Source organism: Mobula hypostoma, chromosome 22 (assembly GCF_963921235.1).
Source record: "Mobula hypostoma chromosome 22, sMobHyp1.1, whole genome shotgun sequence".
Taxonomy (NCBI): Eukaryota; Metazoa; Chordata; class Chondrichthyes; order Myliobatiformes; family Myliobatidae; genus Mobula; species Mobula hypostoma.
This window is the reverse complement of record NC_086118.1, coordinates 54,609,730-55,763,162: the sequence shown is the minus strand read 5'-3', so window position 1 is coordinate 55,763,162 and position 1,153,433 is coordinate 54,609,730. Positions and strand designations below refer to the sequence as shown.

At 42.0% G+C, this 1,153,433-nt stretch overlaps 6 protein-coding genes and 2 long non-coding RNA genes across 17 annotated transcripts; 1 reads left to right on the top strand and 7 right to left on the bottom strand.

Annotated features, from left to right (window-relative positions):
* Positions 1 to 11,558: 11,558 nt before the first annotated feature.
* On the bottom strand, positions 11,559 to 136,074 carry LOC134336423 (serine/threonine-protein kinase/endoribonuclease IRE1-like). Its single transcript, XM_063030641.1, has 22 exons — positions 135,965 to 136,074; positions 93,484 to 93,601; positions 79,722 to 79,755; positions 78,068 to 78,140; positions 74,067 to 74,139; positions 66,022 to 66,144; positions 63,326 to 63,427; positions 61,749 to 62,010; positions 56,999 to 57,077; positions 54,998 to 55,157; positions 45,272 to 45,390; positions 38,326 to 38,511; positions 36,773 to 37,037; positions 34,394 to 34,484; positions 33,771 to 33,960; positions 32,381 to 32,480; positions 30,423 to 30,622; positions 27,247 to 27,394; positions 23,267 to 23,394; positions 22,974 to 23,097; positions 20,202 to 20,269; positions 11,559 to 17,633 (listed from the first exon to the last, which is right to left on the bottom strand). The coding sequence occupies exons 1-22, from the start codon at positions 136,046 to 136,048 to the stop codon at positions 17,412 to 17,414; spliced, it is 2,949 nt and encodes a 982-aa protein (XP_062886711.1). The 5' UTR covers positions 136,049 to 136,074; the 3' UTR covers positions 11,559 to 17,411.
* A 7,076-nt stretch (positions 136,075 to 143,150) lies between these two features.
* LOC134336561 (uncharacterized) lies at positions 143,151 to 161,814 on the top strand. The gene is made up of 9 exons (XR_010015828.1): positions 143,151 to 143,247; positions 143,778 to 143,838; positions 144,375 to 144,432; positions 145,246 to 145,306; positions 150,424 to 150,490; positions 150,995 to 151,062; positions 154,536 to 154,599; positions 155,156 to 155,409; positions 161,584 to 161,814. It is a non-coding gene; the product is annotated as an uncharacterized LOC134336561 (long non-coding RNA).
* Positions 161,815 to 174,708: 12,894 nt separating this feature from the next.
* On the bottom strand, positions 174,709 to 272,703 carry tex2 (testis expressed 2). Of its 5 annotated transcripts, XM_063030639.1 has the most exons (13): positions 269,576 to 269,697; positions 242,515 to 244,157; positions 231,235 to 231,435; positions 215,956 to 216,307; positions 212,106 to 212,347; positions 211,457 to 211,603; positions 202,189 to 202,288; positions 192,613 to 192,745; positions 185,334 to 185,459; positions 183,793 to 184,002; positions 178,794 to 178,914; positions 176,849 to 176,975; positions 174,709 to 175,172 (listed from the first exon to the last, which is right to left on the bottom strand). In XM_063030639.1, the coding sequence occupies exons 2-12, from the start codon at positions 244,129 to 244,131 to the stop codon at positions 176,850 to 176,852; spliced, it is 3,375 nt and encodes a 1,124-aa protein (XP_062886709.1). In that variant the 5' UTR covers positions 244,132 to 244,157; positions 269,576 to 269,697; the 3' UTR covers positions 174,709 to 175,172; position 176,849. The 5 variants fall into 5 exon arrangements, with proteins under 5 accessions (XP_062886709.1, XP_062886708.1, XP_062886707.1 ...); XM_063030638.1 differs by lacking the exon at positions 269,576 to 269,697 and adding an exon at positions 272,602 to 272,703 and having other exon boundaries at positions 174,709 to 176,975; XM_063030637.1 differs by lacking the exon at positions 269,576 to 269,697 and adding an exon at positions 272,287 to 272,416 and having other exon boundaries at positions 174,709 to 176,975.
* Positions 272,704 to 315,417: 42,714 nt separating this feature from the next.
* On the bottom strand, positions 315,418 to 328,130 carry LOC134336421 (myeloid-associated differentiation marker homolog). Of its 2 annotated transcripts, none has more exons than XM_063030634.1 (2): positions 322,516 to 328,128; positions 315,418 to 316,612 (listed from the first exon to the last, which is right to left on the bottom strand). In XM_063030634.1, exon 1 carries the CDS (start codon positions 323,459 to 323,461, stop codon positions 322,565 to 322,567), a length of 897 nt encoding a protein of 298 aa, XP_062886704.1. In that variant the 5' UTR covers positions 323,462 to 328,128; the 3' UTR covers positions 315,418 to 316,612; positions 322,516 to 322,564. The 2 variants fall into 2 exon arrangements, with proteins under 2 accessions (XP_062886704.1, XP_062886705.1); XM_063030635.1 differs by lacking the exon at positions 315,418 to 316,612 and adding an exon at positions 321,389 to 321,586 and having other exon boundaries at positions 322,516 to 328,130.
* Positions 328,131 to 376,685: 48,555 nt separating this feature from the next.
* LOC134336465 (uncharacterized) lies at positions 376,686 to 388,812 on the bottom strand. Its single transcript, XR_010015796.1, has 3 exons — positions 388,681 to 388,812; positions 384,929 to 385,045; positions 376,686 to 376,754 (listed from the first exon to the last, which is right to left on the bottom strand). It is a non-coding gene; the product is annotated as an uncharacterized LOC134336465 (long non-coding RNA).
* Positions 388,813 to 421,922: 33,110 nt separating this feature from the next.
* On the bottom strand, positions 421,923 to 496,625 carry axin2 (axin 2 (conductin, axil)). 2 transcript variants are annotated; one of them, XM_063030633.1, is made up of 11 exons: positions 496,607 to 496,625; positions 461,104 to 461,989; positions 450,092 to 450,223; positions 436,853 to 436,949; positions 433,168 to 433,308; positions 432,006 to 432,505; positions 431,132 to 431,311; positions 429,338 to 429,574; positions 428,905 to 429,006; positions 425,476 to 425,646; positions 421,923 to 424,449 (listed from the first exon to the last, which is right to left on the bottom strand). In XM_063030633.1, the coding sequence occupies exons 2-11, from the start codon at positions 461,883 to 461,885 to the stop codon at positions 424,323 to 424,325; spliced, it is 2,469 nt and encodes an 822-aa protein (XP_062886703.1). In that variant the 5' UTR covers positions 461,886 to 461,989; positions 496,607 to 496,625; the 3' UTR covers positions 421,923 to 424,322. The 2 variants fall into 2 exon arrangements, with proteins under 2 accessions (XP_062886703.1, XP_062886702.1); XM_063030632.1 differs by lacking the exon at positions 496,607 to 496,625 and adding an exon at positions 463,176 to 463,699.
* cep112 (centrosomal protein 112) lies at positions 495,770 to 1,048,844 on the bottom strand. Of its 4 annotated transcripts, XM_063030627.1 has the most exons (27): positions 1,048,648 to 1,048,844; positions 1,025,076 to 1,025,207; positions 1,019,999 to 1,020,189; positions 1,015,316 to 1,015,485; positions 984,664 to 984,688; positions 956,041 to 956,118; positions 930,207 to 930,254; positions 929,165 to 929,236; positions 902,465 to 902,551; positions 881,646 to 881,745; positions 870,627 to 870,745; positions 865,718 to 865,861; positions 836,759 to 836,913; positions 830,099 to 830,228; positions 829,456 to 829,548; positions 816,335 to 816,394; positions 812,604 to 812,683; positions 748,597 to 748,732; positions 720,120 to 720,227; positions 717,651 to 717,833; positions 702,696 to 702,926; positions 647,752 to 647,814; positions 581,712 to 581,861; positions 550,473 to 550,562; positions 512,713 to 512,814; positions 503,538 to 503,602; positions 495,770 to 496,705 (listed from the first exon to the last, which is right to left on the bottom strand). In XM_063030627.1, the coding sequence occupies exons 2-27, from the start codon at positions 1,025,176 to 1,025,178 to the stop codon at positions 496,702 to 496,704; spliced, it is 2,787 nt and encodes a 928-aa protein (XP_062886697.1). In that variant the 5' UTR covers positions 1,025,179 to 1,025,207; positions 1,048,648 to 1,048,844; the 3' UTR covers positions 495,770 to 496,701. The 4 variants fall into 4 exon arrangements, with proteins under 4 accessions (XP_062886697.1, XP_062886701.1, XP_062886700.1 ...); XM_063030631.1 differs by lacking the exon at positions 581,712 to 581,861; XM_063030630.1 differs by lacking the exon at positions 647,752 to 647,814.
* A 15,038-nt stretch (positions 1,048,845 to 1,063,882) lies between these two features.
* On the bottom strand, positions 1,063,883 to 1,109,372 carry LOC134336418 (beta-2-glycoprotein 1-like). The gene is made up of 8 exons (XM_063030626.1): positions 1,109,217 to 1,109,372; positions 1,095,858 to 1,096,031; positions 1,092,608 to 1,092,704; positions 1,084,599 to 1,084,675; positions 1,083,457 to 1,083,648; positions 1,082,866 to 1,083,045; positions 1,077,793 to 1,077,990; positions 1,063,883 to 1,064,246 (listed from the first exon to the last, which is right to left on the bottom strand). The coding sequence occupies exons 1-8, from the start codon at positions 1,109,281 to 1,109,283 to the stop codon at positions 1,064,182 to 1,064,184; spliced, it is 1,050 nt and encodes a 349-aa protein (XP_062886696.1). The 5' UTR covers positions 1,109,284 to 1,109,372; the 3' UTR covers positions 1,063,883 to 1,064,181.
* Between the last annotated feature and the right edge of the window lie 44,061 nt (positions 1,109,373 to 1,153,433).

Below are 1,153,433 nucleotides of genomic sequence, written 5' to 3'. Positions count from 1 at the left end.
ATTCTGTGTTTTTCGCTTGTTTTTTTTGCATGTTGGATGTTTGATGTTTGCTTTTAATGGGTTCCATGGTATTTCTTTATTTTGTGGGAAGACGGATCTCGAGGTTGTATGCTGCATACCTACTTTGATAATAAATGAAGTTTTAATCTTTGAATTCTATGCTTCTAGATACAGTCATTTGTTTCATAAATTATATATATTTTTGAGTGAAAACTGCGTTTTTTTTCAAGAGAAGAAAATTGTGCTGACTTTGCTTAAAGAAGGAAACTTCCAATCGATTGAAGGTCATGGACCAGAACTCCCTGATCAAATGGTTAACAGACCAATGTCAGACATTGTCAACTTCTAACCAACTTTCTATATTAATCCATACCCTAATATTATTGTCTAGAAATAATTTGCTGCCCGATGTTATTAATTTTCTTCTTTTTTTGCCTTTAGAGATGAAGATTCAGTGGTGCTCCTGACTTTGGCTGTCTGACTTTTGCTTTGTTTAAATTCCTTTGTGTTATTGTTTCGAAGGACCTGTCCTTGGCCCAACATATTTGTGCAATTATGAAGAAAGTTCGGCAGTGCCTTTACTTCCTTAAAAGTTTGTGAAGGTTCAGCATGACATCTACAACTTCGACAAACTTCTATGGATGTGTGGTGGAGACCATATTGACTGGCTGCATGACAGCCTGGTATGGAAACACCAATGCATTGAACAGAAAAAGTAGTGGATATGGCCCAGTCCATCACTGGTAAAGCCCTCCCAACCATTGAGCACATCTACATGAAACACTATTGCAGGAATGCAGCATCCATCATCAGGGACACCCACCACCCGGGCCATGCTCTCTTCTCAATGTTGTCATCAGGAAGGAGGTACAGGAGCCTCAGGACACCATCAGGTTCAGGAACAGTTACTACCCCTCAACCATCAGGCTCTTGAACCAAAGGATTGAACCAAAATCTTCACTTGCCCCATCATTGAAATGTTCCCACAACTTTCAAGGGCTCTTCACCTCATGTTCTCAACATTTATTGCTTTTTATTTATTGTTATTATTTCTGTTGTGTCTGTACAACTACATATCAATTAAACAAAATCACACACGTGGAGGTGTGGTTAACTTTTCAGAGAGAGAGAGAGAGAGAATGTGCATGGGTAAATTATCAGTCAATGCATGATGCTAAGGGGAGTCATTGTGTTAAAAGAAATAGATCCATACATTACACTTCCTCTCCTTTTAGATTAATGTAACATAAAATGGTATATGTAACTAAACATTCAAGTTCCCTTTAACAAACTATATTCAAGTAAACATGCTTTCACAGTAACAGTCCATAACTAACTTCACTACACTAAAGATCCAGTCTTTTGGGTGGTGTTCTGTTTCTTTCAGGATATCGCCTCTGGTTTGCCCGGTGTCCTGTCAAATTCAACTTCCTCTGTTGCAGGTGTCACGTTGCTGTTAGTGACATGATCATCACTGAGAGGTAACTCCAGTGACTGTAACGTGTCCGTCTTGTTGGATGCAATCGACTCAGGTGTGTTCTTTGGTTGAGCATCCAGTATCTGGTCCACATGACGTCTCCATGTCTGATCTCCAACATCCACTGTGTATATCAGTGGTCCAGTTCTTGTAGCCATCCTACCGGGTGTCCACTTGTCTTCTCAATAATCACCCACTAGGACTTCCTATCCAACCTCAAAGCTCCTAGCTGCTTCACTTGGCAACTGGCTGAACAGTTTATTCTGTACTTCCCTCCATAGATTTGGTTTCAGGAGGTCTATGCAAGATTTCAGATTCCTGTTCATGAACAGCATTGCAGGTGTTTGATTTGTCATCGCATGAACAGAGTTCTGATACACAAAAAGGATGTTGTTCACCTTGTGCTGGAGAGAAACGTCCTCCTTGTCCATCACTTTAATGGACTTCTTGAAGGTTTGGACAAAACTTTCAGTTAACCCATTCATTGCTGGGTGGCGAAGAGTTGACTTGAAATGCCTGATGCCATTTTTCTTCATGAATAGTGTGAACTCTTCTGACGTGTATTGTGGTCTGTTGTCACTCACAATCTGTTCAGGTAAGCTATTTCTGGAGAAGATAATTCACAGAACAGAGACAGTCTTTTTTGATGTGGTTGACTTCATTGACAAATTTGGGTCATTCCTTGTTTCTGTTTGTATTTTAGAATTTGTTACCGGCAAAAGGTCCACCAATGCTGTGTGGAACACTTCTGCTGGGTCACAGAATGAAGGCTCTTCTTCAGTTTTCAACAGTGACAAGCCGTCAGTGTTGTTTTGTTGTTTGGATCCTTTGAATCCTATAGTGGTGCTAGAAAGTTTGAGAACCCTGTAGAATATTCTTTATTTCTGCATAAATATGACCTAAAGTGTGATCAGATCTTCATGCAAGTCCTAAAACTAGATAAAGAGAATCCAGTTAGATAAATAACACAAAAACGTTATACTTGTCTGTTTATTTGTTGAGAAAAGTTATCCAATATTACATGTATTTGTTGGAAAAAGCATGTGAACCTCTGGGGTAATGCCTTCTACAAAAGCTATTTGTTGTCAGGTGTTCCAATCAATGAGATGAAATTGGAGGTGTAGAGGTTCCCTGCCCTAAAAAAAAAGACACACAAAGTCAGGTTACTGACAGAACCTGCTCTTCTCAAAAAAGATCTGTTTATGTGTACATTGCCTCGATCAAAACAACTTTCAGAAGACCCCAAGGCCAACAGCAAAAGACCTGCAGAAAGCTCTAGAACTTGCTGAAGTCTCTGTTCATGTGTCCACTATAAGAAAAATACTGACCAAGAATGGTGTTCATGGAAGGACACCACGAAGCCACTTCTCTACCAAAAAAAAACATTGCTGCACGTCTCAAGTTTGCAAAAGACCACCTGTTTGTTCTACAACACTTCTGGGACAATGTTCTGTGGACGGATGAGACAAAAGTTGAAATTTTTAGCAGAAATGCATGTTGCAATGTTTGGAGGAAAAAGAGCGCTGCACGCCAACACTGAAACCTCAGCCCAACCACGGTGGGAGGAGCATCGTGGTTTGGAGCTGCTTTGCCGCCTCAGGGCCAGGACAACTTGCAATCATTGAGAGAACAATGAATTCAAAATTGTATCAAAACATTTTACAGGAGAATGCCAGGGTAGCAGTCTGTCACTTGAAGCTTAATAGAAGTTGGATGATGCAACAAGACAACGATCTGAAAGACAAGAGTAAATCAACAACAGAATGGTTTAAAAAGAAGAATATTCGTGTTTTGGAATGGCCGAGTCAAAGTCCTGACGTTAATCCTATAGAAATGTTGTGGTAGGACCTGAAGCAAGCAGTTCATGCAAGGAAACCCATCGACATCCCAGAGTTGAAGCAGTTTTGTAAGGAGAAATGGCCTAAAATTCTTCCAAGCCAATGTGCAGGACTGATCAACAGTTACCAGAAACATTTGGTTGAAGTTACTGCTGTACAAGTGGGTCAAACCAGTTACTGAAAGCAAAGGTTCACTAACTTTTTCTAACAAGTACATGTAATGTTGGATCATTTTTCTCAATAAATAATGAGCAAATATAATGTTATTGTGCTATTTATTTAGTTGGGTTCTCTTTATCTATTTTTAGGACTTGTGTAAAGATCTGATCACACTTTAGGTCATATTTATGCAGAAATAGAGAAAATTCTACAGGGTTCACAAACTTTCTAGCACCACTGTATGTCATAAGAGTGGACTCCTTGGAAAAGTGCCCTATGTTGCAACCAGATAGTAGGCATCACTGGGATTCCCTTCCTGGGATTGAAAAGGACACAAGGCATTGGTGGTCTGTCACTAGAGTAAACATTTGTCCACAGAGGTAGCAGTGGAACTTCTTTATTGTCCATACTAGATTAAGGGCCTCGCAGTGAATCTGTGTATAGTTGCATACTACGCTTGTCAGTGATCTTGAAGCAAATGCAATTAGACATTCAGATCCATCTATATATAGTGTGTGATAAAATGGCACCAATGCCACAGGGGGATGCATGGCATGCCAGTCTGATGGGCAGGGATGGGCCATAATGTGTGAGCGGTTCATCTGATGTTATTAGTTTCTTTGTTTCCTTGAATGCTCTTTCACATCTTTCTGACCATTCACACTTGGTTCCTGTCTGCAACAGTGCATTCAGTGGGTGCAGCACTGTAGCAAGGTTTGGGAGTAAGTTGTGGTCGTAGTTTACAAGTATGACCTGAGCTGTGACACATTTTCTGGTTTGGGTGCCTGCAGCTCTGTTTCAATCAGAGACTTCCTGTGTCTCTTAACCAAGACAAGTTTTAAACCAAACCCTCCTCGTGGGTGCCTGGGTTTCTTAACCCAAACCTTCCTTGGACTCTTCCGGTTTTTATTTTCTTATTTTTTCATCTGGAACTTTTAAAAATGCCTTGCTAAAATCTATATGAATAGTCATAGTCATAGTCATACTTTATTGATCCCAGGGGAAATTGGTTTTCGTTACAGTTGCACCATAAATAATAAATAGTAATAAAACCATAAATAGTTAAATAGTAATATGTAAATTATGCCAGTAAATTATGAAATAAGTCCAGGACCAGCCTATTGGCTCAGGGTGTCCGACCCTCCAAGGGAGGAGTTGTAAAGTTTGATGTCTACAGGCAGGAATGACTTCCTATGACACTCGGTGCTGCATTTCGGAGGAATGAGTCTCTGGCTGAATGTACTCCTGTGCCCAACCAGTACATTATGTAGTGGATGGGAGACATTGTCCAAGATGGCATGCAACTTGGACAGCATCCTCTTTTCAGACACCACCGTGAGAGAGTCCAGTTCCATCCCCACAACATCACTGGCCTTACGAATGAGTTTGTTGATTCTGTTGGTGTCTGCAACCCTCAGCCTGCTGCCCCAGCACACAACAGCAAACATGATAGCACCGGCCACCACAGACTTGTAGAACATCCTCAGCATCATCCAGCAGATGTCAAAGGACCTCAGTCTCCTCAGGAAATAGAGACAGCTCTGACCCTTCTTGTAGACAGCCTCAGTGTTCTTTGACCAGTCCAGTTTATTGTCAATTCATATCCCCAGGTACTTGTAATCCTCCACCATGTCCACACTGACCCCCTGGATGGAAACAGGGGTCACCGGTACCTTAGCTCTCCTCAGGTCTACCACCAGCTCCTTAGTCTTTTTCACATTAAGCTGCAGATAATTCTGCTCACACCATGTGACAAAGTTTCCTACCATAGCCCTGTACTCAGCCTCATCTCCCTTGCTGATGCATCCAACTATGGCAGAGTCATCCGAAAACTTCTGAAGATGACAAGACACTATGCAGTAGTTGAAGTCCGAGGTGTAAATGATGAAGAGAAAGGGAGACAAGAATTACATTTAATGCTCCACACACAGATGATATTAGATTAGATTTACACCCTGGTTGGTATCGACAGAGCAGGCCAGATCCCCGTTCCTGTTCTGTGCTGTACTGTTCCATGCTGTTTAATCGACGTTCCTTGTTAACACACTCAAAATGCTAGAGGAGCCCAACGGGTCGGGCAGTATCCATGGAAATGAATTAACAGTCGACATCTCAGGCTGAGACCCTTCTTCAGGATTGGAAAGAAATGGGGAAGATGGTGGAACGAGAAGGTGGGGAGAGGGGAAGGAAGGCAGCTCGAAGGTGATAGGTGAAGCCAGGTGGGTTGGAAAGATAAAGGGTTGGAAAGGAAGGAATCTGATAGGAGAGGAAAGTGGACCACAGGAGAAAGGGAAGGAGGAGAGGACCCAACAGGAGGTGAAAGGAAGGTGAGAAGAGTGAAGAGGCCAGAGTGGGGAATAGAAGGCGAGAGATGGGGAAGGAGAAATTGATGTTCATGCCTTCACGTTGAAGGGTAAATAGATGGAATATAAGATGTTGCTCCTCCACCCTGACGTACAAAAGAGGGCCATGCACTGATATGTCGAAATGGGAATGTGAATTGTATTAAAATGTTTGGCCACTGCGAAGATGTAACAAGGATATTCCTTAGGAAGAGGTACAGTCGACGTTACCAGCAACTTTGATGTGTGTTGCTTGAATTTCCAGCATCTGCAGAATTCCTCGTGTTTGCGTTTTTAAAGTATATTCCTTGTTACCTCTTCAAAAGATTCAATTCAATTAGTGCAACGCTCTCTTAAAGCCTTGTGAATTTGCTCTCGATTAACACATTTATATCTCACTTTTGATTTGTAACGACAGGAGTTGTCCTACAGCTGACATCATACAGCCCGTCCATTAGTTACTTGGTTTCTCCTTTCTTCCTTTTTAAACAACATATCCAGATTGACAAGTCACCCAGTCTCCAGCACATCTGATTCCTTCATTCTCTGAAAAGCCTGGGATAGATTAGGGCTGGTAATTTATTCACAGACTGAGACACACCTGAAAACATCCTTTCAATAGTCATCATTTCCAATACATCCCAATCGATGACTGCCCTCACCCATGAACACGCTTGTGAAACTGTCATTTAGAACCATACATGCCTTCCACTAGATTACTGCTTTAGTCTAACAGATCACACACATTGCTTCATTGGGGACAGATTTGGGAACAGCTTCTTTCCAACTGTGATAAGACTGCTGAACGGATCCTGACCCGGATCTGGGCTGTACCCTCTAAATATCCGGACCTGCCTCTCAGTTTTTTTGCACTACTTTACTTTCCATTTTCTATTTTCTATTTATGATTTATAATTTAAATTTTTAATATTTACTATCGATTTGTACTCCAGGGAGCAGGAAGCGCAGAATCAAATATCGCTGTGATGATTGCACGCTCTAGTATCAATTGTTTGACGACAATAAAGTATAAAGTATCTCCTGTCCTGCAAACATTTCTCTTTGAATCACACACTACTGTCTAAATTTCACCCTTAACCTTCGATATTCTTGCTGTCTTTCTCTAGCCTTGATCTTCTTGTGCCAAAGGTGTTGGGAGTCAATTATTAAGGACGAGGCCTTAGGATACTTGGAGGCACACGCCTGACAAATCTGTTGGAATCCTTTGAAGAAATAACAAACAAGATAGACAAAGGAGTATCAGTTGATGTTGTGTACTTGGATTTTCAGAAGGCCTTTGACAAGGTGCCGCACATGAGGCTGCTTAACAAGCTATGAGCCCATGGTATTACAGGAAAGATTCTAGCATGGATAAAGCAGTGGCTGACTGGTGGAAGGCAAAGAGAGGGGAAAAAGGGAGCCTTTTCTGGCTGACTGCTGGTGACTAGTCATGTTCACAGAGGTCTGTGTTGGGACTGATTCTTTTATTGAATTGACTTTATTTCTTGCATCCTTCATGTACATGAGGAGTAAAAATCTTTTCGTTATGTCTCCGTCTAATGTACAATCATAGTAACTTATAATAAATAGAGCAGTCATTGTAACATAGAAATACACTCAAATCAGAGTGAGTTAATCAATCTGATGGCCTGGTGGAAGAAGCTGTCCCGGAGCCTGTTGGTCCTGGCTTTTATGCTGCGGTACTGTTTCCCGGATGGTAGCAGCTGGAATAGATTGTGATTGGGGTGACTCGGGTCCCCAGTGATCCTTCGGGCCCTTTTTACACACCTGTCTTTGTAAATGTCCTGAATTTTATGTTACTATCAATGATTTGGATAATGAAATTGATGGCTTTGTTGCAAAGTTTGCAGATGCTACATAGATAGGTGGAGGGGCTGGAAGTTTTGAGGAGGTAGAGAGGCTACAGAAGGATTTAGATAGATTAGGAGAATGGCAAATAAATGGCAGATGGAATAGTGTTGGGAAATGTATGGTCATGCACTTCGTTAGAAGGAATGCAAAGGGACTTGGGAGTCCTTGCGCAGGTTGAGTTTGCGGTGAGAAAGGTAAATGTAAACAAGATAGATAAAGGAAAATCAGTTGATATTGTGTACTTGGATTTTCAGAAGGCCTTTGACAATCAGTTTGAACACCAACTGATTTTCCTTTGTTTTGGGCCCCTTATCTGGACCAGAGGACACAGCCTCTGAGAAGAGGGTATTCTTTTAGAACAGAGATGAGGACCCATTTCTTTAGCCGGAGACTGGTGAACCTGTGGAACTCTTTGCCATGGACAGCTGCGGAGGTCAAGTCTTGATGTATATTTCAGACAGAAATTGATAGATTCTTGATTGGTCAGGGCATGAAGGGATACATGGGGGGGGGGCCTGCGGAGGCAGGAGATTGGGACTGTGTGGAAAATTGGTTCAGCTATGATGAAATAGCAGAGCAGACTTGATGGGTCAAATGGCCTAATTCTGCTCCTATATATTACGGTCTTATGTTGGGGGAAGGATCTGGGTTTAGGATCTCTCTTTTTCTCTAACTGCAGTGAATTTGATCTGGATTCTCTGTGTTTCCTCCTTGACCACCAATTAACCTACAGCTAGTTGTTCCCTGTCCATTTGTACAGAACATATTTGACTGGTAAAATGGGTCTCAGACAACACTGGTCTGAGCACAAGGGTCCTGTATCTTTTCAATGTTTAGGAACCTAGAACCCAGCTCAGGTAAAGCTTCTGGCTAAAGAGAATTGAAACTGAAAGATATTTGGGGAAATTAAAAGAGATACACATCACTTGGAATTGTACCAACAATCCTGATTACTCAAACAGATTGGAATCCAGACTATAAGCTTCCAAGAACATGGCAGGAACACAGGCTAAAGTAAAAGAAAACGTAGAGTACCAAAAACAAGATCACAAGTACCCGAGACAGTGCTGATTTCAGGAAGTTATATACATCAAATAGAGATCATTTCAAATTGAGATATTGTTACTCCTAAGTGACCCCTTCAGTTCAGAAACAACTGTGAAATTGCTCAAACAACACACACAAAATGCTGGTGGAACGCAGCAGGCCAGGCAGCATCTCTAGGAAGAGGTGCAGTCGACGTTTCAGGCCGAGACCCTTCGTCAGGACTAACTGAAGGAAGAGTTAGTAAGAGATTTGAAAGTGGGAGGGGAAGGGGGAAACCCAAAATGATAGGAGAAGACAGGAGGGGGAGGGATGGAGCCAGGAGCTGGACAGGTGATTGGCAAAAGGGATACGAGGCTGGAGAAGGGAGAGGATCATGGCACTGGAGGCCTGGGGAGAAAGAAAGAGGGAGGGGAACACCAGAGGAAGATGGAAAGCAGGCAAGGAGTTATTGTGAGAGGGACAGAGAGAGGAAAAAGAGAGAAAAAAAGGGAAAGCATAATAAATAAATAATGGATGGGTTACGACGGGGAGGTGGGGCATTAACGGAAGTTTGAGAAATCAATGTTCATGCCATCAGGTTGGAGGCTACCCAGACGGAATATAAGGTGTTGTTCCTCCAACCTGAGTGTGGCTTCATCTTTACAGTAGAGGAGGCCATGGATAGACATGTCAGAATGGGAATGGGACGTGGAATTAAAATGTGGCCACTGGGAGATCCTGCTTTCTCTGGCGGACAGAGTGTAGGTGTTCAGCAAAGCAGTCTCCCAGTCTGTGTCGGGTCTCACCAATATACAGAAGGCCACACCGGACGCAGTATATATTGATTATTTATTATTCTTTCTCTTTTATCCCCTCTTTCTGTCCCTCTCACAATCCAGCTTTGTATCCCTTTTGCCAATCAACTTTCCAGTTTAGCTCCATCCCTCCCCCTCCTGTCTTCTCCTATCATTTTGGATCTCCCCCTCCCCCTCCCACTTTCAAATCTCTTACCATCTCTTCTTTCAGTTAGTCCTGATGAAGGGTCTCGGCCCGAAACGTCGACTGTACTTCTTCCTGTAGATCCTGCCTGGCCTGCTGCGTTCACCAGCATTTTGTGTGTGTTGCTTGAATTTCCAGCATCTGCAGATTTCCTCGTATTTGCTTGAAATTGCTCAAGATTGTTTGTGATTTAAGAGATCAGTTTTCAGAAAAAAATTCAATATTACTTTTTATAAGAGTGAAAATATTTAAATCATTAATTTAAAAAATCAAGTAAACCATCTAGAACTCACAAATCATAGGGCAGATCATGATCACAGTGGAACTAAAAGCTAATCTCTGAATGTAGGTCTCTGCAGTGCAACAGTTCGTCACTCTCCTACTGTAGCAGCAGACAGGAGACATTGAACTTGTTGCATCTATTTCTGGGGGAAAAAATCCTTTGCACTTTCCTCAGCTGGAGGTTGGGCTTTGCTAGCTGTTAAACTCCTTCGGGACAATTTCTGGGGCAGGTATCCCTGCTCCACCGAAAGCTTAGCTGTGTTCGGGCCACACTGCTGGACATTGCAATGATTTGGGCCAACAAAGATTGGTTTTCAACACCAAGAAAACCAAGAGCAGTTATGAAGGCTCGGACCACAGACACAGAAATGAAGCTCCAGGACAACATCTCATTACACCATCAGTCTACAGGCTATGACCCTCAGAGACTTGGGCTAGTTTACTTTTTTGTGACCATGTTGTTCTGCTATCCTAACTGTATGTGCTGTGTCCTGTGTGTGACTGTTGGTGCTGTGTTTTGCACCTTGGCCTGTGTTTTGCTCTGTTTGGCTGTACTGATGCGTATGGTTGAAATGACAACTGAACTTGAACTTCAAGTTCGATCTGATTATTGCCCTGAGGGTTTCTGTAAGCCAACTGTGGCTTTGAAAACTTACAACCATCAGGCTCCTTAACTGGTGTGAACAACTTCACTCATCTCAACTCTGAACTGATTCTACAAGCTACAGACTCACTTTCAAAGACTCTTTATGTGTTCTCGGTATTTTTTTTAATTTTAGAATTTGTCTACTTTTGCACATTGGTTGTAGTTTTACGTAAATTCCATTGTGTTTCCTTGTTTTCCTGCAAATGCCTGAAAGAAAATGACTCTGAAGGTATAATATATACATACATACACACACACTTTGATAATAAATTTTACTTTGAACTTGACCCTCGGTCACCATTGTGTTTTTTTTGGGGGGGGGGAGAGGGAGGGAGTGCTGCAGAGGGAAAAAATATTTCTGGATTTCATTACCTGGCATGCTCTGATTTTAATATAATGCTTAGCAACCAAGTTTAGTCATAAATCCTGCACTCTCAGTCTGATGGGCCTGTGTGTAAGATTTTACTGATTGAATTTCAGAAAGTCGTTAGCTTTCCTACTCCCACATCCCTGGCCCCTTGGTGATCCTTAGGGTCTCTGATCTTCCTGTAGGTGCCACCCAGTCACAATCCCAAAATCCCCAGCTTCCATCTGACTTTGCCAACCACCATATAAATATTATTTCCCACAAATCTGCTCAGCGGCCCACAATTCGGCTGTTTTTTCCTGATATTCACAATTTAGGTAGGGTTTCAATTATATCAGTTCAACGAATTGTAATAGTCTCAGGCAAACATTGCTGCAGGGTACTTCACAGGAGAACGATCAGCCAGAAATGGGTGCTAACAATGTTTAATTTAAAGAAAGCAGCACCTAGATTCTTAAAATGAACCTTGTTGGTGAGCACTTGCCTATAATCAACTAGATATACAGTTCAGTTTAACAAGCACCAAAATATACAGAACACAAATGGAGGAGATATTTCAGTATTTTATTGCATTAACCCAGAGCAACAGATTTAAAAAAAACAAATTACATTCCCAGTTTTTTAAAGCATGATTTACCATTGCAACTCTGCAAGCCTAAGACAATTTATAAATAATTCAAATCCAGTAAAAAAAAGTTCTGATCTGTAGATTTTGCTCATTTCTTGCACACTCCAAAATGATTAATGCTTTTCACAATTCATATCAAAACACATACCTAGGTTATGTAACTTTTTATTGATCAAATTTGTACTTTTATCACTGTAGTCGCACAATAATATAAATATATATTAATTGCTACGTCTCCCTCTCACAGCAACTGATACAAATTTCATAAACATTTCATATTATCAGCAATCTTCACACAACGAAACATCACTGAACAGTTACTCTGAAAGGATTTAACTGGTTGTTACCACACCCCTATGCTTGGGTGATTGATAAGCTTGTGGATTCAACTGTCAACAGACCACGGAGTTCTCTCACTGCCTGAAGTTAGCCGCTTAAAGGCACGGTTGTTCAATTATTACTTGAAGCCATGAGAAGCTTAAATTGAATATCATCAATTATACCCTCCATCTAAATCGGGGAGATATAAAGCTATGAAGGGTATAGAGAGGGTAAACGCAAGCAAGCTTTTTCCACTAAGGTTGGGTGGGTGAAAGTGAAATGTTTAAGGGGAACTTCTTCACTCAGAGGGTCATGAGAGTGTGGAACGAGCTGCCAGTGCAAGTGGTGCATGCAAGCTCGATTTCAACGTTTAAGAAAAGTTTGGATAGGTACGTGGATGGTAGGGGTATGGAGGGCTATGATCCCAGTGCAGGTTGATGGAAGTAGGCAGTTTAAATGGTTCGGCATGGACTAGATGGGCTGAAGGGGCTGATGTAGTGTTCTATGACTGTAAATAGCTAATCAATGACAAGTTGTTAGTAGAGCTACTAGGACTTGATGTTTCAATCCCTATGGTAAGACAGCACTCTTGATATTGGCAGTGGGTTTGGAGTGGTGACAAGGAGGGAGGGTAGGTACATCATCGGGGTCATCAGGTGGGCACCCTCCTTCTTTGACGTTCCATTGATAAACCCACGACGTCTCCAGAGGGCTCAACGGTGCTACCTGGCGTCCCAGATACACCCCCCCCCCAGTTCTATACCCTCCTGTCTTCATCTTGCAGCCCAGTTGTTGTCTTTCCTTTTAATCCAAATCCAATTGCTGCTTTCTTCTGCTGCATTTGACAAGGCCTTGATTGGTTGTTGGAGGGAGTGACCCCTCACCCCCATCTTCTTCAATAGACTGGTTGTAGATGCAGCAACGAATCCCCTGCATCCCACTTCTACAGGGAAAATCTTGGTCTTCCAGCCATTCTGGGCAGCTTCAGTTGCCAGTTCAGAGTACAGTACTTGGTCTTTTTCCTCTCATAAGCTCCTTTGACACCATCTTCCCATGGTACTTACTGTCAATTCCACAACATATGCCAGGCCGTTGTGCACCACAGGACCATGTCTGGAAATCAATGATCATCTCTAATTTTATTCCATTTTCTACAAACCCTTTGTCCAATTGAAGCACTTCATCTTACCACATGAAAAAGAAACATTTTGTAGAATATCTCCATATCTCTTTAATTTAGAGAAATTGGATGTCAATTATTTTAAGTAAGCAGTTTGTGCTGGTGTAATTTTAAAGACAAATAATTTCCATGGTCAATTTGCAGTTCATTTATGCTTCATGTTTAGGATGGAGGAATTTTAGGACTGAAATAAACTGCTGGAGGAATTCGGTGGGTCAGGCAACATCTGCAGACGGTAAGGAACTATCAAAAGTTTCAGGTCTGGACTGATCGATGGTCTCAACCTGAAACGACGGCTGTCCATTTCCCACCACAGAAGCTGTGTGACACAGAGTTCCTCCTGCAGCTCGTGTTTTTAGATTTTAGTATGTATCCAGGAACAGCTTAATTTTTTAAAGCACCTTTACTGTGCAAAATGTCAAAAGATGCTCTACAGAGTTATTACGAACAGAATTTGCTACAGACACGAAAGAGGAATTATGAAAGATGATGGAAGCCAAGAGAGACTGGCTTAAGGAACCTTTAAGGTGAGGTTTGAGGAATAGAAGGGTTTAGGAAAGAATGAAAATAGAGGATACTCAGAAAATCTGAAAAGGAAGAGGTGATCATCGCGAGATACAGTGGGGCCCTGGAGGTTTGAAAACGTGGTGGGAATTTTAAAACTGAGGTGATGGGAGACCAGTGTAGTCCCTGAGCACAGGGTAATGGGACAATGGCAGTTCAGGAATCATTCACAGAAACACTGTAACAACAGTCTTGTCTCTTGGTAATAATGACATGACTTTGGCAGCAGGAGGGCAGACAGGAGCTGTGTCCAATGCTGTTAGAATAATGTGGCCGTGTGCACCAAGAATCATCTCTGGGGAAAATATGATCCAACAGTCAAGTTCGAGTCAAAGACCAAAGACACTGACATCAATTTTATCTATATATTTATTGAGATACAGGGCGGAATAGGCCCTTTCGAACCGTCCAGCCGCACCACTCAGCGACCCCCGATTTAATCCCAGCCTAATCACAGGACAATTTACAACGACCAATTAGCCTACCAACCAGTACATTTTTGGACTGTGGGAGGAAACTGGAGCACCTGGAGGAAACCCATGCAGTCACGGGGAGAACGTACAAACTCCTTACAGGCAGCGGTGGGAATCGAACCCCGGTCACGGGTACTGTAAAGCGTTGTGCTAACCGCTACACTACTGTACTGCCCAATTTTTATAGCATTTTTTAGAGGATACCTCTGTTCATCGAAGAACTCTGCAGTGGAGTGCTGGCGATGCAGCTCAACTTGAGCCTCCAGTGTATTTTCTAAGTTCTGATGTAGGAGACAACTGGGGTATCCAAGGGCAGGTCTTTGGGGACACTGGCAAACAGGAGAAGCCACTGTGAATAATTCTCTGGACACTGTGAAGGATGGTTTGATCAACCATGTAAAGGCTACAGATAGTTTGAGAGTAAAAGGTACCACAGACTACCACGGTCAAACACTCAGGACTTGATTACAGAGTTTAATAAAAAAAAAGTTGTTTCAGTATGTCAGGACCAGAAATGTACTGACTGGAAGAATTCAAGCAGAGCTCATGAATGATACTAATGGATATGAGAAATCACCGCACACTCAAGGACTTGAGAGAAGGCACTTGGAGAAGCAATCAGTTTGCAAAGGGATAATAACGTCACATTTAAAGAGGGCAACAATACCAATGAGAGAGAAATGTTGCCAATATTTGGCACCATGGAAGCCAGAGAGAGAGGCAGGTGTTCGCTTAGTGAAAATGGGATAAAAAGATCAGGAGAGAGGTAAGAGAAACGGACTGAAGGAAGTCTGGCCAATGGGAGTCAGTAGACTCTATGGTCTCAATCTTAATGACAAACAAGTCCACAAGTTCCTCAGACTTGCCAATGGAAACAAGGGTGGAGAAAACAATTTCAGGACCATTATGGAATATTGTGCAAGAAGGCACATAATGGGCAAATTAAGGCATGCCATTATTAAATCCTGTATTTTATCACTAAAGCCATCATGTACAAATATAGCAATCTTTTACAAATGGCTGGTTGTCCCAGAAATAGTTTACTACAGGGGGAATCTAAGAGTGAATCAGCAGTTTGCAGAACAACACTTTACAGGTCAATTTCTAAAAGCAAAGGATGCAGTTTCAATTAATCTTGCATTTTGAAAAAGAATGAGAGTATTTGCCTTGTGAACTACAAACATTTGTAAATGCCTTGCATTTAAGGATCAGTGTGGATGCGTACAGCAGTGATCTGACAGTGTAGGTGGGCTAGAACAAGCTAATGGGCCTTTGGCATTTCACACAGGATCAGGAGCTGCCCAGTTCATGGCTGATCAGCATCTGAAGTTCACTTACAGAAAAGTTGACAAAAACTGTTTGGTCAGAATTGAAATGTTTTTTTTAAATGTCACTGTGGTGAAGATGATGTTGATGACATATGTGTGAGGAAGATTTTCACTTTGAACAACAATGGGAGAACTCCAGTGCTGTGGAACAAGTAGAACTTGAATGTGCACCTCAAGTGCTTAAATCACAATTCTACGTACTTACCAATCCAGTATGTACATAACAAAATTAAACGACAATGGAACTGCTTCATATGAACCATTAATGACAGATTAAATCTTTTAGTGCAACCGCCAAAATAGAAAAGAACAAAACTTAATCATATTTCACATACTCTATGATTGTGAAGGCATTGCTGGTTATTTTCACATTATTTTTCAAAACAAACCAACACAAAATTAACACTTGGCAGAAACATCTTACAAAACCAAAGCAGAAAAAAAAACACGCTCTAAAATCAGCTCTGTACATTAAACGCTGAAAAGACAAACCTTTTACTCATCAGATATAAAGATACCCCCCCAATAAATAAATAAGTTACTGCTTTTAATTATCAATATACTAAACGATTATGCTGATAATGAAAACATAGACTGCACTGTCTTGTGAAACAATGACTTTCCATTGTAAGTGCCAAATACAGATCTGTTACGACAATCCCAGGGAGACCAGGTACCTATAGCACAGGATGGAGAACTTTACACAAAGGATAGGACATATCTTTGCACTACCCCTCCCCGATGACCTGAACTACCATGTGCCATCTCAGATGAGAATCAATACACAGGAGCTGTGAGGGGCAGGGGAATAAAATAAGGAAATAGGAAGGCAAAATGATTTAGTAAAGTTTTTTTTGTAAAAACAACAGTTAACCTGGGGAAAAAAATGCAACAGCAACTGATCCATTTGCTCTCCACATGCCATCACTGTTTCCTTGACATTCCTGCACAATGTAGCTACCTTGTTCTACATTAGGCAGAGGACAGATAACAGATAATCCAGCCTTTGGTGTATTTTGCCCCAATTTAAACAGTCCTGTAGGCAGTACAGGCTGCTTGCATGTGTTAAAATACTGTTGTTCATCTACAGTGAAAACCTGGAAAATTAGCATCAGTATTTGGACTTAAAGATGAAAAAGAATTACATAAACAATGTAGAGACATACAACTATAAATTCAAAACTTTTAAAATAGGGACATTGCCCCAGTATAAAACCCTGCTCGGTGGGGCATGGGGGTCTGAAAGCACAGCTTTCAATGGGCTTACTGTTCTGTGTGGATATCCAATCTCCTTCTGCCTCAATATTCATTGCCCTGTTTATGGGAAATGAATTTAAGTTACCATTATTTCAATAGCAATGGACCAGAAAATGTTATGGATCACTATATGGTGCTGATCTGCCTTATTAATTCAGGTAAATTAACCTATGGTGGTGTAGGAACCACTCAAATCCTTAGAAGTGGCCTTAACCAAGTAAACATGACTGTCACCTGCAGACACGCTTATATTTCAGGATTTAAACTTGTTTGTGCATCCACTTTCAAAGATTAGAACTTTGAAGAAATGACACATACGATAGCCCAGAACAGTATTTGTCACCATGACTTTTCTTAAAAAATCTTTTCTTCCTGTGAGGAAAATATTTTCTTATATTAAAAATGCAGAGGCAGTCAAACAGTAGATCCAGTCACTGGAGAACTACGTTTACATTCTGCCTCAGATTATCCTGCAGATCACGCACAGCTTCCATAGGCACTTGAAAGTAGTTTGGCGACATCCTCATTTTGCGAGTGTCACTCTGCCCAAAGTAGTCTCTTTATACTTGCCACGCTGATCCTTAAAAGGCCCTGTGGCTGGAATGCTTTTTGTAATTGAAAAGTTTCCCTTTTCAACCTTCCATCCCTTGGTTTATTGGAAGTTATCAGGGACCAACGGGATTAATTGCCTTGGTTCTGCAGCTTCCTGGTAGTAGTATGGATGAAAGAGTCTTTCCTGGCTGCAGATCTGCATTGCCAGATATGTGTGGAGCAACAGATGGGGAAAACGAAGAGTGAAGTAGCAAACAAACTCATCCGGGACTGAGCCCAGAGTTTCCTGCACATCCTCAGGCAATTCTCTATAGTGGTGCTTCTGAAAATAAAAACAACAGACAAGACTTAGTATAGGCAAAAAAAAAATTATCTGACTTTCCGCTTATTACAGAAGTGCTGGCATCTCCATTTTCTAATTCTCAAAAATTTCAGCCCCTGCACAAGAAAAGCCGCACTTCTGTTCCATTCAATTACCTGTCCATGGGTGACTGGTGATCAATGGGCAGGGGTGGAGGAGCTGGGGAGAACATACACCAATAAATCACTGAAATAAAACTAATATTAAATTCAGCCAATCACTGAATATTTATTTCACTCCAAGGCTCTATTCCTTCAGGTTCTTCGAAAGGGGGATCTACCTTTTCCAAAAACTCCCTGCTGGAACCTACAGAGGCCTTTTAAAACAAAAACTTAACAGCATCTGAAATGTTTCTTCCCCCAAACTAATCTGATCAACCATTCTAGTTAGCCACCCCAGCCCTGTCCCTGCACTGCATGGTAAACACTTTAAAGCACTTTTTGTTTGCATTGTAAATATATGCTGATAATTATGTTTAATGCACATTTTATTCTCTATCTGTACTTTAACCTCTAACAATTCTTTATGGTTGTTGAATGTTGCTTTCTGTTGCAATGTCATGTCTTGACCAATACACTGCAGCATGTCCCTGATACGTTAAAGATATATGGTGAATAAAGTTGATCGTTGATCTGCTTCCGAGTCACTTTACAACTACGCTGACTGTAGAGGTAAATCACGTTTCACCTCCCCTTCAAGGGAGTGCCCCCCTGTCCCTGCCCTACACGAGGTTGAACTGCTTGTCTACGAGCTATTCACCACCACGTCAACATCAGCCGCACTCAGGCTGAAGCGAGATGGTCTCCTGTGTCATAAACCACACTGTCATGCTGACCAGGGCTTTTCGACACCAGTAACAAACTCTTCACACCCCCCACGTATACACTGATCACAGAGACATTATCGGTCACTATCCTGACGTCATGGCTGATCACTACCACAGGCTGCGTGTTGGTGCAGCACCCGGTGATATAGTTGCAGCAATGAAGACGCCACAGTTTGCTGCTGTGATGCAGATTGTGAACACCACTTGGAGGTTGTTTCTTCTATCAAGGGCCCCCCCTTTAGTCACCCCAAAGCTACAGGTACTTCATAGGTATGGCACTCCATCACAGACAGGAGCCACAAACTTCACTTCCCTGGAGCTATTCTGATAGCCTCGCCCACCAGCAAAGAAAACAAATGCATGGGAACACCATCACCTCCAGGTTCCCCTTCAAGTTGCACCCCATTCTGATTCATAAATGTATCACTGTTCCCAAATTCGGGAATCCCCTTCCCCAGCTGCATCGCGGGAGAACCTTCACCACAAGGACAATTAGTTGAGGCAATTAATTTCTCAGTTCTTCACACTTCTCACAAATGAATTCCACACACAAAATGCTGGAGGAACTGAGCACATCAGGCAGCATCTGTGGTGGGAAATGAACAGTTGAAGTTTCGGACCCTGTCCTGACGAAGGGATGCTGCCTGACCTGCTGAGTAACTCCAGCACTTCGTGTGTGCGCTGTTCAGGGTTTCTGGCATCTGCAGAATCGCTTCAGAATCAGGTTTATTATCATTGACGTACTGTATGTCATGAAATTTGTTGTTGATATGACATTGCTGCCTTCAAGGAGGTGGTACAGGCATACACTATATATATGAAACATTTAGAGGTGTGTGTATATATATTATTGGTTTCTTCAGTCAATAGACGTGGATCACACACTTCTTACTGTAATTTATAGTTATTTACTGTACTGCTGCCACATAACAACAAATTTCACGATATACACCTGTGATATTAAACCTAGTTCTGATATGTCAATGATAATAAACTTTGTTTCACAAATGAATTCAACTGCTAAATGACACTGGCAAATCAGAGCAGAAGTGCTCAGCTCTGGTCACCTCACTACAGGAAGGATGTGGAAACCATAGAAAGGGTGCAGAGGAGATTTACAGGGATATTGCCTGGATTGGGGAGCATGCCTTATGAGAATAGGTTGAGTGAACTTGGCCTTTTTTTCTTGGAGCAACGGAGGATGAGAGGTGACCTGCTAGAGGTGTATAAGATGATGAGAGGCATTGATCGTGTGGATAGTCAGAGGCTTTTTCCCAGGGCTGAAATGGTTGCCACAAGAGGACACAGGTTTAAGGTGCTGGGGAGTAGGTACAGAGAAGATGTCAGGGGTAAGTTTTTTACTCAGAGAGTGGTGAGTGTGGAATGGGCTGCCGGCAACGGTGGGGGAGGTGGATACGATAGGATCTTTTAAGAGACTTTTGGATAGGTACATGGAGCTTAGAAAAATAGAGGGCTATAGGTAAGCCTAGTACTTTCTAAGGTGGGGACATGTTCGGCACAACTTTGTGGGCCGAAGGGCCTGTATTGTGCTGTATGTTTTCTATGTTTCTAAATATCTGCAGTAAATTAAGTTTTAACAGCTCACCTAAAGGACACACAACTGCAAATGAATACAAAATATTTCATTGGATATTAACTGATTTATTCTAAAGCAGTGATACTTGAAGAATCGGTGCTGTTACCTTGTTCCTCATTGCACGTAGCAGATCTCGCACTGAATTCCCTTTGTATGACCGGAATTTTCGGAGATCTACAAAGAGAAGCTAGGTTGAGATTTCATACACTCTGGTTCACATCCTTGTTACCAACCAACAGACTCAGCAGAAATCAGATGGCAATCAAACCCAACGTTGACCCATTCTCGCGGAACTGTTGCCTGCCTTTGTATATCATGAGTTAACCTAACGTTGCAATATTGAGCTCAATTCCAAAGCTTTGGAGAGGGTGCTGGGACTACCAGCAAGTTTATTGCAGTAGGCCTTATGTGCATAGGGTACTTCATTCATTCGTCATGTGCCCTGTCATGTGACATGGGTGATCATGGTCTTTCCAGAACCATAGTTGTTTTTGGCAAATTTTTCTGGGCAGTGTCTTTACAAGACGAGTGACCCCAGCCATTATCAATACTCCTCAGAGAATGTCCGCCTGGAGTCAGTGGTCACATAACCAGGACTTGTGATATGCTGCTCATACAACCAGCCACCACCTGCTCCTATGGCTGCACGTGACCCTGATCGGGGGCTGAGCAAGTGCAGCACCTTCCCAAGGGTGACCTGTAGGCTAGCAGACAGAAGGAGTGCCTTACACCTCCTCTGGTAGAGCTGTATCTCCATCCCGATGCCCTACATAGGGTACAGATGCCATGAAAATGAGCTTTTTGCAGCAGCAGCACAGTCCATTAGAGACAAACATGAGACTTTAGTTATGTGGAAAGATCATATGCATGATATTGTCCCACATGGAGGGAGAGACTGAGTTGTTACCATGGGGTAATTAAAGGATAACTTTGTCCAGAGGCAGAAGAATTAGGAACAAAAGGTGCATATTTAAGCACAACAGCAAAAGAACCAGAGTAAACAAGAGAATTTTAGCATAATAAGACTTTTTCCCCCAAGGTAGAAATGACTTGCCCCAAGGGGGCATAATTTTAAGGTGATTGGAGGAAAGTATGGAAGGGGGGATGTCAGAGGTGCCAGGAGTGGTGGTAGAGACAGACACATTAGGGACATTTATGAAGTTCTTAGATAGACACATGGATGATAGAAAAACGGACAGTTATGTGGAAGGGAAGGGTTAGATTGATCCTAGGTAAAGATAAAGAGTTGTCGGAAGGTCCTGTACTATGCTATTCTATGCTTTATGTAATTTCTTGGCAATTAGAATTCACTTTCTGAAAATAAATCCCGTCATTACTTTTAAAGGTCAGATGAATAAGTAATTGAAAGGAAATTCTTAAACAAGAAGGAAAAGATGTGGGAAGTGCCACTTGGATAATGAGACAATATAGACACAGTTCAGCCAGATGACATTCCCATGTGCTGAACGAAACTCTTATACCTTTATGAAGCCTAACATGAAAACTTTGAAGCAAATAGTAAACATTTACAATTACATTAAATATACAAAAAACTGCCTATTTGTGCCTCTCAGTCAAGTAAAAGAGCATCTTTTCATTTTAAAATTAAAGTGAATTAACAAGAATATTCTGAGGCCTGATGACATCTGGAGTACTGTGGGTAGTTTTGGACTCCAGGCCTAAGAAAGGAAGTGGTGACATTGGAGAGGATCCAGAAGAGGTTTACAAGAATGATCATGTGAATGAAAAGGTTAACATACAGTTTGAAGAGTATTTGATGGTTCTGGGCTCGTACTCACTAAAGTTTAGAAGAATTGGGGGGGGATCTCATTGATGCCTGTTGAATATTGGAAGGCCTGAATAGAGTGGATGTGGAGAGGTGTTTTCCTATAGTGGGGAGTCTAGGACCAGAGGGAGTCTGCCTCAGAATAGAGGGACGTCCCTTTGGAACAGAGATGAGAGGAATTTCTTTAGCCAGAGGTTGGTGAGTCTGTGGAACTCATTGTCACAGACTGCTGTGGAGGCCAAATCATTCAGCACATTTAAAGCGGAAGTTGATAGGTTCTTGATTAGTAAGGGCATCAAAGGTTACAGGGAGAAGGCAGGAGTATGGCATTGAGAGGGATAATAAAAGTCTTGCAGGGAGTGGCATTGCAGATTCAAGGGGCTGAATGGCCTTGTTCTGTTTCAATGTCTTATAGTCTTTAAAAAGAAGGCACTGCCCTCTCTCCACAGATTACTATTTTGTTTTCTCCATGGATTAAGGCCATTCTCTTCAGTCTCAGTTCGGGCTTTATCCTTTTCCCCCCTCAACTGTCAACTCTTGAACCAGAGGGGATACTCTCACCTAACGTCACTCAAATGTTCCCACAGCCAATGAACGCACTCACAAGGGCTCTTCGTCTCATGTTCTTGATATTTATTGCTTATTTATTTAATATTATTATTTTGTTTCTTTTCTCTTTTTGGTTGTCTGTCTTGTGTGTGGTCTTCCACTGATGCTATTGCATTTGATTGCCCACAAGGGTTGTATATGGTGAGAGACGTGTACGTCGATAATAAATTAACTTTGAACTTTAAATTGCACTTTTTAAAAGCTTGAACACTTTGGTATGCACCTTATCGCAGACATTCCCCTCTGCTTTTTGCTCCAGTGAACTTCCTTGTGTGACCTCAGTTTAAAATGTGAGAAACTGGGCTTCATTCTGGGTCAGTAAGTGGGAATCAATTTGACAAAGCTAACTCTGATCCCATTAACATAGTTCAGCACTGAGGAAAGGAAAATGAGTAGCACATTCTGTAAAACAGTGGTAAGGATGAATCAGCAGGGTTTAAAATTAAGCAATTAGTTAGAGCAAAATCCATACGATGTACCCACCTGTCTGCAGAGGCACAGTGATATGAAGTTTCCAGTCACCCTGAACAACACCTCTCCCTCCTCTCTCCAATTCCTTTACTATTGGTCCATCCAGAGGCTCCTTTTCTATTCGATCACTGACATCCTGTAACAATTAATCCAGAAGTGACTTAATTGGCGAATAGATCTACAGAGAACAGCTTAGAAATGTTCCAGTTCTGACACACGTGGAAGCTTTCAGCTTCACAGACCATCATTTGTATTTGCTGCAGAATAAGATATTTGGCTTGGCATTGAACGAAATCTGAGCAAACCTGGAAAAACTGAAGCTGCTTCTCGAGACTCCAAAAGAAAGGATTTTTCAGGACACGCTTGGCAGAGGGGCGTTTTTGAGGGTCCACGTTTATCATCTCTTGAATTAAGTCGCGAGCAATAATATCATCTAGAAAGAGAAGCAGTGAATTACTGATAAATTTACCTTATTATTTGTTAATTAATTACTGTCAGTTATATGTACTGTGCTGAGAACCTTGGACCGGAGGAACATTATTTTGTTTGGCGGTATACATGTACTATGGTTGAATGACAATAAACTTGAAATACATTCACAGACAGCAACCTCTCGATGTGCCCACCTGATGAAAGAGCAGTCAGGCTCTGTTTGATTGCCATTTCTACCCCAATCTCCCAAATACAAGATGACCAAGCCAAAGGACAAGAACTTATGGCCCAAAAATGCTCATCATTTCTGATGACACATCAGTGTCCTGAAACTTACCTGTTTTCTCTCCAAAGACACTCATCGAGTGCTTCCAGTATTTCAGATTTCCAGCATCGGGGACACTTCAAAGTCAACTCAAAGTAAATGTATTATCAAAGTGTGTATAATAATGTTCAAAACTCTTAGCCAGAGTGCCTCAGACTTTTGCACAGTACTGTACTGTCTCCACAATAAAAATTCATGACATATGCGAGTGAAGGCAAACCTGATTCTGATCTGGGTATCTATTGTGGACTGAGTGGGAAGGGGACAGAAAGAGGGAAATCATGGGAGGGAAAAGGGGAAGGGATCGAGGAGGGAGCGGGAAGCACCAGAGAGTAATTATTCCGTAATGATCAATAAACCAATTGTTCGGAATCAAGCGACGTTGCCTGGTGTCTCAGGGCTGGGTGTGTCTACACCCACACCACCAGAACCCCCACCCCTGGCACTTCTTCTATGCAAATTGTCCCACACCCCTCCATCCTCACCACTCCCAATATCTTTTGCTGCCACCAGATTTACAAACTCACTCTCTGCTTCATTTTGACAAATACAGTACTGTGTAAAAGTCCTAGGCACCCGAGCTGTATATACAGTATGTGCCCAAGACTTTTACAGAGTACTGTACTACTTTGAGATTCATTTCTTTCAGGCATTCACAGGAAAATAAAGAATTACAATAGAATATATGACATAAATTAAAAAAGACTGACAAACAACCAATGTCCAAAGTAGAGCAATTGAGCAAATAAAAGAATAGGTAATATTGAGAACATGAGTTGTAGAGTCCTTGAAAGTGAGTCTGTAGGTTGTGAAATCAATTCAGCGATGAGGTGATTGAAGTATGCACACTGACTCAGAAGCCCGATGGTCGTAGGTTCCTGAGCCTCTGGCGTGGGTCCTTGATGACTGACGCGCCATTCTAGTGATAGTAATTCATGTAGATGTGCTCAGTGGTGGGAGGGCTTTGTCTGTGATGGCCTGGGCTGTATCCATCACTTTCTGTAGACATTTCAGCACATTTCATATTTGTTGCTTGGAGAAGGGAATACGCCATTCCCAAGGATTGACTGGTGAACCTTTGTTGCACACCCCCTACGACAAGTATGTCAGAAACTCAAAAGATTCTGCAAATGTTGAAATCCGGAGTAATTTCCAGCATCTGCAGAACCTCTTGCACTCCTTTAGGAAAGAAAGAAGCTCTTTTTCTCTTGAAGCAGGGTCACAAGTTTGTGTGTGTGAGAGAGAGTGTGTGTGTGTGTCTCTGTCTCTCTCTCTCCCCCCCCTCCCTCCCTCTCCCCTATATTGTTTCCCTGGTTAAGAAAAACAAATTTGCAGAGTTCTCCTGGTGTGATCTCACCAAGGACCCTGTATAATTTCAGTAAGATACCGTTGTCCTTTATTGAAACCTTCTTGCAATGAATGTCCAAGTGAATTAAATATTCGCTGCATTGCACGTTTGCTAGCAGTGTCTGATGTGCAAGGATACCCTGATCACACTGTGCAAAAATGTTCACCAACTTAATCACTAGTTAAATCAACAGTGAAAAATGGAGGAGTAAGAGGGGGAGAATGGTTAGATTAATCTTGTACAACCTCATGGGCTGAAGTACTGTGCTATACTGTTCTATATTTTTAAGCAGGAATAACTGTACATGAACCTGTGGTGTGTGTCCCAAGGCTCCTCCCTCTGCTCATAACCAGGAGATCACAGCCTGTACGGATTGGAAACAACATCTCCCCCTCACAGACAATCAACACTGGCTCACCTCAGGGATGTGTGCTTAGTCCACTGCCCTACTCTCTCTCTAGTCATGACCGTATGGCTAAGCATAGCTCAAATGTCATCTATAAATTTGCCGACAATACAACCATTGTTGGTAGAAACTCAGATGATGACAAGGGGGCATACGGGAGCGAGATATACCAGCTAGTTGAGTACTGCCACAGCAACAACCTTGCACTCAATGTCAGTAAGACCAAAGAGCTGATTGTGGACTTCAGGGAGGGTAAGACGAGGGAACACACACCAATCCTCATAGAGGGATCAGAAGTGGAAAGAGTGAGCAGTTTCAAGTTCCTGGGTGTCAAAATCTCTGAGGATCTAACGTGGACCCAACATATCAATGCGGCTATAAAGAAGACAAAAAGCGGCTATATTTCATTAGGAGTTTGAGGAGATTTGGTATGTAACCGAAGACACTTGCAAATCTCTAGATGTACCGTGGAGAGCATTCTGCATCACCATCTGATATGGGGGTGGGGGCTACTACACAGGATCAAAACAAACTGCAGTGTTTTAAACTTGGTCAACTCCATTATGGGGAGTAGCCTCCACAGTATTGAGGACATCTTCAAAGGTCGATACCTCAAAAAGGTGTGTGTGTGTGTCTGTGTGTGTGTACACACACAGACACACACACAGATATATATACACACACACACTGACTGGCCTGCTGCGTTCACTAGCAACTTTGATGTGTGTTGCTTGAATTTCCAGCATCTGCAGAATTCCTGTTGTTTGCACTTACTGTAATGCAGTTTTTTTCTCTATTATCATGTATTGCATCGTACTGCTGCCACAAGTTAACAAATTTCACGACATATAAAACTTAGGAAGTTAAAATCAGGTTGACTACTGCACAGGTTGACTCTGTGGTTAAGAAGGCATACAGTGTATTGGCCTTCATCAATCGTGGGATTCGGTTTAGGAGCCGAGAGGTGATGTTACAGCTATATAGGACATTGGTCAGACCCTGCTTGGGGTACTGTGCTCAGTTCTGGTCACCTCACTACAGGAAGGATGTGGAAACCATAGAAAGGGTGCAGAGGAGATTTACACGGATGTTGCCTGGATTGGGGAGCATGCCTTATGAGAATAGGTTGAGTGAACTTGGCCTTTTCTCCTTGGAGCGATGGAGGATGAGAGGTGACCTGATAGAGGAGTATATGATGATGAGAGGCATTCATCGTGTGGATAGTCAGAGGCTTTTTCCCAGGGCTGAAATGGCTAGCACGAGAGGGCACAGTTTTAAGGTGCTTGGAAGTAGGTACAGAGGAGATGTCAGGGGTAAGTTTTTTTTTTAAAAATGCAGAGAGTGCTGAGTGCGTGGAATGGGTTGCTGGCAACGGTGGTGGAGGCAGATATGAAAGGGTCTTTTAAGAGACTCCTGGATAGGTACATGGAGATTAGAAAAATAGAGGGCTATGGGTAACCCTCGGTAATTTCTAAGGTAAGGACATGTTCGGCACAGCATTGTTTTTTATGTTTCTATATTAAACCTGATTCTGATGTTCTAACACTAAAGGCCTTTGCTTTCCATACCCAAGAGATGATTTGACATTTATTCACATTATACTACATTTATTGTGCATTTTCAAATTCACTCAAAGGCTAAATTGCTTTGCCTTCTCTTTGCAATTCATAATCCCACCCAACTTCATATTTTAAATATTACTTCCGTCCCTCATCCAAATCAAGAAAGCTTCCGGTCTAAGGAGTTTTGTTAGGGCACCAATGTTAAGACTTACCATGTACATCAGGTTTTAAATGCTGAAGGTTGCTGACACCCAGTAAGATATTGGCCTGTCGCTGCAGGGCCTTTCCGAAAGGGTGACTCCCTTCTGAAATCACATAATAGAACACACAGCCAGCGGAGAAAATATCCACCACACATGTCTGAGGAGAGACAAACAAACGTTAGCTTGCAACATATCTGTCCATATCAGCGGTGGCTCACTGAATATCAAAGTTCAAAGTACATATACAACACCGAGATTTGTTTTCCTGCGGGCACTACTCAATAAATCCAAGAAACATAATAGGATCAATGAAAGACCACACACAACAGGATGGACACACAACCAAAGTGCAAAAGGCAACAAACTGCAAATACAAAAGAAAAGAGGAATAATAATAATATATAAATAATCAATAAACATTGAGACTATGACATGAAGAGTCTTTGAAAGTGAGTCCATAGGTCGTGGGAACAGTTCAGTAATGGGGTGAGTGAAATTGAGTGAAGTTAGCCCCACTGGTTCAAGAGCCTGATGACTGAGGGATAATAACTGTTCCTGAACCTGGTGGTATAAATCCTGAGGCTCCTGTACCTTCTTCCTGATGGCAGCATCGGGAAGAGAGTATGTCCTGGGTGGTGGGGGTCCCTGCTTTCCTCTGTGCAGATGGACGGGGCTATATTCACTACCTTTTGTAGGACTTTCCATTCAGAAGCATTGGTGTTTTCATACCAGGCTGTGATACAGCCACTCAATATATTCGCCACCACACATCTTACAGAAGTTTGCCAAATCTTTGCAAACTCCTAAGGGAGTAGAGGCACTGTATGCTTTCTTCGTAACTGCACTTATGTGCTGGGCCCAGAAAAAATCCTCTGAAATGATAACACTGAGAAATTTAAAGTTGCTGACCAACCCCAACTCTGATCCCCTGGTGAGGACTGGCTTATGGACCTTCAGTTTCCTCCTCCTGAAGTCAATAATCAGTTTCTTGGTCTTACTGACATTAACTGAGAGGTTGCTGTTGTGCCACCACTCAGCCAGATTTTCAATCTCCCTCCTCTGAATCGTCACCATCTTTGATTCGAACAGTGGCAGCAGTGTCATCAGCAAACTTCAATATGGCATTGGAGCTGCGCTTAGTCTCACAGTCATAAGTATGAAGTGATTCGAGCAGGGGGCTAAGCACACAGCCTTGTGGTGCACCCATGCTGATGGAGATTGTGAAATGTTGTAAACACAAAATAATCTGCAGACGCTGTGATCAAAGCAACACTTTCAGTATGCTAGATGAACTCAGCAGGTCGGGCAGCATCAGTTAGAAACGATGAGTCGACATTTCGGGCCGGAACACTTCGCCAGGACCGAAGAATGAAAGATGGGGAAGGATTTGAAGAATGCTTGTAGCTTCAGTTGAAAGACCAGTAATCTGAAAGACAATCAGACTGTGGTCTGCAAGTAAAGAAATTGAGGATCCAATTCCACAAGGAGGTATTGAGGTCAAGGTCTTGAAGCTTACTAAATAGTTTTGAGGGGATTATAGTATTGAATGCTGAGGTGAAATTGATAAAGAAAATCCTAATTTATGCACCTTTAGTGTCCAGTTGTTCCAGGGTTGAGAGAAGAGCGAATGAGATGGCATCTGCCGTGGACCTGTTGTGCTGGTAGGCAAATTGGAGTGGAGCCAAGTCACTTCTCAGGTGAGAGCTGATATGTTTCATTACCAACCTCTCAAAACACTTCATCACTGTGGATGCAAGTGCTCCTGGATGATAGTCATTGAGCAGATTACCACGTTTATCTTAGGCACCGGTATAACTGAAGTTGACTTGAAGCAGGTGGGTACCTCAGACTGCTGAAGTGAGAGGCTAAAGATATTGGTCAACAGTTCAGCCTGCTGATCAGCATAGGTCTTTAGTACTCAGCCAGGAACCCAGCTGGGCCAAATGCTTTCCATGAATTCACTTTTCTGAAGGATGCTTTCAAGTTGACCTCAGACTGAAATCACAAGGCCATCAGGGGATATGGGAGTTTGTGAAGGTTCCTCAGAGACTATTGAACAAGGAAATAGGGAGACTACAGCAAATGAAATATTAAAAATTAAAAACAGGATTGAAGTAGCATTAATGTAAGTGGGTATTTATAGCTGGCAGAGACTAGATCAAGGATTAGCTTTACTTGCCATATTCATTACATGTATTAGCTGGGGTGTATGGAGTGTCAGGGAGGGGTAGCACCTCTGGTGGGGGAACATGTCGTGTCCTTTTCAGGGCAGTTTGTCCACCTCTGGTCCCCACCTGGCACTCAGCTCTCACTTGTGGCTCCCCGTAGCTGTTTGCCTGCGACAGCGGTCACACCTCGGGCAACGGCTTCGACAAGCCGGCTAAACCAGGTGAGGGTAGCCGACGGGTCTCAAACCCTCGGTGTGATAGGGAGTTGTCTATCCTAGCATGTGAAGACAGACTCCGGCGGATTGAGCGGACGAGACCAATGGTAGGTCCAACGGTCAAGAAAGCAGTCTCTGCAAGCGTCGTGGAACGTATAGAGCAGGACAAGACACAGAAGATGTCCTGGTCATCCACTGCGCCTAGTCCCATCTCCAGCCGTCTTGACTCCGTCGTGCCACTGGATCCAGATGGGAATTGGGAAGAGAGAGTGAGGCTGACGCTGCGCAACTCTCCCTCACTTAAATCCAAATCAAGCGCTAGTCTCGACACCATCCGCCAGCTGGTGGCGCAGTGACATCAGCATCGAACTCTGGAGCGAAGGTTCCCGAGTTCGAATCCAGTTGAGCCGCTCCCCTTGAGCATGGTGGTTATGTGCTTCCAGGCATTAGTACCGTCTGGCTCACAGGGGGGAGAATGCTGTCTTCACAAGTCTGCAGTTTTTTGTGGTCACGCGCAGAGCAGTTGCTGCACCAAGATGAGTTTCTATTACCAATAATAATTGGTAACTGTCGACAGCTGCATGCAAAATCTCTCTATACTCCTGAGGAAGTAGAGGTTTTGGTGAGCATTCTTGGCTGTGGCAGTATATGATTTCCACACCAAACACCAACTTGCGTAATCCCTGTGTAAAACCCTCTGCTATCACCTTCAGTCTGTAACCCAGCTCCGAGCCCTCACAGTGAACGACAACTGCTGGCTTGTTGATACACCGATTATGAGAGACAGCTCTGATGAACTCACCGGATTTGCTTTGCAGTCTTCATTCAGCACCTCTGGAGCGATCCAGCCCTCAGTGCCTGGTACCCCTGACCTGCGGCTGAAACTGTGCCTGCCCACTGCCAGCTTCTTGCAGAGACCAAAGTCGGAGATCATGGCCTTCACTCTCCCGTGGGCATTGGGCATGGAGATCAGTATGTTGTGTGGCTTTAAATCTCTGTGGACTGAGAGAGTTAGGGCATATTACAGAGACATAAATGACAACACAAATCTAAATGACCATTCAAAGAATGCCAAAACTAAGTAAAAGTAATGAAGCAGCTGGGTTATTGTCTGATAACACTGGACAACAAAGATTTTGCTTCCTGAATACTTTAGGATTTACCTTAGGGATCTTGGGCTGCTGATCATGAGATCATGCACCACTTTATTGAGATTGCCTATATTTGTTATTCTACTTCATAGTTCAAGTCAGAATATCTGATGTCAAGATTAAGGAAGGGATTTTTGTTGGTCCACAGATCGAACAGGTCATCAGTGACAGGCAATTCGAATAACTTCCAGTGGGACCAGAGAAAAGTGAATGGAAGGCATTTAAGGATGGTGTTGAAAATTTTCATGGAAACTACAGAGCACCAAACTACGTGCAGCTGGTCGACAACATGCTTCAAGCATACACAACCATGAAGTGCAACAAGTTACTAAAGATTCATCTTCAGCATTCCCATTTAGATTCCCTGCAAATCTCGGTGCTGTCAGAGACGAGCATGGTGAAAGGTTTCACTAGGACACTGTGGTCATCGAGAATCAGTATCAGGGCAAGTGGAATCCATCAATGCTAGCTGATTGTTGTTGGACAGTTAAGCAAGGAGCCTCAGACACTGAGTACAAATGAAACATTTTTAGCTTGGTTGAACTGTTGCGAAGTGTCAGAACCACTATGCAATTAAAAGCATTATATTCAATAAAAGTTAATTTTTTGTTTCTCCAAATTCCTATGTGATACAAGTAGTCTGAAATTATATTTGTGTTCAGCTTCAAGCAGTCTACCATAAACAAAAAATTCTCAGGAAGCAACACTTCCGAAAAGTTTGTTGTCTCGCCAGAGTCTGAGGTTTAGTTTAAAAGCTACAATATTTAATTTGCACCTTAAGGTAACTTGACATCTACTGCCATCTAATGGTTTGGTTAGTAATTGTGATCAGGAATTCAATGAAAGTGTAACAGTAGCTTTGAAAAATTATTTGGAGAGTCAGTTGCACTAGAGAGGCAGGGCTTCAGCCAATACATCTTGCCAAAATTTTGCCCATCTACACTAAATCCATTCACTTGTATTGCAATTAAATTTCAATTAAGTAAAATTCTCTGTAGATCTGTGGGGACAAACTGGAAAGTGCAAACAAACAGTTCACGCACGCATTATGCACTGCCCGGCCTCCTTTGGAACTGGATTACTGCATGATCCCATGAATAATGACCCTTCTGCTAGAGCAGCTGAGACAAAGGGAGCGAAATACATTTATGAAATACTGGTTTCTCTGCTGTAACTTCCTGGAATACTCAATAGCAGTTGATTCAATTTGTCAATACAACTGTGCAAGGTGGTTAGTACATTACCTCAAATAAATCCCACTACCTGCAATCACCATCACTTGACCCAGATATTGGACAACTCAAACTGGGCCTCCAAGGTTAGAAGAAAAATCTGTTTCAAACAAAAAATCAAATGAAGGATCTAAATCTATATTATTACTCAACATAAAATGGCAGCCTTTCTTGCATCGATATTTGAATGGGTAAAATTAAGCATGAAGAAATTCTCTGGCCTGGATTTGGACAGAGAGCTCAGAATTGATTTTGCTTTTCCCTCCTCCCCTTCCCCGCTTCACATTACATGCGGCTTCCCCTTCACTACCGGGCTTGTGGGTGCTCTTAATAACGACAGGGCCAAGGACCCTCGCTGGTGCATGCATTTTACTTACCGATATTGAGAGAGTGTAAATAAGCCAGACCAGACGTGGTTTGTTGAAGTAGAATTATGGGCTCCAAACCGTGGCGATCAAAGTCCTTCTGTTCAACATACTGACGGAGGGAAAATAAGGTTATCGACAAGAAGAAGATACAACCACAAAACACAACCTTAAAGAAGCTTCTGGACTTTATAAAGATTAGCCTTATTTGTCTCATGTACAGTACATCAAAACATGGAAACATACAATGAATTCTACGATTTGCAAAAGTGGCCAACGCTGTCAGAGGACGTGCTGGGCACCCTACAAGTGTTGCCATGCTTCTGGCATCAAGATAGCAGGTCTATGACTCACTAACCTGAACCCGTACAACTTCAGAATGGGGGAAGAAACCCATGCAGTCATGGGGAGAGTGTACAAACTCCTTACTGACAACGGTGGAACTGAACCCAATTACTGTGAAGCGTTACGTTAACCGCTATGCTACTATGACACTCAATCTGTATTTTCCATCACTATGGTGCTGATAAGCTGAAAACATCTGTGTCCCTTCTCAACTCAGCTGCATCTTTCTCCTTTCCTGCTTACCCCAGCTGCCCAGCAGAAGTTTCAGCTCCCCCTTTGCCTTCAGCAGGCAGCTTTAGCCAATGTCGTTAATGGACTAGAAGCCGGAATTCTGGAACTCTGACCCAGGCACAAGCCCGTAACCCATAGGAGGAGGAAGTTAAGTTCAAGTAATTCCAGAATAAGGAGTTTGTCATTTGATCATCTTGTTGGGTGGGGCTTTTCTTTGAATGGGTCCTATTGAGTTTTATGGCTACCTGCATGAAGGTGAATCTCAAGGTTGTATACTGTACACACTTTGAGATTAAATATAATTTGAACTTTGAATGTCACTATGAGATCATCAGTCTGGCTACTGTATGATTGCTGTCAAGAGAAGGAAACACTGTCCCTCTTGAGAATAGGTTTATTCAAGTCCACATTTACCAGTGTGGTTGATTAAAGATGAAAGCTTCAAGTTTATTTGTTCATTAAAATGCGTTGTTTGCGTTAACAACCAACACATCTGAGAGTATGCTGGGGGCAGCTCACAACTGTCACCACACACAAAGACTATACTAATTAAAGACTACACTAATTACTCCATTAGGGACACATAATACACACCACCCTTGCCAACAACTTTTATCTTCTAGGAAGAAATAAATGTCATTCCTCTATAGGACACAAGTATGCCTGACTGGGCAAGGCAGTCCTGTTTACACCATTACCCATGACAGGACCAGAAAATGATATCAGTTTACACCTCCCTGGCAGGATGTCACCTTTAAATTTCACTCAATAACATTTGTCACCTTTCCTTGTGTTTAGCAGTAACGTAGCCCGCTACAGGTCTCACCTCTTGAAGAGTGGCCGTGCACAACTCGGTGGCTATGTATTGGAACTGACGGTCCTTCTCGGTGCAGAAGTAACGGATGACGTTCGGGTGCTCGTCAGATTCTCGAAGGAGCTGCACCTCCCTGTCTGCGAAGCTGAAGCACTCGGGCAAAATCCTCTTCACTGCCACGTATCGGTCATCAAACTTGCCTCTTGGGAAGACAAAAACAGGAATTGGTTTTATTTTGAAACATACAGTGAAATAAGTCTTTTTGTGTCAGGTGTCATTGGCCAACGCTGTCTGAAGGTTGGCCACAACTCGCTAACCCTAATCCTTATATCTTTGGAATGTGGGAGGAAACTGGAGCATCTGGAGGAAACCCTCACAGTCATGGGGAGAATGTACAAACCTCTTACGGATGGCGTGATCGCTGGCGCTGTAAAGGAATTGCGCTAAGCACTCAGTTACTATACCGCACAAAAGAATCCAGAAAGTTATTTTTTTAAATTACCTGGATCGATCACTTAATGGAAGACAGCTGTTTCAGATTGAGCAGCCAGGACAGGAAATCTAATTCAAGAAGTCTTTCCCTGAGAATGACTGCATACCACATATTCCAGATTCCGGGAATGAATTGTACTTACTTAAACACGATAGTTCCTTCGGCACCATGTCCCAGGACATCCTTTGGATGAAACACTATCTTCCCAACTCTCACAATATTAGAATCATCATCTGGGGGACAAAGGCAAAAAGGCAAACCTGCTGTTTCCTTTCTGAGACAAGATACAGTATTACAAATTATGCCTAGAATTCCCACCCACGTTCCTAGAACTAATTTTCAAGGAATCACTTAAGATTTACACCGGCTCGATATGATGCTGACTACAGTGAGATAATGGAGTCGGCTGTTCAGGCAATACGTTGGTTGTATTGGGATGTTAAAAAAAACATTTCACATGCACTGCTCCTCATTGTTTTAATCATATCTGAAATAATATGGAACATATTACAGCGCAGTACAGGCCCTTCGGCCCACAATGTTGTGCTGACCTTTTAACCTACTCTAAGATCATCTAACCCTTCCCTTCTACATAGCCCTCCCATTTTCCTATCATCCATGTGTCTATCCAGGACTCTCGTAAATGTCCCTAATGCATCTGCCTCGACCACCACCCTTAGCACGATGTTCCACGCACCCATCGCTCTGTGTAAAAAAAAAACCTTACCTCTGACATCACCCTCAAACCTTTCCTCCAAAACACCTTAAAACTATGCCCTTTTGTGTTAGCAGGGGCAGCATGTGTCTCTTGCATTTCAAACCACTGGGTATTGGGAATTGGTTACACATTGAAAAAGAGCTCTGGATTCCCCTCTCTTCCGTACATTGAACCAGATAAACAGCGTGGAGTTGGTGAATGGTATGACTCCAACAGCACCCAAACAAAAAAAAACTGCCTTCAGACACGAACTTCATTCTCCTGGCAAAGTAACTCCTGCAACCACAGACCTGTCCAGTGTGGATCCTGACACAGACAGACTCCTCGCTATTCAGCCAGTGCCTTTTTCCCAGGGTGGAAATGGCTAATACGAGGGTGCGTAAGTTTAAGTGATTGGAGGAAAGTACAGGGGGTGTCAGAAGTAGTTTCTTTTTTTTAAAAAAAAATATACAGAGAGTGGTGGGTTCGTAGAATGTGCTGCCAAGGGTGGTTACAGAGGCAGATACATTAGCTACATTTAAGAGACTCTTTGGGTAGCAGGGTGGAGAAGTGTCTCTACCAAAGGAGGTGTAAGGCACTCCTTCCCTCCACTAGCCTGCAGGTCACCTTGGACAAGGTGTAGCACCTGCTTTGCCCCCCGTTCAGGGTCACGTGAAGCCATGGGAGCAGGTGGTGGACGGCCATATGAGCAGCTGGTGCCCATCACAGGTCCTGGTTATGTGACCACTGACGCCAGGCAGACAATCTCTGAAGAGTTTTGATAATGGCTGGGGACACCGCCCAGAAGATGGCAATGGCAAACCACTTCTGAAGAAAAATTTACCAAGAACAACATGATCACCCACCTCACATGACACAGCGCATACTGATGATGACAACGAGACTCTTAGATGGATGATAGAAAAATGGAAAAAATAGAAAAATGTGAGAGGGAAGCATTAGCATGATCTTTGAGTAGGTTAAAAGTTCAGCACAACATTGTGGGCTGAAGGGCCTGTACTGTGTTGTAATGTTCTATGTTATACTCTAAAGCTAGTGAAAACAGCATTCAATCTCCAGGTCCAGTTCTGTCGTGTGTCAAACCAGTTACAGAAACAGCTACAGTTCCAACCTGTCAGTGTAAAGAACAGACTGTTAAAACTGATCTTCAGAATGAGCTAAAGGGGCCGGCTGGTGGCACAACGACATCGGCGCTGGACCCGGGAGCGGAGGTTCCCGGGTTCGAATCCAGTCGGGTCCACTCCCGAGTACGCTTTCCATCCATGCTGGGTTGAGTGTCGAGATCGCAACTCGACCTCGTAAAATAAAAGGGAAAATACTGCGAGAATGTTTGTGTGAAGAGTGGCCCGCCACACAGTCTCTCTCTCGCTCCGCGCCTTGTAAAAAGCCATGAAAAAGGCATCATCACGGACGCACACACGCACAGACTCGCACGCACGGACAAGCAGACGCACAGACTCGCACGCACGGACACGCAGACGCACAGACTCGCACGCACGGACAAGCAGACGCACAGACTCGCACGCACGCAGGCACACGCCAAAAAAAGAGAATGAGCTAAAGATGAATAGGATGTAGCAATGTAATCCTGTTAAAAAATGCCTTCAAATAAAACTCCACTGAATAGTAACTTGCTTTTAACTCTATGTAATGGTGTTGGTGTTGACCACAGGTGACTGACCATATTAAAAATTTAAAAGACTTAATAAACCCTACATGATGGAATGAAATATGGTTACAGTGGTGCCCCCTCCACATTCACCACGCCCACTGCAGCCGGCTCACCGGGCTCTGACCCTTTACCTGCATCCTCTTGTTCCGTGGCCGAGCTGCCAAACTCAGAGATGGAATGGTTTGAGTACATTGAATGGTTGGATACTCTCGGGGATGCGTTCGGCGTGTTGGTGCTGGAGCTATCTGTCCTCAGTCTAGGTGCTTCCATGAATTCAGACTCTGGACCCAGGAGTGGAGGGCGGAAAACGATCTGCCGTTTCTGCATGAGCTCGAGCCTTTCCTCCAGGTGTCTCTGAAACTGTTCGTGCTGCCGCTGTTGTTGCTGCTGTACAGTCTAAACAAAACAAAGCGGTTTTAATCTGTTATCTTCTTGAGCCATCATATTAATTGTTTACAGTTTCAGAGCTGCCAGCTGCTAAAATAGCAACAGATTTACTTTAAAAAAAACACCATTGTGTTTGACCACACTTGGAATACCGTGTTCAGTTCCGGTCATCTTATTACAGGAAGGAAGTGGAGGCTTTAGAGAGGGTGCAGATGAGATTCATCAGGATGCTGCCTGGGTTAAAGAGCATGTCTGGGTGAGCTGGGGTTATTCTCTTTGGAGTGAAGGAGGATAAAAGGTGACTTGATAGAGGTGTACAAGATGATAGGAGCCACAGATGAAGTTCTAAGTACATTTATTATCAAAGTATGTATATTACATACAACCTTGAGATTTGTCTCCTTACAGGCAGCCACAAAAAAAACCCAATAGAACACCTTGTGGAGCAGCAGGTTGAATCGGCCCCGACACCCTGACCTTTTCAATCTGGCGGTGACAGATAGAGTGGACAGTCAGAGACTTTTTCCCCGGGTAGTAACGGCTGCACCCTGGAAGGATGGGTTTCAGCGACTCGCTTGGTGATCTAATGGAAAGTATGAGATTCCTTGCTGTCTTGGTGGATAAGACCCCTGTATGATGTGGTAGAGGGTCACACAGTGCAATACCAGGTTCAGAGCTCTGTGTTGAACCCACAGTGTTGTGACGAACCAGCTAAAAAGAAAATCTTTAATAATTCTTTAACCCAGTGTTAGTCACCTGCATTAACTTCTCTTTCAGTGGCTCAGAAAGAAGTAATTACTTCTGTGAAGCTTCTGTGAAGCTCCCTGGACTATCTTATTAACCAAATGAAACTTGCTAGGTGAGGTAATTTTGGGTATGAAGTGAAAAAGGATGAAAGATTATTTTTATTTGTCCCAAGTACATCAAAGCATACAGTGAAATGCACTGTTTAGTGTCAACAACCAGGACAGTCCAAGGAAGTGCTGGGAACAGCCTGCAAAAGTGTTGCTGCCCACAGCCAGTACGCCTTTGGAATATGGGAGGAAAATGGAACACCTGGAAGAAACCCACACAGTGATGGGGAGAACCCAGGCCCCTTACAGACGGTGGCGGGAACTGAGACTCATTCGCTGGTGCCGTGGATGTGACAGCAAGAGTACAAAACTAATACAGCACCAGTTAAGTGTCACACTTTGTGAGCACATTACCAAACACAATTCTATAACATACACATCTATCTAAACACTGCCACAGCCAGTTATTTCAATGATTCTATCACAGTTTTGGGGTTCACTACCTTAGGGTAGGTGATGACAAAAGCCACCCATCCGGCCAGTAGAAAGGTACTGAAGACGATAGTGGCCATATCTTTCAACACTGAATCCACAGGAGCTTCATGCTTGGGCTGCGATTTGCTATATTTTTCTTTCAGATCGTTAAGAATGTCGAAGTCCTCCGCAACTTCATCAATGCTTGGGAAGCGCTGAAACAAAATTATAAAAAACAAAAGAATGTCTATAATGCCAATGAGTGTACTGCCACAATGACAGATGGGCACACGCGCAGAGGCAGAGAGAGAGACACACACACACACACACACACACACACACACACACACACACACACAGAGACAGAAATTACTGGTATTGTTAAACAGTTACAACCAGTTCACCAAAGCCAATAAACTGGTACAGAGACTCTGACCATTTAGAGTCCAGCTTTGACCAAGCTGATGCTATGCTAAGCTGGGACATACAGTCACACACACAAAATGCTCGAGGAACTCAGCAGGCCAGGTACCATCTACGGAAAAGAGTAAGCAGTTGATGTTTCCAGCCGAGAGCCTTCATCACCCTTAACCCATGACCTCTAGTTGGTAGTCCCACCCACCTCAGTAGAAAAAGCCTGCTTGCATTTACCCTTTCTATCCCTCTCATAATTTTGTACATGTCTGTCTTCTTTTTTCTTTTTAAATCTTTTTATTGAATAAGTATACAAAAAGGTAAGCCATATAGGCACTAATACACTGTTAGAATATAATAAAATTACAGGAGATATTAATACAGATAAAAAAAATGATACAATGTAATTTAAACATAACATAACAAGGTAACATAATAATATACTAATTTTTATATATATATATCAATAGAGAAAAGGAAAAAAAAAACCCAAAAAAAACCCAAAAAAACCCCCACCGTGCAACTAAACTAAAAGCAAAGCAATGGGCTAACTTGGAACCAAGTAGAGTTAAAGAACTTAAAATCACGTTCTCAAACCCGACCTCCATTAAAAACAGTAAAAAAAAACAAGAAGGGAATATAAATATGGAGCAAAAAAGAGAAGAAAAAAAAATTACATTAAATGAAAATATTGAATAAAAGATCTCCAGGTCTGTTCAAATTTAAGTGAGGAATCATAGAGATTGCTTCTAATTTTCTCCAAATTCAAGCATAATATCGTCTGAGAAAACCAAAAAAAGGTAGTTGGAACATTAAGCTCTTTCCAATGTTGTAAGATACATCTTTTCGCCATTAAAGTAAGAAATGCAATCATTCTACGGGCTGAAGGAGAAAGATTACTGGAAATTTTAGGTAGTCCAAAGATAGCAGTAATAGGGTGAGGAGAGATATCTGTATTCAATACCTTTGAGATAATATTAAAAATGTCTCTCCAAAAAGTTTCCAGAGTAAGACAAGACCAAAACATATGAGTTAAAGAGGCTAACTGCCCCGGACATCTATCACAAAAAGGATTAATATGAGAATAAAAATGAGCTAATTTATCTTTGGACATATGTGTTCTATGAACAACTTTAAATTGAATTAGGGAATGTTTAGCACAGATAGAGGAAGTATTGACTAATTGTAAAATCTGCCCCCAGTCATCCACGGAAATGATAGAACCCAATTCCTGTTCCCAATCTACCCTAATCTTATCAAATGGAGCTTTCCTAAGTTTCATAATAATATTATAAATCATAGCCAATGCACCTTTCTGACATGGATTAAGGTTAATTTATAGTATCTAAAATATATGTAGGAGGAAGCATTGGAAAGGAAGAAAGTATAGTACTTAGGAAATTTCTAACTTGTAGATATCTAAAAGAATGTATTCTTGAATTATATTTATTAGATAATTGTTCAAAAGACATAAGGGAACCATCTAAAAATAAATCCAACAACCGTGAAATACTCTTAGGCTTCCAAATTTGAAAAGCACGATCTGTGAAAGAGGGAGGAAAAAATATGTTACCTAAAATGGGAATCGCTAGCCCAAATTGGTTAAGATCAAAAAATTTTCTGAATTGAAACCAAATACGTAAGGTATATTTAACTATCGGATTAAAGACCTGTTTGAGGCGTTTCAAATCAAAAGGAAGAGAGGAACCTAAAATAGAGCCAAGTGTATAGCCCTGAACAGATTGTAATTCCAATGCTACCCATTTAGGAATGGATAGTGTATCCTGGTCAAGTAACAAAAATTTCATATGTCGAATATTAATTGCCCAATAATAGAATCTAAAGTTAGGTAATGCTAAACCTCCACCTCTCTTAGCTTTCTGTAAATGTATTTTACCCAGTCTCGGGTTTTTATTTTGCCAAATAAATGAAGAAATTTTTGAGTCAACTTTATCAAAAAAAGATTTTGGAACAAAAATCGGTAATGCCTGAAATATATATATAAATTTTGGCAGAAAAAACATCTTAACTGCATTAATACGACCAATCAAAGTTAAATATAATGGAAACCATTTAGATGAAAGTTGAATAATATGGTCAATTAAGGGTAAAAAATTAATCTTAAATAAATCTTTGTGTTTACAAGTAATTTTAATCCCAAGATATGAAAAGTAATTATTAATCAATTTAAATGGAAAGTTATGATACAAGGGAAGTTGTTTATTAATCGGGAAAAGTTCACTCTTACTAAGATTTAATTTATAACCTGAAAAAAGACTAAATTGTGCTAATAAATCTAAAACAGCAGGGATGGATTTTTGAGGATTAGAAATATATAAAAGTAAGTCATCAGCATAGAGTGATATTTTATGGGATTTTAAGCCCCGAGTTATCCCAGAAATATTTGGAGATTCTCGAATGGCAATTGCAAGAGGTTCTAATGCAATATCAAATAATAAAGGACTAAGAGGACAACCTTGTCGAGTACCTCAAAAAAGAGGGAAAAAAGGTGAGCTTAAAGAGTTAGTACGGACCGAGGCCACAGGAGAATGATATAACAGTTTGATCCAGGATATAAATTTCGAGCTAAAATTAAACATTTCAAGCACCTTAAATAAGTAAGGCCATTCTACTCTATCAAAAGCTTTCTCAGCATCTAAAGAGATAACACACTCAGGAATATTTTGTGAGGGGGTATAAACAATATTTAACAGTGTGCGAATGTTATAAAAAGAGTAATGACCTTTAATAAAACCCGTTTGGTCTTCCGAAATAATAAAAGGAAGTACTTTTTCTAATCTGTTTGCTAATAATTTAGAAAAAATTTTAGAAACAACATTTAATAAAGATATTGGTCTATAAGATGCACATTGAGCAGGATCTTTATCCTTCTTTAATATTAGAGAGATTGACGCTCTATTGAAAGATTCGGGAAGTTTACCAAGTTTTAATGAAGCCTCGAAAACCCGACAGAACCAAGGGATTAATGAAGGTGCAAAACATTTATAAAATTCTGCGGTAAACCCATCAGGGCCAGGAGCTTTCCCCAGGTTCATAGAGGAAATAACATTCTTAATCTCATCAGTGGTAATGGGAGTATCTAGCATAGAAGACATATCCTGTGAAATCTCAGGGAAATCTAGGTTATCTAAAAAATCATTCATATATTTAGAATCTCGAGAAGACTCTGATTGATATAAGGAAGAATAAAAATCAAAGGAGGTTTGATTAATCCCCGCATGATCAAGTATCAGTCAATCATTTTGATTATAAATCTGATTAATTTGAGATTTAGCATAATTAGACTTCAATTGGTTAGCCAACAGTTTGCCCATTTTGTCACTGTGTACATAAAATTCACTTCTTGTTTTCTTTAATTGGTTTACAATCGAGGACGAAAGTAATAAACTGTGTTCCATTTGAAATTCAGTTCTTTGTTTATATAACTCCTCAGAGGGAGCTGTAACATATTTCTTATCAATTTCCTTAATCTTGTCCACAATTACCAACTCCTCCTGCTTCAGCTTCTTCCTCAAAGCAGCAGAATACGAGATAATCTGACCACAAATATAAGCTTCAAAAGTATCCCAAAGAATGTTCACAGAAATATCCCCTGTATAGTTGATTGTAAAAAAAAGATCAATCTGTTCATTCATAAAGTTAACAAGGTCCGAGTCCTGAAGCAACAGCGAATTAAAACACTATTGTCTATTATTTTGTGTATTGGCCTGAATTTTAATAGAAAGCTTAAGTGGAGCATGATCCGAAATGGTTATAGAGTCATAATCACATTTAATCACTGAAGAAATAAGACGAGAGTCAATAAAGAAATAATCAATTCTTGAATAGGAATGGTGAACATGTGAAAAAAACAGAAAAATCTTTTTCCTGAGGATGCAAAAAACGCCAAATGTCCATCGACCCAGAATCAGAGAGGAATGAATTAATCACAGTTGCAGATTTATTAGGTAAGATCCGTAGAGGAGCCGAACGGTCCAAAGCTGGAGATAAACAGGTATTAAGATCTCCGCCCCAGATCAATGAAAACTCATTCAGGTTTGGGAACTGATTAAATAATGATTTATAAAATTCCGACAGTCCATATTAGGAGCATAAACATTAACCAAAACTACCTTTTTATTAAATAGTAGACCACTAACCAATAGAAATCTACCATTCGGATCAGAGATAATATCATGTTGTATAAAAGTAACTGAGGAGTCTATAAAAATAGAGACACCTCGAATCTTAGCGTTAGAGTTCGAATGAAACTGTTGTCCCTTCCAGAATTTAAAAAAACGTAGTCTGTCCCCCCTCCGCACATGGGTCTCTTGTAAAAATAGAATTTGTGCTTTAAGTCTCCGGAACACTTTAAAAACTTTTTTCCTTTTAATAGGATGGTTAAGACCATTAGTATTTCAGGAGACAAAATTAATAATAGACTCCATAAACCCTAAAGTCAACCCGCAACAAGGAGGATTGACGATAGGCTCGACCCATGAACCCGGAAAGGGAACAGAACAAATAAGGGATACCGGGAAGGAGAACGCAACCAATACTTCAATATTGTAAATAGCCTAAGAAGAAAAAAACTAAAATGTGAAGCCCCTCCCACCACCCCCCACCCCATGACCCCAAGGCTAAATCTAAAACAGACCAGCCGGAAAGAAGCAAGCACTAAAACTACCCCCACGACTTCCGATAGACGCTCACTAAAAGAAAGTGTAAATATAAAAAAGATCAGCTAGTTATAAAACAGCAAAAGAATAAAAAAAGTAAATCAATTAAAACAAACACTTAATATAACAGAGAAAAGGCCAGAAAATATAAAAAAACCGCAACAAACCCCAGACCCTATGAATAAACAAAAAAAAGAAATGAAATTATTAACATAAACTAGTTATGAAAACCTACAAAAAAAAAGTAGATTTAAAAACTACAAAATTTAAGGCCTCAAAGGAAATACATAGAATGACGCTGAGGAAATAACCACTCAAAATCCCCTGGGAAAAAGAAAGGAATGACACAGATAGAAAGAAAGTTTATCAACCATGTTAATTAATCAAAAATAATCTTTTCTGCCCGTATAAGGAAAAAAAAATCAAGACCGACAGATTCACAACCTCCGATCAAACAGAGATAATTAAAAATTACGATTAAGATGTTGAAGGTGAAAATTGATCCAGATAACTCTGGGCATCTGATGGAGATTCAAAAAAACGGAGGGCTCCATCCAACGTATGAATCCTTAAACGTGCTGGGTAAAGCAGCGCTGGTTTTAAATCCATCTTGTAGAGTTCCGACATCACAGATCTGTAACGAACCCGTTGATCCCGAATTTGTTTGCTGAAATCCTCCACGAACCGGAAATGAAGATCCAAAAAATCAATGTAACCTTTAGATCGAACGAATCGAAACAGTTTCTCCTTGTCTTGAAAGTAATGAAAACATAAGATGACATGTCGAGGTTTATCTGACTTAGACGAGTATGATGGAACTCTGTGAACACGATCCAATAATGGTGGTTGGTCAGGAAATACAGTAGGAAATGCATCTCTTAAAAGTTGAGGAAAAAACTTCATAGGGTTGTCAGATTCAACAGCTTCACGCACACCAATCATTTGAAGATTCTGCCGTCGCAGTCTGGATTCTAAGTCAGAGTTTTTAAAGGTCAGAAAGTCAAGTTTTTTCTTCATTATAGTAATTGTTTCTTCAATTTTCCCCATCTTGAGTTCATTTTGTTGCGTGGATTTTTGAAGATTAGATATAGCCGACTGATGTTCCGTAATGGATGTTTGTATTTTATCGATTGAATCGGCAATTTTTTGGAAACTAATTGAAATTTCAGCACGAATCAGCTCCGTAATAGAGGTTGAAATTTCCCTTTGAATTAGATCCAATATAGCTTTCAAAGTCACCTGTGGTTCAGTCGGAGGAAAATTGGTACCTTTCGGTCTAACCAGAGGTTTGCCGTCTTTCCCATTTTTTCCATTCTTAGACATAGCAGACTTTAAAAGCATCCGATTATCAAAGAGCCCAATTTGTTTCAAAGTATTGTAAAAGTCGATGGCTTAATGGTTAGTTAAAATATAGCTGATCATAAGAAGAAAAACTCAGAGGTAATGGAGCGAGTCAAGAACACGACTTCACTCCATGAGCTCTACCGGAAGTCCTTTCACATGTCTGTCAAATCCCCTCTCAATCTTCTACAATCCAAGGAATAAAGTCCTAACCTATTCAATCTTTCCTCCTAACTTTGGTCCTCCAGACCCAGACTATCTATTTTCTCTGCACTCTTTGGAATGTGGGAGGAAACTGGAGCACCCGGAGGAAACCCACATAATCACAGGGAGAACATTCAAACTTCTTACAGACAGCGGTGAGAACCCAGGTTGCTGCCGCTGCAATAGTTTTACGCTAACCACTACACTATCATGCCACCTCAATTTACTAACCCTGACCCGTAAGTTTTTGGAATGCAGGAGGAAACCAAAGCACCCAGAGGAAACCAACATGGTACTCTAGATCATACAAACATGGGATAAATTAAGACATACGTACATCTTCAAACAGGTCGTTCTGTGGGTTGGTGGTGATGATATCATCTGGAATTTTCTGTACATTTTCAGGAAAGTCATTAAGAATCTTGGTTTGAGCTGCCAGGGGCATTTCATGATGACCTGCAGAAATCATATCCATTAATGCCGAGCAGGCAAGAGCAGTGAACATCATACAACCCATAGTACAAGCCCTGAAATGAATAGTAAAGATAAATTAAAACAAAAGTCAACACAACTATTAGATATTGGAACATTTTACAACACTTCACTTTTCATACAAGGGTCACGGTACGTCTGTTATGATGGGACGTATCCCTTCAACACAGATTTAAAGATAGATGAATATTATGATACCACAGTCTACCAGCAAACCTGTATAATATCTGTGCAACATAATATTTACACATCCGTCTCCAACCACAGTAAAATGTCATTTTAAATGCTATTAACTTTTATCACAGAGGAAGTTCTTAGACAGGAGGGGAATTCAAATAATGGATGAGGAAACTGAACCACAACCATATGGTGATTTCTTAGCAGATCAAATAACTTACACATCAGTGTCATGGAGACAAGACCCCTTCTCTTCACCATTAGCATTTTCCAGATCTTTCCACATCCAGTCGGGTCTGCATAAGGTACATGCTTTACCAAGGTATGGTCTTACCAATCAATACCAAATTAAGAACAGAACCTGTTTTGAAAATCTACTCATTTAAGTTCAATGCATCTGAGCAAGGAGACTTTCAATCTTTCAGGTATTTAGACCCGGGTTCCAAGTCCACAGTAAAGACCACATAACTCTGCAATATGTCCAGCCACTTCTCATGAATGAAAGCCATGTGAGAAGATATTTCAATATTCATTCTAGGAGGGAGAAAAATATATTTCTTAAAGCCGCCAGGCCCTGATATCTAAATTACTGAGCCAGGTGACACAGAATCAGAATCAGGTTTATTATCACCAGCATGTGTCATGAAATTTGTTAACTTAGCAGCAGCAGATCAATGGAATGCATAATATAGAAGAAATAAATAAGTAAATCAATTACAGTATATGTATATTGGAGATTAAAAATCATGCAAAAACAGAAGTAATATATATTGAAAAAGTGAGGTAGTGTTCACGGGTTCAATGTCCATTTAGGAATCAGATGGCAGAGGGGAAGAAGCTGTTCCTGAATCGCTGAGTGTGTGCCTTCAGGCTTCTGTACCTCCTTCCCGATGGTAACAGTGAGAAAAGGGCCACCATGTTGAATTATATAGCAATACTGGCCTAAAATTTACCAAAGGAAATCTTGCTGGGTAGGTGTCAGCCTACACAATGGATGGCAATCTGCCATTCAGATGTGACTCTCAGATACAGAATTGGCAACAACCCTTTATGTGCAACTACCAGGAAATAACAAAATTAACACTATCCCTGTTGGTGTTTATCCTAAATGTGAACAGAACCGCTAATCCATCGATTCGTCTTCTCAAATCTCTTCATTCTCCATGTCTTTTGAATGAAATAGATAATTTTGAGAAGTCACTTGACTAGGCAAGGAGAGGTCAAAAGCATTAAACATTCTTACACAGAGAGCATACCAAGACAGTCCAGGAAGTGTAAGAGCTGTAGAACAATGCATCATAGAAGCAGGCCATTCAGCCCACAGGGCCCCATGCTAATCATCAACCACCCATTTACACCAATCCTACATCAACCTTCCTTCTTAAGTTCTTCTTACATTTTTATCAATTCTCACCCACACAGCAGTAACAATTTACAACCAATCGGTACAGATTTGGAATGTGAAAGGAACTAAAGCACCCAGGGAACACACACACCAAGTGAATAGGATGAACAACTTCAAGTTCCTGAGCGGCAGCATATCATGCACAGTATACTCAGTGGATTCTGGTTAATGGGGCAGTGAAATTGAAACTACCTGATTACTTCAACAAGTTAGAACCTATGAAGAATTTGAAGGTATGCACAATAATCTTGAATGTTACAACGAAAATGAAGATTTGGAGGATACAATCATTGAACAGATTGTATAAGGCAGTCCATAATCTGCACTAGGTGTCTACACTGCTTTTGTTTATTTACATTCAATCAAAAGAACACAGCAGCGTACACTAGATTGATTCCTCTGTTGATAACTATTAGGAACTAATGCAGTTTTATAGCACTATAGTAGTATTGACAGTGTTCTAATTTGTTTGGAATTTCATTTTAATTTGTTACTCAGACAGCAGTTTGTTTTTTTTTAATTACTTTTTTAACAATTTCCATGAAACTGGCTAATTGGGACATCCAGTTAAATGGGCCAAAATGTACTGGTCCTGATGTGTCCCAATTAACAAGAATCCATTGTAGTATCCCAATATATCGATGCAATTACAAAGAAAATACTCCAATGGCAATATTCATTAGGAATTTGAGATTTAGTATGTCACAGATGACTCTAACGTTCTAACAAATTGCATCACCATTTGGTTTGGAGGCGCCAATGCACAGAAGAGGGAAAAGCTGCAAGAGGGTTGTAAATTCCTGATGAAGGGTCTCGGCCCGAAACGTCGACCGTACCTCTTCCTAGAGATGCTGCCTGGCCTGCTGCGTTCACCAGCAACTTTGATGTGTGTTGCTTGAATTTCCAGCATCTGCAGGATTCCTCCTGTTTACGTTTTTAAAGAGGGTTGTAAACTCAGCCAGCTCCATTCTGGGCACGGGCCTCCCCACCATTGTGGAAATCTCCAAATGTAGGTGCCACGGTAGCGTAGCATTTAGCGTGATACTATTACTTCTCGGGATGTCAGAGTTTGATTTCAGTTCCGGCGTTGTCTGTAAGGAGTCTGTACACCCTCCCTGTGGAATGCAAGGCTTTTCCCCCCAGGGTGCTCTGGTTTCCTCCCACAGTCCAAAGACATACTGGGTAGGTTAGTTGATGACTGTAAATTGTCCCACGATCGGAGACTTCCGGTAGCGCTCATGGAGTGAAGTCGCGTTCTTGACTCGCTCCATTACCTCTGAGTTTTTTTTCTCTATGGTCAGCTATACTTTAATTAACCATTAAGGCATCAATTCTTACAATACTTTGAATTAAACTGAATTCTCCGACAATTGGATGGAACTTAGATCTGCTATGTCTAAGAACGGGAAAAACGGCAAGGATGGTAAACCTCCGGTTAAACCGAAAACTACGGATCTCCCCCCGACTGAATCACCGGTGACTTTGAAAGCGATATCGGAGTTAATTCAGAGGGAAATTTCAACCTCTGTTAGGGAGATGATTCGTACGGAAATTGCAGGCTCTGTTAAAGACCTGATTCATACGGAAATCTCAACTAATTTCCAGAAAATTGCCGATTCAATTGATAAGATGCAAACATTTATTGCGGAACATCAGTCGGCTATATCTGATCTTCAAAAATTCGCGCAACAAAGTGAGCTTAAGATGGGGAAAATCGAAGAAACAATTAATGTAATGAAGAAGAAACTTGACTTTTTGACTTTTAAAAACTCTGACTTGGAATCTAGAATGCGACGGCAGAATTTACGAATGATCGGGGTGAGGGAAGCCGTGGAATCCAACAACCCCATGAAATATTTTTCTCAACTTTTAAAAGATGCATTCCCTACTGTATTTCCTGACCAACCACCGCTTCTGGATCTTGTTCACAGAATCCCATCATATTCGTCTAGGTCAGATAGACCTAGGCATGTTATTTTACGTTTTCATTATTTTCAAGACAAGGAGAGACTGTTTCGATTCGCTCGATCTAAAGGTTTCATTGATTTTTCGGATCTTAAGTTCCGATTCGTGGAAGATTTCAGTAAACCAATCTGGGACCAACGGGTTCGTTACAGATCCGTGATGTCGGAATTCTATAAGATGGATTTAAGACCAGCGCTGCTGTACCCTGCACGTCTAAGGATTCGCATGTCAGATGGAGCCCTTCGTTTTTTTGATTCTCCATCGGATGCCCAGAGTTATCTGGATCAACTTTCATCTTCAACATCTTAATTGCTTTTTTTTAATTATCTCCGTTGATCGGAGGCTGTGAATTGGTTGGTTTTAACTTTTTCGTGCCCTATTTGGGCAGAAAAGTTTACTTTTGATTTCTTAATATGGTTGCTAAACTTTCTTTTTAACTGCGTCATTTCTTTCTTTTCCCAGGGGATTCTGGGTGGTTACTTCCCTTTTGTCATCTTACGTATTTCCTGTGTGGCCTTAAATTTTGTAGTTTTTTTTAAATTTTATTCTGTTTTGCTTTTTATAACCACTTTATGTCAATAATCTTATTGTTTCTTGTTGCTGTGTCTATTCATGGGTTTGAGGTTTATTGTGGTTTTTTTTTAATATATATTTTCCGGCTTTTGTTCTGTTCTGTGTGTATTTTAATTGAGCTACCTTTTTTTTTACTTTTTTACTGTTTTACAATTAGCTGATCCTTTTCATATTTATACCTTTTTTTTTAGGGAGCGTATACCGGAAGTCATGGGGGTAGTTTTAGCGCTTGCTTCTTTCTGGCGGGTCTGCTTTAGATTTTGCCTTGGGGTCTTGGGGTGGGGGGTGGTGGGAGGGGCTTCACGTTTTAGTTTGTTTCTCTTTGGGCTATATACATTATTGAAGTACTGGTTGCGTCCTTTTTCCCGGTATCTTTTGTATGTTCTGTTTCCTCTCCGGGTTTGTGGGTCGCGCCTATCGTCAATCCTCCTTGTTGTGGGTTGACTTTAGGATTTATGGAGTCTATTATTAATTTTGTCTCCTGGAATACTAATGGTCTTAATCATCCTATTAAAAGGAAAAAAGTTTTTAAAGTGTTCCGGAGACTTAAAGCACAAATTTTATTTTTACAAGAGACCCATGTACGGAGGGGGGACAGACTACGTTTTTTCAAATTCTGGAAGGGACAACAATTTCATTCGAACTCCAATGCTAAGATTCGAGGCGTCTCTATTTTTATAGATTCCTCAGTTACTTTTATACAACAGGATATTATTTCTGATCCGAATGGTAGATTTTTATTGGTTAGTGGTTTACTATTTAATAAAAAAGTAGTTTTGGTTAATGTTTATGCTCCTAATATGGATTGTCCGGAATTTTATAAATCATTGTTCGATCAGTTTCCGAATTTGAACGAGTTTTCATTGATCTGGGGCGGAGATCTTAATACCTGTTTGTCTCCAGCTTTGGACCGTTCAGCTCCTTTACGGACTTTACCTAATAAATCTGCAAATCTGATTAATTTTTTCCTTTCTGATTCTGGGTCGACGGACATTTGGCGTTTTCTGCATCCTCAGGAAAAAGATTTTTCCTTCTTTTCACATGTTCATCATTCCTATTCAAGAATTGATTATTTTTTCATTGATTCTCGTCTTATTCCTTCAGTGATTAAATGTGATTATGATTCTATAACCATTTCGGATCATGCTCCACTTAAGCTTTCTATTAAAATTTTGGCCAATATACCGAATAATAGACAATGGCGTTTTAATTCGCTGTTGCTTCAGGACTCGGACTTTGTTAATTTTATGAATGAACAGATTGAGCTTTTTTTTACAATTAACCATACAGAAGATATTTCGGTTAACACTCTTTGGGACACTTTTAAAGCCTATATTCGGGGTCAGATTATTTCGTATTCTGTTGCTTTGAGGAAGAAACAGAAGCAGGAGGAGATGGTAATTGTGGACAAGATTAAAGAAATTGATAAGAAATATGTTATGGCTCCTTCTGAGGAGTTATACAAACAAAGAACTGAACTTCAAATGGAACACAGTTTACTACTCTCGTCCTCGATTGTAAACCAATTAAAGAAAACAAAAAGTGACTTTTATGTTCACAGTGACAAAATTGGCAAGCTGCTGGCTAATCAATTGAAATCTAATTATGTTAAATCTCAAATCAATCAGATTTATAACCAAAATGATCGATTGATACTGGATCATGTGGGGATTAATCAAACCTTTTGTGATTTTTATTCTTCTTTATATCAATCAGAGTCTCCTCGAGATTCTAAATATATGAATGATTTTTTAGATAAGTTAGACTTCCCTCAGATTTCACAGGATATGTCTTCCTTATTAGATACTTCCATTACAATGGATGAGATTAAGAATGTTATTTTTTCTATGAATCTGGGGAAAGCTCCTGGCCCTGATGGGTTTACCGTTGAATTTTATAAATGTTTTGCTTCTTTATTGATTCCTTGGCTCGGTAGGGTTTTTGAGGCTTCTTTGAAACTTGGTAAACTTCCTGAATCTTTTAATAGAGCATCAATTTCTCTAATACTAAAGAAGGATAAAGACCCTGCTCAATGTGCATCTTATAGACCAATATCTTTATTAAATGTTGATTCTAAAGTTTTTTCTAAGTTATTAGCAAATAGACTAGAAAAAGTACTTCCTTCTATTATTTCGGAAGACCAAACGGGTTTTATTAAAGGTCGTTACTCTTTTTATAATATTCGTACATTGTTAAATATCATTTATACTCCCTCACAAAATGTTCCTGAGTGTGTTATTTCTTTAGATGCCGAGAAAGCTTTTGATAGAGTAGAATGGCCTTATTTATTTAAGGTGCTTGAAATGTTTAATTTTAGCTTGAGATTTATATCCCGGATTAAACTGTTATATCACTCCCCTGTAGCCTCGGTTCGTACTAACTCTTTAAACTCACCTTTTTTTCCTCTCTTTCGTGGTACTCGACAAGGCTGTCCTCTTAGTCCCCTATTATTTGATATTGCATTAGAACCTCTTGCAATTGCTATTCGAGAATCTTCAAATATTACTGGGATAACTCGGGGATTAAAGTCCCATAAATTATCACTCTATGCTGATGATTTACTTTTATATATTTCTAATCCTGAGAGATCCATTCCTGCTGTTTTAGAGTTATTAGCACAATTTGGTCTTTTCTCAGGTTATAAATTAAATCTTAGTAAGAGTGAACTTTTTCCGATTAATAAACATCTTCCCTTATATTATAAATTTCCATTTAAATTGATTAATAATTACTTTTCATATCTTGGGATTAAAATTACTTGTAAATACAAAGATTTATTTAAGACTAACTTTTTACCATTAATAGACCATATTACTCAACTTTCATCTAAATGGTTTCCTTTATATTTAACTTTGATTGGTCGTATTAATGCGGTTAAGATGTTTTTTTTGCCAAAATTTTTATATGTGTTTCAGGCATTACCAATTTTCGTTCCAAAATCTTTTTTTGATAAAGTTGACTCTAAAATTTCTTCATTTATTTGGCAGAATAAGAATCCGAGACTGGGTAAAATACATTTACAGAAAGCTAAGAGAGATGGAGGTTTAGCATTACCTAACTTTAGATTCTATTATTGGGCTATTAATATTCGACATATGAAATTTTGGTTACTTGACCAGGACATACTATCTATTCCTAAATGGGTAGCATTGGAATTACAATCTGTTCAGGGTTATACACTTGGTTCTATTTTAGGCTCCTCTCTCCCTTTTGATTCGAAACGTCTTAAGCAGGTCTCTAACCCGATAGTTAAATATGCTTTGCGCATTTGGTTTCAATTCAGAAAATTTTTTGATCTTAATCAATTCGGGTTAGCGATTCCTATTTTAGGTAACATATTTTTTCCTCCCTCTTTTACGGATTGCGCTTTTCAAACTTGGAAGACTAAGGGTATTTTACGGTTTTTGGATTTATTTTTAGATGGTTCCCTTATGTCTTTTGAACAATTATCTAATAAATATAACTTATCAAGAATACATTTTTTTAGATATTTACAAGTTAGAAATTTCCTAAGTACTATACTTTCTTCCTTTCCAATGCTTCCTCCTACATATATTTTAGATTCGATAATTAACCTTAATCCATGTCAGAAAGGTGCATCGGCTATGATTTATAATATTATTATGAAACTTAGGAAAGCTCCATTTGATAAGATTAGGGTAGATTGGGAACAGGAATTGGGGCTTACCATTTCTGTGGATGATTGGGGGCAGATTTTACAATTAGTTAATACTTCCTCTATTTGTGCTAAACATTCCCTAATTCAATTTAAAGTGGTTCATAGAGCACATATGTCCAAAGATAAGTTAGCGCGTTTTTACTCGCATATTAATCCTTTCTGTGATAGATGTTTGGGGCAGATAGCCTCTTTAACTCATATGTTTTGGTCTTGCCCTGCTTTGGAAACTTTTTGGAGAGATATTTTCAATATTATTTCTAAGGTATTAAATATAGATATCTCTCCTCACCCTATTACTGCTATCTTTGGACTACCTAAAATTTCTAGTAATCTTTCCCCTTCAGCCTGTAGAATGATTGCATTTCTTACTTTAATGGCGAAAAGATGTATTTTACAACATTGGAAAGAGCTTAATGCTCCAACTACCTTTTTTTGGTTTTCTCAGACGATTTTATGTTTGAATTTGGAGAAAATTAGAAGTAACCTTTATGATTCTTCATTTAAATTTGAACAGATTTGGGGACCTTTTATTCGATATTTTCATTTAATGTAATATTTACCCTTCTTGTTTTTTTTTTCACTGTTTTTAATGGAGGTCGGGATTGAGGACGTGATTTTAAGTTTAACTCTGTTTGGTTTCAAGTTAGCCCATTGCTTTGCTTTGCTTTTAGTTAGCTGCACGGTGGGTTTTTTTTTGGGGGTTTTTTTTTCTTTTTTTTTCCATTGATATATATAAAATTTAGTATACTATTATGTTATCTTGGTTTCTTATGTTTAAATTACATTGTTTGTAGTAATTTCTTTTTGGTATTTATATCTTTTGGAATTTTATTATACTTTAACATTGTATTAATGTTTATATGGCTTACCTTTTTTGTATACTTACTCAATAAAAAGATTTAAAAAGAAAGAAAGAAATTGTCCCACGATCAGGTTAGGGTTAAATCAGGGTGGTCAGGGGTTGCCGGGTGGTACGGCTCATAGGACCAGAAGGGCCTACTCTGTACTATATTGTTAAATAAAATTAATAACTGAAAGGTGATGCTTCAAAAGCGGAGCAGCCATCATGAAGGACCCCCCCCCCAACCAGGACGTGGCCTATTGTGATTGCTACCATCAGAAAGGTGGTACAGGAGCCTGAAGACACACACTCAATGCTTTAGGACAGCTTCCTCCCTTCTGCATCAGATTTTCAAATGGTCCATGAACCTATGAACACTACGGAACCGGCATTCTGAGGAGACAACACCCTCAACTGCGCACTGATGATGGCTTCTCGATCAGAGCCGAGATGGTTGTAAACATTTTGCCAAGCTCAGTGATCAACCAAACTTCCATGAACACTACCTCTCTATTTTGTTCCCTTTCTGCAATACTTTTCATATTTCTCATTGTAACTTATAGTAATTTTTATGTACTACCCTATACTGCCGCCATGAAACAACAAATTTCACAGCATACATCAGTGATAATAAACCGGATTCTGATTCAGTTTATCGAGAACCTGCAGACTGCTCATAGTCAGGATTGAACCCAGGTCTTTGGTGCTGTGATGCAGTGTCTCTAACCAGGTACAACACTGCGCCATTTCCCACCAGTACGGCATTTCTAGCTTCCTCGCTGCAGTCCCGGAGTCCCGCAGCCATCGCGTGGGACCTTGTACAGAGCTCGACTTCCCCAGGGACACAGACATTGCCATTGTCACTGGGTGCTTTGAATGCTACTACTTCCTGATGTCCACCAGGGGGCATTGCCACCACAGTTCTTCTTACCTATCAGAAACCACTGGTTCCGCAGGTAATCAATTGTGCTTTTGACTCCGGATGTGAATTTCACGTCAATGCTGGGAGTGGTATCACACTCTCCGTGACCTGTGATCGTAACATGTTCTGCTTTAGGACCTTCAAGCAACGGGAATGCACTGCCTCGTGGCTGTGAAAACAGAAAGAGAGTTAAAAATAGAAGGAAAAATCTATAATCATCTATTTTGTATCATTCATTCATCCCACCATCTACAACACCTACTTCCACCTCAGTAACATCAACCATCTGCCCCTACCTTAGCTCACTCATTACAGAAAACCTTAATTATACTTTTATCATCTTTTGGCTGGTCTTTTCTAACCAACCTTCGACTGACATCCCCCATTCTAGCTTGTGTCCCAAACTCTGCTTGCCATGTCTGAACTCATATCAAATCTCATCAACCCATTTCCCACGTGCTTGCTGACTTACACAGGCTCTCCAAGTGGTCAGATGCTTGTTTTCAAGTCTATTATCTCAGTAATCACCTTCAGCATTCTCCAAAATATAAGAGTACCTCCAATTCTGATCCATTGATCACCCTGAATTTTATCAGCATTTAGGATTAGCCCCATTGGTAGAGCTCACATTGGATAAAAACATCGGTGACAGTCACAGGTCAAAGAGTAACTCAGAGCAGAGTTTAGTGAAGAAAATCTTCACCAGTTCACTTTTCACTTTAGTGAAAAGAAGAGAATTTTGTACGATACGAGTTAAAAGCATGAACTCTGGGCAAAAACAAAAGGATATTGAGATGTTTTTGGAGGAACTCAGCAGGTCAGACAGCATCTATAGAAAGGAATTTACAGCTGACGCCTAGGGCCGAGTCTCTTCAATGTCGATTGTTTATTCCTCTCCACAGATGTTGCCTGAGCTGCCGAGTTCCTCCAGCATTTTGTATGTGTTAGTTTGGATTTCAGGCATCTGCAGAATCTCTGGTGTTCATGAGATGTCTTTGATAAGGTAAAGGAGAATCCTACGAGATCCTATAAATATGTTTGTACATTAAAAGGGAATCTAGAAAGAGAACAAGTCCCCTTAAGGTTCAGAGTGGTCTATAAGTGGAGTTATCAGACTTAGGCAAGGTCTCAAATGAAGACTTCGTTCGTATTTACTGGGGAGAAGTTCACTGAAGCTAGGGGCTTAGGGAAAAGAGCCTCCTCAGAAAGTAGAGGCATTGGTGAGGTTTCCTGATTGTACAGAATGTGTTCTGAGACCATGAGAGGCAGTGCAGGATAAATATTCCCAGGAGTTTGAAACTGTTGCAGTTTCCACTGCTGTGCCATCGATGTAAATAGGGGTGTGAGTGGTGCAAGTTCTCCTGAAGTCAATAACCATCTCCTTTGTCCGGTTGACATTGAGGAAAAGGTTATTTGCTTGGCACCAGGCCTTGAACTCTTCCACCTCCTCCCTGTAAGCTGTCTCACCGTTGTTGGTGACGATTGTTGTGTTATCAGTGATTAGTCAGGAGTTTGGCCATGCAGTCGCGTGTGAACAGAGTGTACAGCAACTGGCTCAGCACACAGACCTGGAGTCACCTGTGTTGAGGATAATGGAGAGGAAAGAGCATTTGTGCATCTCGACCAGGGGTTCCCATCTAGGGATCCACAGACCCCTCGGTGAATGGGAGGGGCTCATGGCATAATACCTGATCCTAACTATGAGGTCTGTTGGTTAGCTACACAGTGGTGTACTTCGACAGTGTAGGGACAAAAGCATTGAATACCGAAATGAAATCTAGAAACCACATTCTGACACAAATGTCCTTGTTTTCTAGGTGACCATCTGAGATTTGTTGGTCAGGAAGTCCACCACCCAGTTGCAGAGACCAAGGAATTGGAGTCTGTGCTTATAACTCATATATCCACCATATACTAACTACTGTTGGACATTTTAAACAAAAATCTAACCCGCGGTCACTATTTAATGTAGAACCTTGTGCTTAGGTACATTAAACTCCAGTTTCCTACCACAACAGCCACTCCTTCGTGGACCAAAGATGATGAGGCATACAAGCTGGCGGAGTATTTTCCCACATAAAGAGTCGGCCTAAGAGAAGAGAAAATAAGAAGGAAAAGTTCTTCAAGCCATCAGAAATCTCAAAGAGCATACGCAGTGACATAAATTAGCTAGAACAGCCATCATTCAGCCACAAGTACCACCAATGACTTGTTGATTAAATGTTCCACTTTTACATCTCACCATATCAATACAATCTCCTTTGTTGTTTATTAAATTTTTCCTCAAAACCTCTTGAATATTAAACTTTAAAATTTTTCATTCCAAGTAGGAATACTTTATGGCAATTAATTATTTTGGAACGAAAGTACGGTTAATTCACTCACAAAATGCTGGAGGAACTCAACAGGCAGCATCTATAAACGGGAAGAAACAGTCGATGCTTCAGAGTCCTGATGTAGGGTCCTGGCCCGAAACGTTGACCGTTTATTCCGGTCCATAGATGTTGCCTAACCTGCTGAGTTCCTCCAGCATTTTGTGCGTGTTGCTCTGAATTTCCAGTACGTACAGAATCTCTTCTGTGTGTGGTTTATTCATAATCAATCTTGTGGATATCAATGACAAAGTCAGGGCAGATTTCATGGCAGTAATTTTGGTGAAACTGTCAGGACTGCAGCCAGCGTTCCACACTGAAACTGATAATAATAATAAAGATTTCCACCCGTGCCTGGTTTAACGTGCAGACAATGAGGATGCTTTAAGGTAATTTGTACTCCTTTGAGGAGTACAAATCAAAATCAAGAAAAATAGACTGAAATGTATATGGTACATCAACCAAATTATCCCAAGGTAAAATACCCTGAAAATACTATACTTAGTTGACCGAATCAAAATCAGGGTTATTATCTCTGACATAATGTATGTCAATGTACGACGTAATGTTGGTTGGCTGGTAGCCCAGTGATATCAGCATCGGACTCCGGAACGGAGGTTCCCGGGTTTGAATCCAGTCGGCCCACTCCCGAGTACGCTTTCCATCTGTGCCAGGTTGAGTATTGAGCTCACAACTCGACCTCGTAAAATAAAAAAAAGAAAAATACCGCGAAATGTCTGTGCAAGGAGTAGCGCCCCACAAAGCCTTCCAATCTGCGCCTTGTAAGGCATGGAAATGCCCGACGCTGGCCTCTCAGGCCTGAGTCGACGCCATCATCAATGTATGTCATGAAATTTGTTTAGTGAGGGTAGTACAGTGCAGACATAACTTATACCATGAGTTACAATAAGAAATATTTCTATTAAAAACTTAAATTAAGTAGTGTAAAAAGAGTAAAAATAATTAAGTAGTGCTCGTGGGTTCATTGTCTGTTCAGAAATCTGATGGCAGAGGGGAAGAAACTGTTCCTAAAATGTTCCTCAAATATCCAAAGGTTCCCATACCTTCAGTTCCTCACATCTCCCTGCCTTTCTCCTTTAAGACACTCCGGAAAAACCTACCTCCTTGGTGACCTGTGCTAATATTTTTAGTAGCCTATCATTTCTTTTGTTTTATAATGCTGCTGGAAGGCAACATGGAGACACAACATAAAACACACAGCAGCATCCATCATCAAGGACCCCACCATCCAGGCAATGCTCTGTTCTCACTACTACCATTGGGCAGGAAGTACAAGAGCCTTAGGTACCACACCACCAGCTTCAGGGACAGTTATTACCTACAATCATCAGACTCCTGAACTGACGTGAATAACTACGTTCACCACGACTCTGAACTTTTCCACAGCCTATTGACTCACTTACAAGGACTCTTTACAGCTCATGTTCATAGTATTTTTTTGCTAAGCAGGCGTCAGTCAGCACAAGAGCTCCTCAGCTGATGATGTTGCGCAAGATTTAAACGGCTTCCCCTGGTAAGTCATTCTCTCCACAACGGTATCCAAGGCGATATGCATATTATTGAGGGGACTGCCACAGGGGTACTTTGTACTGGATGCCTCTTCCCAGGAACCCGCCTCCTGCAAACTAGGGGTGTCTACCTCCCTGTAGCTCCTATCTATCACTTTCTTAGTCTCCCATATGAGTCAAAGGTCATCGAGCTGCTGCTCCATGCACTTCATACAGATGTAGGCATCAGGGAGACAGGAGGTTTCCCAAATTTCCTACATTACACAAAAGGACACATCATGACCTCCCATTCCATTCTCAGTGCACTAGCAATGTGCTAATGGAGAAAAAGAATTACTAGAAACTTTCTTACAACCTCTGCCTGTGCCTGTTGAGCCAAAGCAGAACCACTCTAACAATGGCCTACTCAGCCTACACCTCCTTTCTTTTTATTGGCCCTATGTTGATTGCTGCCCGCCGAGAAAAAAAAGGCAAAAAGCACCAAGGATACACATTATATTGAAAGGACTGTCAGGTAGGCAGATTGGGTACGATGGCTCTGTTAGTAAAAGTATGAAATCAAATCATTAGAAACAGGTGACATAGGAACAGAAGATGCCGAATCCTTGTGGGTAGAGTTAAGAAATGTCAAGGATAAAAAGACCATGATAGGAGTTAAATACAGGAATCTGAATAGTAGCCAGGATTGGGATACAAACTACAGTGGGTGATAGAAAAGGCATGTAACAAAAAGGACAATGTTGTAATAGTCATGGCGGATTTTAATGTGCAGTTAGACTAGGAAAATCAGGATGGTGCTGGATCCCAAGCAAGGGCATTTGTGTAATGCCTACAAGATGTTTTTTTAGAACAACTTGTCGTTGAGCCCACCAAGAGGAAGGTAATTCTGGACTGGGTGTTGTGTAATCAACCAGATTTGATTAGGGAGCTTAAGGTAAAGAAATCCTATCATAATATGATAGAATTCACCTTGCAGTTTAAGAGGTAGACGATAAAGTCAGATGTATCACTATTACAGTGGAGTAAAGGGAATTACAGTGGCATGAGGGAGGAGCTGGCCGAAGTTGATTGGAAGGGAACACCATCAGGGATGACAGAACAACAATGGCTGGAGTTTCTGGGGTCAAATTGGAAGGCACAGGAACAATGCATCCCAAAGATGGGAGAATGAGGCAACCACGGCTAACAAGAGAAGTCAAAAGACAGCATAAATGTAAAAGAGATGGCATATAATATAGCAAAAATTAGTGGGAAGGAAGAGGACTGGGAAGCTTTTAAAAGCCAACAGAAGGCAACTAAAAAAGCTATAAAGAGAAAAAAACATTAAATATGAAGGTAAGCTAGCCAATAATATAAAAGAGATACAAAACTTTTTTTTAAGATATATAAGGAGTAAAAGAGAGATGACAGTGAATATTGGACTGCTGGAAAATGATGCTGGAGAGGTAGTAATGGCATACAAATAAATGGTGAGGAACTTAATCAGTATTTTGGGTCAGTCCGCACTATGGAAGACACTAACAATGCCAGAAATGTGAAAGAATCAAGGGGCAGAAGTGAGTGTCACTGCTATTACTAAGGCGAAGGTGCTTGGGAAGCTGAAAAGTCTGAAAGTAGAGTCACCCAAACCAGATGGACTACACCCCAGGGTTTTGAAAGAGCGAGCTGAAGAGATTGCGGAGGCATTAGTAATGATCTTTCAAGAATTACTAGATTCTGGAATGGTTCCTGGGAACCAAAAAATTGCAAATGTCACTCTACTCTTTAAGAAGGGAAGAAGGCAGAAGAAAGGAAATTGTAGGCCAGTTAACCTGCTTTCAGTGCTTGGGAAGATTTTGGAGTCTATTATTAAGGCCGAGGTTTCTGGGTATTTGGAGGCACATGGTAAGATAGGCTGAAGTCAGCATGGTTCTCTAAAGGGGAAATCTTGCTTGACAAATCTGTTGGAATTCTTTGAGGAAATAATAGGCAGGATAAACAAAGGACAGTTAATGGATATCGTTTATTTGGATTTTCAAAAGGCCTCTGACAAAGTGCTGCACATCAGGTTGCTTAACAAAATAAGAGCCCATGGGAATAAAGGGGACCTTTTCTGGTTGGCTAACTAATGGTGTTTCTCAGGGGTCAGTGTTGGGACTGGTTCTTTCACATTGAATATCAATGATTTGGATGAGGAAATTGATGGCTCTTGGCCATGTTTGTGGACGACGTGAAGACAGGTGGAAGGGCAGGGATATTGCTGAAGAAGCAGGGTGTCTGCAGAAGGACTTAGGCAGATTAGGGGACTGGCAAAGAAGTGGCAGATGGAATATAATGTAGGGAAGTGCATGGTCATACGCTTTGGCAGAAGGAATGTAGTCTATTTTGTAAATGGGCAGAAAATTCAAAAAGAAAATCAAAGGTGCAGATACACTTGGGAGTCCTTGTGCAGGACATGTTCAAAAGGTGATGCCTCAAGAAGTGGGATCAATCATTAGAAACTCTAACCACCCCAGACATGCCCTCTACTCACTGCTACCATCAGGAAGTACAGGAGCACAATGTTTTAGGAACAGCTGCTTCCCTTCTGCCATCAGATTTCTGAACAGAATGAAACACTACCTCACTATTTTTGCATTACCCATTTAATTTTTTAATATACATATTCTTATTGTAATTTATAGTATATTTTATGTATTGCTCTGACTGCTGCTGCAAAACAACAAATTTCATGACATATGTCAGTGATAATAAACCTAATTCTGATTAAGTGAGTTACTGAATCAGCCGGCAGCTCCAGTCCACATTGTTACGCCGAGGGAGACCCGTACAGTGTGGTCATGCACACACTAGCTCAACAAATGGCAAAAGTGCACTTACATCAGCTTTTGTTTGGTCTCCGTCTCCTTTGGAAAGGGATATTTCCACTTTGTGATTCGGCCCACCTCTCCTGACATGAAGGTGAGGTAGCGAAGTGTCTCGATGCCAACATTGGTGTGCATCACCTTCCTCAGTCCTTCCCTCTGCCAGATGTACACAGCCACCACGGGAGACGCGTAATTCTGAATCCACAGAATGTCACCCGACTCACTGTCCACAGTCACCACCAGGCCATCTCCGTTGGAGACAAAGTGTAGCATTTCTGAAAGGAGGGGAGTTTTAAAGAGACTAGAAAGATTAGCTTTATTTGTCACATGCACATCAAAACATACAGTGAAATGTGTTGTTTGCGTCAAATCAAATCAGCGAGGATTGTGCCAGCCATTCATACCACTCCAGGCCAGGCTATGCCTTCTTCTCACTACTACCATCGGGTAGGAGATACAGGAGCTTTAGGTACCACACCACCAGGTTTACGAACAGTTACTATCCTACAGCCATCAGGCTTCTGACCCGAAATGGACCACTCCACTCATCACAACTCTAAACTGAATCTACAACCCACAGGCTCACTTTCGTTACAGCTCATGTTCTCAGATTTGTTTGTGATTTGCACAGTTTGTCTTCTTTTGCACATTGGTCATTTTTGAATTTTTATTTTATTGAGATACAGCGTGGGGAAGGCCCTTCCAGCCCCTTGAGCCGCACCACCCAGCAACCCCTGATTTAATCCCAGCTTAATCACAGGACAATTTACAATGACCAATTAACCTGCCAACCGGTACATCTTTGGACAGTGGGAGGAAACCAGAGCACCCAGAGGAAACCGACGTGGTCAAAGGGAGAACGTACAAACTCCTTACAGACAGTGGAGGGAATGGAACTCCCCGGTCACCTGGACTGTAAAGCATTGTGCTAACAAATACGGTACTGTGCCACCCCAATGTGGAAGGAAACCTGGAAACCCACACAGTCATGGGGAGAATATACAAACTGCTTACAAACAGTAGTGGGAACCGAACCTCGATCTTATAGTTGGTACTACAAAGCTCTGCGCTAACCACCACGCTACTGTCCGCCTCAGTGTATGGATCAGATCACATAGGTGAGGTGGTTTCATTCATATGATCTGCTAGATCAATGGTGTCGGCATAAATGGCATTTAAAACTCTGTCTGTTTTGAAGAGCTTTGTAAACCTAGCAGCAGGCACAATAACCACTGCAATCAAAGATACTCTATTTCAGAGGCTCCCAACATTTTTTTAGGCCATGGACCAATACCATTAAGCAAGGGGTCCATGGAGGCCAGATTGGGAACCCATGGTCTAGCTCACTAATGCCGTTCAGGGAAAGAAGCATGCTTTCACAGAATCCAGATCTTCAGTACTGTGGCTGACTGTTATCAGTCCTCAAAGCCACAAAGCGCAGGGAGGTTTGGGGTGAGAAAAGTGCTTCCCAAGTCACTGGCTTATCCCCTTGAACAAATAAACTCTGTGGCATAACAGTTTTCAAAAGCCCCTGTGGATCCCGACCCAGAGACACTGGAACATGTAGCCACACAGTGAAAGCACTCTTACTGTATTCCGTGTCTTCATCCGGTAGGGTAGCAGAATAATCAAAGTAGGTGGCATTCCATCGCAGCTCTCGGTTCTTAGTGTCGTACATGGTGATCGTGTACTCTGAAAAAATCATCTGTGTTAGCATGCAATGACTCTTTCAGACAATCAAGTATAAACTGAACTCAAAAGGAAAGCTCAAACACCAGGAAATCTGCAATTTCAAGCAACACACATAAAAGTTGCTGGTGAACACAGCAGGCCAGGCAGCATCTCTAGGAAGAGGTACAGTCGACGTTTCAGGACTGACAAAGCGTCTCGGCCCCAAACGTCGACTGTACCTCTTCCTAGAGATGCTGCCTGGCCTGCTGCGTTCACCAGCAACTTCTATGTGTGTTGCTCAAAAGGAAAGCTGTTTCCACCTACAGGTGGTAGACCAAGGACATTAAACTACATTTCATCCAGATTGTGTCGGAGTTCCTTGATACACCTGTATTCCTTGCTCTAACTGAACTAGGGCACTACTGAGTACATCTACGAGGAGCACTGCCTCCAGAAAGCAGCATCCATCATCAAAGACCCCACCAGCCAGACCGTGCCCCTTTCTCTCTGCTACGAACAGGAGTGTGGGTCCCACACTGCCAGGTTCAGGAACAGTTATTGCTCTGTAACCATTAGGCCCCTAAACTGGTGTGGATAACTTCACTCACCTCAACACTGAACTGACTCCACAACCTACAGACTCACTTTTAAAGGATTCTTTACAACTTATGTTCTCAGTACTATTTTTGATTGCCCAATTTGTCTTCTCTTGCACTTTGATTGTTTGTTAGTGTTTGTTTATATATAGTTTTGCAGAAATCTATTGTATTTTTTTATTTTCCTGTAAATGCCTGTAGGAAAATAAATCACAGGTACTATATGTTAATATACATACCTTGATAATGAATTTTACTTTGAACTTTGAAGTTCTGAATGCGATGCACATCAATGTATCTCAGTTTCTCTGCCATATCACTTAAATGACATCCCCCATTAAAAATAACATAACTCTCTTTCCAAGGCACGCTGTTTTCCTTCTCACCTGATAAATACCGACAACACTGTTCCACTAGTTCCCACTCCTCTCCAGTACCTGCCCAAAGAGAGCCTCAGCTTGAAGTTTTGTTCCCTTATTCCAGACACATCACTGCTAGCAATCACCATGACAATACAAGTTTTTCCCAGTGGCTTCAGAAATATTAATCTTACCTGCATCCCCACCGCTTCCTTAATCTGCTTAGTGCCCGTGCCTATGTGGCTCAGCAGATATAGAAGCTCGGGCAGCCACTAGAGGGAGCCGGAGTCACCCACATGGAGCAAAAACAATACAAACCTTGTACCAGTACATGAGAAATGGGAGTCAGTGGCCAGTTGACTGCTATGCTTGCTCTGCCAGGACAGATCAGTTATCTCTGTAGAAATTCCCTGCACCAATTCTAAAATATTTGATACCCTTAGTACCGAAATAATCTGTTTTGAATGTACTGAGTGAATGAGCTGCCTCTTGGGTTGAGAATTCAAAATTCAAATTTTAAAGTAAATTTATTATCAAGGTACATACAGTATACATCACCATACACAACCCTGAGATTCATTTTCTTGCAGGCATACTCAATAAATCCAAAACCATAATAGAATCAATGAAATACCGCACCATCAGGGCAGGCAACCAGTGTGCAAAAGACAACTAACTGTGCAAATACAAGAGAAAGAAATAATAATAATAATAAATAAACAATAAATTTCAAGAACATGAGATGAAAAAACCTTGAAAGTGAGTCCATAAGTTGTGGGAATAGTTCAACGATAGGGTTCACTCCAAAGATTCAAAATATATCAGATTTCTTCTGAGTGATTGACCCCCTCATTTAATTTTGTGACTCCTAGTTTTAAACATCAGATTTCTTCTAATCTGAGTCCCGAATGATTCTCCCCCTACTTTTATTTAATTTTCCGACCTTTGGTTTTATATATCAGAGCCAAAGAAAACATTAAACTCCTCATCTACCTTATCAATCTTTAAGAATGTTTACAACCTGAATTATTGATCAAAAATATAACTGATTTCTTTTTCCACAAAAACTACTTGACTGCGGAGTTCTAACGGCATTTTTTGCTTTTGTCTCAGAAATGCTGACATAAAGAAAATTATACATACGTACATGATGTGCATTTATACAGAAAAGTGCCAGAAAAAGGCCAGCACTATCATGAAAGATCCCACCCGCCCTGCTTATGCACTCCCACCAAAGAGGCAACACTTAAAAACTGTTATTTCCCCAAGTTGTCAGGCTGATCAATACCTCCACCCATTAACTCACCCACACCACTACACACACATCACCTAGTTGTCATTTATATGCATACGATCAGCCTATGTATATAACAGGTACATCGCTGATGATGTGTCCCAGCACGTCCTATAACGCATCTCAGCATCATGAAAAATTATTATTTATCAGCCTTTGTTTATGTATAGTTTTTCTTAAAATTATATTGTATTTATTTCCCTGTAAATGCCTGCAAGAAAATGAATCTCAAGGTAGTATATGACAGCATATGTATTTGATAATAAATTTACTTTGAACTTTTGAATTATATCAGTTTGGCTTTATCTCTGGGGTGGCTAATACATTATAAAACATTTATAAAGTAAAACACCTACGGTATTTTACCTGTACGTCCGAGGTATAGCAGGGGTGTTGATGGACACATGCTCTCTGCAAAAGAAGCTGTTAAAGTCTGCTGCTTTACACCAGTTATCGGGTCCACAACGTACCAGATATCCTGCTTTTTTCCTGAGGACAGAATAAAACTGGCATATAATTAAAGACCATAAAGACACAGGAGCAGAATTAGGGTACTTGCCCCATTGAATCTGCTCTGCTATTCAACCATGACTGATTTACTTTCTCTCTCAACTTCATTCTCCTGATGCCCTTACTAATCAAGAACCTATCAACCTCCCTCTTTAAACATACTCAATAACTTGGCCTCCACAACTGTCTGTGGCAATGAATTCCACTGACTCATCCACCCTCTGGCTAAAGAAATTCCTCCTCATCTCTGTCCTAAAGATATGTTCTTCTCTTCTGAGGCTGCCTCCTCTGGTCCTGGACTGCGTCACTATTGGAAACAACAGCTTCTCACCAAAGGGACAACCTTTTCTACACAGAGGATGCTGAGTAGATGGAATGAGCTGCCAGAGGGACTGCTGGGGGCAAGTACAAACACAACTACTCAAAGATATTTGAGCCAGTACATTGCTAGAAAAGGTTTAGAGAGATGGGGGCCAAAGGCAGCTAATGGGACTAGCAAACTGGATTATGAACTACGAACACAAGAGATTCTGCAAATGCTGGAAAACCAGAGCAAAACACACAGAATACCAGAGGAACTCAAGTCAGGCAGCATTGATAGAGAGGAATAAACAGTCAACGTTTCGGGCCAAGAACCTTCATCAGGAATAATGTAAAAGGACAAGATGATCAAATGATGGCTTTGTGAGTTCTGATGTTTTAACATTCTTTCAATTCTTTCATCTTTTAATTTCGAGCAAGTCACATGATTAGACAGCACTTTGAACTCCACCTACTGAAACAGTTCTGTACCATAAATAAACATTTCCTAAATTCAGTAAAAAAGATATTTCTCACCAGCTTTATTTACTTATCAAAAAGAACACCTGCAACCCCCATTTATAACTCTGGTTCAGCTACAGCTGTGGAAATACTACTCCCAGTCTGCATTTGAATGTAATCTCACGATCAGTAAACCACATTAATGAGGTTTTGTTAATAATTTACTGTACCTGGTCTAATCAGATGTCCGACTATTTAACAGCCATTACTCAAATCGTCTCTTGCCAAGAACTTTCTATAAATAGAATGCAGCCTGACTAAAAGAGTTTGAAAGTCAGATAACCTCATGATAACTCACAGATGATAATCAGGCCAAACTAAACTTGAATCATCTTCTCGAAATCTAAGATCTGGTTGCATTTTTTAGAATTGTGTTCAACTCGCTGATAAAATGGAGTATCTTATCCCTCACAATTATCAAACGGCATCAGCAAAAAGAAACAAATTCCTTCCTATAAGACCATAAGGCATAGGAGCAGAATTAGGTTATTTGGCCCATCGAGTCTGCTCTACCATTCCATCGCGGCTGATTTATTATCTCTCTCAACCCTATTCTCCTGCCTTCTCCCTCTAATCTTTGACACCCTGACTAATCAAGAACCTAGCAAACATACCACATGACTTGGCCTCCACAGACGCCTGTGGCAATGAATCCCACAAATTCACCATTCTCTGGTTAAAGAAATTCCTACTCATCTTTGTTCTAAAGGAATTTCTAATCTGAGGCTGTGCCCTCTGGTCTGACTCTACCACTAAAGAAAACATCTATTTATTTGGTTATTGAGATACAGCACAGAATACACACTTCAGGCCCTTTGAGCCACGCCGCCCAGAATCCTCCGATTTAATCCTAGCCTAATCACGAGACAATTTACAATGACCAATTAACTTACCAACCGTAGGTCTTTGGAGTGTGGGAGGAAACCACATACGTTCACGGGGAGAATGTACAAACTCCAAACAGCAGTGGGGACTGAACCCGGCTCGCCTGTACAGTAAAGCAGTGCGCTAACCACTATGCTCCTTTGCCGCCCTAACATCCTTTTGGTTGAGAGCTTCAAGTTCCTAGATCAGCAGAATCTTGCTCTGCACATCCATGTTATACTATCAGCTTTTGGCTGGCTGGTTCTCTGATAGAATAAACCCACCTCCTAAATGGCAGTTTAAAGCCATTGAGTACAGTGTATCAGTGACAGACATCACTGTGGCACCTGGACTATACCAGCACTGTAACAGTGTTGTCCTCTCCATCTCCAACACCACAAACCTTTTGTCAGAGAGGCTGACCCTTTTGTCTCATACCTATCACAAATGTCCTCTCCTCCACTCACAGATCTGGATGCATAAGATAATAGGAAGAATGTGGAAGCTTTAGAGAGGGACAGAGCCGTCTCTATTTCCTGAGGAGACTGAGGCCCTTTAACATCTGTCGGACGATGCTGAGGATGTTCCACGAGTCTGTGGTGGCCAGTGCGATCATGTTTGCTGTTGTGTGCTGGGGCAGCAGGCTGAGGGTAGCAGACACCAACAGAATCAACAAACTCATTCCTAAGGCCAGTGATGTTGTGGGGATGGAACTGGACTCTCTGACGGTGGTGTCTGAAAAGAGGATGCTGTCCAAGTTGCATGCCATCTTGGACAATGTCCCCCATCCACTACGTAATGTACTGGTTGGGCACAGGAGTACATTCAGCCAGAGACTCATTCCTCCAAGATGCAGCACTGAGTGTCATAGGAAGTCATTCCTGCCTGTGGCCATCAAACTTTACAACTCCTCCCTTGGAGGGTCAGACACTCTGAGCCAATAGGAGGGTCCTGGATTTATTTCATAATTTACTGGCATAATTTACATATTACTATTTAACTATTTATGGTTCTATTGTAGCGGTGTGCTACACACAGCGCTAGAATAACCACACGGAGTCGGTGAGTTAGAGTTGCGATGAAAGAGATTTATTCAAACTTTGCGGCCTGCTTTTAAAGCCTTCCCATTCCCGCCCTCCCTGGGGCGGGATTGCTGTGGGGAATGCATATTCCCAGACCCTTTCCGCGCGCGGGATTCTCCCCTTGCTGGTGAAGATGGCCTGGCGCCCTTTCTGGTGCCGGCCCTCTGCCTACGCGCGCTGTTGTGAGCCGGTTCGTGTGTGTTAGAAAGTGGGTCGCCACATAACCCCTGCCCCCCCAGAACAGGCGATACCTCCCCCAATGTCCAGCGTCTGGATCGGCCTCTGTTTGGGAGGTCTGCCCCTGCGCCACGGTGCCTGAGCCTAGACCGGCTGTGCCAAGTCCACATGGGCTGGTTTGAGTCGGTCCACCGTGAAAACCTCCTCTCTCCCCCCAATGTCCAGCACGAACGTGGACCCGTTGTTCCTGATCACCTTAAACGGCCCCTCGTAGGGCCGCTGTAGCGGTGCCCGGTGTCCGCCCCGTCGTACAAAAAGAAACTTACAGTTCTGCAGGTCTTTGGGTACACAAGTCGGGCTCTGTCCGTGCTGTGAAGTGGGGATGGGGGCCAGGTTACCGAGCCTCTCCTGTAGTCTGTCCCGGACTGCTGTGGGTTCTTCCTCTTGCCCCCTTGGGGCTGGTATGAACTCTCCTGGGACGACCAGGGGTGCGCCGTACACCAACTCGGCCGACGAGGTGTGCAGATCCTCTTTGGGCGCCGTGCGGATTGCGAGCAGGACCCAGGGAAGTTCGTCCACCCAGTTAGGCCCCTCCAGGCGGGCCATGAGAACCGACTTCAGGTGACGGTGGAAACGCTCCACTAGTCCGTTCGACTGTGGGTGGTAGGCAGTTGTGTGATGTAGCTGCTTCCTAAAAGGTTGGCCATAGCTGACCACAAGCTGGAGGTGAACTGGGCACCCCTGTCGGAGGTAATGTGGGCCGGTACCCCGAAGCAGGCTACCCAGGTTGCGATCAGTGCTCGGGCGCAGGATTCGGAGGTGGTGTCGGTGAGCGGGACTGCCTCTGGCCATCTGGTGAACCGGTCCATCATAGTTAGGAGGTACAGCGCTCCTCGTGACACTGGCAGGGGCCCCACGATATCCACATGGATGTGGTCGAACCTCCGGCGGGTGGGTTCGAACTGCTGCGGCAGAGCCTTGGTGTGCCGCTGCACCTTGGCTGTTTGGCACTGCATGCATGTTTTGGCCCATTCACTGACCTGTTTACGAAGTCCATGCCACACAAACCTGTTGGCGACCAGCCGGACAGTTGTCCTGATTGAGGGGTGCGCTAAGTTGTGAATGGATTCGAAAACCCACCGGCGCCAGGCTGCTGGGACGACGGGGCGGGGTTGGCCAGTAGCTACGTCACATAGTAGGGTCCTCTCACCTGGACCTACGGGGAGGTCTTGGAGCTGCAAACCGGAGACTGCAGTCCTGTAACTGGGGATCTCAGCATCTACCTGCTGTGCCTCTGCCAGCGCTGCATAGTCCACCCCCTGGGACAGGGCCTGTATGGTAGGTCTGGATAGTGCGTCTGCCACAACGTTGTCCTTTCCAGAGACATGCCGGATGTCCGTCGTGTACTCGGAGATGTAGGACAGATGTCGCTGCTGGCGGGACGACCAGGGGTCGGACACCTTAGTGAACGCAAAGGTAAGCGGTTTGTGGTCTGTGAACGCGGTGAAGGGCCTACCTTCTAAGAAGTACCTGAAATGCCGGATTGCCAGGTATAGTGCGAATAGCTCCCGGCCGAAAGCACTGTATTTGAGTTCCGGTGGTCGTAGGTGTTTGCTGAAGAACGCCAGGGGTTGCCAGTGGCCCTCGATGAGTTGTTCCAGCACTCCACCGACTGCTGTGTTGGATGCATCCACCGTGAGGGCAGTAGGAACGTCCGTTCTGGGGTGCACTAGCATCGCGGCGTTTGCCAAGGCTTCTTTGGTTTTAACGAAAGTGGTTGCGGCCTCTTCGTTCCAGGTAATGTCCTTGCCCTTACCCGACATTAGAGTGAACGGGGGTGCATGGTTCGGGCTGCTGAGGGGAGGAAACGGTGGTAGAAATTCACCATACCCACGAATTCCTGCAAGCCTTTGATTGTATTGGGTCGGGGCAAGTTGCGGACTGCGTCTACCCTGGCGGGCAGCGGGGTTGCCCCGTCTTTAGTAATCCTGTGGCCCAGGAAGTCGATGGTATCGAGTCCGAACTGGCATTTGGCTGGGTTGATTGTAAGGCCGAATTCGCTCAGGTGGGAGTAGAGCTGGCGGAGGTGGGACAGATGCTCCTGCCGACTACTGCTGGCTATGAGGATGTCGTCCAAATAGATGAATGCAAAGTCCAGGTCGCGTCCCACCGCGTCCATCAACCGCTGGAAAGTCTGTGCGGCATTCTTTAGACCAAACGGCATTCGGAGGAATTTGAGAAGTCCGAACGGGGTGATAAGTGCTGTTTTGGGGATGTCGTCCAGATGTACAGGGATTTAATGGTATCCCCGGACGAGGTCTACCTTGGAAAAGATCCTTGCGCCATGTAGGTTTGCTGCGAAGTCTTGAATGTGTGGCACAGGGTAGCGGTCTGGCGTAGCCTCGTTCAGCCTGCGGTAGTCACCGCATGGTCTCCAGCCCCCCGTTGCCTTGGGCACCATGTGCAGGGGGGAGGCCCATGGGCTGTCGGACCGTCATATGATCCCCAATTCCTCCACCTTCTTGAACTCCTCCTTCGCCAGTCGGAGTTTGTCCGGGGGAAGCCTTCGAGCACGGGCATGGAGGGGTGGTCCCTGGGTCGGGATGGGGTGCTGTACTCCGTGTCTGGGCATGGCTGCCGTGAACTGCAGTGTCAGTACTGATGGGAAATCCGCCAGGACCCTGGTGAATTCATCGTTGGACAGTGTGATGGAGTCCAGGTGTGGGGCTGGCAACTTTGCTTCACCCAGGGAGAACGTTTGAAAAGTCTTGGCGTGGACGAGTCGCTTCCCTTGCAGGTCGACCAGCAGGCTGTGGGCTCACAGAAAATCCACCCCCAGGAGTGGCTGGGCCACGGCGGCCAGTGTGAAGTCCCACGTGAACCGGCTGGAGCTGAACTGTAGCCGCACCGTGCGGGTGCCGTAGGTTCGTATTGTGCTGCCATTTGTGGCCCTCAGGGTGGGTCCCGGTTCTCTGTTGCGGGTGTTGTAACTCGTTGGAGGTAAAATGCTGATCTCTGCTCCAGTGTCGACCAAAAATCGGCGTCCTGACTGCTTGTCCCAGACGTACAGGAGGCTGTCCTGATGGCCAGCCGCCGTAGCCATCAGCGGCGGCTGGCCCTGGTGTTTCCCGGGAATTTGCAGGGTGGTCTACAGCGGCGGGCCTCTGTGCCCCACCGCTGGTGGTAGAAGCACCATTGTTCATTGGGCTCTGCTGCTGGGCCTGGTCTGGTCTGCCATTGGGCACGCGGCTTGGTGATCTGTGCGACGGATGCCCCTCTCTCCTTCTTGGCATTCCACAGCACATCTGCTCGGGCCGCCACCTCCCGGGGGTCGCTGAAATCTGCGTCGGACAGCAGCAGGCGTATGTCCTCGGGCAGTTGCTCTAGGAACGCCTGCTCAAACATGAGGCAGGGTTTGTGTCCTTCAGCCAGGGCCAGCATTTCGTTCATTAATGCCGATGGCGGCCTGTCTCCCAAACCATCCAGGTGCAGTAAGCAGGCAGCTCGTTCGCGCCGTGAGAGTCCAAAAGTCCTTATGAGCAGGGCTTTGAATGCTGTGTATTTGCCATTCTCCGGAGGCGACTGTATAAACTCCTCAACTTGTGCAGCTGTCTCCTGGTCGAGGGAGCTCAGCACGTAGTAGTAGTGAGTGGACTCCAAGGTTATCTGCCGAATGCGGAATTGTGCTTCTGCCTGTTCCAACCACAGACGGGGTTTCCGCGGCCAAAAGCCTGGCAGTTGTAACGAAACTGCGTGAACAAATGCGGTGTCGGTCATCTCTGGCCCAAATATCGTTTGGGCCGTCGGGGTCACCAAATGTAGCGGTGTGCTACACACAGCGCTAGAATAACCACACGGAGTCGGTGAGTTAGAGTTGTGATGAAAGAGATTTATTCAAACTTCGCGGCCTGCTTTTAAAGCCTTCCCATTCCCGCCCTCCCTGGGGCGGGATTGCTGTGGGGAATGCATATTCGCAGACCCTTTCCGCGCGCGGGATTTTCTCCCTGCTGGTGAAGATGGCCTGGCGCCCTTTCTGGTGCCGGCCCTCTGCCTACGCGCGCTGTTGTGAGCCGGTTCGTGTGCACTAGAAAGTGGGTCGCCACACTATTACTATTTATTATTTATGGTGCAACTGTAACGAAAACCAATTTCCCCTGGGATCAATAAAGTATGACTATGACTATAGAGGAGATTACCAGGATTCTGCCTAGACTAGAAAGCATGTCTTATGACGATAGGCTTGATGAGCAAGAGCTTTCTCTTTGCAGTGAAGGAGGATGAGAGATGACTTGATAGAGGTGTACAGATGAGAGGCATAGATCAAGTAGACAGCCAGAGAAAGAAATGGCTAATATGAAGCAGGCATACATTTAAGATGATTGGAGGGTATAGGAGGGCGGTCAGAGGAATTTTCCCCACAGCGAGTGTTAGGTCCATGATACATGCTCCCAGGGCTAGTGGTAGAGGCAGGTACCTCTTTGGAATGTGGGAAGAAACTAGAGCACCCAGAGGAAGCCCACGCAGTCATGGGAGAACGTACAAACTATTTATAGACAGTGGCAGAATTAAATCTGGGTCGCTGGCACTGTAATAACATTATGCTTAGGCGCCTGGTGGCGTATCGGTTGGTGCAACACTATTACAGCTTGGGTTGGAGTTTGGAGTTCAATACCGATGTCATCCATAAGGAGTTTCTATGTTCCTCCCCGTGAATGTGTGGGTTTCTTCCGGGTGCTCCAGTTTCCTCCCACATTCCAAAAACACACTGGTTAGTAGGACAACTGGTTATTGTAAATTATCCTGTGATCAAGGCGGATTACTGCGCGGTGCAGCTCATTGGGCTGGAAGAGCCTGTTCCACGCCGTATCTCTAAATAAATAAGATTATAATTTGCAATTACACTGCAAATGAGGACAATCACATTCTGATAGTACCAAACAGATAACACTCACTCACCCATGTACAGTATACCATCAGAACTTCGGCAAGGCGATGCCTGAACCAACTCAGGAATTGTGAATGGAAGCTTCTGTGTAAGAAAACAGACGGTTTCAGTACAGATACAAAAACTAAAAATATGTTGCGGTGTACAATGATAGAACAAAAGGAAGTGCATCATGGAAAGAAAGCATGCAGTGAAACCAGGCAGTTTTCTCCATGTATGCTTGCGACTGCCTGGCCAGATTCTGGTCTAACCCCATCTACGTGTTTGCAGATGATATCATCGTAGGCCAGATCTCACATAACAAAACGAAGCACAAGAAGATAGAGAGCCTAGTAACATTGTGTCATGACCCCACCTGGATATGGGGGGTAGAAGGGTGGGTTGGCAAGTTTGCAGACAACATAAAGGTTGGTGGTGTTGTAGATAGTGTAGAGGATTGTCAAAGATTGCAGAGAGACATTGATAGATTGCAGAAGTGGGCTGAGAAGTGGCAGATGGAGTTCAACCCGGAGAAGTGTGAGGTGGTACACTTTGGAAGGAAAAACTCCAAGGCAGAATACATAGTAAATGGCAGGATACTTGGTAGTGTAGAGGAGCAGAGGGATCAGGGAGTACATGTCCACAGATCCCTGAAAGTTGCCTCACAGGTGGATAGGGTAGTTAAGAAAGCTTATGGGGTGTTAGCTTTCATAAGTTGAGGGATAGAGTTTAAGAGTTGCGATGTGATGATGCAGTTCTATAAAACTCTGGTTAGGCCACACTTGGAGTACTGTGTCCAGTTCTGGTCACCTCACTATAGGAAGGATGTGGAAGCACTGGAAAGGGTACAGAGGAGATTTACCAGGATGCTGCCTGGTTTAGAGAGTATGCATTATGATCAGAGATTAAGGGAACTAGGGCTTTACTCTTTGGAGAGAAGGAGGATGAGAGGAGACATGATAGAGGTGTACAAGATGATAAGAGGAATAGATAGAGTGGATAGCCAGCGCCTCTTCCCCAGGGCACCACTGCTCAATACAAGAGGACATGGCTTTAAGGTAAGGGGTGGGAAGTTCAAGGGGGATATGAGAGGAAGGTTTTTTACTCAGAGGGTGGTTGGTGCATGGAATGCACTGCCTGAGTCAGTGGTGGAGGCAGATACACTAGTGAAGTTTAAGAGACTACTAGACAGGTATATGGAGGAATCTAAGGTGGGGACTTATATGGGAGGCAGGGTTTGAGGGTTGGCACAACATTGTGAGCCGAAGGGCCTGTACTATGCTGTACTATTCTATGTTCTATGACAACAGCCTTTCCTTCAGTGTCAGCAAAACAAAACAGCTGGATTTTAGAAAGGGGTGGATCACATATCCCTCTATATATTGAAGGTGCTGAGTTCAAGAGAGTTGAAAGCTTCAAGCTCCTAGATGTAAACATCACCAACAGTTTGTCCTAGTACAATCTCGAAGACACCAGGGCCAAGAAAGCTATTGCTGGTTGGATTTCAGATGGTAAATGAGGGGAACAGGAGCAAGATAGATCAGTTGGTTGAGTGGTGTTACAGCAACAACCTTGCACTCAACATCAGTAAGACCAAGGAATTGATTGTGGATTTCAGGAAGGGGAAGTCGAGAGAACACACACCAGTACTCATCGAGGGATCAACAATGGAGATGGTGTCAAGTTTCTGGGTGTCAACATCTCTGAGGATCTAACCTGGGCCCAACATACTGATGCAATTGCAAAGAAGACATGACAGCAGCTATATTTCATTAGGAGTTTGAAAAGAATTGGTACATCACCAAAGATACTTGGCAATTTCTACAGAGGCACCATGGAGAGCATTCTAACTGGTTGCATCATCATCCGGTATGGAGGGGCCACTGCACAGGATTGGGAAAAGCTGCAGAAAGTTGTAAACTCTGCCAGCTCCATCATGGACACTAGCCTCCCCAACACCCAGGACACCTTCAAAAGGTGATGTCTCAAAAAGGCAGCATCCATATAAGGACCCCCCCTATCACCCAGGACACGCGTTCTTCTCATTGCTACCATCAAGGTGGTGGTACAGGAGCCTGAAGACACACACTCAACATTTCAGGAACAGCTTCTTTCCCTCTATCATCAGATTTCTGAATGGACATTGAACTCATGAACACTGCCTCAGTATTTTCCCCTCTCTTTTTGCACTACTTTTTTTTAACATATACTTATTGTAATTTGTAGTTTTTAAATTACTATTTCTTGTAATGTACTGTTGCTGTAAAACAAGTTTCATGACATACGCTGGCGATATTAAACCTGATTCTGATTCACAGCAACACCTTGGAATATTAAAGAAATTGGCATATCCCTTGCAGCATGGAAAACATGTCTGTATGTATGGCTTAGTATGGCAACCTCTCTGCCCCACACTGTTGGGTTGTGGACACAGCTCAGCACATCACAGAAACCAGCCTCTCCTTCTTGAACACAATCTACACTTCCCACTACATCAGGAAAGCACCCAATATAAACCAAAGACCCACAAGCACCCTAGACATCCTTCCTTCTATCTCCTTCCTTTGGGTGGAAGATACAAAACACACACTGTCAGGCGCAAGGACAACTTCTATCCTGTTAATATAAAATTCTTGAACAGATCTCTTGTATGTTAAAGATGATCTCTTGAATTCAGAGTCTATTCTGTCAGAGCTCTTTCACTTTGTCTACCAGCATTGCACTTTCTCCATAGCTATGCTCTGCCTTCTGTTCCTGCTTTTCCCTAGTACTTGTCACTATCAGGCTTATTATCTGTGATATATGTCATGAAATTTGTTGTTTTAAGATCACAAGGTATAGGAGCAGAATTAGGCCATCTGGCCCACCGAGTCTGCTCCGCCATTCAGTCATGGCTGATCCTTTTTCTCTATCTGCTCCTTAACCCCAGTTCCCGGCCTTCTCCCCGTAACCTTTGATGCCATGTCCAATCAAGAACCTAACAATCTCTGCCTTAAATATACCCAATGGCCTGGCTTCCACAGGCATCTGTAGCAACAAATTCCACAGATTCACCACTCTCTGGCTAAAGAAAAGCCTTCTTATCTCCATTCTAAAAGGACGCCCATCTATTCTGAGGCTGTGCCCTCTGGACTTAGACTCTCTCACCGTAGGAAACACCCTCTCCACATCCAGTCATCCGATAGGTTTCAATGAGGCCACTCCTCATTCTTCTGAATTCCAGTGAGTCAAGGCCCAGAGCCATCAAACACTCAAACATAATCAGAAATGTTTGTGGCAGCAAAAGAGTGCAAAACAATAACAAATTAAATCAATAAATAGTGCAGAAAGGAATAGTGAGGTAGTGTTCCTGAGTCCATGGACCCATTCAGAAATCTGATGGCATTTCACTGAAATTATATGTATGGATGGTGTACAAGACAATAATTTTCACTACCACAAGAGATTCTGCAGATGCTGGTAATCTTGAACAACATACACTAAATGCTGGAGGAACTTGGCAGGTCAGGCAGCATCTATGGAGGGGAATAAACAGTAGATGTTTCAGGCTGAGGCCTTTCATGGAGACACACGATTGTCACATACATTGAAAAGATGTTCACTGTATCCCAGTATATGTGACAACAGTGAACCAAGTACCCATTAGACCACACTCCTGTGATAACTGGAATACTAAATACCGGTCATGGCAATTTACCTCAGGAGCCAGGAAAAAGCGCTTCACTTTTTATGAGGGAACATCCTATCCTCCTAATTTACCTCACAAAGATCTCAAACCATTATATAATATCAACAAGACTGTGAGAAAGCAACTTTCCTTCTTGCCAATTTATAGCCAAATACTGAGCACATTAAACAGATTTCTTATTTTCCAGCACTGATATCATCCACTTTGCACTCTCTAAGCTAAGAAGGTTATGATAAATAGACCTGGTCAACAGTTTATTGGAATTCAAGTGCATTATTACAGAATATAAAAACAATTTTAGACAGACACACAAAATCATAGAGGCTTATGAAAGGACGAACTTACAGTCAGTCCTTCATTGTTCTTCCCTCCCAGTGTATAAAGGCTGCCATCATTTGGATCAGGAAGAAATGCCGGCCTGCACAAACAAAACAAACACTTGGCAACAGCATTCCAAAATGTGGGGACCCGCTTCGACTGGGTCCCATAACCACACATACACAGACAGGTAGCAAGATCCTAGCGTGGTAACGCTGACATTACAGAATGCAGAGTTTAGAGGGAGCACTTTCTTGCAGTTAAATTATGTCAACCTTTTCCACATATAGTCATTCTGAAGAAACCACATAGAACAAAAAGTGCAATATGGTTCAAAGGTCAAGTTTAATGTCAGAGAAATGTATACAATATACATCCTGAAATGTCTTTTCTTTGCAAAACATCCACGAAAACAGAGAAGTGTCCCAAAGAATGAATGACAATTAAACGCGAGAACCCCAAAGGTGTTGAACTTCCCATATTCAAGAGTATGCCACAAGCATTGAGGTGATAATACTGTATATACTGCAGAGGAATGTGGGAATCCTGCTTTCATGGACAATACTGGTGCAACAAGACTGTACACTATTATTATATAGTCAAAAGTTTGGAATTAAAACAAACTTCTGAAACACAATAATCCGTGCCGGTCTACAAAACCACCATGCTTTTCGCAGATAATTTGAGGAGCAGTTATGGATAGTTTAGCTCCAACACCCTACAGGCAATTGGAGGTCACAAATGTTGCATCAGCCAATTTATTGTGCCTGAATTCTCTGGCATCAGCAATGGGCTCTTCAGTGAAGAGGTATTTGCACTTGACTGGAGAAATGCTATTAGCAAATTTCTCAGGGGCATTGGTCAAAATTAAAATAGGTTGTGCATTTTGCTGATTAGAAAAGCACAAGATTGCCTGGGATCCTGTTCAATGAAAATTTGATATTATTGAACCACGCCACAGATAAATGTGTTTCCTGCACACATATCAATGGAGCAATGCTGTTCAAGTACCTGCACAGCAAAGAACACAGAAACAAGATTAAACAAGCTCTGAAGAAGTTGAAAAGGATAGATTTTTAAGATGGCTTTTGTAGGACAAGATTTAATAGGTGTTCCTTATAAACCAAAGAATTTAACCATGAAACTGCTAGTAATTTGTGTAAACTTATTTGGCTCTTTAGGGAGAAATATCAATACATTGCAGCTTAAACTCTGTGTTGTTCATTCTTAGTTGACCTTTGAAGTGGTCTTGTAACTACTAAAATGAAGTTAAATTGCAGTGAAAAGATAGGATGCCCATCATCAATCTCTTGGGATAATTACTGGCCGTCCTGTCACACCCACATCACAAAATTACAGAGAGGAATGAAATTCAGAGAAGAACTGAGGATAAGGGAGGAGACTTCACAAGTAGAGTTCATAAACACACAAGATTCTGTGATGCTGGAAATCCAGAGTAACACACACAAAATACCAGAGAGACTCAGCAGGTCAGGCAGCATCCATGGAGAGGAGCGAAGTGTCAACATTCTGGACTGAGACATTTCATCACAACCTGTCGTTTGCTTAGATCTTCAACAGGGTGAACCAAGAAATGGCAGAACAATGATTCATAATTCCATCCCTAGTGATAGTCTATACTTTGCATATTAGATGTGAACATACAACACCAGAAACTTACTCGGTTAGATGAATAGGCACTTGAAGCACAGGATCTGCAAAGGACAAAGAGAAAGGTGAGTTTCCTCAAAATCACAAATTGCAAGAAGACACAAAAAGACTAAGGAAAATTATTAAATGATCTAGAATATCCAACATACTTGATCTTGAGGCAGGAACTTAAAAAAAAATCATAGAAATTACAAATCTCCAGATCCTTTCCCATATCCAGGAAATTATTCAGAATGGATGCTTTTACTAATACATTTTTACTAAACGATGTTAGTAAAAGGAAATATACTTACAATTCATGGAAAATTCAGTGCCGTAAATATAAAATTGTACTCAGGGTAACACAAATGACAAGAGAGTTTAGTTTATTTCAGCATTATTTTTGCCTGCAGGGCACAAATCCTCTTGCAATGCCATACAACAGAATAATCAGATGAGGAGGAAGAATTCACCCATCTTTTCACAGTTCAGATAGCAGCTTTGGGTGTCATGATAAAATCCTTACATAGGACTGCTGGGAGGATCATTGGGGTCTCTCTTCCACCCATCAGAGATATTTATCAGGAGTGCCGAGTATGCAGGGTACAATCGTCCAGCAATTTCTGACTCCCACCATCAGTTAGGAGGTACCGTAGCATTAGGATAGGAAACAGCTTCTTCTCCCAGGTCATTACACTACTGAACTCTCCGCCACTGCCCAGGTCTCTTCACAAGAAAGCACCAGTAACGGTATACTGTTTACTTTTTAATTTGTGTCATAAATTCACATTATTATTTGTTAATTTATTTGTGGTAATATTATTTCGAGTTTTGTGTGTGTGTTATATATACTGTGTTGTGCACCTTGGTCTGGAGGAACATTGTTTCATTTGGCGGTATGCATGTATATGGTTGAATAACAATAAACTTGAACTTCAGTATCTCAGTCAAAATTCTGCCCACTCACTGATCACAGACTAATTACTGATTACCTCAGTATTATTGTGGATAACACAAGACCATAGACATAGGAGCAGAGTTGTGCCACGCGGCCCATTAAATCTGCTCTAGCAATCCATCATGGCTAATTTATTATCCCCCTCAACCCCATTCCCCTGCCTTTTTCCCGGAACCTTTGGCACCTTTACTAATTGAGAAATTATCAGAATCAGAATCAGGTTTATTATCACCGGCATGTGATGTGAAATTTGTTAACTAAGCAGCAGCAGTTCAATGCAATACATAATCTAGCAGAGACAGAGAAAATAAATAAAATAAAAATAATAATAAATAAACAAGTAAATCAATTACGTATATTGAATAGATTAAAAAACGTGCAAAAACCGAAATACTATATATATTTTTTAAAAACTGCTTTAAATATACCCAATTACTTGGCCTCCACAGCTGTCTGGGGCAATGAATTCCACAGATTCACCACCACCTGGCTAAAGAAATTCTTCCTCATCTCTTTTCTAAAGGGACATCATTCTATTCTAAGGCTGTGTCCTCTGGTCCTTGACTCCCCCACTAGAAGAAACATCCTCTCCGTGTCGACTCCATCTAGGTCTTTTAATATTCGATTGGTTCCACTAAGATTTCCCACATTTATCTAATCCAGTGAGTACAGGTCCAAAGCCACCACTCCCGCCATACGCAAGGAGTATGTGCATATACATGTTAACACGTACACAGTTTTGCTCTCAGCCAGGGATTAACTGCTGAATGTGCTTTGAACACTGATAAAGCAGAAACAGTGATGCCGCCATGAAGAAAAGGTGTAATATAAACTCAGGTTTTATTCTAACTGCAACCTAGAGCGAGATTAAATCAGGTGAGGGAAGGCAAGCAAGTAGGTGAACAGAAGAACAAAAACAAATTCTGGAGGAACTCACAAACAAGAGAAAATCCATCAGATGCTGGAAATCCAAAGCAATACACACAAAATGCTGGAGGAACTCAGCAGGCCAGGCAGCATCTACGAAAAAGAGTAAACAGTCCATGTTTCAGGGTGAGACCCTGATGAAGGTCAGGCAGCATCTATGGAAAGGAAAGGTGGAAGAACCTAGAATTAGACGGGGGAAGTGAAAGAGTATCATCTGGCAGGTGAAACCAGGTGAGGGAGAAGGTGAATGGGCAGGGGAGAGGGGAATGAAGAAAGAAGCTGGGAGGTGATAGGTGGAAGAAATAAAAGGTTGAAGAAGAAAGAATCTGATAGGAGAGGACAGTAGACAATGGAAGAAAGGGAAGGAGGAGGGGAACCAAGGGAAGGAGGAAGGGAACCAAAGGGAGGCAATGGGTAGGTGAAGAGAAGGGGTTAAGGAGGAACCAGAATGGGTAACAGAAAAAGAGGGAAGGGGAGGGGGGAGAAATTAGTGGAAGTTAGAAGTTGACGCTCATGCCATCAGGTTGAAGGCTACCCAGACAGAATACTTTATCAACCTGAAAGTGGTCTCCTTGTGGCAGGAGAGAAGGCTATGGACCGACATGGGGAATAGAATTGAAATGGGAGGCCACAGAGAAAACATGCCTTTTGTGGTGGGCAGAGTGAAGATGCTCAATGAAGTACATAAAACACTAATTTTCTCAGTGTGGGGAAGTTACTCAGAACATAGTTAAACAAAGATAAAGAAAGAAATTCAGTAACAGGCATTATGCAGTAATAACCAAGTTAAAATCCTATCCAGCAGAACAGTACATCTACTAAATACATCAAGGGTCTATTATATCACACTGGATGAAGAACACTATGATCTCAACAGGTCATTGTTAGGATACAGTCCAGGCATTCAATAGTCAGAGCCTGATACAATCAGTCATCTGAAGGAAGAGCTCTGCTGATGTTTAGAGAGTTGGGAATCAATATACAACAATGATTACATATCAGAGTAAATGCTCTTAGTGATCAATTCAACTCATTAGGATTTTTGCTTTTCATTTACACTAGAATCATTAAATATAATTTTTATTTTTAAAAGTACTATTTCCTGCTTAAATTTGGCCAAAATCAATTAAAAATCAAACACAAGTGAATGAATGTAATACATCTGGGTTTTTTGAGGCAAATTTAAACTAGGGTGCCCAAGACTTTTGCTCAGTACTGTACATATTGTTATATATATTGTTTCCAGTTACCAAACACTTAATATTTCTGAGTTAATACAAAGCTAGGTACTCTTATTTCTGTTTCCCAACAACCTTCCTATTTTAACCAATGTAGAGAACTGTACAAAAGTCTTAGCGATACTGCATATATGTGCCTAATCCTCTTGACCAGTACTGTATGTGCCTGGGCTTTCTGTACACCTGCTGCACTAAGTGCTCTGACATCATTCTTAGTAATCTCACTGCTGTTATCATTAGTTTACTAAGCCAGCACCAACCTCAATGACCCTACTCTGTAAATGGACCCAAGTACCAAAACCTGCATTTAGAAACTCAGAAGTTTATCTTCATGTTCCCACTCATGTAAAAGAACACTATGGATGGACAAATTAATGCAACCTCTCCGTGGGTGGCAGGGTAGCATCGTGGGTAGCATATTGCTTTACAGCACCACTAATTCCCCACTGCTGTATGTAAAGAGTTTGTACGTTCTCCCCATGACTAAGTGGGTTTCCTCCAGGTGCTCCAGTTTCCTCCCATATTCCAAAGACTTAAGGGGTAGTAAGTTGTGGAGATGCTATGTTGCTGCTGGAAACATGGCGACATTTGCGGATTGCCCTGAGCACATCCTCTGACTGTGTTGGCTGTTGACACAAATAACACATTTCACTGTTTTGATGTATATGTGACAAATAAAGCTAATTGCATCTACCTGCTTTACCCTGTCTCTGATATACTATGATGTATCAATCCAAACAATGGCATATTCAAAAGGATTGTTCCAAATAAGAACAACTTTAACCAAGCACAATAGCAGTTGTTGATAGCTTGCTGGCCAAATTGTTATATCATGTGTGTTTGTGCATCATAGTGAAACTGGTTTATAGACAGTCTAACCACATGATCTAGCAGTAACTCCTGTGTCATGTGGAACAAAGTAGATTTTGCATTACTGTATCACAAACATGAGAAAGTCTGCAGATGCTGGAAATCTAAAGCAACACACACAAAATGCTGGAAGAACTCAGCAGGCCAGGCAGCATCTATGGAAAGGAATAAACAGTCAACATTTCGGTCCAAGACCCTTCTTCAGGACTGAGAAGGAAGGGGGAAGATGCCAGAATAAAAAGGTGGGTGGGGGAAGAGTTAAAATGTGCCTCTAAAATGCCCTTAAGTATTACATTCAACCACAATTTGGTTTCTTGTGTTTGTATTTTAATTGATAGTAGCCCAATTAAAGTAGAAATTAGTACTTTTATGGGAAAAAGGTAAATGATATTATGCACATGAACTTCATCAAAAGCTTCAACAATGTACCACATGGAAAGCCCTAACATGGTGGAAAATGAAATTAGAGAGGTGGACTGAGTTAGGGTAAAAGAAAACAAAATAAAGATTATTCAGAAAGGAGAGCAGAGGAATTTGGAACTGGGTAATGGTATTCAAGGAGGCCCATTTCTGGTTACTGTGGCCACCAATGGTTTGAATACATATCTAGAATTGGTGTGTTAAAATCTGCAAACAAAACCAAATCAATTATGAAACAGCATGACTTTAAGGTGTTTAGAGGAAAGTATAGGAGAATGTCAGGGGTAGCTCTTTTTGTTTTAGGCAGAGTGATGGCCTGCCAGGAGTAATTGTAGAGGCAGATACATTAGGGACATTTAAGATGCTCTTTAACGCTTAAGAAAAATGGAGGGTAATGTGGGTTAAATTGATCATACAGTGGTTGAAAAGACTGGCACAACATTGTTGTCGAAGGGACCATACTGTGCTGTAAGATTTTATCTTCTATGTTAAATCAGAGAAAGCTGCAAAGGATCATTGGCAGCATGGGGAAAGGATAAAAGGTGGATACAATTCATAAATAAACAGTCAGACAGATTGTACTTTGGTTGAAAAATGGCAACAATTAAGATCTTGAACTAGGAAGGTAGATGTGGGGTCCACACCTTCATAGGTGACAAGGTATGATGTTCAAAAAAGACACGATAATTAACTTTGTTAATGAAGTGCAAAAATGAATGTTACACTTCTGTCATAACTTAAGTTGGGCCTCAGGTGGAATAATCAAATCTGAGCACCACAGTTTTGAAAGTGCCTAAGCCAATGAGAAAATTCAGAGATATTAATTAGGATGGCATTAGGGTCAAAAGGGTTCACCTACATGAATGGACTTCGGGACTGTGAAGAAAGCCATTTCCAATACAAAATAATAAGAAGGTGATTTGATAAAAATATGTCGACAGAGATAGTAAACAGAAGATATATTTTTGTTAAAGGATCAGGGTGGAGGGAGCAGTCAGAATAATTTTGTTGTAAAGTAGCTAAGTAATTGCTATAAGTGGTCAGGTGGTGAAATTGACTGGATAAGCATAATCATAAGTTTGCGTTGAGAGAATGCCAACATGGATTGTGTCTGGTATTTGAAAAGCAGGAAAAAAAAATCACAAATGGAATAAATTATTTCCAAAATCTCCAAATTAAAGGAAATACTCTAAAATCTTCAAAACATTTCTGAATTGTATCCGCTTCCCTCACTACAATCAAAATAAGAAATGAACAATCCTACAAAAATAGCATGAGTCTCATGCTACTTGAGAGTGAATTTATTTTCCCACAAAACCTGGCAGGGAAATAACATAACAAGCTCAGAAGATATTTAAACACAAGAGAATCTGCAGACACTGGAATTCCAAAGCATCTCTCTCTCTGTTGCGCGCGCGTGCGCGCGCACACACACACACACACACACACACACACACACACACACACGCAGCAGGGCAGGCAGCAGATATTTGTCTGTAGATAAATTACTGCGTGTGGAACATGAAACAGAACACAGATTATATAGAAGAGCATCAATAACAATTTCTTCTTTGAACCATGAATTAATCAACTACTTATAATCACAAAGGAATATAATGATCCTTACTTATATTTTTTCAAATCCCAAATCAGTTGTGCCTCAAAAGCATTACTCGATCCAAAGTTTAAATATTGCAGTACCTTTCAGAACTATAGGCCTCAATTCACCAATTTATATAATCCCTTTTCTTCAAGTCAGATCCTCCCTGCTGTGCTACTTGGGCTGGTGTAAATGTAGTTCAAACAGTTAACAGGATAGCTGATTCATATTTTGGTCAGGATATGTAGAGAAGGTCAGAGACCGAAGTTGGCAAGTCTGGAGACGGAGGCCCGAAGGTCCAGTGTATGAGTCTGAGCTGGGGACTGGAGGTTGGAGGCCCAAGATCTGCAAGACAGAGTCTGAGGCCGTGGATTGGAAGCCAAGAGGCTGTCTGTGTCTGCGAGGGGATGTGAAAGGGTCTTGTTTTGCTGTTTTTGTCTTGTTTTGTTCTGTTCTTGTTGCTCATGTTGTTCTGCTGAATATTGTGGGCATCCTGTGTTGGTGCCGGAATGTGTGGTGACACTTGCGGGCTGCCCCCAGCACATCTTTGGATGTGTAAGGCATACAACTCACTTCAATGTACAGTACATGTGATAAATAAATCTGAATCTGAGGCTCTAACTCCTCCCCAACTTCACTCCTGTTCACCCGCATTGCAGGTGGGAAGATTAGGTGCTGGGGAATGCAGGGACACCATATAAATTTACTCATGGAGTCCTACAGTTTGGAAACAGGACCTTTGGTCCATCAAGTCTGTGACAACTGTGAACCTTTCCGTTTCAAAACAGCCGATCAATAATGTGAATTAAGGTCATTGGGGAAAGGAAAGAACTAGAATCCACTCAATGTAACCAGCACAAAATGGCACTCAAGAAGAGAGAATGGTCAATCCTTCTCACAAATAGGTGAAGTTTAAATTCATTGTCATAGAAAAATACACACTGTTCAAAGTGGAATGTTATTGTGGTTTTAAATAGATGTTCTATTGGCAAAAAGGCAGCTGAAGGTCAGAGATTTTTGATAAATGTGATTTTCAGTGAAGTGAACTCATGACTGCCATTTTCCAGAATAGCTTGCTCCAGAATGTTCATACATAGTCTAAAAAAAAACCTGCTCTAACATATAAAATGGACATTGGCAGAGTCCCAGCATTTGTGACTGGATATCAAGCAAGCATCATTACAGATGGGTCTCCTGGTTACTTGGTCAGTTTATACTACAGCATCTATAGAACTGGACAGGCCATTCAGCCCACAATGTTGTGCTGATCTTGATGCCAATTTATAGTAAATGTTTTCCTCCTGTGTATCATCCATATCCCTCCATTCTCCGCACATTCACATATTCATCTAAGAGCCTCAAGCTCCAAAGTGCCTGATTCCACTATTCTCACTGTCTAGCAAATTTTCACTTTACTTTAGTAACATTCCTATTGAAGAATTTTGCAAAGTGAAAGTTGCACATTAACTTATAACACATATAATAGATATTTTAATCAAAATAACAAATAACACACCCCCTAACTCGTTCCAAAAACAGAAGAAGTAAACATAACACAGAACAGTACTGCACAGTACCGGCCCTTCAGTACATGATGCTGCGTTGACTTTTAACTACACCAAGATCAATTCAACCCTTCCCTCCCACACAGACCTTCACTTTTCTGTCATCCATGTACATATCTAAGAGTCTCTTAAATGCCCCGAATCTATCTGTCTCAACCACCACCACCCCTGGCTGTGTGGTCCATGCATCTACCACTCTCTGTGTAAAAAAAAACTTACCTCTGGCAAACTAACCCATTCTTTCCTCTCAACACCTTAAATTTATGTTCTCTTGTATTAATGATCATTTCTGCCCTGGGAAACCACCTGTCTGTCCACTTGATCTATGCCTTTTATCATCTTGTACACCTCTATCAGGTCACCTCTCATCCTCCTTTGGTTCAATGTGAAAACTATAATGCCAACAAATCCTCTCTCCAAACAATGCTCAGACAAGGATTAGTTACTCCTATTAGAAGAATTTCAGCAGAAACACACAAGATGCTGGAGGAACTCAGTAAGCCAGGCAGCATCTATGGAGGAAATAAATGATGGATCGTTCAGGTCAAGACCCTTCATTAGGACCAATGAAGTCCTGATACAAGGATTCCCAACCTTCTCTATGCCATGGACCCCTTCTATTAACTGAGATGTCCGTGGACTCCAGGATGGGAACCATTGTGATAAAGTGTCTCAGCCCAAAAAGTCAGCTGTTTATTTCCCTCCACAGATACTACCTGACCTGCTGAGCTCCCCTAGCACTTTTTGTGTGTGCTCAGGGTTTAGAAACATAGAAAACCTACAGCACAATACAGGCCCTTCGGCTCACAAAGTTGTGCCAAACATGTCCCTACCTTAGAAACTACTAGGCTTACCCATAGCCCTCTATTTTTCTAAGCTCCATGTACCTATCTAAAAGTCTCTTAAAAGACCCTATCATATCCGCCTCCACCATTGTTGCCGGCAGCTCATTCCACGCACTCACCACTCTCTGCGTAAAAAAGCTTACCCCTGACAACTCCTCTGTACCTACTCCCCAGCACCTTAAACCTGTGTCCTCTTGTGGCAACCATTTCAGCCGCGGGGAAAAAGCCTCTGACTATCCACACGATCAATGCCTCTCATCATCTTATACACCTGTCAGGTCACCTCTCATCCTCCGTCGCTCCAAGGAGAAAAGGCCGAGTTGGAACCTAGAAGATTTAAGGGGAGATTTGATAGCGGTATACAGAATTATGAGGGGTATAGTTAGGGTAAATGCAAGCAGGGTTTTTCCACTGAAGTTGGGTGGGCCTACAGCTAGAGGCAACACACACTAAGTGCTGGAGGGACTCAGCAGCCAGAAGTCTCTGACTTCTCATCTTTCTTTCCTGTCCTAAAGAAAGGTTTCAGCCCGAAACGTCAACTGCTTACTCTTTTCCACAGATACTTCCTGGTCTGCTGAGGTTTTCCAGCATTTCGTGCGTGTGCTTTCGAATTGCAGCATCTTCAGCTTTCCTTGGGTTTGTGCTACAACTAGAGGTTATGGGTTAAGGGTGAAAGGTGAAAACTTTGAAGGGAGCGTGAGGGGAAACTTCTTCCCTCAGAGGGTTGAGTGTGGAATGAGCTGCCAGCACAAGTAGTACATGTGAGCTCGATTTCAATGTTTAAGAGAAGTTTTGGATAGGTACATGGATGGTAGGGATATGGAAGGGTATCCCAGTGCAGGTTGATGGAAGTAGGCAGCTTAAATGGCTCAGCATGGACTAGATGGGCTGAAGGGCCTGTTCTGTGTTGTACTTTTCTATGACTCTATGAATCTAGTTACTGTGGCACCAGAACTGAAAGCAGTCAGGAATATTAACCTAGTGACCATGTGCAGTCACAACTTTGTCCATAATTATATTCTGACTTCAGCTTCTCTGGTGGAAAACAAAACTGGAGATGATGGAATCCAAAACAAAAACAGAAAATTTTGGAAGAACTCAGCCTGTCAATCAGCAGATGTGGAAAGAGACACCAGTTAATGTTTCTGGTTTCTTTTCCAATAGATGCTGCTTGACAAATTGAGCTCGTCCATTATATCAGTTCTTGTTACAGCTTCAAGTGTTTGTGTTTTACATATAATTGCCCATCCCTAACTGGGCAGAGGAGGGGCTTGGAGTTACGTTTGGAGCAGTTTGTGTAAGAGCAGCAGTTTCCTCTCCTGAAGGTGATTAGTGAACCCAATGTAATCATCATTACTTACAATTATTAATGATTCAAGACTAGCTTTATTTGTCATATGGGCATCAAAACATACAGTGAAATGTGTCATTTGACATCAAATCAAATCGACAAGGATTATCCTGGGTAGCCACAAGGGTCGCCACGCTTCTGGCACCAACATAGTATACCCGCAACTCACTAATCACACCTATCCGTCTTTGAAATATGGGAGAAAACTGAAGCACACAAAGAAAATCCACGTGGTCAAGGGGAGAACATATAAACTTCATACAGACAGTGATCAGACATTGAACCCTGATCTTACAACTAGCACTGTAATAGGGTTAAGCTAACCTCTATGCTACAGTGTCATTACTAACATTACTAACCCAACAGTTGTGGCTGTTTTCTCAAATTCCATATGAATTCCACATCTGCTATGGTGGGATATGAACTCTGGTCTTAGCATTACCAATTGGTAAACAATTGTGGCACCATGACTATGTTCACTATCTTAATCTCAGCCACAAAATCAACCATCCAAAAGAACTTTGTCAGCCACCTTGACAAAAACAAATTCAGAATTTTGCACGGTCTGTGGAACAATTGAATCGTTACTCTCAAATAAGATATCTCATTGCAAATATTCATTGCTTCAATTTTTAAGCCTGATGTAGGACAGAGAAGGAATCTTGTTCATTCTTTCAGATTGAAGTTGGGGTGGGGGGGGGCATGCCACGGTAGTGTAGAGGTTAGTATGACTCTATTATAGCTTGGGCCATCAGAGATTGTAGTTCAATTCTGGCACTGTCTGTAAGAAGTTTGTACATTCTCCCCGTGACCACGTAGGTTTCCCCCAGGTATTCCAGTTTCCTCCCACAGTCCAAAGGCATACCAGTTAGTAGGCTAATTGGTCATTGTAAATTTTCCTGAGATCAGGCTAGCATAAAATAGGTGGGTTGCTGGGCAGCATGGGTCAAAGGGTTGGAAGGCCCTGTTTCGCGCTGTATCTCTAAATAAATAAAAGAAAGGCTATTCTGAAGAGATTAAAACAGAGCCAATGGTTCATGTTAAAGACTTTTTATCCACACTGGATCTCTCCTCCCCTACATAAACTCCCTGACCCTGATGATTTCCAGCGGCAGTTATTACAATGGCTAGCTTGATTTCTGTGAGTACACAAGCAGCTGAACAAGCATTTTGTTCACTAAGCAGGGTACCGCCTGGCTCTGATTAAAAGTGATTATGCTGCTTGAACTTCTGTCAGACCATAAGACATCATGGATGATTCAACCCATCCAGTCTGCTCCACCATTTCATCATGGCCAATTTAGAATTTTCAATCTCAACTCCATTCCATATTGAACTTTTTACTGTTGGACTTCGGCCTCATTCCACTGTGATACAACACTTGGCGGCACGGGAGGTCGTTCCTGCCTGTGGCCATCCAACGTGCAGCTCCTCCCGTGGAGGGTCAGACACCCTGAGCCAATAGACTGGTCCTGGACTTATTTTCCTTCTGGCATAGTTTGCATTTTAGTGTTTTTTGTATTGCTATATTTACGCTCTATTCTTGGTTGGTGCGGCTGTAACGAAACCAAATTTCCCTCCGGATTAATAAAGTACATCTATCTATCTATCTTCTCCCATCTTCACCTTGTAATCTTTGACACCGTACTAATCAAGAATATATCAACCTTCATTTTAAATACACCCAGTGATTTGGTCTCTGCAGCCACCTATGGCAATGAATTCCACAGATTCACCATCCTCTGATGAAAGAAATTCCTTCTCATCTCTTTTCTAAAGGGATGTCCTTGTACTCTGAGGCTGTGCCCTCCAGTCCGAGACTCCCTCGCTAAGAGAAACATCCTCTCCACATCCACTATCTAGGCCAGGGGTTCCCAACCTTTATACCTTACCTTTAGCTGAGGGGTCCGTTGACCCCAGGTTGGGAACCCCTGATCTAAGTCTTTCGATGTTCGGTGGGCTTCAATGAGATCCCCTCCCCCCCACCTCATTCTGCATCAGTTCTCATTTGCTCAAACATCTGGATTCTGTACGAATGAGACTTTGCCATTCAAGACAGAGGGACAACATTGAAATGGTTCCTGTCTTGAGAAAATACTTGAAATGTTTAAGAGACACAAGAAACTGCAGATGCTGGAATCTGGAGCAACACACAAAATGCTGAGGAACTCAGCAGGTCAGACTGCATCTGTGGAGGGAAATGGACAGTTGACATTTTGGGTTAAGACTCTTTAGCAGGACCAGTCCCTGCTCCTCAAAAATTTTCTAACCACCCCCTCCCTGAGCTTGCTCTAAAATATCATTTTGACAGTTCCTGATCCAACATCTACCTCACCTTATCAGTGATCTTACCAACACAGCTCAGTTGCTTGAATGCAACTTGTTTTTACCACTTTCTTCAGACTGCCCATGTGAAAGCAGCTCATGGCATCACACCCTAATACCCCTCTAGGTTTTGTATTTACTTTCACTGTAATCACACCTGAAGGTGTGCAAATCATCTTTCTTCAGCTAGTTGGATTTCACAATTTTTCTCTTACTTTTAGAACAAGAAAATATCAGATCAGTAGCATGGACCAAAGTCACAAGTCACAGACAAAAAAAGTCAATGCCCAACATTGCAACATGCAGTTCTCCCCATTGTATAACAACGCAAACTATGAGGGCAATGTTGATTTAGTATTTAATGACTGACAGTTGGAGATTTCTATATTTAACCAACATGTTAAAACGGTCAAAAATACCCAAAAAAGAAAATCGATCCAGTTCATTCCTACCCATCTTCTGGGCCAGTTGTTGAGGAACATTGGCGGATATCTGGGAATAGATTACATTTCATGTAATCTTCCAGTTTGTAAATAGTGTTGCTGGGGCAGAAACAGGAAGAGGAGGAAAATGCACCTACATTTTGCCAGGAACAGAAGTACAAACTGAGACTGAAAACAGAAAATGTTGATGAGGCATTTTGTGTGAAAACCTCTGGAGGGCACCACAATAGTATAGTGGTGAACGTGATGCTACTTCAACTCGAGGCGTTCAGGAGTTCGAAGTTTAATTCCAGTGCAGTCTCTGTACATCCTCCCTGTAGAATGCCTGGGTCTCCCCCAGGTGCTCTGGTTTCCTCTCACAGTCCAAAGATGTACTGAGTAGACTAACTGGTCATTGTAAATTGTTTCGTGATTAGGTGAGGGTTAATTGGGGTTCTGGGGTTGCTGGGACAGCATTGTTTAAAGGGCCAGAATGGTCTACTCCATGCCGTATCACTACATAAACATATAAATAAATTTCAAGCATCTGCAGAAAATATCAAAATTAATTTTTCATCATCTCCAATTAATGAAGATCACTTGTGAACCCATGTAATGACTGAAGACAAAGTTAAGAAGTGGGTTGGTGACCAAGCATTGTAATTTCATACAAATATTTTGCAACTCAGTTCTTCATAGCCATCTGATGAGCCCTCTTTAAGTAATGAAATTTCTTCGTATTTGGAATTATAATTTCAAAGGTTACCGCAATATTAATTATTCTATGTCACTCCCCATTTAATTTCTAACACAAATGAAAAGGCATGTCACAGAGCCAGCTTTGCATTGAACAATGAGCAGAGCCATCTGGCAAAATTCCATACAAAATATTAAATAACCTAGGTACAGCAAGTGACACCAGGTTATGGAAAATGGGTCTTTACAACACAGTTTGGATCTCTAATCAAGCACTGTGCAGAACAAAATGAAATTATTTATAACGACAGTCAAAATACATCACCATTTACATAAGCAGGCAAGCCGTGCCCTTTCTACAACAGGTTTTGCCAGAGTATCAATGTTTGCATAAAATTCAGTGAGATCCCCCACCACGTCATCTAAACTCCAGCAAGTACAGGCCCAGAGCCATCAAATGCCACTCACACATTAACTCTTTCATTCTTGTAAATGTGAAATATACAAATTAGCAAATATACTGCTGTGTTACCAGAAGAGAAAACTCTATACTGCCAGAATGAAAGAAATACTTGCCTTCTTTCAGGGTCCATTTGATTGAACCTGTCTGTTTGCTGACAGCATGTAAGCTTCCATCCAGAGTTGATATAAACAGTAGCGTCTCAGGCAGCACCGTACCCGAACTTCCACAGCACTGAAAGATATAAACATCAAAATAACAAGCACAACCAAAGTGACAGTAGAATGCAAAGTCTCTATTGTAATCCCATTATTTCAAAAACTCAAAGGGTCAGCAGATATTGGCTTCCTGTTCCTTAACAGTCATAACTGAACCAAGATGGGATGAACTACTATCCCATGAGAAAGCACACACAAATTGCCATTGAAGTACTGCATTCCCATATCCAAATGAGATGCACCAAGATTAAAGATTAGCTTTATTTGTCACAGGTACATCAATACATACAGAGAAATGTGTTACAGTATTTGCATCAACGACCGTCACAGTCCATGGATGTACAAAAGGCAGTCCACCAAGTGTTGCCATTCTGCACAGCATGTCCACAACTTAGTAACCCTAACCCACACATCTTTGGAATGTGGGAGGAAACCTATGTCATCATGAGAAGAATGTACAAACTCCTTACAGACAGCAGTGGGAATTGAACCCCCATTTTACAGCAGGTGCCATTAAGCGTTACACCACCGTGCCCGATAGCTTTCACTTAATAATTTATTTTAAAAGCTGAGAGGTATGAGGAGGTTGTATCTGAGAACATGGTTGCAAACATGTAGGTTGAACCAGCATTAACCAGTATAACACCTAGAACTCAGCTTCAGGTGTAAATGAAACTCCGTGGGAAGAGCTCCAGTTTGGAGCCATGTGCAATTCTTTTCTAAGCTTCTGCGATATTCCCAGTTCCTCCAAAAAACTAATTAGCAGTGCTGACAGAGATTTCAGCAGGGTCCTAGTTCATCCATCAGGCTGAAAGATGAGCAGGGAAGAAGGAAGAACCTAAGGCAATGTCCGAAGATATTCTTAAACAGAATTTATCAAAGATTGTCCTGACGAAGGGTCTCGGCCTGAAACGTCGACTGCGCCTCTTCCTATAGATGCTGCTTGGCCTGCTGCGTTCACCAGCAACTTTGATGTATGTTGCTTTTATCAAAGATTGATTTGGTTTCTAGTCACAGAATAAGTCAACCAAATACAAAGGTTAAAAATAATAACCACTTAACATTGTAAATTTATCTCAACAGATTTTCCAACTGAGTGCAAAACTCTATAATGAGTTAAATATCTTGCAATGGCACACTGAACCCAACATAAGTCTCTCTTTAATGAAATTGATATTAAATCACACCCTCTTAAATATCGGTCATTTGTTTTACAGTGAGTTAAATTCATAGTATGAATTCTTTAATTATGCTCATTTAAACTCAGTATTATATGCAAACAACTTTGCATTACCTGGGTTTATGCTTAGCTTACATATTCACCTCCATACTTTTGAACCATATTCTCTGACACCCAATCCCACTTATCTGTCAGCTTTTTCAATACAAAAACTGTAAATATATCCTCCTGTATCTCATCTGAACATAACACATAAGGCACAACTGAACATTCCTAAGGACATGCACATAGCTCTTCTACCATCACTATCGTGATTTTAAATCAGGATCAGAGCCTCACAAGCACCTTTGCTTCTTTTGGGTATAAATACATTTCCACAACCAACACAACAGTTCTAACTACAACTTCAGAATATTTCCTTCCGCTTGACAAGATATTCCCGAAATGAAAGGGTTAATGCACGAGGACTGTTTGATGGCTCTGGGCTGGCGTTTTGAAGAATGAGGAGGGGATCTCATTGAAACCTATCAAATATTGAAAGGCCTAGATAGAGTGGATGCAGAGAGGGTGCTTCCTGTAGTGGGGAGTCTCGGACCAGAGGGCACAGACTCAGAGTAGAAGAATTTCCCTTTAGAACAGAGATGAAGAGGAATATTTTTAGCTGGAGGATGGTGAAAATACGGAATCAGTGGAGGGCAAGGCATTGGATATATTTAAAGCAGAGGTTAATAGGTTCTTGATTAGTAAGGGTGTCAAAAGTTATAGGAAGAAGGCAGGAGAGTGGGGTTGAGGGGAAAATAAATCAGCCATGATGGAATAGTGAAGCAGGCTCGATGGACTAATTCTACTCCTATGTTCTTATTTACACATCAGGAAGTTTCACCGCACGTGGCAGGTTTAAGGAAAATGGGTCTGTGATTTGAAAACCCTATCCCATCTTCCCAATAAAATAAATTTTATCAGCACTTGGAAGATTTCTGTATCATCATGTTTGGTGCAGTAAGAAGAGCAAAACTTATTCTAACCTGCTAATCCTGCAAGAAAAAATATCAACAGACTAAGTTACTGAGCATTGCATTTGGTATAATTTATATTGATTTGGCACATCACCAAAGTCTTGCAAATTTCTACACGTACTGTGGAGAGCATTCTGACTAGTTGCATCACTGCCTGGAATAGAGGTTCCAATGCACAGGATCACAAGAGGCTGTACACAGGATTTCCCAACCTTTTTTATGCCATGGACCCCTACCATTAACCAAGGGGTCCAAGGACCCCACATTGGGAACCCCTGCTGTAGAGGAGTTTTAGTCTCAGCCAGCTCCATCATGGACACAATCCTCCCCACTGTCACCTTTAAGAGGCGATCCCTCAAGGCGGCAGTATGCAGCATTAAGGATGCTCACTGTCCAGGACGTGCCCTCTCTGCATTACTATCACTGCAAAGGTGGTACAGAAGCCTGAAGAACCCCACTCAACGTTTGGGAATAGCTTCACCCCTTCCATCACCAGATTTCCGAAATGTCCATGATCATGACCTCATTACTCCTCTTTTACACTATTTAATTTGCAACTTATAGTAATTTTTACATCTTAATGACAGAGCACATTAAATACAAATGATGTAGTTCAAAGTGTTTTACAAGATAAAGTGAAAACATGAAAATAAAAGACCAAATATGTTAGCTAAAAAGCAAGGTTAAGTAAATAGGTTTTGAGTTGGCACTTAAATGTGTCAACTTGAGTCTGCATCCTTTATAGTTCTAAGAGCACTGCGATGATGGTATAGTGGTGAGCTTAGCTGCCTTCCCTCATAGTTCTAAGTATTGAATTCCACAGTTGAGGAGGCATAGTTCAAAAAAACTGACCTGCCAATTATTTTTTGAGGGAGATTGTTTAAATTAAAGGGACCAACAGAAGAAGACCCGGGAACTTGAGCAGGATTACAAAACAAAAGCAATTCTGTGATGTACTCTGGCCCCAGACCGTTGAGAACTTTAAAAACAAATAAGAGAATTATAAAATCAATTCTAAAAGATAGAGGAAGCCAATGCAGAGTAGCTAGGATGGGAATGATATGTTTCCTCATCCTGGTTTTAGTTAAAAACGTCTAGCAGCACCATTCTGAATGAGTTGAAGTTTGTCAATATATTACTTTGGAAGGCCAGTAATTTAGTCTATTCAATATAAAGGCGTGAATTAGTTTTTCAGCATCATTACATGACAGAAATAGACATACCTTTTTAATATTCTTATGTGTAGAAATGCTGCTCGGGTCTCTTACTTTATGTGGGATTTAAATTCAAATCTGAATCAAGGATAACACCCAGGCTTGTTACTTCTGATTTTATAAGAGGAGTCAAGTTTCCAAGTTTAATCAAGAAGTTTATCTCTTTTGCTCTTGGGACCAAACAGAACTATTTCAGTTTTATCTTCATGTAGTTTTAGGAAATTATTGCTCATCTATTTGTTTATTATAGCCATAACAAATGTCAGAGAAGATAGGGTGTTACCATTATCAGGCTCAACAGAGATATACAATTGTGTGTCATCTGCAAACTAAGCAAATCAAGTTTATGCTCTCTAATATGTCTCTGAAGGGGACCAAGACTGCTTTCCTGAGCAACACCAAAATTTACATATCTCTTAGAAAATTGGTCTCCAAGGCAGACAAAAAAAAATGTTCTCTCTAAGAAATATGTACAAAACCAATTATGGGCACTTGCAGAGAAGCCAACCCAGTTCTCAAGCTTGTCTGGGAGAATGCTGTGGTCAATTGTGTTGAAGGCAGCACCTACATCTAGGAGAATTAGAACAGAGACTGCTGGTATCAGTGTAAAGCCTACGGTTGTTGACAATTTTGGTAAGGGCCATCTCCATGCTATGGTTTGCTCCAAACACTGACTGAAATTTTTCTAGAATGTCATTCTCATTCAGAAAGTTGTTGAGTTAGTTGAAAACAAGTTTCTCAAGAACCTTACCCTGGAAGGGAATATTTGATAAAGACCTGTAGTTAGCTGGTACTTCATTATCAAGGTTTGTTTTTGAAGTAGGGGTTTGACAGCTACAGTTCTGAGGCATAAAAAATCTGAATTTGACTGTAGTCATTCGCCCAAAACTAAACATATGAATGAGTACTGCTATGGCAGTGTTAATCTAAATACCAATTAAAATGAGTCTTTAAGTAGTAATACATTATACCCAGTGATGCCCATGAGCCAAGCAAACAACATTCTACGATGGAAAATGTGCTGAAAGTATATGTTGTACTTTTGAGTTTAGTGGCAGATGATACTGTTGAGTGAAACCACAGAAACAGCTCGAGATAAGCAATCTCTCTGCAGCTGTACCCTTTCTCACTCATTTAAAATTGGTTTCTCAGTTTATCTGACACGTTTGGAACTTGCCTTTCATTGTACAAGTCAAAGTCAAAATAAATTTACTATCAAAGAATGCAAAAGTCCCCATATGCTACGCTAAGATTCTTTTTCTTGCAGGCATTTACAGGAAAATAACAAAACACAATAGCATTTATGAAAAATTATACATAAAGACTGACAAACAACTAATCTGCAAAAGACAAATTGTGCAAATCAAAATTCATGCTCTCTAAATCCTCAATAATTATACCCAGTGATAAATCAAATAATGTCAGGGAGCCTATTCACAGCACCCAAAATTCATGATCACAAAAACAAGAAGCGCCCAAATGTGCAAGTACTTCACACAAATCCCAAACCAGCAACATTCCAGGCTGCTTCTTCCAAGCGATAAAAGCACTTCCATCAAGTGAGAAAAAAACTACAGAAAAGTACAAAGGAATCTATAGTAATTATCAATTGGTTAATTGTCAATCCTCTGGAATATATTTTAATTATTTGTTCATTTATTTGTGGTAATATTACTTTCTGTGTTATGTGTGTGTGTTATATGTACTGTGTTGTGCACCTTGGTCCAGAGGAACGCTGCCTCATTTGGCGGCAAACAAGTATACGATGAAGAACAATAAACTTGAAAATTCAAAGGTCAAGGGACATTTATTATCAAAGTGTGTATACTTTACTTAATACAACCTTGAGATTTGACTCGTTACAAGTGGCCACAAAACCAAGAAATCCAACAGAACCCCCACTCGGGCCGTACCTGACCTTTCCAATTCAGCTCGGGACTTTTCTTGCTCTCAGGCCCAGGCTGCGCTGCATCAAATTGCCTCCAAGTCCACACCAGTATGCCCATACATTGGTGCATTCCCCACTCTCCGGCCACCTCAATTCAGCCCATACACACCACACTGCAACTGTCCTGCACCTTCGAGACTTCAGCTGACACATCGTTTACCAGATAAAATGTAATTAGTAAAGTAGTCGTTTTCTTCATCTTATTTGCCCTCAGCCCCACTCTCCAGTCTTCTCCCTGTAACCTTTGACACCCTTACCAATCAAGGACCTGTCAAACTCCGCTTTAAATATACCCAATGTCTTGGCCTTCACAGCCATCTGAGGCAATGAATTCCAGATTCACCACTCTCTGGGTAAAGAAATTCACATTCATCTCTGTTCCAAAGGGATGTCCTTCTACTGAGGCTGTGCCCTCTCGTCCTAGACTTCCTCACTGTAGGAAGCATCCTGTCCACATTCATTTAAGTTCAAGTTCAATTGTTATTTAACCGTACACATCTGCCCCAGCACTCCTTTGCCACTTGTCCCACATCTCCCCACCCTCACCATTCCTAACATTCTTAGCTCCCGCCAGATTTACAAATTCACTCTCCATTCCACGTTGACAAACACAGTACTGTTCAAAACTCTTGGGCACCCTAGCTAAATATATAGCCCAAGACTTTTGCACAGTACTGCAATTACAGTAGCACATATGGTTACAAAATAATATTAGCACAAGTTCTTGGGTTGCATGGTCTCAAGACCGATCATGGTGCGTGGGATATTGCCTTGGAGCCAGTTTCTGCAAGAACAAGCATACAACAGTTCAACTGAACCTTTCAATATTCGATAATTTTCAATGCGATCCCCCTTCATTCTTGTAAAGTCCAGGGATACAGGCTCAGAGCTATTAAATGTTCCTTATCTGTTAACCCTTTCATTTCCAGGATAATTCTTGTAAACCTCCTCTGGACCCTCTCCAATGTCAGCACATCCTTTCTTAGGTAAGAGTCTCAAAACTGCTCACAATACTCTAAGTGTGGTCTGATCAAAGCCTTATGAAGCCTCAGTTTTGTAAAAAGTAAAACATTCCACTGAATATCATGAATATGATGGCATAACTTCACACCAGGTGAGAAGAATTTATTTTTTAAAACATCATTTGTTTTCCATAGACAAGGTATTTACAGTTTTGGCAAATATATTCTGATACCACATCTCTTGCTTTGTCTGCATCATTCAGTTGTACGAAGACAAACTTAACCTTTGTATCAATTTCTATCAAATTACAAATGAACTTGTTTAAACTGCTAAATTGGTCTAACCATAAATGTGGGTAGATTAATTGTGTGCGAGGCCCCGAAGGAACAATGTTTCTTTTAGCTGTATACATGTGTATGGTTGAAAGACAATTAGATTTGTGTGCCTTAGAGGCACATCTCAATATTCCTGAGACACAAATCCTCACAAAAGTTCTAAGTAAAGTAGAAATAATGATCAACTAAATAATAAAATTCAGCAATGAATTAGTAAACTTGAATGCTCACAGAAGTATAAACATTTCCCTCATTTCTACAATGTCTATGTCAATTCTTCACTGTTGAACAAACAAAATGTTTGCAGTTCATCATTTCCCGCTCACAGTGAAACTTTGGCTGCAATTTTGTACCTTGCTGTCAAAATTCTCAGAAGTAGGTTTATTATCAACTATTTAAATAATGTGAAATTGGTCGTTTTGCAGAAATAATACTATACAAAGACAAAAATAACTACAAATTACGAAAAAGGACTAATTAAGTTGCATTCATTGACTGCTCAGAAATCTGATAGCAGAGGGAAGTAGTTCCTAAATCAGGTCCCAGATTTGTGTACCACCTCCTCATTGGAGAAAAGCTGATCTACAGATAAATGAGAAACTGCCTCAGCCTATATTCCAGAACCAAGGTTATTCCACTTCAAGCGTCAGTTATAGTATGGACACAAGGCTCGTCTACATGCAAACCAGAAGGCAAAGCTCTAAGTCACCGTAGACTCGTTCATTGAAGTCCACAATAGAGGACAGACCTTACTCTTGTAGATATCTAAAAAACTAGTCATTTATCAACCTGCCCTCAAGTGTACAACATTGCTCTCCACCTGTAAGGATCCACAATAAGACCCTGAAAAACAAGGATCATTTTCCATACCATTTCCCAGAAAAGATCAATAATACAGAAATTCTCCATCATCTCCAATGTGCATGCATAACTTTTATCCAAAGAAAAGTATGCTCACAGTTCAAGACATCAAACATAGTACCAAGTCTTCCAAATAACAGTGATTCCCACCTTGTGGATGTTTCAGAGATGTCAAGTATCTAAAGAGGACCTTCAAGTCCTGGAAAGATATCACAAAATCCTCCAATCCAAAACCACTGGTCAGTGGAGGTGTTATTTACAAACCTGACAGAATATGCACTGTACTCTAGCCTCTGCCACAGCAAGAAATTTTCAGAGTGACAGAGAAAACATGAAGGATGTTCTGAAAAGACATGCTAACATTTTCAGTGACTCATAGAATTACTGAGCTGTGATCAATCAAATTGGAGGAGCAGCGTCTGGAAGGAGGAATTTAAGGAGGGATTTATGTCCCTTAGTTGGGAGCATGTTCAAGTTAAGTGAAAACAATAGAATTACTGCATCACCTCTCAGACTAAAGATTAAAGGTTAGCTTTATTTGGCACATGTACATTGAAACATACAGTGCAATGCGCTGTTTTTAGTCAATGACCAACTGTCCGAGGATATGCTGCCATGCTTCTGGAGACAACACGGCATGCCCACAACTTACTAACCCTAACCCATACGTCTCTGGAACGTGGAAGGAAACTGCAACACTTAGTGGAAACCCATGTGGTCATGGAGAGAACATGTAAACCTCTTACAGATATTGGTGGGAACTGAACCCCAATCTTCTGATCGGTAGTGCTGTAAAGCATTACGCTAACTGCTAAGCTACCATGCCACCTTTCTACCTACTATCCCTTTAAGCAATATTACTTCCGCCTCATCAGTCAGCTCACAACCGACACATCTGGACAGCAAGTGATGTGACGTGATAGATGCTGGCTACCTCTGGTAATTGTGTTACTGTATATAGCAGGGGTCCCCAACCTTTTATGCACCACGGACCGGTTTAATATTGACAATATTCTTGCAGACCGGCCAACCGGGGGGGTGTGGGAGGGGTGGTGTTCAAGTAGGGTTAAACTCACCTCAACATGTCTTTTATAGTTAAGGTTGCTAACTTTCTCACTCCCAAATAAGGGACAAAATCCCGGGACACTTTACCCCAGTAAAGACTACCATGACCATGAAGCCTTGCGCGGGCACCTGTGTGCGCATGTGCGTACGTGCTGATTTTTCCCCACAAATCGGTTTTGCCTTTATCTTCCCGACTATACTGTACATACATTATTTCTACTTTATATAGGCTGTGTATTTATCATATCATTCCTGCTTTTATTATAGGTTAGTGTTATTTATTTTCATTTTTTTGTGTTATTTGGTTTGATTTGTTAGGTCATTTTTTGGGTCTGGGAATGCTCAAAAATTTTCCCATATAAATTAATGGTAATTGCTTCTTTGCTTCACGCCATTTCGGCACGGAAGGTTTCATAGGAACGCTCTACCTTAGCGGGGGAAATACGAGACAAGGGCGGTCTCGTATGGGACAAACCAATTTAGTCCAATATATAGGATGTCCCGGCAAATACGGGACAGTTGGCAACCCTATGTTCAAGTTCAACAGTGCGTGACAGGGAATGGGGGAAGGTGCAGCTGACTCATATCGTTTCCTCGCGGCCCAGTAGCACATGCTTTGCGGCCCAGTGGTTGGGGACCGCTGGTATATAGGGCATGAATCTTTTAGGAAACAAGAACTTGTCTTTGGATTTTCATAAATGTACAACCGTGTTGCAATATGTAGTTCAATTTTGAAATACAAGTTACTTCCAGACCATACACCTAGCAATCACTGTGCAGAATAGTAAACAACCATCCTACAAAGAGCCGTCCTGAATAAGATCCTTTTCCAAATCTCATCCCACCTCTTAAAACCATCCCTGCATGGTCTCTAGAATTTTCACTAGCATTCTTCAATTATGTGAAGAACAAAAGGATGACAGGAGTGAAGGGAGGACCGATTAGAGATAAAGGTGGGAAGATGTGCCTGGAGGCTGTGGAAGTGAGCGAGGTCCTCAATGAATACTTCTCTTCAGTATTCACCAATGAGAGGGAACTTGATGACGGTGAGGACAATATGAGTGAGGTTGATGTTCTGGAGCATGCTGATATTAAGGGAGAGGAGGTGTTGGAGTTGTTAAAATACATTAGGACAGATAAGTCCCCGGGGCCTGACAGAATATTCCCCAGGCTGCTCCACGAGGCGAGAGAAGAGATTGCTGAGCCTCTGGCTAGGATCTTTATGTCCTCATTGTCCACGGGAATGGTACCGGAGGATTGGAGGGAGGCGAATGTTGTTCCCTTGTTCAAAAAAGGTAGTAGGGATAGTCCGGGTAATTATAGACCAGTGAGCCTTACGTCTGTGGTGGGAAAGCTGTTGGAAAAGATTCTTAGAGATAGGATCTATAGGCATTTAGAGAATCATGGTCTGATGGGACAGTCAGCATGGCTTTGTGAAGGGCAGATCGTGTCTAACAAGCCTGATAGAGTTCTTTGAGGAGGTAACCAGGCATATAGATGAGGGTAGTGCAGTGGATGTGATCTATATGGATTTTAGTAAGGCATTTGACAAGGTTCCACACGGTAGGCTTATTCAGAAAGTTAGAAGGCATGGGATCCAGGGAAGTTTGGCCAGGTGGATTCAGAATTGGTTTGCCTGCAGAAGGCAGAGGGTCGGGGTGGAGGGAGTACATTCAGATTGGAGGATTGTGACTAGTGGTGTCCCACAAGGATCTGTTCTGGGACCTCTACTTTTCGTAATTTTTATTAACGACCTGGATGTGGGGGGTAGAAGGGTGGGTTGGCAAGTTTGCAGACGACACAAAGGTTGGTGATGTTGTAGATAGTGTAGAGGATTGTCAAAGATTGCAGAGAGACATTGATAGGATGCAGAAGTGGGCTGAGTTCAAACTGGAGAAGTGTGAGGTGGTACACTTTGGAAGGACAAACTCCAAGGCAGAGTACAAAGTAAATGGCAAGATACTTGGTAGTGTGGAGGAGCAGAGGGATCTCGGGGTACATGTCCACAGATCCCTGAAAGTTGCCTCACAGGTGGATAGGGTAGTTAAGAAAGCTTATGGGGTGTTAGCTTTCAGAAGTCGAGGAATAGAGGTTAAGCGTCGCAATGTAATGATGCAGCTCTATAAAACTCTGGTTAGGCCACACTTGGAGTACTGTGTCCAGTTCTGGTCACCTCACTATAGGAAGCATGTGGAAGCATTGGAAAGCATACAGAGGAGATTTACCAGGATGCTGCCTGGTTTAGAAAGTATGCATTATGATCAGAGATTAAGGGAGCTAGGGCTTTACTCTTTGGAGAGAAGGAGGATGAGAGGAGACATGATAGAGGTGTACAAGATAATAAGAGAAATAGATAGAGTGGATAGTCAGCGCCTCTTCCCCAGGGCACCACTGCTCAATACAAGAGGACATGGCTTTAAGGTAAGGGGTGGGAAGTTCAAGGGGGATATTAGAGGAAGGTTTTTTACTCAGAGAGTGGTTGGTGCGTGGAATGCACTGCCTGAGTCAGTGGTGGAGGCAGATACACTAGTGAAGTTTAAGAGACTACTAGACAGGTATATGGAGGAATCTAAGGTGGGGGCTTATATGGGAGGCAGGGTTTGAGGGTCGGCACAACATTGTGGGCCGAAGGGCCTGTACTGTGCTGTACTATTCTATGTTCTATATTCCATTTTAGCCAGTTTTTAATTGTCCTCTAATAATTTCATCAATATTGGAATTTCTCCTGCACATAGTGCATCTAAAGTAAATGAAAAATTTCAAAGTTAAATGAACGGTTTGATTTTATTCATTTACATAATACTATTGTCACTGGCAAGCGAATATTTATTGTTCATTTCTTTGGACACACTGTAAGGACAGCCTGTGATGTGAAGAGACTCCAAATGTGTAACTGGGCTGGGAACTCCAGGCCTGGGAATCGGAGCAAGCTATGAAGGAAGGTGATACATTTTCAAGTCAGAAGGGCGTGTATCCTGAAAAGGAAATTCACTACTGCATGGCTGTCCTCTCCTCTCCTGGTGGAGGCTGTGGGTTTAGGACGTAACATCAGAGTCTATGTTGCAGTAGAGGTAAAACAGGTTCCTTAAGGTTGTAATAGCCAAGGGTGGTACTGGGGATAAGCTCCCACTTCCTATTAAATGTCCTCAATGGCATGTGCCTCATATAGCCTTTGACAACCAAATCCAGCCAAACTGTTTCTACTAACAAGAGAAGGGGCAAAGATGGGTTACTGTGCCTTAATATCAGTTGCTTCGAGCTGTAGTTAGCAGCTCATCAGGGAGACGGAAAACTCTGACCTCAAACCTCCACTGCCTTGCAGCTATACTCACTCATGGGGAAGGCTTTAGACATAAATCCTGAGGGAAAAATCCCGAACTGGAGTCCCTAAGGCAGTCCTGTGATGTTGCTGGTGACAAACTTTATCAGTTTCTGCTGTTCCTTTGGGCTTATCAGATGCGTGGCGAGGGGGAGCTTGCTACATGGGCAACAGTTTGCTCTCCATATTGAACTGCTCAGGCTTGTGTATCCCGTAGACAGCTAGGACGCAACATCCATGATTACCCCTGACCGACAGAGACCTTCCCTTCGTCAGACAGTATTTACTAATATTTATCTGCCCTGACTTGCTTTCCAAATAAACTGTTCCCAATCTTTTAAGTTCTTCATGCTTGAACAAACAGGTAGCTTTGCTCATCCAAAACTGAGCCTTTGACCTTGGTGTATACAAACTGGCTGCCTTATTTCTAGCATTATAACACAAGAACATAAGAACTAAGATCAGGAGTCAGCCATCTGGCCTGCTGAGTGTACTCCGCCATTCAATAAGATCGTGGCTGTTCTGGCCATGGACTCAGCTCCACCTATCCGCCTTTCTCCAGAACCCTTAGTTTCCCTGCTATGTAAAAATCTATCTGTGTTTAAATATATTTAATGAGGTAGTCTCTGCTGCTTCCCTGGGCAGAGAATTCCAGAGATTCAATTCTCTCCTCATCTCTCTCCCAAGCCTATTCTCCTAAATCTTGAGGCTATGTCCTCTAGCTCTAGTCTCACTGACTCGTGCAAACAACTTTCCTGCCTCTATTTTATCTATCCTCTTCAAAATTTTATGTTTCTATACGATCACCCCTCATTGTTCTGAATTCCAATGAGTATAGTCCAGGCAACTCAATCTTTCCTCACAGACTAACCCACCCCCTTCTTATTTCCAGAATCAACCTCGTGAACCATTGACTTAAAATCAGTATTTCTTTCCTCAGGCAACAAGACCAGAAGTGCTGCAGTACTCCATGTGTGGCCACAGTAATATCCTGTATGGTTGCAGCATAACCTCTGCTCTTAAATTCAATTCCTCTAGCAATGAAGGCTAAATTTCCACTTGCCTCCTGTTGCACCTGCAGACCAACCTTTTGCAATTCATGCACAGTTACTCTCAATTCCCTCTGTACAACAGGAACCTGCAATCTTTCACAATTTAAATAATTTGATCTTCTATTTTTCCTTCTAAAGTGGATGACCTCGCATTTAACAGCGTTCTACCAGACCCCTGCCCACTCACTTAAACTTATCTACATCTCTCTGCAGACTCTCACATACTCTGCATAATTTGCTTTCCTACTCAATTTAGTGTAATCAGCAAACTTAGATATGCCACAAATGGTTCCTATCTATCACGATCAGTACAGGCTCAGCATTAACCCCTGCGGCACTCCACTCACCACTGACTCCCAAATCAGAGAAACATCATTATATTCTGGCTTCTGCCTCCTTCCTTTCCAGTCCCAATGAAAGGCCTTGAACTAAAACGTCAACTGCTAATTCCTCTCCATGGATTCTGCCTGACCTGCTATGTTCCTCCAGCATTTGTGTAGGCTACGTAGCATGTACCAGTTTAATTTTCCTGCTTTGTACAACATGGAATTGCAGCACACTATTAAATATGCATTACAAAGCACTTTTAATACCATAATTACTCATGTAGAGCTGCAATTTAACTGACTTTAGTATTAAAAACTAAATATCCAGCACATTCTGATGTAAACTTTTCTCATGGAGAAAGCAGTATAATGTAGGACCAAATAAAGCGCACAGTTAACACACCTTTGTCACATATTTTTATTTCAAAATATCGTGCAAAGCAGGGCCTTCTGGCTTAAAGAGCCGTGCCGCCCAGTAACCCACCTACTTAACACCAGCCTAATCACAGCACAATTCACAATGACCAGCCAACCTACCAACCAGTACTTCTTCGGACTGTGAGAGGAAACCTACACAGTCACAGTATAAAAGTACAAACATTTTACAAATGTCGCTGGAATTGAACTCCGAATTCCGATGCTCCAAGCTGTAATAGCATTGCACTAACCGTAGCACTACCATGGTTCATAATAACTAGGCGATATCGGACAAGCTTGATATTTTCCCAAAATTATTTAGCTCATTGAGAAATTTGTTTTCCTTTCATTAAGTACTTTTTAAAATACAATGACTGGGACTTGTGCCTAAAAGCGTATTTTCTAAACTCCAGATATGGGCAAAAGACAATTTCAATGATGCAACTTCAGCTGACAAAACCCCTACTTTACAAGGCAACCTGAAGATAACCTCACAAAAGAGCTGATGTAATAACGCAATTTAAACGGATTAACCAAACCGAACATTTAACTGGGACGTGTAATCTGGAGGACTTGTGTAATCTTTCCTTCCTTAGAGTTTAAGTATGGAGTGTTATTGGCATCGTATATTTGACAAATATTACACAATTTCACTAAACCCTGCCCCCCCCAACTGAATATCTATCATTGAAGATTTTTTCTCAGAACTAAGAGACAAACAGACCAATAGTATATATGAAACAGTGATATGAAATGCAACAATGAATTAAAAAGAACTGCCCCCAGTTGGCTTCAGAGTACCAAAATGCTGGACTTCCATTATTCATCCAGTCGAACCTGCCAGCTTTTCCCATGGCTGCTCTTATTTTTTGTGGCTCTGTGATTCCAAAGATCTAGAGTACTCAGTACCACAGCTGCCTTGTAAGGCAAAGCAATCCTCAAGTGGTGATTAGACGGCTGGTAGTCAGGGCTCACTCTCAGAGCACCCCTCTGGCCTCTTGTCAGGTGGTAAATGGTGTTTACCTAGACCATGCAGGGCAAGGTCTAGAATGGTAGGCTGGTCTAAAAGTTTAAGGTACATGGGATCCAAAAAGAGGTTCCAATGGTGCTGATGATTAGGAAGAAGAGTGTGGTGGTGAAGGATGTTTTCCTGATTTACAGTCTGTAACCATTCTGCTAAATCTTCTGGTAAGATGGTGTCGCGTATACATGCAGCAGCCTCTCGGAGGCCATCCACAGGCACTTTCTTCTTTATCAAACGTGTTTTTTATACATGGTAAGACTATTCTTGACTCCAGTAACTACGTGTACAGCGGGCCTACCACATCAGTGTGCTGCTCATTGTTCAGAGCAGCCAGCAGATAGTTCAGAAAAGGTTGAGCCGGCCACCAGGCCAAGGGATTCGGGCTACAGGAGGAGACAGATTAGGTTTGGAAGAGCTGACCTGGGTGCCGCCTGCTACTCAGAGGCACCAGAGTCGGTGCCTTTGAGGTGGCGTGAAAGCGATGTGCAATGAAACCGTGAGTGACTGTCTTGGATGTTTCTTCTGTGATCACAAGGCCTTGTTGGACATTGATTGCCGCAAGCCTGCTTATGAATGGCAGCAATGCTTCACTACCAGATGAACTCAACACCTTCTATGCACGCTTTGAAAGGGAGAACACAACTACAGCTGTGAAGATCCCTGCTGCACCTGATGACCCTGTGATCTCTGTCTCAGAGGCCGATGTTAGACTGTCTTTAAAGAGAGCGAACCCTCACAAGGCAGAAGGTGCTGATGAAGTACCTGGTATGGCTCTGAAAACCTGTGCCAACCAACTAGCAGGAGTATTCAAGGACATTTTCAACCTCTCACTGCTACGGGCAGAAGTTTCTACTTGCTTTAAAAAGGGAACAATTATACCAGTGCCAAAGACAATCGCCCGGTAGCACTCACATCGACAGTGATGAAATGCTTTGAGAGGTTGGTTATGACTAGACTGAACTCCGGCCTCAGCAAGGACCTGGACCCATTGCAGTTTGTCTATCATCACAATAAGTCAACAGCAGATGCAATCTCCATGGCTCTTCACACCCAAGTCAGGATGCTGTTCATCGACTATAGCTCAGCATTTAATACCATCATTCCCACAATCCTGATTGAGAAGTTGCAGAATCTGGGCCTCTGAACCTCCCTCTGTAATTGTTTCCGTGACTTCCTAACCGGAAGACCACAGTCTGTGCGGATTGGTGGTAACAACGGCGCACCTCAGGGGTATGTGCTTAACCCACTGCTCTACTCTCTGTATACACATGACTGTGTGGCTAGGCATAGCTCAAATACCATCTACAAATTTGCTGACGATACCACCATTGTTGGTAGAAACACACACAAAAGTTACTGGTGAACGCAACAGGCCAGGCAGCATCCCCAGGAAGAGGCACAGTTGACGCCCCGGGCCAAGACCAATTCCAGCATCTGCAGATCTCCTCGTGTTTGCATTGTTGGTAGAATCTCAGATGGCGATGAGAAGGTGTACAGGAGTGAGATATGCCAACTAGTGGAATGATGCTGCAGCAGCAACCTGGCACTCAACGTCAGTAAGACGAAAGAGCTGGTAGTGGACTTCAGGAAGGGTAAGATGAAGGAACACATACCAATCCTCACAGAGGGATCAGAAGTGGAGAGGGTGAGCAGCTTCAAGTTCCTGGGTGTCAAGATCTCTGAGGACCTAACCAGGTCCCAACATATCAACGTAGTCATAAAGAAGGCAAGACAGTGGCTATACTTTATGAGGAGTTTGAAGCGAATTGGCATGTCAACAAATACGTTAAAAAAACTTCTATAGTTGTACTGTGGAGAGCATTCTGACAGGCTGCATCACTGTCTGGTATGGAGGGTCTACTGCACAGGACTGAAAGAAGCTGCAGAAGGTTGTAAATCTAGTCAGCTCCATTTTGGGTACTAGCCTACAAAGTACCCAGGACATCTTTAGGAAGTGGTGTCTCAGAAAGGCAGCATCCATTATTAAAGACCTTCAGCACCCAGGGAAGGCCCTTTTCTCACTGTTACCATCAGGTAGGAGATACAAAACCCTGAAGGCACACACTCAGCGATTCAGGAACAGCTTCTTCCCCTCTACCATCCGATTCCTAAATGGACATTGAATCTTTGGACACTACCTCACTTTTTTAATATTTCTGTTTTTGTACATTTTTTTTATAATTTATTCAATATATGTAATTGATTTACTTGCTTATTATTATGTTTTATTTTATTTATTATTTTTTCTCTCCCTCTGCTAGATTATGTATTGCATTGAACTGCTGCTGCTAAGTTAACAAATTTCATGTCACATGCCGGTGATAATAAACCTGATTCTGATTCTTCTCGTTTGGTGGCAGGACAGGAGTATCTCCTCTGTGATAGCAAGGACTGGGCCTCAAGCCGTGGGCTTGCGTTGTAGTGTGACATCCAGACTCGGTTGGGGGTGGCCTCACCCATCAGTGCTGCCCTCCAGTGTTGGCTCAGTGGAATTACAGGTTGGACTGCTGGGAACCATCAATTTGCAGGACTTACTGCTCAGGGTCTTAGATTAAAAGTATGTTTTTTTAAGTGACTATGTTCTTTGTTTTCCTTTCCCATTATTTTGAATGTGTGTGTATGTTCTTGCACCTCTGCCCCAGAGGAACACTGTCTCCTTCAAATGTATCCAGGTATGGTTTGAATGACAATTAAACTTGATTTGATTTGATTTTTATTGCAATCTTTGTTGTTTGTGATTTATATTAATAACGTGGAAGTGATTAGAGAAGATAGGAATAGACATTCTCTTGCCCTGGCTTCAGACCTTCTGCTTGTCTCCGGCATCTGCAGGTGGAACTCAGACAAGCTGATGTGTGAAGAGGACTTTGCTAGCAGTTTCCTACGGAACCAAAGGCAAAGACAAGTATAGTACAGCCCTTATAAAAATCTCTGATCATTACTAGCACCTTTCATTGCCCTCAATATTCCAAAATACTGCGCTCAAGAAAACTATTTCAAAGAAAAATCCATAAAAAATACTTCAAACAGCAATAACAGGCTAGGCCACACAATTTAGAGATTGTGTCCATGATCAGTATACAGTGAAATCTCAGTCATCTCGACAGGAAGCACAACTCAGCCCTGAGGCCCTCTGAGAGCAACACTCAGACCTCTGCTGACCAAGATCCTGATATTCATCCTGTTGCATAATGTAGGAGGAACAAGAACAGCCAAGGGAAAAATTGGGCTACCTCAAACACTCCCAGTTACGCATTGTAAATACTCTGCTCTGTTCAAAAGGATGGACATTAATCTGTACCACAATGAGCTTTTAAAATTCTTTTGCACGCCCGTCAGAAAAGTTGCTCTCACAAAGAAATAGAGAAGAGCTTTGTATTCTAAACACCTATTCTCTAGATATGATTCCAAGTAATGCAAAATTGTTGTTTTAGCACCAGCATTATCTGGCATTCGGGCAGGTGGGACTCGTCAGCCTTGCCTAGGAGAAAGAAGACTCTGATTTTAAGCCTCCACTGCCTTGCGGCCACCCACCCATGGAAAAAGCTTCAGGAGTAAACCCTGAAGAAATCCAGAGCTGGGGTCCCCAAGGCAGTTTGATGTTGTTTACAACTTCACTCTGGCAACCTCTGCGACGACACTGGTGCCAAACTGTATAGGCATTTGCCCTTCCCTTGGACTACATCAGTGACGTGGAGAGGGGGATCCTGCTGCATAGGCAACAGCCAGTTCTTCAAATCTTCCCATCCAGACTCGTGAGAACACAGTCCACCAGAGGCACAAATCCATGATCCCTGGGATCAACAGCTGCCTACTATTATTATCTGGGAAATTAAATATTTATCAGAGGAGTGCTTTTCAAGTTAGTATACTCTCAGCATGGTGTGTGCTGATCAGACCCAAAATGTAAACAGTTCGGCTATTCATATTTATTATAAAAATCTTATCAACATCTTTATAGACCCAATCTAACAATGTAAACAGGACTATTACTGAAATTGCTACCAAAAGCATTATGGCTTCATAACAAGAACTTCTACCAAAAATAAGCATTAAATAACCAGAGTGGCATCAATATCTAACACTTGCCTTCTACAGAAGAGAGAAGATAAGATTGAAGAGATTAGCTTTGTTTGTCACATTCATATCAAAACATACAGTGAAATGCATTACGTGCGTCAAACTAAATCAGCAGGGATTATGCTGAGGGCAGCCCACAACTGTCACTAAACTTCTGGCACCAACACAGTACGCGTACAACTCACTAACTCGAACCAATACATCTTTGAAATGCGGGGAGGAAACCAGAGCACCCAGAGGAAACCCACACAGTCATGGGTAGAACAGACAAACTCCTTAGAGAGCAGCGGGAATCAAATCTCAATTTTACGACTGTGCCATAAAGCAATTGCTCTAACTGCTGCACTACTATATACAGCAGGGTTATGGGATAGATAAACGGGTGCTTGATATGTTCTAACATAACTTTGTGTTCTGGTAAAATCAATAGTTTAACATAGAATATAGACCAGTATTGTCTGTGACAAACCTGATACTACTAATCCCATCTGTCTACACATGATCTGTATAAACATGGAGGATTGTGTCTGTCTAAGTACTTCTTAAATGCCAACGTGTCTGGTTCTTTCACCAACACCCTGGTAGCATTCATTATTTGTATAAAACACTTGTCTTGCACGTGTCTCTTAATCTTTCCCTCTTATCATAAAGCTATGTCCTTCATCAGTCCTGTGCCTGTTCCCCTAACAATTGACCTCCAAAGTGATCCATTACGGACATTTAAGAGACTCTTAGGCACATGGATGAAAGAAAATACAAGGCAATGCAGGCACGAAGGGTTAAATTGATCTTGGAGTCGGTTAAAAGGTTGACACAGCAAGGAAATTATCGTCACAGAAATAACAAATCGGCACTTGAAAAGAACGAAAGTTGACCCAAAGATCTTTACAACCAATGAGGCACTTTTTTGTGTGTGATTATCTTTGTAAAGAAAATGCAGAGGAACAACTAGTTGCCACAAGGTAACGACCAGGTGTATAAATATTGGTGAGATATCAATAGAGTACGATTCCAAAATGTTGCACGACAAAGCAATCAGCAGAAATAAACCAGAACAACTCCTACAAGTGTTTATTTTTAAAGAAAGTGGCTGCAGTACTAGTGAAATCTCACCTGCTAAAAAGTGCTCACCTGGACTTAGTGCAAGCCAGAATGGAATAGCTATAAATGAGCTAACACCTCTCACTTAAAATCCACCTGCACCTCCACAGGCTGTGCCAGAGGATAAACACACATTCCATTCAAGAACAAACCCTATCCTTAGGGATTATTTCAAGTTGCTTCAAAACAGTATTGCTCATAGTATTGCATAAAAACTACGTAAATACAGTAATTACAGAGCAAAGGGTACTATGTATAGTTGATGTCACAGAAACTGAATGACATTTTGATTAAACGCATCTTTTTAAATTATCTCAAGTCTCTATGAACAAGCATTTTCCATTAGCTAGCTATCTTATGAGATAGCCAGGAGAATCTATAATGAAGGTAAGGGAAACGACAGGAGAATTAAAACTATTACTTTGCATCTGTCTTCACAGAAGACACACAAAACATGCCACTTAGTGAGGAAGAGGAACTGAAGGAAGTAACTATTTGTCAAAAAAAAAGTACAAAACAAGTTTGTGGACTTGAAAGCTTGCAAATCTCAAGGACCTGATGATCAACATCCTTAAGCACTGAATGCAATGGCTTTAGAGGTAGCAAATTCTCCGGCTATCATCTTCTAAGGTTATGTAGACTTTAAACTGTTCCAGATGATTGGAAGACAGCAAACATGACTCCACTGTCTTAGAACAGTGTTTTTGTACAACACAGTACAGACCCTTCAGCCCACAATGTTGTGCCGTCCCTTCAATCTAACCTTTCCCCTCACACGTTGCCCTCGACTTTTCTATCATCTGTTTGCCTATCTTCAATGCCCTAATGTATATACCTCTACCACCACCCCGGCAGTGCTTACCACTCTCCGTACATAAAACCTACCTCTGACATCACCCCCCCCCCCCATACTTTCCTACACATTATGCCCTCTTATACTGGCCATTGCTTCTCTGGGAAAAAGGTGCTGGCTGTCCGCTCTATCTATGCCTCTAATCCTGCCATTAACCTTGTACTCTGCCTTCAAGTTTGGCTTTTCACACTTTTCCACATTGAACCCCATCAGCTACTTGTCAGCCCAGCTCTGCATCCCATCAATGTAACTGTAAGTTATAACAACCTATTATCCACAACATTATCAACCTTCAAAGAAAGGAGGGGGAAGAGGGGAAGAGGAAGCAGGGGATAACCACTCTATTCACCTAATGTTGGTGGTGTGGAAATTATTGGAATCTGTACTGAAGTCATAATAACAGAATAATAGTACATCTTGAAAAGAATATTGGGACTGAACATAATCAAGAAGAATTTATGAAGAGAAAAATCACATTTGACAATCTGATGGAGGTTTTTTGTTTGTAGATGTGACCAGTATAATAAGGAGAGGCAGCACCATTTGAATTTCTGGGAGACTTTTGATAAGGTCCTGCACAGAATGACGGTTTTAATGGTTAAAGCACATGGAATTGAGGGAATAGGACAAGGGCTGAGAAATGGTGAACTACCCCATCCTTTCTACACACCTCACTACTGTTGTTTACTTTTTGCACTACGCATTTTAATATACATTTCTAATTATAATTTATGGCATATTTTATGTATTGCACTGTACTGCAACCAGAAAACAACAAATTTCATGACACATGTCAGGGATGCTAAACCTGATCTGATTTGGTTATTGAACAGAAAGTCAACAGGAATAACAAACACATTTCATATTTCTTTAAAGCATAACATCAAAACATCAAATCTATACCAGTTTACAGTGCAATCTTTTGAACCCGAATGCCATTTTCTATGTAACCTATTCTTCCTGCATTCAATTAAGTCTCCCTCTCCAAAATTCTGTTACTACATGGGGCTATTAACCTGCCTCATGATCACGTTGGTTTCCTCCGGGCACTCCGGTTTCAAGATTCAAGTTTATTTTTCACATGTGCATCAAAACATACAGTGAAATGTGTTTGTGTTAACAACCAACATAGGAGGACGTGGGTATCAGCCTGCAAGTGTACCCACACATTCCAGCACCAACATAACATGTCCACAATGCTTGGCAGAACACCACGAACACAACAGCAACACAAGCCCTGGCCTCCCACATTCCAAATGCATACAGGTTTAGTGGATTGCTTGATGACATGGTGTGACTGGGCTGTGCATACTCGATGAGCCACTCTAAAACCTGCATCTCTAAATAAATAACGCTTATTCAAAACTTAGCAAATCATCAGAAGTCTTGCCAGGTTAGATGCAAAGACAATGTTTCTACTGACTAGGACTAGTTAGTTGTTAAGGGGCAGACTACTCAGGACTGAGCTGAGGAGCAATTTCTTGCTTGGACTGCTGTGGAGGCTCAGTTGCAGTGTTCCTTCAAAATGAACATCAATAAGTTTCATAGAAACATAGAAACATAGAAAATAGGTGCAGGAGTAGGCCATTCGGCCCTTCGAGCCTGCACCGCCATTTATTATGATCATGGCTGATCATCCAACTCAGAACCCAGCCTTCCCTCCATACCCCCTGACCCCTGTAGCCACAAGGGCCATATCTAACTTCCTTTTAAACATAGCTAATGAACTGGCCTCAACAGTTTGCTGTGGCAGAGAATTCCACAGATTCACCACTCTCTGTGTGAAGAAGTTTTTCCTAACCTCGGTCCTAAAAGGCTTCCCCTCTATCCTCAAACTGTGACCCCTCGTTCCAGACCTCCCCAACATCGGGAACAATCTTCCCGCATCTAGCCTGTCCAATCCCTTTAGGATCTTATACGTTTCAATCAGATCCCCCCTCAATCTTCTAAATTCCAACGAGTACAAGCCCAGTTCATCCAGTCTTTCTTCATATGAAAGACCTGCCATCCCAGGAATCAATCTGGTGAACCTTCTTTGTACTCCCTCTATGGCAAAGATGTCTTTCCTCAGATTAGGGGACCAAAACTGCACACAATACTCCAGGTGTGGTCTCACCAAGGCCTTGTACAACTGCAGTAGTACCTCCCTGCTCCTGTACTCGAATCCTCTCGCTATAAATGCCAGCATACCGTTCGCCTTTTTCACCGCCTGCTGTACCTGCATGCCCACTTTCAATGACTGGTGTATAATGACACCCAGGTCTCGTTGCACCTCCCCTTTTCCTAATCGGCCACCATTCAGATAATAATCTGTTTTCCTATTTTTGCCACCAAAGTGGATAACTTCACATTTATCCACATTAAATTGCATCTGCCATGAGTTTGCCCACTCACCCAACCTATCCAAGTCACCCTGCATCCTCTTAGCATCCTCCTCACTGCTAACACTGCCACCCAGCTTCGTGTCATCCGCAAACTTGGAGATGCTGCATTTAATTCCCTCATCCAAGTCATTAATATATATTGTAAACAACTGGGGTCCCAGCACTGAGCCTTGCGGTACCCCACTAGTCACCGCCTGCCATTCTGAAAAGGTCCCGTTTATTCCCACTCTTTGCTTCCTGTCTGCTAATCAATTCTCCACCCACACCAATACCTTACCCCCAATACCGTGTGCTTTAAGTTTGCACACTAATCTCCTGTGTGGGACCTTGTCAAAAGCCTTTTGAAAATCCAAATATACTACATCCACTGGTTCTCCCCTATCCACTCTACTAGTTACATCCTCAAAAAATTCTATGAGATTCGTCAGACATGATTTTCCTTTCACAAATCCATGCTGACTTTGTCCGATCATTTCACCGCTTTCCAAATGTGCTGTTATCACATCCTTGATAACTGACTCCAGCAGTTTCCCCACCACCGACGTTAGGCTAACCGGCCTATAATTCCCCGGTTTCTCTCTCCCTCCTTTTTTAAAAAGTGGGGTTACATTAGCCACCCTCCAATCCTCAGGAACTAGTCCAGAATCTAACGAGTTTTGAAAAATTATCACTAATGCATCCACTATTTCTTGGGCCACTTCCTTAAGCACTCTGGGATGCAGACCATCTGGCCCTGGGGATTTATCTGCCTTCAATCCCTTCAATTTACCTAACACCACTTCCCTACTAACATGTATTTCGCTCAGTTCCTCCATCTCACTGGACCCTCTGTCCCTTACTATTTCTGGAAGATTATTTATGTCCTCCTTAGTGAAGACAGAACCAAAGTAATTATTCAATTGGTCTGCCATGTCCTTGCTCCCCATAATCAATTCACCTGTTTCTGTTTGCAGGGGACCTACATTTGTCTTTATCAGTCTTTTCCTTTTTACATATCTATAAAAGCTTTTACAGTCCGTTTTTATGTTCTCTGCCAGTTTTCTCTCATAATCTTTTTTCCCCTTCCTAATTAAGCCCTTTGTCCTCCTCTGCTGAACTCTGAATTTCTCCCAGTCCTCAGGTGAGCCACTTTCTCTGGCTAATTTGTATGCTACTTCTTTGGAATTGATACTATCCCTAATTTCTCTTGTCAGCCACGGGTGCACTACCTTCCTTGATTTATTCTTTTGCCAAACTGGGATGAACAATTGTTGTAGTTCATCCATGCAACCTTTAAATGCCTGCCATTGCATATCCACCGTCAATCCTTGAAGTGTCATTTGCCAGTCTATCTTAGCTAATTCACGTCTCATACCTTCAAAGTTACCCCTCTTTAAGTTCAGAACCTTTGTTTCTGAATTAACTACGTCACTCTCCATGTTAATGAAGAATTCCACCATATTATGGTCACTCTTACCCAAGGGGCCTCTCACGACAAGATCGCTAATTAACCCTTCCTCATTGCTCAAAACCCAGTCCAGAATAGCCTGCTCTCTAGTCGGTTCCTCGACATGTTGGTTCAAAAAACCATCCCGCATACATTCCAAGAAATCCTCTTCCTCAGCACCTTTACCAATTTGGTTCACCCAGTCTACATGTAGATTGAAGTCACCCATTATAACTGCTGTTCCTTTATTGCACACATTTCTAATTTCCTGTTTAATACCATCTCCGACCTCACTACTACTGTTAGGTGGCCTGTACACAACTCCCACCAGCGTCTTCTGCCCCTTAGTGTTACGCAGCTCTACCCATATCGATTCCACATCTTCCCGGCTTATGTCCTTCCTTTCTATTGCGTTAATCTCTTTTTTAACCAGCAACGCCACCCCACCTCCCCTTCCTTCATGTCTATCCCTCCTGAATATTGAATATCCCTGAACGTTGAGCTCCCATCCCTGGTCACCCTGGAGCCATGTCTCTGTGATCCCAACTATATCATAATCATTAATAACAATCTGCACTTTCAATTCATCCACCTTATTACGAATGCTCCTTGCATTGACACATAAAGCCTTCAGGCGCTCTTTTACAACTCTCTTAGCCCTTTTTAATGCTTGCCCTGGATTTGTCGGCCTGCCACTTTTACTTTTCCCCTTTGTACTTTTTGCTTCTACGCTCACTTTACACCCCTCTGTCTCTCTGCACTGGTTCCCATCCCTCTGTTGTGAACTAACCTCCTCACACCTAGCCGCTTTAATTTGATTCCCACCCCCCAACCATTCTAGTTTAAAGTCACCTCAGTAGCCCCCGCTAATCTCCCTGCCAGGATATTGGTCTCCCTAGGATTTAAGTGTAACCCGTCCTTTTTGTACAGGTCACACCTGCGCCAAAAGAGGTCCCAATGATCCAAAAACTTGAATCCCTGCCCCCTGCTCCAATCCCTCAGCCACGCATTTATCCTCCACCTCATCGCATTCCTACTCTCACTGTCGCGTGGCACAGGCAGTAATCCCGAGATTACTACCTTTGCGGTCCTTTTTCTCAACTCCCTTCCTAGCTCCCTATATTCTTCTTTCAGGACCTCATCCCTTTTCCTACCTATGTCATTGGTACCTATATGTACCAGGACCTCTGGCTCTTCACCCTCCCACTTCAGGATATCTTGGACACGATCAGAAATATCCCGGACCCTGGCACCAGGGAAGCAAACTACCATCCGAGTCTCTGGACTGCGTCCACAGAATCGCCTATCTGACCCCCTTACTATCGAGTCCCCTATCACAACTGCCCTCCTCTTCCTTGCCCTACCCTTCTGAGCTATAGGGCCAGACTCTGTGCCGGAGGCAGGGCCACTGTCGCTTCCCCCGGGTAAGCTGTCCCCCCCAACAGTACTCAAACAGGAGTACCTGTTGTTAAGGGGCACAGCCGCCGGGGTACTCCCCATCACCTGCCTTTTCCCCTTCCCCCTCCTAACCGTGACCCACTTGTCTGCCTCCCGTGGCCCCGGCGTGACCACCTGCCTTCCACTCCTCTCTATCACCTCCTCGCTCTCCCTGACCAGACGAAGGTCATCGAGCTGCAGCTCCAGTTCCGTAACGCGGTCCCTTAGGAGCTGCATCTCGATGCACTTGGCGCAGATGTAGACGTCCGGGAGGCTTGGAGACTCCAGGGCCTCCCACATCCGACACCGAGAACAGCAAACTGCCCTCACAGTCATAATGCCCCTCTCCTCAAATAGCAACAGAAAATGAATGTCAAACCTTCCTCGCCTCGCCCGCTTCCGCCTAAGCCCGTTGAGCCGAAGCCCTTAAGTCTTCACTCTGCTCCCGGCTCACTCCGCTGCCCGCAAACTACGCTGCCCGCTCTCTGAGGCTCTGTTCCTTTTAAATCTGCCGCGCTGCACTGCCCGACGTCACACGCCTGCGCAGTCCCGCCTCTCAGAAAGCCGTTGGAGAAAAAAAAATAATGAAAATTTCAAAAATCTCTTTCTCGGCACTCCCACTCAGACTCTCAGACTCCTTCTTCGAATCAAATCCGAAGCAGGATGTCTGCCCTTTTAAATCTGCCGCGCTGCACTGCCCGACGTCACACGCCTGCGCAGTCCCGCCTCTCAGAAAGCCGTTGGAGAAAAAAAAATAATGAAAAATTCAAAAATCTCTTTCTCGGCACTCCCACTCAGACTCTCAGACTCCTTCTTCGAATCAAATCCGAAGCAGGATGTCTGCCCTTTTAAATCTGCCGCGCTGCACTGCCCGACGTCACACGCCTGCGCAGTCCCGCCTCTCAGAAAGCCGTTGGAGAAAAAAAAATAACGAAAATTTCAAAAATCTCTTTCTCGGCACTCCCACTCAGACTCTCAGACTCCTTCTTCGAATCAAATCCGAAGCAGGATGTCTGAGAGAGTTTCAGGACATAAGAGGAGATCAAGGTTTATGGAGCTGGAAATGGCACTGAGGTAATGGCAGGTGGAGCTCAAAGGGACAAAATGTCGACTGCCGTTTCTCATGTTAACTCAGTTATGGCTCCCTTGTTCAACTCAAAGGTTACAAGTCCCACAGCAGCGCAAAAATTGTGAAACCACTGAAGAACCTCCTCATTACTGACAACACTGCAGTTGAAAGTTATTAAATCATTGGCTCTGGTCAGAGAGCAGCGAGGGGTATGGGTGAAGGGTCATCAAGTTAAAACGTTAAATCTGCTCCTCCCTCCAGCAATTTATTTTATCGCTGATTTCCAACAGCTAATCTTTTCCTTTTGAAGTCTCCTAAATGTCACACTTCTTCACACAGAGAGTGGTGAATCTGTGGAATTCTCTGCCACAGGAAACAGTTGAGGCCAGTTCATTGGCTATATTTAAGAGGGAGTTAGATATGGCCCTTGTGGCTACGGGGATCGGGGGTATGGAGGGAAGGCTGGGGCGGGGTTCTGAGTTGGATGATCAGCCATGATCATAATAAATGGCGGTGCAGGCTCAAAGGGCCGAATGGCCTACTCCTGCACCTATTTTCTATGTTTCTATGTTTCTATGTCATACATTCAACAAAACACTGAGTGCATCATCTGTAATCTCACCCTGCCTTGAGGAATCTTACAGCGTGACTTCCCAACTCGGTCACTGCATGTTGAAGTAACTAATTGTGCACATACTTCATTGAGAATACCCAACAACTTCAGAAACAAAACCAGATTTTAAAAGTTCATAATTATATTATTTTCTGAATCTATATTAAAGATTAGCTTTATTTGTCACACGTACTTCAAAACATACAGTGAAATCTGTTTCTGCATCAACAACCGACACAGTCTGAGGATGTCCTTCTGACCCTAACCCGCACATCTTCAGAATGTGGGAGGAAACACACACAGTCTATATACACAAATTCAATCTAAATCACTATTTTTTGTTTAATATCAATAGAAAGCAGTTTGCCCACGCACGTTCAGATAAACTTCATGTAGGACCAACCTCTTGTATTACACCCAAGGAGGGTTGCCTGGAAAAATATGTAAAGATGTGTAACGCCAAACACCAGATATCCTTGATGTGTAAAAGTTAACATGTCAGTTGGTGCGTCTTTACAACCAGCATCGGCAGCCCACCAAATCTGGAGAAAAGAAAAGTTGGAAAAAAGTCCACAAAGATCAGTCAAGTGAGCGTAAGATAATGCTTGACTAATGGACCTTCACCTTTTAAACTATGCATTGAGTCATAAAACGAATGGCCAGTTGATGAAGCATCTCCTAAGGAGAGTCTGATTGCTTGTACAAGCTGAATGTTAACAACACTGGGTAGAGATGGGAGGGGAGTTTTGTAGAAAATTGAAGAAAAACTTGCATTTGAGTTTACAAGTCTATTTTCAGTCAAAGACCACTGTATTTGTTCCCACACTGATAAAGAAACTCTGTGAAAAGAGCTATGACCTGCAGGGATACAGAACAAATGATGAGGTAGCACAGTAACGGAGTGCTTTATAGTGCCAATGATCAGATTCAATGACATGCATTCAGCTCTCCCTTTTGCGAGACTGCTAGTCAGTGCCGGAAGCTGTAAGCAAGAGCGACAAGCACTACCCATCACATGTTTCACAACAACTATTTGACACATTGATCTATTTGTGACAAATAAAGCTAATCTCAAATAAATCTAATCTTTTTAGCCGGTTGTAGACACTTATTTTCTATCATACACATTCCAAGTTTCTATAATCCGCTACACGTTACTTTGACAGGTATAATAAACCAGCTAATGAAGTAATGCATTGAAACACAGATGAACTTTGGAACATACAATGCCTATCCAGGTGATGTCCGCAGAACAAATTATATCCCAATATCAATTTTTGACATCCCAACCTTTGCTGTAAGGTCAGCAACACTTTAACCAGATAAAAAGTAACTGGGAGTATATTGCCAGGCAAAGCAGACAACCCTGTTACAACTGTATGGGTTACGGTAATTCACCCATAAAGAATTTACGTATCACTGCACAAAAATTTGAAATGCAGAATAAAATTCACTCTGACAGAAACTGCGTGGAGAAAATGTAAATAAATAAATATAAATGTTGTTCCATTTTGGGTTTCTTACACTCTTACACAAATGATGCAGCTTCATGTTGCAGAAAATCACATTTCAACCTGTTTATTTTAGAAACACAACACCTGGCCGTGTTCCCCCCCCCCCCCCCCACGTAACACTGGGTTGGCCTGCATTGGCAGAACTCTAATGTGCAGCCCCCAAAAGAGAAATAACATCACAAAAGTGAGGATATTAGAAGGCAACACACGTTTACATTCACTTAACACTCACACATGCACTTTAACATGAGGTTCCCCCCCCCCAGGGATTTCAGTTTTTAGTTTCAAAATCCCCAGCTGTTGTTTTGTTCAGGATGCAGTCATCATCTATACAAGTACCACACTCTGAATTGTTTGTCTGATTCAGTCAAAATTCACTCCAAACAAACGGACTAATTTTCCAAGGAATATCACATTTCTGTCCAGTGTTTCTGTCACGCGCCTGGTATGGAGTAGCCGCTGGACAGGATCAGAAAAAGCTGCAGGTCTGTAGACTCAGCCGGCTCCATCGTGAGCATCGGCCTCCCCACCATCGAGGACATCTTCAAAAGGCGATGCCTCAGAAAGGTGCCATTCATCATTAATGATCCCACCACCCAAAACTTGCCCTCTTCTCGTACTACCAGGAGAGAGAAGGTACAGAAGCCTGAAGACACGTATTCAATGTTTTAGGAACAGCCTCTGCCATCAGATTTCTGAACAGATAATGACTACCTCATTACTTTAACTCACTTTTTGCACTACTTAATTAATTTTTTAAAAATATACAGTGGATTCCAGTTAATAAGGACACATTGGGACCAATACATTTTTTGACCAATTAAGCAGCTGCCCTAATTAGCTGGTTTCATGGGTTAAAAAGGTATTAAAAAAGACAAACTACTGTTTAACTGAGTAACAATTTAGGTACTTAAATGAAATACAAAACAAATTAGAACACTATCAATACCACTACAGTACCATAAAACTGTATATTGGTTCATAATAGTTATCGGAGGAACTAACCCAGTGTACACTGTTGTGTTCTTTTGATTAACTGTAGATGAACAAAAATCAGTGTAGATAATGAACTGTTTTCAAAGATTGCATCCTCCAAATATTCATTTTCAATGTAACATTCCAGATGAATGTCAAGACCTTCAAATTCTTCAGAGTTTCAAACATGAAGTAGTGACATTGTTTCATTTTGCCTCCCAGCTGTTTCTGGCACCTCCAAGCCTGATTGCTTGAAACCACAGTGAGCAAAACGGTTCTGAATTGTCTTACTGCTTATTTCTCACCAACTATCGGTGCTTTTTGAACAGAAACACACGCAAATGACTGTATTTAAAAACTGTTTGCTCTAAATATGGTGCGGTGTCTAACGGCTACATAAGTGCATGTGACTGACGCTGGTTAAAAACTGTTCGGCAACAGTCTCGTGACCCAATTAAGCAGAACAATGTCCCAAATGAACAAAGGGAATCCTGGCTATTTTCTCGACTAGTTTTTGTCCTTAAGAGTTGGTCCAAATAAGCGGCTGTCCTAATGCAGCGGTCCCCGACCACTGGGCCGCAAAGCATGCGCTACCGGGCCGCGAGGAAGCGATATGATTTGGCCATATGAGTCAGCTGCACCTTTCCTCGTTCCCTGTCATGGCCACTGTCCAGCCATTACGCATGCGAGGTCATTACCCGCGCGTCATCCATTTCAGCTCGGGAAGAAGATCAACTCCTCGAGCTTGCAAATGATGCGGGCTGGAAAGTATGTTTGACGTAACATCTCTGCCGGCATTCTGGATCAAAGGCTAAAAATCCTGAGATAGCCACGAAAGCACTGAAAACGTTGCCTCCATTTCCAACATATCTCTGCAATGAATGCAACGAAAACTAAATTGCGGAATAGACTGGACATAAGGAACCCCGTTCAACTATCGCTGTCTCTCATCACCCCTCAATAGGACCGTGTTGTTGCAGGGAAATAAGCCCAGGGTTCCCACTGATTCAGCGATATTGGTGTGTTGCAATGATTTTATATGTTCATACGGGGAAAATATGTGCTGCGTGTTTAATATCCAAACGTTACTTAAAATGTTATGATGCTATTGACTTATATGACCATATAACAATTACAGGCCATCTCTGCCCTTCTAGTCCGTGCCGAACGCTACTCTCACCTAGTCCCACTGACCTGCACTCAGCCCATAACCCTCCATTCCTTTCCTGTCCATATACCTGTCCAATTTTTCTTTAAATGATAATATCGAACCTGCCTCTACCACTTCTACTGGAAGTTCGTTCAACACTTACTTCAAGCTCCCCTGTCCTCCCCTGATAATTGACTTATCACTATATTCATGTGAGGAAAATATGCGCTGTGTGTTTAATATTAAATTCATTAGATAAACCCTTTTAGAAAGGAAATTGAGTATATTAGCCACTTATCACATATATTCCGGTCGTGATTAACACCCCCCCCCGAACAGAATCGCCAAAAACAATTTGTAGAAAAAAATCGTACACGCATGCGCACTGGTGCCCGCGCAAGGCTTCATGGTCATTGTAGTCTTTCTCGGGGTAAACCCGGCATATTTAACTGCTACTCTTGTCCGTTGGCAATCCTACCACACCCCCCCCCCCCCGGTCGGCCAGTCCGCAAGGATATTGTCAATATGAAACCGGTCTGCAGTGCGAAAAAGGTTGGGGATCCCTGTCCTAATGAACCAATGGCCCAATTAATCAGAATCCACCGTAAACTTCTTATTGTAATTTATAGCATATCTTATGTATGGCACTGTAATACATAACATATGTCAGTGATATTAAACAAGATTCTGATTTGCATCAAGCAATGAGAGCAATTAGATTTCTTGGCCACGGAATCCTATACATTTTTTGGTAACAAACACTCACTTCTGGGGTTTGTTCATTTACGTTCAATCTGTATACTGTGCCTTATCTAGGTTTAGCAGGAAGGACTGAGTGTGCCCATAATACTAATTCACGTTGGACCACAGACTTCCTTTGAAGTATTAATCTGATGCAATAGTTACTGTCGAAGAGCAAATGTTATTTCTGAGAAAATCTGCACCTTCAATCAGTTTTTCTTCATTGCTTTGCAGTTACTATTAAGTTCAAAGTAAATTTATTAAGTATATGACATTATATACCACTCTGAGATTCATTTTCTTGCCGGCATTCACAGTAGAACAGAGAAATACAATAGAATCAATGAAAAACTACACAGACACAAAAACTAACAAAAAACCAATGTGCCAATAATAAAAATAAATAAATAACACTGGGAAGAGGAGTTGCAGAGACCTTGAAAGCAAGTCTGTAGGGTGTGGAGTCAGTGCAGTGTTGATGTGAGTGGCTCAGGGTCCTGAAGGTTGAAGGGTAGTAACTGTTCCTGAACCTGGTGGTATGGTGTGGTATAGGTTTGACAATGAAAAAAACTTGCAAGGCAAAGAAGAGGTAGGCCAGTGGAGTCACAGGAGACTGCAGATGCTGGAATCCGGAGCACCAAACAATCCACTAGAAGAACTCAGCAGGATGTGTGGGAGGAAAAGGAACTGATGATATCTTGGGTCAAAACTGTGCCCCTTGCTCACCATTCATTAAAATCACAGATAATCTGATTTTGGCTCCAATTTCCTGCTTGGTTCCCTTTACTCTTGACCATCCTTTAGTCCAAAAGTCTCCTTCAGCCTCAAATATATCCAAATGATAAACACAGGAGATTCTACAGATGCTAGATATCCAGACCAACACATACAAAGTGCTGGAGGAACCCAGCAGGTCAGGCAGCATCTATGGAGAGAAATGAATAGTTGACGTCGGGCCAAGACCCTTTATTAGGTCTATTCAACACTCACAACAAGCTGGAGGAACTCAGCAGGTCGGGTAGCATCCATGGGAAAAAAAAACCCATCCTGACGAAGGGTTCCGGCCCGAAACGTCAACCGATCTTTTCCACGGATGCTGCCCGACCTGCTGAGTTCCTCCAGCTTGTTGTGAGTGTTGCTTTGGCCCCAGCATCTGCAGATTATTTTGTGTTTAGGTCTATTCAAGCCTTTATCAGGGCAATTCAACAGATAACCTTCAGTTTTTTATGGAAAAGAAATCAATAACCCTGAAAGAACAAGAAATTCTTCATCTCAATCTTAAATCTTCCCAATCTTAAAGCTGCCTGTAAGGTGTCTGTACATTCTCCTTGTGACCATGTGGGTTTCGTCTGGGTACTCCGGTTTCTTCCCGCAGTCCAAAGATGTATCTGTTGGTAGGTTAGTTGGTCATTGTAAATTGTCTGATGATTAGGCAAGGGTTAAACTGGGGAATTGCTGGGAGGCGTGGTTCAAAGAGCTGATTCTGCACTGCATATCAATAAATAAATAAATAAATAAATAAATGGGCCGCTGCTTATTCTGAAATTATACTCCTTCAGAGTTGTTTCTCTTTAGGTGACTTGTCATAAGAAAGCAGACTGAACAGAGAAAGGAGATGACAGAAATACTCTCTAAAGCCAATGCTATAAACCAGGCATTCCCAACCTATGATCCACAGACCCCCTTGGTAAATGGTAAGGCTCTATGACATAAAAAAGGCTGGGAACCCCTATTGTAAACATACAGGCCAGGGAGCAGCTGTACAAAGAGGAAGAATTAGCAAATTAGGTCAAAGATCCTTCAGAGAGAGTACTATGTCTACATTCTGATAAAAGGACATTCAACCTAAAAAAACAAACTTTCTTTTTTTGTAGATATTGCCTGGCCTGATTTATCTCATATTTTCAGCATCTGTAATCTTCTAATTTTCAATGAACTTTCACCAACATTAACAATGAAGAGTTTTTACTGCTTATCCTAGCATGCCTACTAAAGCATCTGGGTAAGCACTTGAATATGCAAGCACAACTTGTCACATGTTAGCTTTACAAAATTAGCTTTACTTGTCACACGTTCATCAAAGCATATTTCACTGTTTACTGGATATGGCCAACATAGTCCAAGAATGTGCTGGGGGCAGCCCACAAGTGTTGCCATACATCCAGCGCTGACATAGCATGCCCACAACTTACTAACCCTAACTCTTACAGTACTATGCAAAGGGTGGGTGGGTGTGTGTGTGTGTGTGTGTGTGTGTGTGTGTGTGTGTGTGTGTATTCTTTCTTGGCCATCTATCCCTCATCCATCCTGCAGCGCTCCACCCTCAGCATTCCCAACATCCTTTGCTCCCACCAGATCCACAAACTTGCTTTCTGCTCCATGTTGACAAACACAGTACTGTGCAAAAGTCTTAGGCACCCTAGCTACATCTATCTATACACATCATGGGCAAAGCCATGTGGTCACGGGGAGAACATATTAACTTCTCACAGGCAGCAGTTTAATTGAACCTGGGTCACTGGTGCTGTATAGCGTTATAATACTGCCTCACTGAGTGCTGGCAAATGGGATTGATATAGGTAAGCACAGACATAGTGTGCTGTACGGCCCATTTCTGCGCTGTATGACTTTACTTAACTAGTACTGAACATTTAAATTTAGCAAGGACTAATCATACAATGCGGGGAGCTTTCTATTTTTAAGGTACATAAGTTGATGCTGCTAAACCTTCAAAGGGCCAACAAACAGACCAGCAGTACAATCAGAAAATATAATATTAAGCAACAATAGTTCCAACAGAGTCCAGTTGACATGGGTAATTACTGCCTCAACGGCTGTGACACAGATGCAAAAACATTTCTAACAATAAAACATGCCCTTAGTTTTGGTTGTGTAGTCAGAAAGTGGACCAAAGTTCTACTCAAACACACAATATAAAAGGGGAAGAATTCAGTTATCGTATATGAATCTAGCCATCCAAATGAATAGCAGACTACATTGTGTTATTTGCCGGCCTGCATTCTCAAAAAGGGAGTCTAGAAACAATGGGATAACCCTCACACTGTGAGATGAAATGCATCACTTGTAGAGCATAACGAAACAAGAAGTGATTTTTCCTCTCTACCCATCACCTTTCCTCAGTTATCCCCTTTCCTTAATTGACCAATTAGTGGCATTACCACAATCATTCATTGTGTAAATGGATATTCAACATCGGACTCTTACTGATAATATTCCCACAAGGATTCATTGGGTAGTTGTTTTTTTCCCCCTTCTAAAATCTCTCAGATTCCCCTCATTATCTCAGATAGGAACAGTAAACAAAATCAGATTAGAACTGATCCTGGGTTTTTCTGGTCCAGAGAAGTTATACTGTTCAACTACCAGGCCAACGTCTGTTTAATGAAAAATTAACAACATTTTTTCAATCAGTGTGACAGAAAAACAGATTAGAAAGATTTGCTTTAGTTGTCATTTGTACATCAAAACATAAAGTGAACTGCGCCATTTGCATCTAACCAAATCAACGAGGACGTGCTGGGGGCAGCCTACAAATGTCACAGGCTTCCAATGTCACAGCATTCCCACACTTACTAACCCTAACCATACGTCTTTGGAATGTGGGAGGAAACTGGAGCACCTGGAGGAAACCTATACAATCATGGAGAGAATGTACAAACTCCTTACAGTACAGAATCTCTAACCAATCAACAACTGTAATGAGCAGAAGCAATTGCAGTCAGTTACATTCACAGTTCTATCAAACTAAGGAAACAGGAGTAACCCTGCTTTACCATTCAATGTAATCGTGGCTGATCACCCAAATTCAGTATCAATTCCTGCTTTCTTCCAATCTCTCGATCTCTTTAGCCTGAGAAATGTATTTTACTCCTCTTTGAATATTTAATGCAGAGATAGAGCCCGGAACAGGCCCTTCCTGTCCAACGAGTTGCACCGCCCAGTAATCCACCTACTTAATCCTAGCTTAATCACAGGAAAATTTACAATGGACCAATCAACCTACCAACTGGCACAACTCTGGAATGTGGGAGGAAATCAGAGCACCCAGAGAAAACCCACGCGGTCAAGGGGAGAACAAACTCCTAACAGACAGCACCGGAATTGAACTCCAAACTCCAACTCCAGGAGCTGTATTGGCATCGTGCTAACCGTGGTGCCAAATGTGATAGAAAATTCCAGATTCACCCCTCTCTAGATGAAAAAAATTTCTTCTCATTTCAGTCCTATGTTGCTTATCCCTTATCCTTTAGCTCTGACTGACTCCCTGGTCCAGAACTCCTCCACTGCATGGGACATCTTTCTATTCTGAATGATGCCCTTAACTCCGAGTGGAGTCATCGGGACATCGTCATGACTGCGTTTCTTCTTTTTTAGCAGGCTTTCTTATTTTTACGAGGCCGAGTTGCTAGCCCGACACTCAACCCAGCACAGATGGAAAGTGTGCTAGGGAGCTGGCTGGATTCGAACTCGGGAGCCTTCGCTCCGAAGTCTGGCGCTGATGCCACTGCACCACTAGCTGGCTTTTATTCTGAATAGTCCTATTAGATTTTCTAAGGTATTACCTCTCATTCTTCTAAATTCCTGCGTCTAATCAGCACAAATCTCTCTTCACATGCCAGACCTGCCATCCTAGGAATGAGGGAGTGGCGATGCCAGTATTTAACAAGTGCCTAGACAAGCACTTGAATTGGCAAGGCAGCTCAAATGCAGCAAACTTGATCACTGGAATATCGCTGTATACTGTGTACCTGAGAGATTAGAGATTAGCTTTATTTGTCGCACGAACATCAGAACACAGTGAAATGCATTGCTTGGTCGGGGATGTGCTGGGCACAGCCCACAAATGACACCACACTTCTGGTACCAACACAGCATGCCCACAACTCGCTAAACCTAATCTGTACACCTTTGGACTGTGGAAGAAAATCGAAGCATCGGAGGAAAACCATGTGGTCACGAGGTGAATACACAGACTCCCTACACCTCGATCTTACCGGTCCTGTAAAGCACTGTACTCTCTCTAGTTACTGTGACACTTCTTCTGTGCTGTACAATCATCCGTCAGTCTGTTGAATCTCAAATGCACTCCCACAGAGGCAGTACCATGACTGTGTACAATGCTCAAGGTGAGGTCTCACTGAATAATAATTACAGTAAGATGCTCCTGCTATTGTACTCCGATCCCCCCTCTGTGAAGGCCAACATATCATCAGGTTTTCAACCTCTTGCCTCACCTGCATGTTTACTTTCCTTGCTGCACCCATCCCTTTTGCCATCTATTGCTGCTCAAGTAATAATCTGCTTTCCTCTTCTTGCCAAGTAAATAATCTCAACTATCCTCATCTTCATCTGCCCATTTCCTCAAACTGTCCACATCACACAGGAGCTCCTCCACAGCCTTCCCATAGCTCACGCTCCCACCCAGCTTTGTATCACCATGCTGATCTCATTCTCTCGTCAGCATTGTTAACATATTGCGAACTGTATATATACTATGAATATATATTGCCTGTCCACTTAAACCTGTTGCGAGGTTGGATCGCTCCAAACGCCAAGCCAATTTGGGGAGGTCAAGGATGGTTTTGGGCTGGGCAGCGAGGTCTAGGCCCACAGCATATCGCTGTGGTAGGGCCCAAGTCCTAGTGCAGGGCATGACCCAGTGACTGAACAATTTAAATGCCAGCACAGATAGACCAGAAAGGCAGGGTGTTGGGACCAGAGGAGACAGTCAGGCTGATTTCACTCGCTCTCCTGTGATGTTCACTCCCCTCTCTGCAGTACTGAGGCTGTGAAACCGCTCTGGCTGCTTCGCACTTCATGTCTGTGAGCTTCGAGGTGATTTACTCTGCTACATGATGAACTGAGACCAGGGCTTTGGGCCTGCTCCAGGGATTTGGGTCTACGGACTCAACTTGGTTTGGAATGCTGGTGCTTGCTTCTATTGTTTGCATGACTTATATTTTTTTTCTCTTTCCCTGCACACTGGGTGTTTTTCTTTTCTTAAATTGGGTTCTTTTGGGCTCCTTGCTTTGTGGCTGCCTGTAAGCAGACAAATCTCAAGGTTGTATAATTTATATGCAATAAATGCACTTAGAATCCTTAGAACAGCTGGGTTTCTAGCATTGATTCCTGTGATACCCAACCAGTTACTGCCTGGAAATCAGAAAAAGACCAATTCATTCCTTCAGTTTCCTGTCAGCCAACTATTCGCCTCATTATTTTACCCTCAACCCGAAATGTTTTAATTTTGTACTCTAATCACTTACGTGGAATCTTGGCCTTCTGAAAGAGCAAATATACCAGTTCACCCTCATTCTCAAATAAAAAGCCAACTGATTTCACAAGTGTGATGTGTCTTTCATAATCTCATGCAACTCTGTCCAATTCTGAGCTCTTTTCCTAATACTATGCTAATACATTGTTTATAACAGACCCTACACTACAGTGTCAGGCTCAACAAATTGCTGGTGGAACTCAGTGGGTCAGGTAGTTTCTGTGCAGGGAAATGTCAACATTTCTTTCCACAGATACTGCCTGATCCAACGAGGCCCTCCAACATTTTGTTTGTTGCTCCAGATTCCAATATCTGCAGTCTCTTGTGCCACCAACATCAATCCAACTAGCCAGTTTACAATTCTATTTCTCTATACCACTTTATAATTTATTTAAACAGCACGGTTACATTAGCTCCCCTTCACTGGGTCTACTGCACAGACTATCAAGCTATAAATTGCAAAGCATCTATTTTAGAGCCACTTTCTTATGTAGTCTGGTATGCCCTGGGACTGGTCAGCCTTTAATCGTGTTAATTCCATTTCCCTCCTAATAATTCAGTTCCTTCCACTCACTAGACTAGGGGTTCTCAACCCGGCTCCACTGACCCCTTGGTTAATGGTTGGGGTCCAGGGAATAAAAAAGGTTGGGAACCCCTGCACTAGATGCTCTGTGTCCAATACAGCAGGGGTCCCCAACATTTTTTGCACCACGGACCAGTTTAATATTGATGATATTCTTGCCCGGGGGGGGGGGTTATTCAACAGTGGGCGTGACAGGGAATGAGGAAAGGTGCAGCTGACTCATATCGTTTCTTTGCAGCCCAGTAGCACGTGCTTTGCGGCCTGGTGGTCGGGGACCCCTGCAATAGAGGGTCAGCCTTAACAGGCTTTTACCATGTCAATACCAGATCCTTCCTCATGGCGACTTCATTCAGTTCCTCCCTCTCAGCAGAACTCTCCACGTCCAATATTTCTAAGGTTATACATGTCTTCCTTTGTGAAAACTGAACCAATATATTTAACTGGTCTGCCACTTCTTTGTTCCTTGTTATCAATTTCCTTGATTTTGACTTTTAAAAAAGTACATTTGTTTTCAAGAATCTTGAACCAGTTTTAATATTTTCTGCAAGCATACCATCTCTTCCCTTCTCTTCGTCAGGGCGAAGGGTCTCGGCCTGAAACGTCGACTGCACCTCTTCCTAGAGATGCTGCCTGGCCTGCTGCGTTCACCAGCAACTTTTATGTGTTGCTTGAATTTCCAGCATCTGCAGAATTCCTGTTGTTTACAGAATTCACTCAACCCATTTTACAGTACACAGTTAACATGCACAGCAACTGTAACACAGCCATCATGAGCTCTTGACCAGTATTGTGTGTGTGCCAATATTGTTCCGCTAATACTATAGTTCTCTGCAAACTCCACTATCAAGGATGATCTTTATTTGCTAAATGCACTTACATGTATTATAAGTTAGGAAGGGTGGCAGGGTGGAGATACATCTCTACTACAGGAGGTGTAAGCCCCTCTTTCCCTCTGCTAGCCCCCCACCCACCCCAATCAGGGTCAATGTGAAGCCATGGGAGCAAGTGGTGGATGGTCGTACGAGCAGCTGGTGCACATCACAAGTCCTGGTTATGTGACCACTGACACCAGGCAGACAGTCTCCAAAGAGTACTGATAATGCCGGGGTCACCTGTCTTGTAGAGACACTGGCTAGAAGGCGGCCAGGCAAACCATTTCTGAAGGAAAATTTGCCAAGAACAATCATGGTCGCGGAAAGACCATGATCGCCCATGTCACACAACACGGCGCACAATGAATGAACAAGGAATTTGCAGTGGTGTGTTGGTCTGGGTGCGAACATGCAATTAAAAAAAAACACAACTTTCAACAAATATAAAGAATAACAATCATATAAAAATAAATAAATAATACTGGTTAAAAGACAGATATGGCATTAAAATGTGCATAGAAGTATACCAGTATGTATTTACAATGTAAACTGCATTATAAAAGGTAGCTTAAAGTGTCTACAGTGCAGTGAAATGACGGGGCTAATAGACTGAAGCTCAAGTAATTGGTTCTCCGAGAGGACCAGAACTTTGTCATAGGGTTTGAAGGCTTGTGTGCCTCAATGACCTGGAGAGCTATGTTGGCTAGAGTTAGGGCTTTATCTTTGTCTCTTGGTAGGGTCACCAATGCCAAACAGGTCAAAGGGTAGAAGCCAGTGGTCCACCAGTCCTCCAAGTTCAGGGGTTCAGCTCGGGGCTAACAACACTGACTGGTAAAACTAAATTGCTACAGAAACAGCAATGAAGAATCCTTCTACTTCTGAGTGTGACGGTATTCCTGAGTCTCCGCTCGGTACTTGCACGGCTGATAGTAGTGAAAACCGAGAGGAAGCCACTGGCATGATGAAGGAAGCCCTGAACACCGCCAGAGATGGAGACCCTTCATAGCCGCCCCAAACAAGCAGCAGCTTCAAGTAGTTGGTATGTCACCACAGACACTCCCAAATTTCTGCAGATGTAGTGTGGGGAGCATTCTGACTGGTTGCATCACCGTCCAGTGTGGAAGGGCCGCTGCACAGAATCGGGATAAGCTGCAGAAAGTTGTAAACTTACCCAGCTCCATCACGGACACAAGCATCAAGGACATCTTCAAAAGGAAAAGCCTCAAAAAGGCAGCATTCCTCATTAAAGAAAAACTGCAGGACATGCCCTCTTCTCATTGCTACCATCCACCAGGAGGTACAGAAGCCTGAAGACACAGTGTTCCAGGAACAGCTTCTTCCCCTCTGCCATCAGATTTCTGAACGGACAATGAACCCATAAACACTACCTTCTTTTGCTTTCTTCCTGCACTACTTATTTTTAATATACAATTTCTATTGTAATTTCATTTTTATTACCATGTCTTACACTGCACTGCCACAAAGCAACAAATTTCACAACACAAATCTGATTCTGATAGAAACAACAAGCTCGCTTGTCAACCTACACACAAACCAGACTTTACTATAAACTTTTAGTGAATCAGCTTGTTGGGATTCTGCCCCTAGCATCCATAAGAAAACTTCTATTAACGATTACTGGTAGCTTGATGGATGCAAACATGGTGCAATGAAAAGACAAACTGCTTGTGGACACAAGAGACACAAAATGCTGGAAGAACTCAGTAAGTCAGGCAGCATCTATACAGAAAAATAAACAGTCAGCGTTTCAAGCTGAGAGCCTTCATCAGGAAAGGAAGGGGGCAGAAAACACAATAAGAAGGTGAAGGGAGGGGAAAGAGTGCAAGCTGGCAGGTGACAGCTGAGACCGGGTGAAGGGAAAGATGGGTGCGTGGGAGGAACTCTGCAGGTCAACAGGATCTGTGGAGGCAAAGGACTAGGTTTTGAAAAAGGCTCTCGACCTGAAATATCAATTATGCTCTTTTGTTCTGTCATGTGAGTTGTAAAATTGTCGTATCTGTAAGATATTGCGTTGATGATGCAAGAAAAGTTCATTTTCGTGGTATTTATGCTGTGTCTGGATACCCACTACAATAAACTTGAACTTGGTCCGCTGAGTTCCTCCAGCATTTTGTTTCGTTCAAGACAGCCCATCCGTTTAATACAACAAACGTATTGCCGCCAGGCTCACAACGTGGAGAATTAAAAATTGGAGAACCAGATGTTAAGTTTCACGACGAAAGAGCGATAAGTGTCTGATAAACCCTCCGCAGCTGCTGGCACGGCCTATCCCACCTGTAGCAGAGGCGATTCCGATCAGCCTGACAGCTGCCTTTCTAAGCTTTACCCATCGGATGCAGGCCAGCAGAAGTGGTATGAAATGATAAACACAAGACTTCCCGCTCACTGCAGCCGGCTCTCTCCAGGAGGCCGCTCAGTCCAGGCCCGGGGCCCACACCGGCCTCACCAGGGTACCAGACTCGGGCCCAGTCGCTCTCCCGAGCCGGTAGGCCTTGTGGGTGCCCGCCCCGCCGGCGCTTGCCTCCGATCCCCAGCTCCAACTCACCTTCCCGGGCCAGCCGCATAGTCCCGCCAGCAACAAGAGAGCCGTGAAGTGCAGCGAGTCTGTGAGCCCCCGTGAGCCGACCATGACCGCGCCGTTACCTGCACACTGGAGCTCTGCCGACGCTTCCCGTCGTCCGGGAGCGGGCGGGCGCTGCGCGCGAGCCTCCCGCGTCAATCATCAGAGGCGGTCCAATGGTGGTCTAGTGTCATCGAAGGGGGCGTGGCAGGATCACGGAGCGCGGGGAGGGCGGGCGCGGTCCGCTAGCCTCCCGCGTCAATCATCAGTGGCGGTCCAATGGCTGTCTACCGTCATTGAAGGGGGCGCGGCACGGCCGCGGAAGGCGGAACGGGCGGGCGCGATCCGCGAGCCTCCCGCGTCAATCATCAGAGGCGGTCCAATGGCGGTCTAGTGTCATTGAAGGGGGCGCGGCAGGATCACGGAGCGCGGAGAGGGCGGGCGCGGTCCGCTAGCTTCCCGCGTCAATCATCAGTGGCGGTCCAATGGCTGTCTACCGTCATTGAAGGGGGCGAGACAAGGTTCTTGTCAATCACGGAGCGCATAGGGGGCGGGATTCGAAAACGTCACTCAGGAGAGTCAATTATAATTCGAACCAATCAGGAGGAAGAGGCGGATCATGTGACTCAACCATAAGAAGGGGCGGGGCCGCGAAGTGGCGCCGGTCGGTATGAGACGCGGTGCCCCGCGATCTGTCAGCAGCACTGGAAAGGCAGGGGGACAAGCTGTGATTCACCGGCCAAGCAGTTTGTTTATGGATGGGCTGCGATGCGCTTTCCATCGCTAACTCTTTATGCTCCCGTAAGTGGAGCAGGAGGCAGGACAGTCGATCCCTCAACCAACTAAAACAGTATCAATGGCTAAACTGATTGTAACCTCACCCCAACTACCCAAGGGGACTCCTCGCCCGTTCTTTATCGGGAGACTCAATGAGACGGCATGTTAGGAGACTGAGAAGTTTCTAAGGAATATTAGCAAGTTGCTGATAGAAACTCCTTCCAAAAATCTGTAAAGGAGACTGAGGCTCCAGTTCTTCATGACTGTCTCTTTCCGATCTTCCTGCCTTCAGGTTTTCAGGCTGTTCCGATGGAGCCGGGTAAAGAGGTATTTTGTTTTCATTTACAAGAGTTCTTCGAGGACGTAACAAGCAGGGTGGACAAAGGAAAGACAGTGGATGTAATGTGCTTGGATTTTCAGAAGGCGTTTGATAAGGTGCCACACATGAGGCTGCTTAACAAGATAAAATCCTACGGCGTTACAGGAAGATACTGGCATGGATAGGGAAATGGCTGACAAGCAGGAGGAATAAAGGGGCCTTTTCTGGTTGGCTGCCAGTGACTAGTGGTGTCCCTCAGGGGTCAGTACTGGGACTGCTGTTTTTCACATTGCTTGTCAATGATTTGGATAATGGAATTGATTGCTATGTGGCAAAGTTTGTGGATGATATGAAGCCAGGTGGAGGGGTAGGTAGTGCTGAGGAAGTAATGTGATTGCAGCAGGACTTAGATAAACTGGAAGAATGGGCAAAAATTGGCTGACGGAATACAGTGTTGGGAAATGTATGATAATGTGTTTTGGTAAAAGGAAACAATAGTGCAGACTATTATCTAAATGGGGAGAAGGTTCAAATGTCAGAGGTGCAGAGGGAATTAGGAGTCCTCATGCAAGACTCCCAGAAGGTTAATTTACAAGTTGAGTCTGTGGAAAAGAAGACAAATGCAATGTTGGCATTTATTTCAAGGGGAATAGAATATAAAAGCAAGGAGATAATGCTGATCCTTTTTAAGAGGTCAGGCCACACTTAAGAGTATTGCCAACAGTTTTGGGCTCCATATCTCAGAAGGGATGTGTTGTCATTGGAGAGAGTCCAGAGAAGGTTCATGAGGATGATTCCAGGAATGAAGGGGTTAACATATGCGGAGCGTTTGGCAGCTTTGGGCCTGTACTCACTGGAATTTAGACAAATGGGGGGGGGACATCTCATTGAAACCTACTGAATCTTGAAAGGGTGGATGTGGAGAGGATGTTCCCTGTGGTGGGGGTGTCCAGAACTAGAGGGCACAGCCTCAGAATTGAGGGGCGACCCTTTAGAACAGAGGCAAGGAGAATTTTTAGCTGGAGAGTAGTGAATCTGTGGAATGCTCTCCCACAGACTGCGGTGGAGGCCAAGTCCATGGGTATATTAAAGGTGGGAGTTGATTGTTTCCTGATTGGTCGGGGCATCATTAAGGATATGGCGTTGAGTGGGATCCTGGATCAGCCATGATAGAATGGTGGAGCAGACTCGATGGACTGAATGGCCTAGTTCTGCTCCTAAGTCTTATGGTCCTATAATGAATTAGTTCGGTCAGCACTTGTTTGGGCTAGATGAGGAAACTAGGACTAGTTTCTAGGACTAGGTTACTCAATGAATAACAGAATAATTTATCTAACTTTTGGTAATTTCCCTCTTCTTTCTCTCTTTTTCTGTTTCCAATTCTGGCTCCCCTCTCACCCCTTCTCAGCTGCCCATCACCACCTCTGGTACCCCTTTCTCCCACTGACCCCTCCTTCGGCCTTTGACCTCTTCCACCAATCACCCCCCAGCTGCTTCACCACCTCTCCCTCGTGTTCGAGACAAAGTCGGTGTGTGCACAGCGGAACACAGGCAGATTGGAGGCCTGTCCACCTAAACCGAGAGTGAGCTTTGATCGGTTTAAGTGCGGGGCCGATTTGGAAAGGTCAGTGCGGGCCGAATCCTGGCTCTGGGGTCCAGGCCCAGAGCGTATCGAAGCGATAGAGCCCGGGTCTTTGAGCAAGGAATGACCCGATATTTGGATGATTTAAACACTGGGCCAGAATGAAAAGGCAGGGTGCTGGGACCAGACGTGAGGGTCAGGCAGGTTTACTCTACTGAGGCTGGGGCCTGCTCTGAGGATTGTGTCTGTGGGCTCTGAAACATACACACACTGTGCTGAAGTGAGGCTGGGGCCTGCTGTCAAGCAAGTGAAGTGAAGTTTATTGTCCTTTAACTACATACATGTATATAGAGGCAAGACAACATTTCTCTAAACAAGGGTGTAAAGTACATAACGTGATAAGTTATGAAGGTAAGAATAAAATCTACAGATGAATCACACAAATAACAAACTAAAGTACATTAATATTAAATATTGTGAAATACAGAACAGATTAACCGGTGACACTTCGAATACGATGTGGCCAGGAGTTCGGAAGCCTAATGGCCTGGAGGAAGAAACTGTTTCCCATCCTGACCGTTCTTGTTCTTATGCATCACAGTCTCCTGCCTGGTGGTAGAAAGTCAAAGAGGATGCTGGATGGATGGATGGGATCCTTAACATCACTAAGGGCCCTGTTTACGCAGCGGTCCTGATAAATGTCCCCAGTGGATGGTAGGGAGACCCCTATGATCCTCTCAACTATTCTCACAGTCCTTTGTAGGGACTTGTAGTTCGATGCTTGACTGCTGCCATACCAGATGGAGATGCAACTTGTCTGGACACACTCAATGGTGCTCCTGTAAAATACAGTTAAGATGGGCGGTGGAAGCCTTGCTTGTCTCAGTCTTCATAGGAAGTGGAAGCACTGCTGTGCCCTCTTGTTCAGGGAGGGGATATTGATGGACCAGGTGAGGTCATCCATGATGTGAACTCCCAGGAACTTGGTGCACTGAACGTTCTCTATGGAGGAGCCATGTATTCACAGAGGGAGATGGTTCATCTGCACCTTCCTGAAGTCCACCGTGATTTCCTTTGTCTTCTCCACGTTCAGGCTTGCGTTGTTCTTTTCACACCAATCCACCAATCGCTCCACTTCCTCTCTATACTCCGTCTCATCATTGCTCTTGATGAGGCCAACTGCTGTTGTGCAATACTGCTTAGTGCTGTGATGTGAGGTTCAGCAGTGTCACAGCCTCAGGGAAGAAGCTCTTCCTGTGCCTGCTGGTGCGGGAGCGAAGGCTCCTATAGCACCTACCGGATGGGAGGAGAGTAAAAAAGTCCATGGTTAGGGTGAGATGCATCCCTGATAATGCTTTTCACCCTGCCCAGGCAGCGTTTATGGTAGATGTTCTCAATGGTGGGCAATTGGGTGCCGATAATCCACTGGGCAGTTTTCACCACACACTGGAGTGCTTTGCAGTCCTATATGGGATAATTGCCATACCTCACTGAGATGCAGTTGGTGAGTATGTTCTCAATGGTACAGCGGTAAAAGTCCGACAGTATCCTGGGACAGGGGTGAGCTTTCTTGACGCTCTGCAGGAAATAAAGGTGCTGTTGCACCTTTTTGATCAGGATGGAGGAATTCAGGGACCAGGTGAGATCCTTGGAGATGTGGACACCAAGGAATTTGAAGCTTGAGTATACTAAAAGCAGAACTATACCAGTATGTGATTCCCTGAAAGTGGCACTGCAAGTAGACAGGGGTGATGAAGAAGGCTTCCTGCAGACTGACCTTCAACATTCAACGCATTGAGTTTACAGTTGCCGTATGACCCTACTGCGGGAGATGCAGGAGCCCTGAGTCCCACACGCCCAGGTCCAGGAACAGTTGTTACCTGACAGCCATTGGGCTCCTGGACCGGCGTCGATGGCTTCGTGCACCTCAGCTCCATAACCTGTGGATGCCCTTTCGGGGACTCTGCAGCACATGCTGTCAGTATTATATGCTTCATTTGTCCCCTTTTGCTTGTTGGATGTTTGTTGGTCTTTGTGCTTTTTTTTCATGGGTTCCATTGTAGTTGGGGAGGTCTAGGACTTGAGGGCGGAACCTCAGACTAGAGGGACGTCCAGTTAGAACAGAGATGGGGAGGAATTTCTTTAGCCAGAGGGTGGTGAATCTGTGGAATTCGTTTGCACGGACAGCAGAGGAGACCAGGTCATTGGGTATATTTAAAACGGAGGTGGATAGGTTCTTGATTAGTCAGTGTCGGAGATAATGGGGAGAATGGGGTTGAGAGGGATAATAAATCAGCCCTGATGGAATGGTGGAGCATACTCAAAAGTTCAAAGTATATTGGTATGTATACTATACAATCTTGAGATTTGTCTCCTTACAGGCAGTCACAAAACAAAAAAAACCCAATAGAACCCATTTCTTTTAAAAAGACTGTCGTTTGACCCAGTGTTCCAAAAAAAAACAACTTCCGCAAACAATAACAGTGAGCAAATAGCATTCAGAACTAAAGTTAGCAAAAGTGAATTTGCAGCCATGAAGCCAGTCACAGCCAATCCAGGAGACTGTTAGTTGCAGGACACGGCCTCGGTTCAGTGCAGACAGGTTGAAGTTGATATTAACATATTGGATTAAAGTGAGGGGGCAAAGAAATGATCATCCTGTTAACGGTGTGTTGGAGGACTGTTGGGAATATCCCAAGAAGTGTTTAGTTTTGGGTGGCTGGGTTCTTAATGTGCTGGAAAAATATGGGTTTGTTGGATTATGTAATTTGTAGTTTTCTCTGTAACCCCACCTTTTTCCCCCAATTACTTTAGTTGATTTTAAGTTACACAATTTAATAAAGTCTAAGGATTCTGTTATGCCTGAGAGTCTGTTGTTTCATCAATATATTAAGAAAAATATTATGATATGGATCAAAAGGTAATTTAACTGGGAATGTTGAAGTGGTTGTTTTTGTACCTGAGTTACAGGTAATGATAAAGAAATTACCTCCCTACCATTTATCAGTATATAGAGCAGAAATGATTGCCATCATTTTAGGCTACCGGTGGGTGGAGGAAATTTCTCCATGTAGAGTTGTAAGTTTTTCACATTCCTTTTCAGTTTTGATGAGTCTTAAAATGGGTCATTCCAGGAGTAGCTCATCAAACATTGTTTCATATCCAAAGTATTAGTTTATGCATTTGCTTCTTGTGGATCCCTGTATATAGAGGTGTTGAGAGGAATGAGCGGGTTGATCGTTTAGCTAAAAAAGCTGTTAAAAGTTCAATGGTGAATACAGACCTTCCACTTAGGAAATTACAAGCTGAGGGGTTGGTAGGGTTAAGAATTAGGGGGTTATGGCAAGACTTGTGGGATAATAGATATAAGGGGAGACATCTTTATAGAATATGTAAAATTGTTGGGTTTATGGGGGAAGGAGGTAAAACGAGGGAAGGAATAGTATATCTTGTTGGAAAATATCACTAGAATTGGGTTTAATATCACTGGAATTTGTTAAGTGGCAGCAGTACAATACCCGATAATATGGAAAAAGTAAATCAATTACAGTATAAAGTATATGTATATTAGTTAAATTTAAAATAGTACAAAAACAGAAATAATAAAGTAAGGTAGAGTTCATGGGTTCAATGCCGATTTAGGAATGAAATAGCAGAGGGAAAGATGCTGTTCTTGAATCGCTGCTCCTGATGCAGGGTCTTGACCCAAAACGCTCTTTCCCATAAGTGCTGCTTGGCCTGCTGAGTTCCTCCAGCGTTTTGTGTGTGTTTTAGTTTTGTCATCATTATGAAACAGTTGAACGTTTACTGTTAGAATGTGAAGCGCACACGGTTGAAATAACTCAAATGCAGGCTTAACTACAATCTTTAGGGGTTGATAGTTTTCATTTAAAAACAAGTTAACAGTAGTGACTTTATTGCACAGTATCGTTTTCCATTACTTAGCATCTATAGGGCATTTTGGGGTGATTTAGTTTTCATTTGGAAAAGGTAGTAAGGGTTTTTTTTTCCAATTCTCTACACCACACTGCAGTCCAGTTGGTGGCTGTAATGCGCCTTGAAGTTGGACTGCCAACCGCCGTAAAAAGTCAGAAGCAACGCACATCAAAGTTGCTGGTGAATGCAGCAGGCCAGGCAGCATCTCTAGGAAGAGGTACAGTCGACGTTTCGGGCCGAGACCCTTCGTCAGGACTAACTGAAGGAAGAGCTAGAAAGAGATGCTGCCTGGCCTGCTGTGTTCACCAGCAACTTTGATGTGTGTTGCTTGAATTTCCAGCATCTGCAGAATTCCTCGTGTTTACGTATAAAAAGTCAGAAGTTGATCAGCGCAGAGACGCGTAAAGTTCGCCGAGCGGTCCGTCGCGTCTGGCCCGGCGCTTAAATGGACAAACCTCGGCCTAATTCTGCTCCTGTGTGGTGTGGTCTTGTGAAGCAGCGACTTTCCACATCTGTCATCTAGCCTTCCGTCTAAATCAGCAAAGGCATGATTGAAGCCCAAGTACATCCGGCTGAGGCAGGAAGTACGTCATGTGAAAGTGCCCTATACCTGAGGACGGACGGACGGACGGACGGCTGGCTGGCTGGCTTGGGGTGAGTGAGGGGAATCCGTTTGCATCGGGCCGGCGGTTTACTGATTTATCGGTCGGTGCGCGTTAACGTGTCGATGAAATAGCGATGGTAATCAGGACGAAGCGCGTTTAGTGGGGCCTGGCGGCGGCGGCCCGCTGATCGCCTCTGTGTGCTGGGCCCAAGATGACTCATCCCCCGGACCGTCCAGCAAGTTAAAGCTGCCGGACTCGCTCCACTGCCGACTTCGCCCGTTTTGGACTGGCGCAAGTTTGCCAGCCGTCCCCGGCCGTCCCCTCCTGAGAGGCGAGAGCTGCGATGGTCAGGGAACGAGGTACCTGGCATCGGTTCCGAATTCTACAGAGAGGCTGTTTGGGGATATTTGTGAATTATTTCCCATTCTGTCCCAATTCACTGACTGGATGTGATGATTCTTTACACGTGTTAGACTTCTGATATTTCTGAAGACAACAGGGTCTGATTCCAGTCAGTCCGCCCGGTCTGGTATTTCCCCGTTATTTCTCCTGGTATTCAATATATCAATTTTCTTCTAGATCGTGCGTTTACATCGGACAGCAAGAATGAAAACTACAGGAGAACAAGCATTTATAAAAGGTAAATTTAAAATGTTCAGTTAGTAAGGGTGAAAATTGTTTCCCAGTGCTTTTGTGGTAGGTAAACTTTTGAGGCAGAGGGTCTTTTCTGGTTTGAGATTTTGGACTAACATCCAAAAAAAGAGGTTGTGGTACAAAATAAAGCATTGTAAATCTTAAAAAAAAATCAGTTGGTCAGGCTGAGAGAAAGAGAGACAATCCCTTGGACCAGTGATGATGGGCCACTTCACTGGGGCTGCTTTTCTCACAGGAAGGAAAGCATCATCTTCCTCCACCCCCAATATGTAAATGCTGTCATCCGTGGGTGAGGGGATGAGGAAGATTGGGTCAGTCATGAATTTTGTAGAGAGCCTGTTTTTAGATATTTGTGAATTATTTCCCATTCTGTCCCAATTCACTGACTGGATGTGATGATTCTTTACACGTGTTAGACTTCTGATGTTTCTGAAGACAACAGGGTCTGATTCCAGTCAGTCCGCCCGGTCTGGTATTTCCCCGTTATTTCTCCTGGTATTCAATATATCAATTTTCTTCTAGATCGTGCGTTTACGTCGGACAGCAAGAATGAAAACTACAGAAGAAGCATTTATAAAAGGTAAATTTAAAATGTTCAGTTAGTAAGGGTGAAAATTATTTCCCACTGCTTTTGTGGTAGGTAAACTTTTGAGGCAGAGTCTTTTCCCCTTTGAGATTTTGGACTAACATCCAAAAAAAGAGATTGTGGTACAAAATAAAGCATTGTGAATGTTTAATAAAAAAACTCAGTTGGTCAGGCAAACACGAGGAATTCTGCAGATGCTGGAAATTCAAGCAACACACATCAAAGTTGCTGGTGAACGCAGCAAGCCAGGCAGCATCTCTAGGAAGAGGTACAGTCGATGTTTCGGGCCGAGACCCTTCATCAGGACTAGGTCCTGGCGAAGACCCTTTGGCAGCCCTGACGAAGGGTCTCGGCCTGAAACATTGACTGTACCTCTTCCTAGAGATGCTGCCTGGCCTGCTGCATTCCCCAGCAACTTTGATGTGTGTTACTCAGTTGGTCAGGCTGAGAGAAAGACAATCCTTTGAACCAGTGATGATGGGCCACTTCACTGGGGCTGCTTTTCTCACAGGAAGGAAAGGGAAAGGAAAGCATCTTCTCTCCCACCCCCAATATGTAAATGCTGTCATCCATGGGTGAGGGGATGAGGAAGATTGGGTCAGTTGTGAATTTTGTAGAGAGGCTGCTCTGGGATATTTGAATTATTTCCCATTCTGTCCCAATTCACTGACTGGATGTGATGATTATTTACACGTGTTAGACTTCTGATGCAGCTTGAAGACAACAGGGTCTGATTCCAGTCAGTCTCTCTGGGCTGCTGTTTTGCTGTTATTTCTCCTGGTGTTGAATATATAAATTTTCTTCCAGATTGTGGATTTACACCGGACAACAAGTATGAAAACTGCAGGTAGAGAAGTATTTATAAAAGGTAAATTAAAATGTTCATTTATTAAAGAGTTTGGGCAAGAAGTGAAAATTGTTTCTAATGCTATATGATGGATAAACTGTGGGACCAGAGAGTTCTCACACACTTGAGTTTATGATGAGGGACTGACAAATGACCATGGTGTCAAAGCAAAGTACAGGTTGAGTACAGATTTTCTGAAACTGATGGTTTGGCACCTCTTTTAATTCAGATGAAATTATGCGACGATGCTTACTGGGCGGCCACCAGACGGTACTGTGTAGCGCGCACGGCGCCATCTATAGCAAGACTCATTGACAAAAGCGTGCTGTTGTTATTATTTACGTTGCACTTGGTGGTCGTCCAAATATTTGGTGCTTATTTTAGTTTGCTTTATGCAAATTTAACCCTAGTTATGGCTTCTAAGATAAATGCGAGTACCAGTGGTGGTGTCAAACATAAACATCAGTCTGTATCGATCCAAGAGAAGGTTGAAATGTGTTTCTGTGACTTGTATGGCATTAGTTTATCAACTTGTGTAAAGCACCAAAGAGGAAAAAAAATTGCAATTCTATGCAAACAGTGATTTGCTAAAGTAAATGAGCATTAGAAAAACTATGTAAGTTGGTGAGAGCACTGGGCATGATTGAGTGATGACTGAATGGTTTCGCCAGCATCGGAGTGGTGGAGGTGACTTGTCGGGCAGTGTGATAGTGAGCCAAGCTAAATTGTTCCATAAAGAACTTGTATTAGAACATGCATGTGACTAGTGAGGGGTGGCTTCCAGGCTTTAAGGAGTGCCATGGAATTTCCATGCACAAAATGTTTGGAGACCATGAAGGAGCTACTGAGTACGTGGAGAAATTTGCGAAGCTCATAGCTGACACAAACCTCAGTCCTGAGCACATGTATAATGCAGGTGAAACTGCATTGTACTGGTGATGCATACTTAGGAATATGTCAGCAACAGAAGATGAAGATCCCACAGGTTTCAAACAGAAGACGAAGATCCCATAGGATTCAAACAATCTAAGGACAGAGTTACCATTTTAGGTAGGTACCCACAGATGTAAAACACTGGTGATAGGAAAAGATAAATGCTTTGGGTCCTTGAAAGGAGTTTAAAATTTACCCAGTAGCATGTTGTGGGAAAATGGCTGGGTTACCACCAATATTAATGTTAGTGGTTTGTGAAAAATACTTTGTGCTGGAAGCCAGAGCATATTACATATCTGTAGGGCTACCCGAAGACTGCAAAATTCTTATCTTGGATAACTGTTGAGCTCACCCCGAAGCGGAAATCTTCTGTAAGAATAGTGTTTTAGTGTATTTACCACCAAACTACATTGCTTATCCAACCCCAAGACTAAGGCATACTGTGTTGTCTAAAGCTGAAATACCACTCACTTTTCATGAAATGACTGTGGAATGAGTTGAATGCTAGCAATTCTGTAAGGCATTCATTAAAGAATTTAACATGAAGGACTTCCTTTGGTTCATTGCTCGAGGGCAGGAGAAGGTAGAATCTTCAGCACTAAAGAATGGCTGGCATAAACTGTGGCCTACCTTGATGTTTGATAATGTGCCTGAAGGAAAGCTCGATGATGATTATACGGGATTTTTGTGTACCGAAGGAGAAAGCAGTTCTTGCTTTGCTTGCCTATGCAAAAAAAAGTGTTACAGGACCTGCTTTCAAAGATGTAGCAAGTAGTCTTAATGAAGAAAATCTACGTGAGGGATGATTGTCGATGACGAAACAGCTGTTGAGTATCACATTACGAACTCGGAAAATATAGACAGTGTTCTGATTTAAAAACGCAAGTGATGAAGATAGCAGCGATGATGATGAAACGGGAAGATTTACTATTGACAACTTAATTGAGTTGTAGGCTGATTTATTCAAACTTGGAGAAATGTATCTTCGTACAGAACAAGGGCTAGTGGATTTTTATTTGATGCAAGAAAAGTTACGCAGGGAGAGATCAAAGCACATGAGACAACTTTGCCTGGAAGAAATTTTTTAAAAGCTAACTGAGAAGCAACATTCTTTGTAAGCACAGTAAATTTGTGTTTAATTATCTTCTTTTAACATAGAAACATAGAAAATAGGTGCAGGAGTAGGCCATTTGGCCCTTCGAGCGTGCACCGCCATTTATTATGATCATGGCTGATCATCCAACTCAGAACCCCGCCCCAGCCTTCCCTCCATACCCCCTGATCCCCGTAGCCACAAGGGCCATATCTAACTCCCTCTTAAATATAGCCAATGAACTGGCCTCAACTGTTTCCTGTGGCAGAGAATTCCACAGATTCACCACTCTCTGTGTGAAGAAGTTTTTCCTAACCTCGGTCCTAAAAGGCTTCCCCTTTATCTTCAAACTGTGACCCTTCGTTCTGGACTTCCCCAACATCGGGAACAATCTTCCTGCATCTAGCCTGTCCAGTCCCTTTAGGATTTTATACGTTTCAATCAGATCCCCCCTCAATCTTCTAAATTCCAACGAGTACAAGCCCAGTTCATCCAGTCTTTCTTCATATGAAAATCCTGCCATCCCAGGAATCAATCTGGTGAACCTTCTTTGTACTCCCTCTATGGCAAGGATGTCTTTCCTCAGATTAGGGGACCAAAACTGCACACAATACTCCAGGTGTGTTCTCACTAAGGCCTTGTACAACTGCAGTAGTACCTCCCTGCTCCTGTACTCGAATCCTCTCGCTATAAATGCCAGCATACCATTCGCCTTTTTCACCGCCTGCTGTACCTGCATGCCCACTTTCAATGACTGGTGTATAATGACACCCAGGTCTCGTTGCACCTCCCCTTTTCATAATCGGCCACCATTCAGATAATCTGTTTTCCTATTTTTGCCACCAAAGTGGATAACTTCACATTTATCCACATTAAATTGCATCTGCCATGAATTTGCCCACTCACCCAACCTATCCAAGTCACCCTGCATTCTCTTGGCATCCTCCTCACAGCTAACACTGCCACCCAGCTTCGTGTCATCCGCAAACTTGGAGATACTGCATTTAATTCCCTCATCCAAGTCATTAATATATATTGTAAACAACTGGGGTCCCAGCACTGAGCCTTGCGGTACCCCACTAGTCACCGCCTGCCATTCTGAAAAGGTCCCGTTTATTCCCACTCTTTGCTTCCTGTCTGCTAACCAATTCTCCATCCACATCAATACCTTACCCCCAATACCATGTGCTTTAAGTTTGCACACTAATCTCCTGTGTGGGACCTTGTCAAAAGCCTTTTGAAAATCCAAATATACCACATCCACTGGTTCTCCCCTATCCACTCTACTAGTTACATCCTCAAAAAATTCTACGAGATTCGTCAGACATGATTTTCCTTTCACAAATCCATGCTGACTTTGTCCGATGATTTCACTGCTTTCCAAATGTGCTGTTATCACATCTTTGATAACTGACTCCAGCAGTTTCCCCACCACCGACGTTAGGCTAACCAGTCTATAGTTCCCCGGTTTCTCTCTCCCTTCTTTTTTAAAAAGTGGGGTTACATTAGCCACCCTCCAATCCTCAGGAACTAGTCCAGAATTAACGAGTTTTGAAAAATTATCACTAATGCATCCACTATTTCTTGGGCTACTTCCTTAAGCACTCTAGGATGCAGACCATCTGGCCCTGGGGATTTATCTGCCTTCAATCCCTTCAATTTACCTAACACCACTTCCCTACTAACATGTATTTCGCTCAGTTCCTCCATCTCACTGGACCCTCTGTCCCCTACTATTTCTGGAAGATTATTTATGTCCTCCTTAGTGAAGACAGAACCAAAGTAATTATTCAATTGGTCTGCCATGTCCTTGCTCCCCATAATCAATTCACCTGTTTCTGTCTGTAGGGGACCTACATTTGTCTTTACCAGTCTTTTCCTTTTTACATTATCTATAAAAGCTTTTACAGTCCATTTTTATGTTCCCTGCCAGTTTTCTCTCATAATCTTTTTTCCCCTTCCTAATTAAGCCCTTTGTCCTCCTCTGCTGAACTCTGAATTTCTCCCAGTCCTCAGGTGAGCCACTTTCTCTGGCTAATTTGTATGCTTCTTCTTTGGAATTGATACTATCCCTAATTTCTCTTGTCAGCCACGGGTGTACTACCTTCCTTGATTTATTCTTTTGCCAAACTGGGATGAACAATTGTAGTTCATCCATGCAACCTTTAAATGCTTGCCATTGCATATCCACCGTCAATCCTTTAAGTGTCATTTGCCAGTCTATCTTAGCTAATTCACGTCTCATACCTTCAAAGTTACCCCTCTTTAAGTTCAGAACCTTTGTTTCTGAATTAACTATGTCACTCTCCATCTTAATGAAGAATTCCACCATATTATGATCAATTGCTCAAAACCCAGTCCAGAATAGCCTGCTCTCTAGTTGGTTCCTCGACATGTTGGTTCAAAAAACCATCCCACATACATTCCAAGAAATCCTGTTCCTCAGCGCCTTTACCAATTTGGTTCACCCAATCTACATGTAGATTGAAGTCACCCATTATAACTGCTGTTCCTTTATTGCACACATTTCTAATTTCCTGTTTAATACCATCTCTGACCTCACTACTACTGTTAGGTGGCCTGTACACAACTCCCACCAGCGTCTTCTGCCCCTTAGTGTTACGCAGCTCTACCCATATCGATTCCACATCCTCCCAGCTTATGTCCTTCCTTTCTATTGCGTTTTTTAAGCTTCTACAATTCATTTTTTTGCTGTTATTGTTGTGTGACCGCTTTTAATCGGGCAAAACTCAGGAACTCAGGATGCTGGAAAATCGGTGGTCAACCTGTATTTTAAAAAATGCTTAGTTGACATTTGGGCCTCTTTCTCACTGCAACTGTTTCTTTCCCCACCCCCCCATATGTGAATGTGAGATCTACGGGTGAGGTAAATGGGATCAGTTATGAATCCTGTAGGGGGGCTGTTTTTGGATGTTGAGTTATTTCCCATTCTGTCCCAATTCACTGACTGGATGTGATGATTCTTTACACGTGTTAGACTTCTGATGTTACTGAAGACAACAGGGTCTGATTCCAGTCAGTCACCCTGCAGAATTGTTTCCACGTTGGTCTTCCTCCCTATCTGCTAAATTTTATATTAATTTTCTTGCAGATTGTGCATTTGCATCTGTGAATCTAACTGCCAGCAACTATGAAAATTGCAGAAGTATTTACTAAAGGTAAAACAAAATGTTTAGTTATAAGAGTTTAGACATGCTGTGAAAATTGTTTCTCAATATGGTTGTGGGTAAACCTGGGAGTAGAGTATTTTAAATTCACAGGTTGAGATGGGTGACTGAAAACAGACTATGGTACAAAGGCAAATATGGCCAATGTTAAAAGTATTCCGGCAGAGAGAAAATGAGAGGGAGAAAACCAATATTTGGACTGCTTCACTGAGGCTGTTTTTTTTTCTCTCTCACCAGTAGAGAAAGGAAGGCCCCTTTGCGTGAATAAGTGCTGAGATTTGTGGGTGAGGGATGAAGGAAATGGGATCAGTTATGAATCCTGTGGAGAGCCTGTTTTTGGATATTTGTGAATTATTTCCCATTCTGTCCCAATTCACTGACTGGATGTGATGATTCTTTACATGTGTTAGACTTCTGATGCAGCTGAAGACAACAGGGTCTGATTCCAGTCAGTCAACCTGCAGAATTTGTTTCCACATTGTTTTTTTTCCCTAGGTTATGGGTTTAAATCCTATGAAGCTTAAAAAAGCAACGAGCTGCAGGGAGGAAAGCGCTGATGATGGGTAAGTTGTTGACACTTCTTATGGCTTTTGGCAGAGTTGGAAGTAGTTTTCCTGCACCTCTATGGGGAGGGTGGTATGAGGAGAGGTTGGATAATTTGCATTGAGGTCTGCGGATGTACTACCTACCAGAGTTGCCAGGTGAAGTGAAAACAAAGGCAAAACGCAGATAATATTCAAACAGTAGATTGGGCAGCAATTGTTGGGAGAAAGAGGTGAAGGTTCAATTACCTCAGATGTCTCATTGTGCCATTTTCTTTGCCCGTTTGCCAAGTACTGCAATTGAGTGAATAAGGTTGTTTTCCAAAATAATCTTTGTTAAAGGTATTCCTGGGCTTAGTAAAATGGCAGTGGTACAGTGAACTATCCAGCCTGTTATCTCTATCAAGAGAAACCTGCCAGTCCCTTGCAAACTTACCCTGCATAGTTAAGGCTGCATTAGAACCTGCAGGTAGTACATTCTGGAATGCAGCCACACCCTATGTTCAAATACTTCTCCTTTTTACTCTTAATTCTGTTGCTCTTATCAGTGTCAATTAGTCCTCTCTTTCTCTCGCTCTCTCTCCAGCATGGTTCTATTATTTCCTATTGAGCCTAGCAGTATGCAAATAGGTAAGTATTCTGGTGAGACTGACCAGACCTGCACTTAGATTTCTTTTAAAAGTATGTGCTGGCATTGGAGAGAGTCTAGAGGAAGTTCACAGGAATGGAAGGATTAATGTACAAGGAACATTTGATGGCTCTGAGCCTGTAGTTAGATTATGAAGACACGCAGTCCCCTTTTATTGTCATTTAGTAATGCATGCATTAAGAAATGACACATTATTTCCTCTGGTGTGATATCACAAAACACAGGACAGACCAAGACTGAAAAAACTGACAAAACCACATAATTATAACATACAGTTACAAACAGTGTAACAATACCATAACTTGATGAAGAAGTCCATGAGCACAGTAAAGTTCAAAGTTTCTCAAATGTCCCACATCTCATGCAGACGGGAGAAGGAAGAAAAACTCTCCCTGCCATGCCGACCACAATCCGACTCTGAGTCATCTAAAAACTTTGAGCTCTGATCAGCTCTCCGACACCGAGTACCGAGCGGCATCTCTGTCCGAACGATTCGACCTCCTTCTCAGTCGCCAAAAGCAGGCAAGGCCGGGGATTTTGAGGCCTACCCTCTGAAAGATTCCCGACCACACAGTAACGACAGCAGTGAACGGGCGTTTCAGAAACTTCTCCAGATGTTCCTCTGTGCTTTCACGTCCATTCTCCATCAAATCAGAATTGTCCACGGCCCCTATTTAACAGATACGGTATCATTTTTCACTGGAGAGCTGCGCACGCGTGGCGCGCCGCCATCTTCTCCTCCCGTTAAGGTAGTTTAGAAGAATAATGGGGGATCTCATTGAAACCTATCGAATATTGAAACTCCAAGATGGAATGGACATGGAGAGGATGTTTCCTGTAGTGGGGGAGTTTAGGACCCAGAGGGCCAACCTCAGAATAAATAGACATTCCTTTAGAACAGAGATGAGGAATTTCTTTAGTCAGAGGGTGATTGGTGGAATTCATTGCCAGAGAAGGCTGTGGAGGCCAAGTCATTGGGTATATTTCAAAGTTCAATGTAAATGTTGTTAACAAAGTACATGTATGTCACCACATACAACCCTGAGATTCATCTTCCTTTGTGTATACTCAGCAAATCTATAGAATAGTAACCATAATAGGATAAATGAAAGATCATTTAGAGTGCAGAAGATGACAAACTGTGCAAATGCAAACATGTATATAAACGGCACTAAAAAGCAAACAACACACATCAAAGTTGCTGGTGAACGCAGCAGGCCAGGCAGCGTCTCTAGGAAGAGGTACAGTCAACGTTTGGGGCCGAGACCCTTCGTCAGGACTAACTGAAGGAAGAGCTAGTAAGAGATTTGAAAGGGGGAGGGGGAGATCCAAAATGATAGGAGAAGACAGGAGGGGGGAGGGATGGAGCCAAGAGCTGGACAGTTGAGACCTAACCAGTTCCCCTCTGCCACCACTCCGCTCCCACGTCGACTGTACCTCTTCCTAGAGATGCTGCCTGGCCTGCTGCGTTCACCAGCAACTTTGATGTGTGTTGCTTGAATTTCCAGCATCTGCAGAATTCCTCGTGTTTGTGTTTTTAAAAAGCAAAGACCTGAGATGAGAAGATTTTAAGAAGTCCTTAAAGTGAGATCATTGGTTGAGAGAGCAGCTTAATGGATGGGCAAGTGAGTGTAGTTACTCCTTATTGTTCAAGATCTTGATGGTTGTGGGATAGTAACTCTTCTCGAACCTGGTGGTGCGAGTCCTGTGGCTCTTGTATCTTCTACCTGATGGCAGCGGCGAGAAAAGAGCATGGTCTGGTTGGTGGGTGATCTCTACAACAGCGTATTTACAGCTGTCGTTGATAGGGTGTCAAAGGTTACAGTAAGATGGAAGAATGGGTTTGAGATGGATAATAAATTAGCCATGATAGAATAGTGGAACAGAGTCAAGGGCAGAATGACCCAATTCTGCTCTTATTGTCTGGCCTGTCTGGTGGCCCTCTGCATCCTCTGACTGCTCGCGTTAGGCTGTATGTGCTACCGCTAATGTTCTCCATCTCACATGCACCCTGGTGACCCCAGCTCCAAATTATGGAATTTGAGTTACTGCAGCTGGAGATATTTCCTGCACTTGTTGAGTGAAACACTGAAAGCTCCGGGTTCTCCCACTCGCCTGTTACAGAGTGTGCATTCCACTTGGTTGAGAGGTCTTGCCATTTTGTTTCAGAGGCACAACACTGTAACAGCTCAACATGCCCATTGGTATCCATGTGACCTCCTAACTGCTGTGCATGGGAAATGTGAGAGGAAACCTACACGGTCACAGGGAGAACATACAGACTCCTTGCTGACAGCAGCAGAATTGAACCTGGATCACTGGCACAGTAACAGCGTTAATGCTAACTGCTTTACCTGCACAACTAACTTCTATAAACTGAGTGTCATGCCTACCCAACTTGCGCCAATGTCATACTGGTGAACCGGAGTGCGGAGGTACAACAGACTACTTGGTGTCTTTACTGTCCTTCCTTATTCACTGTAAACTCTTATAAGCTGCATTGGTTTCTTGGACTCCTGTTTTTAAACTCCAGGCAGTGATGGGTAAGTCAGCAGACTTCGTTTCAAGGATTCCCCTGATAACATGCTCTCCAAATATAGTAGAGACTCCTCCCCAGGTGGTTTGTTTGCTTCTGAACTGGCAAGCTCCAGCTAGAAATCTACAAACATATCACCTAGTCTGCTTTCTGATTTGTCCCCATTCATCCACTGGAAATAATTTTTTAAAAACGTGTTCGACTTCTGATGCAAAGAAGATGAATGTAATCTGATTCCGGTCAGTAAACCTATGGCTGATGTTTTCCCTTTGGATGACAACCCACATTGAATGTAACATTCCCTTCCAGATCACACATTCAGATCAGCAAACCCATCTGACAGCGATCATGAGAAGAGGAATACGAGAGGCAGGTGAATTTAAATCTTCATATTCACTAGGTTCTTGATAGATGAATTATTTTGGGTAACTCAAAGGGATTTCTTGACTGTCAGCACACTCAAGTCACTCACAGTGGGTGTGTGCATTCACTGCATAATTGTGAACGGAAGCAGAGATTGTTTTATCGAAAGCAAAATATTATTTAATTGAGAGTGTGGAATAGGTCCTTCTGGCCCTTTGAGCCGTGCTGCCTAGCAATTCCCCAGTTTAGCTCTAGCCTAGTCACGGGACAACCTGCAGTGACCAATTCACCTACCAGCCGGTACTTTGCCGGGGAGGGACTAGGGCACCCGGAGGAAACCCTCACAGTTGGGGGTGGGGGTGGGGTGGAAATCTCCTTGCAGGCAGCAGCAAAAAATAGATGTTGGAACTACCTGTTCTTTTTCACGTGCTGGCTGGCTGGCCTAGGTTTTTGTGATTGAGATAGAGGCGGTATATTGTGAGAGTAGGTTGGGCATGTTTAAAGGTGAAATCGCTGCAGGTTTACTGGCTCTGAGTTGCACCTTTTTGTCTTTTTTTGGACTTAAGGAATTGAATTACAATTGGAAGCTTAACCAGCATCATTGGAAAAATCACAAAGAAAATGTGAAGATGCTGCGAATCTAAGCAGCACACGCGAAATGCTGGAGGAACTCAGCAGGCCGGGCAGCATCTATGGTGAAGAGTGAACAGTGGACGTTTCGGGCTGAGACCCTCCATCGAGGCTGATCATTCAAAAAATGCTAGCTGCTTTATTCAGTTATTGTGTTCTGCTCTTCTCACTATCAGCTAGAACACTCCTAGTAAGTAGTGTTAAATTCAATACTGTTCTACCCCTGCATGAAGCACTTAAATGATTCTTTTACATCATTCAAAGAAATGATTCTTTGAAAATTTTGGTCTATACAATTTATTTTTTTTTAATTTTATTTTTATTTGGGTAAGGAATTCACAATTATGTACTTTTTTCACACATACAACCTTTTCCATTTTTTTTATATGTATAAAACTACAATTATTTATACATTCTTAAGTACACATTGAGATTACATAAAAGGAAAATAAACATTTAAATAGATAATTATGTACTGTGGTAAATCTAACCTATTAGGCTAAGTAATGAAATTAGTTGTTAAGAAAAATGGTAGTAATAGTTTCCATACAACCCTTCCGGACCATTTCCACTGGTCCAAAATGTTGCATACAAGCCTATATACCAACCATTGTAGGTGTTTATATCCCAATTTGTTCGTGCTTGTTCCTGCCCGCAGACATAATTATCCAATCCCTATGTACTTATTTACTTAATTTTTTCATTTTTTTTTATCCCTTTCCCAAATCTTTCCCTTTACTTGTGTTAATTCTCTATTTTCCAAAAAAAAACAAACATTTAGACTAGGGGTGCTTACATTAGCAATATTACTGTGTTGATGAGAAGAGCAATATAAATCATTAGGAGAGTCATCTAAAGTCTGCTCGCATTGGGGTTATATATTCAATCCATTTATTCCAGATTTGATATAATGTTTCTTTTTGAGTTCTCAGGGAGTAAGTCAATTTTTCCATTTTAAATATTTCCAAGATAATTTCGTACCAATCTTCTAATGTAGGTGGTATTGGATTTAGCCATTTTCTAGTGATTGATTTCTTACTTGCCGCTAAGAGGGCCTGCAGCAACTTTATATCTTCCTTCTGTTCAAGGAACAATACATGCCCCAAATAGAGCGTCTCAAAGTTCAGAGGTATCTGGGACCTAAGTACCTTAACTAATGTTCTATGAATACCTTCCCAAAATAGACTTAATTTAGGGCAATCCCAGAAAATATGAAAATGATTTGCCTCCTTGGAGCCGCACCTTCTCCAACACATCACATTTGTATCTTTATATTTTTCCTGATATGGGGTCTTGAAGTATCTTATAATGTTTTTCCAACAATGTTCTCTCCAAGTCAAAGAATTAGTCGAGGACTATTGAAAGCTGCAGATTTTCCCCCAAGCCTCCTCTGAAAGTACCAACCCCGCTTCTTTCTCCCACTTCTCTTTAATATACAGTGTATTTACATTTTTAGCATGGGAGAGTGCATTATATAGGCGAGAAACTGATTTACTAGGTATTGAACTGCAAGCCGAATTCAGAATCTTGAAAAATTCTAATTCTACTGTTGATAGGTCTGCATATCTACAACTCTGGTTAACATAGTTTCGTATTTGAAGGTACCTAAAAAAGTCATTATGTTCTAGGCCATGTTTGTCCTGCAGGATTTGGAAACTTTGTAATACTCTTTTATCTATAAATGAGAGGTAGGTTGTAAGACCTTTCTTTATCCATAGCTCAAATCTTTTATCTCCTCTGTTGGGAAGGAATTCAGTATCATATGCACACCATCTAAAGAGTTTTAACATGTTATTAATTCCACATGAATTAACCACCTTCTGCCATACTTTTAATGTAAGATTTATCCAAGCATTATTAAATTTTTCCAACTGGGCCATCAATCCTTTGTCAGCTATTGAGGCCTGAAGAGGAAATCTGTCAACTAATCCAAATTCTATTTCCTTCCATCTAGCCTTATATTCCCTATTTCACCAATATAACAGAGGGGTTATCTGTGAGGCATAAAAATAATTTCTCAGACAAGGAAGAACCATACCTCCTCCTTCCTTCCCTAACTGTAAGGTGTTATATCGAATTCTAGGTTTCCTTCCTTGCCAAATGAAGCGGGAAATCCATTTGTCCCATTCCCTGAATTGATTATCATCCTCCTCCACTGGTAAAGTACGGAAAAGATATAATAACTGAGGAAGAATATTCATTTTTATAGTATTTATCCTTGAATTTAAACTTAAAAAGGGGATAAGATTCCATCTATGCATATCTGCTTTTATCTCTGAGATTAATGGCCCATAATTTACCTGTGACAGTGTTGAAAGATCCTTCGGCAGGGTTATTCCTAAATATTTTAATGATTTAGCTTCCCACTTAAGATCGTATGTATCCTGCAATTTTTTGGATGGTGTATAATTTAGGGACATAACCTGCGTTTTCTTTACATTTATTTTATAACCTGATATTTTCCCAAAGTCATCCAACAGTGTAAAAATCCTGTAAATGATTTTTCTGGTTCACTCAGATAGACCAAAACATCATCTGCGAATAACGCCACTTTCTCTTCAATCCCTGCCACCTTGATACCTTTTACGATTTCGCTCTGTCTTATTAGTTGGGCAAGTGGTTCAATATATAGTGCTAAAAGGAGAGGAGAAACTGGGCATCCCTGTCTAGTGCCTCCCTCTAAAATGAAGGAGTCAGAGAGGTCCCCATTTATCTTAATTCGGGCTGTAGGGCTGTCATATAGAGTCTGAATTACTTTAATAAACCTTTCTTGAAAGCCGAATCTTCCTAACACTCTGTATAGAAATGCCCAACTAACCGAATCAAAAGCTTTCTCAGCGTCCAATCCTACTACCATTGTCTCTGTCTCATTCTTATTAACCTGTTCTAATATGTGCAGAGTTCTCCTTATGTTGTCCTGTGTTTGTCTTTGTTGAATAAATCCAGTCTGGTCTAAATGGATTAGGCCAGGTAAAAGCTTTTCCAATCTGCACGCTAATATAGATGTAAATAGTTTGTAATCTAAATTAAGAACACTAATTGGCCGATAATTGCCACATTCTAGTTTATCTTTACCCTCTTTAGGAATAACTGAAATAATCGCTTCTCTCCAGGAAGGTGGCGTTTCTCCTCTCTGCAAGATCCAATTAAAGGTGTTAAGTAGTAATGGGGCTAACTGTGTCTTCAGGGACTTGTACCACTCTGAGGTAAACCCATCAGAACCCGGGGACTTTCCAGCCTTTAACCTAGAGATGGCCACGTTCAGTTCTTTGACAGTTACTGGTTCTAATAAACTTTCATTTTGTAAATCTGTAAGTTTAGGTAGATCTAAAAAATTCTATATACTGTCTATATAGGGCTCATTGGGGGCCCGGGGTTGGGAGTACAGCTCTCGATAATATGTTTCAAAACTCTCTTGAATTTTCTCTATTGTACTCTCCACAAGCTTTGTCTTTGGATTCTTTATTTTATGAATTGTATTGTCTGCTTGTTGTTTTCGTAATTTATATGCTAATAATCTAGCTGATTTACCTCCTACTTCATAATTCTTTTGTCTCAGGTAAAGAAAATTTCTTTGAGTTTCCAACGTATAAATACCATCAATTTCACTTTGCAATTTCCTAATTTCCTGTTTTCGATTTGAATTACTTTTGTTGCTATCTACAACTTGAAGTTGTTTTAATTTTCCTTGAAGGTCTGCTAATTTTTGTGCATTGATCTTTTTCATGTGAGTAGTAATGGAAATAATTTTCCCTTTCAGTACAGCTTTCAATGTATCCCATAAAATCACTGGTGATGTTTCTCCCGTGTCATTAAGGTCTAGATATTCTTTGATTTCTCCCCTTAATCTCTCCATTACTTTCGGGTTATTGAGTATATGTGAGTTTAGCCTCCATAGTGTTTTCCTCATTTTCCTTTCCAGGATTAGAGACATAGAGACTGGGCTATGATCCGACAGATCAATTGTTGCAATATTACAGTTTTTTATCCTGAGTCTATCTGTATTAAAGATAAAGAAATAGTCTATCCTTGAATAGGCTGAATGAGGGAAAGAGTAATATGTATAATCTTTACTAGTAGGGTGTAATTCCCTCCAGACATCTATAATTCCCAACTCCTCCATCAATGAATTCACTTTCCGAGTCAGAGATTTATTCTGAGTAACTATTCTTGAAGAATCTAATATAGGATTTAATCTAATATTAAAATCCCCTCCACAAAATTACTACCCCTCGAGAACTGACCATTAGGTCAAAAATGTGTCTATAAAATGACCATTCACTACCTGGAGGAGCATAAACATTCAGCAATGTTATTTCTGTACCTTCTATTCTTCCTGTGATTTTTACAAACCGTCCTTCTTTGTCTCTAGTCTCTGAAATATGTTCATAATTAAGAGTACTTGATATTAAAGTAGCTACCCCTCTTTTGTGACTCAATTTATATGATGAATAAAATACATGCTTAAAGCCCATTCTTTTTAATTTTCCATGTTCAGATTGGCTCATGTGTGTTTCCTGGAGGAAAGCTATTTGTGCCCTCTCTTTTTTCAATTTAGACATAATCTTATTTCTTTTAATTGGATTCAAAACCCCATTAACATTATAGGAAATTATTTTTACCAATTCAGTTTGCATTTTTCTCTAGTAGAAAAAAAGCACTCTCCTTTTCTAACCAAACAGTAAGCAATCCCTTCTCAACAGTAAACCAAGACATATAACCACACCCTAGACATTTCTGAACATATAACATTTGAAAATTTTTCCCGACTTCCCACAGTGAGGCCTGAGCACCGACCCGCCTCAGTTCAGAGGGATAACCTCTATCTTCACCCTGTGTTAGAGGGCCCTCAGCAGTTTGAATAATCATAGAGAATTTTCTCCTATTTATGTCTCGACCATATTGCTATCATTCAAGTTATTCCGCCTAGTTTATTTTCAGTTACCAGTTTTCATTTTACTTTTAAGTCCGATTTACTCTTTTCAGTCATTTCTCTTAATTAATCTGTATTCTCTGTACATTCGCGTCTGAATATTTGCAGCTTTTCCTTGTAGTTTGACACTCTGGTTCGAGTGGAGTGTCCTCGCCCCACTAACTGCCACGACTTCTGCCGAATCCTCTCCAGTAGCGACTCCGGTTGGGTGATAACTTTAATAGGTAGTCCCCGGTCCGCCAGGTCCAACGTTGCCTCCTCCACCGTAGCGTAAGTTTTTGTCCTTTCGTCGTAAAAGACTCTCAGCCGAGCTGGATACAGGGTCTGGAATCTGATGTTGTTTTCCTTCAGGACTCTCCGTGTTTCCGTATATTCCTTCCGTCTGGCAAGAATCCCCGGTGCGTAGTCGTGGTCTAAACTGATTTTGCAGTTGTTCCACATGAAACCTTTCTTTTGCCATGCTCTTTTAAGCACCTCTTCCTTCGTTCTGTAACTGAGAAATCTGATCAGAATCGATCTGGGCTGGGCGCCTGCCGGAGGCTGTGGTGCCAACGCGCGGTGAGCCCTTTCTATCTGTAGGTCTTTTGCGGCCGGTATATCAAGGTTCTCTCTAAGCAGCTTCTCCACGAAGGGAATCATCAATCCGGGTTTACCTTCGGTTCCTTCGGGAACTCCGTAGATCCTCACATTTTCCCTTCTTGAGCGGCCTTCTTGATCTATTAGTTTCCACTGGAGCTGGTCTTGCAGCTTTAGCATTTCTGCTATCACTTCCTCGGCGTTTTGTAGCTTCTCTTCAATTCCAACAATCCTCGCTTCGGCTTCATCTATCCGCGAGTTAGTTTTTACTATTTCTCCTTTAATATCTTCCAGCTGTTTGCTGTTATCTTGTCGGAACTCGCGAATCTCTCTGAGAATCAAAGACAGAGTCACCGATTCCCCCTCATTATCTCCGTCCTGGCTTGCCGTGGGGGAGCTAGGCCCGTCGCCTTGCTGCATCTCTTTATGTTTATCAGCCTTCGAAGCGGACTTTTTATTCTTGTTCTTAGACATCATCCTTGCCCCTTTTATTAATATAGTTATGCAATATTAAGTATTTGTCTAAATTCGATTTTGGGGCAGTTTACCTTCTTTTTTGTCGAGAGACCTTTTCCTTACGCCGCCATTCCCTTGATGACCCGGAAGTCCTTGGTCTATACAATTTAGAACAATAATAGTTAAAATGCAGTTCAGTTCCAAAAGCAGCAACTGGCATACATCCAACAGGAAAAGTTTATGCTTTTTGGATGGATGAAAATAATCCTAGGGTACCACTTAAAGCTTTCAGCACAATTAGCTTTATGCTGTTAAACACTCTGGGGAGAGGGGTTGCTTTACAATTCATGTGTATGACTGTCTCTATTAATCATGTTTGTTTTTGCTGATCTTTTGTAGGTCAACAGGAGGAAACCAGTGGTTATGCTGAATTTGAAATTCAATCTTCAAGAAACACCATCATGAGAATTTATAAAATTTCCAATTAACCTGCCTATGCACCTACTTCAAGAACAATTTAATTTTTTTTCCTGTAGAACATTTATTAATGGATTTGTAAATCAAAGTCATTTCAGTTGTAAATACTATGAAACAAAGTTGGTTTTTGACATCTATGCCTTTAGATAAATAGGACGATTGTCTTCTATTTGTTGAGTTCTGTTCACTTAGCTATGTAAGCATTTAGTTGGCAAACACACTTTCTCTGTTTTGGGCATGCACATGAGAGATGATGTAGGGATTGTGGTATAAAGATAGCCCTCGTGTTATGATCTCTGACCATAAACAAAAGGAGAAAATTGTCTTTGTTTGAGCATTAACAGTGGTAGTGTAGAATGGTTTCCGATTATTGGATTTCTCCATCGACTCCCACCCACCCACCTCCCCTGCCCGACATTTGACGAGGACAAGCCTTATGAAAGCTGGAAAAATAAAATTGGAATACGGATTGGGAAAATCAGGTTGGTAATGGATCTCGAGGGTGAATTTGTTGAATGCCTATGAGGTTGCTTTTTAGGGCATTTTGTTGAGCCTACTAGGGTATCGGCTATACTGGATTGGGTGTTATATCATGAACAGGAGGCGATTGGGGAGCTTAAGGTAAAGGAACCCTGAGGAGGCAGTGATCACAATATGATTGAGTTCAGTTAGAAATTTGATTAAAAGTAAAGGAAATTTTATAGTGGTACAAGAGAGGAGTTGGCCAAAGTAAATTGGAAAGAGATGCTGGCAAGGACGACAGCTTGAGTTTCCGGGGGAAAATGAGCAGGGTGCAGGACAGATGTATTCCAAAAAAACAAGTAATACTCAGATGGGAAAATAGTACAGCCGTGGCTGACAAGGGAAGTCAAAGCTAATGTAAAAGCAAAAGAGAGGGCATACAACACAGCAAAAATCAGTGAGAAGATAGTGGATTGGGAAGTTTTTAAAAACCTACAAAAAGCAAAAGAACCATTAGGAGGGAAATGGTGAAATATGAAAGCAAACTGGCAACCAAATTCAAGGTGGATAGAAAGTTTTTTTTCAAGTGTATATGTAAAAAAAGAAGGTATAGAAAATTACCTTGGAGAAGAAATAACGGGGGACAAGAAGGTGGCAGATGAGCTAAATGTGTATTTTGCATCAGTCTTCACTGGACGATGCCAGGGCATGGGTGCAAGAGTGTGAGGGAAGAGAAGTGAGTGTAGTTAGTATTACAAGGCAGAAGGTGCTCAAAAACCTGAAAGACCTGAAAGTACATAAATTGACCATGAACTGCAACTGCACCCTATGGGTCTGAAAGAGATGGCAGTAGAGATGGAGCAATAGTAATGATCTCTCAAGAATCATTGAACTCTGGAGGCATGGGTGTTGTACATTTGGATTTTCAGCAAGCCTTTGACAAGGTGCCACAGATTAGGCTGCTTACTAAGTTAAAGAGTCCATGGTATTACAGGAAAGTTGCTACCATGATTAAGAGCACTGGCTGATTGGTAGAAGGCAGTTGTGTGTGAATGAAAGGATCCTTTCTGGTTGGCTGCCAGTGAGTGACTAGTGATGTTCTGCAGGGGACTGCTTTTTACGCTGTATATCAATGACTTGGATGATGGAATAGATGGTTTTGCTGCCAAGTTTACAGATACTGTAATAACGAAGATTGGTGTTGAGGAAACTGGCTGTAGAAGGGCTTAGACATATTAGGAGAATTGGCAAGAAACTGGCAAATGAAGTACAATGTTGGAAAATGCATGATCATGCTCTTTGGTAGAAGAAATAAATGTGCAGGCTATTTTCTAAATGGAGAAAATCCAGAAATCTGAGATGCAAAGGGACTTGCATAGTAGTCATAGTCATACTTTATTGATCCTGGGGGAAATTGGTTTTTGTTACAGTTGCACCGTAAATAATAAATAGTGATAGAGCCATAAATAGTTAAATAGTAATATGTAAATTATGCCAGAAATAAGTCCAGGACCAGCCTATTGGCTCAGGGTGCCTGACCCTCCAAGGGAGGAGTTGCAAAGTTTGATGGCTACAGGCAGGAATGACTTCCTATGATGCTCTGTGTTGCATCTCGGTGGAATGAGTCTCTGGCTTAATGTACTCCTGTGCCCACCCAGTACATTATGTAGTGGATGGGAGACATTGTCCAAGATGGCATGCAACTTGGACAGCATCCTCTTTTCAGACACCACGGTCAGAGAGTCCAGTTCCATCCCCACAACATCACTGGCCTTACGAATGAGTTTGTTGATTCTGTTGGTGTCTGCTACCCTCAGTCTGCTGCCGCAGCACAAAACAGCAAACATGATCGCACTGGCCACCACAGACTCGTGGAACATCCTCAGCATCGTCCGGCAGATGTTAAAGGACCTCAGTCTCCTCAGGAAATAGAGACGGCTCTGACCCTTCTTGTAGACAGCCTCAGTGTTCTTTGACCAGTCCAGTTTATTGTCAATTCGTATCCCCAGGTACTTGTAATCCTCCACCATGTCCACACTGACCCCCGGGATGGAAACGGGTCACTGGTGCCTTAGCTCTCCTCAGGTCTACCACCAGCTCCTTAGTCTTTTTCACATTAAGCTGCAGATAATTCTGCTCACACCGTGTGACAAAGTTTCCTACTGTAGCCCTGTACTCAGCCTCATCTCCCTTGCTGATGCATCCAACTATGGCAGAGTCGTCACTAAACTTCTGAAGATGGCAAGACTCTGTGCAGTAGTTGAAGTCCCGAGGTGTAAATGGTGAAGGTAAAGGGAGACGAGACAGTCCCCTGTGGAGCCACAGTGCTCACAGAGTGCCACTTGGGAGCCCTCGTACTTTGTGAGGATGGGGGGGGGGGTCTCATTGAAACCTTTCGAATGTTAAAAGGCCTAGACAGAGTAGATATGGAACGGTTGTTTCCCATGGTGGGGGAGTCTTGGGATAAGAGGGCACAACCTCAGGATGTCCATTTAAGCGAGATGCAGAGAGATTTCTTTAGAGGGTGGTGAATTTGTGGGATTTATTGCCACAGGTAGTTGTGGAGGCCAGATCGTTGGGCAGAGATTGATGGGTTCCTGATTGGCCTCGGCATCAAAGTTTACGGGGAGAAGGCCTAGGAAATGGGGCTGAGGAGGGGATAAGAGGATCAGACATGATTGAATGGCAGAGCAGACTCGGGCCAAATGGCGTAATTATGCTCCTATGTCCTGTGGTCTAATGGACTCAGGATACGGAGCTTGGGAAGGAGAAGCCGGCCCTTGTAGCTGTGTTGTTACTTTTCGGAAGAACGAGAGAGACCACAAGAAAAGCAAATTTTGGAGGAAGACTTGAATAAATGAATATGCTAATAAATACACGACCGTTTTTCTGAAGGAAGAAAAGGATTGGATTTATGAGGCAGATTCAGACTTTGACAAAATGGAACTTCCTGCCGCAGTAGTAGCTTTTAAATTGTTGGATATTGCGTGTCTGGACATAAAGAACACAGTTGGCGTTGACTGCATCTACAGACTTGCATTTCAAAAGTACATTTAATGTCAGAGAAATGTATACAATATACATCCTGAAATGCTTTTTCTTCGCAACCATGCACGAAAACAGGAGTGTCCCCAAAAAAATAAATGACAGTTAAATGTTAGAACCCCAAAGCCTCCCCACGTGTAAGCAACAGCAAGCAATGATCCCTACCCCACCACTGAGCACTCAAGCATACAGCAAAGACACAGACTTGCAGTACCCCAAAGACTACTCATTCACCTGGTATTCGATAGGTTGTTCGTGTTTTTTTTTCTTTCTCTCTCTCTCTCTCTCTCTCTCTCTCTGTCTCTGTTTCTCAGCGAAAGTTTGCATCTATGAAATGAGCACTGAAAAGGATTTTTGGAGAAAAGGCCGCCAAGGCAGTAGTTGGAATTATTTTAGCCAGGAAACTGCATACTTCACTGATCAGAAATGAGAGTACAGCAGACAAGCATGTGTTCCAGAAGAGGATACCATTAGTTGGCACAAATCTATTAAATATGTACGGCTGGAGATTGAAATGTGCAGTTTGTCAAAGTACTTACCACTGGGCAAGAAACTGTCCGCACAGAATTAAAACAAGTTACTAACTGAAGAAGATAATAAATCTGACGATGTAGAAGGGTGTCATCACATCATTTGCAAAGGAATCACCTACTAATGCAGAAACATCGTATGCAGAGATTTTGATGATAGGATCTCTAGCATATACTGTTATTGATACAGAATGCATCTGTACAGTGAGGAGCAAAATGGCTTGAAAGCTATGTAACAAAACCAGAATGAAGTGTATAAACTGTGAAGAGATACACCCAGTTACAAAGCATTCAAATTTGGAGGTGGAAAGATTGTATATTCCATCAAGAGTGAAAATTCCTGCAAAATAGGGTAGATAAAATGTTACATCAAAATGGAGGTGGTACCAGTAAACGTTCCATTACTCGAGTAAAACTTCCCTAAAGAAAGTAGGGGCAGTGCTGAATATGAAGCACGACCAAGCAACAATATTTCAACAGCCAGTGTCTCTTGAGCTGACCAGCTCTGGACGTTACTGTGTGAACATCCTAGATAAAGACATAACTGAGAATCAATGTGAGAATGAAGTACTCACTGTCACAGAGAACAAATCGTTGCTCAAGCTTCACAAGTAGTTTGGACATACCTCAACTGACAGACTTCCGAAACTGTTCAGGAAACAATGCTACAGACTATTTTTCCATATAAAGCAGATTATTAACAGCAGTGAGATGTGCTGAAAGTTTGGAAAGCCCAAGCCCAAGCCTGTGGTTGGCCTGCCACTAGCATCTGAATACAGTGAAACAGTAGCCGTAGACCTACATGAACTGGAGCAAGGAGTGTGGTATGTATCTTCACATCATTGATGAGTTCAATGTTTCAGTGCTGGTAGGATTGTAAACACAAAGAGACTCATAGAGATAATTTTAAAACTTCATCCATTCCTAGATATGTGCATAGCCCACCTTGGAAAGTGATGATGCTGGCGAATTTAATAATGATGAATTCAGAGATACGGCAAGAAAAAGCATTTCAGGGTGTGTATTATATACATTTCTCTGACATTAAATTGGACCTTTGAACCTTTGAGAACGTCAACATTGAAACAAAGACAACAGTGGCATACAGTCCTTGGAGTAATGGACTTCTGGAGTGACCCGAACGCTTACTGAAATAATGCTGAAGTTAAAGAAAAGCAAGGCTGTGATTAGAATACAGCCCTGGGCTGGACCCTCATGGCAAAGAATACCATGCACAATGTACACAGCTATAGCCTGTATCAACCTGTGTTTGGCCAGAATCCAAACCTTCTCTCTCTAATGGTTGACAAACCACCTGCTCTCAAGAGCATACAATGAGTGAATGGGTTGGGAAACATATTTCAACACTGCATGTATCAAGGAAGGCTTTCACTGAAGCGGAGTGTTCAGAGAGAATTTGAAGAGCACTGAGGCCACAGCTCTGTCCTACAGATGCGAAATATGAGATGGGACAAAGTGCATTACAAACGAGCAGACTGTACAGAATGGAAAGGTCCTGGAGTTGTCATTGGTCAGGATGTAGTATTTGTGAGACATGGAGGGACATATGTGAAAGTGCATCATTCCAGACTAGGTAAAGCACAAAATGAAGACCATCAGAACTCCATGGAAAATAATACAAAAATTAAAAGCACTTACCTGATACAGTGTCACAGACAGTGCTGAAGAAAGTGCTGTTGGGGACTAGACAGACTTGCTTGAACAGAAATAATCACATGTACAAAGACAACATGGAAGTTTCAATCTTAAAACAGGACAAACTGTGAGATTTGTAGACCAAGGCACTGGTGTCTCATACGAAGCTGAAGTTTTAAGCCAAGCAGGTAAAGCAAAAGTTGGTACAACTTGAATTTCTTAAAACTAGCCACAGTTGCTGGCACTGCAGGGTCAGTTGACATGTCATATGTTGACAGACTTCATATTGAACCAAGTATAGATTCTGGTTGGACTACCTGAGGAATATCAAGATGAAGATATCCTTGTAACTAAAGAGATGTCATTTGACTGCAAAACAGGATGAAATTAGTAGTTGGAGAAATAATGGAGTGTTTGAGGAAGTCAGACATATTGGTCAAAAGACTGTGTCTACAAGATGGGTGTATACCGTGAAAGAAAGCCCGACAGGAATTACACCAAAAACATGCCTGGTGGCTAAAGGTTTTGAGGAACTGAACATAAGGAGACTCCAAAAAGACTCACCAGCATGAGCATCAGAGTCTCTCTGACTACTCCTCTTAGTGATATGTGAAATGCATTGGCAACCTCATTCCATGGACAAAAAAATCCGCATTCTTACAGGGAATGGAGCTGTCACGTGATATTTACATTCACACCCCTTTCCCTGGCTTGAAGTCAGAAGTGAAGGTACACTGTGGAAACTCAAAAAGTCTGTGTATGGTCTAGCTGATGCATCATTCTATGGGTATAAAAAGGTCAAGGAAATAAGTTTGAAAATGAGTGGACAGATGTCATAAGTAGATCAAGCTGTTTATTTTCCACTGGCAAGATTCAGAATGTACTTGCCTGTCACGTAGACGACTTAATTTGGGGAGGCTCACAAAACTTTGCCACAACAGTCATCCCTCAACTAAAATCATCCTTTCAGATTGGACACAAGAAACATGACAGAATCTGCTAAGTAGGGATAGACATCCTTGTTTGATGCCTGCAGGTTGGCATCTAGCACAAAAAAAATGCCACAGTATAAATGATATGATGCAAACAAGATAGTGCACAAAATTTAATCTGAAAAATCAGTCTTGAAGTTTCAACAGCTTGGAAAAGGTGGCTCACTGAGGCTCATTGTCTTCAGTGATACCTCACATGGAAATCTCCCTGATGGAGGTACTCAAGGACATTTTATTGTACTGATGGGAGAAAAGGGAAGATTTTCACCTCTGTTGGCAATCAAAAAGGATCCGAAGAGTTGTATGCAGTATGCTGGCAGGAGAAACCTTTGCTCTAGAGAGAGTCATCATACTCCAGGTCAGACAAGAGATAACCCAGGTCAGGTTTCAGAGTTTCAGACCACAGTACCCAGGTAGATCCTTCGTATGATGGCGGTGGTGAGGAAGTAGAGAAGAAGAGGAAGGTCAAGTGGCCAGCAGTGGCAGATGAGAAGGCTTGGCGTGTGTTTGATGAGGCTATCAGTGTTGTGTCCTTGAGCAAGGCACTTAACTACACAGTGCTCTGCAACGACACCGGTGCCAAGCTGTATCGGCCCTTGCCCTTCCCTTGGACGACAACCGGTGTCGTGGAGAGGGGAGACTTGCAGCATGGGGAACTGCCGGTCTTCCATACAACCTTGCCCAGGCCTGCGTCCTGGAGAGTGAAGACTTTCCAGGGAAAGATCCATGGTCTCGCAAGACTAACGGATGCAGTATGACATTGGAGAACACTCTCATAGGAACATCAAAGAGAAAGTTAGAAGTGATGGGCGATATGATTTACTATGTTGGAAAGTACAGGTTTGGTTTGGTTGAGCTGAAGAAAGCAAAGCCTACACAGACACAAAGCAGGCGCCAGGAGATTAGTAGGTTGAAGAGAGAGCTTAGATCGTTGAGACAGAGGTGGAAGGTAGCAAGTGAGGGTGACAAGCCAGGGCTTGCTGATCTTAGGGAGCATTTTCAATTAAAGTTAGCATCACTCCATCGTTCAGAGTCACAATGTAAAAAGAGAAAGAAGAGAGAGAAGGAAGAAAGTCATTCATTGAGAACCCTCACGAGTTCACAAAGAAGTTGTTTGAACAAAGTAACAGCGGGCAGCTTAACATCTCTCAACAAGAACTTGAGGATCACCTGGCAAGCACTTACTCTAACAAACAGCAGGAGGCTCCTTTGCTTGACATTTTGGGGCTTGTGAAGCCTACCGAGCCAGGAGTGAAGTTCGATCTGTCAGGACCCAAACTGGCAGAAGTCGAACGGTTCATCAGAAAGGCAAGGTCAGGCTCAGTGCCAGGACCTAATGGAGTGCTGTATAAGGTGTTCAAGAAGTGTGAAGAGCTGAGGAAATACTGTGCTCGTGGAGATCGTTAAAGGTGGTGTGGAGACATGGTGTTGTTCCTTTGTCATGGAGTGAGGCTGAACGATTATGCATCCCGAAGGAAGAGAATTCTACTACATTGTATCAGTTCCAACCAATTTCACTCCTGAATGTAGAGGGGAAGATTATGTTTGGCATTCTAGCAGAAAGAATATCTTTATTTGTGATGGAGAATGGATTGGTAAATACATCTGTGCAGAAGGCAGGAATACCAGGCTTCCCGGGATGCCTTGATCATACTAGTATGATATGGCATACCATCCAGGAGTTGAAAAGATTGAGAAGAAATCTGGCTGTAGTTTGGCTTGATCTTGCAAACGCGTATGGTTCTGTTCCCCATACCCTGACTGAGTTTGCGATGGAATTCCTATGGATTCCTGCTAAGGTAAGGAACCTTGTTATGCAGTACTACAATGATTTCTGGATGAGGTTTTCCACTCAGCAGTTTACAACTAGGTGGCAGAGCTTGGATGTTGGAATCCCAATGGGATGTGTGATTTCACCCATCCTTTTTGTGTTAGCCATGGAGATCATTGTGAGGGCTGCAGAATCAGTGGGGACCAGGTGTTGCACTTGATGGCGGAGAGGAGTTTCCACCAATACGAGCATTCATGGATGATCTCACTCTTTTGGGTCCTAGCACGGAGGCAGTGCAAAGTGTATTATCTAGGCTCCAGGAGCTAATGGATTGGGGAAGAATGAAGTTCAAGACCAAGAAGTCAAGGAGCCTTGTTCTTAGGAGAGGAAAGCTGGTTGACATTCATTTCACCCCTTGTGGAGAGGAGATTCCATCCATTCAGGACCAACCAGTTAAGAGCCTCGGGCGATGGTACACAGAGGAACTGAGAGACACCAAGAGGGTTCAAGAGACGGGAGAACAGATCAGCAGAGGTCTGATGTCTGTTGACAAGTGTGGCTTGCCTGGCAAGTTGAAGTTGTGGTGCTTGCAGTATGGACTGATGCTATGGATAATGTGGCCACTAACTGTCTATGAAGTGGCAATGTCCCATGTTGAGGCAATGGAACAGAAGTAGCAGAAGACTTACCTAACTAATTGAGGTTTAGTGTATCTCACAGTGTGGTCAGCATGAATTCAGAAGGCAATAAATAGAATTGCTTAAATTTAAACATGGACATGAGGGATAACCAAACCATTTTGGAATGTTTGGAATTTTGATGAAGTACACCAATTCAAAAATGAATTTCATGATGAAAATGAACCAAAAAATACAGTCAAGGGCAGCACAGTGCCAGCACTGATCAATGTTTAATTCCCACCACTGTATGTAAGGAGTTTGCACCTTTGCCCTGAAACCACATGGGTTTCTTCTGCATACTCCAGATTCCTCCCACATTCCAAAGCCTTATGGATTAGTATTAGTAAGCCATGGGCATGTTATTTTGGTGCTGGAAGCATGGTAACATTTGCAGGCTGCCCCCAGCACATCCTCAGACTGTGTTAGTCATTGATGCAAATGATACATTTCACTGAATGTTGCAAAGTACACATGACAAGAGGTAGTAATGGGGAGCAAGCAAATGGCTGACCAACTAAATAATTTTGCATTCATCTTCACTGTGGAAGACATTAGCAGTATGCCAGAAGTTCATGAGTGTCAAGGGTCAGAAGTGTGTGAAGTTGTCATTACTAGGGAAAAGGTTCTTGGAAAATTGAAAGGTCTGAAGATAGGTAAGTCAGCTGGACCAGATGGACTACATCCCATGGTTCAGAAAGAGGTGGCTGGGGAGACTGTGGAGGCATTGGTAATGATTTTTCAAGAATCAATAGATTCTGGAGGACTGGAAAATTGCTAATATCACTTCACTCTTCAAGAACGGAGGAAGGCAGAAGAAAGGAAATTATAGGCCAATTAACTTAATCTCAGTAGCTGGGAGATGTTTAAGTTGATTGTTAAGAATGAGGTCTCAAGGTACTTAGAGGCACATGGTAAAATAGGCCAAAATCAGCATGGCTTCCTCAAGGGAAAATCTCGCTTGACAAATCTTTCAATTCTTTGAGGAAATAACATGTGGGATAGACAAATATGAATTGGCTGATTATGTACTTGGGTTTTCAGAAGGCATTTGACACAAAAGCCCATGGTATTACAGTACAGTAAAGATATTAGCATGGATAGGTAATTGGCTGTTTGGCAAGAGGCAAAGGGTGGGAATAAAGAGAGCCTTTTTGGTTGGCTGCCAGTGACTAGTGGTGTGCCACAGGGGTCAGTGGCTGGACCTCCAATTTCCACATTGTAAGTCAATGAGTTGGATGAGAGAATTGGTGGCCTTGTGGCCAAGTTTGCAGATCATATGAAGATAGGTGGAGGGACAGGTAGTGTTGAGAAAGCAGGGAAGCTGTAGAAGGATTTGTCTCAGACAGATTAGGGGAACGGGCAAAGTGGCAGATGGAATATAGTGTCAGGAAGTACATGCTCATGCACTTTGGTAAATGGAACAAAAGCGTAGACTATTTTCTAAACAGGAAGAAAATTCTAAAGTCTTCCTGCAGGATTCCCTAACAGTTAACTTGCAAGTTGACTTGGTGGTGCGGATGGCAAATGCGATGTTAGCATTCATTTTGCAAGGACTAGAATACAAAATCAAGGGTATAATGCTGAGGCTGTATAAGGCACTGATAAGGCCTCACTTGGAGTACTGTGAGCAGATCTGGGCCCCTTATCTAAGAAAGGACATGCTGACATTGGAGGGGGTTCACGAGAATTATTCCAGGAAGGAAAGGGTTAATGTATGAGGCACATTTCATGGCTTTGGACCTGTACTTGCCGGAATTTCGAAAAATTTGAGGGGATCTCATTGAAACCCATTGCATGTTGAAAGGCCTACAAAGAGTGGATCTGGAGAGGATATTTTCCATAGTGTGGAGGAGTGTATGACCAGAGGGCATAGCCTCAAAACAGAGGGATGTCCACTTAGAACAGATGAGGTGCAATTTCTTCAGCCAGAAGAAGAATGTAGATATGTGGAATTCGTTATTACAGGTGACTGTGGCCACTAGGTCACTGGATGTATTTAAGGCAGAGGGTGATAGGTTCTTGATTAGTCAGGCCGTGGGAGGTTATGGGGAGAAGGTAGGAGAATGGGGTTGAGAGGAAAAATAGATCAACCATGATTAAATGTTGGATCAGACTTGAGGGGTTGAATGGCCTAATTCTGCTCCTGTGTGTTATGGATAAATAAAGCTAATCTTTATGTTTGACCTTTAATACAAGGTTCATTGTAGATTGGGTCAGATTTACTGGCCTGACTCCACTGCCTGCAGTGATCACACAGGACTTTTCCTTACAGCAAGCTGTTTTGAGTTTGAGGCCAGCCCACTGTGCGTGTGAAATATCAACATCTCAGGTTGAGGTTCAAGCTCAGCTCCACCTCCCCAATTTTACACAGCCAACAAAGACACATCTATACAGCTTTGCCAGCTGCTGAAACCCTTTTTTAAAAAAATTGTCATTGGTCATTTTACTCTTAATGTTTGTAAGACTGCTTTTAACAAAGTCAGTTTTTTAAAAAAAAAATCACCCTGTTCCTTCTACAGCCTTCCTTACTATACAACCCCCCTTAAAATTTCATGAGGTAGTTGATCCAATAAGTGATTTCACAAGTTAAATTTTGCTGAATGGAAGATTGAGATCTGTTATTGAACACCATGGGTAGAACTGCATCTGGGTATCTTATGTCACCCAACACCAGAAGTCAAAGTTGTGACTTCTGAATATGTATAGTTAACCCAAGTCCTGAACTTCGATCCATGCTGAATTGCTAGAATTTTATAGCAAATTCCAGACTTCGTTTCAGAAACAATGGAATATTAGCCACAACAGCAACAAATAGAAATGGATAACAAATTAGAAATCCTATCAACTAATACAGAAAGGGGCTTAATCATCTCACTACATCTGAAGACACTGCATGTTATCCTTGCTGGGCCTCTGTCATTCAATGGTTGACACCCAGAGGAAGCCACAAGTGGCCCCTGCACATCTCGATGACTAGTTTGGTCACATATGAGTGGTAGGGAAATCCAGAATGACATTTCTTAGCTGCATCCTTTTAGGGTTGGGTGTGATCTCCTACACCCAATTAGTCCAAATAGGGACACTGCTCAGTAAAAAAGTTAACAATCATCTGGAGAAGGTATATTCAAAGAAATAAAACTGACTATTCTCATTAAACACATGAATATTTCATCCTTCTACCCCATCAGGAAACCAAAGCACAAGTTTATACTCCTTCCCCAACAGCTCAACTCCCACTGAAATCCTGCTCCTTCCGCTGGTCTCAACAAGAGGCTTCTCACTGTTCACTGATCCAGGCACATTGAGCAATAGCAGTGAAGAGTATAGAATCAGCAGGTAACAACATATTTCACTGCCAGATAGGCAATCTGATTCAATTATTGACACAGACACATTCCAACTAGAAATTAAGTATCATCAGTTACCTGTGAAACTGCTAACCCAGAAGTTGAACGATCTGGTTTGATATCTCTACAACTTCCAGTTTGTGTACAAGTCACAAGGATAACTTTAGAGTTCTGTGTGATGAGCAAAGGCTAGAAAAACATAGGCTGTTTAAATTTGGATGGTTCTCACCAATCCCCTTTATGCCAAGTATGCAAAACAGCAAACTTGGAACATTTCCTCATCAATTTTATATTTAAATATAACATTCAAATATCTGGAAGAACCATAATACACACTGAACAGTATATGGAACGAACTTACATATATAAGAGTTGAAAATCTTGGAATGATTTTGAATATTTGTAAATGTGCTATAAAGTCTTTCTGGTTCTCTAAGATATTCCCTTATTACACAAGTGCAGTAGCAAAAGAAACAAATTATTTAGCTAGAATGAAGAATTTATTAAATAAAACATAGCAAGCCAGTTCTTCACAATGTTAATTTGATTATGTGAAGTACAATGACAGTTTAATAATAATTTTATTTAATTTTGATTATGCATAGTGCATTTAGTCCTTGGACTCAATTTATTATTGCACACTGATTTCAGACCACCTAAATGGCCCAACTACAACAAGACATGCAGAGATTTTCTTCCAGCAGGCAAATATTGCCTACTAAAGTAATAGAACAAAGCAAGAATGTGGGAACACAGTAAAACTGTGTAGCTACTGTATTCCTGGCAATAGAAACAAAGCCATATTTTATCTGCAGATCTAAATTAAAACAAATATACAAAATTAAAAATACAATTTTATACACTTCTTAAAATATATTACTTAGTTTTAATTCAACATTCTGCAAATGGTCAAGTTTCTCAAAGTCACTTCATCTTGAAAGATGATTTGCCAAATCCTTCATGTGGTGGATTCTTCATTATCAATTTGCACTTCATGTAGTGAATGGCAATTTATACACGTTGAAAATCTACAATTGGGATAACATACAAGTAGCTCAAGAAATTCATAATGAAACAATACAAAATAATCAAAACAAATTATAACCACTGACATAATGGCACTGAAATACAATAATGAAATTTTTGAACACTTTACATAGAAATGCTACAACCAAGAGGCCCAAGTAAAACGATAACAGAATATATGCTCACATATGGGAGCCATAGAAAACTTGTTTTAAAACTTGATGGACATCTTAATTAAGTCATATTTGCTTCTGTAACATCTTATGGTTTCCTAGAAAAATGCAGTAATTTTCAAATTTGTTAAAAGATTTGAACAGAAAGCCTTTAAGTTTGGACAAATGGATAACTTTTCTTTCAAACTCCATCCATCACTACAAAAGCTGCAAGAGCTTTTTATCATTTGCCCATTTATTCAGTACTTTCTTGCAGACAGCACCACCTCTAAGAGTAAACAGTGATACAACTGCAATTGTCTGCTATTAGCCAATGACTAAGCACATGCAACCTTTTGAAGCAAATTCATTGTTGCAATATAATGCTAAGAAAATGGCTGAGAAGTGGTGCAGCATTACATTGCCCGTTCATATGCTATGGGCTGGCTTGTCTCTGATCTGAGATCTCTCTGCCATGGGGAAATAAAATTCTCAACAAACCCACCAGCTCATATGCCTCTTCCAACTATTATACATCATAATTACCTATATCACTTAAGAATTAAGGGATTATATTTGTGATATTACTAAAGGGTTAGAGATGTATTATGACATTTTAAGGAGTGGTTAACAGTTCATAATGCAAAAATTTTAAACTTTAAAAAAATAACCTTTAATCCCAATGCCTTTCATACAGTGTTTTCCCACAAATACCCACACCAAAGTTGAATAATTCAGGAGCTGGTTGCCAATTGTTGATCACATGAACTAAAGATGAAGATATTAAGAGTTGAAATGGGTTGTATAATTATCCTGAATAGGGTAATAGGAGTATATCCATTTATATTGTGCATTTGATTAGCACTTAACATTTTATAGATAAAGGAATTTCCCACGCAATTGATATTATGTCAACCAGATATAATTGGATAAAATTGATTTTTCTCACACCTGTATACTTAACAACTGTGTGCAGGACTGCAGAATCCTTCAGAAAAAGAGAATGCAGTTGCAAAAATATTTCTAATGATTAACCACCACAAAGCAATGAGAAATTACATAAAATTAGCAATTAGAGACCAGCTTTATCATTTTCGTGATGCATTATAAATACTCAATCTCAGTAAAGCATTCATGCATCATTTCTGCAGCTGCATCAAGGTTACCTCAGGCAACCATACAATCACATGTCTGGAAATCTTCCCTCAGGCCTATGAGGGCCTCACTAAACTGAAGCATTTCATGCCAAAAAGTCATTTACACGTACAGTTACATATAGTCTCTCTATATATATTGAGGCTTTTATTTTCCTGGAATGGCCAAGAAATTAACAGGGTATAACAATATTAGCTGTTTAACAATAACACAGAAAAAAGTCACACACTTAGCAAACTGCACAAACTGAGTACAACAGATCGCAAGTATTCCTGGAAACAATAGTGGCACAAATGGTTCCAAAAGACAGACGCCACATCTGAAAGCACATGAACAGCAACTTCATAATACTGTAAACAAAAGTTCCATACATTACTGTCGCTCAGCAAATTCGGTCTGTGTCTCCCTTGAAGGCCACACTGTGGATGAACGTGGATCCATGGCTGAGTGCATTATTGGAACGTACACATCATCCATATTTGGCATTACAAAAATTTTCTGCAAAATTATTTAAAAAAAAATAAATTAAGGGTATCAAACATCGGTCATCTAGCTTCTTTACCTGTAATGCACAGTCAACAAGATTTATTGCCGGTGACTAGTGTGTTCTGCAGGGGTCAGTCGGTGTTGGCTCCGCTACTTTTCACATTATATATTAATGATCTAGATCGCAGAATTGATGGCTTTGTGGTCAAATTTGCACTTGATACAGGTGGAGGGGCAGGCAGTGTTGAGGAAACGGAGTTTGCAGAAGGACTTGGATAGGTTGGGAGAATGGTCAAAGAAGTGGTAGATGGAATACAGCATAGAAGTCTATGATCATCCACTTTGGTAAAAGGAATACAGGTGCAGACTATGTTCTAAATGGGGAGGGAAATCAGAAAATAGAGTTGCAGAGGGGCTTGGGAGTTCTAGGACTCCCATGTCCCTTTGCACCTCTAATTTCTGATTTCCCTCCCCATTTGACTTGGTTAATTTGGTAGTAAGGAAGACAAATGTCAGCATTAATTTCAAGAGGTCTAAAATATGAAAGCAAGTATGTAATGCTGAGGTTTTAGAAGGCATTGGTCACACACATTTGGAGTATTGGGCCTCATATTTAAGGATGTGCTGGTGTTCGAGAGGATCCAGAGGAGTTTTATAAGAATAGTCCCAAGAATGAAAGGATTAATGGACAAGGAGTGTTTGATGACTCTGGGTCTATATTTTCTGGAGTATATGAGGGGAAGGAACTCATTGAACCTATCAAATATTGAAAGGCCTAGATAGAGTGTTCGTGGAGAGATTGTTGCTAGTAGTGGGAGTCTAGGACCAAAGGATCCAGCCTCTGAGTAAAAGAGCAACTCTTTAGAACTGAGATGAGGAGAAATTTCTTTAGTCAGTGGGTGGTGAATCTGTGGAATTTATTGCTGCGGAGGCCAAGTCGTTGGGTATATTTAAAACAGAGGTTGTTAAGTTCTTGATTACTAAGGGCATCAAAGATTATGGGGAGAAGGGAAAATAATGAGGTTGAGAAGAATTAATAAGAGTGACAGAGATGACTCAAAGGGCTGAATGTTAATTCTTCTATATCCTATGGTCTTACATATAGGATTAGCAGTTTAAGTTCTGATAAAGCTTCAACACCTGGTGGAGAACAGTGAATCCAGCAAAAAGCACTATTTTTACATGAGCGAGGTACTGAAAAACTGACTTAAGTTTTGGAATACAAACACAAATGATTTTGAATAAACTCTTATTTGAAGAATTCTTTTGAGAAGGTAAACATTTATTACCTGTCAAGGATGCTAGAAACAAACTTATTAATTTCATTTTCATACCTCAAACTGAACCTCTAATATTGCAGCTAGAAGTCAGAACAAAGTCAGCCAGGTGCTCAAACCAATTGGTTCTCAGTTTACTGATTATATTGAAAACTACTTTAATGAACATTATTTAAATCTAACCAGAGGTAGTAATAAATATTAGTGAGCTTTGTCATCAGTAGCTACAGTTGTACATAGGCTTATTTTAATTATTAGTCACACATTCAAACTATTTTAGTTTTTAAGATGGCCTCAAACACCTTAGATAGAATAATAATGGGGGTAAAATGAGGCCATTTCAATGAATTAAAACATTGATTTTCTCCTCTCCCATTGTGCACAGAAGGTTTTTATGAAGTTTACATGCATCATTGCAGATTATTTACTAGGTGATCTACCTTGGGTAAACAATTACAAATATGCTTATTTAAACTGTTAAGGATAAGGAAAAGAAAAAGACAATGTACAAATTTGCAACAAAATCATTTATTACACTAAGTAACTTCTTTACCTGGAATTCTTGTTCAAGTTTCTTTTCAATCCAGTCAGTTACATGTGCTATAGTAACTTCACGTTCTCCCAACTTGGGACGTGCTTTTAACTCCAGATGGGGTGGTGTTCGAAAACCATACCTTTAAGCGATTATTACAAATGTTAGGCAACTACAATAACTTTAATATAAAAGTACAAAGCAGTTAATCTTCAGTTTATATGTTTCAAGTCCAGAGGTAATGTGACATAAGTTGAACTTTGGTTAAAATATTGATTTTTCAAGTTGGATTGTCAATAATATTGAAAAGTCAGTTAGAAGTCAACAATATTCCATGATGTTCCACAGCACCAATAGGTGCCCTCACTACCCATATCTAAGATTTCCTGCCAAACTAATCATTGTATCCTCCTTCACCAGAATAGGGATAAGATTTGTTATTACCAATCAAGATAAAGCACTTGAATGCTAATCTACATCCCTGAAAAATATTGCCACTTCTATCATTGGTGGGTAGGAAGGAAGCTACATCTCATGATAATTTTATAATAAGAAGCCAACATCTACTTTGCACGGGACCTAGTGTATTCCTTATCCTTATAATTCTATATTTTGTACTTTTCCAAAACTCTTTAACATATCCAAAAAATGCTTTCAAATACAGAAAAACAATACTTATCTATTTGAACATTACAATACTTCTCTAGCAATGTTTCCAGGATAAGCAATTTTAGCTTCATGATTAGACCGGAAAATGTTCTCCTAGGAGCAAAGTCATCATGAAGCACAAGATTAACAAGTTTAAGTGGAGTAACTGGAAGGAAGTTGTTCCGGAACCTGGTTAAGTTTTTTTTGATGAGGTGACGAGAGTGATTGATGTGATAGTGCTGTGGATACAAGGTGTTTGACAAAGTCCCTCATGGGAGGCTCATCCAGAAGATTAAGATGTACGGTGAATTGCCCATTTTGATTCAGAACTGGCTTGTCCATAGAAGGCAGAGGGTATGGTTAAAAGGACTTACTCTAGCTGGAGGTCTGTGAATAGTAGTGTTCTGCAGGGATCTGTGCTGGGACCTTTCCTGTTTGTGATGTACATAAATGACCTGAATGAAAATGTAGCTGGATGGATTAGTAAATTTGAATATGATACAAAGATTGGTAGTGTTGTGGACAGCATAGAGGACTGGCAAAGAATACAATGGGGATAGCTCAGTTGCAGATATGGCAGGGAAATGGCAGATGGAGTTTATTGCGGCCAAATGTGAAGTGCTGCACCTTGGTAAGTCAAATGTGCAGGAAGAGTACACTTAAGGCAAGACCCTTAACAGTGTTGATGAGCAAAGGGATCATGGGATCCAAGGTCATAGCTCCCTGAAAGTGGCTACACAGTTTGATAGGGTGGGTTAAGAAAGCATATGGCATGCTCACCTTTATTATTCAATGAGTTAAAAAAAAAACAGGAAGTTATGTTGCAACTTTATAAAACTCTAGTTAGGCTGCATCTGGAGTACGGCTTACAATGGTCGCCACATTATAGGAAGGATGTCAACACCTTGGAGAGGGTGCAGGTTTACTAGGATGCTGTCGGGATTAGAAGCCCTGTGCAACAATAAGAGGTTGGACAAACTTGGACTGTCTTCTCTGGTTGAGGGGAGATCTGATAGATGTTTATAAGATTAGGAGAGTAGATAGATAGTATCTTCTTCCCTGGGTTGAAATGTCTAGTAGCAGAGGGCATGCATTTAAGATGAAGAGGGTAATTTCAAAGGAGATGAGAGGGGCAAGTATTTTTCCCCCACACAGACAGTGGTGGCTGCCTGGAATGCACTGCCTAAGGTGGTGATAGAGCCGGATATATTAGGAACGCTTAAAAGGTGTTTAAATAGACACATGAATGTGAGGAAAATTGAAGGATATGGACATTGCGCGAGCTGAAGGTCCTGTTCCTGTGCTGTACTGTTTTCTATATTTAACTTTGGAGACAGATTTAAAATTTTGGATAGTGGCTGAAATCTGGATCTCACTGCCAGCAAGAGTCTGGAAACTGAATCAGTGCATTCAAAAATAAACTGTATGAGTAATTGAGAAAATTAACTTTAAATGGGGAAAGATGGGAAGAAGTCAGACTAGTGCAATTGCACTCCTAGAAGCAGCCACAGTCAAACGGCTGCCTGTGCTGTAGCAATGTAATTCTTGCAGTAGGACCAAGCATTGGAAGGGAAAAGTCCTATAATATTTATGGTAATACTCTTATTGTTATTTATGGTTCTACTGCAAAAGTATCAGAGTACTGGCACAAACAACAGGAATTCTGCAGATGCTGGAAGTTTAAGCAACACACATCAAAGTTGCTGGTGAACGCAGCAGGCCAGGCAGCATCTCTAGGAAGAGGTACAGTTGACGTTTCAGGCCGAGACCTTTCGTCAGGACTAACTGAAGGAAGAGTTAGTAAGAGATTTGAAAGTGGGAGGGGGAGGGGGAGATCCAAACTGATAGGAGAAGACAGGAGGGGGAGGGATAGAGCCAAGAGCTGGACAGGTGATAGGCAAAAGGGATATGAGAGGATCGTGGGACAGGAGGTCCAGGGAGAAAGACAAGGGCGGGGGGGGGGGGGAACCTGTCTGGGTAGCCTCCAACCTGATGGCATGAACACTGACTTCTCTAACTTCCGCTAATGCCCCACCTCCCCCTCGTACCCCATCTGTTATTTATATACACACATTCTTTCTCTCTCTCTCCTTTTTCCTCCCTCTGTCCCTCTGACTATACCCCTTGCCCATCCTCTGGTTCCCCCCCCCCCCACCGCCTTGTCTTTCTCCCCGGACCTCCTGTCCCATGATCCTCTCATATCCCCTTTGCCAATCACAAGTCCAGCTCTTGGCTCCATCCCTCCCCCTCTTGTCTTCTCCTATCATTTTGGATCTCCCCCTCCCCTTCCCACTTAACTCTTCCTTCAGTTAGTCCTGACGAAGGGTCTAGGCCTGAAATGTCGACTGTACCTCTTCCTAGAGATGCTGCCTGGCCTGCTGCGTTCACCAGCAACTTTGAAGAGTACTGGCACTATAGGCCAAATTCAACATCAAAATCAGGTTTATTATCATGGCATACTGTATTTTTTGATTTCTGTTTTACTGCACCACTTATTTTAACTATTTAATTGACATATATATACTTAATGTAACCCAGATTTTTTCCCTCTATATTTACCTAGCAAGCATTTCATTGTACTGTTGCCATAAAGTTAACAAATTTCACAACATATGCTGGTGATATTAAATCTGATTCTGATATCTTTTATGACAAATGAGAAATGCTTCTACAACTGAGCAGGTGCACTATTATCTCTATATTCCTCACTTATGGCTTGTTTATTGATACTGCGAAGCTGGCATTGTTTTACCATCACCCTGACCAACTACAAGGATAGAAATATATTGCCATAGATTTCTGGCTGGAGGTCAGCAATTACTGGGGTTCCGCAAGGATCCATTTGTGAATCTGCTGTTTGTGATATACATGAATGACTTGGACAAAAATATGGATAGGTGAGTTAGTTGTTTAATTGTTTGATGTTATTTCCAGTACACAAGTGTAAAGGAAAACAAAATAATTGTTACTCTGGATCTGATACAGCACAAAACGAAACACAGTAAGATTTTTTAAAAATGCAATTAATATAAATGTGAGAAGCAGAGAGGCACAGAGAGACAAAAATATTAAGGGGTGGGTTAGTAGGCACAGGTGTTGATCAGCCTTACTGCTTGGGGAACGTTTGCAGGCAATACAAAACTTTAGGCGTTGTGGATGGTGCAGAAGATTGCCAAAAGGATCTATTGCAGACATAGGTGGAGAAATGGAAGATGGAGTTTAGTTCAGCTGAGGGTGAGTGTTACACCTTGGGAGATCAAATGTAAAAGGATTTTACATGCCACTGTAATGAAAGGACCCTTGACAGGATGCACAGAGGTACATTAACACTGATATTGATGAAGGATCAAGCGGAATCTTGGGGTCCAAATTCATAGCTCTCGGAAGCCAGCTACATAGCTTGAATGGGAGGTAATGACAATGTATTGCCTTAATTAGCCAAGGCAATGAGTTCATGAGACAAGAAGTTATATTGCAGCTTTATAAAACTTTGGTTGGGCCATATCTGGAGTACTGCATTCAATTCTGGTTGTTTCATTACAGGAAGGATGTGGAAGCTTTGAAGGGGATTCAGTAGAGACTTTACCAGGATGGCGCATGTGCCATTAGGAGAGGTTGGACAAACTTGGTAGCTTTTGTTAGAATATCTGATAGAGGTTTGTAAGATTATTTAAACACTGCAATTGCACTGCATTCTCCTAGCATTAGGTGCAAACAATTTCCAAACTTTGAACCTGTATAAAAAAATTGGGCTCTCTATCAAGAAAATTCAATAGTGCAATAGTTCTATTGAATAACAGAGAATGTATACAATATACAACCTGAAGTTCCTGTTCTTCAGACATCCATGAAAACAGAAGGGTACCCCATAAAAATGAGTGACAGTAAAAACGTTACAACCCCAAAGTTCCCCTCACTTCCCCCCCACACATAAGCAGCAAAGCATTGACCCTACCCCTCCCCCACTTACTTCAGCAAAGAGCATTAGCACCCTCCACTCACCAATCAAGCAGTAGCTAAGGCCCCAACAAAGACCATAATCTGCAGTACTACAAAAACTAATTGTTCACCCTATTACTCGATGTACCACAGGCTCACCTCTCTCTGATAAAGGGGCAGAGAGGTGACACACAGCGGGAGGGGAGACTAACAAGACAAAAAATACACACGATTTTGGTAATCAAAGTCTCACCAAAACTTGTGGACAAAAGAAAATTTTGTTTTCATAAATGCTAACGGATCATATCTTTCACTGAAAAACTGTACAAATTATGTTACTCTTGACTCTTAACAATACTGAATGATGAATTTAAACCAAATCCTACAAAGTCATAGATGGCGTCAATAAAATTGTAACCAAACTTGCCCATACCATATTCTGTCAGTAGGTGGTGGTGGAATATTCACAGCTAGTGTTCCTTTGCACTCTTGAACCTCTACTGTTAACAGTAACGGAGTATTTGAGACTTCTTCAATTTTCTTCTTAATAAATTCTGTTTCGGTGGCTTTCTGAAAATACTTTGACTTTGTAATTTTATCCACAAGTCTCATAATCTTGCTTGGTCGATGTACCCCCACGTATCTGTGCATGAGGAAAATTATTTACTTTTTTTGTCATTGAATACTTTGCATAATCACATTTCCATAGTGACAACTATTTCTAAGTGACATGTTTTCCCATTTATTGAATTACCTAATTTTTAAAAAAAAATTGCAGCTGTTCATAACATCTTTATAAGGGAACCTGTTGCATATTTAAAGGGCAACAGAAATACACTAACACTGGAAATTGAGTGTACACCGAGCGCCAAGGCATCTTCAAATTGTGTAGAATTTGGTTCTATTACCCATTAGTCACAGAGTAGTCAAAATATAGCCAGATTCATACCTTGCACCTCAAACAAGCAGATCAACATCTGCAAATGCAGGACCTGCTGGTTACCTACTGTGGAAGCCTTAACACCAAATAACTGGGTCATTATAAAGTGTAGGGGCACTTTTTCCTGTACTTTGAGTTCTTTCCTGACAATTATTGAAAGAAAAATTCTGCTTCCATGTTTAACACGAAAGAAATCAACTACTCAAGGGAAAACTGAGATAATCAGAAGCCCAAATACTCTTTTCAATTGCAAACTGCAGTCAGATAAAAATGGTTTAGATAGTAGAATGCTGATAGTACTCAGAAGCTTAGGCAGCTTGTCTGAGAGAAAAACTTAAAATATCACATTATTGACCTTTCAGTAGAACTTGCAAAGTTTCCCCACACCATTTAGCTTTTCTCCATCCAGCCATGCAATGAGGAACAAAGAACTTGGGAATGCAGTGCACTGAACAGCAATTAGATAAATAGCACTGCTTACAATGAAAGCTGCCCGATTTTTTCTTTCTCTTTTTTCTCCCTCTGTCCCTCAATATAACTCCTTGCCTGCTCTCCATCTTCCTCTGGGTTCCCCTCCCCCCTTTAATCTCCCTAGGCTTCCCATCCCATGATCCTCTCACTTCTCCAGCCTTGTATCCCTTTTGCCTATCAACTTTCCAGCTCTTAGCTTCATCCCTCCCCCTCCTGTCTTCTCCTATTATTTTGGATCTCCCCCCCCCCCACTTTCAAATCTCTTACTATCTCTTCTTTCAGTTAGTCCTGATGAAGGGTCTCGGCCTGAAACGTCGACTGTACCTCTTCCAATAGATGCTGCCTGGCCTGCTGCGTTCCACCAGCATTTTGTGTGTGCTGCCTGATTTTAAAATCATTTAGGAGTGTTTCAGAACTGAGATGGGGATTAAATGCAAGGAATTCAATAAATAGGACCTGCTAAACTATGATTAAAAAGTCAAACCCAGAATAAAGATAATTGAAAGCCTATTTAAGTTAAGTTACAGTATACTACTTCAAAATGTTGTAGGTGATATTCATACCCTTCTGCTGCTGCTGGAAGCACTTTGTCTCCTGCTAACACCTCTTGTGCATCTTCTTCATCTGAAGATCCAGCACTTGAGGACTCCTCATCACTATCAGCGAGGCAGTAGGCTTTTGGTCTGCTCCTTTTTCAAGGGCATTAGAGAAAGGAAAACAATCTTTTAACAATCATTCTGAACCAAGTATTTCTTTATTAAATAGTTTAAATTAATTAGGATAATGCAGAGCGTAGCTGAAATTAGCAGTTTAAGCTTCATTCCTTAAAAAGATTAATATTTAGATCCCAAAGTATCTAAAAGTTTACAGAAGTTGACAGAATGAGACAAAACTTTTTGCACATAACTTACATCTTCACCATGGGTCTAAAAATTGATGAAAGTAAGATAGTTCTTCAAAACTCCTCCTCCCCGTCTCCTACTATTTTTCATTACCATACCCATTCTGGTTAGTATTGCATAGGAGGTAATTACATAAGCAGTATTGTTTCATTCTTAACAAAGGAACTGGTAATGTCAGGATTCTGGGTCAAGCCCAACTCTATTTAATTAGCATTCACACATACACTCGCAGCAGTAAGCCCCAACTTTACCATGGTATGCTGTTTTATGTTTCCTCAAGGGATATGGTGCTACCAGGAAGGCTAGTAATTATCGCCTATCTTTAACTGGCCTTGATCCAAACAGACATAGATATTGATAAAATTTGTTCATAATAAATTTATTAATCAATACTAGATCATGGGCGCGCATATACTATAGAGGACTTTATAATCCGGTGATTCCGTGGCTATTGATGATACCATTTTATATTAGATTTATTAAATTAGATTAATTTGAATTCTCCGGCTTCTGTGGTGGGATTTGAAATCTGAATTTTGTGTTACTGGATAATATCCAGGATTGATTACAAGGCAGCAGATGGACAGATTGAAATGACTTGCTGTATAAATGAAGTTTGAAAATTTAGTTTTAAATCTTAATGATACTTCAGCCTTTTAATCACTCCTAGATACCTTCGAATTGGGAACCTCTTCAAAGTTCATAAAGTGAACTAAATTAATTTTTGAAGTCTAACTTTGCCAAAAGCATCTCTTTATAGGCCTGTAATTTGGATTTATCAATATTTCAAATTAAAGGGTTGACATAATTATTGATTTTAGCTCGCCAATCGGGGCTGATTACAATAAATTATGGTTAGTGCATACCATATTGCCAAAACTGACTACACTTCTGTTCTAAGACAAAGGGAGGAGTTGTCCATAAATCCTCTTCCATTCAAAACAGACAATGGCTGCTCTTGTACCTTACAGCTAACCTGCCTTAACCCTGTATTCATTGATTCCCTGAAAAATATATCTGTCTCCATAACTCTCCTGGGTACAATTCCAAACATTCACCTCTTTGGATGAAAATAAAAATCATTTCATTGCTCTCCTGAATGGCTGACTCCATATTGTGAGACAGTGATCTCTGGTACAAGCCTACCACATTGTACTACTTCCTTTAAACATTCTGTATATTTCAGTGGGGGCATTTCATATTATGTGTTTGTTTGTGTGTGTGTGTGTGTGTGTGTGTGTGTGTGTGTGTGTGTGTGTGTGTGTAAAGGAGGGGACTGGTTTAGAAACCCACACCAAACTGTTTTTACTAGTTTGGTACTGCTAATTTCCGGACCACTCTTATCCCTTTCATTGAAACTTACAGTTATGGTCAATGTCTCTGAAATGTACTTAGCTGGCTTCATTTCCCAGAAGAGGTCTAGTTTCGCTCCTTCTCTCGTAGGACTATTTATATACTTGCTCAAAGGGTTTTCTTGAATGTCCTTTAAAAATTCCACTCTGTCTAAGCCTTTCACACTAAAATGATCCCAGTTAGTACAGCAACAGCTGAAATCTCCTCCCACTATAATCCAATTGCTCTTGCACTTCTGTTATTTGCCTGAATATTTGCTCCCTAAGAGGAAAAAAAGTCACATTTTTTTTCAATTTCCTCTACTTATGAAAAGCAGCTGGTGTTTTTTTGCATTATTTTGCAATTTCTAGTAACTTTATGATTTTGCACTATGCTGCTGCTGATGATAGATGCAAAACTAAAAAATCATATCACATAAGACAATGAGAATAAACCTGATTTTGAACTTATTCCGATCCCAGTTTCCTGCACAGAGTTATCTCCACATCCCGATGGTCTAAACATTGCTATCACTCTATTCAAAAAAGTGTCTCACATCTCCTTTAATCTTTCTCCTTTCACCTTACATCTATGCCTTCCAGTAGTCAACATTTCCACCTTGGGGTGGTGGGAGGGAGACTATCTACCTCAGCTATACCTCTCACAATTATATATCTTTCCATTCCTTAGCCTCTAATATTCCAGAGAAAACCATCCAAGTTTGTCCACCCTCTCCTTATATACTTTCTGATCCTGACAATATCCTAATGAACTTCTCTAAAGCCTTTACATTATTTCTGTAATCCACCAAAGCTGCACACAATGTTCTCAATGTGGCCTAACAAATGATTTACACAGTTGCAATATAACTTCCCAACTTTTATACTCAATGCCATGAGCAATAAAGACAAGTATGCTGTAGGCCTTTGTTACCACCATATATACTGGAGTTGCCACCTTACAGGAGCTCAAGTCAAATTCCTTATGTGCATTTAAGAATCCCATTTATTATACATTCGCTGGTCTTTTTTCATGTTCTTAAATCCATTAGCTCATACAGGTCTGAAGCAGATTTCTATCCAAGTGACTCATCTATATCTTTCTGTAATCTAAGTCTTTCCTTCTCACGCAACACACAGCCAAGTTCCTAATCTGCAAGCTTCTTTATTACAACCCCTACATTGAATTTACTATCACTGGTCATTCAGGAACAATTCCAATAGAGAACCCCTTAAATAAAATGCTAATCTACCCAGGCAACAGGGTTGCTTTAGTGATCAATGTAAAACCCTTGGAAAAATAGAATTAGTAGAAATATTAGAATAAACTGCATGCTTACCAAAATGCAAGAATGTAAAGGGGAATCGTCACCAGGGAGAACCATGTCACTAGTATCAATTATATTACATCAAATGAAGACACAACACTTTTCTATGTAAACTACATAATTGTACATTCAGAAATGATAATGTCTTCGTAAGCAATTTGCTATGACGATGCCCCTTTATTAACATACTGCATTACAGACATAATTTCCATGCACAAGCAAAGATGAAGCAACAATGGGTTTTACTCTTTGTAAAGGAACAACACAGATGTTTATTTCCTGAACAGATGTTGACATATCTGCATTTCCCCATGTTACAAATGGTATATGGATTGTATATTACAATTACCACTCACCAGAATCACACAAATCCACAGATGATTCCGATCAAACACATTATAAATGGAGAAATGAAGAAAAAACGTATAAACAGAAGTTAGTGAAAAAAGACCATTTTTCAACTGAGATATGCACACAATGTGCAAGGACTAGTATTTTAGCTTTAAGCAGATGTCTTAAATAAATTCTTCTTGTAACACATACATAATAACATTGCTGTTCCACTGCACAGCAATGTTCATCATTAATCCAGGTGGCTTAAAATAAAAATGATACTTGCTAAATCCCTTTACGCCCTTATAAATGTATATACTACCTATTACTACATTTAACCATAGTAATATGGTATATATTTCTAGTGGAACATATAATTAAACTCGCAAACACGAGGAAATCTGCAGATACTGGAAATTCAAGCCACACGCACAAAATGTTGGTGGAACGCAGCAGGCCAGACGGCATCCATAGGAAGAAGCACAATCCACGTTTCGGGCCGAGACCTTTCGTCAGGACTAACTGAAAGAAGAGATAGTAAGAGATTTGAAAGTGGGAGGGGGAGGGGGAGGGAGCGATCCAAAATGATAGGAGAAGACAGGAGGGGAAGGGGTAGAGCTAGGAGCTGGAAAGTTGATTGGCAAAAGGGATACAAGGCTGGAGAAGGGAGAGGATCATGGGACGGGAGGCCTAGTGAGAAAGAAAGGGTGAGGGGAGCATCAGAGGAAGATGGAGAGCAGACAAGGAGTTATTGTGAGAGGGACAGAGAGAGGAAAAAGGGGGGGAATAATAAATAAATAAAGGGATGGGATAAGAACGGGAGGAAGGGCATTAATGGAAGTTTGAGAAGTCAATGCTCATGCCATCAGGTTGGAGGCTACCCAGACGGAATATAAGGTGTTGTTCCTCCAACCTGAGCGTGGCTTCATTTTGACAGTAGAGGCGGCCATGGATAGACATATCAGAATGAGAATGGGACGTGGAATTAAAATGTGTGGTCACTGAGAGATCCTGCTTTCTCTGGCAGACAGAGTGTAGGACCGTTTTGCTGAACATCTACGCTCTGTCCGCCAGAGTAAGCAGGATCTCGCAGTGGCCACACAGTTTAATTCCACGTCCCATTCCCATTCTGATATGTCTATCCATGGCCTCCTCTACTGTCAAGATGAAGCCACACTCAAGTTGGTGGAACAACACCTTATATTCCATCTGGGTAGCCTCCAACCTGATGGCATGAACATTGACTTCTCTAACCTCCGCTAATATCCCTCCTCCCGTTCTTACCCCAGCCCGTATTTATTAATTTAATAATTTATTATTTTTCCCTTTTTTTCTCTCTCTGTCCCTCTCACAATAACTCCTTGCCTGCTCTCCATCTTCCTCTGGTGTTCCCCTCCCCCTTTCTTTCTCCCCAGGCCTCCCATCCCATGATTCTCTCCCTTCTCCAGCCTTGTATCCCTTTTGCCAATCAACTTTCCAGCTCTTAGCTCTATCCCTCCCCCTCCTGTCTTCTCATATCATTTCGGATCTCTCCCTCCCCCTTTCAAATCTCTTAATATCTCTTCTTTCAGTTAGTCCTGATGAAAGGTCTCAGCCCGAAATGTCGACTGTGCTTCTTCCTATGGATGCTGTCTGGCCTGCTGCATTCCACCAGCATTTTGTGTGTGTTGATATAATTAAACTGTCTGTATTAAATAAGGTTCAATAAACATTTAAACTGCTTATGAGAGACTTAACAATTCAGAGAGATGGAAAGCAGATTTTGTGAACTGGGAAGAATTAAAGATGACATTTTTATCCCTTAATCAAAAGCAACCAATCCAGTCTCAAATGCATACCTGCACAAATATCCCATGAAATAGAAAGAGTGCCCCACTTGTATTGATTTCAAGTTAGAGAGCAAATGGGAGAGATATTTTTGATATGTACACTTTTGTAGATATGTCACTGTTTCATTGGCCCCATCATTCCAACTAGAAAACCTAAGAATCCATTAGTGCATAGATGCTAACTGAATCTTTAATCTAAAGCAAATGCAGACAAGGCAACCTAACATTTTCATAAGCTTTTGCCCATTCATCAGCACAACTTTTTTCCAGCTAGTCAAATGAATATTTTGATAACAGATTCTCATACTGTTTATCAAGACAATGTTTTACTTTACCACATTATGTAAAGGTAGGAACATGAACAAAAAATGGGAGAATTTGCTTCTTTGCAAGCTAGAAGTCTTATAAATTTAGCTTTAATAGTAAAATTGCACAAGTTGGCATTTCTAGATGGTACAAGACAAAGGAAATCTCTATGGTAGAAAAAGACAGCTTATGGTTGTTAGGCCAGAAAATCTGTTTCTGTGCTGTAAAAACTCTGCAAGTTTAACCTAAAGTAAGAATAATGGATGCATAGTACAACATTTCTACAATGTCGTAATATTACATAATTTGCCCCTAATTATGAAATCTGTAAAAACAAAATAAAATGCTGATTCGACTTCAGAAATAGAAATATCATAACTTTTTAAAGGAATAGGATATAAATTACGTATTTTTCAAATAACTGAAACAGAGGTTTATGTGTCAATGTATTAGGGATAATTTTAATCCATAGCAGTAAGTGGGAACACGACACAATTGGTATTCTGAAGTCAACATCAATCTTAGATGTTGATTATACAACCAGATTATGCAGGAACCCTTCACCCTGGTTAGGCCAATTTAAAGCAACCTTTTCACAGATATGAGGAATTCTGCAGACGCTGGAAATTCAAGCAACCTGACGAAGGGTCTCGGCCTGAAGTGTCGACAGTACCCCCTCCTGGAGATGCTGCCTGGCCTGCTGTGTTCACCTTTCACATTTTTTGGCTTTTTCATCGGGCAGAGTGAAGGGAATCAAATGACAGACGGACCTTAATCTGGACTAGTGTGAAATACTGCACCTTGGAGGTCAAAAACAAGGATAAAGTGTACAGTAAATGACAGGATCCTTTGGAGTACTGATATACAGATGGACATTTGGGCACAAGTCTATAGCTCCCCGAAGTGACAACACAAGTAGATAGGTTCATGAAGAAGGTTGTTAGGCACACTTGTCTTCATCAGTTGGTGTGTCGAGTATGAGAGTTAGGAAGTCATGTTGTCCCTGCATAAGGCTTTGGTTTGGAATTGTTCACTTCATTATAGAATGAATGTGGAGGTATTTGTGCCTGACAGTAATTTATAAAGCCATTTGGTCAACTGGGCCATAAGGTTCCACAAGGAAGAAAAAGGTCCATTTGTTTTAAAGATTTTGCAAGAGTATTTTTCCAATAGCAGTATATTATTTTAAGAAATCAGCTCAAGTTAGATGTCAAATAGTTTAAAATTGTTCAACTTTCCCCCAGTCTCTTAATGATTCTAAAAGTTTGAGAATACATAAATATTGCTTCTCTTTCTCTGGGCAATGCAGGGTGAATTTTGCAACACATCTATCCTCCTCTCAGTATCTTCATGATTTTTGTTGGGGATTCAGTCTTGATCACATGTGTTATCAGTTTATGGCTGAATGAAAGCTACAAGTCAAAAGGGAAGGAAGGCAGTAGAAAGACCTTGCATCTTTCAGTTTCAGTTCTTGCTGGGAGCTGAAGGTTAAGTGGGAGGTGATTTTAAAATCAAGATCAGGAGCAAGCACTGTCAACTTAGCACTGTTCACAAAAAAACCCGAGCTAATATTATCTTTCCTGATTTTCTCCCACTTTCAGGTAGACTTTGGAACATAGTAAAAAAAAATGTTGTCCTATTCAGTGAAGGAATTGTGCAGAGTATCAATACCAAATATCTTATTAAATCAATTGTCAAAATGTCTAACTTGATATGTGATACGAGAAGTAGTTTAATGTATTACCTGTTACACAAAATCCTTGGCCAATCCTATGCAGTAGAAAAACAAAACTGCATTTCATTAAAAACTTACCCCTCTTTGCCAATATCGCCTACTTTATATCCTTCCCCCAAAGATTCCTTTCCCAGTTTGGTCAGATTCATCTTGGTTTCCAAGGTCATTAAAAATGAACCATTGTAAGAAATCTCCAGATCAATCCACAGTCCTGTAGAAAATAAACAGTGACTAACTCCAGGAAATCACATGTGTCCCTTATGTAAAATCTATCTCTTTAACAGCCTGGGACTTGTATTAATTAGTTAATAATTAACAGAAATAAAGCTCTCAGAATCATTACAACACACAGGTTAGTTATTGGAGCCACTTTGCTTGCAGCCTTCTGTTTTCTTTACCTTCAATTTGGTAAGTTTTTTTTTGAAAACCACAACTGAATCGGCTTCCACCACCATTCAGGCAATGCATTCAGATCATGACTATACTAAAAACCCAAGTTGCTGAAAATACACAGCAAGTCAGGCCATATCTATAAAGAGCATATACAATAGGAATTTCTTGTGGTGTGTTGGTCGCAACATAAAACACAAAACAAAATTCACCAATTATAAATTATAAAGGAAAAATAAAATTAAAGATTAAAGAACAGATATGGAATAAAACATGCATAGATAAATACCAGCATGTATTCACAATGTAAAAAGCATTATAAAAGATGGTTTAAAGTAGTGTTTCCCAAAGCGGGCGAAACTGTCCCCGAGGGCGGTGGGAGTTTCTAAGTGGGTGGGGGGAGCTGAGGAATTACAGGCTTAATTTAAGAAATTAATTAATTATAAGCATTCAATACTCAGTGCATCATAAATTATATTTATTTTATTTAGCAATACAGCATGGAATAGGTCCTTTCGACCCTTTGAGTCCCACCACCTAACAACCCCACAACCCGAATTATCCCTAACCTGATCACAGGACAATTTGCCATGACCAATTAACCTGCCCAGTATGTCTTTGGACTGTGGGAGGAAACTGAAGCACACGGGGAAAACCCTTGCATTCCACGGGGAGGACACACAGAGACTCCTTACAGAACGAAATCGGAATTGAACTCTGAACTCCAGAACACTTTGAGCTGTAATAGCATTGCGCTAATCGCTACGCTACTGTTCACAATGATCACATAATCACCTCATCTCTTGCTAACCCACTGTTCTTCGACCTTGCTCGAAGCACATTATAGTTGTTGAAAAGCAATGTGACACTTCTGTATTTAGCGTACCATGAGAAATCTGGACTAAAGAAATCATGTTGTTTCTGGGCCTGGCCCGCACATTATTACTGCTTACTACTGTAGTACAGTATTAGCTAATATGATTCCCATACTCATATTCACAAGTGGCAAAATTCCTATAAGTTACGGTATGGAGTTCAATACAGTAAAGTTTGAAAGGGCAGATTCAAAATGGTCTTGGCCACTTTTCATTAGCCCATGGCCCAACCAAGATATCACAGTCCCACTTTATGTACCTTCAAGCGGGGTTTTGCCTGAGTTGTGACAATGTAATAACTTTTCCCTTTACTGATCACAGTGAACTTAAAACATCAGGTGTTCGACCTTGGTTGTTAATCCATAATGAAAATGGCAGAAAGATTCAAAAGATGTAAAGATTCAAATTACATTTATTATCAAAATATATATAAATTATACAACCTTGATATTTGTCTGCTTACAAGCAGCCACAAAGAAAGAAACCCGAAAGAACCCCATTAAGAAAAAGACCAACACCCAGTGCGCAGTGAAAGAGGGGAAACCCCCCCACAAATCATGCAAATGATAGAAGCAAACAACAACATTCCAAACCAAACTGAGTCCATATTCCCAAATCCCCAGAGTAGCCAGAGTAGACCCAAAGCCTCGGTCTCAAGTTCATCATATAGTGGGGCAAGCCGCCATGAAACTCACGGACACAGCATAGCAGTGGGAGCAGACTGTCAGCCTCAGCGCTGCAGAGAGAGGAGTGAACATTGCGGGAGAGTGAGTGAAATCGGTCCGACCCTCACCTCTGGTCCCAACACTTGCCTTCCTAGTCTTTCTGACCCAGCGTTTAAATTGTCCATGACCGGGTCATGTCCCAAAGCAGACCAAATGAAAGAAGTGTACACAGTATAGTGTGGAGTATCTTAAATATGAATTTATACCATTACCAAGCAATCAACAACAGCCAATGTGTCTGTTGTGTGAAAAAAGTTTTTTCAAATTAGGCAATGAAACCGTCCAGGCTCCTTGAACAGTTGAAGAGAATACACGGATAAAGTGAACAAGAACTCAGCTTATTTTCAGTCACTACGTGAAAACTTTCAGAAATGAAAACACTTCAAAACAAAACAGTTATACTTTGTGTGCTTTATACAACATTTTCTTGCTCATTGCTAAATCTAGAAAGCCCCATTCAATTGGAGAAAAACTGATACTGCCAACAGTAAGGCAGGTTCTGAGTACAGTTTTACATATTGTGTAATATACTCAGGACAACAGAAACAAGAGGAAATCTGCAGATGCTGGAAATCCAAGCAATACACAGAAAATGCTGGACAAACTTAGCAGGCCAGGCAGCATCTATGGAAAAAGAGTATAATTGGTGTTTTGGGCAGAGACCTTTAACAGAATTCGAGAGGAAAAAAAAACACAAGCAGTAGAGTTAAAAAGTGGGGGGAGGGGAGGGAAAAACATGGAGATAGATGAAACCGGAAGAAGAAGGGGTGAAGTAAAGAGCTGGGAAGTTGACAGGTGAAAAAGATACATGGCTGCAGAAGGAGGAACCTAATAGGAGAAGACAGAAGGTCATGGAAGAAAGAAAAGGGGGGAGGAACACCAGAAGGAGGTGATGGGCAGACAAGGAGACAAGGTGAGAGAAGGAAAAGGGAATGGGGAATGGTGAGGGGGGAGGGGGTGGAGGAGACACATTACCGCAAGTTTGAGAACTCAATGTTTATGCTATGAGGTTGGAGGCTACCCCAGACAGAATACAAGGTGTTGTTCACACAATCTGAGTGTGGCTTCATCACGATAGTAGGATAGTAGAGGCGGCCTTGGACTGACATATCAGAATGGGAATGGGAGGTGGAATTAAAATGGGTGGCCACTGGAAGATCCCACTTCTCCCAATCTACATCAGGTCTCACCGATATATGGGAGGCCACACTGGGAGCACCGGATACAGTATATGACCCCAATAGACTCTCACAGGTGAAGTGTTGCCTCACCTGGAAGGACTGTTTGGGGTCCTGAATGATAGTGAGGGAGGAGGTGTAGGGGCAGGTGCCTCAGTGAGACAGTGTCCATTATTAAGGACCTCCAGCACCCAGGTCATGCCTTTTTCTCACTGTTACCATGAGGTAGGAGGTACAGAAGCCTGAAGGCACACACTCAGCGATTCAGGAACAGCTTCTTCCCCTCCGCTGATTCCTAAATTGGACACCTCACTTTTAAAAAAATATACAGCATTTGTTTTTCAAAATCTATTCAATATACGTACTTGTTTATTTTTATTGTTTTTATTTTATTTTCGCTGCTAGATTATGTATTGCATTGAACTGCTGCTGCTGCTGCTGCTGAGTTAACAAATTTCACGTCACATGCTGGTGATAATAAACCTGATTCTGATTAATGACAGGATGCCATCATAGGGTTATTATTTTCTTGAAAAAAGCTGTACCTCACATATTTACCATTCATTGTCTAATTCAGAGACTATATCTTGTTGCATAACACCCAAAGTGAGCATCTGCACAAATCATTAAATAATGACTTTATTTACACAGTGGTAAATAAAATCAAGTCCCATGCTCTCACTTCTGGACTATTTTGAGAACTTTGTATTGAGAATGATGAACAGTTTGAATGCTTGTTGTTGCACACAGAAGTCAGACGGTTTTCTAAGGAAATCTGCCTGCGATGCTTTTATGTGCTTTTTGAAATTGTGATAAAATACTTTAAAAGCTCAAATGCTTCTTAAGTAATCAACTCAAGAATATTAGGTATGACATCGCTTATTTGTCAGAATTATTCACAGAGTTTATTTAAATCAATCTTCAATTGCAAGGAAATGATGCGAATCTCATCAAAGTCAAATCAGTTCTGTTCAAGTTAACTCTCTTTAAGTGCAACATTGGGTGCTGCAACCTTTTCCAATTTCCAAGCCTCTCTAAGTTGGAAGAGAAAAAGAATAGCAGATGATAATCTTCAAGTATACTGTGCCCACCTGAATGAGCTGCATAAAGACATGTCAGAGAGATTTCAGGATCTTCTCTCAATCCAAATTCCAGATTGGGTAATAAATCCATTCCTAAACACTCATAATGAGGATTTAACAGAAAGGATGGAGGAAGAACTGATCTCACTACAAAATGACTGAGGTGAAGTTAAGGTTCAAAAAAAATTATATCAAGACTTTTGGTTGCAAAAAGAAATCGCTGAATTTTATCCTGCACTGTGGAAAAAGGTCAAGATTAGTTCTTTATTGTCTTTCCAACATCATATTTAGTGGAACGTGGCTTCAGTGCAGTCACCCAACTTCTTTCAAATCAACAAAACAAATTGCAAATTATGGAATGTGGGGATCTGAGACAACTCCTGAGTGACATTCAGTCTGGTGTTGAGAAGCTGATATCACTGCATCAAGCCCATCCATTTCATTGATGAGTGAAAAAGCAATGAAGAAGCGAATAGTTGGACTACTAATGTATGCTCTAAAATTGTTAATGAAAATTAATTTTATTTAATCTAATAAAATACAGAAATAATTTTATTTGTAGCTTTAAAGAGATTTGAATATTTTTTGCAATTATTTGTCACTCCTTTGAATTTGCAGTTCCTATTTTCTTTCATTGTGGATTGTAAATCAAAATACTTTACAGCTTTTATGTAATGGCTGGAAATTGGAGGGGGGTGTCTGGAATGTGGTCTTGGAGCCAAGGGGGTGGTAATCCAAAAAAGTTTAAAGTGTTTGCAGTGCAGTGACAGGGGTAATAGATAGAGGGGGTGAAGGGGCTAATTAAAATGTTTGATCAGATTAACTACCTGGTTGAAGAAACTTCTAGGATGGAATGATTTTTTTTGTTTTAATAGCCCTATATCTCTTTCCAGAAGGGAGCTTTCAGAAAACGCAGTTTGCAGATTTGGTAGTGTCCACAATGATTTTGCCTGCCAGCTTCTTTGTCCTGGACACAGCAGTAATGGTAGACTGCAGCTAATGACCTTTTCTGCTGAACTGACCGTTTGCTGTAGTTTTCGTATATTATGAGTGGATGGTACTCTTTAACCTCCATGATTTTTACCAAATCAAACCACCTCTCAACTACCTCTGTTCTAAATCTTAATTTCAGCAGCCTATCCAGGCATTTATAAAAGAATAATAAAGTTCATATTATTTCTTCATACAAGAATAAAAAAAAATTACTATATTGGAACAGCTTCCACTAAGGCTGACAATAGGAATAGCAACAGCAGCAAGCTTTGATCATGCATTTTTCAAGCAGATTTTTAATTTGTTTTACACTTTAATCCTTATCAAATAGGAAAAAACAAGCCAAAACTCCAACCATTAAATCCTATCCCTGCAGGCCGATGGCCATAATGTAAATAGACAAACTTCATCAGCCAAAAGCTTGTTCATCTATATTGTAATATTTAATTCGGTGATTTAATTCAAGTTTTAAATGTTGTCATATAAAGCAAGTCACTATTTTAGGCATTCCTTTGGGATCAAGAGTAATTTGATTCCATTCCAGACCAAAGCAGAACTGTCAGTTTTTGCCACAGCTGGGTAGGTAAGTGAAATTTGAAAGGTGATGCACTCCATCCTGTTTGCTCTAGGCTTCTGGTGATTTGTCTGAGGCATGGACTTGTGTTTCTCAGTTTAAGAACATTTTTAATCTTTTCTTCTGTTCACCAGGTAACCCCTTCCCATGACAACACAGAATGGAATGACTGTTTCAGGAGTCTGAAGAGACTTCAGACGGTGGCATCGCTGAGATAAAGTACTAGTTAGTCAAGATAAACAAGCCTACTCTGAGAGTCAATGATAGCATGCTTCCCTTCCTGATAGGCTGAACCAAATGAGTGATGTGACATTGAGGAAATCCCCTGTCTTCCTAAGGTACAGGCACCCTGTCACACCACAGTCAAGGTGAGGAGGACCCTAGCCAGGGTGAAACAATGCAAAACAGCAGGGTGCAGGGCCGGACAACATAGCTAGTCAGGCACTGAGGGACTTTGTGGCCCAGCTAACATCATCAAGTTTGCTGTTGATACAACAGTGGTTAGCCTCATCAGTAACAATGATGAGTCAGCTTAGAGAGAGGAGTTAGAGAGGCTTGTTAAATGGTGTGAAAACAACTCGAGTCTCATCGTGGGCAAGACAAATGATTGTGGACTTTCGGAAGTCACAGGTTGACCATTCTCTGTTGCACATTATTAGCTCTGTTGTGGAGAGAATGAAGAGCACAAAGTTCCTTAGTGTGCACATAACAGATGATCTACCCTGGATTCACAACATCTCCTCACTAGTCAAGAGCCACAGTAGCATCTATACTTTGAAGAGATTGAGGTGTGTAAGGCTCCCTATTCTAACAACTTTCTGAAGGAGCACCATCAAGAGTGTCTGGCTGCATCATTGTATGGTACAGGAGCTGCAAAGCATTGGACTGCAAGACCTTACAGAGGACAGTAAAAACCATAAGGATCATCAGGGTCTCTCTCCTCACTATTTGTGACATTTACTGGAAGTGTTGCAGATAAAGAGCCCAAAGTATTGTTCAGGATCCCACAACTTCTCTGACCCAGTACCATCGGGAAGGAGGTATAGAAGCATCAGGACTAGGTCTGCCAGACTGGGTAACAGCTTCTTCCCTCAGGCTGTGAGACAAACAAATACCCTGCCACTACCGAAGTCTCATCACTAGGGCAGCGAGCTGTTTACTGTACGGTTTACTGTTCTGTTTATCTGTGCTGCACCTTACTACATGCATTTTGAATTATATTTTATTAACTTAGTGACAGTACAATATTTTGGTTTATATGCTGTGTGTGATATGTGTTTTGTGGGTGCACCATGGTCTGGAGGAACATTGTTTCATTTGGTGCTATGTATGTAGAGTCAGATGACAGTAAACTTGAACCTGAACAGAGAGAGAGAGAGAGAGGCAGGTATAGCCATACAGAAGGTAGTGATGCAGGAAATTCAGTCCCTGACTTTGTCCAATAGGTACAAGTTTCTTGTATTCTGTGTGGATAAGAGCAGAGACCACAGGATGGATAGCCTAACTGACACCACCATGATATAGGAAGCCTTGAAGACGGTGAAGTGAAAAGAAACGTAGTAGTAATCAGAACAGTACAACTACATGAAAGATATAGTTTCCTGTAGCTATGAGAATGAATCCCAAAAAAGTTACCTTCCTGGTATAAGGGTTAAAGATATAACGACTGGAAAGTTCTAGCTTTTGTGGGTCCATGAAGGAATCAATGACACAGATAAGGCAATGCAGGATACTTAACTGAAAAAAATGATCAAAATGCCCCATATTAAAAGGAGAACTATAAACGTGAAAGTGTTTTTTCATCTAAGTCACATGTGAAATGCTATAAGACCTGTGAAATGAAAGCATGGCTCAATTGCAAGCATGATGCAAGAGAAGCAAACTTCAGTTCAAGAGAAACTGTCACCCATATTGGGGAAGGAAGGAGTTGTTGTTTTAGGACATTTTTCAAGTACCACACAAGTAAGGATCAACAAAGAATAAAGAACTTAAGGAAAAGAAAACAGAGAGGAGATGAGTATATCAAATTTATGACACAGTGAAGCAAAAGAAATCATATAACAGAAGGGTGATGATGCAAAGAAGAGCAAATATGGGGCAAAAAAAAAAAACAGATGAGTTTGGAGGAAATGAAATGAGGATTAGCAAAAATCGTATCCAAAATTGTTGGCTCCAGAACCTTTAATGTAATTAATTGAATGAGATACTGCGTTATATCCTTAAATTGAACTTCATTAATTTAGTGCGGGAAGGCAACGATGGACCACTATAAGCAAGAATTACGAAAATAATTGGATCAAGAGCAGGCCACTCAGCTCCTCAAACCCAAAATTCAATACAAAGATATCCACCTCGACCTAATCATATGTACCTTTTCTCTATTTACTCCCCCATAACTCTTGTCTTTAGTTAACAAAAAAAAACTAAGCTCTCTGCATTGATTGATAGTATTAAAGCTACTCAAGTGTGGGTATTTCCATCATGTTCAGCTGAACCACCTGACATTCTCAACCCTGTACAATTATCTGTGAAAGCAGATTTTGGCTCAACTTTACTTTCTCCAATCCACATTTCCCTTCTCCATACATTCTCCCATTCATTAGGTAATTCTGGAGATACATCCCTTTCCTTTCATCAAATTATTTTTCTTCTAATCACCCCTAAACGCTAATGACGTTTCAAGTTATACCTCTGAAAATTACCACAAGGTAATGCAATGCAAGTATTTCCTTTACAGATACAAAATAGACCTCAACCGCATCTCAGTACATCAGGCTAATAACCACTATGAAGTATGAAGAAGAGGAAGGAATAAAATCATTTAGGACCTCATCCAATTGTAAACATCCATTTGGTTCCTTAAGGTTGTTATAGCTGGGACTGTAATGGGAACAAGCACCCACTACTTATTAAATACTCCCAATGTCTTGGGCCTGAAATAGCCTCTGACAACCAAGTCCAGCTCCTCACCTTCACGCTACTAAGAGCAGTGGAACCGTTTCTATTGACAGGAGAGGGGGCAAAAGTGGGTCACTGGTGCCTTAAAACTAGCCACTTTAAGCAGATGGGGCTTGTCAGCTGTGGTTGGAGAAGGAAAACTCATCTCAAACTTCCGTTGCCTTGCAGCTACACCCACTCATGGGGGAAGCTTCTGGAGTACACCCAGAGGGAAAAATCCAGGGCTGGAGTCCCTAAGGCAGTCCTACATTGAGTTCAATGTTGATTGGCAACTCCTGTGACACTGCTGGTACCAAACTGTATCGGTCTCTACCATTCCTTTGGGTTCATCAGATGTGTCGAGGGGGGAAGCTCGTTATATGGGCAAAACTTGCTCTCCATACTGTACTACCCAGGCTTGCGTATCTAGACAGCTAGGACACAATATCCATGGTCAACTTTGACTGACAGAGGCCTCAGACTCAGATTTGATTCATGAACATCCTTTTGGAAATAAGTCTGCCATTGTTACCCAGTGCGGTTTCTATGAACTCGAATCTGAGACTGTAGTTAATTCTCTACAGTACTTTTAAACTAACCCTGCAAACTATTCGGTTCAAGATTCTTTAGAGATGGTAACTAATTTGGCCTTGAAGGCAATTCTCTTATCCTGTTAATGATTTAAGGAAAACTTATGAACCAGGTTGTTTGTGGGAATTGGGAACACATACATTTAAGAGTATACCCCACAATATCACCACTGAAAAACAATTTCCAATCTGATGCTAAGACAATTTTCTATAACTGACTTTTCAATCTACATCAATGGAAACGTTAGTATAATTTTGAATGCAGAATAAATGCCAGTGACCATTCATGAAGGCCATTAACTGCACTTACCCTGGTAATTAACACAAGGTTTTGAAGCTTGACATATTCTTGGCATTGCAACTCCCATATCAAGTTCAGTCAAGGTCAGCTCATTCATAAAATATGGCAGCTGTAAAATTTAATATATGAAAAGTCAGATTTTCTGATGCTCTATAATTGATATAATGTAAGTTATTCACATCTCCCTGTCCTAAAATGTGTTTTCACATCTGTGCTCAGTACTTGTAATAAATTCAGCTAAGCAGTAGGATATGTATAGGACTAATCATTTTGCCTCCAAGCTAAAGATAAAAACTCAGGGAAACAGCATATGGTGTAGGTGACTTCATCTTACTTTTGGTCTGAGCATCTTTGCTGGGAATACCAGCTGCTGAAATATTGACACCGCAAATGAAAAAATATGCTTCCATGTTCCAGCAGTGTTCTTGCTGACTTTTCCCATTAAAAAATGTATATATGCTATATCAGTGAACACAAGGACAATCCTCTCCTCACTCCTGCTCTGCCATTAAGATTATGCGACATCATTTTCTCAATATCTCAACACAACGTTATTTTCTGTGCTAATTTCATAGATCTCCCACTCATTAACCCACTGCCACACAATCCCCACTTTATCATTTCCTGTCAGTCACCTTATATACAGACACTCCTGTGCAAAGCATCACTTTAAGGACATACATTCAATCTATGTACATAAGCTTTTAATATTTATTTATTATTATTGTGCTCTTTATTATGATTTTTTAAAATTTTGTGCTGTATTGGAACTGGAGTAACAATTATTTCATTCTCCTTTACACTTATGCACTGGAAATGACATTAAATCATTTTGATTTTCTAAATATAGATAAATTATCAGTCAAAGTTCAAATTACATATATGTCATCAAATACAACCCTGAGATTCATTTTCTTGCAGGCATACACAATAAATCGATAATAGAATAAATGAAAACCACACCAACGTAGGCATTCAATCACTGTGCAAAAGGAAATCTCTGCAAATACAGTACAAAAAGAAATAATAATAATAAATAAGCAATAAATATTGAGAGCATGAGATGAAGAGCCCTTGAAAGTGAGTCTATGGATTGTGGGAACTTTTCAGTGATGGGGTAAGTGATGTTGAGTGAAGTTGTGGTAAGATGGCAGCGTGTTCAGGTACAGTGGCCTCTTGGGGGCCAAACAAAGGGATACTTCTCCATTGCTAGATGTCTTTTTTACAACAACAAGACAATGCTGGACTCCAAGAACTTCGGGTACTGCAGGTTTACCCCGCCAGTGAGCTGCTCATTGGCAAAGCTGGTTGACTAAGTGCAGACCCTGTTGCTGCCTGGTACAGGAAGGCATCAGAATTGGTGTGCGAAGGCAGTGTGTAGTGTAACTGTGCTTGGTTGTCCTGGATGTTTCTCTTGCAATCAAAAGACCCCGTTGGACATTGATAAAGTAAAATGCTGCAGGCCTATTTCCCTTGTTTAATGTTGCAACAGACAGCAGGAGAGCTGCGTGACCTCGGTTGTAGCAAGGACTAGGCCTCAAGTCGTGGGCTTGCCTGCTGCTGCAGTCCCGGAGAGGAGATGCCGGAGGCAGTGTGATGTGACATCCATGCTCGGTTGGGGGCTGACCTCTTCCGTCGGTGCTGCCCTCCAGTGTTCGACTGGTGGAATAACAGGCTGGATTTTGTGTGCCTGCGCACTGCCAGGAACTGTACCAATGTGCGGGACATTTGTGGGATATACATGTCTTTTTGCATGACTATGTTTCTTTGCTAGCTATTTTGAATGTGCTGTGTACACCTTGGTCCCAGAGGAATGCTGTTTCGTTCGGCTGTATTCATAAATGGTTGAATGATAATTAAACTTGAACTTGATTTGATTTACCCCTTTGATTCTAATGGTTGAGGGATAATAACTGTTCCTGAACCTGGTGGTGTGAATCCTGAAGCTCCTGTACTTTATTCCTGGTGGTAACAGTGAGAAGAGGGTTGGGGGTCCCTAATAATGGATACTACTTTCCTGTGAAAATGCTCCATGTACATGTGATCAATGGGGGGAGTGCTTTACCCATGAGGGACTGGGCTGCTTCCACTACTTTTTGTAGGATTTTCCATTCAAGGGCATTGATGTTTCCATACCAGCCTGTGATGCAGCCAGTCAATATACTCTCCACCACAGTGGAGAGCAGTTACAGAAGTTTGTCAAAGTTTTAGATACCATGCCGAATCATCACAAACTCTTAAGTAGAGGCACTGCTGTGCATTCTTCGTAATAACACTTCCGTGCTGGGCCCAGTACAGGTCTTCTGAAATGATAACAACAAGGAACTTAAATTTGCTTATCCTCTCCACCTCTGATCCTCCGATGAGGACTGGCACATAGACCTTGTTTCCTCCTCCTGAAGTCAATCAGCTCCTTGGTCTTGCTGACATTGCATAAGAGGTTGTTGTGGCACCACAGCCAGATTTTCAATCTCCCTCCTATACGTTGATTCATCACAACCTTTGATTTGGCCTACAACAGTGGTGAAGTCAGCAAACTTGAAGGTGGCATTGGAGCTGTGCTTAGCCACACAGTTGTAAGTGTAAAGCTAGTAGAGCGGGGGGCACACAGCCTTGTGGTGCTCCTGTGCTGATAGAGATTGTGGAGATGTTGCTGCCAATCTGAATTGACTGGGGTCTGCAGGTGAGGAAGTACTCCAGCATCCAATTGCACAGGGAGGTATTGAGGCCAAAGTCTTGAAGGTTATTGATTAGGGGATGTTGGCATTGAATGCTGAGCTGTCTTCAATAAAGACCATCCTAATGTATCCATCTTTGCTGTCCAGATGTTCCAGGGTTGAATGAAAAGCTAATGAGATAATATCTGCTGTGGACCTGTTGCACCACGAGGCAAATTGGAGTGGATCCAAATTGCTTCTCAGGCAGGACTTAATATGTTTCATCACTAAACTCTCAAAACACTATATCACTGTGGATGTAACTGCTACAGGACAACAGTACTTGAGGCAGATTACCATGCTATTCTTAGGCACTGGTTTAAGTGAAACCTGCCTGACGCTCCGCAGGTGTCGATGTTGGGACCACTTCTTTTTATGCTGTGTATAAATGATTTAGATGATGGAATAGATGACTTTGTTGCCAAGTTTGCAGATGATATGAAGATTGGTGGAGGGCCAGGTAGTGTTGAGGAAATAGGTAGGATGCAGAAGGACTTAGACAGATTAGGAGAATGGACAATTAAAGTGGCAAATGAAAAACTATGTTGGAAAATGCATGGTCATGCACTTTGGTAGTAGAAATAAATGTGCAGACTATTTTCTAAATGGGGAGAAAATCCAAAAATCTGAGATGCAAATGGACTTGGGAGTCCTTGTGCAGAACACCCTGAAGGTTAACTTGCAAGTTGAGTCGGTAATGAGGAAGGCAAATACCATGTTAGCATTAATTTCAAGAGGTCTAGAATACAAGAGCAGGGATGTGATGCTGAGCTTTATAAGGCACTGGTGAGGCCTCACCTTGAGTATTGTGAACAGTTTTGGGCCCCTCATCTTAGAAAAGATATGCTGGCATTGGAGGTTCACAAGGATGATTCCAGGGATAAAAGGGTTATAATACGAGGAACGTTTGATGGCTCTGGGTCTGTACTCAATGGAATTCAGAAGGATGAGGGGGGGATCTCATTGAAACCTTTTGAATGTTAAAGGCCTATGCAGAGTGGATGTGGAAAGGATGTTTCCCATGGTGGGAGAGTCTAGGACAAAAGGGCACAGCCTCAGGATAGACCCTTTCAAAACAGAGATGCGGAGAAATTTTTTTTAGCCAAAGGGTGGTGAATTTGTGGAATTTGTTGCCACGTGTGGCTGTTCAGGCCAGGTCGTTGGGTGCATTTAAGGCGGAGATTGATAGGTTCTTGATTGGACATGGCATCAAAGGTTACGGGGAGAAGGCCGGGAACTGGGGTTGAGGAGAAGAAAAGGATCAACCATGATTAAATGGTGGAACAGATTTGATAGGCCAGGTGGCCTAATTCTGCTCCTATGTTTTATGGTCTTATGCAGGTAGGTACCTCAGTCTGCCGGAGAAGGGTTAAAGATCTCAATGAACACTCCATCCAGTTGATTGGCACAGGTCTTTAGTGCTTAGCCAGGTACCCCACTGGGCCGCATGCTTTTCATGGGTTCACCCTCTTGAAGGCTGCTCACACAATAGCCTTGGAGACTGAAACTCCCTCGGCTGTGGGAGTTCGTGATGGCTCCTCCATGTTTTTTTTTTAATTTTATTTTTATTTGGATAAGGAATTCACAAATATCATGTACTTTTCCCACACATATAACCTTTTCCATTTTTTTATATGTATAAAACTATAATTATTTATACATTCTTAAGTACACATTGAGATGATATAAAAGGAAATTAGACACTTAAATAGATAATTATGTACTGTGGTAATTCTAATCTATTAGGCTAAGTAATGGTATTAGTTGTTAAGGAAAATGGTAATAAAAGTTTCCATATAACTCTTCTGGACCATTTCCACTGGTCCAAAATGTTGTATATAAGCCTATGTAACAACCGTTGGAGGTGTTTATATCCTAATTTGTTCATGCTTGCTCCCGCCCGCAGACATAATTATCCAATCCCTATGTACTTATTTACTTAATTTTTTCATTTTTTTATCCCTTTCCCAAATCTTTCCCTCTACTTGTGTTAATTCTCTATTTTCCAAAAGAAAACAAAAAAAAAAGACATTTAGACTAGGGGTGCTTACGTTAGCAATATTACTGTGTTGATGAGAAGAGCAGTATAAATCATTAGGAGAGTCATCTAAAGTCTGCTCACATTGGGGTTATATATTCAATCCATTTATTCCAGATTTGATAAAATTTTTCTTTTTGAATTCTCAGGGAATAAGTCAACTTTTCCATTTTAAATATTTCCAAGATAATTTCGTGCCAATCTTCTAATGTAGGTGGTATTGGATTTAGCCACTTTCTAGTGATTGATTTCTTACTTGCCGCTAAGAGGGCCTGCAGCTACTTTATATCTTCCTTCTGTTCAAGAAACAATACATGCCCCAAATCCGCGTCTCAAAGTTCAGAGGTATCTGGGACCCAAGTACCTTAACTAATGTTCTATGAATACCTTCCCAATATAGACTTAATTTAGGGCAATCCCAGAAAATATGAAAATGATTTGCCTCCTTGGAGCCGCACCTTCTCCAACACGTCACGTTTGTATCTTTATATTTTTCCTGATATGGGGTCTTGAAGTATCTTATAATGTTTTTCAAACAATGTTCTCTCCAAGTCAAAGAATTAGTCAAGGACTATTGAAAGCTGCAGATTTTCCCCCAAGCCTCCTCTGAAAGTACCAACCCCGCTTCTTTCTCCCACTTCTCTTTAATATACAGTGTATTTACATTTTTAGCATGGGAGAGTGCATTATATACTCGAGAAACTGATTTACTAGGTATTGAACTGCAAGCCGAATTCAGAATCCTGAAAAATTCTAATTCTACTGTTGATAGGTCTGTATATCTACAACTCTGGTTAACATAGTTTCGTACTTGAAGGTACCTAAAAAAGTCATTATGTTCTAGGCCATGTTTGTCCTGCAGGATTTGGAAACTTTGTAATACTCTTTTATCTATAAATGAGAGGTAGGTTGTAAGACCTTTCTTTACCCATAACTCAAATCTTTTATCTCCTCTGTTGGGAAGGAATTCGGTATCATATGCACATCATCTGAAGAGTTTTAACATGTTATTAATTCCACATGAATTAACCACCTTCTGCCATACTTTTAATGTAAGATTTATCCAATTGTTTTTAAATTTTTCCAACTGGGCCATCAATCCTTTGTCAGCTATTGAGGCCTGTAGAGGAAAACTGTCAACTAATCCAAATTCTATTTCCTTCCATCTAGCCTTATATTCCCTATTACACCAATATAACAGAGGGGTTATCTGTGAGGCATAAAAATAATTTCTCAGGCAAGGAAGAACCATACCTCCTCCTTCCTTCCCTAACTGTAAGGTGTTATATCGAATTCTAGGTTTCTTTCCTTGCCAAATGAAGCGGGAAATCCATTTGTCCCATTCCCTGAATTGATTATCATCCACCTCCACCGGTAAAATACGGAAAAGATACAATAACCGAGGAAGAATATTCATTTTTATAGTATTTATCCTTGAATTTAAACTTAAAAAGGGGATAAGATTCCATCTATGCATATCTGCTTTTATCTCTGAGATTAATGGCCCATAAACCTGTGACAGTGTTGAAAGATCCTTCGGCAGGGTTATTCCTAAATATTTTAATGATTTAGCTTCCCACTTAAGATCGTATGTATCCTGCAATTTTTTTGGATGCTGTATAATTTAGGGACATAACCTGCGTTTTCTTTACATTTATTTTATAACCTGATATTTTTCCAAAGTCATCCAACAGTGTAAACAATGCTATAAATGATTTTTCTGGTTCACTCAGATAGACCAAAACATCATCTGCGAATAACGCCACTTTCTGTTCAATCCCTGCCACCTTGATACCTTTTACAATTTCGCTCTGTCTTATTAGTTGGGCAAGCGGTTCAATATATAGTGCAAAAAGGAGAGGAGAAATTGGGCATCCCTGTCTAGTGCCTCTCTCTAAGATGAAGGAGTCAGAGAGGTCCCCATTTATCTTAATTCGGGCTGTAGGGCTGTCATATAGAGTCTGAATTACTTTAATAAACCTTTCTTGAAAGCCGAATCTTTCTAACACTCTGTATAGGAATGCCCAACTAACCGAATCAAAAGCTTTCTTAGCGTCCAATCCTACTACCATTGTCTCTGTCTCGTTCTTATTAACCTGTTCTAATATGTGCAGAGTTCTCCTTATGTTGTCCTGTGTTTGTCTTTGTTGAATAAATCCAGTCTGGTCTAAATGGATTAGGCCAGGTAAAAGCTTTTCCAATCTGCGCGCTAATATAGATGTAAATAGTTTGTAATCTAAATTAAGAACACTAATTGGCCGATAATTGCCACATTCTAGTTTATCTTTACCCTCTTTAGGAATAACTGAAATAATCGCTTCTCTCCAGGAAGGTGGAGTTTCTCCTCTCTGCAAGATCCAATTAAAGGTGTTAAGTAGTAATGGGGCTAACTGTGTCTTTAGGGACTTGTACCACTCTGAGGTAAACCCATCAGAACCCGGGGACTTTCCAGCCTTTAACCTAGAGATGGCCACGTTCAGTTCTTTGACAGTTACTGGTTCTAATAAACTTTCATTTTGTAAATCTGTAAGTTTAGGTAGATCTAAAAAAATCAATACACTGTCTATATAGGGCTCATTGGGGGGGCTCCTCCATGTTTTGATGGTCAAAGTGAGCATAGAATGCATTAAGCTCATCTGGAAGTGAAGCCCTCTTGTTGACCACGTCGCTTGATTTTACCTTAGAAGTGAAAGCATTCAAGCCCTGCCACACCCGTTGAGCATCCTTCGTTGATTCAAGCTTATTTTGAAATCGCTACTTCACCCATGAAATGGCTTTATGGAGATTGTACCTAGATCTCTTGTAATTTTCTTGGTCACCAGACTTGAATGCCTCTGATCTGGCTTTCTGCAGATTGTGGATCTCATGGTTCATCCAGGGCTTCTGGTTGTAGAAGACTCCAAATGATTTTGTGAGGACACATTCATCTACAACTGTTTTTATGAAGTCTGTGACAACCATGATGTACTCAGATCCACAGAAGGGTCCTTGAAAACAGACCAGTCCTCTGATTTGAAGCAATCCTGTACCTGCTCCACTGCCTCCCACAACCACCTCTTTGTTGTCCTAATCTCTACAGCTTCGCTGTTTAGCCTCTGTCTGTATGCAGGTAGGAAGAGGACAGCTACATGATCAGATTTCCTGAAATGTGGTCTGGGCATGGAATGGTAGGCATTCATCTTAGTATAACAGTAGTCTACTGTTGAGGCCTCTCGTACTTCAGGTTATATGCTGATTGTAATTGGGCAAAAATTTCTTTAAACCAGCCTGGTTGAAGTCCCTGACTATGAATTGAAATGTGTTGGGAAGGATTGTTTCTTGTTTGGAGATGGCATCATGCAGTATCTCAAGTGCCCAACTATAGTTGACTGCTTGTGATATGCAAACTCCGCTGAGGACTACCGATGAGAACTCCTTGGGTAAATAGCACGTATGGTATTTGATCATTACAAGTTCAAGGTTGGGGGAATACGAGCGTGTTTCATGATTAAATTCTCGGTGGTACTTTGATGTGGCGTTTTTGTTGAACTCGTATTCTCCCAACCATCTTTAATGACCTTCCACTTAACACTTTCTATTTAACACTTTTCAAATATATATGTTTGCAATTTGACATGAGACCAGCAATTCTTTTTCATCAAATAAACATGAACTAAAAGCCACAATGTAACTTAAAAGTTCAGCAGTTATTTCATTCCTTTTTCCTTTTGCTCAGGTCAAATCAGCATGCAATAGCAATGCTTCATTTTGCCAAGTTCAATTCTAAACTCCATATCCTAGCTACTAAAAGTGCCTATTTGATTTCTATCATCACCTACATCTATCCTCGCTGTTTTATTGTAATTCTTATTCATTCCATCATTGCTTCTAGTCTTTTTGTTAACAGAATTGAACTACTTGGCTAAGTTGACCCATTCACCCTTTATATTTAGAATTTAATATTTCAAATATTCACAAAATATAGTCAGAAGCATTGTTAGTGCTCATTTTGAAAGCTGTGTCAGAGCCTTACTATACTTGTTTTCAGTGTCCAAAGAACAATCTTCGAACTTGGCTCCAAGGCATATTGTGCTTAATACCTTTTTGGCACTTTCAGTGAATGGAGAGCTTCAGCAGATACAATGAGTTCAGTACAATGATATTACCATTACATCACTTTTTAACAATAAATTTCTTAACCCCGCCCTCTACCATATCTCACAAGCAACTACATGTTTGGTATAACTTTACACTAATATTAAGAAAATGGAAGAAGATTTTTTTTAATTGTCTGCAGCTTTGAGTAGCTTGAGATGTCCAAACTGGCATGGCGTTAACGATTGACTAAGGTTGATAACAATTAATCAGTCAAAATGGTCCTATAATGAAACAGACATTAACATGTGTAAACCTTTTCAATTTTAATTAGCAGAGATAAATAAAAATCCAACTCAACATCTGCATCACAGAAAATTATACTGCCTGTGCACAGAGTTATGGATAAACTTTAATAAAGGTGAATTGTAACATGTTGAGCACATACCCTAATTTTGCTGAGTTTCATCTGGATCTTCCGAGACACCAAGTTAGACCAGTATTTTTCACCCAAGAAATCCCAGAAGATTCGCCCAAGCAATGCATTGACCCAAGCCACTCGTTGTTCTGTGTCCTCATTTTGACTGGTTGGCAACTATCATGTACAGAAGTATTAAATAATTCAAAATGTTAATCCACATGCATTGTTATGAGTACACCAGGAATCTTAAATTTGCTAGGTAACGTGCTTAATGAAGTTTACAAAACTGCCTCAAAATTAGTACAATTCACTCAATTCAAATGCAATTTTCCACTGTATCTCTCTTTACATTTTCAGAAGATTTAATCGATCAACCTAATATCTGGTATTTGAGATATTCAAACCAAATAGTTCCACCTTAAACTTAATAGATAATTCTAATATTATACAGTTAGATTTAAATTCTGGTTGATTGTTGGAGTTCATAAATAAGTACAAGGAAAAAGTCAGATGAGAAGGTTAAACATCTCATCCTTTCTTGATATCAGTCAAGAATGCAACATAGATAACATTTATGGGGACATCTGCAGGGTCAAATGTTTCAGTCGTTTAAATTAAGAATACTGTGGATTGAGGGAAATATAGCAAAAAGCAGAAATGTATTTATTTTTCTTACCTTAGCAGTGGGGCTACCTTCTGCACTGTGGATAGGGCTAGAGTTAGGACTGGAAATTTCTTCAGGAATATATTTTGCCATATAAACAGCATAATCCAGAAGCATTTTCTGACGTATGCCAGATAGGAGATCCTTCTGTTTTAAATGTGATGCAATTTCTTCAACGCTTCCTTTACTGCTGTTGCGACTGTGAGTCAACATTCCAGATTGGCTATTGTTTCTACTGTGTGATGGCACAAAACCTAAAATGAAGCACAACTGATTAGTCAACAGAACAACTGAGTTATTCCACAGTCCTCACCTATTAAGAATGTTTGACATCTCTCTCCTGATGCAATGTGAAGCCAATAATACGAAGCAAATTCTGGCATGACTAAATGTGCCCATTATTAATCCTTAATTACCTGAAAAGGCATTGTTCATTTTAAATGCAATTTTCCACCATATTATTTAATAAACTGAACAGGCAACATAATGAAGTGCAATATGGTGAAGAGTCTTGGATCTTCCAAATTAAAATACCCATCATTAGGCATCTCAAAATTGCTTCAGTTTTGCAGTGATGATTCTGACATTACAGTTACAGGCGAGACATGGGATGCTGGAATCTGGAGCACCTTGGAAAGCTTGGGGTGCTCAGCAGATCAGACTGATAACCCTTCATCTGGACTCTTCATTCTGTTTATATGGCAAAATATATTCCTGAAGAATATATTCCTGATAACCCTTCATCTGTCTTTCAGTACAGATGAGGGATCTTGACCCAGAATGTCAACTATCCATTTCCTTTCACAGATGCTGCCTGACTCACTGAGTTCTGTCAGCACTTTTTGTGTTACTCCAGATTCCAGTGTCAGCAATCTTTTGTACCAACAGAGTTGAAGCAAAGTTTTCCTGAGACACAAAATTTGGGGTTTAACATAAGCAAATAAAATGTTAAAAATTAAATTACCGTTCACCTATTTGAAAGAAATATCACATGCATCAACAAATGCAAGAGGGCACCTTATGTAATAGATATTCCTTTTAGAACACAGAACAATACAACAATCTTGTGCCAAACCAATTAAATTAGTAAATTAGTAATTTGCTTTTTTGATTTTATAGCCTTACTATTCTATGCAATCCGTTTCTTTAGATTGTATTGTACAAGCAATTGTTACTCATGTAAAAATACCTGCAAGTTTCTCTCTTTCCATTCCCTTGGGACTGTGGGACCCAGGATGACCAATAAAGTTAATGTGGGAACCAGAGTCTTTTGCAGTTGGGTCAGGAAGATGTACTCCTTACTGTTTATACACAGCTATTGTGTACTCACATAGACTGGTTTTACAGTACCATCACAAATACTCGTCTTTCATTTCCAGCAATCATGGGCCAGAGATTCCCAGGAACGTGTGAGGATGTTGCACTCTTTCCAAAAAAGCTTTGAGAACATTCTGTTCACTTGGTATTACCTTCCTGTGACGAAGCTTAAATGCCACGTCCATTTTGGAGGTCTAATGTTAGATATGTAAGTGAAGTCTTTGGCCCAGTTGGACCAATTGAGTGTAATGAGCAACTCAGTTCTGTGGATGTCACCCTGGGAGAGTACACTAACATTGGTAGGATAAGGGAATCTGTGGATTGGGTGATTTTTAGAGGCAACATTAATGCTATTGTTCCAACCCTTTGAGCTACTTTCTATGCATAGTCCAAATCTCAGAAGCATAGACTAAGGTGATCTCTACCGCCCACAAATTTTGTGCTAGGTTTGTAGCCTTGATCTTGCAATGCTGTTTTCCCCTTCAGTCAGCTAAAGTGCTAGCACACAAGTGATTGTAAATTTTTTTAATGACATCTGTCTAATCCAAGAATGGCTCCCAAGAAATAGAACATGTCTTGTTACTAGGGTCTCATTATGAAGCTTTATTGTATGAGGACACTGGTGTCCAATAAGGGCAGCTTGATTGAGGACCATTGCCTTGCTAATGTTGAATACAAAGTTCATCTGCTTTTGTATGTTAGTGAATGAGTTAATGATTACTGGGAGCATGGGTTCAGCAGCTCAAAGTTTTTTTTTATATAGGATACAGGTTGAATAGTTTCTTTGCTGTCCTGTAGATTTTCCACACTCCAATAGGAGGCTTGTTGGAGGCAAGGTGCAACAATACTCAAAGTTGTCCTCACCCAGTAACAGCACATATCCATTTCGGTATTATTCATGGACAATTATCGAAAGCAGGGATGATGAGCTGTTTTCCCTATATAATTGTAGGTTTACAGTTATAGTGCCACATTAACTTGACCAAGACTCACTATAGACAGAAATCAAAGTGTTTTGCTGTGCATACCATAATCTAATCACCAAATAAACATTAGGGAAGAACCAAATGTGGAAAGTAAGCATGAAAGTCATGAGAAAATATGAAATGTCTCTGGAGGCAGCTGGTCAATAAATAAATTTGGGAATTAGAGAGGGATTTACCATGCAGTTAAAATTATAACAGTGAATGTAGAGACAAAGAAGAGAACTGAATTACAATCTCAACACTAAAATTCTCGATCAAATCAAAAAAACAAAACTTGACTGATGCAAATTAACAGACCATTTAAATAAAATTATGGGCTTCAATTCAAACAATTAAGTACAGTGGATTTTGGTTAATTGGGCCATCGGTTAATCAATCGGCCACTTATTTGGGACAAATCTTAAAAGAACTAAAACTAATCAAGAAAATAGCTAAGAAACCCTTTGTTTATCTGGGACACCTTGCCACATAATTGTGACAGGAGACTGCTGCCGAACAGAGTCAGTCATGTGTACTTATGTGGCTGCTAGACACTACACCATGCTTAGAGTGAACACTTTTTAAAATAGCGTCTGTTGTGTGTGTTTGTGTTCAAAAAAGCAGTGATTTTTCTCACTGATAGTTATCGAGAAATTAGCAGTAAAACATTTTAGAACTGCTTTGCTCACTGCAGTTTCAAGCATTCAGGCTTAGAGACGCTGCAAACAGCTGAGAGTGAAAGTGAAACAATTTCACTACTGCAAATTAAGAATTACAAAGATTTTGAATAATCTTGAATATTACAATGAAAATGAAGATTTGGAGAATGCAATAATCAAAAACATATGAAGGCAGTCCATTATCTGCCCTAGTGCCTGCGCTGATTTTGTTCTTTTATTGTTAATCAAAAGATCACTACAACGTAGAATGGACGAATTCCACTATCAATAACTATTAGGAACTAATACCATTTTATAGTACTGTAGTATTGTTGGCAGTGTTCTAATTTGTTCTATATTTCATTTAAATGTACAAACGTTTGTATAATTGGTTTCTCAGTTAAATGGTAATTTTCCTAACTCAGCTGACTTTTTTTATACATTTATAACTATTTCCATGAAACTTTACCTAATCGAGACAGGTGCTTAATCATGCTAAAATGTACTGGTCCCAATTAACCAGAATCCATAATATATTAAGACAGATCTCACTATAAAGTAACAACTTAAAATTAATACTACAGGTCCAGAATGGGAGGCTGCAAGAAGCTACTAAATGCAAAGCATAGGAATATGGACTACCCATAAATGGTCACTGAAGCCAAAGTATTCATAATAAAAGATGGAATGAGTTGGATATTTTAAGGAAAATCATCAGGATAGGGAAACAGCAAGAAATGTGGATTACAATAGATTACAATGTCAGCACACACAAACAGTGACACATTACCTAGCATCAGTATTTACATTTTCATGATTATAAATGAGTATATCATTTAACAAGCCGCTTTCAATGAATGCATCAACATCATAAGGCTATATTTTTGAAGTATCCTTTCAGTAGCAGAGAAAACATTTCACCTGGCAAGGCACCTCCTCCTCCAAGATTTGCTGATCGTTTAATATCAGTTTTTGATTTTGAGGCCAAAATGAATTTCCTGAACCATTCCTCTTTTTCTCTACCAGTCCTCCCAAAAAGGTACAGAATTTGATCCTTCTGGCAAATTGGCTTTGCAGAATCTTGTGAGCCAGAAGATTTTTTCATTTCCTCAAGTACAGTTTCAACTTTATCAGCAGATAATTTTTCTTCTACATTTTCTCTTTCTGTTTGGGCCTTCGACATAAAATCATCTTGTCTGGCAAGTTCAATGCAAATTGGATATTTTTTATTCCATACTCTTTTCCTAGCCAGATCTTTTGGTACTAAATGAACCTGTGAAAATAAAAATCAAAATTTTACATTACAATTTGTTGTTTGTGCTTCTAAAAAATCATTTTCTAATATCACATATATTTGTATAACCAATATATTAAGGCCTATTAAAAGTGGAAGAAAAAGTCTGTAAAAGAATAGCATAGGCTGCTCATATTAGAAGGAGAGGCCAACTACAGCGGGAAGATCAGATTGCTGAGGCGATGACAGGGAGGTTTAGCTGGTCTTCAATAGTTGGCTGTGAAATTTAGAAGTAGGCCAATTGCTGCATTAATTAGGCATTGTGGGACACATACTATTCTGAGACTATCACCAGTTCATTCAGACTTTTCAAAAATGTTAAAATAGACCTGGAACTGTTTTCTTCAAAACCTCAAGCCATATTGCAAAGAAACACTGGAAATCAAAATACCAAAGTACATGATCACAACATCGAATCAGAGTCAAATCAGGTTTAATATCATTGGCATTATGCAGTAGAATTTGTTGTTTTTCAGCAGCATACATTGCAATACATACCAATTTAAAAACAATTACAATAAGAAATATATATATAGATAGATATAGTATTAAATTAAGTAAATAGTGCATGAAGAGAGAAAAACAAAACAGTGAAGTAGTGTTTATGGACTGTTCAGGAATCTGATGGCAGTGGGGAAGAAGCTGTTCCTAAAATGTCGAGTGTATGCTTTCAGGCTCCTGTACCTCTTCTTTCTTGATGGTAGCAACAAGAAGAGGTCTGTCCTGGATGTTGTCTTTTTGAGGTACTGCTTTTTGAAGGTGTTCTCAATGCTGAGGAAGCTAGTGGCCATGATGGAGCTGGATGTTTACGGAAAAACTACCAGAAGTACTGGATATGGCCCAGTGCATCAAAGGTAAAGCCCACCCCACTATGGAGCACAACTACGCGTAGCGTTGTCACAGGAAAGCAGCATCCATCAAGGACTCCCACCATGCTCTCTTCTTGCTGCTTCCATCAGAAAAATGATACAGGAGCTTCAGACCATCAAGTTCAGGAACAATTTTTACCCCTCAACCATTAGGCTCTTGAATCACCGGAATAACATCACTCGCCTCATCACTGAATTGCTCCCCCAACCTTTAGACACACTTTCAAGGACTCTTTATATTCTTCATATTTATTGCTTATTTATTATATTATTTATCTTTTTCTTTGTATTTGCACAGTTGTTACCTTTTGCACATTGGTTGTTTGTCTGTCCTGTCAGGCGCAGTCTTTCATTCATTCTACTATGGTCCTTGGCTTTACTGAGCATGCCCACAAGAAAATGAATCTCATGGTTGAAAATGGTGACATTTATGTACTTTGATAATAAATTTACTTTGAATTTTCTGCAGTTTTTTCCAATCCTGTGTAGTAGCTCCAAATGCAATATATGCAGTATTTAATTAGGCTGCATTTTGAAAATGTTGCTAAGTAACTGCTGTGGTTCTTGTTCATTATGTTGTCTGTAATCAGTGTTCTTCCTCTATAGGCACTGTTCATTTTGTATGTGGTTCGTTTCGTACAAACATCATTTCCTATTCGTAAGCCCTTTTTAAAATTTTACACCGCTTCCTGCCTGGGTTAATTTGATTTCAACTTAAAGCACACACGGTAGAAAGAGATCCTTCCCCATCCACTCTATTTGTCCTTGAAACAGCAATATCTTTTCAAAAAAGTTTTCTCATTAAATACCTTGAAGAAAGCTTCCAGCTTGGGTGATTTTTGAGAAGGGGTTTAACTCCCTGAGTATAAAGATAAGTTGTCTTCAAAGGCAGCGCCTGTGGATCGGGGACATGTCTGAACACTATGCGCTACAACATCAGCTTCTGACCTGAGCAACTTCAATGGCCAAGCCCTGGAAGTCACCTCAGAATATGGTGTCGCTCAAGCAAAATCACACTTAGCATGGCTGCTGCACAAGCCCATGCCGGAAATGAAGTGGCAAGAATGAGAGTAGCATAAACTCAACGCAAAGCTGAAATGCTAATTGAAAAAGCTTGTGTAAACAGAGAAAGAATGCACAGACATGGAGAAAGCTTACGTAGAAGCTATACTGAGTGCTCTCACGGATGAGCATGAAGCTGAGGCTGCTTTAGCAGAGGCAAAGGTGTATGAAGCCACAGCTGACATAGACAGTCATGGTCATCTCCCTAGGAAGGTGACTGAAAAACCAACCATTGGTACATCCTCTAATACAACTTGGTTGCTCAACAGAGGAAGAAATCAAAGCAACAAAAATAGGAACCAGCTTCCTGTCATGCTTCACACCAGATTTTTGCCCCATCCTCCTCCTGAACTTGTATCCTCTGCTTCAGATTCAAACCAAAATATTCATTTAAGATAAAAATTGAGAAATGCCCAAAGACACCCAACTTAGAAACACATGGTGTTCACCACTGAATAAGAGCACACCAGGACTGAACAGCACATCAAGTGCATCAGTGGCTCACCTTTCAACAAAGAAGCTACCATAGAGCCAACTGCACAGTCCTCACTTGCTGCACTAGGCTGTGGTGATAAATCACCACTGGTCAACAGCTTGAGAAAGATACTAGAAGCCCTGAAGCAGTCAGTCCGAATGTGGACAAGACAGTCATTTGGATAGTGGTGGAGAATCTGGGGAGGGTAGCAAGGATAATTGTAGAAGCAGTAACAATATATTGCACTCCATGGATGGACACACAGTGCAGCAAGCACCAGTGGACTCCAGAGAACCAAGCCAAGAACCTGTTGGCACTTCAGAAGAATTAGACCCAGATACAGCTGCAAATTCAGGCCCAGCACCCTGGGCTACTGCTTCCAGCACACCCACAGAAGAGTATGGCAGGAAGCCAGCGAAACATCCATCAGATGTAGCTATTTCCCCATATATTATAAAGATATTTTCTGAAACAATCAAAACTGGTAGATCTGTTGCAGAGTCAATAGGACAGGAGGTCTGGTCACCCCATCAACTCTCATTGACTGTGACCATATTCCCAACAATAGGGATGAAACCCCAATTCCTGAAGCTGTACATGGTCATCCACACCTTAAGGATATAGCTGACAAGATCCCTCCACTTGACTCTTCTGCTGAGATTCTCCTGTTGCTTGGCAAGACATCATCCATGCACACAAGGTACTTCGACAGCGCAATCATCGGTATGATGCATCTTATGCCCAACAACTGGACCTGGGTTGGGTCATAGTGGATGAAGTCTGCCTCGATGGTGCTCATCAGCCCAATATTAGTGTATTTAAGACTAATGTCCTGAAAAATGGGCACTCAAGCAATTTCAGCCCATGTGACAGTAGTATCTAGATGGAAGAAAAGATTGTAGGAAGTAGACTGTCAAAGACAGTCTTTTCAGTGGTTGGCACATTTGTAAGCAACCTCCCAGTGCAGAACAAATGAATTGGGCAAAGGTTAGAATCCTTGTTGTTCAAAGGCATGTGTATGCAGTGGAAGTGCAGTGCATCACAAAGCAGAAATTTCTCCCAATCCAAAGTTACCTTAGTGAACTCTGTCCCTTTCTTGACTCTGAGGAGCTGCAGTGAGTTGGAGAATGTATTAAGATACAACTCACTTCAGAGGTACCTCACTCAATTGTACTGTGTCACCAGTCTGCTCATCCAACATTACAACTATGTAATCAAAAACACCATTTTCGAAGAGAGAACAGCTAAAGACTGTGCAGTAAGACTGTTACAAGACTAGTCTCCGAGACAGACCATTCTTTTGTTCAAGACATGAGGGAATTATCATTTGACTTTTAATTTCAGTAGTGAAGATTTGAAGATTGTCAGGCGGAGAGTGTTCTGCCTCTAGAGGTGCTGTTCGTTTTGTATGTAGTTCGTTTTATGCAAACATCACTTCTTGTTTGTAAGCTGTTTTTACATGTATTGCTGCACGGACTCTGAGAGTTCGACTTGAAGCACACCCACTCTTTATTTACCCTTGAAACAGCAATACCTTTTCAAAAAGTTTTCTCATTAAAAACCCCAAAGAAAGCTTCCAGCTTGGGTAATTTTTGAGAAGGTGTTTAACTCCGGCCTAGCTTTGTACATAATGCACTGCGAGGGCAGTAGAATCAAAATTTGGAAAACCTGTGTTTTCTGCAGTTTTCCTTTGTTCTCCAAACAGGTTTCCCCTGCTAGCCAAAGGTACAGTGTTCCTATGAAATGGTTCGTAAGCCGGAATGTCGTAAAGGGAATAAGCAATTACCATTTATTAATATGGGAAAATTTTTTGCCCGTTCCCAGACCCAAAAAATAACCTACAAAATCATGCCAAATAACACATAAAACCTAAAATAACAGTAACATTTAGTAAAAACAGGAATGATATGATAAATACACAGCCTATGTAAAGTAGAAATACTTTTCTGCAGCACTGTCTAGTGCAGCGAAAATCTCGCTGAAGCGCTCTCGGCAAAAACACTCTCTCCAGTAACCTTTAAGCTATGATGCTGCCAAATCATACCAAATAACACACAAAAATACACAGCCTATATAATGTAGAAATAATGTATGTTCAGTGTAGTTTCACTTACCGGAATCGGGAAGACTCCAATAAATTGCAGTTTCGTCACAGTTAAACACTTGCTTATACAAATAACCACTTGACACAATCAGCAATCGCCTCTGATCTGGGCCGACATTTACGTGCTGGGCGGCACCTAATTAATTAGCTTGTTTATTTCAGCTTTTTTCTTAATGATGTGCAGGGTGCATTCCGACTACCGCTGCATTCTTCGCGGCAATGTACCGGTTCACGGCCCGGAGGTTGGGGACCACTGCTTAAACTATGAAGCTGCCCTCGCCTCAGAAACCGATCAAACCTTTAAATGCTACTTTTGCAACACTTTCATCACCATCGTTCAGTGCTTTCTGTTTCAGCTTATTAAAAAGACTGACTGATTTCTCCTTAAGTATAAGAAAACTTAACGGAACACCACGCTTTGTACACCCATCAATGCACTCAAGCAATAGACTTTCCATTTTATCCATTATTGGATGCCGACTAAGAGAGACCACTTTGCTACGAGCAGAACCAATAGTAACATCGGCAGCTTTCTCTCTGCGTATAAATAGTGTGAATGGTGGACGCGGGCAAGTTCAACGTGCGGACAATGTCCTTACTTCGTTCACCATGATCAAAACGCTTAATTATGTCTAGTTTTATGCTAAGTGTAACACCCTTAAGAGCTCTTTTAGGCTTTTTCAATACTTTACAACTCATCTTGCTAACGGATGCACAAAATAAATCGAGATAAAGCACGTGTTTAAGCAATGCCGGCTAGAATGCAGTTCCAGGGGAGGAGCTTGGCTGTTCGGGCGTGTGCTGCCTTTTTTTGCGCGTTTTTTTCATGCGCTGCCTTTTTTCGTAACAGTGAAAATACCTTCTGTTAGCCAAAACAGGGAACTAATGTAGGTCTTTCGTAACAGCAAGGTGTCATAAAGCAAACGTTCGGTAAAGGGGGGCCACCTGTAGTCAATTGTAGTCACTGGGATGAATTAAAGTGTAACAGGGGGCCAAAATCAAAAAGGGAGACAAATACAAGACTGAAGGTGTTATATCTCAATGCACACAGTATACAGAGTAAGATAAATGATCTTGTAGCACAGTTACAGATTGGCAAGTATGATGTTGTGGGCATCACTGAGTCATGGCTCAAAGAAGATCACAGTTGGGAGCTTAACATCCAATGATACACATTGTATTGAAAGGACCAGAAGGTTGTTCAGTGAGGAGGGCAGGGGTGGTGGCATGGCTCTGTTGGAAAAAATGAAATCAAATCCTTGAAAAAGTTGACAAAGAATTAGAAGGTGTAGAATCCTTGTGGGTAGAGTAAGAAATTCCAAGGGTAAAAAGACCCTAATGGGAGTTATATATACAGGACTCTGAACAGTAGCCAGGATGTAGGCTACAAATTACAAAGGGATAGAGAAAAGGCATGTCAAAAGGGCAACTTTGGCTATCTCCTCTCTCATGTCTCTGTAATTCCCTTTACTCCACTATAATACTGGTAACTCTGATTTTAGTTTCTCCTTCTCAAACTGCACGGTGAATTCTATGATCACTGCCTCCTAAGGATTACTTTACCTTAAGATCCCTAATTAAATCTGGGTCATTACATAACATCCAATCCAGAATTGCCATTCCCCTAGTGGGCTCAACCATAAGTTGCCCTTAAAAAGTAATCTCATAGACATTCTACAAATTCTCTCTTGGGATACAGCACCAACCTGATTTTCCCAATCTCCCTGCATATAATATTGCAAGAATTAGTGGGAAGGTCGAGGATTGGAAAGCTTTTAAAAACCAGAAGGCAACTAAAAATGTCATAAAGAGAGGAAATATGAAATATGAAGATAAGCTAGCCAATAAAAAAGGATACAAAGAAGTTTTTCCAGATATATAGAGTAAAAGGGAGATGAGAGAGGATATCAGACTGCTGAAAATGATGCTGGAGGGGTGGTAATGACTGACTGTCTGACTAACTTAGTAAGTACTTTGCATCAGTCTTCACTGTGGAAGACATTAACACAATGCCATAAGTGAGTGTTATTGCTATTACTAAGAATCAGAATCACTTTATTGCCAGTACATGAAACATACCAGAACTGACTGTGGTTCAGAGCCAAGCATAAAACACAGGATGATACCATAACAGACAACACAATAGCAACCAACGATTTACAAGACAACAGTGCAAACAGCCAAGAACAATAAGCAGAACAGTCACAAGGCGGGAGGAGAAGATGGCGGTGCGACCCAGCGTGTGCAGCTCTCCGGTGAAATGATATTGTATTTGTAAGTAGGATGCCATGCACAATTCTGATTTGCTGGAGACAGACTTGAGAAGCAGAGGAACACCTGGAGAAATTTCTGAAATGCCCAGTTCGCTGCCGCTGCTACTGTGCGATTGAGAATCTCTGGAGGGAAGGCCCCAAAATCCCCAGCTTTGCCTGCTGCTGGCGACCAAGGCTGAGGTCAAAGCGTTCGGCAGAGATGGTGCTCGGTACTCGGTGTCGGAGGGCTGATCGGAGCTCGAAGTTTTCGGACGACTCAGAATCAGACTGTGGTTGGGCAACAGGGAGAGTTTTCTTCCTTCTCCCGTCTGCGTGAGGTGTGGGACTTTCAAGAGACTTTGAACTTTTTTTACTGTACCATGGCCTGTTCTTCATCAAGTTATGGTATTGTTGCACTGTTGTAACTATATGTTATAATTATGTGGTTTTTGTTAGTTTTTCAGTCTTGGTCTGCCCTGTGTTTCTGTGATATCACACCGGAGGAATATTGTATCATTTCTTAATGCATGCATTACTAAATGACAATAAAAGAGGACTGCGTGTCCTCATAATCTAATCTGCAAATGTCAATAATCAACCTTAATAAATGTGAACATATAAACAGACTCAATAATTATCAACAGAACAAAGAAAGCAGGAAAGATCATTTAACAGATGTTGCGGAGGGACAGTTAGGATAGTAAACCTAAGTGAGTTCTGTTGAGAAGCCAATAGCTACAGGAAAGTAGCTTCAGAGATGATGTGTAGTTCTGGTGGTGATATGGTTGTAGGAGAAGGTGCTTAGGTAGCTAAAGTGTCTGAAGGTAGATAAATCACCTAGACTAGATGGACTACACCCCAGAGTTCTGAAAGAGGTAGCTGAATAGATTTTGGAGGCATCGGTAATGATCTTTCAAGAATCATTAGATTCTGGAGTGGTTCCAGAGGACTGGAAAATTGTAAATGTCACTCCATTCCAAGAAGGGAGGGAGGCAGGCAGAAGAAAGGAAATTATAGGTCAGTTAGCCAGATTTCAATGGTTGGAAAGATGTTGGAGTCTATTATTAGGGATGTGGTTTCAGGGTACGTGGAGGCACATGGTAAGATAGGCCAAAGTCAGCATGATTTTCCAAAGGGAAAATCCTGCCTGACAAACCTGTTGGAATTCTGTGAAGAAATAACAGGCAGGATAGACAAAGGAGAATCACTGTATATTGTTTATTTGGATTTTCAGAAGGCCTTTGGCAAGGTGAATACATGAGGCTACTTAACAAGATTAGAGCCCATGGTATTACAGGAAAGGTACTAATATACATAGAAGATTGGCTAACTGGTAGGAGGCAAGAAATGAAAATAAAGGTGGCCTTTTCAGGTTGGTTGCTGGTGACTAGTGGTGTGCCACCATGGTCAGTGTTGGGGCCATTTCTTTTCACGTCAATGATTTGGATGAAAGAATTGATTACTCTGTGGCCAAGTTTGCGGACAATACATCTAGAATACAAAAGTGGCAACCTTGCTGCTTCTTTAGTGTTTTACAAGACTAAGTTGCTAGCATGACACCTAACCCAGCTCGCCTCACTATAAGAAGTCCATGGAGGATTTGTAGAGCAGATCCTAGGTCTGGTCTGGTCTGTCCAGACCAGATTGCTGCCTGGACTAGAGATTATTAGTTATAAGAAGAAGTTAGACAAACTTGGATTGGTTTTTCTGGAGTACTAGAGGCTGAGGGGAGAGTTGATGAAAATGTATATACATTTAATTATAAGAGGCATAGATAGAAAAGACAGTTCTTTTCCCCAGGGTGCAAATGTTAAATATTATAGGGTATAGGTTTAAGGTACAAGGGGGAAGTTTAAAAGAGATTTGCAAGTATAGAGAGAGAGTCAGAGAATGGTAGGTGCTGAATGTGTTGTCAGGGAGGTGGTAAAGGTGTATATGATAGCAGCTTTTAAATGACATTTAGGCAGACACAAACAGGCAGGAAACAGAATAAAACAAGAGAAAATCTGCAGATGCTGGAAATCCGAACAACACACACAAAATGCTGGAGGGATTCAGCAGGCCAGGCAGCATCTATGGAAAAAATACAGTTGACGTTTCAGGCTGGACTGGAGAAAAAAAGCTGAGTAGTAGATTTAAAAGGTAGGGGGGAGGGAGAGGAAGAGAGACAAGCCAGGCAATAGGTGAAACTTGGAGGGGGAGTGGTGAAGCAAAGAACTAGAAAGTTGCTTGGTGAAAGAGACAGAAGGCACCATGGAAGAAAAAAAGAAAGGGGGGGGGGAAGAGCCACCAGAGGGAGGGAACAGAATGATATGAACCACATGCTGGTAGATGGGATTAGTTTAGACTGAGATCATATTTGACATAGACATGGTGAGCCAGGGCTTGTTATTATGTTGTACTGTTTTAAGTTCTATATTCTAAAATAGCATCCATTATGAATTTTGAATCAAGGAATGTGAGGTATAGTATAGGTGCAGAACTCAAAACACAGCACTATAGCAAGCATGGGGAGGAGAAATGAGGAAAGAGCAAGAAGGAACAAGGACTAGAAAAATCAAAAATATAAAACTAAGTGCTGGAAAACAAAAACAAAATGCAAAAAGAGCAAGAATGAAGTAATGTTCAGGAGTGAAGTGACAAATCAAGCACGTGTGTTTAAATTGCAGAGAAGGGGAGGGTAGTGAGAACGGAGGGAATAGCTGTGATGGAGCGGAGAGGAATATTGTCCAGAGAACAATTTTCATTAGCAAATTAGAATCAAGTTGCAAAGCACAACAATTGCTAGAGGTCTGAAGCAAAAGAGAATAGAAACACATGACATATTATGCTGCATCTATGGAGAGAAAAACAGAATTAATTACAACTGGATGCCCTAACATCAGAGATTAACAATTCTGATGCAAAGGAGAAAATTTATCACTGAATCCCGAGGGCTGCAACATGCCTACACAGAGTACTAAGTGGTTTTCTTGATCTTAGGTGGGGCATCAATGGAACAGCATAGGCAGCTAAAGACAGAGATGACTACAGGATGGAGAACTAAAGTAATGGACACTGGAAACTCAGGCCGCTTTGCAGTTGGCAGCCACCCAGTCGGGTCTGTTTTCTCCAATGTTAAAGAGACCATATTGTGAGCACCAAATTCCAACTTAAAATGTTGAAATTGTGTTCAAGATGTGGAATAATAACCTCTGTCATAAAAATTCTCTGTTCTCGCCACAATTTTCTCATAACTTCCAGTTCCGTCAAAGAGTCACTGAGAAATGACTCTTCCCATTCCATAATGATTAAACATTGCTAAACATTGCTACCTATCTATTTGCAATAGACTCCCATCAATATTTCACCATTTTTCACAATGTAGTTAACCCATCAATTTTCCCTCTTCCTGAATGGAAAAAATATCTCTATTAGCAGTCTTCCTTACTCATAGGTTTCTACTCTCTTTCAAATTGATAACCTCCAACAGAGGTAAAAGTTTTTATTCTCAGAATCAGGTTTAATACCATCTGCATATGTTGTGAAATTCATTAGGTTTACAGCAGCAGTACAATGAAATACACAATAAATACAGTGGAAAAAATCTGAATTAAAGTATATATATATATATATAGCAATTAAGTTAAAATAAATAGTGCAAAAAAAAACTAAAATAAAAAAAGTGAGGTAGAGTTCATGGGTTCAATGTCCATTTAGAAATTGGATGGCAGAGGGGAAGAAGCTGTTCCAGAATCACCGAGTGTGTGCCTTCAGGCTTCTATACCTCCTTCCTGATGGTAACAATCAGAAGAGGGCATGTCCTGGGTGATAGGAGTCTTGAATGATGGACACTGTCTTTCTCAGGCATCACTCCTTGAAGGCGTCTTGGATTCTACAGAGGCTGGCACCCATGATGGAGCTGATTAATTTTACAAGTTTCTGCAACTTATCTCGATCTTGTGTAGTAGCCTCCCCACACCACACGGTGATGCAGCCTGTCAGAATGCTCTCCATGGTACATACATTTGCAAAAGTTTGAATGTTTAAGTTGACAAACCAAATCTCCTCAAACTCCGAATGAAATATAGCTGCATCAATATGTTGCATTGAGGTTAGGTCCTTAAGAGATACTGACACTCAGGAACTTGAAATTGCTCACTCTCTCTACTTCTGATTCCTTTGTGAGGATTGGTTTATGTTCCCTTGTCTTACCTTTTCTGAAGTCCACAATCTGCTCTTTGGTCTTGCAGATGTTGAGTGTAAGGTTTTTGCTACAACACCATTCAGCTAACTAGTATATCTTGCTCTTGTAAGCCTTTCATCACCATCTGAACTTAGATAGATAGATAGATAGATATACTTTACTAATCCCAAGGGAAATTTGGTTTCGTTACAGCCGCACCAACCAAGAATAGAGCGTAAATATAGCAATACAAAAAACAAAAACAAAAAACCCCCAACAATCAAACAACAAAATGCAAACTTCTGCCAGAAATAGTTGTATCATCAACAAATTTATAGATGGCATTTGAGCTGTGCCTAACCACGCAGTCGTAGGTGTAGAAAGAGTACAGCAATGGGCTAAGCACACACTCCTAGGTGAGCATGTGTTGACTGTCAGCAAAGTGGAGATGTTATTTCCAATCCGCACAGATTGTGGTCTTCCAGTTAGGAAGTCAAGGATCCAATTGCACAGCCAGGTACAGAGGCCTAGGTTCTGTACCTTTCCCATCAGGACTGTAGGAATGATGGTGTTAAATGCAGATCTATAGTCAATAAATAGCATCCTGACATAGGTATTTACATTGTCCAGGTGGTCCAAGGTCACATGGAGAGCCATTGAGATCCCATCTGCTGTAAACCTATTGTAGCAGTAGGTCAAAATGCAGTGGGTCCAGGTCCGTTCTGAGACAGGTGTTGATTCTAGCCTTGACCAACTTTTCAAAGCAATTCATCACTGCAGAGGTGAGTGTTACTGAATGACAGTCATTAAGGCAGCTTATGCTGGTCTTCTTGGGCACTGGTATAATTGTTGCCCTTTTGAAGTAGGTGGGAATTCCGACCATGGCAAGATCGAAGATGTCTTTGAATATCGCCACCAGTTGCTTAGCACAGGTTTTCAGAACCTTACCAGGTACTCCATTGGGCCCTGCCACCTTGCAAGGGTTCACATTCTTGAAATACAGCCTAACGTCGGCCTCCAAGACAGTGATCACAGGGTCACTGGATGATGCAGGGATCCTCATAGCTGTGGTTTTATTCTCCCTTTCAAAGTCAGCATAAAAGGCACTGAGCTCATCGAGAGGCATCACTGCCATTCATGTTGGGTTTGCCCTGTAGGAACTAAGGCGATGCAAACCCTGCCAGAGTTGACATGCGTCCGATGCCACGTCCAACCTCTCTCAGAATTGTTTCTTGGCTCTGGAAATAGCCCTCCGCAAGTCATATTTAATTTTCTTATACAGACCTGGGTCTCTAGACTTAAATGCCACAGGTCTAGCCTTCAGCAGACTACGAACCTCCTGATTCATCCACGGCTTTTGATTTGGGAACATACAGTAAGTTTTCGTAGGCACACACTCACCTACACAGATTTTAATGAAGTTGGTGACAACCATGGCTTTCTCATCCAGATTCGAAGATGACTCCCAGAATACAGTTCAGTCCACCAATTCAAAGCAGTCCTGTAAGTGCTCCTGTGACTCCCTGGTCCATACCTTCTTGGTCCTCACTACTGGCGCTACAGTCTTCAGTCTCTGCCTAAACTCAGGGAGAAATAGTACAGCCAGGTGATCAGACTTACCAAAGTGTGGGTGTGGAATAGCATGGTAGGCACTCTTGATCTTAATGTAACAGTGGTCCAGTGTGTTATTTTCTCTGGTACTACAGGCGATTTGTTGATAATAATTATTTAGTGACATTATCAAGCTGGTCTGGTTAAAATCCCCCAAAATGATGGTAAAGGCATCACGATGTGCTGTTTCACGCCTGTTGATTACATCGCTCCATTCATCTAGAGCCTGTTTGACATTGGCCTGTGGTGGGATGTATACCGCTACCCAAATGATCACTGAAATCTCCCATGGCAGGTTAAGATGGCCCACACTTACTGCGAGGTACTCCAGGTCTGGTGAGCAATATTGAAATATCACCAACACATTAGTACACCAGAGGAGTTGATCATGAGGCATACACCTCCACCTTTGCTTTTGAGAGACTTGACAGACCTATTTTGATGATGTATTGTGAACCCGTCGATTTGAACTGCTGCGTCCAGTACAGAAGGGGTTAACCTACATTCTAAAAAACAAAGGATGCCAGTGGTCCTATTATACAGCATCCTAGCTCTGAGATAGTCAATGTTATTTATTGGATTGTACATATACCAGCAAGACAGTTGGTACTGGGAGTCTAAACCCTCATTTTTAAAAAATGCACCAACAGATCAGCACACCAACCACACTTCTGCCGACAGCTTCTTAAAGGGGCAGTGTGCTGGCCATAGTACAGTCTATTTCGGTCAGTTTTCAGTAGCGATTGATCACTCAATTGCATTAAAACTTCATCACTGACCGTACATATCTTAGATGCAGTTACAGTTCTCAGCTGTAGCAGGCTAAAGTGAGAATATTTGATGATTTCAATCGTTTTCAATGAGAGCTGTCGTTTCGGGATGTCCGTGTTTGGCACCCCAAAATTGGAAAGGACCTGTGGAGGATCTCTCACCAGATGTCTTGACCATAATTAAATTTCCAAAATTACTGCATATCAGATATTATTTGCTTTCTCTCTCTTCCTTCTACAGCAAGTAATATGCATGGTTTCTTTTGCATCATATCTTGCAATTTTATGTATTCATAAATATCAATACTTTATGATTCATGTGAAAACAAAGATCAGGAAGAAAGACTGAATGGTTTGTCCATCATATAGATTTTAATTTTTACTAAGTAGCTTCTGCAAAGTAAATAAAAGTTGCGTTGATTTTAAGCTATTGTTTAAACAGAATTGTAGAACTGCAGAGTCTGGAGCAGAGAGTAAGTAGCACATGGCCCAATGGAACCACAAAAGTGGGTTTATTATCACCAAACTTAGATTTCAAGTAAAATTCTAATAATATAATTATGCAAGAACAAGATTAGATTTGAAACATCAAGTGAACAATACCGTTCTTTCTCAGTTAAGATGATTCAGCTGCTGAGTTTTCAAACCCGTATTCAACGATCACCTATGCAAGAAACGTTAATAATCCAAACTTTATCTGCACTTAAATTACTGAATTGTTTGAAATATTTGAAGTCCATACTTATCACAGATCTAAATTTGCTTTGTCAGCAACAAAGTAATCATCATTAGGAATATGATGTGCAAGTACATGTATGTTATATTGTCAATCATTTGGATGATGGAATGTATGGTTTTATGGCCAAGTTTGAGGCGGGAGGAGAAGATGGCGGCACGCCTGCTTGTGCGCAGCCCTCCGGTGAAAAATGATATCGTATCTGTTAAATAGGGGCCGTGGACAATTCTGATTTGATGGAGAATGGACGTGAAAGCAGAGGAACATCTGGAGAAATTTCTGAAGTGCCCGCTTGCTGCTTTCGTTACTGTGTGGTCGGGAATCTTTCGGAGAGTAGGCCTCAAAATCCCCGGCCTTGCCTGCTTTTGGCGACTAAATCGTTCGGATGACTCAGAGTCGGATTGTGGTCGGCATGGCAGGGAGAGTTTTTCTTCCTTCTCCTGTCTGCGTGAGATGTGGGACATTTGAGAAACTTGGAACTTTACTGTGCTCATGGACTTCTTCATCAAGTTATGGTATTGTGCACTGTTGTAACTATATGTTATAATTATGTGGTTTTGTCAGTTTTTTCAGTCTTGGTCTGTCCTGTGTTTTGTGATATCACACCAGAGGAAATAATGTATCATTTCTTAAAGCATGCATTACTAAATGACAATAAAAGAGGACTACGTGTCTTCATAATCTAATCTAAAAAAAGTTTGTGGATGAGATGAAGACAGGTGGAGGGGCAGGTAGTGTCAAGGAAGCAGTGAGTCTGGAGAAAGTTTACAAAAAAAGTGCTTTTTGCATACCATTTATGAAATAAAAAATTTCAAAAGAAATTCTCCAAAAAGTAAATTTCATATCTTCTAATGCTACTCACCTTGCTCTCTGATAAATCATAAATCTTCTGACTGATGTACGTGACTTCAGTCCTGGCTTCATTGAATGAAGCTCTTCGAGATATATTTTTATTTGGCTTTGAAAGCCTGAGTACTGATCCTTCAAGACGAATATAGACCGAATGTGTTAATGTGGCATGGTAGGTTTCAGGATCATAATTGTAGATTTCATTCATCCATCCCTGTAAGAAAAAAAAACAGAATTGTAGAAATATACACTATTTATTCAAGGTGAATGTTTAATTTTTAAAAACCAATAAAGCCTGAGTATCTTCAAGCTTGATATTATACAAGCTTGGACAATCAATAACATCACAATTAATGTTTTTGCCCTTCCCTCACATTCCAATAAAAATCTGGAATTTTACAGATTTCTGGTGGTAAGGAGTTCTATCACATCACAATCAATCCAAAAGAATGTACAAGACCAAATTTATTATCCCTCTGCTCTGAAGGATCCTAAATCTAAAATATTAACTATTTCTCTTTCAATAGGTGCCACCTGATATGCTGAGCACTCCCAGTATTTTTTGTTAAGATTCAAATTTCCAACATCTACATTTTTTTTAAAATCTGCATCCCTCTCAATTCCTGCTCTGGAAACTGCTCAAGAATTTTCATAATCAAGCGGACTGGTTGGCTGACTCCAGTCTTCGCAAATTAACAATGACAGCAGAACGACAAAGATATTATGGAAAGCTGAGATGCTTCAGACAAATAAAATGTAATGAGGGGCAACTGAAATGGCTGTAATTATAATATGGAAGACAACATTTGGCCTTAGGAATTACGCTGAATGGCAATCCCACGAAATGCTTTCAACTGTGAAATTCCACATCTTTTGCAGTCTCAGAAATGAAAACTATTTCATTTACTTTCAAGTTCTTGAAAAGGTACTTTATAAACCTTATTATCTGCATGGAACTTGCATTTGTTGAAAATGTATGCACTTTCCCTCAAAGTAAGCTCTGTTTTCATATTTTTTCTGAAAGACTTAAGAACAGTCTACAGATACATCCAATTTAGGTAGGACTTCTCTATTCAATGGCTATTTTGCAGCATCCTCTGGAGCCATAGGATCATTACATAAAAAAACTGGATTTTGAAAATGGAATGCATTTACAAAATAAACATCTATATTCCAGTTTTCTTAATGAGGCAGAGAAATAGTTAATGAGACACTGAAGTTGCCAGGAAACACAAGCACATAATTTATGTTATATAACAGCCGAGGTTCTTCACAATAGTGCCAGCCAAAGCCCACATGAAACTCATTAACCAGACGCAAGGAACTTGAAACACAAAACACATTGCAATTTGAAAAGAATATCTTTTGCAGATCAATATTATATTGGTTCAACAAGCTTTCAATTTTTTAACCTTCTTAATATGGGAAGGTGATACATTGATAGGTTAATTATCCACTGCAAATCACACCTACTGTATGAGAAAAAATAACCTGAGGGAGCTAGTGGGAACATGCATGAATAAATTTTGATTTAGTGTGAAAGGAATGGTCAGCACAGACTCAGTGGGCTAAATAGCCTGCTTTCACAGTGCTTAATTACAGCCGAATTCACAGTGAACGATGCAGAGTAAGAGAGGAATGAAAATATAAAACAAACATTAAAATCTGAGGGAATGAGAGTCAATGTTTGTAAAAGTTAACATTCAGTTCATGAAGAACAGCTTGGCAGTGATATTAATGCCACCATCAATTGATTGAAATGGACAAACCACTACTTCGTGACAAGTTAATTTGTGACCCTAGGAACTGATTAAGAAAACTCATACCATCCAATAGATCTGAATAAGAACAATGAGATTCCAACTTCATCCGATCTGGTTGCATCACTGCTCAGGCTACATCCACACTACGCCGGATAATTTTGAAAACAAAGCTTTTTCTCTTCGTTTTGACCCTCCGTCCACACTGAAACGGCGTTTTCCTCCCCCCAAAACGGAGATTTTCGAAAACACTCTCCAGAGTGTGTAAATTTGAAAACAATTGCTTCGCGTTGTAGTGTGAACGGGGTAAACGGAGATATTTAAAAACGCTGTCATGACAACACCACAACAACAAAGCCTTTCCTGCTTCTGCTTGGTACTGCACAAGCACTGCCGGACGGCTGATATAACGCAGTCGGTGTGAACAGCGTGAGAGTTAAATTGTAAAGTGAGCTTTTTTGACTAGGTCCCCTAAATTGATTTGATTGAGCCTATCTTTAAAAATATTAATGTCAGAAATACTGCGCAGGTGGAAGATTCTACTCTCTTGTTGATCTTGGGTAGAGGACGGCTTCATGCGTATGTAGTTTACTTTATTCTCTACGTTAATAGTTTTTTTGGAGTTAAACATCTCTCTCCAAGGTTCTCCACTGCTTTGCTGACTTTGTAGTTGTTTGTAACTCGCGGAAACAGCTCGACTTCATTGTCTGTCTAAACGAAGAAGTCTGGTCTGCTTTTTCCAGCAGAGGTTTTCTTTGTATTCCTCGAACATTTTTGAAAACTTTCTTTCGCTGTTGTTGTAGGTACTCTAGTTTTTGACCAATGGAAATAGCAAACGCCGCCGTGGAAACATAAATATTATACCGTTCACTCTTTGCTTGTTTTCTGTAGATGTGTCTGCACATGCCCAGCAGGAGGAGATTCGCCCAAATATCCATTTTAGTGTGGACAGAGATATTTTGAAAAATGCCTAGTGTGGACGCCTGTCGTTTTTACTCGAAACCGGTGTTTCAAAATTATCCAGTCTAGTGTGGACGTAGCCTCAGTATGGCAATACTCTGCCATGACCACAAGAAACTGCAGAGGGCTGAGGACACAGCTCAGCACATTACAGAAACCAGCTCCTCTTTCATGAACTCTGTCTATACTTCTCGCTGCCCTCCCCTCTCCCATTGGGAAGAAGATACAAAAGCCTGAAAGCACATATCGCCACACTCAAGGATAGCTTACACCACTGTTTCAAGACAATTGAGTAGTTCCTAGTACAATAAGATGAACTCTTGACCAATTTGATAAAAGTTCAAAGTCAATTTATTATCAAATTACATACTGTATACATCACCATATGCCACCTGAAATTCGTTCCTTGTGGGCACACTTAGAAAATCCAAGAACCATAATGGAGACAATGTATGACCACACCCAAAAGGGTAGACAAACAACCAATGTGCAAAAGACAACACTGTGCAAATACAAAAGAAAAAAGAAAAAAATAATAATAAACAAACAGTAAATATCGAGAGCATGATATGAAGAGTCCTTGAAAGTGAGTCAATAGGCTGTGGGAACAGTTCAGTAATGGCGCAAGTGAAGTTCAGAGAAGTTATCTCCACTGGTTCAAGAGTCTGGTGGTTTAGGGATATAACTGTTCCTGAACCTAGTGGTGAGAGTCCTGAGGCTCCTGTACCTCCTTTCTGATGGCAATAGCAAGAAGACAGCATGACTTGAGTAGTAGGGGTCCCTGAAGGTGGATGCTGCTTTCCTGTGACAACGCTTCGAGTAGATGTGTTCAATGGTGGGGATTGCTTTATTCATGATGGACTGGGCTATATCCACTACTTTTTGTAGGATCTCTCAATCAAAGGCATTGGCATTTCCCTATCAGCCTGTGATACAACCAGTCAAACTCTCCACCACACATCTATAGAAGTCTGTCAAAGTTTCAGATGTCATGCTGAATCTTCAGAAACTTCTAAGGAAGTAGAGGTGCTGCTGTGCTTTCTTCATAATTATACTTACCAGGCCAGGTCCTCTGAAATGATAACATTGAGGAACTTGAACTTGCTGACCCTCTCCATGTCTGATCCCCTGATGAGGACTGGATTATGGACCTCCAGTTCTTCCTCCTCAAGTCAATAATCAGCTGATATTAACAGAGGTTGTTGTTATGGTACCACTCAGGTTTTCAATCTCCCTCCTATATTCTGCATTTGTCACCACATTTCATTCAACAAACGACCGTGATGTCGTCAGCAAACTTAAATATGGCACTGGAGTTGTGCTTAACCTCACAGTCATAAATGTAAAGCGAGTAGAGCGGGGGCTAAGCACACAGCCTTGTGGTGCATCTGTGCTGATGGAGATTGTGGATGAGATGTTATTGCCACTCTAAACTGACTGAGGTCTGCAAGTGAGGAAACAGAGGATCCAAGGAGGTATTGAAGCCAAGATCTTGAAGCTTATTGACTAGTTTTGAGGGGATGATAGTATTGAATGCCAAATTGTAATACAGCATATCTTCCTTGCTCTTGTACTGTATGCTTCTATTTATAAAACTTATTTAAAAACCTTCTCAATCTGAAAATATTTTTGTAACAAACGCTTGATACCTCTCCCCAAGTGTAAAGAAAGATAACTTTGACAACTTCAAAACTCCACTTGTTTATTATGGTCACATACTTAACAAAGTTGTTGTTTAGTTTACACACTTCATCTTTATTCTTTCAGCATAGAACAAGAATTCAGGAACAAACTATTTACCTCCAAGTCCACACTGGAATTTATGCTCAATTCAAGCCTCGCCCCATGCCTCCGCATTATCAGCATGACGACCTATTCTCCCACCTTAAACATTAAAAATCTTAGCTTTCCTTTGCTCACCAGCTTCTGTGTCAGTAATGAAACATCACATTTTAATGACTACTTCATAGAATCCATGTCGACCAGCACACATGAAGTAAACACTAAAGAAGCCAAAGATCAAAGATCAAACTGATTTGTACATATGTTAACTTTATACGTGGATCTAAACAATAGAACCCCAAAAATTCAGCACTGGTCTGAAATTTATATAGCAAACTCCAAAAGATCACAAATTTGATATCAAGTAACTTCAAAGTACTGTGGATGTTTAAGGACAACAACAGAAATGAATGGAAAAACGAAGTAGGCCAGATCACAGAATTAAGATTTCAAATCAAAGGATTGTTATCTTATCATAATAAAATGAACGACTGCCAAAGATTTACAACAAATAAAGCTTTTGTATTCAGTATCCTATAAGACAATCCCCTTGTCAAAGATATAGCCAAATTCAATCCATCTTGATTTATATCTCTAATGTAGTGCATGTTACAATACCTAAATTTTCTTGAACTCTCACAGAGCCATTTCTATCCTGAGAAAATTTTGTCCTAAGCACTTTGAAAGATGAAATCATAATTTACGGAAAAAATAAAATCCAAACATCAACTTGGCAGCATAAAGGTAGGATTTTTACCTAGAATTAGATTTTGAAAACATTACTTTCACTGTACATATTTGTGATCTTATTGGCAGGGTTAAAATATGATGAAATTTAAGCTTATCTTTATTATTCATTTCCAACTCATTTCCATGGTTTTGATTTGCAGAAGTTTGAAAAATCCAACAATCAATGCTTGTTTAAATACATCTTTGTACATCACCAGTGAAACTGAGAAAGTTTCAAGTTGCTTTATTTTACAAGATCTCCATGGAGATTCAAGATGGAACTGTGCAGTTCTGTCAAAAATTATCCCTCAACCATAACTAAGCAGATTACTTGGTCTTTTATTCAATTGGATGTGGTCCTTGCACTACAGAAATTCATTATGTTCCTTATGCAAATAAAAGAACAAAGCTTTTCATTGCTTCAAAATTTCATGATGCAATTTACAATAAGTAAAGCATAATCACATTTGGAATGTAGGAAAATCTAAATCAATTGAAGCAAGGCCCCACAGACAGCAGTGAAATGTGTGGCCAGATCACGTGCTTTGAAACACAATGTGGGAAAAATATTGCATAGGGCACTTTTAAAAAAGAACTTCTCATGGGTTTTTTTTACATTCACCCAAGTTTGTTAAATGTGAGCATATCTAGAATGAGATGCCAGAGGTAACGGAGACTGACACTATTACAACATTTCTAAAGTATTTGGAAAGGTACTTGACAAGGAAAGGAGTAGAGGGAACTGGGCCTAATGCAGGCAAATGGGATAGTGTGGATAGGCATCATGGTTAGCATAGACTAGGTGGCTAAATGGGCCCATTTCTGTGCTACTAGACTCTTAAAGGATTTCACCGGCTGTCGTCACAAACTATAAAAATGCAAGTTCATGTTTGTGGACACGGAAACTAAGTAAACAAAACGATGATTAAAAATCCCAGAAAATAAACTTGTGTTCCAAAATTTATGTTTAATTACCAAAAAGTCTTTAAAGGCTTTTAATAAAACAAGGAACTCTAAATTTCAAACGAATGTCAACTTCGAGATATGTTCAATGATGATGCTATGTTTATTATTTAAATAAAATTTCTGAAAGAATGTCATCATTTCGATAAAATAAGACCCTGCTTTCACTCAAAATAAACTTGGCAATGCAAAATTTACATGACTGTAATTGACAATGAGATTGATTCCATTGCACACAGCAAGTCGATCACTCCTACACTTTTCAGCTGCATGTTCAAAAGGATCTCATAGTTTTCATTATTTGTTGCAACATTAGAAAACTTAAAACCAAACATTGAAGAGGTCTGTACAGGCAGGCAGGGCAGAAATGATTAGAAGCCTCAACGGTATGGGACTTACAGTAAATTCAAATAAACTTCAGAAAACCAGTTAGGAGGAAGAAATTGTTTAAATATATTTATATGACTGTATATTTACAATTTTTAAACAAAGAGCCACCAAACTGAAAGTTATGCAAAACTGACACAGTAAGTTTGGCAAAAGTACAAAACTTAAGATTCATAGAGTTAGTGTCAATACTACCTACGAGCTTGAAAAAGGCATGAACTTAAACATACATCCAAACTGACATTGTTCCTGATAATAGTTAAACAACGAATGATGCTGTACTCCCTTTCTGCAACATTAGATCGCAAGCTGAGGAACCATATGTATAAGTATTTGAATAGACAGGGACTAATTAGGGAGAGTCAATATGGCTCATGTCTGACCAATCTTTCAGTTTTCTGAGGAAGTTACCAGAAAAGTTGCTGAAGGCAAGACAGCAAATGTTGTCTACATGGACTTTATCAAGGCCTCTGACAAGGTCTTGCATGAGAGGTTGGTCACAAAGGTTCAGCCGTTTGGCATTCAAGATGTGGTAGTAAACTGGATTAGACATTGGCTTTGTGGGAGAAACCAGAGTGGTAGTAGATAGTTGCCTGTCTGACTGGAGGCCTGTGACTAGTAGTGTGCGCAGGGATCGTGCTGGGTCCATTGCTGTTTGTCATCTATATCAATAAGCTGGATGGTAACTGACTCAGCAAATTTGTGAATGACACGAAAATTGAGGTTGTAGTGGACATTGTGGAAGACTATCAGAGCTTGCTGTGAGATCTGGACAGCTGGAAAAATGGGGTAAAAAACAGCAGGTAGAATTTAATATAAACAAGTGTGAGGTGTTGCACTTTGGGAGGACTTCACAGTGTACAGTAAGAAACTGAGGACTGCAGCAGAGAGGGATCTAGGAATACAGCTTCATAATTTCTTGAAAATGGCATCACAGGGAGATAGCAACATAAAGAAAGCTTTTGGCACACTGCTTCATAAATCAAAATATCGAGTACAGGAGTTGGGTTGTTACATTGAAGTTGTAGATGATGTTGGTCAGGCCCAATTTGGACTATTGCCTGCAGTAGGCAAGATGTTGGTGAGATTGAAAGAGTATAGGGAAAACTTACAAGGTTGTTACCAGCACTTAAGAACCTGAGTTCTGGGGAAAGGTTGAACAGGTTAAGACGTTATTCCCTATGAGGGGAGATTTGATAGAGGTATTTAGAATTATAGATAGTGTAACTGCAAACAGGCTTGTTCCACTGAGGTTGGGTTAACAGTAAAAGGTGAAACGTCTAAGGGGAAAATGAAGGGGAATTTCTTTACTCAGAGGGTGGCGAGTGTGTGGAATGAGTTGCCAGCCCAAGAAGTGGATGTCGGTTTGATTTCAAAACTTGAGAAATTTGCATAGGTACATGGATGGGAAGGGTATGGAAGGCTATGGTCAGGTGCAGATGGGACTAGGCAGATTGATGGTCCTGCACAAAATAGATGGACCTATGCTTTAGTGTTTTATGACTAAGCTTTTTTTTTAAATCCACTCGTGAAAATAAAAGGCTTCTTCTTGAGTAGTAAAGATAACTAAGCACTTAATTACTAGTCACAGATAATAACACCATTAGTTTCTATCCATTAATACACTTCCAATTCACATGAAAATTTTTCTTAAAATGGGCACTTTGGTTTTAGAGTGAGAAAACTGGATAATACAAATTTAGACAGTAGCTAAAGCAACTTACAAAATAAAATGATTAGAAAATGTTGTGTTGGAGAATGGTGATCAGTGGTCAAGCATCAACAATCATGCAGACCAAGCGCAATTTGAAATTTAAGCTTGAAGAGTCGTCCCTGAAGGTGATCTAGACAAGGAGAATTAGTGAAAATGAAGCAATAGAACAGCCTGAAATACTGTAAATTTCTGCTGAAGAGTTGGATATAGGGTTGTTTTAAAATGTGATTCAAACTATGATGTAAATCAGCTGAGGAAGAGCAGGAGGCAAAGCACCTGTTAACCACAATAGGTCACATCCAGCCTTAATAGTTTTAGAGGGAAGTAATTATCAAAAGTTTTAGACAGACAAACATCAAAGCTGTTATAGAGTGCACAGTGGACAGAGATGGCACAGATATCAATTACACATAGAAACAAACACTAAAGTGAACAGGAAAAAATTACAGGATATGCTGCAAAAAACTAATGAACAATATGTATTTGCTCCTTGCTCCACACACACAACTTCATATGAAGGGATTTGGACAATGAAAAGGCAGTCCTATAAATGTTAATTCAATTGAAATCCATTCCATTGTTGTGCATTTCTAAACAAACTTACTTTTACATCCTTAACATCCTAGATTCTTCAGTGAGATAAATAGTTTCTCTGTAGCTAAGCTGTAAGCTCTCTATGAATTTTAAAAAATTTTATTTTAAGATAGAGCGCGGAATAGGCCCTTCTAGCCCTTGGAGACACGGCGCCCAGCGATCTCCCAATTTAATCCTAGCCTAATCTCAGCACAATTTACAATGACCAATTAATCTACCAGCCAGTACGCCTTTGGACTGTGGGAAGAAACTGGAGCATCCAGAGGAAACCCATGTGGTCACAGTGAGAACATACGAACTCCTTACAGGCAGTGGTGGAAGCTTTGATGCAATTATTTTCCCCCATTCCTCCAGAGAAACATACTCATTCTAATTCCCTACATCTCCACTCAAAGGTTGATATCTTCATCACAAGAATCAACCTGATTACTGATGGGAGTATCCTTCCTTAGGCATAGAGTCTAAACTTGTACACATTATTGATAAAGTTCAACATGGTATGCAAAAAAATTACATTTTTACTCCTATCCCTAGTATCAAAGGGTACCAATCCATTTAGTAACTGTTTAACTTGAGTGTTCCAATGATCTCTTGGTTATCTCTTCCTCCTTCATGAATGTAATCTCTTGCTATTTTAATCTCATTTCCCATTGTCACTGTGGTTCTTGAGCTACATTTTCATTTCAAATTTTTCCACATCAATGACCTCCCCTATCTGTAATCTTCACCAGCCCTGCAATCTTACGGATTCTTCCAATTTTACCTTCAATTAATTTTAATCACTTCATTGACAATAGGGCTGCAATTTCCCCAATCTCTGGAATTCTCAGAAAAAACACTCAAAATGCTCTTTAAACCTAACACATCTGTTGTTTTCTAACGTACAGGACTAGAGTCAAAATTTGTTTGACAAAACCTGTTTGATCTCTCTATGTTAAGGAAGCTAAATAAATGCATGCTGTTGCAAACCATTAACCTATAATACAACAGTGCCTAGAGTTCACAAATATTGGTTGGGTGACAAAATACAATACACAAAATAGTCTTTTTAAACAGTATATAAAAATAAATATCTTAAGCACACACAAAATTTCAAATCAAATACCAACAGCTGGTCCGAAAAGAGCCCAAGGAATCCATTACAAAATGGCAAATTTAGTTAAATACAGACTTGGTAGTTGAAAACAGAACAATAATGGATGGCTGCTTTTTGACTGGAAGCCTTAACCAGCAGTGTACCATAGAGATCAGTGCTGGAATGCTAAGTGCTTGTTAAATACGCATATAAATGGTTTAGATAAAAATGTGATCATTAAGTTTACAGATGACAAGAAGTGTTTTAATAGAGAGATGGGAGTTTTCTACAGACAACAAAAGGATATTGATTAGCTAGTAACACAAACAAAACCCTGGAGGAACTCAGAATACTTTTCAGGCAATGACCCTTCACAGCTGTTACATTAGGTAGATGTAAGTTATTTAGTAACTGTTTAACTTTAGTGTTCCAATGATCTCTTGGTTATCTTCCTCCTTTCATGAACCTAAGCCATTACTAATGTGTGCGACGTGGTGCATTTGGCAAGATCGAATAAGCATAGAAGTAGAGCCATAGGAGTATCAAGGAAGAAAGGGGCTCTGCTGTGCAAGTCCAAAGATCCCTGAAGGTGGCAATATAGGTAGATATTATAATGAAGGGGGCCTATGTGATGTCTGCCTTGATTAACCAGAACACAGAGCACATTATCAGGGAGGTCCTTAATTAGGCCACAGCTGAGTTATCTGATTAATACAACATAGGGTGTGTGCAATTACACTGCAGACTATGCAGAGAAGATTCACCAGGACATAGATTGGGATGAAATCTTTCAATTATGAGGAAAGACTGGACAGACCGGGTTTGTTTTCCATGGAACAGAGGCTGAAGGGGGAGACTGATGAATGTGTAGAAAAAGGAGAGAGTCACAGATAGAGAAGATATAATTTTTTTTAACCAAGGTTGAGGTTTTCAAGACTAGAGGATAGAGGTTTAACGGGAAGAGCAAGAGATTTAGTGCAGACTTTCTCTCTACCAAGAGTAGACAACCACCACCTAAGAAGTGATAGAGATAGGTATTCTCACAACACTGAAGAAGCATCTGGATGAGCACTTGAATCACCAGGGCATAGAATGCTACTGACCAAGTGCTGGTAAATGTGATTAGTACAAATAGGTATTGATAGTTGGGATGGGCAAGCCTATTACTGTGCTCTATGATTATGATTTTCAACCATAGCTTTCTTTAACACTGCAGTTTATCTAACATGAAGTATTCAACGAGTGCCAGAAATGGAAAAAAAATGTCATGAATAAGCCACATAACCCAATTATGCAAAGCAATAATTTCAAAGCTTAATGTATTCCCACCTTAAATATTTCTGGTTCCTTTATATCCAAGGGTTCTGTAGTTGGATATTCAAAATAAATCCTTCTTGATGACTGTTGATAGTCTCTCCGCTTTCTCGGTACTAACAGCCAAACAACACCAATTGCCATCATAAATCCAAAGCTAATGCCTAGAAATAGTCCATTCAAATAACTTGGAAGAGGCAGCACTAAATAGGAATATACAAGCGTTGTAAAGAATAACAAAGTCTTAAATGGAACTTCAGCAGGTTGAACTTCACAATCTTTTCCATCTTGATTTAATATTTCACTTTCTTCCTTAATTACTTCTCCAGTTAAGGGTTCTACAGGTTTATCCTCAATCTCTTCAGTTTCCATCTCAAATGCTTCAAGAAACAAATCACAGTAGTCATTTTCTTCTTTGCTGGCAAGTACAGAGAGAGAGCATTTATCTAAACTTAGGGGAGATTCCTTCAGAAAAGATTCTTTCATGGACCCCAAAGATGAGCTTTTCATGTCCCCTTCTTTTGATGGCTCATCAGCGAGCCTGGAACTACTTTTACATAGAATTGAATCTTTTGTTGAGTAGTCCTCATCAGAATCACATTCTTCCTCTTTAATGCTATAGTTGTTGCTTTCCAAATGACCATTTAAACTAGTTAGAGTGGAAAGTTCTGTTGCACTAGATGATAAAGCTTTATGACGAAGACTACTACTCTCATCACCAATTATCTTGCTTAAAAGTTGAAAAGGTTCATAAATAACCTCTGAAAGACGCCTTTTAGTGTCTTCAATTCTTGCCTCCACTTCAGTTACTTTGAAAAATGACCTACCTTCCGATGGAGAGGTGATTGGAGAAGAAGGTGCAGTCTTAGAATCTCCTCCTGTGACTCGAGGTTGAGTAAACTGTTTGAATAAATGCAAGTTTATTCGAGAATCAGAGGTCCTAATTGCAACAGATTCTGACTCTTGTTTTGATGTGTCTGTTGACAGTGATTTAACTAGTGTTTTCATTAAGTCCCTCGTCCTTAAAGAGGTACTGGATTCTTTTGGGTCTACTTCTGTTGAAAGAGATTTTACCAAACTTGCAAATGGTTTTGTGCTCGTCATGGAAGATGAAGGGACAGTGGATGGCACAATATGTTGAGATGGAGTATCAGTTCCTGAGGCTGAAACTGTAGCTCTCACCTCTGAAGACAAACTTGTGGAATCCATTTGTTGGCCCAATAGTGAAGGCAATGGCAACGGCAACGCAGTGGTGGTAGTTGATGCAGCTGACAATTCTAACGATTCTGAAGAGGTCATTGTCGATGCTGAAGATGGAATGGAAAATGTAACTGCAGCTGATATTGCTGATGAATTTGATGAGGTAGCAGGCGCTGATAGAAGTTGGCCACCATGTTTACATGTACTTGCTTTTTCTTTAAGCTCTGGCACAAAACTTTGGTCTTTCACCTCTTCATGAAGTATTGTTGAAGAATTTTCAAATTCTTCTTCCTCTTCCTCCTCCTCTTCCTTACCAAAAGCAGAAAAGTGTATGGTGATGGTCTCTCTGGAAACAGAGCGCTGAACCTGCACTTTCGGTGTTGACGACATAGAAATGGCTCTTTCTGCATGACTTCCACTCTGACTTGTCATTGCAGTCCTGCATTAAGTATCACGATCTAAAAACAGAAGTACATGAATAGATTACACTTTTGCAAATCTATAATACAAAAAAAGTACTTCAGTTCACTGACTGAATAAACAAGCTACACTTCATAGTTTTCATTTTCAAAATAAGAGTTTTCAGATAATATCTTTATTAGTTTCTGCAAATTGTAAAATTTGTGAAACCAAAGGGCAGTAGGTTCAAGGTACATTTTATTGTCAAAGTATGCATACAACTCTAATATCTGTCTTCTCCAGATAGCCATGATATATACATGAAAAAGAAACAAAACTTGCAAACCCTAGAATCCTCCACCCCCTTCCTGCAGAAAAAAACAGCAACAATAACAATCCCCGACCATGTTATAGTTACTATTCTATAGATTTGCTGTATGCCCACAGGAAAAAGAATCTCTGGGTTGTATGGTGTCCTCTTGAAATGAATGCTTATGTTGCATTTCTCATCCCTACCAACTCAACCTGCCAGTTAACCTTTAAAGAATCCTGCACTAGGACTCTCAAGTCCCTTTGCGTCTCCGATTTCCAAATTTTCTGCTCACTTAGAAAATAGCCTATGCCTTTATTCCATCTACCAAAGTGCATAACCATACACTTCCCTACACTATATTCCATCTGCTACTTCTTTACTCAATGTTCTAATCTAAGTCCTTCCTCAGCACCACCTATCTTCATAACGTCCACAAATTTTGCCACAAAACCATCAATTCCATATTCCAAATCATTGACATATAACATGAAAAGCAGTCCCTACACCAACTCTTGCAGAACATCACCAGTCACTGGCAGCCAATAAAAGGCCCCTTTATTGCCACTCTTTGCCTCCTGCCAGTCAGTCAATCCATGCCAGTGTCCTTCCTGTAATACCATAGGTTATCTTGTCTAGCAAATTGCACTAGTATGTTCTGTGGAAGATGGAATTTGACCAACTGCCAGAAATTCTTTCAAACCTTTCTCAAAGGATATTATTGCCCCCTTCTTGTACAGGTCTGACCAGCCCTTGAAGGCCCAATGATCCAAAACCCTATGTCTCCTCCCCCCACATCAGAATCAGATTTAATATCACTGGCATTACCTCCTTCCTGATGGTAGCAATGAGAAGGGGGCATGTCCTGGGTGATGGGAGTCCTTAATGATGGATGCTGCCTTTTTGAGACATCACTCCTCAATATCATGGATACTATGGAGGCTAGTGCCCATGATGGAGCTGATTAAGTTTACAACACTCTGCAGTAGCCAACCCCTCACCACCGCGCACCCCCCCCGCCAAACACATATACACACACACACACACAAAACAGTGATGCAGCCAGTTAGAATGCTCTCTGTGGTACATCTGTAGAAATTTGCAATTGTCTTTGGTGACTTACTAAACCTCCCCAAACTCCTAATGAAATACATCAACTCCTTAGAGCTACATATTCAATTTTATTATTTTCCTATTTTTTGCCTCACCTGCATATGACAGAGACAAATCCCAAGATTACAACCAGAAGTATTTTTAAACCATCTTTCTACCCAATTTTCTAGATTTTCTTTGTAGGATCTCATCTCTCTTCCTGCCTACCTCATTAGTACCAATATGGACTCGACTTATTGTTGCTCATCCTCCCCTTTCAGAATGTTCTGTGCCCATCCAAGACATCCTTGACTCTGGTATCAGTGAGGAAACATTACCCGAGTCTAGCTCGTAGCCATAGAAACATCTGATTGCATGCCTAGACTTTACCCTACCTTGGTATACGTTAGAGCCAATTGTAGTGTTATTGTTTTAACTATTTAAAGAATTACCCTCATGTTACAATTTTCCTTAAAATTATATTATTGATGAGGCTATTCTTACAAATAGCATCTCATAATATCCAGGCTCTTTTTTAAAAACTTTTATTTAAATGCTGTCATCTCATTCCTCCACTCAGAGGTCAGTATTTATTTCTGGTTAAATGGTTAATATGATACCAGGAAGTGTGATTGGTTTCTCATATAAAAACAGCTGGTCTATTGAAAACTGTTGTTCCTATTTGGTCATTGAATAAACTGCCTTTTCCAGCAAGGCTAGATTCTGATACAGAAATTTATGCTATGAATATTTTGAGGATTTTATTTCTAACAACCCCCAGATATTTTAGTGCTTTCTTTTCTATCATACAATAAATTTACACAGATGAAACGATATGAAATATTTTGACAGCTGTTAAACACAAAAAAGAAACGTCAGCCATATCTATGTGACACGACAGTGAAACTCCACAAAATACTCTGTTTAAATACAAGTAGTTTGCTTCCAATAAGATTTAACGTGTTTCTTTACAAATCAAAGGGCTCCTGATCAAAATTTTTGCACTCTGAAGCTATTTTTGAAATTATTTTGTACCCACGATTTCTGACTAGCAATCTACTTAACAGAGTAAATAGCTGTTCACTAAAATCTCTTTCAAACTACCTTTTATATTGAATATCTCAACTTCATCTTCCTTTAATTTCCCTATTCCAAGACCATTTTAAATTATCCACATAAATTCATGCTCCAGGGCTAATTCTGGTAAACCTCATCTGACTGACATCCAAGATTTTTCCTAAAGTATAACATCCATTTCCCCCCTCCCCACTTTTGTGACAACATTCTTGGTTTAGACAAAATAGCTTCCCTGGGCATTCTTGGTTTCTGTTCTGCCTCAAATCTGTAAATGTGGTTCGCTTCTAAGTGGCAATTCTTAGATGCATTTCTTTCTAAAGTAAATTCCGTAATTATTCAGAATTTCCTCCTGCACAAACTCAACCTGTCCAGCCTCATTCCCTAGAATTATACACGAGGAAGCTTCTTTCCTCCTTGAACAAGAAACACACTGATCAAGTTCCCAGTACACACATTTCAGGAGTTTATTATGACTCTTAGCTTCTTTTTTCATTTGTATTTGGGAAATTGAGGAGCTCTAAATCATTACTCTAATCATCTGAGAATTCCCCACAGATTTACTTCACTATTTGGGGTTTTACAGTAAACAACTAGCAATGTAACAGCTGTTCTTTTAGAGCACTTTGCCAAAAGATATACTGTATGCTGTTTCCCCATCTCTTCCATCAGCATATTGCTCCAGCTTCAATTGTCAAGACAAGTGTAGGCAAAGGATTTCAATTTCCAACTACGTTTGCCTCAACATACACATTCCAATTCTGACCCGACTCCCCACCACATATCAATAGTTCAACTTAATATCAGAGATTGCAGAAACAAATAAACTATTGCCTTCATTCCCTTTCCTAAACACATGCCTTTCTTGTGTTCTTCCTTTCTTGGAGATGAAAAGAATCACGATCTACCCTTCTGCTTAATTGTTTAGCATTGTTACACTAGGTATAATACAGAGAACCCTGATTCAACTTCAACAAATTGGCAAGAATGATTTAGAGAGAAAAAGACATTTTGCACAGGAACAGAGAAGCTAGAGGACTTTATACAATTTTATTACATTGTTTTTGAGATGTGTGACATCATACTACTGTACCTTTTGCTTGACTAAATTAAGGAAGACATAGAAAGACAAACAGTGATGGACAGATACTAATTATTAGCCTATAGGAGAAAAGGTTTGAACTCGAGGACTGTTTTAAAACATTATACATGGATTCAAGAGAAGAAATTGAATCAAGACAGACAAGTATAATAGACCAGACAGCATCCCTTGAAACTGTACATCCTACAATTGTCCATCTCCAACAGTCCTGAACCTTTGAGGAAAAACAAGTTTTAAATCACAAAAGAATTATTCATGAGCCACTTCCAATTTATCTCAAATGATCTGCAAAATACGTGTCTGCATGACACACATAAAAGACAGCTTCCCTCATATCAGCTCCACCCCCAACCCTGGCCTCTCCTCTGTTGAATATCAAATTTTAAAAGGTACAATGATTTGTAGATCTTGTAAATATTCAAATACTGCTTAAGCTGTAGGTCGATAGGTACACTGGATTCCGTTTAATTGGATCATTGGTTAATCAAAACAGCTACTTATTTGGAGCAACTCAAAGAAAATAAATGAATCAAGAAAATAGCCAGGATCCCCTTCATTTATTTGAGACATTATGGCACTTAACTGGGATGAAAGACTGTTGCCAAACAGTTTCTAACTAAAATCTGTTGCATACACTTATGTGGTTGTTAGACACTATGCTGTGCGAGTACAGTTTTTAAACAGTATCAGTTGCATGTGATCGTGTTCAAAAAAGCAGTGATTTTTATCACTGATAGTTGGCAAGAACTAAGCAGTATTTGCTCACTGCAATTTATGCTTGGAGTTGACAGAAACTGCCAAGAGTGAAAATGAAAGATGTCATTACTTTCAAGTTAGGAATGACAAAGAATTAAGGCATCTTGAATGTTACAATGAAAATGATGATGTAGAGCAGGGGTAGGCAACCTTAAGCACAAATGATTTCCTAGCATGCGTTATTCATTAATTTGAGGCCAAACATAACTAGATGTATTTAAATGGATAATTCCCAAATTTCAAGTTTTTTTAATATATGGCATTTATCTGGCCCACCGTCCGCTCACTAATATGCGATCCGGCCCACAGAGGCAAAAAGTTTGCCGACCCTTGATTTAGAGGATACAATCATCGACAGTATTGTATGAAGGCAGTCCATTATCCGCATTAGGTGTCTGCACAGATTTTATTAAGTCAAAAGAACACAGCACCATACACTGAATAAATATCTCCATCAATAACTATAGGGAATTAATACAGCTCTATAGTACTGTAGTAGTATTGGTAGCATTCTAATTTGTTCTGTATTTTATTTAAATACATATTTTGTTACTCGGTTAAACAGTAATTTGTCTCTTTTTATAGCTTTTAAACTATTTCCATGAAATCAGCTAATTGGGGTAGCCACTTAATTGGGCCAAAATATACATGGTCTGATGGGTCCCATTTATCCAGAAACCACTGTATATTGAATACAAATGAACAAGAACAGTCAGACCAATGTTGTTATTTTGAAATGTTATTCAGTGATTTATGCCAAAAATGCTAACTATTTTATGCAAATCTTTTGAGAAGTTCAAAGTCACAATGTTAACAGTAGTACTGCAGAGTCTGCCAGTATAGTGTCACATTCTATTTTCTTGTACAAAAGGTCCTTTGTGTGACAGCTTTTTCAAGGATCACAAAATATTTATTCTGGGTAATGGGCATTGCAAACCTGAAAATCTCAAGTCAATTCCAATTTTTTTGATTATTTTGTGAATATTGAGAGCAATTTTGGGCCTATATTTAATGAAGAAAGCGCTGGCCTTTCAGAAGGTCCAGAGGAGTTTCACAGATATGATCCTGAGAATGAAAGGCTTAATGTATGAGGAAGATTTGACGGCTCTGGGTCTGTACTCAAAGGAGTTCAGAAGGATGAACTTCTAAACCCTGAGAAGCTTGCATAGAATGGACTTGAGAGTGCCTGGGATACAAGCACATCCTTAGAATAAAAGGACGTCCCTTTCAAATGAGAAGGAATTTCTTCAGCCAGGTGATGAATCTGTGGCATTCGTTAGCACAGAGGGCTGTGAAGTTCAAGTCATTGGGTGTACTTAAAACAGAGGTTGATAGGTTTTTGATTGGCAAGAGGTTTAAGGATTATAGGGAGAATGTGGAAGAACGGGGCTGAGAAAAAAAATTAGCCATGATTGAATGGCAAAGCAAATAAATGAGCCAAATGGCATAATTCTGCTTCTATATTTTATGATTTTATTTTGCTACTGGGCCAAATAGTTATTTTGAGAAGGAATATGCCTTCAAGTTAAAAGAGAAAAAATTATCAGGGTAGTCAAACGAGTTTTAATAAAGTTCAAATTAAAACTTCTAACACGCTGGTTAAGCTTTTACTGTTAATGTTGTAGGGTATTTCATATTAATAGTTTTCTGTAGAAGCAGTGCGTTCTGCTGGTGGTATTTAGGTTACCGTTAAGGAAAAGGGGTTGTGATGTTCAGTTTAGGAATGTCAGGCCAGCGAATCAGGATTGTGGGGAACCCCCGGTTTCCTTGGGCTACCCAAGTCTAGGGATTACACACTCTGGTTCCGCCAAATCCATGAGATTGGAATGGCTCTCCCACCCCAAATCCGTTTGTGCGGATGCTGTGTAATTTGCTAACCTGTTACAACTCGGTGCCAAGAAATAACAGGCAGCACCCTTCATACGATTAAAGGAATTATATTTATTAATCTTAACTTAACTAAAGATTTAGTAAAGAAAAGAAAAAAAAACAAAAAGGGCCCATTATAATTAAACAGTCTAATGTGCACAAGTTGGAGCTCAACTCTTCCAAAAGTCATATTCACTGATCCTCAGTGGACCTTGGCACCTTGCTCCATCAAATCACGGTCTCTAACCGGGTCGAATCCTACAAAAGATTCTCTCCAGCATCTTCTCTCTTCATCTCCCGCCGAACAAAGACTTCAGCTCACACCGGTGTCAGGCACACAAAAAAACCTGCTCCCCAGATTGGCCGACTCACACTGCAGAGCACCCGTTATCTCTAATCATAAACCAAACACTTTTCTACAGAAAGACCATTACGTTAGCAGTGAAACCTTTACCAGGGCATTACAAGTGGAATTGGGAGAGTGTTTCTGGAGAAAACTAGGCAGAGGTGTTCTGTGACAGACACTCAAGGGGTCAAAGTTCTTTCAGTAGGAGATGAAGAAAGAAGATAGAGAGAACCAGCGGTAGGATTTGATCCAACCAGAATGCACAATTTGATGGAGTCCATGATGGAAAGTTCTATTGGTGATTAGTGAAAAGGAGTTGGCACTGTGTGCAATTTGTGCACATTTGACTTTTAATTATTATGGACACTTTTTTTTCTTTCTTCTTTAATAATTGCTTAAGTGACATTCATAAATATGCTTTTTTTATAATTGTATGCAGTGTACGATCTTTTATTTCTTGCCGACAGGTAACTGCAATGGGGCAGCTTTTACATATTATTCACTCAGATTGGGGTTCAGGCAGCTGAAACACTCTGACTCTCCTGGTCTGTTGGGACCCAAGTCACATCGACCTTAGACGTACAGAATTTGAGAGAGGTGATTTTCTCCTGTTGAGCTAACCAGCTGTGCATCTATTGCGGCTGGTATAAAAGGGGTTTTCATTGTGGGGGCTAACATCCGCGATGTGATTTGCTAATACACTGTCTTTGCTGTAAGAATTGATTAAACGGTTTGCTTGTTTAAGCCTGTGTTTAAACTAGTGCCCGAGAAAGGGTTAAAGTACTGATTATGGACACCGCAGGGATCCAATGTTGGTGAGATTCAAAGAGATCACTTGCAACTAGGGCTTGTGCTCTGAGAGAGATGGCTATCCACATGCCAAATGAATGGTTGATTAGAGTTTTAAGTTCGGTTCCAGTATTTTGGAAAGTTACAACCAGGAAACTGCAGTTTGACCAAAGGTGGACAAGGGTGTCATTTTACTTCAGACTAGCAATAACTTAAGAGTGGATCTGCCTGTCATGATCAGGGCACCAGGCCATCCATACTTTTAGAGAAAAAGGAAGTGTAGGTGAGAGTGCCGAATTAAAAGTTGAGTTTTCCATAGCTGAGGGCGGAGACTTTAAAGACAAGCTGCTCTTGTTTCTGTAGAATGAGGAGAATGAATTGTCTGATGTGAAAGATCCACTGAGTCCTTCAGAGAGTGGGGAAATCTCCGAATTGGTTTCGGAATTACCTCCCTGGTAGCTAAATGCCTAAGTGCACCAAGTGAGAGCCAAAATTATCGTAGGCTGAGTATGTTCGAGAGTGAAGCCCTCCCCTGACAGGGAGAAAGAATATGAGACCTGGTTGCAGCAGATATCTTAATTGCTGGCCGAGTGACAGTGCTCAGATAATATGAAAAGATAGCGACTGACAAAGTCTAAAAGGTCCAGCTGCTGAGGTCCTTAAAGGCAGAGAACCCATTTGCCATTTCTGTAGGCTACACGCAAGCATTAAAAAACATTTTTGGTATGACGGGCAGCCCAGAGCTTATAGTGAAATTCAAGCACATGTTCCAGGAGAAAGGGGAGAAATTTTCTTCCTACATTTTTCAGCTAGAGAGACAGCTGCTTTGTTTGTACTGAAAAGGGGCCATTTCACAGGCAAATATGAATCAATTAAGGATGGGACTACATGGTGAAGTGCGCACAGTCACATGATGTGTTTGCTTTAAGCCTCAATGTCTCATAGGATGCGACCCCCTCATTTGTTGAGCTGATCAGGGAAGTAAGGAGGTAAATGCGATGGAGGAGCAGGAACGTCAACAGGGCACAATCTTCGGTAATAGCTTCTGTTGCTGAAGTGACCCCTGATGCCACACAGGCAGGAGTTTTGCAGAATTCTGTAAAAGATCTGAGAGCCAAGGTATCTTGGTTGATAGCAGCCGGTGCTGCCACCAAGCACGACAAGGCCGATAGAGAGCCAGATCCACTGGTGGATATACTAAGCAGACAGCTGCTACTGAGCGGGCTCCCTTGACCAGGATGATGAGGGACATTTCAAGCAGGACTGTGGAGGATGGGAGAACCTTCGGAAAGTGAACAAATGGTTACTGAACTAAAACAGGAAGTCGGGGAACTTCAGAGAGACCCAGTGAGGGAACGGCCTGGCGTCTCGGGGAAAACACGCTCCAATCAATGTATCAAGGGACACACCCAAATGTGAAACTCTATTCCTGAAGGCTTAGTGGGGTCAAGCTCCAGTGTGTGTATCCATACAGATTGAGAGTATCTATGCTAGAGCCATACTTGACACAGGTTCTCAGGTTACTTTACTGTACAGAACCTTCTACAATGGTGTTTGAACAGCATTGATGCCACTCTGTGCCCTAGAGCTTTGGGGCCTTAGTACTGATGACTACTCGTATGATGATTACTTGTTGTTGAAGCTAGAGTTTTCAGAACCAGAAGGAGTAGCTGAGGCCCTTGACATGTTAGTGTTGGCCTCTCCAGACGGGATTGAGAAGGGTGTGGGAACAAATTCTTCTATTGTGAAAGGGCAAGTGGGAGCCTGCGAGGAAAGAACTGGAGAGTGCTTTCTGGAAACCTTGTCAATTCACCCAGTGTTCAGAGCTGTTTTTGAGAAAGTGCAAGCTCATCTTAGGCTATGTCCACACTACGCCAGATAATTTTGAAAACGCCGGTTTCGAGTAAAAGCAACAGGCGTACACACTAAGCATTTTTCAAAATATCTCTGTCCACACTAACACGGATATTTGGGCGAACCTCCTCTACTGGGCACGCGCAGGACACACAGAAAACAAGCGAAGAGGAAACGGTATACTTAGTGCGCGTTTGTCCAGTTACAGAGTAGAAAAACTTAAAAGGAATTGATCTTGGCTCTCGAGCAGGAGGACTTAAAACAAAAAAAACAAATACTGGAGCGACACATATCAAAGTTGCTGGTGAACGCAGCAGGCCAGGCAGCATCTCTAGGAAGAGGTACAGTCGACGTTCTGGGCTGAGACCCTTCATCAGGATACTAGAGTGTATGGAGGCAACTGACAGGGAGTTCACAGACAGTATGACCCAGCTGACGACGAATACTGAAAAACTGACTAACTCTGTTGCATTAATAAAGCACCTTGTTAAATGTATAAAACATGTCTGCATCAGTGTTATCTTGTATTTCCATACAATGTTACATTAGGCTGTTACACATCTACTGTCAGAGATGTACTTGCATAAATAGGTAAACCACCTTCATACAAGCAAGGACAGAAAACAGGGCAAAGTGAGTATACTTATTTATTCAGTAAGCTATGGGTCAAAGTATTTGGTGAGTACATTTCTAACTCTTCTGGCGTCAGTCTCGTTGCCGTCTGTTCTGAAATTGTTAGGTTCTGCGAAGCGCAGAATCAAATATCGTTGTGATGATTGTATATTCTAGTATCAATTGTTTGGCGACAATAAAGTAGTAGTAGTAGTAATAATAAGAAGACGAAGAAGACGACGAAAAAGACGACGAAGAAGAAGAGGAAAACAATGAAACGCCAGGCTGCCACCATCTGTTCCGGCACGTCATGACAGCAGTTTTAAAATGCTCCAGTTACCCCGTACACACTGCAACGGATGTTAGGCGTTTTCAGATTTATTCACTCTGGAGACAGTTTCTGAAAATCTCCGTTTTCGGGGGATGAAAATGCCGTTTTAGTGTGGACAGAGTCAAAATGAAGAGAAAAGGCTTTGTTTTCAAAATTATCTGGTGTAGAGTGGACGTAGCCTTAGGCTGGATGATAAGCACAAGGAACGGTGTGGTCCCAGTCCAAACCCACTGTGTTAGGGCCTGAGGTGATATGGATTCAGTACTGACTATGTCTGTGACTGCAGTGTGTTTGAATAATGTCTCACAGCTGCTTTCTTTGGAGCAAGATGAGGTTAAAGTTTGCCCAGATCCACGTAAGATATCTCTGGGCTTTTCACACCTTTTGATTTTGACAAAAAGAAGTACCTGATGGAAATTAGACAGAACATTCCTTTCTTAATTAAAGCACAAATTTGACGGATGTTCTTATCTTTGTCCTTAAGTTGTGGCTCCAGCAAACCAGGTAGGACATTCCTTTCTTTAATTAAGGTGGCTGGAGTGTCTATCATATTGATTGTTCATTTGTATCAATAGTCCATTGACTTGGCTGGAATAGTTATCAAACTGATTGTTCATTTGTATCAATAATCCATTGACTTAACCGGAATGGTTATCAAACTGATTGCTCTTTTGTATCGGTGGCCTTATAACTTCTGACAATTCTGACATCGGGCAGTGAACTTGTAGAACCACTGGGGCGATGAGAAAGAGTCTCTCCCTGATGTCGGGTCCAAGTTCACTCGCCGGCTGAGCTCGAAGAAATAAACGGGTGAAAAGATTTTTGTGCTGTCGTTATTTGATCTAGTAAAGTTACTTTTACAGAGGAAGTAGCTAGAGTGACAGGAAACTCCAAATTTTCTGGAATGCCTGATGTTGATGCCCTCCTGGTGAACGTTCTGGAAGACCACGAAGAGGAGTCTTGCTTGTATGCTGGAGTACTGGTGAGGGCTGAACTGCAGAAACCATTGGTGGTGTATGTAAACTGGATGACAGTGACTGTCATGACACTTTGGAGACAGAGGTCACCCTCAGGAGGGGGATATCGATGGCACATCTTTACTCAGTCACCATAACGTCTAGCTTTCCTGTGAGAAAACTGGACAAAGACTATCTCCAGGATCAGGAAAGTCGCCAGCCAAATCATTTAACTTCAGTGACTCTCCAGTACCTGAGGGTTGGAAGAGGGGACTGACAGAGAAGATATTGAAGTTCAAGGATGTCTTTTCTATTGACAAGTTTAATGTGGGTTGCTCCAAGAGAACTTGCCACACCATCCAAATGACAGAGGATACGCTGTTCAGAGGAAGGCTGATGCTTAGGGATGTCCGGTCAGTCAATCAGGATGGTGGAATTGGGAGCAAGTTCTAGACAAAACTACATGGAGAAGTTTTGTTTAAAAACGCAAACACAAGGAATTCTGCAGATGCTAGAAATTCAAGCAACACACATCAAGGTTGCTGGTGAATGCAGCAGGCCAGGCAGCATCTCTGGGAAGAGGTACAGTCGAGTCCTTCCAGGTGAGGCGACACTTCACCTGTGAATCGGCTGGGGTGATATACTGCATCCGATGCTCCCAATGTGGCCTTCTATATATTGGCGAGACCCGACGCAGGCTGGGAGATCGTTTGCTGAACACCTACGCTCTGTCCACCAGAGAAAGCAGGATCTCCCAGTGGCCACACATTTTAATTCCACATCCATTCCCATTCTGATATGTCTATCCACGGCCTCCTCTACTGTAAAGATGAAGCCACACTCAGGTTGGAGGAACACCTTATATTCTGTCTGGGTAGCCTCCAACCTGATGGCATGAACATTGACTTCTCTAACTTCCGCTAATGCCCCACCTCCCCCTCGTACCCCATTCGTTATTTATTTATATACACATATTCTTTCTCTCTCTCCTTTTTCTCCCTCTGTCCCTCTGACTATACCCCTTGCCCATCCTCTGGGTTTCCCCCCCACTCCCCCTTTTCCTTCTCCCTGGGCCTCCTGTCCCATGATCCTCTCATATCCCTTTTGCCAATCAACTGTCCAGCTCTTGGCTCCATCCCTCCCCCTCCTGTCTTCTCCTATCATTTTGGATCTCCCCCTCCCCCCTCAAATCTCTTACTAGCTCTTCCTTCAGTTAGTCCTGACGAAGGGTCTCGGCCCGAAACATCGACTGTACCTCTTCCTGGAGATGCTGCCTGGCCTGCTGCGTTCACCAGCAACTTTGATGTGTGTTGCTTGAATTTCCAGCATCTGCAGAATTCCTGTTGTTTACAGAAATTTACCAAGGTTTTCGATGACATGCCAAATCTCCGCAGACTCCTAAGGAAACAGAGGCGCTGTTGTGCTTTCTTTAAAATTGCATTAGACAATAACCTATCCCTCAATGTCAGCAAGACGAAGGAATTGGTTGTTGACTTCAGAAGGAGTTTGTGGACCGCATGACCCCATTTACATCGGTGGTGTGCAAGTGGAACAGGTCAAAAGCTTTAAGTTCCTCCGGGTCAATATCACAAATGACCTGACTTGGTCCAACCAAGCAGAGTCCACTGCAAAAAGGCCCACCAGCGCCTTTACTTCATGAGAAAATTAAAGAAATTTGGCCTGTCCCTTAAAACCCTCACTAATTTTTATAGATGCACCATAGAAAGCATTCTTCCAGGGTGCATCACAACCTGGTATGAAAGTTGACCTGTCCAAGACCGGAAGAAACTGCAGAAGATCGTGAACACAGCCCAGTCTATCACACAAACCAATCTTCCGTCCTTGGACCCACTTTACACCGCACGCAGTCGGAGCCGTGCTGCCAGGATAATTAAGGACACAACCCACCCAGCCAACACACAGTTCGTCCCTCTTCCCTCCGGGAGAAGGCTCAGGAGCTTGAAGACTCGTATGGCCAGATTTGGGAACAGCTTCTTTCCAACTGAGATAAGACTGTTGAACGGATCCTGACCCGGATCTGGGCTGTACCCTCCAAATATCCAGACCTGCCTCTCGGTTTTTTTGCACTACTTTACTTTCCCTTTTCTAGTTATGATTTATAATTCAAATTTTTACTATATTTATTATTGATTTGTATTCCAGGGAGCACGAAGCGCAGAATCAAACATCGCTGTGATGATTGTGCGCTCTAGTATCAATTGTTTGGCGACAAGTAAATAAAGTAAATATATGGTGAGTCTAGGGCAGGTCCTCTGAGACAGTGTCACCAAGGAATTTATAGTTATTGACCCTCTCCACCTCTGTTCCTGCAATGAGTACTGGCTCTTGGACCTCTGGTTTCCCTCTCCTGAAGTCTACAATCAGTTCCTTGGTCTTGCTGACATTGAGAGGTTGTTGTTATGACACCACTTAGCCACATTTTCAATCTCCACCCCCTCCATCCTTGATACGGCCCACAACAGTGATGTCATCAGTGAACTTGAATATAGTGTTGGAGTTGTACTTAACTACATAGTCATAGGTGTAAAGTGAGTAGAACAGGGACTAAGCACACAGCCCTGTGTGCACCTATGCTAATGGAGATTGTTCAGCTGTTTTTGCCAATCTGAACTGAAGTCTGCAAGTGAGGAAATCCAGGATCCAATTGCACAAGGGGTATTGAGGCCCAGGTCTTAAGAGTTGACTGATTAGTTTTGAGGAGATGATGGCATTAAATGCTGAGCTGTATTTAATAAAGAGCATTCTGATGTATGCATCTTTGGTGTCTAGATGTTCCAGGGTTGTGTGAACAGCCAATGAGAACGCATCTGCTGTGGTAACATGCAAGGTAGTGAAGTAAAGATGCTGACTTATAGCTTTAATTTGACTGTGACCTGGTGTACAATCCCTGTTATTTTCAGGTTCTGTCGGCTTAGGTTTCCTCTAAGAAGTTAGAAATAAAACTAGAAAGCCACGGACTTTCTTGGGGGATGGTCATTATGCTTTGTGTGCTGGAGATCCCATCTCAAAGTTAATTGAATTTCTTTTTGAGGAAGTGGAAATGATTGAAAAGGGTAGGCCAGTGATTGTAGTCTACATGAACTTTAACAAATTTGCTAAGGTCCTGAATTGTTGGCTCTTCCATAAGAGGAGAGCAGATGGGACTTATGGAGTGTTGGTAGGTTTGATTCAAAATTGGCTTGACCAGGGAAGACAGGCAGTAGTGAAAAAAGCTGTCTGTGACCAGTGGGGTTCTGTTTTATGGGGTACAGCACAGAATAGGCTCTTCTGGCCCTTCTAGACTCACCACCCAGCTACCCCAACAAACTCAATTAACCCCTAACCTAAATCATAGGACAATTTACAATGACCAATTAACCCATCCGGTACATCATTGGACTGGAGGACCCGGAGAAAAACCACACATTCCACGGGAGGACGTACAGAGATTCCCTACAGCTGATGCCAGGATTGAACTCCAAACTCTGACATCCTGAGCACTAACAGCTACAATACCTTGGCAAGTTCTGCAAAGGTCAGGGCTGAGGTTTCCTTTATTGTAATATGAGTAATTTGGAAGAAAACATAGATGACCATATTAACAAGCTTGCAGATGACATCAAAACTGCAGATAGTGAGGAAGGTTGTCAAAGAATACAGCAACTTGGCTGACTCTTCCATTTCTCTCAACAGACACCCTTTTAGCTATGCACTCCCATGGAAGCACAGGTAAACCTACTCTTCTGCTTCTCCACTTTCAACCATTCAGGAACCCAAAACAGCAATTCACCCAAACAGATTTTCAAAATTAGTGTACTGAAATCAATTCTCGGTGATGTTGCCTTCTCTACATTGGATACACCACTGATTGAAGATCAGTTTACAGAACTTATTTGTCATTACCACCTCTGCCAGTAGAATCATACTAAGCACCCCAATGCACTTCATTTGAATTTTCAATGTACACCCACTCCAACTTCTCCACCTTTACTTTATGTTGATCCAAAGTCCAAAATCAAGGAACTACATTTCACCTTCCAACTTCATGCAATACAACCCTTAACATTCTACACTTTCAGATAACAGGATTTTCCAGTTTGCATCAGAACAGGCCAGCTCTGATGAAAAATTAACATGCAAATGACAACCCAGTTTTGTTTCTCTTGACAGATACTGCCTGTAAACTATCTCCAGAGTTTCTTTCATTTCAATTTTTTTCAACAATTCCAATGTTCTGTACCACAACATGGTTTTCTTTTCAATTCTGTTCTTGTTCATCTCCCATCTACACTTCATATAGATCAGCTATGATTAGCAACTTACTGTTCTCCCTCAGGCACCAGTACCTTTTGTCAATCAGTTTGCTCTCAAATGCATCACTGACATCATCCTTGTTCCCTCCACCATTCCCCTTTCACTGCAAATTAAAAAGTACTCAATTTTAAACTTCTGATGTGTAGTCAATCTGAAACTTCCAACTCTATTTCTCCCTCTAGAGAGCTGCCCGAAATGCTAAATATATCATGTGTTCTCTTTTTTTTAACAATATGACTATATTATTATTAACTCCAACTCTTAGAAACAATGTTTTGCAAATCAGATTTAAGGAGTAGTAACTAAGAGCAAAATGCTAAAATACTTTATTTTAGTATTTTTAAACCAATCCCTTTGCAAAAGAATAATCAACTGCTTAACCTGTCTCAATGATGACAAAAGAAAATGCAAAAGAGAGTAGCAAAAACATGAACCTAGGTTATTTTGAAATTAAATTCACTTATGGATTATGTTAATAAGATGGGAAGTCTTCATTTATCTAGTCCTATAGTTTCTCAATTCTAAAAAAATTCCCAAATACATTTTGATACTTCATGGATTAAGGTACTGGTTATTTGTTTAACTGCTTGAAGGCTGCTATACAAAAATGCAATATTTTAAAATAGATAACCAAATATATTTCACTATATGTTATTTGATTTTTATTATCTCTAAGAGGCTTTCCATTAATTTAAAATACTTGTTCAGATATTAGAAAACACTATTGCTCTTAGTGGAATGGAGATCATTCAATTATTTTAGTTTTATTTTATTTAGAGATACAGCACAGTAACAGGCTCTTCCAGCCAACAAGCCTGAACCACCCAATTACACCCATATGACCAATTATCTTACTAAACCATACATCTTTGGAATGCAGAAGATAACTGAATCACCCAGACTGAACTCACGTGGTCACGGAGAGAACATAGAAACTCCTCACAGGCATCAACAGAATTGATCCTGGATCACTAGCACTGTAATAGTGTTACACTACCATGTTGCCCCAATAACAAATACATACAATATAAAATAAATATGCAATATGAAGATCCACAACATCCTTTGAGCAAGCTGAATAATCAAAAAGATTTGTTAGAATGCAATGAAAACACTGATGGAGATGCAAACTACTGTCTAAGGAAATCAATGTTTACAAGAATCAGACATGAGTGAGGTTGAGGCAAAAAAATTAAACCATCCACAATCTTTTTAATAATGAGATCACCTCAAAGAACTATATGGCCCCACTCTTGCTCCTATTTTTTGCGTTCTTAAGTGTGAAACATAAAAAAATAATTGTAGTACTACTTTGGCTCTTCCGGTCTTAGAAATAGCAAGTCTTCATACCCAATTTAAACATGGAGATGTTATAGTACCACAGCTCTACTGTAGCTAAAAGTCTCAGATTCCTTGATTACTCTCATTTGCTCATGATCTTTTAATGGGATACATTAAACCGACTTATAATTACAAAGCATAATAGTGATCTTTTGAACAATGGGTTTGGCAGTATACAGGAATCAAGTTACCGTAGTCTGAAAATTACACAGCCAAAACAGATCTAGCATTTAGTTAAACAAAGCTTTAAAGCAAGCCTAGAGAACTTACTCAATAGAGATAAAATGGAACAATGAGCATGTAACAAATGGTTTCATTGTGATTCTCTTTAGTTTAAAAAAAACAAGACCATTTCCTATATAGTGAAGAGAATTCAAGATACGGTGTATTGTTTTCCACACTAAATTTGACCTTCATGTACTACTTCACACTAACATCAAGTGAAGTACTTCCACATAGTTCTTGTAGAACTTTAATCACAAATAAGCTTAATACAGTACAAATATACTAATTGAATTTTCACAGCTACAATAACAACAAAAAAAACTTCAGCCATCACAAGCAGTTTAATCTGAAAAGCTCAAACCTGCAAGCACTCAAAGTTCAAAATAAATTTTATTACCAAACGTCACCATATACAACCCTCAGATTCATTTTCTTGTGGACATACTTAACAAATCTATAGAATAATAACCATATCAGAATCAAAGACAGACCACCCAACCAGAGTGCAGAAGACAATAAATTGTGCAAGTACAAAAAGAAGAAACAATAATAATAAATAAGTAAGCAATAAACATCCAGAACATGAGATGAAGTGTCCTTGAAAGTGGGTCTATTGGTTGTGGGAACATTCCAGTAATGGGGCAAGTGAAGTTATCCCCTTTGATTCAAGAGACTGATAGCTGAGGGGTAGTAACTGTTCCTGAACCTGGTAGTGCAAGTACTGGGGCTCTTGTACCTTCTTCCTGATGGCAGCGATGAGAAGAGATCATGTCCTGGCTGGTGGAGATACCCGATGATGAACGTTGCTTTCCTGCGACAGGTTTCAAGTAGACGTGTTTAATGGTTCGGAGGGCTTTGCTCATGATGGACATAGACACTTCTTTTTGTAGGATTTTTGTTCAAGGATATCGGTGCTTCCATACCAAGCTGTGACTCAACCAGACAATATACTCTCCACCACACATCTATAGAAGTTTGTCAAAGTTATAGATGTCATACTGAATCTCCGATAACTCCGAATGAAGTAGTGATGCTGTCGTGCTTTCTTCATAATTGCCCTTAGGTGCTAGGCCCAGGACAGGTCCCCTAAAGTAATAACATCTAGGAATTTAAAGTTGCTAGCTCTCTCCACCTCTGATCTTTTGATGAGAACTGGCTCATGATCCTCTGGTTTCCTTCTCCTGAAGTTAATAATCAGCTCCTTAGTCTTGCTGACATTGAGTAAGAGGTTATTGTTCTGGCACCACTCAGCCAGATTTCCAATTTCCTTCCTATATGCTGATGCATCACAACCTTCAATTAGGCCTACACCAGTGGTGTAATCAGCAAACTTGAATATGGCATTGGAGTTGTGTACATCATTCAGATACAAGTGTAAAGTGAATAAAGCAGGGGACTAAGTACATATCCTTATGGTGCAGCTGTGCTGATGGAAATCATGGAGGGAATGTCAGCAAGTGAGGAAATCCATTTGCACAAGGAGGTATTGAGGCCAAGGTCTTGAAACTTGTTGATTAGTTGAGGGGCTGATGATAGTGAATGCTGAACTACAGTCAATAAAAGAGCATTCTGATGTCTGCATCTTTGCTACCCAGATGTTCCAGGGTTGAGGGAAAGCCAATGAGATGGCATCCGCTGTGGATCTGTTGCTCTTGTAGGTAAATTGGAGCGGATCTAAGCTGCTTCTCAGGCAGGAGTTGATACGTTTCATCACCAACCTCTCAAAATATTTCACTGTGGCTATAAGTGCTACTGGGTGATGGTCAGTGAGGCAGGTCACCACACTCTTCCTGGTTACCAGTATAATTGAAGCCTGCTTGAAGTAAGTGGGTCCCACACACTACTGAAGTGAAAAGTTACTCAAGATCTCAATGAACACACTAATCAGCATGGGTTTTTAGTACATGGCTTGCTTTTCGTGGGCTTACCCTGCTGAAGGCAACTCGCACATCAGCTTCAGAGACTGAAATTATAGAATCATTGGGGGATATGGGAGCTTGTAATGGTTCTTCCATGCTTTGACCATCAAAGCGAGCACAGAAGGCACTGAGCTCATCTGAAAGTGTAGCCATGCTGTCTCCTATGTTGCTTAATTTAACTTTATAAGAGGTGATAGTATTCAAGTTCTGCCACAACTGTTGAGCATTCTTCATTGATTCAAGTTTGGTCTGAATTTCCACTTTGCCCATGAGATGGATTTCCAGAGATTGTACCTAGACCTCCTGTAACTTTCTTGGTCACCAGACTTGAATACCTCTGATCTGGCTCTCAGCAGATTTCAGATCCAGAGCTTCTGCATGGGGAAGACTGAATGATTTTGTGAGGGCACGTTCATCCACAACAGTTTTAATAAAGTCCGTAACAACCATGTTGTATTCATACAGATCCCCAGATGAGTCCTTGAACACAGCCCAGTCCACTGATTCAAAGCCATCTTGTAGTCGTTCCTCTGCCTCCCATGACCATCACTTTGTTGTCACAATCTCTGGAGCTTTCTTCTTTTGTCTCTGCCTATATACAGGTAGGAAGAACAGGACAGCCAAGTGATCCGATTTACCAGAATTCAGTCTGGGCAAGGAACAGCAGGCAGTCCTCATCTTGGTTTACAATGGTCTAGTGTGTTGGGACTAGTGTGTCCTACAAGTTATATGCTGATGGTAATTGGGCAGAGTTTTCTTCAAACAATCCTGGTTGAAGTCTCTGACTACAATTTGAAATATGTCAGGATGGTCTGTTTCTTGTTTGGAGATAGCAACATGCAGTATTGTGAGTGCTTGACTATAGTTGGTCACTGATGGGATGTAAACTGTGGTCAGAATAACAGATGAGAACTCCCTAGGTAAACGAAACAGACAGCATTTGACTGTTAGGTGTCCCAAGTCAGGGAAACACGAGTACGACAAAACTGCCACATCGGAGCACCACCATGAGTTTATCATAAAACACACATCTCTTTCTTTTGCCCTCTCTGAATCAGCAGTTCGGTCCATTATGTAAATAGAACACCTTCAGGTCTGATTGTTATACCTGGCATGCTCAGAGAAAGCCATGTCTCGGTCAGACATAGAATACAATAGGAATTCATTTGTCTCTGATACAGCAGTCTTGCCCTCAATTTTTTTCTCAGCAACTAAACATTTACCAACAAGATGCTGGACAGAGGAGACCTCATGCCTCTGCATTTCAGCCTGGCTTGCAGTCCCCCACCTCCCCCCCCCCACTCAAGGATACATTAACAGGTGATCAAAGAACTTGTCAGACGTTAAAGTTAAAAAGCATTATAAAGGGAGTGAGAGAGGCTTAGAAAGGGAATTAAAATTTTGTGAAAACTAATGAGAAATTTCTTATTCAAATAAATACAGTAAAATACTGTTATTCTGGCATATTTGGAAGTTTGGTTGTAACAAACTAGCAGACTTTTGGGACTACTGAATATTATTTCTATTAAAACCTCAACATTCTTAGATTCTTAAACTGGCAAAGACTAAATTTCCCCAGAGCCCTAGTGAATAAAAGCAAGTGCACGACTAGTCAGGTAGATGTGGAACTATAAGGATTTCTAAATAGCTGGATAGTGAGCAGAGTTTTATTATACTGAAATTCAAGTATAACAAAAATAATCCATTTTCTCAAGTATTTCGTGAAGTATTTCACCAAAAAAAAGCCTTCCCTAATTTTCTTTCCCCAGCAATTTATCATTGAAATAAGATAAAAAAACATAATATGTAAAATGACTTTGATTAAGAAAAGTGATCAGACAACTATCCAAATAATTTGGCATCTAACACAGAGACACCCTTTTCATTTCCTTGCCATTTTATCACTTTCATAAGATTAATACTGAACTCATTCACATGAATTCATCAGAAAACTACAATAAAGATAGATAAATGGATTTCAACCAAATGACTCAAGAAGTTTTACACATCCCTCCATATTCTTAAAAATACAGAACTTGTTTTGTTTGCAGTGGTAGTATATACTGACCCCGACCAACTTTCCAACATTTATTTCACAAATAAAAAAAACCATCGTTAAGAAAAACAAGTATTTTACAAAACACAATGAACTGTTTATTTTGAAATATTGTTATTTATGACCTCAGCATAAATACACTTGGAAATTAATTTCTCTGTATAATGGCTGCATCTGTCAAGTGTTCTAGAAAGAAGGTATAAAGAAATGGATAAAATTGGTAACATACGCCTATGATGCCAAATGGCAACCGAAAGAGCAGGTAGGGACCACTTACCGTCTGTCTAGGACATGGGTATCCAACCCCTTATATGCCATGGACCTCTATCATTAACCAAGGGGTCCATGTACCCCAGGTTGGGAACCCCCGGTCTAGGACATGAGAGCACAGAGTAAAGGGATATCCATTTAGAAATAGAACAAGGAGGAATTTTAAGCAGAATTTCAAGTTCAAGTTTAAAGGAGCAACATCAACTCCAACGCCTCTATCTTGGGTGGCTAAACGGGCGACACCACAGCTTGAGGCCTAGTCCTCGCTACAATCAAGGACATGCAGCTTCCCTGCCGTCCGTCAATAAATTAGTGAAGCAGACTTGCTGCGTTCTACATTAACAATGTCCAACAGAGTCCTGCAATGAGATAGACAGATACTTTACTGATCCCAAAGGAAATTACAGAGTACCAGTAGCATTTCAAGTGCACAGATATACAAACATTAGAAGAGAAGAAAAAATAAAAAGCAAGTTACCTCAAAGTCTAACAGGTGGGGGTCATCACTTTCCGGCTCTAGGTTAACTCATTATAGAGCCTAATAGCCAAGGGTAAGAATGACCTCATATGGCACTCTTTGGAACAGCACAGTTATCTTAGTCTATTATTAAAAGTGCTCCTCTGTTTAGCCAAGGTGGCATGCAGAGGGTGAGAAACATTGTCCAGAATTGCCAGGATATTCTGTAGGGTCCTTTGTTCTACTACAGCCTCCAGTATGTCCAGTTTGACTCCTATAACAGAACTAGCCTTTCTAACCAGTTTATAGAGCCTGTTGGCATCATCTGTGTTGATGCTATTGCCCCAGCACACCACCGCATTGAAGATTGTACTGGCGACAACAGACTGGTAGATCATGTGAAGGAGAGGCTTGTATATTCCAAAGGACTCAATCTCGTCAGTAAGTAGAGGCAACACTGGCCCTTCTTGTACACAGCCTCTGTATTGGTGCTTCACTCAAGTCTGTCATCCAGGTGTACCCCCAGGTACTTGTAGGTCCTCACCACATCCATGTCATCACCATTAATAGGGTGGTGAATCTGTGAAATTTGTTTTATGAAGGACTGTAGAGGCCACATCATTGAGTTTATTTAAGGCAGAGATTGATACATTCCTGAGTGGCAGGAGGATTAAGGGCTATGAGCAGAAGGCTGGAGAATGGGGTTGAGAATAAAAGTCAAATCACAATTTTAAGATAGAGCAGATTTGATAGGCTGAATGGCTTGATTCTGCTCCCATATTTTATGGTTTAAAATACTTTAAAATGAATGCTGTATTTTGTACAAGACAGTAAATGAACATACTGAGCAATTTTACTTGTGTTCATTCTATAATTTAAGACAAAGATTTATTAAAATCTATCAATATTTTTTTAAATCAACAAGGATTTACAATAAATATTAATTCTAACTTGACAATAAATTGTCAAACTCACTCAATGGCACAAAACTTGGTGCTCATCTTCAATCACTGCTATCACTGATCAGACAAAATCCTGCCATAAGAACAACGTGGACTACTTCATATCTTAAGGAGCTGCAAATGGAATTGAATATTGTGCAATCAAGATGCCACCAACTTCTAACATTATCAGGAAGGGAAGGCCACCAATGAAGCAACTGAAAATAGCTGGCCTTGGATTCTACCTTGAGGAACTTGCCTTCTGAGATAATGAACATGCAATAACCAATTTTCTTTCTGCAGGTCTGACATGGAGAGTTTTACTGTGTTCAGTTTTACCAGACCTACTCATCAGCCTCAGTTAAATGATGTCCAATTGAACTCACTTTCTCTAAATCTCATCTCTAGTATTGAGTCTAATCCATGCTTGGCCCAAGGCTGGAGCCAAATAGTCTTGACAAAACCCAAACCCAGCTTTGATTAGCTAATTATCGATGAGTAAGTGCCCCACTGCCAAAAATTCATTTTATTTCATGCTAATGATTGAAAATAGATAAATTGGTGATAATTAATCAGATTGTATTTGTCATGGCAAGACACACTTGACAGATTAAACAGGCTGGTTATAGGCACTGCTAACTCCACCTACTGTAAGCCTTTTTTTGGCAATGATTCATACAAGAAATGATGACAATTGGTGCTTTGTACATCATGTAATTGGTGCTAAGCAAGCCTTAAGTATGAACACTATTCCATAGACAGCCAAAAGCTCTGTGATGCAACAAAGGGTCTCATTGCCAGATGAACCCCAAGTCATGTGACTATGATCTTGTCATGGACCTTGGTTGCCAGGGGTACAGTTGTCCAGCAGAGTTATTGATGGAAGAACTTACTTTATAGAAACTGGCATTTTGCAATTATTTAAGCAATTTTGTGTTCCTATTTCATGATCACACCACAGAGTAATTACAAGTTATGTATTATTTTTCAACTTAGTTTTGTACAATCTTTCAGCAGAAACAGCACACCAAAATACAATGAGAAGGTAGATGTATCTTAGAGATGTCATAAATGATTCTGAAGAGCAGACAGATTTTCCCTAAGTGATCAGGTCAGTATTTCACTCTTCAAGCAACATTAAAATAAGAATACAAAAAATAAAAGCAAATGGGATAACCAGATTACAAACTACCTAGTCACGATGAAATGCAGTCTTTTTTTTTTTGCTTTTTTTTTTAAAAGACTTGGGCAATGCTGGCAGGGTCAACATTAATTGCTCATCTGTAATTGTCCTTAGAAGATGGTGAGCCACTACCTGGAACTGCTGAAGTCTTTCCAGTGAAGACATTCCCATAGTGCTGCAGGGGAAGGAATTCTAGCAATGAGGAACAAATGGCAATTTACTTCTAAATCAGGACGTGCATAACTTGAAGGAGAATCTTCAGGTGATGGTGTTCCGATATCCCTGCTGCCCTTTTGTCCTTCTTGCTGGTAGAACTTATGCATTTGGAGAGATGTTACCAGAGTAACCTGAGACAGTAACTCGAGTGATCAACAAACCCTCCTATTCTGCTAATATTAACCACCACAAAAAGCAACAGATACAAGTTTTTTTTCTCCATTCATTATCTTTACTTCATACAGCCCCTCATCCAAATCTCAAAAAGTGTATTTTACCATGAACAAAGGATAGAAACTAGACAAATCATGAAAATGATAAAACTGAACATCAGTGAATAACCATATTAGTCAATAACCATGGTAAATAACTACCCAAATGAAAAAATGTTCAAGGGTCACTTTTCAGTAAACAAATGAAGCAGCCAATTTACACATAGTGATGAAATAAACAGAAATAACATGTTGAGGTGGTGGGGGCTGATGACTATATGTCAGCTAAGATTTTGTGTTCTTCAAACAGTACCATTAGCATGTTTTAAATCCATTTTAGCAAGGAAACTAAACTTTAGTTTAATGTTTCACTCAAAGGTATGACATATCAGTGAGACTGCCTTCTTAGTGCTTCTAGGGTTGGATTGGCATAAACGGGTGGTTGATGATCAGTGAGGACCTGGCAGACCATAGAGTCTGTTTCTGTCCTATACTTCTCCATGACTAAATGACACAAATACTATCAGTAAGTCTAGATGAGTTACAGAATGACAACATTTCACCAAGACAGTACAGAATTATTGTAATTGGAAATACCTAAAAATTCCAAAATGTGCCACAAGTTCAAGAAAAAAAGCTAGCTTTAAGGTTATCCAATGTCATTTTTGAAAAATGATATTGGTTTAATACTGAAAGAGCATAAATTATTTTTTGCAACATCCACAGACTTCCATAAAACTGCAGATTTACCAATTAAATCCCTTGTCAACACAATTAAGCAAAGGTACAAAGTGTGCTATAATGACAAATGCTGTGACCAGAATCAGATTTATTATCACTGGCATTTTGACATGAAATTTGTTAACTTAGCAGCAGCAGTTCAATGCAAGTTAACGAACTTCATAAGCTAGCTTTAACCAAGCAACTAAAGTGACAAACTCATGAACAGCCTAGTTAGCATTAGTTTCACAATAATATCTATAAGCAATGTGCATTTTTCAACAGTACCTTTTAAATTACATTTATCTATACTGCTCATTACACTCCTTTTTAAAAAAAACAAATAGTCACAAGTATGCTTAAGTACAGCCCAAGTATTTAAAATGTATCAATTAAGTCATGAAAGTTAGAAGCAGACAACAGCAATGAAATAATTTTCTAAGACCAGCCAACATCTGTGATTTGGTTACAAATCTTCACCCTGATAGAAGGAACTGAGAGATAATCCAATACCACAAATTCCTTCACTTACTGTACAGAAGAAGCTCTCAGCTTCAAACTCCACTGCAGCCAGAGATAAAATGGAACATGCTAGTTAACTCAAAGTTCATCAGTTGCTATGAGAACCTAAATTCAGAGCAATGACATTGATGGAGGTTGAAAACAGAGCCCTCTATTTTCTCATGGGAAATACCTTATTAATCTAAATGACAGCTCAGGTGGCCATTGAGAAATTAAAAGAATTGGGCATCCAAGAGTGAGAATTTTCATTTCAGTGAAATCAGATATAACAAAGGTGAAAATAATTTTATTCAGTTTTATCTCACATGGGCTACTTGAATATAGAAGTATTACAATTTGGCTGGCTAGGTTAACTGAAAATGACCTAGACGAACATTTGATAGAAACATAGAAAACCTACAGCACAATACAGGCCCTTCAGCCCACAATGTTGTGCCAAGCATGTACTTACTTTAGAAATTACCTAGGGTTACCCATAGCCCTCTATTTTTCTAAGCTCCACATACCTATCAAGGAGTCTCTTAAAAGACCCTATCATATCTACTCCCTTGATGTTAAAAATATTTAAGATGTGGGTTATGATTCAGTTATACTTTGCAGTGGTGAGATCTTATCTGGAGAAGCATGTACTGTCAGCCTTTTTATTACTCCGGAAGCAGTCTGGTAAAGATTTTCTAGATTAATATCTGGAATAGGCTGGTTGTTTATGGGGAAGGTTTGCTGGTTAGACTTGTATTTGTTGGGAGTTTAGAAAAGTAAGAATGGATGATTGCAATATACACAATTTTGTAGTCTTGACTAGGTGAATGCAGACAGGATTCTTTCTCCCAAGTGAAAATCTAGAACTACTAGTACTTTACAAATAAGGGGTTGTCATCCAACACTGATGAGATAAAAATCAGAGGATCAAGTGTCTTTGGAATTCTCATCTTCAAAAAGCCATGAAAGCAGAGTATTTGAATACTTAAAAGGTCAAGGTAAATAGAGTTTTGATAAGCAAGAGGTTGAAAGCTTCCCATGGAAAAAAAGGAATACATATTTGAGGCTACACATCAGCTAGTGTCTGTGTTCTCAGGTTGTAGATGACTGAGCTAGCACAAGGCATGAAGTGGCAAATGCCTGCTCCTAATTCATATGAAACTGAATAGATACTAACCAATCATGGGCAAAATGGATCAATTCCCAAGTACTAACCTACCATCGAACAGGACTCCTTTGAAACAGAATCAAGTGTATTAGCACTACCATATGTGGTGAGATTAGTTGTTTTGCTGCAGCAGTAGAGTCTCTCACTGCTGCAATCAGAAGGGCATCAATCATACTGGTTGGTCGAGTAGTTTAGCGACAACCTTTTATTCAATGTCAGTAAGAACAAGGAGGGAAAGTCGAGGGAACACGCACCAATCCTCATACAGGGATCAGCAGTAGAATGGGTGAGCAGCTTCATGTTCCTGGATGTCAACATCTCAGAAGATCTATCTTGAACCCAACATATTGATGCAATCATAAAGGTGGCATATACTTCATTAGACATTTGAGATTTGGTATGTCACCAAAGACTCCAGCAAATTTCTACAGAAATGGAGAGCATTCTGACTGGTTGCATCACCCCCTGGTATGGAGTCTCCAATGTACCAGAGGCTCCAGAGGGTTGAGACTCAGCCATATCCATCACAAACACCTGCCCCACCAATGAGAAGATCTTCAGAAGGCAGTGCCTCATGAAGATGACATCCATTATTAAACACCCTCATCACATGCTCTCATCTCATTACTACCATCATGGTGGTGCTACAGGTGTCTGGAGACATATACTCAACATTTTAGTAACAACTTCTTCCTTTGCAGTCTGAACAGTCCATGCATGAATCTATGAACACTCTCACTATACCTCTCAGTACTGCTTATTTTATTTCTTATTGTAACTTACAGTAATTTTAAATGCCTTGCACTCTACTGCTACCACAAAATAACAAAATTTTATGACAAATTATATGTTAGTGACAATAACCTGATTCTGCACATTGCGAAACATCTCTGCCCCATTACTTCAGAACTTTATACTTATTTATTCTTGTACTCACCCTACACTGAAACTCTACAAGGTTGAAGCAACATCTTGAGAAACATTTAAACATACCCCCTAAAGACCTGGACGGCAACTTTAGTACTCACTATAATTTAGATTACCAAAAGCAAGTAGTACAATGCTCTATTTACCAAGGGATGCCGCATTCAAAAAGCATGGTGAATAAGCTCCATAGACCAAAATGTTCACTTTACCGTGTTTTACACCAATTTTTAATATACAATTTTTTTTCCAAAAAGCCTATACCAAGTAAAGTTCAACATCTGAACCTTACATCTTGTTTTGTTCCCAAGCAAACACCATCTAACCAGGAATGCCTATTAAATACTGTAAGTACACCAGGAACATGATACCAAATTACAATATGTAATTATGTAAGGATGCGAGGAATGAGAAAGACAGCAGGAAGGAGGTGGTGCCGGGGGAGGGCGGAGAGCATCAGTCTGTGGTGCTCGGGTCACTGGGGAAGGGTGCGGCGCGGCCCTCCGGACCATCCGATCGGGATCCAGACCAGCCATCCTGGCTGCTGCCATGAAGAGTGGGTGGCGGCGGCGGCGGGTCTCATCCCTCACCCCCACACACAATCCGGAGGGAGGCGACGAGCTCTATGAGGAAGAGTGAGCGTTACTCACCTCAGCCGAGCACTATCATGGCAGCCGCCGGACGGCAGCGCCCCCTTGGACCCGCGCTCGAGCCACCAACCGCCTCCCGGAGCTCGCGCCACCGCCTGTTGACACCGGCACCCCCTGCTGTGGCGCGGCGCATGCGCACAATTGCGCCAACCGCGTCTCTCTCCCCTCTCCCCTCTCCCCCGACCGTCAGGCCTAACCAATCAATGCCCAACAGCCACCAATCAAGGGCGCAGTGGGGAGATTGATGAATGGATAAATTCCCACGCTGGTAATTATTTTCCGGCGTTCGCTGTTGTCTCCGGGAGCGGAACTTACCATTGTTTTTCATGTAGGAGCCCGCTCAGGAGCAGCGGGGTTGTCAACTTCGTATCGTAATTGGACGAGTTACGGGTCTATTGTTGTGGGCGTGGCTTGTTGCATTGGGCGTGGCTTGTGGGGATGGGCGTGGCTTATTGCATTGGGCGCGGCTCATTTTTATTGGGTAAAGTTTATATTTGCAGACAAGGTTTATTGCATTCAGCTGTTTTCAGAGCTGCAGAAAATTTCGTGGACTTTGAAAAGGCGTTTGATAGTGTCCACAGGGTGAGCGTCTGGCGAATTCACAGATCAGAGGGGATCCAAAATTGTTCAGCTTATCTAGAGCTTCTGTGCTAACTTTACCTGCACAGTGGAGCATTTGTGCTTTGAAGTTAAGGAAGTAGTAAGGCAAGTTTGTGTGATCTTCGTAAGATAAGCAGAGAGGCATCAGGTGGACTCTATTCTCTGCTTTAGAAGACCTTGACTTTGTGGATGGCCTCGCATCACTATCACATACATACCAGCACATGCAAGGGAAAACTCAGCGCCCATGTACCTTTGCAGGACAGGTTGGATTTAGAGTCAGCCAGAGAAAGACTGAGACCATGACCCTCCATGTAGAGTCTACTCCTCCCGTCAAGGCATATGGCATCAACTCACCCAGCACTGGCAGATTCAACTACCTGGGCAGCATCTTTTGGCAGGATGGTGAACCAAGGATGACATCCAGTGCAGACTCATCACAGCTAGAAATGTCTTCAGATCAAGGAGTAACAAATGGGGATCAAACAAGTACAGTGTCCACACCATGATGAAGCTGTGTTGTGCCCACACTCTTGTACAGGTCAGAATGCTGGCTCATGACACAGAATGGCCTTGCCAAGTTGTTGTCATTCCACACCACGAGCGTCCAGAAGATCCTCTGTATTTTCTACCCAAGAAAGATCTCCAACAACACCTACTACTTCAGTGTCACCAGGAGGACATGGCCACAATAATCATGAGGAAATATGGAGATGGATGAGGCACGTGGTGAGAAGAAAAGCCAATTCCATCATCAAGACAGTACTTTATTGGACCCCTGAAGGGCAGAAGAAATGCAGGAGTCCAAAGACAACTTGACACGTGGCCAAGTGGTGAGGGCGTTGGACTAGTGATCTGAAGGTTGTGGGTTCAAGCCTTGGCCGGGGTGACGTGTGTGTCCTTGAGCAAGGCACTTAACCACTCAATGCTCCAGTCTACCCAGCTGAGAATGGGTACTGGCAAAACTGCTGGGGGTTAACCTCGCGATAGACTGGCTGGAGGGGGAGAGTCTTGTACTCTCAGTGGCTTCATGCCACAGAAACTGGCATAAGCACTGGCCTGATGGGCCACAAAGGCTGGTGACAGACTTTAAAGACAACTTGACGTTGCACCATAAAGGCAGAAATGTGGGGCACAATAGGGAAGATAGCCAAGGACAGAGATAGATGGAGGACCTTCATTACTGCCCCAAATGCCAGTGGCATAACAGGCATAAACTAAACTAACATGTTGCTTTGAACGTGGCTTGAGGTTCATCTGTACAGTTTTTCCCAGCTCCAGTCCAAGATTATTGTGGAGACACAAGAGATGTGGATGCTGGAATCTAGAGCAACAATGATCTGGTGGAGGAACTTGGTGGGTTGAGCTGCACTGGGGGAAGGAATTCCAGAAAATCTTGCTGCAGAGCTTCTACCCAAAACATTGACAATTCCTTCCTTCCCTCCCACAGTGCTCAAAATCAGGTTTATTATCACTGATTTATATATTGTGAAATGTTGTTTTACAGCGTGCTTATAGTGCAAGACAAAAATTATGTTACAAAATAAATAAATAATGAAAAATAAGAATATCAAAGCAGTATTCATAGGATCTAGGGCAATGCAGAAATCTTATGATGGAGGAGGAGAAGAAGCTGTTCTTAAATCGTTCAGTGTGGGCCTTCAGGCTCCTGTGCCTCCTCGCTGATGGTAGTATGGAAAAGAGCAAATGTACTGGGTGGTGAGAGTGTTTGGTGCTGGATGCCGCCTTCTGGAGGCACCACCTCCTGAAGATACCCTCAGTGGTGGAGAGGCTAGTGCCCTGATGGAGCTGGCTAAGTCTACAATCCTTTACTGCTTTAAGATCCTCTGCACTGGAGGCTCCATACAGATGGTGACGCAACCATTTAATTTACGGGTTGAGTATGTGGTGAGGAAGGCATACGCGATATTAGATTTCATTTAAAGAGGACTAGAATATAAAAACAAGGACGTGATGTTGAGGCTTTATAAAACTCTGGTGAGTCCTCACTTGGAGTATAGTCAGCAGTTTTGGGCGCCTTAATCTAGGAAAGGATGTGCTGACCAGAGCCGGATTTAGTGGGGCCGAGGCCCCTGGGCTGGAGGCCCTGATGGGCCACTGCTGACATTGTAAAATGTGCATACCAAGCAAAAAAAGGCAAGGACAAGAGCAAAGGTCGTACTGGTCTAAATATCAAAGCTGTGGACCAAGGCACTGGTTTAGTACAATACGTAAGCTATAAACTTGCAGGCCTTAAGAGGGAGGACAGAAAGTAATGCAGATTCTTAGTTTGAAGGACAGCATTGTAAATGTAACTTTGCTGGATCAAATAACGACAGCACAAAAAGATCGTTACTTATTTTTTCACCCGTTTATCTCTTCGAGCTCAGCGGGCGAGTGAACTTGGACCCGACATCGGGGAGAGACCCTTTCTCATCTCCCCAGTGGTTCTACAAGTTCACTGCCTGATGTCAGAATTGTCAGAACTTATAAGGCCACCGATACAAAAGAGCAATCAGTTTGATAATCATTCCAGTCAAGTCAATGGACTATTGATACAGAGAACAATCAGTTTGATAACCATTTCGGTCAAGTCAATGGACTATTGATACAGAAAACAATCAGTTTGATAATTATTCCGGCCAAGTCAATGGACTATTGATACAAAAGTACAATCAATTTGTTAGACACTCCAGCCACCTTAATTAAAGAAAGGAATGTCCTACCTGGTTTGCTGGAGCCACAACTTAATGACAAAGATAAGAACATCCGTCAAATTTATGCTTTAATTGAGAAAGGAATGTTCTGTCTAATTTCCATCAGGTACTTCTTTTTGTCAAAATCAAAAGGTGTGAAAAGCCCAGAGATATCTTACGTGGATCTGGACGAACTTTAATCATCTTGCTCCAAAGAAAGCAGCTGTGAGTCATTATTCAAACACACTGCAGTCACAGACATAGTCAGTACTGAATCCATTGCTTACAGGGATCTTGAGAATCCCCCATTCCCTTGAACTTTATCAGGATCTAGAGCACTCAAAAATTGACCTAGGCTTAGTTGGCTGAGTAAAGTTATGAGGGAGATGAAGTATGATGTACCCAATCTTAAATCTTTATTTAGCTATTGCTGCACATACCATTGGCCTTATTTCTCGAACAATGCCAAAGCATTTTTATCTCGGTATTTTTCTCAACCATGTATTCTGAGAAAGTAAAATGGGAATGAGAGACAAAAAAGCCAAGAGAGATGGCACTATGGCAAACTAGGAAACTTGACAATACTCGAACAATCTTTTTCAAAAATGAGATCTAACACACACTAACCTATTGCTGTGCTGTGTGGCTTGCAGAGTAAAGACCACTTACTACTTACTAGGTTTGTAAACAGTCAACTATTAGCCTATTAACACAAAAACAGGAACAGCACTGAAACACAAGCCTAGATATTTACAAAGTCAGATGTTTGTTTTTCAAAATTGAAGCCTAGTTCTTCTGGATTTCTTCGCAGCAAAGTCCCTGATCAGATCACTAAAATTCAGTTTCCGAACAAGATCACCTTCAAGTGACATCACAGTAAGATAATTCAGCCTGTCCTGTCCCATTGTGGATCTGAGCCAATTCTTCACTAGCTGAGCTTGGAGGAAGATCGCTCACCACTTGCATTTGTGACAGGGAGAATCAGGTAAAGCCTCAAAGCAATGCTTACAGTGGCATGCAGAAGTTCGGGCACCTCTGGTCAAAATTTCTGTTACTGTGAATAGCTAAGTGAGTAAAAGATGAACTGATTTCCAAAAGGCATAAAGTTAAAGATGACACATTTCTTTAATATTTTAAGGAAGAAAACTTTCTTATTTCCGTCTTTTACAGTTTCAAAATAACAAAAAAGGAAAAGGGCCTGAAGCAAAAGTTTGGGCGCCCTGCATGGTAGCACCCCCTTTGGCAAGTATCACAGCTTGTAAATGCTTTTTGTAGCCAGCTAAGAGTCTTTCAATTCTTGTTTGGGGGATTTTCGCCCATTCTTCCTTGCAAAAGACTTCTAGTTCTGTGAGACGCTTGGGACATCTTGCATGCACTGCTCTTTTGAGGTCTATCCACAGATTCTCCATGATGTTCAGGTCAGGGGACTGTGAGGGCCATGGCAAAACCTTCAGCTTGCGCCTCTTGAGGTAGTCCATTGTGGATTTTGAGGTGTGTTTAGGACATTATCCTGTTGTAGAAGCCATCCTCTTTTCATCTTTGGCTTTTTTACAGATGGTGTGATGTTTGCTTCCAGAATTTGCTGGTATTCAATTGAATTCATTCTTCTCTCTACCAGTAAATTTTCCCTGTGCCACTGGCTGCAACACAAGTTCAAAGCATGATCGATCCACCCCACTGCTTAACAGTTGGAGAGAGGTTCTTTTCATGAAATTCTGCACCCTTTTTTCTCCAAACATACCTTTGCTCATTGCAGCCAAAAAGTTCTTTTCAAAAGGTTCAAAGGAACATCTAAACAAGCCTGATGCATTTTGGAAACAAGTCCTGTGGACTGATGAAGTTAAAATAGAACTTTTTGGCTGCAATAAGCAAAGGTATGTTTGGAGAAAAAAGGGTGCAGAATTTCATGAAAAGAACCTCTCTCTAACTGTTTCCTTTTTTGTTATTTTGAAACTGTATAAGATGGAAATAAAAACGTTTTCTTGCTTAAAATATTAAAGAAATGTGTCATTTTTAACTTTATGCCTTTTGGAAATCAGTTCATCTTTTACTCGCTTAGCTATTCACAGTCACAGAAATTTTGACCGGGGTGCCCAAACTGTTGCATGCCACTTTACATTTGGGAAGATGACCTGCAAGTTTTTTTTTCCTCTGTTGCGGATGAAATATCTTTGCCACTTACAAATTCCCTGAAATGGACAATCTCCTCCAAAGTCTAACTCCAGGTCAGCTGAATATCTACTTTTGAAAATCAGATGCTGACTTGTGCAGATCTTGTACAGAGAGAGAAGGGATATTGTTTCGGATGCCAAATGTGTTGTTAAGGTCATTATATGATGCAAATCTGCAACCAATTTCTGCAAGTAATCTATCCATCACGACCAAAAACAGAGTAGCAGAAAATTTTTCCCTGGCTGACAAGCCAATATCAGGTGCTGTGGATTTACCCAGAAAGGCTTTATGTTTTCTTTGTCGTTGGGTGTCTTCTTTGTACACTTGTGAGACTGTTGGAGACATAGTTTTAGCTTAGGTCTCAAAAGTATCAAATTGATCACGCAAGCTTGCTCAGAGTATCCCTGTAGTGATCTCACCAAATCCACAGCATTAGACAGGTCTAGATTTACAGCTTGCAATGCAACACTTGCACTTTCAAAGTGCTGAAGAATGCGATGCCACAATTTGCTCAGAAAAGCTATCTCAAGCTTGTCCGTTTTTTTTGTATAGTGACCTTGCTTAATTTCTAGTTGCCACATTCTGATTAATGTCATCTGCAATGCTCTTTAACGAATCTTGAATATTGGCATAATTCCCGCACAATGTCTGTATGGCTTCTGCATGTGCAGCCTATCTAGTATTAGAGAGAGACTTCTGAGTTTCAATGCGCTTGTTCGCATTAGACTGAAGTCCTGCGGTCACCACCCTCCACCTTGAAGTTGACTTGGAGCAGAAGTTGGACGCATTCTGCATGAAGCTGAAAAAAAATCAGCTGTTTCAACACAACAGTTGACATTGTTGACTCCAGCGAGATTCAATGTGTGCGCCGCACATGGAACCCACTCAGCAAGCGGATTGATTTCCTTGATGCGGGATTGTAAGCTTTTGTATGCACCGGACATATTTGCAGCATTGTCACAGCACTGCCCCCTGCAGTTACTTATGTCAATGTTCGTCTCTCCTAAAACATTGAGCACAGACTCACATAAAGCCTCCCCTCTGTGGCTCTTAATGGGTAGAAATCGTAAGAATTGCTCCTGAATGTTTCCATCAGTTGACACATAACGTAAACTGAATGTGAGCTGATCTACGTGTGCAACACCTGTGCTTGAATCGATGCTAATGGAAAAGTATTTGGCCATTTTGACTTCACTGACGATCTCTGACAGAACTCGATACTCATGAGCTCAATAAACTCAACATGTTTTAGGTGAAAGATATGAAGGGGTGCCTGATCCTGCATTTCCAGATTTCTGTATGTGCGCCTTCAAAAATGGGTCAAACTCACTTATTACCTCTAAAATGCCCATGTAGTTGCCGTTATCAGGCCTGCCATATATATCACTGGAGCCTCGGATAGCCAGTCCCCTCTCGATCAAAAACTTCACAACTGTCACCACTCTTCTCAATACATCAATCCAGTAGACACACTCTGACTCGAACTGTTTTTGCAGTTCTGTATCTATTCTTCCGCTGTCAGACACTAGTGTAACGCAGGTGCTAATGCTAGCTGTTGAACAAGTCTCCATTTGTCCACCGGTCAAGACTGATGGTGCTGCTGCATCATCGAGAACAGCTTTAAAAAAATTCTGTCAATTTCAATGTCTTTTTTAATGCTTCTTTCTCATGGTCCTCTTTTTCTTGTTTCTTTTTTTCCTTTTTTGTGCTCCACTCTCGTATTTTTTTTCGTCCGCCATGATGATAGCTGCTGATTTTGGGCCCCTCTGCAGCTCTGGCCCCTGGGCTGCAGCCCAGCCTAGCCCGGCCTAAAGTCCGGTCCTGGTGCTGACCCCGGAGAGGGAGAAGGATTCAAAGGAGGTTCACGAAAAGAATTCCGGGATTGAACAGCTTGTCATATGAAGAACGTTTGATGGCTCTGGGCCGGTATTCTCCGGAACTCGGAAGAATGAAGGGTGACCTAATTGAAACCTATTGAATGGTGAAAAGCCTTGATAGGGTGGGTGTGGAGAGGATGGTAGAAAAGAAATGAGGAATTTCTTTAGCCAGAGAGCAGTGAATCTATGGAATTCATTGCCTTAGGGCGCCAAGTCATTGGGTATATTTAAGGCAGAGGTCAATAGATTCTTGATTAGTCAGGGCACGAAGGGTTACACGGAGAAGCCGGGATTGGGGCTGAGAGGGAAATGGATCAGCCATGATGAAATGGCGGAGCAGACTTGATGGCCTATTTCTGCTCCTATATCTTTTGGTTTCCTGCCAGATTTCAAAGACTGTATCACCAGGCAAGCCCACACAGTCACAGGGAGAACTTTCAAACCTACACAGGCAGCACTAGAGATCAGGATCAAACCCATCTCACTACAGCTGTGAGGTAGCAGTATTCATTGTAGTTTAGAAGAATTGGGGGGGGGGGGATGGCAGAGGTTCTATTGAAACCTACCGAATATTGAGAAGCCGAGAAAGAGTGCATGTGAAGAGGACATTTCTTGTACTGGGTCGGTCTAGGACCAGGAGGCACAGCCTCAGAATCGAAGGACATCCCTTTAAAACAGAGAGGAGGGTAATCTGTGGAATTCATTGCCACAGATGGCCATTGGGTATATTTAAAGCAGAGGTTGATAGGTTCTTGATTAGTAAGGGCATCAAACGTTATTGGGAGAAGGCAGGACAGTGGGGTTGAGAGGGAAGTTAAATCGCCCATGATCAAATGGTAGAGCAGATTCGATGGGCCAAATGGCCCAGTTCAGCTCCAATGTCTTATGGCCTTGTGGTGTCGGTCCAGAGACCCTTGGCATCTGACTCCAGGATGAGCCCAGGCAGTTCGTATTCCAATTAAAGTAGTACTCTGCAAACCAATGGAGTACTGAGAGAGACCAGTAATTCCAGGGAACTGTAACTAATCTTGCATTGGAAGGAGTTAAGAAAATAACAAGAGATTCAACACCAAAACTGGTATTTTAAAATAGTAGAGTAATTACATATCATGAAATGTTCCTATCAATAGATATGTTAAGAGATCACTCCTGACTTTGTACATAGTTTTCTTCTTTTGATTGTTCTTTCTTTCCTCTTCTTTCTATAAGAGTATACCTCAGATAAATATTATGTGGAGATTTGTGACAAATATGACTATATGATATATATGTACGGTATCTGAAATACATCTTATGGAAAGTTTTGTTTGATGATGAACTTCAATAAAAAATGAAGTACAAAAAAATGTTGAAAAGATGTTGATTGTAAAGATTAGCTTTATTTGTCACATGTACATTGAAACTTACAGTGAAATGTCACTTACATCAATGACCAACACAGTTTGTGGATGATGCAGGAGAGCCCACGAGTGTTGCTACACTTCCAGTGCCAACATAGTATGCCTACAACTCACTAATCCTGACCCATACATAATTGTAATACTGGGAAGAAACTGGAGCACCCAGAGGAAACCCACACAGTTGTTGGGAGAATGTACAAACGCCTTGCAGACAGTGCCGGGAATTGAATCCCAATTTTCCAATTACTGCCGCTATAAAGCATTGCTCTGACCATTATGCTTCCGTGCTGCCCTGGATGAAATGAATATTGATGATGACAACAGGGAGAACTCCCTTGGTCCTTTTGAGCTTGTTGGAATTTAATAGATACTAATTCAGTGTCTCAGCCACAGGATAACCTCTCTAGGGAGGGGAGGAGGAGATGGCGGCGCGACGCAGCGTGTGCGGCCGCTCCGAATTGATATCATATTTGTTAAATAGGGGCCATGAACAATCCTGATTTGATGGAGACGGACGTGAGAAGCATGGAGGAACATCTGGAGAAACTTCTGAAGTGCCTGCTTCACTGCTGCTGCTACTGTGCGATTGAGAATCTCCGGAGGGGAAGGCCCCGAATCCTCGGCTTTGCCTGTTGCCTGTTGCCGGGGCCGGGGTCGAAGCGCTTGGCAGAGATGGTGCTTGGTGCTCAGTGGCGGAGGGCTGGTTGGAGGCTGGAAGTTTTCGGACGGACTCGGAGTCGGACTGTGGTCAGTGCTTCCAGGATGCTGCACCAGCAAGTTTGCGGCGCTGGTGTTACGTACCCCGTAACTGGGTTGCCAAACCAGCAGAAATGGATCACTCAGTTGGAGTCTGGATTACTAGAACTAAGAAAGTTTTATTAAAGAAACAAGCAACACAGTACTCTAATCAAAAGGATAATGAATGCAACAGTTCAGCAATGATAAGCACACATGTACACAGAATTAAGATAACAGGATTAATCAAGCTCTATCGTTGTCTAGGGGTAAATGACCAGTTTCAAAGTAACGCAAAGTTCAGTTCAGTTCGCAGTAATCGCTGCCGTGGCGATGGACAGTGGGGGGGGGGGAGGAGAGAGAGCAAAAACGAATGAATATTCAAGGCTTCCACACACAGACCTTCGCAGTCAGCTTTCGTGCGAGCCCTTTGTGATGTCATCTGAGGTCACCAACCATGACCCCTCTGTCTCCAGATATGATCGTTTCCCTGCACTGAACCTGGCACCCAGGCAAGGGTGGACACACACCAGGTTCCCGCCGATCGTGCCTTTCCACCCTGTGCGTTTATGGCCCGGTACTTCCCACCGACTTGTGAGAGGCGCACCGCTTCCAGGGTCTCGTTACCTCGGGTGTCGTGTGTGTCGCCTTAGCGAACCTGTCCCTTTTTATCCCCCTGCTGGGGTATCGCCCGTCCATCACTTCAAACAGTTCAGGGTTCAAAGGGGGAGCCGCTCTTGACAGCTCTCTTTCTGTTACTCTCTCTCCCGTCCCTCCATTACACATCTCCAAATGCTGCTCCATTGTTTTCCTTATCTCTCTCTCTCTCCTGAAGACAGGTGGCAGACCAACTGCTGATAGCACAGGACAGCTACATCTTAATCTATGTGTATTCTTGTCACACTGGAAGCTCATGGCAGGGAGAGTTTCTCCCTTCAACTGTCTGCGTGAGGTGATGGGGCCATTGGGACTTTGAGACTTTTTTACCGTGCCTATGGTCTGTTCTTCATCAAGTTATGGTTTTGCTTTGTACTGTTGTAACTATATGTTATAATTATGTGGTTTTTGTCAGTTTTTTTAGTCTTGGTTTGACTTGTGTTTCTGTGATATCATTCTGGAGGAACAAATTGTATCATTTCTTAATGCATGCATTACTAAATGACAATAAAAGAGGACTGCGCGTCCTCATAATCTAATCTAATCTAATCTTAACGATGCGACACTAGCTGAGTGGAATACCGAAAACTCTAGAATGAGGGTTGAAGGTTTGTTCTGTTGCGTTGGAGGTGAAAATGCCACCTACTGAGTTTGAAGTCTCACCCAAGGAAGGAATTCAATTATAGAAAAAAGATAAGAAGACCCAAGAATGACACTTGAGACTTACTCAGTTGTTTTTCCTCATTACTTGGAAGGGAAAGTTTGATGCACTTTAGCATTTCAGCTACACAGTCCAAGAAGCAAGTTGTTGTTAAACACCACACCATTGGTTAATTTCTTCTCCTCAGTTCCCCTGCATTGATTGAGTTATCTACAAGTTCTAATGTTAACATTACCCAAACATACATTCACACTCTGTAAGGTCAAACTTGAAGGCAAAATAAAAGGATAATGGCAGGATTTTTGGCAGTGTGAAGGAACAGAGGGATTTTGCAGTCCATGTACATAGAACCCTTAAAGTTGCCATGCAAGTTGATAGGGTGGTTAAGAAGGCATAAGGTGTGTTGGCCTTCATTAGTTGAGGGATTGAGTTCAAGAGCCATGAGCTAAAGTTGCAGCTCTATAAAACCCCAGTTGCACCACACCTGGAGTACTGTGTTCAGTTTTGGCTGCCTTATTATAGGAAGTATGTGGAAGCTTTAGAGAGGGTGCAGAGGAGATTTGCCAGAATGCTGCCTGGATTAGAGAGCATGTTTATGAGGAAAGATTGAGCAAGCGCAGCCTCTTCTCTTTGGAGTGGCAGCGAGGAGAGGGGAACCAGAATAGGGAAAGGAAATAAAGAAAAACGAGAGAAGTAGTAATTGACAGAAGTTTGAGAAATCAATGTTCATGCCATCAGGTTGGAGGCTACCCAGACAGAATATGAGGTGTTGCTTCTCCAACTTGAGTTTGGCCTCATCGTGGCAATAGAGGTCGGGGACTGACATGTCAGAATGGGAATGGGAATGGGAAGTCAAATTGAAATGGGTGATCACTGGGAAATCCTGGCCTTTTGCAGTGGATCGAGTGAAGGTAATCATAATGTTCAGACCAAAAATTGAAAGGATTTTTTTGCATTATTCTTCCTTTTGTAGATACATGCAGCAGCCGCTTTATTAGATACCTCTTGTACCTAATAAAGTGGCCACTCAGTGTGTGCTTGTGGTCTGCTGCTGTAGCCCATTCACTTCAAGGTTCAATGTGTTGTGCGTTCAGAGATGCTCTTCTGCACACCACTGTTGTAACAGGTGGTTATTTGAGTTTCTGTCTCATTCCAGTAAATCGGAGATGTCCTCCTCCTTCAAAGAATAGGGTTTCCCTCCCTCCACCATTGATGCTGCCCTCACTCTCATCTCGATTTCCCAAACACCCACGCTCATCCCATCTTCCCGCCACCTTAACAGTGTAAGAGTGCCTCTTGTCCTTACCTACCACCCCATGAGCCTCTGCATCCAACACATCATCCTCCACAACTTCTGCCATCTCCAAAGGGATAACATATCATCTTATTCCGGCTTCTGCCTCCTCCCTTTTCCAGTACTGATGAAGGGCTTTGGCCCAAAGTATCAACTATTTATTCCTTTCCACAGATGCTGCCTGACTTTCTTATTCTGGCAATCTATCACTTTCCTTCTCAGTCTGGAAGAAGGGACTTGGCCTGAAATAGAAACATAGAAAACCTAGGGTTACCCATCGCCCTCTATTTTTCTAATAGGAGTCTCTAATCCAGGAGTCTCTTAGAAGACCCTATCGTATCCGCCTCCACCACCGTTACCGGCAGCCCATTCCACGCACTCACCACCCTCTGCGTAAAATACTTACCCCTGGCATCTCCTCTGTACCTACTTCCAAGCACCTTAAAACTATGCCCTCTCGTGTTAGCCATTTCAGCCCTGGGAAAAAGCCTCTGACTATCCACACGATCAATGCCTCTCATCATCTTATACACCTCTATCAGGTCACCTCTCATCCTCCGTTGCTCCAAGGAGAAAAGGCCAAGTTCACTCAACCTATGCTCCCTAATAGCATAGGGCATATAAAGACACACTCCCCAATCCAGGCAACATCCTTGTAAATCTCCTCTGCACCCTTTCTATAGTTTCCACATCCTTCCTCTAGTGAGGTGACCAGAACTGAGCACAGTACTCCGAGTGGGGTCTGACCAGGGTCCTATATAGCTGTAACATTACCTCTCGGCTTTTAAACTCAGTCCCACGGTTGATGAAGGCCAATGCACCGTATACCTTCTTAACCACAGAGACAACCTGCGCAGCAGCTTTGAGTATCCTATGGACTCGGACCCCAAGATCCCTCTGATCCTTCACACTGCCAAGAATCATACCATTAAAACTATATTCTGCCATCATATTTGACCTACCAAAATGAACCACCTCACACTTATCTGGGTTGAACTCCATCTGCCACTTCTCAGCCCAGTTCTGCATGCCATCGATGTCCCACTGTAACCTCTGACAGCCCTCCACATTATCCACAACACCCCCAACCTTTGTGTCATCAGCAAATTTACTAACCCATCCCTCCACTTCCTCATCCAGGTCATTTATAAAAATCACAAAGAGAAGGGGTCCCAAAACAGATCCCTGATGCACATCACTGGTCACCGTCCTCCATACAGAATATGACCCGTCTACAACCACTCTTTGCCTTCTGTGGGCAAGCCAGTTCTGGATCCACAAAGCAATGTCCCCTTGGATCCCATGCCTCCTTACTTTCTCAACAAGCCTTGCATGTGGTACCTTATCAAATGCCTTGCTGAAATCCATATACACTACATCTACTGCTCTTCCTTCATCAATGTGTCACATCCTCAAAAATTCAATCAGGCTCATAAGGCATGACCTGCCCTTGTCAAAGCCATGCTGACTATTCCTAATCATATTATACCTCTCCAAATGTTTATAAATCCTGCCTCTCAGGATCTTATCCATCAACTTACCAACCATTTACCAAGTTCTAAGAAACTTATAAATGTCTGTTGCATTTGCCTCCACTAACAAGACCTGGCAGTGTTAATCAGCCACCCACCACTTTGTGTAAAAACCTGCTCCACATATCTGCATTGAACTTGTCCCCACTTGCCTTCAGGGCATACCCTCCGGTACTTAGACATTCTGACCCTGGGGGAAAGATACTGGCTGTAACACACTCAGTGGCCACCTGACTAGATATGTCTGCTAGGTAATGCAGATATCCAAGCTGCCAATCACGGGGCAGCAACTCAATGCGCAAAGGGATGCAGACATGGTCAAGAGCCCCAGAATGGGGAAGAAATGTGATCCAAGTGACTCTGGTGTGGAACCATTGCTGGTGCCAGACAGGGTGGCTTGTGCATCCCAAACCGATCTCCTGGGATTCCCAAACACAACAGCCCCAGGAGTTCACAGAGAATGGCACAAAAAGCATCCAGTGAGAGACAGTTCTGTGGGCGAAAATGCCCTGCCAGTGAAAGCGGTCAGAGGAGAACAGCCAGACCAGCCCAAGCCAACGGGGGGGAGACAGCAGCCCAAACAACAACTGTATACAGAAGAGCGTCCGAGTGGAGAACACACCGAATCCCGAGGTGGATGGGCGGCAGCAAAATACCATGAACATACACTCAGTGGCCACTTTATTAGGTACAGACACCTCTCAATCTTATACCTTCTATCAGACCACCTCTCAGCCTTCACTGCCGCAGAGAGAACAACCCGAGTTTGTTCAACCTCTCCTCTAATCCAGGCAACATCTCACAAATCTCTTCTGCACCCCCTCCAAATCCTTGACATTTTTCGTATAGTAGGATGAAGGGAATTTAATCAAATTGAATTCAATACTCTAGGTGCAGCCGAACCATAATCTGATAAAGGTGCAACATGGCTTCCCAGCTCAACCTCAGAACTTCTACTAATTTCAGCAAGCACGTCATACACAATTTTACACCCCATCTACTATGCAGCCTCTTTCAGTGAGATGTAGGCTGGGACCCCAAATACCTTTGTATGTCAGCACTGTTAACAGTCTTGTGTACTCTCCCCTTAATTTGTCCCCCTAAAGTGCATCACCTCACACTTTTCTGGATGAAGCTCCATCTGTTATTTCTCTGCCCATATCTGCAAATGATCTAACATTATGTTTGTGGTCCTTTGCTGCCATAGCCCATCCACTTCAAGGCCCAACGTGCCATGCACCCAGTGACGCACCCGTGCACACTATCATAACTAATGGTTATTTGAGTCACTGTCGCCCCCCCCGCCACCCCGCCAGCCCGAACCAATCAGCCCCTCCCTCCTCACCACCCACCAATAATGGGTTTTTGCCCACAGAACCATCACCCACTGTTTTGTTTTCTCTCTGTACCATCCTCCGCAAACCCTGGAGACCACCGCGCGTGAAAATCCCGGGAGACCAGCAGTTTCCGAGACAATCAAACGATCCTGTATATGGCACCAACAATCACTCCATGGTCAAAGTCACCTAGATCAAAGTTCAAAGTAAATTTATTATCAAAATACATACATCACCATACATCACCATACATCATTCATTTTCGTGTGGGCATTCACAGTAAATACAAGAAACACAATAGAATGATAAGTCAGCATCCCACAGGACCAGACAATCAATGTGCAAAGACAACAAACTTCGCAAATACAAAAAGAAAAAAAGTGAAATAATAATAATAATTAAAAAATAACAAATAGGGAACATGAGATAAAGAGTCCATAGGTTGTGGGAACAGTTCAATGATGGGGTGAGTAAATTTGAGTGAAGTTATCCCCTCAAGTGCCTGATAGTTGAGGGGTAATAACTGTTTCTGAAGCTGGTGATGTGGGTCATGAGGCTCCTGTACCTCTGCCCTGATGGCAGCAGTGAGCAGAGAGCATGGTCTGGATGATCCTTGATGATGAAAGCTGCTTTCCTGTGACAGAACTCCTTATAGATGTGTTCGATGGTGGGGAGAGCTTTGCTCGTGATGGACTGGCCTGTATCCACTACTTCCTGCAGGCTTTTCTGTTCAGGGGCATTGGTGTCGACTGTTCATCCATTTCCATAGATGTTGCCTGGCCTGCTGAGTTCTTCCAGCATTTTGTGCATGTTGCTCTGGGTTTCCAGCATCTACAGAATCTTGTGTTTATCATTAAACTTTTGTTGTTTAACTAGGGAGAGAGTTCTACGCTAAAGTCCAGATCAGTGATGGAACATCTGAAGAGGTCGATGGTTGCTCTGTTCCTACCTTCCAAATAACTAATCAAGTATTTAACAAATAGAATAGTTGATTTGTGTTTAAGTTGAGGGTGCAGTGTGCATTTTTGGAAAAGAATAAGTCATAAGAATAAGTTGAAAATAAAATAAAAACTACAGAGATCTGAAAGAAAAGAATAAGTCAGTGATATGTGAATAAATTGACAAGTGGTAAGTGAAGTCTCCTACAGAGAAATGTTAGCAAATGTACAAAAGCTGCAGAGATCTGAAAGAAAGAAAATAAAAACTACAGAGGTTGAAAATAAAATAAAAACTACAGAGATCTGAAAGAAGATAAAAACTACAGAGATCTGAAACAAAGTAAAAACTGCAGGAAATATTTAGCAATTCAGGCAGCACCTCCAGGAGAGAAAGAGAGCCAACATTTCCAGTCATTTCTAACAAAAAGTCATTGGCCTGAAACATTACCTCTGCTCTCTCCCCGCAATTGCTGACCAGCAATTTCTGATTGATGTGAGAAGCAGCTGCAGAATTTTGGATTGGAAGTTATTTCAAACCAATGCGGGTTTGTTGGAGGATTTAATCAAACAGGTTCTCTAACAACTATCCTAACAAGGATCAACTTCATTCACGCAAACATGAGGAAATCTGCAGGTGCTGGAAATTCAGGCAACACGCACAAAATGCTGGTGGAATGCAGCAGGCCAGGCAGCATCTATAGGAAGAAGTACAGTCGACATTTCGGGCCGAGATCCTTCATCAGGACTAATGAAGGGTCTCGGCACGAAACGTCGACTGTACTTCTTCCTATAGATGCTGCCTGGCCTGCTGCGTTCCACCAGCACTTTGTGTGTGTTGCCTCAACTTTATTCACCTTCATTATATCTATTAAGAATTTGCTGGGTGTGTTGGGATGACATGTAACAAAAAAACATTCAACAATTTATAAGAATAAGGAACTATATAAAAGTAAACTTGGAGGTTAAAGTAGGATGTGGAATAAAATGTACATAAGTATATAAAAACTTGTGTATTTGCAATTGGTTCAAATCCAATCATTATAATTGGTTCAAAGTGCTTAGAGTGCAGTCCAGTGATTGAGGTAATATATGGGGTGGGTTAGCTAACTAGAATAGTTGATCAGATTAACTGTCTGGGGGAAGGAACTTTTAAGGTAGAATGAAGTTTTTGTTTTAATAACCCTATGGTGCTTTCCAGAGGGAGGTTTTGGAAAAGCAATTTGCTGGGTGGGTAATGTCCACAATGATTTTCCCTGCTGGTTTATTTGAGCTGGATACTTTCAAGCCCTGTAGTAATGGCAGCTAATGACCTTTTCAGCTGACCCGACATTCATCGTAGTTTTCGTATATTGTGAGAGAGTGGGATGGTAGCTGTTAGTGCAAACGCGTTATAGCGCCAGCAATTGAGGTTCAATTCCCACTGCTGCCTTTAAGGAGTTGGCACGTTCTAAAAATAACCACGAGGGCTTCCTCCGGATGCTCCAGTTTCCTACCACATTCTAAAGACCTACAGATTAGTTGTCGGCAGACTGTGTTGGCGCTGGAAGCATAGCAATGCTTGTGCAGCCCCAAGTGCAATCATCACTGATTTGATTTGACTCAAATGATGCATTTCACTGTATGTTTCAATATTTTGTGACAAATAAAGCTACTATTTTTGATTGTTAACCTTGATTGGAAGGAGGAAAGGGGCCCTAGCAGAACACTCATTGCTGTCGGCTGCAGCTTGGTTAGCTTCCCTCCTGCACCACTCTCTTTTCCTATCATCCACGTGCTTCTCTTAAGAGTTTCTTACATGCCTCTACCTGGCAGCTTGTTCCATGCACCCGGAAAAACCTACCTCTGACATTCCACACCCCCCCCCCATACTTTCCTCCAATCACCTTAAAATTACGCCCCCTTGTATTCATCATTTCTGCCTGGCGGGGGGGGGGAACTGTCTGAGTGTCCACTCAATCTCTGCCTCTTATCATCTTATACACACCCATCAAGTCGTGTCTTATCCTCCTTTGCTCCAGAGAAAATCTCTCGTCAGCAAACACTGCCCTGTGAGACCTTACAGCAGGTCTGTTTTGTGCACAGTAATAATTACTACACTTTAAGAATCATTTATTAGCTGTGAAGTTCATGGGATGATCCAGAGGTTATGGGAGGCTGAGGAGCCTCTTGGTTCTGATAGAACATTTAAAAGTGATCTCAGTTCTGATAGAATGTTTAAAGGTGATCTCTTGCACCCCCTGCTGCTCACAAATTTTACATTCCAAACAGAATCTGAAGTGTTTACAAACTACTTCTTAAAGATTTAAAGATTAGCCTTATTTGTCACATGTACTTCAAAACACACAGTGAAGTGCGTCGTTTGAGTCAACGACCAACAGTTCGAGCGTGTGCTGGGGGCAGCCCGCAAGTGCCCCCACACTTACTAACCTATAAGACCATGAGGCATAGAAGCAGAAATAGGCCATTCGGCCCATTGAGTCTGACCCATTATCCCTCTCAACCCAGTTCTCCTGCCTTCTCCCTGTAACCTTTGACACCTTGACTAGTCATGAACCTATTAACCACCACTTTAAATATATTCAATTGCCTTTTGCAAATACTGATTGTAAGAGTCACCCTGACCTGTATGTCTTTGGAATGTTCCTTAGAACAGTAAAGTGGACTCTTGACCTCACAATCTACCTCGTTATAACATTGCACCTTATTATCCACCCTGCACTGTACCTTCTAGGTAACTGCAACATTTCATTCTGCATTGTTATTGCATTACCTTGTTCTGCCTCAATGCACTGTGTAATAATTTGATCTGTACATATGTAAGACAAGCTATTCCTTGTACTTCATGAGACAATAATAAACCAATTCCACGGTGAACTTGGAACAGAAGTAACTACACTGACTTTAATGAATGCTCAGAATCAAATGAAAAGCCTACCGCAGAAATGCCCAGCTCCCATTCAGAGCCAACACTACTTGAATTCTGATCATGGGTATCAAACTCCAAGTGTGCTCAGGTAGTCACTGTATGCAGGTGTTAGACAAGAAACTCCCCAAGCAGGTTCTTTATTCTCAGCTCAGTCAGATTGGCAGAATTTAAAAGAAACTTTACAAGTACATCTTCAAAGCATCTCTGAAGAAATCTTGTATTGGAACTGGAAGTTGTAAATTCAGACAATGAAAAACCTGATCTGACAGCAATGCCCTTCTGGGGGGAATCCTTCCACTTCAAGGAATCTTGCCTTTTGGGCAGCGGAGAAAGAGGCAAAAGTAAGTAAAGAGGTAAAGAATGACTAAGATTGTGCAGAGACTTCTCTGGACTATGAGTGGATTATAAACACGAGATTCTGCAGATCCTGCAAATCTACAGCAACACACACAAAATGTTGGAGGAACTCAGTAGGTCGGGCAGCATCTATGGAGAGGAATAAAGAGCCGATTTTGTGCTCCCTTCCTTTCCAGTCCTACTGACAGATCTTGACCTGAAAAGCCGGCTCTTTATTCCTCGCCATTGATGTTGCCTGACTTGCTGAGTTCCTCCAGCATTTTAGAACATAGAACAGTATAGCATAGGAAAAGGCCATTTGGTCCACAATGTTATGCCGAACCAGCTAAGCAAATCAAAAACACCTAAACTCTAATCCCTCCTACCTACACACCATAGGTCCTTTAACATCTGCCAGACGATGCTGTGGATGTTCTACGAGTCTGTGGTGGCCAGTGCTATCATGTTTGCTGTTGTGTGCTGGGGCAGCAGGCTGAGGGTAGCAGACACCAACAGAATCAACAAACTCATTCGTAAGGGGATGGAACTGGACTCTCTCACGGTGGTGTCTGAAAAGAGGATGCTGTCCAAGTTGCATACCATCTTGGACAATGTCTCCCATCCACTACATAATGTACTGGGTGAGCACAGGAGTACATTCAGCCAGAGACTCATTCCACCGAGATGCAGCACAGAGCGTCATAGGAAGTCATTCCTGCCTGTGGCCATCAAACTTTACAACTCCTCCCTTGGAGGGTCAGACACCCTGAGCCAATAGGCTGGTCCTGGACTTATTACATAATTTACTGGCATAATTTACATATTACTATTTAACTATTTATGGTTCTATTACTATTTAATTATTTATGGTGCAACTGTAACGAAAGCCAATTTCCCCCGAGATCAATAAAGTATGAATATGACTATGACTATGTCTATATCCATCCATTTTCTTTATATTCATGTGCCTATCCAAACATCTCTTAAAAAGCTCTTACGTATCTACCTCTACCACCATACAAGGTAAAACATTCTGGGCATCCATCACTCTGAGTAAAAACATTTGCCCCTCACATCCCCCTTGAACCTACGCTCTCTCACCTTCAATGCATGCCCTCTAGTATTAGACATGTCAACCCTGGGAAACAGATACTCTCTGTCCACTCTGTCTGTGCCTCTCATAATCTTGTTAAACTCTATCAGATCTCCCCCCAGCCTCCGATGCTCCAGAATAAACAATCCACATTTATCCAACCCCTCTCGATAGCACATGCCCTCTAAACCAAGTAGCATTCTGGTAAATCTCTTCTGTACCTTCTCCAAACCCTCAACATCCTTTCTATAGTGGGATGATCAGAACTGTACACAGCACTCCAGATGTAGCCTAACACTGGAGTTTTATAAAGTTGCACCAGAACCTCCTGACTTTTGAACTTAATGCTTCGACTAATAAGAACAAGCATTCCATGAGCCTTCTTAATCACCTCATCAACCTGTGTGGCCACTTTCAAGGAGCTATGAACTTGGATCCCAAGATCTCTCTGCTCAGCAACAAGGTCTTGCCTTAACAGTGCACTGTCTCCTTGCATTTGCCCTACCGAGGTGCAACACCTCACATTTATCCGGGTTAAACTCCATCTGCCATTTTTCAGCCCCTATCGGCAACTGATGTATATCATGCTACATTCTTTGCCTGTCGTCCTACACTATCCACAACTCCATCAATCTTTGTATCATCCACAAATTTACTAACCCTACCGTCCATCTACATTTTCATCCAGGTCGTTTATACACATTACAAACAGCAGAGGTCCCAACACAGACCCCTGTAGAGCTCCACTAATTACAGACCTCCAGTTTGAATAAATCCCTTCACCCACCACCCACTGTCCTCTATTTGCAAGCCAATTCTGAATCCAGGCAGCCAATTTGCCGCAGATCCCATGCATCTTAATCTTCTGGATTAGCCTCTCGTGAGGGACTTTGTCAAACGCTTTACTAGAATCCATGTAGATAACATCTACTGCCCTACCCTCGTCAATCTCTCTCGTCACCTTGTCAAAAAAAACTCAATCAGGTTGGTAAGGCATGACCTGCCCCACACAAAGCCAAGCTGGCTCTCCCTAATAACGCCATGGGTTTCCAAATGCTCATATATCCGATCCCTAAGAATGTTCTCCAGCAATCCCCTACAACTGATGTGAGACTCACTGGTCTATAGTTCCCAGGATTTTCCCTTGTTCCCTTCTTAAACAGAGGTACCACATTAGCCACACGTCAGTCCTCCAAGACAGGACACAAAGATGCTGGTCAAGGGCCCAGCAATCTCGTCTCTTGCCTCCTTCAATAACCCTGGGGTAAATCCCATCAGGCCCTGGGGAGTTATCCACCTTAATACCCATTAGGAGCCCAACACTTCCTCCTCCTTGACCTGTAAATGCCTTAGTGTATTTATACACTCAGCACTGATGTCCTGGTCCTCCAGATTCTTTTCCTTGGTAAATACTGAAGCAAAGTACTCATCAAATACCTCACTCACATTCTCTGCATCCAAGCAAATGTTCCCTCCTTTATCTTTGAATGGTCCCACCCTCTCCCTAGTTATGCTCTTACTCCCTATGTATGCATAGAATGCCTCGGGATTCACCTTCATCCTACTTGCCAAGGATGTTTCATGGCCCCTCCTGGTTTTCCTTATTCCCTTTAGTTATTTTCTGGCTTCTTTATACTCCTCATCTACTTCGTTTAATCCTAACTTCTGAAGCTTTACATACTTTTCCCTTTTCTTCTTGGCTAAATTCATCACCTCCCTGGATGTCCAAGATTAACAGAGAAAGATAGAAAATCTACAGCACATTACAGGCCCTTCGGCCCACAATGTTGTGCTGACCATGTAACCTACTCTAGAAACTGCCTAGGATTTCCCTACCGCATAGCCCTCTATTTTTCTAACCTCCATATACCTATTTAAGAGTCTCTTAAAAGACCCTGTTGTATCCACCTCTACCACCTTCACTGGCAGTGCATTCCACGCACCCACCAATCTCTGTCTGAAGATCTTACCCCTAGCATCCCCCTTGTTGCTTACCTTTCCATCCCTGTACTTCCTTCTAACAGGAACATACCTTTCCTATACTCTGTGCAATTGGTCTTTAAACACACACGTCTGATGTAGACTTGCCAGAGAAAAGACGTTCTCAATTAATGCTTGTTAGTTCTTGCCTAATGCCTACATAATTTGCCCTACTCCAATTTAAAACTCTTCCACAAGGACCATACCTATCCTTATCTATAGCCATCCTGAAAGTTAAATGAGTTGTGGTCACTGTTCCCTAACTGTGGCTCATTTCCCAACACCAGGTCCAGTACAGTTGAATCGTCCAACATATTGATTTAAGAAACCTTCCTGGATACACTAAACAAATTCTTTGTCATCTAAATCCCTGACACTAAGAAGGTCCCCGTTTATATTAGGGAAGTTGAAATCCCCCATGATGACAACCCTATTACCTTTACAGTCACATTTCCTTCATCTGATTACATATCTGTTCCTCAGTGTCCCAGTGGCGATTACGGGGGTCTGTAGTACAATCCCATCAGTGTGATTGCACCCTCCCTATTCCTGAGTTCAACCCAAATGGACTTGGTGTCTGACCCCTCCATCATGTCTCCCCTGGGTGCAGATGTGATTTTGTCCGATTCGTAGTGCAACTCCACCCCCTTTTACTTCCTCCTCTATCTTTTCTAAAACTTTGTAAATGTTGTACATTAATCACCCATTCCTGCCCCTCTCTTAACCAAGTTTCAGTAATGGCTATAACATTGTACTTCTATGTACTGATCTGTGCTCTAAGTTCATCACACTTACTCATAATACTCCTAGCATTAAAATATACACACTTCAAACTATCTGACCTATCATATGCCAGTGATGTTGTGGGGATGGAACTGGACTCTCTCACGGTGGTGTCTGAAAAGAGGATGCTGTCTAAGTTGCATGCCATCTTGGACAATGTCTCCCATCTATTACATAATGGACTGGTTGGGCACAGGATTACATTCAGCCAGAGACTCATTCCACCGAGATGCAACACAGAGCGTCATAGGAAGTCATTCCTGCCTGCGGCCATCAAACTTTACAACTCCTCCCTTGGAGGGTTAGACACTCTGAGCCAATAGGCTGGTCCTGGATTTATTTCGTAATTTACTGGCATAATTTACATATTACTATTTAACTATTTATGGTTCTATTACTATTTATTATTTATGGAGCAACTGTAATGAAAACCAATTTCCCCCGGGATCAATAAAGTATGACTATGACTATACCTGTTATTTTGATTTTGCCTTTCAATACTTCCCCTGACATCTACCTTCTGGTCCAATCCTTCGCTTACTGACCTGGGGCTCCAGTTCCCAGACCCCTGCAAAACTAGTTTAAGCTCTCCCGAGTAACATCAGCAAACCTCCCGGCCAGAATATTGGGTCCACTCCGGTTCAGTTGCAACTCACCCCTCTTGTACAGGTCACCCTCTTCCCCAGAAAAGGTTCCAATGATCCAAGAACTTGAAACCCTGTCACCTGCACCATCTCGGCAGCCACTCATTCATCCATGCTGTCACCCCGTTCCTACCTACACTGACCCATTGCACAGGGAGTAATCCAAAGAGGTATACCTGTTGCTGAGGGGAATGGCCACAGGGGAATCCCACATTGACTTCTTAAGATGCACACTGCATCTCCCGGTGGTCATCCATCTACTGCCCAAAAGCCTGTACTCTCAATGTGACCACCTCTTTCAAAATCTCATCTCTAATATTCGTGGTCTCCCGAACGATCCTGACTACATCCATCTCCATGACCCAGTAAGTCAGGCGCTGAAGTTGGATGCAGTTCCTGCAGATGTAGTCACCAGGGAAACCGTCAAGTATCCTGAATCCCCACACCTGACAGGAGGAGCATTCCACCCAGACTACTCTCTACCAAGAAAGAAAAAGGCTTGCCTCTTCTTAACTGTGCCTTCGCCTGTTCATGCCAAAGCCTTCACACTCTACCACCACCACACTCAAGCAATGGCCGCTCCACTTCAACCTATCCTCCTTTAATTTGCAGCTGCGGTTAGACATCTGACGCCGACACTTTCCACACCTCCGCAGCCCAAAACGACCGGCCTCGCCCGAGTCTGCTACCTTTATCCTCTCCTCTGACTTCTGTAGGGCTCTGTCACTGACAAACACTCCTCTCATCTGAGCTGCCAAACAAAGACTCGCACTCACACTGCTAGCTTTGGTAGGCCTCTGGCGCCGATACTTTATGCGCCACGCAGACCAAAAAGACCCAAAAACAATTGTGTGCGTGTTACTCTGGATTTCCGGCATCTGCAGAATCTCTTGTGTTTATGAAATAAGGCCATAAGACATAGGAGCAGAATTAGGCCATTCAGCCCATCGAGCCTGCTCCACCATTCCATCATGGCTGATCCCACTTAACCCCGTACATGCTGAAGAAACTCAGCAAGTCAGGCAGCATCTATGGAGAGGAATAAACAGTTGATATTGTAGGCCAAGGCCCTTCGTCAGGACTGGAAAGAAAGGAGGCAGAAGCCAGAATAAGGTGGTGGCGGGAGGGGAAGGAGTACAAACTGGAAGGTGATAAGTGAGACTAGGTGAAGGTGAATGGGTGGGTGGGTGTGAAGTCAGAAGCTGGGAGGTGATAGGTGGAAGAGGTAAAGGGCTGAAGAAGGAGGATTCTGATAGGAGAGGAGAATGAACCATGGAAGAAAAGGAAAGATGAAGGCACCAGAGGGAGGTGATGGATACGTGAAGTGGCAGGTGTAAGAGTGGAGCCAGAATGGGGAATGGAAAAAAAGATGAGAGTGGAAAACGGATGAGCAGAGAATGTAAAGTAAAAAGAGTGGGTTTGTGCCATAAGACTGAACTCACTGTGTGCATTCTTGGATGTGGCGATGTGAGGAAAAGCCTCATCCCCTGAGGAACCATCAGTCTGCTAGAGGAAATTAGTGGATTGACCAGCATCTGTGGGAGGAAAGGAATTGTCAAAGTTTCAGGTGAAACCTCTGCACCAGGACTCAGAGTTCCTTCCGCAGATTGATTGTTACCCCAGAATCCAGTATCTCCAGATTCTTGTTATAGTCATAGTCATACTTTATTGATCCCGAGGGAAATAGGAACAGCTTCTTCTCCTCTGTCAGCAGATTTCTGAATGGAAATAAACCCACCTACACTACCTCACTATTTTTTGCTCTCTTTCTGCACTACCTATTTAATTTAATATATACAGCGTCTATAAAAAGTATTCACCCCCTTGGACGTTTTCATGTTTTATTGTCTTATAACACTGAACCACAGTCAATTTAATTTGGCTTTTTTGTTTTGACACTGAACAACAGAAAAGTCTCTTTCATTTCAAAGTGATAAATTTCTACAAATTGGTCCAAACTTATTACAATCATAAAACACAAAATAATTGTTTGCATAATTATTCACCCCCTTTAAGTCAGTATTTGGTAGATGCACCTTTAGCAGCAATTACAGCCTCGAGTCTGTGTGGATAGGTCTCTATCAGCTTTGTACATTTGGACAATTTTTCCCCATTCTGCTTTACAAAACTGCTCAAGCTCTGTCAGATTGCTTGATGATCCTGAGTGAACAGCCTTTTTAAGTCCAACCACAAATTCTAAATTGGATTGAGGTCTGGACTCTAACTTGGCCACTCCAGGACATTAACTTTGTTGTTTTTAAGTCATTCCTGTGTAGTTTTGGCTTTAAGCTTGGGGTCATTGTCTTGCTGGAAAAACAAATCTTCTTCCAAATTGCAGTTCTCTCGCAGACTGCATCAGGATTTCCCTGTGTTTTGCTGCATTCGTTTTACCATCTCTCTTCAGAAGCCTTCCAGGGCCTACTGCAGTGAAGCATCCCCACAGCATGATGTAGCCACCACCATGCTTCACGGTAGGGGTGGTGTGTTTCTGATGATGTGTGGTGTTTGGCTTACGCCATAGCGTTTAGTCTGATGGTCAAAAGCTCAATTTTGGTTTAATCAAACCATAGAACCTTCTTCCAGCTGACTTCAGTTTCCCACATGCCTTCTGGCAAACTCTAGCCAGGATTTCATGTGAGATTTTTCAACAGTGGCTTTCTCTCTGCCACTCTCCCATAAAGCTGCAACTGGTGAATCACCTGGGAAACAGTTGTACGTGCAATCTCTTCCATCTCAGCCACTGAAGCTTGTAACTCCTCCAGAGCTGTCATAGGTCTCTCGGTGGCCTCCCTCACTAGTCCCCTTCTTGCACGGTCACTCAGTTTTTAAGGACGGCCTGCTCTGGGCAGATTTACAGCTGTGCCATATTCTTTCCATTTCTTAATGATTGACAAAAAAAGACTAAATTGTGCTAATAAATCTAAAACAGCAGGGATAGATTTTTGAGAATTAGAAATATATAAAAGTAAGTCATCAGCATAGAGTGATACTTTATGGGACTTTAAACCCTGAGTTATCCCAATAATATTTGGAGATTCTTGAATGGCAATTGCAAGAGGTTCTAATGCAATATCAAATAATAAGGGACTAAGAGGACAACCTTGTCTAGTACCTCGAAAAAGAGGGAAAAAAAGGTGAGCTTAAAGAGTTAGTACGGACTGAGGCCGTAGGAGAATGCTATAACAATTTGATCCAGGATATAAATTTCGGGCTGAAATTGAACATTTCAAGCACCTTAAATAAGTAAGGCCATTCGACTCTGTCGAAGGCTTTTCCAGCGTCTAAGGAAATGACGCACTCAGGATCATTTTGTGAGGGAGTATAAACAATGTTTAACAGTGTACGAATGTTATAAAAGGAGTAATGACCTTTAATAAAACCCCTTTGGTCTTCCGAAATAATATAAGGAAGTGCTTTTTCTAATCTCAAACAACAGGAAGTCTGCAGATGCTGGAAATTCAAGCAACACACATCAAAGTTGCTGGGGAACGCAGCAGGCCAAGCAGCATCTATAGGAAGAGGCGCAGTCGACGTTTCAGGCCGAGACCCTTCGTCAGGACTAACTGAAGGAAGAGTGAGTAAGGGATTTGAAAGCTGGAGGGGCAGGGGGAGATGCAAAATGATAGGAGAAGACAGGAGCGGGAGGGATAGAGCCGAGAGCTGGACAGGTGATAGGCAAAAGGGGATACGAGAGGATCATGGGACAGGAGGTCTGGGAAGAAAGACGGGGGGGGGTGACCCAGAGGATGGGCAAGAGGTATATTCAGAGGGACAGAGGGAGAAAAAGGAGAGTGAGAGAAAGAATGTGTGCATAAAAAAGAGTAACAGATGGGGTACGAGGGGGAGGTGGGGCCTAGCGGAAGTTAGAGAAGTCAATGTTCATGCCATCAGGTTGGAGGCTACCCAGACGGAATATAAGGTGTTGTTCCTCCAACCTGAGTGTGGCTTCATCTTTACAGTAGAGGAGGCCGTGGATAGACATGTCAGAATGGGAATGGGATGTGGAATTAAAATGTGTGGCCACTGGGAGATCCTGCTTTCTCTGGCGGACAGAGCGTAGATGTTCAGCAAAGCGGTCTCCCAGTCTGCGTCGGGTCTCACCAATATATAAAAGGCCACATCGGGAGCACCGGACACAGTATATCACCCCATATATCCTGATGGGGGAGGGTCTCAAAGCTCTACGCTTCTTTTTGGATTCCAGACCTAATCAGTTCCCCTCTACCACCACTCTGCTCCGTCTAGCGGAATTAGTCCTTACTCTTAATAATTTCTCCTTTTGCTCCTCCCATTTCCTCCAAACTAAAGGTGTAGCTATGGGCACCCGTATGGGTCCTAGCTATGCCTGCCTTTTTGTTGGGTTTGTGGAACAATCTATGTTCCGTGCCTATTCTGGTATCTGTCCCCCACTTTTCCTTCGCTACATCGACGACTGCATTGGCGCTGCTTCCTGCACGCATGCAGAACTCGTTGACTTTATTAACTTTGCCTCCAACTTTCACCCTGCCCTCAAGTTTACCTGGTCCATTTCCGACACCTCCCTCCCCTTTCTAGATCTTTCTGTCTCTGTCTCTGGAGACAGCTTATCCACTGATGTCTACTATAAGCCTACTGACTCTCACAGCTATCTGGACTATTCCTCTTCTCACCCTGTCTCTTGCAAAAACGCTATCCCCTTCTCGCAATTCCTCCGTCTCCGCCGCATCTGCTCTCAGGATGAGGCTTTTCATTCTAGGACGAGGGAGATGTCTTCATTTTTTAAAGAAAGGGGCTTCCCTTCCTCCACTATCAACTCTGCTCTTAAACGCATCTCCCCCATTTCACGTACATCTGCTCTCACTCCATCCTCCCACCACCCCACTAGGAATAGGGTTCCCCTGGTCCTCACCTACCACCCCACCAGCCTCCGGGTCCAACATATTATTCTCCGTAACTTCCACCACCTCCAACGGGATCCCACCACTAAGCACATCTTTCCCTCCCCGCCTCTCTCTGCATTCCGCAGGGATCGCTCCCTACACAACTCCCTTGTCCATTCGTCCCCCCCATCCCTCCCCACTGATCTCCCTCCTGGCACTTATCCGTGTAAGCGGAACAAGTGCTACACATGCCCTTACACTTCCTCCCTTACCACCATTCAGGGCCCCAAACAGTCCTTCCAGGTGAGGCATCACTTCACCTGTGAGTCGACTGGGGTGATATACTGCGTCCGGTGCTCCCGATGTGGCCTTTTATATATTGGTGAGACCCGACGCAGACTGGGAGACTGCTTTGCTGAACATCTACGCTCTGTCCGCCAGAGAAAGCAGGATCTCCCAGTGGCCACACATTTTAATTCCACATCCCATTCCCATTCTGACATGTCTATCCATGGCCTCCTCTACTGTAAAGATGAAGCCACACTCAGGTTGGAGGAACAACACCTTATATTCCGTCTGGGTAGCCTCCAACCTGATGGCATGAACATTGACTTCTCTAACTTCCGCTAGGCCCACCTCCCCCTCGTACCCCATCTGTTACTCTTTTTTATGCACACATTCTTTCTCTCACTCTCCTTTTTCTCCCTCTGTCCCTCTGAATATACCTCTTGCCCATCCTCTGGGTCACCCCCCCCGGTCTTTCTTCCCGGACCTCCTGTCCCATGATCCTCTCGTATCCCCTTTTGCCTATCACCTGTCCAGCTCTTGGCTCTATCCCTCCCCCTCCTGTCTTCTCCTATCATTTTGCATCTCTCCCTCCCCCTCCAGCTTTCAAATCCCCTACTCACTCTTCCTTCAGTTAGTCCTGACGAAGGGTCTCGGCCTGAAACATCGACTGCGCCTCTTCCTATAGATGCTGTTTGGCCTGCTGCGTTCACCAGCAACTTTGATGTGTGTTGCTTTTTCTAATCTGTTTGCTAATAATTTAGAAAAGATTTTAAAATCAACACTTAATAAGGATATTGGTCTATAAGATGCACATTGAGCAGGATCTTTATCCTTCTTTAATATTAAAGAGATCGATGTTTTATAGAAGGATTCAGGAAGTTTACCAAGTTTTAATGAAGCCTCTAAAACCCTGAATAACCAAGGGATTAATGAAGATGCAAAACATTTATAAAATTCCACGGTAAACCCATCAGGACCAGGAGCTTTCCCCGGACTCATAGAGAAAATAACCTTCTTAATCTCATCAGTAGTAAAGGAAGTGTCAAGCATAGAAGATATATCATGTGGAATCTTAGGGAAATCTAGGTTATCTAAAAAGTCATACATATATTTAGAGTCTCGTGGAAACTCTGATTGATATAAAGAGGAATAAAAATCAAAAAAAGATTGATTAATCTCAGCTTGATCAGATATCAGTTGATCATTTTGATTATAAATCTGATTAATTTGATATTTGGAATAGTTAGTCTTCAACTGGTTATCCAACAGTTTACCAACTTTGTCACTATGTATATAAAATTCACTTCTTGTTTTCATTAATTGATTTGCAATCGAGGACAAAAGTAATAAACTATGTTCCATTTGAAGTTCAGTTTTTTGTTTATACAACTTCTCAGAGGGAGCTGTAGCGTATGTCTTATCAATTTCCTTAATCTTGTCTACAATGACCAGCTCCTCATCCTTCAACCTCTTCCTCAAAGCAGCAGAATACGAGATGATCTGACCACGAATATAAGCTTTAAAAGTGTCCCAAAGGATGTTCATAGAAATATCTTCTGTATAGTTGATTGTAAAAAAGAGATCAATCTGTTCATTCACAAAGTTAACAAAATCCGAGTCCTGAAGCAACAGCGAATTAAAACGCCATTGTCTATTATTTGGTGTGTTGGCCAATATTTTAATAGAAAGTTTAAGTGGAGCATGATCCAAAATGGTTATAGAATCATATTCACATTTGACCACTGAAGGAATAGGACGAGAGTCAATAAAAAAATAATCAATTCTTGAATAGGAACGATGAACATGTGGAAAAAAAGAAAAATCTTTTTCCTGAGGGTGCAAAAAACGCCAAATGTCCGTTGATCTGGAATCTGAAAGGAATGAGTTCATCAAGGTTGCAGATTTATTGGGTAAGGTCTGTAAAGGAGCCGAACGATCCAAAGATGGAGATAAACAAGTATTAAAATCCCCGCCCCAAATTAGTGAAAACTCATTCAAATTCGGAAACAAATTAAATAATGATTTATAAAATTCTGGACAGTCCATATTGGGAGCGTAAACATTAACCAAAACTACCTTTTTATTAAAGAGTAAACCACTAACCAATAGAAATCTGCCATTTGGCTCAGAAATAATATCGTGTTGTACAAAAGTGATTGAGGGATCTATAAAAATAGAAACCCCTCGAATCTTAGCGTTGGAATTCGAATGGAAGTGTTGATCCTTCCAGAATTTGAAAAAATGTAATCTGTCCCCCCTCCACAGATGGGTCTCTTGTAAAAATAGAACATGTGCTTTTAGTCTCCGGAATACTTTAAAAACTTTTTTCCTTTTTATTGGATGATTAAGACCGTTAGTATTCCAAGAGACAAAATTAATAGTAGACTCCATAAACCCTAAAGTCAACCCGCAAAAAGAGGAGGGTTGACAATAGGTTCGACCCACGCACCCGGAAAGGGAACAGAACAAACAAGAGATAACGGGAAGGAGAACGCGACCAATAGTTCAGTAATGTAAGTAGCCCAAGAGAAAAAAACTAAAAAGTGAAGCCCTGCCCACTGCCCCCTCAAACCCCCAAAGCTAAATCTAAGATAGACCAGCCAGAAAGAAGCAAGCACTAGAACTACCCCCATGACTTCCGATAGACGCTCGCTAAAAAAGTGTATATATAAGAGGATCAGCTAAAGTTATAAAACAGTAGAGAAATAAAAAAAAGTACATCGATTAAAGCAAACCCGATATAATACAAAGAAAAAACAGGTAAATATAAAGAAACCCGTTAACCAACAACATACCATGTAGTTAAACAAGAAAATGAGACAATTAACATAGACTAGCGAGGAAAACTAAAAAAAGTACATTTGAAAACTACAAAATTTAGGGCCTCAAAGGAAATACATAAAATGATGGAGAGGAAATAACCACCCAGAATCCCGAGGGAAAAAGAAAGGAATGACGCAGTTAGAAAAAAATTTGGCAACCATATTAATTAACCGAAAAAGAACTTTTCTGCCCTCATATAAAGCAAAAAAAAACCAAAACAGATTAACTGCATCCGAACAAACAGAGATGGTTTAATAACTGCGATTAAGATGTTGAAGGTGAAAATTGATCAAGGTAACTCTGGGCTTCCGATGGAGAGTCCAAAAAACGGGAAGAGCCCTCAGGCAAACGAATCTTAAAACGTGCAGGATAAAGCAACACTGGTTTTAAACTTAATGATTGACTTAATGGTACTCCAAGGGATATTTGGTGACTTGGAAATTTTCTTGTATCTATCGTCTAACTTGTGCTTTTCAATAACCTTTTCCGTAGGTGGCCTTAAGCATCTGGGGGCCCGTTTCAAGACTTAATGTGGGGCCCTACCCCCGCTTCCCAAAAAAAAAAGAAAGAAAGCAAGCGAATATTCAAGTTGGTTTGCATCAGTAATGGTATAATTTCGGACTTAAACGTTGATGCATTTTTGCACTTTCAGCATAATGGACAGGCAGCTCAACATAATCCAAACAATTCTCTTAATTAAAAACTGAAACAATGACATTTTTTGCTTTGGAGTGAGAAGCCTCGCCCTTTTCAGCAACTAGTCTGCACTGAATGGCATCATGTGTTAGGTATCAGCTGACATAAGAACAACTTAAACAATTTCCCTCTAATTAAATTCATAACAAAAGCAATGTCATATTCAATGAAAATTCACACTTTATTTATTCAATGAACAGTGTCTGAAAGTTAACTACTGGAAGTTTACAACAAACTGCGTCGCGAGCTCTTTCAGCACCACGGACAGCTCACGTAAGGCCTGGAGAGTGAACGGGGGGGACGCAAGCGGGAGAGGGAAATTACGATCTGTGGAAACGCCGCCTAATCGCCTATACACATTTTGAGTGAAATACGTGGTTTCTTTTATTATTTTGATTATAAACTTTATTTCTGCTAAAAATGTTACAAAACTTACCACTAGAACTTCACCACCCTCCTGTGCTTGAGTGCTGAGAATGCTTTAATGAGCTCATCTTTGTCCAGCGATCTTGCTATTTCATGCTCAGTTGGTATCTGAGCAAGAGCTGACAGACGCTCCTGGAGCATGGTTGTCCTCAGATGCGTTTTGATGAGCTTTAGCCTCGAAAAACTTCTCCCTCCACTCGCTACAGTCACAGGCACTGTCAGCATGAGTCTTAGAGCAATGGTGAGGTTAGGATACAGTTCAATCAGATTGTTGCTGTACATGTAGCTCAGAATCTGCAGGCCAGTGGTTTCTTTTGCAGGTACGACACTGATAGCAGCCTAAACCTCGCGCAAAAGGTCCTCAGTACCCACATCACCAAGTGTCCTCTCCATGTTTACGCAGCTGTCTTTCAGTGTGCGGCTTTGGGTGGCTTTTTTCATCTTCTCTCTTCCATAAATGAAGGCAAACAGACTGTAAAATGACTCCATCAGCTTGAAGCGCTCACTCATGCCTGTGATGGCAGAGTCCACTAGTGGAAGGAAAACTTCTCTCTTGTACCGTTCCTCGGGTGCCACCGTCAGGGAAGGATCTGCACTTTGGGATTCGTAGTGAAACTGGCGTTTTGGTTTTCTGATTCGTGCAGTAGGAAAGACCATTGGCATCCCTATCTCTTCAGCTATGTCTCTGGCATCTGTTTGGGCGGATGAAAGGCCGTTCTCTCTGTATTCCTTGAGAAATTTCAGAACGTATTCCACCTCGCACTGTAGCACATCGATTCCCGCCTGTGGGCTCTGGGTCAGCCTGCTGACACGATTCACCTCATGTAAAACGTTGTACCAGATGATAACAGTCAGCAGGAATTTCCATGACATGATCTCCTGTTCTAGGCCTCTGGCTGCAGATGTGGTTTCACTGTCACCTTTCTGTGTGGCATGTTCAATCAGTGACAGGAGCGCATTGCCAACATCGGGAAGCTGGTAGAGCAGCACTTTCACACTTTCCACGTGGCACTCCTATTGCGTGTTGGATATGGCCTTGAGGGTCATCTGTGGCACGTTCTCGTTGAAAAGCTCCCATCTCTGTGTCGATGAGCTGAACAGTGTGTATAGACGTTGCAGCACCCCAAAGAAGCACACAGACTCCACTGTTGATTTTGCAGCATCGACAATGATAGGTTTAGGCTGTGGCTGGCGCAAGGCATGAACAGTGCTTTTTTGTTAATATCTAGCACCCTCTTCTGCACCCCACTATTTTTTCCCCGCATATTGCTCCCGTTATCATATGCCTACTCCCTGCATTTTGAGATATCTAACCCTAACTTCTCCATATGCATTAAGAAAACGTCGGTTAGGCCTGCACCTACTGTGTCAAGCACTGGTAGGAAACCGACAAAATGGTCACTAACAGTAGCTCCGACATTTACTTGGCATGTGACAATGCGCAGTGTCACAGAGAGCTGCTCTATGTGTGCAGCGTCAGTGGTGCAGTCCATTATCACCGAGTAGTAACGTGATTGTTTTGCTCTCTCTGTTATCACTTCCAGTGTCTTGTCTCCAATAAGTGTGATTAACTCATTTTGTATGGTTTTCCCCATGTAGTGGTCTGCAATCTCTTTTTTCTCTGCTCGTCTGACATGTTCGCTCATCACTGGGTCGAACTCAGCAAGCGGCTCCACCAGACCTAAAAAGTTCCCATTATTTGGTTCACGTAGGGTGGAATTGTGGCCACGGAAAGCAAGGTTTCGTTCTGCAAGGTGACAGACTATGGCAATGAACCTCTTCATGACATCATTCCAATGTTTTTTTTTCCAGCATTTGCGTTTCTTGGTACGTGCTGTCAATGGCACGGTGCGTTCTTAAGCGCGTTTCCAGCTGGCGCCAGCTATCCATGTTGGCACAGCGCGCATTTGACTTCTCATGATCCTGTAGTGTGAGAGTGAGTCGCTCCCACACTCTGAAACCTCCTCAAGTGAGACTGTGATTTTGCTTGCCAAATAGGGTACAGCAGAAACAGAAGATTGATGATTCTGAGTACACTAACCATGACCTACGAGTGGTTTCTCCATTTTTCATCTTCATAAGATATCTGTCCTTGGTAAAACGACGGCGTGATTGGCTCTGTGAAAAGTTAATGTCCTCTAACTGAACGGGACCTCTCCTAACAATGTCGATCCGTTGGTCACTGGTAATATGCGTTGGCCAGCGTGCTGGATCGGTCTCTGTGAATGTTAGTGGGGCTTTCTGTCTGTCTGGTGTGCTGGTGGCGGCATCTCCCTCACCTGTCTCAGTTGTAGGACTGTCATCATGCTGTGGTGCTTGTTCATCAAACGAAGTTTGTTCATCATTATCACCATCTGTTTGAGTAGAATTGTCCTCATTTTCATTGCTCTGATTATCAACATCTCCTGTACCGCTCACACTGTCACTTGGCACTGCAGCCCCACGCTGTGATGATGGTGCAGCAGCAACTGCAGTCGGCGGGCCTTTTACAGATGCTGCACCAAAGAAAGATGTAACTTTTGGGAGACTATTTAGACATTTTGTTTTGTTCTCCAATATCTTCCGTTTTTCAGCACCACTAGGATAGGTGCGTTTCATTTTCCTGTCATTGAAAAGTAGCCTTCTTTGCTGGGAGCAATGTTTACAAGTAAATATTTTAATGTATTTTCTCAGATGTCAGTCAGCGAGCGCCCACTGGTGGTTCAGTTGTCAATAGCAGGAGGATATTGTGGCGTCTGGGAGCTGTGCATTAAATTTTTGCATGTCAGTCGGGGGCCCCTGGGAGGGCGGGGCCCATTTCGGTTGAAACGGGCCGCCTATGACCTTTTCACAGAGTTGCTTGGGATGTTCTTTTGTCTTCATGGTGCAGTTTTTGGCAGGATATTGACTCACCTTCCAGATACAGGTATATTTTTACTACCATCAATTGAAACACCTTGACTGCACATGGTGATCTCCATTCAACTAATTATGTGTCTTCTAAAACCAGTTGGCTGCACTAGTGATAATCTGGTGTGTCATATTAAAGGGGGTGAATACTTATGCAATCAATTATTTTGTGTTTTATGTCTGTAATTAATTTAGATCACTTTGTAGAGATCTGTTTTCACATTGACACAAAAGAGTTTTCTTTTTCTGTTGATCAGTGTCCAAAAAAAAGCCAAATTAAATCTACTGTTATTCAATGGTGTAAAACAATAAAACATGAAAACTTCCAAGGGGGGTGAATACTTTTTATAGGCACTATATACGTATTTCTTATTGTGATTTATAGTTTCTGTTCAGTATGTTTTGCACTGTACTGCTATGACAAAAACAACAAATTTCACAATGTATGCCAGTGATATTAAACCTGAATCTGATTCTTGTGTCAGCGTTTTTTGAGATTTTGCCAAGAAATACGAATCTGTTGATCCACATCGTTTACCTGCCTTGGCTCCATATTTCCTGTTAGTAAGTAGTGAGTATGCTACATTGGCATTGGAAGCATGGCGACATTTGCTGGCTGCCAGCATAATCTTTGCTGCTGATTTGATTTGACGCAAACCACACATTTCACTGTATGTTTCGATGTACATGTGACAAATAAAGCTAATTAATCTTTATCCCAGATCCTCTATCATATTTACCTCCACTACCATCCCAGGCACACACTAATCGCCCCCGCACATCTCCCTTGATGAGACGGTAAAGAAGACAAGATGGCTATGGTGACAGGAGGGTAAAAAGTAGCATTAAAGGAATGTCAAATGCAACAGCATTTTTTGACATTTTCTTTTATAATGTAGCAGTACTGCTAGTCCCTTCTGCAAAGTGAGATTAAACAATGAGGTTTCAACAACTATAGTAAATAGATTCCTTTCATTCAATAGTGAGTGCATAAGTGAGTCAGAAGCTGGTTCATGTCACTTCCCCTGGAGAGGTTGCTGGTTCCCGATGCTCTTGGAGATTTAGGCTGTAGTTCATTTTGACCTCTTTTAGTCCTATGTTCTCACCCATCCTTTCTTGTTGCCAATTGGTGGGCTGGGGATTTGGGTGATCTGTTAATTTTTTTGTGAGAGAGGGATTTCAGGTTTTCTGAGCTTTTGCTTATTTTTCTTTTCACGTGGGGAGATTGTTCTCTTTCTTTCAACTACTTATATGTTTTTTCTGTATTTTATGGCTATCAGGAGAAGACAAATCTTAAAGTTGTATTCTGCAGACATACTTTGATAAGAAAATTAACCTTTGCATAATTTCCACCTCCAATAAACAGCATTATAAATCAAAACTGCAGTTTGCTTTTAGGCCACAAGGTGGAGAAAACGTACAAAGCAAGATTCCTCTTTAGTAGAACATCTCTTAAATTAAATGTTGGAGGAACTCAGTTCAGGCAGCATCTCTAGAGGGGAATAAATAGCTGACATTTCAAGCTGAAACTCTTCATCAGGACCCTATAATAGTTTGAGTAACTAAGTTCTAGAATATCTTACGTTAAAGGGAAGCAGAATAAACAGTGTAAAGACAGTAAGGTAGAAGGGCTGAAATGTGTGTACCTCAATGCAAGAAGCATCAGGAACAAAGGTGATGAACTGAGAGCTTGGATACATACATGGAATTATGATGTAGTGGCCATTACAGAGACTTGGCTGGCACCAGGGCAGGAATGGATTCTCAATATTCCTGGATTTCAGTGCTTTAAAAGGGATAGGGAGGGCGGAAAAAGGGGAGGAGGGGTGGCATTACTGGTCAGGGATACTATTACAGCTACAGAAAGGGTGGGTAATGTAGCAGGATCCTCTTTTGAGTCAATATGGGTGGAAGTCAGAAACAGGAAGGGGGTATTCTATAGGCCCCCTGGTAGCAGCAGAGATACAGAGGAGCAGATTGGGAGGCAGATTTTGGAGAGGTGCAAAAATAGCAGGGTTGTTATCATGGGTGACTTTAACTTCCCTAATATTGATTGCCACCTGATTAGTTTCAAGGGTTTAGATGGGGCAGAATTTGTTAAGTGTGTCCAGGATGGATTCTTGTCGAAGTATGTGGACAGGCCGACCAGGGGGAATGCCATACTAGATCTGGTACTAGGTAATGAACCGGGTCAGGTCACAGATCTCTCAGTGGGTGAGCATCTGGGGGACAGTGACCACCGCTCCCTGGCCTTTATAATTATCATGGAAAAGGATAGAATCAAAGAGGACAGGAAAATTTTTAATTGGGGAAAGGCAAATTATGAGGCTATAAGGCTAGAACTTGCGGGTGTGAATTGGGATGATGTTTTCGCAGGGAACTGTACTATGGACATGTGGTCGATGTTTAGAGATCTCTTGCGGGATGTAAGGGATAAATTTGTCCCAGTGAGGAAGATAAAGAATGGTAGAGTGAAGGAACCATGGGTGACAAGTGAGGTGGAAAATCTAGTCAGGTGGAAGAAGGCAGCATACATGAGGTTTAGGAAGCAAGGATCAGATGGGTCGATTGAGGAATATAGGGAAGCAAGAAAGGAGCTTAAGAAGGGGCTGAGAAGAGCAAGAAGGGGGCATGAGAAGGCCTTGGCAAGTAGGGTAAAGGAAAACCCCAAGGCATTCTTCGATTATGTGAAGAAAAAAAGGATGACAGGAGTGAAGCTAGGACCGATTAGAGATAAAGGTGGGAAGATGTGCCTGGAGGCTGTGGAAGTGAGCGAGGTCCTCATTGTATACTTCTCTTCGGTATTCACCAATGATAGGGAACTTGATGATGGTGAGGACAATATGAGTAAGGTTGATGTTCTGGAGCATGTTGATATTAAGGGAGAGGAGGTGTTGGAGTTGTTAAAATACATTAGGACAGATAAGTCCCCGGGGCCTGATGGAATATTCCCCAGGCTGCTCCACGAGGCGAGAGAAGAGATTGCTGAGCCTCTGGCTAGGATCTTTATGTCCTCGTTGTCCACGGGAATGGTACCGGAGGATTGGAGGGAGGCGAATGTTGTTCCCTTGTTCAAAAAAGGTAGTAGGGATATTCCGGGTAATTATAGACCAGTGAGCCTTACGTCTGTGGTGGGAAAGCTGTTGGAAAAGATTCTTAGAGATAGGATCTATAGGCATTTAGAGAATCATGGTCTGATCAGGGACAGTCAGCATGGCTTTGTGAAGGGCAGATCGTATCTAACAAGCCTGATAGAGTTCTTTGAGGAGGTGACCAGGCATTTAGATGAGGTTAGTGCAGTGGATGTGATCTAAATGGATTTTAGTAAGGCATTTGACAAGGTTCCACACGGTAGGCTTATTCAGAAAGTCAGAAGGCACGGGATCCAGGGAAGTTTGGCCAGGTGGATTCAGAATTGGCTTGCCTGCAGAAGGCAGAGGGTCGTGGTGGAGGGAGTACATTCAGATTGGAGGGTTGTGACTAGTTGCGTCCCACAAGGATCTGTTCTGGGACCTCTACTTTTCGTGATTTTTATTAAAGACCTGGATGTGGGGGTAGAAGGGTGGGTTGGCAAGTTTGCAGACGACACAAAGGTTGGTGGTGTTGTAGATAGTGTAGAGGATTGTCAAAGATTGCAGAGAGACATTGATAGGATGCAGAAGTGGGCTGAGAAGTGGCAGATGGAGTTCAACCCAGAGAAGTGTGAGGTGGTACACTTTGGAAGGACAAACTCCAAGGCAGAGTACAAAGTAAATGGCAGGATACTTGGTAGTGTGGAGGAGCAGAGGGATCTCGGGGTACATGTCCACAGATCCCTGAAAGTTGCCTCACAGGTGGATAGGGTAGTTAAGAAAGCTTATGGGGTGTTAGCTTTCATAAGTCAAGGGATAGCGTTTAAGAGTCGCGATGTAATGATGCAGCTCTATAAAACTCTGGTTAGGCCACACTTGGAGTACTGTGTCCAGTTCTGGTCACCTCACTATAGGAAGGATGTGGAAGCATTGGAAAGGGTACAGAGGAGATTTACCGGGATGCTGCCTGGTTTAGAAAGTATGCATTATGATCAGAAATTAAGGGAGCTAGGGCTTTACTCTGGAGAGAAGGAGGATGAGAGGAGACATGATAGAGGTGTACAAGATAATAAGAGGAATAGATAGAGTGGATAGCCAGCACCTCTTCCCCAGGGCACCACTGCTCAATACAAGAGGACATGGCTTTAAGCTAAGGGGTGGGAAGTTCAAGGGGGATATTAGAGGAAGGTTTTTTACTCAGAGAGTGGTTGGTGCGTGGAATGCACTGCCTGAGTCAGTGGTGGAGGCAGATACACTAGTGAAGTTTAAGAGACTACAAGACAGGTATATGGAGGAATCTAAGGTGGGGGTGTATATGGGAGGCAGGGTTTGAGGGTCGGCACAACACTGTGGGCCGAAGGGCCTGTACTGTGCTGTACTATTCTATGTTCTATGCTCTAAAGGAATACTAATGGTTCAATGCACGACAACATTCTATATGAACAGTGACCGGTGATGTTCTGCAGGGCTCTGTTCTAGGACCCCAGCTCCTTGTGATTTTTGTACATGTCTTAAATCATGAAGTGGAAGGATGAGTTAGTGAGTTTGCAGATGATACAAAGTTTGGCAGTATTGTGCATGGTGTAGAAGGTAGGTACAGGATGTTGATACACACACCTATGTCATTGACTGTAGCTCAGTGTTCAACACCATCATTTATTTCCACAGTCCTGATCGATAAGCTACAGAACCTGGTCCTCTGTACCTCCATCTGCAACTGGATCCTCAATTGGAACCAGAAGACCATAATATGTGTGGATTGGTGATAATATCTCCTCCTCACTGACAATCAACACTAGCGCACCTCAGGCGTGTGTGGTTAGCCAACTGCTCTACTCTCCCAACACCAACTGCCCCTCTACCTATCTTTGTATCATCCGCAAACTTGGCCATAAAGTCATCGATTCCATCATCCAAATCATTGCCTATAATGTAAAAAGAAGCAGTCCCAAACTCAGACCCCTGAATTCCTCCAGTATCTTGTGTGTGTTGGTCTGGGTTTCCAGAATCTGTAGAATCTCATGTCATGTCAAAATATGTTAGAGGAGCACTATCTGGTTATTATCATCACACTTGTTTGTGTGAGTTGGCTGTGTACTGATAGCTGCTGTTTCATACAATTGTGGCTACAGTCCATTGGCTGTAAAGTGCCTCGAGACATCCTGAGTCAGGAAATGCAGTCTATAACCACAAGTTTTCTTCAGATCTGAGAGAATATTGAAACTTAAATTCTTGTACTTTGCCTGCTGTATCAAATACCATTAGCAGTGGTTTTGGAACATATTCTACTACATTGCGTCATCTTGTTTCAATTAATTGAAACTGAGACTACTGTAGGCGAGAGTGATTGAAGGGTCAGTGCAGAGTTTCCTGATCTGCAGCCTCTCTGTAGAGTTAATTCATGGCCTATGCCTAGATGTCCTTGAGAAGGCAGTGGTGGGATGCATCTTGAACCTCCATGACCCCTGTAATGAACATGCTCCCACAGAGCTTGTGGCAGTTTGATATGATCAAAGGACTCGCCAGCCAGTCCCAATAATGGGGTGGCATGGAATGAAGCAGTTAGCGTAATCCGGGTTCAACTCCCACTGCTGCCTGCAAGGAGCTTGTACGTATTCCCCCGTGACTGTGTGGGTTTCCTCTGGGTGCTCTGGTTTCCTCCCGCATTCCAAATCTGTACGGTTGGTAGGTTAATTGGTCACATGGATGTAACAGGGCAGCACGAGCTCATCCACCTGGAAGGGCCTGTTACTGTGCTAATTCTCTAAATAAACAAAAATACTCAAGAAGCAATTTTGGTGGTGTTGTCATGGTGGCTACACTTGTCAGATGAGGGAGGTTTTCTTCCTTAGGGATATTAGAGAACCAGCTGGATTTTCCCCATAAAATTGCAGCTTCACTATAACTTGGGTATTCACAATTTTATGTTTCTAAAATTAAACTAAATTCTTAAGCAATGCACAAAAAAATGCTGGAGGAACTCTCAGTATGTCAGGCAGCAAATATAGAGGGAAATAACCAGTTGATGGTTCGGGCCAGGACCCTTTATCAGGACTGAACGCAAAGGGGGTGGAAGCCAGAATAAGGTGGGGGGGGGAAGGAGGAGTATAAGCTGGCAGGTGATAGGTGAGACCAGGTGAGGGAGAAGTTGAAGTATGAAGCTGGTAAGTGATTGGTGGAGGAGGTAAAGGGCTGAAGAAGGAATCTGATAGGAGAGGGCAGTGGACCGTGAAAGAAAGGGGAGGAGGGGAACCAGAGAGAAGGGAGCGAGGCAGAAATTTCCAGGTTGGAGATACAGTATCGATGTCTACGCCAACAGGTTGCAGGCTGCCCAGATGGAATATGAGGTGTTGTTCATCCAACCTGAGTGCTGCCTTTTCGTGGTGGTAGATGAGGCTATGCAGACATTGTCAGAATAGGAATGGATGGGAATGTGAAATCAAATTGACTGGGAAGTCTCGCCTTTTGTGTGTACTTGATGAAGCCGTCCCCCAATCTGTGTCAAGACTCACTGATGTAGACAGGAGCTGCACCAGGACCACCTCAGGATTTGAGTGTGTTGCTCAAGACATTCTGGCATCTGCAGAATCTGTTATGTTTAAATGACTAAATCACTAAAGTAATGTAACATCACTGTTCCTATTGCACTAATAGAGTCTATGCCTGGTCAGGGCTGAGCATAAGTCTATGCACTGAACTTAAAAAAAATATTTAGAGATACAGCATAGAGTAGTCTCTTCTGGCCTTCTAACCCTGCCATTCCAGAAACCCCCATCAACCACAATTTAACTCTAACCTAATCATGGGACAATTTACAATGACCAGTTACCCTACCCGGTATGTCTTTGGACTGTGGGAGGAAACTGGATCACCCGGGGAAAATCACGCATTCTACGGGGAGGACGTATAGAGACTCCTTACAGAGGATGTTGGAATTGAACTCTGATGTCCCAAGCTGAAATAGCACCGTGTGAACCACTACGCTATCATACTGCCTATCTTTGTTATTTTGGCATGAGTACGCAGCCAGTGGCAAAGAAACTGAAATGGCCACTAAAGACACTGCCAAAAATGACTCAACTATTTCTGTGGAGTGAATTTCTACTACTCTGATATTGTTTGTTGGGAAGTAATATTTTTTTTCTTTATTTTATCTAGAGATACAGCACAGTAACAGGCCCTTCTGGTCAAATGAGCCCACATTGTCCAGTTACACCCACGTGACCAATTACCTACAAACTCATACATCTTTGGACTGTGGGAGGAAACCAAAACACCCAGTCTACATGGTCACAGGGAGATCACAGAAATTCCGTACAGACAGTGGTGGAATTCAACCTGGGTCACTGGCACTGTAATGCCATTACACTAACCAATACACTATTGTGCCACCCATTTTAAAGCAGGAATTAATGATTTGCTCAAACAAAAGGTTAAGGTAGTAAATGAATTATCATAAACTTTATAAAATAATTTAAAAATACAAGAATGACTATAGACATACAGTTTATAAAATGTTGATTTGAAGGTGCAGTGACAGGTAGAGAATTAAAATATCTCTCATACCTGAAGTAACTTTTTAATAGCTCATAAAACCTTGAGATTTTTCAATCCATTATTTCCGGAAATACATAGAAGGCACAAGATATTTCTGTATTTAAGTGCATGTGTGCACACAATAGAATTTGCTTTCAACTTTGCAAAATTATTACCGACAAATCAGCTACTTTCACTGACATGACAGCCGCAAAGTTTGGGGAATTATCTTCATGAGTCAGTGGTAGCTGCTGGGTGAAATTTTATTTTCCGAAGGTGGAAATCTTGGTTTAAATGAAGCCAGTTTCATGGGTGATAAAGTGGCACTGACGGTGCTACTAAAACTTTTCTCTTCTGGGAAATTACACAGCGTGAAGTCTGGTTACAGAAATCCCCATTCTTGTTCTGAACAACTGCAGGTTGTGGATAGTGTAAAGAAAAGCTAGTTGACTGACCTTGGATTCAACTCAACAAATTGTGTAAAAAAAATTTACATTCAAAATGCTCCTCTGCATTAACATGAACAGTTTACAGTCCATAAAACCGTAAGACATTGGTGCAGAAGTAGGCCAATTTGCCCACTTCACCACTCGATTGTGGCTGATTTATTTTCCCTATCAACAAATCATGGTTAAAGTATAGTACCGAGAAGAAAGAGAGGGTGAGATACAGGTTGACTATAACGTGCATTTTGCTGGCCCGGTCCACCGGTCAATTTTAGTAAGGTACCATAAAAATCGTGATTCATTTTTATATTATTCTGACAGGAGGGTAATATTCAACAAATAGGTTTCAAACCAAAAAGAGTTCATAGTTTTCAGTGAGGCTTTTTAAATAAATATGCTGCTGAAAAGGTGCAGTCCAGCCTCTGTAGATTTAGACAGGGAATTCATTCACTTGCCAACCAACTACAATCTCCTTACATGATAAGCTTTTCATGGTGGTCTTTTTCTGAAGAGGAAGATGAAATTCTGGCATCAAAGGCCCCATGTTTAAAGGACCAGAGAAGAAGTCACCTATATTCCAGAACCATCCGTTGAACCAAGCACAAAGAGGTAACATCTTTGGAGGGAGCACCTGAAATACATGAAGCGACATGTCAGTCAGGACTTTTCCCTTTTCACACCATCGCCCTGGGACACTGGGGGAATGATGCCCTCTGTTTCTTCCTAACATTCAAGCCCAATATTCAGGAAGGCAGGGTTCAAAGCTTGGGGATAAATATGGAGGGAGGAGAAAGGGGGCAGGGAAGGGAATAAGTACATGTAAGAGGAGGAAATTGGAGTGGTGTATAAGTAAAAGAATGGGAGGAAAGTTGGGAATTGTGAGAAGTATAGATAGGGTAAATGCAAACAGACTTTTTCCGCTAAGGGTGGGTGAGACTATTAGAGGCCATGGGTTAAGGGTGAAAAGTGAAGTGTTTAAGAGGAATAGGAGCAGGAACTTCAACTTCATTTGCCCATCACTGAAACGTTCCCACAACCTATGAACTCGCTTTCAATGACTATTCATCTCATGTCCTTGATATTTATTGCTTAGTTAGTTATTATTATTATGATTTCTTTTTGTATCTGCACAGTTTGTTATCTTTCACACACACTCTCCAAGTTGGATCGTCTTTCATTGTGGTTATTATTCTATTATGAATTTATTGAGTATGCGCTCAAGGAAATGAGTGTTGTGTTGGAGAGAGGGGCATGATCACCTAGGTCGGGAAGGGGAGTAAGGTGATATGGTTGAAGGATTAGAAATCAAAAGAAGCAGATCTATGATGACTGGTAAAAAGCACAAGTGTCAGAATGGAACTTTTTCTTGATGCAGTGAGTTATGATTATGGAATTCACTGCCTGAAAGAGAATAAATTTAATTGTACATACTCACTGGTAGAAGTGAAAGGAAATCAACTAGGTGAAGAGAAAGTGCAGGCAACAGAGAATAAATGAGAAAGACAGGAAATTCTGTAGACGCTGGAAATCTTAAGCAACACAAAAAAAAAACGCTGAGGAACACAGCAGGTCAGACGGCATTTATGGAGGTAAATAAACAGTTGACATTTCAGGCTGAGACCTTTCATCAGGTCCCGATGAAGGGTCTCGGCCCAAAACGTCAACTATGTACACCCCTGCATAGGTACTGAGAGATTAAATGGAGAGCTTCACTGAAGAAATGGCATCTACATGATGGAACAAATGGGATCCTATCCTATCTTATCATGCTGAATTATTCCATGATGTAAAATTCTTGCCCCATATGCCCATGCACAAGATCACAAGAGACTGCAAAGACCTGTAGACCCACCAGCTCCATCATGAGCACAACCCTCGCCACCATCAAAGGACATTTTCAAGAGGTGGTGCGTCAAGAGGGCAGCATCCATCATTAAGACCCTCACCATCTGGGACGTTACTGCCATCTGGGACAAACAATAAATTTTACTTCATATAAGACAGTGATATTTTTGTACTTCTAAATCTGAGGCATGTAGACATTTCTTCTCCCAGAGCATTGAAAATCTCTGGAATTCTCTGCCCGAGGTTGGTACATTTACAGTAAAGGTAGATACACTTTTGAAAGTTCAGGGAGTTTAGGGCAATGTGAACTGGCAGGAAACAAGATCGGGCCTGAAGCATTGAATGGTAGGACATACTTGAGAGGCCAATGACCTATTCCTGTTCCTAAGTTTTTGCGAATGTTTCCAGCACTTTCTCTTTTGATTCCAAGTAATGTCTGTTGTTGGGATATTCTTTGGACAGAGAACAGGAGGAAGGATCTGAAAGGAAGAGCTCCTTTCTCCACCAGCCAACTGAGCTCTGCCATGAGGAATTCCACCAGATGAACAGCAATCTTCTCAGGGAACCATCACAAAGAATCCACCAACTCCTTTTCCCACAGAGCTTCCAGGACGTTCCACATTGATGATTGCTTAATGAACATGAGTAAAGGTATTTTTCCACAAGAACTTTTCTACGACGGACAGGTAGTGCAGCAAGATACAAATGAATGGTCCACAGGACTAGGGAACCCTGGATGACAAGGGATGTTGAGGCCCTGACCAGGAAAATGGAAGGGGCATGGGTTAGGTATATGCAGCTGGGACCAAGCAAATTTCTGGAGGAGTTTAGGAGATGCAGGAGTTTACTCAAAGAAGAAATCAGGAGAGCAAAAAGGGGGCATGAAATAAATTTGAAAAAAAAATTACGGAAAATCCAAAGAGATTTTAAAAGTATTTTAAGAGAAAAGATAACTAAAGCGAGAATAGGGTCCCTCAAAGACCAAAGGGGACACCTTTGTGTGGAGCCATAGAAGGTAGCTCAGGTCCTTAATGAATATTTCTCCTCTCTTTTTATGATAAAGAAAGACATGAAGACTTTGGAACCAAGGGAAGTCTTGGGGTAGTCAACATTACAATAAAACTAGTGCTATAAAGTATAAAGGCAAACCCACCTCCAGGGACTGACCAGGTAAATCCAAAAACACTGTGGGAGGCTAGAGAAGAAAATGCAGAAACCATGGGTGATATATTTGCATCACTATCAGCCATCAGTGAGGTGATGGTAAACTGGAAGACGGTGAATGTTGTGCTTTTATTTACTAAGGACAGCAAAGATAAACCGGAGAACTACAGACCAGTAAGTCTAACATCTGTGGTAGGTATGTTTTCTGGGAGGGGTTCTGAAGAATAAGATATTCCTCAGTGAGGGCAGTATGGTAGTGTAATGGTTAGCACAATGCTTTACAGTATCAGCGACCTGGGTTCAATTCCTGCCGTTGCTTGTAAGGAGTTTGTACATTGTCCCCGTGACCATGTGGGTTTCCTCCCGCAGTCCAAAGGCCCACCAGTTGATAGGTTAAATGATCATTGTAAACTGCCCTGTAATCAGGCTAGGATTAAATCGGGGGATTGCTGGGTGGAACAGCTCAAAGGTCCAATAGGGCCTATTCCACACTGTATCCCAATCAATAAATAAATACATCTGGAAAGACAGGGACTGATTAGGGGGAGTCAGTGTGGCTGCGTGTGTGAGTAAAAGCCTGATTTTTTTTGATGATGTGACCAAGAAGATTGATGATGGCAAGGCAGTAAACAAGGCTTATATGGATTTCAGTAAGGCTCAGATAAGGTTCCACATGATAGGCTGCTTGAGAAGGTTAGATTACATGGAATCCAGGAAGAGCTGGATAACTGGATACACCACTGGCTTGATGGTAGAAAGCAGAGATCGATGAAGAAGGTTGTTTCTCAGACAGGAGGCCTGTGACTGGTGCTGTGCCTCAGGTGTCAATGCTGGGCCCCACTGCTGTTTTCATCTATCATTCGTTTGGATGAGAATGTACAAGGCACGGTTGCTAAGTTTGCAGATGACACTTAAATAGATGTTACGGTGGACAATGAAGGAGGGCATCAAAAATTACAAGGCGATTTTGACCAGCTGAGTAAGTGGGGCTGAGCAATGGCACATGGAGTTTAATTTGCCTAAGTGTGAGATGTTGCATTTTCGAAAGTCAAATCCAGGTAGGACTTTCTGCAAACAGCAGGGGCACAGGGAGCGTTGTAGAACAGAACCTTGCATTACAAGAACATGGTTCACTGAAAGCGGAGTCAAAGGGAGACAGGGTGGCGAAGGAAGCTTTTGCCAAGCTGGCCTTCCTAAATCACAGCATTGAGTATTAAGGTTGCGAGGTCTTAATGCAGTTGTATAGGGCATTTGGAATACTGTGTTCACTTTCAGTCACCCTGATAGAGACTATTACACTGGAAACAGTGCATAAAAGGTTTACAAGAATACTGAGCAGGCCTTGAGGGATTGAGTTACATAGAGAGGCTGGACGGGCTAGGACTTTATTCCTTATGCTATTGGAGACTAAGAATGTAGGAGACTGATCTTATAGAGGTGTATAAAATCATAAGGGCCTAGATAGGGTGAATGCACTCAATCTTTTTCCCCAGAATTGAGGAATTCAAGAATCAATTTGAATCATGATCAGATTTATTATCACAGGCTGTTATGGCCGTGAGACTACTGAACTCCCTGCCACCACCCATATCTCATCACATATGAAGCGGCCAAGAGTGTTACAGTGTTTACTTTTTTAAACTTGTATCATATATGCGTCTTATTATTTGTGGTAATATTACTTTATGTGTTGTGTGTACTGTGTTGGCACCTTGGTCTGGAGGAACGTTGTTTCATTTGGTGGTATACGTGTGTACGGTTAAGTGACAATAAACTGAACTTGATCTTTGTTTTTTATGGGGGCAGTAAAGTGCAAATGCAAAAAAACTACAAATTACAAAATAAATAAATAGTCTAAAAAAAGGAAATCAGAAATCAGAATCAGAATCAGGTTTATTATCACCGGCATGTGACGTGAAATTTGTTAATTTAGCAGCAGCAGTTCAATGCAATACATAATCTAGAAGAAAAATTTTAAAAAATAATAAAAGAAATAAAAATAATAGGTAAATCAATTACAGTATACATATATTGAAAAGATTAAAAACGTGCAAAAATCAGAAATACTGTATATTAAAAAAAAAAGGTGATTTAGTGTTTATGGGTTCAATGTCCATTTTAGGACTCGGATGGTAGAAGGGAAGAAGCTGTTTCTGAATCGCTAAGTGTACCTCCTACCTGATGGTAACAGTGAGAAAAGGGCATGCCCTGGGTCCTGGAGGTCCTTAAAAATGGACGCTACCTTACTGAGACACCACTCCCTGAAGATGTCCTGGGTACTTTGTAGGCTAGTACCCAAGATGGAGCTGACTAGATTTACAACCTTCTGCAGCTTCTTTTGGTCCTGTGCAGTAGCACCCCCCCCACCCCCACCCCCACCCCCACCCCCAAATACCAGACAGTGATGCAGCCTGTCAGAATGCTCTCCACGGTACATCTATAGAAGTTTTTGAGTGTATTTGTTGACATACCAAATCTCTTCAAACTCCTAATGAAGTATAGCCGCTGTCTTGCCTTCTTTATAATCTACCAACAAAGGGAAAGAAACTGTTCTTGAATCGTTGAGTTCGAGTCTTCAGGCTCCTATACCTCCTCCCTGTTGGTAGTAACAAGAAGAGGGCATGTCCAAGATGTTGAGGGTCCTTAATGGACTGGACAGCATAGGTTCGAGGTGAGAAGGGCAAGAACTTGAGCAGCAGCTTTTCTTACACAAAGGGTGACATGTGTGGAATGAGCTGCCCGAAGAAGTGGTTGAGGCAGCTTCAGGGACAACTTTTAAAAGACAATTGGGCAGGTACATGGATGGGAGAGCTTTAGAAGGTTTTGGCAAATAGGTCTCGCTTGGTTGGGGCATCTTGGTCAGTTTGGGCCAGCTGGGCCAAAGGACCCGTTTCCTTACAGTGCAACTCTAAGACTCCATAACCTTCCTCATTATTCAGAACTCTGCCAATTTTGTGTCATTGCATATTTACTAATCAGCCCACAGGCGTTTTCAGAACCAGGTTTATGGTCACTGACTAAGTTGTGAAATTTCGCAAACACGAGGAATTCTGCAGATGCTGGAAATTCAAGCTACACACATCAAAGTTGCTGGTGAATGCAGCAGGCCAGGCAGCATCTCTAGGAAGAGGTACAGTCGACGTTTCGGGCCGAGACCCTTCGTCAGGAAAGCTGTGAAATTTGTTAAGTTGTGTGCAGTATGCTATAGTAGCTACTAAAAGTTACAAAATAAACAGATAGTGCAAAAGATAAATGACAAAAGCAGTGTCCATGGACTGTTCAGAAATATGGTTGTGGAGGGGAAGAAGTTGTTCTTAAAATGTTATCCATCCAATATAATAGAAAAATGGAGGGCTACGTGGGAGGGAAGAGTTAGACTGATCTTGGAGTATGTTAAAGAGTCAGCATGACATCGTGGGCCGAAGACCCTGTACCGTGTTGTAATGTTCTATGTTGTATTCCCTGTTTTATTTCAGATTCCCAGAAGTATTTTGCTTTATCCATCATAAAAGGGTGCGACCTTACCGTGAGAGCCCGACACGGGCTGCGCTGGCGGGCCGGAGTCTGCAGACTCTCAGTTTCTCGAACAGTTCAGTCTAACGGCGTGGACCAGGTCGGTCACATAAGCCAGGAAGTTGACGCTGATCAGCACGGCGGACGAGAGGCACAGTCTCCAGCGGCAGGTCGTCTGGCTGGAACTGGAATTATCCTGCTGGCTGAGGCCGAGGGTCCAGACCACCAGTAAGGCCCCGCTTAGCAACACGCCCAGGGCACCGAAGGCCGCCAGAAGCCGCTCCAGCGGCACCGGGCAAAATGCCCGGCACCCCACCACCATCACCATGACAACCAAGGATATGGAAGCGCAAGCGCAGAGCGCGCCCACCGCCCACCAGAAGCCCGGGAATGCTGGGATGTGCCCGGTTGCCAGGGGAACGGAGAGGATGCAGGCGATGGACACCTGCAGCACCTTGAGCAGGCCGGGCCCCGTCGCCATGTAGGTGCTGCGGCGGGAGCTGCGGGACATGAGCACCTCGGCCGCGTAGGCCACCGAGGCTAGGCAGGAGCAGACGATGGCGGCGATGTGGTAGGCGCACGGAGGCTGGATCCAGGCCCCGGGCTGAGCGCAGCGCGGGCTCTCGCCGGCGTTCGCCAGCATCAGCGGGTAGATGACCGAGGTGGCCAGGTTCATGAGCCCGGCGAAGGCGGAGACGGCCACTGACAGGTTCTTCCAGGTGAGGGGGAAGAGGCTGTGCACCTGTGTGAACTCGACCACGAAGACGAGGAGGGTGCAGGTGAAGGAGAAGCACCAGGTGAACAAGGTGAAGGTGGTGAATCCCCCGTCACGGGTCGAGCCGCCGCTCGCCGCTGTCCTCGACAGACCCAGAGCCGCGCAGGTGAAGAGGATCTGTAGCAGCTGGGCCACGGCCTTAGGGGAGATCAGGTCTCTCGGGTCGCTGAATCTCACCGGCATCTCTACAGGCTCGCAAACCACCGCTGTCCAGCAGCCTCGGGGGCCAGTCAGAAGGCAGCAGGCAAGTCAGCCCTCCACGCAAAGTAACCTAGTTACCGAAGGTTACATCCTCTCTGTAGTAGGCTCTGGGGGAGGCGGGGTGCATACGTTTCCTGCCTCCTTGCAAAGTCGAAGAACAATGCGATTATCTGATTTAAAATTACTGTTTTCCAGACCGCAGCACCAACGCCGCAAGCAGCAGAAAGGCGTTAACAACCCATCGCTCAGTTTCCCCCAGTAGGTATTGTAGTACAGACTTGCTCCACACAACATGTGGATATCACGGCTGAACGCGTTCTGGTAACTTTCTTAGGACAGGAACAAAACCAATTAACGTACTCCAGGCCAAATAAAGAGAAACCTTTAGTCTAGAAATTTACACTTTCACCGTTATGAACCTTTGACAGAGCCCTTAGCATTGTCAAGGAACCATCCCATCCGTTCCACAATCACTTTGATCTCCTACCATCCGAACGCAGTATAAGAAGAAAGAAGTTGCGCCGGGTTGCAGATTCTTCCCCCAGGCTGGGAGACTTCTGAACACCCAGTACACATTATTTATAACAGCGCCAGTAGCAGTACAGGTATACTGTTGTATATACACTTTGTGTCATCTTGGGCATCTACAGAATTTTATTTTTCATTTTGTGCGTTGTATGTGATATATGTGCTGTGTTTGCAACTTGGCCGGAGAGGATCGTTGTTTCGTTTAGCTGTATATGTGTGTACGGTTGAAAGGCAATACACTTAAACTTGAAACCTGTCCAGGGGATGATAAATTGCTTGGGCCAATTGTTACCGATGAAGATGGTCATTTGGCTGTATTGACATCGTTAATCTCAACAAGATCATTGGATATTATTACATCAACATGATTCAATCTGTGCTTAAATCAAGAAAGATTTAAAATCAAGAAATCATTCCCTCTTAATTTTTTTTTACAGCTGCATGGACCGTCCATTGCTCTTAAGCAAGAAATTTTTACAGCTTGAAAACGATGCGGCAGCTTAAATTTTTTTGTGTAATATGAATAGTATGAATATTGACTAGACGGTGTTGGCATTCAGCCGACCAATGGTTTATTAAGAATGAGCTACTGACTTCTATTCTGTGTTTGTCGTTCGTTTGTTTTGTGCTGTGTTGTATGAGCGATCATGGTCTTTCCACAACCATGATTGTTCTTGGCAAATTTTTCTACAGAAGTGGTTTGCCATTGCCGCCTTCTGAGCAGTGTCTTTACAAGACAGGTGACCCCAGCTATCATCAATACTCTTCAGAGATTATCTGGCTGGCATTAGAGGTCGCATAGCCAAGGCTTGTGATATGCACCAGCTGCTCGTAGGACTATCTACCAACTGCTCCCATAGCTCCACATGACCCTGATCGGGTGGTGGGGGGGCTAAGCAGGTTCTACACCCTGCCCAAGGGTGACCTGCAGGCTAGCAGAAGGAAGGAGCACCTTTCACCTTCTTTGGTAGAGAGGGAAGGAGTGCCTTACACCTCCTTTGGTAGAGACGTATCTCCACCCTGCCACACTGTGTTTATTGTTACAATTTGTAACAGTGTCATAACTTGAAACATGATGTAAATACATTGAAACTCTAAAGTGTTTCAAAGCAAAGGTTGTAGTTCATTTATTCTTTGGAAAATTTAGAAATTATATTCATTAACAAAATTACAAGGTGTTTCACCATGGTATTGACATAAATTTCAAAATCATATTAACATTATATAAAAAGAAATTCCAGTAACAAAGGCTATGTGCGTGGGAACATTTCAGTAAAGGCTGTGCGTACGGGCTACGCCATAGCCTACGCAGGTGGCCTACGCCATTGTGAGCATTTATACTTGTGTGTTGGTGTGTCTGGATTGCTCTGCAATTCACCGCCAAAACGCTAGTTGGCGGTGGGGTTTCTATGCCACTGTGTTGAGTTTCTTCCTGTACTTCAAACAATGGCGATTGAAACTGAGCGCATCATGTTGGGGTTGGAGCTAATAAACGTTGAACAAGAGTTTCTTCTCTCTCGATTCTGAAATGGCGGAGAAGAAGAAGCAACTGGAAATGCGTAGGAGGAAATGCAATGCTACCAAGCGGACCAATCACAGTTGTTGCGGTCTGCATCACCACGACATGTAGTTACATTTTGGGAGGGGTGTGCCTTAGGCTATGGCGTAGGGTTTGGCGTAGAGTACAGTGTAAGGTACACGGCTACGCCGTACCTACAGCATACATTTGACGCAGAAGTATAAATTGGGCTTTACTGTGCTGCCGGGCACTTGCGCAATTTAGAAGGAACAATGTCCATTGGCAGTGTATTGCAAAGACACTCTATTCTGAGAACAATTTCCTGAAATCCTGACTACTTTCACACTATTTCACAAACCATAACTCACTCTGACTCTCCAAACCCTGATGGCTCTGTCGTTTGTTAATGACGACCTGGTGGTTTATGGTCATTGTCTGAGGTGTGATAAGATGCATTGCTCATCCTTTCAATAATTATTTGCATGGACATGGCTGTAATGGCCAGGTGTTATTGCTCTGAGAGAAGTACATGTTCTCAAACCACTGAATAAGGATTGAAAATCATGTCAGAAATAAATCAATCAAGTTTTTGGGTGGTGCCAGTTCCACAATCTTTACATGGAGCCAAAGAACATGCATGAGGTATTTACTGTAATGGTATCACTTAGCTTTGTACATGGAGGAGTTGAGCTTGGAGGGCTATGGACTGAATGCAGGAAATTGGGGCTTGCTGGGTGGGCAACATGGGCTGAAGGGCCTGTATAAATCTGTGAATACTGCTCACGCACACAAAATGCTGGAGGAACTCAGCTGGTCAGGCAGCATCTATAGAGAGGAATACACAGTCGGCGTTTTGTGTTTGCAGAATCTCTTGTGTATATGACTGCTGTTCGTCTGTATTCATCAAGGGGAAAGATTGTAGTTGCCAATTTCAGGTTGGTGAATGGGGTGTTGTAGAACATGTTAACTTTAGAACGGTGGATATATTAGATGCCTTAATATGCGTAAATATAAATCCCTGGAGCCTAAGATGTTTCGCAGCTGCTCTCCCAAAAAAGAGGGATTACTATATCAGATTCTTCCTTCTTCAGAACTTAACCTCTTCCACTTATTACCTCCCAGCCTGTCACTTCATTCTCCCCTCTCCCTTACCTAATTTCACCTGCCATTTGTCAGCTTCTACTTCTTTCCTCCCCCCTCACCTATTTATTCTGATTTCTTCTGCCTTCCTTTTATTCTGAAGGGTCTCTACCTAAAACATTAACTGTTTATTCCTCTCCATAGATGCTGCTGAGTTCCTCCAGCAGTTTGTGTTTGTTGCCCTGGATTGATAGCAACTGCAGAATCTCTTATCTTTAAGAAAAGTGTAAATGGATAGTTGCTAATTGATGCTAAAGGGTCTGTTCCTGTGCTGCATCTTTCTCCCTCTCTGACTTGACATTAAATCTAGTAAAATAACCACTTTGTGAAGTAAGTGTGAACAGCGAACTGTGGTTTCACTGAGATGCAGCATCAACCAGTGGAGAGGGCAGCTGCAGCTGCTTTCATCTGAACATGTTTTACAAGAAACTGACCACAGAGCAGATTGCAGCAATACATCAACTCAAATCTCATTACATTTTATCAGTTGAATTTTAGGTATTTTTATGTCAATTTTCTCTTTTGAACAGTGAGGAGCACAGTGACCTTTCAACTTGAGGACCTGAGTTCTGGATTAAGTTGATAAAGAGCCCTGATAGTCGGAGATTGTATACTGCATCTTGTAATTAACAGTTTTAAGGGCTCTAAATCCTTCACTTACCCATCACCCACCCCCACCCCCACACACAATCAGTGGGGTGAAAGTATGGAGGAAATGGAAAATTTTACAGTGATGGTACCGGAAAGCAACTGCTGTGAGTAATATAGAGGAAGTTTTAACTAGATTGACTTAGGATACAATAGAGATAAATTTATTCCGCACCTGTTTGAAACAAAAGATCTCTTTTATGAGGTTTTAAAAAAAAAATTCAGAAGAGAAAAAAATTGTTTATAGATCCACTCAGTGTGATATGGAGGAATAATGAAATACATCTGAAATTAAACAAACAGAAAATGTTTGAAAATACTCAGCAGGTCGGGTAGTAGTTGTGGAACAAAATGTAAAAGCCATCTGGCTGATCAACACCTCCACCCGTTAACCCCCCCCCACCACCACCACTACATCCACATCAACCACTCCTCTCCACAGCCCCTCAGCACACTTCCCGCCCCCCACCATGTACTGCCCTTTATGCTTATACTCAATACATCATACCTACACTGACACAGTCACTGTCCCACTGTGTTTTCATGTGTCCGGCTGCTACCTAGAAGAGTTCCTCTTGCCAAGGGTCTCTTATTAACTTTATCATTTCCTGTCAGTGTCTCCTTAAGTACAGATACTCTTGCACTTAACGTCACTTTATGTAATACAACCTATGTATATACAGCCATACTTAAACAGTTACTAGCACATTGTATTTTATAGGATTTGTCTTAGATTATATATTTTGGGTTCTTGATGCTTTTTTTATGTTTCATTGGATTTGCACTAACAATCGCTTTGTTCTTCTTCACACTTGTATACTGAATAATGACAATAAACAATTTTGAATCTTGACTGATGTTTCAACTCAATGATCTTTGGTCTGAACTAAAAAAATGTAGAAAATACGCCAGTAAACCTAAATTGAGGGGATCTAATATTTTATTGTTTCTATATTATGTATTGCATTGTACTGTTGCTGCCAAATTAACAAATTTGATAATAAATCCGATTCTGACTTGCACCAGCTTCTCACAGGACCATCCACCACCTGCTCTCATAACTTCATTTGACCCCAATGAGGGGCTGAGCAGGTGCTACACCTTGCCCAAGGATGACCTGGAGGCTAGCAGGGGGAAGGAGCACCTTGCATCTCCCTTGGTAGAGGCATATCTCCACCCCACTATCCCAAGCATCTATGGGGCTGGAATACAATGGATGCAGGGTTTTGACCTGAAATGTCAACAGTTTATTTTCCACTAACAGATGCTGTTTGACCTGTTGTGTTCCTCCAGCAGAATATTTATTGCTTCATTAAGTTGTTTTAATGCTAGTTTCAGTGTTCTTATGGAAGGATACTTGTCATCACATGCAGTAAGTTGGCCTGTATTATTTCTGGACTACACCACAGAACCTGACACCTAATTGAACCTGCAGTCCTTTCTCAGAGGGAGAAGTGCTAGACAATATGCGTGTGTCTTGTCTGCAAAGCCTAATCTCTAAATGAAAAATTAAATTAAACTCTACATGGATTTGCTCAACTGCCTTATTCATTCTGACAAATGTGAACCAGTACATAGTTGAGTGAACAGGGATAAGTGATGTTTATGGGACATCTCAGTATGACTAAATGCCAGACGTGGAAGGAAAGGGTTAAATGGAAAGTTGAATTCTCATTATTATTAATCATCATCAGAAAGTATAAGGTATGTTAAGCGTGAGTAATTGCCCTTATTTCATTTATAAGTTCCATAAAAATAAAATAATGTTTTCTATTGGATTTTATTTTAAATCAGAGTTCAAATGAGAGTCAGCAAGAAACTGATAGATGGAGATGGGTTCAGAACATATTGTCCATCACAGTACATAAACAATCCTGCAAGCAGCTGTTAAAAGCAATGGCCTAGAAATGTACCCCTTTTCAGACAATAAATGTCCTTCCTGAAAATCCATTGTGACTGATACGAAGCTCAAAGGACACAAAAAATTAGTTTGAATTTTGAATTTTGCAGCAAGTGTTTTTGGTGATATTTGGTTGTAGTGTAAACATTGACCAAGGTATCAGAGAGAACTTTGGTCATTTTCAGCAGCAGTGCCCCCTTCAAATGAATTCATATGACCAGTCTGTAAAATTAAAACTGATTTGTGAATGACTATCATCAACTGCAAAGAAATGCTAGAAGCATTTTAGTTTGTCAACAAATAACGGTAGGTTATTTCAAGAGAAATAACTTTTTTGTGTAAGTGTTTGGAAAATGGCATTTGACCAACAAGATTCCAATCCCTTAATCCTGGAAATCTCTTCCAATCATGGTAAAATCAAGCACATCACATATTAGCAGAAGAATATAAATCTCAGGACAAAATTCATTCTATAGAATTGTCCAAAAATAATTTAAATAAAAGGATGTATGATTTCAAATCAACCTTGGGATAGTTTCAACACTGAGCACTAATTACCCAGTATTCACTAGTAATTCTGTTGATCCTCACAGGCTCTGCAGTCCATTTGCTCATGGTTGTTGCCATGCTGACTGAATGCTTACTTCAACAATCTTAAACCCATTTTTTCATAGACCAACTTACACCAGTGGCTCTACTGCAGTAGGAGCTTGAAGAGATTTGGTGTGTCCCCAAAGACTTTAGCAAATTTCTTCAGTTGGAGAGCTTTCTGATGGGTTGCATCACAACCTGGCATGGAGGGTCCAATGCATAGGATTGCAAGAGGCTGCAGAGGGTCGTAGACTCAATCAGTTCCATCACAGACATGACCCTCCACTCCATTGAAAGCATCTTCATCAAGAAGGTGTCATCCATTAGAAAAGACATTTGCCATCCAGGACATGCCCTCTTCATGCAATTAGCACCAGGAAGGAGATACAGGAGCTTGAAGACCAACACTCAACGTTGCAAGATCCATTTCTTCTCCTCTGCCATCAGGTTTGTGAATGTTCCATGAATGCTACTTTTGTGCTATTTATTTTGCCAGTTATAGTAGTTTTTATGTATTGCACTGTACTGCTGCAATTTCACAGCACAAGCAATACTACGGATGCTGGAAATCCAGAGCAATACACATAAAATGCTGGAGGTACTCAGCAGGATAGGCAGCATTCATGGACATTTTGGGTCAAGACTCTTCATCAAGACACAACACATGTCTGATACAAATGTGATTCAATTCCTTTCACCCATCACCCTGTGTGCTTACTGACTTAAAGTAGGTCACAACCCTGTGTCTCATCATTGAAATTTTCATGGTGTTCATTGTTTAAAATTGGCCTCATGTTCAGCACAGCCATTGTGGGACATTCTTGTGTTGTTCTGCTCTATGTTCTAAGTTCTTCCATAATCTTGAAGGTTCATAGTCTAATTTCCTCAAGCCCTACACATCTCTGTGAAATCTATGTTTCTTAACTCTGGCCTCTTGTGCAACATGGATCACTTTTGGCCAAGAGTTGGGGACACACTTCAGAGCCCATCTCAACAATTCAAGCATAGCTTTTTCCCTTCCATCATCTGATTTCTGAATGGACATTGAACCCATAAACAGCTTTTTATTTCTATTTTTGCACTCCTTATTTAATTTAACTATTTTTTATATATATATATATATTTACTGTAATTCACAGTTTTTCCTGTTATTATGTATTGCATTGTACTGCTGCTGCAAAATCAACAAATTTCAAAATCAACATATGCCTGTGATATTAAACCTGGTTTTGATTCGGATTCTGATATCAGTGAAGTGCATTGGTATTCTTCGTAAATTAAATGTTGTCATATAAATAGAAGTTGCTGTTACTGTATGTGTGAAGAAACTTTCTACCTAATATTGTAGGGAATAAATGTCTGCATCTACTACCTTTGTGCAGTATGACTCAAATATGGAGTGTTTTCCTCATGGTGTTTATTGAGTCCAGTTGTGCCATTATTTCTACTGATTCAGTACTCTCAGCCATTTTAGCCTTGGTGAAACATATTTATCCACCACCTAGAATAAACACTGTGCCCTTGTTACTTCACTGTTCTACATACAGCATTCATCAGGTGACAGAGGAAGGTAGATGGAAGGAGGTTTCCTTGCTCATGTCTGATGAAATGCCATGAACTTTCATGGATTCTGGAGACAATGTTGAAGACTCGGGTGCTATGCATTCTTTCCTGTAGATCACATTACGGCTATCTCAGTGGGCCAGGATGCACTCATGGTTTGTGATGGAGAAGTCTGTCGGGTCATCTGTTTGTCCCGAGATATGGAAGACTTCTCAAGATGAGCTAAGCTATGACTGACTTTGCTCAGGAATTCATTGTTCAGGAAATCATCTACCTGGTATCAGAATCAGGTTTATTATCACTGGCATATGCTATAAAACTTGTTTTGTGGCATCAGTACAATACATTGCATAAAACACTGTAAGTGCCATAAGGAATATTTCATGGACTATTCAGGAATCTGATGGTGGAGGGGAAGAAGCGGTTCCTAAAATGCTGAGTGTGTGCTCTTCAGACTCCTGTACCTCCTCCATGATGGTAGCAGTAAGAAGAAGGCATGTCCTGGATGGATGCTTCATAGTGGATTCTTTTTCTCTGTTTTAGTAGTTATGAAAGGCTTTCCAAACCATTTCAGAACTGTCACATATTATTGAGGACCTGAAGTCCAGCAAGAGATTTCCTTTCCTGAGGGATGTTAGTGAACTAGATAGGTTTTTAGTAGTTTTATCAACGTCATTTCTCAGATATTCCTTTTTAAATTTACACCTCTGGATTACAATGACCTAGATTTCAGACTGAGGTTTTGGTAAGCTGTCTAAAGATAATAGTGTGAACATCCTGTAGAAAGGCTCACCGCAGACATCAATGCATATAGAATGGGAGCCTTCAGCTGGCGTTCATTGATAATAGGACCAAAGTTTTGAGCATGCTATAACAAAGAAGCTTCCAATATTGTTCTACACAATATGAGAAAATCTGCAGATACTGGAAGTCCAAAGCAGCACACACAAAATGCTGGAGGAACTCAGCACGCCAGGCAGCAACTACGGAAAAGAATAAACAGTTGATGTCTCAGGCCAAGACCCTTCTTCCAAAATGTCGCTGTTTACTCCTTTCCATAAATGCTGCCTAGCCTGCTGAGTTCCTCCAGCATTTTGTGCGTGTTGTCTCCAATATTGCTTTTGTTGGTTTCAAGCCTCAAATTGTCCATTAAGATCTATTTGCTCCCTCAGATCCTTCTCCACAGAACTCCTGACAGTTCACCTTATCTTCCTACCTCACAAATCTTTAGTTGACATTTAAAGCACTTAATGTCCCTCTCAAATGAGGCATTAAGGCCCTCATTCGAATATTTCTATTTGTTGCTCAAAGTCAAATTGCGTTTATTGTCATTTCACAAGTGCATGATTATGCAGGTGCAGTGCAGTACTTGCAGCAGTATCTCAGGCATGTAGCATCATATAGACAGCATTAACAAGAAAAACAAATAGTGAACAAGTTTAGAACAAATAAAACAAAGTCCATTTTCATGCAAAATATTCTAAGTGGTCGTAGTGTTAAATTGTAGTGGTCAAGCATGTTCCAATTGGTTGAAGAGGTTCTGTGCAGTGAATATAGGGAATTAGAGAGGAGACTGAAGAACAGACACTCCAGAGGAGTAATCTCTGGATTACTCCCAGTACCATATGCTAGTCAAGGCAGGAATAGGTTGATCATACAGATGACTGAGTGGCTGAGGAAATGGTGCAGGAGGCAGGGTTTCAGATTTCTAGGTCATTGAGATTTCTTCTGGGGAAGATATGACCTGTACGGGTTACACCTGAACCTGATGGGGACCAATATCCTTGCAGGCAGGTTTGCTAGACTGTTGGGGAGGGTTTAAACTAATTTGGCAGGGGCTGGGAACCGGAGTGATAGGGCTGAGGATGGAGCACTTGCTATGGCGTGTACAGTGAGATATTAACATCCAAGAATACACATTGTATCAAAAGGATAGGCAGAGGGGATGGGGTTGCTCTGTTGGTTAAAAATGAAATTAAATCTTACAAAAAGGTGACATAGGATCAGAAGATGTAGAATCATTGTGGGTAGAGTTAAGAAACTGCAAGGGTAAAAAGACCCGGATGGGAGTTATATACGAGCCGCTGAACAGTAGCCAGGATGTGGGCTATAATGGGATATAGAAAAGACGTAATGTTATGATAGTCATGGGGGATTTCAATATGCAGATAATTTGGGAAAATCATATTGATGCTGGACCCCAAGAGATGGAATTTGTAGAATGCCCATGAGATGACTTTTTAGAGCAGCTTTTGATTGAGCCCACTAGGGTAAAGACAATTCTGGATTGGGTGTTATGAATTTAACCAGATTTGAGTAGGGAGCTTAATATAAGAGAACCCTTGGGAGGCAGTGATCATAATATAATAGAATTCACCCTGCAATTTGAGAGGGAGAAGATAAAGTCAGAAGTATCAGTATTACTGTGGATTAAAGGTATCTACAGAGACATTAGAGAGGAGCCAGCCAAATTGATTGGAAGGGGGTACTATCAGAGATACCAGCAGAATAGTAATGACAGGAGCTTCTGGGGACAATTTGGAAGGCGCAGGACAAATACATCCCAAAGATCAAGAAATATTCTGAAGGGAGTGTGAGGCAACTGTAGCTGATGAGGGAAATCAAAGGCAGCAAAAAAGCAAAAGAGAATATTGAAAGAATTAGTGGGAAGTTAGATGATTGGGAAGCTCTGAAAAACCAACAGAAAGCAACTAAAAAGGCGTAAGGAGAGAAAAGATGAAATATAAAGGTAAGTCAGCCAGTAATATCCACAAAGACAACAGAAGTTGTTTCAGATATATTAAGAGTAAAAGAGAAGCAAGAATGGATATCAGACCACTGGAAAAAGATACTGGACTGGTAGTAATGGGGGACAAAGATACAGTGGAGAAACTAAACAAGTATTTTGCAACAGTCTTCACTGTGGAAGACACCAGCAGTATGCCAGAAATTCAAGAGTGTCAGGTGGCAGAAGTGAATGGAGTTGATATTATTAAGAGGAAGGTGGTTGGAAAGCTGAAAGGTCTGAAGGTAGATAAGTCACCTGGAGCAGATGGACTACACCCCAGGGTTCTGAAAGCGGTAGCTGAAGAGACTGAGGCATAATTAATGATCTTTCAAGAATCACTAGATTCTGGAATGATTTCAGAGCACTGGTAAATTGCAGATGTCACTCCATTCTTTAAGAAGAGAGGGAGGCAGAAGAAAGGAAATCATAGGCCAGCTAGCCTGACCTCAGTGGTTGGGAAGATGTTGTTGATTGTTAAGGATATGGTTTTGCGGTACTTGGCAGCACATGATAAAATAGGGCAGAGTCAGCATGGTTTCCTTAAAGGGAAACTTGCCTGACAAATCTGTTAGAATTCTTTGAAGAAGTAACAGGCAAGATAGATAAAGGAGAGCAGTGGATGTTGTTAATTTGGATTTTAACTTGGCCTTTGACAACACACCGCACATGAGACTGCTTAATAAGATAAGAACACGAAAGATACTAGCATGGATAGAAGATTGGCTGACTGGCAGGAGTCAAAGAATGGGACAAAGGAGGCCTTTTCTGGTTGGCTGCTAGTGACTGGTAGTGTTTTGCAAGGGTTGGCGTTGGGACCTCTTCCTTTCACGTTATATGGATGACGGAATGGATAGCTTTGTGGCCAAGTATACAGAATGATACAAAGGTAGGTGGAGAGGCTGGTCGTGTTGAGAAAGCAGGAAGTCTGCAGAATCACTTAGATTGGGAGAATGGCCAGAGAACTGGCAGAAAGAATATAATGTAGGGAAATGTATGGAAGTGCACTTCGATAGAAGGAATAAAGAAATAGACTATTTTCTAACTTGGAGGAAATTCAAAAATTGAGGTACAAAGGGACTCGGGAGCTGTTGTTGCAGGATTCCCTAAAGGATAACTTGCAGGTTGAGGTGGCGGTAAGGAAGGTAAGTGCCATGTTAGCACTCATTTCAAGAGGACCAGAATATAATAGTAAAGATATAATGCATTTGTCAGACTGCACTTGGAGTATTGTGAGCAATGCTGAGCCCCTTATCTAAGAAAGGATATGCTGGCAATGGAGAAGTACCCAGAGGAGGTTCACGAGAATTATTCCAGGAATGGAGGGGTCAACGTGTGAGGAACGTTTCATGGCTCTGGGCCTGTACTCGCTGGAATGAGAAGGGGATCTCATTGAAACCTATCAATATTGAAAGGCCTAGATAGAGTGGAGAGGATGTTTCTTCTAGTGGCTGAGTATAAGACCAGAGGGTACAGTCTTGGAATAGAACAGAGATGGGGAGGAATTTCTTTAGCCAGAGAATGGCGAATCTGTGGAATTCATTGCCATGGACATCTGTGGAGGCCAAGTCATTGAGTACATTTAAAGTAGAGATTGATAGGTTCTTGATTAGTCAGGGTGTCAAAGGTTACGGGGAGAAGGCAGGAGAATGAGGTTGAGAGTGATAATAAATCAGCTGTGATAGAATGGCGGAGCAGACTTGATGGGCCAAAAGGCCTGCTTCTGCTCCCATGTCTTTAGTTAGCTCAGTAATGACTAGCTCAAGGTTTTACAACTCCAGTTGTAAGTTCTGGGTTTGATTCCCGTCACTGTCTGTAAGCAGTTGTACATTCTCCCTGTGACCACGTGATTTACCAGCATGGTTAGAGCATTGGCTGATTGGTAGGAGGCAGCAAGTGAGAATAAAAGTATCCTTTTCTGGTTGGCTGCCAGTGAGTAGTGGTGTTCTGCAGGGGGCGGTATTGGGGCATTAATGCTGAGGAAACAGGTAGGCTGCAGAAGAACTTAGACAGATGACGAGAATGGGCAAGAAAGTGGCGAAAGAAATGCAATGTTGGAAAATGCATGATCATGCACTTTGGTAGAAGAAATAAATGTGCAGACTATTTTCTTAATGGGGAGAAAATCCAAAAGTCTGAGATGCAAAGGGAGTTGGGAGTCCTTGTGCAGAACAACCTAAAGGTTAATTGACAGGTAGAGTTGGTAGTGAGGAAGGCAAATGCAATGTCATTTCAAGAGGGTCTAGAATACAGGAGTACGGATGTGGTACTGACTTTATAAGGCAGTAGAGATGCCTCACCTTGAGTATCATGAACAGTTTTGGGCACCTCATCTAAGAAAAAATGTGCTGTCATTGGAGAGGGTTCAGAGGAGGTTCACAAGGATGATTCCGGGAATGAAAGGATTATCATTCGAGGAGTGTTTGATAGCTCTGGCTCTGTACTCACTGGAATTTAGAAGGGTGAGGGGGGATCTCATTGAAACCTTTCGAATGTTGAAAGGCCAAGACAGAGTAGATGTGGAAAGGGTGTTTCCCATGGTGGGGGAGCCGAGGACAAGAGGGCACAGCCTCAGGATAGAGGGGCGTCCATTTAAAAAAGAGATGTGGAGAAATTTCTTCAGCTAAAGGGTGGTGAATTTGTGGAATTTATAGAGGCCAGGTTGCTGGGCATACTTAAAGCAGAGATTGATAGGTTCTTGATTAGACATGGCATCGAAGGTAATGGGGAGAAGGATGGGGAGTGGGGCTGAGGAGGGGAAAAAAAGGATCAGCCATGACTGAAAGGCAGAGCAGACTCAATGGCCAAATGGCCCAATTCTGCTCCCGTGTCTCATGGTCTTAATTCTCTGGGCTCTGGTTTCCTCTCCCTTTCTAAAGACTGCAGGTAAGGATCAGTGAGTTGTGGGCACACTATACTGGCACCGAAAGTGTGGCAACACTTGCAGACTGCCCAGCACAACCCTCGCTAATTTGATTCAACACAAATGATGCTCTTTGCTGTACGTTCCAATGTACATGTGACAGATAAAGCTAATCCCTTTAATTATCCAATGAATGAGGACTTCTTTTAAACAACCAAAAATACAAACACCCACCTCCTCCCACTTCCACCCATCACAAGTGGATCTTGTAAATGGGGAAGGCAAGGCAGTGACATTTACTATCCCACAGTAGTGACAGAAGATATGAGAGCCGGCAAACCTTGGAAAAACATTCCAGTGTGGCCCTGCTCAAAGCCCACCTGCTTCCCCTCACCCTCCTCCTCCTAAAGTTCCCATCCATTTACAGGACAGAATACTCCTTGCTCCTAACGCTGTTTTTCTTTTGAAAGCAACTGTGATGCCAAGCAAAGCTATCGGACGATTGATGCTAATGAGAGAGATAAGAAAGACAATGGAGAAACATTCAAAATGCTAATAAGAGAGAAGAGAGGGATTAATGGAAAAGAAACACAATTCAGAATATTGACAGCCGATTGCTTTGAACCTGAACTGTTTGAAGTTTGATGGACAGTTGATACCCCAGCAGGGGAATAAAAAGAGCAGGATTGCTAAGGCACGCAACACACCACGAGACCATGTGACCTTGGAAAGAGCAGTGTACGCCCACAAGTGGTGGGAGTTTGGAGGTCCAGTTGGCGGGAACCAACCAGAGGCTCACAGGGTGTAAAGGTACGATCAGTGGGAACCTGGTGTGTGTGTCCGCCCTTGCCTGGGTGCCAGGTTCACCGCAGAAGAACGATCGTATCCGGAATGGAGGTGTCACAGTCGGTGACCACAGCATGGATTAGAAGACATAAAAGGGGTCTGCCCGAAACCAACTGCGAAGACATCAAAGGTCTGCCTGAACCAAATTGCATCTCTCTCTCCAATGGTACAACAACGATTACTGCGAACCGCACTAAACTGAACTGAACTCTGCTTCACTTAAGACTGATCATTTTACACCTGGACTGCGATAGAGTTTGGTTGATTCCTATTACCCGATTTCTGTGTATATGTGTGTATTATCATTGCTAACCTGTTACATTGATATCCTTACGATTAGAGTACTGTATTACTTATGTCTTTAATAAAACTTCATTAGTTTCTAGTAATCCAGACTCCAACGAGTGTTCCATTTCTGCTGGTTTGGCAACCCAGTTATGGGGTACGTAACACAACAAAGTCAGAAACCATTTGAAATATCAGGTTGTAAGAGAAGATATACACTCAGTGGCCACTTTATCAGGTACCTACGAGAGTGGTCACTGACTGTACCTTCATGGTCTTCTGCCACTGTAGCCATCCACTCCAAGGTTCAATGTGTTGTGCATTCAGAGATGCTCTTCTGCACGCTACTGTTGTAACATGTGGTTATTTGAGTTTCTGTCTCATTCCTCTAAGCCTGAACCAGTCTGGCTGTTCTCCTCTGACTTCTCTCATTAACAAGGCCACAGAGGTTCCACTCACTGGATGTCTTTTTTTTGTCTTTTGCACCAATCTCTGTAAAATCTAGAGACTGTTGTGTGTGGTAATCCCAGGAGGTTAGTAGTTTCTGAGATACTCAAACCACCCCATCTGGCACCAACAATCATTCCACAGCCAAAGTCACTTCTGATGTTTGGTCTGAATGACAACTGAACCTCTTGACCTTGTCCGCATGCTTTTGTGTATTAAGTCATTTCCACATGATTGGCTGATTAGATGTTTGCACTAATGAGCAGATGTACAGGTGTACCTAATAAAGTGTCCACTGAGTGTATAACTGAGTGCATTCTGCTTTCAAACTTTAAAGTACAAAGTAAATTTATTATCAAAGTACATATATGTTACTATATACTACCCTGAGATTCATTTTCTTGCAGGCATTCACTGTAGAAGAAGGAAATATAATAGAATCAGTGAAAAACAATTGTACACACAAAGACTGACAAACAATCATTGGCAAAAGAAGACAAAATGCGCAAATACCCAAAAAAAAGGAAATAATAAATAACTAGATAGATAGATAATATTGAGAGCATGAGTTACAATCCTGACAATATGTCCCTTTCCCACCTCTGTTATGTATATCTATCCCGTCTCTCACAGTCCCTTGCTTTTCACTTTTCCATATTTCTTGAAAATAGCATTTCGTGTATATTGCTCAAGATTTCTGGCATCTGCAGAATCTCTTGTGTACCATATCGCCACCTTGTGGACCTGGAGTTAATATGAAATCCAGGCAGGTTCAGATTCAGAACCATTTATTTATCATATGTACATTGAAACACACGGCAAAATGTATTGTTTGCGTTAACAACCAACATCAGCTCAGGATGTGCTGGGGGAAGCCCTCAAGGGTCACCAATGCCAATATGGCATGTCTACAATGATCGGGAGAACACAGGCAACAACAGATGAAATACGATAACAGCTTTCACTTCCCTCTCACCCACCCAGCCACCACTCACACACACACACACACAGACAGCCCTGCAAACCCAGGGCAGGCCACCTATAGATCTCCAACTTTCACTCCCTGACCTGGACTCTAGACCTCCAATTTCCAGACACACTGACCCAGCGGCTTTGACCATCGGGCCTCAGTTTCAGGGCTCACCACCTTTGGTGTTTGACCTTTGGTATCAACCTCAGGACTCGCTGATCGTGGGATTTTGAACTTTGGGCCTCAATCAGTTTGGAGGAGAATGTGGTTTATAAAGCAAGTAGTTCTGCTACTGCAGAGCTTAGTTCTCAACATTAAAGAGGTGGCTTCAGAATCCAACCCTTCTATACACCACCATCCTGTATCTCTGCTGAACAATCAACGTTTAGAGTGAGCTTTCTCCTTACATCTCTTTGAAACTGGTAAACTGAAGTACAATGAAAAATTAGTTTTACATGCCATCCACACAGAACAGTCATCAGATCAATGGTGGTGGAAGGGAACACATAACAGAATCTGAATAAAGTTTACAGTTACAGGGAGAATGCAGTGCATGCAGGCAATAAGTCAAGAGGCCTCATCTTGGCACAGGAGGAGACCATGGACTGACATGTCAGAACAGGTTCGGGCCCCAAGCAGCCCTTCCAAGTGAGGCAACACTTCACCTGCAAATCTGCTGGAGTCATCTATTGCATCTGGTGCTCCCGATGCGGCCTCCTCTACATTGGCGAGACCTGTCATAAACTGGGGGACCGCTTCATCGAGCACCACTCCATCCGCCACCAGCGGAACTTCCCAGTGACCAAACATTTTAATTCCCATTCCCGTTCCGACATGTCGGTCCAGGGACTCCTCTTGCGCCAAGATGAGGCCACCCTCAGGGTATGTTCTGTCTGGGTAGCCACAAACCTGATGGCATGAATAATGTTTTCTCCTTCTAGTAAAAAAAATTTCTCCCCCCTCCTTTCTCTATTCCCCACTCTGACCCTTTACCTCTTCTCATATACCTGTCCCCTTCTCCTTCACTTTATCCTATGGTCCACTCTCCTATCAGATTCCTTCTTCCCCAGCCCTTTACCTTCTCACCCACCTGGCATCCCATATCACCTTCTAGCTAGCATCCTTACTGTTCCCCCTCCTTTATATTCTGGCATCTTCTCCCTTCCTTCTTAGTCCTGAAGAGGGATCTTGGCCTGAAGCATCAACTGTTTATTCATTTCCAGCATCCCATGAGCGTTGCTATAGTTACCACCCCTCTATCACCAGGCTCTTGGAGCAAACGGGAATAACTTCACTCAACTTGGTCTATCATTGAAATCTTCCCACAACCTATGGACTCTTCATCTTGTGTTCTTGATATTTATTCCTTATTTATTTATTATCGTTATTTCTTCTTTCGTATTTGCATAGTTTGTTGTCTTTTGTACATTGGTTGAACATCGAAGTTGGTGCAGTCTTTCATTGATTCTATTACGATTATTATTCTATTGTGGATTTAATGAGTAAGCCCGCAATAAAATGAATCTCAGGGTTGTATAGGGTGACATTTATGTACATTGATAATAAATTTACTTAGAACTTTGAAAATTTACAACATAACCCAGTGATATTAAACCTGATTCTGATTCTTGTGCTTGTTGAGTGTAATCTCTGTCCTTGCATGTAACTTCAGTAAAAGTACATGCAAGTTGTACCTCTGAAACTGCCTGCCCACGAGCTCAGATGGCATCAGATACCACAGCTCAGCTACTGAGGTTTGGGGTCGCCTTGCTTCTGGAGTGCAGTTGCCGTATGGTGAAAAGCTTCCTGTCGTTCACTCCTGCGGAGGCGAGAGGCAATGTTGTGGCAGGAGTGATGGAAGAGGTTGATGGGAGAATGCCTCAGCTCTGTTTGACACCAGTCTTCACTGAGTACTGTTCTGTTGTGGACCCATATGACTTGCATGTACTGTGGAGCAAGCTTAGGGTGGAGGCAAATTTTTGAGCATAGACACACTTTTATTTTGAGGTACAACAGGGTAGCAGACCCTCCTGACCCAGCGAGCTTGCACCCCCCAGTTACACGCATGTCACCAATTAACCTACTAACCCATACATCCTCAGAATGTGGGAGGAACTAGAACACCCAGAGGAAACCCATGTGGTCGGGGGGAGAACTCTTGACAGGCAGTAGTGAAAGTTAAACAGATTGCATTAGCGTTTCACTATCTCTATGCTACCAGGCCACCCGTAGCTTTTGAGGAGGGATTTCCACAGTGACCCCCCAGCTGATAGTGTCAAACTCTTTAGTGATGTAGAATAAAGGCATTTCCTGCAATTTCATTAGAATTATTGTCTGGTGAAGATCACACCTGCTCGGGTTCTGGGTGGAATCTAGTCTGTATTCAGGGAGCATCACTTCAGCCACTGAGAAGGTAGGTGAGAAGGACCCTGACAATGACCTTTCATGTAGTAGACAGCAAGGAGACCCCTCGGCCATTAACAGACTCAGAACTCTTTCCTTTCTTGACGTGATTATGATTATGGTATCTCTTAGTACCCTGGAATATCTTCCCCTTCCCAGATATGGCCTAGTGTTTGGGGGCCTGGTCTTCAGAGAGTCTGGCGTTTGGGGCTCCAGTCATCGGAGAGTCTAGTGTCCAAGGCCTAGTGTTTGAGGTCCTGGTATTCAGAGAGTCTGGCATTTGAGGTCTAGACTTTGAGGTTTGGTCATTAGAAAGTCTGGCGTTTAAGGGGTAGTGTTTGGGGTCCTCTTTCATTAAGTACTGGGATCAATATGGAAGATCGAAGCCCAAAGCTTCATCAGAGGTCCAGAAGTCAAGGCCTGAGGCCAAAGTCCTGAATCCATGAGGGAGGGCAAAGTCTAATTTCTGCTTATCCATGAGCCCACTGGAGGTTGGAGGCTGTTGTGTACCGTTTTGGGGATGGAGCACTGTGTGTGTGTGTTTGTGTGTACATGGGGAGGTGGGAGGAAGGGGGCTTGTTTTGCTATTGTTGCTTTGTCGCTTGTGGTGTTCTGTGTTGTTCTGCCGGGCACTGCGGGCAGTTCCGTTGGCACCGAATGTGTGGCAACTCTTTACGGGATGCCCCCAAGCACAGCCTTAGATTGTGTTGCCTGTTAACGCAAAGACACATTTTGTTGTACATTTTGATGTACCAGTGGGGAATAAAATAAATGTGAATATGGACAACAGTGCTGTGGATTTGTGCCTACGGCGCCTCACAGCTGAGTTTAAGAGTTTCAGGATGGAGCCTAGCTAGGCCACTGTGGACTGGAGGCGAGAGCAATCACTTTAAGGACAGAGTCATGGGTGAGGCCTTCCAGTGGGCACTGGCTGCCTCTCTGTTTCCCGATGTCCCCCCAACCCCCATTCCCGGCTCCTAGTTGTGGCGTTTGGGGTGTTGATGGTGGTTACAGCACTCCTCAACTTCCCACTTGTTCTCACCAAACCAATCCTGGTTCCGGTTCTTCTTCGAGAAGAACTGAGAATAAAGTTGACTTGGGTAAGTTCCCATCTAAAGGAGACTTCTCTAATAAACCCTCACTAATTTTTATAGATGCACCGTAGAAAGCATTCTTCTAGGGTGCATCACAACCTGGTATGGAAGTTGTCCTGTCCAAGACCGGAAGAAGCTGCAGAAGATCGTGGACACGGTGCAGCACATCACACAAACCAATCTTCCATCCTTGGACTCACTTTACACCGCACGCTGCTGGAGTAGTGCTGCCAGGATAATTAAGGACACGATCCACCCAGCCAACACACTTTTCATCCCTCTTCCCTCCGGGAGAAGGCTCAGGAGCTTGAAGACTCGTACAGCCAGATTTGGGAACAGCTTCTTTCCAACTGTGGTAAGACTGCTGAACAGATCCTGACCCGGATCTGGGCCATACCGTCCAAATATCCAGACCTGCCTCTCGGTTTTTTTGCATTACCTTACTTACCCTTTTCTATTTTCTATTTATGATTTATAATTTAAATTTTTAATATTTACTATCGATTTGTACTCCAGGGAGCGTGAAGCGCAGTAGCTGTGATGATTGTATGCTCTAGTATCAATTGTTTGGCGACAATAAAGTATACAAAGTAAAAGAAACCGCCTCGCGGGAGATGCACTCGGAATTGCTGATTTTCCTTTCTCTAGCATCTTCAGATTTTACTGAAAAAATGCACCCTCATTGTGGAAAGCTTCAACTCATAAGCAGACAGGCTGATAACACTTCCACCCACTAACCTGCCCCACAACACCAAGCCACCATCACAACTTTATCACTTCCTGTCAGTCTCCTTCTGCAAAGACTCTCCTGTACCTAGCGTCACTTTATGTACATACAGTCGATGTATATAAACTACCTTATGTATTTATATCCATTGTGTTTTTATTATTGTGTTCTTTATCTTATTGTATTTTTTTGCACTGCATTGGATCTAGAATAACAACTATTGCATTCTCCTTTACACCTGAAATGACATTAGATAATCTTGAGCCTTGAATTGTGGTGCTTGAATTGTGATGTGAACAGCCTCCTCCTGTAAATCTATTGTTACATGACTCATTAGCACTTGCAACCCACAATGGCACCAGCCGGCATTTCTATTTAAGGTTTTGTCACCCACTCACTTCAATGGAAGGGAAGTTTGAAGGAGTAACAGTAGGTGGTATTATTCTTCAAATAAGTATTATTTCATAAATGATACCAGAAAAATGCAGGGTGGAGGTACGTCTCTATCAGAGGAGGTGTAAGATACTCTTTCCTTCTGCTAACCTGCAGGTCACCTTGAACATAGTGTAGCACCTGCTTAGCCCCCCGATCAGTGTCCCGCGAAGCCATGGGAGCAGGTGGTGGATGGTCGTATGAGCAGTTGATGCATATCACAAGTCCTGGTTATGCGACCACTGACGCTAGGCAGACAATGTCTGAAGAGTATTGATAATGGCTGGGGTCACCCATCTTGTAAAGACACTGCCCAGGAGAAGGCAATGGCAAACCACTTCTGTAGAAAAATTTGGCAAGAACAATCATGGTCATGGAAAGACCACAATCACCCACGTTATACAACACGCACACAACGAACAGACGAACCAGAGGAATGGATGTCCTGCTAAATCCCAGGCTTTAATGATTTGCATCCAGAATTTTATTACTTTTTATTTAGAGATACAGCAAGGTAACAAGCCCTTCCAGCCCAACAAGAGCACACCACCGGATTCCACCCATGCGCCCAATCAACCTACTAACCCATCCGTCTTTGGAATGTGGGAGGATACCAGTGCACGCAGAGGAAACCCATGTAGTCACGAGGAGAATGTACAAATTCCTCACAGTGGTTATAATAGCATTACGCTAACCTCTACATTACCGTGCTAGCCCTGAACAGAAATATATATTTACTGGAAGCATCAGTAATACCTCTGATTTGTAGGGACCCTGTTCTAATCAGCATCATTTAGATCTCAGTCTGCAGTAACATGGTGCAGGAAGTCAGCAGTCCCCGACAGTGGGGGGGGGGTGGTGGTAGCCACTACACTAACATGTCACACTATTCTTCAACGGACCGAGCTCTCCCATTTATTTCCAAATGAAAGTACAGTAAATCCTTTTTTTTAAATCTAAAATTTGTCTAATATTTACGAAAACAAATATAATGAGGATGAAGAGATTCATGCTGATATTTTAAAAAAGTCTGAATTAGCATTGTTGACCAAAAATAATAGAAGCTAATCTTATGTATATACGGGCGTACTCAACAGTTGCTTTACACTGTCTTTTATAGGATTGATTTTATGTTTATATTTATAGTGTTTATTAAGCTTCTTGCATTTTTTATGCTGCATCAGATCCAGAGTAACAATCATTCTGTTGTCCTTTACACTCGTGTACTGACAAACGATCTGGAACTGGACTGATTATTCATATTTGCAAGTCGCATGATTGGTATAATGCTAAAGGCTGATTTATACTTGTGCGTCAAATGTACGCCGTAGGTGCAGCGTAGTGATGTACCTACGCTGTAGCCTAACGTGCACCTCTCCCAAAATGTAACTACGTGTCTGCTCAGTAGCATCGCATTTCCTCCTAGGCTGCAATAGCTTCCCATTGGGCAACTGAAGGGCAGGGAAGGCGCTCTGGCTGCAATGTTTTCCATAAAGCTTTACAGCCTCCAAAATTATGGAGGACCCTGTGCTTGACGCCAGTTTGTAGCTGCTACAACCTATTGACTTCCTCCTGAAGCTAAAACTCGAATGGTGATTGCCAGTCTCTGAGTATACGGTGTGTACACTGATGCGAAATAAATGGTTGGAGACGATGAACCAAATCGTCAAATCTACCTGCTGACATCCGAAAATATTTGAAATGCATTTCCTCGTCCATGTCTCTCAATGGCCGGACAAGCACAGAAAATTCACCCTCCTTCAGTTTCAGTGGCCATTGTTTGAAGTTCGAGTTTCTTTGTGTTGAGTTTCAAAACAAAGAAACTCAACACAGTGGCTTAGAAACCTCACTGCCAACTCGCGTTTTGGCGGTGAATTGCAGAGCGACGCAGACACACCAACACACAAGTATAAATGCTCACAACGGCGTAGCCCACTTGTGTAGGCACTTGCGTAAGCTATTACGCACAAGTATAAATCAGCCTTTAGGAGGAACAGATAGTGAATCACTGAACTTAGGAAGGAGAAGTTAGCGTAACAACAGTGGTCCGGGTTCAATTCCTCTGATGTCTGTAAGGAGTTTGTATGTTCTCCCCATGATCGTGTGGGTTTCCTCCGGGTGCTCTGGTTTCCTCCCACATTCAAAGACATGGGTCACATGGATGTAATGGGACAGCATGGGCTCATTGGGCCAGAAAGGTCTGTTGCTTGCTGCAAATTTTATCTTAAAATGGTGAATAACTGATGGAGGCTCAATCGGTACCCAGGGTAATTTCAGTCGTTCACACTATCTCACAAAGACATTTAGCAGTGATTGAGATCAAAGTGTTGGAGGCCCCTGCTGCTAAGCTGAAAGGCAAAGCTCACTACTGCTCTCCTGTGCTCCTCATAATATCATCTTCATGCATCTAATAAACGGCACACTTCAGTCAAACTATATCATTACAGGGGACTTAGGGAGCTAATCATTTAAAAGTACAGAAGTAGCCTTTGTTCTTCACTTTGAACCAAACAACATACTGTTGAATGAGAGGGAACATCAAAGGTTTGTTGTTATTACCACAGAGGCTAAAACATTGGGCTGCCAAACCTCAAGCTCGGCTTCTGACTGAAGTTAAAGGAGAGCGTTGATTACCAGATCTTGGACAACTTCACTTTTCATTTATATTCCCTACGGTTACCACAGACAATGCCTCCCTAATTTTGCAAATACTTTTTCTCCAACCTGTAACTCCATTTGAATGGAACCACCGTGAGTATTTTCACTCACCTCAACTCTGAACTGATTCCACAACCTATGGACTCACTTTCAAGGACCCGCTGGAGTTTGGAAGAGCGAAGAGGGATTTCATTGACACTGATCGAATATTGAGGGGCCAGGATAGAGTGGACTTGGAGAGGATGTTTCCTACAGTGGTGGAGTCTAGGGCCAGAGGGCACAGCCTCAGAACAGAGGGACATCCATGTAACAGAGATAAAGAGGAATTTCTCTAGCTACAGGGTGATGAATCTGTGGAATTCAATGTCACAGACAGCTGTGAAGGCCAAGACACTGGGTATAATTTCTATCTTTGATGTCTCTCTTTTTCCGTTTCAGGCTGAACGGGGGTCTGTTGAAGACCCTGACAGAGTTACACTCAGACTTTGATTCTTTGCAGTGATGGGACTGCTACTGTGGGCTCACAACCGGCCGCTTTTCAAAATCATAAGGACCCAGCCTTTGGGGTTTCGAGGCTTCACGGCCCTGTGGCCCAGCTGATTCTGTGCCAGTGCTGCCAACTGAAGCCTCGCGGGGAAGAAAACGGAACATCGGGAGCAGCGGATCATCTGTCGGAGGCTCTGTACTCGGTGAATTGCCCTCTCTCTCGGTGGCACCGGAGAGTTCAGGCCAATTCTCGAGTCGTAGAACTCGGAAAAAAGCCATGCGACAAACTTTGTCATTGCAAGTCAGCGAGTTTTGTTAGGTGTCCCCCGTCACTGTGAAACGGGGACACCTCCCTTTCCCTTTATTGGGGGAGAGAGGGAGAGATAGAGAGAAGGGAAGGAGAGGGGGAGAGGAGGATGGAGAGACAGATAGTGGTATGTTAAATTGATGGCTGAACAATTAGTTTTTGTTGTAGTCCAGATCATGATCTTTCTTTGGGCGGGGGGGGGGGTTGCTTGCTTGGTGGATGGAGGATGCTGATGCTTTTTTTTGCAGAAGTGGGGGAGGGTCGTTGCTTTGCTGCTGCTTGTGCGTGGGATGGGGAAGCAGGGGAGCTTTCGGGTTCTAATATCTTTGCAGTCATTCATTCTTTGGGACACCCTTCTGTTTTCGCAGATGTCTGCGAAGATCAAGAATTTCAGGATGTATATTGCATCCATTTCTCCGATATTAAATGTAACCACATTGAAATATTATAATTAAAGTGGAGATTGATAGGCTCATAGTCAATAAGGGCATCAAAGGTTACAGGAAGAAGGCAGGAGAACCGGGTCGAGAGGGATCATAACTCAGCCATGATAGAACGGTGGAGCAGACTCGACAGGCCAAACAGGCTAATTCTGCTCCAATGTCTCATGGTCTTATGGACTCTACAACTCATGTTCTCAGTGTTTATTGACTTGTGTTTATTATTATTATGTCATTATATGATGCAGGGTCTGGGCCTGAAACCTTAACTGTTTATTTGTCTCCACAGACGCTGCCTGACCTGCTGAGTTCCTCCAGCGTTTTGCGTGTGCTGCTTTGGATTTCCGGCACCTGCAGAACCTTTTGTGTTTAATAAAAATCCTGTGAGAGGTTTTAAAACAGCAAACTGCTGCTGTGCCAATTCCCTCTCAATTTCATTCCAGTGAGTGTCTCTTTTATTTCAAAACTAAACTTTATTCAAAATAAAATATATATAATAAGGCATCCGTTAGTCTTGCGAGACCATGGATCTGCGCCTGGAAAGTCTTCACTCTCCAGGGCGCAGGGCTGGGCAAGGTTGTATGGAAGACCAGCAGTTGCCCATGCTGCAAGTCTCCCCTCTCCACGCCACCGATGTTATCCAAGGGGAGGGCATTAGGACCCATACAGCTTGGCATCAGTGTCATCGCAGAGCAATGTTTGGTGAAGTGCCTTGCTCAAGGACACAGCACGTCGCCTCGGCTGGGGCTCAAACTCATGACTTTCAGGTCGCTAGTCCAATGCCTTAACCATTTGGCCACGTGCCCACATATAATATATATACACAAGTAAAAATACCATGCAAAAGCTTTTTTTTATTCTTAGTGTCATTTGAACAATACATTCAGTAGTGTTAACACTTTTCTTTAAACATGGGGAATCACCTCCTTCCAGTATCAGCTGACTCAACCTCTCCGTGTTCAGTCGGGGAAGAACCCTGAATCGTAGTCCTTCCCCTCAGCTCAGCAATGTCTGTTCTCTATTTCTTCCTTCCATTCCATAACCGACCCTGCCTGTCCCCTCGCCCTTCTGCTGAAATAGCTGTGACAAGCTATTAGCAACTGGGCAACACAAAGCAATTGTGGCATCACACGGCAACCATCACCACTCCTGACAGATGGGACTAAGTATTCTTTAAGCACAATTGCTCAGAGGAGTGAAGGCTTCTTCGTGGGTCTAACCAGCTTTAGTACCTCGGTGATCCCCACCTTCCCCGAGGAGTCTGAGCCTTTCATCAACAGATACCCAACGATCCACACTCCGGTAGAGCAGCAACACCAGCAATGCTGAAGGCCACGACTATTGCAATGTTGAGGACGACTGCGGAAAATCAGGAGCAAAGTGTGAAATCATGGCACCTTACCTGGAGGCTAAAATGCAGGTGGAAAATCTACCCAGAAGACCCACATTTAATAAGGACTGGCTCAGCACAGAAGATGCATTCTTCATCTTCCTCAGCCCATTACCCCTACTGGGACATAGGCTGCCGAAAGCAGCTCACCAGAGTCCCCTGACTTGGGCCAGTCTTTCCAGTTATCCCCAGGTGTAACCCCTCTCTCCCAGGGACGAGGTCTTTGGAGTTTCTGTTGGCGTTTCGGCAGCTCGTGGTTTTTTACGGGATGGAGCTGCCGGCCCTGTGCCCAGCCCTTCTCCTTTCGCAGCCGGCTTTGGGACCGACAATGGCGAAGTTAAGATGCATTCTGCTGATAGGTTATGACTGGATCAGGAAGGCACCTTTGTCCACACAACCAGGTTCATGCAAGCCCCCTCAGAGAGAGAGAGAGAGAGAGAGAGAGTGAGAGAGAGAGAAAGAAATTATGAAAAGAGATGTGTATCAGTCAGTATCACAACCTGGTATGGAAGTTGTCCTTTCCAAGACCGGAAGAAGCTGTAGAAGATCATGAACACAGCCCAGCACATCACACAAACCAATCTTCCGTCCTTGGACTCACTTTACACCGCACGCTGTCGGAGCAGTGCTGCCAGGATAATCAAGGACACAACCCATCCAGCCAACACACTTTTCATCCCTCTTCCCTCCAGGAGAAGGCTCAGGAGCTTGAAGACTCGTACGGCCAGATTTGGGAACAGCTTCTTTCCAACTGTGATAAGACTGCTGAACGATCCTGACCCGGATCTGGGCTGTACCCTCCAAATATCCGGGCCTGCCTCTCGGTTTTTTGCACTACCTTACTTTACCTTTTCTATTTTCTATTTATGATTTATAATTAAAATTTTTAATATCTACTATCGATTTGTACTCCAGGGAGCATGAAGCACAGAATCAAATATCGCTGTGATGATTGTAAGCTCTAGTATCAATTGTTTGGCGACAATAAAGTATAAAGTATGCAACTCTGCAATAGCTCTCAGCGTTTTGTACACGGGGATTTTAACTTTGAAAATATAGAATGAAGTTCTGCTGTTTTATGCTTCTTGATGCGTATATTGTTGTATTTATTGTTGCCATATGGTTCCTAAGGTTTTTATAGCCTGGGAGGTAGTGGGGATAATCTCCCACTACCTATTAAATGTTCCCAATGACGTGTGTCTCAAATAGCCTCTGACAACCAAGTCCAGCTCCTGGCCTTCACGGGTGGCTCAGCTACTAAACCTGGCGGAACCGTTTCTACTGACAGGAGAAGGGGCAAAGGTGAGTTACTGGTGCTTTAAAACCAGTTGCTTCAGTCATTTGGGGATTATCAGCCATGGTTGGCAGCTGACCTAGGAGAAGGAAGACCCTGATCTTAAACCTCCGCTATCTTGCAACTTTGTCCACTCATGAGGAAGGCTTCGGGAGTAAACCCCGAGGGGAAATTCCCCAGCAGGAGTCCCAAAGGCGGTCCTACATTGCGTTCAACGCTGACTAGCAACTCCTGCGACACCACTGGTGCCAAACTGTATCGGTCCCAGCAGTTCCTTGGATTCACCAGCTGTGTGGAGAGGGGGAGCCTGGGACATGGACAACAGCCTGTTCTCTGTATCGTACTGCCCCAGCTTGTGTATCACAGACAGCTGGGATGCGACATCCATGGTTGACTGACCAAGGAAGGGCCTCCTAATATTACCATGTGCACTGTTTATTCTGTGAGCTTCATTCACACCAGGGAATTTCATTGTACCCTGGTACACAAGGCAATAGACTAATCCATATTTAGTAAACTGGTTTATTATTGTCACATATAGTGAGACACAACAAAAAAAATCTCACCTATCTATTGTTCTTACAGCACAGGTCACTACACAGAGCATTGAGGTAGTACAAGCTAAACCAATAATCTAAAAATGGAGGGATCTAGGAATAATGGTGCTTAGTTCCCTGAAGGTGGAATCTCATGTGGGTAGGGTGGTGAAGAAAGCTTTTGGTATGCTGGCCTTTATAAATCAGAGCATTGAGTATAGGAGTTGGGATGTAATGTTGAAATTGTACAAGGCATTGGTGAGGCCAAATTTGGAGTATTGTGTACAGTTCTGGTCACTGAATTGTAGGAAAGATGTCAACAAAATAGAGAAAGTACAGAGAAGATTTACTAGAATGTTACCTGGGTTTCATCACCTAAGTTACAGAGAAAGGTTGAACAAGTTGGGTCTTTATTCTTTGGAACGTAGATGGTTAAGGGGGGACTTGATAGAGGTGTTTAAAATTATGAGGGGGATAGATAGAGTTGACGTGGATAGGCTTTTTCCATTGAGAGTGGGGGAGATTCAAACAAGAGGACATGAGTTGAGAGTTAAAGGACAAAAGTTTAGGGGTAACATGAGGGAGAACTGCTTTACTCAGAGAGTGGTAGCTGTGTGGAACGAGCTTCCAGCAGAAGTGGTAGAGGCAGATTCGATGTTGTCATTTAAAGTTAAATTGGATAGATATATGGACAGGAAAGGAATGGAGGGTTATGGGATGAGTGCAGGTCGGTGGGACCAGGTGAGAGTAAGAGTTTGGCACGGACTAGAAGGGCCGAGATGGCCTGTTTCCGTGCTGTAATTGTTATATGGTTATATGGTTAATAATGTCGGTTGTCCATCATATCCAACAATGACAGGAGACCTGTTCAGGAGGGTTTTTAAAGTGGAAGAGCGGTGGCACTGGGGCAGTTCCACTCTCTCGACTTCAGACATCCGAGTCCAGTGGTACAAATAGTCATTACAAACTGGGGTCTTCCTCGTTTGCAGTGGGTGACCATGACTTCTTCTGTGGCTTGCCGTGCCCTTTCCCCTCCATGAGCCATCTCCCTGGCTGTTGGATCTCTCTATAGACCTCGTCTGCCCAGTCCACCGGAGCTGATTTCGCATGCTAGGACAGGTGTGTCCCTGCCTCACCGGGGTACGAGGCTGCCGACCACCCTCACCCTGCTAGGCCTGCCTGTCGAACTGTGTACCGGTACCGGGGTGTGGCAGCCATCGCGTGCAAACAGCGACTTGGAGCCACGGAAGAGAGCTGAGTGTCCAGTGGGGACCAAAGGTGAGCGGACACGACGAGCCCCTTCACCAGAGGTGCCACCCCTCCCTGGACCCCCCAGTAACAGAATGCAGAATAGAGTGTTACAGTTACAGAGAGAGTGCAGAGCAGGTAGACAATAAGGTGCAAGATCACAACGAGGTAGATTGTGAGGTCAAAATTTTATCTTAATGTAGGAGACTGTTCAATAGTCTTATGATAGCGGGGATTGAAGCTGTCCTTGAGCCTGGAGGGACGTGCTTTCAGGCTTTTGTTTCTTCCGCCCGATGGGAATGGGGGGAGAAGAGAGAAAGTCCGGGGTGGGTGGGGTCATTGATTATACTGGATGCTTTATTCAAGCAGCAAGAAGTATAGACAGAGTCCATGGAGGGGAGTCTGGTTCCTACGAGGGGCTGAGCTGTGTCAACAACTCACTGCAGTTTCCTGCAGTCATGGCCACAGCATTTATTGTACCAAGCCATGGTGCATCCAGATAGGATGCTTTCCTTGCTGCAGCAATAAAATGTGGTGAAGGTCATTAAGGGGACATCATGAATTTCTTTAACCTCTTGAGGAAGTAGAGACGTCGGTAAGCTTTCTTGGCCGTGACTGAGTTGGCTGAGAACAGGTCACTGGTGACTGGTGACTTTCAGTCCTGGGAACTTGAAGCTCTCGAGCCTCTCGATTTCAGCGCCATTGACATAGACAGGAGCATGTGCACTGGTCCCCCTCCTGAAGCCTTTCGTTGACATTGTGGGAGAGGTTGCTGTCAAGACACCATGTTACTAAACTCTCCACCTTCTTCCTGTGCTCCGACTCTGTTTGGAAATGTTAACATTAACTGTTTAGAATCATTGAAGGCTACTCCTGAGTATCTGTAGCCACATTAAGACAAGTTGAAATAAAATGTGAGACAGAAACGGGTGGGGGTGTATCTGACTACAGAAATGGGGAGGTGTATCTGACCTACAGAAACAGGAGGGGTGAATCTGACTACAGAAATGGGGGGGTGTATCTGACGTACAGAAACGAGAGATGCTCGGATGTACTTGACAAAATAAATGGAATTTACTTGACACTCCATCAACTGATAGTAAGAGTAGCAGAACACCCACCCTCCCACTCCAACCCCATCCTCCACTCCTCCCCCTCCCATCCTCCTTCCCTTCCTCCACTCCTCCCCCTCCCATTCTCCCCCCCTCATTCTTCCCCTCCACTCCTCCTCCTGCCATCCTCCACCCCTCATATCTTCACCCCTCCCCTCCTCTCCACCCCTTTTACAGAAAGTCCATTCCAGGAACTTGTGAGCAAGAATTTCAGAAGTCACTCTCCTGTATTTATTATGACACAGGAGGCCATTCCGCCCACTGGGTCCATGCTACCTCTCAGAAGAGCAATCTTATAATTCAATTCAAGTTTAATTGTCATTCAAGTATTCATGAATACCCATGAATACAACCGAACAAGATAGCATTACTCCAAACAGAATAGTCCAGACCCTGAGTCCAGAAATGCTGCAGAAATCTTCAGTCAGGCACAAAACAGCTTGTCTTCTGCCGAGCGAACACCGGGGGGCAGCGCCGACTCCAGACTGGACACTGTGCCATACCGCCCCCTGGTGGAGTACCCTGGCTCCCACACCTCTCTGCTGGTGGCTGTAAACAGGTAACACCTCAGTTTGAGGCCCTGTGTCCTGGCACTACCCTCACCTTTTCCTCCGTGCCCTTGCAACCTACTCCCTTTCACATCCCCATCAACTTCCCTTTGCTTAGGATGTTAACCAATTGACTTGCGGCATCTCTTTACGTTGTTCACACCCATGAGGGGAACATGAAAACTCCATACAGGCAGAACCTGTCAGGACTGAACCAAGTTTCTGGGGCTATGTGCTTCACAGTGCTGTGGTGTTGGAAATGTCTTCTCCGAGGATCGTCACCTCGTCACGGTGGGGAGACCCTGTGAGTTCCTGAGACCCCCAGAGGGATGCCATCTGGGGCTCTTAGCTCATGGGTGAGGTAAGGTCAAGAAGGAAGCTCCAGACAAAGTGCGATTGAAACAAGACCTCGGCTGTTGGCAAACGATGGTGACACATCCCGACAGCAATGAAGACAGAGGAAGGCTACAGCAGTGAAGAGTCTCCGGTCGTCGTGTCACTGGGCCCTGACCCCGATCTGCCAGGGGCTGTGTGCATCAGCCTCTCTACATCACACAGAGCTACAAACAGACACTCTCCATTAAAGAAATAACTCCCCTGGGGAACATCATGCTTGTCTCAAGTGGCCGTACTATTACTTTGGAAATGAAGTCCTTCAGATCAAAAGGACATCCTCCCTCTTGCCCCTTCTCCTCATCTGCCTATCGCCTCCCTCAGGATCTGCTCCTCTTTCCCTTTCTCCCATCGTCTCCTGTCAGATTCCTTCTTCTCCAGCCCTTTGCCTTTTCCACCTGTCACCTCCCAGCTTCTCACATCATTGCCCCCCTCCACCCACCTGGCTTCACCAATCACCTTCCTGCTTGTACTCGTTCCTCTCGCCCCACCTCCTTATTCTGGCTTCTTCCTTCTTCCTCTCCGGTCCTGATGGAGGGCCTCAGCCTGAAAGGACAACTGTTTATTCCTCTCCACAGATGCTGCCTAACCCTGCTGAGTCCCTCCACCATTTATTTATCTAGTGGGGAATAGGCCCTTCTGGCCTTTCGAGTCACGCTGCCCCAGCAACCCCACAACCCCGATCAACCCCAACCTAATCACAGTGACCGCTTAACCTTGATAGAGGTGTTTAAAATTATGAGGGGGATAGATAGAGTTGACGTGGATAGGCTTTTTCCATTGAGAGTGGGGGAGATTCAAACAAGAGGACATGAGTTGAGAGTTAAAGGACAAAAGTTTAGGGGTAACATGAGGGGGAACTTCTTTACTCAGAGAGTGGTAGCTGTGTGGAACGAGCTTCCAGCAGAAGTGGTAGAGGCAGGTTCGATGTTGTCGATTGGACAGCTATATGGACAGGAAAGGAATGGAGGGTTATGGGCTGAGTGCAGGTAGATGGGACTAGGTGAGAGTAAGCATTCAGCACGGACTAGAAAGGCCGGGATGGCCTATTTCCGTGCTGTAATTGTTATATGGTTATATGGTTATACCTGGTATGCCTTTGGACGGTGGGAGGAAACCAGAGCACCCGGGGAAAATCCGCGTGTTCCACTTCGAGTACGTACAGGGACTCTTTACAGAACAGTGGCAGGATTCAACTCTGAACCCTGGAACAGAGTCGCACTAACTGCTGTGCTACTGTGGCTCCCATCCTAAGGTTCTTGCGTACAACATTATAGAAATTCATGTCTATATTTGTATAATGCCAAACGTGATATTGTGTCAATACTGTGTGTGATGTAGTACTTGATGTCTAATTCTGCTCCTATGTCTTATAATGCTGTATCTAATTATCTAATAACCAGTACTCATCAGAAAAGGGTTTTTTTTGGTGATGTCAGGTGTTAAGGCTTTGATCTGACACCAGCCTGCAAGCGATTTAACACACCTGTCTAACACTACACTCAGCCAGGTTAAAAGGAGCCATTAAATTTGCAAATCACATTGCTGGCCGACCTTCGATGGTCCTGTAACAAATTAAATGCTAATCTCTCTGGTTATGAGGGATCTGCATGCGTCTCAGCACCTGCACTCCTCGGGGGAGAGGGGCGGGGTGAAGATTTGGATTTAGCCCCGGAGCTGCAAGTGCAATTTGTGGCTGGAAAAGTATCCTAGAACCATTTCATCACCTTTTATTAAAACCGTGCAGGCCAGATGAAGGAAATCTGTGTACTGTAGGTGTTCTGGTAGGTTGTGCTGCCCTCTAGTGTCAAATTGCCTCGGCACCTAACGGGCAGAAATAATAATCCCCAAAATATTGTGAGGAAGTGGGATCAGCCGTCATAGAGTCACAGGTAATACAGAACTGGTACAGGCCCTGCGGCCCAGTCAGTCCTTGCCAGCCAGCTCGTCCCAGCTTCCTATGTTCAACCTATTTCTCTGCCCTTCCTTGCACCTGTCCAATTGCTTCTTAAATGATTCTCCTGTACCTGCCTCAACCACTTCCTCTAGCAACTTGTTCCAAACACTCACCAAACCACCCTCTGCTCAAAAAGATTGTCCCTCAAGTTCCTTCTAAATCTCTCCCCCTTTACCACAAAACTATGCCCCTCCTCCAGTTTTGGATCCCCCTACCCTGGGGAAAAGACCGTTATCACCCACCTCCCATAATGTTAAACGCCTCCACAAAGTCGCCTGTCATTCTCCTATGTTCCAAGGAACATAGGCTTACCCTGGTCAACCAATTCCGACAATTCGGGCCCTCTGGCCTGGCAGCACGGCAGCAAAGCGCTAGCCGCGATGCTATGACAGCTCAGGGCCTCAGAGTTCAGAGTTCAGTCCCAGCATCCTCTCTGTACGTCATCCCCATGGTGTGCGTGGGTTTCCCCCCGGATGATCCGGTTTCCTCCCACAGTCCACAGACGTACCAGGAAGGGTAACCAGTCATTGTAAGTTGTCCTGTGACTGGGTTAGGGGTTAAACCGGGTTTGTCGGAGTTTGCTGGGGCGGCAGGGCTCGAAGAGTCTGAAGGGTCTACTCTGCGCGGTATTGCTAAATAAATAACTTCTTCACAATCTTCTGTGCACTCTTTCCAGTTCAGCAACATCGTTTCTGTAACATCGTCACCAAAACTGTGCTCAGTTTCCAAAATGAGGCCTCAGCAATAATCTTACAACTGCAGCATAATATGCCAACTCTTCTGCTGACGAAGGCCAGCATGCCAAATGCCTTTTTCACCGCCCTGTACACCGGTAATTCCACCAATTACTTTAGTTTTCCTTGCAGAACCCTGGCAAGCTAGTGCTGTGTTCAGGCAGCCTCGGGAAGTACTTACCTTCACTGGAGTATGTGTGTTAGGGGTTGACTTAATGCAGTTGCAGTTTGACAAGAGGAATCAAATCTCATGTATAACTACCAGCAACCTCTCATTACTGCACACAGGCATGGGATCACATCTGCTAGAGGGATTTGAGCCTGCAATTTTCAACATAAAGATAAAGATCAATAAGGATTATCCTTATCTGTGAAACGTACAGTGAGCTGTGTCATTTGCGACAAAATCAGATCAGCTGGGGTTCGCTGGGGGCAGCCCACAAGTGGTGGATGTCAGTATAGCACACCTCAAACTCCTAACCCGTAAGAGATCATAAGACTTCAGAGCAGAATTAGGCCATTCGGCCCATCAACTCTGCTCCGCCATTTGATCATTGCTTACTTGTTTTCCTGCTTTCTCCCCATAAGCCTTACTAATCAAGGACCTATCGACCACCACTTTAAATATACCCAACCCCTATGTCTCTGGGATGTGGGAGGAAACCAGAGCACCCAGAGGAAACCCATGCGGTCATGGTAAGAATGTACAAACTACTTACAGACAGTGGCAGGAACTGAACCCCGATTGGTTATCCCTGGGACTGTAAACCGATGCGTTAACTGCCACGCTACTGTATCACCTTAAGGATAAAAAGTTAAAGCAAAACTGACAATATATCGACTGGGTTCTGAAGAAATAGACTTCATAGAATTTTACACTCTGGTAAACATACTCTTAAACGTAACTCATCCATGCCAACCAAGTTTTCTACCTGAACTGGTCCTATTTCAGAATGAGAATCAGGTTTAATATCACCGGCAGAAATGTCATGAAACTTGTCGACTCCGCAGCAGCAGTTCAATTCAATATGTGATAGTAGAGAACAAAACTGCGAATTACACTAAGTATACATATAAAGTAACTAAATTAAATAAATTGTTCAAAAATAGAAATAAGGAAGTAGTGAGGTAGTGTTCATGGGTTCAATGTTCATTCAGAAATTGAATGGCAGAGGGGAAGAAGCTGTTCCTAAATGGCTGAGTGTGTGCCTTCAGGCTTCTGTACCTCCTTCCTGATGGTAGCAATGAGAAGAGGGCATGCCCTGGGTGATGGGGGTCCTTAGTGATGGACGCTGCCTTTCTGAGACACCACTCTTTGAAGGTGTCCTGGACACCACGGGGGCTAGTGTCCATGATGGAGTTGACTAAGTTTACAACTCTCTGCAGTTCATTTCGATCCTGTGCAGTAGCTCCCACCCATACCAAACGATGATGCAGCCAGTTAAATGGTCTCCACGGTATATCTGTAGAAATTTGTGACTGCCTTCTGTTACATACTAAATCTCAAACTCATCATGAAGTATAGTTGCTGTCTTGCCTCCTTTATAGCTGCGTCGATGTGTCGGGACCAGGTTGGATCCTGAGAGATATCGACACCCAGGAAGTTGAAATTGCTCACTCTCTCCACTTCCAATCCCCTCTTTGAGGACTGGTGTGTGTTTCCTCATCTTAGCCGTTCTGAAGTCCACAAATGGTTCTTTGCCTGTGTTTGATCTATATCCCTCTAAACCTTTCCTATTCATACCCTCCTATCTTCTCACCTCTTCCTTCTTGTTCTATTGTGCATATTAATTGATCAAAAGCACCGACTCCTTTTGAAAATATTTGTGCCTCAGTTCAGCAGTGCCTTTCAGTAATAATCTCCATGAGATTTTGTGGTTAAACAATTCCTCCCGGGCCTCAGGCAAACTCTCCCACCTCTGCCGATGAAACATTCCACATTTCTACCTGTCCCTCAGGTTTTCTTAGCCAAGTCAACAGCTTGATGCTGAATGAAGGGTCATGGTCCCTCTAGTACTGATTCAAAAGGTGATGTATCAAGAATGCTGCATCCAAGATTAAGGACCCTCGCCATCTGGTGACATCCCCTCTGCTCATTTCAACCATCAGGGGGGAGGTACAGGAGCCCGAAGACCCACACTCTATGTTTTAGGAACAGCTTCTTCCCCTCCGCCATCAGATTTCAGAATGGACAATGAACCCGTGATCACTACCTCACTGTTCTTCACTCTCTTTCTGCACTACACTAAATTTAAATTTTATATACATTTCTTATTATAATTTCTAGTTTTTATTACATATTGCAATGTGCTGTTACCATAAAACACCAGATTTCGTGACATATGCCGAGATGGCCTGTTTCCGTGCTGTCATTGTTATATGGTTATATATTAAACCTGATTCAGACTGTGATTCCACCCTCTGGTCCTAGACTCTCTCACAATTGGAAACATGCTCTTCTTGTCCTTTCTATCTAGTTCACTTAATATTTGATACGTTTCAAAGATACAGTACCCCCCCCCCCCACCATAAACTCCAGTAAGTACAGGCCCAGACCCAGAAAACCCTCCTCATATGTAAACCCTTCCATTCCTAGGATCATTCTGTGAACCTCTGGGCTCTCTCCAATGTCAGAACATCCTTACTTAGATATGTGGCCCAAAACTGCTTCTCTCCCATCACGTTTCTGAAGGCTGTATTGACCCATGAACACTACCTCAGTATTCTGCTATCTTTTCCCACAACTTTTTTACTTTTTACTTTTATTTCTCACAGTAACTTACACTCAGTGGCCACTTTATTAGGTACACTTGTAGCACCTGCTCGTTAATGCAAATATCTAAGCCAATCATGTGGCTGCAACTTAATGCACAAATGCATGCGGATATAGTCAAGACTAAACGTCAGAATGGGGAAGAAATGTGATTAGATTAGATTAGATTATGAGGACACTCAGTCCTCGTTTATTGTCATTTAGAAATGCATACATTAAAAAATGATACAATGTTCCTCCAGTATGATATCACAGAAACACAAGACAGACCAAGACTAAAACTGACAAAAACCACATAATTATAACATATAGTTACAACAGTGCAAAGCAATACCGCAATTTGATAAGAGCAGACCATGGGCACGGTAAAAAAAAGTCTCAAAGTCCTGATAGCCCCATCATCTCACGCAGACGGTAGAAGGAAGAAACTCTCCCTGCCATGAACCTCCAGCACCGCAAACTTGCCGATGCAGCATCCTGGAAGCACCCAACCACAGTCGACTCTGAGTCTGTCCGAAAACTTGGAGCCTCTGACCAGCCCTCTGACACCGAGCACTGAGCACCATCTCTGCCGAGCGCTTTGACCCTGCCCCGGCCGCCAAGCAACAGGCAAAGCCGAGGATTCAGGGCCTTCCCCTCCGAAGATTTCGGATCACACAGTAGCAGCGGCAGCGAAACAGGCATTTCAGAAGCTTCACCAGATGTTCCTCCATGTTCTCACGTCTGCCTCCATCAAATCAGAATTGTGCACGGCATTGTACTTGACAGATAACAGATATTCATCACTGGAGAGGCTGCGCGCACTGCGTTGCGCTGCCATCTTCTCCTCCCACCAGTCTAAGTGACTTTGACTGTGGAATGATTGCTGGTGCCAGACAGGGTGGTTTGAGTATCTCAGAAACTGCTGATCTGGGATTTTCACGCACAACAGTCTCTGGAGTTTACAGAGAATGGTGCGAAAAACAAAAATTCATCCGGTGAGTGGCAGTTCCGTGGGCGAAAATGCCTTGTTAATGAGAGAGGTCAGAGGAGAATGGCCAGACTGACAGGAAAGTGACAGTAACTCAAATAACCACATGTTACAACAGTGGTGTGCAAAGCAGCGTCTCTGAGTACACAACACATTGAACCTTGAAGCAGGAAACCACGGACGTACACTCAGTGGCCATTCTATAAGATACCTAGTAAAGTGGTCTCTGAGTGAATAATAACATTTGTTGTACTGCTGCCCCAAATCAACAATTTTCACGACATAACCTGAATTTGATTGTAATCTGAACTTTAAACTGTAAGGCAGGCGAAGGATTGAGAGTGGGACAATTAAAATAATCCTGAGAGTACCAAATTAACGCAGTAACCTGTTAGTTTCTGCAAACGCACAGTCAGAGTCTGAAGGATATTTGCTATGTTCAGCAGTTTGAAAAACTGGGAGTCTCCCATTGTAAAACTGCTATAAAATATTGAAAAAAAAAAGCCTCCTTGCTGCATCAAATTGGATGTGAATGCGACAGATTTCAAAGAGAACAGAATAAGGAATTTGCATCGTGGAATGCATATCCCTTTCAAACTTCTGACATCTCAGGAAGGCAGTTAATAAAGAACAGGTTCAAAGCAGCACAAGATCCTGCTGCTCTGGAAAGCAGGAGGTAGCGAAGCCAGATCCCAGTACTCATTAATGTGTGCCTTTCTTGCTTGACTACTGGTTGCTTCTGGTAATTTACTGTGGAATGAAAGGGAGTGGGCAATGGAACTTAGAAGAATTCTTATCTGGGGGTTTGCTTAGGAAATTCTGAGGTGCCAAAAACAATTAGGTAAGTTGCCCTCTGGTCCGAAGTTATACAGTGTGTCGACCCATAAAAAGCAGGAGGGAGCTCTGGCCATTTCTGGTTCAGAGTTCAAAGTAAATTTATTTTCAAAGTACGTACAGTATATGTCACCATATAGTACTCTGAGGTTCACTTTCTTGCCAGAATTCACAGCAAATACAACAAAAAACAGTTCGATCAATGAAAAACCACACACAAGAGAAACGGACAAACAACCAATGTGCAAAAGACAATAAACTGCAAAGCAAAATAATAATAATAAATAAACAATAAATATCGAGAACATGAGATGAAGAGTCCTTGAAAGTCAGTCTATAGGTTGTGGGAACTGTTCAGTAATGGGGTGATTGAAGTTGAACAAAGTTATCCCCTCTGGTTCAGGAGCCTGATGGTCGAGGGATAATAACTGTTCCTGAACCTGGTGGTGTGGGACCTGATGGTTGAGGGGTAATAACTGTTCCTGAACCTGGTGGTGTGGGACCTGATGGTTGAGGGGTGATAACTGTTCCTGAACCTGGTGGTGTGGGACCTGATGGTTGAGGGGTAATAACTGTTCCTGAACCTGGTGGTGTGGGACCTGATGGTTGAGGGGTGATAACTGTTCCTGAACCTGGTGGTGTGGGACCTGATGGTTGAGGGGTGATAACTGTTCCTGAACCTGGTGGTGTGGGACCTGATGGTTGAGGGGTGATAACTGTTCCTGAACCTGATGGTGAGAGTCCTGAGGCTCCTGTACCTCCTTCCTGATGGCGGCAGCGAGAAGAGAGCATGTCCTGGGTGGTGGGGAGTCCTTGATGATGGATGCTGCTTTCCTGCAACAGCATTCCTTGTGAATGTTCTCAACGGCGGGGAGGACATAACAAAACAATATAACCATATCCCAGTCCTGTTTCCGTGGGACTTGTCGATGCAGAAATGAGTTCATTGTGGGGTTGTGAATGCTGCTACTGGACCACAGGTTCTTCCAGAACTTATTTTACACCTTTCACACTGTCAAGCTGAAAACTTTAAATCAATTACTTGTCAGGGCACTCTTGCTTTTCCGACTGACAAGACTCAACAACTCACAGTCTCAGTATTACCTCTCTATTTATTTTTGCCTGATTATTCATCTATTTACTTATTTATTCTTCTTTTGCACATTGGTTGTTTGTCAGTCCTTGTGTATAGTTTTCCCATTGACTTTATTATGTTTCTTTGTTCTACTGTAAATATCTGCAAGAAAATGAATCTGATGGTGACATATATTTGGATGATAAACTTACTTTGAAACTTTATCAGAATATGTGAAAGGATGAGACGGGGTTGGTGGGGGTGGGGGAAGGTGGGTGCAGTATGGTAGCGTAGCAGGTAGTATTAAGCCATTCAATTCCCGCCACTGTCTATAAGAAATTTGTGTGTTCATGGGTTTCCCCTGAGTGCTCGAGTTTCCTCGCACATTGCAAAGACTCACGGGTTAGGGTTAGCAAGTTGTGGCAGTGGAAAGATAGTGACACCTGTGGGCTGCCCCCAACACATCATCGGACTTTGTTGGCCATTGACACAAACAACACATTTCACTGGAAGTTTCGGTGTATATTTGACAAATAAAGTTAATCTTTAATCTTTATGCAGCAAAGTAAAAACTTGTCTTTCATTTGCCAGGCCACTGGAAAACTCCCCTAATATTCATCAATCCGTGCTGTGGGATGTCTCATATCTGATTAAACCAGCAGACGGGCCTCAGTGTAACCACACGCAGACGACAGCATCTGTAACTCTAACCATAATTCCTAGAGTCGGTTGATTGGAGGTAATGTATTTGATGATGTTTGTCAAACATTCAAGCTCCCTGTGATTACAATTACTCTGCAACAATCACCACTTGTCTGAATTCCATTTCACAACTTGGTGAATTGTATAACGAGGTTACCATTATTTTTGTACTTGGTCACAGTGGAAGCCATGCATTACTAGATTGGATTGGGAAACAATCAGTTCAATTTTGGTGGGAGAGAGGGATTTGCCAGCATGGAATGGTCTTACGCTGTAGCTTCTAATAAGAAAAACAGTTCCGATGGTCTTTGGTTTGGATAAATGCAGAACATTAAAACATAAAGAATGGTGCAATAGAGCTAACAGAATACAAAACAGAGCAGCACAATACAATACAACCCATAGATGAATATGAAAGACATAAGGATCTGGAATATCAACAAGAAAAGAAAATAGATCGTCGCGTGATAAAGGAAAAACTTTTGATTGAATTTGTTTCAAGGCTTATGAAAATCTGCCAGAGTTGAACAGTAAAAATATAACAAACACAGTAAACACTGTCGCTACACCTATACTGATATATTCTTTTGGCACGATATCTTGGTCCGAAACCGTCTGGGAAATTTACAAAGAAAAGTCAGAACTGAAATGAGAAATTTCGGAAAACATTACATACGTTCAAATGTACTTAGATTAAGACTACCTAGGACAGATGGGAGAAAAGGAGTAACAGACATTAAAGATCTACTTAACAGTCAGATAAGACTTCTAAGGATATACTTTCATCAACGAAAACAGGAATCAGCACTCCATGCAAGCATATGTGATTCTGATAAGAAGTATACACCACTAAACTTAAACGAGACTACAACCCAGAAAAATCACTATTGAAGAAAAAGTTAACCAATGGAAGGGCATGACCCTCCATGGAAGCCATCCCCATGATCTGAGCAGACTAGGTGTTGACAAGGAAGTGTCGACTGCCTGGCTCAGAGTTGGAGACCTCTTCCCAGAAACAGAGGGGTTCCTTGTGGCAATACTGGACCAGGTGGTTAACACAAAAAATTATCAAAAATACACAATAAAAGACAAACAAATTCAAAAATGCCAAGAGAGACCGGAAACAATCCAGCACATTTGAAGACCTCGTAACAGCTCAACAGGATCTGATTATTTACCCAGGCACAATCAAGTGGCAAACATCATTCATCAAAAGCTTGCTTTAAAATACAAACTCGCAAATGAAATCACACCTTACTATAAGTACAAGCTTGATTCAGTTTTAGAGTCAGAATACCACAAATTATATTATGACCCATCAGTTATTACTGATAGGACAATCCATAATAACTAATGAGAAAATCTGCAGACGCTGGAAAACTAAGCAACACACACAAAATGCTGGAGCAACTCAGCAGGCCAGGCAGCATCAATGGAAAAGAGTATTGTCAACAGCTCAGTCCAAATGATGTGTGGCCTCCTGTATATCAATGAGACCCAGTGTAGATTGGGAGGCCACTTCACCGAGCACCTACACTCCGTCCACCAGAAAAAGCAGGATCTCCCAGTGGCCACCATTTTAATTCTACTTTATATTCTCATATGTCAGTCCATGGTTTCCTCCACCGTTGTGCTGAAGCCACACTCAGGTTGGAGGAACAACACCTTATAGTCACCTAAATTTGAGAAAGAGAAGCCAAAATCTGATGTATCGGTATTTCAGTGGAGTAAAGGAAATTACAGTGGCATGAGAGAGGAACTGGCCAAAGTTGACTGGAAAGGGACACTAGCGGGAAGGACGGCAGAGCAGCAGTGGCTGGAGTTTATGCGAGAAGTGAGGAAGGTACAAGGCAGATATATTCCAAAAAAGAAGAAATTTTCAAGTGGAAAAAGGATGCAACTGTGGCTGACAAGAGAAGTTAAAGCCAAAGTTAAAGCAAAGGAGAGGGCATACAAGGAAGCAAAAATTAGTGGGAAGACAGAGGATTGGGAAGTTTTTAAAAGCTTACAAAAGGAAACTAAGAAGGTCATTAAGAGAGAAAAGATTAACTATGAAAGGAAGCTTGCAAATAATATCAAAGAGGATACTAAAAGCTCTTTCAAGTATAGAAAGAGTAAAAGACAGGTGAGAGTAGATATAGGACCAATAGAAAATGATGCTGGAGAAATTATAATGGAAGATAAGGAGATGGCGGAGGAACTGACTGAGTATTTTGCATCAGTCTTCGCTGAGGAAGACATCAGCAGTATACCGGACACTCAAGGGAGTTAGGGAAGAGAAGTGTGCGCAGTCACAATTACGACAGAGAAAGTACTCAGGAAGCTGAATAGGCTAAAGGTAGATAAATCTCCCGGACCAGATGGAATGCACCCGCGTGTTCTGAAGGAAGTAGCTTTAGAGATTGCAGAGGCATTAGCGATGATCTTTCAAAAGTCAATAGATTCTGGCATGGTTCCAGAGGACTGGAAGATTGCAAATGTCACACCGCTATTTAAGAAGGGGGCAAGGAAGCAAAAAGGAAATTATAGACCTGTTAGCTTGACGTCGGTGGTTGGGAAGTTGTTGGAGTCAATTGTCAAGGATGAGGTTATAGAGTACCTGGAGGCATATGACAAGATAGGCAGAACTCAGCATGGTTTCCTTAAAAGAAAATCCTGCCTGACAAACCTATTACAATTTTTTGAGGAAATTACCAGTAGGCTAGACAAGGGAGATGTAGTGGGTGTTGTATATTTGGATTTTCAGAAGGCCTTTGACAAGGTGCCACACATGAGGCTGCTTAACAAGATAAGAGCCCATGGAATTACAGGAAAGTTACATATGTGGATAGAGCGTTGGCTGATTGGCAGGAAACAGAGAGTGGGAATAAAGGGATCCTATTCTGGTTGGCTGCCGGTTACCAGTGGTGTTCCACAGGGGTCCGTGTTGGGGCCGCTTCTTTTTACATTGTACATCAACGATTTGGATTATGGAATAGATTGCTTTGTGGCTAAGTTTGCTGATGATACAAAGATAGGTGGAGGGGCCAGTAGTGCTGAGGAAACAGAGAGTCTGCAGAGAGACTTGGATAGATTGGAAGAATGGGCAAAGAAGTGGCAAATGAAATACAATGTTGGAAAGTGTATGGTTATGCACTTTGGCAGAAGAAATAAACGGGCAGACTATTATTTAAATAGGGAGAGAATTCAAAATTCTGAGATGCAACGGGACTTGGGAGTCTTCATGTAGGATACCCTTTAGGTCAACCTCCAGGTTGAGTCGGTGGTGAAGAAGGCGAATACAATGTTGGCATTCATTTCTAGAGGAATAGAGGATAGGAGCAGGGATGTGATGTTGAGGCTCTATAAGGCACTGGTAAGACCTCACTTGGCAGTTTTGGGCTCCTTGCTCCTTATTTAAGAAAGGATGTGCTGACGTTGGAGAGGGTTCAGAGAAGATTCACTGGAATGATTCTGGGAATGAGAGGATTAACATATGAGGAACGTTTGTCCGCTCTTGGACTGTATTCCCTGGAGTTTAGAAGAATGAGGGGGGACCTCATAGAAACATTTTGAATGTTGAAAGGCATGGACAGAGTGGATGTGACAAAATTGTTTCCCGTGATTGGGGAGTCTAGTATGAGAGGGCATGACTTAAGGATTGAAGGGCGCCCTTTCAGAACAGAGGTGCGAAGAAATTTTTTTAGCCAGAGGGTGGCGAATCTATGGAATTTGTTGCCACAGGCAGCAGTGGAGGCCAAATCATTGGGTGTATTTAAGGCAGAGATTGATAGGTATCTGAGTAGCCAGGGCATCAAAGGTTATGGTGAGAAGGCGGGGGAGTGGGACTAAATAGGAGAATGGATCAGCTCATGATAAAATGGCGGAGCAGACTCAATGGGCCGAATGGCCAACTTCTGCTCCTTTGTCTTATGGTCTTATATTCCGTCTGGGTAGCTTCCAACCTGATGGCATGAACATTGATTTCTCAAACTTCTGGTAATGCCCACTGCCACACCCCCCCCCACCATTCCCCATCTCCTTTCCCCTCTGACACCTTATCTCCTTGCCTGCCCATCGCTTCACTCTGGTGCTCCTCCCCTCCTTTCTTTCTTTCATGGCTATCAGTTCTCTCCTATCGGACACCCCTCCCTTCTCCAGCCCTGTATCTCCTTCTCCAATTTACTTCCAAGCTCTTTTACTTCACCACTCCCCTTCCCAGTTTCACCTATCACCTTGTGATTCTCTCTCCCCTCCCCCACCTTTTAAATCTACTTATCTTTGTTTCTCCAGTATTGCTGAAGGGTCTCGGCCTGAAACATCGACTGTACTTTAATCCATAATAAGTGTCCGGATATAATAATACAGGATAAACAAGCAAGAATAACTTATTAAATAGACTTAGCCATTCCAAACATGCATAACTTACAGAAATCAATAAGTGAAAAACACCAGAAATATGCTGAATTAAAAGAGGAAATTGAAAGACTATGGAATATGAACAGGGTATAGATTGTCCCGATAGTAATAGCTACAATTGGTATCATCCCAAAGGCACTACACAATTGCATTAAACAATTAGAGCTACACAGCAATATTTATGCTAACCTTCAGAAAGCCACAATGCTAAATACCACTAGAATAGTCTAAAAATTCCTAGCAATTGAGAAATGAGCATGTTTGGCTATGTTTGTACCTCAGGTCTTACCAGCTTGAGCTGAGAAAAAAAATAAAAATATAACAATAATATGAAACATATAAGTATCTAGGATATCAAAAGGAGAAAGAAAATAAATCATAGTCAACAAAGGAAAACTTTTGACAGAGTTTACTTCAAGGCTTAAGGAAATCTGCCAAACAGAGCACAACAGTAAAAATATAACAAAGGCAATAAACACTTTCATTATACCCATATTAACGTATTCTTTTGGCATAATATGTTGGTCCAAAACCAATCTGAACATTTACAAAGAACAATCAGAACTGAAATGACATATTTTAGAAAACACTGTGTGCACTCAGATGCACTTGGATTAGCACGACCTAGGAAAGAAAGAGAAAAAGGAATAACAAACTTAAAAAATTTGCACAACAGTCAGATAAAAGTCCTAAGGATATATTTTCATTAACGAAAGCTGGATTCAGCACTTCATATGAGCATATGCAATTCTGATCAGAAGCACACACCACTAAACTTAAATAAAAGCACAATCCAGAAAAATGAAGAAAAAGTTAACCAATGGAAGAGCACGACCCTCCATGAAAGAAAGAGATCCCCATGATTTGAGCAGACTAGATGAAAACAAGGAAACGTCAAATACTTGGTTTAGAGTTGAAGACTCTTCTCAGAAACAGAGGGGTTCCTTGTGGCAATACAGGACCAGGTGGTTAATACAAAAAAATTATCAAAAATATGTAATAAAAGACCAACAAATTTAAGATGATAAATGTAGAAAATGCCAAGAGAAACCAGAAACAATCCAGCACTTCAGAAGATCCTGCAGCAGTTTAACTCAATCTGATTACTTACACAGGCACAATCCAGTGGCAAACATCATTCACCAAGTTCTTGCTTTAATATAAAAACTCAGAAAAGACACCATCCCTTACTACAAGTCTGATCCAATTTTAAAGTCTGAGTCCTACAAATTATATTATGACCATTCCATTATTACAGTTTGAACAATCTACAATAACTGTCTGGATATAATATCACAAGATAAGCAAGCAAGAACAACTTACAGCCATTCCAAACACACATAACGTACAGAAATCAGTAAGTGGAAAAAAACTAGAAATGTGCTGAATTAAAAGAGGAAATTGAAAGACTTTGGAACTTGAACAAGGTATACATTGTCCTGATATTAATATCTATAACTGGTGTCATCCCAAAGTCACTACACAATAGCATTAAACAATTAGGGCTACACAGCAATATTTATGTAGATCTCAAGAAAACCACGATACTAAACACCACTAGAATAGTCTGCAAGTTCCTAGCAGTTGAGAAATGAGTGTGCTTGGCTCTTCCCGTACCTCAGGTTTTACCAGTATGAGCTGAGAAAAAAATAAAAATACAATAATATTAATTATCATCATCAAGAAGATGAGATGAAGAGACATTGAAAGTGAATCCAGTTCAGTGGGAACAGTTCAGTGAAGGGGCAAGTGAAGTAGAGTGAAGTTATCCTCTCTGGTTCAAGACTCTGTTGGTTGAGAGGTAATAACTGTTCCTGAAGCTAGTGGTGTGGGACCTGATGGTTGAGGGGTGATAACTGTTCCTGAACCTGGTGGTGTGGGTCCTGATGGTTGAGGGGTGATAACTGTTCCTGAAGCTAGTGGTGTGGGACCTGATGGTTGAGGGGTGATAACTGTTCCTGAACCTGGTGGTGTGGGACCTGATGGTTGAGGGGTGATAACTGTTCCTGAACCTGGTGGTGTGGGACCTGATGGTTGAGGGGTGATAACTGTTCCTGAAGCTGGTGGTGTGGGTCCTGATGGTTGAGGGGTGATAGCTATTCCTGAAGCTGGTGGTGTGGGTCCTGATGGTTGAGGGGTGATAGCTATTCCTGAACCTGGTGGTGTGGGACCTGATGGTTGAGGGGTGATAACTGTTCCTGAACCTGGTGCTGTGGGACCTGATGGTTGAGGGGTGATAACTGTTCCTGAACCTGGTGGTGTGGGACCTGATGGTTGATGGGTGATGACTGTTCCTGAACCTGGTGGTGTGGGATCTGATGGTTGAGGGGTAATAACTGTTCCTGAACGTGGTGGTGTGGGACCTGATGGTTGAGGGGTAATAACTGTTCCTGAAGCTGGTGGTGTGGGACCTGATGGTTGAGGGGTGATAACTGTCCCTGAACCTGGTGGTGTGGGACCTGATGGTTGAGGGGTAATAACTGTTCCTGAACGTGGTGGTGTGGGACCTGATGGTTGAGGGGTAATAACTATTCCTGAAGCTGGTGGTGTGGGACCTGATGGTTGAGGGGTGATAACTGTTCCTGAACCTGGTGGTGTGGGACCTGATGGTTGAGGGGTAATAACTGTTCCTGAAGCTGGTGGTGTGGGACCTGATGGTTGAGGGGTAATAACTGTTCCTGAACGTGGTGGTGTGGGACCTGATGCTTGAGGGGTAATAACTGTTCCTGAAGCTGGTGGTGTGGGACCTGATGGTTGAGGGGTAATAACTGTTCCTGAAGCTGGTGGTGTGGGACCTGATGGTTGAGGGGTAATAACTGTTCCTGAAGCTGGTGGTGTGGGACCTGATGGTTGAGGGGTGATAACTGTTCCTGAAGCTGGTGGTGTGGGACCTGATGGTTGAGGGGTAATAACTGTTCCTGAAGCTGGTGGTGTGGGACCTGATGGTTGAGGGGTGATAACTGTTCCTGAAGCTGGTGGTGTGGGACCTGATGGTTGAGAGGTGATAACTGTTCCTGAACCTGGTGGTGTGGGACCTGATGGTTGAGGGGTGATAACTGTTCCTGAACCTGGTGGTGTGGGACCTGATGGTTGAGGGTGATAACTGTTCCTGAACCAGGTGGTGTGGGACCTGATGGTTGAGGGGTGATAACTGTTCCTGAAGCTGGTGGTGTGGGACCTGATGGTTGAGAGGTGATAACTGTTCCTGAACCTGGTGGTGTGGGACCTGATGGTTGAGGGGTGATAACTGTTCCTGAACCTGGTGGTGTGGGACCTGATGGTTGAGGGGTGATAACTGTTCCTGAAGCTGGTGGTGTGGGACCTGATGGTTGAGGGGTAATAACTGTTCCTGAAGCTGGTGGTGTGGGACCTGATGGTTGAGGGGTGATAACTGTTCCTGAAGCTGGTGGTGTGGGACCTGATGGTTGAGGGGTAATAACTGTTCCTGAAGCTGGTGGTGTGGGACCTGATGGTTGAGGGGTGATAACTGTTCCTGAAGCTGGTGGTGTGGGACCTGATGGTTGAGGGGTGATAACTGTTCCTGAACCTGGTGGTGTGGGACCTGATGGTTGAGGGGTGATAACTGTTCCTGAACCTGGTGGTGTGGGACCTGATGGTTGAGGGGTGATAACTGTTCCTGAACCTGGTGGTGTGGGTCCTGATGGTTGAGGGTAATAACTGTTCCTAAACCTGGTGGTGTGGGACCTGATGGTTGAGGGGTGATAACTGTTCCTGAACCTGGTGGTGTGGGACCTGATGGTTGAGTGGTGATAACTGTTCCTGAACCTGGTGGTGTGGGACCTGATGATTGAGGGGTAATAACTGTTCCTGAACCTGGTGGAGTGGGTCCTGAGGCTCCTGTACCTTCCTCCTGATGGCAGCAGTGAGAAGAGAGCATGTCCTGGGTGGTGGGGGTTCCTGATGATGGATGCTACTTTCCTGCAACAGCATTTCATGCAGATGTGCTCAGTGGTGGGGTAGGGCTTTATCCATGATGGATTGGACTATAACCCCTACTTTTTGAGGAGTTTCCATTCAAGGGCATTGGTGTTTCCATACCAGGCTGTGATGCAGCCAGTCAATATACTCTCCACCACACATCTATAGAAGTTTGTCAAAATTTTAGATGACTACCAAATCTGGGAAAGTAGAGGTGCACCTGTTCTGTGGCTATAGAGGTAATTTTGTGCTGGGTTTGCACTGTTGATCTATCAAAACCAGAATCAAATTTATTATCATTGCCTTACAGAATACGATGTAAAATGCATTGTTTTGCAAAAAAGACATGACATTACTATAACTTACAAAAATAGTCCCTCCAAAGGTCCAGGTTGACCATGGAAATTGCATCCTAGCTCTTTATGTGAGATGCAAGTCAGGGCAGTACAATATGGAGAACAACCTGTTGCCTATGCAGTGGGCTCCCCCTCTCCACACAGCTGATGAATCCAAAGGATCCCAAAGCAGAGACCAATACAGCTTGGCTCCAGTGGTGTCGCAGGAGTTGCCAGTCGGTGTTGAACTCAACGTAGGACTGCCTTAGAGACTCCAGCTCCAGATTTTCCCCTCAGGATTTACTCCCAAAGCCTCCCCCATGACTGGGTATAACCGCAAGGCAGCGGAGGTTTGAGATCAGAGTTTTCTTTCTTCTCGACGAGCTGCCAACCACGGCTGATGAGCCCCACCTGCCTGAAGCTACTGGTTTTAAGGCACCAGTAACCCACCCTTGCCCCTTCTCCTGTCAGTAGAAACGTGTCTGCCGGGCTTAGTAGCTAAGCCACACGTAAGGGCCAGGAGCTGGACTTGGGTGTCAGAGGCTATTAGAGACACACATTATTGGGAGCATTTAGTAAGTAGTGGGAGATTATCCCCATTAACACCCCCCAACTCCCCCCCTCTCCCCAGCTATGACAGCCTTAAGGAACCACATTACAAAAGTAACAGTGCAACAACAAGGAATAACAAGGTGTTCATGGATTTTTCAGAAATCTGATGGCTGAGGGGAAGAAGCTGTTCTTGAATTACTGAGTGTGGGCTTCAGCACTGATCCGGTGTGTAAAGGAAGTACTTTTGCAAGGTAGAATAATTTTTTTTTGTCTTGTACTGTACTGCTGCCACAATACAATCAATTTCACAACATATGTCACTGATAATCAACCTCGATTCTGACTTTCATATCAATTCACCCATTTCTGGACTCTGTAGTGAGATTAGGGTGGTGGGGTAGAGATACGTCTCCACCAAAGGAGGTGTAAGGCGCTCCTTCCCTCCGCTAGCCTGCAGGTCACCCTGGACAAGGTGTAGCACCTGATTAGCCCCCCATTCAGGGTCACGTGAAGCCATGAGAACAGGTGGCGGATGGTCATATTAGCAGCTGGTGCTTATCACAAGTCCTGGTTACACGACAACTGACGCCAGGCAGGCCATCTCTGAAGAGTATTGATAATAGCTGGGGTCACTTGTCTTAGAAATATAGAAACATAGAAACACAGAAAACCTACAGCACAATACACGCCCTTCAGCCCATAAAGCTGTGCTGAACATGTACTTACTTTAGAAATTACCCAGGGTTACCCATAGCCCTCTATTTTTCTAAGCTCCATGTACCTATCCAGGTGTCTCTGAAAAGATCCTATCATATCCACCTCCACCACAGTCACCGGCAGCCCATTCCATGCACTCACCACTCTCTGTGTAAAATCTTACCCCTGACATCTCCTCTGTACCTACTTCCAAGCACTTTAAAACTGTGCCCTCTTGTGCTAGCCATTTCAGCCCTGGGAAAAAGCCTCTGACTATCCACATGATCAATGCCTCTCATCATCTTATACACCTCTATCAGGTCACCTCTCATCCTCCGTCGCTCCAAGGAGAAAAGGCCAAGTTCACTCAACCATCTTGTGAAGACACTGCTCAGAAGAAGGCAATGGTAAACTAGTTCTGTAGAAAAATTTGCCAAGGACAATCACAGTCAAGGAAAGACCGTGATTGCCCATGTCATACGACATGGCACATAATGAATGAATGATCGAATGTAGTGAGATTGCAGAGAAACAAGAAACTTGCTATTTAGAACATCACTGGGAGAGGGAATGTATCATGAGTTTTAATGCATTGGTAATCGTCCCCAGGTAATGCAAATAAAAGACCAAATTATTAATTGTTGGAGATGCAGAGGAACCAGTGAGGCTTCTCTCATTACCATTACATTTCCTGATGACCACCCATTTCAATTCAACTTCCCGTTCTCATTCCAACATGTCTGTCCACGGCCTCCTCTACAGCCACCTTGAGTTCACTCTCATGTTAGAGGAGCAAAACCTCGCATTCCATCTGGTAACTTCCAACCTGATGGCATGAACATCCATTTCTCCAACTTCTGGTCATTTCTCCCCCTCCTGCTTCTCTCTTTTTCCATTTCCCCATTCCAGTTCCTCTCTCACCCCTTCTCCTCCCCACATCTGCCCAGCACCTCCCCCTGGTGCCCCTCCTCTCCTTTCTTCCATCGTCCACTCTGCTCTCCTATCAGATTCATCCCTCTTCTGCCTGTTACCTTTTCCACCTATCCCCTCCTGTCCACCTCTCCCTTCATCCCCCTCTCCCATCTACCACCTTCTCCTTCAGCTGGTTTCACCTATTAGCTTGTACTCCTTCCCCCGCTCTCAAACCTTCTTATTTTGGCCTCTTCACCTTACTTTTCCAGTCCTGATGAAGAGCCTCGGCCTGAAACGTCGACTGTTTATTCCCAACTGACCTGCTGAGTTCCTCTAGCACTTTGTATGTGTTCTCTTTCTCCTGATTAAGACTTAATTTTTCCCCTTCTGGAATCTTTCCCATCAATGTCTCCCCTGATATTGTTTGTTCTCTTTTGATACATTGGTGGTTTTCCTCTAGCTAATTACACAGAGTTTACACTTTCTGTTGGACTCAAAAACTTTGAAGCTGTTGAATCTCACTGATCGCCTATAACTTATCAGTAATCCTTGGGTTATGTTAGGTACACATGCACATTATTAATTTATGACCTAACTGATATGAAAAGCAGCTCTCGTTCCACTCCACCACATCTGATTTGAGACGGTCTTCTTTGAAGATCTGTATGTAAATTGTGAGTTTTACCACACTCGTGTTTTCAGAATGTCGTTACTGTTGATCGGAACAGGGAACAGGCAGGTTTCAGGATGGAGAACTGCTCCTTTGTAGGGTTCTCAGTAAACAGAGCAAGTTTCATTTTCCCTGGTTCCTGGGAATACATGTCTTTCTGAAGCAAAATCCTATTAATGCTGTAAATCTGAAACAAAAGCAGAAAATTCTGGATGTACTCGACAGCCTTCCAAGAAGACCACAACCTTGTCGTGGTTTGGAGGCTGGCATGCCTCAGTGACCCGGGGAGCGATGTTGGCTGGAATCAGGGCCTTGTGCTTTGGCTTTTGGTAGGGTCACCCATCCAAACAGGTCAAAGGGTAGAGGGCAGACTAACAGTGGTCCACTGGTCCTCCAGGCTCACTGGTTTTAGCTCAGGGCTAACAACACTGACTGGTCAAATAAAATTGTTACACAAACGGCAATGAAGAATCCTTTTACATCTGAGTGTGGTGGTATTCCTGAGACTCCACCCAGGATGTGGATAACTGAGAGTGGTGACAACAGAGAGGAAGCTCCCAACATGCTGAAGGAAGCCCTGACCAACTCCAGGGATGGAGAATCTTCATTGCTGCCCTAAATACCAGTGGTATAAAGGGCAGTTGACTCAACAGTGTGGCCGGCGTCTGGGAAGAGTGTATCAAAGTCGACGTTCCAGGTAAAAGGAACAAGCATGGACCATTCAGAAATCTGATGGCAGAGGGGAAGAAGCTGTTCCTAAAACACTGAGTGAACATTGTGCCATCTCCCTGATGACGGTAATGAGAAGGGGGCACGTCCTGCATGGCGTGGCTCCTTCGTGATGGATGCCGCTTTCTTGAGGCACCGCCTTTCGAGGGTGCCCTCAAAGGTAGGGAGGCTGGTGTCCATGATGGAGCTGCTGAGTTTACAACCCTCTGCAGCTTTTTCCCATCCTCTGCCTAGGCACCTCCACAGTGATGCAGCCAGTCAGAAAGCTCTCTGTGGTGGTGCAGCTGTAGAGATTTGCTAGAGATCTCTAGACCCTGTCCGTGCTGCTCACTGCATCAGTAAAGTAGCCAGTATCATCAAAAACCCCACCATCCCAGACGTTCTCTCTTCTGCTGTCTCCCATGAGACGGAAGATACAAAAGTCTGAAAGCACACACCACCAGGCTCGAGGACATCTTTATTCCACTATTGTCAGACCCTTGAATGCGCAATGCGGCCTCACAATCTATTCATTACAATCTTGCACTTTCCTTTACCCACACTGCACTTTTTCAATAGTTTTTACTTTTTATTTTGTATTATTATTGTTTTCCTTATTCTAGCTCAATAAACCATGTAATGATTTGATCTGTATGAACGGTCTGCAGGAGAAGCTTTTCTGTATCTTGGTAACGCGACAATAACAAACCAATATCAACAGATCATCTGGAGATCTTAGCTCACCCGTTGTCTTGGTATGTGGCTGCACTGGAGAGAGAGCAGAGGAGATTCACCTGGATGTTGGCTGGATTTGAGGACTTTCGTCACGGGAAGAGGCTGGGCTTGATTCTCCTGGAGTGACAGGGGCTGAGGGGTGAGCAGATAGAGGCACAAGTAATCAAACACTTTCTCCCATGGAAGGGGTGTCAAAAATAAGAGGAATAGGGCTTTTGAAGGGGATCTGAGGGTTAGGTTTTTACACAGAGGGGGACTGATATCTGGAACTTGTTGCCAGAAGAGGTTGGGGAATCAGATACAGTCACAAAGTTTCAGAGACTGATGCCTAATAGACAAGGGTAGAAGTTTGGGGGGGTTGATGTTCTTGTTGCATCTTGCGCAGTTTGTTTTTTTTTTGGACAGGGGGTTGATGTTTTCCTTTGAACAGCTTCCAAGGTGTTTCTTTGGTTCATGGCTGTCTGTGGGAAGACAAATCTCAGAGTTGTATTCTGGATACATACTTTGATAATAAATGTACCTTGAACTTTGAACCTAGTGTGAGCAAATGTGAATTGAGTGCAGAGGCAAGAAGTTTGACCTGGATGGGCTGAAAGGCCTGATTCATTCTGTCGGCGTGTGGAGGGGCTTAGGGGGATATGGGCCAAATGCAGGAAATTAGAACTAGCTGGGGAGGCACTGTTGTTGGCATGGACCGGTCAGCCTGGCCTGTTGAACATTCCCGGTGTTTCCTGTTTTACTCTTCACTGTTTTAAGCTGGGTTTGAGTTGATCATCTGTTAAAATGGGAGTGTCTAATGCCATCCAGTTTGAAACAGAGTGGTTTACAGCAATGGAAGATGAGATATATTTTGAAGATTTAGCTTCGTTTGTCACACGTACATCAACACATACAGTGAAAAAAGCCGTTTGTGTCAACGACCGACACAATCCGAGATGTGCAGGGGGCAGCCCACAAGTGTTGCCCCACTTCTGGCACCAACGTAGCATGCCTGCAACTCACTCACCCCAACGCGTCGTCTTTGGAATGTGGGAGGAAACCAGGGCACCTGGAGGAAACCCATGCAGTCACATAGAGAAGGTATAAACTTCTTACAGACCATGGCGGGACCTGAGCCCTGATCAGTGATCGCTGGCACCTTACACCAGTTGCTATATTACTATGCCACCCTAAGGGAACGGTAGTCGGGGAAGGCCTGCTGGAGTGCACAACTGGCACCCTTTCGCACGTAACGCCGTGATACAGTGTTCCCACTTGCTGAAGTTAGCAAAAATCAAAAAACCGCAGACGCTGGAAATCTGAAATAAAGTAGAAAATGCTGGGAACACTCAGCAGGTCCGACAGCCTCTGTGGAGAACCCGAGTTAATATTTCATGAGACCTGGGCGAGAGGGGGTGGGTTAGTAATTCTGCTGTCACTCTCTGAACGTGTGTGAATCACTTAGAAAAGGTCTGACCATCAAAGGACCACCACACAGATCCTCTGACCTATCCCAGGATGACGGAGGAAACAAGTTAAAATAATGGGACACCCGCCCTCCGGTATCATTAATCATTTCCACATCTCAGTGATCTCAGAGACACACCTCGATGAGCCACAAGCAAATTGCTGCAGACGCGGGGAGTCTGAAACAAATTCAGATTGTTCAGCAGATCAGGCAAATTCTGTGGTGAGAATAAAACACACTAGTGACCTTAATCAGAGTTCAGTTCCTGCTGCTGTCTATAAGGAGTTTGTACATTCTCCCTGTTCCCACATGGGGATTTCACGCAGTTGCTCCGTTTCCTCCCACATTCCAAAGAAGTAAGGGTTGGGGTTAGTGAGTTATGGCCATGATATGTTGGAGCCAGAGGCACGGCTACGCTTGCAGGCGGCCCCCAGAACATCCCAGATTGTGTCGGGCATTGACTTAAATGATGCATTGCACTGTAAAGCCTGACTTATATTTCTGCGTTAACTCGACGCCGTAACCTACGCAAGTGACTTACGTGTGTTGTGAGCATTTATACTTGTGCGTTGGTGTGTCTGCGTCACTCTGCAATTCACGCATGTCACACATGCACACACACCTGCCCATGCCAGGCTTCATGGTCATGGTAGTCTTTCTCGGGGTAAACAAGAAGTGAGCATTTTTTTTGTTAAAGTGAAATGTGTCCTCCATAATTCCGGAGGTCTGTAAAGCTTTATGGAAAGCATTGCAGCCAGAGTTCCTTCCCTGCCCTTCAGTCGCCCAATGGGAAGCTATTGCAGCGTAGGAGGAAATGCAATGCTACCAAGCGGACCAATCACAGTTCTTACGGTCTGCATTGCTGAGACGTGCGGTTACATTTTGGGAGAGGTGCGCTTCACAGCAACACAGGCTCTGGTGTAGGGATCTGCGTCGGCTTTGCGTAGGGTTTGTGGCGACGCAGTACTTACGGTGTCGCGTTGACGCAGAAGTATAAATCAGGCTTTAGGTTGAATGTTTCAATATATATTTAAATATGTTAAGGCGTCTAGAGGTCAAGGAGGAGGAAGGGTTGGGCCTCCTAATGAACATTAAGGTGGATAAGTCCGCAGGGCCTGATGGGATTTACCCCAGGGTTATTGAAGGAGGCAAGAGGCAAGATTGCTGGAGACTTGACCAATATCTTCGTGTCCACTCGAGCTTCAGGTGAGGTCCCAGAGCACTGGCAAGTGGCTCCAGGACAGCTTCTTCCAACAGGCCATCAGACTGATGAACTCACGCTGACTTGAGTGTACTCTATATTACATTGACTGTTCTATTTATTATAAATTACTGTGATTGCGCATTGCACATTCAGATGGAAATGGAACGTAAAGATTTTTACTCCTCATGTATGTGAAGGATATAAGAAATAAAGTCAATTCAATTCAATTCAATATTGTACCTCTACCTAAGAAGGGAACAAGGGGAAATCCTGGGAACTATAGACCAGTGAGTCTCACATCAGTTGTAGGGGATTGCTGGAGGAAATTCTTAGGGATAGGATATATAAGCATTTAGAAACCCATGGCCTAGTTAAGGAGAGTCAGCATGGCTTTGTGTGTGGCAGGTCATGTCTTACCAACTAGACTGAAGTTTTTTTTTACAAGGTGATGAGAGAGATTGATGAGGCAGTGGCCCGAAACATTGACTCATCGTTTCCATGGATGCTGCCTGACCTGCTGAGTTCCTCCAGCGTGTTGCAAATGAGGCAGTGGATGTTGTCTATGTTAATTTTAGTAAGGTGTTTGACAAAGTCCCTCATGGGGAGTCTAATCCAGAAGACTAAGACGCATGGGGTCCACAGTGAATTGGCTGTTTGGACTCAGAACTGGGTTACTCAGAGAAGACTGTGAGTAGTGGTTGAAGGGACTTATTCAAGATAGAGGTCTGTAATTAGTGGTGTTCACAGGGATCTGAGCTGAGGCCTCAGCTGTTCGTGATGTATTTAAATAACCTGGATGAAAATGTAGATGGGTGAGTTAGTAAATTTGCAGATGATACCAACATTGGTGGAGTTGTGGATCGTGTAGAAGACTGGCAAAGAATACAGCATGATGTGGGCAGAGAAATGGCAGATGGAGTTTAACCCAGATAAATGTGAGGTGTTGCACCTTAGTGGGGCAAATGCAGAGAGATCTTGGGATCCAAGTTCATAGTTCCATGAAAGTAGCTTCACAGATCGACAAAGTGGTTACGTAGGCTTATGGAATACTTGCTCTTATTAGTCGAGGCATTGAGTTCAAAAGTCAGGAGGTTATGTCGCCACTTTATAAAACTCTGGTTAGGCCACACCTGGAGCATTGCATACACTTCTGGTCACCCCACTGCAGAAAGATGCTGAGGCTTTGGAGAGGGTGCAGGAGAGGTTTACCAGGATGCTGCCTGGTATAGAGGGCATGTGCTATCATGAGAGACTGGATAAACTTGGCTTGTTTTCTCTGGAGTGTCAGGGGGCTGAGAGGAGATCTGATAGAGGTTTATAAGATTATGAGAGGCACAGATAGAGTGGGCAGACAGTATCTGATTCCCAGGGTTGAAATGTCTAATACCAGAGGCCATGTGTTGACGGTGAGAGGGGCTGTGTTCAACGGGGATATGAGGAGTAAGTTTTTTTACTCAGAGGGTGGTGGACCCTGGAATGTGCTGCCCGGTACGGTGGTAGAGGCAAACACATTAGAGGCCGTTAAGAGATGTTTGGATAGGCACATGGATGGATGTGGTTATGGTGTAGGTAGGAGAGATTAGTGTTTAGGTGCTTTTGATTTGCTTTTTAGCTGGTTTGGCACAACATTGTGGGCTGAATGGCGTGTTCATGTGCTTTACTCTTCTGTGTTCTATATGGATGTGACAAATAAATCTAATCTTTATCATTTTATTTTCATCTCAATGGGTCTAGGGTTAGTTTGAATAGATGTGGGTAGCACAGATTCCTTTTATTTATATCTAGAATTTTGGAATGAATTCTGGGCCATAATTTGTTTTAGGAATGATGTGGATTTTACGTTCAACAATGAATTAAAGCTCCTTTCAACACTTCCTCATTCAGTCTCACATCAGTTCAACGCTCAGTTGTAATTCCCCCTTTCGGCAGCATAAGCAAAGGCCAGTACCACCTCCCACAACATACCAAGCATCCTAAGCTGTTTCTCAGCTGACAATCAACATCTCAGTCACTCGTACGGTTTTCCTAATGTACAGCTGTTAAAGTGAGATCACCAGTTAGCCAAATATTCAGTGCTATTTCAGAACAATCCAGCTTTGCCTCTTCAAACAGGGCTCAGAAAGTTAACCAAGTCAGCAGACTCCAGCGTTATTCACGATTATCATCAAAGCTTGTAGGCACTATACCTTGCCCAAGACGCAGAGCTCTGGCACTGTCCTGCGACAGCATCGAGGAAGGGAGCGAGAGAGACCGTTTCAAATGCAGGGCTGTTCCTTCAGGAGTAGGGAGTGAGGGGAGGACGGAGAGGAAGAGAGGGAGGGGAGGGAGAGAGAGAGAATGATCCGTTTTCACTAAAAAAATGAATAATTTTGAAAATGGTAGAAAGCGAGAAATAGCACTTTATTCTGCATTCTGTTATTGTTTCTCTCTATTCTCTGTTGCCTGTTACACGACCGGCACTTAGGTCAACAACAAAGGCCCTCCATCTCTGGCAGTGTTCACGGCTTCCCTCATCGTGTCAGTGGCTTCCCCTGTTACTGCATTGCCTTGTACAACCTCACCGCACTGATCTGATGGAATGATCTGTACGAATGGTGAGCAACACTACGATGGTCACCAAGATACTCAATGGGTAATTCAGACATTTCTATCGCCAGAGAGCATGAGAATGTGAACACTGCTACTGAGCGATTCACTCAAATCACATCCAGACATCGGAGAATATCCTGGATAGACACGGGATCCAGCAACTGCAGGTTACATTGAAAGAGTCAGATGAGGAGGGGCGAGCAGAAAATACATACAGCATGGATTGTTACACTGAATAGCCTATTTCTTCTCTTTGCAAATAATAGTTGAGGTTTTTTTCAAAGTTTCCCGATGTAATTTATATCTGTGGAATTCATTGCCTCAGGCAGCTGTGGAGGCCAAGTCATCGGGTGTATCTAAAGATTTAAAGTATGTTTATTATCAAAGTATGTATGCAGTATACACCCTGAGATTTGTCTTCCTCACAGACAGCCACAAAACAAAAAAAGACCCATTCGAAGAAAAACATCAAACCCCACAACAAGCAAAAAAAAACAAATCACACAAACAGAAAAAACGGGAGTGCAAATCCACACCGACTCCCAAAGTCATGGAAAGGGTTCGGGCATAGTTCAGTTCAAATTAACACTGTATCGTTCGTTATTCGCAGGCCGCCCCATTCAAAATTGCACAAAACAGCAATTTTTTAAAAAAGGACCAACTAGAAACCAGAAACACATCATAATGTGAACTACAGAGTCTAATCTGCAAACTGCTTCAACTAAACATTGTCCAAGACCCAGGTCTCTGGCACTCACTCCCAGAGCAAGAGCGAGAGAGAGACCAATGAACGCAGGGACCTTCCGCCGGAAGCAACTGGTGAGACGGAGAGAGAGAGACCAGACACACGCAGACACGTTCCTCCGAGCAAGAGGGAGAAAGAAAGAGACCATCTGAACGCAGGTAGACAGTGCTGAACTCCTGCCCACCTACTGCTGTCATCTTCGATTTTCAGTCTTCACCGATGCTTTAAATCAGCAAGATTGGTGGGAAATGAGTCGATCTTGGGTTCACGCCCTGTCACCAAGCAAAAGGTAATGGGGAGAAGGCAGCAGAATAGGATTGAGAGGAAATAATAAATCAGGCACGACGAAATGGCAGAGAAACTCGATGAGCAGCATGGCCTAATTGTGTTCCTATATCTTATGGAGTCGTGGCCAAAACATCGCCTTTCTTGCAAATTAAGCAATCATTTTGCTTCAAAAGAGTGCAGTTTCTCTCAGATGTGACCCCTGCAGTATGGTTGGGCAGATTTGCAATGTCTCAGCAATCAGGGACAAATGCCTTAAAAAGATCAAAATAATTTCGAAGTTAGCAACACATTTGTAATAGCACATTGCACGTGCTGTTGAAAATAAATAATGTGAGGATGGTTTAATTTTTGCAAAAGGCTGACCATCACTGCACAGAAAGTTGGATTCCCAACAGGATTTCTTAATTTCAGGACTCCTCTTTACAGCCAATGAGAACATTGTTGCAATATAAACCATTAGAGTCAATTTCTATACAGCAAACCCTCACAAACAGCAAGATGTCGATTTTCTGTTCGATGTGATCCAAACTTTAGGTAAATATTGACCCAATCAGTGGGAAAGTTAACTTGAGTCAGTGGTGAGGAAGGCAAATGCAAGGTCAGCATTCACTTCAAGAGGAATGAAAGCAAGGATGTAACGCTGAGGCTTTGAAAGGCACTGGTCAGACCATATTTGGAGAATTGTGAGCAGTTTTGGACCTCTTATCCAAGAAAGGATGTTCTAGCATTGGAGAGGGTCTAAAGGAGGTTTAGAAGAATGATCCCGGAAATGAAAGGGTTAACGTATGAGAAGCAATCAATAGTTCTGGGCCTGTACTCGCTGGAGTTTAGAAGAACGGGGGAGTGGGGTGGGAGGGGTAATCTCATTGAACTTTACCAAATATTGAAAGGCCTAGACAGAGTGGACATAGTGAGGATGTTTCCTATAGTGGGGGAGTCTAGAACCAGCGGGCACAGCCTGAGAATAAAAATACGTTGCCTTAGAACCATGACAAGGAGGAATTTTATTAGCTAGAGGATGGTGAATCTGTGGAATTCATTGCTATAGACAGCTGAGGAGGCCAAGTTGTTGGGTATATTTAAAGCAGAGATTGATAGGTTCTTGATTAGTAAGGGTGTCAAAGTTACGGGGAGAAGGCAGGATAATGGGGTTGAGAGGGAAATATATCAACCATGATCGGAAGGTGGAGCAGACTTGATGGGCCAAATAGCCTAATTGTGCTCCTATATCTTATGGTCTCCTGTGGCTGGCAGCACTGTGCCCAACATGGTTGATGCCCAGAACTTCTCCAAACCCACTCCCTCAGGCCGACATCCCCACCACCTTTGTCCAACCTCTCCTCATAGCACATGTCCTCTAGTCCAGGCAGAGTCCCAGTGAACCTCCTTTGCACCATTTCAAAAGCCTCAGCATCCTTCCTGCAACGAGGCAACCAGAACTGAACAAAGTGCTCCAGATGTGTCCGAACCAGAGTTTTATAAAACTGCAACATATCTTCCCGACTCCTGACAAAGGCACTGGCGGAGTCTGCCGTCGCCTGAAAGGCGCCATCATCCGCTTCCGATGCCACAGAACTGGAGTGCAAACAGGTCCCCCTCGAAGAATGAACAGACAGGGAAAATGCAAGCAGGCCTATTCCACAGAGGTTGGGTCAGAGACTAGAACTGGAGGTCATGGGTTAAGGGTGAAAGGTGAACATGAGGGGAAACTTCTTCACTCAGACGGTGGTGAGAGTGCGGAATGAGCTGCCAGTGGAAGTGGTGGGTGTGAGTTTCAACAATTAAGAGAAACTTGGATCGGTACATAGACACTGTATTTTTATTTCTTGAGACACAGCACAGACTGGACTATTCCAGCCCTTTGAGCTACCCCACCCAGCAATCCCCCAATTCAACCCTAGCCCAATCACAGTTGGACAATTTACAATGACCAGCTAACCTACTAAACCCTGTATATCTTTGGACTGTGGGAGGAAACCGGAGTACCCGGAGGAAACCCACGCGGTCACGGGAAGAACGTACAAACTCCTTACAGACAGTGGTGGGAATTGAACCCAGATCGCTGCAGTGCTAACCATTGTTCGACCTTACCGCCCTGTTACAACGCCCTTTCAGGATAACGATGGGCAAGTAAAGAGGCTCCTTTGTCTCTGTGGAGAAAAATGGGAGATAAAGACAGCTTTTAATGATTGCGGAGATGTAAGCATTGCTGGTAAAGTATCACAGTATACATGAAGATAAGCTGATAATACCAGCTCTTCTCTCTTGGGGAGCAGTAACAATGGACAGGAAATCACAAGCACAGGCCCTGACAAGAAGCTGATTGTATTTTGCAGGTGTGTCTTTCTGTCCTTTAAATGTAGAACAGGATATGAGCCTCTACACCCTGTGATAGGATCCTGCAGCCTACACATCAATCACAAAAGCACAGGCAGAGCCTTTCCACAAAACAGGATGGTGAAAGGCCCAACTCTCCGTCTGCACCTCCCCACCCCCCAAACCTCTTTGTCTGATGTCGGTGGATCGTGGCTCTGCAAGGTGAGCTGTCCTGGAACCCCACGCAGTGACGTCTGGGGAGGTTGCCAAGCTGCTGTCTATGTGGAATTCAGTACTGGTGCTAGTTTTCATACCTGAGGGATGGTACTTATTCATCCCGACTCACCCTGAGCCTCTGAATGAGCAAGCAATGGCTTTACTCAACACTTCGACCACGTTAATTCTCCAGTGCATTGGGTAGCAAGTACTGCATTGTCTGAGGTGCCTTCACTTACAGTCATAGAGCACTACAGCACAGAAACAGGCCCTTTGGCCCATCTAGTTTATGCCAAACTATTTACCTGCACCCGGACCATAGCCATCCATATCCCTCCCTTCCACATACCTATCCAAACTTCTCTCGAACATTGAAATCTCACCACTCTCTGACTGAACAAATTCCCCCTAGTGCTCCTCTTAAACATTTCACATTTCACCTTTCACCCTTAACCCATGACCTCTGGTTGTGGTCTCACCCAACCACAGTGGAAAAAGGCTGTTTGAACTTTCTCTACCTATAGCTCTCATAACTTTGTATACCTGTCAAATCTACCCTCATTAAACTATGCTCTAGTGAATAAAGTCCTAACCTGTTCAAGCTTTCCTTATAACGCAGGTCCTCCAGACCCGGCAACATCCTTGTTAATTTTCTCTGCACTTTCAATCTTATTGACATCTTTCCTGTAGGTAGGTGACCAAAGTTGGACACAATACTCCAAATTAGGCCTCATCATTGGCTGATACAACTTCAACATAACATCCGAACTCCTGCACACGGTACTTTGATTTATGAAAAAGTGTGCCAAAAGCTTTCTTTATGACCCTTTCTATATGTGACTTCACTTTCATGGAATTCAGGATCTGTGTTCCCAGATCCCTCTGTTCTACTGCACTCCTCAGTGCCCCATCACTCATTGTGTAAGACTGACCCTGGTTTGTCCTTCCACACTGCAACACCTCACGTTTTATTGGGACATTACACTGAGACCCCGTTAAAGCAATCAATAGCAGATCCCACACAAGTTCTAATCGTCAACACAAAAGATTCTGCAGATGCTGGAAGGAACACACACAAAGTGCTGAATCCACAAGTCCATTGGAGACTGGAGGCCAAAATCGATCTGTCCTGGGGTTAGAGGACCTTCTGTGTGGGTGGGTGGGAGGAATGGGGCTTGTTTTGCTGTTGTTGTTTGGAATGTTGTGATCCAGCAATGCGAGCCACGCTGCCCAGTATTTCCCCGATTTAATCCTAGCCTAAGCATGGGACAATTTACAATGACTAATTAACCTACCGACCAGTACGACTTTGGACTGTGGGAGGAAACCTACACCATCACGGGGAGAACCTACAAACTCCTTTCAGACAGCGGTGGGAATCGAACCCTCGTCGCCTGATAACCACTGCACTACCGTTCTGTTCATCATCATAGGCATACGTTAGTCTCATGAGACCATGGATTTGCGCCTTGGAAGGTTTCCAGGGTGCAGGCCTGGGCAAGGTTGTATGGGAGACCGGCAGTTGCCCATGCTGCAAGTCTTCCCTTTCCACACCACCGATGTTGTCCAAGGGAAGAGCACTAGGGCCAATACAGATTGGCACCGGTGTCGTCGCAGAGCGATGTGTGGTTAAATGCCTTGCTCAAGGACACAACACACTGCCTTAGCTGAGGCTTGAACTAGCGACCTTCAGATCACTAGACCGACGCCTTAACCACTTGGCCATGCGCCAACCGTTCTGTTATGTCTTGCTAATCACTACACTACCATTCTGTTATGTTCTGCCGGGCATCGTCCTGACCTTAATTCCATCACTCCTACTGGGACAGCAGCTTGCCAGAGTCCCCTGCCCTGGGCCAGTCTTTCAAGTTGTCCCCGGGTGTAGCCCATCTTCGAAGATCTTTCTTCTCCCAGGGATGAGGTCTCTGGAGCTTCCATTGGGTTTCTGTAGCTCTGAGTTCTTACAGGGCAGGGCTGCTAGCGCCACGTCCAACCCTCCTCTTTTCACATCTGACTTAGGGAATGTCCATGTTGCCAAGCGCCGTGGGCATGCTATTTTGGTTCCAGAACGTATGGTGACACTTGCAGGCTGCCCCTTCATCGGGACTGGAAAGGGAGAGAACGAGCAGGTGGGGAGGGGAAAGAGCACAAGCTGGCAGGTGATCGGAGTGCATGGTCGAAGAGTTGGACGCCGGCAGAGATCACAGTGAGGGGGTCTCGCTGAACTCCGATGAACAGACTTGAACTTGCTTAGGGTAGGAATAGCACTTTAACCTCAGGTGGTCCAATCAGTCTTGGCCTGAGCTCCTTTGCATCCCACACACACACACACACACACACACACACACACACACACACACACACACACAGACATTCCTGCAAGAGTGGGGGTGACTGGTGACTGGTGCGGCCACCGGGGATGTGGGTTCAATTCTCACCCCTGGTGCATTGTGCATATGCAGTTTACAGATTCTGATTCGGACTCTCTGCCCCCCCCCCCCCGTGACCGTGTGAGCTTCCCCTGGGGGCTCCACTTGTGAAGGTTGTGTGTTGCCTCTGTGGGGCAGGTGATGGGTGGAATTGTGGGGGGAGTGGATGGGAATGTGAGTAGGACAGGATTGATGTCAGATTGGAGCAAACGGGCAGTCGTTGGTCAGTGTGCGCTCAAAGGGCTTCAAAGTAATTACACAACCCTGAGATTTATTTTCTTGCAGGCACTCACAGTAGAACAGAGAAATACAATAGAACCAATGAAAAACTAACTACACACCAAGACGGACAACCGATGTGCAAAAGAAAGAAACAGTTAAATAACTAACACTGAGAACATGAGTTGTAGGGTCAATGAAAGTGGGCGCATAGGTTGTGGAATCAGTTCAGTGATGAGGTGAGTGGAGTTATTCACAAAGTTGCCAGGTTTAGGAACTCGATGGCTGAGGGTTAATAACTGCTCCTGAATCTGGTGCAGTGGTACCGTGCCTCCCTCCCGATGACAGCAGCGGGAAGAGACGGTGGGGGTCATTAATGATGGACGCTGCTTTCTTGTGGCAGAGCTCTGTGTAGATGCGCTCAAGGGCGGGGAGAGCGGGCTGTATCCACTACTTTTAGTAGGCTTTCCCGTTGTCGGGCATTGGTGTTTCCATACCAGTCAAGTCGGGATACAGAGGGCCGAAGGTCCCCTGCATCCCAAACACACAGGTGCTCTACAGCGCGCCCCCACCCCCCTCAAACCTCCGCCTCGCCGTGCTTGTACCTTGACCTCTGCTCACGGGGAGTTTGCGGGCAGCCGCCGTGCGCAGAGCGGAGACTGTGCCCCGGCGAGAAGCCGGCATTGACAGGAGAGAGACCTCGGCCACTTCACAGACAGGACGGTAATCAAACAGGCAGGAAACAAAGGCAGGGCTGGACGAGGCAGCTGTGAGAGCAGCCGGGGGGGGGGGGGGGGGAGGCTTTATTAATTAAACATTTTATCATCGGCAGACAGACGAGCCTGTAAGTGTCCGAGAGTGCAGATGTGCACTATGCGAAGCGCAGTGGGAGGGACTGGCAGCTGAGGGGAGATGATTGATGTGCCTTGTCTCGCTACCCTGCTGGGTGTCAAAATATAGGAGAAAATAAAGAATTATATTGTCCCTGAGTAATCTGCAGCCTTTGTTTATCACACTTCAAAGGTTCAAGATTATGTGAATAGTTCCTCTTTGTGTTCCTGCAGAGGGAGCGCCAACCCAGCGATCCAATTAACTGGAATCGACTTCAAAATGCTTCTCCAAAGCATCGGGTTACAGTAGCAACAACAAAGGCCTACATTTATACAGCGCCTTCAAAGCGGCGAAGCGCCGTTTGCAGGGGTGCTATCAAACAGCTCATTAATTAACACCCGCCCACTTCGGGGAAGATCAGGGCAGATGACAACAAGTTTGGATTCAAGATTGTTTATTGACATTGGTCAGTCCACAAGTGTAAAGGAGAACGATAATGTAGATTGGAACGCAGAACAAATTTCAAAGTACATATATGTCACCATATACAACCCTGAGATTCATTATCTTGTGGGCATACTCAATAGATCTATAGAATAGTAACAATAATAGAATCAATGAAAGACCGTATCAACTTGGGCATTCAAATGAAATGAAATATCTTTATACTTTATTGTCGCCAAACAATTGATACTAGAATGTACAATCATCATAGTGATATTTGATTCTGTGCTTCCCGCTCCCTGGATTACAAATCGATAGTAAATATTAAAAATTTAAATTATATATCATAAATAGAAAATAGAAAAATGGAAAGTAAGGTAGTGCAAAAAAAACTGAGATGTAGGTCCAGATATTTGGAGGGTACGGCCCAGGTCCGGGTCAGGATCCGTTCAGTAGTCTTATCACAGTTGGAAAGAAGCTGTTCCCAAATCTGGCCGTACGAGTCTTCAAGCTCCTGAGCCTTCTCCCGGAGGGAAGAGGAACGAAAAGTGTGTTGGCTGGGTGGGTTGTGTCCTTGATTATCCTGGCAGCACTGCTCCGACAGCGTGCGGTGTAAAGTGAGTCCAAGGTCGTTGCATAGTACAATTGTCATGCACCAATACAGCGAAAATGAGTTTGCAACTCTCGACCAGTGTGCAAAAGACAACAAACTGTGCAAATAGAAAAATAAATAAATAAACAAACAAACAAACAATAAAATTCAAGAAGATGAGATGAAGAGTCTTTGAAAGTGAGTCTATAGGTTGTGGGACGTTTCAATGTTAGGGTAAATGAAGTTGAGTGAAGTTATCCCCTTTGGTTCAAGAGTCTGATGGTTGAGGGGTAATAACTGTTCCTGAACCTGGTAGTGTGAGTCCTGAGGCTCTCGTATCTTCTTCCTGATGGCAGCAGTGAGGAGAGAGCATGACCTGGGTGGTGGGGGTATAGTACAGGCTCGGTGGCCCACGGTGTTGAACCAACTCCAAGATCGATCTAAACTTTCCCTCCCACACAATTCTCCCCATTTCTGTCATCCATGTGCCCATCTCTTACAGATCCGTAATGTAGCTTCCTTCACTGTGACCCCCAGTAGCACATTCCATGCACCAACACTCTGTGTGTGAAAAAAACTTAACCCCTGACATCCCCTCTATCTTCCAATCACCTGAAAATTATGCCCCCTCCTACTGGCCATTTCCATGCTGGGAAAAAGTCTCTGGCTGTCCACTCTCACTTCAAAATTCAAGTTTCAAAGTAAATTTATTATCAAAGTGCATCTGTGCCGATATGCCACTCTGAGATTCATCTTCTTGCAGGCATTCACAGTAGAACAGAGAAATACAATAGAATCAATGAAAAACTACACACAAACAACAGCTGACAAACAACCAATGTGTAAAAGACAAGCTATGCAAATAAAAACAATAAATAGATATACACAAACACAAGGAAATCTGCAGATGCTGGAAATTCAAGCAACACACACAAAATGCTGGTGGAGCGCAGCAGGCCAGGCAGCATCTATTGGAACCGTCTCAGTCCGAAACATCGATTGTGCCTCTTCCAATAGATGCTGCCTGGCCTGCTGTGCTCCCCCAGCATTTTGTGCGTGTAAATAGATATACACACTGTCTTTAAAAAGTATTCACCACCCTTGGAAGTTTTCATGTATTATCGTTTTACAACATTGCATCACAGTTGATTTAATTTGGCTTTTTTGACACTGAACAACAGAAAAGACTCTTCATATCAAATAGAAAACGAATTTCCACAATTTGGACTAAACTTATTACAATTATTAAACACAAAAATAATTCATTGCATAATTACTCATCCCTTCAAGTCAGTAGATGCACCTTTGGCAGCAATTACAGCCTCTATCAGCTTTGTACATCTGGACACTGCCATTTTTCCCCATTCTTCTTTACAAATCTGCTCAAGCTCTGTCAGACTGCATGGGGATCATGAGTGAACAGCCTTTTTCAAGTCCAGCCACAAATTCTCAATTGGATTGAGATCTGGACTCTGACTTGGCCACTCCAGACAATTAACTTTCATGTTTTTAAGCCTTTCCTGTGTAGATTTGGCTTTTTGCCTGGGGTCATTGTCTTGATGGGAAACAAATCTCCCAAGTCACAGTTCTCTTGCAGACTGCATCAGGTTTTCCTCCAGGATTTCCCTGTATTTTGCTGCATTCATTTTACCCTCTACCTTGACAAGCCTTCCAGGGCCTGCTGCAATGAAGCGTCCCCACAGCATGATACAGCCACGGTGGGGATGGTGTATTTTTGATGATGTGAGGTGTTTGGCTTATGCCAAACATAGCATTTAGTCTGATGACCAAAAAGCTTAATTTTGGTTTTGTCAGACCATACAACCTTCTTCCAGCTGACTCCAGAGTCTCCCACATGCCTTCTGGCAAACGCTAGCTGATATTTCATGTGAGTTTTTATCAACAGTTTTTCTCTCTGCCACTCTCCCATACAGCTGTGACTGGTGAATCACCCGGGCAACAGTTGTTGTACGCACAGTTTCTCCCATCTCAGCCACTGAAGCTTGTAACTCTCCAGAGTTGTCATAGGTCTCTTGGTGGCCTCCCTCGCTAGTCCCCTTCTTGCACGGTCACTCAGTTATTGAAGTCCGCCTGCTCTGGGCAGATTTACAGCTATGCCATATTCTTTCCATTTCTTAATGATTGACTTAACTGGACCCCAAGGGATATTCAGTGAGTTGGAAATTTTCTTGTATCAATCGCCTGACTTGTGTTTTCAATAACCTTTTCCCAGAGTTTCTTGGAGTATTCTTTTGTCTGCACACAGCTGATCTCAATTCAACTAAGTATGTGTCTTCTAAAACCAATTGGCTTGCAGCAGTGATGGTTTGGTGTGTCATTTTAAAGGGGGTGAGTACTTATGCAATCAATTATTTCGTGTTCTATATTTGTAATTAATTTAGATCACTTTGTAAAGATCTGTTTTCACTTTGACCCAAAAGTTTTTTCTGCTGATCAGTGTCAAAAAAGCCAAGTTAAATCCATTATGATTCAAAGTTATAAAACAATAAAACATGAAAACTTCCATGCTCCTTGTCAGCAATATGATCCTGGTCTCCCCCTATCAGAGATATTTCCTTCAATCTTGCACCATCTCTTCAACTTCCAAGTAAGGTCCCGTTTAGGGTCCACTCTGTCTATGCCTCTTATCATCTTATACACCTCCAACACCTCTCATCCTCCTTTGTTCCAAAGAGAAAGGCTCACTTGTCCTTTCCTCAAAAGACACTCTCTGGTCCAGGCAGCATCTTGGTAAATCTCCTCTGCAATCTCTCTAAAGCTTCCACGTCCTTCATGTATTTAAGCAACCAGAATTGAGCACAATATTACAAGCTCCAAGTTGAAAGTAAATTTATTAGCAAAGTACGTGTATGTCACTATACACAACCCTGAGATTCACTTTCTGCAGGCAGAACAAAAAAATATAATAGAAACAAGAGAAAATCTGCAGGTGCTGGAAATCTGAGCAACACATACAAAATGCTGGAAGGATTCAGTAGGTCAGGCAGCATCTATGGAAAAAAGTACAGTCAACGTTTCGGGCCGAAATCCTTCGGCAGGACTGGAGAAAAAAAGCTGAGGAGTAGATTTAAAAGGTGAGGGGAGGGGAGAGAGAAACACGAGGTGATAGGTGAAACCTGGAGGGGGAGGGATGAGGTAAAGAGCTGGGAAGATTGGTGAAGGAGACAGAGGGCCATGGAAGAAAGTAAAGGTGGGAGAGGGAAAAGGGGATGGGAAATGGTGAAAAGGGGGGGCATTACCGGAAATTTAAGAAATTGATGTTCATGCCATCAGGTTGGAGGCTACCCAAACAGAATATAAGGTGTCGTTTCTCCAACCTAATCACGACAGTGGAGGGGGCCATGGATAGACATATTGGAATGGGAATGGGAAGTGGAATTAAAATGGGTGGCCACTGGGAGAGCCCACTTTTTCTGACGGACAGAGCACAGGTGCTCAGTGAAGTGGCCTCCCAGTCTACGTCAGGTCTCACCAATATATAGGAGGCCACGCCAGGAGCACCGGCCACATTATATGACCCCAATTTACTCTCACAGATGAAGTGTTCCCTCATCTGGAAGGACTGTTTGGGACCCTGAAGAGGACTGAGGGAGGTGGTGTAGGAGCAGGTTGTCCTGCTTACAAGGATAAGTGCCAGGAGGGAGGACAGTGGGGAGGGGTGAATGGACAAGGGAGTCGCACAGGGAGCGATCCCTGTGAAAAACATGAAGTTGGTGGGGGGGAAGAAAAGATGTGCTCAGTGGTGGGATCCCGTTGGAGATGGTGGAAGTTTCGGAGAATTATCCGCTGGACGCAGAGGCTGGTGGGGTGGTAGGTGAGGACAAGAGGAACTCTGTCTTGGTAGGGTGGCGGGAGGATGGGGTGAGAGAAGATGTGCTCGAAATGGAAGGGTTGCAGCTGAGGGCAGTGTTGATGGTGGAGGACACCTCCTTCGTTCTGGAATGAAGAGCCTCATCCCGAGAGCAGATGCAGCAGAGGTGGAGGAATTGAGAAGGGGATGGCGTTTTTACAAGCAGCAGGGTGGGATGAGATATAGTCCAGGTAGCTGTGAGATCCTGTGGGTTTATAATAGATATCAGTGGATAAGCTGTCTCTGGAGATAGAGAAAGGGGAGGGAGGTGTCAGAATGGACCAGGTAAATTTGAGGGCAGGGTGGAAGTTGGAGGCAAAGGAAACGAAGTGGATGAATTCAGCATGGGTGCAGGAAGCAACACCTATGTAGTCGTCGATGTAATATAGAACCAATGAAAAACTACACACAAAGACTGAACAAGTAATGTGCAAAAGAAGGCAAACTGCAAATACAAACAAATAACAGTAATAAAATAATACTGAGAAGATGAGTTGCAGAGTCCATGAAAGTGAGTTGACGGATTGTGTTTAGTGATCAGTTCAGTGAAGTTATTCACACTGGTTTAGTGCCATCTTACCGGAGTTTTATAGAGCTGCACCCCAGGGGAAAAAGGAAGACGGGCAATTGTCAAAAAGAAAAGGTGAATTCTCCGCTGATAGATGCAATGTGAAATTTGAGTTAATTATTCTAAATCATGGGTATTGTTAAATAAACTGCAGTTGTTTAACAATGGCTCTTCATTAGCAGACTGCATATAAGTCCCATTATCAGTAATCTTGAAAACCCTTTCATGTGTCACACTGTACACAAAGTAGTTCTAGCATTTAGATTTTTTACAAAAACATTAAGGCAAAAAGATTACCAGCATCTGAAGGAATTCTTTGAAAAGGGTATGCTAATTCCTAAGGAAGGGGAACATCAAATCGGTGCCAGCAAGCAGCCAAGGGATCTTCTCTATTATCCTCTGAGTCGCATTATCTCCTTACAGACCCTGTATCGTCACATAAACAGGATATGAAACACTTTCAGCATCAAAGGCCTACTACTAGGCCCCGGCTGTAATTTTAGATCAGGGCTTTTTTTTCAAATATAAAAAAAGGTTATCTTGGAGCCTTAATCAAACCTCGGTATGTGTCTTCCTCAAAGAGCCATTTGAACATTGTCATTTAATTCTGACATCAAAGGCTCCAGCAAGAACTTTATTTTTTAACCCCTCTGACTGCTGTTGTTTTGTCTTAAAAAAACATTTAATTGATGGAAGAAATACCACAGGAAACATGCTCATAATCTCCACTGATTGGTTTTAAGAGAGAAGGCGGGTAGCTTTTGGCTACTCGGATCTCTTGTCTTGTGCATAAAGCCTGAGATTGTATGAGCGCTCAGATGTTTACAGAGCCCTGAAATATTTCCAGCATCCATAGTCTCTGGGCTTTCAGTTTACTCAGTTTATTTTGTCCCACAACGATCAGCTGTGCCTTCGGGTGGGGAGATAAGATGAGCAGGGAGGGGACATGAGGGTATGAGGGGATGGGAGGGGATGGGATGGGAAGGGATGGGACTGGAAGGGGCATGACGGAACGGGGACAGGGAGGGGGCAGGAGGGGAAGGGAGGGGGCAGGAGGGGAAGGGAGGGGATGGGAGGGGAGGAGACGGGGAGGGACAGGATGAGACAGGAGGGCACGGGATGAGATGGGAGGAGATGGGATGAGATGGGAGGGGATGGGTTGGGACGAGATGAGATGGGAGGGGATGGATGGGACAGGATGAGTTAGGAGGGGATGGATGGGATTGGGGGGAACAGGGTGAGATGGGGAGGGAACAGCATGAGTGGGGAGGGAATGAGATGAGTTAGGAGGGGACGGGATGAGTTAGGAGGGGACGGGATGAGATAGGAGGGGATGGGAAGGGATGGGATGAGACAGGAGGGGATGGGATGGGATGGGAGGGGATGGGAGGGGATGGGATGAATGAGACAGGATGGGACGGGAGGGAATGGGTGAGGCATGGATAGACAGGAGGGCAGAGAGTGAATGGAAAAGGGCACGAGGGAATTGGAGGGGATAGGAGGAAACTGGAGGGGGGAAGAGCTCAGGAATTTACTCTATAAACATTCTGTGTCTTTTTTTCCCTTTATTATTAAGTTCTGACAAGCTAATCAACACGTTGGTCATCATCTCTAACATCTCCTCAAGTAAAAGGTCAAATTGTGGTGGACAACACTCCTACGAACTATTTTAGGGTGTTAATGACAGTTTTGAAATTGTGTTAGCCGGGATAATGGTCTGTTTTGCTTTTGACTGTGGGTGAGGCTCGGAGTTTCACCAGGGGAATGGGATCAGCTGGAACTTGATACCTACTGTCTTGTTTAAGTTTATCTAACAACACACAGATTATACAATCAAACAGAATATTAACGGTGCAGAATATTACGGACAAATTTGGAGAGACAGATGGGGCTGGAGAGCAGAAATTGATCTTGGTGTCTGGCCAGCTCTGTACTGTTCCTTTCTCTTTTCCTTTTCCAGGTGGTTGGGGTCCTGTCAGAGCCAGTGATCTGCAACTACCACTGCAGTGGGTTGTCACTCTCGGAGCTCGCTGTGCAGCCTGCTGTTTCGATATCTCCAGGTGTGCCTGGAAGATGTGCGCCTTCGGGGGCGCGGTCCCGTGGGCGACCCGGTTCCTCGCCGATATCACTGACTGAACATCGTAGGAGATTGAAACGTCGAGACAGCAGACAACATAAGCTGATTTCGAAAGAAGGCCCCTGCACTCAGGCGGTTTCTCTCTGTCCATGTTGGTCCTCCATTTGAGGAATTTGGAGGAGCGACGTGGCAGACTGTAACATCGAAACGGCGAGCTGTTGGCCTCCCCTCTCACTGCAGGAGCGATCTCTCTCTCTCTCCCTCGCTTGTGAGAGAAAGAGCCTATCTGAGAAGTTGAAGTGTCGGGATGGACAGTAGTATTTCATGGACTCTAGATCACGGTCTCTGGGGGGCATGGTGGGTGGTGGGGGAGGGTTGATGCTTTTGCCTGAGCAAGTGGGGGAGGGTTGTTGCTTGTGTGTGGGAGGAGGAAGGGGGAGGGGGAACTTGGGGGTTCTAACATTTCTGTCTTTCATTCTTTGGCATTTTCCTTCTGTTTTGTGGACGTCTGCGTAGAGTAAGAATTTCAGGTTGTATACTCTATACAATTCTCTGATATTAAATTGAACTACTGAATCTCTGCCTAGTGGGTTGTGTGAATCAAAAGAAGTTCTCCTTGGGGATAGAATTAACTTGATAACTTTGAGGATTGGTGTAGATAGAAGCTACAGCACTGACACACACTATTTAATCCACAGGTCCATGCTGACAATTAGTTTCACATCACTCTCTCTTCTGCCCCATTGTCATATCTTCCTTTTCTAATCTCCCTCGTGTGTGTACAGGTCACCTCCATCTACCTAAGGCTGAGCTGTAGATTCTAAATGTTGCTTGCATAACGCTGTTCTCTTGAAGTCTCTGGTCTGGGACTCTTTGAGGATAGCATGGTAGTCTAGTGGTTAGCATAACACCGTACAGTGCCAGCAGTCGAGATCGGGGTTCAATTCCCACCGTTGTCTACAAGGAAATTTTCCCGTTTTCAATGTTGCCACAAGTGTTTCGTCCGGGTGCTCCGGTTTCCTCCCACATACAGATTAAGGTTAGTTAGTTGTGGGAATGCTATGTTGACTGGACGTATGGAGACACTTGTGGACTGCCCCCGGCAAATCCTCGGATTGTGTTGGTTGTTGACACAAACAGCACATTTCACTGCACGTTTCGTACTGTACCATGCAAAAACCTTAGGCTCACGTAAAAACATTCTGTAAAACGAAGATACTTTCAAACCCAATGAAATGAAAAGTTTCTAAAAAAACAAACCAAAATAAATCACTATAAAGAGCAGAAAGAGCAGTAAACAGTAAAAAACTAAATCAAATTAATATTTCCTGTGATCACCCTATGCCTTTAAAACTGCTTCTTAGGTACACCGTCACGCAGTTTTACAAGAAAATCGGCTGATAGTTTGTTCCAAGTATCTTGGAGAACTTGCCACAGTTCTTCTGGAGACTTAGGCTGTCTCACTTGCTTCTGTCTCTCCAGGTAATCCCAGACCGCCTTGATGATGTTGAGTTTAGGCTTCTGTGGAGGCCAGACCGTCTGAAACCACAGGAGAAAACAAAGGGTGCCTAAGACTTTTTGCACAGTACCAGACAGGTGATGAATAAAGCTGATCTGAGAACACTGAAACAAAGCTTCCATTAAAAGGAAAGTTCAGGGCCGGTAAACCACCAGAAGCCAAGGCAGACCTGTGGGCTGGAGATGTCGACTGGGTCTTTGAATTTATTATACAGGTGATGTTCCAGTTCTGATATTTAACAGTATGTAGTCTGAGTGGGGAAACTTGGCTAAGTTACTGACGTGTGATTCCTTATTGGTTGTAGCTATAATCTGATTTATTTAGGATAAGCCCAACAGCAAGTCACTCATGCAGAAAGTGTGGAGGTGTGTGCAGGGTTAATGGCAGGATTCGTAGCACTGCAAGGGACCAGAGGGATAGTGGGGACCAACTCCATAGATCCCCCGAAGTTGCTGCCCAAGTTGTTAGAATGGTTAACATGGTGTGCTGGCCTTCATTGGATCATCAGATTGAGATAGGATGCAGAAGTGGGCTGAGAAGTGGCAGATGGAGTTCAACCCGGAGAAGTGTGAGGTGGTACACTTTGGAAGGACGAACTCCAAGGCAGAGTACAAAGTAAATGGCAGGATACTTGGTAGTGTGGAGGAGCAGAGGGATCTGGGGGTACATGTCCACAGATCCCTGAAAGTTGCCTCACAGGTGGATAGGGTAGTTAAGAAAGCTTATGGGGTGTTAGCTTTCATAAGTCGAGGGATAGAGTTTAAGAGTCGCAATGTAATGATGCAGCTCTATAAAACTCTGGTTAGGCCACACTTGGAGTACTGTGTCCATTTCTGGTCACCTCACATAGGAAGGATGTGGAAGCATTGAAAAGGGTACAGAGGAGATTTACCAGGATGCTGCCTGGTTTGGAGAGTATGCATTATGATCAGAGATTAAGGGAACTAGGGCTTTACTCTTTGGAGAGAAGGAGGATGAGAGGAGACATGATAGAGGTGTACAAGATAATAAGAGGAATAGATAGAGTGGATAGCCAGCGCCTCTTCCCCAGGGCCCCACTGCTCAATACAAGAGGACCTGGCTTTAAGGTAAGGAGTGGGAAGTTCAAGGGGGATATTAGAGGAAGATTTTTTACTCAGAGAGTGGTTGGTGCATGGAATGCACTGCCTGAGTCAGTGGTGGAGGCAGATACACTAGTGAAGTTTAAGAGACTACTAGACAGGTATATGGAGGAATCTAAGGTGGGGGCTTATATGGGAGGCAGGGTTTGAGGGTTGGCACAACATTGTGGGCCGAAGGGCCTGTACTGTGCTGTACTATTCTATGTTCTATGTTAAGAGTTGCAAGGTCATGTTGTATGTCAAAGGTTACAGGGAGAACAGGAGAATGGGGTTAAGAAGGATAATAAATCAGCAATGGAATGGCAGGGCAGACTAGATGGGCCGAATGGCCTAATTCTGCTCCTTTGTCTTATGGTCTTGGGGTTTAAACATCATCACGGACCTGTGGACCAAATGGTTGGTGTCAGTGCTGTAATAGAGTCATAGAGTCATACACCACAGAACCAGGCTCTTCAGCCCATCTAGTCCATGCCAAACCATTTAAGTTGCCTACTTCCATCAACCTGCACCAGAACCATAGCCCTCACACCCCCACAACCGCATACCTATCCAAATTCCTCTTAAACATTGAAACCAAGCTCACATGCACCACTTGCCCTGGCACTTCGTCCCACACTTTCACCGTCCTCTGACTGATTAAACTTCCCTATGTTCCCTTTAAACATTTCACCTTTCGCCCTTAACACATGGTCTCTAGTAGTCCCACCCAGAGGAAAAAGACTGCTTGCATTTACCCTACACATACCCCTCATATTTTCTAGCTAAACCCACTCCTCAAAGTTACTTCAAGGTGAATCTGAATCTGAATCAGGGTCCTTGTGAATGCCTTGTCCTTTGTCACTAGGTCAGTTCCTCCTACACTGAAACAAGAACCAGACCTGGTTGCCTGTCCTGATGGGTACAACCTCTTGGTCCAGGCCTCAGGATGACACAGACAGCCATTTTACTATTTGCCATCTTCCCTTTGCTGCCATTGGAGAGGGTCCCGAGGAGCTTCACAAGAATGATCCCATGAATGAAAGGGTTAACATATGAGGAACGTTTGATGGTTCTAGATCTGTACTTGCTGAAATTTAGAAGAATGAATCTCATTAAAAGCTGAAAGACCTAATGGTACATAAGTCACCTGGGATGAGCTGCAGCGTAGGGTTCTGAAAGAGGTAGTGGTAGAGATTGTGGAGGCATTAGTAATGATCTTTCAAAAATTATTGGACTCCGGCGTGGTGCCAGAGGACAGGAAATTTTCAAATGTCACTCCACTCTTTAAGAAAAGAGTAAGGCAGTAGAAAGGAAATTATAGACCAGGTAGCTTGACCTCAGTGGTTGGGAAGATGTTGGAGTTAATTGTTAAGGATGAGATTATGGAATATTTGGTGACACAGGACAAGATAGGATAAAGTGAGCATTCCCTTAAGGGAAAATTTTGCCTGACAAATATGTTGGAACTTTTTGAGGAGATTACACGTAGGATAGATAAAGGGGGTGTAATGAACATTGTATATTTGGACTTTCAGAAGGCCCTTGACAAGATGCCACACATGAGGCTACTTAACAAGTTAAGAGCCCATGGCATTTCATGAAAGTTACTGTCATGGTTAGAGCACTGGCTGATTGGTAGGGGGTGGTGAGTGGAATTAAAAGGATCCTTTTCTGGTTGGCTGCCAGTGACTAGTAGTGTTCTGTAGGAGTCGGTGTTGAGACCGTTTCATTTCATGCTGTATATCAATGATTTAGATGATGGAATAGATGACTTTGCCAAGTTTGCAGATGATACAAAGATTGGTGGAGAGGCAGGTAGTGATGAGGAAACAGTTAGGCTGCAGAAGAACTCAGACAGATTAGGAGAATAGGCAAGAGAGTAGAAAATGAAATACAATGTTGGAAAATGCATGTTCATGCACTTTGGGAGTAGAAATAAATGTGCAGACTATTTTCTAAATGGGGAGAAAATCCAAAAATCTGAGATGCAAAGGGACTTGGGAGTCCTTGTGCAGAATACCCTAAAGGTTAACTTGCAGGTAGAGTCGGTGGTGAGGAAGGCAAATGCAATGTTAGCATTCATTTCAAGATGTCTAGAATACAAGAGCAAGGATGTGATGCTGAGGCTCTATAAGGCACTGGTGAGGCCTCACCTCGAGTATTGTGAACAGTTTTGGGTTCCTTATCTAAGAAAAGATGTGCTGGCATTGGAGAGGGTCCAGAGGAGGTTCACAAGGATGATTCCAGGAATGAAAGGGTTATCGTACGAGGAATGTTTGATGGCTCTGGGTCTGTACTCGCTGGAATTTAGAAGGATGAGGGGGGGATCTCATTGAAACCTTTCAAATATTGAAAGGTCTAGATAGAGTAGATGTGGAGAGGGTGTTTTCCATGGTGGGGGGGTCTAGAACAAGAGGGCACAGCCTCAGGATAGAGGGACATCCATTTCAAAGAGATGTGGAGAAATTTCTTTAGCCAGATGGTGGTGAATCTGTGGAAATTGTTACCACAGGTAGCTATGGAGGCCAGGTCATTTGGTGTATTTAAGGCAGAGCTTGATAGGTTCTTGATTGGTCACGGCATCAAAGGTTACGGGGAGAAGGCCGGGGACTGGGGCTGAGGAGGGGAAAAAAGGATCAGCCATGATTGAATGGTGGAACAGACTTGATGGGCCAAATGGCCTAATTCTGCTCCTATGTCCTATGGTTTTATAAAATCTACTGAATATAGAAAGGCCAGGACAGAGTGGGCTTGTGAGGATATTTCCTACTGTGGGAAAATCTAGAACCAAAGGGTACAGCCTCAGAATATAAGGACGTCCCTTTAGAACAGAAATGAGGAAGAATTTCTTTAGCCAGGATGTATTGAATCTGTGGAATTCTTTGCCACAGATGGCGGTGGAGGTCAAGTCATTGGGCATAGTTAAAACAGAAGTTGATAGATTCTTGATTAGTCTGGGCGTCAAAGGTTCCACAGAAAAGATAGGGGGCTGGGGTTCAGAGGGACAGCAAGTCAGCCACGGTGGAGCACAACTGATAGGCCAAATAGCCTAATTCTGCTCCTAAGATTTATGGTCTAGAAGCCAATCTCAGTGAAACCCATGGTCTAGATTATAGATTATAGATTATGGTCTAGAAGCCAATCTCAGTGAAACCCATGTCCCTGTGATAACCATTCAATGACGAACCATCCAGATCGAGTATTAACCCAGCAGCCTGACAGATGATTTGCGGGTTAGCCCTTGGGAAAGGGGATTGTGAACCTGCTTTGCCACCAAAATCTCTCACAAACTACACCAAATGATTCAGTTAAATGTTTGAGATCAAAGCCAGCAGTTTGTTGCAGCAGCTCGTACTGGGTATGACAAAGTAATGATTTATTTATTAACCTAGTTAGATATGAGAAACTTTTTGAAGTATTTTGTTTTTGATGAGCAGAGTGAGATGGGTTTCTGCCTGCTCCCAAGTTTGCTGATGAATGGAAGCCAATGTTTGTTAAACTTGATGGTTGTGTGCTGGAGATGGTGGAGATGGTGGCCGCCCTGTTGCACTGTAATGCGTCTGCTCACGGAGCAGTGGAGCTCATTCGGAAGATCTTACGCACACTCTCTGTTTGAGATCATCAATATCCCTCCCCTCACTTTGTCACCACCTCCTAATCTGTGCATCAACACTGACAGCTTTTAGCTTGAAGTAAGAAAAAATTACACTGTTTCCATGGTAATCGCAAGCTTCAAAATAGAGTTCTGCAAGCACGCAGACACTCACTCACTCACACTCACATAAACACACTCACTCACACTCACACACGTGTACACACTCTCTCACACACACACTCACTCACACACTCACACACACTCACACACACACTCACACTCACACACACACACTCACTCACTCACACCCACATAAACACACATATACACACTCTCTCACACACACTCACACTCACACTCACTCACACACACACTCACTCACACACACACACTCACTCACTCACACTCACACACACACACACTCACTCACACACACGCTCACTCACACACACACACACTCACTCACTCACTCACACTCACATAAACACACATATACACATAAACACGCATACACACACTCACTCACACACACACACACTCACTCACTCACAGACACATAAACACACACACTCAAACACTCACTCACATGCTCACAAATACCTAAACACGCATACACACACATTCACTCACAGATACTTAAACATACATATGCACACAAACACACTCACACTCACTCACAGACACATACACACACACAAGCATACACACATACATGCACACAAATACACACACATACACAGACACACACATTCACAATCATAAACACACACTCACTCACAGACACATAAACACACACACACACACACAGTACATATTCACATTTGCACTCATCCACACACACCCTTGCACTCACACATACACAACTACAGTACATTCACATGCTCACTCACTCACACACACTCACACTCACTCACACATGCTCACGCTCACTCACTCACACACACACACAACTTCAGTAAGTATTCACACACACACACACACACACAGTCATTCTCAAATTCTCGACAGGAAACCCACACTGGGGCAGAGTGATCACTCCCTCATCCTCCAAGCACCATCACATTGAAATCTGCTTTAATCTTGTTCTTCCCTGACGAACTCAGTATTAAACCTCACACACACCCACTCCCGTGTATGACTATTATGGTAAGTTTGGGGCGAGTGAGATTGTCACACACATCACAGAGCACCCGGTGAATTTAAAGTGCCAGTTTGCTCCAATAGACTTGATGTGTTATGACAGACAGGAAGTTGGACGTTCTCTGACAGTCCATGCCCTTTACCCGGTGAACAGCCCCCCTGCTCACACATGCTCACGCTCACTCACTCACACACACACACAACTTCAGTAAGTATTCACACACACACACACACACACACAGTCATTCTCAAATTCTCGACAGGAAACCCACAATGGACAGCAGTGATCACTCCCTCATCCTCCAAGCACCATCACATTGAAATCTGCTTTAATCTTGTTCTTCCCTGACGAACTCAGTATTAAACCTCACACACACCCACTCCCGTGTATGACTATTATGGTAAGTTTGGGGCGAGTGAGATTGTCACACACATCACAGAGCACCCGGTGAATTTAAAGTGCCAGTTTGCTCCAATAGACTTGATGTGTTATGACAGACAGGAAGTTGGACGTTCTCTGACAGTCCATGCCCTTTACCCGGTGAACAGCCCCCCTGCAGACGTCTCAAATGCAGGTATAATTTCACACGGTTCTCAATCAGATACCGGCCCATGGGTGAGAAGATAAGAGATTCTGCTACGTGACTAATATCCACCCATATGCCTGCTGCCTGTGCTGTAGGATGTCATCCTGATTTCACAGGCTGGTGTCCTGCTGAGAAAGGCCCAGCATCTTCGCTGATAATGAGGAGACTAGCATTAGGGTTGCAGACGAGCCTTCCAGTTGCTAGGCACTATCCCTCGCCAATCATGTCAAGTAGACCTCCCCCTGCCCCCTCCCACCTCCTCCATTCCCTCCTTACAAAGATAAATGAAATTTAAATTTTATTTAATAAAAGAGTTTATTTATTTGGAGGGCGAGGGGTGAAAGCGGATGTAGTGAGAGGCTATTCATCACAGCCAGCCCAGACAATATCCAGGCCAGTGTTTGGACAATGCCGGGTGTATGACACGTCATCGATAGTGGACCAAACCACAGTCGCACGTCCCCGTCAAAGCCTGCTCCCTCTCTGCAAGAGGCAGACAGAGACAGTCTGACTGAAAACTGAACCACGTCCCCAAGAGAAGCAAAGAGCAAGGCTCATAGAACAAAGCGATCTGGGAATACAAATCCATAATTCCTTGAAAGTGGCATCACAGGCAGATAGAACCACAAAGAGAAATGTTGACAAATTGGCCTTCATAAATCGATGTACTGAGTACAGGAGTTGAGATGTTAGGTTGAAGTTGTATAAGACATTGGCGAGGCCTAATTTGGAGTATCGCATGCAATCCTGGTCATCTAACTACAGGAGAGGTGAATAGGATTGAAAAAGTGCAGAGAGAATTTACAAGGATGTTGCCAGGCCTTGAGAACCTGAGTTATAGGGAAGGGTTGAATAGGTTAGGACTTATTCCCCAGAGCGTAGAAAAATGAAGGGACTTGTTAGATGTACACAAAGCTATGGGGAGGCGGGATGGGGATACGTCTCTGCCAAAGGAGGTGTAAGGCACTCCTTCCCTCCACTAACCCGCAGGTCACCCTTGGGCAAGGTGTAGCACCTGTTTAGCCCCCCGATCAATTCAATTCACCTCAAGTTTAATTGTCATTTAACCAGACATGAATACGGCCAAACGGGACAGTGTCACTACAGGGTCAAGGTGCAAAGACACGTTACCAACAGTCTGTCACACACAGTAAGCACACACAAGATCACAATCATGTAATGAGAGTCCCGAGGCCCACCTCTGCTTCCCCCGCCACCCCGGCAACGTCGCAATAAACCCATACAGAATGTCAGTAAAAATATGACACAGAATACGCATGTGTATATATATACACACACATATATTCAGTCCAGACCCGCAACCACCAATATTATCCGTCAACTGACACCCACTAGGCAAATCCGTGGCTTACAGGCCCCGTCCTTGCATATACAAGCACATATAGAACATCAGTGAAATCACAGCCAGACAAAAGTCTGTGTCTATAATCCAGATCCCTCAGTCCATTTAAAATCCTCAGTCGCCACAACTGCGCACAGCCGCCCCCTCTGGCGGCTGAAAATCAAGCGACCTTGCAGCTTGAGGGCCCATGAAGCTATGGGAACAGGTGGTGGATGGTCGTCTGAGCAGCTGGCGACTGGTTATGCAGCCATTGAGGCCGGGCGGACAATCTCTGAGGAGAATTGATGTTGGCTGAGGTCACCTGTCTTCCAAAGACGCTACCCAGAAGAAGACAATGGCAAACTACTTCTGCAGAAAAATTTGCCCAGAACAATCATGGAAAGACCATGATCGCCCATGTCATACGACACGGCACATAACAAAATTATAGGGATGTACTGTAGACAGGGTAAATGCAAGCAGGCTTTTTCCACTGAGGTTGGGTGAGACTAGAACCAGGGGTCATGGGCTAAGGGTGAAAGGTGAAATATTTAAGGGGAACCTGAGGGGGAAATTCTTCACTCAGAGGGTGATGTGACCGTAACAAGTTGCCACTGGAAGTGATGGGTGTAAGAGAAGTTTGGATGGTACATGGATGGGAGGGGTATGGAGGACTATGGTCCCAGTGCAGGTCAATGAGACAAGCCAGAATATTGGTTTGGCACGGAGTAGATGAGCCAAAGGGCTGTAGTGCTCTATAACTCTACAGTGCCTATAAAAGGTATTCCCCCGCCCCGGAAGTTTTCATGTTTTATTGCTTTACAACACTGAATCACAGCGGATTTAAATTGGCTTTTTTGACACTGATTACAAAAAAAACTCTTTTGTGTCAAAGTGAAGACAGATCTCTACAAAGTGACATTAAAACATGCAAATTTCCAAGGGGGAGTGAATATTTTTATAGGCACTGATATATTCTCCCAGGTACTGCTCTAGAACTGGTTAACCTGGTCACCCAGCTCCGAAGTTTGTGGGAGACGGGTACGACAATCAGCTGCCAGTTTACACACAACCCGTAAAGACAGGCCACGCTGTGGTAGTTTGAGAGATTAGGATCCGACCACCCATCCCACAATCTCTTTGACCCACTACTGTCAGGAAGGAGGTACAGGAGCATCAGGACTAGGACTGTCAGACTGGGTGACAGGCTGAGAGATGAATGAATACGAGGTCTCATCACGAGGACAGCGAGCTGTCTACTTGTGCTGTGCGGCACATGCATTTTGAATTATATTTTATTAACTTATTTGTGGTAATAAGTGGTTAAGGCGTTCGTCTAGTGATCTGAAGGTCAATAATTCGAGCCTTGGCCGAGGCAGCGTGTTGTGTCCTTGAGCAAGTCACTTAACCACACATCGCTCTGCAACGACACCGGTGCCTAATTCACGTCGTCCCAAACCGATCCTTTACTCCCAGTTGTGGGAAGGTCAGCGAGCTCCTGATGGATGAAAGAAATGCTTCAAAGATTACATCAACGTCAGCCTGAAGGAATTCAACATCACACCTAAAAACTGGGAGGAGATTTCACTCACTAGACACATCTGGAGGAAATCGTTCAGGAGAGAGCTGTGCTACAGGAGGGTGAGTGACCTCCGTTGAGCCATAGAAGACAAGCTGCAGCTTCGAAAGGAGAATCAGAGCAATGAAAAGACCCAACCAGCACTTACTCCTTCCCACACTGCACCAGAATATGTGGATCCCAGATCAGCCCCTACAGCCACCTGAGGACCTACCAGCAGACAACCCTTTTGGAGAACATCATGCAACACACATAAAAGTTGCTGGTGAACGCAGCAGGCCAGGCAGCATCTCTAGGAAGAGGTACAGTCGACGTTTCGGGCCGAGACCCTTTGTCAGGACTAACTGAAAGAAGAGCTAGTAAGAGAACATCATACTATCATACTCGACTTGAGTGATCGAACTACATCATACTCGACTTGAGTGATCGAACTACATCATACTCGACTCGAGTGATCGCACTACTGTGGGCATCCTATGTTGGCGGCTGAGATGTGGCGAAACATTCAGGCTACCCAGCGCAGTCCTCGCTGATCTGATGGGATGCAAACGACACAACGGGCTGTAGGTTTCTGTTTGTACATGTGACCAATTAAGCTAATCTTCAACTTCACATTCTTTGAATCGGCTGAAAGACAATAAGACTGTGAGATTGTTTATGATTAAATGTAAAGATTTTAAGATGAAAGATTTGCTTCATTTGTCACACAATCGCTGAAACTCAAAACATACAGTGAAATGTGTTGTTTGCACCAACAACCAATTCAGCCCAGGGATGTGCTGGGGGCAGCCGGCAAGTGTTGCCAGGCTCCTGGCGCCAACATGGTTGCCCACAATTATTATCCATATTTCTTTGGAATGGAGGAGGAAACCCACGTAGAACCTACAAACTCCTTACAGATAACGGTGGGAATTGGACTTGGGTCGCTGGTGATGTAATGGCATTACATTAATCGTTTCAATACTGTTAAATAAGAGTTAACCCCAACCATAATTCAGGGAGAGACTTCCATTAATAAATTGGATTGGATCAGGACAGACTTGGGACAGATGGGGAGGCTTAAGTGGGTTAATGGCGCCTAATGGCAACTCCTTTGCTTGCATCTTCGGAAACAGCTCTATTTCCATCTTTAATATCTCTATTTTTCCCGTTCAGGGTTCTTTTGAAGACTCTGACATGGAGTTGCACACTGACTATGGTTCTTTGCGAGAATGGGGCCCGCTCTCGGGGTTCCATGATCGGCCATTGTTGTTTGGCAGGCCAAAGGCTCGGCCTAAGAGTCTGGCTCAGTTTCGGAAGCCTAGGATCTCGGGGCCCTGGAGCTGGGAGGTCAAGGGTCGGTGTCACAACAGGAAACCTGTGTGTCATCGGGGGAGTCAGGGTATCTGCGACTGTGTGGCTGGAGACCCGGGATCTTTGCGATCTTCAGGCACAGAGCTGGAGAAAAGCGATGTAACAGACTTTTAACATTGCAAACTAGCGAGTTGTTTGTTATGTCTCCCCACTCGCTGGGAAAATGAAGACACCTCTTTCTCCCTTATTAGAGGGAGAGAGGACCTGCGGTATGTCGAATACCGGATGAAACGCAAAGTCTTTGGGGTGACTGCAAGTCTGTGTCTTTGCTATTGCTTTGCTCGTGTTTGAATGCTCGATGGCAGTGCCGATGTTTTTTTTTCCGGGGGGGAGAGGGGGATTGTTGCTCGCTGCCGCTTACGCGCAGGAGTGGGGAGCTGGGGGGGGACTTTGGGGTTCTTACATTTAAATGTTGTTCATTCTTTGGGGCACTTCTCTGTTTTCATAGATGTTTGTGAAGAAAAGGGATTTCAGGATGTATATTGAATACATTTCTCTGACATTAAGTTGTACCTTTGAACCACTGAAGGTAGACGCGAAACCCTGCTGTAGTTTGGAACTATAGTGGCTCTGTTTTTACATCTTGTTATACCCCTCTCTGGGGCACTTCCAAACCATATGACATAGGAGCAGAATTAGGCCATTCAGCCCATCGAGTCTGCTCCAACATTCCATCATGGCTAGTTTATTATCCCTCTCAACCCCATTCTCCTGCCTTCTCCAGATAACCTTTGACACCTTGACTAATCAAGAATCTATCAACCTCTCTGTTAAAAATACCCAGTGACTTAGCCTCACAGCTATCTGTGATAATGAATTCCACCAATTCACTAAAGAATTTCCTCCTCATCTCTGTTCTAAAGGGACATCCTTGTACTCTGAGGTTGCGCCCTCTGGTCCTAGACTTCCCCCACTATAGGAAACATCCTCTCCACATACACTCTGTCTGGGCATTTCAATATTGGACTGTAATGAGCTCTTTGGGCCTGTGTGGGGCGCTGGAGAGCATTGGGATCTGAGGTTTCAGAGCACCTGAATTGGTTAATTGTTGTTTAATGAGAGTCATTAATCATTTAGAGTACCTTGCACTTTCCTCGAGCTACTCCCTCTTTGTGATGCGGTCTCCTGGAGCTTACTGTTTAAGCTTGTTAGGTTTGTTTTGAAAGGCTTGGGGATTCTGTGTTATTTGTATTATTTAAGCAGACATCTGATTAGCTCTAATTCCGGGATCCTAGTTTTGAGAGCGTTACTTCTCATGGAGTCGCTTGGCTGAGCCATTGGTGTTCTTTTGGAATTATTAAGAATAAACTCTCGTTGCTGTCTCTACAGTGGAGTCTGTCTTGCCTTCACACTTGGGTTCCATTATTTCTAGAGCATGTGGTCACATTGCTAGGTTTCAATGAGGTCCACCCTCATGATTCTAAACTCCAGCAAGTCGAGGTCCAAAGCCATTAAGCACTCCTCAAGTGTTAACCCTTACATTCCCAGAACTGTTCTGGTGAACCCCCTCTAGACACTTCCCAATGCCAGCTTCGGTAAGGAACCCAAAACTGCCCGCAAGACTCCGAGTGCAGTCTGATCTCTGCCTTATAAAGCCTCAACATTACATCGCTCCAAGCTGATACTTAAATCGGGAAATGAGGTAAACACTGTGAGTTTGCAATTTCAGTTCCAGGGAACCTTTAACCAAGTTCACAGGTTGGGAGTTCATATCCTTGAGCTGAGTGACAGGTGCCACGTGTGATAAATCGGCAAGACTGCTTCTTCAGGTGAACCCGTATCCTTTCAACATCAAAAATTCAAGCTGCAACTTTGATCTGAAGAGCTGTCTGGTAAAGTTTTCACAACAGTGAGTCTGGACAAAGTGACTGCCAGTTGAATTTCATTTGCAAGACCTTACATAAATTCACCTTTACCGCAAACATACCAGGGGAGATTACTAAAATCGATACTTAAGGGTGGGATCATTAAACAAACTGGGTTTCTGCTGTTCATAAGAGAGAGAGAGCGAGCGTGGATTTGTAAAGTGTAACGCAGGAAAATGTTTAATTTATTTAGAGACACAGAGCAGAAACACACCCAGCAGCTCCCGATTTAACCCTTGCCTAGTCACAGGAAAATTTACAATGAACAAGTAACCTACCATTTGGTAGGTCTTTGGAATGTGGGAGGAACCCAGAGCACCTGGAGGAAACAAATGCGGTCACAGGGAGAACGTACAAACTCCTTACAGATGATGGCTGAATTGAACTCTGAACCTCAATGCTCCAAACTGTAACAGTGTCACGTTAATCGCTACGTTGTGATGGTGCCCTCTGTTCACCACTAACTGAGTTAGACAATGGTCAGGTTGAGTTGTTCAATGGTCTTGGCAATCCATTTGCAAACGTTTCGTCACCATACAAGGAGACGCCATCTGGGTGCTGTTCCCTTGTGGTGTGTCCTGTGAATTGGATTTTATATACTTCTCAATCAGTTGATTGGTTGTCACTATGGAAACTCAGTTGTGATGTAGGGAGAGGTTCTGGTTGTCGATTGGTTCCACGGCAAACTCTGAGCGTCGTCTGGAATTTTGCCCGCATTGGCTGATAAATGGGATTGAGGTCTGCATGCCTGTTACAGAATGGTTTGTGGAAAGTCATCCTCCTGAGAACTCTCTGGCATGCCACGTGTTTGCTTGTGCCATGACTTTCACTGACGCCCGGTCGAATCTGTGCCCCTCTCGATCTTCATGGGTAGAGACTAGGACGAGTCGGTCATATCGCTTCACGGCCAGTTGATGTTCAGGGCTCCCTCGTGGATAGTTTTCTCCCGTTTTGGCCAAGTCCATGCATTAGATGTTGTAGACCACAGAGGTCTTGTCCAATAGCTTGGGCTGTTCTTTAGATCTGCAGAGTACTCTCCTCAGTTTTGCGGTTGGCTTATGCATGACCGATATTCTAATGTTCTGGAGCAGTGGGGCTGTCATCTCTAAGATATTTCGAAGGTATGGAAGGACAACCTGTCTGGTTGGTTCTCGATTGGAGCGTTGTCGACCTCGTAGGCATTTTCGTATGAAGTTCCGTGGGTATCCGTTTCGTGCAAATACTTTAAAGAGATGTTCCTCTTCTTTATGCTTTAGCTCCGCCACGCAGCAGTGTGTCAGCGTCTCTCCGCTCTTCGGAGCAGTTAGACAACTTGGCCAGCATGGACAAGTCGGGCTGATTGGCCGGTTTCTGTGCTCTATGGCTCCATGAGGGTTAGCCCTTATCAACCTAGTTAAGGTTTTACTGTAGGTGGAGAAGATAATGTGTTTCATATGGATTCACAGAAGGCATTTTATGAAGTCCCTCATAAGAAAAATGTTGTTAGTTAAAGTGAATTATCATTAAAGGTGAATTACTGTGCTGTTTTGGACATTGGCTGAAGGGCAGGAGGTAGGAATGTTGGAAGAAAATCAAATTAACAGAATGTGATGAGTTGCTTCCCGCTGTGATCTACGATACCAACTCGTATTGTGTTTAGTGAAAGTGAACAGGCCCAACATACTGATGCAATTACAAAGAAGGCATACTTCCTCAGGAATACAGAAGGTGACAAGGCTGTATAGCGGTTACTGCGGTTGTTTTACAGCGCCAGTGATCGCGGTTCAATTCCCGCCAGTGTCTGTCAGGAGTTCGTCCGTTCTCTGCGTGGGCTTCCTCTCGGTGCTCCAGTTTCCTCCTGTATTCCACAGATGTACGGGTTGGGGTTAGTGAGTTGTGGACGCGCTATGTTGGCGCCAGAAGCACGGCGACACTTGCGGGCTGCCCCCAGTGCATCCTCGGACTGTGTTAGTCGTAGACGCAAATGACACCTTTCTCTATGTTTCGATGCATATGTGACAAATAAAGCTAATCTTTAACAAGGAAGGTTTAAAAATTTTTTTTGTGTATCGTATGCCTGAGACATAGGCTGCAACCAATCCGATATCTAGACCAGAGGGCTCACTAATTAGGAAGGTTTAATGTTTATGGATAACGATTGTCAGTAAGTTGATTCAAAGAAAATTGGGGAAAATTATAAAGATGTTGAGTGCAACATTTATGAAAAGGTTAGTAGCATGAACTAATGGCTTTGGCAGAGACAAGTAATTTGGATCTAGTGACTGTTGCTGGGACACGGGAATTAGATATTCTTTTAGATATTCGTTCTTGGGAAGGAGAGAGATCAAAATCCGAATCAGATTCATTGTCACTGCCTCACTGTACAGGATGTGAGATGTATTGTTTAGCAGCAGCAGGTCTGAGCAAATGCAATCACTATGAAGTACAAAAATAAATAAAGCCTGCACAAAAAGGAGCAATGGGGTCGTGCTTGTGGGTTCATGGACCATTCAGAAATCTGATGGCGGAGGAGAAGAAGCCACTGCTGAATTATTGAGTGTGGATCTTTAGGCCCCCGTACCCGCTCCGCGACGGTCAGTGATGGGAAGAGGGTACGTCCCGGGTGGCGGGGGTCCTTCATGATGGGTGCAGCCTTCCTGAGGCACGGCCTGTTGAAGGGGTCCTCAATGGCGAGTAGGATAGCGCCCGTAACCGATCTGGTGGAGTCCCTAAAATGGAAACCAGCAGGCCGTGGGGAGAAATGGCCAATAGAAAGGACGACTCTCAGGCTAGCCAGGGGGTAGTGAGTCTGTGGAATTCATTGATTCATTGCCACAGATGACTATGGAGGCCGAGTCATTGGGTATATTTAAATCAGAGGCTGAAAGGTTCTTGATTAGCAAAGGCATCAAAGGTTACAGACAGAAGGTAGGACAATGGGTTGTGGGGGATAATAAATCATCCATGATGGAATAGCAGAACAGACTTGATGGGTCGAAAGGCCTAATTGCCCCAATGTCTTTCTTTTTAAATCTTCTTATTAATTTTCAAAATTATAAATACAATAACAATGTTAATACAGAGAGATTGGAATAATCTTATTATTAATAAACATATACAGAAAAAATTTCAAACAACGCAGTATAATAGACTTCCAAACTCATGATGAAATTAGTCATAAAGAAAAAAAGAAATAAAAAGAAAAAAATATACATATAAACAAAGAAACCGCCCCCCCCAAAAAAGAAAAAAAACTAAATACTAAACCCAAAAAAAGCAAACAGAACAAAACAGGGCTAGACCAATATCTTGAATCGAATACGTTCAGTGATGTCGTCAACTCCACCCCAATGTGTTATGGCCTTATGGTCTTGTAGTATGGTTGGAGATGAAAGATAATAAGGTACAACAACAGGATAGGCTGGTTTACAGGTCCCCTGCAGCACAGCACAACTGGGGAAAGAATCAATCAAGAAATATTAAAAGGCATCCATCACTAAGGACTCTCACCATCCGGAACATCCCCTCTGTCCAGTACTGCCCATTTACCTTGTCTTTGCTGCTTTATGTGGGGGAGTAGCATCGGTGCTGGTGATGCAAAAGGACTGAGTCAACTCATCAAAAAGGCTGGATCTGTCCTTGGCCACAACCCAGATTCTGTTGAGTTAGTGCTGGAGAGGAGGTTGCTAAACAAATTGTTATCCATTTTGGACAATCTGGCACATCCTCTCCAAGACCTACTGAATAAACAGTGGAGCACCCTTTCGAATAGACTCATTCAGCTCTGCTGTCACAAGGATCGTTACAGAAAATCTTTTTGTGTGATTTAAATGTTGCTGCTGTAACAAAAGAATTTCCCACTTGGGATCAATAAAGTACGTATTATTATTGTTATTGTTATTATTATGGGGATCTTTACTCTTCAGGTGGACTGGACAAATCAAACTGGCACAAGTAGTTTAGGGGATGAATTCATAGAAAGCATTTGGGACAGTGTTCTGGAGCAGTGTGTTGTTGAAGATGGTATCTGAGATGCTATCTCATGTAATGAGTCTGGCTTAATTAGTGAGTGATCCTCTCGGGGGAAAACGATCACAATACGATAGAACTTTGCAAGCAGTTTGAGAAGATACGTATCGGTTAGAAACCAGAAACTTAAATAAAGGCAATTATTTAGGTATGGAGGAGGTTAAGCAGATTAGAAGGTTTTCTGGTGGATAAACAAAGATCAAGATTTAAAGAAATATTTAAAAATTCTCAACCACTTGAGAGACAAAAACTCCTTGGAAAATAATCCATATACGGCAAGCCAACCCGATTAATCAGAGCGTCTCGTTTCATTTCATTTAGGTTAATTTAATATCAGAGATTGTACACAGTATGCAACCTGAAATTCGTACACTTCACAGACATCCACAAAACAAGAAACCCCTGCAGAATGAATGGTAGAACATTGAAGCCCCAAGACGCCGCTCCCCACCCTTCACAGAAGCAGAAGCAGAAGATTCAAATCCCCTTCCCTCCCACTCACAGCAGAAGAAACAGTGAACCCCCACCACCACTCCCCCACCCCCCACCACCCCACACCACCCCACCCCATGCAAGCCACAGCAAAAGCCCCCAAAGAAACCTCAATCCAGAGTCCATCAAAACTACAGTCCAAAAGATGTTGCTTGTTAGAGTAGCAAGATTGAAGCTTTTAGCAAAGAGCAATTAGTTATCAATAAAGAGCAGTGTGGTAGACTAGATTAGATTAGATTAGATTATGAGGACACGCAGTCCTCTTTTATTGTCATTTAGTAATGCATGCATTAAGAAATGATACAATATTCCTCCGGTGTGATATCACAGAAACACAGGACAGACCAAGACTGAAAAACTAACAAAAACCACATAATTACAACATACAGCTACAACAGTGCAACAATACCATAACTTGATGAAGAACAGGCCATGGCACGGTAAAAAAAGTTCAAAGTCTCTCAAAAGTCCCACATCTCACGCAGATGGGAGAAGGAAGAAAACTCTCCCTGCCATGCCCGACCACAGTCTGACTCTGAGTCATCCGAAAACTTCAAGCTCTGATCAGCCCTCCGACACCCAGTACCGAGCACCATCTCTGCCGAACACTTCGACCTCAGCCTCGGTCACCAGCAGCAGGCAAAGCCGGGGATTTTGGGGCCTTCCCTCCGGAGGTTCTTGATCGCACAGTAGCAGCGGCAGTGAACCGGGCATTTCAGAAATTTCTCCAGATGTTCCTCTGCTTCTCACGTCTGTCTTCATCAAATCGGAATTGTGCACGGCATCCTACTTACAAATACAATATCATTTCACCGGAGAGGCTAGATGGTGGTTAGAGTATTGCTTTACAGCTACACTGATTATCAATCAGGTTTCAATTCCCGCTGATATCTGTAAGGAGTTAGTACGTTCTGCCCTTGACTGCGTGGGTTTCCTCCCATATTCCAAAGATGTACGGGTGAGGGTCAGCGAATTGCAGACACGCTATGTTGGCGGCGAAAACATAGCGACACTTGTGAGCTGCCCCCAGCACATCCTTGAACTGTGTTGGTGGTTGATGTAAAACGATGCATTTCACCCTGTTTTCATTTTTCAGTGTGAACGTCACAAATAATGCAAATCTTTATCTTTAATCTTTAGGAATGAATGTGGAAGTATATTGGTCAAATCAAATCAAGTTTAATAATCATTCAGCCATACATGGCTACAGCTGAATGAGACAGTGTTCCTCTGGGTCCAAGGTGCAAAACAGACACAATAGATTCAAAATAACGAGCAAGTAAACAGTCATGCTAAAAAGCACATACGTAGCTGAGCGACTGTCACACAAATCGATGGTACAGATCCCGGCAGTGCGCAGATACACTGATTGAACACTGGAGGGCAGCACCAATGGGAGAGGCCAGCCCCCAACCAAGCATGGATGCCATGCTTCACTGCCTCTGACATCTTCTCTCCTGGACTGCAGTTATCGGAAGTCCGCGGGCTGAGGTTTAGTCCGCACTATACCGGAGCTACATAACATCCCCGCTGCCTGCCGTTCCGCCAGACGGGGGAAACAGGCCTGCGGCATCTTACATTATGAATGTCCTGCAGGGGCCTTGCGATCACAAGAGAAACATCCAAGACAATACAAAGGAAAGGAAGATGGATTGTGGGACTAAATTAGCAAGCACAGTGAATCGTAGAGTCATGGAGTTATAGAGAAACAGGCTCTTCATCCATCTAGTCAGTGCCAAAACTATTTAACCTGCCTACTCCCAAAGATCTGCACCTGGACCATGGCCTTCCATATCTCCACTATCCATGTACCATCCAAACTTCTCTTAAACTTTGAAATCGAGCTCACACGCACCACTTCTGCTGGCAGCTCGTTCCACACTCTCACCACCCTCTGAGTGAAGAAATTTCCCCTCATGTTTCCCTAAAACTTCTCACTTTTCACCCTTAAGCTATCATCTCTAGTTGTTCCACCTCAGTGGAAAATGTAGAATAAACTGTTCAGCCAATTGGCAAGTAAATCAGTAAGAAGCTTCGAGCATGGACAGGACATCCTGGGCGCGTGATTACTGAGAAGACAAGCGGACACCCAGTAGGATAGCTACAAGAACTGGACCTCTGATTTACACAGTGGATGTTGGAGACATCATATGGACCAGATACTGGATGCTCAGCTGAAAAACACACCTGAGTCGACTGCATCCAACAAGACGGACACGTTACAGTCACTGGAGTTACCTCTCAGTGATGATCATGTCTCTAACAGCAACGTGACACCTGCAACAGAGAAAGTTGAATTTGACAGGACACCGGGCAAACCAGAACCCACTCCCCAGGTCCAGAGGTGATATCCTGAAAGAAACAGACCACCACCCAAAAGACTGGATCTTTAGTGTAGTGAAGTTAGTTATGGACTGTTACTGTGAAAACACATTTACTTGAATATGGTTTGTTAAAGGGAACTTGAATGTTTTGTTACATATACTGTTTTATGTTACATTAATCTAAAGGGGGAGGAAGTGTAATGTATGGAGATATTTCTTTTAACACAATGACTCCACTTAGCACAACATACTGACTGATAACTTACCCATGCACATTGATCTGTTGCTCTCTCTGCAAAGTGAATTAACTCCTTGCTGCCCTACTATTCACTGTGTAAGACCTACCCTGATCGGTCTTACCTAAGAGCAAAACCTTGCACTTGCCTGCATTAGGTTCCCTCTGCCATTTTTGGCAGCTTGATGCAGATCCCTCCCTCCGCAGGCCATGGTGACCTTCCCCGCTGTCCACCACACCCCACTGTCTTGGTGTCACCCACAGATCAGCTGAGCCAGCTAACCACACTATCATCCGGATCATTTAGGATTAGTGTTAAATGTACGTCTGGCTCTCTGAGGATCTAATCCGGACCCAACCCAACGTATCAATGCAGCCACGAAGAAGGCACAACAGTGGCGATGTTTCATGATCAGTTTAAGATTTGGTATGTCTCTGAAGACACTAACAAATTTGGACAGATGTACTGTGGAGAGCATTCTAACTGGCAGCATCACCGTTGGTATGGTGGGGAGTGAGGGGCTGCTGCAGAGGATCAAAATAAGCTGCAGAGAGTTGTAAACTCAGTCAGCTCCATCATGGGCACCAGTCTCCGTAGTATCCAGGACATCTTCAAGGATCGGTGCTTCAAAGAGGCGCCGTCCATCATTAAGGACCCCATCACTCAGGACATGACCCTTCTCCTTGCTACCGTCAGGTAGGAGGCACAGGAGACTGAAGGCACACACTCAACGATTCAGGAACAGTTTCTTCCCCTCTGCCATTCGATGTCCGAATGGACATCGAACCCATGAACACCACCTCACTACATTTTTATTTCTATTTTTGTACTACTTATTTAATTTAACTATTTAATACACACATACATACATACACATTTACTGTAATTTAGTTTTTTTCTGATTATTATGTATTGCATTGTACAGCTGCTGCAAAGACAACAGATTTCACATTATACGGTATGCTGCTGATATTAAACCTGAGTATTATTCTGATTCTGTTTGGTGGTTAGCACACACCCAGCAGGCCAAGGAGCCTCTTCCTGTGCTGTATCTCTCTCTGACTTTAAATAAAATAAAAAATATAGAGGTTCTACAGAACTGTAAAGTGAAGCAGAGAAATCAACTTAAACGTGGGCTCATTAGAAACAGTGATGGGTTTATCACGAGGGTTTAGATGGTCAATGATTAAATCAGCGTAAATGCCAGAGATAAACTCAGATTCATTAACCACATGTACATCTAAACAAACAGTTAAATCCGTTGTTTGCGTTAACAACCAACTCAGCCTAAAGATGTGCTGGGGGCGTCTGCAAGTGCCACCAACATAGCGTGCCCAGAATGTTCAGCAGAACAGCACAACAACAGAAAAACAAGCCCCTTTCCCACCCTCGAACCCATCCACTCACTCACACACACACACGCAGACTGGCCTCTAATCCCCGGACAGTCCACTGCTCCAACCTTCAGCTCTTGGCCTGGAACTCGCAGCCTCCGACTTCTGGACACGACGAGCCAGGGGCTTCAACTTTCGGTCCTGAAGCTCCGGACTTACCGACTCGCTAGCTTCGATCTCCAGGCACACTGATCTCCATGGGACTTTGGCCTCTGGCCCCAGCGCTCGTGCTTCTTGCCCTCACGGACGTCCGACCATGGGACTTGCCAACCAGGGGGAATCATTAGCCCTCATTCTCACGGCTCCCGGTGGTCACCAGAGACAGCAACTCTCTCCACTGGTGCTGGCTGAGGGAGGCAGAATGCAATGGATTTCAGAGGTAGGTGAGGAAATGTTTAGAGGTTGAAAGCTGGATATCATCCTGAAGAGGGTACTGTTGATGGCCAAGACTGATAGAAGCAGCAGGAGCAGGAGAAGACCATTTGGCCCTTTCAGTGTGTCTCACTCCCTCCGTATGATCCAGGTTGATCCTCAGTCCCTCTCCTTCCCCATCCAGCTCCACCTGGAACGTCGACTCCTTATCTTTCCAAAGGTGCTGCCTGATCTGCCGAGTTCTTCCAGCATTTTGTGACTGTAGCTCTTTATTAAATTAAAGTAATTAATTTTTTTTAGTGTTACGACATGGTAACAGTCCCCTTCAGCCTAACGAGCATGTGCTGCCCAATTAGATCCATGTGACCCTTTAACCTACTGACCCTAAGGTCTTTGGGATGTGGGAGAAAGCTGGAGGACCTGGAGCAAATCCACACGGTCACGGAGAGAACGTACAAACTCCTAGTCCTTACTGACAGTGGCGGGGATTGAAACCGGGTCACTGGCGCAAGAGCGTGACGCTCAGCACTACATTTATTGACTTGGCTTCTGTGGATGAGAATTCTGCACGTGAACTCCTGCGAGTGAAGAAACTCCTCACCTCACTTCTAAGCGTCTTACTTCGTCACCTCACGTGGCAACTCTTCATCCGACAGCCTCCGCCGAGGGAAACTTCCTCCCTGACAAAACGTGAAATGTTTCTCTCAGATATCTCGTTCTTCTAAATTGTTGTTTGTTGAGGCCTAGTTGAGCCAACATCTTGCGTCAATCCCACCATTTCATTAACTAGTCCGATGAATTGAGGGTATCTCCTTTCTTAGGCGCTTTGACCAAAACTGTGTGCGACATTCCAGGTGTGATTCTCATCATTACAACTTTATTCCCTGGGACGTAGGAGACTGAGGTGAGATTTGACTGAAATATGCCAAGTTATGAGGGACATGGATAGGGTAAATGCAAGCAGACTTTTTCCAGAGATTGGGTGAAATTACAACTAGAGGTCATAGGTTAAGATTGAAAGGTGAAATGTTTAAGGGGAAATTTCTTCACTCAGAGGTTGGAGAGCGTGGAACGAGCTGCCAGCGCAAGTGGTGGATGTGGGTTTAATTTCAACATTTAAGAGAAATTTGGATGGAAGGGGTATGGACGGCTATGATCTGGGTGTAGATCAAAGGGACTTGGCAGATTAATGGTTTGGCATGGACTAGATGGGCCGAAGAGCCTATTTCTCTGCTGTAGTGTTCTGTGGCACTTGCACACAAGACCTCTTCCAGTGACGGCCAACGTTCCACTTGCTTTCCTACCTGCCTGCTGCACCTGTGTGTCTGCTTTGTGTACAAGGACACCTTTGTGCATCAACTTTCCCAATTATTCACTAAGAAATAACATCCTATGAAGTGGATAACCTCACGCTCATCTGTTTTATTGGATCTGCAATTCATTTACCTAATGCTTCATTTTGTCCAAACCATATCTCACTGGATCATATGACGTGAACAGAGTCATGGAGCACGACAGCGCAGAAACAGGCCCTTTGGCCCATCGAGTGTTGGTTTGCAGCAGTAGTACAGTGCAAAGACATAAAATTACTATAAACGATATTAAAAATGCAAGAAAAAAGGAGACACCTTTTTCTTCCTGATTAGGGAAAGAGAGAGAGAGAGAGAGAGTCTGCGGTACATCATATGCCTGATGAAACACTAAGTCTTTGGGGTAACTGCAAGTCTGTGTCTTCGCTATTGCTTTGCCCACACTGAGTGCTCGGTGATAGTATTCATGCTTGCTTTTTTTTGCCGGTGGGGAGGGGGGATTATTGATCACTGCTGCTTACGCGTGGGAGGGAGGGGCTTTGGGGTTCTAACATTTAACTGTTGTTCACTGCTTGGGGCACTTACTTTCATGGATGTTTGAGAAGAAAAAGCATTTCAGGATGTATATTGCATACATTTCTCTGACATTAAATTGGTCCTTTGAAAATACAATAATGAGGTGATGTTCATGGGTTCAGAATTGACAGAAGGGAAGAAGCTCCTCTGAACCATTGAGTGTGGGTCTTCAGACTCCTGTACCTCCCCTCCGATTGTAGTAATGAGAAGAGGGAAGGCAGGTCCTGGATGGTGAGCGTCCTTAATGTACCTCTCTCAGCCCGATTCTCTTCCCCTAACCCTGCCCTACGCTGGTAACTCCACCACATCCCTCTGCTGATTTCATTCCTCTGCTCCCTCACCACTCGACACCAGAGTCTCAGTGCTGTCCCACCACTCACTGCTGTTCCCTCCCTGCACTGCCCAGGTGAATTGTCTCGCCCCACCACACACTCTTCCCCTTCCCCTCCCTCCCCCACTCACCTCGGCGCTGGAATGTGCGGCAACACCTGTGGGCTGCCCCCAGCACAACCTTGGGTGTGTTGGTCATTAACGCAAATGACGCACTGCACCGGATGTGTGATACATGAGAACCTGAATCCCACTCCCTACTCCAAGACAAACCAGAATCACGTCGTTCAATACAATACAGATGTATTAATTTGAAAAATATAAACTTTAATGAAGGCTACATCTCTGAATAATTACATAATTATTGTACCAAGGATTCTTAAATCAAACTCTTTTGTAATGCATAATTTACACAGAAAGTAAAACAAAATGCCATAAAACATGATTACAACACTCAAAAGCATAAAAATATCTTTATACATAAACCCTTATTAACAAAGGGAGAGGTGACCCTCACACAGGGTGACACACAGTATCAATAATACTATGCAGGCACAGTTACTGTACTGGATAAACAAGTAACACTATAATAGTGTGTAAAACTCGCACAATATTTACACAGGTATTTGTACAAGTTACGCCTAGCGGGGAGGATGCTGGCAGACACAGCAAAGAGTCAGGCTGATGGTTCAGAATGTGTTGGATTAGCTGAGTTCGGTCTGGTCTCTTGGTGTGCTGTTCGGGGGGGGGGGGTTTCCTCTGTGCTAATTTCATGGAAGTGTTTTAACTCAAGTTAAACAGCACAGAGAACATGAATACAAGAGCTAAACGTCTACAGATTGGAGTCCCAACATTCCTACAGGAGACCATTCCTTTTGCTGTTGGCCATGGGGCTTAACTTAACATCTCTTTAAGAGTTTAACATCCCCAGAACAATTAAATAATTTCGGTTTTGAAAGAGAAGTCATAGCTGAAGTGAGTTTGAGATTCCGACAGGAAGAGTCTTTGCAGAACTCACAAGTTACGTGCAAAGTCCAATTTGGTCAGTTTAGCAGAGAATCTAGAATCCAAAAAACCAAGTGGCCAGAGAGAGAGAGAGAAGGCGATAGATATAGAGAGAGTGAGAGAGTGAAAAATAGAGACCGAGGGAGGCAGAGAAAGGCACATACGTAGGTGGAGAGATAATGAAAAATAAAGAGACAGAGTGTTCAGGAATGTCACAACGTGTGGAAATGTACAGCTAGCCGGTCGGCATCTGAAAGTGCAAGGTTCTATCAGCAGGTTTTTGAGCAGCTTCCACTTACAAGAAGGGTTTGATATCGCTTGCAAGTTTTCAGGGTATGAACAAACTAGCCGCATTTTCAACCCTCTGCTCCTCGTTGGAAACTGAAGTGAGGATTGCTTTGTGCGGTAACAGTGAGCAGCAGGGCTTTGGGCGGCTGTGGCTGGATACCCTCAATGGATTTGGTTAATGATATTGGTGTCAGACAGTAACGATCCAGATTGACAAGTCAGCAACATTCTGTGCTTCTGCTGCTACGTGTGATGGGGCCAGGTCGGGACACTTTCTTCCTGTGAGGTTCCTGCAGCGCGGACAGAGTGTGAATGAGCACAGGGGCTGCACAGAACCTTCCACAGATGAGGGGGTCGGAGAGCTGTCTGCACTATAAAACACTTGCTCGTACTACACTGCACTCGGGCTGTTGCCGGAACTGTCTTGTGCTGGGATATTGTCACCAATCTGAAGCAAGTGATGGGCTTGTTGGATGGATCCCCGTGGACATTCCCCGGTCTGAAAGGCACTCGACACCATTAACATCACACGGAAGCCTGGTTGTCATTTCTGCCAGAACATTAAGACGTGCTCATGGTTCTGGTGTAAGCAGCAGCACAGGGTTATTAAGATGTGGTGGCTGGTTTCAGTAAAACGACAAGAATAATGACAATCAGCTTGTTTCACAATTTCACTCAATTGGACAGAGAGGGGCTTCTCATCACTATGTGAGTGTTATTGTAGGGGCTTTCAGGGGGTCACAGGGGGTAGGGCAGGCAGGAGGTGGTTGAGCACTGGGTGATGGATGGGCACTGGGAAGGGTAGGCAGCGAGGTGGGTGAGCACTGGGTGATGGGTGGGCACTGGGAAGGGCAGGCAGCGAGGTGAGTGAGCACTGGGTGACAGGTGGCAGTGGAAAGGGCACTGGGTGACAGGTGGGCACTGGGAAGGGTAGGCAGCGAGGTGGGTGAGCACTGGGAAGGGCAGGCAGCGAGGTGAGTGAGCACTGGGTGACAGGTGGGCACTGGGAAGGGCAGGCAGCGAGGTGAGTGAGCACTGGGTGACAGGTGGGCACTGGGAAGGGCAGGCAGGAGGTGGTTGAGCACTGGGTGATAGGTAGCAGGTAGAAGGAGTCATATCAATGCAGTAGCAGCCCATTCAAACCCAAATGCACAGAAGCAGACTTAGAATCTCAGGACATGTTGCCTAGATCTGGACAGTCTCTTCACCCCTACAGCAACCCAGGAAGCCACAGTTACACCTGTGCTCAACCAATAAACCCTAAAGTGGTCACATAACCCACTTCCTTTTTAAATAAACAGTTTCTTGACCTTTATGTCCGATGCAAAGCAAACAATGCCGATGTGTTGAGCCTGGGTTCCTTTATAATGCAGCTGATTTCCTTCTGTTGTTTTCAAACTGTCCCACCAAATGCCAGGACCCTGTTCTGAAAATGTCCTTTTTGATGGATCAGTCGATTCGCTCCACTTTGCCCAAGATCTTTCCCTCATACATGGGCAGCGGGCTGTCGTCGCTCCGAACCTCTTCAAAAACGGCTCCACAGTCAAACTCGTTGCTGGCCCGTTTGAAGTAGTACCTGTGTGGGGAAATGGTAAACAGTTAGGGCAAATGGGGAGGAGAGGGGGAAAGATCCACTCAATTGTGAGAAGATGAAATAAGCGACAGAATTGCACTGTAATTTAACACATATCGAATGGTGAGCACCGTGACTTGACTGATTCTACTGTGTTTTTTGTTCTTCTGTGAAATGTATGTCACCATTGCTACCCTGAGATTCATGTACTTAACTAATAAACTTACTTTGAAAATTGGTGTGCTATTTTCAATAGAGCTGAAAATATTTCTTATTTTATTTAGAGATACAGTAACACGGAGCCAGGCCCTTCAAGCCCAATGAGCCCGTGCTGCCCAATTACACCTGTGACCAATAAACTCAGTAACCCGAAGGTCTTTGGAACGCAGGAGGAAACCCATACGGTCACACAACCCTTCCTTTTCCTGTCATCCACATGCCTCCAAAAGAATCTCTTCAATGTCCCCAACGTACCTGCCTCTACACCATCGCAGTGTAAAAAAAAGTTATACTTTCTTCCAGTCACTTTAAAAGAATGGCCCCTTGTGTTAGTCACTGTTACCCTGGGGAAAAAGGCTTTGGCTGTCCACGCTAGTTTATCATCTTGTACATCTCTTATGAGGATGCCCCTCATCCTTCTTCCCTGCAAAGGGAAAAGCCCTTGCTCAGAAAATCTTGTGCAACTAACCGGACACTGCATCTTGTGTGTGTGGATGAGTGGGAGGGAGGAAAGGGTTTATTTTGCTCCTGTGTTTGACTTGGTGCTGACGATGGAGATACCATGGAATCTTGCGAGCACTTGTGGACTGCCCCCAGCCCATTTGGTTGTTAATGCAAAAATCGCATTTCACTGTATGGTTTGATGGACATGTGATAAATAAACGTGTATTTAAATCTGAATCTGATCCCACCTGCGGCCTGATCAAAGCTCCTCTCTGGCTACTGGATGAAAGGTGTACGGCTAACACTGAAACGCGCCCACCTCATCAAACCTGCACCCCAGACTGCCCACAGCAGACCGTCCCATACCTGTAATTTCCTTTCTTGCTCAGCTGTTCCTTGAAGTGGGCCAAAGTCAGGCTGTGTCCCTTCATCATCCTGCGGTAGGGGATGTCCTCTCCGCAGAAGAAGTAGGTGACCACCAGCTCACCCGGCTGTGTACTGTGAACTGCGGCTGCCTGCTTTTTCAGTGCCTTGTGTCTGCAAAGAAATGAACAACGCAATGACATCAACGGAAGAAAGGACGGAGTGTGGGCTTTCAGCAAAGCACGAATATCTGACACCAACAGAGCCAGACAGCACAGAAATAGGCCCTTCAGCCCGACACATTCATGCTGACCATATTCATCATCATAAGACATACAGTAGGAGCAGAATTAGACTATTCAGCCCATCGAACCTGCTCTACCATACAATCATGGCTGATTTATTTTCCTTCTCAACCCCATTCTCGCTATAACCTTAGATACTCTTACTAATCAAGAACGTATCCACCGCTGTTTTAAATATACCCGGATAACTTGGCCTCCACAGCCGTCTGTGACAAGGAATTCCACAGATTCACCGCCCTCTGGCTGAAGAAGTTCTTCTTCATCTCAGTTCTAAAGGGGCGTTCCTCTGTTCTGAGGCTGTGTCCACTGGTCCTAGACTCACCCACTATTGAAAACATCCTCTCCACATCCACCCTATTTAGGGCTTTCAGTATTCGGTAGGTTTCGTTAGGGTTTTGGTTTAGGTTAGTTAACATTGTGGACAATCCATGTTGGTGCAGGAAGCATGGCAACACTTGCGGGCTAAGTTGGTCATTAATGCATATGATGCATTTCACTGTGTGTATGTGACGAATAAAGCTAATCTTTTTCTTCTAAACTCCAGCAAGTACTGTGGAGTACTGTGTCCGATTCTGGTCGCCTCACTATAGGAAGGATGTGGAAGCATTGGAAAGGGTACAGAGGAGATTTACCAGGATGCTGCCTGGTTTAGAGAGTATGCATTATGATCAGAGATTAAGAGAGCTAGGGCTTTACTGTCTGGAGAGAAGGAGGATGAGAGGAGACATGATAGAGGTGTACAAGATAATAAGAGGAATAGATAGAGTGGATAGCCAGCGCCTCTTCCCCAGGGCACCACTGATCAATACAAGAGGACATGGCTTTAAGGTAAGGGGTGGGAAGTTCAACGGGGATATTAGAGGAAGGTTTTTTACTCAGAGAGTGGTTGGTGCGTGGAATGCACTGCCTGAGTCAGTGGTGGAGGCAGATACACTAGTGAAGTTTAAGAGACTACTAGACAGGTATATGGAGGAATTTAAGGTGGGGGCTTATATGGGAGGCAGGGTTTAAGGGTTGGCACAACATTGTGGGCCGAAGGGCCTGTACTGTGCTGTACTATTCTATATTTTTAAGTACAGGCCCAGAGTCAGCAAATATGCAAAGTTGCTGGTATGTAGAGCTGTGTGGGAGCAGTGAAAACTAGAAAACACTGGAAGTACTCGGCACGTCAGACCACATCCAATGAAGAGGCTTTGTCCTTCAATGCTAGCTCCTCTCATTCCCACAGATGTAGCTGGATCTGCTGGGTACTTCCTGCATTTTCTAGTTTTATCTCTGATTACTGGGGATCATCCGAGGATGAGACTCATTAATGGCCTTACGAGCAGCCTTAACAAGGGGAGGAGGAGGGGTGATAAGGCAATGCTATAGTCAAATTGTGGAGTGGCTTACTGCTTTCTAGTTGATGAGGAGTGTTCATTATTATGTGAATAAAAAGCACACAACATTGATCAAAGGATCATGAAACCTTTGTAAAGCAGCTTTTTAGTTTCCATTTCATTTTGGTCACCCGACCAAGGTCAACTACCTACTGAACAGCATTAGCCAGGTATCACAGTGTGAATGCAGACGAACTTGGGGAGAGGGAGAACTAGAGAGGCACCTTAAATATCTTAACCACTTTAATTCCATTTCAAGTTTGCTCTAAAGATTAAAAAAAGCTTTATTTGTCACATGTACATAGAAACATTGGATGCAGTGCATTGCACAAATGACATGCACTCAGTGTCCACTTTATTAGGTACAGCCTCCTAACAAAGGTAGCAATCTACCTACAATTTCACCTAACAAAGTGGCCACCGAGTGTATGTTTGTGATCTTCTGCTGCCGTAGCCCACCCACTTCAAGGTTCGATGTGTTGTGCATTCAGGGATGTGCTCCTGCACGCCTCTGTGGTAATGTGGGATTACTTGAGTTACTATCGATTTCCTGTCATCTTGAATCAGTCTGACCTCTCTCATTAACAGAGAATTTTTGCCCAGAGAACTGCCACTCAATGGATGTCTCTCTTTGTTTTTTGCACCAGTCTCTGAAAACTCTAGAGACTGTTGTGTGTGAAAATTCCCAGGAGATCAGCAATTTCAGAGATACTCAAACCACCCCATCTGGCACCAACAATCATTCCACAGTCAAAATCCCTTAGATCACATTTCTTCCCCATTTTGATGTTTGACCTGAACAACAATTGAACCTCTTGACTATGTCTGCTTACTTTTATGCCTTGAGTTGGTAGCATAGGATTGGCTGATTAGATATTTGCATTAATAGGCAGATGTACCTAAAAAAGTGGTCTCTAAGTGTATTTCACTGTATGTCTGGATGTACATGACAAATAAAATCTAATAATAATTACAAAACGCTTCTCCAAATGCTCGCAAATCCCTTCCCTAAGAATCCTCCACAACAGTTTGCCCATCACTGACGTAAGACTTTCTGGTCTATAATTTCCAGGATGACATCCTTATCTTTCTTGAACAAAGGACAATTTCTTGTCACCCTTTAAGAGCAAAAGGGAGCAAAGAGTAAATCACAACCTACAGAACATAAATAATACTGTGCAAAAGCCCTAGGCACATATATATAGCTGGGGGGGGGGGGCAAGACTTTTGCACAGTTCTGTATATTGGTTAAAACAAGAAGGTGGCTGGGAAACAGAAATTAAGAGTATTTAGCTCATTTAGTAACAGGAGACACATAATATACAGTATTGTGCAAAAGTCCTAGGCACCCTAGCTATACATACATATATAAATATCTAAGACTTTTGGTCACGTGGCCAAGTGGTTAAGGCATTGGACTAGCTACCTGAAGGTCGAGAGTTCGAGCCCCAGTTGAGCCTTGAGCAAGGCACTTAACCACACATTGCTCTGCGACGACACTGGTGCCAAGCTGTATGGGTCCTAATGCCCTTCCCTTGGACAACATCGGTGTCATGGAGAGGGGAGACTTGCAGCATGGGCAACTGCCGGTCTTCCATACAACCTTGCCGGGGCCTGCGCCCTGGAGAGTGAAGACCTTCCAGGCGCAGATCCATGGTCTCGCAAGACTAACGGATGCCTTTACGAAGACTTTTGCACAGTACCGTACCTCCTCTCCCCCTCTCCTAAGCTGCCACAAGTTTACTCACTCTTCTGTGGAAAAAGTCAAGCCAGGGTTCGACTGGGACAGGCTCCCTCCTGGTGCCGGGGACAAGTGATTTCTGTCTCGCTGCAAACTTGATGTTGAGTATCTGGGGAATGAGAGACAAGGACAGTTAGAGGACATAAATGGACAAAGCAAGAGAAATGGACAGAGAGAAAGAGTTCCAAAAAGTGCACTGAATGCAAGATTGAAACTGAGGAATGGAGACTTGGGACACAGAGACCAGGACACTGAGAGGAAAGTCTAAGGAACAGAAACTGTAAGAGAAGTGCAAGGCTGAGGCTAAAGCTACGAGAGCAAGCCATCGAGATCAAGCTGGGGATGGAGTGAGGATGAGGACAGCTCCCGTGTGTGAGAGCAAGAGCAGCAGTAAATGGTCAGCGATACCTCAGGGGCCAAGGAGGTGGGTCAGTTCATACCTCTGCTTCTGAGTTTTGGAAACTTTCTTCTCCTCTTCTAGCCGGCGCCGTGCTTCCTCCAGCTGTGCCAGGGTGTTGGGCGGGGGGAGAGGGGGCATGGCTGGGTCTTGTACGAAGGGGTGCGAGGGCTGGGCACTGGCCCGTGGGTGGGTGGCGCCCAAGTGTGGCCGGCTGCTTCGCTCTCCCGCGCAGCCCCTCAAGCCGTCGGAGACGATCCCTCTCTTCATGCACTGGACGCTGTTGGGAGACATCGGCCATTACCTTCCCAGCTCTTGATCCACATGACCCCACCCCATCACCTCCGCAAAGATTCCCGGGGCCAGGAATCCTCTTTGAGCTGAAACACCACCAGATCCTCACAAAGTCACTGACTGAAGAACTCCCCTCTACTCCCTAAACCGAAGCTTGGGTAATGGAGGGGGCTCTCCAGCTGAAACCCACCTAAACACCATCAACCCCCAACTCCTCACTCAGAGTACACAGGCAAAGTGCTGGAGGAGCTCAGAAGATCTGGCAGCATCTATGGAGAGGGATAAACAATTATGGAGGGTTCATGGCCCGTAATGTTGACTCTTTATTCCCTCCATAGATGTGCCGAGTTCCTACGCAGATCACCTCGCTCTCCCACACCAATCACTGCACCCTAAGCCCCCGCCTACACACACACACACCACGTAACATGCTAACATATACAATGCAAGGCCCTTTCATGGTGGAAGCAACTTCACTAAATAAGCATCACTAGTGCATTCTACTCCAGGTTAAGTTGTTTTTTCACACCATCTGTTCACATAAGCAGCAAGTTTCTAGTTCATATATTTATTCCTTAACAGCAAATCACTTTGGCTCATCATGGTTCATTCTCTTTTAGTGTGAGTTATTAGACCACAAGATATAGGAGCAGAATCAGGCCATTTGGCCCATCAAGTCTGTTCCCCCAATTCATCATGGCTGATCTATTTTCCCTTTCAGACTCAATATCCTGCCTTCTCCCCCAAACCCTTCAAGCCCTGGCTAATCAAGAATCTATCAACCTTTACCTTGAATGACTAGGCCTCCACAGCTGCCTGTGGCAATGAATTCCACAGATTTACCACTCTCTGGGCAAAGAAATTCCTCCTCATTTCTGTTCTAAATGGATGTCCCTCTATTCTGAGGCTGTGTCCTCTCTGGTCTTAAGACTCTCCCACTATAGGAAGCATCCTCTCCAAATCTACTCTGTCGAGGACTTTCAACATTCGATAGGTTTCAATGAGGTCACTCCTCATTCTTCTGAATTCCAGTGAGTACAGGCCCAGAGCCATCAAACACTCTTCATATGACAAGCGTTTCAATCCCGGAACCATTTCAGTGAACCTTCTGCAGTGTCAGCACATCCTTTCTTAAATAGAGGGCCCAAAACTGCTCACAATACTCCGTGAGGCCTCACCAGTGCTTTATACAGGCTCAACCATTCATCATTTTATCTTCACAAAAACAAAATATGAATCATTAGATGTGTACTACATACCTATTGTACATTTTATCAAGTGCCTCGCTATAGGTTCACTCAGAATGAGAGGGATAATAAATCAGCCATGATGGAATGGTGGAGCAGACTAGATGGGCCGAGTGGCCAAATTCTGCTCTTATCTCTAAAAGCTCACCCCGTCGCATACACCATACTCTCCACAGCCCACCTCTACCCCTATGGAGGACACAACTCTCATTGTTCCGCCCCCACGTACATCTCTCTGCCAGCAGCTCTCACTCAGACCCTGCTGGTGGATATTAGGACGGACGGGGGTCCCGTACCTGTGGGTCCGGTGCTTGCTGGCAGGCCGATCGCTCTCCAGCATCCATTGCCACACACTTTGTGCCCGGTCCGTCTCCTCCCCGGGCAGCAGTGCCGCGGAGAGGGGCAGCGTTCCCTCACTGACAGCCGGGCCGGTACAGTCCGGCGCTTGTAGGCTCCTCCGGGGCACCGAGCACCTGCTGCAGTACAAACGGGGAGAGGGAAGGTGAGCGGGGAAACGGGCTGATGGCCGTCCGCTCTCCGTCTTATCGCCAGTCCACACTACCCACCCTCTGTCTCTCCTGGAGGTGTTGCTTAGGCCTTGGGTACCGTCCCCCCGACCCTAGTAACAGCACAGATCCGGTGAGCACTTCATAACTGATCTGAACCCCTTCACCTCCTTCTGATCCCTCACGGAAGACCACCTCTCCTCCTCATCTGATCGCTGGCGGACCCCCTCTCCCCCTCCTGATGGCTGATGGAAGCCCCTCTCCCCCTCACGGTCACTGACGGAGCCCCTCTCCCCCTCACCTCCTCCTGACGGCTGACAGAAGCCCCTCTCCTCCCTCAGGATGACTGACAGGACCCTCTCCTCCTTCTGATCCTTCATGGGACACCGGCTCTCGCCCCTCACCTCCTCCTGATCGCTGGTGGACCCCCTCTCCCCCTCCTGATCGCTGATGGACCCCCTTCTCCCCCTCACCTCCTCCTGATAGCTGACAGACCCCCCCTCTCCCCCTCCCGATGGCTGATGGAAGCCCCTTTCCCCCTCAGGATCACTGACAGGACTCTCTCATCTCCTTCTTGTCCCTCTCCCCCTCACCTCCTCCTGTTCACTGACGGGACCCCCTCTCCTTAGTAATAAACATGATTCTGATGCGGACAAAACCTTACCCAAAGACACTCTGTTCTACCGGCAGTGAAGTCAGCTCCGCCCTGCAGTGGCTGCGGGACTTTGCATAGGAGCAGCATTCAGCCCTGCTCGGGCAGAGGCACTGGACTCGCTGGGTGGCCTCGGCCTCGATCTGCTCCTTGGTCTTGGGGACGGTGTGGTGGTGGATATAGTGGTGGTGGATGTACTTGGAGCCCTGCTTGGAGAGGTATCCTTTGCGGGAGAGTCCGGGGGACAGGAGCTGGGGTCCGGGCCCCGGCTGGGACTTCATCCCTCGCTGACACTCGGCTGAGGGCGGAGAGTGCCTCCCCAGCCCCGGCGACTGGCAGCCAGGGGTCTTCAGCACCCGCGAGAGGTGGTCGTCCAGGATGGCCTGCGGGTCGTCGTCGCAGGTGCCGGGGGGCAGCAGGGTCAGCGGGTGTGGCTGGTGCTGGGTCACAGCGTCTCTGTCCGTCTCTAGCTGCTCTTTGGTGGCAGGGGCCTCACCATCCTCCCCTTCATCCTGTTGACAAACAGAAAAGTCCCCCTTAGCACAGCTATCATGATCACAGCATCACACCCCCTTCTGTCTCCTGGCGCCTGCCACTCTCCCCGGAACCAAAACACGCAAACTTCGGGAGGAACTCAGCGGTAGGGGGCAGCATCTTCCGAGGGAAGTGGGCAGTCAAGGCTTTGGGTCAAAATCCTACAGAAACAGCAATGAAGAATCTGTCTACATCTGAGAGTGACGGTATCCCCGAGTCTCCACCCGGGACCTGCATGATGACAGCAATGAAAACCGAGAGGAAGTTACGGACACAGTGAAGGAAGGCATGAACACCGCCAGAGATGGAGGACGTTCACTGCTACCCAAAAGGTCAGAGGCATAATGGACCAAAGAGACAAGTTGTGGGCTTGCTATGTTGGCGCTGAAAGCTTAACATCACTTGTGGGCTGCCCCCAGCACATCCTCGGACTGTGTTGGTTGTCGACGTAAATGGCAGATTTCAATATAAAAGTGACAAATAAAGCCTATCTAATCTTATCTGCTTTCTTCCACACCGTCACTGTCTAACCTACCTAACGGTGGGGCATGTTTTACAGAGCATAGAACTGGAATGACTCGCCCTCTCCCACCAGCGGCACCCTCTGGAAATGACTGCCTGTCGAAGGGCCGACTCCTACCTCTTTGATCTGCTGCAGCCTCTCCTCTAGGCTGTCGATGGTGTCCCGCTCCCTCTTCAGTTTTTCCAGTCGGGCGATAAGCTGGGCAGCAAAGGCGGCCGGCTCCACGGGAGTCATCTCCTTCGGAAGGCGGTGTGTTCTCTGCGTGCGGAACAGAGGACCCGTTTAACACCTTCACCCACACCCTGCGCATCCCAGGGTAAAAGGGGATTGGGGGGTGGGTGGTGTGGAGAGACAGCAAGCAAGATGGCAAGAAAGGGAAAAGAGGACAGGAGAGTGCGAGCGTGGGCTAAACAGAGAGAGGAAGAGGAAGAGATCGGAAGCGAGAGCACGATGTATTTGTGGTCTTGTGCTCTGGTAGCAGTAAGCTGGGGTTTTATGGTCTGGTTTCAGAGGCCTCATAGTAGGACATCCTCCCCACCAGCAACGGCCTGGGGTGCGATCAGTTGGCTGTCCTGCTCACTGCCTCTGTAGTACAACCAGTTCATCAGCAGCTTCACGGAAGGCTCAAGCTTTTTCAAAGGCAGTTGTTTAACATCAAGAAAGAAGCGAAGGTGGGAGGGAGGCTTCTCTAACTGAAGTGGGTTATAAACAGAAAATGAAAATTTAAAAAAAATATAAAGATAGTGGAAAGATGGAGTCAAACTGGTGCAGATCAGAGAAAATGTGGTAATTTAGTTCCTGACAGCATGCTGGCTTACTTTGAGGATCTGTTGGCTGAAGAAACCCTGTGTTCCTTTGCACTCCTTCACTCTCCACCTCTCTCTCTTTGTACCAAGTGTGAAGTGAATCAGCTGCAGGCTACTTGTGCTACACCGCTGGGCTCGGCTGCCTGAAGCAGAGGCTACCAGGGGAGAAGTGAGTCTACCAGGGCTTCAGGAGCCGAGAATCACAGATTCAAGGCCTTCTCCAGCCGGCCGGGGTAGGGGTTGGGGGTGGGGAGGTGGTGGTAAGAAAGAAATAAATATCAACCAGCCGTGGTTAAGGCTGGAACCCCGTGGTCCTATCCTCCCTGTCAGTATATGATCCTAACCCTCTTGTTTAACTGTGATTCTCTCTCTCACTTTCTCACTGGACATCTGTCTCTTTCCTAGTGTTTCTCTCTGTGTCTCTCACTTGATGCCCCTCTCTTGCTCACTGCCTGTCTTCCTTTCCTCCCTCTCTCTCCTGGTTTCCCTCCCTTTGTATTTTTTTTCTTTCTCTCCATAAACCTCTCTCTCTCTGTGTCTCTCCTTCTTTCACTGTCTTTTTCTCTGCCTCCTTCCCTCTGTCTCCCTCCCTCGCTCCCCTCTCCCCTCCATCACTCTCTCACTCCCTCCCTACCTGTCTCTCTGCCTGCTCTCTCCCTCCCCCAACATCTACTGCAGGCATCTTCTCGTCTCTTTTTTTTAAGCTGGGCATCGTACCCACCCGATGAAGCAAGAAAGCCCTCTCTAAGGCAACCACACGGCAGTAGCAACGATGCGAGGACGAGAGAAAGGACTAACTCTGCTGGAAGTTGTCATTTTACACAGTGGTCATCTTCTATTCAGCTCCTGATCAAAGCACAGCCTGGCGGAGAATGTCGATTTGGGAGCCCCACGACAAAATAATCTCATTTACAAGCCCAGGCAATAGAACAGTTGTTGTTTCCAATTTTTGTTTTTTTAGGGAAAAAAAACACACACATTTTGGCAACTAGAGCTTGAGAGACGTTCCTGTTGCTTGAAAGAGATTTTTGTACAAATGAATTTTATTTCTTGGAGAGGGTGTTGTGAAGATTTTGGGAGGGAGATGGGGGGGATGGGCTGAAGAACTGAAGTAGATACAAAGACAATGTACAGTGTATACTGGCATCCTGATTATCACACGCACAGACATGTCAAGGAAACAAGATCCCAACAGTCCCACCGTCATCAATAACTCAACAGTTCAAAGATCATCTGAAGTGTTGAGGTGGTTCAGACACAGCATATTCTCTGCTACCTGGCACTAATGTCGCATAATTGGAAACCATTTATAGCTCTGTGGTGATATATTGTGTTGTTGGCTCGACAGGCACAGCCCACTGGGATACAGCTTCTTACCTGGGTACGGTCACCGGGGTACAGTCTCACGGACACAGACTCTCACCGGAGTACAGTCTCACGGACACAGACCCTCACCGGGGTACAGTCTCACGGACACAGACTCTCACCGGGGTACAGACACACGGACACAGTCTCTCACCGGGGTACAGTCTCACGGACACAAACTCTCACCGGGGTACAGACACACAGACACAGTCTCTCACCGGGGTACAGTCTCACGGACACAGTCTCTCACCGGAGTACAGTCTCACGGACACAGACCCTCACCGGGGTACAGTCTCACGGACACAGACCCTCACCGGGGTACAGACACACGGACACAGACCCTCACCGGGGTACAGTCTCACGGACACAGTCTCTCACCGGGGTACAGTCTCACGGACACAGACTCTCACTGGGGTACAGTCTCACGGACACAGACTGTCACCGGGGTACAGACACACAGACACAGTCTCTCACCGGGGTACAGTCTCACGGACACAGTCTCTCACTGGGGTACAGTCTCACGGACACAGACTGTCACCGGGGTACAGACACACAGACACAGACTCTCACCGGGGTACAGTCTCACGGACACAGACTCTCACCGGGGTACAGACACACAGACACAGACTTTCACCGGAGTACAGTCTCACGGACACAGACCCTCACCGGGGTACAGTCTCACGGACACAGACCCTCACCGGGGTACAGACACACGGACACAGACCCTCACCGGGGTACAGTCTCACGGACACAGACCCTCACCGGGGTACAGACACACGGACACAGACCCTCACCGGGGTACAGTCTCACGGACACAGACCCTCACCGGGGTACAGACACACGGACACAGACCCTCACCGGGGTACAGTCTCACGGGCACAGACCCTCACCGGGGTACAGACACACGGCCACAGACCCTCACCGGGGTACAGACACACGGCCACAGACCCTCACCGGGGTACAGACACACGGGCACAGACCCTCACCGGGGTACAGTCTCACGGGCACAGACCCTCACCGGGGTACAGACACACGGCCACAGACCCTCACCGGGGTACAGACACACGGACACAGACCCTCACCGGGGTACAGACACACGGACACAGACTCTCACCGGGGTACAGTCTCACGGACACAGACTCTCACCGGGGTACAGACACACGGACACAGACCCTCACCGGGGTACAGACACACGGACACAGTCTCTCACCGGGGTACAGTCTCATGGACACAGACTCTCACCGGGGTACAGACACACGGACACAGACTCTCACTGGGGTACAGACACACGGACACAGTCTCTCACTGGGGTACAGACACACGGACACAGTCTCTCACTGGGGCAGCAGCCACCAAACTTGCATACTCTCAGGCATGTCTCAGCAGGGTCCTTGCTCTCTGCAGGATTCTGAGTGATATTTATCTACAGGCAACGAATGATGTGCTGTCCCATATCCCGACGTGCTTGACAGGAAAGCACTTGACAAAACTTGATGGCAAACCACAGAGAGATGTTTAGGAGGAGAGCGGAAGAGAGAGAAAATGTGGGAGTTTAGGAGAAAGAGAGAGAGAGAGATGGGTGGGGGATCTGGAGAGAGAGGGGGGAAGAAGTGGAGGGTTGCTGAACTCACAGGAAAGTGAGGTAGTGAGACTTGACCGTTGGCCTTGGCGCTGCGATGCATTTCCCTTTGCTGCTGCTTCTTCTGCTGATAAGGAGGGATCCCATCTCTGCAAAACCAAATCAAACGGAAAGTGAGTGAAGTCCTGCTTTCTATCAACCTGGATGTCCCCTCTTCCCCACCCCCATAACTCAAAATATTTTTGTTTTTTTTAAATTTAGATATACTGCGCTTTCTGGTCTTTTGAGCTGCCCAGCAACCCCCAACAACTCCTGATTTACCCTAAACCTAATCACAGGACGATTTACAATAACCAATTAACCTACTACCCAGTACGTCTTTGGACTGTGGGAGGAAACCGGAGCATCTGGGAAAAACCGACACATTCCATGGGGAGGACGTACAGATGACGCCCCAATCTGTATTAGCACCGCACCAACTGCTACGTTACTGTGGTGCCCACAGTATACTTTGTCAGGTTTTGGTGTCAGGGACTGAAGGTGTGGGTAGGTCCCACCGACCCACACTGACAAATTCATCCCCTGATACTCCCCAAATTCTTTACCATGGTAATACACGTCTTTGGTCAACTGCTGAGAATTGTCCACAAAAGGCTCATTTAACAGGAGGCTAGAGATTCTCAAATCCGCACGAGAAATGCAGTGGTTCACTGCAACTTGAGTTTTCACTCCCCCAATTGATTCCCTAGCTCACCGGGGTGTGTTGGTAAGCTAACTCAGGTTCATGTACCAATCGAAATGTGTTGTTTGCACTGACAACAAGGATATGTTGTGTCCAGTCCCCCAGCATAGCACGCCCACGTCCCCAAGGTACAGTGGTACTGGTGGGGCGTTACATAGTGTGGTAGTTAGCGCAATCGCTTCACAGCACCAGCGATTACCGATTAGGATTCAATTCCCACTGCTGCCTGTGAGGAGTTTGTACCTTCTCCCTGTGACCATGTGGGTTTCCTCTGGGTGCTCTGGATTCCTCCCACATTCCAAAGACGTATGGGCTAGGCTTAGTAAGTTGTGGGCATGCTATCTTGGCACCAGAAGAGCAGCGACAGTCCCCAGCGCTTCCTCGGACTGTGTTGGTTATTGATACAGTGTGTCATGGACACTAGTTCACCCTATGTCTCGATGTCATGTGAAAATAAGCTAATATTTATCTTTATCTTTCATCACTCAAGAGAGGGCATTCATGGCCTCACTCCTGAAATACTGCACCCGTGGCAAAGCAGCACTCCCTCAGTAATCTACCGGACACTCATAATAGATTATTGCGATCATTTTGTTGGAGAGGAGCATGTCTGGACTCAGGCACAAACTCAGGTGAGTAGCTGAAGTGAAAATCTCAGTGGATGATGACTTGCCTCCACTGGGCAGTAATCGAGACCGAGCACTGACAATGAAGGTTCCTGTGCAATACGCACAAGGTGCTGGAGAAAGTCAGCAGGTCGGGCAGCATCTACAGAAGGGAAAAGACAGTCAATGTTTCCGGTCCTCCAACACATTGTGTGTATTGCTCTAGATTTCCAGCATCTGCAGTACCTCGTGCATCCATGATGGCTGCTGGGGTGGGAGAACAGTGGGACTAAAGGTTAAAGGTTAAGATTAGCTTCATTTGTCACATTGAAACCTGGTGAGTGATCAAATCAGCGAGGATTGTGCAGGGCAGCCTGCAAGTGTCACCAAACTTCCAGCAGCAAAGTAGCACATCTACAGCTCCCTAACCCAAACTCGTACGTCTTCGGAATGTGGGAGGAAACTGAAGCACCCGGAAGGAACCTTTGCACCATCACAGGGAGAAGTAACAAACTCTTTACAGACAGCAGTGGGAATCGAACCCCACTCTCACTGCTGGTTACACTATCCAAGCGTTAAGCACGCTGCCTGTTGTGGATCAAGTGGTGGGGACGTGTTTGAATGATACAGAAAAGACAGCCACCCTACAGGTCTACCAGTTTTGTGAAAAAAAATAAATGTGAAAGGAACCGCAGGCCCAGTGAATCGAAAGTAGAAGCAAACAGGCTCCTTGGGCCAACAAAATCTCTCCTCCACCCCTTAACAACACTTGCTAACAAAAACCTTAGATACCTTTCTGGGAGGTATTGTAAACAATCTCTTCACTGAACCTCAGATCACTTTTGGGCAAATTATTGACTGCAAGCACCAATCAGCTACCATTTAAGGGAGGCCCAATTATCTAACCATTTAAGAGCAAGATGTGCGTGACCTGCTCCCCCCCCCTTCCTTTGAAAGGCTCAAACTCATGCGCATATGCGCCAGGCATCTTAGTTGGCAGCCGTTCTGAAGCAAGCCTCTGATCTCAGCAACATCAAAAGCTCGGGTTGCAAGATAAGGTAATGTTTGAAGTTTGCACAGCAAGACTGCCCCTGCGTCAAATCCAAATCCATAAATAAGATATAACCAAGCAAAAGGGAGCGAAAAAAAAATCACTTCTTAGCTCCCTTGGATATCCAGAGGAGGAAAAATCTACATTGCGTCTTCTTTATTTTGCACTGAAAATAAACTTTGATCGGAGAGATTGGCTCATTAATCACTGCAATAAATTGCCTCTACTTGTTAATTAGAGCTTGTTTTGCCTTACAGCTTCCCCGGCCCCTCCCTAGTGAGAAACAGAGAGAGACTGATTACTGGCAGTGTTCATGAAAATTGCTCCCTCCTTCAAACCTATTCTAGGCTTCGAAACAATAGGTATTTTAAAAAACATCACAAGGATGACATTTTTATATTTTAGCTTTCAGCTCTCGTCCACTCTAGAAAGACTGCAATACAGATATTTGCTGTGTGGGATCCGGGTTCAATTCTGGCTGCTGTCGATAAGGAGTTGGAATGTTTTACCCCATGACCGTGTGCATTTCCTCTGGCAGCTTCGGTTGTCTCCCACATTTCAAAGATGTACATGTTAGTTGTGGGCGTGCTACGTTAAGTGATGGAAGTGCAGCGGCTCTTCAGCCCGAGCTTCGACTGTGATGCTCGTGGATACAAATAGCACATTTCACTGGACATCTGACAAGTAAAGCTAACCTTTCTCTCAGAGTAACACACACAAAATGCTGGAGGAGCTCAGTAGGTCAGGCAGCATCCATGAAGGAAAATAAGCCATCAACATTTCGGGCTGAGACCCTTCATCAAAATCACTGACAGTGTTTAAGGGGAGACCCACTGGAGCTCGTCTGGCTCGCGTAACACACGAAACCTAGAACTATATAGATGAGAAAGGATGGAAAGGCTTTCAAATGAAATCTGCTAAATCCATTTCTGTAATAAAATACCTTGGAAGTGTGACCAAGGAAGCACTTCTTGATGAAGCCCGTCAGCGGCACTTGGCAGGAGTTGTTAAAGGCTGTACGTTTTTCTTAGGTACTGGGATGATAGGGGCCTGCTAGTGTACCCACTAGTTCCCATCGGAGAGAAGTCCTCAGAAAATTAATCAGGGAGGCTTTAGCCGGCTAACACTGACACTGAACAGTACACCAGGAAACCAGCAAAGGCTCTTTCCAAACATAGGTTCAGTAACTTTCCATTCACTCCAGCAAGTAATTTTCAAAGATACCGTCCCTGGTCCTCCTAGTGCAACCTCCCCAGCACTGACCCCCCTCCAGTGGTATGAACAACAGGCTGTAAGACTTTCATTGACACACGTCAGTTTGTCAGCTCTAACTGTACACATCCATCATCATGTCCCATACTGACCTTTCCCCTATTCTTGCAGGCCATTTTCATTCAGGAGTGGCCAATGGCCAGAAGGTCACATTGACACCGAGTCCAGCCCCATCCATGAGAAGCAGGTCACTACCTTTAAGTGGTAAACACACACACACACACACACACACACACAGACACACACACACACACACACACACACACACACACACACACACACACGTCTATCATGTATATCAGAATCAGGATTATTATCACTAACATATAGATAGATAGATATACTTTATTGATCCCGAGGGAAATTGGGTTTCATTACAGCTGCACCAACCAAGACTGGAGCATAAATATAGCAATACAAAAACTACAAACAATCAAACAACAAAATGCAAACTATGCCAGATGGAAATAAGTCCAGGACCAGCCTATTGGCTCAGGGTGTCTGACCCTCCACGGGAGGAGCTGCAAAGTTCGATGGCCACAGACAGGAAAAACCTCCCGTGATGCCCAGTGTTGTATCTCAGTGGAATATGGCCGGGGTCCATCAGCAAAAGGTTCAATATCCAGTCTACAAACACGTTCCTCGATCGTAATATGACCTGCATTGCACCATCCGTTGTTAACCAGAACAGTAACATCCGACTCCTTTACGCTTACCACTCTCAGTGCACTTCCGGTCAGCCCGAACGGTCTGGAAGCCGTCCATGGAAATATTTGATGGGGTATGTCTTCGTGCAGCCCCATTCCAGTAAAACACATAATACTGCACTCCCAAAATGTTCTCTGACGCCTGGCTATGTTGTGTAGTTTGTTGTTTTACAGCAGCAGAACAGTGCAAGACAAAAAATTACTATAGGTTACAATAAGAAATATAAAAATAACAAACAAATTGTGCCTTTTGATCGCTGGGGGCTCGCTCTGCTATTGGGGAGGGGAGAGCCTGCCGCTGCACCCAGAGAATGTTACCCAGGTTTTCTGCGTTTTGGATATGAACTTGGACTATAGTATAATAGCTTTTTTTTAATTCTGTGTTTTGGAGGGGAGGGGGATTTGGGGGTCAATGCACCTGTTTCTATTTTTGTTCTTTTTGTGCAGGGAGGAGGGATTGGGAGGGGTGGTGGTTGATGCTCGTGTTGTTGTTCTTTTCTTTCTTGGTTCCGTGGCTATCTGGAGAAGAAGAATTTCAGAGTTGTATAGGAACATAGAAAATAGGTGCAGGAGTAGGCCATTCGGCCCTTTGAGCCTGCACCGCCATTTATTATGATCATGGCTGATCCTCCAACTCAGAACCCTGTACCAGCCTTCCCTCCATACCCCCTGATCCCTTTAGCCACAAGGGCCATATCTAACTCCCTCTTAAATATAGCCAATGAACTGGCCTCAACTGTTTCCTGTGGCAGAGAATTCCACAGATTCACCACTCTCTGTGTGAAGAAGTTTTTCCTAATCTCGGTCCTAAAAGGCTTCCCCTCTATCCTCAAACTGTGACCCCTCGTTCTGGACTTCCCCAACATCGGGAACAATCTTCCTGCATCTAGCCTGTCCAATCCTTTTAGGATCTTATACATTTCAATCAGATCCCCCCTCAATCTTCTAAATTCCAACGAGTACAAGCCCAGTTCATCTAGTCTTTCTTCATATGAAAGTCCTGCCATCCCAGGAATCAATCTGGTGAACCTTCTTTGTACTCCCTCTATGGCAAGGATGTCTTTCCTCAGATTAGGGGACCAAAACTGCACACAATACTCCAGGTGTGGTCTCACCAAGGCCTTGTACAACTGCAGTAGTACCTCCCTGCTCCTGTACTCGAATCCTCTCGCTATAAATGCCAGCATACCATTCGCCTTTTTCACCACCTGCTGTACCTGCATGCCCACTTTCAATGACTGGTGTATAATGACACCCAGGTCTTGTTGCACCTCCCCTTTTCCTAATCGGCCACCATTCAGATAATAATCTGTTTTCCTATTTTTGCCACCAAAGTGGATAACTTCACATTTATCCACATTAAATTGCATCTGCCATGAATTTGCCCACTCACCCAACCTATCCAAGTCACCCTGCATCCTCTTAGCATCCTCCTCACTGCTAACACTGCCGCCCAGCTTCGTGTCATCCGCAAACTTGGAGATGCTGCATTCAATTCCCTCATCCAAGTCATTAATATATATTGTAAACAACTGGGGTCCCAGCACTGAGCCTTGCGGTACCCCACTAGTCACCGCCTGCCATTCTGAAAAGGTCCCGTTTATTCCCACTCTTTGCTTCCTGCCTGCTAACCAATTCTCCACCCACACCAATACCTTACCCCCAATACCATGTGCTTTAAGTTTGCACACTAATCTCCTGTGTGGGACCTTGTCAAAAGCCTTTTGAAAATCCAAATATACCACATCCACTGGTTCTCCCCTATCCACTCTACTAGTTACATCCTCAAAAAATTTTATAATTTTGATAATAAATACACCTTTGAAGTGAGAGCAAAACAGTGAGGTAGTGCTCATGGGTTCATGGAGGATTCAGAAATCTGATGGCGGAGGGGAAGAAGCTGTTCCTAAAACACCGAGTGTGGATCTTCAGGCTCCTGTACCTCCTTCCTGATGGTAGTAATGAGAAGAGGGTATTTCCTGGATAATGGATGTTGCCTTCTTGAGGCACCTCTGGACTCCTAGACCGGGGACTGAAGCTCCCTCTGGACTCCTAGACCGGGGACTGAAGCTCCCTCTGCAATTGATCCTTGACTCCCTGACCAACGGACTGCAATCACTAAGGATACACAGCAACACCTCCGCCATGATTATTCTAAGTACTGATGCTCCACAGGGTTCCTTCCTCAGCACCCCAATCTCTTCCCTATACACTCATGAACGCGTAACCAGATTCTGGCCATGGAGGAAAATCCTTGCTCAACCTAACTATTAGTATGCATACTATGGTGGTGGCAGCTGTTAGTCTCGCGAGACCTGGATTCTCCAGGGCGCAGGCCTGGGCAAGGTTGTATGGAAGACCGGCAGTTGCCCATACTGCAAGTCTCCCCTCTCCACGACACCAGTGTTGTCCAAGGGGAGGGCAAGAGTCGGTACAGCTTGGCACCAGTGACGTCGCAGGAGTTGCCAGAACGAGGTTGAAGGCAACGTCGGACTGCCTTAGGGACCCCAGCTCCAGATTTGTCCTCAGGGTTTACTCCCGAAGCCTTTCCCTGAGTGGGTATGGCCGCAAGGCAGCAGAGGTTTGAAATCAGAGTTTTCTCTCTCTTAGATGGACTGCCTTCCCAGGCTGACGAGCTCCATCTGCCTGAAGCACTGGTTTTAAGGTGCTAGGACCCACCTTCGCCCCTTCTCCTGTCAGTAGAAACAGTTCCACCGGCTTAGAGGCTAAGCCACACGAGAAGGCCGGGAGTTGGACTCGGTTGTCAGAGGCTACTTGAGTCGCATGCCGTGAGGAGCACTTTTAGGTAGTGGGAGCCTGTCCCCACTACCACTCCTCGGCTTGACAACCTTGGAACACACACCTTGCATACACATACACAAAAACAGATGAAGAACAGGATTCTGGCACAAGTGCAACCACCCCTGTATCTCTACTGTGGGTGCAGAGGCAGGTTGTGAATTCTCCATCAGCTGATACCTCAGCCCCTCACCAGGATAGAAGTTCATGGTACTTTGATGCAGTTCAGGAGCCTGAAACCTGCAGCAGACATGTTCCAGACACACCACTGCATCAATTGCTTCCTGAGATCCAGGATCCGGTGACACCAATTCCAGCTCCCAATGGATGCACGAGTAATTCTTTTTTATGGTCACGGTCATGTTTACAAGGGAACAAAAAAGAAAGGGAAGTACGAAGAAGACAAAGGAAAGATCCAGGCTAAAGAGTAGTTGTGATCTTCTTATACAAGACTAGAGATAACAGAATTCCACTGATAACAATTAACCTATAGATATACACAAGTAGCATAGTACCTGCTACTGGAAGCTAAGAGGTTTCTGGAAAAATACAGAAGCAACTGTACCATACTTATTGGAAAATCCGCTCCGAACAATTACAATAGGTGATTATCATTCATTTGTTATGTGCCATGTTGTATGACATGGGCAATCATGGTCTTTCCATGACCATGTTGTTCTTGGCAAGTTTTTCTACAGAAGTGGTTTGCCATTGCTATCTTCTGGGCAGTGTCTTTACAAGACAGGTGACCGCAGCCATTATCAATACTCTGCAGAGATTGTCCGCCTGGTATCAGTGGTCGCACAACCAGGACTTGTGATGTGCACCAGCTGCTCGTACGACCATCCACCACCTGCTCCCATGGCTTCACATGATCCTGATTGGGGGGATAAGCAGGTGCTACACCTTGTCCAAGGGTGACCCACAGGCTAGTGGAGGGAAGGAGTGCCTTACACCTCCTTTGGTAGAGATGTATCTCCACCCCACCACCCAAGGTGATTATATAAAAATATACACAGCATAGGAAAGTTAAACTACAGGAAAAATATCAATTCTATACACAATCGAACAAAATCTAAATTTTCACTACATCGTCCCTAAGGTAAGTAAATCCTTCCTCAGGTGTGAAGACCAAAAGTTACACAAAGAGCTGCAGGCACTGGTCTCAGCAACACCTGAACACATGCAGCAAAGATTCCTTACTGTGTGCTCAAATCCATCAACAATAAAGACCAACATACTGTTCACCTTGTGAACTGGTTGCTGTACCTGGATGTTAACTTTATTCGTGTCACGGATCTGAACAGTCAGATCCCTTTGAACACCAACATTTACTACTTTCAATCTAGGTAACAAGTATTTTTTTCTCTAGTTCCTGCTGAGGTGAATAACTCAGCCCTGAGCTGTGTATTGTTAACACACATGACTGCGCTGGGGAAGTTGCAGAGAGGAGTGATGAGGATGCTGCCAGGACTGGAAACTTTTAGCTCTGAAAACAGACTAGATATAGGTGAAGTTGAACAGGGAAAGGTAAGGTGAGACTTGGCTGAGGGATGCAATAGGGCAAGAGGTCAACAATCAGATGTATGGGGAAGTGTCTTGGGGTAGTATTGCTTCGCTATACAATCTTCTGGCCTGGATTGTGGGCCCCAGTTTCCAATTTCCTCCCACATCCCAAAGCAGAACAAACGGACCTGCGAGTACAGGTCCATAATTCCTTGAAAAGTGTGATTACAAGTCAGAAAGGGAACTTCAGGCACTTTGGCCTTCATAAATCTGAGTATTGGTTCAGGTAACACACATCAAAGTTACTGGTGGACGCAGCAGGCCAGGCAGCATCTCTAGGAAGAGGTACAGTCGACGTGGGAGCGGAGTGGTGCTAGAGGGGAACTGGTTAAGTCTCAACTGTCCAGCTCTTGGCTCCATCCCTCCCCCTCCTGTCTTCTCCTATCATTTTGGATCTCCCCCTCCCCTCCCACTTTCAAATCTCTTACTAGCTCTTCTTTCAGTTAGTCCTGATGAAGGGTCTCAGCCCGAAATGTCGACTGTACCTCTTCCTAGAGATGCTGCCTGGCCTGCTGCGTTCACCAGCAACTTTGATGTGTGTTGCTTGAAATTCCAGCATCTGCAGAATTCCTCGTGTATTGGTTCAGGTGCTGGAATGCTATGTTGAAGTTGCGTAAGACATTGGGAGGTCAAGTTTGGAGCACTGTGTGCATTTCTGGACACCTACCTACAGGAAAGTTATCGATAAGATCAAAAGCATACAAAGAACGTTTACAAGGATGTTGCCAGGACTTGAGGACCAACAAATTTCACAACATATGCCAGTGATATGAAACCTGATTGTGATTAATCTGATTGAGTTCTAGGGGAAATTTGAATAGGCTCTGTAAGGAGTTTATACATTCTCCCTGTGACCTTGTGGGTTTCCTCCAGGTGCTCCTGTTTCCTCACACAGTCCAAAGACGTACTAGTTGGTAGGTTAATTGGTCATTGTACATTGTTCCGTGTTTAGGCTTGTGTTAAATTGGATGGTTGCTGGATGGTCAGAAAGGCATATTCTGTGCTGTATTTCAATCAATCAATACATAAAAGTTAGGACTTTATTCCCTGGAGTGTAGAAGAATGAGGGGAGATTTGATAGAGATATACAAAATTATATGGGCTATAGGTAAGGCAAATGTAAGCAGGCTTTTTCCACTGAGGTTGGGTGAAATTAGAACTAGGGGTCATGTGCTGTGTATTTAATATTCCAGTAATATTTAAAAAATATTAACTATTAAGTATTCTTCGTTTGCTTAAATAATTCATAATGGGTTTTATGTAAAAGCATATGTCATTACGCAACACGTTATATGTGCGTACCTTGCTAGAAGCAAAAACGAAGCAGACACATTCTCCTGCGTTCCTGTGTTTTTCTTTTAATTAGTTTTATGTCTTGGAGCTACAAAACATCTGGCAACAAGCTTTTTTTAAAACGAACTCAAGACGACTACCAACCTGTTGAAGCACAACTAGACGTTAGAGTTTTAAAAAAGCACAACAAAATGGTTGAGTTTAAAAAAAGGCAGAAAATGGATGAAATTCATGGGTTCATAAACGCTGAATAATACTAAAATAAAAGAAAGCAGAAATAGCTGGCTACATTGTAAAGATAGACATGTTTGACTGCATGACAGATAACTGGATATTGTATACTGAGTGAATTAAGCAGTATTCTGAAGCAAATGAAATAACCAATGAAAAGTAAAACCAGTTTTTCTGAGCATAATATGTGTAAGAGCATATAGTTTGCTTAGAATTTTAACTGCTCCAACCAAAATGAGCACTGCTGATTGTAGAATGCTTTAGGTATCATAAGCAGAATCGAAAGGTAGGGGTGTCCATTTCAGTGTACATGGTTAAATTGAAGAAGTTGTCTGAGCATTGTCATTTCAGTAACGGACTTAATGATGCACTGAGAGATTGTTTAGTTTGTGGAATCTTACAAGAAGACATTCAAAAATGGCTCCTAACCGAAGCACAACTCACATTTAAAAGAGTAGTTGAAATCTCTGTATCAATGGAAACAGCAGGCAGAGATGCAATTGAGTTTCAGTCAGGAATGAAAGTGACTGTGAACAAATTGTAACATCTACAAAGAACATGCCAGGCAGACAGAAATAAAGGGAAGAGAAAAAGATAAAAAAAGGCAAGTGGCAGTTTCAAGTAAGTATTAATCTGCATGCTGATGATGAAAAATTTAATATGTCCTAAATGTCGACTGTTTATTCCACTCCACAGATGTTGCCTGACCTGCTGAGTTCCTCCAGCACTTTGTGTGCGTTGCAGTCAATATTATTGACAAGTCAAAATGACAGTTCGATGTACCATTGGCACGTCAAGCTGCAGCATTTTATTCCGAACAGATACGATGAGTGGGTGGGGTAGAGGTGGGCAACAACTGGAAGGAGGTGTTGCAACAATATATTACCCAGGTCTATCACCTCCTCGGAGCCATCTCATCAGTGACACTTCCATCATTCCAAAGTTCAAAGTAAATTTATTATCAGTGTCACCATACACCTTGACATTAATTTCCTTGCGCATTTACGGTAGAACAAAGAAACACAATAGAATCAATGAAAAGCTATTCACATACAAAGGAGCAATGTGCAAAAAGATAAACTGTGTAAATCCATAAAAATAAATAATACTTGAAAGTGAGTCCATAGGTTGTGGAATCTGTGACATTTATGTGCACTAAAGTTTATTTGCATGTACACAGGTGTTTGTTCGTGGTAGTTCCCTTGCCAATATTGAATGACACATCTTACTGTCAACATCAAGGCTCAGTCCATTTCAATGACAATAGCCTGGGATAGGTGTAAGGTGAGGATTTGGTGACCCACCCTATTGGTAAAGGATCTCTCTTAGGCAGCATTACTCTTCCACATAACAACTGTGTCAATTGCCACGACAGACATTCGTGGACCCAGGTGGTATTCACAAAACCAAGTTGTACATGCATAAATGTATCTTTATAATAAATTACAAACTTTTCCATAGAAGCATAATCAAGACAAACAGCACCACAAACAATGTCAATCTAATTCATCTGGGTGCTCTATATTAACCCATTTCAAAGTTCAATTTTTAGACCAGTACAGTATTCATTTCTTTAGGTAATTTTGTTACCCACTTATTTGTGTTCCTTAGAGTAATGGATGACTTAAACCAAACATTTTTGAACACAAGCAGGTTTGAAAGTGCAGATGTGGACATGTTTTCACTGGTGGGAGAGTCATGAACAAGATGCATAACCAAAAGATATGAGGCATCCATTAGTCTTGCAAGACCATGGATTTGCACCTGGAAAGTCTTCACTCTCTAGGGCGCAGGCCTGGGCAAGGTTGTATGGAAGACCAGCAGTTTCCTATGCTGCAAGTCTCCCCTCTCCACGACACCAATGTTGTCCAAGGGAAGGGCATTAGGACCCATGCAGCTTGGCATCAGTGTTGTCAATGTGTGATTAAGTGCCTTGCTCAAGGACACAACACGTTCCCTCGGCTGGGGCTCGAACTCACGACCTTCAGGTCGCTAGTCCAATGCCTTAACCACTTGGCCACGTGCCCACACGATATGAAGGCAATAATTTAAGACTATGTAGAAATTTCTTCCTGCAGAGGGTATGGCCTCAGAATACAAGGATGTCCCTTTAGTACAGAGATGAGGAGGAATTTCTTTAGCCAGAGGGTGGTGAATCTGTGAAATTCAGTGCCACAGATGGCTGTGGATGCTAAGTCATTGGGTATATTTAAAGCAGAGTTTGATAGGTTCATGATTAGTAAGAGTGTCAAAAGTTGCAGGGAGAAAGAGGTTGACAGCAATAATAAGTCAGCCATGATGGAATGGCAGAGCAGTCGATGGGCCGAATGGCGCAGTTCTGCTCTTATGCTTATGGGCTTATGGTTATGGTCTAACTACTTGAAGGATGAAGGAACTGAATGCTATGGGGAACTGGTGCAGAAGGGGGTGTTGAGGCCAGTGTAGATCACACTGGAAACGGCAGGACAGTGTGAGGAGGACAGGTGGCATGTTCCTGCTCCTATTTGATCATTCTCCTTGTGTTGTAAGGTCCTGGACTAACAGGGAGCTGTGAGGTAATAAAGGAGAATGAATGAATGAATGAATGAAAAAGTGATGAATGGAGGTGCACACACACAGAATACTGGAAGAACTCAGCATCATCTATGATGGGACTAAACAGTTGACATTTCAGGAAAGGAAGGGTTCCCCCTTTCCTTTCCAGTCCTGATGGATTACAGCCCCAAACGTTGACTGGTTACTCCCCTCCATAGATGCTGCCTGACCTGCTGAGTCATAGTTATAGAACACTACAGCACAGAAACAGGTCCCCCAGCCCCAGCAGCAGTTTGTGTGTGGTGCTCAACATTTCCAGCAGCTGCAGAATCTCTTGTGTTTATGACTGAAGGTGCATTCATTTCCCAGAATGCATGGTCTGGGTTGGAAAAATCAAAAAAAACCTGCCCCAACATCATCAGGGATTCAGTCAACGGTCACTGATAGCAAACTGCGATACAAGGGGCAATGACGGAGGTGTCATACTCACGTGCTGCTGCTGTCTGTCATCGACATGGAGTCATCTGTCATGACATCACTGTCATTTGCGCTGCTCGCAGGAGCGAAGACGTAGCCAGACTGAATGTGATAGGGATTGGCATATCCATTCCTCCCATATGATCTGAAAAGGACGAGTTAACTATTAGCATTTTTTTTTGCAGCGGGTTGTAATGTCTCACACATTTCATGGAAAGGACACAATTTTAACATCCAAGATGTCTAATCTGTTTTGAGCTGTACAGTGATGGTAGTGTAGTGGTTAGCACTCTGCTTTACAGTACAGTTGATCCGTCATTGCCTGTAGGGAGTTTGTATGTTCCACCACATAGGTCTTCTCCAGGTGCTCTGGTTTCCTCCCACAGTCCAAAGACATGGTGGTTGGCAGGTGAATTGGGCTTTGTAAATTGTTGTGATGAGGCCAGGATTAAATCGGGGGATTGCTGGGTGGCATGACTCAAAGAGCTGGAAGGTCCTATTCCATGTAGTACCTCAACAAATTAAAAATAAATAAATAGACTGCGGGAAGTGCGTTCAGTCCCAATCCAACTGAAGTGGAATGGTACAGGCATCACAAATATTAGCTTTATTTGTCACACGTGTATCCAAATGTCAAGGAAATGCACTGTTTGCATCAACCACCAACACAGTCCAAGGGTGTGCTGGGGCAGCCCACTTCCAGCACTAACATAGCAATGTTTACAATGCACAAACCCTAACATGGACGTCCTTGCACTGTGGGAGGAAGCCCACAAGGTCACAGGGAGAACATACAAACTCCTGACAGACAGTGGCAAGAATTGAATCCCCAATCACCGGTGCTGTAAAGTGTTAAGCTCACCACTACATACTGTATGTCCTTAATATCGAGGTGGGGGGGGGGGGGAATTTACCCACAGCCTTTGCTTCAGAGAATTTAGTTATTGGTGTGGGCTTTAGGTTCGGCTGTGGCTTCCCACATTGAAAGAGCTGGCTGCCAGGCTTCAGAAAGGAAGATTAGGTGAGGATCAAATAGGACACGCCAGGGTTACAGGATATTCTCCGAAGAATATTGGAGACAGTATCAACAAGGCTGAATGGATGGCACTGCTAGGTATGACCAAGGTTTGAGCCCATGAATTCCTAGGCTGGGCCTCTAACCTCACTCAGCTCCTGACAACAGGTGATTATGGTGACTATCAGGATTTTGGCTTAACTAGCCCAATTTTCTTTGAGTGCTGTGGGTGGGGCAATTTTGTTCCATTTCTGCTACCTTTTGGAGTTGGAGGCCGGTATGATCCCAGGTTTGATCCATGCTGGTGTTTGTAAGGATTTTGGCCAAACTATCCCAATTTTCTTTGAGCGTGGGGGTAACGGATTGGGAATTAATCTGTAGTATGTCAGCAGTCAGATAGACTTCCTGTAAACACGGTAGGCATCTCAATCATTCCTATTACACACCAACGTCTGGCCAGGATCGGGGACCACCGTGAGTGTTAACTGATATTATTCAGTGTTGTTGGATTCACTCGGCTAGGATTTGTTCAGACATTACTACATGTACAAAATATTCAGTAATGTATATTGACTGCCATTATGTGGTAGAACGTAATAGTGCGTACTATCCACTACCTGCTGACATACACCTGTGTACCGTACACTGATTGTAATATCATACTGACCGTCTGAGTTACAGACAAGGTAGACGTCCAGCGATGGGTGCACTTAATTAGGATTAGCATTAGTGCACAGATAGACCAAATCAAAATCAGGTTTATTATCACCGACATATGTCATGAAATTTGTTGTTTTATGACAGCAGTACAGTGCAATGTGTGGGCACGCGGCCAAGTGGTTAAGGCATTGGACTAGCGACCTGAAGGTCGTGAATTCGAGCCCCAGCCGGAACGTGTTGTGTCCCTGAGCAAGGCACTTAATCACACATTGCTCTGCGACGACCCGGTGCCAAGCTGTATGGGTCCTAATGCCCTTCCCTTGGACAACATCAATGTCATGGAGAGGGGAGACTTGCAGCATGGGCAACTGCTGGTCTTCCATACAACCTTGCCCAGGCCTGCGCCCTGGAGAGTGAAGACTTTCCAGGGACAGATCCATAGTCTCACAAGGCTAACGGATGCCTTTACTTTACAGTGCAATATATAAATTACTGCAAGCTATAATTAGAAATACAAATTTAGAAATATAAGTAGTGCAAAAAGAGAGAGAAATAGGAACACATACACTATGCTGGAGAAACTCAATAGGTCAGGAAATTCATCCCAAACAGTTGATGTTTGGGCTGAGACCCTTCTTCAGGACTGGAAAGCAAGGGGGAAGATGCCAAAATAAAGAGGTGGGAGGAGGGTTAGCATTGGTTAGGCATCTCTCCACATCCTCCTCTCCCCGACCCACCCTTTCCTCAGTCAGTGCTCTGTCAAGTCTTCTGCTTGAAGGGGCAGGGGCTGCAGCAGAGGGGGAGGGAACAGATCTGGACACGGAAGTACAAAATATTCAAGCAGTTCAACAACAAGGAAACTCAAGTTTCTTTTCCATGAAAAGTGAAATAAAGGCTTGATCCGTCTGAAGTTTCCTATTTTAATGGAGGAGCAGTGACTGGAGCTGGAAGTCTGGAGCCAGAGAGGTGCTGTTTCCGCACAGCGAGTTTGAGAACCCAAGAGCAGACCACATTTGGAGTATCACAAGCAGCTTTAGGTCCCCTGTCTAAGAAATGATGCGCTGGCACTGGAGAGCATCCAGGAGTCTTGTGCGAGAATGATCGTGGGAATGAAAGGGTTTGAAGGCTCTGAGCCTGCACTTGCGGGAGTTTAGAAGAATAAGGTGGGGGGGATCTCAGTGAAGCCCATCGATATTGAAAGGCCTCGATAGAGTGGACATGGAGAGGATGTTTCCTATAGTGAGGCATTCTAGGACCAGAGGGCACTGCATCAGAAGACAAGGACGTTCCATTGGAACAGAGATGAAGAGAGAATTTCTTTAGCCAGAGAGTGATGTACCTGTGGAATTCATTGCCACAAAAGGCAGTGGAAGCCAAGTCATTGAAACAAATAATATCACGGTTTTGATGTATGTGTGATAAAACTGATCTAATTTTTGCCTACGTAAGTACATAACCTACAGCGGTGATGTTAATTGGGGCAAACTGGGGACAACTTTCTGCCTCTCTACAAACTGCATCGTCGGATTACTTATCCGAGAGGGCAAATGGGCTCTCAGTTTGGAAGTCTGACACCCTCAGTGCTGCACTGAAGGATAAGCCCAGATGTGGTTCCAGTCTCTGTAACATTTTTCTCAGATGGAGTTGCGTTATAGATTAGATTGGAATTTTTGTCACATGTACATCGAAACATCCAGTGAAATGCATTGTTTGATTAAAAGATTGACACATTCTGAGTATGTGCTGGGGCTTCACTGCGCTTCTTTCAGCGCCAATATACCACACCCACAAGGCACTAATCCTAATCTTTCAAACGTGGGAGGAAACCAGAGCACCTGGAGGAAACCCACAGACAGAACGTACCAACTCCTTACAGACAGTGGGGGGACTGAACCCATGCCACTGGCTGGCGCTACAACAATGTTCTGCTAACCATTACATTCCCATGACTGCAGCAATCTCATTTCCCAAAGATGAATAAAAGAAACAATTCCCTGGGATGCGGTGAGCCTCTGAACAAGCATGCCCACCAGGGCTGCTTCTCCTGCCAACAAGGTACAGTTCAATCAGACTATATTAGCAAGTTAAAAAAGGGAGGAAATGTTCCAAGTGCCCAGGCCTCTCCCACACAGATTGTACAAGTGCAGTCTTTTTGTTAATCCTTTATAGTCAATGAGCTGACACAGCAAAAGTGTTGAACACTTGCCTGTAGACACCTAATCAGACTAACCCACCACTCAGTGTTGTCACTGAACAGGTTTATGTGATAGAGGCACATTTCTGCCTGGGAACTGAACAACTGTACTGTTGAGTAAAACTCTTCCAAAGACATTAATGATGGGCAAGTAATAATCACTGTAATTGTAACCACTGTAAGGACAGATTCTTCCCAACTCCTCTCTCTCTGAAACACAAGAGATTCTGCAGATGCTGGAAATCCAAAACAACACACACATAATGCTGGAGGAACTCGGCAGGTCAGATAGCGATCTATGGAAATTAATAAACAGTCGATGTCCCAAGATGTGGACTGTTTATTCAACTCCATAGATGTTGCCTGACCTGCTGAGTGTCTCCAGCATTTTGTGTGTGTTTCCCCATCTCCTATAGGAGTTTGACTTTGACAGAGACCAGAATTCCTCAACCAATAAACTCTGTTCAGGTTTTGTACCAGAACCTCTACGACACTGTCAGTATTCTGACCACTACCACCACTCACTGTTCAATCTTCCAGTTGTCCAGCTGTTCTTTTAACCCGACTGCTGCAGACGGTTAGAGTGGACTATTTATTGTACACTCTCCAGCTGACCAACCAATTTAATTCTTTCTGTGACTGCAGTACCCAAGACAAGATTTCTACTGCAACTCACAACATACGACAAAGATAAAGAATAAACCTATTTCACAGTAGATAGCCCATTATTCATCTTCACCAGCCAATGGTGTTGACGTGTCATCAGCCGATGAGAAAGGTATAAGCTTCTGATGGGGTTTCTTGCTATATTGATAACTAATCTCCTTTCTATACTGATTTGGGTTGCCATGTCAGCCAAGGGTTGATGTGGAAGGTTTTGTCCTCAGCCAATTCACAGGCCCAGGTTTATTAGATAATGCTCCCCTCGTGCACTGGGAACTCTCCTTCGTAGTATTTTTGGATTGCACTTTTTTTACCTTCAAGGTTCAAATTTACCACATACAGTGAAATGTGACATCTGTGTTAACAGCCAACACAACCGATAGTGTGCTGGGGGCAGGCCACAAGTGTCGCTACACATTCTGGCACCAACCTAGCATTCCCACAATGCTTAGCAGAGCAACGCAGACTACAACAAACCTGTGAGGTTTAATCCTTCTACATCACACCTTACTGATCTAGGAGGATAATCCACAAAATAGAGTACTGGTGCTACAACAAGTTCTTCTCCATTGCTGCTTTCTAATGACTGGGTTGTTTAGGCAGTGCTTACTGCTTCTACAATAGGGGGCAGGTACTACAGAGAAACACATCAAGGAAGCAGGCCATTCAGCCTAATGCACTCACGCTGACCAGGAGGCACCCATTCATATTAATCCCAGCTTCCAGCTCTAGGTCCACAGTCCTCTATACCACAGTGACCAGAATCCTCAACCAGACGCTTGTACAGATGCGCAGTGGAGAGTATCCTGACTGGTTGCATCACAGTCTGGTACCAAAACACCAATGCCCAGGAACAAAAACAAAAATCCACAGAAAGTAGTGGACACAGCCCAGTCCATTACAGGCAAAGCTCCACCCGCCAAACACATTTACAAGGAGCGGCACCACACGGAAACGCACACGCCCATCATGTCCACAACCACCAGGCTCCTGAACCAGCATGGACAACTTCACTCAGCACAATTCTGAACAGATTCCACGACCGACAGACTGACCTGCAAGCACTCGACAACTCCAGCTCTCAGTCCGATCGAACTACTGAGCTACGTATTTGCACAATTTGCACATTAGTTGTTAGTCAGTCTTTATATATAGTTTTAGATAAGTTCTATTGTATTTCTTTATTTCCTGTAAATGCCTGCAAGGAAATTACTCTATGGTGACAGAACATAGTTTGATAGTAAATTTACTTTCACTTTGACATCTTAAATGCAATCAAAGACACCTCGCTCACCACAGTCTCAGGCAGTGAGTTCCAGGTAATCACATCTCTGAGTTAAAGAAAAGGTCCTCTCCCTCAAATATCCTCTGAAACTCTTACATTGGCCCCAAGTCCATGCTCACCAGTTTTATCAGCCTCTTTTATAGTTTACCCTGTCTACACCACTCATAATTTTATGTACCTCAGTGTCTTAACGTCTTAATCCTCTCTGCTCCAGGGAACACAGAGCCAGTCAGCCTCCCTACATCACTGAAAGGCTCCATTACAGGGACCATCCTGGTGAATCTGCACTCCCTCCAGTGAACCCTGGGGATCTCTGTAGTCCCTCCAGTGAATCCTGGCGAATCTTTGCATTCTCTCCAGTGAATCCTGGTGAATCTCCGTAGTCTCTCCAGTGAATCCTGGTGAATCTCCATAGTCTCTCCAGTGAATCTTGGTGAATCTCTGCATTCTCTCCAGTGAATCCTGGTGAATCTCTGTACTTCCTCCAGTGAATCCCTGCATTCTCTCCAGTGAATCCTGGTGAATCTTTTCTGCACTTTGTCCAGTACTGACATATCTTTGTCTGATTAAACTGATCAGCTCTTTAGGTTATAAAGGAGTGATGGTAGACACAGATACATTAGGGACATTTAAGAGACACTCAGGTGAAAGGAAAACAGTGGGCTATGTGGATGGGAAGGGTTGGATTAATCTCAGAGTATGTTATAAGGTCAGCATTACATTGTGGGCCGAAGGGTCTGTACTGTGTAGTGTAGGTATCCACAAATCAGCTCAGCTCACTGCCCCTGAACACCCTCTTAGACTACACACGTCACCGTTTCTCCACAATAAGCATCAGAACCAGAGTCTTGCATGGCAGGTACCATGGGCACTAGACCCCTCCCCAGAGTCTTGCATGGCAGGTACCATGGGCGCCAGACCCCACCCCCAGAGTCTTGCATGGCAGGTACCATGAGCTCCCCCCCACCCCTTTCAAGGACATTTTCAAAAGTTGGCGTCCATTATTAAGGACCTCTTCACCCGGGATATGCCTGTTTCTCATTCAGGGAAGGGGTGCAGGACCCTGAAGACACAGACTCAATGGCTTTCAAAACAGCTTCTTCCCTTCCGACATAAAATTTCTAGATGGTCCATGGATCCATGAACACCAAGTCGCTATTTTGAGTCCTGAAGAGGTGTCCTGGTCCAAAACATCGACTGTTTATTTATTTCCATAGATGCTGCCTGACCTGCTGAGTTCCTCCAGCAGTAATGTGTGCATTACTTTGTTTTCAAACTAATGTTTATTTACTTAGCGATACAGTGCAAAGTAGACCCTTTCAGCCCTTTGAGCCATATAACCCCAGACAAACCTGATTAACCCAAACCTAATCACGGAACAATTTACAATTTTCCTTTATGTATTGCATTGTACTGCAGCCACAAAACAACACATTTCATGACAAATGTAAGTGATAATAAACCTGATTCTGATTTAGTCCAACTGTGTACACTCATTCTAATTAAGTGCATCCATCGCTGGACGTCTACCTTGTCTGTAACTCAGATGGTCAGTATAATATTACAATCAGTGTATGGTACACAACTGCATGTCAGCAGGTAGTGGATAGTACACACTACTATGTTCTACCACATAATGACACAGTCAATATACATTACTGAGTATTTTGCACATGTAGTTTTCCATAATGTCTGAACAAATCCTAGCCTAGTGAATCCAACAACACTGAAGAATATTAATTAACACTTAGTGGTTCCCATCCTGGCCAGACCTTGGTGTGTAATAAGAATGATTGAGATGCCTTCCGTGTTTACAGGAAGTCTATCTGACTGTTGACATGTTACAGATCAATTCCCATTCCATTACCCCACACTCAAAGAAGATTGGGGTAGTTTGGCCAAAATCCTGACAATCACCATAAATTTAACACCACCATTGAACAAACCTGGAATCATACTGGCCTCCAACACCATAAGACAGTGGAAATGGAACGAACTTGCCCCACATTACCAATGTAAAAATACACAACAGAATTTGTCTACGTGCCCAATGTGACAATTAGACCCTTGCAACAGAGATGGACTATTTCAAATGTTCATAAATCCTTTCATGACCTCCACTCCCCTTGTCCTCCAGTCACCTGTGATCTTTGAGTTCCTCTACTTCTGGCTTCTTGTGTGTTTCCCCTTTTGCTTGGCTGACGACAGCTGGGCAGTAATAAGACCTTAAGATATAGGAGCAGAATTGGGACATCCAGCCAACCGAGTCTGCTCTGCAACTTCATCATGGCTCACCCATTCTCCTGCCTTCTCTCCATCACCTTCGGCGCTCTGATGAATCAAGAACCTATCAACCTTTGCTTTAAATATACCCAACGACTTTTTGCAAGTATTAATTGCACGAGTCTTCCTAATAAATGTCCCTTGAGTTTTCATAGTGAACCCTTTTCCAAAAACTATTAAGAGTCTTCTGAATAGCTGCCGTGTTGTTGTTCACTGTGAACTCTGAAGACGACATGGTAGTGAATCTGTGGCTTCAAAGGATTTTTTTCACTAATGTCCGCTGATGTTAATAACTGAAATCATTTACACCAGATTTGGTGGCTGCATGTTCTGGCTACTTCTTGCAAAAGTCCTGGTCCCTCCCCTTCTTCTCAGTGTCTTTGATGAGGCCAAACACACTTGATTTAAGTGAGCAACACGGCTGTTCTGATGGTCAGCAGCACTTGCCCTGAATTGAGTGGCTCCGAACCTTTGTTCCACTTGGGACTGACTTACCACTTTCGACCTCTGAAATAGCTCAGCTCATTCTCTCACAAGAGCTTTCTCTCTTCCCTATTGTGAAGCACTCCGCTATTTCACCAGTGATGGGTGGGGGGGGGGTGGTGGAAGCTGAGAGAACGTGAACACCACTAAGATATCGGAAAACAAGAGGGTATGGCAGGGCCCCCTCTCTCTGAGAGGCCGACTGCAGTGTACTGTTGGGAGTTAACAGCATGACTGAAGTCTTAGGACACAGTACAGACTGACCTTTGGCAAAGGCCTTCTTTCAAAGAGCAGGTATTCAGGCACAGTTGGGATTATATTCTTTAAAAGCCATGCTAAGTTTCTCTCAGTGACTTCAATTAGAAGATAAAGAAGGAAAGAGGAGATTTGGGGGAAGAGTGAAGAAACCTACACATGTCAGAAGATGCACACGAAAGAATTCAGATCTTGGGGCTAAATTAGTTCCACATGCCTCTGATGGGCACTAACTTACAACATAAAAGAGAAAGAGCTTTATGAAAGATTTTACTGTCTTGAATCAATCACTTCAAGTCAGAGAGTGCCAGCGACATCTCTTTGTCCTTTCCGGAGTCTTCTAAATCAAGGAGGCCACAGTCTTTTAGTCTTTATCACTTTGTACTGAGTAATGGCCACGTGATTTGGAGCTCAGAGACAAAAAAAAAACCCTAGACTGATTAGAGAGAGGTGAAAAACAATCTAATCCAAGGGTTTGAAACATCTGGAAATGAAAATCGCTCAGAAGAGTTTTCTGAAATGTGTTTTTACGCGCCACCATGCATGTACATGCAATGTAGAACTTACTCCTTCAAATATACAAGAGGTCCCTCAGCTCTGCCAATCCAGTCACATCAGTAACCCTGGGGAAGCAGTGCAGACAGGATGGGGGACAAAGCTTGCATGGCCAACCAACACCCTCAGTAAAGAACCTAATCTATGTATTGGTTCTGAGGCTTCACTCAGAAGTCATTTCTTCCCTTTTAACCATCAAGTTCTTTCTCAAAGCTGACCATCTTAAGCAAACTGATTAAAATTGTTTTCCTGCGATTATACTTTTCTAACGTGACCACATTATGCTAATTGTACACAGATGGGTTGAATGTTTCCCTGTTCAGCATCAACTTGACTAACAGAAGGGTTAATACAAGCAGTGGCAGCCTTCACTGGAGATTTTGCAATGACATTCCACAAGAGATGAATATTGCCAAGTGTTTGGTGCATACAGACACTGCTTTCAAGGCCAGGAAAACGATGTTTCCCAGCCCACTCTTACCCTGTATCTCAATGTAAGGCCGAGAAGTCAGCATTTATCCGTTGGTACTTGCCCTGATTTTGCACGTAGTAACACAACTCGCAGCAAAAGTTGTCCAAATTATCCAGACACAATGAAGCTCTTGCTTTCAGAGACACTCATCCTACTGCCCACCCATTCACCTCCTCAGACTCACACCTGCACCATCTCACTCACTTCACCCTCTCACACTCCTCCCTTCAACCCCTCACACTCACTCCTTCGTGCCCTCACACTCACCTCTTCACTCTGTCAACCCCTCGCCCCCATCCCTTCACCACCTCACACTCACCCCTTCACTTCACACATCACCTCTCACGCTCACACATTCCCCACCGCATGTTCTCCCCTTCGCCTCCTCAAACTCATTTTTATTGTCTCTCACACTCACTCCTTCACAATCACCCCTCCACCTCTCACTCTCCCCCCACCCTCTCACACTCACCCCTCCATCCCTCACACTCACCACTCTACCCTCTCACACTCACCCCTTCACCCTTTCACAGTCACCCCCTTGCACTGTCTCTCACACTCACCCCTCCATCCCTCACACTCACCCCATTGTACTCACTTTCACTGTCTCTCACACTCACCCCTCCAACCCCTCACACTCTTCACACCTACACAAAGTCAGAGCCTAAGGGCCCCATCACAACTAACAACCTCACACTCGTGTCGTCACCGTCTCACACTCACCATCCCCACGCACTCACTTTCACTGCCTCTCACATTCACCCCTCCATTCTCTCACCCTTTCACACTCAGACAAGATGACAGTCTATGGGCCCAATTACAATTAATCAGAGCCAGTGTCAGTACAACAGGCCTAGGACACAGGTGTCTGCTGGTACATCGCTTCTCAGCGAGTTCTGGGGTACCTGATCAGCCCCCAATTTATCATACTGTTATGATTTAAATGATACACGGCACCAGTGTGAAGCTTCCCCTATTTTCGAATCGCCCGGGTTCCTGTCAAATTCTGCTTCTCAGCGCCGCCTATCCTCTGCCGCTGGAGAGCAGCTTCTAACATTTGCCTGATAGGTGGCAGATGTATTCGGTGAGAGGGATCACCAAACGTTCACCGACAACAAACAGCGCGTCGTTAACCCTCCTGGGTCCAGGGTCTTTCTTACCTGAAACATTTGCCATCGGCTGGTCGCCCCGTGTTGACGGCCCGCGACCCCCGGTCGCTCAGCCCCCCTCCCGACGGGGTGTTCTTGTCCTGGGACTCGGGGCAAATCCACTCCTCCTCCTCATTCAGCGTCGGCAAGTAACCACAGACCACTTGTATGCGGGACAGTTCGGAGTTCCCGACAAACAGAGGGTTCTCCCCGCCGGTCCTGACATACTGAAGGTAGATGTCCGAAGTCAGGAACATCTGGTAGCAGGTTTCTTCCATCAGGGTCTGAATCTCGTTCTGCGCCTGGTCAAACATCGAGGAGTCGATCTGCTGTTTCCTGATAGCCTCCGTGATGTAGAACTTGGTGGCCGCCTTGAGCTGCCTGGATACGGCGCTATTCTCCACGTATCGCTTGTGGATGACCTTGGCAAGTTTCAGGGTCTTGGGGTCGGCCACATCCATCTGTCTGTAACCTTTGCAGGCGAACCAGAAATCCAGCGTGTCCACGCGTTCTTCCCTCTCCAGGAAGGCGCGGAAGAGTTGCGCTCCGTCCTGGTCGCCCAGCAGCGAGTGCAGAGACTTGGTCCAGCGGCTGAGCGGAGAGTCGGGGGAAGCGCTGCCCTCGGGCTCCCCCAGCTCGTCGTCCTCCCTCCTGGGGGCCGGGTTGACCGCCGGCTCCTTTAGACCGTGACCCTTGCCGGGGGTGCGCGGTTGGCATCTCTCTCCTTCCTCCCCCGGCACCGGCGGCCTGGGAGCATCTGCTCTGAAGGCGGGCACGAGGGCAGCGACGTTCATAGCTCGGGAGCCGAGACTACACAGCCTCTGTCTCTGTGTGTGTGTGTGTGTCTCTCTCTCTGCAAAGCGTTCACTCAGCGGGGGATGACAGGACCGTCTTCCGTCTGCAATGGAAAGTATCGATTTAATGGAACCTGACTTCAAACAGGATGAGCAACGAAACACATACACACACACACTTCACACGCACACAAACACCACACACACACAGATACACACAAATATACACACACAGACACACACGCACACATACACGTACGCACGGACACACAGAGACACGTACAAAGACAGACACACAAATAGAACAAGCGGTTTTATTTAATCCCGTCTTTTGGCCCAGAGTTACATCTTGAAGTTAAACAAAAGCATTAAAAATGTTTTGAAAGTTACTGAAATGCGAAGGAAAAATGAAGGTTCTGCGCCTCTCGACAAAACTCTCCCAAACTTTCGGTGTGTAAGATACAAATCTGAGCTGAATATCAGGAGTTCGTGCGAGTTTAGGTTGCACAGACCTTAAACATCTTGGACCCCCTCCCCCGTGGTATCAACGAAAACCATCCCCTGTCCTGACCTCCCCCCCCCACGAGGGGCTTCGACCTAAATTATGAACGCCTCCCCCTACAACATTAACATCAGAGAAATGCAAAACTCGTCCTTATAAAGGAGACTGCACGGAGCTTTGATCGTCAAACACCTTCCCTCATCGCACACACAGCCCAGGCGGGGACATGAGGAACTCACGTCTTACAGCTTCACTCCTAAAGTATAAATAATGGAAATTGATCTTTGCAAATGACGGAGACAGACCCAGGCCCGGTGTCAGAGGTGAAGCGGGCCCTCGGCCATATTTCAAAGGGAAGGAGGAACGTCTCTTCCTCCTGTCTGCTCGCAAGTTACAGCCGGAGCCATGGAGAGCGCCCCACTTTCTTTCCAACCCCCCCTTTCCCCCCGCCCCCGCGGGCTGAACACTCGGGTCCTCGGATCCTGTCACCTTCTTCCTCACAGCGATCCCACCCCACTAAGCAGCAGTTTCAAGGGAGGGGGCGGCAGAACGATAAAAGAAAAAGGCAGCCCCTCTTGGAAATGCATTTTAGCGATAATACCCCTTCCCCCCCACCACCCCTCTCCCCAGAGACCCACTCTGATCCTCCACTACTCCTCCTCTCTCGGACTCTTCCCCCAGTATCGCCACCACGGCCCATTCAAACCGTCTCTCCAGTTCAAAGGAATGTCAGTAAACATCAAAAGACGCCGCGAAGGCCACGAACAACGCACAGACTCACAACTTACCATAAATCCATTCCTTCGCCTCCCAAACAGACGATTCCTTCCTCTTTTTCGTTAGACAGAACCCCAATAATTTATTTTACAGCGAATGCGTGTAAAGCAAATCGCGGTGGGTATTTTCGTTGGCAGAATTCATTTGGTTTATTCACGTAAAGCGTGTTCTCTCTCGTTCCCCTTGAATCCCTTCTTTTCGGTTCCTGCTTTACCTTTAACTCCGTGACTCCGCGCTCCAAATGCCCCCCCGGCTATTCCAACACACATGCAGAAATCTGGAGCTGCGGTTTAAGTGTGAACTTCAAAGAGATCAGCCGATCATCGAATCCAGCAAGAGAGATAGCGACCAAAGAAGCAGGCAGGGTCCCGGCAGACCAGAGCCACGGGCGCGGGCAGCCGGCAAATGGGGAACAGGCTTCCAAAAACACGGGCCGCCACTCGGGCAATTAACACCCGCGATCTTCTGCCCGCCGCCGTGCCAGGGATTTATAAACTTTCCAGGACCTTATCAAAGGGAATCCGTCCTCAGCCAACTCCCTGGGGGTGGAGACGTCAGTAGTGACTAATGTACCGCCCCAATCGCATTATCCCTGCGCCGCACAGTTGCATCATAAACTTTCATTCCTCGCTGCAATGTGAATTGACACTTAGAGCCGTTCTGATCATTTTTTGATGTTGGTTCTCCTCGCCCAGCCGCTGGACCGGACTCCTTAGAAGTTCTTTCTCTTCTCGGATTTGCATTTATGCACGCAACGTGTGCCTGCTTTTTTACACGTATAAAACTGCATTTTCAAACTCCGTCACGGCGATAGGCGTAGAAACTCCGGGCGCAAAGATGAAGAGGCCTTGTGCGGGGAACCGACTGAAAGCCTGTCGGGCCATTGAAAACTTTAAGTTTTGCTTGGGGTTACTTTATTCCATGAATAATCTCACTCCATATTTACAAACGGAAAAAGAAATGAATCGCAACGCCCTTCCACAATTACAAATGCACCCTTTTTTTTTAAAAAAAAGGCAGCAATTTCGACTTTTCTCAGAGTAAACATTGAAATGGCAGCCGGGCAGTTTTTGCATTGTTAAAACGCGGATCTGCATATCAAAGTTTGCAGAACGCGTTAATGATGTTCTTTCTTTTTGTTTTAAGGATAATGTCAGGGAGCCGCACATGAAAACCATCTGTACAAATCGTATTACAAACCAAAGAATTAAGGTCTGTTTTTTATATACAAAAGCAGTTGTTGCCTTTGATGCTTTTTAAAGGCAGCAGGACTTCAAATGCGCCGAAAGTTTGAGACACTGCTGCCAACGATTTCAGACTTTTCAAATGTCCGAATATCTCTGAACACCACCAGCCTCGACTTACCAGTAACAAGAGGTCACAATGCAAATAAGCCTTAGAGCCTTAAATGACATTATATACTATAAAACTACAAGAATTAGTAAAACTATCCCTCCTAACCGAGGTTTTAAAAGTGTGTAATCAATAGTGATCTAATTTAAAATATAAAAAAGTAGTTAATAACTGAAGCCTGTAATTTATTAGGGGAGGTAATTTTAGAATCAGGGAATACTGCCCTGCTTTGAAGTCGCCCTTTTAATGTCTGTCACGTGGGTTTTATTGGACTGATTGTATATTTGTAATCTTTCTGTCACTGTTAGCTGCAGACTTTAATAACATGCTAACCTTGCATGTGGCCTTTATTGAAAAGTTGACTAAATGCAAGTTTGTAAAGCTAAGTTCTAAATTCAACAGAACCGTGCCCCTCCCGCAACTTCAGAGCATTCAGACGTTTGCAAACACTCAATTGATATTTTAACTTCCTGCAACTGTAACATAGTCCCTGCATTTTCTCTGAAAATGATTCTAAATATTCAACACCAGGGATGTTTTCTGCACGGATGAGGCGATGGGCCAGTTTCTGGTTGTTGTAAAGCAGTGGAAAGCGAGACACTGTCCCTTTAAAATAATTATCTGTGGGAGATCGGAAGTGGTTAGTGAGGGGAAAGGCTTCTCTTGGTAAACAGCAGCGCTCTCTCAGGACGACAGCCAATCAAACATTAACTAGGCAGCCCAGGTTTACAACCAGTACTATCGGGAGAGGCCCTGTAATCACAATGCAAATACTCTTATTCATGCATAACCTTTCATTTCTGCCGACTTTCCCTAGATTAAAAGAGCGCGCATTCTTTGGTCTCTTGTGGGTTGGGTAGGGAGGGGGAAGAGAGGAGAGGCTGGCTGCAGCCGCTAGGGCAAACGCTCTAGGCGGTAGAAGCGTGCAATCGAGGCCGCTGCTGCCTCCTGTAAACTCTCCAGGCCCTGGATAGAGACATGCTTTGGATTTGCTCAAAACAGTTTCGGATCTGAAGCCCATTTTCATTAACACAACTTACTACATTTACAACACGCTAAGGATGTCTCTATCAATTTACATGTAGTTATTACCTTGAACATATTTCACGGTTAATGGCACACATGCATAAACATACCATCTGTTGTTCCAATCGTTTTTGAAATAACTTACAACTTTGTAAAATTATTATTTTGTTACAGTATCTCAGGTTCTGGCACTCCCAATTCTCCCCAGCCTAAAAGCTAAAGTAATTATTATTATCTTTAGGCATTCCTGTTGCAAACGTTATTGCACCTGCTTTCTTTCACAGTATATTGTGATGTATAATGAAAGCAAGCAGGCCTCAAATAATACCAGGACACTTTCAGTGTGACCATCCTAGTGTTTTCACACCAAGGGCAGTGGGCTTGTCTGCAGTGTAATTGTGAGGAAGGTTAGTCAGTGGATTTACCAAGCCTGTTGAAACAAATTTCAAAATTACCCTTCCCACGACAATTATTCCGCTGAAATCCTTGGGATGACTGGTAGTTTTATATCAGGGTGTGGGTGTGATAAACTATCTGCTTCAATGCAGGTTTAACACATTGACTGCAGTGAGGTCCTCACTGAAAGTTCTGTAGAATAATTGGTTGCTGACTGCTCTAACGTCAGCTGGTTAAAAGCTCTTTCTAGCTTCCTAGAGCAGCTTTCAATATCCTAACTGGAGCATTATTTTCCTTTGGCCAGCTCCTTCTGAATATGGTTGCCTGAGGGGCATCTGAGCCAGATCCTGTCTTAGTAGTTTGGTAACTTCACTCACATCAACGCTAAGCTGACTCCACGACCTATAGACTCACTTTCATGAACTCCACAGCTTATGTTCTTAGTGTCTATCTATGTGTTACTTCTTTTTATTTGCATTATTTGCCTTGCCCATTAGTTGTTGACCAGTCTTTGTTTTATGTGTGTTTTTTCATAAATTCCATTGTATTTCTTTATTTTCCTGTAAATGCCTGCAAGGAAATGAATATCAAGGTAAGTATATGGTGACATATATGTACGTTGATAATAAATTTGCCTTGATTTTGACTTTGATGAAACGTCAGAGCACTTGAATTATTTCATATCTCTACTGTCTCCTCTTCAAAGTGCATAAGTATACTATATACAACCTTGAGCTTCATCTCCTTACAGACAGCCATAAAACAAAGAAACCCATTTAAAAATAGAAGATCGTTGAACACCCAACGTGTATAAAAAAGAACAAATCGTGCAAACAATAAAAGCAAATAACCTTCAACTGAAGTTCACAAAAGTGAGTCCAGAGTCACGAAGCCAGTCACAGCGAGACCAGGAGCCCGTTAGTTGTAAGCCTCAACCTCAGTTCAGTGCAGAGTTGAGTAAACCTCACGGATCAGCGAGCTGAACACCTCCATCCTCTCCCCCAGCCCCCACCCTCACCAACCTCCTTTGCACAGCTCACAATTTCTCCCTAACCCAACCCAACGACCACCTCATGAAACTGGCCTTTCATTTACCCCCTAGCTGGTATTAACTAAGTCAGCAATGACTGGACTAGTTTGGCCTGTCACTACGTTAGTGAATAGCCTTATCCATATAGACTCTGTAATGAAAGTGGCAACAATATGTAATAATAAATTTAAACTCTTTTCTTTGCCAGTGAAAACCTCACAAAGAACTTGGAAAGTTATTGGAGCAAAAGACAGCAGACACACAAGCAGAAGATGCTGGAGACACTCAGCAGGTCAGGCAGCATCTATGGGAGAGGAACACAACCCATATTTCAAGGCAAGGACCTCAAAGTCAAAGTAAATTTATTGTCAAAGTACTCATATGTCCCCTGATACAGTATTACCTTGAGATTCATTTTCTTGCAGGTATTTACAGGAAAATAAATAAACAATAGAATTTTTGAAAAGCTATAAAGGCTGACAACCGTGGCAAAAGAAGACAAATTGTGCAATTAAAAAATACTGAGAATGAGATGTAGACTTCTTTAAAGTGAGTCTTTTGCAGGGGTTTCTGACCATTTTTTTTATGCCACAGCATTGACTGAGGGGTCCGTTGGAAACTCCTGGTCTACAGGTTGTGGAATAAGTTCAGTGCTGAGGTGAGTGAAGTTATCCAAGCTGATTCAGGACCCTGTTGATTCCTGAACCTGGTGGGGTGGGACCTTTCATCAGAGCTGAGGAAGTTAGAAGTGTGTTTGAGGTTGCTGCAATGGGGACAGGTGTAGACAACAGGGTGTATGTCTGTGATTGGGTGGATAGAAAAGTTTTCAAGTTAACTTTCCAGTGGCTTGACTGGAAGACCGTGAAGCAGTGATTTTCTTGCCATTTTTCCAATTGAGTGCTTGTTGCGGTCTTTTCCACACTGAAGAAACTGACTGCAGGTTGGGAGTCCACAGAACACCTTTGCTCAGTCTGCAGGTGAATCCAGAATTTACAGTCACCTGTTGATTTAATTCCCCAGCCTGTTGCCACTCTGCATGCTCTATCTTCATGTTCAACGGCCCACATTACTCCTCACTAATGTTCAATTCCCTGGCCCTGACTACCTCATTTTCACCATGGATGTCTAGTCCCTATACACTTCTATCCCTCATCAAGAAGGCTTTAAAACTCCCTGCTTCTTTCTCAGTGAAAGAACCAACTAGTTCCTCTCCACCACCACCTTCCTTTGTCTGGCAGGGCTGGTCTTCATTCTCATCAATTTCTCCTTCAGCTCCTCCCTCTTTCTCCAGAGTCGAGGGGGAACTGTGGACAGCTGGTTGGGCTCCAGCTATGCCTGCCTTTTTGTTGGCTACGCAGAACAGTCCGTGTTGCGAGCCTTTCCCCAGTTTTTGCACTACACTGAAGACCACATTGGTGCTACTTCATGCACCCATGCTGAGCTCATCAATTTCATCGACTTTGCCTCCAACTCCCACTCCGCCCTTAAATTCACTCGGTCCATTTCTGATACCTCCCTCCCCTTTCTCAATCTCTCTGTCTCCATCTGAACTGTCGACCAAAATCTTTTATAAACTTAACAATTCCCATGTCTACCTTGACTATACCTCTTCCCACCCGGTCTCCGTCTCCGGTAAAAATGCTATTCCCTTTTCTCAGTTCTTTCATCTCCGCCTCATCTGTTCCCTGGATGTGGCTTTCTTTTCCACAACATCAGAGATGTCCTCCTTCTTCAAGGAACAGGATCTCCCTTCCTCCACCACTGATGCTGCCCTCACCCGCATCGCCTCCATTTCCCAGATAAGTGCGCTCACCTCATCTTCCCACCACCTTAACAGTGATAGAGTTCCTCTTGTCCTTAACTAGCACCCAATGAGCCTCCACATCCCACACATTATTCCCCACAATTTCCACCATCTCCAAAGGGATCCAACCACCAAATACATCTTTACCTCCCCTATCCCCCCCATTCTCTGCTTTCCACAGGGATCACTCCCTCTGTGAATCCTTGGTCCATTCATCCCTCCCCACTAATCTCCCTGCTGGCACTTATCCCTGCAAACAGCTAAAGTATTACACCTGCCCACTCAGCTCCTCCTTCACCTCCATTCTGGGCCCCAAAACAGTCCTTCCAGGTGAGGCAACACTTCATCTGTAAACCTGCTGGGATCGTCCATGGTATTCAGTGCTCCCGATGCAGCCTCCTCTACATTGGTGAAACCCATCGTAAATTGGGGGAATGCTGCATCATGCACCAGAATTAAAAGGTGGGGGTAGGGGAAGGAGGGAAAGGTGATAGTTGAAACCAGGTGGGTAGGAAAGGTAAAAGGCTGGAGAGGAAGGAATATGATTGGAGAGGAGGGTGAACCATGGGAGAAAAGGAAGGAAGAAGGGATCCAGGTGGAAGTGAAAGATAAGTAAGAAGAGGTAAGAGGCCAGGGAGGGGAACAAAAGAAGAGGGGAGAGGAGGAAACATTTTTTTAAACAGGAAGGAGAAATTGATATTCATGCTATCAGGTCGGAGACTACCCAGATGGATTATAAAATTGTACTGCTCCACCCTAAGGATAGTCTTGTTGTGACACAAGAGGAGGCCATAAACTGACATGTCAGAACAGGAATGGGAATCGGAATTAAAATGCTTGGCCACTGGGAATTTCTGCTTTTGGTGGGTGGAGTGAAGGTGGTTGATGAAGCAGTCACCCAATTAAAATCGGTTCCATCAATATGGAGTTTAAAGTTCAAAGTAAAGTATCAGAGTGCATACATGTCACCACATACAACCTTGAGATTCTTTTTTCCTGCGGGCATACTTAGCAGAACTATAGAACAGCAACTGTAAGCAGGATCAATGAACAGCAAATTGTGCAAATGCAAATATAACTCAATAGCAATAAATAGTGAGAGCATGAAATTACAAGATAAAGAGTCCTTAAAGTGAGACCATTGGTTGTGGGAACAGCAGAAATAGAATTAGTGTAGATATTCCTTTTTGTTCAAGAGCCTGGGTGGTGAGGAGTAGTAACTGATCTTGAACCTGGTGGTGCGAGTCCTGAGGCTCCTGTACCTTCTATCTGACGGCAGCAGTGAGGAAAGAGCCTGGGTGGTGAGGATCTTTGATGATGGATGCTGCTTTTCTATGATAATGTTTCATGTAAATGTGCTGAACGGTTGGGACGGCTTTACCCGTGATATACTGGGCCGAATCTATTACTTTTGCAGTATTTTCTGCTCAAAAGCATTGGTGTTCCGCTACGAGGCCGTATTGGGAGCCCACCATCCAGGATAAGCCATCCTGTTGCAGCCGCCATTGGGCAGGAAGTATAGAATCCTGAAGTCCAACACCACGAGGTTCATAAACAGCTACTTCCCTTCAATTATTCCATTCCTGAACTAATTAGCACAACTAATCACTACCTAGTTTTGCAACACTAAGATCAGTTTGATTACTTTGCTGCCCTACAATGGACATTGTTTTGTTTTGCTCTAAGTGAATCATTTCTTGTATAATTTATATTTATGCTTTTCTTGTGAATGCTGCTCAGTACAGGTTTTACACATGAAATGATCACTTCGACTGCAGAGAGGTCCTCACTGGAAGTTCTGTAGAATAATTGGTTATTGACTGCTGTAATGTCAGCTGGTTAAAAGCTCTTTCTAGCTTCCGAGCAACACACACAAAAGTTGCTGCAGCAGGCCAGGCTCTAGGAAGAGGTACAGTCGACGTTTCAGGCCGAGACCCTTCGTCAGGACTAACTGAAGGAAGAGCTAGTAAGAGATTTGAAAGTGGAAGGGGGAGGGGGAGATCCAAAATGATAGGAGAAGACAGGAGGGGGAGGGATGGAGCCAAGACCTGGACAGGTGATTGGCAAAAGGGATATGAGAGGATCATGGGACGGGAGGCCTAGGGAGAAAGAAAAGGGGGAGGGGGGAAAACCAGAGGATGCTTCCTAGAGCAGCTTTCAATATCCTAACTGGAGCATTATTTTCCTTTGGCCAGCTCCTTCTGAATGTACAGACCACTTGGATATGGTTGTCTGAGGGGCATCTGAGCCAGATCCTGTCTTCCAACATCCTGGCATAACTCAGTAGTTTGGTAACGAGAGATCAGGTCACATGAATTATTTAAATCTGCCTTGCCTCCTCTTCAATGGTTCGATAGTTCAAGTTAACATCAGGGAATGTATTCAGTATACAATCTGAAATTCTTACTCTTTGCAGACATCCATGAAACAGAAAATGGCCCAAAGATTGAATAACAGAACGTGTTAGAACCCCCAAACCCCCCTCCCCCTCCCATGCACAGGCAGCATCAAAAGCATCAACCCTCCCCTCTCCCCTCCCCTCCCACCACCCACCATGCAAGCAACAGCAAAGCCGCCAGAGACCATGATCTAAAGTTCATCCCAAAACTTCGACATCTCAGACAAGCTCTCTCTCACCAGCGAGGGAGAGAGCTATCTCTCCTTGCCACTTCCATCTCCCCCCACACCCTCACTAACACCCTTTACATAGCCCAGAACTTCCCCCCACCCAACCCAATCATCACATCATGAATCCTAGGTGCTGGTGAAGTAGGTTTTTTATTGCACCTGTGTGTACACAACAATAAACTCGGCCTTGACTTAGACTCTGCAGCTGCAATCACACTAGTCATATCACTTTCCTAGTTTTGATGAAAACTCCTTGATCTCAAATGCCAGCCCTTGATCTCAAATGCCAGCTCTAATTCTTTCTCACAAACGCTGCCTGATCTGCTGAGTTCCTCCAGCACTTTGTGTGTGTGTTGTCCAGCATTCTTTGTTTTCGAGCGGGTAAGTTAGTTTGTTTGACTCACTTTTCATTTTTGGACCTGATTTCATCTCCAGCTTGAAAAGATCTTGTGAAACACGCTTCTAAATTTGTCATGAAAGAAAGAGAAGAAAGCCCTTTTGCGAAATCTTCTTTGACCTCAGAGCAACCTAAAGCGTTCTCCAACCAACAAAATATTTTTTTGAAGTGTACTTTCTTCACGTACAGAGAATGTTGCGGGCAATTGCCACAGAGCTAACTCCCACAAACAGCAATGGGATAATAACCAGACTACATTTTTTGTCAGGTGTTGATTGAGAGATAAACACTGGGCAGGACACCTGGAAGAAAGCTTCATTTTCTTTCAAAACAGGCTACGGAAACGCCTGCGCTCACCTCCAACCCTTGGGCACCATCTCAGCTCAGTGTCAAGACTGTGGGAGCAACACACTATCTGCCAGAGGAATTCAGCAGCTTGAGCAGCTTCAGAAGGAGGCTCGGCACTTAGCACCCCTCCCATCTGTCCCACAATCTCTTTGACGTCCCCCGCCCGCCCCCCAATATCATCAGTACCATAGCAATAGGACAAGAGCTGTTAGGATAGGAAACAACTTCTTTCGCCAGGCTGTGAGACTACTGAACCCTGTGCAACCACCAAGGTCTCATCATGTATGATGCGCCAGTAGCATTACACCGTTTACTTTTTAACTTGTGCCATAAACGCACCTTATGTTAAACTTCAATTTTCTTGAATAGATTTTATTATTTGTTAATTTATTTGTGGTAGTAGTACTCTATGTGTTGTGTGTGAGTTATGGGTACTGTGTTGTGCACCTTGGTCTGGAGGAACACATGTATATGATTGAATGTCAATAAGCTTGAAATTAACTTGATTTGAGTCCCTCTGGCATTGTGTCTCCAGATTCCAGCATCTGCAGATCTCCTGTGTTTCTGAAACACTAGTCTGTTTCAAAGTTCAAAGTAAATGTATTATCAACATATATATAGGTATGTCACTATATACAACCCTGAGATTTATTTTCCTGTGGGCATACTCGATAAATCTATAGAATAATAACTAAAACAGAATCAATGAAAGACCACCCAACTAGGGCACTCATCCAGAGTGCAGAAGACAACAAACTGTGCAAATTCAAAATGAAGAAATAATAATAATAAATAAATAAACAATAAATGGGGCAAGTGAAGTTATCCCCTCTGGTTCGAGAGCTTGATGGCTGAGGAGTCATAGCTGTTCCTGAAACTGCTGGTACGGGTCCAGAAGCTCCTTTACCTTCTTCCTGATGGCAGCAGCGAGAAGAGAGCATGTCCTGGGTGGTGGGGGTCCCTGATGATGGATGCTGCTTTCCCGTAACAGCATTTCATGCAGATGTGCTCAATGGTGGGGAGGGCTTTACCTGTGATGGACTGAGCCGTATCCACTACTTTTCGTAGGATTTTCTGTTCAAGGGGATTGGTGCTTCCAAACCAGTCTGTGATGCAGCCAGTCAACATACTCTCCACCACACATACATAGGAAGTTTCTTTCCACAAACACTGCCTGATCTGCTGAGAGCATCCAGAAGTAGCTACAAATTTATATCTGCTTGCATGTTTCCAAGGTGTATTTAAAAGTAATATGTTTAAATGCTCAATTAAAGTTCAAAGTAAATTTATTATTAAAATAATACCCTGAGATTCATTTTCTTGCAGGTATTCACAGTAGAACAAAGAAATATGATAAAATCAATTAAAAACTACAACAAAGACAGACAAACAACCAGTGTGCAAATACAAGAATAAATAATAATACTGAGAACATGAGCTATACAGTCCCTGAAAATGAGTACATAGGTTGTGGAATCAGTTCAAAATATGAAATTTTGCTCCTATGCCAGAGGATCTGACTAAGGTAGCCACTGCCGAGCTTTTTCCAAAAGTTGGTTTTTGATCATAGTTTGTAGTTGCCTTCAGATTTTTAGCGTCTGATTTGCCTTTTGCTTTTGTAGTTTAGTGCTGTCGTTCAGAACTTCTATGGGCATGTGTAGGACTTGAAACTTACAAGATTTTGGAAGGGGTACTGCCTTCGTGGTGCAGGAGGAACATGTGCTTGCATGCATCCAGGAGATCATCTTTTACATGTGGTGACTGGATGATTACAGGGGCGGGAAGAACTCTCACCCTGCCTTTCACCTGTGTATTGCACCATGAAAATCTTCCGCAGTCTAAGATGAAGGTGCCAGAAAGCAGCAGCTTTGATCAGTACACAAAGGGATATGAGATCAAGATTACCCATTTCATTAAAATTAATATTTTACTTCCAAAAGAAAAGTAAGATTTGTACTTATATTTCCCCACAAACAGATTAGGTTTGACTAGCTTCATTTGCCACATATACATCGAAACATACAGTGAAATACACCGTGTCCGTGACCAGCACGGTCTGAGGATGTGCTGGGGGCAGCCCACAAGTGTCGCTAAGCTTCCAAAGCAACATAGTGTGCCCACAACTTTCTAAGCCAAACTCGTATATATCTTTGGAATGCTTGAAGTTCAAAGTAAGTTTATTATCAAATCCCATGTCACCATATACTACCCTGAGATTCATTTTCTTGCAGGCATTTACAGTAAATACTAAGAAATACAGTGGAATCAATAAAAATCACAAGGACCAATAAACAACCATTGTGTGAAAAAAGCCAAACTGTGCAAAAACAGAAAGATATAATAAATAAATAGATAGATAGATAAATAAATAAATAATGCTGAGCATATAAGTTGTAGAGTCTTTGAAAGTGAGCCCATAGGTTGTGGAATTCGTTCATAGTTAAAGTTAGTGAAGTTATCCATTGCTGGTTCTGGGGCATGATGGTTGTATAATAACTATTCCTTAACTTAGTGGTGATGAGGGACCGAAGGCATTTCTTGCGGGCATTTACAGACAAATAAAGAAATACAACAGAGTTTATGAAAAGCTATACATAAAGACTGAGAAACAATTAATGAAGACAAATTGTGCAAATAGATAGCTACACAGCTGGCTAGCTAGCTAGACAGATAGAGTCCTTGAGGTTGAGTCTGTAGGGTGTAGAATCAGGTCAGAGTCACGGTGAATGAAGTTATCTGCACCGGTTCAGTAGCCTGATGGTTATTAGCCTAGTAATAACTGTTCCTGAATCTAGTGGTGTGGGACCTAAGGCCCTGTTACGTCCTGGCCATCGCTGTGGTGAGAAGAGGGCATGGCTGGATGGTGGGGACCCTTGAAGTAGACACTGCTTACTTGTGGCAGCGCTCCATAGTGGTGAGAGCTTTGCCTGTGACGGACAGGGCTGATTCCACCACTTTCTGTAGGTTTTTCCGTACGTGGGGTTTGGTGTTTCCATATCAGGATGTTGATGATAGTGAGTAGTAGTGAACATAGAAGGGCAGAGAATGCTGGTGAATGCTGCAATATGAGTGTGAATTCCCCTTATGCAATATTGAGGTTCTTGGCATTTGTCGTTATCGGTGGTCTGTGCTAGGAGATTTCAGAAACAGTGGTTTATCCTGCTACTTTCCACACTCACCGCATTACAGAGCTGCAGGAGTTGGAGGGGGCAGGGGAGGGGAGCTGGCACTTTCTTGTCATAACGTATTCACATATAATGCAGGAATTATATCTGTAGCACAAACTGAAAAAGAGATGGTTTAAAAGTAATCAATATAATTAGCGTAATATTGGAAGGGGAGTGCATCTTTCAGAAATGTGTTTTAGATCATGGTGATGGCTTGTGGGGAAGCGGTAGGGAGATGGTAGAGGGCGGTCAGGGGTTGGTAGAGAGGAGAGGTTGACATGCCATGCAATTAAGTGAAGACACTGTGGCTGGAGTTGTGTCTGGACTCTTGTTTGAAAGCCATTGATCAGTTTCTCTGTCAATTACTTTCCTGGTCATTCTTTCACCTTGAAGGTTAAACTCCTTTGCTCACTGCCTGTGACCGTAAACGACCTCTCCTTTTGAAGTGATTATCCCTTTATCTATGGTGCCGGCAAGGATAGTGCAGAATTTTGTGGTAAATGAGAGCTGAAGGTGCCAAAAACTCTGTTAAAAATATAGATGATCGGCCTCGCCTGCAGATGTAGTGGCATAGCCAATAGGAGACAATCTACAATTTTCTAATAATCACCAAAAACAAGGAATGACAATAATTTAGCAGTAATGGGAGAAGACATAAATACAGTTGTCAGAGTCTCACCCGAGGCCCAATGGAAAGTAGCCTTTTAAGCCAAAAGAGATACAATTAGCGTGTAAAGAATAGGCCTTTGATGTTGGCTTGGAAGTAAAAGGAACACTCTTGGTTAAAAAACGGCTTTCTGTCCAGTAACTTTGGTTACAGACCATTAATAAAATGACTTTGAAGAGCTGAGGGTGTCTTGTTAATCTGCCAATGTAAAATGTTAATGTTACTACACTGGGAAGAGTCCAGTCTAAAGGTCACTGTGCTGCAGCTGTTCATATGCAACTTCTTAGGGATAAACCTCTTTATATTAGCAATTATTTCAGGTTTAAGGGTTTCTTTTAAGAAACTAGAAAAAATATTTGGCATATCATTGAATGAACTCATATCCAAGAATTTTTTTTAAATGTTTGTTTTTTTTTAGAACTTCACCATCTTATTCCCCACTCTCAGCTGTTCTAACCCTTCCTACCCTTTGATAAACAAGGAGACAACCAGAGCAGGAGTGAAATCCATTAACAGGGAGCTTCTTTGGCCCTTCGTTCCATCACAGTATCCACTTGGCAATCACACCTCCTGGTTTACAGACCGTTGGGAACGTTTTCATATTTGCCACCTCGAATAAGCAAATTGGTACAAGTATAAAGTGAAAGGTGGACAGTACTTAGATGTGTAACACACACAAAATGCTGGTGGAATGCAGCAGGCCAGTCAGCATCTATAGGAAGAGGTACAGTCGACATTTCAGGCCGAGACCCTTCGTCAGGACTAACAAGAAGAGATAGTAAGAGATTTGAAAGTAGGAGGGGGAGGGGGGGATCCGAGATGATAGGAGAAGACAGGAGGGGGAGGGATAGAGCTAAGAGCTGGAAAGTTGATCGGCAAGAAGATACAAGGCTGGAGAAGGGAGAGGATCATGGGACGGGAGGACTAGGGAGAAAGAAAAGTGGGGGGAGCATCAGAGGAAGATATAGTGAGAGGGACAGAGGGAGAAATAAGAGAGAGAAAGAAAGGGGAAGAAATAAAAAATAATAAATAAGGGATGGGGTAAGAAGGGGAGGAGGGGCATTAACAGAAGTTAGAGAAGCCAATGTTCATGCCATCAGGTTGGAGACTACCCAGACGGAATATAGGGTGTTGTTCCTCCAACCTGAGTGTGGCTTCATCTTGACAGTAGAGGAGGCATCTAGTACTTTGACGTGCGGCCTTATCCTGTGAACCTCTACCTCTGATTATAAACACAGCAGCCAAGTCACGTTTCACAACACCGTTTCCAGCTACAGCCTGTTCTGGGTCCACTGTTGCAAGAGATATAACCGCTTCAAGATAAAGTTTAGCTTTATTTGTCACAAATACATCGAAACATATGGTGAAATGCATCGTTTGTGGCAAATCAAATCAGCAAGGATTGTGCTGGGGGCAGCCTGCAAGTGTTGCCATGTCTCTTGGTGTCAACATAGCATGTCCGCAACTTACCCACCCTAAGCTGTACGTTTTTGGAATGTGGGAGGGGACTGGAGCACCCAGAGGAAACCCAAGTGGTTATAGGGAGAATGTGTGAAGTTCTTACAGACAGCGGTGGGAATCGATCCTGCCATAAAGCAACTGCACTAACCTCCATGCTACTGTACTGTCCATGAAAACGGTGGATTATTGCTCTTTTACCAAGTGCTGTTCCTGGATTTAGAACAAGGTTAGGGGCAAAGATTCACAGGGAAAATGAACAACCATCTTCAATTCATGTGCCATTGTGTGAGGTGATTTTTACGGAGAACATAGATCAGTTCAACACAGTACAGGTTTTTTGGCCCACAATGTTGTGCCAACATTTTAACCTAATGGGATGGCAGGTCTTTCATATGAAGAAAGACTGGATGAACTGGGCTTGTACTCGTTGGAATTTAGAAGATTGAGGGGGGATCTGATTGAAACGTATAAGATCCTAAAGGGATTGGACAGGCTAGATGCGGGAAGATTGTTCCCGATGTTGGGGAGGTCTAGAACGAGGGGTCACAGTTTGAGGATAGAGGGGAAGCCTTTTAGGACCGAGGTTAGGAAAAACTTCTTCACACAGAGAGTGGTGAATCTGTGGAATTCTCTGCCACAGCAAACTGTTGAGGCCAGTTCATTAGCTATGTTTAAAAGGAAGTTAGATATGGCCCTTGTGGCTACAGGGGTCAGGGGGTATGGAGGGAAGGCTGGGTTCTGAGTTGGATGATCAGCCATGATCATAATAAATGGCGGTGCAGGCTCGAAGGGCCGAATGGCCTACTCCTGCACCTATTTTCTATGTTTCTATGTTTCTCTAAGATCAATCTAACCCTTCCCTCATACATAGCCCTCCATTTTAATTTCATCTATGTGTCCATCCAAGAGTCTCCAAAAGTCCCCAATGTATCTGCCTCTACCACCAACCCTGGCAGAGCATTCCACGCAACCACCACTCTCTGTGTAAAAAAAACTACCTCAGACACCTTAACATTATGCTCCCTCAGCAGTCCCTGGCTGCCCACTCTATCTATGCCTCTTATCATCTTGTGCACCTCTACCAAGTCACCGCTCCTCCTCCTTTTGGAGTGGCTTGATCAATCACTGATCTCAGAAGGACTGTAAAGTAGCTGGGTCCTTATTTGAAAGTAGTGGCTTCCTGTTCAATCCCTGTCCTTTCCCCACCACAACCTGCCTTCAGTTTCCTGGACCCTGAGCTTATGATTCCCTCCCTTGACCTCTTCACTTCACATTCTTTTAAGATTCTAAACTCAAGTAAAATGACCTAATATTTAAAAAGTATTAGTGGTCACTTTATCAGGGCAACTTCATCATTATGTGCTGTCATATGACATGGGTGATTATGGTCCTCTATCTGTCTACCAAGCGAGGGATTGATGCCTGTGGGGAAAACCCCCTTCACGCTGTTGCTCTATCAATGACCATGATCGTTCCTGGCAAATTTTTTTACCAAAGTGATTTGCCATTGGCTTCTTCTGGGTAGTGTCTTTACAAGACAGGTGCCCCCCCAGCCATTATCAACACGCTTCGGGGAATGTCTGCCTGGTGTCAGTGGTCGCATAACCAGGATTTGTGATATGCACTGGCTGTTCAAATGACCACCTGCTCCCATGGCTTCACTTTACCCTGATCGGGGGCTAAGCAGGTGCTACACTTCGCTCAAAAGTGACCAGCAGGCTAGCGGAGGGAAGGAGCACCTTACACCTCCTTTGGTAGAGACGTATCTCCATTTCACCACCCATACCTTATTAGGTACCTGCTAATAAATATTTGCTGCTTACTGGGTAGTTTTTGTTTGTCGCACCATTCTCTGTAAACTCTAGATTAGAGACTGTTGTGCATGTAAATTGCAGGAGATCAGTAGTTTCTGAAATACTGAGGATAGTTTGTCCTGGGTTTCAGTTGTTTAATAACTGAACTCATTGAATAGTAATGCTATTAAAAATGCAAAGAAAAAACAAATTGCAGAACCAACAACTTTAATTGATGTAGCATGGTTAATGTTGCAAAACGCACAGGAGGCATTCCCAGAAGTGTTTTCGAATAAAATTTAACACTGAGACACAAAATGAAAACTTAGGGCAGATTGGTAGGTTTTAAGAGCAGAGGAAAGAAGAAAAGGGAGACTGAGGGGTTAAGCAAGTTATTTATGGAGCTTTGGGTCTCTCTCATTGAGGAAAAGACCCCAGAGGGTAAACTAGACGTATCCCAGATGTAATTTGCCATTGGGAAGGAGGTACAGGAGGCTTAGGTTCCACACCACCGGGTTCAGGAACATTTATTACCCTACAACCATCAGAATCCTGAAGCAGTGTTGATAATCTCACTCAACACTGAACTGATTCCACAACCTAGGGACTCACTTTCAAAGATTCTATAGCTCAAGTTCTCAGCATTATTTATTTATCATACCTTTTATGTTTTTTTCTTGTATTTGCACATTGATTGTCAGTCTTTGTGTGTAGTTTTTCATTGATCCTTTTGTATTTCTTTGTGCTACTGTGAATGCCTGCAAGAAAATGAATCTCAGGGCAAGTATGTGGTGATATATACATACTTCAATAATAAATTTACTTTGAACTTTGAACCTTCTTGTTACATGTACTGAGGTAAAATGAAGAACTTCCTTCTTCTTCTATTCCCCACGCTGGCCTCTTACTTCTTCTCCTCACCGGCTTATCACTTCTTACTGGGTCCCCTCCTTCTTCCCTTTCTCCCGTCGCCCACTCTCCATTCCTATCAGATTCCTTCCTCTCCAGCCCTTTACTTGTCCCACCCACCTGAATTCACTTATCATCTTCTAGCATGTTCTCCTTCCCCTTTCCCCTCCTTTTTCTTCTGGTATCTTCCCCCTTCCTTTTCAGTCCTGAAGTTCTCAGCCCAGAATGTTGACTATTAATTCATTTCCACAGATGGTGCCTCCAGCATTTTTTGTGTGTTGTTCTGAATTTCCAGCATCTGCAGAATCTCTTGTGTTTATCTATTAATTACAAGTGTGTTGAGGTAGTACTACGTATTACAGAATGAGGTATTACTGTACAGAGAAAGTTCAGTGAGGTAAGTCACAACAAGGTAAATTGTGACGTCAAGAGTCCATCTTATTGTATGAAGGAACCATTCAATAGTCTGATAAGAATAACATGGAAGCTGTCTTTGAGCCTGGTGGTACAGACTTTCAAACTTTTGTTATCTTCTGCCGACGGGAGAGGGGAGAAAAGAGAATGTCCTGGGCGGGTGGGATCTTTGATTATGCTGTCTGCTTTATCAAGGCAGCGAGAAATGCAGACAGAGTCCATGGATAGGAAGCTGGTTTCATGATATGCAGTTTCTTGCACTCATGGGCAGAGCAGTTGTCAAGCCTCTGGATAGGATGTATTCTGTGGTGCACTGATAAAAGTTGGTGAGGATCAAGGGGAACATCTTTAGCCTCCTGAGGAAGTAAAGGCACTGCTGAGCTTTCTTGGCCTTGGCGACAATGTGATTGGATCATGACAGGCTACTTGTGATGTTCACACATAGGAACATAAAGACCTTAACGCTCTTGACCTGAGAGCACTATTGATGTAAACAGGGGCACGTACATCAGCCGCGCCCCTCCCCTTCCTAAATTCATGGTGGGATTGGCTCCATGGGCTATCTGGAGAAGGACTCACATTTGTGAAGCCTGAAGTCTTACGGCAGCAGTTTCAAGAATAGCTAATTCCCTTCAACCATTCAGTTCTTGAACCAACCGACATAACTCCAATCAGTTTAGCAACACTATGACCACTTTGGTTGCTCTGCACTAAAATGAACCTTGTAATTTTTGTTAATTGTGTATTTTCTAAAATAATTAATATAATTCATGTTTAATTTATGTTTTTCTTGTGACTGCTGCTTATGGGATGCTCTGTGCCTGTGAGACAATGTGCCCGTGGGTTCAAGGATCGTTCATAAATCTGATGGTGGAGGGGAAGTAGATGTTCCTAAAGTGTTGAGTGTATGTCTTCAGGCTCCTGTACCTCCTCTCCGAGGGCAGTATGAGAAGAGGGCATGTCGTGGATGGTGAGGGTCCTTCATGATGGATGTTGCCTTCTTGAGGCACGGCCTTTTCAAGATTGCCGCGATGGTGGGGAGGGTTGTGCCTGTGCTGGAACTGGCTGAGTTTACAATCCTCTGCAGCCTCTTGCCATCCTGTGCACTGGAGGCTCCTTACCAAACAGTGGTGCAACCAGTCAAAATGCTCTCCACTGTACATTTGTAGAAATTTGAAAGTTTTTGGTGACATACTAAACCTCTTCAAACTCCCAATGAAGAAGAGTCACTGGTGTGCCTTCTTCATGATTGCATCAATGTGCTGGACCCAGGAGAGATCCACGGAGATTTTGATACCTAGGAACCTGAGAGGGATTAGTTATTTGAGATATTTGATGCGCTAAAATGTTAAGGGAAAGAATTTGATGGATTAAATGGGCTTCTCTTCTTTGAGCCACAAGGCCTATTACTGTGCTGTAGATTCTCCTAATTCTTGACTTCCCCCCTTCCCTTTAGAACATCCACCATCTACTGGCACTCAATGAGTCATAAGAGACATACATTATGGAAATAAGCCATTTTGTCCACCATGCCTGCACTGACTGGTGGGCAGCCATCTGTAATAATCCAGTCTCCCAGCCTGCAGCCTTCTGTGTCAAAGTTTTTTAACTACATGTCCAGACACTACTTAAATGCCATCAGTGACTTTACTTGCGTCACTCCCTCAGGCAAGATATTCCTTATGTACTGCCTGAGGCATGGTATACCAGGGTGGCATGGTAGCATGGTGGTTAACATCAAGCTTTACAACGCAAACTGTGAAAATTGATCGGGGTTCGATTCCCGCCACTGCCTGTAAAATGTTTGCACATTTTTCCCATGACTGTGTGGGTTTACTCTGGGTGCTCCAGTTTCCTCCCATATTTAAAAGAACGCCAGCTGTGAAAATTGATTGGGGCTCAATTCCCAACACTGCCTGTAAGGAGCTTTGTACATTCTTCCCGTGACCGCATGGGTTTCCTCTGGGTGCTCCAGTTAATGAGTTCTGGGTATGCTGCGTTGGGGTTGGAAGCAGAGGGACACTTGTACACTGTCCCCACACAGTTCTCACCAATTTGATCTGATGTAAATGATGCATTCACTGTATGTTTCAATGTACATATGACAAACAAAGCCAATCTTTACCTTTAATCTTTATTTCTATACTTGTCATCCTCTGCGTATAAAAAGTCCCTCTCAGTTCCCCACTAAATCTCTTCTCATCTTAAATATACACTCATTAGTCACTATAATATATTAGGTAGACCTGTACACCTACACATTAATACAAATATCTGATAAGTCAATCACGTGGCAGCAACTCAATGCATAAAAGCGTGCGGACATGGTCAGGAAGTTCAGTTTTTGTCCAGACCAAAGCTCAGAATGGGGAATTAATGTGATCCACTGAAGTGATGTTGACTGTGGAATGATTGCTGGTGCCAGACAGGGTGGCTTTTTTATATCTCAGAAACTGTTGATCTCCTGAGATTTTCATTCACAACAATCTTTACAGTTTACAGAGAATGGTGCAAAAACCATCCAAAAAAATTCTGTGAGCGGCAGTTCTGTGGGCAAAGAAGCCTTGTTTATGAGAGACATCGGAGAAGTCGAGGGAACACACGCCTGTCCTCATCTAGGGATCAGAAGTGGAAAGGGTGAGCAGTTTCAAGTTCCTGGGTGTCTGAGGATCTATCCTGAGCCCAAAATATTGATGAAATTACAAAGAAGGCACGACAGCGTCTATATTTCATTAGGAGTTTGAGGAGATTTGATATGTTACCAGACACTTGAAATTTCTACAGATGTTCTGTGGAGAACATTCTAACTGGTTGCATCACTGTCTGGTGTGGAGAGGCCATTGCACTAGATTGGGAAACGCCGCAGGAAGTTGTAAACTCCGCCAGGTTCACCATGGGCACTAGTCTCACCAGCAGCCAGGACACCTTCAAAAGACAGCGCCTCAAAAAGGCAGCATCCATCATTAAGTACCCCCACCACAAAGGATATGCCCTTTTCACATTGCTACCATCAAAAAAGTGGTACAGGAGCCTGAAGGCACACTCAACATCTCAGGAACAGCTTCTTCCCCTCTGCCATCAGATTTCTGATTGGATAATGAACCCATGAATTGAATTGACTTTATTTCTTACATCCTTCACATACAGGAGTAAAAATCTTCATGTTACATCTCTGTCTGAATGTACTATTTATAGTAATTTGTAATAAATAGTATGTACAACAGGACAGTCAATATAGCATAGAAATACAGTTGTATCAGCGTGAATTAATCAGTCTGATGGGCTGGTGGAAGAAGCTGTCCCAGAGCCTGTTGGTCCTGGCTTTTATGCTGCCGTACCATTTCCCAGATGGTAGCAGCTGGAATAGTTTGTGGGTGGGGTGACTCGGGTCCCCAATGATCCTTCGGGCCCTTTCTACGCACCTGTCTCTGTAAATGTTCTGAATAATGGGAAGTTCATATCTACAGTTGTGCAGTAGAATACTACTTCAGTATTTTCCCCCTGTTTTTGAACTACTACTTTTTTTATATATACAGCCCCAACTCAGGCAATGCACTGGTGAATTTCCTCTGCACCCCCTCCAGGCCGTTGTCCAGGCTGTACTGTAGGTGGTCACAGCCCTAAGCTACTCATTCTATGATGTCCATTCCCTGTGATGAGCCACTATTGCTCTACTCTGCATCTCTGTGCTCTGGGATGGATGGGTTTGAGAATTCACCCATGCAAAGTCGCAGGGGCTCTAAGCTTTATAGTTTTGACAATCCTACGTTTAAATTACAGTACTTCAAGGTTCTTTTAGGCTTTATCTATTTAGTACTTTTTAAATACTTATAAAGATATACTTGAAGATGAAGGAACAGCATAAAATGACAGAGTGGATTACCATGCGAAGCTCGGGCCCACGTAGCTCCACTATTTTTCACCTAGATTATTTTGGGAAGCCTACACCACAGTCAACCATTGGTTCCGACCCAATAAAGGAATGGTGTGATCTCTACAATTCATCTTTTTGATATTATTATTTATTTTATTTGCATAATTTGTTTTCTTTTGCACATTGGACATTTGTCAGTCTTTATTTATGTATACTTTTTCATGAATTCTATTGTATTTCTTTATTTTTCTGTAAATGCCTACAAGAAAATGAATTTCAAGGTAGTATATCGTGACATATGTGTACTTTTGGTAATAAATTTACTTTACTACTATGACTAATGATAGGATTGGGCATCTTCCCATCCTAGTAACATTGGCAATGCACCCATCTCCCAGGGATCTATTGGGTGTCCAAGTCATCCATCCCTTCCAGGTGATAAGTCTTTGCACTGGAATTGGATTCTGACCACCAATTTCTGCAGACCCTTTCAATTTCATTTCTCTACTGGGATATCCAAGAAGAGCATTTCCAGCAATGAAACACATTTGAAGTGTCAATTACTGCAGAGGTATACGAATGTGAGAAAAAATGGCCACAGCAGGCTCCATAAACAGCAAACTGGTACTGACCAGGTAATCTCTTTCAGTGAAGGGCAGCACACTAGTGTAGCGGTTAGTGCAATCACTTTACAACACCAGCGATCACCGATCAGGGTTTGATTCCTGCCATGGTCCGTAAGGAGTTTGTACGTTTTCTCCGTGACCGCGTGGGTGCTCCAGTTTCGTCCCATGTTCCAAAGACGTAAAGATAAAGGGTTTGTAAGTTGTGGGCACACTATATTGGCACCGGAAGTATGGCAACACTTGTGGGCTGCTCCCAGAACATCCTCAGATTGTGTTGGTCAGTGATACAAACAACACACTTCACTGTATGTTTCAATGTACATGCAACAAATAAGACTAATCTTTCTCTTTGATATTAATTGAAAAAGAAATATTGGCCAAGGCAACAGGGGAAAATATTGCTTGAAATAGTGCCATGGGATCTATAGAGGGGAGATAGAACTTCTGCCTAAACTCTCATCTGAATGATGGTGGCGCCTCCTCAGGACCAGCCATTATGTTGGGCTTAGTTTTCGGGAATCTTCCCTGAACATATTGCCTTAGACACAAATGTACAACCTGCTGAGCCACAACTGACATTCCCATCTCAATTCCTAAATGGATATCTGCGGTATAGACTTACAGAAGCAATCTAGGCCTCTGTTTCCCTGGGAGCCACCAAACAATGTACTTTGTTGGCCAGGGCTACCCGTGGCCTGATCTACTCAGTATTCTGCAACTTGTCTGATGTATGAAATGAAGCATGGGTCTCAAACATGGGGGTCACTGGTAGAGAGCAGTGCCACTCTGCCACTGGCTCAGTCAAAAGATAAAACTGATGCCCTTGGGTTTCTGCTCACCTTCAGGAAGTTCTCAAGGAGGTAGAATAAGATCATAAGACACAGGAGTAGAATCGGGCCATCGGCCCATTGAATTGTGCAGCAGACTAGGGATGATCCTCCCTGCTTCTCTTGGCTGTTGCTCAGGGCTGAGGTTCTCACTAGGAGGACACTGAAATTCGGCGATTGTGTGGGAAGCACAGTGGACGCTGGGGCCGAGAGAAATATTAATTCTGGGCAGTAGAGTTGTTGCCTCAGAGCGCTGAGGGCCAGGGTTCAAACCTTCGGTGCTCTGTATCTGGAGTTTATATGTCCTATCTGAAGTGGCTAGGTTTTCCCAGAGCGCTCCATCTTCCTCCTACATCCCAAAGATATACGAGGCTAGTGGGTTAATTAGGCATGTGAAATTGCTCCCAATATGTAGATGGGTTGTAGAATCTGGGGAGAGTTGACGTGAATGTGGGAAGAATAAAATGGGACCAATGTGAATAGGTGGCTGATGGCAAACTGGCTGAAAGGCTTGTACCCATGCTGTTTGACTCCATGACCAATGCGCCCTCTAATTTTTTTTTACAGTGGTACAGGCCAACAATTTTTGCATGGTCTGAAAGCTGTGCAGCATTTTAATTGTTTGAATGTTAAGAAAATTTCAGCTGTGCGGGAGCATTTAGAGGAAAAGGTGTCCGTTACTCTAAGCTAATCGTACTGTTAATTTGCAGTCCATGCACAGTGATACAACTGCATTTAGGGTCCAGGCAAGAAGAACCCTTGTAGAGAGAAGGGAACTAGAGGAGAGATTAGTTGATTTCTTTTCAGACAGCAAGTTGCAGTGATCCTGATATTTTCTGCTGTCTAAAAGGGTGGTGGAAGCCAATTCAAAAGAAGATCGGATGCATGTTTGAAGTGGCAAGATTACAGGGAAAGAGCAGAGGAAGGAGATTAATTAAATATCTCTTTCAAAGTACTGGCATGATCACAAAGGGCCGAATGCTGCCTCCTTCAATGCTGTGAGGGTCTGTGAGATGGGATTCAACATTCTTGCTCCATGGGAGGGCCAGTTCCTGAGCGTTAGGTGCAAGTGGAAGGTCATCAGTTTACCAGCAAGCTTCAGTAAATTTGCAGTATATTTATGCGTAGCAAGACTCTAGATGTTAATGGACAAAGTTTCAAAGCCGTTAACTGTGGGCTTTCTCAACTGAAATGAGAATAAACTAAACTCTGAAAAACCATTGTTTTCACACCCTTTACTTTCTTTCATAGAACACAGAACATTACAGCACAGTTCAGTCCCTTCATCCCATGACGTGCCAATCTTTAAACCTACTCGAAGATCAATCTAACTCTTCCCTCCTACGTAGCCCTCCATTTTTCTATCATTCATGTGCCTATCTAAGAGTTTCTTAAATGTTCCTAAACCTTAATCAGACAAGTTTCTTAAATCTGCCTCTACCACCACTCCTGGCAGGGTGTTCCATGGACCTACCACACTCAGTCTAAAGAATTTACCTCTGACAACTGCCTTATATTTTCCTTCACTTACTTTACGAGTTATACAGCTCTCGTTACATGCACGTGCAGTTCAACTCTTTGAGTGATTATACAGAAAGTTTGAAGTTAATAACTCATCTCCTTCTACCTTAGGCCACAAACATATCAATTATCCCTGCTGTGGACCACTTTCTGGAGGTCCAAGACGCCAACTTCTACAAAGAAGGGATCCGTATGCCCCACAACCGCTGGACTCAGTGTGTAAATGTAGGAGGGGACTATGTTGAAAAATAAATGTGCTAGGTTTTCTAAAATTGACTCCTTCTACCTTAGGCCACAAACTTATCAATCACCCCTCGTATCTCACCTGAGGTCCAGTGTTGTCCTATCACATTCCTCTGTGGCATCCTGGGATGTTTTACCATATTAAATCTTCCACAGAAATGCTAGTTGTTACTACTTGTTTTTGGAGCACAGTTTTCAGGGACTGATCTCAACATAAATGCAGGTCCAAAATAAACCAGCCTGAAAATGTTCTGTGTTCTATGAAAGAAAGCAATGGGTGTGAGAACAATGGTTTTTCAGAGTTTAATATTCCTTTCATGTTACAGCTCTGCCATGGAAAGGTGGAACATCAAAACCTGCAAAACAGGTTTGAGAGTTAAATTTTGACAATGGCTTCTGGAGACAAAGTGTCTGTTCCTCATTGGAATGACCACAACATTCAGTAAGGAGCTTTGGTACACTGCCCATTCAGACCTATGATGAGAATTCCAAAGTGTTACATTTTATTTTCAACTGAAATTAAAGCAGACTCCACCATAAAGTCAAACACCACCATTGAGTTTCCTACAAAGCGAAACCCAATAGCATGAATGGCAGCAATGCTTCACTACCAGATGAACTCAGCGCCTTCTATGCATGCCTTGAAGGGGGAGAACACAACTACAGCTGTAAAGATCCCCCACCTGATGACCTTGTGATCTCTGTCTCAGAGGCCGATGTTAGGCTGTCTTCAAAGAGAGTGAACCCCTCACAAGGTGGAAGTTCCCGATGGAGTAACTGGTAAGGCTCTGAAAACCTGTGGCAACCAACTAGTAGGAGTATTCAAGGACATTTTCAACCTTTCACTGTTATGGGCGGAAGTTCCCACTTGCTTCAAAAAAGCAACAATTATACCAGTGCCTAAGAAGAACAATGTGAGCTGCCTTAACAACTATCGCCCGGTAGCACTGACATCAACAGTGATGAAATGCTTTGAGAGGCTGGTCATGACTAGACTGAACCCCAGCCTCAGCAAGGACCTGGACCCATTGCAATTTACCTATCGCCACAATAGGTCAATGGCAGATGCAATCTCAGCGGCTCTCCACACAGCTTTAGACCACCTGGACACCACAAACACCTACGTCAGGATACTGTTCATCGACTATAGCTCAGCATTTAATACCATCATTACCACAATCCTGATTGATAAGTTACAGAACTTGGGCCTCTGTACCTCCCTCTGCAAGTAGATCCTCGACTTCCTAACCAGAAGTCCACAAAGTGCGGATTGGTGACAACACCCCCTCCTCGCTGATGATCAACACTGGCGCACCTCAGCGGTGTATGCTTAGCCCACTGCTCTATTCTCTATATACACATGACTGTGTGGCTAGGCATAGCTCAAATACCAAATATAAATTTGCTAATACTACAACCATTGTTGGTAAAATCTCAGGTGGTGACGAGAGGGCATACAGGAGTGAGATATGCGAACTAGTGGAATGGTGCCACAGCAACAACCTGGCACTCAACGTCAGTAAGACGAAAGAGCTGATTGTGGACTTCAGGAAGGGTAAGATGAAGGAACACATACCAATCCTCATAGAGGGATCAGAAGTGGAGAGAGTGAGCAGCTTCAAGTTCCTCGGTGTCAAGATCTCTGAGGATCTAACCTGGTCCCAACATAGCGATGTAGTCATAAAGTAGGCAAGACAGTGGCTATACTTTATTAGGAGTTTGAAGAGATTTGGCATGTCAACACGTACACTCAAAAACTTCTATAGTTGTACCATGGAGAGAGCATTCTGACAGGCTGCATCACTGTCTGGTATGGGGGGGGGGGGAGGGCTACTGCACAGGACCAAAAGAAGCTGCAGAAGGTTGTAAATCTAGTCAGCTCCATCTTGGGTACGAGCCTACAAAGTACCCAGGACATCTTCAGGGAGCGGTGTCTCAGAAAGGCAGCATCCGTTATTAAGGACCCCCATCACCCAGGGCATGCCCTTTTCTCACTGTTACCATCAGGTAGGAGGTACAGAAGCCTGAAGGCACACACTCAACGATTCAGGAACAGCTTCTTCCCCTCTGCCATCCGATTCCCAAATGGACACTGAACCCTTGGACACTACCTCACTTTTTAAATATACAGTATTTCTGTGTTTTGCACGTTTTTAAAAAACTATTCAATATACATATACTGTAATTGATTTACTTATTTATTCATTATTATTATTTTTATTTTACTTCTCTTCTATATTATGTATTGCATTGAACTGCTGCTGCTAAGTTAACAAATTTAACGTCACATGCCGGTGATAATAAATCTGATTCTGATTTTGGGAGTAAACTACTTGTAACTTTTGTCATACCGTAGTGTGAACTGTGTTGGCATGTGGCCAATTGGTTAAGGCGTTGGTCTAGTTATCTGAAGGTCACTAGTTCGAGCCTCAGCTGAGGCAGTGTGTTGTGTCCTTGAGCAAGGCACTTAACCACACATTGCTCTGCGACGACACTGGTGCCAAGCTGTATCGGCCCTAATGCCCTTCCCTTGGACAACATCGGTGGCGTGGAGAGGGGAGATTTGCAGCATGGGCAACTGCTGGTCTTCCATACAACCTTGCCCAGGCCTGCGCCCTGGAGAGTGAAGACTTTACAGGGGCAGATCCATGGTCTCATGAGACTAACGGTTGCCTAGTTATTTATTTATTTATTTATTTTGTGTGAACTGCATGGGCTAAATCCAACTGCAATCAGATTATATTATCCAACATAAATGAGATATATACAAAGATTAAAGATTAGCTTTATTTGTACATATGTACATTGAAATACACAGTAAAACGCAACATCTGTATCTAATCAAATCAGCAAGGATTGTGCTGTGGGTAGCCTGCAAGTATCACCATGCTTTTGGTACCATCATTAAATGCGCACAATTTACTAACCATGGAATGTAGGAGGGGACCAGCGCACCCGGAGGAAACTCATGTGGTCACAGGGAGAGTTACAAACTCTTTATAGGCAGCGGTGGGACTGGAACCCCAATCTCACAGCTGGTGCTGTAAAGTGCTTGTGTTAACCGCTGTGCTAACACACAATGTATAAAAGCTCTCTAATGTGATCAGGGCTGGGCTCACCTCTTATGTATCAACAGCTGGTTTCTTCTTTAGAGATTGTGCTAGAAACTTACAGAGGACTTGTTGTGATATCCTGCAAAGAGAGCACAACGTGCTGTCACCTCCCTACTTTTACTGCAACAAGGGGGTGATTGATGCCTGTCTGGCCAGTGCCATGCCCTTTGGGGAGATTAACTTGTGTGACAAACTTGATGTTTTTGCTGTTTATCTGCTTTCTCGCTCTGGGCCTCAAGGATGGGAAGATTGCTTGTACCTTATTTCTCATGCTTTTTGCAGGAGTTAGTACCTAGGTGACATCTGTTCAGAAACTTCCCTCTGTCCTTGTTCAGTTGTTTTTTTTTCTGATATTACAGCATACTCTCAATTTGACAGAGAAACTGCTAGTTAATTATTGTAAAAACAAGAGATTCTGCAGATGCTGGAAATCCAGAGTAACATGCACAAAATGCTGGGGGAACTCAGCAGGTCAGACAACATCTATGGAGAAGAATAAACAGTCGATTGAAGGGTCTCGACATGAAACATTAACTGTTTATTCCTCCTGATTTATGCTACATGAACTGTTGAGTTCCTCCAGCATTTTGTGTAAGTTACTCAGGGTAATTGGTAATAGGTGAGAATTTGCAGCATTCATGCATTCTATTCCAGTGACATCACCCTCACTTCTTCTAAGATGTGCTGTGTCTACAACAGGTACCTCAAGACACTAGAAAGAAACCTTCAATGTTTTCTGGATAAAATGCCCTGAATTTACTGGTAGATGACAAACCAATTCAACATCAAGTCCAAGGGAATCCCTCCAATGCACTCAGTCCACTCTGTTGGACAGAACGTCTTACTTGCATGTCTGACACCAGGCTCTCTATTCCGAGCTTGGGCACAGAAAGTGATTACCGGGTGTACAATGGAAGAGTTGTGGATGTTCTTAAAGCCTCTTTAAAAATGTATAACATCCTCTCTGGGTGGGGATTCCCGGTAAAGCCCTCACTACCATTGAGTAAATTTACATAGAGTGCTGTCATAAGAAAGCAGCATCAATCATCAAAGAACCCCACCATCCAGGCCATGCTCTCTTCTCGCTGCTGGCATCAGGAAGGAGGTTCAGGAGCCTTAGGTCCCATACCACCAGCTTCAGGAACAGTTATTACCTTACAACCATTGGGCTTTTAAGCCATCGTGGGTAACTTCACTCACCACACCTCTAATTCTACAGTCTACAGACTCACTCCAAGTACTCTTTACAACTCATGTTCTCAGTATCTTTTTGTTTGCACAATTTGTCTCCTTTCGCACATTGTTTTTCAATCTTTGTTTATGTATAGTTTCTTGTAAATTCAATTGTATTTCTTTATTTTCTTGAAAGTTCAAGAAAATGAATCTCAAGATAGTACATGGTAACACATAACATACAACTCTGATAATAAACTTTACTTTGATTTTGGCCCGTGACTGCTCCAAGTGGTGAAGGAGCACGAGGGATATCATTGAGAACCTTGGGTGAATGCATAAAGCCCAACAGAACCATCTCTCAAACCATCCAACCACCCCCTGCCCAACCTGTGGGAGAGACCGTGGATCCCAGAGTGGCATCAATGCATAGAATCTGTTTGGAAGTAAGTCAACCTCACCCCTGAGGCTCTGCCTATTAAGAATTTATAAATGAAAAGATTCAAGAATCTAGCTATGCCTTTAATGTAAGGCTTTCAACTACAAAGCTCTCCTTATTTTGAATCTACTGCAGATTTGTCAAAGCAATTTATTTTTAAATTAACCATGCATTGGGAAGGGATTTCTAATGCAAACCAGCTTGTCAGAGTCCCTTACTGTAAGGGTTTAATAGGTCTGATTGTGCTGAAGGTTAGTTGGTGGTTCTGTAGAGAAACTCTGGCCAGGTTCAGTGTGCTTATCAGCACATTGCAGACTCCTGTGTCTGCGCTTTGCTGCATGGAAGAACGCAACACACTGGAGTTCAGATGTCAGCACATCAGTTTCCTTGCTCTACTCCCAACACTCACCACACACATCTGGCCCTCCAAATCAATGTCAACCACAGCCACAGAGAGGTACATAAAGATGTTTTTTTCATTTACTTCACTGTAATTAATAATGCTTTCAATTAATTAATTAGATCTAATGGATTTTAAAATAAATTTATCATTGTTTTAAACACAGGAGATTCTGCAGATGCTGGAATGTTAAGGAACACACAAAGTGCTGGAGGAACTCAGAGGATCAGACAGCATCTATGGAAGGGAATAAACAGTTGACATTTTGGGCTGAGAACCTTCATCAAGATGTCCTGGGTCAAATGTTGACGGTTTACTTCTCTCCATCGAGGCTGCCTGACTTGCTGAGCTCCTTCAGTATTTTGTGTGTGTTCCTTATCATTCTTTAATTTTTTTTGCAATAACTTTCATTGTTTAGATTATTTACGAAATACCTCTACACCAATGGCAGAACTTAATAGCATCTTCACCACATCAGCTTTGACTATGAGGAAAAGAATGTTTGAAGATCTGGCATGAAGTTCATGGTCCACTGAGCTGCAATTATCCTTGCCTCTAAGATGTGGTCCACTTACAGCAGGCATCTCAACACATCAACAATGTTGTCTTCAAATTTACTGGCAGATGATAAACCAATTGAACATCAATTTCAATGGAGCCCCCAACATCCCCCTTGGCAGCTCCCTTGTGTCTAGATGCCTTGGGGTGCAGATGGATAAAATTAACCACGTGCGGGCTTCCTCTACTGTATTCAAGGAAAACTTCCTTGACCATAAGGTGTCACTGTAGCTGACGTTCCAGACGATTTTGATTGGCAGCATGATTAGGATCCTTGATTAGAAAATAGTGAATGATACTATCTGTTTGTAAAATATTATAAGGTCATGATGTTGAAGAGCCATAATGGAAGGAATGAGGTTCTCTTCGGTACCTGAGGATCTTCATTGCTTATCCTTCAAGCGACATACTAAAAACTGTACATTGCATATCAAAGTTGCTGGTGAACTCAGCAGGCCAGGCAGCATCTCTAGGAAGAGGTACAGTCGACGTTTCGGGCCGAGACCCTTCGTCAGGACTAACTGAAGGAAGAGCTAATGAGAAATTTGAAAGTGGGAGGGGGAGGGGGAGGGGGAGATCCAAAATGATAGGAGAAGACAGGAGGGAGAGGGATGGAGCCAAGAGCTGGACAGGTGATTGGCAAAGGGGATATGAGAGGATCATGGGACAGGAGGCCCAGGGAGAAAGAAAAGGGGGAGGGGGGAAAAACCCAGAGGATGGGCAAGGGGTATAGTGAGAGGAACAGAGGGAGAAAAAGGAGAGAGAGAGAAAGAATGTGTGTATATAAATAATTAACGGATGGGGTATGAGGGGGAGGTGAGGCATTAGCGGAAATTTGAGAAGTCAATGTTCATGCCATTAGGTTGGAGGCTACCCAGGTGTTGTTCCTCCAACCTGAGTGTGGCTTCATCTTTACAGTAGAGGAGGCTGTGGATGTATAACCTGGTACAGTGCCAGCGATCTGAGTTCAATTTCCCTGACTGTGTGGGTTTCCTCCCACATTCCAAAGGTCTATAGGCTAGGGTTAGTAAGTTGCCGGCACCGAAAGTACGGTGACACTTGTGGGCTGCCTCTAGCATATCCTCGGACTGTGTCGGTTGTTGACACAAACCACACATTTCACTGTAAGTGTCGACATGTCTTCTCTCTGGAGAATTTATGACCCTTGACTACTCGAAGAAAGAGAGTTTGGGATCAAGTGGCTAAATCTTGAATTTGTGCATTGGAAGGAGCCCAGTGTATATACTAGACAGAACACATCACTTCACAAAAAATCCACCCGCTTGCCCAGTCAGGCTCTCCTATCGCAGTTTTAGCAGAGTCTGCAGTTCCAACATAGGCCTCAACAGCTACTTCACGAAACCACAGAACTAGAACAGAACCAACTCTTTCTTAATCCTAAAGAAGACATCTGCAATGCCCAATAAATCATTCCTCTATCCCTGCATTCTGACTCATGTTTGGCACCAATGTGCTTCAAAGGTTAATACCTCTAAAGTCTTGGATGCAAATTATTATCCTAATTTATTAATACTTTAATAATTTTACACCATCCCATTTCCATTTCTGAACTTTTCCTGGTCCACAATAATGGATGCCCTGCTTTCTTTTGATATACGCACAACCGCTTCTTCCTGGCCTCTTGTACTGTAAGGGCCTTCAATGTTTGGGCCTTAGGCTCTTCAATTCTCTACACAAGGTTTGATGCCTTGGTTACTATCCACTTTTAAACCCACCTCTTTGGTCTTCCCTCTGGTTAAATCTTCTAACTCATCCACTGTAGCTCTGAAATTTTTGCCTCTTGGGATGTTTAATACATTAAAAACTCTACATAAAAACAAGTTGTATTGCTTTCATGGAGTGAACCGCAATTTAAATATTGCTGGAAGGAATCTTATGTCAGAAATATATCTGAGGAATGGTTGGAATTATGCTCCTTAAGGTCTATTCACCAGCACCGCCATATTATTGCCAACATTATTACAAATCTGAACTTCATAAATAAAATAATACCTTCCCTCCTTCTTCTAAAGCTGTGAGGCAAGTTGAGTGTAATTCTACCTGGCTGAGTGCAAATTTTATTTACTAAGCACAAACAGTGGGGGAGAAATTCACCTGTAATCATTTTCTAAACAGTTTCAACAGTAATACCCAGGAATTCCAACCCAGGAAGTTTCATAAGATGCATTCAACATGCAGGCATGACTCTATTTCAGTTTAGTAAGAATGACAGAGAATACATTTACACAATAGGATCCTTTCATCTTCTGGACTTCATAGCACCGTGTAGAACAGGATCCTTCTGGGTTTGGAACCTAGGCCTCAAATACTCCCAATAAAATCTGATGCCTTGAATACAAATTGCTATTCTTACACCTTCATGCATGTAGCCCTTTTCTTCCTTAATGAAAAACCCAACAGAGAACCGCAGTGGGGGACACAATTTCAACGAGATGGTTGATTGTCACTGTCTCACAGCACTATTTGGGTCACCTACGTCTCAACCTTTAAAATCCGAGTATTAAGTAGCTGTGGTACAAATGCCAAATGGGACTGATTGTTGAATCTGAGTTTCTAAAATGGGGTCCAGAGCAGGACAATTGTGTTCCAGGTTAATAACGGCATTCCAGGTAGCCTGGCCTATAACATGGGGTCCAGACCAAAAGAATGGCAGTCCAGGCTGATAAATGAGGGTCCAATCTAGTAAAAAGTGTCCAGATTAAAAAATGGTGGCTGACCTATCAAAAGATAGTATAGGCAAATTTGTTTAACTCTATGAATATATGACATCATTTTTAAGATAATAAATAAATAATTATTTAGATAGGATATGGGCAACAAATTATTCTGTTATGGCAGTAAGCTCTTTCAAAAATGTCACTCAAAAATCATAAAACAAGTGTGCATGATACAGATGCTTTAATAAAATGGAGTATAAAAATCAAAGAAACAAAATGATATACAATACAAAACATAATTTTAAATGTGATCTTGAATTGTTAGTGACCACACAAACAAGCTTAAATAATGGTAAAATATGACATTGTACAGACTTGCAGATTATAATTTTATATAAATAAAATTGTGCAAACAACTTGAAAAGCAGAAAAACAAAAAAAGCAAAAGATAAGTTACTGAACCAAACCAAAACAGAAACACAGACACAACACTGGTGGGGAAAAAAATGGGTTTTTGACCTTCAGTGCAATGAAAGATATCACGGATACTGAAGCCTCTAATCTCATCGATTCCATACATAAGATTCTTGTCCTTACACAGTCACTGTTGATACATACGTCTGAATCCAATTCGCTCCCATATTAGTTGTACTAAAGGTATGAGTGAAGAAAGGAAATCGTAAAGCAGTTCATCATCTGAAATACAAAAATGTCAAATGTTGTTTGGGTACAAACAAATCCTTTTGAAGTACATTTATAAGAAAATGCATAAACCTATTAATATATTCAGGATCCGTGCGCAGAGTAAATTCCAACAACCACACTTATACTGGGAACTACTTATGCAAATATATCGTGCTGTAATCACATCCACCTGGCACGAAAGTGCAATGGCAGATTTTTATATTTTCTTTAATAATGGTGATTGACATTATAGTGAGAGGCTCCACAATCAGTCACGTTCACACTGCAGAACACAGAACACCAGTTAGACAGGTTCAACTTTACATGTTTTAAATTTAAAATATACAGCGTCATTCATGTGAACGAAGTGATTCAACTGCTACATTGAAATGCTTATATAGAAGCAAAATACAGAGCATCACAGAGATGTGAGAATTCAATGTGGCCGCTCCATATCTCATGTACCCTGATGCAGGGTTTGGCAGCGAGAAAGCTTTTTTTCAGATGTAATCACAGACAAAGCTTGTCTGAAAATGTGTGGATTGCAGAACGTAGATCACTATTTTCCTATATAAACATTTATTCTATTTTGTTACAACTATTTGCAATCATGAAATGATACATTAGAAAGTGGGTGAAACTCACACGGCAATGAGACTTGTTCAAGAACTCTTTCAACCAAATGGCCGCTTTATCTACTGAATATCGTACCATTTTATGATACCTAGGCATCATATCATTTGAATACTATTCAGAGTTTATTGATGACAATAATTAACACTGACGGCTTCAAAATGGAGTAAATTAATTTTGAAGTGGCATTTGACTTTACTGTAAATAGGAAACTTTTCAGGCTGTTTGTATATTCTGTAGCCCAATCGCTGTTCTATTAAAGAATATCAGAATGGTTACAGAGGAGGCCATTTGGGCTGTCAATGTGTACTGGCCAAATTAAATTTGGAATCAAGCCACTTATGATAGATACAGCACAGTCCAGGCCCCTTGACCAACGATGTTACGCTGACCTTTCAACCAACTCCAAGATCAACTTAACCCTTCCCTCCTACATAGCCATCCATTTTTCTTTCAGCCATGTGCCTCTAGAACAGGGATTCCCAACCTTTCTTATGCCATGGACCCCTATCATTAACCTAGGAGTCCATGGACCACAGGTTGGGAATCCTGATACAAAAGAGACTTAATGTATATGTTTCTACTACTACCTCTGGTTCCACGCACCCAACACTCCGTGTAAAATAACTTACCTTTGACATTCCCTCTACACTTCCTTCTAATCCCCCTAAAATTATGTCCCCTCATATTAGCCATTCCCATCCTGGGAAAAAGTATATGGCTGTCTACTCGATCTCTGCCTTTTATCATCTTGTACACCTCTATCAAGTCACCTCTCATCCTCCTTCACTCTAGAGAGAAAAGCCTTAGCTCGGTTAACCTATCCACACAAGACATGCTCTCTAATCCAGACAGCATCCTGGTAAATTTCCTCTGCACCCTCTCTAAAGCTCCCACAATCTTCCTATAACAAGGTAACCGAACTGAACACAACACTAACCATGATCATCTGGTTTAAGGTGACTGGCCAAAGAGAGCATGCCTGACGTGAGGAAGCATCTCTTTAAAGAAACATAGAAAACTTACAGCATGATACAGGCTCTTCAGCCCATAAAGCTGTGCCGAACATGTACTTACTTTAGAAATAATCTAGGGTTACCCATAGCCCTCTATTTTTCTAAGCTCCATGTACCTATCCAGAAGTCTCTTAAAAGATCCTATTGTATCCGCCTCCACCACTGTCGCTGGCAGCCCATTCCACGCCCTCACCACTCTCTGCGTAAAAAACTTACCCCTGCCATCTCCTCTGTACCTGCTTCCAAGCACCTTAAAACTGTGCGCTCTCATGTTAGCCATTTCAGCCCTGGGAAAAAGCCTCTGACTATCCACACGATCAATGCCTCTCATCATCTTATACACCTCTATCAGGTCACCCCTCATCCTCTGCCGCTCCAAGGAGAAAAGGCCAAATTCATTCAACCTATTCTCGTAAGGTATGCTCCCCAGTCCAGGCAACATCCTTGTAAATCTCCTCTGCACCCTTTCTATAGTTTCCACATCCTTCCTGTGGTGAGGTGACCAGAAATGAGCACAGTACTCCAAGTGGGGTCTGACCAGGGTCCTATATAGCTGCAACATCACCTCTCGGCTCTTAAACTCAATCCCATGCTTGATGAACGCCAATACACAGTATCCCTTCTTAACCACACAGTAGCTTTGAATGTCCTATAGACTCAGACCCCAAGATCCCTCTGATCCTCCACACTGCCAAGAGTCTTACCATTAATACTATATTCTGCCATCACATTTGACCTACCAAAATGAACCACTTCACACTTATCTGGGTTGAACTCCATCTGCCACTTCTCAGCCCAGTTTTACATCCTATCGATGTCCTGCTGTAACCTCTGACAGCACTCCATACTATCCACAACACCCACAACCTTTGTGTCATCAGCAAATTTACTAACCCATCCCTCTACTTCCTCATCCAGGTCATTTATAAAAATTACAAAGAGTAGGGGTGCCAGAAAAGATCCCTGAGGCACACCACTGGTCATCGACCTCCATGCAGAATATGACCTGTCTACAACTACTCTTTGCCTTCTGTGGGCAACCCAGTTCTGGATCCACAAAGCAAGGTCCCCACTGATGCAGGGTTGTGACCCCAAAATGTCAACTTATGCAGCCAGTGATGTGGATTGTACTGCCTGTGAGGGTAATGGGAACAGGTTCACTTGTGCATTTAAAAGAGAATTAGATAAATTAAAAGGAAAAAAAAATTGCAGGGCAGTGGAGAAAGGAGCAAAGGAGTGGGACTAATTGTAGACTCTTCCAAGGAGACACCTGTGAGAAATTGGGTTGAATGAACTTTTTCTTTGCTATATAATTCTAGGAGAGTTTAGGATGATAGCAAAAGGAATAAAGTTATAATAAATTGCAATAAAGTAGAAAGTGCTTGCTTCTGATGGCCATTATAGCCAAGTGATCTGGCGAAGCAAACAAGATGCTGAGGGAACTTGGCGGGTCAGGCAGCATCTCAAAGTTTTAGGAACAGCTTCTTCCTGTACGCCATCAGATTTCTGAATGGACAGTGGACCCATGAACATTACCTCCCTATTTTTTACTTCCTTTTTGCACTACCTAATTAATTTAATATACAGTACTGTGCAAAAGTCTTAGGCACATGTAAAAAAATTCTGTAAAGTTAAGATACTTTATAAAATAATAAAATGAAAGTGTCTAAATATCAAAAATTACCATAAAGAGCAGTAAACAGTAAAAAACTAAATCAAATCAATATTTGGTGTGATCACCCTTTGCCTTTTACATCAATTTCTTAGGTACACTGTCATGCAGTTTTATAAGAAAAAATTGTTCCCGGTTATTTGGAGAAATAACCACTTCAAAATGAACCGGTAGATTGTTCCCGGTTATTTGGAGAACTTGCCACTGTTCTTCTGCAGACTTTGGCTGTCTCATTTGCTTCTGTCTCTCTAGGTAATCCCAGACAGCCTCAATGATGTCAACGATGTTGAGATCAGGGCATTGTGGAGGCCATATCATCTATTGCAGAACTCCTGGCTCTTCTTTTTGCTGAAGAAGGTTGTTTATGACCTTGGCCGTGTATTTGGGGTCTTTGTCCTTTTACAGAATGAAGTTAGGACCGATCAGACACCTCCCTGTGGGTATTGCTTGATGGATGAGAATATCCTTGTACTTCTCAGCACAGAGGATTCCATTAAATCACCAACTCCATTTGCAGAAATGTAGCTCCAAACCTTCAGGGAGCTTCCACCGTGCTTCACTGTTGGCTGCAGACACTCATCTATGTAGTGCTGTCCACCTCTTCTACGGACAAACTGCCCCGTTTGAGCCAAAAATTTCAAATTTTGCCTTGTCGTCCAGAGCACTTGTTGCCATTACTCAGCAACCCAGTCCTTGTGCTTTTGTGCGTAGTTGAGTTTCCACTTCAGAAGAATGGTTTTTTGGCAGCAGCTCTTCCATGAAGACCACTTCTAACAAGATTTATCCAGATTGTAGAGAGGGGTATTGGGTTCCATTAGTTTCAGTGAGTTCAGAGCTGATAGCAGTGCTGGTCTTCTTCCAATTTAGAAGGAATGTCAGTTTGATGTATCTCTCGTCTGCTGCATTCAGTTTCTGTGACTGACCACTGCATTTCTGGTCCTCAATTTGGACAGTACACTGAAACTCCCGTCTGCCAGGAAATGGGAGAGACCTTGCTAATGCAGGATAATGACCTGTGACTTGTTGCTGTGCTCACTCTTGCCATGGTGTAAGAATTGATGATTTGAAGGTTAAACTATCACATCTGCCAAACCCTGTCCTTTTAGATTGGTTGTCCTCCACTCAGTTTGATTCCTTTTCCGTTCCAGTTAATCAGTTTAGTTCATTGACTCATTACGTCATAGATCATTAGCATCCTGTTTGTTATCTTTGTTTAATCATGAACTGTCTATATACCTACAATCAAGTTTGTATTTGTAAAGTGGTCTGTTACTTAATATGCTATTTTCTTAACCCTTACATACTGTTCGGGTCAAATTTGACCTGTTTTGACATTTGACAGCAGTAAAAACACCCTAAATGCCATTTTTTTAGCCAAAATTTGATGACTTTTCCTAAAGTGTCAGGGAGAGATTTTCTTCCTTCTACCGTCTGCGTGAGATGATGGGACTTTCGAGAGACTTTGAGACTTTTTTTTACTGTGCCCATGGTCTGTTCTTTATCAAATTACGATATTGCTTTGCACTGTTGTAACTATATGTTATAATTATATGGTTTTTGTCAGTTTTTCAGTCTCGGTTTGTCTTGTGTTTCTGTGATATCATACTGGAGGAACACTGTATCATTTCTTAATGCATGCATTACTAAATGACAATAAAAGAGGACTGCGTGTCCTCATAATCTAAGTGACCCAAAATGCACAAAAATGAAAATATTTAAAAATTTTATATTTTTGTACAGGTGCTACAAATTTTTGTACATTGAGGCTGTTCCGGGTCAAATTTGACCCGTATCTATTGAAATGGATTTTAGATCTCTGAAACATTAATTAAGGATTAATCACCCATTTGTTAATGTCAGATAGGCTATTTATACATTCTAAATAGATCTATTGTTTAAAATTTAGTATAGACACTTGTTATGAGGGGATTGTTGGGCCAGGTCAAAATTGACGCGGACCATACTGTGAAGGTACAGAATACGATCAGTATGTAAGGGTTAAACGAAATTAAAAAAAATCAGTGTAGCATTTAATATTTTTGGAAATTGAATGTTTAGAAATCTAAAATTTGCTCTTTTCTACAGACACACTAATGCAGAAGACAAAAATAAACATCTAAAACAAAATTTAAATAAAAAAATCGAGTACATGGTACTATATACATATTACCGTGCAAAAGACTTAGATAACCTCACAGACTTAACAGGGTGCCCTTATAATTATAAAAAATTCTATAAATTACCATATGTATAAATATATATAGTAATGCATAGTTTTTTATTATTATGTATTGCTATGTACTGCTGCGATGAAATAACAAATTTCACGATAGTCAACCTGATTCTGATTCTATGGAGAAAATGGACAAGTTATTTTAGGTCGAGACTTCATCCACACTAAAATATAGAGGGGAGATAGCCAGTGTGAAATATTAACAGGATAAAGAGAGCAGTCGGGTGATTCTTGCTATTTAATCTGCCTTTAAATCTGGTTGTGAGAACAGCCACGCCCATGGAATCATAGCCCAATGGCTTCCTTACCAAGTGCCCTTATAAGAGGGGGGAAAAGTTTCATGTTGTTCAGACAGGCGCCCTCAGATCCACAAAACTCTCATTTCATCTGGAAAAGTCTGTAACTTTAACAATTCCCAAGCTGCCTTCAAAATCTCTTTGCCAGTCAAGGAATCTTAAATATTTAAAGCCTCTGTGCCATTGGTGGTTTCTGGCCTGTAAGCTTCCAAACATCCTTTACAAAGTTGCTTGTTAGGCAAATCAAAAGAGTAGCAGGAGTAAGGTTTGGCAGGAATTTCTGGATGGTGACAGAAAATAAAAAAATCCTTTATGTAAAGATAAGGAAACAATTGCTCAAAAATATCGTAGTTTCATCAGGGTACCCTATTAATTCAGTGAGTTTATCAACGGCTTTGTTGAGCCTTACAAGCTAACAGGGCTCAGGGTTGAGCCCAGTCTATGCCTGAGCTGGTTAATCTCAGCAGGGCAGCTTGTTACATGACATGTATCCTCAGCCCCCTGTATTAGGCAGGATTCCCACTCGAACAGCTATCCAGAAACACTCCCTGTAAAAACGATAACTTGCCTGCAGAATTTGGGCCTAGCTGTGATGCCCCCCATGGTCAAATAGCATTCCATGCACTCATTCTAGGCTCTCACACTAATAATAACCTCATGGGTGAGGTCCCTGAGGCTGCTTGGCTTCCCTCCCCACAATACGCCCCTCCCCCATCCCACCACTGTGCCCCCCTCCCACCACGAACAATATCAGAACTACTGTAGTCCAGCTTAGATCACCACCTGCGCTGGGGGAGGGGGAGAAATCCTCCATAAAAATAGTTTTATGGTTTGCAGCCACACTTGAATTATGTTGCTATGGTAACAACTCCAGCTACTTTAACTGGTTGCAGGCAGCAAAGCTGCAGCTCTCACTCTGTGATATTAAAAACCCAGAGAGGGTGAAGGCATTTGGAAAGTGAGAGGATTAAATTGCCTGTGAAGTGACCCTTACCTTTTGTTCCGATAGGTGTTCAGCTCCTCCTGAAGAACAGATGCTCTCTTCTGAAGGAGAGTTATCTAAAAGAAAATTTAAAAGGGTAAAATTACCATTAAATAAACCAAGTACTTTCAAAAGGGCATGTTTCATCAGCTTATGATTTCCAAATAGAAATATTAAATCTGATGGCCAGCAAACAAAACAAGGACACCGAAAGAATCAGTTTTCCTTGCTTGCCAGGATGATGGCTTTCCTGATATATCTAAAGATTGGCACTTACAGTACATAAAGAGGCCAGGCAGAGATTGGTTATTCTCTGAAGCTGTTAGCAATAAGGCAGGTGTAACATTCATCACTGCAGACAATAAACACAAAGAAACCTTCATGATACTCGTGATCGAACTGTACCATGCTAACAATGTCGATGTGACATTGTTTGAAGAGGGAAGGCCTTACTCTGTTAAGATTAAGATTAGTTTTCTTTGTCAAATGTACATCAAAACCTACAGTGGAATGTGTCGCTTGCGTCAAATCAAATCCAATTGCGTTGGGAGCAGCCTGCAAATGTTGCTACACTTCCGGCACCAACATAGCATGCCCGTAACTTACTAACCCTAAACCTATTTTTGGAATGTGGGAGGAAACAGGAGAACGTTAGTGAGACCTGTCTGAAAATTGGGGGACCACTTCGTCGAGCACCTCTGTTCCACCTGCCTAAAGCAGAACTTCCCAGTGGCAAAAACATTTCAATTCCGATGCCCATTCCCATTCTGGTATATTGGTCTCTTGTGCCAAGATGAGGCCACCTTCAGGGTGGAGGAGTAACACCTTATATTCCTTCTAGGTAGCCTCAAACCTGATGGCATGAATATTGATTCCTCCCCCTCTTCTTCTATTCCCCACTCTGGCTTTTTACCTCTTCTCATTTGCTATCACTTCCTCCTGGGTTCCCTCCTTCTTTCCTTTCTCCTATGGTTCACTCTCTTCTCCTATCAGATTCCCGCTTCTCCACCCCTTTACCTTTCCCAACCCCCCGACTTCATCTATCACCTCCTAGTTAGCCTCCTTCCTCTCCCCCCACATTTTTATTCAGGCGTCTTCCCCCTTCCCTTCTAGTCCTGAAGAAGGGTCTCAGCCTGAAACATTGACTGCTGATTCATTTTCATAGATGCTGCCTGACCTGCGAGTTCCTCCAGCATTTTATGTGTGTTGCTTTATATACAGTACAAGTTGCATTTTGCAGTGGGAATGGATACATAAAGCAGCACCCTCAGGGAACATACAGAAAATCAGATAAAAGAAAAGCAAGAAGGTGGTAACACTGCAAGCCGTTCTTTTTAAAATTTATTTAGCAGACATGGATATCACACTGCCCATCCCTAACTGAAGCTACCTTTGGTAATTGTCGTAGTCCACCTGGTGAAGGGACTCTGACTACACTGTTGGGAAGGGAGTTCCCGCATTTCAATTCAAACTCAGATCCAGATTCATTCATTCATCACGTGTACATTAGAACATGCGTAAAATTTGTCATTTGTGTTGACAACCAACACAACCTAATGATGTACTGGATGCAGGCAGTAAATGTCGCCCCCCACATTTTGGTGCCCACAGAACACACCAGAACAGAAATCAACAAGCAACAAAAAACAAAAGCAAAACAAGTCCCCTTTCTCCCTCCCACCCTGAAAATGAAGCAATAATAAGACATTTCCAAGTCAGAAGTTGTGTGTAACAAACCAATCTGTTGGAGGAACTCAGCGGGTTGAGCATCACCTGTGGGAGGAATGAAATTGTCAACGTTGAATTGAGTTCCTCCAGCTGATTGCTTATTACTGCAAATTTCAATACCTGCAGTCTCTTGTGTCTCCATTGGAAGTTTGGTGACTGTAAGAGTTTTTCTTTAAGACCATAATCATGATGGAGATTGTAGGTTGTAGAGCTACTGTCAGAGTAATGTCTAGGGAATAACCCTTCGGTACCCATGGCAGTCACAAATACCTGGTGGAGAATGGGTGCCAATCAACCATCATTTCTCAGACAAATTCCAGGCTTTGATGGTGCCAGGTTCCGTAAACTTTAAAAACACAAGTATAGGATTAGGAGAAGTCTGTAAAGACCCCCTAGCCAGTTCTGCCTTTTAATAAGAACATAAATAACCTGATCTTGCTCTCATTTCCACTCTCCTGACGACAGACCACGACCAACCAAATATCAGTCTGCCCCTGACTTAGAGGGCACAGCCTCAAATTAGAAGGGTGTCACTTTGGAACAGAGATGAGCAGGAATTGCTTCAGCCAGAGGGTGGTGAATCTGTAAAATTCACTGTGGAAGCCAAGTCATCTGGCATATTTTAAAGCAGAGATTGATGGGTTCTTGATTAGTAAGGGCTTCAAAGATTATGGGGGGGTGGGTGGGAGGAGAATGAGATTGAAAGGGAAGATAAATCAGCCACATTCAAATGGTCAAGCAGACTTGATGGGCTGAATAGTCTAATTCTGCTCGGTCTTAAATAGATTGAATGAGTTGGCCTCATCAAGACTCTGAGGGAGAGAATTCTAAGATTCACAACACTCCAACACAAGTTCCTCCTCATCTCTATTTTAATTGATGGACCCTTTCATTTGAAATAACACTGCATGAATCTAGATAAGTCCAGCAGGAGAAACATCCACTCAGCACCTACACTGGAAAAGTACCTGATAATCTTCTGTGCTTCAACAAGAAACAGCACCTGAGCATTTGTATGGTAACCCACACTCTCTTTTGTCCTTGTAAATGGTTTTAGGGTGTCAGGAGGCGATGCTCTGACCTGCTGAATTGTGTTTCTGCTCAGAGGTGACCACTGGAATGTTGGTAGGTCCTTGATGGGGGTAAAGCCATTGAATGTCAACAACATGTGGTTTGGCTCTCATTTGGCAAAGTGTTCTTTGCTATCCATCAGCTTGAGTCTGGCAGCATGGGTTATGTCTGAGGAGTTTTGAATGGAATGGACATTTTACGATAACCAGAAAGCATCCCCACTACGACCTTATGATGGAAGCTATGTCACTGATGAAGAAGCAGAACACGATTGGCCTTGGAACACTGCCTTGAGAAACTTGGACAACAATGTTCAAAATTGTCACCTGACAGCCACAGCCATCTTCCTTTTTGTAAGGTATGACTACAGTTAGTGGAGTATTTTTTCCCTGTTATTCATTGACTTCAGACTTACCAGGGCTCTTTGATGCCCAAATGCTGCCTTGTTTTCAAGGACAATCACTCCCAGCTCACCTCTGGAATTCAGTACACTTGGATCAAGACTGTGACAAAGTTTGAAGCAGACTGGTTCTACCATAATCCAAACTGAGTGGGTTAGGCAGGTTACTGTTGTGTTAGTACTCCTTTATTGCATCCTTCAATGACACTTCATTATTTTGATTCAGAGCAGACCATCTATTTGTTTTGCCTTTTGTGGGAAGGACACAAGTGGGTAATTTGTTGCAATGCCAAGTAATGTTGGATCTGCAAAGGAATGAGTCAAATCAGTAAAGGAAGAAGAAGACAAGATGTGCATCTAGCTTTGGAATGTAAATCTTTAATATTATAGCTGGGAAATTGTCTTTGTTGTATTTGGTACACTTAGCCTTCGCTGGATTTGAGTCAATCAAATGCAAATTGGTTGAAGCTTCATTCAAAGTTCAAAGTAATTTTATTATCACAGTACATATCTGTCACCATATAGAACCGTAAAATTAATTTTCTTGTGGGAATTCATAGTAAATACAATAAGCACAAGAGAATCAACGAAAGACCGCACCCAACAGCACGGACAAACAACCATTGTTCAAATGACAACAAACTGTGCAAATACAAAAAGAAGGAAAGAAAAAAAAGAAATAATATAAATAAATAAATTAGTAATGAGTATTAAGAATCCTTGATAGTGAGTCCATAGGTTGTGGGAACAGTTCAGTGATGGGACAAGTGATGTTATTCCCCCTGGTTCAAGAGCCTAATGGTTGAAGGGTAATAACTGCTCATGAACCTGGTGGTGTAGGTTCATAAGATCATAAGACATAGGAGCAGAATTAGGCCATTTGGCCCATCAAGTCTGCTCCACCATTACATTACGGCTGATTTATTATCCCTCTCAACCCTGTTCTGCCTCTCTCTATAATTTTTGATGTCCTGATTAATCAAGAACCAATCAACCTCCACCCTAAATATACACAATGACTTGGTCTCCGCAGCCGTCTATGGCAGTGAACTCCAGACACACTACCATTTGGCAAAATAAATTTCTCCTTATCTCTGTCCTAAATGGATGTCCCTCTGTTCTGAGGCTGTGCCCTTTGGTCCTAGACTCCTCCATATACGAAACATACTCTCCACATCCACTCTATCCAGACTTTTCAATATTTGATAGGTTTTCATGAGATCCTCCCCCTCATTATTATAAACTCCAGCAAGTACAGACCCAGAGCCATCAAATGCTCATTTGTTAACCCTTTCATTCCTGGAATCATTCTCATGAACCTCCACTGGCCTCTCTCCAATACCAGCACATCTTTTCTTAGATAAGGGGCCCATAAACCGCTCATAATAATTCAAGTGCAGTCTGACCAATGCCTTCTAAAGCCTCAGCATTACATCCTTACTTTTGTATTCTCTTGAAATGAATACAAACATTGCATTTTCCTTCCTTACCACTGACACAACCTGCAAGTTAACCTTTAGGGAATCCTGCACAAGACTCCTAAGCCCCCCTGCACCTCTGATTTTTGAATTTTCTTCTCATTTACAAACTAGTCCATGCCTTTATTCCTTCTGCCAAAGTGCATGACCATGATATTCCACATGCCACTTCTTTGCCCATTCCCCAGTATGTCTAAGTCCTTCAGACATCCTGCTTCCTCAACACTACCTGCCTCTCCACTTATCTTCATATCATCCACAAACTTGGCCACAAAGCCATCAATTCCTTCATCCAAATCATTGACATACAACATGAATAAAAGCGGTCCCAACACTGACTCCTGCAGTATGCCAAAAGTCATCAACAACCCTTTTTATTTCCATTCTTTGCTTCCTGTAATACCATGGGCTCTTATCTTGTTCAGCAGGCACCTGAGGCTCCTGTACCTCCTTCCTGATGGCAGCAATAACAAGAGAGCATGACATTGGCGGTGGGTGCCTTTATGCTTTCCTGCAACAATACTCCATGTAAATGTGCTCAATGGTGGGTAGGGCTTCACCTGTGATGGACTGGGCTGTATCCACTACTTTTTGTAGGCTTTTCCATTCTAGGACATTGGTGTTTCTACATCAGGCCTTGATGCAGCCAGTCAGTATACTCTCCACTGCACACCTATGTAAGTTTATCAAAGTTTTAAATGACATGCTGAATCTTCACAAACTTGTAAGGAAGTAAAGGTGCTGCCTTACTTTCTTTGTAATGCTGCATACCTGCTGGACCCAGGGCAGATCCATTGAAATGTAACACTGACAAATGTAAAGTTGCTGACCCTCTTCACCTTTGATTCCACCAATGAGGACTGGCTCATGGACCTCCTCCTTAAGTCAATAATCAGCTTCTTGGTCTTGCTGTCACTGAGTGAGAGATTGTTGTGGCACCAATCAGATTTTCAATCTCCTTCCTACAGACTGATTTATCACCACCTTTGATTCAGCCAATGACAGTGGTGTTGTCAGCAAAATGAAATACGGGACTGGAGCCTTAAGTATAAAGTGAGTAGAGCAGGGGCCAAGCACACAGCCTTGTGGTGCACCTGTGCTGGTGGTGACTGCGGAGGAGATGTTATTACAATTCGAATAGAAAAACAGTTCTATAAAATACAATGTACAAGTGGCTTGACTTTAAAGGGCTGATGCTGGGGAGGGTGAGTCACCTCCCTTTTCTGAGTAGATACCTTCATTAGGTCCTTTCTTGGTGATTACCTACATTCCTCCACTTTTTCTGCTAGTTCAAAATAATCAGGCTTATTATCATTGACATACTGTCTGTCCTGAAATTTGCTCTTTTGCAACTGCAGTAAAGTGCAACCCATAAAAATGACTATAAATTACAATTAGAATGTATATAAATTAAATAAATAGTGCAAAAAGTGAGCAAACTGGTGAGGTAGTGTTCACTGGTTAATGGACCATTCAGAAGTCTGATGGCGGGGGGAACGAAGCTGTTCCTAGAACTTTGAGTGTGTGTCAAGTTCCTGTACCTCCTCTCTGATGGTAGTAATGAGAAGACGGCATGTCCTGGATGTCCTTCTAGAGGGATCACCTTTTGAAGATGTCTTTGATGGTGGGGTGTCTAATGCCCATAATGGAGCTGGCTTCTACAGGTTTCCCCAGATCTGTGCCTTCATACCAAGCGGTCATGCAACCAGTCAGAATTCTTTCCACAGTACAACTCCAGAAATTCCTTTGGTGACATACCAAATCTCCTCAAACATCTAATGAGGTATAGGTACTGGCGTGCATTCTTCGTAATTGCATCAACACGTTAAGCTCAGGATAGATTGTCAGAGATGTTAACACTCAGGAACCTGAACAATGCAACCCCTTCCCTATTACTGCAAGCCTCTCTTCATCACCCTCGTACTTTTGATGGCTCATTCTATTCCTCCTCAGCCTTCATCATCTGCAATTGCAATAGCAATACAATGCATAGAAAAGGGGTTTCCTTGTGTATGACACATTCTCCTGTTCAGAAAAACTTGGGTCACATGTATGATACAATATTGCTGTTTGGTGGGGCCTTGCCAATCTCCTATTCCACTGCCTTAAGATAGATTTTCACGTGTGTTACAAATTTCTAGGCTAACATTTTTAATTGTCATACATCCACACAGATAAGTTCTTAGTTTGAAGATTTTACTGCCAACAATGGCAAGTAGCTCAGTATTGTTTAATTTATGAGTTGTCAGACGTTGTCAAGCCCTTTAATAAAGAGCAGCAGCACAGATGTGATTCCCCCCCATTCCCCAAATCATTGCCAGGCTGTAAATGTTTTTATCCACTGAGGCTTATCCAGTGTAAACACTCCAGTATGCCTCACAGCTTTGTACAGTAAGGTGAAAAGTGCCTGAAGGTTGTGTAACAAAACAGATGCTGCCTCATTTTGCAGCTGAAATATGAAGAAGAAAGTGCAAAGTAAATCTGTGATTTGAGAAGAATGTATGTAGCATAATTGTTGCTCATCTCTCTACTGATAAACTGCAATAATGTCACACGGCAATCTCCTGTTTAATTGTTTAAAGCATTCGCTACGAGAAAATCTCATTACTGAAATTTTTAAAAAGTATTTGACGCTCTTGGGTAAGATGACACAACAGGAATTCGTTTCTCTGGAACTGATATATAGGAATAGTTTACTGGAGTGTTTTTTTATTCTTGGTGCACAGGGGATCTGAGGTGGAATAGATGATTAGAATAGAGCAGTTATTGCCAGACTTAATATGGAGGTGATTTTCAATACTGTACGTTGTTCCTTTGTCACACAACATTTGACAGAAGGAAGTTTCAGTTTCACAAGAGATTCTGCAGATGCCGGAAATCCACAGGAACACATACAAAATGCAGGAAGAACTCAACAAGTTAGGCAGCATCTAAGGAGAGGAATTAATTGTCGATGTTTTGGGCCAAGACCTTTCATCAGGACAATCAGAAGTTTCACTTGCACTGGGAACAGTTTCATTCAACTTCTGGTGTGGGTAAAAAGGGCCAAAATGCAGGAAAATCTGCAACCAACTCCGCAGTGCATTGTTCTGGAGCTGAAGGACTTGTATTTATTTCATTATAACAGGAGGCTAAATTCAAGGAGGTAAACCTGTCCTATTAACCCAGTAAGATGGTGGAGCGCTTGGTCTCAGCAGCCTCTCTGGGTCCAACAAATTGTGCAAATGTGTGCTTTAAACATTTTTCTTGTGATTGTAAAACTCTGTTGGACATTGGTAATGTCAAATACCCCAAGTCTGGTCATTGGCGAGACTGATGGCAAGGGAACTGCGTGGCCTCAGTTGTTGCACGGATCAGGCCCTCATGCCACGGCATCACCTGTTACAGCCAGCCGGGGAGCAGGTGCCAGAGACAAGTGTGGGAGAGAACAGGGGTGTGGTGAGCACGCTGGAATTCGCTCAGGCCAGATCTCCTGTCAGTACTGTTCTCCAGTGTTGGCTCCATGGAAGACAAGCTGGATTGTGTTTGGCTACAGCTGAACCAGTGCAAGATGAGGAACTGTCGTGTACCTGTTTTTGCAGAGACATGGCTCCAGGACAACATCCCATGCGCCATCAATCTTCAGGCCATGCGACTCAGATACTTGTGCCAATATTTTTTTGTGACTGTATGTGCTATTGTAACAACATGTATGTGTGTGACTGTATATGTTTTATATCTTGGCCCTGGAGGAATGCTGTTTTGCTTAGCTGTGTACCTGTGTATGATTGAATGGCAATTAAACTTGAACTTAATCATTTGTTCTGGCACTATCACCGTGCTGACATCTCAACATGTTACACAGAATACAATCGACAGGAAAGATGATGGAAAATAAATCTCACTGTAAGTGATAAGGAAAGCAAATGCTATCTGCCTGTCAAACCCTGTCATACCTGAAACTTAGTCAGCTTCGTTGAGGTCAAATATTGCGCATTATGCACTGCAAATGGGAGTTGATGAGGTGGGTAACTGTACTAGGATTCATCAAGGGTATGGCTATAAGAACAGGTATTTCTACTTGTACCCATTCATTCTGGAGGTCCGTTAGGTTATATTAGTTTTTATTTGGCTGGAGTTTGTACGTTCTCCTTGTGACCATGTGGATTTCCTCAGTATGATTTGCTTTCCAAAAATGTATGGTTAGGGTTAGTTAGTTGTGGGCATGCTATGTTGGCGCGGAAACATGAAGACCTTGGGGGCTGCTCCCAGCACATCCACAGACTGTGTTGGTTGTTGATGCAAATAACATATTTCACTCTATGTTTTGATGTATGTACATGTGACTAATAAAGATAATCTTTATCTTCCCTTTAAATGGACAGTAGTTTACCACAAGCTCACCTAAAGTACCTTGCTAACTCTCATTGTGAGGATGAACAATAGAAATGTAACTAACACCCACAGACAGCGACATCCTTCCTGGAGCAGATCATTAGCTTCAGACATTAGTAGGGAAACAGTGATTTACCTGAGCCTTCATGGAAACAATGGTGTCTTCAAGTTCTTTTTGAATTGCAGCCGGCATCAGGCCTTTGATCTTCATTTCATACTCTTGCTGGATGTGAATGATCTGAAAAGGGGAAAATGCCAATTAATTTTCACTTTTAGCTAAAAGCTGCCATACTGTTATGAGATGGGCAAAATTGAGCTGATGATGAGATTGAACTTGGAAACCTGTTAAAAGTGGCAAGTCCTGCTATTAGCACTGCCACCAGAAATCGGCATCCAAGATCAAGGACCACCATTATCCAGGCCATGCTCTATTGCTATTACCATTGGGAAGGAGGAACAGGAGGCTGAGGTCCCACACCACCAGGTTCAGGAACAGTTATTATCTTAGGGGGTGCGTGCGCTGCTGAGGACCCGTGACTCCGACTTCAGAGCAGGCGACAAGGCAGCCCCAACAACAGCGAAGGCCAAACTGTTCCGGGCCATCAGGGAGGCAAAGCGTGCATATGCCCAGCAAATCGACAGCCACTTCCAGGACAGTGGCGACACGCGGCACATATGGAAGAGCATTCAGGACATCACCAACTACAGGACAACATCAACTGCCTGTGATGGTGATGCCTCCCTCCCAGATGCGTTGAACAACTTCTACGCTCGTTTTGAGGCAGAAAATGACATGGCGGCGAGGAAGACCACCCCTCCTCCAAACGACCAGGTGCTGTGTCTTACTGTGGCCGATGTGAGGAAAACCCTGTGCAGGGTCAACCCACGGAAGGCTGCTGGACCAGGTAATATTCCTGGCAGAGTGCTTAGAGGATGCGCAGACCAGCTAGCAGATATTTTCACTGACATCTTCAACATCTCCCTGAGCAGCGCCGTTGTTCCTACATGCTTCAAGGCCGCCACCATCATCCCCGTGCCGAAGAAGTCTTCAGTGTCCTGCCTCAATGACTACCGTCCCATTGCACTCACATCCATCATCATGAAGTGTTTCAAGAGGCTCGTCATGAGGCACATCAAGACCCTGCTGCCCCCCTCACTGGACCCCCTGCAGTTCACGTACTGTCCCAACCATTCAACAGACGATGCCATTGCCATCACCCTCCACCTGGACAAAAAAGACACGTACATTTGAATGCTGTTCATAGACTTCAGTTCAGCATTCAACACAATCATTCCTCAGAAACTGATTGGAAAGCTGAGCCTACTGGGCCTGAACACCTCCCTCTGCAACTGGATCCTAGACTTCCTGACTGGGAGACCTCAGTCAGTCCGGATCGGAAGCAGCATCTCCAACACCATCACACTGAGCACGGGGGCCCCCCAGGGCTGTGTGTTCAGTCCACTGCTGTTCACTCTGCTGACCCACGACTGTGCTGCAACATACAGCTCAAACCACATCATCAAGTTTGCTGATGACACAACTGTGGTGGGTCTCGTCAGCAAGAACGACGAATCAGCATACAGAGAGGAGGTGCAGCGGCTAATGGACTGGTGCAGAGCCAACAACCTGTCTCTGAATGTGAACAAAACAAAAGAGATGGTTGTTGACTTCAGGAGGACACGAAGCCACCACTCTCCGCTGAACATCGATGACTCCTCCGTAGAGATTGTTAAGAGCACCAAATTCTTGGTGTTTACCTGGCGGAGAATCTCACCTGGTCCCTCAACACCAGCTCCACAGCAAAGAAAGCCCGGCAGTGTCTCTACTTTCTGCGAAGGCTGGGAAAAGTCCATCTCCCACCCCCCATCCTCACCACATTCTGCAGAGGTTGTATTGAGAGCATCCTGAGCAGCTGCATCACTGCCTGGTTCGGAAATTGTACCATCTCGGATCGCAAGACCCTGTAGTGGATAGTGAGGTCAGCTGAGAAGATCATCGGGGTCTCTCTTCCCGCCATCACAGACATTTACACCACACGCTGCATCCGTAAAGCAAACAGCATTATGAAGGACCCCACACACCCCTCATACAAACTCTTCTCTCTCCTGCCATCTGGCAAAAGGCACCAAAGCATTCGGGCTCTCACAACCAGACTATGTAACAGTTTCTTCCCCAAGTCATCAGACTCTTTAATACCCAGAGCATGGACAGACACCAACCTACTGCCCTCTACTGTGCCTATTGTCTTGTTTATTATTTATTGTGATGCCTGCACTGTTTTGTGCACTTTATGCAGTCCTGGGTAGGTCTGTAGTCTAGTGTAGTTTTTGTGTTGTTTTAGGTAGTTCAGTGTAGTTTTTGTATTGTTTCATGTAGCACCATGGTCCTGAAAAATGTTGTCTCGTTTTTACTGTGTACTGCACCAGCAGTTGTGGTCGAAATGACAATAAAAGGTGACTTGACTTGACTTAACTTACACCGTCAGGCTCCTGAACCAGCGTGGATAACTTCACCCGGCTCAGTGTTGAACTGACTCCACAGCTTATAGACTCTACAACTCATGTTTTCAGTATTATTTATTTACTTTTTTTTACTATCTGTAGTGGTTTATTCTCTTGCACATTTGTTGTGTGTCAGACTTTGTTATTTATAGCTTTTCGTAAGTTCTATTGTATGTCTTTATTTTCCTGTAAATGCCCGAAAGAAAATGAATCTCAAGGTAGTATATGGTGACATATACATACTTTGATGATAAATTTCCTTGAACTTTGAAATTTGCATTTACCTAGCACCTTTCACCTCAAATCATCCTTTACAGCAAACTTACTTCTGTAAAGTATAATCACTGTTATAATGCACCTACTTGCATGGTGGGAGGGGAGGGGGGGTTGGTGCTTCTGCCGGTGCGGGTGGGGGAGGGGGTAGATGCCTTTGCTGCTGCTTATGCGATAGGGAGGGGGCTTCAGGGCTTTAATGTTTCTATAGTTCTATGGGGTTTCTTTGTTTTGTTGATGTCTGTGAAGAGAATGAATTTCAGCCTGTATGCTGTATGCACACTATACTAAACATACTATATTAAACACACTTTGAAGCCTTTGAAATACAGCAGCCATCTTTCCAATGGCAAGACCCACAACAATGTGGTTACATCATTATCTGATGAGGAAAGATTAAGTAGATTGGTCTTCACTTTTTGGAATTTAGAAGAATTTGAATAGCTTCACGAAACATAAAATATTGAGGCATGTGACAGGCTTGATGTCAAGGGATATTTCCTCCAGTGGGAAATCTAGAATGAATTCCAGAGACCTAGGATATAGAGTCATCATTAAAGAATGATATGAGGAAGAATTTCCCTGAGCAGGACTTTAGGAGGTGAAGTTGGAAGAATATACACCAGTCCTCATTGAGAGGTGGGTGGTGGAAAGCGTGAGCAGTTTCAAATTCCTGGGCGTCAACAGCTAGGAGGATCTATCACTAAGAAGGCACACCAGCAACTCTAATTTGTTGGGAGTTTGAAGAGATTTGGTATGTCACCAAAGACTAGTGAATTTCTAGAGATGTATGTTGAAGAGCATTCTGACTGGTTGCATCACTGTCTGGTATGAAGGCTCCGATGCACAGGATCGAAAGGAGTTGTAAAGGAGTTGTAGAGGGTTGTAGACTCAAACAGCTCCATCGTGGGCTCAACTTCCCCCCCCCACTGAGAACATCTTCAAGACACAATGCCTCAAGAAAGTGGCATCCAGCATGAAGGACACTCACCATCTAGAACATACCCACTTCTTGTTACTACCATTGGGAAGGAAGCACAGAGCCTAAAGACCGCAGTCAATGTTTTACTGACAGCTTGTTTCTCTCTGCCATCAGATCTCTGAACGGTGCATGAACCTGTGAACACTACCTCATGATTTTGTTCTCTTTTTGCACTACTTTTTTTTATATTATGGTTAACTTGTATGTCTTGCTTTGTACTACTCCCACAAAACAACAAATTTCATAACATATATCAGTGATAATAAACCTGACTCCAATTCCTCCCTCAAACATTTATGAACCTTTGAAGTTCTCTAACAGAGACTTGAACAGACTGACTCCTTCAATCCACTCAAGAGTGTGAGAGATGGAGTTTTGGACTTTAGAGGAACCAGAGGTTAAATGGATCAAGCAGTAAAGTAGAAATGCATGGCAAAGCAGGTTCAGGGGTCCACATGGCCTTCTCTTTATGCTATTTTTTTGTGTTCTTATAACAACCAGATAATCTGTTTTCATGCCATTGATTGAGGGATAAATTTTGGTTATGAAACTGGAGAGAACTCCCTGTTCTTCAATGAAACACAGCACAACTCTAAAGTGAATTTGATATTTAAGGATTTTGAGAATTTGAAGTCCAGAGTTCAGTGAGTCAGGAGGTGGAGGCCTGAAGGTCAAAGCCTTTGGGTCAGCTTGTCCAGAGGTCAGAGGCCCATGTCTGCGATTCCAGGCTAGGGACTGGAAGTTGGAGGCCTGTGAGTCAAGAACTGGAAGTCTGGGGCTAGCCTGTCTTGCGGTTGGAGTGCTGTCAGTGTGTGTGAGGGGATGGGTGGGTGGGAAGGGGCTTGTTTTGCTGCTGTTGCTGCTACTTATGTTGTTCTGCTGAACACGGTCGATGTACTATGTCGATGACATTTATGGGCTGCATGCACTGGCCAGCTCTTAGTTGGGTGTGTTGGTTGGGAATGGAAATAATGCATATTTTAATGTACAGGTGATAAATAAATCTGAATCTGAATAAGAGAGAGATTAGATCTGGCATGGAGGAGGGTGGAAGGGAAGAAGACAATGTAGAAGCAACACTGTGTAAAAATGTCAATGGCCTCTCCTGTTTATTACATTGTGCAAACAACTTCTACTTCAGCAACCAAAAGGGCCTAGTCTGAAAATCTGAGTTAGCAAACGCGAGCTGTGGTCAGGGTTGAGAACAATTTCTTAGAGGCAGCTTTCAGTAGGGTGCTCAGAGATTTCTTTTCTGTCAGCCTATTCTGCATCTTTCTAAAGCATGTTACTGCAGCTACATCTTTGAAGTCTGCAAGCCACAGATCCGATTCCCATCAAAACAAGAATGTCAAAAGAAATCAGATCTGCAACATATTCTTATAACACAGTGTGATAATAAGGAGCACAGCAAACAGATCCTTAAAAAAACTTCCACTGCAGAGAATGTTTTGTAACATCAGGTTTTGGCTTCAAAAGATTATCAGACACCCCACCCCCCCCCACTTTCACCCCACCCCCTCATACTGCTGTCTTGTCAGTGAGGACTCCGTGAAACCTCAGTGAGTTCTGACATTGGCACCAAATTACCTTATTCTCTGGGGACAAGAACCACGCCTTGTTGAGATTTACAGCTGCAGTTAAAGGTGAGCTAAGGGTGGGTTTGGGGATGGAGCACATTTTTAGTTGAAACATAGCATTAGATGTTTTTGAGGATTCTGAATTCAAATTCAGGAAATACTCTGAATAAAATGACATCAGAGAGCCATCTTCAACCCATTTTATCCTCATCTTGTTCAAGATAAAATGTTATTATTCAATAGAATTATAGAATTTGAGGTAAAACGGAGGAGAGAGGAAGGGGAGGGGAGGAGGGAGGGGAAGGAGGAGGGGCAGGGAGAGAGGGAGGGGAGGAGGGAAGGGGAGGAGGGGGAAGGGAGAGAGGGAGGGGAGGAGGAGGAGGGTGTGGAAGAGGAAGAGAGAGGTTTAAGAAGGAAATTGTTAGTATCTGGGTAGCTGAAGACAAGGTTGCCAACAGTGGGACAATGGAGACTAGAGATTAGAGGAGCAAGGGGGTAAGGGTTTACAAATGGGAGTAAGAATTCATACAAATTTGAGAATTAGGGCTATTAGAGGTATGTTACCACTTTGCCAGACAGTTTGCTTCCCATTAATACAATTACTTTGGAACCTCATTACTCTTTCACCCTTGTTCTCTTAAATCTCCACTGGCTTTCAACTTCTTCCCCAGCCTTACCTCACTTTAACTTAGCTCAGTTGCTGGCTTCTCAACATTTTCCATTTCTCTAATCTAATTACTTCTTTCTTCTTCCGACACTGTATTTCCCAGGTTATCTCCAGTCTACTCATACCTCAACCCTTTTTAAACTCCTTTGCCTTGCTGTCTTCCTTCTCCCAATTACAGAAATTTACACTACAATCTATACAAGTCTGTTCAGCCCACGTTGTCCAGGCAAACTAAAAGCAAGGGATATTTAGACCATAAGACATAGGGGCTGAATTAGATGGTTCAGTCCATTGCGTCTGCTCCACCATTCAATCATGGCACATCCCAGCTGTAGGTATGAAGTCCAGTTGGCCGTGGCAGTCAAATGCTCATCCAGGTACATTTTAAATATTTTAAATACTTTAAATATTCCATAGCATAACTGCTGCCTGATCTGCTGTGTTCCTCCAGCATTTTGTGTGTGTTACTCTGGTTCTCCAGCATCTGCAAAATCTCTTGAGTTAAGTATTTTGGGGCTTCTATCTCTCTTACTCAGGGATCTAAATACCCACCACTGTTCGGATGAAGACAATTTGCCTCTAACCCAAAACTAAGTCTCTTAGTTTATAACTTCTTTGTAGAATCAAAAAAAATTCTTATTCTTATAACAGCTTATCTTGTAGTTCTCATCTGTTTCTTTTCAGCTCTTACAATTTTCAGCAGATGCCTTCCCTTAGGTGAGGAACAATTTAAACAAAAATGTTGTGAGCTGTTGCACAAGTGAGCTGGATTAACACCAATGCACAATTATGGGTGGATACTGCCAGTTCCTGCTCGAATTTAACAAACCCTGAGGGAAAAAGGCAGACTCCTTCCAAAGAGGCAAGGACTTCAAAGTGATCCTGCAAGACAATTTTTGAATACCTCATCGAAAGAAGCCGTGCCAAAGCTCAAGGACAGCAAGTGGTGAACAGTGAGAGAGAAAATACCACAGTGATGATCCAAATAAAATAATAAAAAGCCTTAATCACCTCAGTTTATCACAGCAATCAGGAAAAACAATGCAAATAAATTTTATGAGTAGGAAGACCATTAACTGCTATGCTTGCTACTCAGACATGTATGGCGGAACACTCCCTGCAGGAGGGAGAACACTTCTGTAAAGGTGTGAAGTAATACAGGAATTGAGAAATTGCTGCTAACAGCATATCACTGCATCATTATTTCAGCCTCAGTCATGCCCAATCAACTGAAGTAGAGATAAAAATCTGGTCAGGAGGTTGCCAAGCTGAGATGTCCGTTAGGCTCCTGGGTCAGATTTAGTTGTTCTTTTAGGCTCGTAGGGATGGTCTTGGCGGCAGTGCGAGGAGTTGGGGGAGAGGGATATGGAAGTGTTAGAGGTCAGGGCAGGAGTCCAGGGGTCAGAGTGCTCTGTGCTAAACATGGTGTGCATACCATGTTGGAGCCAGGATAGGTGATGACACTTGCAGGCTGTCCCCAGCAAATCCTTAGGCAGAGTTGGTTGTTAACACAAATGCTGCATCTCTCTGTATGTTTTGATGTTCATTTGTTCACTGTGTGCCATGTCGTATGACGTGAACAACCTTTCCATGATTGTTCTTTGCAAATTTTTCTACAGAAGTGGTTTGCCATTGCCTTCTTCTGGGCAGTGTCTTTACAAGATGGATGACCCCAGCCATTATCAACAAAATTTTAGAGCATACATTAGCAGTCCAACAATTCACTAGTTTATTACTTTTTCACCTTTTAATAAATTGGGTGAGCTTGGTGCAGTGATATCAGCTTCTCAACACCAGACTGAATGTTACTCAGGAGCCGTCTCAGATCTGCACGTTCAGTAATTTGCACACTGTTTTGTTGTTTTGAAAGAAGTTGTCTGACTGTGCTGAATTCATGCTCCACTATATATGATGTTGGAAAGGCAATAAAGAATACAGTATCTTCTCCTCTTTCCAAAGTGCAGAATAGTATTCAGAGATTTCTTTCTGCAACCTAAAGTCTTGATATGATTTTTTGAACCTTGGCTTCACCTCAGTCATTTTGTAGTGAGATCAGTTCTTCCTCCATCCTTCCTGTTAAATCCTCATTACGAGTGTTCAGGAATGGATTTATTACCCAATCTGGAATTTGGATTGAGAGAAGATCCTCATCCTGAAATCTCTCTGACATGTCTCTGTGCAGCTCACTCAGGTGGGCACAGTATACTTGAAGATCATCATCTGCTATTCTTTCTTTCTCTTCCAACTCAGAGAGGCTTGGAAATTGGAAAAGATCTCAATGGACGACGTTGCATTTGAATAAGGTTAACTTGAACTGAAATGTGGAGATGACTGATTTGACTTTGATAAGATTCACATTATTTTCTTACAGTTGAAGACAGATTTCATTAAACTTTGCGAATAATTCTGAGCAATAAGCGATGTTAAGCCTCATATTCTTGAGTTCATAACCGAATGAACATTCGAATCTTCAGAGAATTTTATCACTGTTTCAAAAAGCATATAAAATCATTTCAGGCAGTTTCTTTTTAAGGGCCACCTAACTTCTGTGTGCAACAGCAAGCATTCAAACGAATCTCCCTCCTGGCACATATCCCTGCAAACAACAGAAATGTTACACCTGCCCATTCACTGTCTAGCTTACTTCCATTCAGGGCCCCAACAGTCCTCCAGGTGAGACAACATTTCACCTGCAAATCTGCTGCCGTCATCTATTGTATCCAGTGCTCCCAATGTGGCCTTCTCTGCATTGGTGAGATCTGACCTAAATTGGGGGACTGTTTTGTCGAGCACCCCTGCTCTATCTGCCAAAAGTGGTTAATTCCTATACTCATTCCCGTTCTGACATGCCAGTCCATGGCCTCCTCATTTGCCACAATGAGGCCACTCTCAGGGTGGAGGTGCAACACCTCATATTCTATCTAGGTAGCCTCCAACCTGATGGCATGAACATCTATTCCTCCTTCCGGTAATGTTTTACACCTCACCATTCCCCCTTCTTCTATTTCCCATTCTGGCTTCTTACCTCTTCTCCTCGCCTGCCTATCACCTTCCCCTGGTGCCTCTCCTTCTTCACTTTCTCCTGTGGTCCACTTTCCTCTCCTATCAGATTCCTCCCTCTCCATTCTTTTATCTTTCCCACACACCTGTCTTCACTTATCTACTTCTAGCTATTCTCCTTCCCCTCCCTTCACCTTTTTATTCTGACGTCTTCACCTTTCCTTTCCAGTCCTGAAGAAGGGTCCTGGCCCAAAAGGTTGACCGTTTATTTATTTCCAAAGATACTGCCTGACCTTCAGCATTGTATGTGTGTGTTGCTCTGGATTTCCAGCATCTGCAGAATCTCTTGTGACCTCGGCTGTTGTTTAATTCCAACTTCAAGCACTTCAGTCAACAAATGGGAAAGTCAACAAACATCATCATAGCTCAGGTAAAACCTGACTCTCTGCCTGAAGGTACATAAAATGGGACAGTAATATCTCATTTGGTCCGAGGGCTATGGAAAGACAATTTGAGCGGGCAGGTTCTGAACTTTCATCCCAATGAACACCATACCCTAATTCACAGGAATTGCGTCACTGCATGATTAGAGTATGGGAATTGTAGTAGCTAACACTGTACTACAACAATGAACAGCAATAATGCGTGGGCCAGACTTGGAAATAACACAATTTCTCATGATATACCAAATACAGAAGTGTCACATTGCTTTTCAATAACTATAACTCACTTCGCGCAAATTCTAAGAGAGCAGTGGATTAGCAAGGGATGAGGTGATTAGGAGGTCATTGTAATCAATGATGAGGCACTAAGGAGCAAATGCTTATAATAAGTACTGTAACTCATTTCTTAAATTAAGCCTGTAATCCCTCAGCTGCGCCCTTTCTGAGTGGCCCCCACCGACTTCCCTTATCTTTCACGCGGCCTTAGAAACTCCCATCACCACCAGGGGAATCATAATACTATGCTAAAGAGCAGGGGCGGCCAACCTTTTACATTCCATGCGTCAATTTTTTCACGCACGAGTTCAGATGCGCCATACAACTCTTGTACCCCCACTCAATTCTTGTAAAATATGTTAATAGAGACCTAATTAGCATTTTTACATGATATATTGATTTAATATAAAAACAAGATAAACATTACTTACCTTAATGAGACTTTTAACAAATATATTTTGTCTTCTTTTGATTTCTTCCTTTTTCTAAATCACATATTCTTTCTGTAACTCAGACCCAAGCACTAGCTTCAGTTTTCCTTCTATTTCAGTCTGATGTTGTGTTTTATAGTCTCTATTAAGATCATGTCTTCTATTATGTGAGAAAGTGTTTTCACAAACAATGCACAATGGTTTTCTTGACGGACCCACTATAAATAAGAACTCATTTTCCCACTGTTATTGAATCCATGCTTACTATCACTTTCTGCTTTTCTTTTGCACTGTGATGGATAACTGAATGTAAAAACAAGGCTTAATTATCGAAAAAGTACAGAACTGCAAATGTCCACGAAGGACGAACAAAGCACAACTCCGTAGCGCACGAGTGTCAATTGTAAACTGACTGGCAAAAACCTGCGACGCACCGCTGGTGCAGACGCTTAGCGCCTCAGGATCAAACAAGTATCAAACGTGTATTGAACAGTTATGGAACGACTGCAGAACAAAAGTCCTTCTTTCCTAGTTTGACTCATTGAACATTTTTTAAAAATTGAAAACTGATTAGTGTGAAAGAAGATAACATTCGCCAAAAGGTGTACACAAAATAATAAAATTGCTAAAAATAATTGCTAAGTTTTAGATTTATTCTCGGTAAAACCCATTTCTAGCTCTAAGCTACTTGAATTCCTGTAATAGATTTTTTTTTCTACAGATAGGTTTTTGGTTAATACTTTTTGCATGGGCAGGCTTACTTTTTTATTATTATCACTGGGGTGCAATGCGCTACTTCTAATCATCCAATGCACCAATTTTGGCGCATGCGCCATAGGTTGGCCATCCCTGCTATAGAGCCTTTTGCAACATCAGGCATCTCAACTGATGAGGTAGTTAGAAAGTATCATCAGTCTTGGAACGTCTGGAAACATGCCAACCCATTTCTGTCTGTTAAACAGTGAGTTACTGACCAAAAAGTGTCACAGGATCTACTAAGTGAGAGAGTAAATAATGTGTCCTCTGACTGATGGCATTTCTAATAACACAACCATACCACTGCTCATAGACAAGACCAGGCTTAGAATCACCTCTCCATCCACATCCTATAGCTCAGCAGAGCTACAATAAAGGTCATTGCTTAACTCCATAATCTCTACGTTACCTTATACAGTCATGTGTGTAACCAAGCCTTTCCTCCTCCTACCACTCAAGCCCATTTCAACTTCCAGTTTTAAAAAGCTATGCAGGAATTCTTCAGCACTGTGTAGAACCTTGGTTTCATATTACCACTATTAACAGAATTAAGAATCACTAGATTCTGGAACGGTTTCAGAGGACTGGAAAATTACAAATGTCATTCCACTCTTTGAGAAGGGCGGGAAGTAGAAAAAAATGAAATTATAGGCCAGTTAGCCTAACTTCAGTGGTTGGGAAGATGTTGGAGTCCATTATTAAAAATGTGGTTTTGGGGTACTTGGAGGCACATAGAAAAATAGGCCAAAGTCGGCTTGGTTTCTATAAGAGAAAATCGTGCTTGACATATCAGTTGGAATTCTTTGATGAAATAAGAGGCAGGATAAACAAGGGAGAGTCGGTGGATGTTGTTTATTTGGATTTTCAGAAGGCCTTTGACAAGGTACTGCACATGAGGTAGCTTAACAAAGGCCATGGTTTTACAAGAAAGATACAAGCATGGATAGAAGATTAGCTGACTAGCAAGAGGCAAAGTGTGGGAATAAAGAGGGGTTTTTCTGGTTGGCTGCTGGTGACTACTGGTGTTCCACAGGGGTTCGAGTTGGGACTGCTTTTTAAACGTATATGTCAATGATTTGGATGATGAAATTGATTGCCTTGTGGCCAAGTTTCCCGACAATATGAAGATAGGTGGAGGGTCAAGTAATGCTGAGGAAGCAAAGAGGCTACAGAAGGATTTATACATATTGGGAGAATGGGCAAAGAAGTTGCAGAAGGAATACAGTGTCAGAAAGTCTATGGACATGCACTCCGGCAGAAGGAATAAAAGTATAGACTGTTTCCTGAATGGGGAAAAGATTCAACAATCAGAGGTACAAACGGACTTGGGAATCATTGTGTAGGATTCCCTAAAGGTTAACCTGCAAGTTGAGTTGGTAGTAAGGAAGGCAAAAGCAATATTAGAATTCATTTTGTGAGGACTAGAATATATGAGCAAGGATGTAAGGCTGGGGCTTTATATGGCATTGGTTTGACTGGACTTGGAGTACTGTGAGCAATATTAAACCCCTTATCTAAGAACAGTTGTGCTGGTAATCGAGAAGGACCAGAGGAGGTTCACAAAAATGATCCTGGATTGAAAGGGCTAATGTATGAGGTGCGTTTGATGGCTCCGGGTCTGTACTCGCTGGAGTTTAGAAAAATGAGGGTGGATCTCATTGAAACTTTTCGAATATTGAAACGTCTGGATAGAGTGGATGTAGGGAGGATGTTTCTTATAGTGGATGAATCTAGGGCCAGAGAGCACAGCCTCATACAAGAGGAATGTTCATTTAGAATAGCAATGGGGAGGAATTTCTTTAGCCAGAAGGTAGTGAATCTGTAGAATTCATTGCCACAGGCAGCTATGGAGGCCAAGTCATTGAGTATATTTAAATAGGAGGTTGTTGTTAAGTTCTTGATTCATCAGGATCTCAACAGTTACGGGGAGAAGGCAGGAGAATGGGTTTGAGAAGGGTAATAAATCAGCTATGATGGAATGGTGGAGCAGACCCAAAGACACACCATGTCTTTGTGTGTGCCAACACAGTTTTTGGTCAGCTTTGAAAGGGTGTTTAAAGATGATGACCTCAAATCTGCACGGAGCTTGAAGCAGTTTGCCCTAGAGACAGGCCACAAGGCAGACAGCAACATATTCAGCTGGTGAATGGTCGGCCTACTTCAGCTCTATTCTCTTGCTGCCCAATGGGCGTTTTAAAAACAAAAGCACGTACAAAGGAGTCTTCCTCTAAGAATCAACATCTTTTTGGTATGAGTTATTGCTCCACCAACTTTGTCTGATGGGCAATTGCCTAAACATTCTAACATAAATAACAATGTTTGTATTAATCACAGAATATTTATACTTACAAGAAACAACTGGAAATGTAAATTGTTTCACTAATATCACATGTATTGAGATACAGTGAAAAGATTTCCAGCATTTGCAAAAGCTCTTGTGTTTGTAAAAAACATTTGTGTTGTATGCTGTCCATCAAGATCATTAGAAGGGAAAACAATAACAGAATGTAGGATAATTTACATTGCAGAGAAGGTGCAGTTACGGGCAGACAATGAGATGCAAGATCATGACGAGATAGACGAGGTCAACGGTCTACCTTATCAAACTAGGGTCCATTTAATACACTCATTGGACGGTGGGGCAAAAGCTGTCCTTGAGCCTAGTGTTACACTTTAGCATGATTTTGTATTTATGCCCAAGGGGGGGGTGCGACGAAGAGAGAATATTTGGGGTGGGTGGGGTCTTTGATAACATTGGCTGGTTTATTGAGGCAGGGAGAGGTCTAGACATAGTTCATTGAGGGGAGACTGCTTTCTGTGATGTGCTGAGCAGTTTCTCAGCAGATGGTGACTTTACTGTCAAGGGGTTGTAGTATACAGTTCCTGTGACAACGATACGTGGCATATGTGAAGTCACACTGAAGGTACAGCCTGAAGGATCTCGGCCTGAAATGTTGACTGTTTACTCTTTTCCATAGATGCTGCTTGGCCTGATGAGTTCCCCCAGCACTTTGTGTGTGTGTTGCTTGAATCTCCAGCGTCTGCAACTTTTCTCCTGGTTGTGACTTGTCGTGGCTATCCCTCGAGGTCAAGGATGATCATTCTGTTGATCTATTTATGGGCTCTCAAGTGGCTTATGTGTCCAATCTTGGCTTTGAAAGTTCTTACACATTCAGGACAGATAGCTCCAGATGGCAGATCGGGTTTTGGTTGTTGCTGCCTCTCTTTCCATTTTTTTCTCTTTTCTTCTAATTCTGCACATCTGTTGGCTTCGAAAGTTGCCGTTCCTTCTCGAATGATGGCTTGCCAGGGTTCCCTGTCCTTGGCATTGGTTTCCCAATTGGCAGACTTTTCAATCCTTCCCGTCTCAAGCCCAAAAACAAGACATCCACGGGTTCCCTCATCGAGTTCCAATACGGAGATGATATCAGTGTTGCAGCTCTTTCAGAAAACCACCTACAACAGATTCTGACTGCCTTCAACCGTGCATACACGAAACTTGGACTTACCATCAATTCCAAGACTCAGATCATCTACCAACCGTCACCAACTGAGACAAATCGGATAGAACCATCAATTCAACTTGGCGAAACAACCCTGGAAAAAGTGGACCACTTTCCGTATCTTGGAAGTCACCTCTCCTCCAATGTCGACCTTAATGATGAGATCCAACATCATCTTAAATGCGCTGGAACAGCTTTTGGACGTCTCCAAACAAGAGTCTTTCATGATCGTGACATCCGAACAGACACCAAAATGTTAGTGTACAAAGCAGTGGTAATCCCAACACTCCTGTATGCATCAGAAACCGGGACAACATACCGACGACATCTGAAGGCACTTGAAAAGTTCCATCAACGCTGTCTTTGAAACATCTTAATATCAGCTGGGAAGATAAGAGAACCAACGTCAGCGTGCTAAACGAAGCAAAAACAACAAGCATTGAAGCCTACGTCATCAAGAACCAACTAAGATGGAGCGGTCATGTTGTTCGGATGAAAGATGAACGTCTGCCAAAACAAATCTTCTACTCCCAGCTTAAAGAAGGCAAACATAAAAGAGGCGGACAACAGAAGAGATTCAAAGATGTCTTAAAAGCCAACAACATTGTGAATTGTATTTCTTTATTGTCTTTCACAATCTAAGGACATCCCAAAGCATTTTCCATGTGAAAAGGTATTTTTGAAATATAGTTTTAGTTTTAATGCCACCTCACGTACAACAAGCTCACAGAAGGCAATTAAGTAAATCACTAGAAAACTTCATTAATTTTCTTTGGATGGTCAAGACCCATGTAGACCTTGCCCAGCTTTCTAGCTGAGGGTACATGATGATTTTTGTTTTCATATTTTAGGTGACATATCTTTTTACATTGAAGCATTCCTGCAGCACTGCAGTGGACTATCAGCCTATAATGCCTGAATCCTGACACTTTATTATCTTATTTATATGTGAACAAATTCTGTTGTAGATGAATTCCAGACAGGAATTCTTATTCATTATTCAAATATTACATCAAACTATCAGGGTCATCGTAGAGTCATAGAACACTACAGCAGACAAACAGGCCCTTCAGTCTATCTAGTCCATTCTGAACTATTACTCTGCCTAGTTACATCAACCTGGAGCCTGTTCCATCCATGTACTTACCCTAATTTCTCTTAAATGTTGCAATCAAACCCACGTTCACTATTTCCACCGGCAGCTCGTTCCACACTCTCACCACCCTTTGAGTGAAGAAATTCCCCTCAGTCCCCCTTAAATATTTCACCTTTCACCCTTAACCCATGACCTCCAACTCTTACTTCACGCAACCTCACTGGGAAAAGCCTGCTTGCATTTACCCTATCTATACCCCTCATAATTTTGTATACCTCTAACTAATCTCCTCTCATTCTCATAAACTCCAGGGAATAAAGTCCGAACCTATTCAGCCTTTCCCTATAACTCGGGTCCTCAAACCTTGGCAACATTCTTGTAAATTTTCTCTGTACTCTTTCCATTTTATTGATAAGTTTCTTGTAGGTGACCCAAACTGCACACAAAATACTTCAAATTCAGTTTCACTAACATCTTATACATACAACTTCAACATAACACCTCAACTCCTGTATACAATACTCTGATTTATGAAGGCCCATTTGCAACAAGCTCTCTTTACATTCCAACCTAACTGATGCCATTTTCAAGGAATTATGGATCATTATTTATTGCTATTTATTTATGTCTGCATTTGCACATTGGTGTCCATTGTTTACAGTTACTGTTCTATAGATTTGCTAAGTATGCCCGCAGAAAAAAGAATCTCAAGAGTTGTATGTACTCCGATAATATATTTTACTTTGAACTCTACTCCCTGAACCCTTTGTTCTACCACACTCTTCAGGGCCCTACTGTTCATCATGTAAGTCCTACCCTAATTTCTCCTCCCAAAGTGCAACACCTCACACCACTCTGGTGACATTTCCTCTGCGGCTCCATTTCTAAGTAAACGGTTAATCTAGGAGAAGATATTTTGTGAAAATGCTGTAATTATATAAACCAATAACAGCTAAACAGCTGCTGTAAATTTTTCCCTGTTTGGAGCTGTAGGATTGAATCAAATAGGCTTTGCTCTGTGTTCTGGGCATTATGCTCCATGTTGCTCTCATTTTAATCTCCGCAGTAAACATATTGCGCAGTGAGGCTGGAGGTCATGTTGTTCATCTTCACACAGAGCTGTGTCAAACCATGGGCAAGTGTACGAAGAGTTTGATTATCTCTACCCCCCACTTACTATGCAGAAATATTTGGCATTGGTACCTGCTAACACTGCTACGTTGATGGGCAATCAGAGACAGAGTGTAGAATACATGGAATAAGCTGTTAGTGAAAGTGGTTGAGGCAGGTATAATAACAATATTCAAAAGACAGTTGGATGGGGGCCTGATAGAAGACTTTCAGAAGGATATGGGCATCTGAGTGGGCATGGATGATTTGAGCTGACAGACATATTTTTGTATGACCATAACGATTCCATCAGATTGTATATCGCTCCTAGATTCAACACCTGGTCTAATAGTGCAATATTTGAAGATGCAGCCTCTGGTACTATGCCACACAAGTAAGATGTTTGCATACTTAGTTGAGCCGAACTGGGAAATTAGTACTACCACAGCTCGTCTCAGAGCCGCCCATTCTGCGGATAGTAACATTAGCCAGAGCTCCCTCTTTCGAATCCTGTTAAGTGTCTTTCTCTATGGATGAATCACAAACAAGAGGAAATCTGCAGATGCTGGAAATCAAAGTAATATACACAAAATGCTACAGGAACTCAGCAGGCCAGGCAACATTTATGGAAAAGAGTAAATAGTCAACATTTCGGGCCAAAACCTGCCATCTGTTTTCTCAAAGCTACCTGCCCGCCAGCTACTTTTGTATTGTCTGCAAGCCTTGTCACAAAGCCATCAATTCTGTCATCCAAGTCATTGACACATAACGTAAAAAAAATTGGTCCCAACAGAGACCACTATGGAACACCACTAGTCACCGGCAGCTAACCAGAAAAGGCTCACCTTATTCCCACTCTTTGCCTCCTTCCAATCAGCCACTGCTTTATCCATGCTAGTATCTTTCCATGGGCTCGCAGCTTGTTATGCATCCTCATGAGTGGCACCTTGTCAAAGGCCTTCTGAAAATCCAGGTACACAACATCTATCAATTCTCCTTTCTCTATCCTGCTTGTTATTTCTTCAAAGAATTCCAAGATTTTCCAGGCGAGATTTTCCCTTGAGGAACCATACTGACTATGGTCTATTTCATCATGCGCCCCCAAATACCCAAAACCACATCCTTAACAATTGACCATCCTCTTCCCAATCACTGACATCAGACTAACTGCCCTATAACTTCCTTTCTTCCGCCCCTTTCCCTTCTTGAAGGGTGGAGTGACATTTGCAGTTTTCCAGTACTCCAGAACCACTCCAGAATCAATTTACTCTTGAAAGATCATTACTAATGTCTCCACAATCTCTTCAGCCATCTATTTCAGAACCCTGAAGTATAGACCATCTGGTCCAAGTGACTTATCTACCTTCTGACCTTTCAATTTCTCAAGAACTTCTCTCTAGTAATGGCAACTTCACACACTTCTGTCCCCAACTCTCTCAAAATTCCGGCATACTGCAAGTGTCTTCCACAGTGAAGACTGAGGCAAGATACTTATTCAGTTCATTCGCCATTTCCTTGTCCCCCATTACATCATTTTCCAGTGATACAATATCTACACTTGCTTCTCTTTTACACTTTATGTATCTGAAGAACCTTTTCGTGTCCTCTTTAATGTGGTCACTTTGGAAAAACATGCCATCTTATGCAGCACAAGGTCCCACAAACCAAGTGAAGTGGGTTAAGAATTAAATATTGGTCAGGAACAGAACATCCATAATCTTCAATAAAATAACACCTTGAGGTCTTTTGTGTTCATGTGAGAGGTTTAACCTCACTCACAGGAAGGAAGGCGCTTTGTTAAATGAGCGAAAAAATAAGGAACAGTTCTAATGCAGAAAGAATTGAACTTAGTGTCACTCAAAAGGCCACATGGGGAATTATTAAGCAGAATCAGTTTACTATCACTGACATATGTTGTGAAATTTATTGTTCATGGGCTCATGTACCAACTATTTACATATGAAGAACACAGTAATTAGCCCATCTGAAATATTTCCCAGTTTGGTTACTTGGGAAGGTGGAGTCAAAATATCATGATTTAGAACAATGAAGACTGTTCACGTGATGATTATGAGTTGTTCTTGTGTTTATTCTTGAAACCTTAAAAACAGACTGAATACCTGTTGATGAGCTGTTGGACAAGTTAAAAATTTAATCAAAAGTTGTATTCAACTGTTATTATTTGCGAAACCTAGCTGAATGCTGAATTTCAAAAATGTTTGCTATTATTATCGTCTTAAAAAGGCCTGTTCCCAGACACCTCTCAGCATTGCTGTTATTAATCTCCTCAAGCCCTCTGGTTATATTCTGCTCTAAATTCCACATGTAAACTTTGCTGTGCCTTGGCTGGAGACAAACCACATCTAACAGCTCCTTGGTTCTTTGCCTCATCCTTCTGAATCTGCTTTTTGTTGTCTCGATTGCCCACCTGGAAAGCCTCTTTTTTTTTGCCGTTCCGCACTAAAAGATTATGCTTAATTCAGAGTGGGGGCTGAGACAGCAACAAAAAGAGCCCCAGACAACCCCCCTGAGCACATTAGTATCCTGTCTTAGATGTGCTGCCTGTGACTAAAGGATTCCACAGCTCATGTGGTGTCACTGACTGGAACATACTACCAGAAACAAAAAGGCTGTGTTGGGAGAAACTTTGAAAGAAATTTGTGTTCATCAAGGTGAATAACATTAGTGCATGGAACAGAACATTCTTTCACTTAGTCACCAGCATTCCTACACCGGGCAGAGTGAGATCAGAATTGCCCGAGTTTGGTATGGATTAGACGTACATCCATTTGATCCAATAATGTGATTCCTACCAAACATTTTGGTTTGTCCTTTCTGCAGTAGTAAAAATGCTCCAATTTCCGCAGTCACTGTCTTTGTAGAAGCACTGACACTATTAAGTTAATGCCACTGAAAGGTAATTTATGCCTAGGACATGGATGCACATGTATAGAATGAAACAGTTCCTAAGCCACTGAGCAACACACATGCACAAAATGCTGGAGGAACTCAGCAGGTCAGGCGGCATCTATGGAAATGAATAAACAGTCAATTGTTCAGAATGAGACCCTGCTTCAGGACTGGAAAGGAAGGGGGTAGAGCCAGTATAAGAAGGTGGAGGGGGAGTACAAGCTAGCAGGTGGAAAGCGAGACAAGGTAAGGGGGAAGTTGGGTGGGTGGGGGAGGAGGGATGGAGTAAGAAGCTGGGAGGGGATAGGTGGAAGAGGCATAGGGCTGAAGAAGGAGGAATCTAATAAGAGAGGACAGTAGACCATTGAAGAAAGGGAAGGAAGGATGAAGGGCACCAGAGGGAAGTGATGGACAGATGAGAACGAAGGGGACTTAACATTCAACAGGAGGGCTTTAATCCATGGATTTAAAGCAGCCCAGAAAGGTGAAGTGGCAGACCTTTAACCCACTGTTGCAGAACTTTTTAAAGGAAATCATGTCTCTAGTTTTTCCTCCAACTGCTTGATGGTCCGCTATTGAATGCACTTAGATAAAATAGGTAATTTGTCCAAAGGGTCCTCTCTGATGCTGATGCTATACATGTATCTCCTTCATATCGCCCTCTAAAACGTCCTCATATTCCTTTAGCTAGTTTTCTCTTAAAATTACCGCTAATTTAAGAGAAATAGCACAAAGTCTTGCTATAACTACACAGGGCTTTGCAGCCACTACATTGGAGTTCTGAATCACAGTTTTGGTCTCCTCGCTTAATGAAGAAAATACTAACCTGGAAGAAAGGGAATTGAAGGTCCATTAAGTTAATTTCTGGGTATGAGAAGATTGCTTTATGCAAAGTATTGAGTGGAACAGGTTGATATTTTCTGGAGTTGAGAAAATAAATGAGAGACCTTAAATGAATCTAAACTTGCTGTTGTGATTATTCCTTGAGTAACAGTACAATATAGTCTTCTAAATGAAATTTTAAACTAAGATTCCATTAAGCCTCTCAGTCTACAAAAGATCTCTCATCACTACTTCAAACAGATCAATCTTCACCCGGCCCAATATTCTGTTCCTCAACCTTAATCCTGAGAAACAGATTATTTGGTCAAGATCTAAATGTTCCTCTTTGGAGAATGCAACTGTGCTTCCCGCATAGCCATACTGACTTCATCTCAAAAAGAAACGATACTGGGCACGATGGAGGAACACGTGCTTGTGCTTGGAGCTATTTGAATGCCATTCTTCTTCATCCTATCCAGCAGCATGCTTGTTTGGGTGTTGCTGTTGGTGCCAAAGAAGAATGTACAGGTTGTGATTGCTGGCATAAACAAAGCTACAAACTATTTGTGGTATGTTATGGGGAACACTGCATTCATCTTATGTTGTAGTGAACCTGGGAGTGTCTCACTTTTGTTTCGTCTTTTCATTAAAAGAAGTTAAATTACCACAGGTTTGTCAGTTACATGCATTACAGTGGACTATATGATGATTTTTTCTTCTGTGTCATACTCTGCCAGAGCCTCAGTGACCACTTTTTCAAGTGGTTGTCTTGGAGGAAAGATTCTGTGAGTGGTCCCCCACGTCCTTCTCACAGCGCAGTTTAAAAATTTTTTTTTTTTTTTTTATGAGGCTGAGTTGCGAGCTCAACACTCAACCGGGCATGGATGGAAAGCGTGCCTGGGAGCAGCGCGACTGGATTCAAACTTGGGAACCTTCGCTCCAGAGTTCGGCGCTGATGTCACTGCGCCACCAGCCGGCCTATATGATGATATAAACTTTTATTAGAGATGAGCGCTATTCGTCGTACCTATATCAAAATATCAGCGAAATGCGCCTTTGTGTCAACAACCAGCACTAGCCAAGGATGTGCGGGGGGCAGCCCACAAGTGATGCCATGCTTCTGGTGCCAACATAGTACACCCACAATTTACTAACCCTAACCTGTATGTCTTTGGAATATGGAAGGAAACCAGAGAACCCGGAGGAACTCACGAGGACAGGGTAAAATGTATAAACTTGTTACCAACAGCAATGCACGTTTATTGTCACAATAGATGGATACATTGGAATTTGTGCAGCACGTGACAAGTAAAGCTAATCTTTAATGTTTAATGAAGAAAACTGATTAAAAAAAACCCTATCAGTAAAAAATAAAGACTTGCTGTAAAATTCTATGAATGGCACCAATAATTAAGCATCTGTAAGTCTGCACTGTCTCTTCCATTTGTATGATGATGGGACGCTGACTTCAAAGTGCTTAGAACAACAAGATTTACTGTGGTACGTATCCCTGTCTATTCCAGAGTCGTCATGCTAATAAACAGTATTCAATATTGCACTGAGACTCAGACTGTGCTTCTCATGCAGATATCTATATAATTCCTATACCGACAGACATCAAGTTAAGTGGCAAAAAAACAACAAATTCGAACACAGGCAACAAAGGCAAGGGCTGATGAAAGCCACTTGCTCCGTCAGCTGTTAATTAAAGACCTGAGCAGGGGGTGCCTGAAATTTAAAAGTGGTGAAACATTTATACATAAAACTCAGAAGCTCCTGGGGATACTCAACCTATGGACAGCGAGGAAGTGGGCTAACTGCTGGAAAAAAACTCAAAGCTGCTCCTGTAGAATTTCTTTTTAACATCAAATGAACGCTCTCTGGAAACAAATTTGACAACAAGAGTGGCTCAAGCTGCACTGAGTGGAGATCTGAGTGTGGTCACTTCACGGCAATCCTTAGTGGCCGAAATGGAATTGTATTCAACCCCTATAGGAAGAGGCGCAGTCGACGTTTCAGGCCGAGACCCTTCGTCAGGACTAACTGAAGGAAGAGTGAGTAAGGGATTTGAAAGCTGGAGGGGGAGGGGGAGATGCAAAATGATAGGAGAAGACAGGAGGGGGAGGGATAGAGCCGAGAGCTGGACAGGTGATTGACAAAGGGGATATGAGAGGATCATGGGACAGGAGGTCCGGGAAGAAAGACAAGGGGGGGGAACCCAGAGGATGGGCAAGAGGTATATTCAGAGGGACAGAGGGAGAAAAAGGAGAGTGAGAGAAAGAATGTGTGCATAAAAATGAGTAACAGATGGGGTACGAGGGGGAGGTGGGGCCTTAGTGGAAGTTAGAGAAGTTGATGTTCATGCCATCAGGTTGGAGGCTACCCAGACGGAATATAAGGTGTTGTTCCTCCAACCTGAGTGTGGCTTCATCTTTACAGTAGAGGAGGCCGTGGTTAGACATGTCAGAATGGGAATGGGATGTGGAATTAAAATGTGTGGCCACTGGGAGATCCTGCTTTCTCTGGCGGACAGAGCGTAGATGTTCAGCAAAGCGGTCTCCCAGTCTGCGTCGGGTCTCGCCAATATTCCCTTACCACCATTCAGGGCCCCAAACAGTCCTTCCAGGTGAGGCAACACTTCACCTGTGAGTTGACTGGGGTGATATACTGCGTCCGGTGCTCCCGATGTGGCCTTTTATATATTGGCGAGACCCAACGCAGACTGGGAGACCGCTTTGCTGAACATCTACGCTCTGTCCGCCAGAGAAAGCAGGATCTCCCAGTGGCCGCACATTTTAATTCCACGTCCCATTCCCATTCTGACATGTCTATCCACGGCCTCCTCTACTGTAAAGATGAAGCCACACTCAGGTTGGAGGAACAACACCTTATATTCCGTCTGGGTAGCCTCCAACCTGATGGCATGAACATCGACTTCTCTAACTTCCGCTAAGGCCCCACCTCCCCCTCGTACCCCATCTGTTACTCACTTTTATGCACACATTCTTTCTCTCACTCTCCTTTTTCTCCCTCTGTCCCTCTGAATATACCTCTTGCCCATCCTCTGGGACCCCCCCCCCTTGTCTTTCTTCCCGGACCTCCTGTCCCATGATCCTCTCGTATCCCCTTTTGCCTATCACCTGTCCGGCTCTCGGCTCTATCCCTCCCCCTCCTGTCTTCTCCTATCATTTTGCATCTCCCCCTCCCCCTCCAGCTTTCAAATCCCTTACTCACTCTTCCTTCAGTTAGTCCTGACGAAGGGTCTCGGCCTGAAACGTCGACTGCGCCTCTTCCTATAGATGCTGCTTGGCCTGCTGCGTTCACCAGCAACTTTGATGTGTGTTGCTTGAATTTCCAGCATCTGCAGAATTCCTGTTGTTTGTATTCAACCCCTCACTGGTTCAGCTACCTGATGTACCGGGTTCAGGTGGGAAAGGGCAGTCCAGCTGGTTCTGTGAAGCAAGATGCACCTTCCATGAGTATTAAGGCCTCAGGAGGAGTAAGGCTGTGTCACCGGTAGTTTTTGACAAACGGTGAGTCTGACACACAAAATGCTGGAGGAACTCAGCAAGCCAGATCAGCATCTATGGAAATGAGTACAGTCGATGTTTCGGGCCAAGACCCTTCAGCAAGACTGGAGGAAAAAAAGCTGAGGAGTAGAGTTAGAATGTGGGGGGAGGGGAGGGAGAAACACAAGGTGATGGGTGAAATTGGGAAGGGGAGGGGTGAAGTAAAGAGCTGGGAAGCTGATTGGTGAAAGAGATACAGGGCTGGAGAAGGGGGAATGTAATAGGAGAGGACTGAAGGCTACGGACGAAAGAAAAGGGGGGACAGGCACCAGAGGGAGGCAATGGACAGACAAGCAAATAAGGTGAGAAAGGGAAAAGGGGATGGGGAATTATGGAGGGGGGGCATTACCAATAATTTGAGAAATTGATGTTCATGCAATCAGGTGGGAGGCTACCCAGACAGAATATAAGGTGTTGCTCCTCCAACCTGAGTGTGGCCTGATGACGGCAGTAGAGGAGGCCAAGGATAGACATACTGTATCAGACTAGGAATGGGAAGTGGAATTAAAATGTGTGGTCACTGGGAGATCCCACTTTTCCCAGCAGATGGAGTGTAGGTGCTTGGCGAAGCAGATTTCTCAATTTCTTGAACTTCTGGTAATGCACCCCCCACCTTCACCATTCCCCATCCCCTTTTCCGTCTCTCACCTTATCTCCTTGTCTGCCCATTCTGGTGCTCTTTCGTCCACAGCCTTCTGCCCTCTCCTATTAGATTCCCCCTTCTCCAGCCCTGTATCTCTTTCACGAATCAACTTCAGCTCTTCACTTCACTGCTCCCCCCTCCAGGTTTCACCTATCACCTTCTGTCTCTCTCTCCCCTCCACCACCTTTTATCTCTACTCCTCAGCTTTTTCTCCAGTCCTGCTGAAGGGTCTCAGCCTGAAATGTCGACTGTACTCTTTTCCATAGATGCTGCCTGGCCTGCTGAGTTCCTCCAGCGTTTTGTGTGTATTGCTTGGATTTCCAGCATCTGCAGATTCTCTCTTGTTTCTGGTGCCAGAATTTTGCCTCTGTCAAAACTGTTTAGCATTTGTTAAAATTATTCAATTAAAAATAAAACTATCCCAACTGTTTTAAGTAATTAAAATGCTTATATCATTTAAAAATAAAAAAGGACACTAAAATATGAAGAAATAAATTAAAACATGTAAAAAATAAATGTTACAACATAAGAAATTCTGCAGGTGCTGAAAATCCGAGCAATACACACAAAATGCTGGAGGAACTCAGCAGGCCAGGCAGAATCTATGGAAATGACTAAAATGTTGATGTTTCGGTCCAATACCCTTCTTCAGGATTGGAAAGGAAGGGGGAAGATGCCTCCTTATTTAAAAAATCAATTTTTCATTTGCTCTTAATATTTAGGCTGGGAATCACTATTGAAGTGAATAGAGGCTTCAAAAAGCCAGATGTGACTGGTGAGGGAAGGCAGTGTCAGATTGTCCAGTACCTGTGTCCATCACTCTGCACATCTTGAACCTCACAGGTACCTTCAAGACCACTGGCTACAGCTAATGTGGACACAAAAGATTCTGCAGATGCTGGAAAGCTTGAGCAATGCACACAAAATGCAGGAGGGACTCGGCAAGTCAGGCAACATCTACTGAGAGGAATAAGCAGTCGACGTTCTGGACTGAGACCCTTCATCAGAACTGGAAAGGAAGGGGGCAGAAGCCAGAATAAGGTGTGGAGAAGGGAGGTAGGAGTACAAGCTGGAAGGTGATAGGTTAGTTCAGGTGAGGGAGAAGTTGGGTGGGTAGGGAGGGTGGATGAAAAGGAATAAGGAGCTGAAGAATAAAGCATCTGATAGATGAAGACAGTGGACCTTAGAAGGAGGTAGGGAACCAGAAGGATGTGAAGGGCAGGTCATGAGGGTGGAGAAGGGGAATAGGAGGAGTGAGAGGGCCACCAGAATGATGGAAACCAAAGGGAAAAGACAGAATAGAAGAATTAACATGGTTTGGTCTCATGCACTATCTATGATAACTCCTGAGTGAATATCATGTTCACCAACAAACACAGCAGTTCAATGGAAGCTGAGGTTTTCTCAAATACCTGGACGATGCAGCCATTAAACAAGAATATGAACACATAGCTCATAGGTCTTGAAGTTAAAATCTAATGCCATGTGAAAAACAACCAATGAGAACATTAGTAATATATGACATGAATTCCAATCCGTGGGTGGCATGGTAGTGTAGCCGTTAGCGTAACACTGTCACAGCGCCAGTGACCCGGGACCTGCCGCTGTCTGTAAGGAGTTGGTACGTTCCTCCTGTGATCTTGTCAGTTTGCAACGGGTGCTCTGGTTTCCTCCTACATTCAAGAGATGTATGGGCTAGTATGTTATTTGGTCACATGGGTGTAATTGGGTGGTAAGGGTTTGTTGGGCCAGAATGGTCTCTTACTGTACTGTATCTCTAAATAAATCAAAGTAAGTAGAGAAGGTTTTGGAGTTTAGTAAGCAGCAGGCAGAGGGACTGCTATCACCAGCTGATGATTCTCCAGGTCTCAAGATTCCTATTTGGAAATAAGTCATGGTTCTTTCATCAGCAGCTGGAACTCCCCAGTAAGTGATCAGCTACTCGACCACCACTAGCTATAGAGGTAGGATGCGGCAGACCAATTTACCTCTTTCTGTGTATGATATTTCCTATTCTAGAAAGTGACTCATCAAGACCTTCTTAGGAACAATAAATCCCATCCTATGATAGAATGTAAAAACATCTAATCTCTTCAGGGAGCTTAAAAAGTAGAATTACCATTCATGGTGTTTGTCTGACAATTATTAATCAATTAGTCAATGCCGGCTCTTGGAAGGGAAATATACAAATAAAAAGACTCATTTCTGCAGCCATTCTTACCATTCTTTGGTTATTTATCTTGGGACACAAAATACTATGAGGACATCAGATAAAAAACTTGAAAAAAATCCATGTCGTTATGGTTACATTTGGTGTTTGGTAGTTTCTCCACAAATCTCATTACAATGATCCCCATTGTATGACTTGGGCATGGGTACGATTGAGGATTTTTCCAGGCCCTTTCTAATTTCAAAAGAGAACTTGAAAAACTGGTTGACTGAAGGTGCATTTGATGCATCCGTACAGAGTTCTGTATAATCCTGGCCCAAGTGTTCAATGTGCATTCTACCTACCCATTGTCTTCCCAACTCTTCAAGACACTTTGGCCCTTTGCCAAGATTCATTCCCATAACAGAGCGTAGAACACTTCAGTGCAGTACAGGCCCTTCAGCCCACAATATTGTGCCAACCTTTTAGCCTTCTCTAAGATCAATCTATTCTATCTTCCTATATAACCCTCTATTTTTCTATCATCCATTTGCCTACCTAAGAGTTTCTTAAATGACCCTAATGAATGTATCTGCCTCTTACCACCACCTCCGGCAGTGGTTCTGTGTAAAGAACATATCTCTGACATCCACTCTGTACTTTCCTCCAGTCACCTTAAAATGTTGTCCCCTCATATTAGCCATTTCTGCCCTGGGGAAATTATCTGGCTATGCACGTGCTCCATGCCTCTTTATAAATTTGTACATAAATACTTACTCATTTTTCATCCTTGTCTTTATTGACCTCCTCTAAGTTCCTTATACAATTTTCTTCATTTGTGCTGTATATTTCATTTACCCTACAACTCCATGGGCATCCTCTGGTCTGCCGTGAATGTTGAGCTTCTTCTCCCTGCTGCATTTCCACCAGTGCAGGAGCCTTCCCTCAGCCACCTGCAGACTACGACATTTACCCAAACACTGCTCCCTGCCTAAATCTCCCCATATTCCAAAGATCATAAGTCAAAGGAGCCAGAATTACATCATTCGGCCCATCAAGTCTGCTCCACCATTCCATCATGGCTGATTAATTTTCTCTCTCAAGGTACAAAAGTCTACTGTAGTAGAGAATAGTAGATTTACATTTCAAAATAATTTTCAAAGTTCAAAGTAAATTTATTATCTATGTACAATATGTTACCATATAGTACCTTGAGATTCATTTTCTTTGAGGGCATTTACAGGAACATAAAGAAAAACAATAACATTTATAAAAAAAACCTCTTCTACTCTGCTTTCAATCAGATTTTAATTTTCCTCTCCTGCTGCATGGCATTTCCCACTGGGGCACAGTATGTTATTTCGCTCACTGAGCCTACAGCAATTCTCTCAGAGAGCAAGCATTTAGTCCCATTACCATGCTCTGTCCTTAACTTAATGTAATTTTCCTCTTTCAAAGTTACCTATACCCCTTTGAGGGGGTTTCCTTTCCTTCTGAAAGTTTTCCCTTTTTGGAAACGAGGACTCTCACTGATTTCTTTACTGCTAATGTTTAAAACAACCCTTGACCTTTGCCAGAAACTGTAAGTTCCCAGTATTTATTTGCACTTGTTAAATTCTGACAGATCTGATCCGAACAGCTCAGACACTTGAAGTGGAAACTTTGCCTGCACTCCACAGTTCACCAAGACCATTTATTGCCTTTAGCTCCCATGATGCAAAGCTGCCCCCATTGGGTCTCCCCGCACTATCAGCACTTTGGAGTCCTGTTTCATGTACTGAGTGGCTGCTGTGAGAATGAACCAGTTCACCTGTCCCAGCTCTTCTCTGAAGTGATTCCATTGACAGAATAAAGCTGACAAAAAGAGACAGAATAAGGAATGCAAAACGGCTAAGGCAGAATGGTTACTACTTAAATGAAGGCCTCTCAACCAGTATGGTAAATGCTGTCTCCGTGTAAAAACAATTCTGGCTGTTCCACATCCCTAGCCATTTCCTACAGCACTGAAAGTTATTTCCTTTCAGAGGAAGATGTTCCTGAACACTACCACTAACTCTGTCTTCAACACTAACCCAGTATTGCTTCCAGAAGCTAACCATTCATCTCATGCCTGTTTATTTTCACAAATCACATTCATTTGATGTCTCCTAGCTCTTGATCTGTCTTCCAATGAGAATAATTTCTCTCTGTCTGTCTGGTCTGTACCTCTATCACAAGGGTTCGCAACCTGGGGTCCACAGACCCCTCAGTTTATGGTAGGGGTCCATGGCATAGAAAAGGTTGGGTACCCCCTGCTCCATCAGATTTCCTTTGCTTTGAGGAGAACAGCCTAGATCCTCTAGACACATAACTTGTATCCCGTATCCCCAAAACCATTGTTAAATATCTTCCAATCTGGTCCAAAACCTGCATGGTTTTCTACTGCGCACAATACTTCAGCTGTGATTGTCCGAGAGTTCAATAAAGATTTGTCATGCCTCCTTCCTATTGTACCCTTTGTTTTCATTTACAAAGCACTGCATGCTGGAGGGCTTTTCAACTATTTCTCAACATGCTCTGCCTCTATCAAACTATGTACCTTTTCTCAATATCTCTCTATTCTTCCATCCCTTTTAGATCTGTGGATTTGTGTCCGTTAGTTTATATTGCCTCCTCTAATTCCTTTTACTAAAATATAATACTTAATATTTCTCAGCTCTGCACTGACTCACCCAGTCTACCAGCCTGTCTTTTCGAGGCTATTGCAATATTCTTCACAGTTCACTCTCTCTTCAGGTTTTGTGTCACCTGTACTTATAAAACTCATGTTACTTACACCCAAGATTAAGTCATTATTCATGAAAAGAACAGCAGCATTCCTTATACCAACTCTTGAGAAACTCCACAATGCATTTCACTCCAGTCCTAAATAACTTTCAATGTTATTTAGTCGATTTTCTATCCATGCTGCTGTTTTATTTCATGGACTTCATTCTTATGACTATAAGGCATAGGAGCAGAATTAAACCATTTGGACCATCAAGTCTGCTCCACCATTTGATCATGACTGATTTATTTTCCTTCTCAGCCCCATTCTTCTGCCTTCTCCCCTTAATCTTTGATGCCCTTACTAATCAACAAACTATCAACGCCTGCTTTAAATAGACCCAATGACTTTGCCACAGATGGCTATGGAGGCCATGCATTCCACAGATTCACCACTCTCTAGCTAAAGAAGTTCTTCCTCATCTCTGTTCTAAATGGATCTCCTTCTTTTCTGAGGCTGTACCCTCTGGTCCTAGGTTCTCCCACTATTGGAAACGTTCTATCCACATCCACTCTGTCTAAGCCTTATAATATTTGACAGGTTTCAATGAGATCCCTTCTCATTCTTCTAAACTCCAGTGGGTACAGGCCCAAAGCCATTAAATGATCCTCATACATTATAGTATAATGATGAAATAATGGAGAGGATGGAAGGATATTGATCAAGATCAGTATCAGGTTTACTATCACTGGCATATGTCGTGGAATTTGTTAACTTTACGGCAGCAGTACAATTCAATACATGATAAATAAATATAGAGGAAAAAGCTGAGTTATATTATGTATATGTGTATTAAATAGTTAAAATAAATCGTGCAAACAACAGAAATAAGGAAGTAGCGAAGTAAAGTTCATGGGTTCAATGTCATTTAGAAATAGATGACAGAGGAGAAGAAGCTGTTCCTGAATCACTGAGTGTGTGCCACCAGGCTTCTGTACCTCCTTCCTGACAGTAACAGTGTGAGGGGGGGTAATGTCCCGGGCAGTGGGGATCTTTAATGATGGACACTGTTTTCCTGACGCACCACTCCTTGAAGGTGTCCTGGATGCTACGAAGGCTACTACTGTCACTTACTTTGATCTTATCCAGTAGCCTCCCCACCCCCAAGACCGGATGGTGATGCAGACAGTCAGAATGCTCCCCACGGTACATTATTGAGTGTTTTCGTTGACAAACCAAATCTCCTCAAACTCCTAATGAAATATAGCTGCTGTCTTGCCTTCTTTATAACTGCAACAATATGCTGCATCCAAATTAGGTCCTCAGAATTATTGACACCCAGAAACTTGAAATGGCTCACCCTCTCCACTTCTGATCCCCCTTTGAGGACTGTTTATGTTCCCTCGTATTACCCTTTCTGAAGTCCACAATCAGTTGCTCGGTCATGTTGATGTTGAGTGCAAGGTTGTAGCTGCGACACCACTCAACCAATTGGTATATTTCACTCAATGTTAAGTACGAGTAAATGGGATTACTACAGATAGGCACTTGATGGTCAGCATGGACATAGTGGGCCAAAGCACCTGCTTCTATACTGTATGATTCTATAACTTTTCTCACTACTGAGGTTAAACTGATTAGCTTTTTTTTAGATTATGAGAACACTCAGTCCTCGTTTATTGTCATTTAGAAATGCATGCATGCATACATTAAGAAATGAAACAATGTTCCTCCAGAGTGATATCACAGAAAAACAGGACAAACCAAAGATTAACACTGACAGAACCACACAATTATAACATATAGTTACAGCAGTGCAAAGCAATACCATAATTTGATAAAGAGCAGACCATGGGCACGGTAAAAAAAAGTCTCAAAGTCCCGATCAACTCCCGAGTCCCCGATAGCAGGCGGCAAAAGGAAGAAATTCCCTGCCGTAAACCTCCAGGCACCAACAACTGCCGATGCATTGGAAGCACCTGACCACAGCTGACACTGAGTCCGTCCGTCCAAAATCTTTGAGCCTCCGACCAGCCCCTCCGATACAGCCTCTTGAGCGCCATCCTCTGCCGAGCGCCTTCGACCTCGCCCCGGCCACCGAAACAAGCAAAGCCGAGGATTCCGGGCCTTCTCCTCCAGAGATTTCAGACCACACAGTAGCAGCGGCAGTGAGGTTTCTCCAGATGTTCCTCCGTACTCTCACGTCTGTCTCCATTAAATCAGAATTGTGCACGGTACCCTACTTGACACATAACAAATATCATTCACCAGAGTGGCCGCGCGCGCTGCATCGCACCACCATCTTCTCCTTCTCTTAGTAATTACTAGGTTGATCTTTACATCCATTTCTGAAAGACTGTAGATTTTTGTCTCCCCAGGCATCACCCCTGAAGCTGTTGATGTTTGTAAGACAACAGCTAAAATTTAGACAACTTCCTCTCTCGCCTGCCTCACTGAGCATGGTGGGAATGCATTTGAGCACCGTCATCTCCATGATGCCTCAGAAGCTACATATAACCCAGATTCAGACATACTTCACTGCTGCAGGGTCAATCCCTGGAATACCTTCAACCACATAGACTGCACAGAGAGCAGCGTTACACCCATACTGATTCAAACAGAGTCAAGGAATGGACAGCAATATCCGGCTTCACAAAATATACCACAGTGCAAATATTAATAAAGGAAATGAACTGAAACTTGACTGCATAATAAATCTATAGAAGCAGATTAACATTTTATTTTAGCAATCTGAATGAAAATTGAAAAAAGGTGGTGATCTGTTCATTTCAGGAGCCTCAAGTTCAAACCATCTTTTTCCTTGGACATTGTTTTGAAGCACAGTAAAGATGAGATTAGATTAGCATTTCACTTGTTAAACGTACATCAAAACATACAGTGAAATGCGTGTGAAATGCAAGTTTGCCTCAATGATCAACACAATTCAAGGATGTGCTGGGGCCGGGGGTGTGGAGGGGTGGGAGCTTGCAAGTGTCGCCACGCTTCCAGTGCTAACATAACGTGCCCACAATTCACTAACCCTAATCTGTAAATCTCTAAAAGGTGAGAGGAAACTCACACAGTGACGGGGTGGATAGTTTGCCTCTGGAGGCGGAGGCAGAGAGATCCAGAAAGGGAAGGGAGGTGTCAGAAATGGACCATGTGAATTTGAGGGTAGGATGGAAGTTAGTAGTGGAGTTGGTGAAATTGCGTTCTGCATGAATGCAGGAAGCAGCACTAATGAAACTGTTGATATAATGGAGAGAGTTGGAGAAAAGTGCAGAAATAGGTTTGGAACAAAGACTGCTTTTTGTAGCTAACAAAAAAGAGCACAGCTAGAGTACGTGCAAGCACCCATGGCTACACCTTAGACTTCATAGTGTTCAGAAACTTAAGTATAGTTTGATGCAGACTGATATTCCCAATAGAGTGAGACACAATCAGATGCCACAGACAAGAGAAATCTGCAGATGCTGGGAATCAAAGCAACACACACAAAATGCTGGAGGAACTCAGTAGGCCAGGCAGCATCTATGGAAAAGAGCAAACATTCGACGTTCTGGGTTGAGACCCTCCTTCAGGACAATCAGATGTGTTGTCTTTGGATAAAGCATGATACTAAGACCCTATCCTACTTCTCAGAGCGCTATTGTGAAGAACAACCAGGTAATTCTCTAAATACTGTACATTCCAGAAAACTAAAAGAAAACCAGAAAATGCTGGACCTGATCGATAGGTCTGTAAAGCATCAACTGAGTGGTTCAACCTGAAACATCATTTCTATCTCTACTGATATAATCTGACTGGCAGAGTATTTTGATCAAAATTTCCCCAGTGTGCTAAGTGCTCTTTATTTTTTAAACAACATTACTGAAAAAAGATACATGTGTGCAATACACTTCCGCATTTCTTACCTTCCAACTGTAGCTACTCTTCATGACCTGCCAAGCAGTTTGCAATGAATAAAAATGCTGGAACACAAGGGAATCAATGGTACACGCCTAATGTTACTAAATCAGGAAGTTATTTCACTAGCAGCTTTTGTTAGATCCCATCAATAATTCTGCAGCAGACAGAAAACTAGCTGCATTGAATTAAATTTTAAATACCTCTCTCCAAAAGCTGTACACTGGAGAATAGTGAAGCAAGTTGGAATAGTATCTTCACTTGCAAGAGAGCATTCAGAGTTGAGACCAAAAACGAAGCATTCCTTCCTTAGATAGGGACTGTCAACCCTACATTAATTTGGGAAATATCAAATTCAATCTGTGTTTAATTATATTGGCACGAAGCTGTCTACAATTTAGATCTAATTGCACTAAAGTTAATTACCTGCTTCAGAAAGGCTGCTGTACCAAGTGGAGTACAAAAGTAGTAAAGCCTCCCCACTGTCCAGCACATCTACATGAAGTGTAGATGGGAAATATCATGCTGTTGCAAGCAAAGGGTGACCCTTTGAAGTTGTGACTGAAAGACATGCAGCTAGCCAGAGCCATTAAGTTTGCATGGAGAACACTAAGTCCAAACTATAAACTCAGATTCAGATTTACTTATCACATGTACATCGATACATCCAGTAAAATGTGTCACTTGTGCTAACAACCAGCACACCCAAGGATATGGTGCCACACATTCTGGCACCAACGCAGCATGCCTACAAAGTTGCACAAAACAACACAAGCTGCAACAATGGCAGCAAAACATGCCTCTTTCCCATCTCTCCCATTTACCCACCCATATACCCAGACAAGCCTCCAACTCTAGGTCAGGCCGCCTCCAGGGCTCTGATCTTTGTCGCTGGATTCTTGGACTCCAACTTCGGACTTCGTCCCAGGATGCCAAAGTTCACCTGTCTTCATAATGCCATCTAACACTGACAAAACAGGACGCAGCATAAGAAATAAGGTGGATGATCTTGTTGTACAGCTACAGATTGGCAGGTATGATATTGTGGCCATCACTGAGACCTGGCTAAAGGATGCATGTCTCTGGGAGCTGAACGTCCAAGGATACACGGTGTATCGGAAGGATAGGAAGGCAGGCAGAGAGGGAGGCATGGCTTTATTGGTAAGAAATGATATTAAATCATTAGAAAGAGGTGATATAGGATCGGAAGGTGCAGAATCTTTATGGGTTGAGCTAAGGAATAGCAGGGGTAAAAGGACCCTGATGGCAGTTATTTATAGGCCTCCAAACAGCTGCAGGGATGTGGACTACAAATTACAACTGGAAATAGAAAAGGCTTGTCAGAAGGGCAGTGTTATGATAATTGTGGGGGATTTTAACATGCAAGTAGATTGGAAAAATCAGGTCGGCACTGGATCTCAAGAGAGAGAATTTGTAGAATGTCTGCGAGATGGCTTTTTAGAACAGCTTGTTGTTGAGCCCACGAGGGGATCGGTTGTACTGGATTGGGTATTGTGTAATGAACCGGAGGTGATTGGAGAGATTGAGGTGAAGGAACCCTTAGGAGGCAGTGATCATAACATGATTGAGTTCACTGTGAAATTAGAAAAGGAGAAGCCGAAATCTGATGTGTCGGTGTTTCAGTGGAGTAAAGGAAACTACAGTGGCATGAGAGAGGAACTGGCCAAAGTCGACTGGAAAGAGACACTGGCGGGAAAGACGGCAGAGCAGCAGTGGCTGGAGATTATGCGAGAAATGAGGAATGTGCAAGAAAGGTATATTCCAAAAAAGAAGAAATTTTCGAGTGGAAAAAGGATGCAACCGTGGTTGACAAGAGAAGTCAAAGCCAAAGTTAAAGCTAAGGAGAGGGCATACAAGGAAGCAAAAATTAGTGGGAAGACAGAGGATTGGGAAGTCTTTAAAACCTTACAAAAGGAAACCAAGAAGGTCATTAAGAGAGAAAAGAGATTAACTATGAAAGGAAACTAGCAAATAATATCAAAGAGGATACTAAAAGCTTTTTCAAGTATATAAAGAGTAAAAGACAGGTGAGAGTAGATATAGGACCGATAGAAAATGATACTGGAGAAATTGTAATGGGAGATGAGGAGATGGCAGAGGAACTGAACAAGTATTTTGCATCAGTCTTCACTGAGGAAGACAGCAGGATATCGGACACTCAAGGGTGGCAGGGAAGAGAAGTGTGCGCAGTCACAATTACGACAGAGAAAGTACTCAGGAAGCTGAATAGGCTAAAGGTCGATAAATCTCCTGGACCAGATGGAATGCACCCTCGTGTTCTGAAGGAAGTAGCTGTGGAGATTGCGGAGGCATTAGCGATGATCTTTCAAAAGTCGATAGATTCTGGCATGGTTCCGGAAGACTGGAAGATTGCAAATGTCACTCTGCTATTTAAGAAGGGGGCAAGGAAGCAAAAAGGAAATTATAGACCTGTTAGCTTGACGTCGGTGGTTGGGAAGTTGTTGGAGTCGATTGTCAAGGATGAGGTTACAGAGTACCTGGAGGCATATGACAAGATAGGCAGAACTCAGCATGGATTCCTTAAAGGAAAATCCTGCCTGACAAACCTATTACAATTTTTTGAGGAAATTACCAGTAGGCTGGACAAGGGAGATGCAGTGGATGTTGTATATTTGGATTTTCAGAAGGCCTTTGACAAGGTGCCACACATGAGGCTGCTTAACAAGATAAGAGCCCATGGAATTACAGGAAAGTTACATACGTGGACAGAGCGTTAGCTGATTGGCAGGAAACAGAGAGTGGGAATAAAGGGATCCTATTCTGGTTGGCTGCCGGTTACCAGTGGTGTTCCACAGGGATCAGTGTTGGGGCCGCTTCTTTTTACATTGTACATCAACGATTTGGATTATGGAATAGATGGCTTTGTGGCTAAGTTTGCTGACGATACGAAGATAGGTGGAGGGGCCGGTAGTGCTGAGGAAACGGAGAGTCTGCAGAGAGACTTGGATAGATTGGAAGAATGGGCAGAGAAGTGGCAAATGAAGTACAATGTTGGAAAGTGCATGGTTATGCACTTTGGCAGAAAAAATAAACGGGCAGACTATTATTTAAATGGGGAAAGAATTCAAAGTTCTGAGATGCAACGGGACTTGGGAGTCCTCGTACAGGATTCCCTTAAAGTTAACCTCCAGGTTGAGTCGGTAGTGAAGAAGGCGAATGCAATGTTGGCATTCATTTCTAGAGGAATAGAGTATAGGAGCAGGGATGTGATGTTGAGGCTCTATAAGGCGCTGGTGAGACCTCACATGGAGTACTGTGGGCAGTTTTGGTCTCCTTATTTAAGAAAGGATGTGCTGACGTTGGAGAGGGTACAGAGAAGATTCACTAGAATGATTCCGGGAATGAGAGGGTTAACATATGAGGAACGTTTGTCCGCTCTTGGACTGTATACCTTGGAGTTTAGAAGAATGAGGGGAGACCTCATAGAAACATTTCGAATGTTAAAAGGCATGGACAGAGTGGATGTGGCAAAGTTGTTTCCCATGATGGGGGAGTCTAGTACGAGAGGGCATGACTTCAGGATTGAAGGGCGCCCTTTCAGAACAGAAATGCGAAAAAATTTTTTTAGTCAGAGGGTGGTGAATCTATGGAATTTGTTGCCACGGGCAGCAGTGGAGGCCAAGTCATTGGGTGTATTTAAGGCAGAGATTGATAGGTATCTGAGTAGCCAGGGCATCAAAGGTTATGGTGAGAAGGCAGGGCAGTGGGACTAAATAGGATAAAATGGATCAGCTCATGATAAAATGGCGGAGCAGACTCGATGGGCCAAATGGCCTACTTCTGCTCCTTTGTCTTATGGTCTGATGGTCTTATGAAATAACCGAAACATCAAACACATGATCATACAGTGCAGAAGGCGCACACAGGGACTGTATTAGTTCTTTGAAAGAACTATATAATGGTTCAAATGGTTCAAATGGTTCAGTTTAATAATCAGAGAATGTGTGCAACCTGAAATTTTTACTCTTTGCAAACATCCACAAAACAGAAAAACCCAAAGAATGAATGAATGAATGACAGAAACGTTAGATCCCCAAAGCCCACTCCTCCTTCCCACTCAAAAGCAGCAGCAAAGACATCCACACTCCCACTTCCCCTGCCCCCCTGTCCCAACTTGTTCCAGCAAAAGCACTGAACCCCCCCACCACCACCTAAGGAATAGCAAACTCCCAAAGAGACCATGGTCTACAGTCCATCAAAAAATTACTCCCCATCCCAAAACTTCTGTATTTCAGACAAGCTCTCTCTCACCAGCGAGGGAGAGGGAGATATTGCTCCTGCAACAAACAAGAGCAGGAGACTAGCAGCTCGTTGTTTTGATGTTATAATCTCCCGCGTTGATGCATGAATTATTCTGTTGCCCTATCCTCAAAGTACTGCCAAATTCTCCTTTTCGGGAGTTTATCCAATTATTATTTTATCAACCACTCTGCTTTTTTTCTTTGAAGAGCACTCTATTAGTTGTTTGTCTGGTTTTGCTTCTTGTTCATTACCTGTTCCTGGGTGTCCAGCTCCTTGTGTTGCATCTCCATCTCTAATGCTTGGATCTGGTTGCGATAGTTTTCTGCCTCATTCACTAGGGCCTAAATGAAAATCATTAAAGAGACAAAGTTAACTGTGTGGCACCGGTCAGAGATGTTGACACTCAGTCTTTAAAAAGACCAGTGTGATAATGTCTGATGGTCAAGTGTCATACATTTTATAAAACTGTATAATATCATGAGGGGCATAGGGACCTTTCAGAAGTCTATAAGATCATGGGAGGCAATGCACATGGTCTTTATCCCAGGGAAAGGGTACTGAAAACCGGAGGGCACGGGATTAAAGTGAGACAGAAAAGATTTACAAAGGACTTGAGGGGCAAATTCTGTACACAGAGAGTGGCGCGTATATGAAACGAATTGTCAGAGAAAGTAGTAGAGCACAGTACAATAACGACATATAAAAGATGTTTGGATAAGTACATGGTTTAGAGAAGGTTTGGAGGGATATGGGCCAAATGCAGACAAATGTGACTAGCTTAGATGGCCTGTTACAAGTTGGTCTGAAGGGCCTGTTTCTGTGCTGTATTATTCTATGTCAAAAGATCTACAAAAGGCAAGATGTATTCCCTCAATATGGAATGGATACACAATTCCTGTCTTTCCCTATCCTTCACAGATGTTAGGTAGGAGATGACAACCTTACTGTTTCTGTGGAATGTTCTCTTCGACAAACGGAAGTGACTCAGAAAGTTGCAGGTGTTGCACTGTACTGAATTGGGCTTCATTGAAATTGCTACATCTGATCCACACTTCACCAGTAGAAGTACCCAATAAGTACAAATGTGATCAACAATAGTGCTCTCTTAAACAAAACATGTATAAAGGCTCTGATGAATGATGATTGGCCTGAAATGTGAACTCTCTTTCTCCAGCATTTTCCAATTTCAGATTTCCACAGAATCTGCTGTACTTTTCTCTTGACGTAATGGGCACTTCATTGTTTGATTGATTGCACTCAAAGGAGTGGACAAAGTACAAAATGTCCACAGCCCCAATCTTTGCCATCCAGACAACCTCACTTCCTGGCTACAACGCTCAGCCCCTCCACTACTCCCGGTCCACAGCCTCCTCCTTCCCCATATACTCGCAGCCACACCTTGCACCTATTTAAATTTCTGGGTCACTCCTTAACACCTTCCCTATCTATGGTCATTTTAATCTGCATTAAACCATGACTTCCTTGAGAAATGTCTGTGCTACTTGAGCATGGTGCGTAGAAGTTAGTGCAAAATTAATGAATTCTCCACCCTAAACATTTTAATAAAAGATAAACTTCCATATATAAATAAAAATCTACTCATGAAATGTTCAGAAGTTCATTGCTTGTCTATGTTTTAATGTTTAAAAGAATTCCAGAAGCCTCATAAATATTTCAGCAGAGATCAGCAACAAGCAGTAATAATTTTGCTTTAATCAACCACTTTGTTTTCCTTTCTAATTGTCAACAAAGAAACCATGATCACAGGAACCCTGTTCACAGGTATCTGATGGTAATAACTAAAAATTACTGGGCATGCTAAATTATGGCTTTGGCAATTCGATCTTCAGATTCTTTTGGAATCATTTTGCAAAACAGAAAAAAATTCAAACCTTCAATTTTTGCAGCTGCATAAAAGATACATTACAAATGCTAAAACCTAAAATGAAACTTCACAAAATATTTTTCATTAGATGAACGTTATCGTGTTTTATGTTATTAGTTTTTCAATTGTTTTATTATCATCTTATTTTGGACATTATACATTTCAACTACCAAGGAAAGAAAATGCTAACACAATTATTTTGAATGTTTCAGCAGTTTATCCAAACAGACAGTAATGATAGATTGTATTTATACTGTTGGTTTATTGCAGGAAAAGGGGGTTTCAAGGTGTCTTGTTTAACTGCAATAGGTAAAAATCAAAATTAGGCTAACAAACTGGATTTTAGGAAGGATGATGTACAGCTTTGATGTTAGTGTCATATAAATGCAAGTTGTTTTAAAGAGGATCCTAAATGAGGCATGGAAGGTGGAGAGGTTTAGTGAGGAAATTGCAGGACATAAACCCCAAACAGCTAATGGCTATTTAAGAGCAAGATGAGGAATTTTAAAAATTGAAGAACACAGACTTCTCAGAGGCTTGCAATGTCATTCATTCGGAGACAGAGGTCAGGTAAGAGATCTTAAATCTGAGAATAAGAATTACCAATTTCTTGTGTTAAAGTGCTATCTTGGTCAATGAATCCATATGCTCAACAGATTTTGAATGAACTGGAATTAATAAGAGCATAAAAATGGAAGTTTGACTTGTAGAGTGTTGACGTTTTCATGCTTGGAAGTTGTCAGGCTCCTACTAGCACTTGGACCCAGACTTGTTCTTGTTCAAATAGACATATGGTCAAGAAAGCACATCATGATCCTTTTCCTTCTCCAGCCTCGTATCCCTTTTGCCAATCAACTTTCCAGCTCTTAGCTCCATCCCTCCCCCTCCTGTCTTCTCCTATCATTTTGGATCTCCCCCTCCCCCTCCAACTTTCAAATCTCTTACTCACTCTTCCTTCAGTTAGTCCTGACAAAGGGTCTCGGCCCGAAACGTCAACTGTACCTCTACCTATAGATGCTGCCTGGCCTGCTGCGTTCACCGGCATTTTTTGTGTGTGAGGCACATCAGTGAGTCTATTCCCTCAGAAGGCTAAGGAAATTCGACATGTCCTCAAGGACCTTCACCGAACTTTACACATGCACTATAGACAGTATCCTATCCAGATGCATCATGGCTTAGAGCCAATGGCTCTACTCAAGGCTGCAAAATAAATTGTAGAGAGCTGCGGCCACAGCTCAGTCTGTTTCAAAAACCAGCCTTCTCTTTATGGACTTTAAAAATCTCGCTGTGTGGGAAAACAACCCACATCATCAAAGACCTTTTCCCTCCTGATTGTTCTGTCTTCTCCCGCCCTTCCATTGGACAGAAGATACAAAAGTTTGCTGAGTGGGAGTGATGGAGAGAACAGGGGAATGTCTGTGATAGGATGTAGACCTAAGTTGCTAAAGTAACAATTAGTAGAAGCAAAAGGGAATGAAGATCTAAGCTGTGGAAAGAGGAAACAAAAAGTTAGTTACCTTAAATTGCTGAATTTAATATTGAGTTCTGGTGGCTGCAATATGCCAATATGGATAAGGAGCTGTTCCTTGAGCTGGTACAAGGAAAAGTATGGGAGCGATAAAAAGAGAGCAGAACAGATTCTCCAGGATGATGTGTGAAATGGAGGACTGTAGTTATAGCAAAAGATAGGAAAAGCTAGATTTATTCTCACTAAAATTTAGAAGGCTGAGGGTCACCTTATATGGACATAAAATACGAGGGCACAGATAGGATAGATAAGAGTCTTTTTCCCAGGGCAGGGTAATGTACAACTAAAGGATACAGGTTTAAGGTGAGAGGGGAGAAACTTCGAGGAGGTATCAGTAGATACTAGTTATCACTGGGGATATCACTACTAGCACCAAGTTGGTGTACGTTCGAAGATCTCAAATGAACATTTTCCATCAAGTTTTACTGGACGACATTGAGGAAGTATTCCTTTTCATTGCCCAGGGGGATGGATTCTAATTGAGGCCATTGAACTGCTAACTCATGCTGACTCAGCAGATGGCAATCAATCAATCCTGCCTGGATTTGGCTGATTTTCTCATGCTACCTTTACAATCAGTCTTAACAGCATTGGAGCTGTGCCTAATCTTGGTGAATGTCATTTGCAGCAACCAACTAATGCCGTCTGACACATGGTTAGCCTACTTAACCAAATATTCAAAATCTACATAACCAATCAACTAGAATTGCAAACACACCCCACCTCACGGATACCTCTGCTGTGGTATCCAGTTAGTCACTTTCTCAACATTCTCAATGAATTTCTCTTTCAAGGATCCATGGGATCCTTCAATGTCTTTGTAAATGATTGAGAAAATGCTAAATCACTCGACTTTTCTTTGGAGTTAGTGGAATAACATGACACTGTAATTTGTTTAGTTTGGATTAACGTCTTCTTTGAACAATTACGTCTTTTGTAAATTTCACATCAGAAATATGTTTTCACAAACCACAATAAATACAGACACTTTCAAAGGGAAAGAAGAAATCTTATGGGTTTAATATAACCCACAGTTTATATTTTCACATATGGTGACATTCTTTCACATGAGAATTTTTGCCCACCAGAACATACATGTTCTGGACTAGCATACTTTAATATCATAATTTTGCTTGTGCTTTATTTACTGAATTAACACCAGTCACGAAGTTCCCATAGTGGGAAAGTAAGTAAAGGCATCCCATCATTAAGGACCCCCGCCAGGACATACCCTTTACACATTACCACCACCAGAAAGGAAGCAAAGGAGCCTGAAAAGACAGACTCAACACTTACATTTAAAATATATATTTCTTATTGTAATTTACAGTATATTTTAAGTATTGCACTATATTGCTGCTGCGAAACAACTAATTTCATGACTTATGTCAGTGATAAAAAACCTGATTCTGATTGTGTAACAAACGACACACATCAAAGTTGCTGGTGAACGCAGCAGGCCAGGCAGCATCCCTAGGAAGAGGTACAGTCAACGTTTTGGGCCGAGACCCTTCGTCAGGACTAACTGATTCCATAACACAGGAAAGATACTGCTTTTATCAATTCTTTGTCATTATTGCTGGTTGATCTTTGTAGGATTGTAGATGGACTGTCATAGAGGCTTTATTGCTCTGTAATATGGCAAGAATGGAGGGGTCAGAGGGGTGGAAGAAATAAATTCAGCCAATATTCTCTTCATTGATCAATACCAAATGACTGGGATAGTTTGCTGACAGTGAGGTCTTAATCCGCGAGCTCTTCAGGACGAGCTTTTTGACAGCTGTATATCCCTGGGGTTAGCGTCATAAGTGTGGAGCAAGGGTGGACCCAAATGCAGGACACAAACACGTTTTGTAGGATTAACTAAATAGAGTTTATTAATAAATTACAAGGAAAGCCATGACGCAAGGATAGAACAGAGAGAAATCAAGGAGAGAGCAAAGTGGAAGCAGGAATAAGTGTAATGGACAAGGACCCAGGCCCTGGACTAGGCTGGGACTCAGGGTCTGGGCTAGGACTCGGAGCCAGGACTCGGAACACGGACCTCGAAGTCAGGACTTGATATTTGAATCTTGGAGCCAGGACTTGATACTTAGAACTCAAACACAGGACATAGAACACCGAGCCGGGATTCCTCCTTTGACACAGGATATGGAGCCGGGACTCTTCTTATTCATTGGACAGATACAGACACAGGACATACAACACTGAGCCTAGAATCCTCCTTAGACACAGGACAGAGTCGGGACTCTTCTTGACACAGGGTCAGGACCCTTCTAGGGTACAGGGCCGGGACCCCTTTTAGACACAGGACATAGATATGGAGACCACACAACGCTAGACAGTACTATAACTAGGCACAAGTGTGGTCCAAGCAGCGGCGAGCTCTTGACTCACCCTGGCGGGTTAACTTTGACGCACCCGCTCTGGCAAGGGAAGGCGGCTTGCTGGCACTTGCTTCTGGAGGCGACTTGGCTTGCTCCAGCAAGAAACTTAGTTGGCTCCGGCAAGATGATTTTGGCTCGCACTAGCTTTGGTGACTTCGATAACGCTCCATAACGCTCTCGCGCTGAATGGCTGAAGCCGGAGACTTATAAACTGCTGGTTCAGTCGAGAGTAAATTGTCTTTAATCACCAAGCCCGAGGGCACGGAAAAACAGGGAATTAAAGGGAAATAGGGAGTCAACGGTCCAGATTGTAACACAAACAAAATAAATTTAAAGGGATGCAAACACGAGGAAATCTGCAGATGCTGGAATTTCAAGCAACACACATAAAAGTTGCTGGTGAACGCAGCAGGCCAGGCAGCATCTCTAGGAAGAGGTACAGTCGACGTTTCGGGTCGAGACCCTTCATCAGGATTAACTGAAAGAAGAGCTAGTAAGAGATTTGAAAGAGGAAGGGGGAGGGGGAGATCTGAAATGATAGGAGAAGACAGGAGGGGGAGGGATGGAACCAAGAGCTGGACAGGTGATTGGCAAAGGGGATATGAGAGGATCATGGGACAGGAGGCCTAGGGAGAAAGACGGGGCGGGGGGAAGCCCAGAGGATGGACAAGGGGTATAGTCAGAGGGACAGAGGGAGAAAAAGGAGAGAGAGAAAAAGAATGTGTGTATATAAATAAATAATGGATGGGGTACGAGGGGGAGGTGGGGCATTAGCGGAAGTTTGAGAATCAATGTTCATGCCATCAGATTGGAGGCTACCCAGACGGAATATAAGGTATTGTTCCTCCAACCTGAGTGTGGCTTCATCTTTACAGTAGAGGAGGCCGTGGATAGACATATCAGAATGGGAATGGGACGTGGAATAAAAATGTGTGGCCACTGGAAGATCCTACTTTCTCTGGCGGACAGAGCGTAGGTGTTCAGCGAAATGATCTCCCAGCCTGCGTCGGGTCTCGCCAATATATAGGCGGCCACATCGGGAGCACTGGACGCAATATATCACCCCAGCCGACTCACAGGTGCCAGACTACAACAGCGCTCCCCTTATCGGCGGGTTTTATAGTAAGGTCAGGATTAGTGCGGAGGGAGTGGAGAGCAGAGCATTCGGAAGGAGTGAGGGTGGAATGGGAACAAGGTGCGGTGAAGTCGTAACGGTTGATGTCACGTCGGCAGTTAGCAATAAAGAGATCCAGAGCAGGCAGAAGACCAGAGCGGGGTGTCCATGAAGAGGTGGAGGGTTGAAGACGGGAGAAGGGGTCATCGGTGGGGGCGGAAGAGTCCTTGCCGAAGAAGTAGGCTCGGAGACAGAGCCGGCGGAAGAAGAGTTCCGCATCATGGCGAACACGGAACTCGCTGAGGTGTGGGCGAAGGGGGAGAAAGGTGAGGCCCTTACTGAGGACAGAGCACGCATGCTGAGCTCGTTGACTTCATTAACTTTGCCTCCAACTTTCACCCTGCCCTCAAGTTTACCAGGTCCATTTCCAACACCTCCCTCCCCTTTCTAGATCTTTCTGTCTCTATCTCTGGAGACAGCTTATCTACTGATGTCTACTATAAGCCTACTGACTCTCACAGCTATCTGGACTATTCCTCTTCTCACCCTGTCTCTTGCAAAAATGCCATCCCCTTCTCGCAATTCCTCCGTCTCCGCCGCATCTGCTCTCAGGATGAGGCTTTTCATTCCAGGACGAGGGAGATGTCCTCCTTTTTCAAAGAAAGGGGCTTCCCTTCCTCCACCATCAACTCTGCTCTCAAACGCATCTTCCCCATTTCATGCACATCTGCTCTCACTCCATCCTCCCACCACCCCACTAGGAATAGGGTTCTCCTTGTCCTCACCTACCACCCCACCAGCCTCTGGGTCCAACATATTATTCTCCGTAACTTCCGCCACCTCCAACGGAATCCCACCACTAAGCACATCCTTCCCTTCCCGCCTCTCTCTGCTTTACGCAGGGATCGCTCCCTACGTGATTCCCTTGTCCATTCGTCCCCCCACCCCTCCCCACCAATCTCCCACCTGGCACTTATCCTTGTAAGCGGAACAAGTGCTACACATGCCCTTACACTTCCTCCCTCACCACCATTCAGGGCCTCAGACAGTCCTTCCAGGTGAGGCAACACTTCACCTGTGAGTCGGCTGGGCTGATAATACTGCGTCCGGTGCTCCCGATGTGGCCTTCTATACATTGGCGAGACCCGACGCAGACTGGGAGATCGTTTCACTGAACACCTACGCTCTGTCCGCCAGAGGACGCAGGATCTCCCAGTGGCCACACATTTTAATTCCACGTCTCATTTCCATTCTGATATGTCTATCCACGGCCTCCTCTACTGTAAAGATGAAGCCACACTCAGGTTGGAGGAACAACAGCTTATATTCCGTCTGGGTAGCCTCCAACCTGATGGCATGAACATCGACTTCTCTAACTTCCGCTAATGCCCCACCTCCCCCTCGTACCCCATCCGTTATTTATTTATATACACACATTCTTTTTCTCTCTCTCCTTTTTCTCCCTCTGTCCCTTTCACTATACCCCTTGCCCATCCTCTGGGCTTTTTCCCCTCTCCCCCTTTTCTTTCTCCCTGGGCCTCCTGTCCCATGATCCTCTCATATCCCCTTTGCCAATCACCTGTCCAGCTCTTGGCTCCATCCCTCCCCCTCCTGTCTTCTCCTATCATTTCGGATCTCCCCCTCACCCTCCCACTTTCAAATCTCTCACTAGCTCTTCCTTCAGTTAGTCCTGACGAAGGGTCTCGGCCTGAAACGTCGACTGCACCTCTTCCTAGAGATGCTGCCTGGCCTGCTGCGTTCACCAGCAACTTTGATGTAAATTTAAAGGGAACTTGATCCGGACCATGACAGTTAGAGGATTAAAAATATTTATGAAAAGCGCCCAGCATCATCAGCACTTTTTAGAAGGAGAGGGAAATGGCCGAACAATTACAAATCCCTTACACATAACATAGTTAAGTAGGTTTAGCTGTTGAAACTAGGCAGGATGATTTTTCAGTCTGTGGGGCCCATGCTGTCTCGTGATGTCGTGCATCAGGAATGCATGGTTTTATTAAGGTGTTTGTCAGAGGAAATTTACCAAATGACCTGAAAGTGGCAATCCTTCACAATCTACATTGAATGTGGGCGGATGGATGAAAGTTGAGTCCTCAGCACCAATCTCCATTGCGTGCCATGCAATACAACTTGCCATTGGGAAAAAAATAGCCATTTATGTCTCCGCTGCTTTTTTCCTAGCCAACCAATCTTCTCCCAACACTATATCTAACCTCCTACATCATGAGCTATTCACTTAGCCATAACACTTGAAGCTCTCTTGATACCTAGGTATAGTACATCCACTATTATCCCTTTATTCACTTTTCCTTTGTTATCTAGAAGAGCAATCTGTGTTGTGTGATTAATATTTAGAAATATAGAAAACCTACAGCACAATACAGGCCCTTCGGCCCACAAAACTGTGCCGAATATGTTCTTGCCTGAGAAATTACCTAGGGTTACCCATAGCCCTCTATTTTTCTGAGCTCCATATACCTGTCCAGGAGCGTCTTAAAAGACCCTATCGTATCTGCCTTCATCGCCATCACTGGCAGCCCATTCCACACACTCACCACTCTGCGTAAAAAACTTACCCCTGATATCTCCTCTATACCTACTTCCAAGCACCTTAAAAACAGTGCCCCCTCGTGCTAGCCATTTCAGCCCTGGGAAAAAGCCCCTGACTATCCACATATTAATGATATTTCAGTAATATTATAAATTATGTTGTTGATTAAGCATTCTTTGTTTAAATAATTCATTATGGGTAATATGTATGAATATGTGATTGCATACATCATCACTACCACATGATAGGTGCACACCTTGCTTAAAGTAAACCCAAAGTTAGATCCACATTTAGGCCTCCCATGTCTTCCTTAAAATTAGTTTAATGTTTTGAAGTTACAAAACATAACATTAGTGACAAGGTGTTTTTAAAATGAACCTGAGACGACAATCGAACTGTTAAAGTGCAGTGAGACAGATGAACTAAAAAAACAGTGACTAAAAGTGTAGCCCAACACAAGCAGAGAGGCACAGCACAGCACATGTTCTTTGGAAGGGAAGAGACAACCGAGCTTTTAAAATAAAGCCAATAAGCAGAAAACCGTGCTCAGTTCTGGTCGTCTCACTACAGGAAGGACGTGGAAACCATAGAAAGGGTGCAGAGTACATTTATAGGGATGTTGCCTGGATTGGGGAGCATGCCTTATGAGAATAGGTTGAGTGAACTTGGCCTTTTCTCTTTGGAGCGACGGAGGGCGAGAGATGACCTGATAGAGGTGTATAAGATGATCAGAGGCATTGATCATGTGGATAGTCAGAGGCTTTTTCCCAAGGGTGAAATGGCTAGCATGAGAGGGCACAGTTTTAAGGTGCTTGGAAGTAGTTACAGAAGAGATGTCAGGGGTAGGTTTTTTACGCAGAGAGTGGTGAGTGCGTGGAATGGGCTACCAGCGATGGTGGTGGAGGCAGATACTATAGGGTCTTTAAAGAGGCTCCTGGATAGGTACATGGAGCTTAGGAAAATAGAGGGCTATGGGTAACCCTACGTAATTTCTAAGGTAAGGACTTGTTCGGCAGTTTTATGGGCCAAAGGGCCTGTGTTGTGCTGCAGGCTTTCTATGTTTCTAAAATGGAAGTATTCACAGGTTCATAAAGAGAAAGGAAGGATTGGTGAGTTTATAAAGAGCAAGTGCAGGGTGATAATAATCATTAAAAAAACAGAAGTGGCTGGCTACATTAGAAAGATTGATGAATTTGATTACACAAGAGGTAATTGACTCATGTATACTGAGCTATTGAAACAGTATTTCAAAGCAAATGAAATAACCAATGTGAAATGAATGTCAATTTTGCTAACTGCATTGGGTTAAAGGCATACAGTTTACTTCAAAGTTTGACTGCTCCAAGTAAATCATCAGAAATTAGTTTTGCTGATATTGTCAAAGTAATGCAGGAATATTTAAAACCGAAACCATTGTTGACTGCAGAATGCTTTAGGCTTCCTAAGTGGAATCAAAAAGAAGGGGAGTCCATTTCAGCACACCGATTGCCTGAGCATTGCCAGTTCAGTAATGGGCTTGATGATGCACTGAGAGATTGTTTAATTTGTGGAATCTTAAAATAAAGCACTCAAAAACATCTCCTAACTGAAGCACAACTTACATTCAAAAGAGTAGTTGAAATCACTGCTTCAATGGAAACCACAGACAGAGATGCAATTGAGGTTGCAGTCAGGAATGAAAGTGAGCCTGAACAAAATTGTAGCATCTAAACAGAAACCAGCCTGGTTGAACAAATTATGTCATCATTGTGGCAGAGGCTCACATACAACAAACAAATGCAGATTTAAAAGTGAAACTTGCAGAAAATGCAACCAAGTGGGACACCTACAAAGAGTATGTCGGGCAGACAAAACCAAATGGACTGCTCAGGGAAGAGAAAAACATAAAAAGTGAAATTCTATTTTCAAAAAGAGCACTAATTTGCACGCTGCTAATGAGAAATCTGATGGATTGATACAGGACTGTGTAGCCTTAAGATTTAAAGTGTGAAAGTTAGCAAAAGACAAGCAATATGACATGTAAAAGTAGAAACAAAGACCAAAGCTCAGCTGACTGAATGAAAGGTCAAAAGGATTTGTCAGATGATGTTGTGAATGAGGAAACCGTGAAGAGAGGTCAGATTGTAAAGGGAGAAATAGAAGGATTAATAAGAGAATACTCTAGTGAGTTAAATGCACCTTCCCAAAATCAAGATACACAAACTTGAAGAAAAAGGAGGGAGAAGAAAGGTGTTCAGAGCTGTCAGAACTTCTTCTTGCATTCTCTGAGTCAACTCCTACAACCCAGACCTGAGATTGTTTTTACAGCCACAAGTTTCACCTGTCTAGCAGAGTGACCTCCCTTGTCAGGAAGGATGTTATCCCACAAGAGTAGGAAAGCCTCCTCGGTGATTAAATCTTGCAGCCTGAATGGACAATTTTAAATTTACAATGCTGTGAATGTCTGTATATAGTAGTTGTATTATATAGTATACACCATATATAGTGGAGATGCATTCTATTGAATTGGAGTTTATAGCTTAGCAGGGAGAAAAGTGGTGTATTTAATATTTCATTAATATTTGATTAATCTTGTAAATATGCCATTGATTAAGCTTTCTTTGTTCATTTAAATAATTATTGCATAAGTCATCTCATCACCTTGTGGTACGTGCGTGTTTCGCTTAAAGTAAATCCGAAGTTAGACCTGCATTTCTGATTCCCACGTCTTCCTTTGAATTAGCCTAATGTTTTGAAGTTACACAACATAACAATCTGCTCTTGCCAGCCCCACTTGTTTGGTTCTGAACAAGCTCTGCTTACTCTTCATTTGGTGGGAATAGTGGAGAGGACTTTAGCTTATGCTACTTCTGCAAAGAACTCCAATAAGTTGATTAAATATGATTTCCCATTCCCATTCACTTTGTCCAAATGCTGTGAATTTTTTGAAGTGATTTGTGAAAACAGTTTTTTAATCAAATCTTTTTAATAACATACAGTATACTAAGCTCATTAGCCTCTGGTTTTCTGCTCTCTGCTTCCCTATCTTTTTGACTAAATTTGTTTTTTTTCCAAACTAATGGAACCTTCTCTGAATCTAGGGAAATTTGGAAAATTAAAATTAATGCTTGCTCATCTCATTAGTCACTTCTTCTGAGACCCTAGAAGGAACAGCTAAAGCTACAGCTCAAACACTTGGCTCAACAGCATCGCCTTGGTGATCCCAGCCAGCAACCATAGAACCAATCATGAGTATAAGTGAACTCTTTGCATCTTAGACCATGTCTGGAGGGAAACAACGACTGTATGATTTACTCTTAAGTTGTGGGAGATGCAGATAAACAGTCCATCTAATATCTGGAATGATACTTGCACTGCTCGGAGAAATCCCAAATGATCAACTATTTAAAGAGAGTTAACCATATATGTCAATATTTAACAAGGCAGCATTTGATCAAAAGAAAAGCATTTCCCCTGAATTCTCAGCTTTATCCATGGAAGTGTGTTAAATAAAGGGCCTCAGAAATGGTGTTACTGCTGACTCGGAGGTCAGCAATAAAGAACCAGATGGCTATGCAGGAGCAGTTATTCAGCTGAACTGATGGTGTTGAACTTGAGATTATATCAGAGCTGGTATGTTTTGCTTCTGCCCTCCTGCAATGTAAACACAGATTGGACCTTGATTTAATGTCTCATTTGAAAGGCAATTACTGTATCATGAATGTGAATATTGTGCAATTTAGCTTTAGTTTGTAAGTACACATTTTCTCAGAAGATTGTGTAAATAGGGCTTTGGAAGATTTGTTGAACACATTCTATAAGCGCTGAAAATTTAATGAGCTGAACGGCCTATTCCAATTTCAGTCTTAAATTCTTAATCAAAACTGCTCACATACTGGTATCTCGCTGGAGAAGTTGTACCATGTGCATTAATGTAACACCCATCTGTGTTAATACTTCTGTGATTCAATGAAGAAATAAGATGTTAACTATCTGCTTGTTTCAATTTCTATTTTTTGCCTATTGATTAATGCTTTAAGACTGGACATTGCCATGGTAAATGCATGATCCAATTTAATAACTTAAATAGGGAGTCAGGAGAGCTCTGTACCGTATGGAAACCAGCTTGCCCTCCACAGACTCTGTCTACATAAGCAGCTAGCATAATCAAAACCCCACCCAGTCTGGACATTCTCTCTTCTTCCCTCTCCTATCCGACAGAAGTTATCAAAGCCTGCAAGCATGCACCAACAGGCTCAAGAACACCTTTTATTCCACTGGTACATGACTATTGAATAGTTCCCTAGTATGATGAAGCAACAATAAAAACAACCAACAAATTATAGGCTGGTGAACCTTACATCAGTGGTGGAGAAATTATTAGGGATAGGATCTATTCTACTTACATCTAGAAAATCATAGACTTGTTAGTGATAGTCAACATGGCTTTGTGCAGTGGAGGCCATGTCTTAGAAACTTGATTGAAATTTTTTGAGAAGGTGATGAAAATGATCGACGTAGGTGGTGCAGTGGATGTTGACTTTAGTAAACCTTTCAGTTAGGGATCTCATGGCACATGGAAACTTGATAGATTATATTCAAAATTGAATCTGCTGTAGAAGACGGAGGGTGGTGGTGAAGAGCAGTTATTCTGACTGGAGGACTGTGACTAGTCTGTTATGTAGACATGAATCTTGGAGTGCAAGTACATGGTTCCCAGAAAGTGGTGACACAAGTAGACAGGGTGGTAAAAAGGATGTACAACAGACTTGCCTTTGTTGGTTGGAATGTTGCACATAACATTTACAAGTCATATTGCAGCTGTGTGAAACTTTAGTTAGCTCACATTTGGTGTACTGTGTGCCATTCTGGTGCGTGTATTAAAGTCAAGGCCCCTTATGGTTGTTGTAGCTGGGGTGGTAGTGGGGACAAGTTCCCACTACCTAATAAATTTTCCCAATGGTATATATCTCAAATACCCTCTGACAACCAAGCCTAGCTCCTGGCCTTCACCCGTGGCTTAGCTACTAGACCCGGTGGAATCTTTTCTACCAACAGCATGAGGGCCAAAGGTGGGTTATTAAAACCAGTCGCTTTGGGGAGATGGGGCTTGTTAGCGACGGTTAGTTGCTCATCTAGGAGAATTAAAACTCTGATATCAAACCTCCGCTGCCTTGGGGCTATACCCACTCAAAGGGAAGGCTTCAGGAGTAAACCCCAGGGAAAAATCTGCAGCTGGAGTCCCTAAGGCAGTCCTACATTGAGTTCAAAGCTGACTGGCAACTTCTGCAACACCGCTGATGCCAAACTTTTAGATTCACCAGCAGTGTGGAGAGGGGGAACCTGCTACAAAGGCAACTGCTTGATTTCCATACTGCACTGCCCTGGGTTTTGTACAGGCTAGTGTATCACGTAGACAGCTAGGTTGCAACAGCCATAGCCGACCACAACCAAAGGGGGGCCTCATTAAAGTCGAAGTACATATACATCACACATGGTGACGAGGAGGAGTACAGGACCAAGATAGATCAGAGTGGTATTCTAGCAGCAACCTGGTACTCAGTGTCAATAAGACCAAGGAATTGATTGTGGACCTCATGAAATGGAAGTCGAGAGAACACACACCAGACCTCATCGAGGGATCAGTCCTGGGCCCAACATATTGATGCAATTACAAAGCGGCTATACATCTTTAGGAATTTGAGGAGAATTGGTATGTCACCAAAAACTCTTGCAAATTTCTACAGATGTACCATAGAAAGCATTCCATCTGGCTGCGTTATCGTCCGGTACAGAGGGATCACTGCACAGGATCAGAAAAAGCTGTAGAAAGCTGTAAACTCAACACCATGGGCACTACAACACCTTCAAAAGGCAGTGCCTCGAAAAGGCGGCATCCATCACCCAGGGTATGCACTGTTGCCATTGCTGCTATCAAGAAGGAGGTACAGAAGACTGGAGACACACATTCAAAGGCAACTGCTTGATTTCCATATTGCACATTTCAACAGCTTCTTCCCCTCCACCATCAGATTTCTGAATGGCTAAGAATCCATGAACACTACCTCACTATCTTTTTCCCTCTCTTTTTACAGCCCTTATGTAATTTATTTTTATACAGCATATACTTCTTATTGTAATTTATAGTTTTTATTATGTATTTCAATGTACTGCTGCCTTAAAACAACAAATTTCATGATATATGCTAGTGATATTAAATCTGATTTGATAACTTGAAATTCATTTTCTTTGCAGGCATTTACAGGAAACTAAAGAAATACAATAAAATTTAGACAATAAGCCCATAAGATATAGGACCATAATTAGGCCATTTGGTCCATCCAGTCTGCTTCACCATTTCATCATGGCTGATCCATTTTCCCTCTCAGCTCCAATCTCCCGCCTTTTCCTGTAACTCTTCATGCCCTGACTAATCAAAAATCTATCAACCTCTGCCTTAAATATACCTAACGACTTGACTTCATCAGCTAGCTGTGGCAACAAATTCCACAGCTTCATCACTCTGTGGCAACAAATTCCACAGCTTCATCACTCTGGGGCTGAAGAAAATCCTCCTCACCTCTGTTCTAAATGGTTGTCCCTCTATTCTGGGGCTGTGTCTTCTGGTCTTAGACTCCCCCATCTTAGACAATATCTTCTCCACATCCACTCTACTGAGGCCTTTCAACATTCAATAAGTTTCAGTGAAGTTCCCCCTTATTCTTCTGAATTCCAGTGAGTAAAGACCCAGAGCCATCAAACACTCCTCATATGACAGACCTTTTAACCTCAGATTAATTTTGAGAACCTCCTTTGAACTCTCTCCAATGTCAACACATCCTTTCTTAGATAAGATGCCCAAAATTGCTCACAATGGCCAAAGCGGCAGGTGTGTTTACAGACATTGTTAATCTCTCCCTCTTCCAGTGTAAAGTGCCCTCCTGCTTCAAATTATCCACCATTGTCCCTGTACCAAAAAAGACCAAGGTAACATGCCTGAATGACTGGCATCCTGTCACACTCACCACAATAATAAGCAAATGTTTAGAGAGGCTGGTCAAGGACTACATCTGCAGCTTGCTACCACCCAAACCGGACCCCCTACAATTTGTTTACCAACACAACCAACCAACAGACGATGCAATTGCCACTGCTCTCCATACCATCCTTGCACATCTGGAGAAGAAGGAGAAGGGGCTGGGGGAAGGGGGAAGGAGGAAGAGTACAAGGTTGTAGGTGATAGGTGAGATCAGGAGAGGGTGAAGTGAAGAGTTGAGAAGTTAATTGGTGAAAGAGATAAAGGGCTGGAGAAGGAGGGAATCTGATAGGACAGGATAGAAGACCATTGAAGAAAGGGAAGAAGGAGGAACACCAGAAGGAGGTGATGGGCAGGTAAGGAGATAAGATGAAAGAGGAAACTAGGAAGAAGGAATGGTGAAGGAGAGGGTGGTGGGGGGGGGGAGAAGTCACGAAATTACAGAAATTGATGTTTGTGGCATCAGGTAGGAGGCTACCTAGACGGAATACAAGGTGTGGCCTCATTGTGGCAGTAGAGGAGGCCATGGGCTGACATGTTGGAATAGGAATGGAAAATATAATTGAAATGGGTAGCTACCGGGAAATTCGGCATTTTTTGGCGTACGGAGCATAGGTGCTCAGTGAAGCGGTCTCCCAATCTACGTCCGGTCTCACCGATATACAGGAGGCCACACTGGAAGCAATGCCCCTCTCCTTCACCATTTCCATTCCGGTTTCCCTCTCTCACCTTCTCTCCTTCCCTGCCCATCACCTCCCTCTGGTGCTCCTCCCCATTCCCTTTCTTCCATGGTCTTCTGTCCTCTCCTATCAGATCCCCTTCTCCAGCCCTTTATCTCTTTCACCAATCAACTTCTCAGCTCTTAACTTCTCTTCCTCCCCCTCTCCCAGTTTCACCTATCACCTACCTCCTTGCACTTCTTCCTCCCCTCCCCCCCTCTTACTCTGACTTCTCTTTCTTTCAACTCTTGGCCTGCAACGGTGAATGTTTGTGCTTTTCTATAGTTGCTGCCTGGCCTGCTGAGTTCCTCCAGCATTTTGTGTGTTGCTTTGGTTTTCCAGCATCTGCAGATTTTCTCGTGTTTGGAATTCCATCATCTACAAATCATTGACATATAACATAAAAAGGTGCAGTCCCAACACAGACCCCTGTGGAACACCACTAGTCACTGGCAGACAACCAGAAAAGGCTCCCTTTATTCACAATCTTTGTCTCCTGCCAATCAGCCAATATTCTATCCATGCTAGTATCCTTCCTGTAATACCATTGTCTCCTAACTTGTTAGACAGCCTCATGCGTGACACCTTGTCAAAGGCCTTTTGAAAATCCAAGTAGACAACACCCACTGATTCTCCTTTGACTATACTATTTGTTATTTCTTCAAAGAGTTGCAGATTTGTCACACAAAATTTTCCCTTAAGGAAACCATGCTGATGATGGCCCATTTTATCATGTGCTTCCAAGTACCCTGAAACCTCACCCTTAACAATCGACTCAAGTATCTTCCCAAGCACTGAGGTACAAACTAACTGGCCTATAATTTCGCAAACAAGAGGAATTCTGCAGATGCTGGAAATTCAAGCAACACACATCAAAGTTGCTGGTGAACGCAGCAGGCCAGGCAGCATCTCTAGGAAGAGGTACAGTCGATGAAGGGTTAGTCCTGACGAAGGGTCTCGGCCTGAAACATCGACTGTACCTCTTCCTAGAGATGCTGCCTGGCCTGCTGCGTTCACCAGTAACTTTGATGTGTGTGGCCTATAATTTCCCTTGTTGAAGAGGGGAGATAGGATTAGTTAATTGGCACAGCTGGCACACACCTTGTGTGCTGAAGGGCCTAATCCTGTGTTGTATTGTTCTATGTTCTCATTAAAACTTCAGCCACTCCGATAATCCAAGACAAATCAACATTTTGCCACAACAAACACTGTGACTTAGTAGAAACAGTTAATTATCATTGCATAGGAAGAATGCAGCATTCTACAAGGGGATTTGCTGCACCTTGACAGTCTATTAAGAGGAAAGTGCATAAATATTTTCTGGCCGAATTCCATAATATTCAATCACTTTTATTAGTCACAAAGATAAAACGTTAAGCAAGGCCTCACCCACCCACTCAGGAGCAGACATAGCGGTTCAAAAGAAGAGCAGAGGAAGTCTGCTTAACACATGGCTAACAGCATTAAAGTACATTATCTGGTCACTGTCTCACTGCTACTGGTGACAGCCTGTGCTGGCTGTGTCTGCTTTACAATAGTGACTTCATCACTAAAGTACTTTACTGGCTGTGAAGTGCTTTCGGGATGTCCCGAGGTTATGAAAAGAACAAGTAGGAGATATTTCAGTAATAGCAACATGCACTTATAGGTGTCTTTCAATGTAGCAAAAAGTCCCAAGGGGCTTCACAGATGCATCATCAAACAAATTTTAACACAGGGCACAGAGAGATATATTGAGACAGATGAATAAATGTTAGTTAAGGGGGTAGATTTCAAGGAGGAAAAGAAAGGTAGAGGGATGTGGGATCTCGGGGTTACTGACCAAAATAAGGAAATGTGGGGCTGAACCACATGACCAGTTTTTCAATCAGACTGCCCAGGTATAAAGAATGATACTTCTTAGTATCATTTTTAGCTGAAAGTATCACTGCCAATGTTTAGTCAAAGTCAAAGTAAATTTATAATCAAAGCACATATATGTAACCATTTATTACCTTGACATCCATCTTCTTTATCGGCATTTACAGAAGAATAAAGAACTACAACAAAATTTGTGAAAAAAATATATACAAAAACAAAGACTGACAAAGAATTGATGTGAAGACAAATTGTGTAAATAAAAAATAAATAGTACTGAGAACAAGAGTTGTAGAGTCCTTGAAAGTGAATCTGTAGACCGATGACTTTTGGCAGGGTTTGAATGTCATCAACTCTGACAAAGTAAAATCAAGCAACATCAATGACAGGTGAATAGAATAACCGAAAGAGATGGGGAGATCTTAAATGGATTTTTTTGCATCTGTATTTACTCGGATGATGGACACAAGAGTCCACAGAAGTCTATAGAAGCGTTAGTGAAGTCATGGACCCTATATAGGTTACAGAGGAGGAAGTGTTGACTGTCTTGAGGTAAATTAGGGTGAATAAATCCACAGGGCATGACAAGGTGTTCCCTCGGATCCCATGGGAGGCTAGTGTAGAAATTGCAGGGGCCCTAGCAGAGATATTTGAAGCACCCTTAACCATGGGTGAAGTGCCAGCGCATTGGAGGAAACAAGCCAGGGAATTATGGGCTGGTGAGCCTGACATCAGTAGTGGGAAGGTTATTGGAAGATATTCTAAGGGACTAGATATATAAGTATTTGGACAGACAGGACTGATTAGGGATAGTCAACATGGCTTTGGATGTGGTAGGGTTAAGGGTGAAGGGTGAAAGGTGAAAAGTTTAAAGGGAACATGAGGGGAAACTTCTTCACGTAGAGGGTCATGAGAGTGTGGAATTGAGCTGCCAGCACTAGTGGTGCAGCTGAAGCCCGATTTCAACTTTTGAGAGTAATGTGAATAGGTACATGGATGGGGCGTGCATGGAGGGCTATTGTCTAGGTGCAGGTCAATAGGACTAGGCAGAATAATTGTTTTGCACGAACTAGATGGGTCAAAGGGCCTGTTTTTTGCTGTCATGATATGCGACTCTATAGTCAACTCGAGATGTAACAAATGAGCAGGAGATGAGCCAAGAGAGAAACATTTGACATTCAATGTCCTTTCATTAGATGCATTTTCCATTTTTTTTGCAGACAGAATGATGAGTTGGGCTCCTGGTTTTACCAAATCATAGAAAAAACAGACCCAACATAAAATACAAACAAGAGAAAATCTCTAGATGCTGAAAGTCTAAGTAACACACACAAAATGCTGGACGAACTCAGCAGGCCAGGCAGCATCTATGGAAAACAGTATAGTTGACATTTGGGTAGCCTCCAACCTGATGGCATGAACATTTTCCTCTCTCACTTTATCTCCTTGCCTGCCCATTGCCTCTCTCTGGTGCTTTCTCCCTCTTTTCTTTTGTCCATGGCCTTTTGACATCTCCTATTAAATTCCCCCTTCTCCAGCCTTGTATCTCTTTCACCAGTCAACTTCCCAGCTCTTCATTTTACCTCTCACACTCCCGGTTTCACCTACCACCTTATGTTTCTCCCTCTCCTTCACCCCATCTTTTAACTTCACTCATCTTTTTTTCTCCAGTCCTACTGAAGAGTCTCGGCCTAAAACGTCAACTGTACTCTTTTCTATAGGTGTTGCCTGGCCTGGTGGGTTCCTCCAGCATTTTGGGTGTGTTGCTCCAACATAAAATATTTCACAATTATATTCTTTCAGCATTTTCCTTCCCTCAGAAGAACCTACAACAAGTTGAGTAAATTTCTAAATCCACCACATGAAAAAATACATTGCTTCTCCACTTACTTATTCTTATTCTAAGAAACACAGGTAATGCCTCCTACAGTCTGCCCTCCCTCTTTCCCTTCATTCTCAATCACCAACTCTAATGTAGAACCCTAGCAACGTGGAGATGGCAATAAAAGATGGGTGTAAAATATCAGGTGAGGGTGTAAGTGGGAACAAAAAACCAGCCTATTTCCTGATAACACACACAAAAATGCTGGAGGAACTCAGCAGAACAGACATGACACTACTCCCCAAAAAAAGTGCACATTTACATCAAATTACTTCGGTGTAAAAATAGAAAAGTTATATTTTAGCAACCCGAGTTCAAAAAGAAATAAGGCTCTTGCCAAGTGCATATTAACTTGTTTTGCAAGCACTTAGTTGAATGAAAGTGCCTTCACAAACTATAGTCTAACTATTTAAGTACCACGGGTGCTGAAACATCTAAATCTTTTCTTGAAGCAGCTCTGTTGAGTGGTACTTATTGCAGCAAATAGATGTGAGTGTGTTCTATCCTGGGAAGTCAGTCCATAGTAGACAAGAATTGGATAAAACTCATTTGCTAAGATCTAAAAAGTTATTTAACTCCACGCAGATAAAATGATAAAGTCTATTATTACCATAAATGGGAATGGGCATGTGGTAGTGTAGCACTTAGTGCAATTACTTTACAGTGTCTGCGATCACCGATCAGGGTTTGAATCATGCCGCTGTCCGTAAGTACAGTTTGTACATTTTTCCTGTGGCTGTGTGGATTTCCTCCAGGTGCTCCAGTTTCCTCCCACATTCCAAAGATATATGGATTAGTGTTAGTAAATTATGGACATGCCATGTTGGTGACGGAAGCATGGCAACACTTGTAGGCTGCTCCCAGGACTTCCTTGGATTGTGTTGGTCATTGATGCAAAGCTGCACATTTCACTATGTTTAGATGTACATGTAAAAAAAAAAGCTGATCATTATCTTTAAAAGTATAATCACAGAAGAGAAACACATAAGATTTGTATTTTTATCCTTCTGGAGATATAGCTTCTCATTAGGATCTGATGTGCAACACCATCCTGACTAAGAACGGATGAGATTTGTCAGATCAAACTAAGATAAGGAAGTTAAATTTTCTGCATTTCAAGTATTCTCTACAATTTTTTTGTTTTTGTTTTTACTCTTTGCTCAAGAATCGTAATTAAAGTCTTGGTTATCTTTCAATTCCCAATTTTGATGAAAGGTCACACCCATAACTTTTTTTTCTTTACAGATGCTAATAGGCCTGCTGAGAACTTAAAGTATTTTCTCTTTTCATCTGTGCTGGGAGTGACAGGAAGCCTCAGGCTAGAGCTTGTGACCTTCCTAATTAGGCCTTGGCTGCAGTTCCTTAAATGACACTCAGAACTATTTTATGGTATAATTTTCTCCAAAATGATAAGGATAATGCAGGCTGTGGATCTATAATTTACTGAATCTGTCAACAACTTCTACACAGGCACCTTTCTAGGATTAATCTCAGGTCTAAATTGACTAGTTGGATTTACTGAGTTGTTAGGATATCAGTCACATAAACCAGCATACCAAATGCTAGAGTAGACAAAAACTCTCTTCTCAGCAAATGTTTCTCTGTAATATAATCTTCCCACACTCCCCTCAACTCCATCTTGATTCTATCATCCATCTACATAATTTACAGGTAATTTACAGTGTCACAACTTTGCAACACTGTAATGGGTGGAAATCAGAGTATCCAGAAGAAACCCTGATGGTCATGTAAACTCCACACAAACAGCAGCCAAGATTATGATGCAGCAGTTCCACTTGCTATCTGCTACTTTTACTGCCCGGTGCTTGGTAACGAAGGACTGACTATCTGTGTTGACTGAGAATAGTCACGTTTAGCTCTGCACCTTCTTATTTTGATTTGCATTCTCTGCACATTACTGAAGTTTTTTTTTATCTCTGGTAACTTGGCAAATCTCCACTATACCCTTTATAAGGGCTTTTCCTTCTTTTCCATTTGGTCAGCTAACATCAAATTTGTGAAGTAGCACTGTACTCATCCCAAATAAAAAAAAAATTCCTTAAAGACCTCAGCTGGAAACATGGCTTTTTGTCAAGTTTGATCATATAACTGCAATGGGAAGACATGGAAAGATTTAGAGAAGCAAGCAAACAAAGAAGCTGACAACCGATGAGAAATGGTGGAAAAGAGCATCAGTGCAGAAATGGAAAACCCGGTGCAGAATTCTTATAAGTTCCAGAGTAGGCAAAGCTTGGCATTAAAACCATACTAAATGTACTTAATAAAGACTGAATGTTTTAGATAAATTGGGACAATTTTCCTGGTTCTTCTGAAGCGAGCAATTGCCATTCAGCCATGCCAATAGCTCCAAAGTACGTCTGAGACTTTAAGAGGATCAGATAGTTTTCATCGTTGGCACTCTGATCCCACATTCTAAAGGACCAGAGATCTCATTCATTTCAATGGGTCTCCTGATCTGTGGATTTGGAGACAATCTGGAAAGTAGTTTTTAAAAATTTTGCTCCACAAACAAGGCAATCTTAGCATCTGTAACATATGAAAGGTGAAAGTGCACAAAGTAAGGAATTAGGTTGGTAAAAATGTTAAACCCAAACTTAACCCGAATGTGACCATTTCCCATTTGCTGTGTTGAGCTAATGAGATGGGAATTTTACTTGGCTCTGTGGAACTGGATAGGCCCAGACCTGCTGGAAGTGTACAACATTATGCTTCTGGCTGGCAGCATGTCAGAGTCCATGAGGAAGGGCATCATCACCCTCATCTACAAGCAGAAGGGGGAAAGGGAGGACATTAGAAATTGGAGGACCATCTCTCTCCTGAATGTGGATTATAAGATCCTGTCCAAGGCTATTGCCAACAGGGTCAAGTCTGCTCTGGGCCAGGTGATCCACCCGGACCAAACCAGTGCTGTACCAGGCAGGAAGATCTCAGACAGCCTCGCGCTGCTGAGGGACACCATCGCCTACGTGCAGGACAGGATGGTGAACACCTGCCTGGTCAGCTTGGACCAGGAGAAAGCCTTCGACAGGATATCGCACACGTACATGGCGGACGTGCTCGCCAAAATGGGATGTGGGGAGGGAATCCGGAATTGGATTAGACTGCTCTACACAGACATCCTTAGTGCAGTCCAGGTCAACGGGTGGGAAACAGACAGCTTCCCCATCAGGTCTGGAGTCAGGCAGAGCTGTCCCCTCTCCCCTGTCTTGTTTGTGTGCTGCATTGAACCCTTTGCAGAAGCCATCAGGAGGGATAAGGGCATAAGAGGGGTGACGCTGCCAGGCAGTGGAGGGACCCAAGTGAAAACCTCCCTGTACATGGACGACGTCACCGTCTTCTGCTCTGATCCGAGGTCAGTTCGCAGGTTGATTGGCATCTGCGAACAGTTCGAGCTGGCGTCGGGGGCCAGGGTCAACTGCATGAAGAGCGAAGCCATGCTCTTCGGCAAATGGATCGACTGATCCAGCGTCCCCTTCACCATCAGGTCTGACCACGTGAAGGTGTTGGGGATCTGGTTCGGACGGGACGAGGCGTGCAACAAGAATTGGCAGGAGTGGACTGCCAAGGTGAAACAGAAACTGGGACTGTGGGGAGGGCACTCCCTGTCAATAACGGGTGAGAACCTGGTCATCAGGTGTGAGGTGCTCTCAGGGCTGCTGTACTTGGCACAGGTGTGGCCCGTCCCGCTCCTACAGCTCGGAAATCACCCAAGCTGTCTTCAGATTCATCTGGGGATCCAAGATGGAGCGGGTCAGTCAGACTGTCATGCACAAGTCCCTGGACAATGGGGGCAAGAACGTCCCCAATGTCGCCTTCACCCTGATGGCCAGCTTCATGTGTGGCTGCATCAGACTGTGTGTAGAACCCAGGTATGTGGGCACCAAGTACCACTGTGTGCCCAGGTTCTACCTGTCGCCCTGGCTACGAAGGATGGGTCTGGCCCCACTCCTGTGCAACGCCCCAGTCAGCTGGTCGTTGCTGCCATACCTGTCCTTCGTAGAAAAGTTCTTCCAGGAGAACGCCTTTGACCACAGGGCCATTAGGCAGTGGTCGGCACGTAATGTCCTGCAGGCACTGCAGGAGAAGGACGTGATGGACACGGTGGGGTGGTTCCCTGAGCGGATCATCCAATACATCTGGCAAAACGTCTCATCACCAGATCTCACCAACAGGCTCCAGGACCTCGCCTGGCTGGCGGTGAGAGGGGCCCTCCCAGTCAGAGCCCTCCTGTACGCCCGGAACGTCATCTCCACACCCCACTGCCCACGGGAGGACTGCAGTGAGGAGGAGTCTGTGACCCACCTCTTTGCACACTGTCAGTTCGCAGAGAGGGTGTGGAGGAGGATGGACGGGCTGGTGTCATGTTTCATCCCCAGCAGCTGCGTAACAGAGGGCCCTCTGATCTATGGGCTGTTCCCGGGGACGCACACGGAGACCAACATCCGGTGTGGCTGGCAGATTATCAACTCGGTGAAAGACGCTCTTTGATCGGCCCAAAACTTGATGATCTACCAGCACATGGAGATGTCCGTGGGAGAATGCTGCCGACTGGCACATTCTCGGCTGCAGGAGTATGTGCTGAGGGACGCACTGAAACTCGGTGCAGCCACCGCAAGGGCCTGGTGGGGAAGGACCACGGTATAGGTTTCCTAACCTGCGGGAGTGGGAGCGGTTGGGTGGCGGGGAGTATACCCCTCAACAATGATGTGGTAAGGTGAACAACTGGAGGGCCACGTGGGTGGCCACAAGCATGGATATGTACAGACCATAATGAAAACGAATGTAAAGGATGGAAAGTTATTGAATGGTTTATTGTATAGAATGTTATTTTTGAATAAAGTATATATTGAAATAAAACAAATTCTAATAGTTAAATTTGGTTCTGTTCTCCAGTTTTAGGAACTTTTGAATCAGCTGGGGCTCATGAGGAAATGAGGAAGCTGCTGGTTGCCATGGACACAGAATTTACAGCAATCCTTCTGTTTCTGGAGGAACAGGATGAAGAGTCAAACAACCGCACAATGGCAAAGATGACTATAAATCTTTGAAATTCTTGTGCTGTTATAAGAGCACCAGCGATGGATATCAACAGTTAAGCAGTTGATGAATTTGGAGCATCATTGCTAGATTTCTATGATATATTTTATTGAAGCAGCTCAATACTATTTGTACTTTCCCACAGGATGCTAATCCCCTCTTATATAACATACAATTTTTTTCAGAGAACAAATTGTAACTTCCTTTAATTTTTGGAGAGAAATACAATGATCTAAAACAGACTTTATCATCACATTGTCAATTCATATTTTGACTATCTTGCTCCGAAAAATCTGCGTTTTCTTTGTATTCCCTTAGAATTGTTTCAAGGTGAACCAAGATACTTGAAGGTCAGATAGTATGTTGGTGGGATTGTTACTCCACCACACCTAAATTTAAAGGCAGTAGGTAAAGTGATGTTTATTGCCTTAAAATAATAGTAACAAAACACCAAATGTTCAGTATAATTTTTGACCACTGAATGCTTTGAATTCAGATTAATACCAAAATAATAGTGAGACACTTTAATAGCAAACCTGTTGTGATCATGGTACTTAACATCCAACATAGCATCTTGTATAAATCAAAAACAGCACATGACAGAGATCCGAAACCAAAACTGAAGATGTTGGAATCACTCAGAAGGAGAAGTGAAGACATAGATCCTTTTTCATAACCAGGAGAAACATTAACTTATTTTCTCTCTTTCCCAGTTTTGATGAAAGGTCTTGCACCTGAACATTAACCAAGTATACAGGTGTCCCCCTCTTTTTGAACGTTCGCTTTACGAAACCTCCCTGTTACAAAAGACCTATATTAGTACCCTGTTTTCGCTTCCAGAAGGTGTTTTCACTGTTAGGAAAAAAAATCAGCGCGCGATAAAAGGCAGCGCGTGCCCCTTGTAGCCGCTCTCCCCGGATTCGGAACTGCATTCTCGCCGGCATTGCTTAAACACGTGCCTGTGAGCAGCCGTTTACAAGGTGAGTTCTAAGGTATCGGAAAAGCCTGAAAGAGCTCATAAGGGTGTTACACTTAGCGTAAAACTAGACATAATTAAGCGTTTTGATCGTGGTGAATGAAGCAAGGACAAAGTGAGTTTAGCTTGTGGAAGCTGACGAAGATGATGTTGAAGAGGTTTTGGTATCCCATGACCAAGATCTGATAGATGAAGAGCTGATGCAATTGGTAGAAAAAAGGATAACAATCGAAACCGAATGCAATAGCGAACTGAATGTGAAGCAACTACGTGAGATTTTCGCTGCAATGATAAAGTATGACTTTAATTTTGAAAGGGTACATAGGTTTAGGGGATATTTGCAAGATGGTTTAAGTCCTTACAAAGAACTGTGTGATAGAAAAATGCACGAGGCTCAGCAGTCAAGCAAGCCTTCCACATCAGCCACAGCAGACAACAAACCTCGACCTTCGACATCGAGGCGGTTAGAGATAGAAGATAACCTGCCTGCCCTAATGGAAACAGACGATGACGAGATGACACCCCAGTGTCCCACCACCTCAACCCCCAGGCCATGGACAGATACTGATTCGCGGAGAATGCAGCGGTAGCCAGGAGGCACACATCACATCTTTAAGAAAAAAACCGAAATAAACATGCTAGTTATTTAGGTGCCGCCCGACACGTAATTGCCGTCCCAGATCAGAGACGACGCAATCGGAAATCGGCACTGATCTGGGCCGACAATTACATGCCGGGCAGCACCTAATTAATTAGCATGTTTGTTTCGGCTTTTTTCTTAAAGATGTGCTGTGTGCCTCCCGGCTACCACTGCACCCCTGCATGCTTCGCGGATCGGTATCGGTTGGCAGCCTGGAGGGTGGGCGCTACTACACCACCCCAGCCTGCGACGACTCAGTCTAACACACCATCAGTGTGCTCGGCGCTGAACCAATTCCGGTAAGTGATACTACACTGTACATACATTATTTCTACTTTATACAGGCTGTGTATTTTTACGTGTTATTTGGTATGATTTGGCAGCTTCATAGCTTAAAGGTTACTGGAGAGCGCTTGCGCCGTATTTTTGCCAACGGCGCTTGCGTGAGATTTTCGCTACGGAGAACAGTGCAGCAATGATTGTGGAAAAGTATTTCTACTTTATATAGGCTGTGTATTTATCATATCATTCCTGCTTTTACTATATGTTACTGTTAGTTTAGGTTTTATGTGTTATTTGGCATGATTTGGTAGGTTATTTTTGGGTCTGCGAATGCTCACAAAATTTTCCCATATAAATAAATAGTAATTGCTTCTTTGCTTTACGACATTTCGGCTTACGAACTATTTCATAGGAACGCTCTACCTTCGGATGGCAGGGGAAACCTGTACTGCGCTGCTAAATCTTTACAGCATTTTCTGTTGAATTAATCTTTGAAGTGTGTTGACCATTGTAACCTATGATCTGAAATCAATTATTTACTTTCTGCATATAACAACTTTTCTCAGATGTGGTATCCTTTCCATATTTCTACAATGTCTAATAGATCTCAAGCTACAAAACATACACATGCATGAGCTACAAAGTTCCGTGCCTACAACGTTTCAAACAGCACCCCCATTTTAGATCATAAGAGGACTAAAAGACATAGGAGTAGAATTTGGCCATTTAGACCTTCGTGTTTGCTCCACCATTCAATCATGGCTGTTTTTTGTCCTCAAATTTGATTAGTAAGGGGGTTATGGGCTACCCCACCCCATAACCCATAACCCCCTTACTAATCAAGTATTTATCAATATTTGCCTTAAATACACCCAATGGGCTGGCCTCCACATCCTTTTGACAATGAATTCCACCAATTCACCACTGTCTGCCTGAAGAAATTCCTCCTCATCTCTATTCTAAAGGAATGTTTCTTTATTCTGATTCTGTGCCCTCAAATCTTAGACTGTGCTACTAATGGAAACATCCATGATATGTCTCTTCTATCCAGTTATTTTATTGTTTGGATGGTTTCAATGAAATCCCCCTCAATCTTCTCAACTCTAGTGAGTACAGGTCCAGAAATACCAAATGCTCCTCATGCATTAAGACTTTCATTCCCAGGATCATGCTTTAGAACTTCCTCTGGATGCTCTCCAGGTCAGCATATCTTTTATTAGATACGTTGCCCAAAATTGCTTACAATATTCCAAGTGCAGTCTAACCAACTCTATATAAATCTTCAATAGTACATTCTTATCCTCTCAAAATGAATTCCACATTGCATTTGACTTCCTTACTATCAACTCAATCTTCAAGTTACCTGTTTAAAAAAAACAGAATAGATTTGAAAAGCGGGTGAGGAAGCGGCAAATGGAAAGCAGCATAGAGAATTGAGGGAATTGTGGGGTTATGAACTCTGTGTGAAAGAATAAAGGTATAGACTATTTTTTAAATTTCTGAATTCTTTCCCCATTTAGAAAATAGTCTACACCTTTATTCTTACACAGAGTGCATAACCCCACACCTCCCTATGATATATTCCATCGGCCACTTCTTTACCAAACTTTCCTAATCTATCCAAGTTCTTCCGCAGACTCCCTTCCTCAGCAGCATTACCTGTCTTTTACCTAACTTTGTATTGTATGCAAATTTGGCCACAAAGCTGTCAGTTCCTTCATCCAGGTCATTAATGTATAAAGTGAAAAGTGGTGGTCCCAGCACTGACTCCTGTGGAACTGCAATATTCATCAACAGCTGTTTGATTTCTGCCAGTCACCTAATCTTTTATCCATGCTAGAAATCTGCACGCAAGGCTATTTAGCAGTCTCGTGTGCAGCACCTTGTTAAAAGCCTTCTGAGAATTGAAGTAAATAATGTCTACTGACTCTCCTTTATTGATCCTGCTTGTTACCTCCTTAAAAGAGTTCTAACAGATTTCTCAGGCAAGATCTCCCCTAAACGAAATTGTGCTGGCTTTCTCCAAACAAAACCATGTGGATGTAGCACCAAGTACTCCAAAATATCATTCTTAATAATGGACTCTAAAATCTTCCCAACCATTGAGGTCAGGCTAACTGGTGTATAATTTCTGTTACTTTTCACTCTCTCCCTTCTTAAACAGATGTATTACATTTGTGAATTTTAAATCCTCAAGGACTTCCCCTGATTCCAGTGATTCTTAAAAAATCACTACTAATGCCTCCATAATCTCTACAGCTACCTCTTTCAGAATTCGGGGGTTTAGAGCATCGGGTCCAGTTGATTTGTCCACTTTCAGACCTTTCAGTTTTGAATTTCTCCTTACTAAAGGCCACCTCTGACCCCTGACGTTTTCTTCTATCATTTCTTCAAAGTGCTGGAAGTTGGTTCCCCTAAGGGATGGCAGCTCCCTGAAGCTAATTTAATTGTTGAAGCTAATATTTTAATCGCAGGCATTCTAGCCACATGGAAACCATGTCTTCTTCTCCTTCACTGAGATGCTGAGGGAAAATTACAACAGCTTTACAATTACTCAACTGACTTGGTGCTGGGGGTCAAACCTTCCTGCATTCTGACTCAGTTACACAGTGCCCCAAAAACCTCCGACTGAGGAAAGGTGCCCTGAAATAGCCCATATTGCAATTAATAATATGAAAGATTTATTTTATTAATTAGCACTTATCCTTCTCTAGATTGAACTTTGAGCCAGAAATTATGGGATTAAGTATCACACCAATGATTTGAACACAAAACAAATTTGACAATCTAATGAAATACTGAAGAGATGCTACATTTTCATTGATATTGCCTTTTGGATGAGATGTTAAACTGAATAAGCAGAGGCCAAAATTAAACCCTCACAGAAAAGCACCAACAGAACTGATTACCTAAATATTTTACACTGGCTTACAGTGCTTCAGCGCAGGGCCTGAATACTCAACACTCAACTTGCAGGCCATGACTACGCTTGTCTTCTTTGGATTATGCATCAAAGAAAATTGATTAATTCCTCAGATTTAAGTGACAAACACATGCATTTATTTAGGAACTGTCTTCTTGACCTCAGAGCCTCCAGGTTTTGGTTGGTGACAATAAAATTGTAAATTCTCATGCTAATTTTGAATTGGGTGGGGTCAAGTGTTCAATTCTATACCCAAAAATCACTAACTAGTTGGCTGTAAAACATCTTGGCACACTTTGAAATTGTGATAGATGATAGAAATACACACTCTTTCTTTTGTTCTTGGGGAAGTATATTTGTTAAAAAGGAGGATGAATGATTGTCACTTGGATAAACTGAAACATACTCCATGTGCAAGTGAGAGGCAGGAATATAGAGGTATATCAATCTTGAACAAACAATCAAGAAGAAATGGAGCTAAAAGATAGCTGAATGTCTCAATGCAAATCTAGCTGACTCAGTGAATCACATAGAGCCTGGCTGCATGCGTAAATATTGTTGTGCTCCGATACCACAACAATCAGATAAGATGGCACTCCCATAAAACATTTACAACGCAAGTGGAACACAGGGTGTCAAAAATTCTTTTGATTACCTTGATATCTCTATCATTATCTCTAATCAACTGCCTCCTCTCATCTTCAAATCTTGCCACAGCTTCTTGAAGCTGCCTCTCTGCAGCCAGCTGCTCCCGACTGCTCTCTTCCCGCAAGGATGTAATCGTACCTTGAAGTTCAACTATAGTCTGCAAAGAAAACAATAGCTGAAAGCCTTGGTTGCTTAAATATTACTATTTTTCTTTGGCCTGGAAAATCTTTGAAGCATGATAATAGACGTGAAAACATTTGAAACTATTTATCAGCTGCCAAATGCAGGGAAATTTCAAATTTTCTCAGGATCTTTAATTGTTATGGAATTTTGTTGAGGAGCAACAGACAAAAACAAGCATGCTCCCACACTTACTCTTTTTTGTGGTGTTCCTTAGGTTAACAGGTATAATTTATGAAGTTGTCCCAGATGATCCTACAGGTGTATAAAATAACCCTATACTTTCACTTGAAGAGGACAATAAAAACCTACAGGTGCTGGAAATCTATAATAAAACCCAAAAACACTGGAGAGACTCTTCTATTCAGCAGCAACTGCAGAGAAGGAAACAGAAGTCTCATTTCAGCTCAAACAACCCTTCATCAGAATTGGTGAAGGGTCAATAATCTTTCCTGGAAAAATGTAAAGTGATTCACTTTAGAAGGTTAAAATTGAAGGCAGAATACGGGGTTAATGGCAGGCTTCTTAGCATAGTGGAGGAACAGAGGAATTTTAGGGTACATGTCCATAAATGCCTCAAAACTACCCTGTAAGATGATAGATTGCTAAGGAGGCATATTGGTGTGTTGGCCACTTACAGTATTTTTTATGCATTGTGCAGTACTGCTGTCACAAGGCAATAAGTTTCATGACATATGTCGGTGATATTAAACCTAATCCTGATTCTGATCGTGTGGATAGACAGACACTTTTTTCTTATGGTAGACATGGCTAATGTTAAAGGTAATTTTTTTTACACACAGAGAATGTGAGTGTGTGGAATGCCCTGCTAGGGGTGGCAGATACACTCAGACCATTCAAAAAACTGTTGGACAGGCATATGGATGACAGAAAAATGGAGAGCTATGTAGGAGAAAAGGGTTAGATCGATCTTACAGTAGGTTAAAAGTCGGCCAAATATCATTGGCCAAAGTGCTTTTACTGTGCTTTAATTGTTCTATGTTCTGTTTGTACCACTTCCATTAGAGAGGAGGCTATGTACACCAAGACTATGACTCAAAATCAGTTACTTTCCCCAATCAGTAAGACTGATCAACACCTCCACCCACTAGCCTACCCCTCCACATGTCCAACCACCACTACCTTATCATTTCCTGTCCGTCACCTTATGTCATAGTCATAGTCATAGTCATACTTTATTGATCCCGGGGGAAATTGGTTTTCGTTACAGTTGCACCATAAATAATTAAATAGTAATAAAACCATAAATAATTAAATAGTAATATGTAATTTATGCCAGGAAATAAGTCCAGGACCGGCCTATTGGCTCAGGGTGTCTGACCCTCCAAGGGAGGAGTTGTAAAGTTTGATGGCCACAGGCAGGAATGACTTCCTATGACACTCTGTGTAGCATCTCGGTGGAATGAGTCTCTGGCTGAATGTACTCCTGTGCCCAACCAGTACGTTATGTAGTGGATGGGAGACATTGTCCAAGATGGCATGCAACTTGGACAACATCCTCTTTTCAGACACCACCGTGAGAGTGTCCAGTTCCATCCCCACAACATCACTGGCCTTACGAATGAGTTTGTTGATTCTGTTGGTGTCTGCTACCCTCAGCCTGCTGCCCCAGCACACAACAGCAAACATGATAGCACCGGCCACCACAGACTCGTAGAACATAGCATCGTCTGACAGATGTTAAGGACCTCAGTCTCCTCAGGAAATAGAGACGGCTCTGACCCTTCTTGTAGACAGCCTCAGTGTTCTTTGACCAGTCCAGTTTATTGTCAATTCATATCCCCAGGTACTTGTAATCTTCCACCATGTCCACACTGACCCCCTGGATGGAAACAGGAGTCACCGTTGCCTTAGTTCTCCTCAGGTCTACCACCAGCTCCTTAGTCTTTTTCACATTAAGCTGCAGATAATTCTGCTCACACCATGTGACAAAGTTTCCTACCGTAGCCCTGTACTCAGCCTCGTCTCCCTTGCTGATGCATCCAACTATGGCAGAGTCGTCAGAAAACTTCTGAAGATGACAAGACTCTGTGCAGTAGTTGAAGTCCGAGGTGTAATTGGTGAAGAGAAAGGGAGACAAGACAGTCCCCAGTGCTGCTGATCACTCTGTACAGACACTCCTGTACCTTGTGTCACTTTACGGACATAGAATCAATCGATGTATGTATATAAGGTATATTATGTATTTATATTTACCATGTTCTTTATCTTACTGTGTTTCTTTTTGTGCTGCATCATTATGCTACCTGGATGAGTATGCTGCAGTTGTTACCGACTTCATTAAAACCTGTGTGGATGAGTGTGTGCCCACAAAGACTTACTGTACATTCCCAAACAAAAAGCCATGGATGAACTAGGAGGTACATTGTCTGCTGAAGGCTAGATCTGTGGCATTCAAGTCTGACAACCCAGGTTTGTACCAGAAAACTAGGTATGATTTGCGGAGGGCTAATCCAAGAGTGAAGAGACAATTTTGAACGAGGTTGGAGGCGACATCAGATGCATGACAACTCTGGCAGGGTTTGCAAGACATTACTTCCTACAAAGCGAAACCCAATAGCATGAATGGCAGTGATGCTTCACTACCAGATAAACTCAATGCCTTCTATGCCCTCTTTGAGAGGGAGAATATAACTACAGCTGTGAAGATCCCTGATGACCCTGTGATCTCTGTCTCAGAGGCCGATGTTAGACTGTCTTTAAAGAGAGTGAACCCTTACAAGGCAGGAGGTCCCGATGGAGTACACTGAAAACCTGTGCCAACCAACTAGCGGGAGTATTCAAGGACATTTTCAACCTCTCACTGCTATGGATGAAAGTTCCCACTTGCTTCAAAAAGGCAACAATTATATCAGTGCCTAAGAAGAATAGTGTGAGCTGCCTGAAGGACTATCACCCAGTAGCACTCACATCTACAGTGATGAAATGCTTTGAGAGGTTGGTCATGACTAGACTGAACTCCAGCCTCAGCAAGGACCTGGACCCATTGCAATTTACCTATCGCCACAATAGGTCAACGGCAGATGCAATCTCAGTGGCTCTCCACACAGCTTTAGACCACCTGGACAACACAAACACCAATGTCAGGATACTGTTCATCGACTATAGCTCAGCATTTAATACCATCATTCCCACAATCCTGATTGAGAAGTTGCAGAACTTAAGCCTCTGTACATCCCTCTGCAATTGGATTCTTGACTTCCTAACCGGAAGACTACAATCTGTGCGAATTGGTGATAACATATCCTCCTCGCTGACGATCAACACTGGTGCACCTCAGGTGTGTGTGTGTAGCCCACTGCTCTAATCTCTATATGCACATGACTGTGTGGATAGGCATAGCTCAAATACCATCTATAAATTTGCTGACAATACAACCATTGTTGGTCGAATCTCATGTGGTGACGAGAGGGCGTACAGGAGTGAGATATACCAACTAGTGGAGTGGTGCTGCAGCAACAACCTGGCATTCAACGTCAGTAAGACGAAAGAGCTGATTGTGGACTTCAGGAAGGGTAAGATGAAGGAACACATACCAATCCTCATAGGGGGATCAGTAGTGGAGAGAGTGAGCAGTTTCAAGTTCCTGGGTGTCAAGATCTCTGAGGATCTAACCCGGTCCCAACATATCAATGCAGTTATAAAGAAGGCAAGACAGTGGCTATACTTCATTAGGAGTTTGGAAAGATTTGGCATGTCAACAAATATATTCAAAAGCTTCTATAATTGTACCATGGAGAGCATTCTGATCGGCTGCATCACTGTCTGGTATGGAGGGGCTACTGCACAGGTCCGAAAGAAGCTGCAGAAAGTTGTAAATCTAGTCAGTTCCATCTTGGGTACTAGCCTACATAGTATCCAGGACATCTTTAGGGAGCGGTGTCTCAGAAAGGCAGTGTCCATTATTAAGGACCTCCAGCACCCAGGGCATGCCCCTTTCTCACTGTTACCATCAGGTAGGAGATACAGAAGCCTGAAGGCACACACTCAGAGATTCAGGAACAGCTTCTTCCCCTCTGCCATCCGATTCCTGAATGGGCATTGAATCTTTGGACACCACCTCACATTTTTTTTATTATCCAGTATTTCTGTTTTTGCACATTAAAAAAAATCTATTCACTATATGTAATTGATTTACTTGTTTATTTATTATTATTATTTTATTTATTACTTTTTTTCTCTCTGCTAGATTATGTATTGCATTGAACTGCTGCTGTTAAGTTAATAAATTTCACGTCACAGGCCGGTGATAATAAACCTGATTCTGATTCTGATTCTGATTCAGATTCAGATTAACAATTGTTTTGTTCTCCTTCACACATTTGTACTGGAAATGACATTAAACAATCTTAAATCTTGAATCTAGGAACAAAGTATACAGTAAACAGCAGGAATCTAGGAGGCTAGGACCATTCTTGTACAGAGGGATCTCGGTGTAAAAGAAATAGATAGGAAGATGTATAGCATCCCTGCCCTCATCGGAATGTTTTATATTCCTAAATATAAAAGTCAGGATGTCTTGTTGCAGCTGGATACAATTTTTTTAAGGCCCCATTTGTGGTATTGATTGCATTTCTGGTTGCCACACTAAAAGAAGAATGTAGAGACCTTGGAGAGGGTGCAGAAGAGATTTAACAGGATGTTGGCTGGAGTGGAGAGTGTTAGCTATATAAAGAGGTTAGATAAACATGCAACACATATAAAAGTTGCTGGTGAATGCAGCAGGCCAGGCAGCATCTCTAGGAAGAGGTAGAGTCAACGTTTCAGGCCGAGACCCTTTGTCAGGACAGACAAAGGGTCTCGGCCCGAAACGTCGACTCTACCTCTTCCTAGAGATGCTGCCTGGCCTGCTGCGTTCACCAGCAACTTTTATGTGCGTTGCTTGAAATTCCAGCATCTGCAGATTTTCTCGTGTTTGTGTTAGATAAACATGGATTGTTTTCTCTATTGCCTTAGAGAATATAAAATTATGTGAGGCAAAAATAGGGAAGCTAATCAGAGTCTATTTTTCCCAGGGTTGAAATGTCAAATAATTAGAGGGCACAGCTTAAAGGTGAGAAGGGAATGTCTAAAGGAGATTTTCAAGGCAAGTGTTTTATTCCCACTGTGAGCGCTTAATGTCTAGAACTCACTGACTGGGGAAGTGGTAGAAGCTGGAACAATAGCAACATTTAAGAGGCATTTAGACTCTCATATGAACAAGCAGGGAAAAGAGGGACATGGCACAGACATGATGACCTGAAAGGCCTGTTCTGAACCAGTGGTCACTGGTCAGGTAGTACAGATAAAGGGCTGGGATCCCTTTACTCTTTACAAACGGTACCATTTTCCATTTTTGTTGTTTTTGCATTCTTCGTTTCCAAGCAAAAGTACTGTTTCAAAGCTCATTTGTTCTAAATTATGAATAATTTTGTTCTGCACCCACTAACAACAGGATTGAGATTGTCAATTTCAAATCCTTTTGGAATGGAAACAGAGCTTCCTACCCAATGGAACAATGCCCACAGTATTCCTTTCAAATAATGATAATCAGTCACGATGTGCTTTTTTTTCTTTGTGTTTGAGAAAGTGGCCAGTATCCAACTGGTCCAGAAAATCACCACAATTTCTAGAGGCTTCCCGTCTCCATAGAAGCAGTCAAGCTTTTTTTAAAAAAGTAATCCAACAAGATAAAGTATCTTTGTTGTAAAATAAATTGGTTATTCCAAAAAGACAATGGACAGAGTTTGCTAGGAAACAGACAGTTCAACACTGAACCACCAGTATTTATTCTGCATAAGCATTAACAAATTCCAGACTTCTGCATAAACTGAAGACTATAAGATACAGGAGCATAATTAGGCCATTTGGCCCATCGAGTCTCCTCCGCCATTTCATTATGACTGATCAAATTTTCCACAAATTATTTGCACCCAATTGCCCACCATTGAGAACATCTACCATAAATACTGCCTGGGCAGGGCGAAAAGCATTATCAAGGCTGCATCTCACCCTAACCATGGACTTTTTACTCTCCTCCCATCCAGTAGGTGCTACAGGAGCCTCCGCTCCCGCACCAGCAGGCACAGGAAGAGCTTCTTCCCTGAGGCTGTGACCCTGCTGAACCTCACATCACAGCGCTAAGCAGTATTGCATCCGTATTGTACTGTCTCAGTACTTCTATATTTGTGTGCTGTAGCACTTTTTATTCGCAGTTATTTTGTAAATAACACTATTCTTTGCATTTCTGGTCAGTTGCTAACTGCATTTCATTGGCTTTATATCTGTACTCGGCCCAATGACATTAAGTTGAATCTAATCTAATATAATCTAATCAATTCTTGCCTTCTCCCCGTATCTCTTCATGCTCTGGCTAATCAAGGGTCTATTAACTTCTGCCTTAAATATACATATAGACTTGGCCTCCAAAGCTGCCTGTGGTAAACATTTCCACAGATTCACCACTCTCTGGCTAAAGAAATTCCTCCTCATCTCCATTCTAAAAGGACGCCCCTCTATTCTGAGGCTAGGTTCTCTGGTCTTAGACTCGCTCACCATAGGAAACTTCCTTTTCATATAAATTTTATCAAGGTCTTTTACCATTTGATAGGCTTCAATGAGGTCACACCTTATTCTTCTGAATTCCAGGGAACACAGGCCCAGAGCCATCAAGTGCTCTTCATATGACGATCCATTCAATCCTGGAATCATTTTCTTGAACCTCCTTTGAACTGTCTCCAATTTCAGCACATCTCTTCTAATATAAAGGGCCCAAACCTGTTCACAATACTCCAAGTGAGGCCTCACCAGTGCTTTATAAAGTCTCAACGTTACATCCTTGCTTTTATATTCTATTATATCCTCTTGAAATGAATGCTAACATTGCATTTGTCTTCCTTACCACAGACTCAACCTGCAAATTAACCTTTAGGGAATCCTGCTCTGCACAAGGACTCCCAAGTCTCTTTGTTTCTCAGTTATTTTGTATTTTCTCTCCATTTAGAAAATACTCAACAATTTCATTTCTTCTACCAAAGTGCATGTCCATACACTTCCTGACACTGTATTCCGTCTGCCATTTCTTTGCCCATTCTCTTAATCTGTCTAAGCCCTTCTGCTGCCTCTTTACTTTCTCAAAATTACCTGTCCCTCTACCTATCTTCATATCATCTGCAAACTTTGCAACAAAACCATCAATTCCATCATCCAAATCATTGACACATAATGTAAAAAGAATCGGTCCTAACACAGACCCCTGTGGAACACCAGTCACCGGCAGCCAACCAGAAAAGGCTCCCTTCATTCCACCTCTTTGCTTCCTGCCAATCAGCAACTGCTTTACCCATGCTAGAATCTTTCCTGAGTTTGGTCGGTACTGGCAAAGTTCTCACAGTTCCATCAACAAAGCATGAACTTGAGTTCCCCAACGCTAAACTTGCGCCGGATTGGACATATGGCAGGAACAGTGAGACTACTGAATGGAAATGAAACACCATGAGAGATGACTGCAAGTATGAGTAATTTACACATTTCTATTCCCTACCTGAACTTAATTAAATATGTTTCATTGCTTAAAACTGTTCTTAAGTGATTTCATTTTGTTTTATTTATAAATATACTTTATGCTTTAATACCTCGACACTGTTTTATCACCCCTTGTTCAATTCCTTCCGACCTATGTTCGTGACACTTCTCACGCTCTTAAACTTTTCGATGATTTTAAGTTCCCTGGCCCCCACCGCTTTATTTTCACCATGGATGTCCAGTCCTTATATACTTCCATCCCCCATCAGGAAGGTCTCAAAGCTCTACGCTTCTTTTTGGATTCCAAACCTAATCAGTTCCCCTCTACCACCACTCTGCTCCGTCTAGCGGAATTAGTCCTTACTCTTAATAATTTCTCCTTTTGCTCCTCCCATTTCCTCCAAACTAAAGGTGTAGCTATGGGCACCCGCATGGGTCCTAGCTATGCCTGCCTTTTTGTTGGGTTTGTGGAACAATCTATGTTCCGTGCCTATTCTGGTATCTGTCCCCCACTTTTCCTTCGCTACATCGACGACTGCATTGGCGCTGCTTCCTGCACGCATGCAGAACTCGTTGACTTTATTAACTTTGCCTCCAACTTTCACCCTGCCCTCAAGTTTACCTGGTCCATTTCCGACACCTCCCTCCCCTTTCTAGATCTTTCTGTCTCTGTCCCTGGAGACAGCTTATCCACTGATGTCTACTATAAGCCTACTGACTCTCACAGCTATCTGGACTATTCCTCTTCTCACCCTGTCTCTTGCAAAAACGCCATCCTCTTCTCGCAATTCCTCCGTCTCCGCCGCATCTGCTCTCAGGATGAGGCTTTTCATTCTAGGACGAGGAAGATGTCTTCATTTTTTAAAGAAAGGGGCTTCCCTTCCTCCACTATCAACTCTGCTCTTAAACGCATCTCCCCCATTTCACGTACATCTGCTCTCACTCCATCCTCCCACCACCCCACTAGGAATAGGGTTCCCCTGGTCCTCACCTACCACCCCACCAGCCTCCGGGTCCAACATATTATTCTCCGTAACTTCCGCCACCTCCAACGGGATCCCACCACTAAGCACATCTTTCCCTCCCCCCCTCTCTCTGCATTCCGCAGGGATCGCTCCCTACACAACTCCCTTGTCCATTCGTCCCCCCCATCCCTCCCCACTGATCTCCCTCCTGGCACTTATCCGTGTAAGCGGAACAAGTGCTACACATGCCCTTACACTTCCTCCCTTACCACCATTCAGGGCCCCAAACAGTCCTTCCAGGTGAGGCATCACTTCACCTGTGAGTCGACTGGGGTGATATACTGTGTCCGGTGCTCCCGATGTGGCCTTTTATATATTGGTGAGACCCGACGCAGACTGGGAGACCACTTTGCTGAACATCTACGCTCTGTCCGCCAGAGAAAGCAGGATCTCCCAGTGGCCACACATTTTAATTCCACGTCCCATTCCCATTCTGACATGTCTATCCACGGCCTCCTCTACTGTAAAGATGAAGCCACACTCAGGTTGGAGGAACAACACCTTATATTCCGTCTGGGTAGCCTCCAACCTGATGGCATGAACATCGACTTCTCTAACTTCCGCTAAGGCCCCACCTCCCCCTCGTACCCCATCTGTTACTCATTTTTATGCACACATTCTTTCTCTCACTCTCCTTTTTCTCCCTCTGTCCCTCTGAATATACCTCTTGCCCATCCTCTGGGTCACCCCCCCCCCTGTCTTTCTTCCCGGACCTCCTGTCCCATGATCCTCTCGTATCCCCTTTTGCCTATCACCTGTCCAGCTCTCGGCTCTATCCCTCCCCCTCCTGTCTTCTCCTATCATTTTGCATCTCCCCCGCCCCCTCCAACTTTCAAATCCCTTACTAACTCTTCCTTCAGTTAGTCCTGATGAAGGGTCTCGACCTGAAACGTCGACTGCGCCTCTTCCTATAGATGCTGCTTGGCCTGCTGCGTTCACCAGCAACTTTGATGTGTGTTGCTTGAATTTCCAGCATCTGCAGAATTCCTGTTGTTTATGCTTTAATTGCTTATTTGATATTTTAATAGGTTAGTAATGTCCGGAGAATACAGAAGCAAAGTCTGCAACAGCTCTAAGAACGGGCAAAGCTGGGATATCAAAGCCTATATTACCACACACTATGCAGAGCCTCACCATTTAAGATTAAAGAGGCACCCATCAGTATTGGCAGATCCACAAATGATAAAGACCATACTATTTACTTATTTCAGGCAATTTGTACCAAGTTCTAGCCTATAAAGTCATTTATTTGTAGCCTCAAATTAAACATTAAAGTCTGGTTTATACTTCTGCGTTAACTCGACGCCGTAACCTATGCAAGTGACTTACGCATGTTGTGAGCATTTATACTTGTGCGTTGGTGCGTCTGCATCGCTCTGCAATTCGGGCACGTCGCGCATGTGCACACACCTGCCCGCGCAAGGCTTCATGGTCATGGTAGTCTTTCTCAGGGTAAACAAGAAGCGAGCGTCTTTTTTTGTAAAAGCGAAATGTGTCCTCCATAACTTCGGAGGTCTGTAAAGCTTTATGGAAAGCATTGCAGCCAGAGTTCCTTCCCTACCCTTCAGTCGCCCAATGGGAAGCTACTGCAGCGTAGGATGAAATGTGATGCTACCAATCACAGTTCTTATGATCTGCGTTACCGCAACGCACGGTTACATTTTGGGAGAGGTGCGCATCGCAGCAATGCAGTCTCTCGCGTAGGGTTCCGCGTCGGCTTTGCTGCGACGCAGACCTTATGGCGACGCGTTGACGCATAAGTATAAACCAGGCTTAAGACTTGATCACTTAATCAAGCTCACTTATGTACAAATCTTTCTCAAAGGTCAGTTGACATAGTAGTTTTTTCCACCAATGAAGTGGCAAACATGTTTCTCCTTGCCAAATTACTCATTACCTGTGGGCTGTGACTTTTCTCACTGAAGTCACCTTGAAGGATCACTGCGTCTCCCTCTGAGATGCAGATCAGGGTGTTTTCAAATTCAGTGCATAAGGGCACCTTGGCCTCATCCAACCTCATTCTGGGTTTGATGACTGTGACATGTAGGCTCCAAATTAGAGTGAGCTGAAGAGTGATGACTCATTCACTAAGTCCACAAGGGAAGCCGCTACTATGCAAGGCATTATTGCAAAGCCTCCTCCATGAAGACAATGTTTCTCTTCTGGTTTGTCCCTCCTATGAGGGTCCTGACTTCTAAGTTCAATGTTCAAAGATCACAGTAAATTTATTATCAAAGTACCCATCTGTCAACAGATACAACCCTGAGATTCATTTTCTTGTAGTTCAGAAACTTCTCACTGTGGAGTGGAATTAGCCATATATATGGTGCACAGAGCAATCGTTCATTTGTTTACTGCGGCATTTGAAGAGATGAGTCTCATGCTTAACATCTGTAAGATGAAACTCTTAAACCAACTCCCCATTTTGTACAATATCCCCCTCTGGCATTAAAGATTATCAGAGAGAGCCTGGAAAATCTGCGCCAATTCTTATATATCAGGCACCACCACTCAGTGACACCAGTCGTCAATGGCGAAACTTATCATCACCTTAAGTGCATCAGCACAGTCTTTGGGTTACTGAGGTAAAAAGTTGTGAGGATCAAGTCTGCACACCTAGCACAAAACTCACTGTCTACCTGGCAGAAGAGAGTCTCATCCTCCAATATGTTTCCGAGGTCTGGATAAACACAGGGGACTCGGAACATCCACCTCAGCAACATTCTCCGAATCCATTGGAAGCATAACAAAACAAAGCAAAACCCAATCTAAGGCCAACATCCATATCACTGGGGCCACAATCACATCCAGTCAGCCACGTTATTCACAACCCCAACACTAGATTCCCAAAATACACAGCTTGTTCCAAGCTCTGTCACAACCAGAGATTTCCAGTGGTCAGAGGAAACAGGAATTGTTCAGACAATACAAAGATACCGTAGGTGGAGGGGCAGGTAGTATTGAGGCAGCAAGGAGTCTGCAGAAGGACTTAGACAGATTAGGAGAATGGGCAAAGTGGCAGATGGAATGCAGTGTAGGGAAATGTATGGTCATGCATTTTGGTAGAAGGAATAAAGGCATAGACTATTTTCTAAATGGGAAGCAAACTCAGAAATCAGAGACGCAAAGGGACTTAGAAGCCCTCGTGTAGGATTTTCTGAAGGTTAATTTGTAGGTTGAGTCAGTGGTAAGGAAGTCAATTGCAATGCTAAATTTAATTTCGAGAGAATTAGAATATAAAAACAAGGATGTAATTCTGAGGCTTTACAAGGCATTGGTCAGACTGCATTTTGAATACTGTGTGCAGTTTTGGGTCCCTTATTTAAGAAGGAATGTGCTTGCATTGGCGAGGGTCAAGAGGAATTTCATGAGAATGATCCCGGGATTGAAAGGTTTAATGTATCAGGAGCATTTTCGGCTCTGAGCCTGTACTCGCTGGAGCTTAGAAGAATGAGGGGAAATCTCATTGAAACCTATCAAATATTGAAAGGCTGAGATAGACTGGACACAAAGAGGGTATTTCCTTTAGTGGGGGAGTCTAGGACCAGAAGGCACAGACTCAGAATACAAGGACATCCCTTTAGAACAGATATCTGGAGGAATTTCTTAAGCCAGAGGGTGGTAAATCAGTGTAACTCATTGCCACAGATGGCTTTGGAGTCCAAGTCATTGGGTACATTTAAAGCGGAGGTTGTTAGGTTCTTGATTAGTAAGGGTGTCAAAGGTTACAGTGAGAAGGCAGTAGAAAGGGGTTGAGAGGCTTAATAAATCAGCCAGAGCAGACTTGATGGGCCAAGCAGCTTAATTCCACTCCTACAGGTATGTCTATGGTCTTAACAAAACTCTCAAGATATCCCCCACTTTAGCTAATTTTTACAAAAAATGTCCTGACCAGCTGCATTACCGCCTGATACAGGAATTGCAAAGTTGCTGACCACAAGACCTTACAAAGGATTTCAAGGACTGCCGACAGGATCATCAGGGCCTTTCTTCCACCCGTTAGAGATATTTATCAGAAGTGCCATGCATGTAGGGCCGTAAACATTGTTAACGATCCCTCCCCATCCATCTACCAATCTCTTTGACCCACTACCATCATGCAGAAGGTACTGTAGCATTAGGACAAGAACCATTAGGATGGGAAACAGCTTCTTTTCCCAGGTCGTAAGACTGTTGAACTCCCTGCCACAACCCAGGTCCAATCATGTATTAAACACTAGTAATGCAATACAGATTACTTTTTTAACTTGTATTGTATTGTATACGCACCATATAATTTGTTAATTTATTTGTGGTGATAATACTTGCGTTATGTGTGTGAGTTATATGCACCATGTTATGCACCTTGGTCCGGAGCAGGGGTTTCCCAACCTTTATTATGCCATCGACCCCTATCATTAACCAAGAGTTCTGTGGATTATGGTTGAGAACCCCTGGTCCACAGGAACGTTGTTTCATTTGTATACGTGTGTACAGTTGAATGACAATAAACTGAACTTCACCTTGAACTTGAGCATTCCACCTACAAAGGTTTATGGACACAAGAGTACCAGTCACTCTGTTCCTGTAAGGTCTTTACAATAGTGCACTAATTCCACATCTATTCTCTCCAAGCATTCTGCAAAATGCAAAACCTCTATCTGTATTCAGTTTCATCTGCTACTTGTTGCCTATTGTGTGAGTCTATCTGTAGATCAGTATAATCTTCACTTGTTGTTACACCCAAATTCGGCGTCATTAGCAAATTTTCTTATTTTATTTTGGATATCAATATTCAAGTCATCATGTACATTGACCCTTAGGGGATTCCAGTATAGACTAATCTGCAGTTAAAAAAACAGTTATGACTCACAGTTATCTTTCCTTTGATCCAAACCTAGACAAGAATCCTCCTAATTCATGGGCTTCAATTTTGTTAATTAACTTTTTATGTAATACTTTGTTAAAATCAATGGGAAACTTTGTGATTATGAGCCTAACCAAGCCCTTTCAGAACACATTGCAGCAATTTGGTGGAAAACATAGATTTAAACTATTTTAAATAATCTAATCATCAACTCAATAGGGGTGACTTCAAGTTTTGACCTGTGGCACAAAATATGAAAGGCTCTAAATTGGGTCACTTGTTACATAAATTTATTTAATGAAATCTATATCTTCTATAAATTAATTGGTATATCTGCCTTCATACAGTAATATTTATTATACGTCCAAAGTAATTAATTGTTTTTAAATGCCGTATGATATCCTGAGGTCATAAAATACATTGTAATAATGCATGTCTTTTTAATTTTATCATTTTACTGAGTACTATTTCACTCAAAACCATACATCTCCTTCAGTTTTCTTTAGCTTAAGTTCATCATTAGAGTCTAAACACTCACATTTTTATAAAACGTGAAACGTAGGGTATTAAGGATAAATGTCAATATCATAAGCATTTGGAAGTCAGCAGGATCTCTGGGTTGAGGCTGTTGCAACTTCAGGGGCAAGTCTGCCACCAGGACTGAGTAAAAGTCAACTGCAATGAAAATCTAGAACTTAGGTCTGCTCACCCTTAAAAGTTAAAATGTTTGTCTTGGTGCAGAGTTTCAGAATGTAAACAGGCTATATTCTTGGAAAGGCGCTGATGAGAAAGCAGAATAAGTGATACCAATTGCAGAATCAGGATCAGGTTAAATATCACCAGCATATGCCGTGAAATTTGTTGTCTTTGCGGCAGCAGTACAATGCAATACATGATAATAATAGAGAAAAAAATACAGTAAGTGTATACAGTATATATTAACTAGTTAAATTAAAGGAGTGCAAAAGGAAAAATAAAAAAAGTAGTGAGGTAGTGTTCATGGGTTCAATGTTCATTCAGAAATAAAATCCCACCAAGTGAAGCCTTGTTATTCTGGAATAAACTTTCCCTCACCTTTTGTTGCCTGCAAAGGATGAAAAAATTTAGAAAGTTTGAAAAACCATAACCTCCTGTATTAATCTCCAGAACACCTGAATGTACAGTCTCCATCGTGAACATAAGATGGGAGGGTGAACCTGCAGAAGTCAATGGGCCCAGAGGATGTCCCTGGCCATGTCCTAGATTCTTTGTGGGATCAGCTGGCAGGGGTATTTGCAGACAATTTTAGCCTCTCCCTGCTTCAGGCTATGGTTTCCTCCTGCTTTGAGAGCACTATTGTCTCAGTACGCAAGAAAAACAAAAGAACATGCCTTAATCACTACCACCCCGTGACTCTGATATCCACCACCATGAGCTGCTTCAAGAGGCTGGTCATGGTCCGTATTAACTCCAGCTTTCCAGACAACCTCGACCCACTACAGCCTACCTACCATAGAAACAGGTTCATGATGGACGCCATCTCCCTGACCCCACACTTATCCCAGAAGCATCTGGATTGTAAAGACATCTAATTTATTGACTTCAGTTCTGCTTTCAATACCATTATTCCAAGCAAACATCACCAAACACTGGGCCCTGGGAGTCAATACCTCTCTCTGCAACTGGATCCTTGAATCTGGTGATGCTGATAAGATGGCACTGGTGAGCCTCAGCGAATTCTGGCTAACAAAACAGGAAAAAAACTAAGTACTTTGTTAATCACACTTTTTCTGGCACACAATCATTGCAAGTAATACGTAGTCTAAAACTTCCCTTTGGACTTTGAGGCAATTCTATGTGGCAGAACCAAGGTGAGGTGGTGGGCTCGTCACTGAGAGCAGGGAAGACCCAAGGTTCAATCGTTTTAAATCAGAGGGGTCAGTTACAGGGCGAATTGAGGTGGCAGTGTGCAGGCCCCAGAGCATATTGAAGCGAGTGAGCTCGAAGTTTGGTCGCAGATTCAGGGGCTGGGCCAGTTAGAAAGGTCAGGGTGTCAAGGTCTGAGGCGACGGACGGGCTAGTTCAGATTGCTGCTCTACAACTCAGCTCTGCACCAAACTTTGTTCAACATTGGGACTCTCTTTGCGGACTTCAGTTCAGTATGTTACTTGCTTGTTATTATTGTTTGCTTTTTTTTCTTTGCACATTGGGTGTTTGGCAGTCTTCTTTTTTACTTATATGGGTTCTGTTGGGTTTCTTTGTTTTGTGGCTGCTTATTAGGAGATGAATCCCATGGTTGTATAATGTACACATACTTTGATAATAAATGTACTTTGAACTTTTTGACCAACAGACTGAAATCAGTAAGGATACACAGCAACATCTCCACCATGATTATTCTAAGCACCGATGCTCCACAATGTTCTACCCTCAGGAACCCACTCTACTTCCTGTACACTCATGACTAGGTGACCAGATTCTACAAGTTTATAGGTGATACCACCATAATGGGCCATATCTTAAATAACAATTTAAGGAGATGGAGAGCTGAGTGACATGGTGTCATAACAACCTTTCCCTCAATGTTAACAAAACAACAGAGCTAGTCATTGACTTCAGAAAGGCGGGTGGTGCACACACTCAGGTCTACATCAACGATGCTGAGTTTGAGAGGGTTGAGAGCTTCAAGTTCCGAAGAGTGAACATCACCAATATCTGTCCTGGTCCAACCACATTGGTGCCACAACCAAAACAGATTACCAATGCCTCTACTTCTTCCGGAGGCGAAAGAAATTTGTCATGTCCCCTTTGTCCCTTACCAATTTGTACTGAGGCACCAGAGAAAGCATTCTATGTGGAAGCATAAATAATGGAATCTCAAAGTTAGTTTCTGACCAAAGTATCATCTTAGAGTTAATTAGTCATACGAGGGGTGATTGATAAGTTCATGGCCTAAGATAGACGGAGTCAATTTTAAAAAACCTAGTATATTTATTTTTCCTACATTTACACACTTAGTCCAGCGGTTGTGGAGCATACGGATCCCTTCTTTGAAGTCGGTGTCTTAGACCTCCAGAAGTGGTCCACAGCAAGGGTGATTGATAAGTTCGTGGCCTAAGGTAAGAGATAAGTTATTAACTTCAAACTTTCTGCATTTTCACTTAAAGAGTTGAACTGCACATGCATGTAACGAGAGCTGTATAACTCATATCCTTCTACTGTAGGCCACAAACGTATCAATCACCCCTGCTGTGGACCACCTGGAGGTCCAAGACTCTCTCATTACATGCACGTGCAGTTCAACTCTTTAAGTGATAATGCAGAAAGTTTGAAGTTAATAACTTATCTCTTTCTACCTTAGGCCACGAACTTATCAATCACCCCTGCTGTGAACTACTTCTACAAAGAAGGGATCCGTATGCTCCACGACCGCTGGACTAAGTGTGTACATGTAGGAGGGGACTATGTTGAAAACTAAATGTGCTAGGCTTTCTAAAATTGACTCCTTCTACCTTAGACCACGAACTTATCAATCACCCCTCGTAACGCACTACAACAGGGATACAAGCCCTTTGGCTCAACAAATCCATGCTGACCATTCTGATCCTAGCCCCAGCTAGTTCCAATTTCCTGCATTCGACTCATATCCATCTAAGCCTGACCCCTCCATTGTACCACACCAAGTGCTTCTTAAATGATACCGTTGTACCAGTTCCAACCACTCACAGCTCATTCTATGTAAGAATGTTGCCCCTAAGACCCCTTTTAAGTCTTTCCCTTCTCTAAATTTACTGTATGTCCTGTAGTTTTGGACTTTCCTAACCTGGGAAAAAGTCCTTTACGACTCACCTAATCTATGTCTCTCATAACTTTAAAAAAATCTGTAATGTTATCTCTCATTCTCCTACATTCCAAGGAATAAAAACTTAGCCTGGCCAATCTCTCCCTGTAACTCAGGCACTCTAGGCCTCTAGTCCTGCAACATCCTCATAGATCTTCTATGCACATTCTCAAGTTTAACTACATCTTTCTCATAAGAGGACGACCAAAACCTTACACTGTACTCCACACGCAGCCTCACCAACGACTTCTAAAATTGCAACATAATGTCCCGTTTCCTGTACTTAGTGCCCTGACAGATGAAGGTCAGCTTGCCAAATATCTTTTTTACCAGCCCAAGTGCATCTGATGCTGCTTTCAATGAACTATGCACTTGTACTACTAAGTCCATATCCAAGGACTGGAGGTCCAGGGGGCCTGTCCTGAGGTTAGGGGCCTGTCTATGTGTGTGCGTGTCTGCTGTTGTTTTGCTACTGTTGTTGCTGCTACTTGAGTTGTTCTGCTGAACTGCGTTGGTGCTGGAATGTGAGGAAATACTTACGGGCTGCCCCCAGCTCATCCTTGGTTGTTGATACAAATGACCTATTTCACTGTGTGTTTGATGAACCTGTTATAAATAAATCTGAATCTGAAATTCCTTTGTTCCACTACAGTCACTAGTGCCCTGCCATTAGGGTCGCCAACTTTGTCACTCCCAAATAAGGGACAAAAGTAGCAGTCAAATACGGGACACTTGTGTTTACCGCGAGAAAGACCAGCATGACCATGAAGCCTTGCGCGGGCACCAAACTGGTTTTGGCTTAATCTTCCCGATTTTGCTTTTACTATATGTTAGTGTTATTTTAGGTTTTATGTGTTATTTGGTATGAGTTGGTAGGTTATTTTTTGGATCTGGTAGCACTCAGAATTTTTTCCCATATAAATTAATGGTAATTGCTTCTTTACTTTACGCCATTTCGGCTTATGAATGGTTTCATAGGAACCCTCTACCTTAGCGGGGGAAATACGGGAGAAGGGCAGTCCCATATGGGACAAACCAATTTAGCCCAATATACGAGACGTCCCGGCTAATACAGGACAGTTGGCAACCCTACCTGCCACTCATAGTGTATATGCTGCACTGGTTTAACTTTTCAAAATGCATCACCTCACACTCATCTGTATTGAAATCCACATGCCACTCTTCCTTAAACAACAGATCTCAGCTAGTCAGGATGCACAACTCCTCCACCCTTCCCATCATCTTCAACACGGGTGCCCCCGCCAGACTCTGTGCTGAGCCCATTGCTGTAAACTCTGCTCATACGTCTGCACAGCCAAACACCTGAGTAATCACATTGTCAAGTTCGCTGATGACACAACTGTAGTGTTTTTTTTTACCACAAACAATGAGGTGGTCTACAGAGAGGAGGTGGAAGAGCTCCAAGCCTGGTGCCAGGCAAGTAACCTCTTCCTCAATGTCAACTAGACAAAGGAGATGGTTATCAACTTCAGGAGAGTCGCACCACTCATATCCTTCTTTACATCAGCAGTACAGCAGTGGAAACTGCACGAAGTTTCTAACTCCTATGAGTGCACATCTTGCACAGCCTATCAGGATCCCAGAATGCACCCAATACAATCAAGAAAGTTCATCAACCCCTCTGCTTTATACGCTGAAGACAGCTGGACTGGACACATCAACACTCTACAGATATACAGTAGAACATACTAACATGGTACAGAAACTGCATTGTGGAAGACAGGAAGGCTCAACAATTGGTGGTCCACGAGACCATAAGATACAGGAGCAGAATTAGGCCATTTGGCTCATTGAGTCTGTCCACCATTTCATCATGGCTGATCCAATTTTCCTCTCAGCCCCAATCTCCTGCTTTCTCCCTGTATCCTTTCATGCCCTGACCAATCAGTAATCTATCAACCTCTACCCTAAATACACATAAAGACCTGACCTCCACAGCTGCCTGAATTCCACACATTCACCGCTTTCTGGCTAACGAAATTCCTCATCATATGTATTCTAAAAGGATGCCCCTCTATTTTGCGACTGTGTCCTTTGGTCTTAGACTCTCTCACCATAGGAAACATAACCTACACATCCACTCTATCAAGGCCTTTCACCATTCGATAGGTTTTAATGAGGTCACCCTCATTCTTCTGAATTCTAGTGAACACAGGTCCTGAGTCATCAAACGCTCTTCCTATGACAAGCCATTCAATCCTGGAATCATTTTCGTGAATCTCCTTTGAAACGTCTCCAGTTTCAGCACATCCTTTCTAAGATAAGGGGCCCAAAAGGGTAAAAGAGAGTCAAGGGTAGATATAGCACCAATACAAAATGATTCTGGAGATATTGTAATGAGAGATGCAGAGATGGCAGAGGAACTGAATGCGTATTTTGCATCAGTCTTCACAGTGGAAGACGTAAACAGTATATTCAAGAGTCAGGGAAGTGAAGTTTATGCAGTGAAAATTACGAATGAGAAGGTGCTCAGGAAGCTTAATGGTGAATAAATCTCCTGGACCTGATGGAATGCACCCTCGGGTTCTGAAGGAAGTAGCTGGAGAGATTGCGGAGGCATTAACGATGATCTTTCAAGAATTGATAGATTCTGGTGTAAGGGGGTTTCGACTTTATCATATTACTGCGGAGGCTAATTAAAATGGCGTCTTTGTTATGTTAATGTGGGGAATGCGGCTTTGTTGTGTTAAACGCTGAGAAAGTTTGTGCTAGTAGCTTGTTTTTCTTTAGAGTGTGATAAGAGTATACTTTTAACCAATTGGGATAGTTGTTATGGTTTTGGTGTATTTGAAGATACTGTATGCGCGGGGTTTTGGGGCAGAAGGCGGGAGAGCGAGACAGAGGATGGACGAGGTGCTGTGATGTCCGCTAACGGGGTCGGACCCCGAGGAGGGCGTTCGGCGAGGAGATGGAGACGGACTCGTGTGGAGCGTCTGGTCAACCACCGTTGTTGGTCCCAGGCGGCCGGTCGAGGTGGTCCGAGGGGTCGCAGGGTGAAGAAGAAGGTCCTTGAGCTCCAACGGTGCACGAAGAGTTTGAACTTTGATAAGTGTGGCGCCTTTTATTTTCCTGTTATATTTTATTCTCTCTTAATTATATAGTTCCAGTAATATCCATAAACTGTAAATCATTTAATTGCATCTGGTGTATTGTCTGTTATTTGGGCGGGGTGGGGTACATCACACAGCATCCACACAAACGAATTACCCAGTTTGCCGGGGCCGAGGGCTGTTTCCCTAGACGACAGCGAGCCGAGCAAACCTGAGGGTGGCCGGGTGGGGGGGCTACATTGGCATTGTACCGGATGACTGGAAAATTGCAAATGTTACTCCGCTATTTAAGAAGGGTGGGAGGCAGCAGAAAAGAAACTATAGACCTGTTAGCCTGACATCGGTGGTTGGGAACTTGTTGGAATCAATTGTTAGGGATGAGATTACGGAGTACCTGGAGGCACACGACAAGATAGGTCAAAGCCAGCATGGTTTCCTGAAAGGAAAGTCCTGCCTGACAAACCTACTGCAATTCTTTGAGAAAATTGCCAGCAGGGTAGACAAAGGAAATGCAGTCGACATGGTGTACTTGGAGTTTCCGAAGGCCTTTGACAAGGAGCCGCACATTAGGCTACTTAGCAAGATAAGATCCCACGGAATTACAGGGGAGTTACTAGCATGGGTGGAGCATTGGCTGATAGGCAGAAAACAAAGAGTGGATATAAAAGGATCCTATTCTGGCTGGCTGCCGGTTACCAGTGGAGTTCCACAGGGACTGGTGTTGGGATCGCTGCTTTTTATGATGTATGTCAATGATATGGACTACGGTATTAATGGATTTGTGGCTAAATCTGCTGATGATACAAGATAGCTGGAGGAGCGGGTGGTGTTGAGGAAACAGAGAGCCTGCAGAGAGAGTTACTGTGGCATGCAAAAGTTTGGGCATCCCTGGTCAAAATTTCTGTTACTGTGAATAGCTAAGCAAGTAAAAGATGAGCTGATTTCCAAATGGCATAAAGTTAAAGATGACACATTTCTTTAATATTTTAAGCAAGATTACATTTTTATTTCCATCTTTTACAGTTTCAAAATAACAAAACAGGAAAAGGGCCCGAAACAAAGGTTTGGGCACCCTGCATGGTCAGTACTTAGTAACACCCCCTTTGGCAAGTATCACAGCTTGCAAACGCTTTCTGTAGCCAGCTAAGAGTCTTTCAATTCTTGTTTGGGGGATTTTCACCCATTCTTCCTTGCAAAAGGCTTCTAGTTCTATCAGATTCTTGGGCCGTCTTGCATGCATTGCTGTTTTGAGGTCTATCCACAGATTTTCGATGATGTTTAGGTCGGGGGACTGTGAGGGCCATGGCAAAACCTTCAGCTTGCACCTCTTGAGGTAGTCCATTGTGGATTTTGAGGTGCGTTTAGGATCATTATCCTGTTGTAGAAGCCATCCTCTTTTCATCTTCAGCTTTTTTACAGACGGTGTGATGTTTGCTTCCAGAAGTGATTGGTACTTAATTGAATTCATTCTTCCCTCTACCAGTGAACTGTACCCCATGCTACTGGCTGCAACACAAGCTCAAAGCATGATCAATCCATCCCTGTGCTTAACAGTTGGAGAGGTGTTCTCTTCATGAAATTCTGCACCCTTTTTTTCCCAAACATACCTTTGCTCATTGCAGCCAAAAAGTTATATTTTAACTTCATCAGTCCACAGGACTTGTTTCCAGAGTGCATCAGGCTTGTTTATATGTTCCTTTGCAAACTTCTGACGCTGAATTTTGTGGTGAGGACGGATTTCTTCTGATGACTCTTCCATGAAGGTCATATTTGTGCAGGTGTCGCTGCACAGTAGAATAGTGCACCACCACTCCAGAGTCTGCTAAATCTTCCTGAAGGTCTTTTGCAGTCAAACAGAGGTTTTGATTTACCTTTCTAGCAATCCTACAAGCAGTTCTCTTGGAAAGTTTTCTTGGTCTTCCAGACCTCAACTTGACCTTCACCGTTCCTGTTAACTGCGATTTCTTAATTACATTATGAACTGAGGAAATGGCTGCCTGAAAACACTTTGCTATCTTCTTATAGCCTTCTCCTGCTTTGTGGGCATCATTTATTTTAATTTTCAGAGTGCTAGGCAGCTGCTTAGAGAAGCCCATGGCTGCTGATAGTTGGGACAAGGTTTGAGGAGTCAGGGTATTTATAAAGCTTTTTAATTTGCATCACCTGCCCTTTCCTAATGATGACTGTGAACAAGCCATAGCCCTAACAATCTAATTAAGCTCTGAGACCTTGGTAAAAGTTATCTGAGAGCTCAAATCTCTTGGGGTGCCCAAACTTGTGCATGATGCTCCTTTCCTTTTTTTCACTCTAAAATCGTACAAAACAAAAATAATACACTAATCTTGTTTAAAATGTTGAAAAGAATGTTTGATCTTTAACTTTATGACTGTTGGAGATCGGTCCATCTTCTACTCACTTAACTATTCACAGTAACAGAAATTTTGACCGGGGTGCCCAGACTTTTGCATACCAGTGTAGACAGTTTAGGGGAATGGGCAAAGAAGTGGTAAATTAAGTAGAATGTTGGAAAATGTATGGTCATGTACTTCGGTGGAAAAAAAATAAACGGGCAGACTATTATTTAGATGAGGAGAGAATTCCAGATGCAGAGATGCAAAGGGACTTGGGAGTCCTTGTGCAAGATACCCTAAAGGTTAACCTCTAGATTGAGTCAGTGGTGAAGAAGGCGAATGCAATGTTGGCATTCATGTCTAGAGGTATAGAATATAAGAGCAGGGATATGATGTTGAGGCTCTATAGGGCACTCATGAGACCACACTTGGAGTATTGTGTGCAGTTTTGGGCTCCTTATTTTAGAAAGGATATACTGACTTTGGAGAGGGTTCAGAGAAGATTCACAAGAATGATTCCAGGAATGAAAGGGTTACTGTATGAGGAACGTCTGGCAGCACTTGGGCTGTATTCCCTGGAGTTCAGGAGAATGAGGGGGGGATCTCATAGAAACATTCTGAATGTTAAAAGGCCTGAACAGATTAGATATGGCAAAGTTATTTCCCATGGTAGGGGAATTCTAGGACAAGAGGGCATGACTTTAGGATTGAAAGACATCCATTAAGAACAGAGATGCGGAGAAATTACTTCAGTCAGAGGGTGGTAAATCTGCGGAATTTGTTGCCACGAGCAGCTGTGGAAGCCAAGTCATTGGGCGTATTTAAGGCAGAGATAGATAGGTTCTTGATTAGCCAGGGTATCAAAGGGTATGGGATGAAGACAGGGAAGTGGGGATGACTGGAAGAATTGGCTCAGCCCAAGACTGAATGGTGGAGCAAACTTGACAGGTCAAATGGCCTACTTCTGCTCCTAAATCTTATGGTCTTATGGACAAACCTGCTCACAGTATTCCAAGTGAGGCCTCACCAGTGCTTTATAAAGTCTCAACAGTACATCCTTGCTTTTATATTCTAGTCTTCTCAAAATGAATGCTAACATCACATTTTCCATCCTCATCAATGACTCAACCTGCAAATTAACCTTTAGGGAACCCTGCACAAGGACTCCAAAGTCTCTTTGCACCTTTTTTTTTTGTATTTTCTCTCCATTTAGAAAATAGTCAACACGTTCACTTCTTCTACCAAAGTGCATGACCATACACTTCCCGACACTGTATTCCATCTGCCACTTTGCCCATTCTCTTAATCCACCTGTCCTTCTACAGCCTCTCTACTGCCCCAAAACTACATGTCCCTCCACCTATCTTCATATCATCTGCAAACTTTGCAACAAAACCATCAATTCCATCATCCAAATCATTTACATGTAATGTAAAAAGAAACGGTCCCAATATAGACCCCTGTGGAACACAACCGGTCACCAGCAGCCATCCAGAAAAGGCTCCCTTCATTCCACCTCTTTGCTTCCTGCCAATCTGCCACTGCTCACCCATGCAGAATTTTTCCTGTACTCATGGAATCTTTCCATGTGCTCAATGCTTGTTAAACAGCCTCAAGAATGGCACCTTGACAAAGGCCTTCTGAAAATCCAAGTTCACAACATCCACCGATTCTCCTTTGTCTATACTGCTTGTTACTTCTTCAAAGAATTCCAACAGATTTGTCAGACAAGATTTTCCATTGAGGAAACCATGCTGACTACAGCCTATTTTATCACGTGTCTCCAAGTACACTGAGACCTCATACTTAATAATCAACTACAATATTTCCCAAACACGGAGGTCAGACTAATTGGCCTATAGTTTCCTTTCTTCTACCTCCCTCCATTCTTGAAGAGTAGAGTGACGTTAGCGATTTTCCAGTCTTCGGGAACCACTCCAGAATCTAGTGATTCTTGAAAGATCATCATGAATTCTTCCACAATCTCTTCAGCCACTTCTTTCAGAACTCTGGGATGCACACCATCTGGTCCAGGTGACTTATCTACCTTCTCAGTTTCCCAAGAACCTTCTCTGTAGTTATGGTAACCTCACACATTTCATGCCCCCTGACACCTGGAACATCCACCATACTGCTAGTGTCTTTCACAGTGAAGACTGACGCAAAATACTTATTCAGTTCTTCTGCTAATTTGCTGTCCCCCATTAATACCTCTCCAGCATCATTTTCCAGCAGTCCAATATCCACTCTCACCTCTCTTTTACACTTTTTGTATCTGAAGAAAGTTTTGGTATCCTGTTTAATATTACCGGCTAGTTTACTTTTGTATTCCATCTTTACCCTCTTAACGACCTTTTTAGTTGCCTTCTGTTGCTTTTTAAAAGCTTCCCCATCCTCTATCTTCTCACTAGGTTTTGCTCTATTATACATCCTCTCTTTGGCTTGTATGTTGGCTTTGACTTCTCTTGTTAGCCATTGGTTGTATTATCTTTCCTTTAGAATATGTCTTCCTCTTTGGGATGCATATATCCTGTGCCTTCTGAATTACTTCCAGAAATTCCAGCCACTGCTGCTCTGTTATCATCCCTGCCAATGTTCTTTTCCAATCAATTCTGTCCAACTCCTCTCTCATGACTCTGTGATTCCCTTTACTCCACCGTGAAACTGATACTTCTTCTCAAATTTCAGGGTGAATTCGATCATGTTCTGATCACTTCCCCAAGAGTTCTGTTACCTTGGGTTCTCTAATCAGTTCTGGTTTATTGCACAACACCCAATCCAGAATAGCTAATCCTCTAGTGGGCTCAACCACAAGCTGCTCTAAAAAGTCATCTCGTAGGCACTCCAGAAATTCCCCCTCCTGTAATCCAGCACCAACCTGATTTTCCCAATCTACCTGCATTAGTTCCCCATGACTATTGTAATATTGCCCTTTTGACGTGAATTTTCTATCTCCCATTGTAATTTGTAGGCCACATCCTTATTACTGTTTGGGAGTGTGTATACAACTCATATCAGGGTCTTTTTACCCTTTTAGTTCCTTAGGTCTATCCACAATGATTCAACACCTTCTGACCCTATATCACCTCTTTCTAATGATTTGATTTTGTGTTTTTCCAACAGAGCAATGCCATCCTCTCTCCTGCCTATCCTTTTGATACAATGGGTATCCTTGGATATTAAGCTCCCAGCTATAATCTTTCAGCCATGATTCGGTGATGCCTACAACATCATACCTGCTTGCAAATGCGTTACAAGTCTACCTTATTCTTAAGAATGCTGAGGGCTCAATCCAAGATATCCTGGCACCTGGGAGGCAATGTACCATCTGGGAATCTTGTTCTTGCCCACAGAACCTCCTGTCCGTTCCCCTAATTAACGAATCCCCTATCACCACAGCGTGCCTCTTCTTCCCCCTTCCCTTCTGAGTCACAGAGGCAGACTCAGTGCCAGAGACCCGACCACTGTGACTTTCCTCTGTTAGGTCATCTCCCCGGTAATATTCAAAGTGATAAACCCGTGGTTGGCCACAGGGTACTCTACACTGGCTCCTTAATCCCTTTCCCTTTCCCAGTTTCCTGTGTCCTGCACCTTGCGTGTAACTACCTCTCTATATATCCTATCTATCGCCCTTTTGGCCTTTCGAGTGATCCAGAGTCCATCCAGTTCCAGCTCCAACTCCTTAATGCAGTTTGCTAGAAGCTGCAGCTGGGTGCACTTCTTACAGTTGTAGTGGTCAGGTATACTGGAGGTCTCTCTGACCTTCCCACATCCCACAAGAGGAGCATTGCACTGAGCTGCCTGACGTCCTAGCTGAGCAGGTAAAAAGAAGAGAAGAAAAAAATTAAGCTTTTCTTTCCTTTACTTTCTCGAGTGAACCTTCTCTTCGCTGAAGCCTCGAAGAGCTAAAGCCTTAAGATCACCACTCTATGTCCAGTCAGACAATGGCTGCTGCGCTTGCCCCTGCGTCCATTTAATTTGCTCTTTCTAATCAATCCCAGACACCAATTGGCCACTGGCCAAAGCTCTATTATGCTGCTGCAAACTGCTCTTGTCTTTTATCCTCAGGCAGTAGACCTGTTTATAGTCCCCTTCTCTCCAAACCCCTGATGTCTGGATTGGCTGCTGGTCAAAGCTCTTGTCAAAACATATCACTGGCACCAGCCTACCCACAATCGAGGACATAAATACAGAAAAGTGCCAGAAAATAGCCAGTAACATCATAAATGATCCTATACACCCTGCTCATGGATTGTCTGTCCCTCTGCCATCAAGGAGGAGACTACGTAGTATTCATACCAGGACCACCAGACTCAAAAACAGTTACTTTACCCAAGCAGTAAGGCTGATCAACACCCACCCACTAACCCACCCCTCCACATTGCCAATCACCACTCTTTTATCATTTCATGTAAGTCATCTTATGTACAGACATTCCTGTGCTTCACATCATTTTATGGACATATAATCAATTTATGTATATAAGCTATCATTTGATTTACATTTATTATGTTTTTATAATTATTGCATTCTTTATCTTGTGCTTTTTTGGTGCTGCATATTATCTGAATGAACAATTATTTTGTTCTTCTTTGCACTAGTGTATTGGATCTAACTGATCAAGATACCTTGTAACCTACAATAACCTTCTTCACTATCAACAAAACCACATTTCATGTAATCCACAAACTTACTGTTCAAGCCTTGTGCATTCACATCCAATCATTTATACAAATAACAAAAAACAAGAGTTCCAACACTGACTCCTGGGTACACCACTCGTCACCAGCCTTAATCCTGAGAAACGACCTTCTACCATGACCCTCTGAACCAATTTTGAATTCACCTAGCTAGCTTTCCCTGCATTCCATGAGACCTAATGTTCCAGATCATTGGACCATTGATAAACTTACCTTGCAAAATTGTTGGGGTTTTAATGTCCATTGTATAACAAATCACTGGAAGTACACAATGTTTTAACCGTGCCCTTAACATGTTTAATAAGGAATTTGAAAAAGGGATGTGCTTCCAATTTTGGATTCCTGCTCCGTTTTAATATGAGTTAGACCAGTGCCACTTATGCTTCATCTTTCAGGAAGTGGTGTGCTGAAATCTCTGTATTAACTCATATCCTTTAACATCATTCTATTAGTTCTATTCTTACTTTATCTTTACTGAGTCCCCAAATGCATTGCTTCACAATGATCCACATGGAAGTACTAGCCATCTATTCTGCCAACAACACACATGTATACATTTTACCTACATCTTACACAGACATCTCATGTCAACATATTGAAAGATTCTGCTAAGCTATGTTCCCATAAAGGCAATTATTCCTCCTTAATCTGAGTAACACCCAACCTTTTTTCTTGTCTGACAATCATGCTAATTTCATTTTATTCCAGATGTTTTGAAACAAATTTCTGATGACTACCTTATTACACTACACTTATTACACCTCCTTTTCCCTTAACAGTTGGTCCCATCTTCAATTTGTCATCCAGGATCTATCCTTAACAAATATATATATTGGCTGTCCTTAATTAATTCTGCATTTCAGTGAACTTCAGTTCAGAACACTATTTGCTTTCAGTTATTACATGCATTTTTTCTTCTCTCTGCACATTGGGTGTTCAATGGGCTGTTTTTTATAGGTTCTTTTGGGTTTCTTTGTTTTGTGGCTGCTTGTTAGGAGATGAATCTCACGGTTGCATAATGTATACATACTTTGATAATAAATGTACTTTGAACTTTGATTCCTAGGTGTTCACCAACTTTAATCAAAATAACAGTTTCTAGCTACAGTAGAAGGGCATTGTGTTTAGCGTGACGCAATTACAACTTAGGGTGACCCGGAGTTCCGAGTTCAGTTCCAGTGGTATTCTGTAAGGAGTCTCGGTATGTCCTCCCTGTGGAATGTATGGGTTTTCCCCGGGCTATTGTTTCCTCCCACATTCCAAAAGTGTACTAGGTACATTAACTGGTTATTGTAAATGGTGATTAGGTTAGGAGTAATTGGGTTTACCGAGGGTTGCTGGGGAGGCATGGCTTGAAGGGCTGGATGGGCCCACTCTGCACTTTATCACTAAAAAGCAATAAAATGAAATAAAGTCACGAATGTTATGAGTCTCTAGTAGTCTGGCTTCTTTTCTCCCTGCTTGAGCAAACCTTTGGTAGTGCTCCTCTCAAACTCAGAAGACTGAAAGAATGAGCCATATCCTTTACTACGAATATTTTGAATGTCTATGAAATGCCCAATTGATCCACATTCTCAGTGTTAAAACAAGCATCCCACAGTTAAAGTCAACCCAGAAAGCTATTCCTTCCTTATGAAATATCTGTTTCATTTTTATACATTATAAAGCATTCTATTTCCTTATATATGCCTTTTGATCTCCACCTATACTGTAGTCCCTGTAATTTCCCTTTCATCTTCCCACTGCATGTTCTAAATTCCTTGTCTTTTTCTTCAGTATTATTATCAAACATTTAATCCCTATTTATTGAGAAAGCATCATCCTTTGATGAACCCCTCGTGCTTTGTGTTTAATTTTATTCAGGGCCACCATTCTTCCTACCTTCATATACACCTCCAGCCTATTAAATACCATCCACCCAAATTCTTCCATTTGTGGCTTTCTGTACATCTTCCTTCTTTTACTCCATCCTACCTCTTGCACTAGCCTCTCACCACTACCTCAGATGTTTAACTCATATCTGAGAAGTTCTCAATGTTGATCTACTTGCTTGACTTTGTTCACTTAGGTTGCAAGTTATACAAAGCTCTGATATACCAAGTTTGCCCACTGCAGATCAGGGTAGTATGGGAGTTGAGCAAACTACAAATGGATTTGGAAAAGTGTCTCTGAGGAATTACATCAATTAAACAAAACCTAGATTGAAGGTTTGTAGGTCTGGAGGCGAAGCGGAGTGATGATGGCATTTAACGGCAACTCCTCTGCTTGCATCTTCGGAAACAGCTCTATTTCCATCTTTAATATCTTTATTTTTCCCTTTCAGGGTTCTTTTGAGGACCCTGACCTGGAGTTACACGCTGACTTTGGTTCTTTGCAGGATTGGGACCCGCTCTCGGGGTTTCATAACCTGCCGTTGTTGTTGCGCCAAGGGCTCAGCCTAAGAGTCCGGCTCAGAATTGGAAGCCTAGGATCTTGGGGCTCTGGAGACGGTGGGATGAGGGTCAGTGTCATGTCAGGAGACCCGTGGGTCATCGAGGGAGTCGAAATATCTATGGCTGTGTGCCCGGAGACCCGAGATCTTTGAGATCTTTGGGCACACAGCTCAAGAAAAGCGACGTAATGGACTTTTAACATCGTAAACCAGCAAGTTGTTTGTTATGTCTCTCTGCTTGCTGGGAAAATGGAGACACCTCCTTCTCCCTTATTAGGGAGAGAGAGAACCTGTGGTATGTCGTATACCGAGTGAAATGCGAAGTCTTTGGGGTAACTGCAAGTCTATGTCTTTGCTATTGTTTTGCTTATGCTTGAGTGCTCAATGGCGGGTGCCAATGTTTCTTTTGTCAGTGGGGGGGGGGGAATCACTGCTTGCTGCCATTTATGTGCGGGAGGGAGGGGAGCTGGGGGCGGGAGTCTGGGGTTCTACCATTTAACTGTTGTTCATTCTTTGGGGCTCTCCTCTGTTTTCGTGGATGGTTGCAAAGAAAAAAGCATTTCCAGATGTATATTGTATACATTTCTCTGATATTAAATTGGACCTTTGAACCTTTGTAAGCCTAAACTAAGGTGAGTGCTGCCTGGACTTGGAATCAAAAAACCCATGGACCAAAACTGCTGCACACAGTGCAAATGATTAAAGATAAATATTAGCTTTATTTATCACATATACAGTACCTATAAAAATTATTCATCCCCCCCCACCCTTGGAAGTTTTTATATTTTATTGTTTTACAACATTGAATCACAGTGGATTTAATTTGGCTTTTTAAAACACTGATCAACAGAAAAAGACTCTTTGCTGTCAAAGTGAAAACAGATCTCTACAACATGATCTAAATTAATTACAAATGTATACAACTCTTGCCCGGGTGTTTCACCAGTCACAGCTTTATGGGAAAGTGGCAAAGAGAAAGTCACTGTTCAAAAAAAAACACATGAAATCTCGGCTAGAGTGTGCCAGAAGGCATGTGGAGACTCTGAAATCAGCTGGAAGAAGGTTCTATGGTCTGAAGAAACCATTATTGAGTTTTTTGGTCAGTAGACTAAACACTATGTTTGGCATAAGCCAATCTCACATTATCAAAAACACTCCATCCCTACCATGAAGCACAGTGGTGGCTGTATCATGCTGTGGGGATGCATCACTGTAGCAGGCCCAAGAAAGACGTGAAGGTAGAGGGTAAAATTAATTCAGCAAGATACAGGGAAATCTTGGAGGAAAACTTGATGCAGTCTGCAAGAGAACTGTGACTTGGCAGAAGACTTGTTTTCCAGCAAGCCAATGACCAAAAGCATAAAACCAAAGCTACACAGGAATGGTTTAAAAACAACGAAGTTAATTGTCTGGAGTGGCCAAGTCAGAGTCCAGCCCTCAATCCAATTGAGAATTTATGGCTGGACTTGAAAAGGACTGTTCACTCACAATCCTGATGCAATCTGACAAAGCTTGAGCAAGTTTGTAAAGAAGAATGGGGAAAAATTGCAGTGTCCAGATGTGCAAAGCTGATAGAGACCTATCCACACAGACTCGAGGCTGTAATTGCTGCTAAAGGTGCATCTACTAAATACTGACTTGAAGGGGGTGAGTAATTACGCAATCAATTATCTTGTGTAGTGTATTTGTAAATAATTTAGATCACTTTGTAGAAATCTGTTTTCACTTTGACATAAATGAGTCTTCTGTTGATCAGTCAAAAAAACAAATTAAATCCACTGTGATGCAATGTTGTAAAACAATAAAAATGAAAACTTCCAAGGTGAGTGAATACTTTTTATAGTCACTGAAGCATATTGTGAAATGCGTTGTCTTCATCAACGACCACAGTATGAGGATGTGCTGGAGGCAGCCCACAAGTGTCGCCATGCTTCTAGTACCAACGTATTATGCCCATAACTTAATAACCCTAACCCGTATGTCTTTGGAATGTGGGGAGAAACCAGGAGACTCAGACAGAAACGAACAGAATGTACAAACTCCTTACAGACGGCAGCGGGAATTAATCTTTGATCGCAGATTGCTGGCTACTGTGCCACCATCCTGACTAATAATGATTAGTCTCTGAATAACTGGTTCACTTACAAAGATGGAGGACACACCTCAAAGTCAGCAGCTGAATATTTTTTGTCTGCCAATGTGAGCATTTCTCCAGTGGTAGATCAAAGGGAAAGACTTATAATGTTGCCAAGAAAGCAGTGAGCCTGAGGACTTGGTAAATCTGATTTCAGCAAAAGAGGACAAAAATTGATAAGAAAGGGAAAATAGAAAACAAAAGTAATCGAGTAAGAAACAAAAACAGACTGTAAAATCTTCTAAGGTTTTAAAAAGGATGTAAACAAAAGATGAGCCAAAATAAGAGTGGTTGCCTTGCATTCAGACACAGGAAAAATTAAATAAATAGGCACCCGTTAGTCTCGTGAGACTATGGATTTGCGTCTTGGAAGGTTTCCAGGGCGCAGGCCTGGGCAAGGTTGTATGGAAGACGGGTAGTTGCCCATGCTGCAAGTCTCCCCTCTCCACGACGCCAATGTTGTCCAAGGGAAGAGCACTAGGGCCGATACAGCTTGGCACTGGTGTCGGCACAGAGCAATGTGTGGTTAAGTGCCTTGCTCAAGGACATAACACGTTGCCTCAGCTGAGGCTCGAAATAGTGACCTTCAGATCACTAGACTGACACCTTAACCACGTGGCCACGCGCCAACACAGGAAAAATTACATTAATGAATAAAGAAGTTACTTTGGCTTGTCACAAAAGAAAACACAGAAATTCTCCAGCAATTGTTGGAGATCAGCAAGTTGAGCATGAAATGAAGGACTAAAGGGAGACTCACCTACTGCAGGAAGCTGCAGAACTGCTGTGTATTCTGTTTCACCAAAACCTGGCTCTCCCCTGCCACCTCCGACTGTGCCATCCGACCGGAGGGATTTTCGATCCATCGGATGGACCGCACGACATCTTCGGGCAAGACGAGGGGAGGTGGTGTCTGCCTACTGATCAACACTGGGTGGTGCTCGGACACAGTGGCACTGACAAGCTCCTGCAGCCTGGACCTGGAACAGCTGTCGGTGAAGTGTCGTCCCTACTATCTGCCACGGGAATTCACCTCGGTTATACTGACAGCGGTCTACGTTCCCCCCCAGGCGGACATGGAGTGTGCTCTGAACATACTGTATGCCAACATCAGTGAACTTGTGACCAGGTATCCAGAGGCTTTGCTCATTACAGCCGGGGACTTTAACCAGGCAAACCTCAGAAAGGCGCTGCCAAAGTTATACCAACATGTCTCCTGCCCCACTAGAGGCCCGAATATACTTGACTACTGCTACACAGCAGTTAAGGATGCCTACCGTTCTGTCCCACGACCTCACTTTGGAAAATCGGACCATCAAGCCGTACTCTTCCACCCGGCTTACAAACAGAAACTGAAGCGGGAGGTCAAGGTGTCAAAAGTAGTGTCATGTTGGACGGAGGAAACGGATGAGGTCCTCCATGACTGCTTTGAATCGGTGGACTGGTTAGTATTCAAGGACTCAGCAGCTAACCTTGATGAGTATGCCTCAGCTGTCACGGACTTTATTTGGATATGTACGGAGGACTGTGTGTCTCGCAAGACGATCCAGGTATTCCCTAACCGGAAACCATGGATGAATTATGAGGTCAAGTCCCTTTTAAAGGCTAGAGCTGCGGCTTTTAGGCCCGGGGATAGCGGTCGCTACACGGAATCCAGGCATGAACTCCGGAAAGCCATTAAGGGGGCCAAGAGGCAATATTGAGCCAAGTTGGAAGCCCAGGCTAACCAAAGGGATGCCAGTAGTCTATGGCAGGGTCTAAATGAGATCACTGGGCGCAAAGAAAAGGCTGGGAATATCAGTAACTGTGGCGCTTCTCTTCCTGACGAACTTAACATATTCTACGCAAGATTCGAACAGAAGAGGAGCGTCCCGCTCCCTCCGGATGAACGGGACCTGGTGGCATCGAGATTCATCGTCACCAAGGAGGATGTTAGAAGGGCCTTCCTGAAGATAAATCCAAGGAAGGTGACGGGCCCAGATGGTGTCCCAGGATGGGTTCTCTGGGCCTGTGCAAGTGAGCTAGCTGGAGTGTTTGCTGACATCTTCAACTGCTCCTTGCTTCAGTATGAGATCCCCTCGTGTTTTAAGAAGGCAACGATAATCCCGGTGCCGTAGAAGAGCAAGGTGGCATGCCTGAATGACTATCGACCTGGGGCTCTGACATCAATTTCTATGAAGTGCTTCGAGAGATTGGTTATGGCACACATCAACCACAGCCTACCGGTCAACCTCGACGCTTTGCAATTCGTCTACTGGAGCAACAGGTCAACGGCAGATGCCATCTCTCTGGCCCTACATTCCTCCTTAGAACACCTGGAGAATAAAGATGCATACGTAAGGCTCCTTTTCATTGACTACAGCTCTGCCTTTAATATGATCATTCCAAATAAACTGATTCCTAAGCTCTGGAACCTGGGCCTTAGCACTCAGATCTGCAGCTGGATCTTCAACTTCCTCACAGACAGGACCCAGGCTGTAAAAATAGGGGACAAGCTCTCCTCTACTGTCACTCTGAGCACCGGTGCCCCACAAGGCTGTGTACTCAGCCCCCTACTCACTGTACACCCATGATTGTGTAGCCAAGTTTCCATCGAACTCAATATATAAGTTTGCTGATGCCACAATAATTGTAGGCCATATCTCGGGTAATGATGAGTTTGAGTACAGAGAGGAAATTAAGAACCTGGTGGCATGGTGCAAAGACAATAACCTATCCTTCAACGTCAGCAAGACGAAGGGATTGGTTGTTGACTTCAGAAGGAGTAGTGGACCGCATGACCCAATTTACATCGGTGGTGCACAAGTGGAACAGGTCAAAAGCTTTAAGTTCCTCGGGGTCAATATCACAAATGACCTGACTTGGTCCACCCAAGCAGAGTCCACTGCCAAGAAGGCCCACCAGCGCCTTTACTTCCTGAGAAAACTAAAGAAATTTGGCCTGTCCCCTAAAACCCTCACTAATTTTTATAGATGCACCGTAGAAAGCATTCTTCTAGGGTGCATCACAACCTGGTATGGAAGTTGTCCTGTTCAAGACTGAAAGAAGCTGCAGAAGATCATGAACACAGCGCAGCACATCACACAAACCAATCTTCCGTCCGTGGACTCACTTTACACCGCACGCTGTCGGAACAGTGCTGCCAGGATAATCAAGGACACAACCCACTCAGCCAACACATTTTTCGTCCCTCTTCCCTCCGGGAGAAGCTTCAGGAGCTTGAAGACTCGTACAGCCAGATTTGGGAACAGCTTCTTTCCAACTGTGATAAGACTACTGAACGGATCCTGACCCGGATCTGGATCTTGATTTTTTCGCACTACCTTACTTCCCATTTTTCTATTTTCTATTTATGATTTATAATTTAAATTTTTAATATTTACTAATTTAACTATTTTTAATATTTAATATTTGTAATCCAGGGAATGTGAAGTGCAGAATCAAATATCCCTGTGATGATTGTACGTTCTAGTACCAATTGTTTGGCGACAATAAAGTATAAAGTATAAAGAAATGATCAGAAATACATAGAAGTATTACCAAAATTATCCCTTTTCACCGATCCTCTCCCAGCTGCTCATTACACCCCCCCTCCCCATCCCCCATCCACCTACCTTTCCCTTTACCTGCCAGCTTGTACTCCTTCCCCTCCCCTCATCACCTTATTCTGGCTTTCTTTCCAGTCTTGATGAAGGGTGTTGGCCCGAAATGTCAATTGTTTATTCCTTCCTATAGATGCTGTCTGACCTGCTGAGTTCCTCCAGCATTTTGTGGGTGTTGATCTGGATTTTCAGCATCTACAGAATCTCTTGTGTTTGTGACAAAAGTTACTGTACATGGGGTTTGGAATGGTTCCCACATACAGGAAAGTGGCAAATGCTACCCTGCCATCTGAGAAACCCAAGAGAAAGAAAACAGGGAACAATTGACCAGCAAATATGCCATCAGCAGAAGGGTACAGGCACTGGTCTGTTATTGTCATATGCACTGAGATACAGTGAAGAGGTCTTGCTTTATATACCATCCTGGCAGATTATGTCAGACAATCACAATCATATAGAGTTAGCATAAAGAAATAAGAATAGAGTGTTGCAGAGAAAGTCCAGTGCAGGTAGACCAATTAATTACAGGAGCCACAACAAAGTAGATTGGGAGTTCAGAAGTTCATCTTTTATCATATGACAGCACTGTTCAAGAGTTAATCTTTTAGCAAGTGAGAGTCACTGTTAATGGCAGGATAAAAGCTATCCTTGACTCTGATGGAAAGTACTCTCAAGTTTTTGTACCTTCTGCCTGATTGGTGATGGGGGAAGATAGAATGTCCATAGTGGCAGGGGTCCTTGATTATGTTGGCTGCTTTCCCAAAGCAGCGGGAAGTGTAGACGAAGTCAGTGGAGGGGAGGCTGTTTTGTATACACAACTCCCTGCAATTTCTTGCAGTCTTGGGAAGAGCAGTTGCTATACCAAGCTGTTACGTATCCGGATTGGACCGTTTCTATGGTGCATCTCTAAAACTGATAAGGGAAAACAGTATAAAACCATATAGACTATAAGCCAGAGGAGAAGAATTAGGCCATTCAGCCCATCAGGTCTGCTCGCTATTCCAGCATGGCTGATTTATTAACCCTCTCAACCCCATTATCCTTCCTTCTTCCCTGACTTTTAATGCACTTACTAATCAAAAACCTATCAATGTCTGCTTTAAATATACCCAATGACTTGGCCTCCACAGACATTTGTGGAAATAAATTCCACAGATTCACCACCCTTTGGCTATAGAAATTTCTCCTCCTCTCTGTTCTAAATGGATGTCCGACTGTTCTGAGGCTGTGCCCACATTTCCTAGACTTCCTCCACTATAGAAAACGTCCTCTCCACATCCACTTTATTTAGGCCTTTCAACATTCAATAGGTTTCAATGAGATCCCCCGTTCATTCTTCTAAACTCCAGCAAGTAGAGGCCCAGAGCAATCAAATGCTTATCATACATTAACCCATTTAATTCCCAGAATCATTCTCGTGAACCTCTTCAGGACTCTCTCCAATGGTAGCTCATCCTTTCTTAGATAAGGAGCCCAAAACTGCTCACGATACTCCCAAAGCGATCTGACCAATGCCTTCTCAAGCTTTAGCATTATGTCTTTGCTTTTATATTCTAGCGTTCTCAAAACAAATACTAATATCGCATATGCCTTTCTTACCACTGACTTAACCTACAAATTAACCTTTGGGGAATCCTGCTCGAGAACTCTCATCCCTTTCTTGTCATTTAGAAAATAATCTACACCTTTATTTCTTCTACCAAGTGCATGATCATACACTTCCTGACACTGTATTCCATCTATCACCTCTTTGCCCATTCTCCCAATCTGTCTAAATCCTTCTGCAGACTTTCTGCTTCCTTAAGTCTACCTGCTCCTCCACATGTCTTTGTATTTTCCACAAAAGTGGGCACAAAGTCATTAATTCTGATTTTCAAATCAAAGACAAATAATGTGAAAAGAAGCGGTCCCAACACTGAGCCCTGCAGCTAACCAGAAAAGGTCCCCTTTATTCCCACTCTTTGCCTCTTGCTGGTCAGCTAATTTTCTATCCATGCTCATGTCTTTCCTGCAATACCACGGGCTCTGATCTTGTTAAGCTAATGAAAATCTAAGTAAACCACATCCACTGTCTCTCTTTGGTCTATCCTGCCTTTTATTTCCTCAAAGAATTCCAACAGATTTGTCGAGCAAGATTTCCCCTTAAGGAAACCATGCTGACTTTGGCCTATTTTTTCATGTGCCTCCAGGTACCCTGAAAACTCATCCTTAATATTCGACTCCAACGCCTTCCCAGGCTACTTGGCCTATAATCTTTTTTTTCCTGTTTTCCTTCCTTCTTAATGAGTGGGGTGACATTTGCAATTTTCCAGTCTTCTGGAACCATTCCAGAATTAGTGATTCTTGAAAGATCATTACTAATGCCTCCGTAATCTCCTCAGCTTTTTCTTTCAGAACCCTGGGGTTTAATCTATCTGTTCCAGGTGACTTAACTATCTCAGATCTTCCAGTTCCCAACAGCCTTCTCCTTCGTAATAGCAGCTACACTCACTTCTGCCCCCAACACTCTCAAACTTGTGGCATACTGCTAATCTTTTTCACAGTGAAGATGGACGCAAAATACTTATCAAGTTCATATACTATTTCTTTGCCCCCTATTATATCCCTCCAGTGTCATTTTCCAGTGGTCTGATATCCACTCTAACCTCTCTCTTACTCTTTGTATATTTGAAACTAGTTTTTGTATCCTTTCTGATATTATTGCCTAGTTTACCTTCATACTTCATCTTTTCTCTCCTTATGACTTTCTTAGTTGCCTTCTGTTGGTTTTTAAAAGCTTCCCAATTCTCTAACGTCCCACTACTTTTTTTTTGCTCTATTATATGCACTCTCATTTCCTTTCATGCTGTCTTTGAAATGTTACCACTTTGGTAAGTGGTAATCTGATTTAGAAAACAGTGACAGGATTTGGCAGAATCAACAGGCAATTATGAAGGAGTAATCATCGTGGGAAAAACTGGAGTTTTTAAGGGTATGGCCAGTAAAATAAGTAAGAAGAAACTAGTGGATGGGATGCATTTGGACTTTTTTGAAGGCTCTGATAAGGTAATTACATGAGGTCATTAAACAAAATGGTACACATGGATTGAAGGTAATATACTGATTTACATGAAGGCCTGGTAATCGTGCATAAATCACGTTCAGGGTGCAAGGATGTGACTATGGGCTGCCTCAGTGATCAGTCTAAGGGTCACATGTATTCCCAGAGATAAATCAATAACCTGGATGAGATTATCCATTTGAATTTGACGACGATATAAAGATGGGTACTGGTCGCTTAGAAGTTTCAGGAATGGAGGGGACATTGACCAGAGAAGAAAATATGCAAGGACATGACAGATGGAAATACAGTTTAGGTCATTCAGTTTGGGAGAAGAAATCGAAATGTAGAATATTTTAACAAAGTAAGAAATTGAAAGGTACTGGTGTTCAAGGGCACCTCATACATGAACGAAGATAATTTTTGAATTGGGATTAAGAAAAAAGGCAAACGGTATGCTGGCCTTGACAGCACAAGGATTTGAGTATAAGAGTAAAGCTATCTCACTGAAATTATATAGGAACCACACCTGGAATACTTCATATAGGTCCTGTCTCCCTACTTAAGGATGGATGTACTTGCAGTTTAGAGAGGTAGGGATTGCAGGTTGGCCGTTTAGAGCTGAGAAGAGAAGTTTCATTACCCAGAGATATATGGCCCTCTGGAATTTCCAGCCAGCAGGGTGTGGAGACTTGGTAATCGAGCTTATTCACTGATTGTGAATTCTCCAGACAGCAGGGTGTGGAGACGTGGTAATCGAGTATATTCACTGATTGTGAATTCTCCAGAGAGCAGGGTGTGAAGACCCAGAATCTGAGTATATTCGCTGATTATGAATTCTCCAGAGAGCAGGGTGTGGAGCCTCGGTAATCGAGTGTCTTCACTCAGTGTGAATTCTCCAAGAGCAGGGTGTGGAGATTTAGTTTATTGAGTATATTCACTGATTGTGAATTCTCCAGAAAGCAGGGTGTGGAGACACAGTAATCGAGTATATTCACTGATTGTGAATTCTCCAGAGAGCAGGGTGTGGAGACTTGGTAATCGAGTATATTCACTCAGTGTGAATTTTCCAGAGAGCAGGGTGTGGAGACTTGGTAATCGAGTATTTTCACTCATTGTGAATTCTCCAGCCAGCAGGGTGTGGTGCCTCAGTGATGAACTTTATCCTGAAGATTGATGAATCTATATACTACTAAAACTCTCATGCTCTGTCTGTCTGTTTGTGACCTCCAATTAGCACAAATGGTGCATTACAGCGGCACTTTTTTTGACTAAATTGAATTAAAATGCGCTAACTTACAGAATGCAGGCAAAGTTCAGGGTTATATATTCGTATAAAATTACTCATTTGTAAAAATCAAAAAGCTCCCTTTTAACCTGAGAGCCGATCCGCCATCATGGAAATTGGGACGCGACAGCCCGACGCATGCGCACGGCCAACCTCAGCAGCGACACCTACCAGAGCAAAAGGGCAGGGCAGCTCTATCTCGAGGAGCCACATTCTGCTAATCACTATTAGCATGTGCAGGATTGGGACAGATCTAATTGCCACCCATCAATAAGAGATAATTAAATCTTATTGTAATGATGTACTTTGAGACACCCATAAAACCCTTTGCTGCAGTCAAAGGACAGCGGTGACTATATCACATCATCAAGAATAATCAGCATCCTTTGGTGTTACTGCTTCGTATCTTCTATCCAGCATTGGCGTAAAAAAAATGGTCAGCATAATTATGCCGCGTGGAGAGGGAGGGAGGACATTATGGTCAAGAGTTGACGCCAAACGTTGACAAGAAGCGGCAAGGAGAGGGAGAGAACGAGAATTGGATGAGGCCAGGGCTGCACGACTCCAGGATCAAAGAGTCAGGATAAAAAAGATGAGAGAAGAAGAGACAGAGGAGGAGAGGCATGCACGTCTCCAGGATCAAAAACAAACAACAAACAGCAGAAGAGATGAAGAGACAAGGGATGAAAGGACTGCACGTCTCCAGAATGACAACAAGAGGCACAAGGGTGGCAGGTAAACCAGAAATGATGCCATCAAAAGTGTCCTTCGTTAAACGAGGAGGATCTATATTTGCTTTGCTACGCGTTGTTCTTCTTTAATAAACTGAGGTTTTCTACTTCAGTTTCCAAAGCAAAGTGAATCCAATAGCATTCAGGAAAATTTAATGTTCATTCTGGTCACATCAGACTGCACTACCCTTCTCTCAAAGGGTGCCCCAACGGGTCACCCCGTTGCCTAGTTGCCTTTAAAATTAAGTGAATCATGGTACATGCAGTTAGTGCACGGAAGCTATATCGAGATACAAGGTCATTGTACCACCAGGCTCAAGGACTGCTTCTATCCTGCTGTTATAAGACCATTGAATGGTGATGCTTCATAATGTACCTGGTTGTGATCTTGCACCTTATTATCCACCTGCACTGCACTTTCTCTGTAACTGTAACACTACAGTCTGCACTCTGTTATTGTTTTACCTTGTACTGTCTTAACACACTGTTGTAATAAATTGATCTCTATGGAAGACAGGGTTTTCACTGTATCCTGGTACATGTGACAATAATAAAGCAACTTACCAATCTAAGATCTTATTGAATAGCAGAAAAGATGGGGTGGGAGGGGGAAATTGAATGGCTCAATCCTGCTTACGTTTCTGTATGTTCATGATTCAGCTGAGCTAGTAACTGATGCTAAAATTTTCTAAATAAATTAATGCACCACAAAATACTAAATGATATGTACACAAGACAATTTTCTTAGTAAATTATAATTTATAATGGAAGTCAGCCCAATATAAGCACTCAGCTCATTTGAAATGGTTAATTTCTTTCCAGCATTGTTGTCTTGCGATCTGAAAACCACATTTCATTTTGACTGTTAATACTGTCCAATATTGTATTTGGTATTCTGTCAGCTCATTAATCATCACCCCAGAAAATAAATGGGAGCGCCTTGCAGCTGGCACACCAGCGATGATTAAAAATGCTTGGGGTGCTTCTGCAGACAGCATGATTCAAGTTTTAATTACCCTGTCAGAGAGTGTAGCTTCAATGACACATGTGCATATGAGCAAGAGAAAAGTTTGGACAGATGAAAATGACAGATTTTTAAAAAGTCAAATATTTATAGAAGAAGACGAGATCATGAAGAAGTCTGATTGTTATTTCAGGACAGATCCACAAAGGATGCACCATGAGCACCACTGGGAGATTTACAATGATTGCTTTTTAAATTTCAGGCAGATTTTACAGCCATTCAAGCAAGTTCAAATGACTGGAAATCCAAGAGAGTTCTATTAAAAATCGAAGATTACAGATACAGGAAATTTGAAATAAAAACAGAAATGAAATAAATATTTAAGGTCCCAGAAGCAGCTACAGGGTCTGCCTGATTAACTCATTTGACCTCATTACTGATGTCTTATCCATCCCTTACTTTCAGTTCTCTGCAGTCTCTGTGCTGTAATGCTCTATAACTCTATTTAAGATTGCCTTTATACCTTTCTTTCCTAGATCTGATTAAAGGACTTCCAACTTCAACATTAACCCCATTTTCTGGCTTCATTTCAGATCTCTAGCAATTATAGTTTTTTTCACTTTCTACAGGTTAGCCTTTTGGAACATGGAACAGCACAGCACAGTACATACCTTCGACTGGCAAAGTTGTGCTGACCCTTTAACCTACTCCAGGATCAATCTATCTCTTCCCTCCCATATAACCCTCCATTTTTCTATCATCCATGTGCCTATCTAAGTTCCTTAAATATCCCTGATGTATCTGTTTCTACCACCACCTCACGCACCCACCACTCTCTGCGTCAAAGAGATTATCAAATCCTCATTTTGCAAGCCTTCTGCCCCGGGAACCAGAAAAATGAACTTTCACAGCACTCTCTCACTCACTCTGGCAAGTGCTTCCTTCTCTAGGTAAGGAGATCAAAACTCTACACAAGACAGTTTCATCAAGCCCTAAATATCTGCAGTAAAACACCATTATGCAAGCATCCAAATTCTCTCATAATAAAGGAAAATATACCATTTGCCTTCCTAGTAGCTTGTGTAACTGCATGTTGGTTTTCAGTGACCAATGTACTCGGACACATAGGTCCTTTCGAACATTATCCTAATCTCCCACTATTTAAAACTAGTTTGTGTTCCACTTTGTACAGCAAAGTGGATAATTTCATATTTTGGTACATTATATTCCATCTGCCTTGTCTTTGTCCACCTATTTAGCTTGTCTGCATCTTTCTGAAGCTTCTTTATATCCTCCTCTTGACTCTTAATCCCATCTAGCTGTATATCAACATCAAGCTCAGAAATATAACATACAGTCCTTTCAGCCAAATTTTTAATATGGATCATTAGGTCACAGCACTTATTCTAGGATTCCAGATAACCAATTCTGAGTCCATAAATTACTTCTAATGCTGCATGGGCAAACCTTGCCAGGCAATCTTCTGGTGGGAACTTCTGAAAACCCAAAGTACCATATCCACAGCTTCTCCTATCTATTCCATTAGTCATACCTTCAAAGACCTCCCGGTCAATTAGTCAAACACGATTCTCCTTTCACAAATCCACACCAGTTCTGTTTAGTCTTACTACTGTTTACTATGTGTTCTGTTATAACATCCCTCAGTCACATTGCAGCATTTTCTCCAGTGACGTTAGGCTGAAAGCTCAGTAGTTCCATGATTTCTCTTTCCCTCCTTTGCTAACCTCCATTTAACAGGTACAATTCCAGAACATAAAAAGGCTTTGGAAGACAATAACCAAAGCAATCATTATTCCACAGGTATTGCTTTTAAAATGCTGGGATGCTGATCTTGCAGTCTGGAATTTACTGGACTTAATAGTGTTTCTAATTACAAATATTATTTATTTTCCTCCATTCCTCATTCTCGCTAGACCCTTGGCTTTTTGGTATTTCAGATGGCTCTTCAATCCCAGTAAAGAGACAATGGAACAATTCCAGTCCAACGGACCCATCAGTCTTAATGTTCAGTCTCTGTACATGCGCAGTTAGATTCCAGGATGCAAGCAGCAACCAATCCCAAAATATAGGGAGCAGATTAATCCAAATCCACAGATAGATCAGTCCTAGTTTTCAGTCACCAGAACAATCCCAGTCTACAAAAACTAGTAATCAGATAGTTGATTAAACCCACTGCACAGGCAGCACACTCATCTTTTTAAACAGGCACGAGTTCCATTATTGAGGCCTCAGTTTAATCCTTGTACATAGGCAACAGACCAACTCCATTCATAAGTGGCAGACTAACCCCTTCTGTAGGAACAGGATCGATGCCTGTTCCCACACAACACTTTAATCCCAAGACAGTCATTGGCACACTGCTCATGGGCTAGAGAGCAGAAGCAAAACACAGGTAGTCAGTAATTCCAACGCACAAGCAGGCATGCTACAATTCACGGGGAAAAAAAGACTGAATTCAGGTAAGCACTTTGAATAAAAAGGCAGCTGATGTAATACAGAGAAGAAGAATCCCAGGCCTTGGGTCTCAAATCAATCTCAATAGGTAAGCAAGAAGAAAATCCCAATAGAGAGAAAATAGAAGAATCCAAATACATTGATACAAGGAAGTAGATACATTGCAGTACACAGACGGAAAATCAGTCAGCTTTACAGGTAATGAACTGGCCTGTCCTGGTTCGCAGGGAACAGAACAATGGGAGCATTTTTTTAAACAAATACTAGAAGACAAGAAGTATCCTAATCCTCACCTAGAGGAAAAAGCTAAACCCAGTTCGCAGGTAATGAGTCACTCCAAGTACACAGGGTGTCAATCAATCCCAGTTGACGGGCAGCTGGATAGGTAATCAAGACCAGGGCAGAGGCATTAGATTAATCCAAATTCACAAGTAGCAAATTAATTTACAGCATTACATTAACAGACGCGTTAACTCTCAGTAAATCTTGTTACAAGGACAGGAGTTCCCTTTAAGGAGCAACACCTTCCAATCTGTTAATACCATTGCACAGTTAACAGCTATCAAATCAATCCCATTCAAAGGCAGAAGATCAATCTAAAAACACAGGCACCAGATCAACCCCTGAACACTCAATAAATCAATTCCACATCAATCAGAATATGCAGACAGCGGATTAATGTATACAGTTTGGCAAGAAATGAACCACATCACTTAAATAACAATTCAGTCCCACTGTACAAGTGGGTTTAATAAGCCAATCATTACCAATGCATAAGCGTCATATCAAGTCTAGGACATGCACAATAAAACAATTCCAATAGACAGTAAGGAGATTGATCCAGATTCACAGATATCAGACTAATCCAACTGCAAAGGCAGCAGTTTAGCCCAAGTTCACAAGCAGCAGACCAATCCCTGGACATAGGCAGTGGGTCTAGCCCAATAAACCAGCAGTAATTCAAAATTCCCTTAATCCAGCAACTGATTTTGGAAGATCCTTAAGGTCTGGTATCTGACTCACCCATTAGTTAGGAATATGGGCTAGAGGTCCAGAGTGTGAACAGGGTGTGCGACCCGGGGTTGGGGATCTGGAATGCACCTGGGGCTGAGGTCAGCAGCCTAGGGCAGGGTTGAAATCTGGAATGCCAGAGTTAGGAATATGGGTAGGTTTGTGGCCAGAGGCAGGTTCCGGGATGCTCGTATATCTCTTGCTCTCTGTAAACTCACTGGAAAATTTATTTATCTTCGTCGGTCCTGACGAAGGGTCTCGGTCTGAAACGTCGACTGCACCTCTTCCTAGAGATGCTGCCTGACCTGCTGCGTTCACCAGCAACTTTTATGTGTGTTGCTGGAAAATTTATTACATGACCGTGTTTAAGTATAAATAGGAGTAGCATCCAATAGTCTCCAAAACTTGTGAATCTGGCAGTACCAACACAATGGTGTCAGATTTATAGATTATTCTGTAAATTGGTGATAGAGTACAGAAAAGGTCCTTCAGTCCAATTACTCTATATCAGCCACAGCATCCTCCCTGCTTGACTCAGATTCCTGTGTTCAGCCCATATCCACATTGAGGCCCCTCCCCTCCAGGTACATCTTAAATGTTGCAAATTAGGTCTCTTAAATCTCTTCTCTCAAATCTTGTATCTGCGCCCAGTTGTTTTGGATTTCCCAACCCTGAGGAAAAGATTTTGACCATCCACGTTAATCATAGCCCTCCATGATTTTATAAACATATAACACCCACACCTCATTCTCCTATGTTCCAAGGAATAAAGATCCACCTTACAATTCACATCATTTAGCCTTAGCAGCATCTCCGTAGATCTCTTTGGCACCCTCTCCAGTTTGATAATGTCTTTTCTAAGTGGACTTCGTTTTTGGTTTTTCTTTGCATTTTTTTGAGGAACAGCGAGTATGTCAGTAGGGTTAGTATCTTGCTCTGGGTGTCGGATGTGGGAATCTTGGGAATCTTCCAGTCTCCCAGATGGCCACATCTGTTCCAGGTGCACTGAGATGCAGCTCCTGAGAGACCGTGTTACGGATCTGGAGCCGTGGCTCGATGACCTACAGCTTATTAGGGAGAGTGAACAGGAGATAGAGAGGAGCTACAGGGAGTTAGCCAGCCCGAGGCTGCAAGAGTTAGATAAGTGGGTGACGGTCAGGGAAGAGAGGGAAAGAGTTCAGATAGCAGAGAGCACCCCTGTGGCTATCCCCCTCAGTAATCATTATCTCGTTTTGGATGCCGTCGAGGGAGGTGACCTGACAGAGGACAACCATGGCGCTTGGGTCTCTGGCACTGAGCCTGGGTCCGTGGTCCAGAAGGGAAAGAGGAAGATGAGGAATGTGATAGTCATAGGGGATTCCATAGTGAGGGGAACAGACAGGAGGTTCTGTCAGCCTGCTAGAGATACTTCCCAGGTATTGTGTTGCCTCCCTGGTGCCAGGGCACAGGATATCTCGGATCAGGTGCAGAGTATTCTGAAGGGAAAGGGTGGACAGCCAGAAGTCTTGGTACACATTGGAACCAATGACATAGGTATAAAAAGGGAGGAGGTCCTGAAGAGAGAATTTAGGGAGTTAGGTAGGAAGGCTGAGTACAGGGCTACGGTAGGAAACTTTGTCACATGGTGTGAGCAGAATTATCTGCAGCTTAACGTGAAAAAGACTAAGGAGCTGGTGGTAGACCTGAGGAGAGCTAAGGTACCGGTGACCCCTGTTCCCATCCAGGGGGTCAGTGTGGACATGGTAGATGATTACAAATACCTGGGGATATGAATTGACAATAAACTGGACTGGTCAAAGAACACTGAGGCTGTCTACAAGAAGGGTCAGAGCCGTCTCTATTTCCTGAGAAGACTGAGGTCCTTTAACATCTGCCGGACGATGCTGAGGATGTTCTACGAGTCTGTGGTGGCCAGTGCGATCATGTTTGCTGTTGTGTGCTGGGGCAGCAGGCTGAGGGTAGCAGACACCAACAGAATCAACAAACTCATTCGTAAGGCCAGTGATGTTGTGGGGATGGAACTGGACTCTCTCATGGTGGTGTCTGAAAGGAGGATGCTGTCTAAGTTGCATGCCATCTTGGTCAATGTCTCCCATCCACTACATAATGTACTGGGTGGGCACAAGAGTACATTCAGCCAGTGACTCATTCCACCGAGATGCAACACAGAGCATCATAGGAAGTCATTCCTGCCTGTGGCCATCAAACTTTACAACTCCTCCCTTGGAGGGTCAGACACCCTGAGCCAATAGGCTGGTCCTGGACTAATTTCATAATTTACTGGCATAATTTACACATTACTATTTAACTATTTATGGTTCTATTACTATTTATTATTTATGGTGCAACTGTAATGAAAACCAATTTCCTCTGGGATCAAATAAAGTATGACTATGACTATGACTATGACTATGACTATGACTATGAAAGGCAGGACCTCTAGGGTAGTAATCTCAGGATTGCTGCCTGTGCCACATACTAGCAAGTGCAAGAATAGCATGATCAGGCGTGTTAATGTGTGGCTGAGAGACTGGTGTAGGCGGCAGGGATTCAGATTCCTGGATCATTGGGGCCTCTTCTGGGGGAGGTACGACCTGTACAAAAAGGACGGGTTACACCTGAACTCAAAGGGGTCCAATATCCTACCAGGCACATTTAATAGAGCTGTTAGGGAGGGTTTAATCTAATTTGGCAGGGGGATGGGAACTGGAGTGATCGGGCTAAGGAAGGGGAAAACAGAAATAAATCAAAGATAGCGTGCAACAGAGATTATAGAAAGAACAGGCAGGAGATGAGGCTTAATCAAAGCCAGTGGGATGAGTTACAGGGCAATAGAGGCGTCGTGCAGTTAAAACAGAAAGCAACAAATACTGGACTGAGAGTGTTGTATTTGAATGCACGCAGCATAAGGAATAAAATGGACGATCTTGAAATTCAGCTACAGATGGGCAAATACGACGTTGTGGCCATCTCTGAAACTTGGCTAAAGGATGGCTACCATTGGGAGCTGAATGTCCAAGAATATATGATATATCGGAAAGATAGGTTAGTAGGCAGAGGGGGTGGTGTGGCTCTGTGTATAAGAAATAATATTAAATCATTGGAAACGGGTGACATAGGATAGGTGTAGAGTTGAGTTAAGAAATGGCAAGGGTAAAAGGACCCTAATGACAGTTGTATACAGGTCTCCAAACAGCAGACGGGATATGGATTATAAATTACAGCAGGAGATAGAAAAGGTATGTCAGAAGGGCGATGTCATGATAATCGTTGGGGATTTTAACATGAAAGTAGATTGGGAAAACCAAGTCAGTACTGGACCACAAGAGAGAGAATTTGTAGAATGTCTAAGGGATGGCTTTTTAGAACAGCTTGTTGTTGAGCCCACTAGGGTGTTGGATTGGGTGTTGTGCAATGATCCGGAGGTGATAAGAGAGCTTAAGGTTAAGGAACCCTTAGGGAACAGTGATCAAGTTCACACTGAAATTTGAGAGGGAAAAAGTAAAATCCAATGTATTGGTATTTCCGTGGATAAAGGAAATTACAATGGCATGAGAGGGGAACTGGCCGAAGCTGACTGGAAAGGGACATTTGCAGGAAAGACAGCAGAGAAACAATGGCTGAAGTTTCTGTGAAAAATGAAGGAAGTGCAAGACAGATATATTCCAAATGAGAAGAAATTTTCAAAGGGCAAAAGGACACTACCGTGGCTGACAAGTGAATTCAGAGCCAAAGTAAAAGCAAAAGAGAGGGCATACTGTACAAGGAAGCCACAGCTAGTGGGAAGATAGAGGATTGGGGAGCTTTTAAAACCTTGCAGAAGGAAATTCGGAAGGAAAAGATGAATTATGAGAGGAAGCTGGTGACTAATATCAAAGAAGATACTAAAAGCTTTTTAAGTATATAAGTGGTAAAAGAGAGTCGAGGGTAGTCTGAAGATATTGTAATGAGAGATGCAGAGATGGCAGAGGAACTGAATGCGTATTTTGCATCAGTCTTCACAGTGGAAGACGTCTGCAGTATACCAGACATTCAAGAGTGTCAAGGAAGTGAAGTTTGTGAAGTGAAAATTATGACTGAGAAGGTGCTCAGGAAGCTTAATCTCCTGGACATGATGGAATGCACCCTCAGGTTCTGAAGGAAATAGCTGGAGGTTCTGGCATTGTATTGGATGAATGGAAAATTGCAAATGTTACTCCGCTATTTAAGAAGAGTAGGAGGCAGCAGAAAAGAAACTATAGACCTGTTAGCCTGATATCAGTGGTTGGGAAGTTGTTGGAATCGATTGTTAGGGATGAGATTACGGAGTACCTGGAGGCACATTACAAGATAGGCCAAAGCCAGCATGGTTTCCTGAAAGGAAAATCCTGCCTGACAGTCCTACTGCAATTCTTTGAGGAAATTACAAGCAGGGTAGACAAAGGAGATGCAGTAGATGTGGTGTACTTGGATTTTCAGAAGGCCTTTGACAAGGTGCTGCACATGAGGGGGCTTAGCCCATGGAATTACAGGGAAGCTACTAGCATGGCTGGAGCATCGGCTGGTTGGCAGAAAGCAGAGAGTGGGAATAAAGGGATCCTATTCTGGCTGGCTGCCGGTTACCAGCGGAGTTCCACAGGGATCGGTGTTTGGGACCGCTGCTTTTTATGATGTATGTCAATGATTTGGACTATGGTATTAATGGATTTGTGGCTAAATTTGCCGATGATACAAAGATAGGTGGAGGAGCAGGTAGTGTTGAGGAAACAGAGAGGCTGCAGAGAGACTCAATTAGTTTAGGGGAATGGGCAAAGAAGTGGCAAATGAAATACAATGTTGGAAAGTGTACGGTCACGCACTTTGGTGGAAGAAATAAACGGGCAGACTATTATTTAGATGGGGAGAGAATTCAAAATGCAGAGATACAAAGGGACTTGGGAGTCCTTGTGCAAGATACCCTAAAGGTAAACCTCCAGGTTGAGTCGATTGTGAAGAAGGCGAATGCAATGTTGGCATTCATGTCTAGAGGTATAGTATATAAGAACAGGGATGTGATGTTGAGGCTCTATAAGGCACTCGTGAGACCACACTTGGAGTATTGTGTGCAGCTTTGGGCTCCTTATTTTAGAAAGGATATACTGACATTGGAGAAGGTTCAGAGAAGATTCACGAGAATGGTTCCAGGAATGAAAGGGTTACTGTATGAGGAATGTCTGGCAGCTCTTGGGCTGTATTCCCTGGAGTTCAGGAGAATGAGGGGGGGAATCTCATAGAAACATTCCAAATGTTAAAAGGCCTGAACAGATTAGATATGGCAGTTATTTCTCATGGTAGGGGAGTCTAGGACAAGAGGGCATGACTTCAGGTTTGAAGGACCTTCATTTAGAACAGAGCTGCGGAGAAATTACTTTAGTCAGAGGGTGGTAAATCTGTGGAATTTGTTGCCACGAGTAGCTGTGGAGGCCAAGTCACTGGGTGCATTTAAGGCAGAGATAGATAGGTTCTTGATTAGCCAGGCAATCAAAGCGTATGAGGAGAAAGCTGGGGAGCGGGAATGACTGGAAATATTGGATCAGCCCATGATTGAATGCGGAGCAGACTCGATGGGCCGAATGGCCTACTTCTGCTCCTATATCTTATGGTCTATAATAGGGTGACTAAAACTGTACACAGTACTCCATGCTTTACTCTAGTTTGATGACAGTACATAAGCAAGGGGCTCATACACAGCAGCAGGTAAGTGCCAGTACGCAATGGATCAACCCAAGTATTTGGTCAGCTGTATAATTTCAACAAGATGGCAGATGTCAATCCCTGTACAAAGAATGGAGACCTTGGGATAGATAAGGTGGATGTTAACTGTCTTTTCCTCAGGGTAAAGGAGACCATATTTAGGGTGAAAGGGGAAAGATTTAAAAGGGACCAGGGAGGCAACTTTTTCACACACAGGGTGGTGAGTATACAGAATGAGCTGCCAGAGGAGGTGGTTGAGATAGGTTCAATATTATCATTTAATCAGCACTTGGATAGGTACAAGAAGGGATGAGGCTCAAGGGATATGGGACAAATGTAAGAAATTGAGATTGGATGGGTGGAAAACAGGTATGTATCCATAATGTATAGCTCCATGACTCTTGGAACACCAGGGCATATCTGGCTCACAGGCTGAAGATAAATCGCTATGCAGTAAACAGAAACAAGAGCAATCCTAGTCCATAAATATTACAACATCCCCACTGAAAAGACCCTAAATCAATCCCATTTCGGCACCCTCCAAATCTTCATTTTTATTGTAACATTCAAGATGATTGTCAATAGCTTAATTCTTTGTGGTTCCTAATTTGCTGAAGTAGTGAAATCATTTCATTTTCACTCCTGGCTGTTTCTGGCATCTTCAAGCCTGAATACTTGAAACTGCAGTGAGTAAAACAGTTCTGAATTGTCTTACTGCTTATTTCTTGCCAACTATCAGTGACAAAAATCACTGTTTTTTGAACACAAACATATGCAACTGCTGCTATTTAAAAACTGTTCGTTCTAACAATGATGTAGTGTATAATGGTCACACAAGTGCACACGGCTGACGTTAGTTAGAAACTGTTCAGCAACAGTCTCCTGTTCCGACTAAGCAGCACAGTGTCCCAAATAAACCAAGGGAATCCAGTTATTTTCTCGATTAATTTTTGTTCTTTAAGAGTTGTTTCAAGTAAACGGCTGCTCCGATTAACTGATGGCCCCATTAATGGAATCCACTGTAGTAGGTTCAGAGATGGAACGATTCAATCACAGTGAGCAGACAGGTCAATCCCAGTACTCAAGCTGAAGATGAATCACAATGATGAGGCAACAGATGAATCACAGTGGATGGGCAGAAAACAGTACAGAGGCAGCAAGGCAATACCACAGTGCACTGGCAGCAGATCAATGCCGGTGCCCTGCAGATCAATCATTGTACAGTCAGATGTGCAATCCAACTGCACGTGCAATTTGACACACTGTATACAAAGATAGCAGATCAATTCCAGTACAAACGCAGCAGATAATCTGATGAATCCCAAAACAAAGGCAGCAGATCAATCCCAGTACAGGCAGCAGATCAGCTTCAGTGGACTGGCAGCAGATCAATCCCAGTTCACAGACAGACGATGACTCTCAGTGGACTGGCAGCAGTTCAATTCCAATTCACAAACAACAAGCCAATCCTGGTGCACATTCAGAAGGCCTGTCCAATACACAGGCTCCAGATCAACCCAATACACAGGCAGAAGACCATTGCATACGTATCACCTAGCATTATTTTATGTGCATACAGTCATTCTTTTTTTAAGCAGTTACTTGTACATTGTACTTTATAGGATTCTTTTGATATTTATATTTACTGCGTTTCTTTAATTGTGTTCTTTATGCTTATTGTGTTTTGTTATGCTGCAATGGGTCCGGACTACAGAGTCAGAATCAGGTTTAATATCACCCACATGAAATTTGATAACTTTGCAGCAGAGGTACAATGCAATACATGATAAATATAGAAAAAAATCTGGTATATCTATATATATATATAAAATAGTTTAATTAAGTAGTGCAAGACAGAAATAAAAAAAGTAGTGAGGTAGTGTTCTTCGGTTCAATGTCCATCTAGAAATTGGATGGCAGAGGAGAAGATATTCCTGAATCGCTGAGTGTGCGCCTTCAGGCTTCTGTACCTCCTTCCTGATGGTAGCAATGAGAAGAGGGCATGTCCTGGGTGGTGGGGGTCCTTAGTGATGGATGCTGCCTTTCTAAAGCACCGCTCCTTGAAGATGTCATTGATACTATGGAGGCTAGTACTCTTGATGGAGCTGACTAAGTTTACAACTCTCTGCAGCTTACTTCAATTGTGTGCAGAAGCCCCCTCCCTCTCTGCAGAAGATCTTGAGTGTTTCAGGTGACAAACCAAATCTTCTCAAACTCTTGATGAAACATAGCTGTCTTGCCTTCTTTATAGCTGTATTGATATGTTGGGACTAGGTTAGATCCTCAGAGATACTGACACCCAGGAACATGAAATTGCTCACTCACTCAATCACTTCAAACCCTTTTACACTCGGGTGAAGAATGACAATAAACAATCTTGAATACAGCAGGTCTATCCAAAATACTAGCATTCAACCCAGTACACATACAGATCAATCCCAGCACTAAGTATGGCAACACAAATACTACAGGGCATCATGATGAATGCCGGCTATTCATTTCCTTCGATAGATGCTGCCAGACCTACTGAATTCCTTCAGCATTTTGTGTATTACTAATTATGGATTGAGAATTGATTGGGATAGAATAAATGGATCATCTTGAGGTTGGAAGACTCTGACTAGTGGGATAACACAGGTATCAGTGCTGAAATTTCAATTGATCAGCATCTAGTTTAATGATTAAGATGAGGGAACCAAGTATAATATATCCAAGTTTTCTGAACACACAAAACTAGGTATCAATGTACATTATGAGAAAGATGAAGAAAGGGTTCAAAGGTTTTAAATGGGCTAAGTGAATGGGTGAGGATCCAGCAGATGGATAAATGTGGAGAATGTGTGTTCACCTACTTTGGTAGAAAAATAAAATGCCCATATATTTTGAATGATGAAAGACTGAAAGGTATTCATGCTCAAATAGATCACTGGAAGTTAATACACTGGTGCCACAAGCAATTTGGAAGGTGAATGTTATGTTGACCCACATTTCAGGAGTAAACAAGTGTAAGAATATACTCTCTTGCTCCAATTACATTGGGTCCTGGTGAGATGCACCTGGTATGCTGTATGATGAACAGGTTTGGTCTCCTTAACGAAGAATGCATATAGTGATGGAGACCTTGTTGTAATAGTTTACAGATTGATTCATGGAATGAGGCTTCCGTGAGGAGAGATTAAGCAAACCGGATAATTATACTTTTAACTTTAGGTGATTTTCCTGAAACATAGAAAATTCTTCAGCACTCGACAGCATGGATACAGGCAAGGTCTGTGGCTGGAGAGTCATTTTCCAGTGTCAGTTTCAAAATTAAGGGTCTACCATTCCGGACTGAAATGAGAACAAACTTCTTCACCCAGAAGGTAGTAAGTCCTTGAAATTACCTATCTAAGAGGGCTTTGTAAGCTCAGTCATTCAATATGTTCAAGACAGAAAATGTCACGTTTTTAGATATGATGGAATCAAAGGATCGTTTAGAACAGGAAACTGGCACCGAGGTAAAAGCTCGGCTGTGAATTTACTGAACGACAAAGTTAGGCACCTGGAGCTGATAGGCAGGGCCTCCGGCACTGAGTCTGACCCTGTGGTGCAGAAGGGTGCGATGGAGAAGAGGAGAGCTGTCGTCATTGGAGACTCTATAGTCAGGGGAGCAGACAGGAGATTTTGTGGATGTGAGAAGGACACCCGCATGGTTTGTTGCCTCCCGGGTGCCAGGGTCCGGGATGTCTCTGACCGGATGCACGACATCCTGGTACGAGAGGGAAAGCAACCAGAAGTCGTGATACATGTTGGTACAAACGACATAGGCAGGAAGAGGGATGAGGTCCTGAAGTGTGAGTTTCGGGAACTAGGCAGAAGGCTGAAGAACAGGACCTCAAGGGTGGCGTTCTCAGGATTGCTGCCAGTGCTACGTGATAGTGATGGTAAGAACAGGAGGAGATGGCAGTTGAATGTGTGGCTGAGGAGATGGTGCAGGGAGCAGGGTTTTAGATTTTTGGATCATTGGGATCTCTTCTGGGGAAGGTGGGACCTGTACAGATTGGATGGATTGCATCTGAACTGGAGGGGGAGCAATATCCTTGCAGGTAGGTTTGCTAGCATGGTTCGGGAGGGTTTAAACTAATTTGCAAGGGGGACGGGACCCGGAGCGATAGAGCAGTGAAAGAAGTGCACGGAGTAAAGCTGGATCTAACATATAGAGAGGCTTTGAGGAAAGAGAAGCAGAATAAACGGTGTAAAGGTAGTAAGGTAGAAGGGCTGAAATGTGTGTACCTCAGTGCAAGAAGCATCAGGAACAAAGGTGATGAACTGAGAGCTTGGATACATACATGGAATTGTGATGTAGTGGCCATTACAGAGACTTGGAGGGGAGGTGGGGTGGCATTACTGGTCAGGGATACTATTACAGCTGCAGAAAGGGTGGGTAATGTAGCAGGGTCCTCTTTTGAGTCAGTATGGGTGGAAGTCAGGAACAAGAAGGGAACAGTTACTCTATTGGGGGTATTCTATAGGCCCCCTGGTAGCAGCAGAGATACAGAGGAGGAGATTGGGAGGCAGATTTTGGAAAGGTGCAAAAATAGTAGGGTTGTTATCATGGGTGACTTTAACTTCCCTAATATTGATTGGCACCTGATTAGTTCCAAGGGTTTAGATGGGGCAGAGTTTGTTAAGTGTGTCCAGGATGGATTCTTGTCACAGTATGTGGACAGGCCGACCAGGGGGAATGCCGTACTAGATCTAGTACTAGGTAATGAACCGGGTCGGTTCACAGATCTCTCAGTGGGTGAGCATCTGGGGGACAGTGACCACCGTTCCCTGGCCTTTAGCATTATCATGGAAAAGGATAGAATCAGAGAGGACAGGAAAATTTTTAATTGGGGAAGGGCAAATTATGAGGCTATAAGGCTAGAACTTGCGGGTGTGAATTGGGGTGATGTTTTTGCAGGGAAATGTACTATGGACATGTGGTCAATGTTTCGAGATCTCTTGCAGGATGTTAGGAATAAATTTGTCCTGGTGAGGAAGATAAAGAATGGTAGGGTGAAGGAACCATGGGTGACAAGTGAGGTGGAGAATCTAGTCAGGTGGAAAAAGGCAGCATACATGAGGTTTAGGAAGCAAGGATCAGATGGGTCTATTGAGGGATATAGGGAAGCAAGAAAGGAGCTTAAGAAGGGGCTGAGAAGAGCAAGAAGGGGGCATGAGAAGGCCTTGGCGAGTCGGGTAAAGGAAAACCCCAAGGCATTCTTCAATTATGTGAAGAAAAAAAGGATGACAGGAGTGAAGGTAGGATCAATTAGAGATAAAGGTGGGAAGATGTGCCTGGAGGCTGTGGAAGTGAGTGAGGTCCTCAATGAATACTTCTCTTTGGTATTCACCAATGAGAGGGAACTTGATGATGGTGAGGTCAATATGAGTGAGGTTGATGTTCTGGAGCATGTTGATATTAAGGGAGAGGAGGTGTTGGAATTGTTAAAATACATTAGGACAGGTAAGTCCCCAGGGCCTGACAGAATATTCCCCAGGCTGCTCCACGAGGCGAGGGAGGAGATTGCTGAGCCTCTGGCTAGGATCTTTATGTCCCCGTTGTCCACGGGAATAGTACCGGAGGATTGGAGGGAGGCAAATGTTGTCCCCTTGTTCAAAAAAGGTAGTAGGGATAGTCCGGGTAATTATAGACCAGTGAGCCTTACGTCTGTGGTGGGAAAGCTGTTGGAAAAGATTCTTAGGGATAGGATCTATGAGCATTTAGAGAATCATGGTCTGATGAGGGACAGTCAGCATGGCTTTGTGAAGGGCAGATCGTGTCTAACAAGCCTGATAGAGTTCTTTGAGGAGGAGACCAGGCATATAGATGAGGGTAGTGCAGTGGATGTGATCTATATGGATTTTAGTAAGGCATTTGACAAGGTTCTACACGGTAGGCTTATTCAGAAAGTCAGAAGGCATGGGATCCAGGGAAGTTTGGCCAGGTGGATTCAGAATTGGCTTGCCTGCAGAAGGCAGAGGGTCGTGGTGGAGGGAGTACATTCGGATTGGAGGATTGTGACTAGTGGTGTCCCACAAGGATCTGTTCTGGGACCTCTACTTTTCATGATTTTTATTAACGACCTGGATGTGGGGGTAGATGGCTGGGTTGGCAAGTTTGCAGACGACACAAAGGTTGGTGGTGTTGTAAATAGTGTAGAGGATTGTCGAAGATTGCAGAGAGACATTGATAGGATGCAGAAGTGGGCTGAGAATTGGCAGATGGAGTTCAACCCGGAGAAGTGTGAGGTGGTACACTTTGGAAAGACAAACTCCAAGGCAGAGTACAAAGTAAATGGCAGGATACTTGGTAGTATGGAGGAGCAGAGGGATCAGGGAGTACATGTCCACAGATCCCTGAAAGTTGCCTCACAGGTGGATAGGGTAGTTAAGAAAGCTTATGGGGTGTTAGCTTTCATAAGTTGAGGGACAGAATTTAAGAGTCGTGATGTCATGATGTTGCTCTAAGACTCCTTGGAGAGAAGGAGGATGAGAGGAGACATGATAGAGGTGTACAAGATAATAAGAGGAATAGATAGAGTGGATAGCCAGTGCCTCTTCCCCAGGGCACCACTGCTCAATACAAGAGGACATGGCTTTAAGGTAAGGGGTGGGAAGTTCAAGGGGGATATTAGAGGAAGGGTTTTTACTTAGAGAGTGGTTGGTGCATGGAATGCACTGCCTGAGTCAGTGGTGGAGGCAGATACACTAGTGAAATTTAAGAGACTACTAGACAGGTATATGGAGGAATTTAAGCTGGGGGGGTTATATGGGAGGCAGGGTTTGAGGGTCGGCACAACATTGTGGGCCAAAGGGCCTGTACTGTGTTGTACTATTCTATGTTCTATAGTCTACTCCTGCTTCCCTATCGTATGTTCTCATTATTAGAGTCTATGCATCGATCAATGTCAATGCAGCAGGGAACAGATCGATCCCAGTAAGTATTGAAATCAATCCTAGAACAAAGGCAGCAGAATAAAGAACTCTCAATAACTTGGGACTCATGAATTTCATAACAACAGAAACGTAGCCATCCCAGCACACAGATCAATCCCAATATGAAGGCAGCAGTTCCATTCAGAACACAGAAAGCAAAATAAGCTTAATGCAGAGGCAGCAGAGAATCAGATCAATCCCAGTAAGAGAGCAATCCAGGTAGATAGACAACAGAACAATCCTGCTATAGGTAGTAGGGCAGGTTTCTGAACAATCACAGAATGGTGGAGCAGATAAATTGCATTGTACATGCATATTAATTCTAGTACAAAGTCACCACATCACTCAACCCCAGGACAAAGTGCACAGAATAAATCTGGAGCACGTCAAAAATAATCCCAGTACATAGATGTTCAATCCCAATGCACAGACAGCAACTCAGATCCAAAGCAAATAAAGAAATATAATTCCTTATTCCTCTCCGTTGATGCTACCTGACCTACTATGTTCCTCCAGCATTTTGTGTGTGTACGATGGATTTCAGCATCTATAGACTCTCTTGTGTAAAGGATGGAATGATCCTGGTACACAAGAAAATTTATCCCAGTAAATATGCCATCAACCTGTCAGATTATATAGGAAAACAAGGGTTGGCATCCTTAGTAACAGCAAATATAATACAAATAGGCAAAAGAAAAATCCCAGTGTGAAGGCAACTGATGAACTCAATCCCCACCAAAAGAACCGAATACTACAACACAAAGAAGCAGCAGGAGTTGGCCACCAGGCTCCTCAAGTCTGTCCCACCATTCATTATGGTCACGGCACATTTCCCAGGTTTCTACTGTTCCCCACTGCCCTCTGTTCTCCAATCCTTCAACTCCTGTTTAAATATCCCCAATAACCCTCTGGCTGAGAGAATTCCAGGGATTCACTTCTTTCTACGAGCAGTTCCAGTGTACTTCATGTTTAAATGATCACCCCCAATCTTGTGACGATATACATGGGAAGTGTTTGACACACTCTCACTAGCGGAACCATCTCAACACCCCCTTAGAATCTTGTATATTTCAATATGATTACTTTTCATTCTTCTAAACTCTGAAGAATATAGATTCAACTTCTTTAGCTGCTCATCCCAAGAATTAGTTAAGTGATTGTTTTTGACTGTCTCCCAAACTTAGTATATCCTTTCTGAAGTGAGAGGATCAAAAATATGCAGTTCTACAGGTGTGGTCCCACCATACAATTGTAATAATACTTCTCTATTTCTAAATCCCAAATCCCTTGCAGTAGAGGCCAATAAGCATATTTACCTTCCTAACCACTTACCGCATTTGCCTGCTAACTCTGTGATTCATATATTGTACAAGAACACCTCGATCCCTCTATATTTCACTCATTGGCAACTTTTCTCCATTTTGATAATAATCTGCTTTTTGATCCGTCCTACTGAAGAGAGTGACCTCAGACTTTCCTACATTGAGCTCCATTTGCCAAGTTACTTCTCACTGACTCAACCCATCTGTATCCTGTTGCAGGGCAATGTAGTATAAGGGCAGGTCAATCCTATGCACTTGGTACAGATCAGTCTCAAGTCAGGCTGCTAAGTCACATGAGTGAATCAACTCTCGAAAATAGCACAGCTCAAGAACACAGTAAACAAAACCATCCCAGTGTACAAATGCATAGAATAATTCCAGTACAGAAGGTAGATATAATTCAGTATACGGCTCATTCAAAGTACACAGGCAAATCAATGCAAAACACAAGTCTTAATACACATTTACTGTACAGCCAGATCAAGCCTAGTACAAGTAAAAACAATCTAAATGTACAGATTGATTAATCCAAACACATAGTCAAAGAACACTACAGCACAGAAACTAGCCCTTTGGCCCATCTAGTCAATAAAATATCATTCTGCTTATTCCCATTGACTTGCACCCAGACCATATCCCTCCATACCCCTCCCATCCATGTACCTATCAAAATTACTCTTAAACGTTGAAATCAAACTAGTATCTACCATTTCTGCTGGCAGCTGCAGCTCATTGCACACGCTCACCACCCTGAGTGAAGAAGTTCCCCCTCATGTTCCCCTTAAACATTTCACCTTTCACCCTTAACCCATGACCTGTAGCTTAGTCCTAACCTCAGTGAAAAAAAGTCTGTTTGCATTTACCCTGTCTATATCCCTCATCAACCCCAGTACAGGCATCCGTTACTCTTGCGAGACCATGGATCTGCACCTGGAAAGTCTTCACTCTCCAGGGTGCAGGCCTGGGCAAGGTTGTATGGAAGACCAGCAGTTGTCCATGCTGCAAGTCTCCCCTCTCCACAACACCAGTGTTGTCCAAGGGAAGGGCATTAGGACCCATACAGCTTGGTGCCAGTGTCGTCGCAGAGCAATGTGTGATTAAGTGCCTTTCTCAAGGACACAACAGGTTGCCTCGGCTGGGGCTTGAACTCACGACCCTCAGGTCGCTAGTCCAAAGCCTTAACCACCTAGCCACGTGCCCACACGTACACAGCCAGATCAACCAGAAGGCAAGCAGAACAGTAACAGTTCGTGGACAAATTAACTACAGGGAGCGAAATAGTCATAAATATCTCCCTGTGCAGATGCAACCATAATACACAGGGAATCAGATCAATCTCACTTCACAGGCAACAACGGAACAATACCAATACAACAGAACAATTGCAGTGCACTGACAAATCAACAGAAGTCTGCAGTCTATGGAAAAACTTCAGTACATGAGAAAAAACAAAGAGAGCTGATCAATGCTAATACACAGGCAGAAGTTGAGCACCAGAACAGCAGCAACAGATCATTCCAAATACATTGGCAAATCAATCTCAGTGCACAGAAAACAGCTTATTTTCAGCACACAGGCAATTTCACAGTCTCAGAAAATATGCATATCAGTCCCAAAAACCAGATCAATCCTTGAATGCAGGCAAATCAATCCTAGTACCTAAAGTGTTGGTCCAGTGCTCAGCCAGTAGATTAATTCCAGTTGACAGGTAACAGTTCAATTCCAGTCGATAGCTAACGGCTGAATTCCACTTCACAGGCAGCAAAGAAATCTAGTTGCACAGAACAATCCCATTGTACAGTCAACAGGGAGCAATCAATCCCAGCATGCAGGAGTGGATTTCCCAAGTACAAAGAGCAAATCAATGTTTGTTTACAGACAGTGGATCATTCTGTATAGACCAATTCCAGTTCACACACTGTAGACCAGTTTCAGTACAACTGTAGATCAATCCCATTATAGGTAGCAGGTCCATCTCAATTCACCTGCACATCAATCCCAGTTCACAGGCAGCAAATCGATTCTTCTTTACAGGCAGCAGATCAATCCCAGTTCATATGCAACAAATCCATTCAGTTCACCTGTAAGACAATCCCGGGCAGCAGATCGATCCGAGTTCACATGTACTTAGTCAATTTCAGTTCATGAAAGAAAGTGAAATCCCTTATTGAGGCAGCAGAACCAGATCTTTTACATTCAGTGTCACAAAATCTGCTGACGTAGGTCCCGATGTCTTCAGACCAACTGTCCTTTAGTTACTTCAGTCCTTCAAGCAGACTGATGTGGATGCCCTATATAGGGTTATTCCTTGCCCATGAATGGCTTGCTGCCCATGAGATTTCACATTACTTGGAGTCAATGTTAAGGGCTCCCAAGGTACTCCCTCTCACCTGTGTCACACTAGCATTTGTTTTCTGGTGGGAAATTACTTACCTGGTGATTGCTATGGAGAAAACTGGCATATTCATCAAAAGATTGTACAACAGTATCAGGCTTTTGCCTGTTTAGTTCATGGACTAACATTCTTAATTTAGATATATGGCCAGGTGTTTCAGAGTGGACTTTGTATGGTCAATTCAGCTGGGAGGCAACTTTGCCACAACTGAATCCACTGCTTAGATCAATGCTGCGTAGTTCATTTCACTTATTCCAACTATGTCACAAAGTAACACACATCAAAGTTGCTGGTGAACGCAGCAGGCCAGGCAGCATCTATAGGAAGAGGCGCAGTCGACGTTTCAGGCCGAGACCCTTCGTCAGGAGGGTCTCGGCCTGAAACGTCGACTGCGCCTCTTCCTATAGATGCTGCCTGGCCTGCTGCGTTCACCAGCAACTTTGATGTGTGTTGCTTGAATTTCCAACATCTGCAGAATTCCTGTTGTTTATGTCACAAAGTAGCAGGTTTTAATTGAGACAATCAAATTATTCATTAGTAAGTCTCAACAACATTGGGTCTAACATCACATATAGGTTAGACTAGCTAAGGACTGCAGGTTTCCTGTGCTGAAGGACGTTTATAAAGTAGAAAAACTTTTATGAAAATTATGTAGTTTCTTGATGACTAATACTGAGACTTGTTAAATCCAATTCCAGATTATTTAATTAACTACATGTTAAATTCCCTTGCAGCTGTGATGGGATATCTCTGAGTCATTTGTCCAGGCCTCTAAGTTACTAATCTGGAATTTAACCCTTACTGATACACTCTGAACCTAAATATGCAGGATGGATTGTAAAATCTGCTTGAATATATTTTGGGAGATTCTTTCAAATGCTCTCCTTTCTCTATCTGCCTCCCCCTTTCTTCACTGTCCACTCTGGCCCACTAGATCGATCCCCCATTCCACTGTATTGTCTTCCCATGTTGACAGCAGATTGAACGGACTCTATCATCTGATACGATGGCGTTTGATAGCCAACTCAACAGCTTTTCTCCAGCTTCTCCTATTTACATAGGAGATGCGCAGAGGATATTTCCAATAGTGAGAGAGTCTAGGACCAGAGGGTACAGACTCAGAATAGAAGGACGCCCCTTTAGACCAGAGATAAGGAAGAATTTCTTTAGCCAGAGGGTGGTGAATCTGTGGAATTCATTTCCACAGTTGGCTGTGGAGGCCAAGTCATTGGGTATATTTAAAGCAGAGTTTGATAGGTTCTTGATTAGTCAGGGCATCAAGGTTATGGGAAGAAGGCAGGAGAATGGGGGTTAAGTGGAATAATAAATCAGCTATGATGGAATGGTGGAGAAGACTCGATGGATTGAATGGCCTAATTCTGCTCCTATGTTTTATGCTTTATACAGTATTCTGAAACATTTTTAATTTCCACAGATTTTAGACAAAAGGAGAATTGGAACTATGTGACGGGGATCAAAATATTCATAAAATTGCAATAGCTATCAAGCACTGAGAGGTTGACTGATGTATTTTGAAGCATTTTTACTGGAAAGACACTCATCTTGAAGCCTCAACACAAAGCCCTGTTAACAATTTACATGCTGTGTGTTGGATGAAGATGATGGGTGCTAACAGGATGAATAGAAATGGCAGGAACAGATCCACTGTATTACAGCCCACTCTGCACAGTCTCTAAGAGAAAACCTCATAGGCAGTGAACTTATCGTCAATTAAATGGGGGAAGACTGCATTGCATTGTGAATATATTTCAGTAGGAAAGAATATTTTTACTTGGAACGATACAATACTAAAAGCAATGTTGATTTGAGTATTTTTCATTTTCTTTAGAAGTTCACATTACTGAATGTAACAATCATGAATATAAAAGGTTTTCTTTGCATTATTTCTTCCTTTGTATATACATTTTTATTAAGAATAAAGTCTTTTTCTGAAATAAAAAATATTTTCTATGTAGGTGTTTAGAGTGAATATTTAAAAGGGTGTTAAGCACTGGATATTAATTTTCAGAGTGGGATTATCCAATGAAAGCTAATGGCTCATTATTGCATCAATGTTCACAGTCATAATTATATCACATTTGCGGATTCACAGGCACACTATGCAGCCAGATGAGTAGGAATAATTCATTAAAAAAAAGTTAGGCAATTCATCTATTTCAATGCTTCTTTTATCAGCAGCCTAGACTTTTACCCTTAACCATAAGGACAGATCACTGTCTCCCTTTGTAATTATTTCTTTATTTTCACGATATTGCAATTTTGTAGCTTCTTTTCATTTATTTGAAGCCATGACAAGTCACCTGAATTTTTCATGGATGTGTTACTTTTTTAAAACATACTATAGATGCAATACAAATTTCAATATGGATCTGTTTCGATGAATGGGTGTTTCAGTATAATATTTCTAAATTGAACCAATTGGTATTCTCTAGCTGCTGCTTCTACAAATTACAGACATTAAGGTCACCTACCTAGATTTAACTGAAAGTTGGGGAAAGAGAAATTAACCCAGGAGAGGCACTATTCCACAACCTATGGGACTCACTTTCATGGACTCTACAACACATGTTCACAGCATGTCTGTCAAGCACTTTCACTCCATCAGCAACGAGCAGGATTTCCTGGTGGCCAAACATTTTAATTGCAATCTCCACTCCCATTCTGATATGCCAGTTCACGAGGCCACCTTCAGGTTGGAGGAGCAACACCTCATACTCCATCTGAGTAGCCTCCAACCTGATGGCATGAACATCGATTTCTTGAACTTCTGGTAATTTTTCCTCCCCCCCGAATTCCTTCTTCTTCCATTCACCACTCTGGTTCTTCTCTTACCTTTTCTTTCTCCTTACCTGCCTATTCCCTTCCCCTAATGCCCATCTTCCTTCCCTTTCTCCCATGGCTACTCTCCCTTCCTATCAGATTCCTTTCTCTTCAGCCCTTTACCTTTTCCACCTATCACCTCCCAGCTTCTCACCATCTCTCCCTCCCCGACCCAACTGGCTTCACCAATCACCTTCTGGCTCAGACTCCTTCCCCTCCTCCCACCTTCTTCTTCTTCTGGCATCTTCCTCCTTCCTTTCCAGTCCTGATGAAGGGCCTCAGTTTGAAATGTTGACTGTTTAATTATTTCCATAGATGCTGCCTGACCGATTGAGTTCCTGCAGCATTGTGTGTGTGTTACTCTATCCATTTATTTATTTATTTATTTATTTTTGTATTTGCAGAGATTGTCTTCTTTTGCACATAGGTTGTTTGTCAGTTTGTGTTTGTGTGTAGTTTTTCATTGGCCCATTGCATTTTTTTTGTTCTATTATGAATACCTGTAAGAAAATTAATTTCAGGATGGTATATGTATACTTCGGTAATAAATTTACTTTGAACAGTGGATATAAATAACCTTTAGCTTCATTAACCTGTAACTTACATTTTTACATAATTCTTTATTATTTATAATTGTTGAATGTTATTGTTTTTTGTTGGTTGTGCCAACACACCACAGAAAATTTCTAATACATGTAAATGTATATGGAGAATAAGGTTGATCCTTGATCTTTGAAATACTTTATTTTGTAGCATTTCCTTTAAAATGTATTCAAAAATGTGAAGACAACATTGTAACTTCCATATGAAATTGTAATTGATTTTTAGGAGAGAGATATTAAGGAACACATTCAGAAAGAAGTTACTAATAACATGGAAATTTAAATCTATAAATCTGTTCTGGAATGAAAAGGGTTAAAACCGCTTAAGTAAGGGGAATGTTGCAATATGCAAAGAATTTAATGAACAAAGCCCCTACACCTACTTAATCTAATTAGGACACTGTTTTGCAATTATAAAAATCCTCTCGGTATTCCCTCTTTTGTCAGACATTTTGGCCATTTAAAATACAAGATCCTTTATTCTTCATCTCAGACTGTCAGAAATCAGCTCTCAACAAATCTTACTAAGCGGCTGCAGAATTTTTTTTCCAGTGTGTAAAGGGAAGTACCGTGCAGTTTCTGTAAATTTTGATTAAACCAGCTGCTTTTTGATTTGAAGGTGGACTGATACAGGCAGATGGCAGCTGGCTAATCCATTACTGTCATCTCCACTGATTAGATCTACTGTACAACAACAATAAACTATGCAAAGGAGAATGAATTGTGAACTCTAAGCAGGGCTTTCAAAATAGCTTTATCTCACCCTCTAATATCTTTTCCTGGGCTTTAAACACGAAGTTTATAGATGCAAAATAAAGCCTGATTATTTTTTATTACAATGCCAAAGAACGGAATCGACAAAACATTAATCTTACAGGCTGCAATGTGTAACTACTGTCTGCAGACATTTTGAAAATGGGGAAGTGTTTCCTAAGGAAAGATTATTTGTTAAAATGGATTTACTGACACTTCACAAACTCGTCATGTTTGCTGAGTTTTTCTGAATATCTGGGCCATACCTGTGAAGACTTTAAAAGCCTCTGGCTGTATTCTTTCTCGATCTGCTTCAACCTGATGCTGGTCTGTAAAAATAAAAGGCGAAATGTAACAGGAGATGGGCAAAGAGGAAGAACGTGCACAGACACTCGCTGCTGACCTAGGTTGCTTGGCACCTAATCGGTATGCCTGTCACTTACGATCTGGGCTCTGTGCCAGTTCCAACGCCCCTTTGTGGCAGCCAAAAGCACAGGGCCTTGCTTTGATCTTCAGCCAACTACTCATCACTTGAAAGGAAAAATCTACCTCTGTTGCCAATTATTAGAAAACATAAAGGACTTTCTGGATGAAAAATGACAGCATAAAGTTTATCAGAATGACTTCACCTTGGTAAAAACAGAAACACATGCTCTGATGAAGTCTGTGAAGGTACAATATGACACGTATGCTTCAGAGTGCCAGATGATGTTTTAAGAAGAGTCTGGGAGCAGTGAGAGGAGGGGAGGTGGAAGGAACTGAAAAAGAAAAAAATGTTAAAGAAGGTGCAAAGCCAATTCCACCCTAGGGAAGAAGCAAGAACATTCTCTAATACAGAGCAGAGAAGCAAAGTGCTCTTGGAACTTCAAAGAGCTTGTGCACTTACTGTAAATGTGGTCATTAGCAAAACCGTACTCCACCTTTTTGCAGTAAAGCCATTAAATATAATTACTGCCAACATTTTTTTTAGCATTTCAGCACAGAACTGGTAATTGAATATATTTTGAAAATGCAGTTGCAAAACAAAAATTTTGTGATCATTGTGAACTTCATTTTTAAAATGAAAAATAAATCCGATTTTAAAATATTGTTACATTTCTCCCTTTCTCATTGACCAACATCCATGGTCACTCAACTGAGAGGGAGAGCTCTCAAGTTTCTGTTCCTCTTGTGTGCTTGCATAGCTTGGTTAGGTGACTCTCTGATCCTTCCTTGTTCTGATTAGGACTCCATTTTGCACAATGACCTCAGGCGCAATACCATAATGACAGAGTCACACAGTGTGAAGGGATACCATTCCACCCATTCTGCATGTATCCACTCTTTGGAAATGGTATCCAATTAATTCCACTCCCTGTTCTTTTGTGCAAACCATTAACCCTTTCATATATTTATCCAACTTGTTTTTGAAAAATACCATTGAATCAATTCCATCGCCTTCTTGAGCACAGTATTTGGGAAATGTTGTGGATGTACTCACTGGCCACTTTATTAGGTATACCTGTACATCTGCTTGCTAATATAAACATCTAATCAGCCAATCATGTGGCAGTAACTCAATGCATAAAAGCATGCAGACATGGTCAAGAGGTTCAGTTGTTGTTCAGACCAAATATTAGAATGGGAAAGAAATGTGATCTAGGTGACTTTGACTGTGGAATGATTGTTGGTGATAGATGGAGTGGTTTGAGTATCTCAGAAACTGCTGATTTGAGATTTTCGCACAGAACAGTCTTTAGAGTTTACAGAGAATGACGTGAAAAAATATCTAGTGAGCAGCAGTTCTTTGGTTGAAAATACCTTGTTAATGAGAGAGGTCTGAGGAGAATGGCCAGACTGGTTCGAACAGACAAGAAGGCGACAGTAACTCAAATAACCACGCATTACAACAGTGGTGTTCGGTTGAGCATCTCTGAACACACAACACACTGAAACTTGAAGTGGATGAGCTATAGCTACAGTACACTCAGTGACCACTTTATTAAGTACAGGAGGTACCTAATGGAGTGGCCACTGCGTGTAGATCATCATTATGCTTAAAAGGGAAATGGAGTAAAAGGAGATAAAATTGGGTCTCAACAAGTCAGGCAAATAAAAAACATGTTATGGCTCCAGTCTTGATGTAGGGGCACAGCCCAAAACATCAGCTGTTTATTCCCCCTCAGAGATGCTGCCTAACTTGCTGGGTTCCTTCAACACTTTGTGTACGTTGCTCAAGATTTCCAGCATCTGCAGAACCTTTTGTATTTAATATTGAGTTTAAGCAATGCCTGAATATTTAAAACTAGGTCTTATACGTTCTACTCTGATGCCTTGTGATTGGAGCAGGCCATTTTAAGCAAGATCCATACACTATGGATGCAAATCAGCAACTGTTGTGAATTATATGAAAGAAATAGAAGGATTTCCTTTGGGAGACAATGAAAGATCTGTGAGAATGTATGCACAAATATTGCAAGAATGCAGTGGCTGTCATCAATGTCAAAACCACTCAATGAACTGCTGGGTGCAGAGACAACCAAGCCAAAAAACACAGAAGCAAAAGTTCTTTTCAAAAACTGAATACAGCACAGATGTCAGTATTTTAAAACAACAGGGGTTGAAAGCTGAAGAAATATGACAATGAAAATATGGTTTCAAAGGAATCTACCTGCTTGGCATCCCAATCCCGACACTAGTGAGAATCAAGCTGATGTATGTTTCATATGGGCTGTAAAACCATTGCCTTAAATTCAGCAACACTAATAATGCATTTGCCACAGTTTCTTTGCTCCTGTTTGCAGCAGCATATGCATTCCCTGCAAGTACCAACCAGATGATTGTGCAGGAACGCAGTTTTGAGAAACCTTACATCAGGTTCTGCTGGAGTTCATGGTTGACGTATGTTTCATTTATCAGAAGTATAGTCAGTTTTTGTGAGTATAGCATGCACACATTTTAAAAAATGAAGGGCATTCTGAGCTGACAAAAATGCCACTATTGCAACAAGTCCTTTATCTTACAGTGTGGGTATTTTAAATAGATATAAGTAATGAACAACCCCTTGAACACAGGTTTTGCTTATTTTGTACTATTGACCCACGAGGACCTCAAGTTTCCAAACATATTTAGGCATGCAGTTTATTTGGAAAACCGGATATTTTCAAGAACAGCAATCTGGATTCATTGAATGGGACTGAGTTATTAGAAGTGTAGAGGTTAGTAAGAATAGACAGGATTGTTTAAGAAGTTGACATACGCATTCGTCATTCTCTTCCAGTGCTTTACACTTTCCCCTAAATGTATGCCCTCATGCAATAACCTTGGATAAACATCGTGATGGTCTACCCAATCTAGGCCTCTCATAATCTTATAAATTTCTATCAGGTCTCCCTCAGCCTTCGACACTACAGTGAAAACAACTCTAGCTTCTCCAACCTTCCCTTATGGTTCATACCCTCTAATCCGAACAACATCTCGGTAGCAACAACTGCATTCTTTTCAAAGCTTCCATTAGGTTCCTCCCACAGTCTAAAAACATACTAGCTAGTAGGCTAATTGGACATTGTAAACTGCCCTGTGATTAGGGTAGGGTTACATAAATGGGTTGTTGGGCAGGAAGGGTCTGTTCTGCACTGTATCTCCAAGTAAATAAATCAATAAATAAACACATCACTCCTGTACTGGAGTGACATGAGTTGTGCATGATACTCTAACCAAAGTTCTATACAGTGTTCCTAACACTCTTACTCAACGTCCTAACCAATAAAGTTTAGCATGCCATATGCTTTCTTTGCCACCCTATCTACTTGCAGGGCCATTTTCAGTGAGCTACGGAGTTGGACCCAAAGATCCCTCTGTACACCAATGCTATCACTGTACTTTAAGTATATTTGCGGTGGGGAGGAGGGGTTAAGAAAAATATTTTCTCTTTATTCTGGTCTCTCTCACTACATAAGGTTTGCCTTCAGAATCAGAATCCTTTATTATCGCCAAGTATGTGGACACATACAGGGAAATTGATGCTGGTTTCCCTGAGCTCTCGCTGTACAGAATAAAAAAAACAAACAAAACAATAGTGCAAATAATCGTGAACTATACACAATGAGGTATACCTGTGTATGTACAGGTGGACTTGGGTTTATAATAGACTAAAAATTCAAATGTTCATAAGACTGATGGCATACGGAAAGAAACTGTTCTTGTACCTAGCAACAGACATCAAAGTTGCTGGTGAACGCAGCAGGCCAGGCAGCATCTCTAGGAAGAGGTACAGTCGACGTTTCAGGCCAAGACCCTTCGCTAGGACTAACTGAAGGAAGAGTTAGTAAGATTTGAAAGTGGGAGGGGGGAGATCCAAAATGATAGGAGAAGACAGGAGGGGGAGGGATGGAGCCAAGAGCTGGACAGGTGATGGGCAAAGGGGATATGAGAGGATCATGGGACAGGAGAAGGAAAAGGGGGAAGGGGGGGAAAACCCAGAGGATGGGCAAGTGGTATAGTCAGAGGGACAGAGGGAGAAAAAGTAGAGTGAGAGAAAGAATGTGTGTATAAAAATAAATAACGGATGGGGTATGAGGGGGAGGTGGGGCATTAGCGGAAGTTAGAGAAGTCAATATTCATGCCATCAGGTTGGAGGCTACCCAGATGGAATATAAGGTGTTGTTCCTCCAACCCGAGTGTGGCTTCATCTTTACAGTAGAGGAGGCCGTGGATAGACATGTCAGAATGGGAATGGGATGTGGAATTAAAATGTGTGGCCACTGGGAGATCCTGCTTTCTCTGGCGGACAGAGCGTAGGTGTTCAGCAAAATGGTCTCCCAGTCTGTGTCGGGTCTCGCCAATACATAGAAGGCCACATCGGGAGCACCGGACGCAGTATATCACCCCAGCTGACTCACAAGTGAAGTGTCGCCTCACCTGGAAGGACTGTTCTGGGGCCCTGAATGGTGGTAAGGGAGGAAGTGTAAGGGCATGTGTAGCACTTGTTCCGCTTACAAGGATAAGTGCCAGAGGGAGATCAGTGGGGAGGGATGGGGGAGATGAATGGACAAGGGAGTCGCTTAGGGAGCGATCCCTGCGGAAAGCGGGGGGGGGGAGGGGGAGGGAAATATGTGCTTAGTGGTGGGATCCCGTTGGAGGTGGCGGAAGTTACGGAGAATAATATATTGGACCCGGAGGCTGGTGGGGTGGTAGGTGAGAACCAAGGGAACCCTATTCCTAGTGCGGTGGCAGGAGGATGGAGTGAGAGCAGATGTGCGTGAAATGGGGGAGATGCGTTTGAGAGCAGAGTTGGTAGTGGAGGAAGGGAAGCCCCTTTCTTTAAAAAAGGAGGACATCTCCCTCATCCTGGAATGAAAAGCCTCATTCTGAGAGCAGATGCAGCGGAGATGGAAAAATTGCGAGAAGGGGATGGCATTTTTGCAAGAGACAGGGTGAGAAGAGGAATAGACCAGATAGCTGTGAGAGTCAGTAGGCTTATAGTAGACATCAGTGGATAAGCTGTCTCCAGAGATAGACACAGCAAGATCTAGAAAGACAGAAAGATTCTTGTGCCTATTTGTCCTGGCATACAGTGATCTAAAGCGCCTACCAGAAGGAAGGAGTTGGAACAGGTGATGTCCAGGGTGTGATGGGTCTACAATGATGCTGTTTGCTCGCTTCCTGACTCTAGATGCATACAAATCCTGGATCGAGGGCTGCTTCACACCAATAATCCTTTCCGCAGCCCTGACGGTTCTTTGGAGTCTATTCTTGTCTTGTTTCGTAGTTGATCCAAACCAGACGGTGATGGACGAACGGACGAACAGAGAACAGACTGGATTATTCCTGAATAGAATTGAATCAGCAGCTCCTGAGGCAGGTTGTACTTCCTGAGTTGACGTAGGAAATACAACCTCTGCTGAGCCTTTTTGATAAGAGTGTCTGCGTTGGGTGTCCACTTCAGGTCCTGGGAGATTGTGACACCCAGAAACCTGAAGGTCTCCACAGCAGACACAATACTGTTGTGTATAGTGAGTGGGGGGAGCATGGGGGGGCTCCTCCTGAAGTCCACTGTCATCTCCACAGTCTTGAGCGTATTTAGCTCCAGATTGTTCTGACCACACCAGAGGGCCAGCCGTTCCACCACCCGTCTGTATGCAGACTCATCACCGTCTCGGTTAAGGCCAATGACAGTTGTGTTGTCTGCAAACTTTAGGAGTTTAACAGATGGATCCTGAGAGGTGCAGTCATTAGTGTAAAGGGAGAAGAGCAGTGGGGAGAGCACACATCCCTGGGGGGCACCGGTACTGATTGTCCGGGTGCTAGAAATGATGCTCCCCAGCCTCACTTGCTGCACCCTGTCAGTCAGGAAGCTTGTGATCCACTGACAGATGGCGGGGGAGACAGCGAGCTGGGTGAACTTGGAGTGGAGGATTTCTGGGACGATGGCGTTGAACGCCGAGCTGAAGTCAACAAATAGGATCCTCGCATAAGTTCCTGGGTTATCGAGGTGTTGTAGTATGTAATGCAGTCCCATGTTGACTGCATCATCCACTGACCTACTTCCCCGATAAGCAAACTGCAGGGGGGTCCAGCAGGGGGCTTGTGATGTCCTTCAGGTGAGCCAACACTAGTCAAAGATAATACCAGGGATTTTGCTTCCTAGTTTCAGGTGGAGGAGGAAGAGCACAGCTGATAGTAAATGCTGCTTGGTCTCTGTGGGAATCCCCTAACTTCCATTCAAAACAATGTTCCACCACTGAACGCCACACTCCACCTTAATCACTTCTTACATGAGACACAGACAGCTGTTTTGCAAAGCAATGACATTCTTGGAGCCAAAGATTAGGATTTCAGTGCACCTTATCTCTTCTTACAAAGGTGCCAGTACAATTTGACAAGACTTGATCAGGCGTAACTTGAATCTGTAGCAATCATACCAGTTGCAGAGGAAAGTTGCTTTTTCAGAATTTAAATGGCATGCATTTCCGTCACCCGCACCATTTGTTTGACATGAAAGATAAAAGTCACTCCTTGCCATTCTACATTTCTGAAGACATTGCAGATTCTACAACAAATGCTGTAATTCTTGGGAGCAAACATATAAACTTAGAAGGAAAGATTTTATTTTCATCATAAGACAAAGGAACAGAATTAGACCAGATGGACCATTGAGTCTGCTCTGCCATTCGATCATGGCTGATTTTATTTTCCCTCTCAACCACATTCTCTTGCCTTCTTTCTGCAACCTTTGACACCCTGACTAATCAAGAAACTATCAAACTCCGCTTTAAATATAGCCAATAAACTTGGTTTCCACAGCCATCTGTGGCAATGAATTCCACATATTCACCACCGTCTGGCTAAAGAAATTCCTCCTCATCTTTGTTCCAAAGGGATAAGCTTCTATTCTGAGGCTGTGCTCTCTGGTTCTAGACTTTCCCACTATTAGAAACATCCTACGCATGCCCACTCTATCTAGGCCTATGAGTTTATCAGGAGTAATGAGTTGGAAAGGAAATGTAAAATAACTCCATGCATTTAGTTCAGTTTTACATGTTAAATCCTGCAGTACTAAAATATCCATTTACCACTTACTGACTGTCACAGTCCCGCAATCCGTGGACATTTGCATGAATTACTTAAGTTAAAGAGGCAGGAAAAAGTAAGATGTGCATTTCTGGACCATAATTCATAAATTTGGAACTTTGCAAAAATTTCCCAAAATGCATTAAAGCCAATGCTGCAGTGAAATATTGAAAATGGCAACTTGAGCACTGCAAATTTCTATAGTAAGTGTTGTGATAATTACCCGATAATCACTTTCAGAAATAGTGACTGAGGGCTAGGTATCGGACTAAGGCTACCTCTCCTACTGTTCTTAGAGGCTGAGATTTGGTATTTGTTGCATCAAACCCATCCAAATGATGGTACCTCCAACAATACAGCATTCCCTGGACAAAGTACCAGAAAATCATTTTGGATATATCTTCTCAAGTACATGTGATAAATAAATTTGAATCTGGTAAAATGGAAGGAAGCATCAAAAAAATTTGACATTTGGTTTAATCAGACCTTCTGGTTTAGATGGCTTCCAAAGTTGTTAAAATACTTAAAGACTGTCATTAAAAAACTTCCAAAACTATTTAAAAACTTTAAAAAATGATCCAATGCAAAAAGTCATTAATAACTTAAGAAGGTAGTATCAATAGGTTTCAATAGGTACATTTAATGTCAGAGAAATGTATACAATATACATCCTGAAATTCTTTACCTTCACAAACATCCACGAAAACAGAGGAGTGCCAGTTAAATGTTAGAACCCCAAAGCACCCCCCAGCTCACCCCTCCCACACATAAGCAGCAACAAAAGCAACAGCTCCCCCCTCCCCCACCAGCAAAAAAGCAATGGCGCCCCCCACCAAACGCTCAAGTGTGCAGCAAAGCATCAATAAAGACACAGACTTGCAATACCCCAAAGACTACATGTTCAGCTGGTATTTGACATACCAAAGGCTCTCTCTCTCCCTAATAAGGGAAAAAGAGTTATCCCCATTTCACAGCAAGAGAGGAGACATAACAAAACAACTCCCTGATTTATGGTGCTAAAAGAAAGACTTAAAGTTTACATTTACTCAATCAATAAAATGAATGTAACTATTTTAATTCTTTAATCTCTTGCAACCCTTCCCAAGACTGGCAAAGTTGTTTGAGCAGAGTTCCTACAGTAAATGCTGCAACCTTTTCACAAAATCTATCCCTTTCAATGCAGATTTTGAAGAAGGAATCCCCCCTCCCCCTTGTTGAAGCTGAAATTTATACTAGTATAGTATCTCATCTGGGGTGAACAGAGGCTTTTCCTTGGTGATGCTGGGTAGGCAGAATTGGGATTAGTTCCACCCAAACACCCTGGCAACATGAACTACCCAGTAATAATACTCCGTGGGATGTGTATGTATCTATTATAAACACCCCCCCACCAACCACTTACTCAGCAAATAGTCAACGCATAATAATGGTGGGAAAGAAACAAAATAATAAAAAGTTAAAAAAGGGTTTATATGAGCTGAATCTGAGATGGTGAATATCCAACTGCCAGCAATAATCTGTGCTAAATGGTTTGGTTTTGCACCTTTTTACGAGCAGCATGTGGAAAAGAACTCCCATTAGTACATGGAAGGACTACTCTTGACATTACATGCTGCCGATTAAGCTTTGGTGAGACTGGACCTGGAGTATAGAACACAAAACATAGAGCAGCACAATACAGTACAAGCTCTTTGGCCCATGATATGTGCCAATCTTTTAACATACTCTAAAATCAATATAACCCTTCCCCCCCCACATGGCCTCCATTTTACTTTTATCCATTTATCCACTGCACTGTGACCGCTGATGTTTGTTCTGTATATAAATTGCCTGAAATGAAAATGTAATGGGTGGGTTGGTAAGTTTGAAGATGATATGAAGATTGGTGTTATGGATAGTGTAGAAGACTGGTAAAGAATCATCATCATCATCATCAGGTGCCATGCCCAGATTGAGCTTTGACTGCCATGGCCCAAACACTCCTGTTGTGGATCAAGTGGATCAATTCATTGGTATTCATTTCCAGTTCTCTGGCTGCTGTCTCCATCGTCATTTGTCTTTGTCCTCCTCTTGCTTTCTTCCCTTCAATCTTTCCCATAATTACCGTGCATTCTAACTCCTCTTTCCTAATCACATGTCCAATTAAGTTACACACATCAAAGTTGCTGGTGAACGCAGCAGGCCAGGCAGCATCTGTAGGAAGAGGTGCAGTCGACGTTTCAGGCCGAGACCCTTCGTCATGAAGGGTCTCGGCCTGAAACGTCGACTGCACCTCTTCCTACAGATGCTGCCTGGCCTGCTGCGTTCACCAGCAACTTTGATGTGTGTTGCTTGAATTTCCAGCATCTGCAGAATTCCTGTTGTTTCCAATTAAGTTACGTTGCCTTTTCATGATCTCATAAATTATTTCTCTTTTTGTGTTTGTTCTGTTCATAACATCCTTGTTAGATATTCGTTTCGTCTATGATATTCTTTGCATTCTCCTCAAAAACCACATCTCTGCTGCTTCGTTTCCTCATGTTACTAGATATTGTCCAACATTCTGAGCCATATAACGTAACTGGATAAACGTAACATTTCAGTACTCTGAGGGGGGTTGTCATGCCTAGTTTAGTATTGGACAGTATACTCTTCATTCTCGTAAAGGTGCCTTTTGCCATCCCTATTCTTCTTTTGATGTCCAAGACGCACCTGCCATCTGATGTCACCCAGCTGCCAGAGTAGCAAAAGTTCTGTACTTGTTTTATGTCTTCCCCATTTATTCTCAGTCTGCAGATAGGATTCTCCTTCTTTTTGGATATCACCATACATTCTCTCTTTTTGCAGTTGATAGATAGACCCATTTTTGCACTTCCTTCAACAATTATATCAATTAAGTTTTGTAGTTCTTCCTCCATACTTGCAATTAACACAGTGTCATCTGTATATCTGAAATTATTGATGTTTTCACCGCCAACTTTGATTCCCAAGATAAAGAATACAATGGGATATAGATCATTTGCAGATATGGGCAGAGAAATAGCAGATCAGGTTTAAGACCATAAGAACACAAGACATAAAAGTAAAATTAGGCCATTCAGCCCATTCAGTCTGCTGCACCATTCCATTATGGTTGATATATTATTCCTCTCAACAGAATTATCTCGTCTTCTCCCCGTAACCTTGACACCCTTAATAATCAAGAAACTAACAACCCAACTTTAAATATACCCAATGATTTGGCCTCTATAGCAATCTGTGGCAATGGATTGCAGAGACTCACAACCCTCTGGCTAAAGAAATTCTTCCTTATCTCTGTCTAATTGGATGTCCCTCTAATCTGAGGCAATGCACTCTAGTCCTAGACTCCCCCCTTATAGGAAACATCCTCTCCACATCCACTTTCTCTAGGTCTTTCAATATTCAGTAGATTTCAATGAGATCTCTCATCATGCTTCTGAACTCCAGCGAGTACCAGCCCAGCATCTTCAAAATGCTAACCCTTACATTCCCCAGATAATTCTTGTGAACCTCCTCTGGATCTTTTCCAATGTCAGCACATATTTTCTTAGATAAGGGGCCCAAAACTACTCACAAGACTCCAAGAGTGCTCTGACCAATGTCTTATAAAGCCTTGGCATTACATCCTTGCTTTTACATTCTAGTCCTCTGGAAATGAATACAAACATTGCATTTACCTTTCTTACCACTGCTGCAACTTGCAAGCTAACCTTTATAGAGTCTTGCATGAGGACTCCCAAGTACTGAATTTATTTGCACCATTGTGACTTGAGTGTAAGTTTGCAGACCTGATGGATGTTGTCACTCAGCACATCAAATATGCTCTTAAGTGCAGGCAATTGTGTTCTTTCCATATTTGTGTACTTAGAGACAGTCCTGACAACATTAATTTTGGGTATCTGATTCTCTGTTGTCAAAAGGTTTTAGAATATTTGTGTTAATTAGATTTTCCCAATGGCATTTGGAACTTCAGAGGTGTTTTATCAATAACAATATGCATCTCAAAGCAACCATTTGTCAACCAAAAATATTAGACCAGAAGACCATATGACTTAGGAGCAGAGTTAGACCAATCGACCCATCGCATCTGCTTTGCCATTCAATCATGGCTGATCCTTTTTTCTTCTCATCAGCCCCGCTCCCCAGTCTTCTCCCCATAACCTTTGATGCCATATCCAATTAAGAACCTATCAATCTCTGCCTTAAATACACCCAACGACGTGGCTTCCACGGTTGCCTGTGGTAACAAAGTCCACAAATTCATCTCCCTCTGGCTAAAGAAATTTCTCCACTAGAAGGGGCCATGAGAAGGCCTTGGCTAACAGGATTAAGGAAAACCCCAAGGCATTCTACAAGTATGTGAAGAGCAAGAGGATGAGCCGTGTGAAAATAGAACCAATCAAGAGCAAGAGAAGAAACATGTGCATGGAGTCGGAGGAGGTAGCAGAGGTACTTAATGAATACTTTGTTTCAGTATTCACCAGGGAAAAGGACCTTGGCAATTGTGGGGATGATCTGCAGTGGACTGAAATGCTAGTGCATAGACAACATTAAGAAAAGAGGATGTGCTGGAGCTTTTGAAAGGTATTAAGTTAGATAAGTACCTGGGACTGGACGAGATATACCCCAGGCTACTGTGGGAAGTGAGGAAGGAGATTGCTGAGTCTCTGGCAATGATCTTTGCATCATCAGTAGGGATGGAAGAAGTACCAGAGGACTGGAAGGCTGCAAACATTGTTCCCTTGTTCAAAAAAGGGGGTAGAGATAACCCAGGAAATTATAGACCGTCGAGTCTTACTTCAGTGGCGGGTAAGTTGCTGAAGAAGATCCTGACAAGCAGAATTTATGAGCATTTGGCAAGACATAATCTGATTAGAGATAGTCAGTATGGCTTTGTTAAGGGGAGGTCATGCCTTACGAACTTGAATTAATTCTTTGAGGATATAACAAAACACATTGATGAAGGTAGAGCAGTGGGTGTAGTGTCTATGGATTTCAGTAAGGCAATTGAAAAAGTTCCCCATGCGAGGCTCATTCAGAAAGTAATGAGTCATGGGATCCAAGGAGACCTTGTTTTGTGGATCCAGAATTGACATGCCCACAGAAGGCAAAGGGTGGTTTTTGGATGGTTCGTATTCTGCATGGAGGACGGTGACCAGTGATGTTCTGCAGGGATCTGTTCTGGAACCCTTCCTCTTTGTGATTTTTATAAATGACCTGGATGAGGAAGTAGGAGGGTGGGTTAGTAATTTTGCTGATGATGCAAAAGTTGGGGGTGTTGTGGATAGTCTAGAGGGCTGACAGGGGTTACCGCTCGACATTGATAGGATGCAAAACTGGGCTGAGAAGTGGCAGATGGAGACCAACCCAGGTAAGTGTGAAGTAGTTCATTTTGGTAGGTCAATTTTGAAGACAGAATACAATATTAATGGTAAAACTCTTGGCAATTTGAAGGGTCAGTGAGATCTTGGGGGCCGTGTCTATAGGACACTCAAAGCTGCTGCACAGGTTGACAGTGGTTGTTAAGAAGCTATATGGCATGATGGTCTTCATCAACCATGGGACTGAGTTTAAGAGCAGTGAGTAATGTTATAGCTATACAAGACCTTAGTTAGACTCCACTTGGAGTACTGTGTTCAGCTCTGGTTACCTCAATACAGGAAGAATGTGGATACTATAAAAAGAGTGCAGAGGGCACTGACAAGGATGTTGCCTGGATTGGAGAGAATGCCTAATAAGAATAGGTTGAGTGAATTTGACCTTTTCTTCTTGGAGCAGCGGAAGATGAGAGGTGACCTAATAGATGCGTATAAGATGATGAGAGGCATTGATTGTGTGGACAGCCAGAGGCTTTTTCCTAGGGCTGAAATGGCTAACATGAGGGGGCACAGTTTTAAAGTGCTTGGAAGTAGGTGCAAGAGGGATGTCAGAGGTAAGTTTTCTACACTGAGAGTGGTGGGTGTGTGGAATGCACTGCCAGTGACAATGGTAGAGGTGGATACAATAGGGTATCTTAAGAGACTCTTAGAAAGGTATATGGAGCTTAGGAAAATAGAGGGCTATGCGGTAGGGAAATTCTAGGCAGTTTCTAGAGTAGGTTACATGGTCGGCACAACATTATGGGCCAAAGGGCCTGTAAGGTGCTGTAGATTTCTATGTTCTATGTTTATCTCTGTTTTAAATGGACGCCCCTCTATCCTGAGGCTGTGCCCTCTTGTTCTAGACTCCTCCACCATGGGAGACATCCTTGTCACATCTACTCTGTCTAGCTTTTCAAAATTTGAAAGATTTCAATGAGCTCCCCCCTCTTCCTTCTAAGTCCTAGCGAGTACAGACCCAGAGCCATCATATAGTCCTCATATGATAACCCTTTCATTCCCAGAATCATCCTTGTGAGCCTCCTCTGAACCCTCTCCAATGCCAGCACATCTTTTTGGAGCACAAAACTGTTCATAATACTCAATGTGTGGCCTCACAAGTACCATATAAAGCCTAAGCCCCTACTCTTGTATTCAAGACCTCTTGAAAGGACTGCTAACATTGCATTTGCCTTCCTCACCACCAACGCAACCTGCAAGTTAACCTTTAGGGTATTCTGTACAAGAACTCCCAAGTCCCTTTGCATCTCAGATTTTTGGAATTTTTTTCCCCATTTAGAAAATAGTCTGCACCTTTATTTCTACTGCCAAAGTGCATGACTATGCATTTTCCAACATTGTATTTCATTTGCCACTTTCTTGCTTATTCTCCTAATCTGTCTAAGTCCTTCTACAGCCTACCTGTTTCATCAACACTACCTGTCCCTCCACCAATCTTCATTTCATCTGCAAACTTGGCAACAAAGCCATCTAATTCATTATCTAAATCATTGATATACAGCATAAAAAGAAGCAGTCCCAACACTGACCCCTGCAGAACACCACTAGTCACTGGGAGCCAACCAGAAAAGGCTCCTTTTATTCCCACTAGAGCCTCCTACCAATCAGCCAATGTTCTAACCATGCCAATAATTTTCCTGTAAAACCAGGGGCTCTTAACTTGGGAAGCAGCCTCCGATATGGCACCTTGTCAAAGGCCTTCTGAAAGTCCAAATATACAACATTAACTGTATTCCCTTTGTCTATCCTACATGTAATCTCAAAGAATTCCAATCGATTCAATATGCAACCATGCTGACTTAAGGAAACCATGCTGACTTTGTCTCATCTTGTCCCTTGTCACCAAATACTCCATAACCGCATCCTTAACAATTGACTCCAACATCTTCCCAACCACTGAGGTCAGGCTAACTGGTCTATAATTTCCTTTCTGCTGCCTTCCTCCTTTCTTGAAGAATGGAGTGACATTTGCAATTTCCCAGTCTTCTGGCACTATGCCCGAGTCCAATGATTTTTGAAAGATCATTACTAATGCTTCTACAATCTCTATCCTTACCTCTTTCAGAACGCTAGGGTGCAGCTCATCTGAACCAGGTTACTTATGCATTCTTAGGTCTTTTAGCTTTTCGAGCACCTTCTCGTTTGTAATAGTATCTACGCTCACTTCTCTTCCTTCATGCCCTTCAACATCTGGCATACTGCTAGTTTTTTCCAGTGAAGACTGATGCAAAATACTCATTTAGTTCATCTGCCATCTCCTTGTCCCCCACTATTATTTCTTCGGCTTCATTTTCTAGCAGTCCTATATCCACTCTCATCTCTCTTTCATTTTTTACATACTTAATAAGCTTTTACTATCCACTTTGATACTGTGCTAGTTTGCTTTCATATTTCATCTTTTCCCTACTAATGATTCTTTTAGTTGCTCTCTGTAGGTTTTTAAAAGCTTCTCAATCCTCTATCTTCCCACTAATTTTTGCTTTGTTGTATGGCCTTTCTTTTGTTTTTACATTAGCTTTGACTTCCCTTGTCAGCCACAGCTGCACTATTTTGCCATTTGAGTATTTCTTTGTTTTTGACAAGGTCCCGCATGGGAGGTTAGTTAGGAAAATTCAGTCGCTAGGTATACATGGAGAGGTGGTAAATTGGATTAGACATTGGCTCAATGGAAGAAGCCAAAGAGTGGTGGTAGAGAATTGCTTCTCTGAGTGGAGGCCTGTGACTAGTGGTGTGCCACAGGGATCAGTGCTGGGTCCATTGTTATTTGTCATCTATATCAATGATCTGGATGATAATGTGGTAAATTGGATCAGCAAATTTGCTGACGATACAAAGAATGGAGGTGTAGTAGACAGTGAGGAAGGTTTACAGAGCCGGCAGAGGGACTTGGACCAGCTGGAAAAATGGCTGAAAAATGGCAGATGGAGTTTAATACAGACAAGTGTGAGGTATTGCACGTTGGAAGGACAACCAAGGTAGAACGTACAGGGTTAATGGTAAGGCACTGAGGAGTGCAGTAGAACAGAGGGATCTGGAAATACAGATACAAAATTCCCTAAGAGTGGCGTCACAGGTAGATAGGGTCGTAAAGAGAGCTTTCGGTACATTGGCCTTTATTAATCAAAGTATTGAGTATAAGAGCTGGAATGTTATGATGAGGTTGTATAAGGCATTGGTGAGGCCGAATCTGGAGTATTGTGTTCAGTTTTGGTCACCAAATTACAGGAAGGATATTAATAAGGTTGAAAGAGTGCAGGGAAGGTTTACAAGGATGTTGCCAGGACTTGAGAAACTCAGTTACAGAGAAAGGTTGAATAGGTTAGGACTTTATTCCCTGGAGCGTAGAAGAATGAGGGGAGATTTGATAGAGGTACATAAAATTATGATAGGTATAGATAGAGTGAATGCAAGCAGGCTTTTTTCACTGAGGCAAGGGGAGAAAAAAACCAGAGGACATGGGTTAAGGGTGAGGGGGGAAAAGTTTAAAGGGAACATTAGTGGGGGCTTCTTCACACAGAGAGTGGTGGGAGTATGGAATGAGCTGCCAGATGAGGTGGTAAATGCGGGTTCTTTTTTAACATTTAAGAATAAATTGGACAGATACATGGATGGGAGGTGTATGGTGGGATATGGTCTGTGTGCAGGTCAGTGGGACTAGGCAGAAAATGGTTCGGCACAGCCAAGAAGGGCCAAAAGGCCTGTTTCTGTGCTGTAGTTTCTATGGTTCTACATCTATCCTGCACCTTCCTCATCTTTCCCAGAAATTCACACCATTTCTGTTCTGCTGTCAATCCTGCCAGAATCTCCTTCCAATTTGAAAGCAATCATATTGTGTTCTCTGCCTCCTAAGGGTTCCTTTAACTTAAGCTCCCTAATTGCTTCCTGTTCATTACATAACACCCAATTCAGTATAGCTGATTCCCAAGTAGGCTCAATGACAAACAGTTCTAATAAGCCATCTCGTAGGCATTCAACAAACTCACTCTTGAGATCCATTACCAACCTGATTTTCCCAATCGACCTGCATGGTGAAATCTCCCATGACTATCATAACCTTGCCCTTTTGACTCATCTTTTTTAATTTCCTATTGTAATCTGTGGTCCACATCCCAGCTCCTGTTGGGAGGCCTGTATACAACTGCCATCAGGGTCCTTTTACCCTTGCAGTTTCTGAACCCAACCTACAAGGACTCAACATCTTCCGATCCTATGTCACATCTTTCTACTGACTTGATGCCATTCTTTACCAGAAGAGCCACACCAACCACTATACTTACCTTCCTATCCCTCCGATACAACGTGTAACCTTGGGCATTCATCTCCCAACTGCAACCATCCTTCAGCCACGATTCAGTGATGGCCACAACATCTTACCTGACAATCTGTAATAGTGCAACAATATCTTCCACGTTATTTCTCATTCTCTGTGCACTGGGATATAACACTTTGAGTACTGTATTTGTTACCCTTTTTAATTCTGCATTCCCAATGCGCTGATACTCACCCTGTTGTCATCTGCCTGCCCTTCCTGACAGTCTGACTACACACTATCTTTGCTTTTTTACCATCTGTGTTATCCTGAATCCCTTCCTTCTGATTCTCAACCCCCTGCCAAATGAGTTTAAACCCTCCTCAACAGTTCTAACAAACCTGCCCACGAGAATATTGGTCCCCCTCAGGTTCGTGTGCAACCCATCGTTTTGTACAGGTCATTCCTCCCCCAGAAGAGATCTCAATGATTCAAGAACCTGAATCCCCGTCCCTTGCATTAGTTTCTCAGTCACACATTAATCTGCCAAATCGTTCGGTTTCTACCTTCACTGGTGCATGGCACAGGTAGCAGACCAGAAATTACAACCCTGAAGGGTAACAAATACGATCTGAGACATCCCTGACCCTGGTACCTGGGAGGCAACATACCAATCAGGCGTCCCATTCACGTCCACAGAATCTTTTGTTTGTTCCCCTGACTATTGAGTCCCTGATCACTACTGCTCTCCTCTTCTCCTTCTATTCTTTCTGTACCACGGATCCATGATCAATGCCAGTAACCTGGTCTCCGTGGCATTCCCCTGGGTGGTCATCCCCCACAGCAGTATCCAAAACAGTATACTTATTATTGAGGGTATTGAAGTAAACAATGTCAGTGCAACTATTGAAATTGTATTGAATCACCTACTGTTACCTTTGATCACAAGGGTATAAAACTGTGATGTGCCCTTGGGTTTGGGAGCCTATACTGTATCACCAGCTTCAGTGTCCCTCCGGTGACTTCGATCACAGTCACAACAACTGCAATGACTTTGAGACCTGTAGCACAATACCTGGGGAGAGTATTCAGTTCTGATCTCCCCAGCCAAGGAAAGATCACTGGGGTAGAGGTACCCAACAGCAAAAGCTCACAGGTTGAACCTTGGAATTTTGAGTTTAACCTCTGAGGACGAATTATTCAGATTGAAGCTTACTGTTTTGAGTTTGAAAGAATGTGAGGCAATCTTAGTTTAAAAATACCCATGAGGCTTGACAGGATAGATGCAGGGATATTGTTAATGTTTTCCTTATAGAACCAGGGCTCAAAGTGTCAAATTTATCTTACAGGACTGAAGAGAAGAAATTCCTTTTCTTGGGGTAATAAATCATTGGAATATTTTATACAAGACGGCTGTGGAGGATCAGATACCGCTTAGATTTAAGACCAAGCCTGATGGATTTTTATATATTTAAGGCAGTTCTGGGAAGTGTTATGAGCTAAGAAATCGAGGTGAATGGTGGTATAGGCACAGAATGGCCTACTCTGCTTATATTTCGTATGGTCCTCCAGAAAACTATCTTATCTTTGTGCAAACATGAGGAAATCTGCAGATGCTGGAAATTCAAGCAACACACATAAAAATTGCTGGAGAACGCAGCAGGCCAGGCAGCATCTATAGGCAGAGGTACAGTCGATGTTTCGGGCCGAGACCCTTCGTCAGGACTAAACGTTAGTTTAGTTGCCTATCTTTGTGCAGTCACTTTGGCCCTAACCAACAGTTACATTTGGATTTCCCAATATTTACCCACTTGATTTTAAATCCACCCACTAACCCACCACTCCACTCCTTCCCAAACACTACTAAATTAGCATCTGCTATCAGTCACCTTATGCACAGATATTCTTGTACCTAGCATCACTTTACGTACATACAATCAACCTATGTATATAAGCTATCTTATGTATTTATACTTATTGTGTTTTTTTGGGCTGCATCGGATCTGGAGTTATAATTATTTTGATCTCCTTTACACTTGAGTACTGGAAATGAAATTAAACAATCTTGAATCTTGAAATGTTTTAATAGTTCTTTTTAGATTTCTCCAGTGCCCGAGTGAGGATTTGTAGTAACTTTGGCAGTCAGTAAGCTTGGATGGAACTTCATTGTCATGACAGCTATACAAGGAGTAAACACGCACAAAACGCTGGAGGAACTCAGCAAGTTATGTAAGTCTATGTTTTTGGTTAAGACTCTTCATCAGGACTGGAAAGGAAGGGGATAGAAGCAATTTTAGATTAGATTATGAGAACACTCAGTCCTCTTTTATTGTCATTTAGAAATGCATACATGCATTAAGAAATGATACAACGTTTCTCTGGCGTGATATCACAGAAAACACGACAGACCAAAGACTAACACTGACAAAACCACATAATTATAACATATAGTTACAGCAGTGCAAGCAATACCTTAATTTGATGAAGAACAGTCCATAGGCACAGTAAAAAAAATAGCCTCAAAGTCCCCGAGTCGATCGACTCCCGAGTCCCCGATAGTGGCGGCAAAAGGGAGAAACTCGCTGCCATAAACCTCCAGACACCGTCAACTTGCCGATATCTTGGAAGTAATCGACCACAGCCGACACTGAGTCCATCTGTCCGAAAACTCTGAGCTTCCGAGCAGTCTCTCCGATACAACCTCCCAAGCGCCATCCTCTGCCGAGCGTCTTCGACCTCTCCCCAGCCGCTGAAACACGCAAAGCCGAGGATTTCGAGGCCTACAGCCCCAGAGATTCCGGTTACCACACAGTAGCAGCGGTAGCAAAGCAGTCATTTCGGAAGTTTTCCAGATGTTCCGCAATGCACTCACGTCTGTCTCCATCAAATCAGAATTGTGCACAGTCCGCTACTTGACAAATAACAGCTATTCATCACCGGAGAGGCCGTGCGCGCTGCCCTCGCGCCGCCATCTTCTCCCGATGAAGGATTTCAGCCCAAAATGTCAACTGTTTATTCCTCTATATTGATGCGGCCTGACATGCTGAGTTCCTCTACTGTAGGCCAAGATTTCCAGCACCTGCAGAATCTCCTGTGGTTATATCAAGAGTAAAACCTGGCACTTGTGCTCAGCTGAGCCACTCCATCAGCTGCGAGTCTTTTTGATGCCATGGACCCCTACCATTAACCGAGGGGTCTGTGGACCCCAGGTTAGGAACCCCTGATTTAGATGAAGACTGAACTGTATGGTAGGACCATTCCAGCCCAAGAGGCAGCAAAGAGAAGAGAAATAAAGCTGTCCTTGATGTTGGACAGATGAAGCCTTTTTTTGCAATGAGTATATATGGCAAAGCTTTCTGACCTCAACAATGTACACCCAGAGGAAACAAATTCACAATCAAGAATGACAAGATAAACAGAATAGATTTAGGGGTAAAGGCCGAGTTAGATGATGATCAGTTAAAATACAATGTTAAATATTAAACAGATTGACTCTTTTAAAAGCAGGTGGATGCTACAAGGAAAAGCATATCAAATCTATCTTGTGCAAGGCAGTGTGTGCAGGTGGGATATCTGACTACGGAGGAGGTTTACCAACGAGGCTAATGTTTAAAATCAAAGTACATCTCAAATACCATTTTGTCAAGAACTTTCAAACTAATCTGTCAAAGATGGCTTTATTATTATCAATATGAATGAACATTTCATGACCATGTTGATAGAAAAATTGAGGGCTATGTGTGATGGAAGAGTTAAATTGATTCTTAGGTTGGCACAACATCGTGGGTTGAAGGGCCTGTACTGTGCTGTAGTGTTCTTTAGTGCTTTACTCTTAACTTTGGTTTCAAAGGTTTTGATTGTGAAGCAACATCAGCTTAATCATAACGGACAATGTCCTAACGTACAATGCTTCTTTTTCCTTTTCTTTCTTACAACAACATAATGAAAATCAAATGAATGTATGGATAGTAAACAAGCAAAAAGCAAAGGAAACCCTACCACCCCATCTCCTTTCCCCTTCCCAGCCCTACTCTCCCCTCACCCCTCCCATATGTGCTGTTTAGGTCCTACCGCCACCCCACCCCCACACTTAATTCAGCTGTCAGTCTCTTCTAAATACAACAGTAATGGTTGCCAGAGTTTTTCATAGTCCTTGAGTCTGTCCTTGATAATGTATCTTATCCTCTATAATGGCTAGAGTATCCATTAATGCAGCCAGCCATTGTCTGAGTGATGGAGTTTCCTCCTTTTTCCAGAACATCAGCATGCCATTAAGTTTGGTGCCACGGTGCCATACTTAATGGAGTTTCCATTAAGTATACCATAGGTCAGGAGTTGTTGCTGGGTAGCCTGGAATTTATTTGACCTTGCAGAAGTTCCAAAAATTATTAAAATGGGGTCTGGTATTATCTGAACCTTGAGTACCTTCAAAGGACCTTAAATATTTGCTTCCAATACTCTTGTATCCTGGGACATAAAGCATAACTATGTAACAAATTTGTCTCCGAGGACTTGCATTTCTCACACATTGGGGACACCTCTGGAAATATTTTATGAATCCTTACTTTTGAGTAATGTAGTCTATGTAGGATTTTAAATTGTATTAAACAATGCCTGGCATTGATGGAACAGGAGTTAACAAACTCCAAAGCCTCATTCCATATAACCTCCTCTATCTCAGATTGGAGATAGATTGTGACTAGTGGTGTCCCACAAGCATCTGTTCTGGGACCTCTACTTTTCGTGATTTTTATTAACGACCTGGATGTGGGGGTAGAAAGGTAGGTTGGCAAGTTTGCAGACGACACAAAGGTTGGTGGTGTTGTAGATAGTGTAGAGGATTGTCAAAGATTGCAGAGAGACATTGATAGGATGCAGAAGTGGGCTGAGAAGTGGCAGATGGAGTTCAACCCGGAGAAGTGTGAGGTGGAACACTTTGGAAGGACAATCTCCAAGGCAGAGTACAAAGTAAATGACAGGATACTTGGTAGTATGGAGGAGCAGAGGGATCTGGGGGTACATGTCCACAGATCCCTGAAAGTTGCCTCACAGGTGGATAGGGTAGTTAAGAAAGCTTATGGGGTGTTAGCTTTCATAAGTCGAGGGATAGAGTTTAAGAGTCGCAATGTCATGATGTAGCTCTATAAAACTCTGGTTAGGCCACACTTGGAGTACTGTGTCCAGTTCTGGTCGCCTCACTATGGGAAGGATGTGGAAGCATTGGAAAGGGTACAGACGGGATTTACCAGGATGCTGCCTGGTTTAGAGAGTATGCATTATGATCAGAGATTAAGGGAGCTAGGGCTTTACTCTTTGGAGAGAAGGAGGATGAGAGGAGACATGATAGAGGTGTACAAGATAATAAGAGAAATAGATAGAGTGGATAGCCAGCGCCTCTTCCCCAGGGCACCACTGCTCAATACAAGTGGACATGGCTTTAAGGTAAGGGGTGGGAAGTTCAAGGGGGATATTAGAGGAAGGTTTTTTACTCAGGGAGTGGTTGGTGCGTGGAATGCACTGCCTGAGTCAGTGGTGGAGGCAGATACACCAGTGAAGTTTGAGAGACTACTAGACAGGTATATGGAGGAATTTAAAGTGGGGGCTTATATGGGAGGCAGGGTTTGAGGGTCGGCACAACATTGTGGGCCGAAGGGCCTGTACTGTGCTGTACTGTTCTATGTTCTATGTACAGAATAATAATATACGCAATAATAATGTACCAATGTGCAATAATAATGTACAAAATAATAAAACAGAGACTATTGTACAATGATGTGTGTTCTCTTGTTGCACGAAGATGAACTGTTGTATATGCTAATTTCATTAGGTAGGAAAGATTTTTTATAACGCTCCTTGTGACAGCGGAGCTGAATGAGCCTGTTTGAAAGGGTGCTCCGATCTTTACTCAGTAGGTTGTGGAGGGGATGTGCCAGATTGTCCAAAATGGATAATGGTTTGTTTAGTGACCTCCCTTCCACCGCTAACTGAAAAGTCTGGGTTGTAGCCAAGGACGGATCCAGCCTTTTCGATGAGTTTATTTAGTCTTTTTACATCACTAGCATTGATGCTGCTCCCCCAACATAAAGCAGCAAAGAAGACTGCACTCACTACAACAGACTGGTAAAAGATCTCCAACATCCTGCTGCACACATTGAAGGATTTCACTTTCCTTAGAAAGTAGAGTCTGCTCCAGAAGAAATGGTCCAGAAGAGATTTATGGAAACTATTGTTACTATGTTTCTTAACAACTAATACCATTACTTAGCCCAATAGATTAGAATTACCACTGTACATAATTATCTATCTAAGTGTCTAATTTCCTTTTATATCATCTCAATGTGTATTTAAGAATCTATAAATAATTATAGTTTTATACATATAAAAAAATGGAAAAAGTTTATGTGTGGAAAAAGTACATGATACTTGTGAATTCCTTATCCAAATAAAAATAAAATTAAAAAAAAAGAAAGTAGAGTCTGCTCATCCCCTTCTTGTAAGCAGCCTTGGTGTTGGTTTTCCAGTCAGCTTTGTTGTCAAGGTGAACATTGAAGTATATGTACTCCTCCACCACTGTAACCTTTCCCCTCAGACTGTATACATGACTCATCACAGTCCTCTTCCTCCTAAACTGAACCACCATCTCCGTGGTTTTGGCCATGTTTGGGAGCAGGTGATTCCTCCTGCACCACTACACAAACTTGTCACCAGTCTTCTGTACTCCGACTCCTGCCCACCTCTGATACACCCAACCATCACAGAGTCATCAGAGAACTTCTGCAAGTGGTAAGACCCAGAGTTGTACTGAGAGTCTGAGGTGTACAGTGTGAACAGAAACAGAGACAGGACAGTCCCTTGTGGTGCTCCAGTGCCACTCATCACCGCCTCAGACAGAGAACTACCCAGCCGTACAAACTGGAGTCTCTCTGTCAGATAGTCAGTAATCCAGGAGATAGTGGATTTGTCAGCTTCCACCTTTTGCAGCTGCTCACTCAGAAGTGGCTGGATTGCACTGAAGGCACTAGAGAAATCAAGAAATGTGGTTCTCATAGTGTCACTAGCATCATCCAGGTGGGAGTGAGCTTGCTGCAACAGGTAGACGATGGCATCATCCACTCGCAGGAGGCTGGTAGGCAAACTGTAGAGTGTCCAATGAAAATCTCAGCTGCGGTCCAAAGTAAGTCAGGACAAGCCTCTCTAGCACCTTATGTGAGAGCAATCGGTCCGTAGCCATTAAGTCCAGATGGAGTCGCCTTCTTGGGCACAGGAACCAAGCAGGAAGTCTTCCATAGCACCAGCATCTTTTCCCGACTCAGACTGTAAAGGTGCTGAAAAATACCAGACAGCTGACTCACACAGGCCTTCAGTACCATCCGAGCCTTGATGTAGTTTCTCCAGCTGTCTCCTAATCTTCAGTCACAATCAAATGGGGAAAGGTGGTCATTCCCATGGAGGCAGGATATTCCAAGGTTAGGGGGTTTATTGAGTTCCAAAACAATAATAAACAAGAGATTCTGTAGATGCTGAAAATCTTGAGCAACACACACAAAATGCTGGAAGAACTTTGCGGGTCAGGCAGCATCAATGCAGAGAAATAAACAGTCGATGTTTTGGGCTGCTGAAGGGTCTTGGTCCTGATGTACTGATAAGGGGGCTCAGTCTGAAACACTCATTCTCCTCCAAAGATGCTGCCTGACCTGCTGAGTTCCTCCAACATTTTGTGTATGTTTACCCAAGCTGATTGAAGGCACAACCTGCCTCCACTAATCCAGATCACAGAAAGAAATGAAAAAGGGGAAAGTGAACACAATAAATTACTAGAGCTAGTTCACTTTACATACCCAAGCCTTTTACACATCACCATCCATAATACTGCACCAAGTTCACCCAACATTTTTAGAGGTTTCTGATTTATAGATACTCAATATGTTCAGCAATGCTCAGCATTCCAGCAATTGATGTATATATAAGGCATAAAACATTCTGTTTCTAGAGTATCCTTCACAAAGTTGCATATTCTAGAGCATTTTAAAGAAAATGATAAGTTAACATTTTTCACAATTTATGCCAGTGATATTCAGCCTAATTCTGATTCTGAAAATGAAATATAACTGTGGATAACTGATATGAGTGGACTAGTTTCTGACTATGATCATCAGGGAAAACTAATTAGCTAGAAAAAAACATCAGTTAATAATATTTGATATTATAGCCATCATCCCTTGATCCATGACTAGAGTTATCGAATGAAGTGAGCTTTAGGAATCCTTATTTTCTACAGCTATATTAACTTTCTTATTCCTGAATTCCATTAATGTGTTTTTGTGCTTGAACTAACATATGGGACCAGAGAGCATGTCAATCTCCCCCTTAACTTATTAACAGTTGATCAAAAACGATCCAGTAAGTTTATCACTTGAGCAGCCACTTTCCACCCAGATCTTGGTTGAGCTGTTTGTTAACTACCTGAACTGGCCACCAGATATCTACAACAAGCAGTGCAGGGAGGGGGCTGGGAAGCATTTCTGATTGAGAACACCTCCCAGAGGATTACTTCCCTTTGAAGTTGATATTTGCCTTACAGAGGCTGTCCTGGATTCATCCTTTAAAAGGAAAGGATGAAGGGCAGAAACAGAACACAATGAAATAAAGAAGGAAAACAAAGAAAATCCACTTACTTCACACATCAAGGCTTTGTTGCTCATTGCTTAAAGTGAAATGCAATTAAAGAAGTTTTGTTGCAATTTTTGGGACAGGGTGTGGACGAGGCCAGTAGTACATGCTATCTGAGTTTTATTTGTTGTTCCATTAATTTTGATTCTCTGTACAAATAAACCTTGTTTCTCCTTCCAGCTTTCTTTCCCTCACTCACAGCATTTTCTGACTTATTCTGCTATGTGCTCATGGCAAGAGGAATAAAAGTACATGGATGAGGAATGATAGGTAAGGGACATGAAGAAAATGGAACACAAGGTAGAAAGCAGCAGCAGCAGTGGTACAAACAGATATTGTAATGTTAATCTAACATTATTATAGTGCCAGAGATCAATTCCTGCTGCTGTCTGAAAGGAGTCTATATGTTCTCCCCAGCACTGTGTGGGTTGCCTCCGGGTGCTCTGGTTTCTTCCCATATTCTAAAGATGTACGGGTTAGGGTTAGTAAATTGTAGGCATGCTGCATCAGTGCCGGAGATGTGGCCCCAAGTAAATCCTTGGACTGCTGTATGTTTTGATGTTTTGATGTACATGCGACAAATAAAGCTAATCTTTGAAACCTTTAATCTTAGATGGAAGGTAGTGAGGGACAAGAAATATGTGTAATATAAGGAGGTAGCAGAAGTGGCAAACTCTCAAAAAATCCAGATTTCAAAATAGTCTTCCCAAACTTATCCACTTCAAATAACCACAGCATTACAGAAGACTTGGTAAAGATAAACTCTAGTAGGGAATTTTATTTAGTTATGGCACATTTATTCTCCACTTTCCAAACTTAGATAATTTTTGTTCTGGCTAACTAACTTCCTGGTATAATTTGGATGAATGCTGTAGAAAATAGTTTTGGGAGCAGCTTTACCAACTGACTGTTCACTTTCTTCACCAGGATCACTTGGTGATGGCAGAACCATTGTTGTATCATTATCAGCGATGAAAATACATGGAACATTCAGCTTCCCTCACTTAAGACTTACAATATCAGGTACAAATGAACTGTGTTGCCATTGGTTACAGGCAGCAAAGGGAAGGGAGGAGGAGAGTGAAGCGAATGACATTTTACCCAGGCTAATGAGCAAGCTTTAAATCTGGGTTCCTGGACCTAAAGATTTCCGGTGATTGTCTTTAGATCTAAGTAGGTCAGTGAAGTGCAATTGAATACTGTGCACAGGGAACTTGAAATAGTAGAGAGGATTTTAAATCTGTTAACAATAAAAGCAAAGTTTACAGATAACTTCAGATAACTGATATGGATTGACATTTGAACAAAATATCAAAGTGTCTTTAATTTAGCAAGTGATTCACCTTTGTACCTCAATCTGCAACTAGATCCTCAACTTCCTCATTGGGATACCACAGTCAGTATGGATTGGTGATAACATCTCCTCTTTACTGACAGTCAACACAGGCACACATCAAAGATGCATGCTTAGCCCACTGCTGTATTCTCTCTACACCCCTGACTGTATGGTTAACTACAGCTCAAACAGCATCTATAAATTCACAGATGACACTGCTGTTGTTGGTAAAATCGCAGATGACAACAAAGAGGCATACAGAAGTGAGATAGAATGGCTGACTGCACAGGCACTGCAAAAATAACCTCACACTCAATGTTAGCAAGATTAAGGAATTGATTATGGACTTCAGGAAGGGGAAATTGGGAGAATGCACACCAGTCCTCACTGAGGGGTCAGTGCTGGGTCTGTTCTTGTATATCAACAATCTGGATGATAAAGTGGATCAGCAAGTTTGCGGATGACACCAAGATTGGGGGCCATAGTGGACAGTGAGGAAAGCTGTCAAAGCTTGTAGTAAAGTGTTGTGTTAACTGTTACACTATCATGCCGTTGGAGAAGGTTGAGGTATCTGACGCACTATGCTACATCATAAACTCACAGTAGGCTTCCCTGTCAACCATGTAGTCATGGGGAAGTGAGGAGGTGCAGCAGGGGACTGGTAACTTGTCCTTGGGTCTGTTGTATATGGGCTCTGCAACACACCTGCTTGTAGTTTGCCTCCATGAATCAAAAAGCTAGCAGAGGAGAGAATAGCTCAGCGTTTAACACAATGATTTCATGACATATGCTAGTGATATTAAACCTGATTCTGATAAATCAAAGTTCAAAGTAAATTTCTGATCAAAATACATATGTCACGATATATTATCCTGAGATGCATTTTTTCACAAGCATTCACAGTAAATACAAATACAAAAATAATCGATGAAAAACTACATAAAGATAGACAAATAACCAATATGCAAAAGACAACAAATTGTGCAAATACAACAAGAAAATGTAATAATAATAGTTAAATAAGTAATAAGTAATTGAGAATATGAGTTGTAGAGTCCTTGAAGGTGAGTCCATAGGTTGTGGAATCAGTTCACTGTTGGGGTGAGTGAAGTTATCTATTCTGGTCAGGACCCTGATGGTTGTAGGGTAATAAATGTTTCTAAATCTGATGGTGTGGGACCTAAGGCTCTTGTACCTCCTTCCTGATGGCAGTGGCACAAAGAGAGCATGGCCTGAACAATGGGTTTCATAATGATGGTTGCTGCTTTCCTGTAACAGCATTCCTTGTATATGCAATCAACAGTGGGGAGTGCTTCATCTGGGATGGACTGGACTGTATTAACTATCTTTTGTAGGCTTTTCTATTCAAGGGCATTGGTGTTTTCTATACCAGGCCATGACACAACCAATCAATATACTCTCCATTGAGCATCTATAAAAGTTTGTCAAAGTTTTAGATGCCAAATCTGCAAATTTCTAAGAAAGTGGATTAGATTAGATTAGATTCAACTTTTATTGTCATTGTGCCGAGTACAGATACAAAGCCAATGAAATGCAGTTAGCATCTGACCAGAAATGCAAAGAATAGTGTTATTTACAAAATAACTGCGAATAAAAAGTAAGTGCTACAGCACACAAATATAGAAGTACTGAGACAGTCCAATATGGGTGCAATACTGCTTAGCGCTGTGATGTGAGGTTCAGCAGGGTCACAACCTCAGGGAAGAAGCTCTTCCTGTGCCTGCTGGTGCGGGAGCGGAGGCTCCTGTAGCACCTACCGGATGGGAGGAGAGTAAAAAGTCCATGGTTAGGGTGAGATGCATCCTTGATAATGCTTTTCGCCCTGCCCAGGCAGCGTTTATGGTAGATGTTCTCAATGGTGGGCAATTGGGTGCCGATAATCCGCTGGGCAGTTTTCACCACACACTGGGGTGCTTTGCGGTCCGATACGGAACAATTACCATACCACACTGAGATGCAGTTGGTGATTATGCTCTCAATGGTATAGCGGTAAAAGTCTGCCAGTATCCTGGGACAGAAGTGAGCTTTCTTGATGCTCCGCAGGAAATAAAGGCGCTGTTGTGCCTTTTTGATCAGGATGGAGGAGCTGAAAGTGGGGGCCTTCTTTGTAATGGCACTTACAGGCTGAACCCAGGAAAGCTCCTTTGAAATGATAACACCAAGGAATTTAAAGTTACTGACCCTCTCCACATCTGATACCCTGCTGAGGATTGGTTCACAGACCTCCGGTTTCATCCTCCTGTAGTCAATAATCAGCTTTTTGATTTTGCTGACCAACCCACTGTAGGTGCTGGTTCCTAATAAGTTCACAGTTCTCTGGTTCACCACAAGGCCGTACCATTTTGTAAACCCCAGATTTTGATTTGGAGGGCTTTAATTATAGAAACATAGAAAACCTACAGCGCAGTACAGGCCCTTCGGCCCACAAAGTTGTGCCGAACATGTCCCTACCTTAGAAATTACTAAGGTTCTGCAGCGCCCTCTATTTTTCTAAGCTCCATGTACCATGGGGAGAGAATCGTTAGTTCCTGGTGTGAGGTGGCTGAATATGTCATGATGGAGGTATCTAAAATTAGGAGGCATAGAGAGGGGTAGATAACCTGAATCTTTCTCTCGTGGGAGGGATGTCAAAATGGAACTCTGGAGAGTTTAAGGTAAGATGGAAGGGTCTTAAAGGGAATTCTGAAGGGAATGTTGTAGAATCGGGTACAAACTCTATATTTGAGAGGCATCTGGATAGGCACTTGAATAAACAAGGCACAGACGGATACAAAGCTAATATAGTCAAATGGGATTAGTGTAGGTCGGCACGCAGGCTGGCATGGACGTGGTGCTTCTGTGCTGTATATGATTATTACCCTAATATTTACCAACAAGACTTACAAAAGTTACAATTACTGGGAATTTAGAGAAGCCCCCAAGTTGCCAATATGCCCCAAGATAGCTAATACTCTCTGCTTTTGTAGAAGGAGATGGGAAGAGAGAACAAGGGAGATTGAATTAGCTTTCATGATTTGATCAGCTAAATTTAAAGAAAATATAAACCAACAAATTAGATGAGTAATTAGTCTAATTAACATTACCTTAATCTCTCATTAAGATGATACCACTGCAGAGCTGGTATTCTAAATTTTACAAATATAAATATGTAACATTTTTACATCAGTGTCTGTCAAATTTATTCAAACTCTATAAAATGAGTATTGGTATTCTAATCGGCTAGCTGTTACCGTGGTGATGGAGGTATTGCATGTAACAAAAGCTGCTTTCAGGCTTGTCCTTGATGCTCGCACAATGTACCGTCTTATGAGCTTCTGCAAAATGCCATGCTGAGCCAAGAGTGTAAATAGGCAAACTGTGATCTTATTAAAACGTGTCCTGCCCCACACCAGGTAATACAGAGCACTTATCTTTGAAGTCATTGCATGTTTCTCAACTTGAGAACAAGGGGGTAAGGTTTTAAAATGGGGATGGCCTTTCAGTACCAAGACAAGGAGAAATTTATACTCTAAGGATTCTCCACTGAACAGAGCCATCACTGCTCAGTTATTGAGAACATTCAAGATTAGGATCAAAAGATTTCTGGATATACTAAGTGAATCAAGGGATTTGCAGAACAGGCAGAAATACAAGCAGAGATTCCAAAATGCCTTCTTGCTCTGCCCGATTCTGAGAAGTTTTTATTTTTTGGCTCTCAGCACTTATCCCTGCCCCTGTACCACATCCTACTTAAAAATACTGAGTGGAAGCCTTTTCTTTTGTAATTACACAAACTGTCCATGACTGAGGCTATGAGATAGGTAGTTTGCAGATGCAGATGCAATGACACGAGGTTATTTCTGCCTGGATCCATCTCTATCCTTGGCCAGTGTTTACAGATGATCCCACCTGCAGCTGTGCATATCAGAGAGATATTTTAATCAACTGTTTTATAGCTACACGGTTCTACCATTGTACTGTACAGTACACAGCACTATCTGGATCAGATGTATCTTCTAATATAGGAGAAGTTTACAAATGTCCAAAACATTTATGTGACTGGATTTTTTTCCAATCTACTTTTGGGCAATGGAGTCTAATCAGTGATAGCACCTCAGATTCAGATTATTTTATCACATGTACATCAAAACATACAGTGAAATGTGTCATTCGCATCAACTATCAGCACACTCAAAGATATTCTGGGGGCAGCCTGCAAGTGTTGCCACCCATTCTGATGTCAACATAGCATGCCACAATATTCCATCCAGCAAAAACAACTAAACAAAACAACAGCACTTCAACCAATGTCAACAATATACCTCTCTGCATTTATCTCAGTATTTATCAATATTCCCTTTAAATTTCTGCATGCTATTTGCCTCAACCCCTCTATGTATCAGCAAGAGCTACTTTCTAGCATGGAATTCTCAGTGTGTAGTTAAGCTCCCTCGCAGCATCAGCATTTTTTGTCTTGACCTTGCTTTGTAAAGGTGGAAGAAGGGTCTGCACTCTGTTATTATGATATATTGCCATATGTTTGTAGGACTACAGGTAAAGGGCAAACTACTGGGACAAATTGATTGGCTCTTTCAACAGTTGGCACAGGCATTGAGTTACAACGGAGGAGGAGTCTACCTGGGCTCGCAGAAATATCAGATTGACGGACTGAATGCTGCAAGATTTCATAATTCCAAGATATATAAATATGTTATTAATATTAAAGACAAATGCCATGAAATCAATTATGGTGTTGTTAAAAAACAGAATCACTCTTTGGAGAACATAAGAAGGGAATAGCAAAAGAGCAGGCTCTTTAGCCCAGCTGCTGACCATGTTGGCAATCTAATAATACCATCTGTCAGCATATGGCCCATATCCCTATATTCCCTCTCCTATTTATCTGCTTATACCTCCCTGTGTAGAAACTTGCCTTGCACATTAAAGCTCTACCCTCTGGTATTGTATATTTCCAACACGTGAAAAAGACTATCTACCTTATCAATGCCTCTCAAATTTGGTGTGTATCATGGAAATGTTGCTTAGAAAACAAAGGTGTATCACCTCAACTGACAAAAGCTGATGTAAAAAGACATCTGCAATCACATCTCAATCTGCCTACAAAACTGGCCTCTCCTCATTTTGTAGAATTCATTCACCCAGTTTTCGACAATAAACATATACTGTATATGCAATGATATGTACAATATTTCAAAGGTATATTTAATGCCAGTGTATACAATATACATCGTGAAATGCTTTTTCTTCACAATCATCCACGAAAACAGAGGAGTGCTCCAAAGAATGAACGACAATAGACAATAGGTGCAGGAGTAGGCCATTCGGCCCTTCAAGCCAGCACCGCCATTCACTGGATCATAGCTGATCATCCACAATCAGTATCCAGTTCCTGCCTTATCCCCATAACCTTTGACAGTTAAACGTTAGAACCCCAAAGTCCCCCCCCAGCTCCCCTCCCTCCTGTGCATAAGTGGCCCCAAGCAACAATCTCCCCTCCCCCCACTGGCAAAAAAAAAGGTTGGCACCCGCCACCGAGCACTCAAGTGTGTGCAAAGCAACAGCAAAGACACAGACTTGCAGTTACCCCAAAGGCTTCGCATTTTACCCGCTATTCGACATACCACAGACTTTTTCTCTCGCTAATAAGGGAGGAAGAGTTGTCTCCGTTTTCACAGCGAGCGGGGAGACATAACAAACAACTTGCTGGTTTACGATGTTAAAAGTCTGCTCACATCACTTTTTTCAAGCTCTGTGCCCAAAGATCTGGGCACACAGCCGTGGATAACCTGACTCTCCCGATGACACACAGGTCTCTTGCCGTGACATTGACCTTCGATCCGCCCGTCTCCAGAGCCCTGAGATCCTAGGCCTCCAAATCTGAGCCAGACTCTTAGGCTGAGTCCTTGGCGTGCTGAACAACAACGGCCGGTTATGAAACCCTGAGAGCAGGTCCCATATGTATCTTTATTTTTCCAATATTTGAAATATCAGAATCAGGTTTAATATCACTGGCATATGTCGTGAAATTTGTTGTTTTGTGGCAGCACATTGCAATACGTAACGACAAAAATAAATTACAATAAGTATATAAAAATAAATTAAATAAGTAGTGCAAATGTCATTTCCACAGGTGCAGGTTCCTTTCTTAGGTTTACAATAACTCTGATATTTTTCTGCCAGTAATTCCTGCTGATTCTTGTTTGTACTATAGGAGAGGAGCCTGGCAAAGCTCAAGGAAAGAGTGGTTCACTTAACCCACATCCGCATGTCCTGTCACTGGACAAAATGTGTAAGCCACTAATCTACTTCCCTGGGCAATGGCTCTGATTATACCAAACCATTTCAGCCTCCATGGTCACATGACACCATTTCAAATAACATGGGAGCCTTGTACCCCTCACCAACATTATTAAATTATAACAATTTTTACAAAATACCAGATAAATTTGATACAGGAAATCACAGACCTAGATCTTGTTTTTGCAGCTATCTTAAAGCACCATTCATATTTGACAGCCACATTTAAACCCTGAACCTGAATGGGGTGAGGGCTGGGGATGGGATGAGGGTAGTGGTGCGATGTTGTGGAGAAGGTTGGGGAAGCATTTGCTGACAATAAGCTAGACATTTTCTCCATAACCAAAGAATCAATGGACTTCAATTCAAGTGTGCACCTTTAAAAACAAATAGACACTTTTGAAAATACCACGATGAATCTAACATTTCTTTAAAAGAAATAAAGGCAAGCTTTTGAAGCTTTTTTAGAATTTTCAGATTCAGAAAAGCATCTCATCCACATATGGATTGTGAAACCAGAAAGATCAAAGCAAAAAGGAACAAGAAAAAAGCAGTCTGCACTGTGTTTCCCATTCAAAGTGCCTAACTTCAACACTTAACAGTAATCCTTAAATTGTAAATTCCATGCCTCGAAGAACAAAGTGTCTGTGAAATGTTGACAGTGTTATGCATACTGCTGCACTCTGAATGTGAAAACTTTTTCATGACAGATAATCCGAAATTATGTGATTTCTATCATGTTTATCGATAGTCTGTAAAAGGCTTGGAGGTGTTGTTACAATGATACAGATTGAGTATATCATTTGCCAATTTTGGACATGCCTGCAGTTTTGGCATGGTTTGCCTTGAATGCATCTTCTGATTTTTAAAAAATGGAGAAGTATACTAAAAGATTTTGAATGGTTATATATTGTCGGAACAACTGAATTATTTCAAAAGTATGTGTCTTTTTTCTTTCTATGGTTCATATGAGGCACTTACAGTTAAGCAGCTGCTTCTTGGATGAAATGAGAAACACAAAATTGGGAGTGGTGCTGAAAGATATTTAAGGTCTATTGATGTAACGCTAGAAACCGCACATCTCCCAGAGACAGCTGCAGTGAAGACGAATACAAGTGAATGAATACAGCAGCATAGAATCTGCATCTATCTTACATTTTTTGCCACTGGAGAAGCATAGGCTTACTGCCATACTTAGTCAAGTTTAGCTAAGGCATTATGGGCAGAGAGGAATTGCTACATCACAAAATACATTAAACATAAGAGCCAAATAAACTTGGTCTTCTGCCCTGCTTTGTGGCTGGTAGATGATAACAGTAGAAGAGGCCTTGTGGGAAGCAGTGCTTAACTGGAAACCCCTGTTTTATACTGCACAGAATAAATACATTTTCCAAGCTAACAGGAGTGATGACTACCCATGGAGGAATTGGCAAAAAAACTCTCAGTACTTGTCTTAAATAGTGTTGCTATTCAGGCCTTTCCTCACATAATTCATTGTCTTGCACTGCACAGAAATATCTGCGTCCACTGGTTTGCTTGAACTTCTGAAGCGTCGATGTGAAATCAGATGTCTAAAGTAATCTAGGACAGTATGCTCATTTAGTCCACGGCATTTTCACAATGACTGCATAATCTGCAAGGAAAATTATTCCCTGATCCCAATAATCCGAAGAAATACTTTACTCTTATTCTGGCCTCCTATTGATTCCTGATTTAACCTCTATTGACTAACTGCTCCAAAGTCCAAATTTACTCCGCAAACTTTTGCTTTCTTTTAACCCTCCTTCCTTCAAGATATTCACTTAAGCTTACCTCTCCTGCCCTGTTATTGTGCACGTGTCTTTTTATGCATTTTACAACATTAAAATTAGTATATTAAGAGTGTCTTCTGTAGACTTATAAAACTCTTTTGAAAACTAATTTTGCCTTTGTGAAGTCAATCTGCTGTAAAGAACTGGCCTATAAATAAGAATGTATTTCAAATTTCAAAGTACATTTACTACAAAAGTATGCATAAAATTAACAACCTTGAGATTCATCTTATTGCAGGCAGCCCCAAAACAAAAACTCAATAGAATCCATGAAAAACCACACACAACAAAGACCAACAAAGATCCAATGTGCAAAGCACAAATACCTTTATTAAAATTACTAATATACTCTGAATTTTTAATGCAGGATGTAACATTGATTGACTTCAACCTTTTCTTATACTTTTATGATACTTTATAATAATTTGCATATGCCTATACTAACGGATGTACCTGCAGCAATAAAATGCCTATCTGCCCCTCGTTAATTAGAAGCTATCTACCTAGTTGATAAAATTGGTCTTCTGGAAGATCAGGGTGGTCATCTATGCATGGAAGCAAAATGGATTTAAATGGATTTTTGCATCTGTATTTACTCGGGAGACAGCCACAGAATCAATAGAAGTGAGGCAAAGTAGCAGTGAGGTCATGAATAGTATACAGATTACAGAGGAGGATGTGTTTGCTGTCTTGAAGAAAATGAGGGTGGCTAAATCCCCAGGGCCTGACAAGATATTCCTTCGGATCCTGTGGGAGGCGAGTGCAGAAGTTGCAGAGGCCCTTGCAGAGATATTTCAAACATCGTTAGCCAGAAGATTGGAGGATAGCTAATGTTGTTTGTGAGCTGGTGTGCCTGACATCAGTAGTGGGTAAATTACTGGAAGGTATTCTAAGGGACCAGATATATAAGTATTTGGATAGACAGGGACTGATTAGGGATTAGAGAGAGGCACACACTCCGCGATTCAGGAACAGCTTCTTCTCTGCTGCCATCCAATTTCCAAGTGGACACTGAATCCATGAACACTACCTCACTACTTTTTTTTATTTCTGTTATTTTGCATTACTCATTTTAACTTAACTATTTAATATATATTAAATATATATAAACACATATTACTTAATGTAACTCAGTTTTTTTCCTCTATATTTATTTATCATGTATTTCATTGTACTGCCACTATAAATTTAACAAATTTCATGACATATGCCAGTGATATTAAATCTGATTCTGATTCTGATTCAACATGGCTTTGTGATTGGTCGGTTATGTCTAACCAATCGTGTAGAGTTTTATGAGAAAGTTATCAGGGAAGTTGCGGAAGGCAAGTCAGTGCATGTTGTCTGCATGGACTTTCAACACGGTCAGCCATGTTGACCTGGGCTGATGAGGGTTACAGATAGGATAAACGCAAGCAGGCTTTTTCCACTAAAGTTGGGTGAGACTAGAAGTAGAGGTTATGGGTTAAGGGTGAAAGGTGAAATGTTTAAGAGAATCATGAGGATCTTCTTCACTCAGAGGGTGGTGAGAGTGCGGATTGAGCTGCCAGTGGATGTGATGGGTGTGGGTTTGATTTCAACATTTAAGGAAAATTTGGATAGGTACATGGATGGGAGAAGCATAGATGGCTATGGTCTGGAAGCAAGTCAATTGTTCTAGGTAGATCAATAGTTTGGCCTGGACTATTTGGGCCAAACGGCCTGTTTCTGTGCTGTAGTGTTCTATAACTCCACAACTAACTTCAAAGGTTTTTTAAAAACAAATTGTGATGTTATGTTAAACAAGTTTCATTGGAGATTATGCTAATTGTAGGTTTACTTGTAGGTACGGTATGTTGAACTCAGTTGCTCAGACTCTGTTTTAACACCAAGTGTTCTGCTGAGATTCTGTTGCTGTTTTTGTGGACAGTAGATGCTTAAATTGCACTAAATAAGCATAGGTTATATTTTTATACACTTCCTAAACTGATGACTTATGTCCAACAAAGGTGGATGAGGGCCTAAACCTCCATGGATTATGAGATGACTGCCAGTACTGATGTGTATGGTTTCCAACCTGTTTGCTGCATTTTTACCCAACTTATAGCCAAAATATTGAAAGAAGAGCCACAAATTTTTCCATCAGTCAGCTTAATGAAATAAATTCCACGTGGGGAAAATGGAATATATCATCTTAGATTTTAGATCATGTCTCTGTGGTTACAAAACAAAGTCCTGGAAATCCAAATATCCAACAATCTCTGCAAGAGCCTCTGCAACTTCTGCACTAGCCTCCCACAGGATCGGAAGAAATATATTGTCAGGCCCTGGGGATTTAACCAACCTCATTTTCTTCAAGACAGCAAACACATCCTCCTCTGTAATCTGTATACTATTCATGATCTCGCTGTTACTTTGCCTCACTTCTATTGACTCTGTGGCTGTCTCCCGAGTAAATACAGATGCAAAAATCCATTTAAATCCATTTTGCTTCCATGCATAGATGACCACCCTGATCTTCCAGAAGACCAATTTTATCAACTAGGTAGATAGCTTCCAATTAACGAGGAGCAGATAAGCATTTTATTGCTGCAGGTACATCCGTTAGTATAGGAATGTACAAATTATTATAAAGTATAATGCCTTCTTTTAGCCGTCCTGATTTCCTTCCAAAGTGTTTTCTTGCATTTCTTAAACTTCATAAGCACCTTGCTTACTCCTTTTTGCCTATATCTGTTCTGCACCTCCTTTTCCATAATTATCTTGAAACTAACTAGGCTTAATAACATCTTCCCCCACAACCATTCCACTATCTGCTCTGGTTCTCACCCCATTGCAATTCTAGTTTAAATTCCATTCCCATCCCCCTTCACCCCATGCAGCACTAGTAAACCTTCCCATAGGATATTAGTCCCCCTCCTGTTCAGATGCAAACCATATCTTCTAGGTAGATCTCATCTTCCCTGCAATGTTGCAAAAATCTGAACCCATCCTCCTGCACCATCTCCTTAGCCACATACTAAACAGTGTAATCTCCTATTTCTAGCCTCTCTAGCAGGTGGCATGGGTTGCATCCTGAGATGACACCCTGGAGGTCTTGTCTTTTAACTTAGCACCAAACTTGCTAAAATCACTTTGCAGGACCTCATCGCCCTTCCTACCCACGTCATTGGTACTGACATAGACCACAACCTCTTTCTGCTCATCACCGTCCCACTTAAGAATGCTGCAGACCCAATCCAAGATATCACTGATACTGGTAACATACCACAGAACCTCTTGTCTGTTTCCCTAACCAAAGAATTCCCTATCACTGTAGCTCCCTTCTAAGCACAGCATCAGACTCAGTGCCAAAGACCTGACTGCTGTGCCCTATTCGGTCAACCCCACCCCACAACAGTATCTGAAGCGGTATACCTGCACTGGCTGCTTATCCCCTTTCCCCTCCTGATGGACATCCAGTTATCTGTGCCCTGCACCTTGGGTTTAGCTACCTCCCTGTGTGTCCCGTCGATCAACCCCTCAGCCTCCCAAATGATCCAGAGTTCATCCAGTTCCAGCTCCAGTTCCTTAACATGGTCTGAGAGAAGCTGCAACTGAATGCACTTCTTGCACGTGTAGTTGTCAGAGGCACTAGAGGTCTCCCTGCCTTCTTGCATCCCACAAGAGGAGCATTCCACTATCCTGCCTGGCATCTACACTGCTCTAACTGTGCATTAAGAAAGAAAAAAATAGAGAAAAAATAAATTTAAAAAAATCTAGCTACAGCCTCCACCTTTCCTCACCAAAGCCTCGATGAGCCAAAGCTTGAATTCCCCAGTCTAATACTGGCTACTAAGATGGTGCCTGTGAACCACGGCAACTTTCTATGGGCTACGGAAGCCTCAGGACTCACCATTAGGTTCAGGAACAGTTACTACCCCTCAACCATCTGGCTCTTGCACTAAAGGGGATAACTTCACTCAACTTCACTTGCCCGATCATTGAAATGTCCCCACAACCAATAAACTCCACTTTCAAGGATTTCATCTCAGGTTCTCAATATTTATTGTTTATTTATTTATTCTTTTTTTCTATTTACAAAGTTTGTTGTCTTCTGCATTCTGGGTAAATGCCATAGTTGGACAGTCTTTCATTGACTCTGTTATGGTTATTATTCTGTAGATTTATTGAGTATGCCCACAAGAAAATTAATCTTAGGGTTGTATATGATGATATATATGTACTTTGATAATAAAATTTACTTCGAACATTGACTACTTACACAATGACTGCTCCGCTTAAACCTATCTTCTTTTTATTGGCCCTTGCCCAGTGCTTAATTTTGCATAATCTAACGTCTCCTCAGGAATTGTGGCATGTAGAATGTGCTGACTGATCACACTCGCTTTCTTTGGACTCTCTTTGCCTCTACGCAATCTACCATCTCCTCAGGAACTACACCGCACAGCAAAATGCACAAAATGATTAATCCATATAGAATAATAACAAGGCAGAAAACCCCAAAAGTTCGGTGGAAGAGGGATCTAACCTACTGAAAGATGAAAGGAGGTGTATTAATGCCAGTCAGTCAATGGTGCTTGGGAAAAGAGCTCAATGTACAAATAGCATGTATTTTGACAAACTCTAGATGGAAGATGCAACATTCTCTACATCTGTCATAGTTATAGAACTTCAGCACAATGAGTCCATACTGACCAGAGTGCCTACCCAGCTAGTCCCAATTTCCTGCTTTTGGCCCATATCCATCTAAGCCCCACTCTTCCACGTACCTATCCAATTGTTTCTTAAATTGCATTACTGTACCTGTCTCAACCACTTCTTTTATAGCTTATTCCATATACCCACCACTGTTAGTGTGAAGATGTTGCCTCTCGGGTCCGTTTTAAATCTTTCCCCAAAGCTGTTTTGCCTGGAAGCATCTGCCTGGGCCCTCACACTGACCCAGCTTCTCCAGACAGAGTGAGTGGGAGTAGTTCTTTGAGTTGTCAATGAGAATGCTGAATTTGAAATGGCTTAACCTTTCCCTGTATCAAAGCTTTGGCCTTCCTCTGTGTTGTGAATGCCTTTGGAGTTGACCTTAAAGCACAGGCTTTGACAGACAATCTTAAGGTAAGCACTCTGTCTGTCTTAGTCAGTGTAATCTGCATTGACTAAAAGCTAGTTCTCTCAAGGATCTCATTGTTGGTGATACAGTGGTCCCAAGTGAGTTTAAGAAGAAACATCAAAGATGCTCTTGCATGGAATATATACCTAGTTTTCACAGCTGCAAGGAAGAGTACTAAGGACAGGAGCCTGCATGGAAAAAATAAGAGCGCTAGAAAAGGTGCGTATAATAAAAATAGTCAACGAAGTGATCAAGTTCAAAGAACAGTGAACAATGCCATAGAGTTACATCTCAGGAAATTTAAAAGCAGAGAATAAAAGCAGAATTTGACTTTTTTTTTGTTCGGAGAAATTTGACAATACATTCTGTTTTGCTTCACTATTTAATGATCCAGAGGAAGGAAGAGTATGTGGGGCATCAAATTTAATAATAATAATGATATGAAACTTGGTGGAAGGACATGTATAATAAGGATACAGTGACTCTGCAATGGGATATTGATAGGTAAGTGGGCAAAAGACTGGCAAATGGAACTTAATGTGAAGAAATATGAAGTCACGCATTTCGGGTAATAGAAATTCCATTCAAGTGAACTCCATACAGACAGCAGTGGAGGTCAGGGTTGCACTAAGATCTCCCTTTTACTTCTATATTGTGTTCACGTTTTGTACAACAAGAACCAATCCATAACCATTCTATAAAAGATGGAAGGTGCGCTCTGTTGACTTAGCTCTACTAACAATTGGGAATATCAAGCCATTCTACAGCCTTGCACAGTATTCTATCAACAATCACATTACATTAACTCTAGGGTGAAGGAATTTTACAAATAAAATCATTAAAAAATAGAAACTAATTTTGAGCTGAGCAATTCCACCAGAAATTGGTTAGCATTAAATCTGTAATACATTAAGGGTTTTGAAGTAGAAAGGTCGGGTGGGGGTGTGGGGTGAGGATGAAGAAAGTGTAAAGGTTTGAACCTTTGAACCTTTCAATTCACTGAAGAAGGGTCCAGGTCCTTTGAACTGGGAGAGTGTGACTACACTGATTAGAAGTCTGGCATCTACTGAAATAATTATAAGTTCTAGTGCTTATTATATATCACATAGCTCAATACAACATGAGAGTATGCAACAAATGGGCATGTTAAAAGGTGTAGTTCAAGATTCAGTGTGAATTTATGATCAAAGTACATATATGTCACCATATACAACCCTGAGATTCATTTTATTGTGGACATACTTAATAAATCCAACAACCATAATAGAATCAATGAAAGACCACACCAACAGTTCAAGGATACTTCTGACCCCTGATACTGACAGGAAGTTAAAGGATTGGAAGCTTTTAAAAACCAACAGAAGGCACCTAAAAAAGTCATTAAGAAGGAAAAGATGGAATACGAAAATACGAAAGTAAGCTAGCCAATATTAAAGAGGATACCAAAAGTATCTTCGGATACATAAAGTGTACCAATGTGGCAAGAGTGGAAATCGGACCACTGGAAAACAATGCAAGAGAGGTAGTATTATGGGACAAGGAGATGGCAGATGAACTAAATAAGTTTTTTGCATCAGCCTTCATGGTAGAAAACACCAGCAGTATGGTAGAAGTTCCAGGTGCCAGGAGGCATGAAGTGTGTGAAGTTATCATTACTAGAGAGAAGGTTCTTGGGAAATTGAAAAGTCTGAAGATAGATAAATCACCTGGACCAGATGGCGTAAACCCAGGGTTCTGAAAGAAGTGGCTGAAGAGATTGTGGAGGAATTAGTAATGATCTTCAAGAATCATGAGATTCTGGAATGGTTCCAGAGAGTGGAAAGTTGCAAAGGTCACTCCACTTTTCAAGAAGGGAGAGGATCAGAAGAAAGGAAGTTTTAGACCAATTTAGTCTGACCTGACTGGTTGGTAAGATGCGCAAAAAGGTGGCAGATGAAATACAGTGTAGGGAAGTGTATGGGCATACACTTTGTAGAAGAAATGAAAGGGTAGACTATTTTCTAAATGGAGAGAAAATCCAAAAATCTGAGGTGAAAAGCGACTTGGGAGTCCTTGTGCAGGATTCCCTAAAGATTAATTTGCAGGTTGAGTCTGTGGTGAGGAAGGCAAATGCAGTGTAGCAATCATTTCAAGAGGACTAGAATATAGAAGCAAGGATGTAACGTTGAGGCTTTATAAAGCACTGGTGAGGCCTCACTTGGAGTATTGTGAGCAGTTTTGGGCCCCCTATCTTAGAAAGGATATGCTGACACTGGAGAGCATTCAAAGGAGGTTCACGAAAGTGATTTAGGGATTGAACGGCTCGTCATATGAAGAGCATATGATGGCTTCAGGCCTCTATTCACTAGAATGAGGAGTGACCTAATTGAATAGTGAAAGGCTTTGAAAGAGTGGATGTGGACAGAATGTTTCCTATGGTGGGAGAGCCTAGGACCAAAGGTTCAAAGGTTCATTTTATTGTCAAAGAAAGAAAACTCACAAACCCAAACCCCCCATCCCCTGTCTCGCACAAAAAACTAACAGATCATCCACAATGAGAAATGGCAGCTGAAACATCAAACCCCAAACCCCCACCTCCTCCCTTGCACAAAAGCTAACAGATCGCCCACCCGGCAGCTAGACATCAAAAACCACAATCCCCAACCTCCTTCTTCGCAAAAAACAGTAACAATAACGTCAAACCCCCAACACCCTCCTTTGCAAAAATGAGCAGCAATAATAGCATCAAACTCCCAACCCCATCTCTCACACAGAAAAACTAACAGATCGCCCACATAGAAAAACCAGCAAGAACATCAGACCCCAAATCCCCAACCCCTCCCTCACACAAAAACCAACATATCGCTCACCTGGAATCCTAGCCTGCCAATTGGCAACAAGAAAGAAAACAGAGAAAAATGAAGGAGAACAATATAAACTATATTTCAATAATCACATAAGTCTCAGAATTTTGAAAACATACTCCAGTCAGAATCGAGGCCACCTGAACTTAGTCCTTCCGTGAAGACCGACCACTGCAACACCAATCTACGGCCCTCCAAACGCCACCAACCCAGTTACTAACTGCCGTCAACCCATGGCTTCTGTGGAGAGAGACTGTTGACCTCCTCTGCATTCACTTCAATGCTTCAATCTTCTTCGTGCTTTGAATTCGTGTTGATCATGGCCCTGTGCCCCATCTCTGGTCTTCTGCACGAAGCAGCTAGTGCTCGCAGTCCTCTCTGTACAGTAGAGCGCTCGATCACTTAATTGAACTCCAAACCTCACAACATAGGCTCAAACAATTTCCAAAACAGAATCAAGACGAAAAGAACAAGCAGAATGCGTAGAAAAATTGAGATAATTAAAGAGGTTCGCTATTTGGAAGATGTCGTCGTGGAATAATTGTTTGCTGGCGTCATCTTTACACAGCTTCAGAATAGAGGGGTGTCCTTTTAGAACCAAGATGAGGAGGAATTTCTTTAGACAGAGAGTGGTGAATCTGTGGAATTCATTGCTGCAGGTGGCTGTGGAGGTCAAGTCTTTACATATATTTAAGGCAAAGTTGATGGATTCTTGATTGGTCAGGACATGAAGGGATATGGGGAGGAGTCAAGAGATTGGGGCTGAGAGTAAAAATGGATCAGCCATGATGAAATGATGGAGCAAACACGACGGGCCAAAAGGCCTAATTCTGCTCGTATATCTTATGGTCTTAACAGGGTGGACAACCAGTGTGAAAAAGACAACAAACTGAGCAAATAGAAAAAGAAAAAAAGATATAATAATATTAAATAAATATTGAGAACATGAGATGAAGGGTCCTTGAAATTGAGTACTTAGCTTGTGGAAACAGTTCAGTAACGGGGCAAGTGAAGTTATCTCCTCTGGTTCAGGAGCCTGATGGTTGAGGGGTAATAACTGTTCCTGAACCTAGTGTTATGAGTCCTGCGGCTCCTATATCTTCTTCCTGATGGCAGCAGTGAGAAGAAAGAATGAGCTGGGTGGTAGGGGTCCCTAATAATAGATGCTGCTTTCCTGCGACAATGCTCTGTGTCGATGTGCTCAATGGTGGGAAGGGCTTACCCATAATGAATTGGGCCGTATCCACTACTTTTTGCAGGATTTTCAGTTCAAGGGCATTAGTGTTTCCATACTATCAATATAGTTTTCACCACACATCTAAAGAAGTTAGTCAAAGTTATAAGTGTCATGCTGAACTCTTGCAAACTCCTAAGGAAGTAGAGGTGCTGCCATGCTTTCTTCATAACTGCACTTATGTGTTAGACCCAGGACAGGTCCTCTGAAATGACAGCACTGAGGAGTTTAAAGGTGCTGACCCTCTCCACTTCTGATCTCCCAATGAGGACTGGCTCATGGACCTCCAGCTTCCTTCTCCTGAATCAATAATCAGCTCCTTGGTCTTGCTGACATTGAATAAAGGGTTGTTGTTGTGGCACCACTCAATCAGATTTCAATCTCCCTCTTATATGCTGATTCATCACCACTTTTTATTCAGTCCTCAACAGAGTTGTCGTCAGCAAACTTAAATATGGCATTAGAGCTGTGTTTAGCCACACAGTCATAAATGTAAAGCAAGTAGAGCAGGGGTTTAAGCACAGAGCCTTGTGATGAATCTGTGTTAATGGAGATTGTCGAAGAGATGTTGCCAATCCAAACTGACTGGGATTGGCAAGTGAGAAAATCGAGGATCCAGTGCACAAGGAGGTATTGAGGCCAAGATCTTGAACCTTATGATTAGTTTTGAGCACTGAATGCCAAACTGGAGTCAATGAAGAGCGCCTCAATGTATGCATTTTTGCTGACCTGTTGTTCCAGAGTTGAGTGAAGAGCCAATGAAATGGCATCTGCTGCAGACCTGTTGTGCTGGTAGACAAATTGGAGTGGATCCAAGTCATTTCTCAGGTAGGAATTAAGAAATTTCATGACATACACTGGTGATATGAAATCTGATTCTGATATCCGGCAACCTCTCAAAATACTTCATCACTGTGGATGTAAGTGCCACTGGATGATAGTCATGTTTTTCTTAGGCACTGGTATAACTGAAGCCTGCTTAAAGCAGGGGGGTACCTGCTCTACACATAAGGTGGAGTAATGACTACAGACCTCCAGTACCTGTTTCCATTTCAAACGCCCTTATGATTTTGTTCTAAGGCTCAATATTTTGATGTTAAGCATTTTTAAAATGAAGATTACTTCTTGCCATTTCAGTATTTGTGTACTCTTTCCCAATGAACACTGAGATCTGGTAATGAAAGATATAACACATGAGAAACAGAAGCAGGACCATACAAAGTGGGCTCTTGAGTCAGGGCTGCTATCTAAGCTCTACTTTCCGATCTACTCCTTATAAGTTTCATCTCCCCCTAGTTCCTGCAGGTCTAGGACAAGAAAACTAAACACTCAGCTATTAATAACATTGTGCAATGTATGCAACTTCTCTCCCTCTGTGAAGAATCTAAGGTCCTGTCACCAAGTGGGTGTAAAGTACAGCTGCAGAAATAATTGCCTTTACCAGATAAGATCGTCTGAGTAATTTTGTGGTGTGACTGATCCGTCACTCAGGTCAAAGCAGAAGCAACAAAACTGAACTGTCAAGCACAAGCAGTCGCTGAACAGATGTTACCTGGCCAACCAGTTACGTGACAGGTGGATTTTTCATGGTGAACTGCAATGTTTCTCATTTTAATATTGCAGCTTCAGGCATTCTATTCATATTGTGGAGCAGGTGGTTAACTTGGCCTCCAACTTTGCGTTCGCTGCTTGTATAAGCAATGTCAAGAATGAGAACAGAAGGGTGGGAGGCACGTCACACATCCATGCAGAGAATAAGGTAATACCCCCCTCATTATGCTCAGTCTAAGGTGTGTCAAATGGTCATGCAAACAACTTGTAGATGTGATTTAGGTTTCTGTCATCATTGACTTCTATCCTCTCATCCTGTATATTTTTCACCCTGCAACTCCCATTCCGATCCTCTTGCCCCATGAATGCTGATCTTTCAGTTAAGGAAATTAAACCTTCTGTACCCACAAGAGGCCTCTCATTTTTTTCTCCTTGAGATCTTATGTAATATCCTTAAATTTCTGCTCAATAATGTTCAAAATTCAAGATTATTTAATACCATTTGCTGTAGATAAGCAAATTAAAGAAAATTAAATAATTGTTATTTCAGATTTGATACAACACAAAAAGAAACACAAAAAATAGAGACAACAATAATAATAAAAAATAATAAGTATAAATAGATAAGACAGCTTGTATGTATAGATGGATTGTATGTCCATAAAGTGATGCTTGGCTGATAGGAAATAATAAAGTAGTACTGCAAGGGGAAAAGTAACCGTTTTTGAGCCTGGTGGTCCTGGCATGGATGGTACGTAACATCCTCCCTGATGGAAGTGGGACAAGCAATCCATGAGCAGCGTGTATGGGATCCTTCATGATATCACTGGCCTGTTTCCGGCACCTTTCTCTATACTATGTCCCTGATGGCAAGTAGGCTGGCGCTGGTGATGTGCTGGGCAGTTTTAATTATCCATCACAGTGCCTTCCTGTCCACCACTGCTGTGCAGTTTCCATACCAAACAGTGATGCAGCTTGTTAGGATGCTCTACTGCACATCTGTAGAATGACATGAGCATAGATGTGTAAAGTCCAGCTCTCTTCAGCCTCCTCAGAAAGTAGAGGCATTGGTGAGCTTTCTTGGGTGCATTGGATTTATTCTGGCTTCACACTCCTCCAGCTCCTCTGTAGGTTGTCTCATAGTTGTTGGTGGTGAGCCTCACCACTGTTGGGTCATCAGCAATCTTGACAGTGTAAATGCTTGGGCGTTTGACCATGCAGACATGTGTGAGCATAGCGCACAGCAATTAGCTCAGCACACAGCCCTGGGGGACACCCGTGTTGAGGATGATGGGAAGGGAGGAGCGGTATCCCAACCGTGTGAGGCCTGTTCACTGGAATAGTTACTGGCCTCTCTGCTGATGGAAATTGGATTTTCTTATCCATGTTATCTCAACGTATTGTCATTTTTTGTAATTCAAATTAAATAATTTTTTTTTTCTATTTCAAAGAAAATAACCTGAGCCTAACCAATCTTACCACAATTAAAATTCTCCACTTTTTTGCAACAACCTCAGACCCATTTGCCCTCTCTAGTTATGTCACATCCTTGCCGTAAAGTTACTGTAAACCTGTGGCCTATAAAGTTTTGTATACAGTGGTAATATGATCTATCTCTCTATGCTTCATCTAATAAAGAAAATAGAAGTTAATTAGCCAGTAAATTCCTTCCTTAAGCAAATTAATCAAACTTTAAGTTATCTAGTCTCCTGACACTATGTAAAACCACAAGCGACTGGAAGACAATGGTGGAAACCTCTGGAAATAATGTCCTTGCTTGTCCTATCCAATCTCTGAGCCTGGTGATCAATTCACTTTCAAAGATGATAAAGTCTTTAATGTTTATTTTACTCTGTTCACATCTTTCCACACCTTAAAGTGCTGCTCCTCCTCAATTACGATGCTAATATTCTGCTCCCATGTGAAGACACACAGAAAGTACTCATTAAGAACTGAGCCAGGTCTTCTGTCTTCATGTGCCTTCTGGTCTTTAATTATGCTACTTTTTCATTAGTTACTCTTTTACCTTATAAGTGCTCATGAACATTTTCTCTCATTTTACAATGCACGATGTGCTTTCATATACTGGGTTCACACCACTATATTATCAACTTACTGGAATGAAAAAGCTAGCCTCTGTGAGTCTGGAGCCAAGGAATGGAGGTGCAGAAGTGGCCTTTACTGAGGTCGGGGGCCTGACAGTTTGTGAAGGAGTGAATAGGTGAGTAGGTGTATAAGGGGCTTATTTTTCTGCTGTTGTCTTTTTGTTTTGTTGTTCTGTTGAACATTTTGGGCATGTTATGTTGGCACCGTAATGGTGGTGATGCTGCGGGCTGCCCCCACATTTTCTTAGGCTGTGCTGGTTAAGCAAATGATGCATTTCACTGTATGTTTTGATGTACATGTGGTAAATAAATTCAAATCTGATCTGATGTCTAATGAAATGTTGCAGTAAAGTATTCTTGGCGTCAAGAAAATAATGAAGCAGCGTAAGGCCAAGCAAATTCATGAACCACAGTAACACAAATGTCACAGTGCAGCTAACGCATCAGGGCGGTGAGGTGGTGACTGGCAGGGTGCTGCAGAGGCTGGTGATGGAACCCAACTTTTGACAATATGTATTGATGAACTGGATGAGAGCAATCGGCTGTAATACACTAAAGTTTACACTAAGCTATGGAATTGTCAGGACTGAGCCATGGCAGAATTAGAGAATTGGCTAGGGCAGAGCAAATGGAGGGGAAAACAGGTAAGAGATTGAAAGAATTGGTGCCCAGTGGGACACAATCTACTTAAAGTTAATATCCTCATAGGAATGAGGAAGATAGACATTATATTGGCCTTCAGTGCAAGAGACTTCAAATTCAAGATTAAATACGTTATACTGCTATTATCAAACCTGGAATATTATCTACAGAGGTTGGAGAAGTATGGGTTAGCTCAGTTGAGTGGGGCAGAGAAGAAGGATTAGCCATGAACTCACTGGATGGATAAGGGGCATAATTTTGTGGTGACTGGATGATATAGGGGGTATGTCAGAGGTAATTATTTTCACACAGAAGAGTTGTGGATGCATGGAATGCCCTGCCAGGAGTGGTGGTAGAGTCAGATGCATTAGGGCATTTAAGAAACTCTTGGATAGGCATATGGATGCATGGATGATAATAAAATGGAAGGCTATGTAGGAGGGAAGGGTTAGATTGATCTTAGAGAAGCTTAAAACGACAGCACAACATGTGGGCTGAAGGGCCCGTAGTGTCCTGTAATGTTCTATGTTCTATGTTGCATAGCAGATGCAAGGGCTAATTAGCCAACTCCTGCTTCTATTTCGATTCTTCTCAAGTTATTAACAGGTAACCAGGCAAAATAACAAAATCAGGCAACATAATATTAAAATGATGAGAGGTATAGATAGGGTAAATAAAGCAGTTTTTTCCACTGAGGTTAGGTGAAACTAAAACGAGATGTCATGAGTTAAGGATGAAAGGTGAAATGTTTAAGGGGAATTTCTTTACTCAGAGGGTTGTGAGAGTGTGGAACAAGCTGCCAGAGGAAGTAGTGGATGTGGGTTGGATTTCAACATTTAAGAGAAATTTGGATAGGTAGATGGATGGAAGAGCTATATCCAGGTGCAGATCAGTGGGACTAGGCAGATTAATAGCTCAGCATGGACTAGATGGGCCAAATGGACAGTTTCTGTGCTGTAGTGCTCTATGGCTATCTTTTAGCAGGCAAATTTTACAAGACCGCAATAGCATTGTCTGTGGTGTTCCCTACAACAGCGATAAACTTCCAAAAAGTTCTATTGGCCGTAAAAGCAGAAGGGAACTTTCTACAGACATGTAGCTTTCAACTCGACACCCCACATATTGAACAAAATGCTGAATTATATTACTGGTTTAGCAGGGTTATTTAATGGTTACTCTGATCTATATACACACATTAGATGTTAGTATGGTGTCCACGTGCATGAGTCATATGATATGATCACAGTATTTTAATACTGAACTACAGGTTGCTGCCATGAAAGTAATTATGAAAGCACCAACTGGGCTTGTTTTTCTTTCATCCTTGCTATGCAAGTACAATATCACACAGAAAATCAGTCCCATCCTATCTTTTAAGGGCTCAGCTGAAGGAATTAATAAGTATGTGGAGGCGAGATTTTTTGACTGAGAAGTACAGTTCAAATTCATTTACTATGTAAAGAGGAAATACTTCAACAATGTTAACATTTGAACATTTGAAATTGGAGCTTAAACACAGGCCCCCTCCTACTAAAACGGTAAGATTCATACCCATTATGTTTCCCTACCCCCACCACCACACAATTACTTATGTATCATGACTGTCAAATAAATTCCGAAGTGTTATTGCTAGTCCATTGGGGATCAGGTGACTAACATCAGACCACCAGCCATGAAAAACAGCTAAACAATTTCACTTCAGAAAAAAACTTCAAAGCGTTAGGTAAAACTCAGGAGACAGAAAGCTGCAATAAAAATTCAAATCTTCACAGGCCTGACGGCATGCAAAGACACCAGCGCAGCAAGGAGAATGAAGAATGGTACTGTATGTGCAAAATTTTACTCTCATGTGACAGCACATCTTTGAAGAGAGAACCCAAAGACATCCAAAGACTGGTGCTTCAGAAATAAAACCAAAATAACTAGGTTCTGGCTATCTCATATATGAAATCTGATCCTTCCTCATCTTTAGAAAGCAGCTGAATTCTTATTAAAACCATTCTCTTTCTATATAAGATTTTTAGAAATTTGAACATCTGTCACACAAAATTCTTTGCTTTGTCTAAATTCTTTTAACATTTTAAATTGAAAATCATGACCTAACTTCATTTTGGATCTTAACATTGTAAGATTTTTGTTCCAATATTTAGTGTCTTAGCTTCCAAGGAGCCTTTTCATAATATGAAACTTGAATTTCTTCCCTTATACACTGGGCTAGTTATATTTCTCTAATTGTTCACCAACATCCTTAATTGTTGTAGGTTTCTGGAAAGCTTATGTTGGCAGATTTGCTTTAGGTGCTGGTCCCTGAACAACTTTAGTTACAGGTCACTGTTAAGATTCTGTTGCCATCAATGACATTCAGATTGGAAGAAAAAAGTCATAAATTACTGCAGCATCTTTCAGGACCTCAGTACATCCCAAAGCATTTTTGCCTCGTTTGAAGTATTTAAGTTAGTTGCTGTTGTGATCAAAGAAATGTGGCCCCTGATCTGCATATTAATAATAATTTGATAGCGATAAGCCATAGTGCCTTTGGTTGTTGACTGAGGGATAGATATTGCTCAGAACACTCTAAAACACCCCCTTTTTCTCTTTAAGAGAGTCATGAAATATTTCACATCTACTCAAGAGTACACACGGGTACTCAATTTAGCATCTCATTGGCACTCAAGCCTTAAACGGGATTAGAACCTTACCCCACTAGCTCAGGTGAGACTATTGTCCAGTGAACCTGAAGACTGGAAAGAATAACATTCGGGAAATAAATGATAAGATCTGCATGAGCGACCAAGTGCTTGGAAGAATTGAAGCAATGGGAATGGTAGTATGTCTGGTAGTTTCTGGATACACACAGTGATTGAACTAGAAGCACACTCTTACCTCCTCGTTCACTTTGCTGCATGAGAAGCAGGGCATCATTAAACCTGGTTGGGCCCAGAAAGCAAAAGCCGGTATCCCATAAACACAGGAGATTCTGCAAATGCTGGAAATCTTGAGCAACAGACACAAAATGTTGGAGAAACTCAGCAAGTCAGGCAGCATATATGGAGGGGATAAGCAGCCAACACTTTGGCCTAAGATCCTTTATCAGGACAGGAAAGGAAGGGGCCAGAAATCAGAATCATTCTTTCTAGTTCTATACAAGTTGACCAGAATGGGAAATAGAAAGAAGAAAGAAGAGAGAGGGGAGAAATTACCTGAAGTTAGAGAAATCAATGTTCATGCCATCAAGTTGGAGGCTACCCAGATGGAATATGCTTTCCAAGAGGTAACACATGATATTCTGTTGATGGATGCTTATTCTCCTCTAAAGATGCTGCCTAATTTGCTGAGTTCCTTCAGCATTTTGTATGGCTCAAGACTTCCAGCATCTGTAGAATCTCTTGTGTTAGTGGCAATGTTTGGAGCCTAGCTTCTGAACACTTGCCAATTCCAGTCTCATCAGCATTCTACATATAATGATCCTGGAGGGTACTTGCCATGGATTGAATAGTTTTTCACTAGTTCTAAAGAGCGGTCCCACTATGGCAAGACGATTTGTTTTTGAAGCTAGATGCAGCTATGTTGCAGGAAAGTTCAAAACAAGGGTAAGGGCATTTTCTATGGTGGGCAGTCTAAGACCAGATGACACTGCCTCAGAATAGAGGGATGTCCATTTAGAACAGAGAAGAGGAGGAACATCTTCAGCCCGATAGTGGTGAATCTGTGGAATTTATCACCACAGGTGGCTGTGGAGGCCAAGTCATTGGGTATATTTAAGGTAGAGGTTGACAGATTCTTGATTAGTCAGAGCATGAAGGGATACAGGGAGGAGGCAGGAGACTGGAGCTGAGAGGGAAATGGATGAGTCATGATGAAATGGTAAAGCAAACTTGATGGGCCAAATGGCCTAATTCTGCTCCTATTTCTTATGGCAACAATGCAGCTTTTTTAAAAATCATTGATCTTCACTAAAAAATAAAAAAAAACCCTGCAGATGCTGGAAATCTGAAATTAAAACAGAAATGTTGAAAACGTAGCAAATATAAGGCAGCATCTGTGGAGAGAGAAATGTTCACTCTCTTTCTTTTTCCATCTTCTCTTTCACCTCAGATGTTGAGGAAGTTAGGTATGGGCCCCCAATTCCTAAGAACTTTCTACAGGGGCACAATTGAAAGCATCCTGACTAGCTGCATCACTGCCTGGTATAGGAACTGTACCCTCCTTGATCTCAGGGTTCTGTATAGAGTGGTGCGGACAGCCCAGCGCATCTGTAGTTGTGAACTTCCCATGATTCAGAACATTTACAAAGATAGGTGTGAAAAAAAGGGCCCGAAGGATCATTGGGGACCCGAGTCACCCCAACTATAATCTATTCCAGCTGCTATCATCTGGGAAATGGTACTGCAGCATAAAGGTCAGGACCAACAGGCTCTGGGACAGCTTCTTCCACCAGGCCATCAGGCTGATTAACTCATGCTGATTTGAATGTATTTCTATGTTACACTGACTATTCTGTTTATTATAAATTACTATGATTGCACATTGCACATTTAGACGGAGACGTAAAGATTTTTACTCCTCATGAATGTGAAGGATGTAAGAAACAGTCAATTCAACACAAATCAATTCAATTCAATCCATTGATGCTGCCTGACTTGCTGATGATTTCCAGTATTTTCTGTTTGTATTTCTGGTCTTCTGAAACTTTGGCTCATGATAACTTGTCGACTAAGATCTTAGCTTGCATACTGTCATAAAGCAGATGAAAATGGGGACAAATTTCTGTGGGCAGCAAACTTGAGGAGAATTTCCAGTCTCTCCAGGTAGAAGATCACCAAGGTTTTGGTGAGTTTGAAAAAGGTTACATAGGGTGGTTAATGCTGACTTTATTTCTCCTGTGAAGACCATGTCCACTGTGTGTCTAGACCAGTGGTTTATAAACATTTTCTCAGGTGGCCACTTTAATCAAATGATTCTCCCATGCTACACAATAGTAATAGCAAATTCATCAGTCCCTTGACTGGCATTCATTTAAAATGGCAGAGGTAACAACCCTTGTTTTAAGCATCTCTTGGTCCACCTGATGATCCAGGCCCTCACTCAGAAAAGAATCCCATCCTTCTTTCCTCACCTTTATCTTCACCAACGTAACTTTCTTTACAAGACATTTCAGCAAGCCATGTAATATTTTCATTCTTGCCCTTGGTGAGTAAAACACCACTAAGCATTTCTTATCACAGACATATTGTACTGACTTCTTACTTCCAACTTGAATATTTTTGTTCAGAGCCTTGTTTAAAAAAAAACGTAGGGGACTACAAAACACTTCAATTAGAATCACATGAAGCATATTCATGTGGTTAGATTTTCTCATGAGAAAACATTACCGTTGACTATTGACATATGGCTTTAACCCACCAGTTCTTAAAATATTTTCCTGCAAGTTAAGTCATTTAACTGAGACAAACATAATCTCTTAAAAAAACTCACGTATCTTCTGCTGCAAGAAACTAAAGGCATGCCAGGAAATCTTGAAATGTAAAGCTTTGGAAACTAAAAACAACATAAATTCGGTCATGAAAAGTGGACATGCTGGTTTATGGTGAAGCTATCTTTGGAATACCCTTTATTAATCCAGTTTGGTTTATTAGTTGAACGGCAACATCACAGGCCAATTGATGTTGCAAATAAAATTATGCTCACTACTCTGAACATGACTGCAGCAACAAAAATACATCAGAATTCAGCCACTAAACATTCCAAGGGCATGATATTTAAAGCCTGATGATTAAAGAAGCAGTTAAAATTAAAGTCAATGTTTGATTTTTTAAAAATAATCTAATTCACTGAATTTCACAAATGTATTCCAAAGCTGGACATAAGTGGAGAATTATCTGTAGCATGTTTTGTTTTTCACTTCTTGGATAAATGAAGGTCAGGAAAAATAGTTTAAGTGTTTAATAGTTTACAATTTAAAATTCCTATCCATCCCTTCTTACATCATTCTGAACCATTTGATTAATAATGAAAGATGCTCTTTTAATCTTGTAAATCATCATAAATATAGGCTCTTTGTAACTCTTATAATGCAATAATTGAAAAATAGGATCATCTGAAAACATCAAAAAAATACATTAAAGGTCTGGAACTCCCTCCGTAAATTTCTCCACCTCTCTAACAAGCTTCTTAACGATTATTCCATTAAACTGACTTATAGCGATTTGTGTAGCACTCTCAAATCTGTTTGATAATTGTCCCCATGATATATCTTGGGACATTTTCCTATTTCAGAGATGACATATGAATGCACAATGCTATTGTGAAGGTCTATTATTTTAAGTGAACTGGACTTCTTGTACCACCTGCTTCTTTCAATCATGCACAAACTGGCTCATTGACCTCTGGCTGTGTGTGAATGTAGAAACAACAAACACAAGGAAGAACAGTTTACCTGTTCAACAGCCTGTTCCATTTCAGCTGCATTTGTCTTCTGCAACTCCAGTTTCATCCTCTCCATCTCAGCTTTCAGCTTGTTAACAGTAGCTTCATGATCACGCAAAGCTTTCTGCTTCTCCTCTTCACGTAGCAACCCCAACTCAACCAACTGCTGCTTTCGCTGTGAGTTAACCTGGATAAGTTCTTCACGTAGCTGGTGGACTTGGGCCTCCAACTCTCCAATAGTCTGTGAAAGTAGCAACATTCTGTTTTAAACATAGCTTTCAATCACAAATATACATTTGGTGATCAGATCATGTCTAAATTTTATAATCAGTTTGACCAAAATTATCATTTGATTTGGGAGCTACTTTTCAACGTACAATTCAAATAATTATCAAGTAAATACAGCCCTTTTTGGGAACTCCTGCATTTAACGCACACATGGTTGCTCAAATTTTAATCTGTTGACAAAAAAATTATATAACATAATGGTCAGATATCATCAGCCGAGTTGAGAATTCCCAAAATCACAATGCAGAATCCTTTGGGAAGCTAATAAATATGATTAAATAAACTGGATTTAGAAAAGCAGATGAGCTTCCTGCTTTTCTATGTTTGAAACCATTTCTTGAAAGAAACCAAAGCAGGTCAGGATTCACACACAACTTTCATTCAGCAAATAGACTCCCTTACCAACAGGTAATATAGTGGACTGAGACACATTGGGACCAGTACATTTTGGCCCAGTTAAGCAGTTGCCCCAATTAGCTGAAGTTTCATGAAAAAGCTAAAAAGGTATCAAGAAGAGAAACTACCATTTAACTCAGGAACAAATTATATATTCAAATGACAGAACAAATTAAAACACAACTAATACCTCTACAATACTATAAAACTGTGTTTTATTGGATACTATTGTACCTTAATAATTATTGACCAAGGAATTAATCCAGTATATGCTGTCGTGTTCTTTTCGTTGACTGTAAATGAACAAAATCAGTGCAGACACCTAGTGTAGCAAATGGACTGGCTTCAAACAATCCTCTCAATGACTGAGTCCTTCAAATCTTGATTTTCATTGTAACATTCAAGATGATTATCAATACTTTCCTAACTTGTTGAAGTAGTGTGATCATTTTATTTTCACTCCTGACTGTTTCTGGCATCTCCAAGGTTGATTGCTTGAAAATGTAGTGAACAAAACAATTCTGAATTGTCTTACTGCTTATTCTCACCAACTGTTAGTGACAAAAAACACTGCTTTTTGAACACAAACACACACAACCGCTTTAAGCACAGTGCAGTTTCTCATAGCCACAAAGTTCTCACAACTGTCACTAATCAGAAGATGTTCAGGAAGAGCAGCTTCCTGTCCCAATTAACAGCATGGTGGGCATGGTGCCCCAAATTAAGGAAGGGAATCTAGACTATTTTCTCCATTAGTTTTTATTCTTTAAGAGTTGGCTTAAATAAGCAGCTCCCCGATTAACTGATGGCCCAATTAACTGAAATCCATTGTAATAAGTGTGTGATGAGTACGTAACCTGGAATGATGCTCCAGTGAGGTAATAAAGGAATGTTGCATTTTCGGGTATTCCATGTTTCAGTTGAGATGCCAGCTAATCTAAGTCCAATTATATTCTGTAGCTGAAGGAACACATCACATCACTTGATATGAAGAAACAGTGGAGTTCTTTCAATGTCTTAAGGCAATATTTTTCCCACCATAAATTAAATCCAATGATTTGGTCATTGGTGCTTGTGGAACTTGCTAGTGCATAACGTTATCTGCAGGTATGGCGTCATTACAGCAGTAATGGCACTTCCAAAGGCCCTTTATTGGCTGTGAAGCATTTTCTGATATCCTCATGCTGTAGTATTTTGATCTTTTGATGTAAATAATTCAGTCCCAATAGGTATTTTTCCCCATTCCTTTCAAAATTCCTGTCATCATCCTTCAGGATAAAGGTTTTGACCTCAATGCTCTTGAACACAGTTATTTCATCTCCAAGTTCCCTCTCACAGAATTGCTTGCATGTTTCTTGCATCGCCATGTTTGAATCTTCCCAATCTGTTTTCCACAGCAATAAAATGGACAAAGTCATAAATGATATTCTGTGACACTGGAATAGGCTCCTTTTTTATCCTTTGATATCTTTCTCTAAAGCTTTTTATACCATTGATCACACCATGTTCTTCAGGGGTTTCTTTTCAGTTGTCCATTTCAACAGAGCTGTTTCTGTTTGTTATTCTTATCTATTTAATTAATTCCATAAGACATAGGAGCAGAATTAGGCAAGTCTGCTCTGCCATTCAATCATGGTTGATTTAACATCCCTCTCAACTTCCTTCTCCTGTCTTCTCCCCGTAACCTTCAGTGCCCTTGCTAATCAGGAACCTATCAACCTCTGTTTTAAATATACCTAATGATTTAGCCTTAACAGGCATCAGTGGCAATGAATTCCATCTTCTAGCTAAAGAAATTCCTCCTCATCTCTGTTCTAAAGGGCCATCCCTCTATTTTGAAGCAGTGATATCTGATCCTAGACTCCTTCACTATAGGAAACACCCTCTCCATGTCCACTCTAGTTAGACCTTTAATTATTCAATACGTTTCAATGAGAGCCCCTCGCATTTTTCTAAACTCCAGCAAGTACAGGCCCAGGGCCAACAAATGCTCCTCATACATTAACCTTTTATTCCTGGATCATTCTCATGAACTCTTCTGGACCCTCTCAAATGCCAGCACACCTTTTCTTAAATAAGGGGTCCAAAATTGCTCACAATATTCCAAGTGCAGTCTGACCAATGCCATATAAAGCTTTATAAATTATTGTTACAGCATCTCAAGCAATGACCTCTTAATAAGTATTAGCATGAAATTCTGTCGCAGTCCAGTCTTCATCAGTGAAACATCTCTTTGTAACATCTTCTTCTGCCTCAGCTTTGCCATCATCTCCTCTGCATCATTAACAGCTGGTCTCCTCTCCTCCTCCACAAAATTCAGTTCACTCAAAGCCCTGTGGCCCTTTTCAATCCTACACCGTATTTCACATCCATTACCTGCTCTACTCACTAACTTATATTACTTCCAAGTCCACAACACTTCATAAGAAAAAAAAGGCAAATAGTCAGAAGCAGATTTGCTCTGATGAAGGCTGGGCAATAGTTGAAAAATGGATATTTGTGTAAACAATAACAGAAATACGAAGGGTCTCGGCCTGAAACGTCGACTGCACCTCTTCCTAGAGATGCTACCTGGCCTGCTGCATTTACCAGCAACTTTGATGTGTGTTACAGAAATACATACAGTACTTTGGCATTAGAGACTGTTATATACAGTCTGGTTTGCATTGTATTCAGAAGGAGATTCAGTTGGAACGTAGGGTTAATTTTGTGAGATATTTCAACAGGAATTTTGAAATTTGATTTCTGCAGCTTTCAGCTGCCTCTTTCAAATGAGAATGAGGAATGAAAATGTTAATACTTGGCAATGGTTAGAATCCTTCGGGCATTTCTGCCCTGCAAAAATTCTTCCAAATAAAGATAAATAAGTTAATGACGTTCACATGAAAGCAAGAAGGTCAGTATCTGAAAGAGACCTATCTCATAATAATTCAAAACAAGATAGCAATATTAAAGGCTTCCAAAGCCACCTGGAAGACATCGTCCGCAGAAAGCTTAGAATCTCCTGATAGCTTCACCTGTAAACGTAATGTACGAGACTATAATCAGAATCAGGTTTATTGTTACCGATATACTGCATGCCAGGAAATTTGTTGTTTTGCAGCAGCAGTATAGTTGAATACATAAAAATTACCATCAGTTAAAATAAGAAATATATAAAAAATAAAATAGCGTTAAAAGAATGGAAATAGTAAGGCAGTGCTTGTGGGTTCATGGACCGTTCAAATATCTGATGACAGAGAAGAAGCTGTTCCTGAAACATTGGGTGTGCATCCTTAGGCTCCTGTACCTTGTTCCTGATGGTAGCAATGAGAAGAGGGCATGTCCTGGGTGGTCCCAGGTACTTGAAGCTTGCTCACCTTTTCCACTGCTGACTCCTTGATGAGGACTGGTATGTTTTCCTAACTTCCCTTTCCTGATTGGAGTCAACCTGACCTTCGTATAACAGGGGAGATCCATTATTTTAAAAGATAAGCTTTATTCGTCAAAGTACCTTGAAACATACCATAACGAGTCATTTGCGTCAACAACCAACACAGTCTGAATATGTGCTGGGGGTAGCCTGCAAGTGAGATTTGTGACATCAATTTTCCTTTTAGAAATGCTAGCTGTTCAATGCTATGGATGTTGGCTTGTTGGAAGATGATGAAGTTGACTCCTTTACTCATCCAGTGAGTTTGGGAGGGTTTTGGAGAAACATTCTTAGTGGTATTTTCCCAATGCTTGCCAGAGGTATACCAGGTCTCAAAAAGATATAGAAGGGCCTAGACCACTCTTGACCATTGAACTATGATTTTGCACTGGGTCTGAAGTCTTGATCTTCAAATATCCTTTTCTTCACTTTGTTCACATGCCAGAAACTAGGCCTCTGAAAAAGACATTGTATTTTGAGCTTTGTTGTAGGAGCAAATTATCAGTGGACACAGATAAAGATTCAAGAATGTGCTCAAAGCTTCTTTAAAGTGAAACATCTACTGACTACCGGGAAGCCTCTGGTCCAAGATTATTCAAGGTGCAGAAGGTGCATTCAAGATAGTGTTAAAGACTTCAGGGTCATGTACCTCAAGGACACAAAAGCCTGGTGTAAGCATTAGAAAGAACATGCCACCTCACAAACTTACTAATTACTTGGCCCGTCAGCCAACTCCTCACCCATGTGTGGAAGAGTACACAGTTCCACCACTGGTCTCATTAGCTACCCTGGTACCTACAAAAATGGAGTGGAAACAAGTCACTGTTGATTGTCTTAGGATGCTTAAAAGAATAAGAATGGAAAGAAAATATTTTCAGATGTGAGTATCATATCAAGTCTGGCATTTATTACTCCAAATTTCTGTTGAAAATGCAGTGATAGGGCTTCATATTGAACCACTTCGGTCTGTTTGATGACGGCATTCCTAAAATGACGTTAGATCAATAAAAACCAGGATTTGAACCTTGTGACAAAGAAGAATCAGTGATAAATGTCCAAATCACTAGAATGTTGTTAGTACCACTATTCTCAATAATCTTTCAAAGATTTTACTCCATTAATACTCAGTTTCATCTTGATACAAATGAAAACAACTAATGGAGTCAAGTTCCCTGTTAGAACCAAAGGGCATTCATGGATATCATCTTAAAATTTATAGTGTACATGCCTATGAGTGATTTGACCTGGATACAATGTATTGACAGAAAGCTTCTTAGATATTTCTTGGGGTGACAGAAGAAATAAAGTACACCAGCTTACAAACTTTCTCAAGCTTTCTTCCTTAATAAGTGAATTCTAAAATATTCTTTTTATTTGTCTTTATTTAGATATACCGCACAGTAAAAGGCCACTCTGGCCCAGCAAAGCTGCAGTGCCCAATGACACCCATGTGCCCAATGACACCCATGTGACTAATTACACCCATGTGACCAATTACACCCCTGTGACCAATTACACCCATTTGACTAATTACACCCATGTGACTAATTACACCCATGCGCCCAATTACACCTATGTGACCAATTAACCTACTAACCTGTATGGCTTGGGGATATGGGAGGAAACTGGAGCACCCAGAGAATAACCAGATGGTCACAGGGAGAACCACAAACCTCTTACAGACATTGGCAGAATTGAACCTAGGTTGCCTACACTGTAATAGCATTATGCTAACAACCATGTAACCACTCTTCTCTGTGAACCAGGAGTAAAGACAGTATTAGCAATTCCATTCTGATGAACTGCCATCAATCTGAAGCATTTATTTTCTCTTCACAGCTGCTGTCTGACCTGCTGAATATTATCAGCTTGCCATGTGTTTATTGAAGTTCCAAAATTCCATTAACATATTCCTCTGGCATTACAGGACACCATGCGAAATGATCTTGCTGAAAGTTGGAGAGACTGGATATTTCTTTGGAAGTTGCTGGGACAGGTGTGAAGGTGAATAGGTATGCAGTGTGCCAGAACATCAGTATGCACAGAATGTGTATGTAGCTGCTATATAAAATTGAGCTCTTCCTATGAATAAAGGGAAATAGCAAAACAAAACTAAAAAGAACCTTACCCACATTTCTGGGGGCAAAATATAAATGTCATTTAGACTATTATGAAGAATTCTAAAATGTGCATGTTCTAACCAGCTGTGTGGGGCTGAAAACACCTTCACTAGATCTTTCCTTAAAGCATGGTGGAGGTGTGTTTTTAGAGCTTCAATTTATAAAAGAAGAATCTTTCAATTAGTTTCACAACAACAGGACAGAAAACGCCAATGCTTTTGAAAGGGTACGTGGACAGTCAATTTGAAGCAGAAAAGCATTTAATCATGGTTTACTGATTAGTTATTAATTATTATGAAAGGTGGTGCTAATCTCTCACACAGTCAATCCAGGGACATTACTTCAGTGTTCCAATTGATATCGATGTCCTGTATTGGCACAGGTGCATGTACTGTAAAGATTCCAGAACAGTATTCCTTCAGGATAAGAGAGTAAATTGAACAGCAATACCTTTACAACATTTTTTCAAAGTGATAGATGAAAGGCATATTGACTTGTTCACATTATTAAATATTTTGCAGTGGTTTAAGGAGAACTCTCACAGAACATAACGTATCTACAGGCCAAGGACTGATAATGATTATTTCAGAAATATCCGAGCTATCATTAAATTATTTTCTGAAATGTGAAGAAGCTAGTTAGAAGTGTTTCTGGCTTAATAACTACATGAACGGGTTGTCCTGTGTGTGCACATCCTGCAGTGACATGTAGAGTGAATACAAATTAGAAGCTGAACCTTATATCGGTTACAGTTCTCATTTTCTATTCGAAAACTGTACTGCAATCTTAAGTCTCAGGTGGATGAAAGGAAAGCATCTCTCTGAATATTAGCTAATGCCACATTTGCAAGTCTTGAGAAAATCACTGTGCATAAGATCATTTCTAGCAAGCAATATGTGAATTGCTTTGTACTGTTCCACTGATGGAAACTATTCCAGGTCTGGGATTAAACCTTTTTCATCATAAAGCCCCATCTGGTCTGAGGTTCACGTCAGTCAAATCTTTCCCTTTAAACTTACTGCTTTGATTCCCGATAAATTATTTCAATTGCATTTCTATGACTCAATGAAAGGACTGCATCATTTAAACCAGAAGTATCTTCTCCATGTAACAGCTTTAATTAAAAATAGTTACGAAGAAATAAAAACTGGCTAATATTTCTGATTGTGCTTCAAAGGCTGACAGCTGTCAGTGGCTTTGAAGATGCTAATCAGAAACGCAGCAAGAAGTTCCATTAAGGGCCTTCCTGAGGAACAAGCCAGCTTCAAATGAATTAAGCTGTTTCAGACATTCCTGTGTTTCAGTCTGTCAGATTATGCATTTTCCTGTTTTTGTGTTCCATTGAATCACTGCAGCAAAAGAAAAATTTTGCAAACTGGCATCCTATCTCTTTATACCGTTTGTAATTAGTACTGTACATTATATATATGCTATTCTATATAATTCTATTTAACTAACTGATCGATCAAAAACAAAACAAGATGAAAATTGAGAGTCCAAAGCAGGCTACACCTTACAGAGGATATCAAGGTTAGCTATGGTATGTTAAAAATGTTTAAAGATCATCCAAAACAGAATTGAGAAAGAATAGGTTCCACAAAATATGAACTGCCATTGGATATTGACTTCTGCTGATATTTTATGGCATCATATATATCTTCATCAGAAGTGTAATGCACCCAGACATGGGAAGGTCGACTCAGATCATCTTCTTAGTGGAATGGAGATATCCCAGGAAATACTACATTCATCTCAGATTAATGTAATATTGAAGAAGCTATGATACAGAAAACTACTCCTTGTCATAGTTCAGGAGAAAGATATAAGACAATTATACTAATATGGCAATCATAATAACAAAGAAATGACAAAGAAATATACTTTCCTGTGTGAATATAAAAATTCAAGAGTTAAGTATCAAAGAGAGGGTTGTGAATGAAATAAAAATTTGCAACAGTTGAGTCTAGAGAACATTTTGAAGTCAGTTGAATGATATAGTCAGCCATACTGTTAAAAATATGCATTCCTTCACACTTCTGTTTGGAACTTCAGAGAAAACAGCTGATAAGAGAATCTTAGTTTGATCTGAAAATACCTAGGAAAAGCAACAAACTTCAAAACTCCATATAGCTGTTTGTTCCGTCCACACACTCCTAAGGAGAGGTGCACCTATGCACATTGTGATTCAATTCTGCCCACAGCTTTGCACCATAATAAATAAACTCACAGATAATTCAGTAATAGCCATCATTAGAATTTCACTCCCCTGACCCAATGTAATTCACATTTAAACAAGAGAATTTTTTTCTATTCTGTTGAAAGAAGGTATTTATTCAACAGATAGTCACACAAAGGCCTTTATACATCTGTGAATATGGCCTCAAAAAAACTTCATAATTCCTTATGTAACAACACATAGAGATTTATAAAGATGTGTAATTCATGGAACTATAATTGATAACTGTTAGAGTAATACGTGAGATAGAGTCATCCACTGGTAAAATCTGTCTTCGTATCTAACCTCTCATTACCTTCCATTGTATTAAACCTCTGATTACCTTCCATTAGCAAGTCACTATTTCACATCTGTAGATTAAAACACTTTTCTGTTGCATTAGCATTATGGCAATTCTGAGCAGTATTCCTGCCCCTTCCTTACTCTTCACACAATTTTATGGTGTATTTTAGAAATAAAAACTCTCAATTGCTTGGATACTTGACAGATCCTACATCAAATGCCTCATGGCAAGCATCTGGCATATAACGAGACTCTGGAAAAATAAACGTGGAAGCAGGAAATAAAAACCCGTGGTTACACTATAAAGCAGCAGTCACCAAAGTGCTTTGTTTTGCACTCAGCTAAATGGAGACGTTCCTCCATAAAGCACCCTGAATTTTCCGTAATGACAATTAGGGGAACACCTTCTGAGGACAGCAGTACATCATTCTCAGCAGAAAGTGTCAGCCACAGTTAATACTGTGCACAGTACCCAAAAGATTGGCGAGAAGTCAAATCAGATGGCTGCCAACACATTACCCAATATTCTATTTATCATACCTTGACGGGTAAATATCCAGCTAGCTCCCTCTTTGCTTATCATACAGAAACTCTGTAAGTTATATTTGAGTTGCAACTTAAAAATTACAACCATAAAACCCTTGAAGGATTTATGCATATACATTCATTTTCCATAAGCTACTGGCAGAATTTTAAGCTATCTATTACCACAGGGCAGGCACTGTAGCTCAGTTTCACAGCTGCCATCAAAGGCTCTTCCACTTTGAGAAATCCAAGAGACTGATGACATTGACAGCTATTTTATGCTGCTATTTGTATTCAATGAGAGAGAAGATAAGTGTTGACCAAGAAGAATTACATATTAATTTGATAAAAACGTGCACAGCATATCTGCTTATATTGCAGTTCATTGCTAATACAGACAATAACAAGGCTGAGGGAAAAATTGATGAGCCTTTCTGCTAATGGTGTCCTGACTGTATGAAAGCATAAATGCTGGAATCACTCACCAAGTCAAGAAGCATCTATGGAAAGAGAAATAGAGCTAACATTCAAGTTGAAGACTTCCATTGGTATCTGTTTTTATTTTGGATTTCCAGCAACTTTGATTTTCAGCCTCTATTGTCCAGTTAGCCATTGGCCTTCAAGTTACAGAACCAACTTCCAATGGTCATTGTTGTGCAAATGTACCACATCATGTACATGTACTAACAATTGGGTCTTACTCCTTTTGAACCTGCTTCCTACAATGAACTCACGAATGCTGGAAATATGAAACCAAAGCAGAAATTGCTGGAAGCACCTGTGGGTCAGGCAGCATCGGTGAAAAAAAACCAGTTAACATTTCAGGTCAAAGTCTCTTCGATCAAATCCTCCTAATGAAAAGTCTTTCACCTGAGACATCAGCTCTGTTCTTTTTCCACAGATGCCACCTGACCTGCTGGGTGTTTCCAACATTTTCTATTTTCACCGCACTTTATCCATGTTAGCCATGACGTATGTTTCCAAGGTTTCCAAATCAACTATCAGGGCAGATTTAAAAAAGAGCTCCTCTTCACCCCCACTTCAATCTCCCAGTTTCAGACAACATTGTGTGTTTACCTTGTAAGATGTGACATTATATTTATTGCTTTCAATAACTGCATCTTGTCTTTAACATCCACACTACTTTCAGGAATCTGCAGGATTTTCATGTACGTTTGCAAATTGTCCACTTAAATCACCAGAAAAACAGGGCTGGTTTTCCACAAAGTAAGAATCGTTTTAACAAGCTGATAAAGTTTTAATGTAAACTTTACAATCCAGAAAGGCAACTGGTTAAATTGTCGCATTCTTGGATGAGTAAAAGAATTAAATTTTTAACATTGTCTCTCGATTTTCCTTTCTCAGTTTCTTCTTTCTTATTCCAATGTTACTTTTCCTCCGTATACATGATTTGATTCATATTGACCAGCTATGTTACATCCTCATTCTCATTTGTTCATTTCATTTTTTTCTTAATCCTTTAACTTCACAGAACGAAGGCGTCAATATTCACCAGGGTTCCAAATGCTCTTGCCACACTATCATTAGTGTCCACTTCCAGAAGCTTCCAGGTGTAAAAAAAAACATGTTGGACTTAAGAGTGCAGGATGCTCTGACTTACTGTGCAGATAACATGATATCCCAGTTCAGCAAGATTTGGATACAATTTTCCTATGAAGATGTCATAAGACATGGCAGGATAGTAAAATTCCAAATGTCATTAACAATAGAGCCCATGGTTCATTTTTCTGATTATCAAAGAACTCTGCTTAGCAGTAACAGCATAGATGAACAATATTTCTTCTGCCATTTGGAAATACCTTGCTGATGCTGTTTCAAGTACACTGTCATTTACATAGATCATTGAACACCACAACTGATTGAAACATGGCTTTACGAGGTGATAAAAGTGTGTTTTCTAAAATGAATATTTTGCAGCTTACTTGTTATCTCTGATAAGGGCAGTCCGTCATGCACAACAGCTGATGGAATGAGCCTTCATAATCCAAGTGCTGAAGACTGCCACAGAGACAAACTCTCCTGGGAGTGACATAGACCAACTCAAGTCAGTGTAGGATCAACAAACTGATGCACTTCACACTTCGCTCTTCTTCTGGAGATTTAAGTGATGGTGCCTAGAGTCAAGTATTGTTGCTCAGCAATTCATGCCATTGTGCATGTGCTTTTTTAGTTATTGACACTAATAATTCATATTTTGGAGTTATGCCATGCATGTCCATATTTCTTTTTTGTTACTCTTCTTGCTCCTACTTGTCCTGTTTCTACTTGGTGACTGCTTACCCTAAAGTGCATTCCATTGCGTTTCATGCTGTAGTTGTGGGACTATTGGAGAAAAGATGGGACCAAAGTGTGTCAACTTGATGCAAGCTACTCACTGCAGATCCACTCATTACCGAATTCAGACATGAATACAGGCTCTCTAGTCTCACATAAATGCTTAACAAAATCACAATTCATGCTGGAAATCTAAAATAAGAATTGAAAATGCTGTAAGATATCAGAAGGTCTTGCATTACATGGGGAGAAAGGAAATGGTAACATATGAGGTCAATAACTTTTCAATAGAAATGTTGAATGGTCATCAGCCTGAAACATTACCTCTCCACACTACCTAACACTGACCAAATCCACAATTTGCAGCTTTTATTTCTGGAACATTCATGTAATTACAATTCCAAATAATATTTGGTTTGAATTCAAAAGGATCAGTATGTTTCTCTGTACAATTGAACCAATTGTGTTCTATCTGCAGGTCAGGAGTGATTATTTGATGCAATTTTATCCCAGTTTAAAATCTTTGGGATTCACTCTCATATACTAAAAGCAGATGTCTGAACCAACAAGGATAAAACCAAAGAAAAACATTTTAAATTTTCTTGACATCATATGCACAGTAACAATCTGTCCTTCATCTGCTCAAACAACCAGAATGAAATGAAGGATCATTTCATGAAATAAAGCTCTGTGAGTAAAATACCTTTTCTTATTTACTGTATTACCAAATAAAATCAGTTTAGATTGTTTTATACCAACATGAGCAAAGGCAATTACATATTTGTAAAACTGGAAAATAAGACTGATTTTTAATGTAAATTTGCTTCTCTCCATAGAGGCTGCCAGATCTACTGAATACTCCCAGATCTAATGAATAGTCCCAGCATTATCTGTTTTTATTTCAGATTTCTAGAATCTGAATTATTTTGTATTTCAAAAGCAATTACTTACAATATTAAAAATCAAGCAATATTCAGTCTTTGCTAGGAACGAACATTTAGCAAGTTCCTCAGTTCATTACTGGTCTTCATTACCACCTTAAGCATTTTCCAACTACGTTTTCAAATTCTTCTTAAATAAATGCACCAGGACATTATTGTGGTATTCTTCAATTAAGGTTAACCAACTGAGGTTATTCCTCGTCACCTACCTGAGTATTAGATTATAACTGAATATTAAATAAATACTGTAGATCCTGGATTTCTCAATTATTCCCACATACCATTCAATTCTAGTGGGAAAACAGAAGTAACCATGATTTCTTTTATACATCCTCTCACTTGAATTAAACAATAGTGTTCTAATAGGATTAATGAAATCATATTAAGTCATGTACAATTATTTTTTCATGGCAAGGCAACGCAAAACCAGAAGCTAATGGCATTTGCATGCATGCTCTAAAAACAGCATACCTCCTTTACCTCAGCTCCGCTAGCCTCGCTCAGCCAAGAAAGAGTTGACATGTAATCCCAGGCAATAATGATCATCAGTTCACTGATAGAATGGAATAGAATTTCCTCATAATTTTACGTATTTTTCACAAACCATTTATGACTTCTGGGAGGTGCTTTCCAAATGAAATTACTTGGCTTCACAGTATGTTCCCTTTATAATAACATTGCTTTTTCTATTTACCATTTTAATTTGTTTAATAGTTCAGAATATATTTCACTCAAGTATACTTTGCTCAATATTTCACTCGATACTCCTCAAAATTTATTGATTTCTCCAACATTTCATCACTGTTTTTAATTCCTGCCCACCAATACATTTTGTTTGGAGCGATGTTGGGGACAGAGATGACTTGGGAACTGTTCAACCTTTTGAAAACAGTCTATTTACAAATGATAGAAGTTAGCAACTCTACTGGACCGTCTTAGACTGGAATGGATACATCCAAAGGATTGCTAAGCTTAAATGATTCAAGCAAAAATTGTTAGAAAAATTCACTCATGCGCTGTAGTCATCCTTAAATTAAAGGCACAGTTCTTTGAGGAGTCGTACTCCGTAAATGCTGAATAAAAAGATCAACTGCATGCAAAAAAATCAATTGAGAAAGCTACCATGGGAAAATGAATACAGAACCCAAGATTCTTCACATGCTTCATGTCTCTCTGCCCACGTAAAGCAATTGCTCAGCACGGCTCCAATAACGCCCTGGGTTTTATCCTTTGTTGAAATCTGTTGCATGCCCGTGTTCTATATCGAACGATCGTGGGCCATGAAATGAAGGATCCTTTATTTTTTGCTTCTAAAATGAAATTCCATTTGAAATATCAAGGTAACATGCCATGCAGTATAGTTGCCTTCATGTAGGGCGAACAGGTACCATTTTAAGAGCGCCAACTCATTATTGCCGATCAAAACAAAGCAACCTCATTGTCCACATTTCAGGGCGTTGAACGACTTAGCCTATTTTTATTGCTTTTCTGCCATAATGGAGTCAATGATTACGGGAATATTAAAATATTTTAGGATGCATTTGACACATTCATTTGTCTCTGACTCAAATTCTTGAAATAAATATCCTTCAAACATCAGACCAATATCTTAATATCATTTTGGATTTTTTTGTGCCAGTTTTACCGTACTTGCTGGTGATGCAGACATCAGGTTTTGTCTCACCGCATTCCCTTAATCTTTCTGCTGTAGTTTCAAACAGGCCTCTTTCCTTCCTGCTGATAGAGTTTGGGTTTACAGCTCAAAAACACAACGCATTTGGAAGTTTTTTTTATAAAAAAGCTCAGAACTAATCTAAATCATTTTCCATGCTGACAATGCACATTTCATCCGTAAGTTTGATGATTCAAATGTGTCCACAGCTGGGGGTTATTCTGTCAAGTGGCATCCAACAGGGATTGTTAAGTTCAAGGATTGCGAATAAAAAACAACAAAAAACCTCTAGGGGGAGAGCAGAGTGCCTAAACCTCACAAATTCAAGAACGCTCACAGACAGGACATCCAGTAGTGCAAAAATGAGGGATTTTGGGGAGGGGGTGGTGGGAATAAAAAAATGATGTGAGGCTTCCCACAGTGCAAAATAAAAATAAATGATAAAACGCGAACATTTGACTTACACGCATCACAAAGACCGAATGCGATTTCCAGTTTACAGAAGAAATTTGAACTAATGGAACCGTGACTCCAGGTGAAAGTGAAAGGCCAAATTGTGTCGCATCAGGGGACATTTTAAAGCTGGCAACCTGCCGTTTCTGCAGATTAAGCTTTATTTATCCCTATCTGGCAATAGAAGACTTGTACGCGAAGGGTTGCACGCCCCTCACTAAATCGGCGATCAAGCATACAATTCCAATGTTCCCAAAAACGTATTGTATCACTTGCAAACATTCAAATTAAGATTGTTTTTATTTAGCAAAATAAACAAAAAAAAACCATGTCAGCCATTTTCACCTGCGAGTCTCGCTTCCTCCATTCCTGAGTCTGGTTTTCATGCTCTACTATGGCGGCGCGAAGCTGCTTCTCCAAGTTATCTATCTCACGTTCGTGCTCTCGGACCAGGCTGTCTTTTTCCGCGTTGTGTTGCTGGAATAGGTGCGTCTTCTCCTGCTCATGCTCCAGCTTCAATTCGACTATCTGATTGGATGAGGAAGAGTACTGTTCATCAATACCACATCACTGTTACCATGACAACAATCCTTCTGCTGCATTTTCCCCCCTCCTAATTCCTCTTAAATTGATCAATGTGTCAAAAATTTGCTTTTTTTTTACCCCAATGCAAAACAAAAATTTCTACGTCATTGTGCTCAGTCTCTTCTGTAGGTGTTAAAGCTCAATTGAATTTGCTCATTGTACACCGAGTGCTCAATCCACTCCACCCCTCCCAAACCACTTTTACAAACTGAACAGAGAAACAATAAATTTATCAATATCTTTTGCAGAAGTCATGATTTACATTATATCAATATGTTGGTGCTTTTCTTCATTATAAGAATAACAAGGCCCAACACCTTATTTCTATAAAACTGTAAAATCTATCTTTACTATGTGAACCATAAGATGCCGATTTCTGCAGCTATTCAAATCAGAAATGACGTTTCAATGAAAATTCGCACAAAGGTTTTTCCCCCCTTAAATCTTTACAGAATGGAATTCGGATTTTGTTTTTGTGGAAAAATCAGCAGGTTACGGGATTCTGCAGTTCCAATTCCGTGCAGACAAAATCAACCAATTTACAGTCGTTTTTACATGAAAGCCGGAGCATTATCTCGCTGTCAGCTACGTGATTCTGAAATAAACAGACTTACGTGTTCAGCAGGACGCCTGCTGTGCTGGTGGCTCGGTATGATTACACATAAAGCAGTCTATTTCCCAATATTCTATTCTCAGTCCCTACCAAGCTGGATACTGTGACCTTGGCCAATCCTCAGCTCTTCTCACTAGGTTTGAATGGTACTATGAAACCGAGGCCTACTCTCCACTGCTGTGATACTAATCCTCCCAGACTGTGCACAATGGCACCCTACCTGGCCTTCTGACTATAGGCAGCTAGGCTGGCTTTGAAGCAGGTGATGAATAGGGACCTGCAGGATGCCAGATTTCCAGCAAATGCCAGGCCACACAGCTGCTAGGAGCAGTCACTTACATTTTTCTTCAGTTTTGGTTGATTTTCGTCGAGATGGCGATCGGACCAAAAGATAAGCTTGTTTTAAGCACAGACATTCTCTTGTCTAACAGCTGATGGCTAGATCAGTCTCAAATGCTTCTACATGCGCAGGGCATTCTAAGAGCACTTAACCCTTAGGCAACTTTCAAACTGAAACCAATTAATAAATTCTACTATAAGGCCGCCTCGATTCCAGCTTTCTTTTACACATTTAACCAAAAACACTCAGCCCTGAGAATGGTAATGCTTCGATTCCCACCCCTCTGCATGCAAACAATAAAGTCAAGATTTGCTGTTTTACCACGATTTTACAAGTGTATCCTTACATTACACACCCGCATTGTGGAATCCTACTCTAATATTCATCAGTTTTATTGCTCTTTATGGAACTGATACAATGCTGCTTACATTCACAAACTGGTTCCACTTATTGCAATTATTTATTATTTCAGAAAGGAAAAATGCTTAAAAAATTAAAGAGGGAATAAGCCAATGGTACAAGACAAAAGGAAAAGCAATTGCATCAAACGCTTTGAGATTCAGATTTTTGTTTGTGTCAGTGAAGGGAAATAAGTGCTTGTAATTTTAAAGCAAAACTGTCTCCCAGTTTACAACAATGCAGATATACTGGAAGAACATTAACAGTTACTGTTAATTAATAATACATAAATTTCTAATTTATATTCTGTCAAGTAAAATTGCATCTTCTTCTTTTTCTCCCTTTCACACCCACCCGATTCTTCATCCCACAGTCATCACCGTGCACTAAAGGAGGGTGAGCCAAGAATCATTGTTCCATTTTCTTCACCTATGCTGATGCACAGAATTTGTCTCCTTGCTGGCTTGTTCAGCAACTTGAATTCCTTCCTACTTCTCTATAAGCAGTGTAATGATCTGCAATTCTACATTGTTTCCTTCCTTTCATTCTTCCCCAGGCATCCTCCTTAAATGGCAACAAGATGGTGGCTGCCATATTTTTTTCCCTCAAGTCCCACTGAATGCAGTATTTTTGGCCACTCCACAACATAGTTGTTCATTTGAATCCCATTTTATATTCTGCTATGTTCATTTGAATCTTAATATCCTTGATTCCCAAGATTGCTGGCAGAATGAGTGTAAGTAAAGAAAATGTGACACACCAAAATCACTACTGTTTCACACTGAACCTTTAATGAACTAAAATTATTCAAAGCACTTGCTGAAAATACAGCAATCAATGTTTCCATAAAAGTATAAATGCATCTGATTATATATACCTGTTGTTCATATCGCTGCTTGAGTTCTTCCAACTGCCAAGAGAATTCTTTTGATTGCTTCTCTCGGACAGATTTTGATCTACTCAGATCTGCCTCAACCTTCTCCATCTAAAAAATGCAAAAAAGGAATTTTTGATTTGACACTGTAGTCATAGAGACAAAAATCTATAACTATTTCACCACACCAAATACAGCTTTAACAAAGTGAATCCAGGATGGAATTAGATTGTGATTATACTTGAGTAGCTGCTTGTGCTTTCTGTTTAAACAAAATCAAGAAACATCCTTGCAAGAACATCAGAAGGAGTTAAAAAATACTAAATTTAAGAAGAACAAAGTTTAAAAAAATGATGACAAAGTAAATCAGTCAAATCAAGATCAGAAGGAAACTTCAAATACATTTGCCATTTTCCTTTGCATAAAGGCCTCCTCCAGTTACTGATTCTGTCCCCAAGCCATCAGCAGACTGATCTGAGCAATATGAATTATAGAGTGAAAACTGAAACCATCAAAGCAGCTGGTTAACCCATTATGGAGTTGGTAACAGATAGTTCCAAGACTTTGTGCCTGGGTTAAAAACATACTAGTCATGTAGTGCACATACAATGACTTCTCACTAACACTGGCATTGGCATTACAGGTACTGGATGCTTAAGATGTCAGGAAACTCTCATTCCAGATCAAACAGATCTGGAGAATGACACTTAAGATCGATAAAATTCTAAAAATGTGCGCATTTTTTGTTTCAGCAGTGTACCAAGTCCTTAAATACACTTAAGAGACAGACTCAGAGTAAACAAGATTTAATGATCTGAATCTATTGAGATACAGAAACTGCAGATGCTGGAAAATGGAGCAAAAAAACAATCTGCTGGAGGAATTCAATGTGATAAGCAACATTCCTGGAGGCAAAGAGATGGTTGATGTTTTGGGTTGAGCCCTTGAGAGTGTAAAGGGGAAATAAGCAGTATAAAGAGGTGAGGAAATGGGGTGACTGCAGACAGAGATCCATAAGAGTGATTCAGTGTTTTACCAGGTGAAGACGGGCATCACTAATCCCACGGCAGCTCTAAATAAAGGCATTAGGAATGGTAAAGTTTTCCTTCAGACTGACTGACAGTGGTTTCCTTTTGGAGAGAAAAACTGATGACCACAAGGAAACAAATACTAATAGTAATTAAGTAAATCACTCTCAATCCAGGCATAACCAACTACACTTCTAAACCAAAATTTCTTCAACCACATAAAGAAATTGCTGGCCAAACTCTCCAGCAGTTTTAGGAGGTTTCACTGCATTCACTCTTTCCTCCCTCACATTAAAGCCCATTTGCACTAATTCTTCTCTATTAGACAATATAAGTTCTATTGAAGCAGTTTAGTAAAAATATCAATTACCAGTCACAATCAGCCTATAAGGGGGATGCTTTGATGCAGTGGGTTTGATATCACGACTACCACTTCCCCTTGCAAGGGCAAAACAATCACAACTCTGTGTGTAATTCCACTACAGCCCAAAAATGCAGACTTTTATTATTTAATTGGTTGAGGTCTTTGGTATTCCACCAGACGTATACAGTATAAAATTCTAAACTTGGTCACAACAATAACAACTTGACAACAACTGATTTAAAAAGTTTATCACTGAAAGTTAATGACTTCTAAAAATGATTTCCTCTGATATAAGTTTCCTTTCATACAAATTTGAGCTTATCCACTGTCCTACTTGACCATTGAAAGTGCAACCAGCATCCAGGATCAAAATGGACAATATTCTGCAAGGGTAGGGAAATTAACCTTGCTGTTCAAGAAACTGCCATCCAGGGACTAAAGCAAAGGTCTGTGAAATATTGCAATTAACAAATCAGACTATCTGAATTAGTTTAAAGAAGTATTAACAGATTTCCGATATCATGGTAGCATAGCGGTAAGCATAACACTATTGTAGCACTGCCGAACCAGGTTCAATTCTGCCATTATCTGTAAGGAGTTTGTACGTTCTTCCTGTAACCAGCTGAGTTTCCTCTGGGTGCTCCAGTTACCTCCCACATTCCGAAGATGTATGGGTTAGCTGGGCACATGGTTATAACTGGACGGCACGGGCTCATTAGCCCAATGCCATACTGTATCTCTAAATTAAATAAAAATAAAATTTCAATAGTGGAATCCACTGGAGCAATAAAGAATTGTCACCATCTATGTCTTATCAGACAAGTTTCCAAGCAGAATTGAATCAACACGGTCAAACCTCTGGGACCCAAGAGCAAGCAGGTTGGCTTGGATGCCAAATGACAAAGTGCATCAACATTGCTGGGTTAATGACATCAATACAACAACTCCAGAAAATACAGACTGCCTGGTCTGCTCTCAACTGAAACAATTGAGCAGTGTTTTATCCTACTCATGAGAAAGCAAGGAATAAAGAACTTCAGTGAGGTTGGAACAACGATGACAGAATTAATTACATGGATTAAATTAAATGTTATTTTTAGAATGACAAGGCAGGTAATGTGTTGAAACTGTAGTATGTGGCAGATAATGGAACTAATTGAACCCATGGCAACCACATCTTCAATGTCTACAGCTCAAGGAATTTCACCTTAGAGATGATGAGATGGATTCTCAGTTTCAATTGCACCAAAGCATCAGAGAGAAGGGAAACAAAACTAAAATCTGCAGGTGCTGGAAATCCAAGCAACACACACAAAACTCATCAGACTGGGCAGCATCTATGGAAAAGAGTACAGTCGACGATTTGGGCTGAGATCTTTCAGCAGGAAGTTGGGTGGATGATTTTCCCAGGAAACAGTCATAGTACTTGGGCTCAGTATGGTATAATTAGTCAGAGTATGTCTGTCATAGGTGGTGTGGCAGCAGCCTCAGCCGTCGCTTTCGTACAATAGTTATGAGGTTCTTACATCTGCATGGATGTAAGAAGAGACTGCAGGGTGGATGAAAATGTCTGTGGTATAAGATGCCATTCAAGTTTAGAGAATGAAAAGGAATGCAAAAATAAAAACAAACAGTATTGTTCAGGTCATAAAAACATTCCGTAGAGCCATGACCTGTGTGGCCTGCCTGGGGCCTGGATTCAGGACATTTCTTTGAGGCTGAAGAGGAACTTGCAAATGGAGAGGAGAGATCCATTTATCAAGGCCCACATAGATGGAATAAAGAAGTAGGTTTTACCAAAGTAATAAAAATATGTAGGCTGAAATTTAAAAGTATAACTATAAGGGTAATAATCTCTGGATTATTACCTGAGCCGCCCTCCAGATTGATTTTGTAAAGGAACAGAATGCATGAAATCAAGGGATGAAAAATCATGCTGAGGTAGAAGATCAGCCATAATTCTTAATGTTTGACGCAACAGGTTCAAAGGACCAGACAGTATACTCCTACTGTTTATGTTCTTTTGTCTTTAGTTCTGATCAGGATGTTGAGAAATCAGAGTATTTTCAATCTCTGTAATAGATTGGGAAACCACTATGAAAGGTATGACAGTAAGCAAGCAATGGCTAACATTTAAAGAATTCACGCAAAATTTATGAATAAAATCTGTCCTTTTAGGGTAAAAAACACAAGAGAAAAATGGTCTGGCTATGACTATTAAAAGAAGTTAAACATTATATTAGATCAAAGGAAAAAGAGCACAACAATGCCAAAAAAAAAAGCAGCAATACTACAAACTGGGCAGATTTATGAATTCAACAGAGGATGCACAGCACTGGTAAAGGAAGAGAAAATATAACGCAGGACAAGACCATAGATTATATACGGCCTTACTAAAATCTGTATAAACAATGTATAGTGCCCTGCCTTCACAATGACTTTGGTCTTTATTACTAGAAGATTTAAGTGCATTTTTGTAATTATTTAGGGTCCTGGCGACTCTGCACCTGGAAAACTGTATATGTTCATCTGTCTACCTACAGGATATACTTGTGATGGAGAGAGTGCAGTGAAGGTTCACCACAGAGGTCCCTCAGATGCTGGGTTTGTCCTGCAAGAAGAGATTAAGCAAAATGGCTTAGTTTAGAAGAATGAGCAGTGATCCCATTAAAACATATAAATTTCTTGCAGGGCTTTTGTAGTTGAAAGCTGATATTCTGCAAATCTCTTCAGGCATCATCCAAACAGCTGAAAATAGCTGAATAAATCGAAAGTATGCACCTGAGTTTGAGCCCCACCCGACGCTGTAATTATTCCACCAATTCTCAACTCCCACCAAAAAGCCCGAATGGAAAACATAAACTTCTGATCTATGAACAAAATGTGAAAAATCAACAGTTGGTGTATCTGATATTGAGAATTCTAACCACTACATTTCCCAAAAGTAAATATTTTCCAGCAAAAAACCTTTCTGATTTGATAAATCCTGTTTATCTTTTTCTCTTATATATTCACCAGATGGCGCTACATTGTGTGCTGGGAAAGAACATATTAATACGTAGTTACTGTATGCTCTGCCAAGGACCACTGGAATAAGAATGCCTGATCAAAACAAGCTTGCTCCATTAATTGGTACTCACTCCATCACACTGCACTTTAATTTCTAATAAATCTTGAACTATTCAATTTCTCAGTTAACTCCAAGCACAAACCATGATGACAAGAGAGCAGGTGACAAGTGTGACTGCTAACTATCAAACAGATTTATTTGCTCGTCTGAAAGTTACTGTGTTCAACTACATAGTTCTCACTTCAAAGCATGTCATTTGGAAACAATCTATTCTTATGCATCAGTGCTGGGATCAATTAGTAACAGTGGAAAACTAAATTCCTTGCAAGAGTGTTTCCTGATTTGTAGTAATTTTTTTTCCTTTGGCAAGATGGACTTGTCCGTAGGAACCAATGGAGCTGCAGAGAATATGCAATGCACACTTTCAAAGCAATTACACGGTCAACTTTCAGTGCAATTTCAGGATGAGCATAAGGTGCAAGGAAAGAGAAAAACAGGCTGGAAGTACTCTGTTGCTGAGGCTACAGACATCAAGCACCCTTAGGGCTGATATGATTCTTCTGATCCCTCAATTTAACGAAAAAGCCATGTGTAACACCATGGCTGCACAAAGAGAAGGCTCCTGTGAACAAATTCAATTATTCAGTTTTGCCCGGCCATCCCAAGAGTGTTTAAAAGGGGGAAGTACATGTTCTTATATCACATGACTTCAGGAAATAGCAAAACCCCTTACAGCTAATAAGGATTTTATTTTAAGTGGATGGTATTTTATTGGAAGTGCAACAGCTAACTGGCATGTACACAAGCAGCAACAGGGGAAATACTTATTTTGAAAATTACACTGGCTGAGGGATAATTGATTTGGACACCTTGGGAAACACTGCTCTTCCTTCAGAAATGGGACCTTTTGCATTTACCTCAGTCTGCCATTTTACCTGAGACAACAATTCTGAAGAGTACAACGTTCTCTCAGCACTACACTACAGTATCAACCAAAGATTATGACGTTAGACTTTTCAAAGGCAGGGGATGCAGACAGGGGAAGATGTCTTTATAAAGGTCAAGCACAGAATGAAAGGGATGGATTTGTCTTAGTTACTGTTAATGTTCCATTTTCAAATGCATCCATTGATGCACTTGGCAAATTTTGGAAGAATTTTTTCCTTGGCACTCATCCATTTTGGAGTTCTTCCTATCCATTTATATAAAACTGTGTTGATTCATACGGTAAGAAGAAAGATGAAGAGTCTCATTGCAAGCAGTAGTTCCTTTAGCTTGATGGCCATTTTAACTGCCTCTCATTTACATAACTTCACCACAAACACTCTGAACTAGCTGCTCTAATGGTCAGGAAATGGCAGTTCATCTGATTTTCCACCCTTCTAACACAGTGGGGTGAGGGGTGGTGAAGAACCTTGGATAAACGGAACATTAACCGTGGACCCCTTGCTATTGTAGTGCAGCTGTTGATGCAGTCTGCAGGCTTTCCTAGTGTAAAGCAACTTTGCCAAAATAACCACTGAATTAATGTCAATAACAGTCCTGCTATTATAATGACAATTAATGCTGGTATCTGGTATGTTTATTTCTTATCCTTCTTATAAGTAAAAGAACGACACTAATGTGTTCTGTAACAGAATGTTGAAAATTAAGGTTAGTAAACGTTCTTACTAAGGAAACACTAAAATCTAGAACTTGAAAATGAACAGGAGCTAGAAATGCTGAATTCTTTCTTTTGGATCCATGCACTGCTTCCTTCTGGCCTCCTTACAGCACAAAACCAATCACCTGCTTTCCGCGTTCTCTCTGCTCTGCCCAATCATTGCACCCACGGAGGATGAAACTTACCAAGTGTCCTTCTACGGCCACTCAACTGTCCCATTGCTAAAAAAACACCCACAGCAGTCTATTCACCTGCATTCTTCACGGCACTATGTTATTGTGGAAGATTTCATTAATATTCTGGCTTTGATGGAAACTCAGCTTCAGGGTGAGATCACATACTCATCTATAATTTCTATCACCTGAACCAAGGTAGAATTGTGGTCTTAAGTCTGGCTTAAGGTTGGTGGTAGCAAATTCTGATGGAAAGGTGAGATGTTTATTGACATTCGTAAGCATTTTCCAGTTACGGGTCATGTTCATCTGCCCTGTTGCTGGCTTAAGAGGAAGATTAGTTCGTCTTTTCACTTCCTCCTGGACAAATGCTGCAGGTGTCAGAGTGTTAGTCATCCCACGAGGTAAGGAGTTTGTTACTTTCCTCTTTGACTTGATTGCCACTCCCAGACTCTTCGAGTCCTGGTTGTGACACCATGTGCATATGCCTTGTGTGAGGCTGTTTTTGCAGCTTGCCAGGATATGTTTGAGGGTTGCTGGAATTGGGCACAGGATACAAGCTGGGTCCTCACCGAATCCCTGGTGAAGGTTTTAATGAGAGGGAAACACATCTGATGAGAAAATTAAGTCTGTTTGCTTCCATCTCCCATATGTCCTTTCAGCTGACTTTGCTCCTCTCGATACTTTCACACTGCATCCATCCAATTCCCGTTTAGCCAGGGAGACAGCGTTTGCACTTCTGCCTGACTCTTCTTGTCACCATACTTCCTCGACAACCATCTTCCTTCACTCTGGAATTGTGGCCTTGTGCCAGGTGGGTTCACTTGCTGCAAGACCAAAGTCACCCCTGCCCTGTGGGACTTGCTCCACAATGTCTCTATGCCCAAGGGCTGCTGTTGCTTGCTGCAATGCACCAGCTGGGGTCCACTTCCGTCCAGTTGATAAGGACCATGCAGTGTTACTGATGGACTGGTCACGACAGTCTTTGAGTGTCATCTGTAGATGCATCTTAGAAAATTTGAACTCTGTAACATGGTCTTGTCGATGTTATCCAGGCTGTTGACAATGTGCTGCTTTATTTGCTGCACCTGCTCTTTGTCCATTAAGCTGGCCTCTGGACCACAAGATATAGGAGCAGAAGCAGGCCATTCGGCCCATTGAATCTGCTCTGCCATTCAATCATGGGCTGATCCAATTCTTCCAGTCATCCCCACTCCCCTGCCTTCTTCCCATACTGTTTGAGGCCCTGGCTAATCAAGGACCTATCTATCTCTGCCTTAAATGCACACAATGTCTTTGCTTCCACAGCCGCTTGTAGCAACGAATTCCACAGATTTACCATTATCTGACTAAAGTAATTTCTCTGCATCTCTGTTCTAAATGGATGCCCTTCAATCCTGAAGTCGTGCCCTCTTGTCCTGGACTCCCCTACCATGAGAAATAACTTTGCCATATCTAATCTGTTCAGGCCTTTTAACATTCAGAATGTTTCTATGAGATCCCCCCTCATTCTTCTGAACTCCAGAGAATACAGCCCAAGAGCTGCCAGACGTTCCTCATACGGTAACCATTTAATTCCTGGAATCATTCTTGTGAATCTTCTCCGAACCCTCTCCAATATCAGTATATCTTTTCTAAAATAAGGAGACCAAAACTGCACACAATATTCTAAAACGCAAACAACAGGAATTCTGCAGATGCTGGAAATTCAAGCAACACACATAAAAGTTGCTGGTGAATGCAGCAGGTCAGGCAGCATCTCTAGGAAGAGGTGCTGCCTGGCCTGCTGCGTTCACCAGCAACTTTTATGTGTGTTACACAATATTCTAAGTGTGGTCTCACGAGTGCCTTATAGAGCCTCAACATCACATCCCTGCTCTTATATTCAAAACCTCTAGAAATGAATGCCAATATTGCATTTGCCTTCTTCACCACTGACTCAACCTGGAGGTTAACCTTTAGGGTATCCTGCACAAGGACTCCCAAGTCCCTTTGCATCTCTGCATTTTGAATTCTCTCCCCATCTAAATAATTGTCTGCCTGTTTATTTCTTCCACCAAAGTTCATGACCATACACTTTTCAACATTGTATTTCATTTGCCACTTCTTTGCCTATTCACCTAAACTATCCAAGTCTCTCTGCAGGCACTCTGTTTCCTCAACACTACCCACTCCTCCACCTATCTTTGTATCATCGGCAAACTTAGCCACAAATCCATTAATCCCATAGTCCAAATCTTTGACATACATCATAAAAAGCAGCGGTCCCAACACCGACCCTGTAGAACTCCACTGGTAACTGGCAGCCAGCCAGAATAGGATCCCTTTATTCCCACTCTCTGTTTCCTAATGATCAGCCAATACTCCACCCAAGTTAGTAACTCCCCTGTAATTCCATGAGATCTTATCTTGCTAAGCAGCCTCATGTGTGGCACTTTGTCAAAGGCCTTCTGAAAATCCAAGTACACCACATCTACTACATCTCCTTTGTCTGCCCAGCTTGTAATTTCCTCAAAAAATTGCAGTAGGTTAGTCAGGCAGGATTTTCCTTTCAGGAAACCATGCTGGCTATGGCCTATCTTGTCATGTGCCTCCAGGTACTCCATAATCTCATCCCTAACAATTGATTGCAACAACTTCCCAACCACTGATGTCAGGCTAACAGGTCTATAGTTTCCTTTCTGCTGCCTCCCACCCTTCTTAAATAGCGGAGCAACATTTGCAATTTTCTAGTCATCTGGTACAATGCCAGAATCTATCGATTCTTGAAAGATCATTGTTAATACCTTCGCAATCTCTCCAGCTACTTCCTTCAGAACCCACGGGTGCATTCTATCAGGTCCAGGAGAATAATTCACCCTCAAACCATTAAGCTTCCTAAGCACCTTCTTTGTCGTAATTTTCCCTGCACATCCTTCACTTCTTTGACACGCTTGAATGTCCAGACTACTGCAGATGTCCTCCACTGTGAACACTGATGCAAAATACACATTCATTTCCTCTGCCATCTCTGCATCTCTCATTACAATATCTCCAGCATCACTTTTTATTGGTCCAATATCTACCCTCAACTCTCTTTTACCCTTTATACCACCAGATGCTAATGCTAAAATAACCATGAAAAGACCTCAGTGTCGCTATTAGCAAGCTGCAGACATTGCATCCAGACGGAGCCTTCATTGTCGCTGGGGACTTTAATCATTGTAACCTACGCACCATGCTTCCAAGATTTTACCAAAATGTATCATGCACCATTAGGGGTAATAAAACCTTAAATCATGTCTACACAAATGTGGCTGACACTTACAAAGCCACTACCCTCCCCCACCTGGGACAGTCCGACCATCTTTCACTGTTTCTGCTTCCCAAGTACAGCCCGGTCATTAAACGGAGGGGACTGACTCTGCTCTTCAGCACCAATTCCAGCACACAGACTGGAGTGCGTTTGCTGCCATGCCACCACAGACCCTCAGGTTAACATTGATTTATATACCAACTCTCTCCTTGAGCACATCAACAAGTGTGTAGATAGAGTGATATCACAAAAACAAATAAAAGTTTTCCCCAATCAGAAACCATGGATGAACAGAGAAGTTCGCCTCCTGCTCAAAGCCAGAGATTCGGCATTCAGGTCTGGAGACCAGGGGACTTACAGCTCAGCCAGGGCCAACCTGAGGAGGGGAATCTCTCAGGCTAAACACATATACAAACCGAGAATTGAGGAGCATTTCAACTCCTTGGACCCCGGGTGCATGTGGCATGGCATATGGCTCATTACAGATTTCAAACCACCTAGTACTGTGCCACCTTCCAGCTCTGCTTCCCTCCCTGATGAGCTCAATTACTTCTACACTCGCTTTGATCGAGAGAACAAGGAGGTCACCCTCAAAGCGGATCTCCCACCCGGTGAACTGCCTCTCTCACTTTCCACCTCTGATGTTTGCGCTACTCTGAGCAGGGTGAATGTACGGAAGGCAGCTGGTCCGGATGGAATACCTGGCTGTGTGCTCAGGGTCTGTGCAGGGCAGTTGGCCGGGGTCTTCACGGACATTTTTAATCTGTCCCTGGCCCAGGTAGTTGTCCCCACAAGCTTCAAGATCGCCACCATCGTTCCAGTGCCAAAGCATTCCACTGCCACGGGCCTGAATGACTTCCGTCCAGTTGCACTCTACCCCATCATTGCAAAGTGCTTTGAGAGACTGTCTGCCCACTACCCTGGACCCCCATCAATTTGCCTATCGCACCAACAGGTCAACAGAGGACGCCATCTCCATGGCACTTCACTCTGCCCTGACCCACCTGGACAGCCCCAACTCTTACGTCAGAATGCTGTTCATTGATTTTAGTTCAGCATTCAATACTGTGATCCCCTCCAAGCTGATCGCCAAACTTCGCCAGCTCGGTATCAGCTCATCCCTCTGCAATTGGACCTTGGACTTTCTGACTAACAGACCCCAATCAGTTAAGTTAGACAATCTCTTCTCCTCCACACTCACCCTGAACACAAGCGTGCCTCAAGGCTGTGTGCTGAGCCCTCTTCTGTACTCCCTTTTCACCTATGACTGTGTTCCTGTACATGGTTCTAACTTCATAATCAAGTTCGCAGATGACACCACGGTGGTTGGCCTGATCAGAGGGGATGACGAGATGGCCTACAGGGACGAGGTCCAACACCTGGCCACGTGGTGTGTTGACAACAATCTGGCCCTTAACACCCAGAAGACCAAGGAGATCATTGTGGACTTCAGGCATGCTAGGAGCCACACTCACATCCCTATCTACATCAACTGAGCTGTTGTGGAGCATGTATCAAGCTTCAAATTCCTTGGTGTCCACATTTCCGAGGATCTCACCTTGTCCCTGAATTCCTCCAACCTGATCAAAAAGGCACAACAGCGTCTTTATTTCCTGCAGAGCGTCAAGAAAGCTCACCTCTGTCCCAGGATACTGACGGACTTTTACCACTGTACCATTGAGAGCATACTCACCAACTGCATCTCAGTGAGGTATGGCAATTGTCCCGTATCGGACCGCAAAGCACTCCAGTGTGTGGTGAAAACTGCCCAGTGGATTATCGGCACCCAATTGCCCACCACTGAGAACATCTACCATAAATGCTGCCCGGGCAAGGCAAAAAGCATTATTAAGGATGCATCTCACCCTAACCATGGACTTTTTATTCTCCTCCCATCCAGTAGGTGCTACAGAAGCCTCTGCTCCCCCACCAGCAGGCACAGGAAGAGCTTCTTCCCTGAGGCTGTGACCCTGCTGAACCTCACATCACAGCGCTAAACAGTATTGCACCTACATTGTACCGTCTCAGTATTTTTATATTTGTGTGCTGTAGCACTTACTTTTTATGAGCAGTTAATTTGTAAGTAACACTATTCTTTGCATTTCTGGTTAGATGCTATCTGCATTTCATTGGCTTTGTATCTGTACTCAGCACAATGTCAATAAAGTTGAATCTAATCTAATCTAAAAAAGCTTTTAGTATCTTCTTTGATATTAGCCGCCAGCTTCCTCTCACAATTCATCTTTTCCTTCCAAATGACCTTCTTAGTTTCCTTCTGCAAGTTTTTAAAAGCTCCCCAATACTCTATCTTCCCACTAGCTCTGGCTTCCTTGTATGCCCTCTCTTTTGCTTTTACTTTGGCTCTGACTTCACTTGTCAGCCACGGTAGTGTCCTTCTTCCATTTGAAAATTTCTTCTTATTTGGAATATATCTGTCTTGCACTTCCCTCATTTTTCACAGAAACTCCACCCATTGCTGCTCTGCTGTCTTTCCTGCTTGTGTCCCTTTCCAGTCAACCTTGGCCAGTTTCCCTCTCATGCCATTGCAATTTCCTTTATTCCACTGAAATACTGACACATTGGAATTTAGTTTCTCCTTCTCAAATTTCAAAGTGAACTCGATCATACTGTGATCACTGTTTCCTAAGGGTTCCTTAACCTTAAGCTCTACCCAGGCTTTTGACAGGCTGTTCAGACACTGTTGGAATTGGGTCATCACTAATGAAGAACTTCATGCCTTTCAGCATTCCCTTGACTATGGAGATGCTTTGTGACTTGCTGGATTTGATTTTCATTCTAGCCCACTTGATGTTTTCGTTTGGTGCATGCTGCATTAGTGGTCAGTGTTGCTACTTCGTCCATGTACACCTTAATAGGGGGAAGACAAGGCCCAGCACTTATTCTTTCACCACCTACCACGCATCTTGAAGCCCTGATACTGACCTCCATGTCCATTGTGAAGGCCAGGGTGGATATAGTGCAACTTGCCATATTGCGTACTTCCAGTCTCTGCCATGTTGTGGTAAAATCTGCAGTTTTGAAGCACAATTGCAGGTCTTCAATGTACAATGCCACCAATGTTATGATGGGCTCTGATATCTGGAAGAAGTCAAATGCTTCCCAGAGGAGTACATGGGAAATTGAACTGAACGCATTGGTGAAGTCCAGAAAGATCACATAAGAGATTTCTTTTGTCCTTCCTAGCTAGTTGGATCTGGTGCCATATCATGCTTGTAAGTTCCAAACACCTGGGGAACACTGGAATTCCTGTTATCTGTAGAGATGAATCAACGTGCTTGTTTCTCTCCAGGTAGCCTCTGTGCTATTACAGTGAAGAAGATTTTCCTCTCAATGTTCAAAAGGCAGATTGGTTGAAACTGACTGTTGTTTTCTATCAGCCCTTTGCCACACTTTGGGTATTATTCACCTCTGCCACACTACCCTCATGTGTCTCCGGAGAACCCACAAGACGTCCACTGCGTTCTTATAAAGCCAATATGGTACTCCATTAGGGCTAGGAGCAGATGCTGCTGTTGCCCGGTGGACTGCCTTCTCCACTTCTCTCCATATTGGAGGGTCAGCATCCAGGGGATAGGTGAGGGGGGGGTCTGTATTGGTGGGATGTCGGATGGAATGATCATATGTTCCTGCCTTTTCAAGTTGGTGTGAATCTTTTCCAGGTATTCTTCCAGTTCCTGCTTTGATGTCTTCAAAGTTCTATTTTTTTCTGGTGTGAAGAGATCTTTAATGAACTTAAAAGGGTCTTTGTGGAACTGTGTTCTTGTTTGTTCTTTTTTTCTGTGCAGCTTCCTTAAATTCTCAGCTCTTCACAACTTTGTCAGCTGGCTCTTGATGTCTGCTTGAAGTTAGTGGAGGCCATCCCTCTCACTACCTGGAGGTTTCTTCCACTGTTTCTCTAGCTGTCTCCTTTCTCGAACCAGTCACTCAATCTCATGCTACGTCCTGGACATCATTGGTGGTGACGCTGTCTTTCCACTCTTCCTTGAGCTGACTCCAAATCTTTCTTCCCTGCAGAAGTAGACGATGTTTCCCATTGCATCCAACTTCTTTTCTGTTGTTCCTTTTAATTGCTTCATAATTTTCATCAGGCCATCATTGATGGTTTTCCACTCTTATCAGCAGTTTTGAGTCACTTCACAAGTGGTCTGTGCATTTTGATTTTTCTTTCTTGCAGCCGGTCTCTGCACTTCACTCAACTTAGTTGATCGACTTTGCAAGAAGTACTGGTCAATGCAAGTCCCTTTCCCTGCTCCCTCAAACACCCTTTCCTCCCTTGATGGATCTTCAACCTCTTTTCAGATGTTATTTTCTCCCACCCACAGATGCACACCTAACACTTGTGTCCTACCACTGCTGCTGGTGTTTTGGTTGTCTCTTGTGCAGTGCTCTCTTTATTCATGGTAGATTATGTTCCCAGGTCTGTAGCCGTGTTATCAGTCATTCAGCCATCATGCAGATTCTAGGGGTACCTTCTTTGTTGCCTTTTCAAAGCCATTAATGGGTGTCTCCAATATCTGAAACAGCGTTGAAGTCTGCCACCATGGGTAGCTAGCTCACGACAGCCCCTCTAGACTCTATTGTCAGTGTCAGTGTCTTTCTATGCAGTAATAAGGTCTTTCCCTTGTCATCAGCTGCCTTTTCACAGTCATCACTGGACAGGTCCAGCTAACCAAAATCAAAAAACTCAGGATAAGATGTTCACACCCACCTGAAATGTTCATTCAGGTACAACTGCAAGTTTCTAGCTTCTTGCCCTCAGCACTCTGACTCTCACCCCTTCTCTTCCCCTCACCTGCACATCTCATTGCACTGGTTCCACTCACAAACTGCAGAAAATCTGCAGATGCCGGAAATCCAAGCAACATGCACAAAATGCTGGAGGAACTCAGCAGGCTAGGCAGCATCTGTGGAAGAGAGTACAGCTGACGTTTCGGGCTGAGACCCTCTAGCATTTTGTGTGTGTTGCTCTGGTTCCCCTCTTCCTTTGCTTTCTTCCATGGTCCATTATCCTCTCTTATTTGACTCCTTCTTCTTCAGCTCCCTTCTACTTATCAACTCCCAACTTCTCACTTCATCACCCCCTCCCTTACCCACCTACCTTCCCTCTGACCTACCAGCTTGTACTCCTCACTACCCCCCCCACCGACACACACATTCTTATTCTGGCTTATGTTCCCTTCCTTTCCAGACCTGATGAAGGGTCTTGGTCCAAAATGTCAGTACTGTTTATTCCCTGTGTAGATGCTACCTGACCTGCTGAGTTCCTCCAGCTTTTTGTGTGTTACTCAAGATTTCCAGCTTCTGAAGAATCTCCTGTATTTGTATGGTCATGATAATTGCATCATTTTTAGCATGTTCATGAACTTAGTTCTGCTTTTGATACACTAGTAACCAGTCCTTCATCCTAGGAATTCCTGCTGACATGACGCCAATTTTCATTTCGAGGGAAGCAGACTTCAACTCAGTTGCACTTGGCAAACAACTGATATAGCTGTTCACAGTACAGCACAGGAACAGGCCTTTGGTTGACAATATCTGTGCCAAGCACGATCCAATTTAAACTATTCCCATCTACTTGCACTGATTCTGTATCCCTCCATTCCCTGCCTGTTCACCTGTCTGTCTAAACACCTCTTGAACGTTGCTATTGTATCTGCTTCCACCACTCCCCCGGCAGCCTGTTTTAGGCACGTACCACTCTGTAAAATAAAGCTTGCCTCGTAACATAGTCATAGTCATACTTTATTGACCACGGGGGAAATTGGTTTTCATTACAGTTGCACCATAAATAATTAAATAGTAATAAACCCATAAATAGTTGAATAGTAATATGTAAATTATGCCAGGAAATAAGTCCAGGACCAGCCTATTGGCTCAGGGTGTCTGACCCTCCAAGGGAGGAGTTGTAAAGTTTGATGGCCACAGGCAGGAATGACTTCCTATGACGCTCTGTGTTGCATCTTGGTGGAATGAGTCTCTGGCTGAATGTACTCCTGTGCCCAACCAGTACATTATGTAGTGGATGGGAGACATTGTCCAAGATGGCATGCAACTTGGACAGCATCCTCTTTTCAGACACCACCGTCAGAGTGTCCAGTTCCATCCCCACAACATCACTGGCCTTACGAGTGAGTTTGTTGATTCTGTTGGTGTCTGCTACCCCCAGCCTGCTGCCCCAGCACACAACAGCAAACATGATAGCACTGGCCACCACTGACTCGTAGAATATCCTCAGCATCGTCTGGCAGATGTTAAAGGACCTCAGTCTGCTCAGGAAATAGAGACGGTTCTGACCCTTCTTGTAGACAGCCTCAGTGTTCTTTGACCAGTCCAGTTTACTGTCAATTCGTATCCCTAGGTATTTGTAATCCTCCACCATGTCCACACTGACCCCCTGGATGAAAACAGGGGTCACTGGTACCTTAGCTCTCCTCAGGTCTACCACCAGCTCCTTAGTCTTTTTCACATTAAGCTGCAGATAATTCTGCTCACACCATGTGACAAAGTTTCCTACCGTAGCCCTGTACTCAGCCTCATCTCCCTTGCTGATGCATCCAACTATGGCAGAGTCATCAGAAAACTTCTGAAGATGACAAGACTCTGTGCAGTATTTGAAGTCCGAGGTGTAAATGGTGAAGAGAAAGGGAGACAAGACAGTCCCCTGTGGAGCCCCGGTGCTGCTGATCACTCTGTTGGACACACAGTGTTGCAAGCACATGTACTGTGGTCTGCCAGTCAGGTAATCAAGAATCCAAGATACCAGGGAAGCATCCACCTGCATCGCTGTCAGAACTTTCCCCCTTTCACCTTAAACATATGTATGCCCGTAGCATTTGACATTTCCACTCTGGGAAAAGGACTTTCATTGTTAGGTTCCTTTTCTGCACTTTCAATCCTCTCCTTACCTGCTCATCTCTAACAGAAAATTTAAAGAGTTAATGGATTTGAACCAATGCCCTTGAATAGAAAATCTCACAAAAAGTAGTGTATACGGCCCAGTCCATCCCAGGTAAAGCCCTCCCCATCACTGAGCACATCTGCATGAAATGCTGTTGCAGGGGAGCAGGATCCATCATCAGGGACCCCCATCACCAAGGACATGCTCTCTTCTCACTGCTGCCATCAGGAAGAAGGTACAGGAGCTCAGGACTCACACTGCCAGGTTCAGGAACAGTTACAACCCCTCAATCATCAGGCTCTTGAAACAAGGGGGGTAACATCACTCAATTTCACTTGCCCCATCACTAAACTGTTCCCACAACTAAAGGATTCTCTTTCAAGGACTCTTCATCTCACGTTCTCCATACTTATTGGTTATTTATTTTTTATTATTATTTCTTTCTTATTTATTCACACTTATTGAATGCCCAAGTAGGTGTGTTTTTTCATTGATTTTGTCATGGTTATTATTCTATAGATTTATTGAGTACATCCTCAAGAAAATGAATCTCAGGGTTGTATATGGTGACATACAGGTACTTTGATAATCAACTTACTTTGAACTTTTGACTTCTTTGCAATGAATTAAGATAATCCATTTAGCTGCCTCTGCTGCAATCCCCAATCTCCCTCTTCAAGTAAACCCTAAGTTTAACTCATCTCTACTGAAAATCCCAAACCTGTAACTCTCCCTTCACTCTCCAAACTCACTTCATCCAATAAAACTACCTCAGGCTTCCACTACCATACTTCAGTTAAAATGATGACAGTTGCATTTCTTGGAGGCTCTAATAGCCGATGACATAGGCCCATTAAACTCTCAGTAGTTGCTGTTGAACTAAAGGTGAGCCAACAGTAACCATGTACTTAACGAATATGAAGTTCAAGTTCAAAATTTTAATCATGGGATTTTTCAGACATTCTTATTTGCACCTTTCAGCTCCCAGCTCCACCACAATGAACAAAATTTCCTCAGCCAACCAGTTTAGCCTAGTGCTCAGCTCCTTTGCATTTTCCATGATCTCCTGGACTAGATGCATCAACGTTTTATTGTTGTTAATGAAATGTGTGGCAAACCTATCAGCATTTGAGGAAAGGAAGATAAGTTAATTAAATCCAACCGATATTCAAATCTTTTCCCATTGAGAATATCCACCAATCTCTATAATAGCTTGACCAATTTGTTTCCACAGAAAATAATGTGTCATTTTTTACAAATCCATCTGCTTCCGGTCAAGTATGGGTGAAAATGGAATTTCCAAAATACATTGCATCACCATGGTTAAAATATTTGGATTAATAATAACATATACCATTGCCAAAAACACAGAGAGGAATTCCTAAAAGCAGCCAGCTTAAGCATGGAGCACAGAGAATAAAATGTGTTGTTGCCATGGTTATGACAGAAGGGATGTTTGAGTTTCAAAGCTGAAGATTTTGCTGGCAATACAGCAATGTTCTGCTTCATATTAATTAAACACATGTTTACTGTTTGTTCAAGCTCAATATACACCGACTGGGCACGAATGCATGCTTAAAATAACACTGCAGGAGGAAGACAAGTGGATTAAAGCCATGTGGACCTCTGATACTCTATCCCCAAGTACAAACTTCGTTTTTATTAACAGCTTCAGGGCTTATGCCAGCCAGTTTTCTCCCTCAGGAGACTTGGAAAGCTTATCTCACAGGAACACCTTTTTATGTGCTTAGCGCGGAGAGGTACATGGAAAATAGTTCATTTTATTCTGTTCTTATTGCCAGCAGTAATGGATCATATACTCTGGTGCTAACACTAAGAAGAAAAAAAAGTGTCACGGATGGAAGGGGTGAAGATGAACTCTCTATTCCAGTTCATCATTGACCTTAGCAGTTGGGAGGTGTTTGGTGCAGGCCAGCAGTCAGAGTTGTGCAGAAGGGAGGAAATTAAAGAACCAGTGTCAGTTTAATCCCAATACTGGGTCAACAGACAAAACCATTCCTGACATTTCAGCTTGTAAAACCAAAATGAGCTGCGAGAACAGTAATTTTGGGGAAAAAATATCCAATCTGACTCAGTAATTGACTTTAATAAGTTTACACAAAATAATCTGCAGATGCTGGGGTCAAAGCAACACCCACAACACGCTGGAGGAACTCAGCAGGCCGGGCAGCATCTGTGGAAAAGATGGGTCAACGTTTCGGGCTGGAACCATTCGTCAGGACGAAGGGTTCCGGCCTGAAACGTCGACCGATCTTTTCCACGGATGCTGCCCGGCCTGCTGAGTTCCTCCAGCATGTTGTGAGTGTTAGTAAGTTTAACTTGCTAAATTCAGAGATTATAATTATATATTAAACAATCTCATTTAATCTGGACAGTAGTGTATCAGTTAGTGTAACTACAGTATATTACAGTGCTAGCGACCTGGATTCAATTCCCACTGCTGTCCGTAAAGAGTTTGTACATTCTCCCCATGACCATGTATGTTTCCTCCGGGTGCTCAGGGTTCCTTCCACATTCCAAAGGCATTCAGGTTTTGTAGGCTAATTGGTCACATGGGTGTAATTGGATGAAATGGGTTCGTGGGCTGGAAGGGCCTGTTACTAAGCTGTATATCTAAATAAAAATTATAAAAAAACAAAATTATATGTCATAATTTAATTAAGTCATATAAGTTATTTGATTGGTCTATTTTAAATATATATCAAACTAATGGATTGAGTCAGGAGGGCACAATAAATCATCAGTTTGCAGCTGACAAACCATCTCACAAATAGAGTGGTGTGCTTTTATATTTAACAAAGTTCAAATAAAGTGAATATTTTATTTTGATGCAGGGAACTGAATGCTGATTTTAGCCAGAGGTCACCGCAGGATTGATCAGTGGACAAGTCTAGAGGAAGAAGCATGGACCACTTATATCTTATAGCTAGACAGAACACGATTTTGACCCAGTTTTCCAACTGAAGAAACTTCAGCAAAGATTTTGCTACCACCATTCTGCAGGAAGACTGGACAAACTACTTCTAGCAAGATTATTTCTCTGACAGTCCCATAGGAAGATAGCTTGGAAGAGGCCTTTGAAAGGAAGCTCTCCAAGTACGCAGGACTGGTCAGCAACTGTCAATCGGCTGGATGGAGAGCGAGGTGTCTCCCAGTGGAGGTTGGTTGTGGGGGATTCGTAGCCTGTTCCTTAGTTAGAGCCTTCAGCATTTTGGGCATTGAGGGAGAGAGGAAGAGGAGAGCCATCCGCAGTACCACCGATGCGGCAGAGAGGGCCTCAAGATGGCTGTGGCTCAAAAGAGGGGAGCCATGGAGTCATAAGTAGCTAGCCATCTGGACACAAGCTGGGGTCTGATCAGCCCTGGCTGGGTCACCTGGAGGAGGTTGTATGATGTTGAAAGACCCGAAACACCCGATGATTCCAGGAACATTACTGAAGATGTGTCCAGAAGCATCAATAGATGTATGTACAGCTGTGATAGAGGCAGAGATTACTGGCTAATATTGCTGCTGGTATAGAAAGTGCACGTGTACAGAAGATACTGGGTATGCATGGTGGCATCAAACAGCACGGAATGTTCAATTCATATCATTTGAATACAATTCTACAGTGTATTTATTTAAGATTTGGTAACACTGATAGCTTCAGCATTGAAACAAGCCCAAACTGGAAGAGAATCTGCTTTGGCAATAATTATACAGACTGACCTTCCCTGAGTTACTGTTGAATATCTTCCTTCCACCAGGTAGATGTCTCATTTAACCTTTCACCTTTATAACTTGCTTCCAGCTAACCAACTACCTCTCCTTGAGATCAATATTCTCAGGAATTCACAAAACTTACTCTGATCATTCGATCCTCCCAATTATTTGCATCTCAAGCCTGAAAGTGTAATTCTTTCTTTCCCTCTTCTCCTACCATCCTCTTTCAGTTCTGCATCTCCACACCAGTTCCCCAAGCAAATCATCTCAATACCCCCTCACAAATCCCATTACTTTCACCACAATACCCAGTCACTTCAGCACCACTCAGATCTTAATCTTCACTCTGACTACCTGAAATGCCTGAAATTAGTGTGGTCTCATGAGTGCCTTATACAGCCTCAACATCACATCACATTCTATACCTCTAGAAATGAATGCCAACATTGCATTCGCTTTCTTCACCACTGACTCAATCTGGAGGTTAATCTTTAGGGTATCCTGCACAAGGACTCCCAAGTCCCTTTGCAACTCTGCATTTTGAATTCTCTCCCCATCTAAATAATAGTCTGCCCATTTACTTCTTCCACCAAAGTGCATGACCATACACTTTCCAACATTGTATTTCATTTGCCATTTCTTTGCCCATTCTCCTAAACTATCTTAAGTCTCTCTGCAGGCTCTGTTTCCTCAACACTTCCCACTCCTCCACCTATCTTTGAATCATTGGCAAACTTAGCCACAAATTCATTAATCCCATAGTCCAAATTATTGACATACATCGTAAAAAGCAGTGGTCCCAACAATGACCCTGTGGAACTCCACTGGTAACTGGCAGCCAGCCAGAATAGGATCACTTTATTTCCACTCTCTGTTTTCTGCTGATCAGCCAGTGCCCCACCCATGCTAGTAACTCCCCTGTAATTCCATGGGCTTCTATCTTACTAAGCAGCCTCATATGCGGCACCTTTTCAAAGGCCTTCTGAAAATCCAAGTACACCATGTCTACTGCATCTCCTTTGTCTATCCTGCTTGTAATTTCCTCAAAAAATTGCAGTAGGTTAGTCAGGCAGGACTTTTCTTTCAGGAAACCATGCTGGCTATGGCCTATCTTGTTATGTGCCTCCAGGTGCTCCGTAATCTCATCCCTAACAATCGATTCCATCAACTTCCCAACCAGTTATGTCAGGCTAATAGGTCCATAGTTTCCTTTCTGCTGCTTCCCACCCTTCTTAAATAGTGGAGTAACGCTTAATGTCCAAGGATACACATTGCATTGAAAGGATGGCAGGAAGACAGAATGGTGAGGCGTGACTCTGTTGGTAAAAAAAAAAAGAAATTTAAATCATTAGAAAGAGGTGACATAGGGCTGGAAGGTGTTGAATCATTATGGATAGAGCTAAGGAACTGCAAGGGTACAAAAAGACCCTGACGGGAGATATATACAGACCCTCAAAGTTACATTGGGAGACAGAAAGAGCAATATTACAAGAGTCATGCAGGATTTCAATATGCAGGTAGATTGGGATAATCAGATTGGTACAGGATTCCAAGAGGGGAAATTTCTAGAATGCCTACGAAGTGACTTTTTAAGAGCAGCTGATTGGGGGATCAGCTATTCTGGATTGGGTGTCATGCAATGAACCGGAATTGATGAGAGAGTTTAAGGTAAAAGAGCCCCTAGGGGCATGTGATATTAATATGATTGAATTCACCCTGAAATTTAAGAAGGAGAAGCTAATGTCAAATGTATCAGTATTATAGTGGAGTAAAGGAAATTACAGAGGCATAAGAGGGGAGTTGGCCAGAATTGATTGGAAAAGAACACCAGCAAGGATGACGGCAGATCAGCAATGGCACAGGATATATACATCACAAGGAGGAAGAAGCATTCTAAAGGCAAGTTGACACAACCATGGCTAAGAAAGCAAGTCAAAGCCAACATAAAAGCCAAGGAGAGGGCATATAATACAGCAAAAATTAGTGGGAAGTTAGGGGATTGTGAAGATTTTAAATACCAACAGAAGGCAACTAAAGAAGTCAGTAAGAAGGCAAAGGTGGAATATGAAAGTGAGCTAACCAATAATATAAAAGAGGATACATAAAGTGTAAAAGAGAGTGAAGAGTGGATATCGGACTGCTGGAAAACAATGCTGGGGAGGTAGTAATGAGGGACAAGGAAATGGCAGCTGAACTGATATGTATTTTGCATCAGTCTTCACTGTGAAAGACACTTGCACTATGGTGGTTATGGGTACTTGGAGGCACGTGATAAAATAGACCATAGTCAGCATGGTTTCGTCAAGGGAAAATCTTGCCTGACAAACCTGTTAGAATTCTTTGAAGAAATAACAAGCAGGATAGACAAAGGAGAATCAGTTGATGTTGTGTACTTGGATTTTCAGAAGGCCTTTGACAAGGTGCCACACAAGAGGCTGTTTAACAGGCTATAAACCCATGGTATTTCAGGAAAGATTCGAGCATAGAGAAAACAATGGCTGATTGGCAGGAGACAGAGAGTGGGAATAAAGGGAGCCTTTTCTGGTTGGCTGCCAGTGACTAGTGGTATTCCACGGGGGTCTGTATTAGGACTGATCCTTCTTACATTATATGTTAATGATTTGGATGACGGAATTGAAGTTTGCAGACGATATGAAGATGGGTACGGGGACAGGTAGATCTGAGGAAATAGGGAGGCTACAGAAGGACTTGGGCAGATTAAGAGAATGGTCAGATGGAATACAGTGTACGGAAGTGTATGGTCATGCACTTTGGTCAAAGAAATGAAAGGGTTGACTATTTTCTAAATGGAGAAATAAAAACCAAAAAACTGAGGCGCAAAGGGCAGGATTCCCTAATGGTTAACTTGCAGGTTGAGTCTGGTTACAAAGGCAAATATGATGTTAGTATTCACTTCAAGAGGACTAGAATATAAAAGCAAGGATGTAATGTTGAAACTTTATAAAACACTGATGAGGCCTCACTTGAGTATTGTGAGCAGGTTTGGGCCTCTTATCTTCAAAAGGATGTACTGAAACTGGAGGGAGTTCAAAGGAGGTTCACATAAATTATTCCAGGATTGAATGGCTTGTCATATGAAGAGCACTTGATGGCACTGGGGCCTGTATTCACTGGAATTTAGGAGAATGATGGGTGACCTAATTGAAATCTATCAAATGGTGAAAGGCTTTGATAGAATATATGTGGAAAGGATGTTTCTTATGGTGGGAGTGCCTAAGACCAGAGGACATAGCCTCAAGATGGAGGGGTGCCCTTTCAGAACAAAGATGAGGAGTAATTTCTCTAGCCAGAGAGTGCTGAATCTGTGAAATTTGTTGTTATGAGCAGCTGTGGAGGACAAGTCTTTAAGTATATTTACAGTGGAGATTGATAGATTCTTGATTGGAAAGGGCATGAAGGGATACAGGTTGGGGATGGGGAGGCAGGAGATTGGGGTTGATAGGAATAATGGATCAGGCATGATGAAATAGCACAGCAGACTCAATGGCAGAAATGGCCCAATTCTGCTTCTTTATCTTACAGTCTTATATACTTCTGAACTACAATCATTGCGATCCACAGCCTGGAATTTCCCTTTAAGAAATGTACCTCTACTGCCAGAGAGGGGACAGTCTTTTTATCATTGGTGAGATTGCTCAGCTATGGAGAGGAAGAAGAAGAAGAAGAATAGCCCTTAAATCGGCAGTGAGTTATCGGGGCACTGTCATGATGGTGTTTCCGTAGCAAGCTATTCTTTGTTTTTATGAGGCCGAGTTGCCAGCTCAACGCTCAACCCGACCTAGATTTGAACTCGGGATCTTTTGCTCTGGAGTCCAGCGCTGATATTATTGCACCACCAAGCAGGACTATGGAGAGGGGAGACTGTCTTTTTATCACTGGTGAGATCGCTCTGCTACAGAGAGGTGAGACAGCTTTTTTATTGCTGGTGAGATTGCTCTGCTACCAAGAGAGTAAATTGTCTTTTTATCGCTGGTGAGATTGCTCTGCTACAGAGAGAGGGAATGTTGCCCAGGTTTTTTGCGTTTTGGATGTGGACTTGGACTGTTAACTTTTTTTCAGTCTTATGGTTTTTCTTAGTTCTGTGTTTCACCTGATCTTCCTCGTTTTGTTTCATGTGGAGGAGGAGGATTTGGGAATCGATATGCCTACTGTTCTTTCTTGGTTTTGTGGATACCCGAGAAGAAGAATTTCAGAGTTGTATACTTTGATAACAAATGAACCTTTGAAACTTTGAACCGTCTAAATGAACTAGCTATTTTATGATATTATTTTATGTTAATATCTATAGCTATTTATAGATTTGGTGAACCTGATTCACAAGAATGCAGCTCCATCCATCATCGAGTTGGCCAGTGCTGAGTGGACTTCAGGCCAGATTAAAGTGTTGAGGCCTGAGAACAGTAACCAAACCGGTGTTTAGTTCCACTACCCCGTGCCGATTAAAACGATGAGCCAGGTTAAAGCATTGACCTCATGAGCAGAATTCAATGATCCCAGTCACCCGTCCAACAAGCTCTTTGACCACCACCCCCCAGGTCTCATTACTTCTGAAACACCAGTAGCATTATACTATTTACTTTTTAACTTGTGTCATAAATGCATCTTATTCTGTGTTAATTTATTTGTGGTAATATTATTTTATGTGTTGTATGTGTAAGTTATACGCACTGTGTTGTGAATCTTAGTCCGGAGGAACATTGTTTCATTTGGCGGTAAATATGTATATGGTTGAATGACCATAAACTGAACCTGAATTTGAAAGCTAACTGATGTTCAGCCTTAATACACCGCACCAATTAAAGCATCGAAGCCTGAGAACGGAAAATGAACCAGTGTTTTGCCCACTTCTCGGTGCCAGCCAAGTTCCCCCACCTGAGCTCGTCCCACCTGTCTGCGTTTGATCTGTCTCCCTCTCTCCTTGCTACTATCATAGTGTTGGAGATGCAGGAGTCTTGGGTCCCACGCCGCCAGGTTCGGGAGCAATTGTTCCATTGGACTCCTGAGCTGACTCTGCAGCTTTTGGGCACTCACTTTCAGGGACTCTGCAGTAACTTCTTTACTTTTTTAAAATTATTTGCACCATTTGTTCCTTTTTGCACACTGTATGTTTGTTGGTCTTTGTTGTGTGTGGTTTTTCATGGACTCTATTAGTTTCTTTGTTTTGTGGCTGCCTGCAAGAAGGTGAATCTCAAGATTGTATATGGTATACATACCTTTATAATAAACTTACTTCTAACTTTGGGTCTGAATTAGCTGAGATCGTTCAAAATTGAGAAGAGTACAGGTAGAAATAAACATTTCTTATTATTAGAGAGTTCAAGAACCCAGGGCATAGAGAAAAATATTGAAACTTGCAAAAGAATGAAAAGTGACACAAGGAAAATTTGCCTTACATGATAAGTAATTAAAACCTGAAGGGTACTATTGGGTAATATTGGAGACAAAATTAATTGTAGAGTTCATAAGGGAAGTGAATAAGTTTGTGGAAGGAAAGAACTTGTAGGGAGTGTTAGGAGAGTATGGGGGCCTAGCTAGATTGCCCTTTCTTAGAGCCTGAATGGTGTACTTCCAGGTGCAAGTATTCCATGACTGCTTGTGCTGTATGTTCTTATTCTGCTAGAGATAATATATTGCAGAAGTGTTTGCAATTTAAACTCAAATCACCCAAAAAATGTCTGTGACTAATACAGCAAATTCCAATTTTGTGCATATCTCACAGATCAGTGATGATGTTGCAAGCTGCAGAACGATTTGAAGAAATTGCTATAATTCAGCTTTGGCCTTGCTAAATCTACAGACAGAGATGATAAACCACAACTGCCAATGTTTGCTCACTATGTTTTCATAGATAAAACTGTGAAAAACAAATTACTGACTTAATAGTGCTAGAAGCAAAAAAATACCCATGTTGTTGACACCAAGATCCCACTTAACCAAATATGTCACTGTATCATGGCATAAAGCTTTAGGTGCTGCAGTGGATGGAGCATGTGCAGTGATGGGTTAAATTGTAGGTCCTACTGCACCCTTAAAACACATCTGCGGAATTATTCAATGGATTGCATCATCCATCGTGAACTTCAAGTATGCAAGGACTTAAAACTCAAAATGCTGCAAAATTCATCTAAAACATTGTTAATTTTTTCTTTCAAAATGGAAAAAACGTAGAAATATTGATGATTCAGAAAGTTCAATGAACTGGAACTTGATGAAAAACCTAACACTGTCTCTCCCTACTGTGTTGTGAGGTGAATATCCGCCAATAAAGGTAAAAAAATAGACTTGTGGAACAATTGGAGCCTTTCAACATTTTCCATTAAGACGATGCAGTGACCACAACTTTAAGATGAACAAGTGGTGCATGATCTAAAGTTTTCCACTGATATTTTGAGACATTTTCAAACTGTCAAAGTTGAATACCATGTTAACAGTAGGATTGTATCTGGCCTTAAACATCGTCACTCTGTTACAGTTAAAATTTCTACAACATTCAAAGTAAATTTATTATCCAAATATGTGTATGTCCCTGTATACTACCCCGAGTTTAATTTTTCTGCAGGCATTCACAACAAAGCAAAGAAAAAAAACTAAAAACTGCATCACAAACAAAGACTGCTAATCAACCATTGTGTAAAAGACTGCAAACACAAAGATAAAACGAACTAAATAAATAAATAAATAAATAATACTGAAAACATGAGTTGTAGAGTCCTGGAAAGTGAATCCATAGATTGTGGTATCAGTTCAGTGTTGACATGAGTGATGTTATCCATGCTGGTTCAAAAGTCTGATGGCTGAGGGGTAATAACTGTTCCTGACTCTGGTAGTGTGGGACCTAAGGCTCCTGTACCTCCTTCCTAATGACAGTAGCAAGAAGAGAACATGACCTGCATGGTGGGGGTCCTTGATGGTGGATGTTGTTTTCATGTGGATATGCTCCTTGTAGATATGCTCAATAGTGGGGTGGGCTTTTCCTGCGATCGGCTGGTCTGTATCCACCACTTTTTGTACAAAGAGGCACAGTGTCAAGAGATTTCAGTCACTTTCTTCTTTAAGAGCAGAGATAAACACATTGTCAGCAGAAGATCACACGTGGGAGGAATACAAGCAAATCACAAGATCAGACTGACTTTCATGCCAGGTTTGAAGACTAGCTGAAGCAGAGATCCTATCTTTCCTTTCTTGTAAAACAATTCATCAATGATGCTATCAAAACTGTGGTTACAGCAACAACATCTTCTTCTTAGAGAGATACAAAGCTGAAAATAACTAACTCCTGGATTTGTGAGTTCTCAGGTGACTAATGAGATTAAAGTAGGAAAAGCGGACACTTTCACAGATAGGGCAGATAGCGGTTGCTGGGGCAGATAGTGGTTGCTGGGGCAGATAGCGGTTGCTGGGGCAGATAGCGGTTGCTGGGGCAGATAGCGGTTGCTGGGGCAGATAGCGGTTGCTGGGGCAGGCAGATGAGTAGTTTGTAAGGTGCTTTCACCACTTACATTGTGCCTACGTGTGCAGGGCCTCAAGGGCCTAAATATCCACTTTCAGATTCAGATTTATCACACGTACTTCGAAACACGCAGTGAAATATATTCTTTGCATTAACAAACAACACAACCTAAGGATGTAGTGGGGGCAGCCTGCAAGTATCGCCGCACACTCCGGCGGCATCATAGCATGCCCAAATTGCTCAGCATGTTAACACAGAACTCAACAAACAACAAAAAAAAACAGCAAACAAGCCCCAAAGTAGTGGGATATTTTGTTGTTAACCAGGGTAGCATCTGCTGGAGAATAAAATCTGCTGATTCAGCACCTCCGAAGTCCCAAAGGTGCCGGATTATCAGAGTCTGAATTCCTTACAAATCAACATCTGATCAAGCTCCTCTGCACTCCTTGTAGGCACATCAAGCATAATTCCAAAAGATGGTTACTTAAAGAGAAGTAAAAATTCATTTATCAAAGATGATTATCTCGAGGTTCTTGAATTTCTGTGTATTATCTACTGTATCTCCAAAGGCCAATAGGTTTGCCACCCCTCTGTGTGAAAATATCATGATGTATCTACTTACTGAACTCTTGGTAATAATTTGAAACAACTAGTATTTAATATGCATTTCTGTCTCAATTGAATTTTAAAAAATGATGGTTAATGGAGCAGACTCACAGAAGTTGGAAATAGGCCGGCACAGAAGCTCAACTATAACCATGGAAGAAACCTCACCTGCAGTTTCATCTCAGAGTAGACCTTCTCAGAATTTAGCTCGACTTGTCTTTTGAATTCCTCTAGAGCTGCATCTGCCTTCTGTGCTTGGAACTTCTGCAAATCGGTCACCCGTGCGAGTTGATCTTCTTTTTCACTACAACAGTACAAATGTTTTAATAAACCACTCAAAGGAACCTTTGGTTTAACAAGATAAGACCACCATTAAATCTATTCAAATGCCTTGTGTCATGCTGGATTCACACTGCACATGGAACATCTTTAGAATCCTTCCCTTTAGACTAGCAATGAACCCAAGTTCCATTATCGTTTATGATGGTTGTTGATGATCCCATAGCTTTATTTGAACAAGAGCTGGATGGTTTTCTAGGTTTGTTAGCCAACGAATCCTTTAATCAATGACCAAAACAATGACCAACTAGCTATTTACCTTATTGCTTTTGGCATCTTGTGTACAGGTTGGGTGCAGTGTTTCTTTAATAATAATATTGAAAATGAAAATGTTGGAAATGCTCAGCAGGTCAAGCAGCATCCATGGAAAGAGACAGAGTTAATGTTTCAGACCTTAAATCTTCTGGGGCAGGTGTGACCTGTAGAAAAAGGACAGGTTGCACTTAAATCTGAGGGGGACCAATATGCTGGCAGGAAGGTTTGCTGATGCTACTGGGGAGGATTTAAAGTAGATTTGCAGAGGGCTGGGAACCAAACTGAAAAGGCAGAGGATGGGCGATTGGCGCACAAGTAGAGACAGCTTGTAGGGAGTTTGTGAAGAAGGATAGGCAGATGATAGAGCAAAGATGTACTCAGCCTGATGGTTTGAGATGTGTCTATTTTAATGTAAAGAGCATCATAAACAAGGCAGATGAACTTAGAGCGTGGGATCAATACATAGAACTAGCACATTGTGGCCATTTCAGAGACTTGGATGTCTAAGGGCAGGAATGGCTGCTGAGTGTACCAGGCTTTAGATGTTTCAAAAAGGAAAGGGAGGGAGGCAAAAGAGGTGGGGGCGTGGCATTGCTAATCAGGGATAATGTTCAGGCTGCAGAAAAGGAGGAAGTCATGGAGGGATAATCTACTGAGTCAGTGTGGGTGGAAGTCAGAAACAGGAAGGGGGCAATAACTCAACTGGGTGTTTTTTATAGCCCCCCCCCCCAATAGTAACAGGGACATTGCGGAGCAGATAGAGAGGCAGATTCTGGAACGACGCAATAATAATAGGGTTGCTGTGATGGGAGATTTTAACTTTCCTAATATTGGTTGGCATCTCCTGAGCGCAAGGGGTTTAGATGGGGTGGAGTTTGTTAGGTGTGTTCAGGAAGGTTTCCTGATGCAATATGTAGATAAGCCAACTAGATGAGAGCTGTACTTGATCTGCTATTAGGAAATGAACCTGGTGAGGTGTCAGATCCCTCGGTGGGAGAGCATTTTGGAGGTAGTGATCCAACTCTATCTCCTTTACCATAGTGTTGGAGAGGGATAGGAGCAGACAATTTGCGAAAACATTCAATTGGGGTAGGGAGAAATATGATGCTATTATATTAGGCAGGAACTTGGGTGCAGATGTTCTCAGGGAAATGGATGGCAGAAATGTGGCAAATGTTTAGGGAATATTTGAATGGCATTCTGCATAAGTATGTTCAATTGAGGCAGGGAAAGGATAGTAGGGCAAAAGAACCATGGTGTACAAAGGAAGTAGAAAATCTAGTTAAGAAGAAACAAAAAGTTTACAAAGGGTTCAAGAAACTAGGTACTAATAGAGTTCGAGAAAATTATAAGGTTGCTAGGAAGGAACTTAAGAATGAAATTAGGAGAACAAGAGGGGCCATGAGAAGGCATTGGTGAGCAGAATTAAGGAAACCCCCAAGACATTCTATAGGTATGTGAAGAGCAAGAGAATGAGCCGTGTTAGTATAGGACCAATCAGGTGCAATAGTGGAAACCTGTGCATGGAATTGGAGGAGGAGGAGGCGGAGGTACTTATTGAATACTTTGCTTCAGAATTCACCAGGGAAAAGGATCTTGGCAATTGTGGGGATGACTTACAGCGGACCGAAATGCTTGAGCATATAGACATTAAGAAAGAGAATGCGCTGGAGCTTTTGAAAAGTTAGATAAGTTGCCGCGATCAAATGAGATATACCCCAGGCTGCTGTGGGAAGGGAGGGAGGAGATTGCTGAGCCTCTGGCAATGATCTTTAGCAAGCCGTTAGCAAGAAGAGTCATCAGGTATCGGAAAGCCTAAAAGAGCTCGTAATGGTGTTATGCTTAGCCTAAAACTAGACATAATTAAGCGTTTTGATCGTGGTGAACGAAGTAAGGACAAGTGAGTTTGGCTTGTGGAAGTTGACGAAGATGATGTTAAAGAGGTTTTGGCATCCCATGACCAAGAGCTGATAGATGAAGAGCTGATGCAATTGGAAGAGGAAAGGATAACAATCGAAACTGAATGAGTAATGATAAAGTACGACTTTAATTTTGAAGGGGTATGTTGGTTTAGGGCATATTTGCAAGACGGTTTGAGTCCTTACAAAGAACTGTATGATAGAAAAATGCACGAGGCTCAGCAGTCAAGCATACTGTCATTTTTCAAGACTTCCACATCAGCCACAGCAGACAATGAACCTCGACCTTCGACATCGAAGCAGGCCGACATAGAAGATGACCTGCTTGCCCTGATGGAAACAGACGACACCCCAGTGTCCCACCACCCCAACCCCCAGGCCGCAGACAGGTACTGATTCGCGGAGAATGCAGCAGTAGCAGGGAGGCACACAGCACATCTTTAAGAAAAAAGCCGAAATAAACAAGGTCATTAATTAGGTGCCCCCCGGCATGTAAATGTCGGCCCAGGTCAGAGACGATTGCCGATTCCATCGTCTCTGATCTGGGCCGACAATTACGTGCTGGGTGGCACCTAATTAATTAGCATGTTTATTTTGGCTTTTTTCTTAAAGATGTGCTGGGTGCGTTCCGGCCACCGCTGTACCCCTGCGTGCTACGTGGATCGGTATCGGGTCGCTACCCGGAGAGTGGGGGCCATTGCACCAGCCCAACCTGCGACGACTCAGCCTAACACCAGTGTGCTTGATGTCTTCCAAATTCCCGTAAGTGATACTACACTGTGCATACATTATTTCTACTTTATATAGGCTGTGTATTTTTACGTGTTATTTGGTATGATTTGGCAGCTTCATAACTTAAAGGTTACTGGAGAGTGCTTGCGCCGTGTTTTTGCCGACGACGCTTGCGTGAGATTTTCGCTACGGAGAACAGTTCAGGCAGTGATTGTGGAAAAGTATTTCTACTTTATATAGGCTGTGTATTTATCATATCATTCCTGCTTTTACTATATGTTACTGTTATTTTAGGTTTTATGTGTTATTTGGCATGATTTTGTAGGTTATTTTTTGGGTCTGTGAACGCTCACAAAATTTTCCCATATAAATAAATGGTAATTGCTTCTTCGCTTTACGACATTCCGGCTTACGAACCATTTCATAGGAACGCTTTACCTTTGGATGGCAGGGGAAACCTGTATATGGATTTCAGTAAAGCATTTGGTAAGGTTCCCCATGCAAAGCTCATTCAGAAAGTAAAGAGGCATGGGATCCAAGGAGACCTTGCTCTGTGGATCCTGAATTGGTTTGCCAACAGAAGGCAAAGGGTGGTTGTAGATGGTTCGTATTCTGCATGGAGGTCAGTGACTAGTACTGTTCCGCATGGATCTGTTCTGGGACCCCTCTGCTTTAAGATTTTTATAAATGACCTAGATGAAGAAGTACAAGGGTGGGTTAGTAAGTTTGCTGATGACACAAAAGTTGGGGGTGTTGTGGATAATCTGGAGGGTTGTTAGAGGTTATAGCGGGACATGGATAGGATGCAGAACCAGGCTGAGAAGTGGCAGATGGAGTTCAACCCAGATAAGTGCGAAGTGGTTCATTTTGGTAGGATAAATTTGAAGACAGAATATAGTATTAATGGTAAGACTCTTGGCAGTGTGGAGGATCAGAGGGATCTTGGGATCCGTATCTATAGGACACTGAAAGATTGCTGCGCAGGTGGACAGTGTTGTTAAGAAAGCGTATGGTGTGTAGGCATTCATCAACCGTGGAATTGAGTGGTAGAGGTGGGTACAATAGGGTCCTTTAAGAGACTCCCAGACAGGTACATGGAGCTTAGAAAATTAGTGTGCTATGCAGTAGGGTAATTCTCGATAGTTGCTTGAGTAGGTTACATGGTCGGTACAACACTGGGGGCCAAAGTGCCGGTAATGTGCTGTAGATTTCTATGCTCTATGATTATGTTCTTTCGGATTCTTTGAGTTTCCTTTTAAATTAAGGTTAAAAGGTTGGCACAACATTGTGAGCCGAAGGGCCTGTGCTGTTGTGTTCTATGTTCTAAATTTGTCAACAAAATGTTAGTGACTTGATTCAGTTGGTATTCTGTTTGTCCATTTTGAATGTCAACCACCAATAAGAAAGCGCCACAAAAGCAGGTAGATTCACCTCAATTCCTTTAAAACTGATTTGATAACTACCTTTTTTTTCTGACCCATCCTATTAGCTCACCAGAAAAATGACATTTACAATAGTGACTAGAATACCAAAAAAAACTTACAGAATGCTTTAGCACACTTGGTAATAACTTTCTAATGCAAAATACTCTGCACTATCTGGGGTATGCAATAATAAAATTATTTAACCTCCAACCAACTACAAGATTCTTTGGTGGGAATTAAAACAGATGTAAAGCTAAACTGGGTGCACAGATGCACTTACTACAGTTTAGAAGAATGGCGGGTGGGGGGAACCTCTTTGAAACCTATTGAATATTAAACGACCCAGACAGAGTGGATGTTGAGAAGATGTCTCTTATAGCGGGAGAGTCTGTGATATTAGAATTGAAGGGCATGTTCCCAGGTTTGCAGCATGTGGCTTTTCAGGGCCAGTCATTTGCGAATCTGGTTGGTGCATTAACCTGACAGCACAGTAGTGTAGCGGTTAGCACAATGCTTTACAGTGCCAGTGATCACTGATCAGGGTTCAATTCCTGCTCCTGTCTGTAAGGAGTTTGTATGTTCTTCCTGTGACCACATGGGTTTCCTTTGTACACTCTGGTTTCCTTCAACATTCCAAAGGCGTATGGGTTAAGGTTAGTGAGTTGTGGCTTGCTATGTTGCCGTTGGAAACACGGTAACACTTGTGGGCTGCCCCCAGCATATCCTCGGACTGTGTTGGTCGTTGACACAAATGACGCATTTTCAATGTACGTTTTGATGTACCTGTGATAAGTAAAGCTAATCTTTAAATGATGTGTCGAGGTCAAGGACAAGGAGACCAATCTTGCAATTCTGTCTTTGGCAGTTCCTGGTAGCAATGGGGGCTGATAATTATTGTTTCTTAGCATAGTAAATTTATGAGGAACTGAGTTTCAGTCAGCCTAGATCTCAGCCTGCTTAATGAAAGGACAGTTCAGTCAATATCAGTATCAAAAACACTGCATTCCCATCGCCCAACTTTACATATTCCCTGTAACAGAGGATGGGTCAGGACCTTCATGAGATGTAATGGGTTGAATGATATTTTCCCCCAAATGTTATCAAGCAAGAGATCTACCGGTTCCTTTTGGTCACCAGCTACCCCTATTTTTCATAAACTGAATAGTCCCCGTGGTGACATCATACAATGTGAGAGGCATCGTCCATTGCCACCTATCCCTCTATTAAGAGCAATCAGCTTAATAGTAGGTCAAGATGTCATCCAAGTTCAGCTGAAGCTAGAATGGCCTTGCTGTAATAGTGCCTAATGTGAAGAGCAATTCATAGACGATGAAAAGCAAAGTGTAAACATCGAAACGGGACTCTTCATTCATGACAGCACCTTTGAAGTTGGTTCTTGCTGTTCTTAATAAGAAATTAATCTGCACACTTCCATTTCTCCAGATTCCTTCCTTGCCTGGCTGTCTGATTTCCTTTTGAAATGTCTTTTCTGCAGGGAAAGGCAATGCTGCTTTGATCCATTTTAAATGCAAGTGCTGCTGGCTCTTAGAATTCTACTACTGATGTGCCGTGTATTCAAATTCAAATAGTGAGATCAAATACTCAGCAGATCAGTCCTGAAGAATGCATAGCAACTACTTGGGATGGACCAGAGGGTCTCCTCTTGTCCGTACATTCTTGATGATCTTGGGTGTGATCAAGACTGTGCCACTGACCTGTTTTCCTCCACCTGCAAGGTTTTTCCTAGCTTGCACATTTTATATTCTCCAGCATCCAGCGCCTGCATCAAATGGCATTTTATTCAGGACCTGCTGCCAGAACTCCAGTCAACCAGGACATGCAATGTTTGGCTCCTGAATATTTGTGACACAAACACGAGGAAATCCACAGATGCTGGAATTTCAAGCAACACACATCGAAGTTGCTGGTGAACGCAGCAGGCCAGGCAGCATCTCTAGGGAGGGGTACAGTCGACGTTTCGGGCCGAGACCCTTTGTCAGGACTAACTGAAAGAAGAGCTCGTAAGAGATTTGAAAGTGGGGGAGGAGGAGGGAGATCCAAAATGATAGGAGAAGACAGGAGGGGGAGGGATGGAGCCAGGAGCTGGACAGGTGATTGGCAAAGGGGTTATGAGAGGATCATGGGATGGGAGGCCTAAGGAGAAAGAAAAGGGGGAGGGGGGAAACCCAGAGGATGGGCAAGGGGTATAGTGAGAGGGACAAAGGGAGAAAAAGGAGAGAGAGAGAAAAAGAATGTGTGTATATAAATAAATAACGGATGGGGTATGAGGGGGAGGTGGGGCATTAGCGGAAGTTTGAGAAGTGAATGTTCATGCCATTAGGTTGGAGGCTACCCAGACGGAATATAAGGTGTTGTTCCTCTAACCTGAGTGTGGCTTCATCTTTACAGTAGAGGAGGCCATGGATAGACATGTCAGAATGGGAATGGGATGTGGAATTAAAATGTGTGGCGACTGGGAGATCCTGCTTTCTCTGGTGGACAGAGCGTAGATGTTCAGCAAAGCGGTCTCCCAGTCTGCGTCGGGTCTCGCCAATATATAGAAGGCCACATCGGGAGCACCGGACGCAGTATATCACCCCAGCCAACTCACAGGTGAAGTGTCGCCTCACCTGGAAGGACTGTCTGGGGCCCTGAATGGTGGTAAGGGAGGAAGTGTAAGGGCATGTGTAGCACTTGTTCCGCTTACAAGGATAAGTGCCAGGAATGAGATCGGTGGGGAGGGATGGGGGGGATGAATGGACAAGGGAGTCGCATAGGGAGTGATCCCTGTGGAAAGCAGCGAGATGGGGGTAAGGAAAGATGTGGCGATACAACACAACTTTTGCACTGGCTATCATTTTGTTAAGAACACAACTAATGTTGGAATGCACTGAAGCCCAGAGTGACAGTCTTGGGCTAAAGCTGTACACTGCGCTCACTCAATGGTAGGAGTATGCTCATCTGGATTTCTGCTGCACGGTACAATGTGTGACAAAGTTAGTTCCAATTTAATGCAAATCGTGCACTTGCATTGTGAGAAAGCTGGGATAACTCTCCAACAATTGCCATCTGACCTTGACAAATTTTTCTGAAGAGCAAGATGGAACAGTACAACTGAGTCAATATCCCATATCCTGAAATAATGGTTAGAGACAAAGGGTGAGCCTAGTGTGTCAAGGACTGCAGGTGAATTGTCATCTGGTCCTAGCTAAAGTTACAAATATCCCTTCAGTAAACATAACTCATCCTTGAGCATTATCAGTAACATGGAATAACAGTACAACTAAATGTCAAAGTCGAAGTAAATTTATTATAAATGTCTATGTCACCATACACTGTACTAGCTTGAGTTTCATTTTCTTGCAGGCATTTACAGGGAAATTAAGAAATGCTATAGAATGTATGAAAAGCTATACATTCTAAATTTTCTAAATTGATTTTAAATTGGATGGTATCAGAAAGGACCTGGCAAGTGTGAATTGGGACAGGCTGTTTTCTGGCAAAGGTGTATTTGGTAAGTGGGAGGTGCTCAATAGTGAAATTTTGAGAATACAAAGCTTGTATGTGCCTGTGAGAATAAAAGGTAAAGATAACAGGTTTAAGGAACTTTGGTTTTCAAGAGATATTGAAGCTATGGTTAAGAAAAAATGGTGCTGCATAGCGGGTAGGTACAAACAAGGTGCTTATGGAATATAAGAAATGCAAGAGAACACTGAAGAAAGAAATCAGGAAGGATAAAAGAAGGCATGAGTTTGCCCAAGCAGACAAGACGAAGGAGAATCCTAAGGGATTCTACAGATATATTAAGAGCAAAAAAATTGCAAGGAACGAAGTTGATCCTCTGGAAGACCAGAATGGTAATCCATGTGTGGGGCCAAAAGAGATGGGGGATATCTTAAGTGAATTTTTTGCATCTACATTTACTCCAGAGACAGACACAGAGTCTATAGAATGATGGAAAGCAGCATTAGCTTCATGGATCCTATACAGATTACAAGGAAGAGGCGTTTGCTGTCTTGAGGCAAATTAGGGTGGATAAATCCCCAGGTCCTGATAAGGTGTTCCCTCGGACTCTGTGGGAGGCAAGTGCAGAAATTGCAAGGGCCCTAGCAGAGATATTTAAATCAACCTTCATGACAGGGGAGGTACCGGAGGATTAGAGAGTACCAGGGTGGATCTTACAAAATGGTAGAGCATTGAGGAGTGCTGTAGGACAAAGGGATCTGGGAATACAGGCCCAAAGTTCATTGAAAGTGGTGTCACAGGTAGATAGGGTCATAAAGAAAGCTTTTGCCACATTAGCCTTCATAAATCAAAGTACTGAGTATAGGAGATGGAATGTTATGTTGAGGTTGTATAAGACTTTGGTGAGGCCTAATTTGGAGTATTGTGTCGCCTACCTACAGGAAAGAAGTAAATAAGGTTAAAAGAGTGCAGGGAATATTTACAAGGACGTTGCCAGGACTTATAGAGATTGAATAAGATGAGACTTTATTCCTTGGAATATAGAAGACTGAGGGGAGATTTGCTAGTGGCATACAAAATTATGAGGGGTATAGATAGGGTAAACGCAAGCAGGCTTTTTCCACTGAGGTTGTATGGGAGTACAACTAGTGTTCATGGGTTAAGGGTGAAAGGTGAAAAGTTTAAGGGGAACATGGGAGGAAACTTCTTACTCAGAGGGTCATGAGAGTGTGGATCCAGCTGCCAGCGCAAGTGGTGCATGCCACCTCGATTTCAACACTTAAGCTTGGATAGGTACACGGATGGTAGGGGTATGGAGAGCTATGGTCCGGGTGTAGGTCAATGGGAGTAGGCAGTTTAAATGGTTCAGCATAGACTAGATGGGCTCAAGGGCCTGTTTCTGTGCTGTACTTTTCTATGACTCTATGAACAAAGACTAACAAACAACCAGTGAGCTAACAGAAGACAAACTGTGCAAACAGAGTAAATAAATAAATAACCCCACAGGTTCTCAAAAGTGTTTGATAGTGTGAAGTCACTGATAAAATACATTAAAAATCCAGCATTGCTATTTATGAAGTAGCACTTATGCATGTCTTTTATGTTATTGAGCGATCATGATCAAAGTTCAAAGTACATTTATTATCAAAGTATATATACTATATATAAGCTTGAGATTTGTCTTCTTGCAGGCAGCCACAAAACAAAGAAATACAATAGAACCCATATAAAAAAAAACTCCACACAAGGACCATCAAAACACCTAATGTGTGTAAAAAATAACAAATTGCACACACACACACACAATAAAAAAGTACACAAATAACATACAGAACATGAACCACAGAATCTCTGAAACGGAGTCCACAGCCATGCAGCCAGTCCAGCACTGAGGCAAGTGACACCAGTCCAGGAAATTGGATGGTTGCAGGACACAGCCACAGAGCCAGTCCAGTGCTGAGGCGAGTCCCAATGACTGCGGAGTCAGTTCATTGCTGAAGTTAATAAACCTCACAGAGTAGTGAGCTGAACACTGGTTTGTCCTTTGCTCTCCCCGATACCCCAAACCTTTCAATCTGGCTCAGCGCTTAAATCGATCAAACATTAGTTCATTTTCGCTGTCAGGCCCAGGACCCACCACTTTGATCCAGTCCCAAGACCATTTCAGCAACAGCCATCACAGCCAGACTCGCATCCTTGAAAGTCCAGTCCACCAAATCCCCTAGGACACCACAAAATCGCCAGGTCGTACAGACAGCTCAAGAGCACAGCTCTCAAAGGTAAACCACAGACTGTGGATTGCAGTGACCATAGTCCAGGAAAAGTGTAATTATTAGAATAGATAGTAGTTTTCTTTGCTGCCCTCAAAGTGTCACCATGTTTCACCAGTGCCATTTTTAACAGAGATTCTACATTGTAGACATTTTTGTTAAGTTATAATTACAAAGTATCAAAAGAAAGCGTTTTTGACATTTATGCTGAATGGAAAAGTCAATCACTATTGACCCATTTACAAAGTTTCAGCCAATTCTATAAGCAGGGATAGTATTTGTGTAGTCAAATAAACAGCATCAACTGTGCATTACAAATATGAAGTCCTTGATAGCCCCAACTTTTGTTCCTTCTGTACTGAACCTACCAGTTAGTTTATGGCTATCTTTATAAGGGTTAAAACAGGAGTAGGTTACTCAGTCCCTTCAGCCTTTTCTGTCATTCAGTAAAATCTTCACAAAACCAACACTGATCTGAAACATCAACTTTGTTTTTTCCTCCAAACTTGCTTCTTGACCTAGTGGATATTTTCAATATTTTTGGTTTTAATTGTGCCTCCCAGAATCATCAGATGTTTTCACTTCTCATTTCTTTTTTGTTAAATATATCCTTTCATCACCTTGGTTAACAAAAATGTATGAATCTCAAATCTAAAATTAACATTACACCTGCCAACAAATACCCTTTGCAAAGACAGTTCCGAGTATCTGGAAAATGTGTGTTGAATGTTTCTGAAGATCACTAATAGAGTGCTTTCCAACGTCATCAATTTCAGATTGAATGAGAAAGATGAGGTGTTCAACAGAGAAACTGATCCTGTCATCCCTTCACTCATCGATCCATGCATCATTTACAACAAATTGGTCATATATGGCTCAATTGGTGGTAATTCTCTCAAAACAGAAAGCTGTGGGTTTGTATCTCATCTCATAACTCTTAATATTTATATAAATTTTTATTTGTGCTGCCTGTACTTTGTGTGCCTTATGCTGGATATATGGCAGTTGGCACTGTGATTTATACCTTGGCCCCAGAGAAACACTTTTGTTTGGTTGTATTCATGGGTATTCATGTATGGTTGATTGATAATTAAACTTGAACTTTAATTTATTTGGAGACACAGGCATGGAACAGGCTCTTTGAGCCCAATGAGCTGCACCACCCAACAGCCCACCTATTTAACCCTAGCCTAATCACAGGACAATTTACAATGACTAATTACTCTATTAAACATTGGGTCTTTAGACCATGGGAGGAAACCGAAGCACCTTAGGAAATCCACGTGCTCATGTAAAGAACATACAAGCCTTCTTAGAGGACACCTGAACTGAACTCCAATGTCCAAGCTGTAACAGTGTCGCATTGACCGCTATGCTGCTATTGTGCCCATATTGTTATAGGTCACACACCACAGAGACTAAGCAAAGGATAGGGACTAAATCTGAGAGTAAAGAAAGGAAAAAATAATTCTCTCATACACAATTTACAAAACTGTTAGGATTTTACTGCTCAGTGGAGCTTAGACTGAAAATCCTCAACTGTCTTTTCTCTTTCTGATGCCATTTGAGGGGCAGTACACTGAGTTCAATTTTACATTATTTTGGATGTTCATAGCAGTGTGCTTCAAAATGGCTTCAGAACTACTTGACTGAATTAAGCTTCCAATTAACCATTCGCTGCTTATTATTCTACTTTGCTCTCATACCCTCCAAGCAATGATACAAATGGCCTCAATCAAACCAATTATAAAAGACCTAAAAGAGCTTGTTATAAAACATTCATGATGTTTTATGATTTTTTAATCAAAGCTGCTGAATATATTACAACAACAAACATTAAATTCTCTCCTTTCAGTGCTAACTCTTATCTGACTGGGTTTTGTCATTCTCTATCTGAATATTTTAGGCTTTTCCAGTATGGGGTGTTGAAGTGGTATACACACTGTGAGAAATGGAACACTGTCTTTGCTAAGCCCTCCTAGGCCATGCAGAACACAGAACTATTTAGCCTTAAACTTCTATGATGTTCCTCATCTCCAATATCAGAACAGAAATTGCTCAACACTAGAATTGATGCCTTTTCATTTTCTGCATTGCTCCCCATTTACTGTCAACTTAGGCCAAAACAAAGCAAAGTTTGAATTGTCATGCCAGGTAGCAAATAAGCTGAGACTGCCCAAATTAATTTCACACATTGAAGATCACTGCCACAGGCAGACTGAGTAGATTTTCAACTCATTTTCAGGGCTGGATTTGAATCTGGATCATCCAGTGGAAAGCCCAGTGTTCAAACTTCACCACCTCACCTCACCTAGAAGGGTGCTAATGTGAAATGTATGGCAGGTGTGTTGAATTTCATAAATAATAAACAGCAACATACCTGCTCTTACATTGAGTAGACAAGAAGTCATTGATAAACCTGCAGAGCGAGCTTATAGTAGGCAAAAATGAATTTCAATGCATTCACATTTCAGAGAAAAATAAAGAGACCACATATTGCTCAAAATGTAAATGGGACAATGGAGCGAAGCAATCTGACAATACGAGTTACTAAAGTTAGTGCAGGAAATTAGTAAAGCCAGAATGAAACTCAAACTGATAGTTATTTCCAGAAGGATAAGATTGAAGGAAAGAGGTTATGCTAAATTTGTTAACAAACTTTGGTTATAGAATGCTTGGTAGCACTACATCAGCTTCCAAGCTATGAGCAGGCAGGGATGGAGCGGGAGGGGAAATGACCTAAGAATACAAGTACGTAGTTCACAAAGTGCACAAAAAGGACCTTTGACCCATACTTGACCATGCTGACCAAGCCAAGTATATATTCAAGATATTACTGTTGTGGGTGGGTTCAATCATTGCACCTGCCATACAGTCAGTTTACTGGAGTGAGATAAGACACTTGGTTGAGCGGTGCCACAGCAACAATGTCTCACACAACATCAGCAAAACCGAAGAAGTGATTGTTGATTTGAGGAACGGGAAAGAAGGCAAATATGCATCAGTCAACACTGGAGATTGCTAGTGCAGAGTGTCAGCAGCTTTAAATTCCTGAGTATTACCATATCGACTGACCTCTTCTGGACCCTGCACATAGAGGCAATCTTATATATTAACATATTGGGAGCTTAAGGAGTTGGGCTGCGTCCAAACAGTGAACAGGACTTATAAGAAAGGGTGAATAAAAATAAGGCAGATGCAAGTGGAGCGGCCATTGTACGAATGGGCCAATGTTGGAGTGGCTTTGGCTCACCAGACTTGAATGAGGTAAGTATATGTTAAGTTTTTCTTCTTCTTTATTCTTCATTCTTTGTCTGTTATGGCACAGTTAGTGCAGTGAGAATGACTCCAAGAGCTGTTTTGTTCTGTCTGTGAGATGTGGGAATTCTGGGAGACCTCCAGCCTCCCATATAACCATATTTGCACTAGATGCACCAAGCTGCAGCTCCTCAGAGAACGCGTTAAGGAAATGGAGCTGCAGCTCGATGACTTTTGGCTCATACAAGAGACTAAGGAAGTAAAAGATAGAGGTTAGAGAAAGGTGCTGACCCCTAGGTTGCAGGAGGCATGCAACTGGGTGACTGTCAGGAGAAGAAAGGGAAATGGGCACACAGTGCAGAGTACCCTGTGGCCATTTCCTTCAATAATAAGTCTACCACTTTGAATATTGTTAAGGTGGATGACCTACCAAGGAGAGCCGCAGTGACCGGGTCTCTGCACTGAATCTGTGCTGTGGCTCAGGAGAGAAGAGAAGAGAGGTGAAGATGACTGCAGTAGTAGTAGGAGATTCCATAGTTAGAGGAATTGAGACGAGATTCTGTGGACACAATGGACACACCTGGATGATATGTTGCCTCCTAGGTAGGGTCAAGGATGTCTCAAATCGGGTCCATGACATTCTAAAGGGGGAGGGTGAGCAGCTATAAGTCTTGGTACATATTGGCACCAATGACATAGGTAGGAAGGGAAAGGTGCTACACAAGAGGCTTCTTCACAAGTTAAGAGCCCATGGTATTACAGGTAAGATACTAGCATGGATAGAGCATTGGCTAACTGGAAGGAGGCAAAGAGTGGGAATAAATAGAGCCTTTTCTGGTTGGCTGCCAATGACTAGTGGTGTTCCACAGGGGTCTGTGTTGGGACCACTTCTTTCTACTTTATATGTCCATGATTTGGAGGTTGGAATTGATGGCTTTGTGGCCAAGTTTGCAGATGGTACAAAGATAGGTAGAGGGGTAGGTAGTGTTGAAGAAGCAGAGGGGCTACAGAAGGACTTGGACTGACTAGAAGAATGGGCAAAGAAGTGGCAGATGGAATATAATGTTGGGAAGTGTATGAACGTTGGTAGAAGAAATAAAAGCATAAACTATTTTCTAAATGGTGAAAAATTCAAAAATCTGGGGTGCAAAGAGACTTGGGAATTCTTATGCAGCATTCCCTAAAGGTTAATTTGAAGGTTGAGTCATTGGTGAGGAAACAAATAGAATGTTAGCATTCATTTCAAGGGAACTAGAATATGAAATCAAGAATGTAATGTTGAGGCTTCATAAGGCATTGTTGAGGCCTCACTTGGAGTATTGTGAACAGTTTTGGATCCCTTATCTAAGAAAGGATGTGCTGACATTGGAAAGGATTCAAAAGAGGTTCATGAAATGATTCTGGGATTGAAAGGGTTATCATAGGAGGAACATTTTATGGCTCTGGGCCTCTATTCGCTGGAATTCAGAAGAATGTGAGGTAATCTAATTGAAACCTATTGAATATCAAAAGGCCTTAAAAGAAAGGATGTGGAGAGCATGTTTACTATGGTGGGGGAGTCTTCAGAGCAGAGGACACAACCTCAGAATAGAGGGATATCCATTTAGAACAGAGATGAAGAAGAATTTCTTTTGCCAGAGTAGTAGATCTGTGGAATTCGTTGCCACTGGCGGCTGTGGAGGCCAAGTCATTGGGTATACTTAAGGCAAAGGTTTTTAGATTCTTGATTAGTTAGGGCATGAAGAGATATAAGAAGAAGGCAGGAGACTGGGGCTGAGAGGGAAATGGATTAGCCATGATGAAATGGCAGAGCAGAATTGATGGGCCAGATGACATAATTCTGCTCCTATATCTTATGGTCTTCAGCTTGTCACTGAACCCAAACACTCAAACAATCTTCAAAGGATGTACTTTTGAAAGTATCCAAACTGGTTGCACCATGGTCTGGTATAGCAATTCAAATGCACAGGAACAGAAGAAGCTGCAGTGCAGGCACATCCCTCCTCACCAACTGCCAAAATCCTAATCACTACAGCTTAAAAACACTATGACCACTTTGCACAGAAATGGACTTTCTTTATTTTTCTTTTTCTAATTGTGTATAATTTATGGTTACTTTATGTTGTCTTGTGAATGCTGTTTATATGATACCATGTTTATATGTTTGTATGATGCTGCTGCAAGTAATTTTTTCATTACACCTGTGCATACACATACTTGTGTATATAACAATAAACTTGATGTGATATTTTGCAGCATTTGGCCCATATCCCTTTAAACACCTGTCAGCTATATACCTGTTCACATACGTACTTCTTAAATGTATCTAATGTACTTACTTCAACCACTTCTTCCAGCGCCTGGGTCCATATATCTACCATCTCAGGCTCATAATTAAATCTTTCACCTCTAATCTTAAAATTATGTCCTCTAGGTTTTGATTTCCTAACCATGGAGAAAAGACTGCTCCCTCTATCTATGCTCTTCATGCTTTTATAGACCTCTACGTGATCACCCTTCTGTCTTCTACACTACAAGGAGTGAAGGCCCAAACACCCAGCCTGTCTAACCTTGGCCTATGCTCAGGCCCTCGAGTCTTGGCAACATGTTGTAATTTGGTTCTGCACTCTGCAATTTAATCACATCCTTCCTATAATGCGGAACCAAAACTGAACGCTAAAGTGCCGCCTCACCAAGATCTCGTACAATTGCAACATAACCTCCCATCATTTATGTTCAATGCCTTAAGTGACGAAGCTCAACATGCTAAAAGACTTCTCCTTCCAAAATGTAATACTTCACACTCTGAATTAAATTCTATTTGCCATTTTTCAGCTCACCGACCTAGCCAATCAAAATGTCACTGAAATTCTTGATGCTCCTCTTCACCGTCTATAGTGTCATCTGCAAATTTACTAACTATTCCATATATTCATCATTAATATAGATGGATAAATACCAATGAGTCCAGCATTGACCCTCCAGTCTGAGAAACATCTTTCACCCATCACTCTCTGCTCCTACCATCCAGCCAACTTTGAATCCAATTTGCTAGCTCTCCTTGGAAGCTTATCAAATACCTTACTGAAATCTGTATAATGTACCACATCAGATTGATTGTAAGAATGCGGCAGGTGTGCATGCGACCATTTAATAGCATGGTGAATAGACTGGGCTTCCTACGTACACAGGGTTCTTGATTTTGGTGCAAGCTTTTGAATGTGTATGTTTTCATTTAGGTAAGTCAGGTTCATTGCTCCCACACTGTAAGTTGCCTATGACTCAGTAAAAATATTTAATTATACGACCCCATTATTGTTTTGGCCCCACGCATATGTAGCAACTATGCCTATTGTACTCTTCTCATCAACCTTCCTTGTCTCTTCATCAAAATACTAAGTCAAATTCATAACACAAGTTCTTCCACACCGGAGGCCATGCTGGCTACCTCTAATTAACTCTTTCCTGTCGGTTGAAATTGCCAAGACAAAATGAAAATACTTTGAATAACAGCAAGGTGATAATCCAAAGGATTCAATGCACACTTAAAATTGCATGGCAAAGCTTGACTAATTTATAATGAACCACTTGAAGTCTGTAAATAAATACTGATCAAGAACTCTCTTCGTTACTAAATATGGTTTTGATGTTCTGTATAACAGAGGAGAACAAGCAGTAGATTTTAGTGTCCAACATACTTGTTAGCAGAGGCCAAGTAGAGGAAACATTGTCCTTTTGCTGCATGACATTGATTAACGACTATGAACTCTTCACTGCAGGTTTAAGGGAAAAGGATCTGTGACTGGTTGCGAGGGATTTCTCTCTATATACTGTAAACCTGGGACTGATTACACAACACTGATCTCTTCAAATTATAATCTGTTTAAGCAAAGTCTGTTGTGGTTTAAATTGTTATCTGATACTACCCACACCCACCCAACCCACCTTACACTTAACCTCAAAATCAAATTACTGCTTTGAAATTGCTGTTTCTTTTCATTTTCAATACCATTGTTCATCATATCTCCCAAAGCACAGTTCACAGTTGGCACTGTAGCCACTACGTATACAAGACCCAAGTTGATATGGTTTCAGGATTACAGCTCACATCAAGACGCAGAATTACAAATCAAGTTCATCATAGCTTAATCTTGAAAATTTACAGCAGTGGTAGATGTAGAAAATACCGTGGATCAGTTCAAAAGGCATCCTGTTAATTTTATATAGAGATTTTAGTTGTGTCCTACTTCAATTTTAACTGTTTCTGATGTAGTTGCTGACCTTTTGGAACCCATCATAATTCCATCTTCATGCCAAAAATAATTTCTCCAGGGAGATTACTGATAATTTAATTATGGAAATAAGCATAATTGGTGAACTTCACTATTTTACCAAACCACAGTAAAATAAACAAATCTAAAATAATGATGGAAAATGTCAATCAGTGCTCAGCTACTGTTGTTGGCAATGGTAATTTAGCAACAATTTATGTCCTTTCAAGTCCATCAAAATATTTATTTTCTTTTCCCATAAATAAACTACCTTTTACACACTGCAGTAATGAGCAAAGGTACAGATAATGAAGATTTTTAGGGTAGAGCACAGAGAACTATGCTCCCGGGATGGTCTGTCTGACCACCTCCACAGCCCTGTCTGCAGTCTGTCAGACACATTGATTTATAATGTCCTTCCTCTAAGAAGCTCCAGAATATTGACATTCTACTATCAAAGTACAGATTTTATTCACAGTTTCTTTGCTGAAACGAATTTTAAACCAGCCTATTAACTCACAAAATAATGAAAGGGAAATACCTGTATAAAAACCGATCAAAACAGCCTGCATCTCAGCTTCTCATGGCAGTAACCCTAAAGATGGGGTTCTTCCTCATTTTCTAAAAAATACTAAATTAAGGTCATATTACTTCAACTCTGCTTATTTGTGTAGTGACAATGCAATTCAAATAAATCAAGTTCATGCTCTCAAACGAGGGAATATCCTCCTTATTTCAAAAAGCAGCTGCATCTATTTCAGAGACAAAATAACTTGCACATAAGAAATCAGTAGGCAACTGAGAACCACTAAATACTGCACGTTAGTAACTTGCTAAATGCAAATTATTGAAGATTGTGCTAAACTAATGTGCACCTCCATCTACAACTGTCACTGATGTTAGGTTTGTATAGAACGCAGAGTAATAGAAATAGAAACCTTTGGTCAGATTTCTAAAATTTATCTTTTGTCACACAGTCTCTCCAAATGCCAATGCACACTCTCCTTCAAATTCAGGGAAACTTCAGAAAATACTCAGCGGATGATGCAGCATGCATGAAAGAAAAATATTTAATGCTTCAGGTCAAAAGCCTGTCGTTAGAACAGTTTTGACAGGGGGTCTCTGGCTTGAAAAGTTAACTCTGTTTCCCCTTCTGCAGAAGTTTCTTGCTCTGCTGAGAGTTCCTGCATTTTGTTTGATTTAATAGTTCCAATATTTGCAGATCCTTCCACTTTTGCACACTCTCCCTCCATGGCTTCACTGGAGGGGGCAACAGCAATGGGAGCAGGGACCTGGAGGAGGCAGCAATGGGAGCAGGGACTGGGGGTGGGGGGAAGGAGTAGGGAAGTTGGTGGGTCCCAGAGGATTCAGTGGAGTCTTGGGAAGGAGGGAGGGGAGCAGTGACCATCAGAAGGTGCAATGAAGGGTCCCAGCTGGGAGTGTGGCTGGAGTGAAGCAGCAGAAGCAATGGGTTGGAGAGAGAGAAGAAGTGAAGAGACAACGGAAACAGCAAAGGAATGGGGAGAGATTTCTGTCAAAGGGCAGCTGAGGACATGGAATCTCTAATGGAAGCAGTGAGGTCTGAGACACCGACAGCAGAATGACACAGCATCCCCGAGCAAGTGGGATCTCCAGCAGAGGTGATGGGTAAAACCAGGCCCCTGACACTGACAGTGGAAGAAATGAGGAAGCTGGGTCAGCAAGGTTCTTGGGGAGTCGCAGCATCAGAGATGGAGAAGCAGGGTTTAAGCAAGGACAGCGGGAGAGGGGGAGAAAAGGAAGGAAGCAGGATCGTAGGAGGAATGGAGGAAGCCAAGCCTCAAATGGAGGCACTCGTGGTTGGGCAGAATAGGTAAGGTGAAGCTCCCAGTAGAAGTTGTGTACCTGCTGGAGGGCGAACGTTCCGATGAAGGTGGTGGGAGAAGCAGCTTGTCTGGGGAAAGCAGTGGGTGAGGTTGGGAGCTGAACTTTTACTGGGTTCAGTGACAGTGGGGGTCATTGGGAGAAATGCACTGAGGTCTCAGTAAGGGCAGCAGAGTGAGTAAGTGGATTCTGTCACTACCAATGGGGAAAGGGCAAGTGGGGTCCTACCAGACAGTAAAGGTGAGTGGCAATAGATGAAGGGTTACTAGGATCTCAATGTAAATAGCAGAGTAGTATAAAGGGAGTGGGCTGTACAATGAGTGAGGTCAAACACTGACATGGTGGGAGAGTGAAGGGAATTAGTGTTCAAGAGGAACTCCCTCTGGCTGAAAGACTGGAATTAAATTGGGTTGGATAATAAACTTTACTGTCAATAAGGGGAGTGGGGTTTAAATGTACATGTTTTTGATGAAAATACAGATTAGAGATGTGTTTTATGAAAACACACTTTTCAGGTGAATGCAACCTCTGCTCATTAGTTCACAGGAAATCCCTCAGAATCAAATTTCTGGTTGGGAATGTAAAATTTGAAATCATATTATAATGGGGAAGACTATTCATCCCATAAGTTCTCTGATAGCTCTCATTACTCACTGCTCTACTCTCTCTACACCCAAGACCGTGTGGCTAGGCACAGCTCATATGCCATCTCTAAATTTGCTGACAGTACAACAATTGTTGGCAGAAATTCAGACGGTGATGAGGGGGTGTACAGAAGTGAAACGTATCAGCTAGTTGAGTGGTGACGTAGTAACAGCCGTGCTCTCAATGTTGGTAAAACCAAAGAAATGACTGTGGACTTCAGAAAGGGTAAGACCAGGGAACACACACCAGTCGTCGTAGAGGGATAAGAAATGGAGAGAGTGAGAATTACAGATTCTTGGGTGTCAGTATCTGTGAGGATCTAACCTGGACCCAATATATCAATGCAGCTACAAAGAATGCATGACAGCGGCTATATTTCATTAGGATTTTGAGAGGATTTGGTATGTCTCCAAAAACACTCTAAAATTTCGTCAGATGCACGGTGGAGAGTATTCTACCTGGCTGCACCACCGTCTGGTATGGCGGGGGGGGCGGGGTTTGCTACTGCACAGGATTGAAGTAAGGTGTAGGGAACTGCAAACTTGTTCAGCTCTTTCATGAGCACTGGCCTTTGTAGTATCCAGGACACCTTCAAGAAGTGATGCCTCAAAAAGGCAGCGTCCATCGTTAAGGACCCCCATCACCCAGATCATTGCTATCATCAGGAAGGAGGTACAGAAACGTGAAGGCACGCACTCAATGATTCAGGAACAGCTTCTTCCCCTTTGCCAACTGATTTCTAAATAGACATTGAACCCATAAACACTACCCCACTAATTCTTTTTATTTCTATTTTTGCACTTCTTATTTCATTTAACTATTTAATATATATTTACTTAATGTAATTCACAGTTCTGTTTTCTCTATTATTATGTACTGCATTGCACTGCTGCCGCAAAGACAACAAATTTCATGATATATGCCGGTGATATTAAACCTGATTCTAGTTCTGGTTTCTTCCCGCTTCCTGAGATGGTTGCATTTTGTAAGATAAATTTTGTAAGATTACAACAATGCAACTGCTTCCATTTCATTTTGATGACACAAAGGTTGGGGGTGTTGTGGATAGTCTGGAGGGTTGTCAGAGGTTACAGCGCAACATCGATAGGATGCAGACCTGGGCTGAGGAGTGGCAGTTCAACCCAGATAAGTGTGAAATGGTTCATTCTGGTAGGTCAAATTTGAAGACAGAATGTAATATTACTGGTAAGACTCTTGGCAGTGTAGAGGATCAGCAGTGATCCATAGGACACTGAAAGCTGCTGTGCAGGTTGACAGTGTTGTTAAGAAAGTGTATGGTCTGTCAGCCTTCATCAACTGTGGGATTGAGTTCAACACCCGTGAGGTAATGTTACAGCTATACAAGACTCAAGTTAGACCCCACTTGGAGTACTGTGTTCAGTTCCGGTTACCTCATTACAGGAAGGATGTGGATACTGTAGAGAGAGTGCAGAGGAGATTTACAAGGATGTTGCCTGGATTGGGGAGCATGCCTTATCAGAATAGGTTGAGTAAACTTGGTCTTTTCTCCTTGGAGCAATGGAGGATGAGAGGTGACCTGATAGAGGTGTATAAGATGATGAGAGGCTCTGATCATGTGGATAGCCAGAGACTTTTTCCCAGGCGCTGAAACGGCTAACACGGGGGGGGGGGGGCATCGTTTTAAGGTGCTTGGAGATAGGTACAAAGGGGTTGTCATAGGTAAATTTTTCAAAGAGTGGTGGGTGCAAGGAATGCACTGCCAGTGAGGGTGGTAGAGGCGGATACAGTAAGGATTTAGAAGGAACTCTTAGATACGTACATGGAGCTTAGAAAAATAGAGGATTATGCAGTAGGGAAATTCTCGGCAGTTTCTAGAGTAGGTTACATGGTTGGCACAACATTGTGGGCAAAAGGCCTGTAATGAGCTGTAGATTTCTAGGTTTCTATGTTTTAAGTTCAAGTTTAATTGTAATTCAACCATACACATGTACCCAGCTAAACAAAGCAGCTTTCCGCCAGGGCAAAGGTGCAAAGCACAGTACATACAATCACCAAAACAAATTAGCCCAGGCTCCTGAGAGGCATGACCTGAAGACAGGACGTTGTCCTGAAGCCAGGCAGTAGTTTTCATCATGAGGTAGTACGAACACAATCCAGCTTCTCTTCTACTAAGTGAGAACTACAGAGTAGCACTGACAAGAAGTTCCAGCCCCCAACCCATATATTACCAATTATTGTGTATTTAATATTTCAAGAGTTTGAGTAATATTGTAAATATACTGTTTGATTAAGCATTCATGCTCGCTTAAATAATTCATGGGTTACATGTAAAACTAAGCAACTTGCATACTGTACATCATGACGCTACCACAGCATACGTGTGTGCCTTGCTTAAAGTAAAACAAATGAAACTAGACATGTTATTCCCAGCTTTATGTTTTTCTTTTTAATTAGAGTTATGTTTTGGAGTTATGAAACAATGGTGATGAATAAGTTTTAAATGACCCAAGATGACTACTTACCTGTTGAAGCACAGCTAGACATTCGAGTTAAAAATAGCACGGTCAGACATTTGAATTTTTGAAAAAAAATAGCAGAAAACAGACAAATTTAAAGGCTCATAAACAGTGAGCACTGGGTGATAATAATGATAAATAAAAAAGCAGAAATGGCTGACTACTTCAGAAAAATTGATGCATTCAGTTGCACAAGAGATAACTAGATTTTGTACACTGAACAAATTGAGCAGTAGATTGAAGCAAATGAAATAACACTCAGGTTGGGGGAACAACAGCTTATATTCCATCTGGGTAGCCTCTAACCTGATGGTATGAACATTGACTTCTCTAACTTCTGTTAATGCCCCACCTTCCCTTCGTACCCCATCTGTTATTTATTTATTATATATATATATTTTTTTCTCTCTCCTTTTTCTCCCTCTGTCCCTCTCACTATACTCCTTGCCCATCCTCTGGGCTTGCCCCCTCCCCCTTTCTTTCTCCCTAGGCCTCCCATCCCGTGATCCTTTCATATTCCTTTTGCCAATCAACTTTCCAGCTCTTAGCTCCATCCCTCCCCCTCCTGTCTTCTCCTATCTTTTCAGATCTCCCCCTCCCCCTCCCAAATCTCTTACTATCTCTTCTTTCAGTTAGTCCTGACAAAGGGTATCGGCCCGAAACGTCAACTGTACCTCTTCCTATAGATGCTGCCTGGCCTGCTGCATTCACCAGCAACTTTTATGTGTGTTGCTTGAAATTCCAGCATCTGCAGATTTCCTCATGAATGCGAAGTGAGTGCCAATTTTGCTGAGTGCATTGGATTTAAAGGCATACAGTTTCCTTAGAAGTCTAACTGCTCCAACCAAACCAGCCAAAATGAGCTTTGCTAATATCACGAAAGTAATGCAGGAACATTTTAGAACTGAAGCAATTTTTGATTGCAGAATGCTTTGGGTGTTATAAGTGGAATCAAAAAGAAGGGGAGACCATTTCAGTGTACGAGGCTGAATTGAAGAAGTTGTTTGAGCTTTGTCATTTCAGTAATGGGCTCAGTGATGCACTGAGGGATTCACACACAAAATGCAGGCCAAGCAGCATCTAGGAAAAGAGTACAGTTGACATGTTGGGCCGAGCCCCTTTGGCAGGACTGGAGAAAAAAGGCTGAGAAGTAGATTTAAAAGGTGGAGGGAGGGGAGAAACACAAGGTGATAGGTGAAACCTGGATGGGGAAGGATGAAGTAAAAAGCTGGGAAGTTGATTCGTGAAAGAGACAAAAGGCCATGGAAGAAAGAAATGGGGGAGGAGCACCAGAGGGAGGGAATAGGCAGGCAAGGAGAAAGGTGAGAGAAGGAAAAAGGAATGGGAAATGGTGAAGGGGAGGGGGGGTGGGGGCATTACCTGAAGTTAGAGAAATCAATGTTCATGCCATCAGGTTGGAGGCTACCCAAACGGAATATAAGGTGTTATTCGTCCATCCTAAGTGTGGCCTGCCTCTGGTGTTCCTCCCCATTTTTCTTTCTTTCACGGCCTTCTGTCTATTTCTGGAGTAGCATCTACACCTGCACTCCAACAGAAAGCTATGGACCAGGTGCTGCAAGGCTATCCAGGCATTCATTGTAACGAAAGAAGGAGCAGCTTCGAAGATAATGGTGCCAAACGGCAACTCCTTTGCTTGCATCTTCGGAAACAGCTCTATATCTACCTGCAATATCGCTATTTTTCCCTTTCAGGGCTCTTTTGAAGACCCTGACTTGGAGTTACACACTAACTTCGGTTCTTTGTGGGAATGGAACTCACACTCAAGGTCTCATGACCAGCCGTTATTCGATATACCAAGGACGTGGCCTAGAAGGTTAGCTCACCTTTGGAGTTTTGGGATTTCGTGCCTCTGCAGGAGATTGGTGTGTCGTGGGAGACAGAAGAACTCTGGCTGTGTGCCCGGAAACCTGAGTTCTTTGGGCAAAGAGCTCGGAAAAAGCAATGCAACAGACTTCTAACATCGTAAATCAGCGAGTTGTGTGTTACGTCTCCCCTCTCACTGTGAAATGGGGACACTTTTTTTCCCCTTATTAGGGAGAGAAAGAGCCTGTGATATGTTGAATTACTGGGTGAACAAATCGTCTTTGGGTTATTGCAAGTCTGTGTCTTCACTTATGCCTTGCTGCACGCTTGAGTGCTCGGTAGTGGGTGGTGATGATTTTTTTGCTGGTGGGGAGGGTTGTTGCTTTGCTGCTGCTTACGCGTGGGAGGGGGGAGCTGGGGGGGCTTTCAGGTTCTAACATTTAACTGTCATTCATTCTTTAGGGCATTCCTCTGTTTTTGTGGATGGCAGTGAAGAAGAAGAATTTCAGGATGTATATTGTATACATTTCTCTCTGACATTAAATGTACCTTTGAAACCGGCATGACATCACTGTAACTGGTAAAGATGACAAGGAACATCTCCAAAATATCAAGACAGGGTTAAAAAGATTGGAAGATTATAGACTCACAGCATGACACAACAAGTGTGAACTCTTTATACCAAGCATCACTTACTGTGTTCACACCATTGATGCACAAGTATTACACAAGTGTACTGAGAAAATTCAAGCAGTAGTGGATGTCCCAAGGCCAAAGGACGTGTCACAGTTGCTGTCTCTTTTAGGATTTGCCAATTACTGTAACAGTTCCTGCCAATCTTGGCTACAGTGCTCCATGCCTTGAACTCATTACTACAGATCAGAAAGAAATGGTAATGGACAGAACAGTGTGTGGTGGCCTTCCAAAGGGTAAAGGATATAGAGATATCAGACACTGTACTCACACATTATGATTTACAACATCTAATGAACCTTGCCATGCACTGTTTGGGATGTCAACGTGTCACAAACGACTTCCTGCAGTCTCAGAGTCAACTCCAACAACCACCAGAGGAGGCCCCAGAACCTGAGATTGTTTCACAGCAATGTCTCTCCTGCCAAGCAGAGTGACCCCCTCCCCCACCCCCATTGCTGTCAGGAAAGACATTATCCCTCAAGAGTAAGAAATCCTCCACAGTGACTAAATCTTTAGGTTTGAATAGGACAACAGAAAATTTACTATGCTGTGCACGGCTTATATACTCCAGTGTGTATGTATGTATGTATGTGTGTGTGTATATATATATATATATATATATGTACGTGTGTGTGTGTGTATATACACACACACACTTATATGTAGGTTGAGATGCATTCTATATTGAGTTGGAATTAATAGCTAAGCAGGGAGGAGTAGTGTGTATTTAATACTTCAGTTATATTTGAGAAATATTGCAAATATTGTTTGATTAAGCATTGTTGTTCATAAAAATAATTAATTACCAATTTTATGTTAAAAATAAGTGAATTACATGCTTCACGGCACTATGTCAGATGTGCATGCCTCACTTAAAGTAAAAAAAAAACAAAATTAGACTCATTGTTCCCAGCTGTTATTTTGCTTTTAATTAGCTTTTGAAGTCACAAAACAGAACACCAATTTCTAACACTTTTGTGTTCACAAGAAATATGTCCAAGACAATCATATACACCACTTGCTGGACCATGCATCGCCTCTTCACACACTCCACTGTTATACAGTAACTCACTAGTGATATAGACCGGCAGTGCTTGGTATTCTTAATATTTTGTGGTCATAAGAAAGACAGAAAGAATGAACAATTGCACCATTGGTTGGACCCGGAGAGGCCGCTGCAACCAATTGCACTGCCATCTTGCTGCCATTTGGGATTTCTTTCTGCAAATACCTTGAATTTGTGACCTCAGTCCTTCCAGCTTCTCTATACTTACACCATCAAAATCCTTCAAAAGATACAGAACTGTGCAAAAGTTTTAGGCCATGGAGGGATGTGGGACAGGTGGCAAAGGAGTGCCAGGGCAGGGGGTGGCACATATGCAGATACATTCAGGCTCAGACATCAGGCAAGGTCATTTGATTCCAAACAATAAGTTTATTGATCGTTACAGAATGTCACTCTGGTGTTTCCTGCTCCCACCTTTTCCCTTTTCCCAACCATGATTTCCTTCTCCTTGCCTTCCTCCCATTCTCCGTCCACCTCAGAGACCCAAATCAGAATCAGGTTTATCATCACTCATAAATGTGTTGAAATTTGTTTTTTTTGTGGCAGCAGTATATTGCAATATATAAAATTATTACCGTACTGTGCAAAAGTCTTAGGCACCCTTGCTATATATACTATACATGACTAAGGCTTTTGCACAGTACAGCATGCTTAGTTAAAAAGTTAATGGTTGGATGTAGAGTGGAATATTATCAGTGTACAGTGCACAGGCCGGCCAAGAGAAGATGGGTACAGAAGAAATCTAGGCTAAGCATCTTATGTCAGTACAAAAATTACCCTGAGGATATAAGCGCAAATTCTTGTGCTAATTGAATAGATTGAATCTAAACATAGCCGGGAAAAAAAGAAAAAGCATGTACCAGATCGTCAAGCCTACTTTCTATCTCATGTTTAGGAGATCTGTTTAGATTCTGTAATTATCCTAGGTCTCAAAATAAAACAGAGATCATTGCCCAAAACCCTGTTAATTATGTTCCAAGTCCAAGGCCTTAATCTTTTGTCCCTTTGTCCTTAATTGTCCAAAGGCTGTGCTGATATATTGAAGAGAGAGGTAAATTTGATTATAAGGGGCTACCTTATCATGAGAGGACACTGGCAATATGAGAAGTTGTCCTGTGTTTACAGAGTCTTGACTTGAACCTTTATTATCCCAGGGCAGCGCAGTGCAGTGAAGGCAGATTGGCTGAGGATGAGACCATTCCTTTACGCCATCTCAAGTGATGTCTTCACATTGCAATTAATTGCTAAGGTCAGATAACCTTGGTTCTGAAGTGTAGTGGGCATAAGTTAAACAGTTTCTTTATTGATTCTAAATATGAACTCCATTGCAGAAGTTTGTTGGAGGTAGGACATATAACAGTACAGCATTGAAACAAGTCCCGTAATTCACAATGTTCTGCCAAACTAACTAAATTAGTAATTAAATGCCCAACTAAACTAACCTCTTCTGCCTCCACAGAGTCCATTAAGAGACACTTGAATGCCTCTGTTGTATTTGCGTCCATTACCATGTCTGGCAGCATGTTCTAGGCAACCACAACTCCGTATAAAAAAACTTGACCTATATACCACCTTTGAATGAGCCCCCTCTCACCTTAAGTGCATGCCCTCTAGTATTAGATATTACTGAAAGATACTGGATGTCTACCCCATCAATACTTCCTGTAATTTTATAAACTTCTATCATATCTTCCCTCATGCTATTTTGTAACTTCAAAACATAAAACTAATTGAAAAAAACCATGGAATCGGGAATAATGTGTCTACTTCACTCTTCACGTTTACTGAGGCACGCATCCAAGTTTATCCAACTTCTAATAGCGCATGCTCTCTGCTCCAGGCAGCATCCTAGTAAACCTCCTGTGTACCTTCTCCAAAGCTTCATCATCCTTCCTATAATGTGTCAAGGGGCTAGTGGGTTTCAGAATAATCTTCAAATATATTTCTCCCAATAATATATTTCTCTCAATAAAGTTATTATGATAGAAAGAAAACTGAAAATGCCCACTTATACTCGCTATTTTCGCCCTGGGAAAAAGTCGTTGGATGGCCACTCTATTTTACTTACTGTGTATTATGCCAACGGCTTTTAGGGCAGCAATGAAGGTCTATCTCTGTCATACCACCTCACACAGATATAGAAGAATTCTCCATTGCTGTTTCTGTAACAATTATTTTTTGACCAGTCAGGTGATGACTGACTGAGATGAACCCCTGAACCTGGAGGGCCAGTGGACCACTTTCAGTCTGACCTGTACCCTTTGAGCTGTTTGGCATGGGTGACCCTACCAAGAATCAGAGCACTGACTCCAGCCAACATAGCTCTCTGTGTCATTGAGGCACTCAAGGCTCTAAACCCCATGACAAGGTTGTGGTCCTCTTGGAGGAGACCATTCTATCTATGCCTCTTATCATCTTATACATTTCCATCAAATCATCCCTCATCCTCCTTCGCTCCATGGAGAAAAGGTCTTGTTCGTTCAACCTATCCTCATAGGCATATTGTCTAATCTAGGCAGCATACTGGTAAATCTCCTCTGCACCCTCTCTAAAGCCCTCTAACCTACTCACCCCCATGACCTCAATGCAGGAGCTCCTCTGGACAGTGAGAGCACAGACTAATTAGGCTGAATGACTACATTCAATGTTATACTTGTGGCTATGCAATGTGATGTACAGCTTGAAGCCAAAGGTTCTTAAATTCACAACTTTGGCTGTATTGCCATGAAGAAATACTGAAAGGGGGCCAGACCCTGAAGATAAAAAGCTGTTATCAGTTCAGTGTTATGTTCCCCCAGCAACTGGCTAAAACTCGGGACTGACAGAGGCATGGGAGTATGTGCCTGCCCACGCTCAGTCACAGGAGAGCTATGTGGCCTGGCAAGAGCTGAAAGAGAGACTGAGGGGAAGTAAAGGATTTCATGTGCACTAAGAGCAACACAGCTGTCTGTGGATGATTATTACTATCTGTGAAACAAGTGTCCTCCTTTGATCATTTCTTCAACTTTCAAAGTTGATAATAATACTTCTATATTTTGATATCATTATAGGTATTCAGCAAAACTGGTTAAGATTAGATCTCTTATAAACCCATGGATTAGATCTCTTATAAGCCCATGATTTAAATCTAATGCAACTTCCACTGAGATTAAGTACTTTATGTCTGCTCGTTCTTGGGATATGGGCAATGTTGGAAAAGCTGGATTTATTACCTCTCCCAAGCTGCCATGAGAAGGTGATAATGTGCTCTCTCCTTGAACTGCAGCAATCATTTATAGCAATGTTACTCACAGAAAATCTTAAACTGGTTCTTGAAATGCTTCTGATCTTGTGTGCTTCTGTTTAAATCCAGAAATCTAAAATCTCGTTACAGGGATTCTCAGTAAGTCCGCTGTAAGAGAAAATCAGATTTTTGCAAAATGCCTGCCTGTCGTTTTGTCATTCAGATAATAACTCAATAAAACAAACACAAGATGCTCACTTAGCCTCTGAACCCCAGCCTAAGATCTGCCTTTCACTAAGGCTGTGGCTGATCCCTCTCGTTGAATTTGATTTCCCACAGCCTTCTGCATATTCTCAAAGTTACTGATCACAGCTGATTTCTTTCTGTTAATATACATGTGTGCAATTACTGGGCTCTCTAAATGCCCTTCAATATTTGGTTGTGATCCACTGCTGCAGCACCTCTGGCTGCACACCAAATCTTGAACAAAGATATAAAGGAGTGTGGCCTCCTCTACATCTTTGAGACACAACGTACTGTAGACTGGGGGACCAATTTGTTGAGCATCTTCACTCCATCTGCCGCAAAAGGCGGGATTTCATGGAGGCCATTCATTTCAATTCAACTCCCAATCCTGTTCCAACATGTCTGTGCATGACCTCCTCCACTGCCATGATAAAGCCAAACTCAGTCTGGAGGAGCAACGTGTCATATCTCCCCTGGATAGCCTCCAATCTGATGGCATGCACATTGATTTCTCCAAGTTCAGGCAATCTCTCCCTCCTCCCACTTCTCTCTTTTCCCACTCTCCATTCTGATTTCCCTCTCATCCCTTTTATGATGATCTTTTTCCATTCATCATTCTGGTTCCCCTTTCACCTCTCCTTCTCTCCTCACCTGCTCGTCATATCCCTTTGGTGCCCCTCCTCCTTCCCTTTCTTCTATGGTCCACCGTCGTCTCGTATCAGATTCTTTCTTCTTCAGCCCTTTAACTCTTCCACCTATCCCTCCCCAGCTTCTTACTTCACCCCTCCATCCACCCACGTTGCCCCTCACCTGGTTTCATCTATCATCTGTCAGCTTGTACTCCTTCCCCTCCACCACCTTCTGCCCCTTCCTTTTCAGGATCTCAGCCTGAAACATCAACTGCTTGCTCCCTTCCATAGATTTCCTCTGACGTGCTGAGTTCCTCAAGCATTTTGTCTGCAAGATTTCCACGACCATGAGTGCCCACATTAGCAATAGCAGAATCTCTTGTATTTATGGTTTGCTGCACACAAAGTATTGTTCTGCCCTATTCACTAATAGAGTTAAGGTATGAGACCAGAGCCAAGGGGCTGGGGAGAGGTTTCATGTGCAGCCAAAGCCAGCACCCAGTGACGTGGCTTGGTATGATGTCAGAGCTGGGGGTCAGTGCTCTCTATGCAGCCTCCTCAATGTTGGTGAGACCCGACATAGACTGAGGAACCATTTTGTTGAGCATCTTTGCTCCATCTGCAAAAAGCAGTATTTCCCGGTGGCCAACCATTTTAATTCTAATCCTCATTCCTATTCTGATATGTCGGTCCATGGCCTCCTCTACCGCTACAATGAGGCTAATATCAGATCAGAGGAACAATACCTCAAATTTCATCTGGTTAGCCTACAACGTGATGGTATGAATATCGATTTCTCTAACGTCCGGTAATTTTTCCTTCTCACCCTTCCTCTAATCTTCAATTCCTCACTCTAGCCTCTCACTTACCTCTTCTCCTCAGCTACCTATCACCTGCCCCCATGGTGCCCTTCCTCTGCAGTACTGAAGGCTAATACATATTAGTTTTCAGGATTTCTCCACATGGCTGGAGAGGTAGCTCAAGTAGGATGGAAAAACGCACTACATTCATTGTAGTTGCCATTATCAATGCTATCTTAACAAAGAGGTGGGTCGGAACCGCTGATTGTCTCCATCCATGTACATTTCAAACAGCATCCAAAAATTTGCCGGCAACACAACTGGTACCAGAATTCAGATGGTGACAAGGAGACATACAGGAGCGAGATAGATTAGCTGGCTGAGTGATGTTGGAACAAAAACCTTGCATTCAATGTCAGTAAGACTTAGGGAATTGATTGTGGACTTCAAGAAGGGGAAGTAAAAGGGACACACACTAAACCTCAGTGGAAAATGTGATTAGTTTTAAGTTCCTGGGCGTTAATATCTCTGAAGATCTATCCTCAGCCCAATATATTGATGCATTTACAGAGAAAGCACAACAGCAGCTATATTTCATTAGGAGTTTGAGGAGACTTGGTTTGTCACTAAAGATACTTGCAAATTTCAACAGAAGTATCGTGGTGAGCTTTCTAACTGGTTGTATCACTGGCTGGTACATAGGAACCATTACACAGGAATGGATAAAGCTGCAGAAACTTGCAAACTCAACCAGCTCCATCATGGACACCTTCAAAAGGCAGGATCTCAAAAAGGCAGCATCCATCATTAAGGATCCCATCACCCAGGACATGACCGCTTCTCATTGCTACCATCAAAGAGGAGGTACAGCAGCCTGAAGACACACACTCAATGTTTCAGGAACAGCTTCTTCCCCTCCCCTATAGATTTCTGAATGGATATTGAATCCATGAACACTACTAGGGTGAACAACATTAAATTTTTCAGTGTTATTATTTTAAAGGGCCAATTCTGGGCCCAGCATGCAAATTATGAAGAAAACACTGCAACACGTCTACTTCCTTAGGAGCTTGCAAAGATTTGGCATGACATCTAAAATATGGATAAACTTTTATAGATGTGTAGTGGAAAGTATGCTGACTGGCTGCATCATAGACTGGTATGAAAACATTAATGCCCTTGGATAGAAAATCCTACAAAATGTAAAGGATATGGCCTAGTCCATCACAGTAAAAGCCCTCCCCACCACTGATCACACCTGCATGAAATGCTGTTACAGGAAAGCAACACCCATCATCAGGGTCCCTCACTACCCAGGACATGCTCTCTTCTGTCTACTGCCATCAGGAAGAAGGTATAGGAGCCTTAGGATTCACACCAACAGGTTCAGAAGCAGTATTTAACCCTCAGCCATCAAGTTCATGAATCAAAGGGAATAACCTCACTCAGCTTCACTTGTACCATCATTGAAATGTTCCCACAATCTATCAACTCTCTTTCAAGATCTCTTCATCGCACTTTCTTGATACAGTATTATTGCTTCTTTCTTTCTTTTTATATTTGCACAGTTTACCCATTCATTGTCTTTTACACACTGGTCAAACACCCAAGTTGGTGCTGTCTTTCATTGATTCTGTTATGGTTATTCTATTATGGATTTATTGTGTATGCCAAAAGAAAATGAATCTCAGGGTTCTATTTGGTGACAAGTATGTACTTTGATAATAAATTTACTTTGAACTTACCACTATTTTATCTCCTCTCTTTTTGCACTATTTATTTAATATATATCTAGTGTGTGCATGTGTGTGTGGTATGTAACTTATTTATTTACGCAAACACTAGGAAATCTGCAGATGCTGGAATTTCAAGCAATACACATCAAAGTTGCTGGTGAACGCAGCAGGCCAGGCAGCATCTCTAGGAAGAGGTACAGTTGACGTTTCGGGCCGAGACCCTTCGTCAGGACTAACTGAAAGAAGAGCTAGTAACTTATTTATTTGTTTGTTTTGTGTAGTTTTTTTAAGAACTTATTATGTATTGAAATGTACTGCTGCCATTAAAACAGCAAATTTCCTGACATATGCTAGTGGTAGTAAACCTGATTCTGATTGTGATGGTTCATGACGGAGTAAACAACATAGATAGGATTGTAGGATTGAGGAAGGTGTTCTTCTGGAGGTCAGAATTACAGCGAAAACAAAAACTAAAAGCACAGACTAATTTCTCCAGATTACCAACTGAGTCACATGCAAGCTGGCACAGTTTAAATGAGATCAGGTTAAGTGCATGGCTCAAAGACTGCTGTGAGAGAAACGGGTTTCAATTCTGAAGCACCAGGACATAATGCACATGGGCATTTGAACTCACTGGTATGAATAATGAATTTTCTAATTTCAGCATTCTTCTTCCATATATGTCCACCTAGCTTTCTTCTCTGTTTGCTTTTGCTATCAGCTCCCCACTCCTCACCTGTTTCTATATGCCCACCATGCCCACACCAGCAGGCCTACCTCTCCCTCGTACTGTTACAGTCGGCCCTCTTTATCCACGAGGGATTGGTTCTGGGACCCCTCACGGATACCAAAAAACACGGATGCTCAAGTCCCTTATTCAACCTGTTTCAATGAGGTGGACCTTAGGATCCAGCGGGACCCCGGACCTTATTTAACCTGTATTAGTGCGGTAGGCATTAGGACCCAGCGGCGGAGCTCAGAATCCGCAGTGTTTATGTTCACGAAAATAATCAAGGTCGCAACTTAAGATGAAGTGGAAATAATAAAGCGAAACGCCATCGGTCATTGGAAAAGCGTTAGGCTACAGTCAGTCAATGATCAGAACAATTTTAAAGGATAAAACGAGAAAGGCCCTGCCCGATTAAAGCTACAATTATTACTAAGCAATGCAGTGGTTTAATTATTGGGTTTTGGGTTTTGGGTTTTGATCCTCCACATCAACCCGGCAGGGATGGACAGCGCACTCGGGAGCAATCTGTCACTGGATCGAACTCGGGAACAATCTGTCACTGGATCAAACTCAGGAACTTCCGTTCCCAAGCCCGGCACTGAAACATACGTTTCCTAAGTATTTTATATGCATAGAAAGGTAAAATATATACTATACACTAAGACAAATGTTTGACTAACTGACACTAAATAATACCAAGGATGTACCTGTTCCGACTTACTTAGTAAGAGAATTTCCGTTTTTTTTCCATCACAATCCACGATAACCTACGCACATCCTCCTGTATACTTTAAATCATCTCTAGATTACTTATAATACGTAATACAATGTAAATGCTATGTAAAATAGTTGTTATACTGCATTGTTTAGGGAATAATGACAAGAAAAAAAAGTCTGTACATGCTCGAACAACAAGTGCTGGAAGAGCACTTCCGGGTTTTCTCGATTCGCGGTTGGCTGAATTTGCACATGCAGAACTCGCTGATAAGGAGGGCTGACTGTATATACTGGCATTCTTTTCTCTTACTCTCTGTCCTGATACATGGTCTCAGTCCAAAATATCAAAGTATAACTTTTGCCTCCATTGGGCTGCTGGACCTGCTCAGCTTTTGTTTTTGCTCTCTTCATCAATACCCGTCTTTCTGTTGGTGTTAAAATTTGTTTGCAAGTACTCCCATGAAGCACCCTCTGACAATTTATTGCATTAATGTTGCTATATAAATACAAGCTGCTGTTGATAGTAACAGCTTCTGAGATGATAGGGACTTACAAGATTAAGCATAATAATGTGAATGGTGTGCATCATACAAGCCAGAGGGAAAAAGCCATTTATCATAAGAAAATGTTTTTAGATAAGAAGTTTGATGTGAGCTGCAGAAAATATGACTACAAGCAGCAAAAGCAAATGCTAAATGATCTGGGCTTAAAGTATGCCCAGCAGGATGAGTGTGCAAGAATGATCCATGAAGATCAAAAATTTTAAACAGTACAAAGATGGAAGAGCATGGAGATTTCATAAAGGGACTGTCAAATAAATCTAAAGCAAGGCAAAATCAAATAGAAGTACTTACTGCCTTTAGAACCACAAATCTGGAAAAAATAGTGCTCCCTTGTCAGTATATCTCCTTCCTTTCATTTCCCCTCAAGTCCCTGACTCACACTTGAAGTTGACTCTGCAGGTGCCCAGTGTCTTCCATCATCTGATCTAAGTACCTACTTTTTGTGAATTGAAAGATGATGGTCTGTAATTGGCTCAGATATTCAACCGTGAAATCCTCACATGCAAGGCTTCATCATTGGCCACTATCTGCACAGGTACATGGAGGAATTTAAGGTGGGGGGTTATATGGGAGGCAGGGTTTAAGGGTCGGCACAACATTGTGGGCCGAAGAGCCTGTACTGTGCTGTGCTGTACTGTACTGTTCTATGTTCTACAGCATGAAAACCGGGACCAAAAATTCTGACCTTTTTTTAATTCTGTAGTCTCAAGAGTTGTGAGGTTGATTGCAATCCTGCAAACTCAAATTTGCAAAACCTTTGCAGAATTGTATCCAAAATGCTGTATATTCAGCAATTTCACCTAATCTGGGAGCAGCATTGCAAAATGAAGCAATACTGCTCCCAGGAATATGGCAGCGGTATTGTAAAAAGTGAAGGACTGTCCCTCTAAGGATCTGGGAGTATCATCACAAAGATTAAGGCATTCTAGATTTGGGAATCTCTATTGTATCCAAGAGATAGTGATAATGGAGACCCTAAGGCCCGATTTATCAACATATAGAAAGGCTGCTGCTAGACCCCAGCAATGGCTCACACTCAAATGACAGTCCAAGTTCCACACTGCAGCACCAGATCCACAGGCTGCCTTTCCACACCAAGCCAGGGGAAGTTCTGTGGTCAAGGTTTCCACCAAATTCCTAGAACAGCTTACAGGAGTAGGGAAGGTACACAGATTCCCAGCATAGCACTCCACACATAACACAGCTTTATATATTTCTACATAATGCCACAATGACCACAGTTAGTGCTGATTTGATTAGCTCTCTCATTTCCAGTAATGCATTCTGTTATAAACTCAGCCAGCTCCATCTTGGGCACGAGGCTCCCACAGTCAAGGACAAATTAAAAAGTTGATGCCTCAAGAAAGTACCATTCATCATGAAGGATTGTCACCACCCAGGACACGCCATCTTCTCATTATACTATCAGGGAGGAGGTACAGGAGACAAAGCAAAATACTCTACACTTCGCCCCCTCTGCCATCAGATTTCTGAACGGTCAATGAACCTATGAACATTACTTCATTAATTTTGCTCTTTTTTTGCACTACTTACTTAATTGTTTGAATACTTCTTAGTGTAATTTATAGTATATTTTATGCTGCCACAAATTTCACCATATACTATATGTCAGTGATAATAAATCTGATTTTAATTCTGATTGCTAATCAACATATTGGTCTTGGTTTATTATTGTTACACGTACCAAGATACAGTGAAAAATTGCCTTACATACTGTTGTACGAGTCAACTGAAACACGTCAAATTTCTTTAGTCACTTGAGGAAGTAGAGGCATTGGTGAACTTTCTTGCTATCCTCCTTCCCCTCGCCCCACCTTTTTATTCTAGTGTCTTCCTCCTTCTTTTCCAGTCCTGAAGAAGGATCTTGACCCAAAACGTTGACTGTTTACTAATTTCCATGGGCACTGCCTGACCTGCTGAGTTCCTCCAGGATTCTGTGTGTGTTGCATTGGTGAGCTTTCTTGGTTGTGACATCAATATGGTTGAATCAGGACAAGCTGCTGGTGATGTTCATACTTAGGAACCTGAAGCTCTCAACCAAAACTGTTGATGTCCCCTATCTGAAGTCAGAGACCATTTCTTAAGAATATAAGAAATAGGAGCAGGAGTAGGTCACCTGGCCCATTGAGCCTGCTCCGCCATTCAATAAGACCTTGGCAAACCAACCTTTTGTGATTCATGCACAGACACTCCCAAGTCCCTCTGCCCAGCAGCATGCTGCAAATTTTTACCATTTAAATAACAATCTGCCTTTTCATTTTTCCTTCCAAAGTGGATGACCTCGCATTTACCAACATAGTACTCCATCTGCCAGACCCCTGCCCACTCACTTAATCTATCTGTATCTCTCTGCAGACTCTCAGCATCTTCTGCACAGTTTGCTGTTCCACTCAAGTTAGTATCATTAGCGAACTTAGAAACTCTACATTTGGCCCCCTCTTCCAGATATTAACGCACATCGTGAACAGTTGTGGGCCCAGCACCGACCCCTGCGGCACACCACTTGCCACTGATTGACAACCAGAGTAACACCAAGGTGCCCAATTCTCTGCTTTCTATTAGTTAACGAATCCTCTATCCATGCTAATACATCACCCCCAACTCTATGCATCCTCATCTTATGGATAAGTCTTTTATGTGGCACCTTATCGAATGCCTTCTGGAAATCCAAGTAAATAATGTCCATCTGTTCCCTTCTATTTACTGTACTCGTTATAACATCAAAGAACTCCAGTAAGTTTGTCAAACAGGACCTGCCTTTGCTGAACCCATGCTGTGTTTATCTGATGGATCTATTTCTTTCCAGATGCTTTGCTATTTCCTCTTTAATGATAGCTTCAAGCATTTTCCCAGCTACAGATGTTAAACTAACTGGCCTATAGTCATCAGCCTTTTGCCTAGATCCTTTTTTGAACAGTGGTGTGAGATTTGCTGTCTTCCTATCTGCAAAGACCTACCCAGAATCTACAAAATTTTGGTAAATCATTACCAAAGCCTCTATTATAACTCCTGCCATTTCTTTCAGTACCCTGGATGCATTCCATCAGGGTCAGGGGACTTATCTATCTTCAGGCCTGCAAGTTTGCTCAACATTACCTCTTTAGCAATAGCTATTATATCGAGGTCATCACCTTCCATTGCATCCATAACGTCTCTTTTGGCATGTTAGGTGTGTCCTCCACCGTGAAGACCAACACAAAATTGTCATTCAAAGCCTCATCCATTTCCTCATTACCCAATATCAATACCCCCTTCTCATCCTCCAAGAGGTCTACATTCACTTTAGCCACCCCTTTCCACTTCATATAACAATAAAATCTTTTACTATCTGTTTTTATATGTCGTGCTAGTTTATATGTTGTTCTAGCTTCCCTTTCTTTATTGCTCACTTGGTGGTACTTTGTTGCTTTTTAGAGTTTTCTCAATCTTCCAGTTTCCCACTACTCTTGGCGACTTTGTATGCACGAGCTTTTAGTTTGATGCCTTCTTTTATTTCCTTAGTTACCCAAGGCTGGCTCTCTTCACTCTTACTGTCCTTGCTTTTAACTGGAATATACTTTTATTGAGCACCATGAAAAATCTCTTTGAAAGTCTTTCACTGTTCCTCAACTGTCCCACCATATAGCTTGTTTTCCCAGTCTACACTAGCCAATTCCTCCCTCATTCTATTGACGTCGCCATTGTTAGGGACAATACACCAGTTTCGGATTGAACTATTGTACCCTCCATTTGTATGAGAAATTCAATCATACTGTGATCACTCTTTCTAAGATACTACAAGATACATACCATCCTTACACATCTGGAGAAGAAGGATGCTTATGTGAGAATGCTGTTCTTGGAATTCCATCCAGGCACAACAGGGAAATCAGAGACCTTGGCTTTGACCCTGCCTTGTGCAGCTGGATCCTGGACTTCCTGTCAGATCACCGGCAGGTGGTAAGTGTGGGCTTTCTCACCTTCACCCCTCTGACTCTCAACACAGGAGCCCCTCAGGGCTGTGTACATAGTCCCCTCCTTTACTCCCTGTATACCCATGACTGTGTCACACCCACAGCTCTAATCTGCTAATTAAATTTGCCGACAACACTACTTTGATTAGCCTACTCTCAAACAATAACGAGGTGGCCTTACAGGGATGCAGTATTCTCTCTGACAAAGTGGTGTCAAGAAAACAACTTCTCCGTCAATGTCGCAAAAACAAAGGAGCTGGTTGTGGATTACAGGAGGAATGGAGACGGGCTAACCCCTATTGACATCAATGTATCTGGGGTTGAGAGGGTAAACAGCTTTAAGTTGCTCGGTATCCACATCACCGAGGACCTCACGTGGTCTGTGGTCTGTACACACCGGCTGTGTGGTGAAAAAGGCACAATAGCACCTCTTTCACCTCAGACAGTTGAGGAAGTTTGATATGGGCCCCCAAATCCTAAGAACTTTCTACAGGGGCACAATTGAGAGCAGCTTGACTGGCTGCATCACTGCTTGGTATGGGAACTGTATTTCCCTTAATCTCAGGATTCTGTAGAGAGTGGTGCGGACAGCTCAGCACATCTGTAGTTTTGAGCTTCCCATGATTCAGGACATTTACAAAGACAGGTGTGTAAAAAGGGCCCGTGGGATCATTGGAGACCCAAGCCATCCCAACCACAATCTATTCCAGCTGCTACATTGGAGAGGGTTCAGAGAAGATTCACGAGAATGATTCCACGAATGAAAGGGTTACCACATGAGGAACGTCTGGCAGCTCTTGGGCTGTATACCCTGGAATTCAGAATGAGGGGGAGATCTCATAGAAACATTTCGAATGTTAAAAGGCCTGAACAGATTAGATATGGCAAAGTTATTTCCATGGTAGGGGATCCTAGGACAAGAGGGCACGACTTCAGGATTGAAGGACGCTCCTTTAGAACTGAAATGCGGAGAAATTACTTTAGTCAGAGGGTGGTAAATCTGTGGAATTTGTTGCCACAAACGGCTGTGGAGGCCATGTCATTGGGTGTATTTAAGGCATAGATAGATCAGTTCTTGATTAGCCAGGGCCTCAGACGGTATGGGGAGAAGGCAGGGGTGTGGGGATGACTGGAAGAATTGGATCAGGCCATGATTGGATGGTGGAGCAGACTCAATGGGCCGAATGGCCTACTTCTGCTTCTATATCTTATGGTCTTATTCCAACTGTTACCATCCAGGAAGTAGTACCACAGCATAAAAGCCAGGACCAACAGGCTCTAGAACAGCTTCTTCCACCAGGCCATCAGACTGATTAGCTCACGCTGATTTGAGTGTATTTCTATGTTACAACGACTGTTCTATTTATTATAAATTACTATGATTGCACATTGCACATTTAGATGGAGATGTAATGTACAGATTTTTACTTCTCGTGTACATGACGGATTTAAGAAATAAAGTCAATTCAACTAATTTTACCTGTCTCATTGCACAGGACCAGATCTAATGTAGTATGTTCCCTTGTAGGTTCAGTAACATGCTGTTCAAGAAGGCCATCATGGATGCATTCTATGAAGTCCTCCTTAAGACTGCCTCGACCAACTTGATTCACCCAATCTATGTGCAAGTTAAAGTCCCCCATGATAACTGCAGCTCCATTCTTACAAGCCTCAGATATTTCTGTTTATTGCTTGTGCCACTGTAATGTTATTATTTGATGGCCGATAGACAACTCCCACCAGTGATTTTTTTCCCCTTTATTATTCCTAATCTCTACCCAGATAGATTCAACATTCTGCTCCTTAGATCTTATATCATCTCTCACGGACCATCTGAGGCCCTGATTTCGTCTTTAATTAAGAGTGCTATCCCACCTCCCTTACCTCTGCCTACCCTTCCGTATTGCCTGATATCCTTGGATATTTAATTCCCAAATCTCTCCACTCGGCAACCACTTCTCTGTAACAGCCACTAAATCATTTCTCTTTGTACTGATTTGAGCCACAAGTCACTGAACTTGTTTTGAATACTACGGGCATTCAAATGAAGTACCCTTACATTAATTGTGCTTTTAAAATCTTGTAATCTTTTACTCTTTTGCACTTGACTTTTCTTCACTCCACTCTTACCTTTCTCTTTTTATCTTTTTTTTCCTTTATCTTTATCCACACTTTTCTTTTTTACTTTATCTGTACTTCTCTAATCTGTTGAACCCATTCCCTTACTACCTAGTTTAAAGCCCTATCCACAGCCCTAGTTATGCGATTTGTCAGGATCCGGGTCCTATCACGGTTCAGGTGGAGCCCGTCCCATTGGTACAGCTCCCTCCTTCCCCAACCCTGGGGCCAATTTCCCATGAGTTCAAACCCACTTCTCCCACAGCAATCCTTGAGCCACGTATTTAACTCTAATCTTCTTGACCTTATGCAACTTTGTTCATGGCTCTGGCAGTAATCCAGAGAGTACTACCTTTTTGGTTCTGCTTTTTAACTTAGTCCCTAGCTGCTCAAATTCCCTCAGCAGAACCTCTTTCCTCACTCTACCTATGTTGTTAATTCCCACATGGACCATGACAACTGGATCTTTCTTTTATTGACTTTGATGAAACAGTCAAGTGTAATAAATCCCTAAATCTGAAGCCTTGAAGATGGAGCCTATAGACTTGGTAGAAGCTCAGAGAAAATAAAACCGAAAAAGTGACCCACACTAAATGCTGGAGGAACTCAGCAGGTCAGGCAGTATTGATGGAAAGGAATAAACAGTCAACATTTTAGGCCTTTCCATGGATGTTGCCTGACCTGCTGAGTTCCTCCAGCATCTTGTATGTTTTACTCTGTATCTCCAGCATCTCATGTTTAGAAAAAGTGACCCAAAGGTTTTTTGGAGGTTGGTCTTGAGCTGGAAGCTAATTATAGCAGGGTAGTTAGTGTTCCTGGAAGTGCCCAAGAAAGAAAATAGGTTTCCAGTCAGTCCAGGTGTTATTTTTCCTTTATTTTTCGATGGTTGAATGGAGGAGGTAGCTGCATGTTAACTTGTGTTGTTAGAATTGATATAATCATCGACTCAGATTAGACCTGATTTTACTAATTGAAAGTCTGGGGGGCAAAAGTCATGCTTGTGCTGTCTATAAGAGGCTTGTTCTTATCGACTCTGGGGGAACGTTTAAGATGACTCAGTTCAACTCACTAGCTACCATTACTAGCTTTGTGCAAGATCAGATATTGGCTAGCATGCTCCCAGATCTGAGATTAACCAGGATTGTTACACACAAGCAAAGCCTGAGGTGAACCTAAAATATTCAACAAAGGGAAAAAAATTCTTAAACAGAATTTGGACATTCAGTAAGATTCCTGTACTGTTCTATGTTCTATTGTGCAATGAGCCACTGTACCTGGGAATGGATGCTAAATAAATTTTAAGTAAACTGCTCCCAATAGTTTTACAAGTTGCAAAGAGTAGGCTTTCAACCTAATACTACTGATCAATACTAAGCATGCAAAGAATCCTCTAGGCTCCTCGATGCTTAAAATGCACATTCAGCTGAAATCTAAGTGATATTGTTGTATTAAAAGAAAAAGACACTCAAAAGAAAAAAATTGCTGGGGAGCAAAATTGGTATCTATTTCACACACTAAAGATGTAGCAGGCCTGCACATATGGTTGATGAGATGATGGTGGGCGTAAGCAGCCTGTCTGCTGCCAGCTGATTTCATTGGTAATTTTTCTTTGATCCTCTTCCACTTCAAGCAATAACATCTGGTGCAAGGTGCTTGAAAGCAAGCCCTACATTTCATGAAAAATTGACACGAGAAAACATAGCCAGGTTTCTTTACAGCTCCTTTAGATAAGGTGGCCTTGAATGCCAATGTTCAATGAAGGATTTGTTTCAATAATGGGAGAATCTCATGTCCAAGAAAATAGTATATTAATTCACTTGCATTATGCATCTTATATTAGTAATACATTTAGTCAATCCAGACAAAAACAAAACATGGCAATTGGCATCAGGTACAGACACTGTGGGAACCCAGTAAACTCAAAAAAACTTTTTTTTGGTTCCTGTTAACAGGACCATCCCCACTCTTTATTTTATGTCTTTATATGGTGCATATACAAACCACAGTAAAGCTGCTTGTCATTAAAATATTAACCTGCGATCCCATCTCTTCCCCCTCCCCCAATTCCCAGATGTTTTAATAAAAAAACTGTTCCATTGTAAAAGAATATCTTAGCTTTCGCCAAAGCTGAATATAACTGCGTAACTAAAATACCATTCTCCATTCTCAGCTTTGCTGAGACCATTAAACACAAATCCTGCATACTTCTGTCCTCTGTTCCTACTTCACATTCTGCCCCCTGGAGGGAAGGTCAACCAGCATGCAAGAAAGGGCAAACTGAATGCCTGGTGATAGACTGTGGAAACTGTGACTGTTATTGCTTAAATGGGTTTCAGATGCTGATAGGCCATGTACAATAAAGAACAGCTGTATGCTTTTAAAGTTGACTTACTCTCGCCTTTACCAGCTCACTGACAACAAAACCCATTTCAATATTGCCCCTAACCTCTGAAGTGAGCTTTCATCAAAATAGTTCAAGAATCAGCACAAAACAAACTTTGAATGAGGAGCTGAAATTTTTTGGTGCTGGAGAGAGGCAAAATGCTACACAATACTGTGTGCTATGAAGAATGATCTATGTCTGGTGTCTCTCCAATTTCCTTTTTTCCTACTTATTGCACTATCTCAGTACTTTTATATTTGTGTGCTGTAGCACTTACTTTTTATTCGCAGTTATTTTGTAAATAACACTATTCTTTACATTTCTGGTCAGATGCTAACTGCATTTCATTGGATTGGTATTTGTACTTGGCACAATGACAATAAAGTTGAATCTAAGCTAATCTAAAAAAATTAAGTTTTGAAACTGTCATATAGGAAAAGGTGAATATAAATTTCTTGTCAGCCATGCCCCTGCGAAGAATGCTGGGATAATTGCATTAATTAATACAATGCATTAATACCTGTATTACTGGAGGAATAGATTGCCCTAAGTAAGCTAATGAGAAGATTCTGCATAGAATGTACGCCCCACACTCAACTGATTTGTAGTTCTGAAACACACAATATATTTCCGCTCAAGTTTAATTACATCATCTGTGAACCTTATCAAACATACTATTTTATAATCATTTCCAGCTATCCACTAATCACAATTTAAAATGAATATATGAGTTAGTTAATACTACATTCACAATTAATACTAGTTTCCAATACATTTTATTCACTTGTCCAGATCCAGCCTCTTTACAGCAGCTCAATTAAACATTCATAAAAGGCATCACTTGCGCTTTCAGAAGGGCTTCAGATCTGATGCACACTGATCTGTGAGCTGGGTAGTATCTGTCTCAGAGTGTCATAGAGTAGTTTGAACTGTAATTCTTAAATATACTTTATCTAAAACTAAAGATACAAACTGAGATATAATATAATATTGTCAATCTCATCACAGTTACTTGACAAAGTCAGTTTAATGGATAGATTATGCCCTTTTATGTTCACTTTACAAATAAAATTGCAGTACACAGTAGTGCACAGCAGCTCTGGTATTAGTGCTGTTAAGAAAGTTGGAATATGTGGGCATCCACCCAAAAGCAGATAACAGAGAGCAGTACTCTTATTAATTATTCCTCTTTAATTTAATAAGCACTCCTGAACTATCAAAATTTCCATCTCAATAATTTTCCACTTCCCTTACCAGTCATTCAGGATATTTTGGATGCAAGCAATCTATCAAAGCACTTAACCAGAAATCAATTGTTGAATGGATTTTAAAAAATGTAAAATATTCCAGAATCAGGAAGGGTTAAGATGCAATCTGTGTGTCTTAAGTCAGTACTATAAGAAGTAAAACATTTATTTCCTGGGCAAGTTAATACAAAAGTATAGTGGTTATGCTTAATTATGCTTCAATAATTTCATCCTAATTTTTATAGCATTGGTGAGAGCACATTAGTCTCCTCTATCAGTAAGATGTTAATGCATTGGAAAGAATGCTAAGATGATTCACTGGAATAATATCTGGAAAGGGCATGGCAGGACGAGTGATGATGTTCTGCACAGGGAGTTAGGTGCTTAGTTAAACGGTAGGGCCTTCAGTGCTGTGATCTCAAGATTGCTACCCATGCCACGTGCTAGTGAGGCCAGACAAGGAAGATTATACAGTTTAATACGTGGCTAAGGAATTGGTGTAGGAGGGAGGGCATAAGATTTTTGGATCATTGGCTCTCTTCCAGGGAAGGTGGGACCTGTACTGAAGAGACAATTTGCACCTGAACTGGAGGGGAACTAATATTCTGGCAGGAAGATTTTTTAGTGTTGCATGGTGGGGTTTCAACTTGAGTTGCAGGAGGATGGGAACCAGAGTGTCAGAACAGCTAGTGGAGTGATTGTGGAGGCAGATGTAGGTAAGACCTCAGACAAAGTTAGGAATCAAAAGGCTGAGCATGGTGTCCTGAGCTGCCTATATTTCAATGCAAGAAGTATCATAGGAAAGGAGGATAATAATGCTGAGGATGAGGTACTCTAGCTGGTTTACAAACAGAGCAATGTGAAGTGAGGAGAGGCTGCTGATAGGGAAAAATTGCAGTTAGCAGAACGAGTTGCAACATAAAAGATGGGCAAAATCACAAAGGGTGAATACAGGACTGAAAGTGTACTTGAATATGTGCAGTATACAGAATACGGCTGATGAACTTGCACCACTGTTGCACATTGGCAGGTTTGATGTTGTAGGCATCACTGAGTCATGGCTGAAAGAAGATTATAGCTGGAACTTAATGTCCAAAGATACACACTGAATCGAAAGGACAGGTAGGAAGGCAGAGGGGGTGGCATTGCTCTATTGGTAAAAAATAAACCAAATCATTAGAAAGAGTTAACATAGGATCAGAAGATGTTGAGGGTCATGAAGTGTATGAAGTTATCTTAACTAGAGAGAAGGTTTCAGAAAATTGAAAGGTCTTAAGGTAGATGGACCAGACAGTGTAGACCTCAGGGTTCTGAATGAGGTGACTGAAGAGATCGTGAAGGCATTGGTAGTAATCTTTCAAGAATCACTAGATTCTGGAATGGTTCTGGAAGACTGGAAAATTGCAAATGTCAATCCACTCTTCAAGAGGGGAGAGAGGCAGAAGAATGTAAACTATATGTCAGTTAGTCTGACCTCAGTGGTTTGGAAAATGTCAGAGTCGATAATTAATGTTGAGGTCTCAGGGTACTTGGAGGCACATGATAAAATAGGCTGTAGTCAGCATGGGTTCCTCAAGGGAAAATCTTGACGTGATATATCTGTTGGAATTCTTTGAAGAAATAACAAGCAGGATAGGCAAAGGAGAATTGGTTGATATTGTGTACTTGAATTTTCAGAAGGCCTTTGACAATGTCCCACTCATGAGGCTGCTTAACAAGCTACAAGCCCATGGTATTACAGGAAAGATTCTAGCATGGATAAAGCAGTGGCTGATTTGCAGGAGGCAAAGAGTGGGAATAAAGGGAGCATTTTTCTTGTCGGCTGCCAGTGATGAGTGGTGTTCCACAGGGGGTCTGTTTTGGGACCAATTCTTTTTTTTACATTATATGTCAATGGTTTGGATGATGAAATTAATGGCTTTATTGCAAAGTTTGCAGACAATATGAAGATAGGTGGAAGGGCAGGTAGTTTTGAGGAAGTAGGATTAGATGGCTTGTCACGTGAAGAGCGGTTGATGGTTCTGGGCCTGTACTAACTAGAATTCAGAAGGATAAGGGGTGATCTCATTGAAACCTTTCAAATGGTGAAAGGCTGTGACAGAGTGGATGTTTCCTATGGTGACAGTGTCTAAGACCAGATGACGCTGCCTCAGAATAGAACGGTGTCCTTTTAGAAGAGAGATGAAATGGAATTTCTTTAGCCAGAGACTGGTGAACCTGTGGAATTCGTTGTCACAATCAGCTGTGGAGGCCAAGACTTTATGTATATTTAAGGCAAAGATTGATAGATTCTTGATTGGTCAGGGCATGGAGGGATACAGGGAGAAGGCAGGAGATTGCGGCCAACAGGAAATTTGGATCAGCAATAATGAAATGGCGGAGCAGACTGGATGGGCCAAATGGCTTAATTCTGCTCCAATATCTTATGGTCTTGTGAATGGTGTGTTTTATGAGGAGAGGTTGTACTGACTAGGCTTGTATCCACTGAAGTTCAGAAGAGTAAAATGGAACTTGATTGAAATTTATAAAATCTTTAATTCCCACTGCTGCCTGTAAGGAGCTCATACCTTCCCCCTGCCACCCCCACCCCCCATGACTGTGTGGGTTTCCCTGGGTGTTCCGGTTTCCTCCCCAGTCCATTGACCTACGGTTGGTAGCTTAAATGGTCAATGTAAATTGCCCTGTGATTAGACCAGGATTAAATTGGGGAATTGCAGGACAGTGTGGCTCAAAGGGCCAGAGGTGCCTATTCCACACTGTATCTCAATAAATTTTAAAGAAGTTAAGGGTCTTGACTTGGTGCCTATGAAGAGGATACTTCCTATTGAGGGAGAATCTAGAACTGAGGATTACTGTGTAAAAATAAAAGATCACCCAGTTGAGACAGCACAGAGATCTTTTTCTCTCTCTCTCAGAGTCATGAGTCTTTGGAACAGTCTTCCTTAAATGAGCTAAGCCACGATCTTAGTCAATGTGCAGAATAGAGATTCCTAGTTTGAATGTTTGCAAATAAGACAAGTAAATTGGCAAATTAATCTATTATTGTTATATGTACTGAGGTACAGTGAATAACTAGTCTTGCATACCATTCCTACAGATAAATTCATTACAACCATGCATTGAAGTAGAACATGGTAACAAAATAAAATAAAAAAAATTTATAGAGAAAGTGCAGTGCAGGTACCACAATAAGGTAGAAGGGCATAATAAGGTCGATTGTGAGATCAAGAGTTCATCTTATTGTCCGAGGAAACTATTCAATTTTCTTAGAACAGCAGGATAGAAGCTGTCCTTCAGCCTGATGGTATGTCCTTTCTACTTTTGCATCTACTGCCCAACAGGAGGTGGGAGTAACATAAGATAAAATAAAACTTCATTTATCCCGAAAGAAATTATTGTTACAAGGCTGCTCAGTCAGAAATATATACTTTAAAATACAAAATGTAAGCATTGAGGTATGAAAAAGAATACAAAATGTGCATTAAAAAGTAATAATGCAAAATACAGATGTGCAATGAAACCATACACTTATATTTTTAACAAGGAGGGGTTGTCAAGTCTTATAGCCACAGGGAGAAAGGATCTCCTGTGGCATTCAGTAGAGAGAATGGGTGGGATCTTTGATTATGCTGGCTGCTTTATTGAGACAACAAAAAGTATACACAGAGTCTATGGGGTGGTGCTGGTTTCTGTGAAGTGCTGATCCATGTTGATTACTCTACAGTTTCTTAGAGTCAGTTCAGAGCAGTTGCCGTACCAGGATGTGACACATCTGGACAGGATGCTTTCTATAATGCATTAATAAAAATTGGTGAGGGTCAAAGAGTATATACCAAATTTCTTCAGCCTCTTGGTGATCTTTCTTGGCCGTGTTGGACCAGGGCAGACTATTGGTGATGTTCACTCCTAGGAAGTTGAAGCTGTCAGCTCTTTCGACCTCAGCATCATTGGCATAAACAGGAGGATGTGCAGCACTCTCCTTTCCAAAGTCAATCAGACTCTCCTCAGCTTACAAATGCTAGCCTATGTACAATCCATACATAGAAGCAAGTATTTTAGAGACAAACGGGATGGTTTTGCTGGCTGCTGGCTTCTTCTGCAACCTAGGAACTCAGTTTGCAGCAACATTTCCAACTTGCAAATCGTTTGGATTACAGTTCACAGGAATGGCAGCATGCTGCAACCTGGCGATGACCTGCATTTCATTGTGCTCCAGTTTTCTTCTTGTACTCACTCTGATCACAAACAAATCTAATGTAAATTCCAAATAAACTTACTTTGTATACCTTGATTGGCATAAGAGAAAGCTAAAGGCCATCACTCTATTATTCCAGACATCCCACCCTGCAAAAAACTCACTTCAGGGAGGTAGCACCATCAATTTGCGGGAGACTCCCGGAACTTCTGGGAGAGGTGGGATGTCTGCAATAGAGTAGCTCCTGAGCAGCTAGCCAGCTAGTTTAAATAACGTTACCTATGCTAATGAATGAATGACACCTGTTAAACTCACCTCAACATGTCTTTTACAGTCTTAACCCACCACGGGCAATAGAAAAGTCACTGTTGCAAACAGTGCAGCGAGCAACACTGCCGTTATTTTTGACCCCTATTAGGTAGGGGTCCACTTTAGGGTAGTCTGGGGTGATGTACGTTTTATATTTTCTTTTTTTGGAACACTGCCATGGCGCGCGTTCTCTCTCTCTCTCTCTCTCATGCACGCGCTCTCTCTCTCACGTTCTTGCACTCGTTCTCTCTCTCTCTCTCTCGTGCACGCGCTCTCTCTCTCACGTTCTTGCGCTCGTTCTCTCTCACGCTCTCAAAAAATTTGATTTCTGGGATATTGTATATAATTTGCGGCATCAGGGAGCCACTATCAATATGCAGGAGACTCCTGGAACTTCTGGGAGAGGTGGGATGTCTGCTATTCTTCATGCTTTGTTAGTTCAAAAGCAAGCTATTTTTATCAAGCTGAAATACCTGGTTTAGGTTAAAAGATAGTGCAAAATACTGCATAATCTCAAAATTACAGACTGGAAACAGTCCATTTTATAAGTCTTAATTCTAAACCTGCAATCATATCCCCTTCCCACACATTTTTGTGTCTCAACAAACACACTTACTCAGCACAATATACTTTGCTAAGTTTGAACTGTGGGCTGATTACATTTCTTATGTTTCCATCATGATTCTGAGAAAAAAAGGTACACACAAAGCATGTTTCTTTTCTTCTTGTTGTAATGGGCCACTTATTTTAAAATATGGCAACCAAATTCAATCATAGTGAGATAGCACACAATTTGAAATCGGAATATTTTTCCAACATCCAAACACATTTCAGAAAAAATGTCATTCTGTTTAGAACATTACAAAGCTGGAGAAACTTTCAGCTGTGAAATATGTAACAAATTTGCTGAATGCAGATTCTATAGTCTGCCTGCATTCACCGCTGCTGCTCATTGTATTGATCGTTACTAAAGTAAGACTTCTATTTACACTGTGCCTCCCATAATCTTAGTCATAGTCATAGTCATACTTTATTGATCCCAGAGGAAATTGGTTTTCGTTACAGTTGCACCATAAATAATAAATAGTAATAGAACCATAAATAGTTAAATAGTAATATGTAGATTATGCCAGTAAATTATGAAATAAGTCCAGGACCAGCCTATCGACTCAGGGTGTCTGACCCTCCAAGGGAGGAGTTGTAAAGTTTGATGGCCACAGGCAGAAATGACTTCCTATGACGCTCTGTACTGCATCTCGGAGGAATGAGTCTCTGGCTGAATGTACTCCTGTGCTCACCCAGTACATTATGTAGTGGATGGGAGACATTGACCAAGATGGCATGCAACTTAGACAGCATCCTCTTTTCAGACACCACCGTGAGAGAGTCCAGTTCCATCCCCACAACATCACTGGCCTTACGAATGAGTTTGTTGATTCTGTTGGTGTCTGCTACCCTCAGCCTGCTGCCCCAGCACACAACAGCAAACATGATCGCACTGGCCACCACAGACTCGTAGAGAGATCCTAAGCTCCTTACAGCCTAAGTGTTCCATGGTAACATATGGAAGCAACAGACAATTTATACTGAACAAGCTCCAACAACAGGAATGAAAATAATGACCCAATACAGTGAATTCTTGTTAATTGGGCCATCAGTTAATCAGGGCAGACAATTATTTGGGACAACTCTTAAAGAACAAAAACAAATCCAGAAAATAGCTGGAATTCCCTTCATTTACTTGGGACACTGTGCCACTTATTTGGTCAGGAGACTGTTGCTGAACAGTTTCTAGCTAGTGTCAGACACATGCATGTGTTGGTTTTCAAAAATCAGCGAGTTTTGTCACTGATAGTTGCCAAGTAATAAATAGTAAGACTGCTTCGCTCACTGTGGTTTCAAGCATTCAGGCTAAGAGATGCCAGAAGCAGCCAGAATAAAAATGAAATGATTTCATTGCTTTAACAAGTTAGGAACTACAAACATCTTGAATATTACAATTAAAATGAAGATTTGGGGGCTGGCTGGTGGCGCAATGACATTGGCGCTGGACCCGGGAGTGGAGGTTCCCGGGTTCGAATCCAGTCGGGTCAACTCCCGAGTACGCTTTCCATCTGTGCCGGGTTGAGTGTCGAGATCGCAACTCGACCTCGTAAAATAAAGGGAAAATACTGCGAAAATGTCTGTGTGAGGAGTGGCCCGTCACACTGTCTCTCTCTCGCTCTCTCTCATTCTTCACCTTGTAAAAAGCCATGAAAAAGATATCATCACGGATGCACGCAGACGCACAGACGCGCACACACGCACACACAGGCGGACATGCACAGACTCACACGCACGCAGGCACATGCCAAAAAAAACCAAAAAATAAAATAAAATAATATGAAGATTTGGAAGATGCAATCATCAGAAGCAGTGTTTGAATGCAGTCCATGATTTGCAATAGGTGTCTGTGTTGATTTTGTTCATTTACAGTAATTAAAAGAACACGGCAGTGTACATTGAATGAATTCCCCTGTCGACTATTAGGAACAAATACAGTTTTATAGTACTGTACTGTATTAGTTTTGATAGTGATCTAAGTTATTCTGTATTTCATTTAAATACATAATTTGATACAGTTAAACAGCAGTTTGTCTAATTTGTTACAGTTAAACAGCAGTTTGTCTTTTTTATATCTTTTTAACTACTTTCATGAAACTTCAGCTAATTAGGCATCTGCTTAATTAGGCCAAAATGTACTGGTTCTGATGTGTCCCAATTAACCAGAACCCACTGTGGTCTATTTTTAATGACTTTTGATGATGTTAAAAATTAGCCAGGACACAAGAAATAACTCTCCCCATTTTCTTTGAAATAATGCCATGGGATCTTATATGTTGACTTGAGAGGATACACTGGGCCCCACTTTAACATCTTATCTGGCAAATAGCCCTCAAAATCCTACTGATGTGTCAAACTAGATTTTATGCTCAAGGCTCTGGAGTAGGACTGGAATCCAGAACTTTCTGACTCAGAGGTAATACTGCTGCCAAATGCATTATGGCTGACAATTTAATAATAGTCTATTTAAGTAATAAAATGTACTATAATTAAACAAGAAGGCTTAGGCAATCAAAAAATGTTAAAACAGGTCAGTGGTTGCGTTATATGATATCACTGGTTTACCAAAACACACCACTTAGCAATCACAGCAGAGAATGAATCACAATGTATCACATGGTTCACAAATAACAAGAATGAGTTCAAATCTACAACACTTATGATTTCTTCCAATAGTTTTAATGCAAACACATTCCACATCTTTTACAAAATCTCAAATTTTGCAAACTGTTCTTCAGAGTGTTTTATCCTTGAATTAAGCACGCTCTTATTTAAAGATCCTTAAATAACCATGGGGTAATGCCAGTAGTGAGGAATACTTATGGGATGCAAACGAGGACTTCCAAATATACTATACTGTGCCAACTGCGACGTAGTACTCACTTGAAATGACCAAAGAATGTGTTATATCTATTTGTCAAAATGTCATTCAGGATCTATAAAATAGTACATAAAACAACAACAGAACTATGAAGACAGTGTGGTTATTTAAACCCATCTATTGCACGAAAAAAATATTTATAGACTCTCTTCTGATTGTCCATCCAACTGGGCATTAATTGAATGATGTTGCACGAACAAAAAATTCTTCTAATGAAAAACAGAAGGCTAAAGTCACTCCACTGGTCCCAAAATTTATTGAAGTCGAGTCCACAGCTTCTTTTGAAGAACCCTCAAAGCTGTGCATGTATAAATCCATGGTGTACGTACTGGTATTTTTAAACATCAGTTTCCCCATATGGTTGCAAATCTGTGTGACATTCAATTAAATTGGAAATACACAGTAAAGGATGAACAGAAGTTTCCCTCAGTTAAGTACTGTACTTAAATCCCTGAGCCACTCATCCTCCTTCCCACTCAAGTTCCATTTCCTAAGCACCAACTCCATTTATCTTCAAGTGTCCAAGGTTCATCCAAACAATTCCAAACCGGTGCTCCCGATGTGGCCTTCTATATATTGGTGAGACCCGACGCAGACTGGGAGACCGCTTTGCTGAACATCTACGCTCTGTCCGCCAAAGAAAGCAGGATCTCCCAGTGGCCACACATTTTAATTCCACATCCCATTCCCATTCTGACATGTTTATCCACGGCCTCCCCTACTGTAAAGATGAAGCCACACTCAGGTTGGAGGAACAACACCTTATATTCCGTCTGGGTAGCCTCCAACCTGATGGCATGAACATTGACTTCTCTAACTTCCGCTAATGCCCCACCTTCCCCTCGTACCCCATCTGTTATTTATTTTTATACACACATTCTTTCTCTCACTCTCCTTTTTCTCCCTCTGTTTCTCTGACTATACCCCTTGCCCATCCTCTGGGTTCCCCCCCCCTTGTCTTTCTCCCTGGGCCTCCTGTCCCATGATCCTCTCGTACCCCCTTTGCCAATCACCTGTCCAGCTCTTGGCTCCATCCCTCCCCCTCCTGTCTTCTCCTATCATTTTGGATCTCCCCTCCCCCTCCCACTTTCAAATCTCTTACTAACTCTTCCTACAGTTAGTCCTGACAAAGGGTCTCGGCCTGAAACGTCGACTGTACCTCTTCCTAGAGATGCTGCCTGGCCTGCTGCGCTCACCAGCAACTTTGATGTGTGTCACAATCCTGGTATTGACTATGACATCAAAATACATCTCTGCTCAAACTTGGAACTGTCTTTGTTATTGCCAGAAAAGGGTTATTTCCACACTTGCCTGGCCTGCCTCCCACTTCCATACTACATGAAATCGAGTTCATCCAAAATTCTATTGCCCAAATCCAAACTCACACTCACACTATCCCATTTAGCCATTAGAATACCCAGTTAGAATTCTCCAGTCTAGAGTCATAGAAAACTAAACACAGAAACAGGTCTTTCGGTTCATCTAGTCCACGCCAAACCATTTAAACTGCCCAGTCCCATTGACCTGACCCAGACCATAGCTCTCCATACTCCTTCCGATCCTCATACTTATCCAATCCTCTCTTAAACGCTGAAATCAAAATCACATCCACCAGTTATGCTGGCAGCTCGCTCTACACTCCATCATTCTCTAACTGAGGAAGTTTCCCCTCATGTTCCCCTTAAACATTTCACTTTTCACCCTTAACTCATAACTCTAGTTGTAGTCTCACCCAACCTCTGGAAAAAGCCTGCTCGAATTTAGCCTATCTATATCCCTCATAATTTTGTATACCTCTATCAAATCGCCACTCAATCTTCTACGTTCTATGGAATAAAGTCCGAACCTATTCAACTGTTCCTTGTAACTCAGGTTCCCCAGTTCCAGCAACACCCTTGTAAATTTTCTCTGCACTCTTTCAATCTTATTTACATCTTTCCTGTAGGTAGGTGACCAAAACTGCACACACTACTCCAAATTAGGCCTCACCAATGTCTTATACAACTCCAACATAACCTTCCAACTTATGTACTCAATACTTTGATCTATGAAGGCCAATGTGCCAAAAGATTTCTTTACGACCCTATCTAGCTGTGATGCCACTTTCAATGAATTATGGACCTGTATTCCCAGATCACTTTGTTCCACCACACTCCTCACTGTCCTACCACTCACTGTGTAAGACCTACCCTGGTTGGTCCTCCCAAAGTGCAACACCTCACACTTGTTTGCATTAAATTCTATCTTCCATTTTTCAGCCCATTTTTCCAGTTGGTCTAGATCCCACAAACTTTGAAGTCTTTCTCGCTGGCCACTACACCACCAATCTTGGTGTCCTCTGCAAGTTTGCTGAGACCCAAGATCGGGGATGGAGTGGACTGCAAGGAAGACTATTTTCAAATTATTTCTTAGTCTTGCTTCTGCACACCACTGTATTGTCAACCATCTCTACAAGTCCCATTTTACACTCTAATTTTGTCCAAATTTTGCCCATCAAGAATTCTACCTACTGAACCATTGGTGGCCATATATTCAAGTGCTAAAGACAAAATCTCCAGAGTTCTTTTTGTATTGTATTTTGCCCTGTCAGCCTCCTTTAATGTGGTCATTAAATACTACTACCTGGTCTAAATGTTCAACCATATGCTCATGGAGTCATACAGCACTGAAAGTGTCAGCCCCTGGCTTGGCGTTACAGATGCTCATCTAAATACAAGGGGTGATTGATAAGTTCGTGGCCTAAGGTAGAAGGAGTCAATTTTAGAAAACCTAGCACATTTATTTTTTGACACAGTCCCCTCCTACATTTACACACTTAGTCCAGCGGTTGTGGAGCATACGTATCCCTTCTTTGTAGAAGTCAGCGCCTTGGACCTCCAGAAAGTGGTCCACAGCAGGAGTGATTGATAAGTTTGTGGCCTAAGGTAGAAGGAGATGAATTATTAACTTCAAACTTTCTGTATAATCACTGAAAGAGTTGAACTCCATGTGCATGTAACAAGAGCTGCAGAACTCATCTGCTTCTACCTTAGGCTACAAACTTATCAATCACCCCTGCTGTGGACCACTTTCTAGAGGTCCAAGTTGCCGACTTCTAAGAAACTTCTGCTAAGGTGAAAGATTTTTCACTATCCACAATACTTGTCTCAACGCCACCAACATCTTTGTATACCTTAATAAGCCTTAAAAAGTTCAAAGGAAAATTACCCAGACTATCCAGTCTGTCCTTACAGCTGAAACACTCTATGCTAGGCAATTTCCCAGCAAATCCCCTCTATGCCATCTCAGTGTTATCATATTCATCTCCTAGTGTGCAATGACAACTATGCATAGAACTCCAGTTGCAGCCTAACAGACGTTTTATATCTCTGATGACATTCTGGTAAAAGTCTTGGGACATTTTAAGTGAAAAAACAGAAAATATTGGAACACCCAGGTCAGGAAGAGTAAGTGGAAAGAGACTCAGGGCTGAGTCATTTCAACAGAATGAAAAAAATTTGAATAATTGACTTTGCAGTACCAGGAAAGGATGGATAGATCAAAGGGAATATTACAGGTCGGGTGAGACCAAATGCGTTAATGTGACAGAATCAGACTATATATGTCTATGTTATGTGTTGCTCATGGCAGGGCAGTGAACTTGCTCAAAAGACCAATCTATATCAATGAAGTGTGAAAAATCACTGATAGTTTAACCAGCAGGAATGGCCAGTACTGATACAGAGAGAGAAAAAAAGATGGAGAATGCAATATTCAGTTTGGAAGGTTGCAAGCATCAAGTTAGAAGATGATCTGCTGTTTCTCAATCTTGTATTGGATTTCATTGCAACAGAAAGAGAGTGTCAAATAGAGAGATCAGAGTCAAGGTAGGATGGTGAATTAAAGTGGCAGGCACTGAGAAGCTACAACTTACCGCTGTAGACCAGCGGTCCCCAACCACTGGGCCGCGGACCGGTACCAGGCTGTAAAGCATGTGCTACCGGGGCACGAGGAAACAATATGATTTGGCGATAGGAGTCAGCTGCACCTTTTTTCATTCCTGGACTTATTTCCTGGCATAATTTACATATTACTATTTAATTATTTATGGTTTTATTACTATTTAATTATTTATGGTGCAACTGTAACGAAAACCAATTTTCCCCGGGATCAATAAAGTATGATTATGACTATGACATTCCCTGTCACGCCCACTGTTGAGCTTGAATGCACACAAGATCATTACGCACGTGTCATCCATGTCAGCGCGGGCAGGAGATTAACTCCTCGAGCTTGCAAATGACGGTGGGCTGAAAAGCATGTTTGATATAACATCTCTGCCAGCATTCTGGATCAAAGTCAAGGCTAAATATCCTGAGATAGCCACGAAAGCACTGAAAACGTTGCTTCCATTTCCAACATATTTCTGCAATGAATGCAACGAAATCTAAATTGCGGAATAGACTGGACATAAGGAACCTCCTTTGAGTATTGCTGTCTCCCATCACCCATCTTGTTGCAGGAAAACAAGCCCAGGGCTCCCACTGATTCAGCGATATTGGTGTGTTGCAATGATTTTACATGTTCATACAGGGAAAATATATGCTGTGTGATTAATATCCAAATGTTACTTAAAATGTTATGATACTATTGACTTATATAACCATATAACAATTACAGCACAGAAACAGGCCACCTCTGCCCTTCTAGTCCGTGCCGAACGCTACTCTCACCTAGTCCCACTGACCTGCACTCAGCCCATAACCCTCCATTCCTTTCCTGTCTATATACCTATGCAATTTTTCTTTAAATGATAATACTGAACCTGCCTCTACCACTTCTACTGGAAGTTCGTTCAACACTTACTTCAAGCTCCCCTGTCCTGCCCCGATAATTGACTTAGCGTTATATTCATGTGAGGAAAATATGCACTGTGTGTTTAATATTAAATTCGTTAGATAAACCCTTTTAGAAACGAAATTGAGTGTATTAGCCACTTATCACCTATATTCCGGTCGTGATTAACACTACCCCCCGCCCCGAGCAGAATCACCAAAAACTATTTGTAGAAAAAAATCGGCATGTACACGCATGCGCAAATTACGCATGCACACTGGTGCCCGCGCAAGGCTTCATGGTCATTGTAGTCTTTCTCGGAGTAAACTCAACATATTTGACTGCTGCTCTTGTTCTTTGGCAACCCTACCACCTCCCACCCCCCAGTCGGCCGGTCCACAAGAATATTGTCAATATGAAACCGGTCCGCAGTGCGAAAAAGGTTGGGGACCCCTGCTGTAGACTGAATACTGATGTTCTAGAACATCTCACCACATTAAACACGCTGAACAAATGTAAACTGCTGCACAAGACCGATACCCTACTCAGTAAAAGTAAAGTATTTCATGTTACTGTTCTTATTAATGTCTTTTTAAAAATTCTGATCACCGATGTAATGAGTTAACCAGAAATCAGCTTCACTAAAAGAAATCCAACCCCAGCCTAACTGAAAACCATTCTGAGAGAATCTGTTGGTGTGACTGCGACTGGAACCCAAGCACCTTGGTGGAATTTGTTCAAACCTGTGTTTTATTAGCAGTCCTTTTTGAATTTAACAGACAACTTAAACCTGCTTGGCTCTGTAGATTTCCCAAAGATAGTCCTATATAAAGCCTAGCTGATATCTTTTAAGGGATATTGTTAGATTTTGTTGTGGTAAAACTTTCACAGATTTTTAAAAATCTCTCTTTGCCAATCTGACAAAGGATTTCTGGCCTGAAGGGTTAACTCTGTTTCTCATTCCATAGATGCTGTCTGACCTGCTGAGGAATAAGTGAAAACAAATGGGGGAGGGCAGAGGGGAGTAGTTACCAGAAGTATCTTCCCCTATTCCTTGGGGCCCTCAACCCCTTCCCCACCCTCATGACCTGCCCACCACCCACACCTTATCCCCCCACCCCCATTGTTGCCCATCTCATTCCCTTCATTCCATGGTCCACTGTCTTCAGCTATTAGATGCCGCTTTGTTCAGACCTTTGTCTCTTCCATTTGTCACTTCCCAGCTTCTCATATCATTCCCACTTCCCCCTCTTTCCTGCCTTCCTCCTCTCACTACATTCACCCATTAGATCATGCTCCCCCCTTTCTCCCCACCCTTTTATTTTGTCTTCTGCCCTCTTTCTTTCCAAGCATATAAGAACTAGTGATGCAGCCTTTTGCACTTTTGTACCAAAAATATGGAATACTCGGCCGACTGAGATACGCCAGGCTAGTACTGTGGAACATTCCAAAACACTTCTAAAAACCTATTTTTATAAATCGGCCTACTCATAGGATTACTTAATGCCTGTTGACGTTGATTATATTTATATAATTCGGGAGATTCCATTACATCTTATTCTATATAATGTTTGTTTTTACTCAGAATTTTTAATTTTGTCTCATGTTTTTATGACTATATTGATTTAAGTATCCTTACAATCTACGTAAAGCACTTTGAGCCTGTATCTTAATGCATGAAAGGGTCTTGGGCTGAAACAGTTAATTTCCCTCCATAAATGCTACCTGACCTGCTGAGTTCCTCCATCATTTTGTGATGCTCTGGAATCTCTTGTGAATCTCCTTCTGCAGAATCTCTTGTGTCTCTATTTTTTATGTTTCTAATCAGGCTATGGCATTCACACTCTGACTTTAAGATCCTTCTAAATCCTAAAACCAGAAACTAAAGATGAAATTAAAGAGAAGTGATGCATCCTGTTTGATAATGAAATGGGATTAAAAGAACACACACAAAATGCTGGAGGAACACAGCAGGTCAGGCAGCATCTATGGAAAGGAATAAACATTCAACATTCCAGGTTGAGAACATTCCTTTCTCCTGTGACATTGAGAAAAGCCCCCTCTCCCCCTGAGGAACAGGCACCCTGTCCGGCCACAGCCAAGGTGAGGAGGATCCTAGCCAGGGTAAACTTACGCAAAGCTGTAGGGCCACACAACATACCTAATCGGGTGCTGAGGGTTTGTACGGTGCAGCTAACAGATGTCTTAACAGACACCTTTAATGTCTGCATCAAAGTTGCTGGCGAACACAGCAGGCCAGGCAGCATCTCTAGGAAGAGGTACAGTCAACGGTTCTTTGATATTTGCACCTTTAATGTCTCTTTACAACAATCCACTATCCTTGCAGACTTTAAGGCAGTGCCCAAGAGAGCGATGGCAACTGGCTTAACCGATTACCACCTAGTGGCACTGACCTCAACAAACGTTAAAGTGCTTAGAGTGGGTGGAATGGATTCTATAAAATCTCACCTTTCAGTGACATTAGACTCTTTCCAGTTCGCCTATCTCTCAAACTAGTGCACTGATGATGCCATAGCCTTGTCCTCCACTTCCTCCTGTCCCACCTAGGAAATGATGCCTTATACACCAGGATGTAGTTCATCTACTTCAGCTCAGCTCAGAGGTTGATGGGTAATCTGTCCTCGTTGGGACACTAAACCCCTCTCTGTAACTGGATCTTGGACTTGTTGGCAGAAAGACCCCAGTCGGTCTGAGTTGGTAGCAACGTCTCAAGCTCCATCACACTGAGCACTGGTGCCCCTCAGGGCTGTGTGCCCAGCCCACTGCTGTTCACGCTGCACTGCCAGATCCAGCTCAAACTGCATCATCAAGTTTGCTGATGATACAACAATGGTTGGCCTCATCAGCAACAACAATGAGTTGGTATACAGAGAGGAGATAGGGAGGCTTATCAACAACAACCTTAGTCTCAAGTGGCCAAGACAAAATACACCATTGTGGACTTCAGGAAGGCGCAGGTCAACCACTCTGCATTGCACATCGGTAATTCTGCTGCGGAGAGAGTGAAGAGCACGAAGTTTCTTGCTACACACGTAACGGACAATGTACCTGGACCCACAACATCTCTTCATTAGTCAGAAGGCACAGCAGCATCTACACTTCCTGAGAAGACTGAGGCATGCAAGGCTTTGCACCCCTATTTGAACAACTTTGTACAAGAGCACCATCGAGAGTGTCTTGCCTAACCGCATCATTGTGTAGTATGGAAGTTACAAGGCATCGGACTGCAAGACCCTACAGGAGGAGGCAGTAAAAAACCACTGAAAGGTTCACCGGGGTCTCTCTTCTCCCTATTTGTGACACTTACCAGGAGTGGTGTATGTGTAGCATTGTTGAAAATTCCTACCGTCCACAATCTCTTTGGTCCACTACCATCAAGAAGGAAATACAGGAGCATCAGGATTAGCACTGCCACACTGGGTAACAGCCCTTTCCCCAAGGCTGCAAGGCTAATGAGTACTCTGCCACCACCAATGTCTCATCACTGGGACAGCAAGCTGTTTACTGTTGACCTGTGCCGTGCCCTTCACATTTTTTTTTGTTTTATGCACAATATGTGAAAAATGTATTGTGGGTGCAACAAGGTCTGGAGGAAAATTGTTTCGCTTGGTTATATATGTATATATGCAGTCACATGGCAATAAACTTTGAACTCGAACTTGACTGGGACTGGAAAGAAGGGGCTAGAAGCCACAATAAGAAGGAGGGTTGGAGGAAGCTAGCAAGTGATAGGTGAAACCAGGTGAGGGGGAAAGTGGGTGGGTGGGGAAGTGGGGGCATGAAGTAATAAGCTGGGAGATGATAGGTGGAAAAGGTAAAGGACTGAAGAAGAAAGAAGGTTTAAAGGAGCTGTCCTCAGGCAGATACAAATTAGACTAGTTACAGGTTAATTTAATATTAACTGTGTGCATTTAAAAATGAAAATACCATAGGAAAAATTATAACTAATAACAGCAAAGCTGTAAAAGAGAAGACAGAAGGACTAATAAGCAAAACTTATGTTGTTCTAAGATTGGCAAGTTTCCAACCTAATCAAGACCTCTGTAAAATCACTCCAAGTCCTGTATCAAATAGCACCCAAGGACATCCAGGGAACAGATGTCTCATCCTCCACTGGCCTAGGTTGAAGCAAGGAGCCAATACTTAGCACTGTCCTAACCAGCATAGTTGTGAATAAGATCTCCACAAAATAGATGAGCAAACTTTCATCTCACCCGTTTCTGTGCTCTGAAATCTTGCATCACAACAAGAGTAAGGACTATTTACAATGTTCACTAATGGTAGGCGGATCTCAATATCATCGGAGATTGAGCTCAGGAGAAGAAAATGCCTAGATCTTTAACAGTACAAGATCAATTCCATGAAGAAAGCTAACCAAATAAACTGTTGGTGTCTTTATACAGAATACTTCACTACAAAATAAATTGCAGCAGTTTTATCTTGGTACAAGATTAATTCCCAGTTTGAAAACTTAATTATCAAAAGCTCAACAAGACTTAGAAGTGGGAAGTTCATAACAAATGAACCAGCAAACTTTACCCTATTATTGCCTACCTTTGGAAAGAAATGGTTGGAACCAATACCCGTGTTATTAGAAAGCTGTGCAGCAAGATTGCTTTGGAATGAGATCCATTTCAACTCAGAAAATTCTTTATATTCCTAACTTTTGGTTCTTCCAAATCATTTGGTATAATTTCAAAGTTTACTTCTTTCTGTGTCCTTCTTAAAGGGTACTGAAATAAACGTAACCGATCACTTGTTCTCACTTACCACCCTACAAGCCTCCTCATCCAACACGTAATTCTCCGTAGCTTCTGCCATCTCCAACAGGATCCCACCACCAAGCACATCTTTCCTTCCCCGAACTTTCAGCTTTCTGCAGGGATTGCTCCCTATGCGACTCCCTTGTCTACCCGCCCCTTATATCCTGTCTGAGTAGCCCCCAACCTGATAGCATGAACATTGATTTCCCAAAATTCCAGTAATTAACCCTTCCCCTCCTTCACCATTCCCCATTCTTGTTTCCCTCTTACACCTTCTCTTCTTATCTGCTCATCACATCTCTCTGATGCTCCTCCCCATTCCCTTTCTTCCATGGTCTTCTGTCCCCTTCTATCAGATTGCCCCTTCTCCAGACCTTTATCTCTTTCACCATTCAACTTCCCAGCTCTTTACTTCACCCCTCACCCTCTCCCTGTTTCACCTATCACCTGCCACCTTGTACTACTTCTTCCTCTCCCCCGCCTTCTTATTCCGACTTTTCACCACTTCCTTTCCAGTTCTAATGAAGGGTCTCGGTCTGAAATGTAGACTGTTTATTCCCATCCATAGATGCTGCCGGACCTGCTGAGCTCTTTCAGCACACTGTGCGTATTGCTCTAGATTTCCAGCATCTTGCTTCTTGTGTCCAAGCAGAAGATACCTGAACCACAGGAATCCTAGTAAGTCATGAAACTGTGGCTAACAAGCTTACATTCTGCTTGCAAGTTTCACCTGACAAACCATCTGCCCATGGACTGCTACCTGTGTATGAGAAATCACCAAGAATTCCTTCCAGTAAAACTTGTGTCTTTCATGATTTATCTTACAACTGAATTTGTAGGGGGAGAATTATTTGAATCCATAAATACTTCAGCTGAGAAGATCATCGGGGTCTCTCTTCCTGCCATTACAGATATTTACACCACACGCTGTATCCGTAAAGCAAACAGCATTATGAAGGACCCCACGCACCCCTCATACAAACTCTTCTCTCTCCTGCCATCTGGAAAAAGGCACCGAAGCATTCGGGCTCTCACGACCAGACTATGTAACAGTTTCTTCCTCAAAGCCATCAGACTCCTCAATACCCAGAGCCTGGACTGACACCAACCTACTGCCGTCTACCGTGCCTATTGTCTTGTTTATTATTTATTGTAATGCCTGCACTGTTTTGTGCACTTCACGCAGTCCTGGGTAGGTCTGTAATCTAGTGTAGTTTTTGTGTTTTTTTCTTACGTAGTTCAGTGTAGTTTTTGTATTGTTTCATGTAGCACCATGGTCCTGAAAAACATTGTCTCGTTTTTACTGTGTACTGTACCAGCAGTTATAGTCAAAATGACAATAAAAAGTGACTTGACTTGACTTGACATTCCTCAAAGACAGGTCTCTGTATTTAAAAATGAGCAAAATTTTTTTGCTATTCAGTTATTGCACACAACAAGTCCCTTCTAGTGAGGAACTGAGTAAAATGATATTACTATTAACAGAGAAGAGCTGCCTCAGACATTGATAGAATTCCCGTTATTCTACAATTATTATAATATCTTCAGTAGCCATTGGAAATAACACATTTAAGTCAGTTTAACACATCAGCATTATATTCAATACTGGCACTAAATTTAAATCCAGATTGACTTAAAGGAACAAAGATGATATTAACTATTTTTGTGAAATAAAGTAATAAAAAACTTCTTTTTACCGAACAGCTTCCTCCAATTTGCAAATTTGCTTCTGTGCATTTGCTTTCTCTTGGTCTCTTTCGGTCAACAAGTTGTGAATCTAGGGTAAAATAAAAATTAAATTACTTATTTCTTTTGTGTGTAATACAGCAACAAAATTAATTGTCACAATTTTAGAAGATTTGATATCAAGAGAAAAGAACTGCAGCAAACAAATCAAATGCTCTCCAAATTCCATCACAGTTTAGTAAATAAAATTTGCTAAAATAGTTAAAATATGATTTCCTCTTGATCTTTGATAATAACAATATGGAATCTCGATAACTTATGAAGTTTTGGGGCCAATCATTGTAGGCTCAAACACATTTTTGGTCTTTCTGTCAGGGAAGAAAATTGTAGCTCAGAGTGGGAATGACGGGGATATGCAAAGGGTGAAACAGGTGGACACATTGTCTGACAGCACAACATCATAATGTCATTATTCCCTGAATGCTTTAAACATTTCACCTGCTCTATTCCATCTACCTCCTGTTCCAAGTGAGCACACAACCTACACAGGGATGGAAATGTTGTCAACCAATCATCCAGAAGCAACCAATCCAACAGCTGAACTGGCAAGTGAGCATCACTCTGAATTTGTTCTACATATGGAAGACTAACCTGCACCTTTCATCTAAAGACAAAGCACTTTTGAAATTCTGAAAAGAAGTACTTTTCCATTTCCTCCATTTATAATGGCACCCTTCAATCAATTAATGTACTCAGTTACTAACTGGTTCTGCAAAAACAAGAGATATTGCTACTGTGGGCTAGCACTATCTCCAGTAGAACCGTATTGTGCAGCTTTCTCTCAGAACTCCACACTTACTATCTCCACTTCTTCCTAGAATTTATTCTATATAATGCACACCCACACTAATGTTTAATGCTATTACCTGCATTTCTCCAATGCTGTTGAAGTAAAATATTTTGCAGGGTGAAAACAATAGGAGTATTTCCAGTGACAACGGGTTTTAAAGCCCTGGTCAGGCCAAAACTAACAACAATACAAGAAACCATGGATTGACAATATTGTGTTTGTCCCAGGAGTCCTCTAGATTGATGCATTCCTGTTGGCAGTCATATTCTAGTAGGAAGGTAATTAGGAATTACATAAGAACAGAAATATCAGGCACTACTTCCCAAAATATTTGGAATTGCTTCCTAGATTAGGATCAGTTTAGTGACAGGTCATTCACACATTTTCTGGATCATGGTGATGATTGAAATTCCAAGAGTGTGAGGAAATAATAGTCATAAAATAAAATAAATATAAATCATTAGGTTCTACATTTATTTCCTGCTGCACGAATGATTAATAAACAAAACTTTAAACTAGTGGTACTTGCTATTACTAATGCTGAAATTGAAGACAAAGCAAATGAACAGTCAGCTATGGCAAGGTGACTATTTTAACAAGCTAAAGCATCAGGCTTTTCTTTCAACCATCCTCCACTGAACTTTCTTTGTTACCTTAGTGAAAATTAGAGATCCTTCTGTGCCTTGTGATATTTTAAAGAAATTGCTTAAAGGAAACATTAGCCCATATTTTACATTCCCTAGAGGTATAAAAAAGATACTTGCAGCTGTTCTAATTACTGGACTTGACAGCTAGTGCAGCACTGCCAGTCTTTTACAGCTTTACTGGGATACAAAGCAACAGGTCAACAACACAAAGCAGGTGTGTTTTGCATATATTGAATTCTTTCACCAACTTTCATCCGTCAGTGGCAACTGTCAACTTTCAATTTTACTACATCTAGTTCAAAATGACAAAGCAAGCACATGACTGCAACCAGAACTGGTTAATTTAAGATGTTTCGGCTTCTCTTATTTTAACTCTTCAGCTACTTTACAATTGCAAGGAAACTACTCCCAAACAGAAACTACTGAAGCACATTCTTTAACAGATGCAGACATTTCTGTCATAAAGATCAAGCACAGGTAGTTCTGTGACTAATATCACAGTACAGCTTTAAAGAAGAAAGTGATTAAATGTTTGGCAAAGGTTTTTCAGTGATGGTATACACCCTGCTTAGTTGTTCTTGGATGTGGTACATCGTTGAACTTACTGAACCTTGCACCTTTTCCAAAAATAATTAAAAAGTGCAATTAACTGATGCCCTTTTCTCACTGTTTCCATCAGGTAGGAGGTACAGAAACCTGAAGGCACACACTCAGTAATTCAGGAACAGCTTCTTCCCCTCTGTCATCTGATTCCTAAATGGACATTGAACCCTTGGGCACTACCACACTTTTTTAATATATATTATTTCTGTTTTTTGCATGAATTTTAATCTATTCAATATATGTACACTATAATTGTTTTACTTATTATTATTTTATTTTTTTTCTTCTATAATATGTATTGCATTGAACTGCTGCTGCTAAGTTAACAAATTTCACATCCCATGCCGGTGTTAATAAACCTGATTCTGATTCTGACATTGCAAGGATACAAGTTAGGTTTACTAAGTTGTGGACATGCTATGTTGGTGCCAGAAGTATGGTGATGCTTGCAGGCTGCCCCAGCACATTCTCGGACTGTGCTGGTTGTTGTATGTTCCGAGGTTTCAATGTACATGCAACAAATAAAGCTAATCTTTATCTTTATAGATTGTCATAAATACCCACCTGGTTCAATAATGTCCTTCAAGGCAGAAACCTGCCACTCTTATCCTTTGAAGGATCTAAGCAGCTCCAGATCCAGAGCACTTGGTTATTTTTAATCGGCCTCTGAAATAGCCTAGCGAGCCACTCATTCAAAGGGATAATTAGGGATGGACAATAACTACTGGTTTAGTCAACAAAACAGCCATCCTGCAAGCCCTAGTATCAGCATTTCTAAAAATATATAGAACACCCTCCCTAACTTCATGATCTATATCTGTTTCCTGAACCTTAGACTCAAACCACTGTGAAAATTATTAAGGAAATTATTCCCAGGACTGAATGCTACTGGAATTTTACAAGCCAATGGCCTCTCAAATTTGAAACAAAGATATATTTTGCAACAGAACCACTAGGACCATAACTCAGATGTGGAGACTTTGGAAAGGGCTCAGAAGGGATTCAGCAGGATGTTGCCTGGATTGGAGTGCATTAATATAAAGAGAGGCTAAACAAATGTTATTGCTTTCTCCAAAGCATCAGAGGCTAAGGAGGCGACCTGCTAAAAATATATAAATTTATGAAAGGCACAGGTAGGCTAGGGAGAAAATGCCAAATGCAGGAAGAGTGGGGGTGGGGGGTAGTTATAGAAAGTTTGAGCAGCAAGTGTTTTACACAGCGAGGAAGGTGACTAGGTATGTTGGCAAGGCACTTCAACAGATACGTGAAGAGGCAGGGAAAAGAGGGATGTGAATTATGAGCAGGACGTTCGGATTAGTTACATCGGCTTCATGATTGGCACAGACATGGTGAGTCAAAGGGCCGTGTTCCTGTGCAGTTCTATGTTCATTTTTATCTGATTTCAAGAATTCTAATCTTCTTGTTTGTGGTAGTAGCTGCATTAAAACTAAATGGATTAAATATCCATCAACTATATTGCAAATTAATCACAGCATGGTCACTCTTCAATACATATAACACTTAAAAGTTCTCCACTTATAATTCCTAAAAAAAACTTCTACAGCAATTTGTGCTTGTATGACTTTCGATGCCCCATCAGTAGTTGACATGATGTATTTGTAACAGACATTCCCTTCATTACCTTCCGTTCATGAAGACGCTCCAGCTGCAGTCTTTCTTCTTCAAACCTTCCTGCTTGTTTCTGAAAAAATATACACAAATAAACATACTAATGGTACTAAATAATGTAAAGAAAGAAACTAATGATCTCAAATTACAAATTTAATTTATAGGCACAGATTAACAGTTATCGAACTAAAAAGTACATTTGAGAAATTCAAGGACTGTATCTTGGTCTCAGGTGAGATAAAGTTGACATGAACACTCCCACAGCCAATGTTCTACTCTCACTCTTCGAGGTGTTGGCACATGGGAGTGCAACTCCTTCATTGCTCAAGGAGAATTGGGAAGAGGCATATCCTCTTTTTTGATGAAGGCAATGGAATACCTTGCATTTAATTACAATCTTTTACCTTGAAAAGCATCCCAAGGCTCTTCAGATAAGTGTAGTTCGATAAATAACTGACATAAGAAGAGAAGGTATTAATGTGCTCAGATATCAACAGGCAAAACGTGCTTGTGATCATGAGGTAATTTAAGTTTGCAAAGATTACAATAGATAGATCAATTGTGCTCATATTTCCATGCTGTTCATCAGCAAAACATTCTTCCAGGAAACCCAAATAACGGTTTCTCTGAAGGTTTCCAGCTCCTATATCAGATATGCCTGGATGTCATCAATACCTCTGTGATTATATTCCAAAAAAAAAGGAATAAATCTACCACATTCTCTTCATCTATATCATGTGACTTTAAATTAAAAAATAACAGATTAAATGTTGTGTATCCTGATTCCAAGCAGATTCTGATTTTAATATGTAGTCCATGGATAGTTTACACCACTCTTTCTTTCTGGCATTCTTCTGTGTTTTTGCTTCCCGGAGGGGGGTAGAAAAAAATCACCAGACTTGAGAGAAATAATACTTGTACCCCAGTACATTTTATGGTTTACGTTCTGCTCACTTTTTCTAGAACCAACAGCTCTCTAATTATCTCCATAACTGTTCAATATTCTCCACTTCCATTGCTATTCTCTCTTCTCCAGCATTTCTGAAAGTCAATTTCATAGTTATTTCATACTTCTGCTGCAACCACATTATCTCTCCATTACTGTGATCCTTTTAGATACTCAGTAAAGTCTATATTCCCTTTGATTATCCATTAGTTATTTTATCCATACTCTTTTAGACCCTTTCACATTTCCTTCTCCTTCTTTCATATCCTCCATAGTTCTATAATCATATTGTTTCGTTTAAAACTCTCATTTTAACTCCCTTATTTGTCCAGAAAATTTTCTTTTTTGACCCATTTATTCTCAGCTTCAAAGAAAAATATTTATCTTTCACTTATTTCAACTCTTAACTTGTTTCCACTGGTGATCCAATGACTTTGTCTGCTGACTTTGCTGGATTTTTTTTTGTTGTATAATGCATTTCATTGATCTTTGCTCTTTATTTTTTATTTTATATTTTTAAATGCTTTCAACTCTTGTTCCATTCTAAATACCAGATCATTGCAACTTCTCACTTCATTCAATTGATCTGGACAGCGATCTGAATGGCAGTTTAAAACTATTAACCATACAACTGAAATGTTATAACCAGAAGTCACAGAATACTACATCCTGTAATTTTTATATCCTTATACAGATAGTTAATACTTCTAATCCTTCAACAGAATGAAAAGTTTTAAGCTTTCACATGCATATCTCTTGACAGTGCCTCAAATTCTCTGTCTTATCTTGATTTTGTTTAGCACTTTGCTCTTTTAAAATCCAACTTCCTCCTGATCTCATCTTCATTATTTTTTCTAATTCAAAATCCCTGCCTTTTTTTTAGTTTTCTTATCTCTCCCCCCACCCCCACTTCCCCTTTCTTTTGACATTTTAACTGATTATTTCTGCTTTGGTTGAACAAATATTTGGTTGAGAACATACTTCAATTGTTTCCTTTTTCCACCTAGAAACCTGTTGGCATGACAGCGCTTAGAATGGAGTATCTATCTCAAGATTTCAGGGTTAGGTATGTGAGTGGGGTAGCCGAATTCAATTAGGGGATTGATACTGGAAATACTGTTTCGGAAAAGACACCGACATTTGAGGGGAGACTGAATATTGGTTTGGAAGAGATTCATTCATGCTGCCAGTAGGTTTTTAGCATTTTGCAGACAGTTTTGGTGGAACCTCTACAAAGCTTTGAGATGCTTATTCTCAAGTCCCAGAAGCATGGCCAGAGAAAGTTAGTTTTGTGGTGGCTTTTGGGTCCTTAATCTTTGATACCCTTTTTCCTCAGATGGCTAAAGATTGTGCTAGTACACTGAAAACTGAGGGAGTTGACTCACTGGACAGCTCTTGCAACACATTTAATCTATTAGCCTATTCGTCTATCATCTTTGTCAGACACAAAATATCTTTATGCCATTGGTTTAGACAAGCTGATTGTTGCAAATTTTAATTCATTTGGAATGAAAGCAGGACCAAAGCTCGTTACTGCCCATCCCAAACCGCAAATGAGCCACTTTCTTGACCAAAAGCAACTCTCGTGGTGAGCATACTCCTATAATGTTGTGAGTGATGATGCCAAGATTTTCTAATTGTAGGCATTAAAAGCAAGGATGACATGATTTGAGGGAAATTTTCAGGTAATGACTTCCTCTTGTTCATGTTGACCTTTGCTTTCTAGGTTAACAACAATGAAACTATGATCAACAAGCCAAATTTGACCTGGCAACTCTTAGTAGCCTGGCCCTTTGAATGACCCCAAGGTACCATCTTTCCTGGCTTGGAGGGAGGTTCTAGCCATAATAGGGTGAGGGTTAGGAAATGCGGTGAAAGAGTTGGGTTAAAAATTGTGCAAGGGTGAGACATAGTTCAGGATATTGCCAAAGACTGGTTGGGGAGACATTACAATGCCAGTTGACATAATTGCACATGCCAGTGCCACTATGAGTTAAGCTAACATGTCATTTACAGAAAAACGCTGTTAACAACTTGACCAGTTTTCTAGTCCAACCTGAAAAGTACAAAGGTTTCAGATACAGATCATGGTTTTTCTTCTAATATTTGTATATTTTGATATCTATGCACTTGTAATGCTACTGTGACACTGAAATTTCCTTTGGGATCAATAAATTATCTATCTAATACCAGTTTCCATAAATATAAAATAGCACATCAAAAATGATAAAATAAAATCTTATTATTACAGAAAATAGGTTCTATAAAAATGATAATGCCTCATCAACACATATTTAATCACAATATTATGCTCATTCTATACATTTTTGGTAGATGTTGATTCATCAGATTTCCCAAGTCTCACCTAAATGTGTTCTAAATCAATAAGAAGAGTCACAAACAGCAGAGAAAGAGGTACAGGAGACTGCAGATGGTGGAAGCTGCAGCAACAAATATCCATTAGAGGAACTCAAATTGGTTGAGCAGCATCTGTGGCAGGAAAGGACATGTCAACATTTCGTTTCAACCTGAAATATTGAGAGTTCCTTTCCTCCCACAGATGCTGCATGACTTACTGAGTTCTTCCAGCAGATTGTTAGCAATTAACAGCAAGCTATTTAACCCACTGTCCACTGATGTTGGGTCTTATTCTGACCCCATCTAAGAACCGGCCATCTGCACTTTAACCTCAGTTGAATATTGATTAATGGTGTTAACTTTGGTCAGATACAAAAACTCCCACAATTCAAATCTTGATATTTGTAGTCAATAAAAGGTAGTTTCCAACACACTCATTGTTTGTGGTGTTATAGTTGCTGCATCGCAGGCTATATTTTGCCAAACCTTGAAAGCCACTCATCCACTGAGATCTATCTTAAAATGTTTAAGTAATCTAGCATTTTAACAAATAAAAAAAATATAAATTTGAACATAAGCACATACAAAATGAAGCAAAATATTAGAAGTACTACAATATTAAACTCAACAAAAACAAATATATAAAACAAAGAGATTTAACAAATCAGCAGTTTTTTTTTGTATTTTCAATTAGAATTCAGTACTTTCATAGAATGCTTATTATACGCTTAATCTATTCACCCTTGGATTGTTTTGGACTTACGAGAAAAATACATTATGTAAATTCAAATTTGGATTTCCAGCATCATGCTCAAAGCTCACTCTAGTTAATTTGTTTTCAAAGATGAAAAGCTTAGCCTTAGCTGAAGTGTATTTTCAGTTTTTCAACCAATATCACGCCAAAATTACTCCTTTGCAGGATGAAATGTGGATGAAATATACACAACTTACAGGGCTTCCTCTAATGGGTTATTCGACAAGTTAATTGAAATAGGACTTACGGTTCAAATATATTTTCCACACAGTGTTTGACTTGTAAGACCATAAAATATAGGACAGAATTAGGCCATTTGGCCCATAGAGTTTGCTCCACCACTTCATCAAGGCTGATTCAGTTTGCTTCCTATCAACCTCAGCCTTAAATATATATAAAGATTTGGCCTCCACAGCTGCCTGTGGCAAAGAATTCCACTGATTCACCACTCTCCAGCTAAAGAAATTCCTCATCTCCATTCTAAAAGGATGGCCCCTCTATTTTGATGCTGTATCCTCTGGTCTTAAGACTCTCCCACCATAGGAAACATCCTCTCCACCTCCACTCTATCAAGGCCTTTCACCATTCAATAGGCTTCAATTAGGTCACCCATCAATCTTCTGAATTCCAGAGAGAATACAGGCCCAGAGCCATCAAACGCTCTTCATATAACAATCCATTCAATCATGGAATCCTTTTGGTAAACCTCCTTTGAACCCTCTCTAGTTTCAGCAAAGATAAGGGATCCAAACCTGCTCACAATACTCCAGGTGAGGCCTCACCAGAGTTTTATAAAGTCTCAACATTAAATCCTTGTTTTTATATTCCAGTTCTCTTGAAATGAATGCTAACATTGCATTTTCCTTCCTCACCACAGACTCAACCTGCAAGTTAACCTCTAGGAAATCCTGCACAAGGATGCCCAAATTCCTTTGCACCTTAGATTTTTGTATTTTCTCTCCAAAATATACCTCATGGCATCACTTCCAATGAAACTAGCAGAGGAACTAACTAAATAAAAGCAACTAATTTCAGTAGATATTTTTCCTGGATTCAGAAATTGGCAGGTGAATGGACGTCAGGCAAGTGGGTGGCTTTTAAAAGTGAGATTGGCAGAGTTCAGGACCAATATGTTGCTGTTAGGGTAAAGGCCAAGGGTCAGCCTCAATGACAAGGGATATTGAGTCTCTGGTCAGTCAGGAAAAGGGATGCATATTGAATTGAATTGACTTTATTACTTACATCCTTCATATACATGAAGAGTAAAAATCTTTACGTTACGTCTCTGTCTAAACGTGCAATGTGCAATTTATAGTAATTTAAAATAAATAGTATGTACAACAGGACAGTCAATATAACAAAGAAATACAATTGTATCAGCATGAATTAATCAGTCTGATGGCCTAGTGCAAGAACCTGCCCCTGCGTTGGTTGGTCCTGGCCTTTAAGATGCAGTACCGTTTCCCAGATGCCAGCAGTTGGAACAGTTTGTGGTTGGGGTGACTCGGGTCCCTAATGATCCTTCGGGCTCTTTTTACACATGTAAATATCCTGAATAGTGGTAAGTTCATATCAACACATGTGCTGAGCTGTCCACAGCACTCTCTGTAGAATCCTGTGATTGAGGGAGGTAAAGTTCCCACACCAGGCAGTGATGTAGCCAGTCAGGATGCTCTCAATCGTGCCCCCGCAGAAAGTTCTTGGGTTCACTGCCTAACTTCTTCAACTGCCTGAGGTGAAAGAAGTGCTGCTGTGCCTTTTTCACCACACAGCCAGTATGTACAGACCACGTCAGATCCTCAGTGACGTGTATGCCGAGGAACTTAAAGCTGTTCACCCTCTCAACCCCAGATCCATTGATGTCAATAGATGTTGGCTTGTCTCCATTCCTCCTGTAGTCCACAACCAGCTCTTTTGTATTTGCAATATTGCGGGAGAGGTTGTTTACTTGACACCACTGTGTCAGGGTGATGACTTCTCTGTTGGCTGCCTCATTACTATTTGAGATCAGGCCAATCAGTGTAGTGTCGTCAGCAAATTTAATTAGCAGATTGGAGCTGTGGGTGGCAACACAGTCATGGGTATACAGAGAGTAAAGGAGGGGACTTAGTACACAGCCCTGAGGGGCACCTGTGTTGAGGGTCAGAGGGACAGAGGTGAGGGAGTCCACTCTTACCACCTGCCAGCAATCTGACAGGAAGTCCAGCTACACAAGGCAGGGTGAAGGCCGAGGTCTCTGAGCTTCTTGTCGAGCCTGGAGCAAATTATAGTGTTGAATGCTGAACTGTAATCCAAAAACAGCACTCTCACATAAGCATCTTTCATCTCCAGATGTGTAAGGACATATATGTCAGATATAGGGAGTTAGGATCAAGCAGATATAATAAGGATTATAAAGGATATAGCAGTATAATTAAGGAGGAAATTAGGAAGGCAAGAATGGGCATAAGTATACTCTTGTCAGATAAGAAAAGGAAAATACTATGATATTTTCTAAGAGTAAAAGTGTAACCAGGGAGAGAACCAGTCCCTGTTTATGTGCAGAGCTTCAGGAGATAGGCAGTCTTAAATGAATACTTTTCATCTGCATTTACTGTGAAGATCATGGAAGCTAAAGAATTCAGTGAAGAGAAAAGTGATTGAAAAAAAATCAGTATTCTGAAGGAAGAATTGTTGGTGGTGTTGAGGTGCATAAAGATAGATGAATCCCCAGGGCTTGATCAAGCATATCCTACAATATTGTGAGAAGCAAAGGAAAAATTGCAGGGGCCTTGGTAAGATCAAACCAAAGAAATACAGGCTGTGGATCATAACTACAGTGGTCGAAAATCATTGGAAGGGATTCTGGGAGACAGAATCAGTCTGCATGTGGAAAGGCAAAGAATAATTAGGGTTAGGCAACATAGCTTTGTGCTTGGCAAATCATATTGCGCAAATTTGATTGAATTTCGTGAAGAGGTGACCAAGAGGACTGACCAGGGTATGGTGGTAGACATTATCTATGTGGACTCTAGCAAAGTTCTGACAGGGTTCAGATGGTTGGACCACAAAGGATCCATAACTGGAAAAACTTACATAACTGGAAAAAGGAGACAGAAGGTAGTAGTGGAAATTGTTTTTCAGACTGGAGGCCTGTGGCCAGTGGTATACAAACAGGTTTGGTACTGCGTCCACTGGTGTTTGTCATCTCTACGTATTGACCTAGATGAGAATGTAGTTTTTCTTTGTTGATGACACCAAAATTAGCAATGTGGGTAGAGAAGGTTGCCCAAGGCGACAGTGGGATCTAGATCAACTGGGAAAATGGGGCAAGAATGGAAATGAAACAAAGTGCTGTATTTTAGGAAGTTAAACCAGGACGAGACATTTACAGTAAATAACAGGGTCTGAGCAGTACTGCAGAACAGAGAGACATAGGGCTTCACAGCAGACAAGGTGGTGAACAAGGTGCATGGAACATTTTCTTTCATCGGTCAGGCATTGAGCACAAGAGTTAGGACATCACATTACATACAGACCTACAAGATGTTGCTGAGACCACACCAGAAATATTGTGTGCAGTTAAGGTAGAGTACAATACGAAGGTTACAATTAAGCTAGAGAGGGTGCAAAAAAGATTCATGATATTGCCAGGACTGGAGGGCTAAAGTTACAAGAAGGCTGGATAGTTTGAGACTGTTTCTCCCAGAATGAAGGAGATTGAGGGATTGCACTTTTGAGGTTTATAAATTCATGAGAGACATATAGATAATATACTGACACGACTTTTTATTTTTACTAGGTATGAGAGAATAAAACCAGAGGGCATAGGTTTAAAGTCAGAGGAGAAGATTAAAGGAACCCAAGAGGCAGATTTTTTAAACAGGGTGTAGTGGCTATGAAGTTCAATTGGTACAACTACAAACGTTTGTACTTCTACCACCCATTTTCATGCCCCTCCCCCTCCTGGTTCCATCTATCCACTACACACATTTCACCTGCAGGGTTTCCCCTCACTTCCCTATCTGGTTCTAGTTCCATCTGCCATTCACTCCCCCCCACCACCAATGGTACAGGAGCTTCACCCACACCACCAGATTCAGGAACAGTTATTACCCCTCAATCATCAGGCTACTGAACCAGATGGGAAAACTTTACTCAACTTCAATAGAGTTCTTTGAGGAGGTGACCAGGCATACAGATGAGGGTAGTGCAGTGGATGTGATCTATATGGATTTTAGTAAGGCATTTGACAAGGTTCCACATGGTAGGCTTATTCAGAAAGTCAGAAGGCATGGGATCCAGGGAAGTTTGGCCAGGTGGATTCAGAATTGGCTTGCCTGCAGAAGGCAGAGGGTCGTGGTGGAGAGGGTACATTCAGATTGGAGGATTGTGACTAGTGGTGTCCCACAAGGATCTGTTCTGGGACCTCTACTTTTCATAATTTTTATTAACAACCTGGATGTAGGGGTAGAAGGGTGGGTTGGCAAGTTTGCAGATGACACATGGTGTTGTAGATAGTGTAGAGGATTGTCAAAGATTGCAGAGAGATATTGACAGGTTGCAGAAGTGGGCTGAGAAGTGGCAGATGGAGTTCAACCCGGAGAAGTGTGAGGTAGAACACTTTGGAAGGACAATCTCCAAGGCAGAGTACAAAGTAAATGACAGGATACTTGGTAGTATGGAGGAGCAGAGGGATCTGGGGGTACATGTCCACAGATCCCTGAAAGTTGCCTCACAGGTGGATAGGGTAGTTAAGAAAGCTTATGGGGTGTTAGCTTTCATAAGTCGAGGGATAGAGCTTAAGAGTCGTGATGTAATGATGCAGCTCTATAAAACTCCGGTTAGGCCACACTTGGAGTACTGTGTCCAGTTCTGATCGCCTCACTGTAGGAAGGATGTGGAAGCATTGGAAAGAGTACAGAGGAGATTTACCAGGATGCTGCCTGGTTTAGAGAGTATGCATTATGATCAGAGATTAAAGGAGCTAGAGCTTTACTCTTTGAAGAGAAGGAGGATGAGAGGAGACATGATAGAGGTATACAAGATATTAAGAGGAATAGATAGAGTGGATAGCCAGCGCCTCTTCCCCAGGGCACCACTGCTCAATACAAGAGGACATGGCTTTAAGGTAAGGGGTGGGAAGTTCAAGGGGGATATTAGAGGAAGGTTTTTTACTCAGGGAGTGGTTGGTGAGCGGGACTGCCTCTGGCCATCTCGTGAACCGGTCTATCATAGTTAGGAGGTACCGCGCTCCTTGTGACACTGGCAGGGGCCCCACGATATCCACATGAATGTGGTCGAACCTCTGGCGGGTGGGTTCGAACTGCTGCGGGGGAGCCTTGGTGTGCCGCTGCACCTTGGCCGTTTGGCACTGCATGCACGTTTTGGCCCATTCACTGACCTGTTTACGAAGTCCATGCCACACGAACCTGTTGGAGACCAGCCGGACGGTTGTCCTGATGGAGGGGTGCGCTAAGTTGTGAATGGACTTGAAAACTCGCCGCCGCCAGGCTGCTGGGACGACGGGGCGGGGTTGGCCGGTAGCTGTGTCACACAGTAGGGTCTTCTCACCTGGGCCTACGGGGAGGTCTTGGAGCTGCAAACCGGAGACCACAGTTCTGTAACTAGGGATCTCATCGTCTGCCTGCTGTCCCTCCGCCAGCATTGCATAGTCCACCCCCTGGGACAGGGCCTGTATGGTAGGTCTGGATAGTGCGTCCGCCACGACGTTGTCATTTCCCGAGACATGCCGGATGTCCGTCATGTACTCGGAGATGTAGGACAGATGTCGCTGCTGGCGGGACGACCAGGGGTCGGACACCTTAGTGAACGCAAAGGTAAGCAGATTGTGGTCCGTGAACGCAGTGAAGGGCCTATCTTCTAAGAAGGACCTGAAATGCCGGATTGCCAGGTATAGTGCCAATAGCTCCCGGTCGAAAGCACTGTATTTGAGTTTGGGTGGTCATAGGTGTTTGCTGAAGAACGCCAGGGGTTGCCAGCGGCCCTCGATGAGTTGTTCCAGCATTCCACCGACTGCTGTGTTGGGTGCGTCCACCGTGAGGGCAGTAGGAATGTCTGTTCTGGGGTGCACTAGCATCACGGCGTTTGCCAAGGCTTCTTTAGTTTTAACGAAAGTGGCCGCGGCATCTTCATCCCAGGTAATGTCCTTGCCCTTACCCGACATCAGGGTGAACAGGGGGCGCATGACTCGGGCTGCTGAGGGGAGGAAACGGTGGTAGAAATTCACCATACCCACAAATTCCTGCAGGCCTTTGGTTGTGTTGGGTCGGGGGAAGTGGCGGACCGTGTCTACCTTGGCGGGCAGAGGGGTTGCCCCGCCTTTAGTAATCCTGTGGCCCAGGAAGTCGATGGTGTCGAGTCAGAACTGGCATTTGGCCGGGTTGATTGTAAAGCCAAATTCGCTCAGTCGGGCATAGAGTTGACGGAGGTGGGACAGATGCTCCTGACAACTACTGCTGGCTATGAGGATGTCGTCCAAATAGATGAATGCAAAGTCCAGGTCGCATCCCACTGCGTCCATTAACTGCTGGAAAGTCTGTGCAGCATTCTTTAGGCCAAACGGGGTGATGAGTGCTGTTTTGGGGATGTCGTCCGGATGTACCGAGATTTGATGGTATCCCCGGACGAGGTCTACCTTGGAAAAGATCCTAGCGCCGTGTAGGTTTGCTGCAAAGTCTTGAATGTGCGGCACAGGGTAGCGGTCTGGCGTTGTAGCCTCGTTCAGCCTGCGGTAGTCGCCGCATGGTCTCCAGCCCCCCGTTGCCTTGGGCACCATGTGCAGGGGGAAGACCCATGGGCTGTCGGACCGTCGTATGATCCCCAATTCCTCCATCTTCTTGAACTCATCCTTCGCCAGTCGGAGCTTGTCCGGGGGAAGCCTTCGAGCACGGGCATGGAGGGGTGGTCCCTGGGTTGGGATGTGGTGCTATACTCCGTGTCTGGGCATGGCTGCCGTGAACTGCGGTGTCAGAACTGATGGGAAATCCGCCAGGACCCTGGTGAATTCGTCGTCGGACAGCGTGATGGAGTCCAGGTGTGGGACTGGCAACTTGGCTTCACCCAGGGAGAACGTTTGAAAAGTCTTGGCGTGGACTAGTCGCTTCCCTTGCAGGTCGACCAGCAGGCTGTGGACTCGTAGAAAAAAATGCCCCACGGAATGGTTGGGCCATGGCGGCCAGTGTGAAGTCCCACGTGAACCGGCTGGAGCTGAACTGTAGCCGCACCGTGCGGGTGCCGTAGGTCCATATTGTGCTGCCATTTGCGGCCCTCAGGGTGGGTCCCGGTTCTCTGTTGCGGGTGTCGTAACTTGTTGGAGGTAAGACGCTGATCTCTGCTCTGGTGTCGACCAAAAAGCAGCATCCCGACTGCTTGTCCCAGACATACAGGAGGCTGTCCGCCGTAGCCGTCAGCGGCAGCTGGCCCTGGCGTTTCCCGGGAATTTGCAGGGCGGTGTACAGCGGCGGGCCTCTGCGCCCCACCGCTGGTGGTAGAAGCACTATTGTTCGTTGGGCTCCTCACTCTCGTCGCCGGGTTTTGTAGGCTCTGCTGCCGGGCCTGGTCTGGTCTGTCATTGGGCACATGGTTTGGTGATCTGTGCAACGGACGCCCTTCTCTCTTTCCTGGCATTCCACAGCACATCTGCCCGGGCCGCCACCTCCTGGGGGTCGCTGAAATTTGCGTCAGACAGCAGCAGGCATATGTCCTCGGGCAGTTGCTCTAGGAACGCCTGCTCAAACATGAGGCAGGGTTTGTGTCCTTCGGCCAGGGCCAGCATTTCGTTCATCAATGCCGACAGCGGCCTGTCTCCCAAACCATCCAGGTGCAGTAAGCGGGCAGCTCGTTTGCGCCGTGAGACTCTGAAAGTCCTTATGAGCAGGGCTTTGAAAGCTGTGTATTTGCCGTCCTCCAGGGGCAACTATATAAACTCCTCAACTTGTGCAGCTGTCTCCTGGTCGAGGGAGCTCAGCACGTAGTAGTAGTGAGTGGACTCCAAGGTTATCTGCCGAATGTGGAATTGTGCTTCTGCTTGTTCGAACCATAAGCAGGGTTGCAGCGTCCAGAAGCTTGGTAGTTTTAACGAAACTGCATGAACAGATGCGGCGTCGGTCATCTCTGGTCCAAATATCGTTTGGGCCGTCGAGGTCACCAATTGTAGCGGTGTGCTACACACAGCGCTAGAATAATGACACATAGTCGGTGAGTTGGAGTTGCAATAAAAGAGATTTATTCAAACTTCGCGGCCTCCTTTAAAGCCTTCCCGTTCCCGCCCTCCTCGGGCGGGACTGCTGTGGGGAATGCATATTCCCAGACCCTTTCCGTGCGCGGGATTTTCCCCCTGCTGGTGAAGATGGCCTGGTGCTCTTTTTGGAGCCGGCCTCTCTGCCGGCGCGCGTCGTTTCGTGAGCTGGTTCGTGTGTGCTAGAAAGTGGGTCGCCACACTTTGGTAATAAATTTACTTTGAACTTTATGATTCCCATTATTCCCTTCCTTACTTATCAGATTCCAGCACTGGTAGCCTTTGTGTTCCCGCTCATCACCTTCCATCAGTCGTCTTCACCTTCACCCTACCCTCCTTACATCTCACTCCACCTGCCTTCACGTTCTTTGTCAGTCTCTATCTATCATCTACCTGCCAATGTCTCCCATCTCCATCCCAACTTTTCTCCTACTTAGCTGAACCTGCCTTTATCCCTCTTCAGGCTCCTGCCCCACCACTGCTCTTCTCTTTGTACGGGCTATCTCCCCTCTCTAGTCTCAGTCCTGATAGAAACATTGACATGTTCTTTCCTTGCTTAAATATTGCTCAACCCATTGAATTCCTCGATCAAATAGTTTGTTGTTACAATTACAACATTTTAAACATTGGGATAGGTACGTGGATCAGAACACTTGGGGGATACAAGCAAATGAGATTAGCTCTGAAAGTCATCTTGGTTGGCATAGATGAAAGAGCCTATTTTTATGACTCTGAGATCTTCATCAGATGCTAATATCATGTACATGAATTCACTAGACCCTAATGAAACATTTATCGGTTTGTGTGTGATCTTCACCTAGCCTTCTGTAAACCCACCCTTAACTGTTGCTGTTTCTGATGCTCATTCTCCTGCAGCTCTTTCTTCAGTTGGCAGACGTTCTGCTCCAGCTCTTCGATAACAGCAGCTGCCTGTTTGATGAGGGGAGAAATGAAAATTAACAGTGATATCAATATTCAAAATTTACAGCTGCATAACTCTTAAACTCCAAATACAGCAAAACTGAATGCAATAAACATGAATAAATAAAGACTTTACTCTAAAGGATAATTAGGGTGCTGTGAAGCAACTGTAACAATCTTAGCAAATAGAGACAAACAAAATATTCCAGTGGTACAATTGCAATGCTCAAGTGAAGTCATAGATTTTAAAACATTAAAATTGGCGGCCTAAAAATTGCTTGGTGACTGAAGAACACATTGGACTGAGAAAGTGCAGGGAGTCTATGGAATATTTCCCTTGAGGACTGGCCATTTATAGCAGATGAGGTCCAAGGCATCATCAATGCAGATTGAGCTTGGCACTCTGTGCACCAAGAAGGCTTTCATTCTTTGCTTGTAGCACAGAAAAGAAAATTAGCAAGTTGTTTGTAGGTGGTTGGGGAAAGAGGAATGGACATCACCTCCTAGAGACAAGGGCTGATATATAAATATGATGATCAGGTGGATAGCCTTCATATACCTTGGCAGCTGAGAGTGCGTGCTCTTGCTTCGTATTGCTCAACTCTGAGTCATGTTTAATTTGCATTTGCCTTCCGGTTTTCTCATGGTCCTCCAACATCTGCTGCTTTTCTTTCTGAAGAGAGTTGTATCTACAAGGAAGAGAAGCATTTTTATTTTATTATAACAATTTCAGCTTTCTTCCAGGTCCATTTTGACAGCAAGTTTATACTTAATTAATGTCAGGTTTTAAACATTTCTCTCTGGAACACTGCTGAAGATGAAATAATATTTGATTGCAAATAGCTGTTAATAACCAGCAACACCTTCCTTTTCAAACCACATTAACTGAAAGATTATATCAGATTCTGTGCCACAATTCTGGATATTTTACTACTTTGAAAAACAGCCATTTAAAAATGACTTTGAATTATATATTTATTCAAAGCAGTAAGCTATTTAAAAACTTGCTTTGCATCTGACACCAGCCCCCTAGGCCTGAGTCAACGTAGTAGTGGTAGTTTGCATCTGAAGAGCCAGATGACAAAATAAACTGTGGCAAAGCACATTTAGTAATGCAGTGAATGTTTACCAAACCCTAAGGATAACATCTGGACTATTAAGATGTTACTACTATAGATTCCATAAATGAAACAATAAACTATATGCAAATCATTAGCATCTTAAATGATATTTATATTACAGAGTGCTAAAGCTATTTAATGGTATGTATGCATCAGATGGATAAAATAAGGGATCACAAATAATGACACTTTTGTTGAAAGAGATTAGATTTCAGCTGGCATAATATGATCAGATTTTTATCCAGATATTTTTACATTCAACAATCTCAGTAGTACATAAACTTCAATTGGCATTAAAAATTAAGTCCATTAAAAATGTAATCACTTAATAGAAATGTTGTCAAGTTTTCAGATTACAAGATTTTAATCTGCAATGGTTTAATGATAGGTAAATGATGCTGTATTTCACAAGCTAAGAGTGAAAGTAAATATTCAGCTTTTATTAAAATTATTTTAAAGTCAGTTTTCATTATTTTGCATTTTTCCTTCAGAATTTCTTCAAAAACCCATTTTATAACAGCCTGGTCACTTATTCATGCAAAATATTCAAAACTAAACATGTTATTTGCCAAATGCTAATTTTGAAGCACATTATAACTAGCCTCTAGCAAATATTTAAACAGTTTTAAAGCAAATCAAAATCATAAGTGATCAAAGACTGAATGTGCAAATCCATATCGAGCCGCATTATTTCTCTGTTTGAGGAATCCAATCACATTTTTGCACCAGAATGAAAAATGCAGCCATCTTTCAAAAGAATATTAAAGGATAAATTAAAACTGTGTTTCTCATGTTATTAAGCTCACTGAGTGCCAATTTAATTGTGCAGTCGTTATCAGGTTCCCTTTTTGTAATAACCAAATCAACATTCCAAGCTTTGGCTTTTAAATGATTCATGCATTGACTTTAAACAACTTCAGTTTCTTTAAACTTGCTCTTGAAATGGTCGACAAAAGCTTGAAATTAGCCAAGCAGCAATGTTTTAACTTAATATCTGTGAAATAAAGAAAAGCAAGGGAGAAATATTATTTGTCAAAACTGACAATATTGGCATTTGGGGACCATTCTAACAACTGAATTAACAGATTTAGGGATGAGATGTAAACTCAAATTGCTACCAGGAAGTTAAAGAGCAAAACGTTGACAAACGTAAACACAAAATACTCTGCAGATGCTGGGGTCAAAGCAACACAGACAACACGCTGGAAGAACTCAGCAAGTTGGGCAGCATCTGTGGAAATGAACAGTCAACGTTTTGGGCTGAGACCTTTCGTCAGCATTGAAGAGGGAAGGGGTAAAGGCCCTATAAAGAAGGTGGGGGGAGGGTGGGAAGGAGAAGGCTGGTAGGTGCAAGGTGAAAAACTAGTAAAGGGAAAGATCAAGGGGTGGGGAAGGGGAAGCAGGGAGGGGAAAGGCAGGAAAGGTGAAGAAGGAATAGGGGAAAGCACAATGGGTAGTAGAAGGAGGTGGAACCATGAGTGAGGTGATAGGCAGCTGGAGGAGGGGGCAGAGTGAAACTGGGATGGGGGTAGGGAGGGGGAGGAAATTACCGGAAGTCGGAGAATTCAATGTTCATGCCAAGGGGTTGAGACTACCCAGATGGTATATGAGGTGTTGCTCCTCCAACCTGAGTTTGGCCTCAACATGGCAGTAGAGGAGGCCATGTAAGGACATATCCGAATGGGAATGGGAAGCAGAGTTGAAGTGGGTGGCAACTGGAGGATCTTGTCTGTTGCGGCGGATGAAGCAGAGGTGCTCAACGAAGCGGTCCCCCAATCTGCATTGGGTCTCATCGATGTAGAGGACACGCGTGTTGTGCGTGTTGCAAAATATTGACAAATGTGCACTTTTCTTTTTTACATTGATAGATGCTCAGGTACTTCAGTGCCTGGTGAGGATAGATGGGCATCTAATTAACATTTAACCGACTTCCACAGTGAAACTGGAAACTTAATTTAAAATTTACTGTTGCTGCTTAGTTTTCCCAGCAGTCAGATAACAGACAGTGAAAAGCATCATTTCTATCAAGTCACATCAGTGAAGATTGTGCTGAGGGCAACCCCCAAATGTTGCCACGCTTCTGACTCCAACATAGCATGGCCACACCTTACTAACCCTAACTCTATCCGTTCCTATGGTCTAACGGTACATCTTTGGAATGTTGGAGGAAACTGGAGCAGTCAGATAAAACTCACATGGCTTCAGGGAGAAGATGCAAACTTCTTACAAACAGCAGCGGGAATTGAACTGCAATTGGTGATTGTTAGCCCTGTAAAGCAATTATGCTACGCTACTGCGCTTGCCTTAGTTACGAAGTAATTCCAGAAATGTTAAAGTGATCTGCACTTTTTACATGGCCGCATCATGGACTTGGGCCATTGAGTTAAGCAGCAGGTAAAAGACCTTAATATTATGGAGGTTTAATGTAAAGCATATCAAGTTGGGTGCTTGAAGTTTTTAAACTCAAATAGCTTTTGAGTTTAGTGTCCAAGATTGAACTTGATGAAGCATTGCATGCAGACTGTATCTCAATGGCAGAAGTTGGTTCAGTAGTGGATGTGGTGGAGATTGCACATTCACCCTGTAGATTTGTTTATTCTAGTTGGAGGTAAGGTATAAAACTAAAACAAGGAAGATCAAAGTTTGACACCAGTCTGAGCTAGCATTGATTGATATATTTGATGGAATTATGGCCTGCCTGTCACTCTGCAGCAGGCATAAAATGGGAGAGGAATTTCTGAGGGAAGAAAAATGCAAGTAGAATTTTCCACAATTGTTCTCATTTGGCAGAGTTAATGATGTTTGCTAGATTGGATAAAGCCATATATTGTATTTGAGACTTCCTGCACTTTTCTAGTAATTGCTGCTCAATGAAGATGGTGGCGATTATACAATGTGATGTATGGAATCGGCTATTCCATCAACATGAAGCTAGAACCATAAACTTTCAAACTTAAATGGAACAATGTGATAGGTATTAAATAATCGGGAAAATATTGCTTGGGTCAAATCAGTGCAAATAATGTTGTAAAGGACAACATTATGGTATACCTTATAACTACCATTTCTCTAAACAGACACAATGAAGCTGAAATTAAAGCTCTGTCCCAGACCTCAGCCCCATAACCATTTAAATACTTTCCATGGCCATGACATTTCCAGTTAGTTTAATCTTTCAAGCTTCAAAAGCACACAACACTGACTTAGACTGAATACTTGCGTACACAAAAGACTAAGTATAAGAGATTCTGCAGACGTTAGCAATCTTGAGCAACAAGCACAACCTATGAACTCACTTTCAAGGCTCTTCATCTCATGTTCTCAGTATTTCTTTCTTTTTGTATTTGCACAGCTTGTTGTCTTTTTCACACTGGTTGTTTGTCGGTCCTGTTGGGTGCATTCTTTCATTGATTTAATTGAGTTTCTTGTATTTGCTGTGAATGCCCGCAAGAAATTCAATCTCAGGGGTGGATATGGTGATATATATGTATTTTGATAATAAATTTACTTTGAACTTTGAAATGCTGGAGGAATTCAGCAGGTCAGATAGCATCTACAGAAATAAATGCTGAAGAGGTAGAATTAGGGGTTCACTAATCCCCCCTCTCAGCTGGAAACACTGACTGTATATTCTCCTCCAGAGATACTACCTGACTTGCTGAGTTCCTCCAGCATTTTGTGTGTACACCAAAGACAAGTTGGCACAGTGTCCAATTAGTTGCATAGAGACAAGGTAATTTTCATTCAAGACTAGAGTCAAACTCAGTGGGAATGAATATAAAGTACCTTACCCATGGAACTTCACTGTCTAGTTTCTAACTGGTTGCAATGCAGCTGGGGCAGAACAGGCCTCAGTTTTCTGTCATTATTAACAAGGGAGCATGTACTCAGCTGGTAAGATTCTCACATACACATTATCAATCCTGGTGAGTCTGGTTAAGAACTTTCAGATCTTATTCCCTTTTATGGACTTGCGTTTGCCTTTCTTTTAAACAGATCATGTATGCAGAAGTGATGCAGCACATTAAATCTCCAAATGCCATTCCTATTAAAAACCCATGTAGTAATACAGCTGTAAACCAGCTGTAAACCTTCATAAGTTTCTTCTCCTGCATGTGGTGTCATATATTCTTGGACGTAGAGATTAAACATTTTTAACTGAGGCATGCATTGGAACATTGAGGTTAACTACAGTTAACCCATTTCAATTCACCTGTTCTAAAGGACCCAACATCCTGAAGAAATTCGGCAGATCAGGCAGCATCTATGAAGGGGAATAAACAGTCGATGTTTTGGGCCAAGATCTTTCTTCATTAGTCCTCCACAGATAGTCATAGTCATACTTTATTGATCCCGAGGGAAATTTGGTTTTTGTTACAGTTGCACAATAAATAATTAAATAGTAATAAAACCATAAATAATTAAATAGTAATATGTAAATTATGCCAGGAAATAAGTCCAGGACCAGCCTATTGGCTCAGGGTGTCTGACCCTCCAAGGGAGGAGTTGTAAAGTTTGATGGCCACAGGCAGGAATGACTTCCTATGACGCTCTGTGTTGCATCTCGGTGGAATGAGTTTCTGGTTGAATGTACTCCTGTGCCCAACCAGTCCATTATGTAGTGGATGGGAGACATTGTCCAAGATGGCATGCAACTTGGACAGCATCCTCTTTTCACACACCACTGTCAGAGAGTCCAGTTCCATCCCCACAACATCACTGGCCTTACAAATGAGTTTGTTGATTCTGTTGGTGTCTGCTACCCTCAGCTGTTGCCCCAGCACACAACAGCAAACATGATCGCACTGGCCACCACAGACTCGTAGAACATCCTCAGTATCGTCCGAAAGATGTTAAAGGACCTCAGTCTCCTCAGGAAATAGAGACGGCTCTGACCTTTCTGGTAGACAACCTCAGATGTTGCTTGACCTTCTGAGTTCCTTCGGCGCTTCATGTGTGTTACTCTGGATTTCCAGCATCTGCAGAAACTCATGTTTAGAAAGAGCTACCATCTTCTGTTAATATCCAGGCAGATAAGACTAAATAATATCAACCGTGTTTGTCTACCCTATTCAACCTACAAGTCTATTCAAAATGTTCTTTTAAAATAAGTTGATTTTTGGTTAGTTTTATTGGAATGTTGGTACTTTATCCACTTAATCCTGTTTTCTACCCTATGTACTTTTTCTTTAGATTGGTCTTTGTGCTGCAGGGAGAGATCGAGAATGCATTTCATCCTACAGGTTGAGTACCTCTTATCCAAAATGCTTGGGGCCAAAAGTATTATAGATTTTGGATTTTTTCAGATTTTGTAATATATACTGAGATAGCTTGGGATCATCATCATTTCCAACCTTGAACTTATGTGCTACTGGTAAGCAGTCTTTTGTCTTAACCTTGTTCATCACACATAAGTACTTACAGTAAAAGTTATTACATACCATTAAAATAATGAAAATATCATGTGTGCGGGTAACAAAAGCAGCACAACAGCATTGGGAGAATACCTGATCAGTTACTGAACAAGAACAAGCAACAGCAGGCGTTCAGTCTCCACCTATGTTGTCGTGTTTTGATTAAAAGGTTATAGTACACGCTAATTGTATTTTTCTTTTTTTTCTAGTTTTTATGGAAAGTATAAAAACAATCAGTATTGTAGACTTATTCTGATGCTAGATTTTCATCAGCAACGCTTAAAAATTTAATGCTGTTCCTTTCCTTAAATTTCTGCAACCAGCCTACTGAATATTCACAATTACCATCAATTTTCAGTTCATCGTGATAGATCTTTGCTTGTTTCATGATCAGCATACAGTTAAGCAGCATATGTTCACTCTGAAAATGATGATATACGATCTTCAATTTTTGCTTTATGCAGTGTTTTTCTATATTTCATTAACTTCTGTTAAGTGATTTCATATATGAAGTCACTTCTCAGAATTGTCTATGCTGCACTCGGGAGCCTTCCCGGCTTCTTGTGGAATTGTACATTTGTGACGTCGTGTCAGTGCTCAAAAAATGTTTGGATTTCAGCGGTTTTCAGATTTTGCAATTTTGGATAAGGGGTACTCAGCCTGTATTTTCTGCACACCATGTACCTTAATTTTATCTCCTGCAACTCGAGGCAAGTTGCTTGACAACGTTGCTCCAATTCTCCTTTTTCCTGAATCAGTTTCTGTCGCACTAAGGTGCTATTCTCAGCCTCCACAGTCAACTGCTGCACACGAGTCTCCAGCTCTTTCACAGTATGGTTCTGCATGTGCAAAGAAATGGATAAATCTTACTCAGATTTTGCTCTCCTCCCATGGAAACATACAATTTAAATTCAAAGACTCTCTAAAAATTAATTGATTATCTGGTATATCCTGCATCTTCTGATATTTACAATCAATAATCATATGATTTAATAAATACATCTAGCCTCTGTTCGTACTAACTCTTTAAACTCACCTTTTTTTCCTCTCTTTCGTGGTACTCGACAAGGCTGTCCTCTTAGTCCCCTATTATTTGATATTGCATTAGAACCTCTTGCAATTGCTATTCGAGAATCTTCAAATATTACTGGGATAACTCGGGGATTAAAGTCCCATAAATTATCACTCTATGCTGATGATTTACTTTTATATATTTCTAATCCTGAGAGATCTATTCCTGCTGTTTTAGAGTTATTAGCACAATTTGGTCTTTTCTCAGGTTATAAATTAAATCTTAGTAAGAGTGAACTTTTTCCGATTAATAAACATCTTCCCTTATATTATAAATTTCCATTTAAATTGATTAATAATTACCTTTCATATCTTGGGATTAAAATTACTTGTAAACATAAAGATTTATTTAAGACTAACTTTTTACCATTAATAGACCATATTACTCAACTTTCATCTAAATGGTTTCCTTTATATTTAACTTTGATTGGTCGTATTAATACAGTTAAGATGTTTTTTTTGCCAAAATTTTTATATGTGTTTCAGGCATTACCAATTTTCGTTCCTAAATCTTTTTTTGATAAAGTCGACTCTAAAATTTCTTCATTTATTTGGCAGAATAAGAATCCGAGACTGGGTAAAATACATTTACAGAAAGCTAAGAGAGATGGAGGTTTAGCATTACCTAACTTTAGATTTTATTATTGGGCTATTAATATTCGACATATGAAATTTTGGTTACTTGACCGGGATATACTATCTATTCCTAAATGGGTAGCATTGGAATTACAATCTGTTCAGGGTTATACACTTGGTTCTATTTTAGGTTCATCTCTTCCTTTTGATTCGAAACGCCTTAAGCAGGTCTCTAATCCGATCGTTAAATATGCTTTGCGTATTTGGTTTCAATTCAGAAAATTTTTTGATCTTAATCAATTCGGGTTAGCGATTCCTATTTTAGGTAACATATTTTTTCCTCCCTCTTTTACGGATCGCGCTTTTCAAACTTGGAAGACTAAGGGTATTTTACGGTTTTTGGATTTATTTTTAGATGGTTCCCTTATGTCTTTTGAACAATTATCTAATAAATATAACCTATCAAGAATACATTTTTTTAGATATTTACAAGTTAGAAATTTTCTAAGTACTATACTTCCTTCCTTTCCAATGCTTCCTCCTATATATATTTTAGATTCGATAATTAACCTTAATCCATGTCAGAAAGGTGCATCGGCTATGATTTATAATATTATTATGAAACTCAGGAAAGCTCCATTTGATAAGATTAGGGTAGATTGGGAACAGGAATTGGGGCTTACCATTTCTGTGGATGATTGGGGGCAGATTTTACAATTAGTTAATACTTCCTCTATTTGTGCTAAACATTCCCTAATTCAATTTAAAGTGGTGCATAGAGCACATATGTCCAAAGATAAGTTAGCGCGTTTTTACTCGCATATTAATCCTTTCTGTGATAGATGTTCGGGGCAGATAGCCTCTTTAACTCATATGTTTTGGTCTTGCCCTACTTTGGAAACTTTTTGGAGAGATATTTTCAATATTATTTCTAAGGTATTAAATATAGATATCTCTCCTCACCCTATTACTGCTATCTTTGGACTACCTAAAATTTCTAGTAATCTTTCCCCTTCAGCCCGTAGAATGATTGCATTTCTTACTTTAATGGCGAAAAGATGTATTTTACAACATTGGAAAGAGCTTAATGCTCCAACTACCTTTTTTTGGTTTTCTCAGACGATTTTATGTTTGAATCTGGAGAAAATTAGAAGTAACCTTTATGATTCTTCATTTAAATTTGAACAGATTTGGGGACCTTTTATTCGATATTTTCATTTAATGTAATATTTACCCTTCTTGTTTTTTTTTCACTGTTTTAATGGAGGTCGGGATTGAGGACGTGATTTTAAGGTTAACTCTGTTTGGTTTCAAGTTAGCCCATTGCTTTGCTTTGCTTTTAGTTAGTTGCACGGTGGGTTTTTTTTTGGGGGGTTTTTTTTCTTTTTTTCCATTGATATATATAAAATCTAGTATACTATTATGTTATCTTGGTTTCTTATGCTTAAATTACATTGTTTGTAGTATTTTCTTTTTGGTATTGTTATCTTTTGGAATTTTATTATACTTTAACATTGTATTAATGTTTATATGGCTTACCTTTTTTGTATACTTACTCAATAAAAAGATTTAAAAAGAAAAGAAAGAAAGATTTAATAAATACATCATGATATACCCTCAATAGACTTAAGTAGTCAACATGTCACAATATTCATTGCTGTTCAGATTCCTGTACTGATAGTTCAACTCATGTTTATTTGGTGGCTAACTGAAAATCGATATACCATGATGTCTAATTCATTGGTACTACCAGAAATGTTACATCTACTTGAAGACATCAACATTTTTGTGTTGTTCACACTTGAGAGGCTTCCAGAGGTATTCCAGCCTGAACTTCCTTCCATACAAACACAAGGAAATCTGCAGATGCTGGAATTTCAAACAACACACATCAAAGTTGCTGGTGAATGCAGCAGGCCAGGCAGCATCTCTCGGAAGAGGTACAGTCAACATTTCGAGCCGAGACCCTTCATCAAGACTAACTGAAAGAAGACTTTCAAATCTCTTACCAGCTCTTCTTTCAGTTAGTCCTGACGAAGGGTCTCGGCCTGAAACGTTGACTGTATCTCTTCCTAGAGATGCTGCCTGGCCTGCTGTGTTCACCAGCAACTTTTGTGTGTGTTGCCTGAACTTCCTTCCATGCCTTTTTAAACATACTATTTGCAGATTGGCATACAGGAGCAACAATTGAGGCAATGCTGCATGTGAAAAAAGCATTTTGAACTTCCAGAATTTTGTATTTACATTGCAACCTATTTAAATAAAAGATCCAGAGGTTTTATACTGGGATGGGGAACTCTGAGCTTCAATAAATTTTCCCTCTTTACAGATCAATCACAAAACACACCGATTCTAAATTTCCAACTGCAGATGCTATCAAAGCGTTGAGTGCAAATAGAATAGCCTTCTGCACATCAATGATAAAACTCAGAACAGGAACTACATATTTGGACTATGCACCAAGAAGTCACAAATTAGGAATAATTATTTTTTAAGCAAAGATATAGAATACCTGGTAGAAATTGATTTGAGATACATAAAAGTAATATAAAAACACATTTTTGTATTTATTTAGTTACAGCACAAAACAGGCCCTTCCAGCCCAATGTACCCTGTTGCCCAGCAACCCACATATTTAACCCTAGCCTAATCATAGGACAATTTACAATGACCACTTAACCTACTAACCGGTATGTTCATGGAATGTGGGAGGAAACCGGAGTACCCAGATGAAACCCACATGCGCAGAGGGAACACACACAAACTCCTTACAGATTAGGCTGAAAGTGAACTCCAAACTCTGATGCCCCAAGCTGTAAGACCATCACGCTAACCACTACGCTATTGTAGCAGCATAAATAATCTGTTTCAAACATATAATTCTGAAGTTTTATAAATAATTTCTTCTGCTCGAGCCATCAGATGGGTATTGTTGTTTGACACACATAAAGGAAGATTATTCAGTTTCAGATTATGTAGGAGTTCTCTAGGAAGTGGTTTGAATCCACTTTCCAGTCTATTCAGAATGTTCAACAATCATCTAGTACATGAAATGAGGTGGCGGCAATCAGGTAATCCCTCAGTTGCTTCACCCTTCATTACAGTAATCTGAAAGGTAGTTTTATAAATTGGTAATTTCCAAAGCAATTTAATCATATTTACTTGGCAAAAATTAGGGGTTATGCCAGTTCAAAATTCTAAAGGTGATTAACCTGTAGACATACTCCGCCAAGCTCAAAATATGAAACTTCAGTCTGTGCTTTTCAATCATGCCTGGGTTATATAGCGGCACTCGGCTTCTTTTTTAAAAATATAATTTGCGCATAACACACTTACATGGATATTTTCTCTAGGATATTCTGTAGGTCTTTATAACATTTATGAATAGAAATTCACCCTTTCATATACATGCTAAATGTATTTGCAGATCAAGCATGTGCATATAACTATGCTTTAGAGATTCCATTTCATTATCTTCAGTGCAGAGAACAGATTTCCACTCCAACGAGTAAATATCCCCATAAATTTAAATCGTTCCTCATTATCCAACTGACCACAATCACATGGGTGGCATTAGGTATAATGAAACCTTTTCTTCCACAGCGTCCTTTTTTCCAGTTATGCATTGATAGTTCAGATGTTTTTCTTCCTGCCTGATCTAAGATCAGTACAGAGATGATTATCCAAGAGGCTCAATCCTTATTATAGAATTTAACAGCTTGCAATCCCTTTGCAAAAACCTCCCTCAGGAGAGGTCACTGACCTGCAGCGTTAACTGCTTCTCTTGCCACAATTTGTGTTTTCGCTGTTTTTATTGCCTAGTAACAACTTTTATTTGACAATATTGTTGTGAAACCAGGAAGCGTAAGTTTTGATTTCATGTGGTGTCGAGTGAATTGCTGAAGCATCAGTGGTAGCATCTTTCAGTCAGATGACACTAAGCTACTTGGCAAGATCATCAAAAATGTCATAAGGTTCTGTGCAGGGTGCTTGTTTACAGTCTATACTAGCTGAATTCATCCCCAGCCTATACCAGCTGAAAATCAGAATTCACTAGGGTATAGGCATAACGATTATAAATGGTGGAACTAGGGAGGGTGAGAAGGTTGATTTAAACACAAGGATTAGAATCTTTTAAAAACGCAAACACGAGAAAATCTGCAGATGCTGGAAACTCAAGCAACACACACAAAATGCTGGTGGAACGCAGCAGGCCAGGCAGCATCTATAGGAGGAAGTACAGTCAATGTTTCGGGCCGAGACCCTTCGTCAGGACTAACTGAAAGAAGAGATAGTAAGAGATTTGAAAGTGGGAGGGGGAGGGAGAGGGATAAAGCTAAGAGCTGGAAAGTTGATTGGCAAAAGGGATACAAGGCTGGAGAAGGGAGAGGATCATGGGTTGGGAGGCCTAGGGAGAAAGAAAGGGGGAGGGGAGCACCAAATCAAGTCCAGTCAAGTTTATTGTCATTTCGACCATAAGCTGCTGGTACAGTACACAGTAAAAATGAAACCACGTTCCTCCAGGACCCTGGTGCTACCTGAAACAATGCAAAACTACACTAGACTATGTGAGACAGCACAAGGCTACACTAGACTACGTAAAACAACATAAAAACTGCACTAGACTACAGACCTGCACAGGACTACCTAAAGTGCACAAAACAGTGCAGGGCAGTCCAATAATTAATAAACAAGACAATAGGCACCGTAGAGGACAAATTACAATATAATAATAAATGATGTAGATGTCAGTCTAGACTCTGAGTATTGAGGAGTCTGATGGCTTGGGGGAAGAAACTGTTGCACGGTCTGGTTGTGAGAGCCCGAATACTTCGGTACCTTCTGCCAGATGGCAGGAGGGAGAAGAGTTTGTATGAGCGGTGCGTGGGGTCCTTCACAATACTGTTAGCTTTGCGGATGCAGCGTGTGGTGTAAATGTCTGTAATAGCAGGAAGAGAGTCACCGATGATTTTCTCAGCTGACCTCACCATCCGCTGCAGGGTCTTGCGATCCGAGACGGTGCAATTCCCGAACCAGGCAGTGATGCAGCTACTTAGGATGCTCTCGATACATCCTCTGTAGAATGTGGTGATGATGGGGGGGTGGGGGGTGGTGGGAGATGGATTTTTCTCAGCCTTCGCAGAAAGTAGAGACGCTGCTGGGCTTTCTTGGCTATGGAGCTGATGTTGAGGGATCAGGTGAGATTCTCCACCAGGTGAACACCAAGAAATTTGGTGCTCTTAACGATCTCAACAGAGGAGCCGTCAATGTTCAGCGGAGAGTGGTCACTCCATGCTGTCCTGAAGTCAACAACTATCTCTTTTGTTTTGTTCACATTTAGAGACAGGTTGTTGACTCTGCACCAGTCTGTTAGCCACTGCACCTTCTCTCTGTATGCTGACTCGTCACTCTTGCTGATGAGACCCACCACGGTCGTGTCATCGTTGAACTTGATGATGTGGTTCGAGCTGTGTATTGCAGCACAGTCGTGGGTCAGCAGAGTGAACAGCAGTGGACTGAGTACACAGCCCTGGGGGCCCCCGTGCTCAGTGCGATGGTGTTGGAGATGCTGCTCCCGATCCAGACTGACTGAGGCCTCCCAGTCAGGAAGTCTAGGATGCAGTTGCAGAGGGAGGTGTTCAGGCCCAGCAGTTCCAGCTTTCCAATCAGGTGCTGAAGAATGATTGCGTTGAATGCTAAACTGAAATCTATGAACAGTATTCGATCGTTATGTGTCTTTGATGTCCAGGTGGGTGAGGGCCACATGCCGTCCCATTCCCATTCTGAAATGTCAATACATGGCCTCCTCTACTGTCAAGATGAAGCCACACTCAGTTTGGAGGAACAACATCTTATATTCTGTCTGGGTAGCCTCCAACCTGATGGCATGAACATTGATTTCTCTAATTTCCATTAATGCCCCTCCTCCCCTTCTTACCCCCATCCCTTATTTATTTATTTATTTATTTATTTATTTCTCCTTCTTCTTCTTCTTCTTCTTCTCCTCCTCCTCCTCCTCCCCCCACTTCTCTCTCTCTGTCCCTCTCACAATTACTCCTTGCCTGTTCGCCATCTTCCTCTCGCGCTCCCCTCCCCCTTTCTTTCCCCCTAGGCCTCCCGTCCCATGATCCTCTCCCTTCTCCAGCCTGTATTCCTTTTGCCAATCACCTGTCCAGCTCTTGGCACCACCCCTCCCCCTCCTGTCTTCTCCTATCATTTCAGATCTCCCCCTGCCCCTCCCACTTTCAAATCTCTTACTATCTCTTCTTTCAGTTAGTCCTGATGAAGGGTCTCGGCCTGAAACGTCGACTGTACTTCTTCCTATAGATGCTGCCTGGCCTGCTGCATTCTACCGACATTTTGTGTGTGTTGCTTAGAATCTCTTATTTGGCTCTGCTGGTTTGGCAGCTAATAGTGACAGTAGATAATGGACAAATGGCACTCTTTACAGCTAGGATAGGATCTGGACAGCGGATTTCTGGATGGCCTCCAAATAATAAAGATTGGGTCAGGTGAAAATGTGTGAAATTGTCCAGTCAAGTTGTGATAGAGGTTTCAATTTCAGATGGGAAAAGGGAGAGATGTAATATACAGAAAATAGAGCAAGGTGGTCTAATGATGGATATAATTTGAATTTGTATGATTATCTTGGCTTCAAATGAAATGCTAAGATACATTCTGCCCAGGCCTGAGAGAGTGGGAAGGAGATTGACATTGTAAGTAGCTAAAACTCTTCCATCTCATCCTCAAACTGACATCTTTGAATCCAATTTAGTTCAAACATTTTTTTTGGTTGTGACATCTATTGCCATTGCTCTACAAATCTCTATCCTGAAGGGACTAAATAATAAAAAAGTACATTTACTATCAAAGTATGTATGCAGTATACAATTCTGAGATTCATCTTTCCACAAATAGCCATATGACAAAGAAACGCCATGGAGCTCATTCACTGAAAACATCAAAAAAAGAACTCGAGCAAACAGCAAAAAATGAGCAAAAATACACAGAATATTAAACACCAAACTACTGATTCCCTGAAACAGTCTGGGAACATTCAGTTTAGTTCAGTTCAGCTTTGTGACACTTGTTGACTGCAGGTCACTGAGCCAGTCTGCTCTGATCAAAATCGTGCAAAATAACAAAACAAAAGGAGTAACCAGAGACCAGAAACACATCATAATGTGAGCTGCAGAGTTCTTTAAAAACAAGTCCAATCAACAAACCATGCTGATCAAGCGTTGCCCAAGATCCAAGAGTCCTGCACCTTCCTCTGGCAGCAGTGAGCGAGAGGAAGAGGGAGAGGGAGACCGATCAAACGTAGGCAGATGGCACTGAACACACGCTCGCCTTACTCTCTTATCCTTGTTGATTTCAATCTTGCTTGAAGCTTTAATCAGCAAGTTGGTTGAGAATTGGAGCCAATCATGGGTTCACACTCTGCCATTCTCTGTGGTCAGAGACAAGAGGGTGTGACTGTTAGTGAAGCCAGAAGTGGGATCCAAGACACAGTGCTGGAGGAGCCTCGGCTCTTGTGCTTATCCAACAGATCTGAGGTTCTTACTTCCAGTGTGGATGACAGTTGGGGCTGTAGGAAGGATGAGTAACCTAACTGTGGCACCATAGTTCAGGAAGCCATTCAAGATGGGGGAATGAAGAGAAATGTAGTGGTAATTGGGGATAGTATAGTCAAGGGAGTAGACAAAGTTCTCTGTTGCAGGGATAGAGCATCCCAAAAGCTGGGTTACCTGCCTGATGCCCGGGTTCAGGACATCTTATCTGACCTGCAGAGGAATTTGCAGTGGGAGGAGAAAGATCCAGTTGTCATAGTCTATGTGGGTACCAATGACATAGGTAGAATGCGGAAAGAGGTTCTGCTGAGGGAATTTGAGCAGCTAGGGACTAAATTAAAAAGCAAAACCAAAAAGGTGGTAATTTCTGGATTACTACCTGAGCCACGTGTAAATTGGCATAGGGCCAAGAGGATTAGAGAGTTAAATGCGTGGCTCAAGGATTGGTGTGGGAGAAGTAGGTTTGAATTCATGGGAAATTGGCAGCAGTATTGGGGAAGGACGGAGTTGTACTAATGGGACAGGCTCCACCTGAACTGTGATGGGACCTGGATCCTAGTAAATCGCATAACTAGGGCTGTGGATAGGGCTTTAAACTAAATAGTAGTGGGGTGGGTTCAACAGATTGAAGTAGTATGGATAAAGTAAAAGAGAAAAGTGTGGATAAACATAAAGAAAAAGCAAAAGATAAAAAACAGAAAAGTAAGAGTGGGGTAAAGAACAAAAGTGCAAAAGACAAGAAGATTACAAGATTTTAAAAACACAATGAGTGTAAGGGCACTTTATCTGAATGCCCGTAGTATTCAAAATAAGGACAGTGAACGTGGCACAAATCACTATAAAGGAGTATGATTTAGTGGCCATTACAGAAACGTGGTTGCAGGGTGGAGAGCATTGGGAACTAAATATCAAAGAATATTAAGTAATACGGAAGGATGGGCAGGAAGATAAAGGAGGTGGAGTAGAGCTCTTAATTAAGGATGATTTCAGTGCAATAGTGAGAGATGATAGAAGATCTAAGGAGCAAAATGTTGAATCCATTTGCGTAGAAATTAGGAATAGCAAAGGGAAAAAAATCACTGGTGGGTTGTCTATCGGCCACTGAATAATAACATTACAGTGGCACAGGCAATAAACAGAGAAATATCTGAGGCATGTAAAAATGGAACAGCAGATATCGTGGGAGACTTTAACTTGCACATAGCTTGAGTGAATCAAGTTGGTCGAGACAGTCTTGAGGAGGACTTCATAGAATGCATCCATGATGGCTTTCTTGAACAGCATGTCACTGAACCTACAAGGGAACTTGAAATCTTAGATCTGGTCCTGTGCAATAAGACATCTAAATTTAGAGATCTTGTAGTGAGGAATCCTTTTGGAAAGTGATCACAGCCAGCATGATTCGAGTTTCTCATACAAATGGAGGGTGCAATAGTTCGATCAAAAACCACCATATTATGCTTAAGCAATGGAGACTACAATGGGATGAAGGAGGATTTGGCTAGTGTAGACTGGGAACATGGGCTATATGGTGGGACGGTTGAGGAATAGTGGAAGACTTTCAAAGAGGTTTTTCATGGTGCTCAACAAAAGTATATTCCAGTTAAAAGCAAGGACAGTAAGAGTAGGGAGAACCAGCCTTGGATAACGAAGGAAATAAAAGAAGGCATCAAAGTCGCCAAGAGCAGTGGGAAACTGGAAGATTGGGAAAATTTTAAAAAGCAACGAAGAACCACTAAGCAAACAATAAAGAAAGAAAAGATAGATTATGAAAATAAACTAACACAAAACATAAAAACAGATAGTAAAAGTTTTTATGATTATATAAAGTAGAAAATGGTGGCTAAAGTGAATGTAGGTCCCTTGGAGGACAAGAAGGGGGAATTGATATTGGGTAATGAGGAAATGGCAGGGGCTTTGAATGACCATGTTGTTTCAGTCTTCACGGTGGAGGACATGTCTAACATTCCAAAGGGAGATGTTATGGATGCGATGGGAGGTGAGGACTTCAATACAATAGCTATCACTAAAGAAGTAGTGTTGAGCAAACTTGTGGACCTGAAGATAGGTAAGTCCCCCGGTCCTGACGGAATGCATCCCAAGCTACAGAAAGAAATGGCATAAGTTATAGTAGAGGCTTTGGTGATAATTTACCAAAATCCTCTGGACTCTGGGCAGAATCCAGAGGATTGGAAGATGGTGAATGTCATGCCACTGTTCAAATAAGGATGTAGGCAAAATGCAGGTAACTATAGGCCAGTTAGTTTAACATCTATAGTTGGGAAAATGCTTGAAGCTTTCATTAAAGAAGAAATAGCGAGGCATCTGGAAAGAAATGGATCCATCAGGCAAACGTAGCATGGATTCAGCAAAGGCAGGTCCTGTCTGACAAACTGACTGGGGTTCTTTAAGAATATAGTGAGTGCAGTGGATAGAGGGGAACAGATGGATGTTATTTACTCGGATTTTCAGAAGGCGTTCAATAAGAGGCCGCATAAAAGAGTTGGGGGTGGTATATTCACATAGATAGAGGATTGGTTAACTAATAAAAAGCAGAGAGTTGGGATATCAGTGGTGAGCGGTGCGCCCCCAGTGGTTGGTGCTGGGCCCACAACTCTACACGTTATACATTACTGATCTTGAAGGGGGACCAAGTGTAGTGTATCTAAGTTTGCAGATGATACTAAATTGAGTGAAATTTACTTCACTTTATTGTCGCCAAACAATTGATACTAGAGCGTACAATCATCACACTGATATTTGATTCTGCGCTTCCCGCTCCCTGGATTACAAATCGATAGTAAATATTAAAAATTAAATTATAAATCATAATGGAAAATAGAAAAGGGGAAGTAATGTAGTGCAAAAAAAAACCGAGAGGCAGGTCCGGATATTTGGAGGGTACGGCCCAGATCTGGGTCAGGATCCGTTCAGCAGTCTTATCACAGTTGGAAAGAAGCTGTTCCCAAATCTGACCGTACGAGTCTTCAAGCTCCTGAGCCTTCTCCCCGAGGGAAGAGGGACAAAAAGTCTGTTGGCTGGGTGGGTCGTGTCCTTGATTATCCTGGCAGCACTGCTCCGACAGCGTGCGGTGTAAAGTGAGTCCAAGGACGGAAGATTGGTTTGTGTGATGTGCTGGGCTGTGTTCACGATCTTCTGCAGCTTCTTCCGGTCTTGGACAGGACAACTTCCATACCAGGTTGTGATGCACCCTAGAAGAATGCTTTCTACGGTGCATCTATAAAAATTAGTGAGGGTTTTAGGGGACAGGCCAAATTTCTTTAGTTTTCTCAGGAAGTAAAGGCGCTGGTGGGCCTTCTTGGCAGTGGACTCTGTTTGGTTGGACCAAGTCAGGTCAGTTGTGATATTGACCCCGAGGAACTTAAAGCTTTTGACCTGTTCCACTTGCGCACCACCGATGTAAATTGGGTCGTGCGGTCTGCTACTCCTTCTGAAGTCAACAACCAATTCCCTCGTCTTGCTGACATTGAGGGATAGGTTATTGTTTTTGCACCATTCCACCAATTTCTTAATTTCCTCTCTGTACTCAAACTCATCATTGTTAACTTAGCAGCAGCAGTTCAATGCAATACATAATCTAGCAGAGAGACAGAGAAAAAATAATAAATAAAATAAAACATAATAATAAATAAACAAGTAAATTAATTACATATATTGAATAGATTATTAAAAAAATGTGCAAAAACAGGTATTAAAAAAAGTGAGGTAGTGTCCAAAGCTTCAAAGTCCAATTAGGAATCAGATGGCAGAGGGGAAGAAGCTGTTCCTGAATCGCTGAGTGTGTGCATTCAGCTTTCTGTATCTCCTACCTGATGGTAACAGTGAGAAAAGGGCATGCCCTGGGTGCTGGAGGTCCTTAATAATGGACGCTGCCTTTCTGAGACACCGCTCCCTGAAGATGTCCTGGGTACTTTATAGGATAGTGCCCAAGACAAAGCTGACTAGATTTACAACTTTCTGCAGCTTCTTTCGGTCCTATGCAGTAGACCCTCCATACCAGACAGTGATGCAGCCTGTCAGAATGCTCTCCACAGTACAACTATAGATGTTTTTGAGTGTATTTGTTGACATGCCAAATCGCTTCAAACTCCTAATGAAGTATAGCCGCTGTCTTGCCTTCTTTATGACTACATCAATATGTTGGGACCAGGTTAGATCCTCAGAGACCTAGACACCCAGGAACCTGAAGCTGCTCACTCTCTCCATTTCTGATTCCTCTATGAGGATTAGTATGTGTTCCTTCATCTTACCCTTCCTGAAGTGCACAATCAGTTCTTTCGTCTTACTGTTGCGGCACCATTCCACTAGTTGGCATATCTCACTCCTGTACACCCTCTCATCACCACCTCAGATTCTACCAACAATGGTTGTGTCGTCAGCAAATTTGTAGATGGTATTTGAGCTATACCTAGCCACACAGTCATGTGTATACAGAGTGTAGAGCAGTGGGCTAAGCACACACCCTTGAGATGCGCCAGTGTTGATCGTCAGCGAGAAGGATATGTTATCACCAATATGCACAGACTGTGGTCTTCCAGTTAGGAAGTCGAGGATCCAATTACAGAGGGAGGTACAGAGGCCCAGGTTCTGCAACTTCTCAATCAGGATTGTGGGAATGATGGTATTAAATGCTGAGCTACAGTCAATGAACAGCATGCTGACGTAGGTGTAGGTGTTGTCTAGGTGTTCATTCACTTTGGAAGGAAAAATGAAAGCAGATTATTATTTAAATGGTAAAAAATTGCAGCATGCTGCTGTACAGAGGAATTTGGGAGTGCTGGTGCATGAATCACAAAAGGTTGGTTTGCAGGTGCAGCAGGCTATCAATGGAATATTAGCCTTCATTGCTGCAGGGATTGAATTTAAGAGCGGAGAGGTTATGCCAACTGTGGTGAGGCTGCACCTGCAGTACTGTGTACAGTTCTGGTCTCCTTATTTGAAGAAGGATATACTGGCTTTGGAGGTGGTGTTAGACTATGAGGAGAGGTTGAGTCGCCTGGGACTGTACTCACTGGAATTCAGAAGATTGAGAGAAGATCTTATAGAAGCATATAAAATTATGAAAGTCATAGATAAGATAGAGGCAGGAAAGTTGTTTCCATTAGTAGATGAGACTAGAACTAGGGGACATATCCTCAAAATTCAGGGAGTAGGTATAGGACGGAGATGAGGAGGAACTGTTTTTCCCAGAGAGTGGTGAATTTATGGAATTATCTGACCAATAAAGCAGTGCAAGCTACCTCAGTAAATATATTTAAGACAAGGACGGATAGATTTTTGCATAGCAGGGGAATTAAGGGTTATGGGGAAAAGGCAGATAGGTGGAGACAAGTCCATGGCTAGATCAGCCATGATCTTATTGAATGGCGAAGCAGGCTACACGAGCCTGATGGCCTACTCCTGCTCCTATTTTTTACGCTTTTATGCTCAAACTCACTCTGAACCACGCCAAACTTCCCTGGAGACAGTAAAAGCTCCAGATTGCTCAGGCAGTCCAAAAACACATCATCAAAAATGTAAATTAAAGGCTCCAATTGTATCCAGATTAGTAGTAGTATATTTAAAAAGAGGAGAAGAAATAGTTTTGCGAACTGTCTGCAGGATGTCACTGTTAAGTCATGTTGGGCACTGGCACCATCTTCCCAAATGCAAGTTGTTCAGAAAATGCAATAGTAAACATACAAAACAAATGCAATGAAATTGTTCTTTGCAATGTCTACACTTCAGAAAAGAAACTGAATTATTCAGCTCTGAACTGCTTCATGTGATGCAACATTTTCTATTAGAAAATTACTTGTCAAAACACAGAACTAAAAAAACAATCTTTTGACTATATTTTTCAAACCCAAAAGTAATCTCACAGTTATTCAACCTCAGTGTTCTGGTTCAGGGTAAAAGTAATCATCAAACATTTTATATACAGGAGACTGGGCAACAGATAAGAGAAGAAAGATGCCACAATTGAGTACTAAGATAAATGCAGAGGTAAATAAAAATACCTATTAAGAGAAACAGCTGATATGGCAGCTCAGCACTGGGAGTGGCCACCACAGATATAGATAGATTACTGAATAGAGACTAGCTTGACCATGACATTGAAACCACAAAACACTTACTACATATAAGAAAGCCAGAAAATTCCAGAAATACTCAACAAGTCAAGCAGTATCTGTGGAAAGAGAAAGAGTTAACATTTCAAGACACATACCTTTAAGTTAGAACTGGGGGAAAAACTTTAACAAAAAACATTAACTTCGTTTCCAAAGATGCAAGCTGACATGCTGCATATTTCCTGTACTGTCTTGGATTTGTTTTGCATTTCCAGCATCAGCATTTCTATTGAATATAACTCATTGCATAAACATATGAGATTATGGTGAAATATTGACATTTCGTCCATTGTCATCAATAAATGCCTCATGGAAAGAATAACAGATTTCTTCTTGAAGGATTTTCAAAGCACCAGCTTTTCTCTCTTCACCTTCTCAGAAAAGATAAGGAGCTTGAACACCCAGACAACCAGAATTATGAACAGCTTCCTCTCCACTGCTAACAGACCTCTCAACCAAACTGCTCTTTCCTGGTAGTGATGCCAAACTCAAAACCCTATTGTCACTTTAGCATTTCTTTTTGCATTACTTCAGTTTGCACTTCAAAACTTAGTATGTTTTATTATTATAGTGTATACGGTTTATTTTGTAAGCTTTGCATGAGCATGGGATCTCATTGCATTCTGTTGTTTGTGAAAGTCACTAATTATGAAAAAGGAAGGAAGGATTCTGAAACAATGAAGGCAATTATGTTGCCCGTCCAGATTTCAGTTTTCCTTTCTTTTGTTCCCAACTTTTCCAACATAAGTAATACAACACGTTGTTAGTTAAATCCATGAGATCTGCAAGTCACTAACTTGCCTGGAACTGACAGTTCTAAGTTCAGCTTCAGAAACTTGTTTTTTCTCTCTCTCCGAAGGAATGGCTGCTTGTGACAAAAGCATTTAATAGGTGCTCCTCTTCACTAAAACAAAGTGCTTTTCCCAAGGCAAACATTGGGTCTGCTTCACTGCATCTCCAAATTTGGCTTTTGGTAATGTTGATAGCATACATTATATTTATTGATCATAAAGCTGATTTTAGACATCAATCATTTGGTTTAATACCTACTACCACACTGGAGCAATTCCTTTGATGTCAAGAAAACCAAAGTTTTCAGTATAAAAGTAGAAAAAAGGTGAATGGCTATCACAAAAAATTTCAAGACAAAATGAAGGACAATATAAAGATGCTTAATAATTGTCTCTCTCAATCTTCCTCTATGAAGACGTGAGCTAACCGGAGGTAAACAGCACTTCAATGTTCCAATTTTAATTGCTCCTGATCATTTGCCCAAATGACAAGTCATCACTTGTGATTCTAACAGCAAATGTCAGTTACTGGTTTTGTATATACTGCAACAATGTTTTAGAACAGAAGCAGGGCATGAACTGCTTGAAAATATTTGGCAATTTTGTTAGATCACACACAGTTTGTTTCTTTGCAATGTTTGTTTTGGTTCTACTATAGAAATTTTTCAATCTTAGTTTTGACATTTTCAACCCTGCCATCACCCCTCCTCCCCACCACCACAACCCCTCTCCAGCTTCAGGAGCTATTCTTTAAGAGAGCAGGGTGGGGAAGGAACTCGAATTTTCAACGCCATTTGTATGAAGAAGAGTTTCATAAGTCACCAAGGAGATAAGAAAATCAATTACCTCATGATCACAGAACAGTACAGAACCAGCTTTTTGCCTATGCTGAACACTAATCTCTTATTAGGTCCACATCCTAACTCTAAGGTCAGGGTTTTTTTCTGCCTTCTTTATCACCTTATTACTGCAGTGAACACTCACAGTAAATTTTCCTCTAGGAACTAACGTCTAATACTTAGAAGCAGAAATACTGGCTAATATTTTTATTCCTCATATAGACAACAGACAAAAGGTGCAGGAATAGGCCATTTGGCCCTTCGAGCCAGCACCGCCATTCACTGTGATCTTGGCTGATCATCCACAATCAGTACCCCGTTCCTGCTTTCTCCCCATATCCCTTGACTCCACTATCTTTAAGAGCTCTATCTAACTCTTTCTTGAAAGCATCCAGAGAATTGGCCTCCACTGCCCTCTGAGGCAGAGCATTCCACAGATCCACAACTCTCTGTGTGAAAAAGTTTTTCCTCAACTCCGTTCTAAATGGCCTACCCCTTATTCTTAAATTGTGGTCTCTGGTTCTGGACTCCCCCAACATCAGGAACATGTTCCCTGCCTCTAGCGTGTCCAATCCCCTAATAATCTTACATGTTTCAATCAGATCCCCTCTCATTCTTCTAAATTCCAGTGTATACAAGCCCAATCGTTTATTTGGAGAATTCAGGTAATGGTATAAGTAAAAATTTAAACTAACCAAAACTATTTATTGAAAGGAAGGTGGGATATGGAGTCACAATTTTCCTTTAAATTTTTGGAACTCTTACCTTCTGGGCCAGTACACAGAAGAATTGATGTCCACTGAAAAAGGACAGATTTAGCTGAGCAAATAAATTCAATACCACATTGGAAACCATCTGAACACACGTCAAAGGTCAACAGCAGTCAAGATAACTCGAAATACAAAATCATTAAGAGATCATTAAAGCTGCTCTTTACACTCATTCTCAGTACTCACTAGAGTTTAAAAATGAATAGATATATTTCAGAATCACATAATTCAAAAGGAATGGTAGCAACATACCTGACTAATCCAGAGACCTAAACAAATGGCTCTGAGACACACACTCAAATCCCATCAAAGTAATGAAAATTCAGGTCATTAAATAACTTGGGTTTTACAGAAAATAAAGGCCCTGTGTTGGTGGCCATGAAATTACCTGAGTGACATAAAAACTCATGTGGCTCACTAACATTCAGATCCAGATCACCTCGCATGTGATCTAGACCTGCAGTTACCTTATTAATGCATATTTCCCAGACATCTCACCTCTCCCGGAAATTCCGGGAGTCTCCCGCATATTGATAGTGGCTCCCTGACGCCCGGAAATTATATACAATATCCCGGAAATCGATTTTTTGAGAGGGAGAGGCAGAGCGAGCATCCTGATTGGTCTCTCTTTGTGCTAAGAGTGGTCCCCAACCACCGGGCCACGAGGAAACGATATGATTTGGCGATATGAAACGATACGAGTCAGCTGCACCTTTCCTCATTCCCTGTCACGCACTGTTGAACTTGAATGCACACGAGGTCATTACCTGCGGGTCATCCATGTCAGCTCGGGAAGATCAATTCCTCGATCTTGCAAATGACGGCGGGCTGAAAAGTACATTTGACATAACATCTCTGCCGGCATTCTGGATCAAAGTCAAGGCTAAATATCCTGAGATAGCTACGAAAGCACTGAAAACGTTGCTTCCATTTCCAACATCATATCGCTGCGGTGGGGTTTTCTGCAATGAATGCAACGAAAACTAAATTGCAGAATAGACTGGACACAAGGAACCCCCTTTGGGTATCACTGTCTCCTATCACTCCTTGATGGCGCCGTCTTGTTGCAGGAAAACAAGCCCAGGGCTCCCACTGATTCAGTGATATTGGTGTGTTGCAATGATTTTATATGTTCATACAAGGAAAATATGCGCTGTGTGTTTAATATTCAAATCCTACTTAAAATGTTATGATGCTATTGACTTATAGTTGACTTATCACCTATATTCTTGTCGTGATTAACACCCCCGCCCCCGGTCGGCCAGTCCGCAAGAATATTGTCAATATTAAACCAGTTCGCGGTGCAAAAAAGGTTGGGGACCCCTCCACAGTAGACCTATCACTTTTCCCTGTGGGCGGACTTTGCAGTTGACCTCAAAAATAATGAGTGATGCTCGCTGCACTGTTTGCAATGGTGACTTTTCTATTGCCCATGGTGGGTTAAAATGTAAAAGACATGTTGAGGTGAGTTTAACAGGTGCCATCATTCATTCGTAGCATAGCTAACGTTATTTAAACTAGGTGGCTGGCTACTAAGGAGCTACGCTATTGATGTCCTACGAGGTGAGGCCAAACTCCCTGTAGACTTGCTTAAATTTGTAATAGAATAAACATGATAATATAAGTACATATTTTAATGTCACATTTTCTGCATGTACCCAACTTGGTTTACAGATTAAACAAAATCACTAAGCCAAGTATTACATACTCCCTTGGAGGTCGACGGGGTGGGGGGGGGAGGAATATGGGGTTGTGGGGGGCGGGGGTGCTATCTCCCTGAAATGAGTTTTTGCAGGGTGGGATGTCTGATTTCCCCACCTAAATATATACAGGGCAGCAAAGGCCCTTCAGCCCACAAAGCCTATTTCGATGCCATGATACTTAACCTATCTGTCTGCACGTAGTTTATATCCCTCTATCCTCTGCCTGTTCACGTGCCTGTTTAAATGCCTCCAGGTTGCTGCTATTATATCAGATTAAAGCAGGCACCTATCACACTCCACAAAAAAAACTTGCTTTATAAATCTCCTTCAATTCTCACTCTCTCATCTTAAAAACTATATCCCCTATACTTAACAAATCTTTTCTAGGGAACTGACCATCTGCCGTGACTATGCTTCTCTTCTATAGAATTCTTATATCAGGTCACCATCAACAGCCCAGCACCTTCCCTCCACGCGCCCCCCCCCCGCCCACCAACCTCCAATGCTCCAGAGAAAACAATTCAAGTTCTTCAACCTTCCTTATAGCCAATTCTTTCTAATCCAAGCAACAACCTACTGACCTTCTTCTGTACCCTCACCAAAGCTGCCACATTTTTCCCTGTAATAGAGTAGCAGAACTGAACGCAATGCCCCAAATAAAGTTTTATACAGCTGCATTAGTATAAGGCAGTGGTCCCCAATCGTTTCTGCATTGCGGACCGGCCAACCCGGGGCGGGGGGGGGCGCGGGTAGGGTTGCCAACGGACAAGAGTAGCAGTCAAATACGTTGATTTTACCCTGAGGACTACAATGACCATGAGGCCTTGCACGGGCACCTGTGTGCGCATGCATGTTAGTGCCAATTGTTTTCTACAAATTGATTTTGACGATTCTGTTCGGGAGAGGGGTGTTAATCACCACCGGAATATAGGTGATTAGTGGCTAATACACTCAATTTTGTTTCTAAAAGGGTTTATCTAACGAATTTAATATTAAACACACAGCGCATATTTTCCTGGCGTGAATATAGTGATAAGTCAGTTATCAGGGGAGGACAGGGGAGCTTGAAGTAAGTGTTGAACGAACTTCCAGTAGAAGTGGTAGAGGCAGGTTTGGTATTGTCACTTAAAGAAAAATTGGATAGGTATATAGACAGGAAAGGAATGGAGGGTTATGGGCTGAGTGCAGGTCGGTGGGACTAGGTGAGAGTAGCGTTTGGCACGGACTAGAAGGGCCGAGATGGCCTGTTTCCGTGCTGTAATTGTTATATGGTTATAAAAGTCAATAGCATCATAACATTTTAAGTAATGTTTGGATATTAAACACACAGCGCATATTTTCCCCGTATGAACATACAAAATCATTGCAACACACCAATATCGCTGAATCAGTGGGAACCCTGGGCTTGTTTCCCTGCAAAAAGGGGGTGCTATCGAGGGGTGATGGGAGACAGCGATACTCAAAAGGGGTTCCTTATGTCCAGTCTATTCCGCAATTTAGTTTTCATTGCATTCATTGCAGAGATACGTTGGAAATGGAAGCAACGTTTTCAGGGCTTTTGTAGCTGTCTCAGGATATTCAGCCTTGACTTTGATCCAGAATGCCGGCAGAGATGTTATGTTGAACATACTTTTCAGCCCGCCGTCATTTGCAAGTTCGAGGAGTTGATCTTCTTCCCGCGCTGACATGGATGACGCGCCGGGAATGATTTCGTGTGCGTTCAAGCTCAACAGTGGGCGTGACAGGGAATGAGGAAAGGTGCAGCTGACTCATATCGCCAAATCATATCGTTTCCTCGTGGCCCGGTAGCACATGCTTTGCGGCCCGGCACCGGTCCGCAGCCCGGTGGTTGGGGACCGCTGGTATAAGGGATACCGGAGTGCACAAGAGAAGTAAATTACAAGGAAAGGACACAGCCAAGAGATATCCCCGGCTGATCAGGTATACAGGAACCCTAAAGGATTTCATAAATATTTTAAGAATAACAAGAGTAGGTGGGGAAAGAGTGGGTCCTTTATGTTCCAGTGTGGCAATCTATATGTGGACTTGGACGGATGCAATATGATTTCCCTGTTTTTATAAACAGCCCAGTCAGTTTGGCTAAGTTGTCCTCTAAAGTAGCTGGAGGCTGATTATCTACATTGGGAGTACAGAACCAGATTCTAGAACAGGAGCTTAACATAATTGCATGCATAGAATGATAGCTCTCAGCCAACATTTCTACACTCCTTTATCATGATCCTTGGCCATGTCCCTTTCCACTGGCAGCAAAGACATACTGCCAGTGACAACACAGAGGCATGCAGTGGGATGATCAACATTGAAGTCAAAATGGTCAATCAAGCAAGACTACCATTTAAAGTGCTCCCTCCACTGATGACCTGGTACTCCTTAATTTTGGAATATATTGCCAGAGTAACAAGGACAAATCCAATTAAGGCAAATCATGTTTTCCCATAAAATCTTACAATACACCTGGCCTTTGTGTATTCCAAGATCTCCTCGACCATCCCCTTCATTATGTCAATCTGATCCAAAATAGGAAATAATTGTTCATCCAAAAACAGCATGAAAGAAGTTGGTGTGCTTGAAAGCTGATATATCCCAAGAGCCTGATGATCTATATTCCAGAATTCTGAAACAGGTAGCTTTAGAGATAATTATTATCATTAAAAAGTTAAGTGAATTCTGGAACTGCTCTTGTGTATTGAAAGATAGCAATTAAAGAAAAGAGGAAGAGAGCAAACAGGGAATTAGTCACCAGAAGAGCTTTGTTAAATGGTGACAGATTGTATGGCGTTCAGGAGGGGTCATAGAGCTCAATGACATCCAAAACGCAGGGGCAGACTGTAATGAGGAGAAAAAGATTACAGGAATAAGGAAATCTACATTATACCAGGCCTTGGTGAAACTACCTCATATTCCTTGGAGTTTTGATTTCTTTGCCATTGAGGGAGTGTGGGAGTACATCTACTTGACTGGTTCCAGGGATGGTGGTTAGACATAACCACCATCTGGAAAGATGGTGATGTTACTGGTCACAGCAGCTTCTACAGGGTCAACAAAAGGTGCTGCCGTCCTGCTCAAGCATACTTCCAATGATCAAGAGGTCCTGTCGCACATTAAGAATTTGAAGTACTGCAAGTTGCTCGCTGGTGGAAACAGTGAAGGAGCTGCACAATGTGCTACTGTGTGTCACTTACAGTCAAATAGTAAGTGGCTGTCTTGGTAGCTTTTCTTGTGATTACAAGAGTCCTTTGAACATTGTTAATCTGGTACGCCTCAAGTCCGAATCACCAATTTATTTAGTGGTTAGTCTTTAGAACTTTATAACTGAATTTATACGCAGAGGGAAAGAATTTTGAAAGCTGCCGATGTTACTGTTGGTTCTGCTCGTAGCAAAGTGGCCTCTCTTAGTCAGCATTCAATAATGGATAAAATGGAAAGTTTATTGCTTGAGTGGATTGATGGGAGTACAAAGCGTGGTGTTCCGTTAAGTTTTCTTATACTTAGGGAGAAATCAGTCAGTCTTTTAAATAAGCTATAACAGAAAGCACTGGACAATGGTGATGAAAGTGGAATTTAAAGGTAGTCATGGTGGTTTGATCGGTTTCTGAGGTGAGGGCAGCTTCATAGTTTAAGTAGTTGTCCCCTACCTCCGGGCCGCTGACCAATACATTGCCGCGATGAATGCAGTGGTGCAGTGGTAGTCGGAATGCACCCAGCATATCTTTAAGAAAAAAGCCGAAATAAACAAGCTAATTAATTAGGTGCCGCCCGGCACATAAATGTCAGCCCAGATCAGAGACGATTGTCGATTGCATCAGGTGGTTATTTGTATAAGCAAGTGTTTAACTGTGATGAAACTGCAATTTATTGGAGTCTTCCTGATTCCGGTAAGTGAAACTACATTGTACATACATTATTTCTACTTTATATAGGCTGTGTATTTTTATGTGTTATTTGGTATGACTTGGCAGCTTCATAGCTTAAAGGTTATTGGAGAGTGTTTTTGCCGAGAGCGCTTCCGCAAGATTTTCGCTGCGCTAGACAGTGCTGCAGAAAAGTATTTCTACTTTATATAGGCTGTGTGTTTATCATTTCATTCCTGCTTTTACTATATGTTACTGTTATTTTAGGTTTTATGTGTTATTTGGCACGATTTTGTAGGTTATTTTTTGGGTCTGGGTACGCTCAAAATTTTTTCCCATAAAAATAAATGGTAATTGCTTCTTCGCTTTATGACATTCCAGCTTACGAACCGTTTCATAGAAACGCTCTACCTTCAGGTAGCGGGGGGAAACCTGTAGTGCGAATGGTGCACGCAGGCAAGTTTAACGCACGGACAATGTCCTTGCTTCATTTACCACGATCGAAACGCTTAATTAGGTCTAGTTTTACGCTAAGGGTAACACCCTTACAAGCTCTTTTAGGCTTTTCCGATACCTTAGAACTCATCTTGTTAACGGATGCACAAAATAAATCGAGATAAAGCATGTGTTTAAGCAATGCTGGCTAGAATGCAGTTCCGGGGGAGGAGCTTGGCCTTGTACAATTTCAACATTACATCCCAACTCCTATACTCAATGCTCTGATTTATAAAGGACAGCATACCAAAAGCTTTCTTCCCCACCCTATCCACATGAGATTCCACCTTCAGGGCACTATGCACCATTATTCCTAGATCCCTTTGGTCTACTGCATTCTTCAATGCCCTACCATTCACCATGTATGTCCTATTTTGATTAGTCCGACCAAAATGTAGTACCTCACATTTATCAGCATTAAGCTCCATCTACCATCTTTCAGCCCACACTACTCGGCCTAAATCTCTCTGCAAGCTTTGAAAACCTACTTCATTATCCACAACTCCACCTATCTTAGTATCATCTGCATACTTACTCATCCAATTTACCATCCCATCATCCAGATGATTAATGTATATGACAAATAACATAAGACCCAATATAGATCCCTGAGGCACACCACCAGTCACCGACCTCCAGCCTGACAAACAGTTATCCACCACCACTCTCTGGCGTCTCCCATCCAGCCACTACTGAATCCATTTTACTACTTCAATATTAATACCTAACGATTGAACCTTCCTAACCAACCTTCCATGTGGGACCTTGTCAAAGGCCTTACTGAAGTCCATATAGACAACATCCACCACTTTACCCTCGTCAACTTTCCTAGTAACCTCTTCAAAAAATTCAATAAGATTTATTAAACATGACCTTTCATGCACAAATCCATGTTGACTGTTCCTAATCAGACCTTGTCTATCCAGATAATTATATATACCATCCTTAAGAATACTTTCCATCAAATTACCCACCACTGACGTCAAACTCACAGGCCGATAATTGCTAGGTTTACTCTTAGAACTCTTTTTAAACAATGGAACAACATAAGCAATACGCCAATCCTCCGGCACTATGCCTGTTTCTAATGACATATGAAATATTTCCGTCAGAGCCCCTGCTATTTCCACACTAACTTCCCGCAAGGTCCTAGGGAATATCCTGTCAGGACCCGGAGACTTATCCACTTTTATATTCCTTAAAAGCTCTAGTACTGCCTCTTCTTTAATCATCATAGTTTCCCTAACTTCCCTACCTGTTTCCCTCATCTTACTCAATTCAATATCCTTCTCCTTAGTGAATACTGAAGAAAAGAAATTGTTCAGAATCTCCCCCAATTCTTTAGGCTCCGCACATAGCTGTCCACTCTGATTCTCTAAGGGACCAATTTTATCCCTCATGATCCTTTTACTATTAATATAATGGTAGAAACCCTTGGGATTTATTTTCACCTTACTTACCACAACAACCTCATATCTTCTTTTAGCTTTTCTAATTTCTTTCTTAAGATTCTTTTTACATTCTTTATATTCCTCGAGCACCTCATATTTTCCATGCTGCCTATATTTATTGTAGATGTCTCTCTTTTTCCGAACCAAGTTTCCAATATCCCTTGAAAACCATGGCTCTCTCAAACTTTTAACCTTTCCTTTCAACCTAACAGGGACATAAAGATTCTGTACTCTCAAAATTTCACCTTTAAATGACCTCCATTTCTGTATTACATTCTTCCCATGAAACAAATTGTCCCAATCCACTCCTCCTAAATCCTTTGGCATCTCCTCAGTTAGCCTTTCTCCAATCAAAAATCTCAACCCTGGGTCCAGACCTATCCTTCTCCATAATTATATTGAAACTAATAGCATTGTGATCACTGGACCCGAAGTGCTCCCCAACACAAACCTCCGTCACCTGGCCTATTTCATTCCCTAACAGGAGATCCAACACTGCCCCTTCTCTAGTTAGTACCTCTATGCATTGCTGCAAAAAACTATCCTGCACACATTTTACAAACTCCAAACCATCCAGCCCTTTTACAGTATGGACTTCCCAGTCTGTGTGTGGAAAATTAAAATCTCCCACAATCACATCATACTTCCAGGTATCAATCCATGTTTTAAGCTCCTCCACCTTTCTTATAATGCTCCTAGCATTAAAATAAATGCATTTAAGAAATTTTCCACCCCTTACTTTCTGTTTATCACTAATGGTGCAAACAACTTTACTATTTTTTTTTCTTCCTTCTTCCCTACACTTTGATTCCCCTCCCCCCTCGTATCTAGTTTAAATCCACTGGAGCCTCTCTAGCAAACCTACCTGCAAGAATATTTGTCCCCCTCCAGTTCAGATGTAGACCATCCCGCCAGAACAGGTCCCACCTTCCCTGGAAAACTGCCCAATTATCTATAAATCTGAAGCCCCCCCCCTCCTGTACCATGTCTTCAGCCATGTGTTGATCTGCGCTATCTTACTATTTCTAAACCCACCTGCACGTGGCACTGGTAGCTATCCTGAGATTGCTATCCAGGAGGTCCTGTCCTTTAACTTGGCTCCTAACTCCCTAAACTCTCCTTTCAGGACCTCCTCACTCTTCCTACCCACGTCATCGGTCCCTGCATGGACCACGACATCCGGCTGCTCACCCTCCCTCTTGAGAATACCGAGAACTCAATCCGAGATATCGCGGACCCTGGCACCAGGGAGGCAACAGACCATCCGGGATTCTCGATCTCTTCCACAGAACCACTTATCTGTCCCCCTAACTATCGAATCCCCTATCACTACTGCTCTCCTCCTTTCCCTCCTTCCCTTCTGAGTTAAGGGTCCCATCTTGGTGCCAGAGACGCAACCACTGCAACTTGCCTCTGGTAGGTCGCCCTCATCAACAGTATCCAAAACGATGTACTTATTATTGGTGGGAACGGCCACAGGGGTGCTATGCTCATTCTGTCTATTCCCCTTCCCTCTCCTGACAGTCACCCAGCTACCTGTCTCCTGCCCCTTAGGGGTGACCATCTCCCTGTAACTCCTCTCTATTTCTGCCTCTGCCTCCCAAATGATCTGAAGTTCATTATACAAGAGTATGAAGAGTTAACAAAAGAGCAATCAGAAGTCCATTATAACTGCCAGCTTTCAGAAAGGAATTAAAGATGGAAGTAACAAATTATTTAAAACGAAGAAAAAAATCTGTGAAAACAGCTAAACCACACTTATCTCATAATGGCTAATCAGGGAGTAAAATTGCACAGTGAAAATTGGACATTCAAGTTGGCTTGTACAATATTCTTCTATGTGCTTGTATCCTGTTCCTTTGTCTACTATCTTTAATAGCTCTGTTAGAATAGCAGGCGGACATGTTTAATGTGTCTTGTACAATAAATATATCACAGAAACTCTGGAATGATCTGTTACAGGGCATGGCAACATAGAGGTACAGTGAATAGTCTCTGTCCATTGAGAGAATTTCACACAGAAGCTGAAATAAACGACAGCTTTCCTTTAATTCCATTCTATTCACACACACATTGACAACTTAGATACTCTTTCATGAGGGGAAGTCAGAACGGACAAACAATCTAATTTTTAGTGACTACATGTTCTTTCATCTTAAAGCATTTGTTGAACTCTGCAGTGTTTAATTATTAAATCCTGAGCATCACAGTGGAATCTGTCTGCTTTTGATGGCTCTAGAAATCAGGCCTGCTGACAGGAAATGTTTAATCCATTGCTTATTTTAAGTAAGATATGACAAGTGCTGCATGCTAATTTTTCATCCAGGGCTCTGCTCTTCAAGTGATGCCACAAAGTTTCCATTTGCCAGTCCCTGGTCTAATCAACTTCCACTTCTCAAAGTGTCCAGAAAAAAAGAAATCAAAAGTCATGGTTTGATCATTCAAACCAACAAAATAATTTAAACTACATATAAATTATACAGGTATACTGCTCCATGGCAGATCTAACAGTGGTGATCATACAGCATGTCTTAATTGATTTATGAAAGAGCAAAAATTGTTTAACAAAGCAAGTGACTACAATGATTTTACCATAAAGTCATCATGTCAGATGAGGAGAGATTTCATTTAAACTTACTGCACTTTGATGAGCTACTCAAATGTTGTGTGTCAGGGACGCTAGACTTCAGTTATGCAGAGGTGAACAGCTGAAATCTCACTTTCAGCAACACATCAGAAGGGCAGACTATTACCGTTTAACCACACATTCCATGAAAGTAATGAATAAATACAAAACTTGAAACACTTAGCAAATCACGTATTGGTATAATTCCAGCTCTTCCATTTCTCTACCTAAACTCCCAGTTTAGTATGTGAATGATATAACAGAGCTTTGTTTCAGTCAAGCTTTTCGTTCAAGCACATTCCCCCCTCAATGATTAGTATTTAATATTGGCAACAATACCCCAAATAAAGGGTGTTTTCAAATTCCCCAGCAAAAATTGAGACCCCCCTCCCTCCACTTTCCTATACTCATTTATATGCAAACATCTTCCTCCTAAGTACAGATTGCGGTCCCAGGCATTCTGTTCTTTGTGCCTATTTCTAATTTTTTTTACATGTATTGACATGAAAGTCTTCTCCCAGTGCTCTTTGCTACATATACAAGTTAGTGCATCAAACTTAGTGATCAAGAAAAATATGGCTGCATCTTCCACTTATTTATCTGGGTGGTACATTTAACTCAAATAGTCCATGAATATTCCTTATAAATTTTAAGTATTTCTTATAAATTGTTATATATTGAAAGACCCTAGGTGTGAGGATGTATATTGTCAGCATGGATTTCTGAAATAAGATGGTATCTGACCTGAATGGATTTTTTGAGGAGGTAATAGAGGTTTGATAGGATAGCATATTTTAAGTTCAAGTTCAATTTTAATTATCATTCAACCATACACAGGAATACAGCCAAATGAAACAGTGTTCCTTTGGGGCCAAGATACAGAACACAGTACCAAGAGTCACACACAGCACATCCAATTCTGATAGCAGAAAAACATAGCTACAAAAATATATTAAAAAAATAAGATAGCCCATATCCCTGAGTTAATGGCCTAAGATTGATGGTGCATGGATGTTGTTCTGAGGCTATGTTCCTGCAAGAACAAGTCCACAGCAGTTCCTCGTCTTAATCAAGCACAGCTGCAGATGAATGCAATTCAACTTGTTTCCCACCAAGTGAACACTGGAGGGCAGCCTGACTGGAGGGGCTACCCGCCCCCCCACCAACCCAGTACAGAATCCAGCGGCACACAGCCAGTTCTGGTGTCTCCCTCTCTGCAGCCACAACAGGCTACCCAGAGGCATGAAGGCTTTATCCGCACAACAACCGAGGTAATGCAGCTCCATGCTGTTGGTCTCATTAATGAACTAATGAATAGGACTCACAGTATTCTACATTACCAATGTCCAGAGGGTCTTGCGATCACCAATAAAAATGTCCAAACCAATCATTTCGACCATTTATTGGGCCATGCACCGCTCTGACACCTTCTTCCTTGGGTGGCTGAAGTAGGCTGTGGTCACGGGGAGAACATACAAGCTCCTTACAGGCAGCATAGGGACTTGAATCCAGATGACCTGTACTGTAAAGTGTTGTGCTAACCACTACAGTACTGTGCCGTAATTGAAGTTCTCTACGCTACAATGCCAGTGTCAAATCTCAATGAAATTTATGGTGTTCAGCAAAGCTTGAAAACTTCATAAAGCAGCAAATTGTGACAATTTAATCCTGGCAAGAGTTTTACACAGCACTACAATTCAACAAGTATTAATAATTTGATCAAGATAATAAAAGGCTGGACACTTACAGTGGCCTTTGACTGAGCAGCATATTCTGTCTCCATTTTATTGAGGCGTGCGTTGGTATCATTGAGAAGTTCCTGAATATTCTCCGTGTGTTTCTTCTGCAGCTGAAACTTCTCTTGCTCCAGTTCAGCCACAACATTGTGTAACTACATTTAAATAAGAAAGACATTTATTTATAACATTCAGTAAATGGACAGTTAAGTTCTGAAAGCAGACAAGGATATTTGACAGAGTAAGCTGATGACAGACGTGACCACACAGACAGATCTCAACACGTCAGTGACCTTCCAACAACATGATGAAGCATTTAAGTTACCAAGAGATGAGTTTTACAAGTCTGGTGAAACTTGCTAGATACCGAGTTCAGCTGCACCCTCTGAATACTTCTTCGAAGTTAACAATGATTACACTTACGTACCAATATTTCCATCAGCACCCTTTATGGAAATGCAGAAAACACTAAAAAATTATAATTAAGCATCACAATGTTCCAAAACTGAGGGAAAGCATACATGTGTGCATGCATGTTTTGAATGCCTTGTTGCTGGGTATTATAGAAAGAAACAGGAGAAATCAGTGAATGTAAAGAAACACATTTCTTTTATTTGTAATACATACAAAATTAGCCTGCATATTTATTTACAAATGGGGGCCTATCTCAAAGCAATATTGAGCAGTTTGTTCTCTGGGAATCAGGAGAACACACTATGATTACAATACAACCTAATCCCTATCCTACAATGGACACTGAAGGCGTCAATATTTAAGGAACAGGAGTAACCAAGGAAATATAATCTGACAAACATTAAATGAAGAAATAAAATTTTAACAGGAGTGGTAGATAGAAAGTGTAAAATAGGAACAGCATTGGATTTCTTTCGTACTTTAGCACAACTGTGGGATGCTTGGGAATCCAATGGCTCACCATGTTGCTCCATAAGAAAAGCACTAGCCAATTTATATACTCAAAGTCAATATTAAGATGTATTCAATTCTCCTTTTAACTTAAAGTATGAAGTACAGAAGTTGTGATTTTGGTGGTGACACCTTCGCTGTTCAAAGCAACCTGCTCCAAACCAGCATTCCTACTGTTTACACTCCTGTGACACTGTCTCATTGTACACGGGTGGCAAATCAAGTCTCTTCTTCAATGAGCTAATGAATACAAAATCTAAGGAACAGAAACCCTTCCACCAACACCATCTTTGATGCCTGTGTCCTCTGTAAAGCCTTATCTCTATCTTGTGGTACAGCTTTGACTTCCATCCTTCAGGCTTAAGGAGCCTAGACCTGCAGCATACAAATCATCATTGCCAGGTACAACTCCAGTAATCTGGCATACCCAGGAGTTTAGAGATATCAGATTAACAGATTTTCTGGGCTATTGGATGCTATTCCCTCTCCCTAATAATATTCCAATACACTTTTATTTCACATATTTTATGTCACAAAGAATTCTAGTAAGTTTTTTCAGAGAACTCAATGAATTTCACTTTATATACGTGTGAAACATACCTACACACACACTACAGATCCCAGCTCTGGTTACAAAGTTGTCCTCAGTTCTGACCCCCCCCCCCCACCAGTACCAGTGCTAGCCACGTTCTTGGCTGATTGTTCAGGCTCTCAACTCACACTCCAGACTTAATGAGTGCACTGGATGCCAAACAATCAAAAACTCCAAGCAAATGGATAAGGGATGATTAAAGTTTTATGTTACATCTCCCAGGACCAATCAGAAGAACAAAGCTAACTGCTAGTTTTTTTTATATATAAATCTCTCTTCTGTCCACCCTACACAAAGAGGAGCTCAAAATAAATTACAAAGATTAGCTTCTTTGTCACATATACATCAAAAAATACAGTGAAATGCGTCGCTTGCATCATTGACCAACACAGTCCAAGAATGTGCTAGGGGCAGCCCGCAAGTGTCACCATGCTTCTGGCCAACATAGCATGCCTACAATTTACTAACCCTAACCTGTATGCCTTTGGAATACGGGAGGAAACCAGAACACCTGCAAGAAGCCCAGGCAGTCCAAGGAAAAACATACAAACTCCCTACAGACAGCAGAGGAAATTGAACCCCTATCTCTGATTGCTGACACTGTAATAGAATTGTGCTAGCTGCTAAACTACCATGCCACAAACTAGTCTTAAATCCAAGTTTTTCAGAGCTCCCTTACATCTTTCTTCCTGTTAGTCACACTTCAGATGTCATTCCCAATGAAATGCTGATCACCAACTTCCCCACCCGCACATTCCCTTAATCCACATACTGATTTTGTAAGTAGTTATCTCTTCTCAGGTGATGCTATCACCCTCAAAACTCCCCTCTCATCCACCCACTTTCTCAGTTCTAACAGAGTTAATAAAACATAGAACATAGTATAGTACAGCACAGTACAGGCCCTTCGGCCCACAATGTTGTGCCGACCCTCAAACCCTGCCTCCCATATAAGCCCCCACCTTAAATTCCTCCATATAACTGTCTAGTAGTCTCTTAAACTTCACTAGTGTATCTGTCTCCACCACTGACTCAGGCAGTGCATTCCACGCACCAACCACTCTCTGAGTAAAAAACCTTGTCTAATATTCCCCTTGAACTTCCCACCCCTTATCTTAAAGCCATGTCCTCTTGTATTGAGCAGTGGTGCCCTGGGGAAGAGCCAGTGGCTATCCACTCTATCTATTCCTCTTAATATCTTGTATGCCTCTGTCATGTCTCCTCTCATCCTCCTTCTCTCCAAAGAGTAAAGCTCTAGCTCCATTAATCTCGGATCATAATCCATACTCTCTAAACCAGGCAGCATCTTGGTAATCTCCTCTTTACCCTTTCCAATGTTTCCACATCCTTCCTATAGTGAGGCGACCAGAACTGGACACAGTACTCCAAGTGTGGCCTAACCAGAGTTTTATAGAGCTGCATCATTACCTCGCAACTTTTAAACTCTATCCCTTGACTTATGAAAGTTAACACCCCATAAGCTTTCTTAACTACCCTATCTACCTGTCAGGCAACTTTCAGGGATCTGTGGACATGTACCCCCAGATCCCTCTGCTCCTCCACACTACCAAGTATCTTGCCATTTACTTTGTACTCTACCTTGGAGTTTGTCCATCCAAAGTGTACCACCTCACACTTCTCCGGGTTGAACTCCATCTGTCACTTCTCAGCCCACTTCTGCTTCCTATCAATGTCTCTCTGCAATCTTCGACAATCCTCTACACTATCTACAACACCACCAACCTTTGTGTCGTCTGCAAACTTGCCAACCCACCCTTCTACCCCCACTTCCAGGTCATTAATAAAAAGCACAAAAAGTAGAGGTCCCAGATCCGATCCTTGTGGGACACCACTAGTCACAACCCTCCAATCCGAATGTACTCCCTCCACCACGACCCTCTGCCTTCTGCAGGCAAGCCAATTCTGAATCCACCTGGCCAAATTTCCCTAGATCCCATGCCTTCTGACTTTCTGAATAAGCCTACCATGTGCAACCTTGTCAAGTGCCTTACTAAAATCTATGTAGATCACATCCACTGAAATCAACCATTTCTATTCCCATAGATACTCCCTGAACTTCTGAATTATTTCCTGCATTTTCAGATTTTATTTTACATTTCTAGCATCAGAATTTTCAGCTGATTTCCACGCTTAACTCCTTGGTTCTTGCAAACAGCCACACTATTTTCATCTCTCCATCCCCAAAGCCTTTAAAATTGTCATCTCCTTCCTCTTCAGTCATAGCCATCTGCTGCAAAGTCTTTCTTTTATACCTATTATCACTGCCTTGAAATCTGTCAAAGACTTCTTGACATTGTGGAATTATTCTCAGATACAAATGGTGAAAGGGAGGAAATTACATCTGAAGTGAAAAGCACAGCTCAAAGACTGTAGTCTTGTTGTACAAGGGAACAATTTACTGATACAGCTGGTGCATAAATATCAAAGAACAAACCTTCCAAATCAGAGTCCCCTTCATTACCTATGCAGTGCCAACTTCTTCCCCGATATCCAAGCTTCAATGCATCACAACCTTTTCCAATAAACACACTTGTCTCAATTAATTTCTTCCCAGGCAGCTTCAAGTTGAACCAGACTATACTGCTCTTTCAACCTTTTGTAATGTTCTCCCATTTAGCATTAGTTTGCTCAAAACTCTGTGAACCACAAACCACCTACCACTTAGCCATCATCAGAGGACTTGCAATTTTTCAACACCTCCAACTTTCATAACTGAATACCCCAAAAAACCCAGAGGGATAAAGCAGTTAGTTTATTTTAGATATGATTAGTGAAATTACAGTTAAAAACTCCCTTTATGTTTATAGAATAACAAACAACTCGCCAGATATCCTAAAGACCTTAAAACCAAAGTCAAAGTACGTTTATTATAAAATTATGTATATATCACTATATACTACCTCAAGATTCATTTCCTTGCAGGCATTTACAGGAAAATAGAGAAATACAATATAATTTATGAAAAAATAGACATAAACAAAGACTGAACAATAACAATGCAAAAAAGAAAATAAATCTTGCAAACAAAAGGTATGTAATGAGAACATGAATTGCAAACTCCTTGAAAGTGAGTGCAAAGGTTGTGGAATCAGTTCAGAGTTTTGGTGATTGAAGTTATTCAAGCCAATTCTGGAGCCTGATGGTTGTAGACTATCAGGTAACATGGTTGAAAATTACCATAAGCTTTACTTGCTACATGGTTTCTCTCTAACATCATCTCTTACCCTCCCATCTATCCATTACTCACACCCTAGGACCTATTTCCCACAATTATCTCAGATCCAGGAAACTTTTACTTATAGTTAAAATATTTAAAAAATACATAATTTTATTCATGCATTTAGAACAGTGCATGTAAAGCTCAAATGATCCATGCCTCTTACCTTTCGCTCCCAGTCATTTTTCAAAGTATCTGCACTCTGCCCTGCCATCTTCTTTAACTCAGCAATCTGGTTCTCTTTACTTTCCCGTATAACCTGTGATTCACGAACCAAGGTCTGAACTGCCAAAATATATATGAATAAATAATTGAGCAACAGGAATCAGAATAGAATAACATTAAAACATAAGGAAAAATTAACATTAAAAAATTGACTGTCATGGTTATAGCTCCTTGGTAGTAGTGTCTGTACAGGTTTTCAGTTGGACTCATTTTACACTACTGTCTGGTGAAACCTTACTCGAAACTCAGAGCAGCCAGCTAGCTATTGTTTCTTATGTCAGGTCTAGTCATATTACAAGTTATAATTCAATTCCAAAAAAGGTAAAAGAGATCAAAATTTATATACCTGTTATGCTTATCACCTCTACAAATAAATTCCCACTTCATAAATATTAAATTTGCAATCTAATAACAGGTTACCAACATCACAATCAAAAATTTCCTCGGTACAAGGAGAAGGAAAGCAGATCCTTTCCTGCTGATTGTTGTGAACCCAACAGCTTGGCCAGTTGCCAATCTATTCAATTTCTTGAAATAATTTAGTTGTAATTGATCTAAGATTCAGCTAAGCTGCAGTAAACAAGAGTGGAAGTAAATGATATTAGGTTTAGAATACACAATCTCCTCATTGTCAACTGAACCTGGAGTAAAGTGCATCACCTAAGAGAGCACAAAGTTCTTCTGGATTTTTAAGGAAAGGGAAATGTTACTAATTGTGGGATTTATATATTTCTGTCTGGCCAGATAACTCCTGTCTGAACTTTTTGATTAGATCATTTAATATTAATTCCCACACTGTTTCAGGTTACTTAAAAGCAAATTCATCCCTTTCAACCTTAACCACTGCAATGCGCCTACTACCAACAGAAATCTGCAGCAAACAAGAGAAAATCAACAGATGCTGGAAATCCGAGCAACTCACACAAAATGCAGGAGGAACTCAGGTGGCCAGGTAGCATATATGGAAAAACAATACAGTCAACGTTTCAGGCCGAAATCCTTTGGCAGGACAATAACAGTGCTGAGGTTGACAGCCTCAAATTCCTTAGAGTGAACACCATTAATACCCTGTCCTGGTTCCATCATGAAGAGGTCACGACCAAGAAAGCTCATCAACACCTCTGCTTCCTTAGGAGGCTAAAGAAATTCAGCATACTCCTGTCAACCCTTACTAAATTTTATCGATGCATTATAGAACACATCCTATTTGCATGCACCACGACTTGGTATGGCAACTGCTCTGCCTGTGGCCACAAAAAACTGCAGAGAATTGTGGACAAAAAAACCTGCAAGTCCTCTGGCTCAGGTTAGAGCAGCATTGCAGCTCTTTTAAAATAAATGAACTGTGGAACGTGATGCGACAGACACTGACGGAATACTTGGTAGGGTTCTGAAAACCCGTGCCAACCAATTGGCTGGAGTGATCAAAGAATCTTCAATCTCTCGTTGCTATAGTCGGAAGCTCTCACATGCTTCAAAAGGGCAACAATTATATCAGTGCTAAGAAGAGCAGGGTGAAGTGCCTTAACAACTATCTATGGTGGTGGAGTGTTTTGAGTGAAAGGTCCTGTCTGAAGAAAGACCTCCAATTTGCCTATTGCCACCACAGGTCTATGGCAGATGCGATCTCATTGGGTCTTCATGTAGCCTTGGATCACCTGGACAATACAAATATCTATGTCAGGATGCTGTTTATTGGCTACAGCTCAGTGCTTCACACAATCATTCCTGCAGTTCTGATTGAAAAGCTTCAGAACCTGGGCCTCTGCAGCTCCTGCTATAACTAGATCCTCGACTTCCTAACTGGATGACCACAATCTGTGCAGATCAGAAATAACACCTGCAGCTCACTGACAATCAACACTGGCAAACCTCAGGGATGTGTGTTTAGCCCACTACTCTACTCTCTCTACATCCATAACCGTGTGGTTAGGCATAGCTCAAATGGTATCTATAAATTTGCTGATGATACAACTATTGTTGCAGGAATTTCAGATGGCAACGAGAGGGCGTACAGGAGCAAGATATATCATCAAGTAGAGTAGTGCCAAACTCAATGTTAGAGAGACAAAAGAACCGATTGTGGACTTCAGAAAGGGTAAGATGAGGGAACACCCACGAGTCCTTATAGAGGGATCATAAGTGGAAAGAGTGAGCAATTTCAAGTTCCAGAGTGTCAATATCTCTGAGGACCTATCCTGGACACAACATATCGATGCACCTATAAAGAACAGCAGCTATATTTCATTAGGAGAATTGGTATACCACAAAAGACACAATATTTCCACAGATGTACCATGGAGATAATTCTAATTGGCTGCATCACCCTAGGGGTGGGGGGTGGCTACTGCACAGGATTGAAATAAGCTGCAAAGTTAGTCAGCTGTATACTAGCCTCTGTAGTATCCAGGACATCTTCAAGGAGCGATGCCACCAAAAGGCAGCATCCATCACTAAGGAGCCATATCACTCAGGTCATGCCTTGTTCTCATTGCTACCATCAGGAAAGAGGGTATAGAATCATGAAGGCACACACTTAACAATTCAGGAACAGCTTCTTCCCCTCTGCTATCCAATTTCTGAATGGGTATTGAACCCATGAACACTACCTCATTATTATTTTTTAAATTTCTATTTAAATAAGTAATTTCTATTTACTTATTTAAGAATTATCATATATATTTACTGTAATTCATGTTTTTTTCTATTATTATGTATTGCACTTTACTGCTGCTTCAAAGACAATAAATTTCATGACATATACCAGTGATATTAAACCTGATTCTGACTGACCATTGACGTAGATGGGAAAACCACTGTTATTCCTTGACATTTATTTTCACACTGGGACTTGGCTTTCCAAAATGACAGCCAATAGCATAATGAGGATCACATCCACCCTGCTCATGGACTGTTTGTCTCATGCCCATCAAGGAGGAATCTATGCAGCAGCCAAGCTAGGAGTATTAGACTCAAAAACAGTTACTTGTTCCAAGCACTAAGGCTGGTCAGCACCTCGCCACCTCCATTCACTAACCAACCCTACCACCACAACTACTTTTTAAAAGTCATTTATTTGTTTATTTTTTGCTCAGCATAACAAAACTTTCAATTTCCAGATACATTTACATTTCTTCCCCTCACAGATATCAGCTATCAGAACACTTCCATCAAAGTATAGACATCACCCCAAAATCCTATACAAAAGCCCTTATTAGTATAGCAGACAGGTTTACATCTACATACTGCAGAAAAGTTTGCCATGTTTTATGAAAACTATTTGTTTTTGAGTGTACCATACATGTCAAAAAGTCCAAAGGAATGCATTCCATGATTATTTTACGCCAACCAAAAAGTCCAGGGGCCTTATCGGCTATCCTACAAAGTAAAATGTTCTTCTCACACAAAAAGTCAGGATGTTAAAAAGTTTTTTCTGAAGTGCATTAATAATACGACTGCTGGGTAAGCCTAAGAGAAAAGACACTGGGTCCAGTTCAAACTCCATCTTCAGATTCTTATCCATTTCACCCAAAATATCACTCCAGTATGCCTGAAGTTTGGGACAAGTCCAAAAACAGTAGGTGAAAGTTCCAGTATTTGCTTCACAAAATATTCTGCAGATGCTGGGGTCAAAGCAACACGCACAAAACGCTAGAGGAACTCAGCAGGTCGGGCAGCAACTGTGGAAACAGTCAACATTTCTGGCCAAGACCCTTCGTCAGGACTGAAGAGGGAGGGGGCAGGGGCCCTATAAAGAAGGTGGAGGGAAGGAGCAGGCTGGTAGGTTCTAGGTGAAAAACCAGTAAGGGGAAAGGTAAAGGGGTGGGGGAGGGGAGGCAGGGAAGGGATAGGCAGAAAAGGTGAAAAAGGAATAGGGGAAATCACAATGGGTAGTAGGAGGCAGAACAATGAGGGAGGTGATAGGCAGCTGGAGGAGGGGGCAGAGTGAAACTGGGATGGAGGAAGGGAGGGAGAAGGAATTACCAGAAGTTGGAGAATTCAATGTTCATGCCAAGGGGCTGGAGACTACCCAGACGGTATATGAGGTGTTGCTTCTCCAAACTGAGTTTGGCCTCATCATGGCAGTAGAGGAGGCCATGTATGGACGTGAAGCAGAGTTGAAGTGGGTGGCAACCAGAAGATCCTGTCTGTTGTGGCAGATGAAGTTCGACAAAACGGTCCCCCAATCTGTGTCGGGTCTCGTCGATGTAGAGGAGGCAGAACTGGGGGCACCGGATGCAATAGACGAACCCAACAACTCACAAGTGAAGTGTTGCCTCATCTGGAAGGACTGCTTGGAGCCCTGAATGTGGTGAGAGAGGTGATGTAGGGACAGGTGTAGCACTTACACTTGCAGGGATAAGTGGTGTGTGGGAGATCCGTGGGGAGGGAAGTGTGGGCCAGGGAGTCACGGAGGGAACGATCCCTGCGGAAAGCAGAGAGGGGTAGAGAGGGAAAGATGTGCTTAGTGGTGGGGTCCTGTTAAAGGTGGTGGAAGTTGTGGAGGATAATGTGCTGGATCTGGAGGCTGGTGGGGTGGTAGGTGAGGACAAGGGGAACTCTGTCCCTGTTGTGGTGACGAGAGGATGGGGTGAGGGCTGAAGAGTGGGAAATGGAGGAGATGCAGGTGATGATGGCAGAAGGAAAACCACGATCCTTAAAGAAAGAGGACATTTGAGATGTTCTGGAACAGAACGCCTCATCCTGGGAGCAGATGTGGCGGACACGGAGACTTCCACCACCTTCAACAGGACCCTACAACTAAGCACATCTTTCCGTCTCTACCCCTCTCCGCTTTCCACAGGGATCATTCCCTCCGCGACTCTCTGGCCGACACGTCCCTCCCCACGGATCTCTCACACACCACTTATCCCTGCAAGTGTAAGTGCTACACCTGTCCCTACACCACCTCTCACCACCATTCAGGGCTCCAAACAGTCCTTCCAGGTGAGGCAACACTTCACTTGTGAGTCTGTTCGGGGTCATCCATTGCATCCGGTGCTGCCTCCTCTACATCGGTGAGACTGGACGCATACTGGAGGACTGCTTCATCGAGCACCTCTGCTCTGTCCGTCACAACAGTCAGGATCTCACGGTTGCCACCCACTTCAACTCTGCTTCACATTCCTATTCGGATATGTCCATACATGGCCTCCCCTACTGCCATGATGAGGCCAAACTCAGGTTCGAGGAGCAACACCTCATATGCCGTCTGGGTAGTCTCCAGTCCCTTGGCATGAACATTGAATTCTCCAACTTCTGGTAATTCCCTCCCCCTCCCTTCCCCTATCCCAGTTGCCTATCACCTCCCTCATGGTTCCGGCTCATTCTACTACCCATTGTGCTTTCCTCTATTCCTTCTTCACCTTTTCTGCCTATCCCCTCCCTCACTCCTTTATCTTTCCCCTTAATGGTTTTTCACCTGGAACCTACCAGCCTTCTCCTTACCACCCTCCTCCAACCTTCTTTATAGGGCCCCTGCCCTCTCCCTCTTCAGCCCTGACGAAGGGTCTTGGCCCGAAATGTTGACTGTTTGTTTCCACGGATGCTGTCTGACCTGCTGAGTTCGTCCAGCATTTTGTGCACGTTCCAGTATTTACTTTACATTTAGAACACATTGCAGAAACCCCCATCTTAAATTTTGAGAGACGATCTGGAGTCAGATGGACTCTATGCAGAACTTTGAGTTGCAATGCTTTAGTTCTATTACAAACTGAAATTTTCTTTGCATTATCACAGATGTCTTCCCATGTTTCAGCTGTAATTTCTACTCCCAGCTCTTCCTCCCAGACCCTTCCCATCTGCTCAGCCTCTCCACAAGAACATTCCCTCAGGATGCTGTAAAAAGTACTAATGGAGACTTCACCCCTAGAATGAAACACCTTCTTTTCTATGTCAGAACTACAGAAATCAGTTAACAATGATTTTTTTCCTGTATATAATCTCTTATCTGAAAGAAGCAAAAAAGATCCTTGTTGGGTATGTTAAATTTCTGTACTATTTGACTAAAAGACATCATCGTTCCTTCATCAAACAAATCTCCTAGATGGAAAATACCCTTACAAAGTTTAAATCCAGAATCCAGTATGCCAGGCTGAAAATCTGGACTGCCGGTTATTGGAGTGAATGGTGATATTTTTGCTGTGTTGCCCTCAATTTTTCGCACCGCCCTCCAAGCCCTGACTGCATTAATTGTTATTGGATTGCGACAATACTCCTTAACTAGTTTCATCTTATTGAGAAAAAGCAAATTAATAAGAGGGCATTTTGCTTGTTGTCCTTAAAATCTTACCTAAAACCTTAGCGTTGCGATTAGAAACTGTGTTACCTTTTATCATAAAAGAGGATCAAGTGGGTTTTGTAAAAGGCCGATCACCTAACAATATCAGAACATTACTTAATGTGATTCAGGCATGTCAGCAATAGGCAGTGGATGGCTTGGTAGTTTCCTAAGATGCAGAAAAGGCCTTTGATCGTGTCAAATGGCCGTATCTTTTTTTCACTTTACAATGATTTGGTTTGGGCAATAATTTTATTAAGTGGGTGAAAGTTCTTTATAATGACCCTTTGGCTGAGATTCTCACTAATGGTATTAGGCCGGATAATTTTAGTATTCTGAGGGGCAGCCGGCAGGGCTGCCCTTGATCAAAATGAACATTCTTCCTCATTCAATTTTCTTTTGGCTGCTTGTGCAAGTAAAGAGTTTAGTGTACAGCATAGGGCTGTGATATTCTGTAACTTGGCTGCAGTAGGCTTATTAATATAATCCTTTTCAGCTGCTGCAAGCCTCGTTTCCACTAGGCGCTACTGTTCTGCAGCTTGTCACTTCTTACTAGCAGAGTAGGAGATAATTAATCCCCTTGCATAGGCCTTAGCGGTTTCCCAGAGCATCAATGGACTACTAGCTAATTTGGAATTAATAGATAGGAAAGTTTTGAATTCAGAAGTAAAGTAGTCTATAAATTTATTATCTTTTAGAATAAAAGAGTTCAGCCTTCTATGTCTAGGTTGTGCTGAATTATCTTTGGGCTTAATACTTAAACATACTGCTGCATGGTCAGAAATAGCGATATTTTCAATTGTGCAGGATACAAATAAATCTAGGAGCGTTTTGGGAGTTAGAAAAAAGTGTATTCTGGTGTAACACTTGTGTGGATTAGGAAAAAAATGTGAAGTCTTTGTCTGAGGGAAGTAACAACCTCCAGACATCCACAAGTCCTAGTTCTCCACATAAGCCCATGATTTGTTTCGACTGTGAGGAGAGCACTGGGGGACCACTAGGCACTCTGTCCATCAATGGATCCATGAGATAATAAAATCCCCACCTACAATAATGTTTTGTATTGAAAGGCTTGTAAGTTTGAAAAAAGCATCTGTTAGGAATTTGAGAGGATGAGTTGGAGGGCAGTAAACATTGAGAATACCATATTCCTCTCCATATATTGAAGCCTTAACAATCACAAATCTCCCATACTTATCCTTAATGCAGTCTAATAACTTAAAAGGTAAGTTCTTCCTAATTAAAATGGCCACCCCCTACTCCTGGTATTAAAGGACGAAAAACAGACTTGATCAAATCCACTCTGTTGCAGTTTCAGATGTTCTTTATCATTTAAATGTATCTCCTGCAATAAGGCTATGTCCACCCTTTCTTTTTTGAGATTTAATAGGATTTTCTTTCTCTTGATTGGTAAATGACTCCCCTTAATGTTCCAAGTGCACAATGTTAATATATTACTGGTCATAACCCTTTATAACAATCATTTCATTCCGGAGGAGAAGAAACCCGACTTAAGATCAGCTGAACAACACTAAGTATATTTAAAAAAATACATAAAAAAACAAAGTGCCAACAGCGCTGAAGAAGAGGACTTACTCCACACTTAAAGGGGATATCTGAACCTTCTAGCACCCCATATTCTGCCCCACTGCTAATATAGCATTTAACATAGTCAAAAATGAAAACGGCATAATTTATCAATCCACCGATTTGCTACCGTCATGTTTAAACTCCTTCGGGCTGGAGCAGCACTGCTAATTTAAACAAATAATGAAACTGTATAAATCAAAACAAACACATTACCCATCCTATAAGATATCTTGCCATCAAGTAATGAAAAGGTAAAATAAAGCGACCATCGAGCATGTTACCGTCCATAACCAGGGCTATACAATATATATATATTTTAGTCCAATACATCCATAAAAGTTTTAACTTTGTCAGGAGAATCAACTATCTTGGTGGCCCCGTTGTAGGTGATTTTCAGTGCCACTGGGTATAGCATAAAGTACTGGATTCCGGATTCTCTCAGCCACTTCTTTACCTAATCGAAATCCTTGCGCTTCCGAGTAACGGCTGCCAAAAAATCTTGAAAAAACATAAGCCTAGATCCCTCATATATTAAAGTCTGGGCATCAGTCCCACGGCGTCTCGAAGCCTCCATCACTCTTTGCTTATCACCGAAATTATGGAACTGCTCAAGGACAGGTTGAGGGCGTTGGTCTGGGCCCAGTTTTGGAGCCAGTGTACAATGAGCTCTTTCCACTTTAATGCATCCAGCCTTGGTTTACAAATCAAGGAAATTAGACAGCCAGCCCTCAAAAAACTTCGCTGGCTGGCTGTCTTCTGTACCTTCAGGTAGACCGATGAACCATACGTTCTTCCACCTACCTCTATTCAACAGGTCAACAGCAGATACCATCTCTCTGGCCCTACATTCCTCCTTAGAACACCTGGAGAATAAAGATGCATACGTAAGGCTCCTTTTCATTGACCACAGCTCTGCCTTTAATACCATCATTCCAAATAAACTGATTCCTAAGCTCCGGAACCTGGGCCTTAGCACTCAGATCTGCAGCTGGATCTTCAACTTCCTCACAGACAGGACCCAGGCTGTAAAAATAGGGGACAAGCTCTCCTCTACAATCACTCTGAGTACCAGTGCCCCACAAGGTTGTGTACTCAGCCCCCTGCTGTACTCACTGTACATCCATGATTGTGTAGCCAAGTTTCCATCGAACTCAATATATAAGTTTGCAGATGACACAACAATTGTAGGCCGTATCTCGGGTAATAATGAGTTTGAGTACAGAGAGGAAATTAAGAACCTGGTGGCATGGTGTGAGGACAATAACCTATCCCTCAACGTCAGCAAGACGAAGGAATTGGTTGTTGGCTTCAGAAGGAGTAGCGGACCACACAACCCAATTTACATCGGTGGTGCACAAGTGGAACAGGTCAAAAGCTTTAAGTTCCTCAGGATCGATATCACAAATGACCTGACTTGGTCCAACCAAGCAGAGTCCACTGCTAAGAAGGCCCATCAGCGCCTTTACTTTCTGAGAAAGCTAAAGAAATTTGGCCTGTCCCCTAAAACCCTCACTCATTTTTATAGATGCACCGTAGAAAGCATTCTTCTAGGGTGCATCACAACCTGGTATGGAAATTGTCCTGTCCAAGACCGGAAGAAGCTGCAGAAAATCGTGAACATGGTGCAGCACATCACACAAACCAATCTTCCATCCTTAGACTCACTTTACACCGCACGCTGTCGGAGCAGTGCTGCCAGGACAATCAAGGACACGACCCACCCAGCCAACAGACTTTTCCTCCCTCTTCCCTCCAGAAGGCTCAGGAGCTTGAAGACTCGTACGGCCAGATTTGGGAAGAGCTTCTTTCCAACTGTGATAACACTGCTGAACGGATTCTGACCCGCATCTGGGCTGTACCCTCCAAATATCCGGACCTGCCTCTTGGTTTTTTTGCACTTCCTTACTTTCCATTTTTCTATTTTCTATTTATGATTTATAATTTGAATTTTTAATATTTACTATTGATTTGTAATCCAGGGAGCGGGAAGCACAGAATCAAATATCGCTGTGATGATCGTACGTTCTAGTATCAATTGTTTGGCGACAATAAAGTATGAAGTATTCTCAAGATCATCACTATGGTCAGACAGGTTTTGGATGTGCTTTCCTAGCGCCCGGATGCGGCTTTGGGTTTGATCAGCTACAGTCTCTACCGCTGAGACTTGGCCCTCGACCTCGGTCGTTCTTGTATCAAGATTTTTAAGCTCCAATGTGTGGTTCTGGAGTGTTAGAGAGAGTGGACCCAGCTTCTCGTTCATCATTTTGGATAAGTTCTCCGTAACTTCCTGAATTACTTGACGAAAAGCAGGGTCCAACTTGTTAGCAGAGCTAGCAGCAGCTAGCTCTTCAGCCCCGGGCGAGCACTCTGTGCAGCCCATCTTGGCTGCCTTTTTAGTGCTTTTCGATGGCATGGTGTTGAAGCAGCTCAAAAAAAATACTCATCAATGTTCATGTCATTAAATCCGACACTTGGGATTTTAAAAATAAAAGTTGAAACGGATAGGTTTAAGTTAAATTGGACAGCTATATGGACAGGAAAGGAATGGAGGGTTATGGGCTGAGTGCAGGTCGGTGGGACTAGGTGAGAGAAAGAGTTGGGCATGCACTAGAAGGTCCAAGTTGGCCTGTTTCTGTGCTGTAATTATTATATGGTTATGGTTTATATGCGAAATTATCAGTGTTGCGGTGCTGAGCACAGACAAGCAGACCTTTCACTGTGCCGCCGTCTTCAAAAACCACCACAACTACTTTAATATTTCCTGTCAGAGACTCCCTAGGTACAGACACTCCTGTGCCTAGCATCAAGTTATGGACATACAATCAATGAATATAAGCTATCTTATGTATTTATATTTATTGTATTCTTTTTAATCTTGTGTTTTCTTTTGTGCTGCATTGAACCCTGAGTAACAATTATTTTGTTCTCCTTTTCACTTGTGTAATGAAAATTACATTAAACAATCTTGAATCTTGCTCTTGAAGAAAAAATCATAAGTTGGGTTTGGTTTAAATTTGGATTGTCTATGGTCAGAACAGGTTCAGGCCAATTTTATTTTCAAATCCAAGTAGATCTCTTCACAACGTTTACCTCTTTTTTCCAGCTTTTTACTTATCTCCTCTGATTCTTTTTGCTTGTTTCTATAAAGTGCCTTTAGCTCCTCAATCTCATTATTTTTCCGGTCAAGTATCTAGAACAAGACAAGAAAAAAAAATTAGTTTTAAAGGTATTTGCTAGCGTCAATATATGGTGAATAAACACAATGGGAAAATCAATTAAATAAAACTTTTGATAAATATGCTTTGAAGAAAAAACACTGACAAGTATGGCTTGGGCGCTGGCAAATGATAAATGTAGTTTGACTTATCTAAAAACATTCTACTTAAGGGTCAATCCAGGCAGAGACTCAAATAACAGTAATACTGCGAATTATCAATTTCATTCAATATCAAGTGCTTTTGCAGTATATTTAAAGAAACAATGCATTATAAAGTTCAGGGAAAAAACTACCTCAAGTTGCTGATGCATGAGAAAAACATAATAATTCTGTTGGAATCCCACTGAAGACATGCCAGAAGTTCCGAGCAATTACGCGCTGGATGCGGAAACTAATGTGGTGGTAGGTGAAGACAAGAGGAACCCTATCCCTTGTAGGATGGCAGGAGGATGGGGTGAGAGCAGACGTGCATGAAATGGATGAGATGCGGTTGAGGGTAACATTGATGGTGAAGGAAGGGAAGTCCCTTTCTTTTAAGGAGGAAATCTCCTTTACTCTGAAATGAAAAGCCACATCCTGAGAGCAGATGTGGTAAAGACAGATGAATTGAGAGAAGGGGTTTTTACAAGTAACAGGGTCAAAAATGGTATAGTCTAGGTAGCTGTGGGAGACAATGGGTTCATAACAGACATCAATAGTGTACAAGAGTAAGGAGGTGTTGATGAGGCTCTATGGGGCATTAGTGAGACCTCATTTGGAATACTGTTTGCAGTTTTGGGCCCCCTATCTTAGAAAGGATGTACTGATGTTGGAGAGAGTTCAGAGAAGATTTACGAGGATGATTCCTGGAATGCAGGGGCTAACATATGAGGAGCGTTTGTCAGCTCTTGGACTGTATTCATTAGAGTATAGAAGAATGAGAGGGGATCTCATAGAAACGTTTCAAATGTTGAAAGGGTTGGACAGAGTAGATGTGGAAAGGTTGTTTCCCTTGGTGGGTGAGTCCAGGACAAGAGGCCATAGTCTTAGAATTAGAGGGTACCCAGTTAAAACAGAGATGAGGAGAAATTTTTTTAGCCAGAGGGTCGTGGATTTGTGGAATTCATTGCCACATACGGCTGTGGAGGCCCGATCATTGAGGGTGTTTAAGGAGGAGATTGACAGGTATCTAATTAGTCAGGGTATCAAGGGATATGGGGAAAAAGCCGGAAATTGGAACTAGATGGGTGAATAGTTTAGCTCATGGGGGAGCTGCGGAGCAGACTCGATGGGCCGAATGGCCTACTTCTGCTCCTTTGTCTTGTGATCTTGTGAATAGATAAGCTGTCTCCAGAGATAGAGATACAGAGATTGAGAAAGGGGAGGGAGGTTTCGGAAATAGACAGGAAGAGTGAACAGTGAGGGAAGAGTTGAAGTTGGAGGCAAAGTGGATGAAGTCGACGAGTTCGCACAGGTGCAGGAAGCAGTACCAATGCAATCGTCAATGTAGAACAGGAAAAAGTGGGGGCCGGCAATCAGTGTACGCTTAAAACATAGACTGCTCCACGTAGCTGACAAAAAGGCAGGCACAGCTGGGACCAATGTGAATGCCCATGGTTATACCTTTTGTTTGAAGGAAGTGGGAGGAGCCCAAAGGAGAAATTATTAAGAGTGAGGACAAGTTCTGCTAGACAGAGGAGAATTAGAATTAGAATTAATTTAATTCTTACATCCAACCCACAACGTGAGGGAGTAAACATCTTTGCATTATGACTCCGTCCCACTGCATAGCCATGTGAATTTAAAAGTCTAATGGCTGCAGAAAGAAGCTGTCCCATAACCTGTTGGTCCTGGCTGCAATAGTGTTTGCCAGATGGGAGCAGTTGAAACAGTTTATGATTGGGGTGTCTGGTGTTCCCGATGATTTTCCAGGCCTTCTTTCTGCACATGCTGTGATGAATCTCCTCAATGGAGGGAAGTGGCTGTGGAGGGGAACTGGTTGGGTCTGGTGTCCAAAAAGAAGCAGAGAGATTTTCGCCTTCCTGGATGGGGAGGAGGTGTATAGGGACCGGACATCCATAGTGAAAATAAGATTATGCGGAACTTCAAATTATTGAAAAGATCAAGACTGTGTGAGGTGTCATGGATGTAGGTCGGAAGGGACTGAACTAGGGGGGATAAAACAGAGTCGGGGTATGCAGATGTGTCACTTCATCTCTCTGGCTGCCCACTGCCTCCCTCTTGTGTTCCTCCCACCTTTTCTTTCTTCCATGGCCTTCTGTCCTCTCCCATTAGATTCCCTCTTCTGCAGCCCTGTATCTCTTCCACCAATCAACTTCCCAGCTCTTTACTTCACCCCTCCCCCTCCTGGTTTCACCTATCACCTTGTGTTTCTCTCACCCCTCCCCCCACATTTTAACGTCACATTTCTCCAGCCATCCTGAAGGATCTCGGCCCAAAACGTCAACAATTCTCTTTCCCATAGATGCTACCTGGCTTGCTGAATTCCATCATCCAAATCATCGACATATAACACAAAAAGAAATGGTCCCAACACAGACCCCTGTGGAACACCACTAGTCACAGGCAGCTAACCAGAAAAGGCTCAATTTGTTCTGATTCTTTGCCTCCCACCAATCAGCCACTGCTTTATCCATGCTAGAATCTTTCCCGTATCACCATGGGCTCGTAGCTTGTTAGCAGCCTCATGTGTGTCTTATGTGAGGCGTCTTAATATAAGATTATTAAGGGATTGGACACGCTGCATGCAGGAAGCATGTTCCAGCTGATGGGTGAGTCCAGAACCAGAGGCCACAGTTTAAGAATTAGGGGTAGGCCATTTAGAACGGAGTTGAGGAAAAACTTTTTCACCCAGAGAGTGGTGGATATATGGAATGCTCTGCCCCAGAAAGCTGTGGAAGCCAAGTCTCTGGATGCTTTCAAAAAAGAGATGGATAGAGCTCTTAAAGATAGCAGAATCAAAGGTTATGGGGATAGGGCAGGAACTGGATACTGATAGTGGATGATCAGCCGTGATCACAGTGAATGGCGGTGCTGGCTCGAAGGGCCAAATGGCCTACTCCTGCACCTATTGTCTATTGTCTTGTCAAAGGCCTTCTGAAAATCCAAGTACACAACATCAACCATTCTTCTTAGTCTATCCTGCTTGTTATTTCTTCAATGAATTCCAATAGATTTGTCAGGCAAGATTTTCCTCTGAGGAAACCATGCTGACTATGGCCTATTTTATCATGTGCCTCCAAGTACTCCGAAACCACATCCTTAACAATTGACTCCAGCATCTTCCCAACCACTGAGGTCAGACTAACTAGCCTATGACTTCCTTTCTTCTGCCTCTCTTCCTTCTTGAAGAGTGGAGTGACATTCGCAATTTTCCAGTCTTCCGGAACCATTCCAGAATCTAATGATTCTTGAAAGATCATTACTAATGCCTCCACATTCTCTTCAGCCACCTCTTTCAGAACCCTGGGGTGTACACCAACTGATCCAGGTGACTTATCTACCTTTAGATTTTTCAAGGTTCCCAAGAACCTTCTCTCTCGTAATGGTAACTTCACACACTTCATGACTCCTGGCACCTGGAATTTCCACAACACTGCAAGTGTCTTCAACAGTGAGGTCTGATGCCAAATACTTTTTCAGTTCATTTGCCAATTCCTTGTCCCCTGTTACTACCTCGCGAGCATCATTTTCCAGCAGTCTGATATTCACTCTTGCCTCTCGTTTACATTTAATGTATCTGAAGAAACTTTTGGTATCCTTTTTAATATTATTGGCTAGCTTACTCTCAGGTTCCTTCTTAATGATGTTTTTAATTGCCTTCCGTTGGTATTTAAAAGTTTCCCAATCTTCTAACTTCCCACTAATTTGTTCTCTATTATATGCTCTATCATCATCCAGAAATCTGTTACAGGACGAGACTACAAAAGATTCAAGATGTGCTCAAAGCTTCCTTTAAAACATGTAACAGCTCCATTGACTATTGAGATTCATGTTGGCTTAAATTAAAGAAAAATCACACTGGAAGAGTGAGTCCATGCAACAGGAGCACATGGAAGCTCTGCATAAGCACTCTAGTCAGAGTAATGAATACAGAGTCTGTTTTGGGAATTCAAGTGACGCTTCCTGACCAATGAAATAAATCAAATGTGACAGGAGCCTCAAATCTTTGAGGCAGTATGTAGGGAGAGGGTTTTGCTCTGCTTATTGTTCCAATTAATTTTGGAGCATTTGGTAGAGATGCACTTGATGAGGAGGTTGAATTGATTAAATAGGAAAAACCTATTGCCTGTGGGGTGTTTAAAAACTAGTAGACATAGTTCCAAAAGAATTGGTATAACAAGAGGGGAGATGAGGAAATTTGTTTTTAGGTGATAGAGTCTGTACCTGGGAGCAGCATGGAATGATAAACACTCATCAGTTTTCAATACCTACAAAAGTAGTTGTACAGTCATAACTTATAGAGTTGTGCCTAATACTGGAAAATAGAGTCAGATTTTTGTGGCTCCTTTACAACTGGCATAGACATGATAGGTCATATATTGCTAGATCATAAATCTTTTATTATTCTATAATCATCAGCTGCTGACCAAAATCTGCAACTAAATCATTAAAAAGCAATTGTTGACTTCCACCTTTCCATTCAAAATGCTTAAATAGACAGTTTCAATGCAAAATTATCACTTTTCTTTTATAATTTCATGACATGATTTTAAGCAGTACTTGCTTACAAAAAATGTTTAAATAACATGTAAAGCAAATGATATTTTGGTCATCATTCCATTGGACCAAGTATCTCTGCTGATGTCTTTCCAGAGTTGCACTTGGCATCTTTCTTGAAGATAAAATCTCCAAGATCCTCTTCAAAATTTTTGTGAATGTGCACTATGAAGCTCTGGATTTGTAACTAGAGCTCATCACTGAAGAGTCTTGGGTTTTCAGTGGAATACTGTCTGCTCCCAAAACCACGTTATTTCTGAGATGAGATCTGCACTTCTCAGGGTCTTGAAGATCGGTGTGGTGACAAGGTCAAACCAAATACGCTGGTATCAGACGAAATCAAGTGTGCTCATGTCAAAGACACAGTTGCATTTGAGAAGGTCCAAATGCCCTTGGTGAAATCACACCTTGGATTTTGTACACAATTTTTGTTTCTTGACAGTAAAAAGGGCATACTTGCTATAAGAGGAGGAAAACAGCAAAGATTCACCACACTGGTCCTTGGGACAGCCAGTTTGTTCTATAGGAAGAAATTCACTGAACTACAAATTGAATCTCTAAATTTTATCAGAATGAGAGGTGACCTCATTGTAACTTACAAAATTCTTGGGAGGGTTCAACAATGAGAGGTACCAGGAGAATATTTTTTCCTGAGACAGCTAGAACCAGGATTTATAAGGGAGTGGGATATTTAGAACCAGAAAGAGAGACAATTTTTTTTTCAGCCACGGGATGGTAAGTAGTTGGTTTCTGCCCAAGAGGGTTGTAGATCCTCAGAGACTGAGTTCACTCAAAACGCATATTAAGCAATTTTGGATATTAAGGTAATCTAGTAATAAGGGTGTATTGCAGTCAAGGTAGAGGATCCACCATCATCATGACGAATGTCAGAGTAGGGTCAAAGCTAGATGGCCAGAACCTGCTGTTAATTCCATGTTCTTACATTTGTATTAAATAAAATGAATACTGAACTGTCAATTCAACACCAAAGGCCATAGTCAGAAATAACTATTGTAAAGTTTGAGCAAAAAAAATTCTTTTCTTCAAAAAAAAGCCCAGTTCTCTCATCTGTTCTTTCTTCAGAAATTCTGTTATTCTACTAAGAGTCTGTGTTGATAAATTCTTAAATCTGCTCATAAAATTACATAAGGGTATTGTAATACTCCAAATACTTACATGTGATCCAAATGTAGTGATCCATTGTATTAGAAATTGACAATTCATTATGTGAATTAAATCACGCAAAACACTACTTCTAGGTTTTGAAAGAGCTATCTATATCATGCAATTCCCTTGTCTCATAAATAATAACATCATAAGACCATAAGATCATAAGATACGGAGCAGAAGTAGGCCATTCGGCCCATTGAGTCTGTTCTGCATTCAATCATGGGCTGATCCAATTCTTCCAGTCATCCCCACTCCCCTGCCTTTTCCCCATACCCTTTGATGTCCTGGCTAATCAAGAACCTATCTATCTCTGCCTTAAATGCACCCAATGAATTGGCCTCCACAGCTGCTCATGGCAACAAATTCCACAGATTTACCACCCTCTGGCTAAAGTAATTTCTCTGCATCTCTGTTCTAAATGGAAGTCCTTCAGTCCTGAAGTTGTGCCTGCTTGTCCTGGACTCTCCTACCATGGGAAGTAACTTTGCCGTATCTAATCTGATATTTCCCCTAGAAAAAAAATCCTGTTGCATTAACCATGAGCTTGTTAACTTCCAACAACCAATACAGATTACTGTGAAACTCATGATTTAGATCAGATTCAGATTTATTTATCACGTGTACACCAAAACTTTACAGTGAAATGCGCTGTTTGCATTAACAACCAACACAACCTAAGGATGTGCTGGGCCAGCATAGCATGCCTACAATGTTCAGCAGAACAGCGAAAGAAACAACAGCAACAAAAAAAAAGATACAGCAGCAAAATAAGTTCCTTTTCACACCCACACAGGTGCTGAAAGGGTGACATAAATGATGACACTCTACAGGCCATGCTGCGTCTGTGGAGGGAGGAATGGAGTCACACTTCAGGTCAGTGACTTTTGAACAGAGACAGGAAAAGTAAGAAATAAAAGCAGATAAGGCTGAGGGTGAATTTCGAAGTTCAAAGTAAATTTATTATCAAAGTATATGTACGTTGCCAAGACGCTGAGGGTGACCTTTCAGAGGTTTATAAAATTATAAGGGGGATGGATAGGGCAGATAGCCATGGTCTTTCTCCCATGGGAGTCAAAAACTAGAGGGGTAGGTTTATTGTGAGAGGGAAAAGATTTAAAAGGGACTTAGGGACAACTTTTTAAACACAGATATTGATGGGTAAATGGAATGAATTCCAGAGGTAGTGGTAGAGGCAGGAGCATTCACAAAGCTTAAAAGAAATTTGGACAGGTACATGAATAGGGAAGGTTTAGAGGGATCTGGACCAATCAGAAAAAATGGAATTAACTCAGGGAGTCGGGCAGATTTGCATAGACATGTAAGACTTAAAGGAAGACAAAACTGCCCCTTTAAATCTAATCTACCAGTTTATTTAGCATGCATGTCCTTATCATTCTTCCAAGATTAAAATTAGGTTAATTTATCACAATCATTAGTGCTCAACAGAACGATATCATGAATTAAAAAAACTGAATCGGACTCAACTACCATGTCCTCCTCAGAAACAGGAATGCTGGAAGAATTCAGCCAGCCAAGAAGCTGGCTGTGGAAAGAGAAACCAGTTGACATATCTACTGATTTGACCACTTCTCAGAACTGGGAGAAGAGATGCTCCCATGATTTGTTCCTGCTTTCCATTTTAAAAGAAAAATATACTGTACTTCTGTGGATTTTAGTCATGCTTTTTTTAAAACATGGATGCTACTGTTCTGTACACCAAATATAGCACTCAGAGGATGCCTACTGCATGGGGTCAGTCATGATTATGAATTTCTACTTTTCTAGTTTAATTGAATCATAGAGCACTACAGCACAGAAATACGTCTTTCAGCCCATCTAGTCTGACAGCCTGGTGTTCTGGCTAGCCCCATCTACCTGTACTTGAAGCATAGACCTCCATACACTTCTCCATCCAGATACCTATTCAAATTTATCTTAAATATTCTACCACTTCTGCTGGCAGCTTGTTCCATGCTTACACCACTCTCTGAGTGAAGATGTTCCTCCTCAGATTCCCCTTAAATAGTGCATCTTTCATCTTAAACCTATGACCTCTAGTTCTAGTCTCACCCAACCCGAGAGGAAAAAGCCTGCATACATTCACCCTACCTATACTCTCATAATCTTTCAATATCTCTATACAATCTCCCCTTATTCTTTAGTGTTCCAGGAAAAAATGTCCTAACCTATTTTACCTATCCCTGTAAATTAAGCCCTCAGCTCTTGGCAACATCCTTGTAAATTTTCTCTGGATTTTTTCAAGCTTATTGATATATTTTCTATAGGTAAGTGATCAGAAATGCACAAAATATTCCAAGCAGTACACACAAAACGTTGGAGGAACTCAGCAGGCCAGGCAGCACCTATGGAAAAAAATGAACAGTCAACATTTCATCTTCGTCAGGACCCTTTATCAGGCTTCATTTTTGTGACAGAATACTTCCAAATTTGGCCTCACCAATGAGTTATAAAACTTCAACATAATATACCAACTCCTGTACTCAGTACCCTGATTTATGAAGGCCATTGCAGCAAAATCTATCTTCATAACCCTATCTACCTGTGGCAGCACTTTCAATGAGTAATGGATCTGTATTCGCAGGTCCCTTTATTCTACTGCATACTGTTCACTATGTAAGTCTTGTCCTGATTTGTCCTCCCAGCATGCACCACCTCACACTTGTCTGCATTAAATTTCATCTGCCATTTTCCAGCCAATTTTCCCAGCTGGTCCAATCACCTCGTAAGCTTTGATAGCCTTTCATTGTCCACTACTCTCCCAATCTTGCTGTTATCCAAAATTTGCTGTTCTAGCTTGCCACATTATCATCAAGTTGTTGATATAGATGACAAATAACAATGGATACCACACTGACCCTACAAGTACACCATTAGTTACAGGCCTCCAATCAAAGAGGCAACACCTACTACTACTCTCTCACTTCTTCCAACAAAAAAACACTAATTCCAATTGACAACTTCATCTTGAATGCCAAGTGACTTAACCTGCAACAGCCTCCCATGAGGGACTTTGTCAAAGGCCTTACTGAAGTCCTAAGTAGACAATGTCTACTACCTTCCTTTTATCAACCTTCTTGGTTAACTGCTCAAAAATCTTTGTAAGATTGGTGAAACATGTTAATGATCTTAATCTGGTCCCATCTATCCAAGTACTTATACATCCCATCCTTTAGAATACTTTTCAATAATTTATCCATGACAGGTGTCAGGCTCACTGGCCCAATTTCCTGGCTTATTCTTAGAGCTTTCTTAAAAAACAGAATAATATTAGCTATCCTCTAGTCCCCTGGCCCTCATCCATGGCTAAGAATGATTTAAATATCTCTGCCAGAGCTCCTGCAATTTCTGCACTAACTTCCTATAAGGTCAAAGGGGACACCTCATCAGGCTCTGGGGATTTATCCACCCTGATTCACCTCAAATTTCCTGTGATTACATTGAATAACGTTCACAAAATATGGCTTTTATTGAACTATTTAGAAGAAATGTACAGGTCAGAACAAAAGACGACTGGAGAAGCAAGAGAATAAAGTCAGAAAGCACACTTTTAAGTTACTCTGTTGCAAAGTGAGGAAGGAGCAGCAGACATGGACGTTCATCAAAACTGCCTGAGCACTGGGATGGTCCCCACAAACAACTAAAAAGAAAGAGAAACTTGGAAGAGAAAATAATGGAAAAATAAACCAACATCTGAGCTTATTATACACTTTCCCATCTACTCTATTTTATACTTCATTCTAGGTATAATGAAAAATTTTATTCAATGCCAACAGACATTACTTGCTCTGTAACTAGTAATAGCTGCATGCAAGCTTATGAAATTTGATCCTTTAATGAGAACGGCAATGACTTTTTGTTTCATGTCGGAAATTCAGAAAACATGACTAACCCCATCAAAAATTGGGGAATTGCTCTTCATTTTGAATAGGCTTTGAAGTTGCATAGTGAATGACAGAAAAATCCACTAACACAGCAGTTACAACAGGAAGAGGTCCTAATCACAAGGACTCAGGTTGCTTCTTCAACAAACTTTGATATTTACAGCTGGTTGTAAGAGTCCAAACAACTTGCTTGCATTGCATAAGCTATAATTGTTAAAATTTGTCTGTGGTTACAAAGATATTGCAGCACATTTTGGACTACAATCACAATTGACTAAATGCATTTAAAATACTGTTAATACTTTGGATCTGGTACTCTTCATCAAAAGATCTGAATCATTATCAGCTTCTCCTTCCAGAGATGCTGCTTGACCTGCTAATTCTTCCCAAAATCTTTTGTTTTTGTTTTGGATTTTCAGCATCTGTAGCTTTTTTGATCTTTTTACATTTAATATACGAACTGTGTGAATTCTGCACTATTTTTATATTTCCACAGATAATGAAATCATCAAATGGAAACATAAAGTGCAACAGGTCGATGGTGGCCTTTTTCCAGTCAAGCAACAGTTGTAAACCTGTGTGTAAGGCTAGTTCCCATGTTCCTAAATTGTTCCTGCCTACAAACAATCCTCTTATTTCAGAACCAATCCAAAATGTTGTACATTCTCCAAAGCCTAAGATTCATTGTCACACAGTTCTCTGCAACCAATATTGCCCATCTTGAATCATTTAAGCTCACATCTATTTCTCCTGGTTCTGTGCAGATTTTTATATACTTTCTCACTCCCTACATAATTATAACAATCATATTAAATTACACTATAATTCTGTTCACTACATAGAAATTTGATACAATTAACAAAGAAATTAGAACTTGCTTTGAAACAGAAAAATAATTAGTTGTAAAATATATGATTGGTGTCTTCAGCAAATAGTTCCACTCATAAGCACCATCAAAAGCAATTGTGTCAACCTGAACAATGTTGGTCTCACTCTGTCAAAGACAATTCCCTTTGCTCGCTCTAACGTTTGTTTTCTCAGGTCTCATCAAGGGTCTACAATATTAATTCCGTTCGCCCTTCTTGTATGCTAAACATTTCCAGCATTTTCCCCTGTGAATTTATTTATGTTTTCCAGCCTCTGCAGTTTTTTTGCTTTCCAACAACCCTTCTCACGACTTATTGCTTCCATCACTGATGCCTGGTAGTTACCATGTGTTCGTTTGTTATGAGCTATGTCAGTTACGTGTACCATCTGTAAAATGGATTTCAGATTGATTACTGACAGCAACTTACCAAACCTACAGCTTCTACCAATAAGAAAGACAACAGCTTGAAGAACAAGGAAACATCAATACATGTATGTTCTTCTCTGATTCACACAAAATTATTAGAAAGTGAGAGCAGGAACAGGCCACCTAGCCCTTTCAGCCTGCCTTGCCATTTAATTACAAATGCAACTGATCTACTCAAGGACTCAACTCCCCTTCTCTACTCGTTGCACATAACACACAATTGCCTGAACGTTCAAAAATATATCATGTTGGGAATACTGAGGGTGGAGTGCTGCGAGAGGGGTGTGGGACAGATAGCAGTGAAGGAGTGCCAGGGAGCGGGGAGTGGCCTGGGTACAGACACACACAGCCCTGAGACACCAAGCAAGGTCATTTGATTCCAAACAATTGGTTTATTGATCATTTAAGAGAAGATAGCGGCACGACGCAGCGCGCAGCAGCCACTCCGGTGATGAATATCTGTTCTTTGTCAAGTAGAATGCCGTTCACAATCCTGATTTGATGGAGAAGCACGTGAGAAGCACGGAGGAACATCTGGTGAAACTTCTGAAATGCCTGTTTCGCTGCCGCTGCTATTGTGCGATCCAGAATCTCCAGAGGGGTAGGCCCTAAATCCTCGGCTTTGCCTGTTGCTTGGCGGCCGGGGCTGGAGTCGAAGTGCTCAGCAGAGGTGGTGCTCGGTGCTCGGAGGCTCAAAGTTTTCGGACGGACTCAAGAGTCGGCTATGGTTGGGTGCTTCCAGGGTGCTGCATCTGCAAGTTTGCAGCGCTGGAGGTTCATGGCAGGGAGTTTCTTCCTTCTACTGTCCGCGTGAGATGTTGGGGCTATCGGGACTTTGAGACTTTTTTTAACTGTGCCCATGGTCTGCTCTTTATCAAATTACGGTATTGCTTTGCACCGTTGTAACTATATGTTATACTTATGTGGTTTTTGTCAGTTTTAGTCTTGGTCTGTCTTGTGTTTCTGTGATATCATACTGGAGGAAAATTGTATTATTTCTTAATGCATGCATTACTAAATGACAATAAACGAGGACTGAGTGTCCTCATAATCATCATAAGAGTGTCTCTCTGATGCTTCCCGCTTCCTCCCCTTTCCCTTCCTCTTTTCCCAATTATAATTCTCCTCTCCCAATTCCCATCCCACTCTCAGTCCACAATAAAGACCCATATCAGCCACAGGTTTATTATCACTCACATACATCATGAAATTTGTTTTTCTTTGTTCAGCAGTTCAGTGCAATATACAAAATTATGACAATACTGTGCAAAAGTTCTAGGCACTCTAGCTATATCTATGTGCCCAAGACTTTTGCACAGTATTGTAAGTTGTGAAATTTCTTGGTTTGTGGCAGTAGTATGGTGTAATACATAAAAAATGCCATGAATTACAATAATTATCAAAAAACAAATAAATAATCCAATAAAAGAGAACAAAAAATTGTGAAGAAGAAGAAGCACGGCAGTGCCTGGACTTCCTTACGAGTCTGCGGAGATTTGACATGGCATCCAAAACTTCAACAAATTTCTATAGATGTGTAGTGGAGTAGTGGAGTTGTATTGACTGGCTGCCTCATGACCTGGTAAAGAAACACCAGTGCCTTTGAATGGAAAATCCTCCAAAAGGTAGTGGATTCTGCCTAGTCCATCACGGGTAAAGCCCTTCCATCCACTGAGAACACCTACATGAAACGCTGTCTTAGACAAGCAGTATCCATCATCACAAATCCTCAACACCCAGGCCATGCTCGTTTCTCGCTGCTATCATCAGATAAAAGGTACAAGAGCTTCAGGACTCGCACCACCAGGTTCGTGAATAGTTACAACCACTCAACCATCAAGCTGTTGAATACAAGGGGGTAATTATACTCAAAATGCTCTGCAGATGCTGGGGACAAAGCAACACTCACGACATGCTGGAGGAACTCAGCAGGTCGGGCAGCATCTGTGGAAATGATCAGTCAACGTTTCGGGCTGGAACCCTTCGTCAGGACTGAAGAGGGAGGGGGCAGGGGCCCTATAAAGAAGGTGGAGGAAGGGGGGAAGGAGAAGGCTGGTAGGTGCCAGGTGAAAAACCAGTTAGGGGAAAGATAACCAATTTCCCCCGGGATTAATAAAGTATGACTGTGACTATATGACTATGATAAAGGGGTGGGGGGGGGGGAAGCAGGGAGGGGATAGGCAGGAAAGGTGAAGAAGGAATAGGGGAAAATACAATGGCACAATGGGTAGTAGGAACCATGAGGGAGGTAGTAGGCAGCTGGGGGAGGGGGCAGAGTGAAACTGAGATGGGGGAAGGGAGGGGGAGGGGGAGGGGACCACTGGAAGTTGGAGAATTCAACATTCATTCCTAGGGGATAGAGACATCCAAGACGGCATATGAGGTGCTGCTCCTCCAACCTGAGTTTAGCCTCATCTTGGCAGTAGAGGAGGCCATGTACGGACATATCCGAATGGGAATGGGAAGCAGAGTTGAAGTGGGTGGCAACCGGGAGATCCTGTCTGTTGTGGTGGATGGAGCGGAGGAGCTCGATGAAGCGGTCCCCAATCTGCGTCGGGTTTCACCGATGTAGAGGAGGCCGCACCGGGAGCACCAGATGCAATAGATCAGGGGTCCCCAACCTTTTTCGCACTGCTGACCGGTTTCTTATTAACAATATTCTTGCGGACCGGCCGACCGGTGGGGGTGGGGGTGGTAGGGTTGCCAACGAACAAGAGTAGCAGTCAAATACGTTGGGTTTACCCCAAGAAAGACTACAATGACCATGAAGCCTTGCGCGGGCACCAGTGCGCATGCGTGTACCTGCCGATCTTTTTCTACAAATCGGTTTTGGCGATTCTGTGGGGGTGGGGGGCTGTTAATCACGAATGCAATATAGGTGATAAGTGGCTAATACACTCAATTTCGTTTCTAAAAGGGTTTATCTAACGAATTTAATATTAAACACACAGCGCTATTTTCCTCGCATGAATATAGCGATAAGTCAATTATCAGGGGAGCTTGAAGTAAGTGTTGAACGAACTTCCAGTGGAAGTGGTAGAGGCACGCTCGGTATTACCATTTAAAGAAAAATTGGATAGTATGTATATGGACAGGAAAGGAATGGAGGGTTATGGGCTGAGTGCAGGTCGGCGGGACTAGGTGAGAGTAGCGTTCGGCACGGACTAGAAGGGCAGAGAACGCCTGTTTCCGTGCTGTAATTGTTATATGGTTATATAAGTCAATAGCATCATAACATTTTAAGTAACGTTTGGATATTAAACACACAGCACATATTTTCCCCACATGAACATATAAAATCATTGCAACACACCAATATCGCTGAATCAGTGGGAACCCTGGGCTTGTTTCCCTGCAACAAGACGGTCCTATCGAGGGGTGATGGGAGACGGCGATAATCGAAGGAGGTTCCTTATGTCTGGTCTATTCTGCAATTTAGTTTTTGTTGCATTCATTGCAGAGATATGTTGGAAATGGAAGCAACGTTTTCAGTGCTTTCGTGGCTATCTCAGGATATTTAGCCTCGACTTTGATCCAGAATGCCTGCAGCGATGTTATGTCAAACATGCTTTTCAGCCCGCCGTCATTTGCAAGCTCGAGGAGTTGATCTCCTTCCTGCGCTGACATGGATGACGCGTGCGTAATGACCTCACGTGCATTCAGTCTCAACAGTGGGCGTGACAGGGCGTGAGGAAAGGTGCAGCTGACTCCTATCGCCAAATCATATCGTTTCCTCGCGGCCCAGTAGCGCATGCTTTGCGGCCCGGTACCAGTCCGTGGCCTGGTGGTTGGGGACCGGTGCAATAGATGACCCCAACAGACTCACAAGTGAAGTGTTACCTTACCTGGAAGGACTGTTTGGAGCCCTGAATAGTGGCAAGAGAGGAGGTGTAGGGACAGGTGTAGCACTTATGCTTACAGGGATAAGTGCCGGGTGGGAGATCCATGGGGAGGGACATGTGGACCACGGAGTCGCAGAGGGAACGATCCCTGCGGAAAGCAGAGAGGGGTGGAGAGGGAAAGATGTGCTTAGTGGTGGGGTCCTGTTGAAAGTGGCGGAAGTTACCGAAGATAATGTGCTGGATCCAGAAGCTGGTGGGGTGGCAGGTGAGGACAAGGGAAACTCTGTCCCTGTTGTGGTGACAGGAGGATGGGGTGAGGGCCGAAGTGCGGGAAATGGAGGAGATGCAGGTATGGGCATCATTCATGACAGCAGAAGGGAAACCACGATCCTTAAAGATTATACTCACTCGCCCCCATCATTGAAATGTTCCCTCAGCCAATGACTCTATCTCATGTTCTCATTATTTATTTACTTCTGCATTTGCAGTTTGTTGTCTTCTGCACTCTGGTTGATCTTTCATTGATCCTGTTATGGTTACAATTCTATAGATTTGCTGAGTGTGGCCATAAGAAAATGAATCTCAGGGTTGTACTTGGTGGCATATATGTACTTTGATAATAAAATTTACTTTTGAGGTTTGAAGGTTGTTGTTGCTACACCATTCAACTAGCTGACCTATCTCATTTCTGCATGCCTCCTCATCACTATCTGAGATTCTGACTACAACAGTAGTGTCACAGCAAATTTATAGATCGCTACACAGTCATTAGTGTAAAGAGAGCAGAACAACAGGCTAAGCACGTGTGACCCACTCACCAGAGCTCAAATACTAGCTTGGCTCATTAGCTAACTCTGCTAGCTATGTGACTCAGCAGTGAGCAGGCCACCTTTCTAAACAATATACGTCTGGGGTCAGTATGATCTGGGGTTCAACCAAACAGGAATGATGAGAATTACGAATAAAGGAACCTTGATTTGAGCGAATGCTGTGTAAATACGGCCCATACACAGTTATCAGTCACCAAGAAATAACAGATCGTACACCAGTATAAAATTATAAAGGAAGTATATTTACCAACTTCAGTTTTACCAAATGGTTAATAGGAAAAAGTAAAGGAAAAAAAAGATCTATTAGTTAAACCAGTCTAGATGTGCACATAAATGTTCTAGCTCATTTCGGTAGTGGTTGGGTGTACTGCTTTACTCACAGTGCTGAACTCTCATCACCAATCACAGGCAGAACTTCCTTCTTGTACTCCATCTTGCAAAGCACTCCTTATATCAAGGATCCTCCGGGTGTCTTCCCCGATCCTCTCCTCTCCGCGTCTCCAGCCAAAAGAACACGAACCTGACTCTGTACTTCAGAAATCTCTCTCCGCCCGGCTCTCTAGAACCTTCTCTCCATCCCACCATCCCGATTGGCTGACACAACATTCCTAAGTGGACAATTTGGCTCCTTATCTTTAGCTGAAACCAAAACACTCTTACTCGCAGGACACACTGCTTTTACAGAAAACTGCTAAATTAAAATATCTCACAGCATAGCAATAGAAATCTTAACCAGGGCATTACACACGCATCTCTGAGGTGCACGTGTTGATTGTCGGCAAGGAGGAGATGTGATTTCCAATTCACACAGACTATGGTTCCTGATGGGGAAGTCAAGGATCCAGTTACCCTATGAATTCTCTAGTGATCTAGTCTCCAGGGAGTGGGATGCAGAGAATCAAATATCGCTGTGATGAGTGTACGTTCTAGTATCAATTGTTTGGCGACAATAAAGTATAAAGTATAACTCTTCAAAGTAAAGAACCTCTGAGATTCACTACCTTCCACAATGTGGAAATATGTAGCCACCACTCCAACATCACTGAAGCCAAATTCTGAAACTCCTGCCAGCATCACTGAAGGAGTTTCTTCACTCAGAGACCCACAACTATCCAAGAAGACAGCTCACAGATGCTTGTATAGGGGAGCCCTTTGCATCTAGTGATCATAATGCCACTAGTTTCAAAGTAACTACAGAAAAAAGAAGATCTGGTCCGCAAGTTGATATTTTAAATTGGAGGAAGGCCAATTTTGATGGTATCAGAAAGGATCTGGCAAGTGTTGATTGGATCAAACTGTTTTCTGAGCAACGGTGTACTGGGTAAATGGGAGGCCTCCATAAGTGAAACTTTGAGAGTACAATGCTTGTACGTGCTTGTCAGAATAAAAGGTAAAGATAACAGGTTTAGGGAACCTCGGTTTTCAAGAGATATTGAGGGGCTAGTTTTGAAAAACAAGGGAGGGGCATAGAAGGTACAGGCAGGCAGGCACAAAGAGGTTTGTATGGAGTATAAGAAATGCAACAGAATTCTTGAGAAACAAATCAAGAGGGCTAAAAGAAGGCATACGATTTCCCTAGCAGATAATGTAAAGGAGGGTAGCAGATGCCAACAGAATCAACAAACTCATTCGTAAGGCCAGTGATGTTGTGGGGATGGAACTGGACTCTCTGACCGTGGTGTCTGAAAAGAGGATGCTGTCTAAGTTGCATGCCATCTTGGACAATATCTCCCATCCACTACATAATGGACTGATTGGGCACAGGAGTACATTCAGCCAGAGACTCATTCCACCGAGATGCAACACAGAGCGTCATAGGAAGTCATTCCTGCCTGTGGCCATCAAACTTTACAACTCCTCCCTTGGAGGGTCAGACACCCTGAGTCGATAGGCTGGTCCTGGACTTATTTCCTGGCATAATTTACATATTACTATCTAACTATTTATGGTGTTATTACTATTTATTATTTATGGTGCAACTGTAGCGAAAACCAATTTCCCCCGGGATCAATAAAATATGACTATGACCAAGGGATTCTACAAATATGTTAAGAGCAAAAGGATTGCAAGGGACAAAATTAATCCTCTAGAGAGTCAGAGTGGTAATCTACGCATGGAGCCAAAAGAGATTGGGAGATCATACCTGGATTTTTTGCATCTGTATTGACTCAAGAGAAGGACAGAGTCTACAGAAGTGAGGCAAAGCAGCTGCAAGGTCATAAACCCTACACAGATTACAGAGGAGGTGGTGTTTGCTATCCTGAGGAAATTTAGGGTGGATAAATCCTCAGGGCCTAACAAGCTGTTCCCTCAGATCCTGAGGGAGACAAATGCAGAAAATGCAGGGACCAAGAACGATATTTAAATCATCTTTAGGTACCTCTGAGGTATCAGAGGATTGGAGAATACCTAATGTTATTCTGCTGTTTAAGAAAGGCTCTAAAAATACATCAGGGAATTATAGGCTGGTGAGCCTGACATCAGTTATTGGAAGGTATTCTAAGGGACCGGATATATTAGTATTTGGCTTTGAGTGTGGTAGGTCATGTATAGCCAGTTTAAGAGTTTTTCAAGGAAATTACTGGGAAAGTTGATGAAGGCAGGGCAGTGGATGTTGTCTACATAGACTTTAGCAAGGCATTTGACAAGGTCCTGCACGGGAGGTTGGTCAAGAAGTTTCAGTCGATCGCAGTGCCGTAGAGATCAGTGCTGTGTTCATTGATGTTTGTCATCTATATCAATGATCTGGATGATAATATAGTTAACTGGATCAGCAAGTTTGCAGATGACATCAAGGTTGGGTTTGTAGTGGACAGCAAGGAAGACTATCCGAGCTTGAACTGGACAAGTTGGAAAAATGGGTTGAAAAATGACAGATGGAATTTAATGCAGACAAGTGCAAGGTGTTGCCTTCGATTGGACCATCCAGGGTAGATCTTACAAAGTGAATGGCAGGGCACTGAGGAGTGTGGTGGAACAAGGGGATTTGGGAATACAAGTACATAATTTATTGAAAGTGGTGGGACTGGTAGAGAGAGTCGTAAAGGAAGTTTTTGGCATCTTGGCTTCATGAATCAAAGTATTGAGTAGAGGAGATGGAATGTTATGTTGAAGTTGTATAAGACGTTGGCGAGTTCTAATTTGGAGTATTAGACAGGATTTTTCCACTGAGGTTGAGTGGGATTACAACGAGAAATCATCGGTTGTAAGGGTGAAAGGTGAAAAGTTTAAGGGGAACTTGAAGGGAAACTTCTTCATTCAGAGGGTCATCATGCATGCGAGGTCGATTTCAATGCTAAAGAGAAGTTTAGATAGGTACATGGATGGTAGGGGTATGGAAGGCTATGGTCTGGGTGCAGGTCAATGGGAGCAGGCAGTTCAAATAGTTCAGCATGGACTAGCTGAGCCAAAGGGCCTGTTTCTGTGCTGTATTTTTCTATGATTCTACAACTCACTCTCACCTTTTTGAAGGGCAATAAGGGACAAGGAATAAATGCTAACATTGCTCGCATTGCCCAGATCCAAAAAATGCATAGATGAAAAAATAAACTGGGCTTGGCACTCTACATCTTCAGAAAAGAATAAGTTATAGAATGAAGCAGCAGCCTAAGTCTTGATAGAAGCAAGGATATTTTTTGAATCAATCTGAAACAAAATTATTAATTGATAAACCTGGTTTTCTTCCTTCTCTTATTCTCAGTTCTTGAAGTACTCTCTCTTTCTCACTTGATCAAGATCAATCACAAGGTAATTAAATTATGGTTACCCTCCCTTGGGCTTCATTGATTTTTACCCTTATTGTAAGTTTCAGATCTCCTGCAGATTAATCCAAAAGGAAAGTTCTTTTTTCACAGTGAAGTGAAATTAAGCCCAACATTTATGAATTAAAAACATGTGACACTACACAGAAATACCTGAAATGTAAAGTACTTGACCCATTCTGAAAAATATCACCTGTGTTTCATTAATTGTAGACTACAATCTCCTAAAGCAATCAGTTCCAGCTCACTTCATCTTTCATGTTGGCTAGAATAATGGTTTCAGCAATGAACCAATCCCAGCTGTTATGGGATCAAAATATTGTCTGGAAGGCAAATGATAGAGTTCATCTACCCACACACATACATCCTCACAGCCCTGTGAAATGGCAGCTCTTGGTGGCCTAATGTAAGAACATCTTTTTACCTTGGTAAAATTGCAAGAGCAGAATGGACGGTGGGCTAAACAACCAGTGCTAATGTCTCTTTTAAAATGAGACAATTGTTATTTGACATGATGGAGCAAAATAATAGCAGCATTCCTGTCAGAAAGAAAGCACTGAAATTCTACATTCATAGTTGCATCCTGTTGCATTGTGATGTACCAACTGACATGTCCAAAAGAAAACTACTCAAGTTGAAGGAAAAAAATTTCTGATCGTTTCTTTCTAAGTTGAAACACATGGGTGGTACCTCAAAGACTTCACCACATTATAGGAAGGATGTAGATTAAAGTGTAACAGCTACAGAAAAGGTGCAGTGGAGGTAGACAATAAGGTGCAAGATCATTACGAGATAGATTGTGAAATCAAGAGTCCATTTTATTATATTAGAAAACAATTTAATAGTGGGCTGGAAGCTGTCATGAACCTGATAGTATGTGCTTTCAGGTTTTATTATATTCTGCCTGATGGGAGAAGGGAGAAGAGAGAATGCCTGGGCTGGGTGGGATCATTAGTTACGCTGGCTGCTTTACTGAGGCAGCAAGACTATCACGTTGGAACTTCCATCTATCAACCCTTCAATATTCAGAATGTTTGTTTTATTGACTCAGAAAGTTCCACAGAACAAACAGACACACAGTGCTCTCCTCTCCAATCAGACAGTCAGATAATGAAATATTATTCTGGTAATATCCCACAACAGGAAATTTGACGGAAAAAAAAACCTGTTTTACCTTCTGCACATCTGCATCATGCTTTTGCTGCAGGTTCAGCTTTTCCTCGTGGAACTTTGCTTCCAGCATCTTTGACTTCATCTCCATCTATTTTGATTAAAATAATTAAACAAGCAGGGTTACTCAACTCATTTCCTATTCTCCCTGAAACAGAAAGAATGTGTAAAATAACCAATGGTAATGTTTGCAGTAAATCCCATTATTTTCCATACAAAGCCATATCTTGAAAGATGCCAGAATAGATCTAGAAAGGGGAGGGAGGTGTCGGAAATCTAGAATCTTGAAAGATTATGCTTTGATGGTACAATTATTATGAGGAAGCAGAGGACAGGGTGGTAATGTGGTGGTTATAGCGCCAATGACCCAGGTTCAGTTCTGCCAGTGCGTGTAAGGAATTTGTATGTTCTCTCAGTGACCTCATGGGTTTCCTCCGAGAACTCCAGTTTCTTCTCACACTCCAAAGATGCATGGACTAGTAGGTTAACTGGTCACGTGAGTGTAACTGGGCAGCATGGACCCGATGGGTAACAGATCCTTCTGGCCCGAATAAATAAATTACTTGATTTTAAATCTCTCAATGCAATCTTGGAATCTGAACTTGCTTTTCCATATCAATAATCCTGTAGGCAGGACAGCAGTCCAGTAGGTTAACTGCTGTGCCACTGTACCTTAATATAATTGTGATTAATACTACAAATAGTACAATGAATTAGTCTGATTAATACTGAGAATAATTCCAGAAGCCGGGATTGTTGAGCGGTATGAATAGAAAGAGTATTGTTGTTGTCAGAAGGTGCCAGATTGAAGATAACGGACAAATGGAGGTGGTGGGAGAAAGAGATGAGAAGCTACCATTACATACTGATTCATGATGCACTGGAGTGCACTGCTTGAAAGGTTGTGGAAGCAGATTCAAGTGCACCTTCTGAAGTGAAATAGATATACTCTTCGAAAGGATAAAGTGTGGAACTATGGAGAAAGTAGACAATCTAGAGAGCAATGATATTGGAGCTTTAATGAAGGGATTTCGTAGCAGTTTTAATCATAGCCAATGAAGAATTTGCTATCTTACTTAGAGTCCTTTATGTACCTAGATACAGATAAACAATACAACCACAGGGCAGTCCAAATGCTGGAATACCACACACTGCTCTTTGCCAAGTACTAAGGGTCCATTGACAACAAGCGATCTACTGGAAAACATTCTGACCTGAAACACCATTCCCCCCCACCCTCATAGATGCTGCTCGGTCTGCTGAGTTCCTCCAGCAGATTGTTTGTTGCTCCAGATTCTTGTGTCTCCTGAGAATTGATTGTGCAGAGGTAGCACTTCACCATGTGAACTATCGTGAGGTCAGCTGACCTGGAAGCAACACAAAGAATGCATCAGCTGCAGTGCTGCTTTCCTGAGGATTATTCATCTCATGTGGCAAACTTGCCCTTGGCTTGTTCCATCACAAAGACCCTCTGTGTGATAAATTCCCCATTTTCCTCTAGCAAAAACTAATTTGATCAGCTTGATTTATTACTCTTTAGCTGATGTGTTGCCAATTTAATTTTCGAGCCTGACTGCAAATAATGTTAATTGCAAGCAATTTATGTCAGATGATTTTTTTGTTATGATCATACAGTACTTAATGTTATCCTTGCTACCAATTCCAGATATACCTGTGTTGCGTGTATTTAAAAATCATGGTCTATTTCATCTGTTTAATTTCCTACTCTATAATACAACATTATGCTTATAGACTCCTCGTTATCTGATGCCTAAGGCTCCATCTGCTTTGAACTACCGATCAGCGCTGTTAGCTTGTCTACTCTTATCTGATCACCTCTGGGCCAGAGGCGACATCTCAGAAAATGATTATACCTCAGGTTTATAGTGGCCAAAATGTTTGTGCTGGATGACTACAAAGGCTCAGTGAAAGATAAACAAATAATGGGGGAAATGTTTATCACAGAAACCTGTATTTATAAAATCAAATATATTCGTTCAGGAAGTTAAATTTGACTGGGTCAGGGAAGATAATGAACAGATGCCATGTCTGGGGCTTGGGGGAGGAACTAGAACCCCTACCCTGAAATAAAATAGCAGGTTTGAAGGAATCCACTTTTTATGACTCCAGGCTTGCTAATATAAACAAAGCTTTATCAGCAAATGCTGGAAAAAACTACCATCTGTCTGATCTGCCCCAGGAAAGGAATGTGGTGAAGGCAGAAAAGTGCAAACCAGCTTGTTAGAAACTTAAAGTAATTCATTAGTGTCATCACATACAACTCTGGTCACTGTCCAGGTAAGCTAATAAAACTTTATCACTTTCTTTTTGCATCTCTTGCATTTTATAACAGGATTTTTCAATGGAGTTACCTTTCAGAGTTTAGCAAAGAACCAAGTGGCATGCTCAAAATAATTTCTTGAAAAATTATAAATGTCATTTCACTCTCAATAAAAGAAATCTTACTAAAATTAAGATTGGAGGTAACTTGCGTTTGGCATATTAAGCATATTTTTTATTGCAAGGACTCATAACCTAGGACTTGATTGAATAATTTATTCCTCATGATGTTCAATTGAATCTGTGCATTATGACCATTCAATGCTGATGTACTTTCTGGTATTTCTATATATAATTCTGAGTAGTCTCTGCATCTCTGAACACAATTTCAGCATTAACAAGATGTGAATGAAAGGCACAAGGATGTGTCTCTTTGCCCTTGAGGAATTAAGCTTTTCTGATCTTTCCCTTAAAGGATCTGACAAGAAGGCTGAAATCTCAAAACTTTCTTTTAGATGAATCTAACAGTATCCCTGACCAGCAAAACAATGATGATGAGAATTGGAAAAGAAAGCAAAGACATTGTTTATCAAAAAGCACTTTTTTTCCAGTCAAAGCCAAAGGTAAAAGCCTATTGTTAGAAATTTGTGATAAAAAGAAAATTCCTAAAATATTCAACAGGTCAGATAGTATTGAGAGTGCACATGGATAATAATAAAATTATCTGCCTCATTTCACTCTGTTCTAGTGAGCTCAGCCTTCTTTGTGGCTTTATGTTGGCCTTTATGCTGGTGATGCAAAAAGACCAAGCTCAACAAAAAAGCTGGATTCATCCTTTGCTACAATCCAGACTCTTTTGAATTAGTGGTGGAAAGGAGGTCACTAAACAAACTGTTATCCATTACAGACAATCTGTCACATCCTCTCCATGACCTACTGAATAAGCAGCAGAGCACCCTTTCGAACAGACTCAATCAGCTTTGCTGTCACAAGGATCATTACAGAAAACCTTTCCTACCTAATGCAATAAGCATACACAACAGTTCATCTCTGTGCGATAGGAGAACACACATCTGAGTACAAGAGACTGTTTTATTATTTTGTACATTATTATTGCACATTGGTAAATTATTGTGTATATTATTATTATTCAGTATTTTGTTATTAGTTAAGTCTGGACACTACTAAGTGTATTTTAAATATTGCTGCTGTAACAAAAGAATTTCCCACTTGGGATCAATAAAGTATCTACTACTACTACTACTAACTGTGCTCCTGATGATGAGTCTCAGCCCAAAAAGTCAACTATTCAGTTTCCCCCATAATTGCTGCCTGCCTGCTGAGTTCCTCCAGCATTTAATGTCCATTCCTGGAAATATTTATATATTGTATTTCAGTGTCATTAGAATTACATCACATCTAAAAACAAATTTACAACTCAAATATTTATTAATGAGTAAAATTTGTACCATTATTCAACAAGAAGAAACTACAAAATTAGAAAAATACAGCTGTTTCTAATGTGTCAAGTTCAAGTAGTGAAGCTGTCAGCAAATACACATATGTAAGTTGTATGCTTTTTTTTTGTAATAACTACAGTATAAACTTTTGCTTCACATAACTAACATAACACTGAGGAACAATTTTTCCAGGTTTTGTCACTTCGTAAGGAAGAATTTAACACTCACACCACAAGTACTGTATATCTACTCCGAATACTGTTCCATCAACACAAATCATATAGTAATTTACAGGCGTGCAAAGGGGACAAAGATTCTATCATTGGAGGTTGTGCAGCATGCAACAACAAACACTGATGGATGGTATCACCTCAGATCTGTGAATATTTTCAATTTTCCTCTTAAAGTTACACCTCTTGGATTTACTTTCCTGATGTTAAATAAGTTGAAGGGATTCCACAAAAAACCTTTTCAAGCAACATATTTACAGATTCTCTAAACCAGGATCAAACCGCTCAGGAGACAAGAGGACTTGCCTTCCCCTATCAAGTACATATGTACAGAAAGGAGCCAGATAAAGGCCACCAATATCATAAGGATCCCACCCACCCTGCTTATGGACCGCCTGTCCCTCTCTCATCAGGGAAGAGGCTCACTAGGACCACCAATCTCAAAAACAGTCATCTCCACCAAGCCCACAGGCTGATCAACATCTCCACCCACTCACCCACCTCACTACCACTACATCCACAGCAGCCACTTTATCATTTCCTGACGGAATCACCTTATGTTCAGATACTCTTGTACATAAAATCAGTCTATGTATATAAGCTAATCTTACATATTTATAGCTACAGTCAACAGTTACTTGTATATTGTATTTTGTAGGATTGTTTTTATATTTATATTTCTGCTTTTTTTCTCTATTGTGTTTTTTAAAGCAATGCACACAAAATGCCAGAGGAACTCAGCAGGCCTGGTATTATGTATGGAAAAGAGTATAGTCTACATTTTAGGCTGAGACCCTTCATCAGGCCAAGTTCCTCCAGCATTCTGTGTGTGTTGCTTGAAATTACAGTGTCTGCAGATTTTGTCTTGTATTTTTTTACGCTGCATCAGATCTGGAGTAACAATCACATTATTCTCCTTGACACTAATGTACTGAGGAAAGACAATAGCAATCTTGAATCATATAAATTGCATTCTCTTTCTTGGCACTTTCAACTTGAGGACTCAAGTTTTTAATTCTTCTACACTGTTGTCAATCACTCCTTAGCTGGATGAAGGATTATATTAAGCTGAACTCATTTCAAAAGGCATTGTACATTCACAATTCATTGTTCTAGCTATCCTGCTGTTATTCACTAACTTCCTGCATTCCCCACTTTTAACTCTTCAAAGCCTGTGGATAAGTAGGTACAGTATTTTAAACTGTCCCTTGATGGAATTTTAAGATGTGTTTGCAAAGGACATGAAATTTATCACATTACACAGAAACACAGTAAGATTGGTTATAAAAGGTAATTTCTGCTATAAGCACCAAGTCGAATGTTTAAGTGATGTGGTCTGCAGCACAGTTTGCAGAAATTTCCAGGACCAGTGTCAGAGGAAACTTTATAAAAACAATCATGCCTGTTTGCAACTATTGAAGTTTGTGTGAATTGTTCAGCACCTCACCTTACAGTTAAATAGACAAGTCAATCACTACACTGGCATCAAAAAGCTTTGAAAGTGTGACTGAAAATATTGCAAGCCTGGCGAGTCCAGGAAATGGAATCCAGCGTAACCAATGAAGAACCACTTTGTGCAAAGGGGAGCCAGGGTAAAACAGGAAACCAAACATTGTCTGAATGTATTGGAAAGCTGAGGAGATACAAGACGAGGAAAATGCTCACTTGAAGTGCACAAGCTTTTAAGCTAAAATCTTCTTAGATGTCAGGAGAATAAATGACAGCAATAACAAGACCATTCATGAGCAAGAATAAGTGACCCTTTTAGTGGAATTAGGTTTAAACACCTGAGCAACTCCAGCTAATTTAGCAGCACCTCATAAGGACAGTTGATGTCCCCATTTGACAAAATTAGAGGTTTTGATTCAAATCCTCAGAGATCTTCGAAAGTTATAAACTTTGCACATGGGTTCAAGGGCTGTGGAGACCAATGATTGAATAAAAGAATCTACTACATCACGATATTGTTGAACCAGGAGCTGCAAAGCTGGTTTGTGAGCAGCTCACTGAAGAACTGACAAAGGCACCACTTTTTAATATGCTGGGTCCACACTCACATCCCCATCTACATCAACAGAGTTGTAGTGGAGCATGTATCAAGCTCCAAATTCCTTAGTGTCCACATTTCCAAGGATCTCACCTGGTCCCTGAACTCCTCCATCCTGATCAAAAGCCTTATTTCCCGCGGAGCATCAAGAAAGCTCACCCCTGTCCCAGGATACTAATGGACTTTTACCACTGTACCATTGAGAGCATACTCACCAACTGCATCTCAGTGTGGTATGATAATTGTCCCATATCCAACCGCAAAGCACTCCAGCGTGTGGTGAAAACTGCCCAGCGGATTATCGGCACCCAATTGCCCACCACTGAGAACATCTACCATAAACACTGCCTGGGCAGGGTGAAAAGCATTATCAAGGATGCATCTCACCCTAACCACAGACTTTTTACTCTCCTCCCATCCGGTAGGCGCTACAGGAGCCTCCGTTCCCGCACCAGCAGGCACAGGAAGAGCTTCTTCCCTGAGGCTGTGACCCTACTGAACTTCACATCACAAAGCTAAGCAGTATGGCACCCATACTGCTTATGGCATCCGGGGAAAAAGACAAAGGGGGGGGGAACCTAGAGGATGGGCAAGGGGTATAGTCAGAGGGACAGAGGGAGAAAAAGCAGAGTGAGAGAAAGAATGTGTGTATAAAAATAAATAACGGATGGGGTACGAGGGGGAGGTGGGGCATTAGCCGAAGTTAGAGAAGTCGATGTTCACGCCATCAGGTTGGAGGCTACCCAGACGGAATATAAGGTGTTGTTCCTCCAACCTGAGTGTGGCTTCATCTTTACAGTAGAGGAGGCTGTGGATACACACATTTTAATTCCACATCCCATTCCCATTCTGACATGTCTATCCAGACTCAATAGACCAAATGGCCTAATTCTGTTCCTATATTTCATGGTCTTATGGTCTATAACTGCATAACATTCAAATCCTTGCTCAGCTCCTTGGATAATGAAGTAATCCATTCCCTCATGCAGCAAGCCCTAGAGGTGACTCATGCTTGTGCTGATGAGTGGCAAGGAACATTGATTCCAGTTAATATCTCTAAGAGAGCATCTAACCACCTACATTACTCCTGTCAAATACTTGCTCCATTGTCACTACTGGACATAACTTAACAGAACAGTCACATAAATCCAGTGGCTACAATAAAGATATTCAAAACTGCGGCATCTCACTCACTTTCTGACATCCCAAAGTCTTTCCACCATCTTTAAGGACCAAGCTAGGAATGCAATAGAATAGTCTTCACTTGTCTAGAGTAGGGAGCACTTCCCCTTTGATTTCAATGGTGAGAGATAGCTAGGAAGACTTGGTAACAGGTATTTTTTATTAAACATACACTCAGTGGTCTCCTTATTAGATACAGAGGGTACCTAATAGTCACTGACTATGTTTTTGTATGTTCGAGGTCTTCTGCTGCTGTAGCCCATCCACTTCAAAGTTCAACATGCTGTGCATTCAGAGATGCTCTTCTGCACACCATTGTTGTAATGTGTGGTTATCTGAGTTACTGTCACCTTTTTGTCAGTTTGAACCAATCTGGCCATTCTCCTCTGACCTCTCTCAATAACACTGCGTTTTCCCCAAAGAACAGAAGAACAGCATTTCGCTGGATGTATATTTTTTCACCAGTCTCTATAAACCCTAGAGACTGCTGTGCATGAAAATTCTAGATCAGTTAGGGAAGGAAAGAGGAGGTATGGTTCTTCCTTGCCTGAGAAATTATTTTTATGCCTCACAGATAACCCCTCTGTTATATTGGTGTAATAGGGAATATAAGGCTAGATGGAAGGAAATAGAATTTGGATTAGTTGACAGTTTTCCTCTTCAGGCCTCAATAGCTGACAAAGCATTGATGGCCCAGTTGGAAAAATTTAATAATGCTTGGATAAATCTTACATTAAAAGTATGGCAGAAGGTGGTTAATTCATGTGGAATTAATAACATGCTAAAACTCTTTAGATGGTGTGCATATGATACCGAATTCCTTCCCAACAGAGGAGATAAAAGATTTGAGCTATGGATAAAGAAAGGTCTTACAACCTACCTCTCATTTATAGATAAAAGAGTATTACAAAGTTTCCAAATCCTGCAGGACAAACATGGCCTAGAACATAATGACTTTTTTAGGTACCTTCAAATACGAAACTATGTTAACCAGAGTTGTAGATATACAGACCTATCAACAGTAGAATTAGAATTTTTCAAGATTCTGAATTCGGCTTGCAGTTCAATACCTAGTAAATCAGTTTCTCGCCTATATAATGCACTCTCCCATACTAAAAATGTAAATACACTGTATATTAAAGAGAAGTGGGAGAAAGAAACGGGGTTGGTACTTTCAGAGGAGGCTTGGGGGAAAATCTGCAGCTTTCAATGGTCCTCGACTAATTCTTTGACTTGGAGAGAACATTGTTGGAAAAACATTATAAGATACTTCAAGACCCCATATCAGGAAAAATATAAAGATACAAATGTGATGTGTTGGAGAAGGTGCGGCTCCAAGGAGGCAAATCATTTTCATATTTTCTGGGATTGCCCTAAATTAAGTCTATTTTGGGAAGGTATTCATAGAACATTAGTTAAGGTACTTAGGTCCCAGATACCTCTGAACTTTGAGACGCTCTATTTGGGGCATGTATTGTTCCTTGAACAGAAGGAAGATATAAAGTTGCTGCAGGCCCTCTTAGCGGCAAGTAAGAAATCAATCACTAGAAAATGGCTAAATCCAATACCACCTACATTAGAAGATTGGTACGAAATTATCTTGGAAATATTTAAAATGGAAAAGTTGACTTACTCCCTGAGAACTCAAAAAGAAACATTTTATCAAATCTGGAATAAATGGATTGAATATATAACCCCAATGCGAGCAGACTTTAGATGACTCTCCTAATGATTTATATTGCTCTTCTCATTAACACAGTAATATTGCTAACGTAAGCACCCCTAGTCTAAATGTTTGTTGTTTTTTTTTGGAAAATAGAGAATTAACACAAGTAAAGGGAAAGATTTGGGAAAGGGATAAAAAAAATGAAAAAATTAAGTAAATAAGTACATAGGGATTGGATAATTATGTCTGCGGGCAGGAACAAGCACGAATAAATTGGGATATAAACACCTACAATGGTTGGTATATAGGCTTGTATGCAACATTTTGGACCAGTGGAAATGGTCCAGAAGGGTTGTATGGAAACTATTATTACCATTTTTCTTAACAACTAATTTCATTACTTAGCCTAATAGGTTAGATTTACCACAGTACATAATTATCTATTTAAATGTTTATTTTCCTTTTATATCATCTCAATGTGTACTTAAGAATGTATAAATAATTGTAGTTTTATACATATAAAAAAATGGAAAAGGTTATATGTGTGAAAAAAGTATATGATAATTGTGAATTCCTTATCCAAATAAAAATAAAATTAAAAAAAATAAAAAAATTAAAAAAAAGAAAATTCTAGATCAACAGTTTCTGAGATACTCAAGCCACCCCATCTGGCACCAACAATCATTCTATGATCAAAATTATTTGGATCATGTTTCTTTCCCACTCTGATATTTGGTCTGAACTACTGAATCTCTTGACCATGTCTGCATGTTTTTATGCATTCAGTTACTGCCACATGATTGGCTGATTAGATATTTGCAATAATGAGCATGTGTCCAGGTCTACCTAATAAAGTGGCCACTAGGTGTGCATTTATAAAGTGTTTAAATGTGTGTAAAGATGCTTCTGGTGTGATAGTTTTTAAAAATTTTGCTTTGAATTTCTTTTTAATTTCTTCAACCGTTTTGATCATCTCCAAAATATTCAGAAACATATTTCCTTAACTGTTCAGGCTACCTCTGGGGCATAGTGGAGCTGGTTGAATTTTTTCCTGTTCTTTTATGGGTAGGGCCTGTGTTGAGTACTTAGTGTTCTCCTTTCACATGGTTTCTTGCGGGAAAATAGGGCTGGCTTTCCAGCACTGGGTGGACTGGTTCAGACAAGTCCATTTTCTTTTGAAACTAAAGTTAGTGCTGAGAAGAGTCAAAGTCCAGTGCAAAAGCTGTTTGGCCAAGTTTGTACAGGTTTCAGTCTATATTCATGAATAATACAGTATTTCAAATAGTATAAAAAATAATGCCAATTTAAAGTAGGCTTCTGACATGTAGGATGTGGCTATAACAATGACTATTGATTTGATTACTACAAATTTATCACTGACCTCCCTCCCCTCTCACAATATCTTTGTCTCCATCTCTGGAGACAAACTGTTGACCGACATCTTTTCTAAACCTACCGATTCACATGGCTATCTTGACTATACCATACCCAAACCAAAACAACTCTAATTGAGGCTAGAGATAGAATCGAATGTGACTGCACTAGCATGAGATGAGGAACTGTTGCATACGTGTTCTTGCAGAAATGTGGCTCCAGGACAATATCCCATGTGTCATCAATCGACAGGCCATGACACTTAGTGACCAGAGCTACTATATATTATTTATTTATTTAGTGACGATATGTTTTACTGCTTTCATAATTATATAAGCCATATGTACCTTGTACTATGTGAGACTATTGGTACTGTTTTCACCTTGGTCCCAGAAGGATGCTGTTTTGTTTGGCTGTATTCTTGCGTATATTTGAATGTAAATTAAATTTGAACTTGAACTTGAAAGTGCAATACCTCTGAAATGGTGACAACCATTATTAGGACTCTCACCATACAGCACATGCCCTCTTCTCATTGCCACCATCAAGGAGGAGCCTCAGGAGCCTCAAGACACACACTCACCAGCTTCTTCCCCTCCTCCACTATCAGATTTCTGAATGAACCCCTGAACACCACCTCAGTATTTTTCCCTCTCTTTTTGCACAACTTATTTAATTTATTATTTTATACATATGCTTCTTATTGTAATTTGAAGCATTTATTATTATGTATTGCAATGTATTGGTGCCATACAACAACAAATTTCACAACATAAATAAAGGCATCCGTTAGTCTTGCGAGACCATGGATCTGCGCCTGGAAAGTCTTCACTCTCCAGGGTGCAGGCCTGGGCAAGGTTGTATGGAAGACCAGCAGTTGTCCATGCTGCAAGTCTCCCCTCTCCACGACACCAATGTTGTCTAAGGGAAGGGCATTAGGACCCATACAGCTTGGCACCAGTGTCGCCACAGAGCAATGTGTGATTAAGTGCCTTGCTCAAGGACACAACGCGTTCCCTCGGCTGGGGCTCGAACTCACGACCTTCAGGTCGCTAGTCCAATGCCTTAACCATTTGGCCACGTGTCCATACAACATATGCCAGCGATATTAAACCTGATTCTGAACCTTTTCATCTTCTACCACTCTTGTTTTAACATGTAAATGTCAACTGCAGAAAGGCTTGTCTTGATTCTGAATGGGAAAGAGGTACAAATGAAACAGAGGTCGGTTGAATAGTCAACTGCAAGTGATCTATCTATTCACAACGGGATCCCACCACCAAGCACACCTCCCCCCTCCCCCACTTTCTGCAGGGATCGCTCCTTACACAACTCCTTTGTTCATCCGTCCTTCCCCACTGATCTCCCTCCTGGCACTTATCCTTGCAAGCGGAACAAGTACTATACCTGCTCCTACACTTCCTCCCTCACTACTATTCAGGGCCTCAAACAGTCCTTCCAGGTGAAGCAATACTTCACCTGTGAGTCTGTTTGGGTCATATGCTGTGTCTGGTGCTCCCGGTGTGGCCTCTTGTATATCGGTGAGATGTGACGCAGATGAGGAGATAGCTTCACCGAGCACCTACATGCCAGAAAAAGTGGGATCTTCCAGTGACCACCCATTTTAATTCCACTTCCCACTCTGATATGTCTATGTATGGCCTCCTCCACTGTCGTGAAGAGGTCACACTCAGGTTGGAGGAACAACACCTTATATTCCGTCTGGGTAGCCTCCAACCTGATGGCATAAACATTGATTTCTCGAACTTCTGGTAATGCCCACAGCCACCCCTCCTTCACCATTCCCCATCCCCATTTCCCTCTCTCACCTTATCGCCTTGCCTGCCCATCACCTCCCTCTGGTGCTCCTTCCCCACTTCTCTTTCTTCCATGTCCTTCTCTCCTCTTCTATCAGATTCCCTCTTCTCCAGGCCAGTATCTCTTTCACCAATCAACTTCCCAGGCCTTTACTTCATCCGTCATCCTTCAGGTTTCACCTATCACCTTGTGTTTCTCTCTCCCCTCCCCCCAACTTTTTAATCTACTGCTCAGCGTTTTTTTCTCCAGCCCTACCGAAGGGTCTTGGCCCAAAACATCGAGTGTACTCTTTTCCATAGATGCTGTCTGGCCTGCTGAGTTCCTCCAGCATTTTGTATGTATTGCTTGGATTTCCAGCACCTGTAGATTTTCTCCTGTTTATCTATTTTATATTAAGTTTTATTTTGAGAAGGATATTGCTCGTGCAATATTTTACGATCAATTGAACCATCCAACTGTGCTGAGAATGTATGAATTAACAACGTGTATACAAGTTTGGTAAGGCATTTAATCTTCAGCTGATGTACCAGACATTCTTCACAGCTATCCATGTGATGTGGTTCATTACTTGATTTAAGAGATCAAACCTTTGCTCCTTTTGAGCTATGAAAGTGCCAGAGAACACCTACATGAATAATGTCAAATCCTTCAGCAGCTTATATCCTACCTTTTCCAAAGAAACTTTCTGTAACTGCCTCGCATATCAAGAGTATTAAAGGGAATTTTATAAAGCTAGCGACAAAATGTTAAACAACCCCACAATATTCCAACAACCAAAATTATTTCGTGTAACATGCACAAAATGCTGGAGCATCTCAGCAAGTCAGACAGCATCTATGGAAATGAATAAACATTCGATGTTTCCAGTTGAGACCCCTCATCAGGACCATCCTGATGAGGGTCTCAGCCTAAAACACTGATTCTATTCACCTCCATAGATGCTGCCTGACCTGCTGAGTTCCCCCAGCATTTTGTGAGTGCTACTCTGGATTCCCAGCATCTGCACAACCTCTCATGTTAATCAAAATTACTTCTAGATTTTAAAGAGGCGTCGGGTAATTCATCATCACCACAAATCTGAAAATTCACACATTAACCTCAAAAGCAGGCAGTTCCCTTTCTTTCAGATAACCACAATCAGAAGCTGAGAGAGGTAGGGAAGCAGAAAGATAACAACATATTCTGCATGCAAATTTTAGTATGCAGAAATTTAATCTCATTCCCAAATAAATAATTTAACACAACTTCTATATTAGTTGCTTTTTCTCTAGTGACCGTGACTGTTTTATTTATAATATGCTGTGCCCTCTGGGCCCTGTTCATTTACTTAAGCAGAGTGGTAATTTTCATATCTACTGAATGGTAGCTGTAAATTGTTTTAGATCTTAACTACATTAATTAGAGCTTGTGGCTTTGTAGCAAGCATGATTACAATGAGCTTTGTGAACTGCCCGCCTGAATTTCAAGCTCAATCTGCCCCACTTGCTCTTTACTGCAGTGTATCATGAGCTGCACAAGCTCCAATTGCACACCAAATAGATTGTCAATACAAAATAACACAAATAGTCCTAAATCATAACCTACCACACAAAGACCACAAGTCCAATAGGAAAAGCAGCGCACCACAGGTGCAAAAGCAGGAAAAAGTACAGAATAATTTAAGAACAAAAAACTAATGCTAAGTACGACTAACATAAACATTAGAGATTCTGCAGATTCTGGAAATCCAGAGCAATGCACTCAAAATGTTGGAGGAATTCAGCAGGTCTAGCATCATCTAAGAAAATAAACAAACAGTTGACGTTTCAGGCCAAGACCCTTCATCAGGACTGGAAAGGAAGGGGAAAGACGTCACAATAAAAAGGTAGGGGGAGGGGAAGGAGGACCAGCTAAAAGATGATAAGTGAAGCCAGGTGGAGGGAAAAGTAAAGGGCTGGAGATGAAGGATTTTGATAGGAGAGGAGGATGAACTACGGAAGAAAGGGATGAAGGAGGGGCACCAGGGGGAGTTGATAGGCAGGTGAGCAGAAGAGGTAAGAGGCCAGAATGAGGAATAGAAGGAGAGGGGAAAAGAAAAAGGAAAAAAAAAATCATCGTCAGGAGAAATCAATGTTCATACCATCAGGTTGGAGGCTACCTAAATGGAATATGAGGTGTTGCTCCTCCACCCTGAGAGTGGCCTCATCGTGGCAGAAGAGGAGGCCATGTACAGACATGTCAGATGGGGAGTAGGGATACAATAACAACAAAAGGTTTATTTTTCTAGTTTTGGATGGGATTGGCTATTGCTGGTAAAGTCAATACTTAGCATCATTTGGCTCATAGTGAGGTGTCTTATTGAACACAGCAATCTTTGGTGATCAAAGTACCTACTTGGTCCAAGAGTTCCAAAATTTATCCAATGATGATGAAGGAAAGGTAATATGAATTGGACAGCAACTTGCAAATATAAGACCGTAAGATGTAGGAGAAGATCCAGGCCTTTCGGCCCATCAAGTCTCCTCCGCCATTCCATTGTAGCTGATTTATTAACCCTCTCAATCCCATTCTCCTGCCTACTCCCTGTAACCTTTGAAACCCTGATTTAATCAAAAAGCTATCATCCTCCACCTTAAAAATAAGACCATAAGTCATAGAAGCAGATTTAGGCATTTGGCTCATTGAGTCTTCTCCACCAGTCCAATGGTGGCAATCTGTTGCTTCATTTTTATTTTGGTCATCAGAGGACAGGTTTGGGAGTTATCACTCAAGTAAGGTTGTGAACTACCTGCGGTAAATCTCAAGTCTCTGCTGAAGAAAGCTGAACATGTTTTGCACTGTTGACCCACGTTGTTCTGAGTAGTCTCCAGCAAGATCCTATTCAGCATGTCCTACCCAGAACATTCACACCCACACAGAATATCTGCCTGGAAGATGCGGTCAAATAGCAGGAATTAAGCAATAAAAAAATTAGTACTTTCAGGAATATTCAAGATCTTTTCAAACATGCAATGAATAAAGATAATAAAAGGCAGATTTAAGCCCATTAATAGGAAAGTGTCACCAAAACAAGTTCATTCCTATTCCAATAACACTGAAAATTATCTGTTACAAGCAGTACAGTCAATTATCAGACTTCAATATACTTTTACTTTTTTTTTACATAATCTCCAATAATCAGCCTACAATTGAAAGCAATGTCCATATATTAATGTGGATGGGAGACGACTTCCAAATTATTTTGGAGCTCTAGAATTGAACAAATTAAATTATAGCATGACATCTATCAGGACAAAACTCTAAACTTAACCACATCATAATCTGCAACTCAACTGTCATTCAAGAACATTCAGACTCTTTTTCCCACAATTTAGGATGATATAAAAAAAATAAAACATATCTACTGTAACCCAGAGGAAAATTCTGAAATGACTTATGGTGAAAAGACATAAATCCATCATGGCAGATGAGCATTATGGATAATTATTCCAAGCTAGGGAATAGCTTGGAACAGCAATGTAAAAGACTTGAGAGGGACTGCTCACTCACAAGCGGCAGAAACTATGGACAAGAAACAGACACAAGCAGAAGTGAGAAGGAAAATAAATCCTTCAATACATCATATATTGACACAATCCTTCAACTTGGAGACAATGGTCAATTTTCTCTTGAATTTTTTTACAGCGGCGCAGACTAACCATTGCTCCCCAATACTGTAAGCAAATCCTAGCTGTTTGACTGCTCATTCCACATTGAAGCACTGAAGGCCTTTCATTCCTCCTGCCTCATCTGTGATGAAATATTCTTCCAGAGGTCTCCATAACATGCATAAAGCTGGCACAAGCTCTCCATGCTGCAGCAATGCCTTCTGAGGTAAATTCTAAGCCATTGTGCTTTTCTATTTTTTCTAACAAAGTGAATAATCTTAAACTTCTTCACATTATGGTCCATCTGCCTCCTTCCTGTTGATATATTTAATCTGCCTGCATCCCTGTGGGAAGAGGAATAGTTAACACTTCAGGTTGAGACCCTTCACTAACTATTTCTCTTTCCACTGATGCAACTGACACACTGAGACTTTTCAGCATTTCTGTGTTCATTTCAGATTTCTAGTAGCTGAAGTTTTGTTTTTTATTTCCATAATTTTCAAAGCATGCTGTTATTGCTTACTTAACCATTTATTACATCATTTTCCAGAGAAGTTAATTGACCTGGAGTTCCCTATTTTCTTTCTCTCGCCTTTCTTGGATATGGTGTTATAAATGCTAGGGTTACAGTCTCTCGTGTTGGATCATGTCATGTTTCTGTTGCAGAATTCCAGGAGTTCTAAATCTCCATCTGGTCCTGATACATGCATACTCTCTTTTAGAAGTGCAGGCCGAGTGTAATATATTGTCTGTTTGCCTAAATGCCACCTTTCATTTAGACAAGCACAAAACTACCAAAAAAAAGAGAACCTTAACATTATTGTACTGAGCTGAAATGGATCAGCTTGCATTAAAACTTTAACAGTGAACTTTTAATCAGTTATTACATGCTGTTCAAACATATTTTTCATCTCTGTGACAGAACTTTTGCAGCTTTTGAAAATATTGCTTTTAATAAGGACCAACAAATGTACAACAGATGTGAGACAAAGCAATTTACTGCCCATGAGCATCTAATAACACAAAAAGCATTATGGAAACCACAAATGCTTGTATTGCAATTTTCATGTGTTTGTTTTGATGGTGCATTATTTGCTTTGTGATACTGGGCAGATATCACTTTATGGAATACAATCAATCTAATGCATAGAAGCTATCTTACGTATGTATGTATTGTTTTATTATTGCATTCTTTATTGTTTTTTTTTGCTGCATCAGATCCGGAGTAACAATTATTTCATTCTCCTTATACTTATGTTCTGGTAATGACATTAAACAATCTTGAATTCTGCCTACATCTGGCCTACCACTGATAAAGTAGCCCAGAGAAGGTGCAGAAAACATTTGCAAAAACACTTATCAGGAAATTGTGTAGGCTTGATTTGTTTTTTCTGGAATGAAGGAGACAGAGAGATAAAGGTACAAAAAAATTATGAGAGCATAGTTAGGGTAGTCAGTCTAAAAAGAGGGCGTCTAAAACTAGAAGGAATAGGTTTCAAATGAGAGGGGGGAGGTTGAAAGGGAATCTGAGGGTAAATCTTTTACAGAAAGAGCAGCTGCTACCTGGAATGAGCTGCAGGAAAAATAACATTTAAGGGTCAATGAGTGAACAAGGCACAGAAGGATATGGAAATAATAAGGGTTTAGTACAGGTAGACATGATGGTCAGAATTGACATAATGGGTTGAATGGAATGGCCAGTTTCTATTCTGTACAATTCTTCAATTCCATGACTCTAAATTGCTGATGTGTGCCAATTGAAGTTAATAGTGTTATACTAAAGATTTGGCTGAGACAAGGAAAATGGTTTTGATTTGATTTTACTGATTACAAAAGATAAATTTAGCAATGTGCTTTAATGCTCAAACAGCATATCAAACAAAGGGAGGCAGAGTAATAATGAATGCAGAGTTGTGTTTGTTAAGTGTGAAATACACATTCAAGTCCATCAAATAGCACAAGAATTCTTCCTTCCTCTTTATTGAATGTACAAGTGCTTTAACAAGAAGATAATACAGGCACCACTGCAAAGAAAAGAAGCATACACATCACGGACAAAATAGTAAAGTTAAGGAATAGGAAGAGGAAGGGGATTCCCCACAATGCTCCTGTCATGTTGTGAATGCCTAACGTCAAACACCTACAGACCATTCAATGGAAGTTGTGCTTCAATGTGGAAATGTTCTGCAAAATTCAATTTTTAAAATCCAAGAAAGGAAGCAGATTTTGCTTCAGGTAATAATATCAAATCCTATTAACAAAATAGTCCTGAATTCTAATTTTCTTGATGTATTGATAGCTGAAGTCAATATTCTTCTATCCAAGACAACCTTGAAGCACAGTTTTACATGTTTTTCAAAGTTCTGGTTTCTCATAATGAGCTGATATTCTGAATGAATATGCCAGGAAAGAACATGTCATAATGGATAGGCAGCAGCATTTCAAGACAGTAACATACTTGACAAATATAACACATCTCTACAAAAAACAGCAGGCATACAAGAAACTGAACAGAACCAGGAAGCCACTGTGGCAAACTATGTACAGCAGCATGGTCTAGGCTTCAAACTGGAAGTTCAGAATCTAGACAACACAGACTTCTTCTGAAATAAAGGCACTGAGGTAAAGTCATTGATATGTGGAGCAGACTCAATGGGCCAATTGGCCTAATTCTGCTCCTATGTCTTATGGCCTTATATCACTATGCACAATATACACTGTATATAGGTTAAAAGGGTATAACAAACTGACAATATTAAGCAGGTACAAACAGCAGTAGATGTTACAATGTGCTGATAAACCTGCATAGAAGAATATTAAAAGTATTTGAGGAAGTGAACAAGAAGCTTTAATAGAAAGCCATTTACACATCAACAAGAAAGTCTAGGTAAGAGAAGCTCATTGTGGCATTGTAACACATCTTCTATTAATATGCTTCACAATGGTTTTTAGTGCCACTTTTACATGTTGCTTTTCATCACTGTGGCCATCCTCTCTGTATTCAGGATTCTGTTCTTTCTGTATAGTGAAGTCACTTTGAACTACAAGGAAAAGCAACAAGCAACAAATGACAGTGACTCTCAAGACCCTGTGGCTGACTGGCTAACCTGCAACCACTTGATGTAACAAAATCTTAAACAAAGAACATAATATAATTGGCTCTAAAATTCTACCAATCATACAGCTCAGTTTGTACTTGCATTCAAGTTCTGTTGGCAAAGCAAAAGAGTCATTAGCCTTGTGCAGCGAGTGGACTATATATCTTTAAAGCTATCCTTTCACAATAGGATGGCAAGGACAGCATTAAAATCCTCAAGTTAGGGACCAGAAGAGATATGCACATGAATCACATGTTGGCAGATCTCAGATGGTGATGAGGAGGCATACAGGAATGCGATAGATCAATTGGTTGAGTGGAGTCACAAAAACAACCTCGTACGCAATGTCAGTAAGACCAAGGAATTGATTGTGGACTTCATGTAGAGGAAGCAGAGGTTGATAGGTTCTTGATTAGTAAGGAGAATGGGGTTGAGAGGGATAATAAATCAGTCATTATGGAATAGCAGAGCAAACTCTATAGGCCAAATGTCCCAATTATGTTCCTACATCTTATGTTCTTAGGTTGGCACTTCAGTCAGCAAGGACGAGGTGGACCGAAGGGCCTGTTTACTCTATAATTCTGTATTACCCTATAATCAGCGGCCACTCCGGAATGAATATCTGTTATTTGTTAAGTAGGATGCTGTGCACAATCCTGATTTGATGGAGACGGACATGAAAAGCATGGAGGAACATCTGGTGAAACTTCTGAAATGCCTGTTCCACTGCCCCTGCTACTGTGCGATCCAGAATCTCTGGAGGGGAAGGCCCCGAATCGTCGGCTTTGCCTGTTGCTTGGCGGCTGGGGTCAAACCGCTTGGCAGAGATGGTGCTCGGTGCTTGGAGGGCTGGTTGGAGGCTCGACGTTTTCGGACAGACTCAGAGTCGGCTGTGGTGGGGTGCTTCCAGGGTGCTGCATGAGGAAGTTTGCAGTGCTGGAGGTTCATGGCAGGGAGTGTTTTTCTTCCTTCTACCGTCTGCGTGAGATGATAGGGCTATCAGGTCTTTGAGACTTTTTTTTTACCGTGCCCATGGTCTGCTCTTTATCAAATTACAGTATTGCTTTGCACTGTTGTAACTATATGTTATAGTTATGTAGTTTTTGTCACTTTTAGTCTTGGTCTGTCTTGTGTTTCTGTGATATCATACTGGAGGAACATTGTATCATTTCTTAATGCATGCATTACTAAATGACAATAAACGAGGACTGAGTGTTCTCATAATCTAGATCTAATCTAATTCTATAACATACAGCTGAGGAACTTGGAGTTAAAAAGTGTAGAAAAGGTGGACAAAATAAATTTCATTCCCGGAGGTACATCGGTAAGGCATTTAGGATAATCTGGTCATTGTTTTGATACTGTAAGTTTGTTACTGTAGTTAATTTATTGAGGTGAAACTGCCCAACCACCCTTGTTGAACTTGAATCCATCAATCTGGAGAATTCAGTAAGGCCACTAGAACAACATTCTGCTACCATTTGCAAGTATATAATAACATTTCATGCTGGAATTACTGTTTAAGGTTCCTTCAAATTATGGCAAAAGGAATAGTCATCTTCCTTTGATTTAGTTCTAGAAAACAATATAAGGCAAAAAGCTAGATGTCTATCCATACTACCCTTTGGCCTCAACAGTTACACACTTAGAAATACTGATTGCATCGTTTTAACAGTAAACCCACCACCTTTGTCAGGCACAAGTTAGTCAAATGACAATTTCTCCTCGAGACACCTCCTTATTTACCATCTTGAGTGAGCAGGGCATAGTGGGGTTTAATGCTCAATCACAATGGCTGGATGTGAATTGCCTATTCTTGATTGGTTAGTTTGAATTGGCCTTGTTCTGTTTGGTCAATTTTTTAGGCCAAACCCTCTTTAGGAATGGGTGTCCCAGACTGGACATATCTCCACATTCATAGAGCCTACATTTAGGTCCCCCACATGCTCCATCTCTAGTGATTCCCTAATCTTTCTCTTGTAGGCATTCTCTTCCTTGCCATGGATGTTCGCCTCATCACAACTTGATCTGTGTGAGCATGATAGGCAGCGTTCAGCGATCCCACCCACTTCTGCTCTCAAGTTTTTTTAAGGCACTCATATGTTCTGCTATCCTGGTTTTCAACAGCCTTCCAGTCTCACAATGTATACTTTTTGGCATGGTGATAGAGCTATGGAGTACACAACTCCCTTACACAGTTTTTTAAGGTCTTCTAGGTACCACTTTGCTTAGCCTTTTTCTAATTGTGTCCTCACTTTTTGCTATTAACTGGACACCATTTTTTAGGCAAATCTATCTTAGTTTTTCAGCTAAGCTGCCACTGTATGGCACAATAACTGTTCTAACTGGAGGGCATCTCCAGGGGGTTTGTCATTTGACTAACTTGTGCCTGAGGAAGATGGTTGGTTTTACTGTTGAAACGTTGCAAGCTGTATCTGTAAGTATGTGACTATTAAGGCCAAAGGATAGCATGGACAGATTTGAATACCCAGCCACAAAACTTCCGTAGTCAGTTAAAAAGTTAGATGAACAGAATGATAACAAATGGGAAACTGTAAAAGCCAAACACTAGAGAGACCAAGAATAGTTTTGACTTCAAGTTGACATTTGACCAGGACAGAAAACTACAACATTGAAATTAGAAGATAAGTCACAGTTGTGTAGAGTAATTCCTGACACAAAAGACGATGCTACGGTTATTAGAGACATTTACTGGGCCTAGAACATCACAACAGGAGTTCCTTGGGGAGTTCTTCAGTTGCTTTTCTAATATACCTTTCTCTTCTTCATAAGGTCACAAGGTGAGCTGTTAATGACTGTTCATTATTTTTCATAAGACCTCCAATAACAATGCAGTCTATAAGAAATTAGGTGACTTTGAAGCTTGAAGTGACTGGGAACATCTATATAAAGTAAATGGCAAGTTTTAACCATTTCAGACAAGCAAAATTAGAGCCACAAACATTCAAACAAAAATAATATAAGCATCGCCACTGAATTTCCTGTCATTGTCATAAGGACAAAAGATTGAAACAGCTGATACATATCGTGGCTACAGAAGTCCAACAGAAGTTAGGTACTTCTGTAATGTCTGCCTAACCTTCAACCTCTGCAAAGACAAAAGTAAACATAAGCACACACTCACTCTCCAATAAACATACAAGTCAAGTTAGAGGTGTAAGTTAATACTCATTACACCACTTTAGTGGATGCAGTTGCAACAATTTTTGAGAAACTTGGCGTCATGCAAAACACTGTAACTAGTTTAGTCAGTCGACTAGAGACGAAACTGAATATTCTTCTTGCAACTTCTCGGATGGGCACTGTGGTCTGTTTGGACTGAAGGACCTGTATCCCTGCTATATTTCTCTATGAATATATAGTTGGTAAAAAGCAACTCACCTCTCTGAGACCTCTACCACCAAGAAAGACAAGAGCAGTACAACTTGAAAACACTTCTAAGTTTTAGTGACTAAGCAGCTAGCAAAGGTAAGGATTGATGGAGTAAGCCTATTTCATCATTCTTTACAGCATGTCATTTAAAAACTAAAATATTGCAAAGGTTCAAGATGCACTCAGTATATATGAAAACACACTGCAAGCTAAGCAGATTGTGCAGAGAAACAATTATTTCAACTAGCCGTCTGCAGCCATCGTTTTGTCTGCCCCTGTAGATTCTGCCTGACTTGCTGAGAATATCCAGCACTTTTATATCAGAAAATGTTGACAGTGGATTGATATAACAGTGAACTTGATATTTTAGTAAGGAGTGTAAAACAAAAGATAATGAGAGCTTGCAAACATGTTGAATTGGTTTCTATACTGGAAACAAACTTCTGAGCTTTGCTTTAAAGACTTATGGTATCACTTCACCTCTCAATACACTAACAGTGCAGAATTCTGCATTTATTGAAAAACCATTGGATCACAGATGTCCCTAGATAATCAGGAGCAGAACCCTCGGTTTTCCTGAATCACGGTAATTACATTCCCAAAATAATTCATGCTAAATTCTTTGGAAAATTTCTGAATCAACTATAAGATGTATTAGCTATAAACACATGTTCCTCTTAACTCACGTTAGTGAAAAATTTCTACAGCCCATTAAAGAATTATGCTTACATTCATCACAAGATATCTAAACAAGCAGGAGCAAAACATATGCTGGACTGGATGTATCCAGAAGTATTTAAAAAGAACACATCTACAGTGGTGGGTGACTCTACAGCTCTACACGTATATAGAGTACAAACAGAGTCTGCACTGTGACATTCTCCACAGGAAGCAGGTCAGGGTATGGAAGACAGAAGCAACACTGAGATCCACAGGCTCTTGATCAAAGGGAGTGCAGTATCATGGTGACAGGAGGTGGGGCAGCAGCAGCAAGGAAGTGGAGCCTTTCTCAGATTTTGCATGCCCTCTGACATATGATTATGCTCACTGCAACCTGCTTTCCGTTTTAAAATAAGGAAAAAAGGCAATGGCATAAATCACAGCAAACAGAATTCTGAACCAATACATCCACAACTCACCTTTAACACCTTCATAGCAGCACATCGTTGAATAATTTCATTATTAAACAAAATTATTAATAAACATTGAAACATGAGGATAATCTCCTCTCTTTTTAATATTCAGAATTGACTTGTAGAAACCAGTGATCATGCCTCATACTTTGCTACAATCAAGTAAGATTGGCTAATTTTTGCTCGTTATTAAGTGATAAATGACATTCCCACAATATTAAACAAATCCATGAAGTTTTCTGTCCTAAGTGGTCTGTTTTTTTTCCCTTTTCTCATGAGGCATTGATGATGCCCGAAAAAAGAACTATGTTTCCTACTGAAGCATAAAACTTAAAAACATCAGCTTTATTTGTCACATGTACATCAAAACATCGAAACATACAGTGAAATGTGTAGTTTGCATCAAGAATGTGCTGGAGTCAGCCCACAAATATTGCCATGCTTCTGGCACCAACGTAGAATGCCCACAATTGATTAACCCAAGTCTAAAGCATAAGACCATAAGATATAGGAGCAGAATTAAGCTATTTGGCCATCAATCCTACTCTGTCATTTCATCATAGCTGATCCATTTTTCCTCTCGGCACCAATCTCTTGCCTTTTAATAGTCATCAATAAAGTATGACTACGACTATTTTCTTCGTATCCCTTCATGCCGTGACCAATCAAGAATATAAGATATAGGCACAGAAGTAGGCCACTCAGCCCATCAAGTCTGCTCCGCCATTCAATCATGGGCTGATCCGACTCTTCCAGTCATCCCCATTCCCCTGCTTTCACCCCATACTCTTCGATGCCCTGGCTAATCAATCCCACCTATCAATCTCTGCCTTAAATACATCCAATGACTTGGCCTCCACAGCCGCGGCTGGCAACAAATTCCACAGATTTACCACTCTCTGACTAAAGTAATTTCTCCACATCTCAGTTCTAAAAGGACATCCTTCAACCTCTGATCAACCTATCAACCTCTGCCTTAAATGTACCCAATGGTTTGGCCTGCATAGCTGCCTGTGGCAAAAAAAAAATACTGTGTGGCTAGGCATAGCTCAAATACCATCCACAAATTTGAGAACGATACAACCATTGTTGATAGAATCTCAGGTGGTGACGAGAGGGTGTACGGAAGTGAGATATGCCAACTGGTGGAGTGCTGCCACAGCAACAACCTGGCACTCAACGTCAGTAAGACGAAAGAGCTGATTGTGGACTTCAGGAAGGGTAAGATGAAGGAACACATACTAATCCTCATAGAGGAATCAGAAGTGGAGAGGGTGAGCAGCTTCAAGTTCCGGGTGTTAACAACTCTGAGGATCTAATCAGGTCCCAACATATTGATGTAGTTATAAAGAAGGCAAGACAGCGGCTATACTTCATTAGGAGTTTGAAGCGATTTGGTATGTCAACAAATACGCTCAAAAACTTCTATAGTTGTACTGTGGAGAGCATTCTGACAGGCTGCATCACTGTCTGGTATGGAGGGTCTACTGCACAGACCGAAAGAAGCTGCAAAAGGTTGCAAATCTAGTTAGCTCCATCTTGGGCACTAGCCTACAAAGTACCCACAGGACATCTTTAGGAAGCGGTGTCTCAGAAAGGCAGCGTCCATTATTAAAGACCTCCAGTACCCAGGGCATGCACTTTTCTCACTGTTACCATCAGGTAGGAGATACAGAACCCTGAAGGCACACACTCAGCGATTCAGGAACAGCTTCTTCCCTTCTGCCATCCGATTCCGAAATGGACTTCAAAGCTTTAGCCACTACCTCATTTTTTTAATATACAGTATTTCTGTTTTTGTACAGTTTTTAATAATCTATTCAATATATGTAATTGATTTACTTGTTTATTATATTTATTTTATTTATTATTATTTTTCTCTCTCTGCTAGATTAAGTATTCAGTAAGTTAACAAATTTCACGTCACTTGCCGGTGATAATAAACCTGATTCTGATTCGCCACTCTCTAGCTAAGGAAATTCGTTATCACTTGGAACTTGGAAAAATGCAGAAGGATCTCATTGAAACCTACTAAATGTTGAAAGGGCTAGATAAGGTAGATGTGGAGAGGATGGTGAGGGGTCCAGAAATAGAGAGCACAGCCTCAAAATTTAGGGGTGGCCTTTTACAACAGAGGTAAGAGGGAATTTTTTTAGACAACAAGTAGTGAATCTATGGATTGCTCTGCCAGAACTGCAGTGGAGGCCAAGTCCCTTGGTATATTTAAAGTGGAATCTGTTGATTTCCTGATTGGTCAGGGTATCAAAGGATATGGTGAGAAGGCAGGTGTATGGTGTTGAGTGGGATCCAGGATCAGCCATGATGGATCCCACCATCATGGTGGGCTCGATGGGCTGAAAGGCTTAATTCTGCTCATATGTCTTAGGGCCTTATCTCCATTCTAAAAGGACATTCCTCTATTCTGAGGCTGTGTCCTCTGGTGTTAGACTCTCCCACCAAAACAAACATCCTCTTCACATCCACTCTATCAAGGTCTTTCACCATTTGATCAGTTTCAATTAGGTCACCCCTCATTCTTCTGAATTCCAGTGAATACAGGCATGGAGCCATCAAACACTCTTCATATGACAAGCTATTCAATCCTGGAATAATTTTGTGAACCTCCTTTGAACCGTCTCCAATTTCAGCACATCCTTTCTCAGAACAGGGGCCTAAAACTGCTCACAATACACCTTGAGGTCTCACCAGTGCTTTATAAAGTCTCAGTATTACATCCTATACGTCTTTGGAATGTGGGAGAAAACCAGAGCACCCACACAATCATGGAAAGATGTACAAACTCTTGACAGACTGCAGTGGGAGTTGAACCCTAATCTTATAAATGGTGCTATAAAGCATTAACATAACCACTACGCAACAGTACTGCTATCAGGATGAAGTGGACAAGCCAACCGAACAACATTATATCTCAGTCTGCTCTTAAATAATGATAATCATTTGCTGAATAGCAAACAACTTAAGAAGACTAGGCTGAATCTCAATGCCAGAAGCATCAAGGCCAATTATGACATCTCATCAACTGTTCTGATTAGTTTTCAATATGTGATAGCAGTCTTCTCTCATGGAACTGATGCTAAACTTTGTATTCAATAGGCCAAAAGAACAGCACAATGATTTTACTTTAGCAGATCTGAAATTTAAAAGAATTCTGCCAAATTGGAAACTTGAACCAAAACACATTAACATATATGAAGCCAATTTCCCACTGCTCAAATCTGAAATAAACCTCTCAAAATCTATTCAGTTGCAAATATCACTTGGAACTAGCAGAGATCCCGAAACAATACAACGATATTTTAAAGTGGAGAAACTTAGATCAAGTGAAAAAATCCTCTGTTGGAGCCAAGGTAAAAATTCACCTCACATATATTCTCACCTCTTTCTCATGCATTCGAATTAGAGTTTGATCTAACGTGCTAACATTTCCTTGGTTTGCTTTTGGTAAAATCTGCAGAGAAAAAAAACATTAGAGTTCATTGAAAAGATAGTGGCAATGGAGGGGGATGGAGTCTTCGGGAGGGTAAATTTCATAAGGCTGGTTTCCAATATATAAAATTCTGATAATCTAGCAGTCTTGGTACTGTAGCTGAGCTAGATTAACAGTTTCTCTAACCTATTAGATATTATTTCTATTGATACTCCAATATATTTTTATTTCACTGTTTTCCTATATTGCACAGTATTATAATTAATTTTCCAGTGAAGCAAATGAGGTCAAAAGCAGCACAAAAACTGGGTCACTACTGATTGGAAAGGGAATATGGAAACCAGAGAGAGAAAAGGGCGTGTAGAAACTAGGGTCTGGTGAGTGGGAAGGGAGTGTAGCAGGCAGTGCCCAAGTGAGTGGAAAAGGATCATAGGAACCAGTGAATGAAAACTAGGACCCCGCGTGTGGAAAAGAAGGGTGGGAACCAGTGAGACCATAAGACATGGAAGCAGAATTAATCCATTCAGCCCATCAAATCTGTTCCACCATTCCATCATGGCTGATTTATTTTCCTTCTGAAACCCATTCTCCTGCCTTCTCCCCATAACCTTTGACATCCTTACTTTAAAACTTTACAACCTCCGTTTTAAATAAACCCAATGACTTGGCCTTCACAGCTGTCAGTGTCAAAAAATTCCACAGATTCCACACCCTCTGGCAAAAGAAATTCCTCCTTAGTTCTAAAGGGACATGCTTCTGTTCTGAGGCAGTGCTTCCTGTGGGAACATAAGAAAATGGAAAGGGAGTGTGGGAACTGGGGCACCAGAGAGTGGAAAGGGAGTATGGAAATCAAGGTACTGGTAAGTGGAGAGGAGCTCGTAAACATCACATGGTGATGGCTGCCAATCAGTACATCCAGCAGGTTTTCAGTTTTACCGTAATTGTTTCCTCAACCTCCTTATCCACGATCACTTGAGAATTAAACACCTACCGGAGACAGAGGTATTGGTTTCTCTCGCAGGTATCTGGGGTTTTCAATCTGGAAAACAAAAAGAGCACCAAAGTTGTTACCAAATACAGAGCTCTCACTTTCAACTAACTTCAAAGGAAAGGATGCCAACAGTGCAATTTGCTTGTTATTAGTCTTATTTGATTTTGGAGTTGTCCCAACATATTGAGTTTATTATTCAAATCCTTCCCAAAATAAAAAAAATAAAGATGATAAAATCTAAACAGCCCCAAGAAATCCATAATGATAACAAAACATGAAATGATATTTTCATATTCTAACCAAAGTGAAATTTACAGTGCTTACAAAAATTATTCACTCCCCCCACCCACCCCTCTGGAAGTTTTCATGTTTTATTGTTTCACAACATTTAATCACAGTGAATTTAATTTGGCTTTTTTGACACTGATCAACAGAAAAAGGCTCTTTCATGTCAAAGAAAACAGATTCGACAAAGTGATCTAAATTAATTACAAATATAAAACACAAAATAATTGATTGCATAAATATTCACCCCCTTCAAGTCAGTGCTTAGCAGATGCATCTTTGACAGCAGTTACAGCCTCGAGTCTGTATAGATAGGTCTCTATCAGCATTGCACATCTGGACACTGCAAACTTCCCCCATTCATCTTGACAAAACTGCTCAAGCTATGCCAGACTGCATGGGGATCATGAGTGAACAGCCCTTTTCAAGTCCAGCCACAAATTCTCAATTGGGTTGAGGTCTGAACTCTGACTTGGCCACTCCAGGACATTAACTTTGTTGCTTTCAAGCCATTCCTGTGCAGCTTTGGCTTTATGCTTGGGTCATTGTCTTGCGGGAAAACAAATCTTCTCCCAAGTCACAGTTCTCTTGCAGACTGCATCAGGTTTTCTTCTAGGATTTCCCTGTATTTTGCTGCATTCATTTTACCCTCCACAAGCCTTCCAGGGCCTGCTGCAGTGAAGTGTCCCCACAGCATGATGCAGCCATCACCATGCTCACGGCAGGGATGGTGCATTTTTGATTATGTGAAGTTTATGCCAAACATAGCATTTAGTCTGATGGCCAGAAAGCTCAGTCTTGGTTTCATCAGACCATAAAACCTTCTTCCAGCTGACTTCAGTCTCCCACGTCTTCTGGCAAACTCTAGTCAAGATTTCATGCGAGTTTTATTCAACATTGGCTTTCTCTTTGCACTCTCCCATAAGCTGCGACTGGTGAAGCACCTAGGCAACAATAGTTGTATGCTCAGTCTCTCCCATCTCAGCCACTAAAGCTTGCAAATCCTCCAGAGTTGTCATAGGTCTCTTGCAGGCCTCCCTCACTAGTCCTGTTCTTGCACTGTCACTCAGTTATTGAAGTCCGCCTGCTCAAGGAAGATTTACAGCTATGCCATATTCTTTCCATTTCTTGATGATTGACTTAACTGTACTCCAAGGGATATTCAGTGACTTGGAAATTTTCTTGCATCCATCTCTTGACTTGTGCTTTTCAATAACCTTTTCACATAGTTGCTTAGAGAGTGTTCTTTTGTCTTCATGGTGTAGTTTTTGTCAGGAAACTGACTCACCAACAATTGGACCTTCCAGATACAGGTGTATCTGGATCTACAATCAATTAAAACACCTTGACTGCACACAGCTCTCCAAAAACAGATCTCCATTTAATTAATAATGTGACTTCTAAAACCAATTAGCTGCACCAGTGATGATTTGGTGTGTCATTTTAAAGGGGGTGAATCTTATGCAATCAATTATTTTGTATTTTATATTTGTAATTAATTTAGATCACTTTGTAGAGATCTTGACGCAGAGCGTAATCAAGGACGATAATAAAGATGTAGGGTGCCAGAGTGTCTCCTTGCAGCACACCAGCTAGGAGCTCGAACACTGCTGTTTCTCCATCTGGTGATACAACTTGCGCCATGGTTTTGGTATAGCTGGACTCTATTGCTCTCAGTAGATGGTCTGGCACTCAGGCTTTCAGGATCTTCAGCATTTTACCTCGGTGAATGGAGTCAAAAGCTTTGCAATAATCGATGTAAGTAAGCACGGCTGGTAGGCTGTTCTTCTTGACTTAGTCGATGATCCAACAGAGAGCAAGTATTTGCATTACTGTTGTGTGCTTCTGCCGAAAACCATTCTGATTGAACCTTAGCTTACGGTCAATGGCGGTGCAAATCCTGTTCAAGATCATCCGATTGAATAACTTTGCTAAGATGCAGGTCAAGCTGATACCGCAGTAGTTATCTGTCTTCGTGAGGGATCCAGACTTGGGGACTGGGATAATGTTTGAGAGTGACCACTGTTCTGGTTTGTTGCCTTTCATCAGTGCCGTATTACATATGTCCAGCAAGATGTCGTCCAGGTCGCAGTTCTTCAGGACATCTGGTGGTATCCCATCTGGTCCAGCGCTCCTGCCCTGTTTGAGTGCATATTTGGCCTTCTTCAGTTCCTCAATGGTGAATGGGCCGTCATCGATATCGACTTGCGTTAGTATCGTGGGTATGTCCTCTTCTTCTTCCGTGATCATTGGGGGCTTCCCAGCAGGTTCTTAAAGTGGGTAAACCATGTCAGGACACGGTCCTCTGTTGTTTTACCACTTATTTGACCTGATTGGGACTTCTTTCGTCTACTGGTCTCATTGACTAGTTGCCATGCTTCTCCATGCTGCATGTCTTCATTAGCAACTTCTATCTCTCTAATCCTCTCAGTTAGTTCCTCTTCCTTCAGTCAGTCGTAGGTGACAAAGAGATTCTTCTTTGCTATCTTGAACTTGTCTCTTAGCTCTTCTGTTTCGCTCCTTCTACGTTAGGCATGACAAGCATTGACCACACTACATGGCGTTTAACTGCGACAAAGGTACTATCAAGACCGTAGAGAATGATACCATTAAGAAAGTCTTTGACTACAAGTACCTCGAGTCAAGAGTGATGAGTTCGGAGAAGGACATAAAGATACGGAAGGCGCTAGCGTGAAGGGCTATGAACGACATGAAGGAAATCTGGAAGTCGAACCTGACCAGAGGGCTTGAAAAGAGGATTTTCCTAGCAGTCATAGAGTCCATTCTCACGTACGGATGCGAGACACGGAACTCACCAAGACTACGCGAACGTCTCTAGATGGTTGCTATACACGAATGCTCTGGATGGCTCTTGACATGAGTTGGCAACAGCACATGACGAACATCGAGCTCTATAATAACCTACCAATGCTCACCACTAAAATCGAGGCGAGAAGACTGCAACTAGCGGGGCACTGTCTACGCCACCCCGAGCTACCTGCCAGCCTAGTCATCATATGGGAGCCCAAGCACAGGAGGATGAACCCTGGGCTCCCTCCCAAAACTATGGTCAACACGCTCCTAGAAGACAGTGGCGCGGCTAATGTAGATCAACTGAACACACTGATGAGGGAGAGGGAGAAGTGGAGAGTCCATCATCGTGCCCGATGCCGGCCCCCTAGGCCTGAGTCGACATAGTAGTAGTTTTCACTTTGACATGAAAGAGTCTTTTTCTGTTGATCAATGTCAAAAGAGCCAAATTAAATCCACTGTGATTTAATGTAAGACAATTAAGCATGAAAACCTCCGGGGGGGGGGGGTGAATACTTTTATTGGAACTGTAACTGTTTATTTTGTTTGTTCACTCAACCTTTCAGCTCAGCTAAAAGAAGTTCCTCAATATTTTGTTTTCACTGGCTCTAAGTTATTGACATTATATGACTGTGGTAAATTAGCCATTCTTCTCAAGTCTGTTTGTTCTCCAACAAGTCTTTCTGGAATGTTCTTCAACCAATATTGCTTGGAGATAGCAGTGCCCTCTATGACTGTCTGGGCTTGCACATTCATGATATCTGCTCAGACATGGTAAGATAATCAACAGATGTGGAACTATTTAACATAAACATACACATTATACACAGGAGTAGGCCATTCAGTCCCTCAGGCATGCTTTGCTATTTAAGAAGATCACAGCTGATCTGTTTATGGCCTCAACACCACATTTCTGCATACCCACTTTCACAAGTTTGCTAATTAAAAGTACACTGTATATCCATTTATGCCTTTAATTTATGCAAAGGCTGATTCCACCTCTCATTGAGGAGTAATGTTCTCATGATCCACTGAAAGGAAAAGTTTCATCTCATCCCTTTCCTTTTAAAGGGTGACGCCATTTCTAGATTCTCCCACAAACAAGAAACATCTTTTCTGCATTTACCCTTTCGAGACCATTCTGAATCTTGTACATTTCAATCAAGTCCCTACTCACTCTTCTAATCTTCAGAAAGTATATGTCCACCTTGCTGTCCAACCCTTCCTCAAAAGATTTAATCTTCCCAGTCAAGGCATTCTACTTCAAAACAATATTATGTTTTCAGTCAATATGTAATAGTTACAATTACTTTGGCCAAAATATCTAAGAATGAATTGTGAACTGGAAAAATGACCACTAAATTGATTACAGTTCCTTCAGGTTTTATAGCCGAGGGAGGTAGTGGGGATAAGCTCCAACTATTTATTAAATGTTCCCAATGGCATGTGCCTCAAATAGCCTCTGCAACCAGGTCCAGCTCTTGGCCTTCACCTGTGGCTTCTACGAAGCCCAGCAGAACCATTTCTACTGACAGAGAACGGACAAAGTTGGGTACTGGCGCCAAAAGACCAGTCTCTTCGAGCAGATGGGGCTCATCAACTGTGGTTGGCAGCTCATCTAGAAGGAAAACTTTGATCTCAAACTTCTGCTGCCTTGTGGCCATACTCACTCATGGGAAAGGCTTCAGGAGATACTGATACTGAGTTTTCAGAAAATAATTTTTTAAAGGTTTAGTGATCAAAAACTGCCAGTTTATTTCTGTGAAAATTATTTTCAAAGACTCATTACAAATTGTCGCAATTCTGAAGTAGTAAGTCATCTCTGGGCTGAAAGTAAGACATGGAGTCTTTTGAATGTAAAATATTTCTGCATAAATATGACTAAAGAACTGTATATTCTAATACATCATCGCCAGATTTCATCCAGAAGATACAACGGGTCCCACTCCAACTGAATGTTACTTTATAATTTATGGATAGTTAACAACACTATGGTCTTCAACAGCACCTTGTTTTCCTAATTCTTGTAACTTTTTATGTGAACAATGAATGGCAATACTACTGTTGAAATAAGGTGGGTAAAGTCCCAAATTTAACCCTATGGAATGCCAAATAACAGCACTTTAAGAATTACCTGATTTGAAACATGTACATGCTAAGCAAGCCTCATTGCGTCAATAATATACCTGAAAGATATTTTTTTAGGGATGAAAAACCAATCTCTGAAAATTATTAGAGACTGATGAAAATGTCAGAGAAGCAGATATACAATTTGCCACACTGAAATTTTAGTATCAATACTGTCCGTATTAAAACTTGTGGACCTACAATAAAGGAGCTCACAGGTTAACTGTGGACTAGATATGAATGAAACTGCATATTTCACAAATGAGTCAAGATTGGAATAAATACAGACAAGTCAACGGTGATTCATTATTCTTCAAAGTCAAAATAAGCTCTTGGAAACTCTTAAGTGTGAGGACTGGATTTACATTTTTAATGCCCTCCCAATCAGAAAATGATTTCGCACTGATTAAGAATTCTAGAAACAATGAGATTCATGATAAAATGCACATGAATATGTTAATGGACAAGTAGATCTTACATATCCTAAAACAGATTGAGAATTGCAGCTGGAGTTTGTACAATGTGCAAATGTAAAGAATTGTACATTATGACACAAGGGTTGACTAAAAAGCTTGACACATGTTCAAAGCAAATGAACTATTCTTTGACCACCTCCTGAAGCATTAATTAATAACTACTTCCCTGATCCTCTCATATATTTCTTCCTTTCAGTGGTAAGGAAGAAATGTATTTAAGCACCGGAGTCAGAGTTAAGAAAGGCAAATGCAATGCTAGCACTCATTTCGAAAGGATGCAAATATAAAAGCAAGGATATAATGCTGAGGCTTTAGAAGGCATTGGTCAGACCAGACTTGGAGTACTGTGAGCAGTCTTGGGTCCTTTATCTAAGAAGGGATGTGCTGGCATTAGAGATAGTCCAGAGGAGGCTCACGAGAATTATACCAGGAATGAAAGGGATAACATATGAGGAACATTACATGGCTCTGGGATTGTACACACAGGAGTTTAGAAAAATTTCGGGGAATCTAACTGAAATCTAACATTGAAAGGCCTAACAGAATGGATGTGAAGAGGATGTTTCATATAGTGGGGAAGTCGAGGATCAATAGAATAGAAGGAGTCCCTTTAGAACAGAGATGAGGAGGAGTTTCTTTAGCTAGATGGTGGTGAGTCTGTGGAATTCATTGCCATAGACAGTTTTAGAGGCCAAGTGATTGGATATATTTAAAACAGAAGTTGATCGGTTCTTGATTACTAAGGGCATCAAAGGTTATGAGAAGACGAGACATAGGGTTGAGAGGAAAATAAATCAGCCATGTTGAATGGTGGAGCAGTCTCAAAGGGCTGTATAGCCGAATTCTGCTCCTATGTGTTAATGTCAGTTACCTAGGACAGCTAATGTAACAAAATAAGTGTGATAATACCAGCTACCTGTGATTAATTGACAGTTGTGGACAACAAAATAAGTAATTACTAAATTAAATAATTGGAGTTGATACTATCTACAATTGCTAATTTTAATCTTCCATTCAGCTTTCCGTAAGTTTCTAGAACTTTAAACAGGACAAGGATTCTGCTGCCCCTCCTCATCATCTGCTAAGATATCATGTAACACAGCTGAAAGTGCAAACTTCCGTGACAAAGAAATAGTACAAATACTGCAAGGAAGGAATAACTATCATCATAATCAATTCAACCAAAATAAACACTTTTAAGAATACAGAAGAAATCAAGATCAATCAAACCAGAAATAGAATCAGAATGAGGTTTATTTTCATTGCCGTGTCGTGAAATTTGTTGTTTTGTGGAAGCAGTGCAGTGCAATACATAAGAAGTTACAATAAGCTACAGTAAGAAATATCAAAAAGTAGCGCAAAAAGAGAGCAAAATAGTGAGGTAGGGTTCATGGGCCATTCAGAAATCTGATGGTGATCAACAGTGCGTGTCATGGCAAAGCATTCTCAATGAACAGCTATGTTGTGGGTACAATAAAGGACTCAATTTCCTCAATATTCACTCCAATGAAGTAAATTTATTGTTCACAACAGCTGCTAGAAGCTACATTAAAATACTGGAATTTGTAGATCAATGGCAGAATAACAGGCTTCGATGAGGGGGAAAATTTCGAACTTTTGCTCTTACTTTTTCATTCATTCACGTTATATGGCATTTGAAAAGACCAGCATTTAATGTTCAGCCTTAATTGTCATTTTAAGGTATATTTACATTCATACCACTGTAAGACAAGAATCCCAGTACTTTTACCAAGTAACAATAAAGACCAGAAGACATCGGAGCAGAATTAGACCATTCGGTCCATCGAGACTGCTCCCGCATTCAAACCATCGCTGGCTTACTTTTCCTCTCAACCCCCTTGTCTTGCCTTCTCTTCATGACCTTTGAAGCCATTATTCATCAAAAACCTATTAACCTCTGTTTTAAATATACTAATGACTTGGCCTCCACAGCCATCCGTGGCACTGAATTCCACAGGTTCACCACCATCTGGCTAAAGAAAATCCTCTTCATCTATGTTCCAAGGGGATGGATGCCCTTGTATTCTGAAGCTGTGCCCTCTGGTTCTAGACTCTCCCGCCACTGGAAACATCCTCTCTACATCCACTCTATCAATGAATAAAGGAAAAGTGCTGTAACAACTTTGAAGAATGTTTGCTAGTAGCAACTTTCCCAAGCAGATGATAGAGCTCAACAGATTGAGGAACATGCAAAGAATCATATGGTGAAATGGGTGCTGATTGAGCCAGTTGCTTTGCTCTTGAGAGAGTTAAGACTCTTGAATGCTGTTTTTCCAGTGAAGTCCAATGCATTCCTTGACATCCCTGATATGTTTTGCAGATGGTGTAAAGTTTTTAGGTAATCAAAAAGTAAATCACTCACCACAGGATACCCACCATCTGACCTGCTCTTTGAATCACAGCATTTCTGTTACTAGTAAGGTTAAGTTTCTGATTAAGGCTGACCCTCAGGTTACTGAAGGTAATACCTTAGAATATAAAGGGCATGTGGTTAAAAGTTAAATTGGCTTATATTGCAGCTTTTTCCCTCAGGCTGTAATACTAATGAATATCTTGCCATCACCAAAATCTCATCACTAGGACAATGAGCTGCTTACTATTTACCTGAGCTGTGCACGTCATATAGTTTGAATTATATTTTATTAACTTATTTGTGGTAATATGCTGTTTTATGTGCTGAGTGTGGTGTATGACTTGTGGCTGCACTGTGGTCCAGAACAATTTTGTTTCCTTTGGTTGTATATATACATAGCCATATGGCAATAAATTCGAAATTGAATTTGTCACATGTCCCAAGGTACAGTAAAAATATTTTGTCTAGCATACCACCCATACCGATTATTTCGTCACATCAATGCCCTGAGGCAGTGCAAGGAAAAACAATAACAAAATGCAGAATAAGGTGTTGCATTTACAGAGAAAGTGCAGTGCAAATGGGCAATAAGGTGCAAAGCCATAAAGGTTCATTCTTACTGCTGTTATCACTGCCTGATATGGTGATCAGAATGTTGCCTCTCACTTATCAGCCCACATCTGAATGTTATGATATTTGTGCATCCAAGCCACAGTGTGCCACTATCCGAGAAAGTGCAGACAGAACTGGGGACTGTGAAATGATACATAAGTGGCTCTTCTTCTGTATTTAGGACTGACAGCTGATCATTGATGTAGCAGATGCAGACGGTCAAGCTTTGGACGATGCCTTGAGGCTGTGATGAAAGGACACCAATGGCCACAACTGTTATCTTTTACACCAAATGTTCGAGCCAATTGGACAAAGTCATAGACAAGTATAGCACAGAAACAGGCCCTTCGGCTCATCCAGTCCATGCCAAAACTATTTAATCTGCCTACTCCCATCAGCCTACACCGATACCATAGCCCTCCATACCCCTACAATATGTGCCTATCTAAACTTCACTTAAATGTTGAAATCAAGCTTGCCTACATCACTTCTGCCAGCAACTCGTTTCACACTCTCAAGATCAGCTGAGTGAAGAAGTTTCCCCTCACGTTCCCCTTAAACTTTTCACCTTTAACTCATGACCTCTAGTGTAGTCCCATCAAACCTCAGTGAAAAAAGTCTGCTTGCATTTACCCCATTTATACCCCTCATAATTTTCTACACCTCTATCAAATCTCTTCTCAATCTTCTACGTTATAGAGAATGAAGTCCAAACCTATTCAATCCTTCCTTATAACTCAGGTCCTCCAGACCTGGCAACACCCTCGTAAATTTTCTCTGTACTCTTTCAACCTTATTTACATCTTTCCTGTAGGTAGATGATCAAAACTGTACACACTACTCCAAATTAGGCCTCACTAATGTCTCATACAACATCAACATAACATACCATCTCCTGTACTCAATACTTCAATTTATGAACACCAATGTGCTAAAAGCTTTATTTCCAAACCTATCTACCTGTGAAGCCACTTTCAACTAATTATGGGCCTATAATCCCAGATCCCTTTGTTCAATCACACTCCTCAGTGCCCTACCATTCACTGTACAAGACCTACCTTGGGTGGTCCTACTGCAGTGCAACACCTCACACCTGTCTGCATTAAATTCCACCTGCCATTTTTCCAGCTGATCCGGATCTCTCTGCAAGCTATTTTAGCATTCCTTGCTGTTCACGGAGCCCCCAATCTTGGTGTCAACCTCAAATTTGCTGAGCCAGTTAAACACATTATCACCCAGATCATTGATGTAGATGACAAACACGAATGGACCCCAGACCAATCCCTGCTGCACTCCACTAGGCACAGATCTCTAGACAGGGAGGCAACCATCCACTTTCACTCTCTGGCTTCTCCCACAAAACCAATGTCTTATCCAATTTACTATCTCATCTTGGATGAACATTCTTGACCAACCTCCCTGAGAGACCTTGCAAGTTCTATTCAAAAGGAACATCTAAACAAGCCTGATGCATTTTTGAAACAAGTCTTGTGGAATGATGAAATTAAAATAGAACTTTTTGGCCACAATGAGCAAAGGTATGTTTGGAGAAAAATGGCTGCAGAATTTCAAGAGGTTTTGCCATGGCCCTCACGGTCCCCTGACCTAAGCATCATCGAGAATCTGTGGATGGACCTCACAAGAGCAGTGCATGCAAGACGGCCCAAGAACTAGAAGCCTTTTGCAAGGAGGGATGGGCGAAAATCCCCCAAACAAGAATTGAAAGACTCTTAGCTGGCTACAAAAAGTGTTTACAAGCTGTGATACTTGCCAAAGCAGGGTGGGGGGGGGGGTGCTGTTACTAAGTACTGCCATACAGGATGCCCAAACTTCTGCTTCGGGCTCTATTTCTTTTCTGTTATTTTGAAACTGTACAAGATGGAAATGAAAAAGTTTTCTTGCTTAATATATTAAAGAAATGTGTCATCTTTAACCTTATGCCTTTTGGAAATCAGTTCATCTTTTACTCGCTTAGCTATTCACAGTAACAGAAATTTTGACCAGGGGTGCCCAAACTTTTGCATGCCACTGTACCTACATATCCAGTCTCTTAGAATACCTTGCAATAATTTTTCCCACAATTGATATCAGACTTACCGATCTATAATTTTCTGGTTTATGTTTTGAGCCTTTCTTAAACAGCAGAACAACATTGGCTATCCTCCAACCTTCTGGTATCTCCTGGGCCAAAACATTGACTGTACTCTTTTCCATAGATGCTGCTTGGCCTGCTGAGTTCCTCCAGCATTTTGTGTGTGTTGCTTGGATTTCCAGCATCTGCAGATTTCCTTGTTTGTCATTCAATCCTGAAATCATTTTTATGAACATCCTTTATACCCTCTCTGGTTTCAGCACATCCTTTCAAAGATAAGGGGCCCAAAATTGCTCGCAAATGAGGTCTAATGTGGGCTTTATAAAGTCTCAACGTTATATCCTTGCTTTTATATTCTAGTCCTCTTGATATGAATGCTAATATCGCATTTGCCTTCCTCACCACAGACTCAACCTGCAAATTAACCTTTAGGGAATCCTGCACAAGCACTCCCAAGTCCCTTTGTGCCTCAGTTTTTTTTTGTATTTTCTCTCCATTTAGAAAATAGTTAACTTTTTCATTTCTCCTACCAAAGTGCATGACCATACACTTCCAGACACTGTATTCCATTTGCCACTTCTTTGCCCATTCTTCTAATCTGTCTTAAGTCCTTCTATAGCTTCTCTACTTCCTCAAAACCTGCACCTCCACTTATCTCCATATTGTCTGTATAATTTGCAAAAAAGCCTTCAATTCCATCATCCAAATCATTGACAGACAGTGCAGTATTTACCCCCCACCCACTTTGGAAGTTTTCATGTTTTATTGTTTTACAACATTGAATCACAGTGGATTAAATTTGACTTTTTAGACACTGATCAGCAGAAGACACTTTCATGTCGAAATGAAAACAGATCTCCACAAGTGATCTAAATTCATTACAAATATAAAACACAAAGTAATTGATTGCATATGTATTCAACCCCTTTAATATGACACTACAAATCATCACTGGTGGAGCCAATTGGCTTTAGAAGTCACATAATTAGTTAAATGGAGATCTGTTTTTGGAGACTTGTGTGCAGTCAAGGTGTTTCAATTGATTGTGGTAAAAATACACCTGTATCTGGAAGGTCCAATTGTTGGTAAGTCAATATCCTGGCAAAAACTACACCATGAAGACAAAAGAACACTCCAAGCAACTCCATGAAAAGGTTATTGAAAAGCACAAGTCAGGAGACGGATAGAAGAAAATATCCAAGTCACTGAATATCCCTTGGAGTACAGTTGAGTCAATCATCAAGAAATGGAAAGAATATAGCACAGCTGTAAATCTGCCTACAGCAAGCTGTCCTCAAAAACTGAGTGATGGTGCAAGAAAGGGACTAGTGAGGGAGGCCACCAAGAGACCTATGGCAACTCCATTACAAGTTCAGTGGCTGAGATGGGAGATTGCTCATCCAACAACTGTTGCCTGAGTGCTTCACGGGTAACAGTTTTATGGGAGAGTGGCAAAGAGAAACCCACTGTTGAAAAAAACTCACATGAAATCTTGGCTAGCATTTGTCAGAAGGCATGTGGGAGATGCTGAAGTCAGCTAGAAGAAGGTTCTATGGTCTTTTTGGCCATCAGACTAAACGCTATGTTTGGTGTAAACCAAACACTGCACATCATGAAAAACACCTTCCCAACCATGAAGCACAGTGATGGCTGCATCACACTGTGGGGATGATTCACTGCAGCAGGTCCTGGAAGGCTTGTGAAGGAAGAGGATAAAATGAATGCGGAAAAATACAGGAAAATTCTGGAGGAAAACCTGATGCAAGAGAACTGCGACTTGAGAGAAGGTTTGTTTTCCAGCAAGACAATGACCCAAGCATAAAGCCAAAGCTGCACAGGAATGGCTTAAAAACAACAAAGTTAATGTCCTGGAGTGGCCAAGTCAGAGTCCAGACCTCAATCCAATTGGGAATTTGTGGCTGAACTTGAAAAGAGCTGTTCACTCATGATCCACACACAATCTGGCATACCTTGAGCAGTTTTGTAAAGAAGAATGGGGAAAATTTGCAGTGTTCAAATGTGCAAAGCTAATAGACACCTATCTACACAGACTCAAGGCTATAATTGCTGCCAAAAGTGAATCTACTAAATACTGATTTGAAGGAATGAATACTTACAGTATGCAATCAATTATTTTTTGTTTTATATTTGCAATTAATTTCGATCACTTTGCAGAGACCTGGTTTCATTTTGACACGAAAGAGTCTTTTTCTATTGACAGTGTCAAAAAAAAAGCCAAATTTAATCATCTGTGTTTCAATGTTATAAAACAATAAAACACAAAAACTTCTGGGTGGGGGGAAGTGAATATTTTTATAGGCACTGTATAGCATAAAAAGAATCTGTCCCTACACAGACCCCAGTGGAACTCCACTCGTCACCGGCAGCCAACCACATAGAGCTCCCTTTATTCCTACTCTTTGCCTCCTGCCAATCACCTAATGCTTTATCCATGCTAGAATCATTCCTGTTATATTATGGATTCGTAGCTTGTTAAGCAGCCTCATGAGTGGCACCTTATCAAAGGCTTTCCGAAAATCCAAGTACACAACATCAACCGGTTCCCCTTTGTCTATTCTGCTTGTTATTCCTTCAAAGAATTCCCACAGATTTGGCAGGCAAGATTTTCTCTTGAGGAAACCATGCTGACAACAGCTTATTGAATCATGTGACTCAAAGTACCCTGAAACCAGATCCTTAATAACAGACTCCAACATCTTTCCAATCACTGAGGTCAGACTAACTGGCCTATAGTTTATTTCTTCTGCCTCTCTCCTTTCTTAAAGAGTGGCGTGACAAACAGTGGCAGTTCTTCAGTCTTCCAGAACCATTCCAGAATCTAGTGATTCTTGAAAGATCATTACTAATGCCTCCACAATCTCTTCCAGCCACCTCTTTCAGAACCCTGGGGTGTACACCATCTGGTCCAGCTGACTTATCTAACTTCAGAACTTTCAATTTCCCAACAAACCTCTCTCTAGTAATGGTAACTTCACACACTTCAAGACCCCTGACACCAGAACTTCCACCATACTGCAAGTGTCTTCTACAGTGAAGGCTGATGCAAAATACATATTCAGTTCATTCGCCATTTCCTTGTCTCCCTTTACTACCTCTCCAGCATAGTTTTCCAACAGTCCAATATCCACTCTTACCTCTCTTTTACAGTTTATGTATCTGAAGAAACTTCTGGTATCTATTTTAATATTATTAGCTAACTTACTTTCATATTCCATCTTTACCTTCTTAATGACTTTGTTAGTTGCTTCTCGTTGAGTTTTTAAACGCTTCTCAATCCTCTAACTCCCACTAATTTTGTTCAATTTTATGTCCTTTCTTTGGTTTTTATGTTGGCTTTAACTTCTCTTGGCATCTTTCCTTTAGAATACTTCTTTCTCTTTGGGATGTATACTGTATATCCTGTGCTTCTGAATTGCTTCCAGAAATTCCAGCCATTGCTGCTCTGTCGTCATCCCTGCCTCTGTTCTTTACCAATAAATTCTGGCCAACTCCTCTCTCATGCCTCTGTGATTCCCTTTATTTCACTTTAATGCAGATACATCTGACTTTAGCTTCTCCTTAAAATTCCCTCGCTCCAAAGGTTTTTTTTTTACCTTAAGCTCTCCAATCAGTTCTGGTTCATTGCACAACACTGAATCCAGAATAGCTGATCCCCTAGGTGGCACAATCAGGAGCTGCTTAAAAAGCCATCTCATAGGCACTCTAGAAATCACCCCCACCCCAGAATCCAGCACAAACTTGATTTTCCCAATCTCCCTGCACATTGAAATCCCCCATGACTTTTGGCATGCATTTTCTATCTCTCATAATTCTTTTGCTCTTAGCATATCTGTGGAATCCCTTGGATTCACCTCGTATGCTATAGCAACTTCATGCCTTCTTTTAGCCTGTTGATTTTTTTCTTCTGTGTTCTCTTGCATTTCCTATGCTCCATAAGCAATTCATTTGTTCTTGTCTGTCTACACCTGCTATATACAGTTGAAGTCAGAAGTTTACATACACCTTAGCCAAATATATTTAAACTCAGTTTCTCACAATTCCTGACATTTAATCCAAGAAAACATTCCCTGTCTTGGGTCAGTTAGGATCACTACTTTATTTTAAGAGTGTGAAACGTCAGAATAATAGTAGAGAGAATGATTTATTTCAGCTTTTATTTCTTTCATCACTTTCCCAGTAGGTCAGAAGTTTACATAAACTTTGTTAGTATTTGGTAGCATTGCTTTTAAATTGTTTAACTTGGGACAAACATTTTGGGTAGCCTTCCACAAGCTTCTCACAGTAAGTTGCTGGAATTTTGTTCCACTCCTCCAGACAAAACTGGTGTAACTGAGTCAGGTTTGTAGGCCTCCTTGCTCGCACACACTTTTCAGTTCTGCCCACAAATTTTCTATCGGACTGAGCCAGAAAATGATGTCAAGTCTGGTTCATCCTTGGGAGTAATTTCCAAACTGCTGAAGGTACCACATTCATCTGTACAAACAATAGTACGCAAGTATAAACACCATGGGACCACGCAGCTGACATACCGCTCAGGAAGGAGATGCATTTTGTCTCCTAGAGATGAAAGTACTTTGGTGCGAAAAGTGCAAATCAATCCCAGAACCAAAGCAAAGGACCTTGTGAAGATGCTGGAGGAAACAGGTAGACAAGTATCTATATCCATAGTAAAACAAGTCCTATATCAACATAACCTGAAAGGCTGCTCAGCAAGGAAGAAACCACTGCTCCAAAATCGCCATAGAAAAGCCAGACTACAGTTTGCACGTGCACATGGGGAGAAAAATCTTATTTTTTGGGCTGATGAAACAAAAATTGAACTGTTTGGCCATAATGATCATCGTTATGTTTGGAGGAAAAAAGGTGAGGTTTGTAAGCCAAAGAACACCATCCCATTCGTGAAGCATGGGGGCGGCAGCATCATGTTGTGGGGGTGCTTTGCTGCAGGAGGGACTGGTGCACTTCACAAAATAGATGGCATCATGAGGAAGGAAAATTATGTGGATATATTGAAGCAACATCTCAAGACATCAGCCAGGAAGTTAAAGCTCAGTCGCAAATGGGTCTTCCAAATGGACAATGACCCCAATCATACCTCCAAAGTTGTGGCAAAATTGCCTAAGGACAACAAAGTCAAAGTATTGGAGTGGCCATAACAAAGCCCTAACTTTAATCCGATAGAAAATTTGTGGGCAGAACTGAACAAGCATGTGTGAGCAAGGAGGCCTACAAACCTGACTCAGTTACACCAGTTCTGTCTGGAGGAATACCCAAAACATTTGATCCAAGTTAAACAATTTAAAGGCAATGCTACCAAATACTAACAAAATGTATGTAAACTTCTGACCCACTGGGAAAGTGATGAAAGAAATAAAAGCTGAAATAAATCATTCTCTCTACTATTATTCTGACATTTCACATTCTTAAAATAGTGATCCTAACTGACTTAGAACAGGGAATGTTTTCTTGGATTAAATGTCAAGAATTGTGAAAAATTGAGTTTAAATGTATTTGGCTAAGGTGTATATAAACTTCTGACTTCAACTGTACCTCCTTTTCTCCCCTTAACCAGGGCCTCAATATCTCTTGAAAACCAAGGTTCCAAAACTTTTACCTTTTATTCTGATAGGCACATACAAGCATTGTACTCTCAATTGTACTTTCATTGTACTTTCACTTTTTAAGGCCTCCCACTTACCAAGTACACTTTTGCCAGGAATCAGCCTGACCCAATCCACATTTGCCAGACCATTTCTGATATCATCAAAATTGGTCCTTCACCAATTTTGAATCTCAACCCGTGGACCAAACCTATCTTTTTGCATATTTACTTTGAAAATAATGGCAACGTGACCACTAGTTGCAAACTGCTTCCCCACACAAACTTTGGTCACCTGCCCTGTATCATTCCTCAATAGCAAATTAAATATTGCACACTCTCTGATTGGGACTTCTACATTCTGATTAAGGAAACTTTCCTGAACACATTTCACAAACTCTATCCCATCTAGTCCTTTTATAGTATGGGAGCCCCAGTCAATATGTAGAAAGTTAAAATCACCTACTACAACCAAATATCTCTTGCAACAGTCAGCGATCTCTCTCCAAATTTGTTCCTCTAAATCTTTCAGTTGAGTGGTCTGTAATATAGCCCCATTAACGTGGTCATACATTTCTTATTTCTCATTTTGACCTATAACGCCTCACTAGATGAGTTTTCCATTCTGTCCCTACTGAGCACTGCTGTGACATTTTCCTTGACTAGTAATGCCACCTCCTCCACTTCTTTAATCCCTCCTGCTCTGTTGCATCTAAAACAACAGACTCCTGGAATACTAAGCTGCCAATCCTGCTTCTCCTGCAACCAAGTCTCACTAATTGATACAATATAATTCTAGGTGTTGATCCATGCTGATCTCATCTGCCATTCCAACTCAGGACACTAGTCGCACCATGCTCAATCTTTTGATTCCTCACCTTGTCTGTGGTCTTATCAACACCTCTCTCCACAACCTCTCTACTAACTGTTCTGGCACTCCAGTTCACACCCTGTGCAACTCCAGTTTAAACCCCTCCATGCAGCTCCAGCAAATCTTCCTGCTAGAATATTAGGCCCTTTCCAGTTCAAGTGCAAGCCGTCTCTTCTATACAGGTCCCACCTTCCCTAGAAAAGAGCCCAATGATCAAAACATCTCATGCCCTCCCTCCTACACCAACTCCTTAGCACATGTTGAACTGTATATTCTTCCTATTTCTGGCCTCACTAGCATGTGACATGGCCAACAATTCTGAGATCACAATCTGGATGTCCTGCCCTTTAACTTGGCACCTAACTCCCTGAACTCCCTTTGCAGAACCTAGACACTCTTCCTACCTACATGGACTATGACCTCTTGGCTGTTCACCCACCCACTTAAGAATGCTAAGGACTTTATCTGAGATGTCCTGGACCGTGGCACCCAGGAGGCAATATACCATCCAGGAATCCCATTCCTGTCCACAGAACTCCCTTTCTGTTCACCTGACTAACGAATCCTTTATCACCACAGCTCGCCTCTTCTGATAAGAATGTTTTCTTATTGATTCCCAATGACTACAATCTTACTCAAGTTTCTTAATATCACTATCACTAAAATAAGGCCTTGAGATCAGGGCAGCAGCTGAAAGTGGCAAGTGGCATTTACATATCTGTTCTGGAATTTAATAGCCAGTTTTAAGAGACAAGTATTTAATTTAAAAACAAGAGGAAGCCTCAATCCTACAAACCTGCTTTGCCATCAATAATGTCACAACTGATCTACTGATCTGTTAGGTAAACTTCACATTCTTGTCTACCTTTAATAACCTTTCACTCCTCATGTTAATCAAATATCAGTCTTCCTCTGCCTTAAAAAAAAGTTCAAAAGCACTGCTTTCACAAATCTGAGGAAATATTTAGAAAGATACTCAGATTTCCTTCATTATAATCTATCAAATACATAAAACTATTCGTTCATATTCTACTAAAATAAAGTCAATATTTCACCAGAATGCACCACCGGGGGTGATGGTGGAGGCTGACATATTAGGGGCATAAAAAAGTCTCTTAGATGAGCACATAGATGAAAGAAAAATGGAGGGCTATGGCCTTTGCAGGAAGGAATGGTTAGATTGATCTTGGGTGGAGTTAAGATGGTGTCAAATGGCTGTCTCTTCGAGCTCATCTGCGGAAACAGCTTAAATTCTTCTCTTTAATGTCTCTTTTTCTCTTTTCAAGGTGGTTGGGGTTCTATCGAGGTCCCTGATCTGCAACAGCAAATCAATCAGCGGTTTTTCATGGACGATGAGTTCCCATTCTTGAAGCTCCCCGACCGACTGGCCACTTTCCGATATTCTCCAGGCGCGGGGTGCAGCCCTGTAGACAACCGATTCCAGGCCGGTGTCGCGGGAGAAGGAACATCAGGATTTCACAGAGGCGATGTTGCAAATGAAGGTCTTTGTAGTCAAGCAATCACACTCTCTTTCTCTCTCTTGATGGTGAGGAGAGTTTACCGCCAATTCTTGAGTTGGAGAATCTCGGAATAAAAAGAGACACGGCAGACAGTAACATTGCAATTGCGAATGTTTGCTGGTCTACCCTTTCACTGCGAAAAGGGTGACATCTCTCTGTCCCTTGTTAGTGAGTGAAAGAGCCTGTGGCATGTCAAACTGTCAGGTAAACTATAGTTTTGTTGACTGCAGATTATAGTCTTTCTTTGGTGCTTTGCCGTTTCTTGGTGGGTGGTGGGTGCTGATGCTTTCCACTGAAATGGGTGGGGAGAGGGGGGAGGTTGACGCTTTGCTGCTGCTTGTGTGCGGGGGGAGAGAGGGAGGGTTCTAACATTTTTCTGTCGTTCATTCTTTTGAGGTTCTTCTGTTTTTCATGGATGTCTGTGAAGAGTAAGAATTTCAGGCTGTATACTGTATAATTCTCTGATAATAAATGAAACCATTTAAACCATCTGAGTAGGTTACAAAGCTGGCATAACATTATGAGCTGAAGGGCCCATAGTGTGCTGTACAGTACTGTTCTATGTCCATTACATGACAATTAACATTGAAATCATTCAAAGCATTAACAACATTCAGGACTGCTGATGCACATGGATATTTTAAATTTCTTGCAAGAAGAGGTAGATGATACTGGGGTTTTCATTATATCACAAATGGAATACAATTTTTTTAAATTACTGAATTGGAAATGTAAAATTGCTAGAACGAAGAAAGGCTCTAAAATATTTTTGTCCATTGGATTAAAACAGTTAATGAAAGTATCGAACAAAGGTTATAAAATATTCATTAAGAGGGAGGAGAAGATGGCGGCGCGATGCAGAGCGCACAGCCGTTCCGAATTGATAACGTATCTGTGAAGTAGGATACTGTGCACAATCCTGATTTGATAGAGACAGACATGAAGAAGCACGGAGGAACATCTGGAGAAACTTCTGAAATGCCTGCTTCGCTGCCGCTGCTACTGTGCGATCGAGAATCTCCGGAGGAAAGGCCCCAAATCCTCGGTCTTGCCTGTTGCTGGGGCCGGGGTCGAAGCGCTCGGTGCATCGGTGTCGGGGAGCTGGTCGGAGGCTCGGAGTTTTTGGACGGACTTGGAGTGGGACGGTGGTCAGATGCTTCCGGGATGCTGCATCGGCAAGTTGGCGGCGCTGGGGGTTCACCGTCTGCGTGAGATGATGGGACTTTCGAGAGACTTTGAGACTTTACCATGCCCATGGTCTGTTCTGATCAAATTACCGTATTGCTTTGCACCGTTGTAACTATATGTTATAATTATACGGTTTTTGTCAGTTTTTCAGTCTTGGTTTGTCATGTGTTTCTGTGATATCATTCTGGAAAAACATTGTATCATTTCTTAATGCATGCATTACTAAATGACAATAAAAGAGAACTGCGTGTCCTCATAATCTAATCTAATCTAAAATACAGATGCTCTGAGCAGGTATTCCAAAGATATAGTACAAGTTTCCCCGGCCATCTGAAGGTAGAGTGTTCCTATGAAACGGTTAGTAAGCCGGAATGTCGTAAAGCGAAGAAGCAATTACCATTTATTTATATGGGAAAATTTTGTGAGTGTTCGCAGACCCAAAAATAACCTACCAAATCATGCCAAATAACACATAAAACCTAAAATAACAGTAACATATAGTAAAAGCAGGAATGATATGATAAATACACAGCTTATATAAAGTAGAAATACTTTTCCACAATCATCGCCTGAACTGTTCTCCATAGCAAAAATCTCACACCAAGCGCCGTCAGCAAAAATATGGCACAAGCGCTCTCCAGTACCCTTTAAGCTATGAGGCTGCCAAATCATACCAAATAACACGTAAAAATACACAGCCGATATAAAGTAGAAATAATGTATGTACAGTGTAGAGTCACTTACCGGAATTGGGAAAGAATGGAGCACACTGATGATGGTGTGTTAGACTTGTCGGAGTTTGGGTGGTGCAGTGGCCCCCACCCTCCAGGCCGCCGAGCGATACATTGCCGCGAAGCACGCAGAGGTCCAGCGGTAGCCGGGACGCATCCAGCATATCTTTAAGAAAAAAGCCGAAATAAACATGCCAATTGCCGACTGCATCGCCTCTGATCTCGGCTGACAATTACGTGTCGGGCGGCACCTAGTTAATTAGCATGTTTATTTCGGCGTTTTTCTTAAAGATGTGCTGTGTGTCTCCCAGCTACTGCTGCATTCTCCGTGAATCAGTATCTGTCCGCGGCCTGGGTGTTGGGGTAGTGGGACACTGGGGTGTCATCTCATCGTCTGTTTCCATTAGAGCAGGCAGCTCATCTTCTCCTATGACTGCCCGCCTCAATGTCGAAGGTCGAGGTTCGTTGTCTGCTGTGGCTGATGTGGAAGGCTTGCTTAACTGCTGAGCCTCGCACATTTTTAGATCATACAGTTCTTTGTAAGCACTCAAACCATCCTGCAAACCATCCTGCTAAACCGACGTACTCTTTCAAAATTAAAGTCGTACTTTATCATTACTCATTCGGTTTCGAATGTTATCCTTTCCTCTTCCAATTGCATCAGCTCTTCATCTATCAGTTCTTGGTCATGGGATGCCAAAACCTCTTCAACATCATCTTCGTCAACTTCCACAAGCCAAACTCACTTAGTCCTTACTTCGTTCACCACGATCGAAACACTTAATTATGTCTAGTTTTACGCTGTGTAACACCCTTACGAGCTCTTTTAGGCCTTTCCGATGCCATAGAACTCATCTTGCAAATGGCTGCTCACAGGCACGTGCTTAAGCAATGCCGGCAAGAATGCAGTTCCGAATCCAGGGGAGAGCAGCTGCTCGGGGTGCGCGCTGCCTTTTATCGCGTGCTGCTTTTTTCGTAACAGTGAAAACACCTTCTGTTAGCGAAAACTGGGTACTAATGTAGGTCTTTCGTAACAGTGAGGTTTCGTAAAGTGAACGTTCGAAAAGCGGGGGACACCTGTATTTACACTAGCTGAACAGGAAAAAAAATGACAGAGACTTTAATGTTCAAGGTACAACAAATGAATAATAAAAGTTCATAAAAAATGTCAGTGTGGATAGAAGATTGACTGGTTGACAGGAAGAAGAAAGGGGTCTTTTCTGGTTCACCAGTTATGCGCAGTGTGCCTCAGGGATCGGTGTGCCTCAGCTTTGAACAATTTCACTAAATGACTTGAAGGAAGGCACATATGGTATGGTTGCTGAGTTTGCTGACAACAGTAAGACAGATAGAAATGGAGTCATAGTCACATTGCATGGAAACATGCTCTTCAGCCCATCTTCTCCATGCCAGATGTGTCGCCCAGTGGGCTTGTCCCATGTGCCTGCATTTGATCCATAAGATTTCTAAATCTCTTCTACCAATGCATTTATCTGCATAGCTTTTAAATATTGCTAATGTGACTGCCTAGATCAACCACTATTTCTGGCAACTCATTCCAAGTATATACCACAATGTGTGAGGAAGCTCCCTCTGATGTCCCTTTTAAATCTCTCACCTTGATCTTAAACCTATGCTGCTTGTTTTTACGACCTCCTCCCTGGGTAAACAACTGGACTTTCACCCTGTCTTTGCTCCTCAAGATCTTTTTTTAATATATTTTTGAGATACAGCATGGTAACAAGCCTTTCTGCCCCAACGAGCCCGTGCCGTTCAATTACACCCATATGACCAATTAACCCACTAACCCGTACATCTTTGGACTGTCAGAGGGAGCCAGAGCATTTGGGCGAAACCCATGCACTCAGGGAGAACATACAAACTCCATACCGACAGCGGTGGAACTAAACCCTTGTTGCTGGCACTGTAATAGTGTTATGCAAACTGCTACACTACCATGTCACCCTTTAAATACCTCTATTAGATCACCCCTCAATGTCCTATGTTTCATGGAACAGCCCTAGTTTATGTAATCTTTCCTTGAAACTCTGGCCCTAGGTTCAGGCAACATCATGGTAAATCTTTTCTGCATTCATGAAATTATCAAAAGGATATAGAGAAATTGGAAAAGAGTACAGTTGACATTTCGGGCCAAGACCCTTCACAGGACCCTGCTGAAGATGTTGACTGTACTCTCTTCCATAGATGCTGCCTTTTGGCCTGCTGAATTTTTCTGGCATTTTGTGTGTGTTGCTTGGATTTCCAGCATCTACAGATTTTCTCTTGTTTCTGATAGAGAAATTGGGTTAGGTATCTTCATTGTAGCACAGGGCAAATAACATCCAGCTTTTCAGTAACTATTGTCATCCTATACATTTATTTTTGTTCAGATTTATTTTATTTAGAGATAAAGCATGGCACAGCCTTTCTGTCCCTCCAAGCCGTGCCACCCAGCAACCCACCAACCCACCAATTTAACCCTAGCTTAATCATGGGACAATTTACAAACACCAATTAATCTACTAACTGATACATCTTTGGACTGTGAGAGGAAGCCAGAGCACCTGGAGGAAACCCACGCACACACAGGAAGGAACATGGAGAGAAGGAAGGTCTTGATGGTAAATACTCCATCTTAAGACTGACAAAACAATGACCCGGCAGAACCTGACCAAAGAAATCAGTCTCTTGGCTTCACAGTTCGGGAAGCAACAAGGCATGCGACTTTTGAGGAGGATCGAGTTTCCTCCCTTCCTCTTCCAAGGCTGACAACGTTTGTTAAGATATGGTTCCATGGGTGTTTGCCGTCTACCAGAACTCACAAAAGTACAGCGGAAGAGATTAAAAGAACAAGAGAAATAGTTTAAAAACATATACACATACTATCGTGAGCATGTATAATTTTTTTTGCTCACAGAATAATGAAAGCCTGGGACAGACACATCTGTCCTCTAATCAGAGTTCAATTGCCATTCTAAACCACAAAAACAAAGCTCAAGCTGTTCCCTGCTATCCTTTGAACCCTTTGAACGTTCCGACTTGAGATTATGCTTCCTGGTACTTGTTTGTATTTTTGTACAGACACACAATTTCATTTAGTTGCTTGCTCTTTAAACTGCTTTTCTGGCAAAGCAGATTAATTCTTTGTGACAGATAACGGAGAATGACTAATTTTCATCTCACTGCTGATTGCCAGGATTTGCTGTAGCTGGCACAGTCTCTGATTTTTAAATACTGCCGCCATGTTACTTAATTAGATGGATATACTTAAATCCTTACTGGGTTTCATGGAATATTTTTTAATACAATCATGATATTTTTACATAACAACTAAACATGCAATTATAAAATTTGCAAAAAGTTCTTAATTTTCTTATGTACTTTCACAACAGCTGTAGCCTTCTATGTCTCTGTTTTCCAGTAAATTTCCCAGAGCAGTTCAGTGGTGCAGCTGTTTGTGGTGTCTCCTTCACTGACTACTGAAATCACTTTGAAGTTCGTAGAGACCAATACCAATCTATTTGCTCTCATGCAAAGCCACAACTAAAGGATATGGGCTGACTGTATTCCCTTTGATCTGTTTATTACTAATATTGTATTCTCAATTGAGTTAGTCACTGAACTGCAAAGCTATTGTGTGGCTACTGGCTATTCTATTTATGTGACAAACCAGAAATCTTTCAGAGTTCCGAGAATTAAAGAGTATTTTAACTCTTTATATGATTACTTAAGTTTGCAGTCCTGAAGATAACGTTAATGAAATTGAAGCAAAAATAACTCAAAACATAAGTATTAATTTTACCGAACTCCAAATCTGAAATGTGTTAGCAAGTGTTTGTTTTAATCATCAAGATCCATACTTAGGAGCTTAACATAAAAGCCGAGAGTTGGTAGAGCTGAAACTCCAACTGCGTCCTCCATGCTTCAACTACACCCTCTGTAGGTGAGTTGCTTGACAAGCAAAAGTACTTGATCCTAGAAAACTTAAGGAAGAGGAAACTTAAAAGGGTAGGGAACAATCCTTTCAGAATGAGACACAACAAACAAATAATTATCAGTGAGGCCCAATGTATCTTACCAAGTGCACAGCCAGTTCTACATACTGAGTTAGTAGAAAGTCAAAAATGGGAACTGACAACGGCTGGAGATTCATTCAACAAAAAATAATATGAATGAGCATTGGTCAAGTTCAACAAACCTAGCCAAACTAGGTCATTTATGGCATAACACACAAAATGCTGGAGGAATTCAGTAGGTCAGGCAGCATCTATGGAAATGAATCAACAATCAATGTTTCGAGCAAAGACCCTTCATCAGGATTCAGGTGTCCTCCAGCATTTTGTATGTTTTCCCTTAGATTTCCAGCATCTGCAGATTTTCTCATGCTTGGAATTTACTGTATACCATGTGAAACTGCATTATAATTCTGCGGATCGTTTCGGTGTCCATATCATAAAGAGGAATTAAATCAGAATCAGAATTAGTTTTACTATTACTGGCATGTGACAGTAATAAAATTTGTTAACTTAGCAGCAGCAGTTCAATGCAATACATAATCAAGCAGAGAAAATAATAATAATAATAAAAATAAAAATAATAATAAAAATAAAAATAATAATAATAAATAAACAAGTAAATCAATTATGTATAAGCATTAAAGGGGGTACAAAATTGCATTGCAATGACACCAGACCTGAACAGTTGCATCCAACCGGAACATTTAACAGACAGGGTCACTTCAGAAGAGAGTAAAACTGAGGGGTGATCTGATAATGTCTACCAAGATCGCAAGAGAGTTTCATAGATAAGCATAGAGAAGCTGCTCCCACATGAAGGAAAGTCCGTAATTAGGAGCTATAAATCTTAGATAGTTAAAACCCAACAGAGAATTTAAGAGAAATTCCTTTGATGAGAGCACGAGTCTCACTAGTTTAGCTAAGTCAACCAGCATGGATGTACTAAGGAATCATTGGATAAATTCATGAGAGAGAACCCATCATATGATGGATTGAAATTAAAGAACTGTGGAAGTAACATAAAACAAGCATGAACCAGGTGACCTGCTCTTGTATTGAAAATGCTGCATTATGTAATATAAAAAAACAGAAGTAAACAGACAGAACATACCCCAAGGTTCCAGCTGTTCAATCTTGCTTCAAAATCACTGTCATCAGAAGATGTTACTGGTCTGGGCTCAGAAATCACCTGGGAACACAATCCAAATAAGTTTTGCATTAAATTGTCAAGCAGCAACTTGGGTTTCAGAGTAAGGAATGAAATAAATCCCACCAAGTGCTTTCTACAGAAAAGATTCAAAAAATAACTGATGAAAATAGCAAAGGCCTAAGGTAAAAGTTTGAAATTCTGGCACCAATTTGAGCAGAGTATTTTTCCACCACTGTCCACACCAGTGGGGATCCTCTCAACAATCCAAGATGTGACCTTGAAAGCTAACGAAGCAGTGAATATTATTTAAAGAACAATCCTTTCCACTTGTTTGACAGTTATTCAGAGATCCCACCCTGCAAAAACTCATTTCAGGGAGGTAGCGCCATCAATTTGCGGGAGACTCCCGGAACTTCTGGGAGAGGTGGGATGTCTGCAATAGAGTAGCTCCTTAGCAGCTAACCAGCTAGCTTAAATAACGTTAGCTATGCTAATGAATGAATGACACCTGTTAAACTCACCTCAACATGCCTTTTACAGTCCTAACCCAACATGGGCAATAGAAGTCACTGTTGCAAACAGTGCAGCGAGCAACACTGTCATTATTTTTGACCCCTATTAGGCAGAGGTACACTTTAGAGTAGTCTGGGGTGACATACGTTTTATATTTTCTTTTTTTGGAACACTATCTCATGGCGCGCGTGCTCTCTCTCTCTCTCTCTCGTGGTTTCTCTCTCGCGTGCGCTCTCTCTCCCATGCGCTCTCTCTCTCTCGCAAAAAAAAATTGATTTCCGGGACATTGTATATAATTTGCAGGCATCAGGGAGCCACTATTAATATGCGGGAGACTCCCGGAACCTCCAGGAGAGGTGGGATGTCTGGTTATTGTACAACTGCAATGTATCATATTATTAGCAGCAATTTTTTCTTAAGAATCTTCATTTCTTTGAAGTAAATCTGACAAATATCAACTGAGTAATAGAGTAGCACACTTAAAACTATTATTATAATTTAATTAGATCATGGTCAATCTACTCATCAATTTTACTCATTAATCTTTGACCAAATTCCTTGCTATATTATTTAACAACCGATATGATGCTTATCCTTGGATGTTTCAAAAGAGCCTCTGCAGCCACAAGCATTGAAGAGCAAGACTTAAGAAATGTAAGCATTGAAGAAAGATGTAATAGTCCGGGAGAGGGTACAGAAGAGATTCACTAATACATTCACAACACGCTGGAGGAACTCAGCAGGTCAGGCAGCATCCGTGGAAACAATGAGTCGACGTTTTCACAGATGCTGCCCGAGCTGCTGAGTTCCTCCAGCGTGTTGTGAGTGTTGCTTTGACCCCAGCATCTGCAGATTACTTTGTGTTTACGATTCACTAGTACATTGCCTGTGATGGAGCATATCAGCTATGAGGAGAGACGGGAGGTCTATTTTTCCTGAAATGGAGGAGATTAAGGCATAACGACCTTGGGATATAGAAAATTATGAGCAATATAAATAGGGTAAACTGCAGTAAACTTTTCCCCATATCAGAAATTAATAAAACTAGTGGACATAAATTTAGGGTAAGGAACAGGAAATTATGACCCTAGAAGTCCATCTTTTAACTTTCTGCCTTACTCCCTAAATTCTTTCTGTAGGACTTCAACCTTCTTTCTATCCATGTCATTAGTACTAACAGGTACTACAAACTCCGGCTATTTTCCCTCCCCCATTCAAAATGTTCTGTACTCACTCTAGATATCCCTGACCCTAGCACTAAGGAGGCAACAGATTATTCGGACACCACCTAACTTCGATAAAGGCCTGCAACAACCTTACGAGAAAGACATACTCTAATAAGTAGTATTGCTCAAACTGAGCGAGTTCTCTTCAAGAACCATTATAAAATCTCAGCCTTCAATTCAGTGTGTGTGCGCATGCGCGTATATGTAGCAATCCTTTCTCCAGTCAGCCATTTGGTTTAACCATTTTTTACTTAAAATGTCTTTAATTATTTCCATTGTTATAAGGTCAACTTGTTTGAGTTTAATAGTCAAACAGTGCTGAAGAATATGGAAGAATACATAAAACAAACACATGAGGCAAAGAATGAGAATAATGGGATGCTTTTCTGATTTGCTGCCAGTGACTGGGGGTCTGTGTTGGGACCGCTTCTTTCATGTTGTACGTTAATGATTTCAATGATAGAATTGATGGCTTTGTGGCCAAGTTTGAAGATGATACGAAGATAGCTGTGGGGCAGGTCATGTTGAGGAAGTACAGAGGTTACAGAAGGACTTAGACGGATTTAGAGAATGGGCAAAGAAATGGCAGATGAAATACAGTGTCAAGAAGTGTATGGTCATGTACTTGGTAGAAGAAATGAAAGGACTGACTATTTTCTAAATGGTGAGAAAATACAAAAAATGGAGAAGCAAAGGGACTTGGGAGCCCTTGTGCAGGATTCCCTAAAGGTTCATTTGCAGGTTGAGTCTGCAGTGAGGAAAGCAAATGTAATATGTTAGCATTCATTTCAAGAGGAATAGAATATAGAAACAAGGATGTAATGTAGAGACTTTATAAAGCACTGGCGAGGCCACATTTGGAGTATTATGAGCAGGTTTGGACCCCTTATCTTAGAAAAGATGTGCTGAAACTGAAGAGGGTTCAAAGGAGGTTCACAAAAAGAATTCCAGGATTGAATAGCTTGTCATATGATGAGTGTCTGATGGCTCTGAGCCTGTATTCACTAGAATTCAGAAGAATGAGGGTGACCTCATTGAAACGTATCGAATGGTGAAAGACCTTGATAGAATGGATGTGGAGAGGATGTTTCCTGTGGTGGGAGAGTCCAAGACCAGAGGACACAGACTCAGAATAGAGGAGAGTTCTTTTAGAACGGAGATGAGGAGGAATTTTTTTTAGCAAGAGGGTGGTGAATTTGTGGAATTCTTTGCCACAGCCAGCTTTGGAAGTCATTTTTATGTATTTTTAAGGCAGAGGTTGATAGATTTCGTGACTGGTCAGGGCATGAAGGGATACGGCGTGAAGGCAGGAGATTGAGGCTGACAGGAAAATTGGATCAGCCATGATGAAATGACAAAGCAGACTCGATGGGCCAAATAGCCCAATTCTGCTCTATACCTTACGGTCGTATGAAAACAAGGATGTAATATTGAGGCTTTTTAAGGCACTGGTGAGGCCTAACTTGGAGTATTGTGAGCAGTTTTGGGCCCTTATCTAAGAAAAGATGTGCTGACATGAGGAGCGTTTGATGGCTCTGATCTTGTACTCACTGGAATTCAGAAGAATGAGGGGGAATCTCATTGAAACCTTTTGAACCTTGATAGATTGTGGAGAGGATGTTTCCTATGCTGGGGGAGTCTAAGACCAGAGGACTTAGCCTCATAATAGAGTCATAGAAAAGTACAGCACAGATACAAGCCCTTTGGCCGATCTAGTCCATGCCAAAACCATTGACCTGCACCAGGACAGTAGCGCACCATACCCCTACCGACAACGTACCTATCCAAAATTCACTTCAATGTTGAAATTGACCTCACATGCACCACTTGTGCTGGTAGTTCATTCAACACTCTCATGACCCTCTGAGTGAAGAAGTTTCCCCTTATGTTCTCCTTAAACCTTAGAGGGACATCCACTTAGCACGGAGGTGAGTAGGGATTTCTTTAGTCAGAGAGTGGTAAATCTGCGGAATTCGATGCTACAGGTATCTGTTAAGGCCATATTATTGGGTATATTTAAGGCAGATGTTGATAGATTTTTGATTAGTGAGGCATGAAGGGATACGGGGAGAAGGGAGGAGTTGGGGGCCAAGAGGAAAATGGATCAGCCACGATGAAATGGTAGAACCGTCTCAATTGGCCAATTCTGCTCCTGTGTCTTATGGTCTTACCAAACCCAGCAAAATTAAGTTGTTATGGAAAGTTTGAATGAAAACTTGTCAATAAAGAGCTTATACCCAAAGAAAAACATCACAACCCCACAGGTGTTATTAATAAATTCAGACAGGAATAATACATAACCAAGAAAGCACAGAAAAGAAATGAAGAACAATAAAGGAAATAGGGACACTCAAAGCAAACATCTGAAAATAAACTTGGTATATAAATGAAATAAAACAATCCAACAAAAAAATTAAGACCAAAAGGGAGGAAATCTCAACCCACATGTTTGGCAAAATGCTAGATCCAACCAACCACTTCAGAAGAGCTCCAAAGCTGCGTGGACTTAGCAGTTCCCCAATCAACAGACAACACGGTAGTCTGTAAATTTACTTAGGTTAACACAACCTCCTTTCAGTCCTGAGCAGTGGATTAAAGTTAAGGTCTAGTTAGCAAAGTAAAACTCTACACTGTTGTGAATCTCCTGAGTAAAACTCTATCGAGCATTTCAACCTAGATTAAAAAACAAACCTTCAACATGCTGGCAGTCCAATTTACAGTACTGCATGATAAACGCTGATTGTTTTTTTATCAGATTCAGGTTTATTATCACCAGCATGTGTCATGAAATTTGTTAACTTAGCAGCAGCAGTTTAATGCAATACAAGATAAATATAAAATAATAAATCAATCAACTGCAGTAAGTATATACTGTATATGTATATTGAATAGATTAAAAAAGTGCAAAAACAGAAATAATATGTATTTAAAAAATGAGGTAATATTCATGGGTTCAATTAGGAACAGAATTGGCCAATTGAGACGGTTCTGCCATTTCATCGTGGCTGATCCATTTAGGAATTGTATGGCAGAGAGGAATAAGCTGTTCCTCTGTGTTCCTAAGTGTGTTCCACACACACTGGTGTGTGCCTTCATGCTTCTCTACCTCCTTCCTGGTGGTAACAATGAGAAGAGAGTATGCCTTGGGTAATGGGAGTCCTTAACAACGGTCTTCGCCTTTCTGAGGCACTGCTCCTTGAAGATGTCTTAGATACTCTGGAGGCTAGTACCCAAGATGGAGCTGACTAGTTTTACAACTTCCTTCAGTTTGTGCAGTAGCCTTCCCATATGAGACAGTGATGTAGCCTGTCAGAATGCTCCCCATGGTACATAGAGCATAGAACATAGAACAGTACAGCACAAAAACAGGCCATGTGGCCCACATTGTGCCCAACCAAATAAATTAGAAATCATATGGCCAACTAATCTAATCCCATCAGCCTACATAATGTCCTTCCTTTTTCCTCACATTCACGAGCCTATCCAAACATCTCTTAAAAGTCTCTCATGTATCTGCCTTTATCAATACCCCAGGCAGCACACTCCAGGCACCCATCACTTAAAAAAAAAATCAACTTGCCTCTCACATCTTTGAAATTATACCTTTATCTTAAATGCATGCCCTCTGGTATTAAGACATTTCAAACCTGGGAAAAAGATACTGTCTACTCTATTTATGTCTCTCATAAACTTATAAGTATCCACTTCCCATCAACCTCCGCTGCTCCAGAAAAGCAGCGAAGCAGGTGGGAACTTCTGACTGCAGCAGTGAGAGTTTGAAAATGTCCTTGAATACTCCGGACAAATAGTTGGCACAAGTTTTTAGAACCTTACTAGATACTCCATCAGAGCCTGCCGCCTTACTAGGGTTCTCCCTCCTTAAAGACAGCCTAACATTGGCCTCCAAAACAGAGATCACACGTCACCAGGTGCAGCAAGGATCTTCACAGCTGTAGTTACATTCTCCCTTTCAAAGCAGGCATAGAGGGCATTGAGCTCATCTGGTAGTGAAGCATTGCTGCCATTCATGTTATTAGGTTTGGCTTTGTTGGAAGTAAATTTTTGCAAGCCCTGCCAGAGTTAACGTGCACCCGATGTTGTCACTCGGAATTGTCTCTTCACTCTTGAAATAGCCCTCCCCAAGTCTTCCCTGGTTTTCTTGTACAGTCCTGGGTCACACATCCAGCCCTCAGTAGACAGTGTACCTCCTGGTTTATTCACAGTGTTGGTTTGGGAACATACAGCAAGCTTTCGTAGGCACCCACTCATCCACACGGGTTTTAATGATTTATTATTATCAGGGAATATGGGAAAAATGTTGAACAATAGGTATTGATCAACAATCTTACTGGATAGAACAATTTCTAAGGGCCAAATGGCCTATTCTTGTTCTATGTTTCTGGAAGTTATTGAAATATGCCAGTCTCACAGAGACTCTTCAAATAAACTTCAGCCAGCATCCTGAACACACACAGCATAAACAATTATATGCAATGATCTGTATACTGTATACAGGAGTTGTTAGAGTTGTGGAAGTACATCCAAAAACAAGAATTAGGGTTCAGTGTATGTAAGTAAAGTTTATGAGAATACACTGGAAGTAAAATGTGTGCACTAAGACTTATTGACCAACCAAAAGCCAGAGAACAATGAAACAGTTGGTAAACAAGCTTGAATAGTGGATGCCAGAACACAAGTAGTTCAAGGCTTTGGACCAATTATCCAGAGACATTAATCAGTTAAATTCAGCTAATTAAATAATCTGAAGTAAAATGCTGGTGGTAGACTTCCGGAAGTCAACTGTCAGGAGGATAACCATGGGCTAGGAGGCCTGCTGTTGATTACTCTCTACCACCTCACTAGGCTGATAAATCACTACTCCCCATTTGGAGGAAATACCAAGTGCACAAGACAACAGAATGTACTCTAGATGGGAACTGTGTAACTTATCATCAAGAGTGTTATAGAAGTCATCAGTGAACCAGTCTTGACAGGATGTAGCCACTAGGCTAGCCTTGTGTCTGGTGATAAAAGAATCAAAGCAAGACAAAAACATTCTGAATTCCTTCCTCACAATGAAGATATATATGTCCATGATAAATGTAATCTTTGCATTGTCTTTGCCAAGAAGTAAATCTGATAACATCGCATTCTGTGAAAATACTGCTGTGCCAAGCATATATTTATCAAGACAACACTGAGCATCCTTAAAGCATTGCAAATCTAAAGCAGGATATTTTGGTCCATTCCACTACAATCTATAAACCCATGGCACTGCACATACCCAATACCATCAGGGTGGGTTAACAACTGTGAATCAATAAAGAGCAGACAAGAAACAGCACCAGGTAGCTGTACAACTGATGTGGTAATCTAGTGTGCTACAAGCACACTAAATAATGAAAGCAGCATGCTACCACTACAGCAATGAATAAAATTAAAGCTTTGTAATATTTCAAATCCAACTGTGAATCAAAGTAAACTGTTAAACTAACAAGTGGAGGTAGCACTGCAAACATCAATATCCTCAGTTGTGGTTGAGCAAGACACAAAGCCAGAAGAATCACAGGATAATCAATCTCAACTTTCTAAGATCACCATTACATAAACTTCACATCACTTCAACCAAATCAGTTCACTCCATATGATTCTTTAAAACTCTGTTTTGAGATCTGGATGTCATCAGTGAGATCTCAGTTATTGTCCACCCTTAATTATCCTTGAGGTGGTGGTGAGGTACTTTCTTGAACTGTTGCAGCTCCTTGGAGAAGGCACTTGCCACAGTGATGGTGCGAAGAGAACTGTTAGGTTTCAATCCAACAATTAATGAAAGACTGGCAATATATTACAAGTCAGAAAGGTACATAACTTTAAAACAGGGATTCCCCACCGGGACCCCACGAAGCCCTCAGTAAATGGTTGGGATCCATGGCATAAAAAAAGGTTGGGAACCCTTGCTTTAAAGAATCCCGCTACTAGTAGAGCTCCCATGCACCTGATGCTCTTGCTCATTATTGTGGTAGGTAATATTAGGACATGCAGTTGGAATAGCCGGGGAAAATAAATGTTTTGCATTTTGTACATGGTCCACACAAAAGACCCTCTGCAGAAATGGTGTGGACTAATGCTAATTAAAGTGGATGATGGAGTGCCAATCAAGTGAGCTGCTTTGTACTGAATGGCATTTGTTAGAGCGACTTTTGGATTTAGGACATTTAGCAATTGACTTTGGCTACCAATCTTCACATCTGAAAATGTATTGTGTTTTTAATTTAGAGTGCAGCTCCTAACAATGGGTTCCTAAAAGCTGTAGATCCGAGACCAGACAATAATGTCTGTGGTGTGGATGCGAATGGGGAGGTGTGAAGGTTGTATGTAGTTTCAAAGAAAGTATTGTCCATACATTGTAAATATGGAGTTGTCCTTTGATGTCTGGCACATAAGTCTCCAGTGACTTCACTCACACAACAACAGCACTGAGGTTTACTGAGTTGTCAGTTCTGCACTGAAAGCAAATGAAGAGTATTCTAACATGCGCCTGAGATACATCATGTAGATGATAGAAGGTCAACATGGAGGTGTGTTATTCCCAACAGTCTATCTTGCATTTATGTGATCTTTTTATTTTAATTTTTATTTAGCATTACAGCTTAGTAACAGATCCTTCTGACCCAATGAGCCTGCACTGTCCAATTAAACCAATATGATCAATTAACCTACTAACCTGTGATACCACTTATTTGGATTCCTGGTTGACAATGAACCCCACAGTTGAGGACCGGCAACAGTAATGACACTGAATGTCATGGTAGGTGATGAGACTTTCCCTTGTTGAAGATAGTAATGAATGAACACATGCCTGAATGTTGCAGGCAAGCATGGGCTGCTTCATTTGCTGAGGTGTTGTAAATGGAATTGAATACTTCTACAATCACTGATACCACCATTTTTAAATTTAAGTTGAAAGGAAGATTACTAATGAAGCAGCTGAGATAGTTGGGCCAAGGTCAACTCCTACAGTATCCTATGGCTAGGATGAATATGATTAACCTTCAACATCGACAGACACCTTCCTTCACGCAAGGTATATAGCAGAGAAATACAAACCCCATTTCCAAAAAAGTTGGGATATTTTCCAAAATGCAATAAAAACAAAAACCTGTGATATGTTAATTCACGTGAACCTTTATTTAACTGACAAAAGCACAAAGAAAAGATTTTTAATAGTTTTACTGACCAACTTAATTGTATTTTGTAAACATACACAAATTTAGACATTTGATGGCTGCAACACACTCAACAAAAGTTGGGACAGAGGCATGTTTACCATTGTGTTACATCACCTTTCCTTTTAATAACACTTTTTAATCGTTTTGGAACTGAGGATACTAATTGTAGTAGATTTGCAATTGGAAATTTTGTCCATTCTTGCTTGATATAGGACTTCAGCTGCTCAACAGTCCGTGGTCTCCGTTGTCTGATTCTCCTCTTTGTGATGCGCCATACATTTACAATAGGACACAGATCTGGACTGGCAACAGGCCAGTCAAGCACACGCACTCTGTGTCTACAAAGCCACGCGGTTGTAGCCCGTGCAGCATGTGGTCTGACATTGTCCTGCTGAAATAAGCATGGACGTCCCAGGAAGAGACGTCGCCTTGATGGCAACATATGTCTCTCTAAAATCCTAATATACGCCTCAGAGTCAATGGTACCTTCACATACATGCAACTCACCCATGCCGTGGGCACTGATGCACCCCCATACCATCACAGATGCTGGCTTTTGCACCTTTCGCTGATAACAATCTGGATGGTCATTTTCATCTTTGGCACAGAGAACTCGACACCCGTTTTTTCCCGAAAACTAGCTGAAATGTGGACTCATTTGACCACAGCACACGGTTCCACAGTCTTTCGGTCCATCTGAGATGAGCTCGGGCCCAGAGAACTCGCCGGCATTTCTGCATAGAGTTGATGTATGGCTTCCTCCTTGCATAATACAGTTTCAAGTTGCATTTCTGGATGCAGTGACGGACTGTGTTGAGTGACAATGGTTTTCCGAAGTACTCCCGAGCCCAGGTGGCTATAATTGTCACAGTAGCATGATGGTTTCTTAGGCAGTGCCGCCTGAGGACTCGAAGATCACACGCATTCAACAGTGGTTTCTGACCTTGCGCTTTACGCACTGAGATGACTTTGAATTCCCTGAATCTTTTCACAATATTATGTACTGTAGATGTTGAAAGATCTAAATTCTCTGCAATCTTGTATTGAGAAATGTTCCTTTTGAACTGACTAACAATTCTCTCACAAATTTTGGCACAAGGGGATGAGCCACGACCCATCCTTGCTCGCAAAGACTGAGCCTTTGATGGACGCTACTTTTATACCCAGCCATGATACCTCACCTGCTACCAATTAGCCTACTTAATGTGGAGTCTTCCAAACCGATGTTACTTGAATATTCTGTGCACTTTTCAATCTTATTTTAACTCTGTCCCAACTTTTGTTGAGTGTGTTGCAGCCATCAAATTCTAAATTTGTGTATATTTACAAAATACAATTAAGTTGGTCAGTAAAACTATTGAAAATCTTTTCATTGTACTTTTGTCAGTTAAATAAAGGTTCACGTGAATTAACATATCACAGATTTTTGTTTTTATTGCATTTTGGAAAATATCCCAACTTTTCTGGAAATGGGGTTTGTAGTTCCTTTGGCCCCATGCCATCCATGGTACCCATCTGCCATAATCCTACTCGCTTGCATTGGATTCATAGTATTCTTTGCTTGGCAAGTCAAATACTTAAGTGCCACATGAAAATCAGCATTCACCGTCTCTTCATGCATGTTCTCCAGACTCTAACCATCCTTTGTGTGAAAAAGTTCCCTCCAAATGTCCTGCCTCTGATCATAAATCTATACCTGACACAGACTAAGGAGGTTTTCAATTTAGTTTGCTGGTAATTAAAAAGTAGACTATCTGAGCAGGAATTAGCTGGTGGATTTCTCATACCATTTGTGGGAAATTTTCTACTTTGTAAGAGATGTGTCAGTGTTGTGACTGCACTGCAACAGGCTAACCCTTGTCGACATCAATGGATCTGGGGTTGAGAGGGTGAACAGCTTTAAGTTCCTCGGCATCCACATCACCAAAGACCTCACGTGGTCTGTACACACCAGCCGTGATGGTGAAAAAGGCACCACAGCGCCTCTTTTACCTCAGACGGTTAAGGAAGTTTGGTATGGGGCCCCAAATCCTGAGAACTTTCTACAGGAGTACAATTGAGAGCATCCTGACTGGCTGCATCACTGCCGGGTATAGGAGCTGTACCTCCTTTAATCGCAGGATTCTGCAGAGAGTGGTGTGGACAGCCCAGCGCATCTGTAGTTGTGAACGTCCCATGATTCAGGACATTTACAAAGACAGGTGTGAAAAAAGGGCCCAAAGGATCATTGGGGACCCGAGTCACCCCAACCACAATCTATTCCAGCTAATACCTTCCAGGAAACGGTACCACAGCTTAAAAGCCAGAACCAACAGGCTCCAGAACAGCCTCTTTCACCAGGCTGTCAGACTGATTAACTCACACTGATTTGAATGTATTTCTATGTTACGTTGACTGCTCTGTTTATTATAATTATTATAAATTACTGTGATTGCACATTGCACATTTAGATGGAGATGTAACATAAAGATTTTTACTCATGTATGTGAAGGATGTAGGAAATAAAGTCAATTCAATTCAATTCACTGTCGTCTCCCCCCTCCTTGTCTTTCTTCCTGGACCTCCTGTCCCATGATCCTCTTGTATCCCCTTTTGCCTATCACCTGTCCAGCTCTCGGCTCTATCCCTCCCCCTTCTGTCTTCTCCTATCATTTTGCATCTCCCCCTCCCCCTCCAGCTTTCAAATCCCTTACTCACTCTTCCTTCAGTTAGTCCTGACGAAGGGTCTCGGCCTGAAACGTCGACTGCGCCTCTTCCTATAGATGCTGCTTGGCCTGCTGCGTTCACCAGCAACTTTGATGTATGTGGCTAGAGGTGCCGCTCGTTCAGGAGTGCAAGTCTTCATCACTACACCTGCATTGTTGACTGGTCCAGTGGTTTTTGCTAAATCTATAGCTCCCATGTACATATTGTTATCACACATAGTGAATCTAATTGCCTGCAATTTTGTTCCCATGACCTGGGCACTAGCATCGCTAAGGAATTTCCTTACATTCTCATCCCATTAGATATTTAATTAACTGCCACGTTTCATGACTAGTGGTAGATGTACCAAACTTTGATCCTATTCACTGGCTGCATGATTGTTTAGTTCTGTCTAGTGCATGCTGATTTTGATGTTAAGCATGCAAGCACCCTTGCATGCAGCTTCACTAGGCTGGCATCTGATCATATACCTAGTGCTGCTCGCTGCAAGTTCCTCTACACTACTCACCAAAGCAGGCTGTGACGGTGAGCACTCGGTAAACATACTCCTTAACACACACACACACACACACACACACACACACACAAACATTGCCTTCTCCTCTGCTGTCATTGCGCTGAGTGTACGCACTTCAATGTCTTCCCTGGTACATTCTCATAATGAGTCCTAAAACAAGTGCTCAGGGTAACTTCATGATGCCTTTGCCACCCTACACGATGGAATATTCCATCTCTTTAGGAATGTGAATGTGTATTTGTTGTTTGCATACTGTATTTAATGTGGATACTTCTGTTTATTTTGTAATATGATTTTAACTACATTGTGGGTGCATCATATTCTAATTCATGTGTAGTCTTAACCTTGTGAATAATTAAAGATGGTATGTCCTGGTGCCAAATAAAACAAGGTTCTTTGCCCTCTGTGGGGGGGGGGATGGAGGAGAAGGGAGGGAGAGGGGGGGAAGAGAGGGGGGGCAGAGGGAGGGAGAGGGAGGGAGACTGACAGGAGTTCAGACTGGACAAGAAAATAAGTTTGGCGCTATTATTGGGTTTTCTGGTAGATAGCATTTTGAAAATATTGGCTGCTTTCTTTGCACTATTTTTGCTATTATTTTTAAGTTTGATATTTGATGCACCTAATAAACACCTTTGCACTAAAGTGTTTATCAACTCCAGCTATTTTTTTCTTTTGGTCATAACGCATGTAACAGATGGATGGCCAGTCGCATTTAACTCAGAGTAGAGTGGGATTGCTGCCCCAATTCAGTAAGCCCTGAGGCTAAAAATGAAGTAAGTCCTGCGAAACAGCGGAGACCTCACAGGAGGAAAAACATTAGCCCAGGGCTAAATTCAGGGCAGAAGAATAAAGACCTTCAAGTGACACCATCTCTGAAAGCTCCTGAGAGGATCTGTTCAAAGACTTTTGTCTACGCAGTAGAAGAGAAGTGATGCTTTTAAGGAGGAACGCCAAAGCTTGAGGAGGAGTGGGCCTGCAAGCTAGTGCCCTTACTAACAGGTAAAGCTTTCAAAGCCTACACTGTAGTGGATGAAGAGAGGTACAACAACTATCCTGACCTAAAAGAGGCGCTGCTGGCTAAATTTGACATCTTGGCAGAAACCCATCACCAACACTTCCGTTCAAGTACTCTACACCAGGAGAGTCACAGATTTAGGTAGTGTACATTTCTGCTGGGTCCAAAGCAACTTATGGATAGCTAGCTTCAAACTGCCCAATCTGTCTTGCGGCAATCCCATTTGGAATTTGAATCCCAGGAGGACCAATATCCTAGCAGGGAGGTTTGCTAAGGTTACTGGGGAGAGTTTAAACTAGAATTGCTGGGGGGTGGGAACCAAACTGCTGCGATAGAGGAAAGGGAGGTTGGCTCACAAATAGAGAAAGCTTGGAGACAGTGAGAAAGCGAGGATAGGCAGTTGATAGAGAAGGTACGCACTCAGACCGATAGTTTAAGATGTGTTTATTTTAATGCGAGGAGTATTATGAACAAAGTGGATGACTTAGAGCGTGGATCAGCACTTGGAGCTATGATGTTGTGGCCATTACAGAGACTTGGATGGTGCAGGGGCAGGAATGACTACTTCAAGTGCCAGGCTTTATATGTTTCAAAAGGACAGGGAGAGAGGCAAAAGAGGTGGGGGCGTGGCAATGTTGAACAGGGATTGTGTCACGGCTGCAGAAAAGGAGGAAGCCATGGAGGGGTTGTCTACAGAGTCTCTGTGTGTGGAAGTTAGGAATAGGAAGGGGTCAATAACTCTACTGGGTGTTTTTTATAGACCACCCAATAGTAACAGGGACATCGAGGAGTAGATAGGGAGACAGATTCTGCAAAGGTGTAATAATAACAGGGTTGTTGTGGTGGGAGATTTTAATTTCCCAAATATTGATTGGCATCTCCCTGGAGTGATGGGTTTAGATGGGGTGGAGTTTGTTAGGTGTGTTCAGGAAGGTTTCTTGACACAATATATAGATATGCCTACAAGACGAGAGGCTGTACTTAATCTGGTATTGGGAAATGAACCTGGTCAGGTGTCAAGTCTCTCAGTGGGAGAGCATTTTGGAGATAGTGACCACAATTCTACATCCTTTACCATAGCATTGGGGAGGGATAGGAACAGACAAGTTAGGGAAACATTTAATTGGAGTAAGGGGAAATATGAGGCTATCAGGCAGGAATTTGGAAGCATAAATTGGAAACAGAAGTTCTCAGGGAAACATACAGAAGAAATGTGGCAAATGTTCGGGGGATATTTGCGTGGGCTTCTGATTAGGTACGTTCCAATGAGACAGAGAAAGGATGGTAGCGTACAGGAACCATGGTGTACAAAGGCTGTTGTAAATCTAGACAACAGATGTAGTGTATATGGATTTCAGCAAGGCATTTGATAAGGTACCCTATGCAAGGTTTATTGAGAAAGTAAGGAGGCATGGGATCCAAGGGCACATTGCTTTGTGGATCCAGAACTGGCTTGCCCACAGAAGGCAAAGAGTTGTTGTAGATGGGTCATATTCTACATGGAGCTCGGTGACCAGTGGTGTGCCTTAGAGCTCTGTTCTGGGACCCCTACTCTTTGTGATTTTTATAAATGACCTGGATGAGGAAGTGCAGGGATGGGTTAGTAAATTTGCTGATGACACAAAGGTTGGGGGTGTTGTGGATAGTGTAGAGGACTGTCAGAGGTTACAGCGGGACATTGATAGGATGCAGAACTGGAGTTCAACCCAGATAAGTGTGAGATGGTTCATTATGAGATGTCAAATGTAACGGCAGGATATAGAATTAATGGTAAGACTCTTGGCAGTGTGGAGGATCAGAGGGATCTTGGGGTCCGAGCCCATAGGACACTCAAAGCTGCTGTGCAGGTTGACTCTGTGGTTAAGAAGGTGCATTGGCCTTCATCAACTGTGGGATTGAGTTTAAGAGCCGAGAGGCAATGTTGCAGCTATATAGGACCCTGGTCAGACCACACTTAGAGTGCTGTGCTCAATTCTAGTCGTCTCACTACAGGAAGGATGTGGAAACCATAGAAAGGGTGCAGAGATTTACGAGGATGTTGCCTGGATTGGGGAGCATGCCTTATGAGAATAGGTTGAGTGAACTTGGCCTTTTCTCCTTGGAGCGACAGAGGATGAGAGGACCTGATAGAGGAGTACAGGATAATGAGAGGCATTGATCGTGTGGATAGTCAGAGACTTTTTCTCAGGGCTGAAATGGCTAGCACGAGAGGGCATAGTTTTAAGGTGCTTGGAAGGAGGTACAGAGGAGATGTCAGGGGTAAGTTTTTTTTTACACAGAGAGCGGTGAGTGCGTGGGATGGGCTGCCGGTGGCAGTGGTGGAGGCAGATACGATAGGGTCTTTTAAGAGATTCCTGGATAGGTACATGGAGCTTAGAAAAATAGAGGGCTATGGGTAAAGGCACGTTCAGCACAACTTTGTGGGCCGAAAGGCCTGTATTGTGCTGTAGGTTTTCTATGTTTCTAGAATTGCAATGTCTTGCGGATTGCCTTTGCTTTCCTAAGAGCAATGACATGCCGATGATTATACTGGCCTTGGCAGCAATGTCCAATCCTTGAAAAATTAATAGAAATAATCCAAAGGGCAAACTAAGTAGAAGTGGGAACACTTGTCAAAGAGGTTGTTTTAAGCAAGTTTATTTAAGGGGGGGGAGAGGGTGGAGTCAAAAAAAGACAGAGTGAAAGAGGGGAAGGAAAAGATAAAGGGAAAGAAGGAGAAAAGGCAAGAAAACTATTGAGGAATGGAGTTCTAGAACTGAAAAGTAGTGTATGATTGTTACACTGCCACCTCTGGAAGATGCTAACACTCTCTTCAACAGCAATGACCAAATTAATTTGAAGTATTGAAGTTTCTGTATTCAGCCAAACACTGTTTAACTGATTATTTTAAAGGTAAATTTGTGGTTTCAGAATATCACCAATTTTGTTTATGGATAAAACTTTAAAAGATAAATACCCTAAATGAGAGTGTTTTGAAGTTGGCCTGTGCCCAGTTTTTAAAGATGCAGCATGGTAGTGTAGTGGCTAGCACAATGTTTCAGAGTACCAGCAACCCTGGTTCATTTCCACCCAATGCCTGTAAGGAGTTTGTATGTTCTCCATATGGGTTCCTTCCAGGTGCTCCGGTTTCCTCTCACAGTCCAAAGACAAACCAGTAGGTTAAGTTAATTGGTTATTGTAAAGTGTCCCCTGATTAGGCTTGCATTGAACTGGAGAATCGCTGGACAGCGTGGCTCAAAAGGGCAAAGGTCTTACTCTGCACTGTATCTCAACCAATCAATAATTTTAAAAATAGAAATAAATTTCAATTATAATTTAGGCAATTTTGTATTGCTTTTGAAGATCTGTGTGCAATCAAGGTGTTTCAATTGATTGTAGTAAAAATATACCTGTATCTGGAAGGTCCAACAGCTGGTGAGTCAGTATCCTGGCAAAAAAAACTGCATCATGAAGACAAAAGAACACTCCAAGAAACTCCACAAAAAGGTTATTGGAAAGCACAAGTCAGGAGATGGACACAAGAAAATTTCCAAGTTACTGAATATCCCAGTTAAGTCAATTATCAAGAGATGGAAAGAATATGTCACAACTGTAAATCTGCCCAGAGCAGGCCGTCCTCAAAAATGAAGTGAACGTGGAAGAAGGGGACTAGTGAAGGAGGCCACCAAGAGACCTGTGACAACTCTGGAGGACACAAGATGTTAACTTTACATAACCTTTTCACATTATAAGGATCTCATAAAGTAGCACTGTATCATCACAATTTTCCCCCATAGCAAACTGATTACCCCAGCTGCCCATATCAGCAAGTCTGCACAACGAGTTGCAGGATCTCATGCATTTTAAGAGAATATTTGAGATGAAGGATATGGATGTCTTGGAGAAGATGCAGAAGAGATTCACCAGGATATTACCTGGATTAAAGTGTATTACTGAAAAGAAGAGCTTGAATAAACTTGTACTCTTTCCTCTGTAGCATGAGTGGCAATTCGATAAAAATATACAAAATTAAGTGATGCATATATAGGCAAATGCTCCTCCACCCCACTCACTCCACCCCCAGTGGTCCCAGAGTGAAAAGGTCAAATATTAGGAGATATACATTTAAAATGAGAGGAGGAAGTTTCAGGGAAATTTGCAGTTTTTTTTAAACACAGAGAGTGATGGGTGACTGGAATTCACCACTAGTGGAAAGTGGTGGAAGCAGATTAAGTAACTAAAGTTTAAGGGGCACAGTATTTAGACAGGCACATAAATAGAGAGATATGGACATATGCAGGCATCTGAGATTAGCTTAATTTGGCATCATGGTCGGTGCAGACATGATGGGCCAAAGGGCCTATTCCTGCGCTGTTTGTTTCTATACGTTTACATAAAATTATGCCTTATTTGCACTTTCCAGATTCATTAAAACCTGCATTGCTTTAAATTCATCTGTCCTTACAATTAGCAGCAGTGAATTTATATTGGTTGTGTTATCTCCTGCAGGTGGCAGACATGGAAATTAATGAAGTCAGGATTCAAAGAGCTTATTAAAAGCTGTTGAAAAGAGTTGCTTTGATTTTGGAAACATTTAACTGGAGATTTAGCTCATCTAAATTTATCAAGGGGGCAAATTTTTGGTAATTAATAAAAACATGGAAAGTTTGCAATATGCCCAGTATGGTCTGAATCAGTTCACTAACATTTTTTGAAAACAAACTAAATTCTAGGGAACCATCTACTGCATGTGTAGAGTTTGAAGAAAAATATCCAATGGCAAAGTAGACTTTAGTCTTGGGAACTGTATGGTCATGAATCTTGGCAGAAGAAATTAAAGAGTTGACTATTTTCTAAATGGAGAGAAAATACTAAAAACTGAGACGCAAATGGACTTGGGAGTCCTTGTGCAGGATTCCCGAAAGGTTAATTTACAGGTTGAGTCTGTGGTGAGGAAGGCAAGTGGAATATTAGCATTCATTTCAAGAGGAATAAAATATAAAAGCAAAGATGTAATGCTGAAACTTTATGAAGCTCTGGTGAGGCCTCACTTGGAATACTGTGAAGAGATTTGGGCCCCTTTTCTTAGAAAAATGTGCTGAAACTGGAGATGGTTCAAAGGAGATTCACGAAAATTATTCCAAGATTGAAAGGCTTCTCACATGAAGATCGTTTGATGACCCTGGACCTGTATTCACTAGAATTCTGAAGAATGAGGGGTCACCTCATAGAAACCTATTAAATAGTGAAAGGGCTCAACAGAGTGGATGTGGAGAGGATGTTTCCCAAGATGGGAGAGTCTAAGACAAGAGGACATAGCCTCAGAATAGAGGGGTGCCCTTTAGAACGGAGATTAGGAGGAATTTCTTTAGGCAGAGAGTGGAGAATCTGTCCCCCATTATTACCTCACCAGCATCATTTACCAGTGATCCAATATCAGCTCTCACCTCCCTTTTACTACTTATATAACTGAAAAACTTTTGGTATCCTGCTTTATATCATTGGCTAATCTGCCCTCATATTTCATCTTTTCCCTTCTTATAGCTTTTCTAGTTGCATTTTGTTGGATTTTAAAAGTTTCCCAATCATCCAACTTCTGTAGGACATATCTATCCTGTGTTTTGTGAACTATTCCCAGAAACTTCAGCCATCTCTGCTCTGCTGTCATCCCCACCAGTATCTTCCTTCAATCCACCTTGGCAAGCTCCTCTCTCATGCCTCTGTAACTCTCTTTATTTCATTTTGATACTGATACGTGTGACTTATGCTTCTTCCTCTCAATTGCAGTATGAATTCAATCATATTATGATCACTGCCTCCTAAGGGTTCCTTTACATTAAGCTCCCTGATAAGATTTGGGTTATTACACAACACCAAATCTAAGATAGCCTTTCCCCTCATAGGCTCAAGCACAAGCTGCTCTTAAAAAGCCATCTCTTAGGCATTCAACAAACTCCCTCTCTTGCGATTCGGCACCAACCTGATTTTCCCAATCCCTTGCATATTGAAGTCCCCCATTACATGCCTTTTTTTTTTAGCTCCCTTTGCAATCTCAACCCCACATCTAGGCTACTATTTGGAGGCCTATATATGATTCCCACAATGTTTTTTTCTCTCTTATACTTTTTTTAACTCCACCCACAAAGATTCAACATTTTCTGACCCCATGTCGCCTCTTTCTAAGGATGTAATTCCATCTCAACAGAGCCACACCACCGCCTATACCTTCAAGCCTGCCCTTTTGATACAAAGTATATCCTTTGATGTTAAGCTTCCAACTATGGCTTCTTTCAGCCACGACTCAGTGATGCCCACAACGTCATACTGACCAATCTCTAATTGCACCACGAGTTTGTCCACTTCATTCTGAATGCTGCGCACATTTAAATACAGCACCTTCAGTCCTGCATTCTTCGCCCTTTTGAATTTTGTTTCTGTGGTACAATTTAACTCTTTGCTCTGTCTGCATTTGTACCCAACCACTGACTTGTCCTTCTTTACATTCATGTTACACCCATCATCTACTTTAAACCTGCTGGCTCATCATCAGGTCTATCATACTGATTCCCCTGCCATATTAGTTTAAATCCCTCCCAACATATTTAGTAAACCTGCCTGCAAGAATATCGGTCTCGCTCGGATTCAAGTGCAACTTGTTCCTTTTGTACAGATCACACCTGACCCAAAGGAGGTCCCAATTATCCAGAAATCTGAACCCCTGTCCCCTGCTCCAATTCTTCAGCCACAGATTTTTCTGCCATATCATTCTATTCCTATCCTCACTGTCATGTGGCACAGGCAGCAGTCCCAAGTTTACTATCCTTGAGGTCATGCTTCTCAGCTTCCTTCCTAACTCCCTGTATTCCACAACGTACTCCTTTTTCCACCTATGTTGTTGGCACCAATATGTACCACGACTTCTGGCTGCTCACCCCCATTTTTAGGATATTGTGGACACAATCAGAAATATTGCAGACCCTGACACCTGCGAAGCAAACTACCACCCGCGTTTCTTTTTTGCATCCACAAAATCGCCTAACTGTCCCCCTAACTATACAGTCCCCGATTACTGCTGCCATCCTCTTCTGTTCCCTACCCTTCTGAACCATAGGGCCAGACTCAGTGCCTGAGGCATGGCTGCTGTTGCTTCCCCAAGGTAGGTCCACCCCCCCACCAACAGTACTCAAAATAGAGTACTTATTGCTGAAGGGGACAGCCACAAAGGTACTCTCCACTATCTGATGTTTTCCCTTCCCTATCATGACAGTCACCCATTTATCCATCTCCTGTAGCCTTGGGGTGACTACCTCCCTGTATATCACCTCTTCACTTTCCCTAACAAGCCGAAGGTCATCAGGCTGCAGCTCCAGTTCCCCAACATGGTCTCTAAGGAGCAGCATCTTGATGCACCTGGTGCAGATGTGGCAACCAGGGATGCTGGTAGTCTCCCAGAAATCTCATATCTGATACACAAAACAGAACACTGGCCCTGTAGACATACCCTCTATTCTCTCAAGAGTTAAATAATAAAAAAGAAATAAGTAATGAACTTATCTATTTACCTTGCCTCCGCATGTTCTCACCAAAGCCTTACCACTTTGATCAGACAACTCCCACAACAACTGCTCCTGTAGATGGTACCTCTCTTTTATGGAGACTGGGTTTTTAAAGCTCTTCACTGGATATGTGCAGGAGTGCTTCTACTATGCCTGCGCCGTATCAAACACTCCTGTTGAAAAACTTCCTGCTTTGTAGAGCTCTCCATCAGACTGGCGTGAGGATGCTTCTACTGTGTCTGCACCTTACTCCAATCATTGAAATGCAGAGGATTTAATTTGACTTTTTTTGATACTGATCAACAAAAAAACTCTTTTGTGTCAAAGTGAAAACAGATCTCTACAAAGTGATATAAATTAATTACAAATATAAAACACAAAATAATTGATTGCATAAGTATTCATCCCCTTCAAGTCAGTGTTTAACAGATGCACCTATGGCAGCCATTACAGCCTTGAGTCTGTGTGGATAAGTCTCTATCTGCATTGCACATCTGGACACTGCAACATTTCCCCATTCTTCTCTACAAAACTGCTCAAACTCTGTTAGATTGCATGGGATAGTGAATGAACAGCCCTTTTCAAGACCTGCCACAATTCCCAATTGGATTGAGGTATGGATATGACTTGGCCACTCCAGGACATTAACTTTGTTGTTTTTAAGCCATTCCTGTGTAGCCGGCTTTAAGCTTGGGTCATTGTCTTGCTGGAAAACAGATCTCCCAAGTCACAGTTCTCTTGCAGACTCAGGATTTCCCTGTATTTTGCTGCATTCATTTTTACTCTTTGCCTTCACAAGCCTTCCAGGACCTGCTTCAATAAAGGATCCCCACGGCATGATGCAGCCACCACCATGTTTCACAGCAGGGATGGTGTGTTTTTGATGATATGTGGTACTTGACTTATGCCAAACATAGCGTTTAGTCTGATGGCCAGAAAGCTGAATTGTGGTTTCATCAGAGCATAGAGCCTTCTTCCAGCCGACTTCAGAGTCTCCCACATGGCTCCTGGCAAACTCTAGCAAAGATTTCATGTGAGGTTTTTCAACATTGGCTTTCTCTTTGTCACTTTCCCATAAAGCTGCGACTGGTGAAGCACCTGGGCCACAGTTGTTGTATGTGCAGTCTCTCCCATCTCTCCAAAAACAGATCTCCATTTAACTAATTATGTGACTTCTAAAATCAAATGGCTCTACCACTGATGATTTGGTGTGTCAAATTAAAGGGGTTGAATACTTCTGCAATCAATTATTTCATGATTTATATTTGTAATTAATTTAGATCACTTTGTAGAGATCTGTTTTCACTTTAACACAAAAGAGTCTTTCTGTTAATCAGTGTTAAAAAAGCCAAATTAAGTCCACTGTGATTCAATGTTGTAAAACAATAAAATGTGAAAACTTCCAAGGGGAGTGAATACTTTTTAAAGGCGCTGTACTTGGATGCCTGCCAAATTATCTTAAACAGTAATTTTTATTGTGGATGATGTATAATTCAGAAGCTTTCATTAATTCAGTTCAGTTCTGGACTGTGAAATCTTGAGCACCAAAACTTAGATTGAAACCCCAGTGTAACTATAACAAAGTGATTAAAAAAAATCACTCAAGACAAGTTACCTTTAGGGTCTGACTATGTATTGAAATGTGTGCACCTTCTCAAGTGGATGTCCCTAAGCACTACATTGAAGAAGAGTGGGAAAATTACCACCAGGGTCTTGACAATATTTCTATTAATTAATGATACTAGGTCCATCCATGAACCAAAACAGGCCTTCCTTTCACATGTATCTCCTCCAACTTAGTCCACTGCAGGCTGTGCTTCCTCAACATCAACAAGACGAAGCGTAGTTTCAAAGAACACCTACATTCAGTCTGCAATAGCCATCCCAAATTCCCAGCTGCAGGACATTTCAATTCCATTCCCTATTTCCACATTGACTTGTCCATCCTTTGTACTCTCTACTGCCATGATGAAGCCCACTACAAGCTGTCAGAGCAACATCTTATATTCCACCTGAATGATATACAATCCAATGGCATGAATATTAAGTTTTCCAATTTTAGACAACCCTTCCTCTTTTTCTCCTTTGTTTTCCTTTCATTCTTTTCCCCCTTCTCCTAATGATCCTTTCATACTGTTATTTCTGTGCCTCTTCCCACCCACCCCCAGCCCCTCCTTTACCCATCTCTGTCCCCTTCGTCCTGTTCCAATGACCAATTTCACACATAGGTAACCCTCTCATCCCTGTTCTCAGCCCCCCACCTCAAATCTTGTTCCAACTGTTTTTCACCTCTCCCTTCTCCTCTCACGATTCCAGTTCCCATCTCTTTACATATCAGAAGACAGGACTAATGTTCCTGCTTATCTCCCTCCAGCAGCCATCTCCCATTTTCACACTTCCCTCCCTCCTCCTTGCTTCATCTGTTTTTTTTAAAGAAAATTGCTTCACCCTTTCCCTGTCTCTATACAGCTGCCATAGTCTTCCAACTTCGTCACTGCTCAACTCTCCTAACTGATACCACCTGCCTATCATCTTCCACCCCTCCTCAGTATACTAATCTCCTGAAAGTTATTCCTTACCACTCCCTTTCTCCACTCAGTGCTGGTCATTTTGCCTCTTCAATCTCAGTCCTGATGCAGAGGCTCAGCTTGACCTGTTCTTGTCTCCTACCAACACGGAGTTTTCCCAGCAGATTGCATGTTAGCTGGCAAGTTGTTTTTCTGAGAGGATGCAATCCAAAAATGGAATGGTATGTTTACTACACTACAGGAGTGATAAAATTAAAAAGGTTGGCTGTAAAGCACTTTGGGATTGTGAAAGGTACAATAAATATCTTCTTTTCTAAAGGTAACGTAGCCCATGTTATGAGTTGCATTAAAAAGTCAGAGAATATTTTAGCTATGAAAGAGTTCTACAGGTTATCAGACAAGACAATCACTTCCAAAAAGAACATTTTGATCTCTGGTAGGCTACTTTATTGAGATTGTTCAATAGAAACATAATTAGGAGAGAGAAAAGTAAAGAGTTTGGAAGAAATCTTTCTATTTCTTAGAAGACCTAAAAACTGGAACCCCACCAGTATTGTGGAGAATCCTGACACAAGGACAGCTAAAGTTCAATGCCGACCACTTCCTTCTCGAGGGCAAGTGGGAATAACCAATTAATATAAACTTCGGCAGCAATTCCTATATATTTAGAATGATTACTTTCAAACTCCTTTGGAGAAGTAAGTGCTTAGATGTTCTTGTTCCACAAACAACAATTACATTTAAAAATCGAAAATTAAAGTTATTTTAGATATTCTACTTTCTAAAGCTTGTGGAACAAGTTTTACGAGTGGAAGTAATAACTTGAGCACATCGCGGTTTTTTATGTGATAGTAGATAGATTTGATAAGAGAAATGTAGTAAATCTGGTGTATATAGGCATCCAGAAGACTTCTGATATGGTGCCATAAAAGAGGCTTATCAGTAAAGTTGAAACCAATGCACTGAAGAGGCATTGATGGTATGGATATGAAGTTGACCACATAACACCAAAAGTGGTCACGATAATGAGATACTTTAAAGGAATTCCTCCAGGGATCAATGTTATGAACTTTCCTTTTTTCATTGTGTCGCCATGCTTCTAGCACCAACACAACATGCAACAACTCACTAACTCTAACCGTATGTCTTTAGAATGTGGGAGGAAATCAAACCACCCACACAGTCATGAGGACAACCTACAAACTCCTGACAAACAGCAACAAGAATCGAAACCCAATCTTACAACTGGCACTATAAAGCAAGTATGATTTCTAACCTTGTGGATTAAAATAAAATCTGGGAGTGCTGTGACCTACTAGGAGAATAATGACTGCAGAAGTCTTTGCTGAAGAGGAAGGGATTGCATGTGAGACATGCCAGGGAAATGACACCGAATTGGAAAAACTGCAGTCACAATAAATAAAACCTTGCAAAATCCTCCAACTTTGAGAGAAATCCCTACAGAATGTAAAAGGGCACACCTTATTCTGCTCTCTATGAAAGACAGGTGAGAAACTGGGGAATTGTAAATCAGTTAGCCTAACACCTGCTGCTAGGAAATGACAAAATTCTATAACTAAGGACTGAATTATTGAAATCTCAACATTTTTAGCTAATCAGAGAATTAACTTGGGTTCATAAGGGTTGCTCATATAATAAATCACACAGATGAAATGCAGGCCATGAGGCTCTTCAAGCCCAATCTACCACCTAATAAGATGATGGCCATTCTGATTACAATCTCATCTTTTTGTTCATATTTACCTACAATAATGTTTTCATCATTGTGTCATACAGCACAGAAATAGGCCCTTCAGCCCACCTTATCCACGCTATCAAGTACCTATCTGGATTAAACCCACTTTCCAGTAGTTGGTCCTTAGCCTTGTATGCCTCGATGATTCAAGTACTTATCTAAACACTTAAATGTTATGAGTGTACCTACCTTCACCATCGTCATGTAGTGTTTTCCACATTCTAACCATCCTCGGTATGAAAAAAAAATTCTTCCTTAGATCCTCACACATTAAATCAATGCCCTCTAGTTTTACACACCTCTGCTTTGGAACCTCCATATTCTTGTTCACAACTTAGCGTTCTACTTATCTTTATGTCATGAGCAAGTTTACAATTTACATTGTTGAAGCCTTAATTAAAGTCATCGAAACTCTGGGAATATCAACAAGGGAATGATTGCAAATCTTAATTCTTGACAGTAACCAACAAATTCTCTCAGAAGAGGCTATACGTTGAAGCTCAAGGAATTGAAAACAAGTTATTTACCAGAGCAGGAAACTGAATGAGAAGAAAGAAATAGATGGAGATATTGGTCAAATGTTTAATCTAGCACAGTATCCTGCATTGGGAATAACAATTGTTCATTATATGTATAGAGACTTGAATATTAAGATAGAATAATGCGTTAAGCTTTGTTGGCGAAAGCAAAGCAGTAGAAAATGGATTTCAGCTTCATTAAATAACAGTTCATCTATCATGACCCTGGTGAAAGATGTAACTGAATCGCTTGCATATAGTGAAAAGAGACAGAGCAGGAGGTCCAAACAAACTTGGGGTAGTTTTTACACACAAAGTTCATGGGAAGGTCAGGAAAAAATACACCATAATCAGCAACCCAAATGACCTCTCAATCTGATTGCCTGAAACACAGGCTGAGTAAGTGGACAGTATAATGTAGATAAATGTGAAGATATCCATTTCCACAGGAAAAACGGAAAAAGCCATATTATTTAACCGGTGTTAGATTGAGAAATAATTATGTACAAAGAAGCTTGGATTTTAGTGTACACCAGTCGGTGAAAACAAATATGAAGTAAAACAGCATCACACACAAAAATACTGGAGGAACCCAGCAGGCCAGGCAGCATCTATGGAAAAGGGTACAGTCGATGTCTCGTCCTGAAATGTCGACTGTACCCTTTTCCATAGATGCTGCCTGGCCTGCTGAGTTCCTCCAGCATTTTGTGTGTATTGCTCTGCATCTGCAAATTTTCTCGTTTGTGAAATAAAATAGCATGTTTGCTTTCACAGCAAGAGGAACTGAGTATGGAGTAAGGATGCCTTACTATAATTGTATAGGCCTTGGTGAAAACACACCTGCAGTACTCAGTAATCCTGCCTCCTTATCTCAAAAAAGTTACTTTTGCCATAAAGGGTTTGAAGCGCTGTTTCACCAAACTAATTCTTGAGTAGGCATGACCACCATTTGAAGAGAGATTTCTGTATTCAATAGCACTTAGAAGAACAAAAGGTGATCCAATTGAAACAAAACTCCTGCAGTACTAGACAAGGAAAAAGTTTTCCCAGCTAGTATGTCAAAGTCTCAGAGTACTGAGTAAGAGATTTATAGGTAAGATTCCTCATTCAGATGGTGATGGATCTCTGGTATTTTATATCAGTGAAGGCTATAGATGCTACAAGGTTGCTGAAAATATTTACAAAAATGAATATTTATAGAAGGTAAAGGCCTCAAAACACATAAAGAAAGAATAGGACATTTGAATATATAGAAAAAGCATCGAGAGAGATGATCAGGCATGATAATACTTCATGGCAAAACAGACAACGTCTGTTCCTATTTTACTGATTCCAAGTTACAAAGCCAAAGTTAGTTAAAACCTGAAGTACTGAGTGCAATTCTGGGCATCATGGCTACGAAAATAAATATGAAAATAATACCTCTGGCTTATAATATATTAAAATATTAAGGACCAAAAGCAGGTACATGGAATTGGATCACTGTTTAGCCATCATGCTATCTATGAAGGAACAAGCTCAAAGGAGTAAATAACTAACTAGTGTACGCACGTTCCAATCTACTGTCCACAAATGCAAATGCTCAACATAGATAATGCTGTACTCTTAATGCCATCTTCCAAATGAAGCATTAAACTACACACTGTTGCCCTCTCAGAGCGATAAGGATGCCATAACATTTTAATGAAGAGCAGCAATGATCCCCTGGTGTTCTGACCTATAGTTATCCTTCATTCAACAATATTAAAACCATCTGATTATTGTTGGTGATACTTTGCGGTATACAGATTGGCTGACACATTTGCTATATTGCTACACATCAAAAAAAAGAATACAATACATATAATCTGGGATATTTGGAAGATTCCAATGACAGTTTATAATGCAAGTTCTTATTTTTCATTGTATAGAACAAATTGAACAACAGAAATGAAATGAGCTTCCTTCACAATAGACATGTTGAATACCTTTAGAGCAAAAGCAATTGATCCTAATTTAACTTGTGTGTGAAGGAAATTAAATATCTACTTGTAAGTAGGACCAAGTTATAATGCAGAAAATAAAAATCATTAAGATATCACTACTTCATATTATAGATTTTTTGTTCAATTATTTTATAATCCTAATGCTTCATCAAACATTGGTGCATCCTTCTGCAGCTGTACCCAAATCTATCTGCAAAAAAAGTCTAATTTATCGTTGCATCAATTCTGTACTGTTGTTTCATACTCATTGGTAACTGAATAACTGTCTCATCAGACACATCTTTGTTTCATCTCTCGCTGTTCCCTATGGTAACACGCCAAAATGTGGCCCTAGAAATGGAAGGCACAACTTTATTTCATTGTATATTCCTTTCTCAATGAATTAGCTCACCAAAATGTGTGCCACAATACTCAAGTAACTATTGTTATATAGTGAAATTGGATACTTGTTATGAGTGAAACTACTTAAATATAAAGTGTAACTTCTGGAAATCCATCTGATTTTCCTGAAACAATATTTCCTTTGTTTCCACAATGGATTTGCAGCATTTCAATTCATTTTCCCAATTTATTATTCTTCGGAAAGCCATGGGCTTTTTACGATGAACGTAAACTAGGAAGGCTGTCCTCAAAAACAAAGTTTGCATTTTTCAAACCTAAAAAGTTGCTGAAGTGTAACTTTTGCCCAAGATTTCAACCCAAAATCCATCTGGATGCTATCAATATTATAGTCTTCAGACCTTACATGGTAAAGTAAAATGCTTACATAACACATGGAATAACGCTGCCTCCTTCCATTCAGACACCAGCAAGCTTATTTGACATTAGTTAAGATATTCATGCTATAAATTATCCTCCTCTGGATAATGGCCTGTAATGAATATACATACATATATCACATGAAATTAGAATTTTCACTATTAATACCAACCAAAAGAGATAATTCTGCTTTAGAAACTAAGCACCTTCACTTATTCATCTTAAAGTTTTGTTGACAGCAAGAGTTTCTTCATGTAATCTATATGCGGGTCTTGTTAAACACAAACATAATGTTACCTTGCCACTGTACGTGTGTCTTCGCCTGTAACAAAACCACAAAATAGCAGTAATCAGTATTTCAGGAATGCAAGATGTGTAGTTCAGAAGCATGGGGGCAATGATTACCATCTTATTCAGAAAAATACCACATACTGTCATCACGTATAAGCTTAATGTGGTACTATATTTAATAATCGAAATATGTCTGGCAAGTCAAATGGTGGTTACGATAAGGACAGCTATGAGAACACTACATGATTCTCATAGGCAGGTTTTGAATTTAAAATATTTTATGGCACATATTCATTTGTAAATTAATTCTTCCTTGTTTTAAGTGTTCTCTCTATTTAATGTTATTCAGATGCTTTGGCCAATAGATTAAATACAATAATTTAACAGTACAATTGGCAATATGCTATGCATACAAAAGTATCATTTATAGAATGCACTGCAGTAATTACCAAGGGTATTTACGGCATGGCATCTTCCAAATCGGCAACCTGTACCAAATACAAGGGCATATTCCAAGCATAAAGGAAAACATCAACAAAAGCTCATTGCAGTTTGAGTTTGAATCTGGATTTCTACTGGTAATTACAATATTGTATTAAAAGATGGTGCTGGGAGCTACGATGTTTGTCAATTTTTTATCAGTGACTGGTGAAATTGTTGCTAGTGTGGAGGGTAGTCTTAAGCTAAAAACTGTGTTGTTGAAATGGACTAATAAGTGACACACGGAGCTTAATCCAAATAAATGTGAGATAATGATGAATTTTGGGAGTGCTCATAGTTGTGTCCTAGGGAGTATTGAAGAAGAGGTGGTCTTATTGTGCAAGTTCAACACTTCTTGATGGTAGCAAAGCAAACAGGTACATGGCTAAGGTGGCCGAAGGGACACTGGCCTTTTTGAATACAAGCACAGGGTGGTATGCTCCAACTCAGGGAAATATTGATCAGACCTCAGCTGGAATAACATCTGCAGTTCTGCTTATCACATCATAGCGAGAATGTGATAAATGCTGGAGGACACGCAGAAGGGATTCAACAGAGTGTCGCCTCGGAACAAGCATTTCAGTTACAAAGAAAGAATAGGTCTGATTTCCTGGGAGTGGATGAGGTGAAGTGAGGACATGATTGAGGTGAATAAAATAATAATGGGTATAGATAGAGGAGATTGAATCTGCTTCCATCACCTTTGTAGGCAATGCATTTCAGCTGACAACACATACCTTTTTTAAAATAAAGCCTACTGTTAGCTCATAGCTGGTTCTTTTGCCAAATATCGATGCATTCAAGATTCAAGGAACAGCTTCTCCCTATATGCTCTTATGAAAAGTGTTCATGGTTTTTAAACACCTCTTAATTCTCCCTAAAAAATACAGTAAAGAACCCACCCAGCTTCTCAAAAATCCCCATATAGATGAAATCCTGCGTATACTTAAAAGCTACAACATCCTTTGCAAAGTTAGACAAACTACTCCAGAGGATGTTTTTTAATCTTTATAGTTCAGTGCCCAGTTATCAATTCCTTAATCCATTGAACCACAGACAGAAGATAACATATTTCAAGTTAGCAAGTGGTTTGTTTATTGTCCACATTCATATTGAAGGCACACATTTAACACACTGATGGTTTCTATTTGTATTTCCATTTTCAAAAGAAAACTTCAGAGGATGATGAAAGGAAATATCCCAAGTTTTGGAAAATTCAAAAGGTCGGTCTTAATTATATTACTGTGGTGATGTGTCACACCTTCCAGACAAGTGAACAAACGTGCACAGTTTGAAACCTGTTCATGTGAAAAAGAATCCCATGTCTCTTGAGAAGAGGCAGTTTTTCAATTTAGATTAAATTTTGTTCAAACTTGAAGATATTGGGAGTAGCATTTAGAAGGAGACAATTTTAAAGCAAGTATATATGTAATTTAAAATTAAACATGGAGGGGTTGATTCGGTGAGGATTGGCACATGGATTGGCACCAGAGATTGCAATCCTTGCTTTAACATATAGTTTTAAATGCAGAAATAAAAGTTAAACACGAGTGCCATCCTGAGCCTGCTGGCTGATGAGCAGACTGGCAAAGCTCCAAGAACAGGCTACCACCAGTAAATCCTGCACAAGAGATGGTGCAAGATGGTTGTTTCCTTGTTTATAAAGTAAACCCAGTGTGGTCCTACGTACAAAATTTGGCAATTAGATTTTTACTTTTGATGTACCTCAAAACATACCTTGCAGCCCAAGCTCCACCTATATTTAAACAAAATTGTTAACAACTTCAGGCATAAATTAAAACAACTTAAATATCAAGTTCCCAAATATTCTTCTTTCTCTTTTTAAAGTCTAATCAATTTCAATACTTAATTGCTTCCTCTAAAGAGCAGACATACCATGACAATCTACATGGAAAACATCAATTGCAGGAGATTGAGATTTTATTAAAAAAACTATGCAAATAAAATGCTTTGAAATTTGATATTATCCAAAGTACAAATGAATATAGCTACACTCAAGATCCATTTGTTTTTGATTAAAATATGTGGGTTCTCTGTGCACAGGCTGAGTTAGCTTGTCAGGTAATAAATGTTTTGCTTGAGATAATGTTGAACAGAACTCGTCCTACATCTGTCATAGTTTTAAATTCTCTTTAGCCACTCCTTTTCAACATGCTCAAAATAAACTGACCAATACACAGGAGGAGAAAAGGTTACTAATTTGAACTACAGTAAAATAAACAATCCAAGCCCAATCTGAAACCCTGAACACCATCCACCTATCCAGAGATCAGGTGACACATAATAAGGAAATGAAATTGTCAAAGCTTCAAATAAAAACATTGAACTTTAGAAACACAGCTGGAACACTTAAATACATGTTAAACAAGTTCCATTCTATTTACAGTGCATTATACAAAATCATTAATGAACTTACAATTTTGTTAAAAACAGAAAAATTCCTCCTCAAATATTTATGAGAAAATAGGGACGATCACAATAAAAGCTCTCAGCATTATCAAGCAAACATTTCCTGCTGAGAAGTTGATGTGTGTTCAGTTAGAAACTTAACATGAGCTCAGAAAATCTAAGATGCTGGAGCAGCGACTCAAAGGTATATCAACGGGAACACAAAGCACCTGTAGAGTTTGCCCTAAATGTGTATGGAATAGCTTCTATTGAATTTCAGCAGCACCTAGCTGAATTATCTTTTGATCTATCTGCATGCTTTGATAATTAGTGAAGGTATTTGATTGGATGGAAGATGGTTCGAGTTACATGTGCCAAGATCAAACAAAACACAGGCTCATGACTTGATGCTGGGATGCAGTGATGAAGAAAGAAATCTGACTATAGTTGCTCAAATACGAGCCTTTATCTTGACATGTTTACATACAATGTAATTCAGGGAGCAACACACTAAAATTAATTATAAAATTTGCTAAAATATTTAACAATTGGCCATTGACAATTAGTTTTTGTCTAAAAGATGAACTTTTTTTTAAGAATACTGTTTTTAAAAAGCTCCAAATTATCCTCTACAATTGTTGGCATCCTATTACCTAATTCATTATCACCAACAACTTTCAGACATTAAATATTTATACTCTCAAAATTCACTTAAAAGACACTACTGGTTTCAGTAATATTTTCATGTTAAAATAATTAGATGAAGGAATTAGTACTATGGCATCAAACTAAACAGGTAACGAAAAGGTGAAAGAAATAAACACATACATGTATGTGCACTTGCTTTAAATTTCAATCAAAGCCATAAATTCCATTTAAATTATGTGAAAATTAGTAAGTAAACAAATCTCTTTAAAATAAATGCTGGATAATTATTCTGAACTGCTTAGGTTACCCATGTAATTGGAATCTTATCAATTTACTGCTAAAATTTAGCTAACTAATAGCTGCCTGAGCAGAAAATAAATTTTGTTTTCACGTTTTTAGACCAAGTAAAACATATTCTGATTGCTGTTCCAGCTAATAAATGAAAAAAGGTAATCAATGAAGCAGGATTCCTCATGCATAATTTATTAAAATACTTTTAAATATCAAATATTTACATTTAAAAAGTCTTCATAAAATGTACTTTTGTAATGAGCTGCTCTAAGTGAACAGGTTGCTACTTCCCTGTTATACTTGGTCACCACATTGAGATAAAAACCAACATTTCATTTTAGAATTTAAATCAAAAGATATTCCCATACTTAATTTTGTAATTTTCTATCTTTTAAACTCCTTGGGTTTGAATCTGCTAGTGGTGGTGAACTATGTGTGATACCCCTTTGGTCATCCAAATTTGTGTGTACAATTTGTTGTCCAAAGACTTTCCAATGCAAAATGAAAAACTCCAGCATCACATTAGGGCCTTGTATAATATCTTTCTTTCCTTTCAAATCTTTTTATTGTTATATTATACAGGAAAAATAACATGAGTACATTGAAGTAACAATACTTACAATGCCTCAAAAAAAAATTATCTTAAAGATTGAAAAAAAATTTTGTGATAACAAAAAAAACCTACTAAGCAGAAAAGTGAGAGGAAAAAAAAAGAACCCATTAGGTGTACAACCCCGGAGTCATGCGTCATACAAAAAGCTTCTAAAAATAGACATCAAACCACCAGCAAGAAAAGAAAATATACTAAAAAATTTACAATTAGATCGTGGAAAAATTATATCAATTAACTCAAATGATAATAACGAGCAAATGAGCCCCATCTTTTCTCAAGATTAAATAAAGGTTCAAAGGTTCGACTTCTAATTTTCTCCAAACTAAGACATAGCATCACTTGAGAGAACCATTGTGACAAAGTGGCAGCTGATGTATCCTTCCACTTCAACAAAATGGCCCTTCTAGCTATCAGTGTAACAATTGCAACACCATGTTGGTCAGACACAGAAACACCAGGGCCTTGTATAATACCTCCTTCACACAAGTGAACAAAAGCAAAATCAATCCACAAACAAAAATAAAATTAACAGTTGGCTTAGTCACAATCAAATATGCCAAATAAATGCTGCCAAAAGGTATTAAAATTATTAGAATACCTTAAAAACTATTTAGTAAAAATAAAATTAAAAATCATTTGGGCAATTAAAACAAAGTGCAACTCACTTTATATTGTGTTGGGCACATGGCCAAGTGGTTAAAGTGTTCGTCTAGTGATCGCAAGGTCGCTAGTTTGAGCCTCAGCCGTGGCAGTGTGTTAGTGTCCTTCAGCAAGGCACTTAATCACATTGTTCTAGTGTCTGTGCGAGGAATGGCGCCCCACACAGACTTCCAATCTGTGCCTTGTAAGGCATGAAAATGTCTGACACAGGCCTCTCTTGGTCTGAGTCGATGTTCCCTCTTTCACTTTATATTCAGTTAGTTCTATTACAGATGTTCATCTCCATATAAATAAAAAGTCTTGCTCTTTCTATACCAGGTCTGGCAAATGATTTTCAGTATTAAGATTTACAGCTGTCTTCTAAACATGCTGAAGGTTAGACCCGCACAACTGATTACGACAAATATTACTTCCATAATAAGTCAAATTGGAGGATGTACTGATCCTCAGTGAATGTGCTGGAGCTTTATCAGAACCATATTTATTATCACTGATATACCTCATGATATTTGCTATTTCGTAGAAACAGTACAGTGCAAGGCATAATAATTACTATAAATTACAAAAATAAGCAAGTGTTGTTTATGGATTATTCAGAAATCTGATGGCGGAGAGAAAGAAGCTGTTCCTAAAACATTGTGCGTGGGTTTTCAAGCTCCTGTACCACCTTCTTGACGGTAGGCCAGTGATGTTGTGGGGATGGAACTGGTCTCTCTCTCACGGTGGTGTCTGAAAAGAGGATGCTATCCAAGTTGCATGCCATCTTGGACAATGTCTCCCATCCACTACATAATGTACTGGTTGGGCACAGGAGTACATTCAGCCAGAGACTCATTCCACCGAGATGCAACACAGAGCGTCATAGGAAGTCATTCCTGCCTGTGGCCATCAAACTTTACAACTCCTCCCTTGGAGGGTCAGACTCCCTGAGCCAATAGGCTGGTCTTGGACTTATTTCCTGGCATAATTTACATATTACTATTTAACTATTTATGGTGCAACTGTAATGAAAACCAATTTTCCCCAGGATCAATAAAGTATGACTATGACTATAGTAATGAGAAGAGGACATGTGAGAGTACCAGATGGTGAGACTCCTTCATTATGGATATCACCTTTCTGAATCATCACCTTTTGAAGATGTCCTCAATGGTGGGGAGGATTATACCCGTGATGAAGTTGGCTGAGTTTACATCCCTTTACAGCCTCCTTCAATCCTGCACATTGGAGCCTCCATACCAAGTGGTGAACCAACCAGTCATTATTCTCTCCACCCATTTATCTACATAAATTTGTAAGAATCTTGATGACACCAGGATCTCCTCAACCTTCTAATGAAGTACAGTATAGCTGCTGGCAAGCCTTCATCATGATTACATCAATGTGTTGGGCCTAGGATAGATACTCTGAAATGTTGATGCCCAGGAACTAGAAGCTGCTCATCCTTTTCACCACTGAGCTTCAATGAGGACTGTTGTGTGTTCTTCTGACTTCCTCCTTCTTAAGTCCTCAATCAATTCTAAGGATTTGATTACATTAAGTGCAAGGTTATTGTTGTGATACCGCTCAACAAGCCAATCTATCTCACTCCCATACGCCGCCTCATCACCATCTGCAATTCTGCCATCAACAGTGATGTTACCAGTGAATTTATAGGTGTCTGAGCCATGCCTAGCCACAGTCAGGGGTGTAGGCAGCATCGATGGAGGGGAATGACTCTCAGTCTGAAATGTCAACTGTTTGTTGTCCAGCATAGATGCCATCTGATTTGCTGAGTTCCTCCAGCATTTTGTGTGTGCTGCTCAATAATGAAAAAGCACTTTGATGAAAGTCACCACCCTGAAATACTGGCCATTTCTCTCTGTGTGGATGCCATCTAACTTGCTGAGTATTCCCATCAGTTTTAGTTCTTTTGTAAATTTTAATAAGAGCTAAGAATATTTGGAATAGACAGGCATGGGCATAAGAGTGTTATTTTGGAATAAGCAACCAAAATCTAGCAATAACATCTGAAATATTTTCAATAGATGGAAGTATTCTTTCTCCATGGTTTTCACTACCTAATTAGATGCTTCACCAAATCTGCATTTAATACATTCCAGAGGTTTACGGCTTGAGTGTGGAAAAAACCACCATCTGGCATTTTTCAAAACCTCTAATAGGATCATCTGGTTTTGTACAAATAACCTTTCATGATTCACTCAACAGATTCCATTTGGGATATTAAAAACAAGAATCACATTCCTCCCTTCAATCTTACTTTTTCAGAAATATGAGGTTAATTTTCTGCACCTCTTCATAGATTATTTGCAGCCTAAAACCATTCTGGTTTCTACGGAGGCTCTTTCCAATGTCTTCACTCACACAAACAGAACAAAACTGAATTCCGCATTCTAAGTTTCTTTCATGAATCCTTGGAGTTGTTTCATTTATTTAAAATATCAACCCAAAAATTCCATTTGTCATTAAACCCATGCTTACTGGCATTCCTTCATTAATCAATCACTTTATCTTTCATATTCTGCCTTTCTTACTGTTTTTATCTCCCCTTCTCCTGTCATTCCTTTTTGTGGTTTTTAATTGCTTATGAATGCTATCTTGGATCATACTGTGGCTCTTTCTATAACTACAGTGGGCCATTAGTTCAAAATCTCTTTATAGCAACCTGAGAGATTAAAAATAAATCTTCCAATTCTGGCTAGCTCTTTAAAAAAGGATCACAAAAGCTCCAAACTAGCTCTGTTACATCGTTCAGGGAAGGGAACCTATTTGGACATGATTTGATTTGACTCACTCTCTGCATGATCTTTAATGCCCTCTGAAATTAAACTGTCGTAGAATTACTGAAAGTGTAAAATAATTGTTTCCAAGCAAGTAGACTACAACTTTCTCACAACAAGAACGAACAAAAAATAATTCTTACAAGCTTGGCTCACCTTGGTCAGGATACAGGTCCAACTCTCTTGCAGAATCTTGAGTACCTATGTTCAGTACTGAAGGAATATTGCTGGAGATATCAGCTTTTAATTATTAAACAGCTTTGAATCATTAAGCTGAGGAACCTACCATTTGAACTCTCAGGAAAACATTGTTGTTTGTGGGAACTTGCTTTGTGCAATTTGGTTGTCGTCTTTCTTTAAGCATTATCATTGTTATGATGAAAAAGTATTTAATTGTCTGCAAGATCATTTGGGATGTCCCAAAGAAAGAAAGGGTGCTATAGGAATACACACCTTTTCAAGCTGAGGTAAGTTAGTTCAAAGCAAAAGGATTCAGATTTTGGAAATTTTAAATAAAAGTAGTAATGACAGGAAATGCTCAGCAGGTCAGGAAGCACTTGCTGAAAGAGTAAGAGATTTACTGATTCGTGTCCAAGACCCAACATCTGAACAGGGAAAGAGAGAAAAGCAAGTTTATTTTTAGTTATAGGGAAGGTAGGAAAAAGGTAGCTTGAACAATGGGAATATTTCTGAGAGTCAGAACAAATATGAGATAATGTAGCACTAAGGATCAGATTCTGCCATATTGTCTGTGTTAGGTGAGCCCAGCAAATCAAGCTATACAAATCTCAGTTGAAAAACTGAGCCAAAATCACAGATGGATGACTGTGAATTTAGTCCAGCACTAAAGAATACGCCATTCTTAGGACAAGATGTTAATTACATTAGTTTAACACAACAGTGTAAAGAAATTCCTTGCTCATATGAAGCCCACAGTATGAATTGTACGATAATAATACAGCAGTGTTGGCGCGTAGCCAGGTGGTTAAGGCGTCGGTCTAGTGATCTGAAGGTCGCTAGTTCGAGCCTCAGCTGAGGCAGCGTGTTGTGTCCTTAAACAAGGCGCTTAACGACACATTGCTCTGTGACGACACCGGTGCCAAGCTGTATTGGCCCTACTGCCCTTCCCTTGGACAACATCAGTGGTGTGGAGAGGGGAGACTTGCAGCATGGGCAACTGCCGGTCTTCCATACAACCTTGCCCAGGCCTGCGCCCTGGAAAACCTTCCAAGGTGCAAATCCATGGTCTCACGAGACTAACGGATGCCTATATAAAAATAATACAGCAACAAGTGCAAAACATCTAAACAGTCAAAGTACTACTGCTCAATACTCAATACTATCATCCCCTCAAAGTTCATGAATAAGCTTCAAGACTTTGGCCTCAATACTTCCTTGTGCAATTGGATTCTTGATTTAGTCACTTGCAGATTCCTGTCAGTTCAGTTTAGTAACAGCATCTCCTCCACAATCCCCATCAGCACAGGTGCACCACAAGGTTGAGAGCTTAGCCCCCGCTCCACTTGTTATATACAGTACTTATGCCAGTGAGGCTAAGCACAGTTCTAATGCCATATCTAAGTTTGCTGATGACACCACTGTTGTTGGCCAAATCAGAGGTGGTGATGAGTCAGCATATAGGAGGGAGGCTGAAAATCTGACTGAGTGGTGCACAACATCAACCTCTTAATATCATCAAGACTAAGGAGCTGACTTCCTAAAGTCCATCACCATCTCCTTTGTCTTACTGACGTTGAGGTTTAGATGATGCAGCTTGCACCATTCAGTAAAATCCTCCACCACGGCCCTGCATTCATACTCCTGCCCAACCTTTACAGACCCAACAATTACTGAGTCATCAGAGAATTTTTGCAGATGCCATAACTCGGTATTGTATCTAAAGTCCAAGGTATACAGGGTAAACTGGGAGGGAGCCAATACAGTCCCCGTGGGCCCCCAGTGCCTCTTATAGCCATGTCTGACACACAGCTCTGAAGTTACACAAACTGTGCTCTGCAAATCAGGTAGCCCATTATCCAGGATACAATGGAAGTACCAACCTGCATTGAACTGAACTTTTCTCCCAGCAATCAGGCTGTGTGGTATTGAAGACACTTGAGAAAATCAATAAATATGATCCTCATACTGCTGCCCTGTTTATCCAAATGGGAGTAGGCTCTGTTCAGCAGGTAGATGACAGCATTGTCAACTCCAATGTGCTCCTGGTAGACAAACTGCAGGGGATCGAGGACTGATCTGACCAGGGGTCGGAGGTGAGCCAGGACCAGCCTCTCTCAGGTCTTCATGATGTGTGCGGTCAGGCCACTGGATGGTAGACATTCAAGATTTTTGGGTCAGCCCTTCTTGGCTACTGGGACCACACATGATGCCTTCCACAGAGTTGGGGCCCTTTCCAGGCTGAGACTCAGATTGAAAATGCACTGGAGAACTCCACACAGCTGCTCAGCACACTCCTTCAGGACCTTGGGGTTCACACCACATGGTTCCGATGCTTTGACATGTCTGAATTTCCTCAGAGCGCTTCTCTGGGGAAATTCTGTAGTGCTCTGTAGTGAAGGTGAGTCCATGATGATGGGAGAGTTGGTAGAAGGTGGCGGCTGGGGTAGGAGAAGATCTTCTACTTCCTTAGAACTTTGTGAAGATTCAGCATGAGACCTAAAACTTTGGCAAACTTGTGTGGTGTGGCGGATATATTGACTGAGAGCATCACAGCCTTGTAAAGAAACACCAATGCCCTTGAACAGAAAAGCCTAGAAAAAGTAGGTGACATGGCCCAGTCCATCACAGGAAAAACTCTCCCCATCATTGAGCGCATCTGCATAGAACATTTTCACAGGAAAACAGCATCCATCATCAGGGACCCCTACCACACAGACCATGCTCTCTTTTCACTGCTGCCATCAGGAAGAAGGTGCTGGAACCTCAGAACTCACCTCACCAAGTTCAGGAACAGCTACTGCTCCTCAACCATCAGGCTCTTGAACCAAAGAGGGTACGTCCACTCAACTTCACTTGCCCCATCACTGAACATTCCCACAGCCTATGGACTGACTTTCAAGGAATATTAATCTCATGTTCTCGTTATCTATTACTTATTTATCTATTCCTTCTTTCTGCATTTGCACAAGTTTGTTGTCTTTTGCACAATGGTTGTCCATCCTATCGGTACGATCTTTCATTGATTTTATTATGGTTATTGCATTTCTTGAGCATGCCCGAAAGAAAATAAATCTCAGGGTTACATATGGTGACATAAATGTATTTTGAACTTTGAAGTATAGCAGTGCAAAAAGAAGTAGAATGTGACAGCACCTTTGAGAAGGGAATGTGAAAGAGGTGACCTGTTTAAAGTATAATAGCATTAGGCAAGATGCTGGTCATGAGTCCGGTCACACAGGCTGTCAAACCATTTTTATCTTCTCCTGGAAGGTAGAGCAGAGGAAAGTGGGTAGCAGATATCCTTAACAATACTGTTTACCTTTCCTAATGCAACCCATCATGAAGATGGCCTGGGTGGAAGGATGTGACAAATCAATGTTGAGCTGGGCAATGTTTATCGCTCTCTTCATGTTCTGTTGATCCAGTGCAGAGCATTCACTGTCATTACGTAGTGAATGTTAGGGTTCTGAGGTATGTGGAAAAACAAAGGGACCTTGAAAGTGGCATCACAGGTATATTGGGTTGTAAGGAGAGCTTTTGAATTGAATTGACTTTATTTCTTACATCCTTCACAGTAAAAATCTTTACATTATGTCTCTGTCTAAATGTGCAACATGCAATCATAGTAATTTATAATAATTTATAACAAATAGAATAGTCAATGTAATATAGAATACACTCAAATCTGATGGCCAGGTGGAAGAAGCTGTCCTGGAGCCTGCTGGTCGTGGTTTTGGTGCTACGATACCATTTCCTGAATGGCAGCAGCTGGAATAGATTGTGATTGGGGTGACTCGGGTCCCCAGTGATCCTTTGGACCCCTTTTACGCACCTGTCCTTGTAAACGTCCTGAATCATGGGAAGTTCACAACTACAGATGTGCTGGGCTGTCCGCACCACTCTCTGCAGTCCTGTGATTAAGGGAGGTACAGTTCCCATACCAGGCAGTGATTCAGCCAGTCAGGATGCTCTCAATTGTGCCCCTGTAGAAAGTTCTCAGAGTCTTACTTCAGTGGTTGGTAAGTTGATGGAGAAGATCCTGAGAGTCATAGTCATAGTCATACTTCATTGATCCCGGGGGAAATTGGTTTTCGTTACATTTGCACCATAAATAATAAATAGTAATAGAACCATAAATAGTTAAATAGCAATATGTAAATTATGCCAGTAAATTATGAAATAAGTCCAGGACCAGCCTATCGGCTCAGGGTGTCTGACCCTCCAAGGGAGGAGTTGTAAAGTTTGATGGCCACAGGCAGGAATGACTTCCTACGACGCTCTGTGCTGCATCTCGGTGGAATGAGTCTCTGGCTGAATGTACTCCTGTGCCCACCCAGTACATTATGTAGTGGATGGGAGACATTGACCAAGATGGCATGCGACTTGGATAGCATCCTCTTTTCAGACACCACCGTGAGAGAGTCCAGTTCCATCCCTATAACATCACTGGCCTTATGAATGAGTTTGTTGATTCTGTTGCTGTCTGCTACCCTTAGCCTGCTGCCCCAGCACACAACAGCAAACATGGTAGCACTGGCCACCACAGACTCGTAGAACCGTCCGGCAGATGTTAAAGGACCTCAGTCTCCTCAGGCTGGATTTATGAACATTTGGAGAGGCATATTATGATTAGGAAAAGTCAGCATGGCTTTGTCAAAGGCAGGTCGTGCCTTATGAGCCTGATTGAATTTTTTTGAGGATGTGACTAAACACATTGATGAAAGTAGAGCAGTGGATGTAGTGTATATGGATTTCAGCAAGGTATTTGATAAGGTACCCCATGCAAGGCTTATTGAGAAAGTAAGGAGGCAGGGGATCCAAGGGGACATTGCTTTGTGGATCCAGAATTGGCTTGCCCACAGAAGGCAAAGAGTGTTTGTAGACAGGTCATATTCTGCATGGACGTTGGTGACCAGTGATGTGCATCAGGGATCTGTTCTGGGATCCCTGCTCTTCATGATTTTTATAAATGACCTGGATGAAGAAGTGGAGGAATGGGCTAGTAAACTTGCCGATGACACAAAGGTTGGGGGTGTTGTGGATAGTGTGGAGTGCTGTCAGAGGTTACAGCAGAACATTGATAGGATGCAAAACTGGGTTGAGAAGTGGCAGATGGAGTTCAATCCAGATAAGCGTGAAGTGGTTCATTTTCGTAAGTCAAATATGATGGCAGAATATAGTATTAGTGGTAAGACTCTTGGCAGTGTAGGGGATCAGAGGGATCTTGGGTTCCGAGTCCATAGGACACCCAAAGCAGCTGCGCAGGTTGACTCTGTGGTTAAGGAGGCATACGGTGCATTGGCCTTCATCAATCGTGGGATTGAGTATAGGAGCCGAGAGGTAATGTTACAGCTATAGAGGATCCTGGTCAGACCCCATTTGGAGTACAGTACTGTGCTCAGTTCTGGTTGCCTCACTACAGGAAGGATGTGGAAACCATAGAAAGGGTGCAGAGGAGATTTATAAGAATGTTGCCTGGATTGGGGAGCATGCCTTATGAGAATAGGTTGAGTGAACTCAGCCTTTTCTCTTTGGAGTGATGGAGGATGAGAGGTGACCTGATAGAGGTGTATAAGATGATGAGAGGCATTGATTGTGTGGATAGTCGGAGTCTTTTTCCCAGGGCTGAAATGGCTAGCACGAGAGGGCACAGTTTTAAGGTGCTTGGTAGTACGTACAGAGGAGATGACAGGGGTAAGTTTCTTTTTTTTTAACGCAGAGAGTGGTGAGTGCGTGGAATAGGCTGCCAGCGATGGTGGTGGAGGCGGATACAACAGGATCTTTTAACAGACTCCTGGATAGATACATGGAGCATAGAAAAATAGAGGGCTATGGGTAACCGTAGGTAATTTCTAAGGTAAAGAAATGTTCAGCACAGCTTTGTGGGCCAAAGGGCCTGTATTGTGCTGTAGGTTTTCTATGTTTTATTTGGGGGTCCATATCAAACTTCCTCAACAGACTGAGGTGACAGAGATGCTGTTGTGCCTTTTTCATCACACGTCAGGTGTGTACAGACCACGTGAGGTCCTTGGTGATGTGGATGCCGAGGATCTTAAAGCTGTTTACCCTCTCAACCCCAGATCGATTGATGTCAATAGGGGTTAGTCTGTCTCCATTCCTCCTGTAATCCACAACCAGCTCCTTTGTTTTTGCGACATTAAGGGAAAGGTTGTTTTCTTGACACCACTGTGTCAGAGAGATGACTTCTTCCCTGTAGGCCACCTCGTTTCTGTTTGAGATAAGGCCAATCAATGTAGTGTCGTCGGCAAACTTAATTAGCAGATTAGAATTGTGGATGGCGATACAGTCATGGGTATACAGGGAGTAAAGGAGGGGACAGTACACAGCCCTGAGGGCTCCTGTATTGAGAGTTAGAGGGTTGGAGGTGAGGCAGCCCATTCTTACAACCTGCTGGCGATCTGACATGAAGTTCAGGATCCAGCTGCACAAGGCAGGGTCAAGGCTGAGGCCTCTGAGCTTCTTGTTGAGCCTGGATGAAACTATGGTGTTGAATGCTGAACTGTAGTCCTTCTTCTCCAGATGTGTAAGGATGGTATGTAGAGCAGTGGCTATAGCATCGTCTGTCGATCGGTTGTGTCGGTAGGCAAACTATACAGGGTCCAGTTTGGGTGGTAGCAAGCTGCAGATGTTATCCCTGACCAGCCTCTCAAAGCATTTGCATATTATTGAGGTGAGTGCGACAGGCATGTTACCTTGGTCTTTTTTGGTACAGGGACAATGGTGGATAATTTGAAGCAGGAGGGCACTCTACACTGGGAGAGGGAGAGATTAAAAATGTCTGTAAACACACCTGACAGTTGTGCTGCACACATCCTGAATACTTGCCCTGAGATGCCATCTGGTCCCGCAGCCTTGCGACTGTCCACTCGTTGGAAGCATCTGCGTACCTCAGCCTTAGAGATGACCAGGTTGCAGGCTTTCCTCGGAGGCTCAAAGTTAGCAACATCGAACTGAGCATAAAAGCGATTTAGCTCATCTGGGAGAGAGAGGCCGCGATGTTGGCAGCGCCACAATTTTTGGCTTTGAAGTCTGCGATAGTATGCAGCCCTCGCCACAAGTCACATGTGCTACTCGTTGTGAATCTTGACTCAATCTTGTCCCTATATGACACATTGGCCTTCATAAATCAGGGGTTTAGGTACAGAGTTGTTATGTTATGATCAAGTTGTATATTAAAGAGGCCAAATTTGGAGTATTTGTGCAGTTTTGGTCACCTACCTACAAGAAAGAAATCAATGAGCTTGAAAGAGTGCAAATAAAATGTCCAAGGATGTTGCCAAATCATGAACTCATGAGTTTGAGAAAGCTCCAATAAGTTACGACTTTATTGCCTGGAATGTAAGAGAATTGGGAGATCTTACAGAGGTATACAAAATTATGAGGGGTATAATGTAGAGTGAATACATTCAGGCTTTTTCTCCTCAAGTGGATGACAGTAGAACTGAAGGTCAGCTTTAGGGTGAAAGGGGAACATGAGGGAAACTTCTTCACTCAGAGGGTGGTGCAAGTGTGGAACAAGCGGCCAGCAAAAGTGGTAGATGCAGTGTCAATCATGACATGCAAGAGAAGTTTGTATAGGTACAGGAATGAAAGGTATGTGGAGAGCTATGGTATGGATGCAAGTAAATAGGATTAAGCAGAAGACCAGGCCAGCACAGTGTTTCTGTGCTGTTGTACTCTATGACTCAAAGCACTTGCCACACCAAGCTAAGGAACAACCCATCAGGACTCTCTCTGTGATACATCTGTATAAGTTCAAGAGAGCCATGAAGCACAAATTAATCTTTCCAGATGCTGACCAAATGGTATTGGCAATAGGCTTTTTTGATCATTGCATCAGTGTGGAGAAACCCGATGAAGTTGCTGATGATACTAATACCTGGGATCTTGAAGCTTTTCTGCAGCAGCTCTAGTGATGAGGACAGGGCTGTGCTCAACACTGCTCCAGCCTTCTGAGGTCAACAGCCATCTCTTTCATCTCCTAGGTTGTTGCTCTGACACTATGAAACAAGGTTTGCAATCGATTTCCTTTATTCCATCTCATCATGTTGTTGATCTGGCCCTTAACAGTGGTGTAATCTGCAAATCTGAACAACGAATTAGCTTGCATTTGGCCACAGTCATTGGTACACAGGGAACTGAGCATGCATTCCTGGAGAGCAACATTGTTGAGGGCGAGGGTGAATTAAATTTTATGTGGAGAACTTGTAAGTGCTATATACTAATTACCTGCCTTCAAAATAGGCCCTCAAAATATCAGTGATTGCACTTCCGAAGTGAATGGCTGGTTGTAAAATGTTTCAGGATGTCCTGGGGATGTTAAAGAAAATACATATTGTTTTTACATACTGAAGTACACATCATCTTTTTCTTCTATCTACTGATTCTCACGTTCCTACAAATAAGGTAAGAAGATACACAATAAAAGGTAGGAGACTCAGAATTAGAGAAAAATGAAAAACAAAGAAAACCCAGAGTATGTACCCCACAGACATTTAGTTTGCACCCTATCACAGACATTCCCTATTGTCCCCATGTCTCCATCACAGTAATTTAAAACATGCTAATCCTCTACCTCTTATAGCTCTTGTGAAAAATTCTTGACCCTAAACGTTGACCCTCTTTTTCTCTTCATCAATGCTGCATGACTTGCTGAGTGTTGATTTGGAATTTCAGTAATATTGGCTTCAGTGTTCACCATGAACACTGAAGCCAATAATTTCAGGTGCAGCACGGCACTCCATCAATTACTTGTACCTAAAATGTGGCACTGGGGGCAAGCAACATTGTGATTGATGACTGCACAGTATATAGGTCTTTGCATGAATGATAGCTTACAAAATTCATGCTTAACAGCTTTTGGAAACACTGGCACAGTTCCACAAGCACTTCCATCTAAGCACATTTTTTTCCTATGTACACTATGTTTCAAATATGGGAAAGTCTAGGACCAGAAGGCACAGCCTCAGAAAAGAAGGATATCCCTTTGGAACAGGGATGAGGAGGAATTTCTTTAGCCTAAGGGTAGTGAATCTGTAGAATTAATTGCAACAATTGACTACAGAGGCCAAGACATGTGAAGGGTTTCGGCCCAAAGCGTCAACTGTACTTTTTTCCATAGATGCTCCTTGGCCTCCTGAGTTCCTTCAGCATTTTGTATGTTTTGTATGTAACATTTAAAGGAGAGGTCGATAGATAGCGTAGCAATTAGCATAACGCTATTATAGCACCAGCAACTCGGCTTTAATTACACTGCTGTCCATAAGGAGTTTGTATGCTCTCTCCATGACTGCATGGGTTTCCTCAGGGTGCTCTGGTTTCCTCCCACTTTCCAAAGACATACGGATTAATTGGTCACATGGATCTAATTGGGTGGTGTGGGCTCATTGGACCTCATTGTCACGGGAAGGATGTGAGACGGATGGCAGAGATGCCAGGGGTGGGGGATGGCATGGGTGCAGACACACCCAGCCCTGAAACACCAGGCAAGGTCATTTGCTTCCAAACAATTGGGTTATTGATAATTACAGGATGTGTATAATGTGAAGAACATTCTGACTGGCTGCATCACTGTCTGGTATGAGAGGGCTACTGCACAAAATCAAAGTAAGTTGCAGAAACTTGTAAGATTAGTCAGCTCCATCATTTTTTACTAGCCTCCATAGTATCCAAGACATCTTCAAGGAGCGGTGCCTCAGGAGGGCACATCCATCATTAAGGACCCCCACCACCCAAGACATGCACTCTTCTCATCGTTACCATTGGGAAGGAGGTACAGAAGCTTTACCCTCAGCGATTCAGGAACAACTTCCCCCTGCCATCTGATTTCTAAATGAACATTGAGCTCAGGAACACTTCCTTTAATTTGTTTTTTTTGCACTACTTATTCTAGCTTAACTATTTAATATACACATATATACTTAATGTAACTCAGGTTTTTTTCTCTGCATTTATTTATCATGTACTTCATTGTACTGCTGCTGTAAAGTTAACAAATTTCACAACATATCCCAGTGATACTAAACCTGATTCTGAATCTCTCTGGTGCTTCCCACTCCCTCCCCTTTTTCTTCCCCATTTCCCAACAATGATTCCTCTCTCCCTGCCCCTTTCCCTCTTTCAGTCCACAATACAGACCCGTATCAGTATCAGGATCATCCCTCACATGTCCTGAAATTTGCTTTTTTTGCAGCAGTACAGTGCAATACATAAAATTACTACAGTTCTGTGCAATAGTCTTATGTAATATATACACACACATACACATGTATATACATACATACATATATTCACATATACATACACACAAATACACCCAAGACAGTACTGTATTTTGAGGAAATTATATTTTGACGGCAATAATTAACAGCAAAATTAATTAAACAGACAACACAAAGGAAATCAATTGAAGATTAACTTTAAAATAAATACTATTCTAGCCAAATATCTATGGTACTAAAAAAATCCCTAAATATATAGCACTAGCTCAGTTTCACTGTGCAGCCTGGTGAAATAGATAGTTGAAACTCATAACCAAGAGTAATGACTTCAAACTGAGCCCCAAAGAATAAAAATGTGAACCCCCCTGTAGCTTGCTAAATTTGCAAGCTTCAGACATACAACAGTCTAGTTTGCTTGCCTGACCCTAGGCTTAAACACATAATCATCAATAGTAAGAATGCCACCTGCTGATCTATGCTGTAAAAAAGAACTGATACATAAATAATTGACCAGATAATCAACCAAATCCCATGGGAATTAAAACATTGCAGACACTAGACACCTAAAATTTAAAAAAATACCAGAATCACTCAGAAGGTTAAATAACATAGCTTAAAGACCACATTTCAGAACTGGATAAAGAAAGAAAACAGTTTCAAGTTGCAAAGAGAATGGTAAAAGGATGGATAGGACAAAGAGCTGCCATGAAGCGAAGTTTCTGTGATCATCACAGCATTTCTGTGGCTGCAAATGAGACTCTAGGATGATATGTTGCCTCCCTGATGCTCTAGTCAAAACTGCCCTGCAGCAGCTGCATGACATTCCAAGGAGGGAGGGGATAGTACCAACAACATAGGGTGAAGGTTCAGTAACATGAATATAAGAAATTAGGGATGAAATTGAAAAGGAAGGAGGTTAAAATACAATCATTTCAGGATTACTTCCTGTGTCATGTGCTGGTGAGTATAAGACCAGAAGAACAGACCCGATGAATGTATAGCAGGAGAATTGGTTCAGGAGGGAGAAACTTCAATTCCTGACACACCTCGACTGGAAGGTGGGACCTGTAGAAGTGAAATAAATTACAACCTGTGGGACCAGAACCAATGCACTCATGGGTTCATTTGCTAATGCAGATGGGAATGATTAAATTGTAGGGGAATGGAAGCTTAACAAATAGAACTGAAAGACAGAAAATAAAAAGACAAAAACCGAAGGCATAGAGACCAAGAATGTGAAACAAATAGGGCAAAAGTGCAAGATGACTAAGAATGTTAAAAAAAAACAAGTCAAAAGACATTTCTACAATACACAGAATATTAATAACAAGACAAACTAATCATTCATGCAGGTAGATGTAAATAGGTAAGTTCAAAGTAAATTTTATTATCAAGGTATATATATGTCACCATATACAATCGTGAGATTCATTTTCTCGTGGGCATACTCAACAAATCTATAGAATAGTAACTATAACAGGATTAATGAAAGATAAACCAGAGTGCAGACAACAAAATGTGCAAATGCAAATATAAATAAATAGCAATAAATAACAAGAACATAAGGTAAAGAGATAAAGAGTCCTTAAAGTGAGATGATTGGCTCTAAGAACATTTCAATCTTACTTCCGGTAAGATGGTAGCGTATTCAGACACAGCAAACTCTCGGGCGCCAACCAAAGGTGTTTTATCCTTGTTAAATGTCTTTGTTACAATAGCAAGACAATGTCGGACTCCAAAAACTTCAGGTACTGCAAATCTACCCCATCGGTGAGCCGCTCATTGGCAGGGGTGCTGGACTGGGAGCAGACCACATTGCTGCCTGCTACAGAAAGGCATCAAAGGCATTGGAGTTGGTCCGCAAGGCAGCTTGCAGTGATTGTCTTGAATGGTTCACTTACAATCACAAGACCCTGTTGGATACTGATAATGTAAGATGCCCCAGGACGGCTTCCCTTGTTTGGTGGCTTTGTAGGAGTTTTGTTTTGTAGGGTAATCAAGCCCTGCCACAGCCGTTGAGCATCCTTCGTTGAATTTCCACTTCGCCCGTGAGATAGCTTTCTTGGTCTCCAGACCTGAATGCCTCTGACCTGACCCTCAGCAGATTTCAGATCTCATATTTCATCCTGGGCTTCTGATTAGGGAAGATTGTGAATGATTTAAGTGGAGACACAGTCAGCAACATGCTGTACTCAATCAGATCTCTAGATGAGTGTTCGAACATGGCTCGGTCCACTAACTCAGAGCAATCCCGTAATCACTCTTCTGCCTCCCGCGACCACCTCTTAGTTGTCTTAATTTCTGAAGCCTTGCATTTTAGATATTGTCTGTATGCAGGTAGTAGGAATACAGTCAAATGGTCCAATTTGTCAAAATACTGTCTAGGAAAGGAACAATAGGCAACCCTTATCATAGTGTAGCAGCGGTCATGTGTGTTGGGACCTCTGATGCTACCGGTTATATGCTGGTGATAATTGGGCAGGGTTTTCTTCATACAAGCCTGATTGAAGTTTCTGACTATTATTTGAATTGCATCAGGGTGGGCTGTTTCTTCTTTGGAAATGGCATCACCCAGCATCATGAGTGCTCAATTATAGACAGCCGTGATGTTATATACACTGCAGTCAGAACTGCCACATCAGAGCACCAACAAGAATTAACCATAAAACACACACCTCCTCCCTTTGCCTTACCCGAGTCCACAGTTCAAGACCATTCTGTAAATTGTGAATCCTTCTGGTCTGACTGCTGTATCCGGTACATCCCAAGATGACCAAGTTTCAATAAAACATATAATTGAGATGACTTTCATCTGCCTCTGATACAGCAGTCTTGCCCTCACATCCTCAGTTTTGTTCTCCAGTGACTCTACATTTGCCAAGATGATGCTGGGCTTAGAGGAGGCCCCATCCCTATGCACTTCAGTCTGGCTTGGATTCCTCCTCTCCTGCCATATGTTCGATCATAGCGATGAGCCTTAAAGGCACAGTGTATGACTGGCCCGGATTCTTCAGTCGATTCAAAGATCATTGAGGTGATTTAAAAATCCATTGTTTGGAGGAAAGTTACACTGAAGCAAAAGTGATTAAAAGTAAGTATATTCAAGAGGAATTTTGGAACAACTTTCTGCAGCCAGAAAAGTCACCCATAATCGCCAGCGCCACCTTGTTATGTCATCTTGTTTTGGCTACAGAAGCACAGCTGCACAACGATCAAGGATGGGAACTTATCATCCAGCTGTATCCAAAATTTAGGAAAGATAACAAAAAAAGAGAAAAAGGTTGGGACAGGACAGTTCATTTTAAAAAAAAGGAAATCAATAATGAGAAAAAATTATGATGTTAAATTTTTCAGTAGAGCAAAGAAATGCTGTGACAGAAAACATAGGTGGGGATTGTATATGTATCCCTATACAGAAGTGAATGGTATTAAATGGAAAATTAGAGATTTAGGCATTGATCATGAGACACAGGAGCAGAATTGGGTCATTTGGCCCATTGAGTCTGCCCTGCCATTCTATCAAAGCTGATTTACTATCGTTCTCAACCCCATTCTCCTGCCTTCTCCCCGTGACCTTTGATGCCCTTACTAATCAAGACTCTATCAAACTCTGCTTAAAAATACCCAAAGACTTGGCCGCCACTGCCATCTGTGGCAATGAATTCAATTCACCACCTTCTGGTTAAATAATTTCCACCTCATCTCTGTTCTAAAAGGACACACTTATATTCTGAGGCTGCGACTTCTGGTCCTACTGTTGAAAACATCCTCCCTATATCCACTCTATTTAGGCCTTTCAATATTCAATACGTTTCAATGAGCTCCCCCCTCATTCTTCTGAACTCCAGCGAGCACAGGTCCAGGGGATTCAACTATAAGTATAGGTGATTTTAATCTATATATTGTTTGGGCAAAACAAATTCAAAATTAAAGGTGAAATTCCAGTAACAAGTTTGTGATGTTGAACTAGTATGATGAGAAACCAACTCAAGAACAAAGTTATCCTAGACCAAGTATGTACTATAAATTAATCCCTTCTCATATATAATATTACAGTATGGGGTCCCTTGGGGAAAATCAAGCATAACATAACAGAATTCTTCATTTAAGGTGGAAAGCAAGAGATTAATTCTGAGACCAGGGTCCTGAATTCAAATAAAGCAAAGCATGAAGGTATGAAGCCACAAGTTGGCTATGATAGATTGAGATAATTTACTTTGAGTACTGGCACTGGAGAATCGATGGTTAGTATTCATGGAGAGCATAGATGAATGACAGGAATTGTTCATTGCTGTCTACTGCAAAAATAAAATGGTAAGCTTAACTGTGGCTTACAAAGGAAATTAAAAACAGCATTAGATCCACAGAAGAGAAATATAAAGTAGACAGAAAAAGCATCAAACCTAACCACTGGGAGTAAGTCAGCAGAGGACAATAAAAAGGGTCGATTAAGTTGGTAAAACAAGAGTATGAAAATGAGCTCAAAAAAAATACAAAAAGTGCAAAACTGATGAGAAATAGATTGGTAAAATCAAATGTCGGCCCCTTACAGTAGAACTATGGAAATTTGTGATGGAAAACAAAGGGACAAACAGACCACAAAGGATTAGTTCCTATGACAAGTGCAAGGTAATGTAGAAACATGAGAATGGAACCAATCAATGTACGGTTGAAGAAATGGTGCAGGGGAGACGGATTTAGAACGCTGGGTCATTGGGACCATTGTGGGCATTGTAGGACCTCCACAAGCAGAGATGTGACCAGAATCAGTGTATTTGCAAGTATATATGGAATGATTTATACTGGAATAGCAGAAAAACTGGAACCCAAGTGTGAGGCAATGTAAAAGAAAATAAAGATACAAACAAAAAACAGATCTAAAAAGAAAGAAACGTTCAGTAAACACACACAATCACAAACAAGACAAAATCTGCAGATGTTGGAATTTTAAGTAACACACACACAAGCTGCTTGAGGAACTCAGCAGGCCAAGCAGCATCTATGGAAAGAGTACAGTTGACATTGCAGGCCAAGACCCTTCAGTAAATCTGTCACAGACAGAAGTTGACTTGCTCAGAAGATATTTAACAAATTTCCACGCTCATCAAACATTTACACAAAGAAAAACTGCCTTTAAATGAGATTAACTTGATAAATAGTTGACAATTTACACTGAGCATTCCCTTGATCCTTTAAGTAAATTACTGACTTGCTGGAATAGTTGCACATTTATTGACCAAATCAAGAGCAAGTGAGAAAGGTATCAAATATGCTTCAACTAATGCTTGCAAGTTCTGTCCTCATTAATTTCCATGTGTGTAACATAACAATCCCTATCAATAAATATCAGACTTCACCCTCGAGACTGGACAATAAAGGAAACTACTCACAAAATACTAAAATTTTGTTCTAGATTGCTGTACTCAATAAGCAATTCAATGTGTGTGACATCTCATCGCAATGCAAAGACTATGTAAAACAGTACAGTAAAATCATGTATTCCAAACCATACTAAAAGAAACATCTACTCCTTACCCATTATTTGCCCATGTACCTTTTGTTACCAATTACATCTCCTCAGCAGAAAATATTGCCCTCTACTGTATTACATTTCAAAGATACTCTCCAAAATAGTTACTGATCCAAAATGGACTTGTCAGGAAGTAAGGTTTTGACTCAAAAGATTAACAATTCCTTTCCTCATAAAGATGCTGTTGGACCCTTCTGAGTTCTTCCAGTAAATTGCTCTATATTTCAGTATCTGCAGTCTCTCAAATCTATGGATAGTAAGCATTTGAAAAGCATAACACTGAAGATGTCAGAATTTTGAAAAAACAAAAAAATCCTGGAGAAACTCAGCAAGTTAGGCAGCATTTGTGGAGAGTGAAATTAAGTTCATGCTTCTAATCAATAAGAACTCACTATTCATGCCTTTTGCATGAGAGAAGTGATAGCTATGTTAATTCATCAGCAGCATATATCTATTCAGTTCACAATGGTGATGCTGAAACTCTAGTTGCCTGTGATATTAATTTTGCATTGCAATCACACCTTTCCATTTTTGGTTTTCTTACTGTTCCAACAGAGCAATCCAAAGAAAAGGCAAAAAAATGGAAAGAAGGTGGGATGACTAGAAGACCATAAATCCATACATCATTTTTGTAAACCTGCTTTGAACCCTCTCCAACATCAGCATATCCTTTCTTAAATGAGCCCAAAACTGCTCACAGTACTCCACGAGGCCTCACCAATGTCTCATAAATCCATAACATTACATCCTTGCTTTTATATTCTAGTTCTCTCGAAATAAATGTTAACATTGCATTTCTCTTCCTCATCAATGACTCAACCTTCAAATTAACAATTGACAAGATTGAGTCAAGATTCACTATGAAAAGCACACATGACTTGCGGTGAGGGTTGCATACCATCGCTGACTTCAAAGCCAAACATAGTGGTGTTGCCAGCATCATGGCCTCTCTCCCAGATGAGCTCAATGACTTTTATACTCATTTCAATGTACTAACTTTGAGCCTCTGAGGAAAGCCACCGCTACAACCTGCGACCTGGTCAACTCTGAAGCTGAGGTATGCAAATGTTTCCAATGAGTGGACAGTCACAAGCCTGCAGGATTGGATGGCATCCCAGGGCGAGTACTCAGGATGTGCACAGCACAACTGGCAGGTGTGTTTATTGACATTTTTAATCTCTCCCTCTCCCAGTGTAGAGTGCCCTCCTGCTTCAAATTATCCACCATTGTCCCTGTATCAAAAAGGACCAAGGTAGCATGCCTGAACGACTGGTGTTCTGTTGTGCTCACCTCAGTAATAAGCAAATGCTTCGAGAGGCTGGTCATGGACTACATCTAAAGCATGCTACCACCGAAACTGGACCCCCTACGATTCACCTACCGACATAGCCGATCAACAAACAACGCAACAGCCACTGCTATACTTATCATCCTTACACATCTGGAGAAGAAGGATGCTTATGTGAGAATTCTATTCTTGGACTACAGTTCAGCATTCAACACACAATTCCATTCAGGATCGACAGGAAACTCAGAGACCTCAGCCTTGACCCTGCCTTGTGCAGCTGGATTATGGACTTCTGTCAGATCGCCGGTAGGTGGTTAAAATGGGCTCCCTCACCTCCACCTCTCTGACTCTCAACACAGGAGCCCCTCTGGGCTGTGTACTGTCTCCTCCTTTACTCCCTTATACCCGTGACTGTCTCGCTACTCACAGCTCTAATCTGTTAATTAAATTTGCCAACAACACTACATTGATTGGCCAAATCTCAAACAATAACGAGGTGACCTACAGGGAATAAGTCATCTCTCTGACACAATGGTGTCAAGAAAACAACCTCAAAATCGCAAAAACAAAGGAGGTGGATGTGGATTCCAGGAGGACTGGAGATGAGCTAACCCCTATTGAGATCAATGGATCTGGGGTGAGAGGAGAAACAACCTTAAGTTCCTCAGCATCCACGTTACCGAGGACCTCACATGGTCTGCACACACCAGCTGTGTGGTGAAAAAGGCACTTTGTTAGTTGCCTTCTGTTGGTTTATAAAAGCTTCCCAATCCTCTATCTTCTCACTAATTTTTACTTTATTGTACACCCTTTTTTTGGCTTTTATGCTGGCTTTGACTTCTCTTGTCAGGCATGATTGTATCATCATACCTTCAGAACATCTTTTCTTTGGGATGCATCTATCCTGCACTTCCAAATTGCTTCCAGAAACTCCAGCCATTGCTCTCTGCCGTCATCCCTACTACTGTCCCCTTCCAATGCCTCTTCTCTCATGCCTCTGTAATTCCCTTTCCTCCACTGTAATACTGATGCATGTGACTTTAGCATGTCTCCTTTTCAAATTGCAGTGTGAGTTCCATCATATTATGAGCTACTCTAAAAAGATATCCTGTAGGTATTCTACAAATTCCACTGCTTAAGATTCAGTAGAAACCTGATTTTCCCAATCTACCTGCATATTGAAGTCCCCCATGATCATCATAACACTGACATGCATTTTTTCTCTCTCCGGTTGTAATTTGTAGCCCACATTTTTGCTATTGTTCAGAGGCCTCCCATCAGGGCCTTTTTACCCTTGCAGTTTCTTGGCTCTACCCAATCTAGTGTCACCTCTTTCTAAGGATTTGATTTCATTTTTTACCAACAGAGAAATCCCACCCTCTCTGCCTACCCTTTCAATATGATGTGTATCTTTAGACATTAAGCTCCCAGCTGTAATCTTCTTTCAGCCACAATTCAGTGATGCCCACAGTCATACATGCCAATCTGTAACTGTGTAACAAGTTCATCCATTTTATTCCATATACTGCGAACATCTAAATATAACACCTTCTGTCCTGTATTCATCACCCTTTCCAATCTTGTCCCCCTTTTACACTGCATCCCATTGGCCGCAATTTTGCCCTACATCAGCCTCTCCTTGCTACACACTGCCTCTGTTTGTAAACCAACTAACTGCCCCATCCTCAGACCGATCACTCTGATCCCTTGAATTAAATTGACTTTATTTCTTATATCCTTCACATACATGAGGAGTAAAAATCTTTACATTACATCTCCGTCTGAATGTGCAATGTGCAATTTAGATGTGACTCTCAGTTCGGCTCGCAGCTTATACTAGGGAAAGACAGCCTTTGGCCCGGCCAAACTTGAGAAATTTTGTTTGGGTGTCAGTAACTCCAGTTGAACTCTGTCTTTTTGTGTTTTCACCCCAGCTGTCAGTCTGTGGTTTTGTATTGCTATGTGCTCCTGCTCTGCTCCGGCTCCTGTATTACTGAGTACTCCGTCTCTCATCTGTTTCTCACTATTACCTGTATTGCTGCCACCTGTGTCTGATTGTGCTCCACCTCTCATCTTCTTCTCTGTTTATTGCTCAGTGTATTTCAGTCCTGTGTTTTCACCTGTTTGTTGCCAGATTGTGCCAGTGAATTTTCCTGAGCCTTTCCAGCATTCGTATCTGTACTTTGTTTGTCTGAATATCAACTCTGCCTATTTCCCAATTCTGGTTTTTGGATTTCTCTGGATGTTTTGATCTATCCTGAACTTTGACGCCAACTTTGTTTGCACCTCGGGATTTGTTACTCAACTAATATCACTGTGTGCACAGTGCTGAGTCTGTGATTGGATCCCTGCTCCAGCGTCCTGACATTGGGTGGATTCTGTGTGATGTGTTCCCGTTACAAATCAGTACCACGAAATAACAAACAGTATACAATATGCAATTAAACGATTGAGCTTTATATTTCTTAATTTGACTATAGGGTTAGTAAAGAAACAACCTAAAAAAGGGTCCATTCTCAAAAAACAGTCTCTTTCACAATGCTGGAGCTCACTTTTTTCCCCTCTGTCGTTCTCAATCGATTTTCTCCCTAGACGTCAACTCCCGACCCCATTCCAAGTCCACTTCAGCCTGTTGTCTACAACTTCCCCGTTCTGGTATCTTCTCTCTTCATCTTCCGCCGAACAAAAGACCACAAAATCACTTCTCTCAGACCCGCAGGAAAGAACAACCTGCTTCTCATTGGATGGCACACATCCCAAAACCCCCATTATCTCTAGTCATAACCCAAACATTGCTGCTAGAGAGAAACCATTACATTAGCAGTGAAATATTACAGTACATTACATATAGTAGTTTGTAATAAATAGTATGTGCAACAGAACAGTCAATATAGCATAGAAATACAATTATATCAGTGTGAATTAATCAGTCTGATAGCCTGGTGGAAGAAGCTGCCCCTGAGCCTGTTGGTCCTGGCTTTTATGCTGCGGTACCACTTCCCAGATGGTAGCAGCTGGAACAGTTTATGGTTGGGGTGACTTGGGTCCCCGATGATCCTCTGGGCCCTTCTTACACACCTGCCTCTGTAGATGTCCTGAATAGTGGGAAGTTCACTTCTACAGATGCACTGGGCTGTCCACACCACTCTCTGTAGAGTCCTGCGATTGAAAGCAGTACAGTTCCCATACCAGACAGTGATGCAGCCAGTCAGGATGCTCTCAATTGTGCCCCTGTAGAAAGTCCTTAGGATTTGGGGACTCATGGCAAACTTCTTCAACCGTCTGTGTTGAAAAAGGCACTGTTGTGCTTTTTTCATCACACAGTCGGTATGTACAGACCACATGAGATCCTCAGTGATGTGTATGCCAAGGAACTTAAAGCTGTTCATCCTCTCAACCCCAGATCCATTGATGTCAATAGGGGTTAGCCTTTCTCCATTCCCCTTGTGGTCCACTACCAACTCCTTTGTTTTTGTGACATTGAGGTAAAGGTTGTTTTCTCGACACCACTGTGTCAGGGTGACGACTCCTTCTCTGTGGCAGATCATTCCCTAGATTTACTACTCTCTGGCTTACAAAATTCCTCCTTACCTCAGTTCTAAAGGGTCACCCCTCAATTTTGAGGCTGTGCCCTTAGTTCTGGATACCCCCACCACAGGGAACATCCTCTCCACATCCACCCAATCTAGTCCTTTTAACATTTGGTAGGTTTCAATAAGATCCCCATGCATTCTTCTAAATTCCAGTGAGTACTGGTCCAAAGCTGCCAAACACTCCTCAAATGTTAACCCCTTCATTCCTCAAATCATCCTTGTGAATCTCCTCTGGACTCTCTCCAATGACAACACATCCTCTCTGAGATATGGGGCCCAAAACTGTTGATGATACTCCAAGTGCGGCCTAACTAGTGTCTTTTTCAAGACTCAGCATTATCTCCTTGTCTTTATATTCTATATCTCTTGAAATAAATGCCAACATTGCATTTGCCTTCTTTACCACAGACTCAACCTGTAAATTAACCTTCTGGGAGTCTTGCACAAGGACTCCTAAAGTACCTCGGTACCTCTGATGTTTAAACCTTCTTCCCATTTAGGTAATAGTCTGCACTATTGTTCTTTTTACCAAAATGCATTATCATACATTTCCTGACACTATATTCCATCTGCCACTTTTTTGCCCATTCTTCCAATTTGTCTAAGCCCTGCTGCAATCACATTGCTTCTTCAGCAAAACTTAGCCCTCCACCTATCTTCATATCATCTGCAAACATTCCATTATCTAAATCACTAACAAACAATGTGAAAAGTAGCAGTACCAATATTGAACCAAGAGACACCACTAGTCACCGGCAGTCAACCAGAAAAGGCCCCTTTTATTCCCACTCGCTGCCTCCTGCCTGTCAGCCATTCCGCTATGTCATGAAAGACACTTGCACATTGCTCTGAACGTATGGTACAGAGCATTCTGACAAACTGCATCAAACCCTGGAAGGTAGACTCCATTACACAGGATCAACAGAGGCTGTACCGGGCTTATACAAGTGCCTGAAGACTCACCTTCAGTGATTCAGGAACAGCTTCTTACCCTCCACCATCAGACCTCTGTATTGTCAATGATCCCACAAACACAACCTCATCTTTACTTATGTCTTTTGCAGTTAGTGTAGTTTTATATCTTTCTCATGTAGTGCTGTCACAAACCAACAAATTTCATTTAAGTTAGTGATAATAAATCTGATTCAGATTAGTCCTTCCCTTCGTTCTCTTTTACCCCTCACTGTCTCCACAAATTGAAATAAACTTGCTTCCTCATTTTTCCAGCTCTGATGGAAGCTCACTTCACTGAAATGTTAACTCTACCTGTCTCTACAGATGTTGCTTAATCTGTTGTGCATCTTTACCACCTTCTATTTTTATCTTGGATGTTCCGCATGTCTACACCTTGACAAGAAATTTCAGTAGGCTTTGTCACTACAGCTGTTGATTATCCAGTTACAATATTCCAACAGTTTTTATTAAATAACAGTCTAGATCAAGTCCACTGTAATGAAGCATAATACTACTAGGATTATCTAATTCAGTGAGTACTGGAACATCAATCCAAGACCTTCCTGTCCGAAGTTACTGAAAAGCTCATTATCAAAGTCTTTAAACTAATTTTGGCTATCAATGTTTCATATTAGGATACATCACAAAAATATAACTTTAAGATTCAAAATTGTTTATTTCATTCTTCAGTTCACAAGTGTAAAGGAGAATGAAATGATCATTATTCCCGATCTGACACTGCATTAAATTGTAGCTATGCAGCATATACTGAACAGACTAATGTAAATCTTGAGTTCTAAACCTGGGCAAATTTTTCATTGAAAACAAACTTTCATTTGAAATTACTTCATTGAAGCAACAAATATGAGTGTAACCAGAACCAACCTAAAGGTACAATCTTCTTCTTAATTCTGAACAAATGTTAGACAAGTGGCACAACCAAGATGATAACAGATGACATAAAATAGTTGCTGTTAAAAGAAACACTAACCTGTGAGCACCTCGTGGAAAATCAAGAGATGCATCATCTTTAGAGCTGGTTCTCCAGGACTTACTGGATTTTGAATCACCTGCACCGAGCTCACCCGTTACCCACTCTGGTATTCCCTCAACAGTGTTTTCAGGTGGCTTTGCAAAGCTGGGTTCATCAAAGTAGATGGACTGCAATTCATAAAAGAAAAAAAAACTAAGAAATTGATTTACTGAAACTTCTATTTCCAAGAGATAAAGATTATAACCTTTTATTTGCCAGTAAATTCCAATCTCTGGGCTAATATCAATCTTCAAATGATTCTAAAGTGTATTTTTCCTCTATAAATCTGACAAAATATAGGATGTTCATAAAATATTACAGTTCATAAAGCATATTCTTCAAGAGAGTGAACCTTCGTAAGGTACCAGGCCCTGAGATGTACCTAGCAGGGTACTGAAAACATGTGCATAACATCTGGTGGGAGTGCTCAAGGGCATCTTCAATCTATCATTCTTGCAGTCAAATGCTCCCACCTGCTTCTAAAGGACATCAAAGGTGTCCAACAGCAGAGTGAGCTGCTTCAACAACTATCACCTGGTAGCACTCATATCTACTGTGATGAAGTGCTTTGAGAGTTTGATCATGACTAGAAATTGTAGTGGGTAGACCTGGACCCACTACAATTTACTTAGCACCACAACTGGCCTACAGCAGACACAATCTCACTGGTTCTCCACTTGGCCTTGAACCACCTGGAGAACAGTAATACCTACGTCAGGCTGCAGCTTATTAATTACAGCTCAGTGTTCAACAACATTAAGCTCTCAGTACTATTCAACAAGCTTCAAACCTGGGCTTCTGTACCTTCACGCCCCCCCAACCCCCCCCCCCAGTTGGATTCCTGACTTCCTCACTGAGTATGGATTGGGGGTGACATTTCCTCCTTGTTGAAAATCAACACAGGCATACCTCAAGGATGCATGCTTAGCCCACTGCTGTACTCTCTTTACACTCAGGACTGCGTGGCTAGACACAGCTCAAACACCATCTGTGAATTCGCCAATGACACCACCGCTGTTAGCAGAATTTCAGATAGCAACAAGGAAGCATTCAAAAGCAACATAGGTTGGCCAGTCAATTGATCTCATAACAACATTGCACATGATGGTGAACTTTAGGAAAGGGAAGTTAGGAGTACACACCCCTATCCTCATCAAGGAATCAGCAGTGGAAGGTGTGGCTTTCTGAAGTTCCTGGATGTCAACATCTCAGAGGATCTATCCAAGACCCACCACATTGATGCAATCATGATAAAGTAATGCAGCAGTTACCCTTCATTAAGAATTTGAGGAGATTGAGTATGTAATCAAAAATTCTGGCAAAAATTTCTGCAGATGTAATGTGGAGAGCATTCTGAATGGTTGCATCACCATTTGGTACGGAGGCGCACAGGATCATTAAAGAATTCCGAGAGTTGTAGATTCAGCCAGCTCCAACATGAGTACAAGCCTTCCCATCATCAAAGATATCTGCAGAAGGCAGCGCCTTAAGAAGGTAGCATCGATTATTAAGGACCCTCACCATCCAGCACATGCCCTCTTCTCATTACTATCACCAGGAAGTACAAGAGCCTGAAGACACACACTCAACATTTCAGGAGCAGCATCTTCCTCCTCTACTAACAGATTTCTGAAAAGTGCACGAACTCATGAATACTACCTCGCTATTCCTCTTTTGAACTATTCATTTATTTTTCCTGTAACATAGCATTTTGTTATGGCTGCACTATACCGCAACCACAAAACAAAAAATTTCATGACTAATGTCAGTACCAATAAACCTGATTCTGCCCTTTAATGTCCAAAAACAGAGATCATTCTTCAATCTTGCTTCCTCTCGCTTATAGGTAAGTTGCTTGCACTTGTGCATTTGTCATTTGATGCATTGCCACTCAATATTGAAAAGTAAGGTGTGCGTGACCTTGAATTTCCTAGGCAGAACAACCAACAACCCCAACTACTGCAATGGGGTGAGATGCTAATTTCTGCTCCCTATAAACAATTTCTAATCTTGCATGAAAACAACTGGATCATGGTAAAACAACTTCCAGCAGGTGGTACAAAAATGTAGCATATTAACCACAAGTACAAGAAAATCTGCAGATGCTGGAGAAAATGTGGGAAGAACTCAGCAGGCCAGGCAGCATCTATGCAAAAGAGTTAACAGTCGACATTTCGGGCTGAGACCCTTCCTCAGAACTGGAAAGGAAAGGGAGATGTCAGAGTAAGAACGTGGTAGGGAGGGAAGATATACAAGGTAGCAGGTGATGGGTGAAATCAGAAAGGGGAGGGGTGAAGTGAAGAGCTGGGGAGTTGATTGGTGAAAGAGATAAAAGGGCTAGAGGAGGGGGAATCTGATAGGAGAGGATAGAAGACCATGGAAAAAAGGGAAGGGGGAGGATCATCAGAGGGAGGTTATGGGCAGTTAAGGAGATGAGAGAGGGAAACAGGAATGGGGAACAGTGAAGAAAGGGCCAAAGAGCAATTACCAGAAGTTTGAGAAATTGGTGTTCATGCTACCCAGATGGAATAAAAGGTGTTGTTCCTCCAACTTGAGTGGCCTCATCAAGCAGTAGAGAAGGCCATGGATGGACATGTCAGAATAGGAATGGGAAGTGGAATTGAATAGGTGGCTACGGGGGATCCCGCTTTTTCTGGTGGACGGAGATATATTAACCACATACCATTTTGGCGGGAGAACCTCTGAGGAATGGCAAAGGAATCAAATGATGTGGGACAAGTATTATAAACAATATATTTTAATAATTTTAGGACAAGAATATAAATTTCCAGAGAACTAGGAGATAAAAAAAGGAAAAAAAAACAGAGGGCAGAGCTTAGGATGATGGCGCTTAATGACAACTCTTTTGCTTGCATCTTCAGAAACAGCTCTATTTCTATCTTTAATATCTCTTTTTTTTCCTTTTCAGGGTTCTTTTGAACATGCTGACTTGGAGTTACACACTGACTTCGTTTCTTTGCGGGAATGGGGCCCGCTCTCAGGGCCTCACAACCAGCTAGTTTTCGAAATGCTGAGGACGTGGCCTGAAAGACTAGCGTGCCTTCAGGGTGCCGGATTTTCGTGGCTGTGGAGACAGGTGGATTCGAGGTCAGTGCCGCCGCAGAAAACTGGTGTGTCGTGGGAGTACATGGAAGATTGAAAGCAGCGTGCTGGCTGTGTGCCCAGAGAGCCAAGATCTTTGGGCACAGAGCTCAGAAAAAGCGACGCAGCAGACTTTTAACACCATAAATTGGCAAGTTGTTTTGTTTTGTCTCCCCTCTCGCTGTGAAACGGGAACACCTCTTTTTTCCCTTATTAGGAAGAGAGAGAGCCTGTGGTATGTCGAATGACCAGGTGAATAAGTAGTCATTAGAGTACACCAAGTCTGTGTCTTTATTGCTGCTTTGCTGCATGCTTGAGTGCTTGGTGGAGGGTGCAGATGTTTTTTAGCTGGTGGGGGAGCAGGCGGTCGGCGCTTTGCTGCTGCTTATGTGTGGGAGGGGGGAGGTGGAGGAGAAAGGCAACATACAACATGCTGGAGGAACTCAGCAGGTCGGGCAGCATCCATGGAAACGATGAGTAGACGTTTCAGGCCGGAACCCTTCATCAGGACTGTAGAGGGAAAGGGCAGAGGCCCTATAAAGAAGGTAGGGGGAGGGTGGGAAGGAGAAGGCTGGTAGATTCCAGGTGAAAAACCAGTAAGGTGGGGGGTTTTGGGGTTCTAACATTTAACTGGCATTCATTATTTGGGGCACTCCTCTGTTTTTGTGGATGTTTACAAAGAAAAAGAATTTCAGGATGTATATTGTATACATTTCTCTGAAATTAAATGTACCTATTGAAACCTATTGAAAACTGCCAAATCCAGAGGAGGGGTGAAATCTGGACAGCATTCAAATATGTCACCTTCACCTCTTTTTTTAAAACCTAACCACGATGATGATTTAAACCAGGAGTTCCCAACCTTGGGTCCATGAACCCCTTGCTTAATGGTATTGCTTCACAAGTAGCATAAAATGTTTGGAAACTCCTGATTAAAGTAGACACAGCAGATATAGAAGACCGCACTGGGAAGGCTTCATATATTCAGGTTTATATAACCTCTGCACATAAAGGCAATTAGGGAAATGTGTCAATGTACATACAATGTATATGATGACATTTGACTCTGCGTACAAGCAAAGCTGTGGTATTTAGCAGTTTTCAGCAAAATGGATAAAATAGAGCAGGTTTAGCATCACTTGTTTTTCTTAACTTGGAGTTTTGGAATTATTGGTCCATTTACACTGCAGCAAGACAGTAAAGTCAAAAACCATCCACAGGATCAAACAGATCCCTACTTGATGTAAATGACATGGGCATACAAACAAATTGTACATACACATCACCCCCAGGATAAAGGAGTGAGTAAAGGTGTCATGCCTAAAATTCAGCTCAGGCTCCAAAAGAGCTTCTCAAGATTATTAGGCCAACATTATTTGTAAATTCATTAATAACCTGCACATTAATACAATAGTAAGGGCAACAGTGACATCTAAAGAAAATATTATTAACTGCATAACTTCACAAAATCATATAGAGAAATATTGGAATATCATAAATATTGGAATTATTGTATTTATTTTGTTCAACACTTCATACCATGTAAGAAGGCAGTGTTTTAAGAGATCCAGGTTCTGGCCTTTGTGTGAATGGCCCTTCAAGGACTCCCCGTCTGAGCATGTGTAGTAGAAGCTTGGCATACATGTTACGATTTTTCCGCCCCATGATTCCTGCTCCAGCTCCAGATGGATCGCACAATTTCTTAATCCATAATGCACATCTCTGCCGCTCTATAGCATACAGACAGAATTTTCAAAAATGACAATTATTCCTAATAACATAGCAGCAGAGATAGAGACGCTACAGCAGGAAAATGCGTAGATTAAATCCTTTACTGGAGTATATGGAAAGTACTACTGGAAAATAACTTGGAGATATGTAAAATAAGCACTGCAAACATGCCGTGACAGCAGAAAGAAACTAAGAGATATTTAGAGCTTCTAATATTGCAGTCCTGTACAATCAATGCTCTTAGACCAGAAACTCAAACTACAACTGAATTCAGATTTCATCAGCAGTATTCCAAAGCTCAAGATATTAAATTAGAATGAAATTCTTCACAGAACATAAAACTCAAACCATGATATTGGAGCTACAGCAGGATAACCTTCGGCTCATACAGGAAAATGAGGAGGTGATAGATTCGAGGCAGTCACCCCTAAGTTGCAGGAGGAAGATACCTGGGTGGCTTTCAGGAGAGAGAAAAGGAATAGGCAGCCAGTGCAGACTACCCCTGTGGCCATTCCCCTCAATAATATGTGTACCATTCTGGATGGTGTTGTGGGGGGTCGGGGGGGGGAGAATAACCTACCTGGGGAAAACTGCAGTGACCTGATCTCAACACTGAGTTTATCTCTGTGGCTCAGAAGGGGGTGGGGGATAAGAGGAGTGTATTAGTGATAGGGGATTCTATAATTTAGAGGAGCAGAAAGCAAGTTCTGTGGACATGGAAGAGATAACCAGATGGCATGTTGCCTCCCAGGTGCCAGGATCAGGGATGTCTCGGATTGCATCCAAGGTATTCTAAAGGAGCAAGATGAACAACCAGGGATTCTGAAGAGAAAATATAGTGAGTTAGCTAAAAGCTGTAAAGCAAGACCTCCAGGGTAATAATCTCAGGATTGCTGCCTGTGCCAAGCACCACTGAGGGTAAGAATAGGATGATTTAGCAGATGAACTTGCGCAGGACAGGTTCCCGGATTTCTGGATTATTGGAATCTCTTCCGGGGAAAGTATAACCTGTACGAAAAGGATGGGTTGCAGCTAAACCCAAAAGCGACCAATATCCTTGCACACAGGTTTGCTAGAGCTGTTGAAGAAGGTTTAAACTAATATAGCAGCAGGACGGGACCACAGTGATAGAGAAAAGGATCAAGCAGATGGTATAAAGTAGATTCAGTATGTAGTAACACTGAGGAAGGACAGGCAGGTAATAGGGCAAAAATGTAGTCAAAGGAGAAGTTAAAAGTGTAACAAAGGGCAAAAACCAAAAAGGGTGATGAATACAGACTAAGGGCATTATATCTGAATGCACGCAATATACTGAATAAGGTAAATGAACTTGTAGTGCTGTTAGAAATTGGCAGATATGACGTTGGGGGCCTCACTAAGTCATGGCTGAAAGAAGATCACAGTTGGGAGCTTAACATCCAAGGATACACACTGTATCGAAAGGATTGGAAGGTAGGCAGAGGGGATGGGGTGGCTCTGATTGTAAAATATGAAATCAAATTGTTAGAAAGAGGTGACACAGGATTGGAAGATGTAGAGTCCTTGTGGGTAGAGTTTTGAAACTGTAAGAGTGAAAAGACTCTGATGGAAGTTATATACAGGCCCCAAACAGTACCCATGATGAGAGATACAAATTACAATAGGAAATAGAAAAGGCACATGAAAAGAGCAACGTTACGAAAGTCATGGGGAATTTCAGTTTGCAGGGAGATTGGGATAATCAAGTTGATGCTGGATAGAACAGCTTGTGGTTGAGCAAATTTGCACAGCAATTCTGCATTGGGTGTTGTGTAATGAGCCAGATTTGATTAGGGAATTTTAGTTAAAGGAATCCTTGCGAGACAGTGATCATGATATTATAGAATTCACCCTGCAGTTTGACAGGAAGAAGCTAAAAATCGGAAGTATAAGTATTAAAGTGGAGTAAAGGGAATGATAGAGGCATGAGAGAACAGCTGGCCAAAGTGGATTGGAAGGGGACACTATCAGGGATTATAACAGAACAGCAATGGCTGGTGTTCCTGGGGGAGATTTGGAAGGCACAGGAAAGATAAAGCCCAAAGATGAAGAAGTATTTTAAAGGGAGGATGCGGCAAACATGGCTGACAAGGGAAGTCAAAGACAGCATGAAAGAAGAACAATGGGCATATAATACAGCAATAATTAGTGAGAAGTTAGAGGGTTGGGAAGCATTTAAAAACTTATAGAAGGCAACTAAAAAAGCCATAAAGAGAGAAAAGATGAAATATGAAGGCAAGCTAGCCAATAACATAAAAGAAAATACAAAAAGTTCTTCAGACATATAAAGAGTAGAAGACAGATGAGTGTGGATATCGGATCACTGGACATTGATGCTGGAGGGTTAGTAATGGGGTACAAAGAAAATGCAGACAAACTTAATAAGTATTTCTTATCAGCCTTCACTGTGGAAGACACTTGCAGAATGCTAGAAATGCAGGAGTGTTGGAGTAGAAGTAAATGTCTTTGCTATTGTTAAGGAGAAGGTGCTTGGGAAGCTGGAAAGTCTGAAGGTACATAAGTCACCTGGACAAGATAGATTACACCCCAGGACTCTGAAAGAGGTAGCTGAATTGTGGAGGTATTTGTAATAGTCTTTCAAGAATCACTAGATTTTGGAATGGTTCCAGAGAACTAGAAAATAGCAAATGCCACTCCACTCTTTAAGAAGGAAGGGATGTAGAAGAAAGGAAATGATGACTTCATTGGTTAGAAAAATAGTGGCTTCTATAATTAACACTGAGGTTTCAGGGTACTTGGAGGCACATGACAAAATAGACCAAAGTCAGCATGGTTTCCTTCAGGTGAAATCTTGCCTGACAAATCTCAAAGTTCAAAGTAAATTTATTATCAAGGTACATATACATCTCCATATAGAACCCTAAGATTCATTTTCTTTTGAACATACTCAATAAATCCATAACAGAATAATAACCATAATAGACTCAATGATAAAGACCGCACTAACTTGGGTGTTCAGCCTATGTGCAAAAGACACAAACTGTGCAAATTCAAAAAGAAATGAATAATAATAATAATAATAAAAATAAGCAACAAATATCAAGAACATGAGATGAAGAGCCCTTGAAAGTGAGTCCACAGGATGTAGGAACATTTCAATGATGGGGCAAGTGAAGTGAAGTATTCCCTTTGTTTCAAGGTTGAGGGGTAATAACTGTTCCTGAACCTGGTGGTGTGGGACCTGATGGTTGAGGGGTGATAACTGTTCCTGAACCTGGTGGTGTGGGACCTGATGGATGAGGGGTAATAACTGTTCCTGAACCTGGTGATGTAAGTTCTGAGGCTCCTGTACCTTCTTCCTGATGGCAGCAGCAAGAAGAAAGCATGTCCCGGGTGATGGGGGTCACCGATGATGGATGCTGCTTTCCTGCAACAATGTTTCGCGTAGATGTGCTCAATGATGGGGAGGGTTTTACCTGTGATGGACTGGGCTATATCCAACAAAATTCTTTGAGGAAATGACAGGCAGAATAGACAAAGTGGATTTTGTTGTCTTGGATTTTCAAAAAAACCTTTGACAAGGTGCCACATATAGACTGGTTAACAAGATAAGACCCCATGATGCTACAGGAAAGATACTCACATAGATAGAAGAGTGACTGATTGGCAGGAGGCAGAGTCAGAATTAAGGGGGCCTATTCCAGTTGGCTGCCGGTGACTAGTGGTGTTCCACAGGGGATTGTATTGGGATCACTTATTTTTCCACATTATATGTCAATGATTTGGATGATGGAATTTTTGGCTTTGTGGCCAAGTTTGCAGTGCTACTAAGACAGGGGGAAGGGCAAGTGGTGTTGAGAACACAGGGTGTCTGCTTAGACACAGGGTGTCTACTTAGACACATTGGGAGAATGGGCAAAGAAGTAGCAGATGGAATACAATGTAGGGAAGTGTATGTTCATGCACTTTTGTAGAAGGAATAAAGGCGTAAACTTTTTCCTAAATGCGGAGGAAATTAAAAAATCAGAGGTGCAAAGGGACCTGCAAGTCCTTGTGCAGGATTCCTTAAAGGTTAACTTGCAAGCTGTTTTGGAAGGCAAATGTAATGTCAGCATTCACTTCAAGAGGACTAGAGCACAAGAGCAAGGATGTAATGCTGAGGCTTTATAAGGCATTGGTCAGAACATATTTGGAGCATTGTGAGCAGTTATGGGCTGGCATTGGAGACGATCTAGAGGAGGTTCATGGGAATGTTCTCAGTAATTAAAGGGTTAACATGTGAGAAACATTTGATAGTTCTGGGCCTGTACTCACTGGAATTTAAGAGAATAAGAGGGGAGATCTCATTGAAACCTATCAGATATTGAAAGGCCTAAATAGAATGGGTGTGGAGGGAATGTTTCCAATAGCGGGAGAATCTTCGACCAGAGGGCACAGCCTCAGAATACAGTCATCCTTTTAGAACAGAGATCTAGAAAAACGTCTTTAGCCAGAGGGTGGTGATCCTGTGAAATTTACTGCCACAGATGGCTGTTGAGGCTGTCATTGGGTATATTTAAGGCAGAGGTTGATAGGTTCTTGATTAATCAGGGTGTCAAAGGTTACAGGGAGAAGGCAGGAGCTTGAGGTTGAGAAGGATAATAAATCAGCCATGATAGAACAGCGGAGCAGACTAAATGAGCTGAATGACCGAATTATGCTCCTATGTTTTTTGGTCTTAGACAGGTGCTCCCAACCTTTTTTTATGCCATGACCCCTACCATTAACCAAAGGGTCCATGGACCCCAGGTTGGGAACCCGTCTTCAGGTCTTATATTATAACCCTTATAGAGAAGGGAGAAATTACCTGAAAGTGAAACAGTTCTGAAATAATCTATGAGAAAGTTATCAATCATCATTACCTTACCTGACTTCTGTATAAGCTTCAGAACAAATGGTTTCATGTCAACTAAGTAGTGGTCAAATTCCGAATCCAGTTTTTCCCAGGTCTCCTCCTGACTGGCCATCATGCTCTGTTAGTAAATCTATTTGCAACAACCTGATTCAACAGAAAACAAAGTATTCAGTAGAGCGGAAAATAGAAAATATCAAATACCTGCATAGGCTTAGAATCTGAAATAAAAATAGAAAAAATTGCAAATATTTGTCAGGTCAAGCAACAGGTAAAAAGAAAAATGGAGTTAACATTTCAGGACCAAGTTGTGACCAAGGGTCTTCAATGTAATACTTCTCTTTTCACAGAGGTTGCATGGCTTGCTATAAGATTTTTTAGATTGTTAAGAGGTTAAGGTTTCAAAAGAAAGATCAGTCAGTGTGCTGTTCTAATCTCCTGGTGTTTGCCTTGCCCAAATGAAGCCATTCCCTAAAACCATGATGGGAGTACAGAGAATTGGAATTAAGGCAAGAAACTCTGTCCACAAACAAAAATAATGTAAACTTAATCTATTACTTTGTAGAAAATGCAAATCCACTGCCACTGAAGGTGATTTTTTCTAAAGGGTTGCCAACATCTTCACTGATCTTATGAAGGATGCATCCTAGAGCTTACAATTTGTTTTCTGCTGTTTAGTGCCAGCAATTGTTATATGCAATATTTGGACAGCTAGGAAGCAGAGTCAGGGAAATTGAGGTCATAGAAACTTTGGCACCACCAATAAACAACATTTTACAGAAATTACAGAACAACTAACTCCGTCAAAAACAATGGTAATTCACTGATGACTAATAATCACCATGTCTTCTTGTTCATAACAAGTAGCATTCTTACAACACAATGACTTTCAACCTGAAACTAGGACTGAAATTTAACCTGTAATGTGCAATGCTCCATGCCATTCCTACAGCTAATACCACTTTTAATTGTCCAGTTCTATCTTCCTATCCAATCTGATCTAGACCAAAGCTGTGTGATAGTCTTAAACCAAAAGCCTAGTCAGAGTCTATGTGCACCTCAATACTGCATGTCAAAGCCAGTTAGCAACAATCAACCCAAACCTACCTGGAAAATATTAAGCAAGCTAAAAGATTGGTTTACATCTCACTGAGTGTTGTCCTAAATTTAGCATTAACATTTATAAACCACCTAACTGGGTTCAACCAAACTAATTTTTTTAATGATACAAATTGTAACTCAGATGAGAATCTTTTCGTACAATTTCATGAGCAATGGACACAAATCTCACCATTACACTGTACTACGAGTAGGTTGATATATTGTCACTTACTTTGTTTAGCTTAAACTTACTCATGCCAACTTGTACTCAGTTACATTCAAAACAAAAATGTATATACAGATCCCCAAACCTTTTCTACACCATCAGTTTGTCCTAAAAATCCATTCAAAGATAAAGATTAAAGATCAGCTTTATTTGTCACGCTTTTTTACATTGTTATTGAAACACATAGTTGTTTGCCTCAACAACCAACAGTCTGAGGATGTGCTGGGGATCAACCTGCAAGTGTTCCCATGCTTCCAGCCTCAACATAACATGCCCATACCCTACTAACCCTAACCTGTACATCTTTGGAACATGGGAGGAAACTGGAGCACCTGGAAGAAACCGACACAGTCACAGGGAGAACCTACAAACTCCTTCTTCAGACTGTACCTAGCCTCCAACAATTAATTTAATGGATCACTAAAACAGTGAAGTATTCTTGTACAAATTGAGAATCAAATGTTAAACTGACCATAGTTCACACATTTTAAATTATATGACAACACCTCAGATATAAAAATGGATGGGGTTGGGGCAGTGATATCAGTTGAATCAGCAAAAGCAGGCTGAATTTCACTCAGAAGGAGTCTCAAGTCCCCACGTTCAGTAATTTGCAGTCTGTTTTGTTGCTTTCAAAGAAGTTGGGTGACTGCTCTGAAACCACCCACTACTTTATCAGAAACAGGTGTCCCCCACTTTTCGAACGTTCGCTTTACGAAACCTCGCTGTTATAAAAGACCTACATTAGTTACCTGTTTTCGCTAACAGAAGGTGTTTTCACTGTTATGAAAAAAGGCAGCGCGCGCACCCCGAGCAGCCAAGCTCCTCCCCCAGAACTGCATTCTAGATGGCATTGCTTAAACACGTGCCTGTGAGCATCTGTGCTTTATGTCGATTTATTTTGAGCATCTGTTAGCAAGATGAGTTCTAAGGTATCGGAAAAGCCTAAAAGAGCTCGTAAGGGTGTTACACTTAGTGTAAAACTAGACATAATTAAGTGTTTCGATCATGGTGAACGACGTAAGGACAAAGTGGGTTTGGCTTGTGGAAGTTGACGAAGATGATGTTGAAGAGGTTTTGGCATCCCATGACCAAGAACTGATAGATGAAGAGCTGATGCAATTGGAAGAGGAAAGGATAACAATCGAAACCGAATGCAGTAGCGAACGGACCAAAAGCCCCCTGCTGTACTCACTGTACACCCATGATTGTGTAGTCAAGTTTCTATCCAACTCAATAAGTTTGCTGATGACACCACAATTATAGGCCGTATCTCGGGTAATGATGAGTTTGAGTACAGAGAGGAAATTAAGAACCTGGTGGCATGGTGCGAAGACAATAACCTATCCCTCAACGTCAGCAAGACGAAGGAACTGGTTGTTGACTTCAGAAGGAGTAGCGGACCGCACGACCTAATTTACATCGGTGGTGCGTAAGTGGAACAGGTCAAAAGCTTTAAGTTCCTCGGGGTCAATATCACAAATGACCTGACTTGGTCCAACCAAGCAGAGTCCACTGCTAAGAAAGCCCACCAGCACCTTTACTTCCTGAGAAAGCTAAAGAAATTTGGCCTGTCCCCTAAAACCCTCACTAATTTTTATAGATGCACCGTAGAAAGTATTCTTCCAGAGTGCATCACAACCTGGTATGGAAGTTGTCCTGTCCAAGACCAGAAGAACCTGCAAAAGATCGTGAACACAGCCTAGCACATCACACAAACCAATCTTCCATCCTTGGACTCACTTTACACTGCACGCTGTCGGAGCAGTGCTGCTAGGATAATCAAGGACACAACCCATCCAGCCAACACACTTTTCGTCCCTCTTCCCTCCGGGAGAAGGCTCAGGAGCTAGAAGACTCGTACTGCCAGATTTGGGAACAGGTTCTTTCCAACTGTGATAAGACTACTGAATGGATCCTGACGCAGATCTGGGCCGTATCCTCCAAATATCCAGACCTGCCTCTCAGTTTTTTTGCGCTACCTTTCTTTCCCTTTTCTATTTTCTATTTATGATTTATAATTTAAATTTTTAATATTTACTATCAATTTGTACTCCAGGGAGCGCAAAGCGCAGAATCAAATATCGTTGTGATGATTGTATGTTCTAGTATCAATTGTTTGGCGACAATAAAAAGTATAAAGAAAGTGAAGTCGTCCAGGAACTGAACATAAAGCAACTGCGTGAGATTTTCGCTGCAATGATTGCAGAAAAGTATAACTTTAATTTTGAAAGGGTACATAGGTTTAGAGCGTATTTGCAGGATGGTTTGAGTGCTTACAAAGAACTGTATGATAGAAAAATGCGTGAGGCTAAGCAGTCAAGCATACTGTCGTTTTTCAAGCCTTCCACATCAGTCACAGCAGACGACGAACCTCGGCCTTCGACATCGAGGCAGGTAGACATAGAAGAAGATGACCTGCCTGCCCTGATGGAAACAGACGACGATGAGATGACACCCCAGTGTCCCACCACCGCAACCTCCGGCAACTCAGCCTAACACACTATCATCAGTGTGCTTGGCGCTGTATTCCCGATTCCGGTAAGTGATACTACACTTTACATACATTATTTCTACTTTATATAGGCTGTATATTTTTATGTGTTATTTGAAATGATTTGGCAGCTTCATAGCTTAAAGGTTACTGGAGAGAGTGTTTCTGCTGAGAGTGCTTGCGCGAGATTTTCACGACGGTGGATAATGCGGCAATGATTGTAGAAAAGTATTTCTACTTTATATAGGCTGTGTATTTATCATATCATTCCTGCTTATAGTATATGTTACTGTTATTGTAGGTTTTATCTGTTATTTGGCATGATTTGGTAGGTTATTTTTTGGGTCTGCGAATGCTCACAAATTTTTCCCATATAAATAAATGGTAATTGCTTCTTCACTTTACGACGTTCTGGCTTATGAACCATTTCATAGGAATGCTCTACCTTTGGATGGCGGGGGAAACCTGTATTGGAAAGGCAATAAAGAACATCTTGACCTTTTCCACAGTGCAGAATAGCATTCAGAGATTTCTTTCTGCAACCAAAAGTCTTGATATGATTTTTTTGAACCATAGCTTCAGCTCAAAGTCATTTTGTAGCAAGATCAGTTCTTCCTCCATCCTTCCTGTTAAGCCTTCATTACAGTGTTCAGGAATGGATTTATTACCCAATCTGGAGTCTGGATTGAGAGAACATCCTTAAATCTCTCCGACGTGTCTCTATGCAGCTCACCCAGGTGGGCACGGTATACTTGAAGATCATCATCTGTTATTTTCTTTCTTTCTCTTCCTATCAAGGGAGGCTCGGAAATTGGAAAAGGTCGCAACAACCAATGTTGCACTTAAATAGTTGACTTGAACAGAAATTGTGGAGACAACTGATTTGATTTTGATAAGATTCACATCATTTCTTTACAATTGAATATTGATTTCATTAAACATTGTGAATAATTCTGACAAATAAGCAATGTCATGCCTGATATTCTTGAGTTGATTACTGAATGAAACATTCAAGCCTTCAAAGACTTTTATCACAGTTTTAAAAAGTGCATAAGAGCATCTCAAGCACATTCCCTTTGAAAGCCACCTAACTTTTGTGTACAACAGTAAGCATTCAAACTGCTCATCATTCTAAACACAAAGTTCTCAAAATAATCAAGAATTGAGAGCATGAGACTTCATTTTATTACTCCTGTGATAACAACATTTAATAATTTGTGCAGATGTTTACTTAGGTTGTTTTGCGACAAGATATAATCAGTAAATTTGACAGTGAATGGTAATTATGTTAGTTACAGCTTTTCTTCAATAAATTAATAACCCCATGGTGGCATCCTGTCATTGATGGTGCCTCATCTGTTGCACAGGCAAAAATAAGAGGAATGTCTTTCTTATTGAAAAATTGCTCAACAACCTATAATATTGACTCCCCCTTCATATCTGTTTCTAGTCCCCTTGCAAATACCAACTCTTGAACCACGCTTCATCTCTTAAAAGTAAACATGACCAAGAAGCAAAGATTCGTTGCCTTGCAAAGTTGACTCATCCAACTGCAGAGCAAATTTTGTTGTCTTAAGTATGTTACACAATGTATCTTCCACATTCTCAGACATTACATGCTTGAACAGAGTTGATTCTGCTCAGCGGCACTTTAATTATTTGATTTGCTTACTTATGCAAAATCGTTCTCAGAACCTCCCTTACTGCTCCCTTCCTCTCACCCCAACCCTCCCCTCTCCACTGACACCCCCAGCCTCCCCCCTCCCCCCTCTGATCCCAGCTCTCATCCGTGCCGGGTCTTTACCATCCACCCCGACCTTCAACTGTCGGAGGCAGAATGCTCTGTCCTCAGTAAGGGCCTCACCTTTGTCCCCCTTCGCCCACACCTCAGCGAGTTCCGTGTTTGCCATGATGCGGAACTCTTCTTCCGCCGTCTCTGTGCCTACTTTTTCGGCAAGGACTCTTCCACCCCCACCAATGACCCCTTCTCCCTCCTTCAACCCTCCTCTTCTTCATGGACACCCCGCTCTGGTCTTCTGCCTGCTCTGGATCTCTTTATTGCTAACTGCCGACAGGAAATCTATGTTCCGTACCTATTCTGGTATCTGTCCCCCACTTTTCCTTCGCTACATCGACGACTGCATTGGCGCTGCTTCCTGCACGCATGCAGAGCTTGTTGACTTTATTAACTTTGCCTCCAACTTTCACCCTGCCCTCAAGTTTACCTGGTCCATTTCCGACACCTCCCTCCCCTTTCTAGATCTTTCTGCCTCTATCTCTGGTGACAGCTTATCCACTGATGTCTACTATAAGCCTACTGACTCTCACAGCTATCTGGACTATTCCTCTTCTCACCCTGTCTCTTGCAAAAATGCCATCCCCTTCTCGCAGTTCCTCCGTCTCCGCCGCATCTGCTCTCAGGATGAGGCTTTTCATTCCAGGACAAGGGAGATGTCCTCCTTTTTCAAAGAAAGGGGCTTCCTTTCCTCCACCATCAACTCTGCTCTCAAACGCATCTCCCCCATTTCACGCACATCTGCTGTCACTCCATCCTCCCGCCACCCGACTAGGAATAGGGTTCCACTGGTCCTCACCTACCACCCCACCAGCCTCTGGGTTCAACATATTATTCACCGTAACTTCCGCCACCTCCAACGGAATCCAACTACTAAGCACATCTTTCCCTCCTCCCCCTCTCTGCTTTCCGCAGGGATCACTCCCTACGCGACTCCCTTGTCCATTCATCCCCCCCATCCCTCCCCACTGATCTCCCTTCTGGTACTTATCCTTGTAAGCGGAACAAGTGCTACACGTGCCCTTACACTTCCTCCCTTACCACCATTCAGGGCCCCAGCTAGTCCTTCCAGGTGAGGCGACACTTCACCTGTGAGTTGGATGGGGTGATATACTGCGTCCGGTGCTCCCGATGTGGCCTTCTATATATTGGCGAGACCCGACGCAGACTGGGAGACCGCTTTGCTGAACACCTACGCTCTGTCTGCCAGAGAAAGCAGGATCTCCCAGTGGCCACACATTTTAATTCCACATCCCATTCCCATTCTGACATGTCTATCCACGGCCTCCTCTACTGTAAAGATGAAGCCACATTCAGGTTAGAGGAACAACACCTTATATTCCGTCTGGGTATCCTCCAACCTGATGGCATGAACATTGACTTCTCTAACTTCCGCTAATGCCCCTCGTACCCCATCCGTTATTTATTTTTATACACACATTCTTTCTCTCACTCTCCTTTTTCTCCCTCTGTCCCTCTGACTATACCCCTTGCCCATCCTCTGGGTTCCCCCCCCAACGTCTTTCTCCCCGGGCCTCCTGTCCCATGATCCTCTCATATCCCCTTTGCCAATCACCTGTCCAGCTCTTGGCTCCATCCCTCCCCCTCCTGTCTTCTCCTATCACTTTGGATCTCCCCCTCCCACTTTCAAATCTCTTACTAACTCTTCAGTTAGTCCTGACGAAGGGTCTCGGCCTGAAACGTCAACTGTTCCTCTTCCTAGAGATGCTGCCTGGCCTGCTGCGTTCACCAGCAACTTTGATGTGTGTTGCTTGAATTTCCAACAACTGCAGAATTCCTGTTGTTTACTGCTGACAGAATCAGTTCTTCTCCAATTGTATGGGGCTTTCCAGATTTAATAATGAGCAATGAAATGTTGTATGAAGCATGCAAACCATCACGTTTTGTTATGAAGTGCTCGCAAACATGGTTTGAAGTGGCTTTCATTTCTGAAAGTTTTCACGATGTGAATGGAAATAAGCTAAGTTCTTGTTTGCTTTATCAGAGTGTATTCTCTTCAAATGTTCAAAGAAACTTCACATGCAGTCAAGAGCATTTGAAAGGGCAAATTCTGAACTTTACCCCATTGAATGCCATACACTAATTCACAGTAATTGCATCAGAATCGTACTAACACTGTACCACAGTAGTGAACGACAATAATGCACGGGCTAGGCCCAGAAATAACACAATTTCTTCAGTCCATAATTCTCATGGTATGCCAAATACAGAAGTGTCACATTGCTTTTCAACAACTATAATGCGCTTTGAGCAAAGTCTAAAAGAATGGTGGGCTACCAAGAGATGAGGTTATTATGTGATCATTGTAATCCATTTTGAGACACTGGGGATCAAATGCCTCAATTAATTTCTTAAATTAAGCCTGTAATCCCTCAGCTGACCCCTTCGCTCTTGAGCACTCCTCCACCCCCCCCCCTTATCCTCGTCATAAGACCATAAGATATAGCAACAGAATTAGGCTATTTGCCTCCACAACTGCCTGTGGCAACAAATTCCACAGATTCACCACGCTCTCATCAAAGAAATTCCTCTTCATCTCTGTTCTAAAAGGACACCCCTCTATTCTGAGGCTGTGTCCTCAGGTCTCAGACACTCCCACCATAGGAAATGTCCTCTCCACATCTACTCTATCAACGCCTTTCAATATTCAATAAGTTTCAATTAGGTCATCCCTCATTCTTCTGAATTCCAGTTAATACAGGCACAAGGCCACAAACACTCTTCATATGACAAGCCGTTCAATCCTGGAATCATTTTCATGAACCTCCTTTGAACCCTCTCCAGTTTCAGCACATCCTTTCTAAGGGGCACAAACTGCTCACAATACTCCAAGTGAGGCCTTACCAGTGCTTTATAAAGTCTCTACATTATATTCTTGCTCTTATATTCTAGTCCTCTCAAAATGAATGCTAACATTGCATTTGCCTTCTCACCAGACTCACCAGAATTAATCATCATGGAATCCTGCTCAAAGACTCCCAAGACCCTTTGCGCCTCAGATTTTTGTAACTTCTTTCCATTTAGAAAATAATCAGCCCTTTCATTTCTTCTACCAAAGGGCATAACCATACACTTCCCGTCTCAGTATTTCATCTGCCACTTATTTGCCTGTTCTCCTTAATCTAAGTTCTTCTGTAGCCTCTATACCTCTCTAACTAGCTGCCCCTCCACCTCTCTTCATATCATCTGCAAACTTTGCAACAAAGCCATCAATTCCATCATCCAAACCATTGATATAAAATATAAAAAGAATTGGCTCTAACACAGCCCCTTAGAAACTATCACTGCCCCAAGGAGGCAATATCACCCACTTTAGGAACCAGAGCGCTAAACGAAATAGCATTCTGCCAGGGCCAAGATGCAAAACACAGTATATACGGTCATACAGAGCATACAGCATATATAGTCACAAAATAATATTGGCTAAGGTCCCTGAAGACTGATGGTAAATGGGATATTGTCTAAGAAACATGTTTCTGCAAGCACGCAGCAATTCCTCGTCTCACACTGGCTCGGCCTCTGACAAAGGCAATTCAGCTCATCTCATGCTGGGTAAGCTGCAGACGAAGACAATCCAACTTATCTTCCAGGGCGAACACTGGAGAGCAACTCTGACAGGAGAGCTAGCCCAACCTAGCACAGATTCCAGCTTGCATCTCTTAATTAAAACTCATTTCCAGGAAACAACATTAGAGCCAGCTCCGTGAAAGCAGCATATTGACAATATGCAAATCACAATTCCACTGCAATTTGCCTATTGCCACAAAAGGCATACAGCATATGTGATCTCATTGGCTCTTCATGTGGCCTTGGATCACCTGGACACTTCTAATACTTACATCAGGCTGCTGTCAACTGACTACAGCTCACTGTTTAAATACAATCATTGCTACAGTTCTGATCAAAAAACTCCAAACCCTGCACCTCTGTACCTTTTTCTGCGACTGGATCCTTGACTTCCTCACCAGAAGACCACAGACTGTGTGGATCAGAAATGACATCTCCACCTCACTGATAATCAACAATGGTGCACTTCAAAGATGTATACCTAGCCCAATGCTCTATCATAGCTGGCTAGGCACAACTCAAAAGTCATCTATGAATCTGCTGACATAATAATTTGCAGTTTCTATTATTATATTTGCAATGTATTGCTACCGCATAACAACAAATTTCACAACATATGCCAATGATATTAAACCTGAGCAACATACATCAAAGTTGCTGGTGAACGCAGCAGGCCAAGCAGCATCTGTAGGAAGAGGTGCGGTCGACATTTCCTACAAATGCTGCTTGGCCTGCTGCGTTCACCAGCAACTTTGATGTATGTTGCTTGAATTTCCAGCATCTGCAGAATTCCTGTTGTTTGATATTAAACCTGATTCTGATTATCCTAAATAGCTTTCTATTAATTAGATCTAACTGTGAGCAGGAGCCAAGAGACTACCAAATTAATAATAAAGGAAATTAATTAAGTTAGATAAAATATGCAAACTATTGTAAAGCTGACCCATCACATTTTAATGGTATTGAAACCTTTGAAACTTTAAAAACAGAGGATCAGTTTCCACCACCAGAGAGCAGCAGTACTGCAGTTTTAGTGTACACAAGACAGCTATTCAAAGTCACTCCTTAAATAGCAATGCATCTTTGCTCCAGCTGAATTGCTACCTTATGTATATCAATACAAGGAAATGGATCATCAATCAATCAGAAATGATGTACTACCAATTCTTTGCATCTTGACAACATTTGATAATTTTTGTGCTAGCTTTAAATTCCAGCAGCAGTTCCAAAAACATCTGTGTGCTTTTACAAATCATGTGATCCAAAATAAATACCGTACTGAAATTAACTCCAAATAGAACACACTCTTAAAAAAACGTACTCTTTAATGTAGAAAAGCATCCGTAAGTACTGAACAGTAATTTTAAAAAGGCAATGAACCAAAGAACAAGGAATGATTTAAAATTTTGATACAGACAACAGGTTTTAGATGAATTGGACTTCCCAGAGAATGCAAGATGTGAGGCTAGCTTTTAGACAGATAATTAAAATTGTCATATCTGCAAATGACAAACAAAGAAACAAAATCATGAGGTCAGTCTGTTTTGAAAACAACCAGTTGTGATAAGACCAGGTCATATGGGAACTATCTCCAACTCTATACTTTCTTGCTGCCTCAGTGGAACAGGTAGCATAATCAAAGACGTCACCCACCCTGGACATTTTCTCTTCTCCTGCTTTCCATCAGGCAGAAGATAAAAAAGCCTGAATGCATGTACCAGTAGACTCAAGGCCAGCTTCTATACCGCTGTTGTAAGACTAATGAAAGGTTCCCTTGTACGATAAAACACACTCTTAACGTCACAATCTACCATGTTGTGACCTTGCACCTTACTGTCTACTTGCAATGCACTTTCTCTATACTTTAATACTTAACTCTACATTCATGACCTTAGTTCATTGTTGTAATGATTTGATCTGCATGGACAGCATGAAAGACAAGTTTTTCATTGTACCTCAGTAGAGATGATAATAAACTAATTGAGAATCAGAATCTGTTGGAAAAAGAGGAGCAACAAAGTAGTGTTTGTGGACGTTTCAAAATCTGATGACAAAGAAGATACTCCTGAAATTTTGAGTGTGGGTCTTCAGGCTTACTTACCTCCTCCCAAACAGCTGTACAAGAAGAAAGTATGTGCCAGATGGTGACCCTAACAATGGATGCTTTCTTCTTGAGGCATCAACTCTTGAAGATGTCCTCAGCGGTGAGGAAGGTTGTGAACATTTGGAGCTGGCTGAGTGTACATCTCTCTGAAACTTGCTGCAATCCCACACATCTCAATCCTAAACCTCAATACCAGACAGTGATACAACCAATCAGAATGCTCTTACAGTACATCTGTAGAAATCTGTTAGTCTTTAGTGATGTACCAAATTTCTTCAAACTCCTAATGAAGTGCTGTGCCTTCCTCATGATTGCATTAATGTGTTCAGCCCAAGATGATGGTGACGCCAGAAACTTGAAGCTGCTCATCTTTCCACCACTGACCCTTCAGTGAGGACTGATGTGTATTCGACTGACTTCTCTTTTCTAAAATCTACAATCAATTCCTTAGACTTGCTGATGTTGAGTGCAGGATTGTTGTTGCAACACCTCTCAATCAGCCATTTCCTCTCACTCCCATACACCTCCTCATTGCCACCTGAGATTTTACCAACAGTGGGGTCATCTGTGCATTTACAAATGGTGTTTTAGCTGTGCTTAGTCACACAGTCATGGAATGGAAAGAGTGGAGCAGTGAGATATTTATGCATCCCTGAGGTGCACCTGTGTTGAGGGTCAGCTAGGAGATATTATCACCGATCTGTACTGACTGTGGTCTCCTGATGCGGAAGTCGAAGTGCAGAGGACGTACAGAGGCCCAGGTTTAAAAGCTTAGTGATTAGCTCAGTGGGGATAATGCTACTGAATGCCAAACTGTAATCAATAAACAGCAGACTGATACATGTTTTGCTGTTTAGATGCTCCAAAGCAGAGTGGAGAGCCAGCGACATTTCATCCACTGCAGACCTGTTGTGGCAGTAAACAAACAGCAGCAGGTACAGGTCCTTGCTCGGGTAGGAATTAATCTTACCCATAATCCACCTCTCGAGGCACTTCATTACTGTAGTTGTGAGTACTTCTGATCGATAGTCGTTGAGGCTGCTCTTTTTGGGCACCAGTGTGATGGCTACCCTTTTGAAGCTTGACAGAGGATACCAAGCTTTGCTTCTGACCAAAGTGGGAACTGGAACCAATACCAAAAATGGGGCAGATGAAATAGTTTCAGAATATCTGAATCTTAATTTTTGATTAGCAGTCCAAGAAAACAGAAGCAGTAATGTTTAAAGGACACAACAATCCTGAAGCAGTACAAAAAATTCTGAGTCATCTGACTCTAGAATGCAAGAGACCATTTTAAATTTGCTATCATTGTGAAAAAGAATTCCACTGGGACATCAAAAAGTTTTTTTTAAATGTCATGGATGACTTTGAACCTTCTAGATATTTTGTTAAGATGCTCAAATTCAGCAGCTGAAAGCTGGGCTCCTTACACGTGTGGCAAGTTACACTAAATCTGTAACATAAACACACATTGCACATTGGTAATCATTTTCCTGACAAAAAAAATCCTCAAATTTCTTAGCATGATAAATCATTAGCCATAAAGGGCTCGTTAAGGAAGTGAAATAATTTAGAATTCCCAAACTAGTCTTTTTTTACCCTCAGTAAGCTGTTAAGTGTACAGATGCTGCTTTCAGATTGGTAAATCACTAAAACTGAAACAGAAATTTGCTCAACTGACAATAAACCACCTGGATTTTTTTTTAGAAACAGAAGTGGTTATCTTTAGCTTCAGTCATCTACTGTGCATTTGGGAAAGCATACTAAGATAATGCTTATTGGCCATTTTACTTCCAATTAGAACATATTCCTCCAACCCTCATCCCTCACTCGTGTCTCAGTCTCAGGCTAGTATATGGTGACATGTGCATTTTGGTAATAAATTTACTTTGAAATTTGCTACCTAAATACTTTAGTTCAAGAGCCAAAAGAGATCTATATCAGATCTCTCATAAACTAGAAATGGACTTTTAATCTCCCAATCCATCTCACTATGTCCTTATCTGTTTACCTGCACTGCACTCTCTGTTGTTCCAATACTATATTCTGCATTCTGTTTTTGTTTTTACTACCTTTACATAGTAATGTACGGCTTGATCTGACTAGATGGCAGGCAAATAAAGATGCTTCACTGTATCTCAGTTTATGTAACAATAATAGACCAATACCAAAAAATTAGTGCTCCTAGTTATATACAATGTTACTCTGGAAAGCAAAGAGTTAAAAAAATGAACATTAATTAGCCATTGCAACAAATGAGAGGGCCCGGGTACGTGTGATGAGTCAATGATCATAAGCATGCCAACAAAAGTGGAAAATAAACATGCTTCTGAGTAGAAAATGGGATCCTTTGACTACCAGAACAAATACTTCAGTAAGCCCAGAAAATGGAAGAAAACTTTTAATGCTAGATTTCCTGAAGTACTCTATGGAACATTAATTTTAATTAAGATGATCAATCTCTGAAACACATAATCTGTTTTGTAGTAGGGTCCAGTTGTCTAAACTTCAATTCCCCTACTAATAGTGAGGGAAGTGGCCATTCTTTGCATATGAACCAGGCCACAGGACTTGGGTGTATTTTTTCCATCATCACCAAAGATCCCCAAAGTCCAGGCCATGCCATCTTTTCAATTCTGCCATCAACAGGAAGTACAGGAGCCTTAAGACACAGACTTCAAGGTTCACTTCACCACTGCGATCAGGGTCTTGAACTGACCTGAAAAACCAACACTACCTTAGACAATATTTTACGTTTATTTAGTTATGTAAGTTATGTATAATTTATGACAGTTTAAGTTTATGTTAACTAATAATTGTAATCTATTATGCTGTTGCTGCAAAAAGCCTCATTTTCGTAGCACTTATAGCCAGTACATGTAGGTCTACGACAATAAATTTGAACTTGAACTTAAATTGCTGAGAAATTCACAGCTGAGTCAGACGGAATTCAACCCTCCTGGATTCTAAAGGAATCAACAAATATTAGGACTGGGTCGGAAATTGGAGCTGTGGTATAAGATTCCCTTATCAGAAGAAGGGCTGGCTAATGAAACCTCAATCAAAAAGGGGAAAAAAAATTTCCATGGGACAACACTGAAAGAATCAAAATACTACATGCACTCAATGGGATGATATCACATTGCCAAGTAGTGTCAGAGAAAACAGAAAAGATTCAAATAATCCCACAGTTCAGCATACACCGACCACAACAAAACAAGTTTTTTTGATATTAGCTTAATTCTTGAAAGAATCAACAATAAGTAGTCTTTACTAGGAATACTCATTCCCGGTATATAACTCCTAGTGGAGAGGACGACATGGCAGAATAGCAGTTAACGTAATGCTTCACAGTGCTAGCTGTAAGATCAGGGTTCAATTCCCACTGCTGTCTATAAGGAGTTTCTACATTCTCACCGTGACTGCATGGGTTTCCTCCGGTGACTCCAGTTTCCTCCCATGTTCTAAAGATTTATGGGTTAGGTTCAGTAAGTTGTGGGCATGCTATGTTGGTGCCAGGAGTGTGACATTTGCAGGCTGCCTGCAGAACATCTCAGACTACATTGGTTGTTGATGCAAAACAACACTTTCACTGTATGTTTCAATGTTTTGATGTACACGTGACAAATAAAAGCTAATCTTTATCATTTCATAGCTAGGTGTGGTACTTACCTTCCAATCCTAGTAAGAACTATGGTCAGTATCAATATAGTAAATCATAAAAACTGTAGAACAGAGCTGAGGAGGAATGTCGTTAGCCAGAATGTGGTGAATCTGTGGAATTCATTGCCACAGACATCTGTAGAGGCCAAGTCGTTGGTTATATTTAAAATAAAAGTTGATAGGTTCTTGATTAGTACAGGCATCAAAGGATATAGGCAAAAGGCAGGAGAATAGAGTTCAAAGGGATAATAAATCATGATGGAATGGTGGAGCAGATACAATGAGCTGAATGGCCTAATTCTGCTCCTATGTCTTATGATCTAAATCCAAAGACTTACATTGTTGAACAGATCAGGATCTTATAAATTTCAAAGCTGACAGTTGGAGCTTTAGGTATCAGATAAATGGAAAATAAATTAAAGGATTCTTTCTTCAAACTCCAAACTACAGCAGAGGTTGGAGTAAGGGACATGCATAAAGTCTGCTTTCCAAGTATATGCTCTCTAATTACATTCTTCGCTGCGTACTTTCACATTGCTTCACAGACTGATCAGATTTTCACAGTATTCCGTATTTACTGAGTAAACAAGCGGGCATCAAAGTCATGAATGTCGTTACAATAGACCCACCAACTGGATAAAAATACCGTGAGAACGCACATCTTTTTGTTACAATGCATATTTATAGAAAAATTAGTTTAATTATTTATAAATACTGAATAATTAGAAGAAAACATGTAGTTACAGTGCTGCTTTATTCCCCCTATGGAGCAATCTTCAGGGGGATATGGCAATACAATGTTTGTTCTGTATCACATCATCAACAGAAACACATATTTTTAGAACAGTTAAGCATTCTAGGCCAGCACAGAAATCTACAAAGTCCAAATGCAAAAGAAAGAAAAGGCTTTTGTGACTGCATACCGCCATCTCACTTGACTAATCAATGAACACTGACATAAACATTACTTAATCAACAAAAATTGGTGCACTATTTACAATAGGATAGATTACAATAACTAGCAAAATAAAAATCAAGATGATGTTATAGTATATTCCTAATAAAATAAACTTAAGCCAATAATTATGTACGTAAGAAACAGGAGTGAGTCTCCCCCACCATTCAATAGTATCAAGTCTGTTCTTTATCTCGGTATCAATTCCTAATACTGCAATTCTTTCAATACCTAAAAATTAGAAAACCTTATATTTAAGATACCAAGTCAATGAAACAAAAAAACCGCAAGACCATACAATATAGCAGCAGAATTAGGCCATTTGGTCCATCAATTATTTTCTGCCATTTCATCGTGGCTGATTCATTTTCCCTTTCACCCCCAATCTCCTGCCTTCTCCCCCACCCCACCCCTATATCCCTTTGTGTCCTGACTAATCAATGATCTATCAATTTCTACCTTAAATATGACGAATAACTTAGCCTCCATAGCCGCCTGTGGCAACAAATTCCAGAGATTCGCCATTATCTGGCTGAAGAAATTTATCCTTATCTCCGTTTTAAAAGAACACCACTTTATTCTGAGGCTGTGTCCTCTGGTCTTAGACTTCCCCACCATAGGAAACATCCTCTCCGCATCCACTCTAATGAGGCTTTTCAACATTCACTAGATTTGAAGGAGGTCACCCTTCATTCGTCTGAAACCCTGTGAGTAGATGCCCAGAGCCAACAAACGTTCCTCATATGACAAAGCTTTCAATCCCAGAATTATTTTTGTAGACCTTGTTTGAAACCTCTCTAATGTCAGCACATCCTTTCTTAGATCAGGGGCCCAAAACTGCTCACAATACTCCAAATGAGACCTTACCAGTACCTTATACAGCCTCAACATTGCTTTTGTATTTTAGTCCTCTCGAAATGAATGCTAACATTGAATTTGCTTTCAACAGGAATTCTGCAGATGCTTTCCTCTCCACCAACTCAACTTGCAAATTAACCTTTAGGGAATCCTGCACAAGGACTCCCTTGTCCCTTTGCACATCTGATTTTTGAATTTTCTCTCACTTTAGAAAGTAGTCTGTGCTTTTATTTCTTCCACCAAAGTGCATGGCCACACACTTCCCAGCACTGTATTCCATCTACCACTTCTTTGCCCGTTCTCCTAATCCAAGTCCTTCAGCCTCTCTATTTCCTAAAAACTACCTGCCCCTTCACCTATCTTCGTATTGTCTGCAAATTTGGCCAAAAAAACATCAATTCCATCATCCAAATCATTGACCTATAACGTAAAAAGTGGTCCCAACACAGACCCCTGTGGAAAAACACTAGTCAACGGTAGCCAACCAGAAAAAGCTCCCTTTATTACCACTCTTTGCCTCCTGTCAGTCACCCAATGCTCTATCCTTGCTAATATCTTACCTGTAATACCATGGGCTCTTAAATTGCCACAAAGCCTCATGTGTGGCACCTTGTCAAAGGCCTTCTGAAAATCCAAGTACACAACATCCGCCAATTCTCCTTTGTCTATACTGCTTGTTATTTCTTCAAAGAAAGCCAACAGATTTGTCAGGCAAGGTTTTCCCTAAAAGAAACTATGCTGACTATAGCCTATTTTATCACATGCTTCCAACTATCCCGATGAGGAACTATATGCAGAATGAAAAGGGCTAAAACCTAACTGACTTATTGGCAGATTGAAAAGTCGTGCTGTGAGAATAATGCATGAACAAAAAGTATTCGTTGCATGAGAAAGCTGCACTGTGTACCCTTATCAAAGTATGTATGTGATAATGGATGTACAGCAGCAGCTCCTGATAGTACTCGGGTGCTCACTTGATTTGCAGATTTTCCCCAGCTCTGAAGTTCTACTGAGCAACACAAGCTTGCTAATAAAAAGGATGTAATTTTAAGTAAATTGTTTTTGACAATTATTCCCTGGGTCTGAACCTAAAGTCCTCTGGTAGAGAGGCAGATCTACACCGAACCCACATCCTTAACAATTGTCTCCAACATCTTCCCAACCACTGAGGTCAGACTAATTGGCCTATAATTTTTTCTTCTGCCTCTCTCCCTTCTTGAAGAGTAGAGTGACATTTACAGTTTTCCAGTCCTCCAGAATCATTCCAGAATCTAGTGATACTTGAAAGATCATTATGAATGCCTTCATAATTTCTTCAGCCATCTCTTTCAGAACCCTGGGACGTATACCATCTGGTTCAGGTGACTTATCTACCTTTAGACCTCTCAGTTCCCCAACAACCTTCTTCCTAGTCATGGGAACTTCATACACTACTGCCCCCGCTAGTCTCAAACTTCCAGCATACTGCTACTGTCTTCCACAGTGAAGACTGATGTAAAATACTTATTCAGTTCGTCTCCTCTTTCCTTGTCCCCAATTACTACCTCTCCAGCATCATTTTCCAGCGACCCAACATCTAGTCATAGTCATACTTTATTGATCCCAGGGGGAAATTGGTTAAATTGGTTACACATGCCTCTCCTTCACACTTTATATATATCTCTGAAGAAACTTTTGGTATCCTCTCTAATATTATTGGCTAGTTTATTTTCTTTTTCCATCTTTTCCTTCTTTATTACTTTTTTAGTTGCTTTCTGCTGGTTTATAAAAGCTTCCAATCTTCTAACTTCCCACTAATTTTTGCTCTATTACATGTCCCCTCACATATATATATTTTTTTTTATTATAAATTTTTCCCAGAAATTCCAGCCATTGCTGCTCTGCCATCATCCCTGCCAGTGTTCCTATCAAATCACTTTTGGCCAGCGTTTCTCTCATGCCTCTGTGTAATTCCCTTTAATCCACTATACTGATATATCTGATTTTAGCTTCTCCTCTCAAATTGCATGTTGAATTCTATCATATATGATCATTACCCTCTAAGGGTTCCTTTACCTTAAGCTTTCTTCTCAATTCCGGTTCATTGCACAACAGCCAGTCCAGAATATCTGATCCTCTAGTGGGTTCAACCACAAGCTGCTCAATAAAGCCATCTCGCAGGCATTCTAGAAATTCCTCCTCTTGGGATCCAGGACCAACCTGGTTTTCCAAATTTACCTGCATCTTTAAAATTCTCATAGAACATAGAACAGTACAGCACAGTACAGGCCCTTCAGCCCACAATGTTGTGCCGACCCTTAAACCCTGCCTCCCATATAACCCTCCACCTTAAATTCTTCCATATACCTGTCTAGTATAGATTGTCTAGATTGTCCCATGACAATCGTAACTTTGCCCTTTTGACATGCATTTTCTATCTCCCATTGTAATTTGTAGAGCACATTTTTACTATCACTTGGGAGTCTGTATATCACTGCCATCAGAGCCTTTCTACCCTTGCACTTCCTTAGCTCCACCCACAATTCAACACCTTCCGATATGCGGAGGGGGGGAGGGGCTACTGCACAGGATTGAAAGAAGCTGCAGAGGGTTGTAAATCTCGTCAGCTCCATCTTGGGTACGAGCCAGGACACCTTCAGGGAGTGGTGTCTCAGAAAGGCAGTGTCTATTATTAAGGACCTTCTGCACCAAGGGCATGCCCTTTTCTCACTGTTACCATCAGGTAGGAGGTACAGAAGCCTGAAGGCACACACTCAGCGATTCAGGAACAGCTTCTTCCCGTCTGCCATCTGATTCCTAAATGGACATCGAATCCTTGGACACTACCTCACTTTTTTTAAGATATACTATTTCTGTTTTTTGCACGTTTTTTAAAAGTCTATTCAATATATGTATATTGTAATTGATTTATTTGTTTATTTATTATTATTTTAGTTTAGTTTTTTTTCTCTTCTATATTATATATTGCATTGAACTGCTGCTAAGTTAACAAATTTCACGTCACATGCTAGTGATAATAAACCTGATTCTGATTCTGATGTGATGATAGTTGGGGGATTTCAATACGCAAGTAGACTGAGAAAATTAGGTTGGTTCTAGATCCTAAGAGATAGAGTTTGTAAAATGGATACAAGATACCGTTTTAGAGCAGCTTGTGGTTCAGCCTACTAGGGCAAAGGCCATTCTGGATTGGGTGATGTGCAATGAACCAGATTTGAATAGGGAGCTTAAGGTAAAGGAACCCTTAGGTTTAGACTTGTGAGGAATAAGCTAAAGTCAGATGCATCACTATTACAATGGAGTAAAGGGAATTACAGGGGCATGAGAGGAACTGGCCAAAGTTGATTGGAAGGGAGCACTTGCAGGGTTGACAACAGAATAGCAATGGCTAGAGTTTTTTGGAGAAATCTGGAAAGCACAGGATAAAAAGTATTCTAAAGGCAGGAAGGTGCATCCATGGCTGACAAGGGAAGTCAAAAACAACATAAAAGCAAAAGAGAGGGCATATACGTATACATATATGCATACATATACCCACACACACACACATATTCCACAACATACTGATGTGAGTGATGATAAACCATGATGAAATGGTGATGCGTACTCAACAGGCTGAATCGCCTAATTCTGCTCCTATCTCTCTGGTATTATGATCTAAAAGTTAAATCTTATCTACCTAAAATGTGCTATCCCTCATTTTTAAATTAGTAATACCTATTATCCTGCAAGAAGAAACATCCTAGCAACCCCCACCACACACATCTACTTATGAAGATGCATCAAATGTTGTATGTGTCAAACAAATACTCTTCCCTTTCTTCTGAATTCCAACAGGTAGAACCCTATAGCCTCTGCAAACTTACCCTAAGCAACCCAAGCATTGCAAATACTAATCGAGAAAAAAAAATTATCAACTACTTTCAATGTTTGTGACATCTGGGGCCGGCAGTGCCAATATCACCAGCACTCTGCTGGTCACAGCCCAATAACCAGAAAATGATCAGTTTTTTTCTTGGATTTACCTATTGACTCATTGACCAACATCAAGAACCAACATATCTGTCAAATATCATTTCCCTTTCATAGAGTCATGTTGATTCTGTCCATTCTTATTATTCTTTAAGTTAACAGTTACCAAATAGAGTTAGAGTCCTATGGCACAGAAACAGGCCCTTTGGCCAATTAGTCCATGCCGAACTGAAATTCTGCATAGTCCCATCAACCCATAACTGGACTGTAGCCCTCCCAACTACGTACATATCCAAATGTCTCTTAAATGTTATACCAGAATCCACATACACCACTACCACTGGCGGTTTGTTCCACACTCATACCACCCTCTGAGTGAAGAAGTTCCCCCTCAGGTTCCCCTTAAATATTTCACCTTTAATCTATGACCTCTATTTCTAGTCCCACACATCTGTGGAAAAAGCCTCCTTGCATTTATCCTTTCTATGCTCCTCATAACTTTGTACACTCTAACAATCTCCTCTCATCTCCTTCACTCCTTTAATTGATTCCAAGATGTTCCCTACTGCTTATGTCCGGCTAATAGGCAAATGCTCTTTCTTTCCCATCTCAGTTACATTTACAACCTTCTGATCTGCAGGAGCCACTTTAAAATCTATGGAATTTTGGAGATGACGAACAGTGTATCCTCTTCCTTCACAGGCAGTCCCTCGAGCTCAAGGATTACTTGCTTCCTCTTGGTTCATTGTGTTTTTACTGACAAGGCAATGTGGAATCATAGTCTCTTCTACAGATGGGGCAAGAGGTACGTGACAGGATGGACTGTTTGCTTATACTTCTCATGCTCCAGAATTGTGCATTCATGTTCTCGGTACCATACCAACTGCTTTTCTCATATTGAGTACTCAGGAGGCAGGAATTCTCAAAAATCAGAGGGGATAATGCATCAAATTTTGAGAAAGTCCTTGAATCACTTCCTGTTTCTGCATACAGCTGTTTTTCTATGTCAAAGCTGAGAATAAGGAGTCAGTGTTAGGGTATCTAGTGTCCAATATGTGAATGATGTGGCCTGCCTACTGAATCAAATGAATGAAATTCAGTGCTGGAGATGGAGGCTGGGAGAAGACAGCCAACATCGTCAGTACCAAGCCTTTCATTTGCCTCAGATAGGCAAGCCACATCACTCACATATCTGATACTTTTAATTCAGGCATTTTGCCCCTTCCCTTTCAGTCCTGAAGAAGGGTCTTGGCCTGAAACATAGACTGTTTGCTCTTTTCTACAGATGCTACCTGATCTGCTGAGTTCCCCCAGCATTTTGTGTGTGTTGATTTAGATTTTCAGCATCTGCAGATTTTCTCATGTTTGTGATACTATCCTTCACTTTTCCTTCCAGTGAATTGGGAAAAATTTGCAGAGATAAATCAGAATCAGAAAGATCCATGAAAATGGGATTTACTACTACACAGCTGCCATAGAGGCTTCATGTGGGGTTTGATGTAACCTTCAAACATCTTCAACAGGCTAGCACAGTACCACAGCGGTTAGCAAAACTCTATTACAGCACCAGTGGCCCGGGTTCAATTCCCACCAGTCTGTAAGGAGTTTGTACTTCTCCCCATGCCCACGTGGGTTTCCTCTAAATCTCCAAAGTATCTCTACATAAAATAAAATCTTCTTCCTCTTAGGATAAAAGCCTGTGCTGATACTCTGAATACAACAGTGAATTTTTACATCAATATCCAACTTGGCTGAGAGATGAATGATGAGAAATGGTCTGTTTTCCAGGTTCTCACCATGAATGCATGTAGGAGGGCAGAACTATACAATACTTTGATAGAGGACACTATGTCTTGCTGATGTTGAATGCAAGGACCATAATCTCATATGTATCAGTCACTCAGTTTAACTACATCCCATCCTTCACGTGTCACATTGAGGACACTCTCAATTTGGGGGAGCAACACCTCGTATTCCATCTGGATAGCCTCCAACCTGATGGCATGAACTTTGATTTTTGTAACTTCCAGTAATTTCTCCCTCGTCCCCATTCTCTCTTTATTTCCATTCCCTATTCTGGTTCCACTCTCACCCCTTCTCTTCTCACCTGCCCATCGCCTCCCTCTGGTTCACTTCCTCCTTCCCTTTCTCCCATGGTCCACTGTCAGATTTCTTCTTCAGCCCTTTACCACTTCCACATATCACTACCCAGTTTCTTACTTCATCTCCCTCCCCCTCATCTGGTCTCACCTATCATCTTCCAGTTTATACTCCTCCCTCACCCACCATCTTCTTATTCTGGCTTCTTTTTCCATCCTTTCCAGTCCTGATGAAGGATCTCAGCCTGGAACATCAACTGTTTATTTCCCTGTTTAGATGCTGCCTGAATTTCTGGGATCCTCCAGCATTTTGAGTGTGTTCCTCTGGATTTCCAGCATCTAGAGAATCCCTTGTGTTGAGGATAGAGTTTACTTGGTTTAGAAATGTAGGCGCCACAGATTAACAATTTCTTATTCATCTTGCAAAAGTACAAAACTTGTTGGAGTACCTTCAAAATCCTAAAACGAGGTTGATCGGGTTTTGGGTATTTATTAACTCAGTTCCATTAATTGCTATCTACAATGCTACTTTAAAACAAATCCTTATTTCTTTGAGATGCTCCTTCATCGACCTATTATTTTCCTAATACGTTCAGGTTTTCTGTGAAGACAGTCACAAACTACTTGCTTAATTTCGCTGTCATTTCCCCAGAAATGCGCCTTATCCCATTCTAACTTGACTACGAACAAGTGGTCAATTGATCGCTACTCGACTGTCCGATTTCCACCTACCCGCAGACCGAAGGCCTCAGGTGGCTCGGGGAGCCGGTAACATTCGCCGAGGCGAACAGGGACGGAGCGGCGGGGCCGGCAGCTACCCCGCCGCCGGGATAAGAAGGCACTGCCGCCCCTGCGTGCCCACGGCGACAGCTCGAGTCCAAAACGACCGATCTGAGCCGGCGCCAACGTTCAAACCCCGGCCCGCTCGCGCCGCCGTCGCCACTTGATGATGCACTTCCACAAACCGCCGCCCGGGTCGTCATGGAGACGGGCGACTCGCCGCTAATCCCTCGGTTTAGGCTAGAGCGTGGAAGGATGGGCCAACCAGTGAAGTAATGTACGAACATGAAAATATAGGGGCACGCCTCATAAAGGTGAGAAATTCTATGCGAGTTTAATTAGTTTAGGCGAGTAAAACAAAATGACCCCTCAGAACCTGATTTATTATCACTGACATCTGACGTGAATTTGTTATTTTGTCACAAAGTCATAAAAATCAATTATGAAATACATAAATGGTGCAAGAAGAGATTCACGAAGATCTTGCCATAATCAACTCCTGCTTCTTTCTCCAAAATATTCACATTGGGTCTTTTACATTCTGCTAGAGATGCAAGGGAGTTCATAGTTTCATGAAAATACTTTCTAAAGGTGACAGGTCTTTCCTAAAGTATTGTGCCCAGAATAGACAATACATGGGTTGAGGCCTCAACAATTTATTAGTTTAGCAACTTCATTATTTTTACATAATTTTATTATTAATAGAGCAAACGCTTTCAAAGGCTTTCTTGACATGTGCTTGTTGGTCCTCTGTACTTGTCTCTCCTTATTCCTGATAGTTACAGTTGCCTCTTGCAACTTCAAATAATCACAAATTCTACGATTCCTCTGCAAGTGTGGGGCTGCTCTTATGTAATGGCTTTCCCTCCCAACTTTTTTCTCTTACTGATTTCTTTTGTAAATCTCAGGCAAAAAAAAACCTTACTTTCCGTATTGTCCTGCAGCTTGTATTTCACAAAAATTACCAAGGCTCTAGGTACTTCTGAACGATAAAGTGCATGGGTCCTGTTATCCCTGCTTCCTTGGAGGGTGGCAGGTGTGACATGCGCGGCCGACTACAGCCAGTTGCAGACATAAACATGCAAGGTGCAGGAGGGGTGAAGATCTCCTGGATACCTGTATTTTTGTTTGATAGTTGCTGCATTTCTTAAGCCTCAGAATCAGGTTTAATATCACTGACATACGCCATGTAATTTGTTAACTTTGCAGAAGCAGCACAACACAATACACAACAATAGAGAAAAACAAAACTGAATTACAGTGTGTATATATATATATATTTAATAGCTAAATTAAGTAAGTAGTGGAAAAATAGGAAATAAGAAAGTAGTGAGGTAATGCTCATAGGTTCAATATCCATTCAGAAATTAGATGACAGAAGGGAAAAAGCTGTTCCTGAATCATTAAGTGTGTGCCTTTCGGCTTCTGTACATCCTTCCTGATGGTAGCAATGAGAAGAGATCATGCACTGGGTGGTGGGGGGCTGGGTGGTCCTTAATGTGGGTGCCACCTCTCTGAAGCACTGCTCTTTGAAGATGTCTTAGATACTACGGAGTCTAGTACCCAAGATGGAGCTGACTAATTTTACAACTCTCTGCAGTTTACTTCATATCTTCCTCCTATGCAGTAGCCCCAAAACAGGCGATGATACAGTCAGTTAAAATGCTCTCCGTGGTACATCTGTAGAAATTTACAAGCGTTTTTGTTAATATACCAAATCTCCCAAACTCCTAATGAAATATAGCCACTGTCTTGCCTTGTTTATAGCTGCATCGATATACTGGGTCCAGGTTAGGTCCTCAGAGAAATTGACACCCAGGAACTTGAATTTGCTCTTCTCTCCACTTTTAATCCCTTTATGAAAACTGGTGTGTGTTCCCTTGTCTCACCCTTTCTGAAGTCCACAATCAGTTCTTTGGTGTTACTGACTTTGAGTGCAAGGTTGTTGCTGCGACACGACTCAACTAGCTGGTATATCTTCCTCCTGTAGGCCCTCTCATCAACATCTGAGATTCTGCCAACAATGTTTGTATCGTCAGCAAATTTATAGATGGCATTTGAGCTGTACCTAGCCACATGAAGTCATGGGTGTAGAGAGGGTAGAGCAGTGGGCGAAGCACACATCCCTAAGGTGCTCCAGTATTGATTATCAGCGAGGTGGAGATGTTATTTCCAAATTCCGCACCAACTGTGGTATTCCGGTTAGAAAGTAGAGGATCCAGTTGCAGAGGGAGTTACAAGGGCCCAGGTTCTGGAGCTTTTTGATCAAAATTGTAGGAATGGCGGTATCAAATACTGAGCTGGAGTCAATAATCTGCATCCTGACATGTATTTGTATGGTTCAAATGATTCAAGGCTGTGTGGAGAGTCAGTGAGATCATGTCTGCTGTAGACCTATTGTGGTGATAAGCAAATTGCTGTGGGGCAAAGTCCTTGCAGGGGCAAGAGTTAATTATATTAAGTCTTAATGTAAGACTTAATTCAATAAAAATAACTTTCCAAATGTTTAAGATAAAAAAAACACATTTTAACCAAATGAGTAAAGTTGTTTACAACTGATGATTACTATGGGCACATTTAATCTTATTCACAATGGCCAGTTACAATCACACCTATGTCCCACAATTTTATAATTTCTGTTCCTCAGTAAGATTTATTATGAGGGATTGCATAGATACAAGTGGAATCGTGGATTCAAATACAACAAAAATATTCTCATTGTTTGCAAGGCTTTGTTTAGTTCTGTTCATGAGCTTCAGCCCACAGCAGGTTTACTTAGAAAACCTCCATATTTTCCTTCAAGTTATTAAAGGTAGCGTGGAAATTGTTTTAGTACAGAAAATCTTTTGGATTGATGAAGTGTATTCATTCCCAAATATAAAGGATGAAGTGTTAATTTCTTGCTCAATACTTAAAGAAAATCTGTCTTTCTTTTCTTGAGCCTTAATTTATAATTGTAAGGGGGTTTCGTCTTTTATGTTACTGTGTAGGCTAATTAAAATGGCTTCTTTGTTATGTTATACTTGGGAATGCTTCTTTGTTATGTTAAACGCTGAGAAAGTCCTTCCCACTAGCAGTTTGTTTTGTATTATCTATTGATATGAGGACGAATGAACCAATTGGGATAGTTGTTATGACTTTGGTGTATCTAAAAGATTTGTATGCGCAGGGTTTTGAGGTAGAAGGCAGGAGAGACAGAGACAGAGGATGGAGCAGGTGCTGTGAGTCCGCTAACGGGGTCAGACCCCGAGCGGGGCATTTGGCAAGGAGGGGAGACGGAGACGGAGACAGACTCATGTGGAGCGTCTGGTCGACCACCGTTGTTGGTCCCAGGCAGCCGGTCAAGGTGGTCCGAGGGGTCGCAGGGTGAAGAAGAAGAGTCCTGAGCTCCAACTGTTTGTGCACCAAGAGATTGAACTTTGATAAATGTGATGCCTTTCATTTTCCTTTTATATTCTATTCTCTATTAATTATATAGTTCCAGTAATATTTATAAACTGTAAATCATTTAATCGTATCTGGTGTATTGTCTGTTATTTGGGTGGGGTGGGGTACATCACACAGCATCCACACAAACTAATTACCCAGTTTGCTGGGGCCGAGGGCTGTTTCCCTAGACTACAGCGAGCCGAGCAACCCTGAGGTTGACCAGGGGGGCTACATAATCAATGTATGAAAATGGCCTTTGGGCGTTGTTTCTATTCCTACATGAAGAGCTGGACAACTTTTGCATTTGGTGGCTGATTGGAAACATCAAAATATAGCAAGTGTTCTTGCAAAAATTAAAAGAATAAATACTATACAAGAAGGACCGAATGACCTGATATAGGATGGAGCTACGTAAAGATGGGATTATTGTTTTAGGTAATGGAGAAGAGAGCAGAGGAATGGGAATGAAATAGAGCTTTCAAAGAGTCAAAGTAGCATAAAGGCCAAAGAACATACATACACTATGTCATTCCCTGATTTTAACTCTGGGATCACGATCCATTATGGCAATTGTATTCTGCAGAAAGATCTGCACCTTAGGTTTGAATCAATCCAGTATCAATCAGTTCCATTGTGAAAGATAGACATGCAATGACATTTGATGAGCTATTCTCATTTCTTTGTTACCTCTCAACTTAATTTTTCCGATAAATTGCAGATCCCTCTCCCTTTTTTCATGCACTACAAATTTAAGTTCATTAAATAACCTGGTTTTTGAGGAGGATGCAAAGGCATCAGAGGTTATGGTGAGAAGGCAGGGGAGTGGGACTAAATGGGAGAATGGATCCGCTCATGATAAAATGGTGGAGCAGACTCAATGGGCTGAATGGCCGACTTTTGCTCCTTTGTCTTATGGTCTTATGGTCTAATATCATAGACGAAACAAATATCTAACGAAGATGTCATGAACAGAGCAAACACAAAAAGAGAAATAATGTATGAGATCATGAAAAGGCAACATAACTTTATTGGACATGTGATTAAGAAAGAGGAGTTAGAATGCACAGTAATTATGGGAAAGATTGAAGGGAAGAAAGCAAGAGGAAGACAAAGACCAATGATGATGGAGACAGCAGCCAGAGAACTAGAAATGAATACCAATGAATTGAACCACTTGACCCAAAACAGGAGTGTGTGGGCCATCGCAGTCAAAGCTCAAACTGGGCATGGCATCTGACGATGATGATGATGAAATAACCTTCTGTCCATATCTTACCTCATGTTATGTTCAACCATCAAATCTCTAAATGATGACTTACGTTGGTTTGGAATCTGCCTATGTCTCAATTTTTAAATTGTAATTTTCAAGTCTTCAGAATTAATATCAGGTTCATTATGCCTGACTTAAAATGTTGTAAAAATTGTTGCTTTGTGGTAGCAGTAGAGTGCAAAGACATAAAATTATATAAATTGCAAAATAAATAAATAGTGCAAAGGAACTATTTATTTTTTAAGGTTTAAAAAGAGGAATTTTCAACAGTTCTTGTTTCAGTCGAAGCAAGCAGCTGAGAAGAAGGGAGTGAAGAAATCAGGTACAAAGTCTTTTTTTTATATAAACACTGCTTGGGGAGAAGGGTCTGTACTGCGCAGACGCGTGACATAGCGCGCCAAGGTTTAAAAACAGACCGCCATATACAGCGGGCAGCGGAGTGAGAGGGAGCAAAGTGGGACGGCTTTGGCTCAACAGGCTTCAGCGAGAACAGGCAGAGGCCAGGGTAGGTTCTGGTAAGTTTTTTGTCCAGTTTGTTTAGAGTAGAGAGAATGCCAGGCAGGATGTTGGAATGCTCCTCTTGCAGGATGTGGGAAGTCAGGGAGCCCTCAGTTGTCCCTGACAACAACACCTGCAAGAAGTGCATCCAGCTGCAGCTCCTAACAAACCGCATTAGGGAACTGGAGTAGTAGCTGGATGACCTCCGGATCATTCGGGAGAATGAGGAGATTATAGATAGTAGCTACAGGGAGGTAGTTACGCCAAAGGAGCAGAGCACAGGAAATTGGGTCACTGGCAGGCAAGGGAAGGGGAAAGGGCAGGCAGAGCAGGGTTCCCCTGTGGCCATTCCCCTCAACAACAAGTATACTGCATTGGATACTGTTGGGGGGGATAACTTATCTGGGACAAGCTGCAGCAGCCAGATCTCTGGCACTGAGTCTGGTTCTGCAGTGCAGAAGGGAGGATGGAAAAACAGTAGAGCAGTAGTGATAGGGGACTCAATAGTTAGGGATACAGATAGGAGGTTCTGTGATCGTGACAGAGAATCCAGGATAGTTTGTTGCCTCCCGGGTGCCAGGGTCAAGGATGTCTCTGATCACTTGCATGACATTCTGAAGTGGGAGGGTGATCAGCCAGTTGTCGTGGTGCACATTGGTACCAATGACATAGCAAGGGAGGAGGTCCTGGAGAGTGAGTATAGAGAGCTTGGTAGGAAGTTGAAAAGCAGGACCTCGAGGGTGGTAATCTCAGGATTGCTACCTGTGCTACATGCCAGTGAGGGTAGGAATAGGATGCTCTGGAGGATGAACAAGTGGCTGAGGAACTGGTGTAGGGGGCAGGGTTTCAGATTTCAGGATCATTGGTACCTCTTCTGGGGCAGGTGGGACCTGTAAAAGAGAGACGGGTTACACTTGAACTACAAGGGGACCAATATCCTTTCAGGGAGGTTTGTTAGTGCTATTGGGGAGGTTTTAAACTAGATTTGCAGGGGGATGGGAACCAGAGCGCCAGAGCTGACAGTGGGACTGGGGTGAAAATAAATGATGTTAAAAGTTCAAGCAAAGCCGCAAATAGAAAGGTTGTGAGTGGTGGTAAAAATCTTCTGAGGTGTATATATTTCAATGCTAGGAGTATTGCGGGGAAGGCAGACGTGTTGAGGGCGTGGATTGACACATGGAATTATGACGTTATAGCAGTTAGTGAAACTCGGCTACAGGAGGGGCAGGACTGGCAGCTTAATATTCCAGGGTTCTGATGTTTCAGATGTGATAGAGGCAGTGGAATGAAAGGTGGGGGGGAGGGGGAGCATTGTTTGTCAGGGAAAATGTTACAGCAGTGCTCAGGCAGGACAGATTAGAGGGCTTGTCTACTGAGTCCTTATGGGTGGAGCTGAAACAGGAAAGGTATGGCCACATTAGTGGGGTTGTATTATAGACCACCCAATAGTCAGCGAGAATTGGAGGAGCAAATCTGCAGAGAGATAGCAGGCAACTGCAGGAAACATAAAGTTGTGGTGGTAGGGGATTTTAATTTTCCACATATTGATTGGGACTCCCATGCTGTTCGGGGTCCAGATGGGTTAGAGTTTGTAAAATGTGTTCAGGAAAGTTTTCTAAATCAACATATAGAGGTACCAACTAGAGAGGATGCAATATTAGATCTCCTATTAGGAAACGAGTTAGGATAAGTGACAGAGGTGTGTGTAGGGGAGCACTTTGGTTCCAGTGATCATAACACCATTAGTTTCAACTTGATCATGGATAAAGATAGATCTGGTCCTAGGGTTGAGGTTCTAAACTGGAAGAAGGCCAAATTTGAAGAAATGAGAAAGGATCTAAAAAGCATGGATTGGGACAGGTTATTCTCTGGCAAGGATGTGATTGGTAAGTGGGAAGCCTTCAAAGGAGAAATTTTGAGAGTGCAGAGCTTGTATGTTCCTGTCAGGATTAAAGGCAAAGTGAATAGGAATAAGGAACCTTGGTTCTCAAGGGATATTGCAACTCTGATAACGAAGAAGAGAGAGTTGTATGACATGTATAGGAAACAGGGAGTAAATAAGGTGCTTGAGGAGTATAAATAGTGCAAGAAAATGCTTAAGAAGGAAATCAGGAGGGCTAAAAGAAGACATGAGGTTGCCTTGGCAGTCAAAGTGAAGGATAAATCAAAGAGCTTTTACAGGTATATTAAGAGTAAAAGGATTGTAAGGGATAAAATTGGTCCTCTTGAAGATCAGAGTGGTCACCACGTGCAGAACCAAAAGAAATGGGGGAGATCTTAAATGGTTTTTTTTGCGTCTGTATTTACTAAGGAAACTAGCATGAAGTCTTTGGAATTAAGGGAAACAAGTAGTGAGATCATGGAAACTGTACAGATTGAAAAGGAGAAGGTGCTTGCTATCTTGAGGTAAATTAAAGTGGATAGATCCTCAGGACCTGACAGGGTGTTCCCTCAGACCTTGAAGGAGACTAGTGTTGAAATTGCAGGGGCCCTGGCAGATATATTTAAAATGTCGGTGTCTACAGGTGAGGTGCCGGAGGATTGGAGAATGGCTCATGTTGTTCCGTTGTTTAAAAAAGGATCGAAAAGTAATCCGGGAAATTATAGGCCGGTAAGTTTGACATCGGGTAGTGGGTAAGTTATTGGAGGGAGTACTGAGACAGAATCTACAAGCATTTGGATAGACAAGGACTTATTAGGGAGAGTCAACATGGCTTTGTGTGTGGTAGGTCATGTTTGACCAATCTATTGGAGTTTTTCGAGGAGGTTACCAGGAAAGTGGATGAGGGGAAGGATGAAGGTTGTCTACATGGACTTCAGTAAGGCCTTTGACAAGGTCCCGCATGGGAGGTTAGTTAGGAAAATTCAGTCACTAGGTATACATGAAGAGGTGGTAAATTGCATTAGACATTTGCTCAATGGAAGAAGCCAAAGAGTGGTAGTAGAGGATTGCTTGTCAGAGTGGAGGCCTGTAACTAGTGGCGTGCCACAGGGATCAGTGCTGGGTCCATTGTTATTTGTCATCTATATCAATGATCTGGATTATAATGTGGTAAATTGGATCAGCAAATTTGCTGATGATACAAAGATTAGAGGTGTAGTGGACAGTGAGGAAGGTTTTCAAAGCTTGATAGGGATTTGGACCAGCTGGAAAAATGGGCTGAAAAATGGCAGATAGAGTTTACTACAGACAAGTGTGAGGTATTGCACTTTGGAAGGACAAACCAAGGTAGAACATACAGGGTAAATGGTAAGGCACTGAGAAGTGCAGTAGAACAGAGGGACCTGGGAATACAGATACAAAATTCCCTAAAAGTGGCGTCACAGGTTAATAGGGTCGTAAAGAGAGCTTTTGGTACATTGGCCTTTATTAATCAAAGTATTGAGTATAAGAGCTGGAATGTTATGATGAGGTTGTAAAAGGCATTGGTGAGGCCAAATCTGGAGTATTGTGTTCAGTTTTGGTCACCAAATTACAGGAAGGATATTAATAAGGTTGAAAGAGTGCAGAGAAGGTTTACAAGGATGTTGCCGGGACTTGAGAAACTCAGTTACAGAGAAAGGTTGAATAGGTTAGGACTTTATTCCCTGGAGCATAGAAGAATGAGGGGAGATTTGATAGAGGTATATAAAATTATGATGGGTATAGATAGAGTGAATGCAAGCAAGCTTTTTCCACTGAGGCAAGGGGAAAAAAATAACCAGAGGACATGGGTTAAGGGTGAAGGGGGAAAAGTTTAAAGGGAACATTAGGGGGGGCTTCTTCACACAGAGAGTGGTGGGAGTGTGGAATGAGCTGCCAGACGAGGCAGTAAATGCGGGTTCTTTATTAACATTTAAGAATAAATTGGACAGATACATGGATGGGAGGTGTATGGAGGGATATGGTCCGTGTGCAGGTCAGTGGGACTAGGCAGAAAATGGTTCGGCACAGCCAAGAAGGGCCAAAAGGCCTGTTTCTGTGCTGTAGTTTTTCTATGGTTTCTATGGAACATTTCATTCTCTGCCATACCTCTGAGATCCCTGTGGTTATCTCTTCTTAAATAACTAAACCATTTATGGCCATGTTTTCATCCACCTGGGCACTGGGTGAGCTCTTCATTCCATTCCCAAAACCTCAGAGAAGGAGGTCTTAAAACAGTTAAAGGTAAAATAATCCCTGGGGCCTAATTAAGTGCATCCGAGGACATTGTGGGAAGCAGGAAAGAAATTGTGGGCCTCCTTACTTGCGATATTTGTTTCATTGATAGCAACAGATACAGTACTGGAAGACCAGAGGGTGGCTAATGTTATGCTTTTTTTGTAAGGAAGGCTGAAAGGAAAATCCTGATAACTACAGAGCAGTATGTCCAATTGATAGGACCCTGGAGAGCGTTGTAGAACAGAAAGACCTTGGGGTGCATGCAAGTTGTTCCTTGAAAGTGGCAATACTGGTAGACAGGATGGTGAAGAGGGCAGAACATTGACAGGAGTGGGACATCTTGTTACAACTGCACAAGACACGTTTGAAGTACTGAAGCACCTTCAATTACTCCAAAAGACTGAGGTTTGGTAAAATACTGAAAGGCTTTTATTCGCTGTACAATACGACCTCCGCAGTGAGTGTCTGCCCCCGGACTGAGGGAGAGGGGCAAGGCGAACACCTTTATACAGGACTCTGTGAGAGGAGCCACAGGGGCAGTCAGCAGAGGTGTGTGTCCAGACAGGTAACCGAGTTACAACATATATACATGGTTTACCACATTCACCCCTCCTTTTTTTTAAAAAGAGTCCCGCGGGGTGAAGTGACTGACAATATTTACAAGAAGTATATTTACAGGTTAAGTTTCTATCAGGCAGTCGAGTCCGTCGCTGTGATCTACGTAGCACCGGCGGTGATTGCACCGGCGATGGCGGTTGTGCTGGCTTCGGCCTGACTTCAGGTGCCAGCACGTTAGGCGTCGGCAATCCCTCGTGCGTGTGCGTCGCGCCCGGTATGGGAGTGTCGTGTGGTGTCTGTATAGGGTTTGGGGTGCACGGTGTCTTGTAGGTACATATGTTGGTGGGTACGGGGTCAATAGTCACCACAGAGTGTTCAGGGTAGGGGCCCGGAGCTCCTGCGGGCGCCAGGTTGCAGATGGAGACCGTGTCCTCCCGCCCATCAGGTAAAACCACGTAGGCATACTGGGGGTTCGCATGAAGTAAGTGAACCCTCTCGACCACCGGGGAGTATTTATTGCTCCTTGCATGTTTCCGAAGCAGCACTGGCCCCGGGGACGTCAGCCAAGTTGGTAGGGTGGTCCCAGTGGTCGATTTTCTGGGAAAAGAAAAGAGCCGCTCATGAGGGGTGGCATTGGTGGCTGTGCATAACAGGGAGTGGATGGAGTGGAGTGCCTTGGGAAGGACCTCCTGCCAGCAGGAGACCGGCAGTCCCTTTGACCTGAGGGCTAAGAGTGTGGCTTTCCACACTGTGCCATTCTCCTTCTCTACCTGTCCATTCCCCCGGGGATTATAGCTCGTGGTCCTACTGGTTGCAATTCCCCTAGCCAGTAGATATTGGCGCAGCTCGTCACTCATAAACGAGGACCCTCTGTCACTGTGGATATAGCATGAGTATCCGAACAGAGTGAAGAGCTTGCGCAGGGCTTTTATAACTGACGTGGTAGTGGTGTCGGGGCAGGGGATGGCGAAAGGGAACCGCGAGTACTCGTCAATTACGTTAAGAAAGTACACATTGCAGTCGGTGGAGGGAAGGGGGCCCTTAAAGTCAACACTCAGTCGCTCAAAGGGGCGGGTGGCCTTGATGAGTGGTGCCTTTTCAGGTCGGTAGAAGTGCGGTTTGTACTATGCGCAGACTTGGCAGTCCCTGGTCATCATCCTGATCTCCTCAAGGGAGTAAGGCAGGTTCAGGGCTTTCACGAAGTGGAAAAGCCGAGTGACTCCCGGGTGGCAAAGGTCTGCATGTAGGGCGTATAGCCAGTCGATCTGCGCGCTGGCACATGTTTCCCGGGATAGGGCATTGGCGGGCTCGTTGAGCTTCCCAGGCCTGTACATGATGTCATAGTTGTAGGTGGAGAGTTCGATTCTCCACCTCAGAATTTTATCATTTTTGATTTTGCTCCGCTGCTGATTATTAAACATGAACGCGACTGAGCGCTGGTCAGTTAGCAGGGTGAACCTTTTGCCGGCAAGATAGTGCCTCCAGTGCCTTATAGCTTCTACTATGGCCTGGGCCTCTTTCTCTACTGCAGAGTGCCGAATTTCAGGGCCTTGAAGGGTACGGGAGAAGAACGCCACTGGTCTTCCGGCCTGGTTGAGGGTAGCAGCCAGCGCAAAGTCGGAGGCGTCACTCTCTACTTGGAAGGGAATGGCCTCATCCACCGCATGCATTGCTGCTTTGGCAATGTCCCCTTTTATGCGGTTGAAGGCCGTGTGGGCCTCGGCAGAGAGGGGGAATGTGGTGGACTTGACCAGGGGACGGGCCTTGTCTGCATAGTTAGAGACCCATTGGGCGTAATATGAAAAGAAGCCCAGGCACCTTTTGAGGGCTCTGAGGGTATTGGGGAGAGGGAGTTCCAACAGGGGGCGCATACGGTCGGGGTCAGGGCCAATGACTCCATTCTCCACGACACACCCAAGGATAGCAAGTCGGGTGGTCCCAAATACACACTTGTCCTTGTTATAGGTGAGGTTGAAAGATTTGGCTGCTTGGAGAAATTTTTGGAGGTTGTTGTCGTGATCCTGCTGGTCGTGACCGCAGATGGTGATGTTATCCAGATATGGGAACGTGGCCTTCAGTTGGCACTGGTCCATTGCCCTCTGGAAAACAGATACACCATTCGTGACACCAAAGGGGACGTGCAGGAATTGATAAAGCCTGCCGTCCACCTCGAAGGCAGTGTAAGGGCGGTCCTCCCGGCGGATGGGGTGCTGATGGTAAGCGGATTTTAGGTCTATGGTCGAGTACACCTTGTACTGTGCTATCTGATTGACCATATCCGCGATGTGGGGTCGAGGGTACGCGTCGAGCTGCGTGAACCTATTGATGGTCTGGCTATAGTCCACGACCATCCTATTCTTCTCCCCATTCCGAACAACAACCACCTGCGCCCTCCAAGGACTTGTGCTTGCCTCAATGACCCCCTCCCTGAGCAGCCGCTGCACCTCCGACTTAATGAAAGCTCCGTCCCCCGCGCTGTACCTCCTGCTTTTAGTTGCCACGGGTTTACAGTCGGGGGTCGGGTTGGCGAACAGCAGTGGGGGAGGGATCCTGGAGGGTGGAGAGGCCGCAAGTGGTATCGGTAGTGTGGCAGTTGGCATGATGTTGGGTGAGATGCGCGGGTCGGTGTGTGTGTGTGTGGTCAGTAGCGGGGTACGTGACATATCTCTACAAAACAGGGGATTTATGACAGTAATTGGCGGGAGGGGCCCATCATACTTCATTGTCACGCTTTTCAGGTGGCTCTGGAAGTCCAACCCCAACAGCACAGGGGCACACAGTTGAGGCAAGACCAGTAACTTAAAGTCCCGATATTCTGTGCCCTGCACCACTAGCGTCGCTACACAACCCCCCTGGATGTCTGTTGTATGCGACCCGGAGGCCATGGTGACCCTCTGACTTACCGGCCGTATCATGAGTCCACAATGCTGCACCGTGGCCAGGTGGATAAAACTCTCCGTGCTGCCTGTTGTCCTGTGGCCCTCCACCAGGATGTCCATCATTGACCTTGCGAGCTGGTGGGGAGTGCTTTGGTCGAGGGTCACGGAAGACAGGGTGGGGTCGCTGTCTTGGTCCGGCGTGGTGGGGTGGCCCGTGAGCACCCGTTGGTCGTAGGCGGTGGGAGGTGGTGCCGACCAAGATGGCCGCCCCCATGTCTCGCATGTGGTGGCGGCGTGCAGGGAAGATGGCGGCCCCCATGTCTCGCACGTGGTGGCAGTGTGCAGGGAAGATGGCGACCCCCACGTCTCGCATGCGGCGCTGCTCGATCCCGCTTGCGGTTTTGACTTACAGATCTTGGCGAAGTGGCCCTTCTTTCCGCAGCTGGAACAGGTAGCTTGTCGGGCCGTGCAGCGTTTCCGGGGGTGCTTCTCCAGTTCGCAGAAGTAGCACTTCGCGGACTCACGACTGGCTGCAGCCGAGGTCGATTCGCCGGCGGGTTGCGGGGTCTGCGGTGCCCATGAGGCCATCGGGGGATCGCGTGCCTGGAGAGCCTCAGAGTTATGCAGAGCGGCCTCCAACGTATCAGCCAGCTCGATCACCGAACTTAGGGTAAGATCGGCTTTTTCCAGCAGCCGCTGGCGCACGTACACTGACCTGGTCCCCGTAACAAAGGTGTCTGTCACTAGGAGTTCTGCATGCTGCGCCGCCGTCAGCTCCTGGCAATTGCAGGCCCGCACGAGTGCTGTAGGGCCCGGCCAAACTCAGCACTTGATTCCCCGGACCGTTGTTGCCGTGTCGCTAAGCGATGCCGAGCATAGACGCTGTTTATCGGCTGCAGGTATTCTCTTTTGAGTGCGTTCATCGCGCCGTCGTAGTTCGGCTGGTCTCAGCGAATAAACCCGTGGACTGACCCTGAAGAGTAGAACTCTGCGCTTTGCTACGGGGTCGGTCGCTTTAATCTCCTCTAGATACGCTTCGAAGCAGGCCAGCCAGAGTTCTAAAGCATTTCCAGCGTCAGGCATTTGCGGATCGAGGTCTAATTTGTCTGGTCTCAGGGCCTGTTCCATGTTTTAAAATGTACAGCGAATAAAATTGAAGCACCTTCAATTACTCCAAAAGACTGAGGTTTGGTAAAATACTGAAAGGCTTTTATTCGCCGTACAATATGACCTCCACAGTGAGTGTCTGCCCCCGGACTGAGGGGGAGGGGCAAGGCGAACACCTTTATACAGGACTCTGTGGGAGGAGCCACAGGAGCAGTCAGAGGAGCCACAGGGGCAGTCAGCAGAGGTGTGTGTCCAGACAGGTAACCAAGTTACAACATATATACATGGTTTACCACAAGTACTACATACAGTTCTGATTGCTCTATTCATAACCATCATTAGCAAGCACACCATTTATTACCCTTAAAAAGTTTGTGGAGAAATATCTTGAACACTGCAGTTCTTCTGGCAAAGGAGGTTCCGTAGTGCTTTTGTGTAAGGAGTTCCAAGATTAGGCCCACTCATGTTCAAGGAATGAGAATATATTTCCAAGTCAAAGTGTGAATGATTTGAAGAGGTACCCCCAGATGATGGAGTTCCTGTGCACATACTTGTCCTTCTTGTTGTTAGAGGCCAGAGGTTTGGTCAAAGCACCATAAACAGAGATTGGTAGAGTTTTAGATATGGGATTAATGCACAAAAGTAGCACTGTGATGAATGATTAGCTATGAAAGGGGACCAAACAGCTTACTCCTGCTTCTACTTCATTTGTTTTTACAAAACTGCATTTCATTTTGTACTTGACATATATTATGGATACAGTACACTGGCACTAGAGTGGTTGAATGTTTAAGGTGCATTGTTCTATCCTAGATGGTGTAAAGATTTTTAAGTATTGAGGTTTTATGCAGTGGAAGCAAACCCTTGAATGAAAGAGAAAAAAAAATCTGTTCACAATAGAAACTGGAAAAATTAATCTAAAGGAATGTTTAAAATGACTGGCCCGATGGTAGTGAGTTATTGATTTTGCTTACAAAGTCAGTTACAGATTTCCTTATGAAACTAAAATCTGAAATAGGATCTGACCTGGATATGATGCCCACAATGGAATAAGTTGCCACTATTCTCTTGTAGATGCTAGAGAATAATAAGTATATTGGAAGGATAAAACCCTTTCCTCTACCCAGTTTAAACAAGCCAATTATAAACAAGCTGCAACCATAATGATAAAAAATATAAATTAGTGCAAAAAATGCATTGATCCAAGGAACGAAGTTTGATTATTACATGTCAAAGAAACCAAACTTGGAGTTCAATTAACCAAGATTTTATTAGTTATAATGACTTCACAAGTCAACCAAAGTATAATTTATGTTGCAATATCATCCGAGGGAATGTACTTAAATAAACATTTTGCTGACAAGTAAGTTGTAAATAAAATACCTCAGATTTTTCCATAGTTCCAGTTTTCAACAACTTAAGTGATATCTAAGAAGAAAATCTTCTGTAATCTCTCCAAAAATAGATTAGCTACTGCACCCACAATCTTACCAGCATTTTGTAACCAATTGTTATATAAGTGATCAGTGAATTACCGGTAGAATCATATGCAGTATCTCTTTAAATGATACTTGTCTGATGGTAATGGTTGTAGAGTTCCTGCTTTAACATTGATTTATTTCTGATGGAAGTGATCTATACTTCAGATTGTAGCTGAAAGCTGAGGGTTCTGCAAGGAAATAAAAAAGATAATTGAGTTCATAACAATTAGATGGCATTGTTATTTCTTCCATATCACTGGAAAACACACTTATTCACCTGTTACTTTATAGCTGTTCTGCCAAATCTGTCTGTCTGCCAACTGTTTCATTGCAAATTCTATGTCTGCATGTAATGTTGTCTATTTTGAAATTATCCATATAAACTTGTTCAACTGTAATGTACTAGCCCACCTCCCTGTTCCATGACTTTAAAATGGGAACTAACCTATTCGGGACATAGGGACAGAACCTCCAGCTTTAAAGCTACACAGATACAACACTATGTAAACACTCCCAGATAAGTATGGACATACACTCAGTGACACTTTATTAAATACACCTATATGCAAATATCTAATCAGCCAATCACGTGGTAGCAACTCAATACATAAAGCATGCGGACATGGTGAATAGATTCAGTTGTTGTTCAGACCAAACTTCAGAGTGAGTAAGAAATGTGACCTAAGCAACTTTAACCGTGAACTGATTATTGGTGCCACACTAGCTAGTCTTGAGTTTCTCAGAAACTGCTGATCCCCTGGGATTTTCACAGGCAACAGTCTCTATAGAGTTTACTGAGAATGATGTGAAAAAAAAATCCATTGAGTGGTGGTTCTGTGGTCAAAAGTGCCTTGTTAATGAGAAAGGTCAGAGGAGAATGGCCAGACTGGTTCAAGCTGACAGGAAGGCAACAATAATTCAAATAACCAAGTATTACAACAGTGGTGGTGCAGAAGAGCATCTCTGGTCACAAAACATACTGAACCTTGAACAGCAGAAGACCATGAACGTGCACTCAGCGGTTGTATAAGGTACAGGATGTGTGTAATAAAATGGCCACTGAGCATATTGCACTTAAAATTTGAAGAACCTACTCCAGCACAGAGAGCAGAACGTTGGAAACAGGTACTTACATTAAAATTCTTATGACCAAAATTTAATTTAATCCTGGGTGAGCTGAGGCCAGGTTATACCTGAAGATAAATGAGGCGAATTCCTTAAGATTGTCTTACGGTCTTGTTTGCCACTCTCCAAAGGGGTGTCCCAAGTTCTTAGGGGAAATTCTCCAGGGGAATTGATAAATTGTTTTATTATTGTCACATGTACCAAAGCTACAGTGAAAAACTTTGTTTTGCATACCGTCTACACAGATCATTTCATCACATGAGTATGTCAAGGTAGCATAAGGGAAACAACAAAATGCAGACTAAACTGTTACAGAGAAAGTGCAGTTCAGGTAGGGAATAGGATGCAAGGCCATGGGAAATAGATTGTGATGTCAAGAGTTCATCTTATCATACTGGGGACCATTGAATAGTCTTAGAGCAGCAAGATAGAAGCTGGCCATAAGCCTGGTGTTATTTGCTTCCATGATGTGCTAAACTGTATCCACAACTCTGCAGTTTCAGGCAGAACGTTTGCCATACAAAGTTGTGAGGTCACACACATCAAAGTTGCTGGTGAACGCAGCAGGCCAGGCAGCATCTCTAGGAAGAGGTACAGTCGACGTTTTGGGCCGAGCCCCTTCATCAGGACTAACTGAAAGAAGAGCTAGTAAGAGATTTGAAAGTGGGAGGGGGAGGGGAGATCTGAAAGGATAGGAGAAGACAGGAGGGGGAGGGATGGAGCCAAGAGCTGGACAGTTGATTGGCAAAAGGGATATGCAGACATCCTACCTCTCCCAGAACATCCGGGAGTCTCCCGCATATTAATAGTGGCTCCCTGATGCCCACAAATTATATACAATATCATGGAAATCAATTTTTTTGAGAGCGAGCGAGAGAAAAGCAAGAGAGAGCGTGAGAGTGACCACGAGAGAGAGTGCACAAGAGAGAGCGAGCGAGAGAGAAAGCAAGCGAGAGCACTTGAGAGCACGCGAGCGACCACGAGAGAGAGAGAGAGAGAGAGAGAGAGAGCACAAGCGAGAGCGCGCCATGGCAGAGTGTTCCAAAAAATATATAAAACGTACGTCACCCCAGACTACACTAAAGTGTACCCCTGCCTAATAGGGGTCAAAAATAATGACAGTGTTGCTCGCTGCACTGTTTGCAACAGTGACTTTTCTATTGCCCATGGTGGGTTAAGACTGTAAAAGACATGTTGAGGTGAATTTAACAGGTGTCATTCATTCATTAGCAGAGCTAATGTTATTTAAACTAGCTGGCCAGCTGCTAAGGAGCTACTCTATTGCAGGCATCCCACCTCTTCCGGAAGTCTCCCGCAAATTGATGGTGCTACCTCCCTGAAATGAGTTTTTGCAGGGTGGGATGTCTGGATATGAGAGGATCATGGGACAGGAGGCCTAGGGAGAAACAAAAGGGGGAGGGAGGAAAACCCAGAGGATGGGCAAGGGGTATAGTGAGAGGGACAGAGGGAGAAAAAAGAGAGAGAGAAAAAGAATGTGTGTATATAAATAAATAACGGATGCGGTACGAGGGGGAGGTGGGGCATTAGCGGAAGTTTGAGAAGTCAATGTTCATGCCATCAGGTTGGAGGCTACCCAGATGGAATATAAGGTGTTGTTCCTCCAACCTGAGTGTGGCTTCATCTTTACAGTAGAGGAGGCCATGGATAAAGTTGTGAGGTATCTGGATAGCACACATTCTGTGGTGCGTCCATAAAAATTGGGGAGGATCAGTCAAAGGGGACATACCAAATATCCTCTGTCCCCTGAGGAAGTAGAGGCACTGGTGAACTATGGCATCTGCATAGTTGGACCTGGACAAGCCATTGTTGATGTTCACTCCTCAGAACTTCAAACCCTCCATTCTCTCATCCTCAGCACCATTGATAGAAACAGGAGCACATACATCTTATTACCTTTCCTAAAGTGAATAATGATGCCACTAGGTTCTCTATCTTCTTCCTATATTCAATATTTGAGACTTCACCTACTATGTTGACATCTGTGAACTTGTTAGACCATAAGGCCTCAATAGAAGCAGAATTAGGCCATTTGACCCATCAAGTCCACTCCACCACTTCATCATGGCTAATCCAATTTTCCTCTCAGCCCCAATTTCCTGCCTTCTCCCCATATCCCTTCATGTCCAGACCAATCGAGAATCTATCAACCTCTGCCTTAAATATATGTAACACAACTGTAAGGTTTCACTGCTAAGGCTAATGTAATGGCTTCTATGTAATGTTTCTCTGTTAAGGTAATGGTTTCTCTGTAGCAGCAATATTTGGGTTATGACTAGAGATAACAGGACTTTGGAATTCAGTGGCTATCCAATGGGAGAAATGTTGTTCTTTCTTATGTGTCTGGGAGCCGGGTTTCTCATGGTCTTTTGTCGAGGAGAGATAAAGAGGGAATATGCGTGTGGAGAGAGCTGGTAGACCACCGGATGGAGTGGACTGGGATCTGAGGGTCTGAAGGTCGGCAACGTTTGGAGGAGCCCGATGGTGGAAGAATGACTACTGAGTGAGCTCCAACGTAATTTTGACTTTGACTTGGGCCCCTTTTTTGTTTTGTTGATTTTCATTTCTAACCCTATATTCAGATTAAGATTCATAAAGTCTATCATTTAATTGCATACGGTGTACTGTCTGGTATTTTGCGTTGTGGGTTTGTAATTGGGGGTATGTTACACAACATTCACACAAACGTGATTACCCAGTTTGGCAGGGCAAAAGGCTGATTCCCCTAGACGAACGCGAGCTGGGTGAGCCTGAGGGTTATATATACATAGCTTCCACAGCTTTACCATTCTCTGGCTGAAGTAATTCATCCTCATTTCCATTCTAAAAGGACACCCTTCTGTTCTGAGGTTGTGTCCTCTGGTCTTAGAGTCTCCCACTACAGGAAACATCCTCTCCACTTACACTGTATCAAGGCCTTTCACCATTTGATAGGTTTCAATTAGGTCACCCCTCATTGTTCTGAATTCTAGTGAATACAAGCCCAGAGCCATCAAATGCTCTTACAATCCTGGAATCATTTTCGTGAATCCCCTTTTAACCCTCTCCAGTTTCAGTACATTCTTTCTAAGATAAGGGGCCCAAAACTGCTCACAATACTCCAAGTTAGGTTTCAATATTACATCCTTGCTTTTATATTCCAGTCCTCCTGAAAAGAATGCTAACACCGCATTTGCCTTCCTCACCACAGACTCAACCTGCAAATTGACCTTTAGGGAATCCTGCACAAGGACCCCCAAGTCACTTTGCGCTTCAGTTTTTTTTTGTATTTCCTCTCAATTTCGTTTCTTTGAACAAAGTGTATGACCATACACTTCCTGACACTGTATTCCATCTGCCATCTCTTTACCCATTCTTGTCATCTGTCTAAGTCCTTCTGTGGCCTCGCTACTTCCTCAACACTACCTGCCCCTCCACCTATCTTCATATTATCTGTAAACTTTGCAACAAAGCTATCAATTCCATCATCCAAATCATTGACATATAACGTAAAAATAATCGGTCCTGACACAGACCCCTGTGGAACAACACTAGTCGCTGGCAGCCAACCAGAAAATGCTCCCTTTATTCCCACTCTTTGCCTCCTGCCAATCAGCCACTGATTTATCCATGCTAGAATCTTTCCTGTAATACCATTGGTTCATAGCTTGTTAAGCAACCTCACATGTGGCACCTTGTCAAAGGCCTTCTGAAAATCCAAGTACACAACATCAACCTATTCTTCTTTGTCTATCCTGCTTGTTATTTCTCAAAGTTTCCAACAGATTAGTCAGGCAAGGTTTTCCTTTGAGGAAAGCATGCTGACTGTGGCCTATTTTATCATGTGCTTCCAAGTACCCTGAGAGCTCATCATTAATAATCCAACATCTTCCCAACCACTGAGGTCAGACTAACTGGCCTATAGTTTCCTTTCTTCTGCCTCTTTCCCTTCTTGAAATGTGGAGTGACATTTGCATTTTTCCCATCTTCCAGAACCATTCCAGAATCTAGGAATTCTTGAAAGGTAATTACCAATGCCTCCACAATCTCTTCAGCCACCTCTTTAATAACCCTGGATGTACACCATCTGGCCCAAATGATTTGTCTATCTTCAGACCTTTCAGTTTCCCAAGAACATTCTCTCTAGTAGTGGTAACTTCACATGTTTCATGACCCCTGACACCTGGAACTTCCACCATACTACAAGTGTCTTCCACAGTGAAGACTGATGCAAAATGCTTATTCAGTGTATCCGCTCCAGCATCATTTTCCAGCAGTCTCACCCGTTTTTTACAATGTATGAAGAAACTTGTGGTATCCTCTTAAATATTAACGGCTAGCTTACTTTAGTGTTCCATCTTTGTCTCCTAATGATGTTTTTGTTGCCTTCTGTCAGTTTTTAATAGCTTTCCAATCATCTACCTTCCTACTAATTTTTGCTCTATTATATGCCCTCTCTTGGCTTTTACATTGTCTTTGACTTCTCTTCTTAGCCATCGTTGTGTCATCTTTCCTTTAGAATACTTTTTCCTCTTTGGGATTTACATGTCCTGTGCCTTCCACATTGCTTCCAGAAATTCCAGTCATTGCTGCTCTGCCATCATCCCTGCCAGTGTTCTTTTCCAGTCAATTCTGACCAACTGTCCTGTGGGGGCATGCCATATTCTGATTGCTGAAAGTCGCTTCCAGTGTGATTGGTTAGATTAGAAACTACAACTGCTTTGCCTTTGGTTAGCTGTCTCGTGCTCAGTTTCAAAAATCCTGGATATATAAAACAGCACACAAAAGGGGTTTGTTCTTTCTTCCTTTGTTTAAGGCAGGAATCACATGATGAGTTGGAAGGTGTGTGTGCACATTTTTAACTAAGTATGTTGATTGAATATTCAGCTTTGTAGTGTCTGTAACTTGGGAAACATGAATTTTTGGTCAAATTTTTACTGATTGTAAATAAATGATCAATATATCTATTCGAAGTCAGTGCATTTCATGTTTCACTTCCTGGACCCGCAAACCTGATTCAACATTACATTTGTTTCTGCTTTGAGCAGAGTCTGACCTTTTGAGCAGAAATGCATTTTTTTAAGAGGCTACTTAAAAGCGTGGACCCTCAGAATGAGAGATGCAAATTCCCAGGGTGGACTGATAATAGTGAGGGCTTTGGAAGTCTTGCTAACTTATTGATGGGTTATGGAATGCTGGTAGATTTCGCTAGGGTTGAAATGGGACATCACATTGTTTCCATACTTTAATCATTTGGTTTTCCTTTTCCCAGGAGGAAACGGGGGATGCCTTCTGGCTGTTTTCAGCCATTGTAAGACATGAGTATAAAATGATAGCAGGTCTTAAGAGTGAATTGGAGGACCTCAGTCAGTGCTGTATTATTCTGAGAGAATCACTATTGATGGCTCGAACTCGAGCTACAAAGTTGGAGGAAAAATATATAGCAATAGTTTGTCAGCTAATGAAACTACATTGTGCGGATGCTGCGCACCAAGCAAATTGGCAGCCAGATCCCATTAAGGTTTGAGCCATGATGAGGAGGGGCTATGGTCCTACTGTGGGGCTGGGAGATGGGGATATCTGGCTGGATGTGAAAATGAGAATGAGAGAGAGTAACGTGGACCCCCTCGATTTTATCCTTGAGATGAATTGCCCTCCTCCCTTGTGTGTCTGAAACAGTATGGCCAAGCCAGTGATTGTGCATTCCCACACCTGCTGTGGGGAGCAATTCCCGTAGTTCAATTGTTTTTGTGTTTTCGACATATCTAGTGATTAATTAGGAGTGAGTGCATTTCTATCTCCCTCCGTTATATAATGGTAAAGTGGTGGATGCTGACTTGTGGGAAATCCTGTAATAGATTCCTGGGGGATGGCATTTGAATTTGTACACTAGACCAACAGGTCACATTGCTGAATTACTACATCACAGAAGGAATGCGACTGATATTGATCCCTTTGACAAGGAAAAAACCGTAGGGAAAATTATCAGGCTTCTCGGGTTTTGGCATTCTGTTGTGGGGGAGCTGGGAGGGAGTAGTCTATTCTAATTAAACCATACCTTGACCTTGACCTTGGTATGGTAACAGCCTTAAGGGACTTGAGCCTTAACAGCCTGGTGGAGCAAATGCTTTAAGGGCTAGTATTTCCCCATGTACCATTTATATAATTGGAATATCCTGACTCTTTAAGTAATTGGAAGACTGAGGGGTTCATAGACCAGACATACAAGGAGATTGGGCAGAATGACCTAACAGAGGAAAGCCACAACCGTCAGGTCTCTGCCACTGAGTATGGCTCTGTGGCTCAGAAGGGCAGTAGGGAGAGGAGGCAACCTGTAGTGATAGTTAGAGAACAGGAAGGAGGTTCTGTAATAACAAGATTCCCAGATGATTTGTTGCCTCCTGGGTACCAGGGTCAGGGATGTGGGAGGGTGAGCAGCCAGAGGTTATGGTCCACATCGGTACCAATGACATGGGTAGGAGGGGTGATGAAGTCTTGCAAAGTGGGTTCAGGAAGTTAGATGCTAAGTTAAAGGTCAGGACACCAGTGTAGTGATCTCAGGATTGCTACCTGTGCCATGTGCTGGTGAGGCCAGAAATAGAAAGATCAATCAGGAGTTGGTGTAGGAGGGAGGGCTTCAGATTTTTTGATCATTGGCTCTCTAACAGGGAACCTGTACAGAAGGGATGAGTTGTACCTTGTACTGGAAGGAGACAAATATCCCAGTGGGAAGGTTTGCTGGAGCTGCATGGGGTGGGGTTTAAACTAAAGTTGCAGGGGAATGGGAACCAGAGTGCGAGAACAGATAGTGGAGTGGTTGCGTATATTTCAATGCAAGGAATGTTGTAGGGAAGACAGCTGAGCTTAGGACATGGCTCAGCAAGTGGAATTATGACATTGTAGCCATTAGCGATACTTGGGGTAGGACTGGCAGCTCAATGTTCAGAGGTCCATTGTTTTAATGTGTGGTCTCGCAATGTTTACTCAGTTTTGTAACGAACTGAGGCTGTGGCCTGCTCCAGCTGCTGTAATGCCTGGCTTCTTGTCTTTCATAAATTTTCAGTTCGGAGGCTATTTGCTTACTCTTATTGTTTGCATGATTTTTTTTCTGTCTCTATGCGTTGTGAGTTTGGTAGTCTTTTTTTTTAATGGGTTCTTTTGAGATTTCTTTGTTTTGTGACTGCCTGTAAGGAGACAAATCTCATGATTGTATAATGTATCCATACTTTGATAATAAATGTACTTTGAACTTTAAAGCGGGAGGGATTAAAGCAGGAGAGGTGGCATTGCTAGTCAGGAAAAATGTCATGGCAGTGCTCGGTCCGGATAGTCTGGAAAGCTCGCCTAGTACTTTTTTCCATAGATGCTGCCTGGCCTGCTGAGTTTCTTCGGCATTTTGTGTGTGTTATTTGGATTTCCAGCATCTGCAGATTTTCTTTTGTTTGTGATGGGATGACCAAATTAACAGGATTATATTACAGACCACCCAACAGCCCACAGGATTTAGAGGAGTAAATTTGTCAAGAGATCGCAGACTGATATAAGAAACATAAGGTTGTAATAGCAGGTGATTTTAACTTCCTACATATTGACTGAGACTTGGATTGGAAAGAGTCTGTCAAATATGTTCAGGAAAGTTTCCTTAATTAGTACATAGAAGATCCAAGAGAGTGTGAGAGATTGTGATACAAGATGTCCTATTAGGCAATGAGACAGGGCAGGTGACAGAAGTTTGCATCTAGTGATTATAATGCCATTAGCTTCAAAGTAATAATGGAAAAGGTTTGAGATTCTAAATTGGAGAAAGGATCTGGAAAGTGTGGATTGCAGCAGGTTATTCTCTGGCAAAGGTGTACTTGATAAGTGGGAGGCCTTTAAAAGTGAAATTTTGACAGTACAGTGTTTGTATGTTGCTGTCAAAATAAAAGGCAAGGATAACAGGTTTAGGGAACCTTGATTTTCGAGAGATATTGAAGCCCTGGTTAAGAAAAAGAAGGAGGTGCATAGCAGGTATAGGCAGGCAGGAACAATGAGGTACTTGAGTATAATACAAGGCAACACTTAGAAAGGAGATCAGGAGGGCTAATAGAAGACATGAAGTTGCTCCAGCAGACAAGGTGAAGGAGAATCCCAAGAGCTTCTACTGATATATTAAGAACAAAAGGATAGCACGAGACAGAATTGGTATTCTGGAAGATCAGAATGGTAATCTAGTGTATGTGTGGAGCTAAAAGAGATTGGGGAGGTCTTAAATGGATTTTTGCATCTGTGTTTACTTGGGAAAGGCTCTAATAAAAGCCAGGAAATTATAAGCTGGTGAGCCTGACATTAGTAGAGGGAAAGTTATTGAAAGGTATTCTAAGGGACCTGATATTATATCAATATTTGGATAGACAGGGACTGATTAGAGAAAATCAATATGGCTTTGTGGATGATAGGTTGTGTCTAACCAATTTTGAAGAGCTTATCAAGGAAGTTACCAGGAAAGTTGATGAAGGCAAGGTAGTGGATGTTGACTACATAGGACCTTAGCAAGGCAATGTCCTGTATGGGAGGTCTGTCAGAAGGTTCAATCACTTGGCGTTCAAGATAAGGTAGTAAATTGGATCAAACATTGACTTTGCGGAAGATGCCAAACAGGGGTTATAGATACAACACACATCAAAATTGCTGGTAAATGCAGCAGGCCAGGCAGCATCTCTAGGAGGAGGTACAGCTGACGTTTCAGGCCGACACCCTTCGTCAGGACTAACTGAAGGAAGAGTTAGTAAGAGATTTGAAAGTGGGAGGGGGAGGGGGAGATCCAAACTGATAGGAGAAGACAGGAGGGGGAGGGATGGAGCCAAGAGCTGGACAGGTGATTGGCAAAGGGGATATGAAAGGATCAAGGGACAGGAGGTCCGGAGAGAAAGACAAGGTGGGGGGAACCAGAGGATGGGAAAGGGGTATAGTCAGAGGGACAGAGGGAGAAAAAGGAGAGTGAGAGAAAGAATGTGTGTATAAAAATAAATAACGGATGGGGTACGATGTGGCCTTCACTAGTCACAGGCCTCCTGTTAGAGAGGTAACTATCTATAACCTCTACAAACAACAGGAATTCTGCAGATGCTGGAAATTCAAGCAACACACATCAAAATTGCTGGTAAACGCAGCGGGCGTCCGATGCGTCCGATGCTCCCGATGTGGCCTTCTATATATTGGCGAGACCCGACGCAGACTGGGAGACCGCTTTGCTGAACACCTATGCTCCGTCTGCCAGAGAAAGCAGGATCTCCCAGTGGCCACACATTTTAATTCCACATCCCATTCCCATTCTGACATGTCTATCCACGGCCTCCTCTACCGTAAAGATGATGCCACACTCAGGTTGGAGGAATAACACCTTATATTCCGTCTGGGTAGCCTCCAACCTGATGGCATGAACATTGACTTCACTAACTTCCGCTAATGCCCCACCTCCCCCTCGTACCCCATCCGTTATTTATTTTTATACACACATTCTTTCTCTCACTCTCCCTTTTCTCCCTCTGTCCCTCTGACTATACCCCTTTCCCATCCTCTGGTTACCCCGCCCCCTTGTCTTTCTCCCCGGACCTCCTGTCCCTTGATCCTCTCATATCCCCTTTGCCAATCACCTGTCCAGCTCTTGGCTCCATCCCTTCCCCTCCTGTCTTCTCCTATCAGTTTGGATCTCCCCCTCCCCCTCCCACTTTCAAATCTCTTACTAACTCTTCCTTCAGTTAGTCCTGACGAAGGGTCTCGGCCTGAAACGTCGACTGCACCTCTTCCTAGAGATGCTGCCTGGCCTGCTGCGTTTACCAGCAATTTTGATGTGTGTTGCTTGAATTTCCAGCATCTGCAGAATTCCTGTTGTTTGTAGGGGTTATAGATAGTTACCTCTCTAACGGGAGGCCTGTGACTAGTGAAGTGTTGCAGGGATTCGTGCTGGGTCCATTGTTGTTTGTCATCTATATCATCTGTATCAATGATCTGGATGATAATGTGATAAACTTGATCAACAAATTTGCAAATAACACCCAAGATTAGGGGTGTAATGGACAGTGATGAAGACTATCAAAGCTTGCAGCAGGATCTGGACCAGCTGGAAAAATTTTAAATGGAATTTAAGCCAGATGAGTGTGAGGTGTTGCACTTTGGGAGGATCAAGTTCGTCTTACACAGTAGCACTCACAACACGCTGGAAGAACTCAGCAGGTCAGGCAGCATCCGTGGAAACGATGAGTCGACGTTTCGGGCCGAAACCCTTCGTCAGGACTGTAGAGGGAAAGGGCAGAGGCCCTATAAAGAAGGTGGGGGGAGGGTGGGAAGGAGAAGGCTGGTAGGTTCCAGGTGAAAAACCAGTAAGGGGAAAGATAAAGAGGTGGCGGAGGGGTTGCAGGGAGGTGATGGGCAGGAAAGGTGAGGAAGGAATAGGGGAAAACACAATGGGTAGTAGAAGGAGACGGAACCATGAGGGAGGTGATAGGCAGCTGGGGGAGGGGGCAGAGTGAAATAGGGATAGAGGAATGGAATTACCGGAAGTTGGAGAATTCTATGTTCATACCAAGGGGATGGAGATTACCTAGACAGTATATGAGGTGTTGCTCCTCCAACCTGAGTTGCTGAGCTGCTGAGTTCCTCCAGCATGTTGTGGGTGTTGCTTTGACCCCAGCATCTGCAGATTATTTTTTGTCTTACACAGTAGGCCTTACATAGAGAGCAGTAGGATACTGAGGAGTGTGATAGAACAGAGGGATCTGGGAAAACAGATCCCTAATTCCTTGAAAGTGGCATCACAGGTAGTTTGGAATGTAACGAAAATGTTTGGCACATATACCTTCAATAATCAATGCATTGAGTACAAGAGTTGTGATGTTATGTTGAAATTGTATAAGACGTTGGAAAGGCCTAATTTGGAGTATTGTATCCAGTTTTGGTCACCTCCCTTCAGGAAAGATGTCAGTAAGATTGAAAGAGTGCAGGGGAATTTATAAGGAAATTGTCGGGATTGGAGGACTTGAGTTAAAAGGAAAGGTTGAATAGGTTCAGCTTTATTTCCTAGAACATAGAAGATTTGGGGAGATTTGATAGAGGTATACAAAAATTATGAGAAGTACAGATTGGATAAGTTGCAAGCAGGCTTTTTCCACTGAGACTGAGACAAGAACTAGAGGTCATGGGTTAAGCATAAAAGGTGAAATGTTTAAGGGGAACATGAGGGAATCTTTTTCACTCAGAGGGTGGTGAGAGTGTGGAACCAGCTGCCAGCAGAAGTGGGAATGCAGGGTTGATTTCAACATTTAAGAGAAATTTGGATAGGTGCATGGATGGGACGGGTATGGATACTGACATATGATCCAGGTGAAGGTCTATGGGACTAAACAGATTTATGGTTTGGCATGGACTAGATGGGTCAAAGGGCCCATTTGTATGACTCTATGGGAAAACATTGTGTTCAATAGATGCACAGATTTCCTCCAGGTATAGTGTAAGAGGGAGCTACATGAGAACAACTTTCTGTGCCATAGAGAACATGTGGCTGCTATGAAATGAGAGACTGAACAACCAAAAGACTCACAGCCACCACTTACTCATGCCCACACTTCACCAGAATTTGTGGATCCCAAATCTTCCTAAGCACCCACCAATAGATAACCCCATAAGAGAACATCATACTCAACTCAAGACTACTGCTGCCATAATTAAAGCTATTTTGCTCTCTTCCATTTTCCAGTGATAAATCTGCGGCTACGTAGACTATGACTTTTCAAGTTTTCCTCAACCCAGCATCCAATACAGCAGTGCTCCAGACCCTCACTGGTTTCCAGGTGGATAAAGTAATTTATCCACTGCTTAGAAGCCCTTTGCTGATTCACATAAATCTATGACTCCTTGTTTTTGTCTTTTCTCCCAAGTCCTGCTAACTATGTCTGGGACCCTCTTAATTTATAAATCAGAGAACAGGCTAGTCAGGCTTTTAAGGTTACCATCTGTGTGTATATCCAGCCAATTCTATAAATCAACAGTCAGAATTCCACTGTTTCACACTTCAACTATAGAACATCTTTACACTCTCTTTTAAGAAAACAAGTATAGAGCAGAAGACTAAGTTCAGATCGGACTACAGCATTCAAGAAGGTTGATCGCCACAGTCTTTGCAGGGCCATTTAGAGATGGTCAGCAAAAATTTGCCATGCCAACAATTCCCATACTCAATGAAGAAACAAAATTGTATCATTTAATCTCAGGAAATTAGTGACGGCAAATATAATGGCTATCCGTTGAAGAAGGGTGTATGTAGTAATAATAATAACTTTTTAAATAGAGCACTTTTCATACAGTGTAGTTCAAAGTGCTTTACAATGTTCAAACAAGAAAATAAAAGACAAAAAGATGTTAATTAAATGTAAGGTTAAATACTTATGATTATGATTAAATTATATGAATATATTAAGTATATGGTGCAATATTGGAGTGTAATCCTGTGTTCCACAGACATATTACAGATCAAACCTGAGACTTGCTTACAAAGTTTCAATCAATGAAATATCATTAAACTGTTATAAAGCATGACAGATTTTCACACATCTTTTTATTGAAAATCGCTCTCACCTTTAAAACATGAAGGAATTTGAATTTGACTATCAATGCACTGAGTCAGAACTGGGTATCCACATTTCCTTTCTTTGTTGTAGCAGTAAACAGCTATTCTTTCTTTATGCAGTATTCTCTTTTCTGGGAGATCTTCCACCCAGATTTTTTTGCCACTGTAGAAGATACGACCTCTTTTGAAAGGTATAGTGCAAGGAGCTAGAAAAGAAAAAAAAACATAAAACCATAGACATGGGAGCAGAATTAGGCCATTCAGCCCATCAAGTCTGCTCTGCCATTCCATCATGGCTGATTTATTACCCCTATCAACCCCATTCTCCTGCCTTCTCCCCATAACTTTTGGCTCCTTTACTGATCAAGAAACTATGAACTTCTGCTTTAAATAAAGCCAATGACCTGGCCTTCACAGCCATCTGTAATGAATTCCACAGATTCACCACCCTCTGGCTAAAGAAATTCCTCGGCACATCTTACTGATAAATTTTGTTTTAGATGTATTACTGATGAGCTCCTTGTTAGCCATCTAATTCAATTATGAAATTGCACCAACATAAATCATCACAGGAAAAGAAATATTGAAGCATAATTGCTCCTGCTCATCACATCATTCTAAATTTCAACATGTTATCATTTTGATGGCCTATATTTCTGTTCACTTGGAATTTGAGGTAATGACATCAAAGTAATAAGAGCAATTCCTATTTGTATAATTTGTATATCATCTAAAGTGCCAGGACACTAACTTAGTGTTCTAAGGCATTTCAGAGAACTGCCATTAAACAAAGCTTGACACTGACCCAGATAATCATATGTTAGGATAAGCTGAGTAAAAGGTTGGTTGAGAGGCTTTATGAAGTATCTTTAAAGGAAGAGAGAAAGATAGCTAGAGTAACAGAAAGCCCATTGTCTCAGAAAACCACCAGATAGTCCACAACCAGGACTTTAGTTTTCCCCACTCAAAGACTAAAGAATCCCTGATGAGGATGGCAGAGTTTGTCATTGAAATATTGGTTATAATTGACAAGACAAGCATGACGAGTCCTGTATACATTCTGGGAGAAGTTCCAGTGGTGGAGGAGTACAAGTACTTGGGTGTTCACTTTGACAACAGATTTGACTGGAAAACTAACACAAAGGCTGTTTCTCAAGAAGTGGATGAGCAGATTCTATTTTCTAAGGAAGCTGATATCTTTCAATGTGTGCAGCAGGATGTTGGAGATCTTTTACCAGTCCACTGTAGCAAGTGCAGTTTTCTTTGTGGCTTTATGTTGGGGGTGCAGCATCAGTGCGGGTGATGCAAAAAGACTAAATAAGCTCATCAAAAAGGCTGGATCCATCCTTGGCTACAACCCAGACTCTGTTGAGTTAGTGGACAATCAGGCACATCCTCTCCATGACCCACTGAATAAGCAGTGGAGCATCCTTTCAAACAGACTCATTCAGCTCTGTTGTCACAAGGATTGTTACCGAAAATCTTTCCTACCAAATGCAAAAAGGATATATGACAGTTCATCTCTGTACAACAAGAAAACACATCGTAGTACAATTGTCTCTGTTTTATTATTTTGTACATTATTATTGCACAGCATTGCACATTATTGTATATTGGTAAATTATTGTTGTGTATGTTATTTTTCTGTACTTTATTAGTTATTATATTTATTATTATTGCTAAGTGTGTTTTTAAAAGTTGCTGCTGTGATGAAATAATTTCCCACTCAATCAATAAAGTTGTTCCTCTTCTTCCTCTTCTTCTTCTTATTATTATACCTATACCCTACTGGAAGCCCGAGTAATTTTTTTATTATTACTCTAGGACTAGTTATTTTGTGGATGGGCCACAACACCAACAGATGTAAGGAGTCCACAATGCCATGGTAAGAAAGTACAACTATAGGTTAGTCCAAGGGCAAACATAGAGTGATACACCACAGAAACAGGCTTACCTAAGTCTGTGCCAAACTGTTATTCTGCCTAGTCCCATCAACCCACATCGGAACCATAGGCCTCCATAACCCCTGTCATCCATGTACTTACCCAAACTTCTCTTAAATGTGACAATTGAACCCACATCCACCACTTCCGCTGGCAACTCATTCCACACTCTCACCATCCTTTGAGTGAAGAAGTTCCCTCTAGGTCCTCCTTAAGTATTTCACCTTTCATCCTTAACCTATGATCTCTATTTCTAGTTTCACCCAACCTCAGTGGAAAAAATCTACTTGCATTTAACCCATTTATACCTCTCATAACGTTGTATACTGTATCACCATCAATCTTCCTTCATTCTCATACACTCCAGGAAATAAAGTGCTAACTTATTCAACCTTTCCTATAACTCAGGTCCTCCAGACCCAGAAACATCCTCGTAAATTTTCTCTGTAACCTTTCAGTCTTATTAACAGGTGACCAGAATTGCACACAATATTACAAATTTTACCTCACTAATGTTTTATACAATTTCAATATAACATCCCAATTCTTGTACGCTGTATACTGATTTATGAAGTTCAATGTGCCAAAATGTCTTTTCATGACCCGACCTATCTGTGCCACCACTTTTAAGGAACTATAGATCTGTATTCCCAGAACAATTGTTCTACAATACTCTTCAGCACTCAACCATTCACTATGCGCAGTAAGTTCTACTCTTATTTGTCTCCCAAAGTATATCATCTCACACTTGTCTACATTGAAATCCATCTGACATTTTTCAGAAGATCACCTGTGCACCATGAAGCAACTTCCCTGGTGGAAAAAGGGAAGCTAACATATTACTGAATAGTTCAAAGACTAGCAGACTCAGATTGAAATTTGAGCAAAATATACAAGGGGACTCCATGGCAAAATCTATTTCTACATCATAATGTCTTTTGCCCTAAGAAGCACTGGACATAAAATCAATCAGTGTCTTCAAAACAGGATTAGATAGGGTCTTGGGAGAGAATAATTGGCGGGAATTATTGGAAAACAGAGGATGCTACTGATGAGATTGTTCTACTTATAACCAGCATTGTTCCACTTATACATCAAAATGTACCGAAATAGTCCTGTGGTTTTTGACTGGAAGAACAGGACCATGAATGTGAATTTGAAGATCACAGTAAGAATTTTGAAACTGGGGAATGCTAGGGTTGCACAGTGGGGAGGTCAGAAATGATGGGTGAGCGGAGAATGACACATATTAGATTATCAAGCTCAGAATTCTGTTTAAACGGAGAGAAGAAGTTGGGAAATCTTGAAATGGCATAGAGGTAAACATAGGACAGAGAACAGTACAGCACAGGAGTAGGCCCTTCAGCCCACAATGATACCAAATAAAACTTCACCTCTTCTGCCTGAACATGAGCTATATCCTCCATTCCCTCTCTGCATATTCATGTGTCTAACGGCCTCATAAACACCACCGTCAAATCTGCTTCTACCAGTACCCCAGGCAGCCCTACCACTTTCTGTGCAAAAAAAATCTTGCCACAGACATCTCCTTTAACCATACCCTCTCTCACCTTAAATGCATGGATGAGAATTTCACTTGAAGGTAAAATGAGGCTGACTATTGGTGACAATTTTACAGAAGTATGAGTTGGTGGTGTTTACTTCAGTTAATTCATAATTTGGAATTTAAGAATACACAAGTTATAGTTATGATTCCCACAAAACTACTGGATTGTGGAAAAATCTATTTAGTCCACAGATGTTCTTATCTCTGCATCTTTAATCAGCCCTGCCTCTATATAACTCCAAGTCCACCAATGTGGTTAACTCTTAAATGCACTCCGAAAAGGCCCAGCAAGCTACTCACTTTCAGAATATTTGGGATGGGCCATAAATGCTGCACTCGGCATTGATGTTCAGATTGAATTTATTTAAATCTTTACATCTATCCCACAATGTGAGGGAGTAAAAATCTTTGCATTATGACTCCATCACAATGTACAGAAGTGTGTATTTATAAATCTAATAGTTTGTAGAAGCTGTCCTGTAACCTGTTGGTCCTAGCTTTAATGCCGCGGTACTGTTTGCCTGACAGAAGCAGCTGAAGCAGTTTATGGTTGGGGTAACTGGTGTCTCCGATGATCTTCCAGATTTTCTTTCTGTACCTGCTGCTGTAAATGTCCTCAATGGAGGGAAGTTCACGTTCACAGATTCGATGGGCTGTCTGTACCACTCTCTGCAGTGCCCAGCGATCAAGGTTGGTGCAGTTTCCATTCCAGGCAGTGATACAGCCAGCCGGGGTGCTCTCAATGATGCTCTCAAGAAATTGAATGAAAAAAAATGTTTGCCAGGTTATTACTAGATCATATCAAGATTGTGAACAATTGGATTCACCAAGAGATGGGTTGAGTGTTCGGGAAGTGGAATTTGTAATGGAATCTGAACCAATGGGGGATTGTTTTTACCAATATTTAATTCTGCTCTTCCAGTAATTGATTCCACAAAGGATGTCAAAACAATATTTTATAATGTAGAGATTAGAATAGTTGTAAGTTTATCAGTAGCATCATTCATATTGGCAGAATTTAAAAAAAATAAATTATTATAGAAACAGACTCCTGCCCTCTTACCAACCCTGAGTCCATTATTTCAGATTGGCAATTCCAGTAATGAGTGTTGCATTTGGTTGATTTCTTTGTGCACTCTGATAAGACATCTGCATTTGGATTGGGCTTTACCAAGCTTGTCCCTTTTGGGCCAGGATCATTTGCTTTGTATTAATATGTGAGTCTTCTGCTCTTGATCAGGATTTATTGCTTCTTCCTCAGGCAGAGCAATTTGAAATTCTTATATTTAATGTAATAGTTGGATTGAGTGTTGGTAAAACAATGTTATCAGGTTCTGATTGGCCAAGGTCAGATTAAGTTTGGATCAGGTTTTAATTTTATATCTGAAACAGACATATACATAATTGTAATTGCAGAACATAGGGAATGTTGGTAAAAATCTGTTTTTTCTTACAATCAAAAATGCTCATTTGTAACCCAACCCACAGGAGATATTGAATGATATATGTGTATTGTGGACATTAATGTGATCCTGGCTTTCTGTTCCACCATCATTTCAAGTTTCTCTCACCTCGACAGCTGGGTATTGGTGTCCATTCCGCTGTCTTCTGGCATGTTACTTCCCGTGCACCTTCAATGATGTAGTTTTCAATACAGCCGTAATCAACGGACTCTCCAACATTATATTTGTGTTTAAAGGCAAATACCAAAAATCCATTCACTATGTTTGGTGGAGATGGGCATTTCACTTCTATAGTACAGAAAATAGCTTGTAAGACAAGATTTGCATTTGTGGACTTACCAGTGTTTATCATTATACGAAAGTTCTGGTTATTTTTCCTTTTTGATATATAACACAGTTGTTAGTCATGCCCTGTGCACCAACCCTGTTGATTGTTAAATGTTGCTAGTATATTTTGATCAGTTTGTATTCAAAGACAAGTTTATTCGGTATCTTGGAACAAAATTATGGGGGAAAAGAACTTTAACTGTTAAAAATTGGTCAGAATGTTAGCAATATAATGAGCCCATAATATAAATCTCTTGCCATTTGCATTACATTCTAGATGAGGTACATTCTAGATTCTTAATGATCTATATTTTAGAGCAACATGGAGAGGATGGAGAGCTGCCATTACACTTAGTCATCAGACATACTTGCCTTTACATTGCGGTGTTTTTGACCAGCTTCCACTGGCTAGGCAGAAGGCTGTCTCATTTCCAAACAAAGCCAGGCCTTTACTGCACTCGTACTTGATCATGTCACCAAAGACAGAAATGTTATAGGGCCGCTGTGTAGAATAAGATACTATTTTCCCATTTATTGGTACAGGTGCAGGTAAACATTGCACAGCTGTGGGAGAGAGTTAAGCATCATTGCATTAAGAGTACAAAGAATGAACAGTGCCTGCTAAAACTTGTCAAGAGCTACCTGAATTATTAGACTTATTTTCCTTGCAGAGTATCTTAGATGTCTACCCGCTACTAGTTTCATACAATATCCTACAATACTGACATATCACTTTACAGTCAGTTTAAATATTCCTTTCTATTATTGCCAGTTCAGAAGGTGCCACTTGTTGGTTTAGAAGATGGACACTTGAACTTCTCCCACTATTTTGCTAATCATGGGCATAAATTATTTTCTATCCATCCTTCATATCTCCCAAATGTACCTTTCTCCTGATAAATTAAATCAAACAGTGATTCTGAGCAAAGATGGGATGCACACCTGAGGTCAGTGTTCCCTCAGAGTGGATACCTAACCTATGGTCAGAATTGGGACTGTACACTACACCAGGAATGAATTTCCCCCATGCTCTCATTTCTAAACCATCAAATAATCTTGACAAGAATCAGTAACCACAATTGCCATCTTCAATCCACCAATATCATTCTTAGCTCCCTCCAACTCAAGCTCATCTGGACTTGTGGATCAAATCCTGCTCTATAGTTTCATAAGCCTGCAAATCATGTGGAGAAAAAGCCCCGAGCCTGCAGCCAACCTGGATTCTTGGCCTTCCATCCAAAACATCACCACACCCAACCATGGACCCACCTTCACCCCATGCCATGTGATCTATCCTTACCCTTGTTAAAATCCAAGCCACTGTTTTATAATTAACACCAAGTATATCCCAAAAACTAATGGTCCATTGTCTTTATCCACAGAGAAAGACCTAAATTCAACTCTTCCCTAATTATTGTTTTTTTTTAACTCAAGAACTGTTGTAAAAAGGCATTTTTCTCTGCCCTTAGTAAAGGAATTAACCTCACTGTTTAACATGAATACTAAATGCTTACGTTCACAGAATTGTTGCTGATCACTCCAAGTCCCATCAGCCAGGCAGGTGCTGTTGCGTTTGCCTCTAAGAATGAACCTGAGCAAGTAAAATTGGGATTTTCAGCTATTAAACAGAGCAGAGAAAACAATGGATATTCTGTAACTCACCATGGCATCTCTGCCACTTGTCATGAATATGTCAGAATATTAATTGTGGTGTAGTGGGAAACACTCACTTCAGAGCCAAATAATGATTTCTGGTTCAAGACACATTTCAGGGACTTTAAAACAAAATTGTGGGTTAATTCTGCAATGAATTTGTTAGGGAATATTGCAATTCAGAGAACATGTGTTTTAGATGAGATAACGGTTAAACCTCTATGCAATCTTCTACAGTAACAGTTGCCTTATTAAATTAATGAATACAAAATAAAAACTTGGAGGAGCTTAGGAGGATTAATGGCGCCTAACGGCAGCTCTTTTGCTTACATCTTTGGAAGCAGCTCTATTTCCGTCTTTAACATCTTTATTTTTCCCTTTCAGGATTCTTTTGAAGACCCTAACCTGGAGTTACACGCTGACTACAGTTCTTTGCGGGAATGGGACCTGCTCTCAGGGTTTCACAACCGGCTGTTATTCGTTGTGCCAAGGGCTCAGCCTAAGAGCTCAACTTGCCTTTGGAGGGCCGAGATCTCGTGGCTCTGGAGACGGGCGGATCGAAGGTCGGTGACTGGGCAGATTGGTATGTTGTGGGAGATAGAAGATCTAAGGCTGTGTGCCCAGAGACCCGAGATCTTTGGGCACAGAGCTCAGAAAAAGCGATGCAATGGACTTTTAGTATCGTAAACCAGTGAGTTGTTTATGATGTCTCCCCTCTTGCTGTGAAACAGAGACATCTCTTTCTCCCTTATTAAGGAGAGAGAGAGAGCCTGTGGTACGTCGAATACCAGGTGAACAAGTAGTCTTTGGAGTTCTGCAAGTCTGTGTCTTTGCTGTTGCTTTGCTCACACTTGAGTGCTCAGTGACGGGTGCCGGTGTTTTTTTTTGCTGGTGGGGGAGGGGGATCGTTGCTTGCTGCCGCTTACACGCAGGAGGGAAAGGAGCTGAGGAGGACTTTGGAGTTCTAACACTTAACTGTCATTTATTCTTTGGGGGCACTCCTCTGTTTTCGTGGATGGTTGCAAAGAGAAAGCATTTCAGGATGTATATTGTATACCTTTCTCTGACATTAAATGTACCTTTGAAACCTTAAATGTACATTGAAACAAGCCCAGATGCAGTACTCTAAAATGTCCTGTATTATTCAGGAGGAGAACATCAGAGTACTCTGTGGTGTTCTAAGTTTACATCACCAACATCACTGAAAGCACAAGATTGTTGCTTGTAGGATAGCGGTATTGACAAATTAACATGCATCTTCATAAAGGGTAGGACAAGGGAACACAAACCTATCCTCATCAAGGGATCAGAAGTGGAAAGAGTGAGCAATTTCAGGTTCCTGGGTGTCAAGATCGCTGAGGATCTAACCTGGTCCCAACATATTGATGCAGCTATTTTCAGCATTATTGTTAGATACTGTACATCGCCAATTTAGGCCATCAGAAGTGTCTGAAGTCTTATTTCTAGTTATAATTTTTCCCTATGAACTAACTAAAACTCATTATTACTCCCACATAAATCACAAGGTACTACTGATCAGTAAAACATATTCAAAATCATAGAAACATTAAATAAAATTAGATGATGACCTGTTGTAGGTTGGAACAGTGTCTTATGAATAATCTTCTCTTTATAAAAAAATTATTTTCAGAGATTTATTTTGCCCTGTCAATCCTTTCAATGTTTTCCTCTATATAGCACAAAACCAAATTGATTTCTAAAATATGTGGGCTATAGGAAACATTTCTAAATAAAATATTTCTAAAAACATTTATTTGCTAATTATAATGTCAGTATAAACACTGTACCTTGAAAACAAGTAAATGGAGAATATCTGTGCTTATGTAAAAGATAAAGTAACGGCTGCAAAACTGGGAACTGACTTTTCTGCCATTGGAACCCAAGAAGGTCCATTCCCTATGTATTAATGTCAAAAAGGAGGTGACAACCTCACGATGTAAAAGGCATGGAAATGGCCTGCAGTACGACCTTTCAGCCTTTCCTGCTTCACTTTTGTAAATCACAGCTCTTTGGATAGCACCCTAGCCCCTATTTTGAGAACTTGTACATTTCAATTCCAGATAAGAAAACTGAGAAGAAAATTTGTGGTTTTCTTTTCAGTTCTGAAGAACGCTGCACTGATGAAGGCATCGAAGATACACTTTAAAGATTCTATGATCACTTATCTTCAGTCTCCTTGTCAATTTTTATCCACATTCAAGATTTCAACAGCGCCTCTTTCACCTCATACGATTGAAGAAGTTTGGTATGGGCCCCCAACTCCTAAGAATTTTCTACAGGGGCACAATTGAGAGCATCCTGACTGGCTGCATCACTGCCTGGTATGGGAACTGTACTTCCCTCAATCCCAGGACTCTGCAGAGAGTGGTGCGGGCAACCCAGCGCATCTGTAGATGTGAACTTCCCACTATTCGGGACATTTACAAAGACAAGCGTGTAAAAAGGGCCCGAAGAATCATTGAGGACCTGAGTCACCCCAACTACAAATTGTTCCAACTGCTACCCTGCAGGAAATGGTACCGCAACATAAAAGCTAGGACCAATAAGCTCTGGGACAGCTACATCCACATCAGACTGCTTAACTCATGCTGACATAACTGTATTTCTTTGTTATATTGATTATCCTGTTGTACATACTATTTATTATAAATTACTCTAAATTGCACATTTAGACGGATGTAACAGAGATTTTTACTCCTCATGTATATGAAGGATGTAAATAATAAAGTCAATTCATTCAATTCATAAAGCATATTATTTGATTCAAGTCCTTTGCTACATTTGGGACTTTGCCGTGTGCAAGTTTGCCATTATATTAACTATATTTAACATGCAGTTGCTGCATGTTAAATATACATCAGTCGTCCTGAACTTCAGTGCTGTGGATGGATATGAGGCCAGAGATCTAGGCTTACAAAAATGGAAGTGGTCTTGATGCTTTTCCTGTGCCTAGAGCAGCTTCATATGTTTGAGCCACTAACTTTCAAGCCTGTTCCTGCTCAGTAACCATAAGGTTCTACAGCTAGCTAATAATTTGACAGGAGTTGGACTTAAATCCAGGGTGCAATTCAAATGTGTTCCAGTGAGTTGGGAGCCATCCATATTTACATAACCGATTGGCTTGAATACTTTGGATTACCCTCTGTTTCTTCCAGTTCCAATGGATGTGGGTGGAATCAGGGTGTTGTAAAAGAAATAAAGGAAAACTGGCCCTGTAACAGTGCATGTAAGATACTTAATAGTACAAGTAAATGATATCTAATATGCTCTGTTCCAATAGAATTGGTGACCTCAAGCATTGAGACTCCATACACTGAGCAGAAATAGCATTTGCTCTTTCTAAATATGACACAGAAGGGAATCTCTATTCTTTTTGCTTTACATATTCCTGCAACTGCACAGATCATGCAGAATTTTAAATCAAGAAATGATAGAAAATTAACGGGGCAGCAGAGGTAGCATAGTGGTTAGTACAACGCTTTATAGTATTGTTGATCCAGGTTCAGTTCCCTCCACCGTCTGCAAAAGAGTTTGTATGTTCTCCCTGTGACCACATGGGTTTCCTCCAAGTGCTCCAGTTTCCTCCCACAGTCCAAAGACGAACTAGTTGGTAGGTTGATTGTAAATTGTTCCATGATTAAAATAGGAATAAATCAGGAGATTGGGACAGTGTGGCGTGAAGGGCTAGAAGGGCCTATTCCACACTGTATTTCAATAAATAAATAAAATAAAAGGGATCAAACTACCTCAGAAAACATCTCCCTTTTGGCCAATCAAACATTTTGCATTTATTATATCTGCTCGGCTGTATTTCATTAGGAGTTTGGGAAGATTTGGTATGTCTCCAAAAAACAGTTGAAAATTCTGACAGATATACTGTGAGGAGCATTCTAACTGGCTGCATCACCATTTGGTATGGGGGAAGGGCTACCGGACAGGACTGAAGTAAGCTTCAGAGAGTTGTAAACGTAGTCAGCTCCATCATGGCCTCTTCAAGGAGTGATGCCTCAAAACAGTGGCATCCATCGTTAAGGACCCTCAATACCCAGGTCATGCCTTGTTCTGATTGCTGCCATCAGGAAGGAGGTACAGAAGTGTGAAGGCACACACTCAACAATTCAGAAATAGCCTCTTCCCCTCTGCCACCGGATTTCTGAATTGACATTGAACCTATGAACACCACCTCACTAATTTTTTTATTTTTATTTTTTCACTCCATCTATATATGTATATACGTATATATATATGTGTGTGTGTGTGTGTGTGTGTGTGTGTGTGTGTGTGTGTGTGTATATATATATATATATGTATATACATGTATGTATATATATATGTATGTGTGTGTGTGTGTGTGTGTATATATATACACACACACATTCTTACTGTCATTCACAGTTTTTTTCTCTATTATTATGTACTGCATTGTACTGCTGTTGCAAAGCCAACAAACTTCATGATCTATCCTGGTGATATTAAACCAGATTTTGATTCTGCCTGCCATGGAAGTTGTTGCGTATAGTGTAGCAGAATAGATCAGACTGAAAATCTGTGTTCCCTTCTTTCCTTTACTCTCACAGTTTCAATGCTCCACTCGGAGAATCCAGCACTATACAAGAGTAGGAGAAAGTCAGGTTATATCCTTCAGTACCTCAGCAGGGAACATGCACACATGCTATGAGTCCTTTCTGCTATGGACTTCAAAAAGCTGTTTGGCAGTGAATACTATGCAATACACAAAAGGATCTTCAGGCATCTATCTATAACCTGTTGATCAATCCAATCAGCAGACTGCTGAAAGAATGTAAATTTAAATGCTTTTATTCAAAATATTAAAGTTATGGCTTGTACACCTTTGGCTTATTTCCAAATATATGCTGCTTCTCTTCAACTGGAAATGTTGAGCATTGGGCACATGGCCAAGTGGTTAAGGCATTGGACTAGCGACCTGAAGGTCGTGAGTTTGAGCCCCAGCCGAGACAACATGTGTCCTTGAGCAAGGCACTTAATCACACATTGCTCTGCGACGACACTGGTGCCAAGCTGTATGGGTCCTAATGCCCTTCCCTTGGACAACATTGCTGTCGTGGAGAGGGGAGACTTGCAGCATGGGCAACTGCTGGTCTTCCATACAATCTTGACCAGGCCTGCACCCTGGAGAGTGAAGACTTTCCAGGTGCAGATCCATGGTCTCGCAAGACTAATGGATGCCTTTAATAAACATCAAGAAAGATTTTGGTCTGGAGGTTTTATGGTGTCTTCCTGAAAGGACCAGTACTAGCAGACAGGTTGTTCAGTAAGGATTCAAAGCTGGGATCCAATAGTCTTGTAATGTTCTCAGGACATGAGTTTTTAATGGTAATTTTGAAAATGTTATACATATCAGGACTTTAGCATTGCCTTTCTGAAATTGCATTTCAGTCATTTATGAAATTGTCACATTATTATAAATAGAATTGAGTGAAATACTGTAGCTGTATGTTAATGTGTGTTCTTCTATAGCATATTGATTGAAGTTGCCTTGGTGTTCAATAATTTCATGCCTCCTCTCACTGACTCATTGGAAAAGCTATTGTTAAGAACGGAGAATAAAACCACTTCATCAATAAAATTCAGGGGGTGTAAACCTAAGAAACAGATATTTTCATCACTATTAAAATGGATGAAATAAATGAACTACTGCAACTTAAATGGACAATTGTTAGTTTAGCAATGAGTCATTTAACGCAACTTTCTAGAGAAGCTGAGACTGAAATAATCATCTGAAATGAGATTGTAATCTAAATCATCATTTTAGTTTCTTTCTACTAGTAGTATCCACTCTCAACCAAAATACATCGTCAATCTAGTCAAAGGATATGATATAGGTTTAGAAGTTTACTTGCAGAGAAAATGATCCAGAAGAAAAAGGACATTCTGAAAATTATTATTCTTTATACCAAGCGGACCATATATATTGTATGTGATTAAATTGATAGGAAGGTCCTAGTTCCCTTAAGCAGAGAGGTCAGTAACTTAAGATATTGATTTCAGAGCATAAAACATAAGAAGTAAGAGAAGATGTGGCCTTTCAGTTCTCCAAGCCTGCTCTGTTATTCAGTGTGATTATGACTAAATTTGGTCTATTATCCACTGATTCCTTTAATATCCAGAAATCTATTGACCTCTGCTTTGAATGCAATCAGTGATTGACCCTTTACCTGGGCTCCATGGATCCCTTGTTTAAAAGTATTGGTTCATGGCATAAAAAGGGTTGGGAACCCATGCTTTACAAAATGTCAAGGCAGAGATTTTACAAAAATCACCACACCCTGAGTGTCGTCTTAGTACTAGATGACTTATCCCTTACTACTAGACACAGTCAACCTGAGAAAGACTCCATTATTCCTTCTCTTTGTTCTCTGGCAATCAATGTGCAATCCATGCCAATGTAGTGTTCCTGATTTCAGGTGAACAAGTTCACCATCTCTCTGATTAATCCAAACCTTCTAAAAATTCCAACACACCACAGTCACTGATTTCCTCCTTCATTAACTCTACAAGACACATCCTTTTTCTTATATTAAGTGCAATCATGAACAATAGCCAGATCAGAAATGCTGATCAAGTCAACTAGTTCCCAAAGAGAACTCTGATAGGCCTATCAGATGGTTCACTGCTGCTCAGCGATAGAACACAAAAAAAATCATATGTACAATTAAGAAACATTAAAAAGATGGTAGAAATACTGGAGCCTTAAAAAGATTTCATCATAAATCTGCAACAATTCTGCTTAGTCAAATTATTATTTAGTATTTTGTTACCGGATCCTTTAAGATACCAGCATTTTCCACAACCACTGATATTGGTCCAATAATACAGTGACAGCGAAAATGATATTGTTGTATCTGAAACCAATTTTTTTCGAAAGGAATTAAGAAGAAATGAGGGGCATATTGGTTATGGTACAAAAACACAAAATGCAGGAGAAGGAGTGGTATCCTTTCAGGAGACAGTGTGGAAGGAAGTACAGTCAAAATCACTGTGAACATTAAATTTGCCTGCTTCAGGTAAGCTACATCCATGTGCCCCTTTCCCATTCTTAAGTTTTTTTTTCCAGCATTTTTTTTTCTGATGACAGATTTAAAGCATCAGCAATTTTAAGCTTTGGTTATGATATATTGGAAAACATTAAAGTATATGACAGTGTTAAAAGAAATTTTGTACAGTCATTAAAATAAATATTAGTCAAGTTTCAAAATTATACCCATCTTTAGGGCACAAAACACACCCAACCATGGATTTTAGGAGAAAGTACCGATAGTTTTAAATTCAAAGAAAAACAATATACCCTTGTCAGTAAAGGTTGTAAACCTGAGGATTGGAAGTGTTTGGGAAATTAAGCAAAGGTTGACCAAAGAATTTATTTAAAGAAAGGGAAAATGGAATATGAGACCAAACAAGCAAGAAACATAAAAATAAACTATAAAGCAATAGATAATGGAAGGGTTAGGGGGAAATTGACTTTCTATTATATCCGAAGTGTGCAAAAAATAATTCTGGTTCTCACAGCCTAAAATGGTGGTAAAAGTAGAAGCTGTCATCATGTTTTGAAAATAATTTGATGTGTAGTATTAGGGTGCAAAGGAAATTCAGGAAATCAGATTAAACTCAAATGTCCTTGGTTGGCCGTCGTGGACCCATGGGCTAAATTAGGAGTTCCAACTGTTTTTATGCCATGGACCAATACTATTAAGCAAGGGGTTAGTGGACCCCAGGTTGGGGACTCCTGGGCAAAATAGACTATTTCCACATCATAGAGTTGGAAGATGATTATCATTAAGTTGTCATACATTGTCTGCATAGTACCTACCCTTCATTACAATGATAGTAAACCTGTTTTCCCAACTTGAACTCCGTTGCTTGTACTTCTCCATTCTCCAACATTTTTGGAACTGGACACGATCTTGCTTTCATGGAAAGAAAATACATATCTCTAAATTATTTAACATTCTTTTCATTTTATAAAACTAACCAATCTTTTGTAGTTGATAAACTTTTATAGAATAATTAATTCCTGGATATGAGTTTGATTCTATTGTTAAGCTGTCCTAACAATGAAAAATTATGATCTAAAGATTGGTTGAAACCATAGGTACTGATATATGATCAATTATCTCCTAATTTACTGACTTCTGCAAGGGAGCTATGAAGGTGACCTTAAAACTTGGGTCAAAGTATCTTGTTAGAGACCATGATTCTGGCCAACCATCCTAAAAATCCATCTAATCTCCTTGAGGACAGAAATCTGCAAATCTAAGTTGATACTTTTTTGTATGTGACTCGAGATCCATTGATGTAGCTGACTCTGAAGCCACATATGTGTTCTTAACCATTTCCTAATTTTGAATGGGCAATAAATGTGATGTTTGATCATATTGGCTACATCCCCGAACAGAAATAACTTAATCCAATTTTTTTCTTTGTTGTCTGGTATAATTTATGTACCGGTATAATGTATATTTATGTTCTGTGTGTTATGTTTTCAAGTGGCAAGGTAGCATAGTGGTTTGCATAGTGTCATTACAGTGCCAATGATCACCAGTCAGGGTTCAATTCCCGCTGCTGCCTGTAAGAAGTTTGCTCATTTTGGAAGCGCATATTTCATGAATAAATAAAACAGAAAAAGTTAGAAACTTCTTTCATTTTCGAATCTCTGGTTACCACATTGTATATGTGTTCAACTCTCTCTCTTGGGCAGTTGTTGTTTTATGTTATAAGCCCCTTCCAACATGGTTCCCTTCCCGCAATCTTCATTTGGGTCAGAACATTATTTGTTGAGGCAGTTCATTCAGGAACAGTTCATTCATGCTCTTCATCCTATTAGGATGGGGAGTCACCTGCTTCTAGTATTTTGCCTACCATTGTGTAATGTGGTAGCGTGGTATCCACAGTTAGGATAGGTGGTCCTGAAACCTCTCTGATTTGTTTTAGGGAGTCTTCTAACCATTCTTCAAAACTTCATAGCCTTCGACTTTGGAATTGCAAAGTCCAAGATTACAAATCAAGGGGAACTTATTTGTTCCTATACAAATTAGTATTAAAAGCTAAAGATTAGCTTTATTTGTCACATGTACGGCAAAACAGTGAAATGTGTCTCTTTACATCAATGATCAATAGTGTCCAAGGACTGTGCAGGGTCATACTTCCAATACCAACATAGCATACCAATAACTTACTAATTCTAACCCGTACATCTTTGGAACCTGGGAGGAAACTGTCCACCCAGAGGAAACCCAGATAGTCACGAGGAGAACATACAAGCTCCTTACAGACATTGGTGGGAATTGAACCCTGATTAGCGATCACTGACACCATACAGCATTGTACTGCCCTTGACTGCATTCTGCAGGTGCTGGAAACCCAAGGTAAATGATGTGAATAATCAGCATGTGAGGAGATTCTTGAGCGAGCGAGAGAGAGAGAAAAAAAACAGGTCAATGAACCGCGATCAGAACAGGAACAAGTTACAGATGTAAATGGCAAGGTGAAATAGGATAGGGAGGTGAAAACACAAAGGAAGTTTTGTGATAGCAGAGAGAAATTAACTGGCAAAAGTATGTTGATACAAAGCAGTATTGAGATTAGTGAGTGAAGATATCTTGCCTGGAACAAACAAGGTTTGGCAGTTGCTGCTTAAACCTTGTTTGTTCTAGCAATTGCCAAACCCTTTTACATAAAAGTATTTTTGTCTTCCTTTTCTTTAACTGTGGCATATCCTCTGCAATGGTTGATAGGGTTCTGAACCGATTCTCTGTAATTTCTGTCCAACTGTTCTCACCCCTTCTTCCATCTAGAACAAAGATGTATGGCCCTTTAACCTCACCTTCCATCCCAATTGCTTCCTCCTTAGATTCCACCACTAGACACATTGTCCCTCCTCCCACCTTTTTTCATTTTAAGATTTCAGATTTAGATTTATTTGTCACTTATGCATTGAAACATACAGTGAAATGTATCATTTGCATTAACAAGCAACACATCCAAGGAATGCTGGGGGCATTCTGAAGCGACTGTTCTGATTTTGTTCACACTTTCACTCATGGACCTCTCCCATGTTAGTCACAATAGGTGCAGTAACTGCACTTTGACCACTTCCATTCACTCCATCCAAAGACACAAAGAGTCCATGCCTGACTGAGGAAATGCTTAACCAGCAATGTACTTGCACTGCCATTTTAATGTATTGCATGTTGTGTTTACAGGAGATGCCAAATACAGAGTGGGTAGTTGGTTTGCTGAACACATCTGCAAGGGTGATCATGAGCTTTTGGTCACCAATCACTTCAATTCTCAGCCCCACTTCCACTCTAACCTCTCTGTCTCCGGCTTCCAACATTGTTCTGACAATGCTCAATATTAATTCAAAGAGCAGCACACATCTTCTGTCTCGGTATGTTGCTGCCCTTGGGATTTAATATTAACATTTAATATTCACAGGTAACCACCCTTTTTTGTCTCCGTGAAGATGTGGCTTTATCTTTCAGTTTCCGTTTGTTTATTTTCTCTGAGTACCTAATTGCTATTTTGAAAGTAATTGTCTCTGACAACTCTGGGCAGTGCACTATCACAACATTTTCTCAGTTCCCTCAGGTACTTCACCCTCCCCCCGAACTTTATTCACACTTGTTTTTATACTTTTCTGGTTTGATGAAGGGTCCTTGGCTTCAAACATCATCTCTTCTTTTCTTCCCATTGATATTGATGTCCTGAAGAAGGGTCTCAGCCTGAAATGTCAATTGGTTATTTTGTGTGTGTTGTTTTGGATTTCCAACATCTGCAGACTTTCTTGTGTTTCCATAGATACTGTATGGCTTGCTAAGTGTTCCAGAATTTTCTGCTTTTATTTCTGATTTCTAGTGTCTGCTACATTACGTTGTCATTAACCATTTACCCTCCAACCTCCCATTACTGCCCAAGAAATGGCAAGTGTTGAATGCAGGAGGCTATGAAGTACTTTTCTGAAAGATGAGGTGCTGTCCTTCACACTTTTGTAAAGAAGAAGCCGCCTAACCTCAGAAACAATTGCAATTGCAGATAAAGATTTTTTTTTGTATACTTACGTTCACACTGGAGTTTAGGCCTGCTCCAAATGCCAGTCTTCGGACAAACAAGCTTGTTGTAACCAAATCCTGCATATCCAGTGTTACAGGAGTATACTGCTTCTTCACCAGGTTCATAGACTTTCTTCCCATTCATAACATGTCCATTTTTGAGCTCGGGCGGTCTGCCACATGCTATAGAGAAGGAAAGAATCATCATGATTTTCTCTGCAAAATGTTTATTTCTTTTCCATATACTTTCTCCCTTTCAAGTTGCCCTCTTATCCAACATCACACATCGCTCTCACCAAAAGAACAGAGGAAAATACAATAAAGGAAGACCTTTCTGTCCATCGAGTCTGTTCATCATTACATTAAAAGCTTAGATTCTTCCAAATGATGTACTCTGAGGATTGAATGAACAAGATATTCAGTTCCCTTGACTCAATTAATTAATAATCCTCACCCTCAGTTCCTCTTTGCCACTGATCTCCATGTCAGTGGATCATTGATGTGTCCAAAATTGTTTCATTCTCACCCTTTGTTCATTGACTGAGCATCTACACCCCTCCAGGAAAGGGAGTTCCAAAGATGCTCAGCCTTCCAAGTGAAGATATTTAGTCTCTTCTGATTTTAAATGATGGGCATTTTATTGCAAATCAGAGTGCTCTCTTATCTCAGGTTGTTTTTGTAATATCTCACCAAGGATTATGTAGATACAGGATATCCAAGCTTTCTATACTGTGAGTTCAGGGGCAGGTCAACAGGATAAGTTACAACATAAAAGGCAGACAAAATCAAAAAGGGTGAATGCAGGACTGAAGGTGTTATATTTGAATGTACACAGTATATGGAATAAAATAGATTAACTTGAAGCACAGTTGCATATTGGTAGGTATAATTTTGCAGGCATCATGGCTGAAAGAAGATTATAGTTGGCAGCTCAATGTCCAAGGATATACACTGTATCAAAAGGACAGGCAGGAAGGCAGAGAGGGTGCAGTTATTCCACTGGTAAAAAATGAAAACAAATTATCGGAAAGAGGTGACTTAGGATGGGAAGGTGTTGAATCATTACGGATAGAGCTAAGGAACTGCAAGGGTAAAAGGACTCTGATGGGAGTTGTATACAGGCCCTCAAACAGTAAGGGTGTGACCTACAAATTACAATGGGAGTTAGAAAATGCACGCCAAATGCATTTACAATGTTACAATAGTCATGGGGGACTTCAATAGGCAGGTAGATTGGAAAAATCAGTTTGGTGCTATATTCCAGGAGGGGAATTTTCTAGAATGCTGATAAGATGGCTTTTTAGAGCAGCTGGTGGTTGAGCCCACTAGAAGATCAGCTATTCTGGATTGGGTGTTGTGGAATGAACCAGAATTGATTAGAGAGGTTAAAGTAAAAGAACCCTTAGGGGAAAGTGATCATAATATGATTGAATTCACTGTGAAATTTGAGAAGGAGAAGCTAAATTTAGATGTATCAGTATTACAGTGGAGTAAAGGGAATTACAGAGGCATGAGAGAGGAGATGGCCAGAATTGATTGGAAAAGAACACTGACAGGGATGATGGCAGAGCATCAATGGCTGGAATTTCTGGGATCAATTCAGAAGGCACATGATATATACATCCCAAAGAGAAAGAAGTATTCTTTTGAAAAGGTGACACAACCATGGCTAACAAGAGAAGTCAAAGCCAACATAAAACCAAAGAGAGGATATATAATAGAGCAAAAATTAGTGGGAAGTTAGGGGATTGGGAAGCTTTTAAAAACCAATGGAAGGAAACTTTAAAAAGTCATTAATAAGGTAAAGATGGAATACGAAAGTAAGCTAGCCAAAAACACCAAAGAGGCTACCGAAAGTTTCTTCAGATACATGAAGTGGAAAAGATCAGTGAGAGTGAATATTAGAATGCTGGAAAATGATGCAGGAGAGATAGTAACAGGGGACAACGAAATGGCAGACAAATTGAATAAATAATTTGCATCAGTCTTCAATATGGAAGACCCTAGCAGTATGGTGGAAGTTCCAGGTTTCAGGGGTCATGAAATGTGTGAAGTTACCATATCGAGAGAGAAGGTTCTTGGGAAACTGAAAGGTCTGAAGGTAGATAAGTCACCTGAACCAGATGGTGTACACCCCAGGGTTCTGAAAGAGGTGGCTGAAAGGATTATGGAGGCTAGTAATGATCTTTCAAGAATCACTAGATTCTGGAATGGTTCCGGAAGACTGGAAAATTGTAAATGTCATTCCATACTTCAAGGTGGGAGAGAGGCAGAAGAAAGGAAACTATAGGCCAGTTAGTCTGACCTCAGTGGTTGGGAAGATGTTGGAGTTGATTATTAAGGATGAGGTCTCAGGTTACTTGGAGACACATGATTAAATAGGCTATAGTCAGCATGCTTTCCTCAAGGGAAAATCTTGCCTGACAAATCTGTTGGAATTCGTTGAAGAAATAACAAGCAGGATAGATAAAGGAGAATTGGTTGATGTTGTGTGCTTGGATTTTCAGAAGGCCTTTGACAAGGCGCCATACATAGGACAGCTTAACAAGCTACGAGCCCATGGTAATACAGGAAAGGTTCTAGCATGGATAAAGCAGTGGCTGATTGGCAGGAGGCAAAAAGTGGGGAAAAAAAGGAGCCTTTCCCTGTTGGCTTTTGGAGACTATTGGCGTTCAACAGTGGTCTGTGTTGGGACCAATTCTTTTTACCTTGTATGTCAATGATTTGGATGATGGAATTAATGGCTTTATTGCAAAGTTTTCAGATGATATGAAGATAGATGGAGGGGCAGGTAGTTTTTAAGAAGTAGAGGGGCTATAGAAGGACTTAGACAGAATGGGCAAAGAAATGGCAGATGGAATAGTGTTGGGAAGTTGCACTTTATTAGAAGAAATGAAAGGGTTGACTATTTTATAAATGGAGAAAGAAAATACAAAAAAACTGTGGAACAAAGATACTTGGGGGTCCTTGTGCAGGATTCCCTAAAGGTTAATAGCAGGTTGAGTCTGTGGTGAGGAAGGCAAATGCATTGTTAGCATTCATTTCAAAAGGACTAGAATATAAAAGCAAAGATATAATGTTGAGACTGCATGAAGTACTGGTGAGGCCTCACTTGGAATATTGTGAACACTTTTGGACCCCTTATCTTAGAAACGATGTACTGAAATTGGAGAGGGTTCAAAGGAAGTTCATGAAAATGATACCAGGATTGAATGGCTTGACAAATGAAGAGCGTTGTATGGCTCTGGGCCTGTACTCACTGGAATTCAGAAGATTGAGGAGTGACCTCATTGAACCCTATTGAATGGTGAAAGGCCTCGATAGAGTGGATGTGGAGAGTTCTTGATGATTCACATAACTGTACTCCAAGGGATATTCAGTAACCTGGAAATTTTCTTTTATCCATTTCCTGAATTGTGCTTTTCAATAACCTTTTCACAGAGTTGCTTGGAGTGTTCTTTTGTCTTCATGGTGTAGTTTTTGCCAGGATACCGACTCACCAGCAGTTGGATCGTACTTTTACTACAATCCATTGAAACAACTTGACTACACTTAAGTCTCCAAAAACAAATCTCCATTTAACTAAATATGTGACTTCTAAAACCAGCTGGCTCCACCAGTGATGATTTGGTGTGCCATAGTATAGGGGGTGATACTTACACAATCAATTATTTTGTTTTTTATATTTGTAATTAATTTAGATCACATTGTAGAGATCTGTCTTTACTTTGGCCCAAAAGAGTCTTTTTCTGTTGATCAGTGTCAAAAAAGCCAAATAAAATCCAATGTCATAAAACAATAAAACATGAAAACTTACAAAGGGGTTGAATATTTTTTAGGCACTATATATATACACACACATATAATCATAGAGAAAATACTGAATTATAGCAAGTATGTATATATACTGTAATTCAGAGATTTTTTCCTCTATTATTATGTATTGCAATGTACTGCTGCCTCAAAGATAAACAATTTCACGACGTACAAGGCGTGATTGATAAGTTTGTGGCCTAAGGTAGAAGGAGTCAATATTAGAAAACCTAGCACATTTATTTTTCAACATAGTCCCCCCCTACATGTTCACACTTAATCCAGTGTTCGTGGAGCATATGGACCACTTCTAGAAGTGGTCCACAGCAGGGGTGAATGATAAGTTTGTGGCCTGAGGTAGAAGGAGATGAGTTATACAGCTCTCATTACATGCACGTGCAGTTCAACTCTTTGAGTGAAAATGCAGAAAGTTAATAGCTCATCTCCTTCTACCTTAGGCCTCGAACCTATCAATCACCCCTGCTGTGGACCACTTCTGGAGGTCCAAGACGCCGACTTCTACAAAGAAGGAATCTGTATGCTCCACGACCGCTGGACTAAGTGTGTAAATGTAGGAAAAATAAATGTGCTAGGTTTTCTAAAATTGACTCCTTCTGCCTTAGGCCACGAACTTATCAATCACCCCTCGTATGCCGGTGATATTAAACCTGATTCTGATTCTGACTTTGAAACAGATACTAAGGTTTTCTGGGCAATATTTCCCCAGTTATCCGCTTGTAAAGTGCCATACAGTTCCTTTAACTTGAAATTAACACCTCAAGATCGCTCTGCAATCCCAAGTCATCCCATTTCTACTTTCAAGTTGAGTATCTGTTGAACACCACCATTACTCATTCACATCATGCTAAACTAACTTTGATAAAGAATATTCTTTAATATTAGACCATAAGACCATAAGACAAAGGAGCAGAAGTCGGCCATTCGGCCCATCGAGTCTGCTCCACCATTTTATCATGAGCTGATCCATTCTCCCATTTAGTCCCATTCCCCCGCCTTCTTACCATAACCTTTGATGCCCTGACTACTCAGATACCTATCAATTTCTGCCTTAAATACACCCAATGACTTGGCCTCCACTGCCGCCCGTGGCAACAAATTCCATAGATTCACCACCCTCTGGCTAAAAAAATTTCTTCGCTTCTCTGTTCTGAATGGGCGCCCTTCAATCCTTAAGTCATGCCCTCTCGTACTAGACTCCCCCATCATGGGAAACAACTTTGTCACATCCACTCTGTCCATGCCTTTCAACATTCGAAATGTTTCTATGAGGTCCCCCCTCATTCTTCTTAACTTCAAGGAATACAGTCCAAGAGCAGACAAACGTTCCTCATATGTAACCCTCTCATTCCTGGAATCATTCTAGTGAATTTCCAACGTCAGCACATCCTTTCTTAAATAAGGAGACCAAAACTGCCCACGGTACTCCAAGTGAGGTCTCACCAGTGCCTTATAGAGCCACAACATCACATCCCTGCTCCTGTACTCTATTCCTCTAGAAATGAATGCCAACATTGCATTCGCCTTCTTCACCACTGACTCAACCTGGAAGTTAACCTTAAGGGTATCCTGCACGAGGACTCCCAAGTCCCGTTGCATCTCAGAACTTTGAATTCTCTCCCTATTTAAATAATAGTCTGCCCTTTTATTTCTTCTGCCAAAGTGCATAACCATACACTTTCCAGTATTGTATTTCATCTGCCACTTCTTTGCCCATTCTTCCAATCTATCCAAGTCTCTCTGCAGACTCTCTGGTTCCTCAGCACTACCAGCCCCTCCACCTATCTTCCTATCATCAGCAAACTTAGCCACAAAGCCATCTATTCCATAATCCAAATCATTGATGTACAATGGAAAAAGAAGAGGCCCCCAACACGGACCCCTGTGGAACGCCACTGGTAACCAGCAGCCAACCAGAATAGGATCCCTTTATTCCCACTCTCTGTTTCCTGCCAATCAGCCAATGCTCTATCCACATATGTAACTTTCCCGTAATGCCATGGGCTCTTATCTTGTTAAGCAGCCTCATGTGTGGCACCTTGTCAGAGGCCTTCTGAAAATCCAAATATACAACATCCACTGCATCTCCCTTGTCTAGCCTACTTGTAATTTCCTCAAAAAATTGTAATAGGTAATATTCTAGGTTTACTAGAGTTGTTGGAAGTGGTTTAAACTAATATGGCAGGGGCATGGGAACCAGTATGATAGAGCTGAAGATGAGTCAGCAGGTTTACAATAGATGATGCATGTAATATGAATGTGAGGAAGGACAAGTCAATGATCGGATACTAATGCAGACAGACCAAAAAGTTAAATTGTACCACAGAGGCAAAATTCAGAAGGGCAAAGAATGCAGGGCTGAAGGTGCTGTATTTAAAAGCGTGTAACATTCAGAATAAGGTGGCGAACTTGAGTAGCAATTAGATATTGGTTGGTATGATGTTGTGGGCATCACTGAGTCGTGGCTGAAAGAAGGTCATAGTTAGGAGCTTAACATCAAAGGATATACTTTGTTCAAAAGGACAAGCAGGAAGGCATGGCCGGTGGTGTGGCTCTGTTGAGATGGAATTACATCCTTAGAAAGAGGTGACATAGGGTCAGAAAATGTTGAATCTTTGTGGGTGGAGTTAAAAAACTACAAGAGGAAAAAAACTTTGTGGAAATCATATATGGGCCTCCAAATAGTTGCCAAGATGTGGGGTTGAGATTGCAAAGGGAGCTGAAAAAGCCATGTAATGGGGGACTTCAATATGCAAGGGATTGGGAAAATCAGGGTGGTGTCGGTTCGCAAGAGAGGGAGTTCGTTGAATGCCTAAGAGGTGGCTTTTTAAGAGCAGCTTGTGCTTGAGCTTATGAGGGGAAAGGCTATCTTAGATTTGGTGTTGTGTAATAACCCAGTTCTTATTAGATAGCTTAATGTAAAGGAACCCTTAGGAGGCAGTGATCATAATATGATTGAATTTATACTGCAGTTTGAGAGGAAGAAGCATAAGTCACACGTATCAGTATCAAAGTGAAATAAAGGGAGTTACAGAGGCATGAGAGAGGAGCTTGCCAAGGTGGATTGGAGGAGGATACTGGCTGGGATGACGGGAGAGCAGAAATGGCTGAAGTTTCTGGGAATAGTTCACAAAACACAGGATAGATATGTCCTACAGAAGTTGGATGATTGGGAAACTTTTAAAATCCAACCAAATGCAACTAGAAAAGTTATAAGAAGGGAAAAAATGAAATATGAGGGCAGTCTAGCCAATGATATAAAGCAGGATGCCAAAAGTTTTTTCAGTTATATAAGGAGTAAAAGGGAGGTGAGAGCTGATATTGGACCACTGGAAAAATGATGCTGGTGAGGTAATAATGGGGAACAAAGAAGTGGGCCTGTATTCATTGGAATTTAGAAGAATGTGAGAGGATCTTATTGAAACCAACCGAATGTTGAAAGGACTAATAGGGAGGATGTAGAGAGGATGTTTTCTGTGGTGGGGGTATCCAGACTAGAGGGCACAGTTTCAAAATTGAGGGGAAACCTTATACAACAGAGGTGAGGAGAAATTTTTTTTGTCAGGGAATTGTGAATCTATGGAATGCTCTGCCATAGACTGTAGTGGAGGTCAAGTCCGTGGGTATATTTAAAGCGGAAGTTGACAGTTTCCTGATTGGCAACACACATCAAAGTTACTGGTGAACGCAGCAGCATCTCTAGGAAGAGGTACAGTCAACGTTTCAGGCCGAGACCTTACTGCCTCTTACTCCAGTTAGTCCTGACGAAGGGTCTCAGCCTGAAACGTCGACTGCACCTCTTCCTAGAGATTCTGCCTGGCCTGCTGCGTTCACCAGCAACTTTGATGTGTGTTGTGACATACTCCTGCTCCTATTTCTTATGTTCGTATGTTCTTTTCAAACTGAACCCAAAACGTGTATTGTATGTGGCCTAAGCTGAGGGGAGATTCAGTCAGTGTGCTTCAAATTTTGGGAAGACCAGATAGGGTAAACAGAAAGGATAGTTCATTTTGCAGATTGATCAATAGTCAACAATTGGTACACCACGTCAGGGTAGCGGTTAATGCAATGCTAATACTCCTCACACATTCTGGATTCCGGAGTTCAATTCTGGTGCTGTCTGTAAGGAGTTTTTATGTTCCCCCCATGACCAGTGTGGATTTTATCTGGGTGCTCTAGCTTCCTCCCACAGTCCAAAGACTAACTAGTTAGTAGGTTAATTGGTCATTGTAAATTGCCCTGTGGTTAGGCTAGGGTTAAATAGGTGAGCTGCTGGGCGGTGCAGCTTCTTGGGCCTGTTCCATGCTGTATTTCTAAATAAGTAAATAAATGAGATGAAATAAGCCATATTGATTTCATGTGATAGGTGAAATGGTTAAAGGGCAAATTATGGAAGTGTCATTTTCACCCAGGAAGGTCCATAACACATAGTCTCACACTCTCACCTCATTTATATGGTACCTTGATGAACACTGAATACAGAAGTAAAACCAAGACTAGAATTAGTTTTTTTTGATCAGTGGGGACATAATAAACTTATAGTCCTCTTTATTTGTTCTAAGTTCATAAAAAAATTCTCAAGCACAGTTTTATATTACAGGAATACCTGCTGCCACATTGCAGACATCAGATCCCGATTAGACTATATATGTCCGTTTCAGTATTAAAACTAGCTGTTGTGTGTGCCTAATGAATTGGGATATATCCAAAAGCCCATACTATAAGACATTGGAGCACAATTAGGCCATTAAGACCATCAAATTTTCTCCACCATTCCATCATGGCTGATTTATTATCCCTCTCAACCCTGGCCTGATTAATCCAAATCCTATCAACCTCCACTTTAAATTTACCCAACGACTTAGCCTCCACAGCCATCTGTCACAATGAATTCCAAAGATACATCACCCTCTATCTAAAGAAATTCCTCCTCACCTCTGTCTAAAAAGATATCAACTCTCTCCATTAGACAAATACAGTTGAAATATAGAAATATTTTCTTATATAGCTTTAAGGTTAATTTTCTTTCCCTGTGATTCCTATTGTCATTGAGGACTGATAATAATTTGGATTTCAAAGCTCTTCTGATGTGTTATAAAATGCCACAACTATTATCCTGTTGGCCTACAAGCTTCTTCCTGTCAGTCAGGTAACTGGTTGAGCATCAGGTTGGCAAAGAGCAAGGATGATGAGCAAATTGATATGATGTGTCTACTCTAGTTCTGCAACTTTTCGCTGTATTTAACAAGTTAATGATTTGAATGGGGAAGCAGAGGGTTGTAAACAGATTACGTTATGAGGACATCATAAGTTCAGTTTAATTGTGTTCAACAATGCAGAGGAAACCAACCAAATGAAACAGCGTTCCTCTGGAGCCAAGGTGCAATGGACAGTCACATACAGCACATATAATTATGATAGGAGAAAAAATACAGTTACAAAAATATATAAAAATGAATAGTAATATAGCCCAAATCATGGAGTCCACGTACATCATCATAACCATAATTAACTGGATCAGAAAATAATCATGAAAAAGAATATAATGCCTGAGAAATTATTTTTATGCCTCACAGATAACCCCTCTGTTATATTGGTGTAATAGGGAATATAAGGCTAGATGGAAGGAAATAGAATTTGGATTAGTTGACAGTTTTCCTCTTCAGGCCTCAATAGCTGACAAAGGATTGATGGCCCAGTTGGAAAAATTTAATAATGCTTGGATAAATCTTACATTAAAAGTATGGCAGAAGGTGGTTAATTCATGTGGAATTAATAACATGCTAAAACTCTTTAGATGGTGTGCATATGATACCGAATTCCTTCCCAACAGAGGAGATAAAAGATTTGAGCTATGGATAAAGAAAGGTCTTACAACCTACCTCTCATTTATAGATAAAAGAGTATTACAAAGTTTCCAAATCCTGCAGGACAAACATGGCCTAGAACATAATGACTTTTTTAGGTACCTTCAAATACGAAACTATGTTAACCAGAGTTGTAGATATACAGACCTATCAACAGTAGAATTAGAATTTTTCAAGATTCTGAATTCGGCTTGCAGTTCAATACCTAGTAAATCAGTTTCTCGCCTATATAATGCACTCTCCCATACTAAAAATGTAAATACACTGTATATTAAAGAGAAGTGGGAGAAAGAAGCAGGGTTGGTACTTTCAGAGGAGGCTTGGGGGAAAATCTGCAGCTTTCAATGGTCCTCGACTAATTCTTTGACTTGGAGAGAACATTGTTGGAAAAACATTATAAGATACTTCAAGACCCCATATCAGGAAAAATATAAAGATACAAATGTGATGTGTTGGAGAAGGTGCGGCTCTAAGGAGGCAAATCATTTTCATATTTTCTGGGATTGCCCTAAATTAAGTCTATTTTGGGAAGGTATTCATAGAACATTAGTTAAGGTACTTAGGTCCCAGATACCTCTGAACTTTGAGACGCTCTATTTGGGGCATGTATTGTTCCTTGAACAGAAGGAAGATATAAAGTTGCTGCAGGCCCTCTTAGCGGCAAGTAAGAAATCAATCACTAGAAAATGGCTAAATCCAATACCACCTACATTAGAAGATTGGTACGAAATTATCTTGGAAATATTTAAAATGGAAAAGTTGACCTACTCCCTGAGAACTCAAAAAGAAACATTTTATCAAATCTGGAATAAATGGATTGAATATATAACCCCAATGCGAGCAGACTTTAGATGACTCTCCTAATGATTTATATTGCTCTTCTCATCAACACAGTAATATTGCTAACGTAAGCACCCCTAGTCTAAATGTTTGTTGTTGTTTTTTTTTGGAAAATAGAGAATTAACACAAGTAAAGGGAAAGATTTGGGAAAGGGATTAAAAAAAATGAAAAAATTAAGTAAATAAGTACATAGGGATTGGATAATTATGTCTGCGGGTAGGAACAAGCACGAACAAATTGGGATATAAACACCTACAATGGTTGGTATATAGGCTTGTATGCAACACTTTGGACCAGTGGAAATGGTCCAGAAGGGTTGTATGGAAACTATTATTACCATTTTTCTTAACAACTAATTTCATTACTTAGCCTAATAGGTTAGATTTACCACAGTACATAATTATCTATTTAAATATTTATTTTGCTTTTATATCATCTCAATGTGTACTTAAGAATGTATAAATAATTGTAGTTTTATACATATTAAAAAATGGAAAAGGTTATATGTGTGAAAAAAGTACATGATAATTGTGAACTCCTTATCCAAATAAAAATAAAATAAAAAAAAGAAAAAGAATATAAACTTTACATCCAGAATTTCTTCATCTTTTTGAATGGTGGAACAGGCTTGAGGGACAGAATTTCTCATCTCATTCTTATGTTCTTTTTATTTGCCGAAAAATTTGTAAGTAAAATCTGTGGAATGAGTGAAACTAGATGTATAAAGGGATACTGTTTGAACTCGTCAAAATATGAGCCATGCACACCAAGGTAGTTTAATGCTAAGTTTGTACTGGATTTGTCTTAGCCCTGAATTGTAACATTGGGGATCATTATAATTATCCCTGGAGTGTGGCAATTTCAATCACTATCCAGCCGGTACTATGATGTTGTGTAATTTTATTGACCCACAGGCTGAGGGTGTTGCTGGCAAGGACAGAAATTAATGATTATCCCTTCCTGCTCTTGGACTGAATGGTTTGGTAGCCATTTAAAAGGGCAATAAAGAATTATTCAAATTGTTATGCCAGGTACATTTTTTCTTTCCTAAAGAACATTCAAGGACTGTTTAAATTTTCACAACTGTCCTAGTAAAGTGATCGTATCATCTTTTTATTGCAAATAATTCAGATAATTTAATTTTAGGTCTGCCTTGGCAGGATTTGAATTGATGGTTCTAGATCTTTTACCCAGGCCTATGTATTGCTGATTAGGCAATACAGTCCTAATGTGTCTATAAATTCTAGTGTAGAGTTTGAATGAAGACCAGAATTTGACAGATTCTGCTACTCTGTGATGTGGATAATTAATGTTCAAAGTTAGCATAGTTTCCCTTTGGAAGTCCTCAGAGAATAGTAAAGGCTGAAATACCCTCCGGTGTTTATTGCAGATATGTGTATCCACAAATTCTTGAATGTGGTTCATAGCTGTCACATTAAAATCACCAGTCTGTTCAGTTATGAATTCGTGTGCTCGAGTACTTTCATGAAACTATTCTTTGTCTTTAAGAACTAAGTAGTATGTTATTTATGATGCATGTATATTCGCTCTTACAGATATCTGTTAATTTAAGATTGGTAAGGCCACTGTCACCTTCGAAGTGCATTACACAGATAACTGTGGCAAAACACTATGTACTATGTCTCACTTCTTTTTGAGAAATAACTGGCACAAAAAAAAGATGAGCTGAGCTGTCCAAAAGGGTAACCACCTGTGACTCACTGATAGCTTACTTACTCACTGTCTGTTACGCCACTGGCGTTTAGAGCAGCGATGAACGTCCTCTATCTCTGTCTGTCCTTGGCCATCTTCCCTCTTGTGCCCCAGATGTGGTTCAGGGTCTTCATTCCTGCTTCTACAGTATGGCGCCAAGTTGTCTTTGGTCTCCTGCATTTCTTCTGCCCTTCAGGGGTCCAGTGAAGTGCTGTCTTGATGATGGCCTCTCTTCTCATCATATGTCAAATCCATCTCCAATGTTTCCTCATGATGATTGTGGCCATGTCCTCTTGATGACACTGAAGGAGTGGGGATCTTTCTTAGCCAGAAAATATGGAGGATCTTCTGAAGGCTCATAGTGCCACTGATAGCTTGCAGCAGCAATATGCACTGGTCACACTTGTCCAGGCAGTCTGCCCAATTCAACACAGCATCCCACTCTGCACAATCTGGACTTTATCAATGCGGGGAGGGTTACATGACCACCTTACACTTATTGACAGTCACTCCCCTTGTTTCACAAGCAATTGTTACGGAACCCCATGATGATGCCCCTTAGCCGTGTCCTTTGCCTCATATCTGCTGTCCACCCCAAAATATCATCAGAGCTTCCTGATCAACCATCAGAGAGAAAACAGGAGTTTGAAAATGTCCTTAAAAAAATACAGAAAACTCTAGCCAAGTTCCATTTTGTCCAAAATAACTCTGCTGTGTTGACTGGCATTTTGGAAAAAACAATTATACTGGTAACATTCAACAAATTAACTGCAACAATTCCCCACCACAATACCATCACACTTCCACCGTGAGATCCATACCAAACCAAAGATCTCAGAAATCACCAAGTCTCACTCAGCTGGAGATTTCCTGTCGTCCATTATCAGTGGGGTCAATAATTTTCAGCAAAGTTTGATTGCTAAATGCCAGGGGCTGCCTGTTACTGCAGAAGTTGGGAAATTCTCTCATTCCCCCACTCCAACCAAACCCTCCCCATGACCCAAAGTGTTTATCACTGCTCAAAGACTCAGTGAGTTGGTAATACAGGCCTCGGTACACTACTGAATACACAAAAGAAAAGGTTTCATTAAAACTTTGGATGTCGTGATCACTTACCCGCTGAAACATATTTACAAACAAACAGTTGATAAACCAATGCAAAGAGGATATATATAGAAACCATCTTCTTGTTTTTCAAAAGGTGTTTTGCAGAGTACAGAGACAAATGAACCACTGTCCTTTGGAAGCCTGATATTATATATTGCTAATACTTTATTAGCCAATCTCAGGTTAATGACCGTGGGAATGCCAGCAGGCAAATCTTCCTTTTTTTTAAAAGATAACATTGCGAAACATTTCTGGCCAAGCTGTTTCCCAATCAGCACAACTTTGGGCTGAACAATGAAGCATGCAGATTACTTTGGGACAAAACCACTGGATTAGAGGAAACATCTATATCTCCCTGAATATATACCAAATCATTTCATAATTCTGGAGCAACAGAAAACATTCCTTTGTAATTCATTAATGGTTATGAACTATTAAGAATGACTTATATTTTTAAAGAACCTTTAACTTCCTTTAGATCATTGCTATTTCCTAAGCTCTTCAGGAGATTTTCACATATGTGAGAAAGTCAACTTTACAGGATTGTTTGGCAGAAGCCAGGAATTTAAGTTTCATTCTTTAAAAAAATCATGGTAAGAAATCTAAAAGAAATTTTAAGAAAATGTTGCAGGACTTGTATGTACAGTATGTGTCCAGGACAAAGAAGTGGGTAGGAAAAAAATCATTGCAAACACTACCCACCCTACAAACTGCCTTTTCCTAAAGTTCCCTTCCAAAAAGCACTATAGGGCTATTAAAACAAAGACATCACGCCATCTTAACAGTTTCTTCTCTAGGTGGTGAATTTGATCAACTATTTTTGTTAGCCCCATACACATCCCCTGACTACTACCCCCGTCACTACACTGCACTGTAAACACTTTAAACCACTTTCTATAATACTGTTTACATTGTAAATACTTACATACTGGTATTTATTTATCTATGCACAACAGGACTTTGCTTCCAGATGAGCTCAATGCCTTCTATGCTCGCTTTGACCATCAAAGCATGGAGGAACTATCATGAACTCCCACAAATCTCGATGATCCTGTGATTTCAGTCTCTGAGGCTGACGTGTGAGCAGCCTACAGGAGGGTGAACCTACAAAAAGCATCCACCCCAGATGGGGTACCTGGCCACATACTAAAAACCTGTGCTGATCAACTGACTGGAGTGTTCACTGCGATCTTTAACCTCTTGCTGGGACAGTCTGAGGTACCCACCTGCTTCAAGCAAGCTTCAATTATACCGGTGCCCAAGAAGATCATGGTAATCTGCTCAATAACTATCATCCAGTAACACTTACATTCACACTGATGAAGTGCTTTGAGAGGTTGGTGATGAAACATATCAACTCCTGCCTGAGAGGTGACTTGGATCCACACCTATTTGCCTACCAGAGCAACAGACCCACAGCAGATGCCATCTCATTGGCTCTTCTCTCAACCCTAGGACATCTAGACAGCAAAGATGCATACATCAGGATGCTCTTTCTTGACTACAGCTCAGAATTCAATACCATCATTGCCTCAATACTTCCTTCCAGCAGAAGGAGATAGTGCTGACTGGTTCATCTTCCCTTCCCCCCACTCCTTACCAATGGATGACAACTTGTGAGATTGAACATGGAACAGTACAGGCCATTCAGCCCAGTGAGTTTGGATTGGCAACAACATTTCCTCCGCAATCTCTCTAAACTGTTTGACTGACAGTTAAGCATTATTTGAATCAAGCAACGGGCTGCTTGCATTCCAATACAAGCAGGTAACAGTTCCTGTTACATTTGTATGTGGATGTGGGAATCAGAAGTTGGATGTTGAGTGGGCATGCAATAAAGTCTCCAAGAATACATCAAACCAGAGTCAATATCAATGCATAGGTTAGTGGTGTTGTGGATACTGTAGTACGAGGTCTCATAGGTTATAACAGGACATTTACAGATTGCAGAGCTGGGCTGAAGTGGAAGATGGAGTTCAATCCGGAAAAGCGTGAAGTGATTCACTTTGGAAGTTCGAACATGATTAATGGCAGGATTCTTGGCAGTGTGGAGGAACAGAGGGATTTTGGGGTCCAAGTCCATTGACCCATAATTCATTGTCCATAAGGTGGTTAAGAAGGCATTTGGTCTGTTGATCTTCATTAGTCAGGGGATTAAGTTCAAGAGCTGCAAAGTAACGTTGCACCTCTGTAAAGCTCTGGTTAGACCACACTTGGAGAATTGTGTTCTGTTCTGGTCACCTCATTATAGGAAGGATATGAAAGCTTTAGAGAGCATGCAGAAGAGATTTACTAGGATGTTGCATGGATAAGAAAAACATGTCTCATGAGGGATGACTGAACAAGTTTGGGCTTTTCTCTTTGGTGAGGAGGATGAGAGGCAACTTGATAGAGGTGTATAGGACAATAAGAGACATAGGTAGAGTGTGGATAGTCAGCGCCTTTTTCCAAGGGTGGCAATGATTAATATAAGAAGATACTGTTTAAGATGATTGGAAGACAGTTTAGAGCAGATGTCACGGTAGGATTTTTGGAATGCACTGCTGGGGATGGTGGTTGAGGGACATTGAAGGCACATGAATGAAATAAATTGGAGGGCTATGTGGGAAGGGAGGATTAGATTGATCTTGGAGCAGGTTAAAAGGTCAGCACAACAACGAGGGCTGAATGGCCTGTACTGGTCCATGTTCAATCTCAGAAGTTGTCATCCATTGGTAAGGAGTGGGGGAAGGGGAAGATGAACCGGTCAGCACTATCTCCTTCTGCTGGAAGCACTGATGAAATGTTCCTAATCATAGAAATCACATATCTAGTGTTTATTTGATTTGCTAAATCTAATAAATCTATTTGCTTGAGAGTTTGGGTTAAGGGAATAATTATTTTAATCTGACAGAATTTCTTCTTCTTCTTAAGCCCATCACCTCAAATGGATATAGGCAGCTCACTGCAGTTCGGTAGAGTTCTCTATCCTGGGTTGTTCTTTCAAGTTGTCCCCAGCTGTAGTCCTTCTTCTAGATCCTTCCTCTCCCAGGGATGAGGTCTTTGGAATTTCTGTTAGTCTTTCTGTACCTCTAGGTTTTTACAGGATGGGATTGCTAGCCCCATGTCCAACCCTCGTTCTTGCGCAGCTGTGCTTGGAACCATTCATGGTGAAGTTCTGACAGAATTTGGGTAAGCATAAATTATTCTAAGAGACTTGAGTCATGCTGGAGGCAAAATGTGAATCCTTTTAAGTTCCAGCAAGAAAAACATTACATTTGGGAAGGGCGGTGGGGGGGAGTTGAAGTTGAGCACATTCATCAGGGTCAGAAGGTGATAGAGCACAAATTCCAGATCATGACTTTCAGGCTTTCAAACAATAAGGGAACAGGGAAAAAAAATCAACACACTAAAAATTGAAATATATTAATTTAAGGAATATGTTTGAATTTCAGACACTTTTATTCACACAGGCAGATTTAGAATGACTTTGTTTGCTTTTAATCACACAAATTCTGCAAATCAGACAGTTAACAAACTTGCTTTGGCATCCCACTTACGAAAATCGAAGCTAAGTGAAAACTTTCAGCAGGGTAGAAGAGACACAAACTGTACCATGTGATGTAACCAAAATTTTAACATCTGTTTCCCACCAGTCTGTTTATGTTAAAATCGAGGTTAGTTAAGTGCCTTGATATTCTCTTCTTCAGAGTTAGGTTTTGCAATCAATGCCAAGGATATACTTTGGTATACTTCGTTCTCCTCACTTCCCACAGAGCTTTCCCTAGTTGCTCAGAATAGATATCCTTCCTCCAGCCCCCACAGGAGATCTGCCATAATGGGTAAGCAGGTCAGGATGTAGCAAAGCTCTTCAATCTGATGAAAAATAGTTAGTGAAGCCTGCAAAGTCCAGGCCAGGTAGCAGGAGACATAAGTTCAGTTTTACTGAAGGACAGCACCCAAAATAAATTTGTGAAATACAGATGAATTAAGAGAAGTAATGGTCCTCTAAGTTCAGAGCTTCAACTCAGGGCTAACAACCCTGGCTGGTAAAACAAAATTGTTACGGAAACAGCAATGAAAAATCCTTCTACATCTGAGTGTGACAGTATTCCAGAGTCTTCATCTGGGACTTGCATGACTGACAGTAGTGAAAACCAGAGGAAGCTACTGACATGATGAAGGAAGGCCTGAACACTGCCAGAGATGAAGGACCTTCATTGCTGTCCTAAATACCAGCAGAGTAACAGGAAGTAAGAGAGATAATAGAAAAAGAAAAAATATATCAATATGCATTTAAAAATCTCCACCACTTACTAACTTCTGAAAAAGTATATCACACTTTTTTCAGTGCATATAGTACTGAAAACGCCAGTCTTTACTGGCAAAATGATGGGCAAATCTGTCAATTTCATAGCTTGAAATTGATTTGTCTGCTGAGTCAATTGATAAGGAGCAACAGCTTCTAAAGTTCATTATTTCAAAAAATTATTTCTTTTAATCCTTCATTCTAAGGGTGTGGGTTTCACATGCTGAGCAGGAATTTGATTGTCCATTCCTTGCCACCCTTGGGAAAGTGTTGGTAAGCTGCCTTCTTAAACCCTCTCTGCAGTCCTTGGGGTGTGAGTAAGGGAATTCCAGAACTTTGACCCAGTGACAATGAAAGAACAGTGAAATATTTGCAAGTCAGGATGGTGGATGGCTTGGAAGGCAACTTTCAGATGATGTGTTCCCCATGCTGCCTTTGTCATCCTTGCTGGTAGAGGTTGTGGGTGTTTGGAAGTTACTGTTTAAGGAGTCTTGACAAGTTGCTGCATTGCATCCTGCAAATGGTATAAACTGCTGCTACTGTGCATGGTGATTGAGTGAGTGAATGGATGTGGATGGGGTACTTTTCAAGTGCACCGTTCTGTCCAGTGTGATGTTGAGCTTCTTGAGTTTTGTAAAGAGGAGAGTATTCCATGACATACCTGCTTGACCTTGTAGACAGTGGACAGGCTTTGAGGAGTTGGGAAATTGTTTTGAGGAAGCAGGTTAACATGTTTGGTGAGTGAGACAGAAGACACGTTACCAATAAGCACATTAACCATCTATTTATTTATTTATTTATTTATTTATTGAGATATAGCACAGTAAGGTCCTTCTGACTCTTTGAGCCACATCGCCCAGCAATCCCCCGATTTAATCCTAGCCTGATCACAGGAAAGTTTACAATGACCAACTAACCTACTAAGCAGTAGGTCTTTGGACTGTGAGAGGAAACCAGAGCATCTGGAGGGAACCCATGGGATCACAGGAAGAATGTGCAAACTCCTTGCACGCAGCAGCAGGAATTGAAGGCAGGTTGCTGGTACTGCAAAGCGTTCTGCTAATCACTACACTACCATGCCACCCGTTATACAAATTGTAAAAGATTCAAACAAACATTTAAGTCTCTCCAAGTTATACAAACCACAAAACTAAATATTCAACAAATAGATACTTAGCTGAGAGTACGCACAGGCCTCCTGAGTGTGGAGCATACTTTCCCAATGGTTCTTCAGCATTGGTCATGACCTCAGTGTGAAGCATGTCCTGGGGATGAAGGGTAAGAGGCCAAGCCTCCCGCGTGCTATTCTTATATCCCTGAAGTGCCTGAACTCAGACACCAGCTTATCGTAAATCCCTGCTTTATGGATAGTTGTGCACTGCAGATGTTGCAATTGAACTTTATGGTTTCTGCCTGCGTAAGACCTCAACGTTCTGTAATAAAGTACAGCGCGTAATACAAGATATGCACAGCATACATGCATTGGGGGAGATACACACGGATCTTAACCTGCGACACTATTGTGGGAACATCACCAATAATGGCAGTGGATAACAACAACAACAGGATCATGATTGCAACCACAGCAGGCTCAGGGATGGACAACCTCACCCAACCTTACAAGTGATAACCAAGACCTAAGAACCATCATCATGGCACGACTGATGGAACTGGCAAAGAGGACTCCCCTCTCTCTATCTCATGTGACAAATTTTTCTTAAATTGGCTATAGAGTTTGGAAACCCCGATTCAATCTTGAGTATCTTTCACCATTACAGGAACAGAAAGGGGAGTTTAAATGAGATGCAACTGGAAGCTTAGGATGGCCAGTTCAGTCAGGGCACAGGCACTTCTCAAAATGCAGGCCACATTATGAGCACCAAATGCAATTGGAAAGGTTGGAGAAGGTGCAGGTGAATTTTTGCCTCGTGCTGGGGGTCATTAGGTCCCTGGATGGTGATGAAGGAGGGGGTGAAGGGTCAAATGTTGCACCTCCTATGGTTGCAGGGAGAAGTGCCAAGGGATGGGGAGAATTGGGTAGGGAGGACTGAGCAGAGCAGGGAGTCACAGAGCGAGTGGTCTCTGTGGAAAGCAGGAAGAGATAAGCAGGGGAAGATGTGACTGATGGTGGAATCACATTGCTGCAGCTGGAAATGTCGACAGATGATGTGCTGGGTGGTGGATAGTGGGGTGAAAGGTGAGGACCAAGAGAACTCTTTGATCTCTCTGAGGCAAGGACAGTGAGAACAGAGGTCCAGAAAATGGAGGAAATGTGAGTAAGGGCTCCATCAACTACAGTAGAAGGGAAGCATTGTTCCCGCAAAAAGATGGTAATTCAAAAGTCCCAGAGTAGAAAGCCTCATCCCGAGAACAGATGTGGGGGAAATGAAAAGCCGAGAAAAAGAGATGGCATTCGTATAGGAGACAGGATGGGAGAAGGTTTAGTCAACGTAGCTGTGAGAGTCTGTGTGTTTGTAGTAGATATTGGTGGATGCTTTGTCTCTTGACATGAAGACAAAGAGACCTAGAAAAGCAAGGGAAGTGTCCAAAATGGTCCAAGTGAATTTGTGGGCGGTGTTGATGTTGGTGATAAAGACGATAAAATTGCTGACTTTCTCATGAGTGCAGGAAGCAGCACCAATGCAGTTCCACATAACCAGCAAAAAGACAGATATTGCTCCATCTACTCATACCCCCCCCCCACCTCATCTGGTTGCACCTAACAGCTACCAACCTGTCTCAACCCCTTCCTCTCACCTCATTAACAGGCGATCTTTCTTCACCACGCTCAGCCTTGATGCAGGGTCTCGATGTGAATTGTTGATTATCCCATTATCTCTGCAGATTCCCCTACTGATTTCCTTCAGTAGTTTATTCTTTTCTCTATTTTCCAAAAAAAAACGATGCCAACTAATTGACAAGCAGACCTTGTAAACCAGATAAGGGTAATAAAGTGTCAAGTTAGAATCTGCTAACTAACTGGCAGGTGATGGGTTTAATTATAATCTTTGGTAATTATCCATATTTCCTTCTCCATTTTCAGAGTGCAGAATGATTGGTGGGGATGGTGGGAGGGAACAGATTGAGGACGATTTACTATCAATCACTTCTGGTAACTTTCATAAAAATGTTATAATTTAACTCAAAGCAAATAATGTAGGGAAATGATCTATTTTATCAAGTTCATCTTGTCAATGTGCTAAAAATAAGGAGGAATTATTTTAACCATTTAACTTCTGCCAAGAACGCTCTGGTTGTGGTATCCTTATGTTGCCTTGTGCTGCTGTCTTCATAGTCAAATAAACATACTTGGAGCTCTCAACAGAAGATCCTTTATTAACTACCGTCTAAACTCTTTAGTATGAATATGACAATACATTAGGAGTCACACTGTGTTATAGAAACATGTTCAAGGTTCAAGGTACATTTAATATCAGGGTATGTATACAGTATAAACCTGAAATTCATCCTCTTCACAGACATCCACAAAACAAAGAAATCCAATAGGGTGATAGAAACGTCAAAGCCCCAAAGCCCCCCACCCTCCTCACTACCTTTGCACAAGCAGTAGCAAGAGCACCGTTTAACAGGCTGTTAAAACTACCCTAAGTGAATGCTGTTTTCCCTTGAAAAATGAAATAAACTATACAGCCGATTAAAAATAGAAAATGCTGGACTATAAGACTATGAGAAATAGGAGCTCAAGTAGTTCATTCAACTCCTTGAGTTTCCTCCACCAAGCTAATCCAGCATTCCTCAAGTCCAGTTTTATGCCCTGTTGCCATAACCCCCAATTTTCTAACAAATTCAAAATCTAACCATCTCAGCTTTGAATGTCTTCAAGTATTCAGCCTGTGCAGTTTTCTAGGACAAGAAATTCCAATGAGTCACCCCCCCCCTCCCCAGAAACAACAAATTCTTCTTCATTTTAGTTTTAATTGGGTACCCTCTAATTGTGAGATCTGTGGTCTCAGGTTCTGCCACAAGCAGTGACATGCTCACATGTTCCTGGTGAACATCCAAAGAAACATTCAGAAAGACAGGCAGCACTGGTGGAGAGAGGAACAGACTTAGCATGTCAGGACAATTACCTTTCATCAGAACTGTCAAGAGTTAGAAATCAAATATGTTTCAAGATGCAGAGAGTAGGGGAGGCTGGGCAGGACAGAGGGAATGTTTGTGATAATGTCAGGACATATTCTAGAGTTAGGGCATATAACAAATATTAACTTTAGCAATGAATTTTCAGACCTGAATATAGATTGTTGATTGAATTCAAAATGCATCTCTCTTTCTTTTATCAAAGTACATATATTTCACCATATACAAGATTCATTTTTTGTTGGCATACAGAGTAAATGCAAGAACCATAATCGAATCAATGAAAGACCACACCCAACAGGACAACTAATGTGCAAAAGACAACAAGCTATATAAATACAAAAGAAAAAAATAACGATAATAAATAAACAAACAATAAATATCAAAGCCACGAGATAAAGAGTCCTTGAAAGTGAGCCCATAGGTTGTGGGAACAGTTCAGCAATGGAACGAGTGAAATTGATCGAAGTTCTCCGCACTGGTTCAAGAGCCTGATGATTGAGGGGTAATAACTGTTACTAAATTTGATGGTGTGAGTCCTGAGGCTGCCGTACTTTTTTCCTAATGGTAGCAGTGAAAAGAGAGCATGTTCTGGGTGGCAAGGATTTTTCAAAGTTTTAGATGTCAAGCTGAATCTTCACAAATTTCGAAGGAAGCAGAGGCGCTGCTGTGCTTTTGTCACAATTGTACTTACGTGCTGGGTCCAGAACAGGTCTTCTAAAATGATAACACAAGGAATTTAAAGATGCTATCCCTCTCTACCTCTGACCCTCCAATGAGGACGGGCTCATAAACCACCAGTTTCCTCCTCCTGAAGTTAATAATCAGCTCCTTGGGTTTGCTGACGTTGACTGAGAGATTGCTTTGTGGCACCACTCAGCCAGATTTCCAATCTCCCTCCTATATGGTGATACATCATCACCTTCGATTTGGTTAACGACAGAGGTATCATCAGCAAATTTAAATATAGCATTGAAGCTGGGCTTAGACACACAGTCATAAGTGTACAGCGAGTAGAGCAAAGGGCTAAGCACACAGCCTTGTGGTGCACCTGTGCTGAGGGAGATTGTAAAGGAGATGTTGTTGCCAATCCAAGTTGACTGGGGTCTGCAAGTGAGAAAATCGAGGATGCAATTGCACAAGGAGGTATTGAGTCCGAGGTCTTGAAGCTTATTGCTTGGTTTTGAGGGGACGATAGCTGTAGCTCATAAAGAGCATCCTGATTTATGTAGCTTTGCTGTCTAAATGTTCCAGGATTGAGTGAAGAGCCAATGAAATGGCATCTGCTTTGGACCCATTGTGCCAGTAAGCAAATTGGAGTGGATCCAAGTCGCATCCCAGGCAGGAGTTGAGGAGGTGGAGATCAAAAGAGATGGAATGATGCAAATAGTGATTACACTAGCTGAGAAAAAGCAGTGAAAGCTGATTAATCACAGCCGACCTGCCCAGAGGAGATCAATGTGCAAATGAAAAACTAAAGCAGAGGAGAAAGGATCAAAAGATATGCAATTTGGAGAAGCAAGCCAGTGCTGATGCTGGGAATATGAAATAAGAAAACAACCAAAAAATGCTAAAACTACTCACTAGATCAGTCAGCATCTGTGGAGAAAGAGTTAACATTTCACATTAATGATCTATCATCAGAGCTGCTCAGTTCTGATGCAACCTAGAAAGAATGATTACTTTCACTGATACCCAGTTGAATTTGTGCCCCTCTCAATCTTCATAGGTAGAGACTAGGGAGAGTTGGTTATGCTGCTTTACAAATTTACAGCTGATAGGTTTTTACAATATTCTACTAGCTTTATCAGATTTATTTAAGTACTTGAATTTAAATTTTGCATTTATCAGACTAAGATGTTCAAATAGCCCAGGCTTTAGGTCCTAGTGCAGTAATTACCAGCTCTGTTATAATAACCTGTACTGTTCCTTGTCCATATCCATCCTGTTGGAAATGATTCAGAAAATGTTTAGCTTAGGTGATAGATGGTTGGCTTGACTTGTTCTCCAACCTTGGCAGCTTACTTGCAAATGTTTTGTCACCATACGAGGAGACATCATCAGTGCACTGTTAATTGTGGTGTGTTCTCTGAATGCTTGACATTTATATAATTATCAATCAGCTGATTGGTTGTCATTTTGGAATGTGGGTAGGAAATCTCATCGCTGATTGTTGGTGTGGTGAAATTCGTGTGTGTCGGTCTGGAATTTTGCCTGCATTGCTTCATAAACAGGATCGAAGTCTACAAGTTTGTTTACAGAATTGTTCACAGCTGTAAAGCAGCATAACCAACTCTCCCTAGTCTCTACCTATGAAGATTGAGAGGGGCACAAATTCAACTGGGTATCAGTGAAAGTTATAGTGCAAGCAAACACGTGGCATGCCAGAGAATTCCTCAAAGCATGGTTTTCTGTGAACAATCACATCACAATTGAGTTTCTGAAATCAGCTGTTTGATAAATATATTAAGGCCAAGCACTCAGAGGACACCCCACAATCATCAGCGCACTAATAACGTCTCCTCGTATGGTGACGAGATGTTTGAAGTAAATTGCCAAGATTGGAGAACAACTCAACCCAACCATATCCGTCCTGTGTTCCTGGACACTTTGCTCTGGTGTTCCTTTTATTTATGTCTGTTTACTGTCATGAAGGTATCACTTAACCTTGGGAAGGTAGCCACAGTAACCAGATTAACAAAGTGTTTGTATGGATCTTACTATAAATGAATAACACAGAATGACGGGAATTCATGAAGAGGTTGATTAACTATGTAACTGGTCACCCAGCAAAGCAATGCTACATTTGGTAACACTGAATCAGTATGAAAATATAAAACCAGAAACTCTGGGTGAACAGAAATGAATTGGCCCCACCCACAATTCTTATGTGTTGCTTCTTTAATTAGAAATAGCAGAGGCAGCACAGAGTCATGGTTCTATTTATTCATTCAGTAAATTGTTGGCACAGCCAGGAATTATTACTTATCGTTAATTGCTCTTGAGAACATGATGGTGAGGTTTGAACTGGTTTAACTGAGCAGTTTTTTTAGTCCATTTCAGAGGCAATTATAACCAGGACTGATCCCAGCATTTTAATCCAGATTTATTTCACTCATTTTAAATTTACCATCTGCCACAGTGGGATTGGAGCTCATACCGCGATATCTTTACTGCAGGCTGGGAGCATTTGTCCAGTAATATAACCACTGTGCAACTAGAAATAAAAACTGGGAAAAAGGACATTGAGTATAAAAATCGGGATGTTATGTTGCTATTGTACAAGATGTTGGTAAGGCTACATTTGGAATGTTGTATTCTGTTTTGGCCACCCTGGTCTAGGAAAGATGCCATTATGCTGGAAAGAATGCAGATTTACAAGGATGTTGCTGAGACTTAAGGGACTGAGTTATGGAGAAAGGTTGAGTTGGTTGGAGATTTATTCACTGGACTGTAGGAGTAATCTTAAAGAGGTATATAAAATAATGAGGGCTATAAGAAGGGTAAATGCTCACAGTCTATTTCCTAGAGTCGGGGAATCATGAAGTAGAGGACATAGGTTCAAGGTGAGAGGGGAGAGATTTAATAGAAATCTGAGGGGCAACTTTTATACCCAGAGAGTGGTCAGTATATGCAATGAGCTGGCAGAGGAAGTGGTTAAGGCAGGTACATCAATAACATATAAAAGGTATTTGGACAGGTACATGAGAAGGAAAGGTTATGGGTCAAGCACAGGCAAATGGGATTAATAGATGAGAATCTTATCAGCATGACCAGATGGGCTGAAAAGTTTGTTTCCATGCTGTGTGACTATGACTCTAAAATGCTGGCAACATTCAGCATGTCAAGTAGTACCTGTGGAGAGAGAAACAAAGTTAATGTTTCAGGTTGCAATGAAGTGGGGTTAGGGCAATCGGCAGCTCATGCCCGCTCAATAAGAACGTAGCTGATCCAATTGTGTCCCTCTCTCTCCCAATCCCCTTGACTCCACTATTTGGGTCCAGCTGCATCGGGGTTTCAACCCAAAGCATCAAAAAATTCTTTCCTCCCACAAATGTAAGAGGGAGACTGTGACGAAGGACAGGCAAAGTTGCAGAGAGTGGGATGAGTTGAAGTGTAGCATGGGAGAACGTTAAAATGGATGATGAATAGAGGATTGAAGGTGTTATATTTGAATGCGTATAGTATACGGAATAAGAGATAATCTTGTACAGCAGTTAGAGATTAGCAGGTATAACATTGTAGGCATCACTGAATTGTGGCTGAAAGAAGATCATAGTTGGGAGCTTAACATTCGAAGATGCACATTGTATTAAATGGACAGGCAGGTTGGTAGAGGGGGTGGTGGGGCAACTCTGTTGGTAAAAAATAAAATGAAATCCTTAGAAAGAGGTGACATAGGGTCAGAAGATGTAGAATCCTTGTGGGTAGTGTTAAGAAACTGCAAGGGTACAAAGACCCTGATGGGAGTTAGATACAGGCCTCCATACAGTAGCCAGGAAGTGGGATTTAAATTACAACAGGAGAGAGAAAAGGCATAGTGTCACAGAATCATAGAAAAGTATAGCATAGAAACAGGACCTTTAGCCATCTAGTCTGTGCCAAACCATTTAAACTGCCTAATCCCATTGACCTACACCTCGACCACAACCCTCCATACCCTTCCTATCCATGTACATATCCAAGCTTCTCTTGCAAGTTGAAATCAAGACCACAGCCACCATTTGTGCTGGCAGCTCGTTCCACTTTCTCAATGAAGAGGTTTCCCCCCATGCTCCCCTTAAACATTTCACCTTTCACCCTTAACCCATACCCTCTAGTTGTATTCTCTCCCAAACTCAGAGGAAAAGGTTTGCATGCACTTACTCTATCTTTACCCCTCATAATTTTGTATGCTGTACCTCTATCAAATCTCCCCTCAATCTTCTTCCAGAGAATAAAGTTCTAACCTATTCAATCTTTCCTTGTAACGCAGGTTCTCCTTATAAATTTTCTCTGTGCTCTTTCAATCTTATTTACATCTTTCCTGTAGGTAGGTGAACAAAGTGCACACAATACTCCAAATTAGGCCTCACTGAAGTTTTATGCAATTTCAACATAACATCCCAACACCTGTATGCAATACTTTGATCTAGGGAGGCCAATCAGCCAAAAGCTTTATTTTTAACCCTATCTACCTGTAATAAGGGCAATATTATGATAGCCATGGGGATTTCAATATGCAGCTAGATTGTTAAAATCAAGTTGGTGCTGGATCCCAAGGGATTCTACTTTCACAGGCATTCTACACTCCAGATATGTAGAATGCCTGTGAAATTTCTTTTTAGAGCAGCTTGTGATTGAGCCGACTAGGGGAAAGGCAAATCTGATGTGTTATGAACCAGATTTAATTAGTGGGTTAAAGACAACTACAGAGGCATGAGAGAGGAGCCGGCCAAAGTTGATTGGAAGAGGATAATGCTGTAGCGTGGATGAAATTACTGGAGAGACAGAGTCACTGGTAGGTACAAAGCAGCTTCTTTATTCGACACAACAAGGTACAGCAGGCATCATACTGACGGAGACGCTTTCCGCAGAAAGGTCTGCCAGCTAAATGTGGGCTCGATATTTATATGCTAAACACAAAGGCAATTGCTACTTAAAAAAAGTTACAGACAATGCATAGACAATGCTTCCTTTTGAAGTTACATACAAACATCACACCTTCGGATTTCATCCCTTCCTTCTGACACCAACATGTCTGGGTTGGTAGCCTTTAGTTCAATCCACAATACATTTATTTGGCATTTTATGTGCTAACATAGAAGACAATTAATATTTATAATGTATAGATAATACTGTCTTCGAAACTACAGCATCAGGCACCAGAAGTATCAAGGCGGGAGGAGAAGATGGCGGCGCGCTGGGCGTGCACAGCTCTCTGTTGAAAATGATATTGTATCTGTTAAATAGGGGCCTTGGACAATTCTGATTTGATGGAGAATGGACATGAAAGCACAGAGGAACGTCTGGAGAAATTTCTGAAACGCCCGTTCGCTGCTGTCGTTACTGTGTGGTCATGAATCTTTTGGAGGGTAGGCCTCAAAATCCCCGGTCTTGCTTGCTTTTGGCGACCGAGAAGGAGGTCGAATCGTTTGGACAGAGATGGAGCTCAGTACTTGGTGTCGGAGAGCCGATCAGAGCTCGAAGTTTTCGGATGACTCAGAGTCGGATTGTGGTCGGCATGGCAGGGGGAGTTTTTCTTCCCTCTCCCGTCTGCGTGAGATGTGGGATATTTGAGAAACTTTGAACTTTACTGTGCTCACGGACTTCTTCATTGAGTTATGGTATTGTTACACTGTTTGTAACTATATGTTATAATTATGTGGTTTTGTCAGTTTTTTCAGTCTTGGTCTGTCCTGTGTTTTGTGATCTCACACGGAGGAAATAATGTATCATTTCTTAATGCATGCATTACTAAATGACAATAAAAGAGGACTACGTGTCTTCATAATCATAATATTTACACCTTTTAGGAAGCCCATTGTGGTGGAGTCAATCCACAGTCCTTTGTCAAACAGTTAAAATAGAAGTCTGGTGGCCAAAGTCATTTAAGAGTAAACAAATCATCTACCCAAAAGAAATCCACTCTAACAGATACTAACAAGGATTATGACAGAACAGCAATGGCTGAAGGTTCTGGAGGCAATTTAGAAGATGCAGGATAGATGCATCCCAACTTGAAGAAGTATTCAAGAGGGAGGATGATGCAACCATGGCTGACAAGGGAAGTCAAAGACAGCTGAAAAGCAAAAGAGAGGGCATATAATATAGTAAAAATTAGTGGGACATTGGATGATTGGGAAGCTTTTAAAAACCAAATGAAGGCAACTAAAAAGCTACAAAGAGAGAAAACATGAACTATGAAGGTAAGCTAGCCAATACTATAAAAGAGGATACAAGAAGAGTTTTCAGAAATATAAAGCATAAAAGAGAGGCAAGAGTGGATATTGGATGCCTGGAAAATGATGCCAGAGAGGTAGGAATGGGAGACAAAGAAATATGGACAAACTTAATAAGTATTTCACATCAGTCTTCACCGTGGAAGACATTAGCGGTCTGCCAGAAATTCTAGTGTCAGCGAGCAGAAGTAAGTGTAGTTGCTGTTACTAAGGAGAAGGTGCTTGGGAACTTGAAAAGTCTGAAGGTAATTAAGTCATCTGGACCAGATGGACTGCACCCCACCATTCTGAAAGTGATAGCTGAAGAGATTACGGAAGTATCAGTATTGATCTTTCAAGAATTACTAGATTCTGCAATGGTTCTAGAGGACTAGAAAATTGCAAAGGAAGGGAAAAAGGCAGAAGAAAGAAAATTATAGGCCAGTTAGCCTGACCACAGTGGTTGGAAGATGCTGTAGTCGATTGTTAAGGACATGGTTTCAGAGTACTTGAAGGCATATGATTACACAGGCCAAAGGCAGCATGGTGTCCTTAAGGGGAAATCGTGCCTGACAAGTCTGTTGGAATTCTTTGATGAAATAACAGGCCGAATAGACAAAAGAGAGTCTGTGGGAGTTGTTTACTTGGATTTTCAGTAGGCCTTCAACAAGGTGTCACATATGAGGCTACTTAACAAGATAAAAGCCTATGTATTGCGGGAAAGATACTAACACGGATAGAAGATTGACTGATTGGCAGGAGGCAATGAGTGGAAATAAAGGGGACCTTTTCTGTTTGGCTGCTGGTAATTAGTGGTCAGTGTTGGGACTGCTTCCTATCACATTATATGTTATTTGATTTGGATGACAGAATTGATGGTTTTGAGGCTAGGCTTGTAGATGACAAAAAGGTAGGTGGAGGAGCAAGTAGTATTGAGGAAATGGAGTCAGTAGAAATATAGATTAGGAGAATGGGCAAAGAAGTGGCAGATGGAATATAGTGTAGGGAAGTGTATGGTCATGCACTTTGGCAGAGGGAATAAAGGCATAGAGTATTTTCTAACTGGGGAGAAAATTCAAAAATCATAAGTGCAAAGGGACTTGGGAATCTTTGTGCAGGATTCCCTAAACGTTAACTTGCAGGTTGAGTCAGTGATGAGAAAGGCAAATGCAATTTTAACATTCATTTCAAGAGGACCAGAGTATAAGAGTAAAGATATAATGCTGAGGCTTTATAAGGCATTAGTCAGAATACACGGAGTATTGTGAGCAGTTTTGGGGCCCATATCTAAGAAAAGCTGGGCTGGCATTCGAGAGGGGCCAGACATGATTTATGAGAATGATCCCAGGAATGAAAGGGTTAATGTTTGACAAGCATTTGATGGCTCTGAGCCTGTACTTACTGGACTTTAGAAGAATGAGGGGAGATTTCATTGAAACTTACGAATATTGCAAGGCATAGGAAGAGTGGATGTGGAGAGGAGTTGAGGACTAGAGGGGAAAACAGCTTCAAAAAAGCGAGGTCCATTTCGAACAAAGATAAAGAGGAATTTCTTGAGCCAGATGGTGGTGAATCTGTGGAATTCATTGCCATGGACAGCTGTGGAGACCAAGCCATTTTGTATACTTAAAGTGGAGGTTGATGGGTTCTTGATTAGTCAGGGCATCAGAGGTTATGGGGAGAAGGCAGGAGCATGGGGTTGAGAGAGAGAATAAATTAGTTGTGATGGAATGGTGGAACAGACTTGATGGGCAGAATGGCCTAATTCTGCTCCTTTACCTTGTGGTGTTAAGTTCCATAATCCACTGAGCTCACCTAGCATATTGCTTGTTGCTACAGATTCCAGCATCTGCTGTCTCTTGTGTTACGAAGGGGTGATCTCACTGGGAAGCTCTTCTCAGATGCCACTTAGATGAATGTTCAATGAAGATCTTGGTGTCTGCATAGGTAGACAAAACATAGCAAGTATAGTATAGTGAAATCTGTGGAAGGAAAGGAAAGATAGAATAATTTGTTCATAGAAAAGCAGCTTTCAGGTGATGACCTCTAGATTGTGTTGCAGGGAGGTTAGTCATGTAGCCTTTGAAATGGAAGGAAGCTTAAAAGTTATTGGAGCTCACTGGGAATAATTGAGACAGGCAATGGATTTTGACAAGCAACACAAAGTAAACCACAGAACAGGAGGCAAAGGAATTGCCAAACATTCTATCTCAAGCACCTTCCATACAAGGAAACACACAAAAATTTCAAAATAATCTTTGAAGGTGTTTGATCAGACTTCCTACCTATCACATGGTTTGGGAACTCATGAGTCATGTACTTTGAATTTTAAAACAAAGAGGCAGCAGAAATCAGGCTGGCACAGAAACAAAACACTGATGCCCAGAGAAAACAAGTCCATTCAGTGAAAAACATTAGGGGCATTTAAGAAACCCTTAGATAGGCACATGGATCATAGATAAATGAAGAGCTATGTCGGAGGGAAGTTCAGATTACTTTACAGTAGGTTAAAAGGTTGGCACAACATCATGGGCCAACAAACTGATACTGTGCTGTAATAGTTTGTATACTATGTTCTGAAACAGAGCTATATCTGCTTTCAAAACCAACTGGGACATTTCCTACAAAAAAACCCCTCTTCAGATTATTTTTGAAAACAGATTGAGGGTCACATACCACAGAAGACACACAAAGGATATGTAACTGAAAAATGTAAATCTATTGAGCACGCCAGTGACATCTGCAATGTTACCGAGATTGGTGGAAAATGTTATAAAGATAATGATTAGCTTTATTTGCCACATGTACATCAAAACAAGTGGGGAAATGCATTGTTTACATCAATGACCAATACGGTCCAAATACGTGCTGGGGACAGGCAACAAGTATCTTCATGATTCTAGCACTAGCATAGCATGCCCACAACTTACTAACCCTAACCCAAACCCAAACCGTACATCTTTGGAATGTTGTGGGGATGGGGGGGGAATGGAGCATTCAAAGGAAAGCCACACAGTCACAGGACATACAAGCTCCTTCTTAGAGATGGCAGTGGGAATTGAACCTTGAGAGACTGCCGGTCTTTTGAGTCAGCTGGCTTAGACAAGCCATGCAGAAGATTGGAACATAGGAACAACGAGCTGTTGGTCTCCCCTCTTGCTGCGGCAGAGGAGATCTCTCTCTCTCTCTCTCTTTCTCTCTCTCTCTCCCTCCCTTGCTAGTGAGGGGGAAAGAGCCTGTCTGAGATGTCAAATGGATGGATAGTAGTTTTTGATGGACTCTAGATCATGGTCTTTGGGGGCTTTGTTGTTGCTCGCATGGTGAATGGCAGGAGTTGATGCTTTTGCTGGAGCAAGTGAGGAGAGGGGGAGGGTTGATGCTTTTGTTGGTGCTTGTGCGTAGGAGAGATGGGGGGGCTTTGTGGTTCTATCATTTTCTGTCATTCATTCTTTGGGATTTTTTCCTCACTGCTTCATGGATGCCTGCAAAGAGTAAGAATTTCAGGTTGTATACTGTATACGTTCTCTGATATTAAATTAAACCATGGAACTATTGATCAGTGATAACTGACGCTGCAGAGCGTTGCACTAACCACTACACTACCATGCTACCCTAAAGGTTAAGGTTGTTAAAGTTGGATTATGGAATAGCCCAACAAACTTAATTCCATTTTACCTCTGTTTCATGATAACATGCAAGCCAATGATCTAATCATTATTTCTACAACACATACAGTTTCAGTGAAGGTTACTGTTAAGCAAGTTGCATTGTTGTTCAAATATCTCTTTCAATCTTTCTTGCTACAATGCTCCACGTTACCTCCAACAAACATCCCATGGGAGTGCAGCTAATCTTTAGCACTAACAGGAAACTGTTCAACCTACAGCTCAGTGCTTGTGCTGTGATATCCAGATAAATTTTGTGCTTTCATGTGTGCAAATGCTGAGTTCCAACTCATTGTTCATTAATTCACTGAAGTTCAAAGTTTAAATTTATTATCAAAGTACACCACTTGAGATTTGTTTTTCTTGCAGCATTTCACAATAAATTCAATAACCATAATAGAATCAATGATAGCCTGCACCCAACAGGGCAGGCAACGAATGTGCAAAAGAGAACAAACTGTGCAGATACAAACAAAGAAAAGAATAAATAATTATAATAAATAAATAAGAAATAAATATCGAGAACATGATGAGTTCTTGAAAGTGAGTCCATAGGTTGTGAGAATAGTTCAGTGTTGGAGCCAATGAAGTTGAGTGAAGTTATCCCCTCTGGTTCAAGAGCCTGATGGTTGAGGGGTAATAACTATTCCTGAACCAGGCGGTGTAGGTCTTGAGGCTTCTGTACCTTCTTGCTGATTGAAGCAGTGAGAAGAGAGCATGACCTGTGACAATGCTCTGTGTAGACGTGCTCAGTGGTGGGGAGGGCTTTATGGAATACAGTGTTGGGAAGTGTATGGTTATGTACTTCAGTAGAAGAAATGAAAGGGTTGACTATCTTATATAGAGAGAAAATACAGAAAAATGAGGTGCAAAGGGACTTGAATGTCCTTGTGCAGGATTCCCTAAAAGTTAATTTGCAGGTTGAGTCTGTGGTGAGGAAGGCAAATGCAATGTTAGCATTCATTTTGAGAGGACTAGAATATAAAAGCAAGGATATAATGTTGAGACTTTATAAAGCACTGGAGAGGCTTTGGACTGTTGTGAGCCTTAGAAAGGATGTGCTGAAACTGGAGAGAGTTCAAAGGAGGTTCAGGAAAATAATTCCAGGATTGAATGGCTTGTCATATGAAGAGTGTTTGATGGCTTTGGGCCTGTATTCACTGGAACTCAGAAGAATGAGGGGTGAACTAATTGAAACCTATCGAATGGTGAAAGACCTCGATAGAGTGTATGTGGAGAGTCTAAGATCAGAGGATACAGCCTTAGAATAGAGGGGCATCCTTTTAGAATTGAGATGAGGAGAAATTACTTCAGCCAGAAAGAGGTGAATCTGTGGAATTCTTTGCCACGGTCAGCTGTGGAGGCCAAGTCTGCATGTACACGAGGTATTGATGTGGATAGAGAATTGATTGGCAGACAGGAAGCAAAGAGTGGGAATAAACGGGACCTTTTCAGAATGGCAGGCAGTGACTAGTGGGGTACCGCAAGGCTCAGTGCTGGGACCCCATTTGTTTACAATATATATTAATGACTTAGACGAGGGAATTAAATGCAGCATCTCCAAGTTTGCGGATGACACGAAGCTGGGCGGCAGTGTTAGCTGTGAGGAGGATGCTAAGAGGATGCAGGGTGACTTGGATAGGTTAGCTGAGTGGACAAATACATGGCAGATGCAATTTAATGTGGATAAATGTGAGGTTATCCACTTTGGTGGCAAGAACATGAAAACAGATTATTATCTGAATGGTGGCCGATTAGGAAAAGGGGAGGTGCAACAAGACCTGGGTGTCATTGTACACCAGTCATTGAAAGTGGGCATGCGGTACAGCAGGCGATGAAAAAGGCGAATGGTATGCTGGCATCCATAGCAAGAGGATTCGAGTACAGGAGCAGGGAGGTACTACTGCAGTTGTACAAGGCCTTGGTGAGACCACACCTGGAGTATTGTGTGCAGTTTTGGTCCCCTAATCTGAGGAAAGACATTCTTGCCATAGAGGGAGTACAAAGAAGGTTCACCAGATTGATTCCTGGGATGGCAGGACTTTCATATGATGGAAGACTGGATCGACTAGGCTTATACTTGCTGGAATTTAGAAGATTGAGGGGGGATCTTATTGAAACGTATAAAATTCAAAAGGGATTGGACAGGCCAGATGCAGGAAGATTGTTCCCGATGTTGGGGAAGTCCAGAACGAGGGGTTACAGTTTAAGGATAAAGGGGAATCCTTTTAGGACCGAGATGAGGAAAAACTTCTTCCCACGGAGAGTCTCACCACAGGAAACAGTTGAGGCCAGTTCATTGGCTATATTTAAGAGGGAGTTAGATATGGCCCTTGTAGCTAAAGGGATCAGGGGGTATGGAGAGAAGGCAGGTACAGGGTTCTGAGTTGGATGATCAACCATGATCATACTGAATGGCGGTGCAGGCTCAAAGGGCTGAATGGCCTACTCCTGCACCTATTTTCTATGTTTCTATGTTTCTACATTTAAGGCAGAGGTTGATAGATTCTTGATTGGTCAGGGCATGAAGGGATATGGGGAGAAGGCAGGAGACTGGGGCTGAGAGGGAAAATTGATCAGCCATGATGAAATGGCAGAGCAGACTTGATGGGCCAAATGACCTAATTCTGCTCCTATATCTTATGGTATTATGGTCTATGGTCTTATTGTCTTTGCACTTGGTGGACTGGGTTGTATCCACTACTTTTTGTAGATTTTTCTGTTCAAGGGCATTGGTGTTTCTATACCTGGCTATGATGCAGCCAGTCAATATACTCTCTGCCACACAACTGTAGAAGTTTGTCAAAGTTTTAGATGCCCTGATGAATCTTTGTAAATTTCTAAGGGAGTAGAAGCAATGCCATGCTTTCTTGTCTGGGCCCAGGACAGGTCCTCAAAATGATAACACCAAGGAATTTACACCAAGGGGGCTAAGCACACAGCCTTTTTGTGCACATGTGCTGATGGAGGTCGTGGAGGAGATGTTGTTGCCAATCTGAACTCACCGGTGTCTGCAAATGAAGGAATTGAGGATCCAATTGCCCAAGGAGGTATTGAGGCTGAGGTCTTGAAGCTTATTGATTAGTTTTTAGGGGATGAATGCTGAACTGCAGTTGATAAAGTGCATCCTGATGTATACATCTTTGCTGTGCAGATGTTCCAGGGTTAATGAAGAGCACCTGCTGTGGACCTGTTTTGTCAGTAGGCAAATTGGAGCAAATTCAAGTCCTTTCACAGGCACCAACCTCTCAAAGCACTTTATCACTGTGGATGCAAGTACTACTGGGCAATAGTCATTGAGGCAGGTCACCAGGTTTTTCTTAAGCACCAGTATAACTGAAGCCTGCTTGAAGCAGGTGGATTACTCAGACTGCTGAAGTGAGAGGTTAAAGATCTCTGACCATTTCAGCCAGTTGATCAGCACCATTCTTTGGTACTGTTACGTACCCCGTAACTGGGTTGCCAAACCAGCAGAAATGGAACACTCGTTGGAGTCTGGATTACTAGGAACTAATAAAGTTTTATTAAAGAACTAGGTAATACAGTACTCTAATCGTAAAGATATAAATGTGACAGGTTAGCAATGGTAATACACACACATACACAGAACTAGGGTAATAGGAATCAACCAAGCTCTATCGCAGTCTAGGGGTAAAATGATCAGTCTTAAGTGACACAGAGTTCAGTTCAGTTTAGTGCAGTTCGCAGTAATCGCTGTTGTGGTACCATTGGAGAGAGAGAGAGAGAGAGAGAGAGAGAGAGAGAGAGAGAGGGATGCAATTTGGATCAGGCAGACCTTTGATGTCTTCGCAGTTGGTTTCGGGCCGGCCCTTTTATGTCTTCTATCCCACTGTGGTCACCGACTGTGACCCCTCCGTTCCGGATGCAATCGTTCTTCTGCGGTGAACCTGGCACCCAGGCAAGGGCGGACACACACCCCAGGTTCCCACCGATCGTACCTTTACACCCTGTGAGCCTCTGGTCAGTTCCCGCAAACCAGACCTCCAAACTCCCACCACTTGTGGGGGCACACTGCTCTTTCCAGGGTCTTGTTGTCTCACGGTGTCGTGGTGTGTTGCGTGCCTTAGCAAACCTGCTCTTTTTATCTCCCTGCTGGGGTATCACCTGTCCATCAAACTTCAAACAGTTCAGGTTCAAAGTAACCGGTCTGTCAATATTCTGAATTGTGTTTCTTTTCTGTTAATCCCTCTCTTCTCTCTTATTAGCATTTTGAATGTTTCTCCATTGTCTCTCTTATCTCTCTCATTAGCATCAATCGTCCAATAGCGTTCCAATCACAGTACACAGCCAGGTACCCCATTTGGGCCAGATGCTTTTGGTGGGATCACCATCCTGAGGAATGCTCTCACATTGACCTCAGAGACTGAAATCACAGGGTCATTCGTAGCTTTGGGAGTTTATGATGTTTCCTCCATGTTTTGATGGTTAAAGCGTGCATAGAAGGCATTGAGCTCACCTGGAAGCAAAGCCACATTACCACCTCTGTCACTTGATTTCATATCTGTAAGAGTTGATAGTATTCAAGCCCTGCCACAGCTGTTAAACATCCTTCATTGATTCAAGTTTAATCCGGAATTGTCACTTCGCCCATGATATGGATTTCTGGAGATGGTCCCTGGATCTCATGTAACTTTCTTGGTCTCCAGGTTCGAGTGCCTCTTATCTGATCCTCTGCAGGTTGCAGATCTCATGGTTCGTCCGGGGCTTCTGGGTGGGGACACACTTGTCTATGACTGGTTTTACAAAGTGTTGGAGAAGATAAGCCTAAGACTCCCCATCCGCAAGGCAAACATCCTCTGGCAGTCATTCTCACTGTAAGCATTGCCCCCTGACTAAAACGTTAATGGTGAAACTCTGGACCTCAAGAGCCAACCCTCAGTGAAAGCAGGCATCAACAATGAAGTTCACTACTTTCATTGGGGAAGCATGGACTTTGCTGCTTGAGGAAAATATTGGGAGATCAAGATCTCAGGCCAGGTAGATGTCTACTGGATAACAATAATCACTGCTCTCTCCTGGATGCTAATGAGAGCTCGACTACCTATAGCAAGAACCTCAAGACTCTGGAGAGATACCGCCAATGCTGTCTCCACAAAATAATCCAAATCCTCTGGAGAGGTAAGAGATACAACATAAGTATTCTCTTGTAGGCCAGCAACTCTACCATTGCCTTAGTTATACACATTTTACTCCAGTAGGTAGGTCATGTCAGTCATACACTTTTCATCAGAGTTCTGAAACAGACACTTCTTCTTCTCAGGTTAGTCATGGTTAGAGTTACCAGGTGGGCAGAGGAAACAGTTAAAATTTGACCAGAAGACCCTGAGACCTTAAGATAGTGGAGCAGAATTAGGTCATTTGGTCCATCAAGTCTGCACTGCCATTTAATCACAGCTGATTTATTTTTCCTCTCAACTCTATCCTCCTGCCTTATTCCCATAACAGTTGGCGCCGTTTCTAATCAAGAAACCATCAACCTTCACTTTAAATTACCCAATGACTGAGCCTCCGCAGTGAATTCCATAGATTTGCCACCCTGCGGCTAAAGAAGTTCCTCTTTGTTCTAAAGGGGTGTCCTATTCTGAGGTTGTGCCCTCCAGTCCAGAACTCTCTCACTATTGGAAATACCCTCTCCACGATTACACATGAACCTCCCCTGGAACCTCTCCAATGCCAGCACATCCTTTCTTAGATATTTTTCTATGTTTCTATATGGGGCCCAAAACTGCTCACAATACTCCAAATGTGGCCTGAACAATTCCTTAAAAGGTTTCAGCATTACATCCTTTTTTTTATATTCTAGACTTCCAGAAATGAATGCTAACATTGCACAAAAAAATGCTGGAGGAATTCAGCAGGTCAGGCAAAATCTATGGAAAAGAATAAGAATCAACATTTCAAGGTCTTGGACTGATATATCAGCTCTTTATTCTTTTCCATAGATGCTGCCTGACTTGCTGAGTTGCTCCAGCATTTTGTGTGTATTACTCTGGATTTCCAGTATCTCTGGAATGTCTTGTGTTTATTCTAACATTGCATTAGCTTTCCTTACTACCAACTCAATCTGCAAGTTAAACTTTAGGGAATCCTGCACTTGGGCTCCCATGTTCTTTGGACTCTCCGATTTCTGATTGTTAGTGTTAAGGGAAAATCACATCCTGTGTACATCTTAGATGTTTGTCGGACAATTTAGTTTCTATATTAGATTAGATTAGATTAGATTCTATATATTTGACAGTTGGCTGCAGTTGGTTGAAATTCCTGCCAGTTTTAATCTAAAACTCTCCCTCAATAATCCATCAGCAGCAATAAATCAGTTGAAATTTGTGAACTCGTTGAGGAACAGCAGGATCTCGGTTCCAGAGTGAAGCAGCAGATTAATGTATCCCTACTTTTATTCTACAAACTCACTTTTAACCTTCTGGTTTGGAGGTAATTGGAATGGTGTATATTCCTATTGTCTACTGCTAATAATTTTTTAATATTCTTAACACAAGCACCACTGATTAAGTTTTCAATTTTTTTAAAGAACACAAACGTTGATCTGCTGACATCTGAACTTATTGGAGCAAAAATACACTCAGTAGTCACTTTATTAGATACCTCTTATTCCTCCTGCACCTAATAAAGTGACCTCTGGGTTTATGTTTGTGGTCTTCCGCTGCTGTAGCCCATCCACTTCAAGGTTTAATATATTGTGCATTGAAGGATTCGCTTCTGAACACCACTGTTGTAATCTGAGTAATTTTCACATTCCTATTAGCTTGAACTCATTCCGACCATTTTCCTCTGACCTCTCTCATCAACAAAGCATTTTTGCCCACAGAACTGCTACTCACTGGATATTTTTGGGGGGTTTCTTGCACCATTCTCTGTAAACTTTGGACACTGCTGTGCATGAAAATTCCAGGAGATCAGTAGTTTCTAAGGTACTCAAACCTGATACTCAAATCTGGCACCAACAATTATTCCATGGTCAAAGTCACTTAGATCACATTTCTTCCCCATTCTGATGTTTGGTCTGCACAACAACTGAATCTCTTGACCATGTCTGCATGCTTTTATGCATTGTGTTGCTGCCACATGATTGGCTGATTAGATATTTGCATAAATGAGCAAGTGTACAGGTTGTCCTAATGAAGTGGCCACTGAGTATAAATCACAAGTCTGAACACCTTCTCAGGAATGCTCCCTACAATAGCTCAACTCTGTAGCCCACCAGCCAGTATCAACAGTAAACCAATAGTAAGGAGTGCACATTTCACCATGAGTCTATGTGTGTACAGCAAGAACTGCAGAATTATCCATTATTGTATGAGTTCACCATATAGCCTGGGGTACCAGCAAAATGAATGTTAATTCTGGATACAGTAGGTGAGGTATTAGCTGTGAGTGAGTGCGTGAGGCCTCCGTCAGTCAAGGTCGACCATGGATGTTGCGTCCTGACTGTCTAGATACGCAAGCCAGGGCAGTGTAGTATGGAGAGCAAGCTGTCGCTTATTTAGCAAACTCTCCCTCTCCATGCATCTGATTAACCCAAAGAAATGACAGAGATGATACAGTTTAGTACCAGCAGCGTTTCAGGAGTTGCTAGTCAACATTGAACTCATCGTAGGAGTGCCTTGGGGACTCCAGCTCTGGATTTTTCCCTCATGGTTTACTCCTGAAGCCTTCCCCATGAGTGGGTACAGCTGCAAGGCAGCAGAGGTTTGAGATCAGAGTTTTCCTTCTCCTATGTGAGCAGCCAACCACAGCTGACGAACCCATCTGCCCGAAACGACTGGTTTTAAGGCATCAGTAACCAGCCTTTGCTCCTTCACCTGTCAGTAGAAATGGTTCCGCCAGGCTTAACAATAATAATAATAGTAAGTACTTTATTGATCACAAGTGGAAAATTCTTTCATTACAGCAGCAACATTTAAAAACACTGAGCAATGTGCATACTTAATTAACCATAATATAAACAATAATAATTTACCAATGTGTAATAATAATGTACAAAATAATAAAGCCGAGACTATCGTACAATTATGTGTGTTCTCCAGTCGCACAGAGATGAACTGTTGTATACAGTACCTATAAAAAGTATTCACCCCACCCCCACCCCAGAAATTTTCATGTTTTATTGGTTTACAATGTTGAATCACAGTGGATTTAATTTGGCTTGTTTGACTCTGCTCAACAGAAAAAGACTCTTTTATGTCAAAGTGAAAACAAATTATTACAAAGTGATCTAAATTAATTGCAAATATAAAGCACAAAGTAATTGATTGCATAAGTATTCACCCCCTATAATATGATACACCAAATCATCACTGGTGCAGCCAATTGGTTCGAGAAGTTACATAATTAGCTTTTGGAATCCTATGTGCAGTCAAGGTGTTTCAATGAATTGTAGTAAAAGTACACCTGTATCTGGAAGATCCAACTGCTGGTGAGTCAGTATCCTGGCAAAAACTACACCATGAAGACAAAAGAACTCTCCAAGCAACTCTGTGAAAAAGTTATTGAAAAGCACAAGTCAAGAGACGGATACAAGAAAATTTCCAAGTTGCTGAATATCCTTTGGGGTACGGTTAGGTGAATCATCAAGAACTGGAAAGAATATAGCAAGGCTGTAAATCTGCCTAGAGCAGGCTGTCCTCAAAAACTGAGTGACCAGGCAAGAAGGGGACTAGTGAGGGAGGCCACCAAGAGACCTATAACAACTCTGGAGGAGCTACAAGCTTCAGTGGCTGAGATAGGAGATTAGATTATTAGATTACGAGGACACTCAGTCCTCGTTTATTGTCATTTAGAAATGCATGCATTAAAAAATGATACAATGTTCCTCCAGAGAGATATCACAGAAACACAGAACAGACCAAGACCAAAACTGACAAAACCACTAATTATAACATATAGTTACAACAGTGCAAAGCAATACCGTAATTTGATAAAGAGCAGACCATGGGCACGGTAAAAAAAAGTCTCAAGTCCCAATAGCCCCATCATCTCACGCAGGCGGTAGAAGGGAGAAGCTCTCCCTGCCATGAACTCCAAGTGCCGCAAACTTGCCGATGCATTGGAAGCACCCGACTGCAGCCGACTGTATGAGTCCGTCCAAAAACTTCGAGCCTCTGACCAGCCCTCTGACACTGAGCACCGAGCACCATCTCTGCCAAGCGCTTCGACCCCGCCCCGGCCACTGAGCAACAAGCAAAGCCGAGGACTCGGGGCTTTCTCTTCTGGAGATTCTGGATCACACAGTAACAGCGGCAGCGAAACAGGCATTTCAGAAGTTTCACAGATGTTCCTCCGTGCTCTCACGTCTGACTCCATCAAATCAAGATTGTGCACAGCACCCTACTTGACAGATAACAGGTATCATTCACCGGAGTGGTTGCTGCAAGCTGCGTTGCACCGCCATCTTCTCCTCCTGAGAGACTGTGCATACAACAACTGTTGCCTGGGTGCTTCACCAGTTGCAGTGTTATGGGAGAGTGGCAAAGAGAAAGCCACTGTTGAAAAAAACTCACATGAGATCTCGGCTAGAGTTTGGCAAAAGGCATGTGGGAGGCTGAAGCCAGCTGGGAGAAGATTCTATGGTCTGATGAAACCAAAATTGAGCTTATTGTCCATAAGACTAATTGCTATGTTTGGCATAAACTAAACACCACACATCATCAAAAACACACTATCCCTAGGCAAAGCATGGTATTGGCTGCATCACGCTGTGGAGATGCTTTACTGCAGCAAGCCCTGGAAGACTTATGAAGATAGAGGGTAAAATTAATGCAACAAAATACAGGAAAATCAGGATGCAGTCTGCAAGGGAACTGTGACTTGGGAGAAGATTTATTTTCCAGCAAGACAAAGACCTAAAGCATAAAGCCAAAGCTACATAGGAATGGCTTAAAAACAACAAAGTTAATGTCCTGGAGTGGCCAAGTCAGAGTCCAGACCTCAATTCAATTGAGAATTTGTGGCTGGACTTGAAAAGGGCTGTTCACTCATGATCCCTATGCAGTCTACAGAGCTTGAGCAGCTTTGTAAAGAACAATGGGGAAAAATTGCAGTGTCCAGATGTGCAAAGCTGAGACTCAAGGCTGTAATTGCTGCCAAAGGTGCATCTACCAAATACTGACTTGAAAGGAGTGAATACTTATGCAATCAATTATTTTCTGTTTTATATTTGTAATTAATTTAGATCACTCTGTAGAGATTTATTTTCACTTTGACATGAAAGAGTCTTTTTCTGTCGATCAGTGTCCAAAACAGCCAAATTAAATCCACTGTGATTTAATGTTGAAAAACAGTAAAATATGAAAACTTCCAAGAGGGGTAGGGGTGAATACTGTTTATAAGCACCGTTTGCTTATTGCATTTGGTAGGAAAGATTTTCTGTAACGATCCTTGTGACAGTGGAGCTGAATGAGTCTGTTTGAAAACGTGCTCTGCTGCTTATTCAGTAGGTCGTGGAGACGATGTGCCTGATTGTCCATAATGGATAACAGTTTGTATAGTGACCTCCTTTCCACCATTAACTCAAAAGAGTCCAGGTTGTAACCAAGGACAGATCCAGCCTTTCTGATCAGTTTGCTTTGTCTTTTTGCATCACCAGCATTGATGCTGTTCCCCCAACATAAAGCAGCAAAAAAGACTGCACTCGCAAGAACAGACTGGTAAAAGATCTCCAACATCCTACTGCACACATTGAAGGATCTCAGCTTCCTTAGAAAATAGACTCTGCTCATCCCCTTCTTGTAAACAGCCTTGATGTTGGCTTTCCAGTCAAGGAGAACATCCAGGTATTTGTACTCGACTACCTCTGCAACTTCTCCCAGAATGTATACAGGACTCGTCACAGTCCTCTTCCTCCTAAAATCAATCACCATCTCCCTGGTTTTGGCCATATTCGGGAACAGGGATTCCTCCCACTCCACTCCACAAACTTGACCACCAGTCCTCTGTACTCTGATTCCTGCCCATCTCTGATACACCCAACCACCGCAAAGACAACAGAGAACTTCTGCAACTGGCAAGACTCAGAGTTGTACTGAAAGTCTGAGGTGTACAGTGTAATAGCTAAGCCACACGTGAAGGCCAGGAGATGGACTGGGTTGTCAGAGGGTATTTGAGGTGCACATCACTAAGTGCATTTAATAAGTAATGGGAGCTTGTCCCCAATACCACTCCCAGCTGTAACAACCTCAAGGAACTGTTAGCTGTGAAGTGTATGTGAAAGAGTAGGGTGTGGGATTTTAGCTGTGCATGTATGTATTGCAATAGAAAGTGGGAATTATCTATGAGATGATGTGAATAACAAGGGGAGCAGTATGAGGTCTTAATATATATGTAGAGATTGTGATTTTACTCTTGATCGTGTATATACTAAACCTAAATGTGTGTTATGCAACAATGAAGAGTGGGGCATTAGCTTTGAGTGTTTCTGAAGAGCCGAGAGTTTGTCATTGGTTTATTATTGTCAGATGTACCAGTATACAGTGAAAAAGTTTGTTTTGCATGCCTTGCGAACCGATAATTTCATAAGTGCATCATGGTAATACAAAGGGGAAACCAATGGCAGAATATAGTGTTACAAACACAAGTTCTAATGATCCACATGATCCTGGCATCTTCCCTTCTTAGACCTGATGAAGGGTCTCAGTCCAAAACGTCAATTGTTTACTCTTTTTCACAGATGCTGCCTGGCCTGCTGAGTTCCTCCAGTGTTTTCTGTGTGTTGCTATTGTGTTACAGTTACAGATAAAGGAATTAAACTTAAATCAGAATTGCATCAGGTTGCAAACACAAGAAAATAACAGTTGCTGAAAATCCAGAGTAACACACTCAAATTGCTGGAAGAACTCAGCAGGTCAGACAGCATCTATGGAAAGGAATAAGCAGTGAAGGTTTTGGGCCAAGACCTAGACCCAAAAGTTGACTTTTTATTCCTCTCCATAAATGCTATCTGATCTATTGTGTTCCTTCCTCCAGCAGTCTGTGTGTGCTACGTAGCATCAGATTGACAATCCTACACATTTCTGTGGGTCACTGTTGTGAAACCCACTTAATGTTGATCTCACATAAATGACCAGGCACTGACATTTCAGTTTGTGAATAATCTTGAGCTTGTTCCAAAATTTCAGCAAATCCATCAATGTTGTCTTCTATAGAAATGCAGAGAATTTGTGTGTTTTGACTGCAGAATTCAGTGAAAATTATTTTATAGCCTTTTTAAGTCCTAGAAATTCAGCAACAATTGTAAACAGAGGATTTCATAACTCTCTGCTTGCCATCTTGTTAATAATTATCTCTGCACCAGACTGACCCTTCCTTCTCCAGGCTTGTGCATAAATCATGGCTCCCAGATATGGTAGCAGACAAATTCTACAAAGCCCTTGTTTGGAAACTTAGCAAAATTAGGGCTGGTGCTCAGTTTAGAAGCTCACTGGTCAGCTGCTCTATATGACGACAAAAAATCAGGAACACAAAACCTAAGAATAAAGATAAAGATTAGCTTCATATGTCACATTGAAACTTACAGTGAAATGTGTCATTTGCATTAAATTAAGTCAGCGAGGACTATACTAAGCAGACCACAAATATGGCCATACTTCCAGAACCAACATAGCATGCTCTGAACTTACTAACCCTAATTGTACACCTTTAGACTGTGGGAAGAAATCAGAGCACTGGAAGAAACCTACACAGTTACCCAGAGAATGTAGAAACTCTTTACAGGCAGTAGCAGGAATCAAACCCTGATCTTACAGTAGGTGCTATAAAGCATTGTGCTAACCAGCTAGAGTGCGTTGGCAGCAGTTACTTAATACATATAGATAAACAGACATTCTGTCCAGTGCTAAGAGCAGTACTTACGGAGGTGTGTGTGGGAAACTATGTTTAATTTTAAGAGTGAAGCGCAGATCAATATACATCAGCAGTGGCTCTGAAGGTTTCATTCTTGCCTCTGGAGTCAGAAAGTTGTTGATTTCAAATACACTCTAAAGATGAGCAGAAAGATTTTAGGATGAAGTCTGGTTTGTACTTTCAAACTAAAAGATCACATGATAAAATTTTGAGGAAGAGCAGAAGAGTCGCGCAGGCCAACATTTATCCTTCAAACAACATAAGAGAAAGAGGTTTTCTGGTCATTATCACTCTGCTGCCTGTGTCGTGCAAATTGGTTGCTGTATTTCTGACGGTCTTATGGTGACGCCAGCTTAAAACAACTTAATTAGCTTAGGATGACTTCAGATGAACTAAAAGTGTCACAAAAGACTCCTTTAAATGCAAGCCTTCATTTCTTTCGAAGTAAATTATTGTCATTTATTAAGGGGGCCACCTGGCTGGCACGTACGTGACATCTCCCTGCAATTCTTAACCAGAAAGCTCTTAAAAATGTTACGTCAGCAGATGTTCCTTCATTAGAATTACAACTCAGGCCACACACTGCATTTCAAACAGTATTTTTGTTCAGTATTTAAAAATTGAAAAGCTGTAGGTGTAGATAATAACAACAGAAAATACTTGAAGTACTCAGCAGGCTGAGCAGTATCAGTGGACAGAAAATCAGTGCAAGTGTTTCAAATCGGTGGTCCTTTGTCAGAACAATAATGTTTGGTCTGTGTTTGTCTTACTGATGAGAGCAGAGCTGCTCAGTTTTCCCCAGCAGCAGTCTAACTGGGAGTGACACTGTAGCATAGGACCGGCGATTGGAATATCAGAGTTCAAGTCCACCCACCATCTGTACATCACGGGTAAAGCCCTCCCAACCATTGAGCACATCTACATGAAACGCTGTCATAGGAAAGCAGCATCCATCATCAGTGATCCTCACCACACAGTCCATGCTCTTTTCTTGCTGTTGCCATTAGGTCGAATGTACAAGATCTTCAGGACTCACACCACAGGTTCAAGAACAGTTATGTTGAGGAGATGAGGAGAGAAGACGTGAATGGAGAGAGTTGATAGACCATTGGATGGAGTGGACTTGAAGCGAGGGTCTGAAGGTCAGCGATGACTGGAGGAGATCGATGGCGGACATCGGCCTTATCAGTGAGCTCCAACATTTGCGCATTAGACTGTTTCATGAGAATGGGCCCTTTTCTTTTTTTTGTTTCTTTACTAACCAGATAGTCATATTAAGAATTATAAAGCTGAATCATTTAATCGCATACTGTATTGTGTACTGTTTGTTATTTCGTGGCACTGATTTGTAACAGGGGACACATGGCGCAGCACCCACCCAAACAAGATTTCTTAACTTTGGCCGGGCTGGGGGCTATCATCCCCTAGATTAAGCCACTAGCTGAACCGCTGTCGTAGGACGTCTACAATGTCTGCGTGTCTGAGTCCAGATCCTGGTCCGCTGGAGGCTGAAGAATACTGACTGTCTTGGGGTTAGAGGACAGTCCACGTGCCTGGGTGGAATAGGGACTTGTTTCGCTGCTGTCATCTTTTTGCTTGTTGTGTTCTGTGTTGTTCTGCTGTACATTGTGCGCGTGCTATGTTGGCACTGGAATGTGCAGTGACACGTGTAGACTGCCCCAGCACACCCTCTGGTGTGTTGGTGGTTGATGCTAATGCCACATTTCACTGTATGCTTCAATGTACACCTGAGAAATAAACTTGAACCTTGAATCGTTTGGAGCACTTCTGCTCCAACTCTGAAGTTCCTTTCTTTCTCTTTAAAACATCTTAAAGTCTGACCACCATCTTAACTTCAAGTCACCTCACCTGAATGTTGGTTAATAAATGCAGAAAATGCCAGAAACATTCTACCTGGGTATTGTAATTAGGAATATGCTAGCTTGGCTACTGAATTGGTGTGGAAATATGGTGACCTGGCAGGACGTTTGTGATCAGGATGCCAGCTAAGATGAGCAGCAATGATTTGTGCCTTTCTGTGCACAGGTGTGCACATTCTATTCACCCTGTCAAGGTAGCAGTTTCCTGAGGTCACCACAGCGATGTCATTTACAGATGTGAGCAAACTCTTGTAATGTTTGGTTATCTTGAATGGTCATACCTATACTTAATTCAGAGGAATCACCTGGATTATTGATCCAGTAGCTTTAGTTTCTATAGTTTGTAAGAAAGCACAAAGTGGGAAAAAGCCATTCATCGATCAGGTCCATCACATACCTGGTCTCTGAAGGGAATATTCTCCATGAATCACATCTTCCCTTCATCCTTCTGCTTGCCGCAGTTCAATTACATAAACACAAAAGATTCTGCAGATGCTGGAAATCTTGAGCAACACGCAAAAAATGCTGGAGGAACTCAGCAAGTCAGACAGCATCAATGGAGGAGAATGAACAGAATGTTTTAACCCAAAATAATAATTGGTTATTCCCCTCCAAAGATGCTTTCAAACATTCAGCGTTAAACCTGAGTGTATCAATGCAAGGAGCATTGTTGCTACACACACTGTAATTCTGAAAGCCTCTTATTCAAAATAATTTCCACAATCCAAAGGGATTCCATTTAAACTTAGTGAAATAGCCCAAAACCAAGGATGATCAGATTGACAGGCTACGCTCCCAGCCTTCTGACATTGATAATTCAGTGTGACCATATCGTTGTAAGACCAATCTCTCCAGTCTTGCTCCCAGCTTTCAGATGTCCTGTCGATATTCTTCCAAAAAAACAATAAACATCCAGCTGAACCAAAGCTTCTTTTGGGCAAAATCTGTTTCTATGTCACAAACCATCCGGGGTTTATGCTCCTGTAGGATATCGTGGGAGGGGTTGCTGTGTTAAGAGGCTTGGATAGGAGGTAGCTGAGGGGCTGGGTTGTTGTTCCTTTAAAGCCAGCACATTTTTAAGGGTTGTATCATATGACTAACTGTGTGTTTCATCAGCCTGGTGTGGAACATTCCAGAAGCAGTCCGTGTGTGAGGAAATGCCACAGTAGGAGATACTGAGTGGCCCTTTTGTCAATAAAGAATCATTTCCATTAGTTTAATTTCTATTTTTCCATATCTTGTATGTTACCTAAGGGAGATACTGTGATCCGATAATCCTTGACCTTCTTGCTGGTTAGATGAGTAACTATTACTGCAGAGGTAGGAGTGCCCGTATTAGCAACAATACAGAGGTGTGAGATTATCCGCACAGTTCCATTATTACCAGTGACAATAGTATTGTGATTCCCAACACCGGTCAGTTCCATCGCGCGTGCAGAGCAATGTCAACCAAAGGGCAGCAGGACATCAACAGGACGCTAAGCTGGGCTGAGAAATGGCAGATGGAGTTCAACCCAGAGGTGCCCAGCACAGTACATATAACTCACACATACAACTCATAAAGCTACCACCAATAAATTAACAAATAATAAGGTGTATTAATAATACACATTAAAAGGTAAACAATATATGCTACTGACGCTTCTTACCTGATGAGATCTGGGAGGTGGCAGGGAGTTCAGTAGTCTTACGGCCTGGGAGAAGAAGCTGTTTCCCTTCCTAACGTGCCTGATGGTAGGGAGTCAAGGAGATTGTTGGAAAGATGGGAAGGATCAGTGACAATAATGCTAAGGGTCCTGCATACGCAGCACTCCGAAAAATATCTCTGATGGGTGGAAGGGAGATACCAATGATCCTCTCACCAGTGATTCATTCAGTGCAGCGTGAAGTGATACATTTTGGAAGGTCAAATTTAAAGGCAGAGCACAGGGTTATTGGCAGAATTCTTGGCAGTGGGGAGGAATAGAAGGATATTGGGGCCCTCGTCCATTAGTCCTTTAATGCTGCTGCATATATTGATAGCTTTTTTAAAAGGGCAAATGGTGTGTTGGCCTTCTTAGTTGGAGGTTTGAGATCAAGAACCATGAGGTAATGTTGCAGCTCTACAAAACCCTGGTTATACCTCACTTAGAATATTGCGTTCAGTTCTGATCACCTCATTATAGGAAGGATGTGCAAGCCTTGGGGAGTGTGCAGAGCAGATTTCCCAGGATGCTGCCTGAATTAGAGGACATGTCTTATGAAGATAGGTTGAGCAAGCTAGTGTTTTCTGTTTGGACATAAAGAGGATGAGTTGGGAGTTGATAGCATTGTTCAAAATGATAAGAGGCATAAATCGAGTGGATAACCAAAGACTTTTCCCAGAAACTGCTAACACAAGAGGGCATACTCTTAATGTGATTGGAGAAAGTATAGAGGGGAGGTCAGAGATAGGTTCTTTACACAGAGAGTAGTGGGTGCATGGAATGCCCTGCCACCAGTAGTGGTAAAGGTAGGGGCCTTTTAGGAAACTCTTAGATAGACACATGGATGATAGAAAATGGAGGGCTATGTGGGAGGGAAGGGTTAGATTGATCTTAGTGTGGTTAAAAGGTTGGCACTGCATCATGGGCAGAAGGGCCTGTACTGTGCTGTAATGTCCTATGTTGTAAAGTGAGTGTGGCTGGAAGTCAGCACAGCCTGAAGGATAATAAACAGACTGCTGGAGAAATTCAAGCAGCGACTTTGGAGAGAAATAGACGTTGACATTCTGGATACCAGCTTGTTTGTTGCTCTGGATTTCAGTATCTCCATAGCCTCAAGAATGTTGAACTGCACAGCCAATTACAAAAGATAAGTTTGAGGGTGTTGTGTCCAGGTCACAGAATGCAGCCAGAAAATAACAGTGACCTTGAAAGGGGTGAAGCAGCAGCAAGAAGAGCTCCTGTAGCTTGAAATAGGATATTTGCTGCTTCTTTTCTACAGGTCATCAAAATACATCCTCTTCACTATAACAGCTCTTCCTGTGTGATATCAGATGCACTTCCAGGAGAAACTTCCTGAGCACCAACATTTATTTTGTGTGTTTTGTTCAGGACTGTTTCTGTCATTTCACTTCTACTATTATATCCATCTTCATATCCGTGTTGCAGCTTGCAGTGATTTCTGAGAGAAGATACAACCTTCAGAGCTGTTGAGGCATTTTGGAGGCATCTCAAGGGAAGCATAGATTGAACTATATTGAATCCTGACAAGAAAGGAACACTGCAGCCTTGATGATCTCAATGAAGATGAAATATTGTGGGAGGTAGTTCAAAATGTACTATGGGCAGAGATTGGCATGGCATTAATGATGGTGAAAACATCCAGGATTTACAACCTAGACCTGGTGACCACTGACTTGTGCATTGTAGATGGCAAGAAGGCTTTGGGAGGCAGTCAGGAGTCAAACACATTACTGTGGGTTTGGAGTGTTATGGAGGTAAGAATTGCAGATGAGTGCAACAGATGGATTTTTACAAAGAAATTATATTGTTATGGTCACCATCTTAGAGACTTAATTTTTAGATTCCAGATTAGTAACAGAATTTAAATTCTGCAGTTGCCCCTGGGATCTGACCGCTTACTTGCTTGACTTGCTAATAGGGCAAATCAAACAAAACCACATCATCAAAGTATTGGAGCATCCATAATATGTGTAATGAATTTAAAAACCCGGTAACAAAACTTCCACCTGAAATATTACCTTTCATCCTCTTTTCACAAATGCTTCCTGTTTCCAGAATTTTCTAATACAATTGCTGTACTTTGAATTTCAGTGGTTTATGTGCAAATTCACTCAGCTTCTTCTGGATACAACTCATTACACCCCTCTTTGCTTTTCTTTGTCTTGGAGGTTCTCCACGTGCCAGGTTCTGGCCCTCCTGCTCCTAACTCACTTTCCCATCCAGTTTTATACAGCTAACCAACTTGGATAAGTTACGCTGGCTTTAGAACAAGAGCTAGAGGAAAACAGCATCCATCACCAAGGACCTCCACCATCCAGGCCATGCTCTCTACTCACTGCTGTCATCGGGCAGGCAGTAAAGGAGCTTTTGTGTCCCACACCACCAGGTTCAGGGATAGTAATACGCTGGAGGAACTCAGCAGGTCGGGCAGCATCCTTGGAAAAGATGAGTTGATGTTTTGGGCTGGAACCCTTCTTCAGGACTGTCAGGGGAAGGGGCAGACGCCCTATAAAGAAGGTTGGGGGGAGGGTGGGAAGGAGAAGGTTGGTAGGTTCCAGGTGAACAACCAGTAAGGGGAAAGATAAAGGGGTGGGAGGGGGAGGTGATAGGCAGGAAAGGTGAAGAAGGAATAGGGGAAAACACAATGGGTAGTAGAAGGAGGCAGAATCATGAGGGAGGTGATAGGCAGCTGGGGGAGGGGGCAGAGTGACATAGGGACAGAGGAAGGGAGGGGGAGGGAATTACCGGAAGTTGGAGAATTCTATGTTCATACCAAGGGGCTGGAGACTACCTAGACGGTATATGAGGTGTTGCTGCTCCAACCTGAGTTTAGCCTCATTGGCCCTTATTAATCAAAGTATTGAGTATAAGAGCTGGAATGTTATGATGAGGTTGTATAAGGCATTGGTGAGGCCGAATCTGGAGTATTGTGTTCAGTTTTGGTCACCAAATTACAGGAAGGATATTAATAAGGTTGAAAGAGTGCAGAGAAGGTTTACAAGGATGTTGCCAGGACTTGAGAAACTCAGTTACAGAGAAAGGTTGAATAGGTTAGGACTTTATTCCCTGGAGCGTAGAAGAATGAGGGGAGATTTGATAGAGGTATATAAAATTATGATAGGTATAGATAGAGTGAATGCCAGCAGGCTTTTTCCACTGAGGCAAGGGGAGAAAAAAACCAGAGGACATGGGTTAAGGGTGAAGGGGGAAGAGTTTAAAGGGAATATTAAGGGAGGCTTCTTCCCACAGAGAGTGGTGGGAGTGTGGAATGAGCTGCCAGACGAGGCGGTAAATGCGGGTTCTTTATTAACATTTAAGAATAAATTGGACAGCTACATGGATGGGAGGTGTATGGAGGGATATGGTCCGTGTGCAGGTCAGTGGGACTAGGCAGAAAATGGTTCAGCACAGCCAAGAAGGGCCAAAAGGCCTGTTTCTGTGCTGTAGTTTTTTTTCATCATGGCAGTAGAGGAGGCCATGTATGGACATATCTGAATGGGAGTGGGAAGCAGAGTTGAAGTGGGTGGCTACTGGGAGATCCTGTCTGTTGTGGTGGACGGAGTGGAGGTGCTCGACGAAGCGGTCCCCCAATCTGCGTCGGGTTTCACCGATGTAGAGGAGGCCGCACCGGGAGTAGACAGGATCTCCCAGTAGCCACCCACTTCAACTCTGCTTCCCACTCCCATTCAGATATGTCCATACATGGCCTCCTCTACTGCCATGATGAGGCTAAACTCAGGTTGGAGGAGCAACACCCCATATACCGTCTAGGTAGTCTCCAGCCCCTTGGTATGAACATAGAATTCTCCAACTTCTGGTAATTCCCTCCCCCTCCCTTCCCCTATTCCTATTTCACTCTGCCCCCTCCCCCAGCTGCCTATCACCTCCCTCATGGTTCCACCTCGTTCTACTACCCATTGTGTTTTCCCCTATTCCTTCTTCACCTTTCCTGCCTATCACCTCCCTACCTCCCTTCCCTCACCCCTTTATCTTTCCCCTTACTGGTTTTTCACCTGGCACCTACCAGCCTTCTCCTTCCCACCCTCCCCACCTTCTTTATAGGGCCTCTGCCCCTTCTCTCTACAGTCCTGACAAAGGGTTCCAGCCCGAAACGTCGACTCATCTTTTCCACGGATGCTGCCCGACCTGCTGAGTTCCTCCAGCACGTTGTGAGTGTTACTTTGACCCCAGCATCTGCAGATTATTTTGTGTTCAGGAACAGTAATTACCCCTCAGCCATCAAGCTCCTGAACCAACGTGGACCACAACTTTGAAATGATCACTGAACACAACCAATGGACCTACTTTCAGGGACATTCCAACTCATATTCTCAGTATTGTTTATTTATTTGTTTACTATTTGCTACTTGTATTTCGCACTGTTTGGTCTTCTTTTGCACATTGGTTATATGTTAGACTTTGTGTGGTAGTTTTTCATTGCATTTCTGATGTGACTCTTTGTTTTATTGTGAATGCCCATAAGAAATTGAATCTCAGAGTAGTGTATGATGACATATGTATACTTTGATAATACATTTGCTTTGAACATTGAACGTTATAGCATAAGATAGGCCTTTCAGCCCTAAAATGCTATGCCGACTTTTTAACCTGCTCTAAGATCAATCTTACCCTTCCCTCTGACATAGCCCTCCATTTTTCTAGCATCCATGTCCCCATCTAAGAGTTTCTTAAATGTCCCTTATGTACCTGCCTCTACCACCAACTGTGTTATGACGCTCTATGCACCCCCACCCTCCGTGTAAAGCACCTACCTCTGACATCCCCCTCCCCCCATACTTTCCTCATCTATTTTACTGGTGAGCATTGTGAACAGTTAAGGCTCAAACATAAATCCTTTCACCATTCTGCTCTTTGTAACCAGACAACTAGAAAATTACCCATTTGTTCCAGCACTCTGTTCTGTCCATTGCTTAATTCAAATCCAATTCCACGTTGTCTCAGAAAGGCAGCGTCCAAGATTAAGGATCTCCAGCACCCAGGGCATGCCCTTTTCTCACTGTTACCATCAGGTAGGAGGTACAGGAGCCTGAAGGCTCACACTCAGCGATTCAGGAACAGCTTCTTCCCCTCTGCCATCCGATTCCCAAATGGACACTGAACCCTTGGACACTACCTCACTTTTTAAATATATATTATTTCTATTTTTTGCACGATTTTTAATCTATTCAATATACGTATACAGTAATTTATTTATTTATTTATTATTATCATCATTTTTTTCTTCTATATTATGTATTGCATTGAACTTCTGCTGCTAAGTTAACAAATTTCACATCATATGCCAGTGATAATAAACTTGATTATGATTAATTCTCCAAAAACCTGTCTTGTGATTGCAAATCCTGATGGTGTATCATTTGGTTTACCCAGGGGAGATACTCTGTGTTCCCTTGAAACTCACGAGGGTTGTGGTTTCCATGCTCCTTTTAAACTTACTGGGTTCACTGGAAAATTTATTATAACGCTGTATTCTATAACAGTAATGGGTCCACTTCTTTTCACATTATATTTCACTGATTTGAATGACAGATTCGATGGCTTTGAGGCCTAGTTTTCAGACGATACAAGGATAGGTGGAGGGGCAGATAAGATAGTCTGCTAATGGGAGAATGGGTAAAGAAGTGACAGATGGAGAGAAATACACTTGGTAGGAGGAATAAAAGCATTGACTATTTTCTAAGTGGGGAGAAAATTCAAAAATCAGAGGTGGAAAGGGACTTGGGAGTCCTTGTGCAGGATTCCCTAAAGGTTAACTTTCAGGTTGAGGCAGTGGTAAGGAAGGCAAATGCAATGTTAGCATTCATTTTGACAGGACTAGAATATAAGAGCAAGGATGCAATGCTGAGTCATTATAAGGCACTTGTGAGACTGCACTTGGAGCATTCTGAGCACTTTTGGGCCCCTTATACAGTAGCTTAGAAAAGATAATCTGGCATTGGAGAGAGTCCAGAGGAGGCCCATGAGAATGATTGTGGGAATGAAAGGGTTAATGTATGAAGAGTGTTTGATGGTTCAGGGCCTATACTCACTTGAGTTTAGAAGAATGAAAGGGAACTCATTGAAGCCCACCAAATATGAAATAGGCAAACACGAGAAAATCTGCAGATGCTAGAAATTCAAGTAACACACACAAAATGCTGGTGGAATGCAGCAGGCCAGACAGAGCGCATCTATAGGAAGAAGTACAGTCGACGTTTCGGGCTGAGACCCTTCGTCAGGACTAACTGAAAGAAGAGATAGTAAGAGATTTGAAAGTGGGAGGGGTAGGGGGAGATCAGAAATGATAGGAGAATACAGGAGGGGAAGGGATGGAGCCAAGAGCTGGACAGTTGATTGGCAAAACGGATACAGAGCTGGAGAAGGGGGAGGATCATGGGACCGGAAGCCTAGGGAGAAAGAAAAGGAAGGGGAGCCCAGAGGAAGATGGAGAGCAGGCAATGAGTGATAGTGAGAGTGACAGAGAGAGAAGGAAAAAAAAGAGGGGGAAATAATAAATAAGGGATGGGGTAAGAAGGGGAGGAGGGGCGATAACAGAAGTTAGAGAAATCAATGTTCATTCCATCAGGTTGGAGGTTATCCAGATGGAATATAAGGTGTTGTTCCTCCAACCTGAGTGTGGCTTCATCTTGACAGTAGAGGAGGCCGTGGATTAACATATCAGAATGGGAATGGGACGTGGAATTAAAATGTGTGGCCACTGGGAGATCCTGCTTTCTCCGGCGGACAGAGTGTAGGTAATATTAAATAGCCTTGAAAAGAGTGGATGTGGACAGAATGTTTCATAGTGGGGGAACTCTATGACCAGAGGGCACAAACTCAGATTAGAGGGATGTAGGTTTGGAACAGAGATGAGGAGGAATTTATTTAGCCACAGAGTGGTGAATCTGTGCAATGAATTACCACAGACAGCTGTGGAGGCCAAGTCATTGAGTATATTTAAAGTGGAGGTTGATAGGTTCTTCAATCACAAACAAGAGATGCTAGAAATACAGAAACAGATGTGTGTGTTGATAGGTTCTTGATTAGTCAGGGTGTCAAAGGTTACGGGGAGAAGATAGGAGAATGGGGTTGAGAAAATTAGCCATGATGAAATGGCGGAGAGTCTCGATTGGCCAAATAGCCTAGTTGTTTCCTGTGTCTTATGGTCTTATTTTTAAAGAAACATGGCATACTACATCATTAATGGAATAACATCCAATAGTCCAAAAAAATCTGCCAGTCAGGTACCACCAATATTCTAATGGTGTTGCATTATTGGAATTTTACTGTATAATTATCCTAGTCTTGTGTAACAACTTGAATCTCAAGAAAATTTCTGGAATGGCATCTTATTGAATCCCTTCTAAGAATTTAAACCTACATCCGCTAGGCACTTTCATCCCTTGCCCATTGCATCGTCACAAAAATGTTTCACTTTATCAACCAGAATTGGGTATTCTGATAAAATGTACAATCAGTGGCCACTTTATTAGCTCAATCCTATACCTAATGAAGTGGCCACTAAATGTATATTCCTGGTCTTCTGCTGTTTGAGCCCATCCACTTCAAGGTTCAATGTCCATTCAGAGAAGCTCTTCTGCACACCACTGTTGTGACATGTGGTTATTTGAGTTACTGTCACCCTCCTGTCAGCCTGAACCAGTCTGGCCATTCTCTTCTGACTTCTCTCATTAACAAGGTGCTTTTACCCACAGAACTGCCGCTCATGGGATGTTTTTTTTTGTTTCTCGCGCCCCTCTCTGTAAACTCTAGAGACTGTTGTGTGTGAAAATTCCAGAAGATCAGCAGTTTCTGAGATACTGAAACCACCCCATCTGGCACCAACAATCATTCCATAGACAAGGTCATTTAGATCAAATTTCTTCCCCATCCTGATGTTTGGTCTGAACAACAACTGAACTTCTGACCATGTCTGCATGCTTTTATACATTGAGTTTCTGTCACATGATTGGCTAATGAGACATTTGCATAACAAGCAGGGGGACAGGTGTCCCTAATACTGAGTATAACTTTTTGAAGTGCCTTGCTAACAAGCCCCACATCATAGATGCATTCCTTACTGACAATGATGTTCTGCTCACAGGTCTGTGTTGTAGATCCAGGACTCTCAGTCTCAAAATGACAATTCAGAATTGAGTTGTGCAGGAAGTTCTCTGTCCAAAGAATAGTGATCCATCAAAAGAATAACAAACATTCAGTTACTGACACTGTTGAAAACAGAGACTGATAGAACTTTATAGATGTAGGAATTAAGGTAAGTGATGAACCTTTATCATATTGAATATGGAACAGGTATAAGGCTTATTTGCGTCTCTTAAGTAGTTCCCTGATTTCTCTCTCCTTCCTTTCTTGAAGTTTATCTGTGTCATGTTCTCATCCTTGTGGACTGTACCTGAACCTCAGGAGTTTTGGCAGACAAAAACCATAGCAATGACAACCACTTTTAAATGCACAGATAATGGGTGATTTGAGTTGAGGAACTTGTTCACTCATAGTCTTTTTGCTATTCCCTTTTCTCAGTTCCTCTGTCTCCGCTGCATCTGTTCTCGAGATGAGGGTTTATATTCCGGAATATCTGAGATGTTCTTTTTCTTCACACAGTGGGGTTCCCTTCCTCCACTACTGATGCTGCCCTCACCCACATCTCCTCCATTTCCTGGACATCTACCCTCATGCCATCCTCCTGCCACCAGAACAGGGATAGAGTTCCCCTTGCCCATACCTACCAACCTACAAGCCTCCACATCTAGCACGTAGTTCTTGGTAATT

Coding starts and splice junctions, on each gene's coding strand:
- axin2 (XM_063030633.1), bottom strand. CDS start 461,885: ATGAACGTCGCTGCCCTCGTGCCCGCCTTCAGAGCAGATGCTCCCAGG. Junction 450,224..461,103: donor GCCGATGGCAAATGTTTCAG/GTAAGAAAGACC, acceptor CGTCCTTTTCAG/ATCATATGGGAGGAATGGAT. Junction 425,647..428,904: donor TTGACTTTTTCCACAGAAGA/GTGAGTAAACTT, acceptor ATTTCTTTGCAG/ACACAAGGCACTGAAAAAGC.
- LOC134336418 (XM_063030626.1), bottom strand. CDS start 1,109,283: ATGGTTTCTATATATATCCTCTTTGCATTGGTTTATCAACTGTTTGTT. Junction 1,092,705..1,095,857: donor GCCTAAACTCCAGTGTGAAC/GTAAGTATACAA, acceptor TTTCCATGAAAG/CAAGATCGTGTCCAGTTCCA. Junction 1,083,649..1,084,598: donor TCAGCAACAATTCTGTGAAC/GTAAGCATTTAG, acceptor TCTCTCCCACAG/CTGTGCAATGTTTACCTGCA.
- tex2 (XM_063030638.1), bottom strand. CDS start 244,131: ATGACAAGTCAGAGTGGAAGTCATGCAGAAAGAGCCATTTCTATGTCG. Junction 202,289..211,456: donor TGAAACTCAGCAAAATTAGG/GTATGTGCTCAA, acceptor TAAATTTTACAG/CTGCCATATTTTATGAATGA. Junction 178,915..183,792: donor CCACCTACTGACAGAATATG/GTATGGGCAAGT, acceptor AATCGCTTAAAG/GTATGGTTTTCGAACACCAC.
- cep112 (XM_063030627.1), bottom strand. CDS start 1,025,178: ATGATGGCCAGTCAGGAGGAGACCTGGGAAAAACTGGATTCGGAATTT. Junction 1,015,486..1,019,998: donor AAACACTGCCTTCTTACATG/GTATGAAGTGTT, acceptor TATGAATTGCAG/TCCATCTACTTTGATGAACC. Junction 929,237..930,206: donor AACCAATACCTCTGTCTCCG/GTAGGTGTTTAA, acceptor TTTTCTCTGCAG/ATTTTACCAAAAGCAAACCA.
- LOC134336421 (XM_063030635.1), bottom strand. CDS start 323,461: ATGCCGGTGAGATTCAGCGACCCGAGAGACCTGATCTCCCCTAAGGCC.
- LOC134336423 (XM_063030641.1), bottom strand. CDS start 136,048: ATGGTCGGCTCACGGGGGCTCACAGACTCGCTGCACTTCACGGCTCTC. Junction 63,428..66,021: donor GCTATACCTCGGACGTACAG/GTAAAATACCGT, acceptor TGATTTTTTCAG/AGTACACGATCACCATGTAC. Junction 17,634..20,201: donor TACGTGCAATGAGGAACAAG/GTAACAGCACCG, acceptor TTTTATTTTCAG/AAGCACCACTATAGAGAATT.